We start from the raw sequence: 1153433 nt of genomic DNA, 5'->3' as shown, positions 1-1153433 counted from the left end.
TTATCAAAAATCTCACAATGTACCTTTCCGATTTACATGTTTCTGCAATTAATAAACGATAGTGAAACGCTGTCAGCAAAAAGGGAAGTTGTATTTGCAGCTCATTGGTTTACTATCAGAATACTACTACAGAATCTGAATACGCAATAACAACAAACAAGGAGCATGGTCAGGCAGATGGGGGAAAAGGAGATAGACAGAGGGGTGGGAGGAAACAGATATAGAAAATGGGAAGGAGGAGATGGACAGAGAAAGGGGAAAGGAGAAGATGGAGGAGGGAAGAGAGGGCGCAGGAGGAGATGGAAAGAGAGGGGGAAGAGGAAAATGGGCGGACGCAGGCAAGCGCACACGCCCGCACGCACGCGCGCGCACACACACACACACACACACACACACACACACACACACGAGAGAGAGAGAGAGAGAGAGAGAGAGAGAGAGAGAGAGAGAGAGGGGGGGGGATGAGGGAGAGGGAGAGAGGAGGTGATGGACTGGACAGAGAGAGGGGGAGGAGGAGATGGACAAAGAAACTGGACAGAGAGAGGGGGAGGAGGAGATGGACAAAGAAACTGAAAGGGGGAAATGGATAAAGACAGGGGAGAGAAGGAGAGTAGGACGTATCCCCTATTCCCATACATATTTGCTTTCTCTCTTGTTTGTTTTCCATTTAAGCAGACTGAATCACAGTCAAGCGTGGCTGGGTACAGCTAGTAATGACTACAATTATATGCGCTGACAGCATATTTTCACTGGACAAGTGTCAGATCCCTTCTTTAATTTGTTTCTCGAATGCGAAATTTTAGTTACCTGCATTTCTGTAGAAGACGCGTTTAAATGTTTAAAGCCTCCTTTTGTTTCAACTGGTTGGTTGCTGTGGATTCATATTCTGATCTCTAACCATTGCGGAAGTGCAGCCAAGTCCAAAATATTAGTATAATTATGTAATTAATCTAACAACCCTCCGGATACAACTTCGTCTTCTTTGTTACCCCTTGCTATACTAATACGCACATTGCATATAAGCCCTAAAATAATTCTTCTTTTCGTACTTTGTTACGTTCGTTAGATTTTTGCGGTTCTGGATGAAGACAAGGGAAAGAAGGAAAAGTCAGTGCGAAAGGGAAGCTGTAAAGCAGGGCGGCACACGCCTATTCGTGTGCATTCTTTGCGTCAATGCTCGTATAGGGTGGAAACATTTTAGCGGGAAACCAGTGTTTTTCACATAAAGAAGCAGGCCGCGCGAATATGACGCAGGAACATTCACAGCGACGCCGTTGCGAACGCTATTGTACTAAGAGCCCCACCCCTTCCCCACTTTTCCTTTTTCTGCCTTTTTGTTCGTCACTACTTTGCGTTTCCGCTCTAAGCCGGCGGATTTTCAGCGCGCTTCCTTTTCCGTAGGCCAGTGGAGCCGCTTCCCTGACATTATCTCGGCGGTGCAGCGGGTGTCGCTCACCTGTGAAGACCTGGTGCGCGGCCCAGCCGTTATTATCGGCCAGAGATAGCGTCATAGCCAGAGCCGGGGTCTGGCGGCGCAGCTGATGGCTGTAGGGTAAGGGGGGATGGGAGCAGGCTTCCACGACCACCATGCGAGTGGTGCTAAACCGACATCTGTTTTATGCTTCCCCCGTAGTATGCTGATTGCATGAATCATGTAAGTGACATCTTGATATGACGGGGAATACATCAGTTGAGTTGAGAGAAAAAAAACCTGTATAATTACGCAGAGCATTATTTCCAAACCTTTTAGGTACTCCCACACGCTCATCAGGGAAAGTGCAATCTTATATCAAAATTTATGATACAGAATAAAGGCAAATAATAGAAAAGACTGACATATTCGTTTTTTATTTAAAAGCACTCGTTTTATATTGCTAACTAAGAAAATAGTGTATTTTCAAGCAAAATATTATTTTTAATCATTTCAGATGTTATGTGGACATGTGTCCGGAAACGCTTAATTTCCATGTTAGAGCTCATTTTCGTTTCGTCAATATGTACTGTACTTCCTCGATTCACCGCCAGTTGGCCCAGTTGAAAGAAGGTAATGTTGACTTCGGTGCTTGTGTTGACATGCGACTCATTGCTCTACAGTACTAGCATCAAGCACATCAGTACGTAGCATCAACAGGTTAGTGTTCATTACGAACGTGGTTTTGCAGTCAGTGCAATGTTTACAAATGCGGAGTTGGCAGATGCCCATTTGATGTATGGATTAGCACGGGGCAATAGCCGTGGCGCGGTACGTTTGTATCGAGACAGAGTCCCAGAACGAAGGTGTCCCGACAGGAAGACGTTCGAAGCAATTGATCGGCGTCTTAGGGAGCACGGAACATTCCAGCCTATGACTCGCGACTGGGGAAGACCTAGAACGACGAGGACACCTGAAATGCACGAGGCAATTCTTCGTGCAGTTGACGATAACCCTAATGTCAGCGTCAGAGAAGTTGCTGCTGTACAAGGTAACGTTGACCACGTCACTGTATGGAGAGTGCTACGGGACAACCAGTTGTTTCCGTACCAGGTACAGCGTGTGCAGGCACTATCAGCAGCTGATTGGCCTCCACGGGTACACTTCTGCGAATGGTTCATCCAACAATGTGTCAATCCTAATTTCATTGCAAATGTTCTCTTTACGGATGAGGCTTCATTCCAACGTGATCAAATTGTAAATTTTCACAATCAACATGTGTGGGCTAACGAGAATCCGCACGAATTTGTGCAATCACTTCATCAACACAGATTTTCTGTGAACGTTTGGGCAGGCGTTGTTGGTGATGTCTTGATTGGGCCCCATGTTCTTCCACCTACGCTCAATGGAGCACGTTATCATGATTTCATACGGGATACTCTACCTGTGCTGCTAGAACATGTGCCTTTACAAGTACGACGCAAGATGTGGTTCATGCACGATGGAGCTCCTGCACATTTCAGTCAAAGTGTTCGTACGCTTGTCAACAACAGATTCGGTGACCGATGGATTGGTAGAGGCGGACCAGTTCCATGGCCTCCACGCTCTCTGACCTCAACCCTCTTGACTCATTTATGGGGCATTTGAAAGCTCTTGTCTACGCAACCCCGGTACTAAATGTAGAGACTCTTCGTGCTCGTATTGTGGACGGCTGTGATACAATACGCCATTCTCCAGGGCTGCATCAGCGCATCAGGGATTCCATGCGACAGAGGGTGGATGCATGTATCTTCGCTAACGGAGGACTTTTGAACATTTCCTGTAACAAAGTGTCTGAAGTCACGCTGGTACGTTCTGTTGCTGTGTGTTTCCATTCCATGATTAATGTGATTTGAAGAGAAGTAATAAAATGAGCTCTAACATGGAAAGTACGCGTTTCCAGACACATGTCCACATAACATATTTTCTTTCTTAGTGTGTGAGGAATGTTTCCTTAAAGTTTGGCCGTACCTTTGATTGTGAATGTTTATCAAATACTCTCATATATATATATATATATATATATATATATATATATATATATAAAAGAGAACTCAATATCCTTTTTAGTGTCTTGGCTTGTAACATGTGAGTGTTAAAATGTCAAATCACAACACCTTCAGTCGCCTAAATTTTCAGTTTTATTTTTACTACCAGCTTGAGCGTTACACTGAGCCATCATCAGACCCTCTGACGGACGTATAGGAAGAATTCTACCTCTTGTACAGTCGAAGTAGGGACCAGCATTAACTCACAGGTATCCATAGACTTCTTTTTAATACAGCGATCTCTTCGATCAACACTTGCAGTCGCAGCATTCAACATTCTGGCGGTTACACCGATTATTAACGTATTAGCATTTCACATTTGCAATCGCTTATCCCGCGCTTACATTAACCTGTGATCTTGCAATATTAATCATTTACGTATGTTACGCACCCAAATGTATTCCAGAAATTTGATTACTCTACATTAATAATTTTTTTTTGTGTTGCGATTCTTTCCATCTGCGTATTATGTGCAGAGAATACAAACAGTTAATGTTTTACGGCTATTTATCTGAAATCTGCACCTGTTTCCCTTTTAGGAACAATACCCCCCTTTCCAGTTGGTATGCTGCAAACCGATAACCTCCTTTCGTTTTAACATATTTCTCTGCCATAATTCAAGGCGTCTTTTCTTTCTTCTAAACGCATGTAAATCGTGTCCGGACTCGTCTGACAGTTCCATCACCACAACCATTTTGAAATCTCCAGCCGTTTACTGCTTTTCTCTGCTACCATCACGCCTCGAGTTCTTTCGTGCAAGATAGGGACTTGTCTCTGCGAAGAGTCCTCTTCCTGCACTAAACGAAATTTCAACATTGGTTTAGGTAGGGGGGCTGGGCCCGGGGGGGGGGGGGGGGGAGGGCGAGGAATCACTGAAGTGCCATATTCGAACCAACACATGCGGAATCGTGTGAAGACAATAACTACGCTAGTAACTCATACACCCCGAAAGTAATGATAAGACCTGTTTTTGACCTCAACGCTTCAACTGACGTACGATATCACGCACTCTTTCTTCGCTTACATGCCAAAATACTGACTCTTAGGTGAATGCCTTGCACGAGGAGCGTTCAATAAGTAATGCAACACTTTTCTTCCTGACCAATTTCCATTAAAAAATGCAGAATTTGTTGAGGGTCATCGTGGAATATTGCCGCTCCGGTCCCTATAGTTTGAAGTTCTGACTGGTGGCGGTGCCATACCTAGCCTTCAAAATGGCGTCCTTAACGGAGGTGCGTTTGGAACAGATAACTGTCATTGGGTTTCTTTTGGTGGATACTAGAGTATACCAGATGTTCAAAGGCGTTTGCAGAATGGCTACAGAGACCTGGCAGTGAACAAATGGACTATGACCCTCTGGGCGAGGTATCTGTCGACATTGCAACAAGGTCGTCTAGACCTGTCCGATGCCTTGCGTGCCGGTCGGCGGCACACAGCTGTGACTCCTGCAGCGTGTTCGACGCCACAAAAATGCAAACCAACATCTCCATGACACCACAAGTCCTCACACAAGCTTGCTCACACGAAAGGAGCTCTGCAAACTCCAGTGTACTGTTCTTTCTCATCCATCCCAAAGCCCGGATCTCGCAACGTCCGACTTCAACCTGTTCGATCCAATGAAGGCTGCACTCTACGGGGAGCGGTACGTGGATGATAGGGAGGTTACTTGATGCAGCAAGGCGATGTCTCCAACATCGAACAGAAGAGCGGTACCATGCGGGTGTACAGGCATTCCCAGTAAGGTGGCGCGGAGTCATCGCATTGAACGGAGATTATGTTGAAAAATAGGGTTCTGTAGCCAACAGAGCGTACTGGAATCCTGACTAAACCACGAATCTACTATCGGAAGGAAGTGTGTTGCGCTTGAATTACTTATTGAATGCTCTTGGTTTTTACTCGTGAGCTCACAAGTAGGGACTCGAAAAAAAGTATCGGCATTTCTTGGTACCGTGCCGAATACTCTGACCTCGACAATAATACTTTTTTGCTCGATACTTTTCTATTGTTATTTTTATTTGCATCAGTACTTAATAGCAGATATCGCTATCCCAGAAATAATATTTTATTATATTTTTATTATTTATTCAAAATTATGGTCGCGTGATTCAATTCAAATAAGAGTATTGACATCTTCAACTTTTGTTGAAGACACAAATGTGGTACACAGGCTCAATCAAAAAATAAAAACAAATACAAAACAACACTTCCAGAATACAATACTACCATGACCTACACACAGAGTTGCAAACATCCTAAAGAGACAGGGCTTCAAAATAGCATATAAGCCTGGGCAAACCCTCCAATCACACCTAAGCCAGCCAGCTACCAAGAGGGACAAATTCCAACAATCAGGAATATATAAACTTGAATGTCAAAGTTGTGATGCAGTATACACAGCCATGAGATGCAGGAATTTTGAAACAAGATACAAAGAACATATCAGACGTTGGAAGTATGAAACAAACCATTCCACATTTGCAGAGCATTTAAAACATCATAACCATCATCATACAAACATGGAACAAGAAATGAAAATAATGAGAATAAGCAACCATGACAAACATCTTATACGAACGCAAGAAAACTTCCACATCCAGAAAGCCATACCAGAAAACAAAAATGTGATAAATGAACACACACACACACACACACACACACACACACACACACACACACACACATCAGCACAGGCTCCCTACTACGCTTAATAAAAGCAATGATAACATAAAATAAAAAAAACTCTTCCCCACACCATCTGGACACACACACACACACACACACACACACACACACACACACACACACACACAAATGCATACACGAACAGATCACATATACTTCAATAATAACACTCGAAAGTTTGGCAATAACATTCGATCTTTGGCAAAAACATTTGACAGTCGGCAATAGAAACCAAAACATTACATTGAAACAAGCGTTCAGTTCATAGTGCTGTGGAGTGTGGGAAAAAAACCGCAAACTGGCATTCATAAGAAGAACAACACCAAAAATGCAACAGGAGCATAATATGTAAGAAATTGTCCACGCAACCTGTAACTACAGTTCAAATCATTACTATTTAATAGGAAATACTAACCACCAGAACTGTTTACAACCTACAGGCACCGTGACAAAAATGTAAATTAAATAGCTAACATATGTACATATTCCAGGCCACTGATGATGCCTTGCAGAAAATAAAGACGAAACGCGTATGGCACTAAAACTGCGTTTTCTTCAGTTGCTGTCAGACGGTCCATAAGTAAAAATTATCAATATATCGCAATAAGAGTACTTTGTACATCTGAACGCGCGATTCGACATGCGTGTTTCTTTGTGTGTTGTTGTTTATAACATTTTAAGTGCAAAACCTACAGAATAAGCGCAAAGAATGACGCCTACCTGCAAGTACAACTTGGCAGTATTTTGATAAACTAGACAATAATGAAGTCAGATACAAAATCTATTTAAAAAAATAGAATTATTTCGAAACATACTTCAAACAAAAATAAACACCCTACCACAAAGGCAAGATAAAATGTGAAATCATTTACTTAAGAATATGACAGAGCGTTACAGACCGGTTTATTATAATCTGCCATTCGCAGAGGTCCAATGTGGGCTGTATTTATGGCACGACAGCGAAACTTGGTGTATGTGGTAATATGTAAATGCAAAACCGATTTACGTTGAAAAAAAAATCATCTATTTTGGACACCGGGTGCCATTGTGCCACCGTGAATGCAAGAAAGAGGTATAGAAATGTTTCCATATGTAGTGAATGAGAAACGGGACATGGATTTGTTTAGTTTGAGCACTCGAGACGTCGACGAGGTGCTGCAACCGTAAATCATGACCAACAGCAATTCCGGCGGAATCCGACCCACATGTTTCTGTACACTGACCTTCAGATCAGGTAGACACATAACGTGTCCCTGATAAACGCGTTCTTCTAGATATCCCCAGAGCCGAAAGTCACACGGATTCCGATCAGGTGATCTTGCAGGCCATGCATCTGGAAAACCTCTGCGGATAACATGTTCTTGGAAGGCTGCATTAATCAGATTTTTCACTGGGCGGGCGACATGAGGTGTTGCATAATCTTGCGTAAGAACAGTGGTTTCCTCACAGTTGCTTTCTCCCACAGCAGGAATCACATGCTGTGCAAGGAGATCTCGATAAAGTGCAGACGTCACGGTACACCTGACAGACCCTACGAGTACCTTCTCTTCAAAGAAGAACGGAGCGACAGTAAAGGTGCTTCCGAATACACACCACGCAGTCACATACGGCTAGTAGAATGGCTCTTCCCCTGTAGTGTAAAACGTGCCACGTCACTCCATACAACATCGCCCGGCCACGTGTCATCAACTTCGATCCCTGCCAAAAACCGAAGGGCAAATTCAGAACGTTGTTGCGAATCATTAGGTTTCAGTTACTGCGCCGTCTGCGTCTTGTACGGGTACCAGTGTAATATAGACCGTAAAATTTTCCGTACTGTTGACCAAGAGAGGGACAATTCTCGTGACACTGTACGAGCACTAGCACTATCCGGGGGTAAATGTTGCATGGTCAGCTCACCCTTGTTTTCGAATTTCATTGTCATTTATTATCTATAAATATTTAAATGACCTTTGGCATCTCCTGAGACCTTTGAATCGGCGATACTCTCTCAATGCAGCACTGTATTTGCTGCCGCTCACATGCTACAGTTTCACTAACAGCGCAGTCTATCTTCGATAGACACGTTGTTCACTTGCGCTATGGGTTGTCAAATGAAAAATGGTTCAAATGGCTCTGAGTACTATGGGACTTAACTTCTGAGGTCATCAGTCCCCTAGAACTTAGAACTACTTAAACCTAACTAACCTAAGGACATCACACACATCCATGCCCGAGGCAGGATTCGAACCTGCGATCGTAGCGGTCGCGCAGTTCCAGACTGACGCGGCTAGAACCACACGGCCCCACCAGCCGGCTCATCGCATTCATAGATGACCTGGTGAAAGTCTTCTTGCTGAAACCTCATACCTCTCCTCCTGGAATCATGATTTCGGAAGCTCTCACATATGTAATGTGATAATCGTTGAAGAGAGTCTGAATGCTCCCTTTATGACAAGAAAGGTAAACTGTTGTCTTACAGTTCATGACAGTACCAAATGGCATATCCCAGCTGGATAATGCAATACTCACACTTCACACCACAAAAGCCTCGAGGGATGTTTAAATCCTTGAGTAACATGCAACTGGAAGATGTATACTTTCATAATATCCTAAAGCCAGCTGTCTTTAAGAAACGACATAGCATATGTTTCACGCGTGACAAGAAATTCCTCTAAACGATATTCGGACGCTGTGTGCTTCCATGCCACAATAAAAAGAGTGTTTTCGAGCTGTGGGATTCTACCTCGTCCTAATGTTGATGACGAGCATCAGTTACGATTGAAATGGTAGTTTAATCATGTAATACCCGTTAGATGATTAACTTCTTCACGAAGATTCATAAATACACTCCTGGAAATTGAAATAAGAACACCGTGAATTCATTGTCCCAGGAAGGGGAAACTTTATTGACACATTCCTGGGGTCAGATACATCACATGATCACACTGACAGAACCACAGGCACATAGACACAGGCAACAGAGCATGCACAATGTCGGCACTAGTACAGTGTATATCCACCTTCCGTAGCAATGCAGGCTGCTATTCTCCCATGGAGACGATCGTAGAGATGCTGGATGTAGTCCTGTGGAACGGCTTGCCATGCCATTTCCACCTGGCGCCTCAGTTGGACCAGCGTTCGTGCTGGACGTGCAGACCGCGTGAGACGACGCTTCATCCAGTCCCAAACATGCTCAATGGGGGACAGATCCGGTGATCTTGCTGGCCAGGGTAGTTGACTTACACCTTCTAGAGCACGTTGGGTGGCACGGGATACATGCGGACGTGCATTGTCCTGTTGGAACAGCAAGTTCCCTTGCCGGTCTAGGAATGGTAGAACGATGGGTTCGATGACGGTTTGGATGTACCGTGCACTATTCAGTGTCCCCTCGACGATCACCAGTGGTGTACGGCCAGTGTAGGAGATCGCTCCCCACACCATGATGCCGGGTGTTGGCCCTGTGTGCCTCGGTCGCATGCAGTCCTGATTGTGGCGCTCACCTGCACGGCGCCAAACACGCATACGACCATCATTGGCACCAAGGCAGAAGCGACTCTCATCGCTGAAGACGACACGTCTCCATTCGTCCCTCCATTCACGCCTGTCGCGACACCACTGGAGGCGGGCTGCACGATGTTGGGGCGTGAGCGGAAGACGGCCTAACGGTGTGCGGGACCGTAGCCCAGCTTCATGGAGACGGTTGCGAATGGTCCTCGCCGATACCCCAGGAGCAACAGTGTCCCTAATTTGCTGGGAAGTGGCGGTGCGGTCCCCTACGGCACTGCGTAGGATCCTACGGTCTTGGCGTGCATCCGTGCGTCGCTGCGGTCCGGTTCCAGGTCGACGGGCACGTGCACCTTCCGCCGACCACTGGCGACAACATCGATGTACTGTGGAGACCTCACGCCCCACGTGTTGAGCAATTCGGCGGTACGTCCACCCGGCCTCCCGCATGCCCACTATACGCCATCGCTCAAAGTCCGTCAACTGCACATACGGTTCACGTCCACGCTGTCGCGGCATGCTACCAGTGTTAAAGACTGCGATGGAGCTCCGTATGCCACGGCAAACTGGCTGACACTGACGGCGGCGGTGCACAAATGCTGCGCAGCTAGCGCCATTCGACGGCCAACACCGCGGTTCCTGGTGTGTCCGCTGTGCCGTGCGTGTGATCATTGCTTGTACAGCCCTCTCGCAGTGTCCGGAGCAAGTATGGTGGGTCTGACACACCGGTGTCAATGCGTTCTTTTTTCCATTTCCAGGAGTGTATCTTACTGATAATTCACCATGTAACATTTCCCATTTTCGTCAGTGTATGTAACTGCTCCACAGGTTTCCGTACTGTCTTCTACACTTACTGATGCAGTTTCATGTCAGTCCCACGATTCTATCGAAAATTTATGGGAAAACATTGAATGTAACGTGGACTAATGGTGTGGGTTTTTCGTAACACACGAGTACAGGGATCGATTTTGTCTCAGAAAAGTCGAGCTGGTCAGTTAACAAGGCACGTCTGAGGCAGTTCCACGGGTTCAACAGGGAGGCGGATAGATTACGTTTGGGGGCGGTCTCGCGTACGAACGTCAAACGGAACTTATAGCTGCCGCTATCCAGTCGAATGTAATTTGACGACATAACAGTGCCGGCACAAGATCTTCGAACTGATTATCGGCACTACAGTAAACGTTTCAACGATGAGTCCTTTCAAGACGACAATGCCCGAGCACATCACACCCACCTCGTAAATATCTTCCTTCAAAAAGTAGGCAACATCGGACTGGAATGACTTGCGCATCTACTGGCATGAAACAGAGTGAGCGTGCTTTAGACAAGCTGAAACTTGCAGTGCGTCGTCTCAGGACGACGACGAGTTCATCGGAAGCGGAGAACAAAACACTTGTAAAATAAGAAAAGATATGAATAGCCTGAACCACTGTATATTCTACGGTTGTCACGAACAATACCCTAGGGAGTAATCCCCGCTGGCACTTAGTCTTTTTTCCCTTCTACCTCCTCTCAGTTTCTTCGTCGTTTTTCTTGAATATTTCTGCGCAGAAGTCGCATGACACCTCTTAAACGCCATCGATAAAAACTGCACTGACTTTTTTTATCACAGACAGTGTCCAGTCCCGTGACCGAGCGCGTTGCGATGTCATGCCCACTCCCGCAGGGTGCGTGAGTGTTGTCGAGAGTCCGCAGTGCGGATCAACTGCATATTAGTAAAGTTAGTAATTGCTCATTGTGCATGAAAAGCGTTCTTATATGTGGGACGTCTTGTGTGTGGATTATACACTGAAGCGCCCAAGAAACTGGCGCAGGCAACTGTATTCAGATACACAGAGATGTAAACGGACAAAACACAACGCTGCTGTCGGTAACGCTTACGTAAGAAAAATGTCTGTCGCAGTTGCTAGAACGGTTATTGCTGCTACAATGGCAGGTTACGAAGATTTAAATCGCGCACGAGCGATGGGACATGGCATTTCCGAGGTAGCGGTGAAGTGGGGACTTTTTTGAACGACCATTTCACGAGTGTACCTTCAGTATCAGGAATCCGGTGAAACATCAAATCTCTGACATCGCTGTGGCCGGAAGAAGATCCTCCAAGAACGAGACTACTGACGACTGAAGAGAATAGTTCAGCGTGACAGAAATGGAAAACTTCCGCAAATCCCTACAGACTTCAATGCTGGGCCATCAATAAGTGTCAGCGTGCGAACCATTCAGCGAAACATCATCGATATGGGCTTTCGGAGCCCAAGGCAGACTCGTATACCCTCGATGACTGCACGACATAAAGCTTAACGCGTAGCCTGGGCCCGTCAACATAGACATTGGACTGTTGATGACTGGAAATAAGTTGCCTGCTCGGACGAGTCTCGTTTCAAATTCTATCGAGCGGATGGACGTGTACGGTATGAAGACAACCTCATCACTCCATCTCAGCAGGGGACTGTTCAAGCTGGTGAAGGCTCTGTAAGTGTGTGTGGCGTGTGCAGTTGGAGTGATGTGGCACCCTCGATAGTCTAGGTTCGACTCTGACAGGTGACACGTACGTATGCATCTCGTCTGATCACCTGCATCCACTGATGTCCATTGTGCATTGTGCATTCCGACGGACTCGGGCAATTCCAGCAGGACAACCACACGTCCAGAATTTATACAGTGTGGCTCCAGGATCTCTCTTCTGAGTTTAAACACTTCCGCTGATCACCAGACTCCCCAGACATGATTACTGAGCATATCTGAGATGCTTTGCAAGGTGCGGTTCAGAAGAGATCTCCATCCCCTCGTACTCTTACGGATTTGTGGACAACTCTGCAGGATTCATGGTGTCAATTCCCTCCAGCACTACTTCAGACATTAGTCGAGTTCAAGCCACGTCGTGTTGCGGTATTTCAGCGGAGGCTCTGCACGATTTTAGGCAGTTTTAGCAATTTCTTTGGCTCTTCAGTGTAGATTATTCATTGTTGTGAACACTAGACTGACGCTGGTTAAGGCAACACAGCCATAATAACAACGTCGTAAATAAAATGAGTAGCATCCCTTGTGAAATTTCTATTACATAAATTTGTAATGGATGTGAGGAGGATAGGGATGTGGCCACCACCCACCCCTTCCTCACGCGCCATTCGATCACAGTCCGCCTGTGTGTGAGAGACGAGTCGATCGACCGAGGAGACATCGCCTCCAGGACATCCACGCTATGGTACGCCATAATGTTTTTCTGCTCTTTTGAGTAAAAGGGACAAGTTATCAAATCAAAACACGGAAGGAACTATTTAATCGAGACGGCACTGTGACGATATGCAGTGTGCCGATTGCTGTAAATGCCTTTTAGGCGTTTGCGTGTGCTCTTTTGCCGAGAGATGTGTGGGAACGTTGGCGGCGGCAGCGGCGTGGCAAATGAACGGGACCCAGGATATCTGTTCTTAAGTGGCGAAATGGAGGTTGCCCGTTGAAGGAATTCCGCCCACGACAACGTCTGGATACTAATCCCTTTACATAATTTGCAATTTTCGCAGCGAAGTGCAATTCTAGATATTGTGATTCCTTCGATTTAATGTACAAACGGCACACTTAAGTCTCCCCTAAGAGCCCTTAGGCCCACTTTCTATGGTATTTCCACAGATATTTGCAATTTGTTTTTGTAGGGTGCAGCTGGGTTAGCCCAAACAAATACTGCTCATCACATCTTTTATGCAACGCCCAGTGTCGGCGGAAAGTGTCGATTTATTTCCTGTTACAAACAAAATGATTTTTAAAGCAGAGTTTTATGTGCCCTCTCGATAGAGCGGCCCAAGATTGATGTAGTGCGACATTTGTTTTATCGTTATGTATTAACAGGAACAATAAAACACGGAGAATAATAAATACTCCAGCAATGACAGCACCGCCCTGGCCCACGGTGACGTACCGACCGACACGCAGCTGCTCGCTGTCCAGTCGGCTGCTAGACCACTGGTTTTTCTTCGTGTTCTGCTGTGCCTGTTAATACATATCGACAACACGAATATCTTTCTACACTAACTTGGAGTCGCTCTTTCGAATCGGCACGTAGAATTCCACTTCAAAAAATATTTTGTTCGCAGCGGGACGCAAGTTGACAATTGCCCGTCGACACTGGACGTCGAATGAAAAACGTGATGAGCATTATTCGTTTGGGCTGCCTACAGCTACGCACTGCAAAAATTAAACTGCAGCTATCTGCTGAAATACCAGACTAAATGCACCTGACGACTCTTAGGAGAGAGACGCCGTGTGGTCGTATATTACAAAAATTCTAACTGTTAAAAGTTAATCGTCTTCCCAAGCCAGAAAATTACACTCTCACACAGCAGCAGTCCATTTTAGCCAGCAATACAGGAACAAGCGCCGACACCATGCCTTCGCTGCAGTGGGAAAACTACACTACTGGCCATTAAAATTGCTACACCAAGAAGAAATGCAGATGATAAACGGGTATTCATTGGACAAATATATTATACTAGAACTGACATGTGATTACATTTTCACGCAATTTGGGTACATAGACACCGAGAAATCAGTACCCAGAACAACCACCTCTGGCCATAATAACGGCCTTAATACGCCTGGGCATTGAGTCAAACGTAGCTTGGATGGCGCGTACAGGTACAGTTGCCCATGCAGCTTCAACACGATGCCACAGTTCATCAAGAGTAGTGACTGGCGTATTGTGACGAGCCAGTTGCTTGGCCACCATTGACCAGACGTTTTCAGTTGGTGAGAGATCTGGAGAACGTGCTGGCCAGCGCAGCAGTCGAACATTTTCTGTATCCAGAAAGGCCCGCACAGGACCTGCAACATGCGGTCGTGCATTATCCTGCTGAAATGTAGGGTTTCGCAGGGACCGAATGAAAGATAGAGCCACGGGTCGTAACACACATGACATGTAACGTCCACTGCTCAAAGTGCCGTCAGTGTGAACAAGAGGTGACCGAGACGTGTAACCAATGGCACCCCATACCATCATGCCGGCTGATACGCCAGTATGTCGATGACGAATACACGCTTCCAATGTGCGTTCACCGCGATGTCGCCAAACACGGATGCGACCATCATGATGCTGTATACAGAACTCTGATTCATCCGAAAAAATGACGTTGTGCCATTCGTGCACCCAGGTTCGTCGTTAAATACACCATCGCAGGCGCTCCTGTCTGTGATGCAGCGTCGAGGGTAACCACAGCCATGGTCTCCGGACTGATAGTCCATGCTGCTGCAAACGTCATCGAATTGTTCGTGCAGATGGTTGTTGTCTTGCAAACTTCCCCATCTGTTGACTCGGGGATCGAGACGTGGCTGCACGATCCGTTACAGCCATGCGGATAAAATGCCTGTCATCTCGACTGCTAGTGATACGAGGCCATTGGGATCCAGCACGGCGTTCCGTATTACCCTCCTGAACCCACCGATTCCATATTCTGCTAACAGTCATTGGACATCGACCAACGCGAGCAGCAATGTCGCGATACGATAAACCGCAATCGCGATAGGCTACAATTTCGTGATTGTACGCATTTCTCCTCCTTACACGAGGCATAACAACAATGTTTCACCAGGCAACGCCGGTCAACTGCTGTTCGTGTATGAGAAATTGGTTGGAAACTTTCCTCATGTCAGCACGTTGTAGGTGTCGCCACTGGTGCCAACCTTGTGTGAATACTCTGAAAAGCTATTCATTTGCATGTCACAGCATCTTCTTTCTGTCGGTTAAATTTCGCGCCTGTAGCACGTCATCTTCGTGGTGTAGCAGTTTTAATGGCCAGGGGTGTACTTGGAATGAAGACGACTAAAAATGCCAATTAGATTTTCATTATATGGCATTCCCTTTACGGTCTGATTTTCAATGGCCAACGATGTAATTTAGTTGCTGTCGAAGACGGATCCATGGTAGATTCTCTCTTCCATCCAGTGGGGGAGAGAGGAGCCCGTGGTATGCAGATAGCAGGTATTGTGGCGTGGCGGCCAAGTGTGACCCGCGTGGTGTCAGCCGCAGATCAAAGTCGCCACCTGGTGAGGGTGGAAGGGGGTGCTAATTAACGCGGGCGCGCCTCTTTCCCGCCGCTAATTATGGCGCGCGTTATGTCGGCGCGTGTTGCTCGCCGCCAGATGAAAGCGCGCCGGCCGCCCACTTGTCAGGCGGCAGGCTGTCACCGCGCGCTCTTCCTCCACAACAGCCACACCCGCCCCCGCTTCCTCCAACCATCTGCACTGCCATCTCTCTGCAGCCATTTGTTCTCGTGCAGCTATTCGTGACACGGTGACGTCACTATTTATCGCACGCTGACTCCGGACTGTTTCCGTGTCGCTGCATCCCCATCAGTTTCTTGGACTGAAAACTTCCACCGTCTACTTCGCACTTTTTTTTTTCATCCGCCATCGTCTGAACTGGTCTGGTGCCGTAGAATATCATTTTCGGGTCGCGTCTGTGTGCTCGTCAGTTGGTTTTGCCGGAGGAAGAAGGTATTCACGAGCCGGTCATTCCCTAATCATCCTAAATAGGTTGTAGTCGGAGCCTATGTGGCTGCCTTCAGATTTGTGATTTCCCATGATGGTCAGTGCCCCCCCCCCCCTCACCCCCCTACCAATTACAGAAGAACTTCTGAATGTTCTGTCATGAAGTATCACCTTAAAAGGAAACCTTGAGTGCAAAAGCTACTAGTGATGGTGGAACGAACATATGTATGTACAGACTGTGCTGTTTTACAATACATGGACATGTGTCCTCGCATTACTTAGCAGCGTTACGAATGTATATACCAGCAAATGACAACGACATATAAATGTGTCAGCTTGTATTAAGTAGACATGGCTTAAATCCAAAACATCTGCACTTGATAATGGCCTAAGGGCGAAATTGCAATAGTGGAAATAAAAAGTTTAACATTCACTGGCTTAAACGTGATGCCTCTCAAGATGTCTGGGATAGATTGAAAAGGGCTTTTTATGGACGACTCTGAGGGATCTACTCCCAATCGCAGTTCGAGGAGTGGAACAATCTGGACCAACCGTGCCTTGATGAACTTGTGGATAGTATGCCACGACGAATACAGGAATGCATTAATGCAAGAGGAAGTGCTACTGGGTATTAAATGTACCGGTGTGTACAGCAATCTGGACCACCACCTCTGAAGGTCCCAGTGCACTGGTGGTACAACACGCAATGTATGGTTTTTATGAGCAATAAAAAGGGCGGAAATGATGTTTATGTTAATCTCTATTCCAATTTTCTGTGCAATTCCAATTGTGCCCTCCAGCTGCCAATCTGTACACACTATGTATAATGGTTTTACATTCACGCTGCCATTTGGCCAAGCCATAACGTGAGTGAACAGCAGAGTTATCGAGAAAAATAGACCATGTGCAGTTGGTGAAACTGTTTTATGTGAACTGCAGCTATTAATGTGCTGGATTCAGATAGTCTAACCGACTGAAAGCTCTGAGAAGAGGCCCGATGTCATTAAATATTTTATAGAAGATGACAATGAAATTCGAAAACACCGATGAGCTTAGTGTGGTACCTGCAAGGGGAAAACGTCCTATCCCAGTGGAAGTCCTTGAAGAGACTGCTGTTGCTGTAACTGGCCATGTAGGTATGTGCTCCGTATAGTTCTAGTGCCACGCGAAGTGCCACGCGAAGTGCCACGCGAAGTGCCACGCGAAGTGCCACGCGAAGTGCCACGCGAAGTGCCACGCGAAGTGCCACGCGAAGTGCCACGCGAAGTGCCACGCGAAGTGCCACGCGAAGTGCCACGCGAAGTGCCACGCGAAGTGCCACGCGAAGTGCCACGCGAAGTGCCACGCGAAGTGCCACGCGAAGTGTCAATCCTGTAGTCCACAGTACAAAAAGTTTTGCGGTCTATTTTACACTGGTACCTGTACCCCATCCAGACAGTGCAGCAACTGAAGCCTCATGACCTGCAGCAACTGTCAAAATTTGCTCTTCGGTTTCTGGCACAGATCGAAATAGTTGACATGTGGCCGGGAAATATTCCATGGAGTGTCGAGGCACGTTTTACACTGTAGGATCCAATGGATACACAGAACTGCGTAATTCAGAGTACTGTTAATCCGGGTGTTATACACGAAGAACCACTGCGCTCGCCGTATGTGACTGTGTGGCAAGATTCACAAGCGCCTTTATTCTCGGTCCCTTCTTCTTTGAAGACAATACACCCAGAGGGTGTGTCAGGTGTACCGGAACGTTCGCATCTTATCGAGACGACCTTGTACAGCTTGTAATTCCTGTTTTGGAAGAGATCAACTGTGTGGAAACCGCTGTTTTCATGCAAGATGGGGCAACACATCGTTCGTCCAGTGAAATATCTGCTTAATGCAGCCTTCCATGACCATGTTACCTCCACAGGTGTTCCAGATTCATGGCCTGAACCCATGTGACTTTCGGCTCTGAGGCTATCTAGTAGGACGCGGTTACCAGAGACGCCTTCTGTCTCTGCCTATCTGAATGGCGATATAGAGGAAGAAGTTTCTCAGATTCCATCAGAACTGTTACAAGGAAGTGTTGCTCACGTCGTTTTACGAATACAGCATTTCGTCGACGTCTCTGATGCTAATACCGTGAAAGAGGTTGTAACCTCCCCCTCACTTACCGACCTTAATGACAGTGAAAAATGAAACCGCGTGTACCTAATGGGAGTTTTGGAAAAGCAATCGTCACCGAAGTTAACCTGTCGGTAAAGAGGGAGGAAAGGGTTACATCTAAATGAAAGGAAATGTGCTAATGAAACTGGTGGAAATTAATTTTGAAAAGGGGTAAAGTTAATAAGGAAAGTAAATGTGCAGCCGTTACGTTAACAATTAACTATCGGTAATTAGGTATTTGAGATTTGGGGGAAATTACGGTCGCCAGTCCTAAGGACAATTACTATAGTAACTGAAAAAGAAAGGTTATTACACATATAATTAACACTAGAAGCGTGGCAACTGAAGGTTGACATGTGTAGTGTGAAAACTGAAAGTTTGTCAGAAGTAATAAATTTCGCTACACTCTGACTTAATTTAGCAAAAGAATTAATAAAACCGGAAAATCGAAAGTTAATTTAGTGACTGAAGTTAATAGTGAGCTTTCTTTCTGAAGCACATCGAAATCCAGTAAAATACGGTTAGTCTTGGACTACCTCAACAATCATTTCAAAAGCAACTTGACTCTACGCAATTTAGAAACAAGAGATTTTACTTTGAACTTGAATTAAATGATTCTGAACTATTAACAATAGTAAAATTTAGTACGTACCAAGCTGAGCTGCAGTCACAGGTAAGCTAAAATATGCTAACAAAACCCGCACTCTAAATTTGTGCTCGTGTAACCTAAATATTGTAGCCAGCTACTGAACTTTGAAATTAAAGCAGTGAAATCTAATTATATTATTTTAATGCTGGCGTTTGAATTTCAACGACACTCGGGTTCATTTCGGAAAAGGAAGGGACCCTGCTTGGCAATGCAATTGGGACAATGAGCAACAAAGGTTCATGCTAAGTTGCTGTAATTTTGCGAGGCAAATGGAAACAATTTGAAAAGCTGAGGTCTGCCATACAGTTCTGAAACTTTACGTGCTTTTAGTCTTCCTTGTTGGTTGATTGAAGGTTTGAAGCCGTCGATCGAGGAGGTGGCGACAGTCACTCATTGTCGGCCGTCGCTGTTGCAGAAGCTGGATGTTGGCGCGCCTTCTTCTCGACACGGTCACCAGGCGAAATGGGCTCTTGATGTGCGCCAGCTAATGCTTCCCGTCCGCGACACCATGTCAGAAACTATCATCGCGAGTCGAGCGCAGTTACATGCTGCCAAACCCCGAAAGCGCGGCAACTCGCGGGAGCGTCACACAACACACCTGCTCCACTCGCTACTCCAGCCACACTCCGACCTGCTCCGCCCGCGCTCCACGCGGCAGAGTTAACACTACCAAAGATCCTACACACTTTGAGTCTTCACACGACCTATCGATGTAATCGTTCGATAGCAGTTTTCCCTAGGCAAGACCCAGCGTAAAAATACAAATAATATTTACGAAACAAACCAATTATACATCGACATAAGTGCATAAATATAAATATATCCAAACAGTAAAGCAATTACAATATATAAAGAGACAGAAATGTCATATCTTGAGGTAACAAAACAAGGAAAAAAATAATAGTACAATAGATGGAAATAGGAGGATATGCATTTCCGGCGTTACAAGGTCCGCCCGGTAGCTGAGTGGTCAGCGTGACGGACTGTCAATCCTAAGGGTCCGGGTTCGATTCCCGGCTGGGTCGGAGATTTTCTTTGCTCAGGGACTGGGTGTTGTGTTGTCTTAATCATCATCATTTCATCCCCATCGACGTGCAGGTCGCCGAAGTGGCGTCAAATCGAAAGAACTGCACCAGGTGAACGGTCTACCCGACGGGAGGCCCTAGCCACACGACATTTCCATTACCGGGAAAGAAATATGTAAACGGCGGTTAATAATAAAATCAACGTTATGCGTTTCTCACTTATTTGACTTTTCCGCCCACGTTCCTAATCCATTACACATGCAAACATTTCTATACGTCTTTCTTGCATTCACAGTGCCAGGTTTGCATCTGGTGGCCAGAATTGGAACTAATTTTTTTTTCAGGGTAAATCGGCTCCTCATTAACGCATGAGAAGAGCTATCAGGTTTTGCTGCCGTAGGGTAACTACAACCAACAAAGAACCTCCGTGAGTAGTTGTAATCTAATATTTTAACAACCTGGTATGTCGGCAGTCATTTCGCTAAATTAGGTGGTTTGTATTACCCTTGCGTTATCGGCCTAATAGTGTGACGAATAGTGACGTGGCTTCAATGTCTGTTACAGCTGAACAACGACCAGATTCGTTCGAGACTGGAACAGAATTTCGCGTCATGTTCGGGAAGGCGAAAAATGACGGAAGGCTGTCCGAGCCTTGTGGTTTTCCTCGGGCCGACGTACAGTCGCGTGGCTGGGTGCCTTGCAGAGGAAGCGGGCCTCATTTTTCAACAGGTTCGTGCCGAACTGCGCGCCTATTGGTTTAGCGGAAATTGTCATGCAAATTCGCGAATTTGTCATCACGCAAGGTGCGCGTGCTTGCGGTAGCCCTGACCTAAATGGACAGCGACGGCTTCAGCGCAACATTTTATGTGCTCGCTGAGGAACCCACGCTACCGCCTTTGCCTGCCTCCCCGCGCACCTGCTGAAAGACAACGACATCGTTAGATAGATCAAGATATGCTCCGGCGAGTTACGACCGCAGATCACGGCAGCGACGCCACCACGTGTCGCGACCAACTGCTGCTGCTGCTGCTGCTGCTGGTTTGCGGCAGCCTGCGGATGTAACATTTCCGTTTTCTTTTTAACCAACTTTCTTCGTTACCGATCATTCTCAGACATCTTTTAGTCGTCCTCGAGGAATCTCGAACTCTCGCGAACACACCTGGCTGTCTTCGTATTTAGTAACATGCATGATACACACACACACACACACGCACACACACACACACACACACACACACACACACACACACACACACACTCACACTCGTAAGCTGCTCACGATGCCGATGGGTGTGCAATATACCACTGATTTTGAATGTCCCACAGCCAGAAACGAAAGGGCTTATGGTCATGCGACCTGGGACTAATCCTACTAATCCATTGACACGTTTGTGTTACTGCCTGTCGAACGAGGTATAGAAAATATGGCGGTGTTTCAGCAGGTGTCGTGTTCTCACTGCCCGTGTTGTCCCATCAGATGGGCTGCGATGCTGGATGCCGTGGTGTGTTGAATGCTGATCCTGGCTTGCCGGTTCGGTAGGTTGTCTTACCCCAATGATGCTGAAGTCTCCGAGCAGTTGGTGCCCCGAACTGGAACGGATTTTGTAGCCTTGTGGGTTACTCGTCAGTCGCGGTTTCGATAATGGATACTGGTTCGTTGTCATCCGCAGCTACGGATCTGCGGCCATCACATCAGGCAGCAAGAGTGTTACTCATACCAGAACAATCTCACACCTGAATGAGACTTTCATTCTGCAGCGGAGTGTGCGCTGATATGAAACTTTCTGGCAGATTAAAACTGTGTGCCGGACAGATACTCGAACTTGGGACCTTTGCCTTTCGCGGACAAATGCTCTACCATTTGAGATACCCAAGCACGACTCACGCTCCGTCCTCACAGCTTCAATTCCGCCAGTACCTCGTCTCCTACCTTCCAAACTTTACAGAAGCTCTCCTGCGAACCTTGCAGACCTAGCACTCCTGAAAGATAGGATATTGCGGAGACATGGCTTAGCCACAGCCTGGGGGATGTTTGCCGGCGAAAGGCAAAGGTCCCGAGTTCGAGTCTGTCCGGCACACAGTTTTAATCTGGCAGAAAGTTTTAATCTCACACCTGATGATGCAATATAATAATCAGAGAAACTAGTACGAACGACATGTACGTCGTCAATCATAATGATCGACTGACTCTAGGCTAGCGATGTGGAGTATTTATGGCATCTAGCAGCAGCTTTGCTGCACGACGTGATTTATAATTACCGAATCGGTCTCTCTCATTACGATTCTACAGCCCTCTTCAGTTTTGCTGTGTTGACTTAATCAGTCGTTTCAGTATCATAACTGTTTCGCGAAACCCCTGATAAGTGGTGTTGCGTTGTACCTGGTGCTTCTTACATAATGTTACGAGAGTAACTAAGGCAGGTTGCTCTGCACTTGGCTTTCACTTTTCCGCTGAGCTCGCTCGCACCCACGTACAGAAGTGTCGCACTCATGGTGACCGACTAACAGTGTCGAAATGTTTATGCCTAGGGATCGGATTGTGTTGATACCTTCGAGTGCTTGAGCAGTGCCGGGCTGTAGGCGCTCTCCGGTCCCTTACTATCTGATGCATAACATAGCCAAGGATGCCATCTTTGCCCGTGCTACTCTGTTTTCTATACCCTTGCTTCGTCCATAATGTGTTATTTTGCTTCCACGATAGCAGAGTTCCTTCATTTAGTCTATTACATGATCGCAAATTTTAATATTAGGTTTACCATGAATCCCAATACTGCTATTCTCCATTACTTTCACCTTTCTTTGGTTTACTCACAATCTACATTCTGTACTCACTGGAATGTTCATTCGAGTCAACAGATTCTATAATTATTCTTCACTTTCACTGAAGGCATTAACGTAGTCAGCAAATTTTCTCATTGTTATCCTCTCACCCTGAATTTTTACTCCTCTATTGAAACTTTCTTTTATTTCCGTCATCGCTCTTCGATGTGTAAATTGGAGAATACGAGTGGAAGACTGCATCCCTGTCATATCCTTTTTATTTTTGTTCCCTCTTGGTTTTTGTACACTACTGGCCATTAAAATTGCTACACCACGAAGATGACGTGCTACAGACGCGAAATTTAACCGACAGGAAGAAGATGCTGTGATATGCAAATGATTAGCTTTTCAGAGCATTCACACAAGGTTGGCGCCGGTGGCGACACCTATAACGTGCTGACATGAGGAAAGTTTCCAACCGATTTCTCACACACAAACAGCAGTTGACCGGCGTTGCCTGGTGAAACGTCGTTGTGATGCCTCGTGCAAGGAGGAGAAATGAGTACCATCACGTTTCCGACTTTGATAAAGGTCGGATTGTAGCCTATCGCCATTGCGGTTTATCGTATCGCGACATTGCTGCTCGCGTTGTCGAGATCCAATGAGTGTGAGCAGAATATGGAATGGGTGGGTTCAGGAGGGTAATACGGAACGCCGTGCTGGATCCCAATGGCCTCGTATCACTAGCAGTCGAGATGACAGGCATCTTATCCGCATGGCTGTAACGGATCGTGCAGCCACGTCTCGATCCCTGAGTCAACAGATGGGGACGTTTGCAAGACAGCAAGCATCTGCACGAACAGTTCGACGACGTTTGCAGCAGCATGGACTATCAACTCTGAGACAAAATATTTCCTTTTTATCGGGAACTCTACGATTTAATCACAGAATTCGTAATGTACCAACTGTTGTGATAGAATGAAAGGATGTGTAGTATTGTGAAAAAAACAGAAATGCGCTCCATTTACACATAGCCTACACGGGTTTATAATCACCGAAGATTGCTACGTCAGTAAAACCAACGAGTGTCCAGTGCTTTTCACTCGGATGCAGCGTTTGGTCTGGGAGCGCGCCGGGTGCGTAAAGCGTTGCGCTCTCCAGGGACGAGCTATTTGGGCTGGACGCTTTTTAAAACTGGGCGGTGGTCGCTCTGGACGGCCTAATTGCCGTAACGAGGGCGGTCGCGAGTCGCGCTGCCAGCGCCGTCCCCCAGGGAGCACACAGGCGGCAGGTCTGCCCCTGGTTCCTGTAAAACGCAGGTAGGTCTACCACCAGAAACGCGGATTCTTGCAATTAGCCGTTTGCACTGCGACGCCTATTGTCAATGCATTTCAAGAGGGGTGAAAAAGGCGCAGAAATACATTGAGACTGATTACGAAAGAATAAAAAAGGCTTCAAAACTTACTATACATAGTTCAAAGGAAACAACCAAATACTTTGGGAAAAGTAACTTCGCAAAGGTACGGAAAATGGAAGTAGCTTTTCAATTAACAAGATACTCCATTAGTAGTGTAGCGCTTGACACAGTCACGTCGATTAAATATTTGGGCGTAACATTGCAGAGCGAAATGAAGTGGGACAAGCATGTAATGGCAGTTGTGGGGAGGGCGGATAGTCGTCTTCGGTTCATTGGTAGAATTTTGGGAAGATGTGGTTCACCTGTAAAGGAGGCCGCTTATAAAACACTAATACGACCTATTCGCTTGCCGAGGTGGCCGAGCGGTTCTAGGTGCTACTGTCTGGAACCGTGCGACCGCTACGGTCGCAGGTTCGAATCTTGCCTCTGGCATGGATGTGTGTGATGTCCTTACGTTAGTTGGGTTTAATTAGTTCTAAGTTCTAGGGGACTGATGACCTCAGAAGTTGAGTCCCATAGTGCTTAGAGCCATTTGATTTGAACGACCTGTTCTTGAGTACTGCTCGAGCGTTTGGGATCCCTATCAGGTCGGATTGAGGGAGGACATAGAAGCAATTCAGAGGCGGGCTGCTAGATTTGTTACTGGTAGGTTTGATCATCACGCGAGTGTTACGGAAATGCTTCAGGAACTCGGTTGGGAGTCTCTAGAGGAAAGGAGGCATTCTTTTCGTGAATCGATACTGAGGAAATTTAGAGAACCAGCATTTGAGGCTGACTGCAGCACAATTTTACTGCCGCCAACTTACATTTCGCGGAAAGACCACAAAGATAAGATAAGAGAGATTAGGACTCGTACAGAGGCATATAGGCAGTCATTTTTCCCTCGTTCTGTTTGGGAGTGGAACGGGGAGAGAAGATGCTAGTTGTGGTACGAGGTACCCTCCGCCACGCACCGTATGGTGGATTGCGGAGTATGTATGTAGATGTAGATACGTGTATAACAAGAAATTTTTATCCACAAATGAAAAACTCAGTCAATACGACATTGTCATTAGACTAGAATGCCTTCACGCTTCAGAATGCCTTTCGTTAACTACAATCAGACAACTAGGTGAAATGGAATAGAAAAAAAAGAAATAATCACGAAAATCTTGGGCTCAAAATGTAACAAAGGGAAAAGGAAATTAGTAAGTAATGAAGATGTTTATGAAAAAATAGAACGGATACGAGCCAAATAAAGAGAAGAGTTGCATTAGATGGACGGCTAAAATGGCTACAAGGGAAAAAAAATTGCCCGGTGCGATTAGAACTCGTACAGTGAGGTACTGAACAGAACTGGGGACAAGAGAAATTTGTGGCACAAGCTGACTAGAAGGAGGGAATAGGACATTCATAGGGATCAGCAAGGGGGGGGGGGGTAAAAATCGTATGAGGAGACCAAGATATGACTGAAGTAAACACATTCAGAAGGATGTAGGTTGCAATAGTTACCTGGAGATGAAGAGGCTTGCACAGGATAGAGCAACTTGGAGAGCTGCATCAAACTAGTCTTTGGATTGGAAGACAACAACAAGGTATGAGATGAACTTTGAAGCAATATTATAGGAAATGAAGTGGACTCAAATGAAGATTAGATGGCAAATATGGTACTGTGAGAATAATTTGATACAGATCTGCGTGATCTAAGTCGAAACAAGGCCCTAGGAGCAGACGATATTCCATCAGAACTACTGATAGCCTTGGGAGACCCAGCCATTTTGGTGTGAAAGATGTATGAGACATGCGAAATACCTCAGACTTCAAAAAGAATGTAGTAATTCCAATTCTAAAGAAAGCAGTTGCTGAAACGTTTGATAATTAGCGAACTGTCAGTTTAAGAAGACAGTTGCAAAATACTAACACGAATTCTTTACAGAAGAATGGGAAAACTGGTAGAAACCAACCGCGGGGGAGGATCAGTCTGGATACTGGAGGAATGTAAGAACACGCGAGGCAATACTGACCCTACGACTTACCTTAGAAAATAGGTTAAGCAAAGACAAGCCTATGTTAATTCAATTAGAGACTTAGGGAAAGCTTTTGGCAATGTTGACTGGAATACTCTCCTTGAAATTCTGAAGGTAGCGGGGGTAAAATACAGGTAGCGAAAGGCTACTTACAACTTGTACAGAAAACAGACGACAGACATAAGAATCTAGCGGCATGAAAGGGAATCTGTGGCTGGGAAGAGACAGACAGACGGTTGTAGCCTATCCCCAGTGTTATTCTATCTGTACATTGAACAAGCAGTAAAAGAAGCGAAAGAAAAATTTGCAGTAGAAATTAAAGTTCAAGGAGAAGATATAAAAACTTTACCGTTTGCTGATGACACTGCAGTTCTGTTAGACACACCAAAGGACTTGGAAGAGCAGTTGAATGGAATGGACAGTGTCTTTAAAGGAAAATGAGAGATGAACATCAACAAAAGCAAAACAAAGGCAATTGAATGTGGTCGAATTAAATAAGGTGATGCTAAGGGAATCACATTGGCAAACGAGACACTTAAATTAGTAGATTAGTGTTTTCGTATTTGGCAGCAAAATAATTAATGAAAGCCGAGGTAGAGAGGATGTAAAAATGTATACTGGCGATGGCAAAAATCATTTCTGAGGAAGACAAATTTGTTAACATCGAGTATAGATTTGTGTGTGAAACGTCCCCTTAGAAAAATTTATGAATGACTATGCTGATAAACCTCTTACATTATTTGATTTTCAAACAGCTGAGCAGAACTGAACGTACTCAGACATTTCTCTCTTTACTTATTCTGATCATCACTAAACTGACACACAATATTTTTAGCCCAACGCAATCTGACTTTCAATAATCCCTACAAAAGAATGGCCCTGACTAACAATAACCTATACCTTTCATGAATCACTTACCTCACAAAATTCGTTACTCGAACTACTGCAATACAGCGAGCGCCACTACTGCCAGCTAAATAAAAGATTCAAACTACGGAAGGCACTAACTACTGATAGGCATAGTTAGCAAATGAAAGATTTTGATAGAGAACAAACAATGTATTTACCTTAATAGTGTTCAAAAGTCGTAATATATATAGCAGTTCATGACATGCAGTCTTACAAATTTACTGTCTCTGTCCAGATCATCCGCTCTCAAAACTCCGCAATCTCTCTCCCCACATCCACCACTGCTGGCGGCTCACCTCCTAACTGCGCAACGCTACGCGCTGTTCACATCCAACTGCCCAACAATACAATAGCAAATATTGCAACAATGTCGACCAGCCTCAGACTGCACACAGCACAGTCAGTGATTTTCATACAGAGCGCTACGTGGCGTTACCAACATAAAAACCTAAACAGCCTACTTACAAGTGTCAGGAAGTCTCTTCCGAAACTACTGGGTGGAGTGTTGCCATGTGTGGAAGTGAAATAGGGACGATAAACAGTTTAAATAAAAAGAGAATAGAAGCTTTCGGAATGTGGTGTTAGAGAAGAATGCTGAAGATTAGATGAGTCGATCACGTAACGAATCACCAAGTACGATATAAAATTGGGGAAACAAGAAATTTGTGGCACAACTTGACCAAAAGAAGGGTTAGGATGACAGGTGACATTCTGAGCCATCAAGGGAGCACCAGTGTACTACTGGAGGAAAGTATGCGAGTGTTTTTATGGGGGGGGGGGGAGGTGGGTAAAAATCGTGGAGGGGGGCCAGATTAAGAAAGATGCAGGTTGCAGTATTATTCGGAGACGAAAAGACTCACACAGGATAGACTAGCATGGAGAGCTGCATCAAACCAGTCTTCGGACTGAAGAAAATAACAGCAACAGCAACAACAACAACAACAACAAACATCAACAAGTGCGATGGTAGTGTCACCCTGGAACTGGGAATAATCGCCGTCACAGTCACCGTAATTATTGCGAGTAGGAGCCGTTTGTTTCAGTGGTAGGCACTAACGAGTTACATTATCGTACGCCCACTCACCCACTCTGAGCGTTATCCGTTTAATATGTGACACGTTTCTGTCACGTGCCTCTGGTGCGATAATTTTCAGATACGAGAAAGTACGACAAGGGTACGAATTTGCTCTCTTAAATAGTTCTTGTATGCACTATGAGTCGACCTGATAATTTGGTATACACCAGGATAGAACTTAATTTCCTGTGAGCAATTGTTTCGGGAAGAATGTTTCACTTTAATCAAACCGTTTATCTTTGTATTCCGTATTCGTTAAACGAGAAATTCATTAACAACATTGCACACAGAAGGACAGATAATGTGAGTATAGGTGACAGCGTTGACACACGCACAGTACACGTGAATACCTAATCAGTTGAGATAAAGAAAACGAACGCCATATTTGCAGCTGGAATCTTTTCCCATCTAGATTACACGCCGTTCAGCCGCCTGGCGGCGCTTCTTTTGTTTCCGTTACGTAAATGCAAGGCTGTCTGTTAAGCATGGATGTACATTAAGCACGGTCTCACGACCTGGCCTGTGACGTGGCACGCTATAAGGTCTGTATTTCGCTTTCTTGGCCAAGGTCACCATCCACCAAACCAGTGATGCAAAAGCATCGGTGCAGGTAATGTCCTTGGGACAGTTTCTCGCGATTAACATTTTACGTACACTGTCGTAGAAATGGTGCACTATAGTTGCCGAACACCGAGCACAGCGCCGAGATTCTAGATTTAATATGAAAATTCTACGTGGTGTTTCCGTGACAGAGGAAAAGGTCACTGATGGTAACGTGACCGTCGGATAGAGTATGTTGGCTGGTTATATACTGAGTAGTTTTCGGAAATTCGGAACACACATGGTTTAGCTACCAGATTAATCCCTCTTAGATGCAAATAAAATCGTAAAGCACTGCCCCAACGCGCGCGCGCTCACACACACACACACACACACACACACACACACACACACACACCTTATCCTCGCGTTATTCCACACTGTTTTAATGTGGACCTACGAATGTCGTCTCAGTGTTGTGCTTATTACAGTCTATGTTGTCTCGTAAGGGGAGCGCAAAACCATATACTGGAATTGCATATACTTTAAATTCCACAACAAACACGAAGGTGTACAATGTGTTGTTGCTGCTGCTAGCACGGCTCCTCTTGGAAACTTTCCTCCATGATCTCCCATCGTGGAAACTAATCTGAGTCTTAATAGTATCGTGCTATGGTAGTATTCGGTTGATGTGGACGATTCATAATACTCGTACGTCATGTCTGAAGTCTGCTTTATAAAGGTTGATCTGTGGAGTGGTATAACGGGAGCAGAATAGCAGAAGATGGTTGAGATCTACCAGTTGGAGCGCGTGCTCTTCGTACAATGTGGTGTGGAGAACCTCTGCTTATTGTCGTTGTATGGCGGTGGGCAGGAGTGTGGTCGAAGGACAGTGCTCTGGGAAGAATGAGTAACTGGATTCTGGAGAAATCTCGTCCCTTGGTCTGCAAGTGACCCATTTTCTCGACAAATCGTCGAAGCCACCACGACTTCGAAGCCGCTGTGCTGGTATGTGTGTGTCGAGTTGCCTAACTGGTCCACTGAGCCACTCTGGATGGCTGCAGAAGCCCTTTGACTCACAGGCTGATCTTTGCGTCTTGCGTGGCACTCTCATAGCTTTGATGTTGTATATCGAAGAGGTACCGACTCGTTGTTTTCTTCGCCTGATGCCCTTTCTAACGACGTCGTGTAATAGCGGAAATTCACGTACGCAGTTACTCTACAAATTGCGTGCGCTTTCTTATTTTAAATGTCCGTGAATGTTTCCGAGGCGGAAACGTCTAAACAGCCCGGCGACAGCCAATGGGATACGAGACCCGAAACCAGCCCCAATGTGGTTATTGTCACAGAATAACCACCCCTAAGTCAGCCCTGGTTTTAGATCTGAATCTTTCAGATTTCTCTGTTCTCGCAACGTAACCACCTATGGTGTTCGCTGACGATGTTGTCTTCCCAGGTACTAAAACACAGATTTTAAAACAGTAATACGAAAGACGATATTTCTTTCACGAGGATGTAAATTTTTGAAACAGTTTTGACCTTGCAGTAGTTAGGGTGACATTTAACAGTCGGACCCGCTTAGCGATGAATTCTGTGCTTGAACGTGATTGTTTAAGATTGCTAGCAGAACAATCGTCACAGCAGCTGCCAGCGTTTTCAGCATGTTGTTGTTGTTGTTGTTTTTAGTCCAGTCCTGAGACTGGTTTGATGCAGCTCTCCACGCTACTCTATCCTGTGCAAGCTTCTTCATCTCCCACTACCTACTGCAGCCTACATCCTTCTGAATCTGCTTAGTGTATTCATCTCTTGGTCTCCCTCTGCGATTTTTACCCTCCACGCTGCCCTCCAGTACTAAATTGGTGATCCCTTGATGCCTCAGAAGATGCCCTACCAACCGGTCCCTTCTTCTAGTCAAGTTGTGCCACAAACTCCTCCCCAATCCTATTCAATACCTCCTCATTAGTTATGTGATCTACCCAACTAATCTTCAGCATTCTTCTGTAGCACCACATTTCGAAAGCTTCTGTTCTCTTCTTGTCTAAATTATTTGTCGTCCGTGTTTCACTTCCATACATGCCTACACTCCATACAAATACTTTCAGAAACGACTTCCTGACACTTAAATCTATACTCGATGTTAACAAATTTCTCTTCTTCAGAAACGATTTCCTTGCCATTGCCAGTCTACATTTTATATCCTCTCTACTTCGACCATCATCAGTTATTTTGCTCCCCAAATAGCAAAACTCCTTTACTACTTTAAGTGTCTCATTTCCTAATCTAATTCCCTCAGCATCACCCGACTTAATTCGACTACATTCCATTATCCTCGTTTTGCTTTTGTTGATGTTCATCTTATACCCTCCTTTCAAGACACTGTACATTCCGTTCAACTGCTCTTCCAAGTCCTTTGCTGTCTCTGACAGAATTACAATGTCATCGGCGAACCTCGAAGTTTTAGTTTCTTCTCCATGGATTTTAATGCCTACTCTGAACTTTTCTTTTGTTTCCTTTACTGCTTGCTCAATATACAGATTGAATAGCATCAGAGATAGGCTACAACCCTGTCTCACTCCCTTCCCAACCACTGCTTCCCTTTCATGTCCCTCGACTCTTGTAACTGCCATCTGCTTTCTATACAAATTATAAATAGCCTTTCGCTCCCTGCATTTTAACCCTGCCATCTTCAGAATTTGAAAGAGTATTCCAGTGTATTATAGACGGAAATATTCCTTCTACTTATAACAGAAAATTTCCAATTTGGTTTTTTCTTTCTCCTTCTTTCAAAAATTATCCATGGACACTCCACACCCTGAGAATCGGGAGCTTGCCTGATTTGAAAAGCTCAAGTCAGAATAGTGAAGTAAATTGGTGAGAGGTTGCTAGTAGTTCGACGACGTCGAGTGACAAAATTATACATTCTCTCAGAAGTATTTATTTAGTTAAAGACTTACAGAAAATAGTACTGTATCAGCACGAAAACAGGATTGTGCGAACCCAGCAACAAAGAATTCGCGAGCGCTGTCTGTCTTATAGTGTATAACATTGGGCACAACTTCGTTCTCATCAGCACCTGCGAAGTTTTAATGCCTGGTGTGACGGCTGCGCCGCTCGAGTTATCTAACTGCCGACCCTGGTCGCATGTTGCCGCCGCCACCAGTGTCCCCATTCTCTTTTTTTTTAACCCATCGCCTCTTCCCGCCCTCTCCCCCTTCCTCCCTTTACGCTGACATCGCCAGGGATTCTCTCGGCTGGCACATAAAAATGTCGCCGATGACGAAATGAATGTTTGCACCTTCCCTGGGAGTACATAAATCTCATTTTGCGCGGCGGCATGCGCACCACTCCGCCCAAGGGAGAAAAAGCGAGCTGGGATCGAATGAACTCGAGATAAACACGTCCCCCAACTATCGGTTTTCGACTCTCCTTTCTCCTGTCGAATGTTGTCCACGCCTGCGCGGGTCGCGGCGACCCAGCGCTACGTTTGCGGGGACGGACAGTGTTAGTATCGCCATGGGTGTCCCATACTACGTTTTTAAATAGAATAATTCCAGGCATTAGTACCCTCATACCGGATATGAGTGAAAGAAAAAATATGCTGTAGTTCTGTTGAAGGAACCACCATGGCAATCGGCTGAAGTTACAGTGGGGAAGCATCAGAATGACCAGATGCAGATCTTACCCTTGCTCATCTCGAATATGACCGAGCGACGCGACGCAGTGGCAAGATTGCGAGTGGACAAAAATTCGGGTGGACGGCGGTGCAAATGCCCGTCCAGCCGTGAAGATGTATGTTGTGCGTAGTTTCCGTAAATCGTTTACGGCAATGCAGGGGCTGTTCCTTTGAAAAGGACACGGTCGATTTCCTTCTCCACCGTGAGCTTGTGCTCTAAAGCTCTCACTGTTGATGAGACGTCAAACCCTGACCTTCCTTCCGACCTTTCTTTCTTGCCAAATTGTATCGTTTGCCTTCATCATTGTGTCACTTCTCTTGTTCTTGTATTATACATGCCAGGCTAGAAAGTTTGTATATATAATATGAAATAGTGAAATTTTACAGTATTCAAAGTCTCCTTAGCAGTAGTTTTCAGTCAAGATTACCTTATTTTATTTAGACAGTCTTGTCAGTAGTTCGGGTGGCATTACTGTTTAAAATCAGATACGAGTGACAACTATCATATTTTTGTTCTATTTTATCACGCTTATAAATTATTAGCTAATATAGTATACAACTAGATTGTAGACAAAGAGATCAGAGTACCGCAGAAATAATTTGACCATGGCTCAATAACAAAAGAAGAATGAAGAAAAACAAAAAAAGCATCTGTTCGTCGATGCAAAGTGCAATACAGTGTTAGAAATTCAGACAAGACGGCGAACAGACGTAAACGTGAGAGAATAAAAAAATCAGTTCATGCATTTAAAAATCAGGTTTGCGTTAATGAGAATCTAAGATGTGATTGCAGCTTATCGTCGGTGGTTTTTACCTTTTATGTGGAAGAAGAAATGACGCAAGAGAATAAGAATGTAAGGAAAGGAATTAAACTGGTGGATGGGAGCGCGGGGGGTCGCAATAGAAATAGCCCTTGAGGCCGAATGTTAGGAACACTGTGTTAAACAGAACGTTTTGGCTAATAAGGACACAATTCGAGGAGAAACAAATCCAAGATTTAACTGTCAAACGCTAGGAGGAAGAAAACTGCATTTTCAGTAGATGTATAAATTTTGGATTCCACAGTGGATGAAACGGAAGTTGTTTTATGTACAAAGCAATTCTTGATCCGTGAGGGTGGTAGCTATCAGGAGCTTATCAGGACTGCAGAATAACGTTCTCTTCAGTTAAAGATATTAACTAGTGCGAAATGTTGCCATGTAACAGAAATGACGGATTTTAACTCCATCTCGACCACGGAACTGTATGAAAGTGAAACTAAATGTGAGAAAACCGGAAGGGTCCTTGACGATCCACGTTGCGACAAAAATGAAGTGATATAAAAGAATTGCAAACGCAGTAACGTTACAAAAAACTGCTTCTAAAAATTTGCTTGAGGAGAGTTTCCTGGGAAGGCTGTTTTTGGTTTAGAAATCACTATTTCATGATTTAGCTATTGCTTAATTTCACCCCCTTGGGCATTCTAAAACTACTACTGTTACTTGCATCACAGTTAAAGAAACTTTAATCATATACCACATTTATGTGTGAAGGAAGCAACATCTGATGGTATACATAATTATGGTTTCATATAATCACGGTAGTTACGGCCACAGACGTGAATTCCGTGTGCACAAAGAGAAAAATTCTACGCTTACACCGATTTTGTCACTGTACCAGCGTAGAACACATTACACTACGTCAGTTTCACATTTTAAATAAAACTACACATGGCATAATCAACGTATTAAAATCAAGACGTTTGTTGTACCTCAAAGCAGTGTTATAGGGCTGTTACTGTTTACAATATTTATGGGGTGAAAAAAAAGAAAAAGCTACGTGTACTATTTTAGCGCTATTAGAAATTGCTGAGAAGTGAGAGTGTAAGTGAGTACGCATTTAATGTTACTGTTTAGGTAAATTTCATTATTCTGATTTCCTACTAGAAATTGGTAAACAATTTAAGTGGTCATTATTTCTACATATTGATGTAAGCTCTACTTCTCATCCGCAATCGCAACTTTGTGGTATTTCTAGTTATACTTCATTATTTGCTTTTTTCATTTAAAGTGATTTAATGTAGTAAAGGCAGAGTAACTACAGGCATTTTACATAGAGTTGGTTTTTTAAGTTACTTATTATGAATGTGTCAAGATGGTAATTTCTGCTGAAGTGCACACTATTCCCCCACTTTTCACTAAATGTCTTAGCTTACAACGTCTTTAGCCCTGTGAAGCTGTTCGTAGATAACGCAGTGTGCTACGGTCGCAGGTTCGAATCCTGCCTCGGGCATGGATGTGTGTGATGTCCTTAGGTTAGTTAGGTTTAAGTAGTTCTGAGTTCTAGGGGACTGATGACCACAGATGTTAAGTCCCATAGTGCTTAGAGCCATTTGAACCATAACGCAGTGTACAAGGTGGTAATACACAATTTTTTTTTCGAAATGTAGAGGAGAGACGTGCATATGATCGGCGCTTGCTGTAAAGATTGCCAACAGAGTGATAGGAAAAAAAAAAATTTAAAGCAGTGCGCTTAGACGCGATCGGCGGTGAGGCATTGGAATCAGTCACGAACTTCAAGTGTCTAGTAGTATTTCTGCTTAACGATTACAAAAATCTATACGTGGGAAAACCAGAAACCAGACTGTTTAATCGGAAGAACTATGGGAGTATAAATCACGCGCGAAAGAGGTCGTTAACAAGACAACTGTAGCACCGATTCCTCAGTATTTTTGGTCTGTCGAGAACGAAGTTGGTTTAAGTGAAAAAAAATCAAAGAAGAGTTGGACAACTAGTGCTGATTTTCTTTGTCAGTGAATGTGTGCATAGAAGCAGCTCAAGTTGCAGCGACAGGCGTTACCAAAAACCCTGTGAATCGCAGTTCTACTCGCAACGGTGTGGGAGTGTGTTCCAGAGCGAGTCAATGAACGTATTAAGTCCACCAGCATATTTGTCACGTAATGACGATGTTTCCTAAATTAGAGGAATTCCGAGTCACAGAGTGGGATAGCGACTGTCTACCTTTCCACATACTGTCAGTAGATGGTCGGCGGGGGGGGGGGGGGGGGGGGCAACCTGGACATAGTGTCCTGTGGTATAGCGCTGACGAGTCGTCTCCGTTTGCATGGCTCGTCTGCTGTTTGGTTGGTGTCCCGTGCTTGCGGCCGTCGGGAGTGAGAGTGTGCAGTGGTGGTGTATGGAGGGGCAGCAGCGTGAGTTGGGTGCGGGGCTCGTGGCGCCAGGTGGGGTCCTCGGCGCACAGTGCCAGTCCCGGCCGGCCACGCCCGCCTATTGACCGGATCGCTGGCCGCCCGACACCAGCCACCAACGCCCGGCCGGCCGCCCATGGTCAAGGCAGCGCGCCTGCACTCTTGTCTACACCCACCCACTCTGTGAGGGCAGAGGCCGACCTCTCAACCCCTGGCCACAACTACAGTTTCTGGTATCGCGAGAAAGATGAACAGCTGGTGACTTCTGGTGAGAGGTGTTGCTGTACGTACGAAACTCATCCACACGTGACGAGAATAACTGTGCAAGTAATCTACTTCTCTTCAGATTTATTTACACTATGTGAAAAAAACGTAAATTAGTTACAAAGTACGGCGTGCACACACTTTATTCAACATGTAAACTTCCCTACAGATATTCGGGTTTAGGTTATGACATGTTCGATATGCCTACCATTATTGGCGATATGGGGCGCAGATGGCTCACTGAAGTGTCTGAACATCAATGCTGTCGATGACCTCCTGAATGGCTGTTTCACCTCAGAAATGGTTTTGGGGTTATTGCTGGTCTTTAATAGAGCCCCACAAAAAGGAGGCGCACGTGTTCAGATCCAGAGAATATGGTGGACAATCGAGGCCCATGCCAGTGGCCTCTTGGTACCCCAGAGCCATAATGCGGTCCCCGAAGTGCTCTTCCAGGACATCAAACATTCTCCTCCTTCGACGTGGTCGAACTCTGTCTTGCATGAATCACACCTTGTCGAAATCAGGTAACTTTATATAATGGGGATGAAATCGTCTTCCAAAACCGTCACATACCGCTCGGTGGTCACCGTTCCATCAAGGAATATCGCACCGATTATTCTGTGACCCCGACAATGCATACCACACAGCCACCCGTTGAGGCTGAAGAGACAGTTCCCCCCAAAGTGCCAATTTTGCTTATTGGCGAAACCATCCAAATGAAAGTGGGATTCCTCGCTAAACCAAACCATACAGTTCGTATCATACCCCGCGGCCAACTGCGCAGTACAAACGTCCTAACGCAAACGGTTCAGAAGTTAAGACGATTTTATTTCATATAGTTCAAAAATAGCCATCCTGTACTAGTAGCTGGGGAGCCTCCTGTCCTGTACCTCTGATAGCAATAGTTTCATACTGACCGTGGCGTGCTAAGGATAGTGTTTCTGCTTCCTTCCGTAGCCACCCCATTCGAAAAGTTGAATATTAAAAAAAATACTAACCCTTTTTCAGCGAGAGCTCAATTGGCTGGGATTGATCGGAACCGTGTAACTAAGATTAATGGTAGCGTCTAGCTGTGGGAAAAGGGTGCCTTGGATATCAATGACAGGGTCACCTTATGAGGGAAAGCTGCTCACCTATTGACACAGCTCGTGGTGAACTTCCAGTGGCGACAAGCTAGAAGGACTGACAACTGAGCGACTGCCTTTTTTAAGAACAACCTGTCATTGGTGGCTTTATCATTTCGTCATTAAAATTAGTCTGTTAAGCGGTGGCGGGCGGTGGGACATCCGCTTATCACCTCAAGTGGATGTAAACTGAAGAACAACCCACGTCTTTAGCCTTAGACATCTCAACGCTAAGCACCTAACACAGTTGGCAAGTTGCCACTTAGCGTAATAAACTTGCATACGCGCCTTGCGTGCTGGTCCCCTATGCTCCCGGTGACAAACTTTGTCTTCATATGCGTAACGGCTCAAATTGGCACCATTTATCTCGTGCCAGCACGAAACAACTATCCCACACTTGCTTCCAAAACTATTATATACTAAAAGAAATACGAAACCAATGTCATTATAGTGCGACAGAAAGACTTGAGTGTTCCTTTTCCCCGCGCGCTTTTCGACAGTGGAAGGGGAGAGAAATATTTAAAGGTAGTTCGATGACCCATCAGCTAGGCAGTTAATTGTTGAGTAGTTATGTAGATGTAGATTTAAGGAGGAACAGTTAAATGAACCGAATATCTGTTCTGGCAAATTAAGAATAAACTATTTTTTATTTAATTCTTTCGTATGAAGATATTCGTCATGCACCACACATTCATTCCTCCAAATGACACTTTGCTACTACTTTGAATATTTTATTTCTTGCAGCTACAGCCTCTCGCCACAAATTTTGGAAACAGTGTTGAAAGTCCATAGGTGCAAATCGACAGCCACATAATGCTCTGCAAAACACTGGACAGTTCTTTGTACTATTGCTAGTCATTGCCCATCTCATTCCAGTCGCAAAAGAAGCCACAAATAAATGATTGCCTATGTGTGTCTATATAAGACTTAACCTCCCTTCTTTTTCCTTACAGTCAGCGAAATGAACGATGGGAGCAATAGAATCTATCAGCAGTCCGTAGCAAATGGTGGTTCTCAAAATCACCTCGATAACTTTCCGCGGAAAGGATAGTCACATAAGGTCACGGCAAGTTTCCACAATAATCTCATACTGACCGAACCAACTTAACAAACTTAGCAACACACTTCTGCAATGCTTCGATGCCGCCTCCTGATCTGATCTAGTGCACTGATTCGTTGGTTAACAGTAAACGAGCTTAATGAGACAATATACTACTACAAAGTGCTCTCAGCGTTAGTGACTATTACCGTGGTTCTCGGTCATACCCTGAAGGCCTAATGGATAACGACCGACCGCCGCGCCACCCTCTACCATTCGGTGTCATGCGATGTGGTCTCGAGGGACATGGAAGTATAATAAGAGGTGGTGGCGCTGCAGATTTACGCTGTACATTGCTATAAAGCAACTAGCAGGATCATTTAGTAATCGCGAAAGCGTTACGGAGATGACAGATAAACTCCAGTGGAAGACTCTGCAGGAGAGACGCTCAGTAGCTCGGTACAGGCTTTTGTTGAAGTTTCGAGAACATACCTTCACCTAGGAGTCAAGCAGTATATTGCTCCCTCCTACGTATATCTCGCGAAGAGACCATGAGGATAAAATCAGAGAGATTAGAGCCCATACAGAGGCATACCGACAATCCTCCTTTCCACGAACAATACGAGACTGGAATAGAAGGGAGAACCGATAGAGGTACTCAAGGTACCCTCCGCCACACACAGTCAGGTGGCTTGCGGAGTATGGATGTAGATGTGGATGTAGAAAGCCGGCGCCGCCACGGTAGTAGGATCAAACATTAACAGACTACCGTTTAAAATTGCTTCTTGTTCTTAACTTCTGTCTTGTCCACGCAACAGTTGTTCTAAATAGTAAATATTAGACAGCTGTCTTGAATAACACAGTCAGGAAGGCATTTTGAGAACTTTTTCTGAACTTACGGGCACATCTGATCCAGTAATACGACGCATGTCCCTTCGTTAATGTAATTTTCTTTTTGTTACAGATTTTGAATAACCAAGAAGAGAAGTGATATGAAAAGGCTGTTTTCGTAATCCAGCATTTCCATTATTCGGGATGAAGGTAAGCTTATTACAGATATGCCCTCTTCCCAAAACATATTTTGCCATGTATGGGTAGTTTGCAATATTTCCTTCTCACAGCGTCCCACCAGAGCGCTATTCGAGTTGTATTGATAGGGAATCAGAAGTCAAACCACAACAGTAAAAGTAAACAGCGCAGCTAAAATTCACGTATGCAAAACACAATATCGCTTGAACGATTGTACTTCCGAATGAAACGTGATCATTTACACTTTCGACTATAATTAAAACGACTAGTACACCTGTAAATTATGCAAACCGGCATTTTTTTTTATCAAAACAGTTCCACCAGAAGCTAATGTTCGGCCCTACTAATATGGTGGACGTCGGCTTCAAGTTTGTGACGTCATCACAACTCCCCTTATAATTTCATGGGTAAGCACACCACTCTGCCGGCTGTGTTGCCGACTTACCAGACCCTGCGGCTTCAATCAGACAGCTCAACTGGCATTCTCAGGCACTGAGTGCACCTCGTCCTCGCAGAAAGGAAAAATCAGTGCGGACAACTCAGCTACGGAGGCTGATAGCTCAGTGGCTGTACTTATATGTAAAGCAACACGAACGCAGCTATGGTAGAAGAAGCCACAGAATGTGTATAGCCGGCCGAAGTGGCCGTGCGGTTAAAGGCGCTGCAGTCTGGAACCGCAAGACCGCTACGGTCGCAGGTTCGAATCCTGCCTCGGGCATGGATGTTTGTGATGTCCTTAGGTTAGTTAGGTTTAACTAGTTCTAAGTTCTAGGGGACTAATGACCTCAGCAGTTGAGTCCCATAGTGCTCGGAGCCATTTGAACCATTTGAATGTGTATAGTATTCCACATTAGTCTTAATAATTAACTACGACAAACAATGGGAATTCAGGAACAAAATTCTGAATGTAAAACATAGAAAACGACTGCTATATTTATATCAATCAAAATAGGTTCGATTGAATGAATGAAATGAATAAAATCAAAAGGCAAAGAGCCTTACAGAAGCTTTGTGCGCTTTCTTCTTAAAGGGTCCCGTGAAAGATGTCGAGGTGATTGCTTCTTTTTCCCTTTGATTTCTTAATTTCATTTTATGCATTCTAAAACAAGTACTTGTACTGTGTGCGCCTATTACAAACAAACCAGTAAATCCCCAAGTCTTTAAAGAATCTAACTCCCGTGTGGAGAACAGCTTCAAACGTCTGATTACGAATGTGTTGAAGTTTAAATATTTGATGTTAAGCATGTAAGCGAGAGAAAGCTTTGACAAGTAATGAAACACTGGATGAATAAAGTCTAGGTCATTTGCGCTTCACTGTAAGCAAAAGAAAATTTTTCACAGATCTCAATGTTTATTACGTAACGTCTCTTAAACTGAGTTGTACAATGACATAATTTTTGCAGGTACATTCAGTGACATATGTAGATACTATCTGTAAAGTATGTGAGTTGAGTCGGCAGTAAAGGAGTAAATAAATTTAAACGTCATGTCTGATGCTGAAGTTTTACTGCACGTACAGCGAAAATATAGTAAGCGATAGACTGTCATTTTGTCGTGTCAGCGAGAAAAAGTTTCGTAAAGGTTTGAAATAACGCGTACAGTTTGTTGGAAGTCGCTAGTGTTCTCATTTTTAAATATTTAATGAATTAAGTCCGGGTATTTGCGTGCTGTCAGTTAACGCTGTCTCAAGAAAATCAGTTTCTAACTGTAATAAATGTCTTATTGTGTTAATCTTTTAGCGTAAGATTATACCTCTTAATGAGTAGATTATGACAGTGTGTTAAATTTTTAAATTCCGTCAATAACCACGCGAAATATTGAAAATGAAATTTTTGTTGTCCCTGGAAGTTGTACTAGGTACCGCGATAGTCTGCTGTATCAAACTGTTTCGATGTTTCTAGACATGGGTATTTTTGTTGCAAACATCTTATGAGCAATGTTAAATACACGCCTTTCGTAATCTTATTCTTCCCTTCATTTCGCTGGATAATATTTTTTTCGGTTTTGTGATCTTTCTGCGCATTTCTTTTGTTTTTGAAGTACTTTTTTTTTGCATCAATTCGCACTGGTTTTTCCTCACAAACACGCACATATCCAACTAGGACTCCGGGGTGGCTCAGCACTTCTCCATCAGCTGAGAGAGCGGCACGTCCCATGCCGGGCCAGGGCAATAAACTCTAATAGAAAGTCAAACGAGCTGAGGTGAGGTGAGAGGCTCTGAGGCGGCCCCCTCTCTGTGCAGCGTGCCCTTACGTCGCCAGAGGAACAACCTTGTACAGGCTCCAACACAACAGGTAAGGATCTTTACTTTTAACACATAATAGTGTGGCGGAACAATACAGAGGATGAAAACTTCCTTGGTCAAATCGCCTCATACATTTACCGTCACAGGTTGTTTTACAAAGTGTCACGTAAAACCTATACAATAGATACAGACATATAGTTTACAGACAACAACCAACAAACAGTGGGCGGATGGCTCGTACTGTTTCTTATTGTATTACACCCATTCCCACTGGACTTCGGTGGCTGGAATCGGCAATTCCCGTGCGATCTTCAGTTACAGCAATTCAACAAATTACCAACATACCCTCCTCATGGACTACCACCTCACTGTTCTCGAGGTTTGTGTGTCTCAGCGGTCAACAGAGCCATGCTGGCGGAAGCTACGCTCCTGGTAGGATCACCTACGCCAGACTGGTCTGCTGGTGAGAGACCAGACAAAGAGTAGTCCCCCTAGGGGACTCCCTTCTTGGGAACTTGTGGTCGGCCATGGGTCCGACATACTTTCACTTACATGTACTGGACAATTAGTTATTTTCTTTTCTGTCGATCTCTCTTAGCGAACTCTTGCTTTTTCGACTCCGACAGTATTAGGTTGCGGGGCCCGAGGCTGTCGTTCATTTTCATTCTCTATTGAAGTTTACGTCAACGGCTCAGATGGTGGAAGAGGACGCTATATAGCTACCCAACCGTGGAATGGGCAGAAGACATCGCTTCAGGGCAGGCAGAGCTCTCAGCCTGGGAGTGGTCTGCCTAGGATTGGTAATCCGAAATATTACTCAGCGGGTGTGGAAGCTGTGAGATGGCAGCCCTGTGACTGAGGTTATCCTGCGTAGCGCTCGTAACACGGCCACAGGATTTTATACATACTAGCTCTGTTCAAAGTGAAAAAGGATGAATCCCACACCTGGCCATGCTGTACCAGCCAAAAAGAAGAATGGACACAGAAAGACCCAGAATGAGAGGCCTGAAAAGTGTAAACGGAAGAGGCACAAGTGCTTAAACCTTTAACTGCAAAAGAAAAAGAAAACTCTCCGCTCACATGAATTACTTTTGTTTCTCTTAGTAACAACTTACTACTACTACTACTACTACTACAATTTTTTATTGCTGAAAACAAAATTTACTTAAAAAAATAATTTATGTTCTCACATTAAAAACTGCAAGATGTATGATCCGTTTTTAAATACTACACAACAAGTACCGAAAAAATGCAATAAATGAAATGACGTATGGCTCAGTGGGAAACCGTCTGACTAAACTGAAAGATCCAGGGTTCTATCTCCAATGGGTCCAATGACTTTTCTGATGATAACGTCTTTCCCCTGGAAATGCCAAGCTGCGCCGTGGTTATAAGTCTACATTAAATTGTAGGTTCGCCTGTAACTGGCTGCGTAAGTTAGTTCTAAGGTCATAGGAAGAAACGGCCATTCCACATCAAATAGGACCATGCCCAATAAAACTCTTTGATCTACAGGCCAACCGTCGTATCTATGAAAGATGGATCTTCACAGAATACTTAGGAGTCCACCTTCAGACAAAGCTCCGCCGAAAGATGGAGCATTTTACATTTTAGCGACAAGTTCCAACTAAACTTCGAAAACGTACACAAAGAATGTGGAACTTATCAATTGCCAGTGGGATCTTCAACCTGTGACACTAACAATCCACTAGAGTGGGACTCAGTAGATGCGTGCTGTTAGTGTAAACGTAAATTTTAAACAAGTAGTAACCCGCAAATAAACGAAAGTAAACTTTGAAAACATTGGAGATGTTCGAAACCGATTTTCAGTAGATCTGTCTCAGAAAAACATTAGTGACAACTTGGAACAGAGCTGAAGGACCGAGCGAGGTAATACAGTGATTAGCACACTGGAGTCGCATTAGGGAGGAGGACGGGTCAAACACGCGCCGGCCATTTTCATTTATGTTTTTCGTAATTTCCCTAAATCGCTTCAGGAAAATGCCGGGAGGTTTCTTTGAAAGGGCACAGCCGATTTCCTTCCCCATCCTTACCTAATCAGAGTTTGTGCTCCATTTCGAATGACCTCGTTGTCGACGGGACATTAATCTCCTCCTCCTCCTCCTCAGCTGAAGGCGGGAATTAGTAAGAAAAGCTACAGTGTAGTTAGCGAGACATCGAAGGAAGCATTGCACATCACACAATTTCTACGCTCGCGTTGGCAGTAGAAAGGGCTATAAGAGAACAGCCCCTCTCTCTCTCTCTCTCTCTCTCTCTCTCTCTCTCTCTCTCTCTCTCTCTCTCTCAGCCGCAGCAAGCCATGGAATATTAGCTGTAGCCTGTGACTATTTAACGGTGTGTTTACTATTGAACCATACGAAGTATCCGAAGACGACTCAAAGTCTCCGCTTCTGTATTGTTATTAACGCATTGCAAATATTATTCTTCTATCACCAATTTTTGTCATTCCTCAACCAGATTGTGTTGAGGACCAAAAATAAAAGGCCTTCGAGACTGAGTACGAGGTTGGATTGTGGAAACGTGGGGATATAGGCCGCATCCTTTTCACAGGAAACATCCTGGAATTTTTCTGAAGCAATTTAGGAAAACCTGAATACTGAAAACCCGGACTGGATTCGAGGCGCCGTCCTCTCCAAAGCGAATCCAGCGTCGTGCCACTAGTGTATCATATCGCTCTAAGGGAGCAAAAAAATGAGTAAAGATATTATTTAACGTCTCGTTGACAATGTGATCACTAGAAGTAGAGCGTTAACGCAATTTGAGAAGGATGGGGTAAGCGGGAGGGAAAGAGGGAGAGTAATTCGTCAGTGATCTTCCGAGGGTCACAACTCTTACCGCAGACTACACAAAATGCTTTGCCAAGAGCTCTTTAAGCTCTATGGTCACACGATTCCACAGAATTACAACTTCACCTGTACACTTTTCCGTTTTAGTTTAAACGGTGTCGCCGTAGACCTTCGCAGCTGATGAATTGTATATACTAATAATAAATCTAAAAAAGTCGTATCTGTCTGAACACACTAATCTCCCAAATTACTAGAAGTATTTTTATAGTGTTTTCACTGGCAAGTTATACATAGTTAGGCGCGCGGTATACGCTATATAACAACGAAATCGGACCACGAAAACAGAAGATTCATATATAAATGTATGTAATGTACGTCTGTATGTATGTTCCACATCATCTTCGAAACCACTAAACCGATTTCAGCCAAACTTGGTGCACATATCACTATCTGGAAACAATCGCTTTGGGAGTGAAATACACTCCTGGAAATGGAAAAAAGAACACATTGACACCGGTGTGCCAGACCCACCATACTTGCTCCGGACACTGCGAGAGGGCTGTACAAGCAATGATCACACGCACGGCACAGCGGACACACCAGGAACCGCGGTGTTGGCCGTCGAATGGCGCTAGCTGCGCAGCATTTGTGCACCGCCGCCGTCAGTGTCAGCCAGTTTGCCGTGGCATACGGAGCTCCATCGCAGTCTTTAACACTGGTAGCATACCGCGACAGCGTGGACGTGAACCGTATGTGCAGTTGACGGACTTTGAGCGAGGGCGTATAGTGGGCATGCGGGAGGCCGGGTGGACGTACCGCCGAATTGCTCAACACGTGGGGCGTGAGGTCTCCACAGTACATCGATGTTGTTGAGCGCCACAATCAGGACTGCATACGACCGAGGCACACAGGGCCAACACCCGGCATCATGGTGTGGGGAGCGATCTCCTACACTGGCCGTACACCACTGGTGATCGTCGAGGGGACACTGAATAGTGCACGGTACATCCACACCGTCATCGAACCCATAGTTCTACCATTCCTAGACCGGCAAGGGAACTTGCTGTTACAACAGGACAATGCACGTCCGCATGTATCCCGTACCACCCAAAAAACGTGCTCTAGAAGGTGTAAGTCAACTACCCTGGCCAGCAAGATCTCCGGATCTGTCCCCCATTGAGCATGTTTGGGACTGGATGAAGCGTCGTCTCACGCGGTCTGCACGTCCAGCACGAACGCTGGTCCAACTGAGGCGCCAGGTGGAAATGGCATGGCAAGCCGTTCCACAGGACTACATCCAGCATCTCTACGATCGTCTCCATGGGAGAATAGCAGCCTGCATTGCTGCGAAAGGTGGATATACACTGTACTACTGCCGACATTGTGCATGCTCTGTTGCCTGTGTCTATGTGCCTGTGGTTCTGTCAGTGTGATCATGTGATGTATCTGACCCCAGGAATGTGTCAATAAAGTTTCCCCTTCCTGGGACAATGAATTCACGGTGTTCTTATTTCAATTTCCAGGAGTGTAGAAGTGTAGGCTACGACGCACGAAGACCGAGATTTTATTCATCCAGTTTTTTGAGAGCGAGAGCACTTAGTGACTTGCAACGAACTTAACACGTAATTTCAAACATTTATGTAAACTTTTCTCGGGTACAATACCCACAACGTAATGAAATGCAGAAAGTTTATCGTTTTACTACATTTTCGTTGTTCACGCAGTAAAATAGTCTCGTCGCACTTCTATACTGCTCACTATATTCACGACACATTTTGCAGACAGTGTTCACACATACCACTGAATACATGTGGAAAATTATATCATTTTACGGTACATACTTCAGGATATATGAAGTCATAATTATTGACATGCATGAAAACATGCCGTATCGTGCATGACGCTTTATAACTTCTTTGATACTAGCTCTATTAGCAAAGACAGTATGCACATATGCCGTTTAATGTACATACAAAATTATATCTTTGTACGGCATAGAGAGAAGGGCGAGGAGGAAATGGACAGACAGGGGAAAAAGACGTGGACATAGAAATGAAAGAGGATGAGATGGGGGGGAGAGGGACAGGAAGAGATGGTTCTCAGCTCTTAGAATGTATAACATCCGTTCCTGAAATGTCTAATCAGCTTTGGATGCTCAGTTTGTTAGTTGTGAAAATGAGGATATGTTTAGAAACAGGGAATATTAGTTTTGAAGTCTGTAGTTTCCTAATTGTGTAACTGTCAACGTATTTCTTTTTTGACTACTCCATTTCTGATACTAAGCGGGTAGGTTGGCTATAGGACCTGCTTGGAAAGCTTTACGCGGGAGATAGCTTTGTGAGCGAGCTTTGAGTGACTGTCAGAGGGGGGCATACATTACTATGGAGAGCCGTTACGATACTGTATACGGTACGGAATCATTTTGTGTACTGAGGCAAACAGTTGAGTGATAAAATTGTGTATTCTTATTTGCTAAGCCTGCTGTTCAAATTCCAGTACCAACAACCTACATTTGTTAAGGTGCTATATGTACGCCAAAAGTGTGATCTTCCTGCAACGTTCCCCAGTTTTTCCACGTGCGCTACTTTGGTTACAGCACTAAGTCATCCTCTCCACATAATTTTTTTTTTTAAGTAGACAGAATTATGGAGGGAGATTACGTTTAATGATCATTGAATCACCAACCAACATCAGAGTCACTCGTCTCCGGCCGCTGTCTGTTGATGGTGGGTGACATTTACTGATTTTGGGAAAATTTAGCTGTCACAATTGCGATAGGGCGAGTCATATTTTGAGCAGCTCGTTACTTGATTATTTTGGTTATAATTTGTGGTATCTTGTTGTATCGTTCCTGAAAGCTGCGCAGGTTAACAGAACTTTTTTTTCTTTCTCCATACAGTCCTGCACACTTTTTGGAACTACGTCGCAATGTTAGCGTCATTTTGTACTTTGAGTTTTCTCCCATTACAATCCGACCTAAGCTCGCCGTTTTACTTGTAGCTTCGTTCTCTGTTAATTTTTATTGTGATTTTTGTCATTCGTTAGAGCAAACAAATTTCTGTTCTCAATCTTGACTTAGATTCCAAGATCCTTTACGCTGTCCCACAACTTGTCTGTGGTTAGGCGACCCACTAACAACGAGTATAACCAGGTGCACCCAAGCTTCTTGTTCTTACCGCGACGGTATTAACGTTGTGCACAGTGAACATCTCAACGATCAGTTATATTAAGAATTCAGAGAAAACAACGAGATTGCACACGATCCTCTCATGATCAGATTTGTTTTATAACGTGCGTTGAACTTGTTCCTCAACCGATACAGAACAGGGATGAAACTTTCAGTTTTTTTTTTTTTTTTTAGAATCTTCTCTTTGTTCTGCTGATATCAAAATCGCAACTCTAACCCGCGTTTTTCTTTAGTGGAAGCTTAAATGTACAATGACGACGTGGAAATGTCTTGCACACAGTGGGCTCTCGTATCGATACGAAACTGTAGAATTCCAACTCACATTTTAAAGCTACGAATGACGTTTCGCAGTCGAATACTGGAATGTACTCCAAGCCATTAGAAGACGACAGGGAACTAATGAACGCACAAATGGGACCAAAAATCTCTCACTACAATCCGGCCTTAGCGCCCCGTTTTACTAGCAGCTGATATCTGATAATGAGATTTAACGACAAGTTTTTTAGCACCTACGCTTTAATTAACACGGTTCAAAAGAAACGTCTTCAGGAAAGCTTGGGAAGGACTTAAAACAATTTTAAATGGTGAACTGCTATCATGAAGTAGGGCACAGTTAGAGGTCCCGGAGACAATATGTGGCGAGAGGCAAACCCTTCCCAACTTTGATAAGTACAATTAGCGTAACAGAGAGACCGTTGTATTGATGTTGTGGTGGTGATTGGTTTGTGGGGCGCTCAACTGCGCGGTCATCAGCGCCCATACAAAGTTCCAGTTTTTACACAATCCAATTTTTTTTCACATTCCAATCTAGCCACTGTCACGAATGATGATGATTAAATGATGAGGACAACACGAACACTCAGTCCCCGGGCAGAGAAAATCCCCAACCCGGCCGGGAATCGAACCCTTGACCCCGTGATCCAGAGGCACCAGCTAGACCACCAGCTGCGGACGTCCTTTGTATTACACGTTAAACTGATTAGCAATAATATGTAGTTTGTTAAAAGCGTCAGGATTCTAACGTAAATATTTTGTAATTTTTGTTCTACCCTGGGTGTAAGGGATCTTGAGAGCCCTTTGGGGCTAAGTCAGACCATGAGAGGCACTCACATTTTACGAGCTCGTCGCCTAAGCAGCAAAGATATTGTAAAATAATAATGATGAGAGGGGTTTTAAAGGAATTCAAGCCTTTTGTTATTCTATTCATCCTCTTGGACGAGCACTGTAGAGTGAAAGATTGTCTACAAATTTGTGTGAAGTAGTTACAAACGTCAGAGCGAAATATGAATCGCTGTTCACGTTGTGTTAAAGGCACCGGCACAAGAGCTAGCTTATAAATAAAAAGCAGCAGTACCGACAGGAGGAAATGAGGAACTTGCATCGTCACGACAGATAGAGCAAATAAACCTGTTTAAGCAATACTGGGTTGTCCATGAAGTCCCGTTGTCATTCCAGAAAATCGTTACTTTGAAACTATTAGACATATATTTGTTGTAAGACGTTTAGCAGCTCTCAATGCGATTTTTTTTCCTTTTATTCCACTGATGCAGATTTGAGTTGCATGAAAATGGCGACAGATCAGGAGAATGCGAAGTGTGTCTCCTGGTACGCAGAATTCAAATGTGTGCCAACGGTACTGCGGAATTATTAACGCCGGTGTGAGTGGGCAATACCGCAAAAAACAAGCAAAATGAGGTGGTTCAAAGGCTTTGCATACGAGGGTTGCTCAGAAAGTGCTTCACTGTGTAAATCATCACCTCATAGTCCTCAAAATGTCTTCCACGAATGGGATCCTTTAATGGCGAAACAAGTGCAAGTCCGAGGGATCTAGGTCAAGTGTATCACGTATGACAGCCGTGGATGGTCTCGTCGACCGCTGCAAATCGTGGAGCTCCGCCGAACCGTCTTCTGATGACCTCACCCTCCGTGCCCAGCGACAACCTGTACTTCTCTCGACAGCAGGTAGTCAAATGGCTCTGAGCACTATGGGCCTCAACATCTGTGGTCATAAGTCCCCTAGAACTCAGAAATACTTAAACCTAACTAACCTAAGGACATCACACACATCCATGCCCGAGGCAGGATTCGAACCTGCGACCGTAGCGGTCGCGCGGTTCCGGACAGCAGGTACTCCATAGACTTTGTAGAAGCTTTTGCGAATATTTTCCATAGTTTCTTCTCTGGATTGAGAAATTCAATGACGATACGTTGCTTGTAACGTACATCAGCTACAGAAGCCATTTTGAAACTGTCGTGCTGCTACGCTGTCTGTTGGAAATGACGGAAAATTGGCACCCTCAGGAGACTTCAAATAATACATACGTAACATTTCGCATTCGTAGCATCGTTTTCGGCTGAGAAAAAAAAAAGTGGTGCATTACTTTCTGGGCAACCCTCGTAGACATGCAATGTCGTAGGTCTTCCTTGATGTGGGAGTCCCCTTGTGTCTCAGTCAAGTGTTCACAGACTGCAGTCTGCATTTAAACACAGCCACCAGAATCATGTGGCCAGTTGTTGCAGGAAGCAAAATCAACTGTCCATAAAGTTTTACATTAACGGTTACGACTTTTTGTGTACAGTGCGCAAATGGTCCAACCACTGCAGCCAAAAAATCGCCTCCCTGGGATATGCATACGTGTTTTCCATGCTGGTCTCCATAGATGATGCCAACGACTACCCGAAAAAAATGCCTGTTTTCAGATGTAGCAACGTTCCATATTTATGGCTGTGCGAATCGCCACAATATTTGGATCTGGGGCTCCGCAAACCTACACAGCACACGTGAACACTTGTCTACGCTGGACCAGTTCCTGCAACCACGCAATCAAGAACTGAAGCGTCCATGATCTTCCAACGTGGTGGTGCACCTCCAAGTTGGAGTATGAAAGTGAGGGATCTGTTGGAAGATACTTCCGGAGAGGTGGAAGGATCGTGATGGTCCCATTGCATCCTTCCAGCGCAATCCCGACGTCAGACCATCAAACTTCTTTTTTGTGGGGTTTGTGTCAAGTACCGCGTGTACACAACACCAGTCAACTACACTACTATCCTTCAAGCACGAATCAATGAAGTAATGAGAGCCGCTGATGCTGAAATGCTGGCACGTGCACGAGCGACGAGAGGGCTCACGTTGAAACTCTGACTTAACAGGAAAAACACTTTGAGAGCTGCTGAAAGTGTTCTGTCTCCAGTACAGGGTGGCGCACAAAATGTGTTACCAATTGTTTCTTTCAAAATTTACGACGCTCATTAGATATCCCGCTGGGATCTCTACAGCAGTACCAGTAGAGCTTGGAAAAACAAATGAGTTACGAAATGACGTGTAATTCACGATACTGCCGCTAGGAGGCTAGTAAGCAGCAATGGCTGACAACGGAAGACTGACGACACAACAACGATCGGCAATTGTGCTACTTTTGCATGTAACGAAAAGCCTTGTTGTGACTCAGAGGCGTTTTCAACAGTTTAACACACGATGGGTCCCTTGCAAGAAGACCATCCACAGGCTGTACAATAAATTTGTACAGGAAGGGACAGTATTGGAAGCGAAGCGACCTTGGCCTAAGTCTGTTTGTTCGCCGGAGAATACTGAAGCGGTACGAGTTGCTGAAGAGAGAAGTCCCGGAAAATCATGAAGAAAGGCAGCAGTGCGACTGAGAATATCCAGACGCTCCGTTCAACGCATTCTTAAAAGTGACCTCCATACGTACCCATACAAGATGACCTGTGCACAGAAGCTCACTGAAGAACACAAGCAGCAGAGTCTACTGTTTGCTCAGTGGGCGGAGGATAGGGAAGATACTCTCAACAACGACGAGGCGCGTTTTCATCTAGACAGTGTGGTTAACAAACAAAATGTACACTTTTGGGCCACTGAAAACCCACAAGTGCTTCATGAACGACAACTTTATGCTCCGAGGATTACACTGTGGGCAGCAATTTCCAATCACGGACTTATTAGACCCTTTTTCTTTGAAGAAACTGAACAGCGAGCGTTATTTGAGCATGCTTCGCAATAGCTTCATTCCACAGCTTCTTGCTACTGCCTTGCCCTTCAACACGCAGTGCTTCATGCAAGATGGGAAAGCGGTCTGCGTGGCGCCACCTGGGGAAGGTGTGTTGCCTTCCGAAACTGGGTTAAAACCGCCAGGAGACCCTCTGATTCCCGGAAATCTTCAGACTGTCTCAAGTGCTCTGTGGCTCAGAGGAACCTGAGTGGGGCGGGGACCGTAATGTCCTATCCCGTGGCCTTGACGTGGCCCCGGCGCTCAGTAACCCCCTTAGATGGGGTGAAGCTAACACGGGAAGGGCCGTCCATGCATGACGTCAAACGGCTAGCCCTTAACTGGGTGCAATCCTCACTGAACCGCACTGGCCCACTGTGAATTATCAAAAGCGGTGGGTGAGACATGGTCGGCCATGATCCCCCAGTACGTGTGGAGACCCTCCGGGGAACGTAACTCGGGTTTGAGTGCCGCACCGTCTCGATGATGTAAAACTCCACAACATAAGACCCGGGCCATACCATCATTTTGTCACATCATCACTCTCATAACACCTCCGGGCTGTGGAACGGTGAGGGTTGTCGTTGTGTCAAGGAAGGACGTTAAACTCCCGTCATGGTAGGACGTTAAACGCCCCCAACCCAAGGCGAGAGCGAAGGGTGCGTGGCACAGGGGGAGCTGTGTCTGAGGGACCAACCATCTGTCCCTCAATTCGCAGAGCACAAGACCAGCTGGTGCTCTGCATGCCAGCGACTTCGTTTGTCGGCGTGGGACCTCGGTGCGAGTCGGCAAGTGCACTTCGCCGCGCCCGTGGTTAACCGGGGCGTGTTCTGCCAAACCCAGGGGGTGGTGACATCGCCTGGGCCAGGTTAGCTGGGTCCAGACCGTCGAACGACTGGGTGACCGGCCCGCCACCTGAGTAGGAGCGGGTCCTTGGCCTGTAGGTGGGAGCTCGGGCTAGTAGGCCGCGAAGGGCGAGAAGTGCATCCGCTTCTCCGAAGTGCGGGGTGCACTTGCCGAGGAGCACTGGGAGAAATCGTCGGTGACGGGGCCACTGAAGGGGACCAGGACACTGGCAACGGTGTGCTGAACTCGGCGGCTCAGAGGTGCCCTTGACCTAGGGACAAGGTTGGTGGGCGAGCTGCATCTTAGTCCCCCCCCCCCATGCCAGAGGAGCCGGTCCGGGGTTAGAGACGGGCTCCCAACCACCCTTTTTTTTCACTTGTCAATCATGGCTGAACCTGAGACAAGTGAATCGTGTGCTTCCGCGAGAGCTTCGATGCTTTCTGCTCCCGACCCATCGGGGCAAATGGAGGATATTGACGAGAGTGTTACAGAGAGACACAACAGAATTACACAGCTGTTGGAGTCCAACGTTAAGAACGGCAAGATTAGTCAAACCGCTATCTTGGCCATAAAGAATGAACTTGCCTCCTGGGCGATTGCTCATGCAAGGCTTGAGGGGCGAGTGGTGGAGCTGCAACGGGAAAATTTCACCCTTAGAAGACAACCGGCTAGGACATGGGCAGGTGTAGTGGCTCAGGCTGCCCCCAAGTCCCAAACAACGAGAGAGACGATAGCGAAAGTGGCACAAAAGCCGGACACGGCGGTCTTTCTAAGACCCCTGCCCGGCCAAGACACAAAAAAGGTTCAAGAAATTTTCACGACTGTAGTTAACCCAGTTAAGGATAAAAGTTAACAAAGTAAGGGCAACAAAAAATGTAGTGATTGTGGACGTAGCGACCGAAGAAGATAGAAACAAGATTCTAAATAATCAAAATTTGTGCAAGGCAGTCAGGTGTGAACCCCCAAAGAAAAGGAATCCACTCGTAATCATGTACGATGTACCGGTTACGATGGATAACAATGAATTGTGCAACACGATTAAGAATCAAAATTTCGATGACATGACTGATGAACAATTTAAAAATGACTTCAAATTAAAATTTAAGACAGGACCACGAGACAGGCAGACAGTACATCACGTAGTAGAAGTTACAGGATCTATGTGGAAAAAGCTTACATCTATGGGAAGGATATACGTTGGGTTCCACGCTATCAACGTTAGGGACAACTTGGTGGTGCCTCGCTGCCACAATTGTGGAGATCTAGATCACATCCACAAGTACTGTGACGGGAAGCCAGCTTGCTCCAGATGTGGAGCGGAAGATCATATAAGAAAAAATTGTACAAAATCTGGAATCTGTATCCCATGTACAAAGAGAGGCAAGAAGACCTGTAATGCTTCAGGTAGGAATTGCCCAACTTATAGGATGTTGGAGCAAAGGTTAATTTCAAGAATTGATTATGGCTGAAACCGCAGTTGTGAGCAGGATGCCAAAAAGGAAGTCTCCGGGAAAGAGGCGTAGGGACGCGGCTAGGGCTGCCAAATTCAGGCAATTTTTAACCTTCGTTGAAGGAAGAAAAACAGAAAGAACAAGTATGGTAGATGTGTCCGTCCAGACGGATCCGTGTGAACGGGAAGCTACCGCTCTCCCCTCCCCCCGGAACTTGAGACCGCCAGAAGATCGGGCACCCATAGTCAGGCGTCCTGCAATAGTGGGCCAAATTAAAAGTAACTCCACATCCGAAGGACCAGTTCAAGTCAACACGATCAGTAGTACAATAGTTACCCCTACCTGTGACCAACCGCTAGTTAAACGTCTAGAGGCGGATCCCATCAGGATCTACCCCAATCTAGAGCACGCTCTGCAACTTTCGCGTCTGGAGGAGCCGGCTGTCCTGACCACAGCTTTAAGGCATATAGTGCGGGTGGGACACCAGTACGGACGTAAAGTCACCTTCTCGGCCATGGAGGCTGTTGATAGGATACAGTTAAAGACCATGAATCTCCCCACTGACTTCGGCGCCCTGCGTGACCTTGTTCAGAAGGTTTTCCAAAGAAGGAACGAAAAATTCGATCTAGATGAAATTTACAAGCAGGCTGTTCTAGCCAATGGAAGGATAGCTTTTGACTGGAGGAAGACCTTTCCAGAACAATACGTACACACCTATTTCCCATGACAATTAAGACACAAATAGGACAACTTAATGCACATAATAGTCGATTAGTCATGCAGGAGCTACGAAGGGTGGTGGAGGAGATGAGTCTTGACGTACTCTGTCTACAGGAGCCATACTCTCTTGCGGGGAACATAGCATTCGCCAGTGTTAACTGGCAAATAGTATCTTTTGGAGATGACCCTAAAGCCACCACTATAGTCTTAAATAAAGCCATACGAGTCACAGTGCTGGCTCATTTCTCAAATGAACACTGTATCGTGACCGAACTCCAGACTCCAGTCGGGGTCATTCACTTAGTCAATATGTACTACCAATATGGCGAGGACATCGAGGCCAATCTAGACCAACTATCAAGAGTCACAGCAGCATTAAGAGGTAGAAAGATAGTGGTGGTGGCAGATGTCAGTGCGAAATCCCCCCTGTGGTACAGTGGCACCCGGGACGGCAGAGGGGAGAAGATGGAGGAAACACTAATGTCATTACAGTACTTGGTCGCAAACAGAGCCGGGAATCCCCCCACCTACACAGGCGGTGGAGGAGAAGGAACTAACATAGACATAACATTAGTATCACCAAATTTTGCTGGTCATTTGAACAATTGGAGAGTAAGAGACCAAATAACAACAAGTGACCATAATCTAATAACATTTGAGCTCACAGATAGGGAATGCCACTGGAACATAGGGCGGGAATTTCAGTTAAACTATAATAAAACCGATTGGGAGCGCCTTGCAAGAGAGTTTGTTCTACCGATATGGCCGGAGGGTGATGAAGACGTCGACAGACATGCTGTAGAGCTGGTTAGTGCCATCACAAGAGCGGTAAAGGCTGCAGTACCAACTAGGAGGAGGGCTGTCGCGGCCTCCCCGGCACCATGGTCAGCTGAACTAGGGCAGAAGCGTCAGTCAGTCAGGAGGGCGAGGAGGTACTACCAGCGAAGTGTCGTCTGGGAAGAAAAACAGAGATGGCTGGAAATCTATAGGAATGCCAAGGAGGAGTTCCAGAGGGAGCTCAAAAGGATCAGGCTAGTAAGCTGGGAGAAGTACGTCCAAAGCCAATTGGCTATAGATCCCTGGGGTATTCCATATAAAATAGTCAGGGAGAAAATTAGGTCATCTATGGTACTATCAACCATCCGGGATGGGAATCGGATGACAGGGACATGGCAGGAAACTGCTGAAGTCCTTCTCCGGTCCCTACTTCCGGATGACATGGAAAATGAGGACACAGAAGAACAAGACCTAATTAGGCAAGCTCAGCTAGAAGAGTACCAAAACAACACCTTGGTGTACCCTTTTTCCCTTTTTCGGAGAACGAGGTGGCGGAGCACATTAAAGCACTTAAGAGAGGAAAGGCCCCAGGACCAGACGGCATTATAGCGGAAGTGGTACAATACCTCGCTCCTCAACTAGTAGCACCTCTAGCTAGAATCTACAATGAGGCCTTAAGCCTCAAAAAGTTTCCTACAATCTGGAAACAAGCAAATGTCGTAATAATAAAAAAGGGACTGGATAAGGACCCAAACGAGGTCAAGTCCTACAGACCCATTTGTCTGTTGGATCTGTTGGGAAAATTGCTAGAGAGGCTGCTGGCTGACAGGCTGATGGCACACCGAGTGCTTTGTGGAATGAGCAGCAGGCAGTTCGGCTTTAGGCCGGGGCGTTCTGCGTCTGATGCAATCGCCATGGCGGCTGAGGTCTGCGGGTCGTCCACACATAAGTACCATAGTTGGTATCATGGTGGACATCAGTGGCGCCTTTGACAACCTGTGGTGGCCTTCGCTTTTCTCTCGCTTGCTAGAGAAGGAGTGCCCAGGGCCGTTATATGGCTGTCTTAGGAGCTATTGTGAGGACAGGGAGGTTTGGCTATCATCCCCTAGCGGTAGAGTGGGCAAAAACATAACGAAGGGGTGTCCACAGGGCTCTGTCCTGGGGCCACTCTTTTGGGATGTCAATATGGAGCCTCTTCTTGAGACCTTGGAGAGCTGTGCAGATGTGCTAGAGGTGATAGCTTACGCAGATGACCTCCTCCTGTTGGTTGGCAGTCGGAGCCGAGAGGAACTAGAACCAAAGAGAGAGGACCATGACATTACTCTCACAATGGTGCCATAAAACTAAGCAAAAAATAGCACCAAACAAATCCACTTATCTACTCTTAAAGGGCCAATTGGTCAGAAACCCTACAGTTAGGATGGATGGCACGCCAGTTATACGTCGTCGAGAAGCTAGATACTTAGGGCTAATATTAGATGAAAAATGGAGTTTTGGCAGGCATATCGAGGCAACTACACATAGGGCATTAGAGGTGCTAAATAATCTCATCAACATTGACCATAGACGATTTCATCTTCCACCAAATCTCATCAAATTGTATCATAATACCATTCTAGTTTCCATCGTGGGCTACGGGTCCGGGGTCTGGGCCCACAGGCTCACGAGGGTCGTTCCTGCCATGGCCGTGCGGAGGGTGCAGCGAAACATGATACTTCGATCAGTGGGGGCATATAGAACGTCTCCAGGGGGAGCATTACTAATACTCACGGGTCTATGCCCCCTTTATGTAAAAATCAGGGAGCAGGCTGCATGGTATTGGGTAAAAAAGGGGAAAATAGAAAAAACCATGGATATAATGGGAGTCAGAGTGGGGGACAAAATTACAATTAGAAGAAGGGGAATGGAACTTTGGCAGGAAATTTGGGATGGGGAAGAGACCGGAAGAAGAACGCACCAACTATTACGAAACGTACAGGAAAGACTAGAGATGAAACACTTCCAGCCAAGTAAGGGACTGCTGCACTTCCTCACTGGGCATGGCCCGTACCTGGCATATCTTTGCCGGTTCGGGAAAAGAGCGACACCGTCGTGTGACTGTGGTGCCGAACTGGGCACACCGGATCACGTGGTCTACGAGTGTCCGCTTTTCGACGACGTAGCAATGGATTTACGAAACTCACTGCCTAATACAGACACCTTCCATCTTATTAGGGACGCTACCACCTTCACCATCATTGATAAATTGGCTAGCGAGGTATCCGCCAAGATCCTAAGGGAATACAGAAGGGAGATTGAGTAGATAGGATCCAACATTTTCTAGACATAACGCATCATCCCATTCCGCCAGGGTGCGTACTGGCCGACCGTCAACGACGATCGGGTTCCGACGCATCCAGGAATAGGTGGAGGGTGCGACCATACCGGCTAGACTATAGCACACCAATTATGACTAATAATAATTATTACTATGGTTGTAGGAGTAGAGTGTAGAAAATTTTTGTTCCAGACCTGCAGCGACTGTTGGAAGGCCAGCCCAGTGCCAGGGGCACGCCCACTGGGGTTAGCTCGGTGGGCATGGCCACAAAATAGTAGGTTTATACACTCCTGGAAATGGAAAAAAGAACACATTGACACCGGTGTGTCAGACCCACCATACTTGCTCCGGACACTGCGAGAGGGCTGTACAAGCAATGATCACACGCACGGCACAGCGGACACACCAGGAACCGCGGTGTTGGCCGTCGAATGGCGCTAGCTGCGCAGCATTTGTGCACCGCCGCCGTCAGTGTCAGCCAGTTTGCCGTGGCATACGGAGCTCCATCGCAGTCTTTAACACTGGTAGCATGCCGCGACAGCATGGACGTGAACCGTATGTGCAGTTGACGGACTTTGAGCGAGGGCGTATAGTGGGCATGCGGGAGGCCGGGTGGACGTACCGCCGAATTGCTCAACACGTGAGGCGTGAGGTCTCCACAGTACATCGATGTTGTCGCCAGTGGTCGGCGGAAGGTGCACGTGCCCGTCGACCTGGGACCGGACCGCAGCGACGCACGGATGCACGCCAAGACCGTAGGATCCTACGCAGTGCCGTAGGGGACCGAACCGCCACTTCCCAGCAAATTAGGGACACTGTTGCTCCTGGGGTATCGGCGAGGACCATTCGCAACCGTCTCCATGAAGCTGGGCTACGGTCCCGCACACCGTTAGGCCGTCTTCCGCTCACGCCCCAACATCGTGCAGTCCGCCTCCAGTGGTGTCGCGACAGGCGTGAATGGAGGGACGAATGGAGACGTGTCGTCTTCAGCGATGAGAGTCGCTTCTGCCTTGGTGCCAATGATGGTCATATGCGTGTTTGGCGCTGTGCAGGTGAGCGCCACAATCAGGACTGCATACGACCGAGGCACACAGGGCCAACACCCGCCATCATGGTGTGGGGAGCGATCTCCTACACTGGCCGTACACCACTGGTGATCGTCGAGGGGACACTGAATAGTGCACGGTACATCCAAACCGTCATCGAACCCATCTTTCTACCATTCCTAGACCGGCAAGGGAACTTGCTGTTACAACAGGACAATGCACGTCCGCATGTACCCCGTGCCACCCAACGTGCTCTAGAAGGTGTAAGTCAACTACCCTGGCCAGCAAGATCTCCGGATCTGTCCCCCATTGAGCATGTTTGGGACTGGATGAAGCGTCGTCTCACGCGGTCTGCACGTCCAGCACGAACGCTGGTCCAACTGAGGCGCCAGGTGGAAATGGCATGGCAAGCCGTTCCACAGGACTACATCCAGCATCTCTACGATCGTCTCCATGGGAGAATAGCAGCCTGCATTGCTGCGAAAGGTGGATATACACTGTACTACTGCCGACATTGTGCATGCTCTGTTGCCTGTGTCTATGTGCCTGTGGTTCTGTCAGTGTGATCATGTGATGTATCTGACCCCAGGAATGTGTCAATAAAGTTTCCCCTTCCTGGGACAATGAATTCACGGTGTTCTTATTTCAATTTCCAGGAGTGTATTACATACTGGCACACCTGTAACGCTGCAGGATGTAGATGTCAGTAGTAAAGTAGATTAGAGTTGATAGCATGATTGCCTAACAGCAATCCACATGGATACCTGTAGATAATGTAGTTACCCGTAGACTGAACTAACTTCCTGTAGCTAATAATAACAATAGAATATAATAGATAAAAGTAATTGCTGCTGAAATGTAATTTATAGCTAAATTCGACCCACTAATGATTTCAGGTGGTGGGTTAATTATGTATGATATTGGGTTATAATAAAGAAAGATTTTTTTTAAAAAAAAAAAAAAAAAAAGAAAAGATGGAGCAAGGCGACATGCTGCAAACACTGTGTTGGAGTTTTTGCACGAGCACTTCGACATGCGAATCATTTCACTCAGATTTCCAGGTCGCTTCAATGACGGACAAAATTGGCCCCCCAATAGTCCAGACCTCAATCCATGTGACTTTTTTCTTTGGGGGTACCTAAAGGAAAAAAATTTCCCGAAACGTCCACGTGATTTAATGGAGCTCAGAAGACTTATTCTTCAAGCTTGCAGTGAAATTATGGAAGATATGTGACGTAGCGTAATCACTAACTTCAGTGTTCGTTTGAAGCAAGTTAGGAAACGAAATGGTGGACACATTCAGCATGTGCTGTGTTAGAACAAATCTCCATGGACGGCTCTCCATTGTAGTATATGTTCCTTTCAGATTGTATTGACAAAGTTTATATTCAAAAACAAATTGGTAACATTTCGTGCGCCACCCTGTAGTTTCCAAATTTTGATTTTTTGATATGGTAATGAGTTTAAAGGAGGCCCTGTACTATGGCACACAGTGGACTTTTTGAATAAAGGCTAGTAATGTCAAGTCACAGTTTACCGATAAGTTAAGGAAGAGCAAAGCTGTGAAAGTAGCAAACGGCCACAGCTCGACGCCGAGACGCTTTCAGCGCACAGAAGCCGTAAAGTGGCGGACGCTGCTTGATTGTCGGCGCCTTTCTGGCCGGCTGAACTGCTCCGGCCTGGAAAGCGCAGCGGAATAACTGGATCGATGTTTGCTCGTCGAATCGAACTGCAGCTTTCCTCGCGCTAACCCGCGAAGCGCAACGTAGCGTAAAGCTCCGAGGGAAACTGCTGTCGGCTTCAGTTCTTGAGTGCCTAATCTCACGTTGCGTATGGAGAAGAGCGCCGACTCCACACACATCAGCACTGACACAAGATAATTTATTTCACAAGTAACGAGGTATTTTAGCACCCAGAGACAGCAACGGACTTGGAAGAGCAGTTGAACGGAATGGGCAGTGTGTTGAAAGGAGGATATAAGATGAACATCAACAGAAGCAAAACGAGGATAATGGAATGTAGTCGAATTAAGTCGGGTGAAGCTGAGGAAATTAGATTAGGAAATGAGACACTTAAAGTAGTAAAGGAGTTTTGCTATTTGGGGAGCAAAATAACTGATGATGGTCGAAGTAGAGAGGATATAAAATGTAGACTGGTAATGGCAAGGAAAGCGTTTCTGAAGAAGAGAAATTTGTTAACATCGAATATAGATTTAAGTGTCAGGAAGTCATTTCTGAAAGTATTTGTATGGAGCGTAGCCATGTATGGAAGTGAAACATGGACGATAAATAGTTTGGACAAGAAGAGAATAGAAGCTTTCGAAATGTGGTGCTCTAGAAGAATGCTGAAGATTAGATGGGTAGATCACATAACTAATGAGGAGGTATTGAACAGAATTGGGGAGGAGTTTGTGGCACAACTTGACAAGGAGAAGGGACCGGTTGGTAGGACATGTTCTGAGGCATCAAGGGATCACAAATTTAGCGTTGGAGGGCAGCGTGGAGGGTAAAAATCTTAGAGGGAGACCAAGAGATGGATACACTAAGCAGATTTAGAAGGATGTAGGTTGCAGTAGGTACTGGGAGATGAAGAAGCTTGTACAGGATAGAGTAGCATGGAAAGCTGCATCATATCAGTCTCAGGACTGAAGACCACAAAAACACAACAATGCTAATAACATATGCATCACCTATACTCTCTCAACTCCGCCGTTACCCTGTCATACCATGCCGCGATCAGCCACCTATAAAAACTGTAATGTGGCCTTGTTTATATGAATAAAAAATACAACTGAATCAGAAGTTGTTTTGCAACAGTTTGTGACACTAAGTTTTATCAGCAACAAGAACAGTATAACAATTGCAAATTAGTGAAGAGTCCGAATTTCAGTCAATGAATGTTAAATTTAACTGAGATACGAAGAAATTATCGCATCTGAATGTTGATTAGTCCTCATATTTGTGGTTAACTGTCCCTAATTTAATAGTTTCACAGCATGCAGGCACTTTCATAGTTAAAATATGCACACATTTTGACGGGTAAATTTCGTTGCAAGCACTACTATTATCCCTGTTTTCTAACCTCCCCTCCCCACCCCAAGCCCCGATAAAATCAGACATACGTACACGAATGACATTTGTTAGAAAAATAAAGAAACAATCATCACTACGCATGAACCGACAACGCTGTTGCCTCCAGTTACCGCGGTATTAATCTACAACCGCGGCTCAAGTCGGTTATAGCAGGCCGAGAAGTAGAGGAATCTCGTGGAAGAACACGAACATTACAAACGGATGGAAATGTGGAAAGCGTGAAGTGCCTTGTGACGTCGGATCTTCAAAAGACAGTGAAAATTATCAGCAGCGAGCTCTGATTCTATCATGTTTCGCGACCATAGAATTTTAACACAAGCTTTGGAAATGCGAAAAGTTGGTTCAAAAGAATCTCTCACCTATAGGAAGGACGGGCTCCGTATGGCATAAAGTGGGAGGAAAGGAAGAACTGGCAGAATAAATTTGTCAGCGCAACTTAAGGTATGACACTGATTTTTCTGTAGGAGTCGCATTCTTCTCTCTCTCTCTCTCTCTCTCTCTCTCTCTCTCTCTCTCTCTCTCTCTGTCTGTCTGTCTGTCTGTCTGTCTGTGTGTGTGTGTGTGTGTGTGTGTGTGTGTATGTATAGATTATCTACTGTTGAAGCGGCGAGCAAGAACGTGGGTCTCAGGTGCTACCAGAGCAAGCCCGGATCTAGGGCGTAGTGTACGTGATGTCTTGGCCAGGGAAATCTCTGTCACATCTGGAAATAACATGTCTTAGATTTCCTTGAACATGTATGTTTTATATATTAAGCTCTTCAGAAAGATGTGCGCTACAAAAATCAACATTTTTGAAAAATCGATTTTTTAAGTTTTTGACGTCCTATCTCAAACGCTGGAAGATGGGGGACCGCCATTTTCAAATTTTTAGCCCTGGTTCGGAATTATCGCAGATCCGGAGATGAGCCAGAGCGTTGTTGACCGCCGTGCGGAACTGACGAGTGGAGCTGCACGTAGTTGGTCCTTATAGGCTGCATGAGTAATATTTGTATCCTTTTCGCTTGCCATGTGTCTTGTCTACACACGAAACTGTTGACTTATCTGCATACCGAACCCATGCAACGCCAAAGATACATGCACCAATACTTTGTTTACCTTCCGCAAGGCGTCATGTAACAGAAGTATTGCAGGTATAAATACGCCACTGGTGCCCTGGAACTGAAGAGGTTATAACATGTTACCCTGACGATGAACAATTCAACAACGTACACGGACCTAGTAGGAAATTCAGTTTGCCGAATTTTCTGTTCTGGATTTCTGCTCTGAATTACGATGAGTAGATGGTATATGTAAATAAAAACTGAAGTTGTCCTCTTGGTTCTACACACAATTTCTGCGCGCTTTTCAAATAGTCCTCAGTATATTGTAGGCCGTATCAAATCAAATCAGTCAGAAGACTGATGACAAAATAAGTTTTACTGAACTCATTACGTGTACATGTTTACAGCATACCAGGACTGAAAGGAAGGACGAGACTGTAGCAGCTTATAAGAATAGGATATCGATAGGAGTTAGTAATGGAAATGGAAGAACACAGCCATATTTTCAAACTACTCAGACGACTAGTTTCATTGCTACAGTTGTGTCACATTCAGGTCCTACTATTATCCAAATAAGTACTTCCAGCCATTGGCTCATGTATCACAGAATACATAAATATACTAGGTGCCATGAACCGCTACTCATCAGGAATGTATATTCCGAATGTGTAGTCACCACTCAAGAACATCAGCTAAACAGTCTGCCAGGATGTCTGATAGTATCTTCTGTCTAACGCGCTACTTGGAGAACTTTCGGCGTGAATGGTTACAAGGATTGTTGGTATCAGATACACACGGGTAGGGCAAGAGGGGGCACTTCCAGCCCCTCTCCCTCCTTTTGGATAAATTTCTGAGGGTGCCAGTCAGTGGTTGGAACACGGGGCATTGAGTATTCCCGAATCTCTTAGCCGTTTATTAGAGAATATAAAGATATGAATCTTCAGGTTTTGGCGGCGCAAAGACTGTTCCATTAAGTTTCGAGTGTGCAGCCGCAAGAAATCTCCTAATATTTCGGCTATATAACGTTCAGCCATCTTCAGAGTGAGCCGCAAGACTGCCACTCCAGTGCTCGCTTCGTCCCTTTAAACTGTTGTACCGCGCGACTGTGCATGCGGCCACAGATGCAAATGCGCCAGACACGTTGGTCGGCGGCAGAGACGTGCATAATGCGCGAGTTGTATCTATGACTCCGCAGTTGATCTGTGTTGGCATATCGATATATCATTGTGAGCTGCACTATGACGACGTCTTTGCGAGTTTATTACAGCAAGTGCCGGATTACATGATTTATCAAGATTGAAGCCACTATCTCTATTAATTAAATTCGTCGTCAAGCGAATTTCAACTGCCTCCTTTACTATCGAGTCCCAAAAGGATGATGTAGTTGCCAAAATTTTGACGTTGTCAAACAACATACTGTGACCATTATCAATGCAGTGTACTGCCACTGCCGACTTGTTAGGTTGTAAAAGTTGTGTGTACCTCCGGTGTTCTGTACATCTTTCTTGGACAGTACGAGTTGTTTGTCCGATGTAAGAAAGGCCACATTCACATGGAATTTTGTAAACTCCAGATTTTCGGAGGACCAAATCATCTTTGACGGAGCCCACGAGTGCAGCTGTCTCGGATGGAGGACGAAAAATCACTTACTTTGTGTCTGCCGAGAATGCGGCCTATTTTTGATGAGAGGCTACCCACATATGGCAGGAAGGCCATCGATTTAAAGGATTCTCCATCTTCTTCTGCTTTCTTTGTGGCCTCTTTCGGTTTCATTTTCAGTGCCCTCTGTATTTGTTGTGGACAGATCAACTGCGGAGTCATAGATACAACTCGCGCATTATGCACGTCTCTGCCGCCGACCAACGTCTCTGGCGCATTTGCATCTGTGGCCGCATGCGCAGTCGCGCTGTACAACAGCATAAAGGGACGAAGCGAGCACTGGAGCGGCCGTCTTGCGGCTCACTCTGAAGATGGCTGAACGTTATACAGCCGAAATATTAGAAGGAGGAGATTTCTTGCGGCTGCGCACCCGAAACTTAATGTAACAATACAAAGATAGTTTCAAAGACGTGTCGAAACTGGCAGCGAATACATTACTATGTTTTTTAACATCCAAGAACTTTATTTACTTGTCTAAAGCCAGAAGTACGATATTGCGAGACTTTCGTTATATAGAATGGTTTTTTTATGCTCAATCAAACCTTTATTGTTTCAAACAAAAGTTTTTGCTAGGCTATAAATACGCACTTCTCTCCGTACTTCACTCTCTCTCTCTCTCTCTCTCTCTCTCTCTCTCTCTCTTTTACTGACTCAACGAAACTACCTAATTGTCCAGGGGAAACTTTTTACATTGCCACAATCTTCGAAGAAAACCACTAGCGACTGTCGGTGTAAATGCTAGATTCCTCACGCAACCTTTTACTACTCCTTGCTCTCGCCGTGACTCTGCGGTCAAGGTTTCTAAGCTTTCAAGTTTCTGCAAGCTGCATTAAATGGCTCGCGAATGACGTGGCACTAAAGCGTCGCAGATCGCAGAATATGTAAGACGCTTCCACTCTTATCTGTAAGTCGCAACAAAACTTCACGACGTCTTCAACGTAACGACTGTATTATAATCTGAATTATGTTCTAAAACATGAATTATGTTCTAAAACATATTAGGTATATAGTACATTAATAAAATTAAAGTTTGTACTGACTGGAAAAGATGCAGTACTTACAAGTCACATATTAAAAAAGATCTGAGCCGGAAAGGCGACGTCATGAACAGTTGCGAGATGGCGAGCCGCTAAGGGCTGCTCGTACTGTGAACAAGGATTGCAACGAGACTGAGGTGCCCACTTTAGAAAGTGAGGGAAGTAAACATGGTGTTGCTACGAGCGCCATCTAGTAGCCGCAGAAACAACTAGGCTACTGTACATTCAAAATTATACACATGAAATTGTGATGCAGCTGATTCGGGCATAACGTAAGCATTAATAATAACAGGATGAAGTTACATATTTATCTGCATTAAATAGAGATACATTTTGTAACGCAAAAAACGTTAGTTATGACATACAAGAAAACAGCAAAGATGTGACAGGCAAACAACATTTCGGTAAACTGCATGAGGAGATCTGAATCAAAGATCAAGCAATGACTTTATACAGTCAAAAAAGTTTTTATTTCGCAGCTGCAGCTGTTCGTTGATAATGAGGCCATTATGACGAGTGAGATGTTTGAAAATCTCCAATTCCTCTAAGACATCTAACCTACGCCCCTTCTTTTCGGTATGCTGGACACGTGCCTAAAGCCATAGGCGATAACAGTATTCTTCATGTACTATATACCTAATATGTTTTAGAACAGTTAGTCTAATACTGAAGACGACGCTCATAGTAGCGTCGAAACCAGGTCAATTTTGACTTAATATTTGTGACCGAGGGCTTATTTGTTCCAATATAATCTGCCTACGTTCGCGTTCCGACCTAAAGGACTCGCAAGTACAAAGAACAAACACTCTTCTAACCATGTCTGGCACTCGCAACGTTTTGACAACTTCGCACGGGTGCCGTTCGTGGTCAACGCAACCTGCAGGTTTGTTTTGGCTAGGATCTGCGTTATTCAAGCATGGATTTCTCGCGGTGTTCCCATATTTTTGTCTAGCCCCCTCTTAACACTGAACAATAATTTAATGCACTCCCTGTAATGCTAAGTCAAACCACGAAAGAGGGGAAAGCAGAGAATGGATGGATGGATGGATGGGAAGAGAGAGAGAGAGAGAGAGAGAGAGAGAGAGAGAGAGAGAGAGAGGCGTGTGATCCAGGTTCGGCCCGCCTCGCACGCAGGGCCGCACCCACGCCTTGGCGCCTCTGGCAGACGGAACAAGTGCGTGCGGGCGGGCGTGCGAGCGCGCTACTGTGGCGCGTCGCGTCGCGGTCGATAGTGCGTGCCTACGCAATGCCACGAGCGGACGCCGCCAGCTGCAGCCGCCCCTGCAGCGCTCTCACCCTCCTAGGAGGTCGGAAGCGGCCGGCACGTTGCTACCCAAACCACCAGTCACAATTCCAGGAAGTTCACTTCACTGGGCAGATCATCGTGGCGTTCTAAACACTCGTCAGACCTAGTAGCGCACGCGCACTGCGAAAAGTTGCAGCGGCTTGCAGTTATGCTGGACACTGGAGTGCCACCGCGTCGTCTTTGCATTCGAGGCCTGAGGCCTGTGTCCTGTGTACAGCATGAGGGAGGGAGGGAGGGAGGGGGTGGGTGAATCTACATCTACATGTATACTCCGCAAGCTACCAAACGGTGTGTGGTGAAGGGCACTTTACGTGCCACTGTCATTACCTCCCTTTCCTGTTCCAGTCGCGTATGGTTCGCGGGAAGAACGACTGCCGGAAAGCCTCCGTGCGCGCTCGAATCTCTCTAATTTTACATTCGTAATCTCCACGGGAGGTATAAGTAGGGGGAAGCAATATATTCGATACTTCATCCAGAAACGCACCCTCTCGAAACCTGGACAGCAAGCTACACCGCGATGCAGAGCGCCTCTCTTGCAGAGCCTGCCACTTGAGTTTACTAAACATCTCCGCAACGCTATCACGCTTACCAAATAACCCTGTGACGAAACGCGCCGCTCTTTGGATCTTCTCGGTCTCCTCCGCCAACCCGACCTGGTACGGATTCCACACTGATGAGCAATACTCAAGTATAGGCCGAACGAGTGTTTTGTAAGCCACCTCCTTTGTCGATGGACTACATTTCCTAAGGACTCTCCCAATGAGTCTCAACCTGGTACCCGCCTTACCAACAATTAATTTTGTATGATCATTCCACTTCAAATCGTTCCGCACGCACACGCCAAGAAGTAACTGCTACCAGTGTTTGTTCCGCTATCATATAATCATACAATAAAGGATCCTTATTTCTATGTATTCGCAATACATCACATTTGTCTATGTTAAGGGTCAGTTGCCACTCCCTGCACCAAGTGCCTATCCGCTGCAGATCTTCCTGCATTTCACTACAATTTTCTAATGCTGCAACTTCTCTGCATACTACAGCATCATCCGCGAAAAGCCGCATGGAACTTCCGACACTATCTACTAGGTCATGAGTGGGTGGATGGAAGAAAGGTAGGTAGGTAGGTAGGTAGGTAGGTACGTACGTCCGTATGTATGTACGAAGGTAGATTAGTTTTAACGTCCCGTCGACAACGAGGTCATTAGTGACGGACAGCGCCAACGTGCGTAAACACTCCGCATTCGCCTTCGTCTGACGTGATGGTATATAGTGAGGTGAAAAGAGTCATGGAATCACTCCTAATATCTTATTGGACCACCTCCTGCCAGGCGTAGAGCAGCATCTCGACGTGGTATAGAGTCAACAAGTCGTTGGAAGTCCCCTGCACCAAATACTGAGCCATGCTACCTCTACAGTTGATCATAATTGCGACTGCCGGCGCAGGATTTTATGCACGAACTAACGTCTCGATTATGTCCATGTATGGCGATCTAGGAGGCCAAAGCATTTGCTCGAACAGTCCACAACTTTCGTCAAACCATCGGGAACTGTTGTGGCTCACTGACGTGACGTCGTTGTTTGGGAATCGTAGCAAATGGTCTCTAAGTAGCCGAATATAAACATTTCCAGTCAATGATCGGTTCACTTTGACCACAGAATCCAGTCCACTCCATTCAAGGACAATCCACACCATTATGGAGCCATGTCCATTATATTTATCCAGGCTGTTATGCCGTGGTCGATAAATTCTGTGTCAATTTCCAACGTTTCGTCCCCGTCTGCGGAGGACATTTCCAAGGGGTCTGTAGCTCGATCGTAGGTCCAACACACCCAATGGCTCGCTACTGACTGCCGCTAAATTCCGTGTCCGCGCGCTCCTGCGCCGAGGCGTGACGTCACGTGTTTTGGAAACGTCAGTGCAATTGGCCGCTGTCCGCTGCCGTCGATCGCCGTTGACATCACCCAGTAGTGGACGGGTGGTACACATCTTCAACACCGGCATCCATATACCGTTTAATTTTAGGCCCTCCTCCTTTCGATTGAAATTATTAGGGAAGAGCACAAGGGAAATTGTAGAAAAGGGGAAACGGAACGATCAGCTGTTGCGGATCATGCTTTCCAGCCAAGTAACCACCATATTCGTTTCGAGGAGACCCAAGTACTGGCGGCCACAAGCGGATATTACGAAAGGCTCTACAGGGAGGCAATCGAAATCTCCAAACACCCTAATAATTTCAATCGAAAGGAGGAGGGCGTGAAATTACACGGTATATGGATGCCGATGTTGAAGAAAATTGCACTGACGTTTTAAAAACACGTGACGTTACGCCTCGGCGCGGGAGCGCGCGGACACGGAATTTAGCGAGTCAGTGGCGAGCCAGTGGGTGTGTTGGACCTTCGATCGAGCTACAGACCCCCTTGAAGATGTCCTCCGCAGACGGGGACGAAACGTTGGGAATTGACACAGAATTCATCAACCGACCATTGCATAACAGCCCGGATAAATATAATGGACATGACATTTCCGGCCGTGAAAATCTACATTTTAGTATCGTTATGGAGTCACCACTAGCTTGCACGCTGCCTTTTTGACAACTTTGGTCCACATCTTCCTGGGGTCTGCACCACACTCTAACCCTACCCTCAGCTCTTACCAACTGGAATCGGGACTCATCTGACCAGGCCACGGTTTTCCAGTCGTCTAGGGTCCAACCTAAAAGGTGACGACAAACCCAAGAGGGGCGTTGCAGGCGATGTCGTGCTGTTAGCAAAGGCACCCGCGTCTGCCGTCTTCAGCCATAACCCGTTGACGCCAAATTTCTCCCCATCATTTCAACAAATGTAAGCCTCCCATTTTCTGCCATAATTCTACGTAGTGACTCAGTTTCCTATCAGTTCTCAGTATTACACCGAAATATTCAAGCTCTGTGTCGTGCTCTGAATATTCACAGCTAAACATGTAATTGGATACTATGGGCTTCTTTCTTCGCCAACCTAACCTCGACCAATGTTCCCAACATCCTTGGAATGAACGTTCCAATGACTATGTCACTACCTATCGAGAGAAATCATGAAAGAAGCAAATTATACCCACCAGGCCTGAGATGAACTGTGTAACGCATCTGAATACGTTGCGTATTGTACCTGCTAGGAATTATTTAGGCACGTTGGCAGATTCCTACCTTAATGCGGTTTGTGGATCCCGAAGCGTTACCGTTGGTGGAATCCTAAGTACATGACTCTGCAGAGACTATTTTCATACGTAATTTATTGCAGTCAAGTGCTGAAAAGATACAGAGCACTTAATTTGGACAGTATCACCACTCACTGACCAGTTAACCTTTCCTTGTGGTCATACTCCAGCAGCATCATTCGACAGTCACCCCCAGTTGCAGCCTTCTTTCTCTGCCAAGATAGCGATCTACAACTGAGACAATCCATTTGAATGTGCACTCTGCTAACAACTTTAAGCATTTTCATCTTTGCAGCACAGTGATTTTTGCAAAAGTATCGTTATCCCCTAGCAATTGTCAAGTAGTGTAGTAACCGAAGTTGTAAATCAGGTTACTTGTAGACCATCCTACGTCACAAGACGTACTGGGCGGTTCACGTTGGCAGTGATGACGTGATACGTGCCAGGGCACTGCCCACCATTTTTCTCTCTTCACAACATCCGGTCATGGAGCCATGGCTTTCATTTTGTGACAAACGTCCCTAACGGAGAAGTATGAGAAGGGATCTGTCTTTGGGCATTTTTTTGTTCGGACTCGAAAGAACAAATAGTCCTACATGTTCTAGTCTCTTCACTGGGTTTTGTCATGAAATCATGCTGCTGTAAAACATGGAGTCCAAGTGGATGGTCTTTCACGTCGATACGGGGCATCACTGTTGTAAGCTATTGTTTGGTGGTAGGTAGTAAGTAAGCCAAGAAGAAAACCCACTGATGCAGAAGAGCTTAGTTGAGCAACAGAGGTCTCCCATCACCATATTTCACTTTACGTAGCTCGTAGACCGTTGTAAGTGATTTACCACACATGCTCCGAATACGAACACTCACCACAGAAAGCCAGTCGTACCGTGATTGATTATTACAGGAGGTGTATTATAATCCTTGCCTAGTACTATGCTGTTGAACCTCGGCCGGAGAAAAAGTAATCGACGGTAAATAGAAATCCTAATCCAGAACACGTGAATATCGCATGTATTTATTAACAACGCGTCTCAGATTCTTGCAACATTGGTCATAAGATACACTGCTGTTTACAAATATTATTTCTATCTGTGTTTCAAATTCAGAAGAAACTAGTCAGTTTAGATAGAGCGCAGTCCACGTGGACAAAATTTGTAGGAGGAATACGCCAGGTGGATAACTCTGCCCAGTAACTTCAGCATATGAACAGCACTTGAAGACGACATCTACTTCCTCAATTAGGTGTAAACGTTTCAAAGAATTTTCCCATCAGAAGATAGTTTCATTTGTATCACGGATGTAACATAATAAATCCTGTATCTTAGTTCATGATTTTACGTAGCCACGAACTGGCTGTTCAGCTACTACACGTAAAAAAAAAAAAAAAAAAAAAAAAAAATCATCATGCATCAACTTCCAGTGACTGTGGCTCTGTCATTCTATAGCAGATATAAATAATTCATCAAAATCTAAATAAGGCAGAAGGTCTGTCATCCGAGCCTTACGATTCAGATACAAATTATAGTCGTAATGAGAACTTTATAGCATTCAACAGAAAATGCTTCGATCGTGACTTTGAAAACTGAAAGAAATATGCCGAGATACAGAATGAATTTGAGCTAAAAAATAAAAACTATTGTGATATTGTCCTATCTAGTGTCTGTACATCTTTGGATTTTAATGTGGCGGTGCAATGTAATACTTTATCTACTGTTGCTGTTAGTCTTATACAAAATATGGAATATGTTTTATATTATAACTTCGTCTTCGGCAGTGCTGCTCTGCTCAGCACACAAGTTTCACAAGGTTATATAAGCACACTGTGAAAGATAAAGAGATGATCTCACGATTCATTACTGATAGATTTGCGCGCGCCCTGACACACACACACACACACACACACACACACACACACACACACGAGGGGGAGAGGGACAGGGACAGGGAGAGAAAATTTTTCAGACAATATTTCTACGATATCTATACATGCTACTGATAATACACCAGGGACTACTTGTCTAGGTAATACTAGATACGGATGATGTATCTCGCTCTACTCTTCACTGGAGAGCCATCGCTACCTCTCTGTCACCTTGAATGGGAGATGAATTTTAACCACGATTTAGCAGCAGCAGTCTCCCTCTGAAAATCAGCTGAAATTAACGCTGTCGCGGAGTACAGGCGAAACGTCTCGGTGCGTTACAGACAGCTGTGTACACGACTCGTACACTAAGGCACCTTACTTGATGTCTTACGCTATCCGTCGGTCAGAATCATTTGACTCTGCCAACCCTCCGCAGGGTACTTGCAGCTGCAATTTATTCTTAGTGCTCTCTCCGTTTCTATCGCTCTATATTCGCGCTCGAAATAGCCAGCCAGTTCCGGCGCATCTCGTATCGAGCGTTTACGCATTACGTCGCTACGTTCCTCGGCAGTCACTCGCGCCCTGGCGTGCACACGTGGGCAGCGCAGCAGTTGCAGTGGCGCCGGGACTTCACAGAGCAGTTGCTGCGTCCACAGCGCGCACCGTTTCCGCTTTCACTGTTGAGGTCCGCCCAAGCACGAGCGCTGGCCCCGTTGTCCGTCGCTGCCTGCGATGGGTTTCAGTCGGTCAGGCAGCCGCTCGCGACCACATCCGCACTACCGCAACTAAACAGGCTACTACTTCTCGCCATCGGCACCGCGCAGTATGGTTTTGAGCAGGAAACTGTAAACTAATATTGGGCTTTGATGACAAACATATCAATGGGGTTGGTGAAAACAGTACTACAAAAAGTGGAATATCGCGTGTATGTGGTTAAGCTGTTATTCTTCAGTTGCTAGTTAAGTTCAAATGGCTCTGAGCACTATGGGACTCAACTGCTGAGGTCATTAGTCCCCTAGAACTTAGAACTAGTTAAACCTAACTAACCTAAGGACATCACAAACATCCATGCCCGAGGCAGGATTCGAACCTGCGACCGTAGCGGTCTCGCGGTTCCAGACTGCGGCGCCTTTAACCGCACGGCCACTTCGGCCGGCTGCTAATTAAGTCTGCGTACTGCTGAATGAATGCACTTCATGTTTAGCCTCACGCATTTCGCCTCAATTTAACTGAGTCATATTCAATGGCCTCAATTATTAACATTTTCCCTTACACGAAACAGTCTTAACTTACAATTGTGAAATTGTATGTATAGATTATAAGCAGTACGGTCAAGGAATTTGCCTGCTCAATAAATGTATGTAGCTAATGTTGCACTACACGTGTGACTGCTTTTTGCTAGTGAATCTGTTGTTTGAGCAGTATGAACACTTGAAAGCCTAGCACTGATAGAGGCAGATCGGATTTACCGGCAGAAGACCAAGCACACTTGTTGTGCAAAGTTAAGAAGCACTGTAAGTGAAGAGAAACATACCCGATTAAGAAGTTCCAGGACGAGACCTTTCTATACTAATAAACAGCATAGAAGGGAAACGTTGTTTCTAAAAATCCCGAGAAGTTCTTTACCGATTTACTGCAAATTTTAACATGGTATTCTAAATCATTCAGATAGGCATAGTCCATACATTTTTGAAACAACAAGGCACAGGTTTTCCGTTAAAAACGGCTGCAGAGGAGAAAATAAAACAGGACATTGTGTATATAATTTTTGTTTAACATTATATGCATGAATGAACAATACACATGAGAAAAACAATTTGTCAAATGATTTAAATGCCTTGCTACCGTAGTTAAAACCGAATGCGAGAAAGAAAACAGAGTCGCACATTTTCACAGCATAGCTAAGTTTCCTTCTTGCAGTCTGTTTTAACAGAAAACCTGGAAACTTGTTTAAACAATTTGCAGCATATTTGTGACCGAATGTTTAATTAGAGTATTGCGTAAAAATTTAAAGTCAACCAAGGACTTTTCGAGATATTCCTCATTTATGTCCCGTACGACTTCATAGGATTTCGAATTCCACACCTTCGAAGTGGTCGAAATTGCAACGAGGAGCCAAATTTTGCGTCCTGGCACGATTCCCAGCGTTACCCCTGATCAGGAGGTATATCCAATTTCGAAACATATTTAGCAGCAACGAAGCCTCGCCGGGTTCGCTCGTAATCTGTAAGCTCATTTCAGGAAATTTTCTGGAACACAGGCATTAGAATGATTTCCGGTCTGTAACTGGAAATATTCAACGGTATCTTCCAGAAGTTAAGGTTTCAGAGATGATATCAGGCAAAGTCGATTATGTTTACAATAAGTGAAAACTTAAAGTGAAAAGTTAGTTTATTAGTGTGAGTATTAATAGCCGTACGTTAAAGAATAATTATGTAATTTCGAGTGACAGCCCAGAGAGACAAGGCTACTCACAGAAGGGAAAAAACGATATGGTTTAGAACAGGAACATTATCAACAAACAGCAGACATTTGTTCACAAATGTTGGCGAAGAGCGTCAGTGTACACAATTTCACTACAGAGGTTGTCAGTCGATGCTCTCATACACCGTTCATGGCCTAGACCGGTTCCGACAACTATATCATTTTCAATAGGCCACGCTATCTCTCTAGCCTACAAACAATGTATGTGCACACTGGCTGTTGACCTCTGCAGTTAAATAACGCACGGTAAGAGTGAGAAATTCATATAATTAGACCTTTTCAACTATTGGTTAATAAGATGGCAGAAATTCTCTATTTCCACGTAAACAAGAAGTGAACTGACGAATGGGTCCCGCAACCAGCTTCCGATACAATGCAAACAGGGAAGAGATATTCGAAGAAACTGATAGAGCGGAGAGAATACATTTCAGCAAGACCACAAATAAGGACACTACGAAAGTATTTGAATTAAATGTCGACTGACGATAAGAATAACCTCTTTAGAAGCCACCAGACTTGCTTTCTGAAATACCATTTGGAAATTTAGAGTAGCAGATTTCGTGATGATGAAATGGATTGTTCGAGTGATTATATTTTTCGTAATATGAAGAAGCATCCGAGCTTTGCTTTACATCATCATCTAGTGACCCATAGAATGTAAGTGAAGAGAAAACACGTAGCCTGCTAGAAAGTGCCAGAGTCGGAATAGAGTACAACCTGTAAGCTCATTTCGGAATACATTACCACTGCTGCGCCTAAGCTGGAATGTATGTACCAGGTGTCTCTCCTAGGAGACGTCAGGAGCGTTTTCTCTGGTATTTCGGCAGATACTTGCAATTTAGTTTTTGCAGGATTTACCTCGAGTCAGCTCACTCAGCTCAGACAAATGCTGCACATCACGTCTGTCATGCGACGACCAGGCATCGTCGGTTTCCTTTCCGTTATAGACAATATCAATTTTACAGCGGTATTTTACGTGTTCTTTCTATAGAGCAGTCCCAAATCAGTCTAGTGCGGTGTTTGTTTTATCGATATCTATTAACAGGAACAGTAAAACAGGATAATAGGCAGCACTGCTGCACGGCGGTAGCCGTCAGTTCGGGCCGCGACGGTGCTGTCACTCCTGTAGTAGTACTGCTGATTTTTCATAGTCTACTGCCACTGACAAAAATCACTCTTCACTGATTTGGGACAGTTTTATCGAATGGACACATGAACTGCTGCTTTTGAAAATCATTTGGCTTGTAGCGGGAAACAAACCAACTCTTTCAGTCGACGCTGAGCTTCGCGTGAGACATGATGAACAGCATTTGTTTGGGCTTAAACCATCAACAAATTACAAACCCTAGTTGTAGATGCCTACCGAAACACCAAAGAAAATGCACCTGACGACTCTTAGGAGAGAGATCCTTTATATTTCGAACTACTGAAGGAATAAAGAAAGGAAAGGAGGCAGGAAAAAAGAAAGGCAGATAAGGATTTAACGTACCTTCGACGACGGATATGTCATTTGCAAATAAAGGAACGCGGCATTTAAGCTAAGCGATGTGGGAAACAACATAGAAACTTAAATGTGCTTATCCAGACAGTAGTTCGAACCGACTTTCTCCTGGAAGCGAGTCGATTGCCTTTCCTGTGCGTTATTACCCTCGGTTGGCCACTGAAGTTGCTCGATATAAACTTAAAGCGCGACACCAACTAAATGCAGTGTCGCGTACACCCTTAATGAAATGGTACCAAAGCATGGCCAAGACCATGCTGATCGGGAATTCCAGATCTTCCACTGCGCGATTTTCTTTTTTTCTTCAAGCTGAAAGAACGTCTGGGGGAAAGAAGTCTCCCAACGATGAGGACGTTCACAACGCAGTTCTCGGATGGCTCCGTGAACGAGGAGTGGATTTGTATCCTCAAGGAAATGAACGACTGGTAGAACCATCCGACCTCTGTTTTCAGAGATTTGGTGACTATGTTAGAAAATAGCGTTGCGTATCTGTGTCACTTTGGAGTATAATGCAGCGATCATTAAACGATACTTTGCCTGTCATAATAATGTGTAACTTACATTTTGAAGTCGCCTCGCACGTGAAAACAAATGGAAATGCATGTAGGGGAGAACTTCGCGAAACAATAGCGAGAATGTTTAGAAAACGGGTATTTGCGACAGACTGCAGAACGATCATATTGCCACGAACATACATCTCGCCCAAGTATCGCAAAGAGAAGAAAGGAGAAATACGGGCTCACACTGAAATGTATAAAGCAGTATGATATTGCAGTGGTTGAGGAGTGGATTTGTATCCTCAAGGAAATGAACGACTGGTAGAACCATCCGACCTTTGTTTTCAGAGATTTGGTGACTATGTTAGAAAATAGCGTTGCGTATCTGTGTCACTTTGGAGTATAATGCAGCGATCATTAAACGATACTTTGCCTGTCATAATAATGTGTAACTTACATTTTGAAGTCGCCTCGCACGTGAAAACAAATGGAAATGCATGTAGGGGAGAACTTCGCGAAACAATAGCGAGAATGTTTAGAAAACGGGTATTTGCGACAGACTGCAGAACGATCATATTGCCACGAACATACATCTCGCCCAAGTATCGCAAAGAGAAGAAAGGAGAAATACGGGCTCACACTGAAATGTATAAAGCAGTATGATATTGCAGTGGTTGAGGAGTGGATTTGTATCCTCAAGGAAATGAACGACTGGTAGAACCATCCGACCTTTGTTTTCAGAGATTTGGTGACTATGTTAGAAAATAGCGTTGCGTATCTGTGTCACTTTGGAGTATAATGCAGCGATCATTAAACGATACTTTGCCTGTCATAATAATGTGTAACTTACATTTTGAAGTCGCCTCACACGTGAAAACAAATGGAAATGCATGTAGGGGAGAACTTCGCGAAACAATAGCGAGAATGTTTAGAAAACGGGTATTTGCGACAGACTGCAGAACGATCATATTGCCACGAACATACATCTCGCCCAAGTATCGCAAAGAGAAGAAAGGAGAAATACGGGCTCACACTGAAATGTACAAAGCAGTATGATATTGCAGTGGTTGTATTATTGTGAGCCGCGCGGGATTAGCCGAGCGGTCAAGGGCGCTGCAGTCCTGGACTGTGAGGCTGGTCCCGGCGGAGGTGAGTCCTCCCTCGGGCATGGGTGTGTTTGTCCTTAGGATAATTTAGGTTAAGTAGTGTGTAAGGTTAGGGACTGATGACTTTAGCAGTTCAGTCCCATAATATTTCACACACATTTGAACATTTGTGTTATTGTGAGTACGATGGGAAGTTCCTTTGGACATGCATGCATGTCCAGAGGAACAGGCTCTGCGGCGACCACAGCCGTTACGAAACATCACATGAATTCGCAATTGCAAATGACTACCATAAGCTGTAGAATGGAATGACAATGAAAATGAAAATTTTTGCCGGACGCGAGCGGTCGCGTGGTTGACGATATACGGAAATTTAGGTCTGGCCGTGGGTCGTGCACCGATAGCCGAATGTTGTGGCGACCGCTCGCTATAAGCGGGAAACCCGGGTTCGAGTCTCTGTTCGGCAAAAATTTTCATTGTCATTCCATTCTACAGCTTATGGTAGTCCTTATTCGCAATTGCGAATTCATTTGACATAGACCAATGGTTCCCACCCTTTATGAGACTATTACCCCTGAATGCAATCAGATGTTGCCTTGTACCCCCTCCACCCCACCCTCCAACAACAACATTAGCGCCTAACTAAACTTTACAATGAAAAAAATTTTCTTTAAATGATTTTATTTTTTAAATGATGGAATATAAAATATATTTATGTTTCGTAGGTGTCTTATTAGAACGCAAAATAATGAGTCGCCGAGAACATTTTTTTATATTTATAGAAAGATGAAGTAATTCTCAGTGCATTCCTCGTCAGAAAAAAAAACTGATTGTAGGTACTTATTACAAAGAGTGTTTTCTCTGCATCTTTCGTCTACCTACTGACAGTTGCTTCACTCACACCCTGCAGAAGCAACCAAGTCAAAGAGTGTACACTTTACCAACTGCTAGTGTACCAACCGACACCTGGACTGCTTACCCCTGAACTGGTATAAACTGCAAGACTTTAGGTTGCCAATGCTTTGCGTCTGACCACTGCCGCACAGCAACGTAGTAGCCATTGCGTAATTACTGCTGTGTTGTGTTTTCAATCAGATCGCTTACTGTAGCGAAGTGAATAATGAAGCAGTTTATGGTTCACTGTGGGAACCAAATACAACTCGGAGACGGCATTTTCGTGAGATATTCAACCATATATGCATCAATTTTACCGTCACAGATGGACAATACAGAGTATATGTACAGTAGCAGGACTATGTGAGGGACAAGGAGGTTGATATTCATACATTCGTTTCACAAGCTGTAACCTCCATCACATTGTCTAACACGTTAATGCTAGTATTAGAAGTAAAAAAGGTAATTATTGGCAACCTACATAATCAGTATTACGGTTTTACTAAATTGTTGACAATCTTTTGAAAATAGATCGGTTTGGAGACCCAAACACAACTGAGCTCCCCCTTTTTGTCTTACCCGTTGGAAAATTTCTTTTTATCCCTCAGGGGTATTTACATCTACATCGATACTCTGCAGATCACAGTTAAGTGCCTGGTAGATGGAAACAGTGACAGACAATCGTCTCTCCCTCGCTCCATAGTACAAGGTACCCTCCGCGATGCACTGTATAACGCTTGTAGAGTGCGCAAGTAGATGCAGACGTATCTGTTAAGTTGCTGCTACAGTGTTTTACATTTTAGCCGCTAAAAAAAGTTTCCTTTAATTTACGTCTATGGTCACAAACCTTTAGTTAACAAATTACCGGTTTTGGTCTTTAATGACCATCATCAGATCTGTTCCATTAGGACTTTGTTTTTATGGAACAGATCTGATGATGGTCATTAAAGACCGAAACCGGTAATCTGTTAACTAAAAGTTTGTGACCATAGACGTAAATTAAAGGAAACTTATTACATATACTGGTCACTGTTTTTTCTCGAAGAAAAAAAAAAACGTGGAACCACAATTTCAGTCGTAAAGCATAAACATGGTCACATGACTACAGGGAGCCGTCGGGTACTCAAAAAGGACGTGCCGAGTGCAAACTGGAGTGAGTCTGAGTGACCACAAATCGGTGCGAGGGCATGGCTTCCACAGCGGCCTCCGCGAGACGGGAACCCCCTGAGCGCCTCGGGGTTTCTGAGCAGGAGCGGGATGTTATCTTCGAAGAAGTTAGAGAATTCTGCGCTGCTCGGAAACTTAATCTCTTTACGGCTGTAATTTTCATTATCTTCAGTTTTATTGCTTTATACCAGGCCTGGCCTTATTCCTGGAGGTACTTTGCACGAAGAGTTTCCAAGGCGGCTTAACTTTCGTTATAGCGGGCTTCCGTGCATTTATTCAGTTACTGGCCTTAATATGCAGGTGCGATACACGCTATCAGACCCCTGCTTTAGTGCTCGGTGAACAGTGAAGTGCGAAACTCCTCGTAAGCGTTGATGTCCCGTTTTGACACTTCCGCGACTAAAGGTAACCTGCTGTGGTGGAACAATAGAGTCTCGTTTATTCCCAAACGATATTAACGAAATTAACATGAAAGTTTCCTGGGTACGATACCGCGTCATATTGTAAATAACTGTTCCTCATAAAAATCCTTCTGGGTGTACACAGTAACGTTGGTTTTATTAGTGACAGTTACTGGCAATATGACGTGGTACCACACTAAGGAAACTTCCAAGTTAACAGACTGTCCGTGGAAGGCTACGCAATTATAGTAACAAAATGTTCCAGGAGGAATGACGCGCAAAGGTCCATTAGAAAAACTGAGAACCTACTAGTCTTTGATACACGCAAACATTCCATTCATTGCAGGTGGTGCGTCATCGCAGACGATGATGTTTAAGATAATACACAACATATACCTAGTTGTTGATGCACTATTTTTCATAAATCTGTCATCTGGTGATAAAAATTAGCACCTCATAACACTAATGAGTAATCGTTTGTAGTACACTCCCATATCGGCGCGTGTGTTGTGTGCTAACGGAGACGTAGTTGTCCAATCGATGGCAAGGGAAGCGCAATAAAACCAACTCTACCGAGTTTTTATAACGTGAAAACGGGAAAGTTACATTCTGAAACTAGTGGCTAAAAATGGCTCTGAGCACTATGCGACTTAACTTCTGTGGTCATCAGTCGCCTAGAACTTAGAACTAATTAAACCTAACTAACCTAAGGACAACACACACATCCATGCCCGAGGCAGGATTCGAACCTGCGACCGTAGCGGTCGCTCGGTTCCGGACTGTAGCGCCTAGAACCGCACGGCCACTCCGGCCGGCTTGAAACTAGTGGCGAACTAAAAATTCGAAATACATGAATGATCTAGAGCTTTGCTGGTTGCCTTGAAATAGATTACGGTACTGACATCATTGTCTACTGAAAGTTCATCCTATCGATGAACTCTGAATACGAACTATTCCACCGCGTTTATAAATAAAACTTGACTTGAAACTTTGTTTGTGGAAAGAACGAATTGGGAGTTGGAATGAGCTAACCGTGATGTATTTATGACGTCAGATCGACCGTAGTAACTCAGTATTGCGGTATCGTTCATGGAATGGGGTGGGTGGGGAGCTGGCAATAGTTCTAAAACGCCTTTGGTAGTGGCGACCCCACTGAACTAACAGCATATATGAGTGTGTGGTTCGGAAAACGGGAGAAGCACCGGATCAGTCTCAACCTGCTGTTGTCTGGAGAAAAGACACTAAAAAGATGAAAGAACGAAATCTTGAAAGACCAATAAATTCGAGGTAGGCGTTTGTAAACTGTTCACATTTAATCACAAAGGAACGCCTACTGATTCTATGTCGGTGGAGCTGCCTAGAGAAATCGCAGACTATCTGTGAAGCGTCTACGACGAAGTTTACCACAGCTTACAGCTCACGAATTGTTGTTGAATACGGTGCATTACGATCGGCATTTAAAGGAACATACAGAGACGCATTTAACGTACGGTGCAGCAAGGTGAAAACGCCGGGAAGTTGAACCAGCCCACACAGAAAAAGTACGCTGCAGGCGTCATACTATTAGGAAGAAATTCATCGACATGGATACAAAACCACAACAAACTGAGTCGCTCTAGCCACAGAGACCCTGCGAAGGTTCTCGACGGATAACTGTTATGGCACTAGAATTTCGGGTGCTGATGACCGCGCAGTTGAGCGCCCCATAAACCAATCATCATTATCGCAGTAGAGTTTGAGGAGATGGAGTCGATCGTGAGGGACAACATTCATTCATTCATCAATAAGCACCCGTTAGCTAGACCGTGAAATGTACTGTTCTAAGAATACAATATTGCGGGTACTGGTGGAACAGCAAGTACATTTTCTTCCTGTTCTTATCCCGTACCTTCGCGGGATAGACATGTAACTCCGGATTTGAGAATGTTAGTGTCATAGGATGACCGTATGTCCTCCATGTCACCGCTCCATATTGAAGATATAATTGCCTGACCCTAATTTGAGGCCTACTTGTGCTTGTTATAAGCCAGTAATTAACTAGCGAAGAGAAGATGACAGATTAATCTGTCGAAAGAAGTTAAATATAAAATATTCCAGTTATACAGCCGACGACTGATTTTGGTTAGGAAAAAAAGGATTCTCTTCTGCTTGTGAAATTCTGACCCCAAAGGTTTCCTATACCTAGCAAATGGAAAATTCGAAGAAACATACGCGGAATGGAGAGTAATAATTTGTAAACAGAAAGATGGTTGACTTCAAAGCAAACGAGTTGCCTATGGTTCCTAGAGCCGATATACTTTCTTGAAAAGAAAGTGTTTAATCATGGTTAGGTTAGGTTAGTGGTTTTTAACGTCCCGTCGACAACGAGGTCATTAGGGACGGAGCGCAAGCTCGGGTTAGGGAAGGATGGGGAAGGAAATCGGCCGTGCCCTTTCAAAGGAACCATCCCGGCATTTGCCTGAAACAATTTAGGAAAATCACGGAAAACCTAAATCAGGATGGCTGGAGACGGGATTGAACCGTCGTCCTCCCGAATGTGTTTAGTGATGGCACAGGACGCTTGCGCTGTAGTAGTCAACATAGGATCCTTTGAGATCCCTTCATATGTGCAGACGATACACTTATTTACAATGGTCAATCATTTCCCTTTCCTATTCTTATTAGACGGCCCCGCAAACGTGCCCTACTCCCCACTCGGCATGTACCCTGTGTGTCTGCCGGCCGGAGTGGCCACGTGGTTCTAGGCGCTACAGTCTGGAACCGAGCGACCGCTACGGTCATAGGTTCCAATCCTGCCTCGGGCATGGATGTGTGTGATGTCCTTAGGTTAGTTAGGTTTAATTAGTTCTAAGTTCTAGGCGATTGATGACCTCAGAAGTAAAGTCGCATAGTGCTCAGAGCCATTTGAACCTATGCGTCTATTTTTATATACCTACATCTACACTCCGCATGCCACATTACGGTGTATGACGGAGGGTGCTTTGTGTACCAGCATCACTTTCCCCTTTTCTGTTATAGTCGCCAGTGGTTCACGGGAAGAGAGGTTGCCGGTAAGCCTTCATGTGGTCTTGAAGCTCTCTAATATTATCTTCATGATCTTTTCGTGAGATACACGTAATAGTAACCAATATATTGGCTGACTGTCCTAGGAACGTACTCTCTCGGAACTTTAACAGGAAACCACGTCGAGATTCAGAACACTCCCCGGCCTTTTCTGTATCGTCGTCCGTTTCACAGCCACTATGGTCACAGCGTCTAGAAAGACGGCCTTAAAACCGTTTACTGATAAGAGCAAAACTTCCTAGCATTTTCTGTTGATTCGGTAGACAGAACTTTACTTTAGAATTCGTTGAACGCTTCCTTGCGCTGACGGTGCACGGTCCAATAACTGTAGCCAACTGCATAATTAGAAAATATAATTGCTCATTGAGCAGAAGCTAGAAAAAGGAGGTCAAACTTGTCGCGTGGTTTCTTAAGCTGCTTCTAGGAGGAAGATGGGTAGGGAAGAATTCGTCAGAAGGGAAGACCGCACATCCGCCGACAGTGTCACTACCATACAGATGGACATTCATTCTGGCCGCTGCTCCTGTATTACCACACGACGGATGCGGCGCGAAACCACAGGAACACAGTAATGCGGACAAATGAGTCAGGAGGTTATTTCCACGCTAAGCAGAAATAACCAGCTTCAAACCTCAACTCTGACAAGGAAAGTACTTCTACTGATATCTTAGAGCTTCATCCCTACAGAATACGAAAATTGTGGTGCGTTTCACTTCGAAAAGGTAAAAAACACGCAAGTCTGATTTACAATTAGTATTAAAAAAGAATAATAAGCAGCACAAATGTAGCGTGGAACATGTTTGAAATTATCAAGAATGATTATCATGCATAAGGCAAATGGAGGACAACAGTTTTCTTTTTTACTTGCTGTGAAGTGGGTTTTTATGGCGTGCTAGTCCCTTACTCTTAAGGAACTCTTCTGATTCTTCGTAAAACACAAACAAACAAACATTCAAACAAACATTCAACAGCCGAGATCGCGTAAAATATTTAAGACAACCGTTTTGAACAGACAGTTTCTGTCATCTTCAGGTCTTAAAAATCTCTTGTTGCAAAACATGTTAATTTTACGCTTAACCTCACGTACAAGATGTCAAGTGGATAAAACTTATTCAATTGAAATCTTGTGCGTGAGGTTAGGCGTAAAATGAGTATCTTTTACAACAGAAAAAGTTTTAAGACCTGAAGACGACAACAACTGTCTGTTGAAACCGGATGTCTTAAAGAAATATTTTATGTGATCTTGGTTGTTGAATGATTTTTTACAATTAAAACAGTTAGTCCTGAAGGACTCTCGTCAACCCATCCTCCCTATCCCACTCCAAAAACAAGATGAAACTTCTATGGAAAATTTCATGAAGGAAACATAAGAAAAAGATGCAAAGAAAATAGCGTAGTGCGCGTCTTCGAGAGTGACTGAAATGTGAATGTGGTGGCGATTCAGCATTTATGTAGTCAAAACGAGAAGTACAGAAATCGATTGGTTGATACCGTAGGATGGATGCTACTAAGTCGAAGAAAATAACGCTCAGTCCACGCCGAGGTCAATACATACATGACACTAATTCTCTTGGATAAGGATGGAAAATCGGCTGTGACCTCCTGGAGGAAAGATTCTGATATTCGATTTAAATAATCTATGGAGTTCATGGAATATGCTATGGAAGGAGTAAAGATAATAGTTCACGGTACAGTCTCGTTAAATCGACGATAGGCAAATAAGACAAATGTTGCTAAATTTTTTTGCGATATCTTATCACATGATATACTGCAAACTATGGATGAAGGGCAGAAGGCAGCTTTTATATTTCTAGATTTCCGGAAAGCATTTGACACGGTGCACCATTGCAGGCTGTTAAAGGAGGTATGAGCACATGGAATAGGTTCACGGATATGCGAGTGGCTTGACGACTTCTGAAGTTATAGAACCCAGTATATTGTACTCGACGGCAAATGTTCGTCAGAAGACAATCGTCAGGAGTGATAAGGGCCGCTGTCATTCTCTGCCTACATAAATGATTTGGTTAACATGGAGGCAGTAATCTGCAGTTGTTTTCTGATGATGCTGTGGTGTACGGTAAGGTCTGGTCATTGAGCGACCGTAGGAGGACGCAAGGTAACTTACACAAAATTTGTAGTTGATGTGATGGTTCAAATGGTTCTGAGCACTATGGGACTTAACATCTGAGGTCATCAGTCCCCTAGAACTTAGAACTACTTAAACCTAACTAACCTATGGACATCACACACATCCATGCCCGAGGCAGGATTCGAACCTGCGACCGTAGCGATCGCACGGTTCCAGACTGTAGAGCCTAGAACCGCTCGGCCACCCCGGCCGGCAGTTGATATGATGAATGGAAACTAGCTCTAAATGTAGGAAAATGTATGTTACAGCGGATGAGTAGGAAAAACAAACCTGTAATGTGGGGAAGGCGAGCCAAAGGTTGCGTTTCATTGGCAGGACACTTAGAAGATGCAACAAGTCCACTAAAGAGACAGCTTACACTGCACTCGCTCGTCCTACGTTAGAATATTGATGCGCTGTGTGGGATCTTTACCAGGTGGGATTGGTGGAGGACATCGAATCATCATCATCATCATCATCATCATCATCATCGACTGATTATGCCTTTCAGCGTTCAGTCTGGAGCATAGCCCCCCCTTATACAGTTCCTCCATGATCCCCTATTCAGTGCTAACATTGGTGCCTCTTCTGATGTTAAACCTATTACTTCAAAATCATTCTTAACCGAATCCAGGTATCTTCTCCTCGGTCTGCCCCGACTCCTCCTACCCTCTACTGCTGAGTCCATGAGTCTCTTGGGTAACCTTGCTTCTCCAATGCGTGTAACATGACCCCACCATCTAAGCCTGTTCGCCCTGACTGCTACATCTATAGAGTTCATTCCCAGTTTTTCTTTGATTTCCTCATTGTGGACACCCTCCTGCCATTGTTCCCATCTACTAGTACCTGCAATCATCCTAGCTACTTTCATATCCGTAACCTCAACCTTGTTGATAAGATAACCTGAATCCACCCAGCTTTCGCTCCCATACAACAAAGTTGGTCGAAAGATTGAACGGTGCACAGATAACTTAGTCTTGGTACTGACTTCCTTCTTGCAGAAGAGAGGACATCGAAAGGGTGCAAAAAAGGGTAGCTCGTTTTGTATTATCACGTAATTGGGGAGAGAGTGTGGCAGATATGATACGCGAATTGGGATCGAAGTCATTACAGCAAAGACGTTTTTCGTCGCGGCGAGATCTATTTACGAAATTTCAGTAACCAACTTTCTCTTCCGAATGCGAAAATATTTTGTTGAGCCCTACCTACATAGGTGGGAATGATCATCAAAATATAATAAGAGAAATCAGAGCTCGAACAGAAAGGTTTAGGTGTTCGTTTTTCCCGCGCGCTGTTCGGGAGTGGAATGGTAGAGAGAGAGTATGATTGTGGTTCGATGAACCCTCTGCCACGCACTTAAATGTGAATTGCAGAGTAGTCATGTAGATGTAATGTCCGGATACAGCGTTAGTAGTGTCCTGCTTGACACAGTCACGTTGTTTAAATATCTGGGCGTAACGTTGCAAATGATATTAAATGGAACGAGCACGTGAGGATTGTACTCTTAGTAGAAAAGGCAAATTGTCGAGTTCGGTTTATTGGGAGAATTCTAGAAAAGTGTGTTTCTTCTGTGAAGGGGACTGCATATGGGTTGCTAGTGTGACCTATTCTTGAGTACTGCTCGAGTGTTCGGGATCCATACCAGGTAGGATTAAAGGAAGAAATCGAAGCAATTCAGAGGCGGACTGCAAGATTTGGTACTGGTAGGTTCGAACAACATGTAAATGTTAGAGATGCTTCGGGAACTCAAACGGGAATCCCTGGAAGGAAGGGGACATTCTTTTCGAGGAACAATATTGAGAAGACTTAGAGGGAGGGCAAATACACAGTCGTTTTTCCCTCGTTCTATTTGCGGACTAAACGGGTAGTGGTATGGGGTGCTCTCAGCCACGTGCCTTAAGGTTGATTGCGGAGTATCGATACAGATATAGAGCACTGGTCGTCAAACTTATTTTCTCAACAGTCAGTACTGACAGTGTGATGCCACATCTGGCTGCTTACGTATCGATCTTATTATTAATTGGTAACCTACATAAATTTGTATGTTAAGTACTCCTAACTTACAGTAAGGGTGCAGTAAGTTCGCCGCCGGTCCGAAGTACTGCTCGTTAAAAGTCGGCCCCATGCAGAACACTAGGCGTAAGTGTTGACCATGGCCTGTTTCAGATTGTTGTGAACGTCAACTGTATCAGTCGTGACGTTATAGTCGCACGGTGAAGTGTTGTTCGTTTTACTATGTGTGATAGTGACTGGTTAATATGGAACTTCAGGTGAATCAAAACTTCGTGGCAGACTGTAATTCGAATTTGCGTAATTTGGCTTTCGCGAGCAAGGGCTCCACCGACTGAGCTACCAAAGCACGACTAACAAGGTCCTCACAGCTTTGCTTCCGCCAGTACCTCATCTCCTACCTTCCAAACGTCACAGAATTTCTCCTGCGGACCCTGCAAGACTAGCACTCCTGGAAGGAAGGAATGATACTGTGGAGACATGGCATAGCCACAGACTGGCGGATTGTTTTCTGAATGAAATTTCACTTTGCAGCGAAAAGTGCGCTCATTTGAAACTTCTTGTCGGTAAAGCACTTGCCTTCAAAGGCAAAGGTTCCAGGTTCCAGTCCCGATCCGGTACACAGTTTTAATCTGATAGGAAATTTCAAATCAGGGCACACTCCGCTGCACAGTGAAAAATCATTCTGGAGAATTTGATTAATAATAGTACTCGTATTTAAAAAAAAGGAAGATTGAGTTTAACGTCCCGCCGACATCTGGGTCACTAGAGACGGAGCACGAACTACAATGGCGTCAAGGATGGGGAAGGAAATCGGCTGTGACCTTTCAAAGGAACCATCCCGGGATTTAGCTAGAGTGATTTAAGAATTGTATTTTAAAGTACTATCGAATATGAGACACCATCACAAACGTGTCATACCTATTGAAGTTCCACTTTTCTTCTGCTCATTACATTGAATTACAACAGTCTTAATGTAATGTTGCTTGCTACAGTTAAGTATCGCATTTGAATGTGGTCGTCTTTGTAATGCGCATTCACGAACACAGATTACTTCAGTGTCAAAATTTATACCGTAGCATGCGATCGGTACGAGTTGCGCACACTCGTGACTTGTCACTACTGGAAGAAAAAAAGAGTGAAACATTGCCCCTCTCACATCCTCTGACGATGCAACTACCGTGTTACTTACCCCTCTGCCCCTGACGTAAGCACCCAACTATACTTAGTTCACGGCCGATTTCACCAATGTCAATTAACATGGAGCCCGTCACAAAACATTACTGACTCTGAAATTATTTTTGATTTTTAGTGGCCGGAAACGTTACTTGACAGTTTTTGATTCAGCTATTACAAAATACTGCTGATTACCGCGGGCCGTACGAATACAGTTTGAGGACCACTGGTTTAGAGCTAACTACAAGATACACGCACATACAAATTCACTCTTACACCTGTATGGGTTCATTGTCCCGGCCACAGTTATACGGAGAGTTGTTAGCTTTAGTCCTTTAACTATTTATAATCCGCTAAGGTCTGAATACTATCATATTGATGAATCAATGTAACAGCGAGACTGGGCTGGCTGGGAGCTTATTCGAACTGTGCTAATTTCAAATTCGAGTCCACTCTGTTAATCCGGGCATTTCGATGTGCACTCCGTGAAATCCTCGCATGACAATACCGTACGACGATGCTACAGGAATCAAAACGAAATGGCGCCGTCCGTTGATAGAAGATGTGGGCTGCGAAATTTTGTTTTGACTCCTCTTTCGTCGTGCTGCGGTACTGTGGCGCTCGGATTTCATGGCGTACAAGGACCACAGAGATCTGCCTGCAAAAAAGCAAGGAATTACCTACCAACTTTTCATTTATCACTTTGAACAATAGTTACCTCTCACTCAAATTGTATTTCACCTCTCTTTCGCTACAGCTTACACTTATTTTTCTGAAAAAATGTTTCTGAAAACTGTGAAATTTTTACACCACTTGACGCTGTCGAAGGCTTTTTCTATGTTTCAAATCTAATGAAAGCGTTCAGATTTTTCTTAAGTCATGCTTCCGCTATCAAAAGTAACGTTCGTCTATGGCTACCAAAATACACTGACAGAGAAACAAATCGCAACACTAGTTGTGCGACATGAACTGAAGTTGCTAGGGGTGTTTCTGTATCTGAAGGATGATGTCTATTCAGATTTAGCAGCAGCCAAAGAAGAGTTGCGCTAGCAACGTCACTGTGAGGACGCAAATCAGTTTTGCCCTAAATACGTGCAGTAACGGTCGTGAGCGTTAGTCACATTTGAGATTGGATGTAGTGAGCTGATGTTAGTTACGAATGTTTCCGCAAGACCAAGCTTCGGACGGCCATGTGCCACTACCTAAATAGAAGACCATAGTGTTTGGCCTATGACGGCCCAAGTGACAAGGATACAAGCAGCAGTCTGTTACACATAAAGAGAATATTTATATATTCTCGTAACAGAAACTTTCATATCATACACACAGTAATGACCGTATTACTTTTATCCGAAACTTAAGCCGCTTGGAGATAGAGTTTCTGAAACTATTCCAGTCAGGGGAAGGTAGGTTGTAGCCCTCCATACTTGCAACATAGCTTTTACAACAATGATTGTAAATACTGCCGATGTTCTAACGAAACTACTCCTCGACTTCAGTCGTTGCGGGTGCGTTTCTTTCTTTCCTCATTCGCGGCTATTTCTCTTCGAACAGAAGTTTGAGCTATTCCTGCTACGTCGTAAAGCCATTCGTCTGGTGTGGATTTCGAGCAACCTGTTATGATTCTGCATGTGTCATTGTGAGGTATGTCTATCTGTTTGGCATGTGTTGAATTATGTCAGACAGGACATGCATAATCTGCTACAGAATAGCATAGCGACATAGCACAGGTTCGTAGAGTTTCGGGTTAACTATCACACTGTGATCCGGTAGTTTCCGTAGGAGACCTTTTAATTGCAGTTGATGCAGTGCCTCTTGAAAATGTATCAAATATCACTCCTAGATATTTTGGGGTCTCACAGTGTTCCAGTTCAACACCTGACGATACTATCTTTAATTAGTGACTAGCTTCCCAATTTCTCGAAAGAGAACATTCCTCGCTAAAGTAAGTCTGCTAGAATCAGCTGGAGAAAAAAAAAAAAAAAAAAAAATCATCCGAAAATGTACGTCTGGAGCATAGGTATGTAGGAAAGTGAATCATGGTCAGAAGGAACACCGAAGAGAGATGCGGAGGTTTAGAAAGAAAGTGAAAATTACGTGGACTGATGGGATAGAAAATTAGTGCAGAAAAAGCGAGGAAAGAGATACGAGGAGACTACGGGTGAGAAGAACAGACAGGACAACAAAACATGTGAGATGACATCAAGGTATAAACTTCATTGTGCTACAGGGAGCTGTAAAGACAAAAGTTGGAACACAAGGGAAGAAATAATTGACGACGTTGGGCGTATTATTTTGGGATGCAATGCTTGGGCACTGGAGAGGAAATCATGGCGGTCCACACGAACCCAGTCAGAAGTCTGATTGCCTTAAAAAACGGAATTACACCCTCACACACTCGTAGTGTCTTGTGCCTGGATTTTCTCATGTCAAGAAATTAGGAGGCGTATGTGTTTTCATTGGTAAAGTACTTTCAATAGCGAAGCTCGCATAAACTCGTCTTCATTTCTGACAACCGGTTTCGACAGTTATAACTGTCATCTTCTGGTCTTCAAAAACATTTTTGTTACTAAACGCGTTGATTATAAGTTACAGCCTCATGCCATGCTGTCATTATGGTGGACAAAATGTAGCTCTTCACAAAAAAAGTTTGTCAGAAATATAACAGTTAAGAACACCTTGTGTACATGGCCATGTCCGTCTGCTTAGCTCTCTCAGATGACAGTTAACTACTAAAAATCACAACATATAGTTGCACCATATACCTCGCTTCCTCAATGTGTGGAACATATCACGCAAACGTAAATAGATATCCAAATTTGCATTTTACTGTGTATTGTGATTTTTAATAATTAAAAATCGTCTGTGAGCACTACGTAGACGAACATGGCCATGTGCACAAGGATTTTTTTAACTGTAAAGATTTTATTTCTGACAAACCTTTGTATGAAGTGCTATATTTTATTCACCACAATGACAACATGGCAAGAGGCTAGCTTACATTGAACACATTTGGCAATAAAAATTTTTAAAAGGCCGGAAGATGACATCTTTCGAAACCGAAGATCAAAAGTAAAGATGAATTTATGAGAGTTTGGATATTGAAGGTAGTTTACCATTTGAGTGTATAAAATTTTTTGAAACATTGTTCCAGGAAAAATAAGTAGCTATTAATATAACTTATTTAATTAACACAGTCGGATCGCATTTAAGTTGTTTATTTTTTTAGATGACCAGTTTCGGTCTGCTGAGAGATCGAAACCGGCCATCTAAAAAAATAAATGGGATCGCGACTGCGTTTATTAAACAATTTTGCGTGTTTATTAAGTGACGTAGCTGGTAGGTGGCAGGTGATTCTTACCTCCCGACCCATCCCCCCCGGAAGTCGTATTGCAGCTGCGCACAGCCAAAGGAGCTCGCGAATAGAACGGAAAAGCGCCACAGAGAGCGCTCCTTCCTGTCGCCCTTTTATCAGCACTCATCTACGGCAGCCGGGAAGACTCCAGGGCCACGAAGACAGCCCCCAGACAGGGACTACCCCCGGCAGCCGCTGAGATAGGCATTCCACAGGGACTGCCGTGCCCTTATCTGCCAGCGCTCGGTAACGGCAAGGCTCCATCTAGGCGCGAGCCAAGAGCTGCCGACTTCCTGAGTTCTCTCTCTCTCTCTCTCTCTCTCTCTCTCTCTCTCTCTCCAGCCCTCCCACCTCCTCACTCGACCCTGTCTGTACGGAAGAGAAAAACCGACCGTTTAGAACCAATACCGGTATTTTAGTTCTGAATAACCGGTATTTGTTTGGCGGAAATAACTGTTGGCCACAGCAGCAGCGCAAAATTTTTTGGTTATTAAATAAACCTTTTTTCTTAAAATAAAAACGAATAATTTTTATACGTAAAATTTCCATCGCTTTGAAATATTGCGTTATTATAGAAAATGGGAAAGCTATCGGTGCTTTTTTTTAATAAAAATGCAGACAGAAACGAGCAGCAAACACATGGCATAGGAATTGATACAACACTGCTGAGACAATAACGTACATTTTACCATGTGGCGTGGCATATTAGATCGTGAGCGGGTATGCGCAACACTTGCCCCATCTGGTGTACCGGAAGTTTCTCGCAGTCATTGTCAGAAATCAGTTTTATTACAGAATGGCGCCCTTCCGAAACTGGCAATACTTTACGAAATGTGGTATCAATAAACTACCATGCTTCCTTTGCTTTAAAAGATCACAAATGGGAGGAACCACAACAAACATGCGACATCATGTAGGGAGAAAAATTTTGACAGTTCATTCATACTTGGCAACAAAAATAGAAAGTAGTCTAACTGATCTGCTGGCAGTGTCTACACAATATGCCTCTATCTGCTTGTAGCCCTTGAAAACCAACAAATTAAGACGAAAAATAAAGTTCTTCAACCTCAGTTTTCAGCCTTTAGCACTGACTACTTGTAACGTCAAAATAGTGATATGATCATCGATTACAATGCGATTTTTAAACGGAGTTTAAAAAAATAAGAATCATTAGCACAATACGAGGGATTTTTCGTGATATTCAACCACTTAACACTTTTCGAGAAAAAAGCAGATGGACTGAGTTTTCTTTTATTTTCCTATTTATTTTAATATTTTGATTCTACCTATCTTCAAACTGAGAGCGTAAATATTATACAATCTGTGTTCGATTTCTACGTTTATTACAGGAAGTAATAGGAAAATCGGCTTCTAGTCTCAAAAGAGACCTGCCTGCCACAATCTTCAGCACAGATTCCTGAATGACGCGTCTTACGTATCGTAGTTCAAGGACCATAAAATCCTTCCAGTCGCGATCGCAACAAGATTTCATATAGACCCCTAAGCTTCGCCATGTGCTGCGCGCGGCGTATTCTTCTGCAAATTTACACTGGAAGCCTTTACTGGCGGATCCGGACTATCCTCTGCACTGTTACATTACTAAAGCAGTGCAAATGAGATCTGCCACCGGCGCTTTGACCCAGGGTTACCTCTTTAAGTGTAATTCGTAAATATACAGGGCGTCCCAGATGGAATGGCCAGTATTTAGGGATATGACAGGAACCATCATTCGAAGCAAAAGAAGTCTAGTAAATATGGGGTCTAAAATGCATACTTTAGGTAGGCGTCCACACGATGCTTTTGTGTGTTCAACTTTGCGATTGTGCATAAATTTCCAACAGCGCAGCTAAGCATGCTTACTTTCCTGGAGACGCAACCCGTGCGTAAATCGCATGGCTTCCCGTGAGAATCTTTGCGCTTTTTAACAAACGACAGGCAGCTGCGGCCCATGTGTGTTCAATTCTATTGTGTGTTGAGGTTACGGTGTGAAACGATTTATGTGCAGTAATGTCTTATGACTCCAAAGGAAGCACACAAATCTATAGATGGATACAGACAAAGAAAAGTCGTATGGAATGCCGCTTTTAAATATTATTTGAATAGAAAATTGAAATGTGATGCCCTGAGCGTGAAGTATCAGACAAGTAGTTTCTGATCATATAATTGTAAAGAATAGGATAGGCCTACGGTAAGTTTCGAAGTAGGGAAACATAGGAAATATTTCAGCAATTTATGAAAGTGTATAAGAAAACTGAGGACAAATATTCGTGATACGGCGACATAATAGCACAGCTGAAGAGACTTGCATATGAATAAAAGAAACTATTACAAATAGAAACGAAGGATACTGATGATAGAAAACACAACCTTCATTCTAGTGGGTTCAGTGTCTATAAAACTCAAATTTGTAGAGTCCAAGGATGTTAAGCTGCATATAATCTTCCATGATTCAAGTTCCGTAAACAACTTTTTTTATAAATACAAATGATCCAATGTAAGTTAACTAACCTTCATATAAAGACTAAGAACCTCCCTTTAGTATTTCTCAGTCTGAGGAATAATCACTAGCTAACGAAAAGTTATTGCCAGCGTTACCGTTGCAGTCTCCCAAGCAGAAAGTCTGAAATCTCGCTGTGACCTTCTGAAATCTGCAAACAGAAGTTCTCTTTGCATTTCTGCGATTGGGCATGTGGAAAGAGGCAACATTTGGACATAACCAAAGCGCTATCAGTGTAAGATATGTTTCACAGCAGTGGAGATGGACAGATGCTCATGGCGCTTGCAATTTAGAGCCCATGTTTGCTAGATTTTTTGCTTCGAATGGTCGTTTCTGTTATATGCCTGAACACTGACCATTCGTCCTGGGACACCCTCTTTGTACCACTGGTCTTAAATACTGTTTATTACTTTATTTTTCACAAACAGTTGATTTTAATAAATGTGAAAAATGACGAGTTGCACCGTGGCTTGGAATCCAGATAGCCCCCCCACCCCCCTGTAAATTGCTGGAAAAGTCAGGTCAGAGGTCGAAAGAAGGCAACGGCATCTACCTCGAACACGACCACGCACATTAAAGCACTGTGGTATTCAAAATAACCTTCTGACTGATGACTCCTTTACTTTTAATTTATTCACAATAATTTTCTGATAAGCAGGAATACCATTTTTATATTTCTGAGTCTGTGTGCTTGAGATATCAGCGGACACGTGAGTAATAATACGAATATTTACTGATGGCCTTTGAGGCACTCATCTTGAGAGCTGGTTTTGTGTTCATTTAGCAGTTTTAACCTTGGATTTACATTTCTGATTTAAACGGCTTTAAGTTTAATTCATAGTTACATTTGCTATATTATAAAGTGTAAAATCAATATGAGTGTCGTAGGTAACGTCAGTTAAACTTCGTGTTGTTCTGTCCCGTACATGTCAACAATGAGATTGTCGGGAATGGAGCTCCTAGTTTCATCCAGTTTTACTGATTATGTGGTGTGAAATACTTCTTCTAATGAAGACTGAACATTGCAGATAACATTGATTCACAAATTATCTCTAATATATTAGTCGCTATGAATAAATTATTTCCCAGAGAGTGCACGTGTAGGATGATTACTGGAAGTATGAGAAACGACGAAAACAGTTTGTGTGCACATTTGAATGAAATAAGCATGTTTGTCAGTTTTGGTTGGTTCTTATAGGTATCATACTGACATTCGTATTTCTTTTAGATCTGTAAGAAACACTTGATGGAGATGGCAGCCGAAGTTCTGACTAATCGTGCAATGAACCGTTGCGAAGAAGTTTCAGAAGAGCACGCATAAGATTCTGAATTTGTTGGAGATTATGATGCGGATGATGTAGCTACTGTTTCTGCAGTTTCGAACACTACTAAAGTTCTGGTGATAGTCTGGTAACACAATGTTAAGCCGACTAGTCGGTGAACCGTCTAGTCCACACGTGGAAGATAGGGTATCCTGTTTGTCTGTGCTTGAAGCAGCATTTCTGAAAGCCGTGAAACTAACTCATATTGAGGTGGCTGTAAATGTGAATTTATATGCATGGTCTAAAGTTGGTTGTGAACTCCAGTCCTTTTGGAAATATATTCCTCCCGAGACACACGTTTACTAATGGAAGTCGACATTACTAACATTACTAACTTCCTGCAGACTATTTCAAACTTTTTCAGGGCAGATTTTGTTCTACTGATACACCCATAACTCAGGTTGGGCTCAGAAATACATAAATTGTGCACTTTTATTGACTATATTTCCCGCAGAGTCCACACTGACACGATTTCATCCTTATGTTGGACATTTTGTCACTTAAAGGGTTAAGCTCGTCGCTACTGCGAAGTCAGTAATTAAGAGTCTTGTAGCTATTTAACTACTTTCAGAGAGATTCAGACATCCGACTACTAGACTGGAAATTTCCAGCTTTAACAGTTCATACGAAGGTTCCTGACAACTTACGCCGATAATCTCTACAGCAACTAAACACGAACTAATTGAGAATCAACAGATGAAAGACAGGAAAAAAACATTTCAAATGATATCCCTGAGATTTTATAGGCGTTATTGATTAATAGAGTGGTTACAGGTGTACTGCGTAGTTGTATTTTCCATTTTATGCACAATATTTAGTAATACTGTGCACGTAAAGAGGAAACAACAACAACTTGGTAGAACACCTGAAAACATTAACTACATCTCAAATTTTTACGGCAATAAATGCAAGTTATTGACTTAAAGTACATATCGTCGAGTCCGTAATTTTTATTAATCACCGCTTCCCAATTACCTAGTGGCTCAGCGATCTCTTATGGCGTATTTTCCTAGCGAGAACGTACCCGCTCACAAAACCGAATCACTCCCCTAGGTGACCGAAAAGTGGTGTATATATGCAGCCTGAAGCGACGAATGAATATTTACATAAATGCCGAACTTCTATCGCGGGTCTCCTGCTCACCAGTTATATGCGCTGACCACTACACCATCCCGGAATAGAGGCTTTACACGCCTGCACGGACTACCCTAGCACGTCTCCCTCCTCAATTCGAGTTCCCGTTGAGACTTGGAAAGGTCTCCGGAACCATGTAGTTTCATTTGATTAAAGTACCTATGCCCGGGTTTCAGACAGCATCCCCCGTTCGATGCTGAGGTGCTATTCCAATAGAGCTGGAGAGCCTCTGCAATGCCGTTCGAGTTTAGTGGGAATACCAAGTGGGTAGAGGCGTGAACTGGAATTTGAACTGAGGAGGGTGGCGTTCTAGAGTAGTGCGTGAAGTTATGAAAAGCCACTGTGTCAGGGTGGCGTAGTGGTTAGAGCATCTGCCTAGTGGGCAGTAGATCCGGGTTCGATGTCCAGACTTGGTACAAATTTTCATTCGTAGTTTCAGTCTGCAAGTATATATCACGGATGTTTGAGACCTGAAAATTTCTCTGGAACCATATAGTTTCATTTGACCGGAAAGAACTTGAGCACGATTCCACACTAGAGGACGAGAAAACTTGTACGTGAGTAACGTCGCTGATCACGAAGGATCACGACTTCCATTTTAGAACACCACTTCTACCTCAGCGGGTGTTGGACTTCTAACGTCACGATGGCCATCGGCCAACTCTAATACTGGCAAGCTCCAAATTTCCACGATATTATTTTACATCCGGGGCTTCCTCCACGTAAGTTTAAGAGGCCGAATACAGGCATTTGAATTGGTCATTTCCAGCTCCCATTAAAAGTGTTCGTCGGCCGAGAGCTGTTTCCTGTCACGGATTTTCGAAGTGTCTTTCCTAAATGTGCTGTAGCGCTCAAATATGCCGTATTTTAGAAAGTTGTACACTGATCTTTAATGATAAAAAGACGGATAAAATCTCTGTTCCGACGTAAAATATTTCAACATTAGCTTAAGTCACACTATTTGATTTGTTTATGTCCTGGAAAGCACATGAGGTTTGAAACTTCCTGGCAGATCAAAACTGTGTGCCGGACCGCGACTCGAACTTGGGACGTTTGTGGCATACAGTTTTAATCTGCCAGGAAGTTTCATATCAGCGCACACTCCGCTGCAGAGTGAAAATCTCATTCCTACGAGATTTGTCTGCGGTAAAATATTTGCAGTGTTGCGTAATTAATATAAACGGCTAATATTGAGCGTGGTTTCCAAATTGATTTTATGCACCAGGAGTAATCCTCCGGAATCAAATATCTGTGAATAATGCCATCAACACGACCTTTTGAGTCTATGCTGTATAAAGAGACTGTCAAATGAAAACGAGACAGATGTATAAGTTCGTAAACAGTTGATTATTTAAAAAATAATCATAACTGCAAATACATTTAGCCCACTGTGAGCCAAGACGGTCAGTGCCTTCATGGAAAAATGTCTGCTGTTACATACGGAGCCTATTGTGGCCAGGCGTGGTCCGAAGCAAAATGACGCCACGGACGTCTTTCTTCAGGGCTCCAATCGCAAGGAGGATGTGTAAGGGCTTCCCAGCGAAACTTCTGCAGCGTAGTCTAAACAACCTTAGCAACACGTGGGATAGCATTATTCTGCAACGGAATGCTGCCATCCGATAACATTCCTGGGTGCTCTAATTTGTGCAGTAGCGGATTCTTGCAGTCAAAGAAAAAGGTCACAATGACTTTACCGGAGCTGGCGCGCATGACTGGATTTTTTCGGTGTAGGCGAATTCACGTGCTTCCACTGTAGGCTCTGATGCTTGCTCTCCGGCTCAGAATGATGACCCCATGTTTCATTTGCAGCGACAATACGCGACAGAAAACTATTCTTCATCGTGATACCGTACCAGGTGCTGCGCTTATGTCGACATCCTGTTCAACTTCTGCTCCTCCGCCAGCTTGTGGGGAATCCCGCCGTGCATAGATTTTCCGGAACTTCAGATGCTCTGTCATGACGACGTGAAAGGTACCATGGTTGATGCCTAGCGTGAATCGAGTATCTCCACCGTCCGCCGTCGGTCGTACGTGACGGCATCATCCACTGAACAATGGCAAAGGTTAATGACACGAGGAGCCTGTCCTGGCCGACTGCCGTCTTTCAGTGAACCCGACATTTTCGAAATCTCTTATTCCTCGCAAACACACATGTATTTTACGTAGTGTGTTCGCCATTCACAGCAGATCTTCGGGCATGAATTTCAGTTCCTGACACTCTTTCCACAGTCAAAATCCGCACTATACGTCGCTGATCCTCTTCTCTGTCTTCATAGTGAAGTCTGACGATCCGCTGACCTCACTTTGAGCACGCCTAATGGACAAATGGCACAGCGGTGAGCCTACGCGCTGTTCTTTCCTGATTCACAATAGAGTGCACTTTTACACACGTACCTACATTCCTTACACAACGTTCGCGCCATGCTCATCATAAAATCTGACTCTTTTCCTGGCACTATTCGTCAAACAGAAACTGACGAAGACTGGCGTACCAGAAAAGTACTTTTTCACTTGGCAAGCGTTTCATCCCAGGAAAACAACAACCTCAATGGCGGACTGCTACTTTATGAATATAACTGTTTCTTACCCGATCTGATTTATCACCATGCTATCTGTTCCTTAAAATCCAATTTGCCTCGAAGCAATCTGCTTCGAAGTAGTTTGAAATAAAAAGTTTCCTTATTTTTCAGTCTTCCTCATTTTCATTTGATCGCCCCCTAAAAATAACTAAATATCTCGCCTCATTCAGTGCTCACTTTCTTCTATCTTTTTTGTCTTGCCAAGTCGCCACAGGTACACAACGATCCTTGCAGTTCTCTAAACGAATACTAAATCTGTGCCATCTGATCGTCGTCAAGCGACTTGAAACAGGAAATGCAAAAATCGAAATCCTACCATAGCAGGAGGAAACTGGTTGCAGTCATTACTGTAAACATTTAAAATCAATTTTTTTCTTCTAGTTTTGGATGTTAAGTCTTCTGACTGGTTTGATACAGCCCGCTAAGTTTCCGTCTCTTACGCTACCTCTTCCCTCACAAAGAAAACATCAAGTTTACCTCTTATTTTAAGCAGAAAAAAGCACAGTTGCAAATTATCAACCCCAGAAATAGATCTGCCGTGAAAATTTTTGGCCTTAAACATACAGCTTTTAAACGTGCGAGAGCACTGGTTGTCACTCTCCGCCCCACTGCAGCCGCCCAATGCCCAAGCAGGAGCCACTTCACAGCGGAGCGAGTTAAGAGGTTTGACAAATACTGTTTGGACACTTGGAATATGCCTTGTTCATTGTGTCAAAGTGCGTGATTTCGAACCTGTAGCTGGTATCAGAGATCTCTTTGCTCTGACAATTTTTATGTTGCGATTCATGACTGCAGCGTAAGTAAACGAAACGAAAGAGAGTGTCATTAAGGAAGAACGCTATTTAGTTATTACGTAATTGTTTGTGCGTTTTTTTCTTTGGATGTTTTTATTTGTCAGATGGGCAATTATTCTACACGACTGGCTTGATTAAACTATAAATCGAAAATTATTACTTAACCTCATAATAACTCTTCAATTGCTTGATTTTTAGGCGTGTATATAGTTCCAGAATATTAATACGATGATATTGTTAGAATAATATTAACGGTATACGTGCGAATATGTGAGATTGTACGAGAAATAAGTAATATGAGTATTTGTCAGAGTAACGTGTTCTCGAACAAGATTTCAAAACTTGTTGGGCCGATGTGTCCACCTCTCTTCTCCTCCGCCTCTCTCCCCTTCAATGTTCCGCGAATAGGGGAGCCTTGGTTGTCACTCCCACTGTACAGCACTTCGCTCTCGGGCATTAGGCGGCTGCAAGTGGAGCTGAGAGAGTTACAAACCACGGTTGCGCGCGAAGTTTAAGAGCTGTACATTCAGAAGGTCATAACTGCGTAATATCAGAGTCATGGCAAAACTTTTATTGGAGGGTCTACTTCTGCGGTTGGTACCTTGCAAGTGTACTTTTTTTCTCCTTCAAATATGAGGTGAAATTGGTGATGCTCCCTTGTCAGGGTAGCACCTACACGCGGCGTCCTTAACTATTTTTTGTATGTACTCTAATGTCTGTCGTTCCCTACACTATTTACCACAGTAGTGCTATGGAAGTTATTTCCTGGTCGTGTACTTCTCCTCAATGTTTCCCATTTTTCTATTTATTTCCTTTTCTAGTTGGTCATGCAGAGAACGACCACAATGTTATGAGTCAATTCGCAATATCATTCTGTAACACCACATTCAATCTCTTCTTTTCGCATTTTCCCACAGTCTGCGAATCACTGTCATGCTGTGTTGTGCTTCAGATGTTTACTGGACCAACAATGCTGCTCCTCGAATGAATTTATTGACGCAGGTTAGTGCGGGGATTGGCCGTAACAATTTTCATCATCAGTATCTGGCGGCGAAGGATAGGAGAAGCGTTGGCGTCCAGTTCCTTTTCGGCAGTTCCCTGCGTCTCGGATTCAACCTGAAACACACTCTCTCTCTCTCTCTCTCTCTCTCACTCACACACTCACACACACTCACACACACTCACACACACTCACACACACTCACACACACTCACACACACTCACACACACTCACACTCACACACACTCACACACACACACACTCACACACACACACACACACACACACACTCACACACACACTCACACACACACTCACACACACACACACACACTCACACACACTCACACTCACACACACACACACACACACACACACACTCACACACACACACACTCACACACACACACACACACACACACACACACACACACACACACACACACACACACACACTCACACTCACACACTCACACACTCACACACTCACACACACACACTCACACACACTCACACACACACTCACACACACACACACACACACACACACACACGAGTCTTGTACGTTGAATAGGAACGGTAACTTTGTCTTCTAGGAGTGAACTACATATAATAGGTAGTGATTCGTCCTTTCCTTTTATTTCGATACTCGGAAACAAGAACTTAATATTAACATTTAAAAATAGTCAAGCGTTATCACCTCCCGCCTAATAACTGGGCTACTGGACAAATACTTGTACTATGATCTACGTCTCCAGCTGACCTGCTCGTATAACTTAGCGCCAAGTTGCGAAAAATGAAGGTGAACCAGATCCGGATCGAATACGCGCCGAGGTATAACGATCATTGGTGTGGTACACCGGACAACCTGTGGTATTTAGGCGGTTTTCCACGATCGTTTAGGTAAATGCTGCGATCGTCTCCAGTCTTTGCCTCATACAATACGCTACACGAACAACTGAAATGCTATGACGCCTAGCAAGTGTTACGCCTAGGTCTTTGTGCGAGTTGAATTCCAACTGTGACTCACTGATATTATATTTCTAGGATACTACGTTTTTTTCGTTTTGTGAAGTGTACTGTTTTACATTTCTGAAGATTTAAAGCAAGTTGCCATACTTTGCACCAGTCTGAAGTATCACGATCTCATTGAACATTTGTGCAGCTTCTTTCAGACTGTACTTCATTGTAGATAACTGCATGCACTACGAAAAGCTAATATGAATATTGTTCGCAAGGTCATTAATATACAGCATGAACAAGAAGGGACTCAACACACTTCCCCGGGTTACATCCGAAGTCCCGTCTACATTTGTTCGACGACTCTCCATCCAAGATAAATTACTGCGTCTGCCTTACCAAAAAATTCTCAATCCAGTCACAGATTTCGCTCGATACCCCATGCGATCGCGCTTTTAAAAAGTGATTTTGTGGTAGCGAGTGATACGCTTTTCGGAAATCGAGAAATACTGCATCTACGTGACTGCCTTCATCCGTGGCTTTCAGTTTGTGATCTGAGAGAAGCGCAAGTTGGGTGTCATGCCATCGATGTTTTCGAAATTCGTGCTAGTTGGCATGAAGGAGGTCGTTCTGATAGCTACCTCATTATGTTTGAGTTCAGAATATGTTCTAAGAGTTTACGATAGTTGGACGGTAGTTTTGTTGATCACTTCTGTCATTCTTCTTGTGGATGGGCGTGGCCTGTGCTTTCTTCCAACTACTGGGCAGCGCTTCTTTCTATTCAAGGGATCTACGACACATTATAATAGCAGAGGGGCTAACTCAAATTTGATTCTGTCGGACCCTGGGGTTTTGTTCAACATCAACAATTTCATCTGTTTCTCAACGCCACTGACAAACACTTCTTTCACTCATCTTTTCAGCGGTACGAAAAGTTGGGACAATATTCCTGTTTTTCCTTTGTAAAGGTACTTTTGAAAACGGAACCAAGAATTTCTGCTTTTGCTTTACTGCTCCGAGGTTGAGTTCCTGTCTGGAGTATGAGTCACTGAACACCAACTTTGGTGCCATTAACTGGTACCTTCCTGGTAACTAAGATTGTCCGTCAAGAAAACGTAAACACACACAACACACTAACGTGTAATGGAGCGTGAAGGTGTGCGCTTTACGTAACGGCTGGCTGGTGGCTGCTCGGGTTCCCTAGTTCCTGGAGGAGATGAGCTCGGTCCAAGGACGGGAGCCGGCTGTGATACGGCAAGCCGAAGCCGTCGCGTTCTGTTTGGTTTAAAGGTCACGCGAGCCGCCAAGTAGTCGCGGGCGCGAGCGGCTGAGCGGGGAACCCGATGGCCTTCCGGTGCCTGCATTCCGGCTGCCGCGCCGGGCGTTACGTGATGACCGGCCGCTCCATACACACACCTGTCATGTCGCGACTCCACGCGGAATCATTTCGGGACGTATTCCTGATTTCGAAAGTATAAATAACTGACTACTGCCTGTGCTTCTGTTGTTGCTTCTTCTCTGATGCCTAACTTTCAACTTTACCTACGAATAACTTCACCTTGGGGTGACTAGGCAGGAACAATCTATTCCCTTCTGGCAAATTCATGAAGACGCTACTTTAGCACTTTGCTTTCATAATTCTTTCACATCCAACTTAAATACTCCGCCAACTGTTGTGCAACACTAATGAGTACTTCTAACCGTTATTTCTTCCTGCCTTCACTATTTCACCGCAGATGGAAGAGCAAAAAGAGAAACTAAACCTCCGCACGAAGTTAAGTCTCTCTCGTCTTGTTCTTATGGTGCTTCCGCAAACGTACCGAATGGTTATAATTTAAGTTCAGCTGCCTAGACGTCTAGTTTGGGCCGTAATTATCATATGACAGCGAAACTGGATAGACATTGTAATGTGTTAGTACGGAACCGATTTACGCTGAAAAAAAATAGTTACAGTTTTGGACACAGGTCCAAATCTGGCGCTGTGAATGCACGAAAGATGTGTTGAAACGTTTACATACACTATGTGATCGAAAGTATCCGGACATCTAGCTGAAAATGACTAACAAGTTCGTGCCGCCATCCTTTGCAACTCCTGGAATTCAGTATGGTGTTGGCTCACGCTTAGCCTTGATGACAGATTCCAATCTCGCAAGCATACGTTCAATCAGGTGCTGGAAGGTTTCTTGGGAACGGCAGCCCATTCTTCACTGATGAGAGGTATCGTTGTCGGTCGGTGAGGCCTGGTACGTAGTCTGCGTTCCAAAGGTGTTCTACAGGGCTCAGCTCAGGACTCTGAGCAGGCCAGTCCATTACAGCGATGTTATTGTCATGTGCCTACTCCGCCACAGGCCGTGCATTATGAACAGGTGCTCGATAGTGTTGAAAGATGCAATCGCCATCCCCGAATTGCTCTTTAACAGTAGGAAGCAAAAAGGTGCTTAAAACATCAATGTAGGCCTATGCTGTGATAGTGCCACACAACGTTTTTCCACAGTTCAATCGTCCAACTTTTTCGCTCCTTATACCAAGTGAGGCGTCGTTTGGCATTTACCGGCGTGATGTGTGGCTTATGAGCAGCTGCTCGACCATGAAATCCGTTTTCTCGCCTCCCGCCTAACTGTCATAGTACTTACAGTGGATCGTGATGAAATTTGGAATTCCTGTGTGATGGTCTGGATAGAGGTCTGCCTATTACACATTAAGACCCTCAACTATTGGCGGTCTCTGTCAGTCAACAGACGAGGTCGGCCTGTACGCTTTTGTGCTGTACGTGTCCCTTCACGCTTCCATTACACTATCACATCGGGAACAGTGACCTAGGGATGTTTAGGAGTGCGGAAATCTCGCGTGCAGACGTATAACACAAGTGACACCCAATCACCTGACGACGTTCGAAGTCCGTGAGTTCAGCGGACCACTCCATTCTATTCTCTCACGTTATCTAATGACTACTGAGGTCGCTGATATGTAGTACCTAGCAGTAGGTGGCAGGAGAATGCACCTAATATGAAAAACGTGGGGCGTCCGGATACTTTTCACACAGTGTATGTAATGGATTAGGAACGGGATGTAGGCAGAAAAGATCAAAGAAGTGAAAACGGCATAAAGTTGATTTTATTACCGACGCCTCCTTACACAATTTGTTCGATGTGAGTACCGCAGATGTCTAAGAGATGCTGCATTCGTGATCAACAGGCGCTCGCAGCGGTTCCGGTGGAGTCTGAGCAACTTGTTCCTGCATACTGACCTTCAGATCAGGCAGAGCGCGAAAAGTAGCATGGATTCAAATCAAGTAATCTTGTAGGCCATGTATCTGGAAAGCCTCTGGAGATAACGCGTTCCTGGAAGGTTGCATCAAGCAGATTATTCAGCTGGCGAGCGACATGAGTTGTCGCCGTATCTTGCGTGAGAGTAAACAGTTGCGCTCTTCCAGAGCAGGAATCACATCCTATACAAGGTAGTCTCGATAACGTGCAGACGTGACGAGACACCTGGCAGTCCGTCTGCGTATATTATCTTCGAAGAAGAATGGAACGAGAATGAAGGCGTTTGTGAATCCACACCACACAGTCAAATTCGGCGAGTGCAGTGGCTCTTCGAGCACAACACCCAGTTTAACATTACCCCAAATTAGGCAGTTTTATATATGAAACTCCCTGGCAGATTAAAACTGTGTGCCGGACCGAGACTCGAACTCGGGATCTTTGCCTTTCGCGGGCAAAGTGCTCTACCAACTGAGCTACCCAAGAAGGTAGGAGACGAGGTACTGGCGGAATTAAAGCTGTGAGGACGGAGCGTGAGTCGTGCTTGGGTAGCTCAGTTGGTAGAGCACCTGCCCGCGAAAAGCAAAGGTCCCGAGTTCGAGTCTCGGTCCGGCACACAGTTTTAATCTGCCAGGAAGTTTCATATCAGCGCACACTCCGCTGTAGAGTGAAAATTTCATTCTAGTTTTATATATTCTTGATCAATCCATTCTTCTTGGGCTGACGTATGGTTGCGAGACATGGAAACTGGACTCCTTTACAAAAGGGAAACTTAAGACATTACAGAGAGCAATGGAAAGGTCAATGCTAGGCTATACAAGAAAGGATAGTAATAGGGCAGATGTTATCCGGTCTGTGACGAAGGTTAAGGACATCTTAGAGAAAGTAGGCTCCTTGAAATGGCAGTGGGCTGGCCACGTCGCGAGAAGAAAAAACAGCAGAAGCTAGTACTGGAGTGGAGTCCGAGAGAGCATCGGAGGCCTAGAGGAAGACCACCGGACAGACGGGACAAAGATATCAAGAAGATCGCTGGTAGCATCTGGCTGAGAACTGCCCAAGACCGTTCCATCTGGAGAGGACTGCTGAAAGCCTACCTGAATCCACAACTCGAAGAGACCACATCGTTTAATGATTGAATTGGCTGATGATATATTCGTTGCATCCTGTAGCGTAAGATGTGTGTCACTCCACAGAATGTTGTCCGGCCACGTGTCATCAACTTCGATCCGTGCCAGAAACCGAGAGTGAATTCAGAATGTTGCTGCGGATCATGAGGTTTCAGCTGCTGCACCGTTTGGATCATGTACGGGTACCAATGTAATAGACTGCGAAACATTCCGTACTGCTGACCAAGGGACGGACAATTCTCGTGACACTGCACGAGCACTAGAATTACCCGAAGCACGTGCTGCATGGTCAGTTACATCAACAGCAACCGCGCCAGTAACTTCCGCCGGCATAGGAAGCCTCCCTCTTCCAGGTGTCACACCAAGCTCATCCGTGTATACTAATTTTATTATCATTTTTAAACCATTTAATGAGATCGGGCCTCTTCCCAGATCTTTCAATCGGCGATACTCTCTCAAGGCAGCATTATTGCTCTCGATACATAAAATAATTTCACTAATAGCGCATGGTCTCTTTTCTCAATTGCCAATTTGTCCACGCACGTTATGTCTTGTCAAATGACAGCGTGGATGACATACAATCATACCGTCATACAAATAGTGAACAGTGCCAGATTTGCACCTGGTGGTGGCCGTAATTGGAACTTTTTTTCGAGCGTAAATGGGTTCTGCATTAACGCGTTAGTATATTCATCAAATTTCACTGCCCTACGGTAATTACAGCCCACATTGGACCTCCGTGCGTAGCTGCACATTATTATAATCACCCAGTAATATGTAGACAGTAGAATATTTTACTGACTTTTTCAAACACTGATAATACAAAATGGTGTCGTTATCTGCACTGGAAAGGATTTGTTGAAGTTATATATACATCCGATGAACATGGAATTTAAGGTATTCCTTTAAGAGCTATGAGCACTTGTTTAGTGTAAGATTTGTTTCACAGTAGCAATGGTTAACAGTTGCTCTCATCTTTAGTTCTTAACGTAAGCATTTTAGAGCACATGTTTACTGGACTTTTTTCTTGTTTTGTGCGTGCTAACACCTCTGAAAGTTTGTCGGAGTTCCGGTTAACGAAAGATCTTGACTCTGCTGAGAGTGTTTTTTTTTAATGCTTACTGCTCGGCAGAGAATACGCTCGACGGACATTAGCAAAGAGTTAAATTTCAGCGCCGAAACCCTGACTACCTAACATACTGCTGTATAACTTTACTGTGAGTGGTCCTAACGGTCTACCTATAGTTTCTCCACATGCCACCTTTCTTTCTGATAGATTCCGATAGCATAACATATTACAGGCGCTTTCCGAGAAGATTTTCGGCGAGGTGATCGTTACGAATCCACGTATGTTGCTGGTACTGAATATTGTCCAATCGCTATCAACTTTAGACAGCAGAAAACATATTGTCCAATGCTGCTAACACGTGTCAATAAATAAAAGCATTTAAAATCAGTTCCAGATAACATTTCAATGATCGTTAACACTAGTGTCACTTCTGATCTGATATATGTAGACAAAGCTAATGTCCGTCGAGCGTATTCTCCGCCGAGCAGTAAGCATTTAAAAAAACACACTCTCAGCAGAGTCAAGATCTTACGTTAACCAGAACTCCGACAAACTTTCAGAGCTTTTAAAATAGATCTGTATCATCCATCGAACTACAGACCTATATCGTTGACGTCGGTTTGCAGTAGAGTTTTGGAACATATACTGTATTCAAACGTTATGAATCGCCTCCAAGGGAACGATCTATTGATACGTAATCAGCATGGTTTCAGAAAACATCGTTCTTGTGCAACGCAGCTAGCTCTTTATTCGCACGAAGTAATGGCCGCTATCGACAGTGGATCTCACGTTGATTCCGTATTTCTAGATTTCCGGAAAGCTTTTGACACCGTTCCTCACAAGCGACTTCTAATCAAGCTACGGGCCTATGGGGTATCGTCTCAGTTGTGCGACTGGATTCGTGATTTCCTGTTAGGAAGGTCGCAGTTCGTAGTAATAGACGGCAAATCATCGAGTAAAACTGAAGTGATATCAGGTGTTCCCCAGGGAAGCGTCCTGGGACCTCTGCTGTTCCTGATCTATATAAATGACCTGGGTGACAATCTGAGCAGTTCTCTTAGGTTGTTCGCAGATGATGCTGTAATTTACCGTCTAGTAAGGTCATCCGAAGACCAGTATCAGTTGCAAAGTGATTTAGAAAAGATTGCTGTATGGTGCGGCAGGTGGCAGTTGACGCTAAATAACGAAAAGTGTGAGGTGATCCCCATGAGTTCTAAAAGAAATCCGTTGGAATTCGATTACTCTGTAAATAGTACAATTCTCAAGGCTGTCAATTCAACTAAGTACCTGGGTGTTAAAATTATGAACAACTTCAGTTGGAAAGACCACATAGATAATATTGTGGGGAAGGCGAGCTAAAGGTTGCGTTTCATTGGCAGGACACTTAGAAGATGCAACAAGTCCACTAAAGAGACAGCTTACACTACACTCGTTCGTCCTCTGTTAGAATATTGCTGCGCGGTGTGGGATCCTTACCAGGTGGGATTGACGGAGGACATCGAAAGGGTGCAAAAAAGGGCAGCTCGTTTTGTATTATCACGTAATAGGGGAGAGAGTATGGAGATATGATACGCGAATTGGGATGGAAGTCATTAAAGCAAAGACGTTTTTCGTCGCGGCTAGATCTATTTACGAAATTTCAGTCACCAACTTTCTCTTCCGAATGCGAAAATATTTTGTTGAGCCCTAACTACATAGGTAGGAATGATCATCAAAATAAAATAAGAGAAATCAGAGCTCGAACAGAAAGGTTTAGGTGTTCGTTTTTCCCGCGCGCTGTTCGGGAGTGGAATGGTAGAGAGATAGTATGATTGTGGTTCGATGAACCCTCTGCCAAGCACTTAAATGTGAATTGCAGAGTAGTCATGTAGATGTATTATTGTCTGCTAGCTAACGTTAACCAGGACCAAATACCAATTAATACAGACTGATGCCATTCGATTTTTATCGACTTAGCTATTCGCAGCAGCCGCCTCGCGAAGTCTTAAAAGTGCATGTAGTACCGGGATCTGTCAGCCAAGAGGTCTTCTCATCAGTTATTAGACTACAGTACCGTAACGCATATTTGCGAATATACACAGGATGTGCGTAACTTTGTTATCAGCCTATAGTATCGTAAGGTGTCGGCTGGCGTTTGGAAATTTGTCATATATAGGTGCGATCTAAGGATTATTTGCGTTTCGAAAGAGGAATAGTACCTAGTTCCACATTGGTTTGTTTGCAGAGACATTTGCTCTCTCTAGGTGTGTTATCTTCGTATTCGTGTATAATTTTCGATCTTTCAAAGGAAACCTAATACGTGATTCAGGGCTAATGAACTGTAATCATACTGAAATCATACTGAAATCAAAAATAAAATGCGTTGTTATATTGAGCGATGCAAGAAACACACAGGTGGAAATCTTATGACAGTGTCTAGTGGACAAAACATTTCTGTTCATAATATTGAGCCATCAATCGCAAAGCTGAAAGTCGACAGTGAGTTTTTCAAACAGAAGTTACAAAATTCTCAATTTTGTAAAGTAGTTCAGTCTGCGCAGGCGCTCCCGATAAAAACCATGCATATGCTCAGAGTGCATGATTATGTTTATTGTCGACAGTAAATACTACTTTTTTTCTCTTAAAATTTTGTACTTGTTATCAGTAACGCAGAAATAAGAAACGCTCGGACACGAATTATTCAATCACTGTGTCAAACTGAGACGGCGTGTCAACAGGATCAACGCCGAACTGGTATTCGGGCCACATTTCGTGAAAACGGAATCCAAACATTATTAGTGAAGCGCTATTCGAAACCAGCCCGATCACAAGAAAACATTGATCAGATGCAAAAGAGCCTGCGGATAAATCGCAACGCCATTTAGTCGCGCAAGTGGCTACCAAAAGATTATCACTTCAGATCGTCATCAAAAAGGATTTCCATGTTTACGTTTATAATTTTTCTATTGTTTAACAGGTAAGACGACGACTTGTTTGGACACCAGGGACACTTCGCCTCCTGTATTTTTCCATGGTTTCCAGAAGCGGTGCGTAAATAGGCAAGATAGGAGAAACCAAATTCAGCCTGAGAAAAGACAGAGGCAAAAACTTTTGAAAAGACAATTATTGCATTATTAGACAGCACTATCACAAGGGGTGGTATATTGTCAGAAATAACTGAATCGTACTTGGGGGACAGATGCGTTGCAAATTAAAACAAAAGTTTCGATTGCGATTACTGTTGCATGACGAACTTAGTAACAGCATTTAGATGGTCCATATCTTAATTACATGCCCTAAGCGAGACTTGCATAAAACTACAGATAACCTCAACCTTAGAGGATTTAACAGGGGCGGTGCATATATACAGGGTTATAAGAAACAGTCTGGAAAGTTTGTAAATGTGTAGCGGAGGAGGTTGTTCTCACAAATAATTGTTACGGTAAAAAATTCGATACGTTGCGCCGTTTCTTAGTTATTTAGCACTGAAGTTAGCCTATCAGGTCATTGCGCAAATTCCAGCACTTTCATGCGCTAAAATGCGGTAAAGTGTCTGTGAGTTAAGACTTGTTGAAATGTTCATTACCAGTTAAAATGTGCAGTTTTCGGACGCGATAAGTTTAAACAGGTGAGCAGAAGATACGTTTGTTCGGTTTGACCAAACCAAACGAAGAACGCTTTTGGCGGCACCGGTTCTGGCAGGCTACTTTAATTTGGCTAACTTCAGTGCTACGAGGGTTGCCCAGTAAGTAATGCATCGCATTTTTTCTTTCTCAGACGAAAACAATGATACGAATGCGAAACGTTACATATTTATTATTTGAAGTCTCCTGAATGAGCGTGCCAAGTTTCCCTCACTTCCGACGGATCGCGTAGCTGCAGGAGTTTCAAAATGGCGTCTGTATGTGATGCACGTTACGAGCAACGTGACGGCATTGAATTTCTCACTGCAGAGAAAGAAACTGTGGGGAATATTCACAAACGCTTGTGCAAGGTCTATGCAGCATCTACTGTCGACAGAAGTAGAGTTAGTCGCTGGGCACGGAGGGTGAGGTCTTCAGAAGGCGTTTCGGTGGAGCTCCACGATTTGCAGCGGTCACAGCTGACATGTTGCAGCGAGCTGATAATGTTTGGGCCATTAAAGGATACGATTCGTGGAAGACATTTTGAAGACGATGAGGAGGTGATTCACACAGTGAAGCACTGGCTTCGCCAACAGAACAAAGACTGGCACCGACAGGGCACACACGTCCTTGTTTCGTGCTGGCCATAGAACGGAATGGAGATTACGTGGAAAAATAGGGCGTGGAGATAAAACACCATTTTTCGTTCCTGTAATTTTCATTATTTTCAATAAAGTGTTGTTGAAGATAAAAATGCTGGGCATTATTTCTTGGCAACCTTCGTAAATAGAGCAATGTATCGAATTTTTTCTTACCAATTATTTCTCAGCACAACCTACCATGCAATACCCTTACAAGCTTTTCAGACTGTTTCCGACCACTCTACAATATAGGACCATGACGCCATGACATGTACAGTAGTTTTATGCAGCCCCTATGGATGTAGCTGTACGAGGGGCCCATGTCCAATAATACAGTAAAAAGAATGTTATCACTTAGGAACATCACGTATTTTGCACGTGAGTTTCAGAAGACAAAGAATTGTAGAGAAAAAAATAGATTTCATAATGTAACACTTTTTTCCTGTTCTACTGGTGCTTTCATTCGTGCAGTAGCTGATCAGAGACACTACAGAGTACGCCAGGAAAATGTACACACACTTTAAGGGACGAAAAGTATTAATTATGTGTGTATTTTTCAGCTAATAATTGATCACACATGTTGTACAACTACAACAGAACGACAAACGGTTGTCGTAACTACGTCAGTCAATGTTACAGTGGAGATCGATGCACAAGTCGCTGTAATCTCCTGCCGAAGTTCCTCCAGCGTGCGTGGCTTACGTCGATAGAGGTTATCTTTCACAGTTCCCCACAAGTAAAAGTCCATAGGTGTTAGATCTGGCGACCGTGGAGGGAACTCAATGGGCCCTGTTCGTCCAATCCTATGGCCCAGAAAATTGACATCCAGGAAAGCTCGTACGGCTAGGGGGTAGGTTGGTGGCGTCCCGTCCTGTTGGTAGAAGACCTCATTATCAGCTCCATAAAGCGCACGTATACCTGGCAAAATTGACGTGCTTAACATTTCCAGGTACTCTTCTCCAGTGACAGCAGCATCAAAGAGAAAGGATACTACTAATCCTCTATATGATAGCCTGTCCGCAGCTCGTGATCGTGCGGTAGCGTTCTCGCTTCCCGCGCCCGGGTTTCCGGGCGCGATTCCCGGCGGGGTCAGGGATTTTCTCTGCCTCGTGATGACTGGGTGTTGTGTGATGTCCTTAGGTTAGTTAGGTTTAAGTAGTTCTAAGTTCTAGGGGACTGATGACCATAGATGTTAAGTCCCATAGTGCTCAGAGCCATTTGAACCATTTTTTTTATATGATGGTCTACACCACACGTGAACCCCTGGTAAATTGACCGATTTATCCACATAAACATGCGGATTTTCCAGTGGCCAGTACACAGTGTTACGCCGATTCACGGTTCCATTAAGTTAAAATTGTGCCTCGACACTCCACACTACCTTCGTCACAAATTGTTCGACATCAGTAACCATCTTCTGACACCATTCGTAAAATTTCATTCGGTGATCAGGATCGTCGCCATTAATCGCGTGCAGTAATGGTGGAATGTGAAATTTCCATTTTTCAGCTTTCAGAATTGTACTGCTGACCCCCACTTTACGTGCACATTGCGTAGGGGACTTCTGTGGAGAATTAACAAACGTTTCCAACACGAGAGCCGATGAAGCAGGACTTGCAGCTGTACGCTGTCTTTCTGATCTTCCTTTGTGAATATCACAAATTGTTTCGTGTATTTCAAACTTGTCAATGATGTATTGAATTGTTAGGCGGGTTGGCGACTGTTTCACACTCCTGCGTTCACTGACGTTGCAGTTCAACGGCATTATCGAACTTGAAAAATCACTTCCAAATATACTTTCGTTGCTTGAATGTCAAGCGTGCTCCAGCCATCTTGGCTTCTCAATACCGGGACGAAAGTATTAACATGTGTTGAACCAAATATCATACTACAACACACTCTTAAATCGAACGACAACATCGATATGTCGATAGAGCCTGACACAGAGTGTATACATTTTTCTGGCGGACTCTGTATAAATTCAGAACTCGTGTCTTCTAAGTTTCTCCCACATTTGCAATGTGGTCAGTAAGCGACGTAACAAGATTTTTCCATTTGGACTCCAGGGTCAACCGGACAAGTTCCTACCACAAGAGTTGACAGGCGGGGAAAATCCCGGAAACCTGTATAGCAGCTTATGGCGTAAATATGTGCAATGCCAACTGCGTAACAAGTGTCGCTGAAACAAACCGAGGCCGTACGGTTTGTGGTAGCTGTTAAAATTACGGCTGCGTCTCCGCAAATGATTATCTATGAACATCAAGTACTCGCCGTTAATGACATTGTTTTAAATGTCTGTCTGCACTCTTCCTCTATCAGCACTGAATTTACTCAGCAAAGCGAAATGTTTATACACAACATGTTTTTGTTGTCCTACTGTATGATAAGTTGCTCTTGATGAGCAACGAAGTATTCCCTGTCTAACACTGATATTAATCAGAATACGAAAAGAGCGGTTCACGTCATAACCAGTTCGACAAACTTGACTAAATGCTTTAACAATACAAATTATACTTTCGAAGTCTTAGAACAACACAAAATTTTACGTTTTCTAGTTTCCGCTACATTATGTATTACACTACACCACTTACAAAATCTTTTCTCCAAATGTCTTCTCTGTTAGGCACATTCGTTGCTATACATACTCTGAAGGAGCCGTTCATTATCTGTCTTAAGTCGTTATTTTAACCCTCTTTTTTATGAAAAGAAGAAAATTACATGCGGCTTCATGGAGACAATAAGAAGTGTAAGGCACAGGTGGGAAGGCTAGTCCTTGATGTCTCTCTGGCAGCACCATCGCCAAAAACGAACACTAGACCAGTTTTAGATGATTAAGGACTGGTGTCGATCGTAGCCTTGTCCGACATATCACCGTGGCAGTGCCTGAGACATTCAGGGAAATATAGGGAAACCAAATTAGGAGCGCAAATTCAATACTTGAACCACAGCATGACCTCGCTCGTTCAGCTTCGAAGCCTACTGCTGATAAACTGAAATTTCGCTCTTTGCTAATTTGCTGGTGAACTGTGAAGAAAGAGGAACTTTCGGGCAAGTAATCGTGAACACACAGATTAAAGCGTCCATATACCTTGAGCCGCTTCACTGTGACAATTTTCCTAGAATCCAGCATCATGCGGCGTAGAGAACGGCCAGTAGCTTCTGATAGGTAATTCTTGTTTTTAGACGCAATTACAGTAACACAGCCAGCTCATAGTGTGTTATACCTGATAGCAAGGTAGAACTCCAAATACTTGACAAAAAGCAAATAAGGACTCCAATAAATATGTTAAAACCGCAAAACTGCTGATAGGACATGGACAGGCAGGACAAATGAACAATTGCTCAGACATTAAAAAAGATCACGGGCACAATTCGTAAAGAGAGGCTGAAATTCTATGACTTTTTGAGAAAACAATTAAGAGGAAGCATCTGCAGTACGTTATTGGACTGAGAATGATCACCGAATGGACGGAAGAGAGGAATGAGGACATAAAAAAAGACTGGTAACACGTCATATCGACGAAGAAGAAGAAGGTTTGAGTTATTTCTGAAGACCGGCTGTCCTCTCCTTAGTGGTATGACAAACATAGGTCAGTTTCCACTTTGTACAGACCTCAGAAAACTTCTCCAATTTCTCCTGGGAGAGTGCTTGAGGCTGCAGATCAATCATCTATGAAAACTGAGTGACACTTTTTCAGATAACGGAGGTATTTCTACTACAAGACCCCGACAAAAACTGCACGGGAATATCTGTGGGCTTTTGTTCAACTGCAAGTCGACAGTTGTAGCAAAAATGATAGGAGCAGCTTGATGTCCCTGGCTACGCTAGATGTTTCAATTGGTGTAAATATGCAACGAAGTAGGTCGTCATTTTTTCACCTAAATAGCCCCTGAATGTGAAATTCTACCCGTCAAAGGAACTAGCATGGTAGTTAAGTTGTGTAAAATTAGATTTCCGCCTGAAGTGTGAAAGTTCGTACACTTACGTAATAATTTTCTGGCACAAAGTCATTTTCCTCTTCAACAATACTGTACGTTAAAAATGGCAAATTCAAGCATACGACAAATTCTTTGTTAATTACAGGTAATTTTCAGCTGAGAGGATGGAACAGCATAACTGGAGTAGTTCACTAAATTGCCTTCGTCTCAAAGCGAGATCTGGACTGATGGCAAATTTTACATTGAGAGAGACTTACATGAGACATTTACGTGGTTTCAAGCAATAGGTTTACACATCATGCAGCTGTACTCGGACTCGGCTTTCGTAGTTTTCAAATAATTCTGAAGTTAGTCTTTTGCGGAGGTTATGGCGTTAGTGAATGATGATGGACAGCCACTGAGTGCTAATGTAACAGTTATATACCAAAAAAACACCTACTGTTTGGTACGTATCCCTTTTATTCTAAGGACTAGAACAGTTTCTTCGCTAACTTCTTTCCAGAGTCCTGATAATATATCGTAGAAAATAAGTCCCATAATGGGAATATCGGAAAAATTTCTGCATATGAAAGCGCTTCTGGTAATATGTTGGCGCTGTGACAACACTGGATCAGAACGCAGTCGTTGCGACAGATTTAATTATCGTTTATCATCACAACCTGCTCTGAGTGAGGAACAATGTTGACCTTGAGAAGTAAGTCTGCCGCGTATGACTAACCATTGCGCCTCACATAGCATGTGGCCTCAACGAGTATGTCAGCAACGCAACTCCAGCACTGTGGACTTTTTTGGATTCTTTTTTACAGCACGAGGCGCTGCGTTGGTTCGCTGCTATTACTGGCAGCTATTGCTCCATTTACAGTCCGGCTACCAGTATGTTCGGCCAGACGCTCTGCTCAAAATAAAAAGAAATTAAGTTTGGGTTTAACGTACAGTCGATGACGAGGTAATTATTGACAGAGCACAACTTCGAGCTAGGGGCAACGTAGGGAAGCAAGTCGGCCGTGTCTTTAACATAAGAACCGTCCGGTCATTTGGATTTAGTGTGGAAGTACGCTGTTTAGGTTTTTATGTTGGTAACGCCACGTAGCGCTCTGTATGAAAATTAATGGCTGTGCTGTGTGCAGTCTGTGGCTGGTTAGCATTGTTGTAATATTTGCTATTGTAGTGTTGGGCAGTTGGATGTTAACAGCGCTTAGCGTTGCGCAATTGGAGGTGAGCCGCCAGCAGTGGTGGATGTGGGGGGAGAGATAGCGGAGTTTTGAGAGCGGATGATCTGGACGTGTGTCCATCAGAGAGAGTACATTTGTAAGATTGGATGTCATGAACTGAGATAATATATATATATATATATATATATATATATATATATATATATATATATATATTATGACTTTTGAACACTATTAAGGTAAATACATTGTTTGTTCTTTATCAAAATCTTTCATTTGCTAACTATGCCTATCAGTAGTTAGTGAATTCAGTAGTTAGAATCTTTTATTTAGCTGGCAGTAGTGGCGGTCGCTGTATTGCAGTAGTTCGAGTAACGAAGATTTTGTGAGGTAAGTGATTCATGAAAGGTATAGGTTATCTTTAGTCAGGGCCATTCTTTTGTAGGGATTATTAAAAGATTGCGTCGCGCTAAAAATATTGTGTGTCAGTTTAGTGATGATCAGAATAAGTAAAGATAGAAATGTCTGAGTTCGTTCAGTTTTGCTCAGCTGTTTGAAAATCAAAGTAAGGGGTTTACCAGCACAGTAATTCACTAATTTTTCTAAGGCGCTTTTCAAGTGGTTTACAAAAACTACTGAAAGTCTAAACCTGGATGGCAGGACGGGTATAAGAACCGCCGTTCCATGGTGGCTTGGTAAAATTACGGCGAAATCTAGTGCCAATGTGACATAATTAATCCCTTCTTATACCTCACATGAACTGAGCTCTACCCTTTGTTCCGCATGTGTCTACACCTGCACAATGCACTTTACTGGAAACAGCAAATTGTCTGCCATTGCGAAGCAGAAGTTTGAAATTTCCCTTAAGGATGCTTACAATAATGCTTCGGCTGTAGTTGTGAAAAAGCGTTGCGTCCTATGACGTCACCAAGGGCCTGGCGACGCTTTAAACAGCAAGGTGTCGACACATGCGAAAACAAGGATAGAGCTCAGTTCCTGTGAGTTATAAAAAGGTGTTAATTATGTCACATCGGCACTAGATTTCGCCACAATTTTGCCAACGCCACCATGGACGTGTCAGACGATGGGAAGGTCGCAACATCCACTCTTACTCTCATTTCACCGCTTCTTTTGACTCCTGTGTGATGAAGGTCACAACCACGATGCCAGGCGTTGAAATCGCGCTGTTTTCGTGTGAGCGATGAAAATATTTGAGACACCCCACCGTTCGGTATCGACACGAAAGGCTTCATGGAGTGGGATAAAGGGCGTCGATGAAAGCACGACTTCCATCGATGATTCCCACACATTTCACGATCGAAAACGACAGTTCGCAGTGCATTGAGCATCATGACGTCGTTCTTGACGGCCTTTCGCACTCTGACACCCCTTGGGTGAGTAAATTCTCCTCTAAGAAAATCATGGGGCTGCAACCACACTGAATATGATCGCACTCTTTTGGAATATAGCGCGCTCGCAATTTTTTTTTTCTAGTATACAGTAAGGACCCATTAGGAACTGTTAAACCATTCGGTGAAATCTGAACGAGATCCAAAGCAGCAAAGGGTGTTTATGATTTTTTTTAGCCGTCCTGTTTCGCGCCCGCATGTGTTGTCATAACAGGTGGGTGCAACATTGACAAATGTTGTGAATGTAATGGCAAAGATCCCTTTAAGAACCCCCAGTTTGGCAACACCCTCAGTGCCACCCGCACATCTTTGTTGAGCACTTTAAAAACGTACCTGTCCAGAAACAGCGAGACATTAGTTACTACAGGCCCATATCGTTAACTTCGATATGCAACAGGATTTTGAAACATACACTCCTGGAAATTGAAATAAGAACACCGTGAATTCATTGTCCCAGGAAGGGGAAACTTTATTGACACATTCCTGGGGTCAGATACATCACATGATCACACTGACAGAACCACGGGCACATAGACACAGGCAACAGAGCATGCACAATGTCGGCACTAGTACAGTGTATATCCACCTTTCGCAACCATGCAGGCTGCTATTCTCCAATGGAGACGATCGTAGAGATGCTGGATGTAGTCCTGTGGAACGGCTTGTCATGCCATTTCCACCTGGCGCCTCAGTTGGACCAGCGTTCGTGCTGCACGTGCAGACCGCGTGAGACGACGCTTCATCCAGTCCCAAACATGCTCAATGGGGGACAGATCCGGAGATCTTGCTGGCCAGGGTAGTTGACTTACACCTTCTAGAGCACATTGGGTGGCACGGGATGCATGCGGACGTGCATTGTCCTGTTGGAACAGCAAGTTCCCTTGCCGGTCTAGGAATGGTAGAACGATGGGTTCGATGACGGTTTGGATGTACCGTGCACTATTCAGTGTCCCCTCGACGATCACCAGTGGTGTACGGCCAGTGTAGGAGATCGCTCCCCACACCATGATGCCGGGTGTTGGCCCTGTGTGCCTCGGTCGTATGCAGTCCTGATTGTGGCGCCCACCTGCACGGCGCCAAACACGCATACGACCATCATTGGCACCAAGGCAGAAGCGACTCTCATCGCTGAAGACGACACGTCTCCATTCGTCCCTCCATTCACGCCTGTCGCGACACCACTGGAGGCGGGCTGCACGATGTTGGGGCGTGAGCGGAAGACGGCCTAACGGTGTGCGGGACCGTAGCCCAGCTTCATGGAGACGGTTGCGAATGGTCCTCGCCGATACCCCAGGAGCAACAGTGTCCCTAATTTGCTGGGAAGTGGCGGTGCGGTCCCCTACGGCACTGCGTAGGATCCTACGGTCTTGGCGTGCATCCGTGCGTCGCTGCGGTCCGGTCCCAGGTCGACGGGCACGTGCACCTTCCGCCGACCACTGGCGACAACATCGATGTACTGTGGAGACCTCACGCCTCACGTGTTGAGCAATTCGGCGGTACGTCCACCCGGCCTCCCGCATGCCCACTATACGCCCTCGCTCAAAGTCCGTCAACTGCACATACGGTTCACGTCCACGCTGTCGTGGCATGCTACCAGTGTTAAAGACTGCGATGGAGCTCCGTATGCCACGGCAAACTGGCTGACACTGACGGCGGCGGTGCACAAATGCTGCGCAGCTAGCGCCATTCGACGGCCAACACCGCGGTTCCTGGTGTGTCCGCTGTGCCGTGCGTGTGATCATTGCTTGTACAGCCCTCTCGCAGTGCCCGGAGCAAGTATGGTGGGTCTGACACACCGGTGTCAATGTGTTCTTTTTTCCATTTCCAGGAGTGTATATTGTGTTCAACATTATGAATTACCTCGAAGAAAACGGTCTATTGACATACAGTCAAACATGGGTTTAGAAAACATCGTTCCTGTGAAACACAACTAGCTCTTTATTCACATGAAGTGTTGAGAGCTATTGACAAGGAATTTCAGATCGATTCCGTATTTCTGGATTTCCGGAAGCCTTTTGACACTGTACCACACCAGCTGCTCGTAGTGAAATTGCTTGCTTATGGAGTATCGTCTCAGTTATGTGACTGGATTTATGATTTCCTGTCAGAGAGGTTACAGTTCGTAGTAATTGACGGAAAGTCATCGAGTAAAACAAGGTAGTGTTATAGGCCCTTTGCTGTTTCTTATCTATATAAACGATTTGGGAGAAAATCTGAGCAGCCGTCTTCGGTTGTATGCATATGACACTGTCGTTTATCGACTAATAAACTCATCAGAAGATCAAAATAAACTGCAAAACGATTTAGGAAAGATATTTGAATGGTGCGAAAAGTGGCTGTTGACCCTACATAACGAAAAGTGTGAGTGCTAACAGAAATCCTTTAAACTTCAGTTACACAGTAAATCAGTCTCATCTAAAAGCCGTAAATTCAACTAAATACCTAGGGATTACAGTTACGAACAACTTAAATTGGAAGGAACACACAGAAAATGTTGTGAGGAAGGCAAACCAAAGACTGAGTTTTATTGTCAGGAGACTAAGAAAATGTAACATACCTACTAAGGAGACTGCCTACACTACGCTTGTCCGTCCTCTTTCAGAATACTGCTGCGCGGTGTGGAATCCCTACCAGAAAGGACTGACGGAGTGCATCGAAAAAGTTCAAAGAAAGGCAGCACGTTTTGTAGTGTCGAGAAATATGGGAAAGAGTGTCACAAAAATGATACAGGATTTGGGCTGGACATTATTAAAAGAAAGGCGTTTTTCGTTGCGACGGAATCTTCTCACGAAATTCCAATCACCAACTTTCTCCTACATATGGAGGAACCATCACCACGATAAAATAAGGCAAATCAGATCTCGTACGGAAAGATATAGGTGTTCATTCTTTCCGCGCGCTTTACGAGATTGGAAGAATTGTTTAGGTGGTTTGATGAAGCATCTGCCAGGCACTTAAATGTGATTTGGAAAGTATCCATGTAGACGTAGTAGACTAGGCGCCAGAGTGACATGCATCCCTTTCGGCACCCTTTCGCACGTAGCCACTCTGCTCAGGGGTGCCGAAATGGCTGCTTGTCACACTGGCACCTAGTAATTAGTGACTGTCTCTGTAGAGGTACGCTTCTATATTGCTGAAAAGAAGTACCGATGGTGTTGCCGAACTGGTGGGTCTCAGAGGGACCCTTTGCCGCTTTATCCACACAGGTGTCAATGTCGTAACTTCACGCGATAAAGCCACAAAAGAGCGTAAAACAGGAGCAGACGCACCCTTTGCTGCTTCGGATGACGTTCAAATTTCGTTGAATGGGTTTGCACTGTCGCCAGTGTTCCACTATGTATACCGGAGCAAAAACTGCAGTAGTGCTACAGTCCAAATGGGTGCGGTCACGTTCACTAGGGTTGCAGGCCCGCGATGTTCTTGGGTTGAATCGACCACGGGCTGTCAGCAGCGCCGAAGACTGTCGAAAACCTCCTATTGCTCACCGCACGGCGAAATATCGTTTTCGATCGCGAAATGTGTGGAAATCAACGCATCATGGGAAGGGGTGGTCTCAGTGACGCCATTTACGTCACCCCTTGAGGCCTTTCCGTGTCGGTACTCAGCGGCGGTGTGTGTCAGATGTTTTCCTCGGCCACTCACTAGAAAACCGCCTAATTTCAACAGTCAGCGTCGCCGTTCTGATCTGCACCACAGAGTCTTAAAAAAAAGTGACATGTAAATAAGACGGGCTGTTACCACCTTTCTTTCCATCGTGTTACGTTCACGGTGTTGTTGGGCAGAATTGTGGTGAAATTCGTTGCCAGTGTTACGCCATTAATACACCTTAAATCTTTCATGAACTGAGCTCTGACCTTTTTTCCCCATACCGGCACCTTGCTGTTCGGAGCCAAGCTTTTTCATAATTACAGGTTTAATATAGTTCAAATGGCTCTGAGCACTATGGGACCTAACATCTTAAGTCATCAGTCCCCTAGACTTAGAACTACTTAAATCTAACCAACCTAAGGACATCACACACATCCATGCCCGAGGCAGGATTCGAACCGGCTACCGTAGCAGCAGCGCGGTTCCGGACTGTAGCGCCTAGAACCGCTCGGCCACAGCGGCCGGCTTCAATTACAGGCGAAGAAGGTTGTAGGCACCTCTGAGCTAAATTTCCAACTTCTGCGTCGCAAATGGGACACAATTAAGATGTTTCGAAGAAGGGACCATTTAAATGTGTTGCGTGGAGTACAACATACTGTGCTGTATAACTAAAACATCCATTGAGACATCGGAGGTACTCCGTATGAGGTCAGAATCTCGTAGTATGTAGATATTTAGCTCCGGCAGCGGTTCTCGGAGCGCGGGGGCTGGTGCACGTTTGGCCGCGGCGACAGCGCACCGCCTCCGAGGTGAGCGCCGAGCTGGGTGGCAGCTGCAGTTTTCAGAGTACGCCGGGCTCTACTGCTGCAATTTTGATGTCCGCCGTTGTGAGGAGCTCCCCCGCGTTGGCCTGCGGCGCCCCCGCCGCCAGCCGGCAGTAGACAATAATGCGTGTTTTGCTCTAGTGTGCTGTTATGTTTGCCTCGTCGCTCTGCTTTCTCCGGGGGGTCAAAAGTACTCTCTGAATCCCTGCACAAGCGGCCACGTCCTCGCGGACTTTTTTTCCTCTCTCTCCCCAGCTAAAACCGTGTTCCAATTGAGGAAGCAGAATAGGGGGGACATATTACAAAAAGTACACTGCAGAGCTCTGAACGAAGTAAAAATCAGTAAAAGTGTATGGAGAAATATTAAATTGAACAAATTTCAATTTTGAATATATTGTGAGTATTTTCGTAAGACCAGAAATCGACCCATAATCATTCACGTTAAGCGGTTTTCAACAATTTATTTGGCTGTATACCAGTTTTCGAAGTACACCCACCATAACTCTTCAATAGCCTACACAAAAATTTCCTTTAAACAAGGGATTAACTAGAAACTGTTCACTATTACTTTGCATTAGTGCAATACGAAATAATAGTTACACATTTTTTTTCATACAGAAAGTGTGGTATCGTAACCATAAAACGAAAAGCATTTACAGTGGGCAAAAAACAAGAAACAAAAGTTTTTGAGCAGCTACATTTCACTTGTGGACAAACGGAATTACACCACATTCGATTTAAAATTTACTTCATGCGGATGGCATTTGTATCTTACCTATTCCCAGTATTTGGTCACATAAAGAAATTAAAATTTGCTTATTGATGAACATAATAAAATTTTCCTTATTCCAAATCAAGAAATTTAGACTGTAGGTTCTCCTTTCCCGGCGTGTTTTGAACTGCAAAACGAACTGGGTTGTTATGTGAACAGGCAGGCTAATAAAACTTTACAATCGTGTTCGGCTGGAAGGAACATCCGCTAATCTGGTCTCAGAATATCTGTGATTTTGATCAAAGAGCGTTTATTCCATAACGGCTATTTTTCTCCAAGTGCAATTCCGTACCTGTATTTGTTCATGGCAGAGACAGATTGACCGATGGAGGTGGTCACGCAGGACCAGTTACAGCATGGATTTGGTTTCTAATTTGATTTAATTTAATTTTTTGGGCGTCGTAACTGCCTCAGTTTCGAGCCATGTCCTTTTGATCGAAGCTGATAAGACGTTGCGTGTATACGTCCTGTTTACAGTCTAGCTCTTTCCTAGGAATTTCCTCTCTAATTCATTACGGGAAAATAATTGATGGGGTTTCGATATAGAAAACGATTATGCTGTCCGAGCAGACCACGCGTCCAGGCCTGACAAACTATCGCTTACGTTTCCACCTATGATTTCCGATAATCACAAATTCTCCGCTGGGGCATCGAAATTACCCGAATACCTATTAGTGAACATTATAGGGTGCGTTCACTCTGCCTTTACGACAACCTCTCGGATGGAGTCACTTTCAAGAGGTACCAACGTCTGTGGAGGAATGACAGCCAGTTCTTCCTCAACAGCTAGAACCAGAGGAGGTAGTTATGTTGGACGCTTTGCTAGGAGCGAAGTCATTCTAATTCATCCCAAATGTTTCACTCGGTTCACTTCTGGATTCTGGTCAGGACAGTTCAGGAATGTTGTCCAAAAACCACTGCCTTACTACACATGCTCTCCGTAACAGGATGCATTGTCACACTCATACAAAAAAATCATCGTGTCCAAACAGTTCTTCTACTGTACGCCGCACACGACGCTGTAAAATTTCTTCACATCATTCCGCAACAGTGTTTTCTTAGACACAATAAGGGGCCTCACCCTAAGCACAAGAAACACCTCCATTCGATGACACCACTTCCTCCGTACTTCACTGTTGGCACTAGGCATATGATGGCACGTGACGTTCTCCAGGCATTCCTCAAGTCCAAATCCTTCCATGAGATTGCCACAGGGTATAATGTGATTCATCACTCTAGATCACTCATTTTCAGTCATCCCCTGCCCATTGTTTTGATTTTGTTTTGCTTTGCTTTAAGGAGCAAAAAAACAACTGGGGTCATACGCGCCCAAGTCAAAACTATAGAACACGAAGACAGGGAGAAGTCAGTCCCAATTGACATAAGAGAAGACAGCTAAAAACAGGGACATGGAGAAAGGGCTAAAGAATGACATCATACAGAAACGGAGGTCTAAAACTAAAAATTAAATAGCCTCCGCCATAGTGCTTTGGCAGATAAAAAGTAAAACGCGGTCGACAGCCCGCGCGTCATTTGCTAAAACGGCCGATAACTCAGACGGCAAACCCAAGCGGGAACGTAAACGGTTAAAAAATGGGCATTCCGTCAGGAAGTGGCGGACAATTAAAACTTAGGCGCAACGTGTACAAAGTGGCGGGGTAGCGCCACTTATCAAATGACGATCGCTATAAAGGCAGTGCCCAATACGCAGCCTAGTTAAAATGACCTCCGGCCGGAGGGCCGAGAGGAGGTCGTCCAAGCCGCTGGAAGAGGCTTAATAGTCTGGAGATTATTCCCATGAAGGGAGGACCATTGGCGATGCCAAAGGTACACCACCTCCTGACAGACGCCAACACAGAGATCGGAGGGAATGTAGGAACTCGCGGGCTGAGGTACGAGGATTGCAGCCTTGGCAGCAGCGTCAGCAGCCTCATTTCCTGGAAGACCGACATGACCAGGGACCAACAGAAACATCACGCTGGCTTCACCAAGAGTGAGCAAGTGACAGGTTTCCTGGACCCACTGCACTGAGGGACTGGCGGTGTACAGTGGACGTAGACTTCGAAGGGCACTGATGGAGTCTGAGCTGAGGACACAATAGGAAAGGATGCAGATCTGATGTATGTACTCAGCTGATGTAGTATAGATATAACCATATTCTTTGTAAGATGTGTTTGAGACTAAAGATGTTGGTCAGAGTAAGTCAGTCGGTGTGTGTGAGAGTCTGGCAAGGATGGAAGCTGGCCTGAGGTGTAGTGGAGGTAGCATTATTTGAAAGGATTTTGCAACATTATGTTTTGAGGAAAGAAATTGAGCAAATGAGTTTATTCATACAATGTAGGCTTTCACGGCCGGTGTTTTCTTCAGTTAAAACTTCCGGGCTGAGAGGCCGTGGTCGATGTATAAAATTTTCACCTAACGTATCGTCTCCATCTGCGGGAGACATCTTCTGAGGTCGTCCGGCTACTGCCACTGAGGCTCCAGGTACTCTCGCATTTATAGACGCATAGAGGGCACCACCATTCGTCACGTGATGCCGACGGTATGCCTATCTTTGGAAGGCGTCATCCTTCTCGATTAAAAGTAATCGATTGTCATTCTGCTGGCGCAACGTCGAGATCCATATTTTGTCCAACTTTAAAACTTCCTCTTTTCTATTTAAATTATTATGGTGCTTGTGAATCTCTATTGCTTCTCTATACATGCGCGCATGGTAAGAGGATGTTCGTGCTAGAACGCTTGTCTCATTAAATTTAATTTCGTGGTTCCCATCTCGAAAAACAGCTACGACCGATTTTTCGATGTGTCCTAAGCGACAGTTTCTTTTATGTTCGGCTAAGCGGATGTTTACACTTCTTTTCGTTGTACCAATATATACTTGTCCATAACTGCATGGAATTTTGTATACTCCAGGTGTTGCTAGGGGGTGTCTGGAGTCTTTTGCAGTTCTTAAATATTCCTTAATCTTCTTGGTGGGTCTGAGGATTGTTTCGATCCTATACCTGGCCAGAACTTTCCCGATACGGTCCGTGACTTTATTAATGAATGGTAGGAAAACTTTTCCAATGGGCGACCGTTGTTGCTCTTCTGGCTTCTTTTCTTCTTTGATGGAGGGCTCGATCAATTTCCTTTCCTTGCTGGTATATCCGTTTTTCCATGAAGGCTGACCGTAAGTGATTTAATTCATCTTGCAAGTAAGCCGGCTCGCAGATTTTGTTGGCTCTGTCCACCTGTTTTTTGCCTAGGAAGATTCCTTGTGGAGGTATCTATCCGTGTGAGTGTTCTTTCTATATACCTTGTGGCCCAGCGTCCCATCCACCAGTTTAATTACCGACACATCCAGGAAATTGAGTTGACCTTTTCTCTCTTTCTCCATCGTAAACTGTATCTTCGGGTTAATACTGTTCAGATGCACCAAGAAGACATCCAGCTCTTCTTCACCATGAGTCTACACTACCAAAGTGTCATCAACATAGCGGTACCATTTAGCTGGCTTTTTACTGGCAGTCTTAAGCGCTCGCTGTTCGAAGATCTCCGTAAATAAATTGGCAACAGCTGGGCTGCGAGGGCTTCCCATCGCCACCCCGTCGATCTGTTCGTAAAACTCGTTGTTGGACTGGAAATAAGTTGTCGTCAGGCAGTGTTTAGATAAAGCCACCATGTCAGTCGGAAAAATATCTGCTGTGTATGAAATATCTTCGTTTACAGGCACCATGGTAAACAATGACACTACATCGAAGCTCACAAGAATATCACTTGGGCTGACGATCTCCCTCAGTTTTTCAATATGCAGTATTACTGAAAGAATGTCAAAAGCCAACTTTTAAGGTGTCCAGTTTATGTTTGTAACTGTGTAGCCTCTTACTGTTAGAACATTGCGTTTGGTTGAAGTTTTGCTGTAGAAATTTTATGATGCAACATACGGTCTTGTCTTACAGTTGAAACAATTTTCAAGGAAGGCACTTGTACTCAGGAAAGTTATTAAGAAATATTTTGGTAACTTGTCTAGGTGTGAGGGCTTTGTCAAAAGGTGTATTGTAGTCATGCCTTACTGAAGTATAGTTAAACTGAGTCTTCGTTCTCATTTATCAATCGTGAAGATTAGTTCATTTTCACTTTTACTTTCACGACTGTTTGGACACTCGCATCGCACATTACAAGTTGTGCACTGAGAAGCATTTATGACAATTGCTAAGATACCGTCTTGCATAGCACATCGCAAGTACGGCAAATTAAATTTAATTTTTTGATAGTCATATTATTCCTACAACCAATAATTTGCAGAGCAGCCGAGCGTTCCGTGTGCACAGGAGGGCCCACAGATTTAATTACCATCAAAGTTCATGTCCACAGTACGGCTCGGTGATTATTAGTGAAAATAATATCATATCCGTGCAGAGGCTTAAAACCAATAGAAGATTTGAGTAAAGTGCTATCTTGTGAATTTTGAAGCAGTTTTATCAGAAAGTCAGATGAGTTAATTTTTATGTTCATTTTCTATGTAATTACAATAACGGTTTTGGTAAGCGATGTTTGCAAGACTAAGAAAAATATTAGCAATATTAAGTGCCAACTTTTTAATCTGCAGTCAGATGGCACACTAAGTTTCATTGAAAACTAACTGCTTTCTGGCAGACGAATTGTTTGATGTACCGGCGTGCCTGGATTTCACAGTGTAGCGTGAACTCACATACTTCCGTTCAAAATTAAATTTTCACACAATTCTGTTGCCGTCCACCGAGATCTCTCATATTTCCGTACAAAATTAAATTTGCATACAGTTCTGTTGCCCTACAACAGGATTTACATATTTCGATGCCAAGGTAAGTTTTACACATTTTTCTTACACCAACTAAATGAAACTAAAGCTTAATGTTTCTAGTATAGCAATAGAGGTCTTTGCTCGGCAGGATGTACGCATTTCGTTCTTACTACACTTCTTAGACACTTTGGCTAACAGGTTCAATTACACAGAGTTCTGCTTGGTATTTACCCAATCACAAAAGAGGAGAATGTCACGTATCGATAACAGTCGCGTGGTTTCAAGAGAAGTGCTGTGTAGCTGCCTGAGTCATTCTACAGTACAATGGCAGGGCCGTGGTCTCCTTGGCACCTTTAGAGCACTAGTTGGGCAAGACGTAAGAGAGAGGAAAATGCGCTTAAGCAAAAGCATTCTCTCTCCCTCTCTCTCCCCCTTCCCTTTTTAACCGCTTACACCAGCGAGTCAATGACCCGTTACTCACAACAAGCGAACTACGGACAAATGAAAGTGACTCGAAAAAGGAAAATCACGCGGAATACTTCTCAATGGATGCTTGTACGTGTACAGCAATTGGGGAGACCGAGCGTATTTCGAGGGCTTTTTGTGGTTCATAATACGTAGAGCAGAGTCTTGTTACGAAAATTTTTCTTTCAATGGCCTCCTGAGAATGGAATTACTAAGGAGCACTCCGCAGCGGTGTTTATTAGCTTCCATGCTATTATCGTAATACGGCTGCTATTACGTTACCTTGATATCACTAAGACGCGTCACTGAACTTTTTTCTCCATTAATGTCTCGCGAAACTTTGATCGCTTCTAAGAATTCTAACGATAAAATGAATTACAGAACTCTCATTTGTGTCCGCTAAGTCCTCGTCTCAGTTATTCAAAGTATCATATTTCTCACAATGATTCCAACTTTTCTTTCTTCTGTGTATCCATTATGCAATGGTTGTGGAGAGTCTGCATCAGTGTGCCTTCAGATGGTCGGCAACAAAGTTTAAGTTTGCTTCGTGTGGCACTGACCCTCACTCTCGTTTGGCTACCAGAAATGGAATTAAATGGAGCTCCGTAGCCACGGAATTAGATACTACGTTCACTAAGTCGTGGAGTCCGGTTCAAACTCCAAAGAAAAACCAAAATCGTCATCAATATGAGAAACTGACGACTGCCAACTCACCCACCGAAAGCGCTCTCTGACACAAATATATACCCACTTTCGCTTAATGGCTATAGTGACACCGATGTTAAAGAATTGCAGATAATAAATATATTAACAGCATAAGTACTATTTCTCACATTAACAAATCTTCGACAATGTTATTTCTTTGATTTTCTCGCCGTAATAGGTTTCGAGTGGGCTTTTCGAATCGATTTTTTTCTACAACTGTATTGAGATACACCTTAGAAATTGCTTCATTTTAGTGGGAAGATGATGTACTACATCCGAAAATTGTTGAAGCTACACCTGAACATAAAGCGGTGCTGTGGTGAACAAGTCACAAGTAAATTCGCCAAAATTAAACATCATAGAACACGGCGCAGTAATTTGAAGAATTTCTGAGAACTTAGTCACTACAACCGAACGAGACATTCTTTTATTGACTGTACTAACTGGACAGAAATCTATGCGTCATACACAAACAGATGCCTGTAAAGGAACCATGACTGATCATGTAACAGCGAATTAGCATCCAAAAGAGCAAGTTGAAAACTTTGCTTGCAGTTACTGACGAGGGCGAGGGGGGGGGGGGGGGGATTTGTCGTGTCAATGGTGGAAACATGGAATCATCAACAATGGTATTGGATATCCAAAAAATCTTCCATCTCCACAACATGTGACTGAGCAATAGATGGGAGTTTAGTATTTATTTCTATGGTGAAAATTAGGTGTATTCTTCTCCTTAAATATGTCTCTCAACTATCGAGAAATCAGTACAAAACCGAGCACCTCGGAGACTTGAACGTCATTTTGACTACCACAGTCTACAGAACAGCATCATGTTCTCAGTCAGTTAGCACTTGGAAAGTCCGCAAGCCACACGAGAAGGAAGCATGCGATCGAGACAATTACCAGGCGTCTCCCGCCTGGAGTTCCCAGAGTATGCGTTAACAGTCGAGGCACGAAGTCAGCTGCCAGCCTTACTGTTCTCGCCGATAGTTCTACTTAACACGCTGTCGTTCCATCGAGGCTGAATTCATCACATTGTGGAGCTTTTATCTTCATTATCAGGCTGAATTATTATTATTATTATAATGACATCTGAATCTCTCCATTTGTGACTTCTAGGCATATATGTCGATCTACCTGGACTTCTCCAGTGCCTGTCAACGAATTCTAGTCCTCCACCCGTAGTACCTTTAGTGCTACAGTTTCCTGACAATTCGATGTATTACGCCTAATTTTACTCTATTTTCTCATTGTTTCCGTTAAGAAGAAAAGCAATAAAAACCTTCATGTTTGTCGATGACATTGTAATCCTATCAGTTACAGCTAAGGACTTGGAAGAGCAGCTCAGCGGAATAGTGTATTGAAGAGAGATAATAAGGTGAACATCAACAAAACTGAAACAAGGGTAATGTAGTGTAATCTAATAAAATCGGGCTATGCTGAGGGAATCAGATTATGAAATGAGACACTAAAATCAGTAGACGAATTTTGTTATTTGAGCAGCAAAATAACTAACGACACCCGAAGTAGGGAAAATATAAAATGCAGACTGACAATAGCAAAACAACGACAACAATAATATTACGTTATATAAAGACAGGCCTTTCTTTCACTGTTTGGAAGTACTGTCAACACCAACGTCACTGGGAACAGTAAGCATAAAGTGACAAAGATCAGTGAAGAAATCTACTGGCCTAATTTATGATACACAATCCCCTACTGAAACTTCCTCCTCCCTAGCGAGTGCAGAACCTTCACTACTTTACTCAGCAGCAATGACATTGAGTTCGAAGGTAGTAGATCCACATTACGGACGGAAGTAAGTTCAGGAAGTTACCTGCGATCCCTCAGCTGCCCCCCTCCTCCCCCCACCTCTCTCTCTCTCTCTCTCTCTCTCTCTCTCTCTCTCTCTCTCTCTCTCTGTGTGTGTGTGTGTGTGTGTGTGTGTGTGTGTGTGTGTGTGTCTAGTCCTCTTCAGTCGCCGAAAGACCAGGTTGTCGCGTAAACAAAGCCATTAAGCTGCTCCGCCGGAGACATTAACACTTATCTGTAGCTGTCCAGCTACATCGCTATCCTCTCGGTTTGTCTAAGGACGATGCTTTGCCTGAAAGCTGCAATTTACAATACAGCCAGGCGAAAGAATGTCAATACCCTCACATTTTGCATACGATGTCTTTATGACCTAGTACAGACACAGTGAACGAGAGATGTAAACACAGTGGTTAATATTAAGACTGTTATGGTTCCTTCTCAGTTTATCTCTGTGATTTGTGCGTGTGGAAGCAGTTTTGCAGTGGTGAAATAAGCCGACGAGATGGACATGGCTTGAGACAGCAAGGTGGATAGCCATACGAAATGGAAAAAGAAGTGTTACATCAGATAGAATTAAATACAAGGGAACAGATCCATAGGTACTGTGGCACTAGACAACAATTTTAGTCTCTACCACACCTTATTCGTATGCGACGAAACTCCTTAATTACTTTTGACAGTTTCCACGCACGATCTACCTTTCGTCGATCGTCGTCCTTTAACATCACTGTTGTAAAGAACAAAAACAAAGAGTAATCGGACATTTCTCGTACACTGTCAAGGATTCACTGTGGCATTCTTATATCCAACGATAATTGTCTTTTGGTTTACGATCTGGATGGAAAAAATCGCATGTAACACTGGAGAACAACAGAACGCAAGCGCTATTTGCTAGCGGTGAAATCTTTGCTGAAAATGCAAGCTAAGTGACGACTGTGTACTTCACGCTAAATGTATAGTTCTTTCGCCGTATGGAAAGAAAAATTTGGATGATACTTTACGCAGTTTACAATAGCCAGGAGTTCTCTCATAGTTTCGGAAGAGAACTGCGCGCTCCATTGTCTGCGGTGGAGTAAGATTATTGATAGGCTCCAGTCTTTAATATGTTAACACATCAAAATGTTACTGGTGTATCAAAAATGCTACGAAAACGCAGTTTGTAACAAAGCCTGAAATCAACACGATCAGCCTGTTTTACGCTACTCCTTTTCTTTGAAGTTATTCCTGCTCCATCAGTGTCCGCGAGTGATAGGCAATGGCTCATCTTTAATTTAGCTTTATTTGATTTCTTCGGCTCGAAGTTCTTCCTATGCACCACTTCGATATCTTAGAGTAACACTTGGTGGAACGTCATACAAGACAATTATTTAAATTTTGGTCTGTATGTTCACGTGTTTTGTTTGTATATTATCACAATGTATCACTATTGCATGTACCTGAAACGCCAAGACAGCTATTTCCTAACTTCTGTTACTAGTCTCTATCTGTCATGGATTCCAGCCGTTGGAGAACCATAAGATTACTTTCACCAGATTTCCTCAACAAAATTTTCACGCCCGATGTTGCATGCCTGACAGTAATCCACTGGTCAATCTAGATGCGACAAAGCATCATACTTATTTCATCTGCATAAGTCATTCTGTGTACATTACTAACTAAATGAAAAGCCAACTGGCCAGACTGATGCCGTTAATAGTGGATTTCACGGAGTGATGTCTCGTTATACACTCTTGATAATAAAACATTGAAGTTAGAAGCCAGGTCAAATATTATAAAACAGTATTTTAGTGCCAAATGTAGTCTAATGATACTCTTTGTTCGCAAAAGGCTACAAAACGAGCGAACGAATTTCGGTTTACAGAGCTATTCTCAGATTCGTGAACAAACTGAAAACTCTTACAAATATGTTGGTTCTGAAATGATGTTACATTAGAAAATACTTTCGGTGTACCGCTCAAAGACGTTACTCTTGGACTTCAGAGTTTAAATAGAAATGAAGGAAAAGGCGTAAAAAGTTGCGACTGAAGTTTTGTACTTATGTTACAAACTAAATTGACAAAATACTCGATAATAAATCAAAATGAAATCAATATTACACAGGAATCTTGGTCATGATAGCAACTTTACTAGTTACAGGGTCGCTGCAGTAATGAGATTATTTTACAGTCCAAATAGTTACCGCTGTGTAAGACAACGAGTTTTTCGAAAATTAGCCATTTTAATTAAATACGCCTTTGTAAATTGATTATGCAAGGACATTACACAAGACGATTATTACCCACTAACTTGCAGTGTTCCACAATTCTATCCTCAGAGCTATTTTCTTCATTATTATTCAGCCACATAGCTACGCAAGGCAATACAGTATTCTTAAGATATCCAACGACAGTAGGGAAATTAACTACCGCCCGATTTGGTAAATGCCTGAAATTAACTAACCCATTTTGTCCTCCACGAACGACATTTGAATGAGCGATAAGCCCTCTTGTCATGCAGCAATAGGCGTCCACATGTCGAACCGTGTGTTTAAAGCTAACCTTGATACGTCAGATCCTCAACAAAGATGTTAACTTCTCTCTCCCCTGACATTTTAAGTCATGTCAAACGGAGAAAATAAAAATCTTCGTATTTCGTATTTCGATGAAGAATCGTTTTTAATAGCATCCATCAAGACTGTTTTAATAACTAATAAAAACCATGAAGTCTTTGTAAATAAATCTATTTGGTGGGCAGACAGGAAATGCTTTCATATAACGTAGGCAAGAGCTAACAAGGAATTCATTCAGGAGGTCCGCGTAACGGTGGACAAAATTTCACCTGGCTGAACACAATCGTGAGAAATACGCAGCAGCGAGTGTTTAAAGACAAACTAACTACGCTGTTGTCCTTCACCCAAATCATTTGACCTTGAAAATACTTTTGAAGAAACAAAGAAGAACATTTGCCGAATCTTACGGCTTCTTCCATACCGAAACAATACGACGATAACTGGGTGGATAAGGTCAGCGACCGTCTTTAAGGACGCCAGCAATAGTAGGAAAATCGTCGGTAGTTCTGTAACAGACACGACCTCGCACCTTGTAGAATTTTACTGAATGAACTCCGGCCGTGTAAGCCTTTAGAATGAAAGTGTCCCGCTGCTTTGTAAAGGGACTGTGTGCTTACAAAATGTAAGAGGGAAGTACTCGCAGACTAGAGCTTTGAGCATGGCAGTGAAGAATCTTCAGACGATTGAGTTGGTAGAGCGCCACGAGAAGGTCTTGGATCGAGTAACTGCAACAGTGCACGGTGTTAACCGTTATTGCTTGTGTTCAGGGCGCTAAACGACGAGGTAGTAAGTGTCCGTTCGTTTTGCGGTCTAAAAGCTTTGCGCTGTATTCGTCCTAATGACAGTAACAGTTCATACAAAAATTCACTCTAGGACAAGAAAAAAATAATGTACCGAAGGACAATGCAAAGTTGTAAATTTTGTCGGTGGATGAATGTGTGGCGCGGTAGCAAAATTTCACAGCGCATCTGGAAAGGATACTAAATAGGGGAAAAGTCAATTCCAGGGCATAAAGTTACGAATTTCATTCCATGTGCTCAATTGGACAGTGAACAATATACGCAAATGTGTCAGCGTTTGAGAGAGGACGTGCATTTGGGCTCAAGGAAGCCGGTTGGAGTAATCGGTGAATCGCTCGACATCTGAATAGGAGCTATGCCACTATTCATCGTTATTAGCGATCCGACGTGCAACTGGTGCTTTAGTTACAGTGAGGACCATTAACAGAAGGCTCACATAAAGAAGGCTGATCTCAAGGCACCCCTTGGACCAACTAGTAACGACCTCTGTGCACCAACATGCCCGTTTGCACTGGTGTCTGGCGCATTCGGCCTGCAATCTCATTCACTGTAGTAAAATTTTATTCATTTATGATCTCTCTCCAACTGAGAATATTTGGAACCGTATAGGCAGGACCCTCCAACCAGGTCGAGATTTTGATGATTTAACGCGCAAATCGGACAGAATTCGGCACGATATCTCTCAAGAGGACAGCCAATAACTGTATCAATCAATGCCAAGTAGGGTAACTGCTTGCATAAAGGCCAGAGGTGGTCCAACGCGTTACTGACTTTTTCAATTTGCGAAGATTTTTCTCTTGAATAAATCACCCAACTTTTCTGAAATTGTAATCATGTTTTTGTCTATAAATGTACATCCCATCTACCGTTTCCCGCCACATTTGGATAATTCCTTCGTGCTGCGTCTTTTTTTTTATTAGCGTCTACATGAACTGACGATTCAGTACAACATAAAACTATCGAAACTGTTTCCCAGGAAATAGTGAATGGCTGACTTAATACTAGAAAACGTTCGAATGTATGTGATTGGCTGATAAGACGACTTTTGAACCAGCCACACGGCAACGTTTAAAATTTCCTGTTTCTCCAAGGGACACTCACGCGTATCATGAATAGCCCGCTGTGGCAGGTGCCTGAAGACAGTAGTAAGAGAGCAATATAGGAAAATATTACAGATTCCTGCGTATCGTACCCTTAGTGGCCACGAAGCTCACGTAAGAATATCACCGCGCGTACAGAGGCATTTAAATAATGATTCTACTCGCGCTCCGTTTGAGAATGGAACAGAAAGTACACTGAGGTGACAAAAGTCACGAGATGCCTCCTCATGTCATGTCCGACCACCTTTCGTCCGGTGTAGTGCAGCAATTTGTCGTGACATGTACTCAAAAAGTCCAAGTCCCCGACAAAAATATTGCGTCATACTGCATCTACAGCCGTCCAAATGCGAAAGTGTTGCCGGTGCAGGATTTTGCGCACGATCTGACCTCTCGATTATATCCAATGTATGTTCGATGGGATTCATGCCGGTATCTGTGTGGCCAAATGATTCGTGCAAATGATCTAGAATGCTCTCCAAACCAATCGCGAACAATTGCTGTCCGGTGACACGAGGCTTTGTTATCCATAAACATTGGATCGTTGTTTGGGAACGTGGAGTCCATAAATGGCTGCAAATGGTCTCCAAGCAGCCGAACATCCAGAGCACCCAGGCCATCCCGTGTAAACACAGCCCACAACATTATAGAGCCACCACAAGCTTGAACAGTGCCGTGTTGACAACTTGGGTCCATGGCTTTGTGGGATCTTAATCACACTCAAGCCACACCATCAGTTATTGCCGCTGAAATCTGGACTCATCTGACCAAGCCACGGTTCTGCAGCCGGCTATGATCCAGACTATATTGTCACCAGCCCAGTATAGGCGCTGCAGACGATGTCGTGCTGTTAAAAAAAGGCACTCGCGTAGGTCGTCTGCTGCCACAGCTCGTTAACGCCAAATTTCGGCGCACTTTCCTAACGGATACGTTCACCGTCTGTCCCACATTGATTTCTGCAGTTATTTCATGCAGTGTTGTTGGTCTGTTAGCACTGACAACTCTACGCAAATGCAGCTGCTCTCTGTCGTTAAGTGAAGGCCATCGGCGACTGCGTTTCCTTGGTGAAAGGCAATGCCTGGAATTTGGTATTCAAGGCACATTCATGACACTTTGGGTCTCGGAACATTAAATTTCCTAAAAATTTCCGAAATTGAATGTCCCATGTGTCTAGCTCCAGCTACCATTCCACGTTCGAAATCTGTCAATTCCCATCGTGCGGCCATGATAACGTTGGAAAGTTAACATGAATGACCCGAGTACAAACGACAGCGCCGTCAAAGCACTGCCCTTTTGTATCTTGTGTACGCTATACTACCTGCATCTGTGTATGTGTACAGGGTTATTACAAATGATTGAAGCGATTTCACAGCTCTACAATAACTTTATTATTTGAGATATTTTCACAATGCTTTGCACACACATACAAAAACTCAAAAAGTTTTTTTAGGCATTCACAAATGTTCGATATGTGACCCTTTAGTGATTCGGCAGACATCAAGCCGATAATCAAGTTCCTCCCACACTCGGCGCAGCATGTCCCCATCAATGAGTTCGAAAACATCGTTGATGCGAGCTCGCAGTTCTGCCACGTTTCTTGGTAGAGGAGGTTTAAACACTGACTCTTTCACATAACCCCACAGAAAGAAATCACAAGGGGTTAAGTCGGGAGAGCATGGAGGCCATGACACGAATTGCTGATCATGATCTCCACCACGACCGATCCATCGGTTTTCCAATCTCCTGTTTAAGAAATGCCGAACATCGTGATGGAAGTGCGGTGGAGCACCATCCTGTTGAAAGATGAAGTCGGCGCTGTCGGTCTCCAGTTGTGGCATGAGCCAATTTTCCAGCATTTCCAGATACACGTGTCCTGGAACGTTTTTTTCGCAGAAGAAAAAGGGGCCGTAAACTTTAAACCGTGAGATTGCACAAAACACGTTAACTTTTGGTGAATTGCGAATTTGCTGCACGAATGCGTGAGGATTCTCTACCGCCCAGATTCGCACATTGTGTCTGTTCACATCACCATTAAGAAAAAAATGTCGCTTCATCACTGAAAACAAGTTTCGCACTGAACGCATCCTCTTCCATGAGCTGTTGCAACCGCGCCGAAAAATCAAAGCGTTTGACTTTGTCATCGGGTGTCTGGGCTTGTGGCAATTGTAAACGGTATGGCTTCTGCTTTAGCCTTTTCCGTAAGATTTTCCAAACCGTCGGCTGTGGTACGTTTAGCTCCCTGCTTGCTTTATTCGTCGACTTCCGCGGGCTACGCGTGAAACTTGCCCGCACGCGTTCAACCGTTTCTTCGCTCACTGCAGGCCGACCCGTTGATTTCCCCTTACAGAGGCATCCAGAAGCTTTAAACTGCGCATACCATCGCCGAATGGAGTTAGCAGTTGGTGGATATTTGTTGAACTTCGTCCTGAAGTGTCGTTGCACTGTTATGACTGACTGATGAGAGTGCATTTCAAGCACGACATACGCTATCTCGGCTCCTGTCGCCATTTTGTCTCACTCCGCTCTCTAGCGCTCTGGCGGCAGAAACCTGAAGTGCGGCTTCAGCCGAACAAAACTTTATGAGTTTTTCTACGTATCTGTAGTGTGTCGTGACCATATGTCAATGAATGGAGCTACAGTGAACTTATGAAATCGCTTCGATCATGTGTAATAGCCCTGTATATCGCTATCGCGTGACTTCCGTCACCTCAGTGTGTAAGACTTAGCACAATAAGATGTATCCTCTTGCCATGCACTTCACAGTGATTTACAGAGCACGACGAGCCATGACAATGCACGAAAGTTTAAAATATGTGCTAAATTCGTCCTAAATTATGGAAATTACGGGCAAATCTCTAAAGCAGCAGTGCTCTTCTGTAAGGATATAGATTAAAATATGATTCATTATAAACAGACAGGTGGGTACAAATATTCAAATGAAGAACCACCCTTTAACAAAAATACGTTGCCGGGTAAAGAATTAGATTTCAACATTACCGCGCGCAATATACTACTATTGACCTTAGGTGGGAATGAATGTTCGAACTTCTCGTGAGAAAACGTCAAATGACAATCAGGTAACCCAGCAGCGTGCGGAGTTCCCCTTCGCTCGCCAACAAGAAATTCCAGTTTTGCCACACTCAGATCACCTCTTTGAACCATTTTTGCTAGTAAGTGCGATACTCGCTACTGCTCTTTTGGTATCGAGACCAATACAGATTCTAACTACACACTAAAGTACTGCTGAAAGGTTGTGTTATGCGAATCCCCAAAGTATTTAATTTTTTACTAAAGGAATAAAGATAAATGATCTCTTATGGAGAGAAGATTAAAAAGCGCTGACGAAAGTTTGTGATCTAAGAACTATGAGTGCGAAACTTTACAAGCTGATCAATATCATGTCTTTACTTGTTTGATGCTGTCAGGAGTCCATCATCATTATCTCACAAACTGTGTTCGTCACATTATTACTACATTGTTTGCACTTGGATAGTGCTATCGGTTGGTTCCTGCCTATGTAAACGACACTATCCCTTCCATGCCGCCCACTGCTACCAACTGCGTAAATGTTTCTGACAGTGTTGCCTTCCAATGATTTTTGTTGATTTCGCAAAATCTCCCAATCGATTACGTGATCAGTCACTGGAACTACCAAGTTCTAGTCTACAGAAAGATTCTTAACACTTCCGGTGGCCGGCCGAAGTGGCCGAGCGGTTAAAGGCGCTACAGTCCGGAACCGCACGACCGCTACGGTCGCAGGTTCGAATCCTGCCTCGGGCATGGATGTGTGTGTGTTGTCCTTAGGTTAGTTAGGTTTAAGTAGTTCTAAGTTCTAGGGGACTTATGACCACAGCAGTTGAGTCCCATAGTGCTCGGAGCCATCTGAACCATTTTTGAACACTTCCGGTCTTTATCGTCAAACATTTCTCCGTTATTCGGTTTTCAAGCACAGATCGACTATTTACAACAGGAGATCGCGGCTGTATAAAAGCTTTTTCCAACTTTATCAATCTTAACATAAACAGACGGGTTGCAGAAGGCTTAACAGAAGCAATGAAAAACAGAAATTACAATTAATTTACTTCCAAGGGACTCCACAAAAGACATCAGATTCCGCAGAGAAATCCAGGACGTGAGGTAAATACTTATGGACCAATTCGTAACTAATGGTGCCATCTCAAACGACTTCGGAAGCAAACTGAATCCTACACTCCTGGAAATGGAAAAAAGAACACATTGACACCGCTGTGTCAGACCCACCATACTTGCTCCGGACACCGAGAGGGCTGTACAAGCAATGATCACACGCACGGCACAGCGGACACACCAGGAACCGCGGTGTTGGCCGTCGAATGGCGCTAGCTGCGCAGCATTTGTGCACCGCCGCCGTCAGTGTCAGCCAGTTTGCCGTGGCATACGGAGCTCCATCGCAGTCTTTAACACTGGTAGCATGCCGCGACAGCGTGGACGTGAACCGTATGTGCAGTTGACGGACTTTGAGCGAGGGCGTATAGTGGGCATGCGGAAGGCCGGGTGGACGTACCGCCGAATTGCTCAACACGTGGGGCGTGAGGTCTCCACAGTACATCGATGTTGTCGCCAGTGGTCGGTGGAAGGTGCACGTGCCCGTCGACCTGGGACCGGACCGCAGCGACGCACGGATGCACGCCAAGACCGTAGGATCCTACGCAGTGCCGTAGGGGACCGCACCGCCACTTCCCAGCAAATTAGGGACACTGTTGCTCCTGGGGTATCGGCGAGGACCATTCGCAACCGTCTCCATGAAGCTGGGCTACGGTCCCGCACACCGTTAGGCCGTCTTCCGCTCACGCCCCAACATCGTGCAGCCCGCCTCCAGTGGTGTCGCGACAGGCGTGAATGGAGGGACGAATGGAGACGTGTCGTCTTCAGGGATGAGAGTCGCTTCTGCCTTGGTGCCAATGATGGTCGTATGCGTGTTTGGCGCCGTGCAGGTGAGCGCCACAATCAGGACTGCATACGACCGAGGCACACAGGGCCAACACCCGGCATCATGGTGTGGGGAGCGATCTCCTACACTGGCCGTACACCACTGGTGATCGTCGAGGGGACACTGAATAGTGCACGGTACATCCAAACCGTCATCGAACCCACCGTTCTACCATTCCTAGATCGGCAGGACAATGCACGTCCGCATGTAACCCGTGCCACCCAACGTGCTCTAGAAGGTGTAAGTCAACTACCCTGGCCAGCAAGATCTCCGGATCTGTCCCCCATTGAGCATGTTTGGGACTGGATGAAGCGTCGTCTCACGCGGTCTGCACGTCCAGCACGAACGCTGGTCCAACTGAGGCGCCAGGTGGAAATGGCATGGCAAGCCGTTCCACAGGACTACATCCAGCATCTCTACGATCGTCTCCATGGGAGAATAGCAGCCTGCATTGCTGCGAAAGGTGGATATACACTGTACTAGTGCCGACATTGTGCATGCTCTGTTGCCTGTGTCTATGTGCCTGTGGTTCTGTCAGTGTGATCATGTGATGTATCTGACCCCAGGAATGTGTCAATAAAGTTTCCCCTTCCTGGGACAATGAATTCACGGTGTTCTTATTTCAATTTCCAGGAGTGTATTTCGATTTGCAAGGGCAAGCGTATTTACTTTCGCCAGACTTCGGGGATGCTAATAGAACAGTAATGCGTGTAGTGGAAATGTGAACAGAATTGATACATGTAAAATGTTAATCTAAGGTGGTCTAGTGCAATAAAATATTATTGAGGGAGAATTTTTAGGCAATACTGTTCTTTAATATTGTTTCTTTCGACGTGGTTCGGTGCGAGGTAGAATAGCTGAAGACGTTCTAATACTTTCCAGAAAGAATTGCATAATTTCTGCTACTTCACCAACATTATCGTTCTAAGATGTTTTATTTCTCTTGAAAAGCAACTTTGAAAATTTCGGGCGACCAGTCGAACGTCAAATTCAGTACTTGATTTGCGGCTGTATGTGCACCTATTGTGCAATGTTCAGCAAGATAAAGTTAGGGCGGTTAGGGGACATATGCAATCATTGCGTGCGATTTTTTCAGAGAGTAAACCGATAAATGGCAGTCAATGCAAACTTATCAAAAATCACGGCAGAAAATGAACAGACATTATTTATATCTTCACCAGCAGGGATCTAGGATGGGGATACTTTCCTTGTACTTTTTTTGACATGACCCGTCTAAGAGAAAAATTAACCACATAGGAGAAAACTTCATCGCCAGTAACGACATACTTGGAAGTGAATAACGTTTAGAGTCCCACTGTGACAGCAGTATTAAAGCTTCAGCGTTAGGCCCCTTGAGACGATTATCGAATCATAGAACCCAAGTCCCGCCCACTATACCTCAGCTGCCACGTCACAGCTCAACCGCAGCTTGCTTGCGTAGTGTTCGTGGAACTAGTTACGAAACGTTTCCTGCAGAGCAAATAGTTGACAGCCCAAGCGGCGTTGTTATAAAATAAAAAGTGGGAATATGCACAATACAGTAACTGCTTCTCGATTAACTGTAGCAGCATTTCATTACCTTCACTTCGAACAGATCCTGAGATTTTTTCAGTTCCTATCATACGCCACAGAGAACTTAAACTAACTATAAAAGTGAATGGATCTTTACAAATGGTGTATATATACACGCGAAATTAACTGAGTAAGATAAGGTGGCGGTCAATGGTGTTATCATAAAAATTGCATTGTAAAAAGATATTTTGTTCCAATTCTAAGAAGCCATTTCCTTTAAAAACAAATTTGCATTCGCAACAGAGTTAAAGCAATGCCACATTTTTTTAAAAAATTTTTATAGAAATCTAGCTACAATGCGTTAACTTGCAGGAAAGGGATTAGAACTGACGTCTGATATCGATTGTGGAATGAGAAGAAATAAGCGTTACGAACAAGTACTATTCACCATCTGAAAATCTGTCAAATTGATAGAGTTGACTGACGAAAGTGGAGCGTGTTCACATTACCCGTCCTATTTTCAAATGGACTCATTCTGCTGTTCTTGTCTTCCAATTTAATTAAATAGACAACACGTAATACCTCAAAAATACTCTTCTGGGTTAGCACTTCCTTCCGTCGACCCTTTGAATACTACATAATTAATTCAAATTTTCGATCTTTTTGTATACAGGCTGTTTGTTTTAACATGAGACTACTAAATATCCCGAGAACAATACATCGTACGAAAAAAATTTTCTTCGTGAAAAGTTAATATTAATAAATGGGACATCTGTCTGTGCTAACACTGGTCATCTCCTAACCTAGTGCGTTGGCAGGCTCAACTTTATATTTTCAAATGGAACCCCCATTTTTATTGCATATTCACATTATTCGCCAAAAAACACACACGATTTATTCAAAGCATTGTTTTCAATTCGTGGTAGACGGCGCTGTAAACGACAAACATCAAGTGTGCCCGTTTTTGCAATTAAGAAACGACGCATTTGACTCTACGTATCATTTACGATGCTAGCGTAAATCTGTGTTCCAATGGTTGATATTTAAATATCAATACCGTGCTATACAAGGCCCCGGCTGTGCAGTAGGGCGTGCCGCGTGGTGTGATGCTGACCGATGGGGCGAGCGTTTGCGTGTTGAAACCATGTGTCTGTGTGTATCCACGGCAGACGCGCTTGTCTGTCTCTCACATCATGGGCATTTGATCTTTTTATAATGGCTGAGGTCCGCATTCCACAGATAGCCGCTTTATGACGGTTGTATGGAAACAGACACCGAAATTAGTCACCCTGATGGTGAGGGTCGAAAATCAAGGCATTCCGGTGATTCGGGGACTCACTACAACCAACCCAGTAGTAAACAGAAAACTTCGTACCATACGAATAGCTTATTTGCCAGAAATTTTAATGTGTAGCCATATTATTTCTACTGTAAAATGAGATTTGCAACACTCAAGTAACGTTTGGACATCAGTATCCGCTATTATAATACAAAGGATAACGTTTACACCGTTAATGAAATGTAGAGTCAGATGCATCGCTTCTTAATTGTAAAAACAGTCACACTTGATAGTTGATTAGAAAGCTATCTACCACGAATGGGGAACAATGGTTCGAGTAAACCGTGCATATTTTGTGACGTATAGTCCGAATATGCAATAAAAATGGGGGTCCCCATTTAAAAATACGAAGATGACCCTACCCAAGCAGGAGAAGTGGTTATGAGGTGGCCAGTTATAGCACAGATGGGTGTCCCATTTACTAGTATTAACTTTTCACCTAGGACTTTTTTTCGTACTATGTGTCGTTAGTTGTCTCAAGTTAAAACAAACACCCTACATAATATTGTCCAACTTTGTACTTCCGCAATGAAGTTCTTAATATTGTATACAGTTACTCTTTTCTCCATTGTTAATAGCGCACCCAAGGCCCACTTTACTAACGAACAAATTGGGCAGTGAGCAGAGAAATTAGAGTTACTGACTGGACAATGTGTACAGGAACTACAAGCAGGCAGGGACGCGTAAGGCAGATGGCCGCGGCTCGCAACGGTACTACAGGTGGTTTGGTGGGCTTCAGTTGACGCAGAGAACATTCGTAACGCAATGAGCAAAGCATCTGTCCTTTTTCTTCCGTTTCGCTGTGAGACTTTAAGGCAATGCCTTGCGAAGACTTCCGCATGGGCGACTCATCGTGGATAATGACACACATCCACTTGCTTACTATACCCAGCTGTTCTGCAAGAGCAGTGGGTTGTATTATAAAATTACGCTCTATATATGCGCCACCGAACGCTTCTCCCAGTGCGAGTAATAGTAGTGTACAGCAAATGGGGGATTTGAGTCTGGCGGCCTGTCAGCAGATTGTCTGTGTGCCGGACCGGGAGTCAAACCTGGGACCTTTGTCGTTTGCGAGCAAGTGCTCTGCCAACTGACGAGGAGAACACGGCAAGTCCCAAACCAGATTTCCCAAAAGTTCGCACAGCGGGAAAGGATTCAAAATAAGCGAAAACGTGTCTCGGCTTATCCCTAGATACTCGGCTGTTTCTGAAGAAACAACAGTAAGAGTTTTCGGCGTAACTTAGATGCCTTTTAGCTCGCGACCATCTCAGCCATTTCATCTATTCATGTCCGTAGAAAGTTACTACAGAATATTTCTTATCAAGTCAGAGGCTACAAGGGCGCTAGAGCTGTTCAAGGACGACTCACGACCCGCTCATCATCTTCACTAGGAGTGTTACATTTTGAGTCACAAACGATGGCGGCCGAATTTAGGCTCGTTCTGTGACAGCCAGTGAACGTTCAGTAGTGTTCTGAGCGCTTTGCTGTGAATGTCGTACCCAGTGTGGGGATTAAACGTGATCGTAACGAGTTTAGTGAATTTTTATTCCATATGTTGCCAGTTGTCATGGCTGATGATGGTGGTAAGCGACATACCCTACACAAGCAACTGAGAGAAATAATTTGAGGGATGCACGCTTACATTAAGCGCAAAGCATGTATACGCGCTTAACGCAACTGTCGCTTGGAACCGGCAACGATGCAGTTGCGTCCGTTTCTCGACCTGGGCGAACCGCCATCGTGGATCGGCCGACAGTTCCGTAAGGTATGCAGAGCTTCTGTGAAGTTTCCAGAGGGAGGAGATGAAGTTCTGGCGGTAAGGCGTGTCGTGAGTCGATAGCTCACTTGGTAGAGCAGTTGTACGCTAAATGCAGAGGTCCCGAGTTCGACTCCCGGCCTGGCACAGTTTTAATCTGCCGTGAAGTTTCAAATCAGCGCGCACTCCTCTGCAGAGCGAAAATTTATTCTGGAAACAGACTATTTCCGCTCCTGCGCCTACCATGTCTACGGTGGCATAAAGAGTGTGTTGTGACGTGTATGTCTAGGTTAGTCACATTTTGTTTTCTTCCGGTGGCAATTATTGGAACTGTTTCAGGTTGTTTTTTCTAAGTTTTATATCCTGTCGGTTATTATGCAGTCCTCAGAAATAACAAAATTACGTTGGTGTACCTCATACATTGTAAGAGAACATCTGAAAAGTAGTTTGTTCCCCGTGACGGACAATATACAAGGCCCTTTCATCTGAACTCGTCACAGTTTGCGAGCAATGAAGTACACTGCAGGTTAACTCCGCAATCAAGCCAGAAAATACTTCCACTGAGGAATAACCTAATGTTCCATTCACTAAACAAGAGGTTATGAGAAACTTTCGCAAGATGTGTGGTTACGGGTGGATTGAGCAGTATCACTATAGGTGTTCATTTTCTAACAGGCGACCTCTCTCAAGTGTATGTTTCTAATGAACTCTTGTTGATAGTATACGTTACTACATAAAATTATTTTCAAATTGGCTTTCAGCTCCTGAACTTATTTACTATTTAATCCAATTATTAGTCATTATGTTGGAATATAACCGTGGCAGTTTATCACATGACTCCATCGGTACCTCAAATCACTCTGAACGGTCTGATATTTCATCTGATGGTTATACATGCATTAGAGTTATTTGACCGACTGTCATGGTTAGAAACCACCAACATCGAGTAAAATTTTGATAAAATAATGCATTGATTTAGGAGCTGGTACATTTCTTAATTACATCAATTATATAATCCTCACGTTTCACTGTCACGTAACCTGATTTTTGCAACAGTCTATGCATCCGCATGCTACAAGCGATGATTCACACATATTGTGGGCATCCTGAGTGCCATATCGCAAAGAAAAGCGATGCTCACGTATGTCTGAACGATTTAAATTTTACTCTTTCTGGTGATGAAAGAACTTGAATTGAGGAAACAGCAGGACTTGGTTCAATGTAAGGGAAATGTAAACCTGAGTAGAGTAAGTAGTTGACTGTGAATGCAGGGAACGTGCTTTGCGGGATTCTACAGTCTCAATGACATTTAAGGAAAAATCGCTAAGACTTATGGTCTCTTTAGTTGTCATGATTTTCTGATCCTTCGAATAATCGTCAATATATGATTTTCTGACGATTTTGCCAGTCTAAATACATGAAATTACAAGTATTTGCCAAGCTTCATAGGTTGTTGGTGCTTTTATATCTACGATAGCGACCGAAGAAAGGGAGGATGGTAAGAAGGAAAACTGGGGATGAAGCTCCGACGACGATGTTATTAGGAACGGAACAGGAACTCCAAAAGTGTGGGTTAGGAAATCAAACGTAATGTACTCAAAGAAACCACCCCAGCGTTTGCCTTAACCAATTCAGGGAAACCACTGCGTCGCCTACCAGACGAGAAATTGGACTTCGGCCCTCACGAATACAAGTCCAGTCATTTAACACGTGCGCCACCATGTTCGGTGCCAGGGATTTATTAGAAGGATCCTACGGAAGATTAACTTACCGTCGAAGGATGTAACTTGAAAGGTGGCTACACTGAGCCACAGCGCCAGAGATTGCGCCAAAGAGTATTTTATTATTCAGCCGCTTCCACTGGCTGTGCTTGCTGAGAAGTCGTAGTGGAGAGTGCTTATTGAGAAGCAGTAGGCAGTGCTTGTTGAGATGTAGCAGTGGTGAGTCGTTGTTGAGAGGTTCCCATGGAGAGTGCTTGTTCAGATGTTGTCATATTGTTTTGGTGGGCTAGACACCAGATGTTGTTGGATTAGGGATGCTGTAATGTGCTTTTCGTCAATATATATGGAGGTAAAAAATTCCTTTTTTGTATTATTTCAATGTCTTGAACAATAATGCCTATTGGTTACAGGTTCAGTCAACAAAGCATCTGGCTCGTGTTCTTGTATTAGACTGTATTTCTGGTTTCTATGTGCAATTATAGTATTTCTGTTTTTTTAATTACTTCAGTATAAATGATGTTTAAAATATCTGGTCTTATTGAGGAAGAACCGTGCCAGATGTGTACGTTGAATCACACTTCCACACACAGAACAGCTACACTTGTGTTTTGTTGTTTCGTAGGTTTTATAGTTGCTGGGGACTTAATTAATTGTGTTAACGGAAGTTTTCTCTCACTCTTCGTTGTTATTCTATGCAGTCAGATTGCGTACTAATACTAATCAGGGCCAACCGTTTACGAGACTTGCGTAATCGGACAGACAGCTACTAAAAAAATAAAAAGTATTTGCATTCATATTTTTAATAATTAAGCCCCCATGCACGTGGCGACCGCTGCTTCGGATCGACCCTTGGAATTCTTCCGATTGTAAAAATAGCAGACAGTAGTATTGTTGTAGTAATTTGTAGTTTAGTAATTGTAGTCTATATTGCATGTGTAGATTTGGTAATTGTCATTCTTCTAATGGTATTTTTTGCAGAATTTAATTTTTGATGTCTTGTATACAGGTCTGACAATTTTGTGCAATTGTGAAGGTTTTAATTGTTCGTTAGGCGTGTTTGTCGGGAAACATTTCGTGTGAATGGTATTGTTGGAGATTAAGTCTCATTGTGTGCAATTTTCGTATAGTGACGAGTTTTGTATGTTTTGTAAATGATTACGCGATCGATGAAAAAGGCAAAAATGATGAATAGTCAGAATAACGAAATTGTTGACATGGCGAACTCGCCAACACAGGAGAACAGGATGATGAATAATGAAGTGAAAAACAATTTAATAAGTCGGGAAAATGGTCCGGAAACAGTTCAAAATGTTTCACAATCAAAAAATTTTCAGGATACGAGATTAACGACAGAAGATATGGAGCAGTTGATGAGTGCAATATTAAATTTGGGATCACGGTTAGAAACCGAGATGAAAGCAATGGAAACACATTTAGGCTCACGAATAGGGACATGTTTCAAACACATGAAAGATGAATCAAACAAAGAAATTAGAGAAGAAGTGCAACCAATTTTGAATGCTCACAATAATAGTTTAATTTCAATAGAAATTAGACAAGAGGAACTGGACAGAGAACAGGAAGAAAGAGATCGCGTGATAGTACAGAAATTTTCAGAGTTAAATTTACAACGTGCACACGATAAGGAAGAAATACTTGAAAGAATTGAGGAACCCGTACCAAATGACAAAATAAATAACCTAACACAACAATATGAACAGTTAACTACTAAATGTGTCAATACTGAAACCCGAGTCGCGACACTTACGGAAGACGTAAATAAACAGAAAGAACAAATAGGTGACTTATCGGAAAGAGTTGAGGAGATTGCAGATAAATTGACAAGTCTTAGTTTAAATGGGGACAGAGATTCAGATGATACAGCACCATTGCCATTTGCAGAAACCTAAGAGTACCAGAACATAAATAAGCATGTTGAAAATCAGAGAAAATTTAATGAACGCGTCAAAAGGGAATTTGAGGCATTACGAAAGCAAGTCAAACAAATTGAAGGCGAAATCGTAGGAAAAGACAGCAGAAGAAATTTAGAATCACAGATAGAGGGGTTTGAAGAAAGTAATTTGTTTCATTTACGGGATGCAACAAGAGAGCGCCAGGCGCGCGAACTTGACAATAATCGACACTCGGACTGGGACAGACACGGTAGGTCTTTGTCGCCACGAGGCGAAAATTTTGACTATAAACACTTTTTGACTGATCGGAAATTTAAGATCTTTCGCAATTCTAAGAATGACATACATCCATGTACATGGTTAGATCAATTTACGTACGCACTTCCACCAAATTCGCCACTAAGTCACAAACTGGAAATTATGTGCGGCTATTAATGTCCTCAGGGGATTCACTACACTAAGTGAGTATGTGCCGTAGCGTGCACAGGGCCCCGAGCTGTAGTGGTGCTATTTCCCTTTTAGTTTTCTGCACTGCTGCCTACTCTTTTACTATTATTTGTATCTATCAGAACCACTCTTCAACTATCAATCTATCTAGAGAGTCAGTAAACAATAACCGGATATGACTATTTTACCCAGAAGTGATTTCGGAAATTACCGTTTGGACTTACTTTATCTTCTGCAGCATTCATTCGTAGTTTAAACAAAATTTTACCTGTTTATCTTCGTGACAATATTACTTCATATGTTGACGATATTCTTATTGCTAAACGTTGTTGGGTGAGCATAACAAAATTTTGTATTCATTATTACGTATTTTTGCAAGAGTTGGCATTACAGTGAACTTGAAAAAAATCTGAATTTGGTCGTTCTCAGGTGAAATTTCTTGGTCATATTATTTCTACAGAAGGTATTCTTCCTGATCCAGAGAAACTAGACGCTATTCGTAATTATGCTGTTCCTACCACAAAACGTGATGTTCGTAGTTTCCTTGGTGTCTGTAATTTTCTTAGACGCTTTGTTAGATTTGACGATTTGGCCACACCTCGTTCATGTGAACTATCTGGAAAGAATTCTAATTGGTGTTGGGATTAGGAAGCTCAATCATAATTTGAACAACTTCGTGATGCTTTAGTTGCTGCTCCACTTCTTTCACATCCGGATTTATCTAAAGATTTTTGTTTGGCAACGGACTCATCATACAAAGGCCTAGGTGCACATTTATTTTCAAGAGATAGAAGAAAAGGGCGTTGTAGTGCAGAAAACCATTGCCAATCTGTTCTTGCCAAATGCAAATTATGTCAAAAGGCTAAGCCGCCAACTATTTCTCACAGAGCACCGTTGTTTCCTATCATTCCAGCGAAATTAAAGGACATAGCTGCAGTCGATTTGTTCGGTCCAGTGGTTCGTTCTACTAATGGTTTTGCGTAGATTTTGGTAGCAGTGGAATTGACATCAAAATATGTGTGTTTTACACCTTTACGCAAAGCAACAGCTCGTTCAGTATCTAAAGCTTTCATCAAACATTTTCTTAAAGAAGTGGGTCATGTTGATAAGGTTATATCAGATAATTGATCACAGTTTCGCTCTAAAATTTGGCTTCGTACTCTACGGCGTCGTAAGATTAAACCAATTTTCATTTCACTTTTTCACCCTCAATCTAACGCTTCAGAGAGATGGATGAAGGAAATCAATAAATTGTGTCGACTTTATTGTCATCAGAATCACAGAACTTGGGATCAGTATCTTCATATTTTTCAAAACATTCTGAATGAACTCTCTAATGATTCAACTTCTTTACCGCCTATATTGATATTAAAAAATGAAGCACCGACAAATCGCATTTCTGAAATCGTTCCTTTTCCGCCAACACGGAAACTGCGGCATTCTGAAGTTGTCAACCCGGCTCTGCAAAATATTGCATCCGCGGCTGCTAGAAGAGAGAAATCAGCTAAGCGTCCTGGTCGTTTAAAAACCTTGTCAGTTGGTCAAAAGGTGTTAATTAAGTCTCACCGTTTGTCTCATAAAGGAAAAGGCTTGTGTCGCAAATTTTTTCTGCTTTATAACGGTCCATATAAAGTTCGCAAAATTATTCATGATAACACTGTCGAAGTAGAAACTCTCAAATATCGGCGCTCTAAGGGAATACATCATATATCTAACGTTAAAATTTTTGTGGAATGACATACTTTCGAGAAACCAACAGTTATACGTAAACATGCAGAGAATACAAGGATACCGCGCCATGTTCCGGCGGCGGCACATACTCCAAGCAACAGTCAAGTCTGCGCGCCGCACAAGGCAGTCGTTGACCGCAAACAATTACTTCCTACGTAACGCGTACCTACAGCTGATCGAGCGCTCAGTGCGAATGCACTGACAGCCGTAAACAAATACACAGTCTAATTTCTCTGATTAAATTCGGTATAAAGCTATAGTAACTTGATAAATTGTGTTATTAACGTTCAGTATTTTTCAGGATACGGTTGTATAAAATATTTAAGAACTTCAGGTAAATTCTGTGTGTCCGACGTTAAGAGAACTTGCTATGGAGAAAATTTCAGGAAGAATGTAATTTCGGAGAAAAAAGTAATAAACCAAAAAGGTAACTTAATTGAGTTTATTTTTCAGGTAACATATTTCCCCTTAGGTACGTACTTTGGACGTAATTTGCTGCTCGCGATTACGTGATTCATACTTCATGTTAACTGATATTGACAATGATTGATTAATGAACAGGATTGTTACTTGTGTATATTATGCATCGCTTGGCTACACTGCTTTTTCACTGATGTCATATTTTTTTATTATGTGCCTGCTGTGCTTATTTATTTAAATTATAATTGTCACCTGATTAGTTGTGCTGATATGGTTATGTATGTAAGTTATACTTTGTGATTTATCTGCTTGCGCCTTCATGTTTACTTATTAAGATTACGTATGAACATTTATTTGCTTATGCTGATATGATGCTAATGACCTGTTTATTATGTAAGATATATAATTGCTGCTTTGCGTATGGATTGCATATTTATACATTTCTGTTTGTTGCCATAAATACTCTTTAATTTGGTATATAGAAATGCTGATATGCGGTGTACGAACATGGAGTTTAGGTCACATTATGGTATTAATTATAGATTGTTCGCTTGGCAGAGCCTCGTTGTAGGGATTGTGCTGCATCCACTTGTTGACATTCTGTTCTCTACTGGTGTATTTACTCGCTATTGCATGTTTTGCTTACGCTCAGTGCCTTATATTTTTAAGATAAGAAAATGACCTGCTATAATTCTACGAACGACATTGGTACAAGAAAACTTCATTGAAGTCACATGAGCTGGAGGTTTCATGGAAGCTGTATAAATTTATGCTAATAGGAAGGAAGTTAACGACATGACATACCAACACTAGGTTTAGACCATTGACAGTTATTACACTGTATTCTTCGTGAGCAATTGAAATAGTAAGTGACACTTGACACAAGAAATACTCCACATGTTTGCTTCTGTTTTGCCATGATTCTTAAAGTGGTGTACACACTGTGAAATGTTACGATCATTAACACTCAGTACTCGTACTTACTTACTGAAAGTTATTCGAAGTAAAGGCTGTTAGAGGTCATGTATGCATTTCTTTTATTTTATGATGGACAAGGTAACCAAAATATATTTTATAATTCATAATGAGTAGAAGATTTGGGTCAGATGGACTACACAGAGGTTGTGTGTGGACATTGTGTCTTCGGATTGCATGGGATAATAAATTGAAGTTTGCACTAGGATTTTATCTGTACTTGTTCGAGGAGACTGACTAGAGGAAAGAGTTGTTATGGAAGTGAAATGATATTGGTAATAAGGTTTATATGTATCGACGTATTTAAGAGGTATTGTTGAGGTATTGAGATTGTGTGAAGTTGTTGATTATTGGAGTTTTGGTGGATAAGAGGTAAAGTAAGTAGGGAGCATTTTTTTGTTGGTTTGTATGGAACAAGGAGGATGAAGATGGCAGACTAGAACACTCAAGTAGAAGGAAGATTGTCTACACACACACTTTGTTAAATCAATAAGCAGTATATACTTTTTTGGAGAGAGGAAGCATTTGCATATCTTGGCACACTGACAATTGTTCAGCAACCGTACATTTTGATTTGGCTTGGCTTGGCAAACATTGGTCTTGACATGATGACTACGACGTTGACTGACTATTATTGACTGTTATACATTGGTGCCACTACTACTTGATACACATGATGAACATCTAATTTTGACAGAATTCCATTTACACAGTTAACACTATTCAATTACACAGTAGTACTTAATACGTGGATGAAAGATGAGTGAGTGTGTTTTGTGTGTTTTCCTTTCCTAATCCCAAATAATTGGTACCGACCTATCTCCTAAATATTATTTTACTTTTTTGTTGTGGCTTGCACTGACACCCATAAATATTATAGGTTTACTGATATTTGTGTATTGTAATATTTAATATGACAATTATCTGATATCATTTGTGTGTTTATTATTATTTGTATGTTTAGTGTAAGAGCATTGATAATAATTTTGTAAAAGCAATTGTGTGTGCATTCAAACTGTTGTTCGTGCCTGCACCTGTTCAACATTGCTGGGTGCCACTGATGAAACTGCTTCTACTGAAATAATGTCACTTGTTGGTGTCTGCACCTGCTCAACATTACTGGGTGTCACTAATGGACTGCTTCTACTGAAATAATATCACTTGTTGGTGTCTGCACCTGCTCAACATTGCTGGGTGCCTCTGAAACTGCTTCTACTGAAATGATGTCACTCGTTACTGTCTGCACCTGCTCAACATTGCTGGGTGCCACTGATGGAACTGTTTCTACTGAAATAATGTCACTCGTTGGTGTCTGCACCTGTTTACTATTGCTGGGTGCTACTGCTGGAACTGTCAACTACTTGTTTATTGAACTATGGAAAGCATTTTATGTGAATATTTGTATGAACTGATTTTTTGTGTGTTTACTGTTTATGAAATGTTATGAGACTCTTACCGGTACATATTCGTCATTGCTGACGCTATTGATTGAATGGTTTAACCACATGATACTTGTGTAAACTATTATGTAAAATCATGTGTATGAAAACATTTGTATTTCTTACTGTATTTTATATATTAGGATATGGAACGGTCAGTGCAAAGCCAAAATTTTATCTAGTTATGTGATATTTAATTATTAATATTATCTTTTATTTTGTCTGTAATTTTTTTTTCTTCTTTGGACGAATTTGGTGGTACTTTCACCACCAATGCTGGCAAAAATACCATCAAATTCTGGCCGGTGGAGGAGGGGCATATGAAAGGTGGCTACACTGAGCCACAGCGCCAGAGATTGCGCCAAAGAGTATTATTCAGCCGCCTCCACTGGCTGTGCTTGCTGAGAAGTCGTAGTGGAGAGTGCTTATTGAGAAGTAGCAGTAGGCAGTGCTTGTTGAGATGTAGCATTGGTGAGTCGTTGTTGAGAGGTTCCCATGGAGAGTGCTTGTTCAGATGTTGTCATATTGTTTTGGTGGGCTAGACACCAGATGTTGTTGGATTAGGGATGCTGTAATGTGCTTTTCGTCAATATATATGAAGGTAGAAAAATTCCTTTTTTTTATTATTTCAATGTCTTGAACAATAATGCCTATTGGTTACAGGTTCAGTCAACAAAGCATCTGGCTCGTGTTCTTGTATTAGACTGTATTTCTGGTTTCTATGTGCAATTATAGTATTTCTGGTTTTTTTTAAATTACTTCAGTATAAATGACGTTTAAAATATATGGTCTTATTGAGGAAGAACCGTGCCAGATGTGTACGTTGAATCACACTTCCACACACAGAACAGCTACACTTGTGTTTTGTTGTTTCGTAGGTTTTATAGTTGGTGGAGACTTAATTGTGTTAACGGAAGTTTTCTCTCATTCTTTGTTGTTATTCTATGCAGTCAGATTGCGTACTAATACTAATCAGGGCCAACTGTGTACGAGACTTGCGTATTCGGACGGACAGCTATTTAATTAAGCCCCCATGCAAACTACAAAGTTCTCGTTCGATAAAATCTTTAACATTGTTCGTAGTTAGGATCATTAACAAGTAGGATTAACATGAAAGAGGAATAAGATTCAAAGAAGATACGCGCGTTTCGTTATTGGCTTGTTAAGTTATGGCGAGAGCGTCACAAATGCGGCGAGAGACTACTGAAGGAAACTACTGTGCATCGCGTAGAATATCGGTAGCGATATTAAGAGAGCCATGTTTAAATGCGAGTGAAGGTTATTTTGGCCAGTTTACACCTCAACAGCAAAACTAGTGATAAACGGGAGTGTGAAGAGCGATATCGACCATCATTCTGCCCGGGCACCATCGGTAAACAGTAGGAAAGGTGGAGGGGCAAAGGGGTCGTAGGAAGAAATGAATGTTGTATCTCCACTCCGTCGCATACTGTACAGTGGATTGCTGTGCCCGGGGCAGACGTAGAAGAAAGTTGGCTATGACGGCAAACTTAAATTTTGAATATTTTTCTTCTTTGCTGCTGGCCTTCGAATCTTTGTAGAATCTTCTTAAAATAATATAGTGTAATATTTAAAAAATAATTTCCTATGTTTGTGATTCATAATTATATTTATTAAGAAATCCTGTTATTGTCTTCTTAATGGCTCAAATGGCTCTGAGCACTATTGGACTTAACTTCTCAGGTCATCAGTCCCCTAGAGCTTAGAACTACTTCAACCTAACTTACCTAAGGACATCACACACATCCATGCCCGAGGCAGGATTCGATCCTGCGACCGTAGCGGGTGCGCGGTTCCAGATTGAAGCGCCTAGAACCGCTCGGCCACAACGGCCAGCGTCGTCTAGCAGATATCATTTCTAATTCAAATAGCGTTACAGGAAATCAGTTTCTCAGAACAGTTAAATCATACGCCAAGTTTTTTATATTTTAGTAATACTTCAAAAATCACACGAATAAATAAAATATACTAAATACATGCTAACGGTTACGAAGTGGCGTGAACAACTTGCACGCAGTGGGCTGAAAAGCTAGTTTGCATTTGGCGAACTATAGGAAAGCCATGATGAAACATTTGGGCTTGACACGGCTGACAAGAGATTTTTTTTTTTTACTGGATATTAGAGCCTCGGGTCACTCAGATGGTATCATTAACTGGTCTTGACTTATCATGTACCTCAGGTCTGATTGGAAACAAATTCAGTTACACAAGATGCATTGCTTAAGGGGAAAACAATAACAAATCGAAACCAGTAATGATAGCTTAGAGTGGTCTAAACAATGAAAATCTTAATGCGCATTAAGTTGGGTCGCCAAGACAGCATTATCCACCAGTTTTACAGAAATCAGACAGTTGTCAAAATACAAGAGTGACCCAAAATTTGCTGGAGTAAATAGATGTGTTCGGCAGGAATGCAGCCTTTCCATATTTCTCTTCAACAGAAACAGTGGGGATGCAATAAACGAACATGAAGATACACATCTTTAAGAAATAAGCTATAAATGAGGAAAACATACAACGCTTAAATTTGCAGATGATATAGCTGTTTTCGCCTAATCTGAAAATAGGGTCGAAAACGTCGTAGAAGGCATCAACAAGATTTTTCAGAAAGAGATAATATGAAAATACATAAGAAGAAAGCAAAATCCTTGTACGTAGTAAAGTTTCAATAGCAGTAAAACTCCGTCTGGATGGAGAGAATCTGAAGCAAGTGCCCACGTAGTAGAATAACAGACGATGGTAATCATGCAGGGAAATTAAATGTAGACTTTACAAGATACTATTCAACAAGAAGAAACTACTAACACGAAAAATCGTAGTTTAAACACCAGGAAACTTCATTAAACAATTGTTTGGAGCTTTGAATTATATGCCTAGGAAACAAAGACAGCTGGGGAGGCAGAACGGAGAAGACTGCAGGTTTTTCAGGTATAGAGTTGGAAAAAACTAACTATTTCATGTACAGAAAGAATAACCAGTCATGTGACGAGAAAAGTCTTTGTGGAGGACTATCAAGGAAAGGAGATACTGTCCATTCACTGCAAATTAATAGAAGGAAAAATGCCAGGGGAAGAACGCACGAGAAACATTAGACAGGTAAACCAACCTCTGAAATCGACAACGTATTGGGAACTGAAGATACTTGCAGATGATAGGAAAAAACTGAGAAGTAGAACTGCTGCTGACCAATCTTCGGATTGAGGAGGAGAAGGAGAAACTGAAATATACAGGATGTCTCAAGAACAATGTTCAGTATTCAGGTTTATAACAAAAAGGCTTATTTGAAGCAAAAAGCTTGGTACGGTCATATTTCCTATTTCGAACACATTTAATGTGCAACTGTTTTTGGGCCAGTGGCGCGCACTGATGTCTCTTACCCATCAATCTTTGACGTTTGATTCTAGCCCAACCTACCTCGTTGCTGTCAACCTCTTTGCTAGGGTTGTTTTTCTGTCATGAAACTAGCACACTGAACGCGCAGTTGTCCATGGTATGTTGTGAGTGAGGTAGTGCGAGAGGCTAAGAGGGTATCACAGAGAAGCTTGTGATAACTGCGTTTGTACAGGCGCTAGCTAAAATGCCACACATCTAAACTAATAAAGACTATGCAGATAAGTAGTATGTTTACGCATTGTTAGTGCTCATGCTGCTGACGAAGAATACCGTCGGCGCGTTCTGACACGTCGAACTCCTGATCGTAGAGTTTACCAGCGTGAAACAGGCATTCTTATAATTTCCCACTTTTCTTCTGAACTTGTTGTTTAACAACCTGTTCGGGAACGGCAATATATTGTTGAAATGATGCAGCGTAGTTCTACCACGAGCACGTACCAATGTACCACGAACAGGTGTATGACGAACATGACATTCGGAAAACCTTTGCCCATTTCAGGTACAGCGTGTCCACAATCTTCACACCGGTGAAAATGCAACAAGAATTGAATTTTATCACTGGTTAAATGACAGTCGTCATTTGCTTCCAGTAATACTATCCACTGATGAAGCTTCTTTCACACGGAATGGAATCAATAACACACGTAATAATCATTGATGGTCGCAGGAAAATCTACACGCAGCAGTAGAAATCAATTTCCAGGTTCGTGTTTTCATCAATGTTTGATGCGGCATGATCGATAACATGTTGACAGGTCCAGTCATTTTAGAAGATCGAATGACAGGATCGAATTACTTACATTTTTTGGAAAATTCGGTTGTTGACCACCTTGAGGACGTTTCTTTGGTCACGTGGTCTGCAGTGTAACTTTCAGCATGACTGAGACCCTCCACATTTTGGCAAATGCGTAAGGGGCCATCTCAGCCGCACTTATCCTAATCACCGGATTGGTCGTGATTGTACCATTATCTGGCCAAGACCGCCACACCTTACCGCAATAGATTGTTTATGGAGTTGGAAGAGGTCTGAGATGTATAAACGAAAGGTGGATATGCAAGATGAACTGCTTGGAGGCATCATGGAGGCTGCCGTCCTCATTATGGAGCGTGCAGAGGGCCTCAGACAAGCAATACAATATGTTCTCCAAAGAGTGCACAGATGCACTGAAGTTGACGGTGAGACATTCGAATATTTACTGTGAACTGTACAACAGCAGTAACGTGAGTGTACTATAATGCTTAGAGGTGAATGTGGAAAAAATAGGTATTTTTCAGTTAATACTTTGTAAAACGCTTGTTGTAATGTTTGTAAACCTGATAACGTATCGAATAATGTAGAAAATAAAGAGCAATGTACATTAATTGCGTTCTATTCTGGAAACCATTCGGAATAGGGCTTATGTCCATTTTTTGCTTCAAACGATCGTTCCTGTCATGCCCCTCAATACTAACCATTCCTCGTGGGGCACTTAGTATGTTTAAAAAGAAAATTACACGGAAGTTCACAGTTGCCCTAAGGTAATATGCCTAGTCTGTGACCGAGCGAGGTAGCGCAGTGGTTAGACACTGGACTCGCATTCGGGAGGACGACGGTTCAATCCCGCGTCCGGCCATCCTGATTTAGGTTTTCCGTGATTTCCCTAAATCGCTCCAGGCAAATGCCGGGATGGTTCCTTTCAAAGGGCACGGCCGACTTCCTTCCCCGTCCTTCCCTAATCCAATGAGACCGATGACCTCGCTGTCTGGTCTCCTTCCCCGAAACAACCAAACAATCTAGTCTGTTTTCTACTGGTCTCTTGATATATATAGAGGTCCACCAAGTAACATTTTAGTGAATTATCAAATCCATTATCTTATCCAGTTTTCACGTTACCGGATTTTTCCCTACATGGTGTGTGAGAGAAGTCACGCTTGTGGTGACAGTAAAAAAGCAAGTAGCAGACCTGTTACAGGAGAAGGAGCTTAATTCCGACGTTTACCTCATAATGTGCTGCGGAACTCCGTAACCCAGTGTCTTTCTTCCCGAGGCCACCTGTTACTGGGCAGGTGGGTAATTACACGCTGGCGGTGCGTCGCAGAAACCAAATCACAGTCGGCATGTTGCTCCACCGCCACCAGCAGCAGTTCATTCGGCCTTCGGGGGTGGAAGAGGCGGCAGTGGAGGCGGCGGCAGGAGCGAGTCTTTCAGCCGGCTGCCAATGAGACGGGCGCAATCAGACGGCCGGCGTCCGCCACTAATCTGCGACTGCTCCTTTATTCCCCGTGATGAATGCCTTGGCGGAAAGGTCCGCCTAAACCCTTTCTGATTACCGCTGCGGTACGCGGAAAAGAATGCTGACTCGGTCGTCGCGTTCCTCGCTTCCCGACGACTGTCGCCTCCGTCGGCGTTCGGGGTGCCCTCAAGGATATGGCTGCTTAATGCGGTCGCTTTTCCGTCGTGGAGTATTTTAATTGCTAGGATGTCTCATCGGAGAGCTGAAATAACAGGTCTACCGGAGAAATTGATATGCAGCACAAAAACGCTTTGATGTCGCTTTGGCAGAACCGCGGTGTCTCGCTTACCGCACTGGGTACAACCAGTGTAGTGCTCAACATGACAGAAGTGTGCGTTCCAGAACTGAAAGTGTCAGAAGTGTACACGTTCTCTCTCCTAATTCGTTGTGAGCTCGGAATTTTAACATTTGTTGAGATTAGTAGTACCTGGCGAGGGAGGACAAGAACAAGAATACTCTGAATGCTACCTTGTTCCTATCATGATTTTAGTTTCTTCAGATAGGTAGTAGTACGTCTTTACCACCATTCCTCCTTGCTTATACTCATGGTGATACAAAAAGCATCCCACTTAATTGGGAAGCCCTGACTCAAACACAGTGTTGTCAACCATCCTAAATTAAATAAGGTAAATATATCTATTAAAAAACCTAGAAAAAACTGAAAACAAAATGTGTTATTTTGCAGTTTCATTTTTGAAATTATTATACTTTGTAACAGACTAGCATGAATTTATATTTATTTGCGTAATTTGAAATCATCTGGACAGTAGAGTAATACAAATAATTATATATGAAGCCGTGAATGAATGTGTACAATATCTGAATTACTCGTACATGTGCTTGACAATACGGGAAGAATAGATCCGCATTTTTAAAAGTTCAGAACGCATGATATGTATCATTATACATGTTAATTTAAACGTTAATTTGTATCCATGAAACCTACATTTAGTATTACTTCATCGAAATCATCTATGCATCATAGTGAAGCTGACACCTGCATAAGACTATTCTTCCAATTTTGTTTAAAATGGAACATGGAATAATGTAATCCTCACAACACTTAATGTGATGTCTAAGCCGTTCTCGTACTTTAAGAATAGTATTAAGTGTCTCAGGACTCAATCTACGGCGAAGTTTCGTTTAAGTACAGTCATCTGACTACACACTCTCAACTTCCCGTTAGACCTTGCAAGAACAAGCATCAGTAACGTGAGAAAAGCCAATGCTTTAAACGGATCTTATCCAGTCACATTTCCGTGCTTATATATATGCAATACCGTTGGACATATTGTTCCCTGGAGGTGTTGCTAGCCTGACGAGCCCAGAACACACACCAGCACAGCTTTAGTTTCCTTTTTGTGCTTTCTGATTCAATATAATAATACATTTTCATGGGATTTTAAAGTGTGTTTCGATCTATTAGTTCAAAACAAATAATATCCCTATAATCAACATGAACTTTAATTCTTTCCTATAGTCACGGGAAAAAAGCAGAATGACTGCAAAAAAACCATAATTCCGGACCCCAGCTAAATCACTCATTTGTCAGCTAAATGATATTAAGATGAAGCCAGAGTCAGCTTTAAAAAGGCTGATTGTGCAACACTGCTCGTACAGCGTGAAGGTATGTTTGTCGAAACACCCATTGTATGTATCATCAGGTTACCTTCCATTCGGAAAGTGGATACACTCAGCGACTGTTATATGACTTATAGAGTGCAGCAATAAGTCGTCCTTTTTTAGATTTTATTACGCAAATCTAGATTTCGGCTAGTAGCTAGCCATTCTCAATGTACTATTTTTTTTCTATTGTCAATGCATGTAAGTCCATATTATTGGGGCGTCGGTCACAGTTCTTTGAATCAATACGTAACAAAATCTTAGAAAGGACGACTGATTGCTGCACTCTAATTTATAAGCCATTGATGTAATTTGTAGTTACAACTACGATCGACAGAGGTCACTGCTCCGTATAGTACGTAGTTTGTATGTTAGAAGATAATAAAAAGGAAAAAAAATATAGTACGTCTCTGGCGATTGTTATTTCGCACCGTGTCCACAGTGTTGCTGGTTTTTGCCCACTGCGACCGAGTGTATAACTGTTTCCGTCTTTACGTGTTGTATTGTCGATTCAGCTTTTTATTATAGGTAGAATAATGACATATACATGCATGATCATACAATTCACTGCTCTTAGATACACTCTGCAAAAGACGACTATTTCATGAATAACTCTTCAAAGTTTGTACCATCATCCATCAATGTTCCTCCACTGCGTTAGGTACTGCGTGGAACATTGAATAGTGGTACACATTTGGTGCATTGTTTGTGCTATAAAACTGAATGAGAGGGTAAACGAACTTCGTGTATTTAAATCGAGACAATATTTTCAGTTTCAATTTGTAATGGAAAATGGAACGCTGTAGAAAGATGGTAATACTCCGTTCCGAAATACCTCTAAGGCAGTGTTCATCAGACGAATATGCAGGCTGTAGTCGTGACCCAAATTACATGCCAGATGCATACCAAAACATGGTGATAAAGCGTTACGATAAACTGTAAAAGTTAGGACCATTTTTTGTCTCTGATGGGTGACAATTTCTTATGCCCCTATCATCCAAGTGGTAGTTCTGCGTACAGGTGCCCATCTGCTTAGGAAAACGCAAACCTTTCTTCCAAGAGTACCACGCTGCACGTAGTGTTACATGTGGGAGGTTCCTCTACTTCTGCAAGGATAACTCTTGCGTCCAATAATGGCACGTAACGTAACACACATGTACCACCACTGTTTTTGAAAAACATCGTAACGTCTGTTAATGTTCTTATTCTAATGTAGTTGTATAGCTTTTCAAGCTCGAAGTGTCACACGCGTTATCAGAAATTAGTAAACGATAAGTTCGTTGAAGTATTTAATATATTAACTTTTTGAATTTTTTGGCCACTGCAACAACTTTTCGTGTTAGCAGGCTAGTTTAAGGAACAGGAAAGAGATCCAAAATGATCGTATTTGTGTTCCAGATTAGTGACTATTGGTCTAAATACGGTAAAGACTCCGAGACTATGTTCCCGGAAGAGTCAAGCAACATTTTGAGAAATTACGGCTGGTAATAGTAGACGATGGATCTCATACTGAGGCTTACTAATATCCTTCCCACGCAAAATTCGTTACTGGAACGGGAAACGGAGGGGTAGAGGAGATTATAGCGGCGCTAGAACTCCTGACCACACCCCATATGGTGGTTCGTATAGCACTGATTTAAATGAAGCAAAATAAGTTTCCGCTTACGTGTAGTCTAAAAACATAAAAAGAATTAACTGAAGCGTTCGATATTGGATAGCTAATTCAAAACCAACACCACCTTTCAACCTAATCTAGACCTCAGACTGTGCTGCAGATTAGTATGTCGTCACACCGAAGATTTCGCATTCACATCCGTTTGCTTCGGCCAACTCTCAATCATACTGTTAGTTTCGAACCTAAGCTAGATCTCGGGCTGCACTACAGAGCAGTATTACCACAAATACAAATGCAAACTGTCAGTGTCCTCTCTTTGTCTGCTTACATATGACGTTACAAGTCCCATCATTACGTTACGGGCTGAAGCTGATCCCACGGTATCAGTCAGCTTCTTCTCTACTACTGCCACTAAATGTGACTAGACTGTGAACGTGGAGGAAGGAATGTTGCTAAACTGTCACTGCGGGATGTAAGCGCCAGACACATACGAGAGAGGTAGAATATAAGCTCAAATGGTAGGTAGTTTTCAACGAACATTTCATGGAAGAAAAGTTAGTGTATGCCCACCGCTTTTGGAAGACTTGGTAGAATTTTAGTAATGAAGGCGGCTGCCATAAAGGAACGTTTTGTAACAAACTGTGATCCTCTAAGCTATCTAACCAGACAAACCGAGTGAGGTACCACAGTAATTAACATCGAACTCTTATCCAGAAGCATTGTGGTACACATCCTACCCGGTCATCTTGGTTAAGTTTTCCGCATGTTACATTATTTCAAGCAGCTGGCAGTATCATGCCTTCAAAAAGGCAGTGGCCGATTTCTTTCCTCAAATTTGCTTTAACCTTAGAACGCCAAAGGGTGGAAAAATGTATCATTGTAATTAAACTATTTTACTACTCCATGTTTTACTCAAAGGAAGTCCTAATTTATAGTGTATCCACCACGTAATTACAATTTTTAAAGAATGCTACGTCATGTACAAAATAAGTAAAAAATGTCCAGTTTTACACCCTAGCCCGCCAGTACCTGATTGACGGTAACCGAGAACTGGTACCAACTCCAATTGTAAATCTTACGAGGGTTTAGTAATCTAGGGTTAATGATGGTGTTCCTCATGAGACAAGTCCCAGCTTGCTTCTATTATCCAAGTACGAGAGAAAGTCGCACGATGTAAAAAAATGGAACTAGATAACATCAGTTACTTTATGGAGTGTGTGTGAGTTAAAATATGCCGTATCAATCCTATTAAAAACTGACTCCTCCATGTTGTTTAGTGGCCACGAGATTAGCAAATTTTATTTCATCGTTTGGCCGTTATTTTAAATTTTTGGCCGCATGCTGAGGCAATAAAGTCATGTGCATCATGTAAACATTGCTCTGTGTGGTACTGTGTTTTAAGTACTGTATTTTAACTGCTTAGGTTTAGTGTTTTCTGAGGCGGAGGTTTGAAGACCAGCGCAACATTTGCCTACGCGACCTAGGCAAACCGCATGAAAATCACACTCAAGGCTGGCCCTTTTACCAGAGTGCGCACGCAAAACAATTGTTTTGTTTACGTTTACTCTCAGCTGACAGTGGCTGCAATGAGCGCCGATCGTCGGAGGTTTTTCTGCATTTTGCTTCAGTTCTCTGGAGTTGCAACTTAATTATTAAACAATCATCCGCGAAAAGCCTCATGCAGCTTTCAATACACTAACGCTAACTCCTCCCTCCCAAGTGATCACGACGTCAACGACACACTGAGCAATATTCTGTTTACCCGCACCTAGCACCTTGTTTACGTTTGCGTTCAGTACTCGTCACTAGTAAGGGCCCCTGCTGTTAATGGAATATTGTTGATAGTTGTTGTCAAGGAATTGATGGCAAAATTCGATCCACAGTACAATAAGCAAGCAAACGACATTTCTGCCAACATGACTGACCACCGTGGCAGAAAGATGGTAATCGGCGCATAAACGTCATGCTGTCAAAAGGCTCATCCAACCGATTATGTTTTGTAGTGCACTTCGTTAATAAATCAGCACCATCTGGTGGCCATAGCATTAATATATTAATATGAACTTCTTTGAAATACAAAGTCAGTTTCGAATGTGAAGACATATCTACGGAATTGCTCAAAAAATAGTACTTTAAATTCATTGTCTGTTAAGTGTTTATTGCACATTCAACGGAGCACACGTGTCCTTTCGGCGCTTCTATAAAGGGAATGCTTTCGTTTCAGCGGCTTTATTACTCAATCATCGCAAAATAGCTGTGTACCTTGACGCACTTCGGGAACTAACGACTGTGTCAAATTACACAACACACACTTCTGGCCTGTTACATGATATTCGATCATTATGTGGGATATAGGCCGCAGAGCTCAACACAGCAACGCGAGTTTAAATGAGTTCTGTCATCACGACTCACGCGCCCGTTTAAAGTGCCACGCTACAGTAGTGCCAACTGTAGCGGACAGCGACGGGAAAGCATGGCTTGGTGCGTAGAATGCCTGCTCTCGACCCGTCACGTAACACTGGACAGGTATCCATGCAGTCAAGGTCACGTATCACTTGAAATCGCTCAAGTGGTTTATCTGACCAGTCGTCTGTTTAAGAGCGTGACCCACCGACATCCGTGTTTGTACCCTCTGAGCAACGGACGATTCCGTTTACCCTGACAGCAAACAGAGAGAAGTTACTATTCGTACTTAGCTGTTGCGTGTTGTCTGGACGGACATCCAGATGTTATGCGGGATAACAGTAAAAGCAACATCGGGGTGGAAATGAGTACCGCAGAGTGCCTAGCGTTCGCGTGCCGCTCACCTGCTCGTAACGAGATTTCTCCGCACGTGACTGCTGGAATACGGCTGCGTTCACACTCCCGACCACGACTGTTGTTGCCACAGGACTGCCGGCTGCGGCCGCGTTAGCGCGAGAGAAGCACAAGGCTGCCAACCACGGCAACAGCGGACCCCAGTGACTGGCCTGGCACGCCAGCCGGGGCGGCCTGCCTGTCCAACGCGCGGTTAGGCCGCTTTCCAGGGACCTCGAGCGCCACGTTCGAATGAGACGTCCTGCGCGACTGCTTCTCCCCCACTGCTGTATGTGACTCATTAAGGTGCGAAAAGGGTGTTAGTGCTGTAGGTAGGTGGTTTTACCTTGTCTTCTTCTACGTCTACATCTACAAGATTACTCTGCAATTTACACTTAAGTGCCTGGCAGACGGTTCATCGAACCGTTTTCATACTACTTCTCTACCATTCCACTCTCGGATGGCGCGTGAGAAATATGAACACCTAAATCTTTCCGTTGGGGCTCTGATTTCTCTTATTTTATTATGATGATCATATCTCCCTACGTAGGTGGGTGTCAACAAAATATTTTCGCATTCGGAAGAGAAAGTTGGTGATTGAAATTTCGCAAATACATCTCGCCGCAAAGAAAAACCGCCTTTGTTTCAGTGACTGCCACCTCAGCTCGCGTATCACATCAGTGACACTCTCATCCCTATTGCGCGATAACGCGAAACGAGCTGCCCTTCTTTGCACTTTTTCGATGTGCTACGGCAATCGTACTTGGTAAGAATCTCATGCCGCGCAGCAATATTCCAGCAGAGGACAGACAAGTGTAATGTAGGCTGTCTCTTTAGTGGGTTTGTCGTATCTTCTAAGTGTTCTGCCAACAAAGCGCAATCTTTGTTTCGCCTTCCCCACAATATTATCTACGTGATCTTTCCAAATTAAGTTGCTCGTAATTGTAATTTCTAGGTATTTAGTCGAATTGACAGCCCTTACATTTGTGCGATTTATCGTATACGCAAAATTTATCGAATTTCTTTTAGTATCCACGTGGATGACCTCCCACTTTTCTTTGTTTAGTGCTAATTGACACTTTTCGCACCATACAGAAATTCTCTCTAGATCATTTTGTAATTGGAATTGGTCGCCTGATTAAATTACTAGACGGTAAATTACAGCGTCATTTGCAAACAATCTAAGGGGGCTGCTCAGATTATCACCTAGATCATTCATGTAAATCAGGAACAGCAGATGGCCTATGACACTACCTTGCGGAACGCCAGGTATCACTTCTTTTCTACTCGATGATTTACCGTCTATCACTACGAACCCTGACCTCTCTGAGAGGAAATCACGAATCCAGTCACACAACTGAGACGATACTCCATATGCACGCAATTTGATTAATAGTCGCTTGTGAGGAACGGTATCAAAAGCCTTCTGGAAATCTAGGAATATGAAATCGATCTTAGATCCCTTGTCGACAGCACTCATTAGTTCATGGGAATAAAGAGCTAGCTTTGTTGCACAAGAACGATATTTTCTGAATCCATGTTGGTTATGTATCAATAAGTAATTATCTTCAAGCTGATTCATAATGTTCGAGTACAGTATATGCTCCAAAATCCTACTGGAAATTGAGGTGAGTGAAATGGGTCTGTAATTCAATGGGTTACTCCTGTTTCCTTTCTTGAATATTGTGCTACTTTCCAGTCTTTAGGCACAGACCTTTCGTCAAGTGAGCGGTTGTATATGATTGCTAAGAAAGGCGCTACTGTGTCTGCATACTCTGAAAGCAACCTGATTGGTATACCATCTGGACCGGAAGACTTGCCTTTCGTAAGTGATTTGAGTTGTTTCGCAACACCTAAGATGTCTACTTTTATGTCACTCATGCTAACAGCTGTTCTGGTTTCGAATTCTGGAATATTTACTTCGTCTTCTTTCGTGAAGGAATTACGGAAAACTGTATTTAGTAACTCCGCTTTAGTGACACCATCATCGGTAACATTTCCATCGCTATCGCGCAGTGACGGTATTAACTGTTTTTTGCCACTGGTGTACTTTACGTACGATCAGAATCGCTTTGGATTTTCTACCATATTTTGAGACAATGTTTCATTGTGGAAACTATTAAAAGCATCTCGCATTGACGTCCGCACTAAATTTCGAGCTTCCGTGAAACTTAACCAGTCTTGGGGAGTCTCATTAGCGAAGTGAGTGACTGGCCTGTTTCTGTCAGAGGAAGTTCGTTGCCTAATTTCCTTGATCTTCCGGTGTTTCCCTTACCATTCAGTCAGTATTTGACTCAGATATTTTTGACTAGCTGTAAAAGACACGCTGCGCTTGGAATTAATTTTAATACGAAAAAAGTCGTAGAAATATTAATATTTCACGTTTAAAAACACTCTCTAAAGTTAAAAATACTCTCAAGTGCTCTTAAATCCACTAAAGTATTCAACAACACGCTAATTTGAAGTAAAGTACTCTGTCAGTCTTTTATTCACTTCTTTATGCAACACCGAGAACATTCCGAAACATTCCAGAACATTCAAAACATTCATAAATCTTCGAGAACGTAAAAGCAAACTCAGGAACTTTTTGAAACATTCCAGAACATTCTAAAACATTCAAGAACACTCGGAAACATTAAAGAACACTCCTCGATAACCTACAACATACTGGAATATTCTAGGACATTCGAAAATATTCGTTGACGTTTAACAACATAAAGCTTGAGAGCATTCTAGAAACATTCTCGAACTTTCTGGAAGATTCAATAACATTCTGCAGCCTTCTAGAACAGTCTCGAAAGTTCTAGAAGATTCTACAGCATTATGGGATATTCTACAACATTCTAGAATATTCTGGCCAATCTCGTCAGCCTTGGCACTCTATTACCAGATGCTTCACTGATTTTTTCATGAGAAGTCCGTCGGTGCAATGACCTCTTTTGACACCCATATCTTCCGTAACTCGTGCAGTTCTAAACCGAAACCTTTCTCATGTGTGGTGGGTTGAGGGCTACCACACCATAGTCGGTTGCAGAGTTGTAGCGTCATGTCCGGGTAAACCACGCTTTGTTTATTAGATAAGATATCGATTTGAGGAATTCTGGAGTAAAACTTTGAGAAGATACTAATGCCTACTACTTTCTGAGCCCGCCCGGCTAGCCGTGGGTGTAACGCACTGCTTCCCGAGCGGGAAGGCGTGCCGGTCCCCTGCACGAATCCGCTCGGCGGATTAGTGTAGAGATCCGGTGTGCCGGCCAGCCTGCGGATGGTTTTTAAGGCGGTTTTCCATCTGCCTTGGCGAATGCGGGATGGTTCCCCTTATTGCGCGTCAGTTATATACATTGCTGCGCCTCCACGTACGCGTACACCATAATTACTCTACCACACAAACATTGGGTTACACTCGTCTGGAATGAGATGTTCCCCGCGGGGGGGTCTGTAGCCTGTTGTGCGGTTGTGTACTACTGAGGGCTACGGCGGAGACGAAGTCTCTCCGTCGTTTCTAGGTCCCCAGTTCAATACATGCATACATGCATACTACTTTCTGACGCAGCCATCGGTTAAGAAGCAATGTCGAGAAATGGAAACGACTAGTGTCGAAACCGGTTTATCTAAAAAACACTATTTGCGAGCTTTGCAGTCAAACTTGGTAAGTTCACGGACGCTCTATATGATACTTCTATCGGTATTTTTTTCCTATTCAGGTGTGACAGCCATCTTTCTTTTCTTTCGGTGGTTCTGTCTCTTATTTTTAAAAATTGTTCAGGTTTCTCTCTTCTAAATTTTTAAATCTATACAATCTCGTGCAGCCTTCTACGGAGATTTCATTTCTAACACATGTATCTTACTAATTGTAAGAATTCATTATCTATATCCCGCGAAATGTCGTTCTTGTTTATTTCTCGTTTTCCTAGATAATATTCTTCGGATTGCTCTACATGTGGCCCAGTAATTATGCAGCTTGTAATGTATGTCAGGTTCAGTGTATAGTATCCCAACTCTATTAAAATCTACGGAAAAAGTAAAAAAGTCATCAGATAGAAAACTGCGATGATTGAGAGAAGTCTATTGTAGATGTTCCTCCGAACCGATATCCGAACCCCTGTGCAGTCTGATGCTTTGCGTGAATGGAGAACATTTTCCAAAAATAAGAATCGAGGACTTGCAACGTAACTTGCGAGTAAATTCAAGATAATGCAGGAGAAACTGCCGATAGTGTCTGGTTACAAGACTGGTGGTAAACTTCAGGAGCGCATCGCATCGTAACAGTATGAAACGATACTGAATGGGACGATAAAGTAATATAAGCAGTAGGTAAATCAAATGGAAGACAAGTTAGCTGGAAGAGTTCTGGAAAAGCGCGGTGCACCTGTAGAGGAACGGCTGCTGCAACCAGTTCTAGACCACTGCTCCACTGTTTGGAGTTCTTGGCATGGGTGCATGACAATAGATGTGGAACAAACACAGAGGCGCCCTGCTGGAACGTAAAAGGTCGGTATAGCCTACACGAAAGTGTAATAGGCATGGTTATGGATCTTAAATGTTGTTTTGTTCTCGCGAAACCCTCTTGTATAAGTTTAGTGAACCGATATTCGATGAAGAGACAATCTACACAGCAGGCGCTACGTAATGAAGGTTTTAAGTCTGAGGTACGACCGTTTCGCCTGGATACATCTGTAATCTTGGCCAAGTCCCAGCCACAGGTGAACCCTTCTTGGAAGAGTGAGGTTAGTCACTGCTTTTCCTTCCTGTTTGTCTTCATTACATATTCCCTAAGTAACATATCCGGAATAGGGTTGGTTAGAAATTTATTCCCAACCATACTTAAACAACCCTGACGTTTCGTGGACGAGCACACGACACTGAGGTGATAGAAATATGAGATTCCCTAACATCGTGTCCAACCTCCTTTTTCCGGTGTATTGAAGCAACTCGATGTGGCATTTTCTCAACAAGTCGTTGGAAGTTCTCAGCAGAAATACTGAGCTAATTGCAAAAGTGTTGCTATTGCATGATTTTGTGCACGAAGTGACCTCTCGATTACGTCCCGTAAATGTTCAATGGGATTCAAGTCGGGTGATATGGGTGGGCAGATCATATACCAGAACAGTCCAGAATGTTCTTCAAAGAAATCGCGAACAAGAGCGGCTCGGTGACGTAGCGCATTGTTATCCACAAAAATTCCATCGTTGTTTAGGAACATGAAGTTCATGAATGGCTGCAGATGATCTCCAAGTAGCTGAACACAAACATTTCCAATTAATGATACGTTCAGTTGGATCGGAGGACCTATTCTATTCCATGTAAACACATTCCCACACCATTATGGAGCTACTACCAGCTAGCACAGTGCCTTGTTGGTACCTGGGTCAATCGCTTCAATGGGTGGTTATGGCGGTAAGTTCATGTCAGCGGTCCCTAGGCTTACACACTACTTAATCTAAGTTAAACTAACTTACGCTAGGGACAACACACACACTCATGCCCGAGGGAGGACTCAAACCTCCAACGGGGGAAGCCGCGCGAACCTTGGCAAGGCGCCTAGACCTCGCGGTGCTTCTTGGGGTCTATTTCACATTCGAACCCTACTCTCAGCTCTTACCAACTTATTTCAGTGCTCATCTGACCAGGCCATGGTTTTTCAGTCATCTGGGGTCCAACCAATATGGTCGCCCGTCCAGGAGAGGAGCTGCAGGCGATGTCCTGATGTTAGCGGTCGCGTCGATCGTCTGCTGCCATAGTCCATTAACGCCAAATTTCGCCGCACTGTCCTAACGGATACGTTCATCGTACGTCCTACACTGATTTCTGCGGTTATTTCACGCAGTGTTGCTTATCTGTTAGCTCTCGGTAGTTAAGTGAACAGCGTCTGCCATTGCGTAATTCGTAGTGAGACGTAATGCCCGAAAGTTTGTATTCTCGGTACACTCTTCACACCGTGGATCTATGAATATTGAATTCCTAAACGATTTCCGAAATAAAATGTCCCATGAGTCTAGCTTCAATTATCATTCCGCCTTCAAAGTCTGTTAACCCCCGTCGTGCGGCCATAATCAAAGCGGAAACCTCTTCACATGAATCAATTAAGTACAAGAGACACGTCCGCCAGTGCACTGCCCTTTTACACCTAGTGTACTTGACACTACCGCTATGTGCATATCGCCGTCCCATGACCTTCATCACCTTACTGTAAATGGTGCAATGATATTCTTCACAACTGTATCGAGGCCCTCTTAATTTTATGCTCCCATCGGATATGTCGTGGATCATGAGAATAAGAGATTAGGGTTCTTAGCGCGGATCATACGGCGTAATCTTTTCCTCGTCCACTCTTTCGTTTTTTTTTTTTATTTATGTATCAGGTTCTGAAGGATAGTAGGAGCCGAAGCTAGTTATGGTACTAGTCAGTACATAGTTTACGGAAAGCATATGAAAAAATTTATGAACAAAAGAAATTGAAGAAGCAATAAACCACAAAAAATTGAGAAAGAATATGCGAATAAATAACACCTAACCTAGTAAAGTTCCCAACTACTGCAAGGAGCTCTGTACCGAGTGGAAGGACTGTGCCACAACTAAACCTTTCAGCTTAGATCTGAATACATGTTGTTTATCAGACTTTTTTAAAGTCCTACTGGAAGACGGTTGGAAATGATGAATACTGCGCCCCTTTCTCTACAATGTTTAAGGAAGTGTTCGTTGTTGTTGTAATCTTCAATCCGAGGACTGGTTTGATGCAGTTCTCCTTGCTATTCCTGTGCAAGCCTTTTCATCTCCGATTAACTGCTGCAACCTTAATTCCTTTGAACTTGCTTACTGTTTTCATACCGTGGGCTTCCGCTATAGTTTTTACCGCTCCCCCACCCACATGTCTCTCCACAACGAAACTGATGACTCCCCGATGGCTTGAATGTATCCCATCTTTTAGTAATGTTGTGCCATATTTTTTTTTCTCCCTAATTCAGTCCCTATTGTTTAGTACTCGATTTACCTACCTAACGTTCAGCATTCTTCTGTAGCAACACGTTTCAGTAGGTTCCTTTCTCTTCTTGCCAGAGCTGTTTATCGTCCACGTTTCACTTCCGTACACTTTAGACACGTACCTTCAGCAAAGACTGTGCGTTATTCAAGATTTTGCTAATATTGGAACGAAGTACGTTGCGTCATGCACTAGGCAGACGTAAGTATAACTTCGTAACATTATCAGGTGGGTTACAGAGAAGCTGGCGAACCTTCTATGTTACTTCTATACTGTGCTAACTGCAGTTAATTAGAGAATCAAAAGAGAGGAACATAGAGAATACTCTTACCTAGGAAACGAGGTGCACATGCTGGGCGAAACAAGAGAGGTTTTTAGAAGCAAACAGCTGGCAAAGGAAGTTTTCTTCAAATATCTAAGAGTATTAAATATTAACTGAAATGGTATGCTGGAGACCGTAATCTAACGGGTAAAGACAGCTGGAGACTCGTAATCTAACGGGTAAAGACAGCTGCACGTAATAGATAGAGCTCTAATGTGAAAGTCACTCAGGCAAAAATATTAAATGTTTTCATTCACACTTTCTAATTTTACATTTTATTACTGAAAGTGAAAAAGTTTGTCGCTTATTTGGTTCTAAAATATGCCTATCACACGAAGACATCGATTTTGTGTTGGTTGAAGTGTTTGTTGTATGTTCGTAAATGATGATTAAAATACGGACCTCATAAGTTCATGCATAAAGTCGGCAGCTCGGGTCCTGTGTTTCCAAAAACAAAACTAGCACAGGATCGGATTTCAGTGTTTGTGCATGTTTTTAAGAGCGCGCATTTATTGAAACTTGGTACAAATAGTGGATGAGTAGGGGCGTTGAGCAATTTTACGCATTAAATAATTGTAGCTTGCAATAAACATGACGACTTCCGACTACTGCTGTCTTCTTCTGATTCTTGTATGTAAGAAACGGGAACAAGAAGACAGATGCCATGTGGGATGTAAATACGTGACTTCGAGAGAAGTAAAACTGCCCACTTCCTTGTTACTTTCAGCGCATAGAAGTAAGAAGGTAAGTTTATAATTATTACTGATTTACTTCTATCTGAATATGTTATTAAAGTTGGAATTCATTGCATCAGTGCACGGATTCGCTTTTAAAGTATAAAGGTATACATAAGAATATGATCACGTTAGTATGTAATGGAAGATGGAAGTAATGGTGCACTGAAAGAGTCCAGGCGCGCACACCTGTGGTAAAGAAATAGGAAGAAACTAAAATGAAGAAGAAAGGAAGGAATGGGAAAAAAACCCGCTGAGTTTAAGAACAAGAATAGGCAGCCAGAAAAGGAGAGACAGAAAACCAGATGGAAACACCAGAGTCATCTGAGGTATCGTATGTTTCCAGCATTGCCTTGAGGTTTTTTATCACGTGACGATATGATATACGTTCATTTAAATGTGAAATGTCTTTATAATGTTAAAGTTGCTTAACTACATGTGTTTATATATCTGTATGAAGCTTTCTAGGGGAGTAAGCACGTCTCAAGGAGGCAACTACTTGTCGAAACCGGCAATGTGAATATTTTTTTTATATATTGAAGCGACCGTGACGTAATAAAGTATTATACAAACATTTGCAAAGGACGCATACTACCAACTGGCAGCTTGTCAAGACAACGAACGATCGGAAATGCTTCATCTGCGTCAGGACAATCCAGATGATGACTTTAGCTGCCTACTCACAATGGGCGAGTGCTGGCTGCATCACTTTGACCCGAGAAAATTGAGCAAATCAAGCAGTGGAAACATTTGGATTCATCACCGTCAAAAAAGGCGAAGACCCAACCATCACCGGGCAAGAAGATGTTGAGAGTTTTTTGTGACTGCCGTGTTGTGGTGCTAGCAGATTATGCTTGGAGGCTTCAAACCGTCACAGGTCCGTCCGACCGTACACGCTCGAAACAATGCTACAGTGACACCTGACATGCTACTCTCTCTCACTGCTATAGACCCTCAGAAGGATGGCATCACTGACAAGGGAACCTCCCCATCGCACCCCTCTCAGATTTAGTTATAAGTTGGCACAATGGATAGGCCTTGAAAAACTGAACACAGATCAATCGAGAAAACAGGAAGAAATTGTGAGGAACTATGAAAAAAATAAGCAAAATATACAAACTGAGTAGTACATACGCAAGATAGGCAACATCAAGGAGAATGTGAGCTCAGGAGCGCCGTGGTCCCGTGGTTAGCGTGAGCAGCTGCGGAACGAGAGGCCCTTGGTTCAAGTCTCGAGTGAAAAGTTTACGTTCTTTATTTTCGCAAAGTTATGATCTGTCCGTTCGTTCTTTGACGTCTCTGTTCACTGTAATAAGTTTTTAGCAAAGTTATGATCTGTCCGTTCGTTCATTGACGTCTCTGTTCACTGTAATAAGTTTAGTGTGTGTGTTTTGCGACCGCATCGCAAAACCGTGCGATTAGTAGACGAAAGGACGTGCCTCTCCAATGGGAACCGAAAACATTTGATCGCAAGGTCATAGGTCAACCGATTCCTTCACAGGAAAACACGTCTGATATATTCTATACGACACTGGTGACGGCATGTGCGTCACATGACAGGAATATGTTTCGAAGTTTGTTTTAGTGTAGCGTCCCCATACAACGGCCGGCTTGGGTGACCGAGCGGTTCTAGGCGCTACAGTCTGGAACCGCGCGACCGCTACGGTCGCAGGTTCGAATCCTGCCTCGGGCATGGATGTGTGTGATGTCCTTAGGTTAGTTAAGTTTAACTAGTTCTAGGTTCTAGGGGACTGATGACCTTAGAAGTTAAGTCCCATAGTGCTCAGAGCCATTTGAACAACCCATACAACGGCGCAGTTACCTCGCATCGGACGGACGGACGGACAGATAATAATTGTCTGAAAATAAAAAATTAAACTTTTCACTCGAGGGAAGACTTGCACCAAGGACCTCTCGTTCCGCAGCTGCTCACGCTAACCACGGGACCACGGCGCTCCTGAGCTCGCACTGTCCTTGATGTTGCCTATCTTGCGTATGAACTACTCAGTTTGTATATTTTGCTTATTTTTTTCATAGTTCCACACAACTTCTTCCTGTCTTCTCGACTGATCTGTGTTCAGTTTTTCAAGGCCTATCCACTGTGCCAACATAACTAAATCTGAGGGGAGTGCGATGGGGAGGTTCCCTTGTGAGTACTGCGTAGTGGCCGTGCGGTTCTAGGCGCGTCAGTTCTAAGTTCTAGGGGACTGATGACCTCAGATGTTAAGTCCTATAGTACTCAGAGCCATTTACTGCGTAGTGACGGCATCTCGGAGGTGGCACTTAACGCCAAGTGACGAAGCAAGTGTGTACCACTAGCAAGAAGTGTTGAGGATCGAGGACGCCAGTGAGATTGTCGTTGCACCGAAACGACCTCAGTATCGATGCCGCCCGGGAACGATTACAATACTGCATTAAGGAACCAGCGTCACGGCTCCTGCCTCGGTGTCGCTCCATTAACTGCAGGTTTCGCTGGCAGACAGCTACGCTGGCACAGCCCGCGTTGCCAGACGGCAGGGCGGGGCAGGGTGTTACGTAACCGCCGCCAGCCCGGCACTTCTCGTTCCAGCGGGTGACGGCCTATCGCTGCAGCGCCCGCCACCTCCTGCGTCTGTTTGTTTGGGCCCGATAGAGGAGCGGTTACTCGGACACGACCTTGCCAAGGCTGCCCTCCCGTCGTGAGCTGAGCACTACTATCGGAAGCGCAAGCGCAACGCTCTTCGTTCGGCCCGCACAGTAGGCGGATTGTCGTCAATTGAAACCTTCTGTATTTACTAAGTCATTAGCTACATAAAAAATCTACTTACCAAGCGGCGGCAGGAGAACGCACATACAAAAAATTGTTACAATTTGCAAGTTTTCGGAGCCAGTGGCTCCATCTTTTGGCAGAAGGGCTGAAGGGGAAAGAAGAGGGATGAAGGAAAGGGACTGGTAGGGTTTGGGAAGATGGATAGAGTTAGAAAAAGTCGCCCAGGGCGTACATGACGAGAAGGAATGACTCTCATTCCGTCCGACAAGTCTCCCCTGACCTCGGGGTCTGGGCAACGTTTTCGAATTCTCAGCAGTCCTTTTCCTTCACCCCTCTTCCTTCTCCTTCAGCCCTTCTGCCAGAAGAAGGAGTCACTGGACCTGAAAGCTTCCACGCTGTAATATCTTTTTGTACATCCGTTCTCCTGCCACCGCTTGCTGAATAGATTCTTTATATATATTGAGTTACTCATATTTTCAGGAATTGGTTATTTTGTTGATATACGAGGGTGAGTCAAATGAAAACCTTAAATTTGTAATAACAAATCGAAATTTCGCGCCCTTATCCTGTAAGTTGGTAAGCGTGCTACAAACAGCGTGCAGAATGGCCTGTAGGTGGCAGCATAGAGCAGATGCACACATACCGTCGCAGTATCAGTATAAAGATGGCCGATCCACGTGCGACTTGCACCAGAGAAGAACAGCGTTCTGTTATTCGGTAGTGAAGGTATGAAACCTATTGAAATTCATCGACGAATGAAGGTTCAGTACGGTGATGCATTTTTGTCACAGCAGCAAGTCTATGAATGGAGTAGGAAGTTCGGAAATGGTGTGACTTCAGTGGAAGATGCTCCTCGTCCACATCACGTACAACGAGTTGTCACTCCACAGAACATTGCAGCATTTGAAGCCATAGTGAAGGAAAACCGCCGAGTGACACTGAATGACATTGCAGCATGTTTCCAGATTAGTCACGGGTCTGCACACCACATTGTGCATAATATGCTCCAGTTTCACAAAGTGTCTGCAAGATGGGTGCCACGGCAGCTGACTCCTCAAATGAGAGAACGACGTGTTGATGCTTGTGAAGAACTTCTTCGGCGCTTTGAACGAGGTGATGGCTTCCTTGCAAGAATTGTTACTGGGGACGAAACCTGGGTTCACTTCCACCAGCCGGAAACGAAGAGAGCGAGCAGGGATTGGCGCCATTCCTCATCACAAGAAAAAATGGCTCTGTGCACTGTGGGACTAAACAGCTGAGGTCGTCAGTCCCCTAGAACTTAGAACTACTTAAACCTAACTAACGTAAGGACATCACACACATCCATGCCCAAGGCAGGATTCGAACCTGCGACCGTAGCGGTCCAAACTGAAGCGCCTAGAACCGCTCGGCCACACCGGCCAGCTCATCACCAAAACCAAAGAAGTTTCCAACAGAACCATCAGCAGGGAAGGTTATACTGACAATCTTTTGCGACAAAAAGGGCGTCATTTTGGAACATTACACGCCTAGAGGGACCACTGTCACCAGTGCATCATACACAGATCTCCTAAAAAGTCATGTGTGGACTGCAGTCAAACCAAAGCGACGTGGATTGCTGTCAGCAGGCGTTCTTTTGCAACATGACAATGCAAGGCCCCACACTGCCCGTACAACAGTTGCAACAATCACAGACCTGCATTTTGAGTGTCTTCCTCATCCACCATACTCAACAGACCTTGCCCCAAGTGATTTCCACATGTTTGGACCACTCAAAGGCGCAGTGGGAGGAAAGAAGTTCCGTTCTGATGAAGAGGTACACCACGCGGTGCATGAGTGGTTGCGCGGACTACGAAAAGAATTTTTTTCTAAAGGAATTTATGCACTTTGTAAGCGCTGGAGGACGTGGGGGAGATTATGTTGAAAAGTGATGTAGCATTGTACCACTTCTTCACAATAAATAATATTTAAAACAATATTTAAAGTTTTCATTTGACTCACCCTCGTATTAACTTTGTATTTACTGACAGACCTGTAACCCGTTACTGGTTACTAGTATCTATTACCGACACATTAGTGTTTTCATTTCAAGACATTAATTTTTTCGATTAATATCCCCTGAGAAAAGCGACAGAGAGAAAAATATATTTGTCACCGATCTGTAAATATCACTAAAATTATTATTAAACCCTTTGGAAAGGAATTAGATTTTATTCATGTAGATAAATAAGCTAGCATTGGAAGCGATATAGCACAGTCGAATATTTGCAAATTGTAGAACGGAATGATGCGTATGATTTATCACTTTGTCTGTAAACTTAAGTTACTATACTGAAGAATACGCAGGATGGATGACCTAAAACTTGCATCGCAAATATTGCGCAACCGGAAAAGTTCTATTGATGTGCGGTTTTCACAGAATGGATTGGTAGTCAGGGGCTAGAACTGTTAACCAATCAACAGATCATAATAATGCTTGGAAAGTGTACATTTTGTATAAACATACATTTAAAAAAAATGGAACAATGTCTACTGACATTAACAGACTGAAGTTGGGGTAAATTAGTATGTCACTGGTGTTTGCAGCAGTATTCCAGTGCGAGTCGTTTACGAGATAACGTATTTTGAAAAGTTCCCACAGGGAGAGTTGTACAATACCTGTGGTAGCATACCCTAAAGAAAGTGCATACGCTAGTTATGTGAGTTCTGACCAGTAAAGAGACAACAAACTATTACAGATTGTGTTCAAAATGACCACTAGGAAGCGGCAAAACACGCTTCCACTCTGGTGTGGAACAACTGCTGAACACTTGTTAGTATTTCAACGGATATGTCCGAGCAGCTTGCAGCAATACGTAGTTGCGTATCGTGAGGTGTAGTTGGTATGTCCTTTTAGACAGCGTCTTTCAGCTTTCCCCGAGAGAAAAAAGTCTACAGGCGTCAAATATGGGCAACGGGTCGGCCAAGGTACAGGTCGAATCCAATGATTTGGATACAATTATGAAGACATGCTGTAGTACTTCATGCACTATGGCCTGGACAGCCATCATGTTGGTAGCACAGATTCCTCCTAGTCTGCAGAGGAATGTCTTCTAGCATCCGTGGAAGATGGTTTGTTAGGAGGCTGCGATAGTTGTGCGCGTTTAGTGTTCCGTCTATGAAAAACGGGTCTATGAGCTGACGGTTCACTATCCCACACCACACGTATTGTTCACAGACCAACAGTGCATATTGCGGCGGTTTACCTGGCCATAATTGGTAAATGTGGCGACATCACTGAACAAGATACATGATACTTCTGGAGTATTCAGTCTTAATGCCCATATACAGAAGCTACAACGATTCTCATAAATGTTTTCATGCAACTCTTGATGGAGAGAGATGTGACAGGGATGGAACCTTTGTCGATGGAGAATGTGTGGGGCACTTGCCTGGTTCATACCACTTCCTAGCGCGATTGCGCGGGTGCTAACGTGCGGATCAAACGCAACAGAAGCAGTCACTTGTTTCCTTTTGTTACGTTGTCTGGGTGTTACACTACAACTTACACACAATTGTTTGAAGAGGTCGAGAAATAACCACCGAGATGGTTGACGTCTATTGGGATATCTTGCCGCATACACCGCAGAAGAACGAACTGCCGTATTCCCTATACTCTGCATACACAATGAGCATATCGGCTTTTTCTGCATTGGTAAATCCCATCGTCTGCTCACGACCTACTGCTTGGACTGTCACCCAGTAACTGACTAGCAAGTCGTAATGCACTCAAGGAACACACAGGCACACTGTAAGCAAACATAACAGCATAGTATCAGCAACTAAACGGGTTGAATGGTACAAACAAGTGTCGGTGCGAAAATTTTCCGAAATACGATATGTAGTAAACGAATCGCACTAGAATCCTGAAACAAACACTACTGACATTCTACGGTACCCTTCTTTTAAGTTGTTAGTGTCAACAGGCATTGTTCCATTTAAAAAAGTATATGTTTGCACAAAAATACGTTTTCTAAGTATTATTACAATTTGTTTATTGGTTAAGAATACGAGCCCCTAACTACCAATCCATTCTGTGAAAACCGCACATCAATAGCACTTTCCATTTCCGCAATGTCTGCGGTGCAAGTTTTAGGTGATTCACCCTGTATACAATTCTAGAACTTGCATTAAACTTTATCTGCAACAACACAAACACAACAGCACACTACACAAGCAATGAAGTCATCCATTTGGCAATCTATACGAAGAAAATGCCTATGTCATTTATCTCAGTATTTCAGCATCCCTCATGATTATTTCCCATCACATCAGTATTAACATCAAGAAAACATCTACATCTACATATATACTCCGCTAGTCACCAAGCGGTGTGTGGCGGAGGGCACTATTCGTGCCAAAGCCAGATTTTTCCCCTCTGTTACACTCGCGCATCGCGCGAGTAAGAAGCGACTGTCTGAATGCCTCAGTACGAGCTCTTATTTCGCTTATCTTTGAATGATGATCATTGCGCGATTTGAAAGTTGGTGGTAATAATATATGCTCTACATCCTCGGCGAAGATCGGATTTTGGAATTTAGTGAGCAGCCCCATCCGTTTAGCGCGTCGTCTATCTGCAAGTGTCTCTCACTTCAAACTTTCTATGAGATTTGTAACGCTCTCGCGATGGTTAAATGTACCAGTCATGAATCTTGCCGCTCTTTCTTGGACCTTCTCAATCTCTTGAATCAAACCCAACTGGTAAGGGTTCCATACAGACTATAAATACTGGACGAACTAAACTATTGTAAGTAATTTCCTTTGCTAAAGGACTGCATTGCTTCAGGATTCTACCAATAAACCGCAATCTAGAGTTCGTCTTACTCGTTACTTGTGCAATCTGATCGTTACATTTGAGATCATTTCGAATAGTCACATCCAGACACTTGACGGATGTTACCGCTTCCAAAGACTGGGCATTTATTTTGTATTCGTACATTAATGGGGCTTTTCGCTTTGTTATACGCAGTAAGTTACACTTACTAATATTGAGAGATAACTGCCAGTCATTACATCATGCATTTATTTTCTGCAATTCCTCATTGATTTGTCACACCTTTCGTGTGATACTACTTTCCTGTAGACTACAGCATCATTGGCAAGCAGTCTAATGCAGCTGTCAATACCATCAACCAGATCGTTTATGTAAATCGTAAAAAGCAGTGGACCTATTACGCTGTCCTGGGGCACACCTGATGTTACACTTGTTTCTGTTGAAGTCTCCCCATTCAGGACCACATACTGGTCTCTGTCTGCTAGAAAACTTTCTATCCAACCACATATGTCATCCGATAGACCGTAAGCGCGCACTTTTTGGAGCAAGAGACAGTGCGGAACTGAGTCAAAAACACCTTCCGAAAGTCGAGGAGTCCGCAGCTCGTGGTCGTGCGGTAGCGTTCTCGCTTCCCACGCCCGGGTTCCCGGGTTCGATTCCCGGCGGGGTCACTCTAGAAAGGTCATTATGGCTGAACACAAAATACCTTCCATGATTCTACAACAAATCGATGTCAGTGAAATTGGCCGGTAATTATGTGCAACCGATTTTCTGCGCTTTTTATAGACTGCTATGACCTGGGTCTTCTTCCATTCCCGTGGAACTTTCCGCCGTTCCAATGATCTCTGATAGATGATGGATAAGAATGGTGCTATATTTGTAGCACAGTCAACAGAAACCTTATGGGGATACCGCCTGGGCCAGATGCCTTCCTGGCGTCTAAGGATCTTAGACCTGTTTTACTATCCTAGATACACTTAACACTATGTCGGCCATCATTGCCTTTGTTCGATAACTGAAAGGGGGAATGGTGCTGAAGTCCTCTATCGTAAACGAGTTTTTGAAAGCTAGGTTTAGAATTTCGGCCTTCTGTTTATCATCAACCGTTACAATACCCGTACTGTCAGCAAGAGAAGGTATTGAACACCACTCTCAGACTGTGATAATGTGCGGGTCGGAGTTAAAATCGCTAATTTGTAATTTAGCAACTACGTTACGCGTTACTCCATGATATTTCCCCCTCTGCTTTCATTTACCTTTATTTAAAGACACAAACAATGTTTTGATTATAATAATAACGAAAAGGATTTCTTATAAATGCAAAGAGAAGAATTCACGACACCCATAAAGCGACGTGAATAAACTATTTGTTTTATATCTAAACACAACCAAAAGTGAGGACATAAAGTGACGCTAGGCAGGCGGACGCTTAGATCCCCCATGGTACACAAAATGGGTCAGATCGCTGTTGCAGAAGCCACGAAAAAAGCATGCCAAATTTAAAAGAACGCGTACTTCAATGCGAGATACTTTTAATAATTTCCATAACGAAACTCTGTCTCGAAATCTGGCCGAAAACGCGAAGTGATGCTGGTCATACGTAAAGTACATCAATGGCAAGACGCAATCGATACCTTCACTGTGCGATAACAATGGTGAAGTCACTGATGACAGTGCCACTAAAGCAGAGTTATTAAAAACGGTTTTCCGAAACTCATTCATCAAAGAAGACGAAGTAAATATTCCTGAATTCCAATCAAGAACAAATGCCAAGATGAGAAAAATAGAAGTAGATATCATCGGTGTCGGAAAGCAGCTTAAATCAATAATGGCAAGGCTTCTGGTCCAGATTGTATACCAGTCAGGTTCCACTCAGAGTATGGTGATACAATAGCTCCATATTTAGCAATTATATACAACCGCTCGCCCACAGAAAGATTCGTACCTAAAGACTGGAAAATTGCTCAAGTCACACCAAGTGGGAGCAATCCGTTGAACTACAGGCCAATATCACTAACCTCGATTTGCAGTAGGGTTTTGGAACATATACTGTATTCGATCATTATGTAGTACCTCGAAGAAAATGATTTATTGACACATTGTCAGCAGGCATTCAGAAAATATGGTTTTTGTGAAACACAACTAGCTCTTTATACTCATGAAGTAATGAAGTTATCGTCAGGGGATGTCAAACTGATTCCATATTTCAAGATTTCCAGAAGGCTTTCGACACCGTTCCTCACAAGCGTCTTCTAACCAAACTGCGTGCCTATGGAATATCGCCGCAGTTGTGCGACTGGGTTCGTGATTTCCTGTCAGAAAGGTCACAGTTCGTAGTAACAGACGGAAAGTCATCGAGTAAAACAGAAGTAATATCAGGCGTTCCCCAAGGAAGTGTGATAGGCCCTCTATTGTTCCTGATCAATATTAACAATATAGGAGACGACCTTAGTAGTCGTCTTAGATTGTTTGCAGATGACCAAAACGACTTGCAAAATGATTTAGATAAGATATCTGTAATGGTGCAAAAAGTGGCAATTGACTCTGAATAAAGAAAAGTGTGAAGTTTTTCACATGAGTGCTAAAAGAAAGCCACTAAATTTCGATACGCGATAAGTCACACAAATCTAAAAGCTGTAAATCCAAGTAAATACTTAGGGATTACAATTACAAATAACATAAATAGGAACGATCACATAGATAATGTTGTGGGTAGAGCAAACCAAAGACTGCGATTCATTGGGAGAACACTTAGAAGGTGCAACAGGTCTACTAAAGAGACTGCTTACACCACGCTTGTTCGCCCTATTCTGGAGGATTGCTGTGCGGTGTGGGACTGACGGATGGCATCGAAAAAGAACTAAGAAGGGCGACTCGTTTTGTACTATCGCGAAATAGGGGAGATAGTGCCACAGACATGATACGTAAATTGGAGTGGCAATCATTAAAACAAAGGCGTTTTTCGTTGCGACGGGATCTTCTCATGAAATTTCAATCACCAGTTTTCTCCTCGGATTGCGTAAACATTCTGTTGGCACCCACCTACACAGGGAGAAATGATCATCTCGATAAAATAAGAGAAATCAGAGATTGCAAAGAAAAATTTAAGTGCTCGCTTTTCCCGTGCGCCTTTCGAGAGTGGAACGGTAGAGAAACAGCTTGAAGGAGGTTCATTGAATGCTCTGCCAGGCACTTTATTGTGAACAGCAGAGTAATCACGTGGATGTAGATGTACCCTATGGGAGGCTGCGGGTCGCAGCGGACGGCAAGACTCGGTAGCTGGCGTGGTCGGAAGTTACATGGCTGTGTGTCATTTGCTGTGGGAAGCAGACAGGGAATAGAATGTTCTAGAACTATCTTGACGGAGACAGAATTTCCATGAGCTAAAATTCGCACGGGATGTCGACGTCGAAGGGGAATCCATGTACTGACCTATGCGATATCTGGATACATCAGGAATGTCGTAAAATAGTCGCTGTTGTTTCTAAATCCTTCCGGTTAAGGACAGTTTATTTTATTAAGATAGTAAAGAAGGGAATGAAGGACAGTGTTAGTTTCCTGTTTTAGATTTAAAATGATTCCATTCATTTGCGACATTGAGTGAATCTAAAGTAGGGTTTTTCAAACTGTGTTCCGCGGAGCACTGGTGTTCGGCGAGAAATGAGTAAGTGCTCGGCAGAACACTATTAACAACATCGCGTTTTTTCGACATTTTTATGATAGTAATATGTTTTTTAAAATTATATTACGTTTTCTGTGTTATTAGACATGATTTAAAATTTAAGTAATCACTGAATAAAACAAGATTTTATCATCTTTTAAAAATTTATTAGCTTTCAGAGTAAACCAGGTGTTCCATCAAAGTACCAGGATTCTAAGAAAGTACCGTTAGAGGAAAAGTTTTAGAACCCTGATCTAAAGGAACTCACTGTCAGGAAGCATGTCTCTAGTGGAGAGGGATTACAGCTCGAAATATCGAGTTGCTACTAAACTGGCTTAGAGGCAGGTCGCGTACACGAACGCAGCACTCTGAATGTTTATTTCGGAGTTAAATTAGTACCGTTGAAGTACTAGCGCTTTTCGGATAGTGCTCCGAGTATCCGAAGTAACATTTGGATAGCGACGGGTTATTATTTTGTAGTAATCACACGGAAGAAACGTGTGGGGTGAGTGACTATCGCTACGGTCGCAGGTTCGAATCTTGCCTCGGGTATGGATGTGTGTGATGTCCTTAGGTTAGTTAGATTTAAGTAGTTCTAAGTTCTAGGGGACTGATGACCTCAAATGTTAAGTCCCATAGTGCTCAGAGACATTTTAAGTGACTATTTGGCTGTGTGTGTAAGCACAATTTCTGACGGTAGGTTCTGATTTCGAGTAAAAACGCTGTTTCAGCGTAAAGCGTAAGCGATTCAGGCGTATGGATTTGCATGTGCGAGAATATCTGATGTTAAGTCTTCGTTGCTCAATAACGCAGATGGCCAATTGGTCGGGTGTTCCAACTATTAAGCGCCATTTTTTTTTGCTACAGTTTTAAATTTGATACATGATGCAGAGACTGGTAGTTTGACGCTGAATGTAAATAAATGTAACATATTGCGCATACGCGGGATAGAAAATCTACTAGTGTACAACTACACCATTATGAACAAAGTGTTGGGGGCAGTATCTGCCACACAAAACACTTAGGAGCGACAGTAAGTGGAAGATCACACTAAACGAATAGTTGCAAAAGCAGATGCCAGACTGAGATTCACTCGACAAATCTTAAAGAAGCGTAACTCAAGCACAGAAGAAGTGAGTTATAAAACACTTGTTAAATCAATTGTTTAGTAGTGCTCATCACTCCAGGACAGTTACCATGTAGGACTAACAGAAGAGATGGAGACGGTCCAACTAAGAGCGTTGCGCCTCGTGTGGGATCATTTAGCCAGCACGAGAGAGATACAGAGATGCTCAAGAGACTTCAGAGGCAGAAGCTACAAGAGACGCGCATCACGCAGAGGTTTACTATTGAAATTCCGAGAGAACTCTTTGCGGCAAGAGTGGGCTAACATATTAATTCCTCCAACATACAACTCGCGAAATGCCCACAACGAGAAAATTCGTGAAATTAAAGCTGATACAGAAGTTTATCAACAATCATTCTTCACCCGCGCCATTCAAATGTTCAAATGTGTGTGAATTCCCAAGGGACCAAACAGCCAAGCTCATCGGCCCCTAGACTTACACACTAATTAAACTAACTTAAACTGAGGACAACACACACACCCATGCCCGAGGGAGGACTCGAACCTCCGGCGGGAGCGGCCGCACAATTCGTGACATGGCGCCTCTAACCGCGCGCCATTCCTCAATCGAACAAGAAGGGGGAATCATTTAGGGGTAGCAGTAACTCCGTCCACCACACACTGTCACGTAGCTTGCGGGATACTGATGTAGATGCAGACGATGCTCAGGCGGGCAGGTGCTTCTTTTAGAATCGTTGTTTAAAGTCCCGCGTGGGTGTGGAAATTTTGTTGTATAAGAATGGAAAGCAGAAAGTTGGAAGGAGTATATAGAGTGTCTATATAAGGGCGATGTACTTCAGGGCAATATTATGGAAATGGAAGAGGATGTAGATGAAGATGAAATGGGAGATATAATACTGCGTGAAGAGTTTGACAGAGCACTGAAAGACCTAAGTCGAAAGAAGGCCCCGGGAGTAGACAACATTCCATTAGAACTATTGACAGCCTTGAGAGAGCCAGTCCTGACAAAACTCTACCATCTGGTAAGCAAAATGCATGAGACAGGTGAAATACCCTCAGACTTCAAGAAGAATATAATAATTCCAATCCCAAAGAAAGCAGTTGTTGACAGATGTGAAAATTTAATGTGAAAATTTAATAAGTCACGGCTGCAAAATACTAACGCGAATTCTTTACAGATGAATGGAAAAACTGGTAGAAGCAGACCTCGGGGAAGATCAGTTTGGATTCCGTAGAAATACTGGAACACCTGAGGCACTACTGATCCTACGACTTACCTTAGAAGCTAGATTAAGGAAAGACAAATCTACGTTTATATCATTTGTAGACTTAGAGAAAGCTTTTGACAATGTTGACTGGAATACTCTCTTTCAAATTCCGAAGGTGGCAGGGGTAAAATACAGAGAGCGAAAGGCTATTTACAATTTGTACAGAAACCAGATGGCAGTTATAAGAGTCGAGGGGCATGAAAGGGAAGCAGCGGTTGGGAAGGGAGTGAGACAGGGTTGTAGCCTATCCCCAATATTATTCAATCTGTATATTGAGCAAGCAGTAAAGGAAACAAAAGAAAAATTCGGAGTAGGTATTAAAGTCCATGGAGAAGAAATAAAAACTTTGAGGTTCACCGATGACATTGTAATTCTGTCAGAGACAGCAAAGGACTTGGAAGAGCAGTTGAACGGAATGGGCAGTGTGTTGAAAGGAGGATATAAGATGAACATCAACGAAAGAAAAACGATGATAATGGAATGTAGTCGAATCAAGTCTGGTGATGCTGAGGGAATTAGATTAGGGAATGAGGCAGTTAAGTAGTAAAGGAGTTTTGCTATTTGGGGAGCAAAATAACTGATGATGGTCGAAGTAGAGAGGATATAAAATGTAGACTGGCAATGGCAAGGAAAGCGTTTCTGAAGAAGAGAAATTTGTTAACATCGAGTATAGATTTAAGTGTCAGGGAGTCGTTTCTGAATGTATTTGTATGGAGTGTAGCCATGTATGGAAGTGAAACGTGGACGATAAATAGTTTAGACAAGAAGAGAATAGAAGCTTTCGAAATGTGGTGCTACAGAAGAATGCTGAAGATTAGATGGGTAGATCACATAACTAATGAGGAGGTATTGAATAGAATTGGGGAGAAGAGGAGTTTGTGTCACAACTTGACTAGAAGAAGGGATCGGTTGGTAGGACATGTTCTGAGGCATCAAGGGATCACCAATTTAGTATTGGAGGGCAGCATGGAGGGTAAAAATCGTATAGGGAGACCTAGAGATGAATACACTAAGCAGATTGAGAAGGATGTAGGCTGCGGTACGTACTGGGAGATGAAGCAGCTTGCACAGGATAGAGTAGCATGGAGAGCTGCATCAAACCAGTCTCAGGACTGAAGACCACAACAACAACAACAACAACTATATTCTAGTGTTACACCATTTCCAAATTCAAAGTGCTTGTGGTAGTTTTCTTGGAGTCTGTAAACAACTAATGAATGGACAGTTTCTTTCTGTAGTAAGTGCCTATTTCGTGCTAAAGATAATGATTAACGTGACTGACAGAAGTGTCATCCAGGGCGCACAAGGGAGGGCATTCGCCAGATACGAATGTCTTTCGTGTGCTGTCGTCAGAAACAATAGGTGCTAAACACGACTGCAATTATCAGTCCCTTGGTAATGTGAGATGCAGATTCACAGAGGACAGTGCGCCCCTTAAGTAAAATTCTTATTTCATTATAGTTTCGATCTTTTTATTTGTTGCTGAACTCCTACTTTCCAGGTCACCTTATTTATCTAGATTACTTTTAAATAACTACAGCGTGTAATATCAAGAGCGGAGGAGAGCAGGATTATCCTTGAGTGCAAAATCGACGTGATGCTAATGTGTCTTGGTTTCAAGTGCTCGCGGCATCCTGCAAAGTGAGAGTGTCGTTGTCATGCAACGTGCCCTGACTAGTTAATGGGGTGGCACCTATGCACTCAGGTAACTGGATACTGACTCCTACTGAGACAAATTATATTCCCCTCATATGTAGCTTTTATTTAAAGAAAAACATTCTTCCAGTTACAGCTATAATAACGTGAAATTTTAGTTAATATTTTTCAAGTCATCGCCAAGCAGGAAAGCTTTGCATGCTCATAAGTACATACACTGACGGAAAAAATCGCAACACCAAAAAATAATTAATGTAGAGTACCGAAATTTCGGGAAGCATTTGATTAATAACCGGTGTAACCGCCAGAAAGTTGAACGCAAGCATGCACTTTGTTGTACAGGTGCCGGATGTCTGCTTGTGGGATGGATTTCCATGCCTGTTGCACTTGGTCGGTCAATCCAGGAACGGTTAATGCTGTTTGTGGATGACACTGGAATTGTCTTCGGATGACGTCCTAAATGTACTCGACTGGAGACAGATCTGGTGATGGAGTGGGCCAAGGCAACACGTCGGCACTCCATAGAGCATGTTGCTTTACAACAGCGGTATGCGAGCGAAAGTTATTCTGTTAGGAAACACCCCCTGCAGTGCTGTTCATGAATGGCAGCACAACAGGTCGAATCATGAGACTGAAGTACAAATTTGCAGTCAAGATGCGTGGGATAACCAGGAGAGTGCTCCTGCTGTCATACGAAATCGCACCGCAGATCATAACTCCAGGTGAAGGTCCAGTGTGCCTAGCAAGCAGACAGGTTCGTTGGAGGCCCTCAGCTGGCCTTCTTCTAACCCATACCCGGCCATCACTGGCACCAAGGTAGAACCATCTTTCTTCAGAAAACGCATCAGATATACACCCTGCCGTGCAATGAGCTCTCGTTTGAGACCATAGAAATCGGAAATGGCAGTGGTTTGGGGTCAGTGGAATGCGTATACAGGGTGCCTTGATCGGAGGTGTCCTTGAAGTAACCGATTTGCAACTGTTCGTTGTGTCGCTTTGGTGCCAACTGCTGCTCAAATTGCAGTTGCAGGTGCGCAATGCGCCACAGCCACAGAGCGGACACTTCCTCTCGGCAGTACCACGTGGCCGTCCGGAGCCCAGTCTGCTTGCGAAAGTACATTCTCGCGAGCACCGCTTCCAGCAATCATGTACAGTGGTTACATTCCTCAAAAGTCTTTCTTCAGTATCGCAGAAGGAAAAACCAGCTTCTCTTGTCATATAACAAGATCTCACGCAAACTCAGTGAGGCGTTGATAATGGCGTCTTTGTCGCCTTAAAGGCATTCCAATCTCAAAGGTAATTAACACTCACTACCATTCTAGCGTGTATTTAAAGCAAACCTGATTTCCATCCTCATATTGGCGCTACGAACGGTACTCTTAAGCGACTGGCGCCAAATCTGAATAGACATCATATTTCAGATGTAGGAACAGGCCTTCCAACTTCCGTTTATATCGCTCAACTTAGCCTTGGTGTTGCGATTTTTTTTCCCGTCAGTGTATTTTCGATCTACTAAGAAGAAGAATTTAAATCTCTGACGTTTCGTAGAGCTTTAGAATTTCCATGGCTTCGCTGAATTGCGTGAGACAAATACCATGATCATACCCTTGTCAACGACGCGAGTGAGCTCTTTCCTCACCTTTGACTAGTTTGAGAATGTGTTCTGGCTCTAATGATCTCTTGTTGGGTGCTACGTAGTTTTAGGATATGAGTACTTATTTCAATGTATGGTTTAAATTTGTTGCGACTTATCATCCTGTGAAGTCTAAAAAATGGTTCAAATGGCTCTGAGCACTATGCCACTTAACTTCAGAGGTCATCAGTCGCCTAGAACTTAGAACTAATTACAAATAACTAACATAAGGACATGACACACATCCATGCCCGAGGCAGGATTCGAACCCGCGACCGTAGCGGTCGCCCGGTTCCAGACTGTAGCGCCTAGAACCGCACGGCCACTCCGGCCGGCCCTGTGAAGTCTGATATCTATCTTTTAATAATGTGTTAGTGTTTGTCTCGGTTTTGGAAGGTTCTTTATAAAATGTGCGACCCAATAATAAATAAATATTATGTAAGCCTATTGCGATTGACCTGTAAGACGATTCTTGTGCTAATATAAATTTACATACTCGATTGCTGTGAGTTATCCAAATATAAAAAATGAAGTTTGATAAGCACAAATAAAAATTGGTTACAACATTCAGGTTTGATCCAATCAACGGACACAGCCTGTACAGGTATTTCTTGCCAACCAGAGTGGTTCATTGGTATCACGAACTGCACGATCATTTCTCTTTTTTGTCTCATAATCAAGTACACATGTTATTAAAAACATTTTGTGTTTCGCAGTCTTATTTTTCTGAAAATTCTAGTGCATCTGGAGTATTTATCTTAAAAAACTTTATGAAAACATCTTGAGTGAAATCAGAAAAAAAATGTATTAAGCATGTGCTTCGAGCGAAGAGATTCGAAGATAACAAAAAGTGTCGTATAGAATAGTAAAGCAATGTGACCAGAAACGAGGACTTATTAAACCTCATTTTCTCTTTATACGTTAACTCCAAATCTAACCTATTTTCACCACCTTTGACTCCATACGGGAACTGCTGTGCACACCGACTGTGTATTATTATATACGGGAGAACTGGAACATAGAAATCAGTTGCAATCCAACTGGTTTCTTACTATCTCCAGATAGCAGCTATAAATAGCCATCTTCAGTGCATCTGAGTCAGATGCAATCCAACAGACTTCCAGCAGCACAGTTCACCATGCGACTGTATTGGTGTACAGGCAGATACGAGAGCAATAATAATAGACAGCTGTGGTCTTGGGTGTGTTCACCGAATGCACTGGACATCGACTTACAAATGTGTCAGGAATAGCATACCGAGCCACTCAGTTGTTGCTGTTATGAGATGATTTACCTACATGCAGATTTGTCACAGGGTCAAATATGATTATGCAACAACTACGGCAAAAATAGAAGTCATCACAGATTATGCTAAGGCTCAGTCTAGATACAGTGTGGGTCATATAGTGAAAGGGAAAGAAGATAAGGATTTCTGGCCAGACGAGTATAGGGTACTATTAACAGAATTAGAAAATGGTATACCGAGAGTAGTATTCGTCATGAATAAAAAAGCAGGGCAGAGAGAGAGTCATTGTGAACAGTGATAGGGCCGTTCTCAACAGGATCGACAGCAAAACAGCACCGACGATAATAGTTCAGGTATACATGGCGACGTCGCGAGCAGAAGATGAAGAAACAGACAAAGTATATGAGGATATTGAACGGGTAATTCAGTAAGCGAAGTGAGATGAAGATCTAACAATTATGGAGAATTGGAACGCGGTTGTCGAGGAGGCAACAGAAGAATGGGTCACGGGAGAATATGGGCTTGGTAGTAGGAATGAGAGAGGAGAAAGACAAATTGAGCTCTGCAATAAACTTCAGCTCACCTAGACTCACAAGAGGAAGAGGTATAGTTAGAAGAGATGTGGAAAGTTTTTAGTTAGATTACGTCATGGTTAGGCAGAGATTCCGAAGTCAGGTATAGGATCGCAAGGTGTTCCCAGGGGCAGATGAAAACTCAGATCCAATTTAGTAATGATGAAGAGTAGAGTGAAGACTTAGAGAATAGTCAGGGAGAAGGGAGAATAAATGGGCTCTGAAATGATATACACCCCCCCCCCCCCCCCGCCTCCCTCCGAAGTACTAAGGAATGATGACATTAGCTTGAGGTTCTCTGAGGCTACATACTGCAATAACGAATAGCTCATTTGGCAGTTCAGGTGAAGAGGAATGGACATCTCTAAAAAGGGCAATCGCTGAAGTTGCAAAGAAAAGCATAGATACAAGGAAGGTAACTGCAGAGAAATCACGTGTAAGGAAGAAAGGCTTCATCTGACCGACCAAAGATGGAGAAACAAAAATGTTTAGGGAAATTCAAGAATACAGAAATACAAGCCACTTAGGAATGAAATAAATAGGAAGTGCAAGGAAGCAAAGGTGAAATGGCTGGTTGAAAAATTTGATGAAATCAAAATGATATGTTTGGCGGAAGGACTGACTCAGCATTTACAAAAGTAAAAACAATTTTCGGTGAAATTAGAAGCAAGTATGGAAGCATTAAGAGTGCAATGAGAATTCCACTGTTAAATGCAAAGGAGACAGTGGGTAGGTAGAAAGAATACACTGAAGGCCTCTATGAGGGGCAGGACTTACCCGATGACAAGACAAAAGAAGAAACAGGAGTCGACAGAGAAGAGAGAGGGGATCCAGTATTATAATATGAATTTAAAACAGCTTCAGACAACTTAAAGTCAAACAAGCCAGAAGGGATAGATGACATTCCACTGGAGTTTCTAAAATTGTTGGGAGACGTGGAAACAAGAAGACTATTTACGATGCTGTTAGAATGTATGAGACTGGAGATACTATACTATCAGACTTTCGGAAAAACATCGTCACGCAATTCCGAAGATAGAGCCGACAAGTGCGAGAATTATTGCGGAGTCAGCGTAATAGATTGCTCATCCAAGTTGCAGACAAGAGCAATGTACAGAAGAATGGAAAAGAAAATTGAGGATGTGTTAGATTTCGATCAGTTTAGCTGTAGGACATGTAAATGCACCAGTGAGGGAATTCTGACACTGCGGTTGGTAACGGATGCAAGACTGAAGAAAAATCAAGGCACGTTCATAAGATGTGTCGACATGGGAATAGCGTTCGACAATCTAAAATGGAGCAAGATTTTCAAAATTCTGAGTGAAATAGGAATAAAAGACAGGCAACATGCAGTATGTACAAGAACCAACAGGGAACAATATGGCTGGGAGACCAAGAACGAAGTGCTCAGATTAAAAAGGATGTAAGACAGGGCTGTAGTCTTTCGCCCCTATTGTTGAATCTATACATCGAAGAAGCAATGACGGAAATAAAAGAAAGGATCAAGAGTGAGATTAAAACTCAAAGTCAACGGATGTCAATGATAAGATTCGCTGATGACATTGCTACCCTCACTCAATGTGAAGAATAATTACAGGAACTGATGACTGGAGTGAACGGTGTAATAAGCACAAAATACGGATTGTTAATAAATCGAAGACAGACGATAATATTGAGAACTAGCAGAAATGAGAAGAGTGAGAAAAGAAACTTATCAGAATAGGGGATCACGAAGTAGACGTATCAAGGAGGACATAAGAAGTAAACTAGCACTGGCAAAAAGGGCAGTCCTGGCCTAGAGACAGGTGTAGAGGCTAAAACCTGTAGGGGAAGACAAGAGTTTGGGATGGGATACATCCAGCAAATACTCGAGGATGTAGTTTGCAATTGCTACTCTGAGATGAAAAAGTTGGGACATGAGAGGAATTTGTGGCGGGTGGCGTCAAACCAGTCAAGAGGCTGATTACTTAAAACAACAAAGTCGGATGCATAACATAGTCCTTGTCGTATGCGTCCTCTTTGGAGCCTAACCTTGACTAAGTTACGCCTGAGTAGTAGGCATCTCGCCGCTTTTATTTAGGCTGTGTGCCGTTTCTGTTTGGTAGGCACAGACGGTCTCAATAGCTTTCCGAACTCCTCATTAAGGGTCATAGGCTCTTGTATCAGCGTGACGTAGGTCTGTTCCAAGAAGTGAACCTAAAGAGGAATGCATGCCACCTAGCGCGACGCGCAGATGTGACAGCAGAACAAATACAGCAGTAGCAACGCTGAGACAACTGCGCGTCACCCCACCCATTCCTTGAAGACAGTACTTGGTTACAGCCTTCAAAGCAATAGTGCCAATTTTTATTGAGACAGAATGGCTTCGTGACAGGTATTAAATGAACCAAGAATGACCCAATGTGCAACGTATACTCAACATTAACTAGTAGTGGAGCGCTGTCTTATCTATAGAAAACTGTCCCTCAAGATTCAGTTCAGATGGAGCTGGCCACTTAAGCAAGGTGCTGATAGCTACGAACATGAAGGCGCCACCAAAAATAATGTCAACATAAGAGACAGTTCTGGCAGCAACTGTTTACTCTAGGGGTAGCGTTAGGAGCGCCTCAGGGAAGTGTGGTAAGACCGCACTTGTTCTCTATATAACTAAATGATCTGACGGGTAAGGTGAATAGTAATCCGCGACTGTTTGTTGATGTCGCTGTAGTGTATGGGAAAGTTTCGTCGTTGGGTAATTGTAGGAGGATACAGGAGGAATTGTACAAAGTTTATATTGTTCTGATGGATGACAGCTTGCTCAAAATGTAGAAAAATGTAAGTTAACACTGGCGAGTAGGAAAAACAATCCAGTAATGTTCGAATACAGTATTAGTGGTGTGCTGATAGATAATGTCACGTCGATTAAACATCTAGGCGTAACATTGCAAAGAGACATGAAGTGGAACGAGCGCTTGAGGTCGGTAGTAGAGAAGGAAAATAGTCGACTTCGGTTTATTTGAATTGTTCTAGAACAGTGTAGCTCGTGTAAAAAGGAAAACGGGTCCAGAACACTAGTGCGACCCCTTCTCGAGTACTGATCGAATGTCTGGGATCCCCATCATGTCGGATTACAGGAAGGACATGGAAGCAGTTCAAAGCCTCTCTGCTAGATTCGTTACCTGTAGGCTCCATTATCACGCGAATATCAGGAAGATGTTTCGTGTACTCAGATGGGAAGATGAAGTTCCTTTCGCGGACACTGTTGACTGCAGAACGATTCTACTGCCGCCAAAGATCATTTCGCTTAAGGATCGCGGAGACATGATGAGAGAGCTCGTGTGGAACCATACAGACAGTTGTGTCTTCCTCGCCCCATTTGCGTGTGCAGCAGGAAAGGCAATGAATAGTATTGCTGTAAGGTACCCTCCACTATGCACCGTGTAGTGGCTTGCGGCGTATGTACGTCGATTTAGATGTAGATTTTGGAACATGTACTGTGTTCGAACATCATGAATTACCTCGAGGACGACGGTCTATTGACATGCAGTCCGCACGGATTCAGAAAACATCGTTCTTGTGAAACTTTAGTTGAACGATGACATTGGTAATGTTGTGGGGAAGACAAATCCAATGATTACGTTTTAGTGGCGGAGCACTTGAAAGATGCAACAGGTCTACTAACTAGACGGCCTGCTCTGCTCTTGTTGGTCTCTGCTAGAGTACTGCTGTGCTGTATGGGATCCGTACCAGAGAGGACACCGAAAATGTTAAAAGAAGGAAAGCTAGTTTTATATTATTGCGAAATGGGGGAGACAGTGTCACGGATTTGATAAGCGAGTTGGGATGGCAATCATTAAAACAAAGGAGTTTTTCGTTGCGGCGAGATCTTTTCACGAAATTTCTGTTTCCTGTGAATGTGATAATGTTTCACTGTCGCCAACCAATATAGGGAGAAATAATCATGATAATAGAATAAGAGATATCAGAACACGTACAGAAAGATTTAAGTGTTCATTTTTTCCACGCACTGTTACAGACTGGAACGGTAGGGAATTACTTTGAAGGTGGTTCGATGAATCCTCTGCCTGGCACTTACGTATTGCAGAGTAGTCATACAGATCAGATGTAGATCATAGTCAGGCGCAAATGTCCTTTAGGTGTAATGTGCGCAGCACGTTTGTCAAAATCAAGAAGGAAGGGAAGTGCAGTAATGCCTGTACAAAATTAGTATTTCCCTTTGATAAAGAGACTCAAAAGAGAAAAAAAAAATGCCAATCAGGTTTCATCTGTGCACTGCGATGAATATTTGAATAAACGGTAAGTGTTCTTTGTAAATTATTGAAATATGATTACGAAAGTGGCGTTGTTGTTTTACATGTTTTAATGCATTTGCAGTACTATAATGGAATGTGCTTGCCGTTGTCATAGTGCCACTTTACTGTGCTAGTTTTTGAAATGTGTAATCGGAGTGATCGTAGTTAGTACATTCAAGTTCCTGGACGAATCTTTCTGTCTGTATCGGTGTGTGCGCACTTTCGGAACTCCCTGGCAGATTAAAACTGGACTGGGATCCGAACCCGAAATCTTGCCTTTCGCGAAAGACGCAAACTAACCAGGCACGGTTCACGACACCCTCAGGGCTCCAGTTCTGCTAATACCTTGAAACGTTCCGTTCGTTCGTCCTCGAAGCTTCCGTAGCGTCGCGCGAAATTACGAGGGCGTGTTGAACAGTAATGCCTCCGAGCTTTTTATGCGAAAACAGTTTAAAGCTTTTTAAATAAAACAAACGTTATTAACAATCTACATCTTTATTCTTCATGTCTAAATATTTATTTCTCAGCATAGTGACCCTGGCGTAGCCGTCCTAGCGACAACACATTTCTCTGAACGAAAGACCAGTTTGTTAATACGGTCGCTGCAGAATGTTTGATATTCTTGACGGTCTCACCTCTGCTTGCACCGCTCCATCACTGTCAGACTGAAGTCCTCCCAGGTGTTCAAGTTCTCTAAACAGACGAAAATCGGATAGGGCCAAATCGGGGCAATATGGAGGATGATCGATGACAGTGAACAAAGAATGGTTCAAATGGTTCTAAGCACTATGGGACTTAACGTCTGAGGTCATCAGCCCCCTAGACTTAGAACTACTTAAACCTAACTAACCTAAGGACATCACACACACCCATGCCCAAGGCAGGATTCGAACTTGCGACCGTAGCAGCCGCGTGGTTCCGGACTGAAGCCCCTAGAACCGCTCGGCCACAGCGGCTGGTGACAGTGAACTCAGGGCCTTGAATTACTGCAGATGCCACAGCGCTCGTGTGTGGTCTGGGATTGTGCTCCGTGAGCACGCGAACCCTTCGGATTCGAAACTCGATTACAGTACGCTGTTTCTCACGCACCGACCTAGTTGCGTTACACGTCGGCATGTTACTTACTACAATTCGAAACTCTCTAGCGGCAAAGGATTGCAAATATGTAGACATGAAGAATAAAGATGTAGAGTGTTAATAAGGTGTGTTTTATTTTGAAAGTTTTAATAGTTGTCACATAAATTCGGGGGCATTACTTTTCAGAACTCCCTCGTACACTTGCGGCTACGGCCACACACACTTCGAGATTTGCGGCGCGAGAACCATACTCTGCGGCGTACTGCTCCGCTGATGTAATTGGAAACGTTCACTGGCAGACCAGGATTAATTCCCTGGATTGCTACACACGTAAAATCAGTATCAATAACGGTCACCAGCCCCGCTATGACCGGCGAGACAGAGCTAATTTTTCACCGAGAGTCAATAATTAAAATCCCTGTTTCAGTCCAACTATTTGAATAACGATTCTGAGATTCGACCACCGTACTGGAATATGTTCATCGCCAACAGTTCAAACACTGCTCCCAACTGGCCCCTAACAATAAATCAACCAAACAAAACACCATTATAGTTCAAAGCCAAAGGAAAAAGTCTCGCAAAAACACCACACTTAAATCTGCCTGGCAACAAATGAAATTTATTGTCGCGAAATACACCTGGCCATGTCCGTTACATTTACCCGACACCACATTCTGCTAGCTAATAACTCCACGCTTTGCTCTGAGGCCTCTTTTCACTGAACAAGCCCACTCTCACCACATGATATGATTGAAGTCATGGGATAGAGAAATGCATATGCAGGGTGTCCCATTTATTTTGACCACCATAAATAACTGTTTGTTCAGATGCAAACTACAAAATGTTTCAAGCAAATGTTATTTATCCGTCAGGGGGACACCAATCAGTATGATTGCCTTCGTTGTAACTTTGTTTTTTACAAAGATATAAACAGTAGTATGACTTCTTTAAATGGCACCATGTATTTTTTATTCGGTAATTCATTTCCTTTTCTCAAGTCCTATTCAAAAATGTATCACAGTGCACCATTCACTGAAACACAACGTTATTAATTACATAACACAACACTGACTTTGAGCCCAGGATCACAAACTCGTCCACTTGCTGGAGTTGTCAGAAAACAAATGAAAACCACGTAAGGACATAACACATAATAACTTTGACTCTCCTGTACCATTGCTCAGGAGTAGAACATTCGAAGGTGCTTAAAGTGGTGACCCTGGTAACCGATACACTGGTGCACTCGTTGAATGAAAGAATTATTTACTGCTTCCAGTGTTGCCTGGTGAAGAGAGTTACAAGCAAGCACGATACGTTCCTGCGTGTCCTCTGGAGTTGTTGGAATACCGCGATAGACAACGTCTTTAATGCATCCCCAAAGAAAGAAGTCCAGAGGATTTAAATCAGGAGACCAAGCAGGCCAAGCAACTGTTCCTCCTCGACCAATCCATCTGGCAGGATACCTTCGGTTCAGAACACAACGTGCACGCAAGGCATTATGTGCTGGATATCCATCTTGTTGATACCACATAAGCATTCTGGTTCTTAGCGGCACTTCATCCAGAAGAGGAGGAAGAATTCATCTGAAGAATTTGGCATACGCTGTGCCGTTTAGACAACTATTGATGAAATAAGGGCCAATAATTGTTGTGCCAAGAATCACACACCAGATATTAACTCTCTACTGACGCTGATGTCCCACCTGTCTAACCCATAGTGGGTTGTCGTTGGACCAATAATCCCTGTTTCTTGTATTTACCTGTCCTTTCTTTGAGAAGGAACATTCATTGCTAAATAGAACATTGGAGAAGAAGTTCGGGTTGGCGACGATTTGCTGCTGTGCCCACTGACAGAACTGTACACTATTCTGGAAATCATTCCCATGCAATTATTGATGTAGGTGTACATGGTAAGGATGGGACCGGTGACGTGTAAGAATACGATGTACACTGGTTCAAGCTGTTGTGTGCTCACAAGGGAATTCATAGCAACGGAAGGGAGAACAGTAACTTTGGCAGCTTCGTCTGTGCCAGTGCTACGACGATTGCGTTGTCGTGGGTTGAAACTTCCAGTTTCCTAAAACGTCGCAACAAGACGAGAAAACATCTGTCGGGAAGGTGGGTTCTCGGTTCAAATGACTCTAAGCACTATGGGACTTAACATCTGAGGTCATCAGCCCCCGTGACTTAGAACTACTTAAACCTAACTAACCTAAGGACATCACACACATCCATGCCCGAGGCAGGATTCGAACCTGCGATCGTAGCAGCAGCGCGGTTCCGAACTGAAGCGCCTACAACCGCTCGGCCACTGCGGCCGTCGTGGGTTCTTGTCAGGATATCGCTCTCTGTACAGTTCCGCTGCTTGTGTAGCATTGCTCCTACCTTCAACAACAACAATAAAAAAACGTTATGTCGATGCAATTTGTAGGAAGGACAACCTTTACTGTATGCCTACTCTACACAACAGTATTTAAAAGGACTAAACTACTGTACTAAATGTACCCTACATAAGAAAACAGTATTGTAATGCTGTTCTGCTAACTTACATTACCCATAGATGCGTAGCATTTCTACCCTCTCTTAGTTGGTGTACATTCTACTCACATAACTCTTCAACTGACGATGGTTGATGGAATGACGGGTGCGCATTCTACTTATGTTTACATTTGTCCTCTGTCAATGTCAGCACGTAAATGTGTTCCATTACCCCCGAGTACGTGCACTAAGCGCTGGGGGTGTCAACGTCAAAGTTGTGTTATGTAATTAATAATGTTGTGTTTCAGTGAATTGTACACTGTGATACATTGTTGAATAGGTCTCTAGGAGAGGAAATGAATTACCAAATAAAAAATACAGGGTGCCCTTTAAAAAAATCATACCGCTGTTCATATCTTCGCAAAAAACAAAGCTACAACGAAGGCAATCATGTTGATAGATGTCCCCCTGACGGCTAAAGAACATTTGCTTGAAACATTTTGTAATTTGCATCTGGTCAAGATAACTGGGACACCCTGTATACAGCTGGCAGTAGTATAGGATAAACAAGTACGAGTATAAAAGGGTAGTACATTGGCGGAGCTGTCATTTGTACTCAGGCGATTCTCGTCAAAAGGCTCTGACGTCATTATGGCCGCACGACTAGAATTAATTTACTCTGAACGCAGAACGGTTGTTGCAGCTAGACTTATGTGAAATTCCGTTTCGGAAACCGTAAGGAAATTCATTATTCTGAGATTTACAGTGTCAAGATTGTGTCGAGAATACAAAATTTCAGGCATTATTTCTCATCACGGTCAACACATTGTCCGACGGTTTTCACTTAACGACCGAGAGCAGCGGCATTTGCACAAGTTCTCAGTGCTAACAGACAAGCAACGGTTCGTGAAATAACCGCAGAAATCAACGTGAGACGTACGATGAACGTATCAGGGAAGTGCGACGAAATTTGGTGTTAATGGGTTATGCTAGCAGACGGCCGACGCGAGTGCCCTTGGTACCAACATGACATCGCCCGCAGCGCCTCTTCTAGGCTGGTGACCATATCGGTTGGACCCTAGACGACTGGAAAATCGTGGCCTGGTCATATGATTCTCGATTTCAGTTGCGTGAGCTGATGGTAGGTGTTGTAATGGCGCAGATACCACGGAGCTATGGAACCAAGTTGTCAATAAGGCACTGTGAAAGCTGGTAGTGGCTCCATAATGGTGTGGGGTGTGTTTACATAGAATGGACTGGGTCCTCTGGATGTTCGGCTACTTGAAGACCGTTTGAAGCCATTCATGGGAGAGATCCGACTTGACTTTTGTTTCATGATTTTTGTCACCTCAGTGTACTCCAGAACACTCGCCGGGAAAGACTGACAAGTGCCTACGCAGAGTTCGATGTTCACGGAAGGGAAGGCACTTTCGCTTTGTAGGCTTTCTCCAGCGAAAAAGTATCCTTGTTGGTCACGAAAGATCGCTAAGTACAAACAAACGAAAAGTTAACCATTTAAAATTCAGGGGGCCTGTAGCTTGCCTTCTCAACCCCGTGAGGAATATCGGACGACTTCTCGATTTCGCGAGCGCCCAATCACTCTACGAAGTCGTTTAACCTTTTAGCCAATCAGAATCAGGAGCATTCTTATTGGCTATCTTCTGCTCCTGCTTAAAGTGCTTCTCTCAGGTTCTGCCTCCTTGCGCTGTCATGGGGGAAAATCTTTTTCTCTAAGCCACTCATGCAGATTCTCCCCCCATAACCGAATTAGGTGGGCTAAGGAAAAATCGGCCCATCAGATTCAGCTTCGTTTCCCCAGAATTTGACGCTGTCACAGACTTGGTAAACTGAACCTGAATAAAACAATGAAAGGACCGGTCTTGTTGCGTTAAAGTAGCATCATCAGGCGGTTCTATACAGAAAGGGAAGCCTCTTTGTAATCTGTATAGTACACAAAGCCTGCGAAAATTTTCAGTTATTTATTGCACAAGAACTAAACATTGTACAGATGTCATACATACTGCATTTTGAAGAGAAACTCTGAAAGCTTTCTTTGCAAACATTCGATATGCGGACCATGATTTCTTTGGACTCCTTATGAATGTGTCTCGTACGCGCTCCACATTCACTTCACCCGACGTCCGCTTCTCTTTGCCGGGCAGAAGCAACCTGTCGTAATGAATTTGTTGCGCCAGTGGTAAATTGCCTTCCTTGTTGGTGGCTTCTTGCCGTACTTGGATCTAAACATCCGTTGAACAGCTGTAGCACACTTGTTTTTGTCGAACTCCAACACACAGAAAGCTCGCTCCGCACCTGAACTCGCCATGTTTGCGACTAGCGTTGACTATCGACAAATTACCAAACTACGCTGTGGTCGTATACATGAAAAAGAAACTTGCGGGGATTCTCTTCAAAATGACGTATCTATGTTATCTATACAATGTTTGGTTCTTGTGCAATAAATAATTGAAAGTGTTCTCGGACTTTTAATTTAGAGTCGAAACATTTCTCCCAGTACTCGACAATTTGTACGCCGAATTAGTGAGGAGGAAGGAAAGCTATAGAACACTGTTGGACTCCTTCACAGTTTTCAGTAACCTTCAGAACAGTTCACCTGATGATATTACAGAACGTGCAAGAAGACTCCAAGCGTCATATGACGCAGATTTAGAGCCTTAATTCCCTAGTGAACGCGTACATTTTGCAGAACTTTTTAAATCTTAAGGATCGGTTGGTAGTACATGTTCTGAGGCATCAAGGGATCACCAATTTAGTATTGGAGGGCAGCGTGGAGGGTAAAAATCGTAGCGAGAGACCAAGAGATGAATACACTAAGCAGATTCAGAAGGATGTAGGTTGCAGCAGGTACTGGGAGATGAAGGAACTTGCACAGGATAGAGTAGCATGGAGAGCTGTATCAAACCAGTCTCAGGACTGAATACCACAACAACAACAACAAGAGATTAGTGATATACCAGTCGAAATGAGTAAATTTTTACGAAAAAGAGAGGTTACAGTACATGTTTCCGGATGTTGACATTGTTCTTAGAATATTTCTATGTATGGCACTTACAAATTATTCAGCAGAAGCTCGTTTTCGGCTCTTAAAAGACTGAAGTCGTACCTACGTTCTACGTTGTCTGACGAGAGATTGAACGCCTTGTCCATTCTTCACATCGAAGCAGACCTCCTAACTGATAACCGTCTCAACTATGAAGATATGATCAACGAGGTTTCTGCCGTCAAAGCCAGACGCAAACTTTGCTGACTGGTGAGTTTGTTTATTTATTCATATTAGTTTTAAAATTTGAGATTTTAATGTGATTTTTATTATAACTTAGAGCGCCATTCATTGGATTTACAAACTACGTATTACCTGTTTATTTTACAATTGCCGATGGCAGAACGCGGAACTAAACCTCGTTTACGTGCAGACGTGACCGAAGGCACCCAACAATACTAAGCAACACCCAAATGACCCAGGACGGTCGGCGCTGTACTGATACTGTAGTATATTACAATTGGAGCGTATTCTTGGCGTCTGTGAAATGTATAGGTACCGCGGAAATAGACATTATCGTAGAGTACGCTCAGATGAAAAAATGTTAATAAATAACATAGTTCAGTTCTGTCGATAAATACGTAAAAGCTTTGTTAATACCGTTAGAAAGAGCTATGGTGAGAGCAGTAGCTGCAGTACAAAACTGCTCAGCCCTTACATGGGTTAAAGGTATTGTGTACATTTATTATGCAGCTTCTAGCTACACAGATCCTAATGCTTTACACCTTAACTATTAGATTATAAAACAAATTTGATTTTTCCACAATAATCTGTAAAATTATGTAATAGCAAATCCAGTTCTGTGTTTGTTCGTCTGTATTTAGATATTAGTTCGTGCACCGAAATTTGTATTTCATTTTCATTTCTTACGCTTTCCTGTGGATTTACGTGTTTATACCGAACGTGTTTTTTTATCTGCTACAAGTTATTAAATCGTAAAACGACAGTTTAATTTTAATTATGAACGCATCTCTGTAAAAGTACGTATTAATTTCTAATGTATGACAAGTTCGCTTCAATTTTTAGATCGTAACACAACTTTTGTTTTCATTTTCGACAGTTTCGTGTAAAAGAACATATTCAAAGTGAATGTATAACAAAAATCGGTTGTCTCCCACACGCTCTGCTGAATATTTAGGCCATAAAGGAAAAGTTATTTTCCTTGTGTTTGTTTCTGTTGTCTTTCGACAGATGAATGTGTTAACACAATGCAGTTTTAAGTTTGTTTTATCCGCTACCGTACACCAAGTACCGTTCAGGAACCATATTACATTTTGGTTGAACGCGACTAGATCGCTGACGCGTCCTTCAGAACAACGAATAGCAGAGTACGGAGACAGCTCACAGTGCTCCCACCCAAAACGGCAGTTGTGAAGTGATCGGGTTATAGTTATTTAAAAAATGATTTTTTGGGGGAGGGGGGGGGGGGAGGGAGGAGCAAATAACATGGTGTGCCTAAGGACTAAAAATTTTTAAATCTGCGACTGTGAAGGACAGCCAATAAATGTAAACCTAAACAAAAAATATTACAGTTGTGCTCTGTATACTAGCACACGGAGACGCCCCCAAGATTCGAGGTCACAGAATGCAATCCGATGAAGAGGGGAAGTAGTGAACAAATAATAAGCGGCAGAGCGCTGGGGCATATAGTGCAAGGGATGAGGCACTATGGCAAAAAGAACCGTAGTTAATGCAATAAATGTGATTAGGATCTAAAACAAGAGGCATAAAGTAAAATACCGTCAGCGGAGTGTCTGTCTGAGAAATAAAACCCTTTAAACAGCCCCGTTACTGCAAGGATAAAAAAAGCCCACAGAAGGAAAAAGTTATGCAAGATTAAAAATCGGGAAGCGAGAAGTTAATTAAGCTGTTAGGCCTACATGTGCAAATTGAATGCAGATGAAGGAGCAAAAGTATTAAAAAACCTTATAAGGCTATAACTCTTATTGAAGACAGTTACCAGTAACAAACTAGTCAGAAACGAGAATGAACATCAGATAATAAGAGACCCCATTTATAATGGCTAACCTATCGAACCAGAGGAACAGTTTAATGAACCGCCTAACATAACCTGAATGTCGAAATAATCTTACTTAATCTTGCACAACTTTTTCTCCTGTTTTTTTTTTCCTTTGGAGTAAGGGGCTGGTTAATGGCTTACGCTTCTCAGACAGACACTCTACTGATGGTATCTTATTTTATGCTTCTTGTGTTACATATTTTAATCATATTTATTACATTAACTAAGGTTCTTTTTGTCATAGTGCTTCATCGCCTGCGCTGTTCAATCCACTGCTCTTCCAGTTATTTTTTGTTGACTACTTCCCCTATTCGTTGGGTTGGATTCTGTGACTATGAAAGTTGGGTGGGAGGGGGGGGGGGGGAGGCGGGCGCCTCCTTGTCCTAACATACATTACAATACTGTAAGTAGTTTTTATTTAGATTTACTTTTATGGGCTGACCTCAATTTCTTCAATATATAGGTTACAAGGATGCTTACCTTTCTATGTAAAATCACTTGAGGATGCTGCTTTAAGGCAGCGAAATAAACCGTTTGCGGTTTTATTCGAGTTCAGTTTACCATGAATTCCAACGGCTGTGGCTGACTATATCATAGAGTTGTATGAAACTGTCGTAGACAACAGGTAAAGGAAGGGCGCACAGCACGGACACGAATTGAGATATTATAACCGTCTTCTATTTTCCGAACTTAAAAGTCGTTCTCACTCATCGGTTGCGGGGTCAGGACTTCTACGATATTCCGGAGAAACGGCGTAGTCTAAGAAGTGTTTCCAAAATCAACCTTTCACTATGCAATGGAGTCCACGCTATTTAGAAATTTCTTAAAATTATGTTTCCGACAGAGATTACAGCCATGACTTACGATCACACCTCACAGCTACGGTAAAAGATTTGTCCACGAAAGGAAGGGCACCAGGTTCGAGTCTCAGTCGGGTAGCGCAGTTTATATCTTCCTGAAAGTTTCAATATGAATTATTGTTTGTGTTGTTGTGGGTCAAAATATGGTTAAAAGAAAGTAAAATGCTGAAGCCTTGTATGAGTATTCTCAGTAAGCAGTCCAGTCCTCTCGAAACGGAGTAAAGTTACGTCCAAACAATGCATCTTCTCATGTGTTAAGAGACGCTAGGGACCAAAAGCGAATACATTGAAATTGGCTGAGTATACGCAATCACTACAAAGGCGCTACAGCATCCGCACGTCATCTCGATGTTCATGCAATCGACGTTAAATGTCACTCTAGGATTTGGTATTCTGCTTGTAAAACTGGTAATGAATCTCTCTAGATAGTACACATTATGAACACGTGTATGAGACAATTGACACGGGAAGATGCATACTGTGATTATGAAAGAGCACTTGTAATTCGGCATTCGGACGTAAATCGCACCCTGAGCCAGTCCAGTTACGATCTCCATCCACTAGTATACCGAAAAGTGGGCCGGCCGCGGTGGTCTCGCGGTTAAGGCGCTCAGTCCGCAACCGCGCGACTGCTACGGTCGCCGGTTCGAATCCTGCCTCGGGCATGGATGTGTGTGATGTCCTTAGGTTAGTTAGGTTTAAGTAGTTCTAAGTTCTAGGGGACTGATGACCACAGATGTTAAGTCTCATAGTGCTCAGAGCCATTTTAACCATTTTTGGTTAGCACACTGGACTCTCCTTTGGGAGGACAACAGTTCAAATCTGCATCCGACTATCGTCCTGTAGGGTTTTAGGTGATCTCCTCAAACTGCTAAAGGTAAATGCCAAAATGGTTCCTCTGAGAAGGACACGGTCCATTTCCTTCCATATCCCTGCCAAATCAGAACTTGTTCTGTGTCTCTAATGACCTCATACCTAATTGTCAACGGTACGTTAAATCCTAATCTCATCTTCCTGTCTTCCATCCACAACTCACACCTTCTATGTATAAAGCCAAGTGGTTTCTAAGAGGTGTATATCAAAATCTAGCAAATAGCGTTACAATATAAACACGAGCCAAGTCAGCTTGAATCGAGCAACTGCAAAGAAAATAAAGAAAATTTGAAGTCTACATGTACATTTATGATTTGTATACCACTATGAAGTGCATTCCAGGAAGGTACTTCCCATTGCACAACGTATTACGGTTTCCTCACGGTCGCGTACGGAGAGTGGCAAATATAATTAGTCATGTGACTGTGAGAGCACTGTTGGTAGTCTAATTTTGTTTTCACGTTCCCTACCGGTGAGATATGTAAGGGGTGGTTGTATGTTGCTAGATTTCTCAAGCTGTATTATTTACTGAAACTCTGTAAGTGTACTTTCGCAGGATAGCTGGCGCTTTTCCTTTAACGTCCGCCAGTTCAGCTTTTTCAGTATCTCTGTGACGCCGTTGCGTGGGTAAAACAAATTTGTGACAATTCGTGCTGCCCGTTTTTGTACACCTTCAATGTCCACCGTTATTCCTATTTGGTATGGATCCCTCATGCTTGAGGAGTACTCTAGGATGGGTCGCACGAGTATGCTGTGAGAAATGTCCTTTTTAGACTCATTTCATTTTGCCGGTATATTAGCAATGAACCGAAGTATAACATCTGTCTTTACGTCCCCGTCGGAAGTTTAAGTAGTGTGTAGGCTTAAGGACCGATGACCTCAGCAGTTTGGTCCCGTAAGACCTTACCACAAATTTCTAATTTTTCTTTACCTATGATTGGGCCTACATGTTCACTGCATTTCCTGTGTCTACAAATGGTTGCGCCTAAGTATTTATGTCAGTTGATAATTCCAGTTGGGACACCTTGATAATTCAGTCTTAAAATACTACGTTCTTTTCATTTTGTGAAGAGCGTAATTTTATATTTTTGAACATTTAAAGCAAAATGTCGGTCTTTACACCACTCTGAAGTCTAATCAAGATCTGACTGAATACTCATTCATTATAGATAACTACATCATCTGCGAAAAATTTTAAGTTACTGTTAATAGTGCTAAGCCAGTAATAAAAGATAAGAACACTCTTCGACAGGACTCGCCTGAAGTTACTTTGCCGTCTGTTGATGACACTTCACTGCCGAGAGAACATGCCAAGAAATCCTCAGGTCATTCACAAATTTCGTTTGTTACCCACGTAATCGTGCTTTCTTCAATAATCGTTGGTGTAGCACTGAATCAAATGCTTTTCGGAAGTCAAGAAATACTACACCTATCTGACTGCCCCGATCGGTGGCTTTCAAGATTTCATGCGAAAAAAAGCGTGAGTTGGGTTTCTCCTGAACGATTTTTTAGGAATCCATGCTGGTTGACATGGAGGAGGTGATTCTGTTCGAGATACTCCATTATGGTTCAGCTCTCAATATGTTCTAAGATTATATATTAGATGGATATCAAAGGTATTGCACTGTAATTTTGTGGATTACTTCCGGATATGACTTATGCTTTCTGTTTTGTTCGAGGGATTGGCTGTGTGTTATGATTAAAAGGGGGGAAGCAAATAAAGTGATCAGTCACAAGGTCATAAATTTTGCAACCTGATGTTTTCTGCATGGCTGTAACTGCACCACTAACATTGGACTACGCCTGTCAGTATAGATTAACGTTTTGCGTCCACGTGTCCACACTTCAGCGCTCGAGTTGCTGTTCAAGGGAAAATAAGCATAAATGGCTTGTTCTTGCCACGTGTACTTGGAGGCACAAACGAACCTAAAAAGATACTACTCCTAATACCTGTAATTTTTTGTCTGCAAATGAAGTAAACACTAATGTAATATTTTTCAGTACACCGTCCTCAGCCACCAATAGAAATATCTGGACTTTTACCCGTTACAACCTGTATGTATTTAATGATGTGTGTATCTGGAGAATAAGGATTTCATCAAGCAGGCACAAACAGCATTTAATGTACTGGGTGACTTGAGCTTCAGTGTGTTGGCGATATCAGGATGTGGTGACACTATCTTCAAAGCGAACTTCTGAGGGATGATAGGGCGAGCGCCCGGGCTGCAATTTGCAAGGAAACGAGCGGAGGATGGCCGTGGCCGTGCGTGCCGGCAGCGATAACGGCAGCTGACGAGCCTGCGGAGGGCGCCTCCCGAGCTACCGACTGCTGCTGCTGCACGTCCTGACCCGGCTGGTCACGCACGCCACACAACAGCTTCTTCCCAGCGCAGTGACGTCACATACTACGGGCTGCGGCCAACGAGATACACGCGCCCTGCAACGAACTTGTGGTTTCACACTAGTTTGCTTGTCCGCCACTCTTCGCGAACACTCGGCTCCGTGCAGGGCCCACAGGGAATTTTTTATTTATTTATTTTCACTTCCAAGTTCCGTAGGGAGCACATCTCCTAGGTCATGGAACGTGTCAGTACACGAAATTACAACATAAAAGTAATAACAGTTAAAATAAAATGTTTATGAACCCGAAAAAAGCCAAGCCACAAGTTTAAGTAAACGCAAACAACAATACAAGAAGAATCAGCTTGAATTTCCAAGGAACTAAAAATGGTTCAAATGGCTCTGAGCACTATGGGACTTAACATCTAAGGTCATCAGTCCCCTAGAACTTAGAACTACTTAAACCTAACTAACCTAAGGACATCACACACATCCAGGCCCGAGGCAGGTTTCGAACCTGCGACCGGAGCGGTCACGCTGTTCCGGACTGAAGCGCCTAGAACCGTACGGCCACGGCGTCCGGCTCCAAGGAACTCCTCGACAGAATAGATGGAGTGACCCATGAGAAAACTCTTCAGTTTCGATTTGAAAGCGAGTGGATTACTGCTAAGATTTTTGATTCTAGTGGTAGCTAATTGAAAATGGCTGCTGCAGTATACTGCACACCTTTCTGTATAAGAGTTAAGAAAGTCATATCCAAATGCAGGTTTGACTTCTGCCAAGTATTAACTGAGTGAAAGCTGCTTATTCTTTGGAATAAGCTAATGTTGTTAACGATATATACATATATTGAGAAGCCAATGTCAAAATACCCAGACTCGTGAAATCGGTATGTAATTGAATAGGTAGCCACTAAAGGTCTTAAATTTCCCGTGTGCTATCGAGAGCTTACATGCATTTAAACGAGCAGTCAAGAATTATTAAAATCGTCTGAAGTAGTTACTCGCTTCCCGCCGGAGACGGATGCTGGCACTCGTAAGACCTGCAGTGAGACATGGTGTGACGTACGCGCCATGGGCTGTCTTTCTCGTGGGCCACGCTATGGGTACGGGGCCCACAGGGAATACGGGACCCCCCCGCCCCCCCTACGGCTACAAACTTGTGACGTCACAACAGTTCCCTCGAGGCCCACGAGAAAGACAGGCCGTGGCGCGTACTTGGCAGCACGTAGCCGTCTCCAGCGGAGAGCGAGTGACTGTTTCAGACGAATTTAATAATTCTTAGCTGCGTGTGTAAATACATGCAAGTTCTCTTCAGCACATGGCAAAGTTTTTTAGTGGGTACACTTTCAATTACATACTGATTTCTTGTGAGCCCTGCAAGGAGCCGAACACTCATGAAGTGTGGCTGGCAAGCCGACTACTGTGACGTCACAAGTTCATTGCAGGGCCTGTATATCTTATTGGTGCGGAGCCTCCTTGCCCGATTTACATCGCGAACGTTCGGCTACATCTGGGGCCAGGCGGGAAATCGGTATGTCAACGAAAAGGTATCCAATAAAGTCCTTAACTTCGCCATATATTATACAGAACGCGGGTCTATTTAAATGTACAGCTACGAAGTATTAAACTGCTATGAAATAGTAACTCGCTCCCCACAGGAGACTGATGTTACAAGTCGTATGACCTGTAGTGTCAGGTGTTGCGATGTACGCCTGCTACAAGCACCACAGACAAACCATGCCACGCCTAGGCAGCTGTCTAGTGAGAGCGCGGCACTTCAACTGTTATCCTTTTCCTTCATCGCTGTACATCGATAATGCTTCTGATACGATTGTACGAGGGTCACTCCAAAAGAAATGCACACTACTTTTTTTTAATCCATCTTTTATTTTACATGTTTTAAAGTTTTACAGCGTGTAGATACATCCTTTAGGAACAATATTTTCATTTCTCCACATAATTTACATCCCTCTCAACTGCCTTACGCCATCTTGGAACCAGCGCCTGTATACCCGCACGGTAAAATTCTGGGCCAACCTGTTGGAGCCATTGTTTGGCAGCGTGCACAAGGGAGTCATCATCTTCAAACCTTGTTCCACGAAGAGAGTCTTTCAGTTTCCCAAAGAGATGATAGTCACATGGAGCCAGGTCAGGACTGTATGGGGGGTGTTTCAGTGTTTTCCGTCCGAGTTTTGTGATCGCTTCCATGGTTTTTTGACTGACATGTGGCCGTGCATTGTCGTGCATCAGAAAAACATCCAGCTTTTACCACTGTGGTCGAACACGACTCAGTTGAGCTTGAAGTTTCTTCAGTGTTGTCACATATGCATCAGAATTTATGGTGGTTCCACTTGGCGTGATGTCCACAAGCAAGAGTCCTTCGGAATCGAAACACACCGTAGCCATAACTTTTACAGCAGAAGGTGTGGTTTTGAATTTTTTTTTCTTGGGTGAATTTGCATGATGCCACTCCATTGATTGCCTCTTCGTCTCTGGTAAAAAATGATGGAGCCATGTTTCATCACCTGCCACAGTTCTTCCAAGAAATTCATCTCCACCGTTCTCGTATTGTTCCAGAAGTTCGCTGTCTACCGTTTTTCTTGTTTCTTTGTGAGCCACTGTTAACATCCTGGGAACCCACCTGGCACAAACCTTTTTGAACGCCAACAGTTTCAGTATTCTGCAAATACTTTTTTCCCCTATCCCAACGTAGCGTGACAATTCGTTCACTGTGATGCGTCTGTCAGCAGTCACCAATTCGTTAACTCTCTGCACATTGTCTGGAGTGTGTGCAGTACGAGGCCTGCCGCTGCGAGGACAGTCCTCAATATTACAGTGCCTACTCTCATCACGTAACCTGCTTGCCCACCGACTAACTGTACTGCGATCGACAGCAGCACCTCCATACTCCTGTTTCAACCTCTTGTGGATGTTTCCCACTGTCTCGTTTTCACAGCACAGGAATTCTATGACAGCACGTTGCTTCTGACGAACGTCAAGTGTAGCAGCCATCTTGAAGACATGCTGTGACGGCGACACTCACGGGAACAGGTTGAACTATGTTTGAAAACAAGCGGGAAGGATGTATCTACACACTGTAAAACGTTCAAACATGCAGAATGAAAACTGTATTTTTACAAAAATAGTGTGCATTTCTTTTGGAGTGTAATACATCCATTTTCCACGTGTTCTATGATGTCAAAAAGTAAAGTCGTATGGAACTATTAGCTGGAAGAGTCCGAAGGACAGAATCAACCGCCTCATTTGGAACGTTTTGTTTTACTTTCGTCCTTTGCGCACACTGGCACCTTTCCTTCGTGAGGTGTGAGAGTTTTGTGTTTCAAGCTCACACACCCACTCACCTGCTCACCTACTTTACCACCCATCCGAATGTACATACATACATACATACACACACACACACACACACACACACACACACACACACACACATACACACGCACATAAATAATGTAATGGAGCAATTTACAAATAAATAAACAAAAATAAAATAAAAAGTGTATCAGATAAGCATAGGGGACTGTAAAGGGTGTGTGCTTAGTGTGGTGTCGTGTTTGTGTTGGATGTTAATGAGAGGAGGGAGATCGTGAAACCCGCTGCTGGCACATAGCGTACTCTTCTCGAACACCACCGAGGGGGCCGCCGAGTTGAACGTCCCCATCTGACGGACGGATCACCATCAGTAATGCCACATAACCTCACTTCATGAGACCCTGCTGAGAGGTTTGGAGTTTAATACAGGACATTGGCGTAAATTTTGGACACCAAGAACTGTACGCCAACGTCCCTCCTCCCCTTTGCAGTAAGGGCAAAGGGGACGCTGTTAACAGCACGTGGCTTACCCATCTCAGTACTGCCCGCGCCGGACGTTGCGTAATCTTGGTGATCTGACAGGAATCGGCGTATTCAACGAGGCAAGACAATAGCTTCTATGAAGTCTGAAATAGTAACACAGAATATAAGAGAAAAAGCAAAGAAAGAGAGTTTCTTCGTAACAGTACTGACGACACGGGGTAGCTACAACTATTTTCTACAGAAGGTCGTAAAGAACCAATTCCAAAAACCTCGCTCGCTATGTGTTAATAATATGCTACTTTGGGGTCAGCTTTATCAGCTTATGAGTCACTCCATTGACGGAGAGAACCAGGTCCATGTCTACAAACTACCGTGTGGTTATAATTAAAGTGCAGCTACTCACAGAGGTACATTAAGGGCCTTAATTACTTTATGGCAGCGAAACCTGGTGGACATGCTAGTACGTTAGCGAGGAACCAGTTTACGCTGGAAGAAAATTAGTTTCAATTCTGGCCACCAGAAGCAAATCTGGTGCTGTTGATCACGGTGTTTTACAGATGTATCATCTCGTCGACGTCTACGGTGCTCATATCGAACAAATTGTGTTTGTGGCAGTTAACAATCAAATCAGCATTACGACTTTCTCAGTTGTTTGACCTTTTCTACCCACGTCCCGTACCTAATCAATTACATGCAGAGAAATTTCTATAAGTCATTCTTACCTACACACAGACAGACTTGCACCTGGTGGCTAAAATCGGAACTAATTTGTTTCCAGCGTAAACCGGTTCCGCATTAAAGCAGTAGCATATCTACCAAGTTTCGCTGCCATACTAACTGTAGTCCATACTGGACCTCTCTGACAAGCTGCACTTCAATTACAACCACCAGTTACATTTATAGCTATTCTTCGCAAGCCACCTTACGTGATGTGGTAATGGGCACTTGTAGTACCACCATTTTTTCCGACAGCAGCCTGGGTGGCGAATTCGGCAGCGACACGTTGCTTGTTGAAATCATGCGTGAGGACTGCCTGCAATGTTCCGTACGACACACCGGCAATGACAGCGTTGTTGTCTATTGTTCTCTGGCGACCCTCATGCACAAATTGCCTAATTGTTTTCTATTGATTTGCTCGTGAAATGTCGTCCTGATCTCTTGTTGTCTTCCAGTGATGTTGCTGTGCTCTTGAAGCGCGTGCCACTCAAAACACCTCTCACGACTCCTTGCAGCTTCGCTGTACGCTTCGAAAATCATACCAAGCGTCCCTATGGCGGCCTTTCCCAGTTTAAAACATAATTTCACGTTCGCTCGTTGTTCTAACTTGCTGGCCATGCTGAAATCACAGTCGAAGTAAAAAATATGGTCAGAACAGCAAAAGCTGCACAGCTCCCGATGTAAACAGGACGCTGTCTCTCGGCGTAGTGACTTGTGCGTGCGGCCTTGCGCTGTCAGCTGCTGGCGGGTTCTGAGCTAATAACGAAACGTTTTGTAGAAAAAGAATTACAAACAAACATTAATCTTATGGCACATATGACGTTAACTGACGAATGGCTTTCTTGCCTCTGGGAGTGCTGGTGCGTCTTCAACTGTCAGAAGTTAGTGAAGTTTACAGCAGAGGCGCGGCTGCGTTTGTTACGCTGTGTTTTAAACTTCAGATTGGAATCATGCTTCACTATTTGGGTATCGAGCAACATTATTTGGGAATCTGTCACCCGTGGTCTAGAGCTAGCATTTTGATAAATAATCAAAACGTCCTCGGTCCCGTGTTCGAAACCCGCCTCCAATTAAGCTTTGACTAACAACAATCAGCATTGGCGGCCGAAGACTTCCGGCATAAGAAGTGACCTTCATTCTGCCAACGGCCTTGTCAAACAGGGCGCACAGAGGTTCAGGGCACTTTTTTATCCCTGGGGTGGGAACTGCTCTTAAGGGCTGAAGAATCAGCAATGATCACCGGCATGAGGATGCAGAAGGCAATGGAAACCACTGCTTTAAAGACACATAATGTACATCCACATGACATGTTGTCTGCAAATCAAAAAGTTTAGAGACGATTCTCCATTGCCGAAAGATTCCAGATTAGTCACCCATTCGAATCTCTGGGAGGGGACTGCCAAGAGGGAGAGAGGGAGGCGACTTTTTGGAAAAGATTGAATGACCACGAAAGGATAACGTCCTACGAGTCGTTGTGTGGACTGTCAGAAGTTTGAACGTGATAGAGAAGCTAGAAAATCTGAACAGGGAAATGCAAAGGCTCATCTAGATATAGTAGAGGCCAGGGAAGTGATATGGAAAGAAGACAAGGATTTCTGGTCGGATGAGTATAGAGTAATAAAGAGTGACAATTAACTGAACTATATGAAATAAAATCGGCATAACTTCTGAACAGTTTGCGTTAGGACGTTCAAACTGCACGGTCGGCCGCGAGACGTCGTGGGAATTAGTACGCGCATGCATGGTTTGGTTTAGCGACGAAGCCCACTTTTATTTGGATGGTTTCGTCAATAAGCAAAATTGGCGCATTTGGGGGACTGAGAATCGAGAAGTCTCTTCACACTCGACGGATGACTGTGTGGTGTGCAATGTCCAGTCACGAAATAATCGATGCTATATTCCTTGATGGCACGGTGAGTACCGAACGATAGCTGAAGGTTTTCGAACCTGATTTCATCCCCACTATCCAAAGCAACCCTGGTTTCGACAAGGTGTGGTTCATGCAAGACGGAGCTCGACCCCATCGAAGCAAGAAATGTTTCATGTCCCGGAGAGCACTCTGTGGACGGCATCGCGGCTCTGAGATATCCAGAGGCCACTGGATGGGCCTCGATTTGCCAACGTATTCTCCGGATCTGAACACATGCGACTCTTTTGTGGGGCTATATTAAAGACAAGGTGTACAGCAAAAACCATAAAACCATCGCTGAGCTGAAAACAGCCATTCATGAGGTCATCGACAGCATCGATGTTGCGACACTTCAGCGGGGTCTACAGAATTTCGCTATTCGTATGCGCCACATCGTCGCCAATGGTTACAGGCTTATAGAACATGTCATAACCTGAATCCGAATATCTGTAGTGAAGTTTACATATTGAATAAAGTGAGTGCAAGCCGTAGTTTGTAACTAATTTACGTTTTTTTTTTCATATCACTCAATAATTGACACCCTGTATCAACCACAGCAGAAAATTGTATAATGGGGGTGGATTCGTTATGAATATGAAGGTAGGGCAGAGAATGCGTTACTGTTAACAGTTCAGTGATAGGGTTATTCAGTATCGACAGCAAACCAACACCGACAACGATAGTTCAGGTATACATGCTGACGTCGCAAGCTGAAGATGGACAGATAGAGAAAGTATATGAGGATATTGAAAGGGTAATAAAGTACGTAAATGGAGATGAAAATCTAATACTCATGGGAAAGTGATGCAGTTGTGGGGGAAGGAGTAGAGGAAAAGAATGTAGGAGATTATGGGCTTGGGACAAGAGGAAAGGCTAATTGAGTTCTGTAGTAAATTTCAACTAGTAATAGCGAATGCTCTGGTCCAGAATCACAAGAAGAGAAGGTATACTTGGTTCAAAACGGTTTAAATGGCTCTGAGAACTATGGGACTTAACTTCTAAGGTCATCAGTCCCCTAGAACTTAGAACTACTTAAATCTAACTAACCCAAGGACATCACACACATCCATGCCCGAGGCAGGATTCGAACCTGTGACTGTAGCGGTCATGCGGTTCCAGACTGTAGCGGCTAGAACCGCTCGGCCACCACGGTCGGCGGTATACTTGGAAAAGGTGGAATGATACGGGAAGATTTCAGTTAGATTACATCATGGTCAGACAGAGATTCCGAGATCAGATATTGGATTGTAAGGCGTTCCCAGAAGCAGATACAGACTCGTATCATAATGAGGTAGTGATGAAGAGTAGGCTGAAGTTTAAGAGATTAGAGCCCGCATCTCGTGGTCGTGTGGTAGCGTTCTCGCTTCCCACGCCCGGGTTCCCGGGTTCGATTCCCGGCGGGGTCAGAGATTTTCTCTGCCTCGTGTTGGCTGGGTGTTGTGTGATGTCCTTAGGTTAGTTAGGTTTAAGTAGTTCTAAGTTCTAGGGGACTGATGACCATAGATGTTAAGTCCCATAGTGCTCAGAGCCATTTGAACCATTTTTTAAGAGATTAGTAAGAAGAATCAATAAGCAAAGAAGTGGGATACGGCGGTACTAAGGAATGGCAAGATACGCTTCAGTTTTCTAAGGCTATAGATAAAGCAATATGGAATAGCTGAGTAGGCACTACAATTGAAGACGAATGGATATCTCTAAAAAGGGCAATCACAGAAGTTGGAATGAAAAACATAGGTACAAAAAAGTAACTGCGAAGAAACCATGGGGAAAAGGAGAAATAATTCAGTTGACCATTAAAGAAGGAAGTACAAATATGTTCAGGGAAATTCCGAAATACATAAATACAAGTCACTGACGAATGAAATAAATAGGAAGTGCAGGGAAGCTAAGATGAAACGCCTGCAAGAAAAATGTGAAGAAATCGAAAAGGAGATGATTGTCGGAAGGACTGACTCAGCATATAGGAAAGTCAAAATAAGCTTCGGTGAAATGAAAAGCAAAAGTGGTACCATTAAGAGTGCAACGGCAATTCCACTGTTAAATGCACAGGAGAGAGCGGATAGAAGGGAAAGAGTACACTGAAGGCCTCTATTAGAAGGAAGATTTCCCTGATGTGACAGAAGAAAAAACAGGAGTCCCTTTAGAAGGGCTAGGGGATCCAGTATGAGAATTTAAATTTAAGAGAGCTTTGGAAGACTTAAGATCAAATAAGGCAGAAAGGATAGTTAACATTCCATCAAATTTATAAAATAATTGGAGCAAGTGGCAACAACACGACCATTCATGTTGGTATGAGTCTGGTGACGTACCATCTGATATTCGGAAAAATATCATCCGCACAATTGCGAAGACTGCAAGTTCGAGAATTATCATACAATCAGCTTCACAGCAGTGCATCCAAGTTGCTGACAAGAATAATATACAGAAGAATGGAAAAGAAAATTGAGTATGTGTTAGATGACGATCAGTTTAGCTTGATGACGATCAGTTTAGCTTAGGAACGGTAAACGCACCAGAGAGGCATTTCTGACTCTGCCGTTGATAATGGAAGCAAGACTAAAGAAAAATCAAGACACGTTCATAGGATTTTTCGACCCGGAAAAACCGTTTGACAATATAAAATAGTGCAAGATGTCCGAAATTCTGAGAAAAACAGGGATAAGCTATAGAGAAAGACGAGTAATATACAGTATGTACAATAGCCAAGAGGGAATAATAAGAGTGTACAACCAAGAACGAAGTTCTCGGGTTAAAATGGGTATAAGACAGGGATGTAGTCTTTACTCCGTTCTGTTCAATGTGTACATCGAAGAAGCAATGATGGAAATAAAAGAAAGGTTCAAGAGTGGAATTAAAATTTAAGGTGAAAGGATATCAACGATACCATTCGCTGATGACACTGCTATCTTGAGTGAAAGTGGACCAGAGTGACGTGATGATCTCAATGGAATGAACAGTCTAATAAATACAGATTATGGATTGAGAGTAAATCGAAGGAAGACGAAAGTAATGAGAAGTAGCAGAAAAGAGAACAGTGAGAAACTTAACATTAGGATCGATGGCCAATAAGTTGCTGAAACTAAGAAATTCTACTACCTAGGCAGCAAAATAACCAATGACGGATGGAGGAAGGAGGACAACAAAGGCAGACTATCACTGGCAATAAGGGCATTCCTGGCCAAGGAAAGTCTACTAGTATCAAACATACGTCTTAATTTGAGGAAGAAATTTCTGAGAGTGTACTTTTGGAGCACGCCATTGTATGTAGTGAAACATGGACTGTGGTAAAACCGGAACAAGAGAATGGAAGCATTTGATATGTGATGCTACAGACGAATTTTGAAAATTAGATGGACTGATAAGGTAAGGAATGAGAAGGTTCTGCACAGAATCGGAGAGAAATGTGGAAAACACTGACAAGGAGAAGGAACAGGGCGATAGAACTTCTATTAAGACATCAGATAATGACTTCCATGGTACTGAAGGGAACTGTAGAGGAAGACAGAGATTGGAATACATCCAGCAAATAATTGAGGACGTAGGTTGCAAGTGCAACTCTGAGATGCAGAAGCTGTCACAGGAGAGCAATTCGTGGCGGACCGTATCAAACCAGTCAAAAGACTGATCACTAACAAAAAGAAAGGGAGGGGGGGGGGGGAGGGAATTCACTCAGCAATGCTTGAAAAAGAAAACTACTAAAATTAGAAAGGTTCGATTGCTACAAGCGTAACTCCCATGCGTTCTGCGTTTTCATTCGAGTTTCAGCTTTGCAGTGCTCACATAACCTATCGAATATTTTGTATTTTTTCACACACTGGCCATAAAATTCGCGAATAAAGAATATTAGGTCTTTTCTATGTTATTTGATGTTTTGTATGTGCCTCTTAGTTGTGTATTGGTTTGCGTTTTGGCTCTGTAGGTAAAATTTAACTGCCCCACTCCCCACCCCAGCCCGAACACTCCATCTTCGCGAGGGAAAACAAAGGAGAAAGACCTTTCAAAGTGATATCTAGTAATAAAACATATACACCTCTATTATTTCATACATCTACTGAAGGCTCCTCTCAGTTTGTTAAAATTTACCGAACAAAGCTACAGTGGTTTGCTGCTCACTTCATACAGCAGCTTTTTTGACTTTAATGTTTGTGTTCAGTGGACTATTGTGCTGAGGATCGAAAGGCAGCGAAAGAGAAACAAAACGCCCATACAGTAAATTGTATACTCCAACAGGAAGAGCCCATGTTGTAGGGAAAACCTTAGCATCGTTAAAGGGCAACGTTTCGCCGCGAGAGATACCGCAACTGTATATTTTCAGAATATTTTACATTTTTTATTATCGGTTGCATGACGAATAGTATCTACCATTTACTTGAATTAGCGATACCAATTACATTCATTAATGACATACAACTGGGACTGTGAAAATAAGGATTTCTTAAAGCTTTGACGTCTTTGTATAATAGTCATCTTACTGAATTTTACACTGAACTATTCGGGAATGTGGCGTAATTATCTCAGTTAAGAAGCTAAAGGTAATATCCCTGTGAACTGCTCATTGCGTAATACATTACCAAACGAAAAAAAATCCTGACGAATTCAGCCTTGAAGCAATGAAGTGAAATGTAAATGACGTCTTCGATTAAGATAAAAAATCTGTTGTTGGCTTTTGGTTGCGCACTCACTTATTATTTTTACGACAATTTTTAAAAACTAAACAGGCTTTTTATTTCTTCAAATACGTCATTACATGCTTAAAACAGTATTTATGTTATTTGGAGTAAGTTTTCGTCATTAGTGCACACTCCTCGACTATTTCTCCATTAATCGTGATTTTGTTTGATGTTTTCTTTTCCCTAGCAGTGTACATTTGACCTCGATTTACACAGTAGTTATACTGTCTACCATTGAGCACGTGGCGACTATTTCAGATGAGCTACCGCTGCGTCCTTTCTGCTACATTCCCACTCCATACAGATTCGCGCGATCACCTACGAATTCCGAAGCCTGTCACTCTTCAGAACGCCTAGAGGTGACTCCGAAGGCATGCACTGACGCACAGGTATTGCGTTGCAGCACGTACTCGTCAGCGATAACGAGTACCAGCGCCTGTCTGCCGTATCTCGCCAACCAATTGTTTATTGTTCCCACCGCACTTCAAGTAAGCACCTCTTATACTCCTTCTCATGCACTTTCCCACATTAGAGAAAAAAAAGAAAAATTATAATGCGGAGCAGGTTTTTCTTCATTCGCCAATCACTTCTTGACTAATTCTCCACGAATGTTGATTTCCTTGCTGTCTAGGGAACTATTCAGTGTGCTTTGTTCTACCTAGTGGGCTTCGGTGGAGATATCCTACAAAAAGTTCTGTTGATCCTTGAGGAATGAGGCACAACACTAAGTAATATGCAATTAGTGACTACACAGCCCGTAAAAGGAAAGGTGACTGATCTCGTCATTCATGCAGGAAGTTTCAAGAGGAATCGGACATTAGTAATTAGATGATAGTGTGCCCCATTCGACGGGGACGACTTCGTATACACTGATGAGCCGAAACACTATGAGCACTAGCCAACGCAAGACCGAATCCTGTAAATGCTGTAAATATACGAGTGCTGTGTTTTTTTTCAACCTCCGATCGAATGCGATATGGAAATCACAGTGAAAATCAAAAATATTTTATTTCCAACATTTGACTACACCTTCCAACTACTCCTCTACATAGTAGTCGCTCCCTCTTGGATGTTTGTCGTAGCATAGTACCAACTTGCCAACATCCTCGTCATAGAACGCAGCCGTCTGGGATATCCGCCAGTTCCCTACGCTGGTCTGCAGATCGCTTTGTGTGCTAAAATACTGTCCTCGAAGCCAGCGGATCATGTGATCGAAGAGACGAAAATCAGAGCGAGCTAAGTGCGGGCTTTATGATGGGTGATCAAACACTTCAAGTCGAAAGCGCTACAGGAGCGTCTACAGTGCATATGCAGTATGCGGCCTGGAATTGTCATGAAGAAGGAAACGCATGGCAGTTACGTTATATTGTCTGCATGGAAGCTGACGGAACCGGTCAGTAGGACTCACACTTGGCGGGAGATGCTATTTTTGTAGGCACATTTATGTGCTCACCGTGCGCTCAGAACTGAAATGTGCGATCACAAGCAGAGTAAAGTTGGATGGGGATCATTATACGGAACCTAAATCGGGCAATCTACTGACAAAAGAGATTTGGACAAAAGGTAGACTGTTACGGCACGGCACCTTGGACCTCGGACCTAGGAAACTGCGAAGCTGGCCGGGTGTTCGCAGGTTGCTGTCGTCAGCATCTGTGCAAAATGGCTGAAGGACGGTGGAACCAAGAGTAGGCGACAAGGTGTTGGACGTCGACGCTGCATCACAGAACGACATGAAAGTCGCAAGGTTTCCCTCTCTGTAAAGCAGGGTACGCAGCGATCTGTGGCAGATCCGTCGACAGGGTACAGTTACTGGGCAGGCACATGCGTTTTGGATCACACCATCCAGCACGCATTGCTAAACCTGGAGCTTTGCAGCAGACGACCCCTACGTGTTACATTGTTGACACTACGATATCGTTAATTACAACTGCAGTCGGCACAGGCTTATGGAGATTGGACAGCGGATGAATAGAAACGTATTCCCTGGTCGGAGGAGTCACATTTCTTGCTACACCAGATCGCTGGTCGGCTGCTCAACGCACGTACCGCGCAGCGTATCCAGGCTGGACAGCGGTAGGGGGGAGGGGGGATCTATGAAAATTGCATGACCTGTGCGTAGACATCTGGTCCCATGTACTTCCGGAAAACAACCAAAGACTTGGAGAATCCATGCCAAGTAGAATCGCTGCTGTATTGCTTTCCAAAAGTGGACTAGCACACTATTAAGCAGGAGTCGTAATGTTTTTGTCACATCAGTGTGTATTAGCAACAGTTTGGTTCAAATGGCTCTGAGCACTATGGGACTTAACATCTATGGTCATCAGTCCCCTAGAACTGAGAACTACTTAAACCTAACTAACCTAAGGACAGCACACAACACCCAGTCATCACGAGGCAGAGAAAATCCCTGACCCCGCCGGGAATCGAACCCGGGAACCCGGGCGTGGGAAGCGAGAACGCTACCGCACGACCACGAGCTGCGGACAAGCAACAGTTTCCGAGAAGCAACAAACTTTGAACATAATTTCAAACCTTTTCTAATGTTTTTCTCGCTTAAAGCTGAACATCAAATAATTAACAAATGAACTCATTTGTAAAGTAATTAGGAGTTTGAAGCTGTTTTATACATAAGAGTTCCATTCTTAAAAGTATCGGGGGTTTACTGGAACAAAACTAGTTGTGGGAAAAATATATGCCTGGCTCAGATTCTACATCTACATCTACATCCATACTCCGCAAGCCACCTGACGGTGTGTGGCGGAGGGTACCCTGAGTACCTGTAGCGGTTCTCCCTCCTATTCCAGTCTCGTATTGTTCGTGGAAAGAAGGACTGTCGGTATGCTTCTGTGTGGGCTCTAATCTCTCTGATTTTATCCTCATGGTCTCTTCGCGAGATATACGTAGGAAGGAGCAATATACTGCTTGACTCCTCGGTGAAGGTATGTTCTCGAAACTTTAACAAAAGCCCGTACCGAGCTACTGAGCGTCTCTCCTGCAGAGTCTTCCACTGGAGTTTATCTATCATCTCCGTAACGCTTTCGCGATTACTAAATGATCCTGTAACGAGGCGCGCTGCTCTCCGTTGGATCTTCTCTTTCTCTTCTATCAACCCTATCTGGTACGGATCCCACACTGCTGAGCAGTATTCAAGCAGTGTGCGAACAAGCGTACTGTAACCTATTTCATTTGTTTTCGGATTGCATTTCCTTAGGATTCTTCCAATGAATCTCAGTCTGGCATCTACTTTACCGACGATCAACTTCATATGATCATTCCATTTTAAATCACTTCTAATGCCTACTCCCAGATAATTTACTGAATTAACTGCTTCCAGTTGCTGACCTGCTATTTTGTAGCTAAATGATAGGGGATCTATCTTTCTATGTATTCGCAGCACATTACACTTGTCTACATTGAGATTCAGTTGCCATTCCCTGCACCATGCGTCAATTCGCTGCAGATCATCCTGCATTTCAGTACAATTTTCCATTGTTACAACCTCTCGATACACCACAGCATCATCTGCAAAGAGCCTCAGTGAACTTCCGATGTCATCCACAATGTCATTTATGTATATTGTGAATAGCAACGGTCCTATGACACTCCCCTGCGGCACACCTGAAATCACTCTTACTTCGGAAGACTTCTCTCCATTGAGAATGACATGCTGCGTTCTGTTATCTAGGAACTCTTCAATCCAATCACACAATTGGTCTGATGGTCCATATGCTCTTACTTTGTTCATTAAACGACTGTGGGGAACTGTATCGAACGCCTTGCGGAAGGCCGGCCGCGGTGGCCGAGCGGTTCTAGGCGCTTCAGTCCGGAACCGCGCGACTGCTACGGTCGCAGGTTCGAATCCTGCCTCGGGCATGGATGTGTGTGATGTCCTTAGGTTAGTTAGGTTTAAGTAGTTCTAAGTTCTAGGGGACTGATGACCTCAGATGTTAAGTCCCATAATGCTTAGAGCCATAGTTCTCAGAGCCATTTTGAACCTTGCGGAAGTCAAGAAACACGGCATCTACCAGTGAACCCGCGTCTATGGCCTTCTGAGTCTCGTGGACGAATAGCGCGAGCTGGGTTTCACACGATCGTCTTTTTCGAAACCCATGCTGCTTCCTAGAGAGTAGATTTTTAGTCTCCAGAAAAGTCATTATACTCGAACATAATACGTGTTCCAAAATTCTACAACTGATCGATGTTAGAGATATAGGGCTATAGTTCTGCACATCTGTTTGACGTCCCTTCTTGAAAACGGGGATGACCTGTGCCCTTTTCCAATCCTTTGGAACGCTAGGCTCTTCTAGAGACCTGTGGTATACCGCTGCAAGAAGGGGGGCAAGTTGCTTCGCGTACTCTGTGTAAAATCGAAATGGTATCCCATTAGGTCCAGCGGCCTTTCCTCTTTTCAGCGATTTTAATTGTTTCTCTATCCCTCTGTCGTCTATTTCGATATCTACCATTTTGTCATCTGTGTGACAATCTAGAGAAGGAAATACAGTGCAGTCTTCCTCTGTGAAACAGGTTTGGAAAAAGACATTTAGTATTCAGTGGAAGAATCCTAAGAAAAACTCTTCCACGAAGCAGGAGCGTCCATAGCACTCGCTGAAAAGATGCTTGACTATTGCTCGTCAATCTGGTATCTTTACTAGATAAATTAATAGAGGAGATAAAATCCAATTAAGGGCGGCGCGTTTCGTCACAGGTTTTATTAGTAAACGCGAGGTTTGCACCAAGATGCTCATTAAACTGCAGAGGCAGTTGCTATAAGAGAGACGTAGTACAACATGATGAAGATTACTGTTGAAATTCCAAGAGCGTACGTTGTAAGAAGAGTCATAAAATACACCATTTTGTCTCACATACAGTTCGTGAAATGACCGCGACGAGAAATCAGAGCAATTAGAGATCGCGCGCAGACTTAACGGCTGTCACTCTAGCCACGCTCCATTCGCCACCAACGGAGCTAGTAAAGGGAGAACGATAGCGGTAGTACAGAAAGTACCGTACGCCACACTCCTTGATGTGGCCTACAGACTGGAGATGTAGATGCAGATGCTGGGACTTGCGAGCTTCCTATATTTATGCACTCTTGGAACTAACTCAGCTCTCTCCGTCGGTCCAGTCCAGTAGAAATTATATAATTACAGTATTATATTAACTAAATTTGTTAGTAATCCTATGTTATTGCATTGGATCAGAAGTTATGTACTGCCAGGAGCATAGCCTGACGTCAAACAAAGCATGTTCCATATGATGTGTGGAGACTTTTACCCACGTAGCATATTTAAATTTAGAGCTGAAAAATTTGCGTACAATTGAACGTGGCCGGCCGGGCTGGCCGAGCGGTTCTAGGCTCTACAGCCTGGAACCGCGCGACCACTACGGTCGCAGGTTGAAATCCTGCCACGGGCATGGATGTGTGATGTCCTTAGGTTAGTTAGGTTTAAGTAGTTCTAAGTTCTAGGGGACTGATGACCTCAGAAGTTAAGTCCCATAGTGCTCAGAACCATTTGAATTGAACAAGACTCAACTCTGTTATGTATGTATAGTGGAACTGAAGCAAAGGCATCACGTTTCCGATTTCCATAACCAGATGAAACTGACATTGTGCCAACAAGAAGTGGATGCACGCGTTGATCGTCTTCAAGTCTCAGATAAGATCACTTTAAAGACGCCGGCTACACAATCTTGATGAAGACAGACAGACCATTAAGGTTACAACACGATAAAAAGTTTGTTATCAGCAGATACTTGTATTTGAGAAATAAGGTTGTCTGCAGATGGGTAATGACCCGGGATGGCATATTTGCAGACTGGAATGTTAATAATTGAAGGATATGATCGGACAGAACGCTTATCTCTACAACTGGTGTGAACCACATCTTGAACACATTAAACGGCATTGCTAAATTCACTGGCCTGTCTGAACATTTTTATGCGGTTTCCCATACTTGTATGAATGCTTGGTTCTTTCCCCATCGCTTCAGAACCTTAAGCACTGAAGTACGAGGGGGGGATCCAAAAGAAACCGGACTCGGAGGGCGCTGCCACTCGTAGACGTAGTGCAGGGTTCTCGCGCTAGATGGTGTCAGTAGAGACCTTCATGAAACAGCTGTGCAGACGGCGTAAGTGTAGAGCTGAACGTGCAAGTGTGGTATTGTGTTTCTCTGACTGTTGGCGGGTTACCTCTGCGAAGTCGTTATGGCAAATTTAAAAGAACAAAGATTGTGTGTGAAATTTTGTTTCCTGATTTAAAAAAACTGCAACGGAGACACACCAAATGCTTCAGGAAGCTTTCCAGGATGACGCTATGAGCCGCACACAGGTTTTCGAATGGTTTGGGTGCTTTAAACGTTGTGAGATGTGTGTTGAAGACCAAGCTCGTTCTGGACGCCCTTCATCAACACGAAATGAGAACATTGAGAAGGTCCGCCAAAAGATCAACGAGGAACGTCTCCAAACGATCGACCACGTTTCAGCAGAGACAGGAATCAAATGGTTCAAATGGCTCTGAGCACTATGGGACTCAACTTCTGTGGTCATCAGTCCCCTAGAACTTAGAACTACTTAAACCTAACTAACCTAAGGACATCACACACATCCATGCACGAGGCAGGATTCGAACCTGCGACCGTAGCAGTCCTGCGGTTCCGGACAGACAGGAATCAGTTGGCGCTCGTGCCAGCGGATTCTGAGTGAGGATTTGCACATGAAACGTGTTGCTGCTAAATTTGTTCCGCGCCTTCTCACACAGGAGCAAAAAACCTCCCGCATGAATGTGTGTCACGACTTGAAAACAGAGATTGCACGTGATCCAAACTTCTTGAACAAAGTAATTACAGGGGATGAGAGTTGGTGTTACGGGTATGACCCAGAAACCAAGCAAGCGTCAAGCCAGTGGAGGACTCCCAACTCTCCCAGACCAAAAAAAGCAAGGCAAGTGAGGTCAAATTTGAATACGATTATCATTGTCTTTTTTGATGTTCGTGGAATTGTGCATCGGGTATTCGTACCCCCTGGCCAGACTGTTAACCAGCACTTTTACTTGGATGTTTTAAGGCGTCTGCGAGAGGATGAGAGGAGGAAACACCCGGAACTTTGGCGATCAGGTGACTGGTTTCCGCATCACGACAACGCTCCAGCACACACGGCCTTACGAGTGACCCACTACTTGGCATCTCAGAGGTGGTCTTTCGTTCCCCACGCTCCTATTTCCACGAATGAAAAAAACGCTAAAAGGGGAGCGTTATGACGATGTGGAGGCGGTAAAGACAGCTTCGCAAAGGGCACTGGACAGTATCAAACTTGAATAGTTCCAAACATGCTTCCATCAGTGGGAAAAGAGACTTGACAAGTGCATCGCATGTAATGGAAAGTATTTTGAAGGGGACTGAAGTAATTTTGTAAAAATTTTCATCAATAAATTTTTTATGACAACAATCCGGTTTCTTTTGGGTCCCCCCTCGTACACTGAGAGACTGACGGAATCTGCGCACAGAGCTCCTCTCCGTAACTTATGAGGACGTTTTAACTTCAGAAGGGGCATCCATAGACAGGAACAAAAGTGACGAGTCGAAGGCGAACAAGTGCTCACGAGATGCATATACATCAAATACGCGATAACGCCAAGGAAACTCTCTCAGGAAGTTCCACAGACACACCTGGGTCGCGATTGAGCATTCTCAGGCACAACGCATCTCGCAGTAGTTCTGCCTCTTCAGCGTGTGTAGGAGAGCTTCAGTGGAGCCTGCAAAGTAGGACAAGGAAGATAGCATTTTAAAAGAAGTGAGGCAGGCTGTGAATCATGCCTGGATCACTGAATCGACCGGGTATCGATCTCAATGTGCAGAGACTTGTTTCTGAGTTCCAGTACAGCACGGAGTCTCTTAAGAAGTTTCTAGATGAAACGTATTGGTTGCTAGTGGTTTTCCACAAGGGCCTTTTTCATCACACTGGACACTGTGTTCCCCCCAGAATCCTACCACAAAAAATTCGAATGCGGCTACAGCCTCAATGTTGTGGCATGACATACTGAGAAAATTTTTAGGACTCACTAGCGTTTTCAGTAGCGAGTATCACATTAAGTGTCAGCGACTGTAGAGCTGTCACTTTTTAACCAACACAATGTAGGCTTTTAGGGTTGCATAACTCAATGGATGGTGCTACAGAAGACTGCTGAAGTTTAGATGGTTAGATCACGTAACTAATGAGGAGGTACTGAATAGAATTGGGGAGAAGAGGAATTTGTGGTACAAGTCGAAGAAGGGATCGGTTGATAGGACATGCTATGAGGCATCAAGGGATCGCCAGTTTAGTATTGGAGGGCAGCTTGACGGTTAAAAATGGTAGAGGGAGACCAAGAGATGAATACACTAAGCAGATTCAGAAGGATGTAGGTTGCAGTAGTTACTTGGAGATGATGAAGCTTCCGCAGGATAGAGTAACATGGAGGGCCGCATCAAATCAGTGTCTGAACTGAAGACCACAACAACAACAACAAGATCTCAGTGGGTAAAAGACGGAATGCTTACAGCATCACTTTGTTGTCCGTCTGTCTGTCCATCTGTTGAAACCACTTTTTCTCAGGAACGGGTAAGGGCATCAAGTTGAATTTTATGTCAAACGCTAAGTTCTACGGACCCTTGGCGGGGCAAAACATTTAAGCTTCTAAGTCAATGCAATCAAAAAGCACGGCCGTCTGTGAAGACCCCTTTTTCTCAAGAACAGGTAGAGGTATCAATCTGAGATGTACGTCACATACTAAGGTCTGCTGTCCCTTCGAGGCGCAAGAAGTTCAACCCTCTAAGTTAATGCAGTCAAAGGATGCGGCCATTTACATAACGTATTTTGATACTCGCAACCTCACCTACGAAAATCTATAGGTGAACTATGTATTACACAACTAGCGAACCCGTCAACGCTTCGCAATTATTAAATATGTATGGGAATTGGATTTATATCTTGTTCTCCATCTCCCCGCTTTCTCTGTCCATCTTCTCATCCCCAACTCCTCTTTGTCCATCTCCTCCTTCTCCCCCCCCCCCTCTCTGTTCATAACCTCCTCCCCCCAAATCTGTCCATCTCCTCCGCCATTATGTAGAGAAACTTACTACAATGAGCTATGCCACCAAACTGTGAAACTACTACAAGAAGTAGTTATCATTATAAGTATGATTATTGCCATTCAAATAAATTATAGAGTAATGGCTACCAATCAAAGCTTGTAAAAGACACGCATTAGAATTAAACAGAAGCTTCTAACTAACAATTGAAAAGTGGAAAGAGGTTTATATTCTGCGTAGTATAAGGTGAGAATAGTGGGACATGTTCACCCTGGGAAGAAGACAAGAGCAAGAAAAGGAACGAAAAGAGGATGTGGAAGTCGCACTTCTTGATGAAGGTAAAAAATCTCAGAACTCCCTTAGACACAACGTCAGGTGACATGCAACCTTCCTTATGAGGGGCGCGGGAACTGGGTACTGACGGCTACTGAACACTAAGCTCAGAAATAATAGGGAACTTATAGAAATGTATCGACTGAAAGTCTGCGGGACGAGAAAGCTGTTACAGCATAGGTTTAAAAAAGAAGCCGTTCGTTATGCAAATAAAACGACGAAACACTGAATGGAGAGTGACAAAATAGAAGCAAAAGTAATTTGTCCAGAGCAACAGAAGGCAGACAACTTCAGATAAGACAGAAAGAGAAGAATAGCTCATGGCATTCTTTGAGAGAGTAACAAAAGATGCCAGAAAATGTGATTAAATCATTATTTGAATACGTTAGATTGCAGAAATAAGCCGACATGAGTAGTAATAGATTTTTCAAAAAATTAGAGAGCTCGGACACATTCAAAAGATTTGCCGTCGTAAAAACTAGTTTTGTAGTTCTTCCCGCCTAAGTATTTCATAGTTGAACGTCGAAAGTCTCTTTGCAAAAATGATGAACGCCTCACTAGCAACATCAAGTGTCTGTATTACCGGTTACTTGCTGCAAGAAAGCCTGAAAGAGAGCAACGCGAATAATTATTTTACTTGTTGTGTAACACAAACTAGATGTCACGTGCCGTTAAACGGCTCATAAAAGTACAGACTGATTATGAAGATCAAGTGCGATCAACATAGCATGTCCGTATTGATGAGTGTGTGCAGGTTCTGCAGGGACATTATTTTTGTATGTAGTTCGCTAATGAAGTGGGGGTAGGGTCCAGTGACAATCATTGGACTGGGAGTCGTGATCATCTTTGATCGACGTATGGTTTTCTGTGGTTTGCCTAGATCGCTCGAGGTGGAAGTCACGACGCTTTAGTAAGGAAGTCTATATCCAGTCCCATTAAAATAAATTAGTCTATTATGAACGAAAATTAAATTTCTAAGAATAGGTTTTTCACGAAGGGCCAAACCTATAAAAAAGCCATTACTCTCCAAGAAAATATTTGTAAACCTAAATGAATACATCATAAGGCATATTATAGCATTTTTCTTTTCCATCGAATATTGTGGATTTCTCTATCGCTTTGAGTTAATCGTTAACAGTAACTGGGAATTTAGGTATCCTCTCTGAATGCTTTCACAACTGTTGCCGATCTTTCACCTATCAAATTTCTTGCCGAAAAGGGGACAATGCTTACAATTATTAAAATTATTTTTATTCGTGTCAGAAGCACAAGAACAAAAAAAGGGAAATTTCAGAATACACAAAACAAGTAACTTAAAGCTAACACTTCTCGCTGCAAACGCATGGAAGGTTCCACGATTGGCGACAAAAAGTGCGCGGCCTCAAGAGGATTTGGAGCTTCCTTCTCGGCGCAAGACGCGGGACAGAACCGACAACAGACTAAATGGTCCAGAGTTTGAGCTTCTCTGCATTCTCAGTTGTTACTGACGACGGGATACCCTCATTTTTGGAGAATATATTTGGATCTTCCGACTCCACAGCGTAGGTGATAGAGAGCACGCTATATAGCGCTCTTTGTGGTTAGGTTGGAGATTTCAGATTGTAGAGGCCAATCAGCAGCGATTAAAGCTTGTGCTTTACACATTTACATTCTTGCTTTGAATGGAGTCATTGCTAGTGTTTCTGAAGTTACTCCGGGACCTAAGTCTCTCAGGGGGCGATCGTCAGTGTTGAGAATCGGACACAAAGATTTATTTCTCCTCTTCAGCTTCACTTCTTCTGATCAACTTTAGGCCAAATGTTTATGAAGTTTGCAGAGCTATCCTCCCTCACCTTCTCACCCCTCCTTACTGCAACATTTTTCTGACTGCCGTGCTGTAACAAAAACTTTTTCTGGGAATGTAATTCGTCATTGAGCAAGTAACGTGTTTTAAATGAGAGTAATAATCGGTGCTGTGGACATCGCTCTCTTATCAACCATTTGATAAGATGTTAACTGATTTCTCAAGATGGGGACAGGCAAATAAGATAAGCTGTAAAGTCTAATGGCGATGACCACATTTCAACTTGATTTTTGCCCTCTGGCAGCTGCTGACGAAACCTGTGACACGAACGCTTTGGGGGCGGCACGGACTTCGCTGCGACAGGGCGTTATTCTTTCTGCTAGTAACAACGGTAAAGATAAGATTACCTCCTCACCTATGAGGCGACAGACATATCAAAAAATCTTAATGCTACAATCAGGGTGTAGCAAAAGAAGAGCATTGGGGATGGAAATGCTAAAATATCCAGAATTCTAAAGCGTGATTTCTCTTCCGAAATCAGCACTATGAATTCTCCCTGTAAACAGTTTCTCTGATAATGTTAACTGTTTGTGCTGAAAATCGTCATCTATGCCAAATATATGGGCGTGAAAGCTTGAATATTTGGAACTGGTCAACTGTCACGAATTGTGTGATAAAAGATGTCTTTCGCAATAGACTGCAGAAAATCACCAAGAAGTTTCAAACGGCTCGGAGGACACACGGCACCTGTACTCGTATATGCTACGTGTGTCTTAAGAATCAGTGAATCCTCTTATCCACGATTTCCTTCTGTGGATTAACTTGACATAGGCCATTCCTCCCATCGGTCCATCTATACTTTACCTCTCCAATACCTAAACAAAATCGGGTACACACCATCTTAAATCTTCAACAGCATGCACAGTCTCTGAGCCTTATCTTTATACCTCCCAATGACGAAGTTTTCCCATAAGATATTGACTCTACCCAGTTACTCCAATGTATGTTTCCTAACTCCTCCTTTCATGGCTGCTACATGTGTTGCAGTTATAAATTACCTATATTACATTATCTAACAAAAAGCCTTCTCTGAGAGAATTCTTCTTACGTTTGTTACATTATTTGATAGTAAAAACATTCGTGCATACTTCCCCAGGCGGTCTTCACATTCCCAGAAATACTATTTGTTAATTACTAGATTACATGGTTTAGCTTTATTCTTTGCTAACAAAGTTGTCACATTCTGCTCACATTTAAAAAACATCAAAAACAATTACAGCATGAAGTGTCAACTTTCTTTTTCTCATTTCTTTTGGCCAGTACTCGGAATATATATTAAGAAGTGACTTCACGAGTGTGTTGAGAATACTTGTATGTTTGCCCTTAATCTCTATTTAATCATTCTAGTTCATAGTAGATAAAACACACCTACTTAATAGGTAACCAATCCCTCGGTTTTACATTATGATGCTTGGTATGTTAATAGCTACAGCCTTTTTATTGCACACACTCAAATAATTTATTTATTATTGCTCTCTCGTCAAGAGATAATTCCAGCCTTCTGTATCACTTTCGTCCATCAACTACTACACTATTTATTAGCAGTCTTTTATCAGAGATAGCCACATGCTTGGATACATCAACCAGACAATTTCCTCACCGGATTACTGCTTTACTTTTCCTTATATGTTCGCACATCACACTTGTCTTCACTTAGGGAATGGTTTCCATTCCTATCCCTTTCCCATTTCTATTTTTTTTGTTTTTTTTTGTTTCATGGCTAACATGTGTATCACCGCCAAACATCGTGTGCCTTGGTTAGCCATATATGGGTCTTATCGTTGTACGTATGTTACTGTATGATGCTATTATACATTAGTAAGTTGTAATTATGGTGATGTGGTCTGCAGAAAGAAAAGCCGTTTTCAAAATTCTGCTGGAATGATAATACAGCATTGAAATGACAGAAATAGAATATTGGTTTTTCAGAAATGTTTTGTTTGCATTGTCATTGGTCTTGCACTTTAATGTTTCTCTACCTGAGACTTTTGTTTGCTTTTAGCTCGGTACATTAAATAGGACGCGATTTTATGGCCGAAGAGGGACGACACGGTGTCTCTAGACTTCGTTGCCACTGATTCAAATCCAGGTGATGCTCACGCCACCCTCACATTACTGGTAGAGTGGTGTTAACGTCCGGGCTACAAGCCATTCAAACGTTCAAACAAAATCCCAATAGTCTTTTGCGCAATAATTTCTTGTCAGATTTACGAATGGCTGTATCACTGAATCAGATCTGCTGTTCTGTTTTCTTAGCTTCGTAATCACTCGATACTGTCTCTCTCGTTGACAGCTTGTGTGTGGAAAGTTTTCCAGTTGATTTTGTCGGTTTAGTTTAGACTGCAGCTGTCTTTTATGTTAAACCTGCAATCGATAGCGTTACGAACAAGAAACGCTCACTGCTCAATAGTATACCCCATGACTACTGATAGGGCAGAGCGACCACGGAAGCTCCACTACTTGTCATTCAACTTCGCGGTGTGTGTATTGTCACCTGTTACACCGTCTGCGCAACATCTATACCGGAAGAACCTGCGAAAAATTATTGTCATCGTTAATAGTGTAAATCACACTAAGAAGTATTAGAAACTTTATGGACCTACGTGAAATACTGGATACCATTTTCAGTAGTTTTTGGCGAGTACTTTGACGCCTTGAAACAGCTTCTATTACTCCCAGAATGAAATGGGGAGACGAGGTACTGGCGGAATTAAAGCTGTGAGAACGGGTGGTAGTCATGCTTGGGTAGCTCAGTTGGTAGAGCACTTGCTCGCGAAAGGCAAAGGTCCCGAGTTCGAGTCTCGATCCGGCACACAGTTTTAGTCTGCGAGGAAGTTTCAGCTTTTATTACTGACCATCTAGTGTGTGAATTACACGGTGACGATATACTAATATGCTTGGATGGAGTACACATTAGAACGAAGAGCAGCAGACAACAGTCGGACAACATGTACTACACTTGTGTTGCGATACTCCCTGGTTGCTAGGTTATCTGTTGTTAATTGGAGGTAGAATGAACACAGTATCAACGAACTAGACTATAAAGTGAATATATGAAAAGAGAAGAAGAAACATTGTCAGTGAGAAAAAGACATTATTGCGTGACGGTACGCCCTTCTGGGCACCGAGCAATGTCATGCACGTGAATGCACTGGCGAGTCAGAGTTGAGGAAGCGTGATCACCCGACGCTCACTGGGCAAAGCCCAGAGTCAGACATGAGAAGCGAGGAGGCAGCTCACGGTTCGGCCTGCAGACGACAGTATTCGCCACGTGCCTGTCCAAAGCGATTTGCCGGTAGATATGTTTGTCAAGGTAGGAAGGCACGAGGCACCCGAGTTTGACCAGATACACGCGGTGCCTTTCACGATCCTTTGTGCCCGCTGCGAAAGCCTATCGGACGTTTTGAAACTATAGTCACAAGAGAAAGAGCAGGAAACACTATAGCTATGTAAGAGTTAAACATATCAGATTAAAGGTCACATCGAGACGAAACAGATAGTCTACGCTAAATTATGGGGCACAATTAGTTTGGTAGCTATAGAGCCGTAAGTACATATTCCCGTAAGTTACGAGTATTTACATTCGTCATATTAACTGTGCAGAGATGAGCGATGGCTCAGAAGAAACGTAATGCAAAGCTGAATGCTGGTCTGGTACCAAAAGCTAGGAATTAATATTTATTTTTGTACTATTAATACTTTTCTATATTTTATTTGGAGTCTTAGTAAAAATATTGTTAATGATAATTACAAATACGAAAACTGATGCCGTATGATGAAATAGAGGTAAAGCCGAGTTGGCTGAGATGCCGTTACCTATGGTGTATACAACGTGACTCGAGAAAATTGAGATTAAGCTGTATTGGAAACGCAGTAGCAATTGCAATCGCCCACACTAGCACCTAAGAATAGCACCCGCTTTCGATAACAGTCGCCACATAACAGCTGGTGATTCACCCTTCCTTAACATGTGATAAAAAATTTCATACTATTTTTAAGTGACCTGCCTTTGTGTAACCTTATATACTGCAGGGCATGAAAGACAAGTAATTTGACATTTATAACATCTGTGTAAACTGAAGACTTTTAATGGGGCGAGGATACATGTAATATGAATGACGCTCAGGAACGGTCAACTCGACTATAAATAGGCGAGAGAAGCGCTTGGGCGAGCAATCTTTTGCTGCCCAGGGTTGCGAAAGGTCATGGTAGCCTGTGTTGGGAGATGAGCGGTGAAACGGCCACGTGATAGTCTTTTTTCTTTTTTTAAAAAAAGAAAAAAATTGTAGTGTGTTAAATTGCGGGAATTAAAAATATTATGACCAGTTTTGGACGTTGCATATTTTTCGACAGTCATTGGAGAAATTCTGACAGTTGCTCGGTCTTAGGCCTTGGAAATATGGTGACTGTAGTCTGAAATATTTTCGAGTGTCGCTGAATTTTGAAATATTTTCGACCGTCGTTGCATTTGATTATGCAATCTCATGGAGGCTATGATTTTATGTAAGCAGCTCTGGAATTTCAAATATTTCGAACGAAGTTTGGACTTTGATTATTTCTTTTGAATTGGCAATGTGACAGAAGACAGAACATTCGTCCGTTGATCAGCAGCAACTGAAACTACATGCATTTTTGCATAGTGTTATTGTGTTGAGGAACTACTAAAATGAGTGATTTCAATAATTACATGTTTCACGTAAAGATCTCTCTCACTAAATTTTCCTAAGAAAAGAATTGATGTACCGGTACCGGATGACTTAATTAGCCGGCCGGAGTGGCCGAGCGGTTCTAGGCGCTACAGTCTGGAACTTTGAGACCGCTACGGTCGCAGGTTCGAATCCTGCCTCGGGCATGGATGTGTGTGGTGTCCTTAGGTTAGTTAGGGTTAAGTAGTTCTAAGTTCTAGGGGACTGATGATCTCAGAAGTTGAGTCCTATAGTGCTCAGAGCCATTTGACTTAGATTGCGTTGAGCATGAAACTAAAAGAGTACCCATCCTCCCTCGGCTCTCTAGGCACCGGAAGAGGGGGTAAGGTCGTAATTGTCAGAAAAATGATAACGGTAGTGAATGGTACTGGTATTAGCTAATTAGGATGCAAGTAATGAGAGGATCGCATTCATATATGGAGTCCAAATCAAAAGCAACTCCGTCTCTAATGACCTCGTTGTTGACGGGACGTTAAACACTAATATCCTCCTCCTCCTCAAAAGCAACTGTGAAGATAATGTTTCAGAAAATGAGACACCCAAGCTAAGACAGTGCTGAGGAAATTAGATAAATATTTTTCATCCTTATTCTCTACTATGATAGGCTGTTGTACAACGTTGTTAATTGCCTAGCCCGTCATTTAAGGAACTCTGCGAAGCAAACATAGTTACACCTGGCTTGGTGATAGTTATCTGGTGTCTTTCTGTTAGTTGTCAATCCAATGGCTTAACTTTTTAGCATGAAAACTTTTGTTTAAGTAACGTATAAAACTCTTAATAAATTTCATTCTTAAAAAACTATTGTTAGAAGTCTCAAATACACTAAAAAAAAAGAACAACCTACCACGAAGAAGTGATGCAAACTGGTTAGAAATTGATATTCATATAGGTATCGACGGAAAATGCAAATTCCAAATCTTTCCGCTCTGACGGATGTAGTGATGGCATATGGCACTGTTAATGGTGATCAATCTCTCGGATGGGAACGTTAAGCTCGGCGATGCTGTTCGAGAGGAGTAAGCTATATACTTGCATGGTGTTTCATATCTCCGTTCCTCATTATCATCAACAGTAACAAAAGATGACATTACATATTACGCACACACACACACACACACACACACACACACACACACGCACACACATACACACACACACACACACACACTCCATACATATATGAAATACAAGCAGTTACAAAAAAAATGGCTCTGAGTACTATGGGACTTAACATCTGTGGTCATCAGTCCCCTAGAACTTAGAACTACTTAAACCTAACTAACCTAAGGACGTCACACCCATCCATGCCCGAGGCAGGATTCGAACCTGCGACCGTAGCGGCCACGCGGTTCTAGACTGAAGCGCCTAGAACCGCTCGGCCACACCGCCCGGCAACAAGTAGTTACAGCTAAGACTCCTAACACGCACAATGTTCAAGTGGTGTCAAGTATTTCATAGCTAGGCTTATAGCAAGTAAATAATTGTCATTGTTAATGTAAAAATAGCTCAACAATCTGTAATAACTACAGCTTATTGGTAGTGAAAACAATGTATACTGTAAACATGTGCCGATTCATTGAGTACTAACTCTCAGTTATCGGCTTAGTGCATATACTTGAAATTGTTATGACACATTTCTGAGGGAAGCACCTTGGTCATAGACTAATGATTAATCATAATTAATAACAACGCAATGTCGTTCTCTTGCAAACCTGAATACAGTGTCATTTACCAACAGATCGGCTTTTTCTCAATTAAGCTGGTTGGTCTAAAAGCAACACAGCGATCTTTAACACACTTGTGACATTTCTTTGTAAATGAACCGTTATGAATGAAAAGTTATAGATGCCTCGCGTGGTGTAGGTTAGTCTCACTGGACTGTTATATTTTCAGGGGACCTACATAAATTTCTTCGAACAAGCATCGAGCAAGCTTTCATCTCGTACCTACAATGATTGTTAATTGGGGCTGTCTTTCTCAGAAGCTACGTTTAAATCATAACATTATTATCCATTTTCTACAGCCTGTTCACAATCCAGCTTTTCACGTCGTTACATTGTTGCCTCTACCCTCAGTATAGTTTAAGCATTTTTGTTGTGCTCGCGTGTAATAGTTCAGACAGTGCAGTATCTCGTGGCTTTCTCGTTGTTAACGTGACGTACAAGCAATGATTATCTGAAACGCATGGAATAATTCTCAGTTACTTTAGCCGCAACGCTTGTACTTACACTCATCATTTCTCCTTTTGTACTCATTTCTAACTATGACTAGTTTTACTGTTTCACAACCAGCCGCCGGGAGAGCTTACGTAAATCGCAGTTCTCTCCTTTGCTTTTTATTTCTTACAACTTCTATTCAAGGGTAACCTTTCAATATCTTACTGTTGGTCCACGTAATGCGGAGTAGGCGATGTGAAAGGACATCTAATCCCTTGAGAGTATATTCGAGAACCACAACAGGTTTCGAAAAATTTCGAAATACTGTTAACCCTTTGGTAAAGTGTGCAACTACACAACAAGGTTAATGTGGTATGTAGACTATCAGTTTTTTTTAGTGTTTCGATTAAATTTACCGTTTCTTCACGGTCTGTAGACCCTGTCTTTATGTATTCATACTTATTAAACTTGCCGTCTTCAGCAAAACATTCTCACCTCTCTCTTCCTACAGCGTTGTTGAAGGTTTCAGGCACCTACTAGGTACTCGAAAACAGACGTAAAACGACACTTTGCAGGCTCTCGGAATGCATATCTTTAGTTATCTTCAGCAATCTCTCATTGCAATGTTAAGAGACTTGTAAATTACGTTCATGAATTACATTATCACTCGAAACTAGAGTTTCCATCTTATGGTTTGTAGTTTCGTCTCCGACTACTTCGGATTGTGAGGTTGCTGTTAGAGAGCATTCCGACATGATATGATATCAACAGCTATTACACGTCTTATCTTGAAGCAGATACTAAATAAAGCTACAGAAATAGCGGTCATGGTCGCGCTTTATTCGTTTGTCGTCGAAGATAAGAAACGGGTCCACGTCAAAGACGACAGGAAATACCAATGACTGTAAAACGTTTTCCTTCGGGTATGAACCGTATAACATGGCGGCTGTAACTAAAAGCTACCGTCAAACTAATGAAAGGTAAACGACTATCTTATCTTTTAACTTGTGGATATTATCAGCACAAAGCGAAGTTTGACATCTACTGTAAACAAGTGTAAGTGGAACTTATCTCTTATGTAGAACTCGCTGCAGTCTGTGATGTCTTTACTAGCGTAAGTGTAAGCAACGTTCTACTGTTCCCTGCGGTGAAGATAGAGTGAAGATCAAGAAGTATTGTTCACTTGAGGTGAAACATCTGTTGCAGGCTTACACTGACGTGACTATCTTCAACGCAGGGAACAGTAAAATGGTCCTTACACTTACCCTAGTAAAGACAGCGAGTTCTACATAAGAAAAACACTCCCGATTTCAGTTGGTAAGAGTTGATGGTAGGGTTCGAGTGTGGCACCGACCCCATGAAACCATGGACCCAAGTTGTCAACAAAGCACTGTGCAAGCTGGCGGTGTCTTCATAATTGTGTGGATTGTGTGTACATGGAACTGAACCGATCGTTGACTGGAAATGATTATGTTCGGCTACCTGAAGACCCTTTGCAACCTTTCATGGACTTCGTATTCTCAAACAACGATGGAATTTTTATGGACGACAATGCAGCACGTCACCGTACCACAACTATTCGCTATTGGTTTGAAGAACTTGCTGGAGGATTCACACGAATGATTTGGCCACCCAGACCGCCCAATATGAATCTCATCGAACGTTTATGGGACATAATCGAGAGGTCACTTCATTCACAAAATCCTGCACCGGCAATACTTTCACCATTATGGACAGCTATAGATGCAGCATAGCTCAAATGGCTCTGAGCACTATGGGACTTAACATCTGAGTTCATCAGTCCCCTAGAACTTAGAACTACTTAAACCTAACTAACCTAAGGACATCACACACATCCATGCCCGAGGCAGGATTCGAACCTGCGACCGTAGCGATCGCGAGGTTCCAGACAAAAGCACCTAGAACCGCGCGGCCACACAGGCCGGCTAGAAGCAGCATGGCTCAATATTTCTGCAGGGGACTTCGTAATATGCACGCCTACATTTTATTCAGAATCATATTCGCGACAGCGTTGTGTGTGGAGTGCGAATGAACAGTCTCGTGATATATAAAAAAAAAAGGAATTCAACGTAAATAAAATAATAAATAATTACTGTAAATGATATAATTTAATATTCTGTAAGAAAATATATCCCAGACAATACTCATGGAAAAAGATAATGAAAATCTCCATCTTTTGGTGTCTACGATTCCTCTAGAATAATCCTTCTTCTTGTTCGAACTGTTGTACTGATCGGACGTGGTTGATGTCTCGTAACACAGAGCTCTGTAAAAAACTGTATTATGTTGTTAATTAATGTTTGAAAAATAGAGTTGATGTGTCATTGAAATGAATCTTCTTTGTTTGGAGTTTTATTTCATTATGATTCTCGTCCTATATAAATGTTTTCTGATCCGCTACAATGGAGCGCAGCCTTTAGCTCTGTTGACCTACAGCGCTGTTTATTGGTAAATGTTGAATAATAAGCGATTAACATTGAGAAATATTTTCAAATGTTAATGCATATAGTAAAAATATAAAAAGATTTAATATACACTCCTGGAAATTGAAATAAGAACACCGTGAATTCATTGTCCCAGGAAGGGGAAACTTTATCGACACATTCCTGGGGTCAGATACATCACATGATCACACTGACAGAACCACAGGCACATAGACAGAGGCAACAGAGCATGCACAATGTCGGCACTAGTACAGTGTATATCCACCTTTCGCAGCAATGCAGGCTGCTATTCTGCCATGGAGACGATCGTAGAGATGCTGGATGTAGTCCTGTGGAACGGCTTGCCATGCCATTTCCACCTGGCGCCTCAGTTGGACCAGCGTTCGTGCTGGACGTGCAGACCGCGTGAGACGACGCTTCATCCAGTCTCAAACATGCTCAATGGGGGACAGATCCGGAGATCTTGCTGGCCAGGGTAGCTGACTTACACCTTCTAGAGCACGTTGGGTGGCACGGGATACATGCGGACGTGCATTGTCCTGTTGGAACAGCAAGTTCCCTTGCCGGTCTAGGAATGGTAGAACGATGGGTTCGATGACGGTTTGGATGTACCGTGCACTATTCAGTGTCCCCTCGACGATCACCAGTGGTGTACGGCCAGTGTAAGAGATCGCTCCCCACACCATGATGCCGGGTGTTGGCCCTGTGTGCCTCGGTCGTATGCAGTCCTGATTGTGGCGCTCACCTGCACGGCGCCAAACACGCATACGACCATCATTGACACCAAGGAAGAAGCGACTCTCATCGCTGAAGACGACACGTCTCCATTCGTCCCTCCATTCACGCCTGTCGCGACACCACTGGAGGCGGGCTGCACGATGTTGGGGCGTGAGCGGAAGACCGTCTAACGGTGTGCGGGACCGTAGCCCAGCTTCATGGAGACGGTTGCGAATGGTCCTCGCCGATACCCCAGGAGCAACCGTGTCCCTAATTTGCTGGGAAGTGGCGGTGCGGTCCCCTACGGCACTGCGTAGGATCCTACGGTCTTGGCGTGCATCCGTGCGTCGCTGCGGTCCGGTCCCAGGTCGACGGGCACGTGCACCTTCCGCCGACCACTGGCGACAACATCAATGTACTGTGGAGACCTCACGCCCCACGTGTTGAGCAATTCGGCGGTACGTCCACCCGGCCTCCCGCATGCCCACTATACGCCCTCGCTCAAAGTCCGTCAACTGCACATACGGTTCACGTCCACGCTGTCGCGGCATGCTACCAGTGTTAAAGACTGCGATGGAGCTCCGTATGCCACGGCAAACTGGCTGACACTGACGGCGGCGGTGCACAAATGCTGCGCAGCTAGCGCCATTCGACGGCCAACATCGCGGTTCCTGGTGTGTCCGCTGTGCCGTGCGTGTGATCATTGCTTGTACAGCCCTCTCGCAGTGTCCGGAGCAAGTATGGTGGGTCTGACACACCGGTGTCAATGTGTTCTTTTTTCCATTTCCAGGAGTGTATATTATTTGTTAGTGGTAAAACAGCGTCTGAAGGAGAATCGATACGTTATTGTCTTATGTTAGCCGCCATCGTAGTGAAATATTACAGCGGCAGTTTTAAATTGAATTTTTGTACAGACATACACATCGTTGGTCATAATTGCGATAATAGTTGTGTACTGGTGGACCAGAACCCACTCAGAGGTAATAAATTCCAGTTAAACTGTGAATAATCTTTAAATATAGTTAACTCCTAAGAATGCAAACCGCATCTTACGTGATATAAATTGTTATCTGCTGATGTATGAAGCCTGGTTATTTCGTAATAACTTTTATGAAATATTGTGACAGGAAAAAATACATTAGTGTTGCGTGTGTCTGGTATTGTGTGACAAAACTGTTCATTTTGCTTAAAGAAAAGTGTTGCCACCTCGAGTAACAGTATCATTAAATTAGATAAACGATCTGTAGCTAGTAATTAAACTATTATGCAACAGCTCTGAAAATTACTAAAAATCGTTACTCTTGTATAGCTCAGATTATTTATCATACATTTAGATTCTTTGCTGCTTATCTATGATTACTTATGTGAATGAATTTAGTACCATTTACACTGCTTGACAGACAACATTCTACACGTTCCTAGGTGGAGATTTCTTTAGCAAAATAGCGATCACTAGCCGGTAAAAGCAGTGATTAAATAAAACCTCATGTTACGTTAATAATAAGTAACTGGTTTTGTTGTAGTCTTGCCGAAATAGAACAATACGACACGCCACAATTTCCAACGACTTGTTGAGTCCCTGTCACGTCGAGTTACGGCACCAGGCCAGGGAAGAGGAGGTCCGACACGATATTAAGTGAGATCCCATCACTTTTGTCACCTCAGTTTATAAACCCTGAGAGTATTTTACGGAAAGCATAACAGAAATGCGACGCCCTCAGCAAAACCTATTTATAAGAGCAGGCGAATCGATTCTGGTTGGAAAAGATGCGTACATATTCGATGTCCTGGATAGGAGGAACAATACGTGACATAATTTTATCTCAATATAATTATTTTAGCAAATATTAGTAAATAAGGCTACCTTACAGTACTTTGTTCATTATGCATTACAAGGGAGTAAATTAATGTCGTGGGGCTCGGCTTTTCAGGTGGTATGTCACCAGCACTGAACGTGCCTTTGTGTTGAGAGGACAAGAGTGCATCTACGCATACAAACGAAGATATACGATAAATACAGCCATCGAATTATACACACACCTCTCAACTGTTATGTTCACAGTGAATGCGAGTACCCTGGATTCCTTATGGATAGACGACACGCATTCCTCAGCGCATAACTGTAAATGCTAGTGGATGAAGCCTCCATTCCTGAAGTCCTTCGGCGTTGAGTGTTCTCAGTTAGATCCATAGTGGTCACTAGTGTTCTGTGAATAGCGTAACACAATTATCTAAACAGAGAAAAACGTCATGATCGTTCCGGCGACAACCAGTAATAATTCCAAGAATCAATTGACAACAATCACCGAGCGTATTTTGTTAAACTGCAGACGCTTTTACATGGTAATAACAATGACAACAATGTCGAGAAGTTTACATATGCTATAACTGATGTCATGTCAGGGGCCTACGTGCTCCCGCTCCCCTCCCCTCCCTTCGCCATCACCCTTTTTTTCAAAAGAGGTTCTCATTTGGCCTTACGAAGCTGAATGGCCGCGTTCTAGAAACTTTAGTCACAGGAACTTCTGAATTGGTTATTGGGAATTCAACTCGGGACGGCCATTCGGTGCTCAATGACCCTAACTATTGCGTTATGGAGGAGGTCACTTTACACTACGATTCGTATTTATTTAATGCCATTTTTTATCACTGATTCGTGCTAACAACTCGCTTTTGGGGGTGCACGGTTCGTAGCGATGCCTATTCAATTCACGGCTAGCATTGACCGTGGCATTTGAATCTGAATAGCAGAAGTTCAGTGAATGCGTCCTGAAAAAAATGTAAGAAAGATGAGAGAGGACGGGGAACGGAGGGGGCGTGCGGAGAAGGGAATGGCGGGTGATATTAAGAGATTCTAAAAAAGTATGAGGCAGTTTCTGAGTCTTGGTGGTATCGGTCAAAAGTGTCTGCAGTTCTACTTTTCTTGCAACATTTATTATTATTATTATTATTATTATTATTATTATTATTTTCTTTCCATACAGCATTCAGTTACGGCTATGTATAATCGCGAAGAGTTTCCCGATTATGGACTTTACCCTTGACGAAGGGCTGAATTTCGGTCTGATAGGATTTCTGACGCTGCTGAGAGTTCAGATGATATTCTGAATCAGGAGCATCTTGGTAGTATGTGAATGCGAATTTCTCGGATTGGAGAAAGGCATGAAAATTTTTCAAACAACGTGGACTAGGAATACCGACAATTATTTCCGAATGTATACAAATTTTTCACTGTTATTTGATATCTTGAACACCAAACTGACTGGGGAGGGGGAGGGGCAATCGACACAGTGTTTCTCGATGTATGATTTTCTGCAGACACATTTATTTATTTTTATACTAAACTGCCAGGAAACTGTCAGTGCGATTTCTTTTTTTTCGTATCATTAAACCTAGGTTGTCTTCACTTTGTGTACTACCCAAGTAGAAGAATTCATTTACTTGTTCTAGAGTTGTGTATCCTATCTCAATGTTTGTTCTCAGTTGCCTGCCCAATTTATGAACCACAACCATTTTAGTTTAGTTTTCATTTATCCGTATTTTACCGTTGGCCAAAGAAATGTACACGGTTGGCCATTAAAACTGTAATACTACGAAAGCGGCATGGTACAATCATTAAATGGTCATTGTTCGATGTGCTAAATGCACTGCTGGAAAAATAATAGTTACGCCTGGCAAGACGTAGATTTTGATCCGATGATGGCATATGCCCCTTGGGGGTAGTACATGTACTGATAACGATTTCAACGTCGCCCGCCAACACATACCTGCCAGAGGGACATCTGTGTCTACCTTTTAATAGGGAATACTCATAGCCAGAAGGCTCAGTGTGGTACATACGTGTGAAGCAAGCAGGCAATCATGCTACGGAGAGGCAGTCGTGCATCTTACACCCAAATGAGCCAATGGAAATGGAAATGTCGTGTGGCTAGAGCCTCCCGTCAGGTAGACCATTCGCCTGGTGCAAGTCTTACGACTTGATGCCACTTCGGCGACTTGCGTGTCGATGTGGATGAAGTGATGATGATAAGGACAACACAACACCCAGTTCCTGAGCGGAGAAAATCTCCGACCCAGCCGGGAATCGAACCCAGGCCGTTAGGTATGACATTCCGTCGCGCTGACCACTCAGCTACCAGGGGCGGACAATGATCCAATGAAAGAGGTCAAATTGTGGCTTTCGGAATGGTGGGATGGTCCTTTAGGAGAATTGCCACCCACATTGGATGTACTATATCGTTTGCAATGACGCTAGTATCAGGCCATGTGAACATTCTCACACTCGTAGACGAGCTTCTGGACGTCCACGCAGCAAAGACGCCCGCCAGGATCGTCTCGTATTGTGAGGGCAGCAGTACAGCCACCACAGCACAGGTAAGAGGACTTGTGAGCCCAGGCGTGTCAACACGAACTTTTACGAACTGGTTGCTAGCAATGGGACTACGGACATGTGCACCTCTAGCCCGTCGTCCACTCATGTGCAGGACTTGACTGGTGCCCTCAGAGGATTACTTGGAATTGCGTGTCGTGGTCTGCAGTGATGAAAACAGATTCTACCTGCACGCATGCGATGGTCGTTTGCGCGTACAACGTAGACCTGGTGAGTGCTGTTTCGTAGAGTGCATTCGTCCAAGACACAATGGCCCCATCCCAGGCCTCATGGTTTGGGATGCGATAAGCCACAACGCTCGCTCATCTTTGGTGTTTCTGGAGGGGACGCTAACCGGCGCTCGATACGTGGAGAATATTGTCACACCCGTTCTTTTGCAGGAAGGTGATGTGTTGTTCCAACAGGATAGTACTCGCACACATACTGCCAGTGAAACTTAACGTGCTCTAAAAGACGTGGAGCAACTTCCCTAGCCAGCATAGTCCCCGGGATTGTCTCCAATCGATCACGTGTGGAATGATAGGACGAGAAGTGATTCGTTCGACTATACAACCAACAACTCTTACATAACTACGTAAACAGGTCAAGCAGGCGTGGCATAACGCATCCCAGGACAGTATTTGCTATCTGTACAATCGACTGGATGCCGGAGTCAGCGCCTGTATTGCCGCCCGTGGAGGCATTATGCGTGTTTCAGCATGGGTCGATATCTGGTACCTCAAACGGCTTGTGCTATTGACTTGTAAATGTAATCATTTCATACATTCTATAAGCGCCGTAGCAACAGTAAATCCTGAGCCAATTGGAAACCTCTAAAAAGGTGTACTAATTTCTTTCCGGCAGTGTATTAGCATATCAATACAACGGCTCAAAGAAGTTAGGAATAACGCAATCAACTGTCTGCTCATATGAAAAGATTACACAGTGAGTTTCTTACTCAGAAATGGAGTTTGAGTGTTGGTAGTTTGCGAGAACGTCGTGTTATGCTTCTTGCAAGAAGTAGAAACGTCTACGAGCATGTGTCGGGGTACGACAGCGCCGGTTTCTGGTGACTGGTTTGATGCGGCCTGCCCCGAATTCCTCTCCTGTATCAATCTTTTAATCGCAGAGTGATGGCACTTATTGCTTGATGCTTTAACACGTGTCCTGTCATCCTGTGTCTTCTTCTTGTTAGTGTCTTTCATACATTCGTTTCCTGGCCGACTCTGCGGAGAACCTCCTCATTCCTTACCTTACTAGTCCACCCTTTTTAAACATTCTCCTGTAGAACCACAACGCAAATGCTTCGATTGTCTTCTATTCTGGTTTTCCCAGAGTCCATGTTTCGCTGCCAGAAAATGCTGTGCTCCAACGACTTTTGTACGAATATAGAATAATGGGCTCAGACGAGTAATACCCAACGTATCTCAGCATGACTAGCGGCCGAGAGGACAGACTTAAGTGAGGTGACAAGACTCATGGCGTATATCTTACTATCGGGACGGATCTTCTTTTGCCCGGCGTAGTACAGCAGTTAGATGTGGCATGGACTCGAAAAGTCGTTGGAACTCCCCTGCAGAAATATTGAGCCATGCGGCCTCTGTAGCCGTCCATAATTGCGAAAGTGTCGCCAGTGCAGGACTTTGTGCACCAACTGACTTCTCGATTATGTCTCATAAATGTTCGATGGGATCAATGTCGGGCGAACTGGGAGGCCAAATCGTTCGTTCGAGTTGTGCAGAATGTTCTTAAAACCAATCGCGAACAATTATGGTCCGGTGAAATGGCGCACCGTCATTGATAAAAATTCCATCGTTGTTTGGGAACATTTCCAGTAAATGATCGGTTCAATTGGACCAGACGATCCATCCACGCTCATCACACCATTATGGAGCCGCCATCAGCTTGCGCAGTGCCTTGTTGACAACTTGGGTTCATGGCTTCGTAGGGTCTGCCCCACACTCGAACGCTATCATCAGCTATTCCCGCTGAATTTGGGATGTATCTGATCTGGCCACAGTTTTCGGGCCGTCTAGGGTCCAACCGAAATAGTCAGGAGCCCAGTTGAGGCGCTACAGGCGATGTCATGCTGTTAGCGAAGGCTCTCGGTCGTTTGCTGCCGTAGCCCTTTAACCCCAAATTTCGCAGTATTGTGCTAATGGACACATTCGTCACAGTCTCACATTCATTTCTGCTGTTATTTCACGCAGTGATGCTTGTCTGTTAGCACTGACGACTCTACACGAACGCTGCTTCTCTCGGTCGTTAAGTGAAAGTCGTCGGCGATTGCGTTTTCCGTGGTAGTCTCGGCGTACTCTTGACATTGTAAACACCCGAATATTGAATTCCTTAACGATTTCCAACGCAGTCAGGCGCGAACAGATTCGCAACTGCGCCCAAGTTTGCACCTCCTTGTTCGAATGAAACCGACTCCACGCATGTCTTTCTTCCATTCGCCAAAGATTCCATTATCACACGGCTAAAGATTCGGGCTGTACGGACGATGTTTCAATGTTTCCTTAATCAAATTCCTGAGATGTAGCCTTGGTCCAATTGGTCCAATTGGCAGTGTGTGAGTGGACGTTATCATGGAACAGGATGATTCTGTCCGACAGATGTTTTGACTTTATGGCGCTTCGCAGTTTCTGCAAAGTGTCTTCATAGCACTGCTCATTGATTGTCGTTCCAAGCTCGAGGAACTCGACGAGCAGAACTTCACGATAACGCCCGCCCCCACACGGACAATCAGACTGAAGCTACACTTGAGCGATTTGTTTGGGAAACACTGCAACATCCTCCGACCAGCCCGCAGGTTTCACCATGTGATTTTCACATCTTCAGCGATCTGAAGAAAGATGTGCGTGGACGTCGGTTTCAGTCGGACGAGGAGGTGCAAGAGTGCGAGCGATTGTGGATTCCCAGCGTCTGACCGCGTTCTGCGAAAAAGGAATTGATCGTCTCATCTCCCAGTGGGTAAATATCTACATCTACATTTACGTGATTACTCTGATATTCACAATAAAGTGCCTGGCAGAGTGTTCAATGAACCACCTTCAAGCTGTCTCTCTACCGTTCCACTCTCGAAGGGTGCGCGGGAAAAACGAGCCCTGATTTCTGTTATTTTATCGTTATGATCTTTTCTCCCTATGTAGGTGGTTTCCAGCAGAATGTTTTCGCAATTGGAGGACAAAACTGGTGACTGAAATTTCATGAGAATATCCCGTCGCAACGAAAAACGCCTTTGTTTTAATGATTGCCACTCCAGTTCACGTATCATGTCTGCGGCAGTATCCCCCCGTTTCGCGATAATACAAAACGACCGCCCTTCTCTGTACTTTTTCGATGTCAGTCTCATCTGATGCGGATCGCGCACGGCACAGCAATACTCCAGAACAGGGTGGACAAGCATGATGTAAGCAGTCTCTTTAGTAGACCTGTTGCACCTTCTAAGTGTTCTGCCAGTGAATCGCAGTCTTTGGTTTGCTCTATCCACAACATTATCTATGTGATCGTTCCAATTCAGATTATTTGTAATTGTAATCCCTAAGTATTTAGTTGAATTTACAGCCTTCAGATTTGTGTGACTTATCGCGTAATCGAAATTCAGCGGATTTCTTTTAGTATTCATGCGAGTAACTTCACACTTTTCTTTATTCGGGGTCAATTTCCACTTTTCGCACCATACAGATATCTAAATCATTTTGCAGTTCGTTTTGGTCATCTGACGACTTTAGAAGACCGCAAATGATAGCATCATCTGCAAACATCTGCGGCTACTGAGATTGTCTTCTATGTCGATAATATAGATCAGGAACACTAGAGGGACTATAACACTTCCTTGGGGAACGCCGGATATTACTTCTGTTTTACTCTATGACTTTCCGTCTATTACTACGAACTGTGACCTTTGTGCGTTGTTGAATTACATGATGCAGAAAGTAATCTTGCGGATGGCACGACTTCACATGCTTATCGTTTCCGACGAGTAACTGAAATGCAGAATCACAGGGTGGGAGAATTAACAACAGGTGCCGATTTTATCTCTCTCGTAGGCCGATAGGATTCGTTACGTAAAGATGGCTTTCTTTTGTGCGTCATCCAACGGCAGGTGTATCCTTTATATAACACTACTTTTATCACGTACTAAGCAAATTACACGCATTATGACTTCAATTGTTCTCCTCTGTACTACAAAAACCTAGCTATAAAAAAATAAGACGTTTAACTAACCTATGGGCTTCGTGATAAATTGCTCAACCGTTTCTGGGCAAGAACATTGCTGTCCAACGATATGATGTCTTGTGTTTTTCAGTGTCAGTTTGATCTGTGCCAGAAATATTTAAGAATAAATTTATGAAAAAAAACAGCTGCAAAAATTCATGCCGATCGGACATCGTAGGAGGTAGCAATTATTCTGTCTCGTTTGTGAACAACATTAATGCACTGCTTCCTTTTTTTAAAGAAACGTAAGCCTATGGAAACTGACGGAGTTTGTGAAAGACTGACATATCGAGTGGAGACAAATCCGCGACATTGAAACTCTTATTCTAATATTTCTATAGCAACCTATTGTCGCAGTTATCCTCATGATATTGCAGGTTTTGCTGAAATACTGAACTTTATTGTGCGTTCAAAGTCTGTTAATTCTCGTCGTGCGGCCATAATCACGTCGGTAACCTCTTCATATGAGTCACCGAAGCACAAGTGACAGCTCCGCCAATGAGCTGCCGTTTTACGCCTTGTGTACGTGACATTACCGCCATCTGTATGTGTGCATATCAGTATCCTGTGACTTTTGTCACCCCAGTATAAATGCGCAAAACGCAATAAAAATATTAAAATAATAACTGAAGGATTGTTTGAAGTTTCTATAAGCGTTTCTCAGTTTTAAAGTAGAGACGAGTGTCACAATGACAGGTTACAGAAACTGTTCAAAGAAGTTCTCTAACATAGCTTGTAATTGACTAAGCAGTCATCACTGGTTCATGGGCATATGAGTTACTACTGCCATACAGCTCGAGAACGTATTTTGGAGGACGGTAGTAAGTACTTAAGTGGAAACAGCTTCTGCCCCGATGCCCCAACAAAAATGGTTCCCACGCAGAATTAAATTCGAAAGACAGCGAAGAAACAAACAGAAATAAGTTTCTAATCATGAGACTTGTTACAGTAGTGGAGTGTGATAATACTCAACAGCTAACATAGGAAGATTACGAAAATACACAGATCGTAGGATCTACAGATGGCAACGGGAATTACGAAAAGGGTACAAACAGTATGGACATGAAGTGAAAAATGGAAGAAGTTTATAGCCGGACCCACGGCCTAATTTCGAAATGTGTTAAAAAACAATGAGACTAGCTAAATTGGAGGATATGCCTGTGTTAACCGTAGCAATAAGACTCCTGGTTAGGCACATTGATCGGAAAAGTTGTACCTTACATTTTCCTGTCATGAAGGAAGAGAAAGGCAGGCGAGGAGATACTACCAAAAAACTTAGAGGAAACAGAACGACAACGAACGCTGAGTTCCTATAGAACAGTCAAACAGCAATACAAAAAACTTGTACTATAAAGAAGAGAAGAAACGTAGGAGGCGTACATTAAGGACCAAATTGTAACAGATGTTTGCAGTTTTGCATACAAGCTTGCAACAAACAAGATTGGTCCCCCACTGTATTATCAACGATAATATAGGAACGATCCGATGACGACAGACTGGGAGAATTCAGCGCAGTACCTACTCAGGACTTTGTTACCTGACGATACAAGGATGGAAGACACAAAGTACTATCAGCATCGCCGGCCGGGGAGGACGAGCGATTCTAGGCGATACAGTCTGGAACTGCGCGACCGCTACGGTCGCAGGTTCGAATCCTGCCTCGGGCGTGGATGTGTGTGATATCCTTAGGTTAGTTAGGTTTAAGTAGTTCTAAGTTCTAGGGGACTGATGACCTCAGAAGTTAAGTCCCATAGTGCTTAGAGCCATTTGAACCATTTTGAACTATCTGCATCTTCGATCTGAATTACTAGAGCGGCATGTGAATAACAGTGTTGTGATTCCATTTGTCCAGGAGGAAGTGAGACAGACAATAACGAAGTTAAAGAAGAAGAAAGCACCAGGACCTGACGGAATACTGGCCGAAATGTTGCATATACTCGTGGACCAATTTGTGCCATACACAACAGTGGATCTGGGAAATCTCGAATAATATTATACTGAAAAAAGGTAGACAAAGACCCAAAAGAACCGAAATTTTACTGGCCGATTTGTTTGGTAAATGCGCTAGCCAAAGAACAGGAAGAGTTTCTGTGCCGCCGTCTGAGAGACCGCAGACAGGTAATAGGAGGCATGAGCCACCTGCAGTACTGTTCAGGAAAGTGACATGCACTGAGGTTGCGATAAATCACGCAATGAATTCTGTAAACACCTCAGAAGACAAGTGTGTTACAGGTATTATGACTGATACAGCTGGTAGGTTTGATAATTTGTGGTGGCCTGCCCAGTTCAAAAGACTTGAGCAGATGGACTGTCCCAGGTGTCTTTATAACAGTCTACGAGATTACTGCACAGAGAGGCAGGTTCAATGAGAATGTCCCGGAAAGGCAACTGTGAAAGATATCACCACAGCGCTCTGTTTGTGGTCCAGAGTTCTGGGATGTTGGCTCAGAGCCATTACTGAACTAGCTTCAGAGTATAACGAACACTAGAGGCCGCATCGCAGGCGATCTGCAAATTATAGTCTCTGCTAACACAAGGACTAACTGAGACCAAAACAGTAGGGTAGTTCTTGAAACCCTAAGCACGTGGTGCGCAGAAAACAGACTAAGATGGTAGCGCACAAAACATTTTATATTTACTGAAAGGAACATTATCAAGAAGGAGAAATCCCATAATCAGAATAAATGACCAACTTGTGAAAGTAGAAGAAATATATATGTATCTTGGCATTAACGTTGACGAAAAGCAAGAAATCATGTGCCTGACACGCAGAAAACTGGCCAAAGAAGTTTTCAGCTGCCACTAAGGGCAATAAGAACTTACTACAATGCAGCCTTACTCACTATTGCGGGGTATGGGTCGAGCGTTTGGACTCATAGAGCCAGGAAGGTAAGGAAAGCACAGGCGGGCATAGAGAACTGTATGCCTGCGCCTGACAGATGCGTTCAGAGCTACTACGGCTGAGACGCTGCTACTGATATTAAGCTTGCTACCTTTAGACCTAGCAACAAGAAAGTGAGGTGCACAATACCGGTTCAAAAAGCGCGAATACCATAAATTAAAGGCGATACTAGGCACAAGTTCCGTATTGAGTAAGGAAATAAAGGCATACGTTGATAGAGACAAGAAATCTGGGACAGTGCAGAAACAGGAAGAAGAACCTACCAGTTCCTTCGTGACATAAATGAAATAACAAGAATGACATACCTCCTTCTGACCAAAGGAGCTACAAATTATCTGTCGGGACATGGTTTGGATCGCAGCTACTTAGTAAAAATACGACAGCGCACCACAGACACTTGCGAACGTGGAACAATCGGCACCCCAGATCACATCGTCTGGGAATGTGCTATTAGAGAAGATGTTACAGACCAGCACAGCAAAGCAATGAAAATGCAACAGTCTATGATATCATAATGAAAGAGGACCTATGGCATAAGCTGAACTTACCGACAGCTAAAATAGCATCTTATGAACTGAAAACGTACGTGGCTTACTCGGCCGGAGTGGCCGAGCGGTTCTAGGCGCTACAGTCTGGAACCGCGCCACCTCTACGGTCCCAGGTTCGAATCCTGCCTCGGGCATGGACGTGTGTGCTGTCCTTAGGTTAGTTAGGTTTAAGTAGTTCTAAGTTCTAGGGGACTGATGACCTTAGAAGTTAAGTCCCATAGTGCTCAGAGCCTTATGAATCATTTTTTTTTTCCTGTGACCCCATCTTCCATCTCCCAATCTGTACACCTTGGCTGGCACAGCACCGCAGCCTCTATGTATCATGAGTTGCATCTCAGAACGCCGGGGGCTAAAAATTCAGACAAATGAGAAATCCAGCATGGTTGTGATACCAGTCATCTTGTTCTGATACAAATTACAGTAGTGCAGTGTTGTGTAGTGTAGTGCCCTGTAATGTAGTGTTGTATAGTAGTGAAGTCCAGAACTATATATTACAATATCTGTGATCACCAGTGCTGCGTAGTGTAACAGAGTAGTAGCGTGTGCCTCTGGATTCCGGATGAAAAGATATCTGTGCTCCAGGTGGCCAAATGATAGTATGTAGATTTTCTTTATTTTTATTTATTTATTTTAGTTGTTATAATTATTTTTCTTTTTATGTAAATGTTGTATGTAGATTTTTTCCACTTAAACAAAATAATTCTTAGTTTTTACTAACACATTTGAAATATGTTAAAATATTATATGCAATATTCATGCCAATTCATGTCCAACATTCGTCTGTTCTTTTATTTAATAGGGTTGGAACTTTAATAGTGGCAACTATTTATTTACAGTTCGTACAAAATAGATTCGTGTTTCAGAGTTTTACTGACCTTCAAAGTAGTCACCAGCATTGTGTATAACCCGTTGCCAGCGATGTGGAAGTCGTAGGATACCCTTAGCAGTGCCAGTTGTGATGACGGTTCGAGCTTCGCGGTCTACTGCCTGACGAATTTGTAGCAGTTCGGAAGCGAATGCCATGAAGTGTTTACTTCAGTTTAGAAATCGAGTTGAACTCCCGAGGGCTTAATCAGGGGAGTGCAGTAGGCGGTATAGCACTTAGCAGCCCCATCAGTCAAACAAATCAGTAACAGCTTGCACTGTACGTGCTTGAGCATTGTCCTGCAAAATGATGGTTACGTCCTGCAGAATGTGTCATCACGTCTGTCTCTAAGCTGGTCGTAGGTTGTGTTCCAAAAATGAACAGCATAGAGACAGAAGTGATGACACTTTCTGCAGGACCTGACCATCATTTTGCAGGACAACGCTCAAGCACCTACCGTGCAAGCTGTTACTGATTTGTTTGACTGATGGGGCTGCTAAGTGCTATACCACCTACTGCACTCCCCTGACTTAAGCCCTCGTGAGTTCAACTGGATTTCTAAACTGAAGGAAACACTTCATGTCATTCGCTTCAGAAATGCTACAAAGTCGTCGGGCAATAGACCGCGCTACTCGAACTATCTACACAACTGGCACTGCTAAGAGTATCCTACGACTTCCACATCGTCGGCAAAGGGTTATACACAATGCTGGTGACTACTTTGAAGGTCAGTAAAACTTTGAAACACGTATCTATTTTGTACGAGCTGTAAATAAATAGTTGCCACTATTAAAGTTCCAACCCTCGTACATAACGGATTAAATATTAAAAGAAAATAGCAAATAAACAGATGTCCACTGTACCACAAGCGAAAAACAGAGAGTCTGACACAGAAGCTCCAATGTCGAATTGAATAGTGATCCTACGTCCACCCACGGTGTCATGCCGCTGCTCGTCCGTCACCCCGCCCCCCCCCCCCCCCCCTCCCACGATAGGTAGCTAAACCCATTAGGGGAGAATCCCTCCACGGCAGGGGAGCGAGGACGCCACTCTCAACTAATGGAGGAAGCCGTGTTCCTGTCTGTCACCGAGACGCGCAGTCTGCGTTGAAGTGTGATACGAATTTAACACCTTCCCTCTCCCAAAGAGAGTACTAGTAAAAAATAAAATACGAGAACCAACGCAGGCTCAATTAAAGTCTGATGCCTGTAACATATTAACTAGAATATTACACAGAATAATAAAAACAAGGCCGCGCGGGATTAGCCAAGCGGTCCAAGGCGCTGCAGTCATGGACTGTGTGGCTGGCCCCGGCGGAGGTTCGAGTTAGGGACTGATGACCTTAGCAGTTAGGACCCATAAGATTTCACACACATTTGAACATTTGAATAAAAACAAGAAATTTATTTGCGAGCTACTGGTTAATTGGGCCTCGAAAATAATGTGGATAACTGGGCGATGATTTCGACGTTAGTTTGAAAAAGTTCATTGTGCGATTATGGAAAGTACTGTAGTCAGTCACGGAATATAGAATTTCGTCCGGCCTTTTTGATTAGGCCTACTACACATCGAGATTTCTTTTGTATTTGCACTGAATGTGGACTCGTTTGTGCGACCAAACGGATTCTAAATTGTATCTACTTACTTCAGCAAACCACTGTAAATTGCATCGCGGAGAACACATCGCACCGATTTCTATTCCATTCCCGTATTGAACGAAAGAAAAATACAGTCTGTATACCTTTTTCTCACATACTATGGTTAAAGCATAATAGTGGCATTGTCTTCATCGAATACAAGTTACCTAAACTTGCCCAACAAGGTTTCACGGGAACGGAGCCGTATTTCTTCTAAAGATTCCAAGTTCGCCGAGGATTTCTTTTACACTTTCGTATCGGCTACAATCAATCTGTGTCGATGTCGATCTTAACAGCAAGCCTTTCAAATTTTTTCGTTGTACGTTTTAATGCTCACTTGATAAGGACCCCAAACACCGGAACAATACTCTAGATTTGGTCGTACTGGCCTCTTGAGGGCGTTGTGTGCAAACGCTAAAATGAAATGAGATGGTCGGCAAAGAAAAAGAATTCGTGGCGGGCTGTATCAAACCAGAGAGAGAACTGGTGAGATAAAAAGACATCTTGTATGCGATTTCCTCATAGGTGCATACATGCACTGAATTTTCCCAGAACTCTTCCAATAAATCTACGTTTTTCATTCGTCTTTACTAATTCTGATTTTATGCTTCGTCCCATTTCACATCACTTTTTAGTATTACCCCTAAATGCGTAAACTAAGCGGTATGCACAAAATGTTCACCATTAATGTTGTGAATATTTAGTGTCAACTTATTTCACTTTCTTAAAGCCGTTGCATTACAGAAATTGCAATTATGGAAAAGTCTTGATCGTAAAATTCTTTATTAAATGCTACACTTTTCGAAAAATCATCTTCAGACATAAGTCTTGGGACAATGTACAGGGATTATGAAAAAAAAAGGAACAAAAAATGGCTCTGAGCACTATGGGACTTAACATCTGAGGTCATCTGTCCCCTAGAATTTAGAACTACTTAAACCTAACTAACCTAAGGACATCACACACATCCATGGCCGAGGCAGGAATCGAACCTGCGGCCGTAGCAGTCACGCGGTTCCGGACTGAGTGCCTAGAACCGCACGGCCACCGCGACCGGCAAAAAAGGAACACATATCAGTATAATGCATTGTCATGATAAACACTGAATGCACAGTTATTTCAATATGGTTTTAGGCTCAACAATATGAGCACATGGACTGTGTACAATAATACCATTCTCATTTCACAGAGGCCGCATATAGTAGTACAGTTATCAATACAATGAAAAAGTGTCAAAGTGGCTGTAGCGTATTAAACTGTCAAAGAAATAAAATAGACCGGCAGACGGCAAAAGCATTATCCAACGACAATTCGCATCGACGAGTAAACATACTAAGATTACTTTCTCTGTAAACGACGTAAGAACTTTTATGAAAGGAGAGTTTTAAATGCTGTCGTTGGGTAAAAGTTAAATGAGAGTAAAATGTGCACCTAAATATGACAATGACACAGATACTAGTTAATGGCAGTAAAAAGTATATCGAAATACAACAGTAAGGCAGTAAGTAAAAACTAATCATTGTGTGTGTATTGAACTGGGGACCTAGAAGCGAGAGACTGGCTTCGTCCCCGCCATAGCCCTCACTGGTTCACAACCCCCACAACAGGCTACAGGAGTTCACGCACCTCACCGCCGCCCCACACCGAACTCAGGGTTGTGCTGTTCGACTCCTTTCCTTTTCTTTTAGGATGAGAATGCGCGGCCGCATGGAACAACTCAAGTGGAGAGGAGGATATGTGGCGAATGGACTGGCGTGTCCCTTTCCCTGACTTAACTCCCGTCGAGCACTTGTCGGATGCGTTGGAGAGACGTATTGGGACACGTCCATATGCACCAGTGACCATCCAGCTGCTGTCAACAGCGCCCGTGGAAGAATGGAATGCTTTACCAAAAGGACTCCACACCAATCTTCAGGCCAGCTTGGTAGGACCTTGTAGAGGGTGCACTACCGACCGTGGTGGCCACATTCTCTGTGGAGAACGATGTTCCACCTTTGTAATGTCCAGAAGACCATGAGGAATCGCGGCGACTTCAGTAGAATTTTTGTCTTTGAGTAAAAGTGAAATTTCTGTTCATCTCATTGCGTATTTCTTTTCGTTACCTTCTGCACTATTTCGTAGCAGTTATTTCTATGTATGGTCCAGGTTACATCGAGTTACGTTACTTAGCAGCGAAGCATAATATGACAGTTACTTTCGTCTTTAAGTTTTGCACACCAGTGTATACTGAAAACATTAGAGGTCCTATTATGCTTTCTTGGGGCACACCCGAAACGGTTCAAATGGCTCTAAGCACTACGGGACTTAACATCTGAGGTCATCAGTCCCCTAGACTTAGAACTACTTAAACCTAACTAACCTAAGGACACGACACACGTCCATGCCCGAGGCAGGATTCGAACCTGCGACCGTAGCAGCAGCGCGGTTTCGGACTGAAGCGCCTAGAACCGCTCGGCCACAACGGCCGGCTGGCACACCGGATCTTACTTTCGTTTCTGTGGTACATTCGCCGTCCAATGTAAAGTACTGGTTTCTGTTAGTCAAATATTCATCGAGCCAACCACGTGTTAGATCATATCTTAGTTAGTAGCCTACGATATGGTACCGAAAATTTCACAAGTGAGTCACACTAAAGTACGAGGGTGAGTCAAATGGAAACCTTAAATATTATTTACTGTGCAGAAGTGGTACAAAGCTGTATCACTTTTCAACATAATCTCCCCCACGCTCAATGCAAGTCCTCCAGCGCTTCCAAAGTGCATAAATTCCTTTAGAAAAAAATTCTTTTGGTAGTCCGCGCAACCACTCATGCACCGCGTGGCGTACCACTTCATCAGAATGGAATTTGTTTCCTCCCATTGCGTCTTTGAGTGGTCCAAACATATGGAAATCACTTGGGGCAAGGTCTGGTGAGTATGGTGGATGAGGAAGACACTCAGAATGCAGGTCTGTGATTGTTGCAACTGTTGTACGGGCAGTCTGGGGCCTTTCATTGTCATGTTGCAAAAGGACACCTGCTGACAGCAATCCACGTCGCTTTGATTTAATTGCAGGCCGCAGATGATTTTTTAGGAGACAGTGGTCCCTCTAAGCATGTAATGCTCCAAAATGACGCCTTTTTCGTCCCAAATGAGAGTCAGCGTAACCTTCCCTGCTGATGGTTCTGTTCGAAACTTCTTTGGTTTTGATGATGAGGAATGGCACCATTCCCTGCCCGCTCTCTTCGTTTCCGATTGGTGGAAGTGAACCCAGGTTTCGCCCCCAGTAACTATTCTTGCAAGGAAGCCACCACCTTCTCGTTCAAAGCGCCGAAGAAGTTCTTCACAAGCATCAACACGTCGTTCTCTCATTTCAGGAGTCAGCTGCCGTGGCACCCATCTGCAGACACTTTGTGAAACTAGAGCACATCATGCACAATGTGGTGTGCTGACGCATGACTAATCTGTAAACATGCTGCAATGTCATTCAGTGTCACTCAGCGGTTTTCCTTCACTATGGCTTCAACTGCTTCTGTGGAGTCACAACTCGTTGTGTCTGATCTGGACGAGGAGCATCTTCCACTGAAGTCACACCATTTGCGAATTTCCTACTCCATTCGTAGACCTGCTACTGTGACAAACATGCATCACCGTACTGAACCTTCATTCGTCGATGAATTTCAATAGGTTTCACACCTTCACTACGCAAAAACCGAATAACGGAACGCTGTTCTTCCCTTGTGCAAGTCGCAAGTGGGGCGGCCATCTTTATACTGATACTGCGACGGTATGTATGCATCTGCACTATGCTGCCACCTACAGGCCATACTGCACGCTGTTTGTAGCACGCTTACCGACTTACAGGATAACGGCGCGAAATTTTAATTTATTATTGCAAATTTAAGGTTTTCATTTGACTCGTCCGCGTAGTAACATCGATTTGGAACCGTCTAGTTTCTAGCATGACATTCTAGCTTGCAGGATCTCAGTCAAGTTCAGAGCTACAGTACTCTGCCGATTACTTTTTTCGGCAAGGTTATTAGAGCAGCTGGGGAGGCGCAAGCAGCGTGGCGCGTAAGCCGGTGAGAAGCCGTCCTTGGCTGGAAGAGTACTGCCAAGGGAAACGGCGCTTCCTCTTTTTCAATTAACGGGAGGTAGGGAGTTATTCCGCGCTGTCTAACTCAAATGAAAAAGGCTCAAAACACAGAGATCCTGCGACGGCAGTCGCGAAAGTTATGAATGTTAATCAGAGATGAGTTCTGTTGATCGCAAACTTTCTGCCCTCACTTTCCATTTATTTGCATCGCGCCCGTCCTCCCGTAGTCAGGAATCTGACAGCAGGCGTTCAGCCGCCCGTCAGGAGAACATCGCGGCTCCCGTTTCATTAAACGTCGTATCAATTTGGCCGGCCACGCTTTGTTCCTGTGTGTGTGTACGTGCGTGTTGCGTGTGTGTAGTGGCGCATTTTTTACGGAACTCGGACGGCTCAAACAAAATATCCACTTCGTGAATGAACGGCAGCCCGGTTATAACGCAAGGTAATGCGCGTGAGTGGCTTTTGAGTACAACCTTACAGACAAATTAGCTATGCTTGAATTGTTCAACGAATGCGAACGTAAAACTCTATCTACCAGTTTGACAGAAAATCCTAAAAAGTTCTGTTTTACGTTAAATCACTACACGGTTCGAAGTCATCTCTCCAGACAGTCTGTGACCATAAGGCAGTGAAACAGAAAATGACACAGAAAAGCCCGAAATACTAAATGCCCTCTTCCAAAACTGTTTCACCGAGGAAGATCGAGTCGTAGTTCTTCCTTTAAATAGTTGCACGAATGACACAATGACAGATATAATGGACCGAGGCATAGAAAAGCAACTTAAATCCCTCAACAGAGAGAGGCCTGACGAGATACCAGTTCGATTCTGTATAGAATATGCGAAAAAACTTGTCCTTCTTATAGCACCAGTATACAGTGCGAAGCTTTGCCAATGACTGAGAAAAATACAGGTCATTCCCGTTTTCAAGAAGGATAATCGAACAGATGCAGAAATCTATAGGCCTACGTGTCTGACGTCTGTCTCACTAAGAATTCTTGAACATGTTTTATGCTCGCATGTTATGACATTTCTGGAGACCAAAGATCTCCTCTGTAGAAACCAACATAGGTTCCGAAAACAACAATCGTGAGAAAATCACCTCGCTCTGTTCGTCTACGAGACCCAGAAAGCAGTAGATGTGGGCGCCCAGGTAGATGTGTTTCTTCGCTTCTGCAAGGCATCCGATACAGTTCGACACCACTGCCTGGTGAATAAAATACGAGTGGACAGAATATTAGATCAGCTGTGTTACTGAAGAGTTTCTAGCAAAGAGAATACCGCATGTCATTCTGATTGGGAAGAAGTCCTCAAGCGTGAAAATAACTTCGGGTGTGTCCCAGGAGAATGTTATAGGACCGTTACTTTTCACAATATATACTGAGTGTAAGGGGCAAAGGTGCAGATATTTCTGTCGGTGAGTAAGGACGGTGAAGAGAACAACATTACATGAGTTGGCTGGGTTGGGTTGTTTTGGGGAGGAGACCAGACAGCGAGGTCATCGGGCCGGCCGCTGTGACCGAGTGGTTCTAGGCGCTTCAGTCCGGTACCGCGCTGCTGCTATGGTAGCAGGTTCGAATCCTGCCTCGGGCATGGAAGTGTATCATGTCCTTAGGTCAGTTAGGTTTATGTAGTTCTAAGTGTAGGGGACTGATGACCTTGGATGTTAAGTCCCATAGTGCTTAGAGCCATTTGAACCATTTATTCGAGGTCATCGGTCATTACATCAGTATTCACGTCATTTGAAGGTAGTACGTTTTTAGATTGGTTAGCACCTCTGAATCCATGTGGTAATGCTTATTTTACCCTGGGCAGCAGGTCAGGTGTTGAAGTGTGGACACATAGGCCCCAAACGGTTGGTCCTTACTGTCAGGGGTAGTCCACTTAGCGGTACAGTTACGACCGAGCAGAAAACATCAGGTTGTAAAGTTTGTGACATGTTTGTGGGAGGACTGCTCAACACAGAGAAAAAACAACCAATACACTGATGTATGTACATATTAAGGTGTCACATATAAAAATATCTGCACTTATACCTGTTACATCCTGTGTAAATTACCTAGTAGATAACATGCCGGAAGATCCAAAAGGCTTTTTGAGGATGATGTATACAGAGATGTCGGGCCGCTATAAAATTGTAGTGAAATGCAAGAAGACCTGCAACGATCGATTCTTGGTGCAGTGAGTGACAGATGACCTTCAACATAAACAAATATAACGTATTTCGAATACATAGACATAGAGACCTATTATTGTATGTGTTATGTCCTAGACAGTAATGCCACCCGAGCCCGCTGCCAAAAGGTTGGCAGCATCAAAGTTCGGACGCCGTCCGTATAAGCAGCGCCAGCGATACAGGAAATCGCCGCAAGTCTGCGCGCGCCACCGCTGGCTTCTGCCTTCTTAAGCGCTGGAGTCGCGAGCGCTAGGACAGTTCTGTATTCGCCGCTCAGTTGTATACTCGCCACCGAAGTGTGTACTTGCTAGTCAGTTGTGTGTTCATCTCAACAGAGTTGTTGTTTGTCGTCAGCCGACGCTGACGTAGCCGCTCCGACTCGAACTAGACAGATTTCTGTAGACACCGAGTTCACTACTGTGTTTCTGTATCTTCATGAATAAAGATAAGTACCGACTTATTTCATCAGAGTGTTTGGGGTTTCATCTTTCTGTTTACTGTTCCAGCGGACCGGTCGGCCGCTATTAAAAGTGTGGCGGTGACTTCGTAAGCCATTTCTACAGCCAAGTGTTTGTCGCTACGAACACCGCCACAAAAGTATGGTTACACGATTGCACACAATCACTGGAAGGAGTTACTTCCGTAAAGTATCTAGAAGTATGCGTACCGAACGATTTGAAGTGGAACGACGACACAAAATTAATCGCGAGTACGGTGGTTCAGCTTCATCGTATTATCTACTATCAAAATTTCAAGAGCGTACGTTCCTAGTCAACCAACTAGTCAGCCACTGCGTATATTGCTACCTCCTATGCCTGTCTCTCGAAAAGACAACCAAGGTAAATTCAAAGAGATTCGAGCCCACCCGGAGATACCAGCAATCGTTTTTCTCGAGAACTATACGAGAGTGGAAAGGAATAGGAGGAAGTGACAAAGTGACACTGGTACACAAAGTACCTTCCATCACACACCGTTGCGTGGTTTACGGATTACAGCTTTAGATGCAGATGTTTGTCACTGGTATCACTCTATCAATTACACACACATCTGAAACTTCTGTGCAGATTGATACAGCAAAATAACACTGACGGACGAAGCAGGGACGACGTAAAAATGAGATTTATACAGCCAAGGTGGGCATTCCGAGCCAAAAGAAGTCTAATAGTATGAAACATCGGTCTTTATTTGAGGAAATTTCTGAGAGGCGTGGGCTGTGGGAAAACTGGAAAAGAAAAAAATCGAAGCGGTCTAGATATTGGAACTCAGATAGACCTGTAAGTTAAGGAACGAGGCGGTTCTCCGCAGCATTGACGAAGAAAAAGGAAAAAGGGCTACAGTTAGAGGACTCCGCAGCAGGTAAAAAAGGCAGCGGATGACGGAGATTTGAAGACATCCAACAAATAATTGAGGACGAGGGTGCAAGTGTTACTCTGAGATGAGGAGGTTGGCGCAGGAGATGAATTCGTGGCGGGCTGCATCAGACCATCAGGACACGACTAAAAAAGAAGAAAAATAGTGTGCTGAACCGGCGTTTGAACCAGATACTTTGTTTCCACCAGGCATTGCTCCGTCGTGGCTTACCAGCGTCACTACTGCTAATACCAGTCTCATACTTTCTAGACTTCACAGAAGCTCTCTGGCGGGGTGCCCGGATAGTTCAGTCCATAATAGCCTTATCCGCAAAAGGCAAGGTTCTGGGTTCGAGTCCACATCCAGCACACAGTTGCAATCTGCTAGGAACAGCGCACACCTCGCAGCGCAGAGAGTAAGCTTAATTTTCTAAACATCTAGTTGTTTATATTTATGATACGAGTGGAGCTTCTTCGGAAGTCAATTGTGACTAATAAAAGTGGAAGGTCGATAAATACAAGTTCCTGTTGCGATGAGAGTAAGGCAGGGAAGGTTGAGAGGAATGGAAAGCATGCTTAGCGTATATTATTGCTTAAGAATAAAAAGACGAAGGTGATGACGAGTAGCTGAAAGGGGAACAACGGTTTGGTTAATGACAAAATGGGGAACCACACAGAAGTGCTAAGTAGGAAGGTTACGCAGGACTTAGGAATAAGGACGACATGAGAAGGGCATTGGCTCGAGGAAAGAATACTTGCTTCAGTAAGAGAGCCCTACTACTGTTAAGTATTAATTTGTAAATGTTAAGGTCGTATGGCATTGCGACTGACATATCCCGGGACATGGATTCAGCCATATTTTCTCCGATCACACAGGCAGATATGTGATAGTTGTGTCGACTGTGGTTTTATGTTTGTGTTGCATGATGATGATGATTATGATGATGAGAGGAGGGAGAGGGTGAAACCCGGTGCCAGCTCGTACGCTACTCCTTTCGAAGTAGGACCTCCGAGCTTAACGTCCTCACCAGGTGCACGGACCACCATCTACAGTGTCACGTGCCCTCTCTTCATGAGAATCTACCGAGGCGTCTGGAATTTATTTCAGGACACTGACGTAAATACTGGTGATCAGGAGCATTAAGTCAACACCTCTCCTCCTCTTGCCGGCCAAATACTGGCAGTGAAAATTACACCCAAACGGCTATTCTGCGGATCGAGCACCACCGCACATGCGGGTAAATATTTTTATGTAATTGAGGACTGGTTGGAGCACAGCGTTATTTCAAAGTATATAAATACGCAGAAGAAGAAAAAGGAAGCATTAGAAATGTGGTGCTATCGAAGAGTCATAGATATTAAATGGACAAATAAGGTCAAAAATGAAGATGTACTCAAAAGACTAGGCGAGGAAGAAGTCAATCGAAAACTCTTGACAGATGAAGGGAAAGTTTAGTGGAACATGTGCTACGGCACCCAGGCATAAGTAGGTGTTATAACGAGCAGCTGTTGTTGTAGTCTTCTGTCCTAAGATTGGTTGGCGGAACCCTCTATGCTGACCTTGATCTCCCTCTGGAGATTTTACTCCCTACACTTCCCTTCTTAGCCACACTGAAAATTTCGTGATACGTACGTCTGTCAACTGATCCCTTGTCTTAGTCAGCTTTACCACAAATTTAGTTTGTCCTCAGTTCTATTCAGTAACTCTTCACGTTTTTATGCTCTACCCATCGAATCCTCAGCATTCTTCTGTAGTACTACATTTCAAACCTGTTCCCTTCTTGTCTGGTTTATCTTCCATATTTCACTTCCGTAAAAGGTTACATTCCAGACAAAAACTTGAGAAAAACGCTTCTTAACTCATGAATTTATATTGGATGTTAACAAATTCCCCTTTTCCAGAAACACTCTTTTTGCTAGTGCCAGTCTGCTCTCTCTATCGCCGGCCGAAGTGGCCGTGCGGTTCTAGGCGCTGCAGTCTGGAACCGCGAGACCGCTACTGTCGGAGGTTCGAATCCTGCCTCGGGCATGGATGTGTGTGATGTCCTTAGGTTAGTTAGGTTTAACTAGTTCTAAGTTCTAGGGGACTAATGACCTCAGAAGTCGAGTCCCATAGCGCTCAGAGCCATTTGAACCATTTTTTTGCTCTCTCTATCCTCTCTACTTCTGTCACCGTCCCTCTGCAAATGACAAACTCATCGACTACTTTTAGTGTCACATTTCCTAATCCAATTCCATCAGCATGACCATATTTTATTCGACGACATTCCATTACCGTTGTTTTACTTTTGTTGGTTTTCACCTTATAAGCTCTTTTCAAGACACTAACCATCGCTAATGAAGACATAAGAAAATTATGGCCTATAGAAACGTCTACAGAATCGCGTTGTTGACACGCAAAGCAACTGTGTCCAGCGTACAGAAACTGTCGGTAGCCATGTTTCTTAATTTAGATAATGTACTTGTACATTTGTACATTATGCGTGTTTCTTCGTAAGACTGTTTCATAATTTCAAGGTGTTTTCTCGAATATATGAAAATGAAGCCTTTTCGATGCTTCACTACAGACACAATTCACTTGTTGTTTTCGTTTCTAATAGAAAATTCGCAGAAGGAATACACGGACAAAGTGAGGATTGTCAGCTAGTTGTAATACGGGGAGTTTATAAATTGGTTATACAAAAGTAATCATTAATTGTGAAAAAGGTAAAAAACTTACAGAAATATTTGATACTGAATGCAGTATATCTTCACGTTTTATTTAAAAATGTGCAATGTGGCTACCTTTTTTAACACGACAAAAGTCCCATCTGTAATCAGTTTCTTATCAAATCCAATGAAGCAAGTCTTGAAGTACGGTGGCAACTGATTGGGTTATCCGTTGTCGCAGCTCGTCGACGTTTGCCGGTAGCGGAGGAACAAACACTCTGTCTTTAATGTAACCCCATACACAGTGATCCATTAGTGTTTAGTGAGGTGACTGCGATGGGCAGGATATTGTTCCACCACGTCCAATCCATGATGACTGTTGGAATAACTCATTCGCGCATGCCACCTACCGGGAATATCTGGAATTAACAGTGGCAAGCGGGAATAAAAGTTGAAGATATACTGCATTCAGTGCTGTATCAAACATTTCTGTAAATCATTTACCCTTTTCACTATTAAAGGTTTCTTTTGTGTAACTAATTTATAAACACCCTGTGTAAAGTATAGCTAATCGGAAAGGAGACCTTGGCTGTAGTGGCGTTGTATGTAATCACAATCCGCAAATGTATTTACCGAGAGATGGCGTGGTGGTATTCCCAGTTGAATTAGGGGAATTGGTGGCTTCGCAGCAATTTCTTCATTTCTGGAAAGTTGTTTCTGAAGTACTTTCCATGATGGATTCCTCCCGATCAGCACAATGAGCGGTTACCCAATTTCTTCACGTAGAAGGGGATCAGGCTTCAGAAATTTATCATAGGATGAAAGAGGTGTTCTGAGGGCAGTATCTCGCACGTTGCACAATATTCAGGTGGTGTCTGCGTTGCGGTGCGGAACGTGTAAACAGATAGGACATGCCACGCCCTGGGCAGGTCACCACTAGTGCCGCGATTTCGGCTGTGGAGGAGCTCACACGGACGAATCATCGGACCACCAAACGTGGCACTGCTATTGAACTGTCGATAAGCAAAGAAACTATGCAGCACATAACCCACGAGGAGCTTCGTTGGGACAATGTTTGTGCACGGTGGGTACCCAAGCATCTTTCAGAGAATCAGAAGAGGACGACCCATCTGTTGAGATACGCGGACCAAGGAACGTATTCCATTGCTCAGATTGTGGTATGTGATGAAACGTGGTGTCACCACTTCGACCCTGTCTGCAACCAGATGAGCGTGGAGCAGCGGCATCCCGACTTCACTCATCCCAAAAAAAAAAAAAAAAAAAAAAAGCCCGTCCTGCCACGAAAGCCGCAAAAGTGATGTTTAGTTTCTTTTCGACGAAGAAGAACCACTGTTCATCGATTAGCTACCGCGGAGTCCAACAGCTAACGCTGAGCAGTACTGCAGCACGTTACTGAGATTGAAACAGGCCACCAAGAACAAGCACAGACGCAAGCTATCGAATGGGATAGTGCTTCTTCAGAAAAACGATGGCCGCATGTGACCAAAAAAATCTTGAGCTCTTCAAAACTGAAACATCCTGCTTACAGCCTCCATATCTCCCCATGTGACTGTGCATTACGTTGCTTCGCTTTTGTCGACTACCTTGCACCTAAAGCGACGTAAGTGACTACTGCAAACGTAGCTATTTTGTCCTTAAAGAACTGCGTTGTTAGAGGTACTTTGATCAAATTCTTTCCCAATATAGATTTATTGCCTACAAACGCAGTCTTTGTACAACATCAGTGACGTTTTGGAAGTACTGTCTATAATCAGAAAAAAATTATTTTTGTTAGTCGAACCAGCCCTATAGAAAAAAAAAAAAGAGAACGAACCACATGTACAGCAAAAATTTCGCACCATACTGTCAGAAAAGGCCAATTAGTGCAACACGTAAGGCTTGTAATATTCTCAAATGCAGTAGGAAAACAATGAAAGTGTCTAGTGTGACTACGCTTTAATACTTGAGGCAACAGATTGTCACAACACATTATATTTTAAAATGACAGATCATCCTGCACGGACTAGCTTTCAAGGGGAAACTAAAATATTTGACTCCCGAAACGAGTAGACACAGACCTTTGCGAACATAAGAGCTGAACGCTAAAAATTAGAAATAAATACGTAAAAGATGGGAGCGTTTCAAAACACAGACGTCTTCGAATTACTTTATAATACGAAGATTTCATTTTATGTAAAGCGATTTTGATATTCAGAAATAATCCTTTTCCAGTTAGCTGTATCAAAGGCCACGGCCCAACATTTGAGCGAGCTTTTCTCAGACGTTCTTAGTTTTCTCTAGTTTCTTATCATATTGCTGTTAGTGTCAAAATTGTACCAACAGCGAACAAACACAGTTCTGAAGGCATCTCAAAATAAATTTTAGATGTCACACTTATTACAAAGCTAATTTGAGTACCGGAGCACAGGTCTTTCTTATGTGAAGTGCAATTATTATTACCCTTGCTCACAACAATGGAAGTAAAATCCACTTTTTATCACTAGTAACAGCACAAGAAAAATTTTGGCTTTCGGCTCTTTTAAGCAGTCCACAGATTCATCTATCCCTTTCTGATCTTCGTGGGTTAGTATCAGCATTTTCTGCCAGATCGCGAACAATGTTATTGCAGTCCAGTACATCAGACACAGATATAGCTTACGAAACTTTTCAAAATACGAGTATCAGTAACCCCGAGGCGGTTACTACTTTCTCGCTTCTACATTGGCAAGGAACACAATAGCAGCTACGTGTTGTAATAGTATGTTTAAGTACAAACTTTCTTATCAGATTCATTGATGTGACTTTTAATTTCCAATATAAATTTAGAAGGAATACTGAATGCACGCACAAATGCGCAGCTCAAATGGTTACTGATTTAGTCGCGTCAAATACTTCCGTAACTGTAGGTTACAGCGAAGTGCTACCAAAATGGAAATCGCCAGATTCCACTTTGACAACAAGGATATGAAGCTATATTTTGATGGGAAACAGCTGAACCATCACGAAAGTCCGCATTATCTAGCGGTCACTCTCGGCACAACGCTCAACTTGGAAGAGAACTTGCTGAAAAAAACCGCTAAGACACGTTGCAGAAACTTTGTGATAAGATATCTGTCTCAACACCTCCAACACTAAGAACATCCACTCTCGGACTGGTGTATCCTGTGGCAGAATACTGGGCTGCAGCCTGGATCAACGGCCCATATACCAGCCTCGTCGATATGCAGCTCATTCAGACTATGGGCATCGTCACAGCAGCAATCAGAATCACTCCAGCTTTCTGGGTACCTATTCTCAGCCATATACGAGGGCGTACTAAAAAGCATTGCCTCCGAATTTTTATGTGAAAACTCTTAAAACTTCTTACATAAAATAAAAGCTATTAACACTACATATGTATTCGTGTCTACATATTTATTTCTCAACATAGTCACCCTGGCAACGAACACATTTCTCTTAACAAGAGTTCAGTTTGTTGATACCGTCAGTGTAGACTTGAATTTGTTGACGGAGCCACAACCTCACCTTTGCTTGCACTGCTTCTCCATTATCAAAGTGAAGTCCTTGGAAACAGACGGAAATGGAATGGGGCCAAGACGGGACTGTATGGAGGATGATCGATGACAGTGAATCCAAAGCGTTCGGACTGCTGCAGATGCCGCAGAACTCGTTTGCGGTCTGGCATTGTGATGCTGAAGGAGAGGTCGTTCCATGTGTGGACGAAGTTCGAATCCGAAACTCAGATTGCAGCACGCTGTTTCTCACGCGCCTACATAGGTACGTTACATAATGCAGTGTTACACGCTACAGGTCGAGGCCCTCTTGCGGCAGTGGGCTGCAAATAAGTAGAAATGAAGAATAAAGATTTAGAATGTGGATAAAGTTTGTTTTATTTACTAAGTTTTAATAGTTTTCACAAAAAAATTTGGAGTCATTACTTTTCAACACATCCTCATAGCTCCGTCATTTCTGCAGCGAGAATCTGCTCTATAGCGGGAGTTAACAAAAGTAGCTGATGATCCTTACCCCTCTGTACATGAGGACATTCTTGTACTCAATAAGAAAAGACTTCGCTCCCATCATCCAGCTCGACAATGTGCAAAACGTTTGGTGGGTAATGGAGCAACAACAACAGACAGAATGACGGAAATATGGCAAGACGACATTACCCAGAACAGCTGAAATGCCTCGTATCTCTTCCTGGCCACCAGGTTTTGAGGAGAACCGAAAGATCGCGCCTTCGCTCAACGGGACTGATAGTAAACTTGTGCTGAGTCAATGTACAAATGGATATTGACAACGGTGCCTAGCTGTGACTGTGGTGCAGAACGACAAGCTGTTCAGCATATCATATGTACGTGCTCAAAACGATCCTTTCCTGGCGATCCGGAGGAGTTCCTCATGGTAACAAAGATATCAATTGAATATGTTCACCAGTTGAATACATTTATGAACCTTCTGTGCTTTGTAAATATTTTTAATTTAATTAACTCATAAGCATGAATTGTTTTTCTATGTGCTAAATATTTGTGTATATCTATTGATAAAGAAAACAATGTTTTCTTGTGTAATGTAATGCTAAGCATACACTAAATACACCGATACTCGCATCAAACAACAACACTAAGAACTACAAGAACGACGACGATGACGATGACAACGACAACAACAACAGTGATGATCATGATAAGGGGAGCAAGTCACTTTCCTCGTACACATTCCTGTAGCCAACACCCACAGTTTGCAAATCATATGCAATGGGTTGGCCAAATAGAGGGACCAGGCAAATGACGAAAAATCCGTGTGGAAAGTACTCATCTTTACCGCGGTAATATCGGACAGGGCCACTGTCCTGAAACGGGCTGAAAGGTATACAGGCCCTAAAACGCATCCTTCTCTTTGTTGGCACGCGGTGTAGACGCGCGGCCCAGGGCGCCTTGCTACGGTTCGCGCGGCTCCCTCCCGTCGGAGGTTCGAGTCTTCCCTCGGGCGTGGGTGTGTGTGTTGTCCTTAGCGTAAGTTAGTTTAAATTAGATTAAGTAGTGTGTAAACATAGGTACCGATGACTTCAGCAGTTTGGTCCCATAGGAACTTACCATAAATTTCCTTTCCTTCTCTTTGCAGTAAACTGAAGAAAGCAGTAGTGCTGTACACCTGCAGAATAGTTTGGCGAGGTCTTGGAGAACTTAGTCATAACTTGTTGTTTAAGGCATTATCGTCACATCAACAGCGCGTTGATGTGAGTGAGCCAACATATAATCTTCATTCAAATTTGCACGTGCTTGAAGAAGGACATCTAAATAAATGTGTAAAAGTATTAACAAGCAGCTTTCAGTAAAGATTCAATATATAATATGCACCGTATACACGTTATTCGCAGATAAAAGCGTGGCAATAAAGATTAAATGTAGCATCGGCAAATAAGCGTACACAAATATCTACCCTTGCATCAGTCTTGGACGGAATGAAGAAAATCTAATACCGAAGGATCAGATATTCAAGGTGATGTGTTGAGCTCAAATTTAGATATACACGCATGAGACTAAAAACTTCTGGCTTATACCAAATTGGTTGGGCCGGAAATCACTGCCTGAGCAAGTCGGGTGGTTATCAACGGGAAGGTACCGACACGCAGTGTAGTTTTCCTACCGTTCGCATCGCTGGCTTTTCCTCGTCAGTTGCAAGCGTTATGAGTCGTCACAAGGTCGGAAATAATAACTGCGGCGTCGCAATTTAGTGAACTGTTTTGCTGCAAGGACGCCCGCATATAGCCTTCCTCTAATTCTTTTTCCGTTTGTTTCTCTACTTTACTAACAGAGAAGAAGCTGTACGCTATGTGCAGCTTTAACAAACGCTGGCCTTCTATTCGATCTGTTTTATCCATTTCAGCTGTTGCACGCTCCAAACCTATGCAGTAAGCAACGAAAGACGTGGACAGATAAGCTACCAAAAGCATCAGACTGTTATCTGAAAGAGTACACTACGTTTTTTCTGGCCCATCTCAATCAATGGCTCTAGCACGTACTTGGTTCAAGTTACGTCGTTGAAACGACATACATTCTCGTGAGCAGTAGTATAACGTGGTGAAAGGCGTCCTGGCTGCTCTTTCCAGTGAACTGCAGTGGGGGCAGATACTGAAGTGAGACGTTGTGCAGCAACTGATCACTAATTTTAGAGCAACAGCTTCAGTCGCTAACGACAAACGTAATCGTGTAAAGAAAGCTTGTTCGCTGCAAAGTATTGAACGTGATCACGAGACTATGGTAAGAAGTCCACGGAAATCAACTAGACGTCTATCCTACCAACTAAACTGCAAACGAACGTCATGCCAGAACATGTTTAAGCTGTAGCATTTGCGAGCATACAAAGTAAGAGTGGTGCAAGCATTAAAACCTACAGATTGCGCACAATGACAACACTATAGCGAATGGTTATCTGGATCCAAATCCTTACTTCAGCTCAGACAAAGCTTTTCACCTTAGCAGATACGTGAACACTCAAAACACACGCCATCGGTCACCAGACAATCCCGTGGAACGCTCCGATGTATCCGTGTATGATTTAAAAGTACGCGTTTGACGCGATGTTTGATGCCAACGGACTGTAGGCCCAATATTCTTTAACAACACTGTGAACTCTCAATTGTATGGCACGAATTTGTTGCAACCACTGATAGCGCAACTAATGGGGGAAGAACAAGACTACGCGTTTTTCTTGCACCAATATGGCGCTACGGCGCGTACTTCACGGTTTTCAACGTCATACGTCCCTGAAGCTTTCGGAGAAGAACGCACAGTTTCCGCAGGTTTATGGTCCCCTAGATCGCCCGATCCGTCTACCTGTGATTTTTACCTACGCGGTAATTCAAAGGGTAAAGTCTACAACAACAACCCGGATACAATTGAAGAGTTGAAAACATACATTCGCAGTACGATTGCGGAAATCATACCAAATGAATTGGCAAAAGTTTTCGGAAATATGTTGAGTCATGGTGAGTTGTGTATCGAAGTTTATGGTGAATATTTCCAGTAGCTTCTATAAACTGTTGACCTACTGAATTTTCAGTACGTTGGTTTCGATAATAATAATTTATTACTCTGTATTCTATTCAATAAACGAATTGTCTGTAAGTAGTTTGAAAGACATGAGGCCATTTTTATTTTGACCACATTGAATTTAGGGTGCGGTAAGGGAGGATACGCCGTTTGTGTGGCAACGTGTGTCGTCTCTAATTCTAGGAATTGTCCTTAACTTCTTTTCAGGCTGATACTCATTTGAAATGAACCGCGGGTTCCCAGAGCACCGTATAGGCACACCGGGTAAAATATTAATTGAACCTAGGAGATGTAACACTAAAAGGAAGAACGTCCACAAGCGTCTTCAGGTATGCAATACTCAGCTGAAACGAGTTATTTACGATTAGATTATGTAGAGCTACCAAACTGCGGGGGTGTTGATTCTAAATATCACCCGCCGTTTCGAATAGAGGCAGTTATTTTCTATGGGATTAAGAGCCAGTCGAGGTAGGTTGGGATACCTGAGTGTTCGTTAAAACAGGAGCGCAAGCGTGTTGATATTGTGGAAGAAAGGAGTGCCCACAGCTTATTCACCATGAAGACGTAGAAGAAAGGACAACACTTGCTCTCCGAGAATGTTCAAATAATCGTCGTTGTTCAGCTTCACGGCCACTTAAACGAGTAGGGCTAAGTCATGGTGGAAAACCGCCCCCAATACTTGAGACAACCGTCTCCGTCCTGAACTACATCTTCTATACACCAGAGGATAAGCGTCAGATTGGGCAGTTGGTGCACTCGACTCCTTGCATCGTTTCAAGAGAGGAAAAATCATGACCCGCCTTACCACACCACACAGCAACAGCCAGCTGCTTAGCAGTTTTTGTGTCGTTTGGCCCATTACAGGCGTGAACCTTTACGCTGAGGTGAAAAAAAGTCATGGGATAACAATATGCACATATACAGATGGTGGAAATATCGCGTACACATGGTATAAAAGGGCCGTGCATAGGCGGAGCTCTCATTTGGATTCAACAGATTTTTAACGCGGAATGGTAGTTGGAGGTAGACGAATGGGACATTCCATTTTGGGAGTCGTTTGGGAATTCAACATTCCACGATCCACACTTAAAGAGTGTGCCGAGAATTCCGAATTTCAGGCAGTACCTCTCACAACAAACAAGGCAGTGGCCTTCATTTAACGACCGAGAGCAGCAGCTCTTGCTTAGCGTTGTCAGTGCTAACACACGAACAACACTGGGTAATATAACCACAGAAATCAATGTAAGATTTACGACGAACGTATCCGATAGGACAATGCGGAATAATTTGGCATTAATAGCTTATGGTAGCAGCCGACCGACGTGAGTGCACGACACCCCCCTGCAGCACTTCTACTGGGCTCGAGACCATATTGGTTGAACCCTAGGCGACTGGATAACCGTGGCCTGATCGGATGTGTCCCGATTTCAATTGGTAAGAGCTGATGATAGGGTTCGAGTGTTGCTCAGACCCCACGAAGCCTTGGACCCAAGTTGTCAACAAGGTACTGTGCAAGTTGCTGGTGGCTCCATAATGGTGTGATCTGTGTTTACATGGAATGGACTGGATCCTCTGATCCAACTGGAGAGATCATTGACTGGAACTGATTATGTTCGGCTACTAGGAGACCGTTTGTAGCCTTTGTGGACTTCATGTTCCCAAACAACCACGAAGTTTTTATGATTGGCAATGTATTATGCTACCGGACCACAGTTGCGCGCGATTGGTTTAAAGAACATTCTGGACAATACGAATGAATTATCTGACTACCCAGATCGCCCGACATGAATCTCATCGAACATTTATGGGACATATTCGAGCGGTCAATTAGTGCACAAAATCCTGCACAGTTTACACTTTCGCAATTATGGACGGCTATAGAGGCAACTTTGCTTCAGAAGACTTCCAATGACTTGTTAAGTCGATGCCTCGTCGAATTACTGCACTACGCCGAGCAAATGGAGGTTGTAATGGTTCTTTATTTACGTGACCATTACGGCACTCCAACCCCAGTTGTTGATACCAGTAATATCGTGCTACTTTTCTGCGAAGTAACAGACATATTTTTGTGACAATATTCACATTTGGTTTTATTAATGTATAGGTACTCCGATGTATCGATATATTACAGTGATATGGTTCTTGTGTGTATAGATTTCTGTGAGACTGTCATAATCATTGACTTACTTGTAACCATTTTGGCGCGAATGCGCACAGAGCAGTCTTTGTTTCACTTTGCAGAAGTTAAGTTGTTATTTCGCTTTGTAAAAGAACAGTCAAGTCTTGTGTTTGGTTAAAGTGGAAATTAAATATATGAAGATTGATACAGAACTGTTTTCTTGATGATGTGACAATTAAGAAGAAGTATATGTGAATTTACAAGAAGTTTAATAAAAATGTGGATCGTGAACACCAAGTCAAAAATTATTTCTTCCATACCATTGTTCTGATCTGGGATTGTTTGATCATTAAGAATTTCCTGAAAAACGCATTTGTTAGGTCTTCAAATATTGCTAAAATACAGATCTGGACCTTCTGGCAGTCAAAGTGGAATCACCCTAGAATCAACAAGATGAGCCATTAACAACTTCGACGAAGTCTACGTGGGAATCCATTCAAGATAAGTGCCAAAATTAATGATTTTTTTACAGTGACTTCATTATTTCCATTCTGATGATTCCATCCACAGTCAATAACTTTGTTGTTGTCCGATAAAGCGAACATAGGCTGCGTGAGCAACATTATTAATCTGATTTCTAACCTACTTTACAAGTGGTGGTATTGTTAGAAGGTCCGACACGATATTAGGAGGTATCTCATGACTTCTACCACCTTTGTGTGTTATAAACACAATACAACCAGAACCATAAATTTGTTAGGGACTCTCAGTTCATTTGGATGCACATAACTACCTATATTACTAGGCTTCAGTATAACTTAAATTTAGACAATACTTCACAATAGTTGATTTGCGTCATAGACACGTAACTCTGACGCGGGACATAGCTGACGCCATGGGAATGACGATAGTAGTTACTAGAAAAAAACATCAGCCATAGCTAAAGGGAGACACTTTTGACATTTTGGTAACTGGGTAGTTGTGGTGTCGGTCTTGAGAGCAAGGAGCTGTTGGACAGCTACACATGCGCGTATGTTTTCTAGATGACGTTTTATTGTTTTTGAAGTAGGCAACACTTAGTCTGGGAGATTTTTCTTTGCATCGTACTCCTATTACTTTATTTGCTCTAAAAAATAGTAATCAAACATTACTCGAAGTATTTTTTAGTTATTTATAAAGATAAAAACACCTCAGTTAGCATTTGGGGCCATTGTCCTGCAACACTGGACTACATTACTACAAGATGAATATATCAACGGGAGCTGTCGATCCGGAAATCTCCAGTGTTTTTGGGAGTCGAATTAATGTCATATTAAATAAACTACAGGTAGATCTCAAATGAAGAATTACCAACAGGCGAGTGTTCAGCTAACTGAATGATGGCCATTTCCAAAGTTTTTTTCATTCTTGTTTCATGTGCGCGAGTGATAGAAGAAATAGCCGTACAATTATTAAAATTAAACTAAATGTTGTACGGCATTGTTGGCTGAGATATCCCTCGGGGTGGCTTCAGTAGCCTGTTTGAAGGGCTGTTTCATCTCGGTGCACACTGGCCCCTTTCCTTGTGGATATGTGAGAGTTGTATGCACATGTGTGGATTGCAGGTGAGTGTAATGTATGCGTGCATAGTGCAGTGTTATGTTTTTGTTTTATGGTGAAGATGATGATGATGATGATGATGATGATGAGACAATGGAGAGGAAGAAACCTGGGATGCAACATAGCGTAATCCTCTTGAATAGCAGCTAGGGGACCATCGAACTTAACGTCCCCATCCCACAGATGGATCACCATCAACAGTGTCGCATACTCTCACTTTATGAGCCACTGCGAAGAGGTTTGGAATTTAAAACAGGATATTGGTGCAAAGACTGGTGATCAGGAACTTCACGCCACTACCTCTCTTCCCCTTGCCGGCCAAATAATATCAGTGAAAATTTCATCCACAACCAGGATTAGAACCAGCTGACCTCCGAGCTGAGCATCACCGTACAAGGGTGTGTTAGCCACTTGTTTCCACTGACGTTAACCGTTCTTTTTTAAACATGGAATTGGCACAATGATTGTCAGGGGGAAGGGGAGCGAAGTGGGAAGGAGTGGCAAACCGAGGCCTAGCCGCGGTGTCACCGTCACCCATGATAGCCGCTGTGCCAGGTTAGGACATGTATAGAAGCGGTCTCGAATGGGAACCGCCATTTATTTTTGTCCCGGGTGCTCAATAGGGACAGACTCTCTAACCGCTCAAGACCCGAAAACATTGGGGGCACGACAAGAAACGGAAACAAAAGAGGGGGAAGAAGGAGAAAACAAAGAAAGGTAAAGTGGGAGGCTCAGTGCATATTTCTTCGAGTTTGTCTTCTGCTCTCTGACCGGGGCTTGGCTGGTACGCCATACCGTTCTGGAAAGGTCGTGGTGTGTCAGGCAGGTCGAATGTCGGGTTCGCCAAACTTACACTGTATGAGGAATCGGTGGTATTATGGCGTCCGTTCAAGTGCGGTGTGAGCATACCAGAAGTCGAGCTTGGAGTGCGCCCCGCCGCTGAAGAGGTAGACGGTCGTCAGGCCCTTGAACCATGTGATAGCATGGAGCTTGGTGAGTGGAAAATTCGTGTCTTCCGGAAGAAGAAGGAATTGCGAGCTGACCATCGTTGGCGGAGCGCCGAGATAACAAAATAACAAACCAGTTTCCGTTGCACGAATTGCCAGACATCAATCGTCGACGGACATCAGTATCCGCGCTGTGGCAGCGAGTACATAACAGTGATTCAGCCAGACCAATGCGGTGAAGTCGCTGGTTTGTCGGGTATTTACTGTCAGCGACGCTGTACCACAGGGCTCGTTCTTCGGTTGCAAGGAAGGGGGCTGGGGTTGTTTTGGGGGAAGAGACCAAACTGCGAGGTCATCGGTCTCATCGGTTTAGAGGAAGGAGGTCGGCCTTGCCCTTTCAAAGGAACCATCCCGGCATTTACCCGGAGAGATTTAGGGAAATCACGGAAAACCTAAATCAGGATGGCCGGACGCGGGATAAAACCGTCGTCCTCCCGAATGCGAGTCCAGTGTGCTAACCACTGCGCCACCTCGGTTGCAAGGAATGGCGTAGGGATGTCCTTCCACCCCGTGATACCTGGGCGGAGGTTCTTCAACGTATTGTGGGGCGTGCGCTGCGAAAACAGCTTGTAAAAGTCTTTCGTTTATGGTGCGCACGTGGTCGGAAGGGCGTCAGAGTAGGTCGATGTGTGGGAAAGTGCTGTGGCAATGTGGGCCACATTGACAAGCGAGACCAGCATAAGGACCACCAAGAGGCTGGGTGTGGGAAATGTGGAAGGCCCGCGCCAACGCCTTGTCCTACTGGTGGAGTATAAAGCGGATGTTCTGGCTCGAACAAGAACGGGAGCGAGTCCTCCTGCTGAAGTGGGGAAGGTGAGGGCGTCGCACCGGAACTTAAAGACGGTGGCCGCCGATAAGAAGCACACGAAGGCCATCTGGAATTGCCGTACTATGGCAAGTGGCAGAGGGAAAATGTGGGCAACGTTTGGCAGCTCGGGCGTAGGCCTCACGCTGGAGCGGATTCAAGCTGCGGTCGAGGTTGTGTTGGATGTGGGCTCGTATCGTCGGAAGCGACCGTCAGAAGGTGTACACCATTGTACGGTGGGTGTGTCCGGTAAATGTGATACCCAGCTAACTGAGTTTGTATGCTGTGGGCAGCGGCAGTGTCCCCTCGTCTTGGAGGCCTCGACAGGTGTTCGTAATCGCTGGTTTGGTCACATTGGGGATCTTTCCAGAGGTTCTTCAGTACTGATGATTCGTGCGGTGGCATTACGTATGGGTGTACGTGCCAGAAGGAGGACGTCGTCCGCATGTGAACATCTGCTACGGAGGTCGCTGTACAATCACTGACAGGCAGAAAAGCGCAGTGTCGGTCAGCGCCGCAGACCTTTCGGAAATTTAGTAAGACGGCGTCCTAGGTGGTGTGAGGTGGTTGTTATTGTGAAGGCCGCGTCTGTATGAAGAGGAGGGTCTGCGAAGCCTGGGAACCGGCGTTATGGAAGCGGCAGTGCGGCGGCAGCAGCAGCAGCTCACGCGGTTTACGGCGCCGGGCTCGTCTCGCGTGGTGGCGGCGGCAGAGGCGCCGCCCGCGCCTTAAATATTTGAAGCCGCGAGGCTCGCCCCTGCAAATCGGCCTGTGACGCTTTACGACGCGGCTGTGGCGTCGGCGGGGTAGGCGCGTCCGCATTCGCCGCACGCAGCTGACGCGCGTCGCGTGACGCGCCTACACTGGCGACGCCACAGCCGCGCTGCGGCAGTGCGTACGAGGCGGCACTCGCAATGGCTCGCACCTCCCAACAGCGAAGCCGTTTCGGGCAAATCACATAACACAAGCTGTTTTACTTTATTGAGACCCGCTTCGGATACTAGTCGACTACTCTGCTCAGACTTGACACCTCTACCGCTTCATCAGATGAATGTTATTTCCCGTAATAGCTTAGAACGATGCGTTTCGGCGTCTCAAGGCACCTTCAGTTGAATATGTCTTTGAATTACTATACAGGGCATGGTAGCTAAGATATGACATACCAAACATACAAGTTAAAACAAGAGGTCTATAATGCAGTTGGAATGCAGTACAACACGGCTCTGTTCTGCGATGGAATTCACCGTGTGGTATTGCTGTCCGGAATCGCTTTGCAAAAAGTATCTGTGCTCAGTAACAACGTTTTAATCAGTTTATATAGTAGCCATAGTAGTAAGTGCACGAAGCTTACCTAAGTTACATGTTTGTTTACATTGATTACGGTAGTGGCACCTCTTCCCCTGACTATTGGACAGTGGTTAGCGACGCTATTATCTTGTTACTCTCGGATGGACCACAGGTGTCCGTTGCAACTTAGTGAAAACCGCTCTTAAATAGATTTACTCGTTCTGGATTTGCTTCAGTTGCCTGTCTTAACTGTGTCACCCAATATTTTTGTATTGTTCACACTCTTTATGACATTAATGTATGAAAAAACACCGTCTGGATCACAACATTTGTTATTGACACCTATGCTCTGCGGACCTTCTTCAGCTCTGACACTCTGTTTGTCAACAGTTGTATGTCATTCGTACCACTGCTGGCACGGTGCTGTTTGTGAACAGTCGTACGTCGTTTGTAGCATTGCTATCAAATTGCGTCTTGCGGCGCCAGATCTGCAGATCATCTGCAGGTCGGATCAGAGAGGTAGGCATCAATAAAAGAAACTGTGATCTAGTCGGTGTTTCTTTATTTACGTATTACTGCAACTCAAATAACGTGTCCTGTGACATGGCGTCACTCATGAAACTCTTGATGAGAAGTGACATTTGGTCACTTAACCTCATTGGGAACCCGGCAGAAACAATACTCTGGAAAACGCGCATATACAACACAAAACAATGTAGTAATAAAAACGCAGGAGCACCTGAAAAAGAGCCGCGCACCGAAGGGTTAAATCGTGCCGTATTGATTGAAGCGGAGGAAGAGGGAAGTTTTGAAAATGACACTTACGGATGTAACCGAATTACCTGTAATACAGATCTCGAACCCGCTTCCTTCGCCGAGGTCGCTAGCGCACGCCTTTGCGATGGCGCTGGACTCGAAAGTGAGCTGCTACGAATCATGGTGGTGGAAAATATTCACTGACTGTATTGGCCTGACAAGTGGAGGGGAGGTAGTGGCATAAAGTTTCTGATTATCTGTCTTTGCTTCAACGTCCTGCATTAAATTACAAATATCTCTGCAGTGGCTCTTGAAGGAAAGTCGTATGGCGTAGTTGGCTGTGAGACCCTAAAGGGCAGGCTGAGCCACGTCAATAGAAAAGGTGTTTTCTATCCTTCGCACCCTTAGGGACCTTTCCTTCGCAAAATGTGAGAATTGTGTGCTGTTTATGTGGAGCTGTCAAGTGTACATAACTTGTGTGTGTGTGTGTGTGTCTGTGTGTGTGTGTGTGTGTGTGTGTTGTGTTGAGTTGTGTCACGTATGTGTCGCATAATTATAAGAGAAGGGAGAGGGTGCCAGCACACAGACTACTCTCGAATAACACCAAGGAGCCCGACGGACAGATCAACAGTGTTGCAAGCCCTCACTTCATGAGACACTGCGAAGAGGTTTGGAATTTAATCCAGGATACTGGCACAAAAATTGGTCATCAGGGACTCTGCGCCACCACGCCTCCTGTCTCCTCTATCATGAAGGCAAGGGAAAATTGTCAACAACGTGCGGCTTACCTGGACAGTCACTGTCCAAGTACTGATCACGCCAGACGATGCTCGACTTAAATGGTACGACATGAAGCGGTGTGTTCACAGCGGCACGACAGTTGACACTCATCAAGTGATGGCATGTGCCACTGCTGATGGTGATCCGTCTGTCGGACGGAGACATCATTAATGGCGTGCTTGCGGCTGTTCTGCCGAGTTATTGTCTCCATTTCATGCTTTTTTCCCCGACGACTCAGCAGTCCTGTTCTGGTGCTGGTTGGAGTACACTTCCAGGAAACCTCGCAGCACCTGAAGAACAGTGCTGGGTCGGTCGTCGGAAGATTGTGTACTAAATGAAACACTAACTTGGCAGACTACCGAGAAGCAAACCATTCATTTGGCTCACCTAGAAAATCCTGGTGACATTACGGTTGGTGGTCTTCTTGGCGCTATTACACAGGATTAGGCTATGTGTCTGCACTGGGTTTCAGTCTGTCCCTTCTCTCATCATCATCATCATATACTGAAGAGCCAAAGAAACTGGTACACCTGTGTAGGGCCCCCGCGAGCAATGAGAAGTGCCGCAACACAACGTGGCATAGACTTGAAAAAAGTCTGGAGCTGTGCTGGAGGGAAGTGACACCATGAATGCTGCAGGGCTGTCCATCAGTTCGTAACAGTACGAGGGGGTGGAAATATCTTCTGAACACCATGTTGCAAGGCATCCCTGATATGCTCAATAAACTCTGGAGATTTTGGTGGCCAGCGGAAATGTTTAAACTCAGAGGAGTGTTCCTGGAGCCACTCTGTAGCAATTTAGGGTGTCGCATTGTCCTGCTGGAATCGTCCAAGTCCGTCGGAATGCACAATGGACATGAATGGGTGCAGATGACCAGAAATGACGCTTACGTACGTGTCACCTGTCAGAGTCGAAACTATACGTATCAAGGATCCCATATAACTCCAACTGATAACCCCACACCATTACAGAGCCTCCAACAGCTTGAACAGTCCCCTGCTGACATGCCGGATCCATGGATTCATAAGGTTGTCTCCATACCCGTACACGTCCATCCGCTCGCTACAATCTGAAACGAGACTTGTCCTACCAGGCAACATGTTCCCAGTCATCAGCAGTTAAATGTCGGTGTTAACGGGCCCAGGCTACGCGTAAAGCTTTCTGTCGTGCAATCATCAAAGGTACACGAGTGGGCCTTCGTCTCCGAAAGCCCATATCGATGATGTTTCGTTGAATGTTTCTCATGCTGAAACTTTTTGATGGCCCAGCGTGAAATCTGCGTAAATGTGCGGAAGGGTTGCACTTCGGTCACGTTGAAGGGTTCCCTTCAGTCGTCGTTGGAGTCGTTCTTGTAGGATTTTTTTTCCTGTAGCAGCGATGTTGGAGATTTGATGTTATACCCGAGTCCTGATATTCACGGTACACTCGTGAAATGGTCGTACGGGAATGTACACACTTCATCACTACCTTGGAGATGCTGTGTCCTATCACTCGTGCGCCGACTATAACACCACGTTCAAATTAACTTGAATCTTGATAACCTGACATTGTAGCAGCAGTAACTGGTCTAAAAACTACGCCAGACACTTGCGGTCTTATATAGGCGTTGCCTGTTTACATATCTCTGTGTATGAATACGCATGCCTATACCAGTTTCTTTGGCGCTTCAGTATATAACAGGAACACAACGCTACACCACAGGAGCATGCGTCGCACTCAGCTACCAGTCGACCACAATATTATTGCACCTGGAAACCAAGGTGCTTCGGTCGGCTTACCGTGAGTCTGCGCGTATCGGGGTTGATAAGGATAAGCACAACTAAGCTGAAAGCATTGACAGTGCGATGCATTTTTTTTTCTTTATTGTGATTTTTATCACCTTACACAAGGCGGGCTGTCAGCAGCTGAGTACGCTGCTCTTCAGCCTTGAGATTTACAATAAGTAATAAATAGAGGGGGCACAGAGAATACAAACAAAACGGCGGGCAAAACAATGTAGACACTGAAAAACAAAAAAAAACACGGAGCCCTTCACGCCTGACGAGAAAACATCGCTGACACTAGTTGACACGGCGCACGAAACATGGATGATGGCGATGGTACACGTGAACAGTGGCGGTGTGACGGCGAACAAACACTAAACACAAACGAAGGCACACACACGAGACACTGATGGCGATGACCTCCGGCGCGCGTATGTTCACTGTGCGTGTACGAGTCTGGGGACCTGCCAAGAGAGGAGGAGGAGGAAGGGGAGTGGGAGAGCGAAAGGGGAGAGCAGAGATGCCACGGGCAGGGGAGATAGGGGGAGGGAGGAAGGAGGGGTAGCTCGGTGGAAGAGGGGTGGAGGGAGGGGATGGGGGAAAAGGAAAGAGAAGAGAAGGGAAGAGAAGGGAGGGAGGGTGCCTAAAGGAAAGGACACCAGAAGTGGGGGGAGGGGCAGGGTCAAAGTTGATAGGAGGGGTAGATGGAGGGGAGGAGGACATCATCAGTGAGGGGGAGCTGGTGGAAGCCACCTTGGGAGAGGGTAAGGAGGGTTGAGAGATGGAGACTGGGTGGGACGTGGGAATAGAGGCGCGGCCGCAGGCGGGGGTGGGAGAGGATCGGGGAGACAAGCGGGTGAGGAGGATCGAGTTTATGGGAGGTGTACAGGATCCGTATCTGTTCAAGGAAAAGGAGGAGGTGGGGGAAGGGGATGAGATCGTACAGGATCCGCATGGGGGAGGGGAGACGGATGCGATAGGCGAGGCGGAGAGCATGGTGTTCAAGGATTTGGAGGGATTTATAAAAGGTAGGGGGGGGCGGAGATCAAAGCCAGATGGGCATAACAAAGGATAGGGCGGATGAGGGATTTATAGGTGTGGAGGATGGTGGAGGGATCCAGACCCCACGTACCGCCAGAGTGCATTTTCCTTAGTCACCACTGTACTTGTTTACTGCAACGTCGCCGTGTGTTTCTGATAAAGGTTAAGTGCAGTAATATCGAAACTGAGTAGTACACTCCACAAATACACACACAAGACAACTGTCACCTATATGCAAGGATTGGTACCGACGTGCGCGGAGGAAAAACAGGCTTACCGACGGGGCGGCTCAACCCAGTCCGCGGAATATCCCAGTTAACTATGTCCGACGCTCGCTCGCTCTACCGCTAAGGCTGAAGGCACAGTGGCTTCGATATCGGTGCAATCCGCCGACGACTGACATCGGCCGGAGATCGCCGATTTTTTCAAATCAGTACGCCATGACATGTGCGGTCACATTATAGCCGATTTTATCTCCCGAACGTACAGACTTTGGATGGCAATAGGAGAAATTCAGATCAGTTTGTTTTCTTCGGTCAAATCGACCGACGTTCTCGCACACGAAATATGGAGCCTGACAAACTGATAAGTTAAGTCCAATAAAGAATGAGTTTGTGGCATCCAGAGGATGAAAATATCATAATCGGGATATAGTTCCTATCTACTGAGTGAAATCGCAGGTTTGTATATGTAAATGTATGTTTATTCGAAACCGCAAAAAGGCAAAATCTTTATTGGAAATTTTAGGCATAGTTTTAGGCATAGATTAAACCTCAAAAAAAAATAATTTGTTGAGGTGAAAAGGGTGGCGTATCTTATATGCTAATAGCTACTATACTGGATCTCTTTTGTGCCTACGAATTATTATTACTGCTTACTGGCGTTTGCTGCCAGTAGGGTAGTGATTCTGTAAAACGAAGTGGTTTGCAAATGTGGTGTGCGGTATGTATTTCCACTTTTAACTGCTTTAGGTATTCAGAGTATGTTATGCTACGCTTTATGCTTGTCTTTCACTCATGTGCTAAATGAAAGTTGTTGAAGGTTAATTGATGTACGTCTGCACAACTTTAAGCAAATACAGCGAAACGGAATGTTTATAACTTGCTTTTCAGGGTCAAGATGAATTATGTCGAGTACGTAGCAGAACGTTTCTCCCCTCATCTCTTATATTCGTAAAACTTGTATGATTATTCCGATAACCAAGGACAGAGTGGCTAGTACCCACCACGTTCTTTACGAGACAGGAAAGCACTCGTAGCCAAGCACAAAGGCGTCGTGATATCCATTTCACCCTAAGAGATTAAAATCTAACCTACTTCATACATAGAACAGATTCTAACCTAATCTAACCTAACCTAACATTCTTTGACCTTGACAAAAACTGACGTAGAAGATAGAAGATCGGACGCACTATGACCACGCTATCGGCCGATGTTATCGGGCAACCTCTGGCGACGGTGTCTGGCGACTGTTGGCGGTGCTACTGTGAACGCAGCCTAAGCAGTCAGATGCAACCACCAAGCGTCTTTCTTCTGCCGCTGCCACGGTGACCCGCTTCTTCCGTTGCTTCCGGACAGATTGCCCACGGTCTCTCTCGTCGCTAAACCGGCGGCGCTTGCTGCGGCTCCTTTGATTGATTCCAACACCTTCCCGCCTGTACCAAGAAAACTGCCACTTTGGTGCCACCCGCTGAGTGGGTCGGAACCACAACTGTGCCCGATTATCACGGCACAGTGTACGATGATCGAAATGTTGATGTGTCTGAGGACAGCAGACGGCAAGCGCCTGTATTCCAGGCTCAAGAACTTATTTCGGTGCCCATAGTTTTTCCATAGTTTTTCCTTGTTCTTCTCTGGCACCTCTCGCCAGTAGGACGCTGCCTTACACTTAGCTATCACAGTGATAGACACTGACAACATGCGTGCTTGATATTCACTCTAATACTTCCAGTATTAACTTTCTTTGCACATTACGCGAACAAGAGAATTTCTCGGCATATAGTCGAAAAAAATAGCTTTGTGGTTGACAGATTGCACTGCCACGGGGCAGCGTTGCCGGCGTGGAGTCAGCCATTTTTGAAACAGCCCTGCATGTATCTACAAAAGATGCGACTCAGAAAGTACACTGAAGAGCCAAAGAAACTGGTACACCTTCCTAATATGATGTAGGGCCCCCGCCAGAACGCTTAAATTCCCCAACACGACGTGGCATTGACTTACCTAATGTCTGAAGTAGTGCTACATTGAACTGACACCATGATTCCTGCAGGACTGTCCATAAATCCATAAGAGTAGGGGGGTCGGGGGGTTGGAGATCTCTTCTGAACAGCAGGTTGTGAACCGTTCCAGATATGCTCCATAATATTCATGTCTGGGGAGTTCGGTGGCCAGCGGAAGTGTTTAAACTCATAAGAGTGTTCCTGGAGACTCTCCGCAGTAATTCTGGACCTTTGGGTTGTCGCATTGTCCTGCTGGAACTGCCCAAACATGTGGGAATGCTCAATGGACGTAAATGAATGCTTACGTACGTGTCACCTGCCAGAGTCGTATCTAGACATATCAGGGGTCCCATAACACTCTAACTGCACACGCCCCACACCATTACAGAGCCTCCACCACCTTGAACAGTCCCCTGATGACATGCAGGGTCCATGGGTTCATGAGGTTGTCTCCATACCCGTACAAGTCCATTCGCTCGATACAATTTGAAACGAGACTTGTCCGACCAGGCAACATGTTTCCAGTCATCGACAGTTCAATGTCGGTGATGACTGGCCTAGGCGAAACGTAAAGCTTTGTGTCGTTCAGACATCAAGGGTACACGAGTAGGGCTTCGGCTCCGAAAGCCCATATCGATGATGTTTCATTGATTGGTTCGCACGCTGACACTTTTTGATAGCCCAGCATTGAAGTCTGCAGTAATTTGTGGAAGGGTTGCACTTCTGTCACGTTGAAGGATTCTCTTCAGTCGTCGTTGGTCTTGTTCTTGCAGGATTTTTTTCCGGCCGCAGCGATGTCTGAGATTTGATGTTTTACTGGATTCCTGATATTCACTGTACACTCTTGAATTGGTCGTAGGGGAAAATCCCCACTTCATCCCTAAGTCGGAGATGCTGTGTCCCATCGCTCGTGCGCCGAGTATAACACCACGTTCAAACTTAAATCTCTACAACCTGGCATAGTGGCAGCAGTAACCGCTCTAACAACTGCGCCAGACACTTACTGTCTTCTATAGGAGTTGCCAGCTACAGCGCCGAACTCTGCCTATTTACACATCTCTGTATATGAATACGCATGACTATACCGGTCTATTTGGCGCTTCAATGTATAATGACTTGTTTAAGCCAAGGATGTACTTCTTTTTTTGAAACAGTTGAGGTTTAAGTCAGCAAAATTTATCAGAGGTTTTCAATGGGTGTATTGCATTTCCGAAGTTTGGTTCTGGATCTTCAAAACTCTGTATTGTACTGAAAAATATTCCACCTACGAATTTCGTTGGAAGCGGTGTTACTAACAATCACTTTCCAGAAGCCATTTCTTCATTTTACGTGGTACACATACTCGTTGGTACAATGATAATTAAAATGAATGTGTCTGAAGAAAATTCAGGGAATCTAGAAAGTCACAGAAGCCGTACGACGTCCTTCATTTGAGCTAGCATTTTTAACAGTTTATCGAGAAGATTTGTAGCAGCTAAAGCAGATTACTGTCCGAAGGTGAGCATCAATAAAGTCTTCCAATAAAGAGCTGATGCTGAGGCACCGATTATATGTGGAGATCTTTTTATCATGTTAGATATTGTGACGTAATCAAGCCTAATGCACGTTAGAAACCCTTCTTTACAGGTGCCTATAGGCCGCTTCGTTTATAAAAAAATTATAACCTCCTGTAAATTGAATTTCAGTCGACACGAATAAAATGTTAATTAAAAGTTAATTAAAAAGAAACAAGGGTATGTAAATTTTATAAAGTTATTTACTATAATTTCTCACTAATTTTTTTGCTATACTCACGTAAAAAATTTATGTAAGGCAAATTTAATTACTTCCGTTGCCAGCAATGTAAATGATTAGATTCTTTGCCTACAATTGCAGTCTCTCTGATCTCTCTCGTTTGACGGGAAGAAGAATGAAAATGTCCGACACTTTTGTGCAGCCCTAGCGAATAACTGGAATCCTGTAGTTTAAGTGTTCACTAAATACAGAAGCTGGAATTAATGAGCTTTTGTTACTTAGTACTTCAAATCATCCATTGTGCTATTACGATTTTGGAAAGTTCTAGAGCAGGGGTCTGGGCGTTGTGTTGTCCTTATCCTCTTACAGTCATAACTGACACGAAAATCCGCTGCATGGCGTCACATGAAAAGTTTAAGCCTATGTAATTTCGTATCGGTGTATGTCTCAACCCTAATGAATGTCCTGAATTATCGAAACACATTATCGAATCTTCCATTGTTGAGATGGCTGAATGAGCACGTCCCGAAATCCAATTTTTTTAAAAAGGTTTGAGAGATCATAAACACGAAAATCTCGAGACAACAGACATACCCAGAAATAGACAACGAAGCCAACATACAACGAGATAAGTATCAGTTTTTCGATTTATCAAAGTGAACATGACTATTTGCAATTTTATGAAAAATAACGAATATCTCTACAGTTTGTACGTCATTGGAAACATAATCCCTTTTGAAAGAGCATGTCACAATAGTGACGTCTCATACGAAAGTGACAAATATTTTGAAGAGGAAATAATAAAAAAGTGTGCTGGACTAAAACTGTTTGAAATGAGAATTATTAAGTGATTGATTCGGAAAGATAATCTATGGCATAGAAGTAATGTTGATGAATTGTAGACCTTTAAGGTAGAAAACATTCTTTGTAAAACGAAAAAACATGTCGATAATTCGTAGGGAACATTGAGTCCTTATGATTACCAGACTGTTGTGCACGTAAGAAGAAGAGTGGTGGAGCGGTGAAGAATTGCCTGCCAGACGTGTTCGCTGGGTACCAGTTAGGCGGTGGACTATTTTCTGATGACGCGGCCTTCGATGTCAACGAGATGCACTTGTAACAGGACATCATCCTCTAGTATTACTTTTGCTCAACAGTAGTTGTCTATACCAGTATTATTTTTCGTATTTTGAACAGGTCAAAATTATCTCAGTTGCTTTTCTGAAAACTTTCATATAATTTTATACACAGTATGTTGTATTTCACGCTAAAATTTATGAAAAGGAAGTACTTTATAAAATATTTTAGTTTCGATGTTATAATCGATAAGTACTAGTTCTGAATGCACAGTTAAAATTATTTTTTTAGAAAGATTTGAAATTACGAATTATTTGCACACTTAAAATTTCTATTATTAATTATGCAATCCTGTACTGTTTACTATGTTTATTTCTGGATTCATCTATGAAATTATAATGGAAATTAATAATGTAACGAAAACTAGTAGGGATTCATTTGTTAAGAAAAATTGTAAACCCTTTGGAATATTGTTATTTCCCCAGAGTGTGAGAGTCGTAAACTCGCCTCTGATGAGATCGAACGTATTTTTGTATAATAGGTGCGGCTTTGTTAATATAAAAAATCAAAATACTGCATAATATACGAAGATGTGAGAAAATCAGTGGAAAATATATTTACGTAAAAAAATTCTGCAACAACAATCTTCCGATTTATTTAGTTCAAACCAACACTGAGGACTTGATGCTAGATTTTCAGCTTCAAGAACCAGACTCCCAGGCAAGAAGAACTGGAGCCATCTCAAAATGACAAGCTAAGTAAACTTGAAAGAGTATTGTACTCTTTGCTCCTCTCAAATGTTCATAAAAGACTTTGCCTATTAATTACTTCAACAGAGCATTGACTAATGTAGATAATAGATGAAAGAAGAAAGGAGGAAGAAGATTACACACTGCACTTGTTTTCACGCTCAAAAGTCAACTTATGAGCCTTCAGTGAGTGACCTTGGCTAAAATGAACATTCTGGACACAAGACAGATGGCACTTTTGGGGGTACCTGTGCGCCATCTGCAGTCGGAATCCTTTATTGGTCGAACAGTGTCAGACATCCTTCGAGCGTGGTTGCATTCGGGCGGTACGTTCTGGCTGTACGTGGTTTAGTTTATGTATCGAGACTGAGCAAAGGGTAGTAAGTTACTTGGAGTGCGTAGACCCACAGTAGTCCTACCATGTGATCCGAAGAACATAGAAACGACAACACAGCTACTGTTATAAATTTATACGGAAGTTTGCAGAGTGTGATTGCAACAAAACGCTTTGAGAGTTTCAGTGCAGAATTTATATCGTCCCTATTTACGTTGCATGTAGAATAAATTAATTTACTAAAAACGGGTAAGAGGCAGAACTATATTTGAAATGATATAACCAGATTGTTTATCTGTTTGTGTTGTAATTCGTCTGACTAAATGGCCGTTGTAAAAGAGACTAACAGTTCTAATATATCGTTTATTTTTCAGTCCCATTTGCACATTTTTTTTAAATACGCGACTAGTTTAGATCTGCGTATGTGGTTGCATCAGCAACCCGTCGTGCCTCTGTCAGAACTGCACATTGGAATTTTGTTCTGATACGGACACGATACAACTACAAGCTCTGAAGATGGTCCAGGAACTAGTCATGTACTTCAAAAACGTTCAACTGGGAATGAAAAATGAACGATATATTAGAACTCTTTCAAATATTAATACAACTGCTGTTCTTTCACAGTGAATATGTCGACTGTAATGATAACATACAAACTTTCTGATAAATTACGTGAATATAATATCTTTCAATCTGCGTTGGAGACGTTGCTGAACTTAATTTAACAAGTACTAGAGGTAATGCAAGATTTTGATATGATATCAGAAGTGGCAATGTGACAGTTCAAATCTAATGTTGACCAGTAATTACTCAGACTTACCCTATAACTAGATTCTGTAACTACAGAGGATGGACGAAGATATGTAAACACCAAAAACATAACACAGCATCGTGCCTAATACGTTGTAGGAAACTGGTTGGCATTCAAAAATCCTTCCATTCGTCTCGGAATGAATAAATAGAGGTCCAGTACTGTTTCATACCATTGTTACTGCAAAATAGTGACGGAGGTGAATAGCGTCACGCACTCTTGTCTCTGGACTAGGCAACAAACGTTCAATAATAATGAGATCTGGTGACTGTTGTGCCCAGGGCAGATGCGACAATTAATCCTCGTGTTCAAAAAACCAATCCCGGACGATGCGAGCTGTGTGAACATGGGCCTTGTCGCCTTGCAACACGGTATCACCACTGAGGAACAAACATTGCACCAGGGGCGTTTTCCCTTTACCGTGTACAATAGGAGGCAGCGGTGCCCTGAAACACTCTCGGGTTTGTAACGCTAATTCCCAGCTTGTTCTTCTTTGACAGAAATATATGCACTGATGTTAGATAACTCAATCTTGTGTTGCTTTGAAACGTCGATAACATCACTGATGTCTCACGTCTCGTAGGTTCGATGACGCCATTGTTCAAATAGATACGTATCTTGACGGCCAAGTGGATTATTTTGTGCGTTGCAGAAAGTTATGTAAGCGTTTTTCTCACGTACCTCAATGACAGCCATTTCATGAGAAGACTTGGCTGCTGCAGCTGTCATGCCCCCTTCAGATTACCATTCAAGTTGCATTATAGTGTCTTAAGATCAACGTAACAGGCGCTATGCTTGGGCGACACAGACTCGATGGGAATGATTATAGTTAATCTCTATTGAGACATTCAATCACTGTTTCATCAATGGTGAAATTTTTAAGGCACCCTTAGTTGCTTTTAAAAATATAATTCCTGTATTTGCTTTACAATTAAAGTTTCTAGCCGAGCCTTTCTTTTTGTCTTTGTTTTTATTTCGTTACGAAAGATGACAACAATACTTTTCTAAAATCATATCCTACCTGCTGCGAATAACGTATCATCATAATCCAATTTGTTTGAGTTGACCTCGAAAATTTGTCAATGAAATAACACACTTTGCGTCATTACCACCTTCACAAGATAAAGAGCGTCAAATTGTACATTGATAATTATCATTGTCTCCACTATATTTTACAGTTTCAAATTGTCCAGAATACCACCAAGTATTTCCTTCAAAAATGGTTCAAATGGCTCTGAGCACTATGGGACTTAACATCTGTGGTCATCAGTCCCCTAGAACTTAGAACTACTTAAACCCAATTAACCTAAGGACATCACACACATCCATGGCCGAGGCAGGATTCGAACCTGCGACCGTAGCGGTCACGCGGTTCCAGACTGAAGCGCCTAGAACCGCACGACCACACCGGTCGGCCAGTATTTCCTTCAAAAGTTCCATATAAATCGACAGCACGCGCTAAAAACATAACCTCAAACGCCACACAGTGGAAAAGAAACGTGACTGACGGATGAAACTCGAGCGACGTGAAGTAAGCGAGCGAACTTCATGACTATGTTCCATATATCACCTGAATCACGTGTTTGGAAGAACGGCTTGCATTTCACACCCGTGTGTGATTGGAAGATGCGCATGTTGATATGCACAAAAGTTTAGAGAGGAAATTAGTGTAACAAACTCGTGCGTGTTTCAAGGCACTATTGCCTCCAACTGAACACGGAAAAGGAAATACGCTACCAAGGGATGGCCCTGATCATCAAAAATGGTCACATAATCCTTGGCAGTAATACAGCCTTGCAGAGTAGGCATGGGGGTCCATGGGATCCATGGAATACCACCATATGACTGCCCAAATGATCACCGAATCCCCGCCATGCTTCACTCTTGGAACGTAAACTCGGCAAGAAGTTGGAAACAGTGTGCAACAAGACTCATCCACCCAAATCATTTTCTTGCATAGTTCTGCATTCCATGTTTTACGGTTTCGGCACTATACTTTCCTGTTACGGGCATTTGCATCACTCATGAGTGGTTTTGGAATTCTAGTTCGCCTTGCTGGTCCCTGCTTACGGTGCTCCCTTCGGTTTGTTTTGGTGCTAGCAAGGTACGCGAGTGCAATATTCTGTTCTGTAGTGATTTTTGCAGCTGTCCTCCCCTTATTTTTCGTCACAATCCTCTTCAACGACCTGTCTGTTGCGATCACTCAACACACATTTTCTTCTGAATTGTGACTTAGTGGATGATATTTCTCCCCTTTTTCTGTACGTAATATAAATCTTCGATATGGTGCTTCTCGAAACACCAAACACTTCGGCTGCCTTGGTTACGGACCCTGCATACGAGCACCAGCAGTTTGACCACTTTCGAATTCCGTCAGATCCGACACAGTGCACTCACAGCTCCACAAAACACTGTTGTGATCACGACCGACACTTCCAACATATTGAGAACACTACACAAGTACCGTTCGTGGTCAAATACAACAGCGCAATCTGTAAGTTTGGCTAGCATCTGCATTTACGTTCAAGCATACACTTTTCGCGCTATTTCCATATTTTGTCCAACCCATGTATGTGTCAATAGATCAAAGTAACCATTACTCTACTTGCAGGGTAAATAGACTCTCTGAGTTACATTAAGCTTCAAATTCTACAGGCCCCAATTGAAATAACAGGCCTTTCGCATACATTCTGATCAAAAATGCTGCCATTACTTTCGCAGACGACATGTGTCGTACCAGCATTACTACAGTGTCTATTATGTATAGCTGAGAATGCGCAGAAACTCGTGTTTGTCCTCTTTCGCAATAGCGACATCTAATCCACAGGGAGTCTCCGTACTCCTTTGGAAAAATATAGGAAATTGTTCAGGGATATTTTCTGAGTATTTTGGTTTAAGGGAACTGCGGTCTATATCTTTGCATGTGTGTGTACTCTACCGAAAATATATACACAACAGTGTGACTGTCGACACAAAGCGTTGTGTGTCTTCTTTGGAAACAAACTTTTTCCATTCATTCAGGGTACTCACTGTTGACGACAGTAATGCCCGTTTCACTCTTCGCCTTCGAGCTTGCTTTCACTACTGCTGGGTTTCGTCTTGGATTTATTTTTCCTGCAATATTAGCTGTACGCTAAAAACTCCATACGGCAGTATGGATAGGTTTACTGATAAAGAGTGTGCATCTCCTGCACGGGTTCACTGAATGCAGTGAAAATGCAGCACAATGACGCTACGCTGTCCCCGCTGCGACGGCAACCACATCACATTACACTGGCATCTTTGCATTCCTCTGCGTTTTGTGTTTTACGATATGTGTTGGTGATTACACGTGACAGGGTTTTCACTGTCGCGAAGATATTTTCACAGAAAACAAAGGCAACTAGAGTAAAAAACTAAACACGCCATAGTCTCTTTATTAATATGTAAGGAACCGCCGAAATCACAGTTCCTACATAACAAAATATTCCGAAAATTTTCCATAACAATCACCGAAACTATTGGTGGAGTTTGGGATCACCGAGTGTATAGTGTATCTAATTAAGGAGAGGAAGGAAAGTTGGAACTAACGTTATGAGAGACGGGGCACTAAACAGGAGGAGAAACGTGGAGAAGGAAGTAACAGTGTCTTGTTTGAGTAAATTCCGGTATTCATCGGCAGTGATTCATGGAGCCATTGAAAATCTACAACGATACAATTAGAGCCACAAGTACCAGAAAAAAATCACTTGATGAGATGCAGTTTATTTCCATAGCTAATTTGCAACCATATCACGCGCTGTGCTATTTGAAATGGTCGCTGAACTAATTATCAGGCTAAACACAGGTCAGGTGAGGTACAGCAGCGTGCGCCTGAAAGAATTTGCGTAGGCAACTTGCCGTGCTCCAGCGTGTATCATGCTGCACCCGCAGGCGCTCGTTAAACGAAACAGTGTTCGCATGTAAGTCAGGTCCTTCGAAAGAAGATTGTATACTGTAAGTGATCCGAACAGCCACATGACATAGCAACAGATGTTTCTATTTCATTTAAATGTACACTCGGATTCCGACTTTCTGAAGGTTGGTAATGAATTCTTCACAGAACTGCATCTAGTTCTGGCGTCAGAATCCGGCTTCAGAGCCTAGTGCAAAGTTTATTATCTTAAATACTGTCTTATGACCACACATTTAAGTGGAATGATCAGTTTTTCAAACCGATAGTATGTCTAGGGGAAGCGCCTCAGCCTCGATACTTTTGTGTCGTGGAAACAGTGCAAAGGGGAACTACGTCGTTTTCATGAACACCGCAGTAAGATTAATCCGAAGATTCAGTTCACCATGAAGAAAGAGCTAGATGGCAACGTAAGGATCTTAGTGATGCAAACTCCAACCTTTTCCTGGCAGCAGTTAAAGACGGTACCTCCACTTTGCAAAACGACATATCCTGTATTATTACTTTCTTCTTGGTACGTAATATACTTTTACTTTCAGGTAATTCGTGAATAAAGCCTAAAAATAATGTGAATTTCATTTTTTGTATTTTTTTACAAACAGAATTTGTTGACAAGAGGTCATCTAAATGAGCAGTATACGGTTGATGTCGATAAATAAAATGTGATACAGTTCTTTTAATGTTTAAGTGCACCATTATCGTTGGACTCTTTAAAGACTCTGTGTCTTTTGTAATGTAAATGATGAAATGGGACAGGATTTACGTGTTATAGAAATATGAATGCTTTCGTAACAGTTGAGTTTTTAGGCCGTGTAATTTTCCTATTCGAACTCCTAGAATAGTTGAATTTTCTACTCTTGCGCTGGGATATTTTTCAGAATTCTCATGCTGTCCTAGGGTGGCTGTTCAGCAGTGTTCAATTAGCCAGGGACACCAGCAGGTATCTCGGGAATATATCAGCAAGAAGGATCGAAACGTCGAGTATCTTAGATATTTGAAGAGAAAGATGACAAGGCCTAACACTTCAGAAGGTTTTATAAGGCTTGACATGGTCAAGAATGTGTAAAAGCGATCTTAATTTTCAATATAAGCTTTATTTGTCAAGATCGCGAGTCCGTAAAACGATGTAACCGGTTTCGCAAGTACTAGCCATCATCTTCAGGTCATAAAATATCGTTACAGAGAGTAATATGCCACATGTTGCGCAATCAAGTACTGAGTAGTGACTCAGTATTTGATTGTACAACATGTGATGTTGAAGAAAAGACATTTTCGCACCAAAGCTGTTATTTATTGCTATGAGCGAATGTGCTGAATGTGGATAATAGCCGGCCGGTGTGGCCGTGCGGTTCTAAGCGCGTCAGTTTGAAACCGCGTGACCGCTACGGTCGCAGGTTCGAATCCTGCCTCGGGCATGGATGTGTGTGATGTCCTTAGGTTAGTTAGGTTTAAGTAGTTCTAAGTTCTAGGGGACTGCTGACCTCAGTAGTTAAGTCCCATAGTGCTCAGAGCCATATGAACCATTTTTTTTTTGTGGATAATAAAGTTATCAGTGATAATATGATTCATGTGGTAACTATTTACGTGTTTTTATTTAGGAGATGGTTGGTGTGGACGGCTCATATCATGTCATCACACTTAAATGTACCCCATATCTCCGTTAAAAGATGTCATCGATGTAGTTACACCTTATAGTATTATGCTTACGTATGTGCGTAATATATATTTTTCTTAATTTTGGTACCTTCATTATCCAGCATGATGTGATCCACGCGACAGTGATATTGTATACAGAATGGAGAATGATTCTTACTCGATTACACCGTGCGTCACACTGGGTTGTTCGGTATCGGCCGCCATCCTGTCGGCCGCCCTTTCAAATACGAGCGCCCCCCAGTTATGTGCCGCGTTCCCTACAAGCGCCACTGCCGCACGAGGGCGCCGCCACGAACGATTACGCCGCTGCCAATGAGATGTCAGCATCCACTCGCCGGAGCTCCAGAGGCGGGTGTACTTAAGTTCTAACATTCGTGGACTGACCCCCTTTTTGAATGTTTGCCAGCTGAAGAACATTTACAGACTTCTATAGTGACCTGGACTCGGCATCTTCTGAATAGACATTTGTACTGAAGAGTGACAGATTTATAAATCTTTTATATCTGTTTATATTTGTACATTCAAATCTACTGCTAGCATCTGACGCTGCCATTACAGCTACAACGTTATGTGTTATTTTTACTTCTGGATATTAGATGTAGAATAAATTAACGTCTGAATTCTCTGTTCATGAACGGCGTCTGTCCCTTGCTCTGTATCCACCACAGCACTGCACAGCGTGCAAAGGAAAAGATAACAAACTTTTTTATACCAGTTGTTCTCGCAATGATGACAGATGATCGTGCAAAGAATTTTATTATAAGGTCTTACATAATGTCTGGTATATCCAATTTACGCCGCCATTGTATTAATATCATTATCTACGTTCAGAGCGAGAACGTTCCGTCACATCACAGATGTACAATAACCTTTGATTTCCTTTTCAGCACTATTTAAGAGGATATGAACCATTTTATCACTGATACCATTATTATAATTATACTTCTCTTAGAAAACAGGTTAAGGAAAGGCAAACCTACGTTTCTAGCATTTGTAGACTTAGAGAAAGCTTTTGACAATGTTGACTGGAATACTCTCTTTCAAATTCTGAAGGTGACAGGGGTAAAATACAGGGAGCGAAAGGCTATTTACAATTTGTACAGAAACCAGATGGCAGTTACAAGAGTCGAGGGACATGAAAGGGAAGCAGTGTGTAGGGAAGCCGCATACTCACGCCGTATAAAATTCACATCAGTCTTTCCATTGTGTGCCAGCCTAGTCCGCTGTAACTAGCTCTGACGTCATAAATGTTGCGCAATACTTTAAAAATCAAGTAAATAACCTGAAACGTTTCTAGCATGTCAGGAGTAATACTAAATCAATATGTGTTGAATATCAGTTCAATGTCTGCCCCGGTAGCTGAGTGGTCAGCGTGACAGACTGCCAATCCTAAGGGCCCGGGTTCGATTCCCGGCTGGGTCGGAGATTTTCCCTGCTCAGGGACTGGGTGTTGTGTTGTTCTAATCATCATCATTTCTTCCCCATTGACGCGCAGGTCGCCTAAGTGGCGTCAAATCGAAAGACCTGCACCAGGCGAACGGTCTACCCGACGGGAGGCCCTAGCCACACAACATTTTCATTTATCACTTCAATAACTTTGACCATTTTCGAAATTTGGACGTTTTTCTGTAAAAATCAATGGTGCAACAGAAAAGAGCTAGAAACTTAAAAATTTATATTTGGATTCCTTTTGCATAATAATTTAGTAGAAACAGTATTCTGGATCTCACAAATTAAAATTTTAGTTGAAATTCATGATTTTCTGGTTTTTGTCTTAAAAAATTAAGGAAGCAAGATAGATTAAGTAGGCGAATAAATAAGGCTAGGATGTTTAAATTTAAGTACAAGGGAGATCCGCCATAATCGTGAAGATGTGAGAAGTTTCAGGTGAATAACTATAAAACTATAGCGATAGCGTATCTCCAAAGGGCAAATTCAGAGCTCGTCTACTGCGTGTAGTGTAATTAAATTAATTCTCTCGCCCAAAATATTTGACTTAGCCACTTCAGACTTTTATTATGATTACTTACCTGTGTGCTGATTGCACATTTAAATTGAGAGCTTCATCGGCCATCAGCAAAGGAAGCAATGATTTATTCAATAACTTAAAGTGGTGCATAACTAGCCCAGCAGCTAGTCGGGAGAGCGGATTTGATCAGGCGTTCCCTTAGCCGTCCGCACCGCGGCTTTATATACAAGAACGCTGCGCGAGAGAGGAAGGCCCCAGTTCTCTCCAGACGCTGATTAGCACACCACCTGTGCCGGGAGTCGCGTCGCGTCGGTATCATTGCTATAAACAGCCTCGGATGCCGTAATAAGTTACTCGGGATACGCGTAACCATGAAATCGTTTTCGAGTGAAGTGTTAATTCTGGGATGACTTTAATGATCTATCTTCAGTTTGCGTATGTCGTATTTGCACGTGCCGCCGTGGGACGGACATTCTACCATTATTTAGCGTGGCGTTTGATGAACATTATCATCAAATTATGGCGAGCATTCACTTAAACATTTAATTTGAACAGCTATAGTTGCATCAGCGCATTAGACTCTGAATTGCTCTGGTAGTTGGATTGTGTGGATTCTTTTTGGTCTGTGACATTCAGAATATAGTGAACATTTTAGAGAGATTCGTTTTTGATTATAAATCCTAGACAATCTCCTAATTCCTCAGAGCTATAAGTTGTAGGTATAAATGTATTTCTCAGATGATGTGGGCACTAGGAATTCTAATTACAGGCTTCGCGTTTGGCTAATCACTTTCTGGTTGCCAATATTGTAGTTAGAGAGCCAGTGTTGAGAACGGCAAACAACAGCAATAAATAATAGGAACATTTTAATAACAAAATATTCCACCCGCCACCCCACAAGTGGTTGGGTAGGGAGTGAGACAGGGTTGTAGCCTCTCCCCGATGTTATTCAATCTGTATATTGAGCAAGCAGTAAAGGAAACAAAAGAAAAATTCGGAGTAGGAATTAAAATCCATGGAGAAGGAATTAAAACTTTGAGGTTCGTCGATGACACTGTAATTCTGCCAGAGACAGCAAAGGACCTGAAAGAGCAGCTGAACGGAATGGACAGTGTCTTGAAAGGACAATATAAGATGAACATCAACAGAAGCAAAACGAGAATAATGGAATGTCGTCGAATTAAATCGGGGGATGCTGCGGGAATTAGATTAGGAAATGAGATGCTTAAAGAAGTAAATGAGTATTGCTATTTTGGGAGCAAAATAACTGATGATGGTCGAACTAGAGAGGATATAAAGTGTAATCTGGGAATGGCAAGGAAAGCGTTTCCGAAGAAGAGAAATTTGTTAACATCGACTATTGATATAAGTGTCAGGAAGTCGTTTCTGACAGTATTTGTATGGAGTGTAGCGATGTATGGAAGTGAAACGTGAACGATAAATAATTTGGATAAGAAGAAAGGCCGGCCGCGGTGGTCTCTCGGTTCTAGGCGCGCAGTCCGGAACCGCGCGACTGCTACGGTCGCAGGTTCGAATCCTGCCTCGGGCATGGATGTGTGTGATGTCCTTAGGTTAGTTAGGTTTAAGTAGTTCTAAGTTCTAGGGGACTGATGACCACAGCTGTTAAGTCCCATAGTGCTCAGAGCCATTTGAACCATTTTTGACAAGAAGAAAATAGAAGCTTTCGAAATGTGGTGCTACAGAAGAATGCTGAAGATTAGATGGGTAAATCACATAACTAATGAGGAGGTATTGAATAGAATTAGAGAGAAGAGGAGTTTGTGGCACAACTTGACTAGAAGAAGGGATCGGTTGGTAGGACTTGTTCTGAGGGATCAAGGGATCACCAATTTAGTATTGTAGGGCAGTGCGGAGGTTAAAAATGGAAGAGGAAGACCAAGAGATGAATACACTAAACAGATTCAGAAGGATGTAGGCTGCAGTACGTACTGGGAGATGAAGTTTGCACAGGATAGAGTAGCATGGAGAGCTGCATCAAACCAGTCTCTGGACTGAAGACCACAACAACAACAACCTTTATTATACAAATGGTTCAAATGGCTTTGAGCACTATGGGACTCAACTTCTGAGGTCATTAGTCCCCTAGAACTTAGAACTAGTTAAACCTAACTAACCTAAGGACATCACACACATCCATGCCCGAGGCAGGATTCGAACCTGCGACCATAGCGGTCTTGCGGTTCCAGACTGCAGCGCCTTTAACCGCACGACCACTTCGGCCGGCCTTTATTATACACATTCTGCACATGCATCAGAATAAAATTTTGTTCTCTGTAATAGGTTACAATGGTGAAAGCCCCAAACTAGTCAGCCAGCAAGTAAACAACAGCTTTGGTGTTAAAATGTCTTTTCTTCAACATTTGAAAGCTTCAAGACACGACGATCTGAAAACGTTTATAGCATGTGATATGTTACATACTGTGACGACATCTTATGATCTGAAGATGATTATTAGAACAATCGAAACCGGTCATAACATTTTATAAAGATTTTACCCAGAAGATCTTACTGTCAGCGATTAAGGAGGTCTGCTCGTTACGCAAAATGATGAGGAGAATACTGGGCACAAAAGGAATTGGATCGTACATGCAGAGACGGCGCGGCATGGGCGCGGGGTTGGTTGGCTCAGGGGTATTGGTGGGGGCTCCGTTGTGAATGACCATCATGTGACAGGGGAGGTACAGTTCGACAGCTGCTTTGCACAAACGTACCTCTCGCATTACTTGTAAGCCACAGCCACGAGCCCGCGTTTGATCATATTAGCAGATTAGTTGTCATTTGTTAGTGTCACCAAAAATTAGATAAATGTGTTCGAGGTCAATAGTTTCTCACTAGCGTACCGACAATGAAATAGTTACATAAACAAAGGATCAATCAAAGCAAAACAGGATCGATCAAGCGCTGCCAGAATTGTATCATTAAAACAAAAAAGGGGCAGAAATGTTCGTGCAGCAGACAAACTCGCTTACTACGACATTTATAACGTGTCACGTAAAAATTATTTTGGAGTTTTCTGAGAACTTGTTCGGCAGAGATACCTAAAAATAAAATTATATTGTCTTTCCTATCCATCTTTCCAAAGTGTCCGCCCCCGGTAGCTGAATGGGCCCGGGCAATCCTCTGGGCCCGGGTTCGATTCCCGGCTGGGTCAGGGAATTTTCTCCGCCCAAGGACTGGGTGCTGTGCTTTCCACATCCTATCATCCTCATCGACTGCAGCTCTCCTAAGAGGCGTCAGATTGAACGACCGGCACCTGGCGAAGGGCCTGCCCGATGGGGGGCCCAAGCCAGACGATTACATAAATAAATCTTTCCAAATTAATCTTCGAGAAGTACCTGTAGCTATGCTTTACACTCTGTACTGTGTGACTTGAATACCTAGCACTCAAACACAGTTTCTAATATGACATTTGTTTCCTCGTTTGTCAGTTCCGATTAAAATTGGATGGCCCTGCATATAATCACAAGCCTCTGATTATCAACAACTTCCTCAGCACGTACGGTGCACGAAGAGAGCGGTGCCGTGCTAAGCAGTGGGGAGATAGTAACGAGAATGTCAGAAGCGTGCAGGTCGCCAGGCGCCTGCCAACTGAGGCGGCCGTCCCTTTGGAACCACGAAACGGAATCGCCAGCGATCGTGACGAGAACACGTTTCTGCGCCGGTGTGGCGTTATCTTGCGCGAGCTCTGGCTGCTACCGTACTGCAGAGCGCAGGCGCGGCGCCGGGCCACCTACCTGAGTGTGGCGTAGCCAGTGGAAGACGTGGACATGGCAGTGGCGTTGGGGCGGGGCTGCCCCGCGCTAAGGGCGCCTCTCTTCTCGTCGCGGCCGGCCGCTCCCCGCTGACCGTTACTGCGAACAAAACACACGCGCCTGTCAGGGAGGACGCCATCTGTGCAGCACAGCAGTCCTCCTTTTACGACAGATTGTGGCCGGTTACTGTACCAGGCGCCACGATAAACCCATAATTACACTAAACTACAATAGAAAACAAATAATCTAGCAAATGAACAAGCACATACAGCATAGAAACACTAACAAAACGTAGATATAGGAACAGTTATGTAAGGGAAGAATCGATTCGTGACATCTGAGACGTGAATTATCTCGAGTATTAAACTACGAGAGTGAGTCAAATGAAAAACTTAAATATTTTTTTAAAATATTATTTACAGTGCAGAAGTGGTACAAAGCTGTATCACTTTTCAACATAATCTTCCCCACGCTCAATGCAAGTCCTCCAGCGCTTCCAAAGTGCATAAATTCCTTTAGAAAAAAATTCTTTTGGTAGTCCGCGCAACCACTCATGCACCACGTGGCGTACCACTTCATCAGAATGGAATTTGTTTCCTCCCATTGCGTCTTTGAGTGGTCCAAACATATGGAAATCACTTGGGGCAAGGTCTGGTGAGTATGGTGGATGAGGAAGACACTTAAAATGCAGATCTGTGATTCTTGCAGCTATTGTACGGGCAGTGTGGGGCCTTGCATTGTCACGTTGCAAAAGGACACCTGCTGACATCAAACTACGTCGCTTTGATTTGATTGCAGGGCGCAGATGCTTTTTTAGGAGATCTATGTATGATGCACTGGTGACAGTGGTCCCTCTAGGCATGTAATGCTCCAAAATGACGCCTTTTTTGTCCCAAAAGAGAGTCAGCATAATCTTTCCTGCTGATGGTTCTGTTCGAAACTTCTTTGGTTTTGGTGATGAGGAATGGCGCCATTCCCTGCTCGCTCTCTTCGTTTCTGGCTGGTGCAAGTCAACCCAGGTTTAGTCCCCAGCAACGATTCTTGCAAGGAAGCCATCACCTTCTCGTTCAAAGCGCCGAAGAAGTTTTTCACAAGCATCAACTCGTCGTTCTCTCATTTCAGGAGTCAAGATGGGTGCATCTTGCAGACACTTTGTGAAACTGGAGCACATCATGCACAATGTGGTGTGCTGACCCATGACTAATCTGTAAACATGCTGCAATGTCATTCAGTGTCACTCGGCGGTTTTCCTTCACTATGGCTTCAACTGCTGCAATGTTCTGTGGAGTCACAACTCGTTGTGCCTGTCATGGACGAGGAGCATCTTCCACTGAAGTCACACCATTTGCGAACTTCCTACTCCATTCGTAGGCTTGCTGCTGTGACAAACATGCATCACCGTACTGAACCTTCATTCGTCGATGAATTGGAATAGGTTTCACGCCTTCACTACGCAAGAACCGAATAACAGAACGCTGTTCTTCCCTGGTGCAAGGTGCAAGTGGGGCCGCCGTCTTTATACTGATACTGCGACGGTATGTGTGCATCTGCACTATGCTGCCACCTACAGGCCATTCTGCACGCTGTGTGTAGCACGCTTACCAACTTACAGGATAAGGCGCGAAATTTCGATTTGTTATTAGAAATTTAAGATTTTCATTTGACTCACTCTCGTAATAATGGAATGTATTGCTCAGGAGCAGCTTCTGACCAGCACCGGTGAAGGTGCAACTGTCTACAATACTAATCTTTCCTGTCTTATTTTTATTCTTTTCTTAAAAACTGAAATTTTATAATTTCCCATTTCAAAAGTTTCACATTTTCTAGTTCCAGAAACTAATCACAGCTGTAACTTATACAGGAGATGAAAAAAATCTCCACACCGCCACACCTCCACGTGATGCTGCACGGGCAATGGTGATCGCGGCCTTAGCTGCGTAGTGAAATTTCGCTGTATGGTGGGGGTCGATGATGCGGACTATAATGCAGACGGCGTAAGAAGATCCGTGACAGCTCACAGCGCTGTTACCAGCTTTCAGCTGCGAGTCGCTAACGGCTGCAGGCGAAAACAGTAACCGTATGCAAAGCTGTGACAACACTGAGGCGTTGCCATAAACACGTTTACAAAATCGCGTTACGTTATTGGCTGAGGCAGTCCCGCGAAGCTGCCGCGCCAGGCCCACTGCAACTGTTGGGGATCACCTTACGCCGACCCAACTATAGGTGGACAGAGTGGAGCACTATGGCCCACAAAAAAATTATCACATGGTGGGCCCTAGTTGTCTAAATGCGGCCTTTAAGACCCAGCTATAGGTGGACAGAGTGGAGCACTATGGCCCACAAAAAAATTATCACATGGTGGGCCCTAGTTGTCTAAATGCGGCCTTTAAAAAGTGTAGCCTTGAACAAGTTCTCTTTGTGTCCAAATTCAACTAAGGAAGAATATTGTACGTTGGAGGTAGTTCACATAGGAAGACATGTTTCGTGGTCGCTGTTTCAATCTAGTGACCGATTTTAGAATAAAATGAAAGAGTACACACGCCATAAGTAGTTTTTCACATCTTCTACCGTTTTTTCGTTGCTGTGAGACACATGACTATGTTTTGTACAGGGTTTGTACAAATTACCAATACTACATACTTAAGTGTTGTGAAATACATTAAAGCTATTTCCAGGATGATGTTAATTCTTCAGTGAGAGAGCTTTATGCTGAGCAAAATTATGTATATTTTAAAACTGGTCAGATAACATGTGCGTGGTTAAACCGTACTTCGTCAGTCGTGCACAATCCTGTACCTTGAAACGGGTGATGGTTTTCTGCCATGGAACACGTGATATCTGCAAATGAACTGAGCTTCTTTAAAGCCTGAACAGTGTTCCCTATCTTGGAAATGGAAGTTTCTCTTAGTTGTCAATAGCTTCTATTTCAAAATATTTTTAACTTGTAATTGATTTTTCATAATACTTCCTCTTAATTTAATTTCAATTACTGATTATTACTGTGTATTAGAGTAATAATCTATGACACAGACTGATAGACTGAGACGACAAAAGTCATGGGATACGTCCTAATATCGTGTCGGACCTCCTTTTGCTCGGCGTAATGCAGCAACTCGATGTGACATGGATTCAACAAGTCGCTGGAAGTCCCCCGCAGAAATATTATGCCATAGTGCCTGTATAGCGTCTCTAATTGCGAAAGTGGAAAGTGTTGCCGGTGCAGCATTTTTTGCACGAACTGACGTCTCGACTATATTCCACGATTGTTCGTTGGGTTTCATATTGGGCGATCCGGAGGGCCAAGTAATTTGCCTGAATTTCCTACAATGTTCTTCAAACCACTCCCGAAGAGTAGTGGCACGGTGACATGACGCATTCTCATTAGCAAAAATTTCATCGTTGTTTGGCAACATGAAGTCCATGAATGGCTGCAGATGGTCTCCAAGTATCGGAACATAACCATTTCCAGTCAATGATGGGTTCAGTTGGAACAGAGAACCGTGTCAATCCCAAGTAAACACAGCCCACATCATTATGGAGTCACCACCAGCTTGCACAATGCCTTGCTGACGACTTGGGTTCATTGCTACGTGGGGTCTGCACCATACCCGAACTCTATCAACAACCACGGTTTTCCTGTCATCTGGATACAACCGGTGTGGTCACGAGCCCAGGAGGCGCTGCAGGTGATAGCGTGCTGTTAACGAAGGCACTAGCGTCATCGTCTACTACCACAGCCCCTTAACGCCAAATTTCGTATGTCTCACACCGATTTCTTCTGTTATTTCACACAGTGTTGCTTGTCTGTTAGCACTGATAGCTCTACGCAAACGCCGCTGTTTACGGTCGTTAAGTGAAGACCGTCAGCCACTGCGTTGTCCATAGTGAGAGGTTATGCCTGAAATTTTGCATTCTCGGCACACTGTTCAAACTGTGGATCTCGTAATATTGAATTCCCTAACGATTTCCGAAATTGATTGTCCCATGTGTCTAGCTCCAACAACCATACCGCGTTCAGGGTCTGTTAATTTCCAGTGTGCCGCCATAATCACGTCGGAAACCTTTTGGCATGAATCTCATGAGTTCAAATGACAGTTTCGTCAATGCACTCCCATTTTATATCGTGTACGCGATACCGCCGCCATCTGTCTAAGAGAATATCGCTATCCCATGACTTTTTTGTCACCCTCAGTGTAAAGTACACTAAGGACAAGATTTTCTCTTTACAACACTTTTAAAATTCAATAGAATATTTGTTCCTCGGTAAATGACCAAGTTTCAGCTTTTCACATTTGGAGAAACATTTTTTTCTCGGAGTAAGTTCTGTAATTTCAGAAAAAGTCTGCAGCATACGTAAAGTGAACGCTACCGTTTCCTAACGGAATAAGCAAATATTCACACATCAAAAAAAGTTTTGCATCACCTCTGTTCCGAGAGTTCCGGAACCTGTACAGAAAATTGGAATAGAGATCAACATTAACATCATTTCCGCCCTTTTTATTTCTCATGAAAACCACACATTGCATGTTGTACCACCATACGGCGAGACCTTCAGAGGTGGTGGTCCAGATTGCTGTACACACCGGTACCTCTGATACCCAGTAGCACGTCCTCTTGTATTGATGCATGTCTATATTCGTCGTGGCATACTATCTGCAAGTTCATCGAGGCACTGTTGGTCCAGATTGTCCCACTCCTCAACGGCGATTCGGTGTAGATCCCTCAGAGTGGTTGGTGGGTCACGTCGTCCATAAACACTTCTTTTCAATCTATCCCAGGCTTCCATGTTCGATAGGGTTCATGTGTGGAGAACATGCTGGCGACTCTAATCGAGCGGTGTCGTTATCCTGAAGGAAGTCATTCACAAGATGTGCACTATGGGGGCGCGAATTGTCGTCCATGAAGACGAATGCCTCGTTAATATGATGCCGATGTGGTTGCACTATCGGCCGGAGGATGGCGTTCATGTATCGCACAGCCATTACGGCGCCTTCCATGACAAGCAGCGGCGTATGTCGGCCCCATATAAAGCAACCACGAAACAGCAGGGAACCTTCACCTTGCTGCACTCGTTGGACAGTGTGTTTAAGGCGTTCAGCCTGACTGGCTTGCCACTAAACACGCCTCCGACGATTGGTTGAAGGCATATGCGACACTAGTCGTTGAAGAGAATGTGATGCTAATCCTGAGCAGTCCATACGACATGCTGATGGGCCCATCTGTACAGCGCTGCATGGTGTCGTGGTTGTAGAGATGGACCTCGCCATGGACGTAGGGAGTGAAGTTGCGCATAATGCAGCCTATTACGCTCAGTTTGAATTGTAACACGACATCCTGTGACTGCACGAAAAGCATTGTTCAACATGGTGGCGTTGCTGTCAGGGTTCCTCCGAGCCATAATCCGTAGGTAGCGGTCATCCACTGCAGTAGTAGCCTTGGGAAGACTGAGCGAGGCATGTCATCGACAGTTCCGGTCTCTCTCTCTATCTCCTCCATGTTCGAACAACATCGCTTTGGTTCACTCCGAGACGTCTGGACACTTTCCTTCCTGGCGATCGAACCGTTGTATTGACCATCTAGGCATGGCTGAATTACAGACAATACGAGCCGTGGACCTCCTTCCTGGTGGAATGACTGGAACTGATCGGCTGTCGGATCCCCTCCGTCTAACAGGCGCTGCTCATGCATGGTTGTTTACATCTTTTGGCGGGTTTAGTGACATCTCTGAACAGTCAAAGGGACTGTGTCTGTGATGCAATATCCACAGTCTACGTCTATCTTCAGGAGTTCTGAGAACTGGGGTGATGCAAAACTTTTTTTGATGTGTGTATTAAACTTCTATTACACGGCTGGCTAGAGGCGGTAGTCTGAGAAGTGTTCCAATGTACAACACTCTCTGTAGACTAAACTATTAAAGAAAATGATGTCTATCCTGCATCCCCACTAGTACCATCCAATGCAAAGCAAGATTCATTGAAGTTCATGATGAATTGTCTCTCTGCACAGGATAAAATGACACTTTGGAAGAGCTGAACTCGACGTTAGCACAGTGGAAAATACACAAAATCAACATTAGCACGATAGAAATAGACAACCCTGAAGAAGATCACTTGCAGCTTTGATCTATAAACCACGAACGCGCAATCATATACCCAAAAATGTTTTACTGAAAATACAGAACGGTATGCTTCATCCATCCGAAGATATGTACCGGGTGTTTCTTGTTAAAGTACAGTTACCCAGAGGTACAGTGTGGGCTGTAATTATCATATGACAGCGAAACTAGGTAGATATGATAAGGCGTTAATGTGGAACCGATTTATACTGGCAAAAAAATTAGTTCCAACTGTGGCTATCATGCGCAAATCTCGCGATATGACATCCACACTGTCATTTGACAAGCCATAACGTGAGTGAACATTACGGCTACCAAGAAAAAGAGACCATGCACTGTTAGTGAAACTGTTTTATGTGAACGACAGCAATCACAGTGCTGCAGAGAGAGGGTATTGCCGACTGACAAGTCTGAGGAGAGGCCTGATGTCATAAAATGTGTCACAAAAGATGATAATGAAATTCTAAGACACAGGAGAGTTTAGTGTGGCACCTGGAAGACGAAGGCCTACGACGAGATTGTTGTTGCTGTAACTGACCATGCAGCACGTGGAGTGTCACGAAAATTATCCATCCCATGGTCAACAGTACGGGAAGTTTTGCGTCTGTTTTAAACTAATATCCGTACAGTGTCCAGACGGAGCAGCAACTGAAACCCCATAATCCACAGTAACGTTCGGAATTTTTTCTTCGGTTCCTGGCACAGATCGAAGTTGACAACATATGGCCGGGAGTGTCGAGGTACATTTTACACTACAGGGTGCAATGAATACACAAACTGACGAATTTGGCGTACTATTAAAGGACGTGTTGTGCACGAAGAGCCATTGCTCTCCACGTATGTCACTGTCTGGTGTGGATTTACAACCACCTTTATTCTCGGTCCGTTCTTCTTTGAAGATAATGCACCCAGACGACCTGTCAGGGGTAGCGTCACGTCTGCACGTTATCGGGACCTCCTGGTACAGCATGTGATTCCCGCTTTGGAAGAGCGTACCTATGTAGAAACCACTCTTTTTATGCAATATGGGGCAACACGTCATATCGCTTACCCACTGAAAGATCTGCTTACTGCAACCTTCCTCGAACGTATTATCACCAGAGGCTTTCCAGATGCTTGGCCTGCAAGATTATCTGATCTGAAGGCCAGTATACAGGAACATGTTGCTCAGATTCCACGGGAAGTGTTGCGAGCAACTGTCGACCACGTCGTTTTACGGACGCAGCATTTCGTTGACATTACAGGTGCTCATATTGAACAAATTGTGTAAGTGCGGTTAACAATAAAATCAACATTATGCCTGTCTCACTTGTTCAACTTTTCCTGTCCACGTCCTGTTTCTAATTGTAACATTATGTGATTGCCCTACCATTTTAAACCATTCACTAACCGAGCAGTCGCTCGGCAACAGCTACAGTTAGCAAATAAAGTCCTGTGATGTGACGTGTTTATTGTGGAATCTCCGTCAGAGATACAGTGAGCTATTGACTTTGAAAGCCGCTGCGCGAAAGGCGGACAAAAGAAGAACATTTTTAGACATTCTTTTTGATGTACGAGATATTCTTGATGAACAGCTACTCATTCTTCTGTCTCTCGTAATTTGTGTCGGACACGCATGTCTTGCCACCTATTATTATTGTTTAAAAATATTATTTTAGTGTAATGTGAAAGTGCCATACTGCATAGCAGTAGATTCATGTGGGCAGCTATATTGTGCGACGTGTATCTGGAAATGTTAAAAGATGTAAGTTCGTTATATATCGACTGCCATAAATTCAAAGTTAAATGGAACTTGTGTATGGACTAATTATTTAGTATAGAACCTATGTCTCACTACCTCATGACCATACGTATTCAATTTTCTTTTATGTTTCTGCAAATTTTGATGTTTCACAGTCATAAATTGTTTCGTCGAAATCGAACGGAAGTTGCATACAGCGAAATAGTTTCTCCGCACCTTATTCTAGTGGTAAATGCATGATAAACTTCGGTACCTTAGGAAATTCATGTTGAGATATCCAAAAACAATTATATTTTTAATAGTCATTTAGCCCTGACCAGTAAAGGTATTCAAAACCACTACAATAGCTAGTTATGCTATTGGTCTAAAATACAATATATATCGTTATGTGCTTTCCTCTGCCAATATATTTCCACGGCCGATTATAGCTGTATGTTAACGCACAAAAGTAAATATATTGTTATATAATCCATCACATATGGAATCATTCCTACACATTTGTCTTACATTAAGAGCACAAGATTTGCATCTAGTGGCCAAAATTGGAACTATTCTTTTCCAACCTAAATCGGCTCCGCATAAACCTATGAGAATACGATACTTACAGCCCACACTGGGCCTCTGTGAATAGCTGCACTTTAATTATAACCACCTGGTATTCTCAAAATGGTTCAAATGGCTCTATGGGACTTAGCATGTGAGGTCATCAGTCCCCTAGACTTAGAACTACTTAAACCTAACTAACCTAAGGACAACCCACATCCATGCCCGAGGCAGGATTCGAATCTGCGACCGTAGCAGCAGCGCGGTTCCTGACTGAAGCGCCTAGAACCGCTCGGCCACAGCGGCCGGTTGGTATTTTCAAGACAAAGGTGTTTTACTGCTGTTTAACCACGTCCTTGTGCGTCTTTCTAACGAGACTAGTAAGATCACAGGCGCTGCTAACGCACGGAGGCTTGACAAACAGACAATAGGATGAGGTGCGAATCCAAAGACAGTCGAGCATAGTTCTTGAGGAGGCAACGTGTTGCAGCCTTGGGAATTGAGCAGGCAACGACTGAGCCAGTGCTATTGGCGGGATGTACCGACCATAAAGGAAACCGTTGCCGTCATAAGGGCAGCGGGGAAACTGAAAGGTTAGGGCTAGTGAAATTCCTTGGCGAGCGGCTATTTAAAGGTGGTCCATGGGGCGAGGGCCAATATGGCGGGAAATGGAGCGTGGCGCGATTTATTTCACGACTGCTGCGAGAATAAAACCGTACCAATAAACGTGCGGAATAGGCAATAGCACCATATGAAAGGTAGAACCGAGGCAAGGAAGCACATTTAAGACACACTCTGCAGGTGACACAGAACATTTGCTAGAGACGATGAAACCAGTAGACCTATCTTTCTTTTTTTAAAATTAATAACTTTCGAAGGTCTTAAGCGCCTGTAAAAAAAGCGTCCACTGAAGGCCCTTTAAGTGCGCTGTGGATATACGGCATGAGAATGTTATTTTTATGATAAAAAAATTTAAAACATAATATTAAGGTGGATGGGATAAGAAATGAGAGTACCAATCTTTAGATGTATAATTATTCTTAAGTTTAAATAAGTAGTTAACAGTGATATCAATTCTGATTGGTTAATCACATAATATGTAAATATCAAACTATGTGCTCCAGAACACCTAGGACACTAAGTAAACGCCAGCAAAATTCTAGTCCTGACTTCATACATATCAGTTCTTAGTGAAAAATTTTAATATAACTGTTATTCGTGGAAAAATACACGCGTAGTCGGCAAGCGATAATATGCAAGATTTGCCTGTGAATCACAGTGAAACAGTCATAGTGTTAATTGATAATTAATAGAAACCCTCAGCTGCCGACAGGTGTTGTTGATATACCTCAGTGGAGACAGCTGAAAATGTGTGCCCCGACCGGGACTCGAACCCGGGATCTCTTGCTTACATGGCAGACGCTCTATCCATCTGAGCGGTCGGGGCACACATCTTCAGCTGTCCCCATTGAGGTATATCAACAACACCTGACGGCAGTTGAGGGTTTCGATTAATTATCATTTATTCTAGAGAAGCTGCACGGTCATCAATGTCATCTGTTCTTTCGAGAACAGTTACTGTCTTCATATATAGTATTAATTGTCAGCGAAATCAGTGTAATACACTTGCGCAATGTTCGGATATACAGTGTGAACATTAATGAAATAGAGGAACTGCAGGGACAGATTCCAGACTGGAAATTTAGGTAAAAAGGTCCTATGGATACGTTCCCGGAAAGTCATCGTTGACACGATAGCTGGCGCTGACGAACGAAAGTTCCTCTGACCACGCACCGTGTGTTCCTTGTGTGTTGCAGGCTGTGTGATTGAGGCAGCGTACTGCAAGCAGCAGAACGGTCTGGTATTCATGTCGGGAACAAGCCGAGATGTTATTTGGTACGGTCAGGCAGATGGAAACGGTCGACTGGCAGCACGGCTATACCAAAACAAGTACCCTCACAGGCAACAACCACATACACAACATTTCAGGCCCTTTTTGGGCGTTTGTTTGATTATGGGTTATTTCAGACAGACGAATGTGCTGGGAAGCGGTGGACTGTGCGTACACCAGATTTGGAGGACCAGATTCTGCCTCTCGACCGTTTCCATCTGCTTGGCCGTACACAATCATCATCTCGGCTTGTTCCCGACATGGATACCGGTCCATTCTTCTGCTTACCGTAAGCTACGTCAGTCACACAGCCTGCAACGCACAAGGAACCCAGCCATGTTGTCGGAGGAACGCTCATTCTTCAGCGGCATCTACCGTGGCAACGACGCATTACCGGACACATGTTCATAGGAGCTTTTCTCGTCTATTTCCAGTCAGGAATCTGTCCCTGCAGTTTGTCGGTTTTATTAATGTTCACCCTATATGGTTCGCATGCGAGCATAAAATAAAGTAAAAGCATTTCTGCTAGTTTTCCATAAGCAGATTGACACCTATAAAAGCGACACACCAACATTGGTTTTGTATGTGTTCAACGAGATAGGACCCTTGGTAATGCGGAATATTGTGGACATGACACTTCTTGGGACCTATAAAATTTCTTGATATTCACACAGACTTAGGAAAAGATTTCTACAGCAGATTTTGCAAACTCTGACTCTGATCTGCAGCGTGGTGTTCAGCACCGTAAACTGTTGCGTGATTTTAATTTATTTCATGATTCACAACGAGAGAACAGAACTTTAAATTATCTTCTAAGGTTATCATACCTGCATCTGCAGCATTGACCTGTAGCTAGATTCGCGAGTGTCTACGTGCAGCCGCTATCATAGGCCAAAATGTGAAACCAGCCTCATAGTGGGAGAGAATTTCTGCTTTCTGTCCCACTCCAAGAGAGAAGGATGAGTTACTGGTTGATCACATATATATATATATATATATATATATATATATATATATATATATATATATGTATGTTTCAGTAGACAATGCTTAAAAGCTGATGATCGTTTGCAAACATTGTCTTTTCTCAGAGCCGATCACAGATGCTGTGACCAAACTTTTAATTTTCAGTACCATTGAGGCCAATCTCTGCATCTGAGTTCTAGAACGAAGGTAAACATATGCAGCATTTATGAATAACGTGAGGAGCTGGACGAGGAGTCATTTCTTTTTCGAGTCCGAGTCTTGCTTTCCTGAATTAATTCGTGCATTCAACTAGTTGAACTCAACATTTGCTTACGCAAGGGGGATAGGGCTCGTACATTGACGGAAAAATATCGCAGCACTAAAAAATAATTAATGTAGTGTAATAAAATTTCGGGAATAAAATTGTATAGGTAACATATTTAAGTGATTAACAATACAAGATTACTGGTTGATGTAAGGGCGAGATAAGCCATTGCAAAAGTGAAATGTTGGTACATTAATAACCTCGTGTAACCGCCAGAATGTTGAATGCAAGCATGCAAACGTGGTCGGTCTATATGGGGACGGTTAATACTGAAAGTGGTTGGCGCTGGAGTTGTCCGATGATGTCCCATATGTGCTCTAAGGAGATACATCTGGTGATCGAGCAGTTCACGGCAATATATCGACACTCTGTAGAGCATGGTCGGTTAGAACAGCGGTATATGGGCGAGCGTTATCCTATTGGAATACACACCCTTAGACGCTTTCATAAAAGGCAGCACATCAGGTCGAATCACCAGACTGACGTACAAATGTGCATTCAGGGTGTGTGGGATAACCACGAGTGTGCTCCTGCTGTCATACGAAATCGTACCCCACATCATAATCATAATCCTAGGTGTAGTCTGACACGCGGACAATTTGGTTGCAGGTCGTCAAATGGCCTCATTCTAACCAACACGCCATGCCATTACTGGCACCGAGGCAGAACCAGATTTCATCAGAAAACACAACAGACTTACATTGTACCGTCCGGTGAGCTCTCGCTCCACACCACTGAAGTCGAAAATGGCGATGTTTTGGGGTTAATTGAATGAACGTTACAGGACGTCAGGCTTAGAGTTGTCCTTGAATTAACCGATTTGCAGCTGTTGCGTATTTCACTGCACTTAAAAACAGGTCCCGAAGGGAATGGCTACAACTATCAGGTTTCTGAGATGACACCAAAACTTTATCGGTACCTCATCAGAAAATAAAGGTTGTAATGGTACTTGAATTACGTAACCATTAGGGCACCTCACCTCAACCTCTCATACCAGCAATATTCTACAGTGTTTCTGTAAAATAGTTAACATATTTCTGTGACAACATTCAGATTTGATTTCATTAATGTAGAGGTACTTCGATACATATGTATATATTGCAACGATATTGTTCTTATGTGTATTCTTTCTTTTGTCACTATGATCTTTGACGTACTTGTAACTCTGATTTTTGGCCGCGTAAGCGGTTATTAGAGAGTCAAGCTTTGGTCGTCATGTTAAAAAGACGCAAATTGTAGTCAGTTTATGAAATGTGAACTTTAACAGTAAGGAAGATATTTTCAAGTATGTTTTATATTGTGAAGTAATGTTTTGGATCGAGTTATGACATACTGCAATAAAAGTAATAAAAGAAGTGTATCTTAAATTCGAAGTGCTGATTACTTTTTTACATCACCATTTTCCTAACTTTCAAAAGTTTAATCTTCAAGAATGGTTTATGAAACACATCTATAAAACTTTCGAATAACGCAGAATAACACCTAGGCCTCTTTGCATCCGAGCTTGGAATCATCACTACCTAGATTTTCGACGATTGAGCCATGAGTTCACAACGAGACCAGCGTGGGAAACACAAAAAGATGAGTGCCTTGTTTATCCATTATTTCAAGAAATGACTTTATTAACTGTGCTCTAATGACACCTGCCGCATAATATAACTTTGTTGTTGCCCGAAAATGCAGTATTTAGCAGCGTGAGCAACACTACAACCATAATTAATTTTTGACCTTTGTTGTGTTAGGGTTGTAATACATTGACTTTTAGTCACTTATTGTCAAAGACTACACGATTGTGAGTCAATGTTATAAGTGCTGCGACTATGATCACTGGACCAAAACAGGTAGAAAACAAGAGGCTATATGCTCCAAATGTGGCCAAACCGGCCACAGATAGTCCGAACGCAAGGCCAGTTAACCCATAGCATGTGTCCCATGTAGACACAAGAGGTGACAGTTCAGTATAATAAGTCAAAAAGAGGAGAGTGCCAGACATACAGACAGTTACTAGACAGTCTCAAAGGCAGTACTGATTATGGTAATTAATCAATACACAGCGAACAACATTGGTAACAATAATATACGGTACAATACTACAAGAAAGCACAAACCTCCCTCCACCGGAAGCAGAAACTTGCGGCGTGCATCTCATGGCGCCGACAGCTCGACCTACTGCCGGATAGCACGTGCAGTTATGATCACATACCCGCACTGTTACATACAACAACACTATCGGAGAGCTACACATTTACAACGGAATGTATTGATGATATTATTTTAAATGGATCGACACATAACGAAGTAGCAAAACTAATAAAGAAACAAATGTTCTAGTGGATTGGCTTTCAGACTTCGTTAATCCAAATAACAGAGAAATTAGAGGACTGGTTACTGAACGATCCAGAATCAAATGCTGGGGAAAAATACACCTCCGTGTCAGGAACAGCCGCGGGAATAGACAATCCAAACACTAGATCCAACGCAAGGCAACACACAACTCACACCGATAACCAAACACAACTAGAAACCACAACTAAGAAGGAAAGTAAATACAATACAACCAAGTGTGAGTGCTACACAAAGCTTGTGGCCATTGTATCAGCTGGACTATTGGACCCAGACACACCAATACCAAACACTGTGACCAAACCACTTATTACAGAATGCATCAAGAAAACCGGAGAGAAAGAGACGATAGACAAAGGAGACATCGACTTAAAAACATCCACTCCTGAAACACTACCGACCCCAAGATCACAACCAGAGACTGTGGTTACACAAAAGATAAAACATTTTGAAAACGAAGTTGCTAACGATGAAAACAAAAATGATGGAAGATCACATAACTGTAACATACATAATCAAAACACACCAACAGATGGAACCACCACAAAAATAACCACTACTTCACCGGTACAACAATCTACCACTGCACAATCCAACAATGCCACCAAAGAGCAAAGCAATAAACTCCCATCAACATTCAATTCTCAATCTAACAACAACATACAAAATCAGAAGAAACCTACTCCCAATGTAGCAGCTTGTTTCGTAACACCAGTAAAACCACACAAAAAGATTCTTCTACAGACGGCACAAAGTCTTTTAAGATCTTTCCGAGGACGAAAGAGGTGATCAATGCGTATGACGTAATGAAGGTAGTGTAATACCAAGATACCCAGCACGCGCCACAAAATGCCGACATCAGTACGTCACCAGACGCCACGCCTACGTCCAAGGCTGCTGCCCCGAGGTCCAACGCACCCACCACCAACGGCGCCATTGCACAAACATTTCGGTCCCGGTCCCAGAGATGCCCTCACCCGGCACCAGCCCGATAGCGCTTAGCATCGCAAAAGCCGGTTCAAATGGTTCAAATGACTCTGAGCACTATGGGACTTAACTTCTAAGGTCATCGGTCCCCTAGAACTTAGAACTACTTAAACCTAACTAACCTAAGGACATCACACACATCCATGCCCGAGGCAGGATTCGAACCTGCGACCGTTGCGGTCGCGCGGTTCCAAACTGACGCGTCTAGAAACCCTCGGCTACACCGGCCGGCGCAAAAGCCGGGCCCACAGCAGCCAACAATAGTGCGTTAGAACTTAATATTAAGCTAAGTAGGCTAGAAAGAAAGCAAATTTTACAGGTAGCTCAAAGGATGCTGTTTAGGCGGCTGCATACAAAGGGGGAAAAATTGGAAATTTGTGGTAAGTTCTATGGGACCAAACTGCTAAGGTCATTGGTCCCTAGGCTTAACTCTACTTAATCTAACTTAAACTAACTTACGCTAACGACAACACACACACCCATGCCCAAGGAAGGACTCGAACCTCCGACGGAGGGCAGCCGCGCGAGCCATGACAAGGCGCCTTTTACCGCAGGGCTATCACGCGTGGCATCCAAAGGGTGACTTTGTCTGTTTCCCAACTATGGAACAAACAGACCGAATCACTCTTAAGATGGAAAGCATACCTACCGACTCCGACCAGTTGTTAGACTTAATGATGCAAGTATGTATACGAAGAGGAGAACAGTTTAAGATAGACAATATTTATGCGGACCATGTCAGGGCACACGGACGGAAACACTTCGACTAAGCTCAAACTGATTGCAAATGCTACGTACATGTTAAACAGGAATAGCATCACTAATGAACATTCTTCAGCTGAATGCAGTGAGCAGCAAGCAAGTTAGTGCCGAACTCCTCAAAATAGTTAAAGACATAAACACAGATATTCTGTGACTACAAGAACCATACAGTAACGAAGGCAAGGTGACATGCTTTCCGACAAATGTGATAACCACAATCGGTAGTCAGGACAGCAATACCGGAATTTCCATATTGAATAAACACATAAACATTGTCAAAATAACCAAATTATTTAATGAACACTTGGTAATATCCACAGAAGATATCCACAGAAGATATCTGGATAATTGCTTCATTGTATGCCCAATACAGTTTTTCCATAGCGCCTTACGCAATTTGCTTTTCGATCCGTCATGTGCACTATGTGTCGGTATCTTCCCTTCTGTGTTAACTACGTGTAGTCGCGTTTCCTGTATGACGTCGTTTATTATGCGTCCTCTGTCGTCTGTTGTGTCAGAGCACATGCGTACCTTCTTGCCTTGCACTTATTCGCAAGGTCCAGGGAAAAATCTTGTGCAGGCATTTACAGGCGCACAGAGCACTCCATGGCTTAAGCCAACACTAGTTCAGCTTCAAAGAGGGAAAGTCGACGGATGATGGAATCAACCAAGCGTTAAAAATTACAAACAGTACCAGGGCTAAGTGTGCAATGGCAATTATTGTCGACATTGCCATTGCCCTTGATAATCCCCGATGACCCGCAACGTTTAAGTGACTCAAACAACTGGAGGTACCCCCCCCCCCAAAAAAAAACTGTCGAACAGTCTACTAGGCTACAGTAAGAACAGAGTGATCGAATGGCAGATGGACGGCCGAAAAGTTATCAAACGTGTTACAAAAGACTGTCCCCAAGGGTCGATCTATGGCCCCATTTTCTATTAGGACATCACTGTTGAACTTTTCCTGCTACTACTGGACGGAACAATAACGACAAATGGAGCTGTCACATATGCATACGATCTTTTAGTTGTAGTGTCTACTGACAATAGGTCCCAGCTAGAAGAAAGAGCAAGCAGAACACTAAAACATTAACACAATAGTGTCACAATGATAAACTCAAGATAGTCGATAACAAAACAACATATGCTTTACTGAAAGAGTCCCTTTAGAGAAACCTTAGTGTTAAAATATCGGACACAAACATTAAACGAGCAGTCACTACTTAGACTACACATAGATGTAAAGCAAAATTTCCATGAACACATGCACATTGTCACAAACAAAGCCGAAGAAATACTACAAAAACTGCCAAGATTAAATTCAGAACAGCTGAAACTCCCCTTCTCACTTTCACGGTCACGTCATTGTGCTCTCTTCGAGTCAGTGCTTAGCTTCGCCGCCAGCACATGGGCGGACAGGCTGAGTCTATCAACAAACCAGACCCTCGTCAGTCGAGGACAAAGGAGCGGCGTACTTAGATTGTCGAGAGCTTTCGCCACCACCTCAGTACATTCACTCTGTGTGGTATTCGGAATCTACCCAACAGACATTACGATAAGGTATAGAGCGGCTGTGTAGTGGCTTAAGGCGGAAGGCACGACCAGGTTCAAAAGATCGCTAGAGTAGCAACTGACACGAAACACCAATTAAGAAGTTGGAGAATGGGTACGTTGCACGGTGAGTGGGCCACAAGGACCGCAGGCTACACCAGTTCTTTTCCGATGTAAAGGAGAGTCTGAAACTCAAACGTATCGATCCCAACCGCAGTATGGTCCACTTATTAAAAGAACACGGCCCTTATCCCAAGCACTTAAACCGCGTGAGTCTCAGGCAGACACGAAGATGTCCGTGTGGGGAAGAAGGCTCCCCAGAACACAAACTCTTGTTTTGCGAACAATATACCAGCACCAGACACCCATTACACGTAAACCTCAACAATATTCAAGAGGCCATAAACGCAAGGCTCAGAGACGAAGACCAAAGGACCATGTTAAAACGCTCACTGACGATGTATCCAAAGCGATATATTGAAAGTCCGAGCCAGACAACGAGCCTATATGCAAAGACAGGAAGGAATCCACAGATTCACAGAGTGGGAAACAGCATTGATTCTGGCATGGAATCAAGTGATTCCGACAGGCCTGTAAACGAAAACGAAGAAATACCCTAAATACACAACACCATAGCTAAAAAAAACATTAATGTTAACAACTCTGTATCTAAGTAATGAAAGAAATACTGACAACATACTGTAAAGACAATTGTTAGAAATCAAGGTTTAGTTAATAGGAAATCTAGAGTAGATCTTAATTTTAGATGAAGAGCTGTGATTGTCTTGGTGGACAATTCCAAGAGACGCACCGTCGTAAACACTTGGTGAAAGGACATTCTTACACTATCATCTTTTCTATCTTCTGTTTTTATTCTTCCTAGGTTATGTTTTATATTTACATTTTCCAAAATTCTGTTAATTTAGTAAATTTTTTATATCTGCTGCAGACACAAACAACAAAAGATGGCCGGCCGAAGTGGCCGTGCGGTTAAAGGCGCTGCAGTCTGGAACCAAGACCGCTATGGTCGCAGGTTCGAATCTTGCCTCGGGCATGGATGTTTGTGATGTCCTTAGGTTAGTTAGGTTTAACTAGTTCTAAGTTCTAGGGGACTAATGACCTCAGCAGTTGAGTCCCATAGTGCTCAGAGCCATTTGAACCATTTTTGAAGAAAAGATGATCAACAAGAAAAATTGAAACAAAAAAACAAAGAAAAAGTAAACAAAAAGTATAAGGAAACAAATAGAAAAGAAATACAAAAGCCTGCCTTCACGTGGCGGACACGGGCAACGGTGCAATGGGAGGTGGGAGTTGGCCTGATCTGTACAAATATCTCAGTTCCCGCGACCCATCGCAGCAGCTAATGGCTATAAGGCAAATAACGACCCACCATAAGCAAGCAGAAGGTAGATCACAAAGAAAAATGGAGAAAGTGAAAAGAAATGAAAGTATCGCTGTGTTGCCAACTGCTGCTCGAATTTCTGCTGGAGACGCAGAACGATGCGCCAGAGCCATACGCCGAATGTGATGGTCTTCCCTCTTGGTAGTGCCTCGTCACCGTCTGGATCCTGGTCTTCTTGCTGCCGTACATTCTCCTGACCACCGCTGTCAGCAATCATGTACTGTGACTAATCCTTCCACGTCTTTCTACAATATCTCAGAAGGAACATCCAGCTTCTCGTAGTTTTATTACACGACCTCGTTCAAATTCAGTGAGATGGTGATAAAAGGCATCTTTGTCACCTTAGACGCATTCCTGACTAATATCAACTGACCCCATCCAGTACCAAAGGTAGCTAACGCTCTCTATTGTTAGCAGCGTGTATTTAAAGCAAACCTGACTTGTATCCTCATAGCTTCTATATCACCATTTATAGCCGTCCTATCGCCTTCACCCCCAAGTACCTTGGCGTTACCCTTGACCGTCGCCTCTCCTGGACCCCCCATCTCTGGACAATCCAAGCCAAGGCACGCTCCCGACTCCGTCTCCTCAAACTCCTTTCTGGCCGCACATGGGGTCTGGACCCCTCCACCATCCTCCACCATCCGCATCCGCCCTATCCTCTGCTACGCCCACCCTGCCTGGAATCTCCGCCCCTCCTACCTTTTACAAATCCCTTCAAATCCTAGAACGCCAGGCTCTCCACCTCGCCTATTGCACCCGTCTCCCCTCCCCATGCGGATCTGGTATGACCTTATTTCGTTCCTGCACTCCTCCTTTTCCTCAAACGGGTATGGATCCTCTACACCTCCTGTAAACTTGATCCCCCTCAACTGCTTGTCTCTCCCAAACTGTTCCACCCCTGTCCGCTGCCGAGCCTGTATTCCCACGTTCCACCTGCTCCCCGTCTCTCCACTCTCCATACCCTCTCCCAAGGTGGCTTCCACCAGCTCCCCCTCCCTGATGATGCCCTCATACCCTCCATCTACCCCTCCTATCAACTTTGATCCTCCCTATCGGCACCCTGTGTTTCCTTAGGGCACACTCTCTCCCTTCTGTCCCTCCTCCCTTCCTCCTTCCTTCCTCCTCCCAGGCTTCCCCTACCCCCGTACTTTCTTTTCTCCCCCTCCCATCTCAACTGCCACTGGTATCTACACACTCCCCTCTCCCTCCTCCCCCACCTTTTCCCCTTTTGGCAGGTCCCCGGACTCGCACACGTCACGTGAACATTCGCGCGCCGGAGACCATCTCCATCGGTTCTGTGTGTGTGCCGTCGTGTTAGTGCTTTAGTGTTTTCACCACCCACGCTCCATCGTTCACGTGTGTCGTTTCAGTCATCAGTGTCCGTGTACAAGTGCTGAACGTTATTTTTTATTATGCTCCGCGTGTGAACGGCTCAGTGTTTTTTTATTCAAGTATCTACTGTCTTTTGTCCACCATTATGTTTTGTTTTTCTGTATCTTCCTTGTGTCTATTTGTTCTATCTATGGCCGAAGAGCGGCGTAATATTGGCGCTGCCGGCCTACCTTTTGTGTAAGGTATTGAAATAACAATAAAGGAAAAAAAATCCTCATAGCGGCGCTGCTAGCGCCACTCTTACGCGACTGACGCGAATTTCGAGTAGAGGACATCTTTCAGATATAGAAACATGCCTACCAACTTTCGTTTATATCGTAGAACTCTTTCTTGGTGCTGCAGCTTTTTTCCGACAGTATACAGGGTGTTACAAAAAGGTACGGCCAAACTTTCAGGAAACATTTCTCACACAAAAAGAAAGAAAATATGTTGACATGTGTCCGGAAACGCTTACTTTCCGTGTTAGAGCTCATTTTATTACTTCTCTTCCAATCACATTAATTATGGAATGGAAACACACAGCAACACAATGTACCAGCGTGACTTCAAACACGTTGTTACAGGAAATGTTCAAAATGTCCTCCGTTAGCGAGGACACATCCATCCCCCCTCCGTCGCATGGAATCCCTGATGCACTGATGCAGCCCTGGAGAATGGCGTATTGTATCACAGCCGTCCACAATACGAGCACGAAGAGTCTCTACATTTAGTACCGGGGTTGTGTAGACAAGAGCTTTCAAATGCCCCCATAAATGAAAGTCAAGAGGGTTGAGGTCAGGAGAGCGTGGAGGCCATGGAATTGGTCCGCCTCTACCAATCCATCGGTCACCGAATCTGTTGTTGAGAGGCGTACGAACACTTCGACTGAAATGTGCACGAGCTCCATCGTGCATGAACCACATGTTGTGTCGTACTTGTAAAGGCACATGTTCTAGCAGCACAGGTAGAGTATCCCGTATGAAATCATGATAACGTGCTCCATTGAGTGTAGGTGGAAGAACATGGGGCCCAATCAAGACATCACCAACAATGCCTGCCCAAACGTACTGTAGAGCAATGAGTCGCATGTCAACACAAACAGCAAAGTCAACATTACCTTCCTTCAATTGGGCCAACTGGCGGTGAATCGAGGAAGTACAGTACATACTGACGAAACTAAAATGAGCTCTAACAAGGAAATTAAGCGTTTCCGGACACATGTCCACATAACATCTTTTCTTTATTTGTGTGTGAGGAATGTTTCCTGAAAGTTTGGCCGTACCTTTTTGTAACATCCTGTATATAGTTTTCTGGGGCTTTCCTTTGATTTGTTAACTAATGCAGCAATCAGTAACGGCTTGTGTGGACATAGCTAATGGTACGTCATTATTACCATTTACTTTCCAGTTTCTTCCACCTGTGACAAGATGTTATCGTATATGTTTAATTATCTACTTGAACCATTCTGCACTTAATAACCACTTGTATATCTGTATATATAGGAGAATTTTATTTTGACCTTTTGATTCATATCGTAGATAGATGAAACCTTACTCATTACATCTGTGTGAGGTATGGTGCTCATATTTCGTGCATGAATGACCCGCCGCCTTATTCAGACGTCTAATATAATTATCTGTTGCGCAGCTTCTTTTTAATAATTCGCATGGTCTTGTGGGGCGCTATCTGTTCATTGTGTAGGTCACCGGGTTGAGATCTTGACAGCCTCAACCGTAACCTCACACCGGCAGCTACCTGCCGCCCCGGAGCTGAAGTGCCGGTGGCGGTGGCGGGGCAGACCACGGCGCAGCCGCAGTCGTTGAGCGCGGCGCGGCACGGCGTCGCAGACTGCCTGATTGGGGACGCTGCACACTCAGCAGGGCGGCGGGGCTCAAAGTCCGCCACAAAGGCGCAATTAGCAGCGCCGCAATCAAACGCTCCTCGCCTGCTAGGCTCGCCACCTGCAGCGCACCTGTCCGACCAACCAACCCGAGCTGTCACCCCGATGGGGTCTCTCTGCGCTGACGACTTTCTCCGGTCTGATATTTAGAACGAAATGTCTGATGGAAATAACACCTCTTTCCCAAACATATGTACGGGGTGACAATTACTGAACATGTGAAATAAAATCGTCATAACTTCTGAACAGTTTGCGGTAGGACGCTCAAGCTGCACTGTTGGCCGCGGGGCATGATGGGAAGTAGTATGCACACGTGTCGTTTGGTTTAGAGACTAAGCCCACTTTCATTTGGATGGGATCATCAATAAGCAAAATTTGCACATTTGGGGGACTGAGAATCTGCGTTTCGCGATCGAGAAGTCTCTTCATTCTCAACAGGTGTGTCCAATGACAGAATAATCGGTGCGATATTTCTTCCTGCTACGGTGACTACCGAACGGTACGTGAAGGTTTTGGAAGACGATTACATCCCCATTATCCAAAGTGTCCCTGATTCCTACAGTTCCCCACAGTCGTTTAATGAACAAAGTAAGAGCATATGGACTATCAGACCAATTGTGTGATCGGATTGAAGAGTTCCTGGATAAAGGAACGCAGCATGTCATTCTCAATGGAGATAAGTCTTCCGAAGTACGAGTGATTTCAGATTGCCGCAGGGGAGTGACGTAGGACCGTTGCTATACACAATATATATATATATATATATATATATATATATATATATATATCCTTGTGGATAACATCGGAAGTTCGCTGAGGCTTTTTGCGGATGATGCTGTAGTATATCGAGAGGTTGTAACAATGCAAAATAGTACTGAAATGCAGGAGAATCTGCAGCGAATTGACCCATGGTGCAGGGAATGGCAATTGAATCTCAATGTAGACAAGTGTAATGTGCTGTAAATACAGAGAAAGAAAGATCCTTTATCATTTAGCTACAATACAGCAGGCCAGCAACTGGAAGCAGTTAATTCCATAAATTATCTGGGAGTACGCATTAGGACTGATTTAAAATGGAATGACCATATAAAATTAATCGTTGGTAAAGCAGATGCCAGGCTGAGATTCATTGGAAGAATCCTAAGGAAATGCAGTCCGAAAACAAAGGAAGTAGGTTACAGTACACTTGTTCGCCCAGTGCTTGAATTTTGCTCGCAGAGATAGAGACAGAGAGACAGATTGAGACACAGATAGAGAAGATCCAACGGAGAGCAGCGCGCTTCGTTACAGGATCATTTAGTAATCGCGAAAGCGTTACGGAGATGATAGACAAACTACAGTGGAAGACTCTGCAGGAGAGACGCTCAGTAGCTCGGTACGGGCTTTTGTTGAAGTTTCGAGAACATACCTTCACCGAGGAGTCAAGCAGTATATTGCTCCCTCCTACGTTTATCTCGCGAAGAGACAATGAGGATAATATCAGAGAGATTAGAGCCCACACAGAGGCATACCGACAGTCTTTCTTTCCACGAACAATACGAGACTGGAATAGAAGGGAGAACCGATAGAGGTACTCAAGGTACCCTCCGCCACACACCGTCAGGTGGCTTGCGGAGTATGGATGTAGGTGTAGATGTGGTTCGTGCAAGACAGAGCTTGAAGCAGGAGAGTGTTTGCTGGGCTGGAGGAGCACTTTCGGGACCGCATTCTGGCTCTGGGGTACCCAGAGGCCACTGGCATGGGCCTCGAATGGCCACCGTATTCTCTGGATCTCAACACATGCGACTCCTTTTTGTGGGGAAATATTAAAAACAAGGTGTACAGCAGTAACCCAAAAACTATTGCTGAGCTGAAAACAGCCATTCAGGAGGCCATCGACAGCATCGATGTTCCGACACTTCAGCAGGTCATACAGAATTTCGCTATTCGTCTGTGCCATATCATCGCCAATGATGGCAGGCATGTCGAACATGTCATAAGCTAAATCCGAATATCAGTACTTATATATTGAATAAAGTATGTGCACGCCGTAGTTTGCGACTAATTTACGTTTTTTTCTTATAGTTCAATAATTGTCACCCTCTACTTGCCCTGGGGAAGAGCGCGTGTTAATCCTGTTTGTAAGATACGTAATAGAGCTGATGCTTGTAACTGAGATCTAAATACACTCCTGGAAATGGAAAAAAGAACACATTGACACCGGTGTGTCAGACCCACCATACTTGCTCCGGACACTGCGAGAGGGCTGTACAAGCAATGATCACACGCACGGCACAGCGGACACACCAGGAACCGCGGTGTTGGCCGTCGAATGGCGCTAGCTGCGCAGCATTTGTGCACCGCCGCCGTCAGTGTCAGCCAGTTTGCCGTGGCATACGGAGCTCCATCGCAGTCTTTAACACTGGTAGCATGCCGCGACAGCGTGGACGTGAACCGTATGTGCAGTTGACGGACTTTGAGCGAGGGCGTATAGTGGGCATGCGGGAGGCCGGGTGGACGTACCGCCGAATTGCTCAACACGTGGGGCGTGAGGTCTCCACAGTACATCGATGTTGTCGCCAGTGGTCGGCGGAAGGTGCACGTGCCCATCGACCTGGGACCGGACCGCAGCGACGCACGGATGCACGCCAAGACCGTAGGATCCTACGCAGTGCCGTAGGGGACCGCACCGCCACTTCCCAGCAAATTAGGGACACTGTTGCTCCTGGGGTATCGGCGAGGACCATTCGCAACCGTCTCCATGAAGCTGGGCTACGGTCCCGCACACCGTTAGGCCGTCTTCCGCTCACGCCCCAACATCGTGCAGCCCGCCTCCAGTGGTGTCGCGACAGGCGTGAATGGAGGGACGAATGGAGACGTGTCGTCTTCAGCGATGAGAGTCGCTTCTGCCTTGGTGCCAATGATGGTCGTATGCGTGTTTGGCGCCGTGCAGGTGAGCGCCACAATCAGGACTGCATACGACCGAGGCACACAGGGCCAACACCCGGCATCATGGTGTGGGGAGCGATCTCCTACACTGGCCGTACACCACTGGTGATCGTCGAGGGGACACTGAATAGTGCACGGTACATCCAAACCGTCATCGAACCCATCGTTCTACCATTCCTAGACCGGCAAGGGAACTTGCTGTTCCAACAGGACAATGCACGTCCGCATGTATCCCGTGCCACCCAACGTGCTCTAGAAGGTGTAAGTCAACTACCCTGGCCAGCAAGATCTCCGGATCTGTCCCCCATTGAGCATGTTTGGGACTGGATGAAGCGTCGTCTCACGCGGTCTGCACGTCCAGCACGAACGCTGGTCCAACTGAGGCGCCAGGTGGAAATGGCATGGCAAGCCGTTCCACAGGACTACATCCAGCATCTCTACGATCGTCTCCATGGGAGAATAGCAGCCTGCATTGCTGCGAAAGGTGGATATACACTGTACTAGTGCCGACATTGTGCATGCTCTGTTGCCTGTGTCTATGTGCCTGTGGTTCTGTCAGTGTGATCATGTGATGTATCTGACCCCAGGAATGTGTCAATAAAGTTTCCCCTTCCTGGGACAATGAATTCACGGTGTTCTTATTTCAATTTCCAGGAGTGTAGATGTCAGAATGTCAAATCTAACACCCTTCACTCCTCTAATTTCCAAACTTATTTTATTGAGCTATCAGTTTCGGCGAAATATTACGCCATCTTCAGGTACCCTGACCGTCAAAATAGGGGTCAGCATTCAAAGACTGGTATCTGTAGATTCGACACAGTCGGCAGGTGATGTTTGAAGTGATCGCTGTACCAAGCGGAAGTCTACATACACCGTCTTTGAATGCTGGCCCCTATTTTGACCGGAACCGATGTTGGAATCTTCTTACACGTCGGTCAGGGTCCCTGAAGATGGCGTAATATATAGCCGAAACTGGTAGCCCAGTAAAATAACAGATTGGAAATTAGACGGCTGAAAGGTGTTCGACATGACATTCTGTACTGATTAGCCGTGTCCTGCAACCATCTCTGAAAAGATGGACATACAGGGACTAGATCAATAACGTCCGTTACAGGATACTACAACTTTTTCTAAGGTGTAACATTGTCATGGTTTGTTTATGACATTGTAATCTTGTCAGAGACAAGAATAGTGCTACTGTAATATCGTAGTTTATCGATCCTGTCGGAGTCTGCGCCTCGATGAAGATTCCTGCGAGCGCCACGAGCGGTGCTTTCAACATCGTCACTGATAGGATGATCTGACCAATGAAGAACCTCCGGAGCGCCGACGAATGAAGACCGCCAGGACAGTGTTATAACCGACGTGCACCTAGCCGCCTTCTTTGAGTTCGAGATTAGTTCCGTGTCACTACTTGGTGCGGAACGTTACACTGTTGATAGCTAGCTCTACCGGGAAGCATTCAGTGTACATAGACACACGTTCACATCTTGCCTCTGCTTACGGCTAGCCACGGCCGCCACAAGTTGTCAACAGTGTAGTGGCTCTCCAGAAACAGGTTGAGTGAAATATATTCATTTAAACTGCACGTGTCACAACTAATCTTTTGCTTGCCTCTCCAGGTTCCTACGGCGACGGACCCCTTTGGCCATCTTCCACCTATTTATCAGTAGCAAAGGGTACATAGTATTTGGCTCCTCGGAATAAACGGTTACCGACAAGCATCATAACATAATGTCTTGAAAATAGATTATAAGATCACCATCAATAGAAGTGAGATAAAGGAAGTGGAACGCAATCGAATTAAATCAGGTGATATTGATAAAATTAGATTTGGAAACTAGACACTAATAGCGTTCGGTGAGTTTTGCTATATGGGAAGCTGATAATGGTCGAAGTAGTGAGTATATGACATGCAGACTACCAATAGTAAGAAAAGCGTTTTTGAAGAAGAGAAATTTGTTAACATCGAATGTAAATTGAAGTTTATGCACACATATACAGGGTGGTCCATTGATAGTGACCGGGCCAAATATCTCACGAAATAAGCATCAAACGAAGAAACTACAAAGAACGAAACTCGTCTAGCCTGAAGGGGGAAACAAGATGGCGCTATGGTTGGCCCGCTAGATGGCGCTGCCATAGATGAAACAGATATCAACTACGTTTTTTAAAAATAGGAACCCCCATTTTTTATTACATATTCGTATAGTACGTAAAGAAATATGAATGTCTTAGTTGGACCACTTTTTTCGCTTTGTGATAGATGGCGCTGTAATGTCACAATAGTGGTATCACGTAACATTCCGCCAGTGCGGACGGTATTTGCTTCGTGATACATTACCCGTGTTAAAATGGACTGTTTACCAATTGCGGAAGAGGTCGATATCGTGTTGATGTATGGCTATTGTGATCAAAATGCCCAACGGGCGTGTGGCATGTATGCTGCTCGGTATCCTGGACGACGTCATCGAAGCGTCCGGACCGGTCTCCGGATAGTTACGTTGGTTGGTTGGTTGGTTGGTTTAAAGGCGGGAGAAGGGACCAAACTACGAGGTCATCGGTCCCTGATAGCTTAAGGAAACAGGAAGTGTTCAGCCACATCTGAAACGTCAACCACGACCTGCAACAAATGGTGATTCCCAAGAAGGTGTTTTACACATCATTAGCAGACAAATTGCACGAGAATCTGGAATCTCAAAAACATCGATGTTGAGAATCCTACATCAACATCGATTGCACCCGTACCATATTTCTACGCACCAGGAATTGCATGGCGACGACTTTGAACGTCGTGTACAATTGTGCCACTGGGCACAAGTGAAATTACGGGACGATGACAGATTTTTTGTACGCATTCTATTTAGCGATGAAGCGTCATTCACCAACAGCGGTAACAGATACCGGCATAATATGCATTATTGGGCAACGGAAAATCCACGATGGCTGTGACAAGTTGAACATAAGCGACCTGGCCGGGTTAATGTATGGTGCGCGTTGTGGGAGGAAGAATAATTGGCCCCCATTTTATCGATGGCAATCTAAATGGTTCAGTGTATGCTGGTTTCTACCGATGTTACTACAAGATGTTTCACTGCATGACAGAATGGAAATGTACTTCCAACGTGATGGATGTCCGTCACATAGCTCGCGTGCGGTTGAAGCGGTTTTGAATAGCATATTTCATGACAGATGGATTAGTCGTCGAAGCACCATACCATGGCCCGCACGTTCACCGGATATGACGTCCCCGGATTTCTTTCTGTGGGGAAAATTGAAGGATATTTGCTATCGTGATACACCGACAACGCCTGCCAACATGCGTCAGCGCATTGTCAATGCATGTGCGAACATTACGGAAGGCGAACTACTCACTGTTGAAAGGAATGTCGGTACACGTATTGCCAAATGCATTGAGGTTGACGGACATCATTTGAAGCATTTATTGCATTAATGTGGTATTTACAGGTAATCACGCTGTAACAGCATGCGTTCTCAGAAATGATAAGTTCACAAAGGTACATGTATCACATTGGAACAACGGAAATAACGTTCCTACGTTCTGTATTTTAAGTTAAAAAACCAACCTGTTACCAACTGTTCGTCTAAAATTGTGAGCCATATGTTTGTGACTATTACAGCGCCATCTATCACAAAGCGAAAACAGTGGTCCAACTAAAACATTCATATTTCTTTACGTACTACACGAATATATAATAAAAATTGGAATTTCTATTTAAAAAACGCAGTTGATATCCGTTTGACCAATGGCAGTGTCATCTAGCGGGCCAACCATAGCGCCATCTGGTTTCCCCCTTCAAGCTAGACAAGTTTCGTTCTTTGTAGTTTTTTCGTTTGACGGTTATTTCGCGAGATATTTGGCCCGGTCACTATCAATGGACCACCCTGTATATGCGTGCTGTCTGTTCTGACGTCGAGTTACTGTAAGAGTTTGAACATATACTGTGTTCGAACATTATGAACTACGTCGAAGAAAACGTTCTACTGACGCACATAGCATGGATTTAGAAAATGTCGTTTGTGTGGAACACAACTAGTTCTTTATTATCATTAAGTACTGAGTACTGTGTACAGGGATTTTCTAATTGGCTCCGCATTTCTATACTTCCGTCTTTCTTTCATTTTTTCCTTACTCTCTGCTGTTCTGTCTGTGTGTTCCGTTATGTCAGACATGTCAATGAGAACGTCATAACAGACACCATACGTATACATATGTGTGTGTATCTTCATGTCTATGAGCGCGAGAGCCGTTACCGTTATTATCGTGCAGATGCACATTATGTCCGAACTCCTGTGGGAATCAGGGTGAGCTGCTAGCAGGAGGAAAATGGACAGGGCTGCTACTTGCACACTACAGGATGGGAATTTGGTTGGTTGGGAAGCGTGCTATGATAGCCAAGGTGGTCAAGGCAACCGCTCGCTTCAAGCATTCAACCCGAATTTGAATCCCGGTCCGGCACAAATTTTTAACCTGTTGTCTATATATTAATTTCAAAGCCCCGAATGCGGCTGCTGTAGCTGGATTCTCTTAATTCATAAACTGAAGTGTCAGGAAGTCTTTTCTGAAGGTATTTCTCTGGAGTCTTGTATGTAAGGAAAACGAGAACGGTAAGGAGTTAAGACAAGAGGAGAGTGGAGGCTTCTGAAATGCGGTGTCACTAAAGATTGCTGAATATTACTTGGGATTATTTTCTAACTTATGAAGACGTACTGAGTCGAATTCTAGGGAAAAGAAATTTGTGACACGACTAGAAGAAGGCATCGGTTAATAGAACACATTTGAAGCATCAAGGAACTGTCTGTTTGCTAATGGAGGAGGGTGGGGGTGGGGTGGGTGTAAAAACTGTAGAGGGAGACCAAGATTCGAGAACAGTAAACAGGATCAAACGGCAGAATTTACTGCAGAGACGAAGGCGCTTGGACAGGTTGGACTAGTGCAGAGAACTGCATCATACCCGTCTTTGGACTCAAGACCAAGAAGATTTTCTCAAGGATTCTGTGATAGATAGTGACAAACAACTAGTGCAAAACACACCTCGCCATATTCAAACATACTCTCATGCAAATATGCTTACAGCAAAAATCAGTAGTCAACCTCTTAAAAATGCACACTGGACGCTTTGAAACGATGTAGATGGCATAGAACTGGTATCGGTCAATCATACGACCACCCACTGCTGAGGTAAGTTATAGTTGTGAAGTGGTGTGTACAAGAAACTTCCTGGCAGATTAAAACTGTGTACCGCACTGATAGTCAAAGTCGGGACTTCTGCGTTTCGCAGGCAAGTGCTCTACCGACTGAACTTTCACAGTAGAGCTCCTGTGAAGTTTGGAAGGCGGGAGATGAGGTACTGGCGGTAGTAAAATTGTGAGGACGGGTCGTGGGTCGCGCTAGTGTAGATCAGTCGGCAGAGCTCTTGTAACGCTCCCAAGTTCGAGTCTCCGCCCGGCACACAGTTTTATTCTTTCAGGAAGTTTCATATCAGTGCACAATCCGCTGCAGAGTGAAAATTTCAGTATGGTGTGTACCCGCCAGTTGCATGGAATTGGCGCGTTGAGACGGGACATCTAGACGTGGCAGAATCGGTTTGGACGTGCCCACGACCATAACGTGAATGAAGTTGCTCGGTTTTTTGGTGTATCAACGCGATACAGGGTGTCGACAAGGAATAGTGTACTACTGGCAGCCGTGTAAGACGGCATACGAACAGGAACATAATGTCACGGCTTATCGATGGCATTCGATTTCCTAACGCTCACGAATTGATGCTGGCAGTGAATGCACGCCCCTATCACCTAATTTTCGTACGAACATACCGAAATGAACAGCGTGCAATTGACATTTTGAATCGGATACTAAGTTGCCCGCATCGCCACAGTACGTTGCAGGTTTTCAGTGGTCCAGACAACACAGAAACTGAGCGGTAGTCGCGGTAAGTAATGTGCATCAGTGGCAGCACAGAATCAATACATTCACTGCACGATAGTTATAGTGATGTCATCAACGGCAATGCTCCTGAAGTTGAGTTACTGTATACGGTTTTCCGAAATTCCTTCACCCAAGGAGACAAAGTAAATATTCCAGAATTCGAATCAAAAAGTGCTGCCAAGATGAGTATTTAAGAAGTAGTTTTTTCAGGTGTAGTGAAGCAACTCAAATCACATAATTAAGTCGTCTTCCGGTCCGGGTTGTATACCAGTCAGATTCCTTTTCCAGTATGTTGATATAATAGCTCAGTTCTTAGCAATCATACACAACCGCTCGCTCGACGAAAGATCCGTACGTAAAGACTGGAAAGTTACAAGGGTCACATCATTAATCAAGAAGGGAAATCGGAGTAATCTGCCGAATTATAGAACAATGTCACTGAAGTCGATTTTCTGTAAGATTTTCAATATTTACTGTGTTCGAACATTATAAATTACTTCGAAAAACCAACAATCTATAGGCACATAGTCAGCAACGATTCAGAAAACATCTTCGTATGGAACACAGTAGTCTTTATCCTCACGAAGTAATGAATGATATCGACAGAGAATCTCAAATTGGTTACGTATTTACAGATTTCCAGGTGGCTTTTGACACCGTTCCTCACAGGCGACTTCTAACCAAATTGCTTGCCTGTGGAGTACCCTCTGAGTTGTGTGACTGGTGCGACCGGATTTGTAATATGATAGAAATTCATCGAGTAAAACAGAAGTGATATTCTCGTTCCCTAAGGAAATGTTATAGACGTTCAGCTGCCCCTACCCTAAATAAACGATTCAGGAGACAATCTGAGCAGCCCTCTTAGATGGTTTGCAGGTGATGCTATCATTTACGGTCATTACATGATCAAAACTAATTGCAAAATCGTTTAGACAGGATATCTATATGGTGTGAAAATAGGCGATTGCTGTAAATAATGAAAAGTGTGAAGTCAACTAGTTCAATAATAAAAGTAATCTAATAAATTTCGGTTACACGATACATTACAAGTCTAAAGCCTGTCAATTCAAATAAATACACAGGGATTACAGCTACGAGCAGCTTAAATTGGAACGATCACGTAGATAATGTTGTGGGGAAGGCTAACCAAAGATTGCGATTTACTGGCAGAACACTAGGAAGATGGAAAAAATCCAATAGAGAGACCGCCTACACTAACCTTGCCCCTTCTCTGCTATAGTACTGCTGTGCGGTTGGGATCCTTACCAGACAGGACTAACAGAGAACATCGAGAAAGTTCAAAGAAGGCAGTTTGTTTCGTATCATCGGGAAACAGGGGAAAATTACGATAACAGAGATCAGGTGGCAGTCACTAAAACAAAGGCGTTTTTCTTTGCGGTGAGGTCCTTTCACGAAATTTCAACCACCAAGTTTCTCCTTGAAAAGAGAAAATACGCTGTTGACATAGGGAGAAATGATCCTCGTCAGAAAATAAGATAAATAAGAGCTCCCACGGGAAGATTTAAGTTTTCGTTTTTCCAGCACGAGAGTGGAACGTTAGTGAAACAGTTTAACAGAGGTATGATGAACCCTCTTCAAGGCACTTAAGTGTGAACTGGAGAGTAATCATGTAGATGTAGTTGTAGATTTTGTCCCTTTGCAGACGAAAAAAGGCGTCGAGTACACCGAACGCCCAGTATGATGATTAACCCACAGTGCGCAGATGATGGTGGGGTTGGTTCTGTGATGTTTTGAGGATATTTATCGTGCCGTGGCTTAGGCCCAACCATTCGGGCTACCATGGAAATGTACCAGGATTTCTTTACAACATTCCCGGTGACGAAGTATACCCATTTCTTCTACTTCCTGTACACACTCACATCTTAAAGATGACAAAAGACGTGTTCGCTGTACTGCACAGCACATTATTGGTTTCAAGAACACTCAGGCATTTTATTGAACCTGGACAAGCCCTTTAAACTACCCGATCTTAATTCCGTAGAAAATGTGTACGACTATTTTGAACTGCTGGTGAAACGAAGAATCCAGTATTCCCGCAATTTGCTGGCTCTGCAGGACCTGATTATCAGTGGGTAGTTTGAGTTGGACATACCATACCTGAATGAATTGTGGACTCTCTTTCTCGCCGAACTGAGGCCGCAATAGGGCTAGAGGCGGTACTGGCGTGATATTTCTAATTTTTTGTCCGGTTTGTTTCGAAGGTACCCGTGTACTGCTAGACTCCATCTGTATTGCATGGTCAACGGTCAACTGATAACCAAAACACAGACGTACACAGTATCTTCACAAGGATGTAAGTGACTAACAGAACCTAGAACGTTGTACTGGACGGCGACAGCCGAAACTAACACCGGTTGTGGATCAAGGAAGAGTATTATGAGCCGTAATATATCAAATACGCCGTTTGGTCGATGTAAATCTTTTTAGAATTTTGATACGAGGCATGTTAACCTAGAACAGAGCAGTCAACCTTTAACTAAAACCTTAAATTTTCTGTCTTGATAGTTGTGACTTCCGATTTCTGATGATCTATTTACTATGTACGCTGTCACCAAATGTCCAAATCACTTTCCCAGCCAGTTTTATTTTGGCCACACAAACGACCTCTCACGTGCAGTTAGCTATCTTCCAGATTGGTCGCTGACGGTGATACTATTTACAGCAGTGTGAAGGTAATCGCAGTGCACTGCAGTAATACTTGGTCAGAATTTTCATTGAGTGTAATGAATTACAGCTCTCTTTAAATGTGAGTAAATGCAAGATAATTCTCACAATAGTCCGCCATCGTACCTCACTAGCCAGCGTGTTTGGCTGCTACGCTGAGGTCCCGCATTCGATTCCAGGTACTGCCAGGCAGTTTTCCTTCGTGGGAGGACTGGTATGAGGTGCACTTAGACCTGTTTCACTGCTGACATGATTTCCCAGAATTATTTAAAAGGTGATGTATTCTAGAATAGTATCTTACTTTAGCAACAATAATATCCTCAGTAAATCAGAGTTTGAGTTTCAAAAGACTTCCTCTACAGAACGCCATTTACATGTTCACTCACCAAATTTTACAAGAATTAAATGATAAAATAGCACCGGTTAGTATTTTTTGCGACCTATCTAAGGCATTTCATTTGGTGAATCACAGTATTCTCCTATTTAAACACAAGTTTTGTAGGACTGATGGTGCGGCCAACCAATGGATAATGTCATATCTAACCAAAAGAATGCAGAAAGTTGTATTTAGTAATTCAACCAATATAGTTCATGGACGTAATTTTGACTAAGAAGAAATCACGTATGGGATTTCCTAGGGCTCAGTCTTATGTCCACTATTGTTCATGATATATGTAAACGGTCTTCCCTCTAATACACAACGAGCATAATTAGTTCTTTTTGTAGATGACACTAGTAATAATCGAAGCATACATACATCAGCAGAAGAAATGAATGTTCTTAAAAGTGTCATTGATTGGTTTTCTGCGAATGGTCTCATCCTCAGTTTTAAAAAGACGCAATATATTCAGTTCTGCAGATCTAGGGCTACTACACCAATGATAAGTGTAACATATGGTGAGGAAAATAAAAAATACGGTGAAAACTTCAAAATTCGTGTGTGTCCCTATTGGTGAGAATTTGAACTGGAAAGCAGATTTTGGAATGCCTAAAATAACTTAATTCAGCCAAATTTGCACGTAGAATCTTTGAAAATCTTGGGGACAGACAAATCTGTAAGTTGACATATTTTGCATATTTTCATTCAATGACGTCGCGTAGAACAATTTTCTGGGGTAACTCATCCTTGACAAAGAAAGTCTTCATTGCTCAAAATCGTGCTGTAAGAAGAATATGTGGTGCTCTCCCACGATCATCTTCTAGACGTCTGTTCAAGGAGTTTGCGACTGTGACTACTGCTTCGCGCTATATTTATTCCCTCATGAACTTTTTTGTAAATAATCCACTACGATTGAAATAAACAACTATGTACATAATTACAATGCTAGAAGGAAAATGACAGTCATTACTCCAAATCAAGGTTGTCTTCAGCAAAAAAAGGGGTGCACAATGTTGCAACAAAGCTTGTTGATCACTTACCCAGTGATATAAAATATCTGACACACAACGAAGTAAAATCTGAAAACAAACTGAAAAAGTTTTTCATTGACAATTCCTTCTATTGCATAGAATAATTTCTGGTACACTAATGTGTAAAAGGTAGTGGGTAGGAATAAAAAAAAACTTTAAAATGTTCAACACATAACCATATTTACAAATTAATTTGCAATGCGAACATCAAATGACTCCTTCCTCATCACCACGACATATCACGCAGAATGATCCATGCAACATGAATCTAACACAGTCTCGTGAGGCCAAAAGAGGAGCTACTTGAAAGAAGTAGCGGCCCCAAATCCAAGAAAGCCGACAGCAACCAAGAGCGGTTTGCTGATCCCACACCCTTCCAAACCCCACCACCCAATGACGCTGCTGGCAGAGGGTGACACGGCGGCCGGTCGGTCCCGACTGGCACCTCATCGCCAGGAACGTAATTCTGCTGCTCACAATAATAACATCAAAGAACGGGACAGTATCAGGGTACAAGATTAGAGGTAAACCTGTGAAGCCCATCACCTCATTTAAATATTTGGGGTTAATACTAACAATAAAAAGGAATGTGAAATTGGACAGACAGGTAATGTTTGTAGTAGGTAGGCGAAATGAAGTCTTAGATTCGCTGACAGGGTTGTGTGAAAGGGCAGTGCCTTTGAAAAGGAAATCGCATGCTATGCGCAAATGTGACAAATTGCGGAGTACTGCTGCATTATTTGATGTCCTTATCGTGTGGACATGGCAGCAGAAGTCGAACGAATTCAGAGTGACGCAGCTGGAGTTGTAAGGAAGAAGGGAAAGCTCTTATGAAAGCGTGAGAGAGATGCTTGTGATACTGAACCGAAAATTTTTGGAAGAAAGGTTCCATTGTTCTCGTGAAACCCTGTTCGGTAAATTTAGAGAACCGATATTCCAGGAAGGCAGGGCGATAATTTCGCTGCACCGTCGGATATCTCACGTAGGGAATATGGGCAAGATAGATTAGTGACTGTACAGAGGAAATACACAGTAATGCTTCCATCGCCCCGTACGCAGATGGAATGGGGTATAAAGTTTTTTATATTGGTACGAAGTTCCAAAAAGAAAAAGAAAAAAGAGTAGGATTTATCGCCCCTTCGACGAAGAGGTCGTTACAGATGGCACACAAACATGAATTACGGAAGGGTAGGGAAGGAACCATCCCGTCATTTGCCTTAAGCGATGTGGAAAATCACCGAAAACCTAATTCTTGATAGCCGAGAGGATATTCAAAGCGTCCTCGAGCGGACACCTATTTAAAGTGTAAATGCGAATGTGGAAATTTTTTCCGATACAAACAAACAACGAACAGTTGGTGACCAAATGAGGGTGATAACTAAAAGCAGCTGAAACGGCCAGAAACACCAATGCAGTCCTTGAGACTGGGGTTGTGGCCCAAAAACGCGGTGAATCGGGAGGATAAAATATTGTGACTAAAGACAAAAATATTGCTAACCTGAATAGAATGAAAATATTTTACAAAGAAGAAGCATCTGGAATGGATGAAAAACCGTGCCAAAATTTGATCAAATGCTAGAGATAATATGAAAATAGTAAGTGTATAATTTACTATTGTAGAATACTACCAGTAGAATTGAGACAATTAACACGATAACCATATGTATGGTAGGGTATGCTAATTATTTAGAAAGTTGAAGAGCGTTGGCGCTACTGTCCCATTAATCGAGAGTTGCACAAAATATTATTAAAGAAAAGTTAACAGATGAACGGGTATCTAAAAATGGTCTAAATGGCTCTGAGCACTATGGGACTCAACTGCTGTGGTTATCAGTCCCCTAGAACTTAGAACTACTTAAACCTAACTAACCTAAGGACATCACACACATCCATGCCCGAGGCAGGATTCGAACCTGCGACCGTAGCAGTCGCACGGTTCCGGACTGCGCGCCTAGAACCGCGAGACCACCGCGGCCGGCTAACGGGTATCTAAGAAGAGACCAATGTTGATTGAGAGGAAAAGAAAGGAACAGCAGAAACCAGAATAACTCTGAGTTTTACTTTAGAGAGAATTATTACGATGAAGAGAAAAATACATAGTTAACCTAGAAATGGGTGGGTGATGCTCTTTGGAGATTTGAACAAAACGTTAAGCAGCGACTAGAATAAAAAAGGAAATCAGATGAAGCTATCTCCCATTCCTGTTCATTTATTTTCTTTACAGAGAGTGAAATAAAAAAAACAACTTAAAGCAACACAACCGAACAGTTAGAAGAATGTATTCCCGGAATTTCTGTACTCTACTTTAATTATTTTTTAGTGTTGCGACTTCTTTTGCCAGTGCATTTCCCTCAACATTTGTAGGGCGTGTTTATGTAGATTATAGATAGGGTACTATAATAAACTTTTTCTCGTTCATAATTAGAAATTTCTTTTAAATCTTTCAGTGGGAAGTACTATTGTAGGCATTTTTGCCTACGATGAACAAGAGCTTCCACAAATAGCTTGTAAAATTCTGATCTAGCTTTCACCATTATTTGAATATTTGATATTTGATAATCTCAACTAACAAAGAAACATCATCAACTCGACCTCATATTTCAAGGAGGGAAAAGTACACTTGCAAGATATCAGCCCTAATAATCGATCTCTTTCGAGATTTTGGACCATAACTTTCATAGTAAAGGGACCGATGACCTCGCTGTTTGGTCCCCTCTTCCAAGTCGATCATCCAGCCACCTGACAGTGCTCAGTTATCATCTTCTGATACGGCTTTTAAGTGTCGCGCGAAGTACTGTACAGCGGAATGATAACGAGAGCCCTCGTATTCCCGGGTTGTTCAAGGCGTGGGAAGAGGAGGGGGGCGGAAGGTGGACATATGTCGCAAACGTGTCATGAAATGTTGTTCTAGAATACATCTTATTCCACGTGAAAAATAGGTGAGTAATGTGAGTACAGTACATAAGAGGACGACCTTACGAACATGTAAGTTCGGTATTATTTAACAATATTTTTGTATTGATATTCTGCATCTGTATACGCTACGAAAGCAAAATGAGTAAACCTAAGCAATTGAAGAATTATTGTGAAATGAAATTATTTTCGATTTACAATCACTTTTAAGAATAGGACATTTTTTGCATAAGTACTTCACTTTAACATTGCCACCTTCAAAATACAAAGAAAACAACGCACAACTGTGGTGTAATTATGAAATAGTGCTCTCTACTTCTTAAATGACATGCTCATTCGTTTCATTTACATACGATGCATTTGTGAATATCAACATAAAAATGTTGGAAGCAAAGAGATCTCTGACAAAATCTACCAATGTCACAGAAATATTTCACAAACCTCTTAGTCCACTGTGCAGTACTCCGCACTCGGATGCTAAGCGTCTGCAGTGGGGCGTAGCGAGTTGCAAACACACCGCGAAATCTAAAAGCTGTACATCCGGAAGATAATAAGTGCGTAGTATCAGAATTATGGTCGAAATTTTCGCCTGTAATAGATTGATGGGACTGATATCTCGCAAGTTGGTTTTTTCCTCTTAAAATACGAGGTAAGTTGGTGATGTTTTCTTGTAATTTAAAAATTTACATGAAGTGTCTGACAAGAATTATTAAGAAAGGAAATAACTTCCCTGGATGAGTCCGCGATCATTGTCAATATTTTGTAAATAAAGTCGTCACTTAATTTATTTCTTTATTCATTACATCGTTTTTGCCAGTGCTATCAAATATCAAAATCTTAGAACTTGCAAAGAAAGGCATTAGCCGAAACGGTGCAATAAATAATCAAATTTTTTAAGCCATCTAGATGGATTCATTAACAAAATGTATGATAAGAAAATTGACTAAGTCTCTGTGTAGGCATAAGATACGGTTAAATACAGACAAAATTAAATTGCGGTAATAGATAAATTAGATATGAAACTGAGGGTAGGAACTCAAGGGGACTGCGGCAGAAAGCGCTCAAAATTAATTTGGGAAAAATTAGAATGTTCACGTTATCTGCTGGTAATAAGTACTTCCATGTGTAAAGCTAAAATATACTGTCTTCTATATACATTGCTCCATCTTACTGTGATTATGTTCTTGTCTTCGTATTTAATCAGATATAAAATGCAGTTTCTCAAAACACCCTCTTGTGGGTTAGCACTTTCTGCCGCTGCCCTCTTCCGTTAAGACAGGAAATAAGCAGAGTATGCGATCATAGTTGGTACGGTTATGTAATATTTGACGACACATGTTAAACTGATTCTTTAAGTTTATGATCTGAGAATGCCTGAGCGCCGAAACGCTTAATCAGAAATAATGAAATGCAAGCAAGAGAGAAAAATTTTATGGGCAAGTGCACAGACATGGTTCCTGACTTCTATAAAGACTTCCTGCCTTGCATTACTATCCCTAATGACCTCGTCGTCGACGAGCCGGTAGACAGATCTTTCTTCTTTTATTATCTGGATCCTATGTTGCACATTGGATCGTTTGTGACGGTTGTGAGACTACTAACCCTACGCGATATTTTTCCACTGGATTCCTGATACTGTTGTTGGTTGACGACACAGGTCTAGAGGCAAAAAGTAAGAAGTACTTGCATTTAAATGTTTGGGTAGACGTTAATGACGAATGTAGTAACGACCTTCCAGTTAATAACAAGGTAGCTGACTACACGAGTGGATAAACGCATACAAACTGGCGACTGTGACTGTGAAATTGAACGTAAAGGGAAATTCCAATACAGTATGCCATCTTCATTCTTGACGGTTTCATACTGCGGTATCCCGGGAAACGTCGATAGTAAAATACATGTTTATATAGTGTTTTTGCTTCATGAGTGTAAATAAGGGAATCATACCGAAACTAATGCTTGCTATTTCTTTGTAGTCCAGTTTGGCTGTCCGAGGCAGATTATGTCACAGTTTAATTTTTCAATCTTGTTAGATTTGTTTCGTGGTCCTCCAACAAAAACAGCAGCAACAAGGAGGGGTATTCATAACGGGGTCTGGCATAGATATGTGTGTAAAATAGTGTTTGAATTCCTCTCTTCCTATTAACATCCGTCGACAATTGCTGAAGGTGTATGGTGACGATACAGTAGACATGAATAATACGAGGGGTTGGGTACTATGCATCAGCAATGGTGAAATGGACGTGCACCAGAAGCAATGTTCCAGTCGGTTCTGCTCAGCTGCTATTCCTCATAATTAACAGCTTTTCGATGAACACATCCGTTGCGGTCGGTGGATTATGGCCGTGGTGTGGAGACCAGAACGTCAGCTGTAATGACTTAATCGATAAGTTAGGCGTCGTCGGTTATCGTAAAGCGTGTGCGAGTTAGGACCCGCGGATGCTACACGAAAAGAAAAAAAAAAGATTATTTAATGGAAATTCGTTGCGATCTATTGGATCAATACGAGGCTTAACTGAGAATTTTCTGGGCACAAAATTATGGAACATATGCTGCCGCCTCTATGCGTCGGAATGCAGCAGATAGTCTTTGGAGTTGCGATAGGCAAATTTTGCAGCAAAGGTGAAGTTTGTGACACAGTCATCTGCATACTAAGGTGCACGATCTTCTGGAACGTACAGCGTATGGTTCTTTTGGATGACTTGCATCCCAAAGTAACTTAACCCAGGACGGAATAAGACAACACAGTCTAGTTCTAAACCGTAAATTTCCAGTTTTGGAACTCATTGCCCAGTTTGGTTGGACTGTACTATTACATCAACCGTATACAGTTCTGATTTAGCACCTTATGACCTCCATCTCTTTGGGGCTAAGAAAGATGGACTATGTGGCCAACATTATCTAGACTCAGATGACGTCTTCACTGCTGTAAGACAGCTAACCTCAGCTGTTTGTGCAAGCTCTTGTTCATCGTAGGCAAAAATGCCTACAATAGCACTTACCACTGAAAGATTTAAAAGAAATTTTTAATTATGAACGAGAAAAAGTATATTATAGTACCCTATGTATAGCCCGCCCCGTTAGCTGAGCGGTCTAACGCACAGCTTTCCGAAGCGGAAAGGAGCGCCTGGTCTCCGGCACGAATCCGCCCGGCGGACTTGTGTCGAGGTCCGGTGAGCCGGCCAGTCTGTGGATGGTTTTTAGGCGGTTTTCCATCTGCCTCGGCGAATGAGGGCTGGTTCCCCTTATTCCGCCTCAGCTACACTATGTCGGCGATTGCTGCGCAAACAAGTTCTCCACGTACGCTTATACCACCATGGGGGGAGGGGGGAGGGGCGAACAGCACAATAACCCTGGGTTCGGTGTGAGGCGGTGGAGGGGTGAAGTGGACTGCAGTAGTCGTCGTGGCGTTTTGGACCACTGCGGCTGCGGCGGTGGCGGAGCCTCTCCGTCGTTTCTGGGTCCCCAGTTAACATACATCATACAACCCTATCTATAATCTACATAAACGAGCCCTACATATTTTGAGGGAAATACATTGGCAAAAAAGTCGCAACACTAAAATGTAGAGTACAGAAATTTCAGGAATACATTCGTCTACGTTACATATTTAAGTCATTAACACTGCTATAACACAGGTTAATGAAAGGACGAGGTAAGTCATTGCAAATGCTGGTGCATTAGTAAACGGTGTACCCGCCAAAATGTTGAATGCGAACATGCATGCATTGTGTTGTACAGGTGCCGGCAGTCCGTTTGCGGGATGCAGTTCCATGCCTGTTACACTTGGTCGGTTAATACAAGGATGGTTATTGCTGTTTATCGATGACGCTGGAGTTGACGTCCGATGATGTTCCGTATGTGCTCGATTGAAGACAGATCTCGCAGGTCAAGGCCACGGCAACATGTCAACACTCTGTAGAGCAATTTGGGTTACAACAGCGATATGCGTGCGAGCGTTGTCGTGTTGGTAAATACCTCTTGGAATGCTGTCCATGGGTGGCAGCACATCAGGTCGAATCACCAGACAGAGTGCTCCTGCTGTCATTCGAAGTCTCAACCCAGACCGTAATTACAGGTGTAGGTACAACGTTTAGCACACGGACAGGTTGGTTGCAGACCCTCAAATGGCTTCCTAACCACCGCGCGGCAGTTACTGGCACCGAGGCGGAACCCACTTCATCAGAAACACAAAAGATCTCCACCCTACCCTCAAATGAGCTCTCGCTTGACACAAACTGAAGTCGCAAATGGTGGTGGTTTGGGGTCAGTGGGGCGGCCGCTGTGGCCGAGCGGTTCTAGGCACTTCAGTCCGGAACCGCGCTGCTGCTACGGTCGCAGGTTCCAATCCTGCCTCGGGCATGGCTGTGTGTGATGTCCCTAGTTAGTTAGGTTTAAGTAGTTCTAAGTCTAGGGGACTTACAGCCATTTGAACCATTTGGGGTCAGTGGAATGCACGCTACAGGGCTTCTGGCTCGGAGATATCCTTGAAGTAACCAATTTGTAACAGTCTGTTGTGTCACTTTTGTGGCAACTACCTTTCAGATTGCTGCTGCAGATAAAGTACGATGCGCCGGAGCCATACGCCGAACACGAATGTCTTCACTCCCTGTAATGCCACATGGCAGTCCAGACGCTGGTCTTCTTGCGACCGTACATTCCCGTGAACACCTCTGCCAGCAGTCATATACAGTGGCTACATTCCTGCCACGCCTTTCTGCAGTATCGCAGAAGGAACATCCAGCTTCTCGTAGCCCTATTACAGACCTCGTTCAATCTTAGTGAGGTGTTGATAATGGCATCTTTGTCACTTTTAAGGCAATCTCGGCTAACATTAACTCACCATGTCCGATCTCAAAGGTACCTAACGTTCATGACTTTGACAGCGTGTATTTCAAGCAACCCTGATTTACACCCTCATATTGGGGATACTGGCGCCACTCTTATGCGACTGACGCTAAATTTGAGCAGATATCATCTTTCAGATATAGAAACACGCGTACCAAACTTTTATTTATGTCGCACAACCACTTCTCGTGTTGTTATTTTTTCCGTCAGTGTATATGGACAAATGACTGTAACTGAACTCTTGTTCTATTTACTTACGTTATTATTCTTTCTGTTGTAAATTCCATGAAATTAAATGTGAGGCGCCAGTTTCGTAATGACGCTCGTAGTACCGCCTCATAAGGCAGTACCGTTTGCTCCTGATACAGCCTGCATTTTCACTACGTGCTCAATGTTTTACTGTGAATCTCTGTCAAAGTATTGTGAAGCAACCGCATTTCTTCTCACCGTGTACTTTTGTTTCTTTGAAAGAAAAAAGGAAATAGCCTAAATCCGTGAAGACAAGTGTTTATGCTTGATGTACTGCCTGTGATTTCCCTAAACGATCGCCGAAAGGGCTCCTCGCAGAGTAAAACTTAAGTTATCGTGTCTGCGAGTCATTAAATCAGTGGCACACTGCAAAATGAAGAATGGACTGTGAGGGCACAGGGTACTTGAAAGGACATTGCACGACTGCCGCCGTCTCTCTTAAAACCACAGGGATGCTCCTCCTCTCAAAAGTCATCAAAGATGTGTTGATTTTGTTCATTAGTCGCGAAGCCTCTGTGACACGCCAGGAGCTCCGCTCAGCAGGGGTATGAAGCGTCTCCCCCCGGCATGCGAACGGCGCGCCGGTTATGAGGCGGCGGCGACGTCACAGGAAATGACGAAGATTCCGGGCCGCAGAAGCCAGCTGGCCAATGACGCAAATCGAATAAGAATTCCTGCCGATAGCTGGCGGCCCCGAGGGCGGCACAAACCCTAAAGGAAATTACGTCTGGCGCGCTGTGCTGCCTCTGCTGCTTAATGGACGCTGTATTTCATTTTCTTATCCAAACAAGCAGCGAGGGAACTTCATTTCTCATTTCGCAGCCGCGATATTCCTCATTTGCTCTGTGCGCGCACCCCCCCCCCCCCCAACCCCACCCCTTCATCGAACAACCGTCCTCCCGGCTGAGCTTTTAGATAGGGAGCAGATGGCGGACCACTTGTTCCATTCACGCTACTGCGCGAGACGTGAGTAGGAACGAGTCTACAAACAACTTCGTTCCGCCGACTCAGACATGTATTTTGAGGCAGGGCGGGATGCAAGCAGTGCCACGTAGTGATTGATAAACACACACACACACTCACTGGTCATACCGGACTCGAGAGTCCATTACCACAGCAACGTATTTTCGCCATCTGTCCCTGTCTTGGGCTATTTCCTTCCATTCACCTTCAATACCTAGGCTCCTCAAATCAACCTTCACATTGTCCTCCCATCTACGCCTCGGTCTCCCCACAGGACGTTTTCCTTCTAAGTGCCCTACCAGTACTCTGCGCGCTGCCCTGCCCTCATCCATACGTGACCCGCTCATCGCAGCCTACGTGATTTAATAATACTGATTACGTCAGGGCATGAATAGAGTTCGTGAACCTCTTTGTTATACAGTTTTCGCCACTCTCCGCTAATGTCATCCCTTTTTGCTCCGAAAATTTTCCTCAAAATTTTGTTTTCAAATACTCGAAACAGCTTTTCATTTTGCACAGTGAGAGACCAAGTCTCACACCCACACAGCATAACTGGTAGAATAATAGTTTTGTATATTCTAATCTTTAAATTCCTAGACAATATCCGTGATGAAAGTAATCTATTCAGTGAGAAGTAGCACGCATTTCCCGCCCGTAATCTCTTCTTCAGTTCGGATTCAATCTCATTTCTCGAAGTGATGTCCACTCCTAGATACTTAAATGTGTTCACTTTTTCAAACTGCATGTCTCCAACTCTTAACATTTCCTGATCTACTGCTGTTGGCATTCTAGTAGTAACCAGGTATTTAGTTTTGTCTTCACTTATCCTTAGTCCTACATCTTCACTAGCCTTGATTAATGCATTCACATTTACTGTTACAGATTCTTTCCTATCGCTAATGATATTTAGATCATCTGCATACCCTAATATCTTAATATTTCCATTTAACTCCACACCCTCTGAATTATCTGCTGCCGGTCGTGGTGGCCGAACGGTTCTAGGCGCTTCAGTCTGGAAGCGCACAACCGCTACGGTCGCAGGTTCGAATCCTGCCTCGGGCATGGATGTGTGTGATGTCCTTAGGTTAGTTAGGTTTAAGTAGTTCTAAGTTCTAGGGGACTGATGACCTCAGATGTTAGGTCCCATAGTGCTCAGAACCATTTGAATTATCTGCTGCCATTCGTACAATATATTCTAGGACTAAATTAAAAAGTAGCGGAGACAGGGCATCTCCCTGCTTAAGTCCGTTTTTTTTTTTTTTTTTTTTTTTTTACAAATTCTTCTGACTCCAATTTCCCCACGCGTACTCTACCTTTTGCGTTTTTCAGACTCGCTTGTATAAGTCTAACATACTTCTTTGGTATTCCAAGTTCCAAAAGAATTCTGTACAATTGATACACATATCGTATAAAATACTTGCCACCCCAAGCAGGCGCCTAGCTAATTTCGTATAACATCGTCTCTAGCCTTGCTAATGGCTCCAGTGCAAAGAGGAAAAGAGTTCAAAAATGGTTCAAATGGCTCTGGGCACTATGGGACTTAACATCTGTGGTCATCAGTCCCCTAGAACTTAGAACTACTTAAACCTAACTAACCTAAGGACATCACACACATCCATGCCCGAGGCAGGATTCAAACCTGCGACCGTAGCGGTGACGCGGTTCGAGACTGAAGCGCCTAGAACCGCACGGCCACACCGGCCGGCGAAAAGAGTTCGTAAGTTTGTTCAAGTTCACTATCTGATCAAAAGTATGCGGAATTGATTACTAAATGTCACGAGAGGTGGATCCGCCAATACAAAAGGAGGCGGGAATTGATGGCTTGTCAGTAGGGAAGCAGCACAGTTGGGCGGCCGGGAGTGATCAGTAACTTTATGCCGCTAAAGGGAGTGGTAGGGTGGTGGTGAGCTCCGATTGGTAAGTTAGCCTTAAAATTTTTATTCTCAAAATTAATTTTACAACAAATATTCAGCAAATTAATGTGGCACAGTTTAAATTTGCACTATACTACGTGATGTCTTCAACATCTCAACACTGAGGTGCGTTACAATTAGTTCACAATTTAAACAAGAAAATCAAAATTCACAATTCAAAGAAAAAGCAAGTCATAGACCGCTAGTATTCCAAAATAATATTAACACACAAGAGCAACGAATTCCTTGAATATTTCAACTTCTTGTGTCAAGAAAATTACCCGAGGGCAGTCAGCAAAACAACAACAGCCGGCCGGTGTGGCCGAGCGGTTCTAGGCGCTACGGTCTGGAATCGCGCGACCGCTACGTCGCAGGTTCTAATCCTGCCTCGGGCATGGATGTGTGTGATGTCCTTAGGTTAGTTAGGTTTAAGTAGTTCTAAGTTCTAGGGGACTGATGACCTCAGAAGTTAAGTCCCATAGCGCTCAGAGCCATTTGAACCATAAACCGTTTATTGTTCATGTTTCAGTTCCATACATGGCTACACTCCAGACAAAAACCTTCAGAAAAGACGTCCTATATTCGATGTTAACACATTTCTTCAGAAACGCTTTTCTTGCCATTACCATTCTACATTGCATATCCTCCTTACTTCGGCCAGCATCAACTATTTTACTGGCCAAATAGCAAAAATTGTCCACTACTTTATATGTCTTGTTTCGTAATCTAATTCCCTTGCATCACCTGATTTAATTTGACTACATTGACGTTCATCTTATATTCTCTTTTCAAATCACTGTTCATTCCGTTCAATTGCTCTTCCATGTGTTTTGCTCTCTCTGACAGGTTTGTAATGTCATTGGCAAACCTCAAATTTTTATTTCTTCTCCCTGAATTTTATTTCCTACTCCAAATTTTTCTTTGGTTTCCTTTACTTCTAATTGAATATACGGATTCAATAACATCCGGTGTAGGCTACAATCTTGTCTCACTCCTTTCTCAACCACTGCTTTCCTTTCATCCCCTCGACCCTTATTGCTGTTGTCTGGTTTCTGTACACGTTATAAGTAGCGTTTCGCTCCCTGTATTTTACCCCTGCTCTCTTCAGAATTTCAAATAGAGTATTCCAGTCAACATTGTCAGAAGCTTCCTCTAAGTCTACAAATGCAGTAAATGTAGATTTTCCTTTCCTTAACCTATCTTCTGTGATGAGTCGTAAGGTCAGTATTGCCTCGCGTGTTCCTACATTTCTCCGTAATGCAAACTAATCTGCGGTGAGGTCTGCTTCTATCAGTTTTTCCATTCGTCTGTAAGGAATTAGTGTTTAAACTGATAATTCGATAATTTTCACACCTGTCAGCAACGGCTTTCTTTGGAATTTGAATTACCACATTCTTCTTGAAGGCTAAGGATATTTCTCTTGTCTTATACATCTTGCATACCAGATGGAAGAGTTGTGTCACAGCTGACTCTATCGGTAGTTCTGGCAGAATGTCGTCCACTCCTGGGGCCTTGTTTCAACTTCGATTTTTTTTTGTTATGGTTTTAGGGCGCAAAACTGCTACGGCCATTAGCGCCCGGTCTGTGGCTTAGGGAAAGGAAAAAAAAATGAAAAAAAAAACCAAACTGGAAATCAGCAGCAATGGGAGCGAAACTCAAAAAGTGGGGAAACAAAAAGTCAGAAGGAAAGCTTAGAAAACCAGTATAGAGGGGGGGGGGGGGGGGGTTGTTTTCCCCAAAAAGAGCTTCATATGACCGACGTCATCTCACTGACACTAATAAACTCGAGGACGCGATCGGCTGAGCGCGTGTCATGTGCTAAAATGGAAGATATATCAGGCGACAGCTGTAGACGGGCGCGTAATGGAGTAAAATAGGGGCACTCAAGTAAAAGGTGTCTCACCGTCCACAGCTGAGAGCAGTGGGGACCAAGCGGGGGAGGATCGCCACTTAAAAGTTGCCGATGGCTAAAAGGACAGTGTCCTATCCGGAGTCTAGTTAAAATTACTTCCTCCCGACGACGAGTTCGGGAGGAAGAGGTCCAAGCACAGGGAAGAGCTTTCACGTCCCGCAATTTATTATTGGGAAGTGTAGACCAATGTGCGTGCCGTAAAAAAGCAACACGACGACATAAAATACTCCGTAGATCGGCGAAGGGAATCATGCGAATAGCTGGCTGAAGGAGAGAGACTGCAGCCTTGACTGCTATATCGGCCGCCTCGTTTCCACGGATACCAACGTGTCCTGGGATGCAGAGGAATGCCACAGAGACGACCCCCAAATGGAGAAAGTGGAGGCAGTCCTGAATCCGGTGGACCAGCTGGTGGACAGGGTAAACAGGTTGGAGACTGAGGAGAGAGCTCAGCGAATCTGAGCATATAATATACTGTATCCGCTGATGGCGACGGATGTGTTGGACAGCCTGGAGAACAGCGTAAAACTCCGCAGTAAGAACCGAACACTGGTCGGGAAGCCGAAATCGATTAGGGGTGTCGCCAACAATATAGGCACTCCCGACTTCGATATTCCAGAGCTTTGTCAGAGTCTTCTCTCAGTATCGTATCTCCAATCTTATCTTCATTTACGTCCACTTCCCTTTCTACAATACTGTTTTCAAGTTCTTTTCCGTTGTATTCCTTCCACCTTTCAGCTTTCCTTCCTTTGTTATGACTTTTCTCCAAAGGCCTCTTCAGTTTTCGTGTAGGCAGTATCTATCTTTCACCTAGTGAAATTTGCTTCTAAGTCCTTACATTTGTCCTCTACTAATTCCTGCTTTGCAATTTTGCATTTCCTATCAATATCATTTTTAGACGTTCGTATTGCCTTTCGCCTGCTTTATTTGCTGCATTTTTAAAATTTTCTCCTTTCATCAATTAAAACCCCCTAGGTAATATAAAATTTATATTTGAAGCGGATTCTTGTTCATTGAAACACATTAAAGAAAAAGAGTCCACCTTGCGACACAGTTAAGTGAGAAGAAACCCGATCTACTACGAAACAAATATACTACGTGTAAGTTGTCACTATATGTGCGCACATGCCAAAATAACAAGTACGAAACGTGTGTAGTGTCCTAAACACAACTGCACTACTGCACTGGCCAGTATATCTTGCTCAGAGGCAACGTAACTGCATAACTAGGTGAGGATACACAATAAATAGAGGTTAGCCTAGTAACGGCAATAAATGTTGTACCTAGATGTCACTAGGTTCTCTCAAATCGAAGACACAACTGATTGCATCAGGGACAGAGCTTACCAGCAATTGTCACGGAAAGTTAGAATAGCCCTGTCTGCTCAGTCACCCAGGCTAAGCCGCTGTCTCCAGTGTTTCCTTTCAGAAACAGGCCTCTCAGATAGCCCTAAAGCAAACTGGCACCCGGCGTGCCGTACTACAACAGTTTGGCCAGCTCACTCTTCTTAATACCAGCCAATTCGACCACGGGAGGCCAGGCGTACGGTTACATCCATAAGCCTCGCTTCTTGGGCGGTGTGCGTAGGTTTTTTCCCGATGTTCGTCGTCGCACTGTCGCTACCTGTTCACGCCCGGCGCCTGGCAGTGACGTCCGTGTTGCGGTCGCCGGCAGCGTCCCAAAGAAGACACTCAGCGGTGTCCGTAGAGCACAGGCGCGGTTATTCAGTAGCTGCGGTTCAATTACGTATTTTGACCGCACGAACTTCTAACGTGGACTATTCATTAAATGTCACCTCAGTAAGAAACCAATCGGGGATATTTCAGCGCTTCCAAAGCTGCCGAAGCCGACTGTTACGGATGTGAATGCGCAGTCTAATTAGGAAGAAAGACGGCCGGTGTGGCCGAGCGATTCTAGGCGCTACAGTCTGGAACCGCGCGACCGCTGCGGTAGTGGGTTGGAATCCTGCCTCGGGCATGGATGTGTGTGATGTCCTTCGGTCAGTTAGGTTTAAGTAGTTCTAAGCTCTAGGGGACTGATGACCACAGAAGTTAAGTCCCATAGTGCTCAGAGCGATTTGAACGATTTTTTGAACCAGGAAGAAACAATCACAGCTAAACCAAGACCAGGCAGACGTACAGGAGCAGTCGAACGTTCAAGAAAGTGTTTCTACAAGATCACCAGAAATCAACGGAAGGATTTACATGCGAGTTCTAAAGCGCTGTATGAAGTGTCCGTGTTGTGAAGGTGCATGATACAAGATGTAACAGAAGTCATGGGATACCTCCTAATATCGTGTCGAACCTCCTTTTCCCCGGCGTAGTGCAGCAACTCGACGTGGCATGGACTCAACGTGTCGTTGGAAGTCCTCTGTAACCGTCGTAATGGCGAAAGTGTTGCTTGTGCATAATGTTGTGCACTAACTGATCTCTCGATTATGTCCCAGAAATATTCGATAGGACTCATGTCGGGTCATGCGAGTGACATAACCATTCGCTTGAACTGTCTAGAATGTTCCTCAAATCAGTCCCAAACAATTGTGGCCCGATGACAGGGCGAATTGTCATCCATAAAAATTTAATCGTTGTTTGGGAACATGAAGTCCATGAACGCTTGCGAATGGTCTGCAAGTAGCTGAGCATGCCCATTTCCAGTCAATGGTCGGTTCATTTCGGCCAGAGGCCCCAGTCCGTTCCAGTGTTCCGCGACTGTTTGAGAGCGAAATAATACAGAATTATTTTGAAGATGGTTCGATGAACTCTCTGCTAGGTACTTAAGAGTGATTCGCGGAGTATTGATGTAGATGTAAACACAGCTCACTCCACTATGAAGCCACCAACAGCTTACACAGTGACTTGTTGACAGCTTGGGCCCATGGCTTCGTGGGGTCTGAGCCACACTCGAATCCTACCATCAACTCTTCCCGTCTGAAATCGGGACTCACCTGACCAGGGCACACTTTTCCATGTGTCTTGGGTCAAATAGATATGGTTGCGAACCTAGTAGAGGCGCTGCAGATGATATCGTGCTGCTGGCAAAGGCACCCACGTGGCTCGTCTGCCGCCTTAGCCCATTCACGCCAAATTTCGCCCCGCTGTTCTAAGGGATATGTTCGCCGTACGTCCCACATTGACTTCTGGGGTTATTTCACGCGGTGTTACTTGTCTGTAAACAATGACACCTCTACGCAAACGCTACCGTCTCGGTGGTTAAGTGAAGGCCATCCGCCAATGCGTTGTCTGAAATGGGAGACAATGCTTGAAATTTCGTGTTCTCGGCAGATTCTTGACACTGTTCATCGCGGAATATTGAATCCCCCTACGATATCCGAAATAGAATGTCCCACGCGTTTAGCTCCAACTACCATTCCGCGTTCAAAGTCTGCTAATTACCGTCGTGCGGCCAGAATCACTTCTGGAACGCTTCCACATGAATCACCTAAGTAATAATGACAGTTCTGCCAGTGCAATGCTCTTTTACACGTTGTGTACGCGATACTATCGCCATCTGTATATGTGCATATCGCTATCCCATGACTTTTGTCACCTCTGTGTAGAAACCGTGGTAGCCAGAACAGTAGAAGTTTGTCTAATCTGTGAAGGAAGAGAACAATAGTCTCTGGATTCTCTGTGAATAACAAAACAACATTCTTCGATTCGCGGCTTGGTGCCACGGTAGTGTCCATCACAGTTTACTACTATGTAGAACGTCCTTGGCCTGGTTGTAGTTGATGCCCGTGACGGTGGGAGCTGGATATGGAACTCGGTGATTACATCCCGCGACGTGTTGCACAGGCAGCAGTCGGTGAGGGTCAGAGGTTTGGACGCGGCAAGCGAGGTACTCCTTAGACTGCGCATGTGGGCGGACGTCAGTCAGGCGAATCTGGTGCGCTCGGTGACGGGAGCTAAGTGTTGGGGGACTGCAGCAAGGAGGCAACAGCCTTACTCCCGACGAGTTGCAGCTGCGCTGGGTGAACTACCTCCTGAAGAACCACGAACGGTCGGCGCCTGGAGACGTATCTGCTCCGGCGTGCAACTGCCGTAGATCGTTGTTGCTTATTTGGGGAGCATTCCTCGCTCGGCATGTGCGCAGGTTTGTACATTAGAATGTTATTCCTGCTAAACCTCTCGTTGTGGTGTGTGATTACCTGACTTCCTGGATCAGCCTCAGTTGGTGTAAAGATGCTTGTCGTCGAGCTGGTGCGAAGAAATTCTCGCACCAAGATTGGCCTCCAGTGATGTGGAGGTGTCTTGTCCTTAGGCTGCACAGGTGGAAATTATTGTCGCAGCAGGTTCGGCCAACGTGTTGGCCTGCGGTGATATGGGTGGCCGTGTTTAAGAACGAGACGACTGCGAGATTGACTCACTGCTGTAGATCGTCCGAGCCGCGACCTCTACAGTCGGGTCTCGGAGGAATTCTGGGACCAGTGCTTGTAACCACGTGACTGGCTGCAGCGAGGTAGTGCCGCGCTAGCAGCGACGCCTGCAGCGAGCCTTACGCACCCAGGACGCCTGGCGACTTCCAGAGTCTGTGTAGCGAGTGGACGAAGAATGCAGGCCGCTTCTCCTACACAGATGTCTGCAGGATAGCCGAATCGTAGGCGCTAGCTGTACGAAACTACACTACCAGCGGTCCAGCCAGCCCAATTACTGTGTGTAGGGAGTTGAAACCTTTCTCTCAGTTTCACCATAGTCGGACCGCTGTAAGAGGATCCCTGGCAAGTAGTAGCGCTGCTGCGAGCTTTCAGCTTTGGAGACCAAACGCGTGCAGGCTAAAACAATGGCCGTCTACAGAGCTGTGACAGTACTGAGGCATTGCTATAGAGAAGTTTACAAAATTACGTTACGTGATTGTCGCGCCCAAGCCACTGCATCTGCCCATGATCAACTTACGCCGATTCTACTCTATACGCATACAATTAGCGTACACATATTCCGCCGTTGGGGGTAAAGAGGTGGCGACAGGAAGGGCATCCGGTAATCCTTTAAACTAACAATGGCACAACGGAGGTACAAGAAATAGAGGAAGAAGGGCTATTAAAAATGACGACTGACAGACTCAGTGTATGAATTAGAACAACACATAAAATTTTGTCGCACGCTTGCGAAGCCACAAGGTGAAGACTTCGTATCGGACGGCCGACGTGAGCGGTGTGGAAGTCTAAGGTCGTGGTAAGTTGCACTAGAAGAATCAGTTTTGAGTTCGGGGTGCATGCTGGCTCTGGCGCCACATGTTGAGGATCCTCGATTCGTTGCCCATTTGTCTTCTGAACACGCTGGGTGTCTTTCCGAGGACGTGGAGAAAGCGACCAAACGGCTCGACGCGGACACACACTGAGGGAATTCAAGATGGAGGAAGCTGTCTGCTGCATCGCCCGAGCTTTGGACGACACCAGGAGTTTTACATCAGCTGACATCTCGCAAGAAGTTCCCCATGAGCACGTTTGTGAACTTCCATATTTCTAGAAGCTAGCTTTAACCGAGCAAGAGCCGTTTCGGAGAGTGATCGCATCTCTGTGTTTCGCGTTATTCGTGTCCCTGTTGGAGAAGAAGACTCCGCTTTGCTCTCTGCCCTGTGACTTGGCTTGCCGAGGTGCGTTGACTTCTGGCTCATGCTTTAGCTCAGACTTCTGCTTTAGAATTGCGTGGTGGCCGCCAACGTACAGTCTCCAAATTAGAATGTAACGGCCAGCGTTACTCTGCGCGCCGCTTCTAACCACCTTGTCGTGGGTCACACTAGTCTTATTTTTGCCTTAAAGTCTAACTAGTTATTGCGAAGAAGTTTGCTAAATTTTTACTCCTCTGCTGTTTACTTATGTTTAATGTATTACTACCAAATTCTCGTTATGAATAGCAGCTGGGACTGACACGTGTCTTGAAACTTAGGTCTCGTGGCATTATGTAGTAATCTGGTGAACCATTATTACTTCTGCCCGCGTTAAAAGCTGCCTGGCAGCGGTCGGAGCAAGCTCTGTAGCCAACGCTTCGATAATATTTATGCGTGTGAGTTGAACCTGTTCTGCGTGCCGACGCGTGTATTCGTTTCAGTTCCCGCACCAAGAGTGTCGTATTTAAATTTTTTTAACGGTTGGCGTTTGAACTTACATTAATCCGGTCTGGGGTCTACTCAGGAGCGGGATATAACCCTTCGGCTTTGACCAATGACGTCATAATTTACTCATAGATTTTCATGTCTTTATTTTCGAGCCATAGATAATAAATCGATTATCTTCCGTGGCGTGGCGTCATAATTGAAAATTGAAATAAATAAATGTGATTTTAAAAGACAGAGGTAGACATTGTGTACAATTTTTGTCGGTTGTATTTATTTAAATCATTTGTTCTGACAATTCAATCGGTACTTGTTTTCATTCTTAGTGAGTTTCAGATATTTCGGAAGAATTGTTTTTCATTCTGGACAATTTTTAGTTTTTGATTTTCGATTGTAGGTATGGATTTATCTATTCTTGTGATTATGGAAGACTTGCAGCACAATTCGTCTACTGTAGTACGGAACATAAATTTTACAGTTGTCGCTTTTTTCCGCCTTCACTAGCACTAGTACAACTACGATATTTTTCAGTCGATACTAGCACTATCGAAGGCGAAAAGAACGACATGCGAAAAATTTGTATCTGTACTTCAGTCGATCTATATAGGTCAACTGAACAATAAGATACTAGTGATACCAAAGACGGAAAAATCTAAATACGCAACACTAGCATCCTGTATGTCAGTTGAACTACGAAGGTAATTTCCTGTTCTTCAGCTGATCTATATAGGTTAACTGAAGTACGGGATACAAATCTTATGTATGTCACTATTTTCGCCTGCGCTAGCACTAGTATCCGGTTCATCAGTTGACTTATATGCAAATTTTAGTTTGTAGGTTTTTTCGCCGTCGCTAGTACTGCTACGATAATTTTCTGTCGATATTATTAGCATCGAAGGCGAAAAAAAATTTGTATCTCATACTGCAGTTGATCTGTATATAAGTCAACTGGAGTATGGGATACAAATTTTGTATATGTCGGTTTTTTTCGCGTTCGTGTAGTTCAGCTGAGGTACAGGATGCCAATTTTACACATATCGACTTCCTTGTCATCGCTTGGACTAGTATCCTATATAGGTCAACTGAAATGTGGGATACAAATTTTACGTTATGTCAGTCTTTTCGCCTTCGCTAGTAGTAGTATCAGCTGAAGAATAGGATGCTAGTAGTAGCAGAGGCGAAAGAGCAACACCTGTAAAATTTGTATCCTGTACTGAAGAACATGATGCTAGAGTTAGCGAAAGCGAAAAAGTCGATATAGGTTAAATTTGCATGTCGTACTGCATTTAACCTTTACAGATCAGCTGAGAAGTTTTGGATACAGCTCATATATATCAACTGACATATTAACGTTACTTCTGTCCTCTTTTTTCTTTCTTTTTTCAACTAGTATCCCGTTCTTCACTTGTGCTACATAGGTCAACTAATGAATAGAATACAAGTACTCAAAGTAGCGACATAATTAACATTATGTTCAAAATATGAATGTACGTGATACATGTCTACAATCTGTTTTCTCTGTCCTGCATTCCTTCGTTTCTCAACATCTGTCTTTGTGTTAAATCCGTGCAATACATTATCTGTGACAATTTCTGACGTCACTGCCCAAAGCCGACGGATTGTAGCCCATTCTTCAGTAATCCCCCGGTCTGCAAGGACCAAGCGAACGAGGTGCTTTCCAACCTGCTAAATTTGTTACCACGGTTGGAGATGTACTTATCATAAATTACTTTCAGTGCATTGTTGTCCTTTGTTTATTTGTTATTATTACAATTCTTGGTGGTGTTCAGCGATGGTACAACGCGCAAGTAGTGTGTCTTGGCATGATTCTGAAACTGGTACGCTAAATTTGCAATTATCATGCGTCTCCCGATATATTTGCTTTGGTCGTTTCGGTGCTGCCTAACGCAGCCTCCTCTGTCTTCCCCTCACCCTGAAGGGTGACTTGTCTAATTCTTGATTATATTTTGTACCTACACAGTCACATGTGTCTACGTCACTTGTTTTAGAAGGAGATAGCAGGGATTCTGTTAACTGTAGTGACTTCGGCCCAATGGCAGCGCACACTGTGGGCCAGTTCTCTTGTGTTGTCATTCCAACATTCTACTGCTCAGAGCTTGGTTAAAATTACGCTCTGGACAATTTGCTGTTCTAGAGTATCACTTGGGTAATGATGTTATTAATTTCAGGTTTTAATGTTAGTAACTGTTGTTTTTGAACTGCCTAGTGACCTGATTGGATCTCAGGTTTTGGATATAAGTAAATGTTATTAATCTTGCCAGACCAATTTCATGTTCCAATAAGCAATGAGATGCTATCTTTTTACTAGCTTAAACAGCTTGGTTAAATTACTTACATGTTTCATTTTTAGTAAATGTGTAACTGTTCTAATTGTCCTTCTTATCATGAGTATCAACCTGTTTTGCTACATGCCTTTCGGTATTAATAAATGTTGTTTTGGAAACTTGTAAATGTTGTGAGTCCCCATTTTCCCTGTCCTTCCACTTGCAACCAACCGGGAGCGGAGTCTAGCGTAATAATCACGTTGTTCATTGGCCAGAACTCCTCTTCCAATCCAACGATGACGATATTTGTTGTTCCAGTGCTTACGGACATTTATACCAAGTCTAACGGTGAAAAGTCGTGTTGAAAACACATTCTCTCGCGAATAACAAGTTATACATAGATCAACAGCATGTTATGGCAGTACATCTAGAATGAACACAAAGTAACACGCGACATTCAAACTGGGTGGTAGCATGTAAGGTTCTGTTCGTTTACCTTGTACAACTTCAGTACAGGCGTTTACAGAGAATCCTAGATGGTTATGTGGGACAAGGATAGTGAGTAGATTATCACCGTTCCAAACATGGCTGTTATGGCAACTGAAAACACACCATGGATGAAAGAGGCCTCATCTTAGAATCCGCAGCTTGTGGTCTCGCGGTCGCGTTCTAGCTTCTCGAGCATGTGTCCCGGGTTCGATTCCCGGCGGGGTTAGGTATTTTCACCTGCCTCGAGATGACTGGGTGTTTGTGTTGTTCTTATCATTTCAACTTCATCATGAAAGTGGCGAGATTGGGCTGAGCAAAGTTTCGGAATTTGTACGGGCGTTGATAGCTGCGCCGTTGAGCGCCCCGCAAACAAAACATCATCATTATTTTTGAACAACAGCAACTAGGAAATTCAGCAGAGTAATTCCGAGTTGGGTAACTCATTGACAGAAATGATCTCTGGGTTTAAACTCAATTTGCCCAACTATTTGCACACGACTTTTGTGATAGGATTTAAAACTTTCTCCCCTCATATTCTTCTTCGGATTATGCATTTCACCGGCAAGTGACGGCTACTTATTTATGAAACTTCTCCCAAAAGAGCTTGTAACAGCTGAAATTTTGGAAACCGTTATTTTTTGAGAACCTTTGCTATCTCCCTGTGGCTTATTCGTATATTTTCATCCGCCGCCGCGATCATCCTGGTAAACCCGAACTTTATCGACAACATTTCGAAGGATATTCAAGAATATTTCTCGACAAGGGAAATTCGCCATCGCATCCTCCTCAAATTTAGTGGTAAAATAATCTACGGGACAGCCCGTCAAAAACTGAACATAGATCAAACACGAAAACAGGAAGAAGGTGCACCGAACTGTGAAAAAAGAAGCAAAATGGAAACAGCGAAAGGCCCAAGCTCAAGATACGCAACATCGAGTAAATTGCAAGAACTGCGTCGTCGTAGTTGTGTGTTCATGGTGTTGGACTGCCAATTGGCAGGTCCTTATTCAAATCTCCCTCGTACCCAATTTTTTTTTCACAAAATTATGAACTTTCTGTCCGGTCTTTGATGTGTCTGTTCCCCTTCTGCAGTCTTGGCAGTTGTCATACTATACACTGGTTATAGAGTATTGGTCATGTGGTAAGAATATATTACCGGCACAAGTACATGTGATGAATAGTGAGAGCAGGCGAGATCTCACCGAAATGAAAACAACAAATAATCGGGTGAGAACTACGTTAGAACAATGAAATTCAAGAATAAGACTTCCAAAACGGAACACAAGAGTAATAACATGTACTTGTGTAGAAAAAACAGGAGGTACGAACGTCAGAAGGTCCTTTCCATACACCTTGCTGTTGCAAACCGAAGTTATACCACGACACAGACACAAATTTGAATACGGCGAACAGACACGTCAGTGAATGGACGGACTGTTCATAATTTTGTGAAACAACGCGGCACGAGGGAGATTTGAACACAATCTCGCCCTTCGGAGATTAATGCCGCAACCACATAACCACCACGCCGTGGCTCTGCCAATTCACTCGACGTTGCACATCTTGAGCTTCAATCGTTCACTGTTTCTGTTTGCTTCTTTTTCACTGTTCATTACATTTTCTTCCTATTTTTAAGTTTGATCAGTTTTTTATTGGTTATCCACTGCACTGGGCCATCTAACCACTAACTCTGAGGTGTTTTTGTATGTCCATCCTTCTGACTGGAGGTTTGAGGGACATCGACCGTTCAATTATGTAATAAAATGGAACACTTACAGACGTCCTTACGATATTATTTATTATATGGCTACCACTTTCGGTGCTTCAATATACCACCTTCAGACCTTAAATGACGCTGAGGGAGTTAACTCCAATCTTATACAAGATTCATTAGTGGTCAACATCTATGAACTGGTTTTCCCAGGCTACCTGTAAGGACATATTGTTTCTCCAACAATCAACGACAAACTTTTGTAGTTGTTGGTTGGAGACACAATATCGTGTATGTGTAGAGAGCAGTTTTCATTTGGTTACTAAAATATGGCTACAACTTATATTTTATGTTTGCATGCGGTAATATTCGTCTATTACGCTTTTGACGGATGATGAATGCAATGTATGTTCAGATAGCAGAAATATTTTTACATGATATAATTACAATTTAACAAATTTCAGATTTTGTTTTATTTTACTTGTACTCAGAAACCTTGGTTCTTGCCGAATTTCACTGATTCTAGGTCAATGGGAAGAACCCTATAGGTTTTGATGAGTGAGTTTACTATTATCATAATATGTGACATAAACAACTGTATCTTTTGATTTCATTGACTTAGAAACTTAAAATTTTTACACCACCAAGGGACCATACACCTTAGTAAGTGAAATAAATTTGAAATTGATACGGCAAACTCTTCCGGAGTAGAAGGGTCTTGACTGACGGACGGACGAACAGACAGATGGATAAACAATGAAAATATTTTCTTCGTGCTATGTAGTTACAAATTAACTATTTTCAGATTGTTTACTTTGTTTGTACTGAAAAACCTTTCTCCTTACCAAATTTCTTGATTCCAGACCAACGGGAAGTACGCCATAGATTTTGATGAGTGAGCTTGTGAGTTTCAAAATATATGAGGTAAATGACAGAAGCTTTCTATCGTATTGATTTAGAAGCTTTGCAACGCCAGGGTTCCATAGACTTCAAAATGTGACATAAATTTGCCATAGAAAAAGAGGTCTTAGAAGACAAACACATAGACAGATGGATAAAATATGACAAAAATATTTTTTTTTCGTATGATATTATTTCAAATTAACAATTTTCTGATTTTCTTCTTTACTTGCAGTGCGAAACTTTACTTCTTGCCATAGTTCACGATGCCATGTCAACGGGAAGCATCCTAAGATTTTGATGAACGAGTTTTCGAGTATCAAAACATGACATAAATGGCCGTATCTTTTGGCTGAACTGTCTTAGAAACTTAAAAATTTTGACACCTCCAAGAGACCATACACCTTAATGTGTGACATAAATTTGATCTTCCTGAGAGAAAAAGAGTCAGACAGACAGAGTTCCGTTTTTACAGATTAGGCTACGTAATCCTAAAAACGAAGCATAATATGGTGTCAACAGTTACGTTAATAACGAAAAGGTTTAATTAATATAACATGTTAAAGTAACTGGAAAATGATTCGAACATTTTGTTTTCTGTTGGAGCCGATAGATGGCATATCAAGTGCAAGGGGTCGGTAGGAAGAGATCAATTCACGAGAACCGAACAGGATGACGGAATATTAATCCGGGGTTCCCCGGCCACTCTGTCTTTCTACGGTACAGCCTACAAAATAGCGTTTCTTTAAAAAGATCCAGCTATGATTTGTCTGGAGAACTCTCCGTATCTTCAGTGACTCGATGATAATATAGGGTTCAGCTAGTGAACATACACTGAATCAGACACGATAGCCCTGCTGGGAAATGGGAGGTGCTGTGGTCACGTAGGTGTCTGTCGTTGACCCACTTATCGATTCGGTAATGGGCGATGAGAGCGGCGCCAATCAGCGCTGTGTCTGTGGCTGCGGCCGCCCTGCCCACTGGCGCATTCCCGAGTTGTCCTGATCCCTCTCTCCTCCAGGCGCCCAACAGAGGGCGACCTGCCACGCTGGCTATCCGGTGAAGAACTGTAGAAGAGGGCCCATTGACGTTGTGCAGCAGCGGTAAAACGGAACGAACGAAACAAGAGGAAAGAGTAAAACTAAAAGGTCATTGGAACGTCTTAAAGATAACAGTAAAGATATTGTATTATTTGCCATCGAGTGCATCTTGTACCAACAGTCAGTCGGCACGTTGACTCATGCAAAAAAATATTAGCCACAACGCATTTCAGTTTAACGATAATTCTATAATATATTACCATGAAATGCCAAAGGAACAGGTACACCTGCCTAATGTTGTGTAAGGCCCTATCGAGCACCGATAAGTGCCGCAACAAGACAACTCTCTGAAGTAGTATTAGAGGGAACTGACACCATGAATCCTGCAGGGCTGTCGATAAATCCGTAAGCGTACGAGGGATGGAGATCTCTTCTGAACAGCACGCTGCGAGGTATCCCAGATACGCTCAATAATGGGCAGTTTGGTGGCCAGCGGAAGAGTATAAACTCAGAAGAGTGTTCCTGAAACCACCCTGTAGCAATTCTGAACGTGTGGAATGTCGAATTGTCCTGTTGGAACTGTCACCTGTCAGAGTCGTATCTAGAAGTACAGAGCCTCTAACAGCTTGAACAGTCCCCTGCTGACATGCAGGGTCCATGGATTCTTGAGGTTGTCTCCATACCCGTACACGTCCATCCACTCGATGCAATATGAAACGAGACTCGTCCGACCAGGCAACTTGTTTCCAATCATCAACAGTCCAATGTCGGTGTTGACGGGCCCGGGCGAGGCGTAAAGCTTTGTGTTGTGCAGTCATCACCGCGAGTGGGTCTTCGGCTCCGAAAGCCCATATCACCAGATTTGATATTTTACCGGATTCCTGATATTCACAGTATGCTCGTGAAATGGTAGTTCGGAAAAATCCTCACTTCATCGCTACTTCGGAGATGCTGTGTCCCATCGCTTGTGCACCGACTATAACACCACGTTCACTCACTAAAATCTTGATGACCTGCCATTGTAGCAGCAGTAGCCGATCTAACAACTGCGCCAGACAGTTGCTGTCTTATACTGGCGTTGCCAACCGCAGCAGCGTATTCTGCCTGTTTACATATCTCCGTATTTGAATACGCATGCCTATACCGCTTTAGCGCTTCAGTGTACATCTGAACAGATACGCAATTCGCCGAAATGCCTTTATATTACGGTGTAGTGTTCCGTTTCGTTATCAAGACGAATGGTGCTCGTCGGGGCGTGGGCTCCACAACACACGTAAAGTATGCACAGGAGCTAGAAAAGATAAGGAAACAACAAAAACACAACACATTACCATGCCTAATACGGCGCAGGGTACCCGTTGGTATTCAAACCAGTTCAAGGAGTCTTGGAACGGATAAGGACAGCTCCTACATCGTTTCCAAGCGAATGTTAGACCATTCTTCTTGTAAAACAGTGGAAAGTTCTCGGAACGATGATGATGGTGGATAGCGATCACACAAATTTCTTTCCAAAGTAAACAACAAAGGTTCAACAATATTGACATCTGTTGACTGTGGTGGCTATGGGAGATGCGATAATTCATCCTCGTGCTCACGAAGCCGATCTTGGACGATAAAAGTTGTGTCAACAGGGGCCCTGGGGTCCTGGAACACAGTATCACCATTGGGGAACAAACGCTCTATCATGGAATGGACTTGATCAGCCGAAATGGTCACATAATACTTGGCTGTAATGCCACCTTGCAGAGAAACAATGAGGCCCAGGGAGTACCACGTTAAGACTGCCCAGATAATCCCTTTAACTCTGCCAGATGTTGGAAAGAGTGTGGAACAAGACTCATCCGACTAAATGGCTTTGTTCCATTGCTCCATAGCCCATGTTATATTTCTACGGTATCAAGCTGTCGTTTTACGGACATTTCGTCACTGATGAATAGCCTTGGAATTCCAGTTAGCCTTGCAATTCCCTGCTTATTGAGCTCCCTTAGTGTTCATGCTTTTGGCGGGTATGCAGCCAGAGTTCATCGTCCTGACGATACCATATTTCGACGGTCCAACTGGCCATCATCTCCACGTGAGACAGCACGTGCAACAATCACGCCGGATGTGAGGTAACATCAGGTACGGCGGCTCTTTTAGATCCGGAAAGAGGCCGCTTTTTATCATTCCGCCACATGGAATTGGAGTTCTTCATCGGTTTTTAGATCATTTTAACTGCCTTCATCCACGTATCAAATTTTCGATGGAAATTGAAAAGGATGGAAAATAACTATTTTTTGGATATTTTAGTATACAGAAAAGAAAATGGGACATTGGAATGCATATTGTAAACCTAAGCATACGGACCTTTACCTCCATGCTACTACTTGTCATGCACCACATCAACGCGTGGGAGTTTTATGTACACTGGTCAAGAGAGCCTACACTACTTCGGATTCTGATAATTTGACGCAGAAAATGAAATATCTTAAGGTCGTTTTCAGGCAAAATGGATGTACTGATAATCGTGCTTTCCAGTTTGGATCCCCTTGGAAAATTTTGGAAGTTTGTGGTAAGGCCCTAAGGGACTAAACTGCTGAGGTCATCGGTCCCAATGCTTACACACTAGTAGTTAATCTAACTTAAACTAACTTACGTTAAGGACAACACACACACGCACGCACGAGGGGGACTCGAACCTCTGACGGGAGGAACCGCGCGAAACGTGACAAGGCGCCCTTAGACCGCGCAGCTACCCTGCGCGGCAATCCCCTTGTGAACCAGCAATGGACACATGTAAATCAGTTCCTTTTTTTTTTGACCTTTTCGTGAGTATTTCTTCGAAAATTTCAAGAATACTCGAAAAGGACGATATTCAAAGTGTTCTTTTGCCTTTGGTCAAAACTAGAGCCCTTCCTGGATCCGTTGAAGATGATCTGTGATTGAGAAAGCCTGAAGTATATAAAATTCAGCATCATTGCGGAGAGGGTTATATTGGGAAGACTGTTCGTACGGTTTATCACGGATGTGTGGAACATCAGCGTCACACATGTTTGCTACGGCCTGAAAAATCTGCCATCGCTGAGCATTGTCTCAATGAAAGGCATAATATGTCATTTAAAGAGACGCAAATTATTGCTCCAGCTTCCCATTACTGGGTTGTGTATTGAAGGAATCCATCAAAATACTATTATCCGACGACGTTATTAATAAAGGTAAAGGTTTTCCTTTAAACAAGATGTGGAATCCTATTTTATCGGATATAAAACAAAAACGATCGTGGTTTCGACCAGCTGTATTTTAATTTGCGATTCATCGATACTGTTAATTTCTAGCGCCGGCGGCGCTGCAATTCTTAGCTTTGCAAAGGGCAGCTAGCTCTTCCACTTTTCACGAACGTGCAGCGGACTGTTTCTGGGTATAATGGTGTCGCAGTATCTGATGTTACTTCACTTCCGGAGTTATTATGCGTCTGCAAACTCACCTGAAGATGGCGGCCAGCTGGACAGCCGAAATATTGTGTCGTCTGGACTGTGAAATCCGGCTGCATACCCGTGAAGAGCCAGAACATTTATTACGCCGGAAAGATCTACGTAATCATTCCCTTCCTGTTGTTTTTGTACTGACAGGATTCGCGAATGCGACGTTCAGTTATGCAGTGACTTTTGCAGCTGTCGTCGCCTTATTTTTCATCATAACTCTTTTCAATGACAGTCGGTCACAATCATTGAACACATACTTTCGTCCGCGTTTTGACTTAATTGATGATACACCGGAGGTATGAATTAATAAACGCCTTCAGTCACAACTTTTCCTGTTTTATTAAGTACACGATGTATTTCGGACGCTGTGAGTCCATCATCAGGTGTAATCTGTCTTAATACATGCTTTATTTTTTCCCTTGAATGAGGTGAAATGCATATTCCACGTAATACAAGAACGCGTTTTTAACGATTTAGCGCCAGCATACATTATTTTCTCCTTCGTTTTCGTACATATCGCTTCATTCGAGAGTCAAATTTGCATACACATCTTTGTTAACACTTCATAGATGTTTACGTACACAAGTCGAAGCTGCGAAATATGTATAAAATTAAATCAACTGATTATTTTTTTCCGATTTCCCTGTATGTGGTATAAATCTTTCATACGGTGCCTCTTGAAAGAAGAAACATTTCGGCTCCCTTCGTAATTGAGGAAGCATTCACCATATGAGCACCAACAATTTACCGAAGTCGAAGTCCGAATTCACTTAGGTCCGACGTAATGCCCTGACAAGTACACAGAGCACTGTTCTGACCTGGGATGACACTTGAAACGTATAGAGGACATTGCACGGGTACCATTCGTGGTCAAATACAGTGTGCAAACTACAGACCTGGCTAGAACCCGCCCTTTTGTTCAAGGACGCACTTTTCTTCTAGAGGTTTTTCCATACTTTTTCGAACTGCTGTACAGTGTCGACCTCAAATTCGCGACACCATGAAGGTAGCCTGCAACATACGTCAAATTGGCTTAAACTGTACTACATGCTTGTATAAGCAAATAATCACTTGCCGCAATCGCACATGGAAGGTACCAGTAGCGCCATCTGCTTCATGTATATAAGGAAAGATTACGCAGCGGGATTCTCATTCAGAAATGAATTTGATAGTTGTTTGTGAAAAGTTTCTGTGTTCCTCGCCTAAGAAGGAACCAGACCGTTTCAGGATTCGAAAGTATTAGGATCGTGGCCAGCTGGCTCGGTAGCTCAGCGTGTTCGGTCAGAAGGCTGGCTGTCCTCCGTAATAAAAAAATAAAAAAATTGATAGAAGTATTCAGCAATGAACGTGAAAGGATGTCATGTGACATCCGCCCAGCCAAATGCCGACAAACAATGACGAACAAAGTGAAGGAAAAAAAATGGGAATAACTTCTTTGAATACTAATCAGTAGTCCTGGGACCAAGGTTCGAACCTAGACAGTAGTTAAACTTTGAATAAAAATCCTCGGCAGTGGTGGCCGAAGACTTCCGGCATAAGAAGACACTCTCATTCTGCCAACGCCCTTGTCAAAGAGAGCGGAGGAGTGGACAGAGGTTCAAGGCACCCCTCTTACCCTTGGGGTAGAAAACTGCCATTTAACGGCGAAAGAATCAGCAAAGATCAACGGAATGATAATGCAGAAGGCAGTGGAAACCACTGCATAACATTTATGTTGTACCAGAGAAAAATGAACTCGTTACAATGTTTTGGTTCTTTACTTTGCTCCGGGAGGAGATCAAGTGGATACTATAAGACATAATACATTAGTTCACTTTATTATTCACTTTATTACAGCATAGATAAGAAGAATAACTTAACATTGTACAAGCCATTCTACAGGAGTGGCACGAGTATTTATAATTGTCCCTGAACATTAACGTGTCAGTTGATACAGATAATATTCAAGTCTTTCACTTAGAGTACATTGAACAACTTTCACGTTGAGTTGTGCCAAATACTTTGATCACACCGCTAGCCTTCTAGAAGCTGTCGTCTTACTCGATGATCGCGGACTGGGCAGAGCGGCCCTGTCCTCGGCCGTAAACAGAAGAGTTGTTACGGCGGCGTAGCGAAACGTTTCTGGGCGTAGTTACGCCGGTGTCGCTCATTCATCGATCACCAAAATATTCCGGTGGTCATGAGGTAAAGATGGAATAACCAACGAAGGGGCAACATTTTGCGAGTTAGAGTATGGAATGTCAGAAGTTTGTACCTGGTAAGAAAGCTAGAAAATCGGAAAGGGGAAATGCAAATATCCAGTCTAGAAACAGTGAGAGACAGTGAAGTGAAATGGAAAGAACATAAGGATTTCTGGTTAGACGAATGTAAGGCAATATCAACAGGAGCAGAAAATGGTACAATGAGAGTAGGATTCGTTATGAAAAGGATTGTAGAGCAGAGCTACTGTGAACAGTTCAGTGATAGGGTTTTTCTCATCGGATTCAACAGCAAACCAACGTCGACAACGATAGTCGCAAGTAGTAGATTGAGAATAGAGAGACTGTACGACATTACTAAACGGGTAATTCAGTATGCAAAGGGAGATGAAGACCTAATAGTCATTAGGGACTGGAACGCTGTTATAGCGGAAGGAATAGGAGAAACGGTTACGGGGAGTATGGGAATGAGAGAGGAGAAATATTAATTGAGTTCCGCAATAAATGTAAAAATGTAAGATGGTAACAGCGAATACTCTGTTCAAGGATCACAAAATGAGGAGTTATATAAGGAAAAGGCCGGGAGATATGGGAGGATGTCACTATGATTACATCATGATCAAACAGAGTCTGTAAGGTCCGAGCGGTTGTAGGTATAGACTCATATCACAATTCAGTAATGATAAAGAGCAAACTGAAGTTTAAGAGAATCGTCAGGAAGAATTAGTGTGGAAGGAAGTAAGTTGCTTATGTTGTGAGGAATGATGAAACGCGTTTGAAGTTCGCTAAGGATGTAGATACTGCGATAAGAAGTATAAGAGTAGGCAATTCAGTTGAAGAGGAGAGGACATTTCTAAAAATAGCAATCACTGATTTTGGACAGACAAAAGTACGTACAAGGAAGGTAACTGCGAAGAAACCTTTGGTTGTTGTTGTTGTGGTCTTCAGTCCTGAGACTGGTTTGATGCAGCTCTCCGTGCTACTCTATCCTGTGCAAGCTTTTTCATCTCCCAGTACCTACTGCAACCTACATCCTTCTGAATCTTCTTAGTGTATTCATCTCTTGGTCTCCCTCTACGATTTTTACCCTCCACGCTGCCCTCCAATACTAAATTGGTGATCCCTTGATGCCTCAGAACATGTCCTACCAACCGATCCCTTCTTCTGGTCAAGTTGTGCCACAAACTTCTCTTCTCCCCAATCCTATTCAATACTTTCTCATTAGTTATGTGATCTACCCATCTAATCTTCAGCATTCTTCTGTAGCACCACATTTCGAAAGCTTCTATTCTCTTCTTGTCCAAACTAGCAAACCTTTGGTAACAGAACAAATACTTCAACTGATCGACGAACAAAGCACAAAAAAGTCAGAGAAATGCAGGAACTCAGCAATATAAATCTCTTAGAAATGAAATAAATGGGAACTTCAGGGCAATCAAGGAGAAATGACACGAAAAAATGAAAAAGTAGTGATCGTCGTGAGGACTGACTCAGCATACAGAGATGTCAAAACGACGTTCGGTGAAATCAAAAGTAAGGATGGTAACATTAAGAGTGAAATGGGAATTTCACTGTTAAACATAGAGGAGAGGGTGTATGGGTGAAAAAAGTGTACTGAAGGACTCTATGAGGGAGAGGACTTGTCTATGGGCGTGATAGAAGAAGAAATTGGAGTCGACGTGGACAATATAGGGGACCCAGTATTAGAGGCGGATCTGGAGCTCTGAAATGCTTGAGATGAAAGTATGCAGAAGTAATGTATAACCCTCCATGTTGATTTATCCAGTCACTGGAGGAAGTGGAAGCCACATGACTATTCAAGTTAGTATGTAGAATCCGTGAGACTAGCAACGTACGATCAAACTTTCGGAAAAATAATATCCACACAGTTCCAAAGATAACAAGAGCAGATAAGTGCGAAAATTATAGTACAATTAGCTTAACAGCTCATGCATCCAAGCTACTGACAAGAATAATACACAGAACAATGGTAAAGAAAACTGAGCATCAATGAGATGACGATTAGTTTGGCTTCAGAAAGGGTGAAGACGCCAGAGACGCAGTTCTGACGTTACATTCGATAACGGAAGCAAAACTGAGAAAAAAGAAAGACATGCCCATAGAATTTATCGATCTAGAAGAAGCGTTCGACAAAGTAAAATGGTGCAAGATGTTGGAAATTTTGAGAAAAATAGAAGTAAACTATAGGGAAAGACGGGTAATATACAATACGTACGAGAAGCAAGAGGTAACTATAAGAATAGAAGACAAAGAACAAAGTGCTCGAATTAAAAAGTGTGTAAGGCAGGGCTGCAGCCTTTCGCCCCTACTGTTCGACCTTACTTCAAAGAGGCAATGAAGGAAACAAAACAAAAAAAGTTCAAGAGTGGGATTAAAATTGCCGGGGAAAGGATATCAGTGATAAAATTCGCTGACGACATGTCTATCTTTAGTGAGCGCGAGGAAGAACTACAGAATCTGTTAGATGGAATGAACGATCCAATGAGTACAGAAAAAGGACTGAGAGTAAATCGGAAAAAGACAAAGGTAGTGAGATGTATCAGAAATACGAACAGCGAAAAATTTAACATCACAATTGCTGACGACGAAGTAGACGAAATTAAGGAAATCTGCTACCTTGGAAGCAAAATAACCCATGTCGGACGAAGCAAGGATATAAAAAGCGGACTAGCACAGACAAAGAGGGCATTTATGGCCAGGAAAAGTCTATTTGTGTGGTGTCACCGCTAGACACCACACTTGCTTGGTGGTAGCCTTTAAATCGGCCGCGGTCCGTTGGTATACGTCGGACCCGCGTGTCGCCACTGTCAGTGATTGCAGACCGAGCGCCGCCACACGGCAGGTCTAGAGAGACTTACTAGCACTCGCCCCAGTTGTACAGCCGACTTTGCTAGCGATGGTTCACTGACAAATTACGCTCTCATTTGCCGAGACGATAGTTAGCATAGCCTTCAGCTACGTCATTTGCTACGACCTAGCAAGGCGCCATTATTATTTGCTATTTATCTTGTGATGCATGTACCGTCAGACCGATGTTTACCAATTATGGATTAAAGTTAAGTATTCCAGAAGCTACGTACTTTTTTTACTAGACTCAACTCCTTTAACTGTTCCAGACCTCACGCCAGCCTGCGTGAGCTTAAATGCGTGCCTTTCGGCTACCTCATAGTGGCTTGGCTGTCTTGCCAAGTCACAACAATTTGTATCAAACGTAAGCCTCAATTTAAGGAAGACGTTTCTTTCCCTATAGCTTACTCCTATTTTTCTCAGAATTATCGAGCATGTTGCACCATTGTATGGCAGTGAATCATAGACAGTGGGAAAACTGGAACAGAAGAGATTCGAAACGTTTGGTACGTGATGCTACAGAAGAATCTTGAAATTTAAGTGAACGGTTGTTGTCTGAAATATGTTATATGTACTAGAAATTTAACTGAAATATAACATACACTCCTGGAAATTGAAATAAGAACACCGTGAATTCATTGTCCCAGGAAGGGGAAACTTTATTGACACATTCCTGGGGTCAGATACATCACATGATCACACTGACAGAACCACAGGCACATAGACACAGGCAACAGAGCATGCATAATGTCGGCACTAGTACAGTGTATATCCACCTTTCGCAGCAATGCAGGCTGCTATTCTCCCATGGAGACGATCGTAGAGATGCTGGATGTAGTCCTGTGGAACGGCTTGCCATGCCATTTCCACCTGGCGCCTCAGTTGGACCAGCGCTCGTGCTGGACGTGTAGACCGCGTGAGACGACGCTTCATCCAGTCCCAAACATGCTCAATGGGGGACAGATCCGGAGATCTTGCTGGCCAGGGTAGTTGACTTACACCTTCTAGAGCACGTTGGGTGGCACGGGAGACATGCGGACGTGCATTGTCCTGTTGGAACAGCAAGTTCCCTTGCCGGTCTAGGAATGGTAGAACGATGGGTTCGATGACGGTTTGGATGTACCGTGCACTATTCAGTGTCCCCTCGACGATCACCAGTGGTGTACGGCCAGTGTAGGAGATCGCTCCCCACACCATGATGCCGGGTGTTGGCCCTGTGTGCCTCGGTCGTATGCAGTCCTGATTGTGGCGCTCACCTGCACGGCGCCAAACACGCATACGACCATCATTGGCACCAAGGCAGAAGCGATTCTCATCGCTGAAGACGACACGTCTCCATTCGTCCCTCCTTTCACGCCTGTCGCGACACCACTGGAGGCGGGCAGCACGATGTTGGGGCGTGAGCGGAAGACGGCCTAACGGTGTGCAGGACCGTAGCCCAGCTTCATGGAGACGGTTGCGAATGGTCCTCGCCGATACCCCAGGAGCAACAGTGTCCCTAATTTGCTGGGAAGTGGCGGTGCGGTCCCCTACGGCACTGCGTAGGATCCTACGGTCTTGGCGTGCATCCGTGCGTCGCTGCGGTCCGGTCCCAGGTCGACGGGCATGTGCACCTTCCGCCGACCACTGGCGACAACATCGATGTACTGTGGAGACCTCACGCCCCACGTGTTGAGCAATTCGGCGGTACGTCCACCCGGCCTCCCGCATGCCCACTATACGCCCTCGCTCAAAGTCCGTCAACTGCACATACGGTTCACGTCCACGCTGTCACGGCACGCTACCAGTGTTAAAGACTGCGATGGAGCTCCGTATGCCACGGCAAACTGGCTGACACTGACGGCGGCGGTGCACAAATGCTGCGCAGCTAGCGCCATTCGACGGCCAACACCGCGGTTCCTGGTGTGTCCGCTGTGCCGTGCGTGTGATCATTGCTTGTACAGCCCTCTCGCAGTGTCCGGAGCAAGTATGGTGGGTCTGACACACCGGTGTCAATGTGTTCTTTTTTTCATTCCCAGGAGTGTAGGTACAGGTTATGAGGCTAAGGCATTCCAGTTGACAAGAATTAATCAGTTATCGACCTCGTACATGAAGCTGATCAATCAAGCATAAAATTCTGATGGTGATTGAATTACATCGCAGCCTATCTATAATTTTCAGAATAACAAGAGAGATTATTTAATAGTCAGTAACTAAAGCCGAAATTTTTTCTCAGTTACTGTATTATTTTGTGCCTTGAACTGCTAAATATCAGCTGGTACATGTTGTTGATGTGTTTTACCAGGAATTAAAACAAATTACAATACTGTCGTTAAACATACATTCTTAAAAGGTTAAACGTGTGTCTGCATGTTGCGCCAGTATAAGTCTCAGACAAATTCTCGGTTCTTTATTTGTCGTAGGAAATTCGAATAAAGTTCTCATTTCGTTCTTAATGTTCGAACTACATTCTCTCAAGTTGACGGGGTAATGATAATTTTAAGATGAACAGTTAAGAGTCACAGTACTTTGACAGTGTCTTGAACAAGGCACTGATGAGTTGGCCCGTTGATTTGAGAGTAACACTCATAAAAACGTAATGGACCACCCATATTTAAGCTTTCTATGGTTTCCTAAAATCTTTTAAGATGAATAATAAGATGGATCCTATATGAAAACATTTTGATGACAAAATTATCTTTCACTTAATGGTGGTTTACTTGAATCAAGCTGGAGGTAACGTGGCTGCCGGCCACAGAGATTTTCTCACTTGCTTTCGATAGCAAATCAGATAAGGATACTTAACGGAACAGTAGATCTAGTAATGAATAAGAAAACAGGGATGTTGTTGAGCACCATCATAGCATCCTCATGGCCGAGATACCTAGCCAATGCTCACCAAAGTAGTGCACGTTTATATGCCTACTAGCTCCACAGATGAAGAGCTTAAAAGAATGCGTGACATGAGGAGATGAGAGAAATTATTCAGATCATTAAGGTGAACTTAAGTTTAATTCTGATGGGAGGCTCAATATGAGGAAAAGAAAGAAAAATGGAAGGAGAACATGGATTTGAAGAAAAAATGAAATTGGAAGCCACTTGGTAGAATTTTTCATAGAGCAATCATTGGTAACACTTTTTTTTCAGAATAATGAAAGAAATCTGTATAGGTGGAAGAGATCCGAAGGAAACGTAAAGCATCAGATCGATTAGACAGAGATTTGGAAAACAGACTTTAAAATACGGAATATTTATAGCGGTAGATGTGGAAGCTGGCCTTAACTTTTTGGTTATGAACTGCACACTGAAACAAAAGAAATTGCGGGAAAGTAGGTAATTAAAAAGATGCGAGCTTGATAAATTGAAAGAAACACAAGTTGTTGAGACTTTCAAAGATAGCATTAGGCAACGATTGACTCAAATAGGGAAAGGAATACAACAGAAAACGAATGGGTAGATTTGAGAGATGGAGGAGAGAATGCAGCAGCGGATCAAATACGCAAAAAAATAAGGCCCAGTAGGAATCCATGGTTTCCCAAAATCGACTAAGGCAGATTTCCTTCCCAGTGTTTGTTCCATCTACACTTGTCCTAGTATCCAGTGACCTTGTCGGCTAGTCCTTAAACCCTAGCCCTTCTTTCCTGAGCGACATCTGCTTCCCTCGAGCACGTAAAACTCCCTCACCCTCTGAGAGTTTCACGTTGTCAAAGTTCAGAGTCTGATATAAACCGCAGTTATTGAAACACGCGTCACTGATGGCACAAGCGCTTGATTTGGTGAGATTTCTATGGGGCTGCGAGTGTGTGCAGCAGGAAGAGATTAGGTTTTATCGGCTCGCATTGTCCGCCGACTGCACGTTTTTCACTTTTTCTGGCTATCGGCCGTAACACGGCGTTAATAATTTGGCACTGCACCCGGCCGCGAATGCGGTAATAGGCTCGTATTGGACAACTCCGGCACGGTATGACGTCAGCGCGACATGCGCGGCCAAAGGTCAAACAGCTGCAGGCCGGCGTGAGCACCGCGTTCCGCTGGACGACAGTCTCTTCTTCTGATATTATCCTACACCTGTCTGGCGAGTACTGAATACTAGCGCGGAATCTTTCTAGCGTAATACTGACGAAGACGTGGAAAAACAAATATGAGATAACAAATACCCCTCTAAGACGAAAAAAAGAAAAAAAAAAAACGACGCACCGTGTAGGAATTATCCGAATGGGACGGAAATCGGTAGGTGTGATGTGCGTGTACAGACAAACAAACGATTAAAATTTCAGAAAAAATGGATGGTTTATTCAAGAGATAGAGCTTCACAAATTAAGCAAGTCAATCAGGCAACGTGTTGGTCCAACTATGGCCTATATGCAAGCAGGCTTTAATTGGCTTGGCTTGGAATTGATTAACAAAGTTCTTGGATGTCCTCCCGAGGATATCGTCCCAAATTCTGTCCAATAGGTGCGTCAGATCGTTAAAATCCCGAGTTGGTTGGAGGGCCCCTGCCCATAATGCTCCAACATTCTCAATTGGGAAAAAAAGATCCGGAGATCTTGCTGGCCGAAGTACGGTTTGGAAAGCACGAAGACAAGCAATAGAAACTATTCCCCTGTGGGAATGGCCATCATAAGCTCAGCATAGCTTGCTATGACGGGCAACCAAATGGGTATAGAATATTATTGACGTTCCGATGTGCTGCAAGGGTGGCACGGATGACAACCAAAGGGCTCCTGCTATGAAAAGAAGTGGCACTCCAGAAATCAATCCCGGTTGTCGGGGTGTATGGCAGTATGGCAGGCAACTGTCAGGCTGTTACCCCATCGCTCTCTGGGGTGACTCCGGACACGTCTCTGGGCTGGAATATCATTGACTGGAGTAGAATTGTCTTCAGAGATGATTCCACTTCGATGCAAGCCCTGATGACCAGCAAAGACGAAGTTGGACACGCATCAGTCAGTGACAAGAAACCAACTTGATTGTCGCCAACCATAGGACAGACAATCAAGAGTGATGGTCTGGGGGGCCCTTTGCTTCTCATCCGCGGCAGACTTGCAGCACAGCGGTACGTCTACGATAGTCTACGCACCATTTTGTTGTCCTTCCAGTCAAGCCATCTTGGGCATTCATTTCAGCAAGATAATGTCCGCCCTTACACGGCGAAAGTTTCTACTATTGTCTTCGTGCTTACCAACCCTTCCTTGGTCAGCAAGGTCGCCTAATCTCTACCCTATTGCGAAAGTTTGCAATTTTATGGGCAGGGCCCTCCAATAAACTCGGGATTTTGACGATCTAACGCACCAATTGGAAAGAATTTAGCACAATATCCCTCAAGAGGACGTTCAACAACTCTGTCGATCAGTTCCAAGTCGAATAACGGCTTACATAACGGCCAGAGGTGGACCAACTCTTTATTGACTTGCTCAAATCGAGAAACCCTTTCTCTTGAATAAACCATCCAAGTTTTCTGAAATTGAAATCATTTGTTTGTTTCTACATGTACCGATTGCCGTCCCATTCGTGTAAGTCCTTCTTGGTGCGTCTTTTTTTGTCTTAGACTGTATTTCTGTCAACTACTTAAAATTGTCCTTTTATACAGCATAATCCATAACACGTTGAGTTTCCATTAATTGTTATTACTTCTCTGTCTCTGTTTCCGATCCACACTACCACTTATAGATTTCTTCTATCTAGAATGCTATTTCTAAATTTTTGCACTGCTTATAGAAACATATACAAGTTCCATATAGACAGTCCCTCCCCCATCCCCCCTAAGAACCACACATCTTGAGGTAGCTTGGGAGTCCTAACGATACAGAAAGAAGTCGTACCGTAGGTGCAGCTACACCGACGTAGTTACAGAGGCAAGAGTCTGTATGATTGACTGGCCTTGTAACATCGGCCATGTCATGTTACTACTACAAACGGTTGAAAGCAATGGGAAACTATAGCTGTTACATTTTTCGAGAACATGAAGCTTTCCTGATGATAGTATTCTTCTGGGCAAAATATCCGGAGGTGAAACAGTTTCTCGTTTGGATTTTCGGACGGGAACTACTAAGGACGATGTTATCGTTAGAAAAAAGGAGACATTCCTCGGGTCGAGACGCGGAATGTTAGCTCAGGTGGTTTGGTTAGTTAGAGAATCTGAAATGAGAGAAGGATGGCGTGAAGTTACAGTGGGACTCAGTGAAGGCAGTGGTAGAACGAACAGGATTTCCAGTCAGATGAACACACGGTTATCGAGAGACAATCAAATAGGGATAAAGCAAGCGTATGTATAGTAAGGAATAACATAATAGCAAAGTAGGTGGGCTACCATAAACACCATGGTGAACGATTATCATAGCGAAGACATACCCACTACAATATTACAGTTCTATAAACTGCTCCACAAAACTTAAGATAGAGGCAGATAAAGTAACGCAACAGATTAATTACTCGATGAAAATGAATGAAAGTGTGGGAACATATTTCCAGAGGTCTCCTAGTCGAGCACAGAAAGTTGGAAGTCGCATGGCTTGAGGTCAACGTGAATATAGTGTCAAATGAGGCTGTCCCCGGAACACGATGCAGTTGAAGGAACGCGAAAAGACTGTGCGTGTCAATGAGCGGGCAGTTAAGGTGCGGTATGGTGGTGTTCTTCATTACAGTGTGACACAGAGACAACATCTCGATGACTTCACACGGAGAAGAGTCATCGGGAAACTGGAGGAGGTGGACCAACGCATTATTGACTTGCTCAATTTGTGAAACTTGTTCGCTTGAATAACCCATCCAGTTTTTCTGAAACTGTAATTATTTGTTTGTCTGTAAGTGTACATCACGTCTACCGATTTCCGTCCCATTCGTATGAGTTCTTCTTGGTGCGTCTTTTTTTTTTGTCTTAGAGTGTAGCCCACGAGTTTGATACTGCTCACGGCATTGTTTCACGTGCATGGGTAGAGTTCCGAACCACAGGCGGCGCTGCCCGAAGGAGAGTACCTGGTCGACCAAGGTGAACTGCAACAGCAGACCACCGCTACATTGTACGAGGGTATTTCGGAAAGTAAAGATACACCGTACGCTAGAGGAACAGAAGAGTTTTGGCGAGCAAGTTGGCAACACTGGCATTAACCTTGAACCGTTAACTTTCTCCTCGCGGTCGTTCGGCAGTTGAACATAGCTTCTGGTTGGGGTAGGTCGTGTTTAAAATGGCTGCACCGATTCAGAATCCCGACAAATGCGAAGTGCGCTCCGTCATTCGTTTTCTTCATGCAAAAGGTCAGCGACCAGCGGATATTCACAAAGAAATTGTTTCTGTTTATGGGAGCATTGGCAAAAGATTCCGGAATAGTCCCCCATTCGGATCTCCGGGAGGGGATTGCCAAGGGGGAGGTTACCATGAGAAAAAGATTGCATAATCAACGAAAGGATAACTTTCTACGAGTCGGGGCGTGGAATGTCAGAAGCTTGAACGTGGTAGGGAAACTAGAAAATCTGAAAAGGGAAATGCAAAGCCTCAATCTAGATATAGTAGGGGTCAGTGAAGTGAAGTGGAAGGAAGACAAGGATTTCTGGTCAGATGAGTATCGGGTAATATCAACAGCAGCAGAAAATGGTATAACAGGTGTAGGATTCGTTATGAATAGGAAGGTAGGGCAGAGGGTGTGTTACTGTGAACAGTTCAGTGACCGGGTTGTTCTAATCAGAATCGACAGCAGACCAACACCGACAACGATAGTTCAGGTATACATGCCGACGTCGCAAGCTGAAGATGAACAGATAGAGATAGTGTTTGAGGATATTGAAAGGGTAATGCAGTATGTAAAGGGGGACGAAAATCTAATAGTCATGGGCGACTGGAATGCAGTTGTAGGGGAAGGAATAGAAGAAAAGGTTACAGGAGAATATGGCCTTGGGACAAGGAATGAAAGAGGAGAAAGATTAATTGAGTTCTGTAACACGTTTCAGCTAGTAATAGCGAATACCCTGTTCAAGAATCACAAGAGGAGGAGGTATACTTGGAAAAGGCTGGGAGATACGGGAAGATTTCAATTAGATTTCATCATGGTCAGACAGAGATTCCGAAATCAGATACTGGATTGTAAGGCGTACCCAGGAGCAGATAAAGACTCAGATCACAATATAGTAGTGATGATGAGTAGGCTGAATTTCAAGACATTAGTCAGGAAGAATCAATACGCAAAGAAGTGGGATACGGAAGTACTAAGGAATGACGAGATACGTTTGAAGTTCTCTAACGCTATAGATACAGCAATAAGGAATAGCGCAGTAGGCAGTACAGTTGAAGAGGAATGGATATCTCTAAAAAGGGCCATCACAGAAGTTGGGAAGGAAAACATAGGTACAAAGAAGGTAGCTGCGAAGAAACCATGGGTAACAGAAGAAATACTTCAGTTGATTAATGAAAGGAGGAAGTACAAACATGTTCCGGGGAAATCAGGAATACAGAAATACAAGTCGCTGAGGAATGAAATAAATAGGAAGTGCAGGGAAGCTAAGACGAAATGGCTGCAGGAAAAATGTGAAGACACCGAAGAAGATATGATTGTCGGAAGGACAGACTCAGCATACAGGAAAGTCAAAACAACCTTTGGTAACATTAAAAGCAACGGTGGTAACATTAAGAGTGCAACGGGAATTCCACTGTTAAATGCAGAGGAGAGAGCAGATAGGTGGAAAGAATACATTGAAAGCCTCTATGAAGATGAAGATTTGTCTGATGTGATAGAAGAAGAAACAGGAGTCGATTTAGAAGAGATAGGGGATCCAGTATTATAATTGGAATTTAAAAGAGCTTTGGAGGACTTACGGTCAAATAAGGCAGAAGGGATAGATAACATTTCATCAGAATTTCTAAAATCATTGGGGGAAGTGGCAACAAAACGACTATTCACATTGGTGTGTAGAATATATGAGTCTGGTGACATACCATCTGACTTTCGGAAAAGCATCATCCACACAATTCCGAAGACGGCAAGAGCTGACAAGTGCGAGAATTATCGCACAATCAGCTTAACAGCTCATGCATCGAAGCTGCTTACAAGAATAATATACAGAAGAATGGAAAAGAAAATTGAGAATGCGCTAGGTGACGATCAGTTTGGCTTTAGGAAAAGTAAAGGGACGAGAGAGGCAATTCTGACGTTACGGCTAATAATGGAAGCAATGCTAAAGAAAAATAAAGATACTTTCATAGGATTTGTCTACCTGGAAAAAGCGTTCGACAATATAAAATGGTGCAAGCTGTTCGAGATTCTGAAAAAAGTAGGGGTAAGCTATAGGGAGAGACGGGTCATATACAATATGTACAACAACCAAGAGAGAATAATAAGAGTGTACGATCAAGAACGAAGTGCTCGTATTAAGAAGAGTGTAAGAGAAGGCTGTAGCCTTTCCCCCCTACTCTCCAATCTGTACATCGACGAAGCAATGATGGAAATAAAAGAAAGTTTCAGGAGTGGAATTAAAATACAAGGTGAAAGGATATCAATGATACGATTCGCTGATGACATTGCTATCCTGAGTGAAAGTGAAGAAGAATTAAATGATCTGCTGAACGGAATGAACAGTCTAATGAGTACACAGTATGGTTTGAGAGTAAATCGGAGAAAGACGAAGGTAATGAGAAGTAGTAGAAATGAGAACAGCGAGAAACTTCAGGATTGATGGTCACGAAGTCAATGAAGTTAAGGAATTCTGCTACCTAGGTAGTAAAAGATGATAGGACATCTGCTAAGACATGAGGGAATGACTTCCATGGTACTAGGGGGAGCTGTAGAGGGCAAAACTGTAGAGGAAGACAGAGATTGGAATACGTCAAGCAAATAATTGAGGACGTAGGTTGCAAGTGCTACTCTGAGATGAAGAGGTTAGCACAGGAAAGGAATTCGTGGCGGGCCGCATCAAACCAGTCAGTAGACTGACGAAAAAAAAATGGGAGCATTATGATTCGACAAAATGTAACGAAATGGTGTCGTCACTTCTCTGACGGTAGGACCGATGTTCATGACGAACAAAGAACAGGTCGGCCATCTGTGATCTCTGATGCCATTCTTCGGAGAAAAATAGACGTCTCACATTGAAAGAATTGCTTCAGATCGTGCCGAACGTGTCAATGACAACTCTTTATGACGTTGTGACTGCCAAGTTAGGGTACAGGAAATTGTGTGCGCGCTGGGTTCCAAAACTGTTAACGGAAGAACACATAAAGAAAAGGATGGGCTTAGCACTGGACTTCCTCAGACGCTATGCTGAAGCAGGTGATGAGATCCTTGATCACATTGTGACAGGTGATGAGACATGGGTTTATCACCATACACCTGAATCCAAGCAACAATCAATGCAATGGCGCCATTCGAATTAACCAAAAGCCAAGAAATGCAAAACGTCGATTTCAGCGAAGAAAATCGTGGCTTCTCTTTTTTGGGACGGACAAGGCATTCTTCTGTTGGAATTTATGCCTCCTGGAAAGACAATTAATGCTGCTGCATATTGCCAGACTTTGAAACGTCTCCGAAGGGCAATTCAAAACAAACACAGGGGGCCGGCCGCGGTGGTCTAGCGGTTCTAGGCGCGCAGTCCGGAACCGCGCGACTGCTACGGTCGCAGGTTCGAATCCTGCCTCGGGCATGGATGTGTGTGATGTCCTTAGGTTAGTTAGGTTTAAGTAGTTCTAAGTTCTAGGGGACTGCTGACCACAGTAGTTAAGTCCCATAGTGCTCAGAACCATTTGAACCAAACACAGGGGAATCCGCCATACAGCCCGGACCTTGCGCCCACCGACTTCCATGTCTTCCGTTACATGAAGTCAATCTTGGTGGAAAATCATTCCACGACGATGAAGAGATGAAAGATGAAGATGAAATGTGGTTCCGACAACAGGCGGCATCCTTCTATGACTGCGGGATATAGAAGCTTGGGCACCGACTTAACAAAAGTTTGGATAACGGGGGTGATTATGTCGAAAAATAACAAATAATCCAGTTAATAAGATTTAACTAACGTTTTCTAAATAAATGTTCTATTTAAGGACTACGAGCCATTTTATCTTTACTTTTCGAAATGCCCTCGTACAACAGTCAAGAAGGGACCCCGTCAAACAGTGGGTGCAATTGCACCAACATTTAACAGGACTGCAAGGCCGATATCTCACTCTCCACAGTGGTATGGCAACTGCACGGAGCTGTTCACTCGATGACCAGTACGCTATGTTCCGTTGACACTCGCACAATGACACCACAGTTTACGATGGTGTCAAAGTACGGAGACTGGACCAACGAGGAATGAGATCGAGTGCTCTTGTCGTATGAGAGCAGATTCAGTTTGAGTAGTGATTCTGGACGGTTTTATGAATAGCAGTGCGCGAGAGTTTCCAAAAGCGCGCTTGGAGAAATTTTTGGAACTAGAGGATATTCGGCGAATGGACTGGTCCCATGCGTGAGATACGGGGGGGAGGGACGTGTTGCAACACATCCACAAACTCGCTGGTATGGTAGAGGAATGGAGCGCCCTACCACAAAAATTCCTTAACAACCTCGTGGTCAGCATGGGAGGACGTTGCAAGAGTATGCAGTGCCGTCCGTGGTGATTACACGATATATTAAGGACCTTGTCTCTCTTTTTGTAATGTCCGGGCGATCATCATAAACGGCGGTGTCTTCAGTGTAATTATTGTCTTTGAAATAAAAGTGTCATTTCTGTTCGTCTTATTGCGCATTTTCTTCAGTTATCTTCTTTATCGTACTGTATCAGTTTTTTCTATGTGAAACATCATACGAATCCTACTTTCGTTCTTAAGATTTGCACACAAGTGTATACCTATTAGTTTCGCATACGATGAAGGTACTGAAAAACGGTATGATTAGATAAAATAAATTATTTAGTGCTTAAAGCAGACACAAATTTAACTGTTATGGAGAACTGGAATTCAACAGGTAGGAAAAGAAAAAATGAAAAATAGTAGGAAATATGGACTAGAAGCTTGTATTCGTGAAAGAGAAATTTAGACAGCAGTATGTTTCAGATAGATTATGTAACTGTAAGACAGAAATTTAGATATCAAATTTTACACTGTAAAACATATGCGCTCTGACCATAATCTCTTTGTTATAAACTGCATATTAAACTGAGTCTCAGTTCATAAACTAAAAGAAAACTCCGCGCGAACAGACCATGAAGGCCTCACGGTATCGACCGGCCGCCGTGTCATCCTCACCCACAGGGATTACTGAATACGGATATGGAGAGGCATGTAATCAGTAAACCGCTCTCTCAGCCGTACGTCAGTTTACGAGACTGGAGCTGCTGCTTCTCAATCAAGTAGCTCCTCAGTTTGCCTCACAAGGGCTGAGTGCACCCCGCTTGCCAACAGCGCTCGGCAGACCTGATGGTCACCCATCCAAGTGATAGCCCAGACCGACAGCGCTTTACTGTGCTGATCTGACGGGGAATCGATGTTATCACTGTGACAAGTCGCCGTTGGCGAGTTGCAGTTCATGCATAACTGAAAAGGACGAATGAGTGTGTAAGTGAAAAGATTCCCATCCGGAGAGTGACTGAAAACATTATTATAACTGATGTAACCTCAGACACTTGTGTCAGTAAGAGAGACTTGCGTCGGTGCATTATCTCACATGAAGTGAAAGCTATCAAACTCGTGGAATGATTGAAAAACATTCGTGAAGCTATGTGGGCGCAGGGACTAGTTTCATTACACTGAAACAACCGAATGAACTAAAAAAGAATCGGCTCCCCAATCAGTTGCTAAAACCAGTCGTTTGTCCCCATCACCAATTGTATCCAGTTCCAGATGTTATTCAGTCTGTATAGTGAACCAGTAGTAAAGGAAAACAATGAGAAACTTGGAAAGACAATTAAACTGTAGGGTGAAGAAGTAAAAAATTTGAGGTTTACTGACGACGCTGGAGTTCTGTCAGAGAAGGCAAAAGGCCTGGAAGATCAGTTTTTCGGAGTTAGTAGTGTTTTGAAAAGAGATTGTACGGTGAATGTCAACAAAAGTAAAACAGGAGTAATTGGGTGTAGTCGAGATAAACCAGATGTTGCTGACAGAATTATGTTACGAGACGAAAAACTTAAATTAATGGATAGGCTCTACTATATGGGCAGCAAAATAACTAACAATGTCTCACATAGAGAGGCTATAAACTGCAGACAGGCTACAGCAAGAAAAACGTTTTTTATAAAGAGAAATTTGTTGATGCTGAATATTAATTTAAGAGGTAGAATAATTTTCTGAACGTATTTGTCTGGATTACAGCCTTGAAAGGGAGTGAAGCGTGGACAATAAACAGTGCAAACAAGAAGACAATGAAATCTTTTAAAATGTGGTGCTGCAGAAGAACGCTGCATATTAGATCAGTATGTTGAGTTAATACTGAGAAGGTGCCGAACAAATAGGAGAGCAACGAAACTTATGGTATGATTAAAAGAAGAGATTTGTCGACAGGATGCACACTGACGCATCAAGTAATAGTTAGTATGGTAGTTGATAGCATTGTTTATGTGGGGGATGGGAAAAATATCGTAGAGATAGACCATTCATTCCACTAATAGTTTAAGTAGAGGAATGTGTTACAGTGAACGAATGTAAGTGGTGATAAACAGGAATGAGAGAAAGAACATCTGTTGTTCGTCAGATAGTATGTGGCACTTGTCCTGTGTGTAAATGGATGCTTGACTAGTTTCTTTGTTGTATCCTTCGTACTTTTTCCATCAGACAATTTGATGCTGAATGTAAGATTTTTTTAAATCGTGTATCAATATGCTCCACAAAAATCTCTAGGTATTTGACAACACTTACCAGAAACGGGCTGAAATATTGTAATGCCAAGAGTGGCTCATTCCCACTGCTTGCAGACTGAATTGTAGGACAGCTCAGCAGTTACACCTTGAATGCAGGGAGTGAGGTTTTTTCTTGTGGTAAGCACGAATACTGACTCCTGCACGCAAGACTTCTTCCCAACAACGAAAGTTGAACGGGTCGGCCTGCATGCCAGGCGTAGTGAGTCTGCCAGCAAATTCTAGCGGCCTACTATGGTGGTCGCTAGCAGAGCGAGAACTATGTCCCGCTGTCACGTGGAACAAATAGTGCGGAGGTTGTTATCATTACGCACCGGTTCGTAAGTCGCGCCCCACGTCTTAACCTGCAGGGTCCCAGAGACAGTCAGTGGGAGTTTCAGTTTATCTCATCTCACTTGTTTAAAGACGGAAAAGCCACGGTCGCTGACGACGAATCAGGCTTGGGATCAACTACTCATCATCAACACACGACGCTGCCTTGGAGTAAGGTCTACAGTGAAAAGAGGACATTAATGTTCACCAGCTGGATTTGGTCCCTCAGTGGGACTTGCACAGGCAAGGACTACAGTACAGCCATTCTTGAAGTTGAGTATTTGTGGTACTAAATAAATGAGTTGGAACTAGAATTTGTAGTCATTCTAGTGATTGTGTTTTATACGTATGTGTACCCGATGCTATTGGTTGGGAGTAGCGCCCCTATTCATACTGACATATCAGCTGCACCTCGAGACTTGTTGTCAACGTACGAATACATTTGAACTTACAAGATGTGTAATCAATGAAACTCATAGTTTTTCACGATTTTCAGGAGAAATATATATATTTTTGCTGCGTCATTTTCAAGCTGTATAGTAAAGTAAGTCGGTTACAGTAACTTTAATATGTAAAACTTCCGATAAACAGACTGCAGGATAATTTCAAATGAAGTTTTTTATTTTTGTACTTTTTATCTGTTTTGTTTTTACATATAAATGAGATTTTTGAATTTAAATTATTCGTAGAAGCAATAAGTAAAACCTTGAGGCAGCTACACGAGCAATGAACAAAGATCAATATGTTGACGCATGCTAACGACGATCACTTACTCCTAGATTCTTAAACGAAAGTGGCAAGAAGAATGCAGTTATGCAGTTAGGAAGCGAGGTTGTATAAATTAAACCACAGTGAACAGGAGAGTTCGAATACTTAAGTGAGTGGTTCAAAAAAATTACAACAGTGAGGCACGATGCGTTCAGAAAAGAACAGATGATTACGTTGTGCACTTTGCTTAGCGGAACAAAACTTAAAATGTATAATTTCATAACAGATACAGAATATTTATTTATATAATAGACGTTGAGTGCCACGAAGGACAATGACATGAGCTTCTGAACTAGTGAGACTGCCTACTAGCCTAGTATTAGACACTGACTTCCGGACAAGCATGAAGAATCAGTAATTCTACAGCGTGTTAGACCAACCTAATGCTGCACGAAGAGTGAAGATAAGACATCTACAGTGGCAGGAAACGTAGTGTGTAGCACTTGACATGTCCGAGAAAAGATCGTTTTGGTTCTGACATTCAGCGGGGCGTACCTACTGTACATGTACACAGACTGGAAGAGCAGATTTCGAGGACTAAGGACAAATGGGAAACAACTAAGCCTGAACTGTTGCATCAAAGGTATTCTGTCATTGAACAGAGTGTGTGTGGTCAGTAGAATAGGAATACCAGCATGAAAGGAACAAAGCTGAAAAAAAGCAGTAGATATGTAAAGATACAGTGTAACATTAAAAGCTGAAGTCAACTTTCAGTAAACTTCCTCTACCTTGGGAAATGTCATGTTGTCTCAGATGATTGGCTAACCCCCTTAAATGAAATAATGTTCTACAACCAAAGAAAATAGTGATTTAGGCAAGAAAGCTTAACGCAAGAATAACAAGCGCAATCCTAATGTGTCATCATTGCTATTGCTGTTTCAATATATTTGTTTAAAATTTCACGTATATAACAAAAGTACTCCACGTTGATGGTACAGATGCGAAAAACAAGTTTGGGTAAAGAAATGAAGACACTGAATATTTTTATCGAAACAGCCAGATGCCAGTCCTATTATTGTTCCTGCAAACGCTGCTACTGAAAAGCACAACAAATCAAAAGACAACCATTTCACTAACGCAGAGGTCTTTATATTACAGTCGCGCTGAATTTTGTACTCAGTTCCTGAAGCATGACTGTACAGCGTCTTACAAGCGTATTGTCATCACGAAGCAGAACATGTTAGTCAAGAGACGTTAGTGTACAATCACAATATATTTGCATAATCACTACCCTCAGTATACGAGTATCTATTACGAGTGATAGTAGGACCATGGAACATCACGATACTTTAAAGGCAACACACACACACACACACATACACACACACACACACACACACACACATTTTCAGTGGGTGCAAAGTACTGCGAAAGTCGTATGATTCTTTTGCATGCTACATGATAAATTTCAAACTGTTGTCAGATTCAGTACGAAATACAATATATCAAACCAATTTTTTAAGGAATTTATGGTCAATGTACTTTGCCGCAAACGTTATTTCTTTCGCTGTGCAACTTTTCATCGCATAAGTTAGCATTTGTAACTTTCAGTCGTAAACCGTAATGGAGTTTGCGACCATTTGCTGGGCTGTGTTTTATGGAAACAGACCATTCAATATGATTATTGTGCGCTGCTGTCACTCATGGTGAGATATCTGACGACAGTCCATTTCATTATTCTGCGATCCCTATCAGTCAGAGGCGAACGTGGACAACAATTTTCCTTATCTGATGCCTTACGAATTTGCTTAGGCATCGTAACAGCATCAAGTGTGTCTTTTGATAAGTCGAATAACTTGACGCTGTTTGTAATAAATGATCCTTTAAATGAATAGTACTATCTGCATCTTGGACACGATTTCATATCTTCCGTTTCACATGATATGTTTAAAACCTGTTGGACAAGAGAGTTACTGATACACATCACATTGTACTACATAGAATATAAAGAAAGATCCGAGTTTAGGTTATTTCTGGCGGTTCGTGTGAAGTAATTTAGCGAAACCATTGAAAATCAATGGACGTCCGACAGATTTTTACCTGACTTTTATCAAACGTGAGTCTAATCTTTCAATTTCTTCACAACATCGCTTGGTCGTAGTACGCGTATGAAAAATCCCAGTATCAGAATCACCCTCCACGGAAGGTCGTTCAGTTGCAGACCCCTGGAAGTAACTTAATTGCTGCGAAAGACTGTAAAATTTCTTTTCGATGCTCTTAACGGAAGAATTAAGTCGGGTGATGATGAGGGAATTAGATTAGAAAATCAGGCATTTAAAGTAGTAGATGGGGTTTTCTGCTTTGGGAGCAAAGTAACTGATGATTGCCGAAATAGAGAGGACATAAAATGTAGACTGGCAATGGCAAGGAAAGCGTTTCTGAAGAAGAAAAATTTGTTAAAATCGAATATAGATTTAAGTGTCAGGAAGTCATTTCTGAAAGTATTTGTATGGAGTGTAGCCATGTATGGAAGTGAAACGTGGACGATAAATAGTTTAGACAGGAAGAGAATAGAAGCTTTCGAAATGTGGTGCTACAGAAGAATGCTGAAGATTAGATGGGTAGATCACATAACTAATGAGGAGATATTGAGTAGAATTGGGGAGAAGAGAAATTTGTGGCACTACTTGACTGGAGGAAGGGATCGGTTGGTAGAACATGTTCTGAGGCATCAAGGGATCACCAATTTAGTACTGGAGGGCTGCGTGTAGGGTAAAAATCGTAGAGGGAGACCAAGAGATGAATACACTAAGCAGATTCAGAAGGATGTAGGTTGCAGTAGGTACCGGGAGATGAAAAAGCTTGCACAGGATAGAGTAGCATGGAGAGCTGCATCAAACCAATCTCTGGACTGAAGGACAGAACAACAACAACGGAAGAATCTGGATAAATGAAAAGATGTTGAAGGCAGTGTGATAGGACCCGTACAATCTACAGTATGTACATATACTTAATCAATCTTGTGAATGACATTGGAATTCCATGAGGCTGTGCGCAGATGATGAGGTTGTCTATAATAAAGTAGCAACGCCATAAGACTAGTGACCTGCAGGAAGACCTATAGCGGGTTGATGACTGGTGCGGGGCCTGGCAGTTCATCCTGAACGTAAGTAACGGTAACAATTTTACAAAATAGGTGAAGGAATCGGCTAGCGAACAGTTATACTATTGGTGACAAATCGCTGGAAACAGTACCCCTGAAATGCCTTGGAGTGACCATCCAGAGCGACTTAAAGTGCAATGACGACATGAAACAAATAGTAAGAGAACCAAATGACAGGATGAGATTCACAGGCAGTTTCTTAAGATAATGCAATTCATCTACGAATCAAGAGGCTTACAGAACACTTGTTCGAGCAACTCTTGAGTGTTTCATATCGGTCTGAAATCCTTACCAGATTCGATTAATAGAACAATAGGGAAGATCCAACGAAGAGCGGTGCGTTTCCTCACGGGATAGTTAAGTCAGCGCGAAAACGTTATGGATACGCTCAACAAATTCCAGTGGCAGAGGCAACGAGAGAGGCGTTATGTACTGAGACATTTACTACTGCGATTCTGAGAGAGTATCTTCCGGGAAGAGTCAGACAACATATTACACTATTGGCCATTAAAATTGCTACACCAAGAAAAAATGCAGATGATAAACGGGTATTCATTGGACAAATATATTTTACTAGAACTGACATGTGATTACATTTTCACGCAGTTTGGGTGCATAGATCCTGAGAAATCAGTACCCAGAACGACCACCTCTGGCCGTAATAACGGCCTTGATACGCCTGGGTATTGAATCAGACAGACCTTGAATGGAGTTTACAGGTACAGCTGCCCATGCAACTTCAACACGATACCACAGTTCATCAAGAGTAATGACTGGCGTATTGTGACGAGCCAGTTGCTCGGCCACCATTCACCAGACGTTTTCAATTGGTAAGAAATCTGGAGAATGTGCTGGCCAGGGCAGCAGTCGAACATTTTCTGTATCCAGCAAGGCCCGTACAGGATCTGCAACATGCGGTCGTGCATTGTCCTTCTGAAATGTAGGGTTTCTCAGCGATCGAATGAAGGGTAGAGCCACGGGTCGTAACACAGCTGAAATGTGCCGTCAATGCGAACAAGAGGTGACCGAGACATGTAACCAATGCTACCCCATACCATCACGCCGGGTGATACGCCAGTATGGTGATGACGAATACACGCTTCCAATGTGCGTTCACCGCGATGTCGCCAAACACGGATGCGATCATCATGATGCTGTAAACAGAACCTGGATTCATCCGAAAAAATGACGTTTTGCCATTCGTGCACCCACGTTCGTCGTTGAGTACACCATGGCAGGCGCTCCTGTCTGTGATGCAGCGTCAAGGGTAATCGCAGCCACGTTCTCCGAGCTGATAGTCCATGATGCTGCAAACGTCGTCGAACTGTTCGTGCGGATGGTTGTTGTCTTGCAAACTTCGCCATCTGTTGACTCAGGGATCGAGACATGGCTGCACGATCCGTTACAGCCATGCGGATAAGATGCCTGTCATCTCGACTGCTAGTGGTACGAGGCCGTTGGGATCCAGCACGGCGTTCCGTATTACCCTCCTGAACCCACCGATTTCATATTCTGCTAATAGTCAATGGATCTCGACCAACGCGAGCAGCAATGTCGCCCAAAGTTTCACCAGGCAACGCCGGTCAACTGCTGTTTGTGTACGAGAAGTCGGCTGGAAACTTTCCTCATGTCAGCACGTTGTAGGTGTCGTCACTGGCGCCAACCTTTTGTGAATGCTCTGTAAAGCTAATCATTTGCATATCGCGGCATCTTCTTCCTGTCGGTTAAATTTCGCGTCTGTAGCACGTCATCTTCGTGGTGTAGCAATTTTAATGGCCAGTAGTGTGCTTTCTCCAACATACGTCCCGCGAGATGACCACAACGAGAAACGTAATGCGGATGATGACCAACACTTATTCTTCTCACCTGACATTCGTGATGGAACAGGGAAGGGGGGACCAGATAGTGGTACCAGATGTACCCGCCGTCACGCACTGTATGACATTTTGCGGAATATAGATGTAAATGTGAATCAAACAGGACTAATGCAGGAGTTGGTCTAATAATAAATAAGAAAATAGGAATGCAAGCGGGCTACTATGAACATCATAGTAAATGCAGTATCATAATCAAGACAGACACAAAGTCAACGCGTACCATGTTACTACAAATTTATATCCATACTACCTCTGTTGGTGATACTGTAAGAATGTATGATGAGAGAAAAGAAACCGTTCATATCGTTAAGGAAGATGAAACCTCAACTGTTGTGAGAGACTGGAATTCAATAGCATCAACATGAAGGGAAAGGAAAAATAACAGGACAACACTGAGTATAGGAAAGAAATGAAAGGAGAAGCCATCTTGTAGAATTTTGCAAAGATCACAATTTAATCACTGCTAACAAATGCTCTAAGAATCAAGAGAGATGTTAGTATATTTGGAAAAGAGACAAGGAGATGTCAGAAGGTTTCAAATAGATCACTGTATGCTAAGACAACGACTTTGAAAGCAGTTTAAAATGGAAAACGTGTACAGGGATAGATGTAGACTTTGGACGTAATTTACTAGAAATGAACTGCAAACAAAACTAAGAAAATTGCAAAAAGTTAAGAAATTAAGAAGGTATGAGGCAGATAGATTGAATGAACGGCTAGTTGCTGAGAGTTTGAAAGGGAGCATTAGGCAAAGATTGAATTAAACAGAAGAAAGGAATGCTATAGAAGACGGATGAGTATGACTGAGAAATGAAATAGTGAAGGCAGTAGGGGAACAAATTCGCAAAACGACGAAGCCCAGTATAAAGATTTGGATAATACGCGAGATATCGAAATAAATTGACGAAGGAGAAAATGTAAACATGCAGCAAGTGAAGCAAGCAAAATGAAATACAGGCATCTAAAAGCACGAGAAAGCGTAAAATGGCGAAACAGCAATAGCCAGAGGAGATATGGAAAGCTATTGTAGCACGTGTGACTATTAGAAAGGTGGATGCCACCTATAGGAGAACTGAAGAAATCTTTGGAGGAAAGAGAAGCAAATGTAAGTATATCAAAAGCTCAGACACCAAATCACACTTCGCATTAATGCGGAAAATGTAGATGCAAACTAACAGCTGGCAACGTTTTTGAATTAAATCCCTCCCCCAGCACCCCTCACTCTATCTTCCTCTCCCTCTCTCTCTGAGACCACAGTTTGAAAAAAAAAAAAAAAAAGGTTCAAATGGCTCTGAGCACTATGGGACTTAACATCTGAGGTTATCAGTCCCCTAGAACTTAGAACTACGTAAACCTAACTAACCTAAGGACATCATATACTTCCATGCCCGAGGCAGGATTCGAACCTGCGACCGTAGCAGTCACGCGGTTCCAGACTGAGCGCCTAGAACCTCTCGGCCACAACCGATGGCCCACACAGTTTGCAGTGGCGAATATAGTAGCGTACTGTGTCTTAATGGTGGTGGGATCTTAATAACACGAATTCTGTCTCACCAGTCACCTAATTTAAAATTCGGTTGTATAACTTGTTTTATAAGTGCAAGATTTCATAGGCCTCGACATCCTTCTTAGATCTTTGTCTTTAAGGGGTCAAGCAAGCTATGAGTGAGTGAAGGAGCTGTTTGTATACGGGGATGAATGTTCAGTTTTGCAAATGAAAAATGTTATCTGAAAGAACTTCATTGTTACAGAATTGAGAGAAGGACAATTATCGTGCCTCTGTGTTCCATTTCGCATGAAAAGAATGTATCACAGCCCAGTTAGATTAAGTTAATTTCTACGAAAGGGTACGCGAGAAATTGTCTCATTCTGCGTAGATATCTGGGAGTAGTTTTTAGCGCTGCAAATTAATGACAAACACCTTCTTTATCGCTAGTGTATGTTTTATTGATCACGGAACATTCGTACGTACTGAACGTCTGCACTATGTCCACCGTGGATTTACTCTATCAGTAGCATTTAACTGTGTTGTAGCCGTGTGTGCGGTTCAGTTATATCAACACCAAAGTCATCATTTTTAAAATCTGATCCACTGTTCAGTACCACCAAGGTCGGAATTAGTGTTTTCCAAGGGTGTAGTAATAACTACACACCTCACAGGAGCACAGTGAAGTGTGATAATCATAAGTCTGTCAAATATTTTTCATCGCAGACACGTTTAAAACTGATAAACTGTGATTCTGGTTCACTGACCGCCATTGCATTATACAGGGAGGAAAAAACTTTGCGAGATTATTCAGATGTGTTTGTTGGGTACGCGGCGCGGCACGTTACTTTTTACCGCCCTGCCAGCGTCCATCAATGTTCATTTGTCCAGCTAGAAGCTGTAGTAGAAAATACTAGACGACTACTGTCTATTGCAGGTCGCAACATACATAGAATTGTCCGGTAAACGGGATGTGGCTAGCTACTGAAATAAAAGATTTAACTTGGCAATGTAAATTTTCAGGTGTATTTTTAGGATAAAGATCACAGTTAATACTGCCAAGTCCGTACTAAGTGGCTACACAATGTAAAGTTCACACGCACACCACAATCACACACATAGCCAGTTTATGGTGTTTACACCCGTTACCGAAGTTAATAGAGTTCACCGGATCGTTTAGTTATGAAAATGCTCGCTCAAATGTTGTGCACTCTGCTCTACACGTAATACCTGTTCCAGTCTTAGATCGCACAGCACGCCACGCGGTTTTAACTAACAGTCAAAAGCAATAATTTTGATATTCCGTCCGAAATTCCACACGACTTCCACTATACCGTTCACTTAAATACGCTTTGTACTACTTCGTGAACTCGTAATTAGCATTTTTCCGCGATTTTACAGTACTTTCGTCGGAGCTGCTTTCAATGAGATGTTACTAGTTCGAACCCTCAGCCCCGACGCCCCTAGATCACACCAAAGGCTTTGTTACCAGCATAGAGTGGCGCGAGCCTGCATTTTTCTGATTGGCTGATATCACAAACAGCAAATCAGGTTGCAATATTATCCCGCGCTAACCCGCGCTTTACTTCAATGACCAATCCTAGTAAAACATTTCTTTCTATGGCAATTGCTAAATAAATAAATTTAGAAAAGTATCAAATATAAAGTTACTCCTTCTGAAATTACCGATTAATTAGTGTTCTACTCACGATTTATTAGTACCATAAACTGGCTGCACATTTGATATAGTAAATCCCCTGTATAGTTTAACTGGTACTTCGTGAATAACAAAACAAGTTTCATTTACTTCTGTTCTTCTTCACTCATACAACACTCACACTGCTAATTACTACACACATAAAACAATTATAATTATGCAAATACATTAAATATTAATCAAACATAACTTTACAACATTGTTTTGACTGCGACTGCAAGCACCCTCCGTCAACTGCTGACCTCTGCCGCCTGCTAGTACAACTACGTGCAGCTCTGTAACTCATGTCCATGTCAGCTGGTAACATCTGTCGATGACTCATGCCTATAACGATATCGTCCTAACAAGTGACAGTAGCGATGCGAAGACGCTACGCCTCAGGTAGTTTGTAATCCGAAAACCGTGTTCTTCATTTGAACATAGTATAATTTGAATATAAAATAAGTATAATAAGTTGATGGTGATGTATTTGGCAGACAACGTGTCATATAACGAATCAAATAAACTTAGCTAAACGGGTCAACTAATTACGGGGGTGTGCTGAAAAGTAACGCCTCCGAATTTTTTATGTGGAAGCGCTTAAAGATTTTCAAACAAAACAAAAGTTGTTAACATTCTAAATCTTTATTCTTCATGTCTACATGTTTATTTCTCGACATAGTCATCCTGGCGACGAACACGTTTCTCCCAGCGAGAGACCAGTTTCTCGGCACCATCACTGCAGAATGTTCGACGCTGTTGATGGAGCGACAATCTCACCTCCGCTTGCACCGCTTCAAGGCATAGGATCGTAACACACGTCGCGGCGCTCGTGTGTGGCCTGGCATTGATAGGCTGCTCCGTGTGTGGAGAAACTCCCCTAATATGTACTTTCAGTTTTCTGAGGGTCTCTCACACAGCGACATAGTTACGTTACACACTGCCCTATTACTCCATACAGTTCAGAGCTTTCTAGCCGTAAAGGGTTGTAACCTGCGTCAAGCGAAGCGGGAGAGTAATATGCATGACATGTAATACGTCAACCGGTATTGAGAAGGAGTAAAAACTTCGAAGGCATTACTTACATGTCCTCGCACTAACATATGATATCTTTCTTTCTTTTTTTATGATTATAACATCGCATATCAACGAACAGACAACAAAAACTTACGAAACAAAATACGTAATACAACAACCAATGGTCACAACACTTACATCTTTGTAACAGACTTTGAAGCGAAGCATCGCAAACTATCGCACATACTCAAGCAACCACAGAAATTCACCTATTAGTTTAGTAGTGGCGACAGTTCAAACGAAGAAGTAGACACGAGTGTCTCTTGAAGTCTTGTAAACTACAATATTCACAGGACAACGGGCACGAATTTCAACTCATTTTGGTCTGCCTGTGTCCATTATAAGGCCAAGACACACACACCGCGCCGCCACTCGTGGGATATGAGCCTCCACTGCACACGTTTCAGTGGTTTGAGCGGGGGCGTGGGACAGCCATCCCCGCGCTGACATTTGGCTAAGTAGCTCTTGCGTAAATGTCTCTCCAAAACGGTGCACGCCGCTAATATAGGAGTCGCTATTATGTTCCCTCAGAACTGTCCCAAGTCGGGTTGACATTCACAAGCGAACTTTGGCCAGCGACACGTAAAACCCAACACGGTGGCGCACTGGTTAAGACAACAGACGCGATTATGCGAGAGACATGCTTAAAATCCGGCCATCACAATTCCTTTTTAATGATTTCACCGAAGCTATTAAGGAAAATACTGAAATCGTTCCTTTGGATAAGACCTAGACGATTTGGTACCTCTCTGTTGTCAATCCAAGCTTACCCTCCTCCTGTAAAGATCTCGTCAAAAGTACGTTAAATCCCAATCTTCCTTCTTTATGTGGGTGTAAAATATGGTATCTTCATTTAGATGAAACAGGTTTCACGCCTTTAGCTATACACCGATTTGTAGTGTTGCGAACAGAGTCCCCGCTTAATTAAGAAGACATCTCCTCTTTTGGGGAAAGAAAAAGGAAGACTGATCGAGGATGATGTCATAAGACACAGAGCACTAATCGGATTTCCTCGGGCCTGGTGGTCTAGTGGCAAGGCGTGTGCCTGGAAACCGAGAGGTCACGGGATCGAGCCCCGATCACATCGTGGAAATTTTCGGGCTGCCTTTAATCTAACCTCCACATCCCAATGATGTGAGGAGTCGGAAGGAAAGACGCGTGGTTCCGCTGTCGGATTAAGCTGTAGGTCCGCTTTCCTCGGTTGGATAACTGGGCCCTTGCATCCAAACATTGATCCAACGAAATCTTTAGCGCGGACTGTGAAAGGACGGCGGAGGAAATCGGCCGTATCTTCTCAAAGATCAATTACGACATTTACCTTAATCGATTCAGGAAAGTCACAGATAACCTTAATCTGGATGTCCAGATAGTGAGATGAACCGCCGTCATCCCGAAATGAATCCGGCGCCTTAGCACTACACTAGGTTACTACTTTTTTTAGGGCTCCATACAGTGCATAGTCTCTGTTCTATTATGCGACACTACTTCTTCTGAGCCTGGATTCCCATCATTATTTGTGTCAATGCTAGGGAGAATAGAACAGTAGCACATTTACTGACAACCATTGAGAGAAAGTCGGAGATCATCTTTCGTTGGCAGTAATGGGAATAGTGGACACTGCCTTCCGTATTTTCAGCTCTTTTCCTTTGATCGTTGATACCGTGCCAATGGACGAATTTTTAATCAATTATGAGATCATATGAGTCCAGAAGAATCAATGCGCAAAGAAGTGGGATACGGGAGTACTAAGAAATAAAGAGATACGCTTGAAATTCTTTGAGGCTACAAAAAAATGGCTCTGAGCACTATGGGACTTAACTTCTGAGGTCATCAGTCCCCTAGAACTTAGAACTACTTAAACCTAACTAACCTAAGAACATCACACACAGCCATGCCCGAGGCAGGATTCGAACGTGCGACCGTAGCGGTCACGCGGTTCCAGACTGTAGTTTGAGGCTACAGATACTACGATAATGAAGAGCTCAGTATGCAGTTCAGTTGAAAAGAAATGGACGTCTCTAAAAAGGCAATCACAGAAGTAGAAATGAAAAGCATAGGTATAAAGAAGGTAACTTCGAGAAGCCATGGGTAATACAAGAAATACTTCTGTTGATCGATGAAAAAGTTTAAAGAAATTTAGGAACACGGATGCATAAGTCACTTACGAAATAAATAAATAAGAAGTGTACGGGAGCTAAGGCGAAATGGCTACTTGAAACTTGTGAAGAAATCGAAAAAGAAATGACTGTCAGAAGGATTGAGTCAGTATATGGAAAAATCGAAACAACCTCTGATGGAATTAAATGAAAGGTGAAACAATGGGAATTCCACTGATAAATGCAAAAGAGAGAGCGGGTAGGTGAAAAGAGTACACTGAGGGCCTCTATGAGGGGAAGATTTACCTGACGATGTGATAGAAAAAGAAACACGAATCGATGTAGAAGAGATAGAGGATCCAATATTAGAATCAGAATTTGAAAAAGATCTTTGGAAGACTTATAGTCAAATAAAACAGAAGGAAAAGATAACATTCCAACAGAATTTCTAAACTAATTGTGGGATGTGGCAACAAAATGTATTTACGAGTCCGATGATCTACCGTCTGACTTTCGGAAAAACATCATCGACACAACTATGTAGATTGCAAGAGCCGACAAGCGTAAGAATTATCGCACTGTCAGCTTAACAGCTCATGCATCCACGTTGCTGTCAAGAATAATATACAGAAGAATGGGAAAAATTGAGGATGTGTTAGATGACGGTCAGTTTGCCTTTACGAAACGTAAAGGCCTCAGAGGAGCGCAAAGAAGTGGGCTTCAGGAGAACTAAGAAATGGAGAGATACGCTTGAAGGTCTCTGAGGCTGTAGAAACTGCGACCACGCTACGATTGATAATGGAAGCAATATTAAAGAAAAATCAAGAGACGTTCATAGGATTTGTCGACCTAAAAAAAGCATTCGACGATGTCAGATGGTGCAAGATGTTTGAAATTCTGACAAAAAATTGCGATAATCTATTAGAAAAGACCGGTAATATACAATAGGTACAAGAGCCAAGAGGAAACAATAAGAATGGAAGACCAAGATCGAAGTGCTTGGAATCAAAATGGTGTAAGACCCATACTGCTCAATCTGTACATCGAAGAAGCAATGACGGAAGTAAAAGAAAGATTCAAGAATGGAATTAAAATCAAGCTGAAAAGATATCAATGATAAGATTCGCTGATGACATTGCTATCCTACCGAAAGAAAATAAGAATTACAACATCTCTCGAATGGAATGAAAAGTCTAATGAGTACAGAATATGGATTGAGCGTAAATCGAAAAAAGACGAAAGTAATGAGAAGCAACAGGAATGAGAACAGGAAGAAACTTAAATCAGGATTGGTAATCACGAAGAAGACGAGGTTGAAGAAGTCTGCAAAATAGGCAGCAAAAAACCCATGACAGTCGGAGTAAGGAGGACATTAAAAGCACTATAGCACTGACAAAAAGGGCATTCCTGGCCAGGAGAAGTGAGGTCTCAAACATAGGTCTTAATGCGAGGAAGAAATTTATGAGAATGTACGTTTGCAGAACAGCATTGTATGATAGTCAAACATGGACTGTGGGTAAACGACATAAGAAGAGAATCGAAGTATTTTAGATGTGGTGTTGAGGAAGTTCTGCAGGAATGCATGGAAAACACTAACAAGAAGAAGAGACAGGAAGATAGGACACCTGTTAAGACATGAGGGAATAACTTCCATGGTTTTGTATTATATGGAACTGGGGACATAGAAACGACGGAGAGGCTTCGTCCCTGCCGTAGCCCTCAGTGGTTCACAACTCCACAACAGGCTACAGCAGTCCACTCATCCCACCGCCGCCCCTCACCGAACCCAGGGTCATTGTGCGGTTCGGCCCCCAGTCTCACACCAGACGAGTGTAACCTCAATGTTTGGGGTACGCGTACGAGGAGAAAGTGTTTGCGCACCAATCGCCGACATAGTGTAATTGAGGCGGAAAACTTCCATGGTACTAGAGGAAGACAGAGATTGGAATACATCCAGCAAATAACACTGGGTAACAATGAAGATGTTTCGGGCTTAAAAATAGTAAATTTACGTGTATTTCCATCTGCTGAATTGAAAAATCACCACAAAAATGACAGATTAGTTCTTGTTTTGAAGATAAAGTGACATTTAATTTTTTAGAGTGAAGATTTTAAATTTGGGGGTATTTTTTTGGGAGTTGGCACACCTGTCAAATAACAAAACACAAATGCTCTTCAGCTGTTTGTAAGTCATAAACATAGATACTATTGCTGTGACTGTGGATTACATGTAGTTTCTACTCAAATTAATGCAAAATTTCTGGTTCGCGAGTGCTTTTTTAGTGTTAAATTTGTGAAAATGCCGCGAAAATGTGTAAATATGGTAAATAACTTTTGTTATATTTGTGGTGAAATAACATTTTCCTCACAGAAACGCAATCTGACGCCTCTTGTAAAGATTGCCTATCAGTATTATTTTGATATGAAAGTAGGGGACCAGGATAAGACTTGGGTTCCACATATATGTTGCAACGCATGTTCAATTACACTGTGAGAATTGCTGAAAAAGAAGAAACGATCTATGGCTTTCGCTGTGCCTATGATTTTGCGGTAGCCTACAAACCATACAGATGACTGCTATTTCTGTCTGATTCCACCTATAAAGGCAGGATTGTCTATGAAGAAAAGAAGAACTGTTCAGTACCCGAATCTTCCATCTGTTATTCTACCCATTCCACATTCGGATAGTTTACCAGTTCCTACTTCACCCGAAAATTGTGTGTTTGAAGTAGAAAAAGAAGACAGTGTGGAACAAGAAGAACCAAACAAGCCTTCCACATCCCATGACCCTGATTTTGAGGGAAAAGATTATAAACCGCCCAGACTGAGTCAAGCGGAATTGAGTGATCTCATTAGAGACATTGGCCTGTCAAAGGAGAATGCAGAAATTCTTGGGTCTCGATTACAGCAATGGAATCTTCTCCAAAGTGATGTGAGAATCTCACGGTACAGAAAACGTCACATGGAACTGCCTCCCTTTTTTGAGAAGAAAAATAATCTTGTTGTTTGCTGTGACATTAATGGCTTGATGAAATCTTTGAATTTGAACCATGATCCAACTGAATGGAGGCTATTCATAGACTCCTCCAAGCTTAGTTTGAAAGCTGTGTTACTTCACAACGGGAACCTTCTTTCATCTATTCAAGTTGGTCATGCTGTTCAAATGAAGGAGACATATGCAAATATGACAGCTCTCTTGGACTCAATTAAATATCATGAAAACAAATGGAAAATCTGTGGTGATCTAAAAGTCATTGCCATACTCTTAGGAATGCAACTGGGTTACACAAAGCATTGCTGCTTCTTATGTATGTGCGACAGTATAGACAGGAAATTGCATTATATTAAAGAGGACTGGCCTGCAAGAAATCTTCACCCTAGCGAGAAAAATGTCGTTGCCAAGCCTTTTGTGGACCCAAAAGAAGTTCTTCTTCCACCCCTGCATATCAAGCTGAGTTCGATGAAAAACTTTGTTAAAGCTATGAGCCGAGATGGACAGACCTTTAAGTACATAAGAGAGAAATTTTCGAAATTAAGTGATGCAACAGTTAGGGAACTTGTAAAGGATCCTGCATTTGGCCAAGTTTTGGAGGGGAAAGAAAAGGAAGCTTGGGAAGCCCTCAAGGGTGTTGTTCATGGATTTTTAGGCAACAAAAGAGATGACAACCACAAGCATTTGGTGACAGTGCTCCTGCAAAAATACCGTAACCTTGGATGCAACATGTCCCTTAAGATCCATTTTCTCCACTCCCACCTAGACTTTTTACCTCCTAGTTGTGGAGCTGTTAGAGATGAACATGGTGAGAGATTCCATCAGGACATTTCTGTTATGGAACAAAGATATCACTGCCTTTGGAACGAAGTAATGCTTGCGGATTACTGTTGGTCTTTGTGTAGGGACTCTCCGGAACTCCATTATAAGAGGCAAGCTAAAAGACGACGAAGTCAATAGGCCACCACATGATTCTCTTCAGACACGACCATCTGCGAAGTATTTTTTCAGCAATTTAGAACTCTTAGCATGTAATTACCAGTTTAAAAAATCAAATGCAGTTTCATTGTTCTTAGCAAAATGGCTCTGAGCACTATGGGACTAAACATCTGTGGTCCTCAGTCCCCTAGAACTTAGAACTACTTAAACCTAACTAACCTAAGGACATCACACACATCCATGCCCGAGGCAGGATTCGAACCTGCGACCGCAGCAGTCGCGCGGTTCCAGACTGAGCGCCTAGAACCGCTAGACCACCGCTGCCGGCATTGTTCTTAGCATGTATGTAATTAAAATGTATCCTTTTCTCTCAATCCGTTAATATGTAATACTTCCACCTCGTGTATATCATAGAAACTAGAGCTAATAAAAATTTTTCATTGTCATATTTGTTTTTCTCAACCCAAAATTAATAGGAATTACCTCATGAAGTGCTCGAAACATTCAAAAATTATTTTTTTGTTGCCCAGTGTAATTGAGGACGTAGGTTGCAACTGCTGAGATGAAGAGGTTGGCAAAGGAGAGGAATTCATGGCGGTCTTTATACCTCGAGAGCAGCTCACTTCCACTAAGGGTGACATCCCATCCATAGGCAGGTCACGTAGGTACGACCACTGACGCGACAGAACCTATAAATAACGTGGCTGTGCACTCGTCAGGTATTTATCGCTATTCTAAGAAGCCTTAGACACGCGCCATTGACAATACTAGACCTTTCCTCTGTTACATTTTCAATTCGGATCACGATCTGGACTATTTGTGCACGCTTACGACTTTTGCTATGCTACTTTTGGCTAGCCTGATCTGGACTATTTGTGCACGCTTACGACTTTTGGTATGCTACTTTTGGCTAGCCAGTCACTTAGTAAACTCTGCCATCATCGACCACAAGAACCACCTGTTTGTTCGATCGGTCTCTGCATTATCTCTAGTGTTAGTGATAGTAAAGTGTGTTCTATCTACGTGGAATAGGATAGGAAACTCTCCTCCTCCATCTGAGTCGGTAACTCTCGACAGGTTATCAGATCTACCCATCATATCTTCTGCATTCTTCTGTAAAACCATACTTCGAAAACTGGTGTTCTTGCCTATACTCTTTACCATCAACTTTTTACTGAAATGTGAGGCTGCGCTATAGTTTCTCAGAAACTGTTTCCTAATACTTAAATTTTTATTGAATGTTAACATATTTTTCTTTTTCAGAAAAGCATGTCTTATTATTGCCATCTGGACTCTCCTATCTGTTTCCTTTGGCCATCGCCAGGTATTTTACTGTCGGAATAGAAGAAATCGTTTTCTACTTTTAGCATCTTATTTTCTAACAAAATTTATCTCAGCATAACTCGCTTAATGCGACTACACTTATAACCTCCTTACAACCTCATTTCGAGACAATGTCCATTCCGTTCAACCGATTTGTCGTTTGACATTTGTGACAGAACTGAAATGTCATCTACAAACATTACTTTCTTTTATTACTGATCCCTAAACTTAAGTTCAAAACTGCTGTCTCTCTTCCACAGCTTTCACCACTCATAAATTCAGTTTGATTTCTAAACAAATTTTTATCCCCGATAACTGCGGAATTTCGGAAAGTGTATTCCAGTGAAAATCAACCAAAACATTTTCTATGTGGTGTCACCGCCAGACACCACACTTGCTAGGTGGTAGCCTTTAAATCGGCCGCGGTCCATTAGTATACGCCGGACCCGCGTGTCGCCACTGTCAGTGATAGCAGACCGAGCGCCACCACACGGCAGGTCTAGAAAGACCTACTAGCACTCGCCCCAGTTCTACAGCCGACGTTCATAGCAAAGGTTCACTGACAACTACGCTCTCATTTGCCGAGACGATAGTTAGCATAGCCTTCAGCTACATTTGCTACGACCTAGCAAGGCGCCGTATTCAATTGATAATTAATACTATGAAGCATGTAACGTAACGAGAGATGTTCTACAATTGTGGATTAAAGTTAAGTATTACATCATCTACGTACTTTATTTGCAATTCTCAAGATATTGTCCTGTTCCAGACCTCACGCCAGTCAGCGTGTAATTAAACGCGTGCATTTCGGCCTCCTCTAGAAACACAGTGTTGGCTCTTCTGCCAACACTACATTCTAAATTTCTAAAAACTATAATTCTGTGCTACTGCATGTTTTCTAAAACGTCAGTGTTGCAGTACGTGTCGCTACATTACTGCTGAATCCAAATTTATCTCCTGTCACTTCAGCCGCGCGGGGTAGCCGCGCTGTCTAAGGCACCTTGTCACGGTCCGTGCGGCTCCCCCCGTCGGAGGTTCGAGTCTTCCCTCGGGCATGGGTGTGTTGTCCTCAGCGTAAGTTAAAGTTATATTAAAGTAGTGTATCGGCTTAGGGACCGATGATCTCAGCAGTTTGGTCTCATATTACCTTACCACAAATTTCCAAATTTATCTCAGTTCAGCGTCAACAGTCATTCCATTTTTCCTTTAATAACTCGTGTGGGAGGAAAAAATACTCGTTTTCTGACCCATTGACACTGAATTCATTAGAGATAGAGCACAGAGATGTACCGAAAGGGAACGAAATCGGCCGTGTTCTGACTAAAGGAACTAAAGCGATCTGGAGCTATTTTTTAAATTCCTGCAAGTCATTTTATTGTGACCCCATATTTATTGGCGTCTGAGTCGGACAGTTGTTCCTAGCAATTAGCTACTACTACGTTGGGGCTGGATATCTCGTGCTATATACTGTACCACCTCGCTCTAAGCTGACTAAGAGACAATAAATAGAGATTCAGATGAAAGATAATATAGGTGTATACATCTAAAATTGCGGAAATGGAAGGTGCTATTGATGTGCGGGTTTCACAGTATGTTTTGGTAGTCAGGATCTGGTATTGTTAGCCAATCAACAGATTGTAATATTACTTAGAAAGTGTATTTTTTGTGCAAACATACGCTTATTAAATGGAACAATCCCTATTGACATTAAAAGACTAAAAGTAGTGTAAATTAGAGTATTAGTGGTATTTGCTGCAGGATTCTAGTGCGAGTTTTTTACAAGATATCGTATTTTGACAATTGTAGAATCCCTGAGACAGCAGACAGTAAATAATAACAGAAGTGCATACACTAGTTATGAGGATTCTGACCTGCAACGAGACGACTGATGATCACAGGTTTTCAAAATGACTACCAGCAGCGGCAGTAAGCCCTTCCGGCCTGGTATGGAACGACTGCTGCAAATATGCTAGCATTTCAGCGGAGATGTCCGAGCAGGCTGCAGTAAAACGTCGTTGCATATCATCGGGTGTATTTGGTATGTTCTTGTAGACAGCGTCTTTCAGTTTTCCATACAGAAAAAAGTCAACAGAGTCAAATCCGGATAATGTGGCGGCCAAGGTACAGGTCCTTTGCGTCCAATCCAACGATATGGAAACAATTCGTAAAGATGTACTTCGTGCACTACGGGCTGGGCAGCCATCATGTTGGTACCATAGGCTCCTCCTAGACTGCAGAGGAACGTCTTCTGGCATACGTGGATGATGCGCTGTTGGGAGGCTGCGATACTTGTGTGCGTTCAGTGTTCCGTCAGTGAAAAGTCGCCCCATGAGCACATAGTTCACTATTCCACATCAGACGTTTACATTCCATGGACGTTGACTTTCCACCTGACGAAGCCAAAGGAGATTGCCAACGGACCAGTAGTACATGATTCGGCGGTTTATCACTAAAGAAGATACGTGCTACATCTGGAGTTATCCTTTCTTAATGTTCATGTACAGAAGTCAACACGATTCTCATAACTGTTTCCATGCTGCTGTTGATGTAGAGAGATGTGATAGACATGGAACCTATGCCGATGGAGAATTTGTTGGAGACTTGCCTGACTCATGCTACTTCCTCGTGCGATTGCGCGGAAGCTAACATGAGGATCAAACGCAACAAAAGCAGGAAGAACATTAATTTCCCCCTCTTTTGTCATCACTTCTTTATTTCTGTTACGTTTCCTAGTCGTTACACTACCATTTTCACGTAATGGATGCATCGTTGATAAATAATTGCCGAAGTGGTTGACATCTGTTGGGATATCTTGCAGCATACACCGTACACGGACGAGCTGCATTTTTCTACAATCTCCATATACCAAGAGCATGTCGGCTTTTTCTGCTTTGGTAAATCCCAGCTCCATTCACCATCTATTGGTTGGAATGTCACACACTAAACGACTAGCAAGTCGCAGTTCACTCAAGGAACGCACAAGCCCTCTTTAAACAAACATAACAACATCGTACGTAGCAGCTACTGAGTTTCAATGCACAAACAACTGTCGGAGTGGAAACTTTCCAAAATACGGTACCCCTTAAACGGGGAGTTCTTTGGATCGGCGCCAATTACGGCTTTCCGGCGAAAATTTGAAAGGGCCAGTTTTGTCTTGGTCACTCGTGGTTGAACTTATGCACCGGCTGCCCGCGGATGCTGCCTTAATTGGTGAGCTCAAGTGATGCTCTTTTGCATAGGAAGCACATTACTTTTTTAGTTTCCTGGATTAACTTGCAAGAAGTCGGTCCTCTTCAGATGTTTCTTTGAACGATGATAGAATTGTTCATTTATTGACGTCTTGAAACGGAACTCGGTGATTTGCAAATTGATTTCAGCTTCGCGCCTGTGTGGACTTGGATATCCAGTCAGTCTTTCCACTTCCTTTCTTGTATAAAGGGCATGTAGCCTCTATATTATCCCCATAATTTCTGATTATTTTAAGCGAAGTCTGTGATGGTACAGTAAGATAATATATTAAAGAATTAACTTCAGATATCCATGGTCGCCTGAATATTAGAACATTGTTAATCAGTCGACAGTATCCGCATATTGGCGTGCGGGTCAGGTATCGAAGCTTGAAGCTCGTTGCGGAGGTTAGAATCATACGTAGACTGTATGCAGCCGGCTCGATCGTGGCGTTCAACCTCCTTACCACTCCGTCCCGATGTACTGCCGTCTCTTATGGAAGATTAATGGAATAAAAAGTCAGAGCATTCAGGTTGCCCCTCCCTCCATCAGTTTCGTGGGTATAGCTTTTATTCTAATTTCTCGATATTGCAAGTATTGCTTGTTTCAGTATGTAATAAAGACAGATAATGATTCTTCTCGATAATTAACAACCATTATGATCTATTTTTACCAGAGACTCAACTATATAATGTCTTTGCTCTACCCAAAAAAACAGACGGTGTAATATTTTTCTACAAAGTTAATAAGATACAATAAACAAGCAATAAACCCACAGCGCGTGGAGTGCATATCAAGCTACATCGTAACTGCATGTAGTCTTTGGTCCACATAGTAGTGTATTTAACATACATTTAATTACAGGCGTACTCACTTTCCGCACTCAGGGCCAATGTCACATCGGTTCATAAAGAGTATGCAGCCTCTCTCAGCTGGAAGGAATCCAGTTAACTAATTTGGGGGCTTCTGTTATGCGGTACCTTCGAGTGTTGTAAAAATGTTATGTGTTAGCCTTTCTTTGTGGAACTGAAGACCCTGTGTGTGGATAATGCGTATAACCCTTGTAAGGGCTGAACAGTCGACAGTATACACTTCAAAACCCCTGATACCTGCCAAGAGGAATTACTGCCATTTGGAAAGAAAGTCATTAATCATCGGATATGGCGTAACGAAACTTCTGATAGGGCAAGCTACCACCTGATCGTAAGCCCTTGTATTGTATTGTATGGAAATGGGGACCTAGAAACGAAGGATAGGCGTTGTTCACGTCATAGCCAAAGTGATTCACAACCCTACAGCAGGCCACAGCAGTCCACTCACCCCACCGCCGCCCCACACCGAACCCAGGGTTATTGTGCGGGTCAGCCCCCCAGTGGACCCCCCCCCCCCTTCCCTCCACCGTCTCACACCAGACGAGTGTAAGTATGGTGTACGCGTACATGGAGAAAGTGTTTGCACAGCAGTCGCAGACATAGTGTAACTCAGAAGGAATAAGGGAAACCAGCCCGCATTCGCCGAGCCAGATGGAAAACCGCCTTAAAAACCATCCTCAGACTGGCCGGCACACCAGACCTCGACACTAGTCCGGCAGTCGGAATGCGTAAGACCGCACGGCTAACTGGGTGGGCTCATAAGCCCTTACTGGCAATATTAGAGTCGCACAATAAATTACCAGAGCGGACAGCACAGTGCCTGTAACGATGGGCCTTGCTGCTCAGTAGCTACAACTAAGAAATCCTCTAACTTGCACAATTAACACGATAATGCCGGCGCGTCGTCCTGCCTGCCTATGGGTCCCCACCCAGAGTCCGATGGGCAGAGGTCTGCTTCCATATAGACTCATCATGCCCTGACACTGTACAAAACTTTCCCAAAACATCTACCAAGACACCGAATGCCACACGACACGACTAAACGCTTTAGTATGTCCTGAATTGGTCTCATCCACGCTGCCTCCCAAGTTACTAGCCTCCACAACTTCCCCTCTGCAGACCCCTTTCGCTTAAAGGATCTGCTAGTTATTGGTGGAGTTATGCTGCTAACCAGAGTTCTCAAATTCAGCGTCGTTATTTCCCAACCACGGTGGTCTCAAGAGTTTACATCTTCTGCGTGAGGGCCACTGGGGAATGAATCACATGGGTCGAAATGTGTATTGGCCGCAGATCAATAAAACACTGAAAATCCGGCCAATACGTGTTCAAGGTGTGCTGAACATCAAGCAGCCCGCACCTTGTCCAGCTGCAAGGTAGCTGTAGAGCCTGCTCTCGCTGTGCCTGTAGGCAGCTACAAGGACACATCTCTGGTCCAGCTCATGGGGCCCGAGCACTCAGGCACCATCATAGGTGGGTTCCAGCGACAGTCTTCCGTAATCAGGGACACCGCATGTGTATCATCTCCACCAAGGGCAACAAGATGGTGCACAGATGATGCTGTGGTGTATCGAGAGGTTGTAACAATGGAAAATTGTACTTAAATGCAGGAGGATCTGCAGCGAATTGACGCATGGTGCAGGGAATGGCAATTCAATCTCAATGTAGACAAGTGTAAAGTGCTGCGAATACATAGAAAGATAGATCCCTTATCATTTAGCTACAAAATAGCAGGTCAGCAACTGGAAGCAGTTAATTCCATAAATTATCTGGGAGTACGCATTAGGAGTGATTTAAAATGGATTGATCATATAAAGTTGATCGTTGGTAAAGCAGATGCCAGACTGAGATTCATTGGAAGAATCCTAAGGAAATGCAATCCGAAAACAAAGGAAGTAGGTTACAGTACACTTGTTCGCCCACTGTTTGAATACTGCTCAGCACTGTGGGATCCGTACCAGATAGGGTTGATAGAAGAGATAGAGAAGATCCAACGGAGAGCAGCGCGCTTCGTTACAGGATTATTTAGTAATCGCGAAAGCGTTACGGAGATGATAGATAAACTCCAGTGGAAGACTCTGCAGGAGAGACGCTCAGTAGCTCGGTACGGGCTTTTGTTAAAGTTTCGAGAACATACCTTCACCGAAGAGTCAAACAGTATATTGCTCCCTCCTACGTATATCTCGCGAAGAGACCACGAGGATAAAATCAGAGAGATTAGAGGCCACACAGAAGCATACCGACAATCCTTCTTTCCAGGAAAAATACGAGACTGGAACAGAAGGGAGAACCGATAGAGGTACTCAGGATACCCTCCGCCACACACCGTCAGGTGGCTTGCGGAGTATGGATTTAGATGTAGATGTAAATGTAGAACCAGCTGCTGACGCGAAGTGAAGCAGCCGCTGCCACCTTCCCAGGAATTACGCACAAAAGGAGGCGGCTTTTTCTCCTCTATGGATGCCACCAGGCACCAGCACGAGTACCTAACCTCCCAGTATGCTTACAAATACCACAACTGGCAGTGTGAAACCAGTTTTCAAGTACCAATGGAATCAAGATAGAACCAGCTTCCGACAGCAGGGGCTACTCCTGCCTTCGACACGCCCCCTCCCCCCCCCCCACCCTCCCACCGCCCCCTTCTCTTCACACACAAAACCAACCCCAGCCACGCCTCTGTAACTTCTGTGACTCCTCCAGTGCGCAGGCACCGGAATGACTATTAGTGGCTATACACACTAGTCAATAGTTAAAATGGAGAGGAATCATATATCCCTGCTGAAAACAGAAGACATGAATATGGAGCTAGGTCCAGACACAGTTCATAGCAATATAGAGGGCATGCTGAGGAGGTTAGCAGCCAGCAGAGGTAAACATGCAGCTGCTTACGGAAGTTGCCGAAGACAACAAGAAGGGCGGCTCCAACCTGTCGCTAATTCCCACTCGAACAAATGGGAACTGAGAGGGCGCCGCTGATTTTCACGTGACGCTAGGCTGGCGGCACCATGGGACCTGGCAGACTCCGCTCGTCCGGGGCTGTATATGACGCCAGCCTGAATCAGCTACAAGCAATTCGTGTTTAATTTTCGCTATGATCCATCTGCCTCAAGTATCATATACTGTCTTTGACAGCTGTGACCTGTTCTTTGCTTACAGTTTAACCCTCGGACTAAAGAAGACATGAATATGGAGCTAGGTCCAGACACAGTTCATAGCAATATAGAGGGCATGCTGAGGAGGTTAGCAGCCAGCAGAGGTAAACATGCAGCTGCTTACGGAAGTTGCCGAAGACAACAAGAAGGGCGGCTCCAACCTGTCGCTAATTCCCACTCGAACAAATGGGAACTGAGAGGGCGCCGCTGATTTTCACGTGACGCTAGGCTGGCGGCACCATGGGACCTGGCAGACTCCGCTCGTCCGGGGCTGTATATGACGCCAGCCTCAATCAGCTACAAGCAATTCGTGTTTAATTTTCGCTATGATCCATCTGCCTCAAGTATCATATACTGTCTTTGACAGCTGTGACCTGTTCTTTGCTTACAGTTTAACCCTCGGACTAAAGAGTGATTCTTGCGCATATGACTTGCCCTGGATTACCTTACCGACTCTGCTTAAGGATCAACTGCGAGCGAATTCTGTCCTTGGTCTCTGCTCTGAATCACCATTGGACTGTGTATGTGATTTTGGTGTGAACAATGGTGAGTGTCCAATAAACACTAGCTGAAATGAAGAATAAACCTCCTACTTACCTAGCTGCACACCACATCCTCCAACTCTCCGTTGTCACCAATGTCACATGAATATCCTGGTTCAACGGAGTAATACGTGCAAACTTCAAGTAAATCTAAAAATAAATAAATAAAAATAAAAAAGCCAAGCCAATACGTTTTTCCACACCTCTCGCATTTCCATGATACATATTTCACCTATCTGTTTACCACCAATCCCTAATCCACCCCTCCCACTAAGACAGTACTCAGGACTAAACCTTGATATGAAATTAATGTGGAATCCTCAACTCCTTACGGTCCAGCACAAAGCCCGAAACCGACTGAAACTTGCTTGTGGACATCATGCCAAGTGGAACCGAAGAAACTTCAACCTCGACTGAGTCGTGTTCGACGACATCGGCAAAAGCAGGATGTTTTACTGTTGCACGAGAATGCACGACCACATGTCAGTCAAAATAACATGGAAGCGATCACAAAACTCGGATGGACAACTCTTCAAACACCCGCCTTACAGTCCTGACCTGGCTCCATGTGACTGTCATCTCTTTGCGAAACTGAAAGACGCTTCGTGGAACAAGGTTTGGAGATGATGATTCCCTTGCGCACGGTTCCAAACATTGGCTCCAACAGGTTAGTCCAGAATTTTACCGTGCGGGTACACAGGCCCTGGTTCCAAGATGGCGTAAGGCAGTTGAGAGGGATGGAAATTACGTGGAGAAATGAAAATATTGTTCCTAAAGGATGTATCTACGCAATGTAAAACTAACAAACATGTAGAATAAAACATGGTTTTTTTTTAAAAAAAGTGTGCATTCCTTTTGGAGTGACCCTCGTAGAAACACGTCTACCAACTTTCGTTCGTGTCGCATAACTCCTTCTCGGTTCTGCGATTTTTGGAAAATGAAGAGATTAGCGCAGGAGAGGAAACCGTGGCGGGCCGCGTTAAGCGGTGTGACTTCCGTTCGCACAACAGCATCATCCTCGAACGGCGAGAGGCGCTACGAATCGCAATGTGAGCGGCGGATGTGCCGCTCCGTTCGCGCAGTGGGTGCGGAGTAGGCCAGGCCGGAGCCGGGCGTCCGCGGGCGCCGCCGGTTCGTTAGGGCGGCTCGCGGGGGAGTGCTCGAGGCGGGGCGCCGCTATCTGCAGGCGTGATTAATGCAGCGGATGGCCGCTCGTTATCCCGGACAAAGCGCGCCACCGCCCGCTAGCTGACAACGGCGCCCGCTCCCCGCTCCGCCAGGCGCAGCGCGGCGCCGAGCGGCGGCCATTTATCTGCGGCCATTTACTGCTCGGCCGCAACTTTTGCCGGCGCTCACCTTTTATCGTTCGATTAGAGCGGCCCGCTACGCGGCTCACGTAAACAGAGATGAAATAACGCCCGCGCGCCACAGATATTACGGCGATCAGCAGCACCGCGCTCTGGCATTCCGGTCACGCGATCCCACCAAACTTGCTGGCGGGTAATGCGATCCTGAGCGGCAATTCGCCACTCGTCGGCCGGCCTGCCCTCTCAAGCGTGACGCGCTGTTCGGTCCAGGTACTTTGGTCCCCCTGCTACTGCTGACGGTGTGGCAGAAACGCCAGCGACAAAACCCGTGTTTTGGTAACTACGAGATTGTAAACAGTGGCGACTCAAGTATTGATATGGCTAATTTGGCCAGTAATTCAATAATTCGAAGCCTGCATACTCGTGTTATAAGCTACTACTTCCAACAGCCCTACCACAACAAAGGTCAAACTTTAATAATGATTGTGATGTTGCTCACTCTGCTAAATACTGCATTTTCGGGCAACAACATAGTTATTATGTGGCAGGTGTCATTAGAGCACAGTCAATAATGTCATTTCATGTAATAATGAATAAACTAGGCACTCATCTTTTCGTGCTTCCCACGCTGCTCTCGTTGTAAAATCATGGCTCAATCGTCGAAAAAAAAAAAAAAATGGCTCTGGGCACTATGGGACTTAACATCTGAGGTCATCAGTCCCCTAGAACTTAGAACTACTTAAACCTAACTAACCTAAGGACATCACACACATCCATGCCCGAGGCAGGATTCGAACCTGCGACCGTAGCGGTCGCGCGGTTCCGAACTGAAGCACCTAGACTGCTACGGTCGCAGGTTCGAATCCTGCCTCGGGCATGGGTGTGTGTGATGTCCTTAGGTTAGTTAGGTTTAAGTAGTTCTAAGTTCTAGGGGACTTATGACCTAAGATGTTGAGTCCCATAGTGCTCAGAGCCATTTGAACCTTTTTTTTTGAAGCACCTAGAACCGCTTGGCTCAATCGTCGAAAATCTAGGTGGTGATGATTCCAAGCTCGGATGCAAAGAGGCCTAGATTTTATCCTGCTATATTCAAAAGTTTTGAAGATGCGCTCCATAAACCATTCTTGAAGATTACACTTTTTCTGGACAATGGTGATGTAAAAAAATGATCAGCACTCCGAATTTAAGTTACACTTCCTTTTAATTGCTTTTATTGCAATATCACGTGACACACAAACATCACTTCACAATTCAAAACATACTTGAAAACATCTTCCTCACAGTCACTGTTAAAGTTCACATTTTATAAGCTGACTACGTCCAAGACTTGACCTTCTCAGTCTCTAACTCTCTAACAACTAACTAATAATCGCGTACCCGCTAAAAAATGAGAGTTACAAGTACGTCAAAGATCATAGTGACAAAAGAAAGAATACACATAAGATAATATCATTGCAACATAAACATATCGATGTATCACAAATGAAATCAAATCTGAATGTTGTCTCAGAAATATGTTAACTACTTTACAGAAACATGGTAGAATATTACTGGTATCGAGAGGTTCAGGTGAGGTGCCGTAATGGTTGCGTAATACAAGTACCATTACATACTGAACTTCCGAAATCGATAGATAAATCTGTCGAAACAGGTTAAGTGCACTAAACTATTTCATTTGTGCAGTTGACGAATGATTTTATTTTGAAAAATATATGCAGGGTGTTAAAAAGAGTATTCAGTAATTTGAGAGATGGTAGTACACTCAAGAAGAACAAAAAGTGATCAGTAATGTCGCGTCCCGGCTTAGCCTCACTATACCAGAATGAAGTAAGTGCGAACTGCGTAGCGCAATCGGGATGTCAACGACAATGGGTTAGTTATAAATTGCTGTCAACCTTTATATCGGAGATGAGAGGGAGAGAATCTGCTTGGGTTGAAGCAAATAAGTTTCCTGAAAATAGATTACAGAATTGCAACAGGCACAGAAGATTGGTTAGTTTCCATCAAATTTATACTCCACATACTTATGTGAGGTGTTGGGCCATAAACCCCTTAGTAAGATTCAGTCTATTTATTCGAACTTGCTACTTCAAAGCTAACTGCTGGTACATATAAGAAACAAGTACAAAGCAGTCACTTGTTCTTGGTTAGCACTGAAATCTCTCTAAGTAATTGAGACAAAGACTGACAGCCTCTGTTCAACACAATTCCAATGAAACTCTAAAAATTCTACTTGACCTGCAGTTCCCGAGTGCCCACCAGAGTCTTTCACCGTCTTCTCGTAGTTGAAGTCTTTATCAGCTGTATCGGCTGCTATGGGCCTTCCCGGCCACGCTGGCGTCTCCCTGCGGAATCTCCAAACTGCCGGCACTGGCTCTGAATCTGCACCTGAATCTCTGCTTCTAGCTATTGCGCTGCCTGGCCTTTTATTTCGTTTCTCATGTACTTGGTTCCACACGAGTTAATTTGTTTCACACGACCCTTTCATTTCTAAGTGATCGGATTGCACAAGAATGCCTATGGTTCCACACGACGCTCGCGTTTCTAATTGGTCGGCTTGCACAAGAATGCCTTCGGTTCCATACGACACTTTCGTTTCTAGCTGCACACAACTTAATTTGGTTTCACACGAGTCTTTTCCGCACGTGACTGACACTCTCTCTTGCTATATTATCGCCCTGGTGTTTGCGTCTTCCATTGCGCAAGTTTGATTCATGTTGCTTTCTCTGTCAGGAAGTCAAACACTACATTATTTGATCAACAAGCCATACTTGGCAGCCTCCGCCACTTACCTCGACCCTATGTCCTGGTGGACTATTTCCTAATGCCGGCTGGCTGTTTACCTATGGAGCCTGAGCTCTTATTTTGGTCACAAAAGCAAGAATAAAAATTTTCTACGGTCACAACAGTAAGCATGGTCTCTAAATTGCATACCTTAAGAGCTATTGCAAATTCTTTGGTTTCCGTATTCTGAGAGGGGATAGTTGACACGTCCGTTTCACGCTATATCGATCACCGACTTCAATGACGCCCAGGATGGACAGTCTGCCCACGGCGAGAGGTCTCTCCGCTGTTTCGGGGAGTTCTTAGGCCGTGCGCAAGCTCAGGTAGGCGGCTGTGTCTCGTGATTGCTGCCAGAATGGACGGAGCGCGCGCAGTACCTGAGTGTGGCGGCCTGCGTGGGCGCTGGGAGACGTGCCATTCACTGAGCCAGAACGGCGCGATTAAGAAGCACCGGTGTAGAAGGAAGTAGTCCTGTTACCGCCGCGGACGAGGACGTTCACCACAGGGCACAGCAACGCGCGCTTCGCTGAAGGAAGGCATGGTCCGGTGTGTGGTTGCCGGATCAAGCCGAGGGCTGTGGAGTTGACGGCTGTTTCCGTTGTTCCACAACTGGAGAGGATCTATCAGATTCCCTGTCACCGGCAAACGCAGCTGTATCGCCAAAGTGTCAAATATTCTTCTGTAAGCCTAGGGGCAGCAGCCTTTTCAGTAGTTGCAAAAAAAAAAAAAAAAAAAAAAAAAAAAAAAAAAAAAAAAAAAATGGCTCTGAGCACTAAGGGACTTAACAGCTGAGGTCATCAGTCCCCTAGAACTTAGAACTACTTAAACCTAACCAACCTAAGGACATCACATACATCCATGCCCAAGGCAGGATGCGAACCTGCGACCGCAGCGGTCGCGCGGTTCCAGACTGAAGCGCCTAGAACCGCTCGGCCACTTCGGCCGGCTAGTAGTTGCAGGGACAACAGTCTGGATAATAGACTGATCTGGCCTTGTAACACTAACCAAAACGGCCTTGCTGTGCTGGTACTGCGTACGGCTGAAACCAAGGGGAAATTACAGCAGTAATTTTTCCCGAGGGCATGCAGCTTTACTGTATGGATAAATGATGATGGCGTCCTCTTGGGTAAAATATTCCGGAGGTAAAATAGTCCCCCATTCGGATCTCCGAGCGGGGACTACTCATCTACATCTACATCTACATCTACATGACTACTCTGCAATTCACATTTAAGTGCTTGGCACAGGGTTCATCCAACCACAATCATACTATCTCTCTACCATTCCACTCCCGAACAGCGCGTGGGAAAAAGGAACACCTAAACCTTCCTGTTCGTGCTCTGATTTCTCTTATTTTATTTTGATGATCATTCCTAGCTATGTAGGTTGGGCTCAACAAAATATTTTCGCATTCGGAAGAGAAAGTTGGTGACTGAAATTTCGTAAATAGATCTCGCCGCGACGAAAAACGTCTTTGCTTTCATGACTTCCATCCCAACTCGCGTATCATATCTGCCACACTCTCTCCCCTATTACGTGATAATACAAAACGATCTGCCCTTTTTTGCACCCTTTCGATGTCCTCCGTCAATCACATCTGGTAAGGATCCCACACCGCGCAGCAATATTCTAACAGAGGACGAACGAGTGTAGTGTAAGCTGTCTCTTTAGTGGACTTGTTGCATCTTCTAAGTGACCTGCCAATGAAACGCAACCTTTGGCTCGCCTTCCCCACAATATTATCTATGTGATCTTTCCAACTGAAGTTGTTCGTGATTTTAACACCCAGATACTTAGTTGAATTGACAGCCTTGAGAATTGTACTATTTATCGAGTAATCGAATTCCAACGGATTTCTTTTAGAACTCATGTGGATCACCTCACACTTTTCGTTATTTAGCGTCAACTGCCACCTGCCACACCATATAGCAATCTTTTCTAAATCGCTTTGCAACTGATACTGGTCTTCGGATGACCTTACTAGACGGTAAAGTACAGCATCATCTGCGAACAACCTAAGAGAACTGCTCAGATTGTCACCCAGGTCATTTATATAGATCAGGAACAGCAGAGGTCCCAGGACGCTTCCCTGGGGAACACCTGATATCACTTCAGTTTTACTCGATGATTTGCCGTCTATTACTACGAACAGCGACCTTCCTGACAGGAAATCACGAATCCAGTCGCACAACTGAGACGATACCCCATAGGCCCGCAGCTTGATTAGAAGCCGCTTGTGAGAAACGGTGTCAAAAGCTTTCCGGAAATCCAGAAATACGGAATCAACCTGAGATCCCCTGTCGATAGCGGCCATTACTTCGTGCGAATAAAGAGCTATCTGCGTTGCACAAGAACGATGTTTTCTGAAACCATGCTGATTACTTATCAATAGATCGTTCCCTTCGAGGTGATTCATGATGTTTGAATACAGTATATGCTCCAAAACCCTACTGCAAACCGACGTCAATGATATAGGTCTGTAGTTCGATGGATTACTCCTACTACCCTTCTTAAACACTGGTGTGACCTGCGCAATTTTCCAATCTGTAGGTACAGATCTATCGGTGAGCGAGCGGTTGTATATGATTGCTAAGTAGGGAGCTACTCGAGAGGACGTCGTTATCAGGAGAAAGAAAACTGGAGTTCTACGGATCGGAGCGTGGAATGTCAGATCCCTTAATCGGGCAGGTATGTTAGAAAATTTAAAAAGGGAAATGGATAGGTTAAAGTTAGATATAGTGGGAATTAGTGAAGCTCGGTGGCAGGAGGAACAAGACTTTTAGGGTCAGGCGAATACAGGGTTGTAAATACAAAATCAAATAGAGGTTATGCAGGAGTAGGTTTAATAATGAATAAAAAAGTAGGAATGCGGGTAAGCTACTACAAACAGCATAGTGAACGCATTATTGTGGCCAAGATAGACACGAAGCCCACGCCCACTACGGTAGTACAAGTTTATATGCCAACTAGCTCTGCAGATGACGAAGAAATTGAAGAAATGTATGATGAGATAAAAGAAATTATTCAGATAGTGAAGGGAGACGAAAATTTTATAATCATGGGTGACTGGAATTCGGTAGTAGGAAAAGGGAGAGAAGGAAACGTAGTAGGTGAATATGGATTGGGGGGAAGAAATGAAAGGGGAAGCCGCCTGGTGGAATTTTGCACAGAGCACAACTTAATCATAGCTAACATTTGGTTCAAGAATCATAAAAGAAGGTTGTATACATGGAAGAAGCCTGGACATACTGACAGGTTTCAGATAGATTATATAATGGTAAGACAGAGTTTAGGAACCAGGTTTTAAATTGTAAGACATTTCCAGGGGCAGATGTGGACTTTGACCACAATCTATTGGTTATGAACTGTAGATTAAAACCGAAGGAACTGCAAAAAGGAGATGGGAGTTGGATAAACTGACTAAACCAGAGGTTGTACAGAGTTTCAGGGAGAGCATAAGGGAACAATTGACAAGAATGGGGGAAAGAAATACAGTAGAAGAAGAATGGGTAGCTTTGAGGGATGAAGTAGTGAAGGCAGCAGAGGATCATGTAGGTAAAAAGACGAGGGCTACTGGAAATCCCTGGGTAACAGAAGAAATATTGAACTTAATTGATGAAAGGAGAAAATATAAAAATGCAGTAAATGAAGCAGGCAAAAAGGAATACAAACGTCTCAAAAATGAGATCGACAGGACGTGCAAAATGGCTAAGCAGGGATGGCTAGAGGACAAATTTAAGGATGTAGAGGCTTATCTCACTAGGGGTAAGATAGATACTGCCTAAAGGAAAATTAAAGAGACCTTTGGAGATAAGAGAACCACTTGTATGAACATAAAGAGCTCAGATGGAAACCCAGTTCTAAGCAAAGAAGGGAAAGTAGAAAGGTGGAAGGAGTACATAGAGGGTCTATACAAGGGCGATGTACTTGAGGACAATATTATGGAAATGGAAGAGGATGTAGATGAAGATGAAATGGGAGATAGGATACTGCGTGAAGAGTTTGACAGAGCACTGAAAGACCTGAGTCGAAACAAGGCCCCAGGCGTAGACAACATTCCATTAGAACTACTGACAGCCTTTGGAGACCCAGTCCTGACAAAACTCTTCCATCTGGTGAGAAAGATATATGAGACAGCCAAAATATCCTCAGACTTCAAGAAGAATATAATAATTCCAATCCCAAAGAAAGCTGGTGTTGACAGATGCGAAAATTATCCAACTATCAGTTTAATAAGTCACAGCTGCAAAATACTAACGCGAACTCTTTACAGACAAATGGAAAAACTAGTAGAAACCAACCTCGGGGAAGATCAGTTTGTATTCCGTAAAAATATTGACCCTACGACTGATCTTAGAAGCTAGATTAAGGAAAGGCAAACCTACGTTTCTAGCATTTGTAGACTTAGAGAAAGCTTTTGACAATGTTGACTGGAATATTCTGTTTCAAATTCTGAAAGTGGTAGAGGTAAAATACAGGGAGCGAAAGGCTATTTACAATTTGTACAGAAAGCAGATGGCAGTTATAAGAGTCGACGGAAGCAGTGGTTGGGAAGGGAGTGAGACAGGCGTGTAGCCTATCCCCAATGTTATTTAATCTGTATACTGAACAAGCAGTAAAGGAAACAAGAGAAAAATTCGGAGTAGGTATTAAAATCCATGGAGAAGAAATAGAAACTTTGAGGTTCGCCGATGAAATTGTAATTCTGTCAGAGACAGCAACGGACTTGGAAGAGCAGTTGAACGGAATGGATAGTGTCTTGAAAGGAGGATATAAGATGAACATCAACAAAAGCAAAACGAGGATAGTGGAATGTAGTAGTATTAAGTCGGGTGATGCTCAGGGAATTAGATTAGGAAATGAGACACTTAAAGTAGTAAAGAAGTTTTGCTATTTGGGGAGCAAAATAACTGATGATGGTCGAAGTAAAGAGGATATAAAATGTAGACTGGCAATGGCAAGAAAGGCGTTTCTGAAGAAGAGAAATTTGTTAACATCGAGTATAGATTTAAGTGTCAGGAAGTCGTTTATGAAAGTATTTGTATGGAGTGTAGCCATGTATGGAAGTGAAACATGGACGATAAATAGTTTTGACAAGAAGAGAATAGAAGCTTTTGAGATGTGGTGCTGCAGAAGAATGCTGAAGATTAGATGGGTAGATCACATAACTAATGGGGAGGTACTGAATAGGATTGGGGAGAAAAGAAGTTTGTGGCACAACTTGACTAGAAGAAGGGATCGGTTGGTAGGACATGTTCTGAAGTATCAAGGGATCACCAATTTAGTATTGGAGGGCAGCGTGGAAGGTAAAAAACGAAGAGGGAGACCAAGAGATGAATACACTAAGCAGATTCAGGAGGATGTAGGTTTTAGTAGTTATTGGGAGATGAAGAAGCTTGTACAGGATAGAGTAGCATGGAGAGCTGCATCAAACCAGTCTCAGGACTGAAGACCACAACAACAACAACAGCCTAGAAAACTTCCAGTGCCGCAGTGTAGTGTTTTAACCTAGTCATGCACGCATGTCAATCTCGCAAGCAAGCTGCCGCGTGTTATCAGTAGAGCGAACAGGCTGCTCTATTCCCATCCAAGCCAAGCTATTCCCTGACTGCCCGTCCTCCCGCTGTGTAACGCAATGGTTTATTCTGTACGCTTTCATTAGAGTACGGTTCGGATGTTGATGAAAAGACTTTTTTAATTTTTTAATTTTTTATTTTTTGAACCCGAGTATCACAAGACCATGCTCAGTGAAATACACATTCAATTTGGGTTATTGTAGGTCAGAAAATAGTGGATTTATTTGTTGTTTTTGTTTTTTTTCCTTTTTGGCTTATTACGGGCTTATTTACGGTTTTTTTCTGCAACTTCATTCTGTTTCGACCAGTACTGGTTATTCTCAATTAGAAACATCATCAGGACACCTCTAATACAGGTCTCCTGTAGTAAGTGGATCCATTTCTGAAAGTCGAGATACTTATCACCTAAGGAGCTGAAGATTATGGTAATGCAACGCCAAATAAAGCAAGGTTTTGGAAGTCTAGTTTCTGCTACCATATCGTGTTTCAGCCAAATACGTGCCCAGCTATCCCAGTTTTAATTAATTATTCCAGGATGCGTATTGCGCTGCATTTATTCTAAGTGGCCAAAATAGTCCATTGTAAATTTATCAAATGAATTTTAGCAAATACGAAGTTTGTTTATAATTTTTGTTGTCTGAAAGAAGAAGCTTTTCTTTCACACTACGCTTTCTTCGCACTACGTTACATACCACCGGAGCGAGTGAGGTGGAGCAGTGGTTAGCACACTGCAATCGCATTCGGGAGGACGACGGTTCAATTCCGCGTCCGCCCATCCTAATTTAGGTTTTCAGTGATTTCCCTAAATCTCTCCAGGCAAATGCCGGGATGGTTCCTTTGAAAGGGCACGGCCGACTTCCTTTCCCATCCTTCCCGAGACCGATGACCTCGCTGTTTGGTCTCTTCCCCCAAACAACCCAACCCAACATACCACCGGAGTGTGTTTTTAATATCCTCTGAACAATACTTTTTTCTATTTCACTCAATTTTTGCCGTAAATGTAGACAGCCTATACACTGCTAAATGGCCTCAAGTCCTTAGTATATATTTCCACACACTTGTCAGTCACCAAGTCTTTGTCCTCTTTCAAAATATTTATGGAGTGATGAAAGTGCTAGTTAAATTACAAACATATTGTAACATACTCCAGGTTCCCAAATGAGTGGTTAGTTACTTTTTACGCAGTTTTCAGTTCGAGACACTTACCGATTCATCTGAAAACATTTCCCGTGCTGGACTTGCGCTCTGCTTCGTTTCTGGTATATGATCACCAATTCTTAATTTATCCTGAATCTCCTTTAAGTCTGATTTATTGATTTTGCCGCTCTCACATTTATGATAAATGAGCTGCAGTGAAAGTACCTACGCATTCATATACCTGGCTTTGAGACAGCAACCAGCCACAAATTTATTAAGTTCATTTATTAAAAAGGTACCGTTGCCGGTTTCGAATCATTACAATTCCTCGTCAGACGGCTTTCATGCTTTCATTAGAGCATGTGATGCATTTTTTACTGATTAGTAGTCCTAAAATATAAATAATACATAATTATAAGCACGTCACACAGATGGTTGCGTTACACATTTGCACTGGGATGTGACTCACGTGAAATGTCGGTTTGGAGTACTTGTTTTCATACTCAAAACTGGCATTTCACGTGAGTCACAGGACTGGAATACACCAAAGTTTTTTCATGTCCAGTGGGTTCAGATCGGAGGACCTGGGAGGTCGTGGTATTGGCGAGCCACAACCGATACACATGTTGTCGAAGATGATGTTTGGTTTGTGGGGCGCTCAACTGCGCGGTAATCAAGGCCCGTACAATCTCCCAATCTTAACACAGTCCAATTTTAGCCACGTTCACAAATGATGATGAAACGATGGGTACAACCCAAACACCCAGTCCCCGGGCAGAGAAAATCCCCAACCCGGCCAGGAATCGAACTCGTGACCTTGTGATCCAGAGGCAGCAACGCTAGCCACTAGACCACGAGCTGTGCATACTTATTGTCGAAACGCTACGTACCTGTACCTAGTATCGAGAATGATAATAATATCAGACCAGTTTTTAACTTTCTAATTCACGGCTCGCTTGTTGCGTTTCGATACAAATATAAAGTTAGACATTAACGTGTTGTAACATAGTCATGACGGCTCTTGTGCACATGTTGTACTGAGGAAACCACTGGTTTCCAGACCAATGTTTATTAGGGTTAATTGCTTGTTTCACTCTGCTTTACTCGTCTCTTTAGTTTGAGTCTATAATAATCAAACACGTCGTAAACCTCTTCCTCTGGACCCTGCGGAAATCGCTACTTGCCTACGTCATGGAGCTAAAATGTACCTGGATTTTCAACGCAGTTCAGGGGCACACGCTGTTTTTCCAGTCGTGAAAGAGAGTCCTGCGCACACCAGTCTCTCAACATTCCTAGAACGATAATTAGAGGCTTAGACCGTGCACGATTTGTTAATGTACAGCAAGAAGAGTTTTGAGCACGAGAAATTTCCCATCGAATTAGCGGATGCCACAGCGACTTCATTCGAGCATCCATTTACCACAGTGGGACACAAAACAATGAAAACCTGTCTCGTAATGGTCGCCCACGGTGTACAAAATTAGCTACCGGGTTACGAGAATACTATGCGACATGCTGTCGCTGCATCTACAACTGTGCATGCACACTATCTGATCAAAAGTGTCCGTACATCCTACGTAATGCAGAATTCACCACTAGACTTCACAAGAGCCGAACCAGCATTGTGCTGCCAGCAGAGAAGCAGTAACAGCAGAGTGGGTTGGTCAGGAGTGCCCGGTTTCTTAGAACGTGGACTACTCATTGGATGTCACTTGACCAACAAATACTTCAGGGACTTTTCAACTCTTTTAAAGCTGCCAAAATGAACTGTTGGTGATGTGACTGTGACTACGGAACGCGTAGGAACTACCGGACCTAAACAAAGACCATGCAGATATCTTGAACTGACGGCCAGGGACCATGGAGCATCGCGGAGGGTTGCTGTAAAAAACCCATAAGAAATCAGCGGAAGGAATCAATCACGTGTTCGAAAGTGCTGCCACCTCTCCAGCTAGCACAGTGACTGATAATCGATGCTTGATTTCCGATAAAGAGTGACGCAACCGGACAGTGCCTGACTGCAGACGAGTGATTTGGACCGATGAATCACGATGTATCCTGGGGAAAACCCATGGAAGTGTTTGGTTTTGGGTTTAGCCTCGAGAACGATACCTGACATCGCGTATACTGCCAAGAGTGATGTACAGAGGAGCTGGTGTTACGATTGGAGGTGTTTCTCGTGGATATCGTGTGGTTCCCTATTGTGCTTAAGAAAACGCCAAATGTCGAAGAATAATTTTAGGGCATTGTATACTGTGTACTGAAGAGGAAAAGTTGGGAGACGATGATTATTTGTATGGGCATGACACTGCAGCCTTTTATAAAGCGGCACCTATGAGATAATGGTTTCTGGACAACAACATTTACGAAATGGACTGGCCCGCCCAGAATATTGACCTGACCGTAGTGGAACACATTTGGTATATAATAAAATGCAGCACCTGCAGCCGCAGTTTTCATGTAATTTTATTATATAGCAACCACAGTGAATTAATACACAATCTTCATATCTCAACTAAAGCTTAGGAGGTGAGCCCAAGAGGCCTGAAGATGGTGTATTGATTCACCGAAAATGGTTGCAATACACTCTGAAGAGGCAAAGAAACTGATACACCTGATTTATCTCGAGTAGGGCCCCCGCAAGCGCACCGAAGTGCCGCAACACGACGTGGCATAGACTCGACTAGTGTCTGAAGTAGTGTTTGAGAGAACTGACACCATGAATCCTGCAGGGCCGTCCATAAATCCATAAGTGTGCGACGTGGTGGGGATCTCTTCTAAATAGCACGTTGCAAGGCATCCCAGATATACTCAACAATGTTCATGTCTGGGGAGTTTGGTGACCAGCGGATGAGTTTAAACTCAGAAGAGTTTTCCTGGAGCCACTCTGTAGCAATTCTGTACTTGTGGGGTGTCACATTGTCCTGCTGGCATCGGAATGCACAAGGGTTACGAATGGATGCAGGTGATCAGACGCGATGCTTACGTACGAGTCACCTGTCAGAGTCGTATCTAAATGTATCAGCGGCCCCATATCACTCCACCTGACACGCTCCACACCGTTACAGAGCCTCCACCAGCTTGAACATTCCCCTGCTGACATGAAGGGTCGATGGATTCATGAGGTTGTCTCCATACCCGTACACGTCCATCCACTCGATACAACTTGAAACGAGAACCGTCCGACCAGGCAACATGTTTCCAGTCATCAACAGTCCAGTGTCGGTGTTGACGGGCCCAGGCCAGGCGTAAAGATTTGTGCCGTGCAGCCATCAAGAGTACACGAGTGAGCCTTCAGTTCCGAAAGCCGATATCGATGATGTTTCGTTGAATGGCTCGCACGCTGACACTTGTTGATGGCCCAGCATTGAAATCTGAAGCAATTTGCGGAAGGGTTGCTCTTCTGTCACCTTGAACGATTCTCTTCAGTCGTCGTTGGTCCTGTTCTTGCAGGATCTTTTTCCGGCCGCGGCGATGTCGGAGATTTGATGTTTTACCGGAGTCCTGATATTCATGGTACACTCGTGATATGGTCGTACGGGGAAATCTCCACTTCATTGCTATCTCGGAGATGATGTGTCCCATCGCTCGTGCGCCGACTATAACATCACGTTCAAACTCACTTCAATCTTGATAACCTGCCTTGGCAGCAGCAGTAATCGATCTAACAACTGCCCCAGACACTTGTCTTATACAGGCGCTGTCGACCCCAGCATCGTATTCTGCCTGTTTTTCATATCTCTGTATTTGAATACGCATGCCTATACCAATTTCTTTGGCGCTTCGGTGCAATAAAATAACAGCAAAACGACGTCTGCAGGTGTTTCATTGTATTACGTAAGTAAACAGCCGAAGTCCCGTAGACCATCAGTCAGAAGGATGCACGTGCAAAAACATTTGGAATGATTTATAACGTGTACTTCTGTATAGACCCCGCTGTTCAACGAGACTACCTCCTATGGTTCTCTCCGCTCTTGACGAAAAATTGGCTGCCAATCCTCCACAAACATTCAGATACCTCATTTCAAGTACCTTCGGCAGGGTTCATGTCGTCATAAAGGCGAAGAGTGGACGGATACCATTTTAATGTTTACTCTTAGCTGTCTCGACATTTTTAATCATGGGTGTATTTGCTTACATCTACCGAGCGAGGTGCGACAGTGGTTAGCACAGTGGACTCGCGTTCAGGAGAACGACACACCAGATTCGCGTCTGTCCATCCAGATTCAGGTTTCCCATCAATCATCTAAATCGTTCTAGGCAAATATAGGGATGGTTGCTTCGACGCGGCGCGGCCGATTTCCTTCTCCGTCCTTGAAGCATTCTGAGCTTGTGCTCCACCTCTAAAGAAATCAGTGGCGGCGGAAAGTTAAATCCTTTCTCTCCATCGTTTTACATCTGTATTCAGCAAGCTACCAAGAGGTGTGTGACAAAGGGTCCTTCTATCTCTTGCAGAGGTGGGTATGTGGTGCATTTATCCACATGTACCACCTACGTGTTATGACACGTAGAGAAAACTCTCTAAACCCCTATAATTTATTAACCTTAATTGGGATTCTTCTCGTAAACCAAGTGCGGAAGATAACTTTTAATTGGCTGTTCTATGTTTTAGTCACATATATGTATATTTACTTAAAAACGTGAGTTTTGCGGAGGCTTTTGTGAAATAAATGATACAGATGAAATTGACAGAGCTTCGTCTACCTGGTAGTTCCTGGCAGATCCTGTACGACGAGGGTCAGGCTTTCCGGAACCGCCGTCTCCTGAAACATGTAAAGAAGGAATTGTACGTGAGGCAAGAACCTCGCTTTCTCGTCATTCTAAGTTAGAAAACACATTGACCTGAAAACTTGTTGATTACACAACGTTGCTCGCGGAGATTGAAACAGCTACAAAAATGATATAGTGAACGTCATCGGCGTGAAATAATGCAGCCCTGTGCGAAAACTGATATGCAGGTTACTTAATAGAAAAAGAAAATTGCATAATTTTCAGCACTTCAGAAAGTTGAGTAGATGTAGTCGTTAACGTAGGCTAATGTGAGGGCCGAAGAAAAGTGATTCAAATTCTGCTAATGGGAGAAAATATAATCGCAAAAAAAAAAAGACAGGGAAGGCGAAGAATGGTCGTAGGCTACTCTCCTGATCACTAGCCCTGGCGGCAGTGTCTCGGGTTAAATTACAAGCCCCTTATTAGTATATCGAGAGATGAGGCTATGTGACAGTAATTAACTCTATCCGTCCGTCGGAAGGAATATTTAAATGCGGCAGATTCACATGTGCTTTTCGAGTGGAGAGGGCTAAAAACTGTCACGTGTTTTTACTTTCTCCCTTCCTTTCATTTTGTCACATACGACCAATGTGTTGCACAAGTATACGACAGTCACCTATATGATCCAAGATACACATTTCAGAAGATGACAGCAGCCATGTACGTTTCCTTGGACTTCGCCAAATTTGCAGAGCAGAGTTTCCATGCTGACCTCTAAGCTCAGCATCGTGTGTAGTGCTGGTTTTTGGAACCACGACGTATAACAAGAAAAGTGTCGCTCAGAGCATCATTAGCTGAAGTAATAGAATTTGCTCGTTCCCTGAATATTGAGGGTTGTTTGATATGTCTGATAAATTTCCATGAAAGAATGGAAAATTTTTGTTGCACCTTCGCGGTTGGTAATCTCCATTATTCCAAATAATATTACCAATGTACAGCGAATGATTCATTGTTGACAGTCTGAATTTGTCAGTGTGTCCACTACGATTGTAAATGGAGCAAACCGAATTTCGTGCTGTTACTAAACATTTTCATTTCAGGGGTTGGTCTCCGGCACAAATCAAAACGGAACTGGATGAAGTTCACGCGGTCACTGCACCACCATTGAAGACCAATTACTTTTGGATTAATGCATGTAAACATGTTCGAACAAGCACCGAAGACGAAGCGCGCTCAGCCCGTCCAGTTGAAGTCGTCACAAAGGAAACCATTGACAAAATCCATGATATGGTAATGCGAGACCGCCGGCGTAAAACAACCAAACATAGTATTTTATGACGCCATGATATTTGAATTTATCCCATTTTTCTGAAACATTCACATTTCTGCAGCCAAAAGATGCCATAAGATCTAAGTAATTCCCAACATTAAACATGATGACTTAGAATTTCCTACGTATTTACAAAAACCCGGTTATTAATTGATATTATCATCTCTGTGAAGGGCGAGAACGTTTCACCTTGATCTCGCATTTCACAAAATAAACGAAAGTGTTGATTGAATAAGGAAATAATAAGGCAGAAATAAATCAGGGCAGTGAAGTGTCATGCATGTGTCAGGAAAAATAGTCGTAAAAAGATCCTAATCGACTGCAATCGGAGACGAGTGTATCATCTTGTCACTGCTAGTGAGTCCCAAAGCCTACAGGAATTGCTGCCGACAGCAAATGCAGATCCATTCAATCAGTCTCCAAGCGAACATAGCGGCGAGAAGAGCACGCAGTCGTTGCTTGGAGCCAAGTACCTCGCAAAATGCTCTTGCCCACAGCGCCAAATAAAGTTAAGTCTCCAGTGGGCCAAACAACACAGAAACTAAGCAGTAGCTGTAGAGCTGGGGGCGTTTAGTGTGGTCCGATGAATTGTGATTTGACCCTTTTTCAAATGACCCTAGTCGACGAGTGTTCCGACTTATCAATGAAACGTTTAACTCGCAATGTATGGAAGGTGTAATTCTACCTGGGGTGCTTCTATGATATTCTGGGGGCGTTTATCATACCATGAGTAGCGCACACTGATTCAGTTACCGCGAACGTAAATCAAGATGTTTACTTTATCATTCTTCTACATCTTCATTATCAGTGTACTGTTTCCCTTTCTTCCACATCTTTGTGATGAGTGTACTGTTTAAAATAGTGCAAGATGTTCGAAATTCTGAGAAAATTGGGGTAAACTGTAGGGAAAGACGGGTAATATACAATATGTACAAGAAGTAAAAGGGAACTGGAAGATCAAGAACGAAGTTCTCAGATTAAAAATGGTGTAAGGCGGGGATGTAGTCTTTCACCTCTACTGTTCAATCTCTACATCGAAGAAGCAGTGACAGAAATAAAAGAAATGTCCAAGAGTGGGATTAAAATCAAGGTGAAAGGATATGGTTCAAATGTCTCTAAGCACTATGGGACTTAACATCTGAGGTCATCAGTCCCCTAGACTTAGAAGTACGTAAACCTAACTAACCTAAGGACATCACACACATCCATGCCCGAGGCAGGATTCGAATCTGCGACCGCAGCAGCAGTGCGGTTCCGGACTGAAGCGCCTAGAACCGCTCGACCACAGCTGCCGGCGGTGAAAGGTTATCAGTGGGAAGATTCGGTAATGACACTGCTATCCCCAGTGAAAGTGAAGAAGAACTACAGAATATGTTCAATGAAACGAACAGCCTAATATGTACAAAATGTGGATTGGGAGTAAATCGAAGAAAGAGGAAAGTAATGAGAAGTAGTAGAAATGAAATACGGAGAAACTTAACATCAGGATTCGTGATCACGAAGTAGACGAAATTAAGGAATTATGCTACCTAGGCAGCAAAATAACCTATGATGGGCGAGCGAGGAGGGCATAAAGAAGAGACTAGCACTGGAAAAACAGGCATTCCTGACCAAGGGATGTCTACTAGTATCAAACACAGGTCTTAATTTGACGAAGAAATTTCGGAGAATGCACATTTGGTGCACAGCATTGTATTATAGTGAAACATGGACTGTGGGAAAACTGAAATAGAAAAGAAATTCATATGTGATGCTACAGAAGAATGTTGAAAATTCGCTGAACTGATAAGGTAAGCAATGAGGAGGTTCTGCGTTGAATCGGAGAGGGAAGGAATACATGGAAAACACTGACAAGAGGGAACAGGATTATAGGACATCTGTTAAGACATCAGGGAATAACCTCCCATGTACTGGAGGAAGTTGTAGAGGGTAAAAACTGTAAAGGAAGACAGAGATTGGATACGTCCAGCAAATAATTGAGGATATAGGTTACAAGTACTACTCTAAGATGAAAATTTTGGCACAGGAGAGGAATTCATGGCAGGCCACATCAAACCAGTCAGAAGGCTGATGACGCAGAAAAAAAAAGAACTGTGGGCACTCCCGTTTTCCAAGATAACTTCAGCCATGTGCACGGGGCATCAAACACACGTTCCTGGTGCCCAATCGCACCTCCAGTGCCCCACTAAATCAACCAATCTTAATCCTATAGAAAATGTCTGGAATGTTTTAGAATAGAGGCTGAAATGCAGCAATCAACATCTCGGCTCTACGGGATATAATCATCAATGAGTGGCTTCAACTGGATACGGTGTAACTGAACAAACCTGGGGACTCTCCTCTTCTCCGTCCACCTCAGTAGCTGTGTGGACACCGTAGACCCTTGCTACGCAGAAAACCTGGGATTACTCTTCAGTGGAAGGATTGGGATGGGCTCCCCTCAGCCTCGCGATGGCAGTGCAGTACCTACTTGAATGAGAAGTGTCCGCTCCAAAATCTGCAAAGCGGATAATATCCGAGAGAGCAGTGTGCTGACATCCAAATGACGCCATTGCGGGAGGATGACACGGTGGCCGGTCGGTTTCGATTGGCCCATTTGTGGTCAGAGCGTCAGAGCTTTGCTTTGCTGCTTCTCCAAATTGAGGCCATTACTAACGCTCAAAACTTGAACCGTATTAGCAACACACTAATTCCTGGGTGTAGTAATGTGGCTGAATTGTCATGTAGAGTACCCTACATATCTTTACTTATATTTTTATGGTCTCATGGCACTTCTCAGGTCTATTTACATAATGAGTGGGTAACTGAAACGTTCTTTTCGTAATTCGTATTAATGCTTGCAAGATGCATGTGTAACTCCACACATTGCCTACAGTTAAGATAGGAACTGAATTAGCTGTTCAGTTCCGTTTGTGAGAAAAATGTGTGTGAAATATTATCGGACTGAACTGCTAAGGTCATCAGTCCCTAAGCGTACACACTACTTAACTTAAATTATCCTAAGGACAAACACACACACCCATGCCGGAGGGAGGACTCGAAGCTCCGCCGGGACCAGCCGCACAGTCCATGACTGCAGCGCCTTAGACCGCAAGGCTAGTTTGTGAGAAGCTGTATTTTATTTATTCGGCATGTCAGCCTAATAGAGAGGCGGTGAAGGGGAGCTAGCGACCATCCTTCGGCGCGGCCATAAATGTAAAGTGGGCTTCAGGGCCGAAGCTGCCTCCACCCTCGTTTTTTTCTCCCGGCTCAGCGCGGGTCATGTTAACGCAAAGGGTGGTAACGCGTCAGGCAGCTAGCAAGCCCTCGTGGAAAGACACGATGGCTACGTGAAGGAATGTCTCCTTTACTTAAACGAAAAAGGAGGCGCTTGGAATCTTCCGTGGGAACTGAAAGACATAGCATCTCAACATCTGCTTTGGAACGTGGTTGGAAATACCGATGGCTTCTCCCTCTTGCAGCCACTGTGCCGAAATCTTGGAATTTTATTGCAGCAGTGGTCGCAATCTCGGCAAAACTTGGCTCTTTTGACGGCGCTCGGAATCATTGCTGCCACTGGTGGATGAGTGGAAGCTTTTCCAAAATTAGAGAGTCACAGACAACTCTGCCCTCTGCCTCGAAGAACGACCGTCTCGCTGGAGCTTCGTGGGCAGCGCGCGCGAAGATGGGACCTGTACACTGTCTACTGCTGCACTTGGCCGGCATGCACACACGCACGAGTATTGGAAATGGCTCTGAGCACTATGGGAGTTAACTTCTAAGGTCATCAGTCCCCTAGAACTTAGAACTACTTAAACCTAACTAACCTAAGGACATCACACACATCCATGCCCGAGGCAGGATTCGAACCTGCGACCGTAGCGGTCTCGCGGTTCCAGACTGTAGCGCCTAGAACCGCTCCGCCACCCCGGCCGGCGTATTGGAAATCATTTGTTGAGATTCAGGCAGCATTTTAGGGGCACAGTCTTTGTTCACATTGCGGAGTCAGTAGTTTCATTTATTGATGACCACAGTTAGTTGTTTGATTTGCAGGGTGGAAACTTCTTGGCAGATTAAAACTGTGTGCCGTACCGAGATTCGAACTCGGGACCAGTTGCTTTTCACGGGCAAGTCCCGAGTTCGAATCTCGGCCCGGCGCACAGTTTTAATCTATCAGGAAGTTTCAAATCAGTGCACAAGAGTGAAAATCTCATTTTGCAGGATAGACTTTACCAGTGTGGACAGTGTTGCTCTTCGAAGTTCACGTTTTATGTATTAGCATTTTCTGATATCCTTTTCGCTTGACCGTTGGCAATATTCACTTTGCAAATCAAACACTGGTACCAAGGTCGGAGTTAGACATAACTGTTTCTTGAACTTTGCACTTATTGTCATCTGGTTGAAGGTTTCGCACTTGAATGCACATTAAGAGAAATAAACAGCATCTTTTATAAGCTCGCATTTTCATTCAGTAGTTAGCCGTTTGCCTTGACTAATATGTTGTGTCGTGTGGTGGTTGACCTGCGTATTTCATGCGTGACAATTAATTTTTAAACGTAGGCCTATCCCTGTTAACTTCAGATTTGATAAGACGTTATCTGTTATGCGACTTGTTTCATTACCTTTTAAAAGTAAATTCGCATGATAGCATAGGAAGCGTCAATCCGTTTTGCGATCATGGGGGCGTTACTTTTGCACCTCAGGGTACAGCAACCGCAAGCACCTCAACTCACAGTGACTGACTTTTTTCTTTTGTTCGTTTCAGTATGCTATGAACGGCCCTCCCGGTTAGCCGTGCGGTCTAACGCACTGCTTCCAGGCGGGAAGGAGTGCCCGTTCCCGGCACGAATCCGCCCGGCGGATGAGTGTTGAGGTCCGGTGTGCCGGCCAGTCTGTGGATGGTCTTTAGGCGGTTTTCCATCTGCCTCGGCGAACGCTGGCTGGTTCCCCTTATTCCGCCTCAGTTACACTATGTGAGCGATTGCTGCGCGAACACTTTCCACGTACGCATTCACCATAATTACTCTACCACGCAAACATTGGGGTTACACTCGTCTGATGTGAGACGTTCCCGGGGAGGGAGTCCACTGGGGTCCGAACCGCACAGTAGCTTTGGGTTCGGTGTGGGGCGGCGGTGGGGTGAGTGGACTGCTGTAGTCTGTTGTGGGATTGTAAACCGCTAAGTTCTACGGCGGGGACGAAGCCTCTCCGTCGTTTCTAGATCCTCAGTTCCATACAGTACTATGAATGTGAATTTTGTTACCTGTCGGAATCTGTTCTTTGTCAACCCTATATAACTTCATACCACGGTACGGAACTGTCTTTTGTTAAGCCTACTTAACTTCATACCAGGGTACGACTTAAAATTATGTGTACAATGAATTGTCAAAACGAACTGTTGTACAAAATTTCCAGTGCCCAGATAGCTGTATGGGCACGTTTCGAAAGCTAATAACTTAGAAAGAAACTTCTTGTTCAGCGTACTTACAAAGAAAATATGTAACCTCAGTACAGACATCTTCTTTCGTCACCAGCAGACTCGGTGAACTGGCAGAGACTGGAAATTGTTTTGAAGATCAAAACCGATCGGTTAAGACTTGAGGAAACAGGTTCTCTGTGGTTACAGCAGGCAGGCTGTGCGGACAATGAGTCCGGCCTTTGTCGGCAACAAAATCACGGGGGCGGCAGCCGGCGACAGTGGGAGACTGGACTGGACGCTGGCTGAGATTTACGACTTGTTTGCCGGAGCGCAGAGCACGGCAGCAGCACAGTGGGGGCGGCTCTGGCCGCTGACTGCACGTCCCCCGCCGCGATAGCGTGGGCGGCTGCAGGGACAGCAGTTTCCAGGGCCCCAAACAAGTTGTCTCGCGTCCGCCGCACTGTTTTAAGGCTCCAGTTTTATCAGTGACTTACATCTAATATTTGCTGCTGGACATTAAAAAGAATGTTTACTAAAATGAAATTAAGCGTTCTTCGCTTTCCATTAATGTAACTGCAGGACATTAAAATCCCCACACTGAGAAGGATAAAAATAACTGGTCAGGTGCGACTAGGTTTTACGCACTGATGGTTCCGCACAGTTAATGTAGACAGTTCATCCCTCCAGGAAATCGAGAATCACGACGATTTTTGCCTGTTATCGATAGTGATACTGGCAAGTTATCGCTCCTAGGAATTCCAAGACTTTCGAGAATGTTTTAAGTTCGAAATCGGATAGCAAATGACAAAAAATATTTATATCGTGTTATATAATTATAAATTAACGCTTCCCACTACTTGTACTGCCTGGCTTTATGCCAAATTTCGTGATTGTAGGTCAACGGAAGTATCCTACGGTTTGTGATGAATGAGTTTGCGAGTAACAAAATATGTGACAAATGGCCGTACCTTTTCATTTTATTTACTTAGAAGCTTACATTAATTACACCGCCAAGGGAATATAGACCGTAGCAAAGGAATAAATTTTACCTTGGGACGTCTACCCGTTCCTCAGAAAAAAATGGGTCTTAACAGACAGACTGACGGACAGACAGTTGGATAACAAATGATTTTTTTGTGTGGTATAATTAGAAGCTCACAATTTTCGAATTTTTTTCCTTTAACTGTACCGTAAACCTTGCTTCTTAGCAAATTTCATGTTTATAGGCCAACGGTAAGTACACTGTAGGTTTTTATGAGTGAGTTTTCGAGTATCAAAATATGTGACACAAAAAATGGCAGTATCTTTTGATTGGACTGTCGTAGAAGCTTCAATTTATTACAGCATAAGGCACCGTAGACCTTAGTATGTGACACAGATTTCAACTTGGTACGTCTACCCGTTCTTGAGAAAAAGGTGTCTTAATAGGCGGGGCCGGCCGTTGTGGCCGAGCGGTTCATGGCGCTTCAGTCCGGACCCGCGCTGCTGCTACGGTCGCAACTTCGAATCCTGCCTCGGGCATGGATGTGTGTGATGTCCTTAGGTTAGTTAGGTTTAAGTAGTTTTAAGTCTAGGGGACTGATGACCTCAGATGTTAAGTCCAGTAGTGCTCAGAGCCATTTGAACCATTTTTGAATATACTGGGGTAGGGACAAATGTAATTACCAATTAACAATTTTAGGATTTTTTTCCCTTTATTTGTTCTCTGAGACCTTGCTTGTTGCCAAATTTCTTGATTCTCGGTCAAACAGGACGTATAGATTTTGATCCGTGAATTTTCAAGTATCAAAATACGCGACACAAATGGCCGTATCTATTGATTGCATTGACTTAGAAGCTTCAATTTTTTGCAGTGCCAAGGGATAGTAGGCCTTAGTGTGTGACAGAAATCGAACAAACTCCTGAGGAAAAGGGGTTTCTAACAGTCGGACAGTCAGAAAGACGTACAACGAAGTGATCTTGTGGCTATTCCATTTTTACCAACTGAGGTACGAAATCGCAAGAACGAAATTTTATTTATTGTGCGTACACAGTACAGCAGTTAGAATAGATGATTAAATATGTAGATTTGGTGATATACAAGGTCCGAAATTTAGTGCACAGTGGTGTCACCTCTGGCAGCAACAAGGCCCTAGTTCTTCTGTGTATTATGTCGGACTGAGCTTGGATAACAGGCACATCACATGTACTGCTTTAACTATATACTGGAATTCATCAGTCATAGTGGCAAGAGTTTGGTGGCGTGCCAGTCTCTTAGCTAGCAACGACCAGATGTTTTGAATGGGCTGCAGATGTGGAGAACATACCGTCAAAGGTAACAGTCAGACACCTTCTGTATCGATGAGGGGAACGCGGGCAGGATGCAGTCTTACATTATCTTCTTGACAGATAACGTTTCAGACACCTCAAAGATAGGGCACGGGAACAGGTCTTAAGGCCAGAATTCTAACGGCTGCTCTCTAAATTACCATCTGTGCGAAGCAGAGATGGTCATGTGACATACTCAATTGCTCTCCATACAAACATGCCGCCTGCTGGCCCGTATGAAGATGACGAATACAGCCTGGCACATTCGTTCTCCTAGAAGCCTCGACACTTGGTTATGGTAAAAGGGCCACTACACATTGTTGTAGAGTCTGTGAGAGTCTTATTTAGGTTAAGTTTTGTGAGTGATGTGTTTTTGTATGACAACGATACAGTGTATGATTCATTATTTTTATATGAATCTGGTCGTTTTAAGAAAATGCTTGTGGTTTTAAGAAATATTAACCTTCTGTTTTTCTCGTAAGATTATTTTTTCTCTCGAGTGAATGTATCCGAGTTGAGACAGTGACAATTATCAGATGATCTGACTAGTTTATGTTGCCTTTTGTCGAGATGAAACTCCAGCATTAATTCACCTTGATTCAGATGTAAGTTTTAATTGTGTATTCGCTTCAAGAATCGTTCAAGGTAATGTTCAGAGTTATTCCCTTACTGGTTAAGCAGTATGGGTGGACTAGCCCGTTCCTAGAGCTAGTCAGGGCTAGTCTGAACATTTTAATGGTACAGCTTCTTCATGCTACTGAGACGGTGAGATTACAATTGACCATTTTGACGATATCAATGGCTGGTTGCCTCTGACACCACGCAGTTACTTTTGCTCTCCTCTGTTTATCTCCACTCTCTTGCTGTGTCGTTGACGCTATTCTGTATGTCTTCTTCTATGAAAAAATGATATTTCACGCTGAATACTTCTGACAGTACCAGAATTCTATCTCATCTTCCAACCGTTTAATAACTGTAGCATCGTCTATATCTAAATTTATGCTCCGCAAGCCACCCAACGGTGCGTGGTGGAGGGCACTTTACGTGCCACTGCCATTACCTCCCTTTCCTGTTCCAGTCGCGTATGGTTCGAGGGAAGAACGACTGCCGGAAAGCCTCCGTGCGCGGTCGAATCTCTCTAATTTTACATTCGTGATCTCCTCGGGAGGTATAAGTAGGGGAAAGCAATATATTCGATACCTCATCCAGAAACGCGCTCTCTCGAAACCTGGACAGCAAGCTACATCGCGATGCAGAGCGCCTCTCTTGCAGAGTCTGCCACTTGAGTTTGCTCAGCATCTCCGTAACGCTATCACGCTTACCAAATAACCCTGTGACGAAACGAGCCGTTCTTCTTTGGACCTTCTCTATCTCCTCTGTCAATCCGACCTGGTACGGATCCCACACTGATGAGTAATACTCAGGTATAGGTCGAACGAGTGTTTTCTAAGCCACCTCCTTTGTTGATGGACTACATTTTCTATGGACTCTCCCAGTAAATCTCAACCTGGCATCCGCCTTACCATCAATTAATTTTATATGATCATTCCACTTCAAATCGTTCCGTACTCATACTCCCAGATATTTTACAAAATTAACTACTACCAGTATTTTTTTCTGATATCATATAATCATACAATAACGGATCCTTCTTTCTATGTATTCGCAGTACATTACATTTGTCTATGTTAAGGGTCAGTTGCCACTCCCTGCACCAAGTGCCTATCCGCTGAAAATCTTCCTGCATTTTGTTGCAATTTTCTAATGCTGCAGCTTCTCTGTATACTACAGCATCATCCGCGAAAAGCCACATGGAACTTCCGACACTATCTACTAGGTCATATATATATATATATATATATATATATATATATATATATATATATATATATAGTGAAAAGCAATGGTCCCGTGGCTCAGTTCCTACAGAATTCAACAAGTACCGAGTTTGATATAAGAATACCACAATGAATGGTGCCTATAGAAAACAATGGGTGTCAACCATCAGATGAGCAGAGTGTCCGAAGGCGGGGTCAGGGACAAACACGCAAACAGAAAGAGCGGGACAGCGTAAAGAATTTAACACTTATGCAAAGCGAGCATAAATATGAGTAAGCAAGACTTGTGTTAGCTTACAGCTGACTGTGGAGTCAGCATGGTAGAACCAGAAAGGCTACGGCTCCACAGCCGTTGTCCAATGTGGACACTCTTGCCGCTTACGGTGGAGTTGCGGATCATTCCGACTTTCGACCATGAATAGTTCCTTGTCTGAGATACCTGTGCATGAGTCTAGTGGGGATACCAAATCCATTCCCCCTTTAGGAGGCACATACATCAGAAGACGCCCAATCGTTTGCTAGAGTAACTGAGTCAAGGGATGTTGGGGCGCGCGAGATTTCTGCCAGAAGATTCACCTAAGCACTCTCCGCCTAGACATCATGAGCGTCGATTTGGATGGTGACGGGCTGATGGTCCACCAGAGACTGGTGGTCGAGATCTGATGAGATGTCTGCGGGTGCCGCTCGGTGCTTCGTGCCATTGGCCCCTCCCGGCTGTGCGAAGGTCCCCGGTATGTCTGATCTGTAGTTCCCTTTGCTGAGTTTGATGTGGGCATAGCTGAATAGAATGGCATGCCATATGCTACTGACCTACTGCAACTATATAAAGTTACACTACTGGCCATTAAAATTGCTACACCAAGAAGAAATGCAGATGATAAACGGGTATTCATTGGACAAATATATTATACTAGAACTGACATGTCATTACATTTTCACGCAATTTCCGTGCATAGATCCTGGGAAATCAGTACCTAGAACAACCACCTCTGGCCGTAATAACTGCCTTGATACGCCTGGGCATTGAGTCAAACAGAGCTTGGATGGCGTGTACAGGTACAGCTGCCCATGCAGCTTCAACACGATACCACAGTTCATTAAGAGTAGTGACTGACGTATTGTGACGAGCCAGTTGCTCGGTCACCACTGACCAGACGTTTTCAATTCGTGAGAGATCTGAAGAATGTGCTGACCAGGGCAGCAGTCGAACATTTTCTGTATGCAGAAAGGCCCGTACAGGACCTGCGACGTGCGGTCGTGCATTATCCTGCTGAAATGTAGGGTTTCACAGGGATCGAATGAAGGGTAGAGCCACGGGTCGTAACACATCTGAAATGTAACGTCCACTGTTCAAAGTGCCGTCATTGCGAACACGAGGTGACCGAGACGTGTAACCAATGGCACCCCATACCATCACGCCGGGTGATACGCCAGTATGGCGATGACGAATACACGCTTCCAATGTGCGTTCACCGCGATGTCGCCAAACACGGATGCGGCCATCATGATGCTGTAAACAGTACCTGGATTCATCCGAAAAAATGACGTTTTGCCATTTGTGGACCCAGGTTCGTCTCGTCGTTGAGTACACCATCGCAGGCGCTCCTGTCTGTGATGCAGCGTCAAGGGTAAACGCAGCCATGGTCTCCGAGCTGATAATCCCTGCTGCTGCAAACGTCATCTAACTGTTCGTGCAGATGGTTGGTGTCTTGCAAACGTCCCCATCTGTTGACTCACGGATCGACAAGTAACTGTACGATCCATTACATCCATACGGATAAGATGCCTGTCATCTCGACTGCTAGTGATACGAGGCCATAGGGATCCAGCACGGCGTTCCGTATTACCCTCCTGAACCTACCGATTCCATATTCTGCTAACGGTAATTGGATCTCGACCAACGCGAGCAGCAATGTCGCGATACGATAAACCGCAATCGCGATAGGCTACAATCCGACCTTTATCGAAGTCGGAAACGTGATGGTACGCATTTCTCCTCCTTACACGAGGTATCACAACAACGTTTCGCCAGGCAACGCCGGTCAACTGCTGTTTGTGTATGAGAAATTGGTTGGAATCTTTCCTCATGTCAGCACCTTGTAGGTGTCGCCACCGGCACCAACCTTGTGTGAATGCTCTGAAAAGCTAATCATTTGCATATCACAGCATCTTCTTCCTGTCGGTTAAATTTCGCGTCTGTATCACTTCATCTTCGTGGTGTAGCAATTTTAGTGGCCAGTAGTGTATTTGCAACACTTCAAAAACGTTGGATCTGTAATGGCAAGAGTATACAACACGAAAACGGACTTAGATGTGAGAGCAAGTTCTCACCACCAATTTGATATATGTCGCGTATCGTGATGACGGCATCTACGAAAAACGTAGCACAGAGTACGACGACACGTGGCACTCGCGAAAAATACCGGATGTCAACCCAAATGGCGAGAGGTAAGGCACAAGGCGCAGACAGAGATAAACACAGAAACTGTAAGAATGCGTCAGAATTTAACACACAGGTGAGCGTAAACCGAGTAAACAAGATCTGGACTTGAGCTGTCGAGCCGGCCGCTGTGGCCGAGCGCTTCTATGCGCTTCAGGCTTTAACCGCGCGACCGCTACGGTCGCAGGTTCGAATCCTGCCACGGGCATGGATGTATGTGATGTCCTTAGGTTAGTTAGGTTTACGTAGTTCTAAGTCTAGGGGACTGGTGACCTCAGATGTTAAGCCCTATAGTGCTCAGAGCAATTTGAACCATTTTGAGCTGTCGAGCCGGCAAAGCCACGACTCCAGACTCATGTATCCGACTTTCACGCCACTTTCAGCGGAGTTGTGCATCACTCTGACTCTCCACCGCAAATAAATGAGTTTAGCGGGGATACTAAAATTACGATTGTCACATCCTAAGAAATTCATACAAATATCTGCATATGAGTTCTGACTTTAATACGCATGGTGCTGATTAGCCACCGTGCCTGTAGCTCCATTACTTTCCTGTTGCTTTTCTGACCTATGATTACGCAGAAAATTTTCCTCCGTTTGACGTCCTCAACTGTTTTCAGGCAACCTGACATCATCACCTCGAGAACTCATCGAACCACAACGTTGCCATGTATGGAAGCTCTTATTTCAACCCATGGTATCCTCATAATCTACGTCATCGTAGTGATTTGGTTCTAATCACCAGGCCCGTTAATCCGTTACTTCTGTCATTAATATTTATATGTTATATCAGATCTATATTCTTTCGATGATTATTTCACATTTTCATCGATTCTTGTGCATGGTCACCACGGAATTCCAAAACAACACATTGTGGAAAATCACCTAATAATTAGCGTTATACTTGGTGTGAAATTTCCATAGTCAAAACATTGTGTATAGTAAATATGAATACAACACATTCGGCTTGACAAACAGCATATGTAACGCAAAATTACGCTACTACTGTAGAATATCCAGTTTTGTGATTTTCCTTTACTTATAAAGTACTTCTACCAAGCAGCGACGGAAGGATCAATTAACATGATGCTCTTCGAACGTTGTTAATTAATCGAATTATAATTTTGTTTGGAAAAATCAGATTTTATCAAACTAAATGAATTACTGAGTTAGGAGAGCGACCACTTCGTCGTTTGATGAAGACTGCTTCGCTGAAAATCGGATTTTGAGCAACAGATCGCTTGGGGATAAATCAGGTCATCCAAAAAACAGAGCTCAAAAAGTAGCAGTTCGCCATTGCGACTATTGATCTCTGAGATGAAACATTCTCCAAGGGAAAGAACATTTTTCCGGTACGCCAGTCTTCATCATTTCCAGTCTGTTCTTATTTCCGAAACACACTGCAACAACTGATAGAGTACTGACACATCTTAGGCCAGACTGATTGAATAAAAACACTTGTATGTTGTAGAAATCGGACCACTGTTTCTCCATTAACTCAAGAATACTAAGTTTACTACTCCACATTTTATCCAAAGGAGGTTCTAATTTATAGGTTATGCATTAGTTAATTACTATGATTACATCTCCAGTGGTGTGTTACACACCAAATTAAGCACGAGATGTTCTGTCTTATACCCTACTGCAGTCGTAAATTTTACGAGGGTTTAGTTATCTAGGGTTAAGTATCCACAATAGTCCAGAATGAGATTTTCACTCTGCAGCGGAGTGTGCGCTGATATGAAACTACCTGGAAGATTAAAACTGTGTGCCCGACCGAGACTCGAACTCGGGACCTTTGCCTTTCGCGGGCAAGTGCTCTACCAACTGAGCTACCCAAGCATGACTCATGCCCCATCCTCACAGCTTTACTTCTGTCAGTACCTCGTCTCCTACCTTCCAAACTTTACAGAAGCTCTCCTGCGAACCTTGCAGAACTAGCACTCCTGAAAGAAAGGATATTGCGGAGACATGGCTTAGCCACAGCCTGGGGGATGTTTCCAGAATAGTGTTTCCACGATAGTGTTTGCCATAGTAATTACTTGAACTACTCGACGGGGGCAAGTCTGTACTCTGGGAATCTCCAACTTCCTTTAAGTTGTCTGTCTATTTACAAATGAATAAATGGAACTTGCATTTTGCCAGGCGCGTTTCACCTTAAAAATGGAAGCATCTTGAGTGCGAAATGAACTTCCCACTTTGAAAGATTTATAAATTCCTGTATTAATTCGCCGAAAACTATTCAAGCTTGCTAGGTGCTTTTTGTTTCACTGCAATTAGAACTCTGAATTGCATAGTTGGGGGGGGGGGGGGGGGGGCGCATCTCATTATATAAGGAACAAAACTGCGATTTACTTGTCTGAAATATTGTAGCAAGTTCTCATATTTTTCAGCTGATAAATCAGATTCTTTTCTTTTTATACACGTGATTTTTTTGACGGCACCAAACCAGGCATAACTCTGACAAAGAGCTTCATACAAAATCAGAACTACAAAGACACTACACTCTGTTGCCACTACCGCAAAAAGTTTTATAGATTTTCGACTGTTAATATTTCTCATCTCTTCGTAATAAAATAGTTTACAATTGGTTTTTATTATATAGAAACAATTTCACAAAGGTTTTCGTATTTAAAATTTCTGCCTAAAATTAATAACACTGTAATCTTTTGTGAAATTCTCTTTTTCCATTACACAAAAAAAAGGAGTTTTCTGTTTTTGGTTCTCTTTATGTTTGACATGATTCAAGACTCGCCCACACATTTAAATTAGTTTTTTTTGTAATAAGTCTTGTGCAGTTTTAGCATTCTGCCAGTTGTTTTTATTTTATACCGAAATTGGAAACGTAAGTTGTCTCAGCAAAGTAGCACCCAGTGTCTGCGTACTTTTGCCTTACATTACTAACGTACGCATGTACTCTTTTATTTACAGGGTGGTTATAACTAACCTTTCGCTACTTGAGAGGGACCCCCACGTAAAACGCGTGTTCATAGGACAATGAAACTTTGCGGAAGCATTTGTAAAGACATGCGGAAACAAACAACGAATAAATGATTGAAAGAAGCAGAATTTAATTTTCACGTAAGAGGGTGACATTTGTTAACTGCGTACCACGTTTCTCGTTCCAGGTCACAAACGTTGCTCAGTGTGATGAGCATCTGCATCTACAACAGTTCGGAACCAGACTAGACACTGCAGGACAATTGTCTGCAGCAATTGTCCGACGGTGGACCATGGAGTATTCAGCTCTCGTGACACGGCTCGTTCACTGCTTGAAGAACGCAGATTGCGTCCAACATTCTTAGCCATGGCCATAGTAACTTCCTCAACAATTTGTGGCGCAATTGGCCGTCGCATTCTACCAGGACCAGTTCCCAAATACCCAGTTAATTCGAACTTCCGAATCATGTTCTTCAACCAGGGTGCGGAAAAAGGATCTCTCCGTATTCCTTTAATGTGTCGATATACGCGAAGAGCAGCATCACTATCACTGTTGTTTCGATAAAACAGCTTTACGAGTAAAGCGCTGCTCACCTTGTCCAGAGCCATGATGACTGTATGCAACTGTAATGCACACTGGTTACTGTGTTTCAACTCTACGTCGCCATACCAGTACCGGCGGCTAACGGCAAGTCACGACGCCACCACTACTAACAACACAAATCTTGCAGCGCACAGTCTGGGCATCTTTCATAAAAAAATTGGGTACCAATACGGTAACTGGTTTTCTCCCTGCACTGGCTCACGTGGCGAAAGTTTAATTATAACCACCCTGTACATCCAAAAATGTTGTCTTGTTACCCAACAACACATCGAAACACACATTGAAATATGCAGGGATCGTGTGCTTCACTAGTTAAGGTATTGCATTTTTTAGTAACCTGAGTCATTTACATTTCAAGTGGCAGTATGTGTTGATGTTATTCTACATGTGTCATCGCTGTCCTGCTGGTAGAGCTGTTTTTCAGCCATCTCTTCTAAGAATGAAACTTCCTGACAGTTTAAAACTGTGTGCCGGACCGAGACTCGAACTCGGGACCTTTGCCTTTCACGGGCAAGTGCTCTACTAACTGAGCTACCCAAGTACTACTCACGACCCGTCCTCACAGCTTCAGTTCTGCCAGTACCTCGTCTCCTACCTTCCAAACTTCACAGGAGCTCTTCGGTATAGGTTCGCAGGAGAGCTTCTGTGAAGTTAGGAAGGTAGGAGACGAGTTACTGGCAGAACTGAAGATGTGAGGACGGGTCGTGAGTCGTGCTTGGGTAGCTCAGTTGGTAGAGCACTTGCCCTCGAAAGGCAAAGGTGCCGAGTTCGAGTCTCGGTCCGGCACACAGTTTTAATCTTCCAGGAAGTTTGATATCAGCGCACACTCCGCTGCAGAGTGAAAATCTCATTCTTCTAAGAATACCTCGTGGAAAGGTGCGTACGCAGTCTGTGAGTTGAGCTGACAAGAATTCGTAGTGGTGAAACTTCCTGGCAGGTTAAAACTCTGTGCCGCACCGAGATTCGAACTCAGGAACTTTGCCTTTCGCGGGTAAATGCTGTACCATCTGAGCTACCCAAGCACGACTCATGACCCGTCCTTACAGCTTTAATTCTGCCAGTATCCCGTCCAGCTCTTAGTGGTGCGGGCAGAATAACAGCTTCGCCAGCAGTACAATAAGACTACATGTATAACAACAACACAAACTGTCTTTGAAGATGCTTCAATAAATAAAGCCGAAACGCATCTAGTAAAACGTATATTGCATTTATTGAGTTAGTCAAAGACAGACCTAACGTAAAAATGATTAACATAAATCTACTAGCGACATAGAATTGCCAAAATAAGGACATTATAAAGTTGATAGCAAAATTCCAGTTTCTTCTCTTTCGCCCTATCGCACTCTAGATGAGTCCCGACAAGCAGCTACACGTCGTATCGTTTTTAATTGTTCGAAAAGCGTATTTAAGAATAACGGTGCTAGTAATAACGGGATTCATCAAAATTTCCTACTACTTCGTCAAAATTTACCGACTTCGCCCTTGAGAAAGAAGCAACCATTTTACGCACCCGGCTAAACGGATGAAACCATATCAACTGCGTGCAAGGTACACCGTAGGTAACTGAAAACGAATGTAGACTGAGAAATTAGTATGGTGAAGAGCAGCCAGCGAGCAGATGGCGGCCGCTCCCCACTGTTGCCGGCAAAGGGCTCTCGGAGCGACAACCGCCGCTGTTTGAGGTAATCGGTAATTACGCGGCGAACGAACGAGTGTGCGCTGGAAACCGCGGAACGTGAAAATCTAGCTTCCATTTCTCGGAGAGGACCAATTAAAGTTTTAATTAGCAGCAATGTTGAAGGGCTACATTACAGAAATGTTTGACGTCAACCCTCGGCTTGGACGTCGTCTTGTTTTGGAGGATTATGTCATGAACTCATTCCTGCGGTGATGCAGCGGTACAGCCTCTCAGACGACTTCGTGGAATAGGCCGTGGAGTGCTTCCCGATTAACAACCAGCAATCTTAATTGGAAGTAAACGTGTTCTAAAAATTTACTTTTTTTTTTTTTTTGCTCGTGGACTGCCACAAAATTGGATTTCCGGTAAGTGGTCCGTCAGTTAGCTACGACGGTGTAGCACTATCATTTTTACAAAATTAGTACTCCTTTAGGTTTTCGCTATTGGCCATATTTTCTGAAGCAGTCACTAAAAGATAGCGAATGTGTTGTAAAACGGTGACTACACAAATTTCCCCCTTTTTTTAGTGCGGCGGGGAGGTTGATAAAGCTCAACCTCTGCACTTAAGTTTATCGATTATTTTTAGATGGAAATGTGACAGTAATCGATACAAAAAAGTATGAGTTAAAAACATTTTGCAACAAGTACGCAGCCAGACTTCGATGTATAAAATAGACTCGTTGTACGAAAACTCGGTTTAAGCAGGTCAGAGGTGGTGCTGAAAAGTAACGTATACGATTTTATTATGTGAAAACTCTTAAAGCTTTTTAAATAAATCAAAAGTTATTTTTTTAACATATACATATTTATTCTTCATGTCCACATATTTGTAGCCCTTTGCCGCTAGAGGGCTCCGAATTGCAGCATATAGCTTGCTGGTGCGTAACGTAACTACGTCGGTGGGTGAGAAATAGCATGCTGTAATCGACTTTCGAATTCGAAGAGTTCGTTCACACATGGAGCACCCTCTCCTTCAGCACAACAATGCCAGACCACATACGAGCGCTGCGATATCTGCAACAATCAGACGCCTTGGGTCCACTGTCATCGATCATTCTCCATACAGTCCGGACTTGGCCCCGTCCGATTTTAAACTGTTTCCAAAAGTTAACTCTGATAGTGTTGAAACGGTGTAAACAGAGGTGAGGTTGTGGTTCGATCAACAAAGTCAAACTTTCTGTATTGACGATATCAACAAACTGGACTCTCGTAGGGAGAAATTTGATCGTCACCAGGGTGACTCTGTTGATAAATAAATCAAATTTTTAAACATGGCTGAAGCAGAAACTATTGAAAATCTTCTCTTCATAATTATGCTGTACAGATGGAGGTGATATTTTAATTTTAACTACCGACGACGCCTTTGGCACGATTGTTTTATGTATCTCCACTGCAGGATGTGATTTTAGTAAGTGAATAGAAGTTTTTGTGCTTGTAATATTTCTGCAGTTTTCAAGGTTACTTAAAGCTATAAGTGTTTGTTTTTTCTTCTATCTCAGTTATGTTGCTAAGTTTTTTGCTAATGAAGGTGTCTTCCTGTTCACGCGTATTTATGCTTCTGATGAAGGTATATTTAGATATATTTATATATACCGAAACCGTGGTTAAGGATTTCAATAAATCTTTATCCTGCAACTGTTTGGCTGTTATCATTTACCGTGACACTTAGAATAAAGATGTAGAATGTTAAAGACGATTGGTTTAATTGAAAAGCTTTGAGTTTTCACATAAAAAATTACTGCTCAGCACGCCCTCGTAATTTTAATGCAAAATAAATGGAAAAATACAGGTAAAATAATAGTCATATGAATATCTACCAGACAGTACCTATGTAAATTTCTTATGAAATCCAGTACCACAATTTGAATAGTTCCTAGATCATCGCTGGCCAGAGTAGCTGAGCGGTTCTACGCGCTACAGTCTGGAACCGCGCGATCGCCACGGTCGCAGGTTCGAATCCTGCCTCGGGCATGGATGTGTGTGATGTCCTTAGGTTAGTTAGGTTTAAGTAGTTCTAAGTTCTAGGGGACTGATGACCACAGCAGATAAGTCCCATAGTGCTCAGAGCCATTTGAACCTAGATCATCTGTGTCAATTATATCAGATATATCAACAACACAGTCATATTTCTCACAGTGATATTCTAATTCATATGGTAGTGAACATCGCATATGTACATACTTCTCCTCCTCAACAGTTTCACTTTTGTACAATCCAGTTATCAGCCTCAAAATGCAATCCTACCTTTTCCTATATCGTTAAAGATGACGCTTTACATACCCTGTTTTTCTATCGCGGATTCGTGTCGCTACACGAACAAAACGGTATTCGTGTTGATACATGAGTGTTGGATTGGTAGAACAGAATCCAAAGGCGGTACAAGAGTCCTTACAAAGACACAACATTCCCTCAGTAACCAACCAGGATGCTTGAGAGAGAGGCTATGCGACTGCCTCCTGCGGCTACCTGGAGAACAACTCCTCTGGCTCTCGTTCCTTCGTATTTTAGCTTTGCTCCAGGGCAAATGGCTTAGGGCAGGGTATCTGCCTCGGGCACTCTTGTGTTTTAGCTTGGCTACAGAGCCGATGAGCTTAGACCAACTGCCTTTCTCATTCCTTCCGTATTCGTCCTGAAAATATCTCTGTTCCCTACGATTATTTTTGTCATGCCACTCATCCCTGTTGCCTAAAAGATAGGCACTCAATACAACTCTAACTTTCGTTGACCGTCCCACTTTAAACCCTGTTACCGAACACAGATTCTCGGTCGACACTGCGTCCTGTACAATTTTATTTTACATGTCATTCCGATGACGGAACATTTCACACGAACTATCTCTACTGCAGCCACGTACACGCATTACCGCTATTTTCACTCACAATCAGTGGCAAGTAGAGCTCCGCTCTACCAAAATTGCGGTTCGGTCATTTTGGTACAATACCCGTGGTTAGGCCATTTTAATCCATAATGGGAAATAGATGATAGGGATAGAGATGAGGTAGAGCAAAATGCTTGAGATAAAAGCCGTAGATGGTAAAGAGGGTCACGCACTACTACTAATGACCGTGATGTGAAATGTGATTTTCAAGGTGGTTTGGTGGTTAAAGTCATTTTTAAATGGAAACCCCAATATTTGATTTAAGATTTGAAAAGAGCGGTAAATTTTATGTATAAAATGATACGTCATTCAAGGTCATGACAAGGTTCAATGAAGGTCAAATAAATAAACATATTTGTAGTTCTAGTAAGGATTATCTCTGAATGGAGGGGGGACAAAGTAAAATACGTTGTCAAATACAAATTGGAAGGAGCACTGGAAAAACTTAATTATCTAAGGTCACTCGAAGGTTGAGTTTTGTTTCATGGAAATCCCCAATTATGTCGTCATATTTGGAGAGAGCGAAGAGGGATTTCTTTTAATGTGTTTATTGGTAAAATAAATACATCACATTGTATATATTTTATTTTGACTTTTGAATGACACATTAAAACTAAAAGAAAGGTAGATCATTGATTTACAAGTCACTGAGTGAGTTCCAACACCTCTCATTACTTGGGATACCCCTTCCGGACTGTATCTGACATTGTATTTTACTATCTCTAGTATCACTAAAAATGTATTTGCCTATTTGACCTTCATTGAACCTTGTCCTGGCCTTGAGGAATGTATCATTTTCTACGTAAATCAGCTATTCGGGTTCGCATTTTAAAAAATGACTTTAACCTCCAAATCATCTTAAAAACAACCTTTAAGATCACGACCATTAGTAATAATGCGTTACCATCTTCACTACCTACAACTTTTATCTGAAGCTTTTTCCTGTGTCTCATCCCTATACCGAATTATTCTCTATTATGGGTTAAAATGTTAGAATCATCGGTACTATTGTTAACATTGGTAGGGAAACAAACATAAATGAATGCACGAAATAAACTGAGAGCAGACGACTTCTCTTTGTTTTTCGTTTGTGGGTGGTTCAAATGGCTCTGTGCACTACGCGACTTAACTTCTGAGGTCATCAGTCGCCTAGAACTTAGAACTAATTAAACCTAACTAACCTAAGGACATCACAGATATCTATGCTCGAGGCAGGATTCGAACCTGCGACCGTAGCGTTTTCGTTTGTTTTGCACATAAATAGGAAAGCACATCGTTCAGTGTGAATCCATTGTGTATTCTGTATCCTTATAAAATGTAAATTGCAATTTATAAGCAATACAAATTTGTTGATCGCGTAACTTCTGCACTTTCGTGTAACCAAAGCAATTAATTTTGAAGCAAATATAGTGTACATGCACAGGTATAAAATATCTATATTATTGTTGTTGTTTATTGTACTGAATAGAGCCTTCTTCATCATAAGTTTCCTTTTATTATTGATAAGTGCGAAAGTTGTTTATGAATAACAGACAGTTCACCACTTCCAGTTTGTAGGGGAATCTTGTACGGGGAATCTTGTATGACACTGATTGCATACGCACACAAAGTGATCAAAATTAGGTAACGCCCCATGGTATACAACACCAATGCTTTGTGACTGACTTCTGCCACTAACAATAATAATAACAATAATAATAGATACTCCATAATAATACTGTGTTGGCGCTATAAGAGTATAGCAGCCTAAGTGATTAATGAAGCAATTTCTCGTCTATTGTGGAAACTACTAAACCAGAGAAGTGATTTTCATGAGATATTTAAGCATCTGTTATATATGTGTCTTAATTTTACTGTCATAGATGTATGATACAAAGTACAAAGATAGTGCGTACAGTGGGTGGACAATCTGAGAAAGATGTTGATTTTTCGTTTCACAAGCTGTAACTTGCACTACACTTCAATGCTAATATTTGACAAAAAAAAGAGAGAGATTGGTAACTACTTACGTTATCAGTATTCCACACCTACAAAATAGTGATAATAATCATTTTAAAATAACTTCCTGATGAAGCACAACAGCAACGTTTTGTTTTGATCCTTCAGAAAATTTCATTTTACCCTTTATTTTACCACGGGTTGGGAACCACTGTAATAGAGGTTAGCACTGAATTTCGCCTTGCGCAATGTTTACATAGAGAGAGAAGACAGTTCTGTGATTAGATATAGTACAAACTAGGCAAAGATGAAGTTTCAGACATGGAGCTATAATTGGTCAAGTATCACCATACCCACAAAGCCATACGTAGAATAGTTCATGAAGTGTTTAGCCAATTATGTGCTAGAGGAAATTAACGGCTGCGGAAGGAAACCATCATTTGCTATCACGTAGGAACAAAATTATGAAAGTGCACGTTTTACATTAAGAGGTTATTGTTTTAATTTTAGCGTTTAGCTGGCCTAACAAACTCCGGTGGTTTCTCGCTATATTTCTTGTTTCACCCACGAAAAGACGTACGGACTACTAATAGTCCGGTGCGACCGGCCAGCCAGGGTTTCCCCGGGTGCACGTGCGTGCGCAGCGGCGGTGGCGCCGCCGGCGGCCGCCGCCCGTACCTGGCGTGGCGCAGCTGGCGCGAGCGCGCCCAAGCGAGAGATCGATATGTCCGCGCCTAGCCGCGCCACCCGGCATTCCTGCACACACGCACCGCAGAGGCGGGCCCACGTCCGCGCCAAGTGCCACCATATCTCACGGCGCCGGGGCGGGTTTACCCACGGGACGTCTCAGATCATTGCACAGGCTGTCTGCGACACACCTAAAAACTGGAAGGCCTTAATTTCGACCCTGACACCTTTTGTACTAATTTTATTTTGTTATTTCGAGAACAGTAAGGACTAACCTGTATGACCAGTCGAAAACTAATAACCAGCCGAAGACGTAGATTACATCCCTCCATATCCTGAAATCCTTGATCTGACCTGGGCTGTCCTATAGCTCGAATTGAAATGAAATGATCGCATGGCATTGATGGCTGGGTGTCCCTCCCTGAAGTCTTTGCAGTTGATGTCACATTGGGCGACTGCCGTGTCGATGATGATGAAATGATGATGACAACACAGCACCTACTTCCAGAGCAGCCGGAAATCGAACGCGGGCCCGCTGTTCGGTAGTCAGATGCCCTGACCACTCTGTTGAGGGGGCGGACATGGCTCGAATTATATGTGATTGACAGTGGGTGAGGAAGCTAATATTTCGTGCAAGCAGCCATACTTGACACTGTTCTCTGCTCGCACCTACAAAACAGGCAGCGCAGCGAGAAGGAAGTAGCATTGAGTGACATTTGGCCTCTACCAGTCGACTCGCTGATACATCAATTACACTTTCCTTGCACGTGTACACCAATATTGCCTAGTTATCCGCTCAATTAAAAGTTCTGTCACTCTGTTGAAATCCTGCAACTCTCCGTCTTGCCGTCCGCATTCACTTACCTTTCCTCGCGCGGATGCTTCATCTCCCTTTAACCACAAATAGCCCTACAAAATATGCAAATTCCATTGGATCTGCTGTAATTTCCAGTCACGATGTGTTGAAGTGGCTGTACCGAGACACACTACTTACCCTACACCTACATACACTACAAATCTTTTGTCAACGAAAGTTCAGTGAATTACCAGGCTGTGAAACCTGACCCTGCCTTCTCCTTCCAATAATACCTCCTACTCTTCCCTCCGTACTACACCCTACGTAAAGTCTCCCCTTTCACTCTCTTTTCCTATTTCATTCTGAAAGTATGAATTAAAAAAAAACGCCTTCAGTCACAAATTTCCCTGTTTTATTAGATGAACAATGCATTTCTGACTCTGTGGGTTCATCATCAGGTGTAGCTTGTCTTAATAGATACTTTATGTAGGGTGTAGTACAGAGGGAAGATTAGGAAGTATTATTGGAAGGAGAAGGCGGGGTCAGATTTCACTGCCTGGTAGTTGACTGTGTACTGAATACAGTTACGTTTGAAGCAGTAAAATGTGAACAAAATTACTAAGTTATTCTTCTTCACAGGATGGTCATGGCACAGTCAACGCTCAAATTCTCTACTTTATTTTATTTTCCACTATGCACCCCATCACCTACCCTTATCTCCACAGCTGTAGCCCACTAGATGCCTTTGTTTACACCGGAATCTACGAACCTACAGAACGCCTACGTTTTCTCTCAAATGGTTCAAATGGCTCTGAGCACTATGGGACTTAACATCTGAGGTCATCAGTCCACTGGAACTTAGAACTACTTAAACCTAACCAACCTAAAGACATCACACACATCCATGCCCGAGGCAGGATTCGAACCTGCGACCGTAACGGTCGCGTGGTTCCAGCCTGAAGCGCCTAGAACCGCTCGGCAACACCGGCCGGCCGTTTTCTCTCCTAACTATATTTTCCCATAGCTGGTCTTTCAACTTTCAGTGAATATACTGCGCTTCATTTTAAGATTTTCGTCTTTCTGAACCACATTATTCACTTTTCAATGTTTTTAATTAAAAACAAAGAAAATGAAGGGTTTATTTTCTAATGCTGTCAACGAAAGTGATACTTTTAATAATTTAAAACCTTATGTAAATGTCTCAACTTCTTAATCACTCGGTTTCATGTGTTTTTAAGCCTAAAGGTCAAAGAGCGCGATGTGTTTGTACTACTGACAGCCAGCGCCTCGCCCATATGCAGCGAAGGAGGATGAAACAACTGCTGCCCAGTTTTCGTTGGACGTGATTCTGTGTCTCGTAGCAAGCCTAGACTACTTCAGGAGGACGTCGAGTGGCTACTACAGCATACGTGAAACATTAGTTGATATGAGTAAAACACTTTACTCTCCAACACTCAACTTAGATGCTTTCCATGTCCATTCGAATGTCGCCGAGCACAAGACTACTATTTATACTTGGCTAGCACTGAAGGACAGGCACATTATCAATTTAATTTTAAACTTTGCTGCACAGTTCTGACTAATAATACAAGCTCTGCCTGGTCTGAGCTATGTTGATGCTGTTATCTTCACTGACGATCACTGAGTCTGGTAGCCGCGGCATATGGAAACTCTTAAGGGTGTGTCTTTGACGACGATTTTATTTGTCGCTGCGTCTAGCAGCGACTGTCCTTAGCTTATAGTGCCGCTGCGAGGTATCATCTGTAATCTGGGACCACACTCTTCGGACCGATACCGTACAGGATGCTTTCTTAGGACGGTATTGCTTTTTGAAACATTTTATGAAGGGGCTTCGTAATGACGAGAGTTTGCTCTTGACATTACAGATGCAGCAGCAAGCACGGTGACTGAATATTTAAGTCGCTTGGTTACGTGGGAAGTCCTGATTATGGGAAGTTGTTAACAATATTACGTAACTTCAATGTAGACATCTTCCTCGGCCGTTGACCAAAGTGGCTTTGCACCTCATCCACAATCACCTTGACATAATGAACATTCAGAACCAAAATAAAAAACATGACAAAATTATGATTCTAGACTGGTCACCCTTTCCAGCGGATTAGCTGCAAAATAAATATGCAAGAATTATTTCCAAGAAGATGTTGGTGTGAAACGGAAGTAGAATGTTGTTCTCTTATGAATTATCTTCAATAACCATTAAGTAACGTTACGTAGTCTCGCTATTGCTTGATGGCTGCAATACGCAACGATGCAGAGCTAGTGAAATGCGGGCAGTGGATGATAACTTCTGTACTGATCCAAGACTAAAATGTCAACTAGGAAAATATAATCAGAATAGCGGACACACTGAAGCTAACGATATGAAACGTCACAAAGAACTTCAAACGAGAAAAGAGCTATAAATATGTTAGGCTTCAAATTTCCCCATTTAATCATACAGAATCAACAACAGTGAATGCCCAGCGTTACTCGCAAACGTTGACCACCGATCACCAAGCGATCAAATCAAAATGACCAGGTAATCTGAGCCGTGGGGTCATTCTGCTCCTCGACAATGCAAAGCCTCATACAGCCAACACAGTCACGGCCCCCCTGCAGATATTCAAATGGGAGGTTCTCGGCCACCCTCTATACAGTCCGGAATTATGTCCCTGTGATTACGCCATTTTTGATCCCCTTAAAAAGGCTCTCAGGGGCGAACAATTCACCTCGGACGACGACGTCCAGCTGTACATGTGGAACTGGTTAACATGGCAGCCATTCACCGCCTTGTGTTACTGTGGGACAAGTGTCTCAACAGCCAGGGTCAATACCTCTAACATACAGGTACTGGTTTCTGTAATTATGCCTCCGGCTCTTTCCTTTTTGAACGCTCCGTGTACATAGGTAATAAAAATAAACATATTTTTGAGTATGTCAGTAATCAGTGACAAATGCCATAGAACAAACTGAGATCTAGTAAAGAAATATGATCAGCGAGTCCATGAACAGAATTTCAAAACAAGAATTAAAATGAAGCTAAAAGCAAGATCTAAGACAAATCGCATAGTACGGAGCTGAACCCATATGCATCACTTGAATTAAGAGTGATCTTATAATATTTCTGAGTATCTGTTGACAGATTGAATGTGTACTAGAACAATAAAGTGATTGCTTGGCGTAAGCCTACCTGTTACAAAAGAAATGAGATAACTGACAACATTCTGATTGCAGATGACCCAACTTAAAAAGTGTACATTAAATTATCATTGACGCATCAATTTCAGAAGTCCAGTATGGCTTCATGAGAGGAAATCCGCGTTTATATCTTTTTAAATACATGCAACAACTCAAAAGAATGAGCAGAACTCAAATAATAAATAAATTGTTAATAGATAACATTTGAAATAACACTGCGAAAGATAGTATAGAAAGCATTAGAAATAACTGAAATATCATCGGGTTTCATCTGAAGTGCTGAACAACAGCATATCAATACAAAAGTTGAAGCCCTGCACAACCCCAATAAATTTAACGACTTAAGTCAGACAAGAGAGTCCACTTTCATCGAACTTCTTTAGCGGATTACATTCCACACATGAATAGTGGGCGAGGCAAACCTTTCTAGAAGTTTAGGCTCTTTAGGAAGATCCCAAGGAGCTGGAATTGAAACGAGGACAATTCTGGATGATAACACTTGAGACAGGATTTTAAAAAACGTTGTTTACTATATAGTGAAGGAGAATTGCCCAAATGGCTTGATGGAACCTATGGGCATGGATATATTACTTTATTCCACATTTAGTTAGTAACCCTAGGCTAATTCGGTCATTTAAAGTTTAATCTCATATAAGTAAAACAAATATATTTTGCCCAAACTAACTTTACATACTCGTAAATATGGGGGTTCACAGAAATTTTTCCAGGAGGGAGGGGGGTGGGGGGCGGGGGTGGGTTGGGGACTAGGGAGAGGGAAGGGAAGAGGAAGAGAGGGAGGAGGGCTGGGAGGTAAACGGACTAAAACTGCAATTGTTGATATAAATGAGCTTGTCAGTTTCGAGACGTATCATACTACAAGAAAATATAGGTGGTACAAACTTCCAGAATGAGATTTTCACTCTGCAGCGGAGTGTGCGCTGATATGAAACTTCCTGGCAGATTAAAATTGTGAGCCCGACCGAGACTCGAACTCGGGACCTTTGCCTTTCGCGGGCAAGTGCTCTACCAATTGAGCTACCGAAGCACGACTCACGCCTGGTACTCACAGCTGTGAGTACCGGGCGTGATTCGTGCTTCGGTAGCTCAGTTGGTAGAGCACTTGCTCGCGAAAGGCAAAGGTCCCGAGTTCGAGTCTCGGTCGGGCTCACAGTTTTAATCTGCCCGGAAGTTTCATATCAGCGCACACTCCGCTGCAGAGTGAAAATCTCATTCTGGAAACATCCCCCAGGCTGTGGCTAAGCCATGTCTCCGCAATATCCTTTCTTTCAGGAGTGCTAGTTCTGCAAGGTTCGCAGGAGAGCTTCTGTAAAGTTTGGAAGGTAGGAGACGAGGTACTGGCAGAAGTAAAGCTGTGAGTACCGGGCGTGAGTCGTGCTTCGGTAGCTCAGTTGGTAGAGCACTTGCCCGCGAAAGGCAAAGGTCCCGAGTCCGAGTCTCGGTCGGGCTCACAGTTTTAATCTGCCAGGGAGTTTGGTACAAACTTATTTAACCCCAGAGAACGGATGGTTACTAATTTGCTTCTAGAAGTGCGTGATAATTGCTGTAGTGAAAAAAGAAATTTGTGCTCCAGATTCCCGGGTGGGGGCGGGGTTGGAAAGCGGCATGGAAGTATTTTAACTACTGTTCCTCTATAAAAATTTTACCCAACTAAGAACATGTTTTTTGAGCGAATGTGAAAAATCGTGATATGGTCACCATCCAGGTTATTTTGATCAGTACATAAGGGGAGTTTTAATGAAAAACAAAAAATTGCTGGGTAGTAGCTACATATTACTTACTTACGGCTTTATTAGAAAAGGATACAGAGCTACAGACAGCTTATTTTATGTAACTGCTAAAGTATATAAGAAAATAAGCACTGTATTATGAGTTATTCTTACTTTTTCCATATATTAGCTGCAGAATCATTTAGTACAAAAGTATTTACTATGACAAGCAGAACAGAAGTTATATCTTAGATCATAATAATAGAATGAGTGTTGACGTTTGAAACCTAATTTCAGTTACATTTTCCACGAACAAAATGCTTTTTGCCAAGAGCTCCAGGTTTCATGGAATCATACATTACATCTTCGGCAGCTTATCATCTCACGCTTTGCCGCAACTCAGTTTGAATCGTCCAAGACACCGCACACAAGAAACACGAGGAACAGTCTATTAATTGATATTTGACGTTGTTTTCTTCTTCTTGTTAAACTGTCATGCGACATTTTCAGGTCTACATAGTGCCAAGACCTTCAATGTTATTTCTACATTTCTCTGTGTCATCTGATTTCTTCTTTGGAATGGTTACAGAGAATGGTGAATTGGAGACATAGACGGTTGTTGTCCTCGTTGGGGATGTGTTAGAAAGGAGAGACTAAGCTGGAGCGTCAAGATTATTAGACTTTTGCTCTGAATTCTAAGGAGGGTAAATACATGCCATGTGGGATTGTACTTGAAAAAACCTTTCTTTCGTTAAAAGATTACCCTATCCAAAGGCTGTATACATGAGCAACCAGGGGTGATGTACCCTTTCTATAGCCATTGGTTCTCTTTGAACGGCAGCATAGTTAGTTATGGGGTAAATTATATGAAAGGTAGAAGTATCACTTCAGCACTGTATTAGATTTAGAAATCATAGTGACTGACATCTGGCAGTACATTCCAAAGGTGTCAAAAAGCTTTGACTGTTATTATTCAATACTTTCCCAGTCAGCAATGGTATGTGCGCATAGTAATGATTTTGACAGTGGTTGTATTGGTTATGGTATGCGGTCATTATTAAAAGAACGAATAAGACCAACGATTGTAAGCTCTGCTACAGTATAAGTGCCAAAAATTACTACACTTAAATTGTGTTAACAATTTGCCATCAGAAAGAACACAACTAATATTCATGAGGACCGCTGTTCAGATCTCTGACCAGCCATCCAAATTTTGATTTTCCGTCCCTTAACTGCTAAAGGCAAATTTTGGAATGATTTCTTTGAAAATAATATCGCCGATTGCCTTCTCCTATCTTACCAATCCGAACTCATCCGCCATCTCTAATCACTTCATAGCTGGCAGGACGTTAAGCCCCGTCCTTCCTACCTTTTTATAAACTTCTTTGAAACACTTGCTTTTGAACTTGACAACATGCAATGTAAAACTTCCAGCAGCTTTGAAAAAACCTACTGCTGTGACATTCTCAACTTTTTCAACGTCTGTCAGCTTAAGAGCTTCACGCATTCTTTATGTGACAACAGTTTCTGTTTACGGCAGCTTGTTGTTTGGTGGAGACCCGGTTTCAACAATTTTAGGTTTCAACAATATTATTTGCCAAGTATTCCATCACATTTGCTTCAGCCACAACTTTGTGATACATTTAAATGATATCCAGTTCAAAAATTTTAATCATTCCAGAAGTCGGATGGCCCATCTGCAGCAGTGTTTAGGTTCCCTCAAGAATGCTTTTTCTTTTTACGCTTATACAAAGGTAGGTTTTTCTTATCCCAGAAGCTATTTGAGTTCTATAGCGTGATACTTTGTTCTATAGGGTCGCGACAGGCGCTGCATAGTGCAGTCCCAGAGCGCATGAACGTTGCTGTCCAGGCCAACACTTGTAATAGGACAACTTATTTTTTGTTCCGATCAGTGAACATCACACAAACAGCGAAACAGTGTATGTTACGAAGCATCACTCAGACACCCTGTAAAAGCACAAAAAGACCCGATCTACATAAAATGACGCACGGGAAGACAATAATTGTAGCTGTGCTGTGTGTACCAAACAGACTTGTAATAATAGGATAATAAATAAAATCCACAGTAGATGGAGAAACTTCTCCGAAACATCTAAAAGGAGAAAAAAATGTGTTTGATCAAGGCAGAAGCACATTTCCTTATAATTTGTTAGGAAGCAAACGCGGCTAAGAAATGAATTTCGACTCAAAATGAGTCGATCGTCTTTTCTCTTGTACGTCTTAAATAAATAAATGCTACGAATTTTTTTGGACTTTTGAAAATGGCATGTGATCCCAGTATCCTCATAAAAGTCTGATCAAAATAATCCAAAGTGCAAAATCACATTCTGAAGGTTGGCTTCAATGTAATGTGAAGGAAAAGCAAAAAAGGAAGTGGCGTCATAAAAGTAACGCATTGTAACCTATGACTGTGAAAAATACACAGCACTTAAACTCGAATGGTAAGTTTCCAGAGCTTCATCTGTACAGCAGGAAAGTTACCAGTGGAAGGGTTCATCTACATACTGTTCACGAGGAAAATTTTTCTAGAAAAACAAACGTTTGCAATACACAAATAAGAGTTCACATTAACGTCAGCTGCAGCAACATTCGGCTGGCGCCAAATACGAATAGACGTCTAACAATGCAAGTTACGTTTATACTTATACCGTCGTGTAGTAAGCCCAGGTCAATCAAGTTCTCTTAAATAGCGAATTCAAATCAAATGAACTGGCATTTTGCGAAGGATGCTGCATAGAAGTATAAGATATTACTAATGGGTTAGTCTGTTAGCAAGGAAGATACTTAAAATATATTTTGTAAATTATGACGTAGTTAGTGATATTTTAAGGAGAACTGCTTAGGACAGATGGCAGTTGATACTAAACTACCACACAAAATAGACATATTTCAGTTGTCGAAGTCTGCAAGAGACGTTTTTAAGGTTGGCAACATGTCACTCGTTCAAAAATGGTTCAAATGGCTCTGAGCACTACGGGACTTAACTTCTGAGGCCATCAGTCCCCTGGATCTTACAACTACTTAAACCTAACTAACCTAAGGACATCACATACATCCATGCGCGAGGCAGGATTCGAACCTGACCGTAGCGCAAGCGCGGTTCCAGACTGTAGCGCCTAGAACCGCTCGGCCACATGTCACTCGTGTTCGTTCATCTATAATGTACGCTGTATTGACTTGTGTTTGTTTATTTACAAAATGAACACGTAATCTCTGAAATGCCTTTTTTCAGTAATACCTGTACGTCACCACTTATTACCTCGGACTAGTAACGGTCCAATAGTAACGGTCCAATCCCGTGGACCCGCATGGCTGGCACATGGAAGCTAGTAGAAGCAAAGGTAACTATTTACTACGATCATGCTGACGCATTCCTGAACTTGTTACATTTCTCAGATTTATGTCGCCGTGTGCTTAGAAACGTGGCACAAATAGTAAAGAATGTCACAATCTAATATCCAAATCAGTGGTAGACAATCACCTCCTCTCTCTTTTCGGTACATATTAGTAAGTAGTAGTCTAAGCGCAGTACAGAAGTGACGGGAGTTGGCCTCGCTCGGCCACAGTTACGACAGGGACCGGCGTCGGGAGAACGCTTCCCGGATGCCTGTAAAATATGATTCGATGCGAAAGTGAACTCTGCTGTGTAATTTCATTACATTCGTGAGCTGCGATAAAGCGTTAAGTAATTCCTCACTCTCGAGTCGTTTAACATGACGGGAAGCTCCGAATTTATGGTAATGGGAGCTCTAATTTATCATGGTTCCTGTGCCTATCGGAAGAACCACATCGCAGAGAAGGCTGGGGAAATTAAACTTTGGTATTAATTTTTATGGTTTTAATGAATTGGGGGGAGTGGCTTTTAAAGTAGCTTTAGGAAGTCTGTAACTGCCGCACTGCCGCTCCTCTGCAGTACTCCATTTTTAGACGTCGCTCTGGCTATAGAATGTCTGGTAGTTGAGATGGGTGTGCGACGTTATTGGCTGCATTATCTGTCGGAGTCAGACCACATATTTGCTATGCTCTAAATGACGCTTATAGCTGTAATTTTCGAGGGTTTATATGTATTGGAAATCACGGAGCAGTTCTAAGAAAACAGCAAACACGATTCAGTCATATTGGAACGAGGTTTTCGGCAAATGATGTACAGTGTAGGGGAAAATAATTTTTTTACGTGGGCAATACACTTAACTCCTGTATCAACCGAGATACTGAATAATAGTCACTTTGTCGTCACAGGGACCACTAGCGGGAAAGTTGTGGGGTAGTTCTGATTTTTTCCATTCTATATACACTCCTGGAAATGGAAAAAAGAACACATTGACACCGGTGTGTCAGACCCACCATACTTGCTCCGGACACTGCGAGAGGGCTGTACAAGCAATGATCACACGCACGGCACAGCGGACACACCAGGAACCGCGGCTTTGGCCGTCGAATGGCGCTAGCTGCGCAGCATTTGTGCACCGCCGCCGTCAGTGTCAGCCAGTTTGCCGTGGCATACGGAGCTCCATCGCAGTCTTTAACACTGGTAGCATGCCGCGACAGCGTGGACGTGAACCGTATGTGCAGTTGACGGACTTTGAGCGAGGGCGTATAGTGGGCATGCGGGAGGCCGGGTGGACGTACCGCCGAATTGCTCAACACGTGGGGCGTGAGGTCTCCACAGTACATCGATGTTGTCGCCAGTGGTCGGCGGAAGGTGCACGTGCCCGTCGACCTGGGACCGGACCGCAGCGACGCACGGATGCACGCCAAGACCGTAGGATCCTACGCAGTGCCGTAGGGGACCGCACCGCCACTTCCCAGCAAATTAGGGACACTGTTGCTCCTGGGGTATCGGCGAGGACCATTCGCAACCGTCTCCATGAAGCTGGGCTACGGTCCCGCACACCGTTAGGCCGTCTTCCGCTCACGCCCCAACATCGTGCAGCCCGATTTTCGAAAAAGACACGCGATTTTGCATATATGACCTTAATAAGGTATGTGCAGAGAATTGGGAGCAATTCACTGGCAGCCTTTAACAATAAATTAGAGTTTTGATGCGGAAAAGAGGAGTGTTGTGGAGACATCGAAATACGACATTTTTCAACTGGTGCTTGAACGCTAAAGGTTAGTGTAAGAGGAAACTTTAACAGTGAAATTTGTAGGACATGTTACGTACTATCATTCCGAATAGGGAGGTTATGGACAGCAAGAAGATAGTTTCCGAGTTATAAGCAAAAAACCGCCAAAAATGAGGGTTTTTCTCATTTTTGTATTTTTTAAATGTTGCGTCACGAAGTATTGTTGACAGCCCTCAGATACGGAGTCAGCACCCCAAAGAACACATAGAGTGAAAGAAATCAAAATTATCACACAACTTTCCTGGTAAAAATACAGTTCGACTGGAGCAGAAGTATTATTTATTTAATGCAACCATATACCTTTTTAACGGTATTCTAAAGGGCTTGAAAAACTGAGAAAAGTGTTATAACGTTTTTAATGTTGATAAAAAATCACCACAGTTGTTATTACATATGCGTTTGTTATGCCACAACCGGTTTCGTTCTAACTGCACATCTCCATGTGATAAAATATTCATATATATATACACGGTGTCTCCCGTACGGGTCATAAGGCGCATTTTCTTTGGTCCAGCAGATATTTGAAACGCTGCCCATCACAACATTCCTGCGACATCTAGTGTCAACGGAGTACGTCTGTTTATTTCCTGTTACAAACAAAATTATTTTTAAAGTAGAATTTAACGAGTCCATTCGATGGAGCGGTCCTATATCAGTGTAGTGTGATGTTCGGTTTATCGGTATATATAGTAATAGGTGAAGTAAAACACGAAGAGCAAGCAGTACTCCAGTAGCGGCTGAGTTGCGCTGCTGCATGGCGGTAACAGACAGGATAAAGCAGAAGAAACTCCTTTAATTTACCTTATCGTTAAGTACAGCACTTATGGAACGGCAAGACTATACATTTGCAACGGAATTCCTGACCAACTAGACAGTGAATAAGTTGGCGTGGTTGGCTGCTATCAAAGAAAATTTCAGCAACTGATTTGGATTCCACAATCAAAAATGAGCTTCTTTTGCTACTTTGTTATTGATTCTACATTGTGGACACATGATCGATTAACAATCCGCATAGTTTTAAAAAACCCTGAAGTTTTCTTATATTAAAGTAGCCAATAATTTCTTACAGTAAAACAAAGTAAAAAAAAAAGGAAACGGGAAAAGAGGAATCCAAAATTAATCACTATTTCGTTGGATCGGTCCCTTACTGTATGCGTTCAAACAAACCGCCGTTTCATCTGCGGCACCGTTCCAGTATAGAACGGATGCAAGCTGTAGGACGCAGTACATCATTTGACGTATCAAACCCAGATAAGCCCCGGCTGATGCGACTTTTCATCTCGTCACTGTTTTTACATTTTTCTGCATAATATAAATAGAAGTCAAGGACGGACACAACGGGTGACCTAATTGGCAATTCACCATCAATGTGTCTGTCTATTGCTTCATTGGGAAAAAGATCCCGTCCTCCTTGGCGTGCAGATGCAATGCAGCGGCACGGTCTACCATCCTGTTGCATCTACGTCACATGCCTCGTTCTTAAATTAGTATCATAGTGCATAGTAGGCAGTTCGTTCGGATGGAAGCTGGTATACATCGCTCCCGTTCAACCTGCCTTCAAAAAAATTGGCACCAACAACACGCACAGCGATAATACCAGCCCAACAAATAACGGAATTGGTGATCCGCAGCAGGCAGTTATTTGGTTCAGCAGCGTTTGGCAGTACGATTTAGAGCATCTGCGCTGAAAAACTATGAGTCGTCTGTGAATAGGGTCTTTCTTGTATAAGAAGACTTTACCCATTATCAAAATCACATTTGTTTCCTACGGAAGCGGGTACTTGTTGGATTCTGCAGTGCAACGGGGCGAGATGAAGACGTATGTCCTCTGTCAGCTGCAATGTCTTCCGGCACCTGTCGTATTGGTAAACATTTGTCCGCCACGTCTTCCTTGGCCAACTTCTTCCCTCTCGTGAGCCACCGAGCCACGCGCCGTCTGCTACCTCCGCGCGGCACCGCTACTCCTCCCTGTTAATACATATCGATAAACCGAATATAGCTCTAGACTAATCTGAAACCGCTTTATCGAATGGGCTCCGTAATTCAATTTTAAAAATAATTCTGTTTGTAATGGGAAATAAGTCGGCGTTTTCCGTGGAATCTAGACGTCGTAGGGAAATGGCGATGTGCAGCTACTCATATGTAAGAAAAACGAAATTGCGAATTTAAATATCTTCAACATTTCGCGGCCCTGTCAGCAACTGTATAACTATTAATTTTAATTTTGATAATTAACAGCCTCAGTTGCACCGTTTACCTAGAATTTACCTAGGTTTCATTCGGGATAACGTAACGTTCTTCAGAATAACAGTAACTACCGTTTGTCCGTAGTGGACATCGTCAGACTGTAAAAACCTATCTGAAACTGTCTCGGCCCCACTTCACGACCGCGTCGTGGTCGCGAAGTGGGGCCGAGGCAGTTTCAGATAAGTTTTTACGGTCTGACGATAATTCAAGGATTTGTAGTTTTAGCTTGACGATGTCCTCTATGGACCAACGGTAGTTACTGTTATTCTGAAGAAGGTTACGTTATCGCGAATGAAAGCTAGGTAAATTCTAGGTAAACGGTGCAACTGGACCTGTTGATTATTAAAATTAATATTAAGAAATCGCGAATATCTGCCTAAACATGCCTGACAACTCTTAGGAGAGACACCCTGTAAATCGCTTGTTCCTCCTAACATTAGTCAGGTGGGTTTTCTCTACTGTTTCGGCAGGTGCGAGGGACATTCAATAAGTAATACAATGCGTTTTGAGCAGTAACGATTGGAAAAATTGGTAATTTGTTGTGTAACACCATGGAGTATTCCCGCTTCGGGCCCAATAGTTTCCTGAAGGTCCGATAGGTGGCGGCGCTATGTGTAACCTTCAAATTGCAGTTTGTAACGGAGGTACGTTCCAAGCAGAGTGCTGTCGTTGAGTTTCTTTTGGTAAAAAACCAGAGCATCGCAGATATTCATAGATGCTTTGCGGAATGTCTACAGAGACTTGGCAGTGAAGAAAAACACGAAGAGTCGTTGGACGTGGCGCCTGTCATCATCGCAACAAGTTCGCGCAAACCCGTTCGATTTCCCGTGTGCCGGCTGGCAACACACAGCTGTGAATGTTGCAACGTTGGAACGTTCGGAGACTCTCATTCGAGGAGATCGACGTATCACAAACACGTCGCTGCACAAGTGGATGACTCTGTTGGTCGCTGCCACACTCGTCCATCAAGTAGGATACTGAAAGATGTGTGCCCACTGGCTTCCCCGCAGTCTATCAAAGGTCCATAAAGAGTAAAGAAGGGTCATCTGTGCGGTATTGCTTGCGCGTGGCTGATCGTGACAATGCTTTGTCGAAATCTTCACTGGTGATGAAACACGGGTTCATCATTTCGAACCGGAAAGAAAGTAGCAATCCATGGAATGGCGTCACACCGTCTCTCCTCCAAAGGAAAAGTTTAAAGTCGGGCCCTCAGCCGGTAAAGCCATGGCAACGGCCTTCTGGGACTCTGAAGGGTTATTCTGTTTGATGTCCTCCCTCATGGTGCGACGATCAGCTTTGAAGTGTACTGGGCGCCCCTCAAGAAACTGAAGAAACGTCTTCAGTGTGCTCACCGTCACAAAAATGTAAAACGAATTCTCCTTCTCAATAACAACTCCAGGCCTCACACAAGTCTACGCATCCGAGGGGATCTCACAAAACTTCATTGAACTGTTCTCCCTCATCCACCCAACAGCTCGGATATCGCACCTTCCGACATCCATGTTTGGCCCAATGAAGGATGTACTCCGGGAGAAGCAGTACGTGAATGATGGGGTGACGCCGACCAGTAGAGTGATATCCTGCTGGCATACAGGCCCTCCCAGTAAGGTGGCGTTAAGGCCGTCCCGTTCAAAGACCGTCGCATTCAATGGAGATTATATCGAAAAATAGGATTTTGTATCCAAAAGAGTGGGGAATAATATAGTGTATTGCAATCGCGAATAAAACCTACCCTCTTACAGAAAAGAAATATGTTGTATTACTTATTGAATGTCCCTCGTTTTTGCAATTTCATTGAGCATGTTGTGTGCGGAGTTAGCCCAAACAGATACTGCTCACGACATCTTTTATGTGACCCCAGTGACGATGGAAAGAGTCGTTTTCTGCCGTTACAATGAAAATGATTTTAAAGATGAATTTTATTTGCCCTTTCGATAGAGCGGTCCAAAATTAGGTTAGTGGGATATTCGTTTCATCGGTATGTATTAATGGGGATGATAAGACAAAGAATTACCAATACTGCAGCAGCAACAGCACCGCTCTGTAATGTCTGCTGCCGTCATGCAGCAGCGCTGCTCATTCGCTGTTGGAGTGCTGGTTATTCTTTACGTTTTACCGCCCCTGTTAATACACATCGATAAAACGGATATCGCACTAGACTAATTTGGGACCGCTCTATCGAATGGGCACGTAAAATGGCAGTTTAAAAATCATTTCGATTGTAATACGAAACAAACTGACGTTTCTCATTGACTGCGGGCGTCGCGTGGATCATATGATGAGCAGGATTTGTATGAGCTGACTCCAACTACGCAATGGAAAACGAAATTGCAAAGACACCGAAACATCAGAGGAAACGCGCCTGAACGTTCTTGGTAGATACACCCTGTATATATACTGTCCTAGTGTGTGGCGTGTAAACACTTGTTATCTATCTTATTAAAGCCATTACAACCTCTCCTTAAGTGATTTATTGCAATAGCGCCCGACATTCATTTGCGTACACTTCTGGTAACAGCAGACCGTAATTATTGTAACACGCTCGTTCTCTTTAAACTGTTAATCAAGACAGACACAACAAGACTAATAATTGATAATCCGACTTCTTCTATGGAAAAGAGAATCTTAAGAAAGCAGGCGGCGATACGCTGTATCTCTTACTTGTAGCAAATATTCTTTCTGGCCTAGGGTAATAGGTGAATCATTACTTTGTCAGTTCATTTTAAAATTTTAGTGATATAATTCCAATCCGTGATGGAAGGGGGAAAGCATATGACATGTTACATACAGTGACTCGAAAACTGACCACATGCGAAATAAATCGCTAAAAGGCACAAGCTGGAGCGCGACTAGCACACTGATTGAGTTCGCCGGCCTCCAAGCATAACCAGCAGGGAACGTAGAGGCATGCAGCGCTATACTGACTCTATGTAAAACTTGTTACAACCTGCTACTGTATTATATCTTAAGAATAGACGTGTTCAATTGTTTTTCCTTGATTATCGTGAGATCCTATAAGGTTCCGCAACTGTAGAAATTTGTAATAATTAAACAACCAATCCAGTTGCACGATGCTATACTCACATGACCGGTTTAGAAAACTGGCTAGAAATTATTCACGGCGCCGTTCACGAGGGCACCACAGTTCTGGATCGGTCGAGGATTTTGTGTCTGCCCACTGACAACAATGGTGATCTAACAGTACAATAACCGCGTGTACCGTAGCCGTTACAATGTCAATGTTGAGTGATGTCATGTCAAATCGGTAAGCGTATGTGTAGAGCCATCCTGCACCACTTCACGAAAGCGGGGCTTATTTCCCCCCCCCCCCCCCGACCCCTCCCATCACTTCACCCCCCTTCCACCCCCGCCCCCCGCCGCTCCGAGAGACCCTCGGCTGGCCACATGGTGGGGCAGTAGGTGGGCCAAGGTTGCTTCCTCTGATGCCCGAGTTCCTCTGAAAGTACGTCCAGGACGTTTAGAAATAAGTGTAGCCATCATGAGGTTTTCATGAAATGTTCCGTCTTTAATGACTGTTTAAGGGGACGTCCATGAATTATATGTGAGCTCAGAATGGGGATTTGGAGGTGGGAGAGGGGGGAAGGGAGGGTTCCGATAAAACCATGCCAAATCTCATTCAAAGGGGCGGGTTATGAAAATTTCATGTCAACTTTTTAACTCAGAGAATTATATTATTATAAAGGATAACATTTTGTTCTGTACAATTAATCCTGAGGATAGACGATATTAAAAATATGAAAGTGCCCACCAATCTTTAAGGTCTCTCTGAACTGACCCTAATGTTTTACACATGTATATGCCTGGGAGTGCCCAATATTTGAGACAAGTGCCTCACAAGTGTTAAATTACATTCGGAGACTTCTCTGCTGCGACGGTCGAATTCACTGCGCGTAAGCCAATGAGTCAGTCGTGATATTCTGCAATGCATATAAATGTTACGTTAATGTGTTCAGCCTTAATTCGTATTAAAACTTTTACAATGTGTATGTTAAATGACATGCCGACAAGTCTAAACCCAGGTGCAAGCAAGACGTTAAGCATTTGTGAGAGAAAATTAAGCTTTTTGTCTTAGTGATAATATAAATCAGGACATTGAAAAGCTACGTAATGATATAGTTCAAAGTAAGGTACAAACAATGTCGTCTTTCAAGTGCAAAGTAAATAAAAGTTCAGTGACATTTAATGCATATAATACACCAATGAATGGTCAATCGTGTTTACTATCATTTAGTATGTTTGACGATGCTGGCGCTGATTTAACGTTCAGCATTTGAAGATGCCACTATGGCTCCAGTGACATGTTTATATAAAACAGGTATGCCTCATCATATTGAAAGTGCACAAATGCACATGTATGTCAGTAATACCATGTTATTATTTTAAACTGTAGACAATCTGCTGGTTATATTTGTGTTTTCCGCATATTTTGCTGCAGATCTGAAGATGGTCATTATAGACCAAAACTGGTCAGCACAGAGAACGAAAACAATTAGAAGCTCTTTTTTCCAGGAGGTCCCCGAAATCACTATAGAGCGACACTTTGATGCTGCTGCGGTAAGACGCCAAGATGTCTGTACACTGTCAGGGTAGACAACTAAGTTTCTGATAAGTATCCCGCAACAATTATTATCTTCAGTCTTCTGCCAGTTGGAGAAGAACAAGCACTATACAATTTGTCTCTGTCAGTAACGAGTAATATTTGACATTTTCTGTCTCTCAGAATATGAAGAGGAACAAACGCTGTCCTATAATTATCTGAAATTGTGACTAAGATATTTGACTGTGTACTGCAGGAACGAGTAGCAAGCTGAGCTCTTGTCTCTCACAGAACAAGGAAGAGCTCAGAAGCCGCGAGTTGCTGGAAGTGCCTAACTTATAGAGTGTCATGGTGAACTCATCGATTTACAAAGACATACGAAAGGCGTCACCTTCATTCTCGTAACGCGAGAGGAGTTCCTGGCAAATTTCAAGTCTACGCCCTTTCATTTCAGGAGTCAGCTTCAGGGGTACCCATCCTGCACAGATCTTCCGATAGCCAAGCAAAGCAATAATGTGACCCAGACATTCTTGGGAAATGCCGATTGTACTTGAAATTTCTCTCTGAGTGGTACGACGATCGTCCTTAAACAATCTGTAAACATTTTGCTTGTGAAGCTCGGTGGTAGATGTCACAGGATGTCCACCTGTTTATTTTTCACGCAGGTCAGATGTTCCAGCCTCAGTATCTCTCCCAACGACGCACAGTACTCGCATCAACACAATCACCATAAACTGCTTTCATTCTCTGATGAATCTCCTTTGGGGTGACACCTTCTGCTGTCAAGAATTCAATGACTGCACGTTGCTTAAATCGCATTGACCGACCGTCTGCACAGGGTTCCATACTTTACACTGTAACAACACAACCGTTCAATGCTAAGGCTTCCCGCCAACTGGAGCTGTATAAGAGAAGAGGCTACGGAACAAGACTGTACCTGCCACATATCAATGCTGCAAACTGCCGAAGAGTTACGAAGGTGGAGGCATTACTTTTCAGTCAATCCTCTCCAGACAAGGGTAAACTACTGGGAGAATAAATTGTTCTTAAATTGAATCCTGATGTATTTGCACCCATATCCCCTTCCTACGAATCACAATTTCTCCTCTCTATTCCAGAAATACCTATGGTAAGTATCTCCCTCTCATTCCATTAACGGTGACTCATCAGACCTCTATCCAATATAGCAGTATTATTGCCAACGTACTTATTGTCTACAAGGGACCACATCTTCACATCCTAGCTTGTGATAGGACCTTTGGAGGGATGCAACACAAGTGCATTTGTAACCTTTATGTTTCAGTTATAAGAGTCGAGGGGCATGAAAGGGAAGCAGTGGTTGGGAAGGGAGTGAGGCAGGGTTGTAGCCTCTCCCCGATGTTATTCAATCTGTATATTGAGCAAGCAGTACAGGAAACAAAAGAAAAATCTGGTGTAGGTATTAAAATCCAGGGAGAAGAAATAAAAACTTTGAGTTTTGCCGATGACATTGTAATTCTGTCAGAGACAGCAAAGGACTTGGAAGAGCAGTTGAACGGAATGGATAGTGTCTTGAAAGGAGGATATAAGATGAACATCAACAAAAGCAAAACGAGGATAATGGAATGTAGTCGAATTAAGTCGGGTGATGCTGAGGGAATTAGATTAGGAAATGAGACACTTAAAGTAGTAAAGGAGTTTTGCTATTTAGGGAGCAAATTAACTGATGATGGTCGAAGTAGAGAGGATATAAAATGTAGACTGCCAATGGCAAGGAAAGCGTTTCTGAAGACGAGGAATTTAACATCGAGTATAGATTTAAGTGTGAGGAAGTCGTTTTTGAAAGTATTTGTATGGAGTGTGGCCATGTATGGAAGTGAAATGTGGACGATTAATAGTTTGGACAAGAAGAGAATAGAAGCTTTCGAAGTGTGGTGCTACAGAAGAATGTTGAAGATTAGGTGGGTGGATCACGTAATTAATGAGGAGGTATTGAATAGGATTGGGGGGAAGAGAAGTTTGTGGCTCAACTTGACTAGAAGAAGGGATCGGTTGGTAGGACATGTCCTGAGGCATCAAGGGATCACAAATTTAGTGTTGGAGGGCAGCGTGGAGGGTAAAAATCGTAGAAGGAGACCAAGAGATGAATACACAAAGCAGATTCAGAAGGATGTAGGTTGCATTGGGTACTGGGAGATGAAGGAGCTTGCACAGGATAGAGTAGCATGGAGAGCTGCATCAAACCAGTCTCAGGACTGAAGACCACAACAACAGCAACATGTTTCAGAAGCAACTATACTAGCAGCTCGCTAATCCTTTACGCACTCATTTTTCAGCCTCTAGACGGAACAAATCTTGCAAATACAGTGTCACGCAGCTGAATCTGCAGTTCACCTATCACACATTTATCAGTTAAAATACACAGCGATAAGACCTTCATCGAGTAGATTAATATCGAATAATCAATGAATAAACATTTGACCCACCAGGTTATCCGAGAGCGCTAATGCGCTGCTTCCTGGATTTGGGCAGGCGCGCCGTTCCTGGATCGAGTCCGCCAGGCGGATTAACGACGAGGGCCGGTGTACCGGCCAGCCTGGATGTGGTTTTTAAGCAGTTTTCCACATCCCACTAGGTGAATACCGGGTTGGCCCCACGTCCCGTCTCAGTTACACACCTCGCAGACATTTGAAATACGGTCGCACTATTTCATGGTTTCCACTAGATGCAGACAGCTGGGTACACTCGTTCTCTCCTGGGGGGTATAGGGTGGCGACAGGAATGGCATCTGGCCGCCCCTTAAAATTAACCACGCCAAATCCGATTTAATCATGCCGACCCAGGGCAAAGCTGCGGGACAAAGGCCTTAGCAAAAGCAAAAGAAATCAACAAATAAACAGATCAGCTATCCAAGTGTATATCAATGTATCTTCCGAAAAAAAAAAAAAATATTGTCCAGGTTCATCTGGGCGCTTTCAACGATTAGGCTGATGTTAACAAATGTCACGTAAATGATGTTCCAGTATTTCAAGAGTTGTTGCGAATTTGTGGCTAATGCCCAGAAAAAATCCTATTGAATGCCGAATCATAATTGTTACAGCCTCTTCTTCTGTCCTCGCATGCTGGGGTTTTGTGTATACATTTTTTTGATAAATAACTCTATAAAAAAAAAGACAAACGAGCTTCCCGCCATGCTGTGAAAGCACAAAGAAAGTCTACCGGCCGCCGTGGCATCCTCTGCCTTGCAGCGTCATGCGGATCTGGTACGAGGGGCATATGGTCAGCACACCACTCTCCCGGCCGATAATGCAGGCTTTCCAGACCGTAGAGCCGCTATTGTTCGGTCAAGTAGCTCCACAGCTGACATCACAGGGCTAGGAGCTCTCCGTTCCAGTCCTCCTACCAAGGAAAAAGACCTGTCAGTACCGGGAATTGAACCCAGATCTTCAGCATGGCAGCCATCTGCGCTGGTACTCACCTGCGGAAGTGGCCACATGCCTCTATTGCAGGTTTCTTGATTTTCTTCTTGATCAGCCTAATAATCGTTTTTTTTTTATTGGTTGAAAGCTCATTACAATTTTGGATGTTCTTTTTTCCATCTTGTGACATCTACTTTCTATTTATTTATATTCTCCATAATTTATTCGATAAGACCTGTAACTTCCAATTCCTGTCTGGTTACTCTCTTCGTTACTCCGGATGATGGCTTGTAGCTACCTAATCTTCTTAAAAATCTTATCTCTGCAAGCTTGTACTCGTTGTACATCGCCAACTGTTATTGTCCGTATCTTGCTTCATCTACATCTACATGATTACTCTGCAATTCACATTTAAGTGCTTGGCAGAGGGTTCATCGAACCACAATCATACTATCTCCGTACCATTCCACTCCCGAACAGCGCGCGGGAAAAACGAACACCTAAACCTTTCTGTTCGAGCTCTGATTTCTCTTATTTTATTTTGATGATCATTTCTACCTATGTAGGTTGGGCTCAACAAAATATTTTCGCATTCGGAAGAGAAAGTTTGAAATTTCGTAAATAGATCTCGCCGCGACGAAAAACGTCTTTGCTTTAATGACTTCCATCCCAACTCGCGTATCATATCTGCCACACTCTCTCCCCTATTACGTGATAATACAAAACGATCTGCCCTTTTTTGCACCTTTTCGATGTCCTCCGTCAATCCCACCTGGTAAGGATCCCACCCCGCGCAGAAATATTCTAACAGAGGACGAACGAGTGTAGTGTAAGCTGTCTCTTTAGTGGACTTGTTGCATCTTCTAAGTGTCCTGCCAATGAAACGCAAACTTTGGCTCGCGTTCCCCACAATATTATCTATGTGGGCCTTCCAACTGAAGTTGTTCGTGATTTTTAGACCCAAGTACTTAGTTAAATTGACAGCCTTGAGAATTGTACTATTTATCGAGTAATCGAATTCCAACGGATTTCTTTTGGAACTCATGCGGAGCACCTCACACTTTTCTTCATTTAGCGTCAACTGTCACCTGCCACACCATACAGCAATCTTTTCTAAATCGCTTTGCAACTGATAGTGGTCTTCGGATGACTTTACTAGACGGTAAATTACAGCATCATCTGCGAACAACCTAAGAGAGCTGCTCAGATTGTCACCCAGGTCATTTATATAGATCAGGAACAGCAGAGGTCCCAGGACGCTTCCCTGGGGAACACCTGATATCACTTATACTCGATGATTTGCCGTCTATTACTACGAACTGCGGCCTTCCTGACAGGAAATCACGAATCCAGTCGCACAACTGAGACGATACCCCATAGGCCCGCAGCTTGATTAGAAGTCGCTTGTGAGGAACGGTGTCAAAAGGTTTCCGGAAATCTAGAAATACGGAATAAACTTAAGGTCCCCTGTCGATAGCGGCCATTACTTCGGGCGTTGCACAAGAACGATGTTTTCTGAAACCATGCTGATTACGTATCAATAGATTGTTCCCTTTGAGGTGATTCATAATGTTTGACTACAGTCTATGCTCCAAAACCCTACTGCAGACCGACGTCAATGATATAGGTCTGTAGTTCGATGGATTACTCCTAGTACCCTTCTTAAACACTGGTGCGACCTGCGCAATTTTCCAATCTGTAGGTACAGATCTATCGGTGAGCGAGCGGTTGTATATAATTGCTAAGTAGGGAGCTATTGTATCAGCGTAATCTGAAAGGAACCTAATCGGTATACAATCTGGACCTGATGATAATGCATTTGGTTTATAGTACTTCCTCTTAACTTTGTATTCAGCGTCCTGTACATGGTCCCACTTATTCATTGCCTGACAAAAAGAAGGTTAAACACACAGAAGACAAGGTCGGAATTCAATGTAACTTCGTATACGTATACACCATCGACCGGTACATAAATGATGAGAATGCCTGTTCTGTGTGACTGGTCGAACAGCCACCATAGTCCGTAACCTGGAGACTTCTCTGAGACGTAAACGGTCCAGTCACGTTAACGTGACCACCGCCTATGTTCGATGCCAACACGCAATAACCACTCACAGACGGCAGGTGGCAGCAACTATCGGTGGACTGTGTATAAAGCGTGTCGGTGGGATGCGGAAAACAGAGCAGCCGTTATCGTAATGCGAAAACGGAGCGGTCCATCTGACGTCCTGAGGACGACCCTCGTGCCATAAATGGAAACATTTTCGAAACGGCTAAATTTGTAAACTGTTCGCGTGCCGCCGTAGTTGAAGTACACTGTGCAGAACAAAATGGTGCTATCCAGTACCGGCGCCCAGGTAACAGTGGTGCACCGGGAGCAATAGATGGCATCGGTGAACGACCGCCGCAGAGATGGGTATGGGCGAATAGACGTGCAACTCTGAGCAACTAGTCGCCCAGAGCCGCCCAGATGAGCCGAGGGCCTACGAACACTGTCTCCTCAACGACCATTCAGTGAACGTTGCTGCGTAAGGGTCTTCGCAGCAGGCGCCTGGTTCGTGCAACGATGCTGAATGCTGTTCATCGGGGACAAACGCTGGAATTCATCCCCTACTATTCTTACAAGGGAACCTCTCCATCGCACCCCCCTCAGATTTAGTTATAGGCTGGCACAGTGGATAGGGCTTGAAAACCTGAACACAGATTACTCGAGAAAACAGGAAGAAGTTGTGTGGAACTATGAAAAAAATAAGCAAAATATACAAATTGAGTACTACATGTGCAAGACAGGCAACTACAAGGATAGTTTGAGCTCAAGAGCGCCGTGGTGCCGTGGTAAGCGTGAGCAGCTGCGGAACGAGAGGGCCAGGGTTCAAGTCTTCCCTCGAGTGAAAAGTATACTTTCTTTACTTTCAGACAATTATTTTGCGAAGCTGCACAGGTACACAGAGCAGTATTGTTTACGTGATCGTGTGTCAACTATCAACGTTCAGGCACTCACACATAATCAACTTCGCTCTCCAAAATTCCAGAACATGTTCAGGTTTGCTTGGACATATGCAGGATTTGACGGTCTACACACGGAAAAATTTGAAAACGTTAAAAACATATTTTTTGACAGAGCACAGGGAAAACTGTGCGACTGTGAAACTGTTGCATTCATTTGTTGCAGTTTATGTGACAAACTCCTATGTTTTAATCACTTTTTTGGGAGTGATTATCACATCCACAAGAAAACCTAAATCGGGCAAGGTAGAAGAATCTTTTTACCCATTCGCCAAGTGTACAAGTTAGGTGAGTCGACAACACATTCCTGTCATGTGACGCACATGCCGTCACCAGTGTCGTATAGAATATATCAGACGCGTTTTCCTGTGGAGGAATCGGTTGACCTATGACCTCGCGATCAAATGTTTTCGGTTCCCATTGGAGAGGCACGTCCTTTTGTCTACTGATCGCACGGTTTTGCCGTGCGGTCGCAAAACACAGACACTAAACTTATTACAGTGAACAGAGACGTCAATGAACGAACGGACAGATCATAACTTTGCGAAAATAAAGAAAGTAATCTTTTCACTCGAGGGGAGACTTGAACCAAGGACCTCTCGTTCGGCAGCTGCTCACGCTAACGACGAGACCATGGTGCTCTTGAGCTCAGACTATCCTTGATGTTGCCTGTTGTTGTGGTCTTCAGTCCTGAGACTGGTTTGATGCAGCTCTCCATGCTACTCTATCCTGTGCAAGCTTCTTCATCTCCCAGTACCTACTGCAACCTACATCCTTCTGAATCTGCTTAGTGTATTCATCTCTTGGTCTCCCTCTACGATTTTTACCCTCCACGCTGCCCTCTAATACTAAATTGGTGATCCCTTGATGCCTCAGAACATGTCCTACCAACCGATCCCTTCTTCTGGTCAAGTTGTGCCACAAACTTCTCTTCTCCCCAATCCTATTCAATACTTCCTCATTAGTTATGTGATCTACCCATCTAATCTTCAGCATTCTCTGTTGCCTATCTTTCGCATGGGCTACTCAGTTTGTATATTTTGCTTATTTTTTCATAGTTTCACACAACTTCTTCCTGTTTTCTCGATTGATCTGTGTTCAGTTTTTCAAGGCCTATCCACTGTGCCAACATAACTAAATCTGAGGGGAGGGGGGGGGGGGGGTGCGATGGGGAGGTTCCCTTGTTAGAATAATTCGGTGAATAAATTTTTAGATTTTCTTTTACATTTATTAGTGCTATACTTATGAAAACTGCTTCTGCTTACGATATGTGAACGGTTGATACCGCCGTACCATACCATAAAATGGTGTACGGTAATAAATAAAACACACAACTTAACAAACTGAACACTGCTATCTTAAATACGAAATCAATGACAGAAATGCATCTTATAAATGCCATCGTGATGATACAAGTAACGTAGTCCGAAATGAAAGCAGACGTATGTATCTGGCATGGTAGGTACGTAATTCTGTAACACATGGTAAACAAGGTGAATACTGAATGAGATTTTCACTCTGCAGCGGAGTGTGCGCTGATATGAAACTTCCTTGCACATTAAAACTGTGTGCCCGACCGAGACTCGAACTCGGGACCTTTGCCTTTCGCGGGCAAGTGCTCTACCAACTGAGCTACCCAAGCACGACTCACTCCCGGGTGTGAGTCGTGCTTCGGTACCTCAGATGGTAAAGCACTTGCCCGCGAAAGGCAAAGGTCCCGAGTTCGAGTCTCGGTCGGGCACACAGTTTTAATCTGTCAGGAAGTTTCAAGGCGAATACTAACTCTACTGACAACATTTCACATGTTGTTCCGGCACGTTTCCTGAGTATTACGGTGCAACATGCCAGTGCTCTCAAGTGACTCGTCACAGACCAATAACTACATTAAGATATATTTGTCTTGTCGGCCAAGTTAGCTTTGTATCTGAGAAAACGCTTGGACAGTAAGTGAAAACATTATAATATGCAATCACTAAAACATACAACAGAAACGCAGATAATGCACAATCCACAGGCAACTGCCTACGCCGCAACTGGACGTCGATGGCGATAGCTGGCCTTTTCAGAAGAATCACGTCTTGTGCCGGCGTGAAACGTCGGAAAGCAAAGTCTCCAGGCAGGAGGAGGGAACTTTATGGTCTCGGTAATGTTTTCGTGGCACTCCCCGGGTGATCTCATCATCCAGTGAAGCACATGGAACAACCAGATATGCATTTATCCTTCGGGATCATGACCACCACATATGCAGTTCATTTTTTCGCGACACGATGGCTTCCCAGCAGGACAATGCAACGTGTCACACAGCTCGCAGTTTACCTGCATTTTTCGAAGAGCACCAGCATATTTTTACCGTACTCTCCTGGCCACCAAACTCTCCTGATTTAAACCCAGTAGAGAATTTATGAGACTACGTCCATCGGGTAGTTCACTCCATGGATCTTCAAACGAGAGATCCAGACAGCTGGCCACCGCACTGGAGCCAGCATTGCTTCGTGCACGTCTCGCACTGCAAAAGATTGTTATCCAGACAATAATTTTTTTCTGGGTTTGTGACCGCATTGTCAATAACTACCGATGTTTCGGTCACTGTTGCAAGTGAGCTACCTCAGGGTGTATTTGTTTACATTTTATTGACTGTGACAATGGCCACGGAAGCCTATGTTTATGTTGGAAATTGGAAATTTGTGGTAAGGTCTAATGGGACCAAACTGCTTAGGTCATCGGTTCCTAAGCTTACAGACTACTTAATCTAACTTAAACTAACTTACAGTAAGGACAACACACACACCCATGCTCGAGGGTTTATACTGTTATTCAAGTTTTTGAAATGTGGTCATATTAATGTGACTGGACAGTGTAGTATTACGTGACAGGCCGGCCGATGTGGCCGTGCGGTTCTAGGCGCTTCAGTCTGGAGCCGCGTGACCGCTACGGTCGCAGGTCCGAATCCTGCCTCGGGCATGGATGTGTGTGATGTCCTTGGGTTAGTTAGGTTTAAGTAGTTCTAAGTTCTAGGGGACTGATGACCTCAGAAGTTATGTCCCATAGTGCTCAGAGCCATTTGAACCATTAAGTGACAGCACTTACCAGTTATAATGTTTCTGTAACGTTCCACGGAACGCCAATAGAGAAATACGGTATTCGTTTGACAGATCTAATAATACGCAGTATTAAGTCTATCGAGGTACATCATTTAACTGCGAAAGCCACTGTCCACTCCCATTCTGCATGGAAATAAATCATTCACATCAAACATACATAGCGTTAACGATGGAAGTATTTTATTATTTTTGTATATACCGCCAAGAAAAGCATTAAAAAAACTTGCAGCAAAGGAAGGTTTATAGCAGATTTTTGGCGGTGTACATAAAAATATTACCAAGGCAGCGGATCACAACTTAAAGAAGTGTGTGTGAAATATTTTGTAATGAAGTTTGTTGGATTCAGAATGTGTAAAATCAACAAGAGAGTTGTAGATAAAAATTTCAATAATATTATAACACTGACTGATTTTCTGCTGTCTTTTCATAAGTTACAACAGTGTTTACGGTCACCTGCGTAGTCGAATGTCCGGACTTGTTCTGCAAGTGATCTTTGCCTAGTATTTGATGGTGAGAACTATCATTAGGGTCCTCCCCCTCCCTCCTCTCCCCTCTCCGGCCTGAGGGAGAACTTGGTCTACTCAACGTACTGCACGGGGCTGATTTCTTCAAACGCGAACCATGCGGAAACAATGGACTGGGCCAGTAGCGCCCATCAGCTGTTGATTAGTGGACATCCTCATGCCCGTGTGGATCCTCCCACCAGGACCAGTTGGTCAAATTTATACCTCAACCTCATTGTCATGTACTGCGACCGTTATCGTGGCATATAGTTATGTGCATCCCTCACTCCCGACCATGCGTCCTCCTACGGCCAAAGACGCCTATCTCACCCTGCTACGTCGAGTGTTACGTAACTTGGTCGAACAGAAGTATCCTAAGATGCGTTGGCAATTGTGTGGCGCAATATCCAACAAGTTTACCTACCCACATATGTTCGAGCGTCATGGTACTTGGCTACCAGTGGTAAAATTGTGAAGTGACGGAAGTCACATGCAATTGGATTAGCTGACAGCCTATTGTGTGCCGCCTGCCAACACTTCTACGAGGACGCGCACTACCTCACGTGCCCATCAACGCTTGATGTCTGGGAGCACAGCCGCAAGATGGTCGCCTACTTTCTCTGCATTTCCCTGACCATGGTCGAACGTAAGGCATATTCTCTTTCATGAGGACATACACTTCCCAACTGCCAAAACCAACGCCATACTCTGAATAAAAGGTTGGACGCTCAGCTTTCTCTATGGCGATGGCTACAAATCAGGCCTTAGCCTTTGGTGCAAGTTACAGAATGCCCATGACGCCTTGGAGCGACGACCAAACTACCGGGCCTTGTTCGCCAATTGCTTGCACGTAGTATTCTTTCTCCCCTGCCCAATTGGGACGTAATGGGCCCTATTCCCACTACCCCTCCCTGTGACTTACCCCTCCCGCTCTTCTCGCTGCATTTTCATATTTCGTTCCCGTCTCCTAGGGACGTCACAAAGGCTAACGCATCTTCCCCGCCGAACAACAAGGCAACCTTCATAAGGCAGCACAATTACACTTCCCCCCCACCAATTGTCACAATGCTGATATAAGACATCTAATCCTAGAATCATGTCGTAGCCTTCACTCACATGTGGCTCAAACTCTGTACATTGTTTAAATTGAACCATATCCAGCAAAAGCCTATGTCCATCGATCCTAATGGTGTGAATCTGTATCCTCCACTCCAGTCTGTACCGTGATGTGTGCCACTGCTTATGTTTCACCAGGTCACTAATGGCGACTGACACATGCGCCCCTATGTCCAATAATATCCTTCATCCTTTTTTTCCTGATATTGCTCTTATCGCACAATGCACCTTTGCAATCGATTTCGTATCATCCAGTCTTACTGGGAATGACTGTAGATGGACCTGGAATTCCCGTTGGCGTTTAACACCTTATTGTTCCCCAGTCCTCTAATTCTAAAATTATTACTTCCTCTTACTTTATCCACATCATCGTAAGGATGGGACGGTGCGGCCTTATATGCACCATTCGTCCACACCTGCAACATTTTATACTAGTTGAAAACACTTTCTATTTACCCTGCATTGCAGTCGACAAATCGATCTTCTCACACTCTATAGCTAACTGCACTGTTGTGTGTAAATCCGTTGGACCACCTGTCCATACACGTCTTGACATAACCGCTTGTCCCCCAACCCTCTTAAAAAGCATCGATCGTACTCTGCTCAGCCTCTTGCAAAATAATTTCATTAACTGTAGCACCCTGTGCTAATTCATAGGTACATCTATTAATTTTCCTTGTCCTATCCACAAATTGTTCGATAGTTTCCTTATTTTTCTTAGTTATTATCTCTAATTGTTCCCTATAGTGTCTGACAATATTTCTTTTCGCGTATCTCTCAATTGACTCTTCTTTAAATTTTTCGAATGTTGTGGCTCCCTTAAGAGCTTCTGTATACCCTACATGAGTTTTCCCTTCCCCTGTTAGTCTCAGTTTTGTAACACTCAATAACTCCTTATCATACCAACCTTCCATCTCCGCCAGATTTGCAAGGCCGGCATATCTTCGGATGTCTTAAGAGAAAAAAGGAGCAATTAAACTTGCGATTGACAAATCTACACCGTGTTGTGATGATCGCAACTCTACCGACCTACGCACTTCTGTATTATCCACTGTTAATTGTACCATATTTTCTAACAATATGTGTACTGCTTCTGGTTGTGTCACACCTTACGTCACTGGTTTTGTCGAAGCCTTGTCCTTGCACGACTCATTTTGAGAACAAACTTTCACAAGAAAAGAAACAAAATAAATTAATTCTTACATCTAATCATGAGCCATCCTGACTCCCGGCATTGCCTAGCCATATGCCCCTAACGGTTGCTTGTATAACGTTTTACCAGAACTACTTCTGTACATGGTTCCGAGTGCCCCACAAGATCACGTTGTGCACATCTAACAGGCACTAACAAATCGTGGCTTCCATAACCTCTAAAATTAGATTAATCCACTGGTACACCACTTGCAATAAAATCTCCTAAAAAAACGCACAACTGTCAAACGAATCGTCCATGACCAAAATAGAGTCCAAATTTTTGGATTCACTGTACCATGGGCTGTCGGTTCAGACGTTGCTCTGACGCCAGTGTTAGATGTCACACGGATGCAGAGTGAAATGAGGTGTCAGGACGACAGCAGATTTGGTTTAATTAACTTTTTTATTCTGGCCCTGAGTCGTAGTATATCAGTAACAGCTTAGTGGAGACGTCAAATTCTATCTCACGAGAAACAATAGACGTCCGGCATTGCTGACAGTGCAAAGAACAAGGCCGAACGTGGCATCACTCGAATGATGCTGTCGAGCTGCGACCGCGATTACAGGCAGCGTGGCTGACAGATCTATGAAGGCAGCTGTGACCTCCCTCCAGCCAGCGGGCAGCTCTCTGCTCCACCAGCTGCTGCTTTTGTCATTAGGGCGGGCTTGTGCTGTAGGCTATGATACTGAGAGGAGAAATTTTGGTACACAATTTGGTGAGAACTTATACGCTCCAGACTATGTTCGTTTGAGGCTTAAGGCACGTACTCTTAAACTCTTCACTGGTGGCGAGTGAGGAAAGGCTTCCGTCCTTACGCTAGCGCATTGCAGCGTCAGCTGATACTGTACTGTGCCCAAATGGCCCTGCTTCACAACACGTATAGGACGTATTTTGCATCCTGCTGGCTGCAGCTGCCTCTGTTGCAGCTCATTTGTACTCTGGCGTACTTTTTGACTGAATGCCTGTCCTGCTGTCTCCTCTTTATTGTACTCAAACAGAAGAATTTGTCAGAAATGTTTCAATTTCCCCACTTGGAAGTTCGTTTCATAGCGTCATCTCCAGATGACAAAACGACATTATACCCTACTGGCCATTAAAATTGCTACACCAAGAAGAAATGCAGATGATAAACGGGTATTCATTGGACAAATATATTATACTAGAACTCACATGTCATTACATTTTCACACTATCTGGGTGCATAGATCCTGAGACATCAGAACCCAGAACAATCACCTCTGGCCGTAATAACGTCCTTGATACGCCTGTGCATTGAGCCAAACAGAGCTTGGATGGCGTGTACAGTTACAGCTGCCCATGCAGCTTCAACACGATACCACAGTTCATCAAGAGTAGTGACTGGCGTATTGTGACGAGCCAGTTGCTCGGCCACCATTCACCAGACGTTTTCAATTGGTGAGAGATCTGGAGAATGTGCTGGCCAGGGCAGCAGTCGAACATTTTCTGAATCCAGAAAGGCCCGTACAGGACCTGCAACATGCGGTCGTGCATTATCCTGTTGAAATGTAGGGTTTCGCAGGGATCGAATGAAGGGTAGAGCCACGGGTCGTAACACATCTGAAATGTAACGTCCACTGTTCAAAGTACCGTCAATGCGAACAAGAGGTGACCGAGACGTGTAACCAATGGCACCCCATACCATCACGCCGGGTGATACGCCAGTATGGCGATGACGAATACACGCTTCCAATGTGCGTTCACCGCGATGTTGCCAAACACGGATGCGACCATCATGATGCTGTAAACAGAATCTGGAATCATCCAAAAAAATGACATTTGCCATTCGTGCATCCAGGTTCGTCGTTGAGTACACCATTGCATGCGCTCCTGTCTGTGATGCACCGTCAAGGGTAACCGCAGCCATGGTCTCCGAGCTGATAGTCCATGCTGCTGCAAACGTCGTCGAACTGTTCGTGCAGATGGTTATTGTCTTGCAAACGTCCCCATCTCTTGACTCAGTGATCGAGACGTGGCTGCACGATCCGTTACAGCCGTGCGGATAAGATGCCTATCATCTCGACTGCTAGTGATACTAGGTCGTTGGGATCCAGCACGGCGTTCCGTATTACCCTCCTGAACCCACCGATTCCATATTCTGCCAACAGTCATCGGATCTCGATCAACGCGAGCAGCAATGTCACGATACGATAAACCGCAATTGCGATAGGCTGCCATCCGACCTTTATCAAAGTCGGAAACGTGATGGTACGCATTTCTCCTCCTTACACAGGGCATCACAACAACGTTCCACCAGACAACGCCGGTCAACTGATGTTTGTGTTTGAGAAATCGGTTGTAAACTTTCCTCATGTCAGCACGTTGTAGGTGTCGCCACCGGCGCCAACCTTGTGTGAATGCTCTGAAAAGCTAATCATTTGCATATCACAGCATCTTCTTCCTGTCGGTTAAATTTCGCGTCTGTAGCACGTTATCTTCGTGGTGTTTTTAATGGCCAGTAGTGTATAAACTCATCTAGTAGCAGTGAACTACAAATAAATAATAACAGACGATATACATCCATACCAACCTGGAATACGAACATGCAAAAAAGAAAAAAAACGATACAAAATTATGCACCAACCTAATATTTATACAATTTCGTTTGATGTTCTTGTCTATGGAAAAGCCTAGCCGTTCGTCATCATTGCTTTCTTTCAGAAATTAACTCCGATTCCAAGCTCTTACTGACACTGTGGCGAAGGGCATGAGGAGAGAGAGTAGTTACACTGATTCATTCTGGGACGGCTGATTTTGTCGTGCACTGGCAGTAGGTTGTTTATATAGAGTGAGATAGTATCTAAGTGACGGCAGTCTACGCTACTCCTGGTGGTAAAACGTCACCAGCGCAGAGTAATTGCAGACGAAAAGCAATCAGAGTCGTCGAGCACTGACTTTGACAATTAATCGAAGAGCTAACGAGGCACAGGTGGTGCAGACGACGTTCAGGAACTCCGGCAACACGTTTTTGCCATTAGAGGCCGCCGACAGTTGTGGAAGTTGCGACAAGACAGAAACGAGACTGCTCGCAATACTAAGGAAGCATTTTTCGCCACGTGTTTGTGCCCAACCGCTCTCCAGATCGTCCGAATCAGTGTTATTAGACGAACAGTTTGTTAGGCAACAACATCGGGTCTCCGGCGAAGTCTCCCACACAATGTCACGCAAAAATGTTTTGACCAGTTGTACCAGTGAATGCAGACCTCTGTGGTCGGAAACTAATCCTACTTTGAACGCGATCACTGCTTACTGAACGTGTTTGGCAAGTAAACGAATTTGTGGCGGTAGACTTATTCCCTTTGTTCTATTCTTCATACACTCCTTAAGCAATTGTAAAAGGTGTGCCTCAGACAGTGTAGTGTGCCAATAGGACCCCTCTGTATGAGATCCTATTTTCCTACGGTTAGCTTTGTGGTCATCAATGGCAGTTCGCCGTTCATCATTGCATCAATGCTCTGTCAGAGAAAAGAGTGTGAAGCTTTGATATGAGAGGTTGGGATTCGTAGTATTCTACAGACGAAAAACTATTTTAGAATGTTTTTCTTTAGTAATCCAGGTGATAAGCCAAAAGATTATGACCAGTTCTCACTGTGAGTACCTGTGCCGCGTTTTGGCTTTGCGGGTACGTGACGTGGAGCAGGCACGCAATGGGGATTGACTCTAGCGACGATATGGGCCGCAAATTCTACTGACATAAGTCACTTTGACAATGGACAGGTTGTTTAGCCCGGCTCCTGGGAACGAGCATCTCGGCGAAGGCGGAGATGGACGGCTGTTCGCGAATTGCTGTTATGAGCATCTGTGGAAAATGAGCGAAGGACACAGACAACATCATTAGGTGACAAGACGTTGGACGTCCAAGCCTCATCATAGATCGTGCATGACGGCGGCTTGTCCGCTCTGTAATGAAGGATAGACAGAGCTGATGACAAAGTACAATGACGGTGCAGGCACGAGTGTATGGGAGCGCACTGCAGAGCGTACATTGTTGGGCATGCGGATCTGAAACAGACGACACCCACGTTTTTGCACGTTAATCCAACGACATCGCCACTTACAATTGCAGTGACCACGGGCTCATTAAGATTGGACCGTGGATCAATAGATGCTTGTCGCCTAGTCGGATGAATCACTTTCTTGTTGGACCACGTCGTTGGATCATGTCCGGATACGCCGTCATCGACGCGAAAGGCTGTTCGAAACATACACTGTGTCACAGACACATTCCGGTTGAGGCAGTATTATGCTACGGTACTATGAGTGAGGTTCACCTGGTCATACAGAGGACCTGTGGCAGTAATCGAAGGCATCATGGCGGCTGTGAACTACGTGAACGTTATTGTGGACAGACTCATCCCTTCATGTCTAATTTCTTGCCCAATGGCGATGGCAACTTTCAGCAGGATAACTGTCGGTATTATAGACCCAGAATCGTGCTACATCGGTTTGAGGAGCATGATAGTGAACTCATGATGATGTCTTGACCACCAAATTCAATTGATCTGATGGAACACATCTTGGGCGCTGTCGGTCACCAGCTCTGCGTCCGTAAACCATCGGCCTATAATTTTTGGTAGGTATACACGTGACAGTTTGCCACTCATAGAGAGTTTTTGCGAGTAATAGGTGCCGTGTAAGCAGTGCTGAGAGTCAGCTCGCCGGCACTTTCCCAGAGTGAGACAATATCTCAGGTAGTCGCACTCTGCGAGTTTAGACCTTCCGGGTACACGACAACCTCCATGTCTCGAGAGCTGCTCGCCCTACCTCTCAGACAGGAAAAGCCATACCGGCACCGACAGGACAGCTGAGAGTGAGAATGACGAGCGGCCATATTACGCCCCAGATACCTGCCGTATTTCACAGTTCGTTCACTACCACATCTTAGTAACATATTTTACCATACTCGTGCACCTATGAAATAAAAGTGCATGCGAAACTGCGTGTTTTTAGCAATAACTTGTCGCCGTGGCGTGTTTCTGAGCGAATAAATTGCCCGTTTTACCTCCTAAACGAAAATCACGAACAGTTAGTCTATTTCTAATGTTATACACGTAAACAATGAAGCGCAGCAAAGGACGTATAAAATCATTGTAGACAATTATATGGAATTAGTAAACGAGAAGAAAAAAATGTCACTGTGGAGACTCAATACCACGATAGAATGAAAATATGAATTATCCTCTGCGCCACATTACCAGCATTGTCAGGACACTAGCAACTTGAAACTTGAAACTAATGTCAGAATTGCTACGCACTGTGAAGTGAATGCCAGCGCTGTGTCGCCAAAGGGGCGAAGAAGAAAGCTACCAGGAAGTGGATTCAGGACGAAGTGTACGAGCGAAGGCCAACGTTATGGAATGTACAATTACTGGACTAATGGAACTGACAGAAGAAGTAAATTTTGTTGGCTGAAGTTTTTAATACCATCACAGAAGATGTTTAGCGGAATGGCCAAAATTTAAGGAATTCCGGAAATATTATGTAAACAATTTAGCTGAATCAGTTATATAGGCCTATGTTACTTTTAGAGTGAAAGTATGAAATTTTAAAAGGAAGTCTTTCAGGTTTTTCTTAAATTCGAAAGTGTATTGAATTCTACGTATTGTGTAGTTTAGCTTGTTCTGGAGGCGAAAAACAGCAATGGAAAAGGAGTTTGAAAATATTTTTCTTTTATGGATGGTCACCGCTGCGCTAGATAAGAAAGATGTGGCGCTGCGCCTGGAGAGACGTTACAGCCACTCGGCCTGTGATGGAAGGCACTGAAGTGCCTGCACACTTAGGAGTCGACGAAACACATATAGCATATGGAGGTAATGCAATTATCGTAACCGGTCCTATGGGGCACTGAAATAGTGAAACAGATGGACGATGCAGACGCGAAGTGTGTAAGCAGTCATAGTTTTGTTCGTCAAGAACTTTCACTGCTCTTGCCGTGTAACATTACAGCTGCAATAGATGTGATTCGCCAGAACTAGTGACTACACAAGTTAACGATTCACATCCAGTGGAAACTCGTTATGAAGCTTCTGGAGGTAACAGCGGCAAGAAAAACTTTTCCTACACGTTGCGCTATAAAGACAATGTAGATTGTAAGGCCAAGAGATTTTACAGACTTCACTGTCATATTGTCGCCGAAAGTCGTGCGAACACTCCACACTTTGCGTGTACTATGCATGCTGTTGCACCATCTTGCTAATAATAATTTCTTTAGTGTTTGCCTTACGTTCTCATGAAATACCGAAAAAGCTTTTGGATCACTTTATTAGTATGAAAACTCAACACGCTTGGAATCCTACGAATTATCTTCACAGATGTGCAATAGCTTCGATGACATACTTTGTTAATAGAGCGTAGTAAGTTACACTGAAACGCGAATTTTGAACAGAAAGTTACAATTACTGTGCGCAGGGCAAACATAATACACTGCTCTGTAAAACTTAAGGACGAGCTAGATAAAGTAACATGTTTACTGCTCCATGGAAATGAATGAAAGTGCGAGGGCGTGTTGTCAGAAATCTCTGAGTCGTGCATAGGAAGTTCACCGTCACATGACGTCATAAGTGCTTGTTATATGGGGTGCTTGAGGTGCTCTGGCAGGCGTGGTCCACAACAGCAGTGAAAATTTCAAACATATATTCGTATTTTGCATCTTTCTTCATTCTAATTCCGTAAAGAGCAGAATTAAAGATTGTCTCAGCGCCACATAGGGCTGGCCGCATAAGACGAGGCAGTTGAAGGAACAGGAAAAGAGTGTGTGTGCGTGTGTGTGTGTGTGTGTGTGTGTGTGTGTGTGTGTGTGTGTGTGTGTGTGTGTGTGTGTGTTCTAAGGCGCTGCAGTCATGGACTGTGCGGCTGGTCCCGGCGGAGGTTCGAGTCCTCCCTCGGGCATGGGTGTGTGTGTTTGTCCTTAGAATAATTTAGGTTAAGTAGTGTGTAAGCTTAGGGACTGATGACCTTAGCAGTTAAGTCCCATAAGATTTCACACACACATTTGAACATTTTTTGTGTGCGTGTGTGTGTCATTCGGCGAGAAGTTACGATGCACAGTTGTGGTCTTCTTTATATCACCACGGGCTGGAGACAACATTTGGTGAGGCGTAAACGGGGAAAAATCATCGGAAAATTGTAAGACGGATGCAGTGTGACGATTGTGGTCCAGGAGTTTGGTATTACTCACAGTATTGTTTCACGTGCATGGAAAGCATTCTGAACCACAGACACTGCTCCCCGAAGGAGAACAGATGGTCGATTACAGTGAACCACAGCAGCATACTAGGTGTGGCTACGAAATTTTGGAAATTTGTGCTAAGTTCCTATAGGACCAAACTGCTGAGATCTTCGGTCCCTAGGCTTACACACTACTTAATCTAACTTAAACTAACTTACGCGAAGGACAACACACACACCCATGCCCGAGTGAGGACTCGAACCTCCGACGGGGGGAGCCGCGTGAACCGTGACAGGGCGCCCCAGACTACCCCGCTCGGCGGCTGTGAAATAACAGGACTCCTGGTGTAAAACATTTTATTTCAAAAACATACATATTTAGCTACTGTCACCCTCGATATACTCTTTACTCCCCTCCTCTACCCCAACACCTGTCCATGCGAATTTTCCGTTTATGGAAACAATTCTGAAAGCCTTCTTCTGTGCCGCGTTTTCTTTCTCTGCTTCGATAGACTGAAATCTTGTTGCGTTTCACGCAGATTTAACCTTGGCGAACAGATGAAAGTCACATGGTTGTGGGTCAGGAGAATAAATTGGGTAGTCTAACAATCGGGTACTGGCGTTTTGTTAGGAACCACCTAACAGACAGTGCGGTATGAGATGGTGCGCGGTCTTGACGCAGAGCACGTGACTTGTTTTTCCACAATTCGGATCGTTCTTATTCTCTTTTTTTCTTACGGAGTTTAGCAAGTACCTCCAGGTAGTAATGCTGATTAATAGTTTGATCTTCAGGAACCTAGTGAAGATATACAATTCCATGAATGTTGAAAAAACAATCCTCGCTCTGAATCTTGATTCGTTCGTCCGAGCTTTCTCCGCTCTGGGTGAAGTTGGCCCCTCTAGTGCATGGGCTGGGGCTTATTTTCTGGATCATAAGTGAAAAACCAAGATTCATCACCTGTTATCACTCTTTCCAAGTAATTAGGAGTATTTTCAATAATATTCAAAGTGTCAGTACAAACGTTTTTACGAGTTCCTTTTTGTTCGATCGTGAGAATTTTCGGGACCAGCTCTGCGCACAGTTTTCTCTTATTAAATTGGTTGCGTAAAATTTTCCATGCGCATTCTTTGTCAAGCCATACACTTTCAGCAATCGGTCGAATACTCAACCGACAGTCATATCGAATCAGATTACCTACTTTTTCGGTGTTTCCATCCGCATTTGGTATTAAAAGGCATCCCGGGCGTGAGTCACCTCCAGTTTCTTTTCGGGTATCTTGTAAACACTTGAACCACTCAAAGTGTTCCGTAAGTGATAAACAGTCTTCGCTATATACTCCTTTTAGTGAAAGATGGGTTTCAGCAGCGGTTTTTCGAAGTCTCATGTAAAGCTTCACGACAATTCGTTGCTCTGTTAATCCACTTATCATTTTCCAAACTAAACTAAACTCCGTCCGAACAGGCCATGAAGGCTAAACGGTACCGACCGGCCGCCGTGTGATCTTCAGCTCACATGCGTCTCTGGATGCAGATATGGAGAGGCAAGTGATCAGCACACCGCTCCCCCATCCGTATGTCAGTTTCCGAGACCGGAGCCGCTACATCTCAGTCAAGTAGCTCCTCAGTTTGCCTCACAAGGTCTGAATCAACCCGCTTGCCAACAGCGCTCGGCAGACCGGATGGTCACCCATCCAAGTGCTAGCCCAGCCCAACAGTGCCTACCTTCGGTAATCTGACGGAAACCGCTGTCACCATTGCGGCAAGGCCGTTGGCTTAGCAGTTTTCAGCCAAAACGAAATAGCAGCTCTTACACAAACGAAGGCCAGGGCCAAACTGATTTGTGTACAGACACCAGTGAAGGCGCAATCGACCGAGGAGGCTTCACGCTGCACGGGTATTGGTCGTACATTTTAGCTGCATGCGCACTTACTCTGTGACGGGATCAGACCAATTATTTTATAGCCGCATCTCGTATCACCGCTACATTGTGCAACAGACTCACGTCGGACAGTATGCGAAATTGCAACTACAGTTAACAGCACTGCAGGGCACGCTATCTCACTCTCCACAGTGGCTCGGTGACTGCATGGTCGACCGAGCGAGGTGGCGCAGTCGCTAGCACACTGGACTCGCATTCGGGTGGACGACGGTTCAATCCCGCGTCTGGCCATCCTGATTTCCCTAAACCGCTCCAGGCAAATGCCGGGTTGGTTCCTTTGAAAGGGCACGACCGACTTCCTTCCCCGTCCTTCCCTAGTCCGATGATATCGATGACCTCGCTGTCTGATCTTCTCCCCCAAACAGTGCAGCCCAACTGCATTGTCGTGGTCTCCTTGCTCAAAGACCAGTACGTTTTTTTGTGTTGACGCTCGCACATCGGCGGTGCGAAGAGCGTAGGGAGTGGACCAAAGGGGAGTGTGTTCGAGAGCTCGTCTCGGATGATAGCTGATTCAGTCTGAGTAATGACTCTGGACCTACCCTCATATGGCGAGCCGTGGGAAAACGTAATACATCTAGTAACACTGTAGAGCATGATCGTTTTGGTGGTCCAGTTATTATGGTATGGGGAAGCATAATGTTGTTTCTGCGTGCTGTCCTCCAACTCTTTGAACACGATACGCTCACTGATCGACGTTATTCTGACGATGTACTACTCCTTCCCCATGTACGTCTTTTGAGGGACGCATTCGGTCCTGAACTCAGTGTTATGGGCGAGAATGGGCGACCGCGTCGAACAGAGCAGGTGGGGGAGCTCTAGGAACGATAGGGTATTCGGAGAATGAACTGGCCTGCCCGTTTCCGCAACTTGTAGGGTATTGTGGGGAGATGTATTGCAGCATGTCCTATCTTGGCTGCCTCAACATGTATGCGGGCCGGCTTTTCGATGCGTACAGTAACGTCGCCTGGAGAACGTGCAAATAATTTACAGACGATATTTGCATCAGAGCTTTTTGTTTACAGAAACCACCTTTGGAATCTGGCTGCGGGTGGAAAGGGCAGCAGAAGAGCAGCAGTACGCAAATATTAGACTAACCAGCTATGCGGTTTTTTCTTGTTTGATATTCACGACGCACGACGCATATGTACCAGGAAAAGTACGTCACATTCGCTCGACGACATTCTCCAGATAGTGCTGGAAAAGAAGCACAGTGTTTCTGAAGTCAGGACCCATTTGCGATTGTCGCTACTGAAACTCTCGTGCATATCATGATCAACAGGCTTCGTTCAGGCGAGGCAGCTCTAATGAATTCGTTATAATTATATCTATCTTCAAGTTTTTTCTTCTTGCCTTTTTGCAGCTGCTGAAAATGGGAAATAGTTTCGTAAATACTGGTTTATATAAGAAAAACGGTATCTTACTTTTCGATTTCTCTCACAAAGGGAAGGCCTCAGAGACGGCCAAACCCATTCGGCTCGTTTTGCGGGGTCGTTTGTGTACAATTTAAAATGAAAGCTACCCAGTATAGTTTAGTTCAACACATCAAAACCTCTTGAGGTGCAATGGACTCAAAATTGACACGATCGGTAGATAATCGAAAACTGGGCGTATTTCATTATAATGTATGGGATCCACAAACGCGTATTTTCCTAGAAATCGAGGAAAGAAGCTGTTACGACAGTCGCTTATGTATCCATAAAGTAAACACTTCTCAACGAAAGCGCCGCTGGTGTGGCGAAAAAGACATCTGGCTGTGGAGTAGAGGCCCTGTGTTCGATTTGCAAATGCATTCTGCAATTTTTTCTATTTATATTTTTTCCGTATCGAAATTGGTGGGAATAAGACGGTTAATAAAGTAATCAATAAGGAATAATTACAAGGTAGGCGAATTAATTTCTTAAATGACTTGTATTAGTAAATGATTTAAATTTTTATCCAGTTTGCCCTGCAATGGCTCTTTTAATCACCCTCTTACATGTCCTCACTTTCCTTCGAAAAAGTATGTGGATGGTAACTGTCATACAAACATTCGAAGCAAATACACTCGCGACACCAACAACATCTAATTAATACAGTCTTCGCACTACTACGTCGTTCCTTTCGAAAATTTGGCGGAATTCAGACTTGGTTTTCATTTAAAATCTGTCTTTATCGGGAATTAATTTTAATGCACATCGCGCATACGGTAACATCGCCTGAAAAACTATGCTGCAAGTTGGTCATAAATTATACTATGAATTGCTGTTGCATCCGCGCGGCTGTGGAATTCCGTTGGGTTTCCAGAAACACATTGCAATTCTGAAACCTCCAAATAAAGCTCTGTACAGCCCCTCGCTGTAAACAAGCATCGCTCGGGCGACTATTTGTGGTCCATCGTGAGCAATTTCTCAGCAGTGTTCAAATGGTTCAAATGGCTTTGAGCACTATGTGACCTAACATCGGAGGTCATCAGTCCCCTAGAACTTAGAACTACTTAAACCTAACTAACCTAAGGACGTCACACACATCCATGTCCGAGGCAGGATTCGAACCTGGGACCGTAGCGGTCGTGCGGTTCCAGACTGAAGCGCCTAGAACCGCACGGCCACACCGGCCGGCGTCCCACCCATCAAATGGTTCAAATGGCTCTGAGCACTATTGGACTTAACATCTGTGGTCATCATTCCCCTAGAACTTAGAACTACTTAAACCTAACTAACCTAAGAACGTCACACACATTCATCCCGAGGCAGGTTTCGAACCTGCGACCGTAGCGGTCGCGCGGTTCCAGACTGAAGCACCTAGAAACGCACGGCCACTCCGGCCGGCCTCAGCAGTGTTACTCGGAATTGTTTACATACAGCGAGGCTTCAGTTTTCATTCTTGTCTAATGCAAGTCGTTTGAGAATTTAATTTTCCTACCTTGTATTATTCCTACTAATTGTTTTACTAACCCTTCTATTAAAAAATATACAATATGTACAGAATCGAGAATAGACAATAAGAATGGAATACCAAGAACGAAGTGCTCTGTTTAAAAAGGGCTTAAGACAGGGATGCAGTCTTTCGCCTCTACTGTTCAGATTATACATCGAAGAAGCAATGACAGAAATAAAATAAAGGCATTAAAATTCAGGGTGAAAGGACATCAATGATAAGATTAGCTGATGATATTGCTATCCTGAGTGAAAGTGGAGAAGAATTACAGGGTGTGTTGGAATGAAATTAACAGTGTAATGAGTACGGAATATGGACTGAAAGTAAATGGAAGAAAGACTAAAATAAGAAGAAGTAGCAGAAATGAGAACAGCGAGAAACTTAACATCAGAATTGGCGATCACGAAGTACACGAAATTAAGGAATTCTGTTACCTTTGCAGCAAAATAACCACTGGAGGTTCGAATCCTGCCTCGGGCATGGATGTGTGTGACGTCCTTAGGTTGGTTAGGTTTAAGTAGTTCTAAGTTCTAGGGGACTGATGACCTCCGATGTTAGGTCACATAGTGCTCAGAGCCATTTGAACCATTTGAACACTGGGCATAAGAGGCAGACCAGCACTGGCAAAAAAGGGCATTCGTGGACTAGTATCAAAATAGGTCTTAATTTGAGGAAGTAATTTCTTAAAACCTACATTTGGAGCACAGTATTGTACGAGTATAGTAGTGAGGCATGGACTTCGAGAAAACCGGAACAGAAAAGAAGCGAAGCCTTTGAGATGTAGTGCTACAGAACATTATTGAAAATGAGATGGACTGATATGGTAGGGAATGAGAAGGTTTTTCACAAAATCGACGAGAAAAGGAACCTACGAAAAACACTGACAAGGAGATGGGACAGGATGATAGGACATCTGTTCACACGCCAGGGAAAAAGTCCCATTGTACTAGAGGGAGCCGGAGAAGGTAAAAACTGTGGAAGAAGAGAGAGATTGAAGTAAATCCAGAAAATAATTGAGGATGTAGGTTGCAGTTGCTACTCTGAGATGAAAAGGTTGGCACAGGAGGGAAATTCATGGCGGGCCGCATCAAGTCATTCAGAAGGCTAATAAATACAAAAAATCCTATCAATTTCAATGCAGAAATATACAAATAAAATAGTGGAAGAATGCGCTTCACAATCGAACAAACGTTGTCGACTCCCCAGGCAGATGCCTTGGTTGCTACATCAGTGGCGGTTTTGTTGAATAGCGCTTACCTTATGGGTGCATAAATGGCATTCTCAAATCTTTCTTCTATTTCTACGAAAATATGCATTTGTGGACGCAGTACATTATGAAGAAAACTGCTCAGTTTTCAATCATCTATCGACTACGTCAATTCTGAGTTGATTGCGCGTCATGAGCTTTGGGGATGGTTTCTCAAAACGGGAGAAGTTTTGAGCTGAAATATCTTGGAGTCTTTGACTTTAGGTTTTACACAAGCGGCCTCCCAAATACGAGCCGAATCGGTTGGCCGTGTCTGACTCGTTTCCCTTGGCAGCATTAACTGTACATTATTTCATTTTTTTCCACACGTAGATGGGTCTCACTTTGTGTACACTACTGGCTACTAAAATTGGAGCGTCAAGAGGGCAGCAAGCGACCTCAAATTGTCATGAAGTGAACTACAGGTTTGGATTTGCATTTCTGTACAATAAAACACTGTAGGTGGAAATGATGTCTACATTCTGTATACAAGAAAATATTACTTCACAAACCACATACGGATACAGGTCGTTTGTGGAAAGATCTTATTATGCCTTGCGTAGGAAGGAGAAACGACTACAGATAACCATCGCGAGTAGAAATTCAACAGCGGCGGGGTTAAGGTCGAGACTGCTGTTTATGGTTTCGCGATAATGCTACTTGAGTTGGTCGAAATCTCTCAACTGTCGCGAATATGGAATACATGTGTTCAGGACAGTCATAAAGTCATACAGGATTTCAGTGGCCCCGATCGACTAGTGCCCGAGAGGTCAGTTATATTGTTCGCTCCTGTAAGTAGGACCGTACTGCTGTGTTGCCTACCCTGAGTCTAGACACTGGCTGGTTTGTAGGAAGACATGTATATATACAGATAATACGACAGGCTCTCGAGTACCACGGATTATCATCATGGCGAGCATTGTTGCGGCTTCCTTTGACGTGACAGGAGAGATATTGGGGCTGACAGTGATGCCCTCAACAAGGAGACTGGACACGGGGATTTCAGACGAGTTCCATTTCTGCGCGCTGAATGGCGAATGTCATAACCGTGTGCTGAGGCTACGAGGAGAACTAACTTTGCGAGCTTCCATTCATCGTTGTCGCACGAGCCAAGCATCTGGCGTTATGGCATGGGGTACCATTGGGTACACAATAATATTACCTCTAATTTGGACAGCAGACCGTAATTTTATGACGTGTTACAGTCGTTGTCAGTGGGATTTTCTCTAGGTTTCCGTATCTTAAAACAAGCTAATACAAGATCCAACATAATTGCCCATCTCTATCGCCGTTTCTATTTTTATCTTTCAAACAATGTAAAATAAATAAATTCTATGAATCGTTTTGCGTCCGCGCGGCTGTGCAGCTACCGCTGGGTTTCCAGAAGTACATTGCACTTTTAAATCCTCCAGAAAAGGTTCTGTACCGCGCCTCGCCGTAAACAAGTATCGTTCAGTCGGCTGTCTGTGGTCCATCATGAAGAATTCGCGGCAGTGTTACTCGGTGCTGTTTTCATACAAAGAGGCTTAAAATTTTCGTTTCTTTCTAATCCAAGTCATTTGAGACATTTATTTGTCATTATTTCTTACTGATTGTATTATTAACGTTCCTATTCCTAGCAACTTCGATAGCGAAAAATACAAATACAAAAAGTTGCAGCCTTAACGCGTTTCGGGGACAGCCGTCACCAGAATCTGCCCCACAAACAGAACAAATTAGAAGTAATTTTTCTACAATAAATAAAACAACACATTGAATTCAACAACTCGAAGATATGCTACATTGAAAATCTCGATACACAACTTCCTGTCAATTCTCCTGTACACTTGTACCATGAATATTGCTACCCAGAGAGTAGCCTACTTAAATAAGAATCTGCGACCGTTAGGTGGCGTTAAATGCAACTGGAATTGTCAAATAGAATTAACATTAAAGTCTACAAACTAAGCCTGCAGTTGTTTAAAAAAATAATCTATAAAAATTACGAAATGGGAATGTCACGCTAATATTCAAAGTAAGTACATTGAACATTGAGTCATTTCATAAAAAATGGCATCCGGTCATTTCATACAAAATAATATATAAAAAGAAAAAGAAAATGGACAGTTGTTAAAAACAATTTGGCGTATGCATTTAAAATTATACAAAGCAATGTTTAATGTAACTTCATTGTTACTGTAAGTTGCGTAAAGCTGTATCGCGATCTCTTTTTCTTTTCGTAAGTTGAGGACATAAAACATAATGACTTTATTATTGAAATATGTAGCAAGGGCATTACTTAACTAGTTAACGTAGAAAGAGCTGTCGACTTTGGTATCGTCACCATATCGCGGCTGTTATGTTTAATTGTTGTGTTGACGCTGCAAACATGGCCTCATCTGTCGCGACCTGCGGTCGATGCCCACACGAAGCAATCAACAGTGTGAGTTGGCTTCCATTTCCGCTCACTAAATAAATGCCAAAGCTGTTTAGTAATGCATGATGTAGTTGTTCCAGGTCGGTGTTGGGAGCAGCGCAACTAAATATGTGGACCGATTGAATTTTTGAAATGTAAGTTGCATAACACGAACTCGTAATCGCTCTATGCTGTGTATTTAGTCAAAACTGTCTTTGAATAACTGCAGGTTCACGTTATACATTAAGAGAAAAAGTGATAATGATAATTTGTAACAAAGTCATACCAATAGCGAGTGGTTGCCACGTGGAAATGTTGGGGATCTCCCGCAAAAAATTGGAAAATAAAACTGAAAATAGAATGGTAGTTAACATAAATATGTGTAGTGGTATAGCAATAAATCACTCGAACACATTTTGGTTGAGTATTAGTTTAATAAATTATAAATTATTCAGACGTACAGGGAACGATGCTTACATGGGGAGATCAGGATGGTAAAAGACAAAAGCGAAGAGCGAGGCGTCTGCTAAAACTGAAGGCCGCTACCGCATTTATTTGTGCAGATAATATAAACGTTTCCAGAATGGCAGAAGTGAAGCTGTGAGGAGGGGCGTGAGTCGTGCTTGGGTAGCTCAGATGGCAGAGCACTTGCCCGCGGAAGGCAAAGGTCCCAAGATCGAGTTTCGGTCCGGCACACAGTTTCAATTTGCCAGGAAGTTTTTAAAATATAAATGTTAACATATGGACTCATTGGACTCATTTGTCCACAATAGTTACGCAAAGTTTTAGACACAACAGATAATTTTTAGAAAGGGGTATTGCAAGAGGCAAGCACAATCCTCGGCTCAGGCTGCCCACATTACTACACCAGTAAGTTTGGAAAATTTCAAAGTACGAATTTAATCTGAAAGCTTTTGTTCGTTCAAAAATGGTTCAGATGGCTCTGAGTACTATGGGACTTAACATCTGAGGTCGTCAGTCCCCTAGAACGTAGAACTACTTAAACCTAACTAACCTAAGGACATCACACACATCTATGCTCGAGGCAGGAGTCGAACCTATGACCGTAGTGGTTCCGCGGTTCCGGACTGAAGCGCCTAGAACCGCTCGGCCACACCGGCCGGCCTTTTGTTCGTTAAGAAATCGCTATTACTTAAGACAGTTTCTCTAACTAAACAGCACTGGTCAAGAGACAAGTGTATCGGTGAACTGACGAGGTACAATGTACCGAGATTTCAAATGTGGTATGTTTTCGGTTTGTTCTATGGAAAATGTTATTGTATTCTGGTAGAAAAAGTTATTCCCCCTTTTTTTTGACAGATTGTGATGATGGCTGCGGTAGAGGCTCATTAAGGTGTATATTATTAATAAATGAAAATGTAAATAGCCATCAAGGCAGACAACTGTATTGACTAGTTCAATGGTTCAAATGGCTCTGAGAACTATGCGACTTATCTGAGGTCATCAGTCGCCTAGAACTTAGAACTAATTAAACCTAACTAACCTAAGGGCATCACACACATCCACGCCCGAGGTAGGATTCGAACCTGTGACCGGAGCGGTCGCTCGGCTCCAGACTGTAGCGCCGAGAACCGCACAGCCACTCCGGCCGGCTATAGACTAGTGATAATGTCGCAGACTTGTACAGTGATTTTATTTTATTTATAGAAAAAATAATCCAAGAACGCCTGCTGTGCATGATATCCTGACCTACCTCAGTAAAGAAGATGTTTGGCTGTTGCCCTGGCCAGATCGGTCTCCAGATCGAGTCACGAGTTGCCGAGCGAATGTCACTATACCACTTAATAGTCACTACTACTGATGAAATGTGGCATAAAGTTGAAACTGAAGTGTTGGCAGAAGAGCCAACACTGTGTTGCTAGAGGAGGCCGAAATGCACGCGTTTAATTACACGCTGACTGACGCGAGTTCTGGAACAGTTAAGGGAATTAATAGTAGCAAATAAAGTACGTAGTTGATATAATACTTAACTTTAATCCATAATTGTAGAACATCTCTCGTGACTGTACATGCTTCAAGATAAATATCGATTGAATACGGCGCCTTGCTAGGTCGTAGCAAATGACGTAGCTGAAGGCTATGCTAACTATCGTCTCGGCAAATGAGAGCGTATTTGTCAGTGTAGCGTCGCTAGCAAAGTCGGCTGTACAACTGGGGCGAATGCTAGTAAGTCTCTCTAGACCTGCCGTGTGGTGGCGCTCGGTCTGCAATCACTGACAGTGGCGACACGCGGGTCCGACGTATACTAACGGACCGCAGCCGATTTAAAGGCTACCACCTAGCAAGTATGGTGTCTGGCGGTGACACCACAGAAACAGCATGTAATAGCGTCATCTGTCATCCAAGCTCAGTTGGACCCAATGTCTAGCCGGGTTAGGGCCGTTGTTACTGCCTGAGATGGCAGCTCAGTGTGCTTAATTTTAATCACCTACAAATTTAATCCCGTGATCTTTCTACTGTCTGCCTCCATAGGTGAATGATCAACGCGGCTGACTGCCATGCGTTGGAAGTGGATTTTTATGTTGGCGGGAGTACTAGACCGGGTCACTAGTGGATCCAGGTCAGCAAAACTGACGATGGCCTGGAGATCGGTGTTGCTGACCCCACGCACCTGTATACCACATCCAATGACGTCATTGGCAGAGAATGACACGGCGATCGGTCGGAACCAATGAGTACAGTTTACGTCACGGTACTGTACACGGATTATAAGGAATGTTTCGATATTCGTTATCCTTGCTGGTGGCCAGTGGTGCAGGCGGACACTGGCAGGTAAGTCGGCGGGTTTGCAGGCTGCGCTGCGGGCTGCAGGCCGGCAGGGGCGCGTGTCCGGCGCGGCGAGCGCAGGGTGGGGCCGGCGTATTGATCCCGGCGGCGGCGGCGGCGGCGGCGGCGGCGCGCCCACCGAGGCTCGTAGTACGGCGCGCACGTGGTGTGCTGCGGTGTGGCCGCCATCCAGCCGGCCGCGCCTCTCAGCGAACCCTCCGCCGCCTCCGCTATTGAGCGGATACCTGTAGCCTCACTCCACCGGCTGCAGCTCCACTGCCTTCCTTTCTCACCTCCATTTGCCTGCCTACTTGCTGATCACACCTCTGCAAGGAGTCTATAGTCTACTAATCCGACTCAGTGGTGCCGTAAATGCACTGTCAGGCGTTAATGCTTCTGAGATTGGCCTGATTCATCAGCCCCATGACACCGATTCTGTATGGAATAAAAGAGGTAAAGTCGTCTTAAACCTGAAATTTCGTTCTAGTTTTGTTTTCGGTTATCAGTTTACTCACTGATTTGTTATAACCTACCTCAACTTCCTCTCCTGTGTCAGCGCCTTCATCTCAGAGTAACACTTTTATCCATTTTTTGTTCGATGTATTCCAGTTTTGGCTCTCTAACGCTCTAGTACTATGGAATTTATTTCCTGCTGTCTTAATACATGTGCTATCATTCTGTCCATTCCTCTTGTCAGTGCTTTCCATATATTTCTTTCCTTACCAATACTGCAGGGAACCACATCATTTAGCGGTCCACCTAATTTTCTTCTTCTACAGCATCACATCTCAAATGCTTCCATTCACTTCTATTTGTGTTTGACAACAGTCCCTTTTTTCGCGTCCATACATTGCTGAGCTCCAAACGTTCATTCTCTGAGATTTCTTCCTCATGTTAACTCATTGACACCATAATACTATTTTAGGGACGAATACTCTCTTTATTTTTACAGGGGAGTGTTCAAAATGGTTCAAATGGCTCTGAGCGCTATGGGACTTAACATCTGAGGCCATCAGTCGCCTAGAACTTGGAACTAATTAAACCTAACTAACCTAAGGACAACACACACATCCATGCCCGAGGCAGGATTCGAACCTGCGACCGTAGCGGTCGCTCGGTTCCAGATTGTAGTGCCTAGAACCGCTCGGCCACCACGGCCAGCCGAGGGGAGTGTTGTCCTTGGAGCATAGTGTACCTAGGAATACATGATGTTTCCTAGTCAGCGGGTCGATCTAGTGATCAATTTTAGAATCACAATAAGGCCCTTGCACTAGAGACCACCATAAGCTGTTTGTGTCAAGTTTTTATTCTTTTTGTTGTTGTGAGACATGAGGTTGTGTTTCGTACAGCGGTTGTAAACATTATTACAAATTCTACATGTTTAAGTGCTGCATGACATGTTGAAGTTATTTTGAGCTTACTCTTAACTCATCAGTTACAGAATTTCATGGTGAGTAAAATTCTATACACCGTATTTTTATAACTAGTTACATAACTTGCGGACGGTTAAGCCATACTTCACGAAGAGTCGTGTCCCACTTTGTACCCAGAAACAAAATGATGCCTTTATCATGGAACATTTGATACTCGCAAGTGAACTAAGTCTTGTTACTTTCTCTACAACTTTCTCTGTCTCCGAAAATGGAAACTTGTGCCAAGTTGCCAAACTCTTTTTAAGTTCTAACTGTTTTTTTTATATTAGTTATTTTTAATTTGATGTCACTTACTGATTGGTGTGTAATAGTATAATAATGTAACACATAGAATATTAAATAAATATTAACAAGATTTTCTCCATTGTAACACTTTTGAACTTGAATAGTGTATTTGTTCCTTAGTATGTGATCATGTTGTAGTTTGGAACAGTTTTGCACATTTGGGAAAGCGTTACATTTCTCGAGGAAGCCGGCCGGAGTGGCCGAGCGGTTCTAGGCACTACAGTCTGCAACCGCGCGACCGCTACGGTCGCAGGTTCGAATCCTGCCTCGGGCATGGATGTGTGTAATGTCCTTAGGTTAGTTAGGTTTAAGTAGTTCTAAGTTCTAGGGGACCTCAGCAGTTAAGTCCCATAGTTCTCAGAGCCATTTTTTTCTCGAGGAATGTTTGTACCTTCAGAAGAAAAGACTGTAGCACACATATAGTGAATCATTTCTGTCATCTGCGATAATTCTAAATACTTCCGGGTATCCCATTCTTCTGCAAAGAATTTAGTGGACGCAGTCTTCCCTGTCAATTGATGCAAAAAACGATGGCAGACCTGCTAGATTCTGAAATACATACCTCAGGCACAACCGAGACACACCATCTGACGAAGATGAATCGCTGGGCTGTCGATAGTTTACGCGGAAACCGTTACATCTCAGGTTTTCTCGGCGTGACTGATTAACGGCGTGCTTTCGAGTGGTTACTCCAGATGTTGATTCCAGTTTTCTGCACGATATTTCGACGACCGACCCAGTCACCTTCTCCAGATGCTGTGAGCTTTATTATTATGCATGCTCACGGCCTGCGCCCTAACCACACTGTCGGTGTCGCACTGCCGATTGCGGCCTACGGCATCCGCTATGCCCTTTGACGCTTATTTGTTTTTCGGAACCAGCACTTTTATTTCGTAAAACATGCATCCTCTCATTGTTTCCCACCTCTTGATAGATGAACTGCTTGGAGAGATATTAACAACATCCGAAAGCAGACTCATAAACATACAAAATATACAGTGGACACTGTACCGTTGCGACCTAATTTCTTGCGTTTATATTAGTTTGTCACGGCTCGTTTCCGATAATGTATTCAGATGTAATGTTATTGAGTTCTTACCTCACGCCCCACACCGAAACCAGGGTTATTGTGTGGTTCCGCCCCCAGTGGACCACCCCCGGGAACGTCTCACACTAGACGAGTGTAACCCCCATGTTTGCGTGGTAGATTAATGATGGTGTACGCGTACGTGGAGAAAGTGTTTGCGCAGCAATCGCCGAAATAGTGTAACTGAGGCGGAATAAAGGGAATCAGCCCGCATTCGCCGAGGCAGATGGAAAACTGCCTTAAAAACCATCCACAGACTGGCCGGCACACCTGACCTCGACACTAATCCGCCTGGCGGCTTCATGCCGGGGACTGGCACACCTTCCGGCCCGGAAAGCAGTACGTTAGACCGCGCGGCTAACCGGGCGGGCAAAATGTATATGCTTTTCATCAGACAGATTGTAATACTCCGTCGCTCTTGTAAACCACATCGAGAAGTTGTGATAATTTGGGATACCGCAGCAGACACCACGGTCATCACTGCAATTTGCACAGGGCTACATTAAGGTGGCACAAACCTATTCTTTACCGCTCATATTCTCTCTATACATAAATGACCTGGCGGAGAGCGTGAACGCCGCGCGGGATTAGCCAAGCTGTCTAGGGCGCTGCAGTCATGGACTGTGCGGCTTATCCCGGCGGAGGTTCGAGTCCTCCCTCGGGCATCGGTGTGTGTGTTTGTCCTTAGGATAATTTAGGTTAAGTGGTGTGTAAGCTTAGGGGCTTATCAGTTAAGTCCCATAAGATTTCACACACATTTGAACATTTTTTGAGAGCGTGAACAGAGATTTACGGGTGTTTGCTGATGGCGCTGTGGTGTACAAGAGGGGTCGTCCTTGAGTGACTGTAGGGGGATACAAGATGACTTAGACAGAATTTCTATTTGGTATGATGAATGGCAACTTGCTCTAAATGTAAAAATATTAAGTTAATGCGGATGAGTAGGAAAACAAACCTCTAACGTTCAAAAAAGCATTAATAATACGCTGCTCGACACACTCACATAGATTGAATATGTAGGTGTACCGTTGCAAAGCGATATGAAATGGAATGAGGACGTCAGGTTGGTAGTAGAAAAGACGACCGATGGACTTCGTTCTGTTCGAAGGATTTTGGGAAAGTGTAGCTCATCAGTAAAGGAGATGGCGTATAGAACGTTAGTGTGATGTATTCTTGAGTATTCTCCAAGTGCCGGCTTTGTGGCCGAGCGGTTCTAGGCGCTTCAGTCTGGAACCGCGCGACCGCTACGGTCGCAGGTTCGAATCCTGCCTCAGGCGTGGATGTGTGCGATGTCCTTAGGTTAGTTAGGTTTAAGAAGTTCTAAGTTCTAGGGGACTGATGACCTCAGATGTTGAGTCCCATAGTGCTCAGAGCCATTTGAACCATTTCTATTCTCCGAATGTTTGGCACTCCCCGCCATGTTGGATTAATGAAAGACGTTGAAGCAATTCCGAGGCGTACTGCTAGATTTGTTACCAGTAGATTCGGTCATCAGGCAAATATTACGGAGATACTTGGTGAAATCAAATGGGATTCCTGGAGGGAAGATGACGCTCTTTCCGCAAAGTACCGCTGCGCAAATGCAGATAACCGGCATCTGAGATCGACTGCAGATGGATTCCACTGCCGTCAACGTGCATTTAGTGTAAGGATCACAAAGATAAGAAGCGATTAAATAGGGCTCGTACAGAGGCTTATAGACAATCGTTTTTCCTTCGCTCTGTTTGCGAGTGGAACTGGAAAGGCTATGACTTGTAGTGATACGTGGTACCCTCCGCCACACACCATACGGTGGATTGCGGAGTATGTGTGTAGATTTTGATGAGAAATTTTAGAGTTCACAAGAATGGTAAGCCAGCTGCTTAGCAAATCATTTTTAATGACTTATCATTGGGAAGGTGCCATAGGTACTACTTGTTGATTAAAAGAATAATTACATCCTAAGAAATTTATTCTATGGTTAACTTAAGTCCCATATCTTAATGCTGTGATACAGTATAAAAGAAAATAAATTCACTAACAGGATATTCACAACGACAGAAGAAGATACACTATTGACAATTATAGCCGCCCGCGGTGGTCTCGCGATTCTAGGCGCGCAGTCCGGAACCGCGCGACTGCTACGGTCGCAGGTTCGAATCCTGCCTCGGGCATGGATGTGTGTGATGTCATTAGGTTGGTTAGGTTTAAGTAGTTCTAAGTTCTAGGGGACTGATGACCTCAGGTGTTAAGTCCCATAGTGCTCAGAGCCATTTGAACCATTTTTTTTTTTGACAATTATACACTGACGGGAAAAAATCGCAACACCGAGAAGGAGTTGTGTGACATAAACGATAGTTGGTAGACGTATTTCTACATCTGAAAGCTGATGTCTATCCAGATTTCGGGCCAGCTGCGTAAGAGTGGCGCTAGCAGCGCCTCTACGAGGGTGGAAATCAGTCTGCAAGTGTCCGAAGCGTTAGCTACCTTTATGATTGGACATGGTGAGTTGATGTTAGTCAAGAATACCTTTAAGGCGACAAAGCCGCCATTATCAACACCTCACTGAGTCTGAACGTATTCGTGTAACAGGGGTACGAAAAGCTAGATTTTCCTTCTTCGAAACTGCAGCAAGACGTGGCAGGAATGTAGGAACTGTACACGATTGCTCGCAGCGGTGTTCACGAGAATGTACGGTCGCAAAAAGACCGGGCTCCGGACGGCCACGTGGCAATACCGAGAGGAAAGACCATCGTGTTCGGCGTATGGCTTTGGCGCATCGTACTTTATCTGCAGCAGCAATTTGAGCAGCAGTTGGCACCATCAACAGTTACAAATCGGTTACTTCAATGACAGTTCCGAGCCACGTACGCTGTAGCGTGCATTCCGCTGACCCCAAACCACCACCATTTGTGGCTGCAGTGGTGTCAAGTGAGAGCTCATTAGAAGGCTGGGTGGGTTCTGTTGTGTTTATGATGAAAGCTGATTCTGCCTCGGTGCCAGTGACACCAGTGTGTTGGTTAGAAGCAGGCCAGCTGAGAGTCTGCAATCAACCTTCCTACGTTCTAGACACACTAGATCCATACTTGGCATGTGATTTCGTATGACTGCAAGAGCACTCTCGTGGCTATCCCATGCACGCTGACTGGAAAACTGCAGTCAATCTTGTGATTCGACCTGTTGCGCTGCCATTCGTAAACAGCATTCCAGGGGGCGTTTTCCACAAGGATAACGCTCGCCCACATACCGCTATTATAACCCAACATGCTCTAGAGTGTACCGACACGTTGCCTTGACCTTCTCGATCACCAGATCAGTCTCGACAGACAACCAGCACTAACCGTCCCTGTACTGACCGACCAACTGCAACAGGCATGAACTCCATCCCGCAAATTGACATGCGGCACCTGTACAACAAAATGCATGCATGTCTGCAAGCTTGCATTCAACATTCTCGCGGTTACACAGGCTATTAACGTACCAGAACTTCACATTTTCAGTGGATCATCTTGCGATTACATAGACCTATGATCTTGCATTGTTAATCACTTAAATATGTTACCTAGACAAATGCAGATTCCCGAAATTTCATTCCTTTAGGTTAATTACTTTTTGGTGTTGCGATACTTTTTCCGTCAGTGTATATAGATGTAGAGAACACATGCTACTATTCATAGTAACAGAAACACACACTTCAGAGCTGAACAGAGAATGTCTGAACCAAGAAAAAATATGTTGGAAAAACGACCGCCTAATTGCTACTAAACATTAGGATAGCATGTTAAAATAAAGCCTATTACGCACAAAAGCGTTACGGAGCATTACACGTATCCTAATACAGCCCAAGTGATCAACACCCACGTAGTTCAAGTCAAAAACGAAGTAGCATAAATTCACTTCTTAGAATCGTAAACTTATGCAGTCCACAAAGAAGACACTGCCACGATATTTTACGAGTAAATAACGAATAAGAGCAATTCAGATACATTTACGGGTACTGCTGGTTGAATCGGTTGACTTACTGCCAAATGGTTCAAAACACAAAGAAAAATGCATAAATCCATTTATTTAAATCGGAATCTACACGAAAATCACCGAGTGCAACATTCCCGCAATGAATGAAGGCAATTTGGAAACGTTTACTCTTATTACAAGTGAATAGGTTGGGCTACGGTCAGGTGGTTCAAAACGCAAATGAAACGCCCTAAATTCACGTAATGAAACCGTTACCTTTGCAAAACCGATGGCCAAAGTACTTAGCGATACCCTAAGCAGTTGAAGAGCATTCGGAATACTATATGGAGGAACCTTGCAGCTCCTAACACTAGACCAAAGTTTACCAACGGTGGCCTGCTCCACTGCGTCCACCCACGGCTTCCGCTAGAGAATTATTCTGACCGTTGGAGATACCGAGTGCTACCATAGCAGTTTCACGCGTGATTTTACCTTTATCTAATACTGACAAAGGCTGGAGGAGGAGGCTTTCACAGATTCACAAACTTCTCTGGTCAAAGTCTTGTGTATGCAACCACAGACTTAAAGGTGCTCTGCACCGTTACAGCTGAAAATTGGCGGAATTATGTAAGTTACAAAGAGAAGAATTGAGCTGCGAGACATGCCTTCAATTCTACGAAATGTTCATCATTTCTTCAAGTTCGAGGGCCGTTCAATAAGTAATGCAACACCTGTTTTCCTGAAAGATGGTTTATTCAGGATTCCAATACATCATATTATTCACCACTCTTTTGGCTACAAAACCTTAGTTTTGAACATAATTTCCGTTCATTGCTACGGCCGTACGCCGCCTTATTGTGAGGGCCTGTAGGAACGCATGGTACCACTCTATGGTCGACATCGGAGCCAAAATTTCGGTGCACCAATGACCTCCCCATCATCCACATACTGCTTCTCGCAGAGTGCAATCTTCATTGGACCAAACAGATCGAAATCGGAAAGTGCTAGATCCTCAATGTAGGTTCAGCACAGCACTCCGTCTTCATGCCACAAGTGGCCCATCGGGACCATCCGACCGCTGTGTCATCCTCAGCTGAGGATGTGGACAGGAGGGGCGTGTGGTCAGCACACCGCTCTCCCGGTCGTTATGATGGTTTTCTTTGACCGGAGCCGCTACTATTCGGTCGAGTAGCTCCTCAATTGGCATCACGAGGCTGAGTGCACCCCGAAAAATGGCAACAGCGCATGGTGGCCCGGATGGTCACACATCCAAGTGCCGGCCACGCCCGACAGCGCTTTACTTCGGTGATCTGACGGGAACCGGTGTATCCACTGCGGCAAGGCCGTTGCCTGAATGCAGGTTGGAGGAGCCTAATGACGCAGCCCAATGACACCTCGCACAACCACTTACTGTGCTTTTGTTCACTGACAGGTGTCCTTAGAAATTCTGCAAGCGACTCTGAATATCTGGGATCTTCTGGTTTTCCATCAAAAGAAACACAATGACAATTCCCTGCTTGGATAGCAGGGAAACAAGACAAAACCAAAACAAGCCAGTTTCTTAAAGATAGATGCACGTGTATCAGAGTTCTGCTAGCTCTCTACGAACGCAGATTTCCTTATTCTTTACGTTGCGAAAAGTAACTGTTATATAGGTTTTACTTCATTTTTCATCAAGCGGAATTGTAGAAGAACACAAGCAAATAACTTATTACAATTACTCTTAACAATGACGAGTGATGGTGTGGTGTCGTGAGGACAAGGTAAACAATTTTCTGAAACAATTTTTATTGCTTCAGTGACTTTTTACAAATATTGATTAGCACAACGGTTTTAGACAACTTATTGCTATCATCAGGTCATTAATTTTACATGCACATTAATCTGAAGAGATGGGGATTACTTGCTGGATATGTGAGTGAGATTATATACGAAATTTAACGTTGTGCATAGAGCTTAATTTCTGTTAGTGTGTAACTCACTTGAGTTGTATGTCACTAATGTATTTACTTACATTTTTGTTGCAAATTTTTTTATCTGGTACACAGAACAAAACCAATAAACCCATCAACATCACTTATCACTTTCATATTCAGATGTTTACATTTCTAAGACTGACAAATATTGCTAAGGTAAACGTATTTAAATGATAAGGTAGCACCAACAATGAAAACACGAACTTTTTTGTGAAATCATTTCCATGTCGTGACACATATTAAATAGTATGATTATTTGTTATTTCTTGGTTGTTCAGTAATGTTAAGACAGTATTTCTATTAACTCGTTGCATTAATAAAACAAGCATTCCACATTGCTGAAATCTTTGAAAATATTTACGTTGTTACTTTTGAGCTTATCATTTAGCAACCAGCTACCGTTTGCCGTACTTTGAATAAAAATTTCTAAATCTTCATACAAGTCCACTTCGTGTCCCTTGTCCATTTTATGTAAGAAATGAATAGCATTTTCTGTACGTTGGAATGGATGGCATAATGCTTAATGTGGATAGGTATTGGTAATTTCAATTGATTGTGTGGTAGCCATTTATGTGTAGGTTGCATCAGTTTTGGCTCTCCAAGTTTAAGTTATATAGAAGGCTTTGCACGTACAACACATCACTTTGTAAATGCTTAATTGTGTGTGCTTATCTGTTTATGTCTTGAAGTTTTATGTAAATTTCCTGCAAAACCACTAACATTAGCTGGACACTGAACACATATAATCTGAAATTGAAAATAAATCTGACTGAGGAAACGTGTTGGACATCTACGGTAATAACCATTAAAATACCATTGACTACTGCTCCTTAAAGTGGAGGACAAGGAAACAAATTTTAAAAAACAGTTATTCATTGCTGGTCTCAGCTATAGTACTGCTTGCTTAAAAAAACTTCTCTTCTGAACATGTTAATGGATTTTTGTGTTATTTTCATGCCCTCTATTTTTTAATGTTTGATTAGCGTAGTTAAAGATGAACGAAGTGTGTTTTGAAAGCTACTTTTTTCTTGATTATTTAAGCAAAGCGTTACCCACAGCCAGCATTTTAACCTCCCAAAACGAGTGTCAAATCTTCCGGTAGAACCCAGTCTTAACGACCTCGAACTGATCCGCGATGTTCCTTGTCTACTCAGTTTGCTAAGTTATTGCGCAGCTGTGGCAGCTGGACTGCAGAATTAGTCTCCTTGTTACTTCATGTTGCCCTGTGTACAGCCCTCAGAGTTTGTGGTCTCAAGTCGTGGAGTAAACGTCCAAACTCCACTGTTTTTCCCTTTGTATCTGACGTACAGAACGGGAAGGACAATTTTGTTGTTGAAAGGAATGGATATCGACACTGAACTTCAGCTATGTTTATTTTACGCTAGGAAATGGCGACAGTATCCGTGTGACAGGGTGCTGGAACGGTCGCAGCGCAATAACAGCCGTACGAGGAAGCGTTACAGAAACGATTGGAAAATCTATTTCGGCCATATTTTACATAGGTTCATATCCTTGTTGACCGCAGGATGTGTCGAAATTTCTCCCCACCAATGGTACAACTTTCTGTGAACAGACAGATAACTAAACCTACCTAAACGGTACAGCCAAAAACTGCTACACCTGCCTAATATCATATGGCATCCCAAATACGCTCAAAAATGTTCACATCTGGGGAGTTTGGAGTTTGGAGCCACTCTGTAGCAATTCTGGATGTGTGGGGTGTCGCATTGTTCAGCTGGAACTGGTCAAGTCGGTCGGAATGCACAATGTACATGAATGGAGGCAGCTGATCAAACAGGATGCTTGTTTACTTGTCACCTGTCAGAGTCGTATCTAGCCGTATCACGGGTTCCATATCACTCCAACTACACACGCCCCACACCATCACAGAGTCTCTAGCAGCCTGAAGAGTATCCTGCTGACATGGAGGGTCCATGATTTCATGAGGTTGTCTCCATACCCGCACGCGTCCATCCGCCCAATACAATTTGAAACGAGACTCGTCCGACCAGGTAATATGTTTCCAATCATCAACAGTCCACTGTCGGCGTTGACGGGTCCAGGCGATGCTTAAGATTTGTGTCGTTCAGTCATGAAGAGTACAGGAGTGGGCCTTCGGTTCCGAAAGCCCATAGCGATGATGTTTCGTTGAAAGGTTCGCACGTGACAGTTGTTGATGGCTCAGCATTGAAATCTGCTGCAGTTTGCGGAAGTCTTGCGCTTCTGTCACGTTAACCGATTCTCTTCAGTCGTTGTCGGTCCCGATCTTGCAGAATCTTTTTGGGGCCGCAGCGATGTCGGAGATTTGATGTTTGCCGGATTCAGATATTCACGGTACACTCATGAAACGGTCGTACAGGAAAATTCCCACTTCATCTCCTTCGGAGACGCTGTGTCCCACAGGTTGTGCACTGACTAAAGCACCACGTTCAGACTCGTTTAGATCTTGATAACATACCTTTGAAGCAGCAGTAACCGATTTAACAACTGCGCCAGACACTTGTTGTCTTACATAGACGTTGCCGACCACAGCGCCTTATTCTGCCTGTCCCACAGGTTGTGCACTGACTAAAGCACCACGTTCAGACTCATTTAGATCTTGATAACATACCTTTCAAGCAGCAGTAACCGATTTAACAACTGCGCCAGACACTTGTTGTCTTACATAGACGTTGCCGACCACAGCGCCTTATTCTGCCTGTTTACATATCTCTGTATTTGAATAGGCATGCCTATAACAGTTTCTTTGGCGCTTCAGTGTTTGTTACATAGTGACTGCTAAGGACTGAATCCCAATCTATCATTTCTGGAAATGAGCAGGAGTTTTTTAAGGGATATAAACGTCACCTGTTTCCCTACCCTCCTCCCCCTTTGGGGACGCCTATGAATTGCGGTACATCAACTCGCAGTAAGGTACAACGATGGTTCAGAATTAAACTGAGACAAGAGACACTGTATGTCAGAATAACTAACAAAATCGACCTGTATTTTGATTCGTAGAGGTATAATTGGTCTGAAGAAGAATGGGAGGTGGCCGTGAACAGTTCCCACAGATGGAGCTAAAGCTAACGCATAGACGTTATCTTTGAGATGACTGATGAAATGTGAGAGTCAATGCCAACAAGAATCCGGCTTGTAACGTGAATGGACGCTTGGAAAACTGAGGAGATAGTTTGGTGATTAGATAGACCACATCTTATCGAAGTATTACGAAGAGGACTGTGGTATCATAATGAAGCTTGCTGAGTCCATGTTGAATGAGATAATCCAATCTCTTGAATAACAGATTTCCGTGAAGGCGAGCTCAGTTTTCGTCAAAACTGTTTTCATTGGATGCATTGCGGAGAGCTGCCGAAATTTAGAAACTAATCTTAGTGATATGAAGAATTCAGAAAGGTCATACAAGTTCAAGAACGTTGTTGTTGCGCGGGACGGTGGTATAGAAGTACACTTGATATAAAATTGGGCGTAAGTCAATTTCGCACTCTTTATACAGTCCGTTACTTAGTCAGACTATCGAGAGCGAAGTAAATGTTGAATGATCTGTGAGAGCTTTCGTTTTCGGAATTGGTGAAACAGATTTCCCTGGTGTGAGCTTATCTATTTGCAGAATTGTCTTAATTGGGCACATCACGCAGAGAACCTGAAATTTCGAAACTAATATCAGCGATGCGATGAATGCAGAAAGGTACACAAAAATTCTAAAATCATTGTATCAGGATATAGTTGCTCCATAAGATGATAATACTGCAATATCCTTGCTGCAAAATGGGGCATCATACTACCTCGCTCACATGTCATACTGTATACTTCACAGTCAGATTGTTTTATCGATCACCAAAGCAATGTTGAGTGACTGAGAGCTATCGTTCTTAAAACACTAAGGCATTTAAAATGGGAAAATATAAAATAAAATGCATGGCTTAAAAGATTGGTGAGCAGACAGACATTAAACGATGGACGCGTTTTTCAAAAAGCATAAATGAGCGTGCACATGTTGAGAAATGACGCGTAACAGTTAAGATGAAGTAGATTGTGTACCACATCCCGTCGAATGTAATGAGTAGAAGGAATAATTTCATAGGGCAGCAGTACCTACCACAAACATCAAATTTTGTTACACAATCCGAAAAACGCCTAGAGTTACCCAAGCGTTATGGAAAAGGCTTAGAGAACAGAAACCGGGAATAGAAAATGTGTTTCCTACTGGTTTAAATGCTTTTTAGATGGAGAAGGTGCTGTTAATGATGCCCAAGTGAGCTGGCGCGGAGGTTAGCAGAATGGACTCGCATTCGGAAAGAGTGAGAATTTATAATCCATTCCGGCCATTTGGAGTTTGGTTTTTGGTAGTTTACCTACACTGACTAATGTGCACACCGGATGGAATCGATGGAGGTGCCGATTTTCCTTTCTTGTTCACAATTTGTCCGAGGTTCAACTCTGTCTCTAATGAGTACATCGAGGATTGGTAGATAACCTCTCATTTAGGTGTGGTCTTAGAGATTGATACCTCAGGAATTAAAAAGTACTAAGAAATGAGAAATCTCCTTATAAATTTATTTTCCTTGTTAAACACGTAAACTACGGCTTACGAATGTCACAATCTTATTTATTTAGCAATAAATAATCAATAAATCAAATAAATATTTGACAAATAAAACTTTTTGACAGTCGTGAGACGTAATTACCATGATTAACAATTACATGAAGACTGTGGACCCGTCCTCATCTACTTACTTTCTGATACAGATGGTACATGGTTTGATATGACCGCTTTCAGTCGCTCTTTGAAGCGTTAGGAAACAACATTATTAACGGTTAATGACAGTGCATCATCCTTATTCAGTGTGAGGCAATACTAGATTACCCATTAATGCGACTGAAACCGCTCGTATGAGGATATAAACATTATTGCATTAGGAAATAAATCAATTCTGACTCCACCTAGCAATGAAATGAGGTCGCCTTGACACCTGGAGGAGATCAGTCTTCTTGGTAGCTCAATAAACTTATCTTTTACCTTTCACTCATACTTTACATTCAACTAGTACTTTTACTATGCCAGTTTGTTTTTATATGTAATAAAATCACCTTTGACTACATTTTCTCATATCGTTTTACTAAAATGGTTATTATACGTAATTGATTAATGTATGACCTTCCTTTTGACTGTAGTTTCTGACATTTAATTACGCTCAGTAAATATTTCATATTAAAGGTCACTTACCGACGCTGTAGGTGCCAAGATTTCTAACTTTTACCAAGCAGTTTGTTAATAACGTCGCTGAACTTTACGATAGGTGACCTCTGTGTAGCCGCTTTTAAGTTAATTAGCTCTCTTGCTGTCCGTACGTATGTAATAACTTCATGTTTCACAAACTCTGAATTTCCTTTGTTTTTCTTCTCGTCTTATACCTGTAGAAAATAAAATTAAAATGTCGCTAATATCTGTACGAATGTACCAATCACGGGGATCTCCATAAAGGACTTCATAAAAAGAGCAAGATGTTAAGAGGAAATCCTGTTCGCATTTTACACTGCACAAATCGACTGACGACCAGATACAACACCAATGGACGCTAAGGTAAAGTTTGTTGACACGTGTGACAAAGATCCTTAAGTTCAGAGAAGCAGCATCAGCTGGAACGTGACGTGGTTTTACCGTTTCGATAAGAATAGTAAAGTCTTTTCTTATACTCTTCGTGACAAAGATACAAAATGACATATTCCAGCAGGCTAACGGAAGACCGCGCACTCTTGTTCATACCACAAAGGCCTTGAGAAATGTACGGATCCTATCCTCTTGTAGTCATCCTTAGAGTAAGTCTGGGATACGACAGGAACACGTATACTTGTGTATGGCCTTCTATCCAGCAATCTTCATGAACTGACGCAGCATGAGTTTCAAGCACGATGAAAAATTCCTTTAAATGACACTCACAGACTGTTTGCTTCCATGCCACAATGAATAAAGGAGTGTATTCATTCCCGTTGGGTCACAAGTAATACTGATGTTAACGATGGAGATCAGTTCCAATATGGAATTGAATGTTTAAGTGTTTAATATCCGTTACATCTCCACATCCATACATTTTATAAAAAAATAGCTGTATGTATGAATGCATATGTGTGTGTGTGTGTGTGTGTGTGTGTGTGTGTTAGAAATCTCATAAACGACGGGACCGATTTCAACCAAACTTGGTACACATATCCCTTACTGTCAGGGTAAGGATCTACCTCATGCATGCATCTATTCGCAATAAATTTTGCAGACAGCAACTAAATATTCCGCTAAACGCACCTACAAAATTATATCACGGTGTCCAACATAATGCCGGAGCTACGACGTCGTAAACACTGAGATGTGCAAAGAACTGCCGCATCATGCGTGACGTTTAAATTTATTACTTCTTTTCTGATAACTCTATTCCCAGCATATTTGGCAGACAGCATATGAATATGCCGTTGAAAGTATCTACACGACTACATCGTCGTAAGACACATAGTTGAAGAGGTAAGACGTCTCAAACGCTGAGATGCGTGCAAAAAATGCTGTACCATTCATGAAGTTTTAATACATTTATTCTTTACCATGAATACATCCCTTCAGTCGAGCCCACTTAAGAAAGTACCTAACACCCGGTAGCGCTTCTCACAGCTTTCAGCTGCGAAGCATAAACGGCTGTGGACGCAAAGAATAGCCGCTTATAGAGCTATGAAGACGTGTTGCCACAAAATAGCGTTGTAGACATGCGAAGCTGCTGTACTTATACATTTGTACATTAAGCATGCTTCTTCGTACGACTGTTTCATAATTTCAAAGATATTTTCAACAATAAATGAAAATGAAGTTTTTTCGGTGTTACACTGCAAATACAGTTCATTTTTTGTTTCCGTTTCTAATAGAAAATTGCAAAATGAATACCCCGAGCAATGCCGGGTTTGTGAGATGGAAGTTTTATAAATATGTCATTGAATGCTTCATTGTTTAACAGTTTCCATTTACGCCAGCAATTTAAAAGATGTAATGTGCTGTAAAAGCTGAGCACAAGTTCTCTAAAAGCATACTGCGGATCCTTTCTGTTTGTTAGAGCATTATCTTATATTTATTCACATTTAATGAGAACTGAAATTCTACATAGCTCTGGACGTAATTACATCAAGCTAAACCGAGTGAAATGTTTTGAAATGAGTCAGTAGTATGACCCACGCACAGTTGTCAACGTAAAGTCAACGGGACCAGCACGTTCGCCAGTATGTGGAGAGTAAGCGCCACAACACGGCCTGCAGTGGACACGATGTATGGTACACGAGTTTCATGCGAAACGCCGCTGGCGCAAGAAATAAAAGGCTACGTACGCAGGGCTTAGATGCGTCCATATTTATTACCACCGGTCGGTAACACGCTGCTCTGGCGTTGTTTTGTTACTTCACCAGTTTCAAAACAACGGGGCCTGCCCTTATCGCTTTTCCGGTCCATTTGATTCCGATAGAAATGCATCACAGTCCGAGCAGCGCTGCTAGCTTTTAGTACTGATAATTTTTCATTTTTGTCTTTTTTTGTATCAGCTCTGCCATGATACGAGAATCAAGACTGCTGCCGTTTACAGCAGAATTATTTATTGAAAAATGAAATTTGGCAACTGGTGCAACATACACTCTGTGTATTAGAACCGAGTCCACAGTGCCGTAAAGACGAGGCCAGCTGTGGCAGACGCACTGTCCCACAAAATACGAAGCAGTCTGACGAGATGCACGTCAAAGTCAACACTGTACACGCTGATTCAGCTGCTCCTGCCGATGTCGCTTCTTCAACTCGCAGTGTTATATCCGGTCTTCAAAGACCACGCGGGAGATTTTCATATTCTTTCTCTCGCTACGCACAGTCTATTAGTCGTACAGAAAAATTAACAAGACTTTTTATAGAAAATTTATTATAGTTAAATTTTGTACAGAGATAAGTTTTCGCTGGGTGCCACGCTCTTCGAGTAACTCAAGAAAGACATACAAAACTGATCTTCAAACGCATCTCCACCCCCACACTAATATGTCACCTGTCAGGAGTGTTGGTACGTTGTTCGTGGCACTCCTTCCTACAACTGTACAACAATTTCAGACTACACGAACTATTCCCGACACTGGACTCGCATTCGGGAGGACGACGGTTCAATCCCGTCTCCAGCCATCCTGATTTAGGTTTTCCGTGATTTCCATAAATCGTTTCAGGCAAATGTCGGGATGGTTCCTTTGAAAGGGCACGGCCGATTTCCTTCTCAATCCTTCCCTAACCCGAGCTTGCGCTCCGTCTCGAATGACCTCGTTGTCGACGGGACGTTAAACACTAACCACCACCACCACTATTCCCGATGTTCGACCTTTTTTGATTCCTATTCATTGAGGTATTACATCACCAGCATTGTCGGTTATCTCGCTAACATTAAAATTTAAACGTGCCTCTGACGGTAATGAAACCAATACGACTTTTGTAAACGTTATGCTAAAACTACACTGAAGCGACAAAGAAATTGGAAGAGGCATGCCTATTCAAATACAGGGATATGTAAACAGGCAGAATAAGGCGCTGCGGTCGGCAACGTCTATATAAGACAACAAGTGTGTGGCGCAGTTGTTAGATCGGTTACTGCTGCTACAATAGGATGTTATCAAGATTTCAGTGAGTTTGAAAGTGGTGTTATAGTCGGTGCACAAGCTGTGGGACACAGTATAGCCGAGGTAGCGATGAAGTGGAGATTTTCCTGTACGACCATTTCATGAGTGTACCGTGAATATCTGAATCCGGCAAACATCAAATCTCCGACATCGCTGCGGCCCGAAGAAAATCCTGCAAGAACGGGACCAACGACGACTGAAGGGAATCTTTCAACATGACAGAAGTGCAACCCTTCCGCAAATTGCAGCAGATTCAATGCTGGGCCATCAACAAATATCAGGTACGAACCATTCAACGAAACATCGTCGATATGAGTTTTCGGAGCCGAAGGCCCACTCCTGTACTCTTCATGACTGAACAACACAAAGCTTTAACCCTCACCTGAGCCCTTCAACATTGGAGTGTTGATGGTTGGAAACATAATGCGAGGTCGAAAGAGTCTCGTTTCAAATTGTATTGAGTGGATGGACGCGTATAGGTATGGATCCATGGGGACTCTTCAAGCTGGTGGAGACTGTGATGGTCTGGGTCGTGTGCAGTTCGAGTAATATAGGACCCCTGATACGTCTAGATACGACTCTGACACGTGACACGTACTTAAGCATCCTGTCTCATCAGCTGCATCCATGCGTGCCCATTGTGCATTCCGACGGACTTGGCCAGTTCCAAATGTACAATGCGACGCCTCACACGTCCAGAATTGCTACAAAATGGCTCCAGAAACACTCTCCTGAGCTTAAACACTTCCGCTGGCCACCAAACTTCCCAGATGTGAATATTATTGAGCGTATTTGGGATTCCATACGGTATTAGGCACGTGTATCATTTTTTTGTCTGTTCAGTTTAGGTAGGTTTGCTTATCTGTCTGTTCACAGAAAGTTGTACCATTTCCTTGGTCAGGAGAAATTTCTACACATCCTCTAACTACGCTAGTCAAACATTAAAAAACGGAGGGCATGAAATTAACAAAAATAAATCCATGAACATGTTCAAAAGAGAATTTTTTTTTAAGCAAGCAGTGCTATAGGTGAGACCAATGATGAAGAACTGTTCTTTTTTTAAATTTCTTTTCCTGGTTCTCCACTTTAAGGAACAGTACTCACTGGTATTTTAATGGTTATTACCATATATATCCAACACAGTTTCTCAATCACTCAGATTTATTTGCTATTTCACATTATATATGTTCAGTGTCGACCTAATGTTACTTGTTTTGCTGGAAATTTACATAACAAAGTTCATGACACGTAGAAACACAACAGACAAACACATAAGAACACACAATAAGCATTCACAAAGTAATGTGTAGGACGTGCAAAGCCTTCTATATAGCTTAAACTTGGAGAGCCAAAAATGATGCAACCCACACATCAATGGCAACCACACAAACAACTGAAATCACCAATACCTACCCACATTAGGCAGTACGGTCATCCATTCCACGATACCGCGAATGATCTTCATTTATTTCATAAAATGGACGACGGACACGAAATGGACTTGTATGAAGAATTAGAAACTTTTATTCAAAGCACAGCAAACGGTAGCAGGTTGCTAAATGATAAGCTTAAAAGCAACAATGTAAAGTTCTTCAAAGATTTCTGCAATGTGGAATGCTTGTTTTATTAATATAACGAGTTAACCGAATTTAAGTCATTAAAGGAACTTTACAAATAAAAACAGCACAAACGGATAAAGTCTACACACATACACACACACACACACACACACACACACACACACACACACACACACGAAAATAGATAAACTAAAATCTGCAAAGACGCACCGTTTACACACAAAAGGAATATCATATAAAAGTCAACACACACAGCTAAGAAGCGTAGAGAAAACACACACAGTCCGCAGCTCGTGGTCGTGCGGTAGCGTTCTCGCTTCCCGCGCCCGGGTTCCCGGGTTCGATTCCCGGCGGGGTCAGGGATTTTCTCTGCCTCGTGATGACTGGGTGTTGTGTGATGTCCTTAGGTTAGTTAGGTTTAAGTTGTTCTAAGTTCTAGGGGACTGATGACCATAGCTGTTAAGTCCCATAGTGCTCAGAGCCTTTAAAAACACACACACACACACACTCACGCACGCACGCACGCACACGTACACGCACGCAAGCTCACACACACACACACACACACACACACACACACACACACACACACACAAAGATAAAATGCAAACAAAATTCAAATTTGGCGCCGAACTTTCTCGTGAACAAATGAACACTGACTGGGCTGGGACACATAACAAACCACAATCACACTGTGTTCTGGTGAAGTGAAAAGTGTTTTACTACGTTATGTGTGAAAAATACTTGTAAATACGTTTGCATCACAACACCTCAGCGGAGAGTGGAAGTGCTTGCCACACGAAAGCGTAAGTAAAAACGAATATAGACGCGAAAACATGACGAAAAACTGAATTACATTCTAGAAGATAGGTTAACTAGCAAAAAAAAAAAAAAAAAAAAAAAACACTCATCAACATCGTTTGGTTGCAGATGACAAGCTACCTGTAGTAATTAACACACAAATGATCCAGAAAATTCATGCATACCAAATGTAAAGGTATTTACAAAAAGAAACGATCTGTTGTTTGAACTGAAAATGCACATAATTTTATAATCATTAACTAAAATGTTCACCTTGCAGAATAAATAAAAACAAAAACCCACTGATAATGGCACAGTGGAGCCAAAACATGCATGGGCACAGAGAAAAACGGTATTTTGCACAAACACGGCCAACACAAGGAGCTGCAAATCAAAATGATGGTTATTTGATGTGTAGTTTAGGTAGTTCTTCTACATATCCATCACAACAGCGCGTTACGTAGAACTATAACACGTGACCCTTAGTAGGCTACAATTTTCTTATACTGTAGCACCAAAGGTACAGTGTGCGGCAGTGCCCCAGTCAGACAGTGAAGTAAAATTTAGTACTAAAAACAGTGAACTGAAAAAGGTTAATTATGTTAAACATAATGACGAATTGCAAAACGGCGAGAGTAAAATTACGATCGGAAAAATGGAGAACAGCGCTGTCATCATTTCGTCGCTTCCCATTATTCGACGTTGTACCAACTGGCACTGTACGCTCGACCTACAAACGAGGATGGTAGAAACACAAGAGGGCAAACTTGAAAGTGATGATATGACGCGTGATGATATGACGCGTGTAGGGAAAACATGACTTCTTGAAATCATGAGTCTGTAGCCAAAAGCCAGTCACCAGCATGAAACGTGCTGGAGCCATTACTTGTTATCCAATGATCAATGAGTCGACATCATGTGGAACTCCATAACGCAGCGTCAGAGGCATCCAAGACTCACTGACACTTTCACCATGACGCAGTGGACGTTCAATAGACGTTCTCTACACACCACAGAGGTAACCCTTGAGATTCGGCCTAGCGATGTAATATAACACAGCCACATTTTTAAGTCTTCGATTTTAATCTTTAGGGAATACTCCTGTAGTGCAGTAGCGGAGAACAGAACAGAATCGCCAATTTTCTCAGTTGTATGTATCGATACCAACAAAATACAAATGGAAAGTTTGCTGTTAGAAACTCAAAAGTGACGAAGACTCTAGTCCGTTACGCAGTGAGCGGACGAAGTGGTAAGCCAAACACTCGCATCCAGGAAGGTCGGTGTTCAAGCTCACGTCCGGCCAGTCAGATTCTGGTTCCATGGTTCCCTAGATCTTTAACGCAATCCGCCATTTCCAATGACCTCGATGCTGACGGAACATTAAATTATGATCTTCCTTCCTGTTTTTTTCGACAGTTTTGCTGTTCGTTAGTGTTACTAGGATTTGTTTTTCCGGATGTGTCTAGTAGGGTAGTGTTTAACTTCAATTTTATTGCCCTGAATTAAATTTCACTTTAGTTACGTCTTTGCCAATACCTCTGTTTTCTTTGTCACACATTTATTTCGTTACTTTTTTCGAAAGCACATGTTACGTTCATTATAGAAGTAATAATGAATCCGCCGCACTGCAAACACCGTTTTAAGGACCTACTACAGACACAAAACAATTCAGCTCTTGAGCGAGAAACAATAAACATACGAATGTGGTTATAATGACAGACTAAAGCCGTGCTCCGTAACAATATTCCACAAATTGACATACGTGTGTAGTTAGATTTGTCAATGGCGGTTTGATCATTTATTAAATGTGGCATCTTACAAGAGTCATATGAATAATAATAATGAGCGTATGGCATTGGTGGCCGGAAGACCCTTCGCGGGGCGGTTCGGCCGCCGCTCCACGAATTCTTTAACGCCACTACGGCGACTTGCGAATTAATGAGGATGAAACGATGATGAAAGACACGCAACACCGTCCACTCGAGGCAGAGAAAATCCATTACCCCGCCGGGAATCGAACCCGGGACATTGTGCTTGGGAAGAGAGAACGCTACCGCAAGACCACGAGCCGCGGACAATAGTCGAATATTCATTCTGAAAGGGAGTATACAAGGTGATACAGCTGAACATGCCGATCTCGTTCTATGCAACCCGCAATGTTATATCTGGCCTTCGAAAACCTCTCGTGAGATTTTCGTATTCTCTCGACCTCTTCGAGGGAACTATTATTCCTACAGAAAAATGAACGAACCTTTTTGTTGGAAATTTAATATAATTAAATTTTGCACTGGGATACGTTTTCGCTAGAGGCCGTAGTTTTGCAGGTATTCAAGGAAAACGCACAACCGTGACTTTCAACTGCACCCTCATCCCCACACACTGCCTCTGCTGATCAGGGTTTTTAGGATGTTGTTCATGGCACTCCCTCCTACCACTGCACAAAAATTTACGACTGCACGAATCGTTTGCCATATTAGACTTTTTTCGGTCTTCATTGACTGGCCCGTTTGCGCACTGTCTTAGCCGAGCACTTACACATTGTAGAAACGACGGTTGAGTAAATTTACCTGACGATTTTGTGAATTTTAACAGCATAAAGTAACCAATTACATCTTTGTATTCATCGGGCTTATAAGGGTTAAGTTTGGATTGAATTATCTATGCAATGAAACTGAAGAGCCAAAGAAACTGGAACACCAGCGTAATATCGTGTAGGGCCCACGCGACCTTCGCCTTCGACTCCGAAAGCCCATATCGATGATGTTTTGTTGAATGGTTCGCACGCTGACACTGGTTGGAGGCCCAGCACTGAAATTTGCAGCAATCTGCGAAAGGGTTGCAATTCCGTCACGTTGAACGATTCTCTTCAGTCGTCATTGGTCCCGTTGTTACAGGATCTTTTTCCGGCCGCAACGATCCTTTCTGTAGAAGGGATCGCTGTGTCAGAAATATCCGGATACCAGTCACTGAATTCTGGCCCCTATTTTGATTGGAAATGGGAAAGTGGTAAGTTCTTATGGGATCAAACTGCTGAGGTCATCGGTCCCTAGGTTTACACACTGCTTAATCTAACATAAACTAACTTACGCTAAGGACAACACACACACCCATGCTCGAGGGAGGACTCGAACCTCCAACGGGGGTATCCGCGAACCGTGACAAGGCGCCCAAGACCGCTCGGGTACCCCGCCCGGCTTTTGACTGTACCAGCGATGGGAATGGCAAGTGATGATCTAAGAGATCGCTGTGTCCAAAAATCTACGGATACCAGTCATTGACTGCTGGCCCCTATTTTGACTGGACCGGCGGTGGGAATCTTCCTACACGTTGGTCAGGCGGTCTGAAGATGGACTAACGTACGCCAAAACTGGTTGGTCAATAAAATAACGACTGGAAATTTAGACGGCTGAAAGGTGTTTTGATTCCACATTCTGTACGTGATTGTAGTGTCCCCAGCAGTGTTCGAACCGTCGTAAAGACTAAGGGTGGACACATCCCATTTTAATTTCCACTATTGGATGTCCGGATATTTTTGATCAGGTAGTGTACATATCGTCGTAATGCTTCCGGCGCACTTAGGAACCTGTCAGCTGCATATGATACCATTCTCCAAAAACTGCAGGTGAATCAGACCCATGACAGGATGCAAAAGCTCGCACTATCTTGTGCCACACAGTGTGTAGGAATCTATAAGTAGGAACGTCAAAAGCATGCGACTTCTTCCGTTACACTTCCGAATACTAATTCATTAGAAACAGAAGAATATTCATGCCCACGTATTTTACTCGCGCTCCTCACGTGACTGCAGTGGTCAGTTCCGCATTACGTAGAGGTGTCCGGGTACTTTTCATCGGATGGTGTAGTTCCGGTTATCGAGACGAGCGCGTCAGCCTGCCCCGGTGTGTGCTTCGGCGGCGGCGGTGCGGCAGCGCCCCAGAGCCACGGCGGGCGGGCTATCGCTCCGCGGCATTTACTCTGTGCTCTGTGCGCTGTGCAGGCCAGCCGCAGCGGCGCGACGCTCCTATTATTACTGGTCCTCCCGCGCTACGGTTATTAACGGTCCCGACCGCGAGAGCACCAAGCTCCCGGCTCGACGCCAGCGTCCTCCCTAATCCAAACTTAATTATAAAACTCACAAATTTCACCGGGAAAGGGGCAGCATTCTGGCGCGAGATAAGGACTTAATTTAAACAGTGTCCAGGGCGCGGCGCTGCAGCTGTTGTGAGTCTGATATTCCGCCGCGGGCGAACGCTGGCCCACCGACAAAGGGGCTGGGAACCTGGGAACCTCTCGCTGGAGCGGTATGCGCGGTCTGCGGGTGCCGCCACGCGGTGATAAGGGCAGGCCGTACTGATCGATCAGGCGCGTCGTTACCGAGCCCAGTACTGTAGCTACGTAGTACGCTAGACCATACACTGATGGAAAAAAATTCGCAACACCAAAAAATACTCAATGTACAGTAATGAAATTTCGGGAATACATTTGTCTAGGTAATATACACTACTGGCCATTAAAATTGCTACACCAAGAAGATGACGTGCTACACACGCGAAATTTAACCGACAGGAAGAAGATGCTGTGATATGCAAATGATTAGCTTTTCAGAGCATTCACACAAGGTTGGCGCCGGTGGCGACACCTACAACGTGCTGACATGAGGAAAGTTTCCAACCTATTTCTCATACACAAACAGCAGTTGACCGGCGTTGCCTGGTGAAACTTTGTTGTGATGCCTCGTGTAAGGAGGAGAAATGCGTAACATCACGTTTCCGACTTTGATAAAGGTCGGATTGTAGCCTATCGCGATTGCGGTTTATCGCATCGCGACATTGCTGCTCGCGTTGGTCGAGATCCAATGACTGTTAGCAGAAAATGGAATCGATGAGTTGAGGAGGGTAATTCGGAACGCCGTGCTGGATCCCAACGGCCTCGTATCACTAGCAGTCGAGATGACAGACATCTTATCTGCATGGCTGTAACGGATCGTGCAGCCACGTCTCGATCCCTGAGTCAACAGATGGGGACGTTTGCAAGACACCAACCATCTGCACGAACAGTTCGGCGACGTATGCAGCAGCTCGGAGACCGTGGCTGCGGTTACCCTTGACGCTGCATCACAGACAGAAGCGCCTTCGATGGTGTACTAAACAACGAACCTGGGTGCACGAATGGCAAAATGTCATTTCTTCGGATGAATCCAGTTCCTGTTTAAAGCATCATGATGGTCGCAACGTGTTTGGCGACATCGCGGTGAACAAACTTGGAAGCGTGTATTCGTCATCGCTGTACTGGCGTATCACCCAGCGTGATGGTATGGGGTGCATTGGTTACACGTCTCGGTCACCTCTTGTTCGCATTGACGGCACTTTGAACAGTGGACATTAAATTTCAGATGTGTTTCGACCCGTGGCTCTACCCTTCATTCGATCCCTGCGAAACCCTACATTTCAGCAAGATAATGCACGACCGCATGAAGCAGGTCCTGTATGGGCCTTTCTGGATACAGAAAATGTTCGATTGCTGCCCTGGCCAGCACGTTGTCCATATCTCTCACCAATTGAAAACGTCTAGTCAATGGTGGCCGAGCAACTGGCTCGTCACAAACGCCAGTAACTACCCTTGATGAACTGTGCCATCGTGTTGAAGCTGCAAGGGCAGCTGTACCTGTACACGCCATCCAAGCTCTGTTTCACTCAATGCCCACCAGGCGTATCAAGGCCGTTATTACGGCCAGGGGTGGTTGTTCTGGGTACTGATTTCTGAGGATCTATGCACCCAAATTGCGTGAAAATGTAATCAAATGTCAGTCCTAGCATAACATATTTGTCCAATGAATACACGTTTATCATCTGCATTTCTTCTTGCTGTTGCAATTTTAATGGACAGTAGTGTATTTAAGTGGGAAACATTGCAAGATCAGAGATTAATGTAAGCGCGGAATAAGCCATTGCAAATACGAAACGCTGGTAATTTAATAACCGATGTAATCGCTATAATGTAGCATGCAATCATGCAAACGTGCATGGATTGTGTTGTGCAGATGCCGGACGTCAGTTTGTGGGATGGAGTACCACGTCTGTTGCACTTGGGTCAATACAGGGACGGTTAATGATGTTTGTGGATGACACTGGACGTGCCCAATGATGTTCCGTATGTACTCGATTGGAGACAGATCTCGTGATCGAGCAGATCAGGGCAACATGTTGACACTCTGTACATCATGTGTTGTTCTTGTTGTTGTTGTTGTGGTCTTCAGTCCTGAGACTGGTTTGATGCAGCTCTCCATGCTACTCTATCCTGTGCAAGCTTCTTCATCTCCCAGTACTTACTGCAACCTACATCCTTCTGAATCTGCTTAGTGTATTCATCTCATGGTCTCCCTCTACCATTTTTACCCTCCACTCTGCCCCCCAATATTAATTTGGTGATTCCTTGGAGCCTCAGAATATGCCCTACCAAACAAACCCTTCTTCTAGTCAAGTTGTGCCACAAGCTCCTCTTCTCCCCAATTCTATTCAATACCTCCTCATTAGTTATGTGATCTACCCATCTAATCTTCAGCATTCTTCTGTAGCACCACATTTCGAAAGCTTCTATTCTCTTCTTGTCCAAACTATTTATCGTCCATGTTTCACTTCCATACATGGCTACACTCCATAAAAATACTTTCAGAAACGGCTTCCTGACACTTAAATCTATATTCGATGTTAACAAATTTCTCTTCTTCAGAAACGCTTTCCTTGTCATTGCCAGTCTACATTTTATATCCTCTCTACTTCGACCATCATCAGTTATTTTGCTCCCCAAATATCAAAACTCCTTTACTACTTTAAGTGTCTCATTTCATAATATAATCCTCGCAGCCTCCCCCAACTTAATTGGACTACATTCCATTATCCTCGTTTTGCTTTTGTTGGTGTTCATCTCATGTCCTCCTTTCAAGACGCTGTCCATTCCGTTCAACCGCTCTTCCAAGTCCTTTTCTGACAGAATTACAATGCCATCGGCGAACCTCAAAGTTTTTATTTCTATTATGTGTTACAACAGCGATATATGGGCGAGCGTTATCGTGTTGGAAAGCACTCCCTCGAATGTTATTCATGGTTGTCAGGACAACAGGTCCAATCTCAGGACTCACGTACAAATTTCCAGTCAGGGTGCGTGGGATAGCTACGAGAGTACTCCTGATGGCATACGAAATCGCATACCAGGCTACAACTCCAGGTGTGGATCCAGTGTGTCTAGCACGCAGGCAGGCTGATAACCAACACGCGACCCTCAATCGCAGCAACGCAGGATCAGTTTTCACTGGTAAACACAAAAGCCTTCCACCCTGCCCTCCAGTGAACTCTCGCTTGACACTACTGAAGACGCAAATGGCAATTGTTTGGGGTGAACGGGTGCAACATGGTCTGCATCAAAATCACAAAAAATCTGCGAGCGGCCATCAGTGCATCTCTGCTTGCTAGTCATCAATTAACTCGTGAACAACACCGACCATTCCTATCCTGTATCGTTAGTGGTGACGAGAAATATCTTTAAGCTAACGTGAGGAAAATAAGGGAATGTTGGGCCCAAACAAAGCAACAACTCGCCGTACAGAAACCTATGCGCATCCACAAAAATAATGTTATGATTCTGGTGGAACAGCAACGGTTTGGTGTTCTACAAATTGCTTCCCCGACATGTAATCGTCACTGCTGATACTTATTGTCAAGAACTGAGACGTCTTGCAGGCACAATCCAAGAACAACAAGACTGCGTGAAGTGATGCTACTTCACGATAACACCTGCCCGCATTGTGCTAGAGTGACAAGAAAACATATACAGGAGTTGGGTTGGGAAGTCATTCTGCACTCACTTTATTCACCTGATCTTGTGCCATCACATTTCTACCTTTCCTGTTCTCTATGGAACAGCCTTCAAACTACTTTCGGATGAAAATGTGCTCCTAAAACTGCTCGACGAGTTCTTCGCCTCAAAACCAAGTGATTTCTATAATCGCAGACTCGAAACGTTATCCCAGTGTTGATAGATTGTTCTAAACAGCGAAGAACATTACATTATTGATGACTAAAGTCTCTGTTATGTGTATCTGTAGTGTTTATTAAACTAATGGAAAAACGCTACGAACTTATGCACCAATCCAATAGACACCACGCTTAGGTGCGGTCCCATGTACAGGCATATCCGTTTGAGGGGAGAGCGAGCGAACGAGCGAGTTAGGAGATTGAGAGACTTTAATACCGGGTGTAGGACTGGCGAACTATGGAACCACTTACCCGATTTGCCTCTTTCTTTTTGAACTCGCTAAATTAAAATAAACCCGTTGGAATACTTTAATTACGCAAAGACTGACAGCTATCTAAATGGTCATGAACTCTAGTATGTCGATTTACAAAAATGGTTCAAATGGCTCTGAGCACTGTGGCACTTAAATTCTGAGGTCATCAATCCCATAGAACTAAGAACTACTGAAACCTAGCTAACCTAAGGACATCACACACATTCATGCTCGAGGCAGGATTCGAACCCACGACCGTAGCGGTCGCGGGGTTCCAGACTGTAGCGCCTAGAACCGCTAGATCACACCGGCCGGCTGTTGATTTACACCTGAGCAACGGGCGTAACAAGATACAAATTCGATTGAAGAAAAACAGAGGGACCTGTGAAGACTCTACAGTTTACGTGACTGAAGCTGCTGTCGTTACGCTAATTTTGTTATATAAAACGTTTCCGGTATACTTGTCGTCCTAAATCTGGGTAAAACTTCGAGGTTTTCATGAAATGCTCCGTCTCCGTCATGAACAACTGACTATCATGCAGGATACTGTGATAACTATTTATAACCCACAGGTGGCCTGTGATTGATCGGCGAACGTCTTCATCACGTCATGCTGAGAGAGATTGCGTCCATGCCTATGCTTCTTGTTGGAACGCGGACAGTTCAGCGCATTACTTTGTCTTCTCAGTGAGCTCGCTTCCAAGTTCTACCAAGACTGCAACCGCTGTACCGATCGAAGCTGACCTCTCCCGTTAAAATTCTTGTTGCATTTTTAACAGTACTACAGGACAAAATGTTATTTTCATCAAACATTATCTACATTAACATACATAATCCACATGCCTTAATTTATCTTGCCTTCGCGGTCCTTACATGATATATGTAAGACACGTTGGTAGCAGCAGAACTCTTCTGTGGTCAGTTTCAAACGCCATTTCTCTAAATTTTCTTTGTAGTATTTAGCGAAGGGAATGTCGTCTTAGTTCAAGGGATTCCCCATCTGAGTTCGCGAAGCATCTCTGTAACACTTGCATGTTGATCGAACCTCCAGGTGACTATTCTACGAGCACATCTCTGAATTGCTTCAATGTCTTCCTCTCATCCAACCTGGTAGCAGTTCGAAACACTTGGGCAGTACTCAAGAATGGTTCGCACTGGTGATCTGTACGCAGTCTCCTTTATAGATGAGCCATACCTACTAAAATTCTCGCAATAGCCCGAAGTCGACCATTCAATTTCTCTCCTACCGTCCTTAGGTGACCATTCCATTTCATAATACTTTGCAAGGTTACGTCTAGGTGTTTAATCAACGTGACTGTGTCAAACAGCACATTACTAATGCTGTATTCGAATGTTACTGGATGGTTTTTCCTACTCATCAGCATTAAGTCACATTTTTCTGCATTTAGAGTTACCTGCCATTCATAATTCAAACTAGAACTTTGGACTATGTCATCTTATATCCTCCTACGACACTTTCCCGTAGTTCACAGTATTATCAGCGAACTACCGTGGACTGCTGCCCACTCAGTCTGTTAGATCATGTATGTGCGTAGAAAATAACAGCGGTTCTAGCTACTTCTCTGGGGAAATCCTGATGATACCCTTGATTCTTACGAACACTCGCCTTAGAGCGTTCTTCAGAATCAAGGGTATGATCAGGGTTAGAGTTAGAGGACAACGTACTTGGTCCTATTACTTAAAAAGTGTTCAAGGCACTCACGCATTTGGGAAGCTACTCTGTATTTTCGGACCTCCGTTAACAGTCTGCAGTGGGTCACCATGTCAAGCGCTTTCCGGAAATCTAGGAATATGAGTCCGGCTGTTTCTCATCATCCATTGTTTATCATGTGAGGAAAGGGCAAGCTCAGTTACCCACGAGAGATACTTTCGAAATCCGTGCTGATTTCTGAACAGAAGCTTTTAAGTATAAAGTAAATTTATTGTATTTGAACTTACAATATGCTCAAGATTTTTGCCGCAAACAGATATTAAAGATATTGGTCTATAATTTTGTGGGTTCATTCGTTTACCTTTCTTATACAGAGTGTCACAGAAATGTTGCGACAAATTTCGAGGGGTTGCAGAGAGTGTCTTGAGAAACAAATCGGGGATAGGAAGCCGTCTCCGGAAATGTCACCCTAGTTACAGGCGCCAACGCCTATCACTAGGCCACCCCTTCGGCAGCCGAGTGACGTTGTTCGCTGACAGGCACTAGCCGGTAACTCTCGCAATGTTTGTTATTCAGTGATGGTGACTGATTGCCACGACCTAGCTGCAGCTTAGACAGGCCTTGTCTCCTATGATTGCGATACTCTGTTGCCTTGGTGGATGACGGTTTCAGCCACGGGTTTCCATTTGAAGATTATTTTTCTACTGCGTACTGTGAAACGCTGAAGATTTTAAAAAATATTTCCAGGAAAAAAATGAACTGTGGATGGAAACCCGTGCCCGTCATTCAGCGAAGCAACAGAGAATCCCATTCAAAGGAGATCAACCCTTTCTACGCAAGAACTGGCTTCTTATGTAATTCTGCAGCCTTTCGTGGTCGTTGTCACTGAAATAAAAATCTTCTGAGTTGCTAGACTGCACCATATTTCTTCAAACAATCGACGTTTCGACCCTCTTCTGAGATCTTCTTCATGATCTGTGGTGTCCAGTGTAGACTGAGCATTCAGTTGAGTCTACAGTGGAAACCAGAAGATCTTGAAGAACATCCCAGCAGACAGGTCGTAACTTTTATTGTTTGAAGAAATATGACACAGTCTAACAACGCAGAAGATTTTAACTTCACCTTGCTTCTTATTCTTCTCTGAGGATTGTGGTAATCAATCGCGTTCACCGAATAACAAACAACATTGCGATCCGTCTGCGTAAAAAATCACATTTGCTGCTGAAGGGGTGGCCTTCGGCAGGCGCCGGCTTTACTGATTCCTATCTTCCATTTGTTTCTCGAGACACCCTATACAACTCATCGAAGTTTGTCCCAATATTTCGTGGGCATCCTGTACGCAGTAGTCACCTGCGTTTTTTCTAGTCACTTGGGACTTTGTGGTGGGCGAGAACTACGCGATAATTTATGTGTTCAGCAACTAATGATTTCTCAAGTTCTCGATTTTTAATGTGCCTTCGGTGTTCTGGACAGAGGCCACTAACGGTACCGACTGATCGATGTAGTTGCTTCCATGCTGACAAATGTGAGTGCTGGAGTGCAGTGCTTCGACTACATCACGTACCCACAACCATGGGCAGTACTTTACTAGGTGATGATCAACGGAGGCAAGGATCATCAGCTAGTAAGCAACCATAATTGTCCTTGCACTCAAAAACTCACAACTGAGACAGAAACAGACATGAAACTAAATTTTGTACCCATTACCATAGAATGGTCCATCAGTAAATAAATACCAATAACCGCAATTGCAACAGCAAGTCCAACCATAATCTGACAAACACTTATTTGTGAATACGTGCTATACAAAACTTAACAGACTCCCACTAGTCAAAGGAAGTAAACAAAGAAAGTAAACACAATACACCAAATGGCCAGAGAAAATGGATACAATAGGCAAATAATAACCGAAGTAAATACGAAAATAAACAAGCAAATGAACAAAGAACAAACCATGGGTAAACTGCCAGTCACAATAAAGAATCTTGAAAAATTTGATAACTTATCTTCTATGTCTCCATTCATCTAGTTTCCAAGTAATAATATCCGCAGGTATTCTTAAATATCACAAGACATTAAAAAAAAATTCACACCTAAACTGGACAAATAGTTCCTCAAGAGTAAATAGAAATTAAACATAAATGTTAAGAGTTGTTCGCCGAAGTAGGTTGTGAGCTGCTGGTAAAATGGCAATCAAAGCAGAACAGTCAGTCAAAGCACTGTATGCGAGAGACACTAGGTAAGCGGTAAATCTCATGAAAGGAGCGTTAGTAAATTAGAGGATTTTGCAGCGAGAAGTGTCAAGAAAAAACCGTCGGCGCCAGCAGCGATGCAAAGCAGCATCCGCCTCAGCGGTTCCATATTAAGTCTCCAAAAGTCACACACGCCAAGTTTTCTTTCCAACTTTGGCCGCTGGAAGCCGCTCTTGTTTTTCGCTGCTTGTTTATCTGTTTACGCACGGCGCTTGCACAGCTGGACGAGTTTCTTCAGTCTCTTATTTCTTTTTCTGTCGTTTAGAGTTTAATGCGCCCAACAGTTTTAGTTGAATGCAGTAATCTTTTAGGACAACCAGAAGTTATTCCATTTAGTTCAACGCAGAAATTACGAGATAGCTATACCGGGATCATCTGGGAGGCCAAAAGGATATCATAAAATGCTTTATGAGCTATTAAAGATCCGACATCGGAAGGAGTCTTCCGTGGACTAAGGACCATCCCAATATTCGTCTGAATTAATTTAATCACAGATAAATATAAATTAAGATGATACTTTTACAGCCGCGGCGCGGTATAATCTATTCTGATACTGTCTGTGAGCTACGGCAATCTAGCGTCGATGCTCTTACCGGAAGGAGACGAAAGAAAGAAAGAAAGCGGCTGCATTAGCGACACCTTCTGCCGGAGACCAGATAATACCTGGCTGCAAGGAGCATTAAAGTCGTTCAGAACCTCAAAACCCAGCATCTTCCTCTTCCTTTTTATTAAGCAGATACGACCCCAAATTCGTAAACTCAAAGACACCTTTCATTCTTATTCAACAATATATACCAGCATTGCAAATCCATCAACTAGTGCCCGGGAGACACTTCATCATCATCAGACTCAATGATCCACATTACCATTCATCCACACTGGAAATTCACTCATAACAACTCCCATAACCCCTCCACAAAATAGACCTAGCCTCTACGCCGAGCCTCGAACATTTTCAGGATTCAGAATGCGATTTTCACTCTGCAGCGGAGTGTGCGCTGATATGAAACTTCCTGACAGATTAAAACTGTGTGCCGGGCCGAGACTCGAACTCGGGACCATTACCTTTTGCGGGCAAGTGCTCTACAGTTTTAATCTGTCAGGAAGTTTCATATCAGCGCACACTCCGCTGCAGAGTGAAAATCTCATTCTGGAAACATCCCTTAGGCTGTGGTTAAGCCATGTCTCCGCAGTATCCTTTCTTCCAGGAGTGCTAGTTCTGCAAGGTTTGCAGAAGAGCTTCTGTGAAGTTTGGAAGGTAGGAGACGTGGTACTGGCAGAATTGAAGCTGTGGAGACGGGTCGTGAGTCGTGCTTGGGTAGCTCAGTTGGTAGAGCACTTGAACGCGAAAGGCAAAGGTTCCGAGTTCGCGTCTCGGTCCGGCACACAGTTTTAATCTGTCAGGAAGTTTCATTCTTAGCATTGTTTAGCGATATTAACTTAGAACACACAGGCAAGAAATTGAAAGTGAATTGAACTTACTACCAAGAATTTATGTACGAAAAGCACTATACATTAGAAATGGTAATAAAGGATCTCACTCCTTAGTAAGAGCATTTTCAGCACCACCAGATATCAAAGACAAAAGTAAAAAATGAGACCTTGGTTTACCATAGGAAACATCCTGCAAGAACCATTTAGAACAACTATTCAAGTATATCGATGGCAGTGATGTCCCCAGTATAACGACCACGTGTCCTAAAATCGCAACGATCAACCACCTGTCTTGCAAGAAACACCGCCTTTATAAACAATGGTCGAATCTACAATCTCCATCTACCTGCAACACGCACGAGAAATCTCAGCCTACCTATACCCACAAGTGAAAATCCAAACACCCTCCCGAAAAACCTGAACTCAGCGTTCACATACGCACTGTTGATAAACCACTGCATACAAACCATTCCCTTCGTCCTCCACGCACCATTGAAGACACGATCCGTTTCGTAGCCTTAATTCTCAAAAATATCTACGTTTTCTAAAGATTACCTCCTTCAGCAAATCAAACTCGTCAATCGCATTATGTTCCGGCTCAGTAAATACGTTACCTACTTCCAAAATCGGATCTATTTCATTTTTGATAGCTTACAAACTCTAGGTTAATCGTAACAGCTCTCTGTCTAAAAATGGCGCAGCGCACATACAATTTTCTGTACCAAAACATCCATTCCCTTCGCTTCTTATCCATACTCTCAGACAACGTAAAATCCATGCACTTCTCCTCAATGAATCCTTCCTCCAATCCCACGTTTGCGTACGCATGTTTCCTTAAATCCTACGTCGAACTGGTAATACCAGTCCTATTGGCCGTGGCGGTGTAGCCATTATCCATTTCCGAAATATCCCTTCCACCCCTCAATCAATCCTAAACGATCCAACTGAGCATCTCATCTTCACCCTCTTTCTCCAAAAAATCACATTAATCCTTACCAACAATTACACCAACCCTACAAGATTACCTAAACCACCAAGACCAAACCTTTAACACTTATGCAATCGCTCCCGATCTTAACCTGCATTCCTGACTGCCTTCGAAAAACAGTGGTGGCGTCAACTTATTAATATTCTCGATGGCCACAACATGTACATCCCTGCCCACACCCAATCTAACACAAACACTAGCACTAATACCATTATTGCTTCCCCTAATCTCATCAGGTGTACCAAAGTAGAAGTCCTAGACACAACTGAAAGTGATCATGTACCTGTCCTTTACCAGCTCTCATACCGTGTTCTAACCAAGTCCTAATCATCCGCTCCAGAAAACCCATGAATATTCCCGCGCAGACTGGAATGCATACCGTCCGCAAATTCAAATCCTGATCGAAAGCTACGACCTCCACCTTCAGCGTGAGGCTGACTTCCTACAACAGGCCATCTAAAATGCAATTTCCAATCATATCCCATACCCAAATATCTACTGTGGACGCTCCACTCTCCCTCCACGCACTGTTGCTCTTTTCCAAGAATCCCATAGTCTATATAGAGAAGTCCTTCGTACTTATGGCGGAGACAGACTCCTGCGCCACCGGCAACTTCAGCGACATGCTCGCTGTTACTTGCAAGCTAAACAATGGCGAGACTGGCAGATGAAACGCTCTAAATTAAACAAAACACCTACAAAGCACCGAAAATCATTCTATTGGCTCTTCAGAAACATCCCCATTCCCACGTTTTCCACGTCACTCAACAACAGACCCCTTCCTAACAACTTCACCAAAACAACTACTTCATATTATAATTGTATGATACTCTCACCATGCCACTTGATCCTAATATTAATAACTCGATGCGTTCAAGCTTCTTAATATATATGTCCGAAAGAACAGATATCATCTTGATATTGATATAGTTAAGACTAACCGGACATTTGACCATCTTTTTCTGTGCGGATGCACAAACAGTGCCCGAACTCTTAAGGGAATCGGCGGTAAAGCCGCGAGTAATGAGTATGATGGACAGGGGCACTATGAATACAGTGCGGGACAATAAGTTGCGAATGTGGGTATCACGGGAGGCGTGCCGGAGATAAGTCCCTGCAGTCGCACTATTCTCTGTGTCCTCGGTGGCTCAGATGGATAGAACGTCTGCCATGTAAACAGGAGACCTCGGTTTCGAGTCCCGGTCGGGGCACACATTCTCAACTGTCCCCGTTGACTTTGCCAACGCCTGTATGCAGCTAAGGATATTCATTTCATTATAATTTCAAGCTTCTTTACCTTACCCATTTTATTTCCCATCAACTAAATAAAAGAAAATCTCCCATACTTGTCGCCATGGACATCCAAAAATGCCTTTGACGAGGAATGTTCTCCAAGATACAAACCTTTGGGCCCTCGTTAACTACGCCTACTTTATAGCGTCCATTCTTCACCACCGTCCTATAGATGTCACAATCAACCGCAACTGTTCACGCCTATTTAACCCCAATGCGAGTATGCTTCAAGGCTCTGTCTGTTCCCCCTACTTTACATCTGGTACACTATGGACATTACAGACATCATCAGCAACCTGCCTCCTGCAATACACGAACGGCACCGCCTACATAGCTATCCACCGAACCCAACAACTCTCTCATGCTTCCCTATAACGCAACTAGACCCTCATGTTCGAGTCGCGTGGAAACTTCACATGAATCTACAGAAAAGCCAAGTCGCCTCTGGTCGCACAACTCGACGTTTTCGTCGTTCAGATTTCCACATCTTCGTCTATGATCAACCCGTCCCTCTGAACAACACAATAAACTAACCGCTGACAGAAAGCTAATATGGAATATTCACCTAATTACCATCTAACAAAAAGCCCAGAAATTAATAAAATTACTAGCAGGACACAAATGAGGTCTACAGCCTACTACTATTATCCTCACTTACAAATCCCTCATCCGCCCTATCCTAACTTACGCCAACATTGTCTGGATCTCCGCCTCCCCTAAATTCTACAAGTCTCCTGAAGCTCTGGAAAACCATGCACTCTGCCTTACCTTCTGCATCATCTATCTTCCTCATCTCGTACCATGTACGAACACACCCGCTTACAACACCTTCTTCTCTTCCTAGAACACCTTTGGATCCAATAAGTTAATCGAAAATCAGATTCAGTATCCAGTAGTTCACCCAATAATCACCAATCCGAGTACACTTTTCCGCCACTACATCCGCACTGCACCTACGTTACGCTTTCATGCCTTATCCATCCTCTCCCCCGGTAACTTCAGATGACTGCCACTACCCAACGATGAAATCCGTCCCGAGATATACCCCTTCTTTCAGCTCTTGTCACAACGCTCCACCTCCGCATCGTCCCATCTTCCTCCCACCCCCTCCTACCATCACACTGATTTCTGCAGTCGTATTCATCACTGCACCTCCATCACGAACACGACCATTTTCGTGTACCAATAGAGTCGCCATTACACAATAACACCACAAACGTTTAACTTAAGATTATCTAAAAGTTTTAAACATTATAAAACTGTTCATGAATGTTTTACTTATAAAACGCTATTTTAATTATTTTTTATGTATTTCAAAACGCCATTTAAATATATCTAACCTTTGGCTCAGGAACGTTTTTGTTCTCTGCCAGCTCACTCATTCGTGGACAGTTGAATAAACCGTAAAAAAAAAGAAGTGAGGTCATTAGTTCTGTCTATGTTAGTCGTGACTCGCTCCATCTGATCTGTCAAACTGACTCACCTGTTCTCTTGGGATCGTCAGACCCAACCCTTACTGACATTTTTAAACCAGCTTAAGCATTTAACGTAGCACCCTTTGCGCAGCAAGCAATTGATGATGAGTTAGAAGTAGAACAGATGGTAGAAGTCAGAGCTGTAAATGTTACGCATCTGATGACAATTTCCTGTCATCATCCTCGTACTCTCCACCGTTTGCTAGTGCAGCAACAACGGGTAACAAAGTAGTTAGATCAGTTTTGATTTTCACTGTTTTTTCCATTTCGCGTACGATCGGACCTTACTTTCCGAAATGTCCTCGCACATACGGGCAAGTCAGTATAGTGTCAACCTATATACCATTCAATGTAATGGCTGTAAGGAATATAAGAAAGTTTTCCACCATTGAACGATTGTGATAAGGGTTTCATAACGCAGGTATAATTTAAGTGAGGCATTTTAGTCACATCCGCTCCTGGTATCACTTGCAGTGTGCGGCATACTTAAAAAGGAAACTAACTGGAGGACAGAGCCCAATCTAATATAGACGTCTACCTCATTAGACTTCCCCCATGAACCATGGGCCTTGCCGTTGGTGGGGAGGCTTGCGTGCCTCAGCGATACAGATGGCCGTACCGTAGGTGCAACCACAACGGAGGGGTATCTGTTGAGAGGCCAGACAAAACATGTGGTTCCTGAAGAGGGGCAGCAGCCTTTTCAGTAGTTTCAGGGGCAACAGTCTGGATGATTGACTGATCTGGCCTTGTAACATTAACCAAAACGGCCTTGCTGTGCTGGTACTGCGAACGGCTGAAAGCAAGGGGAAACTACAGCCGTAATTTTTCCCGAGGACATGCAGCTTTACTGTATGATTAAATGATGATGGCGTCCTCTTGGGTAAAATATTTCGGAGGTAAAATAGTCCCCCATTCGGATCTCCGGGCGGGGACTACTCAAGAGGACGTCGTTATCAGGAGAAAGAAAACTGGCATTCTAGGGATCGGAGCGTGGAATGTCAGATCCCTTAATCGGGCAGGTAGGTTAGAAAATTTAAAAAGGGAAATGGATAGGTTAAAGTTAGATATAGTGGGAATTAGTGAAGTTCGATGGCAGGAGGAACAAGACTTTTGGTCAGGTGATTACAGGGTTATAAATACAAAATCAAATAGGGGTAATGCAGGAGTAGGTTTAATAATGAATAAAAAAAATAGGAGTGCGGGTTAGCTACTACAAACAGCATAGTGAACGCATTATTGTGGCCAAGATAGACACGAAGCCCATGCCTACTACAGTAGTACAAGTTTATATGCCAACTAGCTCTGCAGACGATGAAGAAATTGATGAAATGTATGACGAGATAAAAGAAATTATTCAGGTAGTGAAGGGAGACGAAAATTTAATAGTCATGGGTGACTGGAATTCGTCAGTAGGAAAAGGGAGAGAAGGAAACATAGTAGGTGAATATGGATTGGGGGGAAGAAATAAAAGAGGAAGCCGCCTTGTAGAATTTTGCACAGAGCATAACTTAATCATAGCTAACACTTGGTTCAAGAATCATAAAAGAAGGTGGTATACCTGGAAGAATCCTGGAGATACTAATAGGTATCAGACAGATTATATAATGGTAAGACAGAGATTTAGGAACCAGGTTTTAAATTGTAAGACATTTTCAGGGGCAGATGTGGATTCTGACCACAATCTACTAGTTATGAACTGCAGATTGAAACTGAAGAAACTGCAAAAAGGTGGGAATTTAAGGAGATGGGACCTGGATAAACTGAAAGAACCAGAGGTCGTAGAGAGTTTCAGGGAGAGCATAAGGGAACAATTGACAGAAATGGGGGAAAGAAATACAGTACAAGAAGAATGGGTAGCTCTGAGGGATGAAGTAGTGAAGGCAGCAGAGGATCAAGTAGGTAAAAAGACGAAGGCTAATAGAAATCCTTGGGTAACAGAAGAAATATTGAATTTAATTGATGAAAGGAGAAAATATAAAAATGCAGTAAATGAAGCAGGCAAAAGGGAATACAAACGTCTCAAAAATGAGATCGACAGAAAGTGCAAAATGGATAAGCAGGGATGGCTAGAGGACAAATGTAAGGATGTAGAGGCTTGTCTCACTAGGGGTAAGATAGATACTGCCTACAGGAAAATTAAAGAGACCTTTGGAGAGAAGAGAACCACTTGTATGAATATCAAGAGCTCAGATGGCAACCCCGTTCTAAGCAAAGAAGGGAAGGCAGAAAGGTGGAAGGAGTATATAGAGGGTTTATACAAGGGCGATGTACTTGAGGACAGTATTATGGAAATGGAAGAGGATGTAGATGAAGATGAAATGGGAGATAAGATACTGCGTGAAGAGTTTGACAGAGCACTGAAAGACCTGAGTCGAAACAAGGCCCCTGGAGTAGACAACATTCCATTAGAACTACTGACAGCCTTGGGAGAGCCAGTCATGACAAAACTCTACCATCTGGTGAGCAAGATGTATGAGACAGGCGAAATACCCACAGACTTCAAGAAGAATATAATAATTCCAATACCAAAGAAAGCAGGTGTTGACAGATGTGAAAATTACCGAACTATCAGTTTAATAAGTCACAGCTGCAAAATACTAACGCGAATTCTTTACAGACGAATGGAAAAACTGGTAGAAGCGGACCTCGGGGAAGATCAGTTTGGATTCCGTAGAAATGTTGGAACACGTGAGGCAATACTAACCTTACGACTTATATTAGAAGAAAGATTAAGAAAAGGCAAACCTACGTTTCTAGCATTTGTAGACTTAGAGAAAGCTTTTGACAACGTTAACTGGAATACTCTCTTTCAAATTCTGAAGGTGGCAGGGGTAAAATACAGGGAGCGAAAGGCTATTTACAATTTGTACAGAAACCAGATGGCAGTTATAAGAGTCGAGGGGCATGAAAGGGAAGCAGTGGTTGGGAAAGGAGTGAGACAGGGTTGTAGCCTCTCCCCGATGTTATTCAATCTGTATATTGAGCAAGCAGTAAAGGAAACAAAAGAAAAATTCGGAGTAGGTATTAAAATCCATGGAGAAGAAGTAAAAACTTTGAGGTTCGCCGATGACATTGTAATTCTGTCAGAGACAGCAAAGGACTTGGAAGAGCAGTTGAACGGAATGGACAGTGTCTTGAAAGGAGGATATAAGATGAACATCAACAAAAGCAAAACGAGGATAATGGAAAGTAGTCAAATTAAATCGGGTGATGCTGAGGGGATTAGATTAGGAAAGGAGACACTTAAAGTAGTAAAGGAGTTTTGCTATTTAGGGAGTAAAATAACTGATGATGGTCGAAGTAGATAGGATATAAAATGTAGACTGGCAATGGCAAGGAAATCGTTTCTGAAGAAGAGAAATTTGTTAACGTCGAGTATAGATTTAAGTGTCAGGAAGTCGTTTCTGAAAGTATTTGTATGGAGTGTAGCCATGTGTGGAAGTGAAACATGGACGATAACTAGTTTGGACAAGAAGAGAATAGAAGCTTTCGAAATGTGGTGCTACAGAAGAATGCTGAAGATAAGGTGGGTAGATCACGTAACTAATGAGGAGGTATTGAATAGGATTGGGGAGAAGAGAAGTTTGTGGCACAACTTGACTAGAAGAAGGGATCAGTTGGTAGGACATGTTTTGAGGCATCAAGGGATCACAAATTTAGCATTGGAGGGCAGCGTGGAGGGTAAAAATCGTAGAGGGAGACCAAGAGATCAATACACTAAGCAGATTCAGAAGGATGTAGGTTGCAGTAGGTACTGGGAGATGAAGAAGCGTGCACAGGATAGAGTAGCATGGAGAGCTGCATCAAACCAGTCTCAGGACTGAAGACCACAACAACAACACCTCATTAGAGGGAAGACGTGTCCGATGACGCGATAAAAGAAGAAACAGAAGTCGATTTAGAAGAGATTGGAGATCCAATATTAGAATCAGAATTTAAAGCAGCTTTCGAAGATTTAAGATAAAATAAGGTAGTAGGGATAGATAACATTCCATCATCATTTCTAAAATAATTGAGTGAAGTCGCAGCAAAACGACTATTCACGTTGGTGTGTAGAATGTATGAGTCTGGCGACATACCATCTGTCTTTCGGAAAAATATCATCCACACAATTCCAAAGACTGCAAGAGCTCACTAGTCTGAGAATTATCGCACAATCAGCTTAACCGCTCATGCATCCAAGTTGCTGACAAGAATAATATCCAGAAGAGCGGAATAGAAAATAGAGGATGCGCTAGATGAGGATCAGTTTGGCTTTAGGAAAGATAAAGGCATCAGAGAGGCAATCCTGACGTTGCGGTTGATAATGGAAGCAATACTAAAGAAAAATCAAGATACATTCGTAGGATTTACCGACCTGAAAACGACGAAGTAAAACAGTGGAAGATATTCGAAATTCTGAGAAAAATAGGTATAAGTTACAGTGAGAGACGGGTAATGTACAATATGTACAAGAGCCAAGAGTAAATAATGAGAGCGGACGACCAAGAACGAAGCGTTCGGATTAAAAACGGCGTGAGACAGGTATGTAATCTTTCGCCCCTACTGTTCAATCTGCACATCGAAGACGCAATGATGAAAACAAAAGGTTCAGAAGTGGAATTAAAGTTGAAGATGAAAGGATGCCAATGATACGATTCGCTAATGACGTTGCTATCCTGAGTGAGTGAAAGTGAAGAATAATTACATGATCTGCTGAATGGAATGAATAGTCTAATGACTATAGAATACGGACTGAGAGTAAATCAAAGAAAGATGAAAGTAATGAGAAGTAGCAGAAATGAAAAAAGCGAGAAACTTAACATCAGGATTGGCGATCACAAAGTAGATAAAGTTAAAGAATTCTGCTATCTAGGCAGCAAAATAACTCATGACGGACGGAGCAAGAAGACTAGCACTGGGCAAAAATGGCATTCCTGGGAAAGAGAAGTCTGTTAGTATCAAACATAGGCCTTAATCTGAGGAAGAAACTTCTTAGTTTCTGAGTCTGGAGTACAGCACTGTATCATAGAGAAACATGAACTGTGGAAAAATCGGAACAGAAGAGAAAGGAAGCATTCGAGTTGTGGTGCTACAGACGAATGTTGAAAATGAGGCGGACTAATAAGGCACGGAATGTGGAGGTTCTGCGTAGAATCGGAGAGAGAAGGAATGTACGGAAAACGCTGACAAGACCAAGGAACAGGATGATAGGACATCTGTTAAGACATCAGGAAATAAGTTCCATTGTACTAGAGAGAACTGTTTCTGTAGAAGGTAAAAATTGTAGAAGAAGATAGAGATTAATATACATCCAGCGAATAATTGAAGACGTAGTTTGCAATTGTGACTCTGAAATAAAGACGTTGACACGGGAGAGAAATTCGTGACGGGCCGCATCAAAGCAGTCAGAAGATTTATCGTTAAAAAGAAAAAAAAACCTCATTTGCGTCCCCACTAGCAGACGGTCAATTCTTCTTTAAAATCGACTTAGCAGACGCTTATTTACAGTTGCCGGTGTATGTAGAAACAAGGGTGGCACTGAGGCTTAACAACCCTGTTGGGTTATATCAATACAGCAGGCTTCTATTTTGCTGCAGCTAGTCCACCCCCATCCCCCTCCCCGCCGCTATATTTCTACGATAGAGCAGCTCATTCTGGGCATAACTCAGAGTGAAACCTACCTGAACGTAAGGAGCAACACTGGAGCAGCACCTATCAAATCTGCAAGCTCTACTGGAAAGATTGAAATCACACGATCTGTACTGCCGGCTGGACAAATCCAGTAGGCCCTACCTACGCCATATGATTAAGGAGGAACTGATTGAAACCTTCGGGCGAGAATGACGACGCACATGGGACAAGTCGCTTCAGATCCTGGAAATTGTAAAGAAATGGATACAAAATCCAGCAAAACTGTGTTCTTTTTAAATTTTTGAGGTCGCCGATTATGAATCTGAATTACAAAATTCAAACTGCTGGACCCAATAGACCGGATTAAAATTTATAAATTTAATGAATTCGAGTATAACATAGTGTATAAGGTGTTTTGTGGTCGCTGATAACGAATTAGAAGTCGGACTTACCGTACTGAAATGTTCTGTTCGATATTTTACATTTTTAAATCGAAATGATAGTCACATTCGTGGCTTGGGACATTGTCGCTACGATATAGTGCAAAATTAATATTATCACATTAATATAAAGCACTAAGTGTGGAACTATAATACGAACTTGGTGGTATTCTCTATAAATGTACTCCACCCGTCCAGCCACTGTTTAATAGCAACGTCAAATCGGGCACTTTTCCTTTGAGCCTGTTACCACCTCATCCTCAATTTCGACAAAATTAATCGCAATTGCTGTCCATTAGAAGCAGTCAGCTGAAACTGACTGCCTACGTCCTCAGACAAATTTACCTGTCCAACCACGAATCAAGACTGTTAGTACCCATACATCATATAAAGTCAAATATTTATTTGCATCTGTACCTTTCTGAATGTGAAATATATGCTGAAAAAGAAACCATTTAAAATGGTCATCACAGTATTTATTGATTAATTTTCTATTCAGTTATGAAGTAGTTTTTAATTGTTTGTTAATTTATTAACTACTGTGCATTATTGCACAATAGTTTCCACAATATCGTAAGTTACTGCAGAATGTTGTGCAATACTGCACAATAATTGTCGTATGGCACTGCCCCACGGCAAAAAATGGACATCCACTAAAACCGCGCAAACACGACCACGTAAATACATTTGAACTTTCTAACTATTATGGAAGTAGGACAGCCATTTACAAAAGTTATAACACACAGAAGAAATTTTGTAGCCAACGATTTCGGATGGTATCAGTAGTAGTTTAGTTTGTTGATATATGTCGTCACATCGGTTCAAAATGTCACAGACCTACCTTCTGGAGTGCTAGCCATCTTATTTTATCCTGACAACTGGCATGGGTCACTATCATATATTAAACAGGCCACACGAACAATATCTGAAAAATGTGGCATGGTGCGATTCATTTTTTATTCACAACTGTCACGGCACGTGTTATATCAGCTTGAGACGTGAATAGCATCGCAGGACTGGAAAACTATGCATCAGTCCTACCTACACTAGTTTCCTCTAGAGTAAAGTCGGAACGTGCATTCTTTTCTATTTCTACTCTGTGCAAGTTCTGAAGCTAGCTGGTCTACTGTGCGATGGTAAATTTCTGTTTCCCACTCCTAGAAATCTGAAGGAGCCACAGTATTTCATGATGAAATTAACTACAGCTCGAATTTAATTCTGTAGGCAGCCCAAGTAGCAAACTCGTGCAACTGCGCAAAGAAGGATTAAGTTTGTATGACCAGAAGCATTTCAGAAAGCATTTCTTTAGCTAAAAAAGTACACGAAATCCGATCCCTGCCTGCTATCTTTTCTCCAGGTAAGTTACTAGTTCTTGCGACAGATGCGTCACGGTACGGCGTAGGCACCTTACAGTGACACGGAAGCGATGACGGAACCAAGTAAACACTTGCTTTCCCATACAGAACACTATCAGAGCAGAGTTAAATTATTCTCAAGAGAATAAGAAGTCTTGGCAATTACCAGTCGAATCAAAAAATTTCTTGGTGTCTTGTGTGGCGCCAAATTCCACCTTATAACTAACGGGTAATTCAATATGTAAAATGAGATGAAAATCTAATTCTCGTGGGAGACTGGAATTCGGTAATAGGGGAAGGAACTGAAGATAGTATTACGAGAGATTATGGGCGTAGTAGTAGGAATGAGAGAGGAGAGAGGCTAAATAAGTGATAGTGAACAGACTATTCAAAAATAAGAAGAGGAGGAGGTGTACTCTTACGTGGAAAAGCCCTGAGATGGGGGAAAATTCCAACTGGATTATATGATGGTCCAGACAGAGATTCCAACATCAGATACTGGACTGTAAGGTATACCTGTAAGCAGATATAGATTCAGATCGCAATTTAGTAACAATGAATAGTAGACTGAAGTTAAGGGAATCGCTGCTCATGTCCATGAATCCAAAAGTTTACGTAAGCGTTCTAACGCGCCACAAATAGATGGAAAACAGTTTTCTTGAATAGCAATTTAGCCTACAAATTTCCCTCAATAACCAGTTTAAGAGATGAGCAAAGTTATCAGAGATGAAACATAAGTCCTTGAAGTTCCAGACATTGTCATAATGTCCTTGTGAATAGTTGTCTTGCTACATACACGTCTATTTTCTAAGATAAGTGGTGTGACTGTACCATCCTGTACAACGGAGTGAATGTCTGTCCTCTCGGGTGCTAGTCGCGTGGGGCTGTTGAGATGCTGTAGGCGTTAAGTAAGATCCTCCTGAACCCATCGATTCCATATTCGTAACACAGTCGTGGGATATCAACCAACGCGAGCAATAATATCGTGGGCTGGCAGCCTGGATAGGCTGCAGTCCTACGTCGAATTCGACACCTCTCGTTATATGCTTCGCTTTCTTACCCGAGGCATAAGACGATCGCCTCAGAAACTACCAACATTCAAATGCGATTTTTAAATGAGAAACGCTGCTGAGTAATCCTTATTTACGTACAGAATGTCGAAGGCGTTATTCCTATTTGCGTCAAAATGCTACTCGTTTGTATATCCGAACAAATGCCAGTTATTCATGATGTCGCAATTTTAACGACAAGCATTGCACATATCGTGAACACTAACGGCCCTAAAATATTCCCTTTGGGCGCCATGATCTACGTTAAGATCGATCAGCTCAGTTCTGTCTATGGAATACTTTCCAATTCGAGTTTGGGTTCTAACGACCTCTCATCGGCTCATCGGGCATAACATTACTTCCTCCCTGATGTTTCAGATTGAAATATCAGCCTGCTAGACACTGACATATTCGCCACACATGCCCTCAGATGTTGTTTGGTGGGTGTGCCTTCCCTGAGGCAGAGCTGACGGACGTCCTGTGAGCTACGCCAGCAGGGCTTATCGTGGAATGAGCAGAGTCCCAGGGGAGGCGTTCAGCCCGTCAGACGGGGACGTCCGCTGTCCCCCACATTGATCCACGTCCTCGACGCTACAGTACCACTCGTGACAATCCACTCGAAAGAGACAACAAACGTGAATATCAGATCAGCCTATAAGTACAGCACCATATCATGTTCGTGCAGTGAGACCTAAAGGTCTGTGGGGATTAACAGCAGCGGTTCGGAGACCAATGAGCCGAACAATGTACCACAAATTTGGGATCAGGTCTGATTCCCCTATAAGAACGTGAAACACCGTGGATGCCACGCAAGAATAAATTTTATGGGAATCCACAAACTCATTTTCACAGGTCTAGTAGAGATGTTGCAAAACTAGTAAAATCAATGCGGTAGAGTACAGTATTGACACCAGCCGCGTGTAGGAATGACCTAGGAGCCCTGTTGAAAGGAATGACAAAACAGTTGTTACAGAGTAGCAGAATCTTGAAGATCAAAAATGTATCATGTAACTAACACAGAAGTACTGAATCGAATTGGTTTTATATACTAGCTTTTTTCCAAACTTATCCTGCATAAGCATATGTTACATATACTTAACACATGCACAGGATGTTTAGAAAAAGTTGTCACGTGTTCCTTAAGGAGGTAGTTAAAATTAGAAGTTCGTATAGTTGTATGACCGGAAACCTACCCCTGTTGATATATTGGCCAAACTGTTCTAAGCTTCCCGTCTGTCCGTTACTTAGAATTAGACTCACTAAGCAATTCTTTATGCGGTTACCACGCATCCTGACACATGCTTAAGCCCTTCTTCGCAATGAATCACGCACTTTTTGAAATACACCTGTCACTATTCGGATTGCCTCGCATGCTTTCGTCACACACTCCTGTAACGTCTGCATATACTCAGTGGGTTGGGCATACACCAATGTCTTTTAATGTTCCCACAGTCAGAAAACCACTGATTTCATGTTTCGTGAACGGAGAGACCACTCCCCCGCTTCTCCTCAATCAATTCATCCCCATGAAACGTTGCAGCGAGATACCGTCGCACGATTCATAGGAGGTGGGATGGTGCAGCGTGGTGCATAAACCACAGGCGTTGCCTTTCTGCAAAGGTAACGTTCTCCAACAGCGGTGGTAGCTCATCGCCCAGAAATCGGTGATACACAGCACCTGATAATATCTTAGGTAAAGTATATGGCACTATATCTCTGTCGCCGACAGTTCCTGTACATACACTGATGCTGAAGCGACCGTGATGCTTCACTTCCATGGCTGCTGGGGGATTTGCATCTGCCCACACGTACGCATTGTGGTAATTTACGATGCCCTCTCTAGTGAATCCAGCCTCCGCTGTAAATAACACCATGGAACACTACTTATTACTCGTCATATGTGAAACGGCACATATATTAACAAGTATTAGTTTCCGGACAAATAATTCGCCACGCGGAGTGGCCGCGCGGTTTGAGGCGTCATGTGACGGACTGCGCGGCCACTCCCGCCGGAGGTTCGAGTCCTCCCTCGGGCATGGGTGTGTGTGTGTGTGTGTGTGTGTGTGTGTGTGTGTGTGTGTGTGTGTGTGTGTGTTGTTCTTAACATAAGTTAGTTTAAGTAGTGGGTAAATAAAGGGACCGATGATCTAAGCAGTAGGAATATGTGACACTTTTGTTTAAACAATTTGTATAGACTTCTTGTGCATTTAACATTTGACTCATATTTGTGCACATATCTTGTTTGTATCTGCGGCGAATTCCGCTCATATAAATCCAAAAGAAACTTGTATTTCTACCTGGGTAAGAAGTATGTAAAAAGTAGTGGAAAGTTATTCAACATTTTAGATGTGAAAATGGAACAAACAATTTTATGCTTCTAACTGGATAATAATTTCGTCTCATTTTTTCACTTTCATTCACATTCCTCCTCTTGTTAATGTAAAATAAGAGACAGATTGCGCTTCATACTTTAAAGTACTGTATTCCAACACAACTAAATAGATATGAGAAATGCCAACGAGTCGCTTTCTATCATTTTTCCATGCCACTGCTTCTCGTTTTCATCACCACTTGTATATAACTAATTATAAATTATTGTTACTAAATATTATTGAATTTGCATATGAAGACGCATTTTTGTATGCATATAATACGGTTGCGTTATTAGAAATGTTCTGTGCTTATTTGAATTTTTGTTGCCTATCGGACTTCTCTTGCATTTCATTTGTAGTTGCAGGCAGCGGACTCCGAGAACACAGGCGCTTGAAGTAATCAAGAGAATCCTCCTTCTATGCTCTTCACTTTACTTCAGTAAATAAAAAATACTTGATACTGTTGTTCACTGTACTATTATTCATGCACACGTATGATACATTGAACTCGTAACACTTTATATTTAAAATCGGATATCTTCATCGTCCTTCTACATACGAGAGAGTGTGTGTGAAAAAAAATTCATGTACAAATAATTGAATGAAAAAATGTTTTTTCGTTTGTCTGCGCCTTACCGCGCATTCATAATTAACATCTTTGCTAACTTTTATGTTCGATTGGTGTTTCATTTTTTTTGCTTTTTCGTTTTTTAATAAATATTAATTTTAAGATATCCTGGTGGTCTTACCTCATTTACCTACACACACACCGATCAGCAGTAGGCACATCTTACTGCCTCAGCATTTTCGTACAAAGGATGAATCGTGTGTGTACCAAATGTTGTTGTGATTGCTCAAGGCGTTGGTGGTTATACTTGGGTGTCACCCCTTTGCATCCTCATACTCAACCACAGGAATGATAGAAATGTTCTACTGGGACATTAATCTGGGACGCGAATCTTTTTCTTCGACATTTGGTACAAATTTGTTCAGGCGGTATGGAAATATGCTGATATGTCATTGCCTTTGCTCCTCAACACAACACCCCCCACCCTTAAGGGTGATACGTCATTGAGATTGTCATCAATGAGCCCAGCTACTCCGAAAGCTACAGCTTCGATACTAATATCGATTTATTGTGTATTCTTAAACGTTACATCTCCTCAACCCCCTTACCCCTAGCGGTGGTAGGGGTACATTACCTCCACCATATTTTATGCAGTTGTAAAAATTACAAATAATGACTCTTGGAGATATGCTGACTCGGTTGAAACTTCTGCAGACGTTTCTGTATTATGGTCCTCTGCCACGATATTTTCACCTCCACCTCTAGAGGATGTAGGTGGTTCTTACACCCACATTGCTTCTTCGCAGGTAGTAAGTGATACGTATACCGATTTTGTTGGAATCGATCTTTGGTTTAGGAAGAGATGTTCAGTATACATACATATATCAGTGCATCCATCCATCCATACATACATACGTACAATGACTTCTTATAGCCAGACCAGCTGATAAAGCAGACGTTGTCCAGGTATTTATTTATTCTAGTCTTTTATTAGCCTATCCCCTCCTCCCTCGTCTCTCTGTCCATCTCCACCTTCCCCTCTCTCTATCCATCTCCCCCTTCCCTCCAGCTCTGTTCATTTCCTCTTTCCCTCTTTCTGTCCAACTCCTTCTGCCCCCTCTGCAATCTCCTTTGCACCCTCTCACTGCTCATATTCTCATCCTCTTTAACATCCATCTCCACCTTTCACCTGACTCTACAGCCATTGTGGCCCGTTCATATACTAACTGCGACACATTCTACATACATATTCTACATACACATACTACATGCGCATCATGCCAGTACTGATGGAAATCCAATTGGACAGGCGGTTCTCCATGTACTTCACAGTAAGGATAAGCTATTTTTTCACCCAATCCCCACCTCTACAGGGGGTATATGTTCTTACCCCCACAACAGTTCTTCCCAGATCGTAAACAATAATTATGTCTAGGTCGTTACAATGGTTGTGTTCACGCAGTATCTGTATACGCTGAGAGGTGACAAAAGTCATTGGACAGCGATATGCACGCATACAGATGGCAGTAATATCGCGTACACAACGTATAAAAGGGCAGGGCATTGGGCGGAGCTGCCATTTATTCTCAGGTGATTCATGTAAAAACTTTTCCGACGTGATTGTAGCTACACGATGGGAATTAACAGATTTTGAGCGCGGAATGGTAGTTGGAGCTAGGCGTATGGAACATTCATTTCGTAAATCGTTAGAGATTTCAATAGTCTGAGATCCATAATGTCAATAGTGTGCCAGGAATACCAAATTTAAAAACATTACCTCTCACCACGGACAACGCTGTGACTGATGACCTTCACTTAACGACCGAGAGCTGCCGCACTTACGTACTGTTGTCAGTGCTAACAGACAAGCAACACTGCGAAAAATAACAACAGAAATCATTTTTGGACGTACGACGAACGTATCCGTTAGGACAGTGCGGCGAAATTTAGCGTAAATGGGCTATGGCAGCAGACAACCGACGAGAGTGCCTCACCTGCTCTCGTGAACATATCAGCTGGACCCTAGGCGACTGGAAAACAGTGGCGTGGTCGGATGAGTCCCGATTTTATTTGGTAAGACCTGATGGTAGAGTTCTAGTGTGTTTGCGTGTGCGTGTGTGTGTGTGTGTGTGCAGAGAACACGAAGCCATAGACTCAGTTGTCAATAAGGCATTGTACACGCTCGTCGTGGTTCCATAATGATGTAGGCTCTGTTTACATGAAATGGACTGGGTTCTCTGGTTCAGCTGAACTGTTCATTGGCTGGAAACGGTTATGTTCGTCTTTTAGGAGACCATTTGCAGCGATTCATGGACTTCATATTCCCAGACAACGATGTACCATGTCACCAGGCCACGATATTTCGTGATTGATTTGAAAAACATTCTGGACATTTCGAGCAAATGATTTGGCCATCCAGATCGCCGGGGATGTATCCCATCGAATATTTACCGGATATAACCGAGATGTCAGTTCGTGCACAAAATGCTGCACCAGCAACTCTTTCGCAATTATGGACAGCTATAGATACAATATGGGTTAATGTTTGTGCAGGGAACCTCTAAATTTGGTGAGTCCATGCTGCGTCGAGTTCCTGTACTACACTGAGACAAGGAAGGTCCAACACGATATTAGAAAATATCCCAAGACTTTTGTCACCTTAGTATAAAGCATGCAATTCCGAAGGACATTGTAATGTGAAAATACAGACACTGTATAAATACAGTCATTGTAACAATCAATGATGTATCCATACCTCGACGGGCTAAACTGACGATAAATCATTTTTCTCTCCCTGTGCGGGAATCACGAAACATAAGAGTGTAAATGTTGTGAACTTCGTGACATATAGAAGTTTTGGTCAGTCCGGAAGGCGTGTTAGGACAGCCAAAGTGGTTAACGCACCCACTCCCAATAAGCTGAAAATCCGGGTTCGAGTCCCGGTCTGGCACAAATTCTCATGAGTCACAAACAGCTGACGTCAATCCGGATTCTCAAAATACGGAGCCACTTCGTAATATAATTGCGTGTATAAATTTTTGTTGAAATCGATCCAGCGGCTTATAAGGAGAGGTGGAACATACATACACACATATATACACACATAGATAAATACATGCACACTCACATAAATACAGAGATTTTTATAATATGTATAGATTCATCGATACAATTACCTTGGGAAGATGTGGACCACCACTCCCTCTCTTGCATTTAACCAGGTCCTCAAATATTTTGCTTTGCATTAATTACAATACAGATGTCATAAGAAGTCTTATATTTAATATGAAATCCAACCCTTAGAAATAACCATGACAAAAGTTGCAGAAGTAGTAGTAACTGTAGGGGAAAATAAAATTCGTCAGTGAAAAGTAGAACAAAACAGGCAGGCAGATTTATACTCAGAACGCCGACAGCAAGTACCTGAGGGAGGGGCTGGACAGGGAGAACAGGAGGGACGTGAGAGAACACGAGCAATGAAGAGAGGGGCACAGAGAGCTGCGCGGTTGATTAAGAATGGAAAAAAAGAGAGGCGTTGCTGCGAGAAGATGTTTGACAGAGATAAAGTGGCCGTATGTTAAATTTTAAGAGAAAAATTATTGGACAGACGAAAGAAAGTTTGTAACACTCTAGAGGATTCCTGCAATAGATCCATGGTATAGCGCTACTCCTTTACCAGGATTTTTAATTTGACCGTGATCGTGTGTACTAATGGAAAATAATCGGAGCAAATTTCGTTTCCTGAAGGACTAAGTATTGAAAGCAGCAAAGTTATTCGAACAGGAGTCGAACGAATGGTACGTTGTTTAAGAAGCAAAAATTATGGTCATGCAAATCGAATACGGTGGCCAACCTAAATTAAGCAAAAGTGACTTCAGGTAAATGTATGTTAAAGACGGTTATCTAACTGATCAATTTTCATTATATTTCTGTTAGGTAAATGGAAATAACAACAGCGGAAAACTCTAGCATGTATTCGCAAAATAATTAGTCATGATCCTAAAAGTTGGTTGTTTAAGTTTAGTGGCACCAATATATTTTACGCTAATGTATACTGCTTGCGTTACAGTATAAAAAATAATGCTAAATTACACTACAGCGCTTAATATGGGAAAAGTACTGATAATTTGGACATGAGGTGGCCCTAAAACTACAGTATCTAATGAGAGTACTTTTTTTTACTGTTACCAAGTTGTTATTTTAACTAACATGAGCACTTAAGGTTCCATAGACCATGTGTAAACATTTGCATTGTAGAGAAGATGAGTTGTATGAGGGGGCCCTGGATCTGTAATGATTTACTAGCACAAATAGTTCAATAATAATTAATTAAGTTTTACATGTACTTCCACTCTGGATTACTGGCTAACTGACATTAACATGGTTGGGACCCTAAAAGTGTTCTGTCTCACAACACGTTTCTTGATTAAGTCTTCCAATAACAAACGATAGTAACAATGTACATAAAACGAATAAACATACAAAATCACTATTTACAAACGTGTTATAACGATATGACTGTCTTAAGCCTTCAAACTGTTATGGCCTAGACCTTGTGTCAATAATTACAGTTCTCTAGTAACTAAATCCTGAGAAATAGTTTTAACAAAAAGTTTAACTTCTGAATAAAATAGCAGTTAAGTGTTCTTTTAGCATGGTTTAAACTTAAGAACTTTAATGCCCACGTGGAACACTTTCCTCAAAAGACTATTTGCACAACCAAGTCACATTACTCCACAAAATTCAACAATTCTTTTAATTATTGCCATTCATCATTTAAGCACTTTCACTTCCTTATAAAAGGAATACTAATAACACCCTTGTAACAGGTACAGGGACCAATCAAAGTTTAGCGTGAAACTATAGGGATAGAACAAAGCCGTATGACGCAATCACGGCTCTTGTTGCAATATGCGCTGCAAAATATCTTCTTAGCGTCGTAATTGCAGAGTTTAGAGCTACCCAATAAATGCCACTATTCACTGGCTAATAATTACTCCACTTTTACTGAAATCTGTGCCTCATTTATCATTCAGGACGGTCACTTGTCGAGCGCTAACCACTGATTATATGTGCTACACAGACTTCTCGCACTAAATCGCGCCACTCCACCTTTTATTTTCCCACCTAAGCTTTTTCGTTGCGAATGGACTCCCTTCCAGCTTTTCTGTAGCATACAGTTCTACATGTCCTAAGCATGAACCAGTTGTGCAACGTGTCCCATAAATTCTGCGACAAACTTTGAGGGTTTCAGAGGGTGTCTTGACCAAAAAATCGAGGATAGCGGACGTCGTCCAACGACGCTACAGAGCGCTGAAGTTATAGGCGCCAGCGCCCGCCACTAGGCCACCCCTCTGGCAGCAAACGTGACTTTCTACATTGACGGACTGTAGGCGGAATGTCGCACAATGTTGTTGGATTTTCAGTGATCGCCACAAATTGCCACAATATTCAATGGAGCTAGCCGCTGTGTGAAAGTGCTCTGTTGCCTTGGTGGATGCCGGTTTTGGACACGTGTTTCCACCTGCAGTACATTTTTCTCCTGGAATCCTCGAAGCTCACCAATGATTTTCGATATAGAGGAGAAAAATGAACTGTAGGTAGAAATCCATGTCCCAAACCGTCATCCATCAGGACAATAGAGCATCGCATTTGTAGGAGACAAGATCTTTCTGCACAGCAGCTAGCTCATAAAACAAGTGCACAAAATAGGAAAAGAATGAGGGCATAAAAAGGTATGAATCCATAATTTTTCAAATATCTGTAATTACGATTTAAAAACTAATAGCTACATGTATACAAACAGCAAAGAACACTCTTTATCTTTAACAGATGAAAAGCCCACTGAAGATGCTGCAACTGCAGTGAAACATGTTTGGGCTAAAAAACAAAATTGTGTTTTGCTAAAGGCATGCCCTATCCAAAAACATACGTATTGTTAAAGCAAACACGGAAAAAAAGACCTTTTACCCCAAAATGATAATTGGTAAATACTGCATTTATTACTCTTATACTAAGAAATATGTGACAGAGACGATGTAAAACGTGTTCATGTTTTCAGCTAAAACAGGAGGAGCTTCTCTATCCAGACTGGTTTGCAGTGAAATAACAACTGTCCAACATCGCACAGTAAAAACAATGGGAACCAATAGGTAGAGTTTAGAATGGAAGATCAAAACATAAAATTGTAATATTTGTCCCAACACGAGAAGAAATTTGTTTGAATATTACATAGACGATAAGGCAGCGAATAAACTACTGAAAATCGAGAGGAGTCACACGGCTACTAACGTAGCAAATAAGTAAGTAGAACAATGAGAAGGGTGAAAGCCATTTTCATAAGTTTATAAATGTATATCTCCTAACTACAGTGATGACTGGGTGTTGTGTGATGTCCTTAGGTTAGTTAGGTTTAAGTAGTTCTAAGTTCTAGGTGACTGATGACCATAGATGTTAAGTCCCATAGTGCTCAGAGCCATTTTTCCTAACTACAGTATTTACTAGTATCACAACATCTAGAAGTAATTGAGACTGTATAAGCCGTGTTTGTGTTCTTTGCTAAATCAAAGTAAGCTACTCGTTCAAGATTGGAATGCAATTAAATAATCATTGAACCACATCACACAGAGACAATGATGGGAACGAAAAGGCAGAGTTTAAAATGCAAGCTCGAAACCTGTTCCATCACGTAAAGACGTTTGTATGAATGTCATTTATGAAAACGTGGCAGATCAATACCATTACTGACTTAGCAAATAGTCAAGTAGAATAGAGAATAGGTTGAAAGCAGTAGATTCGTAAAAGTACCTAGACACGAAGGATGCCTGTTATTTTTTATCTCTTGCTATTTAATTGGTTGGTCTGTAACTATAGGACGATTGCCTAACCGTTGCCGCATAATATAATATGAGTTAATATGGATACAGTTCTAAAATGTAGATGCACGCGAAAAAATTGCCCCCATGTATAATTTTAATGTGAGCTATATAATCTAACACAAATATTTTCTGAACAGATGAAGTACAGTGTCGAATATAACGAGTGAAATAAATAAAATGTCCACCCTAAATGGTTCCAACGTGCAACTCCACATGCACGAACACTGTTGTGTCTAAATAACGCAGTTTTTAATTCCGTTAAATGTCGGTTTTATGTCCGGGAAATGAAGTTACTCTGACGCTCGATAACACGTTACGCGTAACGAGTTTCAGTTGTGTTGTGTTAACTGCGACACAGGCACCGGAAACGCGCCGTACCATCTGTTAGGCCAGTGAGGACGGCGCTCTCAGTCCTGTACGATGAGTCAGCGGTGACGGAAGCTGCGGTACCGGGAGGAAGACGGCGAGAACTACATAGGAGGACGTCCTCTGTTCCAGTACTGCCGCAGCGCACACTGGGCTTTAAACAGCCGTATTTTGTATCGCGATAGCGGCTGCATGAACTGGGTTTCATGGGAGGCCAAATACGTTCTGAGATCTATCAGTATTTGCTTGGTGGCCATGGCTGTTGCTGGTTTGGCGGTGAACATCATTCACGGTAAGAGAAGGAGTGCCCTTCACATCCAGCGATCCAAAGCCGCTTTTTAGCAAATCGTGAGGTAAGCAAAGGAGAAATTTCGAATGAAAGTAAGTTCAGAGAGAAGAAATAAAATTTTGAGGTCTGCTGATGACATTGTCATACTGTCAGAGACAGAAAAGGACTTGGAAGACCAGCTGAAAGGAATGAATAGTGGTTTGAAAAAGGGTTTTTAAACAAAAGTGAAATAAGGGCAATGGAATGTAGCCTAGTTAAATGCTGAGGGGATCAGGTTAGGAAAATAGATCCTAAAAGCAGCAGGTGAGTTTTGTTGTATGAGCAGCAAAATAAGCGACTATGGTTGAAGAAGAGAGAATACTCACCGGCCTCTGTGGCCGAGTGGTTCTAGGCGCTCCAGTCCGGAACCTCGCTGCTGCTGCGGTCGCAGGTTCGAATCCTGCTTCGGGCATGTATGTGTGTGATGTCCTTAGGTTAGTTAGGTGAAGTAGTTCCAAGTCTATGGGACCGATGACCTCAGATATTATGTCCCATAGTGCTCAGATCTACTTGACCATTTTTTAGAGAATACTCAGTAGCATTAGTAAGAGAAGAGTTTTCCAGAATGAAATTTTCACCCTGCAGCGGAGTGTGCACTGATATGAAACTTCCTGGCAGATTAAAACTGTGTGCCGGACCGAGACTCTAACTTGAAGCTGACTCGAAGCTGTGAGGACGGGGCGTGAGTCGTGCTTGGGTAGCTCAGTTGCTGCCGGCACGGTAGCTCAGCGTGTTCGGTCAGAGGGTTAGCAGCCCTCTGCAATAAAAAAACTGAGCTAATCGATCAACGACGAACTTCAACGGTTGTCTTACGACGTCCGCCCCGAGCAGATGCAACGAACAAAAGCGAGCAAAATGACATAAAAAAATAAAAAAAGTTGATACAGCACTTGCCCGCGAAAGGCAAAGGTCCGGAGTTCGAGTCTCGGTCCGGCACACAGTTTTAATCTGCCATGAAGTTTCAAGAGAAGAGTTTCTAAAAAGACTAATTTGTTAACATCGAATTTAAGTTTTAATGTTGGAGTATCATAAACATATCTACAGTCTTATGTAAACCGAAGGTAGAGGGAGGAGAAAGGAAAGGAATATTGCAGTCAGCTGCATCGGGACTTTATTCGGGATCAGCGACGACGAGTGAAAATGTGTGCCGCACTGGGATTCGAAGCCGGGATCTGCTGCTTACTAGGCTCTTTCGTTAACTACTACGCCACCCGGATACAGTATTTATCGAAATCGCGCGGACTATATCGGCACACTTCTCGGCCTACCTACATTTCCACCTAGCGCCACCTATCTGCAGTTCCTGTTCATGTCCTCCATGCTTACTACTTTGAGATTGCCGCATGAAGTTGGGCGTAATTGTGTATCCGCACTGAAAGTGTTTGACTCATTTCCCATCGTAGCGAATAAACAGCATGCAGTCATATAATATCTATAGTCTGCTCGTCGATTTTCAATTTGCATACGACAGCCTTCACAGGAATAGCCTATACAATGCGCTGCATCACGACAGAATCGCCGAGAAGCTAGCGAGAATGGTGGAAACTTTTATGGATGGGTTAGAACGTCAGAAACGTTAGAGATTGAGAAAAGTCTGAGACAAAGGGATGCTGTCTCCTGCATTCTGTTCAATGTCATCTTTGAGGAAGCAATAACAGAATGTAGGCAACAGGAGTGAGCTGGAGTACAGATGGACGGTAATTTCAGCTGTCTCGCATATGCAGACGATACAGTGCTATTAAGTCTATCAGACTGTGAGCTGAACGAAATGTACCATAAAGTGGACTATTACGCACAGAATTTTGGGCTAAAGGTTAATCAAGACAAAGCGGAGTTCATGCAATTAGGAAGAAGACAAGAGCAGGAAAAATTTCTTGGAGCAGCTGGCATGAGGTTCAAGAAAGTTCACCAGTTTAAATGCTTGGTATCTCGGGCTACCAGTGACAACAGAACAGGAATGGACATCATGGAAAGAATCCAGCTGGAATGAAATGCATGTATTTCCTCAGGGAGACGCTCAGCCCCATATCAGTATCAGTGAATACTAAGATGAGAATATGTAACACTGTGACACGCCCAGCAGTCATGAACGGTTCAGAAACGTGGAACATGACTAAACGAGAAAACTAAAAACTATTAATATTTGAAAGTAGAGTTCTAAGGACTATAAGGGGACCGATATTAGGTAAAGAAGACTGGAGGAGGAGGAAGAAAGGGGAAATCTACCTATTGGTGCAATAACCAACAATCTTACATAAGATGAGGAGCAAAAGAATCCAGTGGTCGGGCCATGTAGACCGTAAGCCAGATGAAAGACAGGTGAAGAAGGACGACCAAGGTAGCGCTGGGTGGACGACCTGACGAAGGATCTGGCTGTCCTGGGGATTGAAGATACCAGGAGGAACGGAGGCAGCACGTGATCTGCAGGGCCTGCGACCGTTGGATACGTATGTATGTATCTGTTTTGAAGGTATTCGTCTGGAGTGTAGCGAAGCACGGAACCGAAGCGTGAACGATAAACAGTTCAGATTAAAACCAATCAAATCTTTTGAAATATGGTGTGATACGAGTACACAGAAGATTATATGGGTAGCTTGGATAACTAATAAGGAGATAATGACTCGAATTGGCGTAAAAGTAATTTATGGCAGAAACTGACTAAAAAAGGGTCGGATAACAGAACACATCATGAGACATCAAGGCATTGTTAATTTGTAAGTGAAGTGGAGACCAATGCGTAAAAGTTATGGAGCGAAATCATGTCCTTGTTTTGGTTTTAGGGAACTACTTCTTCTGCTTACTGCAAATAAAATTTCACATTGCAATAAGTAGAAGTATAACAGCTCCAAACCCGGAACAAGAACACAAGCATAGCAGTATCTATGAAATTTGCCATTGGACATGCCGTTCGAATAATAAAGACGAATCACGTATGGCACGAAAAATTCACTTCATTCTATTGTTTTATAAAGTGAAAAGTAACAGCACAATATTAGACGCAGCTGAGTATGACAAGACGATAAAACTGATGATGTTTTTCATCGTCTGTTGTAGGGACAAATTAATTTTTTGGCGAAGCAAAAAAGTTTACAAAGGTATACGTCTCAACATTACTATTGGTCTCCAATCGACAGGGGATCTCAAGCTGATTCCGTATTTCTAAATTTCCGGAAAGCTTTTGACACCGTTGCTCACAAGCGACTTCGAATCAAGCTGCGGGCCTATGGGGTATCGTATCAGTTGTGCGATTGGATTCGTGATTTCCTATCAGGAAGGTCGCAGTTCGTAGTAATAGACGGCAAATCATCGAGTAAAACTGAAGTGATATCAGGTGTTCCCCAGGGAAACGCTCTGGGACCTCTGCTGTTCCTGATCTATATAAATGACCTGGGTGACAATCTGAGGAGATCTCTTAGGTTGTTCGCAGATGATGCTGTAATTTACCGTCTACTAAAGTCATCCGAAGACCAGTATCAGTTGCAAAGCGATTTAGAAAAGATTGCTGTATGGTGTGGCAGGTGGCAGTTGACGCTAAATAACGAAAAGTGTGAGGTGATCCACATGAGTTCCAAAAGAAATCCGTTGGAATTCGATTACTCGATAAATAGTACAATTCTCAAGGCTGTCAATTCAACTAAGTACCTGGGTGTTAAAATTACGAACAACTTCAGTTGGAAAGACCACATAGGTAATATTGTGGGGAAGGCGAGCCAAAGGTTGCGTTTCATTGGCAGGACACAACAAGTCCACTAAAGAGACAGCTTACACTACACTCGTTCGTCCTCTGTTAGAATATTGCTGTGTGGTGTGGGATCCTTACCAGGTGGGATTGACGGAGGACATCGAAAGGGTGCAAAAAAGGGCAGCTCGTTTTGTATTATCACGTAATAGGGGAGAGAGTGTGGCAGATATGATACGCGAGTTGGGATGGAAGTCATTAAAGCAAAGACGTTTTTCGTCGCGGCGAGATCTATTTACGAAATTTCAGTCACCAACTTTCTCTTCCGATTGCGAATAATTTTGTTGAGCCCAACCTACATAGGTAGGAATGATCATCAAAATAAAATAAGAGAAATCAGAGCTCGAACAGAAAGGTTTAGGTGTTCGCTTTTCCCGCGCGCTGTTCGGGAGTGAAATGATAGTTGATTGTGGTTCGATGAACACTCTGCCAAGCACTTAAATGTGAATTGCAGAGTAATCATGTAGATGTAGATGTAGAAGTAAAGTGATATTGCTTAAATGTTGTGCTTGTATAGTGATGGAGGTACCAACAAGGGTCGACGATGACGAGAAGAAAAGAGAAATGAAGAGAAGAGAAGGAAAAAAGAGTCTTTCGTTGTTGTTTACACCAACGGAGCAATGCCGTAGGTGAAAACAGGTGTTTTCGTTCAAATGCAAGATGAATCAGTGTCATTAAATGGTTCCGGTGAGAATCTGCTGCCACAAGAACGTCTCACTCCCGACGTTCCCTCTAATTTGAGAGCAGCAGGGATTCGCGTGACGCTTCCGCGGCCATTTACAAAATTAATAACGAAGGCTGGAGCCGTGCGTCGTCACGTCTTCCGTGACCACACGGCAGAATCCCCGCTTGTAAATGTCACTCCCGTTACCACCCTAAACTGGACGGACGGCACCACCCAGCTGCCGGCACGCAAAGTTTCCGCGTTATGTCTTCCCCTCTATATCTACAGCTCGCTACCGCGGCTGTCAGTTGAGATTATATCGATCTGTATGTCAGCTGAGACGCGGCAATTAACATAGCTGTAACGCACGCGTCAACACTTCTCTGATGAACTCGTGACCTGGTTTTATGAATGAAACAACAGACAGCTCAGTTGTGGCACTGGTTATAAAACTTCCACGGCTGAAACTGGGTGTTTCGTCTGACTACTGGAGCTTTCCGAAGGGCAACTGGATCAGATATTACTTGCCGCTAATACTGAGAGAGACCATAGAAAGAAGGGAGTGTTGCTAGCATAACGATGTGAGTTCACAAAGTAATGGCACCCAGAGACGCAAGTAGGGCATGGCGCCGCTTCCGTGGGGGGCGGAGTTTTTTGACAGCCGAAAGAAAAGTGGAACGCCAGAAGAAAGGCGAAAAACGGAAGCTACAAGGGAGAAGAAGACGAACAGGAAGAAGAGAAATGATTAAAGCGCAGCTGAAGGGCAGTAAAATTGAAATGAGGTGAGAATGTATGGTAAAATCAGTACGATATTCTGAGCAACAGATACGTAAGACATATCTTTCCATGTCAGGGAGACTCTCGTTTCTTGTTTTCGGCAACTGGATGGAACCACTTCGTTACGCCAAATGAACCAGTGCAACATAAGTGTAAAGAATATATATGACGTTTGTCATTTATTAAGGCTTTCTGTTTAACGTCAATAAAACAACGAAAATGGAACCGCAAGAAATGGGACATTTGGTAGTATGTTGTTCCATGTTTTGAATCACAGCAGTCAAAAAAAGAATGTTTCACCTTTTACTTTAAGTAAGAAAGTAATTAAAAATATGTGTTGAGTACGCACACGTATATCTTCTAGCCATTTCTTTAAACAGCTAGAAATATCAACCACCATTTCGCAGTACATTTACTCACATATGAAACTTGTTATCAACAATCCATTTGAGTTTCAGAGTAACAGAGATGGTCATAGTACAATACTAGAAAGAAAAATGAACTGTATGATCCTTTAAGGCATCTCAGTTTCTCGCAGAAAATGGTGAAATATGCAGTTATAAAACTCTTTGACAATCTACTCATGAAAATAAAATGTCTGACAGATAGCTGAAGTGCTTTCAAATGTGCCGGCCGGAGTGGCCGGCCGGAGTGGCGCTACAGTCTGGAACCGCGCGACCGCTACGGTCGCAGATTCGAATCCTGCCTCGGGCATGGATGTGTGTGATGTCCTTAGGTTAGTTAGGTTTAAGTAGTTCTAAGTTCTAGGGGACTGATGATCTTGAATAGAAATGGTTAGTCATTTACAATTTTTTGTAGATAAAAATCCTCTGCCCTGATAGCATAAATCCATATAAATAGAGTTTACGTTTTTTTAAAGAAATTTGTGTTCTGTGTTTGTTCAGTTGTCACATTCCACATCGTAACGTTTATATGATCGAATATCTAAATGAGATAACCATTTTAACCACCGAAGGCTGTCAGTTAATAATCAGTCAGTTAATAATGGCCTGAAGCCGAAACTGGGCAGTAGTGTAACTTATACGCACGGTCCATTACAGGAATAAAACTGACAGCCATCGGTTGTTGAAATGGTTCCGTCATTTAGACGACATATTGAAGCTGTGGACCCGTACATGAAGGATGTGAAAAATTGATCACGAGTCTGATTTATGAAATACATAACGAACAAATGGTAAAGTCATGTTGATTTCACTAAAAGAATAAGTAAGCAAGTTGCGGTGAGGATTAAAGATAATACGGGGTTACGCCAGCGGGGAGGAGTGTGACGAAAAGTCGAAGTTTGATCTGGGCGGTAGTAACTGTACCCGTGCCACTGACTGCGCCGACCGTGATCATATATGCTAGTTTATTTTTCATAGCGAACGCTGATCACCTTTCCATACCGAGCAAACCCATTACTGAAACAAGAAGATAGTAAGAGATCTGTAATTAAAGTAGTGGCAACATTGATAGAAAGCAATATTTACTGAACCAACACGTACAATTGCATTACATTCCTTCAATGTAGTTACCTAAAAAAAAGTGACCACACTGAACTTCGTGTAATATGCTAGAGAGCTGTTGGGACCGATGGCAAAGCGTCCTCTGTTGCCGATAGCGACGGAGCGCAGCCCTGCGCGGAGTGCAGATGCCGCGTCAGGAAATCGGCACTCTCGAAAGGGTTCCTTCAACTTCGGAAAGAGGTCGAAGTCACAAGGATACATGTCTGATGAGCATGGAGGGTGTTCCAAGACGTCCTAGTGCCACCGTTGCAAGGACTGAGCCACATATTGAGTCATGACAACAAGCTTTGTCATGCAACACGATAGGGCTATCGCCTCGCAATAAAGGTAGAGGTTTGCGCCGCATAGCCGGACGCAAATGTCGCTCCAGAAATCGGCAATCTCATCTTGAGGAGCGGACTTGTGCGCTGCAAATCCGCACGAACCGTCTGGACCCATAGTATACAGTAATGCACTCTCGCCACGGGCTTCACGTAATCCTACATAATATTTCGATGAACTTTTGTCAAGGGAAACCTCGACTTTAAGCCACGAACGTTGATCACCTTTTGAAAACACGCTCTATAGCGCTGAAATCGACACTCTTCACTTAAACGCCACACAGAAACTACAACCCTAACCGGATGACTCTCAAATGCTCACTGCACATCGACAACAGCACCACCTGACCGACCCCATATCCTATTTGCGCATATGCGGTCGCCTGCGAGTGTCTGAACCACGTTGCCTCTAATTTATTTACAACCCTCATATTACTCTATGTGAAACTAATGATTGCAGCTCTTATTCACACTAATAAAGGAAGGACACCTTCATCACTGCGAAGACAAAGCACACCTACATGGCGAAAGGACGGCCTGGCAATAGGTTGCTGCCTTCCTGGCTTTCTGGCCCCCATTTTCATTAATTACCTAGTGAGAAAATTATATGCAAATATTAGGGCAGTGTCGATTAATATAATTTTGTGTCGCAGATATGTAGACGATATTTTTATAGCACGTAGAGGAACAGAATCAGACATGGCAAGCTTGACAGGCTCCGATGATCTGTAGCATTCAAAAATACACTTTACTATAAAGTTGGAATCAAATTGAAGTCTTAATTACTTAGACTTGAATATTACTAAGGACCCTACAGATTTTTGATTATACATCTTCAGAAATCTTTTCACCAACTATGTAACTTTTAGTGTGGACTATTGCCACCCACGCCAGCGTAAGCGTGCATTTTTTCCTCTGATTGTTCGACAGGTTATCTAAGCTTGACTTAAGCCCAGCCCACCATTTGTTGGAAAATAAATTGATATTATCTCACAAAGAGGTCTGCACAAACCGTTACGCTGAAAGTGCGATACGGAGCATTTGTGAATCGGTTTTCAATAGTAGAAAAAAATTTGTTTCTTATCCTCCCAAGAATCCACCCAAATCTGCATCTACAACCCATACAGGGCATTTCTGTAAACGAAATGCCAATGCATTTAAATAAAACAATATACAATTTGGCTACCAGACGCGCAAGAAACTAAAGACAGTTTTGCGCACATCTGTTGGCAATACGTAGAATAAATTTACAAAGTCGGGAGTACATAAAATCAGCTTTGGGTCCTTTGATAATGTTTATATTGGGCAGGCAGGGTGCGATTTTTTAACCAGATCCGGGGAAAAGTGCAATAAAACACTGCTGCTTTGGGTTGTAGTCCTAGCGATCAGAAGCATCATTTTGACACGACAGAAAGACGTTTAACGATCTTACACATAGAGCCAAAAGCTTTACACTTAGATACTTATAAGTATTTTACTGATAACCAACGCGTAATCTTAAATGAACAGATCCGTTCCCACAGGAAATGGTTTTTCGATGTTTTCCAGAATTTGCTATGAGAGCGGCTGAGCACTTTGCTTACTGTGTGGTGCATCAATGTCTGAATCTGATAAACAATATTGTTTCCGTTTAATTTTCATGTAATGCATCTCCCCCGTCCCCCAACATCTTCCTCCCCTCCATTACCCTCCATCACCACAAACCCCTGGTTTCTGCCATCTGTGTCTAATATTTTATGGTTTGAGATGCACGATTACACTACGTATTTCTTACTCTGAGATTATAGCATTTGTAAAGCGTTACAAATCGCTATTATTTTGACGTTTGACGGTGCGTGGCACCAAGTAATGTTTCTTATTTTTACATGCACATGACGTATAATCTCCCATGGCTGCTTTTTGATTGTACTAAAATATTTCCAATGTTTTATAAAAGAAAGTGGTTATACTCTTTAGCAGAAAATGGTTCTTAGATTTGATGTAAGCACAGTGGCGCAGGTTGGGTGCTTCCTGGCTCCGAATTTGGGTCTGACAGACTTTCTGTCCTAGTTTCAACGAAAATATTGTAATCCCCTTCCCCCGTTTTACTGCCTGTATTTAACGTTGAGGCATATGTTTGTATTGATGACTTCCATTTTGATTTTATGTGTCTTGTCATATTGCACATTGTTGTGATTCTAGTTTTTGACTATGTGTGGACCCACGTAATTTCCTCGAATTCAAACAAGTATTCTGTGTGCCCTTTTATCACTATAATTTTGTCACTACCGTTTGTATAAAGAAAATATTTCTTTTATTCTATTATAGTAAGTTGGTTAATAGCCACCAGACACATGGTATAATAAATGTACATTAGTTGACACGCCTTGGAGCCACTATACAATCTGTAATACCACTTGGCGGCAAAAATATCTTCTTGATCCGCATTCTGCAGAATTGCGTCTGCTGTGTGCGAATTTTTGTTTCACATCTAAGTGGGCAATTGCTCCTAGGTAGGTTCAGTACAGTTTGTGCCAAGTGGTTTCAATCAAGTGGAGTTTTATAGCTATCAGCTACTGTGTTTTATAAAATATATTTTGTATTTGATTTTGTGTGGGTATCTGGTGATGGATAAATTCAGAAATGCCACATATGAGCAATAAAGTGACTCTTTGCCCGATGGCTGACTTTTGCCTTTGCGAGCTAGTGAGGCTGCATGCAGAACTACTAATTTTTATAGTGATTGTTGCCTGCCTCAGGCATGACTTTATACCACATTTGTACCAATCTTCCTTCTTATGTATAAAAGTCTATTGCCAAGCAGGTAGGTCTGTATCAGCAAACCACGGTAGGACCATGCTAAACTCCGAAACTGGCGCCGGCAAAAGGCTGGCGAGGATCGGTGGTGGAGCGCTATCTGAAGGCCGGAGGTCGAGTTCGTATTGCCGACATCCTGGTGGAGCTAAGAGTGAACTGAATTTTTATGAATGTTTCAGATGAGACACAGTCAACTGTTCGCTTAGTCTGCTTCTAAATGCTGCTCAGTAAACACATCTATGGACGACAGGCACGTTCCTAGGGGAGGTGTGGACGTTGTAGTGCGTGTGTGTGTGTGTTTTGGGTGGCCGCGGGGGGGAGGGTTTCGTTATGTAGGTGTGCTTTGCCTTGGCAGTAATGGAGGCGTCCCCCCAGATGCGAACAAGTTTTGCTGTAGAATTTCCAGCAGTCGAATTGCGCCTGCAGAACTCAGCCGCGCAATCTCCAGTATCAGTGACTACAGACCTTGAATACTCAAAATAACTGACCACCACGTAGGACAACCTGTAATCATCACTTTGGTCTTTGTGATGTTAATTTCAAGAGCATATTCTCTTCTCGTTCAGCAAATCTTCGCATGATGGTTTGCAGTTCGAAAGCTTCCTTGTAATCCACGAAGCACATGAACGTCTTGATATTATATTCCTTTACCTCCCCTATCAGCTGCCGTATGCTTATGATCTGTTCACTGGTTCCCTAGCCTGGAATAAACCCTGCTTGTTCATCCAATATTTGCGAAAGTAAGAAGGTCTTCAGCCTCTCATTCAATATAGTGAGCATGATTTTATGATACGTTTCGCGCAACTGTTTTACACATCGACTAGCGACCCGCTCCAGCTTCGCATGGGTAGTGTTAAGTACCTATGGTCTGACGGCTTGTCTGGCGTAGCAGTAATTGGTTACATATTCAAATTTTCCCCATGACCCAGTCTGTTAGCGAAAACCGATCAATCATACGTATAGCAGTTTTTGAGATTAGCCTTCAAATACGGACGGAAAATCTCAGCGGTGGACTCTAATTCATCATAATCCACCCTTTTGCAAGAAATATTTAAAATTATAAACATAAATGTTCCTCGTGAATCTATTACCGAAAACCGTAACAAAAATATTAAAGTAATTCCTTCACACACAGACAGAAAAATGCGGCGGGGGACTTCAATTTTCAGTATGCATAAATCTATAAAAGGCAGATAATTGTAATTATTTTTAGTACTTATTGTTTTTGTAATTTGGTCTGGTGGTTAGCACTGTAGGCTACTGACACTGTAGTCCCTGGTTCTATTCTCACCAACTACCCCAAATTTAACTGAAGTGGAAAGACCAGGAACTATATGGATTCAGACTTGTACGGTTAGGTTAGTACACATTTTATTGGAATTAAGTTAAAAACTTTCCTAAAATGTGTGCAACGGAGACAAAACTGTGAAACATATTCATATAACATTCTGTTATATAGTTCACAACTTGCAGGTCGTCCGCCTCTGCATTCAGCTAGTTCCCTTGCTTCATCAAAATACAACGCTTTTTAAAGGCTACTGCTGCAGAGTTATATCAATGCATGAGATAACAGCGTCATACAAATAAGACAGATGCACATCTTAATGAATTAGGTATATTTGTGGCACTGTCAGATCAATCTCATTCGGTGGTTGCGTCTTTTATCCAGTACTGGCATCTGGATCCCAAAGGTACACCTTCCAAGCCGAAAATTCATAAGAAGACCGAGTCTCGTAAGAAATCAGTTCTAAATAGCCAGTTATACGGCTGAAGTTATATAAAGCGCTTTTGGTCGACCTGCGAACTGGAGACGTTTTAGATGTTATCGAGAAGTGTAAAGAACGCTGGAAGGTAAGTCCACCTTGCAATGTTTACCTCACTGAAACGATGAAGGTTTGATCTGTGCATTGAATGACTAAGAGTTCGTGGCATCTGTCTCTGACGGTTGTGCAGATAAAGAAAAATCAGTCGTATTGTAGAGAACTGACGCAGGCATTTAAAGACGATCTGTGAGCATGGGAGGAAATGACACCGATTTCTGCCGTCTTGTTGTCAAATTTAATATAGGGTATTGCGGAAGGATTCATCAACCCGCCAGGCTAGCCGAGATCGCTAATGCGCTGCTTCCTGGGCTCGGGTAGGCGCGCCGACCCCGGATCGAATCCGCCCGCCGGATTGACGACGAGGGCCGGCGTGCTGGCCAGCCTGAATGTGGTTTTTAGGCGGTTTTCCACATCCCTCTAGGTGAATACTGTGCTGGTCCCCACGTCCAACCTGTTACACGACTCACAGACATTTGAAACACATCCGAACTTTTCCATGATTTCCACTACACGCAGACAGATGGGGTACTCTGATTCCGTCCCAGGAGGTACGGGGTGGCGGCAGGAAGGGCATCCGGCCACCCCTTCACGTTAACATGCCAAATCCGAATTAACCACGCCAACCCCGCGCACAAAGCGGGACAAAGGCGCAAGCGATAGAATAGAATAGATAGATTGCGAAAGTATTCATATGATTTGATGAGTCTGTACCTTCTACGTGATTGCAGACAGAAAGTTTTGAATTTTAGCTTATCCAACGGAACTATATGTGGGCGCCAGATTCATGTGTTTGCGTGTAGCTGTTGTCTGCTGGAGTTATTTGGGCCGCTCGCTCTTCCATTACCCCATGTACAATGCAGCAAGAAAAGTGGTTTTTCTCCTATCCAACAGGTGAAATTCAGTTTACACCTACGTCTCGTCATTTTCGTTGACAGTAGGGCACTGCATCCCCTACATTGCAAGAGCTCTGAGAATTTCACGTTGCACCATTAGCCTGTAATGTCGCCTGATTATCTTCGTGAGGGTTTGTGAAATACTCCGCCTGTGTGTCTCCAGTTCCAACAAATTTGGATGGACTACACGCCATATAACAACAGCAATGAGTCAGACGTGCTCAGAGGTAGTTCACGGGTACCTTTCGAGTATTTCGATATAAGGAACCAACGGTCTGCGGTGTCAAACAGAGTTACTGTGTTAGGCTTGTATCCTACTGCGTTGAAAATAGTGCACAACAATGCAAATATCGACGGTACGCGCTGTGAGTCTTGTTTCCATTCGTTCGTGGTACCTGCTGCTACCAACACTGATGCCCTCTTGAACTTGTTGCCCTAAAGCAATTGTTTGTAACTTGGGGGCAATTACCCTCTGAGGTATAAAATGAAATTTTCTAAGGGGTAAAAACAAAAGGGTTCAATTGTGTTTCGTTCAAGAAACCAAATTATTTTTGAAAGGTCATTACTACTACTACTACTACTACTACTACTACTACTTCATGAGACTGTAATAGAGATGACATTAGTTACCAGTAAATACTTTTTACAGTACATTGTTTCATTAACGTGTGACACAGTGTGTTGGAGGTTACAGCTAGCGAAACGATGTATGAATATCTTCGGCACACAGTCCATCCTCTACATATATACTTTGTACCATGCATCTAAGACAGCAAAATACATATGGTTAAATATCCCATGAAAATGCCTTGTCGGAGTTCGCGTAGTTCCCAAAATATATTAGAAATTGTCTGTTTATTCACTTCGAAACAATAAACGAATCAATTGACTGTGTAACACTACTGAAACTATGTAATGGCTACTTCATTGCTGTAGGGTCTACACTGTCTTATTGCTATTGTTATTATTACTGTTATTATTACAAGTGTCCAGACACAAAATATTGGCAGACTGAAGTCTTCCAGTTCCCGTCAAATCAGAAGTAAGGTGCCCAGTAATCAAATCACTTACAGACAGTAATTATGGTACACACATTTTATGCTGTTTGACTTTAAATGGGGTGTAGGTTGTGGCTGTGGAGGTAGCAACTGTCTACCCTTTCTTTTCTAGAAAAATGTCCGCCCCTGGTAGCTGAGTGGTCAGCGCGACGGAATGTCATACCTAACGGCCCGGGTTCGATTGCCGGCTGGGTCGGATATTTTCTCCGCTCAGGGACTGGGTGTTGTGTTGTCCTTATCATCATCATTTCATCCTCATCGACACGCAAGTCGCCGAAGTGGTGTCAACTCGAAAGACTTGCACCAGGCTAACGGTCTACCCGACGGGAAGCCCTAGCCACACGACATTCCCATTTTTTTTTCTAAAGAAGAGTTGTAGGTAGTAGTCACGGTACACCGAGAAGTTCTTCATCAGATTATATGTATAAAAACAAGATTGCAAGCAGTAAGCAATAGTACTACTGACTCACTAGTTCGTGTTTAAAAACCATGTATTATCTATGTTTCGTCATTGTAAAAATAAGAGGATTTCAGTATAATTCTTTTTCATTCTAAAGTTCAGTTAGGCACTAATGTTGATGGTGGTTGATGGGCCGGCCGGAGTGGCCGTGCGGTTCTAGACGCTACAGTCTGGAGCCGAGCGACCGCTACGGTGGCAGGTTCGAATCCTGCCTCGGGCTTGGATGTGTGTGATGTCCTTAGGTTAGTTAGGTTTAATTAGTTCTAAGTTCTAGGAGACTGATAACCTCAGAAGTTAAGTAGCATTGTGCTCAGAGCCATTTGAACTATTTTTGGTTGATGGTAGTCGGGGAGCGGATGGTGGGTAGGTAGGTCGGGGAAATAGCTAATATCTGTTCGCACACGGTGGTAATGGTCTCAGAAAGGTTGCCCTAAAGTTTGCACCCAGTACTGCTCGGAGCAGACAGGGTTACTGATAAACAGTTGGCCGATATACAACTCGTGCATGGATCTACTGAATGCAACGGAATAGCGGCACAACAACACTGTGCCGAGCTGTCCCCTCTTCGACAACCACGTCAGCCTTACATAGTCATCTATGAGAAACCAAATCCTGTGCTTTGTGTTATACTTTTTGACGATTACCTATTACAAACTTTTCCACTGTTCTAGAGACATTTGCTCTTAAAAAAAGGTAATTGGTACAACAAACTTAATAAATCGTAATTTCATTGTTGTACTCTAACGAACTGCCTGACACCGTGGGTTATGTCAAAATACTCAGAAGGTATCCCTGAACAACCTCTGAAAGTTTGTCTGTGTTCCGGTTCACCATGTATGTTGTTCAGATATAAACTATGATGGTGTGCAACAATTTGATATCTACGGAAATGGCCTGTAGATTAAACTATCACAATGTGTCGCTGTTATGTACACATTATTGGACTGAGGACGGAGAGATTAGCGATGAGCAGAATGGAGAATTTCCACAAATCGTCAACTCTGTTCCCGAGTATAAAAAGGAACAGAATACACATCCGAGAAATGAGATCAATTACTGGTACAGCCTGCCTGCTTGGAATACCCTGCGCTTCAGTCAAGCAGCCGTTGCACTCGTAAACTTCTAGGTTTTTGGATGTGACCGTGTCCGTTATACATTCTTCCATGTCACCTGCTGCCTTGTAAAGACAATAATTTTATGTAAGTAAATCAGAGATACATTCGTTTCTAATGGTGGATTTTCGAATAACGTTTTCCTCTTATGTTAAATATAAAGTATGCACGACCCAACATATTTTTCATGTAACGTTTAATGCGGTGTTCCTTTATGTATTGCAAATGGTCCAAAGTCCGTTTAACACTAACCTTTGTTTCCGTTCCATGCGCCATGAACTTTCCTGAGAGAGACCTTGTGGCATAACATCACTGTAATAAAACCCTGGAAGTAAAACCATTTGACAGTGTTGAAGCGCTGCAAGCAGAGGCGAGGTTGCGGCTCTGTCAACAAATTCAAACATTCTACAGTGCCGATATAAAAAAACTGGTCTATCGTTGGCAGAAATATATTCGTCGCTAGGATGACTATGTTGTGAAACAAATAAGGCAGCATATAGAATGAAGATGTAGAATGTTAATAACGTCTGTTTTATTTAAAAAGCTATAAGAATTTTCACATAAAAAAGTCGGAGGTATTATTTTTCAGGACGCCTTCGCGTAACACACTGTTAAATTGGACTAAAAAGTATAAAATAATTTCTCCTAGCCTCATACAGATTTCTAACCCCATATAGACTGTCCTAAAAATTTGTGCTCGTCAATTATTAATGTAAGATTTACATCCGAAAACGTGGGACACATGCAGTGAATAATAGTTAGGTGAACTATTCATGCATCAGTTATGTTTCGCATGCGCCCTACATTTTTCGTTACGAATCTTACAAGCATTGTCAAAGTTATTAAAATACACAAGCAAAAATTTTTGGCATTGTCTGTATGAGGCTAGCAATCTGTAAGGGTCTAGGAGAAAATATTTTATACTTTTTAGTTAGATTTGAAAACAAATAATATGAAAAATGATTTTATTTAAATAATTATTTCATTCTAGGCTCACTAGCACGAATTTAGAGAATTCCTACCACCTTTAATGCTTAATAGGGTCTATAAGATTCTCACCCTCAGCAGAGGCTGCGAGTAGTGTAACGTAAGAACTTCACATAGTAAGTTACACATGTCATGCCACGCCAAGACCTTTGGTCAATAACAGTGGCACATTGGCAGACGAGAGTACACGTTCCGGTTCTGCTGCGCTGCAGTGAACAAGTTCATCACAGTGTAGGAGTGAAACGGCGCGGCGACTGGAAAGGTACTCCTGAGTTGAGACACGCTGGACAATACGATTCTTGCGGGCAAAACGTTTAAATTTCACGCAGATCCACAGTGAACGTTTGGTTGTATATGGACCGAGCCATAGTCAAATGGTGCCAACTATTTGACGAAGAGCCCAGAGGCGTGGGTGCTGAGGACAATTTGAGGAAAACCGAGGAAGAACATCTGTGTGGGGAGCAGGACTTTTTCAACAATGATGATGACGATCACGCAGCAGTTACGGAATGGCTCCGTGACCAAGGGGCGGGATTCTTTCATCCAGGAGTTCAACGATTTCTAGAATTTTCCAGCCGTTGTTTACAGGGACTTGGATGACTACGTTGCAAACTGTGTGATGTATATGCATCACTTTGAAGCGTAGTGCAGCATTCAATAAAAGTTACTTGATCTGCCATAATAATGTGTAACTTACTTTTCAAGTGACCTCGTACTAGATGAAAACGTAAGTTATTCTGAGAGCATGACTACAGTTTGCAGTTACACTAAAGCAATTCTCGCTGCTCTAAAAATGTGAAAAAGGACTGCAAAAGAGCCAAAGTGCCACTCTTATTGACCGATGGTCTTGGCGTGGGATGACATGTTTAACTTACTATGTGAAGTTCTTAAGTTACCTTACTCGCAGCCTCTGCTGCGGGTGAGAATCTTATAGACCCTATTAAGCGTTAAAGGTGGTAGGAATTATCTAAATTTCGTGCTAGTGAGCCTAGAATGAAATAATCATTTAAATAAAATAATTTTTATATTATTTGTTTTTAAATCTGACTAAAAAGTATAAAATATTTTCTCCTAGTTCCTTACAGATTTCTAGTCCCATACAGACAATACCGAATCTAGGCGCTCAGTCCGGAACCGCGCTACTGCTACGGTCGCAGGTTCGAATCCTGCCTCGGGCATGGATGTGTGTGATGTCCTTAGGTTAGTTAGGTTTAAGTAGTTCTAAGTTCTAGGAGACTGATGACCATAGATGTTAAGTCCCATAGTGCTCAGAGCCATTGGAAACATTTAAACAATACCGAAAATTTCTGCTTGTGTATTTTAATAACTTTGACAATGCTTGTAAGATTCGTAACGAAAAATGTGGGGCGCATGCGGAACATAACTGATGCATGAATAGTTCACCTAACTATTATCCACTGCATGTGTCCCACGTTTTCGTATGTAAATTTTACATTAAAAATTCGCGAGCACAAATTTTCAGGACAATCTAAAAGGGGTTAGAAATCTGTATGAGGCTAGGAGAAATATACTTTTTAGTCCAATTTAAAAACGTTTTACACGAAGCAGTGCTGAAAAATAATACCTCTCTGAGGTAAATCACTTTGAAATCGATTACAAACCAATGAAATAAAGCAGAAACGTTTGGGTTAATGATAAACTGAGCTTTAACCTTTGTTCTGTAGCCATATTGACAATACGAACTCTTGACAGCTGTCCTCAATTTCTTGTACACCTAAGTATAAGGGGAAATCAAAAAGATTCCGTTCGGAGACTGTACAGTTCAGATTCGGTATGGCAATCATGCAAAATCGGCGTGAGCACTGAGGCAACCATCCCACTGACGCACCAGGTTGAATGTTGCCATTTCATGAAGCACCGCGTCCTGCTGGGGGAAAGTCCGTAACTGTCTGCTGCACATCTTCACCTGAGAGGAATCTTCGAACCTTCCAAGTCTTTTTTTATGGGACCAAAGGTGTGATATTCGCATGGGGAGAGATCAGGACGATAGGGTGCGTGCTATAGCGTCATCAACTTTAGTTGCTGTAACTTCTGTGTAACTTGCAGATGGACCAGCGTCTCGAGTCGAAATGCGACGAGAACGGAATTTGATGCACAATTCCACAACTGTGGCTTCCGACAGACATGATGCCACATATACATTCTTCGGTCTCTACCGGAAATCTACCGGTGTTTTCCTTTGTCAGCCAAGAAAAGAATAACAACACGTTGGTTCTGTTTTGATGTATTTGATAATAATGTCGCCATACTTGACGTTTCCGCATTTGCCGCACACATGGTGGAAAGACACGAATATGGTGGTGATAAGTTCTTGTGGGACCAAACTGGTGAGGTCGTCTGTCCCTAAGCTTAAATACTACTTAATTTAACTTAAACTAACTTACGCTGACAAGACACACACCCATGCCCGAGGGAAGACTAGAACCTCCGACAGGAGGAGCCACGCGAACTGTGGCAAGGCACCATAGACCGCTCAGCGACCCAGCTCGGCAAAGACACGAATGGCACACTAATCCCTTGAGTGCGTGTCGGTGCTTGTATACCCGCGCCAGAATCGAGCTACGTTGCATGTACGCTGCAGCAGTGGCCTCAAACGGAAACGTTTGATCGCCCCTTATACACTACTGGCCATTAAAATTGCTGCACCGCGAAGATGTGCTACAGACGCGAAATTTTACCGACAGGAAGAAGATGCTGTGATATGCAAATGATTAGCTTTTCAGAGCATTCACACAAGGTTGGCGCCGGTGGCGACACCTACAACGTGCTGACATGAGGGAAGTTTCCAACCGATTTCTCATACACAAACAGCAGTTGACCGGCGTTGCCTGGTGAAACGTTGTTGTGATGCCTCGTGTAAGGAGGAGAAATGCGTACCTTCACGTTTCCGACTTTGATAAAGGTCGGATTGTAGCCTATCGCGATTGCGGTTTATCGTATCGTGACATTGCTGCTCGCGTTGGTCGGAATCCAATGACTGTTAGGAGAATATGGAATCAGTGGTTTCAGGAGGGTAATACGGAACGTCGTGCTGGATCCCAACGGCCTTGTATCACTAGCAGTCGAGATGACAGGCATCTTATCCGCATGGCTCTAACGGATCGTGCAGCCAAGTCTCGATCCCTGAGTCAACAGATGGGGACGTTTGCAAGACAACAACCATCTGTACGAACAGTTCGACGACGTTAGCAGCAGCATGGACTATCAGCTCGGAGACCATGCCTGTGGTTACCCTTGACGGTGCATCACAGACAGGAGCGCCTGCGATGGTGTACTCAACGACGACGCTGGGTGCACGAATGACAAAACGTCATTTTTTCGGTTGAATCCAGATTCTGTTTACAGCATCATGATGGTCGCATCTGTGTTTGGCGACATCGCGGTGAACTCATTTGGAAGCGTGTATTCGTCATCGCCATACTAGCGTATCACCCGGCGTGATGGGATATGGTGCCATTGGTTACACGTCTCGGTCACCTCTTGTTCGCATTGACGGCACTCTGAACAGTGGACGTTTCATTTCAGATGTGCTACGACCCGTGGCTCTACCCTTCATTCGATCCCTGCAGAACCCTATATTTCAGCAGGATAATGCACGACCGCATGTTGCAGGTCCTGTAGGGGCATTTCTGGATACAGAAAATGTTCGATTGCTGCCCAGGCCAGCACATTCTCCAGATCTCTCACCAATTAAAAAGTCTGGTCAATGGCGGGCGAGCAGCTGGCTCGTCACAATAGGCCAGAGCTGGTTGTTCTGGCTACCGATTTCTCAGGATCTATGCACCGAAACTGCGTGTAAATTTAATCACATGTCAGTTCTAGTATATTATATTTGTCCACTGAATACCCGTTTATCATCTGCATTTCTTCTTGGTGAAGCAGTTTTAATGACCAGCAGTGTATAACTGGAAATGATCAGCATAGACGTGCATTTGCTGTGGGGCAGACTTGATGACGCTGCACTGGCATACAATGGGGAGAGGATCGGACCTAATAGCGAAGACGGAGGACCCCAGTCCCTCTTGAAAAATAACGCCGTTGCCAGAATTTAAGTAGTAAGGAGCATCTGGAAACAAACGGAAAGTAACAAACATCGGAGAATTTTTAAGAGAAGTACTAACAACTCTTTCCGTTCTGCCGATAGCAACCAACCCGCAAGGAAACGCAAACGTGAACGCGTTAGAGTCTCGTACTTCTCAGCTCTCCTATGTCGAATAATCGAACAGCAGGTGAGAAGGAAAGGCACCGACTTTCTGCGAGAAGAGTGACGTGGACGGATGAGGGCGGGCGCCGGAGTCGGAGACGAGTATCGCGGGCCTGGCAACGGGCGGCCGGCGCGGCGTGCTGCCGGCTGCTGGCTGCCGGCTGCTGCGGCCACACCCCTCGCGGCGCGGCGCGGCGCAGACCGGGCTATTGATCGCAGCGGCGGCGGCGGCCGGGAGCGACCGCGCGCATAGCGCCGAGCCGCGCCTCTGCGCGCCGCGGGACGGGACGCTGGCGGTGGCGGTGTCGGGCCACGCTGCCGTGTCCGCGGGCCGGCCTCCGGAGGCGCCACGCCGCGCGCCCACTGCGTCTCGCTTGTTGGGGCAGGTGGAAGTGTCTTCCTCGCCAGCATCGTGCCCTTTACGACGCGAGTTCGCGCAAGGCGGGTGACTAAAAGACGGAAACGCGTCTGGTATGCGGCTGAAATCGGTCAGTGATCACATGACATCCCCCGCTTCTGCGGTCCGATCTTTTTCTTGACTGACAACTTTGCGAAAGCGTTGTTAAGGATTCCACCACAGCTACATAATTGTGACAAGCAAGGCGATAAATATGATTCATTTTCAACCGTTTAAATTGTGCTCTTAGGTTCCTGCCTAGTATGTAAAACATGTAAAAATGAACTTCAAAGAGGTTTTCATTTAATACCACGAAAACAGTGGCCTGCAACCAAAATATATCCCAGTAAAAAATTTAGCTACATTAAACTTCCTACAAATAGGTGCTTTCCAGTTTTTTTTAATAGTTTGCACATAGTGAGTGAGAGAATATGAAAACTACACACGTGGTTATTTAAGGCATTGGGACTTGCATAAAACCTATCGGAACGGGCAGCAGATTCATCGTGTTTACATATATACAGGGTGGTCCATTGATAGTGACCGGGTCAAATATCTAACGAAATAAGCACCAAACGAAAAAACTACAAAGAACGAAACTCGTCTAGCTTGAAGGGGGAAACCAGATTGCGCTATGGTTGTCCCGCTAGATGGCGCTTCCATAGGTCAATATCAACTGCGTTTTTTAAAAATTAGGAACCCCCATTTTTTATTACATATTCGTGTAGTACGTAAAGAAATATGAATGTTTTAGTCCGACCACTTCTTTCGCTTTGTGATAGATGGCGCTGTAATAGTCACAAACATATGGATCACAATTATATATATATATATATATTGCCTTTACAAATGTCTGCTTGTGTCTGTGTATGTGCGGATGGATATGTGTGTGTCTCCGAGTGTATACCTGTCCTTTTTTCCCCCTAAGGTAAGTCTTTCCGCTCCCGGGATTGGAATGACCCCTTACCCTCTCCCTTAAAACCCACATCCTATCGTCTTTCCCTCTCCTTCCCTCTTTCCTGATGAAGCAACCGTTTGTTGCGAAAGCTTGAATTTTGTGTGTATGTTTGTGTTTGTTTGTGTGTCTATCGACCTGCCAGCACTTTCATTTGGTAAGTCACATCATCTTTGTTTATATATATCGGGGCTGTTAGTAGACCCGCAACCGAGCGCCTCCCCAGGTGGCGGATAGGGGAATGCCTCCTAGATATAGGTGGTACCGAGGAAATGAAATACTCGGGGCGGACCAAAACTACTATTAGCGTCTGTTCCCACAGTGGGCTGCTACAAAAGGCGTCTGCTCCACACGTCAGTGGCGGCCTCAACCAACCTCCTGATCTGGAAAGTCAGGTTGTAGTCGGCAGCATGCCATCCAACTACTAAACATCATGGTGGTACAACGAGAAAAATCTCATTACCCCGGGCCCCAGTCAATAGACTGGGATCGTCGTGAGCATCGGATTCCGGGGGCTCACGGACATCATTAGAAGAATCGGAGCTTCTCAAACTCCCTCAAGACCAAACGCAAACACTACATCGGCACACTCAACGTGAACACACTGATGAAGAGAGGAAAGATGAAACAACTGACAGACACTCTCGAAAAATTTCAAAACAAAATATGTGCACTGCAAGAAACACGATTCACAGACGAAGACCATTTCAACACGGAGAATTTCAGAATATTCAAAGGAAAACCATCGAGACAACTGAAAAACCTAAGGCTTTTCGGCACAGGATATGCAGTACACAGGTCCATCACGGACAGCATAATCGACTTTTCGTCACCAAACGAAAGAATCAGCACCATCACAGTGAAATCAGCCAATAAATCCTACACAATAATCAACGCACATGCACCGACTAATGACTACAACAGGAAAAACCCGGAAGAAATTGATGACTTCTGGACGACAATGGAAGAAACTATCAGAAAAATTCCTGCACATAGAGCCAAAATAATACTGTGAGACTTCAACGCTAAGCTCGGAAAAGAAAAAATATACAGACATATCACAGGAAAACATACTCCACACAAGGACACCAACAAAAACGGAAAACATCTGATAGAATTTTGCAAAAGCCACGACCTCGCCATTATGTCAACAAAATTCAAGAAACCAACACGATAACTTACCACATGGAAATTCCCCAGCAGAAAGCAAGAACTACAAATCGACCACGTAATAGTCCAGAAAGACTCACAAAAAGAAATTTTGAACATAGACACCCGTAAAGGCTACTTCGACTCAGACCACCACCTACTACAAATCAGGATTCGTTTTTTGCCCAAGAAAAAGCTCAAGAAGAACAAAATTGTTAGACCAGATCCAGAATACGTTACTTTAAACCAGACACAAATATTACACAAAATTAAAATGGAGAAAACGACAGACTGGACACAACTTTCACGAAGAATCTGAGAGGCCATGAAACTAGCAAAAGCACCACGCACACGGAAACACCGTTGGTGGAACCACACATGTGACCAAGCTATTGACCAACGAATCAGTGCATGGAAAAAATTTACTAGCCATAAATCCCAAGAGAATTGGATGAACTTCTTGAAAACACAGAAGCAATCTAGCAAAATCATTCGCAGTGCAAAACGACAGTATGACAAACGGCGACTGACAGAGATCGAAGCGGACTTCATGAAGAACAATACAAGAAACTTCTACAGAACGTTCAGAGAAAATATGACTGGATATCAACCACCCAACTTGTGCTTCAGAAGACCGGATGGAACCCTAGAAACCAATACCAAAAACAATTGTGACATTCTGGCAAAGTGCTTTGAAAAACTGCTCAACACGGACCCCCCTATGGAAGAAATGATGACAGAAACGAGCACATACAATCCAGATAGTGAACCTCCAACTCTAGAAGAAGTTAAAGAAATAATCAAGTCACTCGAGAATCGTAGAGCACCAGGAGAAGATGGCATCATCGTGGAAATCTGGAAGTTACAAGACCCAGAACTCACCAAAGACATCCACAGGATCTTGGAAGACATCTGGAAGACCATGAAAATTCCTGACGACTGGAAAACTGCCCTGATACACCCACTACACAAAAAAGGTGACAAGACTGACCCGAACAACTACAGAGGAATATCCCTACTACCGGTCACATACAAGATCCTCTCTAAAGCTTTACTGAACAGACTAGCATGCCAGACCGACCACGTGATTGGGGAATACCAAGCAGGCTACCGTAAAGGGCGGTCTTGTGCGGAACAAATTTGGAACCTGAAAATGATTTTACAACACAAACAGAACCTGATCATTACCTTTGTTGACTTCAAGAAGGCGTACGACTCTATCGACCGGAAAACTCTCTTCAAAATTCAAGCAGAATACAAAGTAGACAACAGAACACGGGCTATCATAGAGCAAACTTTAACCAACACGACCTCCAAAGTAAAGTTCTGTGGGGAACTATCAGAGCCCTTTGAAATTCGCACAGGTGTCCGACAAAACGATGGCCTCTCACCTCTCCTTTTCAATCTGGTGTTAGATAAGGTCATAAAAGAATGGGAAACATCACAACAGGGGATAACCTTAGGAAACCTACAGATTAAATGCCTGGCTTTTGCAGACGATTTGGCGATTGTCACGAAAGGTATAAAGGAAACAAAAGACGCTATTGAAAAACTGCACGAAATCGCTTCCAAAACTGGACTACAGATCTCTTACGAAAAGACACAGTTTATGAGCACAAAGAAACTCTCATCTCTGAACACAAAGTATGGCACGAATTACAAAACGGCAAACTTCAAATACCTTGGTGAAACACTACAAATGAGTGGACATAACAGAGACTCAAACGAAGAAAGAAAGACTAAAATGGACAAGGCATACAAAGTAGTGTGGAATCATTACAACAAGAAGTCTATCTCACAAAAAGCCTAATTACGCCATTACGACACGGCGGTGCTCCGCGAGGCACTATATGCAGCAGAGACCACACTAATCCTGGGGCATACACGTATCAGACAATTAGAAAAAGTAGAACGGAAAATACTTAGGAAAATATTTGGCGTAGCTAACAACAATGGAATATGGATCAAGAAACCTACAGAGGAACTGTACAAACATACGGAGACAATCACAGAAAAGATTAGAAAACGCAGACTACAATTCTATGGACACCTATACAGTATGCCATCACACAGGCTGACCAAACAGATCTTTGACTGGGTAACCACTAGAAACAACAAATGGGTGGCAGAGGTAGAAAACGACCTGAACCAACTCAACATAACAGCAGACACAATAAACGACAGAATAAAATTCAGAAACATCATTAAGAAAAGTAAACTACATGAGATACAATGTGACAAACGAACAGGCATAAAATGGACCGAAGAACGCAAGCAAGATCACAGCCAGAAGATGAAAGAAATATGGGCAACCAAAAAGGCAATCAAGATGAAGCCGCAGACACAAAGCCGACAAAAAGCATGGACAGAGGACCGGAAACAGAAACACAGCGAGCGAATGAGGGAAGTTTGGGCAGCAAATATATATATCATTGCTACTCGTTTTACTCCCAACGCATTAAGCTGTGATCTTAGAGTGATGTCTAATCAGAGCCCCAGAAGTCGCGACGTATTAGGAAGAAAATTGGTCAAATATTTGTAACAAGAGGGAATATAAATGACCTTGCTGGTTGTTTTTGTTTCACACGCAGAATTTTCATCTTTCGTTCTTGATCAGACTGAAGTCACACTGTGGAACGAACTCATTACTGAGACAGCACGATCTTAAATATAAATAATATCGAATATTACAGAAAATACTTCTGTTATATGAATAACATACTCCCAGAACGTGTTGAAAAGATGGAGATGCCATAAAGATGTTAGCATGTAACTACATTGTAAACTACTTCTGTCGATCTGCATCAAAATGTCTCTGACCACAGAACAAATGCGTGCAACTGATTGCTCCAAAACCGATCGTAGTACACTTTCTTGGGACTTCTACAGACGACGCGTCATTAACTGACATTTAATTACAACAAATCGCACCTACACATAAATCTTCATTGTGCCTTTGCTTTAAAACGGCATAGTGTCATACTACGCAAGCTATAATATGGAAACAACCGTAATGTGTCGTATCAAAAATAGCGAACAAGAAACGTCATGTGACCGCTTCCCGATTTCTGCTGAATGTCAGACGCACTCCCCAATTTTAGTCTCGCGTAGTGCGCGACGTCAGCACCAGACCATGCAGGCGTTGATTTACACAGTGCGAAATTAATACTCCCGCAATGGAAACAGCTAGTATCTAGCGTGCCCCAGGGGTCGCTACTAGGTCCGATACCCTTCCCATTATGTGTCAATGATGTGCCATCAGTCCTGTCACATCATGCACCTCAAACATCACTTTAAGTGGATGTCCTGCTTAGCAGGTGCTTCTTCATCACCAGCGTCGTGTCTTGGTGACGCGACGTGGAACGACATATTAGACCTTGCGCACTTCGATCTCCTTCTCGTTCTTCTTCTTCTCCTTTTATTTCTTCTCCTTCCTTCCTCCTCTTCTTTTTCTACCCGGCTTTTTCCATTTCTCTACCGGCTATGCAATTCTGAATGGATTTTGGATAGTGGTGGTCGGATGCCCTTTCCGAAGCTACTACTCCCCCCCTCCCCCCCCCCCCCCCCCCCCCCCCCGTCCCTCACCCTGGGACTGGATTTGTGTTGCTCATGTGTGTCTGCGTCTAGCGTAAATCTCGTGTTCAAGTGAGGTAGCATTTTTTAAATTTTTTCTTACATCACTCTTCAAACGGATAGTGTGACACCAGATAATAAATACATGCGAACCAATTAATAACTGTGTGTCCTTATTTAATATTAACTGCGATCGCCTTCAGATCCGTCAGTATGCCAGACTAAGTCTCCTGAACGATATCATCCATTCTTTCACTACACCTTACTACCAATTGTTACTTTGAAAGCTTTATTGAAGCAGCTGGCGACAATTCCTTTATTTACCACTTATATAATGAACGTGTGATATTCAGGATATCCTAAAAGTCTCCAGTTATTACTAGTTTTTGCCCTATATGCCCAGGTCGCTCAACACGAAGCTGTAATGGGGGCACGTCCAGCACGTTTTCCATCCCAGCAGGGGGAAAAGAGTGGATGACATTAATTCCACCCGCTGTGTCCAAGCAGACAGTCTCTGCAACTCCCCAACCTCTTTAGCTGCCACCTTCTTCTTAAAAAGCTTTACGTAACTTTCGATGTTCTCCAGCAGACACGATTACAAGAATGCCACCATGCTGAACATACACTACTGGTCATTAAATTGCTGCACCACGAAGACGACGTGCTACAGACGCGAAATTTGACCGACAGGAAGAAGATGTTGTGATGTGCAAATGAATAGCTTTTCCGAGCATTCACACAAGGTTGGCGCCGGTGGCGACACCTAGAACGTGCTGACATGAGGAAAGTTTCCAACCGATTTCTCATACACAAACAGCAGTTGATCGGCGTTGCCTGGTGAAACGTTGTTGTGATGCCTCGTCTAAGGAGGAGAAATGCGTACCATCACGTTTCAGACTTTGATAAAGGCCGGATTGTAGCCTAGCGCGACTGCGGTTTATCGTATCGCGACATTGCTGCTCGCGTTAATCGAGATCCAATGACTGTTAGCAGAATATGGAATCGGTGGGTTCAGGAGGGTAATACGGAACGCCGTGCTGGATCCCAATGGCATAGTGACGTGGTGCATTGCCATTCATAAAAATTCCATCGTTGTTTGGGAACACGGAGTCCATGAACGGCTGCAGACGTTCACCAAGTAACCGAACATAGCCATTTCCAGTCAATGATAGTTTCTGCGCCGCGCTTGAACCCTCCCATCAGATCTTACCAACTGATAGTGGGACTCATCTGACCAGACCACGACTATCCAGTCGTCTAGGGTCCAACCGATATGGTCACGAGCCCAGGAGAGGTGCTGCAGTCGATGTCGTGCTGTTAGCAAAGGCACTCACGTCGGTCGTTTGCTGCCATAGCGCATTAACCCCAAATTTCGCCACACTGTCGTAACGGATACGTTCGGCGTATCCTACATTGATTTCTGCCGTTATTTCACGCAATGGTGCTTGTCTGTTAGTACTGACAACTCTACGCAAACACCGCTGCTCTCAGTTGTTAAGTGAAGACCGTCGGCCACTGCGTTGTCCGGCGCACTTTTGGCTCTGTGGATCTCGGAATATTAAAATCCCTAACGATTTCCGAAATGGAGTGTCTCATGTGTCTAGCTCCAATTACAAATCTCCTTACAAAGTCTGCTAATTCCCTTCGTGCGGCCATAATCACGTCGGAAACCTTTTCACATGAATCGTATGGGTACAAATAACGACTCCTTAATGCACTGGTCTTTTATACCTTGTGTACGCGATACTTCTGCCATCTGTATATGTACGAGTTCATGTACTACATGCATTATCGTTCCTGATACTTGGAGGATGATTCTCTATTCATACATTCTTGAGACTGAAACATTATTGGAACTTTTTTGCACCTTCAAGCATAGATAAAAGAAATTTGTCAAGGCCACACAGTAGCAGATTGAACAGTCTACGTGGCTCAACAGAAAAATATCTTCTAACGCTCTTTAAAATTGTTTGAGTCTAAGTTAAACACTAAATTTTAGATTTTACATTGGCACCTCATTAGCTGTCCACGATTTCGAGCACCATTCAAAGGCGCGTCAAATGCTTTGCCGTTATGTTTTATTCGTTTCTTTTGGACAAATCATTTCACAAAAAAATTTACAGTTTTCTCTGATTTTTCTTTCTTCTCTCTTGTTTTGTTCAGAAACGATGAAAAATAGTATATGTAAATATCGACCTGTGTTCTTTTATCATTAAGAGTATGTATAGCACGCGAAAGCAGATGAGGTGTCTATTCAGAATTTAACGTTCAGCGTTTATCTTAGAATTTGAAAGAGTACCTGAGAGTATTTGACTGGTGGACTTTCCTTCATTACCTTAATTACTTTCAAGTAATTAAATCTTTTCCAGAATAAATTTTTACTCTGCAGTAGAGTGTGCGCTTTCTGGCAAATTAAAATTCTGTGCCTGGCCGGATCTCGAACATGGGATCTTTGCCTTTTGTTGCACATTTGCGCTACTGATTCAACAATTGAGACACGACTGTTTGCAGATCGAATTTCGTCTCTGCAGAGGACTGTGATCTGATTTGTAACTTCCTGGCAGATTAAAAATGTGTATCAGACCAAGACTCGAGCCTGGTGCCTTTGCCTTTCGCAGACAAGTTCTCTACCGACTGAACTATCCAAGTCCCACTCACGATCAACCTGTACAATTTTAATTCTGCCAGTGCCTCATATCCTGCCTTCGAAACTTAAATTATCATTTGTTTCAGGAGTGCTAGTGCCGCGAGGTATGCAGAACTTCTGTGAACTTTGGAAAGTAGAAGATAAGGTCCTTGCTCAACTAAACCTCTGAGTGCAGGTCGTGACTCACGCTTGGATAGCTCAGTCGCTCAGTCTACTCTCCTTAGCGGTGTAGTGTGGACGTCTTGTTTGCTTCACACCAGCAGAGATGTGTGTGGGCAGTTGTTTACTTTCTGGCTGTAACTAGAGTAAACGCTCTAAATACGACTTTTTTTTTGCAGAGGGCATCGCCTTCCTCTGCGGGTGTCGACTATACTATCTGGATACTGGCACTGCACGTAAATTCCTTCAGATCAGCTCCCATGCAATTCCCTGTGCGCTGATCTTAACATATTCATCCATGATCTTCAACTGGTGAACACATGGTACCACATCCACAGTATAGACATGGCTATACTTACTTTACCGGTCACACATGCAGCCGACTCAATCGGACTTAGGTCACTCACTCCAGATGGCGATGTATGAAGCGGAACTGGCCAACATGTTTTTTTTGGATCACTCGGCCTCCATTTGTGCCATAGTCCTCATTCCCCTCAGAGTATGGGAAAGCTGGTGCCCTTGGAAACTCAACACTGCCCTCCCGGCCTCCTAGGTCTGTCGAGCAGCCATAGAAGATACATAAAATAAAAGTGTCGACCTTCACAGTCGTTACCCCTCAGGCCTAGGAGGGTGGTTTGACTGTAAATCTTGCCCTCAGGAGGACCTTCATAGTGCGTGGTAGAGAAGCAGCTGCATGGTGCACACACACAGTGGACTTTCACTTTATCATCCTCAGAGAATGTTCCAATCAGCCACCTCCACTGGACAACCTGGCATCAGTCAATTATGTCCAAGCAAAGACCGTTCCTCTCATGTACCTCCATTTGGAAGGAGCCTTAATGCACGCACATGCACAAGGAAGCTGTCCTTGGAACGACCTTCAATGTATTAAATGCTCACAGAGAGCAAAAGGCGGCGACAACATTATCCACATGGAGGACAGTAGACGTATCAGCGAACAGTGGGATATAGCCAAGGCTTTTCATGAGTATCATGCTCGACTGTACTCGGTGCAGCAACCGGATCCAGCGGTTGTTATGGGCGTCTCAAGGTTGATCTACGGCTCCAAACCGCGGGCGTTGGAAGCTGAATTGAAAGGGGTCGTGACAGAAGACAAGGTGTCGGATACTAGTGACAGGGGAGCGGCCAACAAGACCTCAGGACCGAGTGGCCTCCCTTTGGTATTTTATCGGGCCTTCAGGCAGCTGGACAGAGATATGCCACGAACTTACATCGCCAGATGTACCACTCCCTGTAACCTTCTAAGAAGGGTTGATAGTGCCTGTTCATATACGGAATGGTAGCTTCCGTATCCATGATTACCGACCCTTGACGTTGCTGAATAGTAACATAAAACTTTTCAGCAGACTGATGGCCCAGCGTTTCAGGAGTACAATACAGTACGTAATTTCGCAGGATCAGGCATGGTTTGGGGTCCCCGGCACCACAACATGCATGCAGCTCTGTGCCGATGTAGGGACATGGTAACATTGGTGAATGTTCGGCGCATATCACGTGCGCTGGCATCCATCGACTTCAGTCAAGCGTTTGACCGAGTTGATCACTCATTCTTGACTACAGTTCTCCACAGCATGCGATACCCATGCGGCTGTATTGAAGTGGGGATGCGCTTATTTCGCTATGCATCATTGAGGATGCTCGTTAATACTTGTTTTAACGGTGGCCATCCAGATTCGATTTTCAGTGTGCCAAGGTTACCCACTGTCAGCGACATAATACAAGTTGGCTTTAAAACCCTTGTTATGTAACCCTACGCTACAGACTGACTGGAATGACGTTTAGTACAACCATCTTCCGATGCACCGCATGTGCTAACGAGTCGGTGCTGGTCTCCCGTGGTAGTGACCATACGAGAATCACCATGGAATGGGTCAGACTTACAAGGCCGTCTCGGGTAGTCGCATTACGGTCGAAAAGTCAGTCGCCACGTGTACTGGTATTGGATTTCCACGTGGCAGCTCATCCCTTTACGTGTCAGCGACCAGACGAGGTGCTTGGGTTTAGATTTCAAGAACGATATACACCATACGACAACCCCTTTGGGCTTTGAACATCCTCTAGAAGACACAGTATGCCAGTGTCTATCTAGCATCGCGCATTCCACACATTGCGTAGGCACTTCCAATGGCCCGTAGCATTAAGGCTACTCTCGGCTACTTCGTTAGAACAGGGACGTTGTTCAAAGCTCGATAGCAATCAAGGACTTCGTTAATTAACATTTACGGTTACCACATCATTCTCCCACCAGCCTCACGAACTTGCTGCCAGAAGGACTACCGCCGACCTCCCTCGAGTCCCCAGAGTGGTTCAAAACATCCCCCACCGTTCCTCTAACTTGGGAGTTTCTACTTGGAACTCAGTTACACACACGAGACGCTTTCCTGGCTTCACTCTCGGCGGCGGTGGAGGAGATCAACTGCGCCCTGCAACGGAGACCATAACAGAACGTGGTGGAAACGAAGTATCCCAGCATGCAATGGCGTGTCGTGTGGCGGACAGTCCACGCGGCCATGATTGACTCCGAAGTCCAGACCACTTGGTATGTCACAGGCAATAGGAAACAAGTCTCATAGGAATGTCTACATAAAATCCGCGTGGTATAATCCCCCAATTGTGTGCAGTATAATACAGGGTGTTTAAAAAATGACCGGTATATTTGAAACGGCAATAAAAACTAAACGAGCAGCGATAGAAATACACCGTTTGTTGCAATATGCTTGGGACAACAGTACATTGTCAGGCGGACAAACTTTCGAAATTACAGTAGTTACAATTTTCAACAACAGATGGCGCTGCAAGTGATGTGAAAGATATAGACGACAACGCAGTCTGTGGGTGCGCCATGCTGTATGTCGTCTTTCTGCTGTAAGCGTGTGCTGTTCACAACGTGCAAGTGTGCTGTGGACAACATGGTTTATTCTTTAGAACAGAGGATTTTTCTGGTGTTGGAATTCCACCGTCTAGAACACAGTGTTGTTGCAGCAAGACGAAGTTTTCAACGGAGGTTTAATGTAACCAAAGGACCGAAAAGCGATACAATAAAGGAACTGTTTGAAAAATTTCAACGGACTAGGAACGTGACGGATGAACGTGCTGGAAAGGTAGGGCGACCGCGTACGGCAACCACAGAGGGCAACGTGCAGCTAGTGCAGCAGGTGATCCAACAGCGGCCTCGGGTTTCCGTTCGCCGTGTTGCAGCTGCGGTCCAAATGACGCCAACGTCCACGTATCGTCTCATGCGCCAGAGTTTACACCTCTATCCATACAAAATTCAAACGCGGCAACCCCTCAGCGCCGCTACCATTGCTGCACGAGAGACATTCGCTAACGATATAGTGCACAGGATTGATGACGGCGATATGCATGTGGGCAGCATTTGGTTTACTGACGAAGCTTATTTTTACCTGGACGGCTTCGTCAATAAACAGAACTGGCGCATATGGGGAACCGAAAAGCCCCATGTTGCAGTCCCATCGTCCCTGCATCCTCAAAAAGTACTGGTCTGGGCCGCCATTTCTTCCAAAGGAATCATTGGCCCGTTTTTCAGATCCGAAACGATTACTGCATCACGCTATCTGGACATTCTTCGTGAATTTGTGGCGGTACAAACTGCCTTAGACGACACTGCGAACACCTCGTGGTTTATGCAAGATGGTGCCCGGCCACATCGCACGGCCGACGTCTTTAATTTCCTGAATGAATATTTCGATGATCGTGTGATTGCTTTGGGCTATCCGAAACATACAGGAGGCGGCGTGGATTGGCCTCCCTATTCGCCAGACATGAACCCCTGGGACTTCTTTCTATGGGGACACTTGAAAGACCAGGTGTACCGCCAGAATCCAGAAACAATTGAACAGCTGAAGCAGCACATCTCATCTGCATGTGAAGCCATTCCGCCAGACACGTTGTCAAAGGTTTCGGGTAATTTCATTCAGAGACTACGCCATATTATTGCTACGCATGGTGGATATGTGGAAAATATCGTACTATAAGAGTTTCCCAGACCGCAGCGCCATCTGTTGTTGACAATTGTAACTACTGTAATTTCGAAAGTTTGTCTGCCTGAAAATGTACTGTTGTCCCAAGCATATTGCAACAAACGGTGTATTTCTATCGCTGCTCGTTTAGTTTGTATTACCGTTTCAAATATACCGGTCATTTTTGAAACACCCTGTATGACTGACACGGACGAAAACCGTCTTTGCTGGGCAGAGGCCGCTGTCGTCTGGTACATCGTGAAACAAATTTTGGATATTCTACTGCGGGTAACACCGACACACTTCATCACTAAAACTCTTCTTCTCCCGAACGAGACGTACCATCCGGGACCAAGAACAGCGCCATGCTGTCCATTACTTATTTAGTGATGGCCCAAAGAATGTACTCGATTTCTGCAACTGCATACAGAAACGGCATTGCTTGGTAGTTAGGAACCCCAAGTATAGACAATATTTGTCAACTACCTCTCCCGCCGTGCAGCTGGACCATCCATGACGAGAGACGATGAACTTGTAACGCAGCTGGCTTTAGAACTAACAACGATGACCCAACAAAAGTTGCGAGAAGGTACGCTAGGGTGGTCTGGCGACGTTAGGACCGTAGTTGCAACTACTAGTGGACTGAACGCTCCCTCAGTAGGAGAGGGACCTCCCTTTTCTCTTCTTTCTTCGTGGCACGAAATAACGTCGTGTATATTGTGGGGAAAAAATTGCTCCTGGATAGAGTTTGGCGTGTTCTTTTCATCCGGGATTCCCCTTCCCCTCCTTCTTCCCTTCGATGTGAAGGGGGTATCGTGGGGGAAAAAATATGGCGGTAGAGCGCTTGCTTGCGAAGGGAAAAGGACCTAGGCTCGGGTTCCGGTCTAGAACACAGCTTTAATCATGCAGTAAGTTTCAGCCTTTTTTCTACGTAACTAGAGTGACGTTGTTCAATTTGATACCCAACTTCTCCATTTCTCACTGTTCGTTTGGCTATGAAAATTCGGACAAGAATCAATTATGTAATTTATAGGGAGTCTTTGTTTCGCTTGGCTCAAGTATTTGACACTGTATAACATTATGTTCTGAAAGCTGTTCGTTTAGATTATATATCGTGTGCTTCAAAACCAAATTTATTAAACGTTTTCACCAATTATTAGCAATATATATCAGTCTACCGTCTAATAAAATATGAAATCGGAAATGTTATAATTCCCAGCAATTTTCTACTTATTACTGGAACCTCAAATTTACATCTTGCATCATCACTTACTTTATAAGTAAGTTAGTGATTGTTTAGAAGTGCATAGTAAGAAACGTCTTACATGGTTTTTTGTTCGCTGCTCTTTAGTGCCATAGCTGTTTTTCCGCTCTAGTTTCTACCTCATTTACATCATTTGCTCCATAACTAATAAAATATTCAGGGAATTTCTCTTGTTAGATATATGGTGTTAAGGTACAGCTCTTTGGGGCCCGGCTAATTTTGCTTTGGAAACCAGAAAGAATTCTGACCTTTATTCCTCGATATTCTCTCTCCCTCGTTACATAGTGTCAGCATGACTTTCTATAATCTCAAATTTAGTTAAAAATATAAATATCAAAACAATTATTAGAATTTACAAGTTCGCTTTGTCGAACACTTTTTATCCGAGTAACTCTTGATTCGTAGTAATGAGAAGTTCCTGTGCAGCCCTCACATTTTGAGTCCGTAAACAGACGTAATCCAGTGATTATGATAAATGAAAGTTCCTGTCTCTCTGTATTTTCACTTTCCAAATAAAATTAATTGATTTTTACAGTGTCAACTACAATATGGAAATAAATATTGTAAGTCATAGGGGAAACACCATAGCTCAATCTTTTAAATATTTACTCGCTGTATTGGTAATAACACGACAAAATAGGACCACTCATTGACCTAAGACTACATGCAGTAAATTATCCTGGTAGTAGGAAATGTCTTGTAAATTTAAAGAAGTAACATGTAAAAGTGACATGTACTTCGCCAGCTATTCACGTTCTTAAGCTGGTGTGTTAACCTGAAAATTACGCTTCGATTGAAGCAGTCAATATGAGGTTCGTGTTATTTACCGTTTCAGCAAGTATATTTAACACTGAAATCCCAAAACAATGCACTTATTATTCAGAAATACGTTCGCCCTAAAGGGTTAAATTACTGTATATTCAGTAAGGAAATGCGGCGAAAAATAGCGCTGTTCTTTTCGTTAAAAAGCTACAAGTGGGAATCGATGGGCGACCTTTCGTGACAGGCTCGAATTAATAATAGGTTCCGGAACGAAAATACAAAGCCTCAAGTCACGGGCGGTCAGGCGTCGCACGCACGATCGAAGGCAGGATAGCGTCGCATTCCAGGACCTGCGGACCACCGAGAGCGTAAAGGAAGGTGATGGCTGAAGCCGTGGTGCTCAAGGCGACTCGGACATATCACTCTGCTGTGCGGACGTTTTCGGGAGTACAATGCGTTGGAAGCGCGAATCATCAACGTCACGCGACCCGTGTGCTACGAAATCGGGTCGAATTAAATGAGGGGCAGTCAAATGAAAATGAGACAGATGGAGAAAACGTAAGTAAGCCGATTGTAATTTCAAATGTAATCGTCATAAATGATATTACATTTATCCCACTCTGTGACAAGATGGTCAAGTGCCTGCATGGAAAAACTGCGCTTTCCTGCAGAACCATGACTGTACCCAGAGTGCTCCTCTTCGTCCAAAGAATTCGACGGCCACGAATACCTTTCTTCAGGGCTCCAAAAATATACAGATCACATGGGGAGGGATCGAAACTGTATTGAGACTGTGTAAGGGCTCACAACGGAACTTTTGCAGCTTGCAAATATGTTGCCAAGGTTATTTCCACTACGCTCCAGACGTTTCGCTGGGAAGCCCTTACACATCTTCCATACAGTCCCGGTTCCTTCCCATGCGATTTCCATATTTTTGGAGCTCTGGAGAGGAACATTCGTTTGCTTCAGACGAAGAGGTCTACACCTGGCTACAATCATGGTTCCGTAGGCAACCGCAAACATTTTCCCCTGAAGGCACTTACCGTCTTGTCTCACACTGGCGTGAATGTACACTACTGGCCATTAAAATTGCTACACCAAGAAGAAATGCAGATGATAAACGGGTATCCATTGGACAAATATATCATACTAGAACTGACAGGTGATTACATTTCCACGCAAATTGGGTGCACAGATCCTGAGAAATCAGTACCCAGAAAAACCACATCTGGCCGTAATAACGACCTTGAAACGCCTGGGCTTTGAGTCAAACAGAGCTTGGATGGCGTGTACAGGTACAGCTGCAAATGCAGCTTCAACACGATACCACAGTACATCAAGAGTAGTGACCGGCATATTGTGACGAGTCAGCTGCTCGACCACCATTGACCAGACGTTTTCAGTTGGTGAGAGATCTGGAGAATGTTTTGGCCTGGGCAGCAGTCGAACATTTTCTGTATCCAGAAAGGCCTGTGCAGGACCTGCAATATGCAGTCGTGCATTATGCTGCTGAAATGTAGGGTTCTGCAGGGATCGAATGAAGGGTAGAGCCACGGGTCGTAACACATCTGAAATGTAACGTCCACTGTTCAAAGTGCCGTCAATGCGAACAAGAGGTGACCGAGACGTGTAACCAAAGGCACCCCATACCATCACGCCGGGTGATACACCAGTATGGCGATGACGAATACACGCTTCCAATGTGCGTTCACCGCGTTGTCGCCAAACACGGATGCGACCGTCATGATCCTATAAACAGAACCTGGATTCATCCTAAAAAATGACTTTTTTCCATTCGTGCACCCAGGTTCGTCGTTGAGTATACCATCGCAGGCGCTCCTGTCTGTAATCCAGCGTCAAGGGTAACCGCAGTCATGGTGTTTAAGCTGATAATCCATGCTGCCGCAAACGTCGTCGAACTGTTCGTGCAGATGGTTGGTGTCTTGCAAACGTCCCCATCTGTTGATTCAGGGATCGAGACTTGGCTGCACGATCCGTTAGAGCCATGCGGATAAGATGCCTGTCACCTCGACTGCTAGTGATACGAGACCGTTGGGTTCCAGCACGATTTTCCGTATTACCCTCCTGAACCCACTGATTCCATATTCTGCTAACAGTCATTGGATGTCGACCAACGCGAGCAGCAATGTCGCGATACGATAAACCGCAGTCGCGATAGGCTACAATCCGACCTTTATCAAAGTCGGAAACGTGATGGTACGCGTTTTTCCTCCTTACACAAGGTAACACAACAACGCTTCACCAGGCAACGCCGGTGAATTGCTGTTTGTGTATGAGAAATCGGTTGGAAACCTTCCTCATGTCAGCACGTTGTAGGTGTCGCCACCGGTGCCAACCTTGTGTGAATGCTCTGAAAATCTAATCATTTGCATATCACAGCATCTTCTTCCTGTCGGTTAAATTTCGCGTCTGTAAGACGTCATCTTCGTGGTGTAGCAATTTTAATGGCCAGTAGTGTAACAACATGTGTGACGATTAATTTTGAAAAAATAAATAATTTATTTACTTTTTCCATCTGTCTCGTTTTAATTTGACTGCCTCTTATAAACAGCACATACAATGCTGATTATAGTCAGCGTTCACGCTTATCAGGAAAAGTACGGACTGAACCGCTCTATGCCTACGACTACGAGGATCGCAGAATATGCTACAGTTAATGTTGATAATGAAGTCTAAAATTCAACGATGTAAGAAATTAGCGAGCTCTGAATCGTTACAAAATATGTTTTTCTGGCCATTATCTCGAAACTGATCTGACGCAGCTCTTCACGCTAGGTTTTCCTTTGCACGTCTCTTCCTCTTTGCAGAAATGTAGCACCTTAAGTCAATTTGACACTTCTTACTGTAGTCAAGTCCTGGTCTTCCTGTATCATTTTTGTCTCTCACACGTCTCCCCGTTACAAAGCTGACGATTCCTGTATCTTTAGAACGAGGCCTATCAACTGATCCCTTCTTTTAGTCAAGTTTCGCCACAAATTTATATTTTTCCACATTCGATACAGCACGTCCTCATTAGTTATCCGATTTCCCATCCAGTCTTCAACATTATCTCGTAGTACCTCATTTCAAAAGCTTCTATTCTCTTCAAGGTTCCCTCATCGTAAGTTTGGTGCAAATACAGAATTTTTTGACCAGCCGAGATTTGATTTTCATTTATAAAGCACCTTCTGTGGACATTCTAGGAATACGGATACATAAGGTACCTACAGGTTTCGGTATTTACTGATAAAAACAGTATTTCTTTATAAAATTACCTTATTGTCTACTTACGGGGGTTCTTACCTCTTGTTCACATATTCTGCACTACTTTTTCCTTCGTTGTTAGTGGAGGCTGAGGTCGAAAGAAACTTAACTACACCTTCACACTTCAACAATTTTTCGCCTTTTTAGTTTTGCGTAAATCAGTCGATAAAAAGGGAGCCTATAATAGGATCACTTTGTTGTCCGTCTGCCTCTCTTTCTGTTAAAAATGTTTTTCTCAGAAAGAGGTAGAGGTATAAAGTTGAAATTTACGTCAAATACCAACACTTTTAGCCCCTTGGAGATGTACAAAATATAAGCTTCTGACTCAGTGCATTCAAAAGACAGGGCTACTTATGTCACGTATTTTGATACTCGCAAAATCACTCATCAAAACCTGTAGATGAACCGTCTGTATGCACAATTAAGTTTGTACTGTACCGTCAGTGCACTAAGGTTAGACTGAGGGGAGGTGGCCATGCAAACAAACATATTGTATTCTGTTGTTATCTGAATTATTCTGTTGTTATCTGAATTATCCATGTTTCACTTCCTTATGAGGCCTCACTCCAGGAATATAACTTTAGAAAAGACTCACATTTAAGTTTACATTCGATGTAAAAAAAAAATTCTCTCTTTCAAAAAAGTTTTTATTATCATCACCAGTCAACATTTTATATTCTCTCTACTTCGGCCGGCATCAATTGCAGCATAAGTGGAACATACGTCTTCTACGTCTAGTGCTTCTTTTCCTAATCAAAGTCCCTCAACATCACCTGATTTAACTCTGTTACATTCCATTACCCTTGTTTTAATTTTGATGATATTTATCTTACAATCTCTGTTGATGACAGTACCAATTCTGTTCAACTGATCTTTCAAGTCCTTTCCTGACTCATAGAGTTACGTCATTCGGAAACCTTAAAACTGTTTATCTCTTCTCCTTGAACTTTATTTCACTATATAAATTGGTTTTCTGTACCCCTTCATCAATGAACAGATTGAATTACGTCGGATATAGGCTACAACTCGTTTTCACTCCCTTCTCGACCAACGATTTCTTTCATGTCCTTCAACTCAAGACAAATTAAGAAGTGCGAATGCATGCCAAATGGAACGCACTGACGAATATATCGTGTCTTCTATTAGATATATCAGAATAAAGATGCCATGTGGAGTTGCAGACTGTTTCACTTGAGCTTTCGGCCAAAGCCTTCTTCAGAAAGGAAAACACACACACATTCACACAAATATGCACACCTCATGCTCTCATGAACGCTGTCTGTGGGTGCTCCGGGGCAGCCGGGGATAGTGCTCATGTGTCCGTGAGGTGTGCTTGCTTCTGTAAATCTGTGTCTGTTTTACTTTATGAAGAAGGCCTTGGCCGAAAGCTCATCTGAAACAATCTTTTCCATTTGCCTGTCTGCAGCTCTACGTATCATCTTTACCGTGGGTATTAATCAGTGCTTCCGGTAGTACTGTTGATATTACGACCTGGATTTTCCATTGTTTGATTTATCAGAACAAGGTATGTAGCAAAAAACATTTGCCGTACCACCGCTGATCTCAATTCCTCTTTCGCATTTACAACGAATTTTTCGTCCAATATAAATCTTTTCCAGTTATTTGACTGTTGCTTTCTCTTCTTTCAGCCTAAATGTTGTTTCGTGATCTGTTGAGTCAGTGAACGCAAAAGTGGTGCGCATATAGAACAGGTTCTTTTCTTTGGTCTTCCGATTGCTTTTGTGTGGCCCACAATCATTTTTTTCTCTTGTGTCAATACCTGCACCTAGATCCTACTTCCTCAGTTATTTGTTTTATGTGTTCTAAGCTCTCTCGTCCTCTACAGTTTTTGCACTCTACAGTCATATAAGCTTTCACCTGGCGTCATAACGCATTTCCTACAGTCCTATCACTTTTTTCAATTAGTGATTCCATTTCCTTCCTCAAGGGTTGGCGGAGTACCACCTCATTTCTAATCTTACAAGTCCACTTAATTTTCTGCTTTCATAAAATACTGTAAGGCAATTACAAAGAACGCTATTCTAATGATTAAGAAAACTCTAAAATTGAAGTGCATATAGACGCGCTTTTTGTATATAACAGAATGGTTAAGCGGGAAAGGAAGAGAGGAGGGAGATAACCGTTTAACGGCCACTCCACATAGGAGTAATTGAACTTTGTCTTGTCTGTTTTGTGGATAGGTAATAATTAATATTGCAGTAGTATTTAATTAACAACGGTGTTATTCATGTGAAGTATTGGGAGAGATAGCTGATCTGTGTGGCTAGACGAGATTTATGTCGGACAGAAATAAATAGCATGTATTCTCGTTATAACCCCTACTTCTAGCGAACCTCTCTGCTACTATATGAAATCGAGGAAAAGGTGCAAACATCATTGTTCCTGCTTAATATTCTGGTGTGACGTTGGACGTTATTGCATAATATCCATGATACCGTTATCAAATGGTTCAAATGGCTCTGAGCACTATAGGACTTAACAGCTGTGGTCATCAGTCCTCTAGAACTTAGAACTACTTAAATCTAACTAACCTAAGGACATCACACACATCAGTGCCCGAGGCAGGATTCGAACCTGCGACCGTAGCAGTCGCGCGGTTATACCGTTATCATCTAGCATGTGCAAGAATGAGAAGATTCGTGTCGTGTAGCTTGTACGGCGAAGCAAATAGGTCAGCACAGGCATTCTCAACAACTGTGCCCAGATTAAAGGATTATCCACTGAAGTAAAGGTCTTCGGCATACACGTACTATATACTGTGAGACAGAAATAATGACGCGGCACAGAAATATTATAGGAAAAGCATCGGACCTAATATCGCACCCTGGCAGACGCCTGTCTCCGTTGCAAATTAATTACATTTGTATTCTGCCACCAGTGTCGGCATGGTCTTGTGCCTATAGCAAGCAAAGTGTGTAATGGAATGAAGCACCGAACCATTTAATCTTCATTCATAATATAAGAGGAATATAAATTTGTTTATTTTTTGTTAATATTTACAGACGCACTTCCGCAGTTGTTACGTCAGTTGTGTTTTTCATCATTTATTCTTAATTAAAATTGTGAGAAAAGAGAAAGATAAATACATCAAAAAATGGTTCAAATGGCTCTGAGAAATATGGGACTTAACTTCTAAGGTAATCAGTCCCCTAGAACTTAGAACTACCTAAACCTAACTAACCTAAGGACATCACACACATCCATGCCCGAAGCAGGATTCGAACCTGCGACCGTACCGGTCGTGCAGTTCCAGACTGTAGCGCATAGAACCGCTCGGCACTCCGGCCGGTTTTAAATACAGCAGTTCAGGAACATTTAACAATATTATGTAATAGCTGCGACTCAAAATACACTACTGGCCATTAAAATAGCTACACCACGAAGATGACGTGCTACAGACGCGAAATTTAACCGACAGGAAGAAGGTGCTGTGATATGCAAATGATTAGCTATTCAGAGCATTCACACAAGGTTGGTGCCGGTGGCGACACCTACAACGTGCTGACACGAAGAAAGTTTCCAAACGTTTCCCATACACAAACAGCAGTTGACCGGCATTGCCTGGTGAAACGTTGTTGTGATGCCTCGTGTAAGGAGGAGAATTGCGTACCATCACACACCCGACTTTAATAAAGGTCGGATTGTAGCCTATCGCGATTGCCTTTTATCGTGACGCGACATTGCTGCTCACGTTGGTCGAAATCCAATGACTGTTATCAGAATATGGAATCGGTGGGTTGAGAAGGCTATACAGAACGCCTTGCTGGATCCCAACGGTCTCGTATCACTAGCAGTCGAGGTGACAAACATCTTATCCGCATGGCTCTAACGGATCGTGCAGCCGCGTCTCGATCCCTGAGTCAACAGATGGGGACGTTTGCAAGACAACAACCATCTGCACCAACAGTTCGACGACGTTTGCAGCAGCATGGACTATCAGCTCGGAGACCATGGTTGTGGTTACCCTTGACGCTGGATTACAGACAGGAGCACCTGCGATGGTGTACTCAACGACGAACCTGGGTGCACGAATGGAAAAACGTAATTTTTTAGGATGAATCCAGCTTCTGTTTATTGCATCATGATGGTCGCATCTGTGTTTGGCGACATCGTGGAGAACGCACATTGGAAGCGTGTATTCGTCATCGCCATACTGGCGTATCACCCGGCGTGATGGTATGGGGCGTCTTTGGTTGCACGTGTCGGTCACCTCTTGTTCGCATTGACGGCACTTTGAACAGTGGACGTTACATTTCAGATGTGTTAGACCCGTGGCTCTACCCTTCGTTCGATCCCTGCAAAACCCTACATTTCAGCAGGATAATGCACGACTGCATATTGCAGGTCCTGTACGGGCATTTCTAGATACAGAAAATGTTGGACTGCTGCCCTGGCCAGCACATTCTCCAGATCTCTCACCAATTGAAAACGTCTGGTCAGTGGTGGCCGAGCAACTGGCTCGTCACAATACGCCGGTCACTACTCTTGATGATCTGTGTTATGCTGTTGAAGCTGCATTTGCAGCTGTACCTGTACACGCCATCCAAGCTCTGTTTGACTCAATGCCCAGGTGTATCAAGGCAGTTATTACGGCCAGATGTGGTTTTTCTGGGTACGGATTTCTCAGGATCTCTGCACCCCAATTGCGTGAAAATGTAATCACATGTCAGTTCTAGTATAATATATTTGTCCACTGAATACCCGTTTATCATCTGCATTTCTTCTTGGTGTAGCAATTTTAATGGCCAGTAGTGTATATTGGAATGACTGTGAGAAATTTTAATTGGAGGTACAAAGGTGTGACTGTACCCACTCCACATGCGCATAGTATCTAATAAAAGAAAATCATCTCACACTGAGTATTACGGGTAAAAACAAAAGCGGCAGTCTTATGCCATAACGAAGAAAGAAAAGGAATTCTCACACTCGAGGAAAAATATTTCATAGAAGCCATCCAGCACCCGCCCTCCCTCCATCTCCACCCCAACACGCCACACTACTCTCGCCCTGCACAGTTCCAACGATCTCTTAGTCATCCTGCTGCATATCATCAAGACCATGTGGAGTATGCTGCAGTATAAGTTGTGTGGAGTGAAAAGTACGTAAACGTGATATACCAAGTGGAAATGTGTGCTTTGTGCACCCAGTACTTTGAGAGGAAACACTGGCCAGCATGGAAAGGATTGAAGCCTTCCAAGTGGCGGAAGGTTCCTTTCGGAGAATTGCCACAAAAGTTGGACATGCTGTAACAGTTGTGCAACGATCTTTGTATCAGTGGTCATGTGAACATTCTCACACCCAAAGACGAGGTTCTGGACGTCCACGCAGCAGAGACGCCTGCTAAGATCTTCGTATTGTAAAGAAAGGAGTGGCACATCGTGCAGATACCACAGCACAGATAAGAGGGCTCGTAAGCTCAGATTGTTGCTAACCGGTTATTAGCAGTGGGACGAGGGTCGCGCACATCTCTGGCCCGTCTTCCACTCACGCCTCAGCATCGACTTCCACGGATCGACTAATGCTGTCATAGGATCACTTGGAAGATGGGATGGCACGCCGTGGTCTTGAGTGATGAAATCAGATCCTGCCTGCAAGCAATTGATGGTTGTTTAAGCATACGACGTAGACCTAGTGAGCACTGTCTCGTAGAGTGCATTGGTCTGGATGCGATAAGCTACGACTCTCGTTCATCTTCGGTGTTTCTGGAGGGGCGATAATAAGCGTTCGCTTTGTGCAGAACGTTGTTAGACTCGTTCTTTTGTCTTCTTTCAAAGGAAGGTGATGTGCTGTTTCAATCGGATACTGTTCTCCCATACACTGCCCGTGAAACTTAACATGCTATGCAACACGTGCAGCAACGTCCCTGACCAGCACAATCTCCAGACTTGTATCTGTTTGAGCACGTGTGGGATATGACGGGACGACAAGTGACTCGTGGGACTCGCCAACCAACAACTCTTACAGAATTACGTGAACAGGTTGGGCAGACATGGCATAAGGTACCCGAGGACAAAAATGGCTCTGAGCACTATGGGACTCAATAGCTGAGGTCATTAGTCCCCTAGAACTTAGAACTAGTTAAACCTAACTAACCTAAGGACATCACAAACATCCATGCCCGAGGCAGGATTCGAACCTGCGACCGTAGCGGTCTTGCGGTTCCAGACTGCAGCGCCTTTAACCGCACGGCCACTTCGGCCGGCACCCGAGGACAGTATTAGCCCTCTGTACGATCGACTGGATGCTAGAGTCAACACCTGCAATGCAACCTGTGGACGTTACAACACGTACTAAAATGAGTGTTTCAGCTTTGGTATCTGACACCCCAGAGCCGCTTGTGCTACTGATGTGTAAATGTAATCATTTCATGTACTCCATATGTACTGCTGCAACAATAAATCTCGAGTGAATTTGAAGCTTCTAAAAGGGTGTACTAATTTATTTCCCTCGCACGATGATGGAATTATTACAGTTCATTACATCTGGCAGTTCTCAAGTACACTGACGTGGATCATTGTCAAGTATTGCGGTTAAATAAATGATCTTCATCAGACCCCGAAGGTCTACCTCTACATCTATATCTACATCTATATGATTACTCTGGAATTCACATTTAAGTGCTTGGCAGAGGGTTCATCGAACCACAATCATACTATGTCCCTACCATTCCACTCCCGAACAGCGCGCGGGAAAAACGAACACATAAACCTTTCTGTTCGAGCTCTGATTTCTCTTATTTTATTTTGATGATCATTCCTACTTATGTAGGTTGGGCTCAACAAAATATTTTCGCATTGGGAAGAGAAAGTTGGTGACTGAAATTTCGTAAATAGATCTCGCCGCGACGAAAAACGTCTTTGCTTTAATGACTTCCATCCCAACTCGCGTATCATATCTGCCACACTCTCTCCCCTATTACGTGATAATACAAAACGAGCTGCCGTTTTTCGCATCCTTTCGATGTCCTCCGTCAATCCCACCTGGTAAGGATCCCACACCGCGCAGCCATATTCTAACAGAGGACGAACGAGTGTATTGTAAGCTGTCTCTTTAGAGGACTTGCTGCATCTTCTAAGTGTCCTGTCAATGAAACGCAACCTTTGGCTCGCCTTCCCCACAATATTATCTATGTGGTCTTTCCAATTGAAGTTGTTCGTGATTTTAACACCCAGGTACTTAGTTGAATTGACAGCCTTGAGAATTGTACTATTTATCGAGTAATCGAATTCTAACGGATTTATTTTGGAACTCATGTGGTCTTCCTGAACGTGCGAAATCACTAGTATCAAAATGATCCTCCTCAACACCAGAAAACCATGTTCTTGCCGTGCTCTGTCCAGTGTCATTATCCGCATACAAGGTGCAAATGGTTTTGGCAGAACTCAAAAAAGCATGTGATTTCTTCATTTGACGCTCCGTTTCCTACCGTCCACAGCTCCACTCACAGTCTCCAGGTGAGAATATGTCAATGTATAATCTAAAATAGCAACAGTGAACTATAAATAAAATTTGACAATTGATGAATAAACGCATAGCAACAGGAATATCAATATGCAAAACTAAAACGCGACGAACTTATGCACCAGCTTAACAGTATGTATGTATTTAATCATGTATTCTTTCTACAACAATGTACACGCATAACACGTAAAATTTCGTAATTTGTGATCTTCCGTAATGTTGGAATTTATTAGACCAGCGTAGACATGTCACTGTTCCACTGAGGCATCAAGTGAATGTGAGGTGAGCCCAGTGCTAGCAGGCAGTGGGCCAGAGGAGACAGCCGCGGAACGTGGCAGGGGGGGTCGGCCACGGAGGGCGAGCAGCGCGCCGGCCGCGGCGCCGTGGTGCGGGCAGCGGCGGCCGCGATGGCCCTCGACGCTAAGCGGGCGCTCTTTGTGGCTCCGAGGGCACTCGGCCGCCGGCGACAACAGCGGCGCAGCAACAGGCAGCCGCCGCCGGCCCGCCGGCCATCGATAACCCCGCGGCGCCCGCGGCCGCCGTCACGCCGATCACTCTACCCGCCCTCGCAGCGCGGAGCTGCGGCTGCGGCCGCGGGCTGCAAATGCCGGCAGCTGCGCCCCGCGACACCGGCAAGGAGCAGGAGAGGCGCCGCACACTGATCGCCGGTCACATTCGTTGCAGGTGAAAAGGATACGGGCTACAGTTATAGTTGGTGGTGATTTCAATCACCCATCGGTGTGATAGTGAAAACACTTGTTTAAAGTCGATGGTAAGCATGAAACGTCGTCCGAAATCGTACTGAATGCCTTCTCAGATAATTATTTTGAACAACTAGTTCAGGACCCCACTCTCAGCATCAAATAAACCTGAGGAAAGAGGCAGCATCATGACGCATACAGGATTAGTGGCCACAAGGTCTTTATAGAGTGACTGAATACCGTAACAGCCAAATAAATCAAAAATAAACCCAAAATATATCAATTGAAGAAAGCACATAAAAACTCGCTTGACGTCTTCCTAAGAGACGGTCTCCATTCCTTTCACCCTAACTACGAGGGCTGCCCAGAACGTAATGCGAAACGTTACGTATGTATTATTTTAAGTCTCCTTACTGACCGCGACAAGTTTCCGTCACTTTCGACAGATAGAGTAGCTGCAGGGCAGTGTCATAATGGCGTCTGTAGCTGCTGTACGTTACAAGCAACTTGCTGTCATTGAATTTCTCACTGTAAATAAATAAATAAATAAATAAATCTGTGGGGAATATTCACAAATGCTTGTGCAAAGTCTATGGAGCATCTGATGTCGACACAAGAACAGTGGAAACTTCGTGGAAGATTAAAACTGTGTCCGGACCAAGACTCGAATTCGGGACCTTGTTAGAGCACTTTGCCCACGAAAGACAAAAGTCCCGAGTTCCAGTCTCCGTCCGGCACACAGTTTTAATCTGCCAGGAAATTTCATATCACCGAACACTCCGCTGCAGAGTGAAAATCTCATTCTGGAAACAAGTACAGTTAATCGCTGGGGACGGATAGTGAGGCCATCAGAGGGGAGTTCGGCGGAGCTCCACGATTTGCAGCGGTCGGGGAGACCATCCACGGCTGTCACACTTGACGTGTTGCAGCCACCTGATGTCATTCGCGAGGACATTAAAGGACGCCATTCCTGGAAGACATTTTGAGGAAGATGAGGAGGTGATTCTCATTGTGAAGCACTGGCTCCGCACCAGGACAAGGGTTGGTACTGTTAGGGCATACACGCCCTTGTTTCACGCAAGAGGAAGTCCGTAGAACGGGACGGAGATTACGTGGAAAAATAGGGTGTATAGATAAAACACCTTCCTTTCGTGTGTGTGTAATTCTCATCACGTTCAATAAGGAATTGTTCAAGAAAAAAATGTGATGCATTACTTTCTGTACAACCTTCGTATGTAAGCACAGATCAGATGTGGTTTAACTTCAAAGAAATAATATGGATAGCAATTGAGAGATACTCTCAGGAACACGAAAAAACACACAGAGGGAAGAAAAGTACCAAAGCGAATCTTTGCAAATAAGTACAGTGAGATCCGATATACAAATGATCCAACTCTGGTGCTAACGCGCATGCCCACACGACCTGCAATGGCGCTGCAGTCGGGCAGGGGGCCTTATTTAACCAATTCATAGTGGAAGAGTCATACATGCGACGGTCACACCGCGACTCGAAGAGGACGTTAGCAGGCGCGGATTGCCAGGAAGACGTCAGACGACATTTCTCACAGTTAAGCCAGTTTGAGCGAGGCAAAATCATCTGCATGAAAAACACAAACTGGTCGACACGCCTTATGGCTCACCACGTCGAACGCTCGAAGTGTTCGGTCAGACTATGCTGGGAGCAGTGGACACAAAATGGCACTCACGTCCGAAGTACAGCGTCCGGAGCGATCAGGAAGACGACCAGGCGAGAGGATCGAAGGATGTTGCGGCAAGCCACTACGGCTCCTACAGTGACTCACGATACAAGCAGGTGTACGCGCACCAGTTGTTCCACAAACCATTTACAGACACCTTGTGGATGCGAATTTCTAATCCAGGCGTACTTGTAGTGTGCTGCACTTAACACCGAAACATCGGACACACTGTCTACAGTGGTGGCAAGACAGGACGACGTGTACTGCCACATGTTGGATGATCTTTAGCGATGAATCCCTATTCGTTTTGGGGACGAATGATAACCGCATACTGGTGTGGAGGCAGCGTGGTGAACGTTACACTTCCACCTATCCTGTTGCGCGCCACTCCGCTCGCACAACCGGCGTAATGGTCTGCGTGGCCACAGACTTACAGAGCCAATCCCTTCTAATTGTGGTACGTGGAACTTTGACGGACCAGTGTTACATTGAGGACTTTCTTCAGCACCAAGTGGGACGTTTCCTACATGGTCTACCAGGGACACTCTTCCAGCAAGATAACGCTTGTCCGCTTACCACTCGAGATGCTCAAGACCTGCACCCTATAGAACATGTGTGGGGCCAGCTGAAACGCCACACGTAACGGTGTCATTCAATACATGATTTGGAGGTGGTTGTTCAAGATTTGTGGGCCAATCTGCCTCAGGACAACGTCAGATGTCTAATCAGCTCGATTTCCGCACCGTATTGTGCCATGTATTGCAGCAAAAGGTGGTCCAACGTGTTACTGACGTTGCACGTATTTGTCAATTTTTACTCAGTGTATTTGTTTGTTTTTCTTGAATTTGGTATCAAGTGAATCTCTCATCTGTATCATTATGTCTAATAAATTTCACTTCGATCCGATGCTCCCCTCTTGATGCCCTATTTTCAACGTTCCTCAGAGTATATACCAAATAAATTAATAAGAGATGATGCTGACCTCACATGATACACAAAACGGATCAGAATACTGTTGCAGAACGAACGGATAAAGCACACAACATTTAAAAGAACTATTTCAAAGATAAATAGCTTGAATGTGGTTCGATGAACCCTCTGCAGGCATTTGATTGTAAACTGCTGAGTAATCATGTAAATGCAGATGTAGACGTAGAACAGACTGTAGAATTTCCCAGCGTGTATTGCTAATGGAAAGCTGTAGGATCACCTTTCGGGTGGCCAAGTAGAGGTGTCATACTCGTCATCTTCTGGTGAAGTACGACCATTCGAGCGGACGACCATACATCCCGACCAACTTGCAGATGTGGTACTGTGTACCAAACCAAGAAAAATATATTTGCTAAAGATGGGCTCTACCGTAAGAGCTATGAGCACTTGTTCATCTTCGATATTGTGAAACACATCGCTTCTACTGCAAGCACTTTGCTTTCATTAGTTTCAGAGGGGTAGCATGGACCAAAACAAGAAAAAAAAGTCCATGTAAACACGGGCTCTAAAGTGTATACCTTGAGAATAATGAGCATTTGTTCAGTAGAACAGATGTGTTTCACAGCAGCGAGGATGAACAAGTGCTCATAGCTCTTAAGCTATGCTTTTCAGAGCCCACGTTTACTTTAATTTTTTCTTGTTTTGGCCCATACTTAAACGTCCACACTTCTACCTAATTAAGGTTGTCGGTGCAGTTCTGGCACACCCTGCATACAGAGAGGAAAGCATAAATGAAATAAAAATCGATCAGGGAGCAAAACAGGTATGTACTCCTTCACCAATACTTCTTAAGTTTTATATTGACAATGTCACTAAAAATTAGAATTCAGATAATTGTCTGGGAAACAGACAAACACATTTATCTAAGCTCCTAATTATTTGCAGATAGAGTAAAAATAGAAGAAATTTATGAGGAGTCACATTTATCAGAAATCAGCTAAATCAAATATATACAGAATAAAGTCTTCGAATTACAGTCCATAAGTCGAAAGTTACATCTAACATTAATATCGTCTTAGTGTCACTCTCCTACTATACAGGGTAGAGAAATGAATATTACACATCATCTGCAGCTTAGAAAAATGGAGGAAATCGGTTGGTTCTTTTTGCATCTGATGTGGTCTTCGGTGGCTCTTAGAAAACGTAAAAAACTTTTTTTGCCATTTTTGTATGCCAAAACCACAAGCGGATTCTTGGGTGACTATCCGTAGAAAATGGCTGAAATTATTACGATATATTCCCAAGACTGCGATCTCTAGCAGCCTTGAAAATTTTCGTGATAGCTTTATCCGTTAAAGAAGCTCAAAGTTACCCTACTTGTACGTTCAAAATAAGCACGTAAATCCTGTGTCAGGTGGAAACGCAGTGTATAAAATGATACAGCACGGACAAATATCGTGTAAAGTGTCTCCGTCATCACCGTAAATGTTCTATGAAGCACATGTTGTAATACTGAAGCTCATGCAAAATATTTTTGCAAGTAAAGTTCGTGTAGGGTGTACAATTAGTTTTGCGTTATTTCAACTTCTCGTGAGTAAACTATCAAACTTTTACTAACCAATACATTTATTTTCATATGAGTGAGGTGCTCTACTGCGACAGGGAAAAGAAAGAAATCAGCGGAACAGCAAGATGGCATAATGTTTCGAATTACTGCCAATGTGTAAAGTCACGTTTTTTCTGTGTTTTAAAGAAACAGCACGTCGACCAACGAACATGACACGCTGTATAACGAAAAATGACAACAAGCGTAGAAAATACGCCGAAAAACGGCAACAAACATACAAGCCATGCAGTGACTCAGAATTGAATTAAAAATAATAAATAAAAAACACTAATGATAGCGATATTGTCGCTGAAGCTAGTTTGAGAAGAATGTAAACAAAAGTGCTTTGCATCAAGGCGGACTAACAATCCCATATTGATGTAATACAACATTTTAAGTACTCCTTTCGCTATTGTCTGTCACCATCAATTCGCCATACACTAGCACAAAGATTTCTAAATTAAGTAATCGGCGAGTAATAATTTCCAGCACAGGATTCTACAAAAAATACACTGTTGTCAAAAATTACAGCAAAAAACAGAAATTTTGCAGAGTTGCATTTATTTTGCCACTTAACAGTATACACAGATGAAAGTGAAGTAGAAACAATGTAAAGAGTACAGAACGTAAACAACCGTAACATGCATAACAGTAGACAAACATGATCTTCGTTTTTTTCCAACTTAACAGATTTATACACACATTCCGACAACTGGTTTATGTGCTCAGGTGTGTGACCACCTCTGGCAGCAGCACAGGCCTGATAACGATGCGGCATGCTGTGAATGATGTCATCAGTATCATGTTTGGGCAATAACGCCCATGCTTCCTGCAGAGCTGCTCGCAAGTCTTGGAGAGTGGTTGGTGGATACTAATTTCCCGTATTCCTAGTGCATCCCGGGCATGTTCTATGGGAATCAAATCGGGAGAGCGAGAAAGTCACGCCACGATTGCAAATTTTTTCCGTTTCCAAAAAAATGTCAACCACCCATGCTCTACGAGGACGCGCATTATCGCCCATCAATACGAAATCTGGGCCCACAGCACCTCGCAACAATCCCACATGAGATTCCAAGAACTGTTCACGATACCTGACAGTAGTTAAACCTTGCTGATTCAACCGTGCAAGTTCATGAAGAGGAGTTCGAGTGGTCAACATAATCCCTGTTCGCACTATTAGGGACTCTCCTCGATATCGATATCTTTCCACAATGTTTGAGTCCCGAAATCGTGTCCCATGTTTCCTCCAGATCAGAATTTGTCGAGAATCGCTCTCCCAGACCAAATTGCGACTCATTTATGAAGAGAATATTGGCCCACTGTTCGGCTGTGTTGACGGTTCCACTCTAGACGTTCCCTTTTGTGAAGACGCGTCAGACGTACACGCACACTAGGTCTCCGGCAATGAAGGCCACTCGGCAGGAACCTGCTGTACACCGTTTGCCTCGATACAACACGTCCAGTGGATGCTGTGAAGTCAGATGCCAGTTGCCGTGTAGTACTAAGGCAGTACCTTCGTCCCCTTCCTTACAGCCAAATAACGTTCCTCTCTTTCTGATGTCACGCTTGGTCGACCCTGCTGGTCTTTGGGATACAGTTCCGATCTGTATGAACTGTTGCCACATCCTAAAAACAACAGTACTGTTCACGTTAGGCCACCGGGCGACATCATTTTCCGCCTGTCCTGCTTCCATGCTTCCTGTGTCCTCCCACAGCAGAGTCTGGTAGGCGTCTTTGCTGTGCTTTGCCGCGCGGGTTTAGCCGAGCGGTCTGGGCCGCCTCAGTCATGGACTGTGCGGCTGGTCCCGCCGGAGGTTCGAGTCGTCCTTCGGGCATGGGTGTGTGTGTTTGTCCTTAGGATAATTTAGGTTAAGTAGTGTGTAAACTTAGGGACTGATGACCTTAGCAGTTAAGTCCCATACGATTTCACACACATTTGAACATTTGCTGTGCTTTACAGCACCGACTATGACTGGGTACACGGCGATTTGGACTACCCGACAAATACTACCCTGTTTGATAGGCACCCTGACGTCATCTTTGGCGTGGTCGTTCGTTGACCGGAACGTTATCTTCCGTACAGAAGGCTATCGTACGGACATCTATTGCCAGTTGAATGATTTTATCGTGGGTATAAACTGGACAGGGAGATAGTGGTTTGTTACTTTCATTTTGAACACGAATATATAAAACAACCTTGGTCTCTAAATGCAAATTACGAGGGTAGGAACTTTAATAGTGGCAACTATTTATTTACAGCTCTTACAAAACAGATAAGTGTTTCAAAGTTTTACTGACCTTCAAACTAGTCACCAGCATTGTGTATAACTCATTGCCAGCGATGGTCGTAGGCTGTGTTCCAAAAACTAACAGCAGAGAGACGGAAGTGATGACACTTTCTGCAGGACCTGACCATCATTTTGCAGGACAATGCTCAAGCATGTACAGTGCAAGCTCTTACTGATTTGTTTGACTAATGGGGCTGCTAAGTGCTATACCACCTACTGCATCCCCCTAACTTAAGCCCTCGTGAGTTCAACTCGATTTCTAAACTGAAGGAAACACTTCACGGCATTCGCTTCAGAACTGCTACAAATTCTTCGGGCAAGAGACCGCGCCGCTCGAACTCTCAACACAACTGGCACTGCTAAGAGCATCCTACGACTTCCACATCGCTGGCAACGGGCTATAAACAATGCTGGTAACTACGTTGAACGTCAGTAAAACTTTGAAACGCGTATCTGTTTTGTACGAGCTGTAAATATATAGTGCCAACCCTCATATAACACCGCAGCACTGTCATCAAACTATTTTGTATACACCGACCCTTGTTTAGGCGTGATTACACTACACTACAAAGCAACACATTCTACTGCTACTACATGCACATTTAAATATTAGACACTTGAAAAAGGTGAATAAATAGTTGTCTTATTGCAGCACGCAGATTGATGCCATATCGACTAAAGATTAAAGCGCCCCTGCGACTACAGTTATCTGGCCAAGTATTCGCTGAAGATTTCTCGATAAGCAAAACACAGCACTAGGAACTACGTGAGATCATTTCCGTTCCTTACATCTCCGCGAATTCTCCAAGTAACTTGTTCCTACAGAAATGCTTAAACTCTTTCTTATAATATCTTCCGACTGAAGATTTTCGGTCGTGCGGTAGCGTTCTCGCTTCCCACGCCCGGGTGCCCGGGTTCGATTCCCGTGGGGTCGGGGATTTTCTCTGCCTCGTGATGACTGGGTGTTGTGTGCTGTCCTTAGGTTAGTTAGGTTTAAGTAGTTCTAAGTTCTAGGGGACTGATGAACTGATGACCATAGATGTTAAGTCCCATAGTGCTCAGAGCCATTTGAAGTTTTTCAGCAACATCCAAAGTTGCATAAGTTCAGGCATCTGCCTTCTTGACGTTGCCAAAAGCACTTATTGACCATAAGTTCGCCGGCCGCGGTGGCCGAGCTGTTCTAGGCGCTTCAGTCCGGAACCGCGCGACAGCTACGGTCGTAGGTTCGTATCCTACCTCGGGCATGGATGTGTGTGATGTCCTTAGGTCAGTTAGGTGTAAGCAGTTCTAAGTTCTAGGGGACTGATGACCTCAGATGTTAAGTCCCATAGTGCTCAGAGCCATTTGAACTATTTGACCATGTTGTTGCTGTTGTGGTCTTCAGTCCTGAGACTGGTTTGATGCAGCTCTCCATGCTACTCTATCCTGTGCAAGCTTTTTCATCTCCCAGTACCTACTGCAACCGACATCCTTCTGAATCTGCTTAATGTATTCATCTCTTGGTCTCCCTCTACGATTTTTACCCTCCACGCTGCCCTCCAATACTAAATTGGTGATCCCTTGATGCCTCAGAACATGTCCTACCAACCGATCCCTTCTTCTGGTCAAGTTGTGCCACAAACTTCTCTTCTCCCCAATCCTATTCAATACTTCCTCATTAGTTATGTGATCTACCCATCTAATCTTCAGCATTCTTCTGTAGCACCACATTTCGAAAGCTTCTATTCTCTTCTTGTCCAAACTATTTATCGTCCATGTTTCACTTCCATACAGGCTACATTCCATACAAATACTTTCAGAAATGACTTCCTGACACTTAAATCTATACTCGATGTTAACAAATTTCTCTTCTTCACAAACGCTTTCCTTGCCATTGCCAGTCTACATTTTATATCCTCTCTACTTCGACCATCATCAGTTATTTTGCTCCCTAAATAGCAAAACTCCTTTACTATTTTAAGTGTCTCATTTCCTAATCTAATTCCCTCAGCATCACCCGACTTAATTAGACTACATTCCATTATCCTCGTTTTGCTTTTGTTGATGTTCATCTTATATCCTCCTTTCAATACACTGTCCATTCCATTTAACTGCTCTTCCAAGTCCTTTGCTGTCTCTGAGAGAATTACAATGTCATCGGCGAACCTCAAAGTTTTTATTTCTTCTCCATGAATTTTAATACCTACTCCGAATTTTTCTTTTGTTTCCTTTACTGCTTGCTCAATATACAGATTGAACAACATCGGGGAGAGCCTACAACCCTGTCTTACTCCCTTCCCAACCACTGCTTCTCTTTCATGTCCCTCGACTCTTATAACTGCCATCTGGTTTCTGTACAAATTGTAAATAGCCATTCGCTCCCTGTATTTTACCCCTGCCACCTTCAGAATTTGAAAGAGAGTATTCCAGTCAACATTGTCAAAAGCTTTCTCTAAGTCTACAAATGCTAGAAACGTAGGTTTGCCTTTTCTTAATCTTTCTTCTAAGATAAGTCGTAAGGTTAGTATTGTCTCACGTGTTCCAACTTTTCTACCGAATCCAAACTGATCTTCCCCGAGGTTGGCTTCTACTAGTTTAACCATTCGTCTGTAAAGAATTCGTGTTAGTATTTTGCAGCTGTGACTTATTAAACTGATAGTTCGGTAATTTTCACATCTGTCAACACCTGTTTTCTTTGGGATTGGAATTATTATATTCTTCTTGAAGTCTGAGGGTATTTCGCCTGTTTCATACATCTTGCTCACCCGATGGTAGAGTTTTGTCAGGACTGGCTCTCCCAAGGCCGTCAGTAGTTCCAATGGAATGTTGTCTACTCCGGGGGCCTTGTTTCGACTCAGGTCTTTCAGTGCTCTGTCAAACTCTTCACGCAGTATCATATCTCCCATTTCATCTTCATCTAAATCCTCTTCCACTTCCATAATATTGTCCTCAAGTACATCGCCCTTGTATAGACCCTCTATATACTCCTTCCACATTTCTCCTTTCCCTACTTTGCTTAGAACTGGGTTTCCATCTGAGCTCTTGATATTCATACAAGTCGTTCTCATATCTCCAAAGGTCTCTTTAATTTTCCTGTAGGCAGTATCTATCTTACCCCTAGTGAGATAGGCCTCTACATCCTTACATTTGTCCTCTAGCCATCCCTGCTTAGCCATTTTACACTTCCTGTCGATCTCATTTTTGAGACGTTTGTATTCCTTTTTGCCTGCTTCATTTACTGCATTTTTATATTTTCTCCTTTCATCAATTAAATTCAATATTTCTTCTGTTACCCAAGGATTTCTATTAGCCCTCGTCTTTTTACTTACTTGATCCTCTGCTGCCTTCGCTACTTCATCCCTCAAAGCTACCCATTCTTCTTCTACTGTATTTCTTTCCCCCATTCCTGTCAATTGTTCCCTTATGCTCTCCCTGAAACTCTGTACAAACTCTGGTTCTTTCAGTTTATCCAGGTCCCATCTCCTTAAATTCCGACCTTTTTGCAGTTTCTTCAGTTTTAATCTACAGGTCATAACCAATAGATTGTGGTCAGAGTCCACATCTGCCCCTGGAAATGTCTTACAATATAAAACCTGGTTCCTAAATCTCTGTCGTACCATTATATAATCTATCTGATACCTTTTAGTATTTCCAGGGTTCTTCCATGTATACAACCTTCTTTCATGATTCTTAAACCAAGTGTTAGCTATGATTATGTTGTGCTCTGTGCAAAATTCTACCAGGCGGCTTCCTCTTTCATTTCTTAGCCCCAATCCATATTCACCTACTATGTTTCCTTCTCTCCCTTTTCCTACACTCGAATTCCAGTCACCCATGACTATTAAATTTTCGTCTCCCTTCACAATCTGAATAATTTCTTTTATTTCATCATACATTTCTTCAATTTCTTCGTCATCTGCAGAGCTAAATGGTTCAAATGGCTCTGAGCACTATGGGACTCAGCTGCTGAGGTCATTAGTCCCCTAGAACTTAGAACTAGTTAAACCTAACTAACCTAAGGACATCACAAACATCCATGCCCGAGGCAGGATTCGAACCTGCGACCGTAGCGGTCTTGCGGTTCCAGACTGCAGCGCCTTTAACCGCACGGCCACTTCGGCCGGCATCTGCTGAGCTAGTTGGCATATAAACTTGTACTACTGCAGTAGGTGTGGGCTTCGTATCTATCTTGGCCACAATAGTGCGTTCACTATGCTGTTTGTAGTAGCTTACCTGCATTCCTATTTTCTTATTCATTATTAAACCTACTCCTGCATGACCCCTATTTGATTTTGTGTTTATAACCCTGTAGTCACCTGACCAGAAGTCTTGTTCCTCCTGCCACCGAACTTCACTAATTCCCACTATATCTAACTTCAACGTATCCATTTCCCTTTTTAAATTTTCTAACCTACCTGCCCGATTAAGGGATCTGACATTCCACGCTCCGATCCGTAGAACGCCAGTTTTCTTTCTCCTGATAACGACATCCTCTTGAGTAGTCCCCGCCCGGAGATCCGAATGGGGAACTATTTTACCTCCGGAATATTTTACCCAAGAGGACGCCATCATCATTTAATCATACAGTAAAGCTGCATGCCCTCGGGAAAAATTACGGCTGTAATTTCCCCTTGCTTTCAGCCGTTCGCCGTACCAGCACAGCAAGGCCGTTTTGGTTATTGTTACAAGGCCAGATCAGTCAATCATCCAGACTGTTGCCCTTGCAACTACTGAAAAGGCTGCTGCCCCTCTTCAGGAACCACACGTTTGTCTGGCCTCTCAACAGATACTCCTCCGTTGTGGTTGCACCTACGGTACGGCTATCTGTATCGCTGAGGCACGCAAGCCTCCCCACCAACGGCAAGGTCCATGGTTCAAAAATGGTTCAAATGGCTCTAAGTACTATGGGACTTAACATCTGAGGTCATCAGTCCCCTAGATTTAGAACTACTTAAACCTAACTGACCTAAGGACATCACACACGTCTATGCCCGAAGCAGGATTCGAACCTGCGACCGTAGCAGCAGCGCGGATCCGGACTGAAGCGCCTAGAACCGCTCGGCAACAGCGGTTGGCCCCGTAAGTTCCTTTATGTCACTGCGCAGGAATGCAACAGAGAAATTTTGAAACAAGAAAATTTGCCGATGTCCATAGAGAACAATATCCACCCTCCTCTTTTATTTGATTTTCCAATACGTATTGTTAGGACATCTCCACTTAAAATCCTTGTGTTGTTCTACCACAAGCCACCACAGACTCCAGACATGCGCGTAAAAAGAGTGATGCGTGAAAACTTCTCACTGAAGTTTCTCGTAGCATGTGGGGCAACGGATGAAGGAAGTACTCTGCATGATTTCATCCATCTCAGATGGTGTCCCACATGTTTGCTGGTTCTCTTTTCCATGCTGTATGTACATCACAAGATTTTCCTGAAAAACGTTTTTTTCTGTACTTAAACTGTATAATAACGTCAAATGAGTATTTATTAACGTTAAACAGGGAACCGTGATCATATTATTTGAAACAACCAACGCTTGCTAGATCGTGTTTCATCATTATAACGGCAGGTAAGCAGAGGGCGAATGAGCCATCTTCTGCGCCTGTACGTTTCATAGGGAGGACGACAGCGGTGATGGTGTGTTTTGTTTGTAGGCTTGACAACGAAGCTTTTAGCGCTCTTGATGCTGTCGTTGCCAACCTATCGATTGTCAACGCCGCTTTGAGTCTTTGGACCGGCTAACTGTGGTCAGAGGCCGTGCGCACCGAACGAAAATGCTTGCTTAAGCCGTGCGCAAGAGCGGAGCTGGGTCTGGGTTATAGCAGTAGCCAGCAGAGAGAGGGCGTGACTGGCGTGTGCCAAGCGGCTTGTATGCTGGACACGTGAGCTTCCTGGGGCAGGGCAGCGAGAGTTCCTGTGCACGTGACTTCACTCTGGTACGCCGCCGCCACAAGCGAGAGACCTCCATCCATTTTCACCAGCGTTTGTTAAAGTATGAAACTTCTTTATTTAAATGAGTGAGTCTGTACTTAAATTGCTGAATGATTGAGACCCCCAATATCCTAGCGCAACGCAATCTGACTGCTCAAAACCTGACTTCAAATAATTAATCCAAAAGAATGGCCCTGACTAATGAGAAATCCTAACAATAACCTATACATTTCATTAAGCACTTACCTCACAAAAATCTTCATTACGTGAACTACTGCAATACAGTGAGCGTCAATATTGCCAGCTAAATAGAAGATTCTAACTACTAAAGGCACTAACTACTAATAGGCATGTGGTTAGCAGAGGAAAGATTTTATTGCAAACCAAATAATAATTTTTTTTACCTTAATAATGCGACATCCAGTTCAGACACGAATATAAATAGTCATTGACTTCTAGTACAAAGGAATACAATCATGAATAATTTTCGATCTCCGTGTCGGATACTTCCAGATTGTTAGCCATCGCTAACACTTCAGACACATACCCTCCATCAATGCTAACTTCTCTTACAAGTAACGTGATATTTGAGTGAAGGAGTTTAGGTCTGGCCAGATCATGAAAGTTACGACGGTGCGTTTTGGCCAGCGACCTGCTTAAACTGTTTTTGAATTGAGTCACTTTGAAATTATTGAAATAAAACTTTTGTAAAACATTTCGAACAAAGTCAATTGTTGCTAAATCTTTTTCCTCTGTAATTGTCAATGATGTATTCAAATTTTAACTAATTCATTCAAAAGTCTACAATCATTAGTGTTAAGTTTTTTTTTAATTCATTCATTCTGCGAGCTTAAAATATTTGTTGCTGATGAAGGTTTGGACGTTCATTTGCTCTATCTAAACAGAAAATTTTACTGGCATCAGCCATTCAGATATTTCTGAGAAATTTTACTAGTTTATGAAGTCACGATTTATAACTGCAGTTGCTGCATTTGTTTTAAAGATTTGGTCAAATTAACTCCTACTTTGTGTTATAAAAGTACCAATCTACGCAAGTATTTTCTGTGACATCTAATAAATGATTGTAAGTGAAAATCTTAAAGAAGAGTGCAAAGAATAGATGTGCATTCGACCATTCAGTTATCAGCAGGCAGTGTTAAGTAAGGGGCTTGCGGCGGTGTCGTGTCAGCACTAGAGTGTCACAAACCGCAATGGAGCAACATCAGCAAATCAAGTGTTCAAGATATTCTCGAAGATGTTGAAGAAGAGAAAAGTCTGTGACTCCCGAACAAAAATAACGCCACGTGGATGTCTGCTGTGACTTGATTTAAATGCAAAACACGGACAGCTCTTTCCTGGAAAAAATTGTCATGGATGACTAGACTTGGTGTTATCAATACGAACCTACCATGAAACGAAAAAGTGCAGAAATCCACTTGGAGAGTAAACGCTTTCACGACATGACCGTCATTGAAGCCAATGTGACGCGCGAGGTGAGCAACGTCCCAAAGAAGGACTTTTCTGACAGTTTAATGTGGCTGTATGAATGTCGTGTGCGTTGTATTCCAGTGGGAGGGAGGGGGAGGTGGCAGGGGGAAACAATGTAGACCACCTGAAGCATTAAAACCACCATCTAAACGTTTCTACAACTGTTACTAATCGAGTCTCGATACTTTTATTCTTATTTACGACAAATAAGTTTGAAGTACACCTAACTGTGTTGAATTCATGGTGAAATAGATCTACTCTAGCTGAAAATGAAAACTGAATGGCTCTAAAGAAGATACGTAGAGACATCGCACACACACACACACACACACACACACACACACACACACACACACACACACACACACACACACACATCACCGAATACATTGTATATATTAATGTCGGCGTCTGGGTGCGTGTTTTCCTTGTTTTTTGTTCTTTTATTACAATCTATATTATTGTACAAAGCTCAAAAATATAAAGATGGCCTGCATACTGCAATTTTAATGCCACGGAAACAGAAAGATTTACACATACGCCCTGTCTAAGGCAAACAGAAAATAAGTAACGTAATTTGATGGCCTCAATATCTCAATATATGTTTAAAAAATTGACATCCTGCCATAGTTGAAAATCATTGGCCATCGTTATACAGTGTATGCGAGAACATGTCAGTATGAAGTCAGCATGCATAACTGAATGAAAGGTATTATTACAGGATCGGCGCGTCGATCCTACAAAGGACAGGTCAAAGCAGTACCGCACTAAACTGATGCACTATCAAATCTCTCAATAAAATCGATGACAAAGCAAATCATGTTGTGTAGCCTACATGCCTCATTCAATGCATCGTACTGTAATTTACTTTTCCAAGATTTCTGCTTGCTCGCACTAACAAGGCATCTACTTCTTCATCTTCACAACTTAAAGAAGATATTTCGGACGTAGCTGACTCTTTCATTTACTGCTTACAGTGCTGTGTAGACTAAACGGCATTAAGGAATGAGAGCAATAAATCAATCAGTGATCAGCCACTTTTGTGACGTAACCTTCGAAGAGATTAGAGTCCCGATGCCACTCTTTCGTTTAGAACAGAGGCGGCCAATGATCCGTCTCGCGGGATGTGCCCTGGCATAACTGCCGTTGCGCTCAGCCTGCCTGCACACTCCCCACTCCCCAGCCACCGTGGCACGCTGTCACAGCGTAAGGAGGAGGAAGAGGGGGAAACTGTGAATTCGCCTCATTTATATCGCAGCTGCAGTCGCTATGCATAGGATGTGGCTTCGTATTTGACATTCCCGTAACAACAATCACTAACAGAACATATTTTGAGTATTAATCATTTTTGGCGCTCTGAAGACATAATACAGTTTTTATCTGGTTCAAAAAAGTGTCGGCCTACCGACAGACACAGACAATATCACAATTTTTGCACTCTGGTTTCCACATAATAGTGACTTATTTAGATTCATAATCGAAAAAAGGACTTTTGCACACACATGTTGATCGAAATATTGTAGAAATTTTCCAAGGTCACTATGGAGGTGTGGAAACCTGAGGAAAACAATGTAGCCATTGTGAACAATTTAATGCAGATGAATTTACCTTTAAAACAGGGATTACGTTGCAGACCAGTCAGTTGCATCTTCGCATGCATGGGGACACTTTCTACTGAAATGGCAAGCGGCCTCGAATACAGCTCGAAAACGGATGTAAGATTGGCAATCTTCAAAATATTTAGAAAATTATTCTTATAATTTCTGCAAGGCAATAATGAATCGTCAAACCTGGCGTTTTCTTTAATGCCACTGAGCTTAGAAAATTATCCTTATAATTTCTGCAAGGCCATAACGAATCTTCAAACCTGGCGGTTTTTTTTTAATGCTACTGAGCTTAGCGAACTGGACAGTTAATAACTTTTTATCAATGTGGGGCCACTGTCACAACATATTTCTTTAAAGTCAGTACCGCCATTAGACTGTTTTTTATATGCAGTGTTAACATTTACACGATCATGATTTCGGCTTTAAAGTGCCATTATCAAGTGTTTTAATGTTATACAGTGCCTAAGTTGGCATATTGTCGTATTTAAAATACACTATTGGACACATTGTCTAAGGGTCAAGATGGTATACTCAAGTGATAAAACAAAGCAGTAGGCTTTTACCAGAAATATTGACCCTTAGACAATGTGTCTAATAGTGTATTTTAAATACGACAGTACGCTATCTTAGACACTGTATAACATTAAAACACTTGATAATGGCACTTTAAAGACGAAATCATGACCGTGTAAATGTAACACTGCAAATAAAAAACAGTCTAATGGCGGTACTGACTTTAAAGGAACTGGACAATGTTTGTCAGAATTTGTCCCTTATACCCTATGATTTACTTTTTAATGTATTCCCATCAAGTCAGAAGTATATTCTTTCTAACCTCGCAGTGTCTTACTGTGGGCAGTGTGCAGTCAAGTCTACTTAAAACGCGAGGTCTGCAGTCCATTCTAGATGTTCGGACTTTCGTTTCTGCTCTCCTTTTTCTTTCATAAATTCAACAGTAGCGGATTGTAAATCTTCGAAGCAGACCCTTGACTTAACCAGCGTACTTTGCAGTAACATATAAATTCTCCATACTCTCCGTTCAGTTCCATTGAAAACTTCTGCAACTGACAATGAGACTTCAAAAATTTTACTGTTCATACTAACAATTTCTTCACGTGCTCCTTGCCTACAAATTTAGCACGAAGTACCTCTTCATTTACAGAACAGTGAATCCCATCTGTCGTTCATTGTAATTGTTTGCTCCCTCTTTGCCCACTACATTTTCAAATTCTTTCTGCGTGATATTGCATCGTCGTTTCATAGCAAATTTTGAAGTACCTGCGGATGCAATTGCATAATATATATTGAGACTTCTTATCCCTCTCTTCTGTGTTTCCCATCCAGTTTTTAAAGGTTTGTGACGACGGATTGCTGCACAGTCTCTTTTTATGCAAACAGCCACTGGACCTGTGAACGTCCTTCATACCACGAAGAAATGATGAAGGGAAAACAGCACCGACACCACGATCCTTCCGAACTGTGAGAGTATTACCGAGCGAAAAAAGCCACACAATAGCAGAGCAGGAAATGTTGCTCTGTGCCGAGTACTTCCTAGGAGAACCGAGCGAAGCCGTGACAACAGAAGCCGCTGTCGGCCCACGGACCGCATACCTGCTACGTGTGCTATTTGGCATCCCATGGCCGGTCTTTGTTTACTATAACAACTGATCATTTGCAAATATTGATAAAACACTTCTGAATTATGCGTGAGCATATACTTCGTAGTTCAAACTCATGTCAGACTTTCTTAACATGCACGATGAATTTTGGCTGTATCACTGTGTAAGAACGTTATATGCATCACCCAAAAACGCCACGTGCTACCCGTGCGGTGTCCTGAAAGGCTTTGTGGGCGATTTATGGGTAAGTTCTCGACGGTAGCTTGCACTTGAAAAGCTGCCCAAAGCACACTGATTGAAAGGAGGAGGAGGAAATTAGTGTTTAACGTCCCGTGGACAACGAGGTCCTTAGAGACGGAGCGCAAGCTCGGCTTAGGGAAGGATGGGGAGGGAAATCGGCCGTGCCCTTTGAAAGGAACGATTCCGGCATTTGCCTGAAGCGATTTAGGGAAATCACGAAAAACCTAAATCAGGATGGTCGGAAACCGGTTTGAACGCGCGTGCCGATTGAAACCTACATGTTTACTGTGTCACGAATGATCATCAGTGACAGTTTATTGCTGGCTTTCTAAATTTTTCGGTGTTATGATAATGCAGTGGTGTCCATCCACAGCGATATGAAATTGGATCTGCGGGAAACACAATTATCGAAACAGATGCCCGATTTTCCCAGAGGAATGTTGGAGCATAATGTGTTTCCATTATCATATTCGTACAATCTGGTTTAATGAAGTCGAAAGTATTGTCTTTTGACGATGTTAAACCTTACGGTACACAGCTGAAAGCGTAACGATTTATTATGTTCTAACAAATGAGACAATGAAGGCAGCTGGTTAGGCAACAGTTATTTCATGTATCGATCTCTATATTTTCCCCACAAACAGATTTAGTGCTTGTTCTACAATCTTCACTGACGATGTTAATACCAATCTGATACATCCAGTGCGAAAAAACTCAACATTCACAGACGCATTGTTGTACCAAAACCCGATTTAACAACTCATCTGTAACTACTAAATTTTAGTAGAAAGGATGGAAAGAATAAAATATGATATAATCGTTCGCAAATAAGGGCTGTTGTCCGTGGCTCAAAGTGGATGATATGTTTTTTAAAGCTACTGTGAACATATTACTACTAGAGATAGCAGTTATCGTTGAAACAACAGGTTTTCGGTTACACCTGGGTCTTTTAGTCTTCCATTTAACATGTCCGTTAAAACCGCACAAAAACGACCGGTTTCTGAAATAATCGATTTTCGGTTTTTTATTACATTTACTTCCAGTAATAAACGTAGACTTCAAACAGCATTTGAGAGATTCTGGTGGAGGTGAAAGAGGAGCAGCTCGTGACCACACGTCAGTAAAATGAAATGTACATCAACTAAATTTATCTTCTCCTCCAAGGAACATTGTGGATGTTTTCGCCTTCGATAGTGTCGCAGATTTGTTGTGCCTCCTCCCTTTTTTAATCTTTCAAAGCAAAAGGAGGATTGCAGTTCACTGCTACCACTCTTTGTTTAATAAATCCAAACTAGGCATGGTACCATTCACCAACACAACTGATGGCCTGGGACGACAGCGAGAAACCGCCATATAGACCAGATGGGGACAAGTCTTGCACATTACATGTACAAGCATACTGTCTAGTAGGCCAGGTCGCACGGTGACAGGTACATCATTGTCCCTGCGATACTGTACCGATTCCAATGTCATATGTTTGTTGCTAGTTTCTGACTGTAGGCAGCGTCATAAAAATGCGGCTAATCACATTTCCAAGTTCCTACAATAATTCAATATTTAAAAGCAAAGGAAATTTCAAGAACAAACTTACTCGTTTTCAAAAAGTTTTACTCAAAAACGAAAAATTTTAGCGCTGCTGCTACGGTAAATTGGTATGCCGGTTTTCTTACCTGGTTATTAGCGAAAACTGAAAAAACGTGTTATAACCGAAGCCAAAAAAATACCGAAAAATATAGGTTATTCGAAACTAAAATAACGGTGTCGGTTTTAACCGGTCGGTTTTTTTTCATGATCATTACCGCTAGAAAGGTGCGCCAGAGACCCATTGTTAGCTTCAGATTATCTACAAGCTTACTGCAAAATCTGTTCCTAAGATTGCAGTAGTCTCGCAATGGCTGTACAAAGATTGAGAAACCTAAGTAACCTAAATATAACTTCAAGTAACATCGCATATCTCCTGAATGTCGAAAAACATGTATGTTAGGAGCTGCTTACGTAGGAACACTTCCTATATAGCCTCCTCAGTCAGATACGGAATAAGAAGCGATGCGCTGTCAGCATGGCAGATAAAGCCAGCGTGAGAGTACTTCACTACAGGACCACTTCATGACGTATTTCCAGACAGGCAGATTTACCAATGAGCCATCCGAACAGCATCAGATCGACGGAGGTGACTTTTCGCAAATGTAACATATCATAAAATGTTACACTAATATTTGAAAGAAACCATACAGGGAAACCACTTGTAATTACTCTACTGAGGTACTATTGCTACGCCTTTAGCAACCAGTGTATGCCGTACGCCCTTTGTGTTGCGTTAGTGCTACGTCTTGTAGGATGCATCAAGTAAACGCAGTACTTACCGCTGCTTTTGACGCTAGCCGCTCCGCATGTCGATTCCTGTAACAAAGAGAGATGCAGGTCAGAAGTCGAGATACTTAATTACAGCGTAGGAATGGGAAATGGTTATGTGAGAGATAACAGGTTGAAAGGCCACAACCTATCCGTAGAATTACTTCAACAATAAAGCAAAAAAATAAATAGAATACATACTTCGTTTTTAGCATTTATAGAGGTCTAAAATACTTCACTGATAAGAGGAAACGCGGGTTGAGAGACTATGACCTTTTCTTAAAATATTGTCAGCACACTGATACATGCTAGTCTCAAGACAACCAAGTTTTACCGCCTTTGCTGAAATATCACAGGGGGGAGAATTTCTCACTGCGATTCAGAGTTTGTATTCCAATTTGCCGCCTGTTAGAAGAGGGCGTACGTTTCAACGGGTTTCAGCAACTGCCGTCCGCACGTTCCAAGATTGCAGGAGTCACAGCTGTGTGCAGCCGGCCGGCACGCGTGAGATCGGACAGGTTTGAGCGACCTTCTCGCCATTACAGACGCCTCGCCAAACGACTCACCGTACTTTTGTTCACTGCCAGTTCTCCGTAGATATGCTGCAAGCGCCTATGAATATCTCCGATGCCCTAGCCTTTCACCTACAGAAACTCAATGACAGCTCTCTGCTTGGAGCAGATCTGTGTTACAAACGCCATTTTGAAGACTGCGTACAGCGCTGCCACCTATCGAAACTTTGTGAAACTATAGATGTTGAAGCAGGAAAATTCCACGATATCCCTTAACAAAATCCACATATTTTCAGCAGAAATTGGTCACGAAAACAATATGTTGCATTACTTATTGAACACCCCTCATATGTAGACACAAGGAGGTCAGCGCAAGAATAGACGGGTTTGGTGTGTCTGAACCAATTTTAAGGCAAACGACTTAAAATAAGTATAAGTGCTAAGAAATAGCAGACTGACGTTGTTTTTGCAGATGTTTCTATGTTGTCGTCAAAATAGTGAGGGATGGTACAAATCGGCCACGCGGAGTGGCCGCGCAGTTTGAGGCGCCATGTCCCGGATTGCGCGGCACCTCCGAACGAGGTTCGAGTCCTCCCTCGGGCAGGAGAGTGTGTCTTGTTTTTAGCATAAGTTAGTTTAAGTTGGTGTGTAAGTCAAGGGACCGATGACCTCACCAGTTTGGTCCCTTAGGAATTCACACACATTTGAACATTTTTATGGTACAAATCGAGCAACCCTAGTTACTAACAGTATAAATCCATCGAGAAGCTTAGTAATCGAATCAGTGTGTAGTGATATGAATGTTTTTATTCTTCAACACAAGTCTGGACGTTTTTTAAATCAATGACGTGAGAGAGGAGATAATGTGCAGCGGCGACACTTGGCTCGGGGTTGGGGGGTGGGGGGCATCAGGGGGTGCCTGGAGGGGGGGGGGGGATTTTACACAGTAACAACTCTTGGGATAGGAAGTGACTTCAAAGTAGACAACACCGAGATATTGCCAATCTCAGGTCTCCTGGTAAATCGATTTTCCGAGGAAAGTAAGCAGAGAAGAGTCCTTTGCTGTTACAGTGGGAAGAGCGTGCCTATGACACCAATTGGGATGAAGAAGTTAGAGACGCCAGTGTGGACGTTCTCTGAAACAGACCGCACAAGAATGGCCATCGGTTTTCTGGGTGGTACAAGAGCCCACGCGTTGCAGTATGTAAATAAACTCTCCGCTCGTAGCAAAACTCTGGCGCAATTGTTCCTCTGATTTCTCCCACGCTCACAATACGTTTTTATCATTATAATTTGTGTACTGAAGTACGTGAAGACTATCTGCAATTATTAACCAGGATTACGGTTTTTATAAATTCTTTTACAGCGTAAATAATAGATTGTGTGCTACCCCCCATTTATTTTGCAGCTCTGTATTCGGTCGACGCTCACAGTATTGCTGTCCAACATTGCAAGTAGGATCGAAACATTCAGTCAATATGTTCTGATACTCTTTTCACAAGGATCAAAAGATTACATTAATTCGGCAACGTGCAATATGCGTTTGAGGTCACCATACAGGTGCGCTCTCTGCCATGACTAATGGATCTCAAACGGAAATCAAAAGAGGAGTACAACTATAATTGGAACAATGACTAAATTGACTTTCAGGATGTTCTTATAAGAGGGTTACTATTTTTCAACCTCTGGTCGATCGCGACATTAATACCACAGCGAGAATTCGATGAAGCGCTGTGCAGATGTGTCGCACATCTTCTCTAGTATGCGCGCGGTCACGTCACGCTGCACTTCTCAGTTCCGAGCTCACGTGAGCACGTAAAAGTGCCTACAAAATAGTGCTCCCGCCAAGTGTGAAGTGTCTGCCGAGAGATTTCGCCTGATTTTATGCAACTCCACGTAACATACCTGTCATGCGTTTCCTTCTTCATGACAGTTCTCGGCCGCACGTTACAGGTGCAACAACGACGCTCCTGCACCGTTTTCGATGGGAAATGTTTGATCACGCACCATTTTTTTTCGTCGTCAGACTTGTGTTTGGTTTGAAGCAGCCCGCCACGAATTCCTCTCCTGTGCTAACCTCTACATCTCAGAGTAGCACTTGCAACCTACGTTCTCTATTATTTGCTTCCTCTACAGTTTTTGCCTTCTACAGCTCCCTCTAGTACCATCGAAGTCATTCTCTCACGTCTTAACAGATGCCCTATCACCCTGTCCCTTCCCCTTATCAGTCTTTTCTACATATTACTTTCCTCTCCGTTTCGCACAGAACGTGCTCGTTCCGTACCTTGTCAGTCTACCTTATTTTCAACATTCGTCTGTAGCACCACATCGCGAATGCTTCGATTCTCGTCTGTTCCGGTTTTCCCACAGTCCATGTTTTACTACCATACAATGCTGTACTCCAGACGAGCATTCCCAGAAATTTCTTCCTCAAATTAAGGCCGATATTTGATATTAGTAGACTTCTCTTGGCCAGGAATGCCCTTTGTGCCATTGTTAGTCTGCTTTTAATTTTCTCCTTGCTCCATCCGTCACTCATTATTTTACTGCCTAGGTAGCAGAATTCCTTAACTTCATTTACTTCGTGACCATCGATCTTGATATTAAGTTTCTCGCTGTTCTCATTTCTACTACTTCTCATTACCTTCGTCTTTCTTCGATTTACTCTCAATCCATACTCTGTACTCATTAGACTGTTCATTCCATTCAGCAGATAATGTAATTCTTCTTCATTTTCACTCAGGATAGCAATGTCATTAGCGAATCGTATCATTGTTATCCTTTCACCTTGAATTTTATTCCCACTCCTGACCTTTCTTTTATTTCCATCATTGCTTCCTCGATGTACGGATTGAATAGTAGGGGTGAAAAAGGTTCAAATGGCTCTGTGCACTATGGGAGTTAACATCTGAGGTCATCAGTCCCCTAGAACTTAGAACTATTTAAAGCTAACTAAGGACATCGCACACAGCCATGTCCGAGGCAGGATTCGAACCTGCGACCACAGTGGTCGCGCGGTTCCGGACTGAAGCGCCTAGAACCGCTCGGCCGCCGCGGCTGGCTAGGGGTGAAAGACGTCTTACACCTTTTTTAAAACGAGCATGTCGTTCTTGGTCGTCCACTCTTATTATTCCCTCTTGACTTTTGTACATATTGTATGTGACCCGTCTCTTCCTATAACTTACCCCTGTTTTTCTCAGAATTTCGAACATCTTGCACCATTTTACGTCATCGAAAGTTTTTTGCAGGTCGACAAATCCAATAAGCGTGTCTTGATTTTTCTTCAGTCTTGCTTCCATTATCAACCGCAATGTCAGAATTGCCTCTCTCAGTGCCTTTACCTTTGATAAAGCCAAACTGACCGTCGTCTATCGCATCCTCAATTTTCTTTTCCATTCTTCTGTATAGTATTCTTGTCAACAACTTGGATGCATGAGCTGTTACGCTGATTGTGTGATAATTCTCGCACTTGTCAGCTATTGCCGTCTTCGGAATTGTGTGGATGATGTTTTTCCGAAGGTCAGATGGTATGTCGCCAGACTCATACATTCTACATACCAACGTGAATAGTCGTTTTGTTGCCACTTCCCCCAAGGATTTTAGAAATGCTGATGGTATGTTATCTGTCCCTTCTGCTTATTTGATCTTAAGTTCTCCAAAGCTCTTTTAAATTCTTATTCTAATACCGGGTCCCCTATCTCTTCTAAATCGACTCCTGTTTCTTTTTCTATCACATCAGACAAATCTTCCCCCCCCCCCCCACCTCCCCCCCACCTCATAGAGGCTTTCAATGTATTCTTTTCACCTATCCGCTCTCTCGTCTGCATTTAACAATGGAATTCCCTTTGCATTCTTAATATTATCAACCTTGTTTTCAATGTCACCGAAGGTTGTTTTGACTTTCCTGTACGCTGAGTCAGTCCTACCGCCCATTATTTCTTTTCGATTTCTTCACATTTTTCATGCAACCATTTCGTCTAAGCTTCCTTGCACTACCTATTTATTTCACTCCAGCAACTTGTAGTTCTGTATTCCAGAGTCTCCCGGAACATTTTTTAACTTCCTCCTTTCATCGATCAATTGAAGTATTTTTTCTGTTACCGTCGTTTCTTCGCAGGTAGCTTCTTCGTACCTATGTTTTCCTTCCCAACTTCTGTTATCGTCCTTTTTGGGGATGTCCATTCCTCTTCAACTGTACTGCCTACTGACCTATTCCTTATTGCTGTATCTATAGCCTTAGAGAACTTCAAGCGTAGCTCGTCATTCCTTAGTATTTCCGTATCCCACTCTTTGCGTATTGATTCTTCCTGACTAATCCCTTAAGCTCCAGCCTACTCTTCATCACTACTGCATTGTGATATGAGTCTACATCTGCTTCTGGGTACGCCTTACAATCCAATATCTGATTTTGGAATCTCTGTCTGACCATGATGTAATCTAACTGAAATCTTTCCGTATCACCCGGCTTTTTCCAAATATACCTCTTCCTCTTGTGATTCCTGAACAGAGTATTCGCTATTACTAGCTGAAGTTTATTACAGAACTCAATTAATCTTTCTCCTCTCTCATTCCTTGTCCCAAGCCCACAATTTCCTATAATCTTTTCTTCTACTCCTTCCCCTACAACTGCATTCCAGTTCCCCATGACTATTAGATGTTCACCTCCCTTTACATACTGTATTACCCTTTCAATACCTCCACACATTTTCTCTAACTCTTCATCTTCAGCTTGCGACGTCGTCATGTATACCCAAAGTATAGTTGTCGGTACTGGATTGCTGTCGATTCTGATAAGAATAACCCTGTCACTGAATTGTTCACAGTAACACACTCTGTGCCATATCTTCCTATTCATAACGAATCCTACTCCCGTTATGCCATTTCTGCTGCTGTTGATATTATCCTGTACTCGTCTGACCAGAAATCCTTGTCTTTTTTCCATTTCACTTCACTGACCCTTACATATCTAGATTGAGCCTTTGCATTTCCCTTTTCATATTTTCTAGTTTCCCTATCACGTTCAAGCTTCTGACATTCCACGCCTCGACTCGTAGAATGTTATTATTTCGTTGATTATTCAATCTTTTCCTCATGGTAACCTCCCCCTTGGCAGTCCCCTCTTAGAGATCCGAATGGGGGACTTTTCCGTAGTCCCTTGCTCGAGATCATCATGACACTTCTTCAATTAAAAGCCACATGTCCTGTGGGTACAGGTTACATGTCTTTCATGCAGTGGTTTCCAATGCCTTCTGCATCCTCATGCACCTTCAGGAGCAGATTCCCACCCCTAGGACAAGAGAGTGCCCTGAACCTCTGTCCCCTCCACCGCCCCCTTTGACAAGGCCGTTGGCAGAATGAGGCTGACCTCTTTTGCCGGAAGTCTTCGGCCGCCAATGCTGATTATTAATCAAAATTTAGGCAGGAACGGAGTTCGAACCAGGGACCGAAGACGTTTTCATTATGAATCAAAGACGCTGCCCCAAGACAAATTACGAAAATTGGGCACCCTACGCCCTGGAATTCGCTCCCTCTGATTTTCATCCTTTCGCTTATATGATACTCTCGCTATGATGACAGACTTTTACAGACAGTGAGCTGCAGATCAAAACAGGGAATTGGCAGAAAACACGTGTGGCTGCCTTCTATGACGAGGCTGATGGGAAGTTGGCATAACGCTTCGTCATGTGCATTAGTCGGCGCGACATCTTTGTGGAGAAGTAGTAAATATGCGCTTTCCATTACGCGACCCATCGGAAGTTGAAAAGCAACAGCCTTTATACAATAGGTGGACATTCGTGAGCTGTTAAGATTGTAATTCCAGTATCTTACGAAGTAGCGCCCCGATAGCTATTTGCGGTACACGGCCTGCTAACTTAATGTGCAGACAACTGAATACTGCGATGTCCTGCAGCCCACTACACGACGCTCATATCGGGGCAGTCCTGTGCGGCATTCGCAGTCGCTGTAACGTACGTTTACTGTGTCGGTGTTCCTTTGTTAATTTCCTCTTTTTGCGCCATCCTCGCGTCGTGCCAGTAGCGCCTACCCGAGAAAGCGTGACCCGCATCGCTGAGCGAGCACCTACCAGCTAGCTGCTAGGTTGTCTGGAGCAGCAATTAAGCCGTTCCGGGTAGCCCGGGAACAGGCGCAGGCCACGATGTTGATTTGCATGCATGGCGGACGCCGCGCTAATGCCAACTCTCATTACACGCCTTATCAATTTATGTTAATCCACTTTTAATTATACGTTCGCACCCCAAGTTGGCCCGGGGTGTTATGGTTATCACTTGCTAATTTCTTTAGATGCTCTGTGGATCAAACAGAGTACTGGCAGAGGACATTAATATATGGATAAACGTACAGCGCTTCAGAATTATTTTCTTCATAAAGAACAAAGCTTAACATGTTAGAGCAAACACTGCTGCCACCATCACTGGCTGTGCCACTGAATTAGAGTATAATTTCCAGAAAACGCTAATGCAATTGCATAATGTGCAATGTGGGGCGTAACCTCGGGTCGCATAAGCACCGATCGTGTTATTAATTCGCTTTTATTTGAAAGATTGCTGCCCACTAGCAAATATTGCAATTTTTTGTTTTCTACAATGAATACAAGAAACATAATGCATGTGATACATTTCCGAAATGTTGAGAGAGGAATGTACAAGGCCGTACTAAAAAGTAATGCTTCTGAATTTTTAATGTGGATACTCGTAAATCTTTTTAAATAAAATAAACATTATCAACACTCTACATTTTTATTATTTTTGTCTACATATTTTTTCTCAACATAGTATCCCTGGCGACTAATACATTATTCCCAACAAGAGACCAGTTTGTTGATACCGTCACTGTGAAACTTTTTTACGCAAGGGCCGATACTGCCGTTGTGGGGCAGCACCTCGGCCCGCCTAAGTACCGATCTTGTTATTAACTGATAACCTACATAAATTAGTCTGTTATTAGCCCCCAATACATTAGCTATGTAAAGCCAAAGGTCGGAGGAACATCCGCAACTGAGCATTACAGCAAAGGTTGAAAATACCACTTCAGTTGTAAGGTTATTTCTATTATTTAAAACACGACCAGTTTCGGTCTCTTGTATACCCATCATCAGGTGTTGTAACTTTGTGCTATGAGCCCGAACGCCGTGGCTGGCGAGTACAGGACGCGGTGTATCACCACAGAGCACAGAGCACTTGGAGTCACAGCATCTGATGATGGGCATATAAGAGTCCGAAACCGACCATGTTTTAAATAGTAAAAAGAACCTTACAACTGAAGCGGTATTTTCAACCTCTGCAGTTATGGTAAGGTTTCAGACTGCTGCCACCCTTCGTAACCCCAAAGTCATTGCACTGTAATTGACTGACGAGATGTTGTATTTTTGTGTGATTCCATGATTACTTGATCAATAACAGTAATTGTGCCTATAGTGAAACGCATTAAGCAATACGAGACGTTCAGTGAACGTTCTTTATGTCATTTTTCTTCTACTCCTTGCGTTGTATTACCACAACCTTAATTTAATATTCATTGCCACAGATCAGTACCGCATTCGAAGATCACCGTCTCTGTAATTTTTTATTTTTTTTATTTATTTATTGCCAAATTATAGACCTGTTAACTGGTGTTTAAAACAGGTCGTACATCTTACAATTTTCGGTTTTTACAGTTTTCTTTTCTTTTGTTTTATCTACAATATTTACAGAGAATGATACTTTTCAAAATAACAATAATTTTTAAGGTTGAAATATAAAGAAAATTTGGTTGTCTTTTAAGAAGAATATAAAAGATGACAGGATAGAGGAGAGATTTGTTAGTACCATCACCGAATGTGACTGACGGTGAATACCTCGGAATTGTCTCTTCGAGCCGTTGACCGCCAGTCGCACACACACACACACACACACACACACACACACACACACAAATGGTTATTAGATTAATAGAGAAATAATATAGCTTATCCTATTTATTACTAAAGATATGTATTAACTACTTTAGGTGCCCATCCATGTACAGAATTTGGTGATTTCTTGGCTAGATCGCCAGCATCTTATGCTTATTTACTGTCACATCTCAGCTTCCTCCTCCTGTTCCTCCTCATTGTCACTATTTGCGCTGTCACTGTGGGTATCGCTGTCCACCCTCTGGAGATTGTTGTTACGTTGCACTGTAATGCGCAGTCACGAATCCACTTTGCTCCCGTGTCAAAATCTATACGATAGAAGCTGATCGGTAAGAGCCTCGCACGGCCATGAGTTGCCAGCACCGGAAGGCAAACAACACGAGGAACTAAAATGAGTAGACGATTTTTGTGGACTGGCAAGACAGCCAATCCACGAGGACGGGAGGCCGAAGGGCACGCGTTTAAGCTAAGACAGGATGGCGTGAGGTCTGGAAAATGACAAGGAATTGAGACTAGCAAAAAAGGTACATAGCTGCTGGAATACTTAACTTTAATCCATAATTGGTGAACATCGGTCTGACGGTACATGCATCACAAGATAAATAGCAAATGATAATGGCGCCGTACTAGGTCGTAGCAAATGACGTAGCTGAAGGCTATTCTAACTATAGTCTCGGCAAATGAGAGCGTATTTTGTCAGTGAACCATCGCTAGCAAAGTCGGCTGTACAACTGGGGCGAGTGCTAGGAAGTCTCTCTAGACCTGCCGTGTGGCGGCGCTCGGTCTGCAATGACTGATAGTGGCGACACGCGGGTCCGACGTATACTACCGGACCGCGGCCGATTTAAAGGCTACCACCTAGCAAGTGTGGTGTCTGGCGGTGACACCACAACGATAACAGGCTTTCGGCTGAAATCGACCGATTAGATGTGGCACGAATGTAAACATCAGCCTACTCTATAGGCCAATCTGTTGGCAAAATCTTTGTCTGATATTCACATTCTTTGGCTGCGCCAACTTACAACCAGTCACCTTTCAACGTTACCTGGACCTCGAGTCACGCTACAGACCAGTGTCACCACAACCAAACAGGCCAGTTTCAACCGAGCGCCAGTTGCACCGCAGCCATTTTAGCGACTCACCAAGCAATAAAACATGTCCCTTCTCACACCTCTGTCCTTGCAGTGGCCACGCTATGTACCGCTCTGGCCACGACGTAAGCGGCCACCTCTATCTAGTCCATGACTGAATACACTAACGTAAATTATAATTAAGCACATCTTAAAATACTTCTGTGTCTCGAATTTTATTTATTTACTTTGTTACTTCGGGTCTCATGTGGCCCGCGGTTCGCAGTTTAACGACCACTGCTGTGTACTGTTCAACTTTGTTGACGGAGCCACAACCTTATATCTTTCCAGAATGAGATTTTCACTCTGCAGCGGAGTGTACGCTGATATGAAACTTCCTGGCAGATTAAAACTGTGTGCCGGACCGAGACTCGAACTCGGGACCTTTGCCTTTCGCGGGCAAGTGCTCTACCAGCTGAGCAACCCAAGCGCGACTCACGCCCCGTCCTCACAGCTTTACTTCTGCCAGTACCTCGCCGAAACTTCCTGACAGATTAAAACTGTGTGCCGGACAGAGACTCGAACTCGGGACCTTTGCCTTTCGCGGGCAAGTGCTCTACCAGCTGAGCGACCCAAGCACGACTCACGCCCCGTCCTCACAGCTTTACTTCTGCCAGTACCTCGCCTCCTACCTTCCAACTGTCTGGAAACATCCCCCAGGCTGTGGCTAAGCCATGTCTCCGCAATATCCTGTCTTTCAGGAGTGCTAGTTTTGCAAGGTTCGCAGGAGAGCTTCCGTAAAGTTTGGACGGTAGGAGGCGAGGTACTGGTGGAAGTAAAGCTGTGAGAACGGGGCATGAGTAGTGCTTGGGTAGCTCAGTTGCGCCGGCTCGGTAGCTCAGCGTGGTCGATCAGAGGGTTAGCTGCCCTTTGCAATAAAAAAAACTGAGTTAACCGATCAACGACGAACTTAAACCGATGTCTTACGACGTCCGCCCAGAGCAGATACAACGAACGAAAGCGAACAAAATGAGATTTAAAAAAAAATTCCGGCACCGTAGCTCAGCGTGTTCGGTCAGAGAGCCGGTTGGCCTCCGTAATAAAAAACTGAGTGGAAGGATCAAGCACCGAACTTGATGTCTTGCGACGTCCGCAACGACCAAACACAACGATCAATAACGAAAAAAAAGAAAAAAAGTTGGTAGACCACTTGCCCTCGAAAGGCAAAGGTCCCGAGTTCGAGTCTCGGTCCGGCACACAGTTTTAATCTGCCAGGAAGTTTCAACCTTACATCTGCTTGCACCGTTTCATCACTATAATGTGAAGTCTTCGAAGGCGTTCCTTAAATTTTGAAAACAGACGAAAATCGGATGTGGCCAAGTCGGGACTGTATGGAGGATGATCGATGGAAGTGAATGTGTGTGTGAATTTCAAGGGGACCAAACTGCTGAGGTCATTGGTCCGTAGACTTACACACTACGTAAACTAACTTATGCTAATAACAACACACACACCTATGCCGGAGGGATGGACTCGAACCTCCGGTGGCAGGGGCTGCGCAATCCGTGACATGGCGCCTCTAACCGCACGGCAGCTCCGCGCGGCCGATGTCAGTGAATCCGAGGCGTCGAATTGTTGCAGATGCCGCAATGCTCGTGTGTGGTCTGGCATTATAAAGCTGAAGGGAGGGTACTCCATGTGGGGACGAACTCTTCGAATTCTAAACTCGATTACAACACGCTGTTCCTCACCTATCGACATAGGTTACTTTTTAAGTCAGTACCGCCATTAGACTTTTTTATTTGCAGTGTTACACTTACACAACCATGATTTCGGCCTTAGATTGCCATTATCAAGTACTTAATGCTATACAGTGCCTAAGATGGCATACTGTCGTATTTAAAATACACTATTAGACACATCCAGCCATGGGTGTCCCTGGAGGAGAGACGACTTTCTTTTCAAGGAAAAGTATTGAGAAAATTTAGAAAACCGGCATTTGAAGCTGACTGAAGAACGATCTCGCTGCCGCCAACATACATTTTGCTTAAGGACCATGAACGTAAGATACGAGAAATTAGGGCTCATACGGAGTCATATACTCGCAGACAGCCGTTTTGACCTTGCTCAATCTGCGAGTGGAACAGAATAGAAACAACTATTAGCGGTGCACGGTACCGTAAAGTGGCTTGCAGAGTATCTATGTAAATCTAGATCCCGTACTCCAGCAATAAACTGACGCCAGTAAGTTAGGACTGTACTTTTGTGCATCTGTCCTGAGAACATTTATAAATACAGGAACGATCTGTGCCACATGCTAGCCACGTGTGACGCCCTTCCATTTCTGCTACGCAGTAGAGACTTTTTCTTCCAAAAAGGACCTTTCTTATAGCAGAAGGCGTTGCTAATTCCCCGAGTTTCTTCCAGGCTCTTCTGCGACGCAGACGTTACAGCTTGTTGCGGACTGGTACGGACATCTACGCTGCCAGTTACTTCAGACGGCGGGCCCCTATAATACCCGGAAACTTGAGTTTTGGTTGCGCGATGACGCGGCGGGACGGGTTGTGACAAATATCTGCGTCGGCAGACATTCCATTAGCAAGTGTCGATAGCAGCCGCTGCCGCCCTGCTGCCGTGTCTCGAATAATGAAGCGGCTGACAGCTGGCGGAACAGAAATCAGGAGGCGGTGGAGCTCTGTTTCCGCGAGAAGCTGGGTCTCGCCTGGTAGGTCCTCCCCCCTTCTCCCACCCCCGCCCCTGGAGTTCCATATCTTCACTTAGACATTCAGCTTGTCCCTATTAATTTCGTTCCGCTGCTGCACTTGCATCACTGGTTAAGTCCCATTTTTCGCTCTATAGCTGTTCCCATTCCTACACCATTTTTAAATCACACGGCATTCGCAAGTTGCGCCCAGGTAGTTTTCAGATGCATCCTTGAACTACTTCTTTTAATGTAATTAGCTTCGTTGATGGTCTATCACCTGACTAACTACTTGGACCGGTTCTTTTTAAACTGTATTTTGAAACTAGTTGTACATAATAAGTTTTTCTGCAAGACTTAGCATCGTCGGATGAAGGAGATACAGTGATTTCTATCATCGGTAAAAAACTTAAATACTCTTGAGTGCAGTAAAAAATAAAGTTGCGATTTACTGTTTACCGGTTTCGATTGATTAACAGCCATCTTGTGATCTGGCTTATTAAAGAATTAGTATCCATTTACAATGTTGACCACAACACTTTGTTACTAAGTATAACTCAGATCATGCTTACTAATGAGTCAGTAACTACGTCGCCCGGTTCCGGACTGACGCGCCTACAACCGCTCAGCCACCGCGGCCGGCAGCTAAATAAAAGATTCAAACTACTGAAGGCACTAATTACTGATAGGCATAATTAGCAAATGAAAGATTTTGATAGAGAACCAACAATGTATTTATCTTAACAGTGTTCAAAAGTCATTATATATATATATATATATATATATATATATATATATATATATATATATATATATATATATATCAGTCCATGATATCCAATCTTACAAATTTACTGTCTCTGATGGACACACGTCCAGATCTTCCGCTCTCAAAATTCCGCCATCTCTCTCCCCACATCCACCACTGCTGGCAGCTCACCTACAACTGCGCAACGCTACGCGCTGTTAACAGCCAACAGCGCAACACTACAATAGCGAATATTACAACAATGCCACCCAGCCACAGACTGCACACAGCACAGCCAATGATTTTCATACAGAGCGCTACGTGGCGTTATCAACATAAAAACCTAAACAGCCTACTTACAGTAGGAAAAGCAAACCAAAGACTGCTTCTATTGGCAGAACACTTAGAAAATTCAGCAGGTCTACTAAAGAGACAGTTTACGCTACGCTTGTCCGCCCTCTTCTGGAATACTGCTGTGCAGCGTGGGATTCGCTTAAGATAACGATAGACAATATCGGAAAAAATAAAACAAGGGCAGCTCGTTTTTTTACTATAGCGAAATAAAAGAGGGAATCCCACGGGTATGATACGTGAACTGGGGTGACAAAGATTAAAGATTAAAACAAAGGCGTTTTTCATTGCGGCAGGATCTTCTCATGAAATTTCGATCACCAACTTTTTCCTCAGAGTTGTTGACACCCACCTACATAGGAAGAAATAGTCATCATAATAAGATAAATCAGATCTAGCACGGAAAGATTTAAGCTTTCTTTCTTTTTCTCGCGCGCTGTTGTACTGTGGAAAGGTAGAGAAATGACATGAAGATGGTACGATGAAGCCTCTGCCTAGTACTTACGTGTAATTGTGAACTGCAGGGTCATCACGTAGATGTAGAGAGAAGCGTAACTCAGATCATGCTTATTTCTACCTAAATACACCGGAACATGGTATTAACCGTTAACAAACATGTTGTGAACAACATTTTATATTGAAGCGTTACTGTTAGTAACGATGATGAGGGCAACACTGTACTTAGTTGCAAATTCCTTACTAAGCATGATCTAAGTTACGCTTAGTAAACGATAGTGTTGCTACCAACACTGTACGTAGATACTGGTTCTTTAGTAAGCACGATCTGGAGATGGTTGTTAAACAACCGAAACCGGTAACCAGCGAACAGTAATTTTACTTTTTATTATAATGAAGACTATTATAATTTTTAACGCATACGTTTTTGCTGTCACTTCGTTTAGCAAGCAATATAAATTTGTCACGTCCTTGCCGATCAGACGACCATACCGGCAGTAACGTTTCCCTGAATTTGTTTCTTCATATAACTAGTTATAAGCCAGCAATTATTAAATTAACCACTGAACCTACCAGTTAAATCTACTCTCCACAAAGTATTTAAAAATATAATAATAATAGTAAAATACTAATAACAATAAAAATGTGAGAGGGAGAATCGAAAGTGGAATAGATTGGAGAAAACAATAAAGAAATGAGTCGAAATACATAAATATATGAAGGGAGCGACAGTACTATGGCAGTTTATGAGTTGCCTTAAGTAATCTCACTGTCCTTTTCGCACTAACCTGACAAGACTGGTGGGAACCAAGTTGACGGCTTACTGAAGTACTTCCTGTTTCAACCTGTAAGGTAGATCAGTCACTGAAGATCCAGTCTTACTTTCTGACTTCGGACTCTAAAACTAATAGCCTTCGGAAATGAAGATAAGCTGACGGTTTACTAAACCCTTTTCCCTCCGTTCCTATCCTGGTATAGAGCCAATCGCCTCTCCCACGGCATATCATGTCCTTCTGCTCTGGACAGTCATTAGTTGGCTACTTCATTCAAGAAGCCAAATTTCAGCAGCAGTCACCTAAAACTTTTGCCTCTCTTCTTCTATCGAAGACTAAAAAATTGGATATTCCAGTAGGACATGGTCACGTGCACCTATGGTTCCAAAGTCACATGTGGGGTGCACATTTCTCAGTATTACATATACGTTATCCGGGTATGGACCGCGTCCTCAGAAAGAGCACAAAACTGGCGTTTAGTTGAACGTGATCCGTTAGGAGTCTGTCACTGATATTTGGAAAGAAGCAACAGTCCGCCCTCCAGTGCCAGATAGACTGGTAACTAAAAACAAGTTATGGATCATGCGCAAAATTTTATAATACAGGAAAAGAATTACCTGAAACTTTCCAGGGGGGCAGTGACTGTCATAAATAAACAGAAACGCTCACACTTAATCAGTTCAGCACAGGACTACGGGTCCTCTGTGTCGCTACCCTTTTGTGAGAAATAAATCACAATATGACAAATACTGTGAATTCTTCGGTTTAGTTATCAAAATGTAGTAGAATGGTATGCTATGACTCATAGGTTCTCTCGAAAATCACGCTGCTCTATAAGGGGAACATGTTCAGGGAAGGATGATTTGGTTGGGGAGGGAATTCTGTGTCTCAACACTGATAGTTCCGATCGTTCCACTAAAATGATTAGTAATATCATTCAATTCAGCACTTCCCCTACCCCTACACCCTACCCCTACCTGCCGGCCGAAGTGGCCGTGCGGTTAAAGGCGCTGCAGTCTGGAAACGCAAGACCGCTACGGTCGCAGGTTCGAATCCTGCCTCGGGCATGGATGTTTGTGATGTCCTTAGGTTAGTTAGGTTTAATTAGTTCTAAGTTCTAGGGGACTAATGACCTCAGCAGTTGAGTCCCATAGTGCTCAGAGCCATTTGAACCTACCCCTACCCCTCCCCCCTCCTTCCTTCCCACCAACATACCCCTTCCTATTGCCTCAACTTATCTGACTGCAACATTTCACGCTACCGTTTCACTGCCATTTTATGAATCAGCGGGCTGAAGTTTATGTAACTCAGCGCATCTGTCGTGGGTTGTGAGTTGCAATGTATGTAGATATGTATGTATTTATTGAACTGGGGACCTAGAAACAACGGAGAGGCTTCGTCCCGCCGTAGCTCTCAGTGGTACACCATCCCACAACAGGCTACAGCAGTCTACTCACCCCACCGCCGCCCCACACCGAACCCACGGTTATTATGCGTTTCGGTCCCCAGTGTACCCTCCCAGAAATGTCTCATTCTAGATGAATGTAACCCCAGTGTTTGCGTGGCAGAGTAATCGTGGAGTACGCGTACGTGAAGACAGTGTTTGCGCAGCAATCACCGACATAATGTAACTGAGGCGGAATAAGGGGAACCAGCCTGCATTCGCCGAGGCAGATGGAAAACCGCCTTAAAAACCATCCACAAGCTGATCGGCAGACCGGATCTAGACACTAATCCGCCGGGCGGATTCGGTCGGGGGCCGACACGCCTTCTCGCTCGGGAAGCAGTGCGTTAGACCGCCGGCTAGCCGGGCAGGCTCAGTTCCAATGTAAGTAGCTGTCTATACTGTCTGTCACTCAGATGTTCGTTAAAAATAAATTAATCCATCTTGCTGCGTATCTAAAAAACAGACTTTTCGTCTACGTGAAGCAATTAGATTTTTGAATTTTTAGCGGCAGATTCGAATGCTTATACCTCGAACTCCTCCATGAAGATATTTGTCACCACCGACGTAAGGGGCAGTATAATAAACAAGGACGTCACATCAAGACTAATTAACACGTTCTTTGCTACCGAGTTATTCCGTCCATTTTATTAATAAAAAGGTCTAATTCTTGACATATGAGTGCGATCGTCACTCAAAAAGACTGCAGTTGGGCGGATTGAGGAATCGACGGCGCTTAATATATGCCATGGTGAAACAGAGATTCATTTACTTAGTTACTAGCCACGATGCGCATCGGTCTCGCACTGAAGCCACACTGTTACTCTCTATGCGTATCTCTATGCAGTTAATTAATTAATTCAATTTTCCGTAGATCATATTCAATAGAAACATGTCAGTGCAGGGACAGATAAAATAACGCCGGACGTATTTAGGTTTGTGATTAGCTACTTATTTCTGTTTAAACATTTCAGTGCGGGATGGAAGCTATTAAGAAGGGATGACTCTGATTTGTATTTGAAAAACTACTGTCGCCTGTAAGACATTTTACTTCCGTGGGCGTATTGTCAAAAAGAAGCTGTGGTTTTAATTGCTCTCTGTGCCGAACTTAGACTCTGCACTTGCAGAATATTTATCCATCTAGTTACTGCCAAACTTCAGTGGATTGTTGGGAAGAAATTTAATGAGTGGATAGATGTCCTGTGGAGCTGTGGTTACTTATTCATAATTGGTTGCAATATATACGTTTGTGAAGTCCCCACACACAATGATAATTATTTGCCTTTGTACAATGAATACTTTTTACCTCACAGAGAAGTTACCCGTTACTACTGTCTCGTTGGCCATCCGAGAATGAAATATATTAAGCTGTTGATTCATATGTCCCCCAAATCGGCAAATATTCTTACGACAAAATTAAACTAATCCAAACGTTATAGCAATTTCACTATTTGGCTCTTCCAGCTGAAGTTTTCGCCAGTGAGCCTATTCAAGAATTTATGAGATACAAGTTTCTAGCTATGAAGGAGAAATAACAGTTTGTCACGACATTTATGTGGAGTGTGCTTCTGTATTACTGTGAAAGCTGGGCCATGCTGATCAAAGAGAGAAGCGCTTAGAAGGAAATGGGAAAATGGAAATGGAGAAGCGTATCGAGGACCAGCTTAATAGAAAGAAAGTCAACTGAATATATTTTGAAAGAGATCTATGAGTAAACATCAGAAAAAGTACCGAAAAAAGGAACACGGAACTTCTTGATTTATTTAGACAACAACAAGTTCATAGGGCAGAAAAATTTTTGAAACAGAACAAATGGGAAGCCAAAAATAATATATCTGATGGAAAAGAGAAAGCATCAGAATTATCAATAAATGACGAGGACAGCACAAAGCAGACAATAGTAGTTACAGATCATGATCGTGCGCCAGTTCATTATTTTTCATTGGTACACTACATTCATACGAGGGGCATTCAATAAGTAATGTATCAAATTCTCTTTCTGAAAGCAAGTTGGTTTTATTCAGGATTTCAATACACCACATTATTCCCCATTCTTCTGGGTGCGAAACCTTATTTTCCAACATAAATTTCGTTAAATGCAACAGCGTTACGCCACCTTAATGGTAGGGCCTTAGTGGTCGACGTCGGAGCCAACGTCTTGCTGCATGAGAAACCTGCACGATCAGCCTTGTAACGCTCAAGCAGTTCCACTCAGATGGTCCTTTGCTGCTCTTTATCGTCTTCCGTAAAGCGGGCACATAGCTTTGATTTCTTCAACTTGTGGACGAATGTGTCGGCACTGCCAACAGAGACGTCCAATTGATCAGCGCGGTGTTTGATTGTGATCCGTCGACGACCTCTAATGAGAGTACCACCACCAGCACGTTCCAACACTGCAGGAGTCACAGCTGTGTGCGGTCGGTCGGCACGCGGAAGATGTGACAAGTTTGCGTGGCATTGCTGCGATGCCGATACTCGGCTCACCCAAAGACTCGCTGTGCTTTTGTTCGCTGCCAGGTCTCCGTCAACATTCCGCAAGCCCCTAAAAATATCTGCTACGCTCTAGTTTTCCGCCAAAAGAAACTCAGTGACAGTCGCACGGGATTAGCCGAGCGGTCTGAGGCGCTGCAGTCATGGACTGTGCGGCTGGTCCCGGTGGAGGTTCGAGTCCTCCCTCGGGCATGGGTGTGTGTGTTTGTCCTTACGATAATCTAGGTTAAGTAGTGTGTAAGCTTAGGGACTGATGACCTTAGCAGTTAAGTCCCATAAGATTTCACACACATTAGCATTCGAACAAACTCAGTGTCAGCTCTCTGATTGGAACGCAGCTCCGTTACAGATACTATTTTAAAGGTTAGATATAGTGCCGTCAACTACGGAACCTCATCATACTATAGAGGTTAAGCAGGAATGCCCCACTATGTCCCACAACATATTTCACATTTTTTCAACTGAATTGGCCGAGGAAAAAATGTTTTGCATTACTTACTGAATGCAATCGTAGAAAGTGGAGTATTTTTAACAGCATAAAACTGAATGAGCTGTTTTTTATTTTTCTAAATTTATGGCACGCCAATTCGTGCAAAACCGGTTAATGCCTATAACAAAAAAGAGTCATTAAGTATTTTTGTCTGTTGCTTCATTGCTCAGTCTGACAATAATTCTCCTATCAAATGCAAATACAGCCACTTCTGATTGAAAGAAAGGAAGGTTAAGAGGTGAACGTCCTGCCGAGAGCGAAGTCATTGAGGACGGAGCACAAGCTCGAATTGGGTAACGAGAAAGAAGGGAGGAAATCTGCCTCGCCCTTTCGAAGGAACCATCCGTGAACTTCCTTAAGTGATTTAGGGAAATCACGGAAAACCTAGCCGGCCGGTGTGGCCGAGCGGTTCTAGGCGCTTCAGTGTGCAACCGCGCGACTGCTACGGTCGCAGGTTCGACTCCTGCCTCGGGCATGCATGTGTGTGCTGTCCTTAGGTTAGTTAGGTTTAAGTAGTTCTAAGTTCTAGGGGACTGATGACCTCAGATGTTAAGTCCCATAGTGCTCAGAGCCATTTGAATCATTTGAAGGGAAACCTACATCCGAATGACCAGACGTGGATTTGAAACGTCGTCCTCTCGAATGCAAGTCCCGTGTACTAACCACATAGGAGCTTCTTTTCCTAATTGGAGTTGAGAAAGTAAGCGCGACCGGGGAGTCCTCGATAGAAGTAGCAGTGACCTTGAAATAAGGACGTCCGAGTTCCATTCCCACTCTGGCACACAGTTTTGCCTTGCTACAAGTGATCTATCTGATTTCGGACACTCTGACAACCATACGAATGTTCCAGAGGCTACCTCACTACATATAATCACTTGTCACAGAGACGGCAGCGTAGCACCCGAAAATTTCTTTCGACCGAAGTGCCCTGTAAGGGAGGAAAGGAGCGGGAAGACTGGGGGGGGGGGGGGGGGTCAGCTGTCTGCTGTGCAGACGCTGGCGGCGGCGACACCTGGCGGTGTGCATAATGCAGAAGCGAGGTGTCAGCCGGCAAGTTGGCGCACCTCCTTGTTTCATTATTAAAGGCCGGCGTTCTCGGGGATTATGCAGTTAATATTCAGAGTGACGGCGGCGGCGACGGCGGCAGCTACCGGGCCGCTTCCTAACAACTTTCTCATAATGCCTCGTCGAAAAACTTTGCTTGTGCCCGCTACCGCCCGACTGCAGAAGTTAATTTGTCCCAGTTTGCGGCTATTCTAGTCCGCCGGCTTGTTTGTGCAACTTGTAACGAAGGGCCGCCTCGACTCGTCCGATGGACTTGCGCGCGAGTTGCGCGCCGCAGCAGCAGCGCCAGCCGGAAGATTCTCGCCGCGCTCTTCCGCGGCCTCCGCCGTCTTCTGTGATTGGCCCCCGCGATCGCAGCGGATGCCATCTCCCGTGCCATTCGCGGGCGAATCTCGTAAAGATTACGGGGGCATTTCATCCGTCTGAAGCAGTGAGTCCATTTAGCCCGTCCAGCATTTCATGTTTTTCGGTGACAGATGTACGAGGGCGTGCTGAAAAGTAAGGTCTCCGAATTTTTTATCTAAAAACTCTCAAGGCTTCTTAAATAAAACAAACTTTATTAACATTCTACATTTATATTCTTCATGTCTACACATCTGCAGCGCTCTGGCACTAGAAGACTCCGAATTGAACCGTACAGTATGCTGGAGGTACCGTAACTATGACGGTGCTCATAAAACAGCATCCTGTAATCTAGTTTCGAGTTCGAAGACTTCGTACACACACGGAACACCCTCTCCTTCAGCATCACAATGTCAGACTACCAGACTACACACGAGCGCTGCGACATCTGCAACAATCCCACGCCATGGGTTCACTGTCATCGAAACTAAAAGAACCCCTTCGAAGACTTCACTTTGACAATGATGAAGTGGGGCAAGCAGAAATAAAGTCCAACATTCTACAGTGACAGTATCTACATCTTCATCTACATTCATACTCCGCAATCCACCATACGGTGCGTGGCGGAGGGTACCTCGTGCCACAACTAGCATCTTCTCTCCCTGTTCCACTCCCAAACAGAACGAGGGAAAAATGACTTCCTATATGCCTCTGTACGAGCCCTAATCTCTCTTATCTTATCCTTGTGGTCTTTCCGCGAAATGTAAGTTGGCGGCAGTAAAATTGTACTGCAGTCAGCCTCAAATGCTGGTTCTCTAAATTTCCTCAGTAGCGATTCACGAAAAGAACGCCTCCTTTCCTCCAGAGACTCCCACCCGAGTTCCTGAAGCATTTCCGTAACACTCGCGTGATGATCAAACCTACCAGTAAAAAGTCTAGCAGCCTGCCTCTGAATTTCTTCTATGTCCTCTCTCAATCCGACCTGATCGGGATCCCAAGCGCTCGAGCAGTACTTAAGAATAGGTCGTATTAGTGTTTTATAAGCGGTATCCTTTACAGAAGAACCACATCTTCCCAAAATTCTACCAATGAACCGAAGACGACTATCCGCCTTCCCCACAACTGCCATTACATGCTTGTCCCACTTCATATCGCTCTGCAATGTTACGCCCAAATATTTAATCGACGTGACTGTGTCAAGCGCTACTCTACTAATGGAGTATTCAAACATTACAGGATTCTTTTTCCTATTCATCTGCATTAACTTACATTTATCTATATTTTGAGTTAGCTGCCATTCTTTACACCAATCACAAATCCTGTCCAAGTCATCTTGTATCCTCCTACAGTCACTCAACGACGACACCTTCCCGTACACCACAGCATCATCAGCAAACAGCCGCACATTGCTATCCACCCTATCCAAAAGATCATTTATCTAGATAGAAAACAACAGCGGACCTACCACACTTCCCTGGGGCACTCCAGATGATACCCTCACCTCCGATGAACACTCACCATCGAGGACAACGTACTGGGTTCTATTGCTTAAGAATAAACTGGTGTCTCGTTGGGAGAAATGTGTTCGTCGCTAGTGTAACTATGTTGTGAAATATATATATAGAACTGGAGAACAAAGATGTTGAATGTTAATAAAGTTCATGTTATTGAAAAAGCTTTGAGTTTTCACAGATAAAATTCGGAGGCATTACTTTTCACCAAATTGTCGCAATAGCTCTTCAACAGTATTGAGTGAATAGTGGAGCCGAAAAATCTACATAACACGCTAGAGCAATGGCTGCCTAGTTTGTGTTTGCACATACCACCTATTCCTTCAGTCCAAAAAGTATCGAGACTGGATTAATAAAAAATTGCGTTAGGATGGTGCTTTAGGTGCCCTACACAATCTCCCCCCATTTGTGTACAAAGCACAGAACGGTCATACAACGACGAGAAACTGTCAGAAACGTCATTCTGTGGCATATCACTCTACTCTTGCGTCATCCTGGCTTGAGTATCGGCTGTATCGTCAAGGCGTTGGCTCTTCAACTCAGTTTTTCCAATTCGTCGTTTTTGGTAGGTTCGCACTGATAACACCATGTCTCGCCGCCCGTGATGATTTTCCCAGTCCTTTTTTAGAATTTCAATCGTCGCGATAGACGTCTATGCGTCGTTGTTTCTGTTCGGAAATCATGTTGTGCGGCACAGACTTCGCATATATTTTTCTCTTCTTCAAAATATTTTGGAGAATTTCTTGATCACTTTATTTAGAAATGTTCAATTCTTAGGTCAAACCATTTGTGACACAACAACGTTGACGCACTACGGTCGCAAGTTCACAACCCGACCTGCTCACATCTGACTGGTCAGAAGCACATCTGTTGTTTACAGTTGTGAGTTGCGGCTGCCACCGTAGTTACTGCGCTGACGTCACTTATACGACAGAAATAAAACCTGCTCTCTGATTTTTTTGGACGGACTGTGTGTTCAGCTCTCTTAATATCTGAGAAGTGTTGAAAAACTATGGGAATTTTGCAATTTCTCTTATTCTTTTAGCCCGATTCGCATGGTGTTTTTCTTGTTGTGTTAGTAAACAGGCCCGAAAAGTATCTTTCAGTGTTAGACATATCGGATATTTAGTTCAAATGGTTCAAATGGCTCTGAGCACTATGGGACTTAACTTCTGAAGTCATCAGTCCCCTAGAACTCAAAACTACTTAAACCTAACTAACCTAAGGACATCACACACATCCATGCCCGAGGCAGGATTCGAACCTGCGACCGTAGCGGTCGCGTGGTTCCAGATTGTAGCGCCTAGAACCGCTCGGCCACCCCGGCCGGCGGATATTTAGTCTGTAGTCTTCTGTCAAAAGTTACAAGTGGTTTGACAGGATCGGAGATTATTTATTTTTTATAAAAATGAATCAGAGGATTTGTATCAAATTTTGCTGTAAGAGCGGAATGAAGTTCATTGAAATTTTAGAAATGTTACATATTGCTTTTGATGAGTCTGCTACGTGTAAAACAATGGTTTACAACTGGTATAAGCATTTCGAAGAAAGCCGTGAAGACATTTGGGGTGCTGATGCCCTGTACGCCCCGCACATCATCAATCAGGGAAAATGCGGAAAAAATGAAATGATTATGAAAAAAAAATTGTTCCAGAATTCTTAAGTATCGATCAGAAACAGGGACGAAAGCAAGTTCCACAGGAGTTTCTAGATGCAACGACGATGCATGCATCATAAGATGTAATAGAACACGATTTTACCGGTACTAAGTCGAAACTAACGCTTAATCGTCTCCGTGGAAGCATCTAGGATCGCCAACATGGGAAAAAATCCTGGTCAAATGCGGTAAAATGTGAAGATGTGTTCTTCGATTTTAACTGCATTGTGCACCAGTAAGGAGGACTACTTAAATGTTTTACGCCGTTTGAGTGAAGCAAGCCGGAACGAAAACGCCGTGATTTGTGGCGAAATAATAAACGCTTTTGCACCATAATAAGACAACTGATCACACTTAGTTGCTTATTAATGTATTGCCATCTCGCCATACTCGCCAGACATGGCTCCACATGCCTTCTTTTGTTCTCTAAAATAAAGAAAACCTCAAACGGCGGTCTTTTCAACACTTAAATTGGCTACCACCTTTTCTGTTTGTCCTGTACAAATTTTGCACTTGATTTCAAACTGGGCCGGCCGCGGTGGCCGTGCGGTTCTAGGCGCTTCAGTCCGGAACCGCGTGACTGCTACGGTCGCAGGTTCGAATCCTGCCTCGGCATGGATGTGTGTGATGTGCTTAGGTTAGTTAGGTTTAAGTAGTTCTAAGTTCTAGGGGACTGATGACCTAAGATGTTAAGTCCCATAGTGCTCAGTGCCATTTGAGCCATTTTTTTTATTTCAAACTAACTTTCTGATAAGCTAGAGACATGAAACTTTCAACATAGCTTACAAGTGGATGACAATGCAATATTAATTCGTTTTCGTGTCTGTGTGTTTCTGTCGGTTTATTTGTTTGACACATATTTTGCAACTGATTTTAAACTAACTTCCCGATGAACTAGGGAATTAAAACTTTCAACATTGCTCGTAAATCGATTAACTCGCTTTATTGTCTAGTGTGTGACAGACGATACATTGTGCACCACTGCCATTTAACCTGTTCCAGTGGCGAGCGATTGCTAGTAAACCTCCATGTGAGCTCGATTCCCTCTAAATTTTATCTTCACGGTCTTTTCGCGAGGTATGTGTAGGAGAAAGCAATATATTGTTTGACACGTCTTATAATCTCATCAAAATGTTTGAAATCAATTGAAAAATGTCATCCACACAAGACGGAAAAGCGCAAAATAACTATTTAAAACGTTTTAATATAACACGTCTTTAAAACTGCCTTAAAAAAAAATAATTTCTCCTAGCCACATATAGATACCTGACTCCAGAGAGACGGCTCTTAAAACTTGCGTTTGTGAATTTTTGATAGATATGACAATACTTGTAAAATTTAAAACGAAAAACGTGGGGAACATGCAATAGATAATAGAAGAGTAGACAGTAGATGTCGTTGAAAAATATCACAGATCAGTTCATATCATTTGCAGTGAAAAAAAGAATTATTAGTCACTTAGGCGGTGTACTCATGCATAAATAACCAATGGCATGCACCGCACGTTTTTCGTTTTAAAGTTTGCGAGTACTGTCATAGCTATTGACAATTCACAAGCACTTGTTTTCATGACTATATCTATATGGGGATAGGAATCTGTATCGGGGTAGGAGATATGATTTATTACAGTTTCAAAAATATGTTACTTTAAAAACATTTTTTCAAATAATTATTACAAGCTGTAACCGCCGGGTTAGCCGGACGTTACATTGGGTTGGGCAGTTGAGGCCAGGTCGAGTTCAGGACGCCGTGGAACGCCCCTCAGGAAGCGGGTCAATAGTGGCTTGATGTGTGGATGTCTGACGACGGGTAGTCGATAATATCACATCATTAAAGAGGCAAACATTTATTGTTCAACAATACACAAATGATGCGATGACGTTGCAAGTAGCAAGCGCCGGCGGCGCGCTGGCAGTAGGTGCCCGCTTACGGGGAGTGCTGATAAGGCGTGGCTCGCAGCCTTAGGTGGAAACGTCAGTTCCTGTGACGTCACGAGGCCATCAGTTTCGCTAAGCCAGCACACAGCATCGTCCGCACTGCCGATGGTGGCTATCAGCTTCAGAAATTGGTGACCGGACCCTCATGATCACGCTGTAGACAGCAATAACGAATGGCAACCACCGGCGGCTGAACGTGCCCTCAAAAGTAGGAGGTGGACAGCCGAGACTGTGCGCCCCTGCGACGAAGGAAGGGTAGTTGCAGGTCCCCGGATGTCAGTCATAGTACGGCCCCCACGTGGCCCACTGATAGAAAGCGCGTAATTTCTTCTCATTAGACTCTGCAAGGATTACGGCGCTGTGGCTAACAGTATCGAAGTCCCCATGGTGGTAATTGCTGTTTCGTGGAAGGTTGTAGACAGCTAGATGGCTACATAGTAGACCGAAGTAGGTCCCTCCTCCGGGTTGGTCGGCTGTAGAGTAGAAAACTTCCTCTGGAAGTGAGAGATATTTGTATTGGGAGGCAACAGTGACATCACTTAGATTGGTTTTCGTGTCTGATCAGCTTTCCTGAACACCCCATGATGTTCCAGCTCTACACTTCACTCTGGCTAGTGTACACTCCTGGAAATGGAAAAAAGAACCCATTGACACCGGTGTGTCAGACCCACCATACTTGCTCCGGACACTGCGAGAGGGCTGTACAAGCAATGATCACACGCACGGCACAGCGGACACACCAGGAACCGCGGTGTTGGCCGTCGAATGGCGCTAGCTGCGCAGCATTTGTGCACTGCCGCCGTCAGTGTCAGCCAGTTTGCCGTGGCATACGGAGCTCCATCGCAGTCTTTAACACTGGTAGCATGCCGCGACAGCGTGGACGTGAACCGTATGTGCAGTTGACGGACTTTGAGCGAGGGCGTATAGTGGGCATGCGGGAGGCCGGGTGGACGTACCGCCGAATTGCTCAACACGTGGGGCGTGAGGTCTCCACAGTACATCGATGTTGTCGCCAGTGGTCGGCGGAAGGTGCACGTGCCCGTCGACCTGGGACCGGACCGCAGCGACGCACGGATGCACGCCAAGACCGTAGGATCCTACGCAGTGCCGTAGGGGACCGCACCGCCACTTCCCAGCAAATTAGGGACACTGTTGCTCCTGGGGTATCGGCGAGGACCATTCGCAACCGTCTCCATGAAGCTGGGCTACGGTCCCGCACACCGTTAGGCCGTCTTCCGCTCACGCCCCAACATCGTGCAGCCCGCCTCCAGTGGTGTCGCGACAGGCGTGAATGGAGGGACGAATGGAGACGTGTCGTCTTCAGCGATGAGAGTCGCTTCTGCCTTGGTGCCAATGATGGTCGTATGCGTGTTTGGCGCCGTGCAGGTGAGCGCCACAATCAGGACTGCATACGACCGAGGCACACAGGGCCAACACCCGGCATCATGGTGTGGGGAGCGATCTCCTACACTGGCCGTACACCACTGGTGATCGTCGAGGGGACACTGAATAGTGCACGGTACATCCAAACCGTCATCGAACCCATCGTTCTACCATTCCTAGACCGGCAAGGGAACTTGCTGTTCCAACAGGACAATGCACGTCCGCATGTATCCCGTGCCACCCAACGTGCTCTAGAAGGTGTAAGTCAACTACCCTGGCCAGCAAGATCTCCGGATCTGTCCCCCATTGAGCATGTTTGGGACTGGATGAAGCGTCGTCTCACGCGGTCTGCACGTCCAGCACGAACGCTGGTCCAACTGAGGCGCCAGGTGGAAATGGCATGGCAAGCCGTTCCACAGGACTACACCCAGCATCTCTACGATCGTCTCCATGGGAGAATAGCAGCCTGCATTGCTGCGAAAGGTGGATATACACTGTACTAGTGCCGACATTGTGCATGCTCTGTTGCCTGTGTCTATGTGCCTGTGGTTCTGTCAGTGTGATCATGTGATGTATCTGACCCCAGGAATGTGTCAATAAAGTTTCCCCTTCCTGGGACAATGAATTCACGGTGTTCTTATTTCAATTTCCAGGAGTGTATTTTGCAACGTCAGTGCAACTCTTGTGTCCGATTTACGCTTTCTTACTTAAGCGTCCGTGTTCACCATAAGGACAACACCTCTTTCCCTACGAAATCGTTTTGTTGCGTTGGCGTCTCGGACTGCTCGGCTCAAACGGTGTGTAACAATTCTTTCGATAGTGTCAACGGTAATATCTGCAATATCAGCGGACTCTCCATGTTGAAACTCTATCCTACTGTTACGGCTTCACCCATTTTCCTCCCTTCTTGCATTGCCAGGCAACGTGTCTGAATTTTTACTTGGCAGCACCAATACATTACTGCGCATATCAAAGAACCATAGATGGGACTGAAAACGTAGCGCTGACAGAGCTAAAAGCTATCGCTAAGATCGAGTTGCAGAAGTGTTTCAGGGATTCGAAAAAGTGTCGGCATAACTGTGTAATATGCATTGGAGTCTACTGGAAATATTGAAGTAAACGAAAGAAGAAAAAAAATTCTCTCGGAGAAAAAAAATCCTTTTTTTTAACGCACATTGTAATCAGTTATACAGGGTGGTCCGTTGATCGTGACCAGACCAAATATCTCACGAAATAAGCGTCAAACGAAAAAACTACAAAGAACGAAACTTGTCTGGCTTGAAGGGTGAAACCAGATGGCGCTATGGTTGGCCCGCTAGATGGCGCTGCCATAGGTCAAATGGATATCAATTGCGTTTTTTTTAATAGGAACCCCTATTTTTTATTGCATATTCGGATATTTTAGTTGGACCACTTTTTTCGCTTTGTGATCGATGGCGCTGTAATAGTCACAAACATATGGCTCACAATTTTAGACGAACTGTTGGTAACAAGTACGTTTTTTAAATTAAAATACAGAACGTAGGTACATTTGAACATTTTGTTTCGGTTATTCCAATGTGATACATGTACCTTTGTGAACTTGTCATTTCTGAGAACGCATGCTGTTACAGCGTGATTACCTGTAAATACCACATTAATGCAATAAATGCTCAAAATTATGTCCATCAACCTCAATGCATTTGGCAATACGTGTAACGACATTCCTTTCAACAGTGAGTAGTTCGCCTTCCGTAATGTTCGCACATGCATTGACAATGCGCTGACGCATGTTGTCAGGCGTTGTCGGTGGATCACGATTGCAAATATCCTTCAACTTTCCCCACAGAAAGAAATCCGGGGACGTCAGATCCGGTGAACGTGCGGGCCATGGTATGGTGCTTCGACGACTAATCCATCTGTCATGAAATATGCTATTCAAAACCGCTTCAACCGCACGCGAGCTATGTGCCGGACGTCCATCATGTTGGAAGTACATCGCCATTCTGTCATACAGTGAAACATCTTGTAGTAACATCGGTAGAACATTACGTTGGAAATCAGCATACATTGCACCATTTAGATTGCCATCGATAAAATGGGGGCCAATTATCCTTCCTCCCATAATGCCGCACCATACATTAACCCGTCAAGGTCGCTGATGTTTCACTTGCCGCAGCCATCGTGGATTTTCCGTTGGCCAATAGTGCATATTATGCCGGTTTACGCTACCGCTGTTGGTAAATGACGCTTCGTCGCTTAATAGAACGCGTGCAAAAAATCAGTCCTCGTCCCGTAATTTCTCTTGTGCTCAGTGGCAGAACTGTACACGACGTTCAAAGTCGTCGCCATGCAGTTCCTGGTGCATAGAAATATGGTACGGGTGCAATCGATGTTGATGTAGCATTCTCAAGACCGACGTTTTTGAGATTCCCGATTTTCGTGCAATTTGTTGCTACTGATGTGCGGGTTAGCCGCGACAGCAGCTAAAACACCTACTGGAGCATCGTCATTTGTTGCAGGACGTGGATGACGTTTCACATGTGGCTGAACACTTCCTGTTTCCTTAAATAACATAATGATCCGGCGAACGGTCCGGACACTTGGATGATGTCGTCCAGGATACCGATCAGCATACATAGCACTCGCCCGTTGGGCATTTTGATCACAATACGATATCGACCTTTTCCGCAATTGGTAAACGGTCCATTTTAACACCGGTAATGTATCACGAAGCAAATACCGTTCGCACTGGCGGAATGTTATGTGAAGCCACGTACTTATACGTTTGTGACTATTACAGCGCCATCTATCAAAAAGCGAAAAAAGTGACCCAACTAAAACATTCATATTTCTTTACCTACTACACGAATATGTAATAAAAAATGGCGGTTCCTATTTTTTAAAAAAGGCAGTTGATATCCGTTTGACCTATGGCAGGGCTATCTAGCGGGCCAACCATAGCGCCATCTGGTTTCCCCCTTCAAGATAGATGAGTTTCGTTCTTTGCGGTTTTTTTCATTTGATGCTTATTTCGTGGGATATTTGGCCCGGTCACTATCAATGGACCACCCTGTATGTATGGTGTCTATCCTTTCAGACACCACACATATAATTGTATAGATATGTCTCGATGGGAAATATGACTATTTCGATTCGTTCGTCCCCTTGCGAGGGTACAGTGAGGCTGTGAGCAACGCAGAAAATGAACTGTGTCACAAGACCAGTGGTGAGCAGCTCTTGAGATGAGTCCGGCGGGAAGCTTGGGCGTAGATCGAGGTGGTCATGGTGACCTTTGGCGAGAAACGGAGAACCCGGTACGAGTCCCAGCCCAAATTTTCAATTGCAGCTGTTGAATTATTTCTACACCCATAGCATCCAGTTATCGCTCGAAAACCGGAAACTTGCCCTACGTTTCTAAGTTATATGCAGAATACATTTACGTACTGTATCTTCATTAAATAATTTATGAATGAGGACAAATTAAAGTGATGAGACACTTGGAAAACAAAATTTACTGAAATTCGTAAAGTCATCATCTTAAAAGTTAAAGAAGTCGATGGTTAACGAATGCAGAATGTCTGATCTTCAGTATTGCTCCTGTTATCAAAAAGAATATTATTACATAAATATAAATGAAGAAAAGAGTGTAACGTATTCTTCAAGCCCAGGCCAAGCGGCTCATCCTGTTCGGTAATGTGTATGGCAAAGTCTGTTTCAAATATCCTGTAGACGAGGCTTTTGTCTGGTCTGGAGAACACGAGTTCTTCTTTCCACAATCCTCCAAAACGAGTTGTGACCAGGGGCTACTCGGCTGTCGTAAGCACCCATGTATTTCCCAGCTATTTGCACCAACAGTTGTTCTGGCATGTACCAGCACTTTGCCAAGTAACCCTGTTAGTGCTAACTGGAAATGGCAAATTGAAGTACCTGAATTCGGTTTCTGAGACCTACTGCCAGAAAGCCTGAATGCTGAAGCACTCTCGTGGAGAAGTTTGGAGCTCAGCGAAATCTGGAAGTCGATAGGCAGCTCTCCTGGACGCAGGGGCCGTGGTCTCTCTGGAGCGGAGATGCTCCTTTCAGAGTTTCTGTGTTAGGAGAGTTAGTCATCGACCGTGATCAACGATGTGTTTCCTGCAGTAGCAAAATTGATAGAAGTGGTAAGCGCATTTGCAGTGTGTAAGTATGGAATGTTATGTAGTGTTCCGGTTGTGTGCAATAGTGCGGTTTAGGGAGGCGCATGTGGTTGGTAGGAATTTGGCTGGAGGTGAAAACAATAAATTCCTTTTTCTCTCTTGGTAACTTGAAGTATGGTGTTTTTGTGTATCTTTTGACGAGTTGACTGTGAACAGTTATCCTGTTTCTGTCTTTTGGAGAATTCTTAGGAGCCAGTTGGAGGCAGTGTATGAACACGATATCCTGCGAACTATGGATGAAGTGCAACAGGCAGATTCCCGAAAAGCGTTTGACATGGTGCCGCACTGCAAACTGTTAACAAAAGTACGAGCATACGGAGTATGTTCATGGATACAAGAGTGGCAGAACCCATTACGTTGTCCTCGGCGACGAGTGTTCATCAGACACAAGGGTATCGTCATGAGTTTCCGATGGAAGTGTTATAGGACCAGTGTTATTTTCTAAATACAGGAGAGGGTGAGCAGCGATCCGCGGCCGTTCGCTAATGATGCTGTAGTCTACGGGAAGGTGTTGTCGATAAGTGACTACAGGAGCATACAAGACGATCAGTTATTCGCAATGACAGTCACAATCGCATTATCTATTTTGCCGCCAACCGGTTTCAACTCGCTTTGGGGTCATCTTCAGGGAAATTTACACCATTTGGTCGCTCACTGGAGTCGTCACCCTGCCTGTGCACGGTTGGTGACGACTCCAGCGAGCGACCAAATGGTGTAAATTGTCCTGAAGATGACCCCATCGCGGGTTGAAACTGGTTGGCGGCAAAATAAATAATGCAATTTTGACTGTCATTTTGAATAATTGATTATAAGTAAATTAATCGCTGTTATCTCCACACAACTATGTTGTCTAAAAATTTATGCATACAAGACGACTTAGAAAAAAATTTCTAATTGGTTTTAATAAAGGCAGCTAGCTCTAAATGCAGAAAAATGTAAGTTAATGCGGATGAGTAGGACAACAAATTCGTAATGCTCGAATGCAGCATTAGTAGTTTGCTGCTTGACACAATCACATCAATTATATATCTAGGCGTCACGTTGCGAAGCGATATGCAAGGGAAGCATCTTCTAAGGGTTGTAGTTGGGAAGACGAATGGTCGACTTCGATTTATTGGCAGAATCTTAGGAAAGTGTGGGTCATCTGTGAAGTAGATGGCATTTAGGACACTAGTGCGATCCATTCTTGACTACTGATAGTGTTTGGGATCCCCACCAGTCCGGTTTAAAGGGCCGACCGGAGTGACCGAGCGGTTCTAGGCGCTACAGTCTGGAACCGCGGCCGCTACGGTCGCAGGTTCGAATCCCGCCTCGGGCATGGATGTGTGTGATGTCCTTAGGTTTAAGTAGTTCTAAGTTCTAGGGGTCATCAGTCCCCTAGAACTTAGAACTACTTAAACCTAAGGACATCACACACATCCATGCCCGAGGCAGGATTCGAACCTGCGACCGTAGCGGTCGCGCGGTTCCTGACTGAAGCGACAAGAACCGCTCGGCCACTGCGGCCGGCCAGTTGCAAGGTAAAATTTTATTAGTTTACCTAGGTTTCGATGCCAATAATGGTATTTTCTTCAGTACAAAAACTAAATTATTTTGAGGGCCAAACGTTGGCCATGTCACAGAATAAAATTAAATTCTGTTCAAGGTGGGTTTTACGGAATTCTCCAGCATATCACTCTGGCAAAAGAGTTTTAAAAATTTTTGTAGGAAAATCTTCTAACAAACTGTAGAGTTTGCTTGTAGCTGCTAATCCTCATTTATTGTGGAGTGAAGGTACAACCGGTTTCGCAATAATGAATCACATCTTCAGGTTAAATTTGGCTAGATCACATTAAGCCATTGAACCAATAAGGTCTCCGAACGTTCTATAACGCAAATATCCTGGCATCATCAAATGGAAGAAATGTTGAAAGACCCATCAATAATCTTAGATAATTATGAGTCATCTCTAACGGACATTCTAATTTGAACCAGTGTTAAATTCCTAGTAGCTATCTCGGCTGCGATGAGGAAATGATAACGCCATGTACAGACGCAGCCGCTAGTAGGTCACAGGGAAACTGACACGAGCAGTGGGCCGTATATTCCACATCGCCCGACATGCCATCTTGGAATTCGCAACGCAACAACACAACAACAGAACCAACTGTATCCAAAAAAAAAAAAGAAGAATGAGCAATAGTTAACACTTAACTATCTAATTCTCTTTCATTTAATAAATTGCATAGTCTTTATCGTTAGTGTACATTTTCAATCATTATTGGAAATTTTTGAAAAATTGCTCTCAACATTTTTTTTTTCAAATTACAGAACACTTTTCTCTGCGACGTAATTCAGGTGATGTCTGGAGAGGAATTATACTCTTTACTGGGCATCACGAAAACATTTTGAAGTAGATCATGTGTCACCTTGTAAGTAGGCTGTTTAGCTTTTATATTGGTAACACCATGTACCGCTCTGCATGAAAATCACTGGCTGTGCTGTGTGCAGTCTGAGGCTGGTCGGCATTGTTGCAATAGTCGCTATTGTAGTGTTGGGCAGCTGGATGTTAACAGCGCGTAGCGTTGCGCAGTTGGAGGTGAGCCGCCAGCAGTGGTGGATGTGGGGAGTGAGATGGCGGAGTTTTGAGAGCGGATGATCTGGACAGAGACAGTAAATTTGTAAGACTGGATGTCATGAACTGCTATATATATTATGACTTTTGAACACTATTAAGGTAAATACATTGTTTGTTCTCTATCAAAATCTTTCATTTGCTAACTATGCCTATCAGTAGTTAGTGCCTTCAGCAGTTTGAATCTTTTATTTAGCTGGCAGTAGTGGCGCTCGCTGTATTGCAGTAGTTCGAGTAACGAAGATTTTTGTGAGGTAAGTGATTTGTGAAAGGTATAGGTTATTGTTAGTCAGGGCCATTCTTTTGTAGGGATTTTTGAAAGTCAGATTGCGTTGCGCTAAAAATATTGTGTGTCAGTTTAGTGTTGATCAGAATAGGTAAAGAGCGAAATGTCTGAGTAGGTTCAGTTCTGCTCAGCTGTTTGAAAATCAAATAATGTAAGAGGTTTATCAGCACAGTAATTCATTAATTTTTCTAAGGGGACGTATCAACCTGTTTGTGAAAACCACTGGACGGAAGAGAAATCACGGTAATTGCATATTGTCTAACTACTTCATAATATCCGAAGTTCACGTACTACAAAAACCATACATTCCCTTACGCAGTTTTTACTGAACCTGCTGTGTGAAGCCTGTTGCGCATGCTGTTGCTCTGACCCTACCACAAGTAAAAAGTTGCAATCCGCTTGCACAACCTGCACGCTGAGGTACGCTTCGGTCGTTACTTATCAGCCTCTCCGCTATTCCATTAGGGCAGAGGTTATCGCCGTTTGGAAACCAAAACTGGACGCAGAGGTAGTGGTGACAGAGAACGACAGTGGAAGTCGCACCTGCGACTGGCCGGGTGGCGGTGGGCGTTTCTCACTTCCCTCGCGCACTCATTACGCTAAAACCGCGATACGTCGCTGGCCAGTGGCACGGCCGTCTAAATGGCGCTGGGCGTAGCACTTAAAATGCACGGCCGCGGTCGTGGCGCCACGCGTCGCCTTGACAAATGGCCTGCCACAAGGCCCACCCCGCGGGTAACGCCCATTGCTCGCGGAACTGGCAGCCTGCTAGCCCCGTGTACCGTAGCTTCTTACAGCCCAGTGCCATCACCACTGGCGAACTGTTCCTACCACTACTATGGTTGCCATCAGACTTTTTTGAGACGGCGTGTTTAACTAAAATCATCTCGGTTTTCAAATCGTGTCGATTGAAATATACCGATCAGCCATAACATCATGACCACCGACTTCTATCGATATAAACGCGTCGATGCCACAAGTCCAGGCGACAGCAGCATCACCTGACAAGGAATGACTGCTAGTCAAACACACGCACTGTGCATGTTGTATCACATGAGCGTGTACGCGTTTAGAATGGGGAAGGCGCGCGATCTATCTGAATTTGACGGAGGGCAGATTGTGACGGCCCTGAGGCTCGGCACGAGTTTTGAGGAAACTACACGATTTGTGATGCGTTCGAGGAGTGCTGCGGCGGGTGTCTTCAACACGTGGCGAATACCACGTCGAGATGCCGTGGGGATGGGGGGCCACGCCTAATTACAGGTGTCGGACGTCGTAGACTGGGCAGACTGGTAAAAAACTGGGCAGGCGGCGAACTGTGGCGTAATTAACCTCAGACTTTAATGCTGGGCAGAGTACAAGTGTGTCTGGACACACAGTGCACCGAATACTCCTAACGATGGGCCTCCGCAGCCGACAACCCATATAGGTGCCAATACTAAAACCACGACATCGACAACTACGACTCAAATGGTCACGTGACCATCGGCACTGGGCTATGGCTCAGTGGCAGAGCGTTGCACGGTCTGATGAATCCCGACACCACCTTCATCACGTCGATGGGAGGGCCCAAATCCGCCGTCTTCCAGGGAAACAGCTCCTTGATACCTGTACTGCAGGACGGAGACAAGCTGGCGGCACCTCCATTGTGCTCTGGGGAACATTCATGTGGGCTTCCATATGTCAAGTGGAGCTCGTGCAAGCCACCATGATGGTCACGGAGTGTCGTACACGTACCTCGTACACCCCTTCATGACGATCGTGTTTCCGACGGCAGTGGCATTTTTCAGCAAGATAATGCTCCTGGTCACAATGCCAGGAATGTAATGGAGTGACAGTGGTGAGTGCCAGGTTACGTGCTGGCCCCCTCAACTCGCCAGATCTGAACCTGATCGAACACATCTGTGATGTGGTTGAACGTGGCGTCACAGCTCCTCGCCCTCTTCCCTGGAATTTTCGGGAATTATGTAAATTGTTTGCGCGGATGTGGTGCCAGATCCCTCCAGCGACCTACCAAGGCCTCATTGCTTCCGTGTCACGACGCGTCGCCGCCTGTTATCCGTGTCAAAGGTGAACATACCGGCTATTAGGTAGGTGGTCATAATGTTCAGGCTGATCAATGTAAAGTTCTCGAGCTTTCAGTGGCTACCTCCGTCATCGTCATCATCAGTAAGAACCACTGACTGCCCGGCTGGCACGGTTTTCCTTACATAGTCATCTGTTGCCAATCAGTGAGGGCCGACGACACGTGCGAGGAAGATGAGTTGGACAGCTCGTAACAGCTCGGGCTCGCTACGACACTGAGTGACGTCAAGTGGTGCGAAGAGCCGTTGCCACGTTTGAAACTGCTAAGAGAGACACTGCAAAGCTTTCACGTGTCACCGAAGAAGGACGCCTGTGAAAGAGCAGAAGAGGCCCAGCTGGATGCTTTCCTGTCATACTGTGGGGCAATTCGCAGCAAGTTAGAAAGTGTGCTGCAGAGACATGGACTGAGACCAGTATTTTGGCCACCCCAAAGATACGAAATATGCTGCGCCCTGTTAAATACGAGATGGAATTCCGCTGGCCTCGGTGTGTATGGTGTCCCTTGAAATGCGGCAGCGTCTACGTAGCACAAACAATCCGCACAGTTGCGGAGCGTTGTGCCGAGCACTAGCAACATATTAAAAATAGGGAGCTTGACAAGTCGGCCATAGTTGAGCAGTACCTGGAATACAAAAACAAAGTACAGTCTGAAAACACGAATATCTTGGTTCATGCGTCAACATGCTGGGATTTCATTATAGAGAAGGCGGTTCAAGTACGAATAAACAGCAACAGTTTTAACAGAGAACAGGGTACCCAATTAGTAAGACGTGGGGGCGGTCTTTGGACATCGAAAGAGAGCAAAGACGAATGCTTGACGCTTGTAGAGAGGCAGGAGAGACAGGTTCAGATGTGGCACTGACCCCTCGCGCCGCTTGGCGTCACTTGGTCCCTTGGCGGACCGGAGCTGCTACGAGCTGCCCGACTCATCTTCCGCGCGCGCGTCATTTCGGCGCTCACCGATTGGTGACAGATGCTACAGTCGTGCCCACATAAGCTGAATACCGTGACACCCCGGCAGTCAGTTGCTTTTACTCCTGACGACGATGGCGGAGATATCCATCGAAAACTCGACAATTTTATTAAAACTGACAAGGCTTGAAAACCGAGAAGATTTTATTCACTTTTTAATGTGGTTATTACCGATTTATAAACACGCCGAACCAAAAATTAATCACTCGTCTTCCCCCCCCCCCCCCTCCCCAGGACAGTTCTCGCTAATACTGCGTAACAACTCCAATAGCCTTAATAACGGCTTAAATCCGGCGGTGTAGAGAGTCCGCAAGATTTTTTTTCAGGTATGCCATAACGAGCTGTAACCACTCATTGCTCATTAGATCCCGTGGAGCTATCAAACTGAGGGGCTGTTGATTGCTACTCCTCACCTGTTGTTCCAAATCCTCCCATTTTCTATGGGGCTGAGATCGGATGATTTAGAGGAACATTCGGGGTGTGGTAGGCTACCTGAGTATTCGTCAAACGCATGTATGTAGCCCTGTGAACATCGCTTGTAAGGATGCCATTAACAACAGTAGCTTCAGGAAAGGTCCTGAGATACGACCACTGGACTGGAATGGTTTACCGCTAACATTTCAGTGGATAGTCTTCAACCGGCTACCAGTAATTGCCTTTGATAATCGCTATAACAACTAAACAGAAACACAGTTCTAAGTAATAAGAGAAAGGGTCACAAAAACACTACGTTCAAATCTGCATGGAAACAAATGATATTTTCTATACAAGATGTTCAATTAATCTGAAGACACTGAAATATCTCCAAAATAACACATTCGATTTAAAAAAAATATAATTAAAATGAGTTCGTCTCGTAGGGGGACATCCAGTGGTACCAAACCCAACTCCCCACCCCACTCCATGTGCGCGGGCTGTGGGGCGGGGAGCTCCTTTGAAATCTTTAATGCGTACTCCCAATTTTTATGACAGAAACGGATTCTACGGAAAAAATACACAAGTTGTGTCTGTAAACTTTTTTCATTTTGCGGCAGATGGCGCTGCAATCGGAAAAATCAAAATGGGTAGAAAATGGTATGTTTCAAAATACTGTCTAGTGACTTAACTCCCCACCTCCACGTTGCGAGGGCAGGACAGGCATTACAGTGCTGAGAAAGGGGCTTCCTATTAAAAGTTATGAAATAATTGCCGGTCCTACCCTTGCATCGTGATGGTGGGGGGTTAATTCAAGTGTCAATGGATACCATTTTGGAACACGATTTTCTACCCATTTTGATTTTTTCCGATTACTGCACCATCTGCCGCGAAATAAAAAAAATCTCCAGACAAAACTTGTGTATTTTCTTCCGTAGAATCCGTTTCTGCAATAAAAAATGGGGGCCGAATTTAAGATTTCAAAGTTGCCTCCCTGCCCCACACACGGAGTTTTCGAGATATTTCGACATATTTCAATGTTTTCAGATAAGCAGAACACCCCGTGCAACCATTAACTCTAGTCCAGGCAGTCACTTTTACCCAACAACACCTACATTTAGCTAATGTCTCCACCCTTTGCTGTGAAACCTTTTTTACCGAAAAGTCGACATTCATTAATCCCCAGTACTCGCAGAGAAAAACAAGAAAATGCCTGAACAGACGCCCGCGCCCGGGAACGTACTTTTCAATACGTTGTAGGTTTTCCGTACCCGTAAAGTAATTCGTTGCTCACGTAGGATGACTAGCTCTACACTTCCGAAATAATAAGCCCTTAAAAAACGCCCAGAGAATACACAACTGGCCACCTCAACCCAATAACGGCGCCCGGCCGACTCCCCAGTACCGTGAGCTTCAAAGCGCTCCACGAAATTATTTAACCTACGGGTTCTCGGCCAGTCACAAGCAGGAGCAAATTGAGAGCATTCTCACTGACGATTTCCTGCTCCTGCTATTCAGTGTTTCTGTAAGATACTGCTTTCTGGCTGGTCCTGTAGAAATTATTTTGAATAAGGGTGTTGGAGACACCGACTGTTCTGGTGTAAGGCCGTTAAAATCCACCTTGTCAGCTCCGACCACCAAACATTTAGAAGGATGAAAGAAAACTCACCTTCTTCCTAAAACTGGAAACTGTCTGAGGCGACTACAAAAGCGAACAGGGGTAGCACACATGGGCAGCCAGGAAATGATATGTTACAAAGTGAAATGCGGACCATCGAAAATTCGGAGAAGAAAACAATGGAGATATTTCAAATGTGATACTATTGAAGAAAGTTAAATAAAAGTGAACAGCTTAAGTGCGAACTGAAGAACGACTAAAAAGCGTAGACGAGGGACAAATTCTGTGTAAGATCGTTCCCAAAAGAGGAGACAAGTTAATGGAACACTGGATATGACATCCGGGAATAATTAACCCAGTGCGAGAAGAACTGCTGAGGAAAAAAAACAGTAGAGGCCGCCCGCGACTAGATATAAAAACAGATTAATGAAGATCTGGGTGCAATTCAGCAAAAACCCCTGAAAAACAAATTAACACGAAAGAGTTACTGCTCTGCTGCTGCATAGAACTACAAAATCGAAATCAGCGACCCTGCATTCCATTGTACGTAATACACACTTGCATTTTTGGGGGTAGGACTGCATTTGGTACATTGAAAATGTGAGGGAAGGATTGTCAGCGTCGCCTTAATGGGATTAGGTGCCATTCACAGAACGCATTGCCGTGTACTGGAGATAGGTCAGACGAAGACAGACGGGGGACCGAACCCCACGCTACATGGCGTCTCCTCTTGTTTCAGCTATCTAACACACTGCGCAGAAGCATTCGTGAAGTCATTGCTGTATGAAGCGCTCATTCACGTCTATAGACTTAATCACTGAAGTTAAATTGTGCACTGGCCTGGAGCTGAATGGCGCCTGTTGTCTTCACGCATGAGTCCCGTCTCAGCTTCCATAGAAACTAGGCACGATCCGATTTGGCAAAAATCACAACTGTCAGCTAATAAACACACACGAAAGCTGTTTCTTCAGATGAGGAAATGTCTGTTGCCTGCACCAGAACTTTATATCAAAGGAAGGAACCGATTTAAGGTGGGACGATCACATAAATCTTGTAATTGCGAGTCAGATGTATTGGAAGAACCATATGGAAATGTAATTCAGTTATGGTAGAGGTTGTAAGATGCACATCGTTGCATGCAGCTATTGGTAATCCGCCGCTAACGTCGGTCTTGTTTCTCTGGTGTGCGATCGGTGGAGTTACCGCAGAAATCCAGGGACTGTTGAGCAAGGTATAGAGTATTTGGAACTTCTGATATATCCTTACTGAACACCTTTTCTCGGCGTACTATATTCCTACATTACATAAGCCCATTTATGATTCTATGTTTTCGTAAACTGTGTTCACTCAATTGAACCTAATTGAAATTCCTTATCAAATTGTATTAATTTTCATAAATAAAAAATTCTGCATTTTCTATTTCCTAATAAAGCAATTTCAACTTGTTTCTAATTTTTTTATTCTAACTTACGTATTAATTTTGCCTAAAGGATGTTCGAATGTCATATTATATTGCAGTAAGTAAAAAAATACACTTTATTTTGGCTGAAAAAGCGGCAAAAGTATTGCGTGAGGGTCATAAAAAAAGTTTTCAGAAAAGCAACAGAAGTGACACAACCCAAAGAACTAATTAATAATTACCAGATAAAACCCTACACTCGACGTTAGCGGAACTACATGTCCATTTTACTGCTGTACAACATTTAATGGAATCTACTGCCAGAAATACATACTTGCAATTTAAAGGAAGCTTATGCTATTTTAAAATAATTTTTACAGAATTCTTTAAGTTGATTTTTCTCAAGTTTTGCATTTTTGAGGTGTGTCACTGTTCTTGGCGTGGTGCAATATGTGCCACGTAGTAGTGCAGGCAAAAAGTATAAATGAACAACTTAAGCTATTCCGCACGTGTTGTGTATCCATACATCAGCCACGCTGTATTGATTGAGTCTCGACTTTGAACAGTGATCTGTGTCATTAGAATTAGCTGTGGAAATGCCGTGCTGTGTATTATACACTCACTGCGGTAGATTTCGGTCAGTGTAGAATATACAGCACGATATTTCCACAGCTGACTGTGAAGGTATCAGTGATATACTTAGAAACCAATTAAATTACTATTACAAAGGAAGAACTTGACAATGCTCACGAAAAAGCGTCGATAGACTTGTGCAGTTTGGCTGTGACATTTATTCCTATTTACGTACGATAACAACGTGTGGATCCGGCAGTCTTGTGAAAGAATAACTTTCAGAATAGAGTTAATATTACCATTAATGGTATAGTAGCGCCCGTTCCCTCCGTGGCGAAGTTTTGTGCTATGTTGGAACATTCCGGGGCACCTACGAACAACAAAGCCACGGGGAAGGGGCAGACCGCGCTGCATCTTCAGTTACGTGGGTTAGACCATGGCAGATAAACAAACTTCCTTATTTAATTGCGTTTCGGCCACGGTTGCAGCGATCTTCTTCTGGGTGTAGACAGTGGCCGAAACGTTGGTTTTTCTCCAGCAGCAGCAGTTTTATACATTATGACGTGGTACCACACCCAGAAAACTTTTATGTCGACAAACTTTCTTATCGCTTACCTTCCCGTATATTCTTCCAGCAGGGCTGCTTACAAATTCGCTTACAAAAACCCCGTTCGATCGATTTTCGACAATTTTTTTTAGATATGAGACCATTATCAAGTTAGATTAATGGAAGAGATAGACAGTCCTCAAACGAGGGCTATGCTCTTCGCCGCGTGTTTGCCCAGTAAGCGTAAGAATGCACAGACGTTCAGCGACAGGCGTTACAAGGCGTTGGGCACCACGAATGATGTCGATGTTTGGTTTGTGGGGCGCTCAACTGTGCGGTCATCAGCGCCAGTACAAAGTGCCAATTTTTTTAAGAGTCCACTCCAGACACTGTCACGAATGATGATGAAATGATGAGGACAACACAAACACCCAGTCCCCGGGCAAAGAAAATCCCCAACCAGGCCGGGAATCGAACCCGGGACCCCGTGATCTAGAGGCAGTAATGCTAGCCACTAAACCACGAGCTGCCGTCGGGCACCACGGAGAATCTTATTCTCTAACTGCTGAGAGCTAACGGTCAATTACACAGCCTGACAATTAAAATGAAGCTCCCAGAACTGGAGGAAACGAATTATAATTTCATGGATTGGGAGGGTATGTGATGCTATTTCAGTGCTTACGAAATCAAGTCAGTTTTTTTACAAAGAACTTAGCAGTGTCATCTCATTTAGAGTATGATAATTCACCTCCTCTGGCCTGAATGTGTGCCCTGATTCATTTGGCAAGGATATCACAAAGGCTTTGTATCCTCTCCCGAGGTAATTCGGCTCTGAACTATTGTAACTGGTCATTAATATCCTGCGTACTGCTCCCACACAGGTTCTGTCGGGGACAAATCTAGGAATCTTACTGGCAACAAGAGTACCTCGCCGTCATGCAGACAGTTCATAGAGGCACGTGCCATGTGTGAACAAGCATTGTACTATTGTAAAATGGTACCACAGTACTGTCGCACAAAGAGTGACATTTGAGGATCAGGATGTCTGATACGTACCGCTATGCCGTCAGAGTTCCCTCGCCCACTACCAGCCCTGACCTGACTCCTCATGCCATGTCGCCAGGACTAACAGCGCTGTGCCTCTCCAAAACGTTGTAAGAGTGGGACGTCTCCCCACGTCCCCACCATAGTCAGCTACCGTGGTCATCTGGAGTAATGCAGAACCGCGATTCCCCGCTGAACACAATGCGACGTCACTGATCTGCAGTCCATGCTTCCAGGTCACTACACCACTCGAAACGTAGCCGTTTGTGTTGTGGTGTTGACGGCAGCCTGCTCAATGCAAGGTACACTCCTGGAAATGGAAAAAAGAACACATTGACACCGGTGTGTCAGACCCACCATACTTGCTCCGGACACTGCGAGAGGGCTGTACAAGCAATGATCACACGCACGGCACAGCGGACACACCAGGAACCGCGGTGTTGGCCGTCGAATGGCGCTAGCTGCGCAGCATTTGTGCACCGCCGCCGTCAGTGTCAGCCAGTTTGCCGTGGCATACGGAGCTCCATCGCAGTCTTTAACACTGGTAGCATGCCGCGACAGCGTGGACGTGAACCGTATGTGCAGTTGACGGACTTTGAGCGAGGGCGTATAGTGGGCATGCGGGAGGCCGGGTGGACGTACCGCCGAATTGCTCAACACGTGGGGCGTGAGGTCTCCACAGTACATCAATGTTGTCGCCAGTGGTCGGCGGAAGGTGCACGTGCCCGTCGACCTGGGACCGGACCGCAGCGATGCACGGATGCACGCCAAGACCGTAGGATCCTACGCAGTGCCGTAGGGGACCGCACCGCCACTTCCCAGCAAATTAGGGACACTGTTGCTCCTGGGGTATCGGCGAGGACCATTCGCAACCGTCTCCATGAAGCTGGGCTGTGGTCCCGCACACCGTTAGGCCGTCTTCCGCTCACGCCCCAACATCGTGCAGCCCGCCTCCAGTGGTGTCGCAACAGGCGTGAATGGAGGGACGAATGGAGACGTGTCGTCTTCAGCGATGAGAGTCGCTTCTGCCTTGGTGCCAATGATGGTCGTATGCGTGTTTGGCTCCGTGCAGGTGAGCGCCACAATCAGGACTGCATACGACCGAGGCACACAGGGCCAACACCCGGCATCATGGTGTGGGGAGCGATCTCCTACACTGGCCGTACACCACTGGTGATCGTCGAGGGGACACTGAATAGTGCACGGTACATCCAAACCGTCATCGAACCCATCGTTCTACCATTCCTAGACCGGCAAGGGAACTTGCTGTTCCAACAGGACAATGCACGTCCGCATGTATCCCGTGCCACCCAACGTGCTCTAGAAGGTGTAAGTCAACTACCCTGGCCAGCAAGATCTCCGGATCTGTCCCCCATTTAGCATGTTTGGGACTGGATGAAGCGTCGTCTCACGCGGTCTGCACGTCCAGCACGAACGCTGGTCCAACTGAGGCGCCAGGTGGAAATGGCATGGCAAGCCGTTCCACAGGACTACATCCAGCATCTCTACGATCGTCTCCATGGGAGAATAGCAGCCTGCATTGCTGCGAAAGGTGGATATACACTGTACTAGTGCCGACATTGTGCATGCTCTGTTGCCTGTGTCTATGTGGTTCTGTCAGTGTGATCATGTGATGTATCTGACCCCAGGAATGTGTCAATAAAGTTTCCCCTTCCTGGGACAATGAATTCACGGTGTTCTTATTTCAATTTCCAGGAGTGTAATTACATAGTCCGGTGTTTGCTTGACTGCGCTCAACGGCGCAAGGTAACACAGAGTGTTGCAAAGAGTCCAATATTTGTGCTCGGTTGGCAGGTGCAGATGTAAAGGGGCTACGATTTGCTTGGGACACAACATGGCGATCCATCCTTGTGGTGGTCAGACGCCGTCGATCGTAATCTTGACGACCAGTGTGTATGCCTTACGTTCCCGTGCAGTTCAACGTCGGGTCACTGTCACACACAAATATGGATATCGCATGTTACCACCACCTGAACATCTACAATGAGGCCCCTTCCAAACACTTTCACTGCTGATAACGTTGTCTCACACGAATATGCAGCATCACCGTGTCCTTTACAGTGAACATTCAACATCTGACTCTGTTAACGCTTCGTATATACCCTACAAGGCCAGGTAACTACATTAAACAGTAACGAAACTAATGCACTTCGATGGCCATTCTATTTGCGAGAGAGAATTGCAACTCTAACCATTTATACACTGAAGAGCCAAAGAAACTTGTACACCCGCCTAATATCGTGTAGGGCACTCGCGAGCACGCAGAAGTGCCGCAACACGACGTGGGATGGACTCGGCTAAAGTTCGAAGTAGTGCTGGAGGGAATTGACATCATGAATCATGCACGGCTGTCCATAAATCCATAAATACGAGGGGATAGCACGTTGCAAGGCATCCCAGATAAGCTCCATAATGTTCATGTCTGGGGAGTTTGGTGGCCAGTGGACGTGTTTAAACTGAGAAGAGTGTTTATGAAACCACCCTGTAGCAATTATGGACGTGTGGGGAATCGCGTTGTCTTGCTGATATTGCCCAAGTCCGTCGGAATGCACAATGGACATGAATTGACGCAGGTGATCAGACAGCATGCTTAAGTACGTGTGACGTCTCAGAGTCGTATCTAGACGTATCAGGAGTCTCATATCAATCCAACTGCGCACATCTCACACCTTTGCAGAGCCTCCACCAGCTTGAACAGTCCGCTGCTGCCATGCAGAGTTCCATGGATTCATGAGATTGTCTCGATACCCGTACACTTCCACCCGCTCGATGCAATTTGAAACGAGACTCAGCCGACCAGGCAACGTGTTTCCAGTCATCAACAGTCCAATGGCGGTGTTGACAGGCCCAGGAGAGGCGCAAAGCTCTGTGTTGTGCAGTCATCAAGAGTACGTGAGTGGGCCTTCCTTTCGTCGAATGATTCGCACGCTGACACTTGTTGATGGCCCGCATTGAAATCTGCGGTAATTTGCGGAAGGTTTGCAATTCTGTCACGTTGAACGATTCTCTTCAGCCGTCGTTGGTTCCGTTCTTGCAGCATCTGTTTTCGGCCGCAGCGATGCCGGAGATTTGATGTTTTACCGGATTCCCGATATTCACGGCACATTCGTGAAATGTTCGTACGGGAAAATCCCCACTTCATCGCTGCCTCGGAGATACTGTGTCCCATCGCTCGTGGACCGACTACAACACCACGTTCATCTTGATAATCTGCCATTGCAGCAGCAGTAACCGACCTAACAACTGCGCCAAACACTTGTTATCTTATATAGGCGTTGCCGACCGCAGCGCTCTATGCTGTCTGTTTACATATCTCTGTATCTGAATACGCATGCCTATACCGGCTTTTAGGCGCTTCAGTGTACGTAGCCACTGATGGTGTGTACTTGTACATTGAAATCTGTGAATGTCTTCTGGGTTTTTCATTTTTTTTTTCTCATGCAGTGTACGACTCATGTACGAACATCCATTGTTATTTGCTGTGAAATATTCTCGTGTAACTGCTACGATGATGAAGCACCAACACACTGGTAACTGCATGTTTGTGAGTCATAAATGAAACATTTTCATTGGAAAGTGTGACCCAATTCTCTGGCCACTTAGTTCGCCAGATATCACTCCCCTCGACTCTTTGTTTGCTGTACGAGAAAGACATCATCAATCGGAAAAAGTAAGGCCCTGATCCCAAGTAGCGATTTCTTGGCGCACATTGCTACAGCGAACGTGGCTGAAACCGAGTACTGTCTAAATGACGATCATGCGACCAAGTGTGTCCATATGCAGGTGTATAAATTGAGACAGAAAAACTTAAGTATACACTTATGAACAAAATCATTATGACCACTGTTCTCAGCGAGACTGAATGCCGCCTGATGACGCTGTTGGCATGTTACGCAGTAGGGGGTGAGAAAAGAATATGGAGTATCAGATACGAATGAGGACAATTTATCTATAAAATTGTCCACCTGCTTAGCTGGGTGGTAATGTCCTCGTCTCCCATACAAACTGGCCCGGGTTCGATTCCCGGCCGGGTTGGAGCTTTTCTCCGCTCGGGGTCTGGCTGTTGTGTTGTTCTCATCATCCTTTCATCCTCATCACCGGCCCACAAGTCGTCCAATGTGTCGTCGATTGAAATACGACTTACACTTGGTGGCCGGCAAATGATTCCACACGCTCATTTCATTTATATATATATAAAATTAAGGTGAGAAGGCGTCTGATCTCTTCAGTGCAGATGTACACTAAGCTCGACTCTTACGGGAATCGGCGAAATGCCGCGAGTAATGAGGATAATGGGCAAGGGGCACTTTATTTGTAGTGCGTGGATAAGATGAGAATTTGTGTGTGATGGATGGCGTGCTAGGCTAATTGTTGCAATGACCACTGTGTCCGGATGGCTCAGTGGTCACAGCATCTGCCTAGTAAGCAGGAGGCCTGGGTTCGAAACCCAGTCCGACACAAGTTTTCAACTTTCTCCATTACTTCAATCAATGTCCGCTCGCAGCCGCGGTCTGTAGTTCCTCTGCGTCTTTTTTTCGTGGCTCCAAGCTATGCTCAAGTTACCTGTGAAAACCTCATTAAAAGCCATTTAGTAGAGATTAGTGTGATGCCCAGGTATGTACGAGTATTTATTTCAATTCTGTTGGTCCATCTCCACCTTCCTACTCTCTGTGCCATTTCCTCCGGTCCCCTGTCCCTCTCCATCTCCTTCTTTCCATACTCTGTGCCTACCTCCCCCCCTCCCCCCCCCCAATTCTCTCCATCTCCTCCTGCCTCTCTCTCTATCTGTTCTCCGCCTCTCTCTGCCCATCTCCTCTTCTCCTTCTCTCTGCACATCTCCTCCTCTTCCCCTTCTATGACCGTCTCTCCTTCCCATCTCCCTCCTCTTGTCTTTCTCTATCCATCACCTCCTCCCCCTCCCTCACTGGCCACCTCCTCCTTCCCTCATATCTCCTCAAGTATGCGTCATATAATAGTTAAATTTTGTTGGTACGTTTAACACTAAGTCTGGATACCGTCTAATAAATGTGTTAAGAACAGAGTTGATAATAAAGAGGTAATAAATGTAAACGTCATGTCTGATGTGAGAGTTTTACTGCATGAACAGCGAAAATATAGTAAACGATGAATATTTTTCCTTTCACTATTATGTGGGGGTGTCAGCGACAAGGAGTTTCTTAATGATTTGAAATTATATGTAAAGTCTGTCGCAAGTCACTAACTGCTCTCGTTCACGAATACCGGGTAATGTGTATAGTAGATACGTATTACGCGATGTGTAAATTACGCAACAAACAATGTGTAAGTATGGAATAAACATAGTGAAGATTGTATAAGCACTGTAGTCATTATTTTGAACCGTATCACGTGGCACATATTAACTAAGAAATGCATTTACACATATACAATGAAGTTCGAAAGTCAAAGAGTATACAGCTTTTTCAATGAGTAAATACGTTTCCCTAAATTTGCTTAATATTCTACAAATCAATAAGTATTTTGTACTACACATTTTCTAAAGTAGCCTGTGTTCTTTCTCAGAGTTCAATGATGAATAAAATCTGGATGTGTGCCCTACTCTTTTTTTTCAGCCCGACCCTTTTGACAGGTAGGTGGTCCTTAGGCCCACAGCGACTCTTTCCAGATAGTAAGTGATATATGTAACGAGTTTGGTTGAAATAGGTCCAGCGATTGCGGAGGTGAATTGGAACATACATACATAAATTTTTATAATATGTATCAATACATATTTTTTCTATTATCTGATTTGGACGAAATATAGCCTGTACGGTGCACCTAGCTACGCTGACGTTATCAGTGAAAACCCCATAAAAATCCTTATAGTGTTTTTGGAGAGTAGCTTGATCAGACAGACAGGCAAAGTTCTTGTAAAACTGTAAATCGTGATATCCTTTTCTTTATCCGTGATCCGGTTCTGATTAACTAAAACCTTTATGGTGCTCCAAGCTATGTTCAAATTACCTGCGAAAACCTCATGAAAATTCGTCCAGTAGTTTCGGAGATTAAGGTGTTAAAAAACAAACAAACACGACGATTTTATATATTCATTTTTAGTATAGATAATCGTTCCTTAGAAGAGAGAATTCTTTCCGTTATTTGAAATAATAAATGTGATATTCATCATTCTCGACATTGTTTCTTCTTAGCTGTTTCATATCCACTTTCATCCCTTTAAAACGGCGTACATACGACCATTACATACTCCGGCCGCAGACTCGACAAACTACACATTGCTCACCTTATAATGCCTACAGTCGCCTTTGTTTTTTACTTGTTACATTGCAGTACAAAAAAGCCAATGAATGAAGAAAGAGTATACCACCCCTGTCTAACAAGTTGCTCCTTGATCCATATGTCAACAAGTACGAAGACAACTCACCGAAGTGCGGCGTTGGACTCCTGAAAGCGCTGCCAGTCCCTTGGCGCCATCAGGGCGTGGCGGCAGAGAGGCCCGTGATTCGGCGGCGTTACTGGGGCACCGCTAGGCCACGCCAGGCCACGGCCCTACATTCGGCGGCGGCCCAAGGCGCGCGTTCGTGTGGCCGGCCGACACGCGAGGGCAGCCGCTGCCGGACCCTGCCTCTGTCCGCTACCCGCTGCCCCAGAAACGTCGCGCCTAGCAGACACGCAACCAACAAAGCAGCACTGCTGCACGCCGCTGACGCTGCCGCAGGCGCACCAGGCAGGCGCCCCTATATATTCCCGTAATCCGTCCAGCGAAAGAATTTACGACCTCGCCGGTTGTTAAGCGGTTGCGGAACACGCAGCCAGCACAAGTTCGTGCCGGACAATTTGTCCACATCTCTCGTGTTCTCGCCGTACCTAATGTTACGGTACGACGGCTCCAAGAAAATATAGCTCTGCTGAAAAAAACTGCTTTGCAGAAAACACATTACGACTGATATATGTCTATTCCTTCACGTCATTCACAACCATCTGGTGTGAAACACGTTCTAATAGAACGGGACAAGTAACCGAGGAATCAGTGGTTGAAAGTCAGTCGCTGTCATTCGGCTAAAAGAATGATGCGAGTGCTGGTTCAGAACTGCAAAACATCAGTTAGGCATGTAAGCTGAAGATACGAAGAACGAAAATTGCTCTTTGCATGTGGTCGGGTTCAACGCTACCCAACGGGACGGTCGCCGACGGGCTGGCGTGGAGTGATGACTCTCCAGGATTGGGAGCTGTTGATTCATCCACCATTGTGCACGTAAGAAAAAATAACAGAGTTCGGCATTTACCTCGGTATGTTCGATGTATTGAAAAATTGGTTTCCTAAATTCATGGTAAACAGTTTTTTCAGATCCGCAGATATAGGTACACAGGGTTGTTCCAAAGGACAGCGTATGAAAACGGGGCTGTTCCGGGGCTCTTTCGTCAGGTTCTATTGGTGACAGAAAGGTAGGGTCAAACGTTTTGGCTAGCCCTTGGGATAGAGACCATTTGTATACCCAACAGATGAATTGTCTTAGTGTCACTACCTACAGTACAGGGTCGAAGTATGATTATTACACAGTTCCTCCCGCTTGAGCAAATGGAGCAAATCGTTTGGTACATTCTGCATTTGATTTGCCTACGTGCGGCTTGTGGACGCACGTCACTGCGCGGTTCCTTATAAAAAGTCAAAAAATGTTGTTTTGCCATTTTTCTCATGAAAACCGAGCGGCTGAAACGTTTTACGATATAGTCCCCGACCGCGAACAATCTTGGCAAATTTCGTGACATCTTTATCCGTTTCCGAGATACAAATGCTCAAAGTTATCCTAAATCTACACGTAAAATACGCACGTAAAATCCAGTATGAGAAGAAATATAAGTAATAAGTAATGAATAACCGCAACAAATTGTTAAAAATTTACCAGTATATTCTCGTGGAATTAATGTAGATGTGTCATCTTCGTGTTTTCAAAATTATTTATTAGTTCATTGGCGTTTTCCTTAGAAAACCCCAAAAAAGCGTTCATTACCGTTTTTTCGTATTAAATCCGAGCCACAGATTCCAAGACTGCTTTGCTCAGCAAATAGCTGAATTTTTTATGATAGGAGGGTAAGTCAATTATTATCCGCAAGTAGTTATAAAATTTTATTGTAATCAAATAGGAAACTTCCAAGAATATCAGTTTTCGACATAGTCTCCTTGTGTTTCAACGCACTTGGTCCATCATTGTACAAGCTTCCTGAAGGCTTCATAAAAGAAGGTTCTCGGTTGAGATGTGAGCCAAGAATGCACTGCTTCTTTCACTGCTTCGGCCGAGACAAACCGATGGTCCCTTAATGCCTGTTTGAGTGGACCAAAAAAAGTTATTGTCAGAAGAGGCAAGATCGGGACTGTATGGAGGATGATCCAGTAATTCAAATTTGAGTTTCTGGAGCGTTTCAGGAGTGGGGGCAGCATATGCGGACGGGTATTGTCGTGTAACAACACAATACCTTTTGACAGCAATCCTCGGCGTTTGCTTCGAATTGCAGGCTTTAGCGTGGCAGTAAGCATCTCATTGTAACGTACACTGTTTATTGTTGTGCAACATTCCCCACAATGTTCCAGTACTGGACTTTGTTCCAAAAACCCGTAAGCATCAGTTCTCCTGCGGATGGTTGGGTCTTCAACTTTTTCTTTCACAGCGAATTTGGATGTTTTCATTCCATACTCTGCCATTTACTCTCCGGCTCGTAATGCTGGATCCTTGTTTCGTCACCAGTAATGATCCTGTCTAAGAAGTTGCCCCCTTCGTTACTATAGCGATCCAAATACTTTTTGCAGATGTCCAATCGCGTTTGTTTATGCAACTGAGTTGTTTTGGGATCCATCTTGCACAATTTTTATGAAACCCAAGTCTATTGTGGATGATTTCGTAGGCAGAACCGTGACTAATTTGCAGACGATGTGCAACTTCGTCAATAGTTAATCATCTGTCTAAGAGAATCATTTCACGTGAATGCTCAATGGTTTCTTCATTTGTGGCGGTAAATAATCGTCCGGCTCCTTCATCGTGCGCAACACCTGTGCGACAATTTCGAAACTTTTCAATCCGTTCGTAGACACTCCGTTGTGGCAAAACACTGTTCCCGTACTATACTGAAAGTCTTCGATGAAATTCGGCCCCTGATATGCATTCCGCCCACAAGAAATCGATCGCTGAACGCTGATCTTCTTTGGTGCAAATAGACAGCGGGGCAGCCATGATTAACAGCACGGCAGCGATAATGAAACTAACCTAGCAGCTTGAAAATTGTAAAGATTTAACAACAAATAAATAAAGCATGCGTCATCAACTTAAAACGACTGTACTACCAAAATAAACAAAAATATAACTAAATTGCGGATAATAATTGACTTAACCTCGTACATTCCGAAGATGCCGATCTCGAACAACCTTGAAAATTTTCTTGATATCTTATACGTTTCCAAGATACAGAGGTTCAAACTTACCCTACTTCTACACGTAAAATACGCACGTAGACGGTTCAGCGTAAATAATATTAGATTACCATAGAAATAGTGCTTCAGGAAGGCTAACAGAGGAAACGTGTTGTAGATTGTTAGCAATAACATTAATTTTAAAAAGTGCTATTTTGGCTTAGCTCTGTACACTTCGTTAGTCTTGACTGATGTTGTTCCACATGTTGTGTTTTCGATATCGTAGGTTGATTCGTTGTGTGATAGGGTATAAAAGTGGTCAATAGTGTTTGAGCAGTCCAAAGCAGATGCTGGTTTCTGTCTGTCATGACAACAACATCCGCCAAAACAATACGACCTAGTAAACACAGGGCGATTCAGTTGCTCCTACCGATGTAGTTTTATGCAAACTAAAATGTTACATTTGGCCGTCAAAAAGCACACTCGACATTTTCATGTCCTCTCCCTCGCTACGCACAAACTGTTAGTCCAACAGAACAAATTATCATGACCTTCTTGTAGAACATTTAATTTAGTTAAATTTTGTACTGGGATACGTTTTCGTTGGGGGCTACTGTTTTAGAGTTATTCAAGAAAAACGCACAAAAGTGACCCTCCAACGCACTTCCACCCCGACACTCATCCCTCACCAGTCAGGATTTGTAGCAGGTTGTCCGAAGCTCTCCCACCTATTACTGAACAAAAACTATCGGCTACACGAACTATTCCCGATGTTCAACTTTTTTAATCTCTACTGATTGGAATATTATGCTACCAGCATAGTCGGCTGGTTGACATAATTAATTTAAGGGTGGCCGTGAGGGAAATGAAAGCAAAGTGCTTTTTGTAAACGGTACGATAAAACCAATAACGCTGACAGTTCGATCAAACTTAACACTTACAAGCACAGTAATTTCAGAAAGCCTGTCGAATACGATGAGGTAATTGTTTATTTTATGGTGTTAAAATTCACAAAGTCTTTACCTAAAAATTACATATACCTCAATGTTACAGACTGTAAGCGCTCCATTAAGCTGGTGACGTAATAAGGCCAGTCAATGAAGACCAGGAAAGGTCGAACGCGAGAAATAATTCGCGTAGTCACAAATTTTTATACGGTGGTAAGAGGGAGTGCCGTGAACAATATACTAGATATCCGGACTGGTGGGAGATGATTGTGGGAGTGGGGGTTCGTTTAAATGTCGATTTTGTACGCTTCTCTTGAATAACTCGAAAACTGCGGCCTCTAGCCAAAACGTATCCCAGTACAAAATTTGACTACATTAAATTTCCTACGAAAAGTTCCTCTTAATTTTTTCTGTAGGACCAATAGTTTGCGCGTAGCGAGCGGGAGATTATGAAAATCTCGCGTGTGATTTCTGAAGGTTGGGTATATCATAGCGGGTTGCATAGAATGACATCCGTAGGTGCAACTCAATCACCCTGTATAATCACTATTACCTTCGTAGTGTGTATATCAGGATGAGAAATCAGGATCGATTTCTTAACATACAGAAAGAAAAAACAGTATTTATGTGAAGGCCCTTAATGAGGCCTCCATTTTTCTTATACTTCGTTACTTTAAAAATATTTGCACAAAATATTTTCTCCGTTCGATGTCTACGTGTCATGACCGCAGAAATAGCTAGTATGCTAACCACTAAGAAATATGAGTCGAAAACCACTACACTATCAATGTTCGGGCGTTGATAACCGCGCACACTATCAATGGTTATGCTATCTGGTTCTGAAAATGCTATAGCACCACCGTAAGCAAGGTCAGAATGCATTACCTAACAAAAAAATTGAAGCATCAGGAAGACGTGGTCGGATGTCAATGTAACTTTATATACATGCATACTATCTGTGGATAGGTAAATGATTATAATTGCAATTCCGCGTAACAGGTACAAAGTCCACCAGAGTGCATTAGTGTTGTTGGCGTATTCACATTGTTACCAGGCCTGGTAGGCTATGTAAGGGGCGTGAACACCATCAGATGTTCCTATTACACGGAGATGCCAGGTATTCGTGTGAGATGCTTTATCGGTACCAGGGAGAGTTTGAAAGGCGACTCGTGAGACTCCGTTTGTCAGTCTGGTAGAATCACGCAATATACATAATTGTGGGGCATTTTGATGTGACATAGGTCTGATGTTGAACTTCTTGGGAATGTGCATACTCGTCGTCAAGGTTACGGTCGACCACGTCTGACCACCACAAGAGAGAATCGCCGTATTGAGCATCAAAGACCCTGCAACGGCTTCAGATCTGAGGCTGCCATGCGAGGACGAGAAACGACTCCCCGGAACATTTTGTGCCATTCCACACCAGTGGTGGGAGAACAGCAGCAGCCGGACTAGGGACTTACCAGCACATGCGGAGGCTACGGTGTGTTCAGCGGTTCTGCACTATCCCGGATGACCATCATCGGTGAGTTTAGTGGTGAGCTGGCCAGAGGTCCCATTTTTCAGTTCTTCTTGAGAGGCACAGCGGGCTGCTCTTGCTATTGTGGTATGGTGAGCCATCGGGTATGACTTCATGTGCTGGCTGTAAGTGAGAGGACTCTGGAGGCACTACTGTACGTTACAGACATCCGGTGTCCTCATACGTTACCCTCATGTGGCCGTATTGTGGTGCCAGTTAGCAACAATGCAGTTTCGTTTTGAAGCAGATCAATATTTATGACGTCATACCTCCTGAACTATGTATCGTACGATGACATAATTTTGAACGTACGTCCAGTCATATACGTGGATACTGTTCCGCAATGTGTTGCGAATAGAGTTGGTAGTAAAGAACTAATAAATTAAAAGGTCACGCCTGATGCGACAGTTTCACTGCATGAAACTTATTTGCTTTCATCATTTTTTGGGAAATGTCGGCTACAAAAGGCCTCGTAAAGGTTTTAAATTATGTGTAGAGTTCGTTGCAATCACTAAGTGGTCTCATTCTCAAATACTGGAGGAATATATTCTGACTATTTGCGCATCGTCAGCTACGCTTTTTTTCACCCCGACTCCCACCCTTTTGAGAAGTCGGAAGTACTTAATCATACAGCGGTTCTTTCCAGGCAGTAGGTCATACGTGACCCAGTTTAGTCGAAATCTATCCAGTGGTTTAGGAGGAGATGTGGTACTGACGCAAGATCACTTTTATAATATGCATGGGTTCGTCACAGGGCTGCGTCCGTCACTGTATACCCACTCAGCCGACCAAAATGCCACTATCTGTCAGTAAAGAACACTGTTAGTGCTCCACTTTGAACCTGGGAGCCACTGAGTTTCCTCTGGAACCGCTGTCCTCTCACCCTCTTCTGGGTTGCTTGTGTCCACGTGTAACGGGCACGCCCCAAGGTGACCGTTGGTGCAGTTCCGGTTTTGGTTCCACAGCGCACCAGCTCTGGCTAAGGCTTGATGTTGTTGGCAGTCGATCTTCTGACTCCTTTCTCTCTACTACTGCGACTGTGGCCACCGCGACGCCTTCGGTCTGACACGCTGATTGAGACGATTTGGACCAATGCCCAACTTTTGGTCCGGCTCCCTGCTACCACCGGTCAGCCGTTTGTACCACGGCTACTGCCTGAGGCTATCGTTGTTGTCGGCGCATGTCCTGCTCCGCTGTGCGCACCTCCAGGAGAAGCCCGCTTCTGCAACTCCTGTCGCCGCCCCCGGCTTCGTCACACCGCATGCTTCCCCACCGCTGCCCTAGACTCACGGCACTCGCTTCTGGGAGTGTGTTCACCCAGGCAGTAGAGCTGGTGACTGACTTCCATCTGTCTCACGCCACCCCAGCCATACTCTTAGCGGCTCCAGGGGTGCCAGCAACGACGCTGATTGCACCCCCGAGCCAGGACCTAGCGCGAGAGTAGTTACAAATTCGTAGCGCAATATTTTCTTTGAATCACTTATAATAAAGGGTGACCATAGCACATTGAGAGGACACCGGTCACGTATGCAGAGGTTCATAAAAGTTATCACAGTGATACGTATACCCCAGGAGTAAGATATCGGAAAGTGCTGTCTACAAATAGTCTGATGCCAAATCAACAGGTCAAGCAAATGAATGGTTTATGAAAAACGTCAAACGACCAGATAGCTTACATAATGAAACGAAAGGAAAACCTTTAGCACCTCTAGGAGGCAGGCCTGTAGTGATCTACATCGTCGTGTACTAACCCCATAGTGGTATTCCAAGCAAACAATCCCACGCAGGTTTTATACGATGCTCACAGGCCTGAAATTTAAAAATTGACGCTACAAAAGACATCTACCCTTGAGGAACACCTGATACTAGTTGAGTTCTTTTTATTGAAGAAAGCTTCTTCCGCCTATATTAATATCTGTGTTACATCTTCCTTGCGTGAACTGTCCCGTCTGATTTTGCTTCCTAACTAGAAGAATTCTATCACTTGGCCAAATACTGTATCGTTTCCAGTTTTGCTGTTAAGAAGGCGTTTTGTTCATTGTACCGTTATTAATCACCTTCGCTTTGGTTGTATTTGTCCTTGTACTGCGTACTGTGCTAAGCTGATGGCCTTTTTTTTTAACAGGACTTCACATCCGGCCAGAAGGGCTATGATGGCTACGAACCTAAACACTGTTATCTGTTCCCCTTCTATTCTTATTCCGCACCAGAGCAACCGTTCAAAGTAACACTCCCTAGTCTCAGTGCATCCAATAAGATGGCACTGGATAATCCACTGATAGAACCGAATTATCAGGTCAGGTACATGGGACCGCATGGCTTTCACACAACGTTTGTGATACTAATACAATATATAAGCTGCGTTAGTAATCGCCACACTGCATTCTTCGAAGCGTGCGTTTTACTGTCAATTTGACAGACACGTATTGATGAATCTTCTCCTCCACGATCAGACACCATCATCATAAATTCTATTCTGTCAACAGTTCTTTCTTGAGAACCTGCGCCGGCTATCTGTGAAGTTAACGACGCAGTTTGTCGTACGTTCCTCTCCACAGCGATACTTATTCTTCCAATAAGGATGTCTCCTGTTGCAGAATTTTTCTCCGTACATTCATTTGTCTTCCCGCGCTCTACATCTTTCTACATCATACATTAAACGCCTGTCTGCAAGTTCCTTTAACGACTAAGATGTCCGACAGTCACACACAAGCTGTAAACAGAGATTAACTCTGCCACTGAACACTTTGCAGACGATTTTGTCTTTACTGTTTTACGGCAGCGCCACCATCATGGATGCGTCAGGCAATTCCTTTCTGTAAAACGTAAGGAGTTCTAAACACGTACTTCAAAGGAGGTCCTCCTTCCAGCTATCGTACGGTCAAAATACAGATTTACATTTTAGGATCCTTCACCGTCTGTATAATTTTGACCCTAAATGATTACTGGACGTTTTGCTTACAGTGAGCAAGCAGTAAAGGAAATCAAGAGGAAATTTGTAAAGGTGATTAACAATCAGAAAGAAGAAACAGAAATTTCAGGGTTTGCTGACGACGTTGTATCCAATCAGGGACGTTAAAGGATTTAGACGAGCAGTTGAACGAAATGTACAGTGTCTTGAAAAGACGACAAAAGGTCAACATCAACCAAAGTAAAACAAGGGTAATCGAATTAAATGGCATCTAACTTATTCAAAGCACATTTGGTGTTTTACGTTTGGAAGCAAAGATGAACAGAAGGTTTGTGGTTGTCTAATACGTGGACACTTTACGTACACGGTAGTTATCTGTCTTTTACTCACTCCGCAATCCTGGAATATTTGCTCTTTATTGATAGTCTTACTGTGCGATAGTATTACCGGAAATAAGGATCTTTTAAAGCTAAATGGGAAGTTAGCTGAAGTGAATGTTATTCATGGTTTGAATATCGTCTTGCCCTTTTCTTTCTCGGTTAATGTTTCCGCATCATATAGTGAACACTGAGAGAATTTAGGAATTCTGTTGGGATGTTTGCGCTTTCGTCTCGGTTCGTCATTGAATGAATGGTGTGAAATATTTCTTCTTCCCCTGGTATCATAGTCTGTACTCTCTGATATTTTTTTTGAACTACGTCATATTTTGTTGCAAAATTTGTTCGCTCACGCTACTATTACTTGTTTACGTTGTATCTCCCTACAGCAGATACACCTTTTGATGAGTCTGTCTTTAGTTCCTTGCGCAACTGATTGGTTATGACGAATTTTTCGGAGTGTGTATCAATGCGATATGTGTCGTTTGGATACCGTATTCCAAAACATTTTAGATTGTGTTAATTCAGTCTGATCCCCATCCTTTTAACGTTTGGACACTCGCGCAGTTTATGTTTGTAAATTGCAGTCCTGATACAACAGCGAATGGACTGTTTCTGGTAACACTCTTGCTACTGGACCAGTTTCACACGATTCACCGCCCGCCGTCACTACTTTGATTCCGTTTGTGACTTTCCACAATTTTCCAAACATTACAAACGCTCTCCTGCTCACTTTGCTGGACAAAAACTCCTTGGAGAAAAGATAGCGCGTAGAGGAAACCTTGGCCACAGTCACGGTCCTATTTGCAGAATGATTCTTTCACTGTACAATAGAGACTAAGCTCTTGTGGAATTTCGTGACAGATTAAAACTGTCTGCCGGATCCTTGTCCTCAAAGGTCTACACCATCCAAAAGTGTCACAGAGGCGGACACTCAAAAGTAGATTTGAGATTCTGGAAGTGTCTCTCGTCCTGTTTTCTATTTTCAAGGAGCCCGTGCTGCAATGGCAGAAATGCACTCGGTTGTCCCCAGACGGTAGCGCAAGTGGGATTGCTGCGCCTCCGTTTACAGGTCATTTGCAGCAGGGCTGTTTCGGAAGTGCAGTGGGTACCACACCTTCCCACCTCCGCCGCCTCTTCCCGCAGGTAAACATCGTCATTAGCGCCTATCAAATCAACGGTGCGACCAAGTGCCGCTGCATTATTCATACGGACCGCCTGGTGTTGCGCCACGCGCGCCCCTGTGGGGAGGTTCGGCGCGCAGCGGGTTGCAGACCGCAAGGCGCTTGCAATAACGAGAAGTTCTCGGAGTCTTTGTATCTGCATCTACATAATTATATACTCCGGAAGTTACTGTACAATGCCTGGTGGAAATCAGATCGTATCAGTTTTATCGATTTTCCGTCCTTTTCCATTGGCGTACTGAGCGAGGGGAAATGACTGTCCACACGCCTCTGTAATTGCCATTTTCCTAGCTGAGATTGCCTCCAGCAGATACAAAAATTTCGTCAAAGACACGTAAAGAATTTTTTGTTTCTAAAATACGTTACAGTGATAATATCAAGTTCGGTGGAACAACAATCGGGAGAGAGTGGTGAGTGACAAGGATCTGAATTTTCTTGCACGTATCAGAAAGAGAAGTGGCTCGTATCTTTATAAATGAATTTTCTAGGTCCCAGCAAGTCACATTCAGTTATTTAAAAATGTGACAGGTATAATATTCCGGAGTAGTCAAAGTTTTGTAAAACAGCACCATTCTAATATGCATGCTAATCTTACTTTATTTCTTGTACAGCAGTTCAACGATCGAAACTGCCTTTTTGTATAGTGTCTTGATTATAATTATGTTTGTTTTTCGGGTATTAAGTCTTGCGTGAATTTTCTTTGTGCCTTTACGAATAAGGGAGAGGTAAGCTACTCAGACTGAACTGTAGTCAGTCTTTATTCCGGCAGATTTGTTGTCCTAGTCTCCAGTTACGCAAATCTAATAATGGAATCTATCTAACGGCTTCCAGAGTCAACAAAAATTTTATTTTCAATATTTCGCGTAGTTATCGACTGAATTAAAAATTTTAAAATGTGGCATGGGCTAAGAGGTATAACCTAACATTAACACAAAAGACAAGACAAGAAACTGTCTTCGTCCTGAGGCAACGTAACTGATCACATGCAGATACCAGGACTTTATTTATCCATTTTTGAGAATAATAAAACTTAATTTGCAAAAAGTTTTAACGTAATTTACGAACCTGTTTATAGTTGACGTCTGCAACAAAATTATGAAATGGAGAAAGTTTATCGCTTACTACATTTTCGCAGTTTGTGCAGTAAAACGTCAGCTTCAAGCATGACAGTTTAATTTATAAGCGCACTTCTTTACTACCGACTCTATTCCCAACACACTTTGCAAACGGTATCCACATATACCATTGGATCTACCCGCAAAATTATATCATTATACGACTCATATTTCAGGAGGCATCATAAATATTATATTTAGGTGTACGAAAAACTAGCTTTTGCTTAAAATAGCGCGCCGCAAAACTTCAACAACACGCATGACGTTTTAATTTATTACTTAATCACTTCCAGCACTGTTCATAACACAGTATCTACCTGTGTAACTCAATCGTTTGGAAAATTACGTCATTGTACGATACATAGTTCAGTAGATATGACGTCGTAACCATTTAGATGCGTAAAAACTATTTTATTCTTAAACTGGCATGCAGTAAAACTTCAACTTTATGCATGATGTATTAAGTTACTAAAAACTGTATTTGCAACAAATTTTGCAGTTAGTATCTAACTATGTCACTGAACCTACCAGCAAAATTATATCTTTGCACGACACATGGTTCGATTGATACGAAGTCATAAACATTGAGATACGTGACAAACTAGCATTTACTTAAAATGGAGCGCTTATTACCCACACTATCTTCACCCAGTATTTCATAATGAAACTTCCAAGAAACTTTAAACATAGTTTCGAGTTTTTCCTAAGTTTTTTATCGCTTATATGCATAGTTAACACACTAACTCATTTGCAAAGTAATCAGACATTTGAATCTGTTTTATACATGGGAATTCAATTCTTTACAGCTTTGGGGATTTACTGGTAACACTGTAAACGGGACCCTGCACGACGAAACGTTACAACGTGCCTCATAACAATATGCCTTCAGGGTTCCTCAATTACTACAAGCAGTGACCTGAAGTCATACCCGATAGCTTCCCATTCCATGAGACCTGGAGTAATCCCGCTGTTCCTCGGCAAAGCATTGGGAGAATGTCATCCGTGGTAGTCCAGAAACACGACTCACTGCTGAACACGTTGCGGTGCCATTCACCATCAGTCCTCGAATCCCAGCCACGCCACCACTCCGGATGCAACTGTTTGTGTTACGTTGTTAACGGTAGCCTATGTAGGGGACAGTAATTCCTCAGTATGGCTGCTGCTGGTTTCCGGCCAAAGGTCCGGGATAACACAGAATGTTGCATGGAATCCATCGCTTGTTTTCCGAAGGGGATAAGACGTGCTTGGTGCACAATACAGCGACCTGCCTTGCGGTGACCAGATGAGGCCGTCGGAAACTTGATGACCAGTACGTTCGCCATCACGTTTCTGTGCAGTCCAAAATCGGATAACTGTTACATCCAAATGCCTTAAAAATTAGAATATTGCACGATTCGACTATTTGGTCAAATGGAGACCCACAATAAGGACATTTTCGAAATCTGTCAGTTGCTGGTAACGCCGTCGCACAGTAGTAAACGATATCTCCAAGTCCTTCACAGTGACCGCTCAACATCTGGCTCTATTCGAGCCCCTTATGTTCCCTATCAGGCCAGACGGTAACGCTAAAAATAATAAACACTAATGCGCTTTGGTCACCGTTTTTCTCCCACCACAGACAATTGCATTTACATACCACTGATGGTACGTTTTATGCCGGAGCCAAAGTAGGCCTGCCGGCCAGAGCGGCCGAGCGGTTCTAGGTGCTACAGTCTGAAATCGCGCGACCGCTACGGTCGCAGGTTCGAATCCTGCCTCAGGCATGGAAGTGTGTGATGTCCTTAGGTTAGTTAGGTTTAAGTAGTTCTAAGTTCTAGGGGACTGATGACCGCAGCAGTTAAGTCCCATAGTGCTCAGAGCCATTTGAACCAAAGTGGCCCCTGAGGGCCGGCAACCCACTTTACACCACAGTGGATGGGGTTGTCTATGTCCAAGGCGTTCCAAAAGCACCATGGTAAACACTAGCTATTTACGTACAACATAATGGAGACAGACATTCCGAGCACTACTTCCCGCAGGGGGAGATCGAGCCACGGCCTGCAGGAAGTATCACTACGTCAAAACCTGATTGGCTGGAGAAAGCTATTTAGGGGCTAGGACCAGCCCCGGAGTTCAGTTCACTCTGGATGCCCACCTCGTGGACTTCTACGGCGGAAGATAACGTCTTCGCCTCTGAATTGGACTTTTACTAGTGTGTGTGTGTGTGTGTGTGTGTTACCAATAACCTTCCTAGAAAATTAGAAGTGAACTTTTTTTGCCTCAATTAGAGACTGTTACTGGCATCGTTATTGTTACCTTTCTTTTGTTGTTCAGTCATCAACCTTGTAAACTTACACAAATAAAAGCTTTGTTTGTGAAAACTTGGGAATTTTCAGTGACAACAGTATGTACATGTACAAACTTATAGCGACATACAACCATATCTTCTGGGCGCCTCACTTTTTTACCAGACAGTTGTTGTGGTCTTCAGTCAAGAGACTGGTTTGATGTAGCTCTCCATCCTAGTGTATCCTCTGCAAGCCTCTTCATCTCCGAGTAACTATTGGAACCTACATTCTTCTGAATCTGCTTAGTGTATTCATCCCTTGGTCTCCCTCTACGATTTTTACCCTCCACGCTTCCCTCCAGTACTAAATTGGAGAACCCTAGATGCTTCAGAACGTGTCCTACCAACCGATCCCTTCTTCTAGTCAAGTTGTGCCACAAATTCCTCCTCCCCCCAATCCTAGTTAGTTTACGTGATCTATCCATCTAATCTTCAGCATTCTGCTGTAGCACCACGTTTCGAAAGCTTCTATTCTCTTCTTGTTCAAACCATTTATCATCCATGTTTTACTTCCTTACATAGCTACACTCCACACAAATACTTTCAGAAAGGACATCCTGACGCGGAGGACTATACTCGATGTGATTCAACTGCCTCTACAGAGAGATTTAATGCAAGCCGCAACACCTTCAAATGCCCACAAGATTTTGGTATTCTGTCGCTCGCTACATGCAAACTGTTAGTCCTACAGAAAAAAACGAACAGGACGTTTTTGTAGGAGATGTAGTGTAGTTAAATTTTGTACTGGGATACGTTTTCGCTGGAGGCCACGGTTTTCGAGGTATTTGACAAAAACACGTTCAAGGTCACTTTTGTGTATTTTTGGCTGGTTCAAATGGCTCTGAGCACTATGCGACTTAACTTCTGAGGTCATCAGTCGCCTAGAACTTAGAACTAATTAAACCTAACTAACCTAAGGACATCACACACATCCATGCCCGAGGCAGGATTCGAACCTGCGACCGTAGCGGTCGCTCGGCTGCAGGCTGTAGCACTTAGAACCGCACGGCCACTCCGGCCGGCCTGTATACTTATCTCGAATAATTCGAGAACTGCCGCGTTTAGGGAAAACGTATCCCAGTACAAAATTTAAATACATAAATATTTCATACAAAAAAGTATTGGTAATTTTTCCTGTAGGACTAATAGTTTGCGCGTAGTAAGCGACAGAACACGAAAATCCTGCTCGTGGCTTTTAAAGGCGCTGTGGATTGCATAAAACTCATGGTTAGGGAAGGGCAGGTGAATCACATTATATACTACTGCAAGTAGCGTGTGGAATAAGTTGTAGATGCTTCTGGCAATGCCGGAAATTACCGCCAAACGGGAGAGAAGCGAGGTAGCAGGTCCGCGCACATGTCGTATTTATCAGTATTACTAAGGCACGGGGGCAGCGGATCGATGCGGTGTGGGTGTTGCCACGGAGACTGGCTGCATAACAGGGCCGCCCGTGACCGCCGCGCCGGCGGCTGTGCCCTCGCCTCGGCTGCCTGCCTCTGCTGTGCGACCTCGTTTGCGCTGACCCGGCCTTCGGAGGCCCAAACATTTAACAGCACGGAAGCAGATGGCATCAGATCTTTGCCACGCAAACTGAAATTAATGTCCGCCGAAACGAATCGCTATCACCGTTGCAGATGGCAAACTCACAGCATACTGCTCCTTCCGTTTGCCTACGGAGGTTGTTTCTCTTACATAGTGGAGTTTAGGAAGTTCCGAGAAATGCGGGACTACACTGCTAAAAGTTCACACTACGCCAGGTTTACCGAGCGAGGTGACGCATTGTTTAGCACAATAGACTCGCATTCAGAAGGACGACTATTCAAATCCTCCGCTTCTGGTGATTTTAAAGGCACATCTGCGGAAAGAGCTAATTTTATGAACAAAATATTTGAAACGTAGTAAATAAATGAATAAAATATCAATTAAAAATTACGAGCTGAGGACGGCTGTATCGACTGTAGGATACAACTAAAGAAAAAATTTAGAATTATGTTCCTCAGTTAGTTTGGTGAAGGGGATGGCACCTTTTAGCTTTAGAAGCGAGCCAAGATGTACGCTTCTCTGTGATTACGGCAGATTTATACGACAAACCGCCATTATCATTTATATTTTGCTTAATACGTCTCAGCCGGCCGGGGTGGCCGAGCGGTTCTAGGCGCTACAGTCTGGAACCGCGCGACCGCTACGGTCGTAGGTTCGAATCCTGCCTCGGGCATGGATGTGTGTGATGTCCTTAGCTTAGTTAGGTTTAAGTAGTTCTAAGTTCTAGGGGACTGATGACCTCAGAAGTTAAGTCTCATAGTGCTCAGAGCCATTTTTTTAAGTCTCATTGTAAATTTATTGTTGATCTGTGAATACAGTGATAATGCATAATTAACACATTAACTCATTTGCAGAGTAATCGTTTTATGTTAAAAGTCATCCTCAGCTATATTGTATCTTGAAATGTCGAAAGGTTCCACGTTCTTTAAATGAACATAAATAGCCCTGTGCGAAACATTTTTTCGGTGAGTAAATGTTTTCGAAGTCCGATAAAAGAAGTTTTCATTTGAAGAGATATCCACGGTAGAGTAAAAGAATCAGAACGGACTTTACACACAAATAAGGGAAATGAATTAACAAAAATTATTTATTTAAGAAAATAATTAATTATTTTGTTAAGTGTGGATTACTCCCTAGCATTTATCCATGCACGATCCCATCAGAACTAATAATAAAAGAAATTTTAAACGACCAAGATTTAGATTTTCCGTTATTTCCCTAAATCGCTTGAGACAAATCGGGGGGGGGGGGGGGGGGACAGTTCCTTTGAAAGGCACGGCAACAGTTCGAGCTATGGTCTGTTGTCTCCAATGATCGCAATGTTAGCGGGACTTTATACTCCAATCTTCCTTCCTTTTTTGCAATGAATTTCCTCCGTCAGTGTTACTATCATTACTTAGCAAACAGGCCTTAGGCCAGTGTCAAGTAAATTAGTTGGCCTGAGCTAATAATCAACCTTTGTGTATTGTAGATCTCCTTACTTTCCGAGCTTTATTTTAATTATTAATATGCCTGGCATAATGCTATCAAGTATTTTGTGTTTGTAATCTAGTGCACACATCGGCACAAGTGTTACATCACTCCGATATGTCGTGGAGGTGTGTTTCTCCTGCAACTGTCCTTGTACCGATTAGAAGGCCGCCTCAAATATTGTTTGTAAACATGCACTAAGTTTTAATCAAATGAAATTATATAGTTGCGGAGATCTTTTCAAGCCTCAATACCTACTGGATGTATATGCAGACTGAAACGGAGACCCGGGCTCTAATCCCGGCCTTGATACACATTTTCATCAGTTGCTTCACTGAAGATATACAGGGTGTTTTTTCCCACCGTGTACTAACTCTATGGACTGATCGATGAGAGGATACGGAACCTAAAAGATCTAACGAACGTATGTCCGGAAATGCATGGTTTCCATGCTAGAGACGATTTCTTCAGTCATACATTGTTACAGAGACTGCCGTCTAATACGCACTGTACCATAAAGCCACAGTTACGGTATGTGTTGAAAATGGTTTCCATGTGCCTCAACACATGCGTGTACACGTCGTAGCACATTCTGTCTCACATGTTCACATCGGCCAGACTGCGTCCGAGCAGTATCAAAGGCAGCATGAATACGCTGCTCCAGCGTCTCCACATCTGGGATGAGCTCTGCCTACACGATATTTCTGTGATTGCCCCGTAACAAGAAAACGTACGGGTTGAGATCCGGTGTACGAAAAGTTCATGGAACTCGATCCCCTCGTCTGATCCATCGACCAGGGAAGACATGATTGAGATGCGTCCGGTCGTTAACGGCGAAGTGGGTTGGAGCACCATGATGTAGTAGCTACATAACCCGTCGGATCATCAGTGACACTTCTTTCAGCAGGGGAGGCAAAGTCAGCCGCAAGAAACGCCGATAGTTCCGGCCTGTTAGGCGACGTGGAAGGGAGACTGGTCCCAAAATATGGTCCCCAATTAACCCGGCCCACATATTCCGGCTGCACTGATGATGATGATTTGCTGTCACCATACCATGGGGTTTCTGCATACTATCCTACAGATTACTGTCACGAAAAAGCTGAAGATACCACTCCGCGTAAAGGTGGCCTCAACTGTGGATAGGATGGATGACACCGGAATCGTGATTGCCTGATGAAACCAGTGACAAAACTGCCCCCGATGTGAAAAGTCTGTAGCTAGTAAGCCCTGATAAGGGTAATAACAATTGTCGTGGAGAGTATTACACACGGTCGTCTGGCTTAGCCTGCACAGGCGGGGCAACTGCCTGGTGCTGACACGGCGGTCGCCTTCCACAGTTTTAATCACGTTTTCCTCCAAGTCTGGTGTCCGAACATTTCGGGTACACCCTTCATGGTTTCCTACTTTCAGGAACGATCCTGTCTCAGACAAACGGCGAAACACTGTTGAAAATACTGAATGCTGTGGTTGCTGTCGGCGGGGATAGGACTGATAAATCTTGCCGCTGTATCAGGTCTACTACATGGTGAGTCTGCGAGAGAAATGAATCGGACACAACATTATCAATTACTATGACAGGAGAGGACTCTAGCGCATGACGTATGAGGGACAGTACCACCCTCCAGGAGGAAACCATGCATACTGTAACTGTGGCTGCATGGTACAGCGCGTATTAGACCGCATAACAATGTATTATTAAATAAATGGTCTCTAGCACGGAAACCATACATTTCAGGACATAAGTTCATTATACCTTTTTTGTTCCGTATCCGCTCATCGTCCAATACACAGAGTTTGTACACGGTGGAAAAAAATTATCATATATACGTATATATATATATATATATATATATATATATATATATATATATATATATATAATGATAGCGTCCACATCATCACGCTACGGGCAGACGGCTTGTCAATCAGGGAGATTGCTCGACGTGTGCACCAGAGTCGAAGTCATGCGGTACTGATATGGAATCGGTTCCAAATTATTTAAAGTGTTTGATGACTTGCGCACCGGCCTTCGATATCTGCTTTGGAATAGAGGGAAGCGTGGGATGAATGCTCCAGGACTGAATTCGGCGTTCGAAGAGGCTGCAGTATGTCGTGTATCGCATCAAACCTAAATCACGCAGAATGGACGACCCAGGATTGTCGTCGGGTGTTGTTTACGGGCGAACTCAGATCTGTTTGTACCAACCTGTTTCCAGAGCTAGTTTACAGTACCACAGTAGAGTCCCAAACGGACTTCATAGCACGCATAGCCGTTGGTGGTGCGGAGATCCAAAATACGAAGGGTATTTCCGAGCGCATGTATGAAGGAATCATTAAGCAATGGAATACTCGCACTCAAGCAGACGGTGCAAATTTCGAACGCTTTCTGTAAACGTGCTGTGTTGTAAACGTAGAAGTTACAAAATTATTTTCCTCGCTGTAACCTATCAAAAGTTGTCCCTGCTTTGTGTTTCTTTCTTTTCCTCCCTTCTTTTTTATTTGCGTACTTTATATAGTAAAGTAAAAGCAGATAACATACTGGTAATAACGCATTTCGGAAGCTTATACCCATTTACTTGTGACGCAGTACGGTAGGTTTTGTTGTACTCTACTTTGCAATAAACCAGCGGAGATCGCAAGACCGGCAAATATTACTACCGCCCACATATATCTCGCGTAATGATCACAACGAAAAGATCCGAGAAATTAGAGCAAATACGGAGTCTTACAAGCAGTCGTTCTTCCCACGCACAATTCGTGAATGGAACAGGGAAGGGGGGATCAGATAGTGGTACAATAAGTACCCTCCGCCACACACCGTAAGGTGGCTCGCGGAGTGTAGATGTAGATGAATAAGTATTACCTCAATGTAAAGACATAATTGTCTGACTCAGTGAAAACAATACTGCCTGCCAGACGCATGACTCGAACCCTGAGCCCCACGCGATAAAGATGCGCACGTAGAGCAGGACCCTCAGTCATGTGAATACTTGACTTGGGTTGATATGACAAAGTGCGACAGACTGATATGCTCAGCTGCTCCACGAACGATGAGGTACGTCGTCTTCTGACGTCACATGTTGCACATTTTTCATCCACTTTCGGGGTACCAACATTTGTGGTCCCATGAGTCTTGTATTAAATTACTTGTCTCAGTGTCATCTACGTCGCTTCCAGATTTTTATATGTTAATAAGCATCGCCCTGTATATTACAGAGATGTGGCTACAGGTTGCAGTCGTGTCATACTTCTATGTTAATATCCTTTGCTCTATTCCTAGCTTCCCCAATTACTTAGATTCTTCTGTTACTATAGATCTTCTGAAATCCCTCTATAAGATGTACATGAGTACATCTCCTTCTCAATGTCTCCCAGAATAATTGGCTATTTACTTTATCGTAGGACGTCATATAATCTATGAAAAGGATGTATGTTTGTCGTATTCCCCGTGTTTCTCCATAATTTGTTGCAGTATAAGTGTGTTTCCTGTACAAATTCTTCTGTGCGTTCACATCTACTTTGTGCCAATGATAGGGTGCACTCCGTTAAGGGCTTCGGCCTGAGGCAGCATAATACAAAAATATATAAATAGATAAAACACTGAAGACAGTTTATAAACTATTGAAGAATTTATGAGGAAACGAAAAGATACTTGGAGATACACCGTTAGTCTATCAAGCCGAAAATGCCTGAGAGATCACCAGTAAAAGAAAAATAATGAAGTCTACCTTGAGTAAGAGAAAACTCTCCCGAGTTCTTAACGAAAGGGTACCAATAAAACAAATAATTTTTTACATATTCTGCAGATAGATCGGTATATGACACTGTTACAGTGGATACAGTGTTATTTAGTCTTTAGTTGTACCTAACGTTACGAGGAAGACACCAATAACTCCAAAGGAAGTGAAAGTGGTGGACTACACGCGAAATGGAGAAACAACCCATTTCCGAGCCGCAACGGTGACTTTTTCAGTCATTTCAGTAGATTTCAAAAGCAAAAGGTACACTGTTATTAAAAATCATAGATGAAAAGGTAGGAAAGACAATAGAGCTACCACTGTAAAAGAAAGAGCGGCCATGACGGTGCTCTCTCATTGTTGTCAGGTCTTAAGACAGTACCATTGGTCATAACGTCGCTTCTGCATCTTACACGTTTGTTGTTTTTCGGTTCACTAGTCACTGTTCTGGCCACATTGCGTTTCAGTCAACTGCACAATTACTACACAATACGACGAAAAAGAGAGGTGACTAACAGATACTTTTTGGAACACTCTGTGTTACTGTGCGATTGTTTTTCGACTTTTCTTTGGTACCGTACCCTGTGTCAAGTTTCATCGCATTTGGCTAAATCAGTGGTGGACGAGAAGTTTTTGTATATACGTGCTCCTCCTTGTGCCATAAACTGTTACGTACATAGACTGGTGTAAAATAAACGAGACTATTGCTGCCAACCTTACTCATCGAATATGTCCACTTAAGGGGAGCCGGAGGTGGACAAATCCAAAAAATTACGATTTGAACATTCCTCTTTAATGTAAACTTTGAATTATTGTTCTACTCGCCCTAGAAGTGGAGTTATTACCATTTTCCCCCACGCCTGCAGAGGAAATTGGCGGCCGCTGAATGCATCTAACACCCTCTCGTGACTTCCTGGCGAACTGCTTGGGATTTTCTCGGCCTGTTACGCTTACAGCGCCTTATGTTACGCATACAGCGAGTGTGCAAGGGTTGGCTACATTGTTTTTTGTGACAAATGAAGCGCTAAGAGCACAGAACATCGTCTCTTTGCTGTTTACTGTTTTCAATTAGTTCAGTGTTGCGCCTGTTGTTGGTAGTGTTATACTTCTTGTGTAAAGCGTTGTTCTGGTTACGATGCCACGTTTTAGTAACCGTGTATATAAGAAGAGGAAGAACGTAGGGAAAAGAAAATTAACACTAATACCAAGTTGCGATACTACAATTACTGAAACAGTGCGCTCTTCTGCTAAGCAACACATGGCCGGCCATAGCCCTGTGACATCTTCTAGCAAATACTACCTTGGGGAAGGTGACTCCAAAGGTTTCAAGACTATAGAGTAACTGAAACCATATGGAAATGAATTTGGCATGTGCAAAAGCGTATGGGTGCACGGCTTCGAAGGCTCAAACAAACTTTGGGTTCAAGTAAGCTCAGTGATGGAAAGACAATAGGAGGAGAGGCAGTCTTACTGATGAGGTGATTGAACGTCTACAGAGATGCTATGGGTATGCTATAAGGCAAAATACTAGTAAGTGACATGCGAAAAGCAGTGAGGGCATTGTTCCTTCATACTGCCTCTTCCAATGAATACCCTCAACACAGCCTGTGCCCAAAAGATTCCTGGTGCAAATATAATGCAAAAAAGGACTATGATCACAAATATGGTTTGCCAGCAGCTGTGATAAATGCAATAAAACCAATTTTTCATGACTTAGCACAGCCAGAATTGTTACACAAATGTCTACACGGAAAGACGCAGAATCCTAATGAGAGTGTAAACAATTTGATTTGGAAAGTGATTCCTAAAAGGGTGTTTGTAAGCATAAAAATACTGCGCTTTGGCATTTATGATGCAATAGCAACCTACAACCAAGGTAACAGTGTGAAGTGTGAAGTTCTGAAGGCATTAGGATTTACAGCTGGGGTGAACACTGTATGAGCACTAAGAAATATTGACAGAGGAAGGATAAGAGGAGCAGAAATAAGAGAAAGGCATATGAAGTATGATGGAACAACAGGCCAGAAAAGAAGCCAGAAGAGGAAGTTTTTGGAGGATGAAGATGAAGACCCTGATAATCCATCCTATAGTGCAGGAATGTATTGAGAAACTTTGGTAGCCATTTACCGTAAATTAGAATTTTTCGAATATAAGGAACATTTTCTCAAAATCCACTCAAGCTAGAGAGATGAAATTTTAATACAGCACTCCTAGTGGTCAAACCTTACATTGTAACACAGCCATTTCGCAATATGTTCAGTAGTTTCATTTCAGTTTAATTATAAAGCAATTATTTGTAAAAAAAATTTGGGTCATTAATAAAAAAAATAATTGGAAGGAAACTGGAAAAGATACTCCAAAATCCCTCTGTCATAACTGCAATACCTAAACCACTCTTTATGTAAAAAGAAATTCAAATTTTTCTATTATGCAGTTTATTCATAAATGTTCCTCAAACTTAGTGATTTTAACATGGGCAGCATAGGCACCTCCGGCTCCCCTTAATGTTGGTCGCCGTTAGAGTAAGATCCATGTGAATCCACATACGTCTACATTCGTCCCTTCCTTTGATCAAAACATTTCTGTGTGTTCTTTTCTGCGACGCAGTGAAGTAGCTCCGTTATGGTTGCATTCAAGCAGATCCGAAGAAACGCTTCTGTTGTGAACTGTTCGTCCAAAGCCATTGATCGGATTAGTTTTGAGCGAAATTTGTTATAATTCTGAGGAACAATTCAAACGACGAGAAAGATCGCGGACTAAAAAGCCGCTAGGAACGCGAGGAGTCGCATTTGATTTTTTCCATTATATACGGCGTTCCAAAAGATTTCATCCGGTTTCATAAGACTGTGGCATGTACATCAGGCTGGGAAACTTGTGACCTGCGGGCCTGATTTACATACATACATCGCAGCCGCGTAGTCAGGTGATGCGACAGCAGCGCCCCTAGAGAATCAAGTCAAAACTACAGTGACCATGACGTTAATTCGTATGGCGTAATCCACCTACATGAATGGCACCAATTCCGCGAAACGCCATGCCATTCTAGGTGTGGACGTGATAGCTACTAATTCTGTTTTACGGAGAAGCTGCGTATTCGCGTGAGACAGTGTTATTAGCACCTGACAGGGTTTGAAAGGGGCTTCGTTACGAATCTCCAATTGGTCGACTGGTCGAATACACAGATTCATGGCCCATTCAGAAGTGACAGTGGCCTAATGCTGGACCGAGTGGAGATGTGAGGAGAATCATCCTCGTCGTCAAGGTTGCGGTCCACCACGTCTGACCACGACAGGCGAGGACCGCAGTATTGTGCACCAAGAACATCGTAATCCCTTCATATCTGCGGCTGATATCCGAGAAGGAGTATTGGCCCTCCAAACACCTGTGTCATCTCACACCACTGGACGGAGACTAAGACAGCCAGGCCAGGAAATTATCGTCACATTCGTAGAAGCGATGTCGCGACCGGGAAGCATGGACTGCCGATGAACGGCGTCGCGTAGTGCTGAGCGGTGAATCGCTGTTCTACGCTAACCCGGATGACCATCAGCGTCGTGTGTACTGCTGAACTGGGGAGAGGTCGCGTTCTTCCAGTGTTTTGGTGAGGCACGCCGGTGTTACTCCTGGCGTCGTGGTGTGAGGTCACAGCTGATAGTGATTGAGAGAACTCTGATAGCACAGCGGTACGTCCCGGACATCCGGCGTCCTCAAGTGTTACCTCTCACGCGACAGTATCAAATGTTCAAATGTGCGTGAAATCTTATGGGACTTAACTGCTAAGGTCATCAGTCCCTAAGCTTACACACTACTTAACCTAAATTATCCTAAGGACAAACACACACACCCATGCCCGAGGGAGGACTCGAACCTCCGCCGGGACCAGCCGCACAGTCCGTGACTGCAGCGCCTAAGACCGCTCGGCTAATCCGCGACAGTATCGTGGTGCCAGTTTCCAGCAGGACAATGCTCGTCTACAGGTGCAACCTTCTACGTGGTGTTGCGGTACTCAAATGGCTAGAAAGATACCCTGGCCTGTCCCCGATAGAACATGTGTGGTACTAGCTCGGACGTCAGCTCGAGCTCCGCCCGAGAGCCAGTATCAAGAACGTGAAGAACCAGTTACAACAATCGTGAACCAGCTTACCTCAGGACGTCTTCCCAACCAAATTAGTCGATCCATCGCGACCATAGGGGTGAAACGTCATACCGATATTGCTACACTGCCTAGTTCTTTATAAGTTTGACTCGATATTACACCCTGCGAACCACTGAAAGTCAATTTCGTGTCGTCTTGCCCCATCTGGGTGCTGCCAAGTAGTGTGTTTTTCGGCTGATAAGACGCTTACAGGAATCAAGAACCTCGACATTTTGGAAGCTGCGTTCTTCCAAAACTGCGAGATGGCGCAGGAAGTTTAATTTTTCAACTGGAAGGACCAATATTACGCTCGCATTTCCATTTAACAGCATTTGTTAACAATGACCTACTCAACGATAAATCGACCGTAAGAGACGTACCGATGTCGAATTGGCTCCAGAAGTCACCAGATCTTACGATACGTAACTCTTTGTGACGATTTGTGAAAATCTCCGCTTATGTGTCTCTCTTTCCAAAACCTTTGGACGAACCGCAACGCCACACAGCAGTAGTAATGAAGGTAACAACTGCAGACCGCCTCGCAAAAGGACAGGACGGGTTTCACCATGGTCTGAAGCTTTTCTTGCGACCGGTGGAGGGCACGTTGAAAATTTGTGGAAGGAAAATGAAAATTTTGATCCCAAGCTGAATTCCTATAGTTGTGTGCACATGTGTCTAAAATGTATACCTTGTCAATAAGACCGGTTCTTTTGAAAATAAAAACTTTGTAGATCTACTCGTAAGTTAAACTTAACATTGATTTATTATTTTCATTCATGTAAAACATATAGTCTTGTGAACTCGAACGAATGTTTTTGAATCATTCTGTAATTTATCAGTTTCCTAGCAGTACATGAAGAACTATAGCCCTAAATAAAGAAACCTAATGCATCAAGGAACAGTTAATTTGGTCATAGAGATAAGTTACGTAAGATTTTATTTGAGATCTCCCAATGACATAATAACCACCATACGGCTCGAAAGTAAAATAGTTTTCAGTGAGTGTTTACAGCGTACTTTCAAAGAGAACATTTTGATAAGAATTACGAGAGGTCGCGAGACACGCAAAATGGTTGAAAAAAAAAAAACACGTTAGCAAATTGGTTCAAATTGCTCTGAGCACTATGGGACTTAACAGCTATGGTCATCAGTCCCCTAGCACTTAGAACTACTTAAACCTAACTAACCTAAGGACATCACACAACACCCAGTCATCACGAGGCAGAGAAAATCCCTGACCGCGCCGGGAATCGAACCCGGGAACCCAGGCGCGGGAAGCGAGAACGCTACCGCACGAAAAACACGTTAGCAACTGGAGAGAAAGAAGGTAAGAGTTCATTGTCTCCGAAATGAGATTCATTCCTTTTTCTTTTGTGATGGGACCTCGGCGTCCCCGAATGGAATTCGGTATAGACTAAAAATGTTTGATACGATTCTGTTTGATACAGTTCTCCTTTTCGTTTACCAATAGCACGGACTAGACATACAGGAAACGAAACCACAGAAATTCCGGCGAACGCAGGCATAGAATACCTGCGTTCAACAAAGATAAGGTCTTGCGAAGATTACAAAGGAGTTTATCCTCCCACTCTCTAAATCACAGCGACACTATTCAGAGTCAGGATGAAATATTATAGTACTGATTTCCACAAACAACTGAAGGGGCAAAAGGGGGAGGGGGGGGGGGGGGGTATGCGGCAGTACACAGTTTCCGCTCGCCGGTTTCTTGTATGCTAATGGGTTTGTTGTAGTTCCAGACTTTACTGTAGTGTTATCTACACCACAAAGTCAGCAAATTGACGCATCATCCACATGTCAGAGCGAATCACCGGGAAATGAACTTAAACGTAAGTAAGTCCACTAGGACTCCAGGTGGAAGTGAAAAGTTGGTGACACATGAAAATAAGCCAAACCGACCAACAGCAGTGACGTATCCATAGTTTTCAGTGTTACTGTGCTGACTGGTGACAGTCTTGGTAATAATTCACTCCTGTGTAGGGGTGGACGACACTATTAGTTACGAGTAATTTTCTCCTAGATTATAGTTCCAACCAGTTAATGGATTCCATAGTCATTTTAATTATTCAACAAGTTCCATACAACATTAGACAACAAATGCCACATTTTTTTACATAAAAATGTCCCCACAAGTAACAGGCTATTTGTCTTTATTTATGATTGAAACTGCACACGTCTACATACAAAGCTGAAAGTAAATCTTCCATACTCGACATTCCTATAGCATATCACATTTGCATAGTACGCGAGGATAGGGCTGCAGCCATAATGCGCAGCACATTTGGAGCTGTAAACACAACATCGGCACCGCAACGTGGTGGTACGACTTCCAAAATGGGTCCACTCTGTACTTAGCAATCCTGCCCCCTTAATATTGCCAACGTGACGAATTTATTGTGAATGTAAAATTTGTTTTCAGTAGGAATCTGTTCTTTGTTAAGCGTATTTAACTTACTACCAGGATGCGACTTAAACTGATGTATACTCTGAATTCTCAAAACAAACTGTAGTACATCATTTCCAGTGCTGAGATGGCTATAAGGGTACATTCCGAAAGACAGTATATAAAAAAAAAAGGAGGCAATAAATACGTTCCAGCTACGGGCAGCACCTTCCTTGCATGTCAGACCCATTTATGTGTCACGGCTCCTAAACGGAATTTCAGAGATGGATCGATATGTAGGAGTGAATACGTTGCACGCGTGCGAGTAGAATGAGAGAGGGAAAGCTGAGGATGCTCATTACAAATGGTATCGATTTGTTGAAAAATTACCGAAATTTTAATAGCAGGAAGAAAAGCACAGTAACTGAAAGTGATTAGTTTTCTTATTGCTATACAAAAATTAGGTGAATTATGAAACTCACTTTTCTGTTGGTGAATTACAACCAAATAAAGTTAATGCTGTTTATCGTGGAAAGTATTATTTACTTAAAAGATAAGACCCAGGTACAGTGTCATTTTAATAGTTACTTGAACATCGCCAAATCCGCTTCTAGAAGCGTGAGCAGAGGTACAAAGAGCGTGAGATGTAACAATAATTGAAGAAAGCTGAGAAATCTACAACTTTCAGGACCGCTTGGTAAGATATTTGACATATTTGCTGAATTTGTACAACATATTACCTTATAATTTTATACAGTCTGGATATTTTTAAAACATCCAAATGAAATGAGCTAACTTTATAATTTAGACATATTAATTCATTTTCCCTTTTAATATAAGCCTGGGGTGAAAGATAACTGTGCGACGTCAGTTAGCCGGCGATATGGTAACATTTGCAACCTAGGAGAACATACAGAGTTCTTCTAATGGATCAACATCTCGGACAGCAGAGCTGTTTAGCTCACGGAGCTGTCAACATTATTTCTCAATCTGAATCTCACAGAATATATCTGGAACGCTCTTAAGCGAGGATGGGAGAGTTGTCGCTAGGAAGTCCTCCTTACCAGATCCTTACCAGAGTAAAATATTTATGAGGAGAATATCATATTATTATAGTTCTCATGTCAGAAACATATAGGCATATGTACATACATTTTACACAGTGATGATTAAATTTCTTTTGACCAAAACTTGGCCACTTCCAGTGCATTCTCTGTTGCTTGACGAAGATCATCTTCTATACCGGAGACTGGGCACAGTCGACACCGAAGCATGTGCCTAACCGTCTGCTCTCCACAGTCACACTGAATATCATTTGAATCAGCGTATCCCCATCTCGCCAAGACCGGATCTATCAGTCTATCAGTCTATTCAGGGACTTCCCAGTTGTCCATTCCCCTTCATGGTCTGGAGGTAAAGCATCAACAACTCTTTTCCAACCAGGGGTAAGGTAGGTCGCAGCCCTCCATAGTGGTAACCTAGCTTTTTCAGCAGTGGTTCTAAGTTCCTTTGATGTCCTAAACTCTTCCTTGACTTCAGTCGTTGCGGATGCGGTTCATGCCCATGCAGAAGATGTTAATTTTCTGTTCCACTGCCCGTCTTTCCTTGTTCGCAACTATCTCTCTTCGAACAGGTGGTGGTGCTATTCCTGCGAGATGGTGAAGACTTTCGACTGGAGTGGATTTCAGGCAAACAGTTATAATTCTGCAGGTTTCGTTGAGAGCTACATCCACCTGTTTGGCATGCGTTGAATTATACCAAACAGGACAGGCATACTCTACCGCAGAATATCATAGTGCCATTGCAGATGTTTGGATTGTTTCAGGTTGACTACTCCACTGTCTTCCTGCCAGTTTCCATAGGAAATTGTTCCTCGTCTAAACTTTCGACTTGCATTTCATGCAGTGCTTTTTGAAAGAGAGAGATCTGTCAACACAGAAGTTTTGTCTCAAGTACAGATAGTGTTGAGGATCATTGGACAAAGTTCAAAACCATCGTACAATATGCATTAGATGAGTATGTGCCAAGCAAGGTCGTAAGAGATGGGAAAGAGCCACCGTGGTACAACAACCGAGTTAGAAAACTGCTACGGAAGCAAAGGGAACTTCACAGCAAACATAAACATAGCCAAAGCCTTGCAGACAAACAAAAATTACGCGAAGCGAAATGTAGTGTGAGGAGGGCTATGCCAGAGGCGTTCAGTGAATTCGAAAGCAAAGTTCTATGTACTGACTTGGCAGAAGATCCTAAGAAATTTTGGTCTTATTTCAAAGTGGTAGGTGGATCAAAACAAAATGTCCGGACACTCTGTGACCAAAATGGTACTGAAACAGAGGACGACAGACTAAAGGCCGAAATACTAAATGACTTTTTCCAAAGCTGTTTCACAGACGAAGACTGCACTCCAGTTCCTTCTCTAGATTGTCGCACAGATGACAAAACGGTAGATATCGAAATAGATAGATAGGATAGAAAATAGAGGGATAGAAAAGCAATTAAAATCGCTCAAAAGAGGAAAGGCCGCTGGACCTGATGTGATGCCAGTTCGATTTCACACAGAGTACGCAAAGGAACTTGCCCCCCTTCTTGCAGCGGTGTACCGTAGGTCTCTAGAAGGGCGTAGCGTTCCAAAGGATTGGAAAAGGGCACAGGTCATCCCCGTTTTCAAGAAGGGACGTCGAACAGATGTGCAGAACTATAGACCTATATCTCTAACGTCGATCAGTTGTAGAATTTCGGAACACGTATTATGTTCGAGTATAATGACTTTTCTGGAGACCAGAAATTTACTCTGTAGGAACCAGCATGGGTTTCGAAAAAGACGATCGTGTGAAACCCAGCTCGCGCTATGCGTCCACGAGACTCAGAGGGCCATAGACACGGGTTCCCAGGTAGATTCCGTGTTTCTTGACTTCCGTAAGGCGTTCGATACAGTTCCCCACAGTCGTTTAATAAACGAAGTAAGAGCATATGGACCATCAGAGCAATTGTGTGATTGGATTTAAGAGCTCCTAGGTAACAGAACGCAGCATGTCATTCTCAATGGAGGGAAGTCTTCCCAAGTAAGAGTTCAGGTGTGCCGCAGGGGAGTGTCGTAGAACCGTTGCTATTCACAATATGCGTAAATGACCTTGTGGATAACATCGGAAGTTCATTGAGGCTTTTTGCGGATGATGCTGTAGTATATCGAGAGGTTGTAACAATGGCAAATTCTACTGAAATGCAGGAGGATCTGCAACGAATTGACGCATGGTGCAGGGGATGGAAATTGAATCTCAATGTAGACAAGTGTAATGCGCTGCGAATACACAGAAAGAAAGATCCTTTATGATTTAGCTACAATATAGTAGGTCAGCAACTGGAAGCAGTTAATTCCGTAAATTATATGAGAGTAGGCATTAGGAGTGATTTAAAATGGAATGACCATACAAAATTAATCGTCGGCAAAGCAGATGCCAGACTGAGATTCATTGGAAGAATCCTAAGGAAATGCAATCCGAAAACAAAGGAAGTAGGTTACAGCAAACTTATTCGCCCACTGCTTGAATACTGGTCAGCACTGTGGGATCCGTACCAGATAGGGTTGAGAGAAGAGATAGAGAAGATCCAACGGAGAGCAGTGCTCTTCGTTACAGGATAATTTAGTAATCGCGAAAGCGTTACGGAGATGATAGATAAACTCCAGTGGAAGACTCTGAGGAGAGACGCTCAGTAGCTCGGTACGGGCGTTTCTTGAAGTTTCGAGAACATACCTTAACCGAGGAGTCAAGCAGTGTATTGCTCCCTCCTACGTATATCTCGCGAAGAGACCATAAAATCAGAGAGATTAGAGCCCACACATAAGCATACCGAAAATCTTACTTTACACGAACAATACGAGACTGGAATAGAAGGGAGAACCGATAGAGGTACTCAAAGTACCCTCCTCCATACACCGCCAGGTGGCTTGCGGAGTATGGATGTAGATGTAGATGAAGTGTCACTCCTAGGTATTTTGGAGGCCCGTAGAGTTCCAGTTCGACCCCCGACCACACTATTTTCAACCTGCGAGTAGCTTGCTTGTTTCTCAAATGAAAAGCACGCCTTCTGGATAGATCTGCAAGGGCATTCGTGAGGTTGTTCTCCACTGATTCAAAATCTGTGCTCTGGGTGGCTAGAGCGAGGTCGTCAGCTTATAAGACGCTCCTGGTGTTTGGACGCCCCTGGGCCTGATGGCATTCAAAACCGTGTCCTCCAGGAGTTCACGGATAAAGCCGTAGAATACCTCACACACTTAACGAATGCCATCCTGACACACCAACACTTCCCTGACTTTTGGAAGGCGGCCAAGGTCCTGATGTTCAGGAAGCCAGGGAAAGACCACTCCCTCCCACAAAATTACCGACCTATCAGTCTGCTGTGCTCGCTCAGCAAGATTGTTGACAAGGTAATACTAAAACGTATCACTAGGCATTGCATCGCCAACGACACCCTAAGACCGGAGCAATTCGGCTTTAGGAATCACCACTCGACAACACAACAACTCCTCCGCGTAGTCGAACATATAACACACGGCTACAACATGAACAAAGCCACAGGGGCCGTGTTCCTAGACATCGAAAAGGCTTTCGATCGTCTCTGGCACAACGGACTCATACGCAAACTAAGCGAAGCTGGTTTCCCGGACGGACTCGTGCGCCTCATACACTCATATCTCACGAACAGATGTTTCAACACTAACGTGCAGGATAAACAATCAACACAACACGGTATCCAAGCTGGAGTACCCCAAGGAAGCATCCTAGGGCCCAACTTGTTTAACCTGTACATTAATGACTTCCCAGCGACACGAAACACGACGTTAGCCGTCTACGCGGATGACACAGCCATCCTCGCGCAAGACTGGAAACCGTCGAACATCAACTCACGAATACAGACAGCACTCAGAACAGCTGAGCCTTGGCTGGAGCGATGGCGTATTAAAGTAAACGTCGACAAGTGCGAAGCAGTTCTGTTCACACGCAGACCGAAACTACTGCGCAAACACCAACACTGTAGACCGATAACACTACATACACGCCCAATACGTTTCCGAGAGAAAGTCAGATACCTTAGTGTCTGGCTGGACCGGAAACTTACATGGGGGGACCACATCGAATACGTTGCCAACCGAGCGCACGCGAGGCTCAAACAGCTCTACCCAATGCTCAACAGGGCAAGCACACTGAATAGGAGGGTGTCGAGGTCCTTATACATGACACTGATTAGACCTCTGATGACGTACGCAGCTCCCGTCTGGGGATATGCAGCTCCCACACGACTGCGCCGCCTGCAGATCATACAGAACAAGGTGCTACGAATCATCAGCAATGTTCCACGCTACACACGCACCGTGGATCTTCACCATGAATACCGCCTTGATACCCTCATGGAAATATTCAAGAAACACGCCACACGACTATACAGGAACTCGAGACACTCGAACAATCCCTTCATCCTCACTCTGGGAAACTACGCTCACAACCACAGGTGGAAACACAAGCGGCCAAAGACACTGCTAACTAGGGCATAACCACCTATGGTAAACTAACATACGCAAACAGCGACAAACGCCGGTAAGCCCCTGCATATCAGCAACACTGACTGGTAACTACCAGCTGCTATTAGAGCCGACCAACAGGCCACAGCAGGGACACCGACGAGCTCGCCCACAGATGCACGAACAATCTGCAAACACTCCCTCACACTGTGCCTCCGGTATATGACCTATCGGACACAAGACCGATAACAAACCTAACTGTTGCAGGTTGCAGGACGCTGAACGAGGACTCTGTACCAGCACCCAGCGCCAGCCGCCGAGCAGCACAAACGCACAACGTCAAGGTATCGACATACATGATACCCACTACTAACAAAGCCCATCCTTGCATAACCTGTCGCAGGCAGCAAGACAACCGCTACTGCTCTTGCCGCCCGTCCTAACTTTCGCAGAGGTTTTTTTCCCTTGGCTCTTGCCTTGGCACTTTTTTTCCTCTGCCCTTCAAACCGCTACCCTTCGTCAAATTTCGACCAATCTATCTCCAGATGAGCGGGTATTAATGGTTAATCCTAACCAGACGTACGCAAACATCGCAGTACCCACATCGTGCGACACCTCACTTTAGTGAATACTAACCCCTATGCAGAGATGGCAGTAGACCTTTTGTGTTGGCCATCATGCCGGTGTGGGCGTGAAGGGGCTCCACCTCTATTAAAAAAAGGGGATATAGGTTGGTCGTTCGTGTATATATCACACGGAATTGGAGCTAAAACACTTCCTTGCGGGAGGCCATTCTTCTGTAGTCTACATCGATTACGCTGTCCTTGAAAGTCGACGAAGAACCTACGATTCTGCAGAAGGGAGGCGATGAGCCTGGTTAGATCTAAATCTTTGGTCAGATTGTAGACCTAGACTAGTAGTACCTGGTGATTGCTATACGAGTTCAGTACATCTCCGTTCGATGATGCCGCTAATGGCTGTGTTTATGAGATTCACCACATATATACCTGGTGAATCTCATAAACACAGTCATTAACGGCATCATCGAATCGAGACGTGCTGTAACCGTATAGATGTAACTTTTGCTATATTAAACTGACACTTCTATACAGTTAAAAATGGTCCACATTCGAACATTATTTATTTATATGTTTCGATAGTTTTTTACCGTACTTTGATAAATGTGTCTTCGCTTCAATACGTAGAGTTGTTATTCATTTTGCGATTTTTCCTTGATTTGCGACAACTATTTAGAATGAGTACAAGCTGTACGAAGTTTCGTGTAAACAGAATATAAGGTCAGTAGGACCGCTCCACTACTCCGTGCAAACAAGCTCTTCGTGTTCTTATTCCGGTACGAGCCTCCATTTTCAGCTTCCATCGCTACTACAACGATTATAAGCAAAACCCGGTCATGAAAGCCCAGGAGTCACGATACCTGACATGCTGCCCGCTATAAGTCGCCCACGGTTCGCATGCTATCTTTGCCGGAGGCCTACATCAGCTATCTGATACTGCAGCATTACGTGGGATGCGGGATGTCGATAGACCAGCCGTTTAAGGTTAATTCTTCTTCGGTATATTAACTGCTGTACCTTCGATTTACAAACGCGATGACAAATTGCGACGTAAGATTACCAAGTCGCCTACACTGGGGCGGCGCATGTGGCCAGCACTTACTAAGACTTCCCTGAGAGTCCTTTCCACCGAGACAGAAACAAGACCTTATGTAGATCACTTCATCTTCCATACTTTCAGTACCATTAGCCCGTTTGTGTGGAGCTGTAAATTTCAGTCTCGTATAAACATCTCTTGCAGTCATTGGCAATATCGCCAAGCGCGCAACCTGACTGCTAGGTCAAATGCAGAGTGGAAATGGGAAAGGCTGTAAGTGCCAAAACTCACATTTGTCACGAGAATTAAAAAAAACAATGTATTTCTCTTTGTATATAACTTATTTGCATTAAAAAGGTATTCTGATACCACAGAATTATGCTGCCCACCTCATCACTTCAAAACATAAGGAGATAAATTACAAAATAAATAATTCCTTAAGAAAATTCTAAGGACCATACTACGAAACCAACTGATACTAAGCGCCAGTATGGTAGTTCCGGTTTCAAGTTCTGTTAATACAAAACCAAACGTGTGAAACACACGTACACAATTACAGCACTAATATTCTGACTAGTAGGATTCTAGTCAACAACAACACTAGTAGGATTCTAGTCAACAACAACAGTTTCTAATTTTTTAAAAATATTGTTTAAGAGAATAAAAAAATTTAATTCCAGAAATAAAATCTCCCAGTACTGAGATCTCTACTCTATGTTTGAGATCAGATGCTGTAAAGTTTACTGTACAACATCGTGTGCTGTTGAGGAAGAACTGGCAGCATCGCCAACAGGCCTTTCTGTTTTGCAACTGTTAAAATTTGGCTGGACTTTCAGATGATGTACGGGATGCCATACGTCTGCCTTCTTTTGAATACAGTGGCATTTTTCCATTCTTTATTTCACATTAAGAATATCTACACAACTATTTCAGAGACATTAATCATATAGCATTTGGACATTTGAAGCTCTTACATGATTGCATAGACAGCAATGAGTCAGCAGCATCTTAAGAGTCAAACGAATCCGTTACATACATTGAAATTACATGAATAGCTTTATGTGGCTCAACAACTTTGTGTAAATCTCGTGGAAAACAGGACATGCTTGCCTTTCTTTGTTTCTCTTCAAACTATCCCAGGCTAAATGGAGATCTTGGCACATGGAACATGGAGCTCCATTAGGAAGTACTACTTGGCTCAAAGGTCGTGCGCAGTCTAGTAGTGAATGTTTGAAACATTTATCCAGGGCTAGACACTTGGAACAATTCTAGTGGCACAACAACACAGAAACACGTTGTGTAAAAAACATTTATAGTTTGAATGCTTTCTATTTCCATTCAAATACACTCTAAGACAAAACAACCACGAAGTTGTTGTTGTTGTGGTCTTCAGTCCTGAGACTGGTTTGTGCAGCTCTCCATGCTACTCTATCCTGTGCAAGCTTCTTCATCTCCCAGTACCTACTGCAACCTACATCCATCTGAATCTGCTTAGTGTCTGCTTGGTCTCACTCTACGATTTTTACCCTCCACGCTGCCCTCCAATGCTAAATTTGTAATGCCCTGATGCCTCAGAACATGTCCTACCAACCGGTCCCTTCTTCTTCTCAAGTTGTGTCACAAACACCTCTTATCCCCAATTCTATTCAATACCTCCTCATTAGATATGTGATCTACCCATCTAATCTTCAGAATCTTCAGCATTCTTCTGTAGCACCACATTTCGAAAGCTTCTATTCTCTTCTTGTCCAAACTATTTATCATCCATGTTTCACTTCCATACATGGCTACACTCCTGACACTTAAGTCTATACTCGATGTTAAGAAATTTCGCTTCTTCAGAAACACTTTCCTTGCCATTGCCAGTCTACATTTTATATCCTCTCTACTTCGACCATCATCAGTTATTTTTGTCCCCAAATAGCAAAACTCCTTTACTACTTTAAGTGTCTCATTTCCTAGTCGAATTCCCTCAGCATCACCCGACTTAATTCGACTACATTCCATTATCCTCGTTTTGCTTTTGTTGATGTTCATCTTATATCCTCCTTTCAAGACACTGTCCATTCCGTTCAACTGCTCTTCCTAGTCCTTTGCTGTCTCTGACAGAATTACAATGTCATCGGCGAACCTCGAAGTTTTTATTTCTTCTCCATGGATTTTAATTCCTACTCCAAATTTTTCTTTTGTTTCCTTTACTGCTTGCTCAATATACAGATTGGATAATATCGGGGAGAGGCTACAACCATGTCTCACTCCCTTCCCAACCACTGCTTCCCTTTCATGCCCCTCGACTCTTATAACTGCTATCTGTTTTCTGCACAAATTGTAAATAGCCTTTCGCTCCCTGTATTGTACCCATGCCACCTTTAGGATTTGAAAGAGAGTATTCCACTCAACATAGTCAAAAGCTTCCTCTAAGTCTAGAAATGCTAGAAACGTGGGTTTGCCTTTCCTTAATCTTTCTTCTAAGATAAGTCGTAGGGTCAGTATTGTCTCACGAGTTCCAACATTTCTACGGAATCCATACTGATCTTCCCCGAGGTCGGCTTCTATCAGTTTCTCCATTCGTCTGTAAAGAATTCGCGTTTGTATTTTGCAGCTGTGACTTATTAAACTGATAGTTCGGTAATTTTCACATCTGTCAACACCTGCTTTCTTTGGGATTGGAATTATTATATTCTTCTTGAAGTCTGGGGGTATTTCACCTGTCTCATACATCTTGCTCACCAGATGGTAGAGTTTTGTCAGGACTGGCTCTCCCGAGGCCGTCAGTAGTCCTAATGGAATGTTGTCTACTCACGGGGCCTTGTTTCGACTCAGGTCTTTCAGTGCTCTGTCAAACTCCTCACGCAGTATCGTATCTCCCATTTCACCTTCATCTACATCCTCTTCCATTTCCATAATATTGTCCTCATGTACAACGCGCTTGTATAGACCCTCTATATACTCCTTCCACCTTTCTGCTTTCCCTTCTTTGCTCAGAACTGGGTTTCCATCTGAGCTCTTGATATTCATACAAGTGGTTCTCTTTTCTCCAAAGGTCTCTTTAATTTTCCTGTAGGCAGTATCTATCTTACCCCTCGTGAGATAAGCCTCTACATCCTTACATTTGTCCTCTAGCCATCCCTGCTTAGCCATTTTGCACTTCCTGTCGATCTCATTTTTGAGACGTTTGTATTCCTTTTTGCCTGTTTCATTTACTGCATTTTTATATTTTCTCCTTTCATCAATTAAATTCAACATTTCTTCTGTTACCCATGGGTTTCTACTAGCCCTCGTCTTTTTACCCACTTGAGCCTCTGCTGCCTTCACTACTTCATCCCTCAGAGCGACCCATTCTTCTTCTACTGTATTTCTTTCCCCCATTCTTGTCAATGCAATGTGGTTATGCAGATTGGTTACAAACTGATATTCATACAGCGATATCGACGAAAAATGCAAAACTGTAAGCTTTGGTTGACTATGGATGAATGTGTGACGCTGCAGCGCAGTTTCACCACGCAGCTGGCAAGCATCAAAGATGGTAAATAAAGGACATGTTGATATCAGTTGATGATGTCTTTGTGAATTTCATTTTGTACATTCAGTAGGACATTAACTATGTCTCGCAAACAGGGGTGTGAACAATGTACACAGATGTCAGCATTTGAGAGAGGTCGTTTAGTTAGGCTCAAAGAAGCCGTATCGACTAATGAGCTAATTGCTTGACATTCGAATGGGAGCAATGCCACTATTCAACGATTTTGGAAGGAATGGGTGAAACTTGGCAAGAAACAGTCATGGAGAAAGCTGTCGGACTAGAGAGAGATGATCGAACTAGACCGAGCAATCGTCAGAGACACTCAGAGCCCTGAAGTCATCTTTATCCCCGATCCGTCTTGCAACTGATGGTTCAGTGACCAAAAGGACCGTTAATAGGCGGCTACAGAAATGGGGTTGACCTTATGGAGTCTCTTGAGCCGACTACCATTGACATACGTACAGATCCGGCCGGGGTGGCCGAGCGGTTCTAGGCGCTACAGTCTCGAACCGCGCCACCGCTACGGTCGCAGGTTCGAATCGTGCCTCGGGCATGGATGTGTGTGTTGTCCTTAGGTTAGTTAAGTTTAAGTACTTCTAAGTTCTAGGGGGCTGATGACCTCAGAAGTTAAGTCCCATAGTGCTAAGAGCCATTTGAACGTATGTACACAAACAAGCCCATTGGCAGTGGTGTAGGGCACATTCGCCTTGGAATCTCATTGACAGGAGTTAAACTGTCTTCATTGATAGATCCCACTTCGATCTGAACCCCGATGACCAGTGAGGACATGTCTGGAGATGCCACGGATAGCCGTGGGATAGAGCTTGAATGTCGGCCCCCATTCGGCCCGACAACCATCAGTCTGGGGTGTCATCTTATTTCACACCAGGATCCCTTTAGTTGTCATCCGCGTCACGCTTACAGCACAGCGGTACATCGACAATATTCTACGCCCCCCCCCCCTCCCTTCCTTCATGGCAAGTTATCCTAGGCTCACATTTCAGCAAGATATATGCACACCCCCATAAGGCAAGAGTTTCTACTTCTTACCTTCGTGCTTGCTAAAGCCGCTTTTGATCAACAAGGTCACCGGATCTCTCCTCAGTTGAGAACATCTGGAGCATTCTGGACAGGGTCCTCGAAAAAGGATCTAACGCGCCAATTGGACAGAATTTGGCATGATACCCCTCAGGAGGACAAATGGTTCAAATGGCTCTGAGCACTATGGGACTCAACTGCTGAGGTCATTAGTCCCCTAGAACTTAGAACTAGTTAAACCTAACTACCCTAAGGACATCACACACATCCATGCCCGAGGAAAGATTCGAACCTGCGACCTTAGCGGTCGCTCGGTTCCAGACTGTAGCGCCTAGAACCGCACGGCCACTCCGACCGGAAAATTTTATTTCTTCCACTTTTTTGGGGCTCAAATGGCTCTGAGCACTATGGGACTTAACATCTGAGGTCATCAGTCCCCTAGAACTTAGAACTACTTAAACCTAACTAACCTAAGGACATCAAACACATCCTTGCCCGAGGCAGGATTCGAATCTGTGACCGTAGCGGTCGCGCGGTTCCAGACTGAAGCGCCTAGAACCGGTCGGTCACACCTGCCGGTCCACTTTTTTGTATACTGGGTATATTTACCTTGACACAGTTGCACGTGGTGGATACCTTGGTTGCTTCCGAAACTGTGCAATCCATTTTCTAGAGAAATAGTATCCACCAAACCGTTCCACCTTTTTTCCTTGAACTTTATTTGCAGCCCTATTTGGGAAAGTTTATTTCCATTTCCAAAACTGACCTGAAAATGAAGTCTAGGGAAAGCTATGTAACTGTTTGTTGGATTCTTTTCATCTAGAAAGAGAACAGCAGAGCTGTGTACCCGCCAAGGCATCCAGCACGTGGGATTACATTAAGATGTTGTTGTTGTGGTCTTCAGTCCTGAGACTGGTTTGATGCAACTCTCTGCATTAAGATAAACATCATCAAAGAAGAAGATATCGCGAAAAGTCATCCAAGGAGCTGTGATAGGACCGCTCTTATTCTTTATATACATAAACGAGCTGACGGATAGAGTCAGCAGCATTCTGGGGCTGTTTCCTAATCACGCTGCAGAGTGCGAGAAAGTGACGTCGCTCCTTTCAGTAACGAAGAGCAGCGTGCTCTAAACGAGGAACAACGTAAGTTAATGCAGGTGAGTACGAAAGGAAAAGAATCCTGCAGTGTTCGAAAACAGTGTTAGTGGTGTGGAAGTTGACACAGTCATGTCGATTAAACAAATAGGAGTGACGTTGCAAAGTGACATGAAACAGAACGAGGACGTAAAGTCGGTTGTAGGGAAGGAGAGTTCTGGAAAAGTGTAGCTCATCTATAAAGGAGTTCGCGGATAGAATACTTCTGCTACTAATTCTTCAGTACTGCTCGAGTGTTTTCAGATCCTCACCAGGCCGGATTAACGGAAAACATCGAAGCAGTTCAGAGGCGTGCAGCTAGATTTGTTAACGGCACGTGTGATCAGCATGCAAGTATTATGGAAATGCTCTGTCATCTCAAATGAGGATTCCTTGAGGGAACGCGACGTTATTTCCGCGAAATGCTTTTGTGAATGTTTACAAAATATGCATTTGCGACAGATTTAAGAACTATTCTACTGCCACCAATGTACTTTTCGCGTATGGAACCCGAAGGTAAGATAAAGTAGAGCTCGTACGGAAGAATACAGACAATTGTTTTTCCCGTACTCCATTTGCAACCGAGCTACCGTCCGCCATCAAAAGTATGGTGGTTTGAGTAGTGTATATGTAGACTGTGATGTAACCAAACCTAATGCCTGTTAAGAACCATTCGATACCGGTGGGTATCGAACACTTCATACTTTGGTACTAATGCTTTCATTCGGTATGAATAGAATAATTTACAGTTAATTAAAAAGAAACATAACTAAGTAAAAACTATACAATAAATTACAACCAAGTTTTCCATAAATTTTGTTAGATTTTTCGAAAAAAATAAGAGTAAAGCCAACTGACTTTCGTTGCCACCAACGATAATTATTAGATTCGTTGCCTACAATTGTAAGCTCTCTGATCTGTCGTGCTTGGCGAGAAGATACGATGAAAATGGCTGACACGTTAGTGCAGTCGAAGCGAGCAGCTTTAATTTTGCAGCACGTGAGAGCAAATGGAAACTGTATTACGTGGAAGTTGAATGATTATTGCTGAACCAGTTTTTATGAGTGTTTAAAAGATAAGATGAGTGAGCTTTTATCATTTAGTAGTTAGAGTCGTCCACTAGGTACTACGATTCCGGAAAGTTCCAAATTTCTTTGTAATCGAGACAACAGTCACCCCTAAACAGGACGACGAAACCAACCCATGACCAGGCAAGTACCAGATTTATAATTTATCAAAGTGGACATACTACTTTGTGTTCTGCGAAAAACGAATAAATGTAAAGTTCATTCAACGCAAGAAACAATTTTGGAAATGTCTTGGCCACAAATTAATTTATACGTCGTTATATGTTTCGATACATCATCAACAGAACACAGCTGTGGCGAGAATAAGAAATGGAATAGAATAAATGCTAATGAAAACTTTTTTTCATCCACAATACAGCAATTTTTACCCATACGTACAATAAGATACAAAACAAATCTAACGATAGTGAGCCCACAAGTCACCGAAAATGGCTCTCAGTAACTACAGGGTAAATAGCCTAAATGTCTAAGGACCGATTACGTATGGATGAAAAAAAAAACATTACAGGCGCCACATGGCTCTAACAGTCATACAGCTCATTAAATCAATATTAAATAATATGATCACTATGAAAAAAAATGAGGCGATGTATCGATTAACCGTTATATGAAGTCGCAACTAAAGAGAACCCACAGAGATGTAATACATTAAAATGTCACATTAATAACATATTACAAAAGAATTTTCATCATGTAAAGGTTGAGAGTATATACAGTATAAACACAGACATCAAGATAGCACTACCTAATAATTACAAAACATGCACAGAAACGGACTAGTGTATAGTTGATATAAAAAAATAACAAACATAATTTTTTGTTTACAATCCATTGTGGCAAAGGCAATAGAAAAATTGCATCGACACCAAGAACAGCCAAAAAATCAGACAGCCTAAATAACGTACCACGTGACACTAGAACGAAAGGGTTAAAATGTACACTTACATAAGCCTAAAGTCCATTAAACAAATAAGTGAAACGGTTATAGCACAAAACGTAAAAAAATTGTTTATACGTACTATCGTCAACTATAGCAGACCTGAAGTCGCAAGCAAAGGAAAGCCACCCAGATTTGTTGCATTAAAAGTGCCACAGTAATAAAATACTAACAGAAGAACTTGCTTCGTGAAATCTTTCTATTTTCTTGTATGTACGAGAAGAAATTGCTGTCCTGTGGATGAAATTTTCTTTTCATTATCGTTTCTCATATTGTATTCCTTGATCTCACCACAGCTGCGTTCTGGTGATAGAAACACGTAACGACGAATAAATTAATTTAAGATCACGTTATTTCCAAAATTGTATCATTTGTCGAATCTAAATGGCCCATTGCCTTAAATACGGAAGAACTGTTTGGTAAAACTCTGTTTCCTGGTGCGTGAAGAAGTCCGTAACTGTCTGCTGTACATCATCGTCCGACAGGAGTCGTCGACTTGAAGACCTTTCTTAAGGGGCCGAAGATGTGATAATGGCGTGGGGAGATATCCAGACTAAAGGGTGGGGAGCTGGAGTGGCTTCCACTTTAGTTGCCATAACTTCTGATCTTTCCCAGATCAACCGGCGTCTTGTGTCGAATCGCGACCCGTGCAGAAATTGGTGCACCATTCCTCAACGGTAGTTTTCGAATACTCCATACATATCATCCATCCTGCGATGGATGTCTGCCGGTGTTAGTGCGGCGGCGGCGACGCGTCGTAGCTTGGAAACAATGAGGATTTGGTAGGTCGCTGGAGGGTCTTGGCACAACATATGCACACACAAGTCACCTAATTCCCTAAATTCCGGGGAGGGGGGCGTAAGCTCCGACGCCGTGTTTAAACACATTCCAGATGTGTTGGGCCGGGCTCAGATCTGGTGAGTATGGGGGCCAGCACATCAACGGAAACTCTCGGCTGTGTTCCTCGAACCACTGGTCTTGCGACACGGCACATTGTCTTGTTGAAGAATGTGACTGCTGTCGGGAAACATGATCGTCATGCAAGGGTGTACGTGGTCTGCAACCAGTGTACGATACTTCTTGGCTGTCATTTGGTCTTGCACGAGCTCCACTGGACCCATGGATGACCACTTGAATGTTCCCCAGAGCATAACGGAGCTGCCGCCACCTTGTCTCCGTCCTGTAGTATAGTTGTCAAGAAGCTGTTCCCCTGTAAGACGATAGATTCGCTCCCTCCCATCGACATAATGAATAAGGTATCGTGATTCATCATACCATGCAATGTACTGCGACTAAGCCAACGTCCAGTGCCGATAGTCGCGTGCTCAATCAGTGGTAGTTGCCGATGTCGTGGTATTAACATTGGCACACGCATGGGTCGTCGGGTGCGGAGGTCCATCGCTAGGAGTATTCGGTACACCGTGTGTTCAGTCACACTTATACTCTCCTCAGCATTAAAGTCTGATGTTCGTTCCTTCACTGTGCGGCTGGTCCCGCCGGAGGTTCGAGTCCTCCCTCGGGCATGTGTGTGTGTGTTTGTCCTTAGGTTAATTTAGGTTAAGTAGTGTGTAAGGTTAGGGACTGATGACCATAGCAGTTAAGTCCCGTAAGATTTCACACACATTTGAACTTTTTTTTATGTTCCTTCACAGTTCGCCGCCTTTTCTGTTTTACCAGTCTGCCTAGAGTACGTAGTCCGACATCTGTAGTGAGGGGTAGCCGCCCAACCCCTCGACGTCTGAACGTGGTTCCACCTTGGTTTCGCCACGTGTTGAAGACACTCGCCACAGCACTCCCCGAACATCCGACAAGTCGTGCAGTTTCCGAAATGCTCGTGGCGAGCCTCCGGGCCATTATAGTCTGCACTCGATCAAACACGAGCACACGAGCAGCACGGTTGGCAACAATGGCTCGGAGCACTATGGGACTTAACTTCTGAGGTTATCAGTCCCCTAGACCTCAGAACTACTTAAACCTAACTAACCTAAGGACATCAAACACATCCATGCCCGAGGCAGGATTCGAACCTGCGACCGTAGCGGTCGCGCGGTTCCCGACGGTAGCGTCTAGAACCGCTCGGCCACCCTGGCCGGCTGAGCAGCACGGTCACTTATATTGCATGAACCGTGCGTGTGACTGACTAGTAGTCGTTCCTCGCTATATGACGCTGCTATCGCATGAATGGTTTGATGTCGATAGCAGATCGGTGGTCATAATGCTCTGCTTGGTCAGTGTATACTCTGAAGCAACTCTCTCAAACGGAAACTTTTTGACCGCACCTTATATAATCCCTTTTAAAAGGGCGTATCACAAGATGTAGATGTAGCTTATATTATTTCTTCCCGATACTGGCATCTTCAGCAAGTACAGTCTTCTTACCACGGACAAGCCGTAGTTCCAATAGTTCGCAGAGATGAACAAGTTTACGAGGAATGGCGTAGAGAGGTATATCATACCAGTCTTTGGACTGAAGAGTTCCACAGCAACAAAAGGGGTACACAAACGTAGTTTCTGTCCCAGAAAATGGCACTTGCGAGACAACAAATAAACTGTGGGATCGCCAGGATTTGCGGCCTCGCTGGCCTCCCGACTGAATGATCCGCACCCTCCGCGGTCGACAGGGGGAGCGGAGAAGTCGGTCGGCGGCAGCCAAGAAGGCGGCGAGGCACGGCACGCGCTAACACGGCGGGGAGCTCGTTAGGCGCAAGGGGTGCACTTTGCTCTCGGATCGATAGCCTCCGTAGAGTAGAAGCGAGCCGAGGCAGGCTAGGCGCCACTCTGGCCCGTGTGCAAATTCGAGCTCCGCTATGAATGTGGCGGCCACGCCGGCCGCACGAAATGGCAAATGTCAAGCGGGCCGAGCCCCGGCGGGCTGCGCCGCCCCTCGGCGGTGGCGGCGGCGGCGGCGGCGGCGGTGGAGACGGCGGCGGCGGCGACGGCGGCGGTGGTGGCGGCGGCGGGGCGCACGCCGCTCGATAGCAGCACGCCGCCGCCGCCACCGCGCCCTGCGCAGGTCGACCGCGCCACAGTCGACTGACTGCTCGCGCCTACTTCCTCCTTATCGACACTCGCCGCGATTGACGACGAATCCTCTGCTGACAGCTCTGCGTACCTTCTCTGAGTGAGGGCATTGCCTTTGTCGTCCCTCCGTCGGATGAGGACTTAAAGTACCCCTTAACAATGTACCGAAGTAGAAGATGGCTCAAATGAATGGGAAATTCTGGAACGTATTGTGGCAGCACTGCGAAGTGGGTGGCGCCGAATGACATGTCTCAAAATAAGGGGACATTTTGGATTGGACATTAGTGGATGAGCACAATTACTTAACACATATTGACTTCTCTCAATGCTTATTACAGAATATGACGTCATTGACTGTCACAAACATGTTTGTGTTTCTTCAATATCACATCCGATAGATGAGATCCCCCTTGGTGCATAACATTACAGTAGGAATCATGGAGATTTCCTCTCGTATTACTGCTTTACGTTATTCGGTGGGAGAAGTCCTAGTACAGTAAACCGCGCTCTTAAGGTGACCCCACAAAGAGAATTCCACGCTGCCAGCTCAGGGCTTTGTCAACAGACAGACTTTCGCTATGGGTACAGCAAAATCCACTTCAGCTATACGAGTGTCCAATGTACGCCAGTAAGGTTGTAGTGTGGTGCGCCATGTCATCGATTGGCGATATAGGCCCCTACTTTTTTCATGATGATGGTGGGTGCGCAACAACTGTAGCGTCTGTTCGGTATGTTCCCATGATGGAAAGTTTCGTTGCGCGTGAAGTGCCCCATTTTTCTGCCAACAGCAGTTGGTTTCAACATGACGGAGCAGCGGCACATGCGGCACGGATATGGGTGGGAGCTGTGCGACGATTGTTTGGCAACCGTGCCATTTCAAGGTACGCTGGCATTGCGTGGCCCCCAAGATCGCCTGACCTGGCAGCGTGTGATTTCTCTTTGTGGGGTCACCTTAAGAGCGCGGTTTACCGTACTAGGCCTGCTACCATCGAAGAAAAAAGTAGTAATACGAGAGGAAATCTCCAATATTCTTATTGTAATGTTTGTTCGAGCCTGCATAACGTTCCTATGAGGATGCAGAAACGTGTGCACCGAGGGGGAGCTCATCTTTCGGACGTGATATTGAAGAAATACAAAAATGTTTGCGCCATTCAATAATGGCATATTCTGTTATATACACTGACAGAAGTAAATATGTGTTAAGTAACCGTGCTCATCCATTAATGTCCAATCCAAAATTTCCCTTTATTTTGAGACACCCCTGTATATTTAGTACACATCAAGGTCTACCGCCGCAATAGAAATACTCGTAGTAAGCAGTTAAGAGGACAACTTTATAATGAAAATAGATGCTTTACTTATGTTGCAGTTGGCGTCAGTGTCCATGCTTTCGTGTTTCGAGGATGGCCATAATAAAATTTTTTAATGGTTCATGGTTCTTTTTTTGATAAGACTAAAACGTAACGCTCTAATTCTGATAAATCCACTTTTTATTTTCGTATCTTTATATCCATCAAACACACTACAAACATTTTTATGTGAAATGAAGTCACATTTTCCGTAATAAAAAGTTTGGTACGTAGTAACTCTTTGTTATACCACACTCAAACCAAAGAGTCTTGAGTCTATAGAGCATGAGCACGGTCGAAAGAATAGTAAGCAAATGGTCGTGGTTTTGGCGCCAATTTCAACTGTTTGTATCAAACAGATGATATTCTCGAAGCTTCCAGAACTTTATTGTCGATATAAAAGATATTTTCGAAACTAAAAAGATAAATTAGTTGTTTTCCAAAAATCCAGAGATTGCGGTATTTCATAAAATCAGCAAACATATGTTGGAAAATTAATAAAAGATTAAGCAACATTTCTCACAAATTACAGTATTTTGTCTTCATAAAATAAAATTTAAAATAAATTGTATTCTAGACTATGTAAGCCATTTATAGGAAGATTAAGTCTCGTGGCATAACCAGTTGACATATTTAAATATCGATATAGAAAATGAACTAACTTTATGCAGAAAACAACTTCGTCAGACAATAAAACGTTGTGTGAATTTCTAAAAATGTGAGTTACATCCGTCATATCGGAATATTTGCACATCCATGGCGGAAAATAAAGACATATCGTAAGGTTTCGTAATCAAAAAAATTACGTTAACTCTTGGATTGTTGTAGAACGTAAAGATTTGCACCCACTTACCGCTATAAGACAACGGTTTCCATACCCTGTCTTCTCTCTCATCGTTACTGACAAGAACATAACACTAAACTGCACGCATAGTCGCCTCAAGCCCAAGACACTTTGGAATGTTCTTCTTATCCGCCCAGTGCTTACGGCGTGTTGAGCAAAGACCCACACGCACTATTAGTGATGTAAGTCCGCGAGACAATTTGCGCGATGTAACGTTCAGGTACAAAGAAGGTAGCTGCGAAGAAACCATAGGTAACAGAAGAAATACTTCAGTTGATTGATGAAAGGAGGAAGTACAAACATGTTCCGGGAAAATCAGGAATACAGAAATACAAGTCGCTGAGGAATGAAATAAATAGGAAGTGCAGGGAAGCTAAGACGAAATGGCTGCAGGAAAAATGTGAAGACATCGAAAAAGATATGATTGTTGGAAGGACAGACTCAGCATACAGGAGAGTCAAAACAACCTTTGGTGACATTAAAAGCAACGGTCGTAACATTAAGAGTGCAATGGGAATTCCACTGTTAAATGCCGAGGAGAGAGCAGATAGGTGGAAAGAATACATTGAAAGCCTCTATAAGGGTGAATATTTGTCTGATGTGATAGAAGAAGAAACAGGAGTCGATTTAGAAGAGATAGGGGATCCAGTATTAGAATCGGAATTTAAAAGAGCTTTGGAGGACTTACGGTCAAATAAGACAGAAGGGATGGATAACATTCCATCAGAATTTCTAAAATCATTGGGGGAAGTGGCAACAAAACGACTATTCACGTTGGTGTGTAGAATATATGAGTCTGGCGATATACCATCTGACTTTCGGAAAAGCGTCATCCACACAATTCCGAAGACGGCAAGAGCTCACAAGTGCGAGAATTATCGCACAATCAGCTTAACAGCTCATGCATCGAAGCTGCTTACAAGAATAATATACAGAAGAATGGAAAAGAAAATTGAGAATGCGCTAGATGACGATCAGTTTGGCTTTAGGAAAAGTAAAGGGACGAGAGAGGCAATTCTGACGTTACGGCTAATAATGGAAGCAAGGCTAAAGAAAAATCAAGACACTTTCATAGGATTTGTCGACCTGGAAAAAGCGTTCGACAATATAAAATGGTGCAAGCTGTTCGAGATTCTGAAAGAAGTAGGGGTAAGCTATAGGGAGAGACGGGTCATGTACAATATGTACGACAACCAAGAGGGAATAATAATAAGAGTGGACGATCAAGAACGAAGTGCTCGTATTAAGAAGGGTGTAAGACAAGGCTGCAGCCTATCGCCCCTACTCTTCAATCTTTACATCGAGGAAGCAATGATGGAAATAAAAGAAAGGTTCAAGAGTGAACAGTCTAATGAGTACACAGTATGGTTTGAGAGTAAATCGGAGAAAGACGAAGGTAATGAGAAGTAGTAGAAATGAGAACAGCGAGAAACTTAACATCAGGATTGATGGTCACGAAGTCAATGAAGTTAAGGAATTCTGCTACCTAGGCAGTAAAATAACCAATGACGGACGGAGCAAGGAGGACATCAAAAGCGGACTCGCTATGGCAAAAATGGCATTTCTGGCCAAGAGAAGTCCACTAATATCAAATACCGGCCTTAATTTGAGGAAGAAATTTCTGAGCATGTACGCCTTGAGTACAGCATTGTATGGTAGTGAAACATGAACTGTGGGAAAACCGGAACAGAAGAGAATAGAAGCATTTGAGATGTGGTGCTATAGACGAATGTTGAAAATTAGGTGGACTGATAAGGTAAGGAATGAGGAGGTTCTACGCAGAATCGGAGAGGAAAGGAATATGTGGAAAACACTGATAAGGAGGAGGGACAGGATGATAGGACATCTGCTAAGACATGAGTGAATGTCTTCCATGATACTAGAGGGAGCTGTAGAGGGCAAAAACTGTAGAGGAAGACAGAGATTGGAATACGTCAAGCAAATAATTGAGGACGTAGGTTGCAAGTGCTACTTTGAGCACCGGAAAGGAATTCGCGGTAGGCCGCATCAAACCGGTCAGTAGACTGATGACCAAAAAAAAAAAAAGCGCTCAGCAGATTTTGCCATAAACTAGGCATAATTCCCCGCACCGCCACTCTATTAAGTCTTAATAACGGTCGCTAGCGTCGCTTTGACCCCTGCGAGACAGAGTTAAATTTCTCACTGAAGTCTATAATTAAAGCCCTGTAGCTACCTACTTTCCGCAAGATTCCTAGATTCGGCCACTAGACTGGAATATACTGTTGCGCGAAGGTATACCGCCCAGGGCGTGGCCCAATGGCGAACTGACCAATTTCCTTTATAGAGAAAGAGAGCCAAATGAAATTAATTTGATAATTCCAAGCCTGAATAATTGCGTGATCGCACACGCAATATAAGGGAGGCACCCGAAATCCAGAAGTACCGTAAGAACATGCATTGAGAGAATGGTTACAACTTCCTGATAATCCGGCTGCCACACAGCTCGGTGAGAGAGGCCAAATGTGGTCATAGGGCAGTGGCCACACCGTACACTACCGCGACCGGCTAAACAAACAGCACACGCAGAACTGGCGTTTCTCCTCAATTCACAGCAGGGAGACACGCTTCCTCTCCCCTTCCCTCCCCTCCCAAAAAAAAATTATCGACAGTTCGTGATGGGCTCTGAATTACCAGAAAGTCGGGTAACCCACGAATAGTCACCCATCTCTCCTCCCAACCGACCAGTGGTATTTGAGTCATACGTGGCTCATGTTCGTGCCATCTTTATTTAGCATCTTGTATTTACCGTAAGGCTGCCTTGTCATTTGAATTTCAATTACTGGTGTCTCTGACTTGCTGTCTTGCCTGCCCGTGAGTGGCAGCAGCTGCGCGTATCGATAAGTGCACTGTCGTACTATCTCTGTGCGACCGATGGTATTTACGGGTCGTCATGTGTCTGGCAGTCAGTTGGAGACGGACCCGGAGGGCGGTCGGGACGGAGCCCCAGTGAGGTCCGCACAGCCAGTACCAGCGGGGACGACCGTTGGTTGGTCGTTCGGTCTGTCGCCTCATCGACGACGTGTGTTTGGGTCGGTTCCTTCCTGTGCTGAGATGTCGGTTGTGTTCCCTCTGCATGGTTGGGTCCGAGCCAGTGTCTCCGGGACGTCGTCTGTTCGAAGGAAGTCAGTGAGTGGGAGACGCACCAGCAGTGCAGTCGCGACGGAGCAGCAGTCGCGGACGGACCATCAGTCCAGTCGGTCGGTTAGCGTGGAGCAGCAAGCAAACCCCGCACGGCGGAGTCGGGCTGGAGCCGTTGGCTGCGTGCACGCGCGGTTGGACTGTGAGGTGCTGCTTGCGAGTGCTACGAATTTCCTCTCTCACCTATCTTGGACATGAAAGTTGAGTCTTCACTTAACGTACTATCTAGCCTCAACTGTTTATATTTCTTCGTTTGATCCTGGTTGTCGCTTTTGGGACATTCTCGCAAGAAACAACGTGTATTTAAGCCGGCTAAGATTAAAGCCACGTTCCTGTGGAATTCAACTTAATTTATTTCCTGTTATTGAAGTTTACCAGCGGTATCTTCTGCGTTGTGGCCGTTGACGTTCCGGTTACCTGGCCTGGTCGTTGACGTAATTGTAGGCAGTGTATTTTCCTCGTCGCGTTGTTGCTCTCCAGCGCCGCGTCTAGTTCGACAGCTGAGGCGTTGTTAGTAGTTGTGGGCTCCAATATTCTGTGTGTCGTTGTTTTGAAATCTTGTAGTCGTTTTGCTGGTTGCGTGGAGCGGAACTGATTTGGTTGATTGGTCAGTCGGCTACCTGTCGGTTGGGTTGCCTTCCGATTTAGAGATTGTTGGTCCGGAAGCCTGCCTCGGCTAAACGGGCGTTAGTGTTACAATTCCAGGCCGACCCTTGGAAACATCTGAGCGCCGTTCCGTGTCTGTTACGTAGTAACTTCCCTGTTTGAGTTTTAGTTATTTGGTTGATATGTGGCCTTCAGCCGAGTTTCAAGATTTCTTACATGAATGTTCTTGCCTTGCCCTTAAGGCACGGGATTGTTATTTTTTTATAGGGGCCTTCAGTCGAATTTGGTATGAAAATTTTTTAGAGAGAGCCTTCTGCCTTTTAAAATTGAAACTCTTCTTTCTAGGGCTTAAGCCGTTAAATTATTTACTGATGTGCGGCCTTCAACTGAGTTTTAATACCTCTTAAATTAATGTTCTTGTCTTGCCCTTTTGCATGAAATGTTTTAAGATAAGGCCTTCTGCCTTTTGATTGTAACTAATCTTATTGCTTAATATGCGGCCTCCAGCCAAGTTCCATTGAAATTAAATTGCTAAGGCCTTCAGCCGATTAGATTGAAGATTTAGAAAATATTCTTTGGTGAAACCTTCGGAAGAACCTTGTATTTCAATTTCGCTTAGGCCTTGTGTCTTGGATTGTGAATGTGGCCTTCAGCCGATCTAAAGTTAGTCAAAGGCGGTCTATTAAGGTTTTAAGTGTCTTGCATCCTTGTTGTAATATTGTGTGTTGATAAATAAAGTTTGTATGTTGGGTGCAACTGACAGCAACCTATTTTGGCCCCTTTCCACAACCTAACCCGCTCTGGCCTGCTACACCAGGCATTTCACTGGTAGCAGAGCGTGATTACGTTTGTGCTTGCCATTCCAGTTACTGTCAGTTTCACCATTGTTTCTGTTCTGTGGCACCATATTGTTTTGTTATCTGATTGTTTCAAGCGTATTCTAATGGCGGTCAGACAGTGTCCAGGGATCGGCCTGCTCAGGAAGGACCATCTAGTTTACGAGTTGGCAATAAGGCGCCAACCTATTGAGGGCAGTGTTCCGGATTTAGTGGCTCGTTTGCGGGCTGCCGTTCTTCATCCGGTTGACGTCACGACAGCGGTGTTGGGCGAGACAGGAGCGGCCTTTGAATTGTTGTTTAAGGCCTTTCTGTTTTGGGAAGGCACTCAGCCTGGTGACAGTCAATTGAATAGCGTGCGGGCACAGTTAGTTCGTTTTTGAGTAGGTGGCCAAACTTTGATGGCCTTTTAAATTCTCGTTGCTACTTTTCGTTGTTCAGCTTCGGATTATCCTTCAAGTTGGTCATCTTGTGAAGCTTAACTCGGTACCCCCTTTGGTGTAGGGATGACGGGTTGCCTATGGGCATATGTTTCCTCTACATGAAGTCTGAGCGGGTATCTCGCTTCTTTCATTGCTGACCTAGCAATGGTTTTGAGTTGATCATCTTGCGGGACTTTGGTCGGACCCTTCCTGGTGCAGGGATGTCGGTCAGCTGGTGCGTCGGTGTTACCTCTGCAGGGGTGGGTCCGAGCGGCTGTTTCGCTTGCTGCTACTCAGCCATTGTCCTTGCCAGTCTATTTCATTTTGGAATATCACCCCCGGGTTGATGTTTGAGAGGGGTGGAGGTTGAGCCGTGCGTGGCTCACGTTCGAGCCATCTTTATTTAACATCTTGTTTTCACCATACGGCCACCTCGTCATTTTAATTTCAATTACTGGTGTCTTGCCGGCCCGTGAGCGGCAGCAGCAGCGCGTATCGATAAGTGCACTGTCGTACTGTCTCTGTGCGACCGATAGTATTTCCGGGTCGCCGTGTGTCTGGCAGTCAGTTGGAGACCAGGAGCACGATCGGGACGCAGCAGCAGTGCAGTCGGGGACGACCGTTGGTTGGTCGTTCGGTCGGTCGCCTCATCGACGACGTCTGTTTGGGTCGGTTCATACTCCTTGGCGGTCATGGTGCCTACCACGAGCTCCACTAGACGGATGGAAGACTACGTGAATATTCTCCAGAGCATAATGGAGCAGCTGCCGGCTTGTTTCCGTCAAGGAGCACTGCCATCGGCCGGCCGAAGTGGCCGTGCGGTTAAAGGCGCTGCAGTCTGGAACCACAAGACCGCTACGGTCGCAGGTTCGAATCCTGCCTCGGGAATGGATGTTTGTGATGTCCTTAGGTTAGTTAGGTTTAACTAGTTCTAAGTTCTAGGGGACTAATGACCTCAGCAGTTGAGTCCCATAGTGCTCAGAGCCATTTGAACCATTTTTTTGGGCCCTGCCATCGGCATTATAAACAAAGCACCGGGATTCATCAGACAATGCAACCCACTGTTACTGCGCCGACGTCCAATGCCGATGGTCACGTGCCCATTTCAGTCGTAGTTGCCGATGTCTTGCCGTTAACATTGGCACATGCACAGGTAGTTGGTTGCGGAGGCCCGTCGTTGGGAGTGTTTGATGCTTTGTGCGTTCAGACACACTTGGACTCTGCTCAGCATTAAAGTCTAATGTCCTTTCCGCCACAGTTAACCACTTGTCTTGTTTTGCCAGTCCGCCCAGTGTACGACGTCCGACAGCTGTAATGAGTGCTGGCCGCAAAACCCCACAACGTCTGGACGTGGTTTCACCTTGGTTTCATCACGTGTTGAAGACGCTCACCACATCACTCCTCAAACATCCGACAAGACGTCCAGCGTCCGAAATACTCGTGCCGAGCCTTCGGGCCATCACCACCCGTCCCCGGTCAAACTCAGGAAGCTCGCGCGCCTTCCCCGTTCGACTCACCTACGCCACACTCACCAATACTACATGCACTGTACTTGTGTCTGACTAGCAATGATTCCTCGCCACGTGACGCTGCTTTCGCCTGGATGGGTTTATATCGATAGTAGGTCGGTGGTCACAATGTTCTGGCAGATCAGTGTATGTGGTAGTAAATGATATATCTCGTGACTCAATTTCTAAGCTCTCATAACTTCTCCGTGCTGCTCAACGTATATTTGTATGGTTACATCAGCACTTCCTCCCTCCTTCCTTGACACGATGTTTCATCTTTAGTGTCCTATTCCTCGACAAAACTTAATCATATAACATATCTTCCCTCTAGCTTATCTTCTAATTCTCAGTTTGTGCTTCTAATAAGAACGTACTCAGAAACGTTAAAGTTGAAGAGTCACCATTTGCAAAGAAATATACGAATAAAAGTTATACTTCGCTGTTTCCTGGTCGTCTTATTAACACGAACGCACGATAAAATCAAATAAATTGTTTGGAGACGGGGAAATTAACAAAAGATAGCGCACGCAAATGTCACAACTGCATGAAGCTTGGCGCCAAATATTAGGATGTGCCGAATTACAGAGAATATTGAGAGTGCTCCTCCAGATCTGCGTTGACAACGAAGCGGAAATGGACAAAAGACGCAGTGTGATCGGATAAGGCAAGATACAGAATTTTCCCAGAATCCACGATCATAATGAACTAAACAGTGCTTCAATGATACTGGCGATCTTAACTCTAAACTGTCACTGTTTTCACAGGCTATCTATTAGCAAACAGTTGTCTGATTTCACGTGCAATATAACGCGTCTAATCGATAGTTAAGAGACAATCGACTCGTTTTATCTGTCATAAACTGAAATGTCTGTAGCACTTAAATAATAAATATAACGGTAAAGTGATGCAACACTGCCCGAGACCTTCAGTCTAGGCAGAGGGACAAGGAATTTTTATGAACTGGAGGTTCCAGTGTGGAACTGTCCTGACGTGGCACGGCGTCGCCCTCCTGGGTACAACGTCATCGCCAGCAATTGCCTGACAACAGAGCATAATAAAGATTCTGGATCCTGAGTGGCCGAATAGTTTGAGGCCAAGAACACAATTGTCACTGCACGAGGAGTCTCGGCGCGTCGGCTCAAACGTACCGTCGTTTGTTGATCATTGGTCGTACAAGTGTCGCAAAACGTACTAACTATTGTCAGTTAAAGTTAATATCATATCAAAACGCAACGGGAACTGTCACGAAAGTGCTTACAATCGTAGTTATTTAACCGGACGTGAATGTGATGATGGGGAATCACAGCTTATTATAGCGTGTGGTTAGGCACCATTGAATTAATGTGCTGTGTGGCATCAATGATTAAAACAATGCTGTGCTGCGGCAAGAACAGCAGACAGTAATATAATCTGGCATCCCTAGAATTTACGTGTAGTGTTCATTACTGAAGTCATTTTCCACATTGTCCTAAGATTTTCACTTAACGGTACTCCGACATCTCAACGAGTCCAGGAATCACGACCTACTGCTATCAACTACTGCGAAAGGGAAATCATCTGAAGAAGACGGCAGGTGGAAGATCTTTATAGATAGTCTTGGTGAAGTGTGAGAGCTCTGCACAGCTCCAAACACAACTCTTGTGAGTACAATCGATTTATTATAACTACACGCCAGGGCATGTACTTAATGACGTAATGGGAGTGTTGTATCTTGATGTTTTATAGTTGAAGTTAACCAAGATTTTTTGGTTAGGAGAATTGTTCCTACGTTTAAAAAATTTTCCCATAATCTGACATGAGTTAATCCTGGCCAAAAAAATCTGTAAACATATATCTGGAAAGAAATGCTATGGGTCAATCTGTCCTGTGATAGTCATCTGTCTGTTGACACTACAGAACGTGTTCTATATGGTTACCACTAATTCCTACACATCCTTCAACCCATTCTCAAAAAATTACTGCTCGTGTGAATAAACCTGGCTGCCCTCTTCTTTGCTCACAAGCATGAGGCATACGTTACTGTATGGTGCGCATGTTATCGATGGATATGGAATACAACAATTCCTTTAAATGTCCTCATAGCCACAACCTTAAGCTATTACGGTAAATTATCACAAGCTACGACATAGCGAATTGAGCAGTGACCGTTATATACTGTAGAATAAATTTCCTTTACTTTACGTCGATGGCCACTAGGGCTCCAGTATAGTAGGACTTGTTTTCATAAAACAGATCTGAAGCTATTCATTACAGACCGAAATCGGTAGTCTGATGAAAAAAAAATGTGTGACCACAGACGTAAAGGAAATTTATGGTTAAGTATTTAGTAATTCGGCATGATTGAAGGGCCTGGTACAATCCTTCCAATTAGACGCCACTTCTGTGATTTGCGTGTCCTCAGTACCCCAGTGGGCTTTCCAGGGAAAAGGGACCTGTTGTTTAACGTGGACTCTGAAGCAGAGGCAGACTGAAATATTCGCTGCTCTTATGCTCTCTCCCCCCCCCCCCCCCTGAACCATGGACCTTGCCGTTGGTGCGGAGGCTTGCCTGCCTGAGCGATACAGATGGCCGTACCGTAGGTGTAACCACAACGGAGGGGTATCTGTTGAGAGGCCAGACAAACGTATGGTTCCTGAAGAGGGGCAGCAGCCTTTTCAGTAGTTGCAGGGGCAACAGTCTGGATGATTGACTGATCAGGCCTTGTAACACTAACCAAAACGGCCTTGCTGTGCTGGTACTGCGAACGGCTGAAAGCAAGGGGAAACTACAGCCGTAATTTTTTCCAAGGTCATGCAGCTTTACTGTATGGTTAAATTATGATGGCGTCCTCTTGGGTAAAATATTCCGGAGGTAAAATAGTCCCCCATTCGGCTCTCCGGGCGGGGACTACTCAAGAGGATGTCGTTATCAGGAGAAAGAAAACTGGCGCTCTACGGATCGGAGCGTGGAATGTCAGATCCCTTAATCAGGCAGGTAGGTTAGAAAATTTAAAAAGGGAAATGGATAGGTTAACGTTAGATATAGTGGGAATAGTGAAGTTCGGTGGCAGGAGGAACAAGACTTCTGGTCAGGTGACTACAGGGTTATAAACACAAAATCAAATAGGGGTAATGCAGGAGTAGGTTTAATAATGAACAGGAAAATAGGAATTCGGGCAAGGTACTACAAACAGCATAGTGAACGCTTTATTGTGGCCAAGATAGACACGAAGCCCACGCCTACCATAGTAGCACAAGTTTATATGCCAACTAGCTCTGCGGATGACTAAGAAATTGAAGGAATTTATGATGAAATAAAAGAAATTATTGATAGTGAAGGGAGACGAAAATTTAATACTCATGGGTGACTGGAATTCGTCAGTAGGAAAAGGGAGAGAAGGAAACGTAGTAGGTGAATATGGATTGGCATTTAAAGTAGTAGATGGGTTTTTCTGTTTTGGGAGCAAAGTAACTGATGATTCCGAAATAGAGAGAACATAAAATGTAGACTGGCAATGGCAAGGAAAGCGTTTCTGAAGAAGAAAAATTTGTTAAAATCGAATATAGATTTAAGTGTCAGGAAGTCGTTTCTGAAAGTATTTGTATGGAGTGTAGTATGGAAGTGAAACGTGGATGATAGATAGTTTAGACAAGAAGAGAATAGAAGCTTTCGAAATGTGGTGTTACAGAAGAATGCTGAGGATTAGATGGGTAGATCACATAACTAATGAGGAGGTATTGAATAGAACTGGGGAGGAGTTTGTGGCACAACTTGAGAAGAAGAAGGGACCGGTTGGTAGGACATTTTCTGAGGCATCTAGGGATCACAAATTTAGCATTGGAGGACAGCATGGAGGGTAAAAATCGTAGAGGGAGGCCAAGAGATGAATACAGTAAGCAGATTCAGAAGGATATAGGTGCAGTAAGTACTGGGAGATGAAGAAACTTGCACAGGATAGAGTAGCATGGAGAGCTGCATCAAACCAGTCTCAGGACTGAAGACAACAACACACACATAACAACATATGCTTTCCCGCGAAATTTCGATTTCCAGCCACGCCGCTTACCGTTAGGCCAACAGCCTGACTAGGTCAGGTGAGGAGACAATGTTACTGGAACTATTCGACCAATCCATCCGCTGACTAGACGTTTGAGTTAGTTGCTGCCATACGAGGCAAAAAAATCGCGTAGTGCTCTGTTGTGCCTAAAGGACACCCGTTGTCTTTTGTGATATCCAGTAACTTGGATAATTTCTCGTCCAGAGATTGGTGATAAATGTCACCTTGGTAATTTTTGCGGTAAAGTGTGTGGCGCCACGGGTCCTTCGACAAAATTCCTGTTCACAGATTCATACTAAACGAACTTGATGCAGTACTTTCATGATCACAAGAAGATTTGCTTTGCCTACTTGTAGTTATTATGGTAATTTATCACCCTACTCTGCGTGAATCCCTTCTCATCCATAAATAAAATACAAGTTGTGAACGGCAGATCTGCATCGCTCCTTCTTAGAATACATTGGCAGAACTGTAATCTTGCTTATGACCTGAGAGTCTGTACAGGCAGTAAGTGAAAAGCTCGTGCAGAATTGAGCTCCAAGAGCGTAATATATGCCTGTAACTCTTGCATATTCGTTTCAGCATCATCTTCTACTCGTCATAACCTTCAACATCCCGAGTGCGAACTGTGTGTTTGCTCGTCGTTGTCGCTGCAAGAAACACTAAACTTTTTTTTTTCCAAGTGGAATGCGGCGATGAGGACGTCCTACGACTAAACCGTGTTGTTTCTAAACCATTACAGAGTACTACGTTTGTCATCTCCCTCTGTGTCGTAGTTTGCGGCACATTTGTCTTTCCCACCGCTGACCGAGGCGATTCGGGAGGGACACGCAGCGCACGGCGGTAGAGAGCCTGTATACAGAGAGAGTGGCCATAGGTGAAGTTGCCCATGATTGGTTGATTAGCTTTGGCAGAAAAACGGCGCCAAATGTCTCTCGCGCTTCCTATGTTCGCCGTGCTTTTGAGTTGAATTGAAGTTCAGAGGACTTTTGGAAACGATTAAAAGGTATTTGAATTATTGAGAGACTTGTTATGCGTTGTGCATGCATGTTGGATTTAGTTGTATATTGTTTTTAGTGCGTAATTAGCGTTTGCGATCTTAAATACGAGTTTAAATAATGAAGCGTTTTGTGATGAAGTCGGTAGGCTTACAAGTTTGAAGTAAACATGTTAGTAATTGTATAGCATAGTTTTTGAGATCTGTAATTCGTTCTGCAGACGTTCGTAAACGATGCCATGTTGTGTTGCATTTGGTTGTCCCAATACAGGCGAAGGTGGATTTCGCATGTTAGCATTTCCACGCAATGAAGAAAACGAAAGCAGTGGGCAGTCGCAGTCAACAGGGCTGACATAAATCAAACAGGAGCCTTGTGGAAACCAATCAAATACTCTTATCTATTCGAAGTAAGTCGTTTTTGTCTTTTACTAGCCGGCCGGAGTGGCCGAGAGGTTCTAGGCGCTACAGTCTGGAGCTGCGCGACCGCTACGGTCGCAGGTTCGAATCCTGCCTCGGGCATGGATGTGTGTGATGTCCTCAGGTTAGTTACGTTTAAGTAGTTCTAAGTTCTAGGGGACTGATGACCTCAGAAGTTAAGTCCCATAGTGCTCAGAGCCATTTTTTTGTTTTTTACTACATATAAAACAACTTGCAATATACATTGTTAAATTTGAAAACAGACCTGTAAATAGGCTGTGTGAAAATTATTATAACACATTATTCTTATAAACAAAGGCATTTAACGAATGATTTCGCCATATTGTCTTGTGCTTTTGGTTCGGTGAGTGTGTACTCCACTACTGCACTACTGGCCATTCAAAAGTCCCGCCCGCAGTTTGGCAGAAAAATGGCCGCCATCACCGGTCAGCGATAGGCGGTCGCTTTGGAGGAGTCAGTTGGAATAGGCCAGCAAGAGCGAACTGTGCTATCAGGTTGGAGCAGCCGCCAGGAGACGAAGCACGAAGCGCGGAGGAGCAGCAAGACAGCTGGGTGGCTTGACGGCCGAGGTTGATTATGGCTCGCTGTCAATACGGGGCACCGTTTCGGCTGCAGCAGCGGACGTTCGCGCGTCCAGAAGATGCGATGCAGTAGGGAACGTGGAAGTGGTTGCTGTAGCGCAGCGGTCGCCAAACTGCGGCCAGAGGGCCGCGTGTGGCCCCTGTCGTGTATTTGTCCGACCCGCGTCTTATAGGCCTAATAATATGCATACAATCGCACTGAAAAGTATTGGAACACGTGCGTATTTATTGTTGATGGTTACAAACGCCGCACCTTCCGGTACACAGCACATGTACGTGCTACCTCACATACCAGACGTTAAAATTCTGCCCACAGTGCCTACCATTAACAAAGAAATGCAGTGCCAAGGGCGAACATATATCTCCTCTGCACACAAAACGTATTGGCACAGAGCGTGGCTTCTCGGTATATTGCTGGGTTTTCAGGTACCGGAACGCCATCTGCTGACGCAATAGACTCTGCGTGTTGTTGAAGGCTTAGTCGGTCGGTATGTTGCTGTATTGCGCGATAGTGTTCAGCATGGGTCCAAGAAGAAGGAACATTCAGTGACGTTGCGTGAGAGAGTGGTATTGCTCTATTCATAAGGGAGAAGCTATCGACAAATCGGAACAGAGGTGTCCGTTAGCTACACCGCGGTACGAGCCATCACTCATAAATATCAAGAGACTGGAACCCCAGTGAACAAGCGTCGTCCTGGACGTCCAAAAGTGCTTAGAGCCCGAGACCGTCGCCGTATCATCGCACTTGCTCGGAAGGAACCTGCTACAAGTGCAGCAACTATTGCTGTGGGTGTTCCGACAACGTCCGACAAGACGTTTAGTGCTCAAACTATACGAAATGTCTTGATTGAGGCTGACATGCATGGACGTTCTCCCAGGAAAAAGCCATACATATCGGAAATTAACGGCAGAAACGCCTGCAGTTTGTCAAGGACTACATCAGCAAGCCGATGGACTTTTGGAACACTGTGATATTTAGCGACGAATCGAACTTCACTGTGTTCGGATTTGATGCAAGAAAGAAAGTTTGGTGCAAGTTGAATACGCAACTCGACATCGAACACATGCATCCCACAGTCAAACACGGTGGGGGCGATATCATAGTCTGGGGCTATATGGCGGTGTACGGCGTTGCAAATCTAGCTGTAATCCACGGTACAGTGAATCATATGAGATACATCGACGTGTTGCGAGGTAATTTACACGCTAGTGCACAGACATTGGGCCTTACTGGTGTGTTTCATTTCCAGCAAGACAACGATCCAAAACATACCGCCATGAAAACCCGAGAGTGATTACTGTACAATGCCCCCAGAAGGGTTCTAACACCACCTCAGAGCCCTGATTTGAACCCCATTGAGAACCTGTGGGCTCATCTTGACACACAAGTCAGAAAAAGGCGTCCGTCCGGTAGAAACGACTTGGAGAAAGTGCTCCTGGAGGAATGGTCGAAAATTACCCCTGATATCACCCGGAATTTAATACAAAGCATTCCTAGGCGTTTGCGTGCTGTTATAGATGCTAAAGGGATGCACATTAGCTATTAGAAGGTGAAAATCAATGAAGAAAACGAATACACTGTCCGATTCATACGCGTGCGCCAATACGATTTTGGATGCAGAAGAGCGATTTTTATTTCCATAACAGTGTATGTTACTTTACAGACAGGCGATTTGGACATATTTGTAACCTATGTAACGTAATGTGGCACGTGTCTGGGTTCTGTTCTGAAATATATGTTTTGCTTAACCTACAACCATTAAAATGTAACTGTGCCAATACTTTTTGGTGCGATTGTATATCAAACTAACGGCGGAATCGACAATGTCACATTCCATTAAGATCTCTTTAAGACTGAAGTTTTTCTGGTTGGTAACAATCAAAAATACTTACAGAGATAGTAATACAGGGTGGAGCGAATAGAAGTGGCCGGGAGAACAGAGTTCTAGGATACAAAGAAACACAGCAGAGGAAAGGAGATACAGTATTAACCTGACTATAGCAGATGTTGAAAGTGACGACCAGTCATCTCTTGCCACATTTAGGTTCTGGTCAGCAGGTTGCTGAAGGCGGATCGAAGCTAAACTGTTGCAATTTCATCCGAAATGTTCTGCTGCAGTTCTAGAAGACTATGAGGGTTGTTGCGACACACCTTAGAAGTGAGCGCTCCTCACATGAAGTAATCGCATACTGACAAAGTAGGTGACCTGGGTGGCCATTGAAGGCCGCTCACAGACTGGCCTCTGCTAGCAACTCTGTCAGGCGTGAAGATAGTTTATATGTGCTCCAAGGTTCGGCGGCTGTGTGGGCATTTGCCCCATACTTGTGAAAGCAACTGTACGTCTGTTCCTCCTCCGTTGATGCTGCTACAAATGGTTTCAAAATGTTGGCAATGTAACGCGCCAAAATCAGTGTCTGATGAGAGAAGATGGGACCAATAATGCGGCTTGCACACCAAACCCCAACATTCTGATCACACAGTGGTGTTTCGTGTAAGTTATGCGGATTCTCCGCTGGCCAGAACCTGTGATTCTGTGAGTTGACATAACTACTCTTGTAAAACCAGGCTTTATCAGACATAAAGAACAGGTCCATGACCAAGCCATTTGTTGTTATCTCAGTGAACAGCCATTCACAAAACAGGAGATGCTGAGGAGCATCTGCTGGTTTTAATGCATGACCATCAGACATTCGGTAGGGATTCATGCGCTGGTCCAGGTGGAGTATTCGTCCGTATGATCCAAGTGATACGCCGGTGTCTTGCGACAGGCGCCTGGTTGATTTGGTAGGACTCTGAAGCATTTTTTGGTCAACTGTAGCCACATTTTCTGGTGTTCTGGCACTTTTCGGAATTTTTTTTTTTTTACTTTTTTCAAAACAAATCCTACCTGACGCCATTTTCGGACGAAGCGTTGCATGGCACCCTTTGTTGGCATTTTGACACATTAAACTTCTCAACAAACAACTGACCACACCGTTTCCACGACTTTTCTGTCACGTAACTTTCACACCGCTGCTCCACTGCGAGTACCATCGTCCCCTTTATACAGCTCCAGTCACAGTGGCACAGTCTGCACTGCGCTCTGGACCGAAGAGATTACATTTGAGTAACACAACGAAGTCGCTGTTGGGCCTGAATTGAACTGTGCTTAGGACGAATTTTTTCTATTGTTGCTTTTGGTTAAATGTTTCTTAATTGTTGCAGCGTGTGCATATGGCTAACGTCTTACTGTCGATTGTGTCTGTCTATTTATGTTGTCTGTCTGGTTTTAACTTAAGGTGTTGAATTTGGTTGGGTTCATTTGTGATTATATGCTGGACCAAGATCCTTTATTGGGTACCCTTGTGCACTCCTGTTGCTGTACGTGTTGTTATTTCAATGTTTCCTTTCTTGCAAAGTTTTTTATCTCACAAGGGAATCGCAACTACTCATCACTGACTTCGTCCACATTTATGGTATACGCAGGGCTTGGCCACAACTGAAAGAGACAGAACTGGGAGCTGCAGATGGCAACACAGCGTTTAGAGAAAAACAGCATCTTTGCCGCAGGTCGGGCGAGTCTAGAACGATTTATGTTAGTGAAGTTTCCAGGTAGCGGTTAGCGCAGTGGAAAAAATACAGAACGGTAATGAGAAGGTCGTGGCGTCGTATCCGACTGAGTAAACTTGTTTTAGTTTCAGATTTTTACTTTGCTTCCACTGCAAATAAACCGAAGTTATGCTCAATATATTTCATTTATTAACATTTTCCTGAAAGGTATGGAAAGGAAATGCAAAGAAGATTGCAAATAAATTTCCGAGAAAGATTTGTACATGCAGCGTCCTCAATGACTCAGAAAATAACTTTCCAAGAAGGGACTGTACGAGGGTAAGTCAATAAGTACTCATAGTTTTGATCTAATAGTTTTAAGGTTGACTCTACGGCTTTGTGTGTATACCAGCCGCTAAATGGCACGTTTTTCTTCGCCTGTGGTAGTCTGCAGCATTAACACTTAGTCGGCGTTGCACGAGGCCAACGAGATACAGGGCCCGTGCAACGAACTTGTGACATCTCACTTGTCGGCTTGTCTGCCACACTTCACGAACACTCAGATCCCAGAGCCCACGGGAAATCACATTTAATTGAATAGATTCCCACTAAAAGTCTTAATTTTGTCATGTGCTATCCAGAATTTGCAAGCATTTAAACACAGAGTAAGAATTATTAAAACTCGTCTGAAATAGATACTAGCTCCCCGTCAGAGACAGCTGTTGACACTCGTAAGACCTGCAGCGTCACGTGCTGTGACGTACGTCCCGCGACCGGTGTTTCTCGTGTGCCATGGCGCTGCGCTATTGCAACGTGAAGGCAGCCGCGGCGCTCCCAGTTTGCACCAAAAAGAACAGCGTTCAGTAAATCATTTTTGTGGTCTGAAGGTGTACCAGGAGCGGAAATTCGTAGAGGACTTTCAGCACCGTATAGGGATAATCTTTTGTCAGAACGAATAGTTTATCAGTGGATTGAATAGTTCAAAAGTGATCGGACGTGCTTGAAAGATGAGGAAAGAGTGTGGTGTCCAGTTACACCCACAACTGATTCCATTATCGAACAAGTCAGTGCCTTGATCCTGAGTAACAGAAATATGACTCTTGATTATTTGGTAAACCACATGCAGATTACTCATGGTTCTGCACATAAAATGAGCAAAAGAGGATTAACTTTCACATAGTCTCTGCGTTATCAGTCCGCCTCCTTAGCCGAGTGGTTAGCACGTCTGACTGCAATGCAGCGGTCCCGTGTTCGTTTCCCGGCTTGGTCGGGGATTTTCTCCTCTCGGGAACTGGGTGTTGCGTTGCCCTCATCATCATCGACACGCAAGTCGCTCAGTGTGGCGTGAACTGAAAAGATTTGCATCTTCGCGGCCGACCTTACCCACCTGCGGACTCCCGGTCATCAATGCCATTTGATGATTTCATTGTGCGATATGGATCTCTAAACAACTTGATGAAGAGCACAAGCGTCATTGTGTGAAATACTGTCAGCACCTACTGGACCCCCACGCTAACTAACGTAAAAACGTTTTCGAAAGAAATCATCACTGAAGACGTTTCACTTAAAGGTTAATCAGGAGGTCTTGATTCAGCTCCAATCAACAGATGAAGGAAGCGGTGCCAACGTGTCTCGCTGCCCAGCCAAAAATATCTTTTTTAGAGGGTATTGGAAAGCTTGAGCAACGATGGACCAAGTGCATTGAAATATAATAAAAAAGATATCAATAAAATGATATCAATAAAAATTGGGTACTCTTGGTGTAGTAAGTTAAAAGAATTGATTGCATAAAGTTATTGATTTACACGTAATTAAAGTGTACAGGATTTCGTATTCCGTTAGTTTTGCTTTGACCTTCGAGAAGCCGGCGGCAGCTGCACGCGAGCAGTAGTTTCACAGGTCTACAACGCTACCTACGGATACACAGCTCGTTCGCTTGCTAACTCTCAACCGAGTAATGTTAACTTTTCGGCAATATTGTGCGAAACAGTGAGAATAATGATTTTCTACAGAAACTTCAAAACAACCATGAAATTGTAAGCACGCGGCGTTTGTAACTTGTACAAAATGCCGAGAACATTATTGCTTCCCATGTTCTTTTACTATGTACTGGGTGATCAACAAGTCAGTATAAATTTGAAAACTGAATAAATCACGGAATAATGTAGATAGAGAGGTAAAAATTGACACACATGCTTGGAATGACAGGGGGTTTATTTGAACAAAAAAAAAAACAGAGTTCACTAAACGCCCGACAGATGGCGCAACTGCTACCGTGACGGGTGAGAGGTACGCCGATAAGTTAGAGAATCGCATCATCCGCAGCCTGGCTGATGAACATCTGCTGGAACGTACGATGTTTATGCAGGATGGCGCTCCACCCCATATTGATAGACGCGTGAAAGATCTCTTGCGCGCGTTGTTTGGTGATGATCGTGTGCTCAGCCGCCACTTTCGTCATGCTTGGCCTCCCAGGTCCCCAGACCTCAGTCCGTCCGATTATTGGCTTTGGGGTTACCTGAAGCCGCAAGTGTATCGTGATCCACCGACATCTCTAGGGATGCTGAAAGACAACATCCGACGCCAATGCCTCACCATAACTCCGGAAATGCTTTACAGTGCTGTTCACAACATTATTCCTCGACTGCAGCTATTGTTGAGGAATGATGGTGGACATATTGAGCATTTCCTGTAAAGAACGTCAGCTTTGCTTTGTCTTACTTTGTTATGCTAATTATTGCTATTCTGATCAGATGAAGCGCCATCTGTCGGACATTTTTTGAACTTTTGTATTTTTTTTTTGTTCCAATAAAAGCCCATGTCATTCCAAGCATATGTGTCAATTTGTACCTCTCTATCTACATTATTTCGTGATTTATTCAGTTTTCAAATTTATACTGACTTTTTGATCACCCGGTGCATTGAAGAGCCAAAGAAACTGTTTCTGATACCTAATATCGTGTAAGGCCCCCGCTAGCACGCGGAAGTGCTGCAACATGACGTGGCATGGACTCGACTAATGTCTGAAGTAGTGCTGGAGTTAACTGGCATCATGGATCCTGCTGGGCTGTCCATAAATCCGTAAGAGTCCGAGCGGGTTAGACATTTCTTCTGAACAGCACGCTGCAAGGGATCCCAGATATTCTGAATAATGCTCATGTCTCGAGAGTTTGATATCCAGTGAAAGTGTTAAAACTCAGAAGAGTGTTCCTGGAAACAGTCTGTAGCAATTCTGTACCTTTGCGGTATCGCATTGTCCTGCTGGAACTGCCCAAGTCCGTTGGAACGCACAGTGGACATGAATGGACGCAGGTCATCAGACAGGATGCTTACGTACGTGTCACCTGTCAGAGTCGTATCTAGAAGCATAAGGGGTCCCATATCACTCCAAATGCACAAACCCCACACCATTAAAGAGCCTCCGCTAGCTTGAATAATCCCCTGCTGACATGCAGAGGCCATGGCTTCATGAGATTGTCTCCATACCCGTACATGTCCATCCGCTCGATACAATTTGAAACGAGACTCGTCCAATTTGGCAACATGTTTGCATACATCAACAGTCCAATGTCGACGTCGACGGGCCCAGGCGAGGCGTAAAGTTTTGTGTCGTGCAGTCATCAAGGGTACACGAGTGGGCCTCCGGCTCCGAAAGCCCATATCGATGATGTTCCGTTGAATGGGTCGCACGCTGACACTTTTTGATGGCCCAGCAATGAAGTCTGCAGCTATTTGCGGAAGGGTTGCACTTCTGTCACGTTGACAATTCTCTTGAGTCGTCGTTGGTCCCATTTTTAAAGGATCTTTTGCCGGCCGCAGCGGTGTCGTAGATTTGATGTTTTACTGGATTCCTGATACTCACGGTACATTCGTGAAATGGTCGTACGGGAGAAACCCCACTTCATCGCTAAATCAGAGATGCTTCGTCCCATCGCTCGTCCGCCGAGTATAACACCAGGTTCAAACTCTTATCTTCATAACCTGCTATTGTAGCAGAAGTAACCGATCTAACTGCCCCAGACATTGTTGTCTTTTATAGGCTTTGTCGACCACAGTGGCGTATGCTGCCTGTTTACATGTCTCTGTGTTTCAATACGCATGCATATACTAGTTTATTTAGTGCTTCAGTGTTTCTCACGCTGGTACCTGTAAATTATCAACTGCAAAATAATAAAAGTATCTAATTTTGTATACGAATTTCTTGTGTCTGCTTTAAAAACTGTTCCTGAAAACTTGCCTGCAAACCAAAATTTTTTCTTGCTTTCCTTTTCATGTCACTAACGGAAAAAATTAATAAAACAATGTATTCAACATTATTTCAGTTCATTTCTAGTGTAAGCAACGTAAAAATTGAAAAAAATTACCTCATAGGGATTCGACTCCCCGACCCTCAAGTTACCCTTCTGTTCCCCTTTCCGCTGGCCCAAAAGCTATCTGGAACCTACGGTACCATAACTGGCGCATGCCTCGTCCAACCCGCGCCAAAATGCTATTTTTTCTGAGCTCTTGGCCATGAGCAATCCCCACTTAAGCCACTTTCATTTCTGCCCAAGCCCTGCGTATACCATAAATCTAAGAGGAATGGGTGATGTCGAGTAGGCGCGATCCCTTGTCAGAGGGTCTAAATTCTATACCTTGCGTTGTTTTCTTAGGCTAGTGTTCTGTTATTTTGAGATATTTATTAATGCCACTTTTGTGAAGCTGATTAATTTCAGCAGGGAAAATATTTCGCAGTGTATTATATTACTGTAGCAGGGCTCTAGTGTCACCTGATAAACTGAGCACAATATATTTTTTTATTCCTTATCACGTATGCGCTCTAAATTATTATACTAAGAAATAATTTTGAATTACATTTCGTTATTACTTTCTGGCCAAACAATCCCACTGCAACTTTCCACGACCACAGTTTCCCGCGCACACCGCGTAGAATAAAATGGCTCCATCTCACTGTTTACGTTTTTCACATTCCACGGAATGCGGGAACTTCTTCTGATACAGCACAAACGACAATATGATATATATGGAATGACTGATGCAGAAGACAGGTACAAGTGCTATGTCTGACAGCAGCATCAAAGACACAGGCAAATATAACGAATAACAAATGAGTAACCAACGTCAACAATCAGGCAGCATGCACCACAGGGTGCAGACATTTCTTGACACAAGTAATATGCTCCATATCTCAGCTATTATTTTGGTTCTGGATATGTGTTATAAACGTTTTTCTAGTTTTGATCAGTACCACCTTCATTATAATAACAATAATAATAATAATAATAATAAAGCCGTGTGGCTTAACGGCCAGGTGCAGCTGTATCAACTAGACGTCACATCGGCGACTTACGTGTCCATAACTTACGAGAGTAATAAGAAGAGGGAAAGGGAACCCTCAGTTTAACGTGGAATTCCGAAACGTCTCGGTTTCCAGACTATAATTCCAGGCCCAAAACTGTCTCCATTAAGAACAGGGTACCTTTATTTTTGGACATCCAATACATTTCTATAATTTTACGTCTTATAGGTACAGACAAATACTTACGGTTCATTCTTAAATCAACTTCTTGCTTATCTATCTGTGCAAGATACGCAATCTCATCAAAAGTATCTGGACGTCTGGCAGTGGACATTAATCTGAGTGTGTCCACTTTTCGCCTTTATGAAGCCTTGAATTCTTCTGGTGACACTTCCAATGAGGATTCTGAATGTCTGTGGAATAATGGCCTGCCCATAATTCCTCAGGAGCGGAAAGGAGAGAAGGCAGTGATGTTGGACGCAGAGTTCTGGAGCGAAGCCGACGTTCTCACTCAACCAAAAGGCGTCCCATTGGGTAGAGCTCGGAATTGTGGGTAGGACAGTAAATTTCAGGAATGTCATTGTCTACTAACCATTTTCTCGCAGATCCTCCTTTATAATAGAGTGCATATTCATGCCCACGTAAACACTCATCGTCTCCGAACTGTTCCTCTAGTATGCTGAATGCGGTACACAATGCTGTACATATCCTCCCACACTTACCGTTTCCTTAAGAGCAATATGAGTGTCACCGTAACCATGGAAAACAGCCAGTCAGCGCTACACATGATAGTATCCAATGTTCTCCAAGCAGTAGCCAAACTCATATCCTTCCACCGGACCGGCACAAGGTGCAACGTGATTCATCACTCCAAATCACTCGTCTCCGATCATCCACTGTCCAGTGGCGCCGCCCTTTACACCACTCGAGCGTCGCTTAGGGTTGACTACAGAAATGTGTGGCTTATGAGGATCTCCTCGATCATTGTACCCTTTTTTTTTAACTCCTAGCTGGACTTAAAACTCACAAATGCTGATTTGATGTAATTTTTTACAGTCATGCTCTGCAGTACTCTACGGTTCCGCTCTGTCAGTACATGAGGTCTGCCACGTCTTAGTTTATCTGCGGCTATTCCTTCATTTTTCCACTTCACAATCACATCACCAAATGGGCGGCTTTAGAAAGGCTGAAACGTCCCTGATGGATTTGTTACACAGGTGGTACCCAATGGCTAGTCCACGTTCAAGGTCACTGAGCTCTCAGACCGATCCATTCTACTGCTGCTCTGCTTCTATATTGGTGGGTTCGCTTCTCTTGACATTTAGTGATCAGTTCTGTATAACACAGGAGTGTCTTGATACGTTTTATGGGATAGTATTCACAGGTCTATTTTACCCAAAATACGATGGATATTCGGAAAGTAAGGAGCGATAGATATCGAAATGGAAATCACAGTGAAAATCAAAACTGTTTTATTTGCAACAGTTAGCTACACCTTGCAGCTACTTCTCTACACAGTCGCATCTCCGACTTAGACATCTGTCGTAGCGTTGTACCAACTTTTCAATTCCCTCGTTATAGAAGACAGCCGCCAGTGCTTTTCTACTCTGGGCTGCAGCTCGTTGTCTGTGTCAAAATATTGCCTTCATAGCCAGCGGTTCATTTGAGCAGAGTTCGCCCCAGCAGCTGAGTGGTCAACACGATAGAATGTCAATCCTAAGGGCCCAGGTTCGATTCCCCGCTGGGTGGGAGATTTTCTCGCTCAGGGACTGGGTGTTGTGTTGTTCTAATCATCATTATTTCATCCCCATCGACGCGCAAGTCGCCGAAGTGGCCTCAAACCGGAAAACTTGCACTCAGCGAACGGTCTACTTGATGGGAGGCCCTAGTCACACGACATTTACATTTGCGCAGAGATGAACCTCAGGGGTAGTCAATTACGGGCTCTATTGTGGGTGATCAGACACTTCCTATCGAAAACGCTGCAGGAGCATCTTCATTGCCCGTGCAGAGTGCGGCCGAGAATTGTCGTGTAGAACGAACCGCATGACAACTATGTTATGTGGATTGCATAGCTTCAGGCGAAATCATTCGCCATGTTCTCATACTAGGCGGGAAACGCTAATTTCTAGCCGCCTTTTCGTTCTCACTGTGAGCTCAGAACTGCAAAGAGCGACATGATGCGATCGACGGGCGTACTAGACACAGTGCCCAAAGCATCTGTGCAAAGCTTCATGAGATTTTCACTGTATTTTCCATTTCGCTACCAATCGTTCCTTACTTTCCAAATAACCCTCGTATATCGAATCTGAGTCATAGGATAACTATAGTTACAGATTCTCTACTCACAAAGCTGCCCACAGACAAACAAGTTTGGTTATCTCTCTAATCAAACTACGAACAGATGGACACAGCACAGACTAAACCGATTAGTCTGTCTACTATATTGCAGTCATACTTTCGAGTTTATTAAGCAGAAACACTCGGAATGTGGTCCACTTCTGCTGCAGATGTTCCTTATTCTGTTAACCACCTACACTATATTCTTCGGGTAATTTTCATTTCCTCACTACAATTTCTAATTTGAGCAAGAACATGGCGGCGGTTGTTCGTCAACTACTGTATTCAACCTCCTTGCACATCGTACATCTCCACAGATTCTATGAGCTTAGCTTCCCGTACTGTTGTAGACAGCTGAGTATGCAGCACACTGCCCATTATCTTGTGAGAGGGAAGATCTCCAGGGAGAGTGGAATCATAAATTTTCTTCTACTTCTTGACAGCTGCCTGTTGCGACTTGACAGATGGGGTGCTATGTTGCTTAATACATGAGGCGCTGCGACAGAATAAAGACCGTGAGACAGTTCTCCTGAAGTCGTTGAGGTGGACATCTATTTTCTTGTATTGGCAGATAAGCTGAGCTATGTACTGTGCTCCGTACTTGTTCTTCAAATAAGAGATGCTCCTATTTCAACGGTTTCCTCAGTGGGTTACTTCTAGTATTTTATTTTAAGAACGTTGTTTCCAGATGCCGATATCAGTTAATGAAAAATAAAACTTAATTTTCCAATACTATGACTGTTACAGCGTAAGGCGGCAGTTTGACAGACCATCAATGAAATATGGAACATAATACGTGCACTGACTGTGAACCTGGTAAAGCTCAACACTTACATATCAATTAGTGACCTACTTCGTTAGATCTTAGGCATAATACAAGTGATGTCCGTCCATGACAAACCTTATTCACTTTAGAATCTCGCGGTTATTAAGAACACATGGTGACAAGAGTCTTGGCTTAGCGATATGAACATATACAGATGGTGGTAGTACCGGGTACACAAGGTATAAAAGGACAGTGCACTGGCGGAGCTATGGTTTGTACTAGCGTGATTCATGTGAAAAGGTGATTCACTACAGACAACGCAGTGGTCAACGGTCTTCACTTAATGACCGAGAGCAGCGACATTTGCGTAAAGTTACCAAGACTAACAGACAAGAAACACCGCGTGAAATAACCGCAGAAATCAATGTGGGAGACATTCGACGGACATATCCGTTAGACAGAGAGGCGAAATTTGGTGTTAATGGGCCACAGCTGCAGACGACCAACGCGAGTGCCTTTGTTAACAGCGTGATATCGTCTGCAACGCCTCTCCTTGAATCGTCACTATATCAGTTGGTCCCTAGACGATTGTAAAAACGTGGGCTGGTAAGATGAGTGTCGATTTCAGTTGGTAAAAGCTGATGGTACAGTTCGAGTGTGGGGCAGACTCCACGAAGCCATGGACCCAAATTGTCAGCAAGACTGTGCAAGATAGTCGTGGCTCCATAATGGTGTGGGCTGTAGTTACATGGAATTAACTGGTACCTTTAGTCCAACTGAACTGATCATAGACTCTAAATACAACCATTCATGGACTTCGTGTTCCCAAACAACTATGGATCTTTTTATGGATGACAATGCGTTATGTCAGCGGGCCACAGTTGGTCGCCATTGGTTTGAAGAACTTTCTGGACAACTCGAGCGAATGATTTGGTCACCCAGATCACCCAACATACGAGGGTTTTCCAGAAAGTAAATTCCGATTGGTCGCGAAATGGACACCACAGTGAAAACCCGATGAAGCTTTGCACAGATGTGTTGGGTAGAGTCTCTAGTATGACCGCCGATCGCATCAAGACGCTCTTTTTAGTTGTGAACGCATTCCGAGGGAGTAAAAGTGCCTAGAACAACGATGTCTCCCACCAAGTAGGAGGGCCCGCTGAGAGGCTTCGCCTTAATGAATGCAGCCCACCTAACACAACTGCCACGCACTTCCTTCTTCATGGCAATTCTCAGCCGCACTCTGCTAGGGCAGTGAAGACGCTTGTGCAGCCTTTTCGGCGGGAAGTGTTCGATAACCCACATCACAGCCCTAATTGGTTCGTCATCTATGTCCACACGAAACTCTGGATACGAAGACTACACTTGGGCGCAGGCTACATGCTATAGACGAATCTAGAGGATTATTAGAAAGTGCAGATGGCTGGATTCTATGACGATGGTGTTGGAAATTTGGTATAACGCTCCGGCAAATGTCTAAGTCGGAGCGGCGACTATGTAGAGAAGTACCTGGAAAGTGTAGCTAGCTCTTGCAAATAAAATGTTTCTGATTTTCACTGTGGTTTCCATTTACCGACCGATCAAAACTTACTTTATGGACAACCCTCGTACATCCCATCGAACATATATAGGACATAATCGAGTGTTCAGTTTGTGTACAAAATTCTGCACCGGCAACACTTTCCCAATAATGGATAGCTACAGGGGCTTCCAGCGACTTGTTGAGTTCATGCCACATCGAGTTGCTGCACTATTCGTGAAGAAGGAGGCTCGACACAAATTAGGAAGTATCTCTTCACTATTGTCTCCTCAGTGTATACTTTATATTTCAGTTACAGAGATGGAAAACCAACCAGTTGTCGATAGTCAGCCTGTCAGCATTCAGAACGTCAGATCTAAATGTAATAATACATACTGTACGTTAACTAGCTTAAATCTACGCTGTTATGTAAATGAGTTAATGTGCCCTATACTCCATGGTTTAGAATGAACAATGGCGCTTGACTGTATATAACAATTTAAGTTGCATGAAAGTAATGTTTCTGTTAACAATACTTCCCTTTACCATGAAAGCACGGATGTCTTCGTTGTCCACAAGTCCACAAGCTCACTAACCTAGATCTAGTTAAAACCACCGCCGCTCTCCTACGACTGCCGGCCGGAGTGCCCGTGCGGTTCTCGGCGCTACAGCCTGGAGCCGAGCGACCGCTACGGTCGCAGGTTCGAATCCTGCCTCGGGTATGGATGTGTGTGATGTCCTTAGGTTAGTTAGGTTTAATTAGTTCTAAGTTCTAGGCGACTGATGACCTCTGAAGTTAAGTCACATAGTGCTCAGAGCCATTTGAACCTCTCCTACGACCCCTCTTATATTATTCTTCTCCACACACCATTGCGAAATAACCTCGACAGGAACTCTCTCAAAATTCTGTTAATCTGTTCTATAATTCATCTGTCCTATCCCACACAAACATTTCTTCGCGTCGACAGAGGCGACACACTATTTGAGATAATGACTATACTTGGCAGGACAGCATCTCAAAACTCAACTCGGCCACTCCAGTACGGCCGCACTTCGATTCCCGCAAATCACTATGAGCGTATGATCAGCTAATCTTCAATAAGGTGGCACCCTATTCTGTCCTAATTCCATGTACTACTAAACTACTCCTTTGTCTATAATGACATCGATAGATAACCTTTGACGTTACCTCATTCCATTTCGTCTTCAGTGACATTGTCGTTGTGGATTTCAATCCAAAGAGTTATTTGATGCAAAAATGTCATCATATTCAATGTTGTTTTGAACACCGCAGTGCTTTACTAGAGTGGCCGGAAGCTACACCTCAAGGTCACAGCCGCTACCTGAGGTCTGCAGACGTTAAACGCTGTGATTCGCCCGCCTCATAGCTTTGTTACCACCCACATATCGTGTGTTCACGTGTGGCTCCAGTCTATTATGGAACGGCGCATTGATGTACATTTGGTAGTGAGTGAGATGCAGGAGCAAGAAGCTACGTGTAGGGCTAATCTGGATGGTCTGTGTAAATGGCGAAAAGACATTCGAATACAATCTGAAACTGTCGTGTCGAATGTGGTGAAGTTTGTTACTAATTTGGGCAAGAGTGAAGAAGCCAAGAAGAATAGAAATGTTGCGTAAATTCATACACTGAGAGCAAAAGCTTGCGGTATTTCCAAGTTGACTGTAGGCTGTATTAGTAGATCAGTAACATCGGCAAAATCTCCAGATGCTGACATGTGTTTCGATTCACCAAAAACAAGGGCACAAACGAGATCATAAATCTACAGAATGTGACTACTTGAACAAAGAGTTTGTTTGTAGAACTGTACTCGGTTATTACGATAGAGGAGAGTATCCAAGGATCAAAAAAATATACGGTGATCTCCATGAAAAAATCAATTATTCTGCCTCAGAGACCTCCGGCCTTCGTCTTCTCCACTGTCTTGTTTTCCGATTCAGAAAGTTAAACGATGGACGACAATTTTTAATGGAACGCAAAGACACTGCAGAAGCAAAAGCGAAGTTTTCGCATGCAACGTGTTTATTGCATGCTGAGGACGACAGGCGTGTAGTGTACTTAAATGAAACTTGGGTTTCACAAAGCAATACACACAAATAAATTTTGCTCGTCTTCAACGAAATATTGGCCTCATAGTACCTGCGGTTACTTATGTATAGCTTATATCGGCGATTTGGGTGATGGGTGCAGCAACAAATAGACAGCAACAGCCGCAAACAAAAAATTTTCGGGAGGTAGGGAATATTCCCGGTCGTATTAAGGCAAGCAGTCGGAACTAAAATAAAATGCGTTCAAATGTCTCGGATGTTACCGAAATTAATTTTATGGTTTTCTTAACAACTCTCTCGCTGAAAGTTTCTACAAGGTCCAACGCAACACAGATGCATTAAAAAGATATAGTTCTTTACACAGATGGAACAGTTTCCTACCTCTTACGGTATTTTATTTTTATATCGGAATACATTTATGTTTTCATGATAAAATATGAATCACACGCATCTATAAACTTTGAGAATGTTCATGCATTTCTTCAATTTAAATTTGTCAGTGGTTCTGTTTCTTTCCCACTGGTTGGAGTAAAAAATTATTTTTCTTCAAAATTTTTTGTAACATTATTCTTTTTCATAGCAGCTAGCAAGAAATTTCTTTTGGGAAAAACTCCATCATATTCTAGATTAAAAATATAGATGTCTAATATTGTTTCGGAATTTTTACTAACTTTTGAAATTATCACTAACTGGCAATGCTGTAATGGCCTTGAAGTTTCTAGATTCGTCACGGCAGCTGCAGGCATTATCCCAAGGGAAACTGTACGCTGTTACCTCCGTCCGATCTTTGGCCTCAGTTATCGAGCCAGTTCAGTCTCTACAATTAACGTGGACTCCCAAGCACGGTGCAACTCGGTATTTTTGAAGTCCACAAACATTTTTAAAGACGAATGGCCGGCCGGAGTGGCCGAGCGGTTCTAGGCGCTATAGTCTGGAACCGCGCGACCGTTACGGTCGCAGGTTCGAATCCTGCTTCGGGCATGAGTGTGTGTGATGTCCTTAGGTTAGTTAGGTTTAAGTAGTTCTAAGTTCTCAGAAGTTAAGTCTCATAGTGCTCAGAGCCATTTGAACAATTTGAAAGGCGAACGACTGATAAATAACAAAAATATTTGGACTGGTATATATACTAGAAATCGAATTCCAAACATCTGCCTCATCCTCTCTCTTTATTCATTCTCTACGATCAATTACATTAACGCCTCCATGATCTTACTCATTCCTCCCCTCTATTTTCGTGTATCCAATACCTGTGCATCTCCACTGTTCCTTCATTTTCCGTCATATTAATTTCACCACCGTATGAGCATCACAGCCACAAAAAGCGCCAAGAGACTATTAACATCTACATTGTCCTACCAGCTTCTGCCCAGAAATCATTTTCTGATCATTATCGCCACTTTTGTCAATATTTGCACTTGCCATTTATCTATTAAAGAACACTTGCAGACAGGTATCTCTTTCGGCAGAACGAGCTTACACTAATGAACACACGAGATGATAAAAACTGACAGGAAACAGCAATGAGTCATAATGCAATTTATCAACATTGTACAAGTCTGTTAAAAGTTCAGTACGATGTCGTCTAGGATGTGATGTTAAGCACCGAAATTTATTGTCCAGTATTCAGCTAAACTGTAACCGGTTACGCTTTTAATGCTGTTTTCATATTACTGTATCACGGTATAACTAACCTCAAAATGTAAATTTAAGAACATTTTTGTGGACCTATTCTCACTGTCATTCTGTCGACAGTTCCCTGCCCAGTGACTGGTACGTGGCGTGAGTGGCACTATTCAGCAATAAAGAGAAACCGAAGTTGTAATGTATGGACAAGAAACCGGCCTTCTGCCGTGGGCTACCATTAGCATTCGCAATCGTTTGCATGCCTACTGGGCAGTTCGAAGTTCTGGGAGGGTCACCAGACTCACTTCATCATGTCATCTAGTCACTTAGTAGATCTAGTGACTTAGTAGATAGTGTCGGAAGTTCCATGCGGCTTTTCGCGGATGATGCTGTAGTATACAGAGAAGTTGCAGCATTAGAAAATTGTAGCGAAATGCAGGAAGATCTGTGAGATCTTGTGAGACCCAACTCACCTTATTTGTTCATGAGACCCAGAAAATATTAGATACAGGATCCCAGGTAGATGCTATTTTTCTTGACTTCCGGAAGGCGTTCGATACAGTTCCGCACTGTCGCCTGATAAACAAAGTAAGAGCCTACGGAATATCAGACCAACTGTGTGGCTGGATTGAAGAGTTTTTAGCAAACAGAACACAGCATGTTGTTATCAATGGAGAGACGTCTACAGACGTTAAAGTAACCTCTGGCGTGCCACAGGGGAGTGTTATGGGACCATTGCTTTTCACAATATATATAAATGACTTAGTAGATAGTGTCGGAAGTTCCATGCGGCTTTTCGCGGATGATGCTGTAGTATACAGAGAAGTTGCAGCATTAGAAAATTGTAGCGAAATGCAGGAAGATCTGCAGCGGATAGGCACTTGGTGCAGGGAGTGGCAACTGACCCTTAACATAGACAAATGTAATGTATTGCGAATACATAGAAAGAAGGATCCTTTATTGTATGATTATATGATAGCGGAACAAACACTGGTAGCAGTTACTTCTGTAAAATATCTGGGAGTATGCGTGCGGAACGATTTGAAGTGGAATGATCATTTAAAAATAATTGTTGGTAAGTCGGGTACCAGGTTGAGATTCATTGGGAGAGTGCTTAGAAAATGTAGTCCATCAACAAAGGAGGTGGCTTACAAAACACTCGTTCGACCTATACTTGAGTATTGCTCATCAGTGTGGGATCCGTACCAGATCGGTCTGACGGAGGAGATAGAGAAGATCCAAAGAAGAGCGGCGCGTTTCGTCACAGGGTTATTTGGTAACCGTGATAGCGTTACGGAGATGTTTAATAAACTCAAGTGGCAGACTCTGCAAGAGAGGCGCTCTGCATCGCGGTGTAGCTTGCTCGCCAGGTTTCGAGAGGGGGCGTTTCTGGATGAGGTATCGAATATATTGCTTCCCCCTACTTATACCTCCCGAGGAGATCACGAATGTAAAATTAGAGAGATTAGAGCGCGCACGGAGGCTTTCAGACAGTCGTTCTTCCCGCGAACCATACGCGACTGGAACAGGAAAGGGAGGTAATGACAGTGGCACATAAAGTGCCCTCCGCCACACACCGTTGGGTGGCTTGCGGAGTATCAATGTAAATGTAGATGTAGATATGCACAGAATGGCATATTTTGGGACGTACGATGAGTGCTCCTCGGTCACGCTCTAATGTGACACGTGCAGTTACTATCAGACTGTAACGTGCGACATGGAGAGAGCGACGAAACACAAACTATTATGCCGTTGACTACAGAATCTGGGAAGGAATGCTATTTTTGAAGCACACCGAATGTGAGACGCTCCTACGGCGTGTCGACAACGACACCCAAGGAGAAAATTGATAAAGGAAAGAACACTCTTGGTCCAGTGGTGTAGGCTGCTGGGCAGAAATCAGGAGCTCTGGAAATCATGGTTATTTTAATCCAAGCCGTGGTCTTACCTGAGGAATGGAAGTGGTAACTGAGTTTTTATGTAGAAATGTAAAACTATGTTGAGAAACAATCTACGATAACTCGCAGACTGGAGGATTCTCCCATCTGAAGCAGAGGGAAACCTCGAAGCGAACAGCAGGGAACAGCTGGCAGTCACCTCCGGAGTATAACGGCCACACGCGAGAGGCCAGCGACCCAGCACGGCCTACTGAGGGTAAATGTTTGCTTTCTAAGCTGGAGCTGGACAAAGGACTCAATCGGTAGCAGCTACAGCAGCAACATTCCTCACACATGACAAACCATGTAATGCACTATAATACCTCTCGCCTAATCAAGCGATGCTTATAGTACCGGACATTCTTATTCATTTGTGTAATTGTTGTCGTTGTTGTCTTCAGTCCTGAGACTGGTTTGATGCAGCTCTCCATGCTACTCTATCCTGTGCAAGCTTCTTCATCTCCCAGTACCTACTGCAGCCTACATCCTTCTGAATCTGCTTAGTGTATTCATCTCTTGGTCTCCCTCTACGATTTTTACCCTCCACGCTGCCCTCCAGTACTAAATTTGTGATCCCTTGATGCCTCAGAACATGTCCTACCAACCGATCCCTTCTTCTAGTCAAGTTGTACCACAAACTCCTCTTCTCCCCAATTCTATTCAACACCTCCTCATTAGTTATGTGATCTACCCATCTAATCTTCAGCATACTTCTGTAGCACCACATTTCGAAAGCTTCTATTCTCTTCTTGTCCAAACTATTTATCGTCCATGTTTCACTTCCATACATGGCTACACTCCATACAAATACTTTCAGAAACGACTTCCTGACACTTAAATCTATACTCGATGTTAACAAATTTCTCTTCTTCAGAAACGCTTTCCTTGCCATTGCCAGTCTACATTTGATATCCTCTCTACTTCGACCATCATCAGTTATTTTGCTCGACAAATAGCAAAACTCCTTTACTACTTTAAGTAAACGTCTGTTGAAAATGTTGATATAGTGATAAATCTAGTTCTGATGCCCATGGGATGAGGTGACACGAAGGAGAGATTATGGAAAGCGTATGGCAATCAGAAGGTCAATGTTATCTCGTTTACACTGTCCAGTAACATTAATGTGTAATTAGCTGTTTATAAATATACAAAATAAATGTTATCTTTGTTTTGCTCTCAGCCTGCAAACGTCTGTTGAAAATATTGATATAGTGATATATCTAGTTCTGATGCCCATGAGATGAGGTGACACGAAGGAGATTATGGAAAGCGTAGGGCAATCTGAAGGTCGATGTTATCTCGTTTACACTCTCCAGTAAAATTAAAATGTGGCCACCTGTTCAAAGACTGAATAAGCATCTTCTGTCAAGAGGGACACTGCGAGACGTGCAGGAAGAGAGTCACTGGGATTCTGGAAGGTACCGACAGAGGTCTGAAGCCGTGCCGACTTCACTGCCGTCGACAGCTGCGCAACTTTTCACGGTTGATGATCCACGGCGCGAACAGCCCGATGGATGTGACCCCACAGATTCTCGATTGGCTTTAAATCCAGGGAATCTGGTGGCCAGGGGAGTTTGGTAAACTCATCCTGACGCTCTTTGAACCACGCAAGTACACTGCGAGCTGTTTGAAACATGCATAGCCCTGCTTGTAGGTGCCATCGTGCAGAGAAAAAACAGACTGCATGTAGGGGTGGACATGGTCCCCAAAGATAAACGGACACTTGTGTTGGTCCACTGCCTTTTCCAGACGAGATCACCAAGGAAATGCTACGAAAACATTTCCCAGACCATAGCGCACCCTTCCAACTACTGCTGTAGAATATTTGCTCTCTGTCCGATGCAGCATAAAACATGTTTCACCTGAAAAGGCCACGTGTTATCATTCAGTGGGGATCAGTGGCGTGCAAAACCGAGCGAGGTGGCGCAGTGGCTAGCACACTGGACTCGCATTCGGGAGGACGACGATTCAATCCCGTGTCCGACCATCCTAATTTAGGTTTTCCGCGATTTCCCTAAACCGCTCCAGGCAAATGCCGCTATGGTTCCTTCGAAAGGGCACGGCGGACTTCCTTTCCTAATCTGATGAGACCAATGACCTTGCTGTCTGGTCTCCTCCCCCAAAACAACCCAACCCAACTGGCGTGCAAATTGTATCCTACGTCGCCGATGAACAGCAGTCAGCGTGGGTCCATGAACCAGGCTTCTGCTGAGGCCCATACGCGGCAACGATCGCTGAACGATAGTTGAGGAGACACTGTTAACAGGTCGTCGGTACATTTGGTGATTAGTTGCTCAACAGTTACACGTCTATTCGCCCGTACACATTTGCACAGCCGTGGTTCACACCTGTCATCCATGGTCCGTGGTGCACCATAGTTGCCTCAGTGACGGTTTTGGATAGCGGTGTTTTGGCATGCATGGTATACTTTAATCACAACTGCACGCGATCAGTTTACAAACTTAGCCGTTTCGGAAATGATGCCACCCTTTACCCAAAATCCAATGATGATGTCCTCTTGGGCGTCAGATAAATTGCTCCGTTTGCCATTAGAACAGTGACTGCATTGTTTCCCATGTCCCCCCCCCCCCCCCCCCCCTCTGCCGAACATGCTTCATACATCCTACACTGTTAGTGCTGCTAAGGGCTAGCTGTGAGGGGTTACTGCATGTTGACGTCGAACATAGGCGCCCCTCACATTAACATGATTGGATAGTGGGATAGTGTATATCCACAAGATGAGTTACATATTTGGTGTCCAAAACAGTGCAAATTCAAGGTCAATGTTATACCCTTAAGGTAACTACTACAAGAAGAAATCTTTCATTGTTGTTACTTGGTGCATTTAAAATGTTTGATAACTTTCTCTCTACCACCATGATCATCTCAAGCAAAATGATAGGCTACAGAATCACACATCGCGGTTTATCTCTGCTGTATCCATTGGGATACAGCCATCTATGCACGGTCGATCGCTCCGCAGTCAACAACGTAACCACAACTTAGTTTCCATTCAGGCTCACAAACGATGCCAGATCTGGCAGGTAGCATCAAAGTGGCCGCACTAATTTATAAAGACAGTCAGGTACACAGAAGCCTAACGTTAGTCGAGCGTTTAGGGACTGCACGATCCAACGACACAGTTGTCTTCGAGTGTTCTTTTGAGTTGTCTACGACTTGTTTACGTCTGTCACCGAGCGTTCTACAGTTGTCTACGCCTGTCTACTTCCTGGGCGATGCCCTGAAGGCCAGTGCCTCTCGAATGGGCTTAAATTCGGGAAGATAGGAGCTACCTTGTTTCGGACTTAGTGTCTAAGGGATCATTAAAGGACGCATGGTACTCTCCGAAAGAGTTAGAACTACATTTACTGTACGTGTAACAAATGTGGTGTCATTGATTCATCTCTTAAACTCAGTTACTTACATGTTCCATACATCATTTGAAACGATTCTTTTACGGGACATGTATACATGATTAGAGCAACTACACTTAAAAGCAATATTTTTTACACGATACCAGTGTTTAAATAGGGTACATTTATTGCTTGATTTCTACCTGTCATGCATTTTCTGGTACTGATCAAGTCATCAAAAATTTTTGTTGTTGCGTATTGAACTCCTTTCTAAGTTACTGAAAGCCTTCATAAAACATAACAAAGGTCATTTTTTCTCCAGAACAGTAGGTGTCGACCTCATTACTCTTATCAAATTCTGATGGATTGTTTATGATGAATTTATTTAGCGAAAATACGGGCATGCATTGTGACCGTGCAGTTAAAATGCCTAGCTCTTTGAAGAGATGCCTTCATTATTTCAGTGGGTGAACACCACATATTATTCTTCCTGCTCACTCTTTTGCAAATAATACTTTCTTTCTAAGTCGTGAGCAACTCCAGAAAATTATTCCGCAAGACGTTTTGGAGTGAAAACATGCAATACATGTCGGGAAGCTGATTCGTTTGTTTCTAAGACTAGCAATTACGAATATACGATGAGAAAAAGCAGCTGAACTTCATTGTTTGAGAAGCTCACTAATATGTTTCTTTCAGTTCAAGTTTTCATCAATATATACACCCAAAAATTTGGAGTATCCTACCCTATTTACTGACTCTCTTCGTGAGCTACATCAATTGATGGTAGACTATTTGTTGTGAAGAAATGAATACAGTATGTTTTTCCACACTTTAGAGACAGACCGTTGTCAGAAAACCACTTAATAATTCTTTGAAAAACATCACTAACAATACGATTTTTACCCTCCACGCTGCCCTCCAATACTAAACTGGTGATCCCTTGATGCCTCAGAACATGTCCTACCAACCGATCCCTTCTTCTAGTCAAGTTGTGCCACGAACTTCTCTTCTCCCCAATCCTATTCAATACTTCCTCATTAGTTATGTGATCTACCCATCTATTCTTCAGCATTCTTCTGTAGCATCACATTTCGAAAGCTTCTATTCTCTTCTTGTCCAAACTATTTATCGTCCACGTTTCACTTCCATACATGGCTACATTCCATACATATACTTTCAGAAACAACTTCCTGACGCTTAAACCTATTCTCGATGTTAACAAATTTCTCTTCTTCAGAAATGCTTTCCTTCCCATTGCCAGTCTACATTTTATATCCTCTCTACATCCACCATCATCAGTTATTTTGCTCCTCAAATAGCAAAACTCCTTTACTACTTTAAGTGTCTCATTTCCTAATCTAATTCCCTCAGCATCACCTGACTTAATTCGACTACATTCCATTATCCTTGTTTTGCTTTTGTTGATATTCATCTTATATCCTCTTTTCAAGGCACTATCCATTCCGTTCAACTGCTCTTCCCAAGTCCTTTGCTGTCTCTGACAGAATTACAATGTCATCGGCGAACCTCAAAGTTTTTATTTCTTCTCCATGGATTTTAATACCTACTCCGAATTTTTCTTTTATTTCCTTCACTGCTTCGTCAATATAGAGATTGAATAACATCGGGGAGACGCTACAACCCTGTCTCTGTCCCTTCCCAACCACTGCTTCCCTTTGATGTCCCTCCACTCTTATAACTGCCATATGATTTCTGTACAAATTGTAAATAGCTTTTCGCTCCCTGTATTTTACCCCTGCCACCTTCAGAAGTTGAAAGAGAGTATTCCAGTCAACATTGCCAGAAGCTTTCTCTAAGTCTACAAATGCTAGAAACGTAGGTTTGCCTTTCCTTAATCTAGCTTCTAAGATAAGTCGTAGGGACAGTATTGCCTCACTTGTACCGATATTTCTACGGAATCCAAACTGATCTTCCCCGAGGTCGACTTCTACTAGTTTTTCCATTCGTCTGTAAAGAATTCGCGTTAGTATTTTGCAGCCATGACTTATTAAACTAATAGTTCGGTAATTTTCACAATTGTCAACACCTGCTTTCTTTGGGATTGGAATTCTTCTTGAAGTCTGACGGTATATATTCTTCTTGAAGTCTGAGGGTATTTCGCCTGTCTCATAAATCTTGCTCACCAGATGGTGGAGTTTTGTCAGGACTGGCTCTCCCAAGGCTGTCAGTAATTCTAATGGAATGTTGTCTACTCGCGAAGCTTTGTTTCGACTCAGGTCTTTCAGTGCTCTGTCAAACTCTTCACGCAGTATCATATCTCCCATTTCATCTTCATCTACATCCTCTTCCATTTCCATAATATTGTCCTCAAGTACATCGCCCTTGTACAGACCCCCCCATATACTCCTTCCACCTTTCCGCTTTCCCTTCTTTGCTTAGAACTGGGTTTCCATCTGAGCTCTTGATATTCATACAAATGGTTTTCTTTTCTCCAAAGGTCTCTTTAGTTTTCCTGTAGGCAGTATCTATCTTACCCCTCGCGAGATAAGCCTCTACATCCTTACATTTGTCCTCTTGCCATCCCTGCTTAGCCATTTTGCACTTCCTGTCGATTTCATTTTTGAGACGTTTATATTCCTTTTTGCCTGCTTCATTTACTGCATTTTTATATTTTCTCCTTTCATCAATTAAATTCAATATTTCTTTTTTACCTACTTGATCCTCTGCTGCCTTCACTACTTCATCCCTCAAAGCTACCCATTCTTCTTCTACTGTATTTCTTTCCCTCATTCAATTGTTCCCTTATGCTCTCCCTGAAACTCTGTACAACCTCTGGTTTAGTCAGTTTATCCAGGTCCCATCTCCTTAAATTCCCACCTTTTTGCAGTTTCTTCAGTTTTAATCTACAGTTCATAACCAACAGATTGTGGTCAGAGTCCACATCTGCCCCTGGAAATGCCTTACAATTTAGAACCTGGTTCCTAAATCTCTGTCTTACCATTATATATTCTGTCTGAAACCTGTCAGTATCTCCAGGCTTCTTCCATGTATACAATCTTCTTTTATGATTTTTGAACCAAGTGTTAGCTATGATTAAGTTGTGCTGAGTGCAAAATTCTACCAGGTGGCTTCCTCTTTCGTTTCTTACCCCCAATCCATATTCACCTACTACGTTTCCTTCTCTCACTTTTCCTACTGACGAATTCCAGTCACCCATGACTACTAAATTTTTGTCTCCCTTCACTATCTGAATAATTTCTTTTATTTCATCATACATTTCTTCAATTTCTTCGTCATCTGCAGAGCTAGTAGGCATATAAACTTGTACTACTGTGGTAGGCGTGGGCTTCGTATCTATCTTGGCCACAATAATGCCTTCACTATGCTGTTTGTAGTAGCTTACCCGCATTCCTATTTTCCTATTCATTATTAAACCTACTCCTGCATTACCCCTATTTCATTTTGTGTTTATAACCCTGTATTCACCTGACCAGAAGTCTTGTTCCTTCTGCCACCGAACTTCACTAATTCCCACTATATCTAACTTTAACCTATCCATTACCCTTTTTAAATTTTCTAACCTACCTGACGGATTAAGGGATCTGACATTCCACGCTCCGATCCGTAGAACGCCAGTTTTCTTTCTCCTGATAACGACATCCTCTTGAGTAGTCCCCGCCCGGAGATCTGAATGGGGGACTATTTTACCTCCGGAATATTTTACCCAAGACGACGCCATCATCATTTAACCATACAGGATTAACAGTTTTATATTTACAGTTTTATATTAACAGTTTTATATTTTAATCTGTCTGGAAAAAATTTCCTGTGAAGATGACGCGCTGTGTGATCAAAAGTATAATAGGTGAATTGTGCTGCCACCTACAGCCAGGACATCGTGAGAGTGCAGAATGGGGCGCTCCGGAGGACACACGGACTTCGAACGTGGTCAGATGACTGTGTGTCGCTTGTGTCATACGTCTGTACGCGAGATTTCCACATTCATAAACGTACCTAGGTCAACTGTTTTCGATGTGATAGTGAAGTGGAAACTTGAAGGAACACGTACAACACAAAAGCATACAGGCCGACCTCGTCTGTTGACTGACAGAGACTGCCTACAGTTGGAGACGGTCGTAATGTGTAATACGCAGACACCTATCCAGACCATCACACAGGAATTCCAAACTGCATCAGGATCCACTGCAAGTACTGTGACGGTTAGGTGGGAGGTGAGAAAACTTGGGTTTCATGGTCGAGCTGCCGCTCATAAGCCACACATCACGCCGATAAATGCCAAACGACGTCGCGCTTGGTGTAAGTGGCGTAAACATTGGACAATTGAATAGTGGAGAGACTTTGTGTGGAATGAAGACTCACAGTACACAATGTGGCGATCCGATAACAGGCTGTGGCGATCGCCCGGTGAACGTCATCTGCCAGCGTGTGTAGTTCCAGCAGTAAAATTCGGAGGCGGTGGTGTTATGGTGTGACCCTGTTTTTCTTGGAGGTTGCCTGCACCCCTTGTTGTTTTGCGTGGCACCATTACAGCACAGGCCTACATTAATGTTTCAAGCACCTTCTTGCTTCCCACTGTGAAGAGCAATTCGGGGATGGCGATTGCATCTTTCAACATGGTCGAGCACCTGCTCATAATGCACGGACTGTGGCGGAGTAGTTACACGACAATAACATCCCTGTAATGGACTGGCCTGCACAGAGTCCTGACCTGAAACTTATAGAACACGTTTGGGATTTTCTGGAACACCGACTTCGTGCCAGGCCTCGCCGACCGACACCGATGCCTCTCCTCAATTCAGCACTCCGTGAAGAATGGGCTGCCATTCCCCAAGAAATCTACCAGCACCTGATTGCACGTATGCCTGCGAGAGTGGAAGCTGTCATCAAGGGTGAGGATGGGCCAAAACCATATTGAATTCAAGCATTACCACGAACTTGTAATTAATTTTCAATCTGGTGTCCGGATACTTTTGATCACATAGTGTATTACTAAGGACATTAGTTAGTAACTTATAATAGCTTTTTAGAATTCTGTTTGAAATTCCATCAAAACCATACGGGTTTTTATTTGTTAGATTCTTTTTAATTCCATTAATTTCAGTGAATAATGTTGGTGCTACTTCAGGTTACTTAAAGTTCTTTGGAATGATATTTTAAATATACTCTCCTTTTTTTTCAGCTGAACCAGATAATGCCATTTTTTGCAGCTACGTTTAGAAAGTGATTGCTAAAAGTAGTCGCAACTTGTCAATTATCGTTTAGAACACTGCCTTGCGGTGTAACTGTTACGGTATCTTGTCAATGACCGACCGTCCTGTTACCGGTTTGAAAATATCCGATTTAGTTTTAATCTTATCGACTAATTATTAATTTCGGCCGGCCGGAGTAGCCGAGCGGTTCTAGGCGCTTCAGTCTAAAACCGCGCGATCGCTACGGTCGCAGGTTCGAATCCTGCCTCGAGCATGAGTGTGTGTGATGTCCTTAGGTTAGTTAGGTTTAAGTAGTTCTAAGTTCTAGGGGACTGATGACCACAGATGTTAAGTCCCATAGTGCTCAGAGCCATTTGAACCATTTGTTAAGTCCCATAGTGCTCAGAGCCATTTGAACCATTAATTTCGGTTGTCTGAAACATGACACATGGTGATGCTCACAGCAAGCTCACTGAAGGTCGTCATTCGATGCGTTACACGAACTTCTCTTCTTTAAAAAAAATTAATAAAATGAATAATTGCCTAGGAACTAACTGTATGTTTGCATTTAGCAGCACTCCAATTGGCAACACTCTTTCGCAGATACACTCTGTACACGCACGAAATGCGTCCGGCTGTTGCACGCTGCTGCAGCATCTGGGCGTTTCCCTTGAAGAACGAAAGCGTCCCGAAATTGCGAAATCGGTGGGCAAAGGCTAGAGCCCAGTCACCAGAGTCTGCCGCTGGAGTACGGTCAGGACGCCGGTGCCTCGCATGCAGCGCGCTTCGTAGGTGCACGCCTCCAGCGCGCTGCCTCCGCTCTGCCGCCAAAAGGGATGCACCACAAAAAAGAGCGGCCGAGTGTGTCGGCGGCCATTTGCCTAATTGCTGGAGCGCCGCCGCCGCCGCCGCCGCCGCCGCTTGATTGGATGAGACAGGCACAGGGCAGGCCGCAAGCAAACAATGCGCTCACCAGATGAGATGCGAGAGGTCGCCGCCAATGGCTTCCCTTTCTTCTGCTCCGCCAAGGGCGCGGGCAGCGCCGGACCCAAACTTGTAATTTGGACGACGTCGCCGGCGCACGGACTGCTCTTTCTCTTTTCTCAGCCGCACGACTGCTGTCTCTAGATTAGGGACGTCTCGTGGAGGATGCACATTCCGACTATCCCAGGACTCCCATTAACTCGTACGGCTTAGGTTGTTGGGAAACCCAGCGTGTAACATTCCGGTTCAGTTCGTAGAACTTATTCCGTACTTACAGTGTGAATAACCTTTTAATTCGTGAATTGTCGAAGACATCGAAAATATGTTTTCACCAAATGACGGTAGGCATATACACTACTGACCATTAAAATTGCTACACCACGAAGATGACGTGTTACAGACGCCAAATTTAACCGACAGGAAGAAGATGCTGTGATATGCAAATGATTAGCTTTTCAGAACATTCACACAAGGTTGGCGCCGGTGGCGACACCTACAACGTGCTGACATGAGGAAAGTTTCCAACCGATTTCTCATACACAAACAGCAGTTCACCGGCGTTGCCTGGTGAAACGTTGTTGTGATGCCTCGTGTAAGGAGGAGAAATGCGTACCATTGCGTTTCCGACTTTGATAAAGGTCGGATCGTAGCCTATCGCGATTTCGGTTTATCGTATCGCGACATTGCTGCTTGCGTTGGTAGAGATCCAATGACTGTTAGCAGAATATGGAATCGGTGGGTTTAGGAGGGTAATACGGAACGCCGTGCTGGATCCCAACGGCCTCGTATCACCAGCAGTCGAGATGACAGGCATCTTATCCACATGGCTGTAACGGATCGTGCAGCCACGTCTCGACCCCTGAGTCAACAGATGAGGACGTTTGCAAGACAACAACCATCTGCACAAACAGTTCGACGACGTTTTCAGGAGCATGGACTATCAGCTCGGAGACCGTGGTTGCGGTTACTCTTGACGCTGCATCGCGGACAGGAGCGCCTTCGATGGTGTACTCAACGACGAACCTGGGTGCACGAATGGCAAAACGTCATTTTTTCGGATGAATCCAGGTTCTGTTTACAGCATCATGATGGTCGCATCTGCGTTTGGCGACATCGCGGTGGACGCACGTTGGAAGTGTGTATTCGTCATCAGCATACTGTCGTATCATCCGGCGTGATGGTATGGGGTGCATTGGTTACACGGCTCGGTCACCTCTTGTTCCCATTGACGGTACTTTGAACGCACAGTGGTGTTACCACCTATGGCTCTACCCTTCATTCGATCCCTGCGAAACCCTATATTTCAGCAGGATAATGCACGACCGCATGTTCCAGGTCCTGTGCGGGCCTTTCTGGATACAGAAAATGTTTGACTGCTGCCCTGGCCAGCACATTATCCAGATGTCTCACCAACTGAAAACGTCTGGTCAATGGTGGCCGAGCAACTGGCTCGTCACAATACGCCAGTCACTACTCTTGATGAACTGCGGTATCGTGTTGAAGCTGCATGGGCAGCTGTATCTGTACACGCCATCCAAGCTCTGTTCGACTCAATACCCAGGCGTGTCAAGGCCATTATTACGGCCAGAGGTGGTTGTTCTGGGTACTGATTTCTCAGGATCTATGCACCCAAGTTGGGTGAAAATGTAATCACAAATCAGTCCTAGTATAATATACACTCCTGGAAATTGAAATAAGAACACCGTGAATTCATTGTCCCAGGAAGGGGAAACTTTATTGACACATTCCTGGGGTCAGATACATCACATGATCACACTGACAGAACCACAGGCACATAGACACAGGCAACAGAGCATGCACAATGTCGGCACTAGTACAGTGTATATCCACCTTTCGCAGCAATGCAGGCTGCTATTCTCCCATGGAGACGATCGTAGAGATGCTGGATGTAGTCCCGTGAAACGGCTTGCCATGCCATTTCCACCTGGCGCATCAGTTGGACCAGCGTTCGTGCTGGACGTGCAGACCGCGTGAGACGACGCTTCATCCAGTCCCAAACATGCTCAATGGGGGACAGATCCGGAGATCTTGCTGGCCAGGGTAGTTGACTTACACCTTCTAGAGCACGTTGGGTGGCACGGGATACATGCGGACGTGCATTGTCCTGTTGGAACAGCAAGTTCCCTTGCCGGTCTAGGAATGGTAGAACGATGGGTTCGATGACGGTTTGGATGTACCGTGCACTATTCAGTGTCCCCTCGACGATCACCAGTGGTGTACGGCCAGTGTAGGAGATCGCTCCCCACACCATGATGCCGGGTGTTGGCCCTGTGTGCCTCGGTCGTATGCAGTCCTGATTGTGGCGCTCACCTGCACGGCGCCAAACACGCATACGACCATCATTGGCACCAAGGCAGAAGCGACTCTCATCGCTGAAGACGACACGTCTCCATTCGTCCCTCCATTCACGCCTGTCGCGACACCACTGGAGGCGGGCTGCACGATGTTGGGGCGTGAGCGGAAGACGGCCTAACGGTGTGCGGGACCGTAGCCCAGCTTCATGGAGACGGTTGCGAATGGTCCTCGCCGATACCCCAGGAGCAACAGTGTCCCTAATTTGCTGGGAAGTGGCGGTGCGGTCCCCTACGGCACTGCGTAGGATCCTACGGTCTTGGCGTGCATCCGTGCGTCGCTGCGGTCCGGTCCCAGGTCGACGGGCACGTGCACCTTCCGCCGACCACTGGCGACAACATCGATGTACTGTGGAGACCTCACGCCCCACGTGTTGAGATATTCGGCGGTACGTCCACCCGGTCTCCCGCATGCCCACTATACGCCCTCGCTCAAAGTCCGTCAACTGCACATACGGTTCACGTCCACGCTGTCGCGGCATGCTACCAGTGTTAAAGACTGCGATGGAGCTCCGTATGCCACGGCAAACTGGCTGACACTGACGGCGGCGGTGCACAAATGCTGCGCAGCTAGCGCCATTCGACGGCCAACACCGCGGTTCCTGGTGTGTCCGCTGTGCCGTGCGTGTGATCATTGCTTGTACAGCCCTCTCGCAGTGTCCGGAGCAAGTATGGTGGGTCTGACACACCGGTGTCAATGTGTTCTTTTTTCCATTTCCAGGAGTGTATTTGTCCAATGAATATCCGTTTGTCATCTGCATTTCTTGTTGGTGTAGCAATTCTAATGGCCAGTAGTGTATTAAGTCTTGTATCAACCGGGACCTTGAAGCATTTATGATTTTTGAAATGCAACTATCAACTTTTTAACGGCATTCGTAAACTCTTGAAAATTCGAGTACCGTGATATATCGCTTGTTAATGCTGGCGTTAAAACTTTTCAGAAAACTATCCGAGAAATGTGCCGAAATTCAAAGAAAAGGCAGCCTGAATCGGTTATTAAGATGTCAAAATTGCCAAATGTGGCTCTCATGTCAGGCTCCCCCGTTGCATAGAGTCCTTACACCGTTTATTTATTTCTGCAAATGCAAACAGGAGTATGTACACACATCTGAAATATAAAGGTCTATTGAAAAGTTTCTGTTCGATGGCCGTATAGTCCAGAAACGGTATGCCAACAGGCAAAATCGCCGTGAGTAATGATGCGATCATCCCACTAATGCACCAGATTGAAGATACACCTTTGATAAAACATCGTGTCTTTCTGCGTGAAGAAGTCGGCAACTGCCCTCTGCACATCCTCGCCCACTTAGAATCGTTCATCCTTCCTTTTCTAAGGTACCGATGGGGTGATAAACGCAGGGTAGAAGTCACGACCATTGGGCTCGTGTCCACAGCTCGTGGTCAAGTGGTTAGTGTTGCTTCCTCTAGGTCCCGGGATCTCGGGTTCGATTCCCGACCGGGAGGGGGATTTTCTCGGTCCAGGGGCTAGTTGTCTGTGCTGTCCTCAACTTTTCATTATCATTTGGGTAAATGGCGAGACTGGGCTGTGGAAAGAGTGGAAATTTGTACGAGCGCTGATAATCGCTTCGTTTGGCGCCCCACAAACCAAACACCAACGTCGTCTTGTAGGGCTGGTGCACGATTGTGTCCCCCTTGAGTTCTCGTAACTTCTACATTACGACATTTGCGTTATCGGGACGTGCGTTATCTTGAAGCAGCAGTACCCCTTGGTGCACCGTTCAACAACGGTGGTTTTCGATAGACATGCTGCCCCATACACAATCTTCATTCTCCGATGGCTGTCCTTCGGCAGCCAAGAAAATAATAATAGCTCGTTAGTCCTGTTTGGACGCATGTGATTATAACGTCACCATGGTTCACGTTTCCGCGTTTGCCTCACGCACATCGGAAAGACACGAATGCCACAGTAATTACTGGCCTGCATACTGGTGCTTATATACCCTCATCGGAATCGTGCTACGTTGCATATATGCTGCAGCAACGCCCTCAGACGGAAATTTTTATCGGTCTTTGTAGTATTTACAAGTCTAAAAGACACTGTGGAGCGGCAGTGTTTGGAACAAATATAATCAGACTACAGCCACTGACCTGGTGAACTTCGTACGGGACAAGTCAATATTCGGAGCAAGAAATACGAGGGTTGGAACTTAAATAGTGGCAACTGTTTATTCAAATGTTTGCACCTGTTACTGTCCTTCAAAATAGTCCCCAGCGTTGTGTAGAACCCGTTGCCAGCGTTGTGGAAGGCGTAGTATACCGTTAGCAGAGCCTCTTCTGTCGATGGTGCGAATGGAGCGGTCTACTGCCTGTCGAACCTCTGGAACAGTTCTAAAGCGAATGCCACGAAGTGGTTCCTTTATCTTCGGAATCAAATCAAACTCAGAAGGACTTAAGTCCGGGGAGTATGGTGGATGGTACAGTACTTCCCAGTTCCATCGACCGAACAGAGCAGCCAAAGCTTGCGCTGTGTGCGCCCGCACATTATCGGGTAAAATGATGGGTAGGTTGCGCAAAAAGTGTCGCCGCTTCTTTCGTAAAGCTGGTTGCAGATGATGCTCCAAAACTAACAGTAATACTGTGCATTGACGGTCCTGTTTCGAAAACAAAGTAACACTGTTACGTTAGACAAGTGACTGTGTTTCCCTCGATTTTGCGCATGCCGGTAACGTGGGACGGGAGAGTACATTTGCTCGGAGGTAAGGTAGGTATGTCAAATACGTGTGCTATCAGCGACAATAGTAGATTCCATTGCATAGTGTCTCCACAGCAGTGTTACCACTATTTAACTTCCAACCTGGGTACTTGTCATTTGTCATGGCAAGGAAGTATAAGTTCTCAGGTGAAACTAAAAGAAATGTAATATAAACATGTACCAAGTTTCAGATTATGTACAAGCACGAGCGTCACTGCCTTTAGGTTCTGTGCAGTTCTCGTAAAAATTTGAACCTCATACAGGACCGGCTGAAAGCAAAGCGGCAGAGCAAAAGGCAGACCGGATACACGGTTGCCTATCTGTCCGGTAACAGCGTTGATGGAAGCCAGTTCACTTCAGAGATGCGTCCAAATTTTCTCCAGCAGTAATTCTTTACGGGGTCAACGGAGAAAAATTGTTCATAGGAAACAGTGTGAAGAACCGGTAGGGTCGTTTCTTTTGGATTCATGCTTTTCTTCACTGGCGAAAAAAAAATATAATCAGCACTGTATAAGATCACGACCATTCAAAAATATAGGGCTGGGAGTTTGTATTATGTTCCATATAATTAGTGCTAAATCATTACTGAAACGATAATTGATTTGCATAGAGGTTCAATACCTGTAGAAGCAGTGTATCCGAAGAATGGAATAGCTGGCAAGGTCCTTGGGCCGTTAACATCTGTAAGCATCTAGGGTTACGCCTTGCTAGCACTCTCCCCCTTGGTGAAACCTTTAAGAGTACCAAAGTATTGTCTATAAACAATGGTGACACACGTCGGTGTTTGGTCTCCATATTCTTATTAAAAACAAGTGACATCGTTGTTGGACTTTGCTTGTGGTTTAAACTAGTCGCGTCACTGGCAGCGATCAAGGTGCAATCTTCCCCTCTAATTTTGGATTTGTGACTTCGAGTACTATCGTAAAATGTAAGCTTTCACTGCCGGAAATGTCGAAGTTAATAAAATATTCCGGTCCGTTTTGCCATCATCGGATACATTTCACATTAGAACCCAACGTTTCGTTCCCATCTCCAGAGGACATTTTCAAGGAGGGTCGCAGCTTCTTTGAGTGTCTGATTCACGCCGTAGCTCACTACTGACTGCAGCAAAATTCCTTTTACGCATGCTCCCGCGCATTGGGGTGACGTCACATGTCGTGAAGACCCTAGCGCAATTGGCCGTTAGCGCATGCCGTCGTCCGATGTTGCAACAATACGTGATCAAAAGTATCCGGACACCGGGCTCAAAATGACTTACAAGTTCGTGGCGCCCTCCGTTGGCAATGCTGCAATTTAATATGCTGTTGGACCATCTTTAGCCTTGATGACAGCTTCCACTCTCGCACACATACGTTCGGTCGGGTGCTGGAAGGTTTCTCGGGGAATGGCAGCCCATTCCTCACGGAGTGCTGCGCTGAGTAGAGGTATCGATGTCGGTCGGTGAGGCCTGGCACGAATTCGGCGTTACAATACATCCCAAACGTGTTCTATAAGCTTCAGGTCAGGACTCTGTGCAGGCCAGTCCATTACAGTGATGTTATTGTCGTGTAACCACTCCACCACAGGCCGTGCATTATGTACAGGTGCTCGGCCTTGTTGAAAGATGCAATCGCCATCCCCGAATTGCTCTTCAACAGTGGGAAGCAAGAGGTTGCTTAAAACATCAATGTAGGCCTGTGCTACGATAGTGCCAAGCAAAACAACGAGGGGTGCAAGCCCCTTCCAAGAAAAACAGGATCACACCATAACACCATCGCCTCCGAATTTTACTGTTGGAACTACACACACTGGCAGATGACGTTCACCGGGCATTCGCCATGCCCACACCCTGCCATCGGATCGCAACATTGTGTACCGTGATTCGTCACTCCACACAATGTTTTCCCAGTGTTCAGTAGTCCAATGTTTACACTCCATACACCAAGCCAGGCGTCGTTTGGCATTTACCGACGTGATGTATGGCTTATGAGCAGCCGCTCGACGATGAAATCCAAGTTTTCTCAACTCTCGCCTAACTGGCACGGTACTTGCAGTGGATCCTGATGCAGTTTGAATTCCTGTGTGGTGGTCTGGATAGATGTCTGCCTATTACACATTACGACCCTCTTCAACTGTCGGCGGTCTATGTCAGTCAACATGCGAGGTCGGCCTATATGCTTTGTGTGCTGTACGTGTCCTTTCACTTTTCCACTTCACTATCCCATTGGAAACAGTAGACCTAGGGACGTTTATGAGTGTGGAAATCTCATGTACAGACGTGTGACACAAGTGACACCCAATCACCTGACCACGTTCGAAGTCCGTGAGTTCTCCGGAGAGCCCCTTTCTGCTCTCTCACGATGTCTAATGTCTACTGAGGTCGCTGATATGGAGTACCTGGCTGTAGGTGGCAGCACAATGCACCTAATATGAAAAACGTATGTTTTATGGGGGTGTCCGGATACTTTTGATCATATAGTGTATCAACCCATTGTGGAAGACTAGTACACATCCGTAGCACCGGGATCCAGATTCATTCAGTTTCACGCCCTCCTCCTTCCTTTGGAAACTCCTGAGTTAACATTCTCTATGGCCCTTCTGTATAGCTTTTTATGGTATCCGCTTATAGTTTCTAGTACTTCAGTTTTGTCAAAATGAGTGTGGTGGTCTCCTGGCTGCAGTAGCGAGCCTGGCTGTGAATCTGACACTCAAAGCTACGATCCTACTCAAAAATTTCTTCCGCAGATGAGAACGAAACGTAGGATTTTAAGGCGAAATCCATCCGACCACGGCATAATAAGCCGGAATATCTTTTTAATTCAAACATTATTCCTAAAAATAATTGTGTGTCGATATTTCCATCATTAAATTATAATGCATTTATACATTTTCCTCGATCATAAATACGCCAGAATGATTTGTTTAATATTGTTTAATAAGAGTTATCTTCGTTCCGCAATAAAAGGCGGCCAACAGCTCTACACATCCAGTGATGAAGCTACTGATACATCAGTTTCAGAAAGTCAATAAGCCTTGCAGAATATATTGACAACTCAGATGCGTAACTTAGTGCAATAACTCTAAAATAGGGAAAACATGCGTTGCCAACGCGTAAGACAAGCATTGAGATTAACCGTTACATACTTAAACACAGATACACATTAGTACCAAACAGAAAAGGAATCATATCGCCTGAAAAGTTAAAACTTATGAGGTTCGCGAACTCGAGAATATTTTATATTAATTGCTGACAGATTGAAATATGTTAAGAATTAAAGAGAATGGAAGAGAAAAAATTATAAAAACCGAATAGAGAAAAATACTGAAGGATCAAGTAGACGAAATTTTAAATGGAAGCCTTGTATTACACAGATCGCAAGAAGTTCATGTTGTGAAGCAGTTAACCAATAATAATGATAATAATAATAATAAAACCCGTGGAGGCCCAGGAAAAGAATAGGCCTCCGGTATGTTCTGCCAGTCGTAAAAGGCGACGAAAAGAACAAACCACTAATAGGGCTAACCCCCCTTTTAATGTGATTAGTTGGTTCAGGACATAACTAATGAAGCCTCGGACAAGCGATGTCATGGTCGGGGGCGACGCTTGAACCCTATGCCCGTCCACAATGGTAACGACACTGCTAGCCACACGGAAAATGATTTAAACCCAAATAGAGGTGTTTTGCGGGATATGCTTCCTGCAACCACACTAGAAGGAAAACAAAGACAGAGGATGAGATGATGTTAACCGACACCTCGTGTTCTGTTATTACCAAGCAACAAACTTAGGAACCAACACAACTGGATACAGATCACAAGTATATACAACATTTATTACCATATACCCAAAATTAAAATTTTTAACAGAACAACGACTAGCTGATCAGATCCGTGTGATAATAAAAAATAACAGGATATCCCAGTCAGAATTAGAAAACATCAAACAACAAGTACAACAAATACTGGAACAAAATGATACGCAATCAGAAGAAGAAGAAAATACAGTAATGGACTCAAACATCCCAGAGCAAACAAACAAAACACGCATCAGTTAAACAATCAGAGAAAAACGAAATCTTAAGACAGCCACCAGAACAAGCACAAATAGAACACTAAGTGACACACATGTTAGATATAGAAGAAAAATTTCAGCTGACATATATAGAATACAAAGACACAAATACAGACATTAGACCATTCTTACATAGACCACCAAATAACCCACAAGTCGAAACAACAATAACAACTATCAACACAATCATACACAACAAAATAAATGAAAATACAACTATGGAAGAGTTACAACTACTGGTTTATATAGGAGCACTCACTACACTAAATATATACACACACACACTAGGCAGAGATCAGAACCAACCAACACACAGAAGAAACCCACAAAACCAGCATGGCAACACAGGCTACAGATCAGAATAGAAAAACCGAGAAAAGACATCGGACAGCTAACACAATGTCTAAGAGATGAAATATCAGACAAAAAACGAAAAAGGTTAGGTAAAATCTCACAGCAAAACGCGATAGAGCAATTAGATGAAAAGAAGCAGAAATTACAAGTATTGGCCAAACGACTTAGAATATACAAAAAAAGTGAAAATAGAAGGAAACAAAACCAAACATTCAACACAAACCAAAAGAAATTTTACCAGGCAATAGATAACACACACATTAAAATAGACAATCCACCAAACATAACAGACATGGAACACTTCTGGAGCAACATATGGTCAGACCCAGTACAACATAATAGAAATGCACGGTGGATACAAGCAGAAACAGACACATACAAGATGATACCACAAACGCCTGAAGTGATAATTTTACAACATGAAGTCACCCTAGCAATTAATTCTACGCACAATTGGAAAGCCCCTGGAAAAGAAAAAATAGCAAATTTCTGGCTAAATAAGTTCACTTCAACACATTCACACCCAACTAAATTATTTAACAGTTACATTGCAGACCTATACACATTCCATGATACACTTACACAAGGAATAACTTATCTGAAACCTAAAGATCAAGCAGACACAGCAAACCCAGAAAAATATCGTCCCATAACATGCCTACCAACAATATACAAAATATTAACTTCAGTCACTACACAGAAATTAATGACACATACAGCACAGAACAAAATTATAAATGAAGAACAAAAAGGCTGTTGCAAAGGAGCACGAGGATGTAAAGAGCAACTGATAATAGATGCAGAGGTGAAATATCAAGCTAAAACTAAACAAAGATCGCTACACTACGCATACATTGATTACCAAAAAGCTTTTGATAGTGTACCCCACTCATGGTTACTCCAAATATTGGGAATACCCAAAGTAGATCCTAAATTGATACAGTTCCTAAACATAGTAATGAAAAATTGGAAAACCACAATATCCAAACAAATTCAAATATCACATCACAGCCAATACAGATTAAGCGTGGAATATACCAAGGAGACTTACTAAGTCCTTTCTGGTTCTGCCTTGCTCTGAACCCACTATCCAACAAGCTAAATAATACAAATTATGGGTATAATATTACTGGAGCATACCAACACAAAATCACACATTTGCCATACATAGATGCTCTAAAACTACTGGCAGCAACAAATCAACAACTCAACCAATTACTAAAGATAACAGAAGTATTCAGCAATGATATAAATATGGCTTTTAGAACAGACAAATGTAAGAAAAATAGCATAGTCAAGGGAAAACACACTAAACAAGAAGATTACATATTGTATAACCACAGCGACTGCATAGAAGCGATGGAACAAACAGATGCCTATAAATATCTAGGATACAGACAAAAAATAGGAATAAATAATGCAAATATTAAAGAAGAACTAAAAGATAAATACAGAAAAAGACTAACAAAAATACTGAAAACAGAATTGACAGCAAGAAACAAGACAAAAGCTATAAATACTTATGCTATACCAATACTGACCTACTCATTTGGAGTAGTGAAATGGAGTAACACAGACATAGAAGCACTCAATACACTTACACGATCACACTGCCACAAATATAGAATACATCACATACATTCAGCAACAGAAAGATTCACATTAAGCAGAAAGGAAGGAGGAAGGGGATTTATCGATATAAAAAACCTACATTATGGACAGGTAGACAATTTAAGAAAATGCTTTCTAGAATGAGCAGAAACTAGAAAAATACACAAAGAAATCACTCATATAAATACATCGGCTACATCATTGCAATTTCATAACCACTTCTACAATCCTTTAGATCACATAACATCAACAGATACAAAGAAAGTAAATTGGAAAAAGAAAACACTACATGCAAGCACCCGTATCATCCAACACAGCCACACATCGATCAAGACGCATCCAACACATGGCTAACAAAAGGCAATATATACAGTGAGACGGAAGGATTCATGATTTGAATCCAGGATCAAACAATAAACACCAGATATTACAGCAAGAATATTATTAAAGATCCCGATACCACAATAGATAAATGCTGACTTTGCAAACAACAAATAGAAATAGTAGATCACATCACAAGTGAATATACATTACTAGCAAATACAGAATACCCCAGAAGACATGACAATGTAGCAAAAATAATACATCAACAACTTGCTATAAAACATATACAACACGTTCCCACATACAAGTATGCACCACAAAATGTACTGGAGAATGATGAATACAAATTATTCTGGAACAGAACCATTATAACAGATAAAACAACACCACATAACAAATCTGACATCATACACACCAATAAAAAGAAGAAATTAACACAACTAATCGAAATATCCATACTCAATACAACAAATATACAGAAGAAAACAGGAGAAAAAATTTAAAAATACATCCAACTGGCTGAGGAAGTCAAGGACATGTGGCATCAGGATAAAGTTGACATTATACCGATTATACTATCAACTACAGGAGTCATACCACACAATATCCACCAGTACATCAACGCAATACAGCTACATCCAAACGTATACATACAACTACAGAAATCTGTAATTATTGATACATGTTAAATTACCTGGAAGTTTCTAAATGCAATTTAACATATACCGTACAGTTAAAAGGATGTCACGCTTATCAAGATCCGCGTCACTTTCCATTTTTAACCAGACATAACGTCTGAGAAAGGAAAGAAAGAAATAATAATAATAATAATAATAATAATAATGGATGACAAAGAGTTTCTGTAGAGTTTAATTAATTTCTTTTACCGAAATACTTCTATGAGGATGATGAAAATTAGAAAATAGGTTTTGTTGATAATTTAATATTATGAAGAAATTGAAACATTTCTCCTTGTTCTATCAAGGAAAGGTCGCTGCTTGGAGGAATTTTCTGTTAACACTCAACGCAAGATATAACTGTTTCATCTCCATTGGCTTCTTGCATAAAAATGAAAAATTTTGATATGCACTATATTAACTGAACATCAGTTTGTTGTAAAGTGGATAAAGGCAAGGAAAGTACGATTCTTATTTCTCCCTGTACCTGCGAATCCGGACATATATATTTGGAGCAGTAATTTCGAATTCCTAAAACTACTCGAAGTTATTCACGCATACAAAAAACAGTTATACAATTGTACAGTCATATCAGATGTTTAGTAAGAGATTCATATGAATAGCAATGAAACATGATTCTTCAGTTTGTACCCTCATATTTAATGACAAAATAATATACACGTATGCTGCCGGCAGTTCATTTTCAGCTGAAAATTCGCGTTATAAATATTACAGTTAAATCTGAAGAAAGAATTAAAATTGTAATCGCAAATTTTAATGGGAAGTCTTCGAACGTTACCAGTTCTTTCAATAATTGTGAAGAATAATTCGCTATGATTACAAAATTCGCATGTTGTCCATCAGCTGTATTTCACGGTAAGCTCGCAACGTGTCGTTTGATGAGCTGATTCCTCTTAAGCAGTGTTTTTTTTTTTTTCGTTGGAGCTGTTTTTCCGTTGTAAGCTATTACGCATTTACAACTACGGACCCATTCCTATTGGAAAGCGACGATCCGGTTAGGTGCGTTTTCCGGTCACCAAATTTATGCGACTTCTGTTCCTTAACCGCACATTAATAAGCACCCTCTTCCAGTCGCAATTCCCAGTTGCCAACCGCGTGCGATATTTATCTAAGCGAGCAGCTATTATTCGTGGCGTTTTAAAATGCATTTCCTTATTTATGTAAATTGTAGCGGCGAGAGTGTATGTGTGTTTGATATTCATGTATTCTCGCGGGGGCTGCCGCCGGGGGCTATTCTTGGCAGCAACAGTGGCGCTGCGCGTGTCGAAGAATTGCATTAGCTGCGTGGACTGCGCGGTCGGTCCGGAGACGTTGGAAGCCGAGCGTCGCAGAAATGACAAAACGAATGTGATGAATCGTAAGCAGAACGCATGGGATTGCTCTTAGACTGTGAAGAAGCGTTGATACGTTAATAAAACGGCGAGGGACGAAATCCTAAAGGATAGCAACTGCATTACGACATATGGCCACATTAACTTAACACGGAACATTATTGCTAGGTGTTCGACATTTTTTTTTTTTTTTTTTTTGCGCCCTGTGTTAAGAAATGGTAGAGTAAAAAGGAGACTAACGGTAATTATAATGCAGCTGTTTTGCAACAATTTTCCGAACTGTTTTGAATGGATACTTCAGTTCTAGAGGGTCTGTACAAGGCCGATGTTCTTGAGGACAATATTATAGAAATGGAAGAGAATGTAGATGAAGATGAAACAGGAGATATGATACTGCGTGAAGAGTTTGACAGAGCGCTGAAAGACCTAAGTCGAAAGAACGCCCCGGGAGTAGACAACATTCCATTAGAAATACTGACAACCTTGGGAGAGCCAGGAGAAATACCCTCAGACTTCAAGAAGAATACAATAATACCAATCCAAAGAATACAGGTGTAGACAGATGTGAAAATTACCGAACTATCAGTTTAATAAGCCACCGCTGCAAAATACTAACACGAATTCCTTACAGACGAATGGAAAACCTAGTACAAGCCGACCTCGGGGAAGATCAGTTTGGATTCCGCAGAAATATCGGTACACGTGAGGCAATACTGACCCTACGACTTATCTTAGAAAATAGATTAAGAAAAGGCAAACCTACGTTTCTAGCATTTGCAGACTTAGACAAAGCTTTTGACAATGTTGACTGGAATACTCTCTTTCAAATTCTGAAGGTGGCAGGGGTAAAATACAGGGAACGAAAGGCTATTTACAATTTGTACAGAAACCAGAAGGCAGTTATAAGAGTCGAGGGGCATGAAAGGGAAGCAGTGGTAGAAAGGGAGTGAGCCACGGTTGTAGCCTATCCCCGGTGTTATTCAATCTGTATATTGAGCAAACAGTAAAGGAAACAAAAGAAAAATTCATAGTAGAAATTACAATCCATGGAGAAGAAATTAAAACTTTGAGGTTCGCCGATGACATTGTAATTCTGTCAGAGACAGCAAAGGAGTTGGAAGAGCAGCTGAACGGAATGGACAGTGTCTTGAAAGGAGGATATAAGATGAACATCAACAGAAGCAAAACGAGGATAATGGAATGTAGTCGAATTAAATCGGGCGATGCGGCGGGAATCAGATTAGGAAATGAGACACTTAAAGTAGTAAACGGGTTTTGCTATTTGGGGAGCAAAAAACTCATGATGGTCGAAGTAGACAGGATATAAAATGTAGACAGGCAATGGCAAGGAAAGCGTTTCTGAAGAAGAGAAATTTGTTAACATCGAGCATAGATTTAGGTGTCAGGAAGTCGTTTCTGGAAGTATGTGGTGCTACAGAAGAATGCTGAAGATTAGATGGGTAGATCACATAACTAATGAGAAGGTATTGAATGGAATTGGAGAGAAGAGAAATTTGTGGCACAACTTGACTAGAAGAAGGGATCGGTTGGTAGGGCATATTCGGAGGCATCAAGGGATCACCAGTTTAGTACTGGAGGGCAGCGTGGAGGGTAAAAATCGTAGAGGGAGACTAAGAGATAAATACACTTAACAGACTCAGAAGGATGTAGGTTGCAGTAAGTACTGGGAGATGAAGAACCTTGCACAGGATAGAGTAGCATGGAGAGCTGCATCAAACCAGTCTCTGGTCTGAAGACCACAACAACAACTTCGGTCATGTCTGAGTACGTAAGTTCCCGTGGTAACCGGTAGTTGAACGGTAAGTCGCTATGTGTAGTCCGCATGAGGGAGAACGGTGACTCAACCATTTGTCGCAAGCGATTCAGTGAAACCATGGAAAACGTAGCCAGCATGATCTGGACGCCTCTCAGCTGAACACGAATGCTTATGTTTCACGCTACGATACCTCGTTCCACACCTTTATTCCTTTCGATGCTCAACAAGCACCAGTGGCATACGTCAACACGGAAAGATTTACTTTTAACATTCCGAGAACAGCCAGGAAACGTATTACTTTTTCACATAATGCCTCACGAAATGATCACGATGAAAACATCAGAGTAATTAGATATCATAAGAAGACTTTCCAGCAGTCATTAGTCCCACTCACAGTTCAGAGATGGGCGGACATTGATACGAGAATTGTCCTCTGCGACACAGTAGAGTACTTATGTCGATAAGGTCAACGGTCTTGCCGCGGAGGTAAACCGGTTCCCGTCAGATCACCGAAGTTAAGCACCGTCGGGTGTGATTGGTTCTTGGATGGATGGTCATCCGTGCTACTATGCGCTGTTGATCTATCGGGGTGCACTCAGCCTCATGAGACCAATTGAGGAGCGACATGACACAGAAGTGACGGCTACAGGTCATGAAAGTTGTCAACGGACGAGGAAACAGTGCGCTGACGTCACCCCACTCTGATGTGCATCCAATGATGCCAGTCGGCTTAGGATAACACGGCGGTCTGTCGATGCTGCTGGGCCTTCCGAGGCCTGATCGGACGTAGTTGAGTTGTTGATGTAGCTTATAACTGCATTGATGCTCAAGTAATCAGACGGTATATACAGGAAGTTTGAATGATAATTAAATGGTCACCGTAGCTGCAAACAGGTGTTGATATACTTCATTGGGGACATGTTGAAAATGTGTACCCCGGCCAGGACTCGAACTCGGGATCTCCTGCTTACATGCCACCGAGGGCACAGAGGATAGTGCGCCTGCAGGAACTTATCCCTTTCACGCTCCCCGTGAGACCCACATTCCCAACATGTCCACACCACTACATTTGTAGTGCGCCTAATAGATGATTGTCCATCATACTCATTACTCGCGGCAGATTAATCTACCAAGTCCCGTAAGAGTTTGGGCATAGCGTGTGCGTTCGCACAAGAAGGTCAATGGCCGGGAAGACATATTTTAACTATATCCCTTTCCACCCTGACAGAAAATTTCTTAAAACGTTGTCTGATATGTACCAATTACCATACATTATTACGTGTAGAATCAGGTAAAAATACTGAAAAAATTCGCATAGTGATAGTTTATTCAAGAAGTGACCAACATTATCGTGCTACTCGAAATTCAAACATGTATAAAACGCAAGTAGCATTTCATGAAAGTGTGTAGACACCTTACACACCTTACACACCTTAAGTGAAAGATTCTCAGTCTAAAATGATGCAGGAATCTCCTTAAACTAATGAAATGTAGGAAAACAGAACGCATTTATCTCGGTAACGCATGGCTTTGTCTTGTCGTTGAAGTTTTAAATGATCTGTTGCACTCTGGTGGTCACAGCATGAAATAAAACAGCTGCCAAACGGAAGCTGGGAGCTCGCACCATCGCTGCGGTCTGGAGTGACGCAGAAACGCGATGTAGCTGAAACACGAAAAATTTATAATCGAACCCGCACGATTGTGCGGGCGAGAGTGGAAAGGGATATATGAAGGTAGTATCTGTTCACGAAAGAACAATTACCGTTGATGACCATGCAGCATTTGTTAGAATGAAATGATAATTAAATGGACACCCTAGCTGCAAACATTCTAACAAAAGCTGCATGGTCATCAACGGTAACTGTTCTTTCATGAACAGGTACTACCTTCATATACAGGAAGTTTGTTTCAACTTGCGCAACTAAATATCTCGAAAATGATGCTTCGTACGAAAAACATGTTGTAGGTGAAAAGTTAATATTATAAAAGGGGACATCAGTTTGTCTGCAACTGGTTACCTCCTACACGCTCCTCCTGCGTGGGCGCAGCCAACTTCGTATTTTCAAATGGGAACAACCCATTTTACTGCATATTCCGATTCTTCGCCAAAAAATACATCCGGTTTACTGAAACCACAGTTTTCTGTTCGTAGAAGATGTCGCTGTAGTCAATGTATATATCGGTAATGCCAGTTACGAACCTATTCCACATTCAATTTACGACTTAAATGTAAACTTTTTGTGTTCTAACTGTTGATATTTATGTTCGAAATTCACTTTAGTGTTGCAAACTTGATTGTACAGTGCAATATGGTTAGCCGTTTCAATGTCTGGTTAGAAACTACGAGGGTAATTCCAAAAGTAAGGCCTCCTACTTTTTATAAGTTCAGAACTCGGTTTGTGTGGCAGTTGGTCACACTGTCATGAAGAGTGCTTCACGCGCTGTGTGTAAACATGCGCACGCCGCGCTGAGGCGCTGTCTTGGCTTGGCAGCCGTTGAGAATGGAGCTCCCGTTCGATGTTACCGCCAAGTGCGAATTGCGCGCAGTTATTCGGTTTTTGAACGCAAAGGTCACTGCGCCGATTCAAATCCATCGCCAATTGTCAGAAGTGTATGGTGAGTCGTGTATTGGTGTCAAAAAGTTCGTAAGTGGTGTAGAGAGTTTGCAGCTGGTCGGACCAAAATTCACGATGAACAAAGGAGCGGGAGACTGTCAATTCCTGAGGAGACAGTGTTGAAGGTTAAGCAAAGCATGCGTGAAGATCGGCGGATCACTCTGTATGATCTCTGCATATTGGTTCCTGAGCTTTCCCGAAGCACCTATCACAGAATTTTAACGGAAACATTGAACTACCGGAAGGTGTGCGCAAGATGGATGCTACGCATGCTGACTGAGGACCATATGCGGCAACGAGTTGATGCTTGCCGCGCATTCCTTCACCGCCTTGCAGCCGAACAGGACAACTTTCGGGACTCAGTTGTCGCGGGTGACGAAACCTGGACAAACCACTTTACACCTGAGACCAAGCAACATTCAAAACAGCGGAAATTCAAACAAACACAGTCTGCCGGCAAACTCAGGACAACCATTTTTTGGGATCGGAAAGGGGTATTCAAAATGGCTCTGAGCACTATGGGGCTTAACATCTGAGGTCATCAGTCCCCTAGAACTTAGAACTACTTAAACCTAACTAACCTAAGGACATCACACACATCCATACCCGAGGCAGGATTCGAACCTGCGACCGTAGCGGTCGCGCAGCTGTAGCGTCTAGAACCGCTCGGTCACCCCGGCAGGCGGATAGGGATATTGTTGGTCAACTTTATGCCCACTGGGACCACAATTAACGCTGACAGCTACTGTGAGACTCTGAAAAAACTCAAACGGGCAATTCAGAACCAGAGAAGAGGAATGTTTAGCAAGGGCGTACACATTCTCCATGACAACGCTCGCCCACACGTCGCTCGGCAAACCGTTGCTCTCCTGCGCCAGTTTCAGTGGAACATAATCACCCACCCACCCATCCTATAGTCCTGACTTGGCGCCTAAGTTAAAAGGACATTTGACCCGAAAGCGATTCAGCTCCGACGACGAGTTGAAAGAAGAGGTTCATAACTTTCTGAACAACATGGCGGCGAGCTGGAATGACATGGGCATACAAAAACTGCCACAGGGTCTACAAAAATGCATCGACAAAAATGGTGATTATCTCGAAAAATAGCCAAATGTTCCAGCTGTAAACTGATGTAAACCATTGCAGAAATAAACAGGTCTATGTACTTATAAAAAATAGGAGGCCTTACTTTTGGGATTACCCTCGTACGTTTACCGTGATCGGAGAACAACGACATGGAAGTAATAGTTTTCTGTTCCCACCGTGATTTCTGATATCCGTGAGTCCAAGTGCATCCCATCATTGAGGTGCTTGATTTCTGTGAGTTTCCTTTTTATCACCACTCGGGTGCTAGATTTCCGTGAGTATCCATGTCAAGTGCGCCTGTCACTATAGCTTCATGGACATTTTACCTTATTACAATGGTTGCTTTTGTATACCGTTGGTATCCGAGTAGCGACCAGTTAGTGAATTATGGCGATTGGATAGAAACACACACCGAAATCAGTCACCCTGATGACAGGATTCGATGGCGGCCACCGAAATCAGCCATTCCGATGATTTTGGGGGTTCACTACAGTCAACAGCGAAGGGAAGAGAAAACTACGTTACTATACAAATAACTTATTTGCATAGCCATATTATTTGTACTGCACAATCACATTTGCAACATTCAAGTAACGTTTGGACATCATCGCGGATGATGCTGTAGTATACAGAGAAGTTGCAGCATTAGAAAATTGTAGCGAAATGCAGGAAGATCTGCAGCGGATAGGCACGTGGTGCAGGGAGTGGCAACTGACCCTTAACATAGACAAATGTAATGTATTGCGAATACATAGAAAGAAGGATCCTTTATTGTATGATTATATGATAGCGGAACAAACACTGGTAGCAGTTACTTCTGTAAAATATCTGGGAGTATGCGTGCGGAACGATTTGAAGTGGAATGATCATATAAAATTAATTGTTGGTAAGGCGGGTACCAGGTTGAGATTCGTTGGGAGAGTGCTTAGAAAATGTAGTCCATCAACAAAGGAGGTGGCTTACAAAACACTCGTTCGATCTATACTTGAGTATTGCTCATCAGTGTGGGATCCGTACCAGATCGGTCTGACGGAGGAGATAGAGAAGATCCAAAGAAGAGCGGCGCGTTTCGTCAAAGGGTTATTTGGTAACCGTGATAGCGTTACGGAGATGTTTAATAAACTCAAGTGGCAGGCTCTGCAAGAGAGGCGCTCTGCATCGCGGTGTAGCTTGCTCGCCAGGTTTCGAGAGGGTGCGTTTCTGGATGAGGTATCGAATATATTGCTTCCCCCTACTTATACCTCCCGAGGAGATCACGTATGTAAAATTAGAGAGATTAGAGCGCGCACGGAGGCTTTCAGACAGTCGTTCTTCCCGCGAACCATACGCGACTGGAACAGGAAAGGGAGGTAATGACAGTGGCACGTAAAGTGCCCTCCGCCACACACCGTTGGGTGGCTTGCGGAGTATAAATGTAGATGTAGATGTAGATTATAAACTCTTAGAACACAAAGGGTTACATTTATATTGTAAGTGAAATTCAGAATCTAATGCGCTCGTTTTGAATTGCACGAACAGACATACTTGATATTTGTCCATTCCAGCACCATCTACCACGAATTGAAAACAATGGTTGAATAAATCGTACGCAGAATCCGAATATACAATAAGAATGGGGGAGGGGTTCCTATTTGAAAATACAAAGTTGGTAGAACCCACGCAGGAGGGGTGGTTAGGAGGTAGCCAGTTGTAACACAGACTGATGTCCTCTTTACTAATATTAACATTTCACTTGCAACTTATTTTCGTATGAACGATCGTTTTGGATATAATTAGCTGTCTCGCGTTAAAATAAACACCCTGAATATAAACTATGGTCAGAAACTGTCTGAAAAGCTTCTGAGGGTGTTGCAGGGTAGGTTGGGCTGAGAAATAATTGTTAGGGAAAAACTCGATACGTGGAGCCGTTTCCAACATTGAAGTTAGCCAATCAGGACATTGCGTGCACAAATTCAAGCAGCCCGCCGAGATGGAGTCGCGAAACGTGTTCTTCATTTAGTTTCCTAAAACCGGAGAAGAGAGTGATACAAAAATTGGACATGGGACGGTTGTAAGGCTCGAACGCGGGTCAAAGGCTGAGCAGTCTCGTACTGAATCATCTGCGCTATGAGAACAACTGACACTAACTGACTGGCTATCTCCAACGCTGACTGACACGGAAACGGAGCAACGTCTCGAATTTTTTTCTTAACAGTTATTTCTCTGCGCAACTTATCCTTCAACATCCTCGTCAGACTGTTTCTGACCATACTATAAACTGCTGGCCCTTAAAATTGCAACATGCGAAAGAGTAGCAAACACGGAATTTTTATGTATTGTGCGAATATGATATAATGGCAAGAACACACAATTTAATGTCTAGGTGATTTGTAGGTGTTCAGGATAGGAAATTTAGTACACAAATCTGCCACATCGGGCAGCACCTAAGCTAGATGACAGGTATGCGTATGTCATCCACGCTTTCTCAACCTTATGCTCGACTTCATCGGTCGTAGTAGTTGGTGAGTGGTTGCTCTAGTCTCTCAAAAACCCATGACTAGGTGTTCTCAGCGGGTGAGACATTGGGCTACGTCAACAATCGAATGCCTTCTGTGGCGAGGTAGTTCAGGTCAGCACGGGCAACATGTGATCTTGCGTTATCTTGTTGAAACATAACGTCACGGAGTCTTCGAAAATAAAGCACAATCGCCAGCTTTAACACGTCAGAAATGTGACGCCTGTTGTCCAGATTAGTGGCTATGCGAACCAGAAGCGATGTTGTTGGATACCCAGCGTCATCCCATTCCACCGCTCCAGCTGCTGCAATACGGCGAGGACGAACTCTCCTCTGAGCATCTACACGTGGTTTCGTCCATGCAATGCTGTATGCAGCAGCAGTACTCGTTTGTCTCTGGGTGCACCGCTGGCGGCTCACCACTCTATGCTGCCGCGTCAAGATCAGCCTCAACAAAGGTTACGGGCTTGTAGTCCATGCTGCTCCAAACGATATCCTTGTGGAAGCACTCCGTCTTCAGGCCACAAGTGGCCCATCGGGACCATCCAACCGCCGTGTCATCCTCAGCTGAGGATGCAGATAGGAGGGGCGTGTGGTCAGCACACAGCTCTCCCGGTCGTTATGATGCTTTTCTTTGACCGGAGCCGCTACTATTCGGTCGAGTAGCTCCTCAATTGGCATCACGAGGCTGAATGCACCCCGAAAAATGGCAACAGCGTATGGCGGCCAGGACGGTCACCCATCCAAGCGTCGGCCACGACCAACAACGCTTAACTGGCGGGAACCAGTGTATCCACTGCGGCAAGGCCGTTGCCAGTCCTTGTGGAAGATAAATTAAAAATGAAACACTTTAAATCGACTCGAGGTGCAGTAAATTTTCTCACTGGACATGGTCCCTATCTGGCATATACAAACGAGGGGCGACCAATAAGTAATGCAAAACCTTCTTTTTTCTCGGCCAATTTCGGTTGCATGAGTTGAGAGAGATTGTGGTATGCTCCCACTTCAGCCCTTACAGTTTCATGAAGTTCTAATAGGCGGCGGTGCTATACGTAGCCTTCAAAACGATATCTGTAACGGAAGTGCATTCCAAGCAGAGAGCTGTCATTGAGTTTCTTCAGGCGGAAAATTAGAGAATCGCAGGTATTCGTAGGCGCTTGCAGAACATCTACGAAGAACTGGCAGTGAATAAAAGCACGTTGAGTCTTTAGGCGAGGCGTCCATGACAAAAATGTCGTGCAAAACCTTCCGATCTCCCTCGTGCCGGTTGGCCGCTCACTGCTGAGACTCCTACAGTGCTGGAACGTGCGGACACTCTCATTGGAGGCGATCGTCGGATCAAATTCAAACATCTCACTGCTCAACTGGACGTCTCGTCTTCCTAACAGAAGACCGTAAACAGTAACGGAGGACGAGCATTACGGAAATGCTTACGCGTTACGAGGCTGATCGTGGCAACTTTTTGTCGAACATTGAAAGGCAATGAAATGGGTGTTCGTCACTTCTACCCTGAAACAAAACGGCAGTCTATGGAGTCCCGCCACATTACCTCTCCTCTGACGAAAAAGTTCAAAGCCGCAAAGCCTTATAGAAGTCTGTACACCATACAGGAGCTCACAAAACTTCATGGGACTGTTCTCCTTCATCCATCCTACACCTCGGATTCGCTCCTTCCGACTTTCATCTGTTTGTCCTAATGAAGGACGCAGTCTGCGGGACTCAGTAGGTGGAAAGTAAAAACATTTTCACATATCCGGTAAAGTTTGTAAGTCATACATTATTCAGCCTTACATAAGAATATTTACTGCTCCATACTTCACGGATTTTTGGTCATCACACTCACCCACTGCTACGCACCGCGACCAAACTGCCTTACTAACAGGATAATACCCCTAATGAGATATACGTCTGTATGCATCTCATATCTAGAAAGGTACTCATGTCTTCTCCCACGCAATATATTCTGACGCGTGCAACGCCGGCTTTCTCAGTTAGTACCAAATATAAAAATGAAAAATTGACGTCCTAATAAATACTTCTTTGCTGCAAAAAAGATCAATTTCCTGACTAAAGAATCGTGACATGGCTGTGTACTGCATTGTCAAGCGAAGAAAGTGTCTTTCCTCTACGGAGCTAGTTGCAGGACTACTCACATTACTGTAATCCATTTCTTTAAGTGCAATACGCAATGAATAACAACAGGCATATAAAAAATACGTAGTAGGTACAAGTACCTCACGAATGGAAACAATTCAATGAGCTGTCATAATCCTACCGTACGTATCATAAACAAACTGTTGGTTAGCACCCGCTACAGTTATCGTTTCCGGAGCAGTTACTACTGCTTGGAAAAAAATATTCAGGAATGTATGTCAGTAAGAAAGTATTCAGCAAGCCAAGTTCATCGGAAATTACTATCACCAGTGCCACTGCGGCCACCTCTGGTGAGTACAAAATCGGATCCTCGGATCTTATTCCGTTTCTTTCCGCTGCAATAAATTCTGCTCTGAGTATCAGGATCTAAAAAATGGTTCAAATGGCTCTTAGCACTATGGGACTTAACTTCTGAGGTCATCAGTCCCCTAGAACTTAGAACTACTTAAACCTAACTAACCTAAGGACATCACACACATCCATGCCCGAGGCACGATTCGAACCTGCGACCGTAGCGGTCGCGTGGTTCCAGACTGTAGCGCCTAGAACCGCTCGGCCACACGGCCGGCATCAGGATCTATGTGACTCTCCTGAAATGTTCATATCCTTAGCTACCATTTGTTTAGCAGCATATTTCTCATTAGCTTCCCCTATACTCGAGGTGAATTACAGGATCCTCTGATATCTAACTTACCGAAATGTGTGTTGTTGTGTAGTACTGCGGGGAAGTGGGCTTAGAACGTACACAACTAGAAGCTGAAGCTGAAGAGCGTAGGTTCGTTGTTTTTGGTTTCAAAGCTCGTTGAATATCTGTATGACAGACATGGATGCTGTCACGTATGCTGGGCACGTTTCCCGATGATGAGGCACATTCCACAGCGACTACTGTGGTCGACCAGCCGCCACGCAAAACGAGTTTCACGTCCCAGTCAGATCACGTGCTCATAACCGACGGACGCTGTGCGACAGAAGGTACGCACCAGTAACGTTTGATTATGTAGCTGTCCCACACTTTATCTTCATCAAAAACCCCACTGTCGTACTTATCAAGTGATTAAAGATTCTACGGATAATAAAGGTTCATTCTTCACGAAGAGCACGTAAAGAAAGGGGGTTCTTTATTAACGACTGAGTAATATTGAGGTAGTTACGGACAGTACTAGCTGAACTGAAGGAGAATCGTTGATGTCGGCCGTGTTGTAGCAGTTCCTTACCCCCTGCCTAAATAAATGTCTAATTAGGACGAGATGAGGGACGTTCCTGTGGTGACGCATTTCTGCTAACAGTGCAAGTTTTTCTCTGTGAACTGTTGTATGTGCAGAGCTATGTTCAGTAATAAGTGAGAAAAACTTCAGCATTTTCCACAATATGTCTCCTAAGGTAACTCGGGAGCGGTATGCTTACCTTGTGCCTTGTTGTACCAGTAGTTGTCTCGTTGTCCCCACTGGACTGCTTCTGCTTTGGCCGGAGGTTCTAACTTGCATTCGTTAAACAATGAATCTTTGGAGAAGCGTATGGAAATATTCAGTATTACGATAATGAAAGTTCAGAATATTGGGATGCCACATTAATTACACATATTTTTAAACTCAAAATCAGGAGACGAGATATGCCGGTACCGTTCATTTTTTTTAAGAGCCAGTTTTCATGAGATATCGCTGAATCTTACTATCACTTAGCAAGCACGATAAGTCGCAACAGTCAACACACGAGTTTCTCGATATGTAGAAACCGCCAAAGAATGTTTCCGACGCAATTTTAATTATAAATCCATTTTTGCGTTAAATAATGTAACGTCTTCCCCACACATCCTTATTGCCTAAAAAAAATGGTTCAAATGGCTCTAAGCACTATGGGACTTAACTTCTGAGGTCATCAGTCCCCTAGAACTTAGAACTACTTAAACCTAACTAACCTAAGGACATCACACACATCCATGCCCGAGGCAGGATTCGAACCTGCGACCGTAGCAGCCTCGTGGTTCCGGACTGAAGCACCTAGAACCGTTCGGCCACAGCGGCCGGCGGCAACTTGTGATGGACTCTGAACGCACTACAACCCTTCCTGAAGACCGATATGTGGCCATTTCTGTTTTGTGGCGTCGTACGGATACCGCGAGAACATTTCGAGACGATCTCATAAGAGCCCCTGTAGCCACTGAACGGGTTACACGAAAGGACCTTACGAGCTTGACGGCCTTTCAAATACCCCGCGCCGGCTGTGGTGATAGAGAGGTTCTAGGCGCTACAGTCTTGAACCGCGGGACCGCTACGGTCGCAGGTTCGAATCCTGCCTCGGGCATGGATGTGTGTGATGTCCTTAGGTTAGTTAGGTTTAAGTAGTTCTAAGTTCTAGGGGACTGATGACCTCAGAAGTTATGTCCCATAGTGCTCAGAGCCATTTGAACCATTTTTTGAATACCCTGCTTGACACAACCACCTCTTGCAGCTCGCCTTAGTTCTGCCGTTCCCATGTTAAATGACAACATCGTTACTGGCTAAGTGCGTTATTTACAGTCGAGTCTAAAAATTTCTCTGACGCAAGATTATGGCCGTGTTCGTGTGCGCAGACCAGCAGCGAGAGGAACCTGCCAAATATTTTCCAGGAAATTGATAGATTTCCAACGTTCAGTGATGTTGTGTGGAGGCTTCTGTTTTGACATTCGTACGAATCTTGTCGTTGTCCATAGTCGTCTTACCGCCAGGCAGTACATCGAAAGATCATTTTGGACGGTGTGGTGGCTGTTGCTAAGGTTGGTGGCCCTGAATTCCTTCTAATTCCAGGGCCTACTGGGGGGCGTCAGCAGGAAAGTCTTGTGAAGCCTGGACGTTAAAGAAATGGTATCGCCGGAGGTGAGTCCCAACCTGAACCTTGTAGTGCATATGTGGGACATGCGCGAAGGACGTGTTCCACCGCAGACTCTCTCTCCAAGATTCTCATATGTTCTCACTGGAGATCGGGAACGGATACCACAGGGTGACTTCCGTAGACTCAAATGTAGCATGACACGTAGGGGGAAGGCAACGATAAATGCTCACGGTGGGCGTACACGTAATTCAAAGTCCAATGAAAAACACCGAGGGTGACAGGATCAATGATTGTTTCCACTCTGTTCTCGACAACTGTCGGACAATTTAATTCTTTTTATATAAACGATCTAGGATGTAATGCTGTGCTATGTAATTAATTAATGGCACAGGTATAACTTGGTGACATGCCAAGTTATCAATTATTGCGTAATGGAGTATGGCAAACACCCAAAGTTATGTTCCCCTAACTCTTCTGACAGTGGATAAAGCTGTTCAGAGAATAATAATAGCACATCGCTGTTCGCCAACTGATCGCATTCCTAGTACTTCGTTGGGAGCCGCGGTGCTGTGTAATCGTCAAAACAAATGTTCGTCTGACGATTCGATTAATATTTGAACAGAGCATAAGAGAACCGGATTACAAAACTAACTAGCGCGTCCGCGTCGGAAAACATGCACACGGCCCCGAATTTCTCTGTGAATAGTGATAGTGGTACTTCGTGCGCCCTACATACTGTGGTTCCCGTGCGGCTGGGCGCTAGATGATTAAAACGTAAAACAAACTTCGAGATCATATAAATCACTGTTCACATATTTAAATCTTCACAATGGAACTAATTATGAACTAGTTTTTGAGCTGATGAAGCAGGTGGTGTTACTACGTTGGAGAGGTGCCACTGTAATATGAACCCTTCGTCGAGAATTGACAGTTCACAAATGCATTTAGTTATTAACTTGGACAGGACACCACAAATAAAACTTGTCATCGAATCAGCCTGGCAAATGGCAAAAGGGTCACAGAGAACACATGCAGAGACCGGTATTCCCCCGTATAACGCCGAGTTACTGTAACGCTTCTCTGCCTGCCACAGCATTAAAACTTCAGAAGGGCTCTCCTCTGTAGCGTTATTTGTTTCCCGGAAATTACTGTCGATCCTGATTCGAAAGTTACATTCACCAGGCGGACGAAGTTGGTAACTCGGCCTGTAACCTTCAGCTCTTTTGTTAGCACGACAACCTAATTATGTTTCCGTGCCAGCACAGAGAGAGGGCCGTGGGTGGGTGGAAGGAGAACATGAATGATTGGCGGAAAGAGGAAAGGGGGGAATTGGCCCTTCCGCCGGCCACGTGAATGTACCCTCCGCCACGCTCTCCTTCCGCCCTCCTCAGAGTCTCACTTTCTTTCCAGTCGGCCTCTCATAGTGAATCTCCGGGCACTCCCCGTTCCCCCGTCCATCCACAAGTCTTCCTCGCCAGTTCCCTAACTAATAATGAAAAATCGCCCGTCGCCATTAAAGTTTCGCAATAAACGGCCGATACGGGGAATATCGTGGCTACGGTCCCGAAAATGGTGCTCTTGCAGGCTGGCGAGAGCTGAGGAGGGGCGGGTGGGGGTGGGGGTGGGGGGGGGGGGGGGGAAGTGAACGTCTTGGCTCAATGGAACGAATAAGCGTAGATTCCGTAACACACCGCACGTGTCCCTTCCAGTGCAATGCGCTTCCAGTATTAAACATTAATGTCTGTAAGAATTCCAAGTACTGGTTATTTGCAAACCTTGCACAAGTGCTGGACAAAAATATGAAAACACCGCGAGAAGTGCGTGCTTGAATATTACTGCAGATTTTGCGCTGATGTATTGGACAACGAACGGCACCTGTGCCAAGCCCTTGATACGTTGCAAGTGTCACTCGTGATCGGAATAGTGTTCTGTATAGTTTTTAGTGCATCATGTGGGACCCAAATTGATTCGAACGTGGAAAAGTCGTCAATGTTCGTATGGTGTGTGCTTTCGTAGCCAAACGAGCCGAAGTGTTTGGTGTTTCAAGAGACATCGTATCGAAGCTTATACCGCATACAAAACTTTGTGTTCTGCCTTATGGCAGGTCTTGTCATGGGGGAAGCCTCGTCAGAGAGGTTTACCGCATGAGCGTCTAGGGAAGTGATTCCAGTGGTGGCTTCCCGTTGCCTTCCACTGATGATGATGAAACGATAATGAGGACAACACAACACCCAGTCCCTGAGCGGAGAAAATCTCCAACCCAGCCGGGAATCGACCCTGGGCCCCTTGGCGTGACAGTCCGCCGCGCTGACCACTCAGATATCGGGGCGGACATACCGCATACAGGGCAAGTGGAAAAAGATCATCCGCTAAGTCACAACGCGAACGACAGCGTGTGACGAGTGATCGAGGCGGACGTTCATTGAAGAGGATTCCGACGAAAAATGAATGACAGCTGCAAAAGTCATTGCAGAACTGAATCTCGCACTCGTGAACGCTGTCAGAACCAAACAACACGATAGGGAATTCCATATTCCATAAGCAGAGAAGTGCAGAGCGAGCTGGAATTTCAAAACCACTCATCAGTGATGCAAACAGCCGTAACAGAAAAACGTAGTGCCGAAGCCTTAAAACCTGGACTGTGGAGGAATCGAACAAAGTCTTTTGGCCGAATCAGTCTTGGTTCACACTGTTTTCATCGTCTGGCCGAGGGTACGTCCCAAGAGTGAAACATGGCGATGATGATTTGGGTAGCCATACCATGGTACTCCATGGTCTCCATAGTTACTTGTGAAGTCGCATTACTGCTAAGGCTTGTGTGACCATTTTGGCTGATCAAGTCCACCCCACGGTACCATGTATATTCCCCAAAGGCAATACAGTGTTTAAAACGACAGGACCCACTTCACGCAGCTCGCATCATCCAAAGCTGGTTTCGTGAGCACGAGAATGAGTTGTCGCACCTCCCTTGGCCACCACACTTACGTGATCTCAGTATTATTTAGCCTTTGAAGAGAAAAATGCGCGATCGCTGTCTACCGTCATTATCGTTACATCAACTTGTCACTATTTAGCAGAAATAATGATATGAGATTCCCGCGAAAACCGTAAACGAGACATACTGGAAGCTGTTTTGAATGCCGACGGTATTCCTACACCTTATTAGGCATGGTGACATGTTGTATTTTTTGTGTTTCAATATTTTTGTCCGACCCCTCTATTTTAAGAAGTTCAATGGAGCCAATCAAAAATATATTAATTTAACTCTCATTAAAGTTTACAGAAGATCTTCTTTCCCAGAGCTGATGATGAGTACTACGAAGCGAGAGGAAATAGAACGTACATTTGAATTAACGTTTATAGTAGGTGAATGGACGACTTGGAATTTTGGAATGCGTTGTGCATCTGTAAAGAAATCGTACACATGACGCTAATGCAACTACACTCCTGGAAATTGAAATAAGAACACCGTGAATTCATTGTCCCAGGAAGGGGAAACTTTATTGACGCATTCCTGGGGTCAGATACATCACATGATCACACTGACAGAACCACAGGCACATAGACACAGGCAACAGAGCATGCACAATGTCGGCACTAGCACAGTGTATGTCCACCTTTCGCAGCAATGCAGGCTGCTATTCTCCCATGGAGACGATCGTAGAGATGCTGTATGTAGTCCTGTGGAACGGCTTGCCATGCCATTTCCACCTGGCGCCTCAGTTGGACCAGCGTTCGTGCTGGACGTGCAGACCGCGTGAGACGACGCTTCATCCAGTCCCAAACATGCTCAATGGGGGACAGATCCGGAGATCTTGCTGGCCAGGGTAGTTGACTTACACCTTCTAGAGCACGTTGGGTGGCACGGGATACATGCGGACGTGCATTGTCCTGTTGGAACAGCAAGTTCCCTTGCCGGTCTAGGAATGGTAGAACGATGGGTTCGATGACGGTTTGGATGTACCGTGCACTATTCAGTGTCCCCTCGACGATCACCAGTGGTGTACGGCCAGTGTAGGAGATCGCTCCCCACACCATGATGCCGGGTGTTGGCCCTGTGTGCCTCGGTCGTATGCAGTCCTGATTGTGGCGCTCACCTGCACGGCGCCAAACACGCATACGACCATCATTGGCACCAAGGCAGAAGCGACTCTCATCGCTGAAGACGACACGTCTCCATTCGTCCCTCCATTCACGCCTGTCGCGACACCACTGGAGGCGGGCTGCACGATGTTGGGGCGTGAGCGGAAGACGGCCTAACGGTGTGCGGGACCGTAGCCCAGCTTCATGGAGACGGTTGCGAATGGTCCTCGCCGATACCCCAGGAGCAACAGTGTCCCTAATTTGCTGGGAAGTGGCGGTGCGGTCCCCTACGGCACTGCGTAGGATCCTACGGTCTTGGCGTGCATCCGTGCGTCGCTGCGGTCCGGTCCCAGGTCGACGGGCACGTGGACCTTCCGCCGACCACTGGCGACAACATCGATGTACTGTGGAGACCTCACGCCCCACGTGTTGAGCAATTCGGCAGTACGTCCACCCGGCCTCCCGCATGCCCACTATACGCCCTCGCTCAAAGTCCGTCAACTGCACATACGGTTCACGTCCACACTGTCGCGGCATGCTACCAGTGTTAAAGACTGCGATGGAGCTCCGTATGCCACGGCAAACTGGTTGACACTGACGGCGGCGGTGCACAAAAGCTGCGCAGCTAGCGCCATTCGACGGCCAACACGGCGGTTCCTGGTGTGTCCGCTGTGCCGTGCGTGTGATCATTGCTTGTACAGCCCTCTCGCAGTGTCCGGAGCAAGTATGGTGGGTCTGACACACCGGTGTCAATGTGTTCTTTTTTCCATTTCCAGGAGTGTATTTCTACATTTATGCTGCTGCATTTGGCGTCCTTTCCAAATAACCATTAAAGTAGATATCCAATGCAATGCAGGCGCGTTCCTGGGGTCGTAACAGGTCAATACATTTAGTGCATACAAAAAGGTGAAATGCTAAGCGAGTTAAATAGGAATCTATGATAGGAAGGCCGGCTAGAGTGGCCGTGCGGTTCTAGGCGCTACAGTCTGGAACCGCGTGACCGCTACGGTCGCAGGTTCGAATTCTGCCTCGGGCATGGATGTGTGTGATGTCCTTAGGTTAGTTAGGTTTAAGTAGCTCTAAGTTCTAGGGGACTGATGACCACAGCAGTTAAGTCCCATAGTGCTCAGAGCCATTTTATGATAGGAAGACGTTTTGATCACAAATACCTACCAGGTAAATTAGGGATTCTGCTGATTTCTCCGTAAAAACGTATCAAGTAATTTTTTCTCTCCTTACACACGCGAACGGCGTAACAGAAATTAGCTAATACTGGTACGAAGTCTCTGAACCGTGCAGTAGGCACTAGCTTCCGGAGTATATGTGATGGTCTAGAATGTATACGACTTGTAACTATGTTGTGAGAGTGGTTTTTGTTTTCTGTCTTAAGCTGTTTCTGCCTCTGTAGACGTGCATGGAATAAAATGTAGGGATAATGTGAAATCTCATACCAAAATATAGCTGACTGTTACCGAAAACACGTAACATTACAGTCTAAAAGAAAAATCATGCCGTATACTGTGACTCTCTACTACAAATCTCCCTCACAAGTTTGAAAAGCACACAAAAATACTAATGTACTACAATCTGAGCCTATCGCGCTAAATTCTCACGATGAAATCTTCTTTCCCCACCAAAATTGTAATCGCCTAATAAAGCATCTCTAGAGACGAGTTCGCTAAAAATATGGGATCTCGTCCAGATAAGCTAATCAAAATGGAATTCTCTTTATCATTTACATGTTTAACCATCAGTCCTATGTTTTATTGCGATGCTATAGATTCCCGCATTTTTTCTTGGTAGTAATCTTGTGCATCGAACAGCCTAGGTCTTTTTTTTATAGCCTAATCTTTATCTCCCACTGTAAAAATTTCTTCAGTTTCGCTCCAGCCAGCGCCGATTAACTTATGTTTGGTCACTTTATCGCATAGCCCATTAACACGCATCTCCTTCTACAGGGAGCTTCCATGTACTTCTTTGTTCACTTATTTTTTTCCTGCGTTCTTTCGTTTCGTATTTTAGTTAATTTGTGACATTATTCAGTGGTAAAGCTCAATTGTTTGAAGCTTCTTCCCACCAAGTTGCCCTATAGTTCAAGTTACCTTCACATACATACAGTGTAGGAACTTCTTATGTTTACGTAGTTGCTATTTCGAAGAAAGTATTCTCTTCCCTGACCTCATATTGAGTAATCTTTCTCCCTAGCTAGCAGAATTCCCCCACTTCTTCTCTGCGATTTTATCATTTAGCAAGAGTATCATCTCAGTCTTTTTCGTCTTTGCTTTTATTAGCCTTAATAAATACTTTTCGACAAACTATACAGTCAAAATTTCTTTGAAGTATCCCTCAGTCAGGCGGTCTACGCAATCATCTTGCACAAAAGTAATGAGCCGCGCGGGGTAGCCGTGCGGTCTAGGGCGTCTCGTCACGGTTCGCGCGGCTCCCCCCGTCAGAGGTTCGAATCCTCCCTCGGGCATGGGTGTGTGTGTTGTCGTTAGCATAAGATAGTTTAAGTTAGATTAAGTATTGTGTAAGCTTAGGTACCGATGACCCCAGCAGTTTGCTCCCATAGTCCTTACCACAATCAAACTCAATCAAATGCAGGGAGTGTAAAAGAGTAAAAAACTAAAAGATATTAATTGAAAAAAATTAGCACATGTTGAACTGCACCTTTCACAATGTAGAATACATGTGGGGAACGCTATTTTAACTTCGTAGAACATCACAAATGTTGAAGCTTCTTCCTGGCAGATCACCGTAGACCAACTGAAAAAGGTTTCTAAACACGTTGTAGTACAACTCTGTTGAAATAGGTGCGCTTTTTGTCAGTCTCAAATCGACTTTGACCACTCCCTCTAGTCTTCTTAACGACTGCTTCAAATGAAAACTCCTTAATAAAGCATAATCCAATGGTCTATATAATAGAAGTTTGTTCTGACCATAGTGGACAATTTCGGCCACTACACAAAACCGCTTGAAATTATCAGTCTCTTTCTGTTTCGATCTTCTTGTTTTGTATAAAATTTTCCCCTCTTTACCATCATATATTGGGAGACGAAACCACCTGCTATTCATAGTGACATAATATGTTTTGTGGGGGATAGCTCACATAAGGTAATAGGTACGAGAACACTGCTCATCGTAGTTTTAACTCTTTAGAGACGTCTTTTGAAACAATTGATGCATTTCGGTCGATGCAGGAGGTCAAAATACTTCTATTCTGATAGCTAGTTTAGCTTGGAAGACAATGGTATAATTACTATTAATTAATTAAAATATAGGTAAAGGTGAATCGATAACTTTCATAATAATTTGCTTACACAGTCCAGTTTCAGTTTCGGAATCCTCCAATCAAAACGGAATCGTTTGTTATTCATTACGACAACACTGTTAGATCTTTATTTCGGCATTTATGTAGTAATTCTTTTGAACATTTTTTTTAACCTTTCATGCCCAGTTCACTCAATACATTATAAACACGATTTGCATGCGAGCAGAGCGGCAACTTATGAAGGACTTTGAACGTCTTATGGACGCACTGAGTTATCCGTTAACTGGCCATCACCATAAATTAAAATTATATGACTCTGTATCGCTAAATAACTAGGTGCATTTATTAAGTCGCACTGCACGTTTCTCGGAATAGCATTTTAAGTCAGCCCTCCAAGAGGCCTGTGAAGATGCACAGCCGTCGTTGACTGGTTGTTACAAAAGTTCTTCATGTTACCCTTTCCTTGCCGATAATATGATCTGTAAAAAATCATTATGGATTTTAATCAGTTTGGCTTTAATGCAAAAAATGCTATAATAACGTTTTTTCGAATGTCTTGAAACTGAAATTTTGTAAATTATTTTGTTTTCCCAATACCACACCACGTCTGTCTAAGTCTTCCGACAAATTTAATTTTTAGACTGTCGGGTACAAAATCATCACCGTAGCACTGAATATGATTCGTATTATACGCCGTAAGACTGATATAGACATTGTCCGATGCCATGTGAATAACATCACAAACCACCAGAAGGAAGGAGGCAACCTCAGCTAAAGATGTGGGGTCAACCGTGGCACAATATCGACAGGTGTACGAAGCTGACGCTTTCACAGCTATAGTATACATATTTTCAGGATAAAGTTGTGCTGTTTTCGCCTAGTTTGAAAGTGGTAACACTGAGACAACAGTGAGATTTATAAGTGTAGCTCAGTCGTGTTGCTGTTTTTGCTTGCAATCCGAATAAATAAACACATTGCAAAGTTGTTGTTTTTTACATTCAACGTCAGACACCACTTCAAACACAATGTGGAGCCATGAACCTGTAACTTTGGAGGAAAAAACAACCAGCCAAAGTACGTTTATCCACAGGAGTTGCGGATTTTGGATCCTTCATTATCATTGAAGGCTCATTTTAGTGCCATTTCAGATAAACATGAGTAGAACTCAGCTGGGGTCTCCTGATCTGCTACGTCTTTTGAAATGACTTTTTAGCTCCTGTGATTTGTTACAGTAGAGCGTAACACACACAGCGCAAAATCATTGAACATCAAGGAATATGAAGAGTGCCTACTTACATTGTTTACATATTTATACTTGGTATGTGAAATATATACTTCATTCAAGACTAACAGAATAAGTACCTTTTTGGTTTTTTTATTTCTTTTGAAAATTACGGGTTTATTCAGTGTAAAACTAAGAAAACTGCTACGATTCTGAATACCTACTGACATTACAATTGATCCAAAGAGTAGTGGGGAAGAGAAAGAGTGTTGTGTATGTTTAGTTAAATGACGTACTGATGTTCTTGCAATACCAGCTAACATTTCTTATGGCTCAGATTATGGCATTTCTTCTATCAATTAAACTCTAATAATGGAGGTTTGTCAGATAGATTAAGTGGAATGAACTATAATATGATCGAAAAGATCGCTTGTCTTAAATTAGAAAGTGCTTCTTCAAACACAGTTTTGACGGCAGAGGTTTGTGAGAAAGTTGGCACTGGAGCATAGCAAACGTGTGTCTTATACGTATACAGTTCACTCAGCTATGGTGTACGAAAGAGAGGGTGAATAACCGTCGACACCTTGGACGACCGACGCTACCTCACCCAATGAAACAGCCGCTTGAGCGGCTCGCATAGTCGCGGGGATAGGACGTGGCTGCAGAGTTGTAGAGATCGCAGGTTCGATGCTCATCCGCAGGCCTTGCGTGCGTTGTGACGTAGCTAACCGCCATGTTTTCTTGGCTGCATGGAAGAGGGAGAAGATAGCATCACTCGAAGCTTACTGTGAAGTGATGTCAAAATTACGTGTCTTCCATAAAACTTTGATGTGAATATGAAACTCGATAGCAGTCGACGAATGAAGAACTTTGCCAACCCCATATTGAATTTCGTCGTATTTCATTGTTTTCGTATTGTAACTTGCGTGTTACCACAGTAAGCCATTCCAAGGCAACGGTGCACTGGAGATGTATCACAAACACGTCACTCATGGTACGATCTGATATAATTAAATGTCAGTTAATGACACATCAACTATAAGATGAAAACACTGTTTCTGGATGTTTTGTGTGTTCACTGTCGTGTAGTCACCAGATGTGGAATTACGGAGTCGCAAGAATTAGGTTTGCTTCCTCCAGTATTCAAATATTTACCATACATCTTTGTGTTGTTATTCTATTCTAGGCCTTTCTTATTAACGTAGTAGGAGGGTGTTGTGCCATATTAAATGTTGTTTATATGTAAGAGCACTCTTCCTCAGGAGGGAGTTGTTCGATTTTGCGACTTCAGTCTGATTGAAAAACGAAAGATTAAACTGCTGTGAATGAAATGAGCAGCAGTAACCTTTGTAGTCTTGTTGCTCACAAATATTTGGTTGCGTAGCGCGATCTCTGAAGCTGTGGTTAGACAGGGACCTCACAGCACAGCTTAAATGACAACCGCATTCCCGACTGTCACAAATATTCAGCTTATTTTTCATATTTGCGAAGATCCATTAATATATCTTACTTACGTAAACCTCGATGGGATCACGAAATTCGATAGCAGTCGACAAATGTGTTGGACAAGTACACTCCATGTTGACGTCACTTCCCAGTAAGCTTCGAGTGAATCTACGTAGCTTCTCCCAATGGCAGAGGCCACATACCTATTTAGTCAATCTCGGTGAGTGCAAATAAATGCTGCTGCGCCGCTTGGATAGCGAGTAATGGGGAATAAGTGTCAATCACTCGGCTTTGCCAAGTGGATGCATGCTCTAGTTGACACTCTAGCAATCACAGTGCAATAGTATATGCTGCCTGAGATGGAAACTTGGTCAAAAGCTGAGTTTGACACTGTACGAAAGGAATGCTCTTTTATACAGTGCACCAGTCAACAAAAATTCAAAGACGTCCGCATACTTATTCAATTAAAAGACCTTAAATTAGAAACAGACGTCTCAGCAGTCAAAATTAGAGACTCACGTAATGTCAGTCAGTGGCTGTACACAAGACCAAATAGATGTAGTAAATAAAGTTGAGGCATGAATCATTGTGTGGCAGAACATAAAACTAAATTAAGCAAAGTGGAATCTGAAACCAACCAACAACTAACAAAAGTTAATATTAAATTACAGACTCTACAGGAAGTTGGTTTTCGAGATACGGTAATGATAAGTTGGACAATGTATCCGTGAAATTATTTTATGGGGAAGTAAAAAACACCCATCAGATTTTATTTAATTTTGTATGGATAATTTTGTACCTGACATGACAAACTCCATAAAAATTAAACCCTTCGACTGTTGACTTAAACTACTACTCTAAGAAAGTGACTACCTGATAGGTTGGAATGAGAGTAAGTAAATGAATCTAGTATTTCAATGGAAGATTTTCTAAAGTACCTTGAGAAGTTGTATGGACATTAGAATGTAAATGCAGGCGTCTTCACACTTCGCAGAACCCACAATACTAATTCTAGAAATTATCCTTCTGGTAAAGCCCAATGTACAGACTTCAGAGTCAAAGGAGTAATGTGCCTTTTGAAGCAGGTGAAATTAGTGAACTTGGTATTCTACATTATTAGTGGAGGCTCATGTTAATGCTACTTCAATTACACATCCCAATATGTAATTATAATTTCTAGTTCTGGTTGGTTTTAAATTTATCTCAGTATAAACTCATTGGTAAAATTAAATGTTTTCCTTTGAAACATGTTTGTTGAAAATAGAAACAAGATGCAATAAAAATGTTATATTTCTTCCTGAGTATGAAGCGTATTATGTTTTATAGTAAGTGTAAAATTAAAATCTGAAAGTTTAACAACTGATCTTCGGAACTTTCTCAGAAGCACACTAATGGCATCAAAATCATAAAGAATTAAGCTACTACATTCGCTCGCAAAATCCAAAAACCTATGACACTGAATTTCTGTTCGTCAGTTTAATATTTATTACCCGTCTATCGCAGACATGTGAAGTATTTTTCAAATGTTCTTAAAGAACTACACACCAACGCTTTTTGTGATTGTCAATAACAATATTTTCCTAAAAAGAGAACTATTAACGGCTGCGTTAAACATTATTATATGAAGAAAATGATGTAGCAAAATTATTGAGAAGAGAAACTCAACTTTATTTAATCAGATCTTGCCTGCTTCTACATTGGACACGCCTACTCTTTCTTAAATTAATTTTATGTTCCTTTAGAAAAGTACATTTAAATATAACATAATGTTTATCACTGTGTTATACATTAATCCATCATTGTTCAAATTTGATAAGCTATTGTGACAAGACATGTACACCTCTACTTGATACATAAAGGGTGGAATTCATCATAAACTGGCTTTTTTGCCCTTACTGTTAGTAGTTACCTTAATGTCTTTGATAACCTAAGTTCAGTTTTAGGAAACATAGAACTTACTGAACCATAGTCATTGGCGCTGGCTGGACTTATTTGGTGAAAACAGAGAGTTATTTAGAGCTATTTTCTGTGACGTAGGGTTCTTTAAACTAAATGTGTTTTATTGTTTTAGATTTCAGTTAATCCCCATTTTCTTTAAATTTGATAATTTTTTTATGCGCCAGTTATTCAGTAGGGGTTGTCTAGTTCCTATCTAATGGATTTTGGCTCTGTTTTTACTTTCTGGTATTATTTGTGGTGGTCATGCACAACTTATTTGGCACTCGGGGTCTGTGTAAGTTCAGTTTTACTAATTTCTTGTTTAGTGTAAAGCACGTGAGCGCTGTTGTCTAAATTTTATATACGGTTTACATTAATTTATAGAACAACTTAAAATTACTCTCTCTTGGCTAAGATCTGTATTCTACTTAATTCCATGTTTGGCTATTGGTCCCTAATCTCGGACTGTTAGATAACCACTACCTATTTATAAGAGTTCAAATAGTCTTCATCTGACTTACGTAAAAGTTATATTTTACATTGTTTTTACTGTTGCTCTTTGCCTGTTGTGATCCGGCGTGTTTACAAAATATTTATTCACGTTATATGTATTAGTCTGGAAAAATCGTTAATTGGAATATTTTCTGTCTGTTTTAGTAGTACGTAAATTCATCCTATGCCTTATTGAAGCTATTTTGAGACAGAACCACCTGAGTGAGGTGAAGCTCTACGGGAAGTTACTATTTCAAATTAATATTGACCAAATTTGAAGAACTACATGTTTATTGCAGATTTTTTGGATTGTTATAAATATCTGCATTGATTTGAGCTTGTCAAATTTCATACCTTAAGAAAGAGAGAAAAAATTCACAATAATGGTTTGCACAAATACTTACATAAAAGCAATTTTTCTTTTCTGGGTCCATGTTATGTTTTTGTGGTCTGGCGCCTCACCATTCCCAGCTTAGTCACTTGCCAACCATTTCACTTTCCGGAGCTGAGACATCATATGACGCTGAGGGACAACGCATGGCTTGTTTTCAATAGTATCACCCTCTCTGTTAATATCAACAAGTTTGGAAATTTTGTATAAAATATTTACTGTCAAAGGCCATTCTTTTATTTATTTAAGACATAACTAGTTTCAAAGGACACCGTTCATTTTCAAACATTACAATGTTTTATCTTAACGACTTCACAAAAAGAACAATTGTAACATTCTATCTGAACTCAAGAAACTAGCGATGTCTTATGGCTATGTGGAGACATTTTGTACATGATGAAGCAGCTAACACAGCCACCAAAATGTATCCAGAAGGAGTAAGTATATCTAGATGCGTTTTTTCCTAAGTTGTAGTGGACCAATTGACAAATTATTTGACGTTCACAAGTAATATTTTTAACGTTTATAGCTGCCGAATTATGACAACGGTCTTTTCAATGGAGCTGTACGCTTTCCCTTATGGCATTGGAAAGATTCTTCGAAGAGGACGTGAACTGCATAAAATGTGTGCAACCTGGTCAATAGTAATAACATCTCCGCAAAACCACTGTCCATTGTCCCGCACCAGAAGAGGAGATTACACAAGCGTCTGCATTGCTAAATGAAAGCAAACACGTAACTCAGATGTGGTTCGTGCGTTTACCTAAGTGAATGTCGACAAACTGTTAGAGCAGCGGTGGAGTTGCACGCTTGCATTTGTTACGGTACGGTAGATGGTTTTGGAACCTCTTCTGCTAATAAGGTAATAGTTTGCGGTGCAGTTATCTTGTTGCTATTTTATCAAATTCACACGCGTTCTGTTGAGTGAATAAAATATCCAACCAATAAACTTTTTAGAATAAAATTATACAACCGGTTAGCTGTATACTTTATCCACTGAAAATTAATTTACGGTTTCTGCTGGCAACCATGTTTAAAATTTTACGATATTCTGTTGTTGAAGATATTTGAAAGGCCCCTTCGAAATCCAGAGAAAAAGTACATGATTTTTGCTGTGAACACGACTCAAGAGGTACACTACAGTTCCAAGAGAGACCATCAGATTGGCAGAAAATTTGATTAATAGGGACAAGGATTTCCTTCTGATCAGGAGGTGGAACTCTGTGCTCTCCTGAAGATGGCGGACAGATGGCTCGCCGAAATGTCGAGTCATGTTGATTTTAAGATGCGGCCGCAAGCCCGAAGACTCTATCAAGAATTATTTCGCCGGAAGAGCCTAGAAAGTCACAGTATACCGCGTCATTTGCTGGTGCCTCCAGAACACACATTCGTTGGTCATACTCGTCTACACGTAATGTGGTTCATGACTAACACTACAAATTTTCAGGCCGGGCTATCTGTAACACCAGACAAGATATCTCTATCTTTCCTGACAATGGTGGGCAGGATTACTTCAGATAACATCAAAATTAATCGGCATCGCTTCTGGCAAGGGAAAAGTTGGCCACTGAAATACGCTGGTGAGCAGAGACGAAGAGATGTGAAACTTTAAGCCGGTAGAAGTGGCCGAGCGGTTCTAGGCGCTTCAGTCCGGAACCGCGTTGCTGCTACGGTCGCAGGTTCGAATCCTGCCTCGGGCATGGATGTGTATGATGTCCTTAGGTTAGTTAGGTTTAAGTAATTATAAGTTCTATGGGACTGATGACCTCCGATGTTGAGTCCCATAGTGCTCAGAGCCATTTGAACCATTTTTTTGTGAAACTTTTATTCATACATAATAATTCGCTGAGGTCACCGCGATTTATGGTGGTATCCTGGACATTACAAAAGGCGGAGCATGTTTCTTGTGTGTGTGTGTGTGTGTGTGTGTGTGTGTGTGTGTGTGTGTGTGTTTTGGGGCTTACGGGCGCTCAACGCCGAGGTTATCAGCGCCCTGACACACACTGTACAAAATTAGTAAAATGGGAGCATACACGCAAAGAAAGTGGGAAAAGACGAAAATGCTGCATAAGAAAAAAAACGATAAAGGAGCATCAAGGACGCCACAGGAAATTGTCACTGGCTGGCCACTTACGTAAAACATGAGTGAGCCAGTCATCCTGTAAACAAATAAAGGCCCTCTCCCTAAAATCATGGCAAAAACATTGGACAAGTCACAGAACTTTAAAACGTTAACCATATTCGTTTGATTATTGGCTAAAAGAGACGGCAGATCCCCCGGCAAGTCAGCCACGGTCCGCTGGTCAGAAAGTAAAACGCAGTCCAATAAAACGGGGAGCACAGTGATCTGGACGCCACAAGCACCACACATTGGAGGATCCTCTCTCCGGAGCATGGGACTGTGAACTATGCGAAGACGAGTGGGGAGAACTTCGTACCGTCTACGTAGCTGGACGGAAGAACACCACACACGCGTAGTGGGCTTCACTAAACGGACCTTATTGTCAGTCTTTTCCAGCCATTCATCCTCCCACCAACGCAAGACTCGTGAGCTCAACAGCGAGGTGACTGCGTGCAGGGGGATGGCACACTGAAATACTCGTACTTGCGGATCGACACACGCCTCCTTGGAAGCGAGATCTGCTCTTTCGTTCCGCAATGCCGACGTGCCCTGGAACCCAGCAGAAAGCCACCTCCTTACTCAGTCATTATAGATGGAGGAGGGCATCCTGGATGGTCTGGACTATTTCAGCTGCTGGATACAAATGTTGCAATGAGTGAAGGGCACTTAGTGAATCGGAACAGACAGGAAATTTAGGACGGGAAGAGCGTCTCATCTGCTTCAGTTCCCGCAAGATCGCAGACAATTCTGCATCAAAGACAGTAAACGCTTTAGGCAGTCGGATCTTGAGGACACGATGCGGAAAAACAACAGAGCAACCAACAGAGTCCCCCAGTTTCGACCAATCCGTAAAAACAGCTACATAGTCGTGGTTCTCAGATAAAATGGCAGAAAATGTTGCATTAAAAACGGAAACAGGAGTGCAATCTCTGTTGTACCGCACCAACTCACTCTGGGCCTCTTCAGAAACCAGCGTGCCAGGTGGTTAGAACTTTGGATTTGGGCCGGACGGGCTCCACACCGAGAGACTCCAGCACACGTTGCACCCGGATCCCAAAAGGCATCGTGTCTCGCGGACGGTGGGGTAAAAAGACGGTCCAGTGGCGGATGAGCGACAGTATGGTGAGCGGATGAAGTTGGAGCTGCGAGAAACTTACACACTTGGCGCACCAGAAGGGGCTGCCGCCGGATGATAAGTGGCGGTTCTCCGCCCTCAGCACAGAGGCTGGGTACGGGACATAGAGTGAGTGATCACTATGGACGGCCAGGCATGCTCTGCAACATGCTTACATGCTGGCTACAAGATTGGTATTGAATTCTTATGATAAGCCGTTCTATGCCTCCAAAAGCGCGGTCGACAACTGCTCAATGATCACTGGTGCATGCGGACGTACTGCAGTTCATCTCCTCACCGTGTCCCTCACGTGCTTCATGAAATCAAAGTCCGGGGGTGGGGCAAACCAGTCAATTCGCCGAATATCCTCTCGTTTCAAGAGCTCATCAACCTCCGCAGTTCGACGAGGTCGCGCGTTGTCATTCATAGAAATGGCGTAAGGGCCAAGGAGCACAGTGTCACAATAACGTTGATCGGCGTATGTAACGCGTTCAAAGATTTGGAGGCCAGTGCGCTCATGCAACATTATGCCTGCCCGCACCATGACACCCGGACCATTTAAACGATAATGTTCGCTCACGATTTCCCTCCAATGGCGAGAGTTGGAAACACGTATTGCACTCAGGAACATTGTCGAACATAATCGTTTTCGTGGTCCAGGCGTTATGGCGAAGGGAAGCATAATATTGTGAGGGCGTACTGCCCTCCAGCACTTTGAACACGTTACATTCATGGGTCAACGTCATTGTAATACACTACTTCTTCCTATGCGTCTTTTCAGGGCTGCATTCGGCCCTGACTTCACTTTTATAGATGGTAGTGTGTGACCACATCTAACAACGCAGGTGGAGGAGCTCTTATAAGAAGGGGATATTCGACGAATTGGCTGGCCTGCTCTTTCCCCGATTGAAAAACTAACGATCATGTGAGGGACGCGTTGGGGAGACTTCACGTGCACCAACGACCATTCAGCAGTGGTCAACCGGCTGGTGGAGGCATGGAAAGCCCTACCACAAGAATTCACTGCGAACCACGTGGCCAGTTTGCGAGCACGTTACAGAGCATGAACTGCCCATCGTGGTCACCGCACGCCCTATTAAGAACCATGACCTGCCTTTTGTAATGTCCACAGGGCCAGCATAAATAGCAACGACTTCACTGTAACTATTCTCTTAGAAGAGAAGTTTTGTTTCTATAGTTTCACTGGGTTTTTCTTTCAGTTATTTTCTGTGCTATACTGTTCTATGAGTAGAGGGGTGGAATGTCAGAAGCTTGAACGTGTTAGGGAAGATAGAAAATCTGAAAAGGGAAGTGCAAAGGCTAAATCTAAATATAGTGGGGATCAGTGAAGTGAAATGGAAAGGAGACAAGGAGTTCTGGTCAGACGGGAGTAAGATTCCTTATGAATGGGAATGTAGGACAGAGAGTGTGTTGCTGTGAACATTTAAGTGAGAGGGCTGTTCTCATCAGAATCGACAGCAAACCAACACCGATAACGATAATTGAGGTAGACATGCCGATGTCGCAAGCTGAAGACGCAAAGATAGAGGAAGTATGTACGGCTATTGAACGGGTAATCCTGTATGATAAGCGGAGATGAAAATCAAATAGTCATGGGAGATTGAAATGCCGTTGTAGGGAAAGGAGCAGAAGGAAGGGTTACGGGAGAACGTGAACTTGGTACTAGGAAAAGACTAGTTGAGTTCCAAAATATATTTCAGCTAGTAATAGCGAATACTCTGTTCAAGAATCATAAGAAGAGGAATAGGTCAGGAGACACCGGAAGATCTTAGCTAGATTACATCGTGGTTAGACAAAGATTCCGAAATCAGATACTGGATTGTAAGGTGGACCCAGGAGCAGTTACAGACTCAGATAACAATGTGGTAGTGATGAAGAGTAGGCCGAGGCTTAATAGATTAGTCAGGAAGACTTAATACGCAAAGAAGTGGGATAAAGAAGTACTACGGAATGAATAGATACGCTTGAAGTTGAAACTTCCTGGCAGATTAAAACTGTGTGCCGGACCGAGACTCGAACTCGGGACCTTTGCCTTTCGCGGGCAAGTGCTCTACCACCTGAGCTACCCAAACACGACTCACGCCCCGTCCTCACAGCTTGAAGTTCTCTGAGCTATCGATACTGCAATAAGGAATAGCTCAGTAAGCAGCACAACTGAAGAGGAACGGACATCTCTAAAAGGGTGAACCACATAAGTTGTAAAGAAAAACACAGGTGCAAAGAAGGTAACTGCGAAGAAACCATTGGCAACAGAAGAAATACTTCAGTTGCACGATGAAAGAAGGAAGTAAAAAAATGTTGAGGGAAATTCATGAATACAGAAAGACAAGTCGTTGAGGAATGAAGTAAACAGGGAGTCCAAGGAACCTACAGTTGCATGAAAAATGTGAAGAAATCTAAAAGAAATTATTGTCGGAAGGACTGACTCAGCATATTGAAATGTCAAAACAACCTACAGTGAAATTAAAAGTAAAAATGGTAACATTAAGAGTGCAACGGGAATTACACTTTTAAATTCAGAGGAGGGAGAGGATAGTTGGATAGAGTACATATGAGGGGGGAAAATTTGTCTGATGTGATAGAAGAAGAAACAGGAGTCGATTTAGAAGAGATGGGAGATATAGTATTAGAATCAGAATTTAAAAAAGCTTTGTAATACTGAAGATCTAATAAGGCAGAAAAGATGGATAATATGCCATCAGAATTTCTAATATCATTGGGGGGAAATGGCAACAAAACGGCTATTCACATTAGTGTATAGAATGAATGAGTCTGGCGACATACCGTCTGACTTTCGGGTAAAAATATCATCCACACAGTTCCGAAGACTGCAAGAGACGACAAGTACGAGAATTGTCGCACAATCAGCTTAACAGCTCATGCATCCAAGTTGCTGACAAGAATAATATACAGACAAATAAAAAAGAAAATACAGGATATGTTATGTGACGACAAGTTTGGCTTTATAAAGTTTTAAGGCACCAGAAATTCATTTCTGATGTTACGGTTGATAACGTAAGCAGGACTAAAGAAAGATCAAGACACGAGCGTTCGACGTCGTCAAATGGTGCAAGATGTTCTAAATTATGAAGAAAAGAGGGGTACGCTACAGGGAGAGATGTGTAATATATAATATGTACAAGAGCCAGGAGTGAATAATATGAGTGGAAGACTAAGAACGAAGATCTCGGCTTGAAAAGGACGTAAGACAGGATGCAGCCTTTTGCCCCTAATGTTCAGTGCATACATCGAAGAAGCAATGATGGAAGCAAAAGAAAGGTTCAGGAGTGGAACTGAAATTCAAAGTGAATGGATATCCATTACATGACTGGCTGATGACATTGCTATCTGTAGCGAAAGTGAAGAAGAATTAACTGATCTGCTAAACGGAATGAATAGTCTAATGAGTGCAGAAATGTACTGAGAGTAAATCGAACAAAGACGAAGGTAATGAGTAGAAGCAGAAGTGAGAACAGCAAGAAACTTAACATCAGGATTGATGGTCACGAAGTAGATGAAGTAAAGGAATTCTACTACCTAGGCAGCAAAATGACCAATAACGGACGTCGCAAGGAGGACTTCAAAAGCAGGCTCGCACTGACAAGAGGGGCATTCCTGGCCGAGAGAAGTCTACTAGTATCAAACATAGGCCTTAATTTGTATGGTAGTGAAACTTGGACTGTGGGAAAACTGGAACAGAACAGAATCGAAGCATTTGAGATGTGGTGGTACAGGCGAATGGCGAATATTAGGTGGATTGATAAGGTAAGGAATGAGGAGGCTCTGCGCAAAATCGGAGAGGAAAAGGAAATGTGTCCAAGGAATAGAAAAGCAATTGAAATCACTCAACAGAGGGAAGTCCACTGGACCTGACGGGATACCAATTCGATTCTACACAGAGTACGCGAAAGAACTTGCCTCCCTTCTAACAGCCGTGTACAGCAAGTCTCTAGAGGAACGGAAGGTTCCAAATGATTGGAAAAGAGCACAGGTAGTCCCAGTCTTCAAGAAGGGTCGTCGAGCAGATGCGCAAAACTATAGACCTAATCTCTGACATCGATCTGTTGTAGAATTTTAGAACATGTTTTTTGCTCGCGTATCATGTCATTTCTGGAAACCCAGAATCTACTCTGTAGGAATCAACATGGATTCCGGAAACAGCGATCATATGAGACCCAACTCGTTTTATTTGTTCATGAGACCCAGAAAATACACTCCTGGAAATTGAAATAAGAACACCGTGAATTCATTGTCCCAGGAAGGGGAAACTTTATTGACACATTCCTGGGGTCAGATACATCACATGATCACACTGACAGAACCACAGGCACATAGACACAGGCAACAGAGCATGCACAATGTCGGCACTAGTACAGTGTATATCCACCTTTCGCAGCAATGCAGGCTGCTATTCTCCCATGGAGACGATCGTAGAGATGCTGGATGTAGTCCTGTGGAACGGCTTGCCATGCCATTTCCACCTGGCGCCTCAGTTGGACCAGCGTTCGTGCTGGACGTGCAGACCGCGTGAGACGACGCTTCATCCAGTCCTAAACATGCTCAATGGGGGACAGATCCGGAGATCTTGCTGGCCAGGGTAGTTGACTTACACCTTCTAGAGCACGTTGGGTGGCACGGGATACATGCGGACGTGCATTGTCCTGTTGGAACAGCAAGTTCCCTTGCCGGTCTAGGAATGGTAGAACGATGGGTTCGATGACGGTTTGGATGTACCGTGCACTATTCAGTGTCCCCTCGACGATCACCAGTGGTGTGCGGCCAGTGTAGGAGATCGCTCCCCACACCATGATGCCGGGTGTTGGCCCTGTGTGCCTCGGTCGTATGCAGTCCTGATTGTGGCGCTCACCTGCACGGCGCCAAACACGCATACGACCATCATTGGCACCAAGGCAGAAGCGACTCTCATCGCTGAAGACGACACGTCTCCATTCGTCCCTCCATTCACGCCTGTCGCGACACCACTGGAGGCGGGCTGCACGATGTTGGGGCGTGAGCGGAAGACGGCCTAACGGTGTGCGGGACCATAGCCCAGCTTCATGGAGACGGTTGCGAATGGTCCTCGCCGATACCCCAGGAGCAACAGTGTCCCTAATTTGCTGGGAAGTGGCGGTGCGGTCCCCTACGGCACTGCGTAGGATCCTACGGTCTTGGCGTGCATCCGTGCGTCGCTGCGGTCCGGTCCCAGGTCGACGGGCACGTGCGCCTTCTGCCGACCACTGGCGACAACATCGATGTACTGTGGAGACCTCACGCCCCACGTGTTGAGCAATTCGGCGGTACGTCCACCCGGCCTCCCGCATGCCCACTATACGCCCTCGCTCAAAGTCCGTCAACTGCACATACGGTTCACGTCCACGCTGTCGCGGCATGCTACCAGTGTTAAAGACTGCGTTGGAGCTCCGTATGCCACGGCAAACTGGCTGACACTGACGGCGGCGGTGCACAAATGCTGCGCAGCTAGCGCCATTCGACGGCCAACACCGCGGTTCCTGGTGTGTCCGCTGTGCCGTGCGTGTGATCATTGCTTGTACAGCCCTCTCGCAGTGTCCGGAGCAAGTATGGTGGGTCTGACACACCGGTGTCAATGTGTTCTTTTTTCCATTTCCAGGAGTGTATTAGATACAGGCTCCCAGGTAGATGCCATTTTCCTTGACTTCCGGAAGCGGTTCGATACAGTTCCGCACTGTTGCCTGATAAAGAAAGTAAGAGTCTATGGAATATCAAACCAGTTGTGTGGCTGGATTGAAGAGTTTTAGCAAACAGAACACAGCATGTTGTTCTCAATGGAGAGACGTTAAAGCAACCTCTGGCGTGCCACAGTGGAGTGTTATACGACCATTGGTTTTCACAATATATATATAAATGACCTAGTAGATAGTGTCGGAAGTTCCATGCGGCTTTTCGCGGATGATGCTGTAGTATATATACACAGAAGTCGCAGTATTAGAAAATTGCAGCGAAATGCAGGAAGATCTACAGCGGATAGGCACTTGGTGCAGGGAGTGGCAACTGACCCTTAACATAAACAGATGTAATGTATTGCGAACATATAGAAAGAAGGATCCTTTATTGTATGATTATATGATAGCGGAACAAACACTGGTAGCAGTTACTTCTGTAAAATATCTGGGAGTATGCGTGCGGAACGTTTTGAAGTGGAATGATCATTTAAAATTAATTCTTGGTAAGGCGGGTGCCAGGATGAGATTCATTGGGAGAGTCCTTAGAAAATGTAGCCCATCAACAAAGGAGGCGGCTTACAAAACGCTCCTTCGACCTATACTTGAGTATTGGTCATCAGTGTGGGATCCGTACCAGGTCGGGTTGACGGAGGAGATAGAGAAGATCCAAAGAAGAGCGGCGCATTTCGTCACAGGGTTATTTGGTAAGCGTGATAGCGTTACGGAGATGTTTAGCAAACTCAAGTGGCAGACTCTGCAAGAAAGGCGCTCTGCATAGCGGTGTAGCTTGCTGTCCAGGTTTCGAGAGGGTGCGTTTCTGGATGAGGTATCGAATATACTGCTTCCCCCTACTTATACCTCCCGAGGAGATCACGAATATAAAATCAGAGAAATTCGTGCGCGCACGGAGGCTTTCCGACAGTCGTTATACTGTAGCTGCTCTTTCTACGCATGGTTCAAGATTCATAGAGCTTTGTTGCTTGTCACTGACATCTCATGCGAAAGTTACTTTCTTCCTTATGTTTCACACATCAGTGTGCTAACATTTTACAGTATTTTTGTTCACGTTTACACCTTCTGGACTCAGGAAAAACCATAATAGATCGTTTCTTCGACTACAGCACTCTATACCGGAATTGAATCGCCCAACAGTCGTGGGCTATGACAACGTGCCGCTGACTCGAGACATCTTACTGAGGAAGTCTCCGTGACAAGTGAAGCGGCGCTCGCGTGCCCAGGGTGAGCAGTATCGATTTCCCATTGCCAGCACTTCACACGCAGGACATTACAGCCGCACGCACCTCAGCTAGCCAAAACTCTTAAAAAGGGTGCACGTCGTGTTATCTTCGACCCACAAGGTAGATAACTAGGTACAAGGCTTTTAATAGCACGAAAGAAACAAATAATATTTGTTTCATACAACAGGAGGAGAACATTGTATGACTTGTTGTGATACGCAGTTGAGATGGCTAGGGGTGGCATCTGAATTTACTAATCTGCTAAATTACGGATACGGGCCGCAGTTCAGTTGGACACCGTCGCTTAAATAGAGTAACGTACCAGTAATCTACCAGAGGTGAGATTTTAAATATATTCTCATATTTCCTTGGGAAGATGCAATGATTTCCTACTTGCGCCTAATCTGTCAGTGCTACAGGTTATATTAGACTTCATCGGCTCAGTGGGAAGTTCATAATCGAACAATAAGTCAAGCTCCTTTTGACAAAAACTGTTATCAACCGCCCTGGAGGAATTTTCCAGATTCTTAAACTGGGAACACTAAAAGGAAATCGGACAAGTGTAAAATATATGACGGACCATTTTTTTTCCGTACGACACGGAAGTTTTCGTCTCTAGTACAGAGAAGCAACAACATCTAATGGATAGCCGTAAGTATAAGTTTGAAAAGCGGCTTGAAAATCGGTTACAATAAGTCTATTAAAATGTACATTCAAAGCATCGAATAGAGAACAGTTCAGTTCAATAAAGACGTTACAGAACCAGTACAAGAGTTACCTGCGGCTGCTGATGCCGACGAGTGAATGGGCGGCAAAAGAAACCAAGATCAAAGTAAAAATCTCCCGCAGTGTTTTCATAAACTACATTGCTCATCAGAATTAATAGGTTACTTTTCCGCAACCTCGTAACTGCCTACCGTTGCGACGCATAAATTTAAAATTTGGCTCAAAAGTGCCTACAATCTTCTTTTGCAAATGGTGCAACAGCGTGGGGCCGTGCGATGTCGCCTTCTCACTTGACGGCGCTTCACGCAGCAACGTGTCGACACGTGCGAAAAAAAGGTCGCAGCTCAGAAGCTCATGTGACGTGTGATGTGGGTTAATGATGTCATATTGGCACCATATTTCACCGCAATTCTGTCCAAAGCCACCGTCCAGGAGTCAGCGGAGTGGAAGAACCTCAAAACCCGTCTTATCCACATTTCACGCATTCTTTTGGCTCTGCGATGGAGGTCTGAACTGTGACGCGCAGCGTCGAAATCGCGTGGGTTTCGTATGTGTGCCCAAGGATGTGTTTTCGCATGTGTCGACACCTTGGTGTTTGCAGCGTCATCGAGCTCTAACGTCACGTCGCAAGGCTGCAAGCTGTTATAATATTACATAGGAAAGTCGTAGGCACCATTGACCCAAATTTCAAACTTATGCGTCGCAATGGGAGACAAGTACGGGATTTCTAAAAAGCTATCTTTAATTCTGTTGTGCAGTGTAAATAGGTCTTTCAAAACGAAAATTTCGACGTATCTATAATGGAAAGTTTACAATCAGCCTGTCTTACCAGCCCAGTCATGACAATGTTACATGCACGAATACTGCGAAAACATCTTACAAACTGAACGTTGTTCGTCGATAAATTGAGCGATATTCGTTGAGAATTACTAGGAAACAGAGAGAAACAAATAAACTCACCAGGGAATACACTAGGGTGAAGATGCTAATTAGGACTGTAATCAAAACAAAATGGAGGGGAAAGGGACATTTAACCAGGCGAATGGATGACGGATGATACGATGGGTATTTCGCTGGATTCCAAAATAGAGGAACAGTGCAAGAAAAGAGAGGAGTGGGCATTAGGAAACAGGAGGAACATTCATCTGTACAGCTGAAAAAGTTTAGTGGAAATCTTTAGCTAGCAGTTAATACCATAAAGCTTATGATGACTAAGCTCTTGAATGCTGTAGCTGTAGCAGAACTGGTAACATGTGGTCACATGACCCTCCAGTGCTGACGTCAAGTCAAGACAGTGGAGCGGTGTGTATGTGTAAGTATGATGATGATGATGATGATGATGATAATGATGATTGGTTTGTGGGGCGCTCAACTGTGCGGTTATCAGCGCCCGTACAAATTCCCAACCTTTGCTCAGTCCAATATCGCCACTTTCATGAATGATGATGAAATGATGAGGACAACACAAACACCCAGTCATCTCGAGGCAGGTGAAAATATGTGTAAGTAGTCTGTAAGTAATCAGTGCAGTGACATAGGACCTGTGGAGAGTTGGCATAAGGCCGAAAAGAGTTACCATGTTTGGACTAAAACGAAATCGTGAAATTTACCAGATTTGCGTCGTATCAAAGTGGACTGCTCAATGTGTCCACAAGCAATAGTCCACCACGCAACGAGGTGTAACAACAGTGGCCGTGAAGAGATGTTATCCGACAGGGATCGGAGAACGAGTATCCCGTTTTGTCAATGGCAATTGGTTTCAAAACCGACAGGAAGTGCTACTGCTAGTGAATGCTGGTCCATCTCAACCAGTTTACAACAGCATATTGCGATGGAAACTGCATGGAATGGACATTTGGAGCTGGATACTTTGCAAAAGGCTGTTGCTCATAGCATCATGCACGGTCCAATCACTTTAATGTGACCACCGCCCATGTTCGACGTCAATGTGCAGCAACCGCTCACAGACGGAAAGTGGCAGCACTAGCAGTGGTATGTATGTAAAGCATGTCGGGGGAACGTGGAAAAGTTTGCAGTCTGTGTCGCAATGCGCAATCGGAGCGATTTACTTCATGTCCAAAAGGGCATGATCTCTGGCTTTCGGCCCTAGGGTGGAAACCTATTCGAAACGGCTAAGTTTGTGAACTGTTCGCTTGGCGTCATGGTCAAAGTATAACGCGCATGGCAAAATGGCACCATCCAAAACTTTCTGCGAGGCAACTGTGGTGCGCCGCGCGACGTAGGGGTGAACGACTGCTCAGGAGATGTGTGTGGTCGAATAGACGTACAACTGTTGAGCAACTGACCGCGCAGGTGAACCAAGGGGTTACCAACAGTGTTTCCTCAAAGACAGTTCAGCGATTGTTGCTGCGTATGGCCTTCGCAGCAGGCGCCAGGTTCATGCACCCATGCTGACAGCTGTCCATCAGCGACGAAGGCTGCAATTCGCACGGTAAACCGCAATTGGACGTGAACTGAGTTGCGACGAGTGACCTTTTCAGATGGCACATGGCCGTTGGCGTGTACATCGTGCAACATGTGAAAGCAAACTTCCAGCAACAATCGTCGGAAGGGTCCAGGCCAGAGGAAGAAGCGTTATGGTCTAATAAATGTTTTATAGCATTCTCTGGGTGTTCTAGTCAATCTGGAAGGCACAGTAGCTCAACAGAAGTATGAATCTATCCTTGGGGACCATGTCCACCCCTTCGGGCAATTTGTTTCTTCTCAACACGATAGCATTTACCAGCAAGACAATGCAACACGTCACGCAGCTCGTAGTGTACGTGCGTAGCTCCGTACTCCCATTCGCGCCGTGCATCGTCGAACGCGAGACGTAACGGACCTGGCCACGGCAGAGGAGTCATCATGGCTCCCCATCCGTGTTGGTATCTTCCAGAATATCACTGACTTTCTTGCTACGTGTCCGCACTGTAAAAGGTGGTTATTTAGACTTTCCATAGGTGCTCACATTAATGCGACTAGACTGTGCATAAAGCCACACGTCTTCAATGGGTTAAAGAACACAGATGGTGAAATGACTCGAGGAGTGTCGTGTCCTCCGACGATTCTCGATGTCCTATGAGGCATGTAACCCCCCGTGAGTAGAGGTTGTAGTTCAAACTGTAGGTGGTTCCGAGACAATTTCCGGGTGTTTTTCACACAATGACTTGGCGCTTCTCATTCAGGTTACCGTTATCATGAAAAAATACGTTTATTTCAGTATTCTCAGTGACAAAATGTTAGCATTTTTTGTACATTTTAAATGCTGTGGACACATCTCTCTTCCAGGATGACAGGAGCTGTATTGACATGGACGCATGCTTACGTTTCTTGATTTACAACCACTAGGGTACCCTATTGCATCCCGAGTGGGCAGCTTAAACAATCGATCTTAGTCCCATAGAGAATGTCTGACACTATCTGAAATAGCGAGTGGAGCTACCATAATCTCGCAAGTATGATAGCTCCATGAGATCCATCAATAAAAGAGTGGCTTCAGCTGGATGTGGCTTATCCGAAGAAAATTCTAGACTCTCTTCCTGTCCGAAATAAGGTTCTTATGAAGAAGAGAAGTGGAGTCACACACTATTAACGTCATCTGTCCTGGGTCGGGGGAGGGATTTTTTTGTCGAGTGTGCCTAAATTATGGATAAAAACAGGCGCTGTTGTTGTTGTAGTCTTCAGCCCGAAGACTGATTTGATGCACCTTTCCATGCCACTCTATCCCGTGAGAGTCTCTTCATCTCCGAATTACTACTGCAGCCTACATCCTTCTGAACCTGGTTGCTGTATTCATCTCTTGGTCTCCCCCCCCCCCCTCACTCTTACCTTCAAGACTAGTTTGGTAATCCCTTGATGTCTCAGAGTGATTCCTGTCAACCGACTCTTTATTTCGGTCGTTGTGCCACAAATTTATTGTCTCTCCAATTTCTATTCAGTACATCCTCATTTGTTACGTTATCTACTCATCTAATCTTCAACATTCTTCTGTAGCATCACCACGTTTCGAAAGTTTGTATTCTCTTTTTGTCCAAACTGTTTATCATACATGTTTCACTTCCGTAAATGGCTATGCACCATACAAATGCTTCCGCAAAATTCTTCCTAACTCTTAAATCTATATTCAATGTTAACAAAAATAACAGACGTGCAATAAGCTATTATTTGGGCCATGCAAGCTCCAGCCACACTAATCTAACCATCTTCCAAAAATCTGAATAACCACCTTTTGCAGCGGGGACCGCTGCGAGGCGTGCAGTACGAGAGTCAGTGAGGTACTGAAAGGTACCAACACGGATGTGGAGCCATGCTGACTCCAGTGCCGTGCCCAGCTGCACTATGTTACTTGGTTGAGGATCCATGGCGCGCACAAACAGATCGAGGTGGTCTTCCAGAGTCCTGATTGGGCTTATATCAGGTGAGTCAACGTGCTACATACTATCTACAGGTACACGGTCTAGTCATATCAATGTGACCACCATCTATGTTCGACGTCAACGTGCAATAACCACTCACAGATGGCAGGTGGCACTGGCAGTGGAGGGCATGTAAAGCGTGCCGGAGGGACGCGGAAAACAGTGCAGTCATTGTCGTAATGAGGAAAAGGAGCGATTTATCTGACGTCCAAAAGGGCATCATCATTGACTTTCGGGCTATGGGTGGAAACATTTTCGAAAAACTGTTTGTAAACTGTTCGCGTGTTGCCATTGTTGAAGTATACCGTCTAAGGAAAAATTGCGGTGCCTAAATAGGCGCCGAGACAACTGTGATATTCCACGGGCCATAGATGCTAGGGGTGAACGACGGCTGCAGAGTATGTACGGGTGAATAGATGTGCAGCTGTTGAGCAACTGACCGCCTAGGTGAACCATGGGGCACCAACAATGTCTCCTAAACGACCATTCAGCGGACGTTGCTGCCTATGGGCCTCCGCAACAGGCGCCTGGTTCATGCACCCATGCTGACTGCTATTCATTGGCGACGAAGGCTGGAATTTACACGCCAGTACCGTAATTGGACGTCTGTTGAGTAACTGCAGATGGCCTTTCCAGATGAATCATCTTTTATGCTCCATCGGACAGATCGCCATTGACATGTATGGCGTGGAATGTCTTACAGTCCTTCAATAATCGTCCGCATTACAAAAACTACTGCACTGTTTTACGCCCCCCCCCCTCCCCCGCACCCTAAATGTTTTTTATATCTTCCGCTGGCAGTGCTGCCATCTGCCGCTTGTGAGTGGTCATTGCACGTTGACGCTGAAAACAGGCGGTGGTCACATTAATGTGACTGGACCTTGTAGTTGTAGATACTACACAGACATGCACTGTACAATGAAAAGTATCCTGACACCTATTAGTAGGCATTAATAGGGGGTCTAAGCGAAGGCTTCCGCGGCCGTTGTCACTGTGAATAATATTCTTCTGGGCTGCTGACCGCATTGTAAATACACTCCTGGAAATGGAAAAAAGAACACATTGACACCGGTGTGTCAGACCCACCATACTTGCTCCGGACACTGCGAGAGGGCTGTACAAGCAATGATCACACGCACGGCACAGCGGACACACCAGGAACCGCGGTGTTGGCCGTCGAATGGCGCTAGCTGCGCAGCATTTGTGCACCGCCGCCGTCAGTGTCAGCCAGTTTGCCGTGGCATACGGAGCTCCAACGCAGTCTTTAACACTGGTAGCATGCCGCGACAGCGTGGACGTGAACCGTATGTGCAGTTGACGGACTTTGAGCGAGGGCGTATAGTGGGCATGCGGGAGGCCGGGTGGACGTACCGCCGAATTGCTCAACACGTGGGGCGTGAGGTCTCCACAGTACATCGATGTTGTCGCCAGTGGTCGGCGGAAGGTGCACGTGCCCGTCGACCTGGGACCGGAACGCAGCGACGCACGGATGCCCGCCAAGACCGTAGGATCCTACGCAGTGCCGTAGGGGACCGCACCGCCACTTCCCAGCAAATTAGGGACACTGTTGCTCCTGGGGTATCGGCGAGGACCATTCGCAACCGTCTCCATGAAGCTGGGCTACGGTCCCGCACACCGTTAGGCCGTCTTCCGCTCACGCCCCAACATCGTGCAGCCCGCCTCCAGTGGTGTCGCGACAGGCGTGAATGGAGGGACGAATGGAGACGTGTCGTCTTCAGCGATGAGAGTCGCTTCTGCCTTGGTGCCAATGATGGTCGTATGCGTGTTTGGCGCCGTGCAGGTGAGCGCCACAATCAGGACTGCATACGACCGAGGCACACAGGGCCAACACCCGGCATCATGGTGTGGGGAGCGATCTCCTACACTGGCCGTACACCACTGGTGATCGTCGAGGGGACACTGAATAGTGCACGGTACATCCAAACCGTCATCGAACCCATCGTTCTACCGTTCCTAGACCGGCAAGGGAACTTGCTGTTCCAACAGGACAATGCACGTCCGCATGTATCCCGTGCCACCCAACGTGCTCTAGAAGGTGTAAGTCAACTACCCTGGCCAGCAAGATCTCCGGATCTGTCCCCCATTGAGCATGTTTGGGACTGGATGAAGCGTCGTCTCACGCGGTCTGCACGTCCAGCACGAACGCTGGTCCAACTGAGGCGCCAGGTGGAAATGGCATGGCAAGCCGTTCCACAGGACTACATACAGCATCTCTACGATCGTCTCCATGGGAGAATAGCAGCCTGCATTGCTGCGAAAGGTGGATATACACTGTACTAGTGCCGACATTGTGCATGCTCTGTTGCCTGTGTCTATGTGCCTGTGGTTCTGTCAGTGTGATCATGTGATGTATCTGACCCCAGGAATGTGTCAATAAAGTTTCCCCTTCCTGGGACAATGAATTCACGGTGTTCTTATTTCAATTTCCAGGAGTGTATATATCGTCAGCTCACCACAAAGCCCTGAGAAAGGCCACTTGCGACAGTGGCCTAAACGTCCGACAATTTTATATATTCACAATGCGGTCAACAGACCAGACGAATTTTATTGACATTAATCTGGGATGTGTCACCATTCAACCTTATAACGGCTTGAACTCTGGTGGGACGCTTTCAGCGAGAAGTCTGAATGTATATCTTGAATTTGGAATTCGTTATTCCTCAAGACCTCAGAGAATCATAGAAGATAGTCGCGTGGGACGCCGCGGTCTGGAGTGAAGTCGAAATTCTAACTCATCTAAAAGGTGTCCCATTGTGCTCAGGTAGGAACCCTAGGCAAGCAAGTCTACAAAGTTCGTCTGAAAAGTTTGGTTAATGTTATTGTTTGCCAATGATCGGCAGCTGCCTTTCAGAACGAGAGTAGAAAAGTTGAAGATAAACAAACACAGTGTCAGCACTGTTATTCAAGAACATTCGCAGACGTTACGGATTCCAACAACGGGTGATCACGGCGACTCGGGCGATTCCACAAGCATCGTTCGTTGACAGTTTCCAATAGCTTTAAGTCTGATGTCATAAGTGTGTTGTAGCTACTGGTAATTTCTTAGAAGGCCAGTAAAAGTATTTGCTTTGTAACTTTTAGCCGGCCGAAGTGGCCGAGCGGTTCTAGGCGCTACAGTATGCCTCTGGCATGGATGTGTGTGATGTCCTTAGGTTAGTTAGGTTTAAGTAGTTCTAAGTTCTAGGGGACTGATGACCTCAGACGTTAAGTCCCATAGTGCTCAGAGCCATTTAAACCATTTGTAACTTTTATTTCCTTAGTTTTATGAGACCAATCATCGAACCTTTCACACCCGCCTTCTATTTCAGGAATGACCACAAAACTTTGGCTCACAGACGCTGCTTTACGGCAGGATGCATTGTCACGCTGACTCAGTCATCGTCACAGCGCTATTGCCCTACTATATGCGGGACACAATGCTGTAAAATGTGTTCATATCCTTCCGCATTTAGCGTTTTCGTAAGCTCGAAAAGGGGACCACATAAAATCATCACGAAAAATACCCTGTGTACTTTAACCACCCCGTCTGTACCTCACTGTTGTCTTTGCACAACATGGCAGGTAACCTTCTGCATTCGCGAAACTCAAATCCAAACCCTTCCAACCTCAGTGCGCAGTGTGATTCTTCACCCCAAATTACTCGTCTCCAGCCGTCAGATACCCAGTAGCAGCGGTCTGTAGACTTTACGTAAATTGAAGGTGGGAGGGGGAGAAAGGAATGGAAAGGAACTAATGATATCGGCTTCATCGGGATTTGACGCTGAATTAGCGGCGACGAGTGAAAATGAGTGCCGAACGAGGACTCGAACCAGGGAATCCCTGCTTACTAGGCAGTTGCGTTAACCACTGGGCCACGCGGACACAATGTTTATCGCAAATGCCCGGACTGTCTCAGAACGCTCCCTGGCTGACCCACACTATAACCTAGCGCTACCTAACTGTAGTTCACGTCCATGTCCTAGGCGCTCGCTAATTTTAGTTCTCCGTTTGTGGTCGAATCTAAATGTGGATCCGCAATGAAAGTTGTCTGGGTTCATTGTCCACCGAGGCGAATCAGTTACATATGCAACTGTCAAACCTATTAATAAGAAAGAGGACAAGAGTGACTTAAATAATTATAGACCAATCTCATTGCTGACTTCATTTTCTAAAATATTCGAAAAAGTTATGTATTCAAGAGGAGTCTCACATTTAAGTGAAAATAATTTACTCAGCATCTCAGAGTTCGGATTCCGGAAGGGTTACTTGACTGAGAATGCCACCTACACATTCACCCAACAAATAGTACAAGCCCTAAATAACAAATTATCGCCAGTTGGTATTTTTTGTGATCTCTCCAAGGCATTTGACTGCGTGGATCATGTCACACTCTTAGAAAAACTCAGGTTTTATGGAATTGAAGGCTATACACACAGGTACTTTGAATCATACTTAATGAACAGAAAGCAAAAAGTTGTACTGAATAGCACAAATAACGTAGGGAGGTTGGTAAATTCTAGTGACTGGGGAGTTATCACAGAGGGAGTCCCACAGGGTTCAATTTTAGGCCCTCTGCTGTTCCTTCTTTGTGTAACTGACCTCTCATTTAACGTTCAGCAAGCGGAACTAGTACTTTTGGCAGATGACATGAGTGTTATAATAAATCCCATTCCATAAAAAGCAGCCAAAGATATTGTTGAGGATGTCTTTCAAAGAATTATTAAGTGGTTCTCAGAAAATGGACTCTCCCTTAATTTTGAAAAAACTCACTATTTCCAGTTCTGTACACCGAATAGAATCATACTGAGAATTGATGTAGCATATGAACAGGGCTCAGTTAACAGGGTAGGTTTCTCCAGATTTTTGGGTGTTCACGTAGATAACAACTTGAACTGGGAGAAGCATATTACTGAGCTTCTCAAACAACTAAGTTTAGCTTCTTTCGGTCTTCGTATAGTCGCTAGTCTTGGTAATAACCAGACCAGCGTCCTAACGTGTTTTGCATATTCCCACTCAACACTGTCTTATGGAATAGTTTTCTGGGGTAACTCACCACTTAGACATAAATTATTGATTGCACAAAAGAGAGCAGTGAGAATAATTAGTGGTGTTCAACCAAGGACGCCATGTAGGCACCTTTTCAAGGAGTTAGGTATTTTAACTGCACCATCAGAGTACATACATTCGCTAATAAAATTCGTTACAAATAATCCACCTCAATTCGCGAGGAACAGTGATGTCCATATGTACAACACAAGAGGGAAAAATGACCATTCCTATCCGTTATTGAAGCTGTCAGTTGCTCAAAAAAGAGTACACTATTCAGCAACAAAAATCTTTGATCATTTGCCCAACAACATAGTCTGTCAGATACCAGATCAAGTCTTAAGTCTAGCTTAAAATCATTTCTTTTGGACAACTCCTTCTACTCCATGGACGAATTTCTGTTTCAGAAACGGTAAAAAAAAATTTGTGTACCTCTAAATGTAGCTGCATGTGTACAACTAAAAATTTCATGTGTGTATATATATCTTGTAATCTGACTTGTTCCACATCATATTGATAAAATAATCGGGAAAATGATCTACGGAACATAACATAACTAAAACTAAATGCGTGGGGCGCGTGCTTCCGGACAGTGTTTGGGTGGCGCAGTGGTTAACGCAGCTCCCTGCTAAGCAGGCCGTCCCGGGTTCGAGTCTCAGTCTGGCACAAATTCCGCATGAAGTCTCGATGCAGCTGGTATGATTAGTTCCTTCCCTTTCCTCTACTCCCCCCCCCCTTCCACTCATTTTTCAGTTTATTCAATATCTATCACAGCTATGGATTCCGCTTTGTGTCTGTTCTTACGGATATGTCCGAAAGAGCAAACACCACACACTACGCATTCATGTAACTCTATACACCATCTCAAGCGTCACTTACCACAACTACAGAAATGTGTGGCTGAAGAGAAGTTGCTCGACCACTGTACCACATTCTTTTTAAAACCCCACACACTGTCGTTGTGTTAGCTGCGCCGCTGGTACAACTTTGGAACAAACGAGTGATTCCTTATAATGATTTCGCGCCGTTTTTACAAGCTCCTTACACAGTGTTCGATGGCCCCTGTCCGTCCGTATATGATGTCTGCCCAGTCTTGGTTTTGCAGTGGTTGTTGCTTCGTGTTTCCACTTTCACATCACCAACCGTCGATTTGGACAACTTCACTTTATACTGACGGTCCGCCTCTCGTAACAGCCAGCGGTCATTTCCACTTTACATACGGGTATCGAGATACTTTTGATCAGATGCTATACTTACTGTGGATTCGTCTCAGAGTGTGCCACAATTTCGACCTTATTGCTCGACCGTAGTCTGGTAAGACCGACACGCCGTGCCGGGGAGACGGCGGGGCTCAGCTAGCGGAGCGCCTGCTGGCTGCTGCCCGCTGTACACGGCGTCGCGTTATCCGCCGCCAGTCGCTCGCCGGGCGGCCGCCTGATTTGTATTCATAGCCTGAGCCACTTCGTGAATCTTCCGGGTCTCGGGCCGGCCGCCGACGCTCTAATAAATTTATGTAATGCGATAGACAGTATTCGGTGCACTTTTCCCGACCACACGGCATACTGATTCCCGGCTCTCGGCCCCTACTCGCTATGCCGTCCGCACTTCGCCTGTGCCCGGATTTACTGCCACCGGTACAATGGCCATCCTACGCCGAGTCAGTGAGCACAGAGCACAGAGCACATCTCGCGCGCTGCACATCCTCTGTTTCATCCAGTCATCATTTATCAGCAACAAGGTATTCACATTCTCAGGTTCGCTCTGTCTCCCATGTCATATTTCGGCAACTGCAGTTGTCTTCGCCGAAGGCAAACATAGAGTGGGAAAAGTTACGTTCTTAATTGAGGGAATGGTACAGGGTGTGGGTAAATACGAGGGTTGGAACTTTAACAGTGGCAACTATTTATTTACAGCTCGTACAGAATAGATACGTGGTTCATAGCTATACTGACCTTCTAATTAGTCACCAGCATTGTGTATAGCCCGTTGCCAGCGATGTGGAATTCGTAGGATACTCTTAGCAGTGCCAGTTGTGTTGACAGTTCGAGCGGCGCGTTCTATTGCCCGACGAATTTGTAGCAGTTCTGAAGCGAACAACGTGAAGAGTTTCCTTCAGTTTAGAAATCGACTTGAACTCACGAGAACTTAAGCCAGGGGAGTGCAGTAGGTGCTATAGCACTTAACAGCCCCATCAGTCAAACAAACCAGTAACAGCTTGCACTGTACGTGCTTGAGCATTGTCCTGCAAAATGATGGTCAGGTCCTGCAGAAAGTGTCATGACTTATGTCTCTAAGCTGGTCGTAGGTTGTGTTCCAAAAATGAACAGCATAGAGACGGAAGTGATGACACTTTCTGCAGGACCTGACCATCATCGTGCAGGAGAATACTCAAACACGTACAGTGCAAGCTGTTACTGATATGTTTGACTGATTGGGCTGCTAAGTGCTATACCACCTACTGCACTCCCCTGGCTTAAGCCCTCGTGAGTTCAATTCGATTTCTAAACTGAAGGAAACGCTTCACAGCATTCACTTCAGATCTGCTACAAATTCGTCTGGCAATAGACCGCGCCGAACTGTCAACACAACTGGCACTCTAAGATTATCCTACGACTTCCACATTGCTGGAAACCGGTTATACACAATGCTGATAACTGCTATGAAGGTCAGTATAACTTAGAATCACGTATCTATTTTGTACGAGCTGTAAATAAGTAGTTGCCACTATGAAAGTTCCAACCTTCTTATATGGAAACACTGAAAACACAGCATATTGTCATTACTAATACGGTGCAGGGAACCGGTGACATTCAAAACAGCTTACAGTCGTCTCAGAGTGGATAAACACAGTTCCTGTATGGTTTTCAGGGGAATCTTATACATGTTTTCTCAAAATAGCGGCAAATGATGGAGATAGACAGCGATCACGCACCCTTCTCTCCAAAGTAGACCACAAAAGCTCAATGTATACTAACCACAAATATAAAAAAAAATTATGATTATATGAAAACATTGTATAGAATTTATTTTTATTGGTGTTAAATCCCCAAACATCTCTGGCACATTAAATGTGGAATGGGGGCGGGGAACGGTGGAGGTCAGAGACGGTGACTGTGAGATCCCCGCGTCCAAGTGGAATTCAGGATCCGCGCCTACTGAACGAGTACTGGGCGCATCACTGTCACCGCGAGACAAAGCGCGTGGCTTATCACCACCAAAAGAGGCGAAGACCAAACCAACGTCTTGCAAAGTGAAGATGACAGCTTTTTTTGGGTTCTCATATTGTGGTGCTAACAAATTATGCCCGTGGTGGGCAAATCGTCACAGCAGCGTACTATCGACGTGTCCTGAAGTGATTTCAGGAGCGCGTTGAGATGAAGCACCACGGGCAGCTGTCTGAGCTGGCATTTTCACTGCATAACCACTGCAGCCCATTTCCGTTTGAACGTAGTTACTGTATTCATACCTTGGTGTCCCTCTACAATTCTTATTCCCTGTATTTCCCTCAATTATCAAACTGACTAGTCCTTGCTGCCTCAGGATGTATCCAATCAAATGATCCCTGCCTTTAGTCATTTCATTTTTCCCAAGTCCTATTCGGTACCTTCTCGTTAATTATTCGACGTACAAATTCTATCTTCAGCATTCTTCTGCATCACCACATTTCGAAAGCTTCTGTTCTCATCTTGTCTGAACCGCTCATCGGCCACGTTTTACTTCCATACAAGGCTACATACCAGAAAAATACCTTCAGAAAAAGCTTCCTAACACTCAAGTTTACGTTTGGCATTAACAAATTCCTCTTTTTAAGAAATACTTTTATTGCTACTGTCGGTATACATTTTATATTTTCTGTACTTGGCCCATCATCAGCTATTTTACTCCCCAAATAACAAAACCCGTAAACCACTTAAACCACTTTTAATGTTGCATTTCCTTATCTAGTTCTGTCGGCATCGCCTGGTTCAATTAGACTGCATTCCATTACCCTAGTTTTACTTTCATTTACGTTCATCATATAATCTATTTTAAAACACTATCCAGCCCGTTCAATTGCGCTTCCAAGATCATTGCTGTCTCTGATATAATTACAATTTCATCAGCAAGCCTCAGAGTGTTTATTTCTTTTTCCTGATCTTGAATACCCTCTCCATATTTCACCTTCGTCTCCTTTACTCTTGCCCAATGTACAAATTAGTATTTAGCTACTAACTGAAATTTATTTATTTATCGTATGATGACAGGGGAGTACAGACAACTATTTACAACAAATACGAGGATGAATCGCAAACTGAGATAGAGATATTAGAGTCGCATGTACCAGCCTGAAATTTATTTTCTTTTACAACGTAGTCCGCATCTCGTGGTCGTGCGGTAGCGTTCTCGCTTCCCACGCCCGGGTTCCCGGGTTCGATTCCCGGTGGGGTCAGGGATTTTCTCTGCCTCGTGATGGCTGGGTGTTGTGTGATGTCCTTAGGTTAGTTAGGTTTAAGTAGTTCTAAGTTCTAGGGGACTGATGACCATCGATATTAAGTCCCATAGTGCTCAGAGCCATTTGAACCATTTTTTTTTACAACATACTCCCTTTGTAAACGTAAACATTCATCCTATCGTTCTACAACGCGTTAAAAGTCTGCAGCATAGAATTCTTTTAGCAGCTTTCGTATCTGACTAGTGACCACTAGAAATGTAACAAGTGTGTTTGGTTCCTCAAATTGCTGCTATCCACAACATCGGTCTGTCCTGGTGGTAGCGATACACCCCTGGGCGTTGTGCCGTAAACTGCATAACCAGAGCGGACAGAACGCTCCTTGTTTGTGACTTCTTAGTACTTTGCTGAATTCTTGTATCCCACTGAACACAAATTTCCATGAAATACATTTCTAACCATATGTGGGACGAATTTCGCATGGACGAGGTATGCTGACAGTCACTGGGCTCACAAAACTCGCGTTGTCCTAGTCGGGTACACACTCATCACACACCTGCCATCTTGATGTGACGGCAGATCTTTAACTGTTGGCCTCAGAGCACTTTGTATCGGCTACCTTCCACCCGATATGTGCTGTCACCTTCTAGATACATATAGACGCAAAACTTAAAACGATGTGCGGTATTCTGGCGTTTTTGATGTATTGTGGACTCACCTTCGGCCATTCTATAGAGATAAACACAATATCAAGTTCGTAAGGGGCTCATAAGCTCTAATTACAGGTTGGAAATCCAGTCAGAAGCTTCTGCAGACAAATTGTGAAGGTTTTCCATGATCGGTGTGAGTGCTCTGAGAGAACTTTCAAATGTTATGTGATGTATTGTTCGTTGCTCTTCACAGCAGTCACATTTAGGCGAGGACTTCCATTCCCACAGGTGCAGCGATGCCCCACATCAACCCCGGTAAGTTCTGACGCGGTTCAATATGCACCTGTGTCGTTGGGTTAGATGGAAACCAGTTGATCGCTCCCACGGAATTTTGATTAGTTGGTGATGCTTCATGAAAGATTGCTCCTACCTTGATTGCTCAAACTGAACAAACCTTCCTATAGTCAAGGTCTTTCAGGCATCTGAAAAATCCGATACAGTTTCTGATTGTCCCTTTCGCCGGGGTGCATGCAAGATCTTATAGACGAATCCTTATTGCGTTGACCCTGACTGGATATACGCCCCCTAATAGAGTTATCAACTTTACCAGTACTGCTAGTTTCTCCAGACAATGCGCGCTGCGCCTGTTTTACGAGGCCAGCACGTAGTCTCGGTCGCCTCCCTAAATCGTACGCGCTGCGGGCAACACGCGAGAGGGCGTTCCCGAGTGGCGTACTTAACCCAGTTCCAGGGGCAATCGCCGTTCGCTTCTTCGATCTGCCCTCACCCAACTTCCGGGCATCCGAAATTCTGAAAGCCCGTTCCGCCTCCTGCAATCATTATCTGCTGAATATTCAATTACGTGTCAGATGGATAAAGATTTCTAATTAGAAGGCGTGCACGAGAAATTCATGGCTTTATTGTCGTAAGCCCGCCACTGTTGTGGGAAAATTCTGGAATGGCACAGAGGAATACATCATGACTTACGAACATGGGTGCTCGGCTTCGAAACGCCAAACAAGTGTTACTTTCTCGGTATTTTAGAGACAGTAAATTTTCTGTCATGGCTGTAGTCTTCAGATTTCCAAATTCTCTCTAGATGAATTCCTCGTTTGTTCCTTATAAAAAGGCTGATTCCTTGTCACAGTCTTGTGCAGTCCGAGCTTATCTCTGCCTGACGTCGTCTAAGTGATGCTAATTTGTAAGCCTCCTTCTTCGTCTACTTTAATGCTTGGAACAGTGCTTAATTTCTAGAATTCCAACTATAAACCCCCCCCCCCCTCTCACAACCCTGCCATACAAATCCGAAGTTTCAGTGTTTGAAAACTTATGATAAAACAATGGGCTCATTTTTTACAAAATACAGTTCTGAAATTTAGGTTGTTAAACAATAATTTCTACGATCAACATTTAAAAAAGGGCACAATATTTAACACAAACAACAGACACTATTGTCTGTCCCCCTAGCACTTTCACTTTATTTCTTAATTCTGCTCAATACATAATGGTACAAGTCGGTAGTCTTCGTGACTATGATGTCACATTTTGAACGGCTTCCAGCCGCGACATTCAAACAGTAGTTTTGTAGCTGTGAATGACGATGGAGATATTCCTGGGCGATCGGGGTCAACGAACAACTCCGACTTTCCGAAGACTCAGAAGAAACAAAACACGATGTGACATGAGACAGGAGTTAGATGTTTAGTAAATGCTTTGAATGTCATTTGTCTTCTAGTCACATAGTTGTATTACAAGTTCATATTCATTACTACAAATAAGCAACACAATTTTGCACTCGCGTCAACTATTGCCCCGTTCACTATTGTCGGCGCAGCGGTAAATTATAGTTACGTTGTGATTAAATAGATGTGTATTATTTTAAATCTCTGGTGTGGAATTTTTCCAGCGAATTCAAAAAACCTTCCCTGGAAGTACCGAAATTAAGCTCTGGCTTGGAGAGTATATAATATGCAACTTCATTTTATCCCATATTCGATATTTATTTTTATTGGACAAAATCAACATTTCGTCTTACGTAAGTCATCGATAATCTTGGAAGTAAACTGGTTCTTCAGGCCTGTAATTCACTCGTTTGATGATTGAAGACGTACACCAAAGCAAGAGAGTCGTCTAAGCTATGTATGACCATCATGTGAAGGCATAAAACACATGTGAGCTAAATTGCTCGAGTGCTGTCGGCAAAATAATTTTTAATGATCGGTTTTGCCGAATAATCACCCATTTCAAATCAAAATCATACTCTTTTCGCCCATGACTTGCAAAACGTCTCTACAACTTGTATGATCATAAACAGCACTGTTTATGGCGACCAAAGTTAGCAAAGCCGTTTTGTCACAGACGCAAAGAATACGAGACAACTTTGCTAACTAGAATTAATCTCTCACTCTGCGGCGGAGTGTGTTCTGCTCTGAATCTTCTGAAACTGTGAGGGCGGGTCGTGACTCGTGCCTGGATAGCTCAGTCTGCAAGGACAATGTTCCGGGTTCGACTCCCAGTCCGGCACACAGTTTTCATCTGACTGGAAGTTTCAACATTATTTATGATTATATGTTTTGTCTGATTCGTTTTGTCAATCACGGATGTAAAGAGGACGAACTTGCGTGTATTGGATAGCCGAAACTGATTATTGAAAACGTTACTACTGCGTCCACTATTAAAAAAAATTAGGTACGAAATCCAAAATGTAATAGTTAGGATACTCCTTGTCACATTAAGTATAATACCGATGTTTAATTGACCAACTATTTCCGAGGAAGCGACTTGTCAACAACAGGTTAGATAGTTGCACTAAACTCGTTAAAATGAGACGAACTGAGGCACAGGGGATGAAATCAATGAGGTGCAAAGTTTTTGACGTAAGACATATCTGACACTGAAAATATATGTTAGTCAAGAAGTTGTGTTCAGAGGACATGAATAATTAAGGCGATTCCTCACGATATGCAGAAGATCTGAGTCGGGTACAAATTCTCGGTTGTCGCAATATATTTACTTGGTTAATTATTGGATTCTTTCATAAGCCCATTACTCCGCTCATCGACATAACGTGTTTCTTATTTAACATGTGTTTTCGAACAGCGTAACGCATAAACAACGCCTGTTATGCTACAAACAGTCATTGATTATTGCTATCATATTCTTCGTTTTTGCTAGTATCACCGCTACATTCCAACTAGACGGGACGTAACAGGGATGTCCACGTCTCCTTCGCGGAAAAAAAAGTAAAAAGAACAGAAATAATTCATTTCACGGTGTGCTCATTTTTTAACCGTGTGGCGGACTAGACACAAATGGTACTCTTTTACCTGAGAGTTAAATTTATTATCCTCAACAATTCAGCGCCAATTGACTGCGGAGCCTGTCAAACGACATTTTTATTCGATTTCGTCAAGTGAAAGATGTTTCGTGTTCGTTAGTTGTAGATTCACTTAATAATAATTAGCACACATGTGTGAAAGATCATTTTATATTTTCACAACTATGAACCAAAGTGTGTTGTTATTCTCAATGTGAACCCTTCACTGTGTTGCCGCTTTTCTGTCCAAAAGTGTAACGTCAGCCATGAGAAGTTTGAACAACTCCAAAAATATCATTTCTTCTTCGTCTGTACCAAGCAAAGCGGAACTTTCATTCATAAATTGTTTTGAATTGTACTGTGAGTACTAAAAGTATCTCAAGCTGTCAACCGGTTCATACTAACTAAAGGAAAAAATCGTTAGCTACAGACTAACATTAATTTAAAATGCTTTCTTGTGGAACCATAATCCGTAAATCCGAAACTTAAAACAGCTGAGTGCAACTGATAATCGTATTCTCTGTATTTCAGCTGTTGTTTAGAATAGCAACCACGGCTTAGACCTGAAATGTTTGCATTTAAATGTGACTACATTTTGCCACATACTATGCAGTGAAAGAGGAATATGTCAGCAGGGGCAATGACACTTGCTGAAACTGTAAACCAAAAATAAAATACGATTATCAGTCTGCCAGAGAGACACTAAAAGTAGTAGATGAGTTTTTCCACTTACGCAGCAAGATAAATGACGATGGCTGAAACGGAAAGATATAAAATGCAGACTGCTAGTAGCAAGAGAAGCGTTTCATTGTCTGTTGTAAAGTTATGTGTTACGAAGGCTTTTCGGAAAGTATTTGTCTAGAGTGTTAAGAAGTCATTTCTGAAGATATCTGAAGTGTAGACCACTACGGAGGCAAAATGTCGACGATAAGTAGTTCAGATCCTAAGAGAATAGAAAATTTTGATGTGTTGTGCTACAGAAGAATGCTAAATACACTCTAAGACAAAAAAAAATGATGCACCACGAAGGAATTATCTGAATGAAACGGAAGACTGTTGATGTTATCTACTTACACAGACAAACAAATTATTATCGTCTCAGAAAAATTGGATGATTTATTTCAGAGAAAGAGCTTCACGAACTGAACATGTCATTAACGCTTTGGTCCACCTTTGGTCCTTAAGCAAACATTTATTCGGCTTGGTATTGATTGATTGAGTTGTTGGATGTCCTCTTGAGGGATATCATGACAAATTCTGTCCAACTGGCGTGTTAGATCGTCAAAATCCCGATTTGCTTGGAGGACCCTGCCCACAACGCTCTAAACGTTCTCAGATCTGGTAACCTATTTGGCCAAGGTAGGGTTTGGGAAACACGAATAAAAACGAGAGAAATTCTCGCCTTGTGGAACGGGCTTTATCTTGCTGAAATGTAAGCCCAGGATGGCTTACTGCGAAGGGCAACAAAATACTTCGATGTACCTCTGTGCTGTAAGGGTGTCACAGACGACAACCAAAGGAATGCTGCCATGAATTGAAATGGCCGTTGGAGGGCGACATTCGGGTTGGTATTCCACCACTGCCCGGGACGTCTCCAGACACTTTTACACTGGACACCAGGGTCACTTCGAAGCGCGGTTAATCACTTAAGACAATTCTACTCCAGTCAATGAGATTCCGAACCGAAGGCATGTCTGGAGATGCCCCAGACAGCCGAGGGATACCAATCTGACTGCCGCCCGCCTTTCAGGCCGACAACCACGAGTGGTGGTCTGGGGTGCCATTTCATTTCATGGGAAGACCACTTTGGTTACCATCCGCGCTGCCCTTACAGAACAGCGATATGTTGACGGTGCTCTACGATCCGTTTGTTGCCCTTCACTGCAGGCCATCCTGGGCTTACACTTCAGCAAGATAAAGCCCACCCCACACGGCGAGAATTTCTCCTGCTTGTTGTATTCATGCTTGTCAAATCCTCCCTTCGCCATTAAGGTCACCAGATCTCTCACCCAGTGAGAACGTTTCGTCCCGGCGGAGGTTCGAGTCCTCCCTCGGGCATGGGTATGTGTGTCTATCCTTAGGATAATTTAGGTTAAGTAGAGTGTAAGCTTAGGGACTGATGACCTTAGCAGTTAAGTCCCATAAGATTTCACACACATTTTGAGAACGTTTGGAGTATTATAGGCAGGGTCCTCCAATCAACTGCGGCTTTCTACGATCTACCGCGCCAATTGGACAGAATCTGGCATGATATCCCTCAGGAGGAGAACCAGCAACTCTATCAATGAATGCCAAGGCAAGCCAAATAACTGCTTGCATCAGGGTTGTGAGTTAACGAGTATTGCGCTGCCAGCCGTGTGGCCGTGCGGTTCTAGGCACTACAGTCTAGAACAACGCGACCGCTACGGTCGCAGGTTCGAATCCTGCCTCAGGCATGAATGTGTGTGATGTCATTAGTTTAGTTAGGTTTAAGTAGTTCTAAGTTCTAGGGGACTGATGACCTCAGATGTTAAATCCCATAGTGCTCAGAGCCATTTGAACCATTTTTGAAGTATTGCGTTCTCATTTAAATATATGGCCGAAAGAGTCAGCCTACAGGAATTGTGAAACGAACCCTGTCATCCAGGACCGCATGCCACAAACGGCGAAGATTCACCACGAGATGGGGAAACCCACCGGCGTCTATTGTCTATTGAGACCTAAGCGCTGTAGTGTGCGAGTGAGGCAGACGAGAACTTCCGGCATTGGGAAACCCAGTAGAAAGATATTGTGGTCGAGGAGACGTAGTAGTGTTAAATATGGCGGACCTAAGATCGGCTATAAAAGGAAACATTTATGAAAACTATTTATTTCTGTAGTAATGCAGGGAATCAAGACACAGTAATTTTAATCTGCCATCCTCCATAAATTTTCATGGTGATCCCAATAAAACTTGAATATTGATCATATCTATAATAGTTTAGGATTTACTATTAAAGTGAAATTAACAAGTTTTGAAACAACGACCTGAATGATAAAATCTGTACGCTTTGGTCGATCTTAACGATCGACATTTCATATGGAAGCGCATCATTAAAATGACAACGTTTTAAATACCAACTCTAACTTTATTTGTTTAAAAGACATAGTAAATTTAGATTTTCAGCATTTACAGTTAAGCATTAGATCATCATTTCCTTCCACACAAAACACATTGAACGATGACAGCATGACACCTTATTGAATCATTAGGTAATATTCAAATGGTTCAAATGGCTCTGAGGACTATGGGACTTAACTTCTGAGGTCATCAGTCTCCTAGAACTTAGAGAACTTAGAACTACTTAAACCTAACCAACCTAAGGACATCACACACATCCACGCCCGAGGCAGGATTCGAACCTGCGACCGTAGCGGTCGTGCAGTTCCGGGCTGTAGCGCCTAGAACCGCTCGGCCACCTCCGCCGGCTCATTAGGCAATAGAATATTTGTTGTAAAGATTAGTGCATAATAGTTACTTTTGTTCTTTGTTTATTTATCAGAAAGCACATTGGCGCAAGGCTGCTGACCATGGCAATCAAAGCTAAGAAGGAAATTGTATTGGTTTTACGTAAAAGAATTTAACGTACATTATGTAATGGATATTACAGTTACTTTATTTGAACGTGAAAGTGGTCAAGCTTTGATTATTTAAATATTTTAAAATATAAAATAATGTATAATAAGCTGTAGCCAATCAGATGGACGGCTTCAGGAAAGGAAACTGCCCAAGTCAGTTGAGCGACGATATTCGGGGCGCGGGAAACGTGGCCGGGGACGGGCAGAGGACAGTGCTGGTGCAGACGCGAAAGCGGACAGTTCGGCTGGAGACACCAAAGGGTACAGTTCGGATTGAGACGCGAAAGTGGACAGTCGGTATTTAGCCAGCTGGGATGTAAAACGACTTAGAAAATGTCGCCTTGTGTGGTAACACGGGACTTAGTCTCTGAGCGGTGAGCAGCCGCGCGCCTGGTGTGAACCCTAACTTTTCGCATAGTTAACGAGGTGGAGTATTAGACTTGTAATTCGCGATGAGATTGTGAATGATCGAACTGTGTCAAATGGATATGCGCTCGAGTGTAACAGTAACTCTAAATACGACCACTTTCTCTATTAGTTTACTTTCTGAATAAGCATTATTCTTACCAAATCGCAACTGTGTGGCCTACATCATTTATGGGTCGTTAATTTAGTTCCCGACATTATTATTACTGTTATTACATGTTATGTTAACTTTGTATTTCGCAAATTTGCCATCAGCCAGACGATTTAACCAAAGGGTCACAAGAGTCTAATTTAGGGCGTGTAATGCAACACGTGCGGTTCAACCCCTAGACGAGTTTGAGCCAAGACATGTCGACGAAGAGTAACCGCATGTGAGCCCGAATATCTTACGAATGTTAGCTCGCAAGGTCAGAGATGGACCAATGCGTTACTGCCTTGCTCAATTTGTGAAGCTCTTCCTCTTGAATAAATCTTCCAATTTTTCTGAGACTGTAATCACTTGTTGGTCTGTAAATGTCGTCACATCTACCGAGTTCCATCCTATTCGGGTAATCCCTTCTTGGTGCGTCTATTTTTGTATTAGAGTGTAGTAGTAGGCTTCATCGAATAACTGCTTAAGTACTGAATCGAATAATTGGAGACAAAACAATGTTATGGCTCAATTTGACTAAAAGAAAGATTCAGTTGGCTGGGCACACCATCAGGCATCAAGGAATCGTCACTTTGTTTATGGAGGGAAGTGCTTGCGGCTGGGGAGGGGCGTACAAATTGTGGACGGACATGAAGGCTTGACTACAGGAAGGTTCGACAATATTTTTCCACTCAAGCGACTTATTATTTGACCTCCTGCTTTTCCCTCTTACATTTTTACCCCTGTCAGTTCACTCTACGAATTGTGATATGCACAGTAAGCAAATCTTGAAAGGGCCTGTATAGAAATCTTATAGTTTTGACACCTCGGGCGTCCGTCTCAGCTTGGCGCCCCAAGCGGCGCCTTGTGCCGCTTGCCGCTTGGTCCTTAAACTGTTCTGCTTGACTGCAGTAAACAGGTGCAAGTGAATTTAAGTGTGCATACGTTATGCAGAGATGAAGAGGCTTGCGCACATTGGATGACCTTGATGAACTCCTACAATGCAGTCTTAGTACTGAAGACGACAACGACTACAAATCATATTGCTGATTTACAGCGAATAATATCGCCGGCTCTTGTACTTAACTAAAGACCTCTTTTCGAATATCTATAACACGGCTGTCAAAATTTTCTCGCTAGAGGCACAAGAGTTTTCGTGTACGTTGTAATTGCTATCAGTTAATGATATTTAATGAGTAATATTATGAGGAGCGTTCAATAAGTAGTGCAACATATTTTTTCTCGGTCAGTTTAGATTGCAAAATGCGGAATTTATCTCGCGACATCGTGGAATATTCTCGCTTCAGTCAGTATACACTACTGGCCATTAAAATTGCTACACCAAGAAGAAATGCAGATGATAAACGGGTATTCATTGGACAAATATATTATACTAGAATTGGCGTGTGACTACTTTTTCACGCAATTTGGGTGCATAGATCCTGATAAATCAGTACCCAGAACAAACACCTGTGGCCATAATAACGGCCTTGATACGCCTGGGCATTGAGTCAAACAAAGCTTGGATGGCGTGTACAGGTAGAACTGCCAATGCAGCTTCAACACGATACCACACTTCAAGAGTAGTTACTGGCGTATTGTGACGGGCCAGTTGCTCGGCCACCATTGACCAGACGTTTTCAATTGGTGAGAGATCTGGAGAATGTGCTGGCCGGGGCAGCAATCGAATATTTTCTACATCCAGAAAGACCCGTACAGGACCTGCAACATGCGATCGGCATTATCCTGCTGAAATATAGGGTTTCGCAGGGATCGAATGAAGGGTAGAGCCACAGGTCGTAACACATCTGAAATGTGACATCCACTGTTCAAAGTGCCGTCAATGCGAACAAGAGGTGACCGAGACGTGTAACCAATGGCACCCCATACCATCACGCCGGGTGATACGCCAGTATGGCGATGACGAATAGACGCTTCCAATGCGCGTTAACCGCGATGTCGCCAAACACGGATGCGACCATCATGATGCTGTAAACAGAATCTGGATTCATGCGAAAAAATTACGTTTCGCCGTTCGTGCACCCAGGTTCGTCGTTGAGTATACCATCGCAGGCACTCCTGCCTCTGATTCAGCGTCAAGGGTAACCGCAGCCATGGCCTCCGAGCTGAAAGTCCATGCTGCTGCAAACGTCGTCGAACTGTTCGTGCAGATGTTTGTTGTCTTGCAAACGTCCCCATCTGTTGACTCAGGGATCGAGACGTGGCTGCACGATCCGTTACAGCCATGCGGATAAGTTGCCTGTCATCTCGACTGCTAGTGATACGAGGCCGTTGGGATCCAGCAAGGCGTTCCGTATTACCCTCCTGAACCCACCGATTCCATATTCTGCTAACAGTCATTGGGTCTCGACCAACGCGAGCAGCAATGTCGCCTTACGATGAACCGCAATCGCGATAGGCTACAATCCGACCTTTATCAAAGTCAGAAACGTGATGGTACGCATTTCTCCTCCTTACACGAGGCATCACAACAACGTTTCACCAGGCAACATCGGTTAATTGCTGTTTGTGTATGAGAAATCGGTTGGAAACTTTCCTCGTGTCAGCACGTTGTAGGTGTCGCCACCGGCGCCAACCTTGTGTGAATACTCTGAGAAGCTAATCATTTGCATATCATAGCATCATCTTCCTGTCGGTTAAATTTCGCGTCAATAGCACGTTATCTTCGTGGTGTAGCAATTTTAATGGCCAGTAGTGTAGTTTCTGGTGGGCCGCGGCTCTCCACATAGCTTTCACAATGGCTTCTCGCGGAAAACCGGGGCATCGCAGATATTCATGGACGCTTGCAAATCGTCTGCGGAGACCTGGCAGCGAACAAAAGTATGATTAGTCTTTGGACGAGACGACCATCGTCATAGCAACAACGTCGCTCGATCCTGTCCGTTCTCCAGCGTGCCGTCCGGTCGCACCCTGCTGTGACTTCTGCAATGATCAAATGTGCGGACATTCCTGTTCGAGGTGATCGGCGGATCACAATGAAACACCTCTCTGCGCAACTGCGCAACTGGACTTCTCTGCTGCTAGTGCTGGCTGAATCGTCCTCCAGTAGGGGTCTGCTCGCTTGGTTCCTCGCTGCCTAACTGAAGACCACAAAGAGCAACAAAGTACAAAAAATAAGTAAAAAAATGGTCCAAATGGCTCTGAGCACTATGGGACTTAACGTCTGAGGTCATCAGTCCCCTAGAACTTACAACTACTTAAACCTAACTAACATAAGGACATCACACACATCCATGCCCGAGGCAGGATTCGAACCTGCGACTGAAGCGCCTAGAACGGCTCGGCCACAACGGCCGGCTAACAGAATACCATCTGTGCGGAATTCCATGCGCGTTAAATGGCTGACCGTGTCAACTTTTTGTCGAGCATTGTCACAGGCGATGATACATGGGTTCATCACTTCGAACCGGAAACAAAACGGTACCCCGTGGACAGGCATCACACCAATTCTCCTCCAAAGAAAAAATTCAAAGCTACGCTATCCGCCGGTAAAGTGATGGCTACGGTCTTCCGGGACTCTGAAGGAGTTATTCTGTATGACTTCCCTTCTCATGCTGCAACTATCATCTCTAAAGTGTATTGTGCTACCCTAAGGAAACTCTAGAGACGACTTCAGGGCTTTCAAATGGCTCTGAGCACTATGGGACTCAACTGCTGAGGTCATTAGTCCCCTAGAACTTAGAACTAGTTAAATCTAACTAACCTAAGGACATCACAAACATCCATGCCCGAGGCAGGATTCGAACCTGCGACCGTAGCGGTCTTGCGGTTCCAGACTGCAGCGCCTTTAACCGCACGGCCACTTCGGCCGGCTTCAGGGCTTTCATCGCCATAAAAGTGCAAACGAACTTCTCCTTCTCCGTGACAACACATGGCCTCACTAAAGTCTGCGCATTCAAAAGGAGCTCACAAAACTTCACTGGACTGTTCATCCTCATCCACCCTACAGCCCAGATCTCGAACCTTCCGACTACTATCCGTTTGGCTCACTGGAGGATGTACTCTGCGGGAAGTTATTTACGTAGAAAGACGTTGGCTCTGATGTCGACCAGTATAGTAGTATCATGCAGGCATACAAGCCTTCCCAGAAAGGTGGCATAAGGCCGCCGCAATGAAAGGAGATTATGTTGAAAAGTAGGATTTCGTAGCCAAAAGAGTGGGGAATAATATGGCATATTGTAATCCTGAATTAAAGTAACCTGCACTCAGAAAAAGGTGAGTTTCATTACTTATTGAACGCCCCTCGTTCTTAACGGAAAAGATCCTTCGGCAGTACTCGCATAAAACTTTCTCCAGACATCTCTCGTCTCGTCTGATACCGCGACAGTGGAAGGCTGTCATCTGCATCTACATCTACAAGGGAGTGGGGGGAGGGGAGGGGACAAATATATGGAAACACACAAACATAACACAGTTAGCTTGATATGCAAAACAGCTTACAGCCATCTCGCGTTAGGTAGATACAGATCCTGCATGATTTTCAAGGGAATCGCACACCACTCTTCCTGCAAAACAGTGGCAAGTTCAGGTAACGATGATGGAGGTCGATAGCGATCTCGCACGCTTCTGTCCAAAGTACACCACAAACGCTCAGTATACTGATATCTGATGACTGGTGCTCAGGCGAGATGCGACAGTTCATCCTCGTGCCCACAAAACCAGTCCTGGAAGATGCGAGCTCTGTGAACAGGGCCGGCCAGCGTGGTCGAGCGGTTCTAGGCGCTTCAGTCCGGAACCGCGCGACTGCTACTGTCGCAGGTTCGAATCCTGCCTCAGGCATGGATGTGTGTGATGTCCTTAGGTTAGTTAGGTTTAAGGAGTTCTAAGTTCTAGGGGACTGATGACCTCAGATGTTAAGTCCCATAGTGCTCAGAGCCATTTTTTTTATGTGACAGGGCTCCTGTCGTCTTGGAACATAGCATCACCACTGGGTAAAAATACTGTACGGTAGGCTGGACATGATCAGCCAAAATGGTCACGAAATCCTTGGCAGTAATGCAACGTTGCAGAGTAACCAGGGGGTCCATAGAGTACCGCGATATAGCTGTCCAAATCGTCACGAAACGCCCGTCATCGTTCACTTTTAGCAGCAAGCAGACTGCTCCATAGGCTTTGAACGGCATACACCAAACGTAAACTCGGGTATTGCATCATTTGGTGTGTTGTTTTCGAATTCCAGCTCGCACTGTAATTCCTTGCTTATGGAGCTCGTTTCGCGTTGTTTTGGTGCTGACATGGCTCGCCTGTCCGCTTTCAGTTCCGCAGTAACGTTTGCAACTATCGTTCTCTTATTTTCCGTCACAGTCCTCTTCAATGACAGTCTTTCATGATCACTCACACAACTTCCTTACTCATTGTGAGTTATCGGATATATTTCTCTGCTTTTCCTGTCTCTGGCATAAATCTTTGATACGGGGCCTCTTGAAACATCCAGCGCTTTGGCTACTTTGATTACAGAAAAACCCTCCATATGAGCACAAAAAATCTGTCGATGTTCGAGTTCATTTAGCTCCGACATAACGCACTCGCACCCCCACCATGAACCACGGATCTTCGAGTTGTTTGGTGGCTTATATCCTTCACCGATACATATAGCTGTACCGTAGGTTCAGTCACAACGAAGGCATACCTGTTGAACGGCCAGACAAACGTATGATCCTTTAAGAGGGGCAGTCTCCTTTTCAGTAGCTGCAGTGACAACAGCCTGGATGATTGACTGATCTGGCTTCGTATCATCAGTCAAAACGGCCTTGCCGTGCTGGCACTCTGAATGGCTGAAACCTAGGGGAAACTACAGCCATTATTTCTCCCGACAGCATGCAGCTCTACTGTGTGGTTAAACCATGATGGCATCCCCTTGGGTAAAATAGTCCGTAGGTAAAACAGACGCTCATTCGGATCTCCGGACGGGCCTACTCAGGAAGAGATTGTCATCAGGTAAAAGAAAACTGGCATTCTACGGGCCGGAATGTGAAATGTTGGATATGTTAATCGGGCAGGTAGGTTAGAAAATTTAAAAAGGGAAATGGATAGGTTGAGTGTAGATATAATGGGAATGAGTGAAGTTCGATGGCAGGAAGAGCAGAACTTTTGGTCAGCTGAATACAGGGTTATAAATACAAAATGAAATAGGCGTAATGTAGGAGTAGGAACGCGGATAATCTATTTTTAACAGAACAGTAAACGCATCAGACACGACAGCAAATACAAACACGAAGCCGACACCCACCGCCGTATTACGAGATTATATGCCAACTATATCCCAGGTGATGAAGAGATAGAAAGAATGTACGAGATGATGCGATAAAAGAAATTATTCAAATAGTTAAAGGATATGAGGTTATAACTGTCATGGGTTACCGGAATTAGGTAGTACAAAGAGGAAGAGAAGGAAAAATAGTAGGAGGATGTGGAGAGTGTGGGGAAGGAATGAAAGAGGAAGCCGACTGCTGGGATTCTGCACGGAGCATAAATTAATCATTGCTAACACTTGGCTTAAAAATCGTGTAATAAGGCTGTATACGAGGAATACACGGGAAGGTTTCGGACTGATTGTGTAATGATAATACACAGCTTTCGGAAACAGATTTTAAACTGTAAGGCATTTCCTGATGCAGAATGTGGACTTGGACCACAATTTATTGGTTATGAGCTGTAGATTAACTGAAGAAATTGCAAAAAGGTAGGGAATTAAGGAGACGAGACTTGGATTAATTGAAAGAAGCTGAGGTACGGATCATTAGGTAATGATTGACTGAAACAGGTAAAAGGAACACAGTAAAAGAGGAATGGGTAGTTTTGAGAGATAAAGCAGTGAAGGCAACCGAGGATGCAATAATTAAAAGACAAGGCATAGTGGAAATGAGCGTTTGGCGTCATTGGCCGGGAGGCCCCTCGCGGGGCAGGTCCGGCCGCCATATCGCAGGTCTTATTACATTCGGCGCCACATTGGGCGACCTGCACGCCGGATGGGGATGAAATGATGATGAACACAACACAACACCCAGTCCCTGAGCGGAGAAAATCTCCGACCCAGCCGGGAATCGAACCCGGGCCCAGAGGACGGCAATCCGTCACGCTGACCACTCAGCTACTGGGGCGGACAAGGCATAGTAGAACTCTTTGATTATCACAGGAGGTACTGAATTTCACTTGTGAAAAGAGGAAATATGAAAATGCAGCAGAGGAAGCATGTGAAAGGGAATACAGAAAACCAAAAAATGAGACTGACAGAAGGTCCAGAACAGCTAAGCAAGGAGAGTTAGAACACAAATGCATGCCAGTAGAAGCATATGCAACTAGAGCAACGATATATTTCGACTATAGTAAAATTAAAGAAACTTTTGGAGAATAGAGCAGTACCTGAATAAATATCAATTGCTCTGGTGTAAAGCCAGTGATAAGCCAAAACGGGAAAGCTGAAAGGTGGAACGAGTATATGGAGGGGCTGTACGAGGGAAATAAACTTGATAAAAATATTATTGAAAAGGAAGAGGACGTAAACGGAGATGAAGCAGAGATACGGTACTGCGAGAAGAATTTGAAAGAGGTCTGCAAGACATAAGTCGAAACAAAGCACCTGGTGTAGATGACATTCCATATGGACTACTGATATCCTTGAGAGAGCGAGCAGTGGCAAAACTATTCCACGTGATGTGCAAGATGTATGATATAGGCCAAATACCCTCAGGCTTCAAGATGAATGTAATAATTCCAATTCCAAAGGACGCAGATACTGACAGTGTGAATATTACCTCACTATCAGTTTAGTAAGCCATGGTTGCAACATACTAACACGAAGTATTTACAGAAAAATTGAAAAACTGGTAGAAGGTGAATTCGGGGGAGATCAGTTTGGATTATGGAGAAATTGTGGAACGTGCAAGATAGTACGGACCCTACGACTTATCTTAGAAGATAGGTTAAGGAAAGGCAAATCTATCTTCATAGCTTCTCTAGATTTGGAGAAGGCTTTTAAAAATGCTGACTGGAACACAATTATTGAAATTCTGAAGGTAGCAAGGGTAAAATACAATAAGAGGAATGCTATACAGCAGCACCGAGCGAGGTGGGACAGTGGTTAGCACACTGGACTCGCATTCGGGAGGACGACGGTTCAATCCCGCGTCCGGCCATCCTGGTTTAGGTTTTCCGTGATTTCCCTAAATCGCTCCAGACAAATGCCGGGATGGTTCCTTTGAAAGGGCACGGCCGACTTCGTTCCCCGTCCTTCCCTAAACCGATGAGACCGATGACCTCGCAGTTTGGTCTCTTCCCCCAAAACAACCCAAGCCAACTAAGCTATACAGCACCGCGGGGTTGCCGCGCGGTTAGAGGCGCCATGTCACTGACTGAGCGGCCACTCCCGTCGGAGGTTCGAGACCTCCTTCGGGCATTGGTGTGTGTATTGTTCTTAGCATAAGTTAGTTCAAGTAGTGTGTAAGTCTAGGGACCGATAACCTCAGCAGTTTGGGGCCTTAGAAATTCACACACATTTGAACATTTGAATGTTATACACAACTTGCATAGGAATGAGTCGGCTGTTATAAGAGTCGAGCGGCATAAAAAGGAAAACAGTGGTTGAGAAGAGAGTGAGACAGGGCTGTAACCTGTCCTCGATGTTCAAAAATGGCTCTGAGCACCATGGGACTCAACTGCTGAGGTCATTAGTCCCCTACAACTTAGAACTAGTTAAACCTAACTAACCTAAGGACATCACAAACATCCATGCCCGAGGCAGGATTCGAACCTGCGACCGTAGCGGTCTTGCGGTTCCAGACTGCAGCGCCTTTAACCGCACGGCCACTTCGGCCGGCTGTCCTCGATGTTATTCAGTCTGTAAATTGAACAGGCTGTAAAGGAAAACAAAGAAAATTCGGAGAAGGAATTGAAGTTAGTTTAGTGAGGAAAAATAAAAACTTTTAGGTTCGCCGATAACATCGTAATTCTGTCAGAGAAAGAAAAGGACCCGTAAGAGCAGGTGAACGGAACAGGTGTCTTTAAAGCAGGCTAGAAGATAAACATTAACAAACTCAAAACAAAGGTAATGGAATGTAGTCGACTTGAATCTGATGATACTGAGGGAATTAGATGAGGAAACGAGACACTAAAAGCAGTCGATGAGTTTTGCCATTTGGACAGTAAAACAACTGATGAAGGCCCAAGTACAGAGGATGTAAAATGTAGACTAGAAACGGTAAGAATTGTGTCACTGAAGAAAAGAAATTAGTTAACATCGAATACAGAGTTAAATGTTAGGAACTTTTTTCTGAAGGTTTTTGTCTGGAGTGTAGCCTTCTTGTACGGAAGTGAAACCTGGACGATAAACAGTTCAGGCAAGAAGAGCGTAGTAGCTTTTGAAATCTGGTGCTGTAGGAGATTAGAAGATAATAGGTAGATCGCGTAACTAACGAGGAGGACGCAGTTGGGGAGAAAAGAAATTTGTGCATAACTTGACTAAAAGAAGGGATCTGTTGGTAGGACACATTCTGAGATACCAAATGAACCACCAGTTTATTACTGGATGGAGTGTGCGGGGGGGGGGGGGGGGGGGTGGTAAAAACTGTAGAGAGAGACCAAGAGGTGAATAAAGCTTGAAAAGGATGTAGGTTGTAGTAGTTCTTCGGAGATGAAGAGGACTGCACAGCATAGAGTAGAATGGAGAGCTGCATCGAACCAATATTCGGACTAAAGACACAACAACAATGCACTCACAACTACACAGAAAGCTATTCTGATCGCGACTAACACTATTGAGGACATTGAAAAAGAGCCGTTGGTATCAAATACAGCAACGCAACCTGTAGACTTGGCTGTATTTATGTTCAGACACGCATCTCTCGCGGTGTTTCCATATTTTTGTCTAACTACTGTACATCTATATCTATATGTCTGTCTATTCTGCACCCACTTTTCGGTATGCAGCGGAGTGTACTTTCGGAACTAATCAATATCCCCTCCTTTCCGTTCCATTCAGGAATAGTGTGCCAAATGAATGACTACCGTTAAAGCCGCGTATCATCGCTATTCTCCATTTTTTTCTCGTCATGATCGATTCGCGAGACACATGTGATAGGAAGCAGTATACCGGCCGGTTCTTCTTGGAAAGTACGCTCTCGAAATTTCAACAGTAAACCTCTACGTAATGCCCGTCGTCTCTACTGTAGAGGATGGCACTGGCGTCTCGGCTATCGCCGAGGAAACGATCCCGTGTTGAAACACACCGCTCTTCGGTGGATGTTCTTTACCTTTTTTATTAATCCTAAATATTCCAGTCTGATGATTAATATTCATGAACGGGTCCAGCAAGTGTTTCGGAAGCCTGTTCTTCCGTGGATGAAATTTATTTCCTTAAGATTCTGCCAGTGAGTCTCAGCGTGGAATCTTGCTTTCCTTCAGTTTTTATTATGTGCTCATCCCGCCTTAGGTCGCTCCGGATCCTCACTACTAGATGTTACGCTGTCCATCACATTAATGTAACCACCTGTCAAAAAACCTGAATAAGCACTTATTAGAGTGCTGATCTCTGCGAGACGTGCAGGAAGAGAGTCAGGGAGGTTCTGGAAGGTAGCGACAGGGACGTAGAACCATGCCGAGTCCAGTGCCGTTGCCTGCTGCGCTACATTTCTAGGCTGAGGATCCATGACTCGAACTGCCCGACCGAGTTAGTCCTACAGATTCTCCATTGGGTATAAATCAGGGGAATTTGGTGGCCAGAGAAGTACGACAAATTCATCCTGGAGCTCTTCGAACCATGTATGCACGCTGGGAGGTGTGTGGTTCAAAAATGGTTCAAATGGCGCTGAGCACTATGGGACTTAACATCTATGGTCATCAGTCCCCTAGAACTTAGAACTACTTACACCTAACTAACCCAAGGACATCACACATCACCCAGTCATCACGAGGCAGAGAAAATCCCTGACCGCGCCGGGAATCGAACCCGGGAGGAGGTGTGTGACACGTTGGATTGTCGTGATGGCTGAGGAAAAAAAAAACAAATAGTCTATAGGGGTGGACTTGTTCCCCAAGGATAGATGCATACTTGTGCTGATGCATTGTGTCTTCCGCAATGACGAGATCAAATAGTTCAAATGACTCTGCGCACTATGGGACTCAACATCTGAGGTCATCAGTCCCCTAGAACTTAGAACTACTTGAACCTAACTAACCTAAGGACATCACACACATCCATGCCCGAGGCAGGATTCGAACCTGCGACCATAGAGTCGCGTGCTTAAAGACTGAAGCGCAAAGAACCGCTCGGCCACCACGGCCGGCGAATGACGAGATCATCCAGGACATGCCACGAAAACATTCGCCAAGACCACAACGCTGCCTCCTCCGGCCTGGATCGTTTGCTTTCAGACGTTTCATGTCGTATACGCCATGGAGCATAAAACGTGATTCAGCTGAAAATTCCATCTGTAGTCAGTCAGGAGACGTCCCCTGGCGGTACTGGCATGCAAATTCCAGCTTTCGTCGCCGATGGACAGCAGTCAGAATAGATGCTTGAACCAGACGCTTCCTGCAAAGGCCAATAGGCAGCAACGTTCGCTGAGCGGTCGTTGAGCGACATTGTTGGTAGGCCCCTTGAGTCATCCAGACGGTCAGTTACTCAACAGTTGCACATCTATTCGCCCGTACACATGCCCGCAGCCGTCTTTCACATCTGTCGTCTGTGACCCGTGGTGCATCGAAGTTTCCTCGACGCGCGTTTCGTCATGCAGGGTAACGGCGGCACGCGAACAGTTTAAATACTGAGCTGTTTCAGAAATGTTTCCACCCTTGTCGCGAAAGCCAAACATCATGCCCTTTTGGACGTCAGATAAATCGTTCAGTTTCCATATTGCGACAGCGAGTGCACTGTTATCCGAGTCCACCGAACACGCTTTACATAAAATCCGCTGCTAGTGCTGCCACCTTCTGCATTCGGGAGGACGACGGTTCAATCCCGTGTCCGGCCATCCTGATTTAGGTTTCCCGTGATTTCCCTAAATCGCTCCAGGCAAATCCCGGGATGGTTCCTTTGAAAGGGCACGGCCGCCTTCCTTCCCCATCCTTCCCTAATCCGATGAGACCGATGACCTCGCTGTCTGGTCTCCTTACCCAAACAACCCAACCCAACCTCCACCTTCTGTGAGTGGTTACTGCACATCGAAGTCGAACACAGGCGGTGGTCACATTAATGTGATCGGATCATGTATAAAGAGCGATCAAAAAATTTTCGTTTCAGGACATTGCTACGGCATATGTGCAACCCAGCGCGACTTCGATGCTGGTATATAAGCACCGACATGTAGGCAGGAGCCTACTAACGGGAACTTTTTGATCGTCCGTTACGTACGGCAGTTCAGTGTAATCGTAGAGTCAGGGGTTTGGGTCAGTTGCCCATCCTCTGCAGGTCTGCCTGTTCAAATGGCTCTGAGCACAATGGGACTTAACATCTGAGGTCATCAGTTCCCTAGAACTTAGAACTACTTAAACCTAACTAAACTAAGGACATCACACACATCCATGCCCGAGGCAGGATTCGAACCTGCGACCGTAGCGGTCGCTCGGTCCCAGACTGAAGCGCCTAGAACCGCTCGGCCGCGGCGGCCGGCGGTCTGCCTGTATTCAAAGCTAATTTTCCCTAATTAAAATTCTCCCGGAGCCTAATCCTTCAGATGGTTCTGAAGCATGCAAAGTGTTGTGGCGAAGAGTGGAACAAAACCTGCAGTGAGAGTTCCTGAGAGGGGCGTTTCGCTAGAGCCTCTCTCTCCCGCGGAAACCGGGCTGCGTTGGACCAACTCTCCGACCGCGGCGAGCAAACACGCCGCTCGCGGATATTGGAAACGGTAATAGGTTTTGTGAAACACATATTCTCAAAATTGGATTATACAGCAGACAACGACTGGCGGCCGTTCCGCGCATTCGTAACGACGACTCCTGGTAATTGTGTTTGCTTGTAGCGAGCGTTCGCCAGGCTTGAAAATTACAGTCCGCATAAGAGATCGGCCGTTCGCGGAAACTCGCGAGAGCACCGACAAATTGGCACGCATGATGCAGTCGAGCACAAATGTTCTTGAAGATGCAGTGTGATATCGTCCTATTCGCCACCACATTTGCAACGGCTGCTTTGAGTATAGGAGATAAGTAAGCTATTAGGTAACAATAACCAGTCATTGCCCGACATTCCCATTTACAAGTTATTTCTCTCTCTCTCTCTCTCTCTCTCTCTCTCTCTCCCCCCCCCCTCTCTCTCTCTCTCTCTCTCTCTCTCTCTCTCTCTCTCACTACCACACACGCACACACACACACACACACACACACACACACACACACACACGGACGTTCGTTGTACATTCGGTTTGACAATCCATCGTAATCGTTGTAAGCACGGATTTGGACAACAAGGGGGAACCAGTTTCACTCAACATAGCCATTGTTGACATCTAGCCACGCGAATACCAGTGAATACCGGTGAAATGCCGATACGGAGATAGCCGGACGGCACGGTTTGCCGCAGTTTTGCTGATAACACCTACGCCGGATTGTTTTCTCTGCCGTTTTTGTTGTTGTTGTTGCGGTCTTCAGTCCAAAGACTGGTTTGATGCAGCTTCAATGCTACTCTACCCTGTGCAAGCCTCTTCATCTCCGAGTAACTACTGCAACCTACATCCCTCTCAGTCTACTTACTGTACTCATCCCTGGTCACCCTCTATTATTTTTACCCCTCACCCTCTCCCCCAATCTTCCTTCCAGTACTATATCCATCAAAAAAAGTTTTTCATCAGCCCGGTTCCCAGTACTCCTGAAGATAGACGTTGACTGTGGATATTGTATCACAGACACAGTCCCTTTGACTGTTGAGAGATGTCACTAAACCCGCCCAAAGATGTAAACGACCACGCATGAACAGCGCCTATTTCACGGAGAGGGTCCGACAGCCGATCAGTTCCAGTGATTTCACAAGTAAGGAAGTACACGGCTCGTGTTGTCTGTAGTTCAACCGTGCCTAAACGGTCAATGCCGCGGTTCGATCGCGTCCGCATTGTTACTTTGTGCCAGGAAGGGCTCTCAACAAGGGAAGTGTCCAGGCGTCTCGGAGTGAACCAAAGCGATGTTCTTCAGACATGGAGGAGATGCAGAGAGACAGGAACTGTCGATGACATGCCTCGCTCAGGCCGCACAATGGCTCTCTTCACCGAAGAGTGCCGCATATGCCTTCAACCAGACAAACGTCGGAGACGCGTTTGGAGGCAACCCGGTCAGGCTGAACACATTAGACACACTGTCCAGCGAGTGCAGCAACCTGGAGGTTCCCTGCTGTTTTGGGGTGGCATTATGTGGGGCCGACGTGAGCCGCTGGTGGTCATCGAAGCCGCAGAAACGGCTGTGCGATACGTGATTGCCATCCTCCGACCGATAGTGCGACCGTATCGGCAGCATGTTGGCGAGGCAATTCGTCTTCATGGACGACAATTCGCGCCCCCATCGTGCACATCTTGTGAATGACTTGCTTCAAGACAACGACGTCGCTCGACTAGAGTGGCCAGCATGTTCTCCAGACATGAACACTGTCGAACATGCCTGGGATAGATTGAAAAGGGCTGTTTATGGACGACGTGACCCACCAACTACTCTGAGGGATCCACGCGAATCGCCGTTGAGGAGTGGGACAATCTGGACCAACAGTGCCTTGATGAACATGTGGATAGTATGCCATGACGAATACGCGCTTGTATCAATGCAAGAGGACGTGTTACTGGTTATTAGAGGTACCGGAGTGTACAGCAATCCGAACCATCACCTCTGAAGGTCTCGCTGTAATGTGTGGTTTTCGTAAGCAATAAAAAGGGCGGAAATGATGTTTATGGTGATTTCTATTCCAATTTTCTGTACAGATTCTGGAACTCTCGGAACCGAGGTGATGCAAACCTTTTTTGATGTGTGTAGATTGGTGATCCCTTGATGCCTCAGGTTGTGTCCTACCAACCAATCGCTTTTCTTAGACTACGCGTCCATCAAACTAACAGCGAAATAGACAACGTCACACTACGTTATGATTTCCTTAAGACTGTAGTGTTCCTGATCCGTAACAAACAAAAATACTTACAAAGACAGTAGGACAGAGTGGGGCAAACGAAAACGGTTCGGAGGACAGACTTCTAGGCTACAAAGGAACACATCTCTTGGCACTCTAAGGCCCTGGTCAGCAAGTTACAGATGGCGGATCGAAGCTGGACTGCTGGGATTGCTGTAGTCTCATCCGAAATGTTTTGCTGCAAGTTCTAGAAGACTATGCGGGTTGTTACGATACACCTTATACATGAGGGCTCCCTACGCAAAGTAATCGCCCGATGACAGGTCAGGTGACCTGGGTGGCCAGCTAGGGCCACGACTGGACTTACCTCTGATAACATCGCTGTCAGGAGTGAAGATTGTGTAAATGTGCTCCAAGGTTCGGCCGGTGTACGGTCAGTTGTGGTTATATGCATACATTCACGTCCAGTCGTACCCACTCGTCTGGGCAACTTTTATTTGCTCCACCCTTCAATATACTGAAGCCATCATCATACTATCAATACTTGCGACAGTATTTTCATTTGGCAATGCGCTCTCAAGCAGCCAAGATGTCGAAGAATTATTAAGCGGTTGTTGCTATTTTATTAACTACGGATGACAAAAACAATAACAAATGAAAAATGGGTACAAGAATGGTTGAGAAAAAAGAACGACATGGTCCATGTTTGTTTCCCCACTGAACTCCGATGTCAAAAGTGTGACGGTACAGAATAGACTCCGCCACGAATCACTCAAGACAATGCCAGATTCATTGTGAAATGCACTAACAAACCTCATTTCACCCCCGTCCTAGACCACTTACATGTTGGCCATTAAATCTGCATCATGAAGACAGCATCGAACGAACGTGAAATTGGCATGACGTGGCCTTCCTCCCTGTATGTACAAATGATTAGCATTCCAGTGCAGCAGCTCAAAATAAGTAAGAGTAACGCCATCAATTTAGTTCTTTCAGCATTGATCGGCACTGCCCCTATAACTGCTTCAAAGTAGCAGTTTGAAATGTGTGTTGATTCACGCATGAAGATAGGTTATGGCACTGTCTACGGTCACCAGACGGTTTTCCTGCTTCCTGCAGATGGTGCATTGCAGCAGTACTTCGGTTTGCGAGAACGCTGGTGGACATCGATAAGATAACATGGAAGCAGACAAGAACGGGCAATGGTGGACAGTGTGGCTTCTCTGGAGGGAAGGAGTGACTGCTTCAGACAGCAACAAGTGGTTGGTGGGATATAGCGAGAAGTGGTAGATCCGTGTTTCGTTGGGTAGAAGAGTTCGGGGCGGCACAGACAGTGCTGAACAACGCAAAATCCCTGGGATCCAGTAACTGCTCGCAAACCAAACAGCTCCCAGCGTGTCAATGACTTGACAACGGGGCACAGGCGAATCACGTTTGATGAACTAGAATAGGCAACTGGTTCATTATGGGGAACCCTCCACACCATCCTGTAAGAGCATTTGAAAAGGAAAATGGGTGCCTCATTCGCTCACCATTGTGCAGAAACATAAACTTGTGGGGGTATGACAACAGCTGGTACAACAGGACACCGCAAATCCAGCGGAGTTCTTTGAGCATGTGTTCACGGTCTAGGATTCATGTTTTTTTCCACGAGACTCCAGGAAAGAAACGACAGTCTATGGAGTGAAAGCAAACTTGGAGCCTCGTCCAAAGAAGTCACGTCCGGGTCTGTTCGTGCAGAAAAAAATGACGACTGTGTTCTGGGATCAGGAAGAGATGCTGCTGGTGGATTGGCTCCATCCCAGTAGGACACTCAACAGCGACCGTTACTGCCCTTCACTAGACCAATTACGCCGACTCATTCGACAAAACCGCTATGCATAATGGGCCCATGGCGTTCTGCTTCGACACGTCAGTGTGCGGCAAGATGTCAGTCGCTAGACCATTGTCACCGTGGGTGATCTAGGTTTTACAGTATTGCCACATCCTGCATATTCACCGGATCTGGCTCCTAGAGCCTATGACCTATTCGACGCTACGAAAGAGGTGACGCGGGGTAAGAAGTTCGCCACCAATGACGAACTTCATACAGCTGTCCACCAGTGGCCCCAGGATACTCCTGTCAGATGACGACAAAACTGTGTAGTCATACCTGTAATATAACCTGTATTCGTTTTTACAGTAAATCGATACTGTGAACACAAAAAGTTTGTATTGCCCATCATTTTCGAACGCCCCAAGTACATTCTGCGTATAAGGAAAGTTTATCGGATTTCTCATTCGGTAGTAGCATTTGAATGGTGGTAGTTTGTGCAGCAAAGAAAAATGTGTACCAGCGAGTGTCAGAATTCTTCAATGGAAGAATCGTAACCGATCGCCACTGCAGTTTATCGTTACGCGATATTGCTCCTCGAGTGGCCACACGATTTTTTTTTTTTTTTTTTTTTTTTTTGCGTTCAATCTATTTTTTTTAAACAGAATGAAACAACTGAATGACACTAGTCTCTGCAGCCACGTCAGTTATATGAATGTTTTTCACTCACTCTCTGGGTTTGGGTGGTTACACTTAACATGAGCAAACCGTACGACTTGGCCCTCTGAGAGTTACGTCGATTACATAGCGGTGACGAAAGTCATAACATAGCGATATGCATATATATGAAGATGGAGGCAGTATTAAGTACACAAATCATAAAATGTCAGTTCACTAGTGGAGCTGTCACTTGTACTCATATGATTCATGAGAGACGGTTTCCAACGTGATTATGGCAGCACAACAGACTTTCAAAGTGGAGTAATAGCTGGAGCTAGACCACGTGGGACATTCCATTTCGGAAACAGTTAGGGAATTCGACATTCCGAGATCCACAGTGTCAAGCGTGTGCCAAGAATACCTAATGGCAGGCGTTACCTCTCACCAACGACAATGTAGTGGCCGGCGGTATTCACTTAACAATCGATATCAGCGGCGTTTGCGTAGAGTTGTTAGTACTAACAGACAAGCAACATGGCATGAAATAATCGCAGAAATCAACGTGAGATGTACGACGAACGCATCCGTTAGGACAGTGCGGCGAAATTTGGCGTTCATGGGCTATGGTAACAGATAACTTACGTGAGTCTTTTGCTAAGAACACGAGCACGGCATCGCCATCATCGCCTATCCTGGGCTCGTGATCATATCGGCTAGACCCTAGACGACTGAAAAACAGTGGTATGGTAAGATGAGTCACGATTTCAATCGGTAAGAGCTGATGTTGGGGTTCGTGTGAGGCGCAGATCACACGAAGCTCTACACCCAAATTCTCAGCAAGGCACTGTACCGAACGAGATGGCGCAGTGGTTAGCACACTGGACTCGCATTTAGGAGGGCGACGGTTCAAACCCGCGGCCGGCCATCCTGATTTAGGTTTACCGTGACTTCCCTAAATCGCTTCAGGCAAACGCCGGGATGGTTCCTTTGAAAGGGCACGGCCTACTTCCTTCCCCATCTTTTCCTATTTTAATAAGGTCGGCTATAGAGGCAGCATGGTTCAATATTTCAGCAGGGGCTTCCAACTACTTGCTGAGTCGATGACATGTTAATTAGCTGCACTATGCCGGCTGAAGGAGGTCCGATACCATATTGGGCGGTATCCCACGACTACTGTAACCATAGTGTATATGAACGTTTTTACTCTGGCTTTGGGTTTGAGTCGTTTCGCTCACATTTACTTCAGCTTTTTCGGATATTCATGAACCATGATAAGAGCTTCTAAATGTTTTAGAGACATCTAACGTATCTGTGTTCACGGAAGGGTAAATGAAAAATTTATTTCTAAAAATGAAGTATTTGCAAAATCTATGTACCGTACTTATTTACTCAAATACGAATTTTTCGTACCCGAATCGTTACATATGGATTTTCGGTTGGTTTTTAAATGTTAATAACCGGCGCTACATTACAAATGTATGTTTAAATAAATAATTACTTTTTAATTCAAATTTATTGAAGCTCTGTCTGTTTCTTCTCATTGGTTTGCATCCGTCGTCGATAGTTCTCTTCTGGTAAATGTTGTGGTGGCGTGAACATAAAGCATATAAAATGCGATTTTTTAATTGTTGGTGACTTAATCGCTTGCTTTTTAAGCATACACTGCCACTTGTCGGAAGTACATTTTGGAGAAAAATAACAGGTGCGGGAGTGAACTGGCGATTTTGAAACGTCCACAAGCTATACAGATTTATTCACACCATGAATTTACAAAGCTTGCAAATGAAAATGCCCGTCACTTGAAAATGGCAGCACAGAGGTGGCCGCAATTATCCTTCACACATTTCGAGCCTTTTACAGAAGTTAGCCATCACATCTTGCCGAAGTGGCATTGGAATTCGATTAACTTCGTCCTGTATTTGACCCTTCAGTTCTTAGATATGTGCGGTGGGTCACACCAGAAGATTTGAGATTTCAAATTACTCCAGAGGAAGAAATCACATGCTGGAAAGTCATTGGGTATTGGAGGGTGTGAAATGTCTCCGTTCTTGGAGATGAGACGACCGGGAAGGATGTCCCATAGCGTGTTAATGGAATTCCACGAGGTGTGGCACGTGACCCCATCTTGCTGGAAGGATGTATTCGCAGTTACAGTAGGATTAGAAAGCTGTCACTCTAGGAAAAGCTTCAAAATGTGAACATAACGATCTGTATTCACAGTAACAGCATTGGAAAAAAGACAGAGAGAGAGATATACAGAGAGAGTGACCTTGTGATTCCAGAAGAGGATACGCCGCACCACATTACCACTTTCTGACTGCGAAATGGCATTTCTTCAAGTTTTCATGTGATCAATATTTGCTTGTTAGAGAAGCCTGACACATAAAATTGACCTCATCGCTCAGGATCAGTTTGTCGCACAGGTCTGGGTTCCTATTCATGAGTTGCAACAACTCCTAGCAAAAGCGTAGCCTCTTTGGAAGGTCTTCTGCATTCAGCTTTTGCAGTATGTGAGTTTTGTACGGTGGTATTACAGTTCTTTGTGTAGCATTCGCCGTTCACTGCGATTCGCAACGTCAAGTTGCAGCTCATGCTCGAGCGCAGAATGCCTCGGACTTTGGCTGAAGGCTACTTCCAATCTTGCAACATTCTTTGATACGCCCACCCGTTTTGCGCTTCCACCCCTCTTTCACCTGTTTCCTCGAAGTTCTGTACCTAAACTTTGATAGCATTGCCGACGGGACTGGGGCCAGATGCGCAAGACTGCAATGAGCGCGAAATGTTCGCTACGTGGCTACGCAGCTGTCATTGTTTTTGTAAACCGTCTTCACGGCAACAGCGCGTTGTTCATCTGTCCACGACGCCATCTCGACTGCTCGTTGATATCAGCGTCAAAGGCAAAGATTTGTTGTCCAGATGGCACTACTCATGTTTTCTGATTCCTAACGTAGCGTGCTATTTCCAAGATCGCCGAATAGTCCGATCACTTCCGCACCTCTTATTTGCATCATTTTAATTTTATTTAATTTTCTTTAATTAATGCAATTTCCATCCTTGGAAATAATGTATATCGCATTGCATTTATGTTGAGGATCACTTTTCAAAAAGTCATATGATTTCTTGGAAACGTAGTTTGTTTCTTCTCACCACTGAATGCGCCGTAGGTCGGGCGAGGCCTGTTGCCGATCCCAACATTTCAGAGGTGTTCGAACTTTGTTGCAGACTGTCTACATTTTACAGTGTTGGCTAGATATAGGTTTAACTGTGAAACAGGAGTACCTACGTGTGAATGTGCAGTTTTTCACACCTATAAAATACTATCGACCTACCTGCTGTTTTTCACAGGCTTGTGTGCGTGGATGTGAATTGTGCCTAGATGGACGATGACATAATTTTCTGTACAAATAATTTATCTCTCACATAAACAAATGGCTGAATGAGTTTTAAGAGCTATATTCAAATGATTTTTAATTTATGGAGATCATTTTCAGTAAAACGTAATGCAGACTGTCGCTAAAACTTGGCAACATTTCCCGACTTTGTAACCCACAGACGCATCAGCTTAATTAGTTACGCGCTAATTGCACCTGCAACAGCTGAATCCGTAGTAACATATTAATCAATTTTAAATGATGAAAAGTGTAATGAGTCTATTTAGCACATAATTAAATGAACATTTATTATGAATACTTTAACTTCCGCGTACTTCCTGATATGTCTTCATGTACTGCCCGTGGTAGCAGTACCCTCCGGGCGGATGCGTACGCAAGATGTATACCACCGCTTTAGTTCAACCAATGGAAACACTACAGATTGGTTTTACTCATAAGAATGAATAGATAGCTGAGTCAGATAAAGTATGGTCTCAATTGAAAGAACGTACACATGATTCGACAGACAGAAAAAATAAAGACTTGAAAAGAAAGGCTGACTAATAACTCAGTCAATATGCGAAACTACAACAGACCGTACCGACTGTGATTGCTTCCACAGCCTGATTTCACTCCAAAGAAATGCAGTACACTATTGACCATTAAAATTGCTACACCAAGAAGAAATGCAGATGATAAACGGGTATTCATTGGACAAATATATTATACTAGAACTGACATGTGATTACATTTTCACGCAGTTTGGGTGCATAGATTCTGAGAAATCAGTACCCAGAACAACCACCTCTGGCCGTAATAACGGCCTTGATAGGCCTGAGCATTGGTCAAACAGAGCTTGGATGGCGTGTACAGATACAGCTGCCCATGCAGCTTCAACACGATACCACAGTTCTTCAAGAGTAGTGACTGGCCAGGGCAGTAGTCGAACATTTTCTGTATCCAGAAAAGCCCGTACAGGACCTGTAACATGCGGTCGTGCATTGTCCTGCTGAAATGTAGGGTTTCGCAGGGATCGAATGAAAGGTAGATCAACGGGTCGTAACACATCTGAAATGTAACGTCCACTGTTCGAAGCGCCGTCAATGCGAACAAGAGGTGACCGAGACGTGTAACCAATGGCACCCCATACCATCACGCCGGGTGATACGCCAGTATGGCGATGACGAATACACGCTTCCAATGTGCGTTCACCGCGATGTCGCCAAACACGGATGCGACCATCATGATGCTGTAAACAGAACCTGGATTCATCCGAAAAAATGACGTTTTGCTATTCGTGCACCCAGGTTCGTCGTTGAGTACACCATCGCACCTCCTGTCTCTGATTCAGCGTCAAGGGTAACCACAGCCATGGCCTCCGATCTGATAGTCCCTGCTGCCGCAAACGTCGTCGAACTGTTCGTGCAGAAGGTTGTTGTCTTGCAAACGTCCCCATCTGTTGACTCAGGGATCGAGACGTGGCTGCACGATCCTTTACAGCCATGCGGATAAGATGCCTGTCATCTCGACTGCTAGTGATACGAGGCCGTTGGGATCCAGCACGGCGTTCCGTATTACCCTCCTGAACCCACCGATTTCATATTCTGCTAATAGTCAATGGATCTCGACCAACGCGAGCAGCAATGTCGCCTTACGATACACCGCAATCGCGATAGGCTACAATCCGACCTTTATAAAAGTCGGAAACGTTATGGTACGCATTTCTTCTCCTTACACGAGGCATCATAACAACGTTTCACCAGGCAACGCCGGCCAACTGCTGTTTGTGTATGAGAAATGGGTTGGAAACTTTCCTCATGTCAGCACGTTGTAGGTGCCGCCACCGGCGCCAACCTTGTGTGAATGCTCTGAAAGGCTAATCATTTGCATATCACAGCATCTTCTTCCTGTCGGTTAAATTTCGCATCTGTAGCACGTCGTCTTCGTGGTGTAGCAATTTTAATGCCCAGTAGTGTAATACTCAGTGACCGTGAAATCGAGCACCTATGTGCAGAAGAAAATAAGGACTGAAATAGGAAACTAAAAATCTGATCACTGAAGATGTTTTGAAATTAAGCGAAAAGACGGTATAGGTTACACATTACCTGTATAAGCGTGACAGCGGAATCGAGGCCTAACAACAAAAAAATGCTCTGCTTTCTTCCGTAAATCCATGTAACTTAACACTTGTCTGAATTAGTGACATTGTTGTATACCATACATAGCGCCTAATGTAAGATTGTAGTGGTATTAGTTTACCGTTGCAGGCCTGCTAGCGATGGTTGATATATCTCTTATCACGTTGATATCTGAGGTAAATGCGTTGTTCTATCTGTATCGTTAACAATGATTTTTAAAATAAGATCGGCACGGTTCAAATCTGTGTCGGCGCATAGCCTACACATCTTTGGCAGCTTAATATTCCTATCAGACAGAGAGAGCAACATCAACGCACCATGTAAATTTAGTACTGGATCTTTTTATTCGGGGACTCTATTCTTGTGCGTCTCCTATCGTCACGAGAAAAAGGCTGTGTTGAAAATTTATTACACTACAAAAATCCCAACCTCTGCTTGGTGTATTACCGCACTATCGTTATTCAGTGAACTCAGGCGTGGAAGAGGGACAAGTCACCATATACAGAATTCAGATGGTTCTACGCCAACGGTTATTACATTCATTAGTTATTATTATTTATGAAGTGCCTGCAAACTCCACTGTAACAGTTATTTCTGGTTATTTAATGAAATTTGTTAATGCAAACATGTATCATAAGAAATTAAACAATGGATACGTATCACGAAAAACCTTTTCGCTTGAAAAGCTACGAAAGTAAAATACGAATGCGACAGAGAGCTGATCGAATATGATCTACAGAAATAAAAGATTAACAGCACATTAAGATGCTGAACTATAAAATAAAATAGGAACCACTTGTTACAAGTGATTTCTATTTTCACACGTCAGCGTCGTTCACCCGTAACAACTTTCAAAAGTTTTGCAGAATTTAGATATAACGCGAAAAGGGTGAGTAAGGCAGTTACGAGAGGCAGTACGGAATAAAGCAAGTGGATAGTTTCCAAAGAATTTGGTGACTAAATGTATCACATGAAGATGCTTATCAGATGAAATGTATAATACTGCCCCACTACAACGACAAGCAAAGTGTAAGGACCAGTTGCGCGTTGACAAGACAAGAAATGGCTGAAAGCTATTCATTACTGTTCTTTCACATACTACACAGTACACTGACGTATCGACCAGAAAAGAATCTATCTGAAAAAGCTTCCGAACACAGCACGCCAGTCAAAGACATTATCTAATCTGTAGAAATAACTGTGACCCAGACAAGCGTCACCGTCGTTCACCGAGAGCCGAAAAGAGAGGATCAGTCATTTGCATCATGACGACATGAGTTTCTTAGATTACTCAGAATAGTTGACGGAAGATGTCCTCATTCTGGTGGTAATGTGTCCTTGGTGCAGCTCCAAATACATCTGCTCAACAGTGTTACGGGAAGCGGTAAACGATTGATCCACTAACACCGTCAGGTAGGCGATAAACGAAAAGGCAGACGAAAACGAAATGTTGTAGTTACGTCTACTCATACCGCCGCAGACTCCGTATTACAATTGTAGCAGTCCTAGCAAACAACAATATAACTCAGAAAACAAACCAAACTGTCAGCAGCCCTCATCGTATAGTGTACTGCTCTGCGTGTGTCGACAGGTGGCGAACACTGCAGATGACTGCACACATATAATGCCATGTTTCGTTTTGGACAGGGTAATGTAGGTAAGATGACGTAACTAGAGCACTTACACGTGGAGACTAGAACGTGTAACAAGTTTACACTTGTGCGCAAGTCGTGTGAACTGCGAGATTGTGGGTAAATGGTGTGGACAGGAGACAGTTTTGGTGTATATATGTCCCTCCACATCGCCCAACCGTTCCAGAAGAATTTTACACCCACAAACCAGCTCAGTCGGTGGACATGTTACTGGGTGACATACAGTTCACAGACTTACTCATCGAACTAGGATCCAGTTGAACACGTCTGGGCTTCTCGGGGCAGTAATACTGTGGCCACGTCAACAACTCCCATGGCATTTTCAAATCTGATGATAGAATTTAGAAAAAATTGCTTCGGCACGAGCCACAGGTCAATAGTAACAACAATGAACTACATAAGTTATCCAACACAGCTTGGAGAATCAAGAAATTTCTGTTTAAATTACCTCTTTAGCAATGTGCTTCTCTGCTGTGGAATATAATGTCCCGCTGTTGCATGCATCGGCATATGCCAAGAGGGTCAACTATGTTCTAGTGAAAGCCGTGGGCTGATAAGTGTCTGACTGAGACCAAATCCTACGGAAACTGTTATGTGGCTGACATCGCACTTCCAAAAATTAGAAAAACAACACCAGTGTAAAAAAGGGAGAGAAGCTGCCTGTTTTCTTACAATACCAGCTTCATGGCTTACAGCTTTCTGCCGAGAGACTGAAGACCAGGCACAGCTCTCTGAGTAACAACAGACTTCTGGTGTCAAACCATTTCTCTACCGGAGAGATGTATAAATATCTATGAGTTATCATTGGATACCACCAGCAGAATAGCTTTCCACCGAATACGGAGGGAGTTTTGGTTACATAGATGTCAGAGAACAAACACAGCACGCTACTCAAAGACATTATCTAATCTGTAAAAACCAACCCCCACCCCCTCCACACACATACACACACACACGCATACATAAACATACGCACTGACGCTCACGCGGTAGCTTGAGTTTGTGTGTGGGAAAATGGAAACATTCTGCCAGAAACAGATTAAAAATAATGCCATTCCTCAGGTTCCGACGAAAATTTTAGGAACTGGCATTCCCCTTCCTCTCTAATATTCTTAATAGGAATCGCTTTTGCTTTCCGACACGGCATTTCGCTAAAAAGAGCGGTGACCTATAACGGGCCAGATTTCAAATAGCCCGCTCCACTCCTCGGAGTACAATATGAAGAGAACAGAAAACAATAACAAGCAATTAAATGAGAAGCTTTGTTAGATGCAATCAAAATCTGTTCAGCTTGAGTTGCCTCCGCCTCATAACATCATGTGAATGCGCTAAAACATAGATGGTTACGCATACACACTCTTGCCCTCCGTACCCTCGGGTGTGCTTCCGGGAATACATATGTGCGTTTCGTAGAAGGGAGGACGAAAGCGTTTTGTGCCTTTAACTAATTACTAATCCTCATTTTTCTCCATTGCTCTTCTCAATCGTATTGTGTAATTAAAACAGTGTTGTGCCTTTAACTTGTTACTGTTCAATATTTCGAGAAGAATGTTAATCAGCGGTACAGAGTCCGTCAACAGTGCGAGAGCACGAAATTCGCGTCGAGTGAACGTGACACCCCGGCTGGTTTTCGGTGTCGCCGTTGCTGGCTGCAGTGGCGCTCGTGCGCGCCCGCTGACGTCAGGGATGACGCAGCGGGCGGCGCGGCGTTACCGTGGCGACCACGTCGGTGACGTGTCCGGCGGCGGTGCCCGGGCGCAGCCACGCCCTGGCCGGCCGGAGGCGCGCGCATGCGCTCTGCGCCCGCCACCCGGTCACTGGGCCCCGGGCGGCCGGCAGCCTCTCGTCTGGCGCGGCTACATTAGGGGCCGGCCGGCGACGCCGCCTACCCGAGGAATCCCGCGTTATGCGTGGCCGCCGGGCTCGTCCGCACGAGTCCCACACACCACGTCTGCAGAAGACGAGGGAAAGCGTCAACTGCACGCGTCCGTATACTGCTGTCTTTCACGTAACACCTTGGTTAATGCCGTATTCGAGAAGACCGCATTTCAAGCCCCATCCAACTGACCTATTTAGCTTTTCGGTTTTTTTTTTCCCCCTCTGAACCACGTCGGCAATATCCTTCTACAACTGTGGTCGTTAAACATTTTCAAACAAGAACGAATACAGACTTTGTATGATGTCAGCTAGGACCGCGTACGTACCGATTGTATTAGTTGGTAACCTACATAAATTAGTATGTCATGAGACAGATTAGCTACTGCAAGAGTGCGATAGGTTAACCGCCAGGTCCCGAGTGATGATCGTAAAAAATTGGCGCAATGTGGAACACTTCATGTTTTAGATTTTTGCCGTCCTCATCGACCCCAAAGTTCTGACACTAACTGATGACGGCATGCTACTGTATTGTCTCAGTGAACGGATGATTAATTTACTAATAACAGTAATTGTACTTAAATGCATTGTGCAATATGAGATACGATCATAAATGTTTGTCGGCCGGAGTGGCCAAGCAGTACTAGGCGCTTCAGTCTGGAACCGCGCGACCGCTACGGTCGTAGGTTCGAATCCTGCCTCGGGCATGGATGTGTGTGATGTCCTTAGGTTAGTTAGGTTTAATTAGTTCTAAATTCTAGGGGGCTGATGACCTCAAATGTTAAGTCCCATAGTGCTCAGAGCCATTTGAACCACAAATGTTTACTAAAACTATTGAATGCCAATTTTCTTCTACTCGTTGTATTATATTACAAAAGCCTTACTTTAATTACATATTCCTTGCTACAGATTTGTACAGTATTCGAAAATGACCTTCTCTGTAACGAGCATATCCGAACCCATGTTACATCCGTTTGAAATTTATACCGTAGCAGCTGATCGGTACGAATCGCGCACGTCCATGAGTTACTTGTAGTGAAATACGTACAATAAAACATACACAACCCCCTTCTCACAGCCTCAAGGCCACGATACTTACTCCTCTGCCCCTGAAGTGTAAGTTACTTAACTCACGATCGAATTCGCTGACGTGAGTTAAAATTCTCATCGTAAAATATTACTGTCTCTAAAAGTATTTTTGTTTGTCACGGACGAGGGAAACCATAGCCTTAAGAAGATATTAACGTAGGATGACGTTTTTTATCCTGCCATTAGTTTGACAGGCTGAGAAGCAAGGGCCGCACGAGTACGTGATTCGGCTCGTCTCAGCCATCTGCATGCTACTACCTTACTACAACGACTCGAAAAAAAAAAGATTCAAATGGGTCTGAGCACTATGGGACTTAATTTCTGAGGTCATCAGTCCCCTAGAACTTAGAACTACTTAAACCTAACTAACCTAAGGACATCACACACATCCATGCCCGAGGCAGGATTCGAACCTGTGACCGTAGCGGTGGCGCGGATGCAGACTGTAGCGCCTAGAACCGCTCGGCCACCCCGGCCGGCCATTGTTTTATAACTGTGAAGTATAGTATATGAGGTATAGTATATGAAGTTTCACTTGAAGTGTTTAAACTCGGTTTATCTACTCTTAAAAATCTCATTACGAAATATTAAAATTATCAGACTTACGATATATTTCATTGAAACACGTTTTTATTTCGAAGAAACACTTGTATACACCGTTCTTACAAGAATGTGCCTTAGTGTGGTATGTTTTAAAAAACTCAGGCACACAAAGGTCTACATCACAATTTGGACATCATGAAGATGTTTATTTCGGCGCGTTTTTCCCTTCTCATTCTCATTGTGATCAGAACACGCTTTGTGGAAAGGTCCTGGGTGCGATTTTTGCTATACATTTTACTACCGAAGTTGTTTTACGAATGTTTATTTAGGCGATACATTATATCAAACATTTCGCTACTGTTTTTCTTTTATTTATGGCATTGCTCGCCACACAGAAATCTGGATCGATCCCAGAATCAGCAGCTTCCCCTTCCGAACTGGAATCGACGATTTCTTCTTCCAGGACATTGTAAACATATTTAGCACCCCACTGCCAAAACTATTTAGAGCTCGAGCAGTGGGCAGACAAAGATACAGCCGAAAGCAGTATGACACTCAGCACAGAGCAGAAACGCAGTGTGCGTTTTTGTAGAATACAAGTAGCTCAGAATTCGAAAACTACAGAGACCCTGCTTTGTGCAGTCTGCAAAAGGCAGGAGACGCAACGTTAGCTACCGGCTTTTTTTTTTTTTTTTGTAATTCAATGGCTTTCAGGTCGTGCCCAAAATACCATCTCAACAGTGGAAAGTCAGTTATGACGATATGAATGTAATGTCAACACAACACCCAGTCCCCGAGCGGGAAAAATATCTCCGACGCGACCAGGAATCGAAACCATTCCCTTTGGTTAGCAATCCACTGCGCTGAGCGCGCAGCTACCGAGGCAGCAACCGAGTTTCGCTCACAGCATTAACAAGATGCGGGCGCCGTCCACCTGACCATCACTGCACTAGTTCTACCTGGGCTCCGTCTGTAATGTGTTATGTGCCAATAAATGCATCCAAAGACCAGTCCTAGGATTATCCTCGTAAAACTACAAGTCACATAAAAATATGGGACTGTGGGTCCACCTTTATACAAAACAGCTTTTGTTTATCTTCTTCCGTAAACCAGTTTCAGCGACAATATCGTCATCATCAATGGGTTTTTCTTTATTCTAAATCATGCAAAATTAGCACCGCTATAAAATATTACAAAACGACATTACTTATATACTGTGTGAATAGTTTTTATAAGATCTTTTTGCTTTTCAGTCACTGAATGGGTCGGCCGCTGTGGCCGAGCGGTTCTAGGCGCTTCAGTCCTGAACCGCGTTGCTGCTACGGTCGCACGTTCGAATCCTGCTTCGGGCATGGATGTATGTGATGTCCTTAGGTTAGTTAAGTTTAAGTAGTTCTAAGTCTAGGGGACTGATGACCTCAGATGTTAAGTCCAATAGTGCTTAGAGCCATTTGAACCATTTCACTGAATGGTTTCTATATTTGTTGGAGTTTTCCGGTACATTTCCAACGTTTCTTGCCTTTTTTCGGCCTACAGCATGTTATCTGCAACGGTATGAGCGGCTGTTATTAACAAACATGAAAAAGTGAACCTACGTAGTCGGTGTTACATTATTAAGAATTGAGGTGGTGTTGCGGATACAGTTTTGATGGCCACTAGGTTGTAACGTAATCTGTCAATGTACACACGTTCGTTGGTCGGCATACAGTTGCTTTAAAAATCACAGAAAAACCTAACTTTACATCTTGGCAGTAATTCGAAACATTAAGCCATCTTGCTGTTCACGTGTGCCGTCGGATGTATCGCGTGTCGCGAGAAGGTTTTGAAAAATGTAGCGGGCTCCTGACGACATCTGTTCCCTATTTATGTCTCTATGTGTCACGGGGTGGGTGGGTGGGTGATCGTGCGTACGTGTGTGTGTGTGTGTGTGTGTGTGTGTGTGTGTGTGTGTGTCATGTGTTAGCTCTCTTAAAGCCATAAACAGTGGGGTGTTACAAACTAGCGTGTTTTCATTTATTACGTTGTTGTCTTTCAGTATAGCATTTTGTATGTAATAATTTTTCTATTGTTAGGTCTCGGTGTAAACGATTGCTGTGTTTTATGATGTGTAGATCACTTTCGGTTTTTATTTATTAAGTGTTCTGCGGAATTAGAATGTGTGCTGTCACTCTTCAGAGCTCTATCGGGCTCTGTGTACCTTGTTCGGAAGTTTCTGCTTGTTTGTCCTATGTTCTAGGATTGATAGGAGTTGCATGTGAATTGGTGTATTCCTGTAATGCTGAATTTGTCTGAGGTCCTTCTGTCCGATCTTAGTATTTGTTGCAATGTGTAGTTTGTTCTGATATGTTACTGTGATCGCTTGCTTCTTCAGTATACGAGTATTTCCAATTCTGTGTGCTATTTTATTATTGCATGTTAGTGTGTACTGTTTCTTCCCGATGCGATGTGGCCCGATGTGTTGTCCGTGTGTTCCGCCTCTGCATAGTATAACACTGTTGTATGTACTCTCAAATTTCCATATTTGTTAATGACAGCCGCCCATACCGCTGTAGATGACATGCAGTATACCGAAAAAAGGCAACAACCATAGAAAATATGCCAAGAAAATAGCAACAAATTGCACCCCGGCAAGGAAAGTAACACAGGTCAAAAAACAGCAATTTTTAGTTTATGTCACTAAAAAATAATTGTCATGTACCCCAACGTGCACAAAAAATGTCACATTCCAGCTCACAATTTGTCCGCTTCAGTGCAGTTGTGTCGGTTTTGTTGTTAGGTAATTTATGATTCGTCACGCCAAGAAGAGTATCGTTTCAGCGTTGCTACTGGCAGGTGTACAAGGGTAGTTCTAGGAGACCGCCACATACTGATTTGTGTCACTTTTCATGTACAAGATAAGTTGAATGTAATTTTTAATATAATTGATTATTACAACGTCTTTGTTTATACAGTGTCCGTCGCGTACATGACAATGTCCTTCAAACATGATTGGTTGGTTGGTTGGTTGATTCATGGGAGGGATATAAACAGCGAGGTCATCGGTCCCATCGGATTAGGGAAGGATGGGATGGAAGTGGACCGTGCCCTTTCACAGGAACGATCCCGGCATTTGCCTGAAGAGATTTAGGCAAATCACGGAAAACCTAAATCAAGAGGGGCGGACGCGTGTTTGAACCGTCGTCCTTCACGCATGCATGCATGTCTGAAGGAAAATACACTGTTTCGACTATTATAACGGTTGTAAAACATACGAAGTTTCGTGCGCTGGGGCGTTCAAGGAAAATATGGAAATTTCTGCCATAAAGAAAGTTCATTCAGAATCCCTTTTCTCGGCAAAAAGTATTCCTACATTATATAAGCCTGTTTATCATCCTATGTTTTCGTTAACCAAAAATGGCTCTGAGCACTATGGGACTTAACATCTGAGGTCATCAGTCACCTAGAACGTAGAACTACTTAAACCTAACTAACTTAAGGACATCACACACATCCATGCCCGAGGCAGGATTCGGACCTGCGACCGTAGCAGCAGCGCGGTTCGAGACTGAAGCGCCTAGAACGACTCGGCCACCGCGGCCGGCTTTCGTTAACTGTTTTCCCTAAATTGTACCTAATTATTGGGAACCAAACAGTACAGTATAATAACGTTTTATAATATTTTGTGACGATGCTAATTTTACCTATTTTAGAATAAATAGTTTGGGGAAGAAAGCAATTAAAAGTTGTTTTGAGTCATGACGGACCAACAATTTCAAATTGCTTTTAATCAAACACGGACTAACGGAAGAGTCTTCAACTTAAGTTATTGTTTGAGTCCCATTACAACTGGCTGGGTAAGTTACTTCAAAGCTCATAGTAGGGCAAAGGCGTAAACATTTAGTTCATTCATGCCTAATAAAGCATCTTGGTATTCAAACCAACGTTCAGGTTGACTCCAGCTTCAGTTTACGCACTACTGCTAAGAAGCTGTGCTGGCACACTTCGCCTGGCCCCTTCTTCCTCTAACAACTGTAATCCAAAGAAGGTGATGCCGAACCGTGTGGCGTTGAAAGCATGTGACTCGATCCTACATGTAGGCGTGAACCAAGCAACATCGATTAATCAGAGCTTATAGTGGGGATGAAGCCTATATGAACACTAAGCGTCGTAACAACGACAGGAGCCCAAACTGGGCTCGTTAATTGAAATTTATTCTACAATTTACGATTTACAAGTAAAGAGGAAAACCAATATCGGGCACTGAAGTCTGGGGGAAGGAGTGCGCCATTATTCAGTATTAAGTTTCATATGTACGATCAAGCAACAAGAAGTCACTGTAATGTTCAGACGCGCGAGAGAGAAATACTACAAATGGGGAGCAATGAGGCAGATCTGACGTTGTGATCAGTAAAAAGCGAGACCTAAGAAAAATTCAGACAAAGTTTTAGAATATGTCGACCTGGGTACAGCTTTCGACACACTATAATGGTGAAATATGTTCTAAATTTCGAGAAAATGGGAGTAAGCTATGGAGAGGGACGGATAATACACAACATCAACAAGAAACAAGAGGGAAGAGGAACGGAAGACCAAGAATGAAGCGCTGCGACTAAAAAGGCTGTACGACAGGAATGTAACCTTCCATTCTTATGTAAATAAGATACACTATTCACAACACGGACACGTGCACTTGAATGGCATTGTAATCCCAAACAGTCAAAATTGCTGTCCAGAAATCTCTAAATACAAGCAAATAAAGATTACGCTACAGCTACTGGAAATGACTTTTTATTAAAACCCTAAAGTCTTCACCGCTAACAATAGCCTCCAGGGAAACATGCTCTCGCTTTCGAAACTGGCTTAATTACAATTTCTAGCGACTTTCCTGGATTCGAAATACGTCTTTCGCATCAGTTCCTCATTTTTCCTTTGCCTGCAGGGAAAAGAAGTCCCCAACTTTTCTGCTTAAGAGTCTTGGCCGTTAAATTTCTAACCACACGAGATACAAAATTTTTATGCATCGTAGTCGCAGGTTGTCTTCAACGGCAAAATAACGCATTAGTCACTATTGCTATTTTGTGCTTATTATGGCAAAACTAATGTGTCAGAAAAAGTTTCTGGGCGGGTTGGTACTATTTCTTTTTTTCCTGTTAAGGAGCCCTGAGCAAATCAACTACATAAGCTTACTACTGCAAATATTTCGTATATTTCGTATCCAAGCTGTCTATTCTCATTGTTTATTGTACATCCATTTCCACTTCTCTTGTAAGGTTCTGAATACGCGCAGCGTTTCCTCTTCCGTAACAGAGAACGGACCCACGGAACTGTAATAATTCGCATTCGATCATCACCGCACAGAAACCCGCAGCGCAGAACCAGTCCCATTCACGTGAACTGTGCGAACAATCAAGTATCAATTACGCCTGCATCTCTCAGTTATTCCCAGTCCCCTGTAAGCAGCGGCACTCTTGCGTTACACGCGATGCTCCGGCCGCTCGCTTCAGTTTTTAATGAGATACAGCCCTCTCCCTCTCATCCTAGTCTACCGCTTGTATTGGTTGGCCAAGGCCCACAAACACACACGGCGGGCGTACTGGCGGTCGGGCTCCGGATGAGTGATCTCACAAAAATCCCTCCATCAGTTGCTCCTTTCTACGCACTTCGGCAAATGCCGTGAATCGACGAGAAACGGGGGTTTCTCTTCCTCCCTAAGAGCATAATCCAGCCACAAAATACACGCCAGACAACACTCGCAGAGAGCATCTGACTGCGCAACACCGAATGATTTTTTTTTTTTTTTGCGAATGGAATACGTTGTGAAGTCATTCGTAAACGGCACACTGAAAACGTGTCCTTGCCGTTATTCGAGCGTGATGCTGCAAGTTTCAACATAGTGAATAGGTGAACACGATAAAGAGAAAAAAGAAGAAGAATGGGAGAGAAAGCTAAAATCAAGACGGATGGACAAAAGTTACATCTAATTAAAATTATATATTAAATCCTTCAGCTGATGACAGGCGTTGATATATATCAACGGGGACAGGTGAAAATGTGTGCCCAGGCCGGGACTCGAACCCGAGATCTCCTGCTTACATGGCAGACGCTCTATCCATTCTTTTTTTCATTTTTTCGTCGTTAATCGTTGTGATTGGTCGTTGTGGACGTCACATGACATCCGTTAAAGTTCGTTTGTTGATCCATCCACTCAGTTTTTTGTTACGTAAGCTAACCAGCTGTCTGACTGAACAAGCTGAGCTACCGTGCTGGCTCTATCTGAGCTACTGATGACACAGAGGATGGTATGACTGCAGGGACTATCTCGCGCACGCCTCCCGCGAGACCCACATTCTCACCTTATATGTCCACACACTACATTCGTAGTGTCCCTACCCAACACACTCATTACTCGTGGAAGACATTAAGACATTCTTACCAAGTCCCGTAAGAGTTCGGGTAATATGTGTGCATCCGTGCCGCGCGGGATTAGCCGAGCAGTCTGGGGCGCTGCAGTCATGGACTGTGCGGCTGGTCCTGGCGGAGGTTCGGGTCGTCCCTCGGGTATGGGTGTGTGTGTTTGTCCTTAGGATAATTTAGGTTAAGTGGTGTGTAGGCTTGGGGACTGATGACCTTAGCAGTCAACTCCCATAACATTTCACCCATTTTTTGTGCATGCGCACAGAAGAGGAAGGTCATGGCCGGTATTGCCAGAACTATACACTTATATGGATATGGTGTCTGTTCTTTTGGACATCTCCGAAAGAACAGACACCATATCCATATAAGTATGAAGTTACATCTGGTCTCAGAATTCAAGTACTTGTATGGACTTCACAAAGGAAGATACACAAACCTTCTCACGCCAAGACCACTGAGCAACAAGAGTGATGCGTTGCCAGAAGAAAGTAAATGTTTCCGGTTTGCTGTAGACAGTTCTGCTGCGGTCTGAATAACAGGTTCATCAAAGTGTGCCATTGAAATGGCACGGACAGCGCTGAAGTGAGCAGAGCGTCTAACTTTCACACGGATTTTTCTTCGAATCATGGCATTATGTGGACCAAATTCAATGTCGAGTCCGGCCACAGTGAAATGCGCCAACCATCTGACGAAGGTCACACAGACGTGAGTGATGTTGATGAAGGCCATCGACGTGGACCATTTGCGACAATGTCCAGGCAGTCAAGGAAGAACAACTGGAGGAAACGGATTTTCCAATCATGAGCACGTTCAAACAGTGGTTCTCGAATGGTTCCGTGGCTTGGAGCGGATTTTTATCGTCAAGGAATTGAATGATGCTGGAAAGTTCCGAGCGTTGTTTACAGAGACTTGGTCTGTATGTTGAAAAATAGTGTCATGTGTCTGTGTCTGTGTCACTCTGAAGTGTAGCGCGGCATTCAGGAACAGTTACCTGGCCAGCAATAATAATGTGATAAGTCCCTTCATATTATAACGCAAGACATAAAATATGACACAGATGAAAGTAGAGATATTCGAGCAATCGTTCAACAAAAATAGGAAACTGCTATGCGAGCCAGTGAATAAAAGACTGAGGAAAAGATGGGACGAGTGCTAAACAAGGACTGTAACTACGGAGCAGATACCTGTACTTTACAAAAAGACGAGGACAGAATGCTGAGGGCACTGCAGATTTATTGGGAATTTAGAGGGTATGAGTTGAGACGACAGGATTTGAAACGATGGGGTGTTTTGACGAGATGGGGAAGACAGACACTCCTTAGACATCGTAAGGAAAACGAAGAAAAATTGTCTGGGCCTCACCTTGAGAATACAATACTTACTACACTACAGAAATAAAAGAAGAGAGATATCAAAGAAGACAGATATCAACTAACGGACAGCGTCAGGGAAGAAACAGATAAGTATGCAAAAATAAAGAAGTGTCCATCCCCTGATAGAGTATTGTTGTGCGTAGAACTGATGGAGGACATCGAAAAAGTCCAAAGAAGGGCATTTCGTTTTGTATTGTTCAAATGGCTCTGTGCACTATGGGACTTAACATCTGAGGTCATCAGTCCCCTAGAACTTAGAACTACTTAAACCTAATTAACCTAAGGACACCACACACATCCATGTCCGAGGCAGGATTCGAACCTGCGACCGTAGCAGTCGCACGGTTCCGGACTGAAGAGCCTAGAACCGCTCGGCCACCGTGGCCGGCTTTCGATTTGAATAATCACGAAAGAAGGGAGAGAGTATCACGGATACGCTTAGCGATTTCGGGTTGGCTATCATTAAAACAACGGCTTTTATCATTGCGGTAAGATCTTTTCACGAAATTTCAATCACCAACTTTCTCCTCTGAATGTGAAAATATTTTACCGTCGCCAGGCTACATAGGGAGAAACGGCCATCGTAATAAAATACGAGAAATTAGTGCTAGTACAGAAAGATGCAAGTGTTCATTTTTCCCACGCCCTGTTACACACTGAACGGTAGAGAAATAGTCCGAAGGCGGTTCGAAGAACCCTCTGCCAAACATTTAAGCGTAAATTGCAGTGTATTCACGTAGATGTAGATGCAGATGAATTCGCAAGATAGGTACAGGTGGCGAATTACCACAGCTGGGCCTGCTTCTAGGCAGAACAGCTACTGACGATGAGAACTGTTTCTGTAAGAGGAAAACTGGAGTTCCCGACTAGTAGAATAATACTATTGGTGCAAACTGAAAACAAAATAAACAATCTATTGTTAAACACCTATGATCTACGTAGACACATTCTACACAGAAAGTAGCATAGGCTCCCAAAACGTCCATCATCTGAAACTCAACCAGTCTCCTTCACACACGAAACCCCTAGTGCCATGGATAGAAGAAATTACGTGTATTCGGTGTTTCTAAACTTTCGAAAGGTATTTTTCTTTGTCACATCAACGCTATGCGTATGGTGCCGGGTGCTTATAATTAGTGTGTAGCTACTCAAAGTGGTCCAGTGTGGGCTGTAATTACAATACGGCAGCGAAGCTTGGTAGATCCTAAAGAATTAATGCGGAACGGATTTACAATGGAAAAAAAAAAGTTTTAATTTTGACCATCAGGTGAAAATCTGGTGCTATGAATGCAAGAAAGACGTATAAAAATGTAACTACAATTAAATTCAGACCTCTATCTGCTTACAGGCGTTGATAAATATCAACGGGGACAGCTGAAAACGTGTGCCCCGACGAGGACTCGAACCCGGGATCTCCTGCTTATAAGTCAGACGCTCTATCCGACTGAGCCACCGAGGACACAGAGGATATTGCGACTGCAGGTACTTATCTCTGGCACGCTCCCCGTGAGACTCACACTTCCAACTTACTGTCTACACACTACATCTGTAGTGCCCCTGCCCACTATACTCATTACTCGCTGCAGTCAATCTACCGAGTCCCCTAAGAGTTCGGGCAATGTGAGTGCATCTGCACTGAAGAAGATCATTGGCCATAGGCCTTATCTATGAGTTCTTTCCGATATGTCCGAAAGAACAGATACCATCTTCATCCGCACTGAAGAAGATCATTGGCCGGTAAGCCTTATCTATATGAAGATGTTATGTGTTCTTTCGGACATGTCGGAAAGAACTCATACCATCTTCATATAGATAAGGCCTATGGCCAATGATCTGCTTCAGTGCGGATGAAGATGGTATCTGTTCTTTCGGACATGGCGGAAAGAACTCATACCATCTTCATATAGATAAGGCCTATGGCCAATGATCTTCTTCAGTGCAGATGCACTCACATTGCCCGAACTCTTAGGGGACTCGGTAGACTTAACTGCAGCGAGTAATGAGTATAGTGGGCAGGGGCACTACATATGTAGTGTGTGGACAGTAAGTTGGAAGTGTGGGTCTCACGGGGAGCGTGCCAGATTTAAGTACCTGCAGTCGCAATATCCTCTGTGTCCTCGGTGGCTCAGTCGGATAGAGCGTCTGCCATGTAAGCAGGAGATCCTACGTTCGAGTCCTGGATGGGGCACACATTTTCAATGTAATGAGTATAGTGGGCAGGGGCACTACAGATGTAGTGTGTGGACAGTAAGTTGGAAGTGTGGGTCTCACGGGGAGCGTGCCAGATTTAAGTACCTGCAGTCGCAATATCCTCTGTGTCCTCGGTGGCTCAGTCGGATAGAGCGTCTGCCATGTAAGCAGGAGATCCTACGTTCGAGTCCTGGATGGGGCACACATTTTCAACTGTCCCTGTTTATATTTATCAACGCCTGTAAGCAACTAAAGGTCTGGATTTCATTGTAACTTCATTCTTCGAGAGCTACAAGATCACCAATGGTATCTGTTCGTTCAGACATGTCCAAAAGGACGGATACCATGTTCATATGTATAAAAATGTTACCATATGTAATGGATTAGGAACGGGACGTGAGCAGAAAAGGTCAAAAAAGTGAGAATTGCATAATGTAGATTTTATTATTAACGGCCGCTTACACAGTTCCTTCAGTATGAGCACCGGAGACATCGACGAAATGCTGTGCAACGCCAGATTTGCGCCTGGAACTAATTTTTCCAGCGTAAATCAGTTCCTCACTAACGCACCGACTTTTCTACCAAGTTTCGCTGGATCTTCGTGAGTACCTGCCCAGCTCTGCGAATGAATCGAAAATTTTCTGAGGAAAGACGCAGTATGTTATCCTCGATGGAGAGTCACCTACAAATATCGAAGTGTGTTCCCAAGGTGAGATCAATAGGACCGTTGCTGTATATGTTATACGTCTATGACGTAAAGGATATCATTAGCTGCAGTCTCGAGCTTACAGCAAATGATGCAGTTATCTATAAGCACAATTTATCCGGTAAAAGAGTGCGATAATATCTAGTTAGATCTCGACAGAACTTAGGATGTTAGAAAGACTGCCAACTACTCCTTAACACAGAGAATCGCAAACTTGTGGGCTGTACGAAATGTGAAAGTATGGTATCCTTTCTCTATACAGGTTTAATGACTCACTGTCTCTTAACTAACTCTCGAAGGAAGACACCGCACATCTAGTGAGATGCTGCTTAGAGAATTTGATCGGCCGCTGTGGCCGAGTCGTTCTAGGCGCTTCAGACTGGAACCGCGCGTCCGCTACGGTCGCAGGTTCGAATCCTGCCTCGGGTATGGATGTGTGTGATGTCCTTAGGTTAGTTAGGTTTAAGTAGTTCTAAGTTCTAGGGGACTGATGACCTCAGATGTTAAGTCCCATAGTGCTCAGAGCCATTTTAACCATTTTTTTAGACAATTTGAAGAACTGTCTTTCAAGGCAGAAGCTACGACCATTCTTCAGTGTCCAACATATCTATCTCATAGGAATCGTGCAGAAAAAAATTAAGCAAGTAACTGCCCGTAACAGATGTATAATGTAAGCAGTCTATCTCCTCACATTCCATTCGAGAATTGAACGGGAAAAAATCCTAATAAGAGATAAAATAAAAAGTATCCACTGGCTTGCACTTCACGATAACTGGTCGCACGTAAATGTGTACATAGAGATAGTAGAAGTTTCTACATCTTGAATCGTGCAACGAAGAGACACTGGATGTATTCCTCCAGTTTCGTCGGCTACGCAGGTTCCATCGGTATACACAGTTCAATGATACTGAATGCTGCACGAGAGTCGACGGCCAGTCGCTTGTTCGCGTCCCACACACATTCCAACTGTAACCAAGCAGGCCGTGGCACAAGAACCATCGAGCGCTCAGGGAAACAGCCCGCGATATTGCGGGCAGTACTTGGCCAGTCGGTATCCTACTTGACGTGTAACGTGTATGCCAAGGAAGGCCGCATGATGTGCCCTTTGTAGAGTCATTGGGCCTAGAGATGCTGCTACTGGTGTGGTGGAAATCCTCGACAGCTGCAAGATCTTCGCGGCCGATTGGTAAGCGAAGGGGCCAGGCTTCGATTCCCGCTCGGTTCGCAGATTTTCTCCGCTCGAAATGCGTATATGTGTTGTCCTTTTCGTCATTTCATCATCATCGACAAGCAAGTCGCCGAAGTGGCGTCAAATAAAAAGACTGGCACCAGGCGACCGAACTCCCCAGGAGGGGACTACCAGCCAAAAATGTCAATCACACATCTTATATGAAAGTGTCAGAAATGTCTGATTATAATCCCCATTTCATTAAAAAGCACTCCGTCTTCAGGCCACGAGTGGCCTACCGGGACCATCCGACCGCCGTGTCATCCTCGGTGGAGGATGCGGATAGGAGGGGCGTGGGGTCAGCACACCGCTTTCCCGGTCTTAAGATGGTATTCTTGACCGGAGCCGCTACTATTCGGTCGAGTAGCTCCTCAATTGGCATCATGAGGCTGAGTGCACCCCGAAAAATGGCAACAGCGCATGGTGGCCTGGATGGTCACCCATCGAAGTGCCGACCACGCCCGACAGCGCTTAACTTCGGTGATCTCACGGGAATCGGTGTATCCACTGCGGCACCATTCCATTAAAAGGCAGTTTAAATGTTGGAAAATTTCAATAAACGTTGAAATGAAGGGGTAACGCCATAAGCCAGTGGTTTCTGATTGTTGGACCATGTTCTTACTAGACAAGAGACAGGTAAATTACGTTGTATGACGGTATAGTGTGCGGTATAGACGCTTCGAAAAGTGTTAATCTGCAGACAGGATTTATACATGACAGTTTGAGAAATTTCTTCTGTTCCATTCAGATTTCCAGGCCAATATGTTTACTGTAGAGTAAAAATAGGAAGGTAAATTGCTAGTGCCTACTAATATATGCGATTAATATTTTACTTTCCCTAAGAATTAACGAAGATAAAGCATCTGGTACCAGGAAATCAAAACCGAAAAATTTTGGAGCGGTTCTTAGGCGAAGTACTAAATAACAGTCTCACCATATAAACAATAGCAATTTTTTATGTGTATACGGGTGTGCGTGCGTTCTGATAAACATGTGGTTATCATTAAAGTGCAGGTACCCACGGAGGTCCAATGTAGGCTGTAATTATCGTATGTCAGCGAAATGTAGTAGATATGCTAACGCTGTAATGCAGAACCGATCTACGCTGGGAATAAAAATTAGTTCCAATTTTGACCAGGAGGTGCAGATCTGGTGTTTTACTGCATCTCGTCGACATTTCTAGTGCTCATATTGAAGAAATTTTGTTTGATCTTTTCTATCCACACCCCGTTCCTAATCCATCACGTATGGAAACATTCTATAGACCCTTGTTGCATTCACAGCGCTAGGTTTGCACCTGGTGACCAAACTTGGAATTTATTTCTTTGCCAGTATAAATCCGTTCTACATTAACGCATTAGAATATCTATCATGTTTCGCTGCCATACGATAATTACAGCCCACTTCAAATTCAACCATCCAATATATAACTCTTTCATGAGTGTCATTCTCTTCCGTCCTCTTTGTTCCTGTGAATAGTAACTCATCATTTAATGGATGACTCTACAGAAGTAAAACAAAGTTTGTAAGGCACAATTTCAGGGTAAGATGTTTGAGCAAAAGTCGTTTCTATGGAGAGTGACTTCCAAGAGAAGGAAATCTATTTTTTCAGCGTAGGTTGGCTTTGTTCTACAACCATTCAACTCTAAGTTCTTTCTTGTGATATTTACTCTGCAATGTGCACAATACGTACCAAATGCATACGTTAAAATTTTGATTATTGTGCGCTACTTTATAAGGAAGAGAAAAAGTAACACAGGACAATCAAGAAATATGATGTAGTATATAGCCCTGTTATAAATTGCTACTTTGCTACATGTCATAACATCAAATTGGCTTACTAAAAAGGCATTTCGTAATGTCGCTGCGGCACTATTTATTAGAACAGCTACTCAGCAATACGGTCAGATTTAGTACCAAACCTGAAAGAATTTCGGTGGGCATACGTTTCTTCCCACAACAAAAATAATAACTGCAGCTAAGCTATGACATGTGTTGCAGACAAACGAAATGCCTTTGCATTTTGCTTTTCAAAGCTATAAGCCAAGTTATTTCCAGACATTGAAGGCAAATTGTTAAGATGCCCATGAAACTTGTTTATAAAATTCACTGTACGTTTTAAATGGGTAGTGTCTGTACTAACGATGTAATGACATTCAAAATCTGCAGAGTGCTAGCGAGCCAATCTTATGCCGTTGCATAGTCACGTGACTGGATGCAATGTATTTTGGTGACAAAAACTCTGTTTTGTTCGTCTTAGTACTCACTCCATATACAGGGTGTCCCAGCTATCTTGTCCACCCAAAATATCTCTGGAACAATAACAGCTATTGGAAAACGACTTTCACCGGTATCAATGTAGAGCTGGGGCCCATGAATGTACGTATTTGGAAACATTCTAAAACGAAAGCATATGTGTTTTTTAACACAAACTTATGTTTTTTTAAATGGACCTCCTATATTTTTTCTTCAGTGATCCATAGCATGACAAAGCACATACACAATGGCGTTGATTGCATCGCAATATTCCCATTACATCCCGCGATATTGAGACGCGAAGTTGACGCTTCAAACACCCGACATGCGCTGCTAGCGCACGTCCTGAGTCTCAGGCGTGAACCCCACGCTGCCCGTAGTCGCGATGTGATTGACATGTGTAATCACACCTCCATACTTATCAAGAGGTCCGAAACGAATAATACGGTCTGCTGCCATCAACTCTCATAAGCACATAATGGTTTCCCTCTTGCACGTTTTATGTATCTACGTACACAAAATGAACCAGTACCGATCGGTGTACACCCGTCAGGTTGTCTTATTTATCGTGCACACCCAAAATAAGGTTTATCTAATGCGTTATATGACCCATTGTGCCTGTCGCGCAGGGCCTGGCTCTACCTAGTCAAGTGTCCAACATAGTTCCCACTACTGCCACAGTTACCACGTCGCCTTGTTTATGATTTGCGACCCATGCAAACTCCTGTACTCCACTACCCTCCGAGCATCCCATTTGTTGTTGCTTTGGCGTGCAGTACACCGCTTGCCAGTGTAGTCGTGCATCAGAGTAATCTAGTGACGGCACGGAGGTAGTACACATTGCGAATAAACGTTGTGTTGTGGAACTTATACTGTACAGTATAATGTACACACATGAAGATGTGGTAGAAATGCTGCTGATCTATGGAGAATGTACGTTGACGGGAAATACGTTATGAGATTGCTTGTTTGTTGATAGTACTGTTAGCGAACATTATGATTATTAAGTTAATATGTCTGTTTTCTACCCTACACTACATACCGGTACTGTACCCTGTTGTAGGTGGACGAAATACTGTTCAGGCTGAACGACTGTACAGAAGACGATTCCCTGACAAGCCATCGCCTTCGCGCCGGATGTTTGATCGTCTGACATCTCGTCTACGTGAAACGGGAAGCTTGAATCCAAGACCTCGACATCGTCCTAGAACACGCACAGATGAACGTGCTGAAGTTGCTGTGCTCGCTACCATAGCTGTGAATCCTCAAATCAGCACACGTCAAATTGAGCGTGAAGTTGGTGTGTCGAAATCAAGTGCACAGCGTATTCTTAAACGTCATAAATTTCATCCTTACCATGTTCATTTACACCAGGATCTTCATGGAAATGACTTCCGCAATAGGGTAACATTTTGTCGGTGGGCTCAGCAAAAACTTCTGACTAATCCAAATTTTTTGCAGATGTCCTCTTTACCGACGAGGCATCATTCTCCAACAAAGGAATTGTCAATATGAGGAATTGCAGTATTGGTCCGCAGACAATCCAAAATGTCTCCGTCAGGTATCGCATCAACGTCCGTGGAAAGTTAATGTTTGGTGTGGGATTATTGGAGATACCAGTATCGGACCTTTCTTTATAAATGGCATCCAAAATGGCAGACAATATTCCAGATTTATACGACACAATCTTCCTGTTCTCCTGGACACCGTACCTCTGAACCGGAGAATGGTCATGTGGTATCAGCATGACGGATGCCCTGCACATAACGCCTTACGAGCACGACGATTTCTGAGCCGTAAGTTCCCTGGTAGGTGGATTGGACGAGGTGGCCCAGTTACGTGGCCTGCCCGATCTCCGGACCTTACACCGCTGGATTATTTTCTTTGGGGAGCAGTAAAGGATGCTGTTTACCAACATGAACCAACAACACCAGAGGACATGAAGCAACGCATTATTGATGCTTGTACAGCCATCAAAGAGGAAACAGTAGCACGAAGTAGGGCATCCTTCATCCGCAGAGTGACCCTATGTATGCAAGCCAATGGGCATCACTTTGAGCATGAGATGTGAACGCTATGTTTAGTATGTAGTGCTGGTATCACAGTGGAAGTTTGTACAAAAGGCCATTTTACCCAGTGATGTTAAGAAACATTTGTTTGCAACAATTTGTCATTTAACGCATTAGATAAACATAACATTGATAATTATGTGATAATAAAACTAATTGGTTAAACATGTTTACATTCATCTTCTATGTCCTACCTGAACTTCTCAAATCATAATATTTTTACCTAAACAACGGTAAAACTTTTAGTCCACTTGCTCGTTTCACTAAAACCATCAACATGAATTTTACTATTACGAGTGAATGATTAACTGTCACTTGCGCTAGATCTACAGTAAAGTAAAGTTTTAACGTTGAACGGCATTACCCTTTTAGTAACGGATTAACGATAAGCGAAGTTAACGTTGTGACTAACGTTGCGGTACACAGATATGTTACAGAACCGCATCACCCCTGGCCTATGGGATAAATACCTGCTGGAATGTACGACGTTAATGCAGGATGGCAGCAGACCGTATTATTCGTTTCGGACCTCTTGATAAGTACGGAAGTGTGATTGCGGACAGCATGGGGTTCACGCCTGAGCCTCAGGACGTGCGCTAGCAGCGCATGTCTGGTGTTTCAAGCGTCAACTTCGCCTCTTAATATCTCGGGATGTAATGGGAATATTGCGATGCAATCAACGCCATTGTGTATGTGCTTTGTCATGCTATGGATTGCTGAAGAAAAAATACAGGAGGTCCATTTAAAAAAACATAAGTTTGTGTTAAAAAACACATATGCTTTCGTTTTAGAATGTTTCCAAATATGTACATTCATGGGCCCCAGCCCTACATTGATACCGGTGAAAGTCGTTTTGCAATAGCTGTTATTGTTCCAGAGATATTTTGGGTGGACAAGATAGCTGGGACACCCTGTATATCTCTACACTGTAGTTCTTATTGTGTGCGATCCATGATTGGAATAAGCAGGGGGAGAAATCAATATTATCGAAAGTTCTCTCGCAAAACCTAAAGAAATTCTCGTCATATGTAAAGGCGGTTAATGGTGCCAAAATTAGTGTCCAGAGACTCACGGACGAGATATGAAATGAAATTCAGAGCAAAATCAGATGTAATGAATTCCGTTTTCAATTGTTCCTTTAGTGACACCTCCGCCCCCGGCCACTTTCGCCAACTCGCAGCGCCAGCGGCCGAGGAGGAGAAGAGAACCAGGTACCCTGCGGCGAGCGCCCAAGGAGAGGACTCTGCAGACATTATCCAAGCACACAGCGGAAAGCCGGACGGACGCCCTAGCTCGCTCAAGAAGGGACACGTTGCGAAGAGCCTGGCTGACAGTGAGAAGCGTGCCAAGAACTGATGAATGGTCTCCTGCAGCCATTAGGACGGAAAGTCAAGAATTTTCGAAAGTATGTGAGTTCTTCTGGCCTGGCGTCACTCATTTTACTTGCCTTAGAAAGAAGGAATGTGCTGATAATTCCGGCACCCCACGTGCACATGGAGGAGCGTACACAAATCGTGGAGAATTTGTGTGTGAAACAAGTCAGAGTTCTTAAGAAGTTTTTATCGACAGCAAAGACGATCCTTATAAATGAAAGATACCAGCAGACTCTGAGACGAAGCCCAAACATCTGTCCAGGTCTCACTCATAGCAGCTACAAAGAAATGTTTTGTAGCTGCTCTCACAGTAGCTTCGGAATGCAGAAAAACATCGTAGGAATATGGCATCGTGAGAAAGATGCCAGTTTCTGAGGCACACATCAGCTCGTGCAAGATAAATTACTTCCAACCTCCACTAGAAAGGCGTGGTCATGAAATGACGGTCTGCCATTGGCCTGCTTTGCAAACTGAGTCCGCCAATGACAACGCCGCGAGAGGAGAAAATTTCGAGGAAGAGATGAGCTGGGAAATGGATGAGGAGAGAAGTAGGGTCAGTCGGTGAGACAGCGTGGAAAGGAGAGGACATGAGGTCTCTTCCATGAATCGCCAATATCCGCCTTCCGCCACCGTGATATCACAGCTTCACCTGCGCGACCGACGACGGGCAGAAAACGGGGCGGTGGTATCTGAGCCTCGCTACAAAGTCGCGATTGCTGATGAGGGCAGCCGACTCACGCCGTACAGTGCCGAGGAGTAAATGGTGTGTGACTATGGCCTCCCGTCGGGTAGACCGTTCGCCGGGTGCTAGTCTTTCGATTTGATGCCACTTCGGCGACTTGTGCGTCGATGGGGATGAAATGATGATGATTAGGACAACACAACACCCAGTCCCTGAGCGGAGAAAATCTCCGACCCAGCCGGGAATCGAACCCGGGCCCTTAGGACTGACATTCTGTCGCGCTGACCACTCAGCTCCGAGGAGATGCGCCGTACCGACGCAGCGCCTGCCGCCGGCAGCACTACACGACGAATGATCACGAATAATGGTGGGACGATTCGCCCCCCCTTTCCTTCGCTTTAGTAACTGACTCGTTCCCACGCCCAGTCAAATCGGCCCTGACAATTGTAACTTTTTTTCGTTTGTGTCAACAGCACTGAAATAAATACATTTGTTTCATGTTTTAATTATCTAAACAATCCTTTTACCTTCATACATACATCAACCCCTTAATTCAGTACCGGTTGTATTTCATTTCGTTTGATTATTGATATCCATTAATTGTTGGCTCCCAGCGTGGTGCGATCTCATCGGTAATTTTCGTGTTATGTGATGTCACCAAATAAATTTTAGAGGTCACAACATTTTATGGCGCCCTACGTGAAGCAACCTCATTAGCCATCTACTTGTCGTTTCATGCCCGACAGCAGAGAAAAATTCTCCGTTCACCACTACATTTACAAGGAATAATGCAAGAGTATTGTCTTAACTCTCACATCACTGCAAAGATGAGTGATATACGAGTTGATAATAGTGTCTGTTGCGTCGAGAAACAGCTGAATTGCTAAAACTGAAAAAAGATCGATGGAAAACCTATCAGTTCATACACTGAATTTGGAGCTGAGCTAGTCCTTCTCTCAGTCACAACATACCAAGGATCCTTGGAACAAAAAACCGTGTCCAGTAGTTGGAAGAAAACACTGGTCACAACCATCTACAAGAAAAGCAGCAGAAGTGATCCACGAAATTTCAATCCACTATCCTTGACACTCATCCGCTGCACACTCTTGAAACATATTTTGAGCTCAAACGTAATGAAATATCTCGAACAGAATGGACCTCCTCCATGCCAGCCAGTATGGATTCAAAAAATATCGATCGTGTGAAACACAACTCGTATTTTTCTCACATCACACCTTGAAAACTATGGATAAAAGCAGTCAGGTGGATGCAGTATTTCCTGACTTCTGAAAAGCATTTCATTTCTTATCATACAAACGCTTACTATCGAAAGTACGACGGTATGAGGTATCAAATAAAATTTGTGACTGGACTGAGGATTTTTTGATAGGGTGGAAGCAGCATGTTATCTCGGATGGACAGTCATCGGCAGATGTGAAATAACCCCAGGTGTGTCCCAGGGAAATGTGTTGGCATCCTTGCTGTTCGTGTTGTATATTAATGACGATGCAGACAACATTAATAGTAGCCTCAGACTTAAGGCTGTTGATACTTTTATCCATAATCTTATAACAGCTGTACAAACATTCACTCTGATCTTGATAAGATTTCAAAGCGGTACGAAGATTGGCCTTGCTTTAAATGTTCAGAAATGCAAAACTGTGCACTTCACAAAACGAAAACAACGCAGTATGCTGTGATGTCAACAACTCACAATTAGAATCGGTGAACTCATCCCTGTGTAACAATTTGTAGGGATACGTAAGCGGAATATCACATAGGATCAATCGTAGGTAAAGCAGGTGGCAGACAGCAGTTTATTGGTACGAGCGGCTTTCAATAAGTATTGCGATACATTTTTTTTCTGAAAGCAAGCTGGTTTCGCAGGATTCCAGTACATCATATTATTCCCCACTCTGTTGGCTCCTAAACTCTGTTTTCCAACATAATCCCCGTTCAATGCGACAGCCTTCCGCCACCTTACAGGGAGGGCCTGTATGGCCGCATGGTATCACTCTGCTGGTCGACGTCATAACTAACGTCTTGCTGCATCAATAACCTGCCCATCATCTACGTACTGCTTCGCGTGGAATGCATCCTTGACTGGGCCAAAAGCGTTACTCCTTATGGTCTTCTGTTAGGCGGCGAGGAACCCATCAGGTAGACACCTTTTAGTACCCCAACCTGTTGGACCAGCGTGTCCGCGCTATCAACAGAGATGTCCAGTGGTGCAACGAGATGCTTGATTGTGATCTGTCGATCACCTCGGATGATAGTGTCAGCACGTCCCAACATTGCAGGAGTAACAGCTTTGTGCGTCCGGCCGGCTCGCGTGAGATCGGATAGGTTTTCGTGACCTTGTTGCGATGATAACAGACGCCTCCTTCAACGGCTCACTGCCAGGTCTTCCTAGGCATTCTATAAGCGCCTAGGAATATCTGCGATGCTCTTGTTTTCCGTCAAAGGAAATTCAGTGACAGATCTCTGCTTAGAACGCATTTTGAATGCTAGGCATAGCGCCGCCACCAATCGGATCCTCATGGAACTGAAGCGGAATGCCACGCGGGGTAGCCGCTCGGTCTAGGGCGTCTTGCACGGTTCGTGCGGCTGCCCCCGTCGGAAGCTCGAGTCATCTCTCGGGCATGGGTGTTGTGTTGTCCTTAGCGTAAGTTACTCTAAGTTAGTTTAAGTAGTGTGTAAGACTAGCGACGGATGACCTTAGCAGTTTGGTCCCTTAGCAATTCAAACACATTTTGAAGCGAGAATGTTCCACCATGTCGCATAACAACTTTCGCATTTTTCAACCTAAAATGGCGGAGAAAAAAATTATAGCAATACTTATTGATCTTCCCTCGTAGAATGTTAGGGAAATGCAATCATTCTAGAAAGGAGATTACTTACAAAACACTCGTGCGACCCATCCTAGAATATTACTTGTGTGGGACTCACATCAAACTGGACTAACCGGAGATGTCGAAGGTATACAGAGAAGGGCAGCACGAACGGTCACAGGTATGATTCATGGGGAAGCGTCGCTGAGATGCTGAAGACACTAAACTGGCAGACGCTTGAAGCTAGATGCAAGAACCAGCTTTAAATTATGAAGCCGATAATATACTACTATCCTCTACATATCGCGCCCATAGGAATCTTGAGAACAAGACTGATTATATAGCACAACAGTCGTTCTTCCGGTTCTCCATACGTGTATGGGACGGGAAGAAATCCTAATAAATGGTACAATGGAAAGTTCCTCTGCTATGTACAACACAATGGTTTGCAGAATATGGATGGAGGTGTAAACTGAGTCCGTCCCACACACCATACGGTAGCTTGCGGAGCGCGTATGTACGTGTAGATGCAGATCTCTCGTCATTGCTGACGTGTGTAATGAATAATAGCTGGAGAACGACTGCTGAAGAGCTTGTTTCAGTAAGAGATTTATGTAGTGATTCAGAACGAGCCTGTAAATGGCAACCACTGCTACCTCTAGAAGCTGGTTAGCGAGCGCATTCGACACATACGTTCTACTCTGACGTTCTGCAAATTGTAACGTCCTGAAAGCTGTTTAGTGCGCTCTCCCGTTCTTCCCTCTCCTAATTGCGGCTCTTCGAACGTATTCACTGTTAAGCGTTAAGTGCTGCATTACTCTTACAGATGAGTCATCGAAACAGTCCACCCATAAGGCAGTGGCTGTATAGGCGACCATTACATCTGACACGCTCCCATTGTCTGCACGACTGATCACTTCAACCAAAGTGCAGAGTTGTAGCACAACCCGCCCCTAGCAACAGCTAACTGACGCGTCAAAAAAGTAAGATAAGTCTGTCTGACGTTAACCTTTGGGGACAGGACACGATGGTTTGTAAGCCGAAAGACGATACTATATTTTTGCTCACTGTTGTTGCTGTGACTCTATTACTTCTGCAAAAACGAAACGAAACCGCTTCGGTCAGTAATTGTGATTTTTATATCAACAGTCGTCGCATTTCGAGCCTTGTTGTATGCTATAGTTGCCGTACGTTGCACATAGTCGAAAGAGGACGAATTCTTGATACTTTGCAAAGAGCGTGCTAATACTTTCGGGTTCAACTCTATGACTAATTCACAATAGCCAAACATACGTATCTGAACAGACACACACTAAATGATATTAACAATAGTCTGACTTTACTCACCACATAAAATAATAGGATAAAACTTAATGTGTTAGAAGAACTAGGAATTCTGTTACACAGAGTACTATTTTGTGACAAAATATAAATTGAACAAACAAAGTCAATAACTATAGGTTTTTCAGCAACATGAAAATTTTATTTTTTCCTAAAGAAACCATAATTTAACAATTAGAATCACTTTTACAACATACAATCATACACTGTGTGATCAAAAGTATCCGGACGCCTGGCTGAAAATGACTCACAAGTTCGTGGCGCCCTGCATCGGTAATGCTGGAATTCAATATGATGTTGGCCCACTCTCTCAGGCATACGTTCAATCAGGTGCTGGAAGGTCTTAGGGAATGGCAGGCCATTCTTCACGGAGCGCTGCACTGCGGAGACGTATCGATGTCGGTCGGTGGGGCCTGGCACGAAGTCGGCGTTCCAAAACATCACAAAGGTGTTCTATAGATATCAGGCCAGGACTGTGTGGAGGCCAGTCCATTACAGGGATGTTATTGTCGTGTAACTACTCCGCCACAGGCCGTGCATTATGAGCAGGTGCTCGATGGTGTTGCAGGATGCAATCGCCATCCCCGAATTGCTCTTCAACAGTGGGAAGCAAGGAGTTGCTTAAAACCTCAGTGTAGGCCTGTGCTGTGATAGTGCCACGCAAAACAACAAGGTGTGCAGGCCCTCTCCAAGAAAAACACAACCACACCATAACACCACCGCCTCCGAATTTTGCTGTTGGAACTACACACGCTCGTAGATGACGTTCACCGAGCATTCGCCATATCCTCATCCTGCCATCGGATCGCCACATTGTGTACCGTGATGAATCATCAATCATCTTAGAAATAACATGGTCTGTGTATGAACAGAAATGTAACTTCTTCTTATTTGAATACTGTTGCACTTGTGTAAAATTTATGTCAATGTGCTTTGAAACTGAATGTATTCGTACGTCTGTAAATTTGTTTACAGACTCTGTACCTAAAAACAGTGTAACCACTCATAGAAATAGTAAGTAATTTTCTTTTTTTTTTCTTGCTGTTGTTGTTGTTGTTGTTGTCTTCAGTCCTGAGACTGGTTTGATGCAGCTCTCCATGCTACTCTATCCTGTGCAAGCTTCTTCATCTCCCAGTACTTACTGCAACCTACATCCTTCTGAATCTGCTAAGTGTATTCATCTCTTGGTCTCCCTCCACGATTTTTACCCTCCATGCTGCCCTCCAATGCTAAATTGGTGATCCCTTGATGCCTCAGAACATGTCCTAACAACCGGTCCCTTCTTCTTGTCAAGTTGTACCACAAACTCCTCTTCTCCCCAATTCTATTCAATACCTCCTCATTAGTTACGTGATTACCCATCTAATCTTCAGCATTCTTCTGTAGCACCACATTTCAAAAGCTTCTATTCTCTTCTTGTCCAAACTATTTATCGTCCACGTTTCACTTTCATACATGGCTACGCTCCATACAAATACTTTCAGAAACGACTTCCTGACACTCAAATCTATACTCGATGTTAACAAATTTCTCTTCTTCAGAAACGCTTTCCTTGCCGTTGCCAGTCTACATTTGATATCCTCTCTATTTCGACCATCATCAGTTATTTTTTAATAGCAAAACTCCTTTACTACTTTAAGTGTCTCATTTCCTAATCTAATTCCCTCAGCGTTATCCGATTTAATTCGACTACATTCCATTATCCTTGTTTTGCTTTTGTTTATGTTCATCTTATATCCTCCTTTCAAGACACTGTCCATTCCGTTCAACTGCTCTTCCAAGTCCTTTGCTGTCTCTGACAGAATTACAACGTCATCGGCAAACCTCAAAGTTTTTATTTCTTCTCCGTGGATTTTAATACCTACTCCGAATTTTTCTTTTGTTTCCTTTACTGCTTGCTCAATATACAGATTGAATAACATCGGGGGCCGGCCGCGGTGGTCTAGCGGTTCAGGCGCTCAGTCCGGAACCGAACGACTGCTACGGTCGCAGGTTCGAATCCTGCCTCGGGCATGGATGTGTGTGATGTTCTTAGGTTAGTTAGGTTTAAGTAGTTCTAAGTTCTAGGGGACTGATGACCACGGATGTTAAGTCCCATAGTGCTCAGAGCCATTTGAACCATTTTAATAACATCGGGGAGAGGCTACAACCCTGTCTCACTCCCTTCCCAACCGCTGCTTCCCTTTCATGCCCCTCGACTCTTATAACTGCCATCTGGTTTCTGTACAAATTGTAAATAGCCTTTCGCTCCTTGTATTTTACCCCTGCCATCTTTAGAATTTGAAAGAGAGTATTCCAGTCAACATTGTCGAAAGCTTTCTCTAAGTCTACAAATGCTAGAAACGTAGGTTTGCCTTTTTGTCTGCATTACAACAAGTATATCATTTTGTAATATACTCGTACCTGTGTACTGTTAAGGACCAAGAGTAACTTGTTTTCAAGAAATTATATAAAATGTTCGAGCACCTGAAGGTGAGACCCTAAAGCTCGAAATTCATCATGTATTGAAATGAAAACCAGATTTACGGAGTAAAGGCGGTTTTCTCCTTTCTTTAAGCGAGATGATATTGTGGTGGAGAATAATAGTTTCCATCGCATTTCGTGGAATGAACCCTTGACCGAGCTTAGCTGAAGAAGTAAATTGCGTCTTATCTGCTAATAGGATAGACGGTGCAGTTAACGAGTCACACTGTTGTTAAGCGATACCTTCGTCCGTATTTAAGTATGCACTTTCGTTAGCTTGTTAAATACATGCAAAACGCAGGTAAAACATGAAGCAGAGAAAATAAGGTTCTTTGCAGCCGAATGTGTCCATGGAATACGATTTATGGCAATTTTACTGCATGTCTCCTGTGTAAGGTATTAGAAAAGAAAATTATTTCCGTTTAAAGTGTCCGGCATCTCTACCACATCCACTGACAATGACGGTTAGGCACTGCTCACCTTCAAGCGTTTGAATTAAAGCAGTGGACGAACATTTGATGCAAAAATTTCCGACGCTTCCAGCCAAGCTCTCACAGGCAATAGGGAAATTTCAACAAGTTTTCTGTTGACTCATTTGAAATTTTCCGTCGGCGACTGTTTACCGCCGTGCTTTGTCCTGGGAAAGTGTTCAGACACACAGACACACACAGGTTTCAATTTTGTGTTGTTAACACTGCATAAGCCGCACCACGAAAGCTATATTTCACCGTTGCATCTGCATTGTACGAGAAGAAATAAAAATATTCACCCACCCGTTGTGCGGGCATACATTTCGATAATCCGGAACACAAAATCGATTCTTGACGTGCGGTACATCTTTACGTCCCTACCTGTTTCCAGAGTGAAACTCTTACCGCAGCCATCTCATGTCACATCCAACAACGAATACTTTATTATTTTTGTCGCAGTTGCGAAATTAATTATTTTCAGAGATGAACCAAGACACCTCAACAATTTTTTCTCTAGGATAGCATATGATGACTTACTTGAGCACTGACGTGTTTGAGTGTCATCCATCGAATGAGACTGTCCGCACGTTCCAGTATTTCACGAGTCACAGCTTTGTGAGGCCGGCCGGCACGCTGGAGATCGGACGGGTTTGCGCGATCTTGTTGGGAGATGAGAGGCGCTCGTCCAACGACTCGCCGTGCTTCTGTTCACTGAGAGGTCTCTCTAGATATTCTGCAAGCGCCTATGAAAATCCCATAATAAAGTCCCCATTTTTTCAACCGAAACTGGCTAAGAAAGAAATTCGTTGCATAACTTATTGAACGCCTCTTGCAGTAGTGAAGAAAATAGTAGAGATTATTTGTTTCTCGAGACATTTGTACCCAAAGTAATGAAAGAGAAGTTATTTTACAATATATTTTATTATCTCGGCTATTTTTGTACAGAGTCACCAATCAAATTTACACGTCTGTTGTGGCGTTCTTCTGCATACTCAGTTGCCGAAGTTTTGAACCAGTCACCAACGACCTGTTTCAGTTCGTTGCCATTTCCATAGTGCTTTCCACCCCCAACATCCTCCAGTTCGTCAAAAAGATGGTAATCATAGACGTCAAGTCAAGGCCGTATGGAAAAGGTTCAAAAACTACTGAAACATAATTCTTCTTCAAAGCAGCAGAACGCGGACAGGCGTTACCGTGAAGAAATACAATGCCGGTGGACAAGAATCAGCGCCATTTGTTTGGAAGGGCGCGGGTGTTGAGTGAAGGATCTGGTCGTAGACAACCCTTACAGACATAAAATCAATGAGTAAGACGCCCTTTCGATCCCAAAACATTGTGGATGCAACCCTTCCGGTATTCAGAATTTGTTTGGATTATTTTGGCTTTGTTGATGATCGTGAATGATACCATCCCATTGACCTGTGCATTGTTTCTGGACTTTTAATGCGAAACTCAGATTTCTCCACCAGATACAATATTGTTCTGTCCATCCTTGTCGTATCGAGTGATAAAAGGTAGTGCATTTGCCATTCGTTGTTTCATCTTCCAAAATTTGAGGAACTCACCAGGAACACACCTTTCCATAGTCCGAAGCTCCACTAAAAGTTTTGACGGCCGCTGTGACCTAGCGGTTCTAGGCGCTTCAGTCCGGAATCACGCGGCAGATACTGTTTCAGATTCGAATCCTGCCTCGACATGGATGTGTGTGATGTCCTTAGGTTAGTTAGGTTTGCGTCGTTCTAAGTCTAGGGGACTGATGACCTCAGATGTTAAGTCCCATAGTGCTTAGAGCAATTTGAACTAAAAGCTTGCCGGCCGCGGTGGTCTCGCGGTTCTAGGCGCGCCGTCCGGAACCGTGCGACTGCTACGGTCGCAGGTTCGAATCCTGCCTCGGGCATGGATGTGTGTGATGTCCTTAGGTTAGTTAGGTTTAAGTAGTTCTAAGTTCTAGGGGACTGATGACCACAGCTGTTAAGTCCCATAGTGCTCAGAGCCATTTGAACCATTTTGAACTAAAAGCTTGATACAGAATTGATCGTGAAATTTCAGGAAGATGCATTCACAGTCCATCAATATTGGACGCCTATCCTGCTGAATTTTTACCTCAATCCTTAATGTGTGTTGCTCAGTTATAACTGAAGGTAGGCCTGATTGTTATTCACAATATCATAAATTACCTTGTGTATGACATCGGAAGTTCACTGAGGCTTTTTGCGGATGATGCTGTGGTATATCGAGAGGTTGTAACAATGGAAAATTGTACTGAAATGCAGGAGGATCTGCAGCGAATTGACGCATTGTGCAGGGAATGGCAACGGAATCTCAATGTAGACAAGTAATGTGCTGCGAATACATAGAAGGATAGATCCCTTATCATTTAGCTACAAAATAGCAGGTCAGCATCTGGAAGCAGTTAATTCCATAAATTATCTGGGAGTACGCATTAGGAGTGATTTAAAATGGAATGATCATATAAAGGTGATCGTTGGTAAAGCAGATGCCAGACTGAGATTCATTGGAAGAATCCTAAGGAAATGCAATCCGAAAACAAAGGAAGTAGGTTACAGTACGCTTGTTCGCCCACTGCTTGAATACTGCTCAGCACTGTGGGATCCGTACCAGATAGGGTTGATAGAAGAGATAGAGAAGATCAAACGAAGAGTAGCGCGCTTCGTTACAGGATCATTTAGTAATCGCGAAAGCGTTACGGAGATGATAGATAAACTGCAGTGGAAGACTCTGCAGGAGAGACGCTCAGTAGCTCTGTACGGGCTTATGTTGAAGTGTCGAGAACATACCTTCACCGAGGAGTCAAGCAGTATATTGCTCCCTCCTACGTATATCTCGCGAAGAGACCATGAGGATAAAATCAGAGAGATTAGAGTCCACACAGAAGCATACCGACAATCCTTTCCACGAACAATACGAGACTGGAATAGAAGGGAGAACCGATAGAGGTACTCAAGTTGCCCTCCGCCACACACCGTCAGGTGGCTTGCGGAGTATGGATGTAGATGTAGATGTAGATCGTGTGCGTTGTTCGTCCGCCATTGAACGTGATCTTCGAACTGAACTTTCATTCATTATATTTCCATAAACTTCAGTTATCTGTCTGTATATCAAGATTGAGCGTACCTTTTTTAGCACTCAGAAACCATTTTACACTACGAAATCACACTTGACGAGATCGTTGATTTTGTCACTCGTTTTAAAACCGCACAAATAAACAGCAAACCATTACTGCTCGCTGTTAGCATTATACTGGCGCCAACGATTAGGAGAATCTATGATACGGCAGTGGCGGTGAGGACAGAATTGCGCAACTCGTCGGATCATAGTGTTCTATACTTTTGTAGTGACCCTCGTACAGTAGCGAATAATGGACTTTGTGAATACTATAGTATTTGGTGTAGCTCTCCTACAACGAACGCTCGTTGTCAGTCTTCCTAAATTGAGAAATAATATAACAGTGAATACTCTTTTCGCGAAAGCCTATTTCTGACGAGTAAAGTCTAAAAATGAAGGCGAGTAAGAATGAATATATAACAACGGTGTAGTGCGGCCGTAAGTGACAGCGGACGCCGTAAAGCGTGAAGACTGGAGTTGTCAGTCCGAAACTTTCACGCTCTGCTGCTTCTGTGCCGCCGTTAGTCACGTGTAATGGTTCTCGTAAACACGGAGAAGCCGGAACGATGCAATTTTGCATAAAAGATGCAACGGCAGTAATTCACGATGAGGTCCTTGTTTCCTAGCAGCGTCGTCTTTGAAGAAAATGGAGGCAGCGCCGATCTTACCCGTGGTCTCTGCCAAAACTGTCAGAGCTCCAAAACAGACCATGTAGCTTGGCCGCTCGAGGCGTCCGCTGTTTATGAGAGTCCAGGTACCTGTTTAAGAACTTGAAGCAAATGAGCAAGGTTACAGCCTAACACGCCATCAAAGTTGAGGCTACCAGTGATGGGACAATGACTGAGGTGGAGGTCAACATGAAATGGACTCTGCCTTCACATAAGTAATCATCACATATGCTTAAATTTTTCCGTGCTACATGGAATGTTGTGAGTACTGAGACTGTACTGAAAATTTATGAAGTAATTTCTACTGCTTCTGTCACTTTTTTGACAATATTTAATTAGCTCGACTTGTTTCGGCAGCATGTTGCCATTATCAGGTGCATTCCAGATACATGTACGTTATATTAATCTGAAGATTTATTGTGTTCATTTGCTGTGTGTGCTAGTTAGGTTATGTATCGACGTACAGTCCTGTACAGAAAGATAAGTATATTTTAGTGTGTTCAGTAAGTGATTTGCATTTCCAACAAACGTGTACGTAAACGCAGTAGTGAAATGATTTCAACGTGCAAATCAGTTAATGTACACACTAAAACATATTTATCTTTCTGTAGAGGATTTTATTTCGATACATAATCTCCTTTCATACACAGCAAATGAACAAATTAATTTAATGTACATGTAATAGGAATGCATCTAGTGATGGTATTATGATGCCGAAATGTGACATACTAAATAAATATTGATAAAAATGTGACTGAAGCAGTAGAAATTATTTCATGAAGGATATATGATTTTCTAAGGGTAGATTTGTTGTACGAAGATTTGAACCCTCTCTTCTAACACATAAAACTGTTGGTCCAGATAGTCTAATGGCAAAGCGCTTGTTAGGAGACGGACAGGTCGCGGGATCAAATCCCAGTCGGACTAAGGAAATTTTGATGCTGTCTTTAATCTAGCCTTCATCTCTTAACGATGTGAGCAGTTACCGAGAACGACACGCAGTTCATATTCCACGTTAAGCTGTAGGTGCCCTTTCCCAGTTGGATAAATGCAGTGGATCAGGTACACTCAAGTCGTCGAAGAGGCGTCGAATAGAAAATCATGCACCCGACCACTGACCCACACGAAAATATGAGTACTAGTATAGGTCTACATATAAAATTGCAGTGTGTTAACCACTGCGACACTTCCATCGTAGTATAACAAAATTTTTGACTTGAACATGTTATTTATCCATCAATTCTGAGTGCCGAGAGGAAATCACGCCTAAACTTGCGATAATTTCTGTCGAAGTGATTTCAGGCTTCAATAACTCGGCTGAAAACATGAAAGGATGGAACTGTCTTGGTACTGCACTGCACAGAACATTCGTGGACTCCAGTCGTCGTGTACTGCGCTGACGCCAAATCAACCCACGACTTTTTACTTACGGATACGTCGCATGTCCTTAACGACATCATACTAATTATAGGATCAGAGTGAACCAAGCACTATAGAAAAAAGAGAAGAGACTATATACTGCAGATGAACCTGGGATCCAACTGTCTATTGTAAAATATCAAAAAGATATGGTGCTGATAATTTGAATATGTCTGGATTTACTTGAAAACTCATGTTATATGAGCGCGAAGTGCAGCATATATACAAAAACAGAACATAAATGAACAGCGCATAAAATTCCAGAGAGCAAAGAAAATTACTTTTTACTTATGTAGTGGAGCACATCTTACTCGTACTCGCGTGGAAAGCTCGAATGCTAAAAGCATACTCTGTCGGTAAACTGAAGACCGAGCAGGCGAGTCCCCACTCTCCCTACCGAACTACGTCACGAGGAGCTCATATAGGCTGCTTCACAACGTTATACCGGACATTCCGCAGTATGTCTTTTAAACGAGTAGTAACGCTGTACTCTGACACGCCTGGAATTGTTTATTACCCACGAAATGTGTTAACAACATATCGAATACACAATTTAGTAATCAATATAACTAACGCAAGAAACACACATCAACGGAATTTACGTAAATCACCGCACGCTATACTGCACAAACAGGTTGATTCTCAGTCATCATGTACGGCAGATAAAACGTTCCCCCGGGAAAAGCTACTTCTTTTACCTCAAGCGCTGCTTGCTCTTCAGTTTACAGACTGTGACAGGCAACTATCATATTATGATAATATAGCAAATAATTTTGGTAGATGTTCACATTATATCACTGTTTACTGCTAATTAAGCAACTTATGAAAAGTTTCTCCAGTTTCGAAACAGGTTATACAGTTGAGAGTAATTGTTGTTATCGTTATGTTGTTTTTTCCCTTAATTTGACTAGACTTATTGTAGAAGAAGTAAAAATGTGACAAGCCAGACCTGAATCACAAAATGGTGTATCCTCAACGCAGATATCGCTTATCGATGAACCAACGCCGTCTTGTACGATGAGAAGACGCATTACAGTATTTGGTTCTGAACACGTCGTATGTTGAGCTCAGTTATGATCTGTCTTGCAGATAACCATTATATTAAACGGAGGCAGTTGCTCGTTCTTGAAAAAAGAGAAAAAAAATAAGCGGAACACATCTATTCATAGCTCATTATGCGTGTCCAACTGTGCCCGTCCTTTTCATAAAAACTCTAATCTTCACGCGACCCATCCAGCTGGCCTTAAATTCATTAACGGTGCAACACCCATATCATGAAGGTTATAAATACCGAAATGTAGGTTAACAGTAATCTAAACGACATAGAAATATGGAAACAGCGAAGTTTCCTTTAGGCTTAATAGCAAGTGAGGAACTTATTGCAATAGCTGGAGGTCGGATGTTTGCCGATGCGTGGCCGGCCACAGGTGTGGAGTCTTAACTGGGCAGAGAGACTTCCTCAACTTCTTGGGCTCCGCGTCTTCACAGCAACTTCCGGAAACAACTAGACCTCAAATCTTGGGCCTTAATGCGTGGTCAAATAACAGGTACCAGAGCAGTAATATGTCGAATGGGATCCCCTGTCAGCAGTCCTCAGAAAGTCGTTGTTTACTGTTGGTTAGAAAGAATAAAGGATAATAATAAATTGTAACTTTATCAACAGAGAATGTAATTACAAATTTTTATTCTAGGAACTGCTTGTAGGAGTAAATGATTGCAGTTGTACCAGTTGTCACTCCCGCACTGTAGTGGTTACTTTTGAAGGCTCAAGTAGGAAGTGAAATCTGCCGTGTCCGTTTTGCGGGAAGCCATGCTGGACGCCCATTATATAGTGATCCTTCTGTATTATCAACAGTTTTTAAGGGTTGTTGGGTGCTGGACTGTAGAAGGTAAACTAAGAACGATCAAATTTATAGTGTTGGAAAGAGATTACACGAAGTAAAATGCTATATTACTTTGTATTTCCGGCGAGTTAAGGAAATTAAGTAATTGCACGATACAACTAAAGGTACTTGGCCGGGGTGGAAGATCATCAGCACGTTAATTATTCTATTTCGCTCCCTGAACTCAGTTGTGTGGTGTATTACCCACATGATACGATTATTTTGTGGAAATCGTCTTAAGTTATTTATTAGGTCATTTTATGCTCATACTTTGCTTTTTTCCTCTTGAATTTGAGTATCAAAAAAGACGAAAATTAAATTCAAATAATTTGAATTTTAAATCCCGCTAAAACGCTGATTTTGAGTCATGTGATGGCTGTGTCGTCACTGGCTAACACGCTATTCCTACTGTCGTGAAACTCCTTCACAGCGATACCTTGTTCTGAAATTTATGTTTCGAGTATGGGAACCAAAGGTTTGTAGCACCGCAATGTATAAATACATCTATAAGAACTCCTGAAAATTTTTTTGAGTGTTCCAAAGAATGAGAAGACGCGTAAAATGTGTTTGCATCTCGCAGATATCCAAATGCGATGGTGATCACTACGTGTGTCTATTTCTGTGAGGATCATTTTGGTGTAAATAAAAATTTCATATGAAACTTATTATTCTGTTAATTCACGATCAAAGGTGGAAAGTGTTATTAGTAAAGGTTAGTGCACTTATGTACTTATGTGCGCCAAGGATTTATGTCTAATTAAAGCGTTTTCTAACATACTTTATGACAGTAAAAATTTCATATTGTTTTAGTTCAGTATCTGGCCTACAGTAGATAAGCTTCATACGACAGTGCATGATGCCGAATTTTTCGAAGACAGTAAATCATAGTTGCAAAGGGGTCTAAGGAGGAAAGAAAATAATATCTTAACGTACAGTGTTGCCGTAGCTTAAAAAAATCAGTCTGGTCTGATTTTTTAAAAGTTCGCACTTTTGAAATTCTTCCTTTTTCCTTCCTAAAGAAACTTCGAAAGAACTCTAGCTTTCTACTACAATATGGAGTTTCATCAGTGTGTAATAACCACTGCCCTTTTGTTTCATACTTTGCATGTGTACAGTCAGTTCTTAGCTACGCAATTCTTTTCTAAGGAACAGCCCATAAAATATGAACACAGTTTTCAAACTACAGAAAAGGGCCGTAAGAGTAATAACTACAAGTAATAATCTAACTCATTGAAACGATCTGTTCAAAAGAGTGGAGATTTTAACTACACCATATAAGTACATTCACCAATCAGTTGCCGGCCGGAGTGGCCGAGCGGTTCTAGGCGCTTCGGTCCTGAACTGCGCTGCTGCTACGGTCGCAGGCTCGAATCCTGCCTCGGGCATGGGTGTGTGTGTTGTCCTTAGGTTAGTTAGGTTTAAGTAGTTCTAAGTTCTAGGGGACTGATGACCTTAGAAGTTATGTCCCATAGTGCTCAGAGCCATTTGAACCATTTTTTAACCAATCAGTTATACACATTACAAACAACAATTCTGCACAGACAGCTCTGGCCATGACTGTGGCACAAGATCTAGACTGAACTTACACTTACAGGGCGATGACTATTGAACTATAAGAAACGAAAAGGTCATAACTTCTGAACGACTTCCGTTAGGACGTTCAAACTGCACGGTTGCGCGCGGGGCATGATGGGAATTAGTGGTTTGGTTTAGGGACGAAGCACACACACTTTCATTTGGATAGGTTCGTCAGTAAGCGAAACTGGTGCATTTGGGGGACTGAGAACCCGCATTTCGCGATCGAGAAGTCACTCAACCCTCAGCGAGTGACTGTGTGGTGTGCAATGTCCAGTCACGAAATAATCGGTGCGACGTTCCTTGATGAAACGGTGACTACCGAATGGTACTTGAAGGTTTTGGAAGATAATTTCATCCTCATTATCCAATGTGACCATGGTTTCGACACAGTGTGGTTCATATAAGACGGAGCTCGACCCCATCGAAACAGGAGAGTGTTTGATGTCCGGGAGGAGCACTTTGGGGACCGCATTCTGCCTCTGGGTACCCAGAGGCCACTAGCATGGGCCTAGATTAGCCGCCATATTCTCCGGATCTGAACACATGTGACTCCTTTTCGTGGGGCTACATTAAAAACAAGGTGTACAGCAATAACCCTAAAACCATTGCTGAGCTGAAAACAGCCATTGAGGATGTCATCGACAGCATCATGTTCCGACACTTCAGCGGATCATGCAGAATTTCGCTATTCGAATGGGCCACATCATCGCCAATGATGGCAGGCATATCGAACATGACATAACCTAAATCCGAATATCTGTAGTGACGTTTACGTGTTGAAGAAAGTGTGTGTACGCCGTAGTCTGTAACTAATTGCCGTTTTTTTAATATAGTTCAATAATTGTACCCTGTACCAAGAGGGAATAAACATGAAGCATTTTCTGCGACGGAATAAGACTACAAACAATCTTCTAAAGAGATTACTAAAACGAAATTATTTAAAAAGAAAATTTAGAAGTACCTATATAGCGCAGGATTACTTAGATAACTCAGAATAGGTGTTTGGTAAAAAATATAACACAAATAAATAATAATAATGATAGTAAAACATCTATCTTTTCAAGTAACACCTTCTCAGTATGTTTTTTTCCATATTTCTACCTTTTTTCTTGAAAACCTTTCTCGCAAAATATTAACACCTTATCTTCTTTCTGAGTTCAATATCTTACTCATAACAGAGCGATGCTGACTCAGCTTTTGGAGTAATGTGTGTATAGTGGACGCAGTGACAGCAAGCGAGAACTGAATGAACAGTGCAGCACTGACCTTTCATATTATTTAATAACTTCCTTGCAAAACATTACACTAGATACAAACGGAATGAGATAACATGGTTTAAACGGTCTGGCCTTGTATCCGGGTGGGTGAAAGCCAAATCTTCATCCGGCCATATTCATTTCCGTTTTCTGTGGTTTCCCTAAATTACTTCAGGTAGATGCCGGACTGTTGGCTACTTAAAGGTCACGGACGACTACCTGTCCAGTCCTTGTCAAACTAGACTTGTAAGTATGTAAATGCCTATATATTACTTCATTGTTGTCGTGTCGTTCTTAAACTGTAATACTACGGCATGTTGTCCAATATCCTTGTTGCTACTAAGAGGTGTCTCAGAAATGTTGTGACAGATTTCGAGCGGTTGTAGAGAGTGTCTTGAGGACCAGATCGAGGAAAGGAACCGGTGTCTGGAAACGTCATCCACCAATGCCACAGGGCGTCGAAGTTACAGGCGTCGGTGCCTGGCGTACCCATTCGGCAACACACGCGACTTTCTACACAGACGGACCGAAGGCGAATAGTTTCGCAATGTTGTTTGTTATTCAGTGATTGTGACTGATTGACAGATCGCCAGTGGGGAAGATTGAGCTAGCTACTGGGTAGACACGTCTTGCCTCGTATGAATGCAATGCTCTGTTGTCTTAATGAATGACGGTTTGGGTCAGGGGTTTCCATCTGCAGTTTATTTTTCTCCAGTATGCGGAAAAACATTGGAGATTCTAGAGGGTTCCAGGAAGAAAAATAACCTGCGGATGGAAACCCGTCCCTGAAACCGTCACCCAGTGTTGCAACGGAGCATCGCATTCATAGGAGACAAGGCCTGTCTACCCAGCAGCGAGTTCCATCTTCTCCACTGGCGATTGTGACAATCAGTCGCGATCACTGAATAACAAACAACATTTCGCGACGGTCTGCCTGCCATCCATCAGCGTGCAAAGTCACCTTTGCTGTCAAAGGGGTGGCCTAGTGGCAGGCGCCAGTGACTGTAACTTCGACGGTCTGTAGCGTCATTGGATGCCGTTTCAGGACACAGGTTTCTATTGTCGGTTAGTTCCTCAAGACACCCTCTACAACCCCTCGACGTCTGGGACACCCTGTATACTACTACTACTACTACTTTCGCTATTGCCACTAAGAAGCCGGAAATTCGAAAGCTGTAGCTATTTGCCACGGTCCACGATAATAGCAGCCATAATGGTAATACCAGCCGTTGAGAATCTGGGCGATTTATAGCAAATCGGAGGCCATCGCTCAGCGCGGTACTACAGTTTCCCCCGGAAAGCGGCGGCTGACAACGCGTAAAAGTGGCAGCCTTTCTCTTGCCACGACGTCCGGCAATCGCGAGAAGAGGTCTTCCCCACTGCGTGGAGAAGCAACGGCTAGTGCCGATGTTTATCATCGCTACTCCTGGCAGCCCACTTCAGTTATTGATAACCGCCGAGCTGTTGGTTGGCTGAGAGAATATAAGGAAAGGAAATAAAATTAGCTTTTATTTACGGCTTTAGGGGGGAAAATAACAATTCTTCCCTGCCATAGAAGCACTGACGCGTTACCTCCCCCACCAGGGCCACGTAATGGGTCTCACGAGCGATGAAAGGGACAGAGAATTTATGGACGACAACCGCTGGAAGAGTTGGTGTGAACACAGTCCACGAGAACAATCACCGCGCAATCATACGCAGTTTCTCTACATGTAAACCAAAAGGTAGCACATGTTCTCTAGCTGTGAATGCTATGCCAGTGTGGTACGCTCGCGCTCCTCACTCCTACTTACGCACATCAAAAAAAGTTTTGCATCACCTCGGTTCCGGGATTTCCGGAACCTGTACCGAAAGTTGCATTAGAGATCAACACAAACATCATTCCCGCCCTTTTTATTGCTCATGAAAACCACACATTGCATGTTGTACCACCATACATTGAGACCTTCAGAGGTGGTGGTCCAGATTGCTGTACACACCGGTACATCTAATACCCAGTAGGACTCCTATTGCATTGGTGCTGGCCTGTATTCGTCATGGCATACTATCCACAAGTTCATCACGGCACAGTTGGTTCAGATTGTCCCACTCCTCAACGGCGATTCGGCGTAGATCCCTGAGAGTGGTTGGTGGTTCACGTCGTCCATAAACAGCCCTTTTCAATCTATCCCAGACATGTTCGATACGGTTCATGTTCGGAGAACATGCTGGCCACTCTAGTCGAGCGATGTCGTTATCCTGAATGAAGTCATTCACAAGATGTGCACGATGGAGGCGCGAATTGTCGTCCATGAAGACAAATGCCTCGCCAGTATGCTGCTGATATGGTTGCACTATCGGTCGGAGGATGGCATTCACGTACCCTACAACTGTTACGGCGCCTTCCATGACCACCAGCGGCGTACGTCAGCCCCACATAATGCCACCACAAAACATCAGGGAACGTCCACCTCGCTGCACTCGCTGGAGAGTGTCTAAGGCGTTCCACCTGACTGGGTTGCCTCCAAACACGTCTCCGACGATTTTCTGATTGAAAGCATATGCGACACTCATCGGTGAAGAGAGCGTAATGCCAATCCTGAGCAGTCCATGCGGCATGTTGTTGGTCCCATCTGTACCACGCTGCATGGTGTCGTGGTTGCAAAGATGAACCTCGCCATGGACGTCGGGAGTGAAGTTGCGCATCATGCAGCCTATTGCGCACAGTTTGAATCGTAACACGCGTCCTGTGGCTGCACAAAATCATTATTCAACATGTTGGCGTTGCCGTCAGGGTTCCTCCGAGCCATAATCAGTAGGTAGCGGCCAACCACTGCAGTAGTAGCCCTTGGGCGACCTGAGCGAGGCATGTCATCGACAGTTCTGTCTCTCCGTATCTCCTCCATGTCTGAACAACATCGGTTTGGTTCACTCTGAGACGCCCGGACGCTTCCCTTGTTGAGAGCCCTTCCTGGCACAAAGTAACAATGCGGACGCGATCGAACCGCGGCATTGACCGTCTAGGCATGGTTGAACTACAGACAACACGAGCCGTGAACCTCCTTCCTGGTGGAATGACTGGAAATGATCGGCTACCGGACCCCCTCCGTGTTTTAGGCGCTGCTCATGCATGGTTGTTTACATCTTTGGGCCGGTTTAGTGACATGTCTCATCAGTCAAAGGGACCGTGTCTGTGATACAATATCCACATACAAGTTCTATGCTCAGGAGTTCTGGGAACTGGAGTAATGCAAAACTTTTTTTGACGTGTGTATATGCTGGCAAGCACTAAGTGTGGTGGTGGTTTGCTACTACATGTTGCGGTAGACACATTCCATATTGACATCTACTAACAGCATCTGTGGTCTGTGTTAGCGTCTGTGGTCAGTAACCAATACATCCTCGGCTCCGGATTCGAGCCTTGACTTCTTAAATTTTTAGTAACAATCATCAGCAATGGTGGTCGAAGACTTCCGGCTTAAAAAGTCACCCTCATTCTGCCAACGGCCTTGTCAAAAGAGGACGGAGGGATGGACTGAGGTTCAGGGCACTCTTTTGCCGTTGGCGTGGCAAATTGCCCCTAAAAAGCTGAAAAATCAGCAGTTATCAACGACACAAGGATGTAGAAGGCTATAGGAACGCTACATTAAAGACAGGTAATGCGTATCCGCAGGACATGTGCCCTGTATTTGAAAAAGTGTTATGATGTTCTCTCCATTGGCAAAAGATTCCGAGTCAGTCCCCCATTCGGATCACTGGGAGGGGTCTGCTAATTGGTCGTGAGAGGAAGACTGAATAACTAACAAAAGGGTAACGTTCTACAAATCAGGGCGTGGAATGCCAGAAGGAATTTGAACGTTATACGGAAGCTAGGAAATCTAAAAAGGGAAATGCTAAGACTTAATCTAGATATACTGGGAAGTCAGTGAAACAAAATGGAAACAAGAGAACGTTTTCTGTTTATTTACTTTTGAATACGTTGTGGGAGCAACCAGTGATCAGTGTTATTACTAATATTTCCTATCAAAAACAGACTTGATCACAAATTATTTATTCCGGTGACCGGTTTCGACCACAACTGTGGTCATCTTCAGACGTACAAGTCAAATACAAAGTTTGATCAGAGGGCTACATACATTAAAGGAAAATATAGAAGTATATAAAGCTACAAAGTTATGAAACGATGAATTACCAATGAGCAAGAACCTCCTTCTTGTGGTAAATCACTACTGGAGAAACCACTGCACGTCTTACTATATATAATATACCATATAATATTACTGTCAAAACGATGTTCATACATGTTTAACGCTTCTTAACTGACAATAGCTGTTGAACAAGCTAAGTTTTATGTGTGTGTATTTTTCTTTTTTGTCAATGTTCTTTTAACTAAGAAATTTTACGTTGTTATTCGACCTATAATCCAATGGTTAGCGATGACATCATTCTGTCAGAAGCGGGCGGAGCCTCCAGTATATATAGTAAGACGTGCAGTGGTTTCTCCAGTAGTGCTTTACCACCAGAAGGAGGTTCATGCTCACTGGTAATTAATCGTTTCATAACTTTGTAGCTTTATATACTTTATATATTTTTCTTTAATGTATGTAGCCCTCTGATCAAACTTTGTATTTGACTTGTACGTCCGAAGATGACCACAGCGGTGGTCGAAACCGGTCACCAGAATAAATAATTTGTGATTAAGACTGGTTTTGATAGTAAATATTAGTTTTCTGTTTAGATTAATATAAAGTAATATCAATAGCAGTAGAAAATGGTATAGTTGGAATCGGATTTGTTACGTATAGGAAAGTATGGCAGAGAGTGAGTTACTGTGAACCGGTGGGTGATGGGCTTGTTCTCATCAGAGTCAACAGAAAACAAACACCTACAGCGATAGTTCAGGTATAGATACCAACGTCGCAAGTAAAACATGAAAAGATGGAGAGATCATACGAGGATATTGAACGGGTAATTCAGTACCTAAAGGGAGATGAAAATCTAATAGTCACTAGCGACTGGAATTCGGTAGTAGGGGAAGGAGTAAAAGAAAGGGTTACAGGATAATATGGGCTTGGTGCTAGGAATGAGAAAGTAGAAAGTCTAATTGAGTTCTGCAATAAATTTCATTCATAAATAGTGAATTCTTCGTTCAGGAATCACTGGAGGAGGAGGAAAATCGCCTTCTCTCTGAGTCGAAAGCCATTGCACCTGCTTGCTTTAGCGACCTTTCTTTTATTTCTTTTATAAATATTTTATTTTGTTCCTTTTTATATTTTTATTTTATTTTTTATTTATTTTATTTTTTATTTTCATTTTTTTTATTTTTTGTTTTTGAAGGGACCTCCATCTCCCCTTCAGCCCTGCCTCTCGCTAACCTTTTACAGCTTCCTCGGCTAGCTACATCATTATAATCATTAATGAATGTTTTTCCTTCATAGAATATCTTCATTTCACTGAATATTATTACGACAAACAAATTTACAGTTTAGTAATTTGTGTAACTGTGCTCCCGACCAGCACTCCAAACATAGTTATGGAGGTGCGTTTTTGTAGCTGTATTGTTCTGAAAATAACTGCACAACAGTTCAAATGTCGACGGTATGCACCGTGCGTCTTTGCTTGGAAACAAACTTGTTACATTCACTTTCTTGCTATTGACAACAGTAATGCTTACTTTATTTTCCGCCCTCAAGCTTGCATTTACAACTGGTCTGTTCTTTTTCCGGCCGTCTTATTGTTAGTTGTACATTAACAATGATACACAGCACTGAGGATAGGTTTGCTCATGAAAAGATTCAAAAGTTGCAGATTCAGAAGCATTGTAATATTGTTGCTTTCGCTGCGGGTTCACCTCAGCACAGCATCTTTGTTCGCTCTTCCGTGACTTTATTAATCCCTTACATGAGGGGCATATCTGCCAATTCTTTATCAGTAAACCTATCCAAACTGATGTGTATCACTGTTAGGTTTCGCAGGCCCTTCGTCTTTCGCGCGTAAGAGGTACTCGTAATATTTATGAGGCTTTTTCCTTAGTTTATTACCGGGATAGATATACCCTAGAACTGCTGCTTTCACTGTGATGAACAAATCGTGTCTATACGTGTTTTGTTTCGGAGTTCAGTCCCCTGTCGGTTTTATCACGTCTGTGGAGTTCTCTCTTCTCCTTACGGCTGATTAATGAGTCGTCTTAGATGAGTAATTTACCACCTCGTTTCTGGATTGCGAACATACAAAACAGGCTTACATGTCGAATGCCTAACTTCTACCGCTAATTCCTGGATGCTGAAGGACGTTTTTGTTATGATACATCGTAGTTAGTACCCGAGGACGAATTGCGGACGTCAGCGTACTTGACTGCTATTTGGAAGACCTGGCTTCAATTTCTAGTGCTGCTAGGGATTCTTCCTTGGTGGAAGGACTGAAATTAAATACTCTCAGCTTCGTGATACCATGTGAGAAGCTACTTCAGCGAGAAGTAGCCGTTCGAAGATCTGGGAAACTGACAACGGCCGGCAGAGCGGTGGACTGACCCCGTGCCCATCCATAGCGCAGTCGAATAATGCCATTGGTGGAGACAGACGTGGTGGTTAGTCGGTACTGGTTATTATAATTATGTGAGCTCCTCGCCAGTTAAAGCTCGTAGGATGTCTACCGACCGCCGTGTCATCGACCGCCTCGCGGCATCATTCGGATGCGGTATGGAGGGACATGTGGTCTGCACACCGCTCTAACGCCGGTTTTGCAGACTTTCCAGACGGCGGAGACGCTACTGTTCGGTCAAGGAGCTCCCCAATTTGCATTATGAGGCATAGTGGACCCCCTATCAGTCTTCCTGTTAATAAAAAATCCTTGGTAGTAGCGGAAATAGAACCCAGGTTCTCCGCATGGCAGCCATCTATGCTGACGGCTACGAAGCGCATTTATTATAATTATGGACTTGTTACATGAGAAACTGTATCGTAATACATAGATGTAGGTCCTTACCAGGGGCTTCATGTAGACGACAGCGCCTAGTTCACGCTATTGCGTCTACACGCGTTCTGACCGATAACATCAACGCCAGTCCTGGACCGTTCGACAACCCGATTTACATATTGTCGAATACATGAGGTCTAGTTTTAAGCAGATTATTAGGTTCGTGTTTCGTCCCTCATTATACATTTTATATAACTGGTATCAATTAGCGCAAAAGGTCCACAGGCTATATGTAGCCCACACCATTTCAGGCATATTGTTTCACGAGTTCCTATTATAATGATAACTGTCTGTACGTATATGGCTGTACACAAAAATATCTTAAATTGGTTACACGAATGCATTAGTACGTTGACATGATCATGCTCGGACGACTGCCGATTCAACACAGGAAAATTATGCAATGAACTGTCAGCAGAAGTATAGGAAACGGGTCATATACACACATAAATCTCCTATAACGAATTTAATTTCCTTTAATCCGTCTCTTAGGATTTCCATGACTGGGGACCACGTATCTGAGAGTAAAACAATATAAAATATACATGACACCTGTCTTTCTAACAGCTTTGACATTTTTCACGAAGGAAGTATCATAATTTAGAGCGGAAACTGACACGGGTCAACGTTTACGGTAATGGAAGTAAAAACATTCCAGCAAAGTGAGTTCACAATGGGCCCATGTGTGGTTAGAGCTGCCACTGACTTCAGTATAGTCCTAGTTAGTGCGAATGTATTTGAAATGTAAACTTTTCGATCAGGACCCTACCTAATTGGTCCGAAATTTTACCCATGACTGGTGAATTTAGTGGATGGGGCACAAGCACATACTGCTGCTGATGAAAAACGGAATGTTACGCGCCATTATGGTCTTAGACGGACAGGTCTAGCAGGTCTTATAAATGGCTCAAATGGCTCTGAGCACTATGGGACTTAACTGCTACGGTCATCAGTCCCCTAGAACTTAGAACTACTTAAACCTAACTAAACTAAGGACAGCACACAACACCCAGCCATCACGAGGCAGAGAAAATCCCTGACCCCGCCGGGAATCGAACCCGGGAACCCGGGCGTGGGAAGCGAGAACGCTACCGCACGACCACGAGATGCAGGCTAGCAGGTCTTATACCTTGGCCTCCGAGGACACCGGCCCTCAGCGCTGTGTCTGGGATCATCTCAAAAGTTAAGTGTACAATACTGTCTTTGATACTGTTGAAAAACTAGGACAGCGAATGGTACAGTCTCGTCAAGATTTAGTAGACGATCCGGATCTGTTTGAAATAATTCGTAAGTCACTGGAGAGGTAAGTCTAGTATTGTATCAAAATGCGGTGGCCACATGTGAAACACCTACTTTAACAGGCACGAGTGTAGTTCACTAAATTGTAATGTGTAACGCGCTCAAGCAATATCGTATTTCTTGTGAAGGTAGAACGGAAAAGAAATTAATTATGTCGGAATTTAATCGGGAACGATGTACTAAAAATACTTTTGTTCTACTTGGGGTAATATTTCGTACTGAAGTAAACGGTGGCTTGCGACCATAAATTCTCAACAGTATCACGAACAGCCCGTTGGAAAACCCATGTTTACTGCAATCTTTTTTTGCTTTTATTATCGCATATTTTCATCCGATATATCGATATGCACACATCTGAGAGCACGCCATGTTGATCCACGATCTTTGGTGTGTTGTCACACAGCCTCTGCCCGAGGGCGCAGACAGAGAGAGCATTATTATTAGCCGAAGTTTGTTAGGAAGCAGACGCGGAACTGAATGGTTACGAAATTTTTATCTAGAATTGAGCTGCTAAATACTGAATACAGATTTGCTGGAAATGATTGAATAAGACGATGATGAGAGTATTTATGGGTTGGTTCAAATGACTCTGAGCACTATGGGACTTAACTTCTGAGGTCATCAGTCCCTAGAACTTAGAACTACTAAAAACCTAACTAACCTATGGACATCACACACATCCATGCCCGAGGCAGGATTCGAACCTGCGAACGAGTATTTATGGGTTTGGGATAGATTACTGTGAATAACTGTGATTCGAGGTAAGCTGCAGCTTTGAATACTTGCGCGTAGTTAGCACCCTATTGCAAAAAATTAATTGTCGTACCGAAATTTGTGTGAAACATATCTCATGGATTGCTCACAGCTAGGGAAGATAGTTCTCCTACCCCACATATACATTTTGTGAAAAAATAGAGATCATTTTCGGTAGGTTAATCTTTTGTATGAAGTTTTTTTTTTCTTTTTTTAATAATCAACCTACTTGAGCTGTTTCTAAACCCAGTCATTTTTGTGTAAAGTTAATATTGCTACCGTTCTTGAAAGTCAAGTTATAAAGTAATTCTGTACTACAAAGTTATTTCAGAAAATTCATTTCCAAAACATTAGCACCCAAAATTATGGAAATACTAATAGCCGTGTCCGCATTGCACGTTGCGCTACACGCGCTTTTGTATATCATTTTTAGTTCCAATTTTAATTTAGCTTTGCAGCGGCACTGTTTACTGTGCTCCACTTTCGAGAGAATCTTTACTGTACAAAGGTAAGTGCAAGAATAGTTCATTGCCATAGTCATCCAGTTACACTGTATTTACAGAAAAATGTCATTACACAGTTAATCAGAGATTAGGTCAGACAGCTTAATTCAGTTTGGAAGTTATTTTATTGTTAAACAAAGTACATTTCAGTGAACAGTGCGATATAACTGTACGTGAAACATTTTTGTATTCTGAGGTTCGTTTCGCAAGTTAGCTATATGAATCTACAGTGGACTTTCATTGAAGTAATTTGGATTCGGACAAAATTTAGTAGGTCATTTGACGGATAATTTTTATTGGCTTTATTTTTGCCTGTTATTGAGGTGCTGAAAACTGCCCACTGTGACGCCAGGCAACACACCACTCGAGGCTTAAGTAATCACATTTTTCAGTAATTAGTATCGTGCACTTACGCTCTACACACACACACACACACACACACACACACACACACATACGCACACAGTTAGAAAGCAGAAATGTTACACCGTGTCAATTTTCGATATTAATTATGACGCACCCTGCACAGTAGAACGTTTTTCTATGATCTCAGCATGTTAATTACAGTAAAAAAACTCCTAAATATTTCTACAATTATACTGAAACGTCGTGTCAGCAGTTACTCGTATTAAGAAACCAATTTGCGCTAAATTATTTTAGTACTAATCAATGATATTATGGACATAATAGTGAACTATATACGATGCTCATCATTCGATCTGTGACCAGAGCTTGGTTCATAACTGTGCAGTTTTCTTCCAACCGTTTTCTCAACTAATTCGATATTCAGGTACGTTCTCTACGTGCGCAATGTCAATACTTCGATATTTGATAATGTTCTTGTTCAGGTATTCTGTTCGCGACGACGTACGTGGAAACCATAGAAACAACAGAAATATAGTTACTAGGACAAACCCAAAACTGCCCCGACAAGTACTGCAATACGTCGCCACCGTGTAAATATGATGACCAAACCAGTAGTTTCTTTTACGGTAGATACTTCGTGGCAGCATAGCGGTGACTTCTTATAATCATCCCTGTATATTTGTGTTTCAAGAGCGTAAGACGTAGAGGGACTGAATTTCATATCGCACTGCCAGTTCAGCAAGCTACCTCAGACCGCCAAAATACGGTTGGACGTTATTCATGAAACTCTTGTATCGCCATATGGAGCTCACTCCGGATTACGGAAAGGATATTGCGACCGAACAGACCACTTGTCAGCGTATCCTTTCCAGCATCTGCAGATATATCGTACAACATTCCGACAAATAACACGTGTTTCAGTACTGTTTACAGTAATCCGCAGCGCAGCGCGAAAGATATATCAATCTATGCTACTATCTCGCCCTCCAAAAGTCACTATTGGCCTGTCACTATGAATTACATACAGCCTACAATGGTTAGAAAAAACCTTTCAGTTGTTTTCGTCTAAATACATGACACTGTATATGCTATTGCCAATATTCCTAAACATTTGGTGCCAACAAGAGTTAAAAAAATAAAAAATAAATAAAAGTCGGGCACTGAGTGTTCCGTACATAGTTTGCGAGTATCAAAATACGTGACATAAATCGTCGCACCTTTTATATGCATTGACCTTGAAGCTTAAATTTTTTGCACTGCGAAGGGACCGTAGACCACAGTATTTGACATAAATTTCAACTTGATACCTCTACTCGTTCCTGAGAAAAAGGGGACAGACAGACAAATAGATGGACAACAGAGTGCTCGTGTAAAGGTTTTTTTTCCCCCCGATTGAGTTAGGGAACCCCAAAACCTCTATCAAGTGTTTTTTTCTCTAAATTTCAGTCCTTGCGCCTCTCGTCTACACATGGGTTTTAAGTTCCATTAATCTTCTGCGGTTAGTAACAATCTATATTCCCAATTCTAGCATTCATTTTGGCCGAGTAAGGAACTGTTCATGTAGAATATACTGTATATTCATGCAGAATGTATACCAATTAATGGAATTACTGCTTTCATTTTGTTCCATTCCTCACAAAGATTGTTATAACCATCTACATTTGTGAGTCCCCATTCCTGTACTCTAATCGATGGGTAAAACGGATGTAATAAAAGCAGTCAAGGAAAAATCCCCCACCGAAGCCAAGCTTTTGCCTAAGTACGCAACTTACGACACAGTTATTTATATTTGGAACCATCTTTTACTCAGTAAATCATTAGTGATTTTCTGTTGCCTGTTCCGCATTCTACAAAATTTTCTCGCAGAAACATATTTTTAAGATATATGATCAGAAAAAAGCCTTTCAGTTGTTTTCTTCTAAATACATGACACTGTATATGCTGTTGGCAATATTCTTATCATATCGTGAGATAAAAGTTTCTTAGAACGAAATAGGAACATTCTTGAGAAAGCTAGAAAAGTTATTGACGAGCTACGAGTACTACACTGCACTGATCTAAGAATATTTTTCTGGTTTCGTATGACTCCACACACTACCAAACGAAATTACTGAGCTTATACATTTACAGTATCTGTAGCTTGAGGACTGTTCATTGGACATTATAATAACGCTGTTTCCTGGTTAGCGCAATGGTTACCGCAGCTGCCTGTTAAGCATGAGATTTTTCTCTCGTCGCTGCTGATTCCGCTAAATGTCCCAGTGCAGCTGACAGCAGTGATCCCCCTTTAGTTTACATATACTGCCTCATTTGCTTACATATCTGATTTCCTAAAATACTTCTAGCGTGTCTGATGTATTGGACACATTAGCATCACTTTCTGCAGGAGGACATGTAGCTGTGCTAATCCGATCTAGAAGCAGGTTCTGAGTAAAACTTCCATAGCCCGTATGGTAAAATATGCTTTGTCTGTGGCGTAAAGTTCTTGTGACTGGATTCACGATTTCCATCCGTCCAGAGTCCAGAAGGTGCATTATTACAAGTAGCTCGAACGTGATTGTAATACAGAGGGGCTTATCCTTTGAACTTAGCTTCAGTTATGACGATCTTAGTTCCCAACACTTTTTTCTCCAGTTCACGTTTTGAGTGGGCGAAAATAATGAAGTGCGGGCGTGTAGCAGGTAGCTCTCGGCAGGTCTGATGGCGTTCAGCTGCGGGAGCGGCCGTGAGCCGGCGTGTGTTCCGCTGGTAGCGCCCCCAGGTTGGCAGGCCTGCCGGCAGGACTTTGTGGCGGCCGCTCAGCCGGCAAAGCTGCCACACTCAGGTAGGTGCCAGGCAGTGGTGGGTTAAACTGCTATTTTCCGCTATCAGTGATTTCCAGGAATACTACATTTCGGTAACTGCGATTCTTAATTGCGATTTACGCAGTATCTGTGGCTTCGGCGATTTCTGCGAATTACGCGATTTATCATTGGTAGATATTACACTGTCATTAGTCGCAAGTAAGAAGTGAATTGTGTAAATGCAACAAAAAAATATGTTTCCCGCGTGTGTAGGTGATTACTTGCCAGGACTTACGGATAACGTTTCAATGAACCAATTGACAAAAAGTTGCGTGAAATGGTATTATTAATATTTCAAACTATTCTTCCTCAGCTGTTACATGATATACGAATGGTACACCTGCCCACAGCCATAATTTCATATAAACAAACAGTCAGTAGCAAGTGCGTTTTACTTATGTTCTTCCTTTGGCTTTGAAAATGGTTCAAATGGCTCTAAGCACTACGGGACTTAACATCTGAGGTCATCAGTTCCCTAGACTTAGAAATACTTAAACCTAACTAATCTAAGGACATCACACACATCCATACCCGAGGCAGGATTCGAACCTGCGACCGTAGCAGCAGCGCGTTTCCGGATTGAAGCACCTAGAACCGCTCGGCCACAGCGGCCGGCCCTTTGGCTATGATTTTGTATTAATGGAACAAGTGTGAAAATATTGATATTGTGATGATGAGAATCATAACACAAACTACCACGCCGGCCGCTGTGGCCGAGCGGTTCTAGGCGCTCCAGTCCAGAACCTCGCTGCTGCTACGGTCGCAAGTCCGAATCCTTCCTCAGGTATGGATGTGTATGATGTCCTTAGGTTAGTTAGGTTTGAGTAGTTCTAAGTCTAGGGGACTGATGACCTCAGATGTTAAGTCCCATAATGCTTAGAGCCATTTGAACCATTTTTGAACAAATTACCACACAGTACCATAAGAGTTCATGTTTACCATACGGATTCTAACCACGTTGTTACGTTCAAAGGTATTTGAACCACATTTTCAGTCACTCGATAGAGCGATAATTCAAAATATCACTGACAGAAGAGGTGGATAAATTGTCACAGCGTCCTTACACCGTCCTCATCGGAAGTAAGGTTAGTTTCTAAGTTTGTGAATGACGTAGTGACATCATTTGTACAAAGTGTGAAACCTCCTCCCCTTACTCGACAGCTTTCATTACCAGAAATATTAGCAGTTGTATAATGTGAATTGTATTGGTAGTAATTAGTAGCAGTATAAAAGTTTAACAATCCTCGTGATTTTGGCTGCTCTGCGAACCCCTCCACATCTAGAAGAGATAATCATGAAGATTCAAGATGACTCTTGAAAAATTCGCATCTTGAAAGTGTTGTGGATTGGCAAGACAGCCAACCCACTATGAGAGGAAGCCGAAAGGCACGCGTTTTAGCTCACGCAGGCTGGCGTGAGGTCTGGAACAGGTCAAGGAAATGAGACTAACAAAAAACGTACGTAGCTGCTGGAATACTTAACTTAAATCCATAATTGGTGAACATCGCTCTTGACGATACATGTTTTACAACATCAATAGTAACTGGTAATGGCGCCATGCTAGGTCGTAGCAAATGATGTAGCTGAAGGCTATGTTAACTATCGTCTCGGCAAATGAGAGCGTATTTTGTCAGTGAACCATCGCTAGCAAAGTCGGCTGTACAACTGGGCCGAGTGCTAGGAAGTCTCTCTAGACCTGCCGTGTGGCGGCGCTCGGTCTGCAATCACTGATAGTGGCGACACGCGGGTCCGACGTATGCTAACGGACCGCGGCCGATTTAAAGGCTACCACCTAGCAAGTGTGGTGTCTGGCGGTGACACCACAGAAAGAGCCATGATAGATAACATAAGCGTGCAATATGAGTACTGCTACAGTGTCAATGAGGTCATTATGAGTTTTGAAAGTGATGATAAATAAATGTAAACAACAGTGTGAGTGAACAATTAAAATTACATTTTCACCTTGTGTAAGCCATCCCATACCCCAAAATTTTCAGCTGTGTGTATAACGATAAAAAATTTCTAGAGTGTGATTTTGATGTGTGCATCCATCCCTCCCGCCTTGAAATGGCTTTGATGACAGACTGACCTGTAGGGTAGCCCAAGATCTACGTTAGGTCGGAAGGTTGCGCGTTTTAAGGTTGATAATGTGCAAGTGAAAAAAGTGGAAAGTACTGATATTACAGTTAAAAGTTGACATTGGCATGAGTATTAGTGCAATGTTTGAAAACACAGACAAAAGTTTAAGTGCGTATTGTAGTGTCGGAAAAAAATATCCGTCTTGTGAATACAGTTGTTAAACATTTGGTAAAAGTTACATAGCAGACACTAGACTGCATTTTTAGTAGTTATGTACGATATATATGTGTGTAATACGCATCAATATGTTTATCAGAGCTTTATCCATTATCTGTTTCTTGAAATTACCCTGCAGTTTTAGCTTTTATGATGAAAAAATGTGTTTCAATATGTCACGAAAATTCCAGGCTATACTATAGATCTATCTATTAGCACTACATTTATTCGGTATTCACAATCGTTGGATGCACCAAATCTCAACCGAGTACAAAATTTTTCTCGTGGCTTATCAGCTTCTTCGTTAATTTCTTCGACCACTAGTATGTAATACATTCATATCGTGAGATACAAGGTTCTTAGAACGAAGTACGAACGTAGATGAGCAGATGGCATACGGCATCTAATAGTAATTGCGCTTATTAGTTGCTACTTGAGACTTCTAGTTGTGACTTGTCACAGAAATCACAAAAAAAATGGCTCTGAGCACTATGGGACTTAATATCTGAGGTCATCAGTCCCCTAGAACTTAGAACTACTTAAACCTACTTAAACCTAACTAACCTAAGGAGATCACACACATCCATGCCCGAGGCAGGATTCGAACCTGCGACCCTAGCGGTAGCGCGGTTCCAGAAAGTAGCGCCTAGAACCGTTCAGCCACTCCGGCCGGCAGAAATCACAGCGTGTCGCAAGGGAAAACCGTAGTACTAACGTACGCCATCAGATGGCACACAGCGTTGAATGTGGAGTGCACTTTTTAGTTGCTACTGGGCGACTTATCACTGAAATCGCAGCAACACTCATTAGCGGAAACAAGGTTCACAGAAATAAGTACGAAATTCGGCCAACAGATGGCACTCCGCGTCGAATGTTAAATGCTACTTGCGACTCCTAGTTGTGACTGAAATCACAGTCAGATTCAGTGAAGTTATTATTGTGATATCTGTGACTTCACAATCACTGTGATTTGTAACAGATACGCGATTTCGCAGGCTCTATTGTGTTCCATGCTTCTGTCTGTCGTCTCTGCCAGCAGAGCTGCATTGGCATCCCAGTGCGGCAGGGCTCTTATAGCGGCGTGCTACGCCACTGTGGCGCGTCGCTCTACCAAGCTGATCCTACACCCATGGTAGAACTATCATCGCTTGCCACATCATTGCAGCATATGACTAATGACAGAGCATGTGTCTGTTTAATGGTTAAACTTAGATGAATAAAGTACAGCATACTCCGATTGTGGTGTCACTGCCAGACACCACACTTGCTAGGTGGTAGCTTAAATCGGCCGCGATCCATTTAGTACATGTCGGACCCGCGTGTCGCCACTGTGTGATCGCAGACCTAGCGCCACCACAAGGCAGGTCTCGATATACGAACGAGCACTCGCCCCAGTTGTACGGACGACATTGCTAGCGACAATACGGACGAAGCCTTCCTCTCATTTGCCGAGAGACAGTTAGAATAGCCTTCTGCTAAGTCCATGGCTAGGACCTAGCAAGGCGCCAATTGTAACAGTGCATGTATCTTACGAGTCACATTTGTATAGTCAAGAGAGATGTATCACAAGGCATCATTAAAGTTAATTATAAAGCAGCTACGTACTTTTCTTGCTACCATTCAATAGTTATCCTGTTCCAGAATTCACGCCCGTCGGCGTGTGTGTACGCGTGCCTTTCTTACGGCTACTTCAAGTGGCGTAACAGTCTTGTTATGTCACTACAGATTGGCGACGAGGCTTCAAGGAAACGTGTTTTTTCTGATTTCTTACATTTACTTGTGTCATGGCTTCGCCAGATGTACTGTCCGAATTTTATCGCTTGCAGAATCAGCAGACGCAGGCGTTATTGGATGCCCTTGGACAGCTCGTCCAGGGTCAACGTTCCATTCAAACCGATGCGGCCGCCGCCGCTTCACCGGTACCGCAGCCACAACTCGCAGTTGCACCGCCTTTTAGGCACTACGACCCGAACCACGAGACTTGGCAGGAATGGTCCCGCCAGTTTGCCTTCCATCTCTGCTTTAGATGCCTATTTCAAAGAAACAGTTAATGTGGTTGCAAAACGGTATACGTTTTTTCGTACAAAACGTACGGCCGGTCAGACTAATAGGGAGTGGGTAGCAACATTGCAAGGACTTACTAGGGACTGTGCCTTTGACTGTGACTGTGGCCTTTCTTATTCGGATACGATGGTACGTGATGCAATTGCACAGAACGTTTCTGATGTTCGCATACGGGAGCAAATTTTGAAACTAGTTAATCCCTCCCTTCAACAAGTGATAGACATATTGGATAGACAAGACACACTTGCCTGTGCTCAGGAATCTTTTGAAACTTCGCCAGCAGTGTGTAACATTAACCGGCCCGCCGGGCGAGCTGCGCGGCCCGGTCAACTGCCCTCGCGCAAACAAACGCAGCTGCCGCCGCGCTCTAAGCCACGTGTGCCGCGCCAGCCCACAAATGCAGTGAAATCATGCCCGCGGTGTGCTACTAGACATTCACGTGAACATTGCCCATCACGCCAAGCTATTTGCTTTTTCTGTAATAGGAAAGGACATGTTCAAAGTGTTTGCCAGAAAAAGCTCCGATCAGACAATCACAATCATTCCAGGCCCTTTGCTTCGCGCCGGAATCGACCCAAGGACCCTCAGGATCGTGGACCTTCGCCCATTGACATTCATGTAGTTAATTCCGATTCGTCCAGTGCCACTTTCTCTAACAGTGACTGTGTTCGTCCCACACAAACTGTGCGTCGACGTCGCCGGAAATCACGTCAATTAGCAAGTGATTCTGTACAAGTGTCTGTTCAAATTGCACAAAACAGTCGCTCTTGTCGTCAGCAGGACAATAAACTTTTTGTGGACTTAGACTTTGACGGCAAAGTGATACCATTCCAGCTCGATACCGGAGCTGCAGTTTCATTGCTCAATCACGACACGTACAAACAACTGGGCGCACCTCCGTTGCGTGCCGCAAATGTTCCGTTAAAAAGTTATTCTGGACAGACAATTCCTGTGTTAGGACAGTGCACTCTTCTTGCAACATATAAAGGACAATCAAAGCTTGTGTCATTTTACGTTCTTCGTTCTTCTTCTGCAGTGAACTTGTTTGGTTTAGATTTATTTCAGTTGTTTTACATGTCTATTGTAAATCAGGTCCTATCAGTGAATCAGACTGTGCCTACAGACAGTGGTTCTAGTGTATGTGAAGAATTTGCAGACATTTTTGCACCGGGCTTAGGTTGCGCGAAAAACTGTGAAGCACAATTGGAATTGAAGGTCAACGCGCACCCGAAATTTTTCAGAGCGCGCAATGTTCCTCACGCGTTGCGTCATGAGGTCGCAAGAACATTCCACGATTTCGAATCACAAGGTATGAGTGAATGTGCGCAATGCCTCTTCTCTTTCAGCTCCGCTTCATCGCTTACGCCGTAAAGGTGTTCCGTTCGTCTGGACGACGGAATGCGAACGCGCCTTTCGCCAGTTGAAATCGGCGTTGCTTTCTAATACTTGCCTCACGCCTTTCGATCCCCGGAAACCCCTTTTGTTGATGGTAGATGCATCGGATTTCGGGATCGGTGCTGTCCTTGCGCACAAAGTTGGCTCGCATGATCGCCCTATTGCCTTTGCGTCCAAATTGCTCTCGTCTGCGCAAAGAAATTACTCGCAGATAGAGAAAGAAGCTTTGGCTCTCGTGTTTGGTGTTACTACGTTCCATGATTTCTTGTATGGTCGTCATTTTACCATCATCACAGACCACAAACCTTTGACATCGCTTTTTCATCCGAACAAGCCTGTACCTCCACGTACAGCGCAGAAATTCATTCGCTGGTCTATTTTCCTCTCGCAGTACCGCTACGATATCTTGTATCGGTCCACTGCTAAGCACGGAAACGCCGATGCGTTGTCCCGTTTGCCGGTTGCTGCGGATAAAGCATTCGATTCTTCCGAACTTGCTTGCATGTTCATTGATTTGGAAACGGATGAAGTGGTCGAATCGTTTCCGATTGATTTTCGTCGTGTAGCTACAGCCACAGCTGCTGACCCTGTCCTTGCTACTGTTTTGCGTTTTATTGCCACGCAATGGCCTTTGTCAAAGTCTCGGATTGCGGATCCGTTGGTTCGCCGATTTTTTGCTCACAAGGAGAGACTTTTTGTTCGACGTGGTGTTTTGTTGTTGCGTTCTGATAATGCTCAGTCAAGAGTCGTGGTCCCACGTTCGTTACAGTCCTCTATTTTAAGGCTTCATCACCAAGGACATTGGGGTATGGTGCGCACGAAACAACTTGCTCGTCAGCACTGTACTTGGTTCGGAATCGATGCTGCGATTACGAATATGTGTTCTTCTTGCATGGCGTGTGCCGAACAACAATCCGCACCGCCGCGGAAAGTCTTTGCATGGCCAAAAGCCACTTCCCCTTGGCAACGCTTGCACATTGATTTTGCTGGTCCATTCTGGAATGCTCGATGGTTGGTTCTGGTCGACGCCTTCAGTAATTTTCCTTTTGTTGTCCGGATGTCTTCCACGACGTCCTCCGCCACCATCCAAGCGTTGTCTGCTATCTTTTGCATTGAAGGTCTTCCGCAGACTATTGTTTCCGACAATGGCCCACAATTCATGTCCGCAGAATTTCAGTCATTCTGCCAGGCCAATGGTATTCAACATCTGACATCCGCGCCGTTTTCGCCTCAGTCAAACGGTGCCGCTGAACGATTGGTCCGGACTTTCAAGTCACAGATGTTGAAGTTGAAAGAGTCGCATTCTCGGGAGGACGCATTGTTGCTCTTTTTGTCTTCGTATCGCTCTCAGCCCCGAGAGGGTCGCTCGCCGGCTGAGTTGCTCCACGGTCGTCCTCATCGCACCTTGATGTCTTTGCTGCATCCGCCGCATCAGGTTCCTGTGCAGCGGCAGACTCCTCCTTTTGCTCCAGGCGACGTTGTATTTTATCGCAACTATCGAGGTTCACGGCGTTGGCTCGCAGGGCGCATTCTTCGCTGCCTCGGCCGCGCGATGTATTTGGTTTTGGGGGCCTCTAGTGAGGTGCGTCGGCATCTCAATCAGCTGCGCCTCTGTCGTCGCACGGGTTCTGCCGCTCCCCATCTGCTTTCAGCGACGGTGCCGTCCGGTCAGCGCCCTGGGGACCCATCTACTGGCTCGCCTCATCCCCAGGTGTTACCGACGATGCCTTCCATTTTGCCCCATGGCGACGCGCCGCCGCAGCCGCCGCCGCCGCCGCCGCCGCCGCCGCCGTCGCCTGTTCTCCCGCCGGCGCCGCCCGCATTCGACGCTTCGCCAAGCGCCTCCCAGGATCACGCGCCGCCGATCGCTTCCCGTGACCAGCTGTCCTCCGCCATGGAACTCCCGCCCGCTCCGGACTACATGACGTCATCGCGCGTCGGCTACCCCGACGCACTGGAGGTCGACCCTTCGGCCCCTCCTGTCTCTTTACGGGAGCATACACCGCATGTTGACGTGCACCCTGGACTAGGTTTTCAGGCGTTTCCTAGCTCCCCTCGGACCGAATGGCCGGGTGCGGGTGGCACAGCCTCGCCTGTTGTTAGGCTCCCCACCTCATCGCATACGTCAACATGGGGTCCTCCCCACGGCGGGCGGAAGCCTTATCTCACGACCGTTCGCCGATTTGCGGGGGAGGAATGTGGTGTCACCGCCAGACACCACACTTGCTAGGTGGTAGCTTAAATCGGCCGCGATCCATTTAGTACATGTCGGACCCGCGTGTCGCCACTGTGTGATCGCAGACCTAGCGCCACCACAAGGCAGGTCTCGATATACGAACGAGCACTCGCCCCAGTTGTACGGACGACATTGCTAGCGACAATACGGACGAAGCCTTCCTCTCATTTGCCGAGAGACAGTTAGAATAGCCTTCTGCTAAGTCCATGGCTACGACCTAGCAAGGCGCCAATTGTAACAGTGCAAGTATCTTACGAGTCGCATTTGTATAGTCAAGAGAGATGTATCACAAGGCATCATTAAAGTTAAGTATAAAGCAGCTACGTACTTTTATTGCTACCATTCAATAGTTATCCTGTTCCAGAATTCACGCCCGTCGGCGTGTGTGTACGCGTGCCTTTCTTACGGCTACTACCGTGTGGCGTAACAGTCTTGTTACGTCACTACACCGATGGTCTAGGGTTCGAGAGCAGCTGCCCTTTACATGAGCAACATGAGGAAACGATGGAAAAGTCAATATACCTCTCTCACGGGTCGTTTACTGCAGGTTCTGATGCCAGCCTCTAACGTCCCGCCGGTGTCGGTTGCGCACGTCGCACCACAGCTCTCCCATGTGACGACCTTCATTCTTGATTACAGCTATGTCAGCTCGAACCTCTCCGCCACACGTCCACCAAAGGCGAAAGATTTTTATACCCACCTTCTGCGGGCTGTTCACCATAACGTGGTGGAAAACAAGGACCCTACGGTTCACAGGCCAAGAGTGTGGAAAACGATACACCACCACTTTCTGTCATCCACGGTGCGTTCGAAGTGGTATCAGATCGCCAACAAAAAATATGCCACACGCCAGCGACTTCACACTATTGGACTGGCAGACTCCCCTTATTGCCCAGATTGTCACCTTTTGGACACCGATGAACATCGTTTTACTTGCACATCATCGTCCGGAGTTTGGCGACTAACACAGAAGATATTGGCTTGTTACCTCCGGGTCACACCTGATATGATTGACCCGCAGACCCTACTCTGTCCCGATGAAACTTACTTTCCGGCTGCAAAATATCATGCGCTTACATGGTTCAAAGGACTTACCGTCGCCTGCATCTTTAGCGACGGAGAGAAAGAGCAGCTTGATTACTGGTGGTTCCTACAAAATGCTCACAATGCCCTCGAAAGCACACCGAAATACCGTACGCTCTTTGCAAATTATTTACGCAGCGTTTTCGTTAACCACCCACTCAGCTGGGGAGTGCCAGGCTGTGGTTAATGTGCTGTGCCGCATCACACTAACGGCTCAACGTTCTGCCTTGTCAGCCATGACCAAAGGAAGAGACAAGCTGCTGCAAGGATACTGTTTTCCTTGAGGCACTAGCGAAGCAGAATGCCTCCGTTGCAGATGCCCGTCAAAGGCGCTATTGGAGATTTCAGATAACGATGGCGAGGCTTCAAGTGGAACCAGTTACATTATTGAAGAACCTTTTAGTTAGAATTACATCAGTGGTTTATATTTTTATTTTTTGATTACTCTTTTATGCCACCTTTGTTGTTGCAACACTTACTTGTAACACTTAGTTACTAGAATTCTCATTTGTACACGCTCCCTAAATGTAATCATATGACAAGTGGCGGTGGCACTTAGGTTTTTTATTTTTTTTAGTTATTTATTTTTTTTAGTTCCATTTTCCTAAGGGGCTTTTTAAGGGAAAAAGTGGTCCAAAAAGGGGGTAGCGTCTATAAAAAAAAGGGTTAGTGTCTTTGATTCATAATCAAAACGTCTTCGGTCCCGGATTCGATCCCCACCACTGCTTAAATTTTGATAAATAATCAGCATTGGCGGCCGAAGACTTCCGGCATAAGAAGTCAGCCTCATTCTGCCAACGGCCTTGTCAAAGAGGCCGGAGGAGCAGATAGAGGTTCAGGGCACTCTCTTGTCCTAGGGGTGGGAAATTGCCCCTAAAGGCGGAAGAATCAGCAATGATCAACGACATGAGGATGCAGAAGGCAGTGGAAACCACTGCATTAAAGACACGTAACGTGTATCCACAGGACATGTGGCCTGTAATTGAAAAAGTGTCATGATGATCTCTCCATTGGCAAAACATTCCGGAATAGTCCCCCATTCGGATCTCCGGGAGGGGACTGCCAAGGGGGAGGTTAACATGAGAAAAAGATTGAATACTCTACGAAAGGATAACGTTCTACGAGTCGGGGCGTGGAATGTCAGAAGCTTGAACGTGGTAGGGAAACTAGAAAATCTGAAAAGGGAAGTGCAAAGGCTGAATCTAGATATAGTAGGGGTCAGTGAAGTGAAGTGGAAAGAAGACAAGGATTTCTGGTCAGATGAGTACCGGGTAATATCAACAGCAGCAGAAAATGGTATAACAGGTGTAGGATTCGTTGTGAATAGGAAGGCAGGGCGAAGGGTGTGTTACTGTGAACAGTTCAGTGACCGGGTTGTTCTAATCAGAATCGACAGCAGACCAACACCGACAACGATAGTTCAGGTATACATGCCGACGTCGCAAGCTGAAGATGAACAGATAGAGAAATTGTATGAGGATATTGAAAGGGTAATGCAGTATGTAAAGGGGGACGAAAATCTAATAGTCATGGGTGACTGGAATGCAGTTGTAGGGGAAGGAGTAGAAGAAAAGGTTACAGGAGAATGTGGGCTTGGGACAAGGAATGAAAGAGGAGAAAGACTAATTGAGTTCTGTAACAAGTTTCAGCTAGTAATAGCGAATACCCTGTTCAAGAATCACAAGAGGAGGAGGTATACTTGGAAAAGGCCGGGAGATACGGGAAGATTTCAATTAGATTACATCATGGTCAGACAGAGATTCCGAAATCAGATACTGGATTGTAAGGCGTACCCAGGAGCAGATATAGCCTCAGATCACAATATAGTAGTGATGAAGAGTAGGCTGAAGTTCAAGACATTAGTCAGGAAGAATCAATACGCAAAGAAGTGGGATACGGAAGTACTAAGGAATGACGAGATACGTTTGAAGTTCTCTAACGCTATAGATACAGCAATAAGGAATGGCGCAGTAGGCAGTACAGTTGAAGAGGAATGGACATCTCTAAAAAGGGCCATCACAGAAGTTGGGAAGGAAACCATAGGTACAAAGAAGGTAGCTGCGAAGAAACCATGGGTAACAGAAGAAATACTTCAGTTGATTGATGAAAGGAGGCAGTACAAACATGTTCCGGGAAAATCAGGAATACAGAAATACAAGTCGCTGAGAAATGAAATAAATAGGAAGTGCAGGGAAGCTAAGACGAAATGGCTGCAGGAAAAATGTGAAGACATCGAAAAAGATATGACTGTTGGAAGGACAGACTCAGCATACAGGAAAGTCAAAACAACCTTTGGTGACATTAAAAGCAACGGTGGTAACATTAACAGTGCAACAGGAATTCCACTGTTAAATGCAGAGGAGAGAGCAGAGCAGATAGGTGGAAAGAATAAATTGAAAGCCTCTATGAGCGTGAAGATTTGTCTGATGTGATAGAAGAAGAAACAGGAGTCGATTTAGAAGAGATAGGGGATCCAGTATTAGAATCGGAATTTAAAAGAGCTTTGGAGGACTTACGGTCAAATAAGACAGAAGGGATAGATAACATTCCATCAGAATTTCTAAAATCATTGGGGGAAGTGGCAACAAAACGACTATTCACGTTGGTGTGTAGAATATATGAGTCTGGCGATATACCATCTGACTTTCGGAAAAGCATCATCCACACAATTCCGAAGACGGCAAGAGCTGACAAGTGCGAGAATTATCGCACAATCAGCTTAACAGCTCATGCATCGAAGCTGCTTGCAAGAATAATATACAGAAGAATGGAAAAGAAAATTGAGAATGCGCTAGGTGACGATCAGTTTGGCTTTAGGAAAAGTAAAGGGACGAGAGAGGCAATTCTGACGTTACGGCTAATAATGGAAGCAAGACTAAAGAACAATCAAGACACTTTCATAGGATTTGTCGACCTGGAAAAAGCGTTCGACAATATAAAATGGTGCAAGCTGTTCGAGATTCTGAAAAAAGTAGGGGTAAGCTATAGGGAGAGACGGGTCATATACAATATGTACAACAACCAAGAGGGAATAATAAGAGTGGACGATCAAGAACGAAGTGCTCGTATTAAGAAGGGTATAAGACAAGGCTGTAGCCTTTCGCCCCTACTCCTCAATCTGTACATCGAGGAAGCAATGATGGAAATAAAAGAAAGGAGGAGTGGAATTAAAATACAAGGTGAAACGATATCAATGATACGATTCGCTGATGACATTGCTATCCTGAGTGAAAGTGAAGAAGAATTAAATGATCTGCTGAACGGAATGAACAGTCTAATGAGTACATAGTATGGTTTGAGAGTAAATCGGAGAAAGACGAAGGTAACGAGAAGTAGTAGAAATGAGAACAGCGAGAAACTTAACATCAGGATTGATGGTCACGAAGTCAATGAAGTTAAGGAATTCTGCTACCTAGGCAGGAAAATAACCAATGACGGACGGAGCAAGGAGGACATCTAAAGCAGACTCGCTATGGCAAAAAAGGCATTTCTGGCCAAGAGAAGTCTACTAGTATCAAATACCGGCCTTAATTTGAGGAAGAAATTTCTGAGGATGTACGTCTGGAGTACAGCATTGTATGGTAGTGAAACATGAACTGTGGGAAAACCGGAACAGAAGAGAATCGAAGCATTTGAGATGTGGTGCTATAGACGAATGTTGAAAATTAGGTGGACTGATAAGGTAAGGAATGAGGAGGTTCTAAGCAGAATCGGAGAGGAAAGGAATATGTGGAAAATACTGATAAGGATAAGGGACAGGATGATAGGACATCTGCTAAGACATGAGGGAATGACTTCCATGGTACCAGAGGGAGCTGTAGAGGGCGAAAACAGTAGAGGAAGACAGAGATTGGAATACGTCAAGCAAATAATTGAGGACGTAGGTTGCAAGTGCTACTCTGAGATGAAGAGGTTAGTACAGGAAAGGAATTTGTGGCGGGCCGCATCAAACCAGTCAGTAGACTGACGACCAAAAAAAAAATACCCCGATAATATTATTAATCGGCCAAAGAAGGCTTTATTTCGAAATTCTCTTTTATTTAGTCAGCAGAGCATACTAATCGAAACTCTGGATCATCAAACGGTGTGGCTGGAGGGGCAAGTAAATTACATGTCCGCTACACCTCTTCTGATTTCTCCCTCCACTGGTGGGGCATGCGCAAAGGCTGGTCCCGTCGTCCTACTCCTTCTCTCAAGCCCCCCGCCAACATGGAACAGGGAATACACAAGTTTTATTCATTACAGAATTCTGGTACACTGCAAAAATGAACCTCCTCTTTATTAAGGAGGAGTGTATTGATAATGGTGATTCTGTGATTACTACTCAGCAAGCATAGATAGGGATTTATTTGCGATCCTTATTTACAAAAAATAGGCTTTTTCTGTCCGTTGATCGCTGTTTTTTATTTCAAAATGTCCGCATTCGTCCAATGTCGCCCATCTTCAGATCATGTCTCGTAGTTACGGAGTAACCTTTGCTAACAGAACTATCAGTTCACTGTCATATACTTGGTATATTTTGTATCTCCAGAAGTGAATTTCCGTGTTTCCTTAAACATCTCGTGTAGACAGTTCTGGCTGATCGTATGGAGACATACTAGGGCTTCTCGAAATTAACCAACTCATTTATAAAACAAATTGGCTGTTTGCAAGTAGGATTCGCCCTCTGAGGTTTCCGTACAAACTTAATTATCCTGGGAGTCGAGACTACCGATGATTTTTGAACGAGAAGTACGCTATAGGTTTTCACGAGTGAGTTGGCGAGTATCAAAATATGTGACATGACTTATTTTTTGACTGCATTGACTTAAAAGCTTCACCACCAAAGGAACGTAGACGGTGTGTAACATACATTTCAACTTGATACGTCAAGCCGTTCCTGAGAAAAAGGGGTTTTGACAGTTGGGCTGACAGACAGATAGCCAGACAAGAAAGTTGACCTATAAGGGATCCGTTTTTACCGATTGAAAAAACCCTAAAAGTGACAATTCTGGTCTTTCCCTCAGCCCGGCTCCCCCAGATAAGTCTTTCCCTCACCCCGTCTCCCTCGGATAAATTTTAGCGGACGCCCGGAAATTGTCAAAAATTGGAGCAATCTTTGGTCAAATAGCACACTTGCTTGAGCATTCGCTCGCCGACCTGCAATACCGTAGCGAAATAGCAGCAAGAACTCCACTGTTGGACATGGTCGAACTGTGTAGGCAGCAGTTGTGTGAACCACTGCACTGCTTCCACATTAACGATGTCGGTGATATACATCTGTTCGAGTAATAGTAGTTTCTTTACGACGGCACTTGGACGAAATGAAGCGCATGCGTTTACAGTTCCGTGCGAAGGAAAAGGCTTCTACAGGCCACAGGGTCCGGCAAACTCACCTCCCGTATTTGGAGAGGTCGCTGTGACAGTTGCAGTCAATATACTGATGTGAAGAGGGTCTCATTTCCAGTAGGCACAACTGCTTGGCCAGGTGAGCATCGTGCCTTTATTATGGAGGAGTATATTGATAATGGTGACTCTGTGGTTACTACTCAGCGAGCATTTCACATTTGGTTCGAACTTGGTCGACACTATTCTGTTCCTGATAGGTGAGCTATTCTACTTTGGGTATCAAACTTCACTGCACTGAAAAGAACTTCTACTGGCCGATCTCGGTCTGTAACAGCGCCTCTGAGAGCCGCCGACCGGCTGTCTCCGAAGCGTTCAGCATTTAAACATGCAGCTGCCCAGTAAATGTCTGATAATAGTGTAAGAAGAAACCTGCAGAGACATCTCCACATGCGCTCATACAAATTTATGGTTACCCAAGAATTAAATGAGAGAGATTTTGAAGTACGCAGAGGTGTGTGTGTAAGAAAATTCGTCAGAACTTTCCCCCTGGCACTGTTTTGATGTCTTCCGTTTAGGCTGACATCCACTTGTTAGGTGCTGTAAATACACAAAATGTCCACTAATTGTTAGCAGAAAACCATCAGGGGCTTCACCGAGGTTCGGTGCGCCGTTGCTGGAGTTGGTGTGTGGGTCCGTAATTTTTTCGAAAACGATGGTGTAATGATAGCAATTAATTCAAATCGTTACTATCACAAGATAGAGATCTTCCTCCGACCTATGTTAAACAAGTTTGTTGAGGACCACGAAGACGGAGAATTCTGGCATCAACAAGATGGAACCACAGCTCACACATCTCGGCGTTCTCCAGAAATTTTGAAAGAGTTCTTTCCTGAACATCTTCTCTCTTCGCGAGGAGACATCCCGAGCCCTCAAGGTCACCCTATTTGTCACCTTGTGATTTTTGTTCTTTGGGGACAGTTAGAGGCTGAAGTGCACGGACATCGCTCCACCAACCTGCAATCAATTAAGGATGCAAGCACCCAGCAAGTGGCTGTTATTTCACCTGAAATGACACAAAGAACTATGAACAACTTCCGAGAAAGGCTTCGCCATTCAGTCAACAATGGAGAACGCCATTTCCCAGACATAATTTTTAAAACCAACTAATATGAAACTACACAGTATCTGTTGTTCACAAACAAAAGTACCTTTGTTTGTTTGTTTGTAACTACCTTTTGAAATACAGGAGATCTTTTTGCCGGATCCTGTAATTGTACACATAAGACAAGAAACGTGAACAGGAGAACTCACATACCTCTCCTAGTTCATTCTTAAGCCGTATTTTTTCCTGGGTTTTTTCCTAATAAGTTTTCGGGCCCCCTTTTGCTTGCACCATAGGCGAGGTCCTATCTCGATATCCTCTCGGTATGGTCCTGCAGTGGCGCTGGGATTTAAGTGTGTGCCAGGACCACTGACAAGTAAACAAGCATAATATTAATTATGTAACTTTAATTCTTTCGAGGTGAAAATTAAGACTTTATGACTACCTCTCGTATACACTGAAGTGGCAAAAGACATTGGATACCTGCTAACCTCGTAACGGATCTGCTTTTGTCCGGCTTAGTATAGCATCTCAACGAGGCATGGACTCAACAAGTCGTTGGAAGTCCCATGTAGAAATACTGAGCCTTGCTGCTTCTGTAGCCATCCATAATTGCGAAAGTGCTGCTGGTACAGTATTTTCTGCACGAACTGACCTTTCGATTAGTCCCATAAATGTTAGATGGAATTCATGTCGGACGATCTCGCTGGCCAAATATTCGCCCAAATTGTTCAGAATTTTTTTAAACCAATCGTGAACAACTGTGGCCTGGTGAAATAGCGCATTCATAAAAAAAACATTGTTGTTTGGGAACATGAAATCTATGAATGGCTGCAAATGGTCCCCAAGTAGCCGAACATAACCATTTCCAGTCAGTGATCGGTTCAGGTGGACCAGAGAACCCAGTTCATTCCATGTAAACACAGCCCACACCATTATGGAGCCACCATCACCGTGCACAGTGCCTTGTTTCTTGTTAACAACTTGGTTCCACGGCCCCTGCGCTACACACGAACCCTACCATCAGCTATTACCAACTGAAATCGGGATTCATCTGACCAGGTCATGGTTGTTCAGTCGTCTAGGGTCCACCGATATGGTCAGGATCCCGGGAGAGGCGATGCAGGCGATGTCGTGCTGTTAGCAAAGGGACTCGCGTCGGTCGTCTGCTGCCTTAGGCCATTAATGCCAAATATCGCCGCACTGTCCTAACCGATACGTTGGTCTGTGCTTATTTCACTCAGTGCTGTTTGTCTGTTAGCATTGACAACTCTACGCAAACGCCTCTGTTCTCTGACGCTAAGTAAAGGCCGTCGACCACTGCATTATCCGTGGTGAGAGGTAATGCCTTAAATCTGGTACTCTCGGTACATTTATGACACTGTGGATCTCTGAAAGTTGAATTCCCTAACCATTTCCGAAATGGAACGTCCCATGCGCCTAGCTCCAACTACCAAGCCGCATTCAAAGTCTGTTAATTCCTGTCGTGCGGCGGTAATAAAGTAAGAGTACGAGGGGGTGGAGATTTCTTCTGAACACAAGGTTGCAAGGCATCCCAGATATGCTCAATAATATTCATGTCTGGGGAGTGCGGTGACTAGCGGAGGTGTTTAAACTCAGAAGAATGTTTCTGGACCCAATGTGTAGCAATTTTGGACGTGTATGGTGTCGCATTGTCCTGCTGGAATTGCCCAAGTTCGTCGGAATGCACAATGGACATGAATGAGTGCAGGTGAGCAGACAGAATGCTTACGTACGTGTCAGCTGTCAAAGACGTATCTAGACGTACCGGGCCTCCTTATCACTCCAACTGCACACGCCCGCCGGCCGTTGTGACCGAGCGGTTCTATGCGCTTCAGTCTGGAACCGCGCGACCGCTACGATCGCAGGTTCGAATCCTGCTTTGGGCATGGATGTGTGTGATGTCCTTAGGTTAGTTAGGTTTAAGTAGTTCTAAGTTCTAGGGGACTGATGAGCTCAAATGTTAGGTCCCGTAGTGCTCAGAGCCATTTTTGCACGCGCCCCACAACATTACAGATCCTTTACCAGCTCGAACAGTCCTCTGCTGAGATGTAAAGACCACGGATTCACGAGGTTGCCTCCATACCCGTACACATCCATCCCCTCGATACAATTTGAAACGACATTCGTCCGACCAGGCAGCATGTTTCCAGTCATCAACAGTCCAATGTGGTGTTGACGGATCCAGACGAGGTGTAAGGCTTCGTGTCATGCAGTCATCTAGGGTACACGAGTGGCCCTTCGGAGCCGGCCAGAGTGGCCGTGCGGTTCTACGCGCTACAGTCTGGAGCCGAGCGACCGCTACGGTCGCAGGTTCGAATCCTGCCTCGGGCATGGATGTGTGTGATGTCCTTAGGTTAGTTAGGTTTAATTAGTTCTAAGTTCTAGGCGAATGATGACCTCAGAAGTTACGTCGCATAGTGCTCAGAGCCATTTGAACCATTTGGCCCTTCGGTTCCGAAAGCTCATATCGATGATGTTTCGTTGAATGATTCACACGCTGATACTTGTTGATGGCCGAGCAGTAAAATCTGCAGCAATTTTCGGAAGGTTTGCACTTTCCTCACGTTGAAAGATTCTCTTCAGTCGTCGTTGGTCCCGTTCATGCTGGATCTTTTCCGGCCGTAGCGATGTCGGAAATTTCTTGTTCTACGGGCTTCCTGATATTCACGGTATACTCGTGAAAAATCCCCACTTCATCGCTACCTCGAGATGCCGTGTCCCATCGCTCGTGCGCCGACTACGAGGTGCGAAAATAAAGTAATGAGACTGACGTGAAAAAAAATGTTGCTTACCGTTTCAGTCAAATTTAGTGTTGTCTCCTTCAAAGTAGTTCCCTTCTGATTGCACACACTTTTTCGAGCGCATCTGCCATTGATGGTAACATTTCTGGAACTCATCTTCTGTAATATCCTCCAAGACTCTCGTCACAGCTTTTCGACATCTTGTGCTGTATCCCTTGACCGCCGATCTAACTCTTGGAAATAGAAAAAAGTCGCACGAAGCGATATCTGGTGAATAAGGTGGCTGTGGTAGTACTGAAATTTGTTTTGAGGTTAAAAATTGCTGTACTGGCAGAGCAGTATGGGATGGCGCATTATCGTGATGCAGATTTCAATTGTCAGCAATATTGACACAGACACGAAGAACTCTTTTATGAAGTCTCTCTAAAATTTCTTTGTAGTAATATTGGTTAACTGTTTGTCCAGGAGGCACATACTCTTTATGAACAATTCCCTTGGAATCAAAGAAGCACACAAGCGTGCATTTCACTTTTGACTTTGACATGCGACCTTTTTTTGGTCTGGGTGATCCCTTTGAGCACCATTGCGAACTTTGGCTTTTTGTCTCTGGATCGTACTGAAAAAACCAACTTTCATCACCAGTGATAACACGGCTCAACAATTCTGGATTGATTTCCGTTTGCTGTAACAGATCGGCTGCCACATTTTTCCGTGTTTCTCGCTGTTGTGGTGTGAGATTTTTGGGGACCATTTTTGCACAAATCTTTCTCATACCAAGATCTTCAGTTATTATTAGACAAACCGTTTCTCGATTGATGTTCAGTTCTTCTGCAACGATTTTCACGGATAATCTTCGATCAGTTCGTACGAGTTCACGCACCCTGACCAAGTTGACATCCGTCCGTGAGGTTGATGGCCGTTCACTGCGGTCTTCATCTTCAACATTCGTTCTGCCTTCACTAAAGATTTTATGCCAACGAAAAACTTGAGCTCTTGACATAACCTCCCCTCCAAAAGCCTTCTGAAGCTTACCGTAAGTTGTCGTCGCGTCTTCACCCAATTTAACGCAAAAATAAATGGCATGCCATTGCGCAATGTTTTGCGGTTCCACTTCCGTGACGAGAGACACAAACACGTGTTAGCTTATTACAGCACAACTCATGACTGAGCAGTTGCATCGATGTGCCGCTTGGACTAGAAGCAGCTTATAGACCAAGGTCAAAGATATTGTGCCTACGTAAGCCTGCAGGGTTGCCACATCTTGCAAAGAACGTCAGTCTCATTACTTTATTGTCGCACCTCATAGTCTAGCATATTTTGATCAATATCCCATAACAACTTGGTAGTGATGATGATGATGATGATGATATGTGTTTAAAGGGACTAAACTACTGGGTCATCAGTACCTCCCTATGATGAGAGAAACACGCAAAAAGGTAAAAAGCGGTAAAAAAATGGGGTTTGGCTGCTTCAACTATACAGGGTAGTTCAAAAAAGACTTTACAACTTTGAAAATTCATATAAATTAGCTCAATAAATTAATTCACAGTACCTACATAGTTGAGTGTAGGGTCAATTTGTAGGGAAATCAGTCTCATGACTTTATTGTCGCACCTCGTATATCTCCACGTTCAAACTCACTCAAATCTTGATAAGTTTCCATTGTAATAGCAGTAGCCGATCTAAAAACTGCGCCAGACAGTTCTTGTCTTTTATAGGCGTTGCAGACCGCAGCGCCGTATTCCGCCTGTTTACGTATCTTTGTATTTGAATTCGCATGCCTGTATCAGTTTCTTTGGCGCTTCAGTGTATATCCTGTGTACGCGATACTACCGCCATCTGTATATGTGCATATCGCTATCGCATGACTTTAGTCACCTGAGTGTGTAAGGCCTGGCTGCCTCGGCGAGGCTTACAGAGCAGCGGTGCAGCGGCGAGCGGCGCGCCCTATTTTGCGCTACTTCGCAGCCCGGCATTCGGCAACAACAAGTGAGCACGGGGCCCGCTGTCAGCACCGGTGAACCGCGCAATCTCGCAACACCCTTACGGCGCGGCGGGACAATGACGGCGGGCCGCGCGCGTCGCACTGCGGCGGCCACGGCCGCTCCCCCGCCTCCCGCGCGCTGCGTGCCGGCCACGGCGCGCTCGCACACCGCCGGCTTCTGGCTAATGTCGCAGCCGGCCAGATTGCCACCGAAATTGGCCGCAATTTTTTCGTCACGAAAATGCTGCGACCTCGTCCGCAAATAGTCGCCGGTACTCAATAAAAGGCTAGCCGGGGGAACTAGCCACTATGTTTAGCTTCCGCGATAAACGCGAGCTTTTCTAGGCTGTACGAGTCGTAACGTGATACACACCATCTAGGAAACGTCAATAACAGACGTGCTGGGCAGTATTGGATTTGTTAATCGACGACGTAGACGATCAATTGAACAGTGGAAATGGAAAAGGTGCTAAGCGACGTTTCACACTAACCCGCTTTCAGTGCTATAGTGTTCTGGGTATTCTGCTGCACATCTCTACACTTGATCCAGATGCCAAACCACAGAGAAAGACTTAGTAGAGGGGCGTGGCGTTTGAGCCGAGCTGTGCTTTCCTCTGTAGTTCCAGAATTTAAAAGATACGATAAGCAATTTTTGTTGACCACATGTCTCCTACTTACAAACCTAATGCTGTATTTCTTGTATTGTAACAAATACACGGTCCAGTCACATTACGGTTACCAACGACTACGATCGCTATCAACATGCAGTAATTACTTACAGACGGCAGATGGCAGCACTAGCAATGGAGAGTATTCAAAGATGTGTAGGGGGACGAGCAAAACAGTGCAGTCGTCCTCGTAATGAGGAAACAGAGCCATTTACACTGAATCGCCAAAGAAATTGGTATAGGCATCCATATTCAAATACAGATACGTAAACACGCAACGCCTATACAAGACAACAAGTGTCTGGCGCTGTTGTTAGATTGGTTACTGCTACTACAATGGCAGGTTATCAAGATTTAAGTGAGTTTGAACGTGGTGTTATAGTCGGCGCACGAGCGATAGGACACAACATCTCCGAGCTAGCGATGAAGTGAGGATTTTCCCGTACGACCATTTCACGAGTGTACCGTGAACATCAGAAATCCGGTAAAAAGTCAAATGTCTGGCATCGCTGTGGCCGGAAAAAAATCTAGCAAGAACGGGACCAACGACGACGGAATAGAATCGTTCAACGTGACAGAAGTGCAGCAACCCTTCCGCAAATTGCTGCAGCTTTCAGTGCTGGGCCATCAGCAAGTGTCAGCGTGGAGACAACCTCATGAATCCGTGAACCCTGCATCTCAGCTGGGGACTTTTCAAGCAGGTGGAGGCTCTGTAATGATGTGGGGCGTGTGCAGTTGGAATGATATGGAACCCCTGATGCGCCTAGATACGACTCTGGTAAGTGACACGTAAGCATCCTGTCTGATCACCTGCATCCATTCATGTCCATTGTGCATTCCGACGAACCTGGGCAATTCCAGCAGGACAATGCGACACCCCATACATCCAGAATTGCTGCAGAGTAGCTCCAGGATCACTCTTCTGAGTTTAAACACTTCTGCTGGCTACCAAACTCCCCAGACATGAACATTATTGAACATATCTGGGATGCCTTGCAACGTGCTGTTCAGAAGAGATCTCCACCCCTTCGTACTCTTACGAATTTATGGACGGCCCTGCAGGATTCCTGGTGTCAATTCCTTCCAGCACTGCTTCAGACATTAGTCGAGTCTATGCCACGTCGTGTTGCGGCATTTCTGCGTGCTCGCGGGGGTGCTCCACGATATTAGGCGGGTGTACCAATTTCTTTGGCTCTTCAGAGTATCTGGCGTCCAAAAGGGCATTGTCATTGGCTTTCGTGCCAACGATGGATGCAACTGTGATGCACCGGTAAACGACGCTGCGGAGACGTGTACTGCCGAATAGACGTGCACCTGTTGGGTAACTACCCGCCCAGTTGAACCAAGAGCTACCAACAGTGTCTCCTCAATAGCTGTTCAGCGAACGTTACTGCGTATGAGCCTCCGCAGCAGGTTTATGGTTCATGCACGCTTGCTAACTACTGTTTAGTGGCGACGAAGGCTGGAAATTGCGAGGCATTACCGCATTTTGACATTCGCTGTGCCGTAACAGGCGGCCTTTTCAGGTGAATCACTTTTCACGCTCCATCGTACATATGGTCATTGGCGAGTACGGCGTGAAACGTCTTAAAGTAAACAGCCTGCGAGCGGCAGGGAGTGCTGTGGTCGGGGGAATGTTTTCATGGCCTTCCCTGGGTGATCTCGCCATTCTGGAAGGCACGACGGATCAACACAAGAATGCATTTATTCTGGGGACCAATGCCCACCCTTACCTATCCTCCACTTTTCCTCGGCACGAGGAAAGACAGTGCAAAATGTCACACAGCTGGAAGTGTACGTGCATGATCCGGAGAGCAGCAGAATGAGGTTACTATACTCTCTGGCCACCATAATCCCTACACCTAAACTGAATCGAGAATCTGTGGGACCACTTCGATGGTCGGGCTATAGGCCTATACGCTATGGATCCTCAACCGATAAACCTGGCGCAGCTGACCACGGCGCTGGAGTCGGCATTATTCCACATGCCTGTGCGTATGTTGCAGAACCTCACTGTCTTTCTTTCTGCAGGTCTCGCAGCGGCTGGCGCTGCAAAAAATGCTCGTTTAGGCTTTCGACAGGTGGTCACGTTAACATGACTAGACAGTGCAAAACTTAGTAGGTGAGTATGGCTCTTGGAACAAATACAACAAATACTTTCTTCCTGCAATTTAGCCGAAATCTGACATTTTTGAGACGGTAGCTGCGTAAAAAATACAAGTTGATTCTTGGAAACAAAAAAATCAGAAGCCAGCCACTATTAATAACGTTATTTGTTTACACAAGCAGCGCCATTACCAATATGGCACCGACTGGTTCATCTTCAGACATCTGTTCACATTCATATCACACCTGTTGCAGTTTTCATTAGTTGTTGAAAGAAAACAGTCTACAATTAACGTAAACAACTACAGATTAAATATAAACTGTCGTCGGAAGACCAAAGTTGGTTCTAAAGCACTAACGACGCTATTTTTGTAAATAAGTAGCATTATTAACAGTGGTTTGTAGCTGTTTTATTCTCTGTCAGAATCAACTTGTAAAAATGTTATTCTTAGAACCAGTCAGCTTCGTGGTTCGGCAATTAGTTCTGAATGATGTATTTATTTTCTAATTTGTCTCATTATTTTTTGCGGTGATTTGGATACAAATCAGTTATGTAAAAACAGAGATACATTATTTTTTCATTCTCCTGACAAATGTCACGTTTGGCACTCTTCAGTTACTGTACAATAACACTGTGTCATATTATTAAAGTTTACCCTAGACTTCTCACTAAAAATGAGGAGTAATGTTGTATAATTTTTAGTTTACTTCGAAATGTTGGTCAAACAGACGCTGCTCCTGTGGTAATTGCTCTACTTTGTTGCAAGCAGAAGAAGAAAAAGGAGGTGGATGAAAAGTTGGTATAAGAAATGTCAGAAATTCATTTATGAAAAGATGTTTGGAGAAGCGAGATTGGCCGAGATATATATCAGAACATTTTATATTCATTGTCCAACATTTGATTAAATAGAGGAGATGGTTGGTCCTCTGCTTGTTCTTCGATAAATTAACATTTTAAGAAGATATACATTCGTAACTATAGGTTTACTGTGCTCTGTATTTAGCGAGTGACAATTCATACCAAGCTTAAGTTTCTCTTTTTTTTATTCATCTGCCCTAACATCCCATATTACAAGCAATGGTTTTTACATTACGAAGCATTCTAATATGAATGATTTTTCTTCTCGTTCTGAACTCTTTTTAGCAGATACAGGTAACATCGGACTCAAAGAAACCCAGAGACTGTACTTCTAAGAAACATATGATATTTCATTAATGCCCAAAGACTGTACAATATTTCTCAATTAGTACAATATATTTCTAAGTTTTTGATACGTTCAGTATAACTACACATTATCTCAACTTAAACAACACAAGTTTAATATTATTGTACAGTCGAAAATACTGGGTAATAATACTGACCGTTTAGAGGCTCCTTTAAAAACGCTGAGAGTCCAGGGGCTCAATCTACAAGATGTTTCTAAAGAACTTCACAAATTTGAATATGCATACAAACTTAATCGTTCGATTTATAGACCTAAATTTGGTGTAATTTTGTAGCAAAACAGACCAATTTTTGACTCACATAGTACACTAACACGAACTATACCGACAGAAGCGATAGCGAGTTGTAGTAAAGATGGCTGGCTACCTTCAATCGTCCGTAGCATGCTCGGTGTGCTTTTCATTTCGAAGAACGAAAGTCTGTGACAGCTGTGCAACGTAATTTACGCAGCGAGTACGGTAACGATCTTCCCAATAAGCCTACCACTTATTAGTGGCATAAGTGTTTTGTTGAAACTGGGTGCTCAGTAAGCCATAAAAAATCCTCGGGTCGACCATGGGAGTATGAGACCATCATAGAGTGAGTGAGGCAAAGCTTTGTACCAGTCCTACAAAATCGAGCTGGCGTACTTTTGAGTCGAAGTTAAACAACCACAACTGAATTAACGGAAGCAAACGAAAACTGTCATTTAACAAGTTACAAAATTCAGGTCCTGTGGCATTGTTGCCAATGCGAAGATTGTGGACACACTGTGTGTGAAATGGGTAACAGTTTTGCTCGTGTAATTTTTTGCCATAAGCTTGTTCTTGGTACACTGACATGTATTGAAAGTAGAAAGAATACCTGTTTCAAGTAATGTGCTGAAAATTCTGGTAAACATTCTACGATCAGGAATTCGACTTGTCGGAAAGCGCCATCGGTATTCTTCGATATCAGCAGGAGCACTAGCACCGTAGAAGCCGTAAACATACACCATATCTGCATATTGTTCATTACGTTAGATGCGGGACAGTTTAGCCGGTACGTGTACAAACCCAGTTGACAGATGCTTCTCTTTGATACGCTTTTAATCCCTCGCACTACTAGTTTAATGGAGCAAGACATACCAAGCAAAGAAGCTGAAAGCAACGAGGTTTGTTGGGCTACAAGAAATCGTCAAAGAGCTTGGGTGGTAAGACACATACGTACGCGCTTCTAGCTCAGAAATAGACGTGCAGTAAATGTATTCCATCTCGTAAAGCATTTATTTCAAATGAGCTTTCCTGTCATATCCCTTAATATTGGTCATTCCTCCTGGAACACTCTGTATATACCTAAAATGAACATCTACTTTAACATCCGCACTCCACGTTTTGTGGAGAACGGTTCTCCTGGCACCACTATCGTTTTCCTCTCCCCCGTTCCATTCTCGAATTTTGCGTTGGTTGCACAACTGCGACTAACCGCCATAAGATTTATAATTTCTTTGATTTCTTCATTGTGATCGCGATACTTGTGGGAGAAGTTAATATACTGCGTGACTCTCCTTGGGTCGTATACTATCGCAATTTTAACAGTAAAGATCTCCTAGATAGTCAACGCCTCTCTTGTAGATTGTGTCAACTGAGTTGATAAGCATCTCTGTGACGTTCTCGCGCTTACGAAACAAATCCGTGACGGTACGTCTTCTCTAATTCTTATATTAATCCTGCCTAGTAAGGTTCCTAGGCAGATGAGTAAATTCCCATTTCCTTCGGGAGCTGGTGTACTGATCTCTTCTTCTTTTGCTTGTGCCTTTGTCCTGCATTGGCTAAGGGTCATCATGGCTATAAACGGATTTGGCGTGGTTAATTTAAGGGGTGCGTGGATGCCCTTTCTGTCGCCACCCTGTTATCTCCATGGGGCATAACATGAGTGTGCCAACTTCCTGTGTGTAGTGTTATCCATGTGAAAGTGAGCGAAAGTTTTCGAAATGATTACGAAGCATGTTACTGATGTGGAACTTCGGTATCAGCACAACATTCACCTAGTGGGAAGTGGGAAACAGCCTAAGACCCACGTCCAGGTTGGCCGACACACCGACCATCGTCGTTAATTCGCCAGGCGGATTCGATCCGGGGCCAGTGCACTTTCCCGTCCTGAAAGTATGTACCTATGGGATAGAGTTTTTGTTTTTCATTATACATTTGTCTGAATGTAGCTATGTCTCTCTGTCACCTTCATTGTGACTAGCAGTTGAACCTAAAGGGTTCGATTAGCCTAGAACAATAGAATCTGTCACCTCTATAGTTCGTGGCCTATAGTGCCCTTCACTAATGTGTATATCCGATTCTTAAATAAGTTATAGGTCAGAATGGCCATTTGTTCTGGTAAATGATTGGAGAATCTAGCATTCCTCATCTATGTTATTAGAAGCCGGTATCTGTACCCTTCTGCATGTTCTTTGCCAACAGGTGAAGAATCAATAAAGAGCAGACCAGTAAGTCAAACCAGAGTCTCATTTCTTCTATCATCTCCATGTGCACCTCATTAGCCTAACGTCCGAGTCAATCTGCACTGCCTCCCACCACATAGACCCTTTCGATTATCAAAAATGGTTCAAATGGCTCTGAGCATTATGGGACTTAACATCTATGGTCATCAGTCCCCTATAACTTAGAACTACTTGAACCTAACTAACCTAAGGACATCACACAACACCCAGTCATCACGAGGCAGGGAAAATCCCTGACCCCGCCGGCAATCGAATCCGGGAACCCGGGCGCGGGAAGTGAGAACGCTACCGCACGACCACGAGCTGCGGACTTTCGATTATCACTCTTGTATGCAGATACTCGCGTACCAAGAAACGAATGACCAAAAATCCCGCTTCACCTCTGATCTGAGCATGGGCTTCTAAAGCAAGTATGTCGCGACCCAGGTCGGGTTACAACACATGACTTCCCACCCTTAACATGACTGAAAACTGTAATTGCCAAATCACGTAATATTAGACCCCACCAGACAAATCGAACGCTTTAGACTTTGGCAGAATCACCAGGAAGGAAATGAAGTGTACTGTGTCGCAACAGAAAGATGTTAAAAATCAAGTAGGCATTTCAAATATGTATTAAAGTGCTACTAGAACGACTTACGGAGGCAAAGAGTCTATGAAAAATCGTCAGTAGTACAGGAAATAGATTATTGGAACATCTAGTATGGCAGAAAGGAACTGACTGTAAAAATTATAGGTACTGATAAAGTTATGAACAGATCAAAAAATGTTGATGAAGTTACTACGAGAGAACTTCAAAAAGTAACACATTATTATGATGGGCCAAGTAACTTTTATTGAATGCTGCACTACACTTCAAAGGAATTCATATAAATGACACGATTTTTCAGCATAGTCACCAACAACAGTCAGAATGTCCTACCAATCGTTCAAGTACTCGATGGCAGAAATACGTTTCTAGTCAGAGAGCCATTCGACAACCTTTGTCCGAGTCAATCTGTACTGCCTGCCACCACACAGACCAGAAAAATCTCAGCTTGACACTTTCCTCATCACGGGAAAAACTGGAATTGCTGCTTTTTCTATCTTACTCTGCGCACGTATAACACAGTTTATGATCACTCGCACTTGCGGTAATGTAGAGACCGGAGGAACTAACAGGCGTTCTCTGAGGTCGATGACGGAATCCCGAAGTGAACAGCTAAACAAAAACAAGCCCAGAGTGTAGCAAAGTCGTCTTTTGCGTAGACAAGCAGTCCAGAGAACAGTCCGTATCAGAAATGTAATACAGGCAAGGATAAAACTCCACTGGTCAATGGGGCATACTGATGACTTCAATGATTAAGTGAAGTGCACGTAAGAAGGCGGCAGTGCGATGCATTCTGAACAGAGAGACAGAGTATTCTTTGCGGAGTCACCAGTTCTTGTCTGACACTGTCCCATGCTTCACGCTCCAGCTGCTGCCTGCACTGCTAAGCAGCAACGCAGAGGTGATCGCTACTCCCGACCACAATTTCTGCTTCTGACTCTGCCTAGCAGAATTTATATGCACAGGAAATTATCGCTGTCGCTTCTTAATGTAGTACTCGTATCCTTTGCTTTATGCTGCCCATCATTAACACCATAGTGGCTAAGTAACCTCACCATGAACATGAAAATCAACGCTAAATGTACTCCAATGCGCGGGCTACAGACAAACATGGCTAACTGACGCTATTGGCTGGAGCGTCACGTGGCGTCCTTGGCAATGCGCATAGCCCAATCAGCCGCTATAGCGGGAGACTGACAGGCGAGTATGGGCAACACCGACTCAAAGGAAGGCCTCGGCGCTTGTTCGTGACGTCACGTCAGCTAGGCACGGCGAACGCCAGTTCCGTTGCAGGCATACTCATAATGGGGTGTCTCCCTCTCTGACACAGGAAAATGTGAAACTATTGTTCTGAGAGATTTCTGCAATCAATTAATTGTGCAATTCATTACACTTCTTAACAAATAGTGTACTCCTGAACTTAAATTTCCACCTGTTTTAAGGATTGACATACAAAAACAACTTCATGGTCCATCAACAACAGAATTCGTGCTTCTTTACCTTATTTGTAAATTTGAGGAAGTTACGTTTGTACTGGGTTGCTTTTACAAGAAACTGTGAACATATTGGTGCTCTTCTTTAGGTATCTTGGTTGACTATGGGGTGAGTAGCACTGAATGTTAATGAAATATCTTGCGATTGTACACGTTTGGGGAGGGGGTGGGGGACAGAAGAAGAGGCAAAAGAAAGATACTTGTTTTATCAAATAAATTTTTTTTATCTTATAAAGTTTCTCCTTTCAGTTGCAAGAGGGGAATATTTATCTTTTCTAATGTGCATGTTTAAAAAAGTTTAAGCTCAGCAGTAATTTCGATGTATGAAGCTATTTTGTTTCCTGTTTAGAATTGCTTTCGTTGAAAACGACTGTAATCTAATGACCGGCAACAGTTGGACATTTACACATGTAAATTAGTTCACATTTCCAGTGACGATGTCAAACGAAAATAAACAAATAAATAAAAGAAACTAGTTCATTGTAAGGGGGTTGGGGTAAGTTTCGATAACAAAATGGATCAAGTAAATATAGCTACTTGAATGTAAAATTTACGAAGCTTGCAATGGGACAAAGCATCTTCTCATGTTGATCTACGTTTGTTCCGACAGGATTCAGTAATACAGAACTATGAACTTTATTTGTACCTTTACGATAGTAAGAAAATCTTTCATCTAAATAAAACTGCAGAATCCAAAACAATACCAAACATTTTGTCCAAAAATAAGAGATTTATAGTGATAAGCACTCCCAGGCGTTTCCCCTGCAACAGACCTGGCGTTCGCTGTACCTAGCTGAGGTGACGTCACTAACAAGCGCCGAGGCCTTCCTTTGAGTCGGTGTTGGTATGGGCCGCGGTGTTTACAGGCGTATCGTGTCAGTGGACGGCTCCACGTGGCAGGCTTGTGCCTCAGGTGGCCGCTCTCAAGGGAACAAGCTCCAGCCAGAGTATGAAGTCCGAGTATCTCTGATCTGCCTTCCACATCGATACTCGGTCTAGGGGGGAATCCAAATCACTGTCGGACACTAAACTAAAAAACAGATCCTCTATTGCCTGAGGCCTATGTCGAAGTCTTCGTTTGCGGTCGGCATCGCCGACATCTGTGAGGTCTTGATCGGATGGTTGGCACCATTTCACTACGGTTGGACGCGACATTCCGTGTGGTCCATACACCGCCAGAATTTCTGAACCTGTTGCAGTTTAGATGATCTGCCCGACAAGAATCAAATTGTCTTGCGTACTTCAACATTGTAGTACGTTTCAAGTTGCAGCGCCATGTCGCTCGCATTCCTGCGATGGACCTTTTAAGCATATCACAACAGAACTATGTCTGCAGGAAACCCAGAACATGTCCTCTCTTCTGATAACACGGCCGTCTTCTTCTGGCTTTAGCGTGGGGCGACGTGTACAACTTACTTTTGCAGTCCTCTCGTATGTAGAGACGAGCAAGGATGGGGAGAGATGAAAGTCACAACAAATGACTCGAACTACTGAATATTTAAAAACTTTATGAATAACATCTACTGTTTGTGAAGGTTCAGTGACTGAATATGTTCTTTTATTTTTTTATGACACAATGACATAAGCTATTCGCAATTCCGTAACTGCTTTCCAACAGCCAGTTTTCTTTACCCCACAGAGGAAACCACTTGCATCATTTGCCTTTGGTCTGAGGGTAACCTCAGACTTGTCCAAAACGATTTTGTCACTGTGAGAGGCTCATGTTATCTAATCGTTAAAAAAATAAAAATAACAATCATGAAAAACAAAAGAAGCTATTTTTATTTCAGTGCACAGGTACTTCACCAATTCACTGTTTACAATTCTAAAAGGGTTGTGGATACAGGATGACTTCTGTGCCCTTTGCTTCTACTAGCGAACCTAACGAACTGGCATTCTTCAATTTTCTTCCTACAGGATTTGAAGGTGAGTGCTTGAACATCAGTTTCATTTGAGGAGTATAGATTCCCGAGTCCTATTAAGGATAAAACATTCGCAACCTACACTGCCCGACACAAAAAAGCATCCAAAAGAGGGGGAGGGAACAAAATGAAACTTCATGATTTAAGAGGGTATGTGATGATATTTCGATGATTACAAAACTGAGTCAAATAAACGAAAAACTTGACAGTATTGGCACATTTCTCAGTATGACATTGTCCTCCCCTCACCCCCCCCCCCCCCCATCTGGCCTGAATGTGTGCACTAACTCGGTTGGACAGATTGTCATAAAGCCATTGTATGCTTTCCTGAGGCAAGCGGGACTGCAAGTGTTGCAACTGCTCTTTGGTGGAGTTCGTGCACGATATGATGGCCGATGCACAGTGACCAGTTTTCGTCCGAAGCGCTGGGCGCTTTCCTTTGTTTGTCCTGAAGGGGGGCCGAGCGAGGTGCGCACTGATTAGCACACCGGAGTCGCATTTGGAAGGACGATGGCTCAAACACACGTCCACCCATCCTGATTTAGGTTTTCCGTGATTTCCCTACAGCACTTTAGGCAACTGCTGGGATGGTTCTTTGAAAGGGCACGGCTAATTTCCATCCCCATCTTTCCCTAATCCGAGCCTGTGCTCCATCTGTAATGACGTCGTTGTCGACGGGACAACTAATCTACTCGCTCCCCCTCCCACTAGGAAGGGGAGGCCGGCAAGTGTCTGCCACCAGCCAGTCGGCGACGACAGAATCGAGGCGAGCGCCCTGCAGTCTTTCTCAAACGAATTTAAAGAAAGTAATGGGAAAAAATTTTTGCTTTATATGTCTTTATATGTCAGCTTCGTGTTGATGCATCCATGATTTCGTTAACTGTCATAGTTATTCCGTTACTTACGTGGAAGTAAGACTGTGCGGAATTCGGAAAGTTCGCAATGAAAAATAGAGGAAGCTATGATCTTGAGTTTGATGCTTATTGCATAATATGTTGATGCATATGAAATTTAACTAACGTATTGAATTTTTCTTTTTACTTGAGTAGAGACCTCTACGTGTCATCAACTGATCTGACGTAGCACACACATTTGCAATCGCGCTACGCCAGCGATAAAGCCAGAGTGAAATATCCACAGAATTCCTCATATTTCATAAACAGCTTGAGACATCGAAATGAGATTTTGGCCAATGATAGCACACAAAGAGGAGAGAGTTTTGCCATATCGTTATTACGCAAAATGCCTCGACTGCAAGGCACATTTGTAATCGCCGTTCCAGAGTTAGATGAGCAGATGAAAGAACATTGGGTGATACACCGTTTCGTGCTGTGAGGATTAGACGGCGTATAGCGTTTGGCATAGTTGGGGCTTCATGATAGACTGTGCACCTTTTCGTACTTCCCATAGGAAGAAATCCAGAGGAGTCAAATCAAGAGATCTGGCCAATCACACTGTCGCTCATCCTTTGGTACTTCATCTGGAAGAAAAGACAGAATGTTCGTAAGAAGATGTGCATACGTATTTCAGTTTGAGATCCTGAGAAGAAGTAAGGTCCTGCAATGGAATTTCCTATGATGCCGCACCAAAGGTTGACGCTTCACGGTCCTGTCGTTGTTGTACCTGATGAAGTGGATTTTCGGCTACGCGGTACTGCATGTTACGAAATTTACATTACTGTGATTCGTAAACGTTGCATATTTGGTAAAGAGCACATATTGTAAAAACACAATCTCGTCTCCTAAGCGATGCAGAGCAAACGAACAAAATTGTATACGACTTTCGAATCACGTCCACCAAGTGCCTGATGTAGTGACAAATGACCATGGTGAAATTTGTGCTGCCGGCCGGACTGACCGAGCGGTTCTGAGCGCTTCAGTCTGGTACCGCGCGATTGCTACGGTCGCAGGTTCGAATCCTGCCTCGGACATGGATGTGTGTGATCTCCTTAGGTTAGTTAGGTTTAAGTAGTTGTAAGTTCTAAGGGAATGATGACCTCAGATATTAAGTCCCATAGTGCTCAGAGCCATTTGAACCATTTTTTGAAATTTGTGTTGATACAAGATGCGATGACACTCCTCTAGCTGATCGTATACTCCTTGGCAATACGCCTCATACCACCATTCATCCTATAGAAGTAGCATGTCTAACTTCTCCCCATTGGTGCACATGTCCGAGTGCAAGTAATGTTGAAGCAGAAATGACCTGACGATAGACGGTACAGTTCCTGCTAGTTCCGCAGTGCAGACAAGTAAATAGTCGAAAGGATTGATACAACGACGAAGGATAGCATGAGCGTGTTTACAACGCAATAACTGATTGCAGCCGACGTGCCTGTCAGTTATAGAATATTTCTGGGTTTTTTTGGGAAGAGTTTCAATCTTAACCTTCACAAGCATCATATCACTGCACTCGCGCTTTCAAACGCTTTCAGATGCCGTTAGAAAAAGTATGACATTCTATTTTAAAAACTCAGCCGGCCAGGGTGGCCGAGCGGTTCTAGGCGCTACAGTCTGGAACCGCTCAGCCGCTACGGTCGCAGGTTCGAATCCTGCCTCGGGCATGGATGTGTGTGATGACCTTAGGTTGGTTAAGTTTAAGTAGTTCTAAGTTCTAGGGGACTGATGACCTCAGAAGTTAAGTCCGATGTGCTCAGAGCCATTTTAAAAACTCATACTTGCTTCAGTACCTCGATCGATAAAAACAGTTAATATGCTTCATTATCACACACGAAAGGATGTGCCCTTTAGCGTATTGTCATTTGCCGAAAACCTCGTTTCGATGTCTGGAATCATTCACGAAATCAAAAAGTGTGTCAGGTCATATGTGACTCACTATATGCATATATTACAACAACGTCATTCTCTCAAATGGCTCTGAGCACTATGCGACTCAATTTCTGAGGTTATCAGTCGCCTAGAACTTAGAACTAATTAAACCTAACTAACCTAAGGACATCACACACATCCATGCCCGAGGCAGGATTCGAACCTGTGACCGTAGCGGTCATGCGGTTCCAGACTGAAGCGCCTTTAACCGCACGGTCACACCGGCCGGCTACGTCATTCTCTACTTCAGGAAACCCACGTAAGGTCACTGAACATCAATTTCCATAAATATGGAGAAAATCAGAATGTGGGTCTCCATAAGACTCCCTTTGTTAATGAAAGCATCTATTAATTTCGATTTGCCCTCTTAGATCGACCTGAGTCAACCACGGGACGGGATGCGTGAGCGCGAGGACTGTTGCTAGAGGAGCCTGCTCCCCTAATTAAGTGACGCTAAGTTCGCAGTTCACTGTAACTAGTTTCAAGTTAGCCTACATTTCAGAAACAAATGATAATCTCCACAACAGTTAAGGCGGAAACGTATCGGTGGCTCCCTCTTCCATTCATAAAGTTTTCTTGTTCAGAGGCACATTTTCTTCCCAGAACGGATTAACATTCATTATCTGGAGGAAGGAAACAGGGTCGCCCAGAGCCGGGAATCGTGCCAGATATCCGATTTGGAGCTCATCGATCACCGAGCCCCGCCTAGCCGCCAGCACCGCCGGGGAAGAAACTATGCCGCCCGCAGGGGGCACTGCTCCCTCTCACGGAAGCAAAGCAGTCGCTCTTCAGCTGTCAGACTGTAAACAGGCCACTCACGGCATTGTACTGGGCTAACCCCAAATACACCGACAACATGTCGGACTTCTCCAAGGATGTTGTCTGGGTAACTGCGTATTCTAAGCTCAAAGACCACTTTGACTTCCCAGAAGGCAGAGGCACAAGAGATGCTATCCTGTACCTTCCCTGTGTAACTGAAGAAAGTTTAATGGTCAACAGAAAGATTTACATTGCTTTCGTAGACCTTCGACGATACCAACTGGAACAAACTAATGGAAATTATAAAAATGATTCAACCAATGATTCTCTACGCATCTGAGACACTAAACCTTCAATACAGAACACTAAAAGAGGAATTAGAAGTGAAAGAACGTAAAATAATGAGGAAAATCCTAGCACCAAGAACTAAAGATGGTGTGCATTATCCAAAACCCAATGCAGAAATATATAAAAATATCTCCAAAATAACAGACACAATGCGCAAGAGAAGAATCCAATTCATGGGGCATTTAGAAAGAATGGACTCAAACAGGTAAACGCACAAAGTCCATACATTTTTAAAAGAACAAAACTACAAGACCGAACTGGTACAAACAGACGGAAAAAGATCTGAGAGAATTAGGGTCTCCAAATCTACACGATAGAAATGAAATCAGAAAAATCACAAACACACGGGGTTTTGAGCAAGAAGAGAGAAAAACTAACCGACATACGTGGTCTGCACAACGAAAGCTAGCCCATTCGTTGTTTATGAAGGAATACTGGGCGAAAAGGAAGGCCAGCAAATGTTGATTACGCGTGGTCCTAAGTGATCCATCCTCGAAGAAGAAGAAGAAGAAGAAGAAGAAGAAGAAGATTCAACCAAACTATAGGGAGAGAAAAATAATTCAAGAACAATACAAAAAACAAACATCAGTGGTAAAATTAAGAAATACACAAAAAGGAGCTAGAATCCTTAAAGGCGTTAAACAAATATTAAAAAAGAAATTTTAGCCATGTAAGTTTAAATTCGTATTCAACAATTTCGCACAATCATGAGTTAGGCTTTTTAGCCATTCTCAAGTGCAATTTGAAGTCTCAGAAAATGACCGGACTGGCTAAATGACATGTCATCGTCGAAATAACATTTACCTGGTCGTATAGAAAGTTCTACATGAAGGATAAACTATTATGGATTCAATCTGTCCTCGTCCTTATTCAATATCCACATACATTCAGGTGACTAAAGTCATAGGATAGCGATATGCACATACCCAGATAGCGTCAGTATCACATACACAATGTATAAACGGGCAATGCATTGACAGAGCTGTCACTTGAACTCAGTTTATTCATGTGATTAAGGCCACACGACGGAAACTAACAGACTTTGAATGGCCGCGCGGGATTAGCCAAGCGGTCTCGGGCGCTGCAGTCATGGACTGTGCGACTGGTCCCGGCGGAGGTTCGAGTCCTCCCTCGGGCATGGGTGTGTGTGTTTGTCCTTAGGATAATTTAGGTTAAGTAGTGTGTAAGCTTAGGAATTGATGACCTTAGCAGTTAAGTCCATAAGATTTCACACACATTTTTTTAAACAGACTCTGAATGCGGACAAACGTGCGAATTAAGGCGCTCCTCCCGGGACGAGGAGATGCGCCGGCTCCGTATCGAATCCGCCCAGAGGATTAACGACAAAGGTCGTTGTGCACGTCAGCCTGGATATGATTTTCAGGTGGTTTCCCACATCCTACTAGGTGAAAACCGGGCTGGTACCCACCTCCCGCGTCAGTTGCACGATCCGCAAATTTAGGAAAATTTCGCTCACTTTCACATGTATAACACTAGACGCAGACAGTTGGCGTACACACACCCCGTCCAATGCGGTAACGGGATGGCGAAAGGGAGGGTATCCGACCGCCCCTTATACTTACAATGTCGCATCCGTTGATAACCAAGCTAACTGTGGGCCGACGTGGGACAAAGGCACAAGAAAAAGAGGAAGTTAGAATGTGCGGTAAATGAGTGCAAAGAATATCGTACAGGTATCAGGATAAATTGAGAAAGAGTACATATGTCTATGTTTGCAGATGATATAGCTGTGGTAGAAAGAAATCTCCACTCTAACCAGCTATGGATATAGTACTAAGCGATGAGTACAAAATAGAAATTTACTCAAAAGATGACAGAAATACTCGTGTAGTCCCAGGATCTAGAAGGAAAAACAACGAAATTACAGGAAACAAAATAAAACAAAAAAATTATAGAATTATCGAGGAAGTAAGATAACCGAATATGGAAAAAGCAATGAAGACATAAAACAAAGAATTAGAGAGCCAAAGTTGGGTTGTTTGGTGAAGGAGACCAGACAGCGAGGTCATCGGTCTCATCGGAGTAGGGAAGGACGGGGAAGAAAGTCGGACGTGCCCTTTCAAAGGAACCATCCCAGCATTTGCCTGAACCGATTTAGGGAAATCACGGAAAACCTAAATCAGGATGGCCGGACGCGGGATTGAACCGTCGTCCTCCCGAGTGCGAGTCCAGTGCGCTACCCACTGCGCCACCTCGCTCGGTAGAGAGCCAAAGGTATGCTCCTGAATAAAATCAAAAGAATTTGTTGAATGCTTGGTGCGCCGCAGCTTTCAGAAATTTATTAAAAGACATCTTCTATACACCATGAGCTGCGCTAGAATTGTTTTGTTTGCCAACACCGGTTTCCTGTTTAGATCCCGTCATCAGTGTCATCTGGTACACAGGAACAAACAACTGTACGTGCATCGACTTCTACAAAAAGTATAGCAGTAATAAAAATCTACTTAGATTATGCGCTTCTGTAGCAGTGGCACGTTTGTCAGTTCATACGACAGGATGTAGAGTAAACATTTAAATGGCGTTTACGCTTAACATGATCAAGAATTGACACTGCCTAAAATTTGACAGCAGTAATGTACAAGAAAAACTGTATACTATGTTACAGGACCCATTTCAGATCCAGTCGTACTGACAAGCATGTCATTGCTATAGAAATGCATAATGTAAACAGACTTATATTACAGCTGTATATTTACCGCTGTCATTTTGTAGAAATCGATGCCCATACAGTTGTTTGTTCATTTGTATCAGATGCCACTGTTGATGGGCTATAAACCGGAAAACCGGTTTTGGCAAATAAACAATTCTAGTGCAGCTCAATGTGTAATAGAAGATGTCTTGTAATGAAAAGACTTCATTCAGACAACATAAATACTGACGTGAGCTGCATGTACGGCTGTGAAACATGGACAATAGAAAAAAAACGTAATGAAATCTCTTGAAGCATCTAAGGTATGGTGCTGGAGGCGCCTGTTGAAGGTGAAGTGAACAGGTAAAATCAACAACTAGGAAATTCTGCAAAGAACTGGCGAAGAAAGGTGTTTTAGGAGAACAATGGAGCCATGTTCGATTGGTCACACAATACGAGATAACCAGATCCTTGCAAATATCCTGAAAGAAACACTACAAGTGAATATAGCACAAAGAAGATCGTGACAGACATTTTTAAAACGAGCTGTACCTAATACAGGAGTCTCTAATAATGAAGAATTGATCAAAGTAGCCTCTGATAGATCCAGGTGGAGACCAGGCAACCATTCGAAATATCGATGACGAAGAACAACGGCAACAACAACAACAACAACAAGCTCAAAAATTACAACGTTCCTGGAACAAAACAAGCTTCCCCCAGACAATGAGCACGGATTTACGGAAAACCACTCGTGTGAAACGTAGCTTGCTTCAAGCATACACTACGTCTTGTAAACAATAACATAGAGCTGGTTGATTAACGATGACATCGACCTACATTTCCGAAAGGCCTTTGATACTTTACCACATCGTCCAGGATATTGAATATGTTTACAAATATGTGACTGACTCTAGGAATATTTGATAAATATAAAAGGCAGTCAGATAAAAACCAATCACCAATTAAAAATAATCACCACATGCACTAAGACATTTATCCCACTGGCAGACGAGACGATCAATCTCTTTTTCGTAGGAACAGAACGCGGTCGGCCGCTGACGGTTCCACAACCGCGCCCATTCTTGCACTTCTTCGTCCGACTGAAACCGTCGTCCACATGTCTTTCTTCAAGTTGACAAAGATGTGAAAATCACACGGTGAAAGATGCCGCTTGTACGGATGATATTGCAGTGTTTTCCAACCAAATCTCTGAAGCGTAGCCTTTGCCTGATTGGCAGCGTGGGGGCGAGCAATTTCGTACAACAGGTTTAATTCCGTCCGACACCACTCCGGCAGCCCGAGGGCAAAAAGTCAGCAGTCAGAATATCCCACATCTTCTTCACCAAAGATATCCAAAACTGTCGACACAAGTTCCGGTAAGGTCATGATGACCTCCTCCTTCGGCTGCAGGGGTTCTCTGTTCACCGAGTTCCTCGAGCGTGGAACCGCAATCAAGGTGCTGAGCTATGAAGACACTTGCAGGAACTGTGGCGCGCCATATAGTCAAAACATCCAGAAATGTTGTCAGACGGGATCATACTGTTGCACTGTAACGTCCACACCCACACAGTAAATTGGAGGAATGGTACGCATCAGCGATTTGGCTGGGAGACACTGCAACATCCTCCGTACAACCCATATCTTTCACTGTGTCATTATCACATCGTTGGCGACGTGAAGAGCGACTGCGTGGGCGTCGGTTTCAGTCGGACAAATAAGTACAATAGTGGGTGCGGTTGTGGATCCGTCAGGAGCCGACCACATTCTACAAAACGGGAATTGATCGTCTTGTCTCCCACTGGGATAAATAACTTAAAGCGTGTGGTGATTGCTTTTGAGTGGAACCATTCCATGGTCCTGTTGTGGCGGGTGTTCTGTTTTCATTTGACTGCCTCTTACAGAACTCATTACGTTATACTGGTCGATGAATGTCTCACAGAAATGAAATAAAGATCAGATGCTTCCCAAGAAAACGTAATAGAATATGTTCAAAAATGTTCAGATGTGTGTGAAATCTTATGGGACTTAATTGCTAAGGTCATCAGTCCCTAAGCTTACACACTACTTGACTTAAATTATCCTAAGGACGAACACACGCACCCATGCCCGAGGGAGGACTCGAACCTTCGCCGGGACTAGCCAATAGAGTATGCATAAGCGCTTTACCAGGTAGGATCAGTAGCACTTTAAGATCGCTCGCTGACGATGTTGTTTTGTAAGGAAAATGAGACTGGAAAACCAATTATGAAGTTCTTAGGTATGAAGGGTATAATACATGGATATATTGTTCAACCTATACATCGAAGAATCATTGAGGGAAATAAAAGATAGATTCAAGAGTGGGATTTAAATTCAGGGTGAAAGGATATCAATGTTAAAATTAGTTGATGAGATTGCTACACTTAGTGAAAGTAATGAAAAATTGCAGGACCTGTTGAATAGAACGATCAGTTTAATAAGCACACAATATGGACTGAGAGTAAATCGAGGAAAGATGAAAGCAATGAAGAGTAGCTGAGATGAGATTAGTGATAAACGTAATATTAAAATTGATGACTGCTAAGTAAACGATGTGAAGGAATTCTCCAACCCTGGAAGCAAAGTAACACGTGACGGACGAAGCAAATAGGACATCAAGAGCATGCTAACACTGGTGTAGGGGGCATTTCTGGTCAAATGAAGTCTATTACCATCGAACAACGGCATTAATCTGAGGAAGAAATTTCTGAGAGCGTACGTTTGGAGCAGAGCATTGTGTAGAATGGTTCTTGGACTATGATAAAATAGAAGGAAAAAAGAATCTAAGCGTTCGACATATGATTCTGTAGAAGGATGTTGAAAATTAGGTGGACTGCTAAGAAAAGCGGAGTGTTCCCTGTAGAACCGGCGAGAGACGAAGACGAGGAAAACATTGACAAGAAGAAGGAGCAATATGACAGGATATGTGTTAAGCCATTAAGGAATAACTTCCATGGTACTTGATGGAACTGTATAAGGTGAAACCTGTAGGGCACGACAGAGGCTAGAATACAGCCAACAAATACCTGAAGACGTTGGGTGTAGGTCCTTCTCTAAGAGGTTGACAAAGGAGAGGAATTTGTTGCGAGCCAATCAGAAGACAAAATAAGGAAAAAGAATATACTAGCAAGAAAAAAGAAAAGGAAAAATATTATCGATGAAGAATCTTAAGGAACTGCGGAATGACTTAGAAAACATTTCTACTTGGTGCAATGAATGGCTGCTCTCTTTCTACACGTAAATAAATGTAAGAGTATATCTACAGTCAAGACAAAGATCCAGGCAGTATGTGGTTACAGGATTAGTGGTGATTCCCACCAGGTCGTATCAAAGAAAGACATTGAAACCATTCAGAAGCGTACTGCTACATTTGTTATTGGTAGATTCGATTACGACGCGATTGTTACAGCGATGGTTTGCGAACTCAAATGGGAATCTCTGGAGGGAAGACGACGTTCTTTTCGTGGAGCACTATTGAGAAAATTTAGAGAATCAGCGTTTGAAACTTGACTGCAGAACGATTTTCCTGTCGCCAACGCACGAGGGTAAATCAATTATTATCCGCAAAGTAGTTGTAAAATTTTATTGTAATCAAATAGGAAATTTACGAGAACATCATTTTTCTACTTAGTCTCCTTGAGTTTCAACGCACTTGGTCCATCGTTCTACAAGCTTCCTGATGCCCTCATAAAAGAAGGTTCTCGGTTGAGCTGTGAGCCAGGAATGCACCGCTTCTTTCACTGCTTCGTCCGAGGCAAATCGTCGGCTCCTTAATGCCCGTTTTAGTGGACCAAACAAGTGATAGTCAGAAGCGGCAAGATCAGGACTATATGGAGGATGATCCAGTACTTCAAATTTGAGTTTCTGGAGCGTTTCAGCAGTGTTGGTAGTAGTATGCGGACTGGCATTGTCGTGCAACAATACAACACCTTTTGACAGCAATCCTCGGTATTTTCTTCGAATTGCAGGCTTTAGCCTGGCAGTAAGCATCTCACTGTAACGTACGCTGTTTATTGTTGTTTCCCCATAATGCTCCAGTATAGGACCTTGTGTGTTCCAAGAAACCGTAAGTATCAGTATTCCTGTGGACGGTTGGGTCTTCAACTTTTTCTTTCACAGCGAATTTGGATGTTTTCATTCCATACTCTGCCGTTCACCTTCCGGCTCGTAATGATGGATTCTTGTTTCGTCACCAGTAATGGTCCTGTCTAAGAAGATGTCCCCTTCCTTACCATAACGATCCAAATGTTCTTTGCAGATGTCGCAGCGCGTTTGTTTATGCAACTGTGTGAGTTGTTTTGGGACCCATCTTGAACAAAATTTATGAAACCGAAGTCTGTTGTGGATGATTTCGTAGACAGAGCTGTGACTAATTTGCAGACGATGTGCCACTTCCTCAATAGTTAATCGTCTGTCTAAGAGAATCATTTCACATGAACGCTCAATGGTTTCTTCACTTGTGGCGGTAAACGGTCGTCCGGCTCCTTCATCATGCGTGACTCTTTTGCAACCATTTCGGAATTTTTCAATCCATTTGTAGACACTCCGTTGTAGCAAACCACTGTTCCCGTACTGTACGAGAGTCTTCGTTGAATTTCGGCCCATGATACGCCTTCTGACCACAAAAAAACGGATCACTGAACGTTGCTCTTCTTTGGTGCAAATAGACAGCGGAGCAGCCACGATTAACAGTAAGGCAGCGATAACGAAACTAACCTAACAGCTTGAAAATTGTAATGATATAACAACAACAAAACAAAGCATGCGTCTTCAACGTAAAACGACAGCACTACCAAAATAATTGCGGGTAATAATTGACTTACCCACCTATATTTCGCGTAATAAACACAAAAATAAGATAAATCATAGTTCGTATGGAGGTATACAGACAGTCGATTTTTCCCTCGCTCTATTTACGAGTGGAACAGGAGAGGAAATAACTAGTAGCGGTGTAAGGTGCCCTCCGTCATGCCCGATGCGGTGGATTGCGTGGCATGTTAATAGATATAGTTGTAGAACATCTTCAGCACATTACATCATGTGCGTATTTGGGGGGGTAATGCCACGAAACGATAAGAAATCGGACGATCACGTAAAATCAGCATTAGGGGAGGCGATTTGATGACAGACTTGATGATTTTTTTTTCTTTTTGTGGGGCCACAGTCGTGTAGAATTTTCGAAATGATGTTATCGCCGATTGACGAGTATATTTAGATCACAATCTAGATTTTCCAGTCTCACAACGTCAAAAAACGCCTGTCGAAAAATACATATTAGGTTATATAAAGTAATTGTCTCGTAAGCAAGTGTGAGAACAAACCTGCGTTACAGAAAGAGACTGGGAATTTGCATGTCTGGCAAGTGTAGTGAAACTATGATGTAAACTGGGCGTCTTAAACACAGATATAAGCTACATTACACTCTGTCCAAACATAAATTCTGATCAACTTGATGTTTAGAAACAGTGTAACGCATCTTACACCTGTGTTTTGGACGTCCAGTTTACACCACAGCTCCACTACATCTGCCAGACGTGCAAATTTCCAGCCAGTTTCTGTTTCGCAAATATGTTCTCTCTCTTACTTACGAGACAATTGGTTTATACAACCTCATACGCATATTTCGGCGATGATTGGCACAGTCATTTCTTCTTTCTAAAAACGCAAATGGGACAGGCTAATATGTCGCTAACACTGGTACGAAGTACCAACCATTATGTAATAATAATAATAATAAAATGATGATAAAGCCTCACCGTTCTGGCTATAGAACAGACAAATAGGGACCGACCGGCCGCCGTATCATCCTCAGTCAATGACGTCATCCGAATGCTGTAGGAGGGGCGTGGACCAGCACACCGCTATCCTGGCCATTTTCGGCTGTGCAATCCTTGAAGCAACTACTCCTTATTCAGGTAGTTCCTCAATTGACAGCACGAGGATGGGTGGATTATATTCCAGTCCTGCCACCAAGGAAAAATCCCTAACATTACCAGAAATTGAACCCGGAGCCTCCGCGTGGCAGTCAACCATTCAGGAACAGAGGTGGACATAATGCAGTGGCTTACGAAACATATGAGTAGATGTAGCAATAAACAGGCAGTTGTAAGGTCACACTGTCACAATCTTTGACATCTCTTGCGCCTGCAAGTAAGGTCATTTGGCGAAAGATACTTACAACTAAGTGTCTATTAGACGACTACTCAGTGATTTTCTGCGTAGAATAATGCAGAACGGAACAGAAATAAAAGCTGAGGAGATATTATACGATGATAGTTCACTTCAGGTAAAGGTAGCCAAGTAATTCTCGTACGCCAAATAATAATAGAAGAGTACGCAATAAAAATAGATAAGTTACATAGATATATGAATAATACAGAATATCTACAAAAATAATGGGAATAAGAAAACCGAAAAATCAAAAAATACAAGCTAGCATTAGAAAGGGTTGCACGTTATCTTAAATGTTGTGTAGTCCTGTTCGCCCGATTCTTGATTATTGTTCATCTATCTGGAATCTCTATCAGATAGAACTGAAAGAGGAGATAGAGAAGATCCAACAAAGAGCGGCGCGTTTCGTCACAGGATCGTTTAGCTAATAAGAGAGCGTTACGGAAATGCGAAACAATATCCAAGACAAAAAGCACTCTCTCTCCAGTTCCTTGAGTGTCCTCAATAAGAGTCAAAGCAGTGCCAGGTAAGTATCTATGTGTCCGTGGACTGTTTAGGCAATTATATCGGCACAATTAAAGAACGACGATGATTCTGTTTTGTGAACTTAAAAGTCTTAGTGGCTGCACATTACCTATCAGCAGGACACTGCAGTTATTGCCTATGACTCGCCATAGTGAGCGTACCGCTGGTCCCATGTCTCCCCATGTAAAGTCATATCATATAAACATTACCCATACAAGCACAGCTACGTAGGATTCGTCGACTTATAGAAAGTGTTCGACAATGTGAAGTGCTGCAAAATCAAAAATGGTTCAAATGGCTCTGAGCACTATGGGACTTAATTTCTGAGGTCATCAGTCCCCTAGAACTTAGAACTACTTTAACCTAACTAAGCTAAGGACATCTCACACATCCATGCCCGAGGCAGGATTCGAACCTGCGACCGTAGCGGTCGCGCGGTTCCAGACTGTAGCGCCTAGAACCGCTCGGTCACCCCGGACGGCTGCAAAATCAAAAATCTCCGAAAAATACATATGTGTTTTAGGGAAAAACGGGTAATATACAATATGTATGAGACCCAAGTGTGAGCAATTAAAACGAATGGCCAAGAGCGATGATGTCGGATCAAAAAGGGTGTAAACCAAGGAATCACTTTTCCTCTTTACCGTTCAGTCTGTACACCGAATAAGCAATGACGAAAATAAAATAGAAGATCAAGGGATAATAATGATAGGATTCGCTGAGGTACTATCCTCAGTGAAAATGAAGAAGGACCTGTTGAACGGCGTGAACAGTCTAATCGATACACGATATGGACTGAGAGTAAACTGAAGGAAGGAAAAAGGAGGAAGAGTGGTGAAAATGAGATTAACAATAAACTTAAAATTAAAATTGAGGACCACACAGTAGACAAAGTGACGAACTCTGTCCCTATGAAGCAAAGTAACTCATTACGAAGCAAGGGCGGTATAAAAGGAACACTATCACAGAGAAAGGGGGAGTATTACTCGCTAAGAGAGTATTAGTATCAAATAAAGGCCTTCATTTGAGGAAGAAATCTCTGGAAAAGTATGTCTGGAGCACAGCATTGTATGCAGGTGAAACACAGAACGCGGGAAGATAGGAAAAAAATAAAAATAAAGAGAGACTTGAAACGTTGTAGATGTGGCGTTAATAGATGCTGCAAATTACGTGTGCTAATAAGAAATGGGGAACTTCTCCATAGAATCGGCAACGGAAAGTATAAGCGGAAACGTCGACGAGAAGAAGGAGCAGCAGTTTCTTAATGTACACTTCTAACGTGAACAACAAAAGTGTGTGGGTGGTACCGATTGTGTTGCCGAGGTGAAGATCCTAGAGGGACCCTTTACCGTTTTATTCACTTACATGTTAATGTTGCACTCCCAAGTGATCACGCCACAGGAGGGCGGAACACAGGAGGGTTGAAAAAGCATAAGTACCCTTTGCTGGTACGGATCACGTTAATTTCGTCGAATGGTTTTGAATGGTTCCTAGTGGCTTCGTCCTGTACACGAGAGCAAAAATCGCAGTCGCGCTGCATTCCAAAGGGGTCCTACCACGTTCAGTGAGGATGCAACCCCACAACTTCCATAGAGAAGGTCTGAAACGTCCGAGGGAGTCAGCAGTGTCAAAGGTTGTCAAGAACATCTTCCTGTTGCTCATAGATCTGCGAATTGTCGTTTTCAAGAGCGAATTGTGTGGGAATCAGCGCCCCGGAGAAAGGGGTACCTTCATTGACACCCTTTGTGACACCTCCTGACGCTTTTTAATGTCAATTCTTAGCAGCGGCTTGTCTGAAATGTTTCCTCGGCCACCCATTACAAAACCGCGTGATTTCAACGTTCTGGCCTCCATCGCAGAGACGTCAAAAGAAGGGATGAAATGTGGGTAAAAGGAAGTGACGATCTATTCATTGCGTGGTACATTCACGGTGGCGTTGGGCAGAACTGCGGTGAAATTTGGTGCCAACGTGACATCAACAATACACCTTATAGCTCATATGGACTTCTTTAACTTCTGAACTGTGGCCATGTGCTGACACCTCGCTGTTTGAACCGTCGCCGAACCCGAAGGTGGCATCGCAGGGCGCCACGCTTTTCCATCATTGCAGAGGAAGGTGTAGACACCATTGAGACAAATTTCAAACATGTGTCGCATACGGAGACAATCAGGAGGTTTCGAAAAAGTGATTCTGTAATTTTGCTGCGCAGTTGTCGTGGGATCGCAACTCCCCTCTAGCCTTATCTTCCCTCTAGCAACGCTGGTTGCACGGGCAGCCTACCTGGCAGCTGGAACTACGTAACACGTCGTCGATCCGGGAAACAGGTAGCGCGAAGTTTCAATCACAGCGCAAACCAGGTATAAGCTGTGTGGCTTAACGGACAGTTCCAGTTCCACCGCAGTTCACCTGCCGAGGACTTGCGATTTGTAAGGAATAGCCACGCTCGCCGATGACGAATCCAACAGGTGCCAGTGTCAACCGGCGGCAGCTCACCACCACGGAGCAGCGATTAGCCTGGGAAGAAGATGGTCATATCCACCGGTTTGGACTAAGTCTCTGACAGTGGCACAGGCTAGACGAATTTGTACAACGATCACGTAACAGACATTTGTAATTACACTGAAGAGCCAAAGAAACTGGTCCAGGCATGCGTATTCAAATACAGGGATACGTAACCAGGCTAAATACAGCGCTGAGGTCGGCAACGCCTATGTAAGACAACAAGTGTCTGGCGCAGTTGTTAGATCGGTTACTGCTGCTATGATGGCAGGTTATCGACATTTAAGGAGTTGGAACATGGTGTTACGGTCTGCGCACAAGCGAAAGGACACAGCATCTCCGAGGTAGCGATGAAGTGGGGATTTTCCCGTACGACGATTTCACGAGTGTACCGTGAATATCAGGAATTCGGTAAAACATCAAATCTCCGACATCGCTGCGGCCGGTAAAAGATCTTGCAAGAACGGTCCCAACGACGACTGCAGAGAATCGTTCAACGTGATGGAAGTGGAACCCTTCCTCAAATTGCTGAAGGTTTCAATGCTAGGATATCAAAAAGTGTCAGCGTTGCCAACCATTCAATGAAACATCATCGAGATGGGTTTTCACAGCCGAAGGCCCAGTCGTGTACCCTTGATGACTGCACGACACAAAGCTTTACGCTTCGCCTGGGCCTGTCAACACCGACATTGGCTGTTGATAACTGGAAACTTGTTGCCTGGTCCGACGACTCTCGTTTAAAACTGCATCGAGAGGATGGACGTGTACGGGTATGAGACAACCTCAGGAATCCATGGATCCTGTATGTCAACAGGGGACTGGTGGAGACTCTGTAATAGTGTGGGACGTATGCAGTTGAAGAGATGTGGGACCCCTGATACGTCTAGATACCACCATAGGTGTCACGTACGTAAGCATCCTGTCTGCTCACGTGCATCCATTCATGTCCATTGTGCATTCCGACGAACTTGGGCAATTCCAGCATGATAATGCGACACGTCACACGTTGAGAATTGCTATAAAAAATGGTTCAAATGGCTCTGAGCGCTATGGAACTTAACTTCTGAGGTCATCAGTCCCCTAGAACTTAGAACTAATTAAACCCAACTAACCTAAGGAGATCAGAAACATCCATGCTCGAGGCAGGATTCGAACCTGCGACAGTAGCAGTCGCGCGGTTCCGGACTGAAGCGCCTAAAACCGCTCGGCCACCGCGGCCGGCTAGAATTGCTACAGAGTGGCTCCAGGAACAGTCTTCTGAGTCTAAACACATTTGCTGGCCACCAAGGTCGCCAGATATGAACATTATTGAGCATATCTGGGATGCCTTGCAAAGTGCAATTCAGAAGATATCTCCAACCCGTCGTACCGTTACGGATTTATGGACAGCTCTGTCGGATTCATGGTGTTAATTCACTCCAGCATTACTTCAGAAATTAGTCGAGTCCATGCCACGTCGTTATGCGGCATTTCTGCGTGCTTGCCGGGGCCCTACACGATATTAGGCAGGTGCACCAGTTACTTCAGCTCTTCAGTGTATATGTATCCAAACCCGATACTGTTTGCTGAGATTAGCGCCTCTGTCCGCTGAGACATATCAGCGGCACATCGTAGGCTGTTGTATATGTACAGAAATCACACTAGCCACGTCGACTGGCGACGAAGTGGAGTTACAACAGCATTGCTGAGGAAGAGGAAGGCTACATTATGCCTTAAACCTTATTTGCCGGCCGGGGTGGCCGAGCGGTTCTAGGTGCTGCCGGCCGGTGTGGCCGTGCGGTTAAAGGCGCTTCAGTCTGGAACCGCGTGACCGCTACGGTCGCAGGTTCGAATCCTGCCTCGGGCATGGATGTGTGTGATGTCCTTAGGTTAGTTACGTTTAATTAGTTCTAAGTTCTAGGCGACTGATGACCTCAGATGTTAAGTCGCATAGTGCTCAGAGCCATTTGAACCATTTCTAGGTGCTACAGACTGGAACCGCGCGACCGCTACGGTCGCAGGTTCGAATCCTGCTTTGGACATGGATGCGTGTGATGGCCTTAGGTTGAACCAAACCTTATTTACGCTGTGGCTAGCAGGTATACTGTCACAAGGAGATTACGCCACAGGACGGAAGGATATGGAGCTCGCTAGGCGGCAGTCGAAGAGGCGGCAGCCGAAGCGGAACGGACGCGACATAGCAGCCAGTTAGGAGCTGGGAATGGGGTCCGGCCGTGTTGTATTCTGAAACAGTGCGGCGCGCGCTGCCGGCTGCCGGCTGCCGGCTGCCGGCTTCCGGCTTCCGGCCTCGGCGCCGCGCCACGCCGTGCCCCGGGAAGCGCAACTCAGGTCAATAAAGCCGACGCCACAGCCACAGCGGCCGCCGACGCCGCCAACGCCCGCACTCCGGTCCCTCTACTCGGCCGCCGGCCAGCCCTTCCGAAATTTTCCTCTTCTTTAACCTCGTGTCACCTCTTCAACCACAGAAACCCTTAAACAACATTAAAATCTTATATGGTTCTAGGGCCCTTCAATTCCATCTACATCTACATCCAAATACCGCAAGCTAAGGGTACCTTAGGCCACCACTAGCCATTCCGTTTCCTGATCCACTCGTAAATGGAGAAAGGGTAAAACGACTGTATATATGTTTCCGTTATAGCCCTGATTTCTTTTATCTAGTCTTCGTAGTAGAGCCACCGCCACGCGGAGTGGCCGCGTGGTTTGATACGCCACGTGACGGACTGCGCGGCCCCTCCCGCCGGAGGTTCAAGCCTCCCTCGGGTACGAGTGTGTGTGTTGTTCTTAGCATAAGTTAGTTTAAGTAGTGTGTAAGTCTAGGGACGGATGACCTAACCAGTTTCGTCCCTTAGGAATTCACCCACATTTGAACATTTTGAGTAGAGCCACCCTACGGTTGGTGGATTTTTTTAGTTAATTTGGAGTCGGTCTAGTAACTCCAATGTCACAGGGTGTACAGCCAGAGTATCCCCTACCTGCCAGATTTTTTCCATTATCGTCGGACATAAGGAAAGCATCTAAACAATAAACAATCTGAATATATATATATATATATATATATATATATATATATATATATATATATATATTCAGGGCAGGCCTGTTGGTCACTGACTAGATATTGTGCTCGCCTACACGCCACTCCACAAGAGTTGTTTGCAGTTGGCGACAGTCCCCGGCGAAGCAATCGTCGATATGGGAATTTTTTGCCAAATGCCCACTCTTTCAAGACAATTATGTTAGAAAAATCTAACTTGTTATGTAAATTTGTAACAATTACATAAATTGAGAACTTACCCTAAATATATATATATATATATATATATATATATATATATATATATATATATATATATATATTCAAGAAAAATTCATTATTAATACCGAGAAAAGTAAAGCAAAGTGACCGAAAAACTTTTAGGGGTCGTTTTCGCACAAATAGTCATTTCCGCCCTCACCAATAGTCGTGCACTGTTCGAGAACCAGCATTGCATATCCTGGACACTCGACTAAAATATCAGTGTTGGGAACCTTTTCCGTAAGCCAGCAGTACATTCCTATTGAGTCATTCCGGTCTCCTCATTATAATTACACGTAACCCTCCAAAAACATTTACGTTGCCAGTATTCACTATTTTTTCACATAAATAACAGTAGAAACGGCAGACAATAGTCTTACTTCAGAGCTGGTCTGTTGGTCTCTGACTAGATATTGTGCCCGCCTACACGCCATTCCACAAGGGTTGTTTGTAATTGCCGACAGTCTCCGACGAAGCAATCGTCGACATGGGAATTTTTTGCCAAGTCACCACCCTTTCAAGATAATTATGGCAGAAAATCCAACTTTGTAATAATTACATAAAGTGAGAACTTACCCTGTGTCAGAGGTTCTCAAAACCTTACAAAACGTGCCTGCGATGCAGCTCGATATTAAGCTTTCTTCAAATGACTGTACTTAATCGGGTCGGGAGGGGGGGAGGGGTGATTTGAGTGATGCCTTTATGTACGTGCCGTACAGTTGAACCACTGTAAGGACACATGAATTCAAATAGCCGTTTTGCCCGCAATAGCCATTTTGCTCCCCCCCAGCCGCCTCCCCTCCCCTACTTACCCGAGATGTAGATGGTAACAGTAGGATCAAACTGCAGTTTGTCGCAAATTCCATGTCTCTGCCTTTCCTAAATAGGGTTTCGCGAAAACAATGTCGTCTTCCATCCAGACATTCACATGTGATTTCATGGAGTTGTTCTCTAATACTCGCGTGTTGATCAAAGCTACCGCGAAAAAAAATTCGCCTCTAAATATCTTTCTTTAGTCCCACTTGATGGGGGATCTCAAACACTTGAGCAACATTTAAGAACTGGGTGCAGAAGTGTTCAAGGTCTATCTAATTTTATTGCATCACCCTCTTTTGTGCTGTATATTTTACTTAGTTTTGTGTTGTAATTCGACTCCACCCTAATCTTTTACGCTGGAGGTTTTAACGTGTTGCAGAGTGGCTGGTTCCTCCTTTTATTTTCTTGATCGGCCAGCCACGGTTCTCTGCTGTACAGTTTTAATTCTTCCTACCTTTCTTCTATATGTTGTTTTTGTTGCTGTGCTCCATTTTCCATGTTGCCTTACCATTGATCTTGGGGCTTTTCTTCCCCCGGAATTTTGTTTTTTAGTGCTTAGCCTGACTGGTGGATGGTTTCAACATGCTCTGTGTGTTTATGAAACAAGGGACCGGTGACCTTTGTAGTTTGGTCCCTTTAATCTTTAAACCAACCAACCAGAAGTGTTCAGTACGCGTTTTCCTTCTTTGGCGAAATCTCCCAATAAACCAAGGTCGATCATTCTCCTTCCCCAAAATCAACCTGTTCCAATGCTTCTTGAGGTGTCGTTCACGACCCTAAACACTGATAAAACGCAATGCCATGTTCCTACGTAACACAAGGGTGGATTAAAAGGGTTTACATTTGCTGGTGTCGCTGCAGGGTAGATGCGACCCAGCGCGAGTCCGCTACGAGACCATGAGCGTCAACATTTAGGCAAGGAGTTAGTGTGGCCTTAGAACAGAAAGTTTTTAATCGGTCATTGTATTTGCGAAATAACTATATTCACAACAAACCTTGAGGAAATCCTATGCCTAATAAAAAAAATGGTGTATTCAGGAGACGACACGACTATGAAGTACTATAAACATGCAAAAATGTTCAAATGCACCATCCATTTGTAGGCGAAGGACCGTTTTCTATGGCCACATTGTCCATATGAGTCCTACATGGTTGAGCTATCGGATGTTCCGTTACTTTCTCTACGAGAAAACCAAAGACACATGGTTCACCGAGGTAGAAAAAGACCAGCAAAAAGTGAAGATAACACTGCAGGATATCAACAGACGCATCACTCTTAAGCGGAAACTCCGAGAGCATCTTGGTTTCCAAGAATAGTCAAAACTAAAAACTGCAGAAACGCGAGGAAGTACCAGCACAGGAAACGAATGCGGCAATACTGAGCTACAGTTAAGGCCCACAAGCAACAGCGTAGCTGAAATAGTATGATCGTGAGATGGTCAAAACGAAAATAAATGGAACACATATAAAAAGACTACACAGCATTATTAACAAAAAGAAGGTAAAAATCAGTTGGTCAGAAGAAACTAGAGTAGATTTATAACATATGAACACTACAGAAGTGGCATAATAGCTAGCGTTTGGAACACTGGTAACGAAGCACATATTCACGGAGAATCTCAAAACGAAGACTGGCAGGAAATGATCAAGCGAACAAATAAATAAACTTATTCATTTCATATAGAGACTTTGGGAGGATAAGGAGACAAGAACAGTCAAGTGAACTATCAAAATTAAACGCGCTCCTTAATTGGGAGAAGAAAAGATATTCAATTCTTATTATACGTATCTCTCAGAACCATTAACATCTTTGGGGGAACCACCCGTGACAGGAATATTCCACTTAGTATGTGGGGTACCTGAGACAGGCTAAATGCCCACAAACTTCCAGATTGTGGTAATTCCAATTACAAAGACGATAGGCACAAACAGATATGAGTATCTCCGAACCATCAGCCACATAGATCATAGCTACAAAACACTAACACCAGTTAGTAACAGAAGAATGTAACAATTAGTAGAATTTGAAGATAAGATCAGTTTGTCTTTCGAAGGAATGTAGCCAGTGCAGGCACTACGATTTATCTCAGAAAACAGATACAAACCAATATCTGTGGTATTCGCAGATTTAGAACAAAAACTTGGACATTGCTGACTGGAATACACCTTACATCTACATCTACATCTATATACATATTCCGCTGGCCGTCGTACTGTGCCTGGCTGGTTCTCTAAATTTTGTCAATAGTGTTCCTCGAAAAGAACGCCGCCTTAAATTCCAAAGTTATCAGATAAAGTAGAGGCAGTGAAAAGAAATATATAATTTTTACAAAAACCTGACTGCAGTTATAAAATTCATTTAATATAGGTAGTAGCTGAGAAGGGGATGAGACATGATAATAACTCATCTCCCTTATAATTGAAATTTTGTATAGAAAAAATATCGAAGGAAGCTAAGAAGAAATTTGGAAAAGGAACTGAAGAACTGGAAGAAGAAATAAAAATTTATTGTAATTCAGGCAGAGACGAAAAAGGAACGTAAGTTGAACGGAACTGATGTCTTGAAAAGAGGCAATAAGATAAATAATAAATGTAAAACAAGGATACGGGAGCATAATTAGGAAATGAGACACTAAGAGCAGTACCACGGCGGAAGTAAAGAATATAAAATGCAGCTGGTAACATCGTGAAACTTTTTTTTTTAAGATAAGTGTGTTGACATCCAAAACAAATAAACGTTAGAAAGTCTTTTCTGTAAATATTTGTCTGAACTGCAGCATCAGTATGGAAGTGAAATGTGTACAGCAAACAGAACAGACACAAAAATAAATCTGGTGCTTCAGTAGAACTCTGAAGACTGGTTCAGCAGCTAGAATAATCAATGAAAAGGCATTGCATAAAACCAGCAAGGAAAGAGTTTTATGGCATGACTGTACAAAAACAAGGGCAAGATTGATAGTACACATCCTAAGTTATCAAGAAACTGTTAATCAGGAATGAAGAGACTTGCGAAGGACAAACGTGAAGTACTGCATTAAACCATTGATCGCTTGGTAGTGGAAAGGCGACAGATTCTCTATAGCTTATGAAAAAGAACATGCTCCCCTTCTAGCAGTAATTTATCGTAGATCGCTTGAGTAACGAAAGGTGCCTAACGTCTGGAAAAAGCGCAGGTCATTCCCGCTTTTAAGAAAGGCCGTAAGACAGATCCACACAATTATAGACCTATATCGTTGACGTCAATCTGTTGTAGAATTGCGGAACATGTTTTATGCTCAAAAATTATGATGTTTCTCCAAAATGAACATCTCCTTTATAAAAATCAACATAGATTTCGCAAACAAAGTTCCTGCGAAACACAGATCGTTCCTCCCTCAAATCCACAGCGCAGTCGACAACAGCGATCAGGATGATGCCATGTTCCTTTATTTCAGTAAGGCATTTGACACCGCCCCGCATTGCCGTTTGATAAAAAAAAAAAAAAAATACGAACTTACGGAGTATCAGAGCAGACTTGCGATTGTATTGAAGACTTTCTTGCAGACAGAACTCAACATGTCGCTCTTAACGGAACAAAATCGACCAGAGGGAAATATGACAGGGCCGTTGCTGTTTACAATACATGTAAATGATCTTGAAGAAAGCGTTGGGTGCTCTTTAAGACTATTCGCAAATGATGCAGTTGTCTATACCAAAGTAGCAACGCCAAAAGATAGTAAGAATTTGCAGAACTACCTGCAGAGAATTGATGAATGGTGCAGACCCTGGTAGTTGATACTGAACGTAAATAAAAGAAATCCAGTACTATACAGCTACACTATTGATCACTAACAGCTGGAGACAGCGTCTGCCGTAAAATATCCAGGCGTAACTATCCAGAGTGACCCGAAGTGGAATGACCACGTAAAACAGATAGTGGGAAAAGCAGATACCAGACTCAGATTCATCGGAAGAATCTTCCGAAAGAAGTCGCTCATAAGGCGCTTGTTCCCCCGGTTCTTGAGTATTGCTAATCTATTTGGGATACCTGTCAGGTAGCACTGATAGAGGAGATAGAAGATCCAACGAAGAGCGGCGCGTTTCGTCGCGGCATCGCTTAGCTGGCGAGAGAGCGTTACGGAGCTGCTAAACAAACTCCACTGGCAGACGTTGCAAGAGAGGCACTGTGCATCACGCAGAGATTTACTACTGAAATTTTGGGACAGCACTTTTCCGGAGGAGTCAGGCAACATATTACTTCTCCCCACATACATCTCACGAACTGACCGCGAGGAGGAAATTCGAGAAATTAGAGCCAATACAAAGGCTTACCGAGAATCGTTCTTCCCACACACTATTCGCGAGTGGAACAGGGTTGGAGTGATCAGATAGTGGTACCGAAAGTACACTCCGCCACACTTCAGTAGGTGACTTGCGGAGTATGATGTAGATGTAGATGAAGACTACAACAGCAATTTCTTCTTCGACTCAGCATTTCGGTACCACTGCTGCCACCTTTTTGAGGAGTTCTTAGGGTAGCCAACACTTTCGAATGACCCTGTTGCTTCCTAACATAAGAAACTAAATTCCGCAATCAGGCCCTGAAGACCACACGATGTCGACCGGCCGCCGTGTCATGTTCTGCCACGTGGCGTCATGAGGATGCGGTATAGAGATACATGAGGCCAGCATAGCACTCTCCCGTTGATGTCCTTACTTTTCAGATCTTGGAGCCGCTACTTTTAAATCCCTTGAAATATCCGAAACTGAACCCAGGTCTTCTGCATAAGAGTCAGATGAAGAGAACACTCGGCACCGGAGGCGCACCCGCAAGGGCAATTAATGTATCAATAAAGAAGAGTCAAATATATCAACCACAACAGTGTGTTAATTAACTACAGTGAAAATTGTATGCGATATTCCACGTCAGAATGCAGCACTTATTCCGAAATTATTATTCAGTGAATACTTTTCACATCTATACAGCTATTCGCCGTGTCGTATGTGACTATAAATTGTTTGTTGCTATCAGTGTAAAACCGGATATAACCTCGCAGCCGTCTGGTGAGTATTTGTTTAATGTTTCATTCCATTATATACGCTTCTAGTGCACCTTTAAGAAATTGTATCAGGTTGGTGGGTAAGTTCGTAACATTTTGGTTTTGCATGTTGGTATTACAGCTGCTATGGCTTTATTTATCGATTGTTTTTTTTTTATTTGGAGTTTACTGTTGCTATTTGAGGTTCCATATTGTCATTTTGTCATTTGCAGATAGAGAGTGGAGCTTTGGACGCCAGAAAATTAAGAACACCGAGACATACGAAAGAAACAATGGGAAGTCTTAGAAAAGGATGCAAAACTTACGAAAGTTTTCCTAATGTCCCAGAAGGAGTATAACTATACTTTTCCCACACAACATGTAGAACAGAGGAAAGTGACCTTGGTCCTTACCGTATCTCTGTAGGATAGAGAAAAGCTTTACACTGAGTTGAGAGTGTGGTGTTCCTGAAGGAATTTTATAATACCTCGGTCTCCTATACGATGACCAGTTGCCTTCTGTGTGATGACAGGAGTTGATGATCAAAAACGTAGATGAAATAGTAAGAGAGAAAGATAAATAAACTCAATGGTATAGCAGACGTAGTATCCAAGAAACCCCAGTAATATTGTGCAACATTCGCAGCGAAGAGGCACAAATTACAAACCCATCGACTGGGGCTGCTAGACGTGGACTGGGCCCGACTTGGCTGGGCACTTTGTCAATGACCATTGACGATATAATGATGACAGCAATATTCATTATGATTGTCATATAGAATTACAGAACATATAAATATACAAACAGAATAAACAAAGGAAGGAAGGAAGTCTGGAGTTTAATGTCCCATCGACAGCGCGGTTAGTAGAGACGGGGCGCAAGTCAGATTACGAAAGGAAAAGAAATTGACCGTGCTCATTTTCAAAGGAACCATCCCGGTATTTGCCTGGAGGGATTTAGGGAAACCGAGTGAAACGTAAATCTGGATGGCTGGACAGGCATTTGAACCGTCGTCTTCCCTAATGCGACCCTAGAAACAGAATGAATTTATAGGTTTATCTTAAAATTTGACAACCAACTCGGTGTCACTTCATGCAAGTCTTCCAGGCCTGTTTTAAACTCTTAGGGTGAGATGGTCATTATGTGAGGGGCGTTCAATAAGTAACGCAACACTTTTCTGAAGGCAGGTTGGTTTCATTTAGGATTCCAATACACAATATTATTCCCCACTTTTTTCTCTAAAAAACACTGCTTTTCAACATGACCTCCGTCCCGTGTGACGGCTTTACGCCACCTTACTGGGAGGGCCTGTCTGCCCGCGTGGTACCATTCTACACCACTGGCCATTAAAATTGCTACACCAAGAAGAAATGCAGATGATAAACGGGTATTCATTGTACAAATCAATTATACTAGAATTGACAGGTGAATACATTTTCACGCAATTTGGGTGCATAGATCCTGACAAATCAGTAACCAGAATAACCACCTCTGGCCGTAATAACGGCCTTGATACGCCTGGGCATTGAGTCAAACAGAGCTTGGATGGCATGTACAGGTACAGCCGCCCATGCAGCTTCAACACGATACCACAGTTCATCAAGAGTAGTGACTGGCGTATTGTGACGAGCCAGTTGCTCGGCCACCACTGACCAGACGTTTTCAATTGGTGAGAGATCTGGAGAATGGAACCCCATACCTTCACGCCGGGTGATACGCCAGTATGGCGATGACGAATACACGCTTCCAATGTGCGTTCATCGCGATGTCGCCAAACACGGATGCGACCATCATGATGCTGTAAACAGAACGTGGATTCATCCGAAAAAAATGACGTTTTGCCATTCGTGCACCCAGGTTCGTCGTTGAGTACACCATCGCAGCCGCTCCTGTCGGTGATGCAGCGTCAAGGGTAACCGCAGCCACGGTCTCCGAGCTGATAGTCCATGCTGCTGCAAACGTCGTCGAACTGTTCGTGCAGAAGGTTGTTGTCTTGCAAACGTCCCCATCTGTTGAATCAGGGATCGAGACGTGGCTGCACGATCCGTTGCAGCCATGCGGATAAGATACCTGTCATCTCGACTGCTAGTGGTACGAGGCCGTTGGGATCCAACACGGCGTTCCGTATTACCCTCCTAAACCCACCGATTCCATATTCTGCTAACAGTCATTGGATCTCGACCAACGCGAGCAGCAATGTCGCGATACGATAAACCGCAATCGCGATAGACTACAATCCGACCTTTATCAAAGTCGAATCGGGGTGATAGGCATTTCTCCACCTTACACGAGGCGTCACAACAACGTTTCACCAGGCAACGCCGGTCAACTGCTGTTTGTGTATGAGAAATGGGTTGGAAACTTTCCTCATGTCAGCACGTTGTAGGTGCCGCCACCGGCGCCAACCTTGTGTGAATGTTCTGAAAAGCTAATCATTTGCATATCACAGCATCTTCTTCCTGTCGGTTAAATGTCGCGTTTGTAGCACGTCATCTTCGTGGTGTAGCAATTTTAATGGCCAGTAGTGTACTTATCAACGTCCGAATGAACGTCTTGCTGCATCAATAACTTAATGGTAATGTAGACGCGTTATCCAAGAAACCCTAGCAATAATGTACAACATGAACTTCTACCTCAGACACGTACTGCTTCCCGCTGAGGGTATCCTTCATAGGGCCGAACAGATGGAAGTTGCGAGATCCGAGCTGTAGGTTGGATGACGAAGAACAATCCAATGAAGTTTTGTGAGCTGCTTTCGGGTGCGCAGACTTGTGTTACGGCCTGCGTTCTCATGAAGAAGAAGTTCATTTGCAGTTTTGTGGCGACGAACACGCTGAAGTAGTTCTTTCAATTTCTTGGGGATAGCACAGTACACTTCAGAGTTGATCGTTGGACAATGAGGGAGGTCATCAAACAGAATAACCCCTTTAGAGTCCGAAAAGACCGTCGTCATGATTTTACCGGCTGAGTTCGCGGCTTTGAACTTTGTCTTCGGAGGAGAGGTGGTGTGGCGCCACTCCTTGGATTGCCGTTTTGTTTCCGATTCGAAGTGATGAATCCATATTCCATCGCCTGTGACGATGTTCGTAAAAATTGTCACAATCAACCTCGTAACACGCAACCAACTCCGCACAGATAATCCTACGTTGTTCTTTATCGTCTCCTGCAAGGCGTCGAGGAAACCAGCGGCCACAGGCCTTCGAGCTTGCCAACAGGTGGACGACTGCGTCAGCAATACCAAAGAAGACATTCAGCATGACTGTGATCCGTCGATCACCTCGAATGAGAGTGTTCGCATGTGCAATGCTGTGGGCGGCCGGCTGGCACAGGGGGATAGGACAGGTTTGCACGACCGTGTGCGATTATGACAGACGCCTCGCCCAGCGACTTACGGTACTTTTGTTCAGTGTGACATTCTATAAGCACCTCTGACTATCTGCGATGCTCTGGTATTCAGCCAAAAGAAAGTCAATGACAGCTCTCTCCTTGGAAAGCACCTCCGTTACAGACGCCGTTGCGAAGGCTACGTCGGCCATCACCTGTCTGAACTTTATGAAACTATAGGCGCTGAAGCGGGAATATTTCACGATATCCCACAGCAAATTCCGCTTTTTTTCCATTCGACATTGGCCGAGAAGAAAAATGTGTTGAATTACTTAACGAAAGTCCCTTGAAATTTCTTTTATTACATGTTCCGTCGCACCACAGTCAGACGCTGCCCTTTCACAGTAAGCCCACTTCTTCACGAAAAGCCCATTTCTTCGCGACGTGGAAAATCAACCACGCAGTCTTCGTCGTTGGACTTTGAATTAGGTGAGCATACTGAGGAGGATTTTAATTCCAGGGTTCTTTCCACTGTCCGGTGACATCAAAAACGTCTGTAACCCAACAATCAATCGAAGGTACATAACGTGACTGGAGGATTCACGGAAGTTGCATTTGTAACTAAGTAGTTATGAGACTCTGTCTTCTTAAGAGTCTGTACATTAGGACCTTCTCTCCTGAGATACGACGTTTATCTCATGGTCCTCACGACCTAATACTCAGAAATACATCTACCTTAGTTGTATTTACGCTGTTTTTCCTTGCGGAGCAGCAATATTCAGCAGCACGTCACACAAGTAAAACTGCAGCTTTGCATTTGCTCCACAGTTGTTTCTGGCTATTTTGTGGAGTAGATTTGTTTCTGGCTATTTTGTGGAGTAGATTTACTCTTGGGCCAAGCTTATTTAGCAGGTTCGCACAACGCTCTTTAAATGACAAGTGTTCGATCACTGGTGACATATAAATATTTGGAAGTAACAACGCGAAACTTCGAGATCATCAAAACTTCATGCGTCCCTTTTTATTACAGTAATGGAACGCTGTGACCTCCGTTTTACTTGTGCTTCACTGGAGTTTTTATTTGCAGAAGTATTCATTGAGTAGGTTGAGGTCACTTGAGGATGTACTGTCAAAGTGTTTCGTAGACTTATTTTAATATATTAATACTAGGCATCTGCATTCTGGATTTTCCTGCAGCTTGGAGCTCGCATGTCATGGGTGTACAAGTGTACAAAATAAAAAGAAATGGAACCAGGAATGGTCCCTCAAGCAGACCACTGATCAGAAAATCAGAGCTCGCATGAAAAGATTGGAATGTTCCTTTACACCATGTGGTGTTCGAGAGTGGAACGTAGAGAAATTGTGTGAAAGTGGTTCGATGAAACCTCTGCGAGGCACTGAAGTGTAAACTGCGTAGTAGTCATGTAGATGTAGGGCCCTTCACCTGACAGGAGAACTGAAAACCGAGGATCAGAGAACATGCTGTTGAGTAAACTTGGCAGCGTGTGACGTGGAATGACAGAAATGGAAGATAACGTTAAATCAATAGTGTAATGCAGTTCTAGTAACTTACAGTTAGGACTCCCCCTGAGATTCGGTTAGTAAGGAGCAAGGTAATCATAAGTGTAAATAAGTATATAGATGATTGTTTAATAATTACAATCAAATATATAAAATACAATATTACTTGCAATTTCAGAAGTAGAATTGTGGCATTTTCTTCTCGTTTTAGGAGCCTGGTGACGGACTTTAACTAACAAAGATAGTAAATAAAATTAGATAAAAATGAGTGTCTCTTAACTTCTTGAATTTAGAACCTAAACGATACCTACACGAGAAAATACTTTCAGATGATTAAGTAAACAATTTGTAACCGGGAATATCTTGGTAGGTAAAACGTAACACATAGTCATGAATGGAGAGTCATTTACATAAGTGAAGTACTTTGGATATGACTAATGAAAGTATTTGGTTCCCTGCTGCTTGCGTTCTGTTTGTATGACTTGGCAGTTAAATTCACTTCACAGACCGTTCATACAGTACAGAACAGTGCGAATACTCAACTCGTGTTATAACAAGGTTTCAGTCTAGTACAAATATTACCAATTGCTTCTGAACATTATTGTTTTGCTGTTGTGCTCTTCAGTCCGAAGACTGATTTGGTGTAGCTCTCCAAGCTACTCTATCCTGTGCAAGCCTCTTCATCTCTGAATAACTACTGCAATCTACACCCATTTCAACCTGCGTACTGCATTCGTTTGCTGCTCTCCCCCTGCAATTTTTTACCCCCTCACGCACCTCCAATACTAAATTGACGACCTCAGAAAGTGTCCTATCAACCGATCTCTTCTTTTAGTCACGTTTTGAGACAGATTTCTTTTCTCCTCAGTTCTGCTCAATATCTCGTCTTTAGCTACGTGATATACTCCTCTAATCTTTAGCATTCTTCTGTAGCACCACATTTCAATACCTTATATTTTCTTCTTGTCTGAAATGTTCATCGTCCACGTCACTCTAAACTCAGGAACTTTAATTTTTTGGATTCACTTCAAGTACGTTTTTATCACAGAGCTGAGGACTAATAAGGGGCACAACTGAGTCACGGAAAGTAGTGGGAGTAAAATTAAATTTGGGTATGAGCGGGAGGACACGATTGGTTCAGTTGAATGTAAAGATAGTAACAGGCGGTGACTCATTTTTCAGGTTTTTGGGAAACTGCTGTTTGTCTAACTACTTTTTAAAAAACATGTACAGCTGTATAGGAGTTCTGTTCAAATTTGCAGACTTCGTTTCATGGTGGATGACGGGGTCACGAAGAGTACACAGAATATGCAGCGGTGTATCGCTCATACAAGTAACATATCACAAGCAGCCGAGCTTTTAAAGTTAATTTTCAGTACATACCCAATCACCAGGACGAAAATACCAAAAAATAGCTATAAATCTATTTTACCACAACCTAAGAATAAGAAAACTTATAATTCTGAAAAATCAGAAGTAAGCGGGAAACAACACATTACGTTTTTTCGTTTTTGTATTGTGTAGTATTTTTAATGATAGCAGATTCCGCGTTAATAATAACCACAAGATTTTCTTAATGAAAATCTTTGCTCAGACTGAGAAAACCAGTCTTCTGGTACTGAACTCTTCCTGCCAAATTCGTCTTTTTATGTACGTGAGTAGCATCGCTCGGTATGAATTTTCTTCGGGGAGTATATCTTAAAGGTATTTGCCGCACTAATTTACGAAAGTCATTCGCCTTGACTGAGTCCGGCCATTCAGGGATTTCTCTGGAGTCTTCAAAAAATTTCTGCCGCAGGTCGTCCAGTCAGCAACGGCAAAGCGACCAGTCTCATTAAAAATTTCCAGAGGTGCGGCAGTCCCCGCTGTTTTATCGCTTATTGCAGCGAGCGCCATAAACGGCAATTAAATACTGCCATAATGTCATTAGCTTTTCTCTAATTAAGAAGCTCGTATTGTTTTCGCCTTCGCGTAGACGAATCTTGGTATAAAATGTAGGAAATAATATACTCCCACTGCCTCGGACAACCCTGCATATTACGCTTCTCTTTTAAAATTTGTGTGTGTATGTGTGTGTGTGTGTGTGTGTGTGTGCGTGTGTGTGTGCGAGCGGATGAGAAGGTTAAATAGAAAGAGAGAGAGATAACTGGGGGTTAGTTGTGAGTAAAGAAGAGCGAACTGAAACGGGAAAGCCAGAGAATTACAATTCACTCAGACAAATCACATGCGACATATACGGCAAGTTTACACGTTAGTACCATACAAATCTCCAAATCACATGAATGAGAGACTAACCAAGGTCGAAACGCCCACCCTGATTTATGTTTTCCTTGGTACATCGATCTCAGTCCGGACGTCGACTCCCTCCAACATCCTCCATCGCCTCTGATTTGATCTTAAACTTAACCACTGTCATTGGGGCACTAATACCAGTGTCCTCCCCCATTATAGTTAACTGATTCGGGAACTGCTTTAGAAGGATGAGATTAAAATTTACGTAACGTGGGCTCAGCAACACCATCTCCTGAGCAGATGGAGAGGAAAAGAATATATTGAAAACGCTGACTAGAGGAACAGACATTTATCAATCTATTAAGAAACAGCTTCCATGGTACCAGAGGGCAAATACTGTTAGGGAAAACAGCATTCGTATCTACAGCCTTATTGCACAAACTGATGATTTCCTCCGTCTTCTATGGGTTGGGGATTTTAGAACCTTGCCAGCACATATTGATAATATGTAGGACTCTGACATGAAAAGAAGTTTTGTAAAGTTGACTAGCTCTACTTTTATTCAAATTATTTCTGCATCTTCCTTTTTTTGTGAGCGTGTTTTGCTATGTACCCATAGCGATACGTATTGCCAATATTTACAAAGTCTTTTTCTTCATCAAAACAAATATCGTCCTCTTTGCATCATAACTTTTTATCTTGTCTAATACATTGATCTTTGTCGATTTCTGCTATATCTTTTTGACTAATTTATACGTCTTTTTATCTCAAACGGTAGTGTTAGTCTTCCAGGAGTGTCGTGTTAGATACTGGGGGTGAATCTATTCCAAGGCTCTAAAATGGAACTGAACACAAAACATGTCCAAATTGTTTTACTGCATTTGTAAATCAAATGGTAATACATACAAAGCATGTACTTGTAACTGTTCTGCAAGGCAAGAAGGTTATGGCGTGAGAGGTGAGGAATTCGGCCTCACGAAATGAAGAGCAGTAACTAATACATAATATTCCACCCTTTCACTAATATTTACAAATTACGTGCGTCTTGTACGAAACGTTATAAGATTACAGGTTCGGTCGAAGAAATATGTGTTTATTAGGAGTGAAGATTACAAGTTGGGTCGAAGAAATATGTGTCTATTAGGAGTGAAAAGCTAGGGTAATTCTGATTTGAAGTTGACTTGGGGTCAGCGAGGAACAGCTTAACCGTTTCGAGTAATAATTAACTAGGATGACCAGCAAACAGATTTTAATGTAATGTGTCATTCAATTTCTTTTATAGGTGCTGCACGGAGATTTTATCGTCAGACCAGTGCACAAAAAATAATACCAGCTTTGGCGGCAGGATTAGGGCTAATTTGTCTCAATCGAAAGATTCGTAGAAGTTTGATTCAATATGACGGTTTAGAATCACAGCACAAAGCTTAGAAAAATTAGCACAATATACCACCGTTGGCTCTGTGGATGCTTTAAGCCTTTTGTGGTTTTTAGAACATTTATCTCCCACTGCAGTAATACACAGTTTTGACCATTGGGGCGTATATATCTAAGGGGTGGATATACAGTAGTCTGTGAGCGATCACACAGAGCAGCTTGTGTTAAAATGTGTCTGTTTCACGAAAATCAGATCGAATCAGCACCTTCTCCTTTCCAAAAGCCTCTGATGTAACTAACTGTGTTTTATTATACATCATATACATTGTTTTGAAACATTTGACGTGCCTCAATAATCCTGCTGGTTTGTACTTAATTTGTATGTAGTGGGACGTACATGCTTCAGAAAACTTCATAGAATATAGAAGACATTGGTGTGTGGTATGTGAAAGCCATCTTCAAATGATATGTTGAAAACTTCTGTGTGATATTTCATGTTTTTGATTGTCGGGAGAATAAACGTGTTTTCTTAATGATTCGTTATACTTTTTTCCATGATTGCCACACAGATAAAATCGCTATAAAATAAATAATTTAACTCTCAAAATCATAGGTTCACATGAAAACAGAAATCTAGTTAGGTTCGTGGGACACATGTGTCCCACATCACCGATTTTCAACCCTTACCAGCCTCATATTTTTTTGGTTGTGAAAGTACATTATTTATCACAAAGGAAGATAGTTTTGACCTTACGCTTTTCAGATGTATGCTAAATAATTTTTAACCATGAAAGGGTTAAGTGAACTGAATAATGTAGCACAAGTAAATTATGTGCACGAAAAAATTCAAAATACATTTTCCCTCTAGTGTACGAAAAATCTATGGAAGAAAAAAGCAGCGGGTGTGTTACATTTTGATTTCAAGCCAATAGCTCTGAAATTTGACACAGAAATTCTTCCCAAATAATTTCTAACGCCATTTTCTTGGCCGCTAGAGTATTCTATTACGACTTCAAAGAAATAGGGAAGGAGAGAAAGAAAAGGAAATCTCTCTCGATTGACAACGTCCTTACGGACATTGTCAAAAAAAACCGAGTCTTTATAGGGACTTGTGACACTGATATGCTTTAAAGGATAACCACAAAGTACCTTACACTTGCAAGTAGATGAGAAGGAAGATACTCATACATAGAAATGTTACTGATAACAGAGTTAATTTAATGAGTAGCTAAATATTTTTCATCGACAGATAACGAACATTTCGCTACATACTGGTAATAAATTGAAAAATCTGCCAGCACAAATCCACTAAGAAATAAGGATATTTATTTAATGACTGAGTCAAGTAAACGGTTTATGGGTCGCAAATTTCGTTTCTAAGCAAGTTAGAAGTCATTCTTCGCGAGTTGACCTTATTAGAAAACCCGCGCCACCAGATGTGATGATTGCCGATGATATTTTTGCAATTCTTGGAAGACCGTTGAAAGTGGGTAGTAAACATACAGAGGCGTGATGAAAAGTGACGACTACGAATTTTTTTATGTGAAAACCCTTAAAACCTTTTAAATAAAACATTCTACATATTTATTCTGCATGCCAAAGTATTTATTTCTCAACATAGTCACCCCGCCGACGAACATATTTTCATCAACTAGAGACCAGTTTGTTGATATCATTATTGTAAATGTTTGACTTTGTTGCCGGTGTCACAACCTCGCCTCTGCCTGCACCGCTTCAGTACTATCAAAGTGAAGTCCTGGCGGTGTTCTTTAAGTTTTGGAAACACTCCAAGCTCTGTCTCCTTTATTATGCGCACGAACAACCCAACATCACACACTACTGATGTCGATGCAATCATCACAGTGCACATTATTCACTCTTCCGTGGATTTCAATTGGAGGTAGTTTTCTGGGATTACAACACGCTGTTTCTCACTCACCGACATAGTTATGTTAAGCACCATCATGCCACACGCTACAATTCGGAGCCCTCTAGCAGCGGTATAATGTTGTAGCTTCAGTCATCAAAGCGGAAAGTCGACCGACTAACTTACATGTCATGCAATACCTCAACCGACATTGAGAACAGAATATAAAATGCGGAAGCATTACTTCCAGCACTTTCTAGTATCATCGTGAGTGATTATTACGAAGCAGAATAGCATTTTCAACCACAAATCAAATATTAATCCATAAATATCTATGTAATTCAAGTCTTTCGTTCACATAATTGATAGCAATACATAATGCAGTAATTCATCTTCAAAGCTAAATGGAAATGACATGTGAAATATGTATCCGGGGGAACCTACTACGCTTGAATGGTAGTTAATGTTTCAAATGCGTGTTTACTTATTATATATACGTTTAAGACAAAAGCTACTTGAGAGAAATAATGAAAATTACTTTTAAGGTTTTGGTGATGATAATTTAAAAAAAGGATGTCGTTTGATGAAAAACTGATAAATGTTAAAAAGAAGCCAACAGGCGGTGGAGATTTTCTCATTGCTGAACCTACCACTGTGGCTTGAAGGATTCCACCGCCGGATATTTAAAACTGTAATGTACAGAGTAAATATTCTACCCATTCCACCCCCTCCTAAAAGAGATTTCTCTCTAATAGAATCGAAGATTATTACTAAAGCCAGGCAATCGTTTTTCGAAGCAAGATCACAACAGAAAGGCTCAATTGACGATTTAGAATATAATGTGTAGATGCGTTACCTTATAATATGCAGTGATTGCATGGTGTTACTGTGCTATCGCTGCTACTTGAGCAGTGTCGCTATCAAGATAAGCTACAGTACTGCCGTCATGGCGCTGTACACTGATTTGATTCCGCTCTGATACTTTAAGCTCCAATAAAGCTACCCCAGCGGGTTCCTGAAACGGAACAGATATAGTCCCAGGAAAGTCTAGTGACTTAAAAAAAATCTATATTTTTGCACACTACAGTCAACTGTCCAGATAGTTATATGAAGTGCGCTTATCATGGAATCAATCATATGTTGCATAATATGTACAGGGTGACCAACGGGAAACAGACGTTTTTGAAAGGGACAGAACTCACTCCGTTTTGAATGAGAAAGTAACTTCATTATATGAAAAACTTCATAATGACGTGCCATATTATACAGCATTAAGGTTGAAAGGTAATGGTAGGCAAGCAACGTCTTTTTTCCTGAATGCAGTTTTCATGCCTTTGTTGAAAATCCCATCACCTCTCGATCATTTTTTTTTCCAATTTCTAGGAGTGCAGAAATGTTGTTTGAAGTATCTCGACCAGAATAAGTTGCAAACGGTGCAATCAGTGGACCTTGAAAATCGTAGGACGTGGCCAAAGCATGTAATCACCTATTCTTCAAATAAGCATTAAATCACGTCCACCGGCTATCTTGCAGCGTGTGCGGTGTCATATATCTGTCCAAACTGGCTTAGTAAACTTAATTTTTATTCGTTGTTCATGAGTGTGACAAAGTTCGATATAAATTAAGTTTATACGTCGTCAAAGAAACGTCGGCTTTGTTGGAACATTTTTCTCATGATATTATTTGAAATACGAATGTAAGGAAGAAAGCACTGTTTTTCGGTGTTTCTAAATCTACTGCAAACTTCTAATGTAATTTACGACATCAATTTTTAAAATTTTGATTTTTAAAGACATTTATGTGAAATTAGTGAGTTTTATGGAAATGTGCGCCAATTTTGCGGCTCAGAATCAAAATAATGTTGTACAAAAAAAAAACGTTGAAAACTCAACTTCAAAGTTATAATTAATTAAAAAATCGTTTTTAAGAAGTAAGAAATTGTAAACCAACCAAAACGTGTAAGTTGTAAAAATAAGCGTGGCAGAAAGTTCTCGGTTAGACACTTCTCCTTTGGCGTCACCAATCAAGGTGCGTAGCTCGTGGTCATTCAGGTTCAACAAGTTGTGATAGTAGGATAATGGAACTATTCAACTGATGTGCAGTTTTTTCGATTGGAGATATTGTATAGGATGTGTTTATAGGAGGAAAAAAACACAAAAAATGTGTAATTCACTGATAAAAAAGCCGATACACTACTTGTTATACAAGGAAACATCGGAAAGAAGAAGGCAGAGCACTTTAAACATGAACAACAACGAAGACTTAGCTCAACAAGCAAGTAAGATGAGTTTAAAAAGTCATTTGTAGGCGTACTTCTCATTCTCGCGCTATTTTGTCACATGTACAATAAATTCGTCGAAGTAAGAAATTATGCACTGAACATTTTTAATAATCTGAGCCGAATAGAGAATGTAGAAGATACGGGGATTGCACAAATCTGTTAGAAATGAACATTTTGCACGTTAAGCAGTCGTCTTCTTACATGTGGCTGCCAATGTAACATAATCCTCATCTTTAAAAAAAGAAGAAAGTGCGCCAGAGATGGCGGAAATGCTAATGGCATACCACACTGTTTTTTACAAGCACTGAATGGAGAGACTTTTAACATATTTTACGATGCTCCCCATTCGCTTGTAGCGGAAATTATAATAACTACTTCAAGCAAATGAGAGCAAGCCCAATCTCCTACAATTATTGTGCTTTCATTTTCTTTAGGAAGCATTACCATTCCCAGAATACAGTCGTCTCGTTGACCATAATGCATTATCCTAAGCTGTCGAACAATACGCATCTTGTATGGATGTAATTTTAAATCATTTAACACTACCTTGCGCTCTGGCTCGTGAAGTAATCTTCACTCACGCTCGTATTTCATACAAATCGCTTTGGACCCTGTCTTAAACTCTCGGTGCTTTTTGAAGCCCTTGCACTTTATTCGAAGTAGGTGGCTTCTGTGCAAGGCTTCATGTTATTCTCAGACTATGAAAGCACCTAAGAATTATACTGCAGGTAGAAATGACATAACTGCGCTTAATGTTGAAATGAAACCGAAAAACCCGATATACCAACATGACAAATTCACCATTACGCAGATAGACACAGATACGAGTATGCAAACATGTTTCGTTCTACCACCCACAGCTCCGTATCTCTTGAAAAGGCCTTGAGTAGCGAGGTCAATGACCGTTGGTTCTTCCACCTACCTATCTACGAGCAGTAAAATGGCTCTGGGCACTATGCGACTTAACTTCTGAGTTCATCATTCACCTAGGACTTAGAACTAATTAAACCTAACCAACCTAAGGACATCACACACATCCATGCCCGAGGCAGGATTCGAACCTACGACCGTAGCGGTCGCTCGGTTCCAGACTGTAGCGCCTAGAACCGCTCGGCCACACCGGCCGGCTACGAGCAGTAAACTAGCTGTTTCAAAAACCGCTCGTTCTCGGCGATCAAAAGGGTGAAGCGCTTTCTTAGAGTAGGGCAGGGAAAGGAAACGGTAGTGCCTTTGTCAGAGAAACCATTCCAGCATTAGTTTGGAACGATTCAGAAAAATAAAAAAAAGTTCATCTGGATATCCGAAAGTGGATTAAAGCCCACTTCATCTAAATTCGAGTCCCGTGCATGAACAAAGATGACATTTCAAATTACTCGAAAACTACATCAGCGCCGGAATCCATAGTTTTCAAGTCTTATTTAATCCATGGGAGAATGTCACAGAGATACTGAAGGAACTAAAATGGCAGACTCTTGAAGACGGACGCAAACTATCCCTAGAACGTCTGTTAAAAAAAGTTTCAAGAACCGGCTTTAAATGATTACTGTAGGGGTATACTACAACCCCCTAGGTATCACTCACACAGGGATCGTGACGTTAAGATTAGGATAATTACTGCATGCACAGAGGCATTCAAACAATCTTTCTTCCCACGTACCATACGTGAATGGAACAGGAAGAAACCCTAACAACTGATACAACGCGACGTACCCTCTGCCATGCTCCTCACGGTGGTTTTCAGAGTATAGATGTAGATGTAGATGTAAATGGGTATCGGTCTTGACGATATTTAATGGTTCAAATGGTTCAAATGGCTCTGAGCACTATGGGAGGTAACTTCTAAGGTCATCAGTCCCCTAGAACTTAGAACTACTTAAACCTAACTAACCTAAGGACATCACACACATCCATGCCCGAGGCAGGATTCGAACCTGCGACCGAAGCGGTCGCGCGGTTCCAGACTGTAGCGCCTTTAACCGCTTGGCCACACCGGCCGGCAACGATATTTAATCCACGGATGTAGGATTGGCGGTAGATATGGGTGACACAGAAATCGTAACTCTGGAACGCTTCGAGCAATAAGAATCAAACCTGGTACACTATTCGGGGAAACAATACTGTTTGTTTACGACACTCTTTAACACACCTGGGGAAAGTTGTGGGGTTAGGGGTGGGAAGAAAAAGGAAGAGAATGAGTTTTTTGTGTCATCAGTCTTCCGACTTGTCTGATACGATCCGCGACGAATTCCTGCCTTTCACCAACCTGTCCATCTCAGAGCAGCATTGCACCTATTTGCTCAGTTGTTGTCGGATGTATTCCATCTCTGTCTTCCTCTGCAGTTTTCAGCCTCTACAGCACCCTTTAGTACTGTGGGAGTTGTTCCGTGATGCTTTACACGTATCCTGTCATTTTGTTTTCCCTTCTAGTCAGGCTTTGTCGTATGTGCCTTTGCTCGTTGAATCTGCGTGGAACCTCCACACGCCTTGCCTTATCTTCTGCATCCAATAAATAATTTGGAGATCTGTCTGACCATCATCTAACCCAGCTGGAATCTTCCCATGTCTCCGGGCCTTTTCCAGGTATACCTCCTCCACTCGTTATTTTTGAACATTGTATTCGTTATTACTGGCTGAAATTTATTGCAGATCTCAATTAGTTTTTCGCCTCTCTCATTCCTACTACCAGTCCCATATTCTCCCATAACACTGTCGTCTATTCCTTCTCTTGCTTTCCAGTCCCCCATGATTATTAGATTTTCATTTCTCATTACAGACTGAACTACCCGTTCAGTGTCCTCATACACTTTCTCTACATCTTCTGCTTTTGACGTTGGAATGTATACCTGAAGTATTGTTGCTGGGGTTGGTTTGCTATCTACTCTGGTGTGAACAACCCTACACTAAATTGTTCAGATTAACTCATTCTCTGAGCTACGTCCCTATTCATAACGAATTCTACGGACATTATACAGTTTCTTTGCTGCAGTTTCTACTATCCTGTATTCGTCAGAAGTGTTTATCTTCTTCCCATTTTACTTCATTGACTCCTACAGAATCTACATTCAGCCCTCCAATTCCCTTTTTCAGATTTTCTAGCGTCCCTAGCTCTTTCGAATTTCTAACAGTCTACGCTCACTCGTAGAATGTGACCTTTTCGTTAGTTGTTCGGTTTTTTTCTCGTGACTGCTTCCTCCTTGGCCGTCCCCTCCCGGAATCTGGAATCTTTTGCTAATGGAGAGATCATCATGACACTTTTTCATTTAAAGGCCACCTGTACTGTGGGTACATATTACGTGTGTTTAATGCAGTGGTTTCCACTACCTTCTGCATCCCCAAGCCGTTGGTCATTGCCGATTGTTCTTCCCTTTAGGGACAGTTTGCCACCCGAAGGTCAGCAGGTTATCCTGAAACTCCGTCCACTCCTCGTCCCTCTTTGACAGGCCTGTGGTGGAACGAGGGTGACCCTGTACACCGGGAGTCTTCGGCCAACATTGTAGATGAGCTTTATTCCGAGTTCAAACAGTAGATGGGTTTGAACCCAGAACCTAGGGCTTCTTGATTACTAATCAAAGACGAGAATCTTGATTAAGCGTAATTCATCCATGAAAGAAGGGGCTTACAAAACTTGTTCGACCTATTCTTGGGTGCTGCCCATCAGTCTGGGAGCCAAATCGGGTTGGATTAATAGACGAAATAGACAAGGTCTAACGAAGAATGGCGCGTTTCGTTACGAGATCGATTAGTCGGTGCGGTGGCGTTAAGGAGGTGGTCAACAAACACCAGTGGTAGACTCTGAACTTGAGGTGTTGTGCATCCCGGAGAGGTTTGCTACTGAAAGTCCGAGAGAGTATGCTCGCGGTCGAGTCGTGCAATATATTATTTCCACAGACGTTTCACAAAATGGCTGCAACGAAGAAATCCGAGAAATTAGAGCAAGTACGGAGATTTACTGAAAATCGTTTTTCCCACGCATCATTCACGGATGGAACAGGAAGGGGTATCAGATATTTGCTATCAGAAGTACCCTCCACCACACACCGTAAGGTGACGTGTGGCGTACATAAGTAGAACTGTATAGCACTTCCATCGATACGCTTAAAGAACTAGGGCAATGAATTTTACATTCTTGTCAATATTTACTAGATGATAAGGGGATATTTGAAAGAATTCGTACCTCACTGCCGAGACGAATGTAGTATTGCATCTAAATGCGAGGACGAAACGTGGGTCAGCTCCACATCAGGTACGAGGTTGCGTTACACTGTAACATTCAACGTACTGAAGTATTATTGCACACTTCTCTTATGCTACTGCTTGCCAGACACTACTGTAAAATTCCGACTACCATGGGAGTAGCGAAAACTGCGCTTTGTTTCCGAGTGCTAATATTCACTACGATAAAAAGCCCATCTTATCTGGTGACAATTACCACTGGCAAAGATTTTTAATTATTATAAGCTTTACTTTGAATAATTTGAACGTCCAAATCTCACACGGGTTGCAGGTTCATAAATTTGCAATGTTTATATTACTTTTGCCCAAAACTTGGCTACTTCCAGTGTATTTTCTGCTGCTTGATACACAAAGTGATCGGGCAACACGAAAGGAGACCCCTAGAAGACTGCAATGACTGGCAATCACGACAGTAAAAGGAATCGGACTTCCCTGGGCGACATCATAGAATAGCATCCACATCGCAGACCTTTTCAGTACCGCAGTTAACGACCAGCAAAATAAAAATATATCGACTATGAAATTCTAGCGTTCCAGTTACACATCGATTTAGAATTATTCACGGTTGGATTGCTAAGGTAATACATGAGTGAAACCTATCCGGTTAGATGGAGACTTGCAGGTAATCGAAAAGTTTACATTTGAAATACTTTGTACGAACTTGGACAATATTTCATATTGCAGCCACAGGGCGACTCGCAACTAAAAATTCGCAGTTATCTCCTTTACGTACCATTGTTTACTGATACATTTTTGCTTCTATTATCGCAAATTTGCACCTGTGTCAGTTTCCGTTATTAACAATGTTACACTTGGTAAGTGCATTTTCCAGCGTGCCATCTTAATGATATAGTTGTCCTATTTCCACAGTGGATTCACACTGTACAAGTGAAACGTAATGATGGACAAATCTGCATCTATCTGACAGCGGTCTAGTAAATGATTATATACAGGAGTAGCTTCTTCTGTTAAAAACAGGAGAAGGCTCACTTTATAGTCGAAATTGAATCACGGACGGAAGTAATCATTCATTACTTTTACTCCAGATAAATCCCCCTTGTTCTCCAGAAATTCAAGATTTCCTGGTCTGAACATAACTGGTAAAGTAGAGAAGAGATACAAACTAAAACAAATTTCCAACCTCATTCAGAAAAACCTCGTTCTGGTGGATTAATCGAGTTGTACTTGTATGCCTCTATGACAGACAAACATTTAATATACTGAACTATCCCATGTAAAATTTTGTTACACGAGGTAATACTGCTACACTTCTGAAATTACTCGTATTGTACACAAGCAGAATTTTTTTTTTAAAGAATACACCGCCATTTAACAATATATTTCTGTATTTTACTTGTGTACAATCTAGATCACGGCTTTCACGCAATTATCGACTACAATTTTTTTAGACCATTAGCTTCATTTGCTGTGTATTGTGTTGGGTGATAAACACACCGTTCAACACATTTGCTTAATATTGATATCAGTGGTACAAAATTAACATCTAGCTGGAATGCAGCACGTTATCTTGCATTCACGTCATACCTGGGAAAGTCAGAATGTGGTGAACTGTGTATTTGTCATAGAGCACAGTACACAGCAAAATGGTGTTAATGGTCTAAGAACATCGTTCTCCATGACGGCGTGAAAGCCGAAATCTAGATTGTACACAAGTAAAATTCAGGTATATGCAGTCAAATGACAGTGTATTCTTTCAAAAATTACTATCTGTAGGACTGTGGCTCAGCACAACCAGAAACGTTGCTATGAAGCACACAGCTTATCAGTCTCTGTTTCACTACACATTAAATACTCTTATATATTCTGAAAACGTATATTTCTTACGAATTACAGGATTTAGGCTTTAATAAGTTGAAGTCAGGAAGGGTGTTTTAGTGTGATCAGAAGCACACTAAATAGTTACTCCAGTCATTCAGCTTCAGCGACCTCGCTGTCATTGTTGCATTTTTTATGGCTTTCAGTATGTGCCCATACAGCCGTCTCAATGGTGGAATATCAATTATGACGATGCGAACATGGGAACAACACAACACCCAACCCGTGAGTGGAGAAAATCTCGAAATAATTGCGTATTTATAAGTGACTACAACAGAACGCTCGCCCTTCTGCATCAATATCCCGAAGCCTGAAGCGCATCTGAACAACGTTTAGCACTGGATATGCTGGGAGGTCATTCCCCACCGCCTGTCAGAAGGATGTAAATACATTTTTACCAGGCGTAATGACACGCTTTCCCCGCCTACGAAATCATTTTCTTAACAGATGGATTAGGAACTTGAATCGTAATGTCCGCTACGAAACTCAGTTTCAAGTGTCAAGCTAATAGAAAGACGAACCCAGTAGAATGACAGTGATACATTCAAGTTTTGACTGGTATTGTGTACAGATGTGCTTTACATTTGAGCAGCACTTAAATTAAAAACGCTATCTTTATCAAGTGGGATGATTTCGTGTAATAAATATGGTGAGAGCAGAGTATCGATTTTAGAAGCGGGCTACAACGTATATCATCGTTATATTTGCGTCGTTAACTTTAAGGAAGCTAAAAACATGAAACCTGCCTACTATTCAACGGCTCCTTGGATGGACAAATAGATCTGCATTTGGTTTGGTGAGAGACCAGAATAGTGCAATACTGTCATAATAGCGCTTGCCAGGCACTACTCTCAAATTTCGACTACCATGGGAGCAGCGAAAACTGTGCTTCGTTTCCGAGTGCTGACATTCAATACGACAATAACATTCGTCGTATATGGTGACAATTAGCACAGGAAAAGATTGCTAATTTTTGTAGGCTTTACTTCGAATAATCTGAACGTTTATATTTGACACGTGTTGCAGGTTCAAACCATCAGCAAATTTTTTTATTATTCTCGTATCAGAAACACACATATTATACCCACATTTATAACTTTATTACTTGACACCAAAACTTGGCCACTTACTACGCATTATATGCTGTTTAATACACGAAAGAAGCGGGGCACACGAAAGGAGTCTCCACAAAGATTGCGATCACTTGCGATCAGGACAGTAAAAGGAATCGGGCGTACCCTGGTAACGTCGGAGAGCCTATCATACAAGAAATATCTACCTCGGGGGGCCGCAGTTAACGATCAGCAAAATAAAAATATAACGACTATGAAATTCTAGCCTTCCACAGAAGATCACGGAACATGCACAACTGTTTTGAATTAATCACAGTTGGATTGCTATTAATACAGGGTGAGACAAATAAAAATGGCCCGGGGAACAGGGTTCTAGTGGCAAATAAACACAGCAGAAGAAAGGAAATACATTACTATCCTGACTATGGCAGATGTTGGCATATTCCACAGTGGGCTTATCATTCAGATATCACATTCGAATGTTGGTTCTTTGTGAGATGTTGTTGTCCGCGATATTCCTGCTCGCGTTTGTCGGGATCTGGCTGGTGTCATGCGAACTTGGAATCGATGGGTTCGGGACAGCCATACTCAATACCATGCAGGACTTCAACCGCCCGACGCAACTGACGTTCGATAGGACGGACACTTGGATCGCTCGGTCATGTATACCCGTAAAATACCTACAGATTTAATAATTACTCTTATCACTAAACTCCATCCGTACAATAAGTAAAACTTCGTTATTTGCTATCGTTCTTGGTGCTGCAGTTTCATTGGCGAGGGCGTAGTTGGGCGCGTAGCCTGCCACAGACCCCTTTGCCGGGCAGAGCAAGCAGCCTGCAACGCAGCTGCCGTTGTACTGCGCGCTTCGTCCCCAGACAGAAGCTTCCCATCGAACGGTAGCGTCCGCGTCGCGCCCCCGATATCACGGATCGGCCCTCGTCCTACGCTATTTAACTCTGCTCGGATCTCAAATTACAGCTCTATTGTACAAATACATGACAAAATCTTGTCCGTCCAACTCACAGCCTAAATAGCACACCAGCTAAAACGTTCAGAGAAGATTTTGATGAAAAATCTATACACCCGTTCCCAGGTCGTGTTACACATAATCCAGCCCAAATAAAAATTGTTCAAAATCTTGTAAGTGTACTTACTTCAAGCCAAAATCACTACCACCCACGGATATAGTGACTTTTCGAATAATTACAATTGACATAAGTACATACCTATTTTTTCAATAAAAACATTATTAGAGTAATGTCGCTATTCTGCAAAACAGAATGTTAACGGTACACAGCAGCAACAAGCCACAAACAATTTTTGGTTTATTTTATTTTAAAAAATCACCTTTACCGATTTTTAACTGATACAGTCACCTCCATACAGCTCCCATGTTTTATCAAAATCAACGTCCACATGTTTTGATAAAAACAAGCAATCCGTGTGTGAATATATATATATATATATATATATATATATATATATATATATATGTGTGTGTGTGTGTGTGTGTGTGTGTGTGTGTGTGTGAATATATAAATTCGAAACTGTGCTTTTTGGTAAAATGTTTCAGTAGAGTGAGAACAAGACTTCCTAGAAATTAAACAGTGGATTTATGTCCAAATTTTCATAGCCAAACGAAGTGTCGGAAATAGCTAAACGAGGTATCAAACCGACTAGCTTCCAAGTAATCAGGTTAATTAAGAAATTCTTAATTCATCATTGAAGGGAAAATTCAAATAATGTGTAACTATGTAATGAAGTGTCAAAAAGTTCATCTCATCAAGGCCTAGTTATTTTGTGCATCAAAGGTTACAGTGATCTAGGAATTGTGGAATACTTTCTTTCAAGTTGAAAATAAAAATATCAGATTACGGCATACACTGAAGATTTTTTTTCTTTCTCTTGATCTGTATACCCTTAATAATAATAGAAAACTGTTCGATATTTAAATTTTTTATATTTCATGCTTTCTGTACAAAACCTGAAAAAACAACGTTCAAATGTTTTGTGCTCTGATTTGTCTGAAATTAGATGAAATTGATTAGAGAAACATTTCATAAGCTTCATCTGCCGAACGTGATTTCGAGCATCATTCAAAAGCGCTTCAGATGTAGTTCTAAACTACTTTATTTCTTACGTTCAGGAAAATCAGTTCATTAAGCATGTGACCTCATTTTTTTCAAAAACGTTTTTTTTTTAATTTTAATAAAGTCAACTGCCAAGTCTGTGGCTGGTTACTACCGTTATCGTTCTATGTAATGAGGATACTGGTATCCGAGACCAGTCACTCACAAAATATTTGTTCATTTCCATTAAATGGTTCTCAAGCCTTTTCAGACTCATCGAACGGGGCATGCAGAAGCTACATGCTTATGTTCGTAGCTTGATTTCGGGTACTGTGGCACAAACCTAGAAAACGCTAATACTCTCTGTGTTCTGCAATATCCATAAGAGATAAACTTCATTACAAATGGTTTGCAAATTATCTGAGAAAACACAGAAGAAGCGACGAAGACAAATAACTTTACAGTAAAATCGAGCTACGTAAAGTTGGTTAGTTAGTTCTTCTGTAGTTCCATTTGCGGGACTTCTGTCGAAATAATATAAAACGAATGCGTTTAGAGGATATGTGCATCTGGTTTGTTGTGGGTGTATGAGTGCATGACGGCCATTTACAGTAAAAATTGGAAAGTGGCTAAAGCTTCTGATAAAAATGAGAATTTTTAGTCTTTTACTAATAAGGAGAAGAAAAAAAGACTAGCATTGTTGGCTGAGGGATCTCGAGCGGAGTACTACGTCACCTAAATGGTAAGGTTTTCATATCTAATTCTGTGTTTTCTCATATAATCTGCAAACCATTTGTAATGAAGTTTATCTCTTATGGATATTGCAGAACACAGAGAGTACTAGCGTTTTCTAGGTTTATGTCACAGAGGAGCAATCTCCGGTACCCAACATCAATCTACGAACATAAGTATGTAGTTACTGCATGTCTCGGCCTTACGTTCACGAAGAGTTAAAGAGATGCTTCTTCAGTGTATGTGTTAAAAGAAGGTGACTGTAATCGCTGTGCATATGGTATGGCGTTATGTTTGTGTTGTATGACGATGAGAGAAGCGAGTGGGTGGAACTCAGTGGTGCCACTCAGCCTAGGCCAGCCGCGCAGCACTAACGGAGTCGCCGAGCTTGAAGCTCCATCCGACGGGCAAATCAGCATCAACAGTGTTACGCGCCCACACTCCATGAGACACTGCAGAGAAGTTCGAAGTTTTATGCTGGTGTCTGCGAATTTTACAGCATCGTTTCTCCTCCGACCTGCCGGACTAATACTGGTAGTGAAAATGTCTTCTACCGAAAGGTTTTGAACTGGCCACCTCTGAGTCGTGGACCACAGCACACGAGCTCGTTTGCGACCTCGGCTAATATGGTAAATTAATAAGGTCAGAAAATAACTTGAAAGAGAGGTTCGTGTTTCTACAGAAAATTGGATAGTATAGCGTTAAAGGATACATCTTATATAATTAAAAAGCAGGTGCATATATAAGCGCACACGTGACAATATGTAAAGTCCTATCAGAGAATATGTGTGTGTGCGTGTGCGTCGATGTGTGTGTTTGCCCTTTCGTGCGTGGAGATACAATTAATCCCAAGTACGTGATCCCCTCAGTGCAGACATCAAAGGCAAATAAATGGTGAAGAGCCGTCATAAGTGAATGTGTCACCCTATACCTATGCTTTCCAGTCACACCTCACCGATCGGCTCCCTTCTCTCATTTTTAACTAGGCTCCTTCCTCGTTTCGTCTCGTGTTAATGCCATATTGGTTGTTTACACAAACCATAGATGCTTTCTTCTCTGCAGCCTTGCCTCAAAAAGCTTCGTCTCTAATGACCCCGACTTTGACGAGACATCGAATATGCTAATCTCCTGCCCTTCCTCTAGGCAGAGATTCAGTGAAAGGTCACTGTGCCAATCAGTTCACTGGCTGTCATCAAATGACAATATAAGAGATGATGAAAACAAACTACACATTCTCACACCTGAGTTTTAAATCTGAGGTCCTTTGATTACCGGTAACTTGCCTTAGCTAGTGGGACCAACTAGACCGGCATATCGTATGCAGCATATGAAATATGTACATGAGGTGTTACCGTCTTAACTAACCGGTACTCTCGGAAAAATAGTAAAGAATACCGCAAAAAAGGTGAATTTTGTTGGACACTTGCTTGATACAGAACAGAACAACGTTTAAGTAGATCGGAATAGTTTTATTTTACAAGAATATATTTGTACAGTGTCAAACAACGCCAAATATTAACAGAATTCTCACATGTGATATGAAATATCACATAAAACTAAAACGGAAGTACAACATGGAAATCCTAAAGCGACTACATATTTACTGATGAATTACTAGTGAACAATAAGCAGAACCAGCACCTAAATCGCAACCGCATTTGAGACAGTAGCTTTACAATCCCCTCGAAACTGTGTGATGCTTGAGCACAATCAGTGCTACCGAACGAAATGGCACACTTGCGGCTGAATACACCTGAATCCCAAATATCTGTTATATAGGTTTCATTTTCGCTAACATTGTTTCTATTTGGTTGGGTTTCTGTAATACAGTTTGGCCAGACGCTTGTACAAGATTACGATTGATTTCTATCCCAGTCGTTGAAAAATCAGAGCACGTATTGAATCTAAAATAACATCATTGACGCTCAGGTTCTGAAACGTAACAAAAAAATAAAAGGAATTATTGTTTTCAAAACTCAGATGCAAGTAGGTCATCAGAGGATAAGCTCTGAATCAGGGCAGAAACGTCTCGTGGCCTCTAGTAATGGATGATTTCTGTTTACATTACTAAATAAATAGCAGATATCCAACAAACCACTTCATCTTTTCCCGCTTCACCTATACTACGCATATGTTTTTGTTGTTCATCACAAGTCACTACAAGTAATATCCGAGTGCCTCCAAAAACTGTATCCCGCTAAAATCTGGAAATATTCAGCATTAGGCTTCTCTTGCTAATGATGTCGTCCAGAATAGGTGGTGAATAACAAAAAATAGCGGCCATGTGAATATGCAGCCGGGTCAAGAGCGTCCGCATACGTGGTGGAGGAGGCAACGATATGAGCTGAATCTGCAGAGCGGAGGGAAACGGTGTCCAGCGTGAGATCAGTCAGCGTAAACTATTCACACAATATTTTACATTTACAGTTTCATTTAACCCGTCCGAGTAAACTTGCAGAACAAACCGTGATTCACAACCTTTGCAAATTTACATTTAAAAGGTCTGTAACACATTTATGTCTCCTTCTTATATCTTGCTTAAGGATCATGAGTACAAAATAATAGAGAAGAGGGAGTTTACATAGGTACATAAACCATTATCTTTCCCATATTCCACGCGCAGGCAGAGGATGGTTAATTACGGTACGAATTACTATCCGCCATGTAGTACACAATGAGTAGTAATTATGGCGACATAGTTATGGAAACTACCTTCTCTCGACAGTCAAAATCTCGTTGTCGGCACCAAGCGTGGCGGCACAACGGCTGTGATAATACACTCGTATTTAAAATAGAGTTGTGTACTTTCCACAAATTATTTTAGGCGAATGCCAGGTCGCTTCCTGAAATGGGCGGCGACCAATTCCCTCCGCCATTCTTTCGAACCTATCTAGTATTCCGCCTCTAGCATAGGTGATATCCGTGATAAGTTAAGCCCTAAGCGTAGAAACAACGAAAAGCATTGAAAACGGCTCATCGTAGGAGTATGTTTGAATGTGCCATTTGAAATATCTCGGGTGTCTTTTTTTATTCTCTACAGACAACCAAAATACTAGAAGAATATAGATTATGGGTGGGTAGAGCTGTCAGCTACACAGACTACGCGTTTTAACCTAAATAGAATTCATTGGGCTCAGACCATACCCTTGACTTGTCCCGTACAGAATAGGAAACCACGAACTTTTCATATTCTGCTGGAAGGATTACTAAACGTGGAATCTGACACTCGATGTCCCACCGACTAGCTTCACATAAACAATGCAGTCTTTGCTGCAGTATAATGCACAAGTTTAAGTATAAAAAATTTCCCTTAATGCCAAACTTCTATCGAGAAATAATGTCGGAGCAGCTTCGTCATTAAAAACAGCGATACTGTTAACATGTCAAACACCTGCAACTTTCTGCCCGCCTCGTCGTTAGAATTCTGGAAACCGATTTGTCGCAACGGTAAATTCGAATTACCTGAAATGTTACATACAACAGAGAACGTCAGATCCGTTAGCAAGTTGATACAGTGCGCACGATTCGAAGAAAGATACAGGGATTGCCACCGAACTGAATACAAAGATAACAGTTCCGCGCAGTGGAAACAATAATGACGGGAATGTCACTCTTCTCTATATCAGGTAAAGGTAACACCAAGAAATCTCTCCTCGGCCGTGGAGTTGAACCCAGTAAATTTACTTCCGTAGCCAATATTTGAACAAACAGCTACCTTCATATAATTTTCAAAGAAATTCATTGAAAGAGTGAGTTTCAGTCGCACTGGCCGACACAACGTTAGTGCCACTGAACTTATTTTAGAGACACGTATAAAAAGACAATAAAAATCAAGGTCAACTCCGCCACACCCTACCGCCAGGCATTATTCAGACCTTCTTATTTGGTTTTCTACTAACTCTGCTTTGCCGTAGTGACGGAAAGGGTCGGAATGTGCAGAACCGATATATACACACTATATATATATATATATATATATATATATATATATATATATATATATATATATATAAAATCACGCATGCACTGTTTGTGGGAAGAGCAATAGAGGAGATAACGTGTGTCAGGTAGAGGTAAGCTCAGTTGGGCGAAGATAAAATAATCGGGAATAGTGAGTCAAATCCTACGCTATAATCAGCAGGAAAAACTCGGGTGATTTACAGGCACGTGCAGATTGCATTGACATGTTAATGTTGTTGACAATGATGATGAGAGAGGGTGGAAAGCGGTGAATCATCATAATCTACTCCTTTCCAACTTCATCAACGGGTCGTCGAGCTTAACGTAACCCTACGATAGGAGAATAACCACCAACAGCTAACATGCTCTCACTCCTCAAGACGCTACTGAGAAGTTCACAGATTTAACGTGAAACATTGGTGTGTAATCCGGCGATCGGGAACTGTACGCCACCATCTGTCCTCGTCTTGGCAGTCGAATATGTGGTGCAGGATTTTTCCGCCTCGAGGATCTGAACTTGCAACATCCAGGTCACGCGCCACTGTACTAGAATGCTACAGTCACCGGTGCAGTGATGCGAGTAGACTAAAATAGGGGGCTGAGCAGGGATACTGTCACGTGACACCTAGCGACATAGTAGTATCGGAAGCTCTTCCACAGTGCGGATCTCCGTACTGACTCTTTCGGTATTGTCTGCAGACACGAACGCTGCAGCAAGTAGAGGGTTGGCTGGGAAGGACGTGCGGCCGCTGAGCCACGAGCAGAATCGCAGCAGGCGCTCGTCGAGGGCAAAACTCCGCCTGCCTGACGAGCTCGTTAGGAGAGGAGGGCGACGAGAAACGTGCCCGCGAGTGACGGAGCGGTGCCGCTCGATTCGTGCGGGCGGCGAGGAGCACGCGGTCGGGGCGCAGCGGCCAGGGCGAGGTGTGTGTCGCTAATCAATGTGCGTGGGAGCGGCCGGCGCGCTTACCTGGAGCCGGAGCCGAGCTGGCTTGGGCCGGCGGCGCGGGCCGCGTCATGCCTGGAGAGCTGAGCCAGATGTAGCGCGCTACCGCCCGGGCACCCGCACGCACTCCTCCTGCTGCTGCCTGCTGCCGCTCAGCCGCTCGCCGCTGCGCTGTGGCCGGCTGCTGCCCGCCTTCGCCTTGCCCCTGCCCTCTGCGCCCGCTGCCGCTCCCGCTGCCCCGCGCTGCGCTGCGCTGCGCACCGCCCTTCGCGCCGCAATCGATAGCCGCTGCCGCGGCCGCCACCGCCTCGCCCTCGGCCGCAGGGTAGCAGCACTGGGCGCGCGCCACACGCGCCCCGCAGTTCCGCGACTCCCCGCCAGAGGGTGGGCTCGGCGCTGCCGGGCGCCCCAAATGGCACCCGAATTATTAGGTCGGTGCCCAAATTTGTATCGTTTTTTACATCTTGTTCTTCCAGTTGCTATAGGCTCTTTATCGAATGTAATTTTTTATTTGTTGTTCATTGTTGCTATCTGAGTTTACATATCGTCATTTCGAGGTAGTGAGTGGAGCAGTGGATACTAGGTAATGGAGTGGCAAGTGGAGAAATCGGATCATTTCCGACATATTCTTCTGTTTGAGTTCAATACAGGGGTGACAGCAGTTGACATTGACAGAAACATTTGCACCGTTCAGATGGTTCAAATGGCTCTGAGCACTATGGGACTTAACATCTGAGGTCATCAGTCCCATAGAACTTAGAACTTCTTAAACCTAACTAACCTAAGGACATCACACACATCCATGCCCGAGGCAGGATTCGAACCTGCGACCGTAGCAGCAGCGCGGTTCCAGACCGAAGCGCCTAGAACCGCTCGGCCACGCCGTCCGGCACATTAGCACCGTGTATGGGCATAGTGCCACTGGACACAGCGTGGCAAGGAAATGGTTTTCTCTTTTTAATGGGGTCGTCCTGACATTAGTCACTCTCCACATTCAGGAAGACTTACGGAGGGATTTGATGAAGATCATTTAAACGCGTTAATCCACAATGATCCAGATCAGCGTGCTCGAGAACTGACGAATGTGATGAGCTGTGACCATTCCACCATCGTGTGACATTTGCAAGCAATGGGGGAAGGTTCAAAAATCGCTTACATGGGTACCGCACGCTCTAACCCAAAATCACAAAAATCAGCAGGTGGCCATATGTGCATCTCTGCTTGCTCGTCATCAATTGGCTCGTGAACAGCACCGACCACTCCTATCCTGTATCGTTACTGGTGAAGAGAAATGGTGTATTTCTGCCAACGTAAAGAAAAGAAAGGAATGGTCCAGCCCAAACAAAGCAGCAACTCCCCGTAAAAAGACATGCGCGCTTCCACAAAAGATAATGTTGAGCTTCTCGTGAAACGGCGACAGTGTGGTGTACTACGAATTGCCTGCCCGACGTGCAGCCATCACTGCTGACGATTATTGTCAGTAACTGAGACGTGTTGCAGATGCAGTCCAATAACAACGACCAGGAAGACTGCGTAAAGTGATGTTGCTTCACGATAACGGCCGCCTGCATTCGGCTAGACTGACAAAAAACAGTATGTAGGAGTTGCGTTGGGAAGTAATTCTGCACTCACCTTATTCAACTGATGTTGCGCCTTTAGATCTTTACCTATTCCGCTTCCTATCAAGGAACCTGCAAGGAATTTGCTTTCCGGATGGAAATGCGTTCCGAGCGTGGCTCGACGGGTTCTTCGCCTCAGTATTAGATTAGATTCGATTTACTTTCATTCCAATTGATCCTTAGTGAGGAGATCCTCCAGGATGTAGAACATGTCAGAAAAACAATAATACACGGCAAATATTTACAACTGAAACAAAGCTAATGTACCTTCCACAGGTCCCAAGTGGAATTATCGTCCTTTTTTTAATGAACACTATATGTAAGAATCATTTTACAAACACTAATGCACTGAATTAAAAACGAAAAAAGTTTTTTTATTTGTAAGGAAATAAACATGTAACAGAACTACTATAATACTTATTTACAATGAACACATTACTGCACTGAAATGGTGTTGATGTTAGATTGTCTTACATACACACACACACACACACACACACACACACACACACACACACACACACGTGATTTCTACAATCGCAGAGTCTAAAAGTTACACCAGCTTTGCCAGACTGTCGTCAATAATAAAGAAGAATATATTATTGATGATCAACATCTCAGTTATGTGTATCCGTTGTGTTTGTTTTAAAACTGCTGAAAAACCGCTACGAACTTATGCACCGACCCAGTACTTCCGTTGTAGTTCCAGGTGATGATCAGTCCTCTACAGCTGATATAAGTACACGTCGTCGTCTCCTAAGAACAATGACTTATCCGTTCTGTCTAAACGCTGACAAATAGAAATTCAATCATCGCCTCCAAGAAAAGGTGCAGATCCACCCGTCACCCCAACTTTTAACATGACGCAGATGAATATGATTTACTTCTTTTTCTACTTCTTCTTCCTCTATTTCTTCTTCTTCTTCTTCTTCTTCTTCCTAGGGTAAAGCCTGTTTCCCTCAGTACCCTTTAGTCTACTGTGAGGTTGTCACGTCACGTTTTCCCACCAGCAGGTGATTTATTCCTTACGATTTTCACAATCTTCCGTTCACACATCTATGTGTTCGTTCTATTTATGCTTTCTCTCCTGTAAGCAGTCATTAATGGAGCCCACTATTCTAATGCTCTCACTTCTCTCTCTGTCTCTCAGTGTCTTCCCTGTAATCGTTCGCAGATTTTTCATTTTCGTGGCTTCAAAAACTCTTTCTGTTTTTGAAGTTTTCAGTCTTGTCTCAGCTGTATTTGTCATAACTGATCTCACTACTGTTTTGTATATTCTTGCCTTCGCATGTTTTCTTACATGCTTGTCTTACCAAATAGTAACATTTAAACACTCTGCCACTTTGTTCACTTTTGCTACTTGTTCTCTAACTTCCTTTTCGACATTTCCACTGCTGGACACTTCAATGGCAAGATATTTAAATGTCATTACCTGTGAATAACGTTTCCATTTATTTCTAGTTTGCATGTAATTGGTTCCACAGATGCGGTCATACATCTGTTTTTTTTAGTGGATATAACCTTATTTAGGTATCGGACTGCCACGTTAAATACCTGTAAAAGTTTCTGCAAGTTATCTTCGTTGTTTGCCAGCAGAACTGCATCACCAGCATAAAAAATGATTTTTATTTCTTCATTCCCCATTCTATAAACACTACCAGCCAAAACCTTTTTTATCACCTCGTCTTGACTATATTAAAAAGTGGGAGGATCAAAGATTCACCTTGTCTAAAATCACTGTTAACTGCTACGCATCTAGTTAATTTGGAACCAATATTTGCCTGGATGTAGGTGTTGGAATAAATGCCTTCAGTTGTTTTTATTAAGTTGTAAGCAATCCCTCGCAAGTGTTGCGATCTTAAAATCATGGTAACACACTTCAAAACACTACATAGAAAGCAAGAAATATGGATATCACAAGACCCCACCTTGGCAGAGTTTCAAATTGATCATGTCCAGATGAAATTTTCAAGAAATCACGAAAATTAAGACTTAAGAGAGGAATGTAAGTTGATTCAGAACACTGCCCAACTGTGGCCCACATGAGATTTAGTCCGAAACATAAAGCCATGAAACAGACCAGCCCGACAAAAAAAAATGAAAAACTTAACTTTGAAGGAAAATGAATGCTTTTGCAAAAGATGTTTAAGGAAGTGAATATTGATGACAACAACTTTTCAGAAATAGTTAAACATATTGCATTTGAAATAGCTCCAGAGAACAAGCAAAGATAGCGCAGATGACAAAATAATAAATTTGAAGAACCACGTAAACAAAAGAAGAAACGTTGGAGCAACTGGTATAGCAAGAAAACAAGCATTAATTGATTAATCTATTACTTTGAGAAGAAGCGAGCAGATAAAATTATTAGGCCACAGAAGAGGTGCTCTGAAAAGCAGCAACTGAAAAGTATAGAAGAACTTTAAAAAATATAAAAGATTATTACAAAACATTCAAAAACTATACATCTCGGTACATTTCGCAATCGGTATGTTCGAGTTGGAAAACTCGCAATTAACAATGAAGAAAACTGCTATTTACTGCCAGTATATTACAAAAAGCTTCTGAACTCTGAAAAACCGACCAAACAATTGGACTTCCACGCTACTATTCAAAACGAAAATTCGAAACCACGAAGTATCGACATGGTTAAAAGTTACATCAAACAAAAGTTGCATCGCAAAAAGAAGCTCCAGGTGAAGATGGCCTCAAAGCAGAAATTCTAAATATTGCTGGAGATTTAGGTGCCACAGTTATAAAAGAATAACCAGATAATGTCTGGGACACTCAAAAAATTCCAGGAAACTGGAAAGTTGCATTAATTCACACTCTTCACATAAAAGGAAACACAACAGGTACCAATAATTACAGAGGAATTTCAATACCACCCTTTGAATACAAAATCTTTTAGAAAGCTCTTCTCGACGTATTAAATCCTCAATTAGGTAAACAAATTCGAGAGTAAGAAGCCGGATTTAGGCCTAACAAGTAACTTCCAGAGCAAATTCCAAACATTAAACAAATAATTAAGTGTACGAAAATGTCAAATAAAACGATAGTGTTCATTTTTGTTGATTTTAAAGAGGCATACGATTCGATAGACAAAGACTCCCTCCTCAAAACCCTGAAAGAATTTGCAGTAGATAGGAAAACTCTGTAAATAACTAAACAATCTCTTCCAAACAGTATTTAAAGTTAAATTTCTTGGAACAACTGCTAGTCCATTCCAAATTGTATCATGAGTCAGACAAGGAGACAGTCTGTCGTCATTATTATTCAGATGTGTGCTGGAAAAAAAGTTATAAGAGAATGGAAAATAGAGAAATAAAAACAAAAAGTTTATAACTACATAAAGTTCGATAGACTGAAGAACTAATAAATTGTTTGACCTATGCAGACGATCTCGTAATAACAGATGGAACTCAGAGAATTCAAAAGAAAATAGTGGAGCTTCTGCAGGAAATAGCTGAGAACGCAAGTCTTCAAACATCGTTTGAAAAAACTGAATACATGACCAACGAATGTAACTCACAAAGAATATTAAAGACCAGTCGTGGCAACATCAAGGAAACAGATAACTTTAAATATCTGCCTGAAGGCATAAACGTAAAAAGTGAAAAAGAAGCAATTAAAATGAGGACAAAGTAATGAAAAGAGCGTACATGATAGAGAAAAATCTGGGCAATAAAAAATGTTCTTCTAAATATGTTAAATTAAGGCATTATAACTAAGCTGTAAATCAGAAGTCCTCTATGGGTCGGAAACATTACTTTCGCAAAAGGGCATTAGAAGATTTGGAAAATACCGAAAGAAAAAGTTTGTTAAAAATATTAGGTACAATCAAGAACAAATATGGAAATTGGGTTTTGATTCCAAACAAGGGAATATAATGATTCTGCCCTAAAAAGACGTGTTACTCTCTGTGGACGTGGATATCTATGGAGAATGAAGGAAGAGAGATTGACAAAGAAGATTCTCACATTCGTAGAAAACAGGAAACAGACAAAGTAAAAAAGATGGGGCGGCAAGATAAAAAAGGACAAATGCAGATAAAACAGGAGACCATACACAAAAGAGACAAATTGAGACTAGTAGTCAAGAAATGCGAAAGTTTTCAGCTAAAACAAACTGAAAAACAACTGGTGTTAAATCGTCAGCTAATAGGAAAAGAGCTCATTCTGAGAAAATGAAAGAGTTTCAGAGAAAAATGAAGGAAAAGAAAAATGCATAAAGGACCACGCAAATTATGTACTTGATGTGAGATTTTCTCAGGCTCCACACTTCTTTCACTTTCTCAGTTTCTTTCTTTCTTTCTCCCGACCGAGTTGTTCCAATCTTGAATTTCATGACTTCTTCGCTTACTTTCTACTTTAGTGCTCTGTGGCTGAATGTCTGTTAGTGTTGTATATGTGAGTCTGTTATGCCAGCATCCTTCATGCCTTTTCTGACTTCCGTGATCACATCATATTCTTAATGCGTTCTGTGTACGCCAAGATCGTTTAGGTTGTCGGGTGCCCGGTATTCTCTTGATATTCCCGTAAAATTTCAGTCAACGTTTCTCCATGTAATGTACTATGTTAGGCAACTGTTCGGTTCATTGTCTACTCCGCAATCTGCATCTTTCTTGTACCTTACTGGGCCCTTGGATTTTTCTGACCATTCTTCTCTTTAGTTTCTTGATATTTTCGAATGCACCTTTCCGATCCATGACTGGCGTTCGTGGCTTGATGACAGCGCTGCAGTGTCTTTCTTTTACATTTCGTGATAAGCACGATCTTTGTTTGTAGATATTTCCAGTGTTTCAGAATACTCCAGTCATCTTTCGATGTCTCTATGTGTGGGTTCCATTTTCTGTCCCATTTGTATCATCTCCCCAAGGTAACTGAATTTGTGAACTCTTGATCCCACCATATTTCGTCGTTATCTTTATTATTATTATTGTAGGCATCAATTGCAACAATGAAACTATTACATGGATCTAATCAAAAAAATACATATTTGTCACTATTTACACCATATAAGCATTCCATGGGACGGACTACACAAGAACGTCAGAAGACTCAATCCAGTGGTACACAGAGTGGGATGCTTCACGTAGACACTTTATATCAACAGGGTAACGTCTGTTAGAGCACCTATTTACAGAGTGGCTCATTGAATATAACCACAGTCACACGTACTGTCAGAGAAGAAGCCTCATTTGTGCATATTAAGTTTGATCATACCTTTTCCAGTCCGGAATCTACAGCGCCGGAAAAAAATACAGCACCCACGAGGACAATGTAATTTTATTAACAAGCGATGTGTCAGGTAGTTCATCATTTTAGGTCTATTTGATATCAAAATCAACCCGAGTAAAACACACGTCACAGCAAAGGGTGTCCATCAATGTACGGAATATCGAACTCTGGCAGCACTGCAGGAGTGTATTCTAGCATGAAAACGATCATAAAGGTGCCGAATGATAGCTCGTAATAGAATGTCCCAAGCATGCTGCACCCTTTGTTGCAATTCGGCAATGATTCTAGCAGGCTCTGGAGAACGAGTAAATTCTCATTTCGTCAAGTCGTAAATGTGTTCGTTTGGCGTGAGATGTGGTGCCCTCGAGGCCAGAGAAATTGTACACCATGAAAAACACGTTGCGTAGCAGCAGTCGTATATGTACGTGCATTGTCATGCTGAAAAAGCACCTCACCTTCCTGACGAAGAAATGGCAGTAGCAAAGGGATAACAACCGGTGAAATGTAGCGGGCACTAGTTACACTACTGGCCATTAAAACTGCTACGCCAAGAAGAAATGCAGATGATAAACGGGTATTCATCGGACAAATATGTTATACTAGAACTGACATGTGATTACATTTTCACGCAATTTGGGTGCATAGATCCTGAGAAATCAGTACCCAGAACAACCACCTCTGGCCGTAATAACGGCCTTGATACGCCTTGGCATTGAGTCAAGAAGAGCTTGGATGGCGTGTACAGGTACAGCTGCCCATGCAGCTTCAACACGATACCACAGATCATCAAGATTAGTGACTGGCGTATTGTGACGAGCCAGTTGCTCGTCCACCATTGACCACACGTTTTCAATTGGTGAGAGATCTGGAGAATGTGCTGGTCAGGGCAGCAGTCGACCATTTGCTGTATCCAGAAAGGCCTGTACATGACCTGCAACATGCTGTGGTACATTATCCAACTGAAATATATGGTTTTGCAGGGATCGAATGAAGGGTAGAGCCACGGGTCGTAACACTTCTGAAATGTAACGTCCACTGTTCAAAGTGCCGTCAATGCGAACAAGAGGCGACCGAGATGTGTAACCAGTGGCACCCCATACAATCACGCCGGGCGATACGCCAGTATGGCGATGACGAATACACGCTTCCAATGTGCGTTCACCGCGACGTCGCCCAACACGGATGCGACCATCATGATGCTGTAAACAGAACGTGGATTCATCCGAAAAAATGACGTTTTGCCATTCGTGCACCCAGGTTCATAGTTGAGTACAGCATCGCAGGCGCTCCTGTCTGCGATGCAGCGTCAAGGGTAACCGCAGCCATGGTCTCAAATGGCTCTGAGCACTATGGGACTTAACATCTATGGTCATCAGTCCCCTAGAACTTAGAACTACTTAAACCTAACTAACCTAAGGACATCATACACACCCATGCCCGAGGCAGGATTCGAACCTGCGACCGTAGCAGTCGCGCGGTTCCGGACTGAGCGCCTAGAACCGCTAGACCACCGCGGCCGGCGCAGCCATGGTCTCCTTGCTGATAGTCCATGCTGCTGCAAACGTCGTCGAACTGTTCGTGTAGATGGTTGTTGTCTTGCAAACGTCTCCATCTGTTGACTCAGGGATCGAGACGTGGCTGCACGATCCGTTACAGTCATGCGGCAAGATACCTGTCATCTCGACTGCTAGTGATACGAGGCCGTTGGGATCCAGCACGGCGTTCCCTATTACCCTCCTGAACCCACCGATTCCATCTTCTGCTAACAGTCATTGGATCTCATCCAACGCGAGCAGACTGGAGTAGGTCCTGTGCGTCACAGGTACGTGCACTCCGGAATAGACTGCTTACCAGATCTACGCCGTACACATGTACAACTCCTACTCACATACAGGAAGAACCTAATGTCGTCATGAAGACGACAGAATGCTATTCACCCTCGTCCACTACTTCACGACACCACTGTAACCATGCCCTGCAGTGGCGTGATATCGGCGCCTGGCCAGAGGCACAAGCGATATTAGTCCTGCTGCGAGCAGATGGTTCCCAATAGTCCTGCTGTTACAAGCATATGGTTCTCAGTGGTCCTCGGTTACACGACGGGTGCAGCATGTGCCCTAATTTCTTCTCTGGATGCTGTTCGGTCGGCCGCCGCTGCTCAAACAATGCGTCAGTCATGACGTGCGCCTGTACTACTCGGTCGTCCAGAACCTGGTCTACAGGTGTGAAAATGTTCCCTATACCACAGCTGACAGCGCCATACCACTGATGTGTTGCGCCCAACATGTGAAGCAATACGTCGTTGTGTTCATTCAGCTCCACAGAGGCTCACCATGCAACTCCTTTCAAATGACTGCAGTTGCTCAACAGGAGTACGTACTCGTCGGAGGGGCATAGTTGTATCCTAGAATGAATGGAGCAATCACTGTTCATCTCTAAACTCAGCATAGTAGTTGTCTGCAGAGAAAAAACGGAGGGAACACAGAGAAACCTCCTGAGCGTCATCTTATCGCCACCGTCAGTGACGAATCACTAACACGACAATCCCTCAGGATGCACGTGTTATACCCTAGTGCCACTGAACACTGTCCTTCTGGGTGTTCCATTTTTTCCGACAATGTATTAATCTATGCCCACACTTACCTAGGGTGATGAAAGCGTGGAATGTTAAGAGCTGGATTGTCAGTAAGTTCGTGGTTCCGGGATTTTGTGGCTTGCAACTCATATTTCCATTCACTGTAGCAGTTGAAACCAGTAGAGGGCATTTGAACTCCTTCTTTATAAGCTGGCCTTCCGGATTTGAGGCCTTTTCTAATCAGCAACAGTAAATCTTCAGAAAGAAGGATTGATACATTTTTAAAAATTGGCTAAAAACGATTATAGAGCGTCGCCTTTTGACGAAGGTGAGCTAGACAGATATTCGATAGTATTGGTAGCCATTATGTAGGTGTGGATTTGACTGTGTTGCTAATGGTTCTCATAGCTGCATTCAAATGAAAGCTTTCTTCGCATGGGCGCTGCAGAGCCACATTGGTGCGCAATTTTCTGTTGTAAAGTTTACCACTGTAAAGGAGGCTACGCAGAGAACTGGTGTATTTATTCCCCATATATTACCGGCCAGCTTTCTCACCGGGTTCAATCGTGTTAGTACGTTCTTATCTGTGTTAGAAAGGTCAAGATACTTCGGCTCATCGTGATACTTGACTATGCCAAGAAGACGAAACCGCGGGCTGTTCTTTGCTGATACTCGACGGTTAGAAATGTGGGATAGATATACTTACGTTTTCTAAACTTTAGCTCTAGGTCCTCATGTCTTAAAATAATCATAAAATTTAGTGACGCCTTTTCTTAGGTGTGGTTCACATACTGAAAGATCTTAATTCTGATATGAAATTACAAGATCATCTGCATGCTGGAATTTCCGGCGTCAATCTGGCAGGTCTGCTGTGTAGAGATTGAATAACACAGCAGCAAGAATAGAGTCTTGGGGCAAGCCCTTAATGTGCACATCAGTTCTTCGTACATCGCTTTAGCATTACTATCAAGCAAAATACAATATTTGCAATAAATTTGTACGGAAATTTGATTCGGAGTAAAGCAAAAACTGACGAAAATAACAAGAAGTAGCAGAAATGAGACTAAGGATAAACTCAAAATCAACGTCCGAGGACAAAACTCGATATCAAAACTGGAGCCCAAGAAGATATGGAAATCTGCTATTTTGGAAGCAAAATAAAGCGTTATGGACGAAGTAAGGAGAATATAAAAGGCAGACTAGCGCGGGAAAGTAGAGCATTTCTCGCTACGTGAAGTCTACTAGGGTCAAACAGGCGCTGTTCACCGACACGCAGCAGACTCGTTACTGGACCTAAGAAAACGGAATGTCGCGCTGGCCGATGTGTAGGAAGGGCCAGATGGATGGCTTCCACGGAGATGGTGATGTATAACAGGACTGATTTTAGTGTAAGATATTAGTCATAGATTCAGAGCAGTTTAGAGTGTAGGGTGAGGTCGCAGTTCGTTACTAATTGCCCCCTCACTCCTTCAATTTAATTTGCCGATGCCTAGGATTTGAAAATACTAACTATAACACTGTAAGACTTTTTTTGCTTCGAATGATAATTCCTGTCATATGCCTGAATATTGACCATTCTTCAATGACCATTCAGCGAAAGTTGTTGCGTATGGACCTCAGCAGAAGGCACCTGCTTCATGCATCGGCGACGATTCTACTGGACTTCCACAGAGCGGCAACAGGTGCTCTTTTCAAATGAATCACATATTATACTCCATCGGGCAGATGGCTGTTGGCGTGTACGGCATGAAACATCTGAAAGCAAACACCCTGCAAGAATCGTCGGAACCGTCTAGGCCAGAGGAGGGAGCGTTATGGCCTGAGAAATGTTTTCGTGCCATTCCCTGAGTGATTTCGTCATCTTGGAAGGCGCAATTGATCAATAAAAATTCACATCTATCCTTGAGGACCAGGTCCACTCCTACATGCAGTTTTTCTGTCCTCAGCACGTTGCCATCTACCAGCAGGGCAACGAAACTTGTGACACAGCTCGCAGTGTACGTACACGGTTCAAAGAGCACCAGAATGAGTTTACCGAACTCCACTGGCACCAAACTCCCCGGATTTAAAGCCAGTACAGAATCTGTGGGACCACCTCGATCGGGCTGTTCGCACCACGGATCCTCAACCGAGAAACCTAGCGCAGCTCGCCACGCCACTAGAGTCGGTATAGGGTGTTTCACTATGTGTTTGCCTCTGTAAGTTACGAAGTAATAGGCGACTGAAATATTTATTATTGTAGGTCACAATAAGAAATGTTACACCGTCTGCGGAGCTATGAACATAGTTTATTGTGTTATTATCCAAAGCGTTACAGCAAAAAGACACAATTTTTAAATGTAACATTAGTTGTTTCTATCATGCACTGGAATCAGTAACACCAGCTGTGTATTAGTCAATTTAAATTACATTCCTATCACTTTTAGTTTGGGAGCTACAACCCTTCAGAGTTTCAGGGGCAGATACCACACGCGCTGCGCATAACGCAATGCGCCTTGTAAATGTGGTGCGACCGAGTTGTAACGGCGCGGGTGTCAAGGAGCGCGAAGCTTCCTCAATGCGCGGTTAGACTGCCGACTGTCGCCGCACAGGACCGTATACCCGACAGTTCGAGCCACACAAACAAACTGGGCTCAATATACCACAGTTAATGACATCGGATGAAGATGGCATACACGAACAACGAGTACGTTGACATGTTGCTGATGCTCGTTGAATGCCGACACGATGCCACTGAAGCAGCCATGGCGTACGCCGTGAGATATCCTAGCCGAAGAATTCCGGCAGCCATTACGTTCTTATGTGCCTAACAAGGACTTCGGGAAACAGGCAGCTAGGTAATGCGCCGCAGTAACAGACGAAGAACTGCAAGAAGTGAGGAGACGGCGTTGTTTGTTTTAGCTGCAGTACACTACGATCCTCATGTCAGCTTACGAGCCGTTGCTGCAGTCGCTGGTGTCAGCCACACATCTGTGTGGCGTATAGTACATGGCCACAGGTTTCACCCGCACCGCCTGTCGCTGACCCAGGAGCTGCATGGGAACGATTTTCGTGCGAGAGTTACATTATGTGAATGGGCCAAGCGTAATTTCACGCTGGAGTCTTTATAAGGTGTTATGTTCTCTGATGAGTCCACGTTCACAAATTATGGTGCAGTGAATCGATCGCCATAACGTGCACTACTGGGCCACAGACAATCCCCGGTGGGTACAACCTGTCGACCGTCAACGTAGATGGTCTATTAATGTATGGTGTGGAATCCTTGGGGATGAAATCATCGGTCCACACTACTTCCTAGGTACACTGGCATGTGAGTTATATCGCGCGTTTGTAGTCGACAGTTTGAGTGGTCTCCTTGAGCATGTGAGTCCATATGTGGATGCAGCACGATGGTCACCCAGCCCAATCTGCGTGTGCTGTTGTGGAAGAACTAAACAACAGGTTTGCAGGAAGGTGGTTGGGGCGTCATGGTCCTCATTCATGACCCGCAAGGTCGCCCGATTTAGCACCATTAATTTCTTTTTGTGGGGATATCTAAAGGATCGTGTTTATGTCACTGAGCCCACATCTCCAGATGATCAAAGACGACGCATCGAGGACGCATGTTGCTCCGTGACACCGGTGATGTTACATGTCGTCCGCTGATTCTTTAATAGGCGCATTGCATTGTGCATTCAGGAACATGGACACACGTTTGAACATCTCATTTAAATCAACTTCCCACCGCCAGAACATCCATCACCCATCACACAGCCATGTATTATCTACAGCGTGTGGTATCTGCCCCTGAAACTTTGAAGGGTTGTAGCTCCGAAACTAAAAGTGATAGGAATGTAATTTAAATTAATGTATACACAACTGGTGTTACTGATTCCAGTGCATAAAAGAAAACTATTGTTCCATTAAAAAAATTGTATCCTTTTGCTGTAACACTTTGGGTAATAACACAATAAACTATGTTCATAGCTCCGCAGAAAGTGTAACGTTTCTTATGGTGACCTACCGCAATAAATATTTCAGTCGCCTATTACTTCGTAACTTACAGAGGCAAACACATTTAGTGAAACAATTTTAAATTAAGGCATTGAAATATCACGAAAACTACACTTCAGATCAAAAGAAGTTATAGTTTTTGTTTGTCTCGGAGAGGGATATGATACTTCACTCAACCCATCACCCCATCCCGTGTATGACTGGCGGGGTACAACTTTGAGATCTTCAGTGGGAACCCCCATTTCTTATTGCAGATTATGATTCTATGGCAAAATCTATATCAGTTTTGTCTCAAGATTTTCTTCGTTTCGCCATAGATGGGGCTGTAAACGGAGGCTTAGAAATGGGTTCTCAATCGTAATTTACAGCGTGCTACTCAATGGCTCTGGAATATCCAATGGCACGTGGGACTACACCTCCAAACTCTGAGGGTAGGACACGCCAGACTTCTATAATATCTAATTACAAATCCCATTTGCAATGTTGTATTCCTCCAACACATCAAACAGGAAACTACTCGATGGGCCACTGTGGCTGAGGTTCGAGACGAACGCTACTCAATTTTTCCACTTAGAGTAAGTATTCAAACGTAGTACCGCCAACTTCAGTACACTTAGTGATCCAGTTTTCAAATGACCGTACACAGGACAGAAGCATGTTTGCAGGAATGTCAGCATAGGCGTTTCTCACGTGGTTGACCATGTCCTCATGACCTGTAGGCGCTTGCAGGTACACTCTATCTTTTAAATATCCCCACAGAAAGAAATCCGGCAATGTCAAATACGGCGACCTAATGGGCCAATTAATAGGGCCACCTCTACTGATCCACTGACCAATGAAACTCGTTCCAATACCTCCCCTGCTTCAGTTGCATAATGCGCTGGCCATCTGTCATGCTGAAACCACATAAATTGTCGAACGTCCAGGGCAGCATCCTGCAATAGTACCGGTAGTTCCTGTTTCAAAAACTTTCGTTATTTGCGTCCATTCAACATGCCGTCCATGAAATACACACCAGTGAGTTTGTTCCCCATGTTGCCACACCATATGTTAACTGACCATGGACGTTGATGGTCAACTTGCCGCAACCAGTGGGGATCGTCTGCGCTCCAGTAATGCATGTTATGCTTGTTAACGCTACCATGGTTTGTGAAAGTCAACTCATCGGAAAATAGTACCATGGCAAAGAAGTAAGGGTCGTTTGCATCTGTTGCCGCGCCCATTCACAAAACACTACCCAGTTATGGTAATCGGCGCTGTTAAGTTCTTGATGAAGTGACATGAGGTATGGATGATACTTATGACGATGCAGTATTGTGACAATACTACCTAGAGACATAGTAGAATCGCGATGTAATTGCCAGGCGCTTATCTGTGGGTTGTGGTGCACTGCTGTTAGTACAGCTCTTTCAGGATGTTTGTTTCGTTTTCTTTTGCTGGTCTGTACGCTGCCATCAGACATAAAGGCGTTTACAACCTTATAAAAGAACGAAAGAGAGCGACATTTCTCTGAAAAACACTCGGCATACAAAGCAACAACAGCTTCAACATTTCTCCTACATTCTCCATAAATTAGGATCATTTCAGTTTTGTCTTCTGTCGTTGCAACATTCATCGTCCACTTGCACGTTCTCGATATGATAGGTAGGTGTGCAGGCTATAAACACTGCACAAGTATTGTAATGTTTAAAGCCGCTGTCTGTTCTACAACTGCATGACACTTGAAGCCCGGGCACAGTGTACCGCCTGTTATGACACATAGTAGTTCGCTACATATATGTGATCAGCATGACGTCCACCACCACTGACTACAACCTCAATACTCTCGTCCAGATATTCGCCATCGAAGGGTTCCCTTACACCATAATATCAGACAATGGGGTCCCAAATCATAGCGACGGCTTTCGAAGAGTTCTGCACCTTCAGTGGCATCATATACCTGTTTAGTCAGCCGTTTCACCCATCTTACAATGGCAAAGCGGAGCATATTGTGTGAGTGCTTAAGCAACAAACGTTGAAGGCACTAGGCACTCCCGCCACCACCGCTGCGCTCACCATGTTTCTGAGCACCTACAGGACCACCCCTTTCCAGTCCATTGCCCAATGAAGCTCCTCCATGGGTGGCGGCTGCCTGCTCTCCTCCATCTCCTGGCCCCACAGCCCAAGGACACCTTGACGCACCATACCAGACACTACCTGCCAGGATCAAATGTATGGGCATGCTCATGTGCAGCAGAATGCTCGTGGGTGCCAGCTTCAGTGGTTGACACCCACAGGTGATACTTTACAACAGTTGACACTGAGGGACTCCAAGCACTATCATACAACTCCATCTATGCCTACCGACTGAACCACTGTCAGTGGCTCAGTCAGACCCAAACAGCCACTCTTACCAATCCTCCACCCGTACAAGTACACCTTGCGGCACCAGCGACAGTCCCCATGGACGTGGGCAAGGAGGTAGAGTCCTCAATGCAGCCTGCACCCCTCCTGGCCTGATCGTCTCTGCCATTACGCCCCAGCGCGTTGCCAGACACCCTGAGTTCTTCCCTGCAGTTGGTGAATCATCCTTGACTCTTCCACAGCCCTATGCGCCAGTGTCAAGGGGGAAGGATATGTTATCCCGGCCTTACGAGTTTGAAAGCCCACTGGAAGTCATGGATCTCGATGACGGCCACTAGAACGGATCGTTCTAATCTGCAAGCATTCCTGTCATCACTGAAATGCTGGCTGGAGAGTCACGCCCATCCTCCCAACCTATCAACAATTGCGGCTGCCCTTTAAAGCCACCAAAGCCGCCGTTCAGTCAGTCTGTTGCGATTTTACTGTGTTATTGTGAGACATTTGTTCCCTCCTCCCAGCCACAGGCAAATCACCTTCCTCCAACTTCCCTCACCAGGAAGGGGTCCCTCAGGCCATTTCCTTCCAAGGTTTTTGCTGGTCTACAACCAGACGCCAGCCAGTGGCTGAAGGAGACACAGGATGCTGGTCACAGATTTTCCTGATCGTCATCATTGCCTTAAACTGGTTCGGAGAAGTCCTCACAATTATCCAAATCCTCTAAGATGAGGAAAAGTAAGAAGTAGTCCTCCGAGAAGAAGGAGATTCCAGTGGGCCCCACGCCATCAGATCCTGCCTGTTCCACTCCTAAGGCATACTGGCGGCCCCTGAGCCCCCAGGTGGTACCAAACAATGGGACCCAGAACGTATGTGTCTTGATACAATAACACATCAGCCAGTGGCAGCAGGTGACCCTACAGTATTATCTGCCTCCTTGGTCCCTTTATAGCCTCACAGTACATTGACAACATTATTCTTCAGTGGAACTGTAGCTGTTTTTTCCATTACCCTTTGTGCTATGACATCTCTTAAGCACTTCTCCTGCCTTCTACATTGCTTGTCAGGTGACTGGGTTTCCAGCGACGTAGACCCCAGCCCTTTGTGGTTATGAGGGATATTAAAAGAATCACGCTAACTATGAGATGGTGTTGGGTGGAGTTGGCATTTATGTTCTGGACACTTTATATAGCGAACTTGTTCGTCTCAATACACCTTTGGAGGCTATGGCTATTCGGTTAAGGGCATTTCAGAATATTACCATCTGCAATGTTTACCTCCCTCTTGACTGTGAAGTGTCTCAAAACACATTGTTTGCATTCGTTTCTCAGCTCCTCCCACCTTTCCTAATCCTGGGTGATTTAAATTCCCATAATCCTTTGTGGGGTGGAACAATGACCACTAGCTGCACTAAACACCTTGAAAATTTACAGGCATAACTAGACCTTCACCTCTTGAATAACTGGTGCCCCCACATAGTTTCTCGGCCATTAACTTTTCCATTTGCAGCCCTTGTCTTCTTCCATCCCTCTGGAGAATTCACAATGACCTTTGTGGTATTGGCAACTTTCTGATCTTCGTGTCGCTCCCTCAGCGTCACTCCCCTGGATGTCTGCCCAGATGGGCTCTCAACAGTGTTGATTGGGCTGCTTTCACCTCTGCTGTCGCCCTTGGTTTCCCACCTCATGGAGATATTGATGAGGCAGTCTAGAATATAACTACAGCCATTCTTTTGACAGCTGATTTAGCGATCCCCTATTCCTCAGGACTGCCCCGATGGAAGACTGTACCTTGGTGGTCATCAGAAATTGCAGAGGCCTTCAGAGATCATAGGCAGGCTCATAATCAGACATGTACCCGGTATTACCATGAATGGCGCTATCTAGACTGATCCAGATGCTGTAGCTACGTATTTCACTCTGCATTATGCCAGAACCTCTACATCTGAGAATTATCAACCTACCTCTCATGTCCTAATTCAGTGGATGGAGTGAAAGCAATTATATTTTACTACACGCCACCTCGATCCTTGTAAAGCTCCATTCAGCGAGTGGGAATTCGTAAATGTTCTAGCCCGCTGCCCTGATAGAGCTCCAAGGCCCGACCACATCCACCCATATCTACAACTAAATGCTCAAGCACTCATCGGTGGACTGTCAGCACCATATCCTTGCCATCTTTAACCGCATTTTGCGTGATGGCGAGTTTCCATCGCAATGGCGAGAAAGCATCATCGTTCCAGTATTGCAACAGGGTAAGCAACCTCTAGAGATAGACAGGGCTAATATGTGCAGCATAGTACTTTAATATTCTGCTAGGCACTCCATCATAAACATGAGAGTCCTTAGTCTTCAGTGATTTAATTATTGACTCAATCTCCCCCTTGCCTGTATCACAGAAGAGTATTTCAGACATCAATCTCAGCAAGCCATTTGCCAAGAAAGTAATATGATTCCCTGTAGAAATTAAATTTTTATTTAATTCACCAGAAATGCTCAGAAAATAATTGTTAAATACGGTACATATATCTGATTTATCAGTAACAGAAATATTTTTACTACGAACTGACTTTATATTGTCGACCTTGTGCTGCTGACCAAACATTTCCTTCCCAACTGACCATATGGATTTAATTTTATCCTGTGAATTAGCTATTCTATTTGCATACCACATACTCTTTGCCTTCCTAATAGGGCAACACATTGTTTGCATTCGTTTCTCAGCTCCTCCCACCTTTCATAATCCTAATACTGTTTGTAATGGGCTACTGCTGCTTGATTGTGACTACTTCAAACATTTTCATATAATTCCCGCTTTGTTCTACACGATACCCTTATCCCACCAGTTAGCCACCTGGGCTGCCTGTTACTGCTAGCACCCCGTTTAGAACGTTCTAATGAAAAGCAACTCTCAAAGAGCATGAGAAATGTGTTAAGGAAAGCATTATATTTATCATCTGTGTTATCTTATCGGCACTATAAACATCCTGCTAGTCTTGTTCCTTGACAAGGTTTAAAAAACTCTCTATTGCTGTTGGACTGACTTTCCTACATAGTTTGTAATTACATGTGACATTTGTTTGAGTACAAAAGCCTTTTAGAGTTAAAATTTATACATCATGGTCCGAAAGGCCATTCGCCCTTTTACTAACAGAATGCCATCTAGTAATGAAGAATGAATAAAAATATTGTCTATGGCTGTGCTACTGTTCCCCTGCACCCTAGTTGGAAAAAACACAGTCTGCATCAGATCAGATGAATTTAGGAAATCTTCCAACATCCTTTTTCTTGCACAATCATACACAAAATCTATATTGAAGTCACCACATGTAACTAATTACTGGTACTTCCTACAAAGTGAATCAAGAGACCTCTCTAGTTTGAGCAGAAATACTCTGAAGTCAGAGTCATGGTACCTATAAACAACCACAATTAGAAATTTAGTGGCCGGCCGGGGTGGCCGAGCGGTTCTACAGTCTGGAACCGCGCGACCGCTACGGTCGCAGGTTCGAATCCTGCCTCGGGCATGGATGTGTGTGATGTCCTTAGGTTAGTTAGGTTTAAGTAGTTCTAAGTTCTAGGGGACTGATGACCTTAGAAGTTAAGTCCCATAGTGCTCAGAGCCACTTAGAAATTTAGTTTCACTAAATTCAACTGCCCCTGCGCAACATTCAAATATCTGTTATGTGCAGTGCCGTGATACATCTATGGACTCAAATGGAACACTGTTTTTTATGCACATAGCCACTCCCCCATACCACAAGGAACTTCTTAAAAAACAGCCAGTTAATCTGTATCCTGGTAAGGGAAGCCTCTGAATTGTCAAATTATTTAAGTAGTGCTCTGATATACCAATAATTTCAGAGCCAACATCTATAAGCAGATCACTAACTTTATCTCTAATACCTCTTATATTTTGATGAAATATGCTATTTCCTTCTCTACTTGGAAACATGACATCCTCTGAAGGTGAGCTCTTAGTCAGAGAGAGACTTCCTTTAAGCAGGTATACCTATCAGCTGACTTCAGTTTAAAAAAGATGCACCTCTAACGCAAACTACTACGGAATTTTTCCGTGAGTGATCCCACCACCACCCACTACACTCTCACCTATAAGCTTTGTCAGCCTCCCCTTCCCATACCTATTGAAGCGCAGGCCATGCCTAGTGAAACCTGATCTACCGATAGACCCAACTGGCATCACTGACATGTGACCCATGCCCTCTGCCATCAACGCCCTGTCCAGCCCCATGTTAACGCGCGTAACAGCCGCATTAAGATGAGGCCGATCATGACATTGAAACAGTTGCACGAAATGCACATTAGTGCCACCAGCTTGAGTAGCTATCTTTCTCAGGTCACCACCTACATCATATTCTCCTTCCCTATCAAGACTGCTCCCTGCTCCACCCACTATCACTGTCTGATCCTCCTTTGTAATACTCCTACATAACTCCCCTATACTGTCAGTCACCTGAGCCAACCATGCACTAGGCTTCACAATGCTAGTGACATGGTACTCAATCCCCAACCGTCCTGCAACTGCTGGCCCACACCTCTACCGTGAAAACTGCCTAGCAGCAGAACCTTCTTGTTTCTGTTAGGCTTTGCAACTAACCTAGGCCTCCTAACTGCTGAGGACTGCTGCACATTCCCTACATCTACAGCTACAAGGGGCTCCTCTCCACTCAACTCTGACAGTTGGTCAAATCTATTGCATATACGCGAAGTATAACTGTCTGAATACCTCCTCCTCCTAGCTGCCTTTTTGCCAACTGCCAGTTCCCATTCCCCACCACTCTTTACCCTCCTCAACCTATCTAGTACCTCCTTTACGCGTTGTAAGTGCACCTGAAGGGCACAGATCTTAACGCTCCTGCTCCTCTATCAACTTCTTTCTACTACAGATTCTTCATTCCCAGGAGAGGATCTCATTAGAACGCGCATTGGCTTCCCCACTGCATTCCCCCCAGTGAAAATACTTTGAACAAACCCCACATCGTAATTCACTACTCACAAACCTACGACAGAGCCCACACTTCTCACTCACGGTAAAATGTTACAATTACTGAAGAAAACTATATGTCTACGTCACCTAAGTTCAGTTACACCAGTAGTGCCGGCCGCGGTGGCCTCGCGGTTCTAGGCGCTCAGTCCGGAACTGCGCGACTGCTACGGTCGCAGGTTCGAATCCTGCCTCGGGCATGGATGTTTGTGATGTCCTTAGGTTAGTTAGGTTTAATTAGTTCTAAGTTCTAGGGGACTGATGACCTAAGATGTTAAGTCCCATAGTGCTCAGAACCATTTGAACACCAGCAGAACTATTTATAGAACTAACAACAGCGGTCTCGAAATTCTCTCTCTACTAAGAAAGCAACTACTTGCAGTAACAGTGCTACGCCACAGCTAATACCAATACCAACAAAACTTCACAAAATTACTAGCTAAAACCAAAAATTCAAGCGGCCACTGGAACACTTAACGAAGTTAGAACAGTGAATGAAAATTTTCCTGAAGTATTTCACTATAAACAATAAGAAACGTCAGCTGAAAACTAAAGCACGAAATTTACTAAACGACTTCAACGCACAGAAAACTCTAAAAAACAGAGCGAGCGAACGTTTCCAATAGTTTATTAAATCGTTATTTCGCCACAAACAGCACGAAGCACCGCTGAAAACTATTAAATTTACTAACTGTATAACAGTGCACAAATAACCTTGTCGGTACTTAGCTTTATACCCGCTACAGCTGCACTGCACGTCGAAAAATGTAAACACACTACTGAGTCGTGAGGCTTGGACGAACGACGTGCGCACACTCACAAATAACAAACCACTCGAGTCAATGACACAGGAAGAAAGACTAAGTTTAATGAAAATCCACTAATAAGTTACTTTTACGGCAAGTATTAACACAAATAAACTTTAAAATAAGTAACTGAAGACTAGAACTTTATAAAATATTGACGAACAACTTCAACAGCAGTCCAGCACACGTGACGACACATCCCTAGCTCATGGCTAGTCAGGATTTTCTGTATACCCTTCAACAATGTGGACGCTCAGTGACCTTTGTCTGGACCCTGGACGCCGTTAGGACCCCAGGAAATGAACCAGCTGATAGCCTGGCCAAATTGGCTACCAGTAAGCAGACTCTTGACATCGGTGTTCTGGAAACAGACCTCCGATCGGTATAACACCACCAAGTTTTATGGATAAGGATCACAGAATCGCTAATTCTGACTTCACCAAATAAAATACAGGTGACAAAGGAGACTAAGAATCTTAGGAGAACCTCCATACAGGCCTCGTGCAGAGACTCTACTGTCTTTTGCTGGCTCCACATCAGCAATGCTTGACTGACTCATGGTCATCTCTTCGATCACAAGAACCCACCCCACTGTCATTGTAGTTCCCATTTGACAGTGGTTCACATTTTACTGTACATTCCCAACCCTGCCGCTCTGAGGCAATTTCCCTGACGCTCTACCCGTGGTGTTAGGAGACGATGCCTCAGTGGCTGATATAATTTTACATTTTATTTATGAAGGGGGCTTTCACCACTCTCTTTAGGGGAGGACCACTTATCAGCCCATTGACGGGTTGGTAGAACACTCTGTTGCCTCTTCCATGCAGAACCGACTGGTGCTGTCTGGGCTTGGTGATCCACACCAGCCCCAACCCCCACCCCACCTGCTTTTCACTCTTCCTCCCCCTTCTCGCGTGGTGTGTTCGACCTGTTCGTCTTTTGTCTATATGTACTTCTCTTGTCCCCTTATCTAGCCTCCGTTGAGCTTTGGTGGACCTTGGGTTTTAGTTCACCTCGGTTTTGCGCGGTAGGTCACCTCTGATGTACAATCGTGTAGACTTGTCTGTTCGACGATAAAGGGACTGGTGACCTAGCAGTTTGGTCCCTTTAATCATCCAGCCAACCGATCTTAGTGAATTATTGTATTTATCTCGCAGTACATCGTTGTTTTTAGTTATGTCTTAGGTTTTGCACGTTGATTTGCACGTTGGTCTTGTTATTCCTGCATGCCGTCGACTTTGTCTGTCTTTCTCACATTGTTGTCCACATGCTTGTTTACTCTCTGGTGGCTCGCTGTTGACGCTCTCGCACTGTTCCCGCAGCTTCTCGAATCATTCCTGGTCTTGTTCGATTCTGGTCACTACACATTAATCATTAAGACTAGATAGATTCGAAGACATCTACACACATCAAAAACATATTTGCTTCACTCCAGGTCCCAGAACTCATGAAGATAGACATTGACTGTGGATACTGTATCACAGACACAATTCCTTTGACTGTTCAGAGATGTCACTAACCCGCCCAAAGATGTAAACAACCATGCTTGAGCAGTGCCTATTAGACGGTGGGGTCCGACAGCCGATTATTTCCAGTCATTCCACCAGGAAGGAAATACACGGCTCGTGTTGTCTGTAGTCAACCATGCCTAGACGGTCAATACCGCGGTTTCATCGCTTCCGCATTATTACTTTGTGCTAGGAAGGGCTCTCATCAAGGGTAGTGTCCAGGCATCTCGGAGTGAAACAAAGCGATGTTGTTCGGGCATGGAGGAGATACAGAGAGACAGGAACTGTCGATGACATGCCTCACCCAGGCCGCCCAAGGGCTACTACTGCAGTGGATGACCGTTACCTACCAATTATGGCTCGGAGCAACACTGGCAGCAACTCCAACGTGTTGAATAATGCTTTTGTGCAGCAACAGGACGTCGTGTTACGACTCAAACTGTGCGCAATAGGCTGCACGATGCGCAGCTTCACTCCCGACGCCCATGGCGGGGTCCCTCTTTGCAACCACGACACCATGCAGCGCGTTACAGATTGGCCCAACAACATGCCGAATGGACTGCTCAAGATTGGCATCACGTTCTCTTCACCGACGAGTGTCGCAAATTGCCTTCAATCATACAATCATCAGAGACGTGCTTGGAGGGAACCTGATCAGGCTGAACGCCTTAGACACACTGTCCAGCGAGTGCAGCAAGGTGGAGGTTCCCAGCTGTTTCGGGGTGGCATTATGAGGGGCCGACGTATGCCGCTGGTGGTCATGGAAGGCGCCGTAACGGCTGTGCAATAAGTGAATGCCATCCTCCGATCGATAGTGCAACCGTATCGGCAGCGTATTGGTGAGGCATTCGTCTTCATGGACGACAATTCGCGCCCCCACCGTGCACATCTTGTGAATGACTTATTTCAGGATAACGACTTCGCTCGACTAGTGTGGCATTCATGTTCTCCAGACATGAACCCTGTCGAACATGCCTGGGGTAGATTGGAAAGGGCTGTTTATGGACGGCGTGACCCACCAACCACTCCGAGGGATCTACGCCGAATCGCCGTTGAGGAGTGTGGACAGTATGCCATGACGAATACAGGCATGCATCAATGCAAGAGGAGTGCTACTGGGTATTAGAGCTTCTGGTCTGTACAGCAATCTGGACCACCACCTCTGAAGGTGTCCCTGTATAGTGGTACAACATGCAATGTGTGGTTTTCATGAGCAATAAAAAGGTCGGAAATGATGTTTATATGACGATGTCTATACCAATTTTCTGTACAGGTTCCGGAACTCTCGGAACCGAGGTGATACAAAACTTTTTTTGATGGGTGTATATTGACAGCAGTGTCGGTATAGTTGAATGATTGGCCACTAGCCAGTTCATCTTAGAAATTTTCGCTGCTAACTTGGAGTTAGGTGTAACTACCTTGCAACCCGTGTGGTGTGTCTCTCCAACCCGTGAACCATGGTACCATTGCTGCCTAGAGTTCATTTACTAAAAAGATCATTTAACTGTTATGAGAGAATATATCACCTATCCAAGAATTACTGGCTGTGTATGTTATTTTCACATGGGATCACCTAATAGTGAATTTTAAGTGGGTTGTTACATTATTATAAAAGACTTTTATTGAGTTTAATAATTGTTAAAATTACTCAGTAAAGAGCTTTGCAAGAATCTTATAATGTTTATGTAATTCAGGGAGTTTATAAGTTTGGCCAGTTCGTTTTTGATCGCATTTGTAAAGGCCCAGTCTGCCAACTAGCTACGCCAATAGAGGAAGATAGAGCTCGAAAACTAGCATATTACTCATTTAGGCTTCTGTTACAGAGCGAGGTTGTTTCTATTTCCAATTGCTTCTGCCCCAAGCGCTCTAATAGTTCTATTGTTTCGGCCACCGACATCGCATTGTCCGAGCAGCGCCGAGCTCCTTCCAGGCACGTAAGGGTGGCGGGGGGGAGGGGGGGGCCGAGATCCGGGACTTGAAGCCCTATTGGAATTGGAATTTTCAAGATGTAAAATTAAGAGAGAAAGAAACTAGTAAAGGACTTTTGAGTCAGTACAACCCACTCTAAATAGAAAAACGCAGTACTTCACTCTCGAATCCCATTATACTGGATTACGGGGACATCTTGAGAGGTTGTTCCGCCGTATTTCTTTCTCCTGCTACAATCTATCCTTACCTAATACTCACTTTGAAACTCTCTGTAAAAAGTGATTCTTTTCGTTTATCGAGGTACGATTTCCTTAATTTCTGCAGTTCATAACTAATAAATTACAGTTAGATTGTGCATCTCTCCCTGGAAAGGTTTTGCAGTTTAAAATCTGGTTTCGAAATCTGTCTTACCATTGTGTGATCTGTCTGAAACCTTCCGATGTCTCCAGGTGTTTTCTATATAAACTAATATCTTTCATTGTCCTTCAATCAAGTATTAGTAATGATTAGATTGTGCTGTGTGCAAAATTCGACCAGCAGTTTCACCATTCAGTTCTCTCGCCCAGTTCGTGTTCTCTTACTAATTGTTCCTCTCTTACGTTTCCAGTCACAATTAATGTTAGTTTCCTTTGACGATCTGAATAATTTCTTCTCTCTCATCATACATTCTTTCAATCTCACCATCATCTGCGGCGCTTGTCGGTAGACAAACTTGTGCTCCTGTAGTGCAGTTTGGCTTCATATCGATCTTGGCTGCAATAATACATTCACTATGCTTTTCATAGTATCTTACCAACATTATTTTCTTATTGATAATTAGACCCACTATAGCATTACCCTTATTTGATTTTGTGTTGATAACCCTGTACTGACCTGAGCAGATGTGCTGTTCTTCTGACACCGCACTTCACTAAATCCCATTGTATCTAATTTCAACCCATCCATCTCCCTTTTTAAATTCTCTAACCTGCCTACCCAATTAAGAGATCTAAAATTCCACAACACTCCGACCAGCAGAATTCCGATTTTGTTTCACCTGCTGAGAATATCCTCATGAGAGTCTCCACCCAGAGATCTGAATGGGGAACCATTTTACATTTGGAACATTTAATCCATAAGTATGCCATCACCATTAAGACATACAGCAGAACTGCATGTCCTGAGGAATTTCAGGGGCTATAGCTTGAGCTGCTTGTAGTATCAACATTGCAAGGACATGTTGCTATCGCTACAAGACCAGAGAGGCAACCATCCAGACTGCTGCCTCTGCAGTTACTGAAAAGGCTGTTGTCCCTCTCCAGGAACCACGCTTGTCTACCTCTCTAAAGCAACCCCTCCGATGGGTGTCGTTGCAACTACAGAACGGCTGTCTGTATTGTAGAAGCACACAGGTCACCCCATCATGGCAAAGACCACGGTTCAAAGAGGAGGGGGGAGGAGGAGAATAGTCCCATTATGGTTCTCAGTCGTGACCTTTGACTATGTCCATTCACTAACTGTAATGAATGTGATACTTCCATGCCTTGCAGTGCATTTAAATTCACCTGTACTACTGCGTCCACTACAAATGGCAATAGACAAGCTCTGCAATACAGAGACCATGATGAGGTTTCAAAGAAATATAAACTGGAAAATTTGTAGCACAGCCCAGTTCAGATTCCAATAATTCTGGCGCAAAGTTTCGAGGTCGTTGAACGATATTGTATGTTTGTTGTTGTTGTGGTCTTCAGTCCTGAGACTGGTTTGATGCAGCTCGCCATGTTTCTCCTGATAACGACGTCCTCTTGAGTAGTCTCCGCCCGGAGATCCGAATGGGGGACTATTTTACCTCCGGAATATTTTACCCAAGAGGACGCCATCATCATTTAACCATACAGTAAAGCTGCATGCCCTCGGGAAAAATTGCGGCTGTAGTTTCCCCTTTCTTTCAGCCGTTCGCAGTACCACGACAGCAAGGCCGTTTTGGTTAATGTTACAAGGCCAGATCAGTCAATCATCCAGACTGTTGCCCCTGCAACTACTGAAAAGGCTGCTGCCCCTCTTCAGGAACCACATGTTTGTCTGGCCTCTCAACAGATACCCCTCCGTTGTGGTTGCACCTACGGTACGGCTATCTGTATCGCTGAGGCACGCAAGCCTCGCCACCAACGGCAAGGTCCATGGTTCATGGGGGGAGGGATATTGTATGTAATATTAGGTTTATATTCTTGTTAAAGTGGAAACCGAACAGCACAAAAAGCATCAACATGGTAGGAACTGTAGGTGATGATAATCTTGTAAATTTGCTTTTCTTTATTAAGAGGTACAATCTCCAGCTCTTCAACCAATGGCCTTTATGAGATAAATAAGAAACATGGCAAAAATAAACTAAAAATGCCAAGTTAAAAGATCTTTAAAATCAACGAGAAGATGGTTGCATGATACTATTAAAAATTATAAATTAATTTTTCTTCATTTAATTTAAAATTAAAAAGACTGGCAGATAAAGATAAAAAAACAAAAATAGATACGTAAAAAGAACTGAAACAATTTTGGCAGCTTTCATTAAGAAAGAGCACTGCACTTCCATTAAAAAGCTGAAGTACCTGCACTGGGAGGAGGAAAGGTTGGGAAGGGGAAATATGCTCCATAGTATGGAAGGATGTGGGTAAAAACATAGATAGGAAACAAAGGGGATGAAGGTAAGTGCTGAGGTGGATGGTGGGAAGCCAGAAGGTGAACAACAGTCTGGTGGATCAACTGGGCCGTGATATCAAGTGTGGATGGGACCGGAAGGTGTGGATAGGGAAGAGGAAGAGGAAGCTATGATGTGGAGTGGGATAGGTGAGGAATTATAGTTTGTAGGACGGAGAAATATCAGAGTGGATTTCATTATCTGGGAGAGAGAGCGTCAGTTGAAGTTGCGTTGGTATAGGATATGAGGAGTGTATAAGTGTACGGACGGTGGGATGTGTTTGTAATGTAGTGGCAACATACCAAGATTGGCAATCATAAACATAACAGTGGGTTTATTGGAATCTACTTTGCGTATAGCGTAGGCTATGCAGAGGTGCTCCATGTGGGTGAAGAGGGGTGGTAATTTGATGACAGACGATCCACTTGGGAGAAGGCAAAGGTATGTGGAAAGCAAAGTGGAATGCATGACGTTCAAAGGTTTGGAGGGACTGATACAACCTAGGCGGAGCGGATATGAATGCAGTGTTTGCATAGGAGACGATGACTCGAATTCAAGGTTCTGTAGGCGTCAAGGATATTGAAGTGGTGGCCAGTTAGTCATTTTAACCTGTTGTGGGCTTTCTGTTGAATGGTTAGTGTATGGGGTTTCCAGGTTAAATAGCAGTCAACTGTTAGTCCGAGTTAATTTAGTGTGTTAGTTAACTGTACAGGATGGTTGTAGATGGTTGGGTAGAAGCCATGGAGACAAATTGCTGAAATTTCGTCCTATAATTAATGCCTGGGTTTTGGAAGGTTCATCTTGAGAAGCCATTGGTTACACCAGGGGGTAAACTGATTGAGTTGGATTTGGAGGGATGGTACGATTTCTGGAGTGAAGGGCACAGAGCGAGAAAAACGGTGTCATCAAAACGCTGAAGGAGGTGGACTGGCGAAGTAATTTTGGTTTGTCAGCTATGTAGAGGACATAATGGAGAGGTGGGAGTTTGCAGACTTGAGGCACACCAGCAGTAGGATGGTAGGTATAGGAGTTGGTATTGTAATAGTGACAAAAGATGGGTGATTAGATAGGAAAGACCCAGTAAGGTGGACATAGTTAACTGGAAGTGCATAAGTCTGGAGTTTGAGAAATAGACCAGAATACATACACTAGTAATGGCCACGACGTCCCAAACTGCACACGAGTATGATACATGGGCCGGGTGTAGGAGGCTTAGCTTGTCTTAGCTTTCCTCGGTGCTTCTAGAAAGTATTCGGTACAGCGCCACGTTTCATTGTTTCATTTAGCATTTCCGGTGCCGCATTTTTCGGTCGACTCGACTCTCTTCAGTCCGGCAAAATTGTGGTGTCAACGATGTTTACCCTTCGCTATTTGTTTGTGGTATAAAAGAAGTTCACAGATCCAGATGCTGTTCGCACAGAAAGAGGCAATGTAGCGATCTATTCTCACAAGCTTTTAAAAGCGAATGGGAATGACAGAAGAGAAGTATAAGCATTCTCCAAATCATAGCGCCAGTAGTGTCAGTGTCGTCGTAACTGCCGTCCGCTTCACGCCTGCTGTGCAGCGAGCTACCTTAATTTAAGTATTAGCTATATTTTTCTTACTTGTCACTTCTTCTTCCGTGTGTTTTTGCTTTTAGGAAGCTTTAATTGTCGAGTGCTAGTAATAGTGTTCCATAGATTTCGTATTTGTTTTGAATACAGTCGGAGAGAGTTCCTTTAGTCAACCATAGTTCCAGTAGTGCTAGTGTTTGTTTTCAATACAGTCCAGAGACAGGTAGTGCTATTTTCATTGTTTTGTACAAGAAATGGCTAGCAACCACAGTTTAGTCAAGAATCAGCCGCCTTTAGTGAATTAGCAGTCTAGTTAAAAGTTGATTAACTCTCTACAGTAAATTGATTTCTTAGGATGGATAGGATGTGTGACTGCTGTGTACGGACGCAGGAGGAGCTGGCCACTGTTCGCGAACAGCCGAACGTGTTGATGGCCGTGGTCAGCCGTCTTCAGGCTGCTGCCTCGGAGTGTAGCGCCAGTGGGGAGTCTGGTGCGCCCCATGGTACACCCCAGGTGTTACATGCTTCACCCACTGTCCCTGCTGTCGAGACATCTTCGCGGGTACCGGGCGCGGTTGGGCCACCCTCTCCCCAAGGGGAGTGGCGGGTTCAGCGGCGTTCGCGGCGCACGAGGCGGAAGGTCAATGTGGAGGCTGGCCGTGTCGCATCGCCCGCTCTGCCTGTGAGTGGACATGTGGCCGCTCCTTCAGCAAGGTCCGAAAGGCACACGGGGGGAGGGGTTTATTAGTTATTGGGAGCTTCAACGTTAGGCGGGTGATGAAGCCCCTTAGGGAAATAGCGGAAAGGTCGGGGAAGAAGGCCAGTGTTCACTCTGTCTGCTTGCCGGGGGGTCTCATCCGAGATGTGGAGGAGGCCCTGCCGGCGGCGATAGAGAGCACTGGGTGCACCCGACTGCAAATTGTTGCTCATGTCGGCACCAATGACTCCTGCCGTCTGGGTTCAGAGGTCATCCTCAGTTCGTACAGGCGGTTGGCGGAATTGGTGAAGGCGGAAAGCCTCGCTCGCGGGGTGGAATCAGAGCTAACTATTTGTAGTATCGTTCCCAGAATCGATCGCGGTCCTCTGGTTTGGAGCCGAGTGGAAGGCTTAAACCAGAGGCTCAGACGATTCTGCGGAGATCTGGGGTGCAAATTTCTAGACCTCCGCTATCGGGTGGAGAAATGTAGGGTCCCCCTGAATAGGCCAGGCGTGCACTACACGCGGGAAGCGGCTACAAGGGTAGCGGAGTACGTGTGGAGAGCACATGGGGGTTTTTTAGAGAATTCCCTCCCTAGGCCCGACAAGTCGCCTCCTGAGACGCGGCAAGGTAGGAGTAGGCAAAATGCAAAAGGAAATAACAGTATTAATGTGCTAATAGTAAACTGCAGGAGCGCCTATAGAAAGGTCCCAGAACTGCTCTCATTAATAAACGGTCACAACGCCCATAAAGTACTAGGGACAGAAAGTTGGCTGAAACCAGACGTAAACAGTAATGAAATCCTAAACTCAGCGATAAGAAGTGCAATAGTATCGAAGTAAATTGACGGAGATCAGAAATGTGAAATAATTTGGGTGAAGGTCACTGTTAAAACAGGCTCAGACATGGTAATTGGATGTCTCTATAGGCCCCCTGGCTCAGCAGCTGTTGTGGCTGAACACCTGAAGGATAATTTGGAAAATATTTCGAGTAGATTTCCCCACCATGTTATAGTTCTGGGTGGAGATTTTAATTTGCCGGATATAGACTGGGAGACTCAAATGTTCATAACGGGTGGCAGGGACAAAGAATCCAGTGAAATTTTTTTAAGTGCTTTATCTGAAAACTACCTTGAGCAGTTAAACAGAGAACCGACTGGTGGCGATAACATATTAGACCTTCTGGTGACAAACAGACCCGAACTATTTGAAACAGTTAACGCAGAACAGGGAATTAGCGATCATAAAGCGGTTACCACATCGATGATTTCAGCCGTAATTAGAAATATTAAGAAAGGTAGGAAGATTTTTCTGTTTAGCAAAAGTGACAAAAAGCAGATTACAGAGTACCTGACGGCTCAACACAAAAGTTTTGTCTCAAAAACAGATAGTGTTGAGGATCAGTGGACAAAGTTCAAAACCATCGTACAATATGCGTTAGATGAGTATGTGCCAAGCAAGATCGTAAGAGATGGAAAAGAGCCACCGTGGTACAACAACCGAGTTAGAAAACTGCTGCGGAAGCAAAGGGAACTTCACAGCAAACATAAACATAGCCAAAGCCTTGCAGACAAACAAAAATTACGCGAAGCGAAATGTAGTGTGAGGAGGGCTATGCGAGAGGCGTTCAATGAATTCGAAAGTAAAGTTCTATGTATTGACTTGGCAGAAAATCCTAAGAAATTTTGGTCTTATGTCAAAGCGGTAGGTGGATCAAAATAAAATGTTCAGACACTCTGTGACCAAAAAGGTACTGAAACAGAGGATAACAACTAAAGGCCTAAATACTAAATGTCTTTTTCCAAAGCTGCTTCACAGAGGAAGACTGCACTGCAGCTCCTTCTCTAGTTTGTCGCACAGATGACAAAATGGTAGATATCGAAATAGACGACAGAGGGATAGAGAAACAATTAAAATTGCTCAAAAGAGGAAAGGCCGCTGGACCTGATTGGATACCAGTTCGATTTTACACAGAGTACGCGAAGCAACTTGCCTCCCTTCTTGCAGCGGTGTACCGTAGGTCTCTAGAAGAGCGTAGCGTTCCAAAGGATTGGAAAAGGGCACAGGTCATCCCCATTTTCAAGAAGGGACGTCGAACAGATGTGCAGAACTATAGACCTATATCTCTAACGTCGATCAGTTGTAGAATTTTGGAACACGTATTATGTTCGAGTATAATGACTTTTCTGGAGACTAGAAATCTACTCTGTATGAATCAGCATGTGTTTCGAAAAAGACGGTCGTGTGGAACCCAGCTCGCGCTATTCGTCCACGAGACTCAGAGGGCCATAGACACGGGTTCACAGGTAGATGCCGTGTTTCTTGACTTCCGCAAGGCGTTCGATACAGTTCCCCACAGTCGTTCAATGAACAAAGTAAGAGCATATGGACTATCAGACCAATTGTGTGATTGGATTGAAGAGTTCCTAGATAACGCAACACAGCATGTCATTCTCAATGGAGAGAAGTCTTCCGAAGTAAGAGTGATTTCAGGTGTGCCGCAGGGGAGTGTCATAGGACCGTTGCTATTCACAATATACATAAATGACCTTGTGGATGACTCTGCAGGAGAGACGCTCAGTAGCTCGGTGTGGGCTTTTGTTAAAGTTTCGAGAACATACCTTCACCGAAGAGTCAAGCAGTATATTGCTCCCTCCTACTTATATCTCGCGAAGAGACCATGAGGATAAAATCAGAGATTAGAGCCCACACAGAAGCATACCGACAATCCTTCCTTCCACGAACAATACGAGACTGGAATAGAAGGGAGAACCCATAGAGGTACTCAGGGTACCCTCCGCCACACACCGTCAGGTGGCTTGCGGAGTATGGATGTAGATGTAGATGTAGATATTATGTGATTACAGTAGGATAATCGACATGTGCCACAAATTTGCTATGGAGCAACGTAACACCAAGCAAAAGAAATTTAAAAATTTAGTTTGTGATGATAGAGCAAAAAATTAGAACGATCGACAGAGGGGATTCCTTGTTCTGTACATCAGGCAGTACTTTGTGCTAAGTTAGCAGGCATGAAACACGCTGAAGTTGCATGCATTATTACACTGTCCATTGCAACAGTTTTCGATGGAACTGAACGAGAGTGTGCAGATTTCATAAACACTGAGACAAAAAAGAACGAACCGCGAAAGAATTATCCGAATGGGACGGAAATCAGCAGGTGTGATGTACATGTAAAGTGCTACTTCTGCAGGGTTCGCAGGAGAGCTTCTGTAAAGTTTGGAAGATAGGAGACGAGGTACTGGTAGAAGTAAAGCTGTGAGGACAGGACATGAGTCGTGCTTGGGTAGCTCCGTTGGCAGAGCACTTACCCGTGAAAGGCAAAGGTTCCGAGTTCGAGTCTCGGTCCGGCACACAGTTTTAATCTGCCCGGAAGTTTCATGTCAGCGCACACTCCGCTGCAGAGCGAAAATCTCATCCTGGAAACATCCCCCAGGCTGTGGCTAAGCAATGTCTCCGCAATATCCTTTCTTTTAGGAGTGCTAGTTCTGCAGGGTTCGCAGGAGAGCTTCTGTAAAGTTTGGAAGGTAGGAGACGAGGTACTAGCAGAAGTAAAGCTGTGAGGACGGGGCGTGAGTCATTATGGACATGTCGGAATTCTATCTGCGGAAAGCAATGTAGACGTCCTGATTGGTTTTAAGGTAAAAGGATCTGTCTTTAAAACGGTAATTACCTTGCAGATCAATCACTTTCATCTGTGCATGCACGGGGAAACTATCAACTGAAACGTCAAACGATCTCGAAAACAGCTGGAAAACAGATATAATGTTGGCAGTGTTATCAAAATGTTAAGAAACTATCCTTGTAATTTTTTCAGGGTGTGATGCCATGACTAATAACGAGATATATTTTTTTTTTCCTTTCTTTTACTTCATAGATATTTATCTGATGACGTAGAATATTTTTCATTTTGTTATGTAGAACAGAACATGAAGTGTAACCATGTTTAATTTGCTGTTTTATTTACGAGTTCCTTATGTGGAGACTCAGATTTTTTTCTGATCTGTCAAATAGTTTTATTAAATGTATTTTGTGAAACGAAATGCAATAGTCAGAAATGTTGTAACAACTGTGGAGCGAGAGAGGTATTGATAGTTGTCGGGTCGAACAACATGTGGCAGTCAGTTGTGCGTCGCGGATGGCACGTGATCGTGGAGGTACGAAAGCAGTTAGTGTGTGTAGTAATGGTGTGCGTTTAACGCGATATTAATACTGGACTTTCGAGTGTTAAACACGGTTTGAAATGTGACTTTATGATGGACATTCTAAACGGATGTTGTATTGCGCGAACGCTGTTGGTTTAAGCAAAATTATGCTTGTGGCAGTGACAATGCACTCGTAAACAGACATTATTGTCGTCGGTTTAAAATTTAACTGCATTACCTAAACTGCGAATATAATATTGCCCAATTTTATTGACAATGAAATATGTTGTTGTTGTTGTTGTTGTTGTTGTTGTGGTCTTCAGTCCTGAGACTGGTTTGATGCAGCTCTCCATGCTACTCTATCCTGTGCAAGCTTCTTCATCTCCCAGTACTTACTGCAACCCACATCCTTCTGAATCTGCTTAGTGTATTCATCTCTTGGTCTCCCTCTACGATTTTTACCCTCCACACTGCCCTCCAATGCTAAATTTGTGATCCCTTGATGCCTCAGAACATGTCCTACTAACCGGTACCTTCTTTTTGTCAAGTTGTGCCACATACTCCTCTTCTCCCCAATTCTATTCAATACCTCCCCATTAGTTACGTGATCTACCCATCTAATCTTCAGCATTCTTCTGTAGCACCACATTTCGAAAGCTTCTATTCTCTTTTTGTCTAAACTATTTATCGTCCATGTTTCACTTCCATACATGGCTACATTCCATACAAATACTTTCAGAAACGACTTCCTGACATTTAAATCTATACTTGATGTCAACAAATTTTTCTTCTTCAGAAACGCTTTCCTTCCCATTGCCAGTCTACATTTTATATCCTCTCTACTTCGACCATCATCAGTTATTTTGCTCCCCAAATAGCAAAATGCCTTTACTACTTTAAGTGTCTCATTTCCTAATCTAATTCCCTCAGCATCACCCGACTTAATTCGACTACATTCCACTATCCTCGTTTTGCTTTTGTTGATGTTCATCTTATACCCTCCTTTCAAGACACTGTCCATTCCGTTCAACTGCTCTTCCAAGTCCTTTGCTGTCTCTGACAGAATTAGAATGTCATCGGCGAACCTCAAAGTTTTTATTTCTTCTCCGTAAATTTTAATACCTACTCCGAACTTTTCTTTTGTTTCCTTTATTGCTTGCTCAATATACAGATTGAATAACATCGGGGATAGGCTACAACCCTGTCTCACTCCCTTCCCAACCGCTGCTTCCCTTTCATACCCCTCGACTCTTATAACTGCAATCTGCTTTCTGTACAAATTGTAAATAGCCTTTCGCTCCCTGTATTTTATCCCTGCCACCTTCAGAATTTGAAAGAGAGTGTTCCAATCAACATTGTCAAATGGACAGTGTCTTGAAAGTAGGGTATAAGATGAACATCAACAAAATCAAAACGAGGATAATGGAATGTAGTCGAATTATGTCGGGTGATGCTGAGGGAATTAGATTAGGAAATGAGACACTTAAAGTAGTAAAGGAGTTTTGCTATTTGGGAAGCAAAATAACTGATTATGTGAAATATAACATATGCTAAAACACTAACCACCAATGTGGAATCTGTGAACTGTGTTGCTACGTAAGTAACTGTTTTCGCGGGAACAGTGTTACCGTGAACCATGAATATTAACAGCAGATTGACTGTCTGACTTCGCAACTGGCAAATTATAGTAAATGGAATGTTAATTTAAACACAGTGTATGGACTGTGCCAACTGGACTACAACAAATGGATGCTACACAACTTAATATCACTGCCAGCTGAAACGGGATGTAAGGAAAAGAGGATATGTTAATGCCAAGGACACGACTGGATGAACTTGTAAGATTCATATCAGCTGCTTTTAACTGCTTCTACCTGTTCCGCCACATCACGCCGATCCAGAACAGATAAGATTCAAAACAGCCCTTCGAGAAACTCGCAATTGTAACCAATTTAATTACTTTCTCCTTTACAACAGACTATCTCTTAAAGTTTTTCTCCGTGAATAAAAGTATAGTAGTGTCTTGTAAGGACTGTTCACCTTTAGTGATTGTTGACCCCACCATTAACAGTATTTATTGCCATCATTTATTTGTTTTGCTTTTCAGTGTATTTGTACTAGTTGTTGTTCGTGTTAGGTGTCTTTGGAAAGGTGTGCTTCAACGTGTATATACAGAAGTTTAGGTAGAAGAATTTATGTGTTGTACTGTGAAACACGGCCAGACGTGTAAGTTGAGGCATCCACCATCGAAGTTATTTACACGACCAAAGAAGTAGCTAATTCGTCATTGGTTCAAGTTAGTGTATTGGGGGAACAATGAATCTAACAACTGTTAAAGTAGGTTATCTTTGTTTACATGCCACTTAACGTCATATTTCCATTCATTCATGTTTAGATGCAAGTTTATCTGCGTTTAATTGTTACTGGTAAGCAAAATTACAGTATACCGTGTCCTAATTTATCAAATTGACTTCGGAGTGTTTTACTGTGTTCACTGTAAAAGGATTTTGTTATTAGAATTTTAACAGGATTGGGAAACTTCTCATTTAGAGGTTTGCTTCTGAAGTTTCCTGAAGTAAAACGGGTACTTAGGGTTTATACAATATTAATTCACTTCCTGCAGTTTTTCTTTAAACATTTTCTGATTGCAAATTCACAGCAATTGTAAATCTCCACGAACCGCTTTCTTCACAAAGGCCACAATGCTTTCTTCAAACCTCGCATTTTCTTTGATGCCAGTGAACTTAGGGAACTGGATTGCGCTTGTCAGAATGTGTCCCTTCGACAAGCCGATTTTTAAATGCGACCCCATCAATTAAGAAAGTTGTTTCTCACCTTGCAGTGTCTTACTGTGGGCAGTGTGCAATCAAGTCCACTTACAATGCGAGGTCCTCAGTCAACTCCGCATGTTCTAACTTTCGTTCCTGGTCCCCTTCCTCCTTCATAAATTCAGCAATAACCAGCTTTAAATCCAAAAATCGTTCCAGGCATGCCCCCTGTCTTAATCAACGTACTTTGCAGTAATATATACCCTTCATTCAGTTATATCGAAAACTTGCAATTCACAGTGGAATATTGCGTGTGACTTCAGAAATTTCACTATTCGTACCATGAGCTTCTTTAAGTGCTTCATGCCTGCAAATTTAGCACAAGTCCTTCTTGATGTACAGAAAAATGAACTCTGTCTGTTGATCGTTGTAATTTTTTGCTGTTACATTGTCAACTATATCTTTGAATTCATTCTGCGTTACATAGTAACGTCGTTTCATAGGAAATTTATAGTTGTTGTTGTTGTAATCTTCAGCCCAGAGGCTGGTTTGATACAGCTCTCCATGCTACTCTATCCTGTGCAGGCTTCTTCATCTCCCAGTACCTACTGCAACCTACATCCTTCTGAATCTGTTTAGTATATTCATCTCTAATCTTCAGCATTCTTCTGTAGCACCACATTTCGAAAGCTTCTATTCTTTTCTTGTCTAAACTATTTATCATCCACGTTTCACTTCCATACATGGCTACACTCCATACAAATACTTTCAGAAACGTCTTCCTGACACTTAAATATGTACTCTATGTAAAGAAATTTGCCCGCTGGTAGTACAAAGCTCTCTTCGTTGTTTGCTGATCTGGCATTTCAGTGACAAAATCATAGCCTCGATTATACAGGCAACCCAGCTCCTCTGAATATAGTTTTGAAATAGACGTCTCTTCGTCTCTTGCCCTCTTCTTTGTGTGGTTCAAAGTCTTCCTTACTTCCTACCGAGCGACATCTGGAGGTCCTCATTGATGCTCGAATGAAAAAAGCACTGTCGAATCCCTCGTTTTCAGCATTCCTCGGCAGTGGTTTGCTCTCTGTCTTGAACAGCGCCACGTTAATTCTTAGTTCTCTTCACTATGTAAGAATAACCTTCGTAGTGGCAACATGGCTTACCGTGATTAGTGGCTGAAAATTCCATATCTGAACTACTGTGTCAAAAATACACGAATCGCGAGATGTGAACTCTTCGACAGCCAGAGCGGCACTAAGGCTGTGTTTGTGTATCAGACAGTCGGCGGCTGTGCCTAGTACCGGGGGGCAGGTCCCTGTGTCCGAGTACCAGGTAGTTTAGGGTGATTAAGACGGCCCGGGCGCGGGTAAACCCGACACAAAGGGAGCAGGTATTGGGCGCGAATCTCACACATTTCTGGTTGGACGCGAATCTCACTGGGCGCGATTTTTATAGATTCAGTCAAGACAGGGAATGCATGCCGCCTACATGGACTTCCTTCCCTAATCTGATGAGGCCGATGATCTCACTGTTTGGTCTCTTCACCCAAATCAACCCAACACATGTGTAAAGAAAGGTAAACGTCTGAAGAACAAAGGGTGAACATAAAATCAATGTACGCTCAAAACCACCTGTTTTGTTGCATAACTTGGTGGTGTGCCATGGCCAGAAAGGGATACCACTCATATCGGTGTGGTACCCCATAATGGGGCCAATGAGATACATGGGCCTTGCAACTAAAATGCCACCCTAAAATGGGTGAGAGGAGAGAAGTATTTTAATTACCACTGACGCTGAGTGACAATAAAATGTACAGTTTCTGTAGCTCTGTATATAATTGGACAGTAGTAATAGTGAATTCTGAAACATACCTTCAGAGCAATGTAACAGTACACGTACCATGATACATGAAAACTTGAAAGTTTCAATCATAGTTAGTAAAAGTGCATATAATTACTTAGCTACACCATATGATGAGATACTGAACTTTGATATCTCCGGGGGTTGTTGCAGCAGAAAGTCCCAATGTTCAATGTCACTAGTGTACTAATTTTTAAATAAAACGCAGAGTAAATCACTTTTATTGTTTTGTATTATGAGCAATTAGTATACAGGGTGTTACAAAAAGGTACGGCCAAACTTTCAGGAAACATTCCTCACACACAAATAAAGAAATGATGTTATGTGGACATGTGTCCGGAAACGCTTAATTTCCATGTTAGAGCTCATTTTAGTTTCGTCAGTATGTACTGTACTTCCTCGATTCACCGCCAGTTGGCCCAATTGAAGGAAGGTAATGTTGACTACGGTGCTTGTGTTGACATGCGACTCATTGCTCTACAGTACTAGCATCAAGCACATCAGTATGTAGCGTCAACAGGTTAGTGTTCATCACGAACGTGGTTTTGCAGTCAGTGCAATGTTTACAAATGCGGAGTTGGCAGATGCCCATTTGATGTATGGATTCGCACGCGGCAATGGTCGTGGCGCGGTACGTTTATATCGAGACAGATTTCCAGAACGAAGGGGTCCCGACAGGAAGACGTTCGAAGCAATTGATCGGCGTCTTAAGGAGCACGGAACATTCCAGCCTATCACTCGCGACTGGGGAAGACCTAGAACGACGAGGACACCTTCAATGGACGAGGCAATTCTTCGTGCAGTTGACGATAACCCTAATGTCAGCGTCAGAGAAGTTGCTGCTGTACAAGGTAACGTTGATCACGTCACTGTATGGAGAGTGCTACGGGAGAACCAGTTGTTTCCGTACCATGTACAGCGTGTGCAGGTACTATCAGCAGCTGATTGGCCTCCACGGGTACACTTCTGCGAATGGTTCATCCAACAATGTGTCAATCCTCATTTCAGTGCAAATGTTCTCTTTACGGATGAGGCTTCATTCCAACGTGATCAAATTGTAAATTTTCACAATCAACATGTGTGGACTGACGAGAATCCGCACGCAATTGTGCAATCACGTCATCAACACAGATTTTCTGTGAACGTTTGAGCAGGCATTGTTGGTGATGTCTCGATTGGGCCCCATGTTCTTCCACCTACGCTCAATGGAGCACGTTATCATGATTGCATACGGGATACTCTACCTGTGCTGCTAGAACATGTGCCTTTACAAGTACGACACAACATGTGGTTCATGCACGATGGAGCTTCTGCACATTTCAGTCGAAGTGTTCGTACGCTTCTCAACAACAGATTCGGTGACCGATGGATTGGTAAAGGCGGACCAATTCCATGGCCTCCACGCTCTTCTGACCTCAGCCCTCTTGACTTCCATTTATGGGGGCATTTGAAAGCTCTTGTCTACGCAACCCCGGTACCAAATGTAGAGACTCTTCGTGCTCGTATTGTGGACGGCTGTGATACAATACGCCATTCTCCAGGGCTGCATCAGCGCATCAGGGATTCCATGCGACGGAGGGTGGATGCATGTGTCCTCGCTAACGGAGGACATTTTTAACATTTCCTGTAACCAAGTGTTTGAGGTCACGCTGGTACGTTCTGCTGCTGTGTGTTTCCATTCCATGATTAATGTGATTTGAAGAGAAGTAATAAAATGAGCTCTAACATGTAAAGTAAGCGTTTCCGGACACATGTCCACATAACATATTTTCTTTCTTTGTGTGTGAGGAATGTTTCCTGAAAGTTTGGCCGTACCTTTTTGTAACACCCTGTATACGTTGATAGAAGATACATTTCTTGTCTGATAGCCTCCGAAAGAGTCTCACGCAAACAATTCTCGGAAGACAATAATGTAGGGTCACTGACTGACTGACTCTCTCTGCTCTGCTACTGACTACTGACTCCCTCTCTCTCTCTCTCTCGCTGCCTTTTCTGAGTGGGTCATGCTCGACTTCTTTTTATATGAAACTAAACAGTAGAATACATTGTTAAATGTAAAATGTACAAAATAACAATTAAAATTAGATAATTTTCGGTAGTTACATCAAAAAATGGGCCATATATTGTCGTACAAGTTCTGATATTCAGCTTGGAAAAGGCTACCTAAATTCATATTCAATTTTAATGGATTTTACAGTACAACAATTTAAATTACGTTTTAGTTAATTATAAACTAATTACTTTGAATAAAATATTGTTAATAGTATACTGGTTTGCTCTCAAGTAGAGCTATCTTTTTAAATAATCATTATGAATAAACATTGTAGCTTTTCAGAAATAGGGGAGAAGTAAATGTTGAAGAATATGTGGTGCAACATGGCTGCACAGTTCATATCACAAAATTTCAAAATTGGATTATTAACAAATGGCATACTCCCCTTAGTTGCTAATATAAATAGGGTAACATATTAATGTGATATTTAATCTGAGACAGTAAACTCATATGTACTAATTTTTTAAAGGGCAGTTTATTATTGAAACTGGCTATCGACATAACAGTATAAAGTCCAGAAAGTTACAAGTTCGAGCTAAATTGATCTCTTCAGTTGACATGAGGAAGGAATTGCATATAGGGATGGGAAGGTAGTCCAATTTCATAACGAACTTGTGACGTCACACTAGTAGACTTGTCCACCATATTTCGGCTCCATGCAAAGCCCAAGGCAAATCCATATTTAACTGAAAAGATACCAACTAAAGGTCTTAATTTTGTCGTATGCTAGGAACAACTTGCATGCAGTTAAACAGGCAGTCAAGAATTATTAAAATCGTCTGAAATAGTTACTCGCTCCACGCCGGACACGGCTGCTGGCACTCGTAAGACCTGCAGTGTCCCGTGCTGTGACAAGCGCCGCGGCCTGTCTTTCTCGTGGGCCTCGCCCCATAAACGTTAACGTCACGGACGCTGTAGCTTTCACTTATGCCCTAGGATCGCTGCTGTCCTGTCACGCGAGCTTAAGTAACCATGTCAATCAAGCCAGAGAGTTACCAAAGGTTGCCCATGCCTGCATTAAACGAAGGAAAGTAAGCCCCTCTCCTACGCAGACCACCATAATTTACGAATCTCTTGAACATGCTGTCACACAACGAGATCTCTCACTCCCTCCAACGTCATTTAAACCATCTAACAGACTGCTCTGGTATGTGGGAGAAACAAATTAGCTTTCAGAAACGTGAAGTTGCCATCATCACTCTATGATTTTGTCGACCTATTCTCCACATCTCCATTACTCCCACTAACACCGTGTGTTACCTGATATGAAACAATTCTGAACGCACTAACTTGCCTAAAATTACAAACGGGCTGCATTTGTGACATCTATCGACTAAGATCAGTTTGTCCATACTTTAATCACCATATTCTTACCTCTGTTCCAAAATTTGTAAATTCCTTAAACCGCTGTAGAGTAATAAGCTACACCGTGCTTTCCACATACAGCTGAGCTCCACAGTAGCCTTACCTTGACTCTCTCCTCGGCTTGGACTGCCTATTTCTTTCACTTTCCTATCATATCAACCATCCTTTCATTACCACCGTAAACGTATCCAGCTTCATCTTTTTGCGACATCATCGCTTGCAGGAAGAGCTTCGACACCATCACCTCTTCCAGATATTAACTGTCATGGCGGTTAAATGTTTTGAATTTTGATTCATGAAGAAGTAATAGTCTATTCTTGTAAAGTCAGAAAGTAATAATCATACGTTATTGCAATTCTGTTGATTATCATGGAACTGTTTCTGTCTCACAAGCAAACATCACCTATTCGATCTCATTTTTTAAGAAGAAAAAATACACTTGCATGATATCAGCCGCAGCGAAAATTTGGGCCATAATTATGCTATTTTGTTTCAGCTGCAATTGACAGTAGATGTGCTTTGTTAGCGCTGCACATTTTGGTAATTTTGAATGAGATACATTCCCGCTGCACTGTCCTTCGGCACGCCACCATAAAAGTGAGCACAGAAACAGCTAAGTGAAAAATCCGTGAAATATACTTTTATTTATACATAACACACTTTGTGTGAGACCAGTTGTACAACATTCGTGTGCCGATTTGAAGTTCTAGATTCGCATATTTTACTGTTCAAGTCGTTTCTGCATAATCTTTCACTTATTGTATTAGTACCCGTTTGAACTGTGATATATTGTGCAATTTTGATCATCCCCGAGTGTCGCGAGAAACTCGTACTGTTATCGTCAATTATACACTTAAAATTAATTGCGCTCTCTTAAAATTTTTGAGAACAACAGGCCAATCGTCGTTCAAAACAATCGTTCTCTAATTTCATTGTATAATTATGTGATAAATAACTTATTTTTGAGAATTTTCGGACGTTTGCAAAACTTGCCGATAGGAGTGTTTTGGATACGTAGCCTATTTTGTAGAAAATAGTGTTTGCGGTTCACAGTTACTGCCGAAGAATTTGATTGTATCAAAACATATAAACTTTCGTTTTTGAGAATTTTCGGAAGCTATCATTGTCCATTGCGTAAGGTATGAGTAATCTGTGTTACATCTAGTTTTCCCTTAAAGAGGAGTAACCCAAAATATTACCAACATTTATCGTAAATTAACTCTGTTTTCGAGTTTGCTAACAACTATAATTAACCTCAAAACGTTTTAGCAGATTTATTTTTACCAAAGGTTTTTCTGTTGCCTTAATAGAAATCTCGTTTTGTGTACTTGCTTCACTTCTTATAGGGAATTATCAACTTCTTAGCTCAACAGATTAAAAGATAATCAGCGGGAATAATTTTAAGTTATTTGTTCACTGCCTTGTAATACGCTGCACCAGTCAAACGCAGCCCCCTATGAATACTGTACTCAGACAGGGGATGAATTGGTTGACATTCGTAAGCAGCTGGAAGTCGCCGTGACCAGTGCCAGACGATTGGTAGCTGCTGCAGATTGATGAGTTGAAAGAGCTCCCGACAGTCGTGTACCTGTGATACCTGTACCATAGGTACCTCAAATACTATCCTCTCCTGTAGAAACTGATTCCTCTGTGAAATGTAAAGGGTCCGTCATTACTCATCAACTTGACTGCGAGTGGCATGTCAATGGTAAATCTGGGGGTCCTGTACAGGGTGGATGGGGGTCTGGGAGGACTCAGGGTGTTGTATTGATTCCCTAATCAACAAATTTGAGGTGCTGTCTTTCACTGAAACTAAAACTGAGTCAGTGGGACTCAATTGTATGACAACTGTATGTATATCTGCCTCCACACTTACAGCCTGGCTCTAGCCGTCGAACACCAGGAAATGAAGACAACAGAAGATATTTTAGCCAATGACCTGTCTGTATTAGACAATTACTTCAAAATCTGGAGACTCCAACCCAATGTGAGTAAAACAGAAGTGTGTTGCTTCCATCTAAATAACCAGTTGGCGAACGTAAAACTGGAGGTAAGTTTCAGAGACAGAATTCTTCGTCACAACTGGAACCCAAAATATCTTGGTGTCATCCTGGATCGTACACTATGCTTCAAACAACACCTTCTTAACTTAGCTCAAAAGCTGAGGACTCGAAACAACATCCTCCATAAGCTATGCGGAACTACCTGGGGATCTTCAGCAACCACCCTGCGAACTTCAGCTCTGGGCTTGGTATACTCAAGTGCTGAGTATTGTGCACCTGTTTGGATGAATAGTCATCATACAAGGCTTGTTGATACCCAGCTGAATACGACAATGCGCATAATATCTGGCACAATCAGATCTACTCCAGTTTATTGGCTTCCACTGTTAACCGGTATAATGCCTCCTGATCTACGCAGATGTACTGCCCTTATGAGAGAATTCCACAAGACCTCCAGGAATTCTAACCTACCCGTGCATAGCGACCTGCCACTTTTAAATCGCAAGAGACTGAAATCACGTCATCCAACTCTGTGCGATGCTGCTGACATGGTTGCTAAGAATTTCAAACCTCTTGAAGAATGGAAAGGTCGGTGGGAAGCAGTGACAGATGTGCACCTGCATAACATCTTCTCAGGTGCTAAACTTCCAAGTGGACTCGACTTACCACGCAAGACGTGGTCTACTCTCAACAGAATCCGCACCAGCCATGGGCGATGCAGGGATGCTCTCTTTAAGTGGAAGAAGCTGCCTGATCCAGCTTGTGACTGCGGGGCTCCATACCAGACTGTTCACCACATTGTCAGTGAATGCAGGATTCGAGCCTATCACGGGGCCAAAGAGGACTTCCTGCTAGCAACTCCAGATGCAGTGCGCTGGATTGAAGGACTGGATATTCAGTTGTAAAGACAAACTTAAGTTTCTTGTGTGTCAATATGTACATATGTATATGTAATTTCATGATATGTCTGTATTAGCCATACGCTAAATAATAAGTGGGACTCACTTCACCTGGGAGGACATAGGGTGTTGCATCGATTCTCCTAATCAACGAGTTTGAGGTGCTGTCTTTCACTGAAACTGAAACTGAGTCATAGGGACTCACTTCGCCTGTTTTGGGGAAACCTGTTCCTTCTGGTTTCAAGAGGAGGCAGACGCAAAAGGGTTGAGGTCTATTAATTGTTGGCAGTTCAAACGTACAGCAAATGATGGTATCCCTTATGGAAATGGCAGCAAGGGACAGGAAAGGACTCCACATGCACTCAGTGTGTATGCCTGGGGGCCTCATTCAACATGTTGATGAGGCTAATCCAGCGGCCATTGAGGGAACAGGACGCAAACAACTGCAGATTGTGGTGGACATTGGAACAAATGATGCCCATAATCTGGGGTCCGAGGTCATACTTGAACCATTCCAGCGACTGGCAGAGAAGATTGAAAAGCCCAGCCTTATTCATGGAGTTTCAACGAAGATCACAATTTGCAGTATTCACTAAATGTATTTGCAATTGTGAATATGGACAACCATGAGCCATAGAATGGAATGACAACAATGCAAAATTTGTGCTGCACCGGGACTCGAGCCTGGCTTTCCCGCATATCGCGATCGGTCGCTTACCATTTGGTTATCCATGCACCACTCACGACCAGCCATGTGTTCGACCGTCAGTCGTGCGCGATAGCCAAATGGTAAGGCGACCATTCCCACTACGCGAGAAATCCGGGTTCGAGTCCCAATCCGGCACAAATTTTCACTATCGTCATTCATTTCTACAGTTGAGGTTGTCCATATTCGCAATTGCGAATACATTCAACGTATTTCATAACGGCTGTAGTCGGCGCAGTGCCTGTTCCTTGGTATATGCATGAATGACCAAAGGTACACTGCACCGTAATTCGGAATAACACAGGCACTGAAATATCGCATTTGCAACGTTGTCCACATAACTGATCGTGGCCCTTTGGTTCTGAGTCAAATGGAGGGAATGAACCAGAGATTTCGAAGATTCTGTGACAAACTAGGCCGCGACTACCTGGACTTGCGCCACAGGACTGAGAATTGTACGGGTCTCCCCAAATGGGTCAGGTGTGCTCTACAGGTCAGAGGCTGCTATCAGAGGCTGCTACTCAGGTAGCTGACTGCATGTGGTATGCACACAATGGCGACTCTTCATCCAGTCCAGGCAACGAAAGCTGAAGTCTCAGAGTAAGATCGAAAAAAATGACTCCCACACTCGAAACTATTAAAACCCTGATTGTTAATTGCAAAAGCATTCGCAACAAAGTGTCACAGTTTGAAGCACTCCTGAAAAACAGCAAAGCTCTCGTAATAGGCGTACTAAGTACAGAAAGCTCGTTGAAACCTGAAATTGACAGCAGTTAAATTTTTGCGGAAAAATTGAGTGTTATCGATAGTATAGGCAAATGTGAAATGGAGGTGGTGTATTTGTCACAGTGGGCAAGAAACTCAAATCCACTGAGATAGAAATTGAAACTGCATGTGAGACTGTTTGGTCAAGACCCATTATCAGGGATGGGCATAAAATGATAATTGGATCCTTCTATCACCCACCAAACTTATCTTCTGGTGTAGCTGAATATATTTTCGAGCATCCCTCAGTTCACTTGTACATAAGGGAAATCAGAAAGGTGTGAGGAGTATATAGACAGCTTATACAAGGGCGATGTACTTGAGGACAATATTATGGAAATGGAAGAGGACTTAGATGAAAATATAATGGGAGATATGACACTGCATGAAGAATTTGACAGAGCACTGAAAGACCTAACTCAAAACAAGGCCCTGGGAGGAGAAGATATAAACTGTAGACTGGCGATGGCAAGGGAAGCGTTTCTGAGAAAGACAAATTTGTTAACATCACGTATGGATTTAGGTATCAGGAAGTCTTTTCTGAAAGTATTTGTATGGAGTGGAACCTTGTATGGAAGTGAAACATGGATGATAAATAGTTTAGACAAGAAATGAATAAAAGCTTTCGAAATGTGGTGTTACAGAGGAATGCTGATCATCTAATGAGGAGGTACAGAATAGAATTGGGGAGAAGAAGAATTTGTGGTACAACTTGACTAGAAGAAGGTATCGGTTGGTAGGAGATGTTCTGAAGCATCGAGGGATCACCATTTTAGTATTTGAGGGCAGCGTGCAGGGTAAAAATCGTAGAGGGAGACCAAGAGATGAATACACTAAGCAGAAGGATGTAGGCTGCAGTAGCTACTTGGAGATTAAGATCCTTGCACAGAATAGAGTAGCACAGAGAGCTACATCAACCCAGTCTCTGGACTGAAGACTACAACACAAGAAGTATCATGTTCTTTACAAGCTTCATGTAATGGATTATTTATCTATTCTAGCTTATCTTTCTTTTAATGTTGTTCCTGGACCACAAAATCGATAACCTGGAAGATGTATTTCACATTGGAATCTGTTAATTAAAGTATTAGGTAATCCTTATTCATATATTTCTCTTTTCCAAAACATTTGTGGTAAATTATTAAGAAAATCTAATTAAATATGGAATTCCTTTTGGATCATTAATAATGAAATCATTAAATTTGTTAGTTTACATTTGAGTTGTTCCTATTTTTCCATTATGATAATTTTTATTTCCAGCTAATTCTTCTCCACAAATTACTGCTTATCCATCAATTAAATGACGAAAATCATCCATCCAAACATATTCGATTGGTTTTTCTGAATTTTTTTACTAAACGTTCACCAACTTTTTCAAATGACTCACTAAGATTTCTTTCTGAAAAACTATGAAAATATTCCTCAACAATTGTTTATATCATATTATTATATTTTTTCCATTACTTGATTTTATTTTATTTGGATTACATTCATTATATACAGCATTTGAGTCGAATAAAATTCTAGCATAATTCTGTAAATCAAGAGAATCAAATTCATCTATTGTAATTTGTTTTCAAGTTAAAAATTTCATTAATCCATCTGTATCTTCGTATTCTCTTACACCAATTTTTAATTTATCACCATTGAATTCGGTTAGTAAATTACCAACTTATTTAAACTGATTTAAACATATTTTTGAATATGTTTGACTTAAATAAAAACGATTTATTCCTTTTTAACAACCTCTAGTAAATTTTTCTCTAACTATATCTTGATTTTCAAGAATGAAGTCATGGAAAATTACAATCGAATTGTCTCCACATTCATCTAATGGAATAATTTCATCATTATTTTCAATAAAACTAGCCATTTATCATTAATTTTGTCCTCAATTTCTTTCACATCTGTTTATAAAGTCACGATATTTTGGTTGATCTAAACTTTTTCAATAAATATACAAAGGATTAATTTTTTCCAATTCAACAATCCTAAGGCTAGAATATATTTATCAGTATTTAATGCAGTTTTTCCACAACCACTTAGTCTTATGACCACACATCGAATAGAATTTGGTAAAACTTTACCATTTTTATCCTTTAATTTACTCTCCAGAATTATTTTTTCCTTCCTGATATATGATTTTTCATAATTTTTACTAATGTAAATAAGTAGATCCTTTCAATAGAGTGGTAATTCATCTCTTCTTAGAAACATATTAACAGTTCCAATAAGGGAAACTTATAAAAGCGTTTCACTAGTTGGTTTTTATTCATCTTTTCTGACTCCATATATGTCATTGAGAAATAATAAACTTTAATGTGATGGAGAAACGATATAAATTCCTGCTGATCAGTACAGCTCAAAAATTTATAAATAATAATTCAGTTAAAATACTTAATATACTCATTATGCGGATAAAATTTTATACAAGCTTGTCATCGAAAGTGATGTAAAATCATATATGCACACAAAAGAAGATAATATTGCGAGTCTTCTAAGATTTAATAACCGAATTATTAATGCAAAAGAAAAAACTGTTGATAAAGATGGTCCTAAGATTGTTCCTTTTGAAGTAATAAATGTAAATTATAATTTGGCTTATGGAATATTTCTTAAACATAATGATCATTTTCATTGAGAAAATGATATTATTGCTTCATTTAAACCTAGTGCTGAATTTGGTGGCCCAATTATTTATTAACAAAACTATCCTATAAGTATTCCAATTTTTGATACTATTCAGAATTTAGAAATAACTACAACTTCTAATGTAAAAAAAAATAAGTTAAATATATTTCAATTTTTTCAATTTTAATCTGATAATTATATATATATTACCTAAGGGATCTTTAACAATGAACAATAAAAAATTGCATTTGCAGGTGAAATCATTAATAAATGGAGCAGCTATGAGTTGTATAGAGGACAAGGAGTGGCCTTCTGTCTACGACCAGGATGCCGCAGTATTCTCTGCTGTAGTAAAGGCTGTTTGAAAATTATAAAAATAGTATGATATTTAGGTAGAAATAAATAAAGGAACAGAATAGAATAAGAAATCTGGTGAACACTAAATATATTCAAATAGTTCTCATAAGAAATTAGGGCTTATTTGCAAACAGTACATCTTACATAAGTAATTTTCTGACTATATGGTGCGATCAGATTTCAGCCTGTCCTGTGCTAGCTTCTTGGTTCACGTTTTTGTCACAAATTACAGTCATTACTTTTCTCCTTCCTTCGAGACAATTCTTGCACTGTTCAATGCCTTCATAACAATAACTTGACAATTTACACTATCGAACATAAATTACTTGAATTTTATCAATCGATAACTGTTGTCTGCACACTGGCAAGACCGCTCACTTTTATGGCTTAAAGACGACCTACTTTACGCTTTCACATTACAAGCAGAAGTACGACAAAATCTGAAGGTCTACAAAGGTTTTTAACGCCATATTTTTTGTTTAGATTGAAGTGGAACGGTCAGTTCGACTGCGCAATCAACGTTTTAGCGTTCACACTAGATGCACATCTTTACAGTTCCATAAATTATGTAAGACAAATGTCTTTCAAAGAATAGGTCTCATCTCATAAGTTGATCATTTAATACACAGCTAGGTAAATGCCTTTCCAAGAGTACTCACAGCTTTCATACGACAGAAACCCCAATAATATTACATCGTTTCCCGCGTGAGGAGTAATGATTCTGAAAGATCGTTACACTCACGCGCAGTCGTAATATTATTGGGTTCACATATTCAGTAAATGAACTATTAAAGGATTTGTAGGGAGCAAAACATACATAACAAATGGCATATAGAGGTATATACGTTTCACATTAAGTAGTCAAAACTAATCACAGTTGCTTTATCATTAACAAACTTGGTTGTGGCTTGATGCTATCATAAGTGTTCAAGGATTTAACATAGGTTCCTTCGTGGGTATTCTCAAGAATTATTCTCAATCAATAGGAACATTTAAATACTAACAGAGATACAAATACAAATCAAATACACATACACATACATATATACACAAATATTGATAAGAAGAAAAGAAATTTGATTATAGGAATTCATTTGAAGTATTGGTGAATTTCCGCCAAGTTTGAACAGAATATAAAACTTTTATCAGTCTTTCTCGTAGCGATGTCACTCTTCACTTGGTGGTTGGGGATATTTCTTACGAACTCGGGTGATTTTCGCAGGGGAATTCTTTCATCAGCTTCCACTTTTCACTGCACTATAACTGGGGATCACCTTTTCACATTCTGGTGGAAAACACTGGGAATTTCACTATGTGAGGGAGGAAGTGATATTTCTTGACTCGACGATCCATCAGGTCATGTCGGGAATCAGGAAAGTTGATGACTGGTCCAATGACGAATGAGTCAGATTAGTGGCTGTCTTAATCTCATTCCAATTCATGTGTCAGCACATTAAAATACAGAAAAAAAATCTGTATTGGGTCTTGCTCATTAACTAGTATCTTAATCTAAGGGAATATAGAGTAAGAATTTAAGAGAATAAAAATTACTATACAGACTATGTACATATATATTATATATTATTCATGGTATGTGTCTAGGTTTCATATTCTTTCATTAGCAAGCATTAGCAAAACACGTTTCGTTTTGTACAGCTCCTTCTTAAGCAATGTGTTTAGCAATATTGCCATAGCAATTTTCATAGTTAGTGAAAAGTCATCATTAGTGTCCTTTTCATGTAAATATAGTAAAATCGTGCGTAGTTTATTAATGTTTAATTATTTTTATTTCCATTTTCATCTCAAATCTGGAGCGCACTCACGCCTGCCATGGAGAGGAATGCTTATTGTTGAGAGCGGGCTGGCGAGCAGTTATTGAATGTTACCACAGTGCTTCCGAACTGGCGGTTTAACAGCGTTGGCAGTCCACGTCCTGCAAGAGGCAGATAGTTCAGTGGCTACCAGCCTTTTCCTTTTTTAAAAAAAATTGTGCATTTTGTTGAATCATGAGTACCGGACCAGCTCGTCGAGGCGACATGGTCACCCTGGACGGTAAATTGACTGCACCAGCGACGAGCAACAGTCGTCGATGAAAATGACTATTATTACCTATTGCAGAAAGTACAATAGCTTGTCTATCTTTTGTCTGATAGTCATTGTATCTTCGTTGCAACGTGAGAATACTTATAATGTTACTTCACACGTGGAATATCACACGTGTCCATAAGTTTATCACATACGTGTGTCAGATTACGATTTTAGACGCACCAATGTATATATGTGTCCAATCATTTTGTCACTAAGTGAGGCACACGCAGCAATCCATACATGTCCACATAGGTGTCTTTATACCACAGAGTAGCACAGGTAATGCTAAAATTACTTATCATAGAAGGATCATTTACAAAATATACATAGTTTTTTTAACTACTGTCCAAGACCCAACGAAAGTGTGTTTGCTATTCTAAATGGTGCTTCTGAAGCACATTAGATTTTATATGTATTTTTAGTCTGATTCTTTTCCTTTTCGTATTGTTCTATAACAGCCTTTTTTTTAGTTTCTTTGTTCATTTACTCCGTTACATCAATAATCAGTAAAATACACCCTCTTTGGCCTGCCGAACAGTTCACGTTCAAAACTTCATCTAATAGAAATCTGGAAAATTATTCATATTTCTTAGGACGCTTTGGCTCACAGTAAATCAGATTTACATCACGTTTCGATAAGTAACTGCAGATACGCACAAATCAATGAGCCGCGATCGTCAGTACACACGATATACACACGTCAAGTCTTTTGAACGAATTTCCAAATTTCTTCCCCTACTGGGTAAGATAGAAAGGTAAGAATTCTAAAGAAGAAAACTACAATAGGATAATGCAAAAAAATAAAAGATACGAAGACAGATAATAGGTGAAATAATCAGTTAGAGCAAATTCATTCTTCGGCTCCACCGCTTTTAATGTCATCCAGGCGGCAGAACTTCACTTCAGTATTAAAATGTCGCACAAATCCTCTTCCAAAGCATCCTCAAATATATCTCAAAATCACGCCACGCTGACATAGCAGTAGAATATAAGCAGATTACCTCAGTCCTCAACTAGGTATCTTAGTATCGCAGGTTTCTATATGATACTCGTGGTATAGGAATAGTCTCTCTAAGTTTCTCCAATACAGTACCTAATTATCATTATAAATGCATATTTCTTGACCTGGTTGACTCATAGCAATAAATAAATTAAAGTTGCTCTCCAGTTGCGAGTACCGTTACTCATTTCTTTGTACATTAACTATATGTTGCTGCTTATACTCGGTGTAATCTACAGATTACATTCTATCAGTTTTGCATCGTACATGGTTCTAGCGACTTAAAATATCAATCCTCTGAAAGCATAACTTAGGTTATTACTTCACATATACGGACATTCTGGAATGAATGAGGGATATAAGGAAAACCTTCACTACTTGGTAAAAAGGAGATTTGCCATAACTTAAAACTAATGCAGTAGGTGGCACTTCGGCACATCTCTTACTCAGTTCAACGACTACAACCCTCTATGGCTCAAGAAACTTAAAACTACCTTAAAACTAAGGTAAAGCTTATTTTCCAAATATGTAGAGTACCTTCTTCAGTCACTTCATATCCATCAACCTCCAACATTACTTGGCGTCCACCTCACTCAAATGATTACGTCAGCTGCAGAATACAACATGTACATGCTGTTGACTCACATACTATCTCAACAGATCACACCCTTGTTTCAAGTTGCAGCTTAACGTAATGAATAATTTCTTAATGTTTTTCATGGTACTTCTGTAGGTCTACACGGTGGTAAAGTCCTTTTGCTCGTCCACTAACTGAATCTGCCAACACATAACAACCAATATGTGGCTTCCTGACTATAACAAACGGTCCTTCGTATAGGTATTGCCACTTACGATTTTTACATAAGATGAGAGATCCTTTGAAGTGTGTCCTCAGAAGAACACGCTCGTTCAAACGATACGACAGAACTTTATTGACATGCTTGTCAGATGCCTTTTTTCTTAAATTAGCATGAGTTGTGAGAGAAATCAGGGCTTGTCTTAACTTGTTATCAGGGTTGACTTCTTGACCTTGTATCTTGCGGCTAGGATCAGTTCATTCATTGCATTCCTTTGGCCTGAAGATTAGTTCTGAACATGTGAAACCGGTCGAAGTGTGCGGAAGGTTATTTACAATCTCTTCAAATGGAGTTACGAAATCGACCCACCGTGTTTGCTGGTTCGGTACATAGGTGCAAATAAAACGATTAATTTCTTTAAAGACTCGTTTGTCGGGTTACTTTGGGATCTAAATCTTGAAATTAGAATCTGTCTAATACCATTACTCTTTTCCAAAGAAGTTTGAAGCATTATCAGACAACATGGTTTCCGGCTTACCAAAACGAGGAAAACAATCCTTTCCTATTCGTCTTATTAACGATTTTACACTGGAAGACTTCATCGCGTATAAACGCACGTGCTTAGTGAAGAAGTCTAGCAAAACAGCAAGGTACTTAGCACCTCCTCTTCCTCTCGGAAGTGGACCTGCATAGTCGAGATTGACTATTTGGTTAGGACGCTCAGAGTAGATAGGATTCAAAGGTATGACATTCGAAAGATTGAAGGGCTTTGCCTTCTGGCAGATTAAACAAGTGCTTAGCAGTTTATGAATTCTCTTATGCAGATTGGGTACGAAGCAATAGGCAGAAATCTTTCTTTTACACTTCTCAGGGCCATAATGTCCCCAGGATAGGTAAGTGTACCATATGAAATATTCAACGTACTCCTCAGGAATACAAACACGCCATTGCTCCGTCAACATAGATGTACGATGAAATAAAACACTATTGTGTGATTTATAAAATTTCGACAAACGATGGTTAAGGTTGTCTTGTAGAAGCTGTTTGGCTCTCTTCCCTTTACGGTCACTTTCTTGCAGAGTACCCATCTGTCAGCAAAGATGTAGAAAATAACTACGATTCAAGGGATCTTTCATAAGGAGTATCTTGTGATTGGAAATCTGTTCTACAAGTTCCGTAGGCTTCGGCGTACCTTCCAGCATGCGTGACAATGCTTCTTCAACGATGCTGTTCTTGCCTTTCACGCAAACCATTTCGAAATTGAACTCCTGTAGAAATATGCACCAGCGAGTAAGTCTCGGATGAAAGGAGAAAGCTAAGAGCTTGATGGTCGGAATACACTTTGATCGGATGACCATAAACGTAATAATTGAAACGGCGGAACGCCCATGTAACTGCCAATCCTTCTAACGCCGTAACAGAGTACGATCTCTCGCACTCCGTCAGCACACGACTGGCGAAACTAACTATCCTAATCCCCTCTTTATCTCTAGTTTTCTTTAGCTGGAACAAATAAGCGCCGAAGCCTTGAAATGAGGCGTCACAAGAAATGCAGAATTCTGAGTTCATATCCGGATGACTGAGGATATTGCTATTCAGAAGAGCTTGTTTGATTTTGTCAAAGGCTTGCTGAGATTCAGAGGTCCATGCCCAATTAACGTTTTTCTTTAATAGATTGTGCAACACTGGATTGTTCATGGATTGATTTGGTATAAAGCGACGAAAGAAAGACGTTAACCCTAGAAAACCTTTTAATTGTCTTTTGGTGCAGGGCACAGGGAAGTTTCTTATAGCAGACAATTTGTTACGATCGGGAGAAATTCCCTCAGAAGAGATGATATGACCAAGGAATTTTTTCTTCTTTTTTTACAAACTTTGATTTCTGTAAATTGGCATTAAAGTTAGCAAACCTCACGAAGATTTTCTGAATCAAGTCAAGATGTTCCTCCCATGAAGTCGAGGCTACTAAGAGATCATCGACATTGTCCAGTAAATCATGACCTAATACATGGTCAAGTGCGGCAATAAAGACACCTGAACTAATATTCAAGCCAAAAAGCTAAAGGGTACGACACCAAATTGATATGACCGACCCGCAAAGATAAAGGCCATGTACTTCCTTGAAGATGGCGACAACTTCATCTGCCAATAACTACTTCGAAGGTCGATGGAAGTTAGGAATTTGATACCATGAAATCTTTGTAGTTGCTCCTCCAATGCTTTCGGTCGGGTATTCACAGGAACAATAACTTTGTTGATGTTCCTAGCGTCTAGAACAAGCCTAATACTTCCGTCCTGTTTAAATATAGACAATAATGGGCTCGAATATGGAGAGTCAGAGGGCTCAATTCTTTTCCAGTTTAACATTTTGCAGATTTCCTGTCGTACTGCTTCCTTGCGGGATTGCGGAACTGCACAGATGGTTTTACAGTAGGTGCTGGGGGGCAATACATAGTTGGCTATGATTCCCGGCTTCTTAGAAAACACATTGATAAATTGTGTAAACAGGTTGTATAGTTCCTTTCTTTGTCGGTCACCTAATCCGTCAGGTTCATTAGCCTTCGTCAGTAATTCTTCATTTGTCGCTAATGAGTCAAAGTCTTCGTCCGCGTCTCCTGACACGTCTAAATAAATGAAATATTGTTGTCTAGATGTGAGCTTGCGGAGCTTTACCTTATGTTCTTGGCCAAACAACGTAACTTTGGGCCTCATAAGTCGAATCACTATACTCTTATCATTGCATCTAAGAGTACATGTACCTTCATACAAATCTATGATGACACGATTCTTACGTAGAAACTCCATTCCTAGGAGGCAAGGTACTCACAGATTTTTAACAGCTATAAAAGTACATGGTACGGTGTCTGATGCAAATCTCACTGGTACATGAATTTGTAGCGTCACTTTTTGAACTAAAGAGCCTACAGTTCCGTATACAGTACACCCTTGTACCGTCAATGACAGAACTTTTGCTACAGAACACACTTTCTTATATACACATAAAGACGAAACATTGATATTGGCACAAGTATCTATTATAGCGACAAGTGGTACATCATGAATATGAATCATAGTGGATGCCTGAACCTGGTATTCCCATAAATCCTCACCCTTCAAAACGTCGTTCTCTTTCAACAAGTCATCCCGTGAGTCACAGTCATTGTCATATCGTATAAGGTTGATTTGTTCTCTAATGAAATCGCCCCCAACATGTTCCGCAGCTTCCCCAAGGAGGCCAGAAAAAGAAACTGCTTTTAGTTTTCCGCATGCTCATTAGGTTGATTTTCGTTCACAATTACCTTTGAATCACCGGGCGGTACGATCGGTATGAAGTTTGCTTCCGTATTCCACTTAAGTTGCGGTCTATTTGTCGGGATTTCAGCCGAGATGGTGTGTGTTGGCTGGTTTGCTCGGATATAATAGATGTGAGAATTTTGTGGTTCATGATTCTGAACTTGATTGTTAGTAAAAGGTGGCGAACGATTCCTAAAGTTTGGAGCATACCGTTGTTAGTATTGCTTGGAAGGATCTGGAGCATTTCTCCCTTGAGAACAGTGCTGGAATCTAGGCTGGTTACCATACTGCTGTTCACTGTTGATGTTAATCCAACGCCCTTTTCCATCGAAATTATTATTATTATTATTGCATTGGCGATCGTTGTTGTAGTGATAGCGATCATTGTAACCAGTGAATTACCGTATTGCTGTTGTGTTGTCTGATATATGGAGTGGTACCTGTTTTGATCCTGGAATTTATGTTTCTGCTTCCCGTTGCGGCGATAGTAGTTGTTATTATCACACGGCACGTCGTGTCCCTTACTGTTGTTGGGTTGGTATGACATACCTGAGTCTGCGCCTACGCCGTGCGGCTGTGTAATGTGCGGGCCAAGATTACAATTACTCCGCGCACTTGCACGCACAGCCTCTTGAATCATGTCAAGGTTGTCAAGTACTGACAGAAAAGCCTCCGTGTCGTCGTCACTGACATTTACTAACTTCTCCCTGATTGATACCGGTAGCTTTGACTTAAGGATCATAATTACGTCCTTCGTGGAAATGGGCGTGTCCCAATTTGTATTTTTCGCAGATAGTTCTCAAAATACCTACGGAGACCAGCATTTCTCGTATTAAACGGTTCAGCATTATATACTTCCTTTCTGAGGCGTTGTTGTATGCCTGAACTCCAGAATTTGTTCAGAAATTGTTTTTCGAAGTCAGCGTAATTATTACATCTGTCAATCACTTCTGTTCCCCAGACAGAACCCTCTCCTTGAATGTAACCTACTATAAAGCGCATACGTTGCTTGTCATCCCAGCTCTCAGGAAAAACACCATTAACTGACTTCAGAAAAACCATTGGGTGGATGTTGCGCTTCTCTGGCAGAAAAGGCTGGAAAACGCGGTGCTTGAGATCGCTTTCTTCTTTCATGAGCTCAACAAGAGTTACTTGATCATTCTGGTTAAGTACTAACAGGTTGTTATTGCTGTGACCATGAACAAGTGGAGAGAATTTTACACGAGACACGGGATTATTATTGTATTCATGTACTGAAGAAAGCAAGTGTGAATACTCACTTCTGTTGTCATTAGTAAAGTCATTGACTTGTTGTTTCAACTGCTCGATTTTCTCAGTGAGGTGTCGTTTCCACTCGGGAAGATCTCGGTGAAAAACTCTACGAATCTCTCCTAATTCACTGAGAAGCGTATCTCCTGATGTACCTGGAGCAGCTAAAACTTCAACTGTGGCTGACTTACCGCCTTCTTTTAAGTCTTGTTGAACCTTGTTTTCTATGTGCTGTTCTTTAGTCTCGACCCATTCTACAAATTCTTTTCCTATCGTGGAACGTACATTTGCGGCAGCATCATTCACCCCATTTTCAATGTTAATGTCGGATAGCGCCTGTGTCAGGTCATTGACCTGGCCTTGCAGAGTGACGACATTGTCTGCAAGCTTGTTTACTTTAGTTCTGACCTCAGCCTGGCAACTTTCTACTTGTACCCCTTGAAGTCTTTGTACATGTTACCTACTGTGCTCTCACATGCATCTACCTTCTGCAGAATACCTTCTATCCTTTCATTAACTTTAGTACTTAATTCCGCGATATATTCCACCGTGACTGTCCTTATTCTTGCCTCTAAGTTGGCATCAATATTTTCTAACCGAGTTTTCATTGTACCAGTAACAAAGGTCAGATTACCAATGGTGGTATTTGGATCAAACCATTTTAGCTCTGTCGCCTGTTCCTTTTCCCTTTCTTTTTGTTCCCTTTCTTGTCTATCACGTTGTTATTGTATTTTACAAGCTTCCCTTTCTTGTCTGTCACGTTGTTTTTGTAATTTATAAGCTTCCCTTTCCAGTTTCTCCTGTTCTCTTTCTTGAAAAAAATTCTCATCATTTCAACCATCAAAAATTCTCCCGCTTGCTGTGACGATGATTGCTGTGACGATACGTCACGCACACTATCATCGTCTGCTGTTCTCTCCATTCGCGAATCGGTTCTGCCTGTTCCTGTTCGCGAACGTAGTCATCCATACTGTTTGTCGGCTTGCCTCTGTTATCTGCCAGGTTTATTTTCAAATTTGTGACGTAACTGCTCAAATAAATCTTTCGCGGCACGCCGATCGTCAACTCTCAGATGCGCACTTAGCGACGCTTCCTGATAGTCAAACTTCACACCGCGGTAATTGACAATTGCAGAGCTATATCGGGTAGAAGACAAAATGGCACCTAGCTTTGAAAATAAGTGACAATCACCTCCTAGACACTGAATCCTGCTATTATGGCATCCATCTTGTGTCCTTAACCCTAGCAACAATGAAGATGCTAATAATGCTAAAAAAATAAATTTTGCATGAAGAGATGATCTGAAATGAATTCTAACTACGTAAATAAGCAATACTGCAAGGAAATTAACAGCGGCGGGATAAAATGAAGCAGTAAGGACAGAAATACCGGAAATCAGTTTTTTTTATACAAGACGCGAGATTCTATACGTAATGAAAACCGAACTGACATCCTGATTGCTGTTATTTTTCGGAATTTTTTTAATACTTCCACGGTTTTGATCAATACTTCGTTTACGGCTTCCCGATGTCCACTGGATGATGTCATGAAACAATAATAGAACAGATTAAATTTTTTTTTATCTGGTCCCTGTTCGGGTGCCACATCTAGTGTGACAAAAGAAAAAGACAAGTTAAATATATTTCAATTTTTTCAATTTTAATATATATATATATATATATATATATATATATATATATATATATATATATATATATTATGTTTCATACTAGAATGTCGTATTCCCAGTTTGGCACAGCTTTGCCACAGGAAACACGAAAGCGGTCGAAGACGTCCGTCTTCTGGTCAGCTCCTGATCGTTGTCAGAAGGAGGCTAGTTTTTGATTACGCAAAGGCTTCTATTACTTGGAAAAGAACAACCCGGATTACTTTACGTAATCAGTATGGATTTTATAATTACCTAAGGGACCATTAACAATGAACAATAAAAAATTGCATTTGCAGGTGAAATCATTAATAAATGGAGCAGCTATGAGTTGTATAGAGGACAAGGAGTGGCCTTCTGTCTATGACCAGGATGCCGCAGTATTCTCTGCTGTAGTAAAGGCTTTTGAAAATTATAAAAATAATATGACATTTAGGTAGAAATAAATAAAGGAGAAGAATAGAATAAGAAATCTGGTGAACACTAAATATATTCAAATAGTTCTCACAAGGAATTAGGGCTTATTTGCAAACAGTATATCCTACATAAGTAATTTTCTGACTATATGGTGCGATCAGATTTCAGCCTGTCCTGTGCTAGCTTCTTGGTTCACGTTTTTGTCACAAATTACAGTCATTACTTTTCTCCTTCCTTCGAGACAATTCTTGCACTGTTCAATGCCTTCATAACAATAACTTGACAATTTACAGTATCGAACATAAATTACTTGAATTTTATTAATCGATAACTGTTGTCTGCACATTGGCAAGACCGCTCACTTTTATGGCTTAAAGACGACCTACTTTACGCTTTCACATTACAAGCAGAAGTATGTCAAAATCTGAAGATCTACAAAGGTTTTTTACCGTTATATTTTTTATTTAGATTGAAGCGGAACGCTCAGTTCAGCTTCTGTTCAAATATTTCTTTGACTGCGCAATTGATGTATTAGCGTTCGGACTAGATGTGCATCTTTACAGTTACATAAATTGTGTGAAACAAATGTCTTTCAAAGACTAGGTCTCATCTCATAAATTGATCATTTAATACACAGCTAGGTGAATGCCTTTCCAAGGGTACTCACAGCTTTCATACGATATATTACAAACTGATGAAAATAATATTTTGATAGACTTTAATGGTGCTTACGTAAAAGTTGTTTTACAATTGAAATAATAAATGTATGCCTACACAAATCATGAAATTTATTGAGAATTATCAATTTTAATCTTTTCCTGTTAATGAGAAAACAAAAAATTATTTAAATCTTCCTAACAAAGGAACAGAAATTATTATTAATATTGGTGATGTCTGGATTCATCTTAATTGTGTGCAACTTCATATGACTTTTGATGGTATCCACACAGATGGAACAGATTTTTCGGCTTACATTGGTAAATTGAATATTAAACTATTTGATAAGTATGTTTTAAACTTGTTTTATGTTGTTACAGTTAAAAACGAAATAATATTTTATTGAGAATAGAACATCCCTTTATCTCTTATTTGATTAACTTCATCTCTATCAAATAAATTAAATATGGAAGGACAATTTCTTAACAATGGTAAGTTTTAATCAAAAAAATGAGGTATTTTATCTGTTTGAATTATTTGGTATATTTCTTAAAGATTATAAAGAGATTATGTAAGAAGGTCATTTAACTGTAATTTGGAGTCCTGAAAAGACCAAGGAGATTCTATACTTCGCTGGACTACTGCAAATGATAATGGTACTCTTCCTAAAGAAAGTGAAATTGTTGTTTAAAGTATGGGATTCATGTTCCTGTGTTAAATATGCACCAGAATATTCACTTGAACTAGAACAAGAAAGATTAAAAATCCAAAAATTCCAGTTTTTTTCTTTGAACTCCAAAGAACTGAATTTGCTGGATTACAAGGAAAAAGAAATTTTGACCTAGATATTACTAATTATTATAATTCTACCAAATTTTATATGACTTACTTTACTTTCATTGTTTTTCCATACCTATTCACAGACTAATCAGTACAATGATTCTCCTTCATTTGATCATGTTAAATTATAAAATATCTGTTAAAAAATGGAAGAATGAAGTTTTTCCTCAAGAATTATGGATTATTGATTGACCTAATAACTTCCAAAAAGCTTATGATGCTTTTAGAGATTTTAAAAGAATAATCCAATTAGCTAACGGTGTACATGTAAGTCATTTGAAGTTTGTTCAAAATTATCCTATCTATGTAATTAATATGTCTGGAAGAATGAATGTTATAACTACTCAAAAAATTACAATGGAATTATGTGCATTTATTAATGAAAATGTACCTAATGATACTATTGCATATTTACGTATGGCAAAAATAATTTGACTTATGATTCACAACACAGAATGCTTACTGAATGAATGAATGAAAAATTAGAAAAAATTAAAGAACTTCTAACTTAATGTTTTCAGTTCCTTTTGAAATATTTTCCTGAAACTAGAGAAGATAAAAATTGATAACTTAAGATTTTTCAAAAATTAAAACGTTTTAAAATTTTTCTATATAAATAAACTCAAAACAAAATGAATATGAATGGTAGCATTGAAAATCTATTAACTGAACTTAACAATTATAGCAATAGTTGTGCAGAAGTGTTCATTAAATCATCAGAGCTTAAAAAACATAAAACTTACGTCATTTCAAGAGCTGAAATTTTACCAACTAAATTTGGGGATAAAGTTTTATTACTTTTAGATGATAAATTTAAAATTTCTCTTCTAGAATGGTATACTAAAATCTTCACAAATGATGATGATAAATTATAACATTGTTGGATTACATTTTATTTATCAAGGTAAAAAACTAACAAAGATCATGCAATTCATATTGCTGAATTTGAACGAATTGCAATTTTTTAAATTTTTTATTATTAAATTTTAAATAGCTCAGCTTTGGTGTTCATGTACAATTTTAATTGTAAATTTCATTTTGTGGGTATGGATAAATGTTTTTGATTTGGGGTAAATCCAAAACTAGAATCTTGGTTTGTATCTGGAATTTTTAATCCAATATGCTCTTTGGTCAAGAACTGGCATAAATATACTACTAGCAAAGCAAAATCTGAACTGCTTAAACTAATTTTCAAATGTTCCTTTACAAAGGAAAGGAGAATTCCACTAATTTAATCTTCATACCACTGAAAAGATGAATAAAGTATTAATATCAGTGGTGTTGAGAAACAGCTGAAATCGTTAAAACTGAACAAAGCTTTGGGGTCCCATGAAATCCCTGTCAGATTCTGTGCTGAAGTTGTGACTGAGTTAACCTATCATCTAACTATAATCTTTTATAGATCCTGCGAATAAAATACCGTGCCCAGTTCTTGGGGGAAAAAGCACAGACCACATCTGTCTACAAGATGGGTAGTAAAACGTATCCACAAAACTGCCATCAAATATCCTTCACTTCAATTAGTTGTAGAATATTGAAGATATTCTGAGCTCAGATTTAATAAGGTATCTTGAACATAATGACTCATCAATGCCAACCAGCATGAACTCCGAAAACATCGATCATGTGAAACCCAACTTCCACTTTTCTCACATGACATACTGGAAGTTTTGGATAGAGGCTGTCAGGCACATGCAGTATTTCTTTACTGCCAAAAAGTATTTGACTCAGAACCACACCTACATTTATCGTCACATGAAGTATCAAGTGAAATTTGTGACTGGACGGTGGACTTTTTTGTGGGGTGGATGCTGCATGTTGCCTTGGATGGAGAGTAGAAGTAACTTCAGGTGTGCCCCTGGGAAATGTGTTGGGAACCTTTCTGTTCATGTTATATATCAGTTACTTTGTTGACACTAGCAATAGTAACTTGAAATTTTTTGCAGATGATTCAATTATCTATGATGTAGTACTGTCTGAAAGAAGGTGCTAAATATTCAGTCATATTTTGATGAGACTTGATGGTGCAGAGATTGGCAGGTTGCTTTAAATGTTTAGAAATGTTAAAGTGTGCACTTCACCAGATGAAAAAACGTAGTTTCCTATGACTATAATACCAGTGAGTCACTGTTGGGATTGGCCAACTCATACAAATACCTGGATCTAATACTCTGTAGGGATATGAAATGGAATAATCACAATGGATCAGTTGTGGGTAAAGCAGGTGGTAGATTTTTGTGTATTGATAGGATCTGGGAAGTGTAATCAATCTACAGAGGAGATTACTTATACATAATTTGTGAGACTGAGTCTGGAATTTTGCTCAAGTGTATGAGACCCATACCAAATAGGAGTAACATGGGATATTGAACTTATACACAAAAGGGCAGCACAAATGGTCACAACTTTGTTTGATCCATGACTGATTGTCACATCAGTACTGAAGTAACTGAATTGGAAGACTCCTATCCCGAGAAAGCCTACCAACGAAGTTTCAAAAACCAGCTTTAAATGATGGCTCTAGGAATGTACTACAAACCCCCAAGTACTGCTGATATAGGGATCGTGAGGATAAAAGTAGAATCATTACTGCACTCAAAGAGGCATTGAAACAGTCATTCTTCCCGCGCTTCACACGTGAATGGTACGGGAAGAAATCCTAATAAATGGTACAATGGGACGTACCCTCTGCCATGCACCTCAAGCTGTAGATTTAGATGAAAAGCACAGCTTTAAATTTCGCGCTTACCTGTTGTTTGTCACGCCCCACAGCACCCTCCTCAATGTCCGAGTACGAAGGGAACACATATTCTATGCGAAAAATAGGTAAGTTACTTCAGTGCAATTTATAACAACGTCACGGACATATGCGTTCAGTATTACTTAAAAAATTCTCGTACGGTATAGATATTATGCAACTATACATACGTCTCAAAAGCAAAATGAGTAAACCTAAGCACATGAACAATTATTATATAATGAAGTTAATTATTTTCGTCTTGCAATTTAATCATGCCAATCTCGTCCGCCCCCGGTCGCTGAGTGGTTTGCGGCACGGTAGCTCAGCGTGTTTGGTCAGAGGGTTTAGCTACCCTCTGTAATAAAAAAAAACTGAGTGGACAAATCAACGAACAACCTGAACGGGTGTTATCGGACGCCCGCCACGAACAAATACAACGAACAACATAGAACAAAATGAGATCAACAAAAAAAAAGTGGTCAGCGCGACAGACTGTCAACCCTAAGGGCCCGGGTTCGATTCCCGGCTGGGCCGGAGATTTTCTGCGCTCAGGGACTGCGTGTTCTTTTGTCCTAATCATCATCATTTCATCCCCATCGACGCCCAAGTCGCCGAAGTGGCGTCAAATCGAAAGACTTGTTGCACCAGGCGAGCGGTCTACCCGATCTCGATGAAGAACAACGCATCACCTGGAACTGTACTTCACTTTCACACGGTCATCTTTAAAATCGAAAGAAAATAACGTACAACAGAGGTCTTAACAATGAAATAGCTCTTCGCTACTTCTTTAATGACACGCTCATTCGTTTCATTCATTTACACTGCGTTTGCGAAAACTTTCAAAGGAAATAAATCTCTGGCATAAGCGACAGGTTAGAAACCATGCACGGTGACATACAGTAATGTACAAGTATAAAGCTTGTTACCTATGTCACAGCAATATTTCACAAATCTTCACTCAAACTATAGAGAACTTCGCCCTCGGCTACGGTGAGTGACAAACAAAAGGTGTGCGCGAGACTTAAAAGCTGTACATTCGGAAGGTCATAAGTGCGTAATAACAGTACTATGGCCCGAATTTTCGCGCGGAATCGCTTGCTGCGCTTGATATCTTGCAAGTGCGCTTTTTTCTCCATAAGATATCAGTTGCGTTGCTGATGTTTCCTTGTCAGATATCACTGCAAAATAATATCTCAAGAGTGGTGAAGCCAATGCCACATGTCTCGTTTATTGGGAACTGAAATAACAACAAAGGAAAAAGTCGCTTCGACCAAATCCCAAACCAAAGCACACCATTGTTAAGTGCATTGCGTGCTGGTGTTAACAGTTTGTTATCGTTGGTCCTGGCCAATCGAGCTGTAGTACACGGTCGGCAAAGAGACTCGCTCGATCTTATGATATCACTAATCACCAATCACTAATATTTGCCGACTATATCACGATTTCCGAGGATGTGGTTAGCGTGGGATCTAATATCTCAGCTTCAACTGCTGCCATGAAACGAGCAGCAATAGAATTTGTAACCTTCGTTGTCTCAAATATTTGACTGCTTTTTCGTAGTACATTGCGTTTCCGGAGGTGGTGGTGGTTAGTGTGGAACCTAATAGCTCAGCTTAAAGAAAATACCGGGTAACTTCACATACCAAATAAGGAAATCTCGAATAAATCGCTAGCTACCAACACCCGACTCATGATTCGTCGTGTTCACTGCAGCATGCAACGAAAAAGATGGACACAGCGTAAGTGCACTTTTACCAACACTGCCATATGACGTGTGTAGTCCACAAATATCACTTAATACAAGACTGCAAACATGTCTGAATGCTCACGTAATTACAAATTCCAACCTTCAATCCGAAGTAACAGCGAAATTCGTAGCCAAAGTCACTCCACATAATATATTATTCCCAAATACAAATTAACTGTATCCATACATCCCATTCATTTCATAGCGACAACTCGTTATGTCCCTCCAAAGAAGACATCACTCGCTCAGTGACTATTGCCCTACAGAATATCAATTCGGTTCCACACTCTCCGCCAATTCATATTAGTCACCTTCTACACATTTTAGCTAAATATCAAGGTCTCTTATTCCCACAACCAAGCTCATTTCCCTTTCAACCGCCTGCTCACACTCTTTAAACACTTCAGTCAAATATCACGTCCTTAACGACTGGGTCCCTTGTCTTCAGCCACATTTTATAAACTACAGAACATTCACTTATAATGCAGATATTTTTAAATTAATGCAGAGTCGGAGGCTTATTATTTCATATTAGCTGAGTCTGAGGTGACTGAGAAACAGTTTACTAGCGATCCTTTTTTGTGTCTCTCTATGACAAAATACCTGTAACACATAAGTCCTTAACAGCGAATCTCTTTTGATAAATAGAGATACATATTTATTCCCCCCTTGCTGAGGGGTCATTGCTGCCATTTGTCAGGAACAATTCAGAAAATTTTCTTATCAAAAAGCAGTTGGGTGTGGTAATGACACAGAACACAATAGAATAAGCCAAAGCCAAAAAAAAAAAAAAACGATTGGGCCTCACATCACTAACAATTCAGAGTGTCCAGATATCAAAGACAATGGCTCAGCTTTTTTCAACAAGACTCTGAACAAGCAACTTTCACAGGAAAGCCAACACATACTTGTTAATTCAGTCTCACAACTAAGCCTAGGCAATGCAACAGTGCATATCAGCTGTAATGGCGGAAGCATCCAGAGACGTCATCTTGGACGACTGTCATATATTTTACAGTGGGAAAGCTTGATTTCCACCATTATAATCGTGAAGACTTTCGTACTAACATAACCAGTAACAAACGAACTTCACCATCATACACTCCTTTTTATCAAAGGAATTTCATTTTTGTCACTCCAATTTGATTCCCTTTGGCTGATTTTAAGAGTCTAGCTTCCACTCACGTACAGCAAACAGTGTAAGTATGACAGTTATGCAGGGTAAACATTAATATAATCGACAAGCTGCATGGACGGATTCCGACTGAAAATGGGGTGGAAAAGGTCCTGAGCCACTTTCGCAAGGTTTTCGGGAATAACGGCTACAGCACCCATCAAGCGAAAGAAGTGATTTCTGGGAAATATCAGAATAAGACCTCCGACGAAGAGCAGGAAAAGAAACTTGCTTTCCTGCCATTCTGTGGCTCTGTGTCGGGCAAGATAAGCCGCCTGTTGAAAAGACACAAGATCAAATCAATCTTCAGGCCTCCGATGAAAATCCGTCGATTACTGAGGCCAGTTAAATACGCTGTAGGTCTCAGAACACCTGGAGTCTACGAAATACCTTGTGAGTGTGGCCAGAAGTACATCGGACAAACAGTGCGCACTGTGGAACAACGCAGGAAAGAACATGAGAGGTATTATCGCCTACGCTATCCAGAGAAATCTGCGTTAGCTGAGCATGCGTTAGAAAACGGTCACCACATAAAATTTGGCGATACCTCTGTCGTGGCTCGCACTAACGGCTTCTGGGACAGTTTAATAAAGGAATCTGTTGAAATAAAAAGTATCAAAAACACCCTGAATAGAGACGGTGGCTTACAGCTCAGCGCTGCGTGGGATCCAGCGATCGCGCGGTTGAAGAGGGCACATCGAACGCCGACTCAAAACATGCCCATATATGGCAATGTCACGGGCACCGTGACGTCACAGCCGGCAGCTAGCGTATATAAGAGCGCACCAACAGCCCGCTAGTAGTCATAGCACTTGACAATGGCCAAAGAGTGCTTGGCCGGAAGCTCGTGTAGTTTTAACGAACTGACGCGGTTGGAAACCCGAGAACATTTTATTCAATGTTATCGCCGCGACACTCTACATTCATATAATGATAATTGCCTTTCTCCTCATTTTTCTCATTGGAGAATAAGGCCATGGTTATTTGCATCTTACGCTCACTGGCAAATTTTGATAAATGGAAAGGGCTAACGACTATATGCTTGTCCTCCTCACCTAACTTGCTTTTCTTATGATATTCAAGTATTCTGCGCCTCAAATTTAAGTATGTCCTAGATGTTAATGTGCAACTTGATACCAACAACGTTGTAACACTAATGAATGTAAAAGGTACCTGCCATATCGAGATTTCACTGTAAAGAAACTTCTAAAGAAACAGAGATTACTGCATAATAGGTGTAAAACTAAGCGTAGGGTTATACGTAGCGAGATGCTGAATGAGACACATCTGGCTGTCAAGAGAGCAATGTGTGATGCCTTCAGTGACATAGCAGAATATTGTAAAATGACGTTTCACAAAATCCAAAGAAATTCTGGTCATCTGTAAAGGCTGCTAGTGGCACCAAAGCTAGTGTCCAGTCCACAACAAATGAGACAGGAACTACAATTGGGGGCAGCAAAGCAAAAGCTAAAATGCTTAACTCCATTTTCAAATGTTCCTTTACAAGGAAAACCCAAGAGAATTGCCCCAGTTTAATCCTTGTACCACTGAAAAGACGAGTAAGTAAGTATTAGTGTCATTTGTGTTGAGAAACAGGTGAAATGGTTAAAATTGAACAAAGCTCCACGTCATAATGGAATCCCTGTCAGATTCTACGCTGCATTTGCAGCTAAGTTACCCCTCTTCTACCTATAATCTATCATATAGATTTCTCAAACAAAAAACCATGCCCATTTCTTTGTAATAGGCATATGTCACACCCATCTACAATAAGGTTAGTAGAAGTGATCCACAAAACTAACGACCAACGTCCTTGACATCAGTTTGTTGTAGAATCTTAGAATATATCCTGAGTTCAAACCTAACGAGGTATCTTGAACAGAATGATCTCCTCAGTGCCATCTAGCATGGATTTTGAAAACATTAATTGTGTGAAACACAACTTGCACTTTTGTCAAATGACATACTGAGAGTTTTGGATCAAGGCAACCAGGTAGATGCTATGTTTGTTGATTTCCAAAAACTATTTGACTCAGTACCACACCTACACTTTTGTCAAGAGTATATCATATGGAGTGTCAAGTGAAATTTGTCACCTCTTGGATGGAGAATCATTGTCAAATGTGGAAGTAAATTCGGGTGTACCTCAGGGAAATATGTTGGGACCCTTACTATTCACATTGTAGATTAATGACCTTGCAGACAATATTAATAGTAAAATCAGCCTTTTGCAGATGACATAGTCATCTATAATCAAGTACTGTCTGAAAGAAGCTGCGTAAATATTCAGTCAGATCTTGATAAGATCTCAAAAGTACTGCAGAGTTGGTAACATGCCCTAAATATTCAGAGATTTAAAATTTTGCACTTTACAAAATGAAAAAACAAAGTATCCTGTTACTGTAATATCAATGAGTCATTGTGAGAATGGGCCAGCTCATACAAATACCTGGGCACAACACTTTTTAGGGATAGAAATGAAATGATCATATAGGTTCAGACATGGGCAAAGCAGGTGGTAGACTTCAGTTCATTGGTAGAATACTGGGAAGTGCAATCAGTGCCCACTCAGTCACATGTGTGACCAGTTCTAAAATATTGCTCAAGTGTATGCCATAACAGACAGGACTAACAGGGGATGAGTGCTTACAGAGAACATCAGCAAAAATAGGCACAGGTTTGTTTAATCCATGGCAGAATGCCACAAAGATACTGAAGGAACTGAACTGGCAGACTCTTAAAGACAGACTTAAACTATGCTGAGAAAGTCTACTAACAAAGTTTTAAGAACCAGTTTTAAATGTTTCCTCTAAGGATATGTGTATTGCTCATAGAGGGATTATGAGGAAAACCTTAGAATAATTATTGCACACACAGAGGCATTCATACAATCATTCTTCCCACACTCCCTACATGAATGAAACAGGAAGAAAACCTAATAATTGGTACAATGGGATGTATCCTCTGCCATGCACCTCATGGTGGTTTGCAGAGTATAGATGTAAATCTTATAATGACTTTCACCAAACAGTTTCAAATCTCCATGAACATATTATAGGTGCCCTAATATATCCCAAGTCACATATATAATGTAATTGAACAGTGGAAAATTCAGGATGGAATGTAACAATATTATGAAGTAGAAAGTCGCCACTCACCAAATAGTGGAGATTCTGTGTTGCATATAAACACAACAAAAAGCCTGTAACTTTCCTTTTCATACTATAATATAATTTTATAGATAAAAAAAATCCACTCACCAAGCAGTGGCAGGAGAACACACGTATAAAAAAAGGTTTAACTTATGCAGGCTTTCACAGACAGAGGCTCCTTCTTCTGGCAGAAGGGCAGATGGGGAAGGAAGAGCGGTGAAGGGAAAGGAACTGGAGAGCTTTAGGAAAAAGAGCAGAGTTTGGAAAACTCACCCAGAACCCCCAGTCAAGGGGGACTTACTGGACGGGATGAATAGAAAGGACATTGTTGGTGACTGCAAACAATCATTGGAACCTATAATATTTCCTTTATTTTTACTTCATAGATTAATTAAATTATAATCATTCCACGCTGCTGCAGAATTTCATATTTGCAGAGCCCACTAAAAAATTTTACTTTCATCTCTTGTCTCTGATTCCTCCATTAACCACTTTCTCCAATTACAAATACATAACAATAACTTCTCACATAACTTGCTATCATGCATGACACAAAGTTGCTAACCCACTGCTTCCTCAATATCAAATTTCTCCATTATACATCAACATAATCATCAGGAAACCCTAATATGTTTCCATAATCCTCTATTCTCACAATATATTCTCCTTACCTTACAGTTCATAACAAAATTTCATCAACAGCAATAAACTCACATTACAGACACATCATGGCAGCAGTATAATAATCGCTTCCTCATAACCATATTACAGATAACAATTTCAGCAAAATCATCATTATATTCTCATAAACCAAAAATAAGCATATTAATTTCTCATATAGTTGTTCTATGATGACACACCCACTAACAACATTTTCATTATTTCACTGATCACTGTTGCTACAGCACACCACTAGAAACCAAATTACTCATTTCCCCATCTTCAATAATGAACATAGTTCTGCAGCTTACACACGGTATAGCTAAATAAAAAAGAAAAACATGAAATACTTGAAAGCTCCAACATCACTGATCAGCTTCACCACAAAACATTCTTTTCTCCAATGCAATTAAAACATCATCATTTTGAAAATGATCATCAGAACTGACTAATTGTCTATGCATATTGGTTGCAACATTGACATTGTACAATGGATTTGCAAGTTAAAATTATAATGTTTTGTGTGAAAGTTCGTTACTGTTGTAAATATTTCATTACTTCCAGTATCACAACAGATGTGTAAGCTATTGTTTCTAAATTAACAACAAAATTCTTCTTGGTACAATGACCACATCAGGCTGTAACTGCCTGCAAAATTTAACGGAATTTCAGAAAAATATATGACCTTGAAAATTTCAGGTACTTCTGTCCACACTGATCATTGCAAGTAATAGATTTCATCCAGCATTCAGAAAGTAAATACAGTACTACTACTTTGTAAGGTTAAGGTAAAGTTTTCACTTTTACATCACTCACAGATTTCATTTTGTCATTTATGCATTTTGCTTAAATTACCAAATCAGACTGTGAGTCACTTACATCATTATTTTCAACATGTACACTCTTCTCATTTAACATCTACAAATTTGTTAAATCATCTTCAGCGCTATTGCTCATAATCTCCCTCCTTTGTTGTTGCTACTGTCTTCATTGTTAAGTCTTTTCATAAGATTCGAGAAGAGTACGATTTACAATAAACTTTTTACCTATCTTTTCCCTTGTAGTTGGCTCCAGTTCTTCACGTCCAGGGGTCTGATTTTTCAAGTTGAATTCTTCACATTTTAGGTTCTCGTGGTCCAAATAGATCTAAATAAATTTGAAGAGTGCCTGTGCAGAATTTTTGTTTTTTCGATGTTTATTAGCATCATGTTTCACTATATCACACTGTCTTTAGAATTTTCACATTAACAAAGCTGAAATTACATTGTTCTTCCAAAATACAAAATCACATCTGATCATATCAGAGGCACGATTACTACTACCTCACTCTGCAGTAATAACAATACTCCAAAGGGATTACAATTTATTATTATTATTATTATTATTATTATTTCATAAATGAGTCCAGAAATAAACAGCACTAAATTGTGTAATTAATAACAGAAATTTTAAATGTGCCAAATATTTTGTAATTTCAAATGCTTCTAAAAATAATAACTTTAACTGTACATTCAGAGATAGTACCTATCGATTGTGACAATGAAAATAAACTAATTCCTTTTCATAGATTTTAGCTGGAAATATAACATATTGTGTACAAAATTATATAAAATTTCAGAAAACAGCTGAGATAATACTAACCTGTCTAAAATTCTAAAAATATTTCTGGTATTGATTACTTCTGTTGAGGAAAAGTAACACTAGAGGAGGATGTCCTTTTACAATATCCCCCTCACAAAATCTGGAAACAATGTGTTTACAATATTTTGTGACGTACTATAAAGTTTGCCAAACGGTGCACAAAATGATGCCAAAAGATAGAATACAAACGTATAGGTGTATCTGATACATAACTTATTACAGAAAACATAAGAAAATTATACACTACACAAGTCATAATTTATACATATATCAAGACATGGCATTCAGATTTTCAAATCTGTTGTACGTTCTGTAACAAGACAAATGACACAAAGTCAAAACTACAGCATTACACCACTAAACTATAGAAATAAGCGGAGAGACAATGTAAATTACTAGTATTACAAATAGCAAGTTTACATCTATAAAGACACACCTTCAAAATCTTCAAAAGATAAGAAAAATATTCAGAGACTAAGTGTATGATGAGTGAGCCAATTCAAAAAACTCACAACGATGGGTAAAGACCAAAAGAATATACTCAATCATCAGTAGGAATAGAATGCAAAATCAATCAGCCACATAAACCAGAGTATGTAAGGATATGTTGACTCATGAAAGGAGAAAATAATTAAAAAATTTTAAGTCCTAAGCTTAAGATGTGGGGCCTGTACCATGAATTCAAACCACAACGGGTACACACCAGCGGCGATGTTTCGACACTGTAAAATGTGTAAAGTTCATAGTCATATATCAATAAGCTCAATCATATGTAAAGAGTAATTATAGGAAGCATCTAACATCAATCAATAGTTGCACACACTCTTCGAGTGCACACACACAGTCATGATGACCAAGGGTACCCAAAGCAGAGTTAAGTATGAGTTTGCCCACAACTCAAGTAGCAATGAAATACAATATTGCAGTACTCAAGATAAATACAGGTAATCAGAGTCATAAATAGCTTTGAATAATGACATAACTGAGTAGCTTGAGGACCAAAATCAGTGTGTGAAATCAGAAATGTATATATCTTGTTGCACTGTCTATACTCGTAAATGTCTTCTACACTCTTTGCTAATTGTTCATATAAACTAACCTAGAAAATTCATTCACAATTGAAAAAAAAATACATACTGATTTAAAATAACATAATATATTGGGAAGCTAATCCTCCTCCTTGAAAAAACATACATTTATGTCTAATGACACTGTCTATGACAGTGACTGCTTTTCTAAACGAATAATTCCATGAATTCTTCATATAGGATAATTGCTTGGCTAACAATTTACAAATCTTAGTCACAACACTGATGTAGTTGACAGATGCTAGAGTACTAATACCCAGTACCTATGATCTCTTGTAAGTCAACTGGACCAGCAAGGGTACAGCCATACAGGAGTGTGGGAGTGGATCCGCCCACATCTTTCAGTTTCCTCCCTAGATTTCTCATCACATGCTCCTATGGATAGGTTACTTCATGTCTAGCTTTCACATCAAATTCTGACACACTGTTTTGTGCACTGAGTATGCTGTTCAATACCTCCCTCACATCACACGGCATATGCTCTGCCTATTTATAATGAAAAAACAAGTAGACAGGGTTTATGTCACACTGGATGAAAAAGTGTTCACATATGAAACTTTAATAAACAGAGCTAAATGCAATGAAAAAAATGAACTAATAAGGTGATACACACAGATATACTAAGATACTATTCCTAATTTTTACAGTAAAAGATATGAAAATTTATTACTAGATATTTAATGACCTTGTCCCATTTCAAAATTGTAGAAGGATCTATGCATTTAGTATCATGGCATATATGTATCAAATTCTAAAGCACAATTCTATTGCAAAACACAATTATATATTTATATGAACCAATAAATATAGTGTGGCACAGATCTAAACTCAGTCAACAGATAAGATAGAACTTTGGAAATCACATGATCTTACATACTACTTTCCTGTCAAACAAAAAGAATTACATAGTTATATGAATCTGCACACATAGTGTATATTTTCTTCCAGACTAGGTGTTAGTATGCATTCATGTTCAAAGGTCTTGTCTTCTATACTAAAAGTTACCAGTACCTGAGATTTTACCAGTTTGCTTTGTTTACCAGTAGCTCCTATGTTTATAAATACAGTGGACATTTCCACAAAATTCTTCCTATACATGATCTTGTCTCTAAATTGTTCATATATACCACAAATAAGGCCACCTGTATCAATCAAACAGTTACCTTTCCACTAATCAATCTTAACTTTAATGTAAGGACACCCAGAATATGAATCCTCTTCTCTGTTCTCAGACACTTCATGCAAAAGATCCCTTCCAATGTCATCAAATACTATCCACATTGTCTTCACAGGATTTTATCAACTTTACTGGTATCATAGCATTACTTTGGTTACTCATGTTGTCAGGTAAAGACTGAACACAATGAATGGATTCCACGACACAACTAACATCACTTGTTACAGTTGTTGTTGTAGTCTTCAGTCCAGATACTGGTTTGATGCGGCTCTCCATGCTACTCTATCCTGCACATGCTTCTTCATCTCCAAGTACCTACTGCAACCTACATCCTTCTGAATCTGCTTATTCATCTCCTGGTCTCCCTCTATGATTTTTATCCTCCGTCCTGCCCATCAGTACTAAATTGGTGATCCCTTGATGCCTCAGAACATGTCCTATGAACTGATCCCTTCTTCTAGTCAAGTTGTGCCACAAACTTCCCTTCTCCCCAATTCTATTCAGTATGTCCTCTTTAGTTACATGATCGACCCATTGAATCTTGAGCATTCTTCTGTAGCAACACATTTTGAAAGCTTCTGTTCTTTTCTTGTCTAAACTATTTATCATCCACGTTCCACTTCCACACAGAGCTACACTCCATACAAATACTTTCACTTAAATCTGCAGTTGATGTTAACAAATTTCTCTTCTTCAGAAATGCTTTCCTTGCCATTGCTAGTCTGCATTTTGTATCATCTCTACTTTGACCATCATCAGTTATTTTGGTTCCCAAATAGCAAAACTCATCGACTACTTTAAGTGTCTCATTTCCTAATCTAATTCCCACAGCATCGCCTGATTTAATTCGACTACATTCCATTATCCTCGTTTTGCTTTTGTTGATGTTCATCTTATATCCTACTTTCAAGATACTGTCCACTCCATTCAATTTCTCTTCCAGGTCCTTTACTGCCTCTGACAGAATTATAATGTCACTGGCAAACCTCAAAGTTTTTATTTCTTCTCCATGGATTTTAATTCCTACTCCAAATTTTTCAATTGTTCCTTTACTGCTTGCTCAATATACAGATTGAAGAACACTGGGGGTAAGCTACAACCCTGTCTCACTCCCTTCCCAAACACTGCTTCTCTTTGATGCCTCTCAACTTGTATAACTGCCATCTGGTTTCTGTACAAATTGTAAATAGCCTTTTGCTCCCTGAATTTCACCACTGCCACCTTCAGAATTTGAAAGGGTGTATTCCAGTCAACATTGTCAAAAGCTTTATCTAAGTCTACAAATGCTAAAAATGTAGGTTTGCCTTTCCTTAATGTATCTTCTAAGATAAGTCCTAGGGTTAGTATTGCCTCACATGTTCCAACATTTTGACAGAATCTAAACATCTTCCCTGAGGTCAGCTTCTACAAGTTTTTCCATTTGTCTATAAAGAATTTGTGTTAGTATTTTGCAGCCATGACTTATTAAACTGATAGTTCAGTAATTTTCATACCTGTCAACACCTGCATTCTTTGGGATTTGAATTATTATATTCTTCTCGAAGTCTGAAGGTATTTCACCTGTTTCATACATCTTGCTCACCAGATGGTAGAGTTTTGTCATGACTGGCTCTCCCAAGGCCATCAGTAGTTCTAATGGAATGTTGTCTACTCCCAGGGCCTTGTTTCGACTCAGGTCGTTCAGTGCTCTGTCAAACTCTTCACGCAGTATCTTATCTCCCATTTCATCTTCATCTACATCCTCTTCCATTTCCATAATATTGTCCTCAAGTACATCGCCCTTGTATAAACCCTCTATATACTCCTTCCACATTTCTGCCTTCCCTTCTTTGCTTAGAACTGGGTTGCCATCTGAGCTCTTGATATTCATACAAGTGGTTCTCTTCTCTCCAAAGGTCTCTTTAATTTTCCTGTAGGCAGTATCTATCTTACCCCTAGTGAGATAAGTCTCTACATCCTTAAATTTTTCCTCTAGCCATCCCTGCTTAGCCATTTTGCACCTCCTGTTGATCTCATTTTAGAGATGTTTGTATTCCTTTTTGCCTGCTGCATTTACTGCATTTTTATACTTCCTCCTTTCATAAATTAAGTTCAATATCTCTTCTTTTACCCAGGGACTTCCACTAGCCCTCATCTTTTTACCTACTTAAACCTCTGCTGCCTTCACTATTTCATCTCTCAAAGCTACCCATTCTTCGTCTACTGTATTTCTTTCCCCCATATTTGTCAATTTTTTTCCTTATGCCCTCTCTGAAACTCTCTACAATCTCTGGTTCTTTCAGTTTAGCCAGGTCCCATCTCCTTAAATTCCCACCTTTTTGCAGTTTCTTCAGTTTTAATCTACGGCTCATAACCAATAGATTGTGGTCACAGTCCACAACTGCCCCTGCAAATGTGTTACAGTTTAAAACCTGGTCCCTAAATCTCTGTCTTACCATTACATAATCTATCTGAAACCTTCCAGTATCTCCAGGCCTCTTCCGTGTATATAAACTTCTTTCATGATTCTTAAAGCAAGTGTTAGCTATGATAAAGTTATGTTCTGTGCAAAATTCTACCAGGCATTCAAAACATCCACGGGTGTGCTGCCGGTCTATAGTGTCCAACGGGCACACCCGTGGATATTTTGAGTATCAAATACGCTGGGAGAAACTCAAGAATCACATTCTACCAGGCAGTTTCCTCTTTCATTCCTTGCCCCCATCCATATTCACCCACTTCTTTTCCTTCTCTTTCTTTTCTTACTATAGAATTCCAGTCTCCCATGACTATTAAATTTTCAGCTCCGTTCAGTATCTAAATAATTTCTTTTATCTCTTGTTACAAAAGGAACACAAAACACATTACCATCAAAATTAAACTTCCTGTTCAGATCCTTTTTCACATCTGACATGTTCTACATCCTGGAGAACCTCCTCACTATGGATCAATTGGAATGAAAGTAAATCTAATCTAATCTTCATTCTACCAATTCCAATACAAATTCTGACTGACCACAGATAACTTATTCCAGAATGCACATTTATCTATGTTATCATCAGTCTGGTGCCAAACAAACTTCAAGAAGTTCTCACCTTTATTCTCCAGGATCACCTTTACTGCTTGGGTTATTACTCTGCATGGCATTAATGAAAAACTGTTTTGACTGGACTGGTATTCCATGACTCTCACTTACAACATCACATACAACATTTACCTTACCTATACTGTCAACATCATTCACAAATAACTCTGAAACTACATTATTCTTAAACTCCACAAATCAACATCATCAAATTCCTCCAAAATTACTTCATCAACATCACTAACAATACAAGTCTCATCTCCATCAAAGTCACTTACCTTACCTACATTCACTTTCAATAAGCCACCAGTCTCAGACTTACCAACCTCAGTTATTTCACAGCTCTCATTCATATCTACATCAAAAATACCACATAGTTCAGATCCAGTATAGTCATCAACTGATTTACGTACATCAACAACACTGTTTTCCGACTAAGAGAAGAAATCATTAGTACATACTATATCACAATTCCCACTACTTTCACATTCTGGTTTGTGATTAGCACCTACATCACCATAATTAAACATAGTATCCCAAAATTTTTGATTAAAACATAAATGGGAACTCTGATATTCCTTCTGTTCAATTTCAGATACATGTGTGACATCATTAACACTGCTATTATTGTCTAATTGCAAGTGTAACTTGGGGATCCTGTGCTTGTTATGTTTCCGCACACCAAAACTGTGGACTTTCATTGAGGCAGACAGCTACTTCCCGAGTAGTTACTTCTACACTTGTTTCTTCTATTAAAATGCCCATGGTTATCTCCATTATTCCTATCCTGCTGATGTTCAACATTTCTCTCTCTATTGGCACTTTTATCCTGATAGAAGTTACCATTGTCTCTGTTTCTGTAATTACTCCCTTTGTGATTTCTTAATTTTAATTTTAATAATCAACAGCCTCAGTTGCACCATTTACCTAGAATTTACCTAGGTTTCAGTCAGGATAACCCAACCTTCTTCAGAATAACAGTGACTACTGTTTGTCCATAGTGGATATCAAGCTAAAACTACAAATCCATAAATTATCATCAGACTGTAAAAACTTATCTGAAACTGCCTCAGCCCCACTTCGCAACCGCGATGCGGCATCCACAAGTGCTGTACTGAAACTGATCATAGCGTCATGAGGCCCACCTAGGCAGACACAATGCCTTGCGCCTGCGCATATACTGTATGATAGTTACTTGTTGGACAAGATGTGAACTTAACTCCTGGTCTTGAATTTATTAGCAAAGTGAAATAAAAGGTATAGCTGAGGAAAAGGGCATATATATGTTATCCTGTGCAGAGCCTACTTAGATCGACTATCTTAACATTTATGAAGTATTCATTGGTCATGATATGAGGAAGACATCATGTGCATACAAGGTATGGCCTGTCTAGGAAAATTTTGTGCTTAAGCATGAAGTTTAATCACCTAAAAAGAACTTAGGAGTGGGAAGGATAATATAAAGCCAACATCGTCATTATTATGACTAGGTCTAGAAATGTTTAAGATGTAATTGTTAAGCACTTGCTTAGCTATGGTTACAATGCATGAACATCCTAATGACTTACCACACAAATGGTCATGACTGAACTTACGAACAAGTCTATATCCAACCTGTAACATCCGGCAATACGGGCCATATAAATTAGATGGTCATAATTCAAGATTGGTATATTAGACCTGAAATGGTCTTGAATCAAGTCAAAATCTAATGTATGTGCCTGATTGAGCTTCTTGACAAAGTTATGGTTATGAGTTGCAGAAAACACTAAAGTAGGGGAATGTATGTGATGTATTCTATATTTGTGGCATTGTGATCATGTAAGTGTATTGAGTGCTTCTAGGTCTGTGTTATTCCATTTCACTACTCCAAATGAGTAGGTCAATATTGGTATAGCGTAAGTATTTACAGTTTTTGTCTTGTTTCTTGCTGTCAATTCTGTTTTCAGTATTTTTGTTAGTCTTTGTCTATATTTCGCTTTTAGTTCTTCTTTAATATTTGTATTATCTATTCCTATTTTTTGTCTGTATCCTAGATACTTATAGGCATCTGTTTTTTCCATCGCTTCTATGCAGTCACTGTGGTTATCCAATATGTAATCTTCTTGTTTAGTGTGTTTTCCCTTGGCTATGCTATTTTTCTTACATTTGTCTGTTCCAAAAGCCATATTTATATCATTGCTGAATACTTCTGTTATCTTTAGTAATTGGTTGAGTTGTTGATTTGTTGCTGCCAGTAGTTTTAGATCATCCATGTATAGCAAATGTGTGATTTTGTGTGGGTATGTTCCAGTAATATTATATCCATAATTTGAATTATTTAGCATGTTGAATAGTGGGTTCAGAGCAAAGCAAAACCAGAAAGGACTTAATGAGTCTCCTTGGTAAATTCCATGCTTAATCGATATTGGTTGTGATGTGATATTATTTGAATTTGTTTGAATATTAAGTGTGGTTTTCCAATTTTTCATGACTATGTTTAGGAACTGTATCAATTTAGGATCTACTTTGTATATTTCCAATATTTGTAGTAACCATGAGTGGGATACACTATCAAAAGCTTTTTGGTAGTCAATGTATGCGTAGTGTAGCGACCTTTGTTTGGTTTTAGCTTGATATGTCACCTCTGCAACTATTTAATCAGTTGCTCTTTACATCCTCGTGCTCCTTTGCAGCAGCCTTTTTGTTCTACATTTATAATTTTGTTCTGTGTTGTTGTGTCATTAATTTCTGTGTAATGACTGAAGTTAATATTTGTGTATTGTTGGTAGGCATGTTATGGGGCAATATTTTGCTGGGTTTACTGTGTCTGCTTGATCTTTAGGTTTCGGATAAGTTATTCCATGTGTAAGTGTATCAGGGACTGTGTATGTGTCTGCAATGTAACTGTTAAATAATTTAGTCAGATGTGAATGTGTTGAGGTGAACTTCTGTCGCCAGAAATTTGCTATTTTATCTTTTCCAGGGGCTTTCCAATTGTGCGTAGAATTAATTGCTCGAGTGACTTCATGTTGCAAAATTATCGCTTCAGGCATTTGTGGTATCATCTTGTATGTGTCTGTTTCTGCTTTTATCCACTGTGCATGTCTGTTATGTTGTACCAGGTTTGACCATACGTTGCTCCAGAAGTGTTCCATGTCTGTTACGTTTGGTGGATTGTCTATTTTAATGTGTGTGTTATCTACTGTCTGACAAAATTTCTTTTGGTTTGTGTTGAATGTTTGGTTTTGTTTCCTTCTATTTTCACTTTTTTTGTATCTTCTATGTCGTTTGGCCAATGCTTGTAATTTCTGCTTCTTTTCATCTACTTGCTCTATCGCTTCTTGTTGTGAGATTTTACCTAACCTTTGTCATTTTTTTGTCTGATATTTCATTTCTTATAAATTGTGTTAGCTGTCCGATGTCTTTTCTCAGTTTTTCTATTCTGATCTGTAGCCTGTGTTGCCATGCTGGTTTTGTGGGTTTCTTCTGTGTGCTGGTTGGTTCTGATCTCTGCCTAGTGTGTATATTTAGTGTAGTGAGTGCTCCTATATAAACCAGTAGTTGTAACTCTCCCATAGTTGTATTTTCATTTATTTTGTTGTGTATGATTGTGTTGATAGTTGATATTGTTGTTTCGACTTGTGGGTTATTTGGGGGTCTATGCAAGAATGGTCTAATGTCTGTATTTGTGTCTTTGTATTCTATATATGTCAGCTGAAATTTTTCTTCTATATCTAACATGTGTGTCACTTCGTGTTCTATTTGTGCTTGTTCTGGTGGCTGTCTTAAGATTTCATTTTCCTCTGATTGTTTAATTAATGCATGTTGTTCTTTGTTTGTTTGCTCTGGGATGTTTGAGTCCATTACTGTATTTTCTTCTTCTGCTGATTGCACATTATTTTGTTCCAGTATTTGTTGTACTTGTTGTTTGATGTTTTCTAATTCTGACTGGGGTATCCTGTTATTTTTTATTACTACACTGATCTGATCTGCTAGTCGTTGTTCTGATAAAAAAATTTTATTCTGGGTATCTGGTAATAAATATTGTGTATACTTGTGATCTGTATCCAGTTGTGTTGGTTCCAAAGTTTGTTGCTTGGTAATAACAGAGCATAAGGTGTCGGTTAACTTCATCTGACCATCTCATCCTCTGTCTTTGTTTTCCTTCTAGTGTGGTTGCAGGAAGCATATCCTGCAAAACACCTCTATTTGGATTTAAATCATTTTCCATGTGGCTAGCAGTGTCATTACCATTGTGGATGGGCATAGGGTTCAAGTGTCATCCCCAACCATGACAGCACTGTCAGAGGCTTCATTAGTTCTGTCCTGAACCAACTAATCACACTAAACGGGGGCTTAGCCCTATTAGTGGTTTGTTTTTTTTGTCGCCTTTTATGACTGTCAGAACATACCGGAGGCCTATTCCTTTCCTGGGCCTCCACGGGGTTTATTATTATTATTATTATTATTATTATTATTATTATGGTTCATTATTATATAGGGTAGCAGCATAAATGGTTAATATTTGGCGTATTGAACACCTTGAACATGCACACAGATGGTCAACCGATTTTCAGTATGCACGTTCTAGAGTTAAGAACGATTTCAACACTTGATTTCATTAGTGGATAATAACTTTGTTGGTCAATAGTATATACCTGTAGTAACCGGAATAACAATCACCAAGTCATTACCCCTTTACAGAATATAGGTGCTACTACATAATACTTCAATATGACTGATAGTGGTCAATACTATATGTATACAATAGCAGTGATGCCATCACCTAGTCATACACAACTTTTTATTAACTTAATTAATGGGAGTCATATACATATAAATATCATGAGGAGGTAATGTCACCTTGCCACAATCTACTTGATACGGAGTTTTGGTTCAGACTAGCCGGATGAGTTTTAATTCACCTTACTCAATGACATTTAAAGGTGTCCTTGGAGCATTGCTCGCCAAATCACATAATAATTTAACCATTTTCCTGTCATCCTCCCATAATTTATACTAGTTCATTAAGTACATTTTGAACTATGTCGGTCGGTTATCTAATGTGTGTTGACCAAAGCAATGTTCGCCTAGGCACACTTTAGCTTTGAGCATAATTGACCTTTGTCGGTCAATAGTTTTAAGAGTGTCGACTGGAGTGATGTTCGCCAAGTCACACTTTAGCTTTTAACTGTCATTCCCTAAGTTCAATGGCAGTGGTCACCAGGCCTGAATTATGATGGCAGTGGTCCACACACAGTTTTCACAGTATGTGTGTGGATCACCTCCATGAAGGCAAATTGAGTACCCCATTGAAGCCACATTATCCCCTACTTTAGTGTTTTCTGCAACTCATAACCATAACTTCATCAAGAAGCTCAATCAGGCACATGCATTAGTTTTTGACTTGATTCTAGACCATTTCAGGTCAAATATACCAAACCTGAATTACAACCATCTAATTTATATGTCCCATATTGCCAGGTGTTACAGGTCAGATACAGCCTTGTTCATAAGTTCAGTCATGACCATTTGTGTGTTAAGTCAATAGGATGTTCATGCATTGTAACCATAGCTAAGCAAGTGCTTAACAATTACATCTTAAACATTTCTAGACCTAGTCATAATAATGACAATGTTGGCTTTATATTATCCTTCCCACTCCTAAGTTCTTTTTAGGTGATTAAACTTTGTGCTTAAGCACAAAATTTTCTTTGACAGGCCATACCTTGTATGCACATGATGTCTTCCTCATATCACGACCAATGAATACTTCATAAATGTTAAGACAGTCGATCTAAGTACATTCTGCACAGGATAACATACACTCCTGGAAATGGAAAAAAGAACACATTGACACCGGTGTGTCAGATCCACCATACTTGCTCCGGACACTGCGAGAGGGCTGTACAAGCAATGATCACACGCACGGCACAGCGGACACACCAGGAACCGCGGTGTTGGCCGTCGAATGGCGCTAGCTGCGCAGCATTTGTGCACCGCCGCCGTCAGCGTCAGCCAGTTTGCCGTGGCATACGGAGCTCCATCGCAGTCTTTAACACTGGTAGCATGCCGCGACAGCGTGGACGTGAACCGTATGTGCAGTTGACGGACTTTGAGCGAGGGCATATAGTGGGCATGCGGGAGGCCGGGTGGACGTACCGCCAAATTGCTCAACACGTGGGGCGTGAGGTCTCCACAGTACATCGATGTTGTTGCCAGTGGTCGGCGGAAGGTGCACGTGCCCGTCGACCTGGGACCGGACCGCAGCGACGCACGGATGCACGCCAACACCGTAGGATCCTACGCAGTGCCGTAGGGGACCGCACCGCCACTTCCCAGCAAATTAGGGACACTGTTGCTCCTGGGGTATCGGCGAGGACCATTCGCAACCGTCTCCATGAAGCTGGGCTACGGTCCCGCACACCGTTAGGCCGTCTTCCGCTCACGCCCCAACATCGTGCAGCCCGCCTCCAGTGGTGTCGCGACAGGCGTGAATGGAGGGACGAATGGAGACGTGTCGTCTTCAGCGATGTGAGTCGCTTCTGCCTTGGTGCCAATGATGGTTGTATGCGTGTTTGGCCCCGTGCAGGTGAACGCCACAATCAGGACTGCATACGACCGAGTCACACAGGGCCAACACCCGGCATCATGGTGTGGGGAGCGATCTCCTACACTGGTCGTACACCAATGGTGATCGTCGAGAGGACACTGAATAGTGCACGGTACATCCAAACCGTCATCGAACCCATCGTTCTACCATTCCTAGACCGGCAAGGGAACTTGCTGTTCCAACAGGACAATGCACGTCCGCATGTATCCCGTGCCACCCAACGTGCTCTAGAAGGTGTAAGTCAACTACCCTGGCCAGCAAGATCTCCGGATCTGTCCCCCATTGAGCATGTTTGGGACTGGATGAAGCGTCGTCTCACGCGGTCTGCACGTCCAGCACGAACGCTGGTCCAACTGAGGCGCCAGGTGGAAATGGCATGGCAAGCCATTCCACAGGACTACATCCAGCATCTCTACGATCGTCTCCATGGGAGAATAGCAGCCTGCATTGCTGCGAAAGGTGGATATACACTGTACTAGTGCCGACATTGTGCATGCTCTGTTGCCTGTGTCTATGTGCCTGTGGTTCTGTCAGTGTGATCATGTGATGTATCTGACCCCAGGAATGTGTCAATAAAGTTTCCCCTTCCTGGGACAATGAATTCACGGTGTTCTTATTTCAATTTCCAGGAGTGTATATGCCCTTTTCCTCAGCTATGCCTTTTATTTCACTTTACTAATAAATTCAAGGCCAGGAATTAAGTTCACATCTTGTCCCAACAAGTAACTATTATACAGTTTATGCGCAGGCGCAAGGCATTGTGTCCTCCTAGGCGGACCTCATGACGTTACAGTCAGTTCCAGTACAGCACTCATGGCTGCCGCATCGCGGTCGTGAAGTGGGGCTGAGGCAGTTGCAGATAATTTTTTACAGTCTGATGATAATTTATTGATCTGTAGTTTTAGCTTGACGATGTCCACTATTCTGTCCATTATTCTGAAAAAGGTTGGGTTATCCCGACTGAACCTAGGTAAATTCTAGGTAAATGGTGCTGTTGCTTATTAAAATTAAAATTAATATTTATACAGTTGCTGACAGGGCCGTGAAATAATGAAAATATTTTGTAATATCTATCATTACAATTATTACTATGGTACATACTTCTTTCTACTACCCTATCCAACCTGTCAACATATCGTAAAAATTTTCAAGACAGTTGTCAGGTCCCCTGTACTAAATCTCATTGCAACATTTCTGGTAATCTCTTTTTAAGTGCATCTTTCAAGGTCATTTCATCAAATGGTTTGTCAAGGTGTGTTAATTTTTTAAGTTGGTTCTTACAAAACTCTTTGAAAGTGCTGTTCTTATTTCTATAATTAGGACCATTCAAAAATTCACTTTTGATTCTCCCCTGTTCAGCTTCCGACCAAAATTTATTTAAAGAACTTCCCTCAAAATTTCAATGTTTCCCACTGACTTAAATTTAAATTTGCCCATGACAGAACCTTGCCTTCAAGACATCTTTTAACAAATTTAATTTTTTAATTGTCATTGATGCCTGACACAAAACTATCTCTACAGTGGTGCAGAAAACCTACTGGATGTAAATTGTTTGATGGAAAACTTTTAATAGGAGTGTTGGACCATGGAATGCCATTATTTGCAAACAGACTTTGGTTCACATAAATTTCCCAAACTCCTGAAATTTTTTTATTTGAAACAGTTACATCAATTTGCATATTGTTTTTGACATTTAAAATTTTTTGGTTTAAACTGACGAGATTCTGTTCAATTTTTTCTGCTACAGCCTTCTGTTCAACTCTCTCGTCAACATTCTTTGACTGTTTTTTTAATGCAACTACCGCTCATTTTCCAAAACAATAAAATTATTTTCTAAAAGATCAACTTTTTCATTCACATTTTTTAACCCCTCTGACAACCCATTTTTTAGTTCTGAAATTTGATTACTAAATTGGTCCAGTATGGGCATAAGAAAAGTAGTATGTCACAGCTACTTTGAGTCAGTAATAAGGTATGGAATTGTATTTTGGGTTAACTCAAACTATATGTGTCGAACACTAAAACTTCAGAAAACCATCATTAGAAATACGCACAAAGTAGGGCGAAAAAAATCATGTTGCCCACTCCTAAAAAAAATCTGAGAATACATATATGAGCTGATTATCTTTGTACACAGTAACCCTGATTTATTTGTAGAATTTTCAACATGATTATAACACTGGTAATCAAAATAATTTTATGCTGCCCACCCACTGTTTAAAACTTCATGCTCAAACTCCATATTATATGGGTATGAAAATTTATAACAGAGTGAAAGGAAGAGAATTGCTCAGCATAAATTTAGGAACACTGAGAAAATCCTTGTATGAGAAACTAGTGCAGAAATGTTACTATTCAGTAGAAGAATTCATAAATAACAACCTGAAAATTTGAGCAGGAGAGAGCAAGTACTTAGGACTGTTAATTTTAAAAGTTTGTTACTTTTGAAGAAAAATTATTAATTGCTTAATTAATTAATTATTCAGTACTGTATATTATGTTGCTGGTATTACAAGAAAAATTGTAAACCAGTTTTTGTGTTTTGATGAGTCTCCTGTACTTTAAAACAATGGCTTGAAATTGTATGTTATGAGACAATAAACTTCTATTTCTATTTCAATGTCTTTTGTTGGCCAAAGATACACATCATATTTCAAACTAGAGAATGAAACACTGACTTTAAGCTCACAAATCAGAATTATAATCAGATGTTTATTGCCTCATAACATACAAGTTGAATAAGTGATTTATTTTACAGGAAACTCATCAAAATTATACTACACTAAATTCTAGTTTTACAATATTTTGGAGTTATACAGGGTACACAAATTCATTACAGGCCCAGGCATATATTTACAATAACACTGAACCTTGTTAATGAAGATATTGTAAATGGCCCTTGTTGAAGTTGATGTAGCACTGTGATCAGTTTATCATACTGTGAGCACATGCAGTAGCTCTGCCTGAGCAGCAGCAGCAACAGCATTCTGAATGTTTTGCTGTAGCTCTGCCAGCATGTAAGGATTGTTTGAGTACATCTGACCCTTTCAGTTTGCCCCACAGATGTAAATCACTCAGAAACACAAGGTGGCCAAAAGGTTGCACTGCTTCTCCTGACTATTCCCTCCTCACCCAACACCTTATGCCCTCATAACAAGGTTTTTAAGGCACTGTGTTCTATAACTCTTCCTTTCAGAAAATGTTTTCTGTGTGTTGAACGACATACGAGCTCTGTTCAAAAAATTACAGAACATTCGTATTTTGTGTCAGTGGTGATGTGGAGCAAAATGTGCTTGGTATTCCTGCACATGTATGTGTTTAATGTGTAACTGCCAGAAGTTTCATTGCTGCATGTCTGTCAGTTTTTTTCCGTGCTGTATTGAGTAGAGCATTGTGTTACACAGTTTGCAAATTTCGAGATGGCAGAGTTAGAGGACCAACACACCTGCATTAAATTTTGTGTGAAACTCAAGAAAACCTTTACAGAGATACACCAAATGATGCAGGAAGCCTACAATGATGAGTGCTTAACACTCAGTGATACGAATAGTTCACATGGTTTTAAATTAGCCAGACAGAAGTTAAAGATGACCCACATTCAGGAGGCCCTTCGACTTCAGGAATGTCAACAAAACTGTGCATGTCAATCAAAGACTGACAGTCTGAGAGATTGCAGAAGAATATAATATTTCAGTTGGATTATGTTATGAATTCCTGGTTCATCACATTGGAATGCATCATATTACTGTTAAGTTCATCCCACGGCTCATGACTCAAGACTAGAGGGACCTCACAATCTGTGAAAAGCTTTTGAATCATGCAGATGAGAATGAGCTGTTCCTTAAGAGAATCATGATGTTGATGGAATGTGGGACTATGGTTGCAATGATGAGAGCAAGGTTCAGTCTTCACAATGAGTCGAGAACAGAAAAAGCTCGTCAAATCAGGTCAAATGTCAGAGTCATGCTGATAGAATTCTTTGACTTTGAAGGATTAGTTCATCATGAATTCGTACCACAGGGACAAACTGTTAATCGACAGTACTAATGGGATGTGTTATGATGCCTGCAAGAAAATATGAGAAGGAAACAGCCTGAAATGTGGTGAGACAATTCATGCCTCTTAAATCATGTTAACACACTCACACATTCATCCCTCTTGGTGTGTGACTATTGCACAAAAACGAAATAATTGTGCTGCCTCATCCTCCATACTCTCCAGACCTGGCCACTGCAGACCTTTTTCTTACTTCCAAATTTGAAAACTCCATTGAAAGGACAAAGATTTGCATTGATAGACAAGATATAAGAAAATTTGCAAATAGCACTTTGCATGATCCAGCAAGAGTGTACCAAGACTGTGTCCAGAAGTGGAAATGGCACAGGGAGCACTGTATCAATTGTGGAGGAAAGTATTTCAAAGGATACCATGCACAGTAAGTAAAATGTAAGCATAGAAAAATTATGTGGACCAAGGTTTGAATATTTTTGAACAAGTCTCATGCAGATTAAATAGTTTTTGGCCATACTAGTTAGCATCAACAGTTTGGTGAAAGAATTATATTATAGTGTGGATGCCAGACATTTTACACCAAACACCAACCTTGAGTTTGTGCAATAGCTCTTAAAAAGTAATTATGGGAATTTTCTGATGCATAATGGTGCATGTCCTATGCATTCACATACAGTGACAGGCCTCATCTGTAGAAATTAAAAACTGAGGATCCAGAAGTCCTGATTCCACTTCACTCTCTAACCACTGGCAGAACTTGAAATGTGAACAATTTCCATTTTGATGTATGGGTTTTGCAACTCTTGCAGATAATACCTTTTCCTTTTAAAGGCCCCGCAGCATTCATTTTAAGCAAAGTCAGGAAAATTTTGTGGCATATTAATTACTTAATAATGTAGTCCACACAGTAAACTTTGACTCCAAAATGTGGCTATAAGATAATGGGACTATCGCTGTAAAACATTTTATCTCAAAAACAAACATATTTAGTTACTGTCACTCTCAATATACTCCCCTCTTCTGTCATAATAATGATCTATGTGAACTTTTGATTGATGGAAACAGTGCTAGAAGACTCTCTATTGGTAAGAGATAAAAGTCACAAGGCACTAGGTCAGGTGAATACGGTGGGTGGTCTAGTGCTGGGATGCTGTATTTCCCTTGAAACCTTTGAACAGATAATGTGGTACAAGCTGGCGCGTTGCATTACTGCAGAACCGATGACTTATTGTTCCACAATTCAGTTTTTTTTTTTTTTTTTTTTTTTTTTTTCATAGAGTTGAGAAAGAACCTCAAGGCAGTAATTTTGATTAAGAGTTTTCCCTTCAGGAACCCAGTGAAGATACACAATTCCAGATGAAAAAAATCATCATTGTTTTGAATCTTGATTTGCTTATGCAAGCTTTTTTACTGTCAGTGAAGTTGGGCCCTTCCATTCCATGAATTGGTATTTAGTTTCTGGATAACAAGTGAGAAATCAAGATTTTTCATGTATTATCACTCTTTTCAAGAAATTAGGATCATTGTCAGTGGTATCCAAAGTGTCAGCACAAACATTTTCACGAGCTTCTTTCTGTTCAATAGTGAGAATTTTTGGCCCTGTTTCACACAAACTTTTCTCATATTAAATTAGTTATGTAAAATTTGGCTTATGAATTCCATGTCAACTCCTACAGTTTCAGCAATCAATCTAATACTCAATTGATGGTCAGATTGAATCAGATTACCCACTTTTTTGATATTTTCATCCATTTTTGATGTTGAAGAGCGTCCTGGGAGTGAGTCATCATCAACATGTTCTTGGCCATCTTGGAAATGCCTGAACCACTTAAAACCTAATATACATGATAAAAAGCATTTTCTATGCACTTCCTTTAGTAAAAGATAGGTTCCACTAGCAGCTTTTTCCACGTTTCATGTGAAACTTCACAATAATTTGTTGTTATATTATTACATCATTTTTCTCTAAAAACAAAATAAGAGCTCACACAAATGAAGGCCAGAGCCATAATGATTTGTCTACAGATAGTAGAGATGCTGCATTCAACTGAGAAGGCTTCACACTTCATGTTATTGTCGTTCACCTTTGTCATACGTGTGTTAACTCTACGACAGAATGCTCCTCCCTCATCTGGGACTGGATTGATGGTGTATCCTGGGCCAAGGCAGACTGGGCCCACAGGGACAGTACAAATAGACAAAGTGAAAAGTTTAGCCAACTCACAACACGAAAGCCACAAGAAGTTATTTTTGGATGATCCTTTGTGAACATCATGGGGAACTCTTTTTAACGATGTGACAATATCAGTGGTTGCCTCAACCTGTTCTGCTGCAAAACTGGCCTCTCTACTCAAGCCATATGTGGGTAAGTGTTGTCACCATACATGTTATTCTGTGGATTTTGTCAGTTGCTTGAAGGCAGTTAAGCTTAGCAGCTTTGATTTACAAGTTAGCTTTGACGTGGTCTCTCTTTTTACCAAAGTGCCTTTAATGGGCTTGTTACATATTATTGGTAATTTATTCAGTGCTGACCTGATGGCCTTGTTTGAACATACTCTTTCCTCAACCTGCTTCTTATTTAACAAAGAATTGTTTGAACAAACAGGTGGCACTGCCATGGGAAGCCCCTTTTCCCCTGCGGTGGCTAATCTCTTTATGGGGGACTTTGAGGAGAAAGCACTTGAGTCTGCTGTTTTAAAGCCCACAATTTTCTGGTGCTATGTAGATGATAGTTTTGTTGTATGGCCTCAGGGCAGACAAGAACTGGAGAAATTCCTTTGTCACATTACATGAGAATGTCAAGTTTATGATGGAGATTGAGAAAGAGGGGACTTTACCCTTTTTAGATGTGCTAGTATGCTGTAAGAATGATGGATCTTCAGGACATTCTGTGTACAAGAAACCTGCATACACAGATCTATATCTCCAGGTGTCTAGCTGTCATCAACCCACACAAACTGCTGGTGTTCTCGTACCTTAATACCTCTGCGCAGAATTAAAACACTTGGGGAAGGCTTTTAAAGGGAATGGCTACACTTCATACCAAATAAGGAAGGCCACATACAGCTATTATAACAAGAAGCAAGGCACTGAGGACATTGATGATGACTTTAAATCAACTGCATTCCTTCCATATCCTGGAAACGTGTCGTCTGAAATAGGCAAATTCCTTAGGAAAAATAAAATCAAGGTTACCTTTCATCCACCAACGCAGAGCCTGGCCCTGTTTGGTTCCATTACAGGTAACTTACAACTGAAAAAAAGTGGTCATTTACAAAATTCCCTGTGAGTGTGGTGCTGCAAATACAGGCCAAATGACATTAATTGTCCAGGAACATCGTACAGAACATGAATGATACACCCGTTTCTGACAACCATTAACATCAGCAGCAGCAGAACACTGTATTTCCATGGAACACTGTGTAATACAATAGACCAAAAATTTTATCTCCAGTTTCCAGTTTTTTGGATTCGATAATCTCATAAATCGTGACAATGGCTTTCAATTGAATAAAAACTGGAATCCTATAATTAAAATTATGTAATCACAGTGGAGTTGACAGGGTCATTCGATACGTAATGATTAGATCATCTCTCACTTCCACCACTGAGGGCGACACAAACAACTCAGCTGTCCTGTACATGTCATCACTTGACACCTGTGGCAAAAGACACCAGCACATTTCACATGCATAAATACCGCGAATGCACCTGGACACTTCAGTAGTTGTCTACTCACCTGAAGACGGCCAGATGTCTCTGGGCTGAAATATTGTGTCAGAATGTCAATGGGATCTGGCTGCACACCCAAAAATTGTTAGAAGATTCTTTAATATCTTTTCAATTAAACAAATTTTGATATTTCTAACACATTCTCAATATTATAAACTTAGGTACTTCAAGCAAAATTACTGTCCTTCTGCCTCATCAATTTAGAAGTTACTTTATTTGCATCTGTTTACATTCCAATTTGCATTACAATGTTTAACAAGTAATTTATTGAATTTACAATGAAAATCAACCACCTATATTCCAAAGTGATTGTTTTGTACATGAACATTCATATATAAACAGATAACTAACTGTAATGTATCCTTCCAATGATCAATGTGTGGTACCATAGTGTGCAGTTGACATGGTATCAAAGTAATCATAATGTGTGTTTCCATTATGCTACATTACATACTCTCACCAGCACCACCCCTCTCACCTATCTCCTATGCCTGACCAAGAGGATTGCACACAACACTTATGTATGTGACTCTGCCAGGACATGCATGGAGCAGAAAGGGGATATTTTATACAAAAATTCAAAGTTTTGGTGTTTCTAGATATGTGGCAAAATAGTGACAATAAGACCCCCATTAATAAATTAATGAAGTTCACATAACAAGAGCACAGTTTATTTACATTACAAACACATGGACACAAAAAGAAAAATAGAAAGCAGTGAAAAGAGTACTGAGGAAATTTCACAAGCTGCATTAATTGGTGTACACGTGTAGTGTATGTGATATAATGCAGTCTGCTATTAATATTTATGAAAAAACAACATCTTGTTACAGCTATTTGTTCTAATATACAAAATTTTTGTAAATGCCTCACGTCTTCCTTTCATGATGTGAAAGGAGAGCTAAAGTACACAATTTTTCACTACTTTGTGTCACACTTCTGACAACTTTGGTCACACGCTTCACTTCTCAACCCATCAGGCAGTCTCTGAAATTATGCATTGTCCTTATTACCAAGTGTTTAATCAGAGCACTATTAAGGTTACTGAAGAATAGATCTATCAAACAATCAATGCTCATGAGCGAGCTTCTTTATGAAGTAAAAGTCAGATATAGTGTAATACTAATGGCACACATCAATACGAATTTGTGGCAGCATAACATCTCTGACTCAGTAAAAGGAGGATCACTGCACCAAGAGGCAGTGGCCAGTTGGTATACTCTGTATGCTCTTAATGATTACACAATTTACATATATCGTGCTTACCAATAAATATTGTATCTCTATGCTGTGACACTATTCTGCTATCATACCGTTAGTATCCCATTTCCCATAGTGGTGACCCCGAATGAATCGGGTTTGACATCTGTTAATGCAGACAGGTACTGGGATGGAACATTTAATATGCTCAAATCTCTTAATAGTGAATAACAAGGCTCTTGTCACTTTTCTTATAATTTTTTTGCAAGGTCAATATTGTGACAACAAAGGCTTTCCTGGTGTAATAATTGATAATATTTTTCTCGGGTGTGCAGCCAGATCATAACATCACCTTGACACAATATTTCAGCGGTCCACCTGGCCGCCATCTGCAGATGAGAGTGCTGGTACACGATCTCACTGGAACTGACTTCTCAGCGCAAGCGGCAGCCCCTATATAGGCCGCAAAAGGCCCACAACACGTGCACGAGAAGGTGCCATAACTGCCCTCTAGCACAAGTAAACATACAGCACCCCAGTGGTAGAAACAGGTGAAATCAAGATATTGCTATCAAAAATTAAACATTATTCTGATGATCGAAACACAGACCATTGTTTCTTAATGTCTGATAACACTGGGTTCCAAGTCTTACTTAAAAGGTAACCCTTGTCTCTATTAATAAGATTATCAGATAATCAAATCTCTATGGATTCCTTTAAAACACAATCCCAATAGCGAGCTGCAGGGGCCACCATTTGTGTCCCCTCATACAGCATTCTATGTCCGTCGGTGAGACAGTTCTCCGCCACTGCAGATTTCTCAGGCTGAAACAACCGTATGTGCCGCTGGTGCTCAACAAATCGGTCCTGAAGGGTCAGGATAGTCTGACCAATATAAGCCTTCCCACAGTGGCAAGGAATCTTGTACACACCAGGCTTTCTCAAACCCAAGTCAAGATGATGTTATGATCTGGCTGCACACCCGAGAAGAATATTATCAAGGTCAATATTCTTTTCATAAGTTCTTTATTTCCCCAAAAGATTATGCTATAACTCATCACAGATTCAAAGTAACGGTGTTGCAATATTTTTTTTCTCATATGCATTTTCAGTAAATAATTTTTTATTTGTTTTATGGGAAATGTGGTACCAGTGGGAGTGCATACATAATAAATGGTACACAGAGTGTGACAGACAAATCCTTAGTTTATTTGCTGGACAGAATTACTGGATGGTTGTAATTAAACTTTCCCTATTTAACACATTATAACACAGAAACTAATTACTGTACAAGTGCCAGACTTGGTAGCATTAAAGTCCAGAGTATGGGGTTCATGATTTTCATGCATCACAGTGCCACCATCCAGTTCCAACTATGCCCCCCAGGTGTCATGATCAGTTGTCGTAATTCATAGTCTCAAACACCTGACCAGTCACAGTGCACTTGTTGACATGTCAACATGAGCTTGGACAAAAGGAGCATGGCATTATTGGTGAAGCTCTGTTATCAAAACAGCAGTGATGCTGCAGCTGCACTTCGAGAATATCATCAGCTGAAAGTATTATGGAAAGGTCCTCTTTCTTCACCTGCTGTGTAGAGAATGATGAAGAAGTGTGAACTGACTGGAGAACTGGGCATTGCTCCGGGAAGAGACTGACAACTGGTGGCGATACAGGTGGTTGATGAAATCACTGTCGCTATGGCAGACAATGCTGTGTGGAATGTCTTTCAACATCAGGCAGTGCACATGCTGTGTCACCACAGTTGAACATCCTGTGGTCCACTGTATGGAAAGTACTTCAAACCATTCTCAGATGGTATCCATACAAGATCCATATCACACAGCTGCTTGCACCACAAGATGCAGAATGACATGTTGACTTCACTCTCCACTTTCTTGCAAGGATTGAAGTTGATGAGGGCTTGCCCTGGATCATTCTATGGACAGACGAAGCTCATTTCTCTTTAACTGGTGAGGTGAACACACAGAACTGCCAAGTGTGGGGATCTTCACCTCCAGTCACTGTGCACGAAGTTCCTCTGTATGGTGAATGTGTCACCGTATGGTGTGGTTTTGAGGCTACATTCATTATTGGCCCATTCTTTTTTGAACAGGTTGGTGTGGAAGAAGCAAAGATGAGCAGTGTGACTGGCCAGCATTACTGTGATATGCATCGCCAGCATGTCATACGCACCCCACAGAAAAGAGCCGCATTGAACTCAACAGTTTTCATGCAAGATGGAGGCCACACCGCACATCGCTCATGACATTTACCTGCTTCTCTGAAACGCATTTGGAAATGATCGAATTATCAGCCGATCATTTCTAAATGCCTGGCCAGCACAATCTCTTGACCTCGCTCCCTGTGATTTCTGGTTGTGGAGCTACCTTAAGGACAGGGATTACCAGGGGAACATCCACACATGTGTTGATCTGATGCACAGCATATCAAGAGAGGTAGCCTGCCTACCTATGGACATGCTACGTTCTGCTGTGCAGAATGCAGTCCTGCACCTTCAGACTCTTCTGGATGCTGATGGGCGCCATATTGAGCCCCTTTTCCAATAGTAATGGTATGTAATGGTATTATGTACAGTATCAGCACATTAAAAGTGTTTTAACTGAATTGATTCTACATTATTTCTCTTCCCCATGTCCTTAAAAATAATGCTACCAAGCTTGGTACTCGTACAGTAATTAGTTTCCATGTTATAATGTGTTAAATAGGGAAATTTAATTATAACTACCAGGTACATTGTGGTGTACCATTCAGAGATTTGATGCATACTAACTTGTCACAGATGTTTTTGTTCACTCTGCTGCACAGTGCAGCAATGTTTATTTTGTCAGTCAGAGGCAATATATAATCACTATTTCACCACATATTCCCCCCATCTCCCTCTGCCCTTAGTGCAAAGCACTGAAGAAGGGAAGGTGTAGTGAGGAGGTGGTGTGTTGATGTTGGTCTGTAGTGGAGCCAGCAGCAGTGATGTCAGAGATCTTGTAGTCTCTGAGGTGAGTAGGAGGCTGTAGGGCTCATCCACAATGGGAAGTAGCCAGTACTAGTGCACTATCATCAGTAGAAGCATCGGCGGTAGGCATCAAGGGTGGAGTGGCCAACAGTGTAGTTCTGTTGTGAGCTATAATTGGGACAGCCATGCTGTAAGCAGGGGCAGTCATGATGAGGGAGCTCCCGGTAGCCAGTAGGGACGTCAGTTCTGCCGTGTCCACATCTGCCGGTATGGGGACGGTGTGCTGGCCCCGTATCTTCTGTCTTTGTACTGTGCAGAGGTGACCAGGCTTTTGTCAGTGAGCATCACAGATATATCCTCAGGGAGAAAGTCGGACAGGTTGAGCTGCAGTGTGAAAGGGGTAGAAGATGGTTGGTTGGGTGCAGGGCTAGATGGCGGCTGAGGAGACCGTTTGGTGATGGTCCAAGCTGGCTTCAGTCTATCAACAGACACTGTCCATCATAATATCGAATGTGTGTGTGCTGTAAGTAATTACTTTATGAGGACCTGTATACAGTGGATGGAGAGCCAGTCTCACAGTGTCAACACACAGCATCACATGCGCGCAGATGGATATATCCCTATGGATGAAGAGCCACAGTATTGCATGGTGTGATGACGGGGTAGATACAGGTTCTGTACATGGTATCTGATGTGGGCAACAAGATTTGGCAGGTCATGATTGGTGTGCACTGTGGCCTGTATGATGAAATCAGTGGGAATAGATAATGTCTCGCCATACAGGATCTCCCCTAGAGATGCATCGAGGTCTTCCTTATGGGCAGTGTGGACGCTGAGCAGTACTCAGGGAAGGGCTTCTGTACATGATTCAGGTGGCACATTTGCGGCACTTTTAACATGCTGTGCCATCTTTCAATGAGACTGTTTGACTGGGGATGATACATGGTGGTACTGAAATGGAGGCAACCTCAAAGATGACACAGTCCATTGAATAGAGAGGACTCAAATTTGACTGCCCTGGTCGGTAGTGAGCAACACAGGGCAACCAAAATGTGCATCCACATAGTGGCAAAAACTTTGGTGACAATCTCAGCAAATATATCAGCAGTAGGTGCGGTCTCAATCCACCGTGCAACTCTATCAACAAGTGATATAATGTAACACTGTCCATCCAAGACTGGAAGTGGTCCTGTTATATCCATATGCACTTTGGGATGCACACCCTGGTCCATGTGGCACAGTCTTTCCGCATGTGGGGCAACACAAAACATTATGTCACAAAACGTACAGAGGGATGTACCCCAGGATGTGTGAAATTGTGGATGAGATTGAAGATTTGTTTATGAATGGATGACTGGTTGGACCCAGTCAGGGGACACATTGCACCAAACTGGTTTGGTGAAGCCAGAAAGGTATGTTGCTTAAGTTTGAGGCCTTTGTCTGGGTCACAAAGGAGGTCCTGCACATCTTGGTCTGAATCACTATATGCAGCAAGCGGCTACACGGGTAGCAGGGGTTGTGTGGCATGGACTGGGCGGTTTTTTAGGTTACATGGCCTTGGGCAAGTACAGAAAGGGCAAACAGCCTCAAAGGGTGCGGGGCAAAGTCAGGACATGCGGGGACCAAGCAGCAATCGGTATTGTAGTTGTAAACTGTCGAAGCAGCATTGGTAAAGTACCGGAACTTCAAGTGCTGATAGAAAGCACCGAAGCTGAAATCGTTATAGGTACAGAAAGCTGGCTGAAGCCAGAGATAAATCCTGCTGAAATTTTTACAAAGGCACAGACGGTGTTTAGAAAGGATAGATTGCATGCAACCAGTGGTGGATGGTTCCTGTGAATTATTATGGGTGGAGGTTACACTCAACAACCGAGCTAGGTTAATAATTGGCTCCTTTTACCGACCTCCCGACTCAGCAGCATTAGTGGTAGGGCAACTGAGAGAAAATTTGGAATACATTTCACATAAATTTTCTTAGCATGTTATAGTCTTAGGTGGAGATTTCAATTTACCAGATATAGACTGGGACACTCAGACGTTTAGGACGGGTGGTAGGGACAGAGCATTGAGTGACATTATACTGAGTGCACTATCCAAAAATTACCTCGAGCAATTAAACAGAGAACCAACTCATGGAGATAACATCTTGGACCTACTGATAACAAACAGACCTGAACTTTTCGACTCTGTAAGTGTAGAACAGGGAATCAGTGATCATACGGCCGTTGCAGCATCCCTGAATATGGAAGTTAATAGAAATTTTAAAAAAGGGAGGAAGGTTTATCTGTTCAGCAAGAGTAATAGAAGGCAGATTTCAGATTACCTAACAGATCAAAACAAAAATTTCTGTTCCGACACTGACAGTGTTGAGTGTTTATGGAAAAAGTTCAAAGCAATCATAAAATGCATTCTAGACAGGTACGTGCCGAGTAAAACTCTGAGGGACGGGAAAAACCAACCGTGGTTCAACAACAAAGTTAGGAAACTACTGCAAAAGCAAAGAGAGCTTCACTCCAAGTTTAAACGCAGTTAAAACCTCTCAGACAAACAGAAGTTAAACGATGTCAAAGTTAGCGTAAGGAGGGCTATGCGTGAAGCGTTCAGTGAATTCGAAAGTAAAATTCTATGTACCGACTTGACAGAAAATCCTAGGAAGTTCTGGTCTTACGTTAAATCAGTAAGTGGCTCGAAACAGCATATCCAGACACTCCGGGCTGATGATGGCATTCAAACAGAGGATGACACGCGTAAAGCGGAAATACTAAACACCATTTTCCAAAGCTGTTTCACAGAGGAAGACCGCACTGCAGTTCCTTCTCTAAATCCTCACACAAACAAAAAAATGGCTGACATTGAAATAAGTGTCCAAGGAATAGAAAAGCAACTGGAATCATTCAACAGAGGAAAGTCCACTGGACCTGACAGGATACCAATTTGACTCTACACAGAGTACGCGAAAGAACTTGCCCCCCTGCTAACAGCCGTGTACCGCAAGTCTCTAGAGGAACGGAAGGTTGCAAATGATTGGAAAAGAGCACAGGTAGTCCCAGTCTTCAAGAAGGGTCGTCGAGCAGATGCGCAAAACTATAGACCTATATCTCTGACATCGATCTGTTGTAGAATTTTAGAACATGTTTTTTGCTCAAGTATCATGTCGTTTTTGGAAACCCAGAATCTACTCTGTAGGAATTAACATGGATTCCGGAAACAGCAATCGTGTGAGACCCAACTCGCTTTATTTGTTCATGAGACCCAGAAAATATTAGATACAGGCTCCCAGGTAGATGCCATTTTCCTTGACTTTTGGAAGGTGTTTGATACAGTTCCTCACTGTCACCTGATAAACAAAGTAAGAGCCTACGCAATATCAGACCAGCTGTGTGGCTGGATTGAAGAGTTTTTAGCAAACAGAACACAGCATGTTGTTATCAATGGAGAGACGTCTACAGACATTAAAGTAACCTCTGGCGTGCAACAGGGGAGTGTTATGGGACCATTGCTTTTCACATTATATATAAATGACCTAGCAGATAGTGTCAGAAGTTCCATGCGGCTTTTTGCGGATGATGCTGTAGTATACAGATAAGTTGTAGCATTAGAAAATTGTAGCGAAATGCAGGAAGACCTACAGTGGATAGGCACTTGGTGCAGGGAGTGGCAACTGACCCTCAACATAGACAAATGTAATGTATTGTGAATACATAGAAAGAAGGACCTTTTATTGTATGATTATATGATAGCGGAACAAACAATGGTAGCAGTTACTTCTGTAAAATATCTGGGAGTATGCGTACGGAACAATTTGAAGTGGAATGATCATATAAAATTAATTGTTGGTAAGGTGGGTACCAGGTTGAGATTTATTGGGAGAGTCCTTAGAAAATGTAGTCCATCAACAAAGGAAGTGGCTTACAAAACACTCGTTCGACCTATACTTGAGTATCGCTCATCAGTGTGGGATCCATACCAGATCGGGTTGACGGAGGAGATAGAGAATATCCAAAGAAGAGCGGCGCATTTCGTCACAGGGTTATTTGGTAACCGTGATAGCGTTATGGAGATGTTTAGCAAACTCAAGTGGCAGACTCTGCAAGAGAGGCACTCTGCATCGCAGTGTAGCTTGCTCACCAGGTTTCGAGAGGGTGCATTTCTGGATGAGGTATCGAATATATTGCTTCCCCCTACTTATACCTCCCAAGGAGATCACGAATGTAAAATTAGAGAGATTTGAGCACGCACGGAGGCTTTCTGACAGTCATTCTTCCCGCGAACCATACGCGACTGGAACAGAAAAGGGAGGTAATGACAGTGGCACATAAAGTGCCCTCCACCACACACCGTTGCATGGCATGTGGAGTATAAATGTAGATGTAGATGTAGAATCTTGCGCCTCAGCGATACAGTTGTAATTGAGCTGGGCAGAGGGAGAGGCAATGTATGACAAATAGTCTGTGAGAACGTTGTCAGTGCCTTTGATGTAGTGCATATCAGTTGTGAACTGTGAAATGAAATTGAGGTATCGAAAATGCCTGGGGGAGGGGTCCTCAGACAGTTTACAAATGCATCAGCCAGGGAACAGTGATCCATGTAAACATTAAGAGGTGTGGCCTCTATCTCTTTTCAAAAGTAACAGATGGCCTCTTGAATGGTGAGTAGCTCATGATCAAAGGTTGACTGCTTATGCTGCGTGTCTGAAAGTTTATGAGAAAAACCGCAGAGACTGGGGAATGCCGTATATCTCCTGTTGTAACACAGCATCAATAGCAAGGTCACTCACGTCCGCTGTTATATTAAGATGGGTGTCAGGAGACAGATGAGCCAGTGCAGACACATGCAGTAAGTCATCTTTGATTTCTACATCTACATATATACGCCGCTAGCCTCCAAGCGGTGTGTGGCAGAGGGCACAATTCGCGCCAAAGTCATATTCCCCCCCCGTTCCACTCGTGTATCGCGTGATGGAAGAACAACTGTCTGAACGCCTCAGTACAAGTTCTAAGTTCCCTTATCTTTGAATGGTGATCATTGCGTGATTTGAAAGAGCGGATTCCAGAATTTAATGAGCAGCCCCTTCCGTTTAGTGCACAGTCTGTCTGCAAGTGTGTCCCACTTCAAACTTTCTATGAGCTCTGTAATGCTCTTGCGATGGCTAAATGTACTAGTCACGAATCTTGCCACTCTTCTTTGGACCTTCTCAATCTCTTGAATCAGACCAAACTGGTAAGGGTCTCATGCAGACGAACAGTACTCTAAGGCTGGACGAACTAACGTATTGTAAGCTATTTCCTTTGCTGAAGGACTGCATTCCTTCAGGATTCTACCAATAAACCGCAATCTAGAGTTTGCCTTACACGTTACTAGTGTAATATGATCATTCCATCTGAGATCATTTCGAATAGTCAGCCCCAGATACTTGATGGATGTTACCGCTTCCAAAGACTGGGCATTTATTTTGTACTCTTGCAGTCTTTTATCAGAGGCAGCCTGCACAGGATGTGTCCACTTGAGGCAGCATTTCCCCGCAGTGTTCTTCCTGTGCAGGATTTCTGTCAGAGAGAGGAGAGTTTCAGTTGTGTGTGGAACATGTCTCCTCTAGAAATTTATGATGCCTAAAAATCTGCTTAACTCTTTGTAGGTGGAGGGAGGTGGCCAGAGTCATATCTGGCCAGTCTTCTCTGGTGTCGGGTGGATGCATGAGGCATCTACAAGCAAGCCAATGAGTGTCACTTGGGCTTGCCACAACTGACGTTTGTCTTTGTTAATGATTACCCCATGGGTCTTGTTGTAAGTGAACCTCATGCTCTTCTGCTGATGGTGAGAATATAAGGACGACGTCTATGCAGGTATAACAAACTGGTAGACTGAACAAAACTTTGTCAATAAAAAATTGGCACGTTTTAAATCTGTAAGACATATACAAAAACTCAAAGAGTCCAAAAGGTATAATGATCGCTGTCTTTAGTATGTCCTCTTCTGTGACAGGAATCTAGAGGTAAGCTGTTTTATAGTCAATAACACTGAATATTTGGGTGCCAGCTAAAATTTCGGTGAAGTCCTTTAAGTTATGGACTGCCTATAATTGCTCAGTCATTGAGCTACCAGTAGGCACCATACAGGCACCACGATTTGTCTTTCTTTAAAACAAACTTTAGGTGAGATGCCCAGGGACTGTCCCATGGGCAGACGGTGCCTGCCTCCATTAGTTTGGCCATGGTGGCCTTCACCACTCTAAGTTTGTGAGAAGGGAGGCATCAAGGTCTATGTTGGACAGATCGCCCAGATTTAGTGTTTACAGGATGAACAGTACCATCACAAACAGCGCAAACTGCATGTGGTCTGATAGTAGAGAGCACATCTGTGGCTGCAAACATGTTGGACTGTAGAGCAGGCTCACTGGGTGGAACAGGGGGTACACTGTCAGAATGACGCACTGAAGCTGGATACACCACTTCACTAATCTGGTCTGATTCCTTGCAGATAGGATCTGGAAGTACCCTGGTGTCCATCAAAGAGGAAGACGTGCGGTATGGCAGTTGCAAATGTTGTAGGACAGCAAGGTTGTGCTTGGCTGCGTGAAGTGATGTTGCAGTGTCAGTGCAGTGCTGTCAAAGCTCCATGTTTTTGCATCTTGTGATGTCATTTGCACTGCATAGTGAAGGATAGTTGGACATCAGAGAGCAAAGTTCAATGAAGAGCACTGAGCACTTTAGGAGGAGGTCCAGTGATGTACCTCCATGTAATGAAGAGGTGGGACGTAGACAGAAATATTCAAGGAGAACTATACTGATAGTTCAAATGATTGGCTGCTGACTGTCACAGTGCAATAGCAAACCACAGATGAGGTCAGGGAGTAGGTGATGGTGATGCAGAAAGTCTGCTCCCAGGACTGACTCAACCATCTCAGTGATGAGGAAGGTCGAGTGGATGTGACTCTCCACCTCTAAGTCCAAAGTGATTGAAGGGGTGCCAGCGACTGCAATGACAGTGTCTTTCATGGCACTTAATCGGAGTGACGATGACGAGAGAGTAATGGGCATTCAAGCTGGTGAGAGGGTGCTGACATCAGCATCTGTGTCAGTGAGGAAGTAGGTTTGCATCAGACAGTCATAAACAAATAAGAATAAGCTGTCTGGAGGGCGATGTGAGGTGGCAGAACTGTGCAAGTGTGGTTGATTAAAGCATCTTGTGGTTGTAGAGCAGCTTGATGCACCTACAGCAGGTGGCTCGTTTGAGTGAGTACAAAGTGCTCTGCAGTTGCTAGCCTCCTGTTTGAATCTTCTATGGAACCAATAGTATCATTCAGCCGTCAATGGGGCGGAGGTGGACAGGAGTGTCCTCTGAACTGGCATCTGCTTGTGAACAATGCCAGGGGGATGGTAGGCCGGGGAGGTGAGCATATTTGCTGTATCATTCAGCGACTGTTGTCCGTTGGTACTGTGAAGGTCACATGGCATGTAGGTGGAAGGAGGCCCAGGCCAAAGCAGCTGGAGTCAGCTGATCTCGGACATGTCATAGACGCATGGAGCAGAGGCAATGATGGTGGCCGGTGGCAGGTGGGAGAGTTCGGGCCAGCTCGGTGGTAGTTGTTTAGCCTCAATCGTTTCTTAGCTGAGTTGGGCGATGGCCTTGCTGCTGTCAGAGTAGCTACTGATGAGAGTATGATGCTGTGCCATGAGGTGAAGTTTGGCATTGAGGGGGTCATCCTCATGCAGTAGCATTGCGGTTTGGATGTGTGTGGGAAGTTTCAGCCGCCACAGTGTCCAGAGTGTGTGGTCAGGCATCAGCAAAGGATCAATCTGCATCCTTAGGTGTCACCAGAGTGAGGATAATGGGTTGTCTCTGAGAGTTTCTTCATGGATTTTTATGTGTAGTTGTTGTTCCAGGAAGTACGGGAGGCTTTGAAGGAGCAAAGCCTTAGTCATCTTGTTATTATTGGGAGTGAGTGCTACGAGGACTAGGTCACTGATTATGTCCACATCATTGCTGAGGTGACTGAGTAAGATCATAAATCTTGTGTCATCATCGACAATCCCATGGGCTGGGACATCAAGCAGTCACACAGTCTGCACCATACTGCTGGAAGATCAACATGGAACAGGGACAGTTTAAAATGAGGCCAGGTGGCGTAGAGACTTTCTTTGGGTTGTACATGTGGGACTGACCAGGGCATGGTGTTGGCAGACACAGCCAGCTCAGGAGTGACAGAGCATGTAGTATGCGATTGCTGCATTTTGTGGAAGTGCCTGTCTGGTGTCAATGTGGTGCAGACATCACGTCATATGGAGCATAGATTTCGGGCGACGTACCATACTGATGAAACGGTCGTGGAAGCATGTTGTTGTGTGGCTCAAAAACTGATGTCACAGGCATGGGATGTATAATACTCAGTAAATCAAACAGATGTGTCCCATCCCCATGAATGGTGTACAAGAGGTCAAAAGCATGCAGCTGGTGTGGATATGACATCACTTTTGAGCATAACGAACAGTGCAGAAATAGTTGTGACATGAGATTCAGACACTGTGGCAGGATTGGCCATCATAATTTGCCGTCCTTACATAAAAGCAGTAGATGAGGTAACAGCAGGATCATCTGACAGAGTCCATTGTTGATGCATTGGAAAGTCACCATTAGGAACACATGTATAGCATTGTGGCTGGAGAATATCTCTCAAAAAGTCACTGGAAAGTTTCAGAAGACTGCAGATAGGTGTGGGAGTCAGAACAGAGGGAAAAAAAGGACCACATGAGGTAACAGTTGCAGGATAAACAGGGCACCACTGTTTGTTACTTCACATGGCACTGTTTCTGACTAAATCACTGCACTGAAGTTCTTCTACTCCAGGTCAAACATCACTTTGTATACTGGAATGTTTATATCACATCATGGCACTGTTTTTTAAATATCCTCGTTGCCGTCATTGATGCAGTGAGGCATGCAACACGTTTGCACCATATCACGACACGGTGTGGTACACGGGGTCACCACTGGAGAACTTGTGGTACCAGTGGGAGAGCATACATGCATACATAATAAATGGTACACGGGGTGTGGTAGACAAATCCTTGCTTTATTGGATGAACAGAATTACATCATGGTCTGCACTGATGAGAGGTTCGACACATTCTAACTCGTCATAATTTTGTTCATCTGATGCATAGGGCAGCAATATTTTAAAAAAAAAAATGGGATGAGAAGTTCCGACTTATGCAAGACATCTTTTTTCTTTTGTTTCACCCATACATGTTTCAGCACTTTTGTGCTATCATCAGTGGGTTCTATATTTATTTTTAACTTACATTATGTCATTGTCCTCTTGTTTTGGTAGCTGTTATGCTACACAATATACAATATGTCATAGTTTTGAAGTTGTGGTACGTTTTCCTGTTTTGTTGGTGAAGTAAATAGGCTTACTTCTTTGCCTGTGTTCGTGTGGCAATGCAGTTTTTCGATTACACAAAACATAGTCACTGTTATGCTCAAATGTGCCAGAAAGTTTTACAGTAATGAAGAACATATTTGAAAGAGTTTGTTTACTTACACATTATCTTTTTTATACAAAATTTTGTAAAACATTAATTTTGAACAGTTACTTTAGAAACATGCAAATTTCTGCTAAAGCAAACAACTATTTTGACTGCCATTATTTACATAGGTTTCAATAATAGAACTATATTACTTAAATTATGTTCAATATTACCATTTAATAAACTATTTATATGTTGAATAATTGGCTATGATATTATACAGAGTCTCCTCCTCCTCCTCGTCCTCCTCCTCCTTTTCCTCATTCCACCCTCCATCCCTCCCTCTCTAATCCTTTAAGCACAAGATCCATCATATGATGGACCAAAGACAGTGTGCCATTGCTATTAAGCATATCATACTCAGTGTGTTGTGCAAAGTGGGTCCATTACAAATACACACCTGTAATTGCTTATAATGCCAAATTGTCCTCTTATATATAAGCAGCAGTTACTTGACATAGTGAAAGTGATAGAGATGATTTGTATGATTCTTGAAACTTTCTGGCAGATTAAGACCGTGTGTTAGACTGGGACTCAAACTTGGGACCTTTACTAGGTTTGAGACCCAGCCCACCACACAGTTTTAATCTGCCAGAAAATTTCAAATCAGTGCACCTTTGACAGCACAATGAAAATTATTTGTGTCTGATCCTTTTTTGCCAGATGAACATTCATCTTCTGAATAAAGAACCACATCACCTCATTCCTTAATCCGCACACATACTATGGACGAAGCCAATAAACATTTTATTTCAAAATATATTCACACTCAGATGAAATAGACAGTGAATGTGATCTTTCTCTAAAAACAAAGAAGCACCCACATATAACGTATTGGTCACTGTATGAATTTCATTCAGTATTGACTCCTTCAAGTGGGGAGAATGTGGGGGTTCTTTGTGATCTAGGTACAGGTTGTTCAATCTTGGAATGTTTCAATTATTTTTATCACCACCATTTGTAGATTTTTTTGTAGAAGAAAGCAATAAATTCTTCTACCACTCTATGAAAAAGCACACTTTAAAGGGGTTTACTGCAGGGTACAAACAGGCAAGTGGTTCTCTGCTGAAGGTTTGTAATGGAGCAGACGAAGAAGGCAACCAGTCTGTTGCACTTTATTGATGAAGATGAACAGACATGGTTCAGCGCATTGTATAAGTACATAAAGGAAAAGCCCCGACATGCATGTGGATTACCCAATGTCATGTCACTGTAGCTGCCTGCATCAGAAGAAGAAGTCCGATTGAGAATCAATATTGAACACACAGTCAAGAATGAGAACTAATTATGGTGGAAGGAGAACCATTTAACCAACTTGTGTAAATCTCAACAGCAAATCGAATACAGGAATCGGTGTAAGTTAAAAGTGAAAGACATTGCATTCGCTTAAGAATCTATAAGGAATCAAAATGATAAAAGTGTGAAAAAATAAATTGTTTAATTAATTATATTATACTTTTAATATAAATTTGCACAACATTTGAAACAGACAGACTGCATATGACAGGAGGTGATCCTTGGACCCCAGCACACTGGTAAGGCATGCCCACAGCATGCTGGTGGATGGCAGCTGACTGCAGGGGGGGAGAGGGGGGGGGTATTTGTTGGTGTGATAGCAAGGCAATGTCCCTTTGTCTGGGTTGGACACTCAGGCAGCAGTCATTGGTTCAAGGCACAGCAGAGGCTGTGTCACAGATTTGACAATGACTGACAAAGGCTGTGTTTCATCACACAGCCCAGTTGTTATGAATTTCTGACAGGCTGATTCTGGTCATTTGAATCCTATTTCTATGTACTGAAAGCTGCAGAAGGCCCCCCATATTGAGGTTGTGTTGAAACATCTGGACAGGGTCAATGTGAAGATGGACAGTGAAGTAGGACGATTAACAATGATTACTGATTAACTTTTATATTACAGTAGCACATGAATTATTCATCTGAGTTTGACTGTTGTTGGTTGGTTAGGTTGTACTGTACAGTAACTATTACCATACAATGAGAAGATGCAGTATGTACATAACGGTTAAATGAGACTTAACTAAATAATTAACACGTAGACTGGCCATAACTAATTCAGTGAAGTGGGTAGGGCCTGACGTTTATGGAGGTAAATCCTGTGAAATGAAATGTGTAGGTGTCGACCACATTATTGGATGTAGATAGTGCTGTACCCATTCACATTTACAGCCAATTTTTTGTGATGATCGGTGCCACTGAGGAATTAAGAACTGATTTATGACCAGGTACATCAAATGTGGTGCCTTGGTGGGTGAGAGGCGTTGGGCACATTAGAAAAGAACTCGCTATTACCATACAATGTTATGATGTGTGTAGATTGAATAGCGAACTTGAGAATGGTTTACAGTACAATGATTTTAACGAAGTGCCTGTATGATTCATGTAGCATTGGGCTTTCATCAAGGACAGTGAACAGACAATTTTATGGAACAGTGAAATTCAATTATTTTGAAATATCAGATTTAAGGTAGCTGAAATAGGCAATCACTGTGCAGGTTTCATGGACACAGTAACCGAGTATGACAGCTGCCAATCAGTAGGCAGGTTCCATGGAAGCAGCCATCAATACAGTAGCAGCCAATCAGCATGCAGGTGGGCACAGTTAAGTGGGATAAACAACATGTCTCAGTGTGAAAATTACAAATTGTTACAGATGACAAATTGACACAACAGCCACAGCTGCAAAAGATTGCATTAGGTAAAATCATTAGTGATCAAAAACTGTTGTATATAAACTGATTCAAAATGAGTGATAATGGGTCAAAACACAGTATACTGGAAGAAAATGGATGACAGCTAAACAATATTGGTAATGACAAGGCAAGAGAATTCCATGTTTTAAATGAACAGGAAAACTTAATTGGAACTGAATTTGTGGATGATAGTGGGTATATAAGTCAGATCAGAACATAACTATGTGTGATGAGGATAACAGTCAAATTTCACTTGAAATAGTTAAAGTGTCATCTACACTATGTGGTAACATGGGTGAAAAAGGTGAAGACAGTTCTGGAGTGAGTGAGGTAGTTAAGGTTGAGGAGGAATCATGCATTGAAAGTCAGGAAATACAAAAGCTTTAAGGCACTGTTCATGCAACTTATGAGGCACATGGGTACTATGAAAAATGGCAATGCTAACAGTATGGAAAGTAACATGGGTAATATAAAAAATGATAAGTGTACAAAAGAAGGCATTAATAGTATGAAAAAAGACATTACTAATTTAAAGGATGAAATCAAGGTAGAAATCAAAAACAAAATCAGGGTAGTCAACTCAAATATCTTAAAGTTAGATAAAAAAGTTGAAGCTGTAGTGAAAGAATGTGATTCAAAAATAAAGTAGTTCATGACACTGAGAAAAATTGCAAATAATTAGTAGTAACCATGCAGAGGAGAGGAAGAAACTTTGTGATGGCTATAATAAAAGGGTGGAGACTGCTGAGAAACAGTGTAAAAGGAATGTTCAGCCAGCCAGGAAATCTTGTGCTGACAATAGGACTCAACCTGAAAATCAAATCAGTCAGATTAAGAATGAATTAGTGAGTAAATTAGAAAAGAAGTAGAAACCAAGTCTGCAGCAGTTTTTGAGGAAGCAATCATTATGTTAAACCCAAGTAATGGAACAGAGAGTACTACTGCTGTTCAAGGTGCAGAAGAGGGCTGAAATGTATGCCAAAATGCCACAGTGACTGAACAGGTTTTAAGAGAACATAAGTTTTAGTTTATTGTCAAACAGTGGAGACAGGGATCAACTGATCAACCAAGTATTTGAAGGCAGTGAAAGTGGCAGTAGTTCTGATTCTGATAGTAGCAATAATAATGATGAATTTAGCAGTGATGAGGAAGAAGTATTTGAATTTATTTTTGATGATGATGGTAATGTGTTTTTTTAGCTTTGCAGGTTATGTTTTTGACTTTCATGTATTAAAGTGCTCCTAAGGGAGGACTGGGACATCCTGTCTTGGGAGGAGTGGGACAGTGTCCCATTCTTCCTACTACAATCATTATGAGAGTTACTGTTCTTATACATTGACTGTGTGATACTTACAGGACTTAATGCCCCATAAGTGGATCAAGAAGCTCCTTGACAGGATAGCTGCAGCTAAGAGTCTCGTTTTGGAGTCTATAATGGAAGTCAACAAGGGTCATACCAGACGACAAGTGGCAAAATCATTTGGGCTGTTCAGGTCAGCACTTCAGCATCATCTTCAGAAATATTCCCAAGTAGACAATAAGGAGAGCATTGTCTGTTAATGTAATTTGGTATTTGGCTTGGTATTTTCCAAAGATCAGGAGTCAGCACTAGTGGAGTATCTTCTGACTGCCAGTAGAATGCATTGTGGCCTGAATCCATTTCAAGCGAGAATTCTTGGTTACCAGTTGACCTCTTGATGTGTCAGTGTTTGCTCCATTTAAAAGCCATTACAACAGAATTTGTAATAACTGGTTACTAAATCACCCAGGAAAAACTATTTCCATCTATTGCATAGGTCAGATGGTTGGACAAGCATATCCTTTGGCTGTAACACAGAATACTATTCTTCCTGGCTTTAGGAAATCTGACATATATCCATATAACACTGACCCCTCCACTGAGGCAGAATTTTTGATGTCTTCTGTAACTGATCGCCCTCTTCCATCTCCATAAGTTTCCCTTGAATCAACTGGACAAGAACCTACTACATCTAAAGAATCCATTCAATCAAGTGTTTCTTCACATGTTTCTTCTGTTGTAGTTGAAAAAGAATGCACAGTGGGCAGTTCTTCAGTGATGTAAGCAGTAAGCCCTGAACAGCTTCATCCTTTTCGGAAAGCAGGACCACAAAAAGAAGCTGCAAGAGGAAGGAAGAGGGATAAAATCTGGATTTTAACTAGCACTCCGGAAAAGGCAGAGGCAGAAAGATCAGACATGAATGGAAAACAAAGCAGCCAGAAAAATCAAATATGCCTAGGCCTAAAGTGACTAAAGTTGTAAGAAATCTTCCAAAAAAGAAAGCACTTGATAATGATTCTGAATCACCAAAGGATGTCATGTATGAAGACACTGATTTTCTTGACATGTTCCTGAGCTCTGAGGAAGATGAAATCGAAGAAATAGACTGGGAAGGTGATCCAATGAAGTTTAAGGAAGAAGACTTTGTTCTCGTAAAGTTTTCTACAAAAAAAGTCTGTGATTTATACATTGGGAGAATAATTAAGTGTGATCCAAACGATGAAGCCAAAATTACTTTTATGTGGAAAAAAGTGGAGTTTCCAAACTCTATTTTCCAGTTGAAAAAGATGAGACTGTTGTGGAAAAAACAGACATTTCAATGAAGTTACCAGCCCCATTATTTTCTGGAAGCACTGAACATGTGAAACCTTTGTATACATTTTCTGTAAATTTTTCAATGTGTAATGTACAGTAGTGCTGTAGACCAATAAAAGTTATATGTTCAACAGAATCTTGACAAACTAGCACTGTATGATATTGTCCCATACCTCCTTTGTTCTGACCCATTCCTCCCTCACGTATGGGAGGTATCTGTCTTTTGCACCAACTTACAACATACTTCATAAACCATTGTTGAGGTGAATTATGCCGTCAATTTTCATGAATTTATATGATTCAAAGATGGATGTACCATTATCTATCATTAACTATGTTGTAGAGTCTACTGGAAATGAATGAGAATGAATAATTTAAATAACGTCCCATTACACCCACTCTTCCCCTGTAGTAGTGATGCATGTCTCAGGAATAAGGATCATAGGTGCTACTGGGCAGCTGTCAAAGAGTGTTAAACAAGAAGTACTGTTAACTGTTGAATTAGCAGAACAACAGTTTGAAATATTTCAGAGGTTGGGTAACAATGGCTTTGCAAACAGGATGGAGGACATTTTGAAAAAAGAATGAGACATATAAAGCAGGGGGTTCAATATTCCATACTGAATTCATTATGTGGCAATATTGCTTCCCCGAGCTGGCTGTCAAATCCTTCCTGCTTCCCCAGATGCCCAACCTCTTCTGCTATCCTCTCTGTTGCTTGTAAGTAGATCAGAAATTTTCTTTGGCTTTTGTATGATCCTTTGTATAGTAATACACTTCAGTAAAGCTTTCTCAATGCCATTAGTTTATGTTGTTGTAAGAGGATGGATGCAAGTTTGGGCTCAGTGCAATTAGTGTTAGAGATAACAGTCCATCTATGTGAAAAAGTCATGATACAGCCTTTCTGGCATTTAATACAATGGAGTAAAGTTAAGATGCATTTACCTTCAGTAATGTGTGGAATGAAAAAGCAAGGTTTATATGTGCAGTACCCTTCTGGCCAGAATTTCAAGTAATATTATCGAATACAGTGGAGTAATGATTTTTGCAATTGGTGTTTTGTCAGTTATGTAATGAAAGTAAAGTTTTCATACAATATTAGGTTTTGTTAACTGTGAAGTGTTGTAGGCCCTACTGTAGTTTCATTTTTTTGCATTTGAGAAGAAAAACAGGTGTTTATTTATTAGCTAATGGAGTATGGTGCATCAACGAAATAATGAAATAATGAGAAGTAATGAGAAATGTGATAGGGTCTTAATGGTTAGTGAGCATGTCTTTGCAGGAGATTAATTTTTGTGAATGCAGACCTCTAGATACCAAGGTAAGAATTGAAAGTAAAAGATCTTAACAAACACAAATGAGTGATGTACTGCTAACTGTATGCAGGTATGTGCAGTTTGGTTATAGTGAATATCTTTTTGAGCTAGAAAACATTTGCTACTATTTATGTGTGTAATTCATGACACTGTGACTGGAAGGCTAACTGAAAGAGCAATATTTTAGTGAAGTACTGGGTTTTACATGCTACTGGCAACTGTATTTGTGTTCTGGGTAATGATTGGCAGGTAATAATTATGAAATGAAGAAAATATTTTTGCTAATTACCAGGTAACAGTAACTGAAAAGTAATGTGAATATTCCAACAAGGATCAATTTGTTGGTGGCATTTTGGGAATTTTATGGGAATTTAAATTTCTGGTTGAAGAAGAAAGTGTTACTTAGATTTGAATGAAATAAGGTAATGATCCAAAACAGTTTCCATCACCTTAATTTAATTTGATTAGTAATAATGTAATGTTTATGTGATCAGGATTTTATTTCTTTTGATAATGTAATGAATGATGAGTGTGTTCTGTGGCACATCTGGATTTTTTGCTGGGGGTAATGTTTGTGTCTTTGTGAGCATATTAAGTAATGTGAGCCATATTCTATTTTTCTTTTTTCTTACTATAGTCAGATGAGGAATAATTACAAGGTGTACAACTTTGCTTCCACCATTTTTCCCCAACATTCGAGGCTTTAATGAAACAAATTGGTTACAAATGTATCATTTAAAGTATTTTCCCTCACTGACCACTACTTTCTCCCATCTTTTGGGTAGTGTATGAATCCCGCTTCAAAAAAATTGTTCATCTTTTAAAGTGATCCATTAATCAATCCAATTTGTGACCTCTCCATGAGACCGGAAGTATTGGTCAGCCAGGCCATGTACCATTGATCGAAGCAGGTGATAGTCAGATGGAGCAATGTCTGGAGAATATGGTGGGTGGGGTAGGACTTCCCATTTTAACGTTTCCAAGTATGTTTTGAACTCTTTTGCAACATGGGGTCAAGCATTGTTGTGCTGCAAAATCACTTTATCATGCCTCTCACTGTACTGCGGCCGTCTGTCTTTTAATGCTCTGCTCAAACACATTAATTGCATTTGCTAATGAGCACCTGTGATAGTTTCACTTGGTTTTAACACCTCATAGTACATGATGCCAAGCTGGTCCCAGCAAATGTAGAGCATGATCTTGGAGCCATGAATATTCGGTTTGGCTGTCAACGTGGAAGCATGTCTTTTGCATTTAGGATTATTTTAATGAACACATTTTTCATCCCTGGTCACAATGCAATGCAGAAATCCCCTCCGTTTTTGCCTCTGAAGCAATTGTTCATAAACACACAAATGCTGTTCATCGTCTCTTGGTTTCAGCTCACACGGGACCCAAGTTTCTTCTTTCTGATTCATACCCATAGCCTTGAGACATTCTGAAATGGCTTGCTGTGTCACTCCCACTAATCATGCCAATTCTTCTTGAGTTGGATGCGAGTCTTCACTCAGCAGTGTCTCCAACTCTGCATCTTCGAAAACATTCTCTCTTCCACTGCTATGCCGGTCTATGACGTTGAAATCACCATTCTTGAAGCATTGAAACCACTCACAACAGGTTCTTTCACTAATAGCATCCTTACTATACATACCTGAGAGCACTCAATGAGACTCAGTTGCTGTTTTCTTCATATTGAAACAAAACTGTAACACCTCCCGCAAATGAAAAGAATTAGGCTCGTAAATTGACATTCTCAATCAAGAACAACTTTATGATACAGACACAAATCGACTATTGTTTGAATGAGGTTATGATGAGTGAGGTCCAAGCTAACTGCCTGACATCTGCGATCTATTTCTTTCGACCACTACTTACCATTATCGCCACCAATCGGTAAACGGCGGAAGCAAAGTTGAACATCTTGTATTTTAGCATTGTGAAAAATATATACTGTACAGGATAGCACAAAAGTCATTGGACAGTTGGTTAAAAGAAAACAAAAGTAACAGCAAGATGTAGTACAATAGGAAGTGGGAACGAAGTCTTTCACGACGGCACTTATATGTAAAACATCCTCGGTTTTTCTTGCTGCGTCAATTCAGGATAAAATCTCAAGCTTTCAATGATATCCTCCATCATCATCATCTGGAGCAACTGACTGTCTTCACTGCTGCTGTGGTAGCCTTTTTATAGTCCATAGATGGTTTCTGATTGGTTGGCTTGTGATTGGTCAGCAATTATGTACTGCTGTCGCACACGGTGTCAATGTGTGCGCCAGTAGCACCACTTATTCCGTTGGAACGTAAACCTTGGAAGGAACATCTCTGCTGCTTCTCTGCATCAATTGCTCATTTCCATGCACAGTTCAGATGGTATCCACTACTGCAGTTAAAGTTCTTTTGGCTCATTCTTATTTCAACGGTACGTAATTGCTGACCAATCACAAGCTCACCAATCAGAAGCTGTCCACGGGCTATAAAAAGGCTACCACAGCAGCACTGAAGACAGTCAGTTGCTCCTGACAATGACGATGGAGGATATCATCGAAAGCTTGAGATTTTATCCGAAATTGATGTGGCAAGAAAATCGAGAATGTTTTACATATAAGTACCATCGCGAAAAACTTCGTTCCCGTATTACTTTCCTCTATGGGGAGGACATCGTAAGCCAGGTTCGTCAACTGGAGAAGCTGCACATCAAATTATGCACAGTTGCAGAGTAATTTCGCATTTCTGCAATGCTGTCATGATAAGGAGATTGTGCGTAAGTTTGCTGTGGTTGAACACCATATAAAGTCAGTTGTAATGAAGAATATATTACAGAAGACAAGCCAAGCAATCATCAAAGAAAGGTTACGACACACAAGGTACGAACTGGATTTTAATGCACGAAGTTTATGTAGTTGCCATCTTTTGTTATCTACAGTTCTCTCACCTTTTGATGGGGAGTAGGTCAATATGACGACAGCTGCTCATCAAATAGCTGATCTTAGCAATACGTTGGCTAAACAAGTAAAGAAATTTGAGTGTCTTGCAGCTATGCATAGATCAGAGTCATCGTACAAAACAGCATGCACTGTCATCAACCTGTCGGGCAAGAACCTGGACAAAGGAGCCATCTCGTCCCTTAATAAAGGTTTGAATTTTGCTCCTACACCACGTACTATACCCTCGTGGATCTTATCAGTGGAGTAGAACAGGCAGTGTGGCATCTTGTACAGGACAATGCCAACGAAGTAAGACTTGTTACCAGTTGCTTTTTGGCCTCAGCTAAGCTGCCCAGATCTAATATCAGTAGAGAAGAGAGGGAGGGACTCTGTTTATGTTGGAAGGATGAAGATCTTGTCAGATTACCAGCTGACAAAGGAAATGTCACTGTGGTCCTTAATACTACTGAATATCGTAGTAAAATGACATCACTGTTGGAGGACAGTTTGTATAAATGTCTTAAACGGGACCGAACTTTGACTACAGCAGAAAAACTATGAAGTTACTGAAGAATTCCGAGCTGCCAGACAATGTTACAAAAAATCTGAGTCCAAGCTCCTAGACTGCCCAGGCTGTATGGACAACCAAAAATCCACAAGGATAATGTTCCCATTAGACCTATTGTCAGTGCAATTGGTTCTCCTACTTAAAAGCTGGCCAGATACCTAACAAAGTTGATGACTCCTATAGTCGGCTGGTGTGAACATCACATCAAAAACTCCCAGATGTTCATTGAGAAAATCAAACAGATTAGAGTTAGTCCAAATAACATTTTAGTCAGCCTGGATGTGATATCGCTGTTCACAAAAGTTCCAATGGAGGACACTTTGAAAATGCTGGTGGATCTTTTTCCTCCTGAAACTATAAAGTTGTTCTGGCATGTGATAACGGCCACCTACTTCTTGTATGGTAACAAATTTTATGAAACGACAGACAGTATGGCGATGGGCTCTCCGTTGTCTCCATCACTGGCTAACTTTTTTATGGAGAATTTTGTGGAATGTGGATTAAATTCGACTCCCCTCTGTCCGTCCTTATTTTATCGTTATGTTGACGATACATTTATGATCTGGCCACATGGCACAGAAGGTCTCAAACAATTCATGGAACACATGAACAGCATACATTTGAACATCCAGTTCACTGTTGAGATGGAGAAGGAAGGGAGACTGCCTTTCTTAGACGTTTTAGTACAACGACAGGCAGATGGGCGTCTTGGCCACTCTGTATACCATGAGCCGACACATACCGATTTATAGTTGAATGCACAGAGTTTCCATAATCCTGCTCAGAAGAGAGACGTTGTGAACACGTTGGTGTATAGAGAAAAAACTGTTTCTTACAAGGACCACTTAAGGTCTGAGATTAACCATCTGAAGTACGTGTTCCAAAAGAGTGGCTGTGGTGCACACGATATAAAGGCAGCGTTCTCCCAAAAAAGGAAACGTGAAAATGCTGCACACTCACAGGATGAAACACTGATTGCAGTTCTTCCTTTTTGTGGCACTATTTCCAGCAAAATAGAAAGGGGGGAGGGAGAGGGGGTATATGACCAATTTTTTGTCTTCCTAAGAAAATTAAAGAGGTGATGCGCCCTGTTAAGGACAATCCCGACCTCAGAGTCCCTGGAGTTTATAATATACCATGTGAGTGTGGAAGCAATTATGTAGGTCAGACCATTCGTACTGTTTCCAACCATTGTGCAGAAAACCAACGCCATATTAAAAATAGAGAACTGGAGAAATCAGCAATTGCGGAGCACCACTCAGGAACAAACGTAAAATATTGTTTGATGAAACAAAAATTCTGTCTCATGCCTCCACATCCTGGGATTCTGTTATTAAGGAGGCTGTTGAAATAAGAACGAGCCAAGAGAACTTTAACCGCAATAGTGGACACCATCTGAGCTGTGCATGGAAATGAGCGCTTGATGCAGAGAAGCAGCAGAGATGTTCCTTCCAAGGTTTACATACCAACAGAAGTGGGGGCGCCACCGGTGCACGCATTGACACCCTCTGCAACAGCAGTACGTAATCGCCGACCAATCACAAGCCGACCAATCAGAAGCCGCCTATGGGCAATAAAAAGGCTACCACAGCAGCAGTGATGACAGTCAGTTGCTCTTGATGATGACGATGGAGGATACCATCAAAAGCTTGAGATTTTATCTTGAAATGACGTGGCAAGAAAACTGAGAATGTTTTACATATACAATAGGAAGTTTTAACCCATTAAGTCATTGTTACCAAATAGTGATAATTACTGCTTGTCAAGTTGGTGTACAATGCAATGACAAAAAAAAAAACACAATAATCAAACTAATTAATTGTTTAACGCGTGATCTGTGAGATGTGTTTACAGCTGTAGTTTTCTGAATTGTCACAATGTTAACGAAAGAAGAAAGGATTTTCACGTCAAACACATTTTATAAAAGTGGTGCTATTGCAGTTGTTAATAAACAGGGAAGACACTTTAGATCAAAACCACCATCTAGACAACCAGTATATGAGGTATGAGATAGATCTGAAGAACATGGATTTGTTATGAAAGCACCAATATCCGGTCACCCAACAACAACCACAACTGAGGAAAATGAATTGCAGGTATGTTGAGCCCTGCCAAAGTCCGCAAAAATCAACCAGACAATTAGCAACTAAGCTGGATTTATCAGAAAGTCAGTGTAAAGGATGTTACACAAACAGAAGTTTAAAGTTTACATTCCATGTTTACAACATGGATTCTCAAAAATGATCCAGATCAATGTCTTCAGCTTTTTGAATTGATGCTTGACCAACAGAAACATGATCCTAACATATTCTATAAAACTGTTTAAGTTAAGTGGACAAATTAACAGACATAACTGCACTTACTGGTATACTGACAATCAAAATGTACACTACACCATAGAGTACATAAGTGTTCCGAAAGGACTCCAAAGACGTATTAATGAAGATCAAAAACAAAGGCTTTCCCGGCGTAATAATTGATAATATTCTTCTCGGGTATGCAGCCGGATCATAACATCTTCATGACACAATATTTCCGCGGTCCATCTGGCCGCCATCTTCAGGTGAGTTCGTGCACCAGCACTCTCACCTGAAGATGGCGGCCAGATGGACCGTGGAAATATTGTGTCATGAAGACGTTATGATCCGGCTGCATACCCAAGAAGAATATTATCAAGATCAAAAACAGTTCAAACATAAAAAATAATTGTTAAGTGTTGTTTGTATTTGTAATGAAACATAAATTCAATCTTTTGTTTAAATCAGAGCCGAGGGTCCAATGTCTTTTGTGCCACCATGTATACAAATGTTTTTAATATTAGGTAATGATCATTGTTTATTCTTAGAATGAAAACATTTTTTTCTTTTAATTAATTAGAAGAAATACTGGTGTACTAAAGTAAGGTATTTTGTTTGTTTTTCACGTATTGTGGCAGAGGAGAAACAAGCCAAGGACACTGATAGCAATTAGGATCTGCCAAAGGCTTGGACACACTGGTGAACTTAGCATTATGTAGAGCAAAAGGTGAAGTAGTGCAAAGTGATAAGACTGTAATTCAAACTGGAAGTGAAGCTATTCTCCCTTGAAACTTGTATATTGGGGACGCTTACTAATGGAGAGTGAAATGAAATATGTAATGAACTGGAAGAGGATTTCCCTTCCTTAATCGTACTACAGTGTTTCTTCTATGCTATGTAAATTTCTTTTCAGAGACAAGATTTTTGATGAAATGTTTTTCAAATGTAATGTATGAACATCTGTGTAACTATATACTATCCAATGTGTACATCTTCGTATAGGGATTTTATGGCCAGTTCCAACAACCAGATGAATGTCAAATGTATATTCTGTATTTTTGTTAAAAAGTTCTCTCTCTCTCTCTCTCTCTCTCTCTCTCTCTCTCTCTCTCTCTCTTTCTCTATGTAAACAGACGTAATTGCTATATTACTGATAAAGTTAGGAAAACCATATAAATCCATAAAGTATTCATGTAGCTAACTTCCAAAAAAATGTAGGAACATCTGCACTTACCATAATTAGTTTCCAGATAATTATGTATGGTATTGTTTATTTACTTTTTTTGTAGTTTCATCACCGAGAAAGCTTATTTCAACTAAAACTCTTACTGGAACATAAAGTTCAGACCCAGACCAATTTTCCTGCACTATTCAATTAATTTGAGATGTAAAAGTCTAATTGTAAATTATCAAAATTATGTATTAAACAATGTGAATCTTCAGTAGCCATTTTTGCAAAGCTATATAAGCACTAGCCCTGAAGCCATGTGAAGTCAGTCTGTTCTGAGATTTTGAGAGCGGAACTCATGTCAGTCAGAACCGTAATAATGTAATGGTGCAATAATGAAAATGGACAGTGAATTAGAACAGTTAATAATGATTACTGATTAACTTTAATGCAAAAGTGCCAAACATACTACTCATCAGAGTGTGATTAGAAGGTGCAGTATGTGCATACCCAGTAAATGACACTTAACTATGTAATTAAGACACTAACTGGCCATATCTAATTCAGTGATAGGGAGTCTGATGTTTATGGGAGCTAAACCTGTGATACCAAATGTGTGTGTGTGTGTGTGTGTGTGTGTGTGTGTGTGTGTGTGTGTGTTGACCCCATTATTGGATATCGATAGTGCTGTACCCACCCATATTTACAACCAATTTTTCACAATGCTCACTGCTAATGAGGAATTACAAGCTGATTTATGACCAGATATATCACAGATGGCCTGGCATGGTGTAATTGGTAGGTTGGTCAATCATGCGGCAAGATCCATGTGATATCCCCTACACAGAAGTGCCAGCTGCAGAACCAGTGTTTCAAAAGACGAGTCCAGTAGGTAAATTAATGAACTGCTGGTGTTTGTAGTTATGGTTCTGGTAATGGTGGCAGGCATTGGACAGTGGAACCTTAAATGTTGCACTGTGTACCACTCATTAGCAATCCCTGACTTTGTAGCTCTATATGCTGGGCACAGCTGAAACATTCTTGGTCTTTGGTTTCACTTGTGATGGCCTTCCTGGGACAGTTAGTTGCAGCTTCTTGGAGCACAACAGAGTATATTCACAGGACTCAGGTACATTGTGTATTTGGTTTGTGGGACAAACAGTGACTTGCCCACTTCTGCACGGTAGTAATTATGCAGAGGTGCAGAAGAGCATGGGATTTTCTATCAGATGATACCAGTAGTATTTCATGTACCCTTAGACACATAAATTTCTGCAGGGTTTCCAAGCTAATGGGTAGCACAGATGGTGAAACACTTGAATTAGCAATCTTTACAGTTAACGGTATTTGTATCCATACTCTAAACCTTGTTCCTGCTTGTGAACTGGCTACACTGGCCATATGGTAATAGAATGGTAAAGCAACCTCTTCCACTGCTGCTAATAATTCTAATGGAGATGGTAACTCGGCTCATATTCTGTGAAGCCCTTCTAGAAGCTGTCCCAGTGGCAAAAGTATAGGGTTCAGATGGTCACAGATCATGTTGAAGACTGCTTCTTGCAGTGACATATGTGATGCAGACTGAGAAAGTGTGGGAGACTCAGTCATTTGCAGACTTCCAGGAAGAGTTGTGGGATTGTTACAGGAAGAAGAATACCTCATGGTATTATTTCAAACAACTTAATAGTGTAGTGCAAAAGCAGGGAGAATCAATAGACAGTTTTGTGGACTGCATCAGCCAATCAGTGTCAATACATATGAATTAATGAATTATGATCATGGCAATAAAGCCATTTTGCAGGAGGTAGAACAATTGGTAGATGTGTTTTTGTAGGGCCTGCCTTCAAAAATGTCACAGAAAGTACGGCTGTAGTTTCTGAGAATTGATTCTGTAACTAGACCAAGGGAGATGCATGTAGTGCTTAATGTAGAGATGGTGTTCTTTAGGTTTGGTGCTCTGGGGCACATTCAACATTTCTGTATTAAACCAAAATATCAGAGGTGGAAGCAAGTGGGGCACTTCGTTCAAGAATGTCCCTAGCCCCATAGATGTGGAATCAGTGTAACACCTGTGAGGCAGTGTAACCATTGTGCAATGCTCCCAGTAAGCCAATCTGCAGCAGCACATGGTAGAGATGGGTGGGACAACAAGACATCAGATACGCTTGTTATATTTACACGGTCTCTTAGACTCAACTTGCAGGATATGATATCAAAAGGTATAGGAAGATCGGTCTGGATGAATTTAGGAGCTGATCTGCTAGTTAATATTGTGTGTGTGTGTAGTAGAGCCCTTGCCGCAGAATGAGGCACAATGTTTTGTATGAAAAAGTTGATCATATGTGTAAGGGTTAGACAGTAGCTGAGTAGTGTCTGTCATACAGATAATTTGGTTCTGAGGAAGTAAGACTATCAAAAGGAACCTTGATAAGTAACTTATAGGTTTTAAAGAATGAATTTAAAAGGGATTTCAACACAGAATATCAAAACCCAGGACAGCCTATCGATATCAGCACACTGAGGGATGAAGTGTCGCGTCTGAAAGGATGTGAGAGAGTAAATATGGAGAAGCTATTAGAGTAATATGCAGGATTATTTAAACCATCTGCACCACTGCCAGCTACACCTCTGATACAATACAGAATTCTCACTGGGAATGAGCCACCAGAATACAAGAAACCATACCATGACCCTCACTATTTGCAATTGGTAATGGAGGAGTTCATAGACCAACAGTTTTGGGACAGAATCATAGAAGAAGATAGCCTCAGACCAGCCCCAGAAGAAATTGAGTCCAAGTAAGTCTCCAATGGCAAAGAACTTAATAAATTCTGCTGAAATTACAAATTTCTAAATCAGTGAACGATCACCAATGCATACCCCATGCCTAAAGTCACAGAGAGATTAGATAATCTGGAACAATGCCATTACCTCACCACCTTAGACAGTAGCTATCACCAATTAGAAATAACCATAGGATTGGCCAAAGACAGCATTTTCAGTACCATCTGGACTTCCAGTGTTGTCAGATACCTTTCAGTCTGAAAAATGTGCCGGCAACTTTCCAGAACTTGTTGGACAGAGTTATATGGGGCCTGAAATCAAAGCGGTGTCTGGTACATCTAGATAACATAATAGCACATTCCAAGGACAGCTAGGAGCACATAGGCATCTGCAGGAAGCATTCAAATGATTTCGTGCAGCACAACTGGTCTTCGGCTCAGAAAAGTGTCACTTTGTATTGCAGGAGGTCCAGTATTTAAGTCACATTATTGGCCAGGATGAGGTACACACTGACCCTCGCTTTGTGCAAGCAGTATGAGATCTTCCAACACCCAGTATGGTAAAAGAAGTATAATTATATCTTGTTATCATGAATTTCTATGGAAAATAAACTCCAAAATTTGCAGATGTAGCAAGACCCCTTATACATTTCTTTTAAAAACTGTGTAAAATTTAACCAGACTCCAGACTGTCAAGAAAAATTTCAGCAGTTGACAGAATTACTAACCATGAGTCCTGTTCTCATTTTTCCAGACTATCAAAAACAGTTTATCTTGTCTTGTGAGTCAAAAAACCATGCCCTTGGCTATCTCCTGAACCATGAGGTCAATGGAAAGGAACGTGCCATAGCCATTGCTTCCAGTCTTCTGAATAAAACAGAAAAACAGCTATTCAACTACAGAAAAGGAAATGCTGGTGCAAAAATTTGGTATCGCATATTTTGGCTACTATCTGCATGGAAGGCATTTTAAGGTCCTAACAGATAATGCCACACTTAAATGTTTCTAGGATTAAAGGATGCAGGCAGTAGACTAAGCCACTGGGCCTTAAGACTTAGTGAATTCAGTTTTGAAGTAGTGCATCATCATGATAACACTGACAGATTAAACCACAAAGTACATGCTGTAGAATGCATCAGAATAAGCCCAGAGGAGTGGCGCAGAGCTCACACTGCCAAGCCCGACTGTCAGCAATACGCAAAACGTGTGAATTTCAGCTCTGATGATGGAATGCTTTACAAGCAAACTTGATATGGCCCCCATATTATTGTGCCAGCCTTTTTACAGGATGAAGTGTTGAAGTAAGCTCATGATTCAGTCTTAGCTGGGCACCTCGGACACTGTGGAAAATCACTGGCGGCCACACAGGAAACAATACATTGAGTGCTATTTAAAGGACTGCATCCCTTGTACTCAAAAAGCCAAGATCAGTCCTCAGTGAATACCACTGCTAAGATTGTATGAGGCAGAGAAATCTTTTCAAGTAACTAGCTTGACATAATTGGCCCTTTCACACAAACACCAGGGGGAAACCGATATGTACTAACTATAATTGATCATTTTTTACACTACTTGGCCATAGTCACTGTACCAAACCAATAAACAGACACTGTGGCATACACTTTCATTAATGCTTGGCTACTGAAATCTGGCAAACCAGAAGCAATAACAACAGATAAAGATACAAACTTTATGTCCAAATTTTTACGCAGTTATGTCAACTATCAGGCATTAACAAGTTATGAACTAGTGCCCTTCACCCACAAACTAACAGTAGAACAGAGTGAGTGCACATGGTATTGAGCAAAATATTAAGCTATTAGGTGAACAGTAGCTGCAATAATTGGGACACCCTATTACGGTACGGTATGTCCACTGATGTAATTAGTTTCCCTTTCTCAGACCATGATGCAGTATATCTTAGTCTTCATAATGTAACTTCAGACTGCACCAAACCAGAATCTAAAACTGTGATTACTAGACCAGTGAGCAGAGAGAGGATGGATAGGTTTAGACATGCCCTCACTTATTTCAGTTGGGACATATGTTTTATTAGGCTTCAACACTGTTCAGCTGATATTGTATTCACAAAGTTTTTCTCCATCTTTTTAAATGTATTTGAAAATAGCATCCCTCTGAAAAAATGTACAGTGAATATTAGTAGTAATTACAAGAAAAGGAAAACGAAGGAATGGTATACTCCACAGTTAGGGCAACTGAAAAATACTATTATGCTGTATTCTAGTCAGTACAAAACCAGTAAATCAGAACTGTATAAAGACCTGTATGCTAAAGCTAAATGCAAGTACAGGAAGGCAATAAATGAAGCAAAGAAACTGCATAACATAGTAAACATTGAAAAATCTAACAATAAATGCAAGAAGGCCTGGAGTGTAATAAACTCCATTGCACACACTAAACACAAAGAGGAATTTGCCATTACCCCAGAAGAATTTAATAAATATTGCATTGAGTCCATTGAAGAAATTAGTAGTTCAATAATCAAACCACCTGAAAATGCACTTAGTATTATGGACAGCTGCTTTGAAAAGCTTCCCCCAAGCACCTTCACTTTCGCAGAAGTGAGCCCAAATAATATCCTAAAAATAGTGAAAAATTTCAAACCTTCAGTTAGTGTTGATTACTATGATATGTCATGTAATTTGTTGAAAGATTTTATTGATTGTGTGATTTATCCTTTAACCTTTTGTGTTAACAAATGCCTAGTTGAAAGTAAGTTCCCCGACACACTAAAAATTTCTAGAGTTGTGCCCATATACAAAAAAGGGGAAAAGAACTGTCCCGCTAGTTACAGACCTATATCCATGACCCCAGTTTTTTCAAAAATTTTAGAAATGGTTATGTATGAGCAAGTTAGTGCCTACTTGGGTAAACTAAATATAATTAGTGATAAACAGTTTGGATTTAGGAAAGGTAAATCCACAACAGATGCAATGGACTCCCTCGTAAAATTAGTCCTAGATGCGTTCGAGGCTAGGGACTATGCCCAGGCTACATTTTGTGACCTGAGCAGAGCCCTTGACTGTGTAGAGCATGACACTGTGCTGAATAAGCTAGTTTACTATGGTTTTGATGACAACAGTATAAATATGTTCAGGTCTTTTCTAGAGAACCGTCAACAAGTTGTGTGCATTGGTAGGGAGAAATCAAATTTGGTTAATGTTAGGTTCGGAGTGCCTCAAGGGTTGGTGCTAGGACCTTTACTGTTTACACTAATGATTAATGACCTGCCCTTATTCATAAAATCTCATACAATATTGTATGCTGATGACACAACTTTTCTACATAAAACCTCTGATCTAGGTACACTGAAAACACTGACCGAAAATACCCTTGCTCAGTCCTCATTATGGTTCAAAGCTAATGGCTTCTTGCTAAATGAAAACAAAACCCAGACACTTTACTTTAGCCTCAGAGAGATTCCTAACTACCAGGAAATAGAAACCGTTAAAATTTTAGGTGTTACTATTGACAATAAATTGATGTGGGAACCACACATTAAAAATATATTGGCTAGGCTTTCAAGAGTTATTTATCTAATTAGAAATTTAAAAAGACATGTTCCCAATGACTATGTGAGATCAGCATATTTTGCCTTCTTCCAAAGCATCATCTCTTATGGAATTTTACTGTGGGGTAGTAGCTGTCATGTAAATGACATTTTACTTTTACAGAAGAAAGTAATAAGAATAATAACGGATTCTGATAAAACAGAACATTGTAAACCTCTGTTTATTAAATTGCAGTGTCTTAAAGTAGTAAACTTATTCATCTACAATGTTTTAATGTACATTAGAAACAATGTGTCTAATTTTGTGTTGAGAAGTGATATTCATAGCCATAATACTAGAAACAGAACATCTGTAGACATACCATATCATAGATTATCAAAATCGCATAACTCTTACCTAGTTCTTGGACTAAGGATGTTTAATAGACTAAGTGCTGACTTTAAAGAACTGCCTGTAAATATCTTTAAAGATAAATTATACAAGCTACTAGTGAACAATCCATTTTACTCCATTGATGAATTCTTTGAAGATGAAAATACTGTATTCTAACGTGTACCTATTTTATGTAAACCAATTTACTTCGATCGATATAGTAGTTTATGTAGAAATATATACTCTTGACCTTGTCTATTGCTGTAATCAGCTGAACGACAATAAAATTATTATTATTATTATTATTATTATGTCATCAGCACATGCAATTCAAAAATCCACAAAAACATGGGTCTTTCCCACTGTGAAGTAATTTTTGGTAGGAAAATAGCTTCACCTTTTGAATTAGATCTGTCCAAGCCAGTGGTGGATGTATCCTCAATTTGGGACTTTCCTAAAAGATTAAAAGGGGATATGGTGTCAGATGACAAAGATGAACATGAACAGACATGAAAAACACAGAGTGCAATGATGCCAGGTGATCGTTGGCCACCGGCACGGGAGGGTATGGGCACATATTTCCCACAGACCGTAACAGCAGCCCAGCTAGTACAGCATGCTGGTGAATGGTTGTTGACAGCTGACAGCTTGGGGGGGGGGGGGGGGGGAGAGGGGGGGAGGGGTAGTGTGGCAGCAAGGTGATGTCCCTGTGCCTCCATGTGACACTCAAGACAGCAGTTGTTGGTTTGCAGTCTGGCAAAGGCTATGTCATAGATGCAGCGATGACTGACACACTGTTGTGCATCATCGGACAGCCCAACTATGCTGACTTGCAGATTTGTTGGTGCTGATGGTTTAAATCCCATTTCCATGTCTGACAGTTGAGGCAGGCCACCTGTAATGAGGCCATGTAGAAACATCTGGGGGAGGGGGGGGGGGGGGGGGGGGATAATGGGCTAGCATGGTAGCATGGTGTAATCGGGCCGCCCCCTTGCCCATAGGTACGAGTGCCCTTGCAACATGTGTTACCTAATTCCCATTCTCACCTAAATCGGTGTATCTGTCCACTAGAGACTGACAGTAAGTCACACACTCTCCTATGAAGCACTTTTTTCTAAAGCTAGAAGTTTCGACAATGCTGTATTAACCTGTACTCGTCACAATGCAGTTTGCACCTCAATTGCTGTCTCGTTTAGCCACCACTGCGGTCTGAACAACGGAGTGGCAAGTTCTTTGCAGTGCACTACTACTCGCTTCAAAGGCGCCTGTTAATCTATTGCCTTGCAATAAGTATTTATGAATTCCAATTCCGATTTGTTGTCATTATTTAATACATTTTCTATTACATGCATCTGTAGCAACATTGGCACAATAGCTTTAAAAGAAAATCTAGAGCGAACCTCCAACACATTTTCCTGTAATTTATCGCTGAAATTGAGTAACAGGTGTTTTATAGCAAAGTTCCATTTAAATAAGCTTTTTGAATTGCTATAACACTTTTGGTTCATTCGCTCAGTAAGAGTACCAAATGGTAAATTTTTTTAGCAAATAACACCACATGCGGGAAAAATATAAAACAACAATTTGAGTACTGGCATCTACATTTAAAATAAGTGATTTATGCACTGACTGTAGCAGTTTCTTGCAATAACATTTTCAAAGTCAGAGTTCAAGTATTTGAAACACTTTCCCCGTTTGTAAAACCATAATGTGGAATAAAAATTAGGTACTAACAAATTTACAATTATGTTAGAAGAGACATACAGTTCTTAGAAGTAAATATGAGCTTTTGAACATTGTTGAACTAGATTCTGGAGTTTCTGAGGTTTTAACAACAATATTTTGAACGTTTGTGAATGAGGGAATATGATGTTTCTTTCAAGTACAGACAGAATAGTGAACATACTAGATTGTTCTGATCATGGCACTGTTTGGGCAGCCCTGCTTTCAGCCAGCCTTTCTGAACCGAAGCAAAACAAAAACTTGATAGTGGCGCCCCCCCCCCCTCCCCCCCTCCATTTCCCAGCCCTCTAGCGCTTGAGATAGGATGTCAAGAACTTTTTAAAAAATTGATTTTTCAATAATATGTTCATTTTGTAGTGCACATCTTTCTGAGAGAAGTCTGATAAATAAAACAGATATGTTCAAGGAAAAGTAAGACATGTTATTTGGACTTAAGAGTCTTCTATTGCACGTCACTTTATTTCGCTCAGTAGAGTTCAAACGTGTACCTTTTGTAATGGAAGCTATGCTCAGAACAGTGGAAATTAAAATGCCCTACGGTGCCTCTCCTGCTCACTAGACTCTAGCGACAGTGAAACATGGGAAGCGACGTAGTTCACAGAAGTTATCACATCCATTTGAAGGCGTTGCGAGTATTATCTGTGTTTGTTATTGTTTTCGTCGAGGTGGTATATGCCACGTGTAACTTTTGTAGTAACTCAGTAATAGGCTTTCTGGTATTGTGATTTCTAAGAGACGAAAAGCGGAACGCAAAATTGTTGGAGAGAAAACAGGAAACGTAATATACATTCGCATGCTGGTAGGCAAACAAGCTGATTGGTAAGATTTAGTTTCATAGCTGTGTTGTATGCAACTTAGTACTATTGTAGTGGCTGTTGGAAGGCTTCTTCAAATGTAACTCTCGTTTAAACATGTTGAGATGTTAATGAATGGACTTTATTTTTAGCCACTGAAGTATATAGCGATGAAACTTGCGAAAAACAGTAAGAGAAATGCAGCAAAACTGGATATACTGTGGGAAATTCTCATTTGCAACATAAGATGCTGAAATAGCAGGAGAGGGTTCGTTATAATGTCTCACCTGACATTCAGAAAATTCTTAAATCAAATCAGTGTGTAGTAAATTCACTCTTCATTATTAATCATAAGGACCACTGGGGAGTAAATGTTTTAGGATGTAAGTATCGAATTTCAGTGTTAGAATGGACAATTTTTAGATCTTAGCTGTGCTGCTTAGAAATGAAATGACTTAGGACAGATTGAATAAAAGTATTCTGTTTGTGGGCCAGTACAGTGAAAAAGATCTCCTAAGTTCAAAGCAGGCAGTACTGGCCTTTTTGGGTTGTACCGAAAAGATGCACTGTTTTCTTATCATTTGGCAGTCATTGCCTCATCACCTGAGGCTAGCGTGAGGTTATTCGGGCAGGTGCTGATGCTACATCCATCTGCTTTGACCTGTAATGTCATGGTGAGCCTAGATGTTTTCGAGTCTTTGTGTTTGTAGATTGCGTGTTGTAGTATTTGGCGGTTCTCTGTTGTGCAGTATGTTTGTTAGTGAGTAGTATGACATGAATTGAATGTTTCATGTTGGTATTGAAAGAAAGAATTTGTGCTGGCTTTCTGGTGAGTTACTTTGAATTTGCATATTTTGGCTGATGGGTTCATTTTTAGGTTTGGAAATGTTAGTGTGTATGTTTCTTGTGGTCGGAGATTTAATATTTTTCTTTTTTCTTGGTAGGTATCATGGGTACTGATGTGCCGTCGTTGTTTAGGATACATTTCTGATATTAGTCATATGAACATGGTTTGGTTTATTGTACTGAAAACTTTGGTTTAGATAGAGTAAGTGAAAGTGTTGTATCTAGGGCTTTGTTTGAGCTATGTGGGTGAAGTGAAATTTGCAACTCCATGTTTTAGAGTGGTTGGTTCGTGGTAACGAGGGCTTTGTTGGAGCTGTGTAGCTCAAGTGAAAATTGTGTTGAGTTTTTGAGTTCTGTATGGGTTACTGGTATTGAGGTCTTCATTTGAGACATATAGGTCACTTAAGACTCAGACTTCAAGAAGAATATAATAATTCCAATCCCAAAGAAAGCAGGTGTTGACAGATGTGAAAATTACCGAACTATCAGCTTAATAAGTCACAGCTGCAAAATCCTAACACGAATTCTTTACAGACGAATGGAAAAACTAGTAGAAGCCAACCTCGGGGAAGATCAGTTTGGATTCCGTAGAAACACTGGAACACGTGAGGCAATACTGACCTTACGACTTATCTTAGAAGAAAGATTAAGGAAAGGCAAACCTATGTTTCTAGCATTTGTAGACTTAGAGAAAGCTTTTGACAATGTTGACTGGAATACTCTCTTTCAAATTCTAAAGGTGGCAGGGGTAAAATACAGGGAGCGAAAGGCTATTTACAATTTGTACAGAAACCAGATGGCAGTTATAAGAGTGGAGGGGCATGAAAGGGAACCAGTGGTTGGGAAGAGAGTAAGACAGGGTTGTAGCCTCTCCCCGATGTTGTTCAATCTGTATATTGAGCAAGCAGTAAAGGAAACAAAAGAAAAATTCGGAGTAGGTATTAAAATCCATGGAGAAGAAATAAAAACTTTGAGGTTCGCCGATGACATTGTAATTCTGTCAGAGACAGCAAAGGACTTGGAAGAGCAGTTGAATGGAATGGACAGTGTCTTGAAAGGAGGATATAAGATGAACATCAACAAAAGCAAAACAAGGATAATGGAATGTAGTCTAATTAAGTCGGGTGATGCTGAGGGAATTAGATTAGGAAATGAGACACTTAAAGTAGTAAACGAGTTTTGCTATTTGGGGAGCAAAATAACTGATGATGGTCGAAGTAGAGAGGATATAAAATGTATGCTGGCTACGGCAAGGAAAGCATTTCTGAAGAAGAGAAATTTGTTAACATCCAGTATTGATTTAAGTGTCAGGAAGTCATTTCTGAAAGTATTCATATGGAGTGTAGCCATGTATGGAAGTGAAACATGGACGATAAATATTTTTGGACAAGAAGAGAATAGAAGCTTTCGAAATGTGGTGCTACAGAAGAATGCTGAAGATTAGATGGGTAGATCACATAACTAATGAGGAAGTATTGAATAGGATTGGGGAGAAGAGAAGTTTGTGGCGCAACTTGACCAGAAGAAGGGATCGGTTGGTAGGACATGTTCTGAGGCATCAAGGCATCACCAATTTAGTATTGGAGGGCAGCGTGGAGGGTAAAAATCGTAGAGGGAGACCAAGAGATGAATACACTAAGCAGATTCAGAAGGATGTAGGTTGCAGTAGGTACTGGGAGATGAAAAAGCTTGCACAGGATAGAGTAGCATGGAGAGCTGCATCAAACCAGTCTCAGGACTGAAGACCACAACAACAACAGGTCACATAAAATCAACAATAGTTTACATTTTTGGAATTTTTTGTTAAATTTTGTGTGCTTGATTTCCGGGTGAATACTTGTTTTGCAGTGATGTCATTATTGCCAGTGAGTGGAAGAAAACACTATTCTTTTGAAATTGTGATTGTTTATTTATGTCATGCCACATTAGTAAATGTATATTTTGTGAAGGTGCTGTGAGAATTCTTAATGCCTTGAAGATGCACCCACAAAATGACAGTTGTTAAATACTAGCTTCTCACTTCCAGTTTGATGCAATATGTGATCAGATTAGCTCGATATGTGTTTCAGCATTGGACAACTTAATATTTGTTCAGATGTAGAAGATTTTACTAATGGGTACTTCAATGGGATGTTAATTTTATCTCATTGGCGACAGAGTGATGTGCTCTACATACAAGATTCATGTTACTAATCAGTACGTACTTAATACTTTTCTAATTTGACATGTAGTGATGATATTCTACTTATGTTTGATCTTTTCTATACTGCCAGGTTCTATCAATATGTATTTGATAGTTCATTCAGTATACCTTTGATTTATTTTCAGAAACACATCACAAATCCAGTACCACACCAGGATTACAGGATTGTACAACCAAATGTTCTCTGCCACCACCTATATTTTTTGGGATGGTTACTAAGAATAGGCCACAGCGTATACCGAAGATCATTATTTTATATTTTACCATCTGTGCCAAATTAATGTGTGTGTTAATATATTGTTATGGCATCATCAATAGTAGTATCACAGATACACTTTCAGAAAATGAAACAGTTTACATTCCATTGTGAAAACCCACTGTCATACAATTTTATTCAAGTGGATGACACTTATATCTCTTGTGTTGGAGTTACTGTTGCAATGAATGTGATTTTTGTAGTATGACATGTTTAAAAACAACTGCAGTAAAATAAATTTGTTTTTTGCAAGAGGAGTTGTGTCTTTTATATATGTTGTATTGTCCCATTTTATATGTGTGTTGTTCACACCCAGAGAAAGTAATTACAGAATCATTGCATAATTTTACATCATGTGTGTGTATGTCTTGGAAGGGGGGGAGGGGGAGTGCACACACTTTTGAGAAGAGTTTATCAGTCCATCCACTAATGATTATAGGTCCAAGAATAATAATTTTTGACTGAATTGCATACATTTCTTCCAAAGTAAAGCTGTGAAAAACTTGAATTTAAATGTTTTGTCATTGGCTCTGCATGGAATGTTGAATCTTTTGTTATAATATATTCAATTACTCAACATTTATCGCTTACTGTGAACTGTTAGACATCAGCAGTATTAGGTAGAATTGTAATGCCTATTAGTGACATGAAAATTTCTGCCAGACTGCGACTTGAACCTACATTTCTCTTTTGTTGTGAGGAAATATTCCATGAAGTTCTGGGTTTGCAGTCAGATGTTACCGAACCAGTCTTTTGACTGCATAACTTCTAGCAATGTGAATGGGATGAAGAAATGCTGAAAATTCATCTGTCCTAGAAACCTCAGCAAAGATTCACTGTGTGTATGCTTAGAATAAGGTATAATGATCCATTTGTAACACACTCAGCCGATGATACACAGCTTCTTATATGTCGTGTGTTTAGTTCTTTTCCTTTGATTCTCTCCTCTGCTTGTAACTTCAGATTGATCAGTCTGTGAGAGTACATAATGGGCCCTGAAAATGAACACTTAGTTCTTCTAGATATGTTGTTTGGTTTGTCATTTTGGATATAATATTATCTTGAAGAAATAGAACAGGCAGAAGTAGCAACCATTATGACCAGTGCTTGATTTGTAAAATAGTAGTAGTACCGGTAGGCTACTGTGACCTGCCATGGACTTTTTTTATTAATGTCTTAAAACATTATTTTAATGGTTTTGTATCAGAGGTATCAGTATGGTATACCATCACAAATCAAGCACTGGTTATAAGCAGTTGTCTGATTTAAAATAGTCACACTGACTGTACCTGGATTGCTTTGTCATCTCACAGCAATAAAAAAAAGAAGATTGTTTGACAATATTATAAAAAGGATGGGTGCTACTCATTATATAGTGGAGCTACTGATTCACAGTTAGACACAACAAAGAGATTGTCAAACAAAGCTTTCAGCCGAATGCATTCATCACAGTTAGACAACATATATTCATATTAGAACATATAAGCCCTTGGTCACAAATATTAAGTCCGAGGGCTTATTTGTTCTTATATAATTCTGACACGGTCACTGAACCTTAGCAGCTATGTTCAAAGTTTTACAACATATATTCAGTATCTCCGCTATGTGGTGAGTAGCAACTACCCTTTCCGTAACAGTGTCATTATTACGTAATGGATTTTCCATTGTGTGAAGATTTGTGTTTAATGCACCATTGACCTCAGTAGAAAGGACAGACTATCAGGTTTCTACCAACAGACAAAGCTTATCTCTTACTATGTGGTCTCCGTCAAGATGGACACAATCTTCCTCAAGGCTTTTCGCATCAGATCTGTGGCTGAGTAGCAGCCAACTGAATGTTGCCTCAGACTGAATTAGTGATAACTAAAGAAAATAAACAGAAGGGAAATTTGTTCAGTACATAAACTTGAAATTGATATTAAATTGACAGATTCTTTGACCAAAAGTTGGCTTACACTACACAAAGTGTTTTCGCAGTAGTTTTCTTCTTAATTGAAATTCAAGACAGTGTCTGTTCATCAGTATGTTTGAGAATTATTCCCAAACTAAATTTATATATAAAAAAAGATTTTAGTGACAACTGAAGTATAGTAAGTTTGATTTCGTGGCTATTATTTATTTCCATTTATCTGCTTTCCTTTCCTGATTTTCTTCAGCTGCCATATGTGGCACAGCTGTTTCTGCCAGAATGATGGATTTTCATTTCCTTACAATGCAAATAAAGATGGAAAATATACTGATTAAGTTAAACAAGGTAAAAAAATGGAAATTCCATGTAACATAAAAAGAATGAAATACCGCGTAACTGGAACTACAGTAGTTATGCGAGGCTATTTGTTTGCATAGAGGCTGAGAAGCTGGAAGACGCAGATCTCCATGTTGATGCACCACTTTCTGGTGAACAACAGTTTGTCAGTGAAGGGATCATTCCAATTTCCATCAGCTGAAGTCTTGGAACAAGAACTGCCCTCCACACAACAATGGCCTGTGCCTGTGCACATTTTTGCATTTATGCAAAAGCAAAGTCAATTATGTTGTGTTTGTTTCTTCAGTGACAGTACGTCTATAGGAAATAAGTTTGCAGCAACATTACAGTGAGAGAGTTACAGAAGATGAAATGGGTTGTGACTACGACTGTGAATTCATTTGTTTATCATGTGCATAGTGATGTAAATTCTTTATCAGAGGCCATCAACTGATTTGGACATAAACTTACAAGAATGAAGTCACTTCTTTTGTCTTGGATGAATACAGTTTAAAATAATGTAACATATCATACAGCTATGTTACTTACCTGGTTTATGCTTCAGGAGCAAAGGTTGTGAGAATTTCAGGTCTTCTGATGTAATAAATCCGTCATTTTAGGATGATCTGGGCAATAATTTACTTATTTCTACAAACATGTTTGGGGAAAATAACATCTTAATAGAGACTCTGCTTCCGTGTATGTAACAAGATAATATTAATGACAAAATCTGAAATGGAAATGTCTAGTTGGGAGCACTGACTTGATTGTGTAACTTAAGCCATAGCTAATGTAAATGATATGGTTGAGAGATGGTTATGACAGTTCACTTCATGGTGTATGGCTGGTAAGTGCCTATTTTTTTTTTTTTTTTTTTTTTTTTTTTTTTTTTTTTTTTTTTTGGGGGGGGGGGGGTTGTCTCATGTGAAAGCTTACACTGTTATCTCATATCTGTAACTGATGACCAAACAAAAAGATAGCACCACTGTAGTTTATTTGTTGGAGTAAAGATGATGCAGCCACAGGGATCAATGTCTGCCTCATAGCTCTCTTGCTATGCAGTGCTGTGATGGAAGACCTCAGCAACATCTTTTGACATGCATCTGGCTGCTGGTGTTAGGCATTTTTCCAGATCACTGAACCCCATTCACAAGAGTTTCACTAAGATATTGATGGCAATGATACAATTAATGTTGAAACACACACTGCCTGAGAAAGCAGAGAAGCGTAATTATGATTTTTGCAGAAAAGTTACTGAACATACCAACAATGTTTTGTAATCAGTAGCTGCAGAAGACTACTATGCTAAATTAGTGTCAAACCCCTCCTCTGTTTGAAATGGGGGCCACACTCTTGGTACCAAGTTTGATTTCATTTTGCAAGAAGTATGCAATTTTCGCTGTAGGATTTATTGCAGAAAGCCAATGAATGACTCCCAGACTGAGATACAATTACTATAAAAATGCTTAGAATACAAACTGACTGAACATTACAGTTACGGAGTCATTCCACAAATATTCAATGATCCATCTCCCAACCCCCAGTCTGGTTAAGGTTCATTCCGAATTCAGGGTCGAGGCAACCTATCCACATTCCTTGAGAACCTCAACATGATTTCTCCTATATGCTTCACCTGGTCCTCCTCTATGCAATGTGCCACCTTCCTGGAAGTTGACCTCCACCTCTCTGATGGCTCCATCCACACCTCAGTCAACATGAAACTCACTAACCACCAACAGTACCTGCATTTCAACAGCTGCCATCCCTTCCACACAAAAAGAAAATTCCCCCACATACAGCTCAGCTATGGACAACATATCTGCTCTGAGGAGAACTCTCTTGCCCTGTATGCAGAAGGGCTCACAAGGCCTTCGCAGACAGCAACATTCCCCCAATCTAGTCCATAAGCAAATTTCCAATGCCCTAACCTCATACACCCGCAATCCTCCCACCATCCCCAAGAATCAGCTAAAAGGAGTGCCCCCTCATCACCCAAGATCACTCTGGACTGGAACAAGTGAACCATATGGTCACCAGTGCTTTATCTCTTACTGCCCTGAAAGAGGGACATCCTACCCCAAGATCCTTTGCACCCCTCCTAAAGTGGTGTTTCATTGCCCACCCAACCTACACATCATCCTAGTGTACCTCTGTGCCACTCCTACTCTCATCTGCTTATTACAGAGATCATATACATGTGGCAGACCAAAGTACAAGATCTGCCTAATCCACACACCCAGCACCTACTACTCTAGTCATGTCACTGGCTTATCCTACCCCATCAGAGGCTGGGCCAACTGTGAAAGCAGCCATCATATAGCAGCTCTGGTGCAATCACTGCACAGCTTTCTGTATTGTATGACTACCAACCATCTGTCCACCAGGATAAATGGTCACCTCCAAACTAAGGCCAAAAGGAAAGTAGACTATACTCCTGGCACAACATGCAGCTAAACATAAAATGATTGATTTTAATGGCTGGTTCACAAGCCAGATTATATAGATCCTCCCCTCCACCACTAGCTCTTCTGAACCACACAGACCAGAGTTATCCTTACAACATATTCCTGTTTCTGAAATTATCCCAGCCTCAACCTACAGTAACCTGCTGTCCCCACATCCTCAACCCAACAATTTCTGTCCTCTCCATCCTGCCACCCCTCCCATGTTAAATTGCTTTCAGCATGTGCCCCTTCCTACTGGCCGCTACAATTGTGCCAACTCATATACCTGCAACCCCTCCCTCCCACATTCCTACCTGACAAACTGGCCATGACACTGTCAGCATAGCTGGCAGCATGTAGAGAGAGAGGGTGTTTGTTTTTCTTAGACTAGCTTGGCAAAGGATAAATCTTAAAGCCAGCAAGTTTTCCTTCTTTTGTTTGTGCCTATCAACAACTCAATACTTCTGTTTTTCTGTGAGTGGTCTCCTGTAATCCTAATGTGTTAATCTTGGTTAAAACATGCATATGAACTTCTTTGAGCAAAATTTAAACTAGAAATATTTTTTGTCATAATAGATGTCTTCGAAAGTTGAACTGTTTTTCATAAAAACAGAAAAATAAAGATCAAAAAATTGAATTATGGGATGGTCGAGTAGGTGCTTACCCACTAGGGGGTTTCTCACTACTACATCCAGTATGACTATTTTCCTAAAGTTTCAAAAGCTTATAAATTATTCCCCTTATTTTTCTTAATTTGCCTGAGGTATAAGAAAGGCGGCAAGCTACAGGTTGTCCATTGATTATTCTTAACTGTTTTAAAAAAATAATGTTATCTCAAAGAAATAACACAGATAAATAACTATCAACTATATGCCCTGAGTAACAGAAATTTAGAACCATGGGTATGCCATGTCATTAATAACATGGCTTAACACTGTATCTTACTTTTATTGATATTTACAAACACAAATTGCTCCATTGCTATCCGAGCCCCCCCAAAATTCAAGGTTAGGACATTGTCATTCTTGCCCCCACCCCCCAGTCTGTTTGAGAGCATGCTAACTACCCTTTCCAGCCATAGGTTTTAACAACTTTTATTTGTATTACATTTATATCCCTTTTCTTGCAAAAAGTGGGTAATTTCTCTTGTTCAATCTTACCATTTTAAGTTATTTCTTTAGATTGCTGTTACAAATTTTACACACAAATAATACATATAGCTAAAGAAAAGACAAGAACAATGAATTTGTATGTGGTGCATGTATAGCTAAAGAAAATATTATAAGAAAAGTCACGTAAATAACGTTATGCCTTGGGGTTTTTTTCTCGGATTTCAGCCTTATCTGGGGCTAATCTTTTCCTTTCCAGTATTGTAGCCAAAATGGTCTGCCATGGTGTCTCACAGATGACTCAGTCTTCGCTGCCTTTTATCTTCTTCGAAGTTGCTAATATTATGATACAGTTCTTCCTATTGTGCCAGCTACCCTTTGTAGTGCATTACTTCATCAGTTATCACTGTTTCGTCAATCTTCGCTGTTCAGGCTGATCTGACTCTATCCTCTCAGGTAGCCCCCATCATTCACGTGCAGTTGGCCAACATCACCTTTTTTCCTTTCATATCAGAGTGATCATTGTGGACGTCCACCTGTGGTGTCAGTGTCTCTCATGTTGTTGAGAGTGATCTTTAATTTGGGAGGCTGTTGTGACACCCATTTGCGCACTGACCTGCATCAATCACGATTCTGCTTGTGCTCGCCAGTGGTTGGCTGATCAGTAGGTGGCAAACCTCCTTCAGTAGGGACCAGGCTGCTTCCAACTCAGCAGATCGTATGCTCCTCACAATGAAATTGTATAGGATTCCCAATGAAGTACATCAACAAATGTGATGATTCTCGTTGTAAATATATCGAATCCATGTTCACCTATAGTAAATTCAATAGCGAACTAGAAATATGTAATTTAAAAGAGGTGTCTTATTTTAAATGTGTTTTGACAGAACTTTATAAAATCAACAAAAGACTGTTCCCGCACCTAAACATGGGAAGTAACATCATTCACAGAAGTTACCCCGTCCACTTCAACTACTGAGTATTGTCTCTATGCTGTCAGACTATGCCCAAATACTGATGTTACATGCTTGAGCAATGTCCATAAAATACAGCAGAAGACATTGTTAAGTGCTTTAAGAATGGCTACAGATTTTTGGCTTATTTAAGATACATGGGCAGGAAGAGTACGTTACGGCAGTGCTCAAAAAATGACTGTATTCCAATCATGGAATGGTAAGTAAAATATATAAGATTTGTAAAATGAATAGCTTACGATGTGCACATTTAAGGTAGTTTTATTTTTCCTATCAACAAGTGGAGAACAGTTCTCAGTACATTTCTTGAGTTTCATCCTTTGTGGCCATTATTCTGATAGTTTTAAAGTCTTATTTTGATATGTGTATAAAGATTTTTGTTTGTATTAACGCATCATTTTCTGAAGAATTTGCTTGTATTCTACATTAAAGTCATAAACATGCTAATCAACAATGGTTAATGTAGTGTCTATTTTTGTTAGCTAATAACAGTACTCACTGTAATTTGTACAGTATTGATAGCATATCTACACACTGTAATGTGATAGTTACAATTACATTTTTACAGATTTATTATTCAGTTGTGGCAAAGGAAATGCACCGAGAGTAAAGATGAGCAAAATGTGAAATTATAATTGTATTAAAGATTACAGTATTGATTGAGATTTTATTACACTGGCATTCATTGTCTAATATTCCAGGTTAAACCTGGTTTGCAGGGATGAAGGGCATAAGGTATATTGCACTAGTAACACCACTGACAAAGTACTGCCAAAGGATGTGAATGTTACCTTGAGGGAGTATCCTGTACAGCTTGCTTCCTGTGTTGAAATACATATCTAATACTCTTTATTTGTGGGAAAGCAGTTTCTAAATAGCCAATTTTTTAATTAGTGATTTTGTAACACTGAAATAAAAAATATCGCAAACATACAAATCTGCTAGGAGTGATAATACTACACAGAAAACATAAATATGTGGAGCCTTTAATGATTAAAAATTATTTTGTATTTAATGTTTTTTGTGTAAACATTCTGATGTCTTTGAATTATGTAATACACCAAGGAACATGTGGAAGACAATTGCGCCCTAGTTTCCTTTGGTCAGACCACAATAAAAAAAGAAGTCAATATTTTTCTTGGCCAGTGGCCTTGCCGCAGTGGTAACACCAGTTCCCGTCTGCCGAGTGCTGTTGACAAACCAGGTGCAATCAGCCCTTGTGAGGCCTATTGAGAATCTGCTTGACTGAAAAGTAGTGACACTGGTCACGAAAGCTGACAACGGCTGGGAGAGTTGTGTGCTGACCACATACCCCTCTGTGATGCCTCAGGGCTGAGGATGACACAGCAGCCAGTCAGTACCATTGGGCTGTTCAGAAGGTTTTTTTTTAATACTTTCTTGAACATGCTGGAACCATGTTATAAATGGGTCTACATCCACTGACTATTATATCAAATGTTTGTTGATAGTAAATATTGGAATTGAGAATAGTTAATCGAAAATAATAATGATACAAATGTATATTTGATACCCTTCAGAAGCAATCCTGACAATTTGTACTGATGCACAAATCCGTGAGGATATCACACTTAAAAGCAATGGTTGTAACTGTAATTAATTTATTCAGGAAACTTGGATGCATTTTGTTATAAGGCACAACTTCCATCCATTTGAACCTGCTTACAATAGTCAAACCTAGGCGCACCTCTGTAATTTTTATCCCACCAACTTCCCTCCAGTACCAAATTGACTTGATGATTCCTTGATGCCTCGGGATGTGTCCTAATGGTCAGTCCCATTTTTTAGTTGTGCTTTTAATTTCTCTTCTTACAAAATTTATTCAGTACCACCTATTTAGTTATCTGGTACACCCATATAATCTTCACCATTCTTCTGTAACACTACATTTCAGACACTTTATTCTTACGCAAATTAATTTTCAGGTTGTGTAAACACCTACTTTATCACCCTAAATGAACACTGATATAACAAGATTGAATAGGTGTTTTGTTGTGATGACTGATCTTTAGTGTAACCAGAGGATTATGTTAGGGTGGCTAGGTGACAGTTCGGTTACTTGTGGCCAAGCTGAATGTGAAAGCAGAGTGTTAAAGAGTAAAGTATTGTCCCATACCTGTGCAGATAGTATTGTATGGGTGGGTATAGTGGAAGTGGTGGGGGTTTCGTTGTGTGTGAGCACCATCTGGTAGGGGGGATTCAGTTCAATGAATGAGGCCTACTCAAAAGCAGAACTCCTAAGCTACAGTTAGCGACAAGTATGTCATGAGTGCACAACATACATTGTACGTAATCTACAAAAAAAAAAAAAAAAAAAAAAATGCTGTGGGGGAATGTCATACTGTCTTTTAACCACATACAATAAATAGTTCTAATTTATTTCATGATAAATAGTTGAGAAGCTCTAACTGGTATTACTACATGACTTCAGTATATCACTGTTTGTTTATATTCCATGCAATGACTAAAAATTTAAATATTACATTCTTTGGTCACATTTTCATATTTACTGTTACTGCTACAAATGCATAGACAAATCCATGAAAAGGAAACAATTACATTTCTTTCATAGGACAGTATTACAAATGTTCAATTATATTAGTAGGACATTGAAAAAAAACAAATACACAGAATTTGCATGAAAACAAAGAAGTCATTGTATGAGAGTCTGCCTGAACAAGAAAGGAGCAGAGATTTTTTTATGGGTGGTTCTGAGAAAATTACTTTGCTGGAAGCATCTGGATTCAATGCAATGAAGGAGAAGGCTGCTGTTGTATGTACGCAATGTCCTTATAACAGAAGACTATGTATAAAGTGAAGACAATGATGTGCTGCTGCCTAAGAATCCAACTTTACCCCTTTGTGGTGATGACTCATGATTACTCTTACATATAAATGTCAGGTCATTAAAAAATAAAATTGGTATTCTTAGTATTCTGTTAGGTGTAAACAAGAAGACTACATTATGTGTTAGTAAACACTGGCTCAGTGAAGAAAGCTACAACTGTACATATCATGAGGGATGGTCCTGGCATACTGTGACATATCGAGCTGGCATCCACCACCTGCTCTAATTACACCCCAACTACTACCAATAATTTTTTTCTCTTTCCTGTCTCTGGGTGTCTTTTGGTTCTGATTTTCAGTAATATTTGTATGTGATGTAGGCATAAATCTGCCCATTTGTTATTTAATTCAGGTTTCATTGGTACAGCTGTAGTCTCAGTATCCAACAGCAAAAATACAATTAGTTTTGTTTAAAACCATGTTAATTAAAAGTTATGTCTGATTAAAAATTTTACTATAGTAAATAGCAGTGAAAATATTTTGAGCTAATAAATAGAATTGGTAAGGATGATACCACTCATTGTAAAGACTAGCATTCCTACTTTTCAGTAACATAGTTAAAATTTTGTGGAAAAAATTAACTTACAAATTAATTGTCATTTAAGTTCAGAAGCAGACACATTTTACAATGCAAATTTTGACTCTGTGCTCATTAGATTTCATCTCTGAGTGCTGTACTTCTATTACTTCAATTTTTATGCACATGGTGGCTTACTTCATTGACTGATTGAGCCATTAGTTATGAAAATTATGTAATCTCCCACGATGTTCAGTATTGCGCTTGTACCCATAAACAGATTAGTGCCAATGCAGATGCGTAAAATGATTCCATATACTATTCCAAAGTCCTAGGTCACCACACTTTTTACTAACCAAATTATTGTTAATAATTATAGTCTATCCTGAGTAGTACTTTTTTTCATATGACATTAAGAAATTGGTCATCATCCAACAATGGGACCTTGTAGACAATATATGAAAAAGTGAAACCAAAATTGTGGTGGTGTGTACATTTTTGTGCAAACACCATCCTGAACTCATTAAGATTTTCCACTTTATAACTTCAGAATGATGTGCTACCGAAGAGGCATCATAGAAGAGACCACATAAACCAGGTTGGTGGGCCTACAGTACTTATGCAATACAGTGTCCTTGGTGTGGATGATACAAGCCTAAAAAATGCAGTGGAAGCAGCTTCACTGTTATAGCCCATGTTAAAAATCATAACTATATTTTTTTACTGTATGCCAGACATTAATATTGAAGCATTTGGGCAGTCCTTGGAGAAAATTAACTTATTTTTTGCAAAATGGTCTAAGGAAAGGATATATATTCTTGGAGACATAAATACTGATTTAAGACTAAGGCAACCACACAATTTAGTTTTCTTAAAATGCTAAGATTGGATGACTTGCACTGCATTAATGATAGTTCATAACAACTGTTCTGTCATCATCAGGGTTCATTAATGAAACTTCAGAGAATGGCAGGGTTTCGACTACCTCCTATCATGTCCTGAAATGAAAAATATCCCCCCCCCCCCCACACACACACACACACACACACACACACATACATACGTACAGAGGTATTCCATTCCGCTGCCTACCCAACTTACGCGATGTCCTTGTCTGGCCCTATTCCACCCCTGCTCTGAACCAATTGTCCCATGGGGCTTATCCTGTAATAGATGCAAAACCTGACCCATACTACAACATGCTCCAGTCCTGTCCCTAGCATCTCCCATCCCATGAAAGGCAGGGGCAAATGTGAAAGCAGTCATGTGATCTACCAAGTTATCTGCAACCACTTTCTGTCATACTACATGATCATGACCACTGCCAAGTTGTGTGTCCACATGAACGGCCAGGGCCAAACTGGCCAAGAGACGGCTGGATCACCCATTTGCTGAGCATGCCACCCAACATGATATGCTTGAATTCAATGACTTCCCTGCTCTCACTCCAGCCCTACACAACCTTTTACCCCAGTGGCAGAATCCTTTCCCCTTCTCTACTTTACTCCACTTCCCCCACAGTCCCAGCATAGCCTGCAGGTGCTGCAACTAGCACCTCATTATCCTGTCTCTACTATGTCCCGGCATGCTCCCACTCTCTCTCTTGCCTGCTCAGTTTCCTTTTTCTATTTTCTAGATTCACCAGTGACTCTGTGTTGTTGTTCTCATTTCACAAGTGGGATTTCAAAATGTTTACACAAACAACTTTTGTCAATTCTACATGAGTACATAAAATGCACATAATTTGATTTTCATTGTAAGTGTCAATCACTCATAGTGATATCTGAAACTAAGATCATGATTTAATGTATAGTTTACTGCAATAGGTGTGCAACTGGCGCCACTTGCAGGATTGTAAGATTCAGTTTTTGGATTCTGCTATCTTTCAATTGTACAATCACAGTTCTTTTATTTTGGACTATGCCATACAGTACTAAGAAGTCCACAATCCATGTTGCTTATTCACTACCTGTATAAATTTCAGTTACTGTCATCTTGGCAGGCTGTTCTACCACTTGTGTTTATTCATAAATTTTTGTTTGTCTGAAGTAATGGTATTGTGATCAGGTATCTTATTACACATATTTGATTAATCTTAATGGTACATGGAAAATAAAAAGTAACTGTGAAAGTAAATACCTTTTTTGTGTTTTCTTGTATTATGTCCTGACATGAGGTCCTTCCTACACAAGATTATACCTACTTAACAAGAGTCCTTTTTTGTAGCTCTTTGTCTTAGGTACATATCACAAAATATTTAAGCTGGATAGCACCTTCATGGATGTAGATCTGGTGCAAGTGTTACTGCTCTCATTTACAACAGAAGTATTCTGTTACTGTGTGTACTAACCCAAAGAAATACTATTATTAGAACATGCTATCATTTTGTCAAAAGGAAGCAATTATGTTTGATCCAAGAGCTATAATGCTTATCCCTGAATTAATTAAAATTTTGGTAATTAACACAAACTGAATTCAATATTATTCATCTGTGAAAGGTAATTTTAATCGAGAAAGTTATGCAAATGCAGTGAAAGGTTTCATGTACTTTTTTATTTATTCTATTTAGCCTTCAGCAGTATAATACTATTTAGCCAAGGGTTCCTGTACTTGGAATATGTTTATTGTTTATGGATTCATAGCCTCAACAAACTCATTGCATTAGTATGTAAACTACTCCATAATTTCATTGTAAAATGTGCATATTAACACTTTGTATAGGTATCTAGCTCCCATTTGTAATTTTAGTTTTCCTAAATTTGCCTGATGAACTTATAATTGACTTAACAGTAGCTCTTACAGGCATATCTTGTATACAAAGAATAGAAATCCTTACAAAATGGACTCATTCCTTATATGATTTGTTTACTTCACGAAATAGAAACAAACACTTCAAGTGTCAATGAGTGCACTCTACAGTATAGTATTTGGTATTGCAGTTTTGGACAACTTGTTTTTCCAGTTGGAAAGGACGTTGCTTACAAAACACTTTTTTTTAATGCGCACTCTTCTCATACTTGGTTGTACAGGTAGCCAAATTTTATGTTTAGTACATCATTAGGAAGCTTTTCATCTCATTAGGGATTCTACAGTTGCCCAGTGAAAAGCTAACCACACTATGGAACATTAATGACCTGGTTATATTGCTGGTATTCTTTCGTAATGCTAGACTTTTGAAGCCTTGTTCTCTGAAATTGGCTGAAGATGGACATGACATCATTGATTTAAACTTGAGATTACTTCACATTTCTTAGTGCCAAAATGCACAATGATGAAGATTAACTTCTGCTATAACTATTTTTATAGTTCAAATAGACCAAGTCAGTTACTACACTTGAGCTCTAAACAGTGGCAGGTTCTTTCCATGACGAAGTCATCACCCAAGTCTACATAAAAAGTAAATCTTCAGAATAAAGCATTTGAAAGAAGTCAGTCACTGAAGCTTTACTAACACTTTAACACAGAGAAGTTATGTGGATGACTACAGACAGATTTTCCAAACAAGTTCATTGAATAATTGCACTGAGTGACTGTAACAGTAAGACCTGCTCATATTAGAGACTTTGACATTGAAATGTGGGTTGGAGGAGTGCACTCTATGGATTTTTACATTGATATATTAAGATAAAAATAGCTAATCACGACTCTACCATGAAGAAGTTACTGTAACGATTACTAGGACCTAAATTCCTATTACTATATAAAGAGATAATTTAGAAATTAGTGGCAATGACATTATGGGGAAGCAACTAATAATTTGCAGTATGAGATTTTCACTCTGCAGCGGAGTGTGCGCTGATATGAAACTTCCTGGCAGATTAAAACTGTGCCCAGGCTGTGGCTAAGCCATGTCTCCGCAATATCCTTTCTTTCAGGAGTGCTAGTTCTGCAAGGTTTGCAGGAGAGCTTCTGTAAAGTTTGGAAGGTAGGAGACGAGGTACTGGCAGAAGTAAAGCTGTGAGTACCAGGCGTGAGTCGTGCTTCGGTAGCTCAGTTGGTAGAGCACTTGCCCGCGAAAGGCAAAGGTCCCGAGTTCGAGTCTCGGTCGGGCACACAGTTTTAATCTGCCAGGAAGTTTCAACTAATAATTTGGTTTATCTATGTGATAGATGACTGGGAAATAATAAAAGTTGGGTGGATTATTTTATTCATGTCATGAGCACTGTTGTGGAATTTACCAAGCCTCTTGTAAATTTAATGGGATAGTAGTTGTCTCCATTTCTTAATTGTCAAATTACTCTGATAACCAAAGCTGTTTTCTAGTTCAGAAAAATTACAGCAAGAAAATTATAACCATACCTATGATTTTATAAACATACTCAAAGGTCCAAATAATAATATTATTTACTGGGTGTGGAAACTTTAATTATGAATAACATTTTAATTAATGACTTTTCACAAATAATAAAATGTTTACTGATAAAATGAAATGAGGGCTTTCAAATACTTTATGTCATTCTGGGAATAAAAAATTGTTAGATCACAATATGTTCCTGAGCATATGCCTTCTGAGTAAATTACAGATTTCTCTCATTTAAACTGATAGATAATGAATTTTACTGAAACATTAACTAAATATGAATTTTGGTGCTTTATGTAAATGTGGTACATACACTACCAGCAAAATATAAAAAAGAAATAAGAAAGTTTTGTAAGAAGTATTTATAGTAAATGGCATTACTCCAACTTGCTAAGTTTCAAGTCCCAATAGAAGTATGTATTCTACTGTCCCCACCTTAAAAAACTGAGTGTACAGTTCTCAAATCCAAAATGGTGTATGTCCATCAGTGTTTATGAAGCTACTGTTGATTGCTTTAGCACTGCAGATAATCTAGCTGGATTATAAAAACCTACCAAATTTGGGATATCTTTAACCCAGCACACGGCTGCAAGTTTCTGAGGGGAACATGGTATATAAAAAAATAAAATCCTGTAAAATAATAATAGAGCACTTGTGTATATAGTACACAGATCTACAAAAGCAAACTTAAGCGAGTGGCATACAATGGCAGTCAAATTAATATGAAAAAGATGGAAAAAAGTAAGGAAACTATTCATTAACACTGAAGTACTTGCCATAGTTGTTTATTCCACTGTAATTGCCTTACAACGGTCAACACCTTTGTGGAAAAATGTTGCCAGGCACGCACCTCTTTATCTGAAGCAAAGGGACAGCCATGAATGTCTTTCTTCAGTGCTTTAAAAATATGGAAATCCCATGGGGAGAGATTGGGACTTTATGGAGAATATGTGTTTCCCACGAAAACGTACTCTATACAAACTTGGCAGGTGATTTATCAGCAGGTTGCTTAAACAATAATTCAGAGTTTTGTCTGGGAAGCCTTCACACAACCTCCATGCAGTCCCAATCTCTCCTCATGTGATTTCCATATTTTTGGAGCCCTAAAGAAACATTCTCGGCCATTCATTTGGTTCACACCAAGAGGTGCACACATGGGTACCAGTTTTGTAGAACACCGCAAACATTGTTCCACGAAGCGATTGACCATCTTGTCTCACAGGGGCTTACATGTATTCACACCTATGGTGATTACTTTTGAAATACTAAACAGTTAACTTACTTTTTTCCATCAGTCTTGTTTTCATGGAGCTCTCACCTTGTGTACTCTTTATGAAGTTTTGCGTCAGTGTAACCAAATATATTACAACAAAAAAAGACAAATATGACAGGGTTCAGAACCCATGCAGAGCCAATCACAAAATATTTTGATTTCATTCATCACTTTCAAATTATTTTTTAATTCTGCTATGTTGACTCAATGATAAATCTATAATGGCAGATCCATGATTAGGTTGGGATTTCTTAATTAACACATACTAAGAGAGATTTTTCCATGCGAGCAGTGCAAACCGTCCCTTCTCAATGACCCCCCCCCCCCCCCCCCCTCAAAAATTCATAAGACCAATTTTGTTTATCAGTTTGTTTGGGTGGCAGTGTGTGTAAACACAATTCACACACACATACCTGACCACAGTTTCTGGCTGCCAAGGCCAGAATGTGAGCAGCAGTGCAAGATGCTCCAAGTCTTGCCTTGGCAGCCAGAGACTGCGGCAACGTGTGCGCTTGTGTTGTGTGCTGTCTAAATCTAATGAAGACCTGTTTAGCCGAAAGCTGTGTTTGACAGTCTTTTGTTGTGGCTATCTGTGAATCAGTGACTCCACTATATGGTGGGTAGCAACTATCCTTTTCACAATACTGTCAGACATCAATCTTCCTTTTTCATTGCTGTGAGAAGACAAAGCAATCCAGGTACAGTTACTGGCATCACTATTTTAAACCAAACAACTGCTTTTGTTGTCATAACCAGTGCTCGATTTGTGATGGTATGCCATACCGATACCTCTAGTAAGTCACAATACTGGCACTTTTTTATAAATCAAGAACTGGCCATAACTGTTACTACATCTACTTGTTTTATTTCTTCAAGATCATGTCACATCCAAAAGGTCAAACCAAACTGAACATAACTAGCAGAAACTGTTGTAAATTTGTGTTCATTTTCATAGCCCATTATGTACTCACAGACTGATCAATCTGAAGTTACAAGCAGAGGAGAGGTGATATGTGGAAAGAATCAAAGAAAAAGAACTTAACACATGCCAAATAAGAAGCTGTGCATCACTGGCCGAATGTGTTACAATTGGCTCATTATACCTTATTCTAAACATATACACAGTGAATCTTTGATGAGGTTCAAGTTGCAGTCCGGCAGAAATTTTCACGTCACTTATATACCTACTACAGCTGATGTCTAATAGTTCACAGTAAGCAAATAAATTTTGAATAATTGAATATATTATAACAAAACATTCAACATTCCACGCAGAACGAATCACAAAATATTTTTATTTCATGATTTTCACAGTTTTACTTTTGAAGAAATGTACGCAACTCAGTGAAAAAATATTATCCTTGGACCTATAGTCATTAGTGGATTAACCATTGAACTAATGATTCTTGATTCTGTAATTACTTTCTCTGGGTGGGGATGGGAGCAGGGATTATGAACAACACAAACATAAAATGGCACAATACATGTAAAAGACATAACTCCTTTTGCAATAAACAAATTTATTTCACTGCAGTTGTTTTCAACATGTCATACTAAAAAATTACATTCATTGCAACAGTAACTCCAACACAGGAGATACAAGTGTCATCCAAGTCAATAAACATTTTATGACAGTGGGTTTTCACAGTGGAATGTAAACCATTTCATTTTCTTTAAGTGTATCTATGATATTACTACAGACAGTGACATAACATTAATATATTACCAGACACATTACTTTGGCACAGATGGTAAAATGAAAATAATGATCTTGTGTACTGGCTGTTGCCTATCCCTAGTAACCATCCCAGAAAATATAGGATGGTGGCAGAGAACGTTTGGTTGTGCAATCCTGTAGTCACTCTGTTGTGGTACTGGACTTGCAATGTGCTTCTGAAAATAAATCAAAGATATATTGAATGAATTAGTGAATATTTTTTGATAGAACCTGGAAGTATAGAAAAGATCAAACATAAGTAGAATAACATCACTAGATGTCAAATTAGAAAAGACTTAAGTATGTACTGATCAGTAACATGAATTTTATACGTAGAGTACACCACTCCGTCGCCAATGAGATGCAACTCAATCTCAAATGAGGTCCCTAGGAGTACAAACTCCTACATTTCAGCACATATTAAGTTGTTAAATGGTGGAACATATAATCAGCTAATCTGATCATGTATTGCATTCACATTGCAACTGGGCAGCTGAAGATAGTGATGCTATAGATTTGCCAACAGTCATTATGAAGGTGCGTGTTCAAGGCATTAAGCATTCTAACAGCACCTTCACATTATATGCATTTACTAACGTGGCTTGACATAAATAAACCATGACAATTTCAAAAGAATAGAAATTTATTCTACTCATTCATCATATTCTGTACATCCCACCAAGAAGGTGGACAAGAATAGAAATTTCTTCTACTCTACCACCAAGAAGGTGAACCTACAGGGAGCAAGTGAAAGTAAACATTAACAAACGACAACCAAACATTGCTTAAGCTGTACACTATATTAACAAGAAACTATCACGGCACTGCTTAATGCTAGTTCTGTTTATGCCAGGTAAATGTGTTCTAGTGAATCAGAAAGAAAGCTGCTGCTACTTCAGTTATATTAGGCAGCTGCAGGATGTCTTATAAGAAACTTAATATTTACTTCATTAATCAAGTATTTTTTCAAACAAAACAGCAACCTAAATATGTAATTACATAGGACAGTTTACAACACACTACCTGCCATTCCTCTAAAGAAGGAATCAAATCCTTGCACTAAGATAATCAATGGAAGGAGTCACCAATGAGATATGTTTTAATTTTCCTTTGAATTTGCTGAGACAACTAATTACTTGTTGCATGTTAGATGGGAGCTTCTCAAATATCTTCATACCATAGTACATAACTTTGTTAAATCCTAGTTAAGGATGCGAAGTTTAAACAAAAGTTATACTTCTGTCTTGTATTGATAGTGCAGATAACATTTGAGCTTGAACTGATTTTTCACAACCACACCACACACAGACTAAAGTAACTCTGTGATTGTGGCAGTGGCTAGGAGTCAGTCAACTGATGTTCTTTCTTGACACCTATGTGCCCATTATAAGGACTGATTTTTTGGGCAGCACACAGCTTTCTCAGGCACAGTATGATGCACTGGAAGGGGAGAGCCAACTGTTGCCCTATCCACCATCCCCACTGATGTACTTCCCACTGCTGCTTACAATGACAACAATAAAAATAATCTGAACGTATGTTTTGCTCTATTTGCGTTGAATGTGAAGCTCTTGATCGTTCTAAGTATGTGGAATGATGTACATAATGAACAACCCTGTACCACCATAGCTGCCTGTCAACCAAGAGGTTATTTTAAATCAAAATTTAGAAGAAAACATAATAACTCTTTATCACTAAGTCTGCCAAAGGTTCACAAAAGCATCCAACAATGGCCACAAAAGTTTTCTTTTATTATTGTCCCACCAGCTTTAATCACCATCATCAGATGGTACATATTTATTGCATGTTTGCAGCTTTGTTGGAGTTTTGCAGCTGTGGCCAGGTGTGAATTGTACATACTTATAACCATATTCAATGGGTATATGTTTCGTTCTTTTGCCATAACTACATGAGCCACAAGAACGTTGCAAATATGCAATAAATATGTACCGTCTGATGATAAATCGCTTGTTAATTTAAAACATGTATGGTAAATAGAAACTGAAGAATAAAACTAAAGGCAACTGGCAGCTGTAAACCTTTACAAAAATTTAAATATGAACTGAAATTGCTTCTTCTGTCAACTTCTGCTCTGAAGATGGATATTTAACAAAAACATTGTGGTATAAAAAGACTACAATGATTGCTTGTGTTATTTAAAAGTAGATGTAAACATTCTGCAACAGTAACATGAGTAGTGGCAGAGACCAATATGTTCATTAACATTACTTTTCAGCCAATAAGCTAGCTGGTAATCTGTAAATATCCAGTATGTAGCCATAAACAAAGACACAGAGTGTAAATCCAAAGTAATCTACACCATTTTGATAAGAACAGACCAATGGTCCTTGGAACACAGCATTATTTTTAACTAATCGAAACACACACAAACTACATCCAAAGAACAAAATCAATTTATGTAAAGTCACCTACTTATTAATTATAAAAGGTAGATTGGTGTAAAGTCATGATTCCACCTGCCTGTTTTGACCAGTAATGCCATCAACATGGTGTACACTATTTCAAACACATACAATATCTGACCACGACATCCCTCATTACACCTGCGAACAAACATAAATAGCATGTGAAGTACTTAACTCCAGAAATAGAATGAAACTAACAGGACAACCAAATGAAGAGGACAAACTAAATAAACGACAGTAATAACAATGACATCACTGCATAACAAATACTCACCAAAAAATCAAGCACACGAAATTCTCAAATCTTAACAAACAAATGGCAAAAATTAAAACTATTGGTGATGTAAATTTCACATGACCTAAGGAATTTCGCTATTTGGGGAGCAAAATAACTGATCATGGTCGAAGTAGAGAGGATATAAAATGTAGACTAGCGACGGCAAGGAAAGTGTTTTTGAAGAAGAGAAATTTGTTAACATCGAGTATAGATTTAAGTGTCAGGAAGTCGTTTCTGAAAGTATTTGTATGGAGTGTAGCCATGTATGCAAGTGAAACATGGACAATAAATAGTTTGGACAAGAAGAGAATAGAAGCTTTAATGAGGAGGTATTGAGTAGAATTGGGGAGAATAGGATTTTGTGGCACAAGTTGACAAGAAGAAGGGACCAGTTGGTAGGATATGTTCTGAGGCATCAAGGGATCACAAATTTAGCATTGAAGGGCAGCGTGGTGGGTAAAAAATCATAGAGCAAGACCAAGAGATGAATACACTAAGCAGATTCAGAAGGATGTAGGTTGCAGTAAGTACTGGGAGATGAAGAAGCTTGCACAGGATAGAGTAGCATGAAGAGCTGCATCAAACCAGTCTCAGGACTGAAGACCACAACAACAACAACATATATCTCAAATGAAGACCTCAATACCAGTAACCCATACAGAACTCAAAAACTCAGCAAACTTTTACTTGAGCTACACAGCTCCAACAAAGCCCTCGATAGCACGAACCAACCACTCTAAAACATGGTGTTGCAAATTTCACTTCACCCACAAAGTGCAAGCAAAGCCCCAGATACAACACTTTCACTTACTCTATCTAAACCAAAGTTTTCAGTACAACAAACCAAACCATGTTCACATGACTAACATCAGAAATGTATCCTAAACAACGATGGCACATTAGTACCCATGATACCTACCAATAACATTCCAACAATTACCAAACACTAACAAGGAAATCCTGAAAATTCATGAAAACTTCCATCACCAATTTTAATATACAAATAGCTTCGCTCATTGCAACATGCAATGAGCTACTCATAAATATCTATATCTTCTTCACCATAGAAGAAAAAAAAGGAAAATATTAAATCTCTGACCACAAGAAACACACGCACTACTATTTCTAAACATAAAAATGAATGCAACAGCCAAAATATGCAAATTCAAAGTAACTCACCAGACAGCCAGCACAAATTCTTTCTTTCAATACCAACATGAAACATTCAATTCATGTCATACTACTCACTAACAAACATACTGCACAACAGAGAACCGCCAAATACTACAACACACAATCTACAAACGCAAAGACTCAAAAACATCAAGGCTCACCATGACATTATAGGTCAAAGCAGATGGGTGTAGCATCAGCACCTGCCTGAATAACCTCACGTTAGCCTCAGGTGATGAGGCGATGACTGCCAATTGATAAGAAAACAGTGCATCTTTTTGGTACAACCCAAAAAGGCCAGTACTGCCTGTTTTGCACTTAGGAGATCTTTCTCACTGTACTGGCCCACAAACAATACTTTTATTCAATCTATCCTACAGCATTTCCTTTCTAAACAGCACAGCTGAGATCTAAAAATTATCCATTCTCACATTGAAATTCAATACTTAATCCTAAACCATTTACTCCCCAGTGGTACTTATGATTAATAATGAAGAGTGAATTTACTAGACACTGATTTGATTTACGAATTCTATCTGCTACCTCAGCATCTTATTTTGCAAATGCGAATTTCCCAGAGTACCGGTATCTCCAGTTTTGCTGCATTTCTCTTCCTGTTTTTAGCGAGTTTCATGGCTATATACTTCAGTGGCTAAAAATAAAGTCCAGCAACTCCATTAATTAACTTCTCAACATGTTTAAACGAGAGTTACATTTGAAGAAGCCTTCCAAAAGCCACAACAGCACTAAGTTGCATACAACACAGCTATAAAACTATATCTGCAGTTTATAACGTTCCTGAGTACAACACTACACGTGCAGCTTGAGTACATACGTCACAGTATTAAATAAATCCGATACATTTGTATTCTATGGGAAAATACTATATTCTAACCACAATCATTTTACCGATCAGCTTGTTTGCCTACCAGCATGCGAATGTATATTAAGTTTCCTTTTTTCTCTCCAACAATTTTGCGTTCCGCTTTTCGTCTCTTAGAAATCACAATACTGCAAAGCCTATTACTAAGTTACTACAAAGTTACACGCGGCATATACCATTATACCACCTCGAAAACAACAATAACAAACACAGATCTTTTTGCGGGCCAAAAATTTCGTCTTCAAAGATAATACTCGCAACGCCTTCAAAAAAATGTAGTAACTTCTGTGAATACGTCACTTCTCGTGTTAAGGCCCGTCCACACGCAACGATCTGTCTGCGCAAATGTCTGCGCACATCACATCTGCGCAGACAGATCGTTGCGTGTGAACAGAAGATTTGCACCAACCTGAGGTGTGTGCAAACCTGGAAGTTGGAGTTGGAGGTTTGAGCGAAACCTCTCAAATCTGTCGGTTCAAACCATATCTGCGCAGACAAGTTGGAGCGTGTGGACAGGAGATCGTCGCAAATCTGGCGCGAAACAGCTGTTTGCTCAGTCTAGTGTTTGTATTTGTGTGCACAGGACATTAAAATGGCTGATACTCGTCAGTGTTCTCGAGAGTTTGTAAGTGAATTCATTGAAATATACAGAAACCACCCATGTTTGTGGAAGATTAAAAGTAAAGGATATAGTGACCGAGATAAAAAGACAGCAGCATACAATGCTCTAATTGAAAAATTGCGGGCAGTTGGCGCCTCGGCAAAGAGAGAAACGGTAATAAAAAAATAATTTCGTTGCGAACTGGCGAAATTATTTGCGAATGGATGTCGAAACTTATAATTATCTCTTAAAGCATGTAACCCCTCATATTATGAGAAAAATACTTGTATGAGAAGGGAAATTTCTCCTCATGAACGCCTGGCAGTAACATTAAGATTTCTAGCAACAGGAAGGAGCTACAATGATTTGGAATTTTCATCTGCAATATCGAAACAAGCATTGAGTGAAATAATACCCAACACATCTGAAGCTATTTACGCTTTCCTGAAGGATGAGTTCATGAAGGCAAGTCAAGTAAATTAGTCTGTCAGCGAACTGTTTACCGAAAAGAGTTATCCAAAGTTCAGAAATCTAGAAGATCTGGTGTAGGAGTAGATCAAGTATACCAGCCAACGTTATGGTATTTTGATCTACTTGGCTTTCTTCGTGATCAAGAAACGCCAAGACCAAGCAGGAGTACAATTGAAGATGAAATTGGAGTGCCAATGTGCGAGGAAATGGAACACGAGGTTATGTAAAACAAAACAGGTTCGCCCTGCAACTCTCGCAGTAAATTTACGTGACAAAACTGCTTTCGCTTTAGCAGCCACTGTCTGCACCATTTTGACCGCTTTCTCTGTTTCCTGCGGTTGGTCTGAATGTTTTTTGCAACACAAGTTGCGAACACAGACCACAACAGAACTTCCTCCATTTCTATTTTTCAAAATAACTGAATTAAATTTTGACGTTTTCGGGGAGCGTAGTCGCTTGCCACTGATATTTCTTTTCTACACCGACAGATGGCGGGCGAGTAGTAGATTGGGGTTTGTGTCGTGTGAACACACCACATTTGCAGCGATCTTTTGCATGTACAGACATCTGCGCCGATGTCTGCGCAGACAGATCGTTGCGTGTGGACCGGGCTTTAAGGCCCGTCCACACGCAACGATCTGTCTGCGCAAATATCTGCGCACATCACTTCTGTGCAGAAAGATCGTTGCGTGTGTACAGAAGATTTGCATCAACCTGAGGTGTGTGCATACCTGGAAGTTGGAGTTGGAGGTTTGAGCGAAACCTCTCAAATCTGTGGGTTCAAACCACATCCGCGCAGACAAGTTGGAGCGTGTGGACAGGAGATCGCCGCAAATCTGGCGCGAAACAGCTGTTTGCTCAGTATTTGTACGCACAGGGCATTAAAATGGCTGATACTCGTCAGTGTTCTCGAGAGTTTGTAAGCGAATTCATTGAAATATATAGAAACCACCCATGTTTGTGTGAGATTAAAAGTAAAGAATATAGTGACCGACACAAAAAGACAGCAGCATACAATGCTCTAATTGTAAAAATTGCGGGCAGTTGACGCCTCGGCAAACAGAGAAACAGTAACAATAATAAAAAAAAAATTCGTTGCGAACTCTGTCTAGAATTCAGAGTGGAGTTTTGTATCTTGTAACAAAAGTTTGTAACAGGTTGCTTCTACACAGTAGCGAACTGAAAATGCCTACTCAGAAACAAAGTAAACCATAGTTCATTGGCCATGTAGGTATATAATCTCTAATAATTCAAACACGTCTACAACACCAAAAATATTATCTGTAACTTGGCAGACTTAATTTACTTGACTTGCCTTCATGAACTCATCCTTCAGGACAGCGTAAATAGCTTCACATGTGTTGGGTATTATTTCGCTCAACGCTTGTTTCGATATTGCAGTTGAAAATTCCAAACCCTTGTAGCTCCTTCCTGTTGCTAGGAATCTTAATGTTACCGCCAGCCGTTCATGAGGAGAAATTGCCCTTCTCATACAAGTATTTTTTCTCATAATATGAGGCATTACAAGCTTTAAGAGATAATTATAAGTGTCGACATCCATCCGCAAATAATTTCGCCAGTCGTTAGGTTCGCCCTGCAGCTCTCGCAGTAAATTTACGTGAGAAAACTGCTTTCGCTTTAGCAGCCACTGTCTACACCATTTTTACCGCTTTCTCTGTTTCCTGCGGTTGGTCTGAATGTATTTTGCAACACAAGTTGCGAACACAGACCACAAAAGAACTTCCTCCATTTCTGTATTTCAAAATAACTGAATTAAATTGTTGACGTTTATGGGGAGCGTAGTCGCTTGCCACTGATATTTCTTTTCTACACCGACAGATGGCGGGCGAGTAGTAGATTGGGGTTTGTGTCGTGTGAACACGCCACATTTGCTGCGATCTTTTGCATGTACAGAAATCTGCGGCGATGTCTGCGCAGACAGATCGTTGCGTGTGGACCGGGCTTTACGCTGTCGCTAGAGTTGAGTCTCCTGCTCCTAGTCGGCTGGTTTGGCGTGCTACGGCCTTCAAAAAGAGTTCACAATTTATACTGGGTGAGACTATTTGTAACCGAAACAATAAGAACTCTTCATTAAATTTGCACTCTTTATTGCCTGTTAGTTAATAACTTTCTCTTTTGTGTGACATCAAATTAAATATAAGAAACATAAAACCAGTAAAGAGAACAGACAAGCAAGATAGTAAGGTAAGGGCCCCAAATATCGCCTACCATTATTATTTCCCTGTTTATAAGCTTCTTGGTTTATGTAATCAAGCTTTAAACTAAATGAATATTTGTAGAAACTATCCATCTTTTGTTTCCATACGCCAAATTACTTCTAAAGCTATGCTTCTTTGAGTTAGTTTGGAAAATTTAGAAAGCGGTGAACAGAAATTGTCTGAGAGTGGGTTACTAATACCACCTACCCCTGTTCCTATTATCGCCCACCCAGCGAAATTAAGAGCACCTGTTCAAAATGGAACAGCCCATATTTGTTCAGTTTTTATAAGTGGATTTGAACATGGTTCTTTGAAAAAAAAGTTAAAAGTAAGACCAAATCAAATTGTTCAGAATTTATTGGAAAACTATAACGCAATTGTACAATTAGATGGGATTATTTACATCAGAATTATGTAAAACAAATTTAATAGTTAGTTATTTATACAGAAGGAACATATGTATTTTTGCCGCTCGTCACTCGCTGCATCACAAAATTTGTGATTCCAGTTTGCCACACGAAGAGCATATAAGCCATTGTTCCCCACTAAAATCGTCGGAAAACTTCTTATTACAAAATGCACAAGTGGCATCTGTAGAATCATCACCAACATCCAGATCATGATCGTCATCGGTGTCTACCAGTGAAGGTTCACCAGCAGCCTCATTGTCAGAAGAACTTGAGATTTTTTACTTTCTTTTAACTTTCCTCTTGGTGACAAGATTCCTCTTTTGTGTTGCTCCACTTGTTGAAGTGTCATTGGAATTGTTTGTGCCTTTAGAAGCATAAAAGGTTTCCAACTTCATCTTATAAGGAGAACTACTCAACACAACGCTTTCCCGACACTTTCGTTTGTAAGATGCTGGTTGAACTTTTGGTACAGTTTTTATGTCTTTGTGCAAGACTAAAGGATGGAATGACATGGAAGCAGATGAGGAATGAGATTCATTTTCACCAGCAGACGAAATTTCATTGTCAACACTATGTGAAATAGGCCTACATGCTAGATCAACTGTGGCAGTATTTGCAAATAATTGAGGCCCACACTGAGCTTCAGAAATAGGCTGTGTCTGTTATCGTTCGCTTCATAAATAAAATCAGCTTCAGTAAATACTGGTTTGTCATAAGGATAGATACCAAAGGCACGAAAACCATACAATGCATTACCCATGGTTGCTACTCTAATGTAAGCTTTGCCCATGAGTCCAGCGACGTCATATTGAGTCAAAATCCTACCCTCATTATTGGAAATCCACTTCTCAATTTCTTGACTGCAGAAGCTTTTAAATGGCTTCATGAAGGCAACATCCAATGGCTGCATCCTGTGAATACTATGAGGTGGAAGGCAGACCAATATGATGTGATTTTCTCTGGCAAAGTTTATAATATATAGGTTCCTTGTGTGTGAGTAGTGTCCATCCAGGATTAACACAACTGGGTCTTCTGCAGTAGGCTTTACAAAAGAGGCAAAATGCTCACTCACTTACAAAACAAATCGCACTGAATCCAGCCTGATGGGTGAAATCCTGGAATAGCTCTAGGAGGGGATCATTTCATTAGCTTCAGGTCCTGCTTATTTCTGGGGAACACTATCATCAGAGGAATGTACTGGCTGGCAGCTGACATACAGATGATGATAGTGCTCAGCTTTCCTCTCTCTGGTGATGACATTTTATAGACTGCCGATTTCCCTTTTTTGTGCAAATCACCTTCACATTTTTGCTTTGTACAGTTGTTATTCCAGTTTCGTCAACATTGAATGTTCTAGCAGGGTTTAACTTGATATTATCAAGGTCTGCTCTGAGAATACAGAAAAATGAAATCACATTGTCTTGAGGAAAGCCTAAGATTCTAGCTCTTGACAGTGATTGTGGTGTTCGTATTGTTAACTGGGTCAATTTCTTTTCATAAAGAAGTTAAACCACTTTCAACCAGCCATGTTTCCAGTTTTTGAAAAGGGGTGGGGCAGATTGTTCCTTAAGGCAAGTTGGAATGCCATCTGCTTTACATCTACATACATACTCCGCAATCGACCATACGGTCGTGGCGGAGGGTACCTCGTACCACAACTAGCATCTTCTCTCCCTGTTCCACTCCCAAACAGAACGAGGGGAAAATGACTTCCTATATGCCTCTGCCTCAGTTTAATAAGTCACAGCTGCAAAATACTAACGCGAATTCTTTACAGACGAATGGAAAAACTGGTAGAAGCGGACCTCGGGGAAGATCAGTTTGGATTCCATAGAAATGTTGGAACACGTGAGGCAATACTAACCTTACGACTTATCTTAGAAGAAAGATTAAGAAAAGGCAAACCTACGTTTCTAGCATTTGTAGACTTAGAGAAAGCTTTTGACAATGTTAACTGGAATACTCTCTTTAAAATTCTGAAGGTGGCAGGGGTAAAATACAGGGAGCAAAAGGCTATTTACAATTTGTACAGAAATCAGATGGCAGTTATAAGAGTTGAGGGGCATGAAAGGGAAGCAGTGGTTGGGAAAGGAGTGAGACAGGGTTGTAGCCTCTCCCCGATATTATTCAATCTGTATATTGAGCAAGCAGTAAAGGAAACAAAAGAAAAATTCGGAGTAGGTATTAAAATTCATGGAGAAGAAGTAAAAACTTTGAGGTTCGCCGATGACATTGTAGTTCTGTCAGAAACAGCAAAGGACCTGGAAGAGCAGTTGAACGGAATGGACAGTGTCTTGAAAGGAGGATATAAGATGAACATCAACAAAAGCAAAACGAGGATAATGGTATGTAGTCAAATTAAATCGGGTGATGCTGAGGGAATTAGATTAGGAAATGAGACACTTAAAGTAGTAAAGGAGTTTTGCTATTTAGGGAGTAAAATAACTGATGATGGTCGAAGTAGGGAGGATATAAAATGTAGACTGGCAATGGCAAGGAAATCGTTTCTGAAGAAGAGAAATTTGTTAACATCGAGTATAGATTTATGTGTCAGGAAGTCGTTTCTGAAAGTATTTGTATGGAGTGTAGCCATGTATAGAAGTGAAACATGGACGATAACTAGTTTGGACAAGAAGAGAATAGAAGCTTTCGAAATGTGGTGCAACAGAAGAATGTTGAAGATAAGGTGGGTAGATCACTTAACTAATGAGGAGGTATTGAATAGGATTGGGGAGAAGAGAAGTTTGTGGCACAACTTGACTAGAAGAAGGGATCGGTTGGTAGGACATGTTCTGAGTCATCAAGGGATCACCAATTTAGTATTGGAGGGTATAAATCGTAGAGGGAGACCGAGAGATGAATACACTAAACAGATTCAGAAGGATGTAGGTTGCAGTAGGTACTGGGAGATGAAGAAGCTTGCACAGGATAGAGTAGCATGGAGAGCTGCATCAAACCGGTCTCAGGACTGAAGACCACAACAACAACAACAACATATGCCTCTGTATGAGCCCTAATCTTTCTTATCTTACCTTTGTGGTCTTTCCACGAAATGTAAGTTGGCGGCAGTAAAATTGTACTGCAGTCAGCCTCAAATGCTGGTTCTCTAAATTTCCCTAGTAGCGATTCACGAAAAGAACTCCTCCTTGCCTCTAGAGACTCCCACCTGAGTTCCTGAAGCATATCCGTAACACTCACATCATGATCAAACCTACCAGTAACAAATCTAGCAGCCCGTCTCTGAATTGCTTCCATGTCCTCCCTCAATCCGACCTGATAGGCATCCCAAACGCTCGACTAGTACTCAGGAATAGGTCGCACCAGCATTCTATAAGCGGTCTCCTTTACAGATGAACCACATCTTCCCAAAATTCTACCAATGAACCGAAGACGGCCATTCACCTTCCCCACAACTGTTATTACACGCTTGTCCCACTTCATATCGCTCTGCATGTTACACCCAAATATTTAATCGACGTGACTGTGTCAAGCGCTACTCTACTAATGGAGTATTCAAGCATTACAGGATTCTTTTTCCTATTCATCTGCATTAATTTACATCTATCTACATTTAGAGTTAGCTGCCATTCTTTACACCAATCACAAATCCTGTCCAAGTCATCTTGTATCCTCCTACAGTCGCTCAACGACGACACCTTCCCGTACATCATCAGCAAACAGCCACACATTGCTATCCACCCTATCCAAAAGATCATTTACGTAGATAGAAAGCAACAGAGGACCTACCACACTTCCCTGGGGCACTCCAAATGATACCCTCACAACATTTCACATCAAACCAAAGAAATTTTATTCCATTTCGATACAGTACTCAACCAGCTCTTTCTCAACTTCAGGTATCAACACAGGTTTCCTTCCAAGTTTCTGTCTTACAACTGCAGATTCCTGTTCATTCTCCCCTTTTGCACTTCTTTTAATGTAGTCTCGAATCGTTGATCTGGGTACTTCAAACGTCTTTGACGCTTGACGCTCTCAGTGTTCCCATGCTTTTTTTTTTTTTTCTCTTCTTCTTTCCCCTTGGCATCACAAATGAGTAACTGAATAAAATAAATCACTTTGAAGACGAAAATAGGTTTGAGGTAAGTACGAGATAGATCAGTTAACAAATTAAAATAGCTGCTCCCAATATCGCCTACTGGCGATATTACGATCCAGTTGATGAGCGATATTGCAAACACAGTACAATCAACAAAAACATACATGTTACAGTTCTTCAAAACACCTTCTTTCGCTATTAATAACACGATTGCAATCCTTATTTAAGATACTTCCTAGTAGTATAAACGAAATTATTATCAGTAAACATTTACCTGGTAGCTTCCTCGATTTGCTGCAGGCAGTAAAAACGATTGACACAGCCGCAAACATTTTAAATGCTATACTGTTTCCGGTTTCCACTATTACCACAGTCTAACATTAACAGTCGCGACACTTCGCTTCGCCTCGATTTTGTTGACTACAGCGCCAGCAGCGCCCCAAGCGGCCGGTAGGTTGAACAGTGAGTTCTGCGCGATCGTGAAAGCTAGTAGTGATTGTTTATTTTGATTTATACAATGGTTTCTACCATCGGGAGCGTTTGTAGCGCAATAAATTGCAGCAACAACAGGAAGAAGACACCACAACTGTCTTTTTTTAGGTTTCCTAAGAATCCTGAGAGGTATGTACCATCGTGTTACTAACTGTATCGTCAGGATTCACTTGCAAACTATACGTGTATAAATGATGAATGTTTCGTTTAGGAGCAGAAAATGGGTATTTAATAGCAGACGAGAAGACCTTATGAAGAAAGACCTAATTTACCTGTATAATAATATTAGGTTTTGTTCGCTACATTTCGAGCAAAACCAGTTCATGAGCGCAGAAAATAACAAACTCGTTTGGAATGCAGTACCCACACTGTTTGACATTCCAAATAAGCCATCTCAACTGATGATGAAGAGGAAACTGCCACAAAGATTCAACAGTCAATCTAAAGCTGTAAAACAGTCCTATGACACAGAAGCAGCCAGTTTAACTCTCCATGTATCAGTGCCAGATTCGTGTGAATCTTCAACACAAACCTGCTTTGACGATGAAGTGGTTAGATTAAGTGCAACTGTTCGTGTCTTACAAAATCGTGTGAAGTGTCAGAATGTGCAGATCGCTAGACTTCGAGCGAAACTATTACGGGACAAGGAAAGTGCCTACAGACAGATTGTTTGAAAATTATTCAAATATTTGGTTTTCGTGAAATGTAATGTAATCAGCTCATTATAATGTTTTCAGCATATTTCTCCCACTATTTGGCAGTTGCTTGTCCCAGTTAGAATCGGTTTTGCATGTAGAGGTACATGTCTGTGCTTCTTACGTGTGAATCTGTGTGTTCATATTCTTTTGATATCAACGTGGTAAGCTCTAATTCTGTCCAATGTCACAAGTGTTTCTTCACGAATGTGTTGTAACTTGCCACTCTATTCATGGTTTTTGTCCATACTTGCGCATATTTTAGAATCATGTTTAGAAACGTATATGCCTTCTGATACTACACAAACTCTTGGAGGCAAGAAAATAACTCGAATAATTCGGAAATTACGTAGGAAATTGATGCAAACAAACATTATGCTTACGACGCGTCTGACGTTCACCTTACCTGCCGCTTGGAGCACTAGTGTTGTTCCATATGCCAAACGGCAACAACTTTTACAGCAGTGAGTGTCGCGACTGTAATGTTAGACTTTGCTATTATTCTTAGGAAGCTTGCAACAAGTGCCGTCTGTGGCAAAACTTTAGAGGCACAAGTTTACTACACATACTCATAGATGGCACGCTTAACGGCTTGGAAATACAAATAGGTGATATTAGGCACAGGGGCGATATTTGGGACACCTACTCTACACATTTCTTCAATCCTTAGGTCCCAACATTTTTTTCTCTCTAATCTTGCAACAG

The 1153433-nt window shown here is 43.1% G+C and overlaps 1 protein-coding gene, 2 long non-coding RNA genes, 2 other non-coding genes and 1 pseudogene across 11 annotated transcripts in view; 2 read left to right on the top strand and 4 right to left on the bottom strand.

The window, feature by feature from the left end:
* Window positions 1-165300, bottom strand: part of LOC124794748 (glucose transporter type 1) — a 502711-nt gene extending 337411 nt beyond the window's left edge. For all 7 annotated transcript variants that reach the window (XR_007016606.1, XM_047258356.1, XM_047258358.1 and 4 more), the window contains exon 1: window positions 165192-165300. The gene's annotated coding sequence lies outside the window, so the exon portion shown is untranslated. The remainder of the gene's footprint in view (window positions 1-165191) is intronic.
* A 137222-nt stretch (window positions 165301-302522) lies between these two features.
* On the bottom strand, window positions 302523-989570 carry LOC124796426. Its single transcript, XR_007016766.1, has 4 exons — window positions 989458-989570; window positions 621084-621120; window positions 425968-426026; window positions 302523-302630 (listed from the first exon to the last, which is right to left on the bottom strand). It is a non-coding gene; the product is annotated as an uncharacterized LOC124796426 (long non-coding RNA).
* Trnas-cga lies at window positions 443543-443617 on the top strand. Its single transcript has one exon. It is a non-coding gene; the product is annotated as a tRNA-Ser (tRNA).
* Window positions 506443-506560, bottom strand: LOC124796799 (annotated as a pseudogene).
* On the top strand, window positions 668049-668121 carry Trnat-agu. The gene has a single exon. It is a non-coding gene; the product is annotated as a tRNA-Thr (tRNA).
* Window positions 989571-1139140: 149570 nt separating the features above from the next.
* Window positions 1139141-1144013, bottom strand: LOC124795112. The gene is made up of 3 exons (XR_007016645.1): window positions 1143062-1144013; window positions 1141458-1141588; window positions 1139141-1139200 (listed from the first exon to the last, which is right to left on the bottom strand). It is a non-coding gene; the product is annotated as an uncharacterized LOC124795112 (long non-coding RNA).
* Between the last annotated feature and the right edge of the window lie 9420 nt (window positions 1144014-1153433).

Source organism: Schistocerca piceifrons, chromosome 4, assembly GCF_021461385.2.
Source record: "Schistocerca piceifrons isolate TAMUIC-IGC-003096 chromosome 4, iqSchPice1.1, whole genome shotgun sequence".
NCBI lineage: Eukaryota > Metazoa > Arthropoda > Insecta > Orthoptera > Acrididae > Schistocerca > Schistocerca piceifrons.
This window is presented reverse-complemented; position numbering and strand designations above follow the sequence as displayed.